The sequence below is a fragment of the Erythrolamprus reginae genome, chromosome 12 (genome assembly GCF_031021105.1).
Source record: "Erythrolamprus reginae isolate rEryReg1 chromosome 12, rEryReg1.hap1, whole genome shotgun sequence".
Taxonomy (NCBI): domain Eukaryota; kingdom Metazoa; phylum Chordata; class Lepidosauria; order Squamata; family Dipsadidae; genus Erythrolamprus; species Erythrolamprus reginae.
In genome coordinates this window covers 405,606-1,514,911 of record NC_091961.1, presented here as the reverse complement: position 1 = coordinate 1,514,911, position 1,109,306 = coordinate 405,606, and the positions used below count along the sequence as shown (strand labels likewise).

At 48.9% G+C, this 1,109,306-nt stretch overlaps 58 protein-coding genes, 2 long non-coding RNA genes and 1 other non-coding gene across 146 annotated transcripts; 29 read left to right on the top strand and 32 right to left on the bottom strand.

Annotated features, from left to right (window-relative positions):
- Positions 1-6,787: 6,787 nt before the first annotated feature.
- SLC23A2 (solute carrier family 23 member 2) lies at positions 6,788-75,511 on the bottom strand. Its single transcript, XM_070765984.1, has 16 exons — positions 75,387-75,511; positions 50,894-51,140; positions 49,070-49,168; positions 43,425-43,541; positions 41,844-42,001; positions 35,427-35,515; positions 29,317-29,387; positions 27,534-27,715; positions 24,287-24,407; positions 23,986-24,142; positions 22,749-22,896; positions 21,260-21,365; positions 18,111-18,240; positions 16,083-16,220; positions 13,832-13,927; positions 6,788-11,304 (listed from the first exon to the last, which is right to left on the bottom strand). Exons 2-16 carry the CDS (start codon positions 50,996-50,998, stop codon positions 11,072-11,074), a joined length of 1,950 nt encoding a protein of 649 aa, XP_070622085.1. The 5' UTR covers positions 50,999-51,140; positions 75,387-75,511; the 3' UTR covers positions 6,788-11,071.
- A 4,955-nt stretch (positions 75,512-80,466) lies between these two features.
- Positions 80,467-89,675, bottom strand: TMEM230 (transmembrane protein 230). Of its 3 annotated transcripts, none has more exons than XM_070765023.1 (4): positions 89,296-89,675; positions 87,887-88,020; positions 83,988-84,110; positions 80,467-82,794 (listed from the first exon to the last, which is right to left on the bottom strand). In XM_070765023.1, the coding sequence occupies exons 2-4, from the start codon at positions 87,980-87,982 to the stop codon at positions 82,654-82,656; spliced, it is 360 nt and encodes a 119-aa protein (XP_070621124.1). In that variant the 5' UTR covers positions 87,983-88,020; positions 89,296-89,675; the 3' UTR covers positions 80,467-82,653. The 3 variants fall into 3 exon arrangements, with proteins under 3 accessions (XP_070621124.1, XP_070621123.1, XP_070621125.1); XM_070765022.1 differs by having other exon boundaries at positions 89,240-89,449; XM_070765024.1 differs by having other exon boundaries at positions 89,001-89,391.
- Positions 89,676-91,554: 1,879 nt separating this feature from the next.
- On the bottom strand, positions 91,555-96,411 carry PCNA (proliferating cell nuclear antigen). The gene is made up of 6 exons (XM_070765872.1): positions 96,106-96,411; positions 94,492-94,589; positions 94,085-94,152; positions 92,474-92,668; positions 92,270-92,393; positions 91,555-92,086 (listed from the first exon to the last, which is right to left on the bottom strand). Exons 1-6 carry the CDS (start codon positions 96,324-96,326, stop codon positions 92,007-92,009), a joined length of 786 nt encoding a protein of 261 aa, XP_070621973.1. The 5' UTR covers positions 96,327-96,411; the 3' UTR covers positions 91,555-92,006.
- A 3,132-nt stretch (positions 96,412-99,543) lies between these two features.
- On the top strand, positions 99,544-133,983 carry CDS2 (CDP-diacylglycerol synthase 2). Its single transcript, XM_070765120.1, has 13 exons — positions 99,544-99,719; positions 113,711-113,847; positions 115,164-115,260; positions 118,829-118,926; positions 119,311-119,450; positions 119,728-119,786; positions 121,999-122,081; positions 123,872-123,959; positions 125,212-125,280; positions 126,006-126,158; positions 127,721-127,840; positions 128,657-128,760; positions 130,540-133,983. Exons 1-13 carry the CDS (start codon positions 99,657-99,659, stop codon positions 130,667-130,669), a joined length of 1,341 nt encoding a protein of 446 aa, XP_070621221.1. The 5' UTR covers positions 99,544-99,656; the 3' UTR covers positions 130,670-133,983.
- Positions 133,984-136,328: 2,345 nt separating this feature from the next.
- On the top strand, positions 136,329-152,111 carry ARHGAP25 (Rho GTPase activating protein 25). The gene is made up of 11 exons (XM_070765277.1): positions 136,329-136,795; positions 140,132-140,331; positions 141,469-141,556; positions 143,231-143,350; positions 144,388-144,595; positions 145,974-146,106; positions 146,387-146,460; positions 146,890-147,011; positions 147,569-147,771; positions 148,599-149,170; positions 151,670-152,111. The coding sequence occupies exons 1-11, from the start codon at positions 136,417-136,419 to the stop codon at positions 151,890-151,892; spliced, it is 2,322 nt and encodes a 773-aa protein (XP_070621378.1). The 5' UTR covers positions 136,329-136,416; the 3' UTR covers positions 151,893-152,111.
- An 11,312-nt stretch (positions 152,112-163,423) lies between these two features.
- BMP10 (bone morphogenetic protein 10) lies at positions 163,424-169,418 on the bottom strand. Its single transcript, XM_070765148.1, has 2 exons — positions 169,107-169,418; positions 163,424-166,771 (listed from the first exon to the last, which is right to left on the bottom strand). The coding sequence occupies exons 1-2, from the start codon at positions 169,411-169,413 to the stop codon at positions 165,831-165,833; spliced, it is 1,248 nt and encodes a 415-aa protein (XP_070621249.1). The 5' UTR covers positions 169,414-169,418; the 3' UTR covers positions 163,424-165,830.
- A 6,488-nt stretch (positions 169,419-175,906) lies between these two features.
- Positions 175,907-181,116, bottom strand: GKN2 (gastrokine 2). Its single transcript, XM_070765612.1, has 6 exons — positions 181,108-181,116; positions 179,792-179,848; positions 178,538-178,669; positions 177,432-177,542; positions 176,726-176,879; positions 175,907-176,063 (listed from the first exon to the last, which is right to left on the bottom strand). Exons 1-6 carry the CDS (start codon positions 181,114-181,116, stop codon positions 175,981-175,983), a joined length of 546 nt encoding a protein of 181 aa, XP_070621713.1. The 3' UTR covers positions 175,907-175,980.
- Positions 181,117-182,938: 1,822 nt separating this feature from the next.
- Positions 182,939-188,622, top strand: GKN1 (gastrokine 1). Its single transcript, XM_070765611.1, has 6 exons — positions 182,939-183,019; positions 183,254-183,304; positions 183,809-183,946; positions 185,034-185,144; positions 186,355-186,496; positions 188,223-188,622. Exons 1-6 carry the CDS (start codon positions 182,939-182,941, stop codon positions 188,321-188,323), a joined length of 624 nt encoding a protein of 207 aa, XP_070621712.1. The 3' UTR covers positions 188,324-188,622.
- Positions 188,623-192,603: 3,981 nt separating this feature from the next.
- Positions 192,604-308,106, top strand: ANTXR1 (ANTXR cell adhesion molecule 1). Of its 2 annotated transcripts, XM_070765914.1 has the most exons (18): positions 192,604-193,004; positions 206,391-206,462; positions 209,769-209,840; positions 214,305-214,386; positions 214,725-214,758; positions 218,571-218,650; positions 223,063-223,131; positions 225,104-225,184; positions 229,769-229,829; positions 240,088-240,186; positions 261,519-261,588; positions 262,569-262,647; positions 281,162-281,257; positions 285,382-285,423; positions 291,712-291,807; positions 293,600-293,767; positions 299,123-299,203; positions 302,350-308,106. In XM_070765914.1, the coding sequence occupies exons 1-18, from the start codon at positions 192,844-192,846 to the stop codon at positions 302,611-302,613; spliced, it is 1,707 nt and encodes a 568-aa protein (XP_070622015.1). In that variant the 5' UTR covers positions 192,604-192,843; the 3' UTR covers positions 302,614-308,106. The 2 variants fall into 2 exon arrangements, with proteins under 2 accessions (XP_070622015.1, XP_070622016.1); XM_070765915.1 differs by lacking the exons at positions 192,604-193,004; positions 206,391-206,462; positions 209,769-209,840 and adding an exon at positions 213,737-213,819.
- A 13,977-nt stretch (positions 308,107-322,083) lies between these two features.
- GFPT1 (glutamine--fructose-6-phosphate transaminase 1) lies at positions 322,084-360,231 on the bottom strand. Of its 2 annotated transcripts, XM_070765117.1 has the most exons (20): positions 360,146-360,231; positions 349,486-349,593; positions 348,344-348,454; positions 346,958-347,083; positions 344,559-344,617; positions 342,872-343,006; positions 342,087-342,148; positions 341,121-341,200; positions 339,679-339,732; positions 338,167-338,272; positions 337,832-337,995; positions 335,459-335,554; positions 334,522-334,619; positions 332,296-332,416; positions 330,975-331,132; positions 330,531-330,645; positions 330,011-330,138; positions 328,365-328,532; positions 326,340-326,501; positions 322,084-324,736 (listed from the first exon to the last, which is right to left on the bottom strand). In XM_070765117.1, exons 1-20 carry the CDS (start codon positions 360,150-360,152, stop codon positions 324,692-324,694), a joined length of 2,103 nt encoding a protein of 700 aa, XP_070621218.1. In that variant the 5' UTR covers positions 360,153-360,231; the 3' UTR covers positions 322,084-324,691. The 2 variants fall into 2 exon arrangements, with proteins under 2 accessions (XP_070621218.1, XP_070621219.1); XM_070765118.1 differs by lacking the exon at positions 339,679-339,732.
- A 2,476-nt stretch (positions 360,232-362,707) lies between these two features.
- Positions 362,708-376,076, bottom strand: NFU1 (NFU1 iron-sulfur cluster scaffold). 2 transcript variants are annotated; one of them, XM_070765115.1, is made up of 9 exons: positions 375,960-376,076; positions 372,908-373,014; positions 372,378-372,513; positions 370,912-370,978; positions 369,480-369,594; positions 368,733-368,796; positions 365,036-365,210; positions 363,948-364,031; positions 362,708-363,456 (listed from the first exon to the last, which is right to left on the bottom strand). In XM_070765115.1, exons 1-8 carry the CDS (start codon positions 375,998-376,000, stop codon positions 363,990-363,992), a joined length of 747 nt encoding a protein of 248 aa, XP_070621216.1. In that variant the 5' UTR covers positions 376,001-376,076; the 3' UTR covers positions 362,708-363,456; positions 363,948-363,989. The 2 variants fall into 2 exon arrangements, with proteins under 2 accessions (XP_070621216.1, XP_070621217.1); XM_070765116.1 differs by having other exon boundaries at positions 362,708-363,453; positions 375,960-376,049.
- Positions 376,077-377,285: 1,209 nt separating this feature from the next.
- Positions 377,286-459,684, bottom strand: AAK1 (AP2 associated kinase 1). 14 transcript variants are annotated; one of them, XM_070765101.1, is made up of 21 exons: positions 459,606-459,684; positions 457,573-457,998; positions 441,837-441,955; positions 441,025-441,133; positions 437,662-437,804; positions 436,235-436,356; positions 435,240-435,321; positions 431,465-431,597; positions 429,674-429,777; positions 428,780-428,859; positions 423,252-423,406; positions 421,641-421,894; positions 420,027-420,263; positions 414,368-414,591; positions 411,384-411,541; positions 409,643-409,759; positions 397,268-397,369; positions 396,026-396,124; positions 394,571-394,681; positions 393,198-393,302; positions 377,286-383,189 (listed from the first exon to the last, which is right to left on the bottom strand). In XM_070765101.1, the coding sequence occupies exons 2-21, from the start codon at positions 457,736-457,738 to the stop codon at positions 382,111-382,113; spliced, it is 3,699 nt and encodes a 1,232-aa protein (XP_070621202.1). In that variant the 5' UTR covers positions 457,739-457,998; positions 459,606-459,684; the 3' UTR covers positions 377,286-382,110. The 14 variants fall into 14 exon arrangements, with proteins under 14 accessions (XP_070621202.1, XP_070621203.1, XP_070621204.1 ...); XM_070765102.1 differs by lacking the exon at positions 459,606-459,684 and adding an exon at positions 459,211-459,241; XM_070765103.1 differs by lacking the exon at positions 459,606-459,684 and adding an exon at positions 459,188-459,205.
- Positions 459,685-465,144: 5,460 nt separating this feature from the next.
- On the top strand, positions 465,145-482,704 carry ANXA4 (annexin A4). The gene is made up of 13 exons (XM_070765097.1): positions 465,145-465,364; positions 471,526-471,581; positions 472,201-472,288; positions 473,777-473,871; positions 475,838-475,951; positions 476,788-476,878; positions 477,306-477,385; positions 478,047-478,103; positions 479,021-479,114; positions 480,349-480,444; positions 481,237-481,295; positions 481,458-481,580; positions 482,275-482,704. The coding sequence occupies exons 1-13, from the start codon at positions 465,223-465,225 to the stop codon at positions 482,332-482,334; spliced, it is 1,155 nt and encodes a 384-aa protein (XP_070621198.1). The 5' UTR covers positions 465,145-465,222; the 3' UTR covers positions 482,335-482,704.
- A 1,246-nt stretch (positions 482,705-483,950) lies between these two features.
- Positions 483,951-496,293, bottom strand: TSR1 (TSR1 ribosome maturation factor). The gene is made up of 15 exons (XM_070765090.1): positions 496,079-496,293; positions 494,884-494,987; positions 494,570-494,786; positions 494,343-494,477; positions 491,770-492,191; positions 491,179-491,341; positions 489,338-489,492; positions 488,419-488,612; positions 488,064-488,226; positions 487,673-487,786; positions 486,805-486,937; positions 485,658-485,774; positions 485,413-485,553; positions 484,287-484,361; positions 483,951-484,200 (listed from the first exon to the last, which is right to left on the bottom strand). The coding sequence occupies exons 1-15, from the start codon at positions 496,179-496,181 to the stop codon at positions 484,013-484,015; spliced, it is 2,424 nt and encodes an 807-aa protein (XP_070621191.1). The 5' UTR covers positions 496,182-496,293; the 3' UTR covers positions 483,951-484,012.
- A 155-nt stretch (positions 496,294-496,448) lies between these two features.
- On the top strand, positions 496,449-509,862 carry GMCL1 (germ cell-less 1, spermatogenesis associated). Its single transcript, XM_070765096.1, has 14 exons — positions 496,449-496,633; positions 499,178-499,301; positions 499,974-500,070; positions 500,575-500,672; positions 500,954-501,066; positions 501,885-501,950; positions 502,063-502,147; positions 502,782-502,872; positions 503,551-503,691; positions 504,274-504,343; positions 506,534-506,609; positions 507,016-507,161; positions 507,842-507,929; positions 509,087-509,862. Exons 1-14 carry the CDS (start codon positions 496,464-496,466, stop codon positions 509,195-509,197), a joined length of 1,476 nt encoding a protein of 491 aa, XP_070621197.1. The 5' UTR covers positions 496,449-496,463; the 3' UTR covers positions 509,198-509,862.
- LOC139174622 (cytosolic purine 5'-nucleotidase-like) lies at positions 506,758-527,972 on the bottom strand. Of its 10 annotated transcripts, none has more exons than XR_011560401.1 (19): positions 527,782-527,926; positions 523,733-523,806; positions 521,559-521,676; positions 521,338-521,433; positions 520,284-520,375; positions 518,452-518,509; positions 518,235-518,328; positions 517,611-517,664; positions 517,399-517,482; positions 516,570-516,611; positions 515,393-515,500; positions 514,980-515,046; positions 514,109-514,279; positions 513,384-513,435; positions 512,696-512,756; positions 511,773-511,949; positions 511,574-511,651; positions 510,452-510,591; positions 506,758-507,418 (listed from the first exon to the last, which is right to left on the bottom strand). XR_011560401.1 is itself a non-coding variant. In XM_070765092.1 (18 exons), the coding sequence occupies exons 1-18, from the start codon at positions 527,868-527,870 to the stop codon at positions 510,583-510,585; spliced, it is 1,524 nt and encodes a 507-aa protein (XP_070621193.1). In that variant the 5' UTR covers positions 527,871-527,972; the 3' UTR covers positions 509,795-510,582. The 10 variants fall into 10 exon arrangements, 2 of the variants coding, with proteins under 2 accessions (XP_070621193.1, XP_070621195.1); XR_011560402.1 differs by having other exon boundaries at positions 507,066-507,244; XR_011560400.1 differs by lacking the exon at positions 506,758-507,418 and adding an exon at positions 507,763-507,967.
- A 7,273-nt stretch (positions 527,973-535,245) lies between these two features.
- Positions 535,246-543,647, bottom strand: SLC20A1 (solute carrier family 20 member 1). The gene is made up of 10 exons (XM_070765091.1): positions 542,960-543,647; positions 542,727-542,867; positions 542,034-542,119; positions 540,523-540,619; positions 539,082-539,201; positions 538,123-538,362; positions 537,305-537,866; positions 536,941-537,126; positions 536,691-536,775; positions 535,246-536,228 (listed from the first exon to the last, which is right to left on the bottom strand). Exons 1-10 carry the CDS (start codon positions 543,333-543,335, stop codon positions 536,067-536,069), a joined length of 2,055 nt encoding a protein of 684 aa, XP_070621192.1. The 5' UTR covers positions 543,336-543,647; the 3' UTR covers positions 535,246-536,066.
- A 114-nt stretch (positions 543,648-543,761) lies between these two features.
- On the top strand, positions 543,762-584,012 carry LOC139174627 (uncharacterized). Its single transcript, XR_011560404.1, has 3 exons — positions 543,762-543,916; positions 545,121-545,257; positions 583,903-584,012. It is a non-coding gene; the product is annotated as an uncharacterized lncRNA (long non-coding RNA).
- Positions 553,787-555,511, bottom strand: MRPS24 (mitochondrial ribosomal protein S24). The gene is made up of 4 exons (XM_070765098.1): positions 555,361-555,511; positions 555,192-555,272; positions 554,992-555,103; positions 553,787-554,272 (listed from the first exon to the last, which is right to left on the bottom strand). The coding sequence occupies exons 1-4, from the start codon at positions 555,391-555,393 to the stop codon at positions 553,989-553,991; spliced, it is 510 nt and encodes a 169-aa protein (XP_070621199.1). The 5' UTR covers positions 555,394-555,511; the 3' UTR covers positions 553,787-553,988.
- Positions 560,394-575,957, bottom strand: NPC1L1 (NPC1 like intracellular cholesterol transporter 1). The gene is made up of 19 exons (XM_070765333.1): positions 575,895-575,957; positions 572,475-574,003; positions 571,903-572,003; positions 569,989-570,161; positions 568,855-568,983; positions 568,456-568,638; positions 568,142-568,256; positions 567,555-567,682; positions 567,310-567,450; positions 567,097-567,186; positions 566,441-566,631; positions 565,928-566,055; positions 565,664-565,793; positions 564,846-564,901; positions 564,539-564,689; positions 563,439-563,670; positions 562,326-562,439; positions 561,688-561,850; positions 560,394-560,777 (listed from the first exon to the last, which is right to left on the bottom strand). The coding sequence occupies exons 1-19, from the start codon at positions 575,955-575,957 to the stop codon at positions 560,638-560,640; spliced, it is 3,957 nt and encodes a 1,318-aa protein (XP_070621434.1). The 3' UTR covers positions 560,394-560,637.
- On the bottom strand, positions 578,690-587,364 carry DDX56 (DEAD-box helicase 56). The gene is made up of 14 exons (XM_070765095.1): positions 587,217-587,364; positions 586,974-587,135; positions 586,717-586,877; positions 585,937-586,107; positions 585,014-585,104; positions 584,577-584,821; positions 583,170-583,292; positions 582,926-583,039; positions 581,676-581,770; positions 581,470-581,546; positions 580,649-580,738; positions 580,423-580,528; positions 580,077-580,156; positions 578,690-579,906 (listed from the first exon to the last, which is right to left on the bottom strand). The coding sequence occupies exons 1-14, from the start codon at positions 587,268-587,270 to the stop codon at positions 579,835-579,837; spliced, it is 1,641 nt and encodes a 546-aa protein (XP_070621196.1). The 5' UTR covers positions 587,271-587,364; the 3' UTR covers positions 578,690-579,834.
- A 1,384-nt stretch (positions 587,365-588,748) lies between these two features.
- On the bottom strand, positions 588,749-591,377 carry TMED4 (transmembrane p24 trafficking protein 4). Its single transcript, XM_070765085.1, has 5 exons — positions 591,179-591,377; positions 590,997-591,097; positions 590,786-590,911; positions 590,262-590,408; positions 588,749-589,787 (listed from the first exon to the last, which is right to left on the bottom strand). The coding sequence occupies exons 1-5, from the start codon at positions 591,315-591,317 to the stop codon at positions 589,638-589,640; spliced, it is 663 nt and encodes a 220-aa protein (XP_070621186.1). The 5' UTR covers positions 591,318-591,377; the 3' UTR covers positions 588,749-589,637.
- On the top strand, positions 591,353-599,387 carry LOC139174619 (interleukin-1 receptor antagonist protein-like). 3 transcript variants are annotated; one of them, XM_070765087.1, is made up of 6 exons: positions 591,353-591,528; positions 595,284-595,377; positions 595,841-596,061; positions 596,505-596,593; positions 597,560-597,690; positions 598,467-599,387. In XM_070765087.1, the coding sequence occupies exons 3-6, from the start codon at positions 595,931-595,933 to the stop codon at positions 598,677-598,679; spliced, it is 564 nt and encodes a 187-aa protein (XP_070621188.1). In that variant the 5' UTR covers positions 591,353-591,528; positions 595,284-595,377; positions 595,841-595,930; the 3' UTR covers positions 598,680-599,387. The 3 variants fall into 3 exon arrangements, with proteins under 3 accessions (XP_070621188.1, XP_070621190.1, XP_070621189.1); XM_070765089.1 differs by having other exon boundaries at positions 591,406-591,528; positions 596,019-596,061; XM_070765088.1 differs by lacking the exon at positions 595,841-596,061 and having other exon boundaries at positions 591,444-591,528.
- A 3,356-nt stretch (positions 599,388-602,743) lies between these two features.
- LOC139174617 (PH and SEC7 domain-containing protein 4-like) lies at positions 602,744-622,985 on the top strand. Its single transcript, XM_070765084.1, has 17 exons — positions 602,744-602,889; positions 605,874-606,016; positions 606,532-607,599; positions 609,567-609,624; positions 609,924-610,320; positions 610,610-610,807; positions 612,966-613,046; positions 613,313-613,425; positions 616,385-616,443; positions 616,642-616,731; positions 618,379-618,422; positions 618,680-618,840; positions 619,555-619,625; positions 619,832-619,980; positions 620,846-620,990; positions 621,183-621,326; positions 622,474-622,985. Exons 3-17 carry the CDS (start codon positions 606,631-606,633, stop codon positions 622,720-622,722), a joined length of 2,928 nt encoding a protein of 975 aa, XP_070621185.1. The 5' UTR covers positions 602,744-602,889; positions 605,874-606,016; positions 606,532-606,630; the 3' UTR covers positions 622,723-622,985.
- A 1,403-nt stretch (positions 622,986-624,388) lies between these two features.
- VAMP8 (vesicle associated membrane protein 8) lies at positions 624,389-632,159 on the bottom strand. The gene is made up of 3 exons (XM_070765477.1): positions 632,051-632,159; positions 626,763-626,930; positions 624,389-625,569 (listed from the first exon to the last, which is right to left on the bottom strand). Exons 1-3 carry the CDS (start codon positions 632,051-632,053, stop codon positions 625,426-625,428), a joined length of 315 nt encoding a protein of 104 aa, XP_070621578.1. The 5' UTR covers positions 632,054-632,159; the 3' UTR covers positions 624,389-625,425.
- A 629-nt stretch (positions 632,160-632,788) lies between these two features.
- Positions 632,789-650,438, top strand: GGCX (gamma-glutamyl carboxylase). 4 transcript variants are annotated; one of them, XR_011560432.1, is made up of 16 exons: positions 633,383-633,510; positions 634,385-634,576; positions 635,519-635,677; positions 636,882-637,047; positions 637,772-637,850; positions 638,564-638,670; positions 638,759-638,922; positions 640,511-640,788; positions 642,004-642,135; positions 643,409-643,560; positions 643,876-644,045; positions 645,186-645,316; positions 646,784-646,931; positions 647,982-648,177; positions 649,430-650,217; positions 650,335-650,438. XR_011560432.1 is itself a non-coding variant. In XM_070765471.1 (15 exons), exons 2-15 carry the CDS (start codon positions 634,420-634,422, stop codon positions 649,575-649,577), a joined length of 2,187 nt encoding a protein of 728 aa, XP_070621572.1. In that variant the 5' UTR covers positions 632,789-632,868; positions 634,385-634,419; the 3' UTR covers positions 649,578-650,438. The 4 variants fall into 4 exon arrangements, 3 of the variants coding, with proteins under 3 accessions (XP_070621572.1, XP_070621570.1, XP_070621571.1); XM_070765471.1 differs by lacking the exon at positions 633,383-633,510 and adding an exon at positions 632,789-632,868 and having other exon boundaries at positions 649,430-650,438; XM_070765469.1 differs by having other exon boundaries at positions 649,430-650,438.
- A 2,746-nt stretch (positions 650,439-653,184) lies between these two features.
- On the top strand, positions 653,185-659,876 carry DKK4 (dickkopf WNT signaling pathway inhibitor 4). Its single transcript, XM_070765476.1, has 4 exons — positions 653,185-653,389; positions 654,478-654,631; positions 656,318-656,467; positions 657,731-659,876. Exons 1-4 carry the CDS (start codon positions 653,279-653,281, stop codon positions 657,982-657,984), a joined length of 669 nt encoding a protein of 222 aa, XP_070621577.1. The 5' UTR covers positions 653,185-653,278; the 3' UTR covers positions 657,985-659,876.
- Positions 659,877-660,183: 307 nt separating this feature from the next.
- Positions 660,184-672,274, bottom strand: POLB (DNA polymerase beta). Of its 2 annotated transcripts, XM_070765473.1 has the most exons (14): positions 671,872-672,274; positions 670,288-670,345; positions 669,903-669,969; positions 669,482-669,556; positions 669,224-669,282; positions 668,525-668,574; positions 667,369-667,420; positions 666,700-666,754; positions 666,537-666,609; positions 665,456-665,526; positions 662,890-662,976; positions 661,989-662,053; positions 661,639-661,778; positions 660,184-660,505 (listed from the first exon to the last, which is right to left on the bottom strand). In XM_070765473.1, the coding sequence occupies exons 1-14, from the start codon at positions 671,930-671,932 to the stop codon at positions 660,411-660,413; spliced, it is 1,008 nt and encodes a 335-aa protein (XP_070621574.1). In that variant the 5' UTR covers positions 671,933-672,274; the 3' UTR covers positions 660,184-660,410. The 2 variants fall into 2 exon arrangements, with proteins under 2 accessions (XP_070621574.1, XP_070621576.1); XM_070765475.1 differs by lacking the exon at positions 662,890-662,976 and having other exon boundaries at positions 671,872-672,063.
- On the top strand, positions 671,623-676,533 carry UFM1 (ubiquitin fold modifier 1). The gene is made up of 6 exons (XM_070765478.1): positions 671,623-672,082; positions 672,180-672,236; positions 672,977-673,034; positions 673,242-673,281; positions 673,879-673,911; positions 675,444-676,533. Coding segments are annotated over exons 1-6 (288 nt in total). The 5' UTR covers positions 671,623-672,080; the 3' UTR covers positions 675,542-676,533.
- A 439-nt stretch (positions 676,534-676,972) lies between these two features.
- Positions 676,973-700,501, bottom strand: KANSL3 (KAT8 regulatory NSL complex subunit 3). Of its 2 annotated transcripts, XM_070765467.1 has the most exons (22): positions 700,162-700,501; positions 698,731-699,008; positions 697,490-697,660; positions 694,960-695,050; positions 693,909-694,094; positions 693,442-693,573; positions 692,574-692,690; positions 691,757-691,858; positions 691,572-691,643; positions 690,512-690,586; positions 690,108-690,265; positions 688,660-688,723; positions 687,362-687,565; positions 686,088-686,241; positions 684,793-684,975; positions 683,118-683,202; positions 682,399-682,556; positions 681,989-682,101; positions 681,143-681,368; positions 679,916-680,049; positions 679,539-679,698; positions 676,973-678,189 (listed from the first exon to the last, which is right to left on the bottom strand). In XM_070765467.1, the coding sequence occupies exons 2-22, from the start codon at positions 698,946-698,948 to the stop codon at positions 677,639-677,641; spliced, it is 3,354 nt and encodes a 1,117-aa protein (XP_070621568.1). In that variant the 5' UTR covers positions 698,949-699,008; positions 700,162-700,501; the 3' UTR covers positions 676,973-677,638. The 2 variants fall into 2 exon arrangements, with proteins under 2 accessions (XP_070621568.1, XP_070621569.1); XM_070765468.1 differs by lacking the exon at positions 679,539-679,698.
- Positions 700,195-709,659, top strand: DUSP11 (dual specificity phosphatase 11). The gene is made up of 10 exons (XM_070765472.1): positions 700,195-700,626; positions 701,063-701,138; positions 702,282-702,413; positions 702,709-702,832; positions 703,078-703,138; positions 703,767-703,813; positions 704,292-704,367; positions 706,023-706,145; positions 707,779-707,817; positions 709,016-709,659. Exons 1-10 carry the CDS (start codon positions 700,271-700,273, stop codon positions 709,275-709,277), a joined length of 1,296 nt encoding a protein of 431 aa, XP_070621573.1. The 5' UTR covers positions 700,195-700,270; the 3' UTR covers positions 709,278-709,659.
- A 1,402-nt stretch (positions 709,660-711,061) lies between these two features.
- On the top strand, positions 711,062-721,199 carry STAMBP (STAM binding protein). Of its 2 annotated transcripts, none has more exons than XM_070765464.1 (10): positions 711,062-711,152; positions 712,323-712,536; positions 713,355-713,430; positions 713,578-713,673; positions 713,804-714,167; positions 715,349-715,473; positions 716,505-716,642; positions 718,060-718,172; positions 719,125-719,224; positions 720,671-721,199. In XM_070765464.1, the coding sequence occupies exons 2-10, from the start codon at positions 712,334-712,336 to the stop codon at positions 720,725-720,727; spliced, it is 1,272 nt and encodes a 423-aa protein (XP_070621565.1). In that variant the 5' UTR covers positions 711,062-711,152; positions 712,323-712,333; the 3' UTR covers positions 720,728-721,199. The 2 variants fall into 2 exon arrangements, with proteins under 2 accessions (XP_070621565.1, XP_070621566.1); XM_070765465.1 differs by lacking the exon at positions 711,062-711,152 and adding an exon at positions 711,251-711,333.
- A 3,597-nt stretch (positions 721,200-724,796) lies between these two features.
- Positions 724,797-733,154, top strand: LOC139174830 (actin, gamma-enteric smooth muscle). The gene is made up of 9 exons (XM_070765466.1): positions 724,797-724,875; positions 727,161-727,314; positions 727,684-727,812; positions 727,999-728,109; positions 728,535-728,619; positions 729,880-730,041; positions 730,944-731,135; positions 731,457-731,638; positions 732,887-733,154. The coding sequence occupies exons 2-9, from the start codon at positions 727,189-727,191 to the stop codon at positions 733,028-733,030; spliced, it is 1,131 nt and encodes a 376-aa protein (XP_070621567.1). The 5' UTR covers positions 724,797-724,875; positions 727,161-727,188; the 3' UTR covers positions 733,031-733,154.
- Positions 733,155-733,447: 293 nt separating this feature from the next.
- On the bottom strand, positions 733,448-738,692 carry LOC139174616 (interleukin-1 beta-like). Its single transcript, XM_070765083.1, has 6 exons — positions 738,613-738,692; positions 737,825-737,873; positions 736,476-736,644; positions 736,004-736,174; positions 735,351-735,487; positions 733,448-734,623 (listed from the first exon to the last, which is right to left on the bottom strand). Exons 2-6 carry the CDS (start codon positions 737,861-737,863, stop codon positions 734,414-734,416), a joined length of 726 nt encoding a protein of 241 aa, XP_070621184.1. The 5' UTR covers positions 737,864-737,873; positions 738,613-738,692; the 3' UTR covers positions 733,448-734,413.
- A 25,636-nt stretch (positions 738,693-764,328) lies between these two features.
- Positions 764,329-783,729, bottom strand: GFRA2 (GDNF family receptor alpha 2). 8 transcript variants are annotated; one of them, XM_070765297.1, is made up of 8 exons: positions 783,463-783,729; positions 780,678-780,992; positions 779,528-779,611; positions 772,790-773,123; positions 767,081-767,181; positions 766,353-766,496; positions 765,850-766,028; positions 764,329-765,335 (listed from the first exon to the last, which is right to left on the bottom strand). In XM_070765297.1, the coding sequence occupies exons 1-8, from the start codon at positions 783,497-783,499 to the stop codon at positions 765,207-765,209; spliced, it is 1,323 nt and encodes a 440-aa protein (XP_070621398.1). In that variant the 5' UTR covers positions 783,500-783,729; the 3' UTR covers positions 764,329-765,206. The 8 variants fall into 8 exon arrangements, with proteins under 8 accessions (XP_070621398.1, XP_070621391.1, XP_070621392.1 ...); XM_070765290.1 differs by having other exon boundaries at positions 765,850-766,052; positions 783,463-783,502; XM_070765291.1 differs by lacking the exon at positions 783,463-783,729 and adding an exon at positions 782,784-783,081 and having other exon boundaries at positions 765,850-766,052.
- Positions 783,730-805,166: 21,437 nt separating this feature from the next.
- XPO7 (exportin 7) lies at positions 805,167-835,083 on the top strand. Its single transcript, XM_070765401.1, has 28 exons — positions 805,167-805,397; positions 813,452-813,598; positions 813,963-814,056; positions 815,015-815,181; positions 816,051-816,116; positions 817,611-817,715; positions 818,094-818,259; positions 820,165-820,238; positions 820,518-820,637; positions 820,828-820,974; positions 821,087-821,259; positions 821,466-821,659; positions 822,858-822,963; positions 823,551-823,686; positions 823,902-823,975; positions 824,224-824,304; positions 825,480-825,543; positions 826,282-826,390; positions 826,702-826,808; positions 827,040-827,128; positions 827,528-827,635; positions 828,562-828,644; positions 829,194-829,408; positions 830,318-830,456; positions 831,403-831,563; positions 833,202-833,300; positions 833,384-833,511; positions 833,956-835,083. Exons 1-28 carry the CDS (start codon positions 805,380-805,382, stop codon positions 834,047-834,049), a joined length of 3,264 nt encoding a protein of 1,087 aa, XP_070621502.1. The 5' UTR covers positions 805,167-805,379; the 3' UTR covers positions 834,050-835,083.
- A 147-nt stretch (positions 835,084-835,230) lies between these two features.
- Positions 835,231-836,383, bottom strand: PBDC1 (polysaccharide biosynthesis domain containing 1). Its single transcript, XM_070765415.1, has 6 exons — positions 836,335-836,383; positions 836,189-836,254; positions 836,042-836,101; positions 835,825-835,965; positions 835,627-835,738; positions 835,231-835,550 (listed from the first exon to the last, which is right to left on the bottom strand). Exons 1-6 carry the CDS (start codon positions 836,356-836,358, stop codon positions 835,432-835,434), a joined length of 522 nt encoding a protein of 173 aa, XP_070621516.1. The 5' UTR covers positions 836,359-836,383; the 3' UTR covers positions 835,231-835,431.
- A 2,363-nt stretch (positions 836,384-838,746) lies between these two features.
- Positions 838,747-852,747, top strand: DMTN (dematin actin binding protein). 12 transcript variants are annotated; one of them, XM_070765405.1, is made up of 16 exons: positions 838,747-838,822; positions 846,096-846,157; positions 847,010-847,084; positions 847,509-847,664; positions 847,872-847,916; positions 848,123-848,231; positions 848,568-848,624; positions 848,701-848,856; positions 849,207-849,325; positions 849,458-849,566; positions 850,148-850,215; positions 850,698-850,746; positions 850,847-850,854; positions 851,012-851,071; positions 851,190-851,270; positions 851,375-852,747. In XM_070765405.1, exons 2-16 carry the CDS (start codon positions 846,140-846,142, stop codon positions 851,486-851,488), a joined length of 1,224 nt encoding a protein of 407 aa, XP_070621506.1. In that variant the 5' UTR covers positions 838,747-838,822; positions 846,096-846,139; the 3' UTR covers positions 851,489-852,747. The 12 variants fall into 12 exon arrangements, with proteins under 12 accessions (XP_070621506.1, XP_070621513.1, XP_070621507.1 ...); XM_070765412.1 differs by lacking the exon at positions 838,747-838,822 and adding an exon at positions 839,168-839,259 and having other exon boundaries at positions 850,822-850,854; XM_070765406.1 differs by lacking the exon at positions 838,747-838,822 and adding an exon at positions 839,232-839,259.
- Positions 852,748-853,246: 499 nt separating this feature from the next.
- On the bottom strand, positions 853,247-865,300 carry NDUFA10 (NADH:ubiquinone oxidoreductase subunit A10). Its single transcript, XM_070765893.1, has 10 exons — positions 865,127-865,300; positions 863,418-863,586; positions 861,748-861,963; positions 859,809-859,895; positions 858,178-858,299; positions 857,614-857,693; positions 856,618-856,672; positions 856,106-856,191; positions 854,784-854,892; positions 853,247-853,534 (listed from the first exon to the last, which is right to left on the bottom strand). The coding sequence occupies exons 1-10, from the start codon at positions 865,271-865,273 to the stop codon at positions 853,466-853,468; spliced, it is 1,140 nt and encodes a 379-aa protein (XP_070621994.1). The 5' UTR covers positions 865,274-865,300; the 3' UTR covers positions 853,247-853,465.
- FHIP2B (FHF complex subunit HOOK interacting protein 2B) lies at positions 865,216-874,269 on the top strand. 3 transcript variants are annotated; one of them, XM_070765891.1, is made up of 17 exons: positions 865,216-865,322; positions 865,602-865,680; positions 865,814-865,983; positions 867,580-867,684; positions 867,840-867,962; positions 868,297-868,440; positions 868,562-868,758; positions 869,502-869,613; positions 869,727-869,803; positions 869,903-870,107; positions 870,472-870,644; positions 870,996-871,121; positions 871,444-871,534; positions 871,902-872,009; positions 872,358-872,498; positions 872,613-872,716; positions 873,249-874,269. In XM_070765891.1, the coding sequence occupies exons 1-17, from the start codon at positions 865,272-865,274 to the stop codon at positions 873,385-873,387; spliced, it is 2,145 nt and encodes a 714-aa protein (XP_070621992.1). In that variant the 5' UTR covers positions 865,216-865,271; the 3' UTR covers positions 873,388-874,269. The 3 variants fall into 3 exon arrangements, with proteins under 3 accessions (XP_070621992.1, XP_070621991.1, XP_070621993.1); XM_070765890.1 differs by having other exon boundaries at positions 871,902-872,045; XM_070765892.1 differs by lacking the exons at positions 865,216-865,322; positions 865,602-865,680 and having other exon boundaries at positions 865,904-865,983; positions 867,524-867,684; positions 871,902-872,045.
- A 44-nt stretch (positions 874,270-874,313) lies between these two features.
- Positions 874,314-876,020, bottom strand: NUDT18 (nudix hydrolase 18). Its single transcript, XM_070765894.1, has 3 exons — positions 875,927-876,020; positions 875,633-875,846; positions 874,314-875,083 (listed from the first exon to the last, which is right to left on the bottom strand). The coding sequence occupies exons 2-3, from the start codon at positions 875,829-875,831 to the stop codon at positions 874,467-874,469; spliced, it is 816 nt and encodes a 271-aa protein (XP_070621995.1). The 5' UTR covers positions 875,832-875,846; positions 875,927-876,020; the 3' UTR covers positions 874,314-874,466.
- A 1,224-nt stretch (positions 876,021-877,244) lies between these two features.
- LOC139175055 (receptor expression-enhancing protein 4-like) lies at positions 877,245-882,481 on the bottom strand. Of its 3 annotated transcripts, none has more exons than XM_070765889.1 (8): positions 882,327-882,481; positions 882,086-882,158; positions 881,911-881,987; positions 880,870-880,990; positions 880,366-880,467; positions 879,876-880,008; positions 877,808-877,992; positions 877,245-877,725 (listed from the first exon to the last, which is right to left on the bottom strand). In XM_070765889.1, exons 1-8 carry the CDS (start codon positions 882,359-882,361, stop codon positions 877,666-877,668), a joined length of 786 nt encoding a protein of 261 aa, XP_070621990.1. In that variant the 5' UTR covers positions 882,362-882,481; the 3' UTR covers positions 877,245-877,665. The 3 variants fall into 3 exon arrangements, with proteins under 3 accessions (XP_070621990.1, XP_070621989.1, XP_070621988.1); XM_070765888.1 differs by having other exon boundaries at positions 882,090-882,158; positions 882,327-882,468; XM_070765887.1 differs by lacking the exon at positions 882,327-882,481 and having other exon boundaries at positions 882,086-882,277.
- Positions 882,482-882,525: 44 nt separating this feature from the next.
- Positions 882,526-890,835, top strand: SFTPB (surfactant protein B). Of its 9 annotated transcripts, XM_070765883.1 has the most exons (12): positions 882,578-882,632; positions 882,792-882,836; positions 885,548-885,702; positions 886,586-886,693; positions 887,037-887,159; positions 887,414-887,557; positions 887,810-887,902; positions 888,050-888,236; positions 888,644-888,798; positions 889,611-889,691; positions 890,399-890,503; positions 890,707-890,835. In XM_070765883.1, exons 3-12 carry the CDS (start codon positions 885,610-885,612, stop codon positions 890,740-890,742), a joined length of 1,125 nt encoding a protein of 374 aa, XP_070621984.1. In that variant the 5' UTR covers positions 882,578-882,632; positions 882,792-882,836; positions 885,548-885,609; the 3' UTR covers positions 890,743-890,835. The 9 variants fall into 9 exon arrangements, with proteins under 9 accessions (XP_070621985.1, XP_070621986.1, XP_070621983.1 ...); XM_070765884.1 differs by having other exon boundaries at positions 882,526-882,836; positions 886,586-886,657; positions 887,034-887,159; XM_070765885.1 differs by having other exon boundaries at positions 882,548-882,836; positions 886,586-886,657.
- Positions 890,836-892,314: 1,479 nt separating this feature from the next.
- Positions 892,315-899,619, bottom strand: USP39 (ubiquitin specific peptidase 39). Of its 2 annotated transcripts, XR_011560464.1 has the most exons (14): positions 899,398-899,619; positions 899,151-899,220; positions 898,002-898,096; positions 897,512-897,648; positions 897,086-897,238; positions 896,272-896,497; positions 895,868-895,945; positions 895,223-895,290; positions 894,759-894,947; positions 894,035-894,177; positions 893,506-893,641; positions 893,311-893,397; positions 892,456-893,219; positions 892,315-892,395 (listed from the first exon to the last, which is right to left on the bottom strand). XR_011560464.1 is itself a non-coding variant. In XM_070765875.1 (13 exons), exons 1-13 carry the CDS (start codon positions 899,588-899,590, stop codon positions 893,169-893,171), a joined length of 1,626 nt encoding a protein of 541 aa, XP_070621976.1. In that variant the 5' UTR covers positions 899,591-899,619; the 3' UTR covers positions 892,315-893,168. The 2 variants fall into 2 exon arrangements, 1 of the variants encoding a protein (XP_070621976.1); XM_070765875.1 differs by having other exon boundaries at positions 892,315-893,219.
- A 55-nt stretch (positions 899,620-899,674) lies between these two features.
- Positions 899,675-902,576, top strand: C12H2orf68 (chromosome 12 C2orf68 homolog). 2 transcript variants are annotated; one of them, XR_011560465.1, is made up of 5 exons: positions 899,682-899,882; positions 899,973-900,091; positions 900,183-900,319; positions 900,891-901,749; positions 902,292-902,576. XR_011560465.1 is itself a non-coding variant. In XM_070765876.1 (4 exons), the coding sequence occupies exons 1-4, from the start codon at positions 899,797-899,799 to the stop codon at positions 901,011-901,013; spliced, it is 465 nt and encodes a 154-aa protein (XP_070621977.1). In that variant the 5' UTR covers positions 899,675-899,796; the 3' UTR covers positions 901,014-901,751. The 2 variants fall into 2 exon arrangements, 1 of the variants encoding a protein (XP_070621977.1); XM_070765876.1 differs by lacking the exon at positions 902,292-902,576 and having other exon boundaries at positions 899,675-899,882; positions 900,891-901,751.
- Positions 902,577-903,474: 898 nt separating this feature from the next.
- TMEM150A (transmembrane protein 150A) lies at positions 903,475-908,118 on the top strand. 2 transcript variants are annotated; one of them, XM_070765826.1, is made up of 8 exons: positions 903,475-903,563; positions 904,430-904,613; positions 905,703-905,750; positions 905,836-905,922; positions 906,041-906,108; positions 906,387-906,514; positions 906,939-907,116; positions 907,322-908,118. In XM_070765826.1, the coding sequence occupies exons 2-8, from the start codon at positions 904,549-904,551 to the stop codon at positions 907,561-907,563; spliced, it is 816 nt and encodes a 271-aa protein (XP_070621927.1). In that variant the 5' UTR covers positions 903,475-903,563; positions 904,430-904,548; the 3' UTR covers positions 907,564-908,118. The 2 variants fall into 2 exon arrangements, with proteins under 2 accessions (XP_070621927.1, XP_070621928.1); XM_070765827.1 differs by lacking the exon at positions 903,475-903,563 and having other exon boundaries at positions 904,339-904,613.
- A 618-nt stretch (positions 908,119-908,736) lies between these two features.
- Positions 908,737-909,841, bottom strand: RNF181 (ring finger protein 181). The gene is made up of 5 exons (XM_070765829.1): positions 909,722-909,841; positions 909,482-909,615; positions 909,243-909,358; positions 909,078-909,152; positions 908,737-908,989 (listed from the first exon to the last, which is right to left on the bottom strand). Exons 1-5 carry the CDS (start codon positions 909,811-909,813, stop codon positions 908,930-908,932), a joined length of 477 nt encoding a protein of 158 aa, XP_070621930.1. The 5' UTR covers positions 909,814-909,841; the 3' UTR covers positions 908,737-908,929.
- A 336-nt stretch (positions 909,842-910,177) lies between these two features.
- VAMP5 (vesicle associated membrane protein 5) lies at positions 910,178-916,793 on the bottom strand. The gene is made up of 3 exons (XM_070765830.1): positions 916,460-916,793; positions 912,724-912,861; positions 910,178-911,085 (listed from the first exon to the last, which is right to left on the bottom strand). Exons 1-3 carry the CDS (start codon positions 916,460-916,462, stop codon positions 910,891-910,893), a joined length of 336 nt encoding a protein of 111 aa, XP_070621931.1. The 5' UTR covers positions 916,463-916,793; the 3' UTR covers positions 910,178-910,890.
- A 5,602-nt stretch (positions 916,794-922,395) lies between these two features.
- Positions 922,396-944,566, top strand: TGFA (transforming growth factor alpha). Of its 3 annotated transcripts, none has more exons than XM_070765060.1 (6): positions 922,396-922,625; positions 931,459-931,512; positions 940,416-940,533; positions 940,982-941,131; positions 941,294-941,403; positions 942,216-944,566. In XM_070765060.1, exons 1-6 carry the CDS (start codon positions 922,586-922,588, stop codon positions 942,221-942,223), a joined length of 480 nt encoding a protein of 159 aa, XP_070621161.1. In that variant the 5' UTR covers positions 922,396-922,585; the 3' UTR covers positions 942,224-944,566. The 3 variants fall into 3 exon arrangements, with proteins under 3 accessions (XP_070621161.1, XP_070621160.1, XP_070621162.1); XM_070765059.1 differs by lacking the exon at positions 922,396-922,625 and adding an exon at positions 929,947-930,105; XM_070765061.1 differs by lacking the exons at positions 922,396-922,625; positions 931,459-931,512 and adding an exon at positions 935,394-937,006.
- Positions 944,567-960,853: 16,287 nt separating this feature from the next.
- FAM136A (family with sequence similarity 136 member A) lies at positions 960,854-962,431 on the top strand. 2 transcript variants are annotated; one of them, XR_011560459.1, is made up of 4 exons: positions 960,854-960,998; positions 961,097-961,237; positions 961,472-961,712; positions 962,118-962,431. XR_011560459.1 is itself a non-coding variant. In XM_070765825.1 (4 exons), exons 1-3 carry the CDS (start codon positions 960,912-960,914, stop codon positions 961,658-961,660), a joined length of 417 nt encoding a protein of 138 aa, XP_070621926.1. In that variant the 5' UTR covers positions 960,854-960,911; the 3' UTR covers positions 961,661-961,672; positions 962,118-962,431. The 2 variants fall into 2 exon arrangements, 1 of the variants encoding a protein (XP_070621926.1); XM_070765825.1 differs by having other exon boundaries at positions 961,472-961,672.
- Positions 962,432-965,591: 3,160 nt separating this feature from the next.
- On the top strand, positions 965,592-969,298 carry SNRPG (small nuclear ribonucleoprotein polypeptide G). The gene is made up of 4 exons (XM_070765046.1): positions 965,592-965,717; positions 966,886-966,908; positions 968,171-968,295; positions 969,131-969,298. The coding sequence occupies exons 1-4, from the start codon at positions 965,686-965,688 to the stop codon at positions 969,179-969,181; spliced, it is 231 nt and encodes a 76-aa protein (XP_070621147.1). The 5' UTR covers positions 965,592-965,685; the 3' UTR covers positions 969,182-969,298.
- PCYOX1 (prenylcysteine oxidase 1) lies at positions 969,201-976,008 on the bottom strand. The gene is made up of 6 exons (XM_070765035.1): positions 975,192-976,008; positions 974,780-974,986; positions 973,954-974,128; positions 972,081-972,292; positions 971,390-971,545; positions 969,201-970,696 (listed from the first exon to the last, which is right to left on the bottom strand). The coding sequence occupies exons 1-6, from the start codon at positions 975,652-975,654 to the stop codon at positions 970,056-970,058; spliced, it is 1,854 nt and encodes a 617-aa protein (XP_070621136.1). The 5' UTR covers positions 975,655-976,008; the 3' UTR covers positions 969,201-970,055.
- A 14-nt stretch (positions 976,009-976,022) lies between these two features.
- Positions 976,023-976,093, top strand: TRNAG-CCC (transfer RNA glycine (anticodon CCC)). The gene has a single exon. It is a non-coding gene; the product is annotated as a tRNA-Gly (tRNA).
- A 201-nt stretch (positions 976,094-976,294) lies between these two features.
- On the top strand, positions 976,295-996,195 carry TIA1 (TIA1 cytotoxic granule associated RNA binding protein). Of its 9 annotated transcripts, none has more exons than XM_070765036.1 (13): positions 976,305-976,583; positions 979,240-979,336; positions 980,346-980,447; positions 981,147-981,201; positions 981,375-981,407; positions 982,594-982,681; positions 987,796-987,871; positions 990,201-990,309; positions 990,932-991,027; positions 991,119-991,203; positions 993,509-993,632; positions 993,892-994,034; positions 994,547-996,195. In XM_070765036.1, the coding sequence occupies exons 1-13, from the start codon at positions 976,558-976,560 to the stop codon at positions 994,692-994,694; spliced, it is 1,182 nt and encodes a 393-aa protein (XP_070621137.1). In that variant the 5' UTR covers positions 976,305-976,557; the 3' UTR covers positions 994,695-996,195. The 9 variants fall into 9 exon arrangements, with proteins under 9 accessions (XP_070621141.1, XP_070621137.1, XP_070621138.1 ...); XM_070765037.1 differs by having other exon boundaries at positions 976,310-976,583; positions 980,349-980,447; XM_070765038.1 differs by having other exon boundaries at positions 976,331-976,583; positions 993,895-994,034.
- A 651-nt stretch (positions 996,196-996,846) lies between these two features.
- On the top strand, positions 996,847-1,004,486 carry C12H2orf42 (chromosome 12 C2orf42 homolog). Its single transcript, XM_070765237.1, is given in 10 exon segments — positions 996,847-996,920; positions 999,781-1,000,631; positions 1,000,811-1,000,927; positions 1,001,019-1,001,059; positions 1,001,061-1,001,121; positions 1,001,683-1,001,787; positions 1,002,520-1,002,627; positions 1,003,312-1,003,412; positions 1,003,692-1,003,857; positions 1,003,945-1,004,486. Coding segments are annotated over 9 exon segments (1,728 nt in total). The 5' UTR covers positions 996,847-996,920; positions 999,781-999,796; the 3' UTR covers positions 1,004,139-1,004,486.
- An 11,894-nt stretch (positions 1,004,487-1,016,380) lies between these two features.
- MXD1 (MAX dimerization protein 1) lies at positions 1,016,381-1,026,936 on the bottom strand. Its single transcript, XM_070765843.1, has 6 exons — positions 1,026,649-1,026,936; positions 1,026,307-1,026,415; positions 1,022,713-1,022,742; positions 1,021,420-1,021,534; positions 1,020,939-1,021,098; positions 1,016,381-1,020,785 (listed from the first exon to the last, which is right to left on the bottom strand). Exons 1-6 carry the CDS (start codon positions 1,026,725-1,026,727, stop codon positions 1,020,592-1,020,594), a joined length of 687 nt encoding a protein of 228 aa, XP_070621944.1. The 5' UTR covers positions 1,026,728-1,026,936; the 3' UTR covers positions 1,016,381-1,020,591.
- Positions 1,026,937-1,028,076: 1,140 nt separating this feature from the next.
- SNRNP27 (small nuclear ribonucleoprotein U4/U6.U5 subunit 27) lies at positions 1,028,077-1,035,434 on the bottom strand. Its single transcript, XM_070765262.1, has 6 exons — positions 1,035,077-1,035,434; positions 1,034,059-1,034,179; positions 1,033,000-1,033,103; positions 1,031,563-1,031,642; positions 1,029,727-1,029,791; positions 1,028,077-1,028,383 (listed from the first exon to the last, which is right to left on the bottom strand). Exons 1-6 carry the CDS (start codon positions 1,035,417-1,035,419, stop codon positions 1,028,329-1,028,331), a joined length of 768 nt encoding a protein of 255 aa, XP_070621363.1. The 5' UTR covers positions 1,035,420-1,035,434; the 3' UTR covers positions 1,028,077-1,028,328.
- On the top strand, positions 1,035,240-1,036,722 carry LOC139174729 (uncharacterized). Its single transcript, XR_011560416.1, has 2 exons — positions 1,035,240-1,035,461; positions 1,036,260-1,036,722. It is a non-coding gene; the product is annotated as an uncharacterized lncRNA (long non-coding RNA).
- A 4,134-nt stretch (positions 1,036,723-1,040,856) lies between these two features.
- ADD2 (adducin 2) lies at positions 1,040,857-1,067,543 on the bottom strand. Of its 4 annotated transcripts, none has more exons than XM_070765072.1 (15): positions 1,067,415-1,067,543; positions 1,055,036-1,055,246; positions 1,054,158-1,054,293; positions 1,053,322-1,053,473; positions 1,053,044-1,053,124; positions 1,052,273-1,052,422; positions 1,051,460-1,051,603; positions 1,051,203-1,051,301; positions 1,050,676-1,050,852; positions 1,049,276-1,049,533; positions 1,048,166-1,048,285; positions 1,047,334-1,047,423; positions 1,046,453-1,046,609; positions 1,046,117-1,046,248; positions 1,040,857-1,042,398 (listed from the first exon to the last, which is right to left on the bottom strand). In XM_070765072.1, exons 2-15 carry the CDS (start codon positions 1,055,216-1,055,218, stop codon positions 1,042,082-1,042,084), a joined length of 2,196 nt encoding a protein of 731 aa, XP_070621173.1. In that variant the 5' UTR covers positions 1,055,219-1,055,246; positions 1,067,415-1,067,543; the 3' UTR covers positions 1,040,857-1,042,081. The 4 variants fall into 4 exon arrangements, with proteins under 4 accessions (XP_070621173.1, XP_070621174.1, XP_070621176.1 ...); XM_070765073.1 differs by having other exon boundaries at positions 1,055,036-1,055,219; positions 1,067,415-1,067,496; XM_070765075.1 differs by having other exon boundaries at positions 1,049,276-1,049,491; positions 1,067,415-1,067,493.
- Positions 1,067,544-1,070,462: 2,919 nt separating this feature from the next.
- FIGLA (folliculogenesis specific bHLH transcription factor) lies at positions 1,070,463-1,075,072 on the bottom strand. 2 transcript variants are annotated; one of them, XR_011560406.1, is made up of 5 exons: positions 1,074,727-1,075,072; positions 1,073,046-1,073,198; positions 1,072,285-1,072,533; positions 1,071,720-1,071,946; positions 1,070,463-1,070,597 (listed from the first exon to the last, which is right to left on the bottom strand). XR_011560406.1 is itself a non-coding variant. In XM_070765132.1 (4 exons), exons 1-3 carry the CDS (start codon positions 1,075,003-1,075,005, stop codon positions 1,072,288-1,072,290), a joined length of 678 nt encoding a protein of 225 aa, XP_070621233.1. In that variant the 5' UTR covers positions 1,075,006-1,075,070; the 3' UTR covers positions 1,070,463-1,070,597; positions 1,072,285-1,072,287. The 2 variants fall into 2 exon arrangements, 1 of the variants encoding a protein (XP_070621233.1); XM_070765132.1 differs by lacking the exon at positions 1,071,720-1,071,946 and having other exon boundaries at positions 1,074,727-1,075,070.
- A 6,544-nt stretch (positions 1,075,073-1,081,616) lies between these two features.
- On the top strand, positions 1,081,617-1,105,690 carry LOC139174913 (hexokinase-2-like). 3 transcript variants are annotated; one of them, XM_070765614.1, is made up of 18 exons: positions 1,081,617-1,081,720; positions 1,090,666-1,090,828; positions 1,091,571-1,091,719; positions 1,092,870-1,092,989; positions 1,093,777-1,093,872; positions 1,094,508-1,094,607; positions 1,094,780-1,094,963; positions 1,095,279-1,095,434; positions 1,096,085-1,096,318; positions 1,097,102-1,097,406; positions 1,098,462-1,098,610; positions 1,098,766-1,098,885; positions 1,099,248-1,099,343; positions 1,100,520-1,100,619; positions 1,101,696-1,101,879; positions 1,102,182-1,102,337; positions 1,103,614-1,103,847; positions 1,104,170-1,105,690. In XM_070765614.1, exons 1-18 carry the CDS (start codon positions 1,081,676-1,081,678, stop codon positions 1,104,312-1,104,314), a joined length of 2,736 nt encoding a protein of 911 aa, XP_070621715.1. In that variant the 5' UTR covers positions 1,081,617-1,081,675; the 3' UTR covers positions 1,104,315-1,105,690. The 3 variants fall into 3 exon arrangements, with proteins under 3 accessions (XP_070621715.1, XP_070621714.1, XP_070621716.1); XM_070765613.1 differs by lacking the exon at positions 1,081,617-1,081,720 and adding an exon at positions 1,085,980-1,086,161; XM_070765615.1 differs by lacking the exon at positions 1,081,617-1,081,720 and adding an exon at positions 1,087,877-1,088,039.
- The last annotated feature ends 3,616 nt before the right edge of the window (positions 1,105,691-1,109,306 follow it).

Genomic DNA, 1,109,306 nt, shown 5'->3' with positions numbered 1-1,109,306 from the left:
CTGGGCTTTTCCACACCGTCTTTTCAGGAGTGTTTTTATTTATTTGTTTGTTTGTTTGTTTATTTGTTTTAAGATATAATATTTATATACATGATATGAGTAAGAGAGAAACATTAGGACAGGGGAGGGAAGGCACACTGGTGCACTTATGCAGGCCCCTTACTGACCACTTAGGAATCGGGAGAGGTCAACAGTGGACAGTCTAAGGGTAAAGTTTCGGGGATTTGGTGAGGATACTACAGAGTCAGGTAGTGTAGTTCCAGGCATTAACTACTCGGTTACTAAAGTCGTATTTCCTGCAGTCGAGTTTGGAGCGTTTTTGTATCTGTTGTGTGCTCCTGTGTTGTTGTGGTTGAAGCTGAAGTAGTCGTTGACAGGAAGGACGTTGCAGCAGATTATTTTATGGGCTACACTTAGATTGTGTAGTTCTAAGCTGTCTAAGCTTTTGAACGTCAGAGATTTGGGGGTTAGGTGATGATACTACAGAGTCTGGTAGGGAATTCTATGCATCAACTACTCGGTTACTAAAGTTGTATTTAGTAACAGAGTAGTTGATGCATGGAACTCACTACCAGACTCTGTAGTATCATCACCTAACCCCCAAATCTCTGAAGTTCAAAAGCATCAACCTTCCTCCCTCACACACCTGTCTTTTTCAAAATTCTTTTGTTGTATTGCACAAATTTCTTAACCTTTATTTTGCTCAATCTTTCTCATTGACATAACAAACATTTCCATGCATTTACAAAGGAGCAGAAACAGGACAATTTTTGCATCTTTTGGCAGTCGTTCCTCACAACACAATGCACATTTTCCATAGAATAGAAATAGAAAAAGAAACAGAATTCTTTTTTGACCAAGTGTGATTGGACACACAAGGAATTTGTCTTGCTTTCCCATCGCTTTTTAATAGATTTGTGCATCTTAAAATTTCTCCCTTGTTTTTCCTGGTTTTGGTAAACAATCTACCGCAACAAACAAATGCATCTATTTGTTTTAGGGCTCCGTGTTTTACTTACAGTACTTGGGGAAAAGATCAGAAGCAACATGAGAAGATATTATTTGACTGAAGGAGTAGTAGATGCTTGGAACAAACTTCCAGAGTTGGTTGGTCAATCCACAGGAACTGAATTTAAACATGCCTGGGATAAACATAGATCCATCCTAAGATAAAATACAGGAAATAGTAGAAGGGCAGACTGGATGGACCACGAGGTCTTTTTCTGCTGCCAGTCTTCTATGTTTCTATTTATGTGTAACTTGTGTTTATATTTTTTTCTGGTGAGACAAAACCACTGTGGTTTTTCATTCATTAATATTCCACTCCATCTTCTTCCTGGCATGATACGGACTTAACATTCAATGCCAATTATTACTCAGGTACTCAAATTCATAAAAGAAAGAGCGGTCCCCCCCAGACTGTGAACATACATGCCCCCCAAATGGTCAAGTTGCAACTCATCCCTAAGGAGGCCTCAGGAAGTGGACCGGTTTTGCCAGCGTAAATGGCCTTTTATAAACTGGTCTCGTTTAAAGTCAGCTGCTCATTGGAATTCGCGAGTTGTCCACTGAAACTTCTGTTCTGCTGCCGAGTTACACCGAGATTCTTATTCTAAAGGGTCCCCTGCCTCTAGTCTAGACTGAAGGGAAGGGAGGGTGGCTAATCAATCGTCTGCCCTATTGACATGTCGTAGTGACCTTGGAAGAGTTGCCAGGCAAATTTTGCTGTTGTGCTACTTATATCACGGCAGTCTGCAAATTGGCCTTGGTACACGAAGTTGTAGCTGGTGTTGCAACAACATTTAGGGCTTAATGGATAGAACAGAGTAGAATTCTTTCTTGGTCAAGTGTGATTGGACACACGAGGAATTTGCCTTTGGTGCAGATGCTCTCAGTGGACATAAAAGAAAAAGAGACATTTGTCAAGAATCATGAGATGCAACACTTAATGATGGTCATAGGGGTCAAATAAGCAATGAGGAAACAATCAATATTAATAAAAAATCTTAAGGATACAAGCAACAAGTTAAAGTCCTACAGTCCTAAGTGGGAGGAAATGGGTGATAGGAGTGATGAGAAAAAACTAGTAGAAATAGTAGTGCAGACTTAGTAAATAGTTTGACAGTGGTGAGGGGATTATTTGTTTAGCAGAGTGATGGCGTTTACTTTGAGCTTGCATCTGTTGTGTGCTCCTGTGTTGTTGTGGTTGAAGCTTAAGTAGTTGTTGACAGGAAGGACATTGTAGATGATGATTTTATAAGCTATGCTTAGGTCGTGTTTAAGGCCACGTAGCTCTAAGCTTTCCAGTTATCATGCCATTAACCCCTCACCTGCCTTAGCTGCATCATATACCTCTTAAATTCCTGTGCTTTCTCTAAATCTCCATCTCCCATACTTTTAAACTTTCAAAATTAAAGGAGGAAAAAACCCCCAAAACATGCTCCCTACGCCCTCTGCTGGACACTACGTGGCAGTGCAGTTTCCCAGGTTGGCTCTGCTAAATCCATCCAGGTGAGCTTAGTAAAGGGATCCCCCTGTAGTTTCTGCCCTCTTTCTTGTTCCTTCGGCCTTTGAATGGGGAACAATGGCTGCACACCTGTGGAAGGGCGATGCCAAGCCCTTCCATGAGTAAACGACACCCGTTTGCACCTTCTCCGGTGATCTCACTCACACCTGCAGCCCGAATCGTTTGTCAAAACTCTCCAAAAGATCCTTTTCCCCCTTTCCATTCATTTCGTAAACACGCCACGCACACGCCAAGCCCTTGCAAATCTCTCCAAGTGCCCTTGTGACACACGGCCTCCTTTCGGTTCCCATCGCTTCTGTTTTCAATTCCCCTTCCCTCGTCCGGAGGTTCCTTGTTTTAATTCTCTTCAGCCACTTTCGGAACGATTTTTTAAAAACTTCCCCTCAAAATTTATTGATTTATTATATTAGTCTTCGGAGAGGGGCGGCATGCAAATCTAAATAATAAATTTATATGCCAGTCACTCCAAACAGACTCGGAGTGACTAACAATAGGGATAAATACAACAACAATAAAAACAGTTAAAATCTAATAGTAAAAGTCAGTAGTAAGAGTAATAACATTAAAAAACATACATACAGTGGTACCTCTACTTAAGAACGCCTCTACTTACGAACCTTTCTAGATAAGAACCAGGTGTTCAGTATTTTTTTGCCTCTTCTCAAGAACCATTTTGTGGTACTGATAAACATATTTTCATATTGATATAAAATATTTATATTTAGATATAGTACCAGCTGTCTATCTTTTGCTCACGAAAAACAATTTGCTTTTCAAATCTCTTTTGAGGGAAAGAACTTTTTCCTTTTTAAAAAACCGATCAGGCGTACAAGCGTAGGCAACAGCTCTCTCTGTTGTCAATACTGGGTGGGTCTAAAATGTTAAGGCTTGCTGGCATTTTTTTTTTCTCGGCAGTTTTGAGAAAATAATGCAAACGGTGGCTCCAGTATCGAGTTTTGTATACTTGCAAAATTATCACCACAATCCAGTTACAAAATTGCATCTATGTCAACTTTTATTTATACTGAACAGCTTTTAAAAATACAGAATAAAATAGCTTTTATCTACTATTATTCACAACATCTGGTCCAAATATTACATTGTTTTTTAAATATTTTAACATTCAATAAAGCAACTGTTAGGAAAAAGGAAAAAAGAAAACACAACATAAAAATCTCAATAAAAAGACTACTGTACACATCTCAAAGAAAAAAACCAAACTTGGTATTTAACATGAGATTGTGCAGCTTAAGGTCATTCACAGAAAACTCATGAAGAGAGAGAGAGAGAGAGGGAGAGAGATTCTCACTGTCTAAAAAAACAGTTTTCTTACAGCAAAAGTCATTATGAACAGGAGGTTGGGGGTGGGTGGGGAGGGAATGCACTCTGGTTTAAATCAGCAGCAGGATGGTGGACTACCTGAACAGATACACACGGTCATTCAATTTCCAGCTACCAAAATAGGTATGGAGGAGGAATCACAGCCACAATGAAGTCATGCTAACCAAACAGGAGTGCTTTGGATATTGCTGGGAGAGGGATTCTCAATACTTCAAAGCAGGCCGGCACGGCACAAGGGCAGAGGCCGAGGGGCAGAAGCAAAATACTGGCTAGGAGGTGGTGACTTCTTCACGGGGGTGGAGAGGGACAATTTTGGGACCGAATTGCAGCAGGCAAATGTCCCAATTGGTTGGCTATTCTCTGTCCGGACCGGTTAAGAAAGTTCCCAGCAAGGTTCTCTAGAACAGGGGTCTCCAACCTCGGCAACTTTAAACCTGGAGGACTTCAACTCTCAGAATTCTGGGAGTTGAAGTCCTCCAGGTTTAAAGTTGCCAAGGTTGGAGACCTCTCTTCTAGAGAGTCAATAGGTACCATCAAACAAAAAGCCCCCATTTTCTACAGAAGAATTACTCTTAAGACCACCTTTCTGGTGATTTTAAGGATTGGCTAAATAGTTCAAATAAGGCTACAGAAGCTCCTTTTGCGATGGATTATCTCACCTTGCATGCCTAGAGGTGAACTGGGCCGCTTCGGAATTCAGGCGCACGATCGGACGGCAAGCGGTGGTTATCTGCTTTACAGCTAAATGTTGGAGGGAGGGTATCCCCAATTACTTGGGTTTGCCAGGCCTTGGGGTGGAAGGATTTGGCTTCCAAAATGGATCGGAGCCTGAGAACCAATTGTGCTGAACTGGAAGTTAAATGAAAGCTAAGATGGACGGGGAACTCTTGATTTTTATGTAATTCTTTCCTCCCCTGTGGTTTTATTTATAACTCTCTGGGACAGGGGCAGGCAAAGTTGGCTCTTCGATGACATGTGGGCTTCAACTCCCAGAATTCCCTGAACCAATCATGCTAGCTCAGGAGTTCTGTGTCCACATGTCATGGAAGAGCCAACTTTGCCTACCCCTGCTCTGGGAGATCCTGACAGCTGTTTAAAAAATATGTTCAGGATGAAGCAAATTGACATGTGGATGCAAACAGCTCAGCCACCATTTCCAGCACTGCTGTTTGCATGAAAGTGGAATATTGTTTTTTTAGCAAGACAGTTTCTACCAATGATCTAGGGTTTCTCAGAGACTTTAAGACTTCAACTCCCAGACTCCCCCAGCTGGTATACAGGACACCAAAGTCCACAAATCCTGAAATTGTTGGGGTTGAGAAACGTTGCTCTAAACCAGGGGCCTCCAACCTTGGCAACCTTAGCTAGGGGTTTTTATCATTTAATTTAATTTATTGTAATATTATATTGTATTATTTTATTGTTGTGGGCCGCCCTGCGTCCCATGGGATTGGGTGGCATATAAGTCAAATAAATTAAATTAAATTAAATTAAATTAAGACCTGTGGACTTCAACTCTCAGAATTCTGGCTGAGGAATTCTGGGGGTTGAAGTCCACAAGTCTCAAAGTTGCCAAGGTTTGGAGACCCCTGACTTAGATGACCCTTCTGGTCTCTTCCAACTCTATCATTCATGGCTGAGGAATTCTGGGGGTTGAAGTCCACAAGTCTTAAAGTTGCCAAGGTTTGGAGCCCCCTACTCTAAACGACCCATTTCTGCTCTGAACACAGGAATGTAACCCCCCGTTAACAGGGTGAGCATTGGGCTGAAAGCAAAGGGGAGCAAAGAAACAACGGAAAAGGCCAAGGCCTGAAGAACCCGGGGTTCTCCAACATTTAAGCTGTAACAGCCTTGTTTATACCAGCATTGGTGAGATGATAGAAGCTTAAAGAAGCGTCTGGGCCACTGAGTTTTTGGTCTAACTGCTTCATCTTTGCACCTGCTCAACCTTTTTATTCTTTTCATTAATCAACTGAGTTGGCACAAGACATTTGCATACTCGAGGTGGAACGTGCCCCAAGTGACCCATGTTCATGAAGGTGGGGGTCCAACCCTCAGGGCTGCATTCCTAGCACAAGCCCCACTGACTCAATGGGCACCGAGGCCTGAGATGGTCCCAGGCCTTTGCTTCGTGCCCGTGGACCAGCTCCGTGCTCCAAAGTACCTCTCGCAAGTCTTCTCAGGAGGGAATGACCCAGGAACCCTCTTGCCTCTTCTCTGAAGGACACTGTATATATATAAACACGGGTAAATAAAGTATACACAATTGCTAGCAATTTGTCAATGAAATAAATTCATCACATGACACTGTCATGACAATCATATATATATATATATCACTCCCACCCAGGAAGTCAGGTAGTTATTATCCTAGGTGGAAATGTCACTTGGTGGATATTGGTTTTGTTTGTGTGTTTTTTCTTCCTTGTTTAAGTTTATGGAAAGAAAAAATACTGTTACACTCATGTACAAAGTGGTCACATTGAAAGTCAGTATTAAACGGTGTAAAACCAACTGTAAATTTAAAAACCTTTTTTTCCCCCCTGGTAAAGATTGTTCTGATTAATACATCTTTGTTATTCAGGGATAAAATTAACAATTAAATATAAATTCAAGAGGCATCGTTTTATAAAACACATTCAAACATCTTTTTTTTTTCCAAAATACTTAATTTAACAACAACAAAAAGCCATGATGTTTTACTTTAAAAAAACAAAAACGTTTTTTCAAATTATTTTGCTCTGAATATTTGCCTTTACATCTTCAACGTGACAATAGCCGTGTTCCTTAATATTTCTTTTAATTTAAATCAAATAAATTTTCCCCTTCCCTTACATATTTCTCTGTACACAACATTCTCTCGCTCGGATGGCTGAAAGCCCCATAGCTCTGCACAAAGACACAATTGCAAAAAGTGTCTTGCTTTTATTTTTATTTTCCCCAGCTAAAATACATAGACACATTTTACCACCCTCCGTCCCACCCCCGCCCAATCCCATCCCACCCGTCATTCCAAGGAATATCCATGGGATTACAGGCTCTCTCCTAAGGAAGCGGATTCAGGCCTCCCTATTCTTGACACTTACGTTCTTCTACTCAGGACCCAGCCCTTCAATGCCCACCAATAAGCAGCTCAGAGTCATGCAACCGACCAATGAGAACATGCAAGAAATAAAGTCCCTCCCTGCGTTAAGTCGCCTGCTGCTGCCTCCTCCTTCTATGGAGAACAACCACTTCCAGCCACACACGCCGCAATTCAGCTACCGACTCTCCCCAAAAGAGCTTAATTTAAAAAAACCAAAAATCACATCAAGTCCCTGAGGACTGACACTCGCTTTCTTTTTCTTCCTACAGCTGCAGAAATGCCAAACCTCCTGGGGATCTGCATGGAGCGCTCGTGGGACCCCATTGGGAATCCTGTGTTCAGTTTCTGGAGACCTCAACTACACAAAGAGATATTGATCAAACTGAACGGGTCCAAAGACGGGCTACAAAAATGGTGGAAGGTCTTAAGCATAAAAGGTATCAGGAAAGACTTCATGAACTCCATCTGTAGAGTCTGGGGGACAGAAGGAAAAGGGGGGACATGATCGAAACATTTAAATATGTTAAAGGGTTAAATAAGGTTCAGGAGGGAAGTGTTTTCAATAGGAAAGTGAACACAAGAACAAGGGGACACAATCTGAGGTCAGTTGGGGGAAAGATCAGAAGCAACGGGAGAAAATATTATTTGACTGAAAGAGTAGCAGATGCTTGGAACAAACGTCCAGCAGATGTGGTTGGTCAATCCACAGGAACTGAATTGAAACATCCCTGGGATAAACATCGATCCATCCTCAGATAAAATACAGGAAATAGTACAAGGGCAGACGAGATGGACCAAGAGGTCTTTTTCTGCCCTCAATCTTCTATGTTTCTATCTCAGTGGCTTCAATAGATTTGGAGCCCCTCCAAATCTCACGTGGGAGAAAGGCCACAGCAGATGGACAGGGCCATTTCCTGGCTACTTTTGCAGGCTTCTTACAGTAGAATCGGCTATTCAGGAGGGCCCAGCTTCCCTCAACAAATGTCACAATTGCATCACTCTAAATGCTGCCCGTCCCAAGTCTTTTCCTCAGCTGGCAGTCCAGCCAACGCAGCTACTACAACCTCACTAGCTACGATGAAGATACCATTTGTGAGCATCGGCCCTGCATTCTAGACGAGGGAGTCTCAGGAAAGCCAGGCCTTGGGTGTGTTATTTTAACAGGAGGAGTAAATCTCATGGAGATGCTGCTCCTTCTTTGCTTCTGTGTAATGTACCAAGAGCCCCTCAAGATCATCACTGCACCTGATTGGAATCAGGTCAATGAAAGGTCTGCATTGGGCCAGAGTTGTTCTTCGGATACTGCAGCGCTCAAAATACATGTCTCACCAGCGGTAGCTGTGGCTTTTATTTACTACGCACTTTTAGTATTGGGTAAGTTTGTGGAAACAAATCTGCAAAGGTGAAAGAGAGAGAGAGAGAAAGCAGTGTTTCAGTGTCGGGGTCATTTGGGGCTTGCCTTAGCAAAGCATCAAAACAGAAGACAAAAGAGAGAGAGAGGAAGAAGAAGAAGAAGAAGAAGAAGAAGAAGAAGAAGAAGAAGAAGAGGAAGAGGAAGAGGAAGAGGAAGAGGAAGAGGAAGAGGAAGAGGAAGAGGAAGAAGAGGAGGAAGAAGAGGAGGAAGAAGAAGAAGCAAAAGAAGAGGAAGAGGAAGAAGAAGAGGAGGAGGAGGGACTAGGTCCCAAATCAGAATATATTACATTCTTCCAATATTCCGGCCGTACAACGTTCTTGCTACTGTAAGGAACCTAAACTGAAGGGGCTTTGGTATTTTACAGGATGACACCACCGACAACGCACAGGCCAACTGTTCTTTCCGCATTTCTTTCTTTGGTTCACCTCAATGTAAGAGGGAAACTAAACACGCAGCCTAGTCTTCTAAACTAATTCAAAGCGTGTGGCGCCATTCCCTACGTCAATGCGCCCACGAGGGCAGCCTTGTAGTGCAACCCTAATGAAGCTTTCCTGGGAAAGATGAATGTAGGGGGTGGGGGGTGTTCCTTGCAGAGGAAGGTCTTAGTGTCACGTATTCCTCCTCCAAGCCAAGGGAGTTTTCAAAGAACCAAGCACGAATTCTGATTGAAGAAATATATAATTATCATCATCATCAAAGGAGATGGTCTTGCAGGCTTGATTCTAAAGATGCAAAGTCCTCCCAAGAAAGTATCAGAGAAGAGAAAGGCTCCTGGATGGGAACTATGGGAATGGCAGGACACGGCTCCCCTCCACTGACCGGTCTCTGTTCCGCACGCCTTGAGCCCCTGGTGTCCTTCGGACGTCCGCTTGGGCCTGCCCCTCCCCTAGCCATCCTTGAGCAGCCGACCAACTACCACCTGCGGGATCTGCTACCAACCACGAGGACATTCGTGAGCAGCCGGTCAGAGCGAACTGGCCTTGAAATCCCATAATGCCCCTCTGACACATCTTCCCGCAACCTTTTATTTCCTTTAAATAAAAAAATGGGGGGGGGGTGTTTCCCACCTTTGGGGGAGAAAAAGAGCAAGGGAAGCCAGCTCACCTGTACCTACAAACGAAGCCGTTACAGTGAGAACATTAAATAGGAACAAAGTCTTACAATGGTTTCAACAGCTGCACAATATCAGAGCCAAGATGGGTTAAGGGAGGGAGGGGGACCACGACACAAAGAGACTGAGGGGGGGGCCACGGAGGCACCCCAATACCCGTTAAAACTGTTTGGCAGACAGCAATGCCATGCAAAGTGTCTCTCCTGCCCTTGTTAAAGAGACCCTGGGTTCCATTTGGGGGGGGGGGGGCATCAAAGAGAGTGGGGAAAGGCAAGGCCCCCCGCCTCTTAGCTTTTTGCAGGGGGGCAGAACGGTCTGGAGATGGAGAGGCCTCTTTTACGATCAACAGTATTATTGTTGTAGGAAACCAACTTATACCGTAGGCAAAGGGCCCTCTTGGTAAAGCTGTGCCAGGCGATTCAGGAGGAAGGCCAAAGAGGTGACCCAGAGCACCCAGAAGTTGGGAATGCCCCCCCCAATCCCAGAGGGGGGAGGAAAGGCGTTTGCAGAACCTTCTTCAGGGGATCAACCGTGAAGTGCTGCACAGCCTTACAGGGTCCATAAAGGCAACCTGAGGGCAGCCCCCTTCAGACGCCCACCCAGGCCCCTCTGCTGCCCCTCCACCACACAGATGCCAGGGGCTGGAGGGGTCCTGGCTCTCTCCTCCTGCATTCAGGGCAAGTGCCCCCCCCCAGCCAGAAATGGGAAGCATTGAAAGCCCACCTTGGTTCAAGAACTGGAGGGCAGAGTGGAGAAGGAGACCAACCCCAATTTCAAAGTTTTGAAATCAAAAGTTTTGATTTGATTTCAGTCATTCCAAATCTTCATTTTTGTGCTGGGAAGAGGAAAGGGGTAAAAAAGGGGGTGAAGTTTCCCTCTCCCATGGCCATTCACCCCCCCCTTTCTTTTACAAGGCTTGCAACGTTCCAGGAGAATGGCCTACAGCCTTCTAGCTATGGGGTTCCCCAAACTTGGCCACTTTAAGACTTGGTTGGACTTCAAGTCCCAGAATTCTCCAGCCAAGTGGGCAAGTTTGGAGACCTTTCTTCTAGCTGGTCATGGGAGCAAATGCTGGTTGGCTGCGCCCCCTACGCACCCTAGAAATCCCCCTACCACTGGTCCTGATCTACCGTCATAGGTTCCGCTGCAACAGTTTATATAAATAACAACAAATAAATGACTTGTGCAGGGTTTGGGTTTAAGGTGAGGCAGGCTGAAAAAAAATAAATGGAATGTAGAACCTGCACCCAGGCTGTTTAACCATCTCATTGGGGGGGGGGGGGGTTGTCTTTCTAAAGGAAAAGCAAATTTTGCCCAATACGAAAGCATCTAATCCCCCCAAAAAGGATTCTTTTTCTTCTCCTTCCGAATGCCCACGCAAAGCACCACGCAACTGTAGAGAGGGGGAGACGCTACCTATTGCTATCGCCCTCTAACAATAGGGAAAGCAAGTTCCAGAATTTAAAAATGCAAATATACAAAATAATAAAAATAATAAAAATAATAAAAATAATAAAAATAATAAAAATACAATACGACACAGTAAAATAGCCAAGAAAAAAACTGCACAAGGGTCTGTTACGCCGGCCAGGGCTATACGGCGGCCTCCGACCCCTCCTCCGAAGTCCCACAGTGGCTGCCTTTCCGGAAGCCTTTCCAGCTGTAGCCCAGGAAAGTGGGGCTGACGGGCAGGAGGCTGAAGCAGCGGTGCTTCCGGATGAACTCCATGCCGAAAGGCAGGTCGTAGCTTTCCAGGCCTTCCAGGGACTTCCCGCCCTTGCCGGATCCCTTCTTCCACTTCCGGATCCCTCGCTCCTCCGGGCTTCCTTGGTTTGCAAAAGGGAGGCAGAACAACGAGAGGTGAACAAGAACATTCGTCCCAGGTGTCGGCCTCACGCGGATCTCTACGTTGGTGGCCAATTCACCGGATCAGAATATCTCCGGGACCGCCTCCTGCCGCACGAATCCCAGTGACCGGTTAGGTCCCACAGAGTCAGCCTTCTCCAGGTCCCGTCGACTAAACAATGTCATCTGGCAGGACCCAGGGGAAGAGCCTTCTCTGTGGGGGCCCCGACCCTCTGGAACCAGCTCCCCCCTGAGATTAGCATTGCCCCCACCCTCCCTGCCTTTCGTAAACTCCTTAAAACCCACCTCTGTCGTCAAGCATGGGGGAACTAAAACATCTCCCCCTTGCCCATGTTGTTTTGCCGTTTGATTGATTGACTGTGTGCCTGTTTTTTATATATATTGGGATTGTTTTATGAATTTTTTAATTTAAAATTGTAATTAGATTGGTGGGAATTGGATTGGTTACTATGTACTGTTTTTATTATTGTTGTGAGCCGCCCCGAGTTTGGGGAGAGGGGAGGCATATAAATCCAATAAATCTCATCTAATCTAATCTAATTCGAGCCAGGGCCCAATTTAAACTGCTAGGGATGGTATTTAAGTCCCTACGCTCAAACGCACCAAACTACTTGGCCACCTATTTATCTTGGTACACACCATCGAGGGACCGACGTTCAGCCGGGAAGGGTCGGTTGACGGCCCCCCAGACACGCACAGCAACATCAAAATTGCAGGGCCTTTCAAGATCTGCCCCATGTCTGTGGAACAGCCTTCCCCTAGAGCTTCGGGTAGAGGAGCATTTTCTCCGCTTCCGCAAGGCACTAGAGACATCCCTCTTTGATTCGGCAGATTGAAACATCCTCGTTCTGGGGTCAGCAAGAGGGGAAGAACTGGGGAGGTTGGGAGTGGTTTGAACAAGGGTTGTGGTTTTATTAGTTGTGTTTTAGCTAAGTGTGTGTATTGCCTACTGTCTGTTTTTGTTAGTTGTATATGGCTTGCTGTTGTGCCCTTTGTTAAAAGGGCATTATAAATAAATGTTATTATTATTATTATTACTACCGTGTTTCCCCGATAGTAAAGCAGTGTCTTACTTTCTTTTTACCCCCAAAAGCCCCCCTATGTCTTTCTTTCGGGGTATGTCTTATATTGGAAAAAAATGGAAAGGGTGGCGTTCCCGAAGGCTCAAAGTTGACTCAGCCTTCCATCCTTAACGAGGGTAAGTCAGAAAAGCACAGGGTCTGCAAGGTTTGGGGTCCATCAGCTGATGAAAGGCATCGGAAAAAAGGAGGAAAGCAGCTAAAAAGAAGCAGCAGGATTGAAAGACCCGCATAATTTCCGAGCCGAGATAAATGAATGATGAAACCTGGACTGCCGGGCGGCACCGCCTGGAAGGCCAGCAATGCCGCCGGGCTGATTGCCGAGCGGGGACGGGGCGCGGGAGGAGGCAGCGCTGCACCAGACCCCTCAGGCCGCTCCGCCCGGGATGGGGCTCCTCCGGAGGGGCGCACAGGGGCTCGGGAGGAGCCCCATCCCGGGCGGAGCAGTCTGAGGGGTCCGGTGCAGCGCTGCCTCCTCCCGCGCCCCGTCCCCGCTCGGCAATCGGCCCGGCGGCAATACCCCCCGTGTTTCCCCGAAAGTAAGACATATGTCTTACTTTCGGGGTATGGCTTATATTAGCCGACCCCCCTGAAACCCCCCATATGTCTTACAATCGGGGGGGTCTTACTATCGGGGAAACACGGTACTATTACTACTACTACTATTATTATTATTATTAATAATAATAATATGAGCTTATAAACTCATCTTTCCCGCCAGGCTTGGGACTCTTAGATCTTCTCCCTGATCAATGAATGTTTCAAGTATGAGTGTTGAATGATTCGTTTGATAGGTTTTTACCTTCTTTTAATAGAATTTAATGGTTGTTTTTAATGTAGTATTAATTGGATTTATATTATTGTTCTGTTTTTTGTATATGTTGTGAGCCGCCCCGAGTCCTCAAAGAGGGGCGGTATACAAATCCAATCCAATCCAATCCATCCATCCATCCATATTATTATTATTATTATTATTATTATTATTATTATTATTATTATTATTATTATTATTATTAGCTTCCGCGTATGCAAGATCAACGAAATCTCATGCGCAAGATTCAGCTTCTGCACGTGCGCAGGAAGCTGAACCTCGCGCTGACGCCAGGAGCCCTCCGATAGTGCTGCCGATGGTCGGCCCTCCCCTGGTCCCCAACCTCTGGACAATGGGCTGGCACTGGACTACAGAAGCAACGGGCAACCATAGACACGCAGCTCCGTTTGTCCCCTTCTCCAAGAGCCCCTTCAAAAAGGAGAAACTCCCCCAGTTGCACGACATCCCTCCGTGTCTTCCGATGAAGTGTCAGAATGTCCTGGGGGGTGGGGGGGTGGAGACCCCTGGTGATGAGCGCTGGGGAGGGGGGGTGTTCTCCTGGAGCATGAAGGGGGGAAAGCCAACGGGACGACCTACCTGGAATGGTGTTGTCTAAAATGAACGCCACACAGCCCCCAACAAACATAGCGGTCGTCAGCAAGACGTTGAGGACCTGATCGATGCTGTCGATTCCTGACAGGGGAGAAGACGGGCAAGGGCTTCGGTCAGAACCCGAACAGATGCAACATTCAGAGGAAAAAGGCGCCAAGACCGGGAATGAGCCGCTCCATAGAAACACGGGTACATCCCCTCCCCTCCTGCCCAGCCCCAGTCGCAGAGTGTGGTTGAGCTCCTACGCCTATTCACAGGACCGTCTCCTGCCACATCCCTCCCAGAGACCGATTAGAGCACACAGAGTCGGCCTCCTCCGGGTCCCATCAACTAAGCAATGCAGGCTGGCAGGACCATGGGGAAGGGCCTTCTCTGTGGCTGCCCCGGCTCTATGGAATCAACCCCCCTCCCCCCAACATCCACACCACCCCCACCCTGCAGGCCTTTCGTAAGGCCACGAAGACCTGGCTATGCCGGCAGGCCCAGGGGTCCTGAATTAACAACATCCTTGGCCACATATATGAATGTGTAGGATTAGTTTGTGTGCATGTTGTTGAGTCTATTTTATATTAGTTTTATCAGGGTTTCAGAGATTAGATAGTATTTTTTACTTCTTCTTATTGTTTTGTAATCCTTTTATTGTTGTAACCTGCCCCAAGTCCTTTGGGATTGGGTGGCATGGAAGTCAAATTAAATAAAGAATAAAATACTGAACTTCTCCCTGCTGAAATGCAGCTCAGGGCTGGGAACTCCAACCTGCCCCAGGAGCAGCCACTGTCCCCACCCGTCGACGGTGGAGCACCTGCCCCTTCAATTTCTCACCTGCGAGGGGAAACCAGTGGCACCTCCGTTCATTTATTTTGGGGAAGAGTGAGATGCACTGAAGGGCTGCCTGTCGCTGGCGCTACCAGTGCGCTCCGGGAGGCTAGCGCAGACAGCGGGCATCAGCTTCTGCACATGCGCCGGAACAAAAACCTGTGTGAGAACGTGCGCGCAAGCGAGATCTTCATGATTTTTGTCGACATTTTTGCTTCCGTGCATGCAGAGAAGCAAAAAACCCGGCAAAATATCATTTGCGCAAGTGTCCTCACACAAGACTTTGCTTCCGACACATCAGCAGAAACCGAATCTCACCCGGGGGCACGGAGGGGCGTGTTGGGGACGGAGGGAGAGGTGGAAAGCCGCCCTTAAGCTCTGGCTTCCTATGTTCAGCTTCTTGGATGAACATGGGAAACCAGATTGGTCAGGTAATTATTAATTTGATTAGCTGTGACTTTTAAGCAGATGGCTAATTAACTTTCTAATTCATTGGAAAGATGCCTCTGTCAGGAATTTGAAAAAAGAAGGCGATTTTTTAATAGCCCAAACCAGGAGGCTGTATCTGATGCTTCAAGCATCTGGAGGGAGACTGGACTCAACCAGTTTTTCCCTGCAGGTCAAACAGGATGAAAAACAGAAAATATTTCAAGTTGGAAGGCGGCCCAGGTTGAAAACCTATTTTTTTGATTAAATGTTGTGCACAGGGAAGGAGCTGGGGCTGATGAAAGTGGACTGAAGCTAAGCCAATTGGGGAGCCGTCCAGATCTTCGGAGCTCCAAATTCCTTCGCTACAGAGAACTCTCAGTTTGGGAAGCTGCTTTAAAATGACTGAGCCAACCTTAATCTGCATTTTAAAAGTTAATTAACTAATTAATCAGCCCAGTTCCCTGGTGAACAGCTGCAGTCTGGAGGAGTGTGGTTCAACCTGGAAGAGGCACGGACTTCAATTGTCAGAATTCCAGAGTCAGCATCTTCAAGCCATCAAGATTGAGGAAGTCAGCGCTCGGGTGATGAGGGCACAAGCTGAACTCCTGGAAAGGACTTTTCCCACGTGCCTTCAGTACGCGATCCAGAATATTACTACGGGGACATCCTGTGCCCAACTCTACAATCCTTTTTGCCACGGCCATTAAGCAAATCACAAAAGTTGACCTTGCGTCTCAGGATCCAGCTGGAGAGGTTGGAAGTGGTGACCACATGAGCTGGGACACTGCAACCACTTTAATAACAACAATAATCACATGATCGTGGGAATACTGTGGTGGCCATAAGGACTGGTCTACAGTTCACTGTTTTTGGTGTCTTCTAACTTTGAACAATTGCTAAGTGGCCAGTTGCAAGTCAATTTCTTATTTTAATCGAAATATATTTGAGCATGCGTGCGTAGCTAAGAATATATAGATATAGACACGTGTACCTGTAAAAAGTGGGTTTTGCCGGAGATAACTTGGGAGTACCAGCCCAAAGAAGATAGAAAATCCGAGAACAAAAAGGTTCCGGGAAGAATTCAGATCAACGAATTGCAGGTTTGAAAGTCCAACTGCAGTGATCATCCCTGAATAAGAAAGGCACAGGGTTTTCAAAGGGATTCATAATTGTATGACAGCATGCAAAGCTTGGCGGGACCCAGGGGAAGAGCCTTCTCTGTGGTGGCCCCGGCCCTCTGGAACCAACTCCCCCCAGAGATTAGAATTGCCCCCACCCTCCTTGCCTTTCGTAAGCTACTTAAAACCCACCTCTGCCGCCAGGCATGGGGGAACTGAGATACTCTAGGCCGTTACAATTTTATGCATGGTATGTCTGTATGTCTGTTTGGTTTTTATTATAATGGGTTTTTTAATTATTTTTAGTATTGGATTATTATTATATGCGGTCTTATTATTGTTGTTAGCCGCCCCGAGTCTTCGGAGAGGGGGGGGCATACAAATCCAATAAATTAAATAATTAAATAATTAAACAAACAAACAAACAAATAAATAAATAGAATATTTTAAAACACGGCCTTGAAAAATTGCCTGGCTACCTGGAAAATGGGAATCATAACGCGACCTACTTTATACATCAGCGAAGCGACATATGGGCTAACAGCCTGAAATCTTGATATACAGCATTATATTTTTTAAAAATTCAAAAGTACTTGGATTGTGTTAATCATGACGCGCTAGAATATAAACACACTCTGGGGATTGTTTCATAGGATCCAGAGCTTTGTTTAAAGAAAATGCAACTTCCGCACTCCACGATTCACATGTGCTCCTACAGGCACTGAACTCTTTTGCTAGCCTAGGTTGGCTTCTCAACTGTGGTTACTTTACAACAGTGTTTCCCAACGCTGGCTGGGGGATTCTGGGAATTGAAGTCCAGATCTCTCCAAGTTGCCAAGGTTGGGAAACACTGCTTTACAACATTATTATTATTTATTATTAATATTTATTAGATTTGTATGCCGCCCCTCTCCGAAGACTCGGGGCGGCTCACAACAAGGATAAAAGACAGTATAGACCAGTGTTTTTCAACCAGTGTGCCGTGGCACACTAGTGTGCCGCGAGACATGGTCAGGTGTGCCGCGAAGCTCAGCAAGAGAGAGAAAGAGAGAGAAAAAGAAAGCAAGAGAGAGAGAAAGAGAGAGAAAGCAAGAGAGAAAGAGAGAGAAAGAGAAAGAGAGGCAGGGAAGGAGGGAGAGATAGAAAGAGAGCAAAAAAGAGAGGAAGGAAGGAAGGAAGAGGGATGGACAGAGAGGCGAAGGAAGGAAGAGAAAGAAAGAGGGAGAGAAATAGAGCGAAAGGGAGGAAGAGAGAGATATAATTTTTTCGTCCAAACTTTTTTTAGCCCCCCCACTTCCCCCCCCCCCCCCGCTCAATGTGCCCCATAATTTTGTATATGTAAAAAATGTGCCGCAGCTCAAAAAAGGTTGAAAATCACTGGTATAGACAATGTAACAAATCTAACAATAAGAATTAAATAAAACCCCCAACTGTTAAAAAACCATACAACACATACATACCAAACATAAAACACAAGAGAGCCTGGGGCAGAGGTCTCAGTTCCCCCATGCCTGGCGATATAGGTGGATCTTAAGTAACTTGCGAAAGACAAGGAGGGTGGCGGCCGTTCTAATCTCCGGGGGGAGTTGGTTCCAGAGGGCCAGGGCCGCCACAGAGAAGGCTCTTCTCCTGGGGCCCGCCAAACGACATTGTTTGGTCGACGGGACCCGGAGAAGGCCAACTCTGTGGGACGTTATCGGCCGCTGGGATTCGTGCGGTAGATTCCAACCGCTTTCTGGTTAGGGAATTATGATCTGAAGTCTGCACGTCTAGCAATTGCCAAGATCCCCTGCTAAGAGAGGTTAATGAGAAAAGGAGTCCAAGATGGCTCAGGATTCCTTCAAATAGGGGATATTACAAGCACAATTCACACAAAACACAACCGCGTGATCATCACTTACCAAAGAGAGTACAAAACAGAGCCCCGAGCACTGGGTCTGGAAGAGATGCAAACAGCGCACTGAACTTCCCAACCGTTCCAAGGAGCAGCATGAAAGCAGCTCCGTACTGAATCACCCGTCGGCTTCCAACCTATAAAACATTCATGTGGGAAGAAGAATTTTTAAAAAAAACAATGTTCCAACAGCAACTGGCATCAGATTTGCGCTCCGTTACGCAGCTTGAAAACTCTTCCACAGGAAATGATTAAAACTAAAAGCAAAATAAAGCGCTCTGTGGTGGCCACGTGGAGATGCTGGAGACAGGGAGCCTGGGAAGCAGATAAGGCCCTTTCTGGCCATCTGTAAACACTGCACCACTCTGGGAATGTGCCATATAAAACTCTATGCAGAACCTAGCAGGCTACGGTTTACGACTGAAACTTAAAAGTCATTTTTAAATGCTACTCTTTTTTAAATGTGAAACCTATGGATTTGCTACTTGATGTTACTAACCACCTTCTACCGCACGAATCCCAGCAGCTGATAAGGTCCCACAGAGTTGGCCTTCTCCGGGTCCCGTCGACCAATGTCGTTTGGCGGGCCCCAGGGGAAGAGCCTTCTCTGTGGTGGCCCCAGCCCTTTGGAATCAACTCCCCCCCAGAGATTAGAACAGCCCCACCCTCCTTGTCTTTTGCAAATTACTCAAGACTCACCTTTATCACTAGGCATGGGGGAGTTAAGATATTCATTCCCCCTAGGCCATTACAAGTTATGCATGGTATGTTTGTGTGTATGTTTGGTATGTAGAACCTAGCAGGCTACAGTTTACAGATTTGTATGCCGCCCGAGTCTTCGGAGAGGGGCGGCATACAAATCCAAATAATAAATAAATAAATAAATAAATAATAAGGGTTTTTAGTTGTTTTATTAATTGGATTGTTACATGCTGTTTTTTATCATTGTTGTTAGTCGCCCAGAGTCTGCGGAGAGGGGCGGCATACAAATCCAATTAATAATAATAATAGTAATAATAATAATAAATAAACAACAACAGACGCTCAAATAAAAATTGGGCAATATTAGAAAAACTACTGGAACCTCCAGGGATTTGTTAAAGATACTGAACACTCCAATTAGTTTATAAAAAAGTAAAAGCTTGTTTTAAACTTTTGGGTCCTTATTTCACTATGTATCTATGTTTGCATGAAATATTTTGTTTTGCTTTAGAATATGACACAAATTATATAAACTATGGTTACAAATTAAACACCTTATGCAGTTGCAAAACAGCTTTGTGCAGCAAAGATATTGCCACGCATTCAATCAATTTTACTACTGTGTCCAAGCAGATGCTACTAACAAATCTTTCTTCAGGGCTACAATCAGCTTCATGCAAGAACCACAAAATACACAAGCTTTGGCTGGCCAAGAAGGCAACTGAAAAACAGAAGTGTCTCAGAGAATTGATGCAACAAGGGCTTTAACCAACTCCACTCCTTCCTGAGTTTGATTGATAGGACACCAGTTAAAAAGCAGTCCAATTGTTTTCCCTTGTGAGTTATAGGTTTATAGGTTTATAGGTTTATTGGATTTATATGCCGCCCCTCTCCGCAAACTCGGGGCGGCTCACAACAATAATAAAAAAACAGTACAGTACACAATACCAGTTCTATTGTAGTGGGAGGATTAGGCAACGGAAGAATGACAAGAGTGGAATGCAGATTTGTTACATAAAACACAGTACTTAAGCCTAAATGCGACCTGCTTATTTGGGGCTTCTCTGACCATCCTCTCACTTAATATAAATATAATTAGGCCGTGGGAACAGAAACCAGTCCTAGTCATGCTTTCCCCCCTCTCAAATATTTTTCTCCTTTAATACCCAAAGAAATGCATCCAGTAGATAGATGAAAGCAAAATCCCACCCAGGGGAGGGGGAAGGTGGAGGTATAGGACAACCTGCATCCTACAGGACAAGTAATTTAAAGCACAAACCCTTGCACTCAATCTACGTCTCAATGGCTTTTTTAAAAGTAAAAATTTATTATTGTTATTATTATTATTATTATTATTATTATTATTAATTAGATTTGTATGCCGCCCCTTTCCGTAGACTCGGGGCGGCTCACAACACAATAAAAACAGTTCATGACAAATCTAATAATTTACAATATAAAATATTTAAAAAACCCCATTTTTAAGCAGACATACCTACAAACATACCATACATAAATTGTACAGGCCCGGGGGAGAGATCTCAGTTCCCCCATGCCTGACGACAAAGGTGGGTTTTAAGGAGTTTACGAAAGGCGAGGAGGGTAGGGGCAGTTCTAATCTCTGGGGGGAGTTGGTTCCAGAGAGTCGGGGCCGCCACAGAGAAGGCTCTTCCCCTGGGGCCCGCCAACCGACATTGTTTAGTTGACGGGACCCGGAGAAGGCCCACTCTGTGGGACCTAATCGGTCGCTGGGATTTGTGCGGCAGAAGGTTGAAAGGTTGCAGGACAGCAGGGTAAAATGAAGCAATCAGGTAGATATGACGTCTCTACGTGTGGGATCTGTGGTGATATAACAGAGCCATAAAGCCGACATAGAATCAAGGCAGAACCAGGTTTCAAGACATTAAGTCTATCATCTCAAATCTGGTTTGGCTCCATGGCCCTTTGGAGTATATCACTGGCTCTGGTTTTGGGGGTTTGGTTTGTCTGAAGAAGGGTTCTGAAGACATTTACATAATCTAATTCCATTTAACAAGGTGTCAATTAACTAATTTCCTTCATAATAACCATTCCATTTCATATTCCCTTGGGTGGGGGGGGGTGTCAAGCAGTTTATCAGCCTTCCTCTATTCCAATTTATGCTCAGAATTGATGAAGACTTTTGGTTTCTTTAAATTGAATTTTCCGTAACTTAACATTCTGAAGGAATCTAATCAACAATGAAGGATCTTTCAAATATACAAGCCACAGCCCCGAGCAAGCGCTTCTCAATCTGAAGAACCCTTAGGTGAGAAACACACATTGTGTAGAGTGTTGTGTGACTTCAGCCAGCTGTAATCTGTTCGGGGAACCAGGATGAAGCAACTTGGGGCTGAGCATGATATGCAAGCAGTTTATATTCTCAAGGATACTGATAAACCCTAGAACCTTTCTTGCTTGGTTCATGTCAAATACCTTTGTAATTCCCAAAACTCCAATGTTAGGACTAGAAGAAGTCGATCCATTTCCGGTGCCAAACACTCCATCTAATACACAGGAAAGGCCTTCTATGAAAATGCCCCTGCGCCAGAAATAAAAATATTAAGATAAAGAAGCAAACACAGGACATAAAATAATAGGGTTGGAAGGGTCCCTGGACATGTCTCGTTTTAGAACCAATTAAACCCAAAGGAAAAGAATTACAATATTTCTGTAAAGAATTGGATGCAGTTATTAAAGTAAAATGAGACCAACAGCTCAAACAGTAATACACGAATAACAAGCACTGGGCAGAATTTCTTAATTGAATTGAAGCATGTTGCTGATTTTGGTGTTTTAAATGTTTGTGCTTTTGTAAAAAGAGCACTGAGAGACAGGCAAAATATTGTTTGTATGGATCCAATGGTTTAGGTTGGAGAGGTTGGGCAAAAGGCCAGGCACCCAGTGGGGATGGTACACAGCTCACAGAAATGGTAGAAAACATCAAGAGTCATTGTGTCATACCTGGCAGACTTGTAAAAAGCCCAAAAAATGGGGTTTACATATATACAACTGAAAACATCTAGGCCTCATCTAGATCAGGGGTCTCCGATCTTTCCAACTTTAAGACTTGTGGACTTCAACTTCTGAAGTTTGCAAGTCTTAAAGTTGCCAACATTGGAGACCCTCAAGGCTCATTCTTGGACCCAGTACTCATCATCATCTTCATAAATGATCTAGATCAGGGGTCTTCTCATCTTGGCAACTTTAAGACTTGTGGACGTCAACTTTTGAAGTCCGCAAGTCTTAAAGTTGCCAAGCTTGGAGACTCCTGATCTAGATCAATTTATGAAGATGGCGGTGAGTCCTGGGTCCAAGAATGAACCTTGAGGTATCCCACCGCACGCTTCTCTCCGTGTAGAGGTAATCCTGCTTTGACTCCAGCCCAGTGTAAAAATAAAATAATAAAATAAAATAAAATAAATAAAATAAAAGGGTACGTTGATTCCAGACACCTCGGCTCACCTGTTTATTGCATGGATAATTATGCTCTGACTCCAGCCCAGTGTAAAAATAAAATAAAATAAAATAAAATAAAATAAAATAAAATAAAATAAAATAAAATAAAATAAAATAAAATAAAATAAAATAAAATAAAATAAAATAAAATAAAATAAAATAAAATAAAATAAAATAAAGTGAAGTGAAGTGAAGTGAAATGAAATAAAATATAAAATAAAATAATAATAATAATAATAAAATAAAATAAAATAAAATAATAAAAATAAAACAAAACAAAACAAAGTAAAATAAAATAAAACAATAAAATAATTAAAATTAAATAATAAAATAAATAAATTAAATAAATAAATTAAATTAAATTAAATAATAAAAGCAAAACAAAACAAAACAAAACAATAAAATAAAATAAAACAAAATAAAATAAAAACCAAAGGGTACATTGACTCCAGACCCCTGGGCTCACCTGTTTATTGCGTGGATGGGTGGGGGTGGAGCACAGGACAGTCTTGCGCAGGCGTAATAATCCCCAATGGATTCAATGATGCTGGCCACCACAGCACTGAGCATCCCAATCACACCAGCCGCTGAGATGGTGGGTAATCCCCACTGAACTGTAAGTGCAAAGACAGCCAGTTTTATATCGATGTAGGCTCCGTCCAAGGAAGAGCTTCCAGGCTAACCGACTGTGGTTTAATGAATGGGCACCCAGATGTTTTTCCCCCCAGCATCTGCAGTTGGCATTTTCAGAGGGAAAGCGATCTGCTCTGTCGTTCACGGGCAACTGAGCAACAGTGCCCGTGTGTAACACAACTAAGCTCTCACTAGATCAGGCCAATGAAATACTGAAAACCTGGACTGCAACTGGTTCTTTATCCTGGAGAATTTGTAATTGGTCCAATTTGAAGAATTTCCAAAAGAATCGGCATCTTCATAACACTCTACATTAGATTCTACCTGTGTTTTATTAATTTATTGGCCGGCTGGTGAGAGGCCTGAGCGATGCATGGTGGATCCGCGCTGGGCAATGGCTCGCACACCTGCAGAGAGGGTCCTGTACGCCAACTGTGGCACATGGGCCATAGCATTGCCATCAAGGTCCTAGCTAGTTAATCTCCACAATAAATTGGTGCCCTCTGATTAGATTAAATGGTTCTCAACCCTTCTAATGCTCACAGCAATAATTTAAAAAAACCAATATGGGTTGTCAAGAGCAGTTCAACAAATCTAATATTTAAAAATATCTAAGAACCCCTTATTTAAAAGCAAAACATACACACAAACATACCATGCATAAACTGTATAGGCCCGGGGGAGATGTCTCAATTCCCCCATGCCTGACGACAGAGGTGGATTTTAAGAAGTTTACAAAAGGCAAGGAGGGTGGGGGCAATCCTAATCTCTGGGGGGAGCTGGTTCCAGAGGGTTGGGGCCGCCACAGAGAAGGCCGCCATATAGGTAGGTAAGTAGGTAGGTAGGTAGGTAGGCAGGCAGACAGAGATAGATACATAGGTAGACAGACAGACATAGATAGGTAGACAGACAGACAGAAATAGATAGATAGATAGGTAGGTAGGTAGGTAGGTAGGTAGACAGAGAGAGAGAGAGAGAGAGAGAGGTATCTGCAGATTCACGGGCAAAGAGATTACATGGACTGTACTAACAAATGCAAAGATATCCCATTGTCTGCTCGATCCACTTACACGGATACGGGACCTTGAACCAGGGAGCCACCCGGAGAACCCCTTGCCTGGCGTCCGTGCGAGCGTAGAATCCGTACTTAGTCTTATCAGGTGGAAAGACGTCGGTCACAGTAAAGATGAAACACAGCAGCCACGAAACCAGGATGGCCAGAATGATCTGTAAGGAGGACAGGAAGGCCACTTAAAATAGCAAGCCAGGCTAGGAAGCAGGAGACGGGAGTTCGAGTCCCGCCAGCTGGGTGACCATGGGCCATACACACAGCTTCTCTACTGATAATAATTCGATATGGAGATTACTTACAGGAAACATTTTAAAAAGCTGCAAGCGATAGGCAGTCCATCCTTTTTTGGACTTATAAATGGGTAATGGTAATTTCACATTTCGGGCATACTGAGAAAACAGCAGCACTAAGAAAATAGTCCTGAAAAGATGAAAAAGAATTACTCTTACTCCGTCAGCATTTACACAGATTTAATGGGGTTTTTTAACCAATGAAATAAATGTGAAATAAATTCCTCTCTCCCTCAATAAAACTGCAAAGGACACCCCCACCCCCACCCCGATTAATTAAAGGTTTGGAGCAAAGGATAGGATTCATCTGTGTTTTCATCTGTTGTTGTTACTTGCTTTGACTCTTGAAAAGGTTAATAAATCAAGTAAATTAAATATATCTGCATGACCTCTTTAGTCAATACAGAGAAAAGAGTACAGCTATCCACCATCATTTACTGTGAAGCATTTTAATTATTTATGGTTAGCCAATGACTAATTTTGACACATCTCAAATGCTTTTGCACCATCAACATTTGCCTTTCCCAAATCTAGGTTGATTTTGTGATTTCTTTCTTGGAAGGACTTCACAATGTGCATTTAGCTAAATAAATCATGCAGGGGGGAAACTGGACAATTGGTGGGCCACTGGGTGACACAGAATGCTGGACTCGATGGGCTTTGGCCTGATTCAGCATGACTCTTTGTATGTTTTTATATTCTTACACATTCCTACACATGACTGATGGCACAAGCCCTACATGGCATTGGACCAGAGTACCTCCGGAACCGCCTGCTACTGCATGAATCCCAGCGGCTGATAAGGTCCCACAGAGTTGGCCTTCTCCGGGTCCCATCGACTAAACAATGTCGTCTGGCGGGCCCCAGGGGAAGAGCCTTCTCTGTGGCGGCCCCGGCCCTCTGGAATCAACTCCCCCCAGAGATTAGAACTGCTCCCATCCCTTGTCTTCCGTAAACTACTTAAGACCCACCTATACCGCCAGGCATGGGGGATTTGAGACATCTTTCCCCCAGCCTTATTATAATTTATGTTTGGTATGTATGTGCTGTTTAGTTTTTAATTATGATAGGGTTTTCAGTTTTTTAATATTATGTTTGTGCCATTATAATATTGTTTTTATTGTTGTTGTGAGCCGCCCCGAGTCTTCGGAGAGGGGCGGCATACAAATCTAATAAATTATTATTATTATTATTATTATTATTATTATTATTATTATTATTTATCCAATTATCAGGAGGAGCTACACAAAGTGTATATTGCTGAAACAGCAGCACCAGCCCTACTGTGCTTCAAGTGTCACTTGGAAGGGCCCTTGTGTATTCCATAAAGAGGAGAGGGCAAATATGATTAAAAGTGAGCCTTATGTAACAGTTACCCCAAGACAAATTTAGCATCCACGTTTTCCTCTTTTGACTTTAAACGCTGCGTTTTGGTGGCACCTCTGCAAGCCATTGTTTTCTTTGGCTGTCTTTTCAGTTCTCATCATTATCTCCTCTGTTACTGTTGTATAATTCCCCCCCTCCCCAAAAGCAATTTAAAAATAAAGTATTGGCGTCATCCCAAGGATGACCTATTTACAAGATATGCTGTTTTTGGAGACTGGCCTAAGCGGGTAAAAAGCCACTCTCCATTATTGATTGATAATGACGTTTTCCCGCTCCGGGTCGCAAGTGACCGCCATCCCTGAAGCTGTCCTGATTGAAGCCATCCTGAGACTTCAGTGTTGACACACAGGAGCTGAGGGATACGGAGGGGGGGAGCAGAGATGGTTGGGGTGCTGTGGCCAAAACAAAGTGCTTTCTTGGGGGCACCAAGGACGTTCCTGCAGGGGCTCGGGAGGAGAGTCTGGAGCAAGGGAGAAATTCGGCAGGTTCTGGAGAACCAGTAACAGATATTTTGAATAATTCAGGGAACCGGCAAATACCACCCCTGGCTGGTCCCAGAGTGGGGAGGGAATGGGGATTTTGCAGTATCTTTCTCCTGCCACGCCCACCGAACCAGTATGGAAAAAATTTGAATTCTACCCCTGCTCTGCAGTCACCTAAGCGACTGGGCAGGATCCCGAGAGGACCATGTGAAGGACTGCGTTGAGAAAGTGACAAATGTTCCCTTTTAATTAGGTGAAAACCGTGGGAATATTCAGAGTCACTTTTCACCAGCCTGTGCCAATATGACATCTCCAATAAACCTAATGCTTGAAGAAATTGGCTGAGTTTTGTTTGCTGTGGGGATGCTGCTTGGAACCCTGACATTCAACTGACTCTTCTAAACTTCATAGTCCACCCGGAGCCGCTATCCGGGGTCCTGAACCGGTCTACCCTGGCAGCGGGAAAACTCAGGGAAGATTGACAGGACAATCTTGTACACTCTTCTGTTGGTAATGACCTACAAAGCCCTACGTGGCATCGGGCCAGGTTACTTACGGGACCGCCTTCTGCCTCATGAATCCCAGTGACCGGTTAGGTCGCACAGAGTTGGCCTTCTCCAGGTCCCAAGTCAACCAGACAATGTTGCTTGGCAGGACCAAGGGGAAGAGCCTTCTCTGTGGGGGGCCCGGTACTCTGGGATCAGCTCTCCCCCCCCCCAGGAGATTCGCACTGCCCCACTCTACTCGCCTTTCGCAAGAATCTTAAGACTCACTTATGTCGCCAGACTTGGGGTAATTAGATCTTGGCCCCCCTGGCCAATAAATGGGATGTATGACTGTGATTTGAATTTGTTTGATTGATTTTTAATATATTGGGGTTTTAGCTTATGTAGTTTTTAATTATTAAATTTGTCTTTGTATTACTGTTTTATATTATATGCTGTGAGCTGCCCTAAATCTTTGGAGAGGGGCGGCATATAAATCTAATTAATGATAATGATGATGATGATGATGATGTTGATGATGATAATAATAATAATAATAATAATAATAATAATAATAATAATAGTTGGCCTTCTCCAGGTCCCATCGACTAAACAATGCCGTTTGGCGGGACCCAGGGGAGGAACCTTCTCTGTGGCGGCCCCGGCCCTCTGGAATCAACTCCCCCCGGAGATTCAAATTGCCCCTACCCTTCCCACCTTCCGCAAGATGTTGAAGACCTATCTATGTCGCCAGGCATGGGGGGGCTAACTATCTCTTCCCCCACCACCACCTTTTTTGTTGTTGTGAGCCGCCCCGAGTCTTCGGAGAGGGGCGGCATGCAAATCTAATAAATCTTAAATCTGAATAATAATATTGACAGCCTGGTGACCAAGAATACTTACAGCATGGCTATGCCCCAGTGTTTGCCTGCTCTCTCCCCTGCAGCCTGGAACCCGGAGAGTCCAATGAGAGCTACCGTGGGTGTAATGGTCAGAGGTCCAATGTATCGCAAGAGCGCTCCGGGCAGGCCCAGGAAACCAATCACCACTTCTATCAAAGAAGACATGATAATAGCACCTTGGATCTGAACACAGGGAAAAGAGAGAAGCCTTCGTTAGATTCCTCCCCTTCCTTCCAGCTTTTGGGGTTTTTTTGTTTTTAACAGAGGTGGTTTCATATTTCTGCAGAGATTTTTGGAATGGGTCATGAACTGCAAGTCAAAGAAAAAAACCCAAGTGCCTAGGCAGAACCGGGCAGTGGCGTTATGTGTTATGCAATGGGGTGCTTAAGCAGCAAGCTTCCCCAACTAGAGGACAGCTGATGTTCGGAGGTGCATGCTCTGTTATCCTCAGAAGGTCACTCCACCGAAGGATGACCAAACCTCATCCACTTCTTACTGCTTAAGCCCAAAGCTTAGGGTGCAACACACAGCGGGGTCCTTAGAGCAAGTCTGGCAGTCGTATCAATAGCCACATCACACGGTCATGACAGGAAGACCTGGGTTCCAAGCTAACCTTTCGAGTTCTCAGATCGACCCGGCAAGGGATGGTGACCCCACGAAGCTCTCCTAGGGGGGCAGAGGGCATGATGCCTTGGCTCAGGAGACTGCCAGCCCTCCCTTGGCTCCAGGCCTCTTGGCGGGACGGAGCTACGGTTTGAAGATGGGGAAGAGAGAGGGGAGGTTTTAAAGTGAGGAACAACTGGCAGCCCACAGCAATGGGATGGATGGGTGAAAAGGTCCATGTCACAGGCGGGCACTGGAGCGGTATTTTATTATTGTTCATTGTTCTAGATTCTGAAGGACCAAGAACACCTAAAATATTGGGAGTTCGGGTGGGAAAGAGAAGTAGAGCAGCGAGACGGACAAACCATCTACAGAAAGCAAGGCGGTGCTTCTAACCCAGGGGAAGAGCCTTCTCTGTGGCGGCCCCAGCCCTCTAGAACCAACTCCCCCCAGATATCAGAGTTGCCCCCACCCTCCTTGCCTTTCGTAAGCTCCTTAAAACCCACCTCTGTTGTCAGGCATGGGGGGATTGAGATATTCCCTTCCCCCTAGGCTTATAGAATTTATGCACGGTATGTCTGTATGTATGATTGGTTTCTTAAATTGGGGGTTTTTTACGTTACTTTTAATATTAGATTTGTTCATATTGTCTTTTTACTGTTGTTAGCCGCCCCGAGTCTACGGAGAGGGGCGGCATACAAATCTAATAACTAACTAACTAACTAACTAACTAACTAACTAACTAACTAACTAACTAAACAAACAAACAAACAAACAAAGTCTGGAGCAAAAATATAGTAAGGCCGTGCAGATTACTATCATAAGTCTTTAACTGCACAATTACATAAATGACCCGGCAGCCTCTTAACAGTTATTTTGTTGTTATTATTATTATTACTAATGGGAAGCACCCACATGCCACAAAACAGAGAGGGGCGGCATACAAATCTAATAGATAGATAGATAGATAGATAGATAGATAGATAGATAGATAGATAGATAGATAGATAGATAGATAGATAGATAGATAAAGACTCCTTAGCATGACAGTGTATTTTTTAGCAATCATGGTCTGAATCTCATGCCGTTGGGTACTTTGTGATCACAAACCAAAGGACAGGAAGGAATTGTAAAGAATCAAAGAGAGTCGGACATCTGGAGAATAGATGATGCACGTTTACCTCTCGTATTCTGGGGTACCAGATATGTTCTGTGTTCAGCAGCACCGACGTTCCGTTTGTAGCCATTACAGCTTGGAAGGTTAAAAAGAAAACACCTCTCGTTATGGCAAAATAAACAGCATTCATATACATTAAAAACGTAGCTTCTTCTCCAATACCTGGGCCCCTTATTGCCCCAGATTTCATATATATATACACAGTACATTTTATATATAGAACAATCCATTCGGCCGTCACTTTTAACTGCCTCCCTGCAGCCACCAAAAAACCCTATGGAATTGAAAATATGCCTTTGTGAGATGGGGGTAACTGAAGATGTAGCACGTACAGATATTTTAAAAATAGTGTTAGGAACATATTTATTGTCCTGCTTATTCTCAGGGAGAACAAAATAACCCCATTTTCTTCTCTGTTTTTTTAAAGTAATAGCTGTACATACAGATAAGTAGCTTGTTGTTCCCACATAACAGTCAGAAAAAATAAACCCGAGCTAACAGCTAGCAAACCACATTGGGTCCTGTATAATAATTTACGAACTGTTTTATGTAAGATCTTGAACTGCCCTTCATTCTAATAAACAACAGGGAAATATATTTTGCCTTTTGTAAACTCCTCAAAACCCACCTTTGTTGTCAGGCATGGGGGAATTGAAATATCTCCCCCGGGCCTATACAATTTATGTATGGTATGTTTGTACATATGTCTGCTTAATAATGGTTTTTTTTTAATATTTTAAATTTTAAATTATTAGATTTGTTATGAACTGTTTTATTGTGTTGTGAGCCGCCCCGAGTCTACGGAGAGGGGCGGCATACAAATCTAATAGATAGATAGATAGATAGATAGATAGATAGATAGATAGATAGATAGATAGATAGATAGATAGATAAATGAGCAAATCCAAAATGTTGACCACTCCTCTGGCTTTCATAGAAAGACTCCAACGAATGAGTTTGAGATATCTATCTGTGTAGCCAGAGGAGACCCCTGCACTCCATGAGTGAGGAAGAGCGAAGATGAAATGGTCAGTTTGTGCTTAGCCACCTCTAAGTGGCTGACTCCTTCCTTAACCTACTTTTTCCTTCCATCGATTGAAATTGTCTGTTTGACTGCCTTCTTCTCAACGGGTAGCTTCCTTCTAACCCACCACTACAGGCTTTCTCGTGGGACGTAGAAATGGTCCAAGGAGGCAGGATTTACAGCATCCATACATTGTGCCACTACTGCAGCCAGATGTTATCCCAGAATGGGCAACCCCAGTGGGCACCAAGAGGCAGAGATTCGCTTTGATGATCTGGAGCAGTGGTTCCCAACCTTGGCAACTTAGAAACATAGAAACATAGAAGTCTGACGGTAGAAAAAGACCTCATGGTCCATCTAGTCTGCCCTTATACTATTTTCTGTATTTTATCTTAGGATGGATATATGTTTATCCCAGGCAGGTTTAAATTCAGTCTCTGTGGATTTATCTACCACGTCTGCTGGAAATTTGTTCCAAGGATCTACTACTCTTTCAGTCAAACAATATTTTCTCCCATTGCTTCTGATTTTTCCCCCAACTAACTTCAGATTGTGTCCCCTTGTTCTTGTGTTCACTTTCCTATTAAAAACACTTCCCTCCTGGACCTTCGCTGGCTGGGGAATTCTGGGAGTTGGAAGTCCAAATATCTTCAAGCTGCCAAGGTTGGGAAACACTGATCTGGAGGATGGTTTCACAGCACAGATGTGATTTGGGCGCATCATGTCACAAAAATTGCCACTTCTTAATTTGGCTGGCTGCGCTGTAATAACAGCTCCTGTCTGACGCCTCCTGTTTATAGAGAGAGGACGTCTTCCAAGGCAGAACAAGAGGTCTCTGTATAAACCAAATGTTCTCTACTTACCCAACTAGCTTCCACAAAATGTCTAGCATTTGCCGAAGGCAAAGAGCAACATCATTGCCCTGGTTTATTAAAAACTGTGGTCACGTTATTTGACCTTCTGCCATTACCGATGCCGTTATAACAAACACACGTTTTAGGCCCTTGGGATATTCATCATACTACTCATGTACTAATAGTTGGGAACTGCAAATAAGCCAAATGCCAAAACTAAATGGACTACATTATGGCTTAACACAGTATGTGAACATGCTCTTAATTTTTTACCTTAACTCTGAAAGCTTCTTTTGCCAGAAATTTGGAAAGTTGTGTATGTTCATAGCTCCTTATTTGGAAAAGACTTTGGGGCACTGCCAAAATCGCAAGTAAAATATGATTATGCCTATGCGTGCTATTGCCTATTGGCAGCCGAACAAGACAAATCAGCTGTGGAAATTAGTAACACAATTCCCTCTTGTTTAATATTTCAAACCATTGGTAATATTCTAGGTGCAAAATGAGATTTCTCTTGGAATTGTCTAGTTGGGGAAAAAAATCAAATTCCAGTTCCACTGCTTTTATTGGAAAATAAAAACAAGAATTTAATATAACTTGAATGGCTCTTTGCAAAAGGGACCGCCTTCTGCTGCACGAATCCCAGTGACCAGTTAGGTCCCACAGAGTGGGTCTTCTCCGGGTTCCATCAACTAAACAATGCCACTTGGCGGGACCCAGGGGAAGAGCCTTCTCTGTGGCGGCCCCGGCCCTCTGGAACCAACTCCCCCCAGAGATTAGAATTTCCCCCACCCTCCTTGCCTTTTGTAAGCCGCCCCGAGTTCGCGGAGAGGGGCGGCATACAAATCTAAATAATAAATAAATAAATAATAAATAAATAAAGCTCCTTAAAACCCACCTCTGCCACCAGGTATGGGGGAATTGAGATGCTCTTTCCCCCTAGGCCTTTACAATTTCATGTGTGGTATGTCTGTATGTGTGTTTGGTTTTTTTATATTAATGGGTTTTTTAATCATTTTTAGTATTTATTGGATTATTATTGTACATTGTTTTATTACTGTTGTTAGCCGCCCCGAGTCTTCGGAGAGGGGCGGCATACAAATCCAATAAATAAATAAATAAAATTAAAATAAAAAACTAGAATTTAATATAACTTGAACGGCTAACACCTTTATTTAAAGGGACGCTTTTGCACATAATGTGAAAACAGGGAGCCTGAGGTTAGACTTTACAGCAGGAGAGCCATGTTAGTTAAAAAGAAAAAAGAACGGGAATCTGGTAGCATCTTTTCTAACTACAGTAAGCTTAAATCTTTAACTTATGCATGGCTGCTGCAAATTGATGTGCCCAGCTGATACATTTGTCACCCAAAAGGTGGAGATGGGAACTAGAGGCTCAATTATACTAAATTTAATCTTAATAAGGATGAAATGGCTGAAAGAGTGGAAATTGTAGAAGAGTGTGACAACCATGTTATACTCTGCCCTGAATAACTGAACAAATTCAACAAATTAAGAGAGAAAGATTAGGAAGGATTCTACAGTTGGAAATCCTAGAGGGGGAAAACAGCTCTGGATACTTGGAAAATTCAGGAAAAAATGTAATTTGTATTTATTATTTGTATTTATTAGATTTGTATGCCGCCCTTCTCCGAAGACTCGGGGCGGCTAACAACAATATAAAAAGACAATGTAAACTTTGTAATATTCTGACTACAATGTAATATTAAAGGCCCAATCAAACACCACAGAGGAAGAAAAACAAAAGATGCCAGATGAGACACAAATATATCTCTAATCAATTGAAGGAAAGAAAAATTAAAAACGGAAGTGTAGACATGTAACTAAAATGGAATGCCAGCAAATAGCCTGAATCTGCAAAAATCGGTCAGGAAGGCTAAGGCTCAGAATGAACTAAGAGTTGCAAAAGACACCAAAAACAACCCCTTTCCAAGGTTCCTTCTCGATCGATGGTTATATGATTCGAGTGGACAACAATCTCAGAGTTTTCAGAAACCGATTACTTGGAGAATAAAAGGAAAACATTAATGACGTCACCGTTGCACATTTTTTCCACACAATCTTCTTTGATATTTCTGGGAACCAGAAAATTAATTTGATTCCAAAGATGCTGTGCTTCAAAGCAAAGTGCCCTCCAGCAAGAGGCTTTGAGTCATTGCGATTGATCAACCTGACATCTAATTAACCGATTACTTTTCCTTCGTGTGTGCCAATTATTTTTGGGTTTATCTTATTGCTATGTTATAAACAAAGTACAGTATATGGTCTACTTTCAATTCTGGGAACGGATTCTCTTTCCTGACTCCATCTGCATTTAATGGAGCCCCTGTTTAATGCGGCCTTTCCCATGCTGAATTCTGGGGGCTACTCTAGTGTAGAGAGGGGGATATTGATTCGGCTGAGCTGCAAGGGGTTCAATCGGGGACCCTTCCTTCGGGCAGGTCTGGCAACAGTTAGAGGGAAACTTGCCTACGATGGTTAAACTAGACTAGCCAGTTCCAATTATAATTAAAAGCAAACCTTCTTAAATAATGGTTTATAAAACTTGATTCACTAATCTTTGTTCGCAATGCTTGGTGCAATTTATTTGTAGTTCACCCAGTGGGCGAAGCAACAAGGAAAAAACTAAGGTTTTTTTTCTTCTCTTTTTCTCCTAGTTTATAAAGTGTAAATATCCTATTTTATGGAAGGCAATTTAGGTTTCCTGAATTCTTAACACTCAATTCAGCTAAATTCAGGAGGCTCTGAGGGCTTTGAAAAAAATAAGCCCCACATCCTGTTCCTCCTGGGCTATTGATTGCCTTTCAACTTGAAGGTGTTGCAAAACCATCCAGCAGCCTCAATAAGTAAACTGACCCATGAGGTTTGCCCCCCCCCCTTTCAGAAACTCCTCCCAAGAACCATTTCAATGAAATTCTCGTGGGAAGAATATGGGAAGCTGGTGTTGCCTGTCCCTTGAGAAACCAGGAGAACTGCCTTGAAATTTGCATCAAAAATCCCCATTTTTTTTTCCCTTTGGGGATCTTCTAGAGCAGTTACAGAATTGGTAAACCATTCTGGAGATTCTGTAAAGGTAGAAACCCCTTTATGGCTGTTATAGAAACATAGAAACATAGAAGTCTGACAGCAGAAAAAGACCTCCTGGTCCATCTAGTCTGCCCCTATACTATTTCCTGTATTTTATCTTAGGATGGATATGTGTTTATCCCAGGCAGGTTTAAATTCAGTTACTGTGGATTGACCAACCACGTCTGCTGGAAGTTTGTTCCAAGGATCTACTACTCTTTCAGTAAAATAATATTTTCTCATGTTGCTTTTGATCTTTCCCCCAACTGACTTCAGATTGTGTCCCCTTGTTCTTGGGTTCACTTTCCTATTAAAAACACTTCCCTCCTGAACCTTATTTAACCCTTTGACATATTTCAATGTTTCAATCATGTCCCCCCTTTTCCTTCTGTCCTCCAGACTAGACAGATGGAGTTCATGAAGTCTTTCCTGATACGTTTTATGCTTAAGACCTTCCACCATTCTTGTAGCCCGTCTTTGGACCTGTTCAATTTTGTCAATATCTTTTTGTAGGTGAGGTCTCCAGAACTGGACACAGTATTCCAAATGGGGTCTCACCAGCGGGATCACAATCTCCCTCTTCCTGCTGGTTATACCTCTAGCTGTGCAGCCAAGCATCCTACTTGCTTTCCCTACCGCCTGACTGCAGTGTTCACCCATTTTGAGACTGTCTGAAATCACGACCCCTAAATCCTTTTCTTCTGAAGTTTTTGCTAACACAGAACTGCCAATGCAATACTCAGATGGAGGATTCCTTTTCCCCAAGTGCATTATTTTACATTTGGAAACATTCAACTGCAGTTTCCATTGCTTTGACCACTTATCTAGTAAAGCTAAATCATTTGCCATATTACAGACTGTCAGAAATCATGACCCCTCAATCCTTCTCTCCTGAAGTTTTTGCTAACACAGAACTGCCAATGCAATACTCAGATTGAGGATTCCTTTTCCCCAAGTGCATTATTTTACATTTGGAAACATTAAACTACAGTTTCCATTGCTTTGACCACTTATCTAGTAAAGCTAAATCATTATAAATCAGAATCAGCCTTACAACCCACCCACCACCCCACCCCAAAAAGAAGTTCCCTTCTGTTTTGGCTCTTGCCCTGAAGGACCAAAGGCCTGGAAGGAAAGGACGGCTGCTCACCTGTGTTATTACACTTCCATTTGTCCAGAGAGAGGATGGCTTTCGCAGGGGCCAAGAACGCAAAAGCACTGGCCTGAAACAAGGGTAACCTGAAAGAGGCAAAAAACCTCACATTTTAGCACACTGCCAAAGCAGGCAAGAAGAGTCACCTCTTCAGTCTTATCATTACGAGTTATCTTCCCAAATGTAATCTTATCTAAATTTATTTGTAGTGCCCATAAACAGAAATACCAAGCAATATAAGAAATTTAAAATGTAACTCTACAATTGAGCAATAAAGAGAACAAGGAACAGAGTTGACATCAATAGCAATAGCATTTAATAAATGGTATTAATTAATAAATAAAATGTAGACTTACATACCACTTCATATTGCTTTCCAGCCCTAAGTGGTTTACAGAGAGTCTCTTGCCCCCCAACAATCTGGGTCCTCATTTGACCCACCTTATTAACAAGATCTTCTCAAGGTTTGATGGGAAATCTTTCCTGGGACTTCTCATGCCTTCCCATTCATAAATGTTTCCCATCCCATCGTAAGTTGCACATAGCTTTTAGCATTTAGATTTTATACACTGTTTCACAGTGCTTTCCAGCCCTCTCTAAGCGGTTTGCAGAGAGCCAGCCTCTTTCCCCCAACAATCTGGGTCCTCCTTTGACCCACCTGGGAAGGATGGAAGGCTGAGTCAACTTTGAGCCTGGTGAGATTCGATCTGCCAAACTGCTGGCAGCTGGTGATCAGCAGAAGTCGCTTGCAGGATTGCACTCTAACCACTGCACCACCAAGGCTCAAGCAATATGTGGACTCAGTTGATGGTTTCTAAAAAGTCATAAAGACCTCGAGGACGACAATCTCATCAATGAAAGAGAAATATTTTAGAAACCTCTCTCTTTATCTAAGCCAGGGGTCTCTAAACTGGGCAGCCTTTAGATTTGTGGATTTCAACTCCTAGGATTTCCCAGCCAGCATTAGGCGTTCATTTAAATGATAAATGTCGTTTGGCGGGTCCCAGGGGAAGAGCCTTCTCTGTGGCGGCCCTGGCCCTCTGGAATCAACTCCCCCCAGAGATTAGAACGGACCCCACCCTCCTTGTCTTTCGCAAATTACTCAAGACCCACCTTTATCGCCAGGCATGGGGGAACTGAGACATCCTCCCCCAGGCTTTTATATTTTATGTTTGGTATGTATGTGTTGTATGGTTTTTAAATTGTTGGGGTTTTAGATATGTTTTATTTTAATATTAGATTTGTCTCACTGTTATATTGTTTTTGTATTACTGTTGTGAGCCGCCCCGAGTCTTCGGAGAGGGGCGGCATACAAATCTAATAAATAATAATAAATAATAATAATAAAGGTGAACAGGACAGAAAATAATAGTATTTTACTATAAATCGCTCCAAGGGCAAAAGCTATTTCTTAGTTCTAATTAGGGAATCCTACCTACCTTAGTCCTGGACAGTTTTGAGATTATCTTTTTTTCTGCATTCTCAGAGTCTTAAAATGACAACCCCCCCACCCACCCACCCCCCACTCTACAGGGATCCTCCCTCCCACAGGAATTCAAAGAAACTGCTCCAGCAATGCACAAGGTAGAATCCTTCACTCGTCTTGTTCGCTTTCTTCATGAGTCCATGTGTTTTAGAATGTCAGATTGGAGTCAAGGCTTAATAGCCACTAAATCATACAATCAGCAGAAACCAACGGGCACATTCCTTCCCTTTGGGGGGAAACAGCAGCTCCTACAGCTTAAGATCCTTGGCAATTGGAATGCCAAGGATACGTCACAATGTTGGGCGGCAACATTTTGTCTAGCATCAATGGTACAGCCAAATTTTGTCCGACTGCAGTGAAAATGAAGCTACAACTGACACACATTTCTCTGTCTGAATGTATGTTATTCACTTTATTATTTGCTTATTTTGAATACAACTGTTTTTTGAAGGGGCAAAAACATCTCACTTAACAAACAAGATGGGTGAGAGGTTGCCTTTCACATTAAAAACCTTTGCAAATGCTCATAATAGGTAAAAAAAAAGTTTAAAAAGAAGTAGTGCATCTGGAATGATCAAATAACTAAATAACCATTGCTTAATCACAGGATCATTACAAGCACACCTTTGTTGCCAGGCATGGGGGAATTAAGATACCGCCAGGCTTATATAGCTTACGCATGGTATGATTGTGTTGTATGGTTTTAATGTTAGGTTTTTAGATGTTTTTAATATTAAATTTGTTATACTGTTATTATTTGGTTATGAGCCGCTCCGAGTCTACAGAGAGGGGCGGCATACAAATCTAATAAATAATAATAATAATAATAATAATTATTATTATTATTATTATTATTATTATTATTATTATTATTATTATTATTATTAGAAACATAGAAGTCTGACGGCAGAAAAAGACCTCATGGTCCATCTAGTCTGCCCTTATACTATTTTCTGTATTTTATCTTAGGATGGATAGATGTTTATCCCAGGCATGTTTAAATTCAGTTACTGTGGATTTACCAACCACGTCTGCTGGAAGTTTGTTCCAAGCATCTACTACTCTTTTCAGTCAAATAATATTTTCTCACGTTGCTATTGATCTTTCCCCCAACCATTATTATTATTATTATTATTATTATTATTATTATTATTATTATTATTATTATCTACAAAGAAAAAAGGGTTCACTTTTTACAAGCCAATACCACTTCTTGCAGGATTACCGGTATTCCCTAAAGCAGTGTTTCCCAACCTTGGCAACTTGAAGATATTTGGACTTCAACTCCCAGAATTCCCCAGCCAGCATTCGCTGGCTGGGGAATTCTGGGAGTTGAAGTCCAAATATCTTCAAGTTGCCAAGGTTGGGAAACACTGCCCTAAAGGATCGATTTCAGTCCGTTTCAAACTTGAGAACTTCAGGATGTGTGGATTCAATTCTCAGACAGCATGCAGTCAATATTTTGAAAATATTTGCAAAACCAGACTGTTCTTCCTTAAAGGATAATTCTCAGAATTGTTCAGAATAATGTATTTGGTGGCAAACCAAACATAATCTGCTTTAAGAAAACAAGGCAAAAAAGAAGCCATCTGATTTCTGTTTCTACGTATGACCGGTGTCCTCTTGGGTACATTTCTGGTAATAAGGAGTAGAGAGCTAGGTGTTCACCAGAACCGGCTTGTCTCTTTTGAGGAATAAGACGATGAACTACAGAGGGCTTTGATGACCCTTGGCACACCTGTACTAGGAGGAGACGATGCTTAACTGGTCATTCTCATGAAGACTTTCCATACAGCTCCGAGACTTCTATACTGCTGCACGGGGTTTTACAGCCTTCTCCAAGTGGTTTGCAGAGCCAGCGGGTGGGTCCTCACTGGATCAACTCAAACAATCTCTATTTTTCTGGATTTTGAGCCATCACATCAGTTGGTCAAAAGGATCAAGTCGGAAACTTTACGGGCAAGCAAAAATACTCGATCCGTTTCTTTCGCAAGGTCCTCTTTTTCAGGCTGCTTGTTCTAATTCAAGAAACTTAGAAAGATGTTGAACAAACCCTGAAGGTTTTCTTTGGGCTGGTATCCTTCAATAAGCTTCACTGGTTTATTTAAACTGGCCTGCCTTTTTTTATCCTATTGAGCTACCATTCCCCACCCAATATTCTCTTTCATAGGTAAATATACCCAATATTTTTGGAAAGAAAGGCTCCAAAATGAAATCATACTTGGAAGGGCTAGGCCTACAGGAAAAGATGACTGTGTTAATTCTTTTGTTATTTTTTCCATGTTATTTTTTAATACTCTGCCTTGAACAAACATAATATAGATGTAGGTACTCACCCTGGTGCAAAGGTGAAAAAGAGTATATTGGTTTTTTTCTAATGTAACAGAATACTATAACTGGATGGAAAATTCTATGCGCTTGCTGCTAAAGGAAATCTAAAACCTATTTTGCTTTGATCGTTAATTTCTAATACCATATGTTGTAATAGAGAAATGACAAAAGTTAAATATATGTTTTAAAAAGAAACAAAGCCATAAGTCTTCCACTAAAAGAACATTTACACGCTGTGGGTAGCTCTGCCGGCTCCCATTTTTAAACACAAATCAGCTCCAGCAACCACACAGAGAAATGGTGGTTAGGTGGGGGACGAGGTATCGATTGTCGCTACTCTTTGGGAGCTGCAAAAGCAGGTCTTGGTTGGAACAGAATTTATTTCGTACATAATAACAAGAGTTGGAAGGGACCCTGGAGGTCTTCTAGTCCAACCCCCTGCTCAAGCAGGAAATCCTATCCTATTCCAGACAAGTGTGTGTCCATAGAAAGCCTCCAGTGAGGGAGCATCTACAACTTCTAGTGGGAAGCTGTTCCACTGGTCAATTCTTCTCACTGTCAGGAAATGTCTCCTTAATTCCAGGGTGCTTCTCTCCTTGATTAGTTTCCATCCCTTGCTTCATGTCCTGCCTTCAGGCGCTTTGGAGAAGCAGCTGTGGCAGCCCTTCAAACGCTGGAAGACTGCTCTCCTACATATCACCCCTGGTCTTTCCTTTCTCCAGACTAGCCAAACCCAGTCCCTGCAGCTGTTGCTTATATGTTATAGAGTCCAGCCCTCTAATTATTCTCCTTGCTCTTCCCTTCATTCTTTCCAGAGAGTCTCAACATTTTTCTACAATATTGTGATGACCAAAACTGGAAGCAGTGTTCCACATGTGGTCTTACTAAGATTTTATAAAATGGTACTAATACTTCACGTGATCTTGATGCTGTCCCTGATGGTGTTGGCTTTCAGGAGATGAAATCTGCAATCCTGAGGTGATCAGCCCCATCATTACCCAAAACAAGACATAAATTATACCAAGTCTGCATTGGTTGCCGATCAGTTTCCGGTCACAATTCAAAGTGTTACTTATGACCTATAAAGCCCTTCATGGCACCGGACCAGAATATCTCCGGGACCGCCTTCTGCTGCACAAATCCCAGCGACCAGTTAGGTCCCACAGAGTGGGCCTTCTCCGGGTCCCGTCGACTAAACAATGTCGTCTGGCGGGACCCAGGGGAAGAGCCTTCTCTGTGGCGGCCCCAACCCTTTGGAACCAACTCCCCCCAGATATCAGAGTTGCCCCACCCTCCTAGCCTTTCGTAAGCTCCTTAAAACCCACCTCTGTCGTCAGGCATGGGGGAATTGAGACTTTCCCTCCCCCTAGGCTTATAAAATTTATGCATGGTATGCTAGTATGTATGATTGGTTTCTAAATTGGGGCTTTAAATTAACTTAAATATTAGATTTGTTTACATTGTATTATTATTGCTGTGAGCCACCCTGAGTCTGCGGAGAGGGGTGACATACAAATCTGATTAATAAATAAATAAATAAAATAAAATAAATAAGTGCGTGATTGCTCCTTCTAAGCAGTGCGGAAGGCAGCGTCTAGAGAATCGGGGCACAAGGCTTGATGCCAATGAGGCTTCATTACCTTTCACCCCATAAGACGTTGCCAGCATCAGATAAGATACAGGTGGTCCTTGACCTTCAACCATAATTGAGCTAATAACTTTGCTCGTAAGCCGTGAGGGATCTTTAAGTGGGTCATCATGCGACTGCGCCCCATTTTCCAACCTTTCCTTTTTGCTGCTGTTGCTAAGCCTGTAAGAGCGATGCCTCCTGTTCTCTGTGCTGAAAGAATCCCCTCTGAGCATTACGCGGAAACGGTGCCTGGTGCCTCAAAGCGTCTTCCGTCCTTCTCATCTCTGCTGGAAGGACTTCAGGCCCCAGGACTAAGAAAAGTCTCCTGTGGCGGAGAACTTGGGAAGCAGCTGCTAATGAGAGGGGACGGTTTAGGCACTACTACTTCAACTCTCTCGGTAGACTTTAAGTAACGTCTTTCATTTTACTATCAGAGTCAACTAGGACTAATGCTTTCAATTTTGTATTATTATCTGCTGTTTCTTGAACTAACTACTAATTTATTACTTTATTAACTGGACTTGTAAGCTGCCCCCCTCCATGGACTCGTGGACATTATTATGCTTTGAATGAATGCTACTTGGCAAGTGAAAATTTTAAAATATAAATTAGATAACTTTTCTTTTTAAATTTGTTTACGTAAGCTAAATACTGTACTTCCATCATCGTCATCTTTGCCAGCATGTTATTATCGATTTTCTAAAAATGATGATATCCATCCTTTCTGTAGGAAGGAAATTTAAAGGAAGTCTACGCAGGCCTCCCCCTTATTTCAACCCCCACGAGCACCCTAGGAATCCAAAGCCATGCGTTGAGTCTCACAGCTGAAAGATGCCAGGAAGCTGGTTCTCCCCAGGCGAAGCAGTCGGCCTTTAATCAAGACACAATGCTAAATCCATCAGCATTACTGCCGGGAGTTCATGAGAAAAGTTATAAGCAGTTAACACATCACCAAAGAGTAACTCACCTGCACCCAAATGTTGTTTGCAACAAAGTTGTGATTCCAACACAGAAAAATATGGTCCCAATCAACTGGCTGGTGGCCCACTGGTCAACTCCAACACACATGGCATCTGCTAGCAAGAAGGGCACGGCTATGGTGCCACTGAAACAGGTCAGGTAATGCTGCAAAGAACAAAGGGTTGTTTTTTAATTGTGTGTGTGTGTGTACCTGTGTAAACTGCTTCCCCTATGTTTGCAATACCATTATGATTAAACCAAGACGATTAATAATTCTGTATGAATAGTTTTATCCATTAGGAAATGACCATTACCTTAATAAAGAATCCAACTTTGACAATACCAGTGAAGGATTAGGAAATGGCAGTCCAAAATAAAAACTAGTTATTATGCTGGATGGGTTGGATGCCATCATGTCTCCTAACTCTAACTAAATTCTATTGGGGAGGGTCCATCAGATGTTAGGGAAGAGACCACAGCTCAGTTACGGATTCAGTATCTATTAAAATGATCTTAGACAGGTGACTTTGAACAAACTCCTCGGTAGTCCAAAATAGCCAATTTATATTGGATGGATTCAAGGTGTTACCGCCCCGAGTCTTCGGAGAGGGGCGGCATACAAATCTAATTAATAATAATAATAATAATAATAATAATAATAATAATAATAATACCTTTATACGAATCTGCATATGGATAGTGCATGAGACATGAAAAGCCCCAATTTTATTCTCTTGTCTTCTTATCCCCAGAAGAACTTATTCTCCCACTCAGCAATTATCTTAGCGGGGCAAACAAAGATCTTTAATCAAAGGCAACCTCCAGTTTGGGCTGAGCCATCACCTCTGCGGTCTCCATTGTTACTGCCAAGCCAGGCCACTAACCGCTGGGCAGCTGATCAGTGCCCTGGGCGTCTTGGCTCAGCTCTGCACTTAATCAGCTTACAAAATGACAGAAAAATGTAACATCGGGCGATGTAAGTTGGTATAAACCAGCTACAGCATCTGATTGTATAACCTCCTACTAAGTATAAGATCTATAGGAAGCTGAGCTGTAAAAGTCCACTAAAAATGGAAAGGTTTGCTAGAGGACGATTGATTTAATGTGCTCGCATGTCACCCCTTCCTCCCATTCAAGAACTGGGCAGGAGAATATTCTCACGGAAGGTGTCCAGGCTTAAAGCCTCCCTTCCATCCCTAGTGAAGCTCCCAAGTACAACAAATGTAGGAGGCATGTTTTACATTCCTAAATAAATTTGGAATTCAGGCCCTCTTATTTTTTGGAAATAACCTTCATATAGTGATGCAGAGACGACTTATTCAAGAAGAAAATACTATGGCCAGAAACACCTTGTTCTGATAGACCCCCCCCCCCCCCCCCACATTTCTGTTCAGAGCAACAAATAAGGAAACCAGGAATAAATTATCCGTAGTTTCTTGCTGCCTGAATTACCCTAATAAACAGGAGTCCTGGGACAGTATCCTTCCCATATCAAGCAATTCTAAAAATAATACTTCAAAATTAAATTCTGACTTGGTTCATTGCTCGCTAGCATTTGAATGAAAACACGTATTGGAACAAATTGTACCTGTAACCCCAAGAATATGCAGAGATACCAGGGAGGAACATCTTCAATTGTGTAGATCATGTCCGTTCTTTGTGCGTCTGAGCTTCCGCTGCTGTCGAGGGTTTCTGCCAGAGAACTCTGTCAACCATTAAATTAGCCACCATTTAATACCACGGTCTATTGCTAGGTTACTGGGATACGCCTGAGAAGCAATAGCAAAACCCCCAAACCTTTCACTTCTCTAGTAATCAGATAAACTACACGAACGCCCTCTCTTTAATGTAGCCAACCTCTGCCTTTACATATAAGCAAAGCATTCTTCTCTTCCTATGATATAATCACCGTATATCCTGCGCCAAAAGAAATAAAACAATTGTGTTGCCCAACTGTTTACACAAAGAAATGTAGATGGTAGATTAGAGGCTAAGGGATGTTTTCTGGAAAAAAAGAAAGATGACACTTGCATAAGAGATTCAGACTCCATGGTTTATGAGAGCACTTTAATGTTTTCTAATGAGACACCGGATGTGGAATGCCACTGTTAAATACTCGTGCTGGTTGGCTTGTCAGAGGAACCACTCTTAATTGTGTAGGAAATGTGCCTCATGTCAATTTCATCACGGCTGCGACAGATTCAGAGTTTAGAGAAGACAAGGAAGTGTAAAGTGTAAATATAAACATTTCTATGACATATCTGAGTTTTGGAATCTCTTTTGAGGTTCTTAGTCAGGGAAGTGTTTTTAGGCCTCCTAAACATTAAAAAGATTTATTTATTTGTTTGTTTGTTTGTTTATTAATTAATTAATTAATTAATTAATTAATTAATTGCATTTTTATGCCGCCCCTCTCCGTAGAAAAATATGGGAAAAATATGCAGCAATCAAATTTAACAAAACCATAGATGAAGATTAGATTTGTGTGAGAGGCAGGATTTGCTTTACATTACAGATAATCCTCACTCACCAGCTAAATGCTACACACTGAATAAGTTAAATGCAATATCATCTGAACTTTAGACATCAGAAGATTGATGGCAGAAAAAGACCTCATGGTCCATCTGGTCTGCCCTTATACTGTTTCCTGTATTTTATCTTAGGGTGGATCTATGTTTATCCCAGGCAGGTTTAAATTCAGTGACTGTAGTAGATTGACCAACCACGTCGGCTGGAAGTTTGTTCCAAGCATCTACTCCTCTTTCAGTCAAATCATATTTTCTCACGTTGCTTCTGATCTTTCCCCCAACTAACCTCAGATTGTGCCCTCTTGTTCTTGTGTTAGAAACATAGAAAAGCTACATTTGTTAAATGAACCAGGGCTGGAAAGATAAAGATGGCAGGGCCAATACTGACCTAAATGATCTGACTTGAAAGAAAGATCGAAGTCATGGTTTTTCTCCAATTAGTGACTGGGATTTTTCATGTTCGAGGTTTACTAAGGTTTTAGGTCAGAAGGAAGAGTTTCCAAAAGCTACATGAGGTCAAATTAAATATATGAGGAACAATGAAGGTAAATAAGCAGTGAGCATGAAAGGTCAAGCAATATGAAAGGTCTTGGCTCATGGCTCATGAATTAGTTAGGGCATCTTTTGGAAGCTTCACAGAAGACACACAATTCTCTGTCCAGAAGTGGTGAATAGCTTACTGTTTAATTATCAAATTATGAATCTCTAATGCAAGCAATTAATTACTGATTTAATGCAGTATGCTTTTGAAGAGGAAAAGAAGATGGGTAGAAAAAGAAGAGCAAAGAAAAGAGTGTGAAGCTCACAGTGAAAAATTATAGGCTTTGTGTTGTATGTTGAGGTTTAAAGACTAAAATAAATGTTCATTGCAAATCTCAAAAGCCCCAGGCTTTGTCTAGGCCAGTGTTTCCCAACCTTGGCAACTGGAAGATATCTGGACTTCAACTACCCGAATTCCCCAGCCAGCATTCGCTGGCTGGGGAATTCTGGGAGTTGAAGTCCAAATATTTTCAAGTTGCCAAGGTTGGGAAACACTGGTCTAGGCTATAATGCCATTTTCATACAAATGGTTTTAAATTTCTGTTATTTAAAGGCTATGAAAACAGGAACACCATAAAACACCTTTTATTGGTAGTAACCCTTGGGGGGGGGGGAGATCTATTCAGTTTAACAGTTTTAGATTTTGTTGAAAGTTAGGTTTATATAACCAAATTGCTGACTTAATCCATACTTGATTACAGAGTATTTTGTTCTCCAACACGACTTGACTCCTTAAGCTCTGAAGCCACATGTCCGGTCTGATTTAAGCGCATGCAGCTTCCTCCTCCCTTTCCCTCCTGTGTTCATGCCATGTTTGTTATCAAAGGGATTAACAGGAAATCAAAGGAGTCATGTTTATTTCACAAGAGAGAGAGCGTGTTCCGAAGCTGCCACTGAGAATTTATAGAAAACATCTACTGCAAGGTGCAACATTACCTGGAAGGAGCTTGATCCCAGGAAATAAATAGCGGACTGTTGGGTTTGACTTAATAGTGTTGGTTATGACCTATAAAGCCCTTCATGGCACCAGACCAGATTATCTCAGGGACCGCCTTCTGCTGCATGAATCCCAACACCCAGTTAGGTCCCACAGAGTGGGCCTTCTCTCGTCAACTAAACAATGTCATTTGGCGGGGCCCAGGGGAAGAGCCTTCTCTGTGGCGGCCCCGGCCCTCTGGAACCAACTCCCCCCGGAGATGAGAATTGCCCCCACCCTCCTCGCCTTTCATAAGCTCCTTAAAAACCACCTCTGCCATCAGGCATGGGGGAATTGAGATGCTCTTTCCCCGTGGGCCTTTACAATTTATGCATGGTATGTTTGTTTGTATGTATGATTGGTTTTACAATAAGGGTTTTTTAGTTGTTTTAGTATTGGATTTACATGTTGCTTTTTATTATTGTTGTTAGCCGCCCCGAGTCTACGGAGAGGGGCGGCATACAAATCCAATAAATAGGTAGGTAGGTAGACAGACAGACAGACAGACAGACAGACAGACAGACAGACAGATAGATAGAGTTTAAAAATCACTATTTAGGGCTTAATGAGTTGAATGAACAGCGTGAAGCAGGTGCAATGGAGCAGTTATTTGGGGACCTTTCCTGATAGTCAGGACTGCCAAAGAATGGAATGGGCTGAACTGGCGAAATGGTATCTTCCTTTTCACTAAAACGTCCTCTGCTGAAATGCTTTAGAAGTTCTGGACCAAGGGGAGAGTTGGGTTAGATGGCCTCTCTAGCTTTTTTTTTTATTTTTCTGCATTTTTGCTTTTTCTTTTTTCTCTCTTTGCTCCTTTTGCGCTTTGTTAATTATTGTTCTTTGTTAAAAAAAAAGGTTCACTAAAAGATTGTTTATTTGAGAAGTTCTGTTTAGCACCCTCCCTGTTCTCAAAGCGAAGATGATCATGACTATGGCTGAAGACAGACTGGTTGTGTCTACAAAATATTCTGCCTGGCTGAGGATCAAAAACGCAAAGCAGAATTTGAAAAATGAATGGAGGTAAAGAACTAAAGGTATTTTATCCTAATTCAATGATCCAAAAATCTTGTTATTTTAAATATTAAAAAAACCCTCTAATTTCAGCATCAGGCTGTTTCCTAGATTATACAACTTGAAAATTTTTATTTACAACTTTTGCACATTAGGGGTGTGCAATCCACTTGAAATTGAATTGTGTTAACAGAAAGCATCCAATGCCAACCTCATAGGAAGCAATCTGATCTTGAAAGCCAAATAATGATGGCTCTTGACATGTTATATAACAGCTCAGTCGAGGTATTAAATAAGTCAAATTATACAAGTCGAGGTTCGACTACTGCAACGCTCTCTACATGGGGCTACCTTTGAAAAGTGTTCGGAAACTTCAGATCGTGCAGAATGCAGCTGCGAGAGCAGTCATGGGCCTACCTAGGTATGCCCATGTTTCACCATCACTCCGCAGTCTGCATTGGCTGCCGATCAGTTTCCGGTCACAATTCAAAGTGTTGGTTATGACCTTTAAAGCCCTTCATGGCATCGTACCAGAATATCTCCGAGACCGCCTCCTGCCGCACGAATCCCAGCGACCGATTAGGTCCCACAGAGTAGGCCTTCTCCGGGTCCCGTCAACTAAACAATGTTGGTTGGCGGGTCCCAGGGGAAGAGCCTTCTCTGTGGCGGCACCGGCTCTCTGGAACCAACTCCCCCCGGAGATTAGAACTGCCCCTACTCTTCCTGCCTTCCGTAAACTCCTTAAGACCCACCTTTGCCGTCAGGCATGGGGAAATTAAACATCTCCCCTGGGCACGTTTAATTTATACATGGTATGCTTGTGTGTGTGTCTGTTAGTATATGGGGTTTTTCTTAAATCTTTAAATATTTTAATTAATTGGATTATTATGATTGTTTCACTTGTTGTGAGCCACCCCGAGTCTTCGGAGAGGGGCGGCATACAAATCCAAATAATAAATAAATAAATAAATAAATAAAGTCAGATAACTGCATACATGACAATGTACAGTTGTTAACTGTGAAAAGAATTTAACCTCCTAATCATATTTATCTTTGTAAAAATTAGGTATTGGAGGGAGGAAAGAATGCAGGGGAAAGATTTTGGAAATACCATGCCTTTCCCAGAAGAATTCCATGGAATAAAATCTGTTTGCTTCGAACACTTTCCCGAAATATTCCGAACTTTGCAACATTCTAAACATGGCAATATTTCAGGAGTTGGACTACATCATAGCAGCTGTTTAAATCAGTATTTCTCAAGCATCTCTGCTTGGAGATGTGTGGACTTCAACTCCCAGAATTCCCCAGCCAGCAAGGGTTAGCCAGGCTGCCTGGGGAACTCTGGGAGTTGAAGTCCACACATCTTCAAGCAGCTGAGGTTGAGAAACACTGGCTTAAATCATTCAGTAAAGGACACCTAGGGGTTAAGTTTTGTTGGCAGGTTCTACACCAAGAGTCACTGGCCTTGAAGCCGTTTGTAGAAGACAGGAATCTTCCCAATAAATACCAGAACTGAAGGGTGTGGACAAAACCCTTTGAAGCTCTCTTCACCCAGTCAAGGTAGAGATTACAGAATGTGAAGAATCCAACTCAAGGGCATTGCTGGCATCCAATCTGCCCCAGCAGCAACTACAACAATCTTGTGATTAATGCCTTACTGGGGCCCAAGGGCAGGAGCAGTCTTTTGGGTTGCACTAGCTTCATCTACTCGATAAAAGGTTTGTGGGTAATCTTCATGCAATAAGGAGGCCTATGTCTTCCCACAGAACCAATGACAGGACAGACAGACGTACATTTTGCAATAAGCGAGGCTGAATGAGTCAGCTTAGTTTTTCATTATTATCAGCCAAAAGGTTCTGATTCAATTTCTTCTCTATCGGAGCCTGTAGTCTTATAGAAATGTGTTTTGTTTTGTTTTCAAACCTGCCCTGGTTGAGAAAAGCTTCATCTAATTTTATCTCCAAATCTAATTTTATTTGCATTCAACAATCAAGCCCTTCCTTATTACTGCCATACAGCCTTAGAATACTCATTTTGGCCCTCCGTTAATGATTCCGTTCAACAGAAATCAGTTTGAACTGCTGAAGAGGTCCACAGGGCATTGTTAGCAGCCACGCAAATTAATTGTAACAGTCCATTTGTATCAAGATGTTAGGGTTCATCTATTTTTTAAGGTACCTTTTCTGCAATTCCATTTTCTGTGGTATAGATTGCCATAAGTTCTGTGTCTTCTGTGTCTTGATCACCACTTGAGGTCGCTCCTCCACTTATTACAGCCTAAAGAAATTATAATAATCAATAATAATACTCTATAAAATAATTACAGTAGAACCTCTGGTACCAAACACTTCTGACCACGACCAAATTGGGTTCCGACCAAAAAATTCACATTTTCTTCTCTCCATGGCCAATTCCCCCACCCCTTTTTTTTGGTAAGTGCCAAATTTTCAAAATTAGATTTGAGTCACAACCAAATCAGTTTGCGATCAAAGTTATGGAATGAATTCTGGTCACGACCAGAGGTTCCATTGTACAGAGTATACAATATTATCTTGCATAACAAAATATTATATTTTAAACCAAAACACAGAACAATGTAAAGTACAGAAAATGTTTGACTTTGTTGAGTAGTTGGGGATGAGAAGTGTCAGTCAAAAATAAAAATCTGATGAGGCAAATTTCCCAGAATTATAAGCAAACTGTCTGAACTTTTCTGTTATTTGGAGTGAAGAATTAAATCATACTTTGTCTGCTGCGTCCAAAGTTATCGGAATAGAGATTCTTAAAATCAAGTTGTTATTGTAAAAAACATTTTTAGAGAAACAATTGCTACACAGAAGCGTATAACTACAATTACAATGTAGATCCTAAATTTGACAAATAAATAAATAATTCCAATCCGTGTAGTTTTTTACTTATATCTAAAGTACTAAATACGCAGATATGTATCTATAGTAAACTTAGATTTTTTTTTATCAAGAACCTCATGAACCAAACCATGGGGTTTTTTTTTAATTGCATTACCTTAGTTTTTATATTATGCAAGTGCTTTATTTTTTTATTCCTAAACACGATGCATAAATGTGCACACTTATATCCCTATATAAATTTGCCATTTCTAGCTGCTCCCTTCCCTCCAGGATCTGTGTGGGGCATTTCTGTATGGTTTCCATCTTTAGGAGAATCCGGTGGTACAGCCACCAGGACTAAAATGACCTTCCGTGAATTGCAGCCCTTCAAAGAGGCTTTGTGACATCCTGAGGGATCTATGAAAGCAATCTTCCTAATCTCGTTTAATGCATTCGGAGAGATAAGACTGCAGTCACTTGAGCAATCCAATCAGCCAACCCTATTACATCAGTTTTCTGAACAAAATAAGGCCAAATTCATTTTATAAGGTTGGGATGGCTGCTCCTTTTAAGTCCTTTTGCTCCAAAACACACTCAGCTCTAGCCTCCATCTGATTTACCCAGACAGCCTCCCTTCAGAACCCAGCAATCAAACGCTTGCAGAGGAAGGACCTGTCAGAAAGGGATTGTGACATCAGTGAGAAGCCCATCACAAGGCACTCCTTATCTAGGCTGAATTCAACAGCCTGCCCTGCGAAAAGGGGCTTGCATGACTCACGTCTTGGAGAATTAATGCTTAACCCAATACGACGTATAAGCAAAACTACTACAGATGAAATGCCTCACTACTACTACTACTGAAGAGCAAATTAACATTTGGAAGAGCCGGGGTGGCGCAGCAGGTAGAGTGCTGTACTGCACGCCACTAAAGCTTGACTGTAGATCTGTAGGTCAGTGGTTCAAATCTCATCACCGGCTCAAGGTGGACTCAGCCTTCCATCCTTCCGAGGTGGGTCAATTGTGGGGGCGATACGCTGGCTCTGTTAAGAAGTGCTATTGCTAACATGTTGTAAGCCGCCCTGAGTCTAAGGAGAACGGCGGCATTAAAAAAAATTGAATAAATAAATAAATAAATTTCTAAAAATGAACTTACTGGCAATGTAAAGAAAGCCGTGTGTTTGGCTTCGTCCTCATACTTGGCCTCGGCTGGGTTCCCAGTTTCTACAGACTTCGAAGTAGTGTTCTTTCCAATCCCCATGGCTTCCCAAAGTACTCAGGAAATGGAACTGGTGACTACGGTCTGTGGGCAGAGTTCTCAGTAGGAAGGAAAGCACCAGGGAAGAGCCGTCTCAGGGGACCTTAGCCTTAGGTCCTGGACACCATCGGTCCCTTTATGGTCCCTAGAAATGGAAAAGGTGGAAAGACATTTGCGAGCGTTTCACAATCCTCACCACTTACTTACATCACGAACGTCGTTCAATAATTAAGATTTCCTTCCATGAGGTAGTTAATAACTATTTCCTCCCAAGTTATTTTGGTGATACCAATCGATTGGTTATGTGCCCTCAAATTGTTTTCAATAGATACGGGACATATCTTATACGGTGGGGTGTCAAACTCATGTCGTCACAGTGGCGTCACGTGACATATCGGGACTTAACCTTCCCCCCCTTTCGTTAAACCAGATGTGGGCGTGGCCAGCGCATGACGCATCCAGTCCGTGGACTGGGAGTTTGATAGCCCTGCTACAAGGTTATCTATCGCAGAATAGATCTCAATAAAAACCTACAAATTAGATCTGGTAGTATCTTTTCAGACAAAAAAGCTTTCAGTGTGTTAACATATTCCTTCTGGATTTTTAGACCAGACTTTTTCTTCAAACCCTTCCACCTCTGAAACAGTGGCTGGAAAGTCCACAAGCCAAGCCCCCCCCTGCCCAAACTGCCCTGTCCCCATCCCTCAGCTGGACTGAGGCTCGGGCCTTGGCTCAAGTTCATGAATGCTTAGTTTTCAGATAAATAGGAGTTCAGTTAAGATGGGACCCATGATGGCGAACCTATGGTGCATGTGCCACAGGTGGCACGCGGAGCCGTATCTGCTGGCACGCAAACCATTGCCGTAGCTCAGCTTTAGCGTGCATGTACGAGCTCGCCAGTTGATTTTCAGCCTCCACGGAGGCTCTGGGAGGGCATTTTCAGCCCCCGGAGGGACACAGGAGCTTTTTCGGCCTCCCCAAGCTCCAAGAAAGCCTCTGGAGCCTGGGGAGGCCGAAAAACAGGCCCAGCAGAAGTAGGGAGATGGGAAGGAGGTGTTGCACGCATGTGCTGGGGGGTGGGGCACACGGGAGGGCATTGCGTTATGAATGTGTGCACGTGTGTGTAATAACACACATGTGCACTCTTTCGGCACCAGAGGAAAAAAAGATTTGCCATCACTGGACTAGACGGAGCTCTATGCATAAAATGTTATTCTTCTTGAGGGTAGATATCAAATTGAGTCCCCTGGCTGTGCCGTTTTATGCATGGTTTGCTGAGCTGTGTGATTGTTTTAATAAGGGTTTCTTAATGCGTTGTTTTAATATTGGATTTGTACACTGTGTTGTTTGTTGGAAGCCGCTCCGAGTCCTTGGCATACAAATCTAATAAATAAATAAATATCTTTCTCCTGTCCTAAAACAGCAGCTCAGTCAGGAACGGATGCCTGATCCTTTGGTTTGCAGTCTTTGCCCTTCCTCCCAAACTGAACATGGCAAAGTCATGGCAAATCAGCCCCATGCTCCGCTTCCCTCTTGACGGGGAACAGTGACTAATAAAAATCTACTGTTTCTTCTGAAATTGCATCTGAAAGGCAGGTGAAGTGGGAGCAGGAAGACGGGTCAGAGCAAAACATGGAGCCCAAAAGAGCAAGGGCAAAAAAAGGTTCCATTCCAAAAACACAATAAGCTCAATTTATTATAAAAGGCAATCGAGAGAATAAATCTGTTTACTGGGGAAATTGGAAAATTAGCCTGTGGCACTTTCAGGTAAATTTCCTAGAGGAAAAAAACAGCGAATAGCCCGGCAATTGGAAACAAATCCCTGGACGAGCTCCCACAAATTCCTTAGCAAGCTAAGAATTTACTTTGCCTTCCTCCAAAAACATACCTCTAGGAAGACCAAGCAAAAGGCACATGAAAAAGCAAGGAACAGGCAGAAAATAGTTAAGAAATGCTCCTTCTATAATACAGTGCAAGCTCACATAATATTTGTTCTGCCAATCAAAGCAGGCCCTTTATAAAGGGACTGCAGAGAGGGGGGAAAACGTGATTCAAGTTTCTGCTTAGTCACAATGACAAAGCTCATCACTTTTAAAAAGACTTTCACTAGTGAAACAATTGAGTAAATCACAGTTGGTTAAGTTTGCACACAGGGCCAAAAGTAAAGAAATCACGTTGGTGGCTCAATGGCTGAGCCCCCCCCCCCCCCAAATATCTTGGGACTATGTCAAATTTTGGAATCTTGTTTTTAAGTACTGTATAATGTTATTTATTTTAACTATATGTTATTGATCTAATGCTGCCTCTGTCTGTGGTATAATTCTGTCATCTGGGTTTCCTCAATTTCTTTTCCATTTTCTTTTCCTTTTAGTTATGATAATTTAATCTCTACCTAAATTCATAAAATTTCGTGCATACATTCCAATATCAAGCCTGAAATTTCATGGGGAAATGAATGAGTGCTGGTCTGCTTACAGACTGCAAATTGTGAAGCCCTATAGTAAGGGATACTATTAAGTTCTCACAATTACAATCACTCCAACTGAATGGCCCCCCTTGACAGTTCTAATATAAATTCATGTAGACAAGGTTAACTTTTACTTCTTGTTTCTAAAACAGCAGAAAATTTGGGCAACATCTAGCTCATCCCTGGAGGCTTGGGAATTTTTTTTATTTTGTATTTGTATTTATTAGATTTGTATGCCGCCCTTCTCCGAAGACTCGGGGCGGCTAACAACAATATAAAAAGACAATGTAAACAAATCTAATATTAAAAATAATCTTAAAAACCCCAATTTGAAGAACCACTCATACATACAAGCATACCATGTTTAAATTCTATAAGCCTGGGGGGAAGGGAAATTTCAATCCCCCCATGCCTGACGACAGAGGTGGGTTTTAAGGAGCTTGGGAAAGGCAAGGAGGGTGGGGGCAACTCTGATATCTGGGGGGGTGCTGGTTCCAGAGGGTCGGGGCCGCCACAAAGAAGGCTCTTCTCCTGGGTCCCGCCAAACAACATTGCTAAGTCGACAGGACCCGGAGAAGTCCAACTCTGTGGGACCTAACCGGTCGCTGGGATTTTACTCAACAGTTACCAAAAAATAATCCTGAACGTTATCTTCCCAATTTTTGCATGAGAAGAGATAGGAGGGAAAGGGTTAACATAGTAAGGAAACGGAGGTGGCTGCCAGCAGGGCAAGAAAAGAGGTAATAAAAACTGGGCATCAAGGGAGGCTTTCGGTTGACCAACAGACCAGATTCCCTTTGAAAGCTTGTCACAAAAATGTCCCGATTAGCAAAACAAAAGCACTCTGAAGTATTCTGAACAAGCCAAGCGGATATAATTTGGGCAGGGTAAAAAAAGACTGCCAGGACTTAATTCTGCACAACCAAAAAGTCTTTCATTTTCTCACAACAGGATTACTTGAAAAGATGGAATTTGGAAGGTTGGTCAAACCAGTTTGTCCATTCAGTGCCTTCATTTTGAGAAGACCATGCAGGGAGGTGACAACATTATTTCCTTATCAAGGTTAACTGTCAAAAGAGGGACTTCAGAGGCTCAGGTTTTCCATAAAACTGAACAGAAAAAAAAAGGACAGGCTGTCAAGCCCAAAAGCAGCAAAAAGGAAGATAACTTTAACGCTAATTTTGCCTTGTTTTTTAAAAATCCCTTCATTGCTTCAGTTTTTTAATAGGGTATTCTATATCTATGTCATCTTTAAAGGGACATTCCTATGTCAGTGACTTTATTATGCTCTTGTTGGTGATAAAATTTTTTACATTCTGCCCTCGAGGCAGTTATAAAAAGCATTAGCAAAACAAACTATTCAAATCCATAAAACTGCGGCGTAATCTACATGACTTCTTGACACTTTACTAAACAAAAGGGAAAGATTAAGCGACTTGCAGTTCAAAGGTTTTCTTAAACAGAAATACAGACTGAATATAACATCCAAAAGAATATTGTGTCAATGTCCCAGACAAGGAATTTACCAAGAAGAACTCAAAACCCATAAGCCCACTTCCATTGTTCCAACTGACCATGCGTCCAGAAGTACGGGTCAGAGGTCAGGGGTGAAAGGCAAAGCATTCTGTGCATGCGCAGAGGGTAAAAGAACCCAAATGGCGCGTCCAGGTGGATGGGTGGCCGGAGCCTCACACTCCCTTCAAGACCGGCTCTCTGATGACCCATAGGTATGAGTGAACGGGGAGCATCTCAATGTGAATCAATCCAGATCATAGCACAGAAACTGACTCCCAAATGTGACAAACAGAGGATCAAATAAGAACTCGCTATTGGAAAAATATCCCTTACATAAGCTGTATGGAACCATTTCACTCCAGTTTATTTATTTATGAATTATTTGGACTTATATGCCGCCCCTCTCCAAAGACTTGGGGTGGCTTACAACATATAAAACCAATAAGAGCATCCTTAGTCCAAATGCAAAACCAATTTAACTAATCTAAAAAACCCCAAATCCTGAAAACTCAGAAATAACCAATCACTGTCAGACATACATTCCATTCATCAGCCCAGGTGGGGCGGGGGGGGGGGGAGAGAGAGAAATATCTTAATGGAAAATAGTCTTTAAACCAAGCAATATTCCAGAAATCAGAATTCATGGCTCACTATAACAATATTCCAGATGAGACAATTGGTCAACAATCAAAATAATCTATTTTTTTTAATTGCCCCTTTGTTATAGGGTAAATCTTCTGTTCAAATCTCTGTATCCTTCCCCCCCCCCCCCCCTTGGCATCACACTCCAAATTTCCCACATCAGTCAGTCTTAATTTTCTGTCTGTTTCAGTTCAGTTCACGTTTCCCTCTGCCTGGTGCACTGTTGCTCAATGAGTGGGACCACAGCGCCCATCCTCCCCGCACAGCTGGGCCACTGGATTTGTCTTTTAAAATTTAGATCCCCCGCTCTCCCTGCAGCTCAAGGCCATCTTTCTGGGGATCCTTCTTCCTTTCATCACCATGAGAGCAACCCTGTCAACTGGCTTCGGTTGAGAGAGGACGACTGTCCCCAAACCACCCCACGGATCGCAATGCCCGGCGGTAGATCTGACCTTGAGGTTCCTCAGTCCTGTTCAAAGATGCCCTGCTTTCTTAAGATTATGGAAGCTGTAACCTGGCATGGCAGGAAAAAAGCTGATTCAGAACTTCCAACCCATGTCCTGCCCATTAATGGTGGACTTTAATGTTTAATAGGAGAATCAATATGGCACAGTGGTGAAGGTGTTGGACTGGCACAGGTTCAAGTCCCCTGCCGACCACACAGAAGCTTTCCTGGGGACTTTGGCACAGATGCTTTTTCTCAGCCCAAACTACTTCCTGAAGAGTTGTAGGAAGAAACCAGAGGAGGGAGTAGTACTTACATTTGTCACTATCAGCTCTGGGAAGAAAAACAGCGTTTAAATCTAATAAATAAAACTCATAACATGGATAGCAAAGCTGAGGCTAAGGAAAAATTTGCCAAGGCAAATTTTGAAAAATCAGAGATTGATCTGTCAAATGCTTTATTTCTTGAAAAGCCATTTTACAAGGTATTTATAAAAATAATATATATGATGCCGATTCATCTCAAACTGTTAAATACACTGATAATCTTAGTGAAAAGGCTTTTTTTCCAGTTATGAAAATTCAATGCATAAAATATTTTAAAATCAAAATTCAGGATTGCACATAAACTATTGGCATCTCACTAGTTGAGTGTTTCATCTGTATTAAACTTATTTCATTCAGTAAATTAACTTACCTTAAGATACTAGCACGGATATGATTTATGCAAAAAAAAAAACCCATCTGCTTCCTATCAGTTCCTGGCAGCTATTGAACTCTTTTATGGCAACAGAACCATGATGAAGGAATTGAAGTTTTAAATATTGCATCCAATCAAAAGCAAGTGTTTTTATATTACACAATTACTTAAAAATACCAAGACACACCACGTGGTCACATGGTATTGTATAAACCTCTGACATAACTGTAACACTTTCCAAGTATTAAAGCAGCTGTTAAAAAAAAAAGGATTTGTATGAACAAGTTATGTCATGTGAAAAAATAAAGTTACTCGGGAAGAAATATGCCAACTCCATGAAAACAGTAACAACCATTTCTGCAGAATGAGAATCCTTCCAGCAAATGCCCTCTTGCTAATTTCGGAGAAATCCAGTCTATCAAATGAACAGCTGGAAGATATGTCACAAGATCAGTAAGATCGTGATGAAAGTTATTATTTTACAGAAAGAGGAATAGATGCTTGGAACAAACTCCCAGCAGACGTGGTTGGTAAATCCACAGTCACTGAATGTAAACATGCCTGGGATAAACATAGATCCATCCTAAGATAAAATACAGGAAATCGTATGCCATCAATCTTCTATGTTTCTAAGATGCTGTCAGAAGCAGCTGTGTGCAAGGGAATAAATCAGTTTATTTTGCTCTTAGTTTCAGAGCAGCCAGAGCAGCGAGCTCACAATGAGGTGTTTTCCACACACTTCAGTGTCAGAGATGGCTTTGCATGGACCAAGGTTCTGTGGACAATAGCACACGGCATAAAATGGGAATCCTTTGGCAGGTGTCGTGCTCCTGACAGTTTGGACTGGATACTTTCTTGAATAAGCCACAAATGGACATGTTCTCACAACCAGGAAGTCAAAATTAACTGACGTGGTTAGAGGAAGCCAGGTTGAGTCATGTACAATTGCTGCGTATGGATAGGATCAAGAGGCCAAGCACGTTGATGTGACGTCATACAGAAGCAGCACAGAAACAGCACGTCAGTAGCAACATCGCAGGGAAAATATGATGGAAAAAACACACGCGGGAAGAAAACAACATGCGCAGTGATATACACACAAAGACCAAGATGCGTGGAAGTTTGAAAGAATATTCCAGGGAAATTTTCTTTTATATTTCTCTACATTATCAAAATTTCCCTCCCCCTATTTATAAGCAAGCACTTTTGAACAAAAGTGCGGGTGAAAGTGTTGAGGCAAAAACAGAAGTATGAGGACATCAAACTAAAATTAGGCTTGGTAACCTACATTTCCTATAATTCAATTCTCCCCCCCCCCCCTCCAAATTTTGTTTTTAATACAGAGGAAAGTTATGTAAAGTAATTGTGATAACCAGACAATTTCTATTACTGTGGTTTTTTTAAAAAATAAGGATGGCTGGCACATAGTACAGTAGTCCCTCGCTATACCGCGCTTCACCTACTGCGGCTTCACTTCATTGCGGGTTTCTGAGGAAGTCGATCGGCAGATTTAAACAGCCCACCGAACTCGATCGGCAGGTTTTTCCAAAGAAAAAATATATCTAAAATTGTAAATACTGTATTTAAATACTGTATCTAAAATAAATACTGTGTAGAAAGGGTTTATAAACACTTAAAACAATGAAAACTTACCAAACAATTACAATATAAATACTTAAATAAGTACTATCAGTCGATAAATTCCCCATCGCGGATTTCACCTATCGCGGCCAGGTCTGGAACGTAACACCAGCGATAGGTGAGGGACTACTGTATATGCACACACCACGTTCTGGAAATGTTATTTTCTTATGTACACCAAATAGTCGTTATTTTAAAAATGCTCTAATGCTATATTATCAGTGAGTTTACCATGTACTCCCAATGAGTCCAAAATCAATTTTTTCTGGAAAAATGCAGTTTTCCAGTCTCTCCATATAAGTACCTCCAGACATCTTTAATTCACTAAGGATTTCATATTGCCTCTTGAGAGTGCAATTACACAGGGTCTACGCCATAATTAATGCAAATTACAAGCTATGCAGATTTAATTGCCGATTTCAAAGCAATAGCATCATGATTACGGATTTTTATTCTGCCACACACATGCAAAGGGTTGCTGCTACAGAGCTTGTTGTTATCCCTCAAGGAAAGAAGTGTCTCTGCCCACCCATCTTCACTGGGTCCAGCCTCAGAAAAGTTGAAAGTTGGTGTTGGGAAACCACATGGGCCGAGCAAAGGCAGCATAGCACAAGGCAGTTCTATTCAAAATAAACAAACTTTGATTTTTACTGCTCTACTTATTATAACTATCATTGTCTTCCTACAACTCTAAAAGTCTCAGGCTGTTAAATTAGTTCCTCTGCGCTATCAAGCTGAACTTTATAACAAATGAAATCTGAATATAGTCTGCTCGGTATTACTCCCCACCAGGGGTGATGGGCTACCACATTTTTTACTACCACACTGTGGGTGTGGCTTGTGCATTTTCTTTCAACATCTTTCAGTGCAAATTGGGTGCTCTGGGGTGGGGCTCCATTTTCACTACCCCAATGCGTTCTCCCCCCCCCCCCCCCCGGTCCAGGCAGCCCACTCCTGGTTCTAACTTACTTCACTTCTGGTTCACTTCGTCCCGCAACATGTGGGTGCGCGCACACATGTGCATATGCAATGCTAATTTAAAACACACACACACCACAAACCAAAAAACAAAATGACAACCACATGCACAGTGCCAGAAACCCGGCGTCTGTGCATGATCAGAAGAAGAAAAATTCAAACCCAGAATTCATTTTAAAAAAATTTAAAAAAAGATGCCGGCGCCTGCAGACCAGCACTGACCAAACCGGTTCCGTGACATCATCGTGATGTCACCAGCAAACTGGTCTAAACCGGGAGGAACCCACCACTGCTCCTAGTTGTTAAAAGCCTTGTGTCATCCCTGCTTTCTTCCCTATAAATAAATACTGATGTACTTATTAACATAACTATGTGTTATGTTAAGTGTTGAAAGAAGGTTTATCATTATCTTAAGGAGAGAAGGGGGGGAGGGTTATGCCTTCAGCATTTTTGCTTTTGTCTTCAAAAAGGTCGTTTGCCCTCCCATTCCTCTCCCCCCCCCCCCTCAGCTGTTCTGAACAACCCTCTCTCCAGATTATCACCAGGGAACATTCACCGGTTCTTTCCCAACTCCACCCGTCCTTGAGTCAGCAGAAAACTGCACTGGCATGAACTCTCGCTGCCTTCCCGGCTAATCCCCGTCTTCTCCTTGTTCTGACTCAGAACCAAACAACACCGGGCTGGTTCTGCACGTGCAGAGCAGCCGGTTGCTGCCTCTGGCTCTGCCCCAAGCCTTTGCCCCCTGCAGCACCGCCGCAGAAACGGTCCAAGACCAGCTGCACAACTCTACACGTCACTGCTTTTAAACATCTGCCGGCAATCTAGTTTATGGTTTGAGGCAGGGTTTCCCAACCTTGGCAACTTGAAGAGGTCTGGACTTCAACTCCCAGAATTCCCCAGCCAATTCTGGGAGTTGAAGTCCAGATATCTTCAAGTTGCCAAGGTTGAGAAACACTGGTTTAAGGGTTGTGAGCTGGATAGAGCAGCCTTTTTTGAAGAGGGGGGCGCGGGAATGTTTCTCTTAGGGCAGTGATGGCGAACCTTTTTTTTACACTCTCACGCATGCGCAAGTGGCCATACCCATAATTCAATGACTGGGGGGCAGGGAAGAGCTTTCCTGGCCTCCTGGAGGCCATAAACGTCCTGTTTCCCAACTTCTGATGGGCCCAGGAGATTCATGTTTCGCCCTCCCCAGGCTCCCAAAGGCTTCCCTGTAGCCAGGGAGGGTAAAAACGCCCTCCTGCATCCCCCTGGTGGCTCTCTAGAAGCAAAAAACACCCTCCCAGGGCCTCTGCAAGCCAAAAACCAGCTGGCCAGCACACATGCACGCTGGAGCTGAGCTAGGGCAATGGCTTGCGTGCCAGCAGATATGGCTCTGCGTGCCACCTGGGCCACCCCTGCCATAGGTTCGCCATCGCTGTTTTAGGGACTTCTCAGAACATTATAATCAAATAATCTAGTGGATTAAGTGTATCATGTTTAACAGCTTTTTAGTCTTCACCTCACCTCTCCTCCAGCCTTTCCTGCCCCTTCCAAAATCCACTGTTTATTTAAGCACATTTCTTTTCTTTTTAAAAAATAAATAGGTTGTGTAACAATGGATTTTCTTCCCTTTTGAGAGAGCACTCTGGGGTAGATTCTCTGTACTGCAGTTTTAGAAACACTTTGCCTCGTGACCCTTATAACCATTCCTTGCCCGTTTTTCCCATGCTCCTACAATTGCTTATCCAATACTTTCCATCATTTTAATTATTTTAGGATTAGGGTCATGCTTTACCACTTCTTGCTCGTATGAACACTGAGAGCTTCTGCATCACACTTGGCCAATAAATATTCCATTCCATTTCATTCCATTATAGCTTGATCACAGGTATTATAACTTCACTGAGGTTCTGTTTTATTCAGTAACAAACAGCATGTTTAAAACCTGAGAATACTTTCTCCTGTGTGCTACTCCTAGAGTCCAAGCATGGATTAACTTCCTTCTGATCATCTAGGACTGAGTAATAACTATTCGGCCATGCCCCCTCTCTGGCGCCACTGAGTCCGTTGTTTTGCTCAGCCTGACCAAGAGAGACATGAAAACCTTTTCTCTACTCAGTTAGTAGTTAATACTGGACTTCTCTTTCCTTAGCTTATTTTAAGTGTTTCTTTCCATCACTTTGTAACAGTGGAAAGGCGAGAGCAGGGAAGCTCCCCTGCAAGGGTGGAGGGCTGGCTGTCAAATTGTTTCGGAAGCTCCAAGTCTTCGGAGAGGGGAGGCATACAAATCTGATAGATGGATGGATGGATGGATGGATGGATGGATGGATGGATGGATGGATGGATGGATGGATGGATGGATACATAGATAGATAGATAGATAGATAGATAGATAGATAGATAGATAGATAGATAGATAGATAGATGGATAGATTTGTTCATCGCCCAAAGTCGTATTCTGTTTAATTATAATTTATTAAATCAACCACAACTATCTCAGTTCATACAAAGTGAAAACTATACACATGTGTGCACGCACACACTAATACAATGGTTTGTTGTGTGGCTAACTTCTGAGAGAGAGAGAGAAACAAATTAAGTGTCCCTAGTTCAGACATATACTGTACTAGCAAACTATAAATAGCACCATTAAGTATTTTTTATCTGCATCTGGTAATGGCTGGATCCAATAAAAGTGACCCTAGTGGCAACGGTTCCCTGCCGGATCAGAATTCCGCATGCTTCATTGCAGCCCTATTGTCAAGCTGCATTCCTACCCTTGGATATTTGCTCCACGGCCGGAATAGCCAGTGAGGCCTCGCTTTTCCTTATTTGAGAACAGAGGCTATTGTTCCCATAAAGGGGGACATTTATTTGGACACCTGGACTGCTGGATATAGAGTTGTATGATTGATTTGTTTTCGCTTTGCACCTTAGGTAAATAATAGGTAATAAGACCTTGCGTTTACAGTCTTTTCCCTGCAAATTTATGGACCCTCACTTTGTTTTCCTGTGCATAATTCTTTTCATATAAAAGACTCGTTTACTCATTTGCTCCCAGAAAGAACATGGATTGCCATTCTATATATCAGTGTTTCCCAACCTTGGCAACTAGAAGGTATCTGGACTTCAACTCCCAGAATTCCCCAGTCAGCATTTGCTGGCTGGGGAATTCTGGGAGTTGAAGTCCAAATATCTTCAAGTGGCCAAGGTTGGGAAACACTGCTCTATGTGAAAGCTATTCTGCGTGTTAAGTAGGCTACAGTTTGCATACTGGCACTGCTGGATATACAAAGCCTCCCTCCCTTTCTTTACACCGGATCAACATCTCTATAGCGCTAAGCAAAGCCCCCTGGATCCATGTAAAACAGGTAATAAGTAACTGTGGACGATTTATTTATTTATTTATTTATTATTTGGATTTGTATGCCGCCCCTCTCCGAAGACTCGGGGCGGCTCACAACAAGTGTAAAACAAATCATAAATAATTCAATTAATTAAAATATTTAAAGATTTAAAAAACCCCATATACTAACAGACACACACACAGGCATACCATGTATAAATTAAATGTGCCCAGGGGGAGATGTTTAGTTCCCCCATGCCTGACGGCAAAGGTGGGTTTTGAGGAGTTTACGGAAGGCAGGAAGAGTAGGGGCAGTTCTGATCTACGGGGGGAGTTGGTTCCAGAGAGTCGGTGCCGCCACAGAGAAGGCTCTCCCCCTGGGGCCCGCCAACCGACATTGTTTAGTTGACGGGACCCGGAGGAGGCCCACTCTGTGGGACCTAATTGGTCGCTGGGATTCGTGCGGCAGAAGGCGGTCTCAGAGGTATTCTGGTCCGATGCCATGAAGGGCTTTAAAGGTCATAACCAACACTTTGAATTGTGACCGGAAACTGATCGGCAGCCAATGCAGATTCCCCCTATCAGCAAAACTGGAGGTTAATTTCAGGAGATGTGCTATAATAAAAGATGTTCAGCTGGATAGTGGGCGGCAAGAATATTACAAAGTGCCCTGACTCCCTTCAGCTTAGTGGGCATCCCACATTAACAAAGCATTATGCATAACCTCCCCATTCTGACATGATAGAAACAACTGAAAAGAAATCTTAGCTATATTTTTTTTTTAAACCCTCAAAATCTCCACCCTCTGCAAATTCTGGTCAGACAGCAAAATGTAACATTACTAAGGTTGGAACTGGAGAAAGCAACCTATTAAGTCTTACTGACATTTTTCTGTATAGCTACATAACAGCATTCTGTGAGGCCAAGATTCCCACACCGGTTGGGTTATAAATATCTATGAACATGGTACTGTAATGTGACAAACTTTATTTTTACCTTTATAAAACAAATCTCAGAAACCTCTGAAACGTCTACCAATATGTTGTTCAGCATATAAAATGCATCTCAGCATATAAAATGAATCCCAGCGACCGGTTCGGTCCCACAGAGTTGGCCTTCTCCGGGTCCCGTCGACTAAACAATGTCGTCTGGCGGGACCCAGGGGAAGATCCTTCTCTGTGGCGGCCCCGACCCTCTGGAACCAGCTCCCCCCTGAGATTAGGACTGCCCCCACCCTCCTTGCCTTTCGCAAACTCCTTAAAACCCACCTCTGCCATCAGGCATGGGGGAACTGAAACATCTCCCCCTTGCCCATGTTGTTTTAGTGTTAGATTGATTGTGTGCTTGTTTTTTAATATTCTGGGGTTGTTTTTTATGAATTTTTTAGCTTAACAATGTAATTGGATTGGTGGGTATTGGATTTGTTATTATGTATTGTTTTTACCTTGTTGTGAGCCGCCCCGAGTTTGCGGAGAGGGGCGGCATATAAATCCAAAAAATAAAAATAAAATAAATAATAATAAATCTCTATATTTCAAAAAGGTGTGCTACACGCCTCCATTTATATGTTTAGTTTCAAATATACCATTGCACACGTATCATTACTAAGCAGAATAGGGCATTTATGTATTTATTTATTTTTATTCTGTCCAATACACAGCGAGAGTTTTAGTGGGTATATATCTATATACACATAGTCAAATACATGATGAAGGTTATAGAGGAGAGACTCATAGTAAAATATATCAATGAAAGAATAGAAGAAGAGATATAGGAATAGACATGCCCAGAAGTATTCATTTTATGACAGTTTATAAATACTCTCAGGTGTTTGTGGACGTAGCAGGTGATTTCAAAATAACAGGTGGGGGAAACCTCACTGTAGTTGTTTTGCTACATCAGGAACTATTATTGCAAAACTATGCCCTCGTTACAGAGAACCATATTTGGAATTACAAAATGAAGGGAACTTGGAGAGAGAAGATGGGACGCGTTCCATTCCCAGTCCAAAGTGAAGCAAACGTTATTTCCTGTTTACCTATCCTTCAGCATGAAATGCTATTTACCCAGGTGCTCACAAAGGACTCCGCTTACAAAACTACCCAAAGGTAAATTGGCCCACGTGAAGTGAACTGAGGATAAACTTCAACTCCTGCAGAACAAGGAGTCCAGAACTCTATGTGGGCTTCTTGAAACCTCTTTCGGCTACACTGAGGAAGTTGGTGGCCACACTCGGTCATTCCTCCTTTATCCATCCCCCTGGAAACCAAAATGCCCCCCCCAAGCCTCTGTGCGAGCCAAAAGTCAGCTGGTCGGCACACACATACATATTGGAGCTGAGCTAGGGCAAAGGCTCACATGCCAGCAGATATGGCTCCGCGTGCCCCCGTGGCACTCATGCCATAGGTTCGCCATCACTGCCCTAGGCTCTCTGGAATCAGTCCCCCCCCCAGAGATCTGTACTGCCCCCACACCTACCTTAAGAGTCTAAAGACTCATTTATGCCGCCAGGCCTGGGGCCATGAGATTCTTGCCCCCTGGACAATGAATGTGTTGAGAGAATGCAGAGAGAATGGAATGACTGTCTTTTATGGCTTCTGGGGGGCTTTTAGACTTTTAAATTAAATAATTGGATTCAAGATATTGTATATTATTTATTATATGTTGTAAGTCGACCCGAGTCCTCAGAGAGGGGCAGCATAGAAGTCAAATAAATAAGTAGATAAGTAAGTAAGTAAGTAAGTAAGTAAGTAAGTAAGTAAGTAAGTAAGTAAATAAATAAATAAATAAATATATAAATAAGGTCGTAAAATGGGGCGAATCTCACTTGAAAAATGTTTTGCTTAGCAACATAAACTTTGGGCTTAATTGTGGTTTTACATCCAGGACTGCCTGTAATCAATCTGGCATTCAGCAGCAAGACAGGCTTTCAAAAAGGTTACTCAAGTTAACGCAACACTGAGTCATAAATCATACAGCATCTACTTCGGAGCCTTCAGTCGTTAAGCAGAACCCTATTTTCCAGCTTAGCAAATGGGATATACTGTAGTCTCTTGCTGCCAGGGGATGCTTTACATTGTTACTCAGCCAAACCAAACAAATAAACTGCCTGATGGTTTTATGCAATCAGTGAAGTTAAGTTTTGGCTCTGCCCAAAAGTGCAACTGGTCCTTCAGTCCACAACCTTCTCATCTGGCAGCTGCTCTGTTCAAGGGTCATCCACTGGCTGGGGAATTCTGGGAGTTGAAATCCAAATATCTTCAAGTTGCCAAGGTTGGGAAACACTGGTCTAAAGGATGACTATTTCCCAAATAGATGCTGCTTAGACTTCCTATGAGGTGGCTGAGATCACATAATGAGTTTGGATTTATACTATGAGCCCAGAGGTGGGCTGCTAAGTTGGAACGGTGATGTGTGCTCGCCCCCATGGCTCTGAGTGCTAGTGGAGTCCAGCATAATTCTGCTACTGCACCTGGGCAGGTAGCACCTCCGTGTCCGTGTGCGATTTCTGTTCCACCTTAGCAGCCCACCTCTGCATGAGCCCAATTCGCTAGAGCTGAGGAAGCACTATCTCGTTCATCTCATTACGTGATGAAAAAAATGTGAAAACAGGTACAACCAAACACAACCAGCAAAGGTTGGAGGGGGGGGGGGAAATAAAGGTTTTGTCTACATTCATCCAAAGAATGCAATCAAAGATCTACGCTACCTTGCTAAGTGAAAAGATTGAATAGCAATAACACTCCTCATGTGCAATATTAGGAATATACTTCAAGAATTCTGCTATTGAAAACAGAAGTATTCGAGAACAGAGCCAAATTCCAAAAAGCGTAAACTTTATAGTAAATGTAGAGTTGGCAATGCAAGGAAAACTCCCAAGAAATTTTAAAAAGTCCTGGCAGATTTCAAAAACCCATAGCAATTTTTTTTTTAAATCATAACTAGTTATAATATTAACAGCAATTTAAGCCATATCTTTCCAAGGCCACGTGTTATTTATTTTTATTTTTATCCTGGGCCACTGGCAAGGTTGTTCTTTGGTGGGAAAATCAGAGTGAGTTATTGGGGAGAAGAATCGGGCTGAGAGGAACAAGGCTTTCTTAAAAGGTCACGGCCACTGATCCATTAAAGAGCCATTATGTAAGTTCACCCTTCTTCTTGCATAAAGCTCCACTGATAAAAAGCATGCACATGTCAACTTTACTTATTTTGCAAGGGAGGTGCCAAAGTTAGGGATTTCTTAGTGGGGAAAAAACCTGATCAGTGGGAGAAAGCATAGATCGTTCTCATTTGAGCAAATTCAGGATTTTCAGCCCACACGTGAAACAAAAGGAGGTAGCTGCACCAAGCATACAGTTCCAAAGAGGAACACTGAATACTGTACACCATAAACCAAGGAGGCTAAGGTCCAAACATTTGAACAACTTGTTCGTTTCCACATGGCTTGCAGATACAAATTTCAACCGAACTCTGTTCTAAATTCTCTAACAAAACATCCACTGACTTTTTTTTCAGATGACAGAATGTTTTGGATAAACCAAAGGCACCAATTTCCAAAAACCTTTGGCATCTAATTATAGCTGGAGTTCCCTTATATCAAACCTGCCAGCAAGCTTGCCTGTTTATACAATGAGCAAGAACACCCATTCATATAACAATTATTTTACTTAAAGGCTTTACTTTTAAGCTGTTAACAGCCCTAGGTGTGGCTGTATTGTACAGTCCCATGTCTCAAAACGTGTGTTTGTACTTTTGAACGTGCTAAATCAGCAATGATGGAGAAAAGCAACAGCACAAATTAGACCCCGATTCTAACAATTTTATTTTCAGTAAATTTCATTAGTGACTATGTTGAAAAGAGCTGGAAAATGCAATCTTTGTTTTAGTGAAAGAAATGCTTAATTTAATTCAATAACTAAAGGGCTATATTTAAAAGAACAAAACTCAAATACTGTGTTAAATCATAAAGTAGTTTATCTTTGGCTTGGCATATGGGAATCCAGACAATGTGTATACTCAGACACAGATTAAATTTATGCCCACTTTGGTTTCAAGAGTTTCTTGAATAAGTCACAGTAACTAAATTCAGACAATACATTTAAGATATAAATAAGTTTTCAATTGTGGATTTATGTAATATATGAAACTAAAACTCAACAGTTACACCATGGGTTAATATATATGAATAAAACCTTTATATACAACTATACATACATAATATTTCTGCACATCACATGAAGATGTGACGTTGCTTATCCCACCCTCTCTGGTTACGATCAAATCTATTTCATTTAAGAAATCATGGTTTATTCCAAACAAGAAACCATAACTGAATTATGATGGTTACTGGCCTATAAAAGATTACCTGATCAAACAGGACATAACGCTGTGTCTGAAAACTGATTTACATTTTATCTTGTCCCTCTAATCTAGTGTGCCTGAGATTGGGCTGCCTAATTTTGATGACAAATTGCTGCAACTCTTTTTTCCTCCCACTTGCTTTGCTTACTTTTAGCAGGATTATGTAAACATATTGCTTTGGCCAGGCCATATTTTAGCAGACCAAATATCACTTACACTGAAATGAATGTTTATGGTCAATTGAATTATCTGCTTGTATCCAGGTTCATTGTACTATTTTACCATACAGTATTATATTCAAAACAACCCTGCTCCTAATCCCCCAAATTCTAATGCCTACACAACTTTTTTCATCAACGATGGAAAAAGCATTTGTTTGCTTTAAAATGTTCTAAATACAGCCCAGAAAAGCCAGTGGAATTCCCACCATCTATTCCTGCCTGAAGGGAAATGGTGGTGAAGCCATTCCAACTATGCAGCCCGTAAAGGCAGGTAGCTAAATTCCACATTGCAAGAGGGCAGTGGAAGCCATGACGGGGCTGAACTCTGCCTGCGAACCTTTCGGATATCCGCCTAGGCTGGCTAAGTGCTGCCATCTGCTGTGACTACATACGTGCATATGCATATACACACACAAAACATACACATATCCCACACACACACACACACACGCACCCATCACTATATTCTATTGAAATTCTCCAGTTTGTCAGTATGGAATCTCTAACTGGGTGCATCTTAGGGCAACAGTTTTTGAACCAAGGCACCTCACATGGAATACTCATAAAAGTCTGGAACCCATGGAACAGAAATTTTGCAAATTTTATAAAAGATCTGAGGGAATCCCAGAGTCCTAAGGGACATACAGTGTATAGCCAAAGGCAAAGAGCCCTGGTGCCCCAGTGGTTAGAATGCAGTATTTGCAACTCTGTCCACTGCCAGGAGTTCGATCCTGACTGGCTCAAGGTTCAGCCTTCCATTCTTCTGAGGTCAGTAGATTGTTAGTGGCAAGAGGCTGATACTGGTCTCCTTATTCTATGAAGTCCTCCCTCACCCAGATTTTAAGACAGGGTGTCTCATCCTTGGCAACTTTTGTGGATTTTAACTCCCAGGATTCCCCAGGCAGCACATCTCCAAGTTGCCACACCTTGCCCCCCTCAAAAGGATGTTCTGAAGATCTCTGTATAAAAGTCATTGGTAGCTGAGTCTGGATATGGTTATGAACCTTCCTCTAGAAGCTTTCACTCATCCAGAGTCATCAAGGTGATTTGAGAGGAAAAATAACCAAATCATAAGAAACTAATGGTCATCCTTGGCAAAACGTCTCCCAAGCAAGAGCAGGCAATCATCCAAGAAACCCTCTAAATGAGACCACTCCATCCATTTGGGGAGAACCAGGCTATTGATCCCCAGCTAGGCATGCTGGCCCCATCCTAAAGTCAGGTCTTGATCTGGGGCCTGGGGGCTTTTGAAGTCCTGGGGGAGGGAAACCAGTTTAGGATGAGTCTCAGCAAGAGAGACAGGACTGTTTATTTAGAAGGCTCCTCCGAGTAGGACTCTCTGCCAGTTGCAATTAGCTCATCTGATATGTCCTCACCAAGAGGATAAACCCTGGATTCCTCCCCACCCTATAATGTTAAGAAAGCCAGAGCCTCAAGGCAGAACGTCTGTTTACGTATTGCACAGATAACCGTCCTGTTGGTTTACTTCAATTACAAACAACACAATTGTTTAAATAAAATACCCATGCAAGGAACACGCAAGGATAAACCTACGTAAGCACCGTAAAAATAACCAAACCAGATGTCATACCACTCACCACAGAGGGGTGGGCAACCTAATTTCTCAACTAAAGCCTTTGGATAAAACTGATAGGAAGCGGCAGACACTAGCAACACAATCAAAGCCATCAGAAGTGCCCCCAGGAGATGGAAATGCTTTACCCATACAAGGTCCATCATCCAAGGCACACACAGAGGATACAAGATGACAGTCCATCCAGGTGAACATTATTTCCAAAAGATCCCTTCCTCTGTGTGACAGCCGTAGTTAAGCCAATTGATGTATCTCAAACCTGTAACATTGTCAAAATCTTTTGACTGGTGCTACTTTGCTTTATGCTCTCAGATGAGCTTTTGATCTGCACCAAGTAGAACTTGGTTCAATAAGGGAAATAAACATGGCTAACACCAGGAGCTCAGTTCTACTTGAGAAAAGCTGGGAATTTTACTACTGCACTTTTAAATTCCTAATCTACTCAAAATGGCTAACAGAAAATAGCAGCATATTGAATGCTAAATATTAAAATTCATAGAAGTTGGGTGGCTAAAATAACTTTAAATAAATAAGTAAGTAAAACATGGGTTTAAATTATTTTTGACACTTGTTATCTATGAGATTATTAATCTTAATAAATTAATTTAAAATATCACTTTAAGAACTATTGTGCAATGTAATGGGTTTTTTTTCTGCATGTCTTTCCCTCCAAAGAAAATCAATCTGTATTATAATCAGAAGTCATTATTTACTTTATGGTATAATCAGGAAAAAGTTTTAAGATACCACCTATTTACACTGAACTACCTTTTATTCTGGAAAACTTAAATGAGACATATCTGTTTTTTTAAAAATAAGATACTATTTTTTAATTAAACTTTTCATACAGATTACTGTACTCAATCAGGCCTTATTTAAATATTTGCAATTGTTTTTTTAAAAAAGTTTTAACCATATTTATCTAACCGAAATAGTAATAGAAAAGATATTGTTAAAATACAGGAGATCTTCAACTCACAGTTGAGTCCAAAATTTCTGTTAAGGAAGACATTTGTTAAGTGAGTTTTGCCCCATTTTATGACCTTTTTGCCACTGCTGTTAAGTGAATCAACGCAGTTGATAAGTTAGTAATAGTTAAATGAATCTGGCTTCCCCATTGACTTTGCTGGTCAGAAGGTCACCAAAAGGATCTTGGAACATGGCAATGGTCATAAATATGAGCCAGCTGCCAAGCAACTGGATTTTGACCACAAAATTCATCATCACATGAGCAGCTTTGTATTTATTAATTTCTTAAATTTTAATGCTGCCCATCTCTCCTACAAAGGAAGTCTGGGTGGCTTACAGATTTAACATTGATTTTTTCATTATTTCTCACCTATCCAAGCCCTTTCCAGGTAACACATTCTCTTTTTCAGGTAAACTCAATCAGCACACTTTTTAATTATTTGTGCAGGCCCTGGAATATTTTTTCCTTATGTTATTATTACAACCCTGCCTGCATCATTTTCTGTAATAATTGTGCAAAATGAATTTTCAGTGAATTCACACCATTATTTTGCAGATTTGAAAAATGTTAATTCACAAAAATATTGTTGCATCTCCACGTCCTCACAAACAGCCAAGCACAATACATTGTTTCTACCCATCAGATCTCCCCTCTTTGAGCTATAGATACAAACACAAGCAACAACAAACAACAGACTGAATCAGATCTATATCCTATTCCTGCAGCTTCATCCAATTACACTGGTAGTATTTAATCATGCACGTTTCCAATTATGACAGTTGAACGACTACTTCATGAAGGATATGTGGAAATCAACAACTCAGATGCAATAAAAATGAAAAGGAAGACTAGTTAACTTAAGAGAGGGAGAGTAGCATTTCCTGTTAATTTCCCCTTATTTCAGGCCCCAAAAATATTCAATGAGGCCTATCTTAGGGACTTAGTAATGTACTGCAAAAATTCTGAAATATTATAGGGCATTATCTAACATTTTGTTTAACGCACATGTAACTTGTACAAGTTGCAGATGAAAAGGTATATAGCAAGGTGTCATCTCTCATCTATATCCTACTGAAACGCTCGACTATAACCTTTAACTGGGCAAAATGATGTAACATAAACCAAAGCCTTTTCAACCAGGATACCTCAAATGGGCTAATTTACAAAACGCAACTAGATCCTATGATTCTTTTGAAATTTGGCAAATTATATAAAACATTTATGGCATATTCCATACAAATTATAAAACATGCATGGCATATTCCATACAAATTGTTACAAAAGATTTCCTGTGATCAGCTGCTGGTGTTGTAGTACACAGTTCAACATGAGATGCTTTCAGGGCAGGTACATCACCAAATATCTCCCTGAATTCTTAAGAACTCTTCCAACATCAGAACCTGCAATTTTTGAAGGCACTGAGGAACTATCTTCAAAACAATGACGCAACAGGACATGGGTTGTCTAGGTTTTTTCCAGATTCTCGGGAAATATCCCTATATGTAAATGGTTAATCAAACCAGAAACCTACTCCAAGATAGTTAATAATTCTATTGTTTAAACCCGTCATTGCTTCTTCCAGGCTATCAACAGTATTGCAGACTGCAAACATCGTCCTTTTAGAACCATACAACATTCTGTAAGATGACTCTGCTTTTATCTTACTTTCCAATGCTATTCTGCTGATCATTTTTGCTGATTCAGCTCTGTGTCACCATTCTCAAAAATGAATACTGTAGTCTTGTCTCATGCTGAGGTGTAGGTTCGCATGAAGTTGCATTATCTTTTTAACATAATATCCCCCATCATTCCAGGCATTGTTCTATTTCTTATTGATTCTGATGAAAATAAACATTCAACTATCGCTTAAACTATTGGTTCATCCTCTCAAGATTGAATGGATGTAAGCAAATGGTTAGAACAAACCATTCGCATTAGAAATCGTAACCCAGAAATTAAATAATTATGAAATTTCAAAATACCTTCATTCCTGAATCAGGACCGAATACAAAAGTGATCGCACTGTTATCAGGTGGGATATTTTGATTAAATAGTAAGAATAATTAAGATCAAATCATAAAACCACAGAGACAGGGAAATGAACATCGAGAAATTAAGAGATGGGGTTAGTGTGTTGTTATTCTTGTTGAAGTAAAGATCACAAATATGCAAGTCACACAATTAATAGATTTACTAAAAAATGACATAATCAATCATAATTATATTATACAGTCAACTCCAACAGAAATCTATAGGCAATATAACATTCAAAAATATTTAGGAAAATCAAACCATTCAGACCCAACAGTAGCTCCTGAAGAATTAAAAGTTCCAGAATTGGGCAACAAATGAAAAATACCATACCGTATAATCAAAATGGCTTATGGTTTCAAATAGATCAATTCTGCACCAGCCGTAGCAATCTTGGGATTTTCTTATAGTTCCAGCTATTCTGTATTTCTAGATATTAGTATAATGCTTCCATTTTACATTAATATTACCAACTCAGTTAGTATTTAACTGGGATGGTACACAAGTTCAGCAGCAGAATCAAACAGAGAATTCCACAAAAGAACCCTGAAAACAACAATGGCAAATCATTTCTGTAAGGAGAAAAATTGAGTTTGGAGGCAGGTTGGCAGAGAGTGGGCTCAACTCAAAAGCAACTTTGCTTCCTTACCAAGAAACCTTCCATATAGAGCAATTAAAACCCAATACCCTGCTAGGGACTCACCTGATAAATTACACTGTCCATAGAAACAAAACCATCAAGAGCTTATCAGAAATATAGAAGAATGGAGGATTATAAAATCCCAACAGTATGGTAAAACATCAGATCTTAATAAATGTAGGACTAAAGCCACATAGATGAAACAGGCGTTTTTATTCAGCTTTCCAAAAATGCACCATATTTTTATATTTTCCCCTGCCTGGACAACCCTATAAGGTGGGTTGGGCTAAGAAAGGGTGACTGGTCCAAAGGTCACCCAGATGACTTGCAAGACTAAGGAGGGCCTAGAACTCAAAACCCTCTGGCTTTTTGGCCAGAATCTTCCCCATTCCAGATGGATGGATGGAGAGAGACAAATAGAGATAGCAGACAGGGCTTTATTATTACATATATCTTTATACATCTTAGATATATTGGGTTTTTATATGTGTATACTATTTTTTTTATGCTGCACACATGCACACACAAATATATACATACTGTACTTATATACATATAACATAGATATAGATAGATTATAAGAGATGATAGATTGATAGATGATAAAGATATAGATAGATGGTAGAAATGATAGATAGATAGATGATAGAGATAGAGATACAGATAAAGACAGATATAGATGAAATACAGACAGACAGACAGATAGAGATTATAGATGATAAATGATATGAGAGATATATAGATAGGTAGGTAGAGACAGATAGAGAGAGGATAGATAGAAATGATATAGATAAATGATAGATGGATGGATGAATAGATAGATGATAGATTGAGAGAGAGATGATAGATGATAGAGATAGATAGGTAGGTGGATGGATGAATTGAATGGATAGATAGATAAGAGAGAGAGATGATAGAGATATGATATAGATAGATAGTAGATAGATAGAGATGATAGAGATGCTAGATGATATAATAACAATAACAATAATAATAATAATAGAGATAGCGATATGCATAGATAGGTAGGTAGATAGGTGAGAGACAGAGATAGATGATAGAGAGACATATAGATAAATGATAGATAAAGATGATAGATATAGATAGATAGGTAGGTGAGAGGCAGATAGAGAGATGATACATATATAGAAATGATATGGATAGAAGGATAGGACAGGAGAGATCATTAGATATGAAGCTACCTAGGCTGCCTGCACTAGGGGGAACCTGGCCCTCTAGGCAACGCATCCCCTCCCTCCTCTTCCCTCCCCAGGAAGCTCCAGCCACGTGCCAGGGAACGGGTGAAAATGCCCCCAACCTCGCCCCCCAACCCCTCCTCCTCCTCCTCCCGGGCCCCCATTTTGCGGCCAAGGAAGATGGAGGCAGGGCGGGCAGCAAGGTGCTCTGCCCATCACCCCCCCAAGGCCTCCCCGGGACCTCGGGGCTATACGAGGGGGGGCTCCCTGGGGGGAAGGGCGGGGTGGGGGCCTCAGATGGGGAGGGGGTCAAAGGAGAAGCGCGGGGGCGGGGGGAGGAAAGGGGGGGCCATCCCGGAGGAGGCCGAGGCAGCGGGGAGATGCCGGGGGGGGCAACAAGATGGCACCGCACCACGGGGAGGGGCAGACCCCCCCAATTCAAGCGAGGGGCGTGGCGACTGCGGAGCCTCCAGCAGCCGGAGCACCGACCCCGATGGGAGGGGGGGCGGTTGGGGGCTGACAGGAAGCCATGGGAGGGGGGGTGAGAAAAGGGGGGTCGCCCCCTCCTGAAGCGAAGAGGGGGGCTGGCGGGGGACGATGGGAGCGGGAGTCCTAGCCTCAGGGCCAAGTCCGGCGTCCCTTCTTCCCCAGCCTTTCCCTCACCTGACATCGCGGCGAACGGCGGCAGCAGCAGCGGGCTGGAAATGGCGACGCCGGCGGGGCGCTGAGGCGAAAGGAACCCGGCTGACGGCGGCGGCGACGGCGGCGCGAGAGAGCCACGACCCGCAGCGGCGTGAGGGGAGAGGGGGGCGTGGCTCCGGCGCAAGGAGGGAGGGGGAGAGGAGGAAACGGGGCGTGGCTAGAGCGCGGCGGGGGGGAGGGACCGCCCTCGGAAGTTGGCGCGCCTGCGCCCACTCGGCCATACCCACCCGCCGGTCACGTGCAAGCCGAAGCCGGAGTTGCCGAAGGGAAGAGAAGGGAGCTGGGCGGGAGGTCGGAGGGGAGAGGGTCGCACGGAATGACGTCAGCAAACTGCACCACGCGCGCGGATGGCTATCTTCTGTGTGTGTGTGTTTGTGTGTCTTTTGCTCTTCTCCATTTCTCTTCCTCTCCGCGATCAGAACTCCGGGTGGATTCCAATAAAATCCATGCAAGTTCCCCTTTTTGAGGCTTTAAAATGTATTTTAAAACAACAACATGCGTGCAATTCCCCGACCTGAGCCTTGGTGGGGCAGTGGTCAGAGTGAGGTACTGCAAGCTGCCTGCAATTTAGCAGTTCAAATCTCACCACCGGCTCAAGGTGGACTCAGCCTTCCACCCTTCCGAGGTGGGGAAGATGAGGACCCAGATTGTTGGGGGCCAGAGGCTGAGTCTGTAAACCGCTTAGACAGGGCTGGAAAGCACAGTGAAGCAGCATATATGTCTTAATAATAATAATTATTAGATTTGCATGCCACCCCTCTCTGAGAACTATTTCCATTCCTCCCTACCCTCTTTTCCTCCGTCCCTTCCTTCTGGCATGATGGCACAGTGGTTAGAATGCAGTTCTGCAGGCTAATTCATTGATTGCAGCCAGGAGTTCGATCCTGACTGGCTCAAAGTTGATTCCTCCTTCCATTCTTCTGAGGTCAGTAAAATGAGGACCCAGATTGTTGGGGTAATAGGCTGACACTGAAAAACTGCTTAGAGAGGGCTGGAAAGTGCTCTGAAGCCGTGTATAAGTCTTAAGTGCTACTGCTATTCTTCCTCCCTTCCGCTCTTTTCCTTCCTTCCTTCGTGCCATGGTGACACAATAGTTAGAATGCAGTACTGAGACATCTCCCCCTGCCTATGTAGTTTTTGTGCATGATATGACTGTATGTATGTTTTTTATATTGGGGTTCCTTGCTTTTTAGACTTTTTAAATGTACTATTGTTATTTTAGATTCTAATTATTAGATTTGTCATTATCTATTGTTTTTATCAGTGTTGTGAGCCGCCCCGAGTCTGCGGAGAGGGGCGGCATACAAATCTTATAAATAATAATAATAATAATAATAATAATAATAATAATAATAATAATAATAATAATACTGGCCGAATACAGACATTTCAACTTGTTTTAGTGAAGGTACCTGACGGCTATTTAATTTAAAATTCAAAGGGAAAATTGCTTTCTCCCACTGCATGACAACTCTCGCTTCCACTTCTCTATTCTTTTATTGGAGGAGTTATTTTGAAGCTGTGCACCACGCGATATGCAAATCATGCCTTCAGCTCGCTGTGCCATTATTAGTAGGTTCAATGTGTGGGTAGCGTCATCCTTGTGTGAACTAGCAAGCATGTCAAACAGGCCCCTCTGCAGACAAGAGCGGTTGTCATCGGGATGAAAACCGAGGCGACCCCTTGATGGAAAGGATGGGAGTAAAAAATAGACTCACCCTTTCCATAATATTTTATAGACATTCTGGAGCTCTTGAATTATTTGACCCCCTTCCGGTTGCCCCCCCTGGCAGGTTCACACCTGCTGACCTTTTTGGGGCCCACGTGTCCTGCACCTCCAGCCTGGCAGCAGCTCCCATGGTCCTGTGCCAGCAGCTCCACCTTAGAAGACCCGAGGCAACGGAGTGGACCAAACGGGATTATTATGCACCGCCAAACCCTCATTTGTCATCCATCACCATGACCTTTCGGAGGGTAGTTTTTGTTGGCCCTGTGACAGGCAACCCATCTGATTCTGCATCACTGTGTGACGCTCCACGAGGCTTTGTGCTGACGTGGTTTAGAACCGTGTTTCCCAACCTTGGCCACTTGAAGATATTTGGACTTCAACTCCCAGAAGTCCCCATTGTGGGAACCAAAATTGAATGCATTATTCCAAGTGTGGCCTGACTGTAAATGTAGGAGCCCATCACTGCTAAAAACATACTATTTAATTATTTCCTGTTTTAAAAGTAATTAAGGATCATACTAAGATACTAGAGAAAGGGGGGACACACGATGGAAACATTTAAATATGTTAAAGGGTTAAATAAGTTTCAGGAGGGAAGTGCTTTTAATAGGAAAGTGAACCCAAGAACAAGGAGGCAGAATCTGAAATTAATTGGGGGGGAAATCAGAAGCTACGTGAGAAAACATTATTTGATGGAAAGAGTAGTAGATGTTTGGAACAAACTTCCAGCAGACGTGATTGGTAAATCCACAGGAACTGAATGTAAACCTGCCTGGGATAAACATAGATCCACCCTAAGACAAAATACAGGAAAGAGTATAAGGGCAGACTAGATGGACCAGGAGGTCTTTCTCTGCCATCAATCTTCCATGTTTCTATGTATCATCTATCTCATGTATTTGTCAATTATCTGTATCTATCATCTACCTCTCTATCATCTATCATCTTAGCTATCTATCTATCTGTCAATCATCTATATCTATTATCTACCTCTCTATCATCTAAGAACAAGGGGGCACAATCCGAGGTTAGTTGGGGGAAAGATCAGAAGCAAGAGGAGAAAACATTATTTTACTGAAAGAGTCGTAGATGCTTGGAACAAACTCCCAGCAGACGTAGTTAGTCAATCCACAGTAACTGAATTTAAACCTGCCTGGGATAAACATAGATCCACCCTAAGATAAAATACAGAAAAGAGTATAAGGGCAGAGATGGACCATGCCGTCAATCTTCTATGTTTTTAAGGAAGGACAATAAAAAAAACTATTAAGTATTCAATAAGTAGTGCATAAATTTACTAGCCGCACTGTGCCCCCCTCCCACCATGGGGGCAGCAGCCCATTACTGAGCTTTGCCTTTAAAAACAGTGCTGAAGGCACATTGACTCATCCCTATGTGTCAGCCGTGACTCTGGGAAGCGCCACTTGCTCAGAGACGGAGGCCATTAATCCAGGAGCATCTCCGACAGACACAGAGATCAGTGGGGGGGGGGCTGGGGGGGCTTGGAAGTGGGGAAAGCAGAGCCCCTTCATGCGTCATTCATTAGCTCAACCGGGTGGAAAGAAAACCAACCACGTCACCCCTCCGTATGTTGATCATGGCTCGGTGCAGCTATCCCAAAGTTCAAACTGACCTGTCCTGCCCGATGCGATAAATCGTGGATAATTGGATCAGCAGCCACTGGCTTCTCTGGATCCCAACGGGGAGCCAAAGCAAACAACCACACTGGCTGGGTTAACAGGTCACATGGATTCCTGGTGTGACTTTACTGGAGTTCATTGGACAAGCACAATTTTCTGACTTTCACACTAAATGCAAAGCTGTGATGATAACATTTGCTTTTCCAGAGGTTACACAACCAAGAGGCTGTTTATTCAGTTACAAACATTACAGCGCCCCAAAAATCACACCATAGAAGAGTGTTTCTCAGCCTTGGCCATTTGAAGATGTGCGGACTTCAACTCCCAGAATTCCCCAGCCACAACTCCGCACATCTTCAAATGGCCAAGGTTGAGAAACACTGCCATAGAAACATAGAAGATTAGGGCAGAAAAAGACCTCCTGGTCCATCTAGTCTGCCCTTATACTATTTCCTGTGTTTTATCTTAGGATGGATCTATGTTTATCCCAGGCATTTTTCAATTAAGTGACTGTGGATTGACCAACCATGTCTGCTGGAAGTTTGTTCCAAGCATCTACTACTTTTTCAGTCATATATTTCCTCCCGTTGCTTCTGATCTTTCCCCCAACTAACCTGAGATTGTGGCGCCTTGTTCTTGGGTTCACTTTCCTATTAAAAACAGTTCCGTCCTGAACCTTAACCATTTTAACATATTTCAATGTTTCAATCATGTCCCTTTTCCTTCTGTTCTCCAGACTCTACAGATGGAGTTCATGAAGTCTTTCCTGATACGTTTTATGCTTAAGACTTTCCATTTTTATAGCCCGTCTTTGGACCCGTTTAATTTTATCCATCTCTTTTTGTAGGAGAGGTCTCCAGAACTGGACACAGTATTATTTCAAATGGGGTCTCACCAGCGCTCTATACAGCAGGATCACAATCTCCCTCTTCCTGCTTTTGATACCTCTAGCTATGCAGCCAAGCCTTCTACTTGCTTTCCCTACTGCCTGACCACCCAAGATGGCTGGGATTAAAGGGGGAATGGCAGGAAACTGGCTGGGCCTTCATGCCACTCTCAAATGTCCTGGGCTCGGGTTCTTAAGTAAAAAATGGTTCTTAAGAGGCAAAAAAATCTTGAGCACCCGGTTCTTATCTAGAAAAGTTCTTAAGTAGTTTCTTAAGTAGAGGTACCACTGTATTTTTATTTTCTTCTTTTTCTCTCATATAGTAGCTTTTCAAGTTGAAGTTGGACCACTATTGTTCAGATCAGTGGTGAAATCCATTTTCCCCCCACTACCGGTTCTGTGGGCGTGGCAGGGAAAGGATACGAGTCTTTGGAGACAAATAAATAAAATACTGCAAAATCCCCATTCCCTCCCCTCCCCACCCAGAAAGACGTGATATTTGCCAGTTCTCCGAACTACTCAAAATTTCCGCTACCGGTTCTCCAGAACCTGTCAGAACCTGCTGGATTTCACCCTTAGTTCAGATGCAGTATATTAGGAAAGTCAACAACTGTGTTTTGTTATCCCAGATTTTGGGTGTGTGTGTGTTATGTTCAAAGTCCAAGGCCTTGCTATAAAAATCCCAATTAAAATCTCAAAAGACAGGGGACTTCGTGGGACAAGGGCTCCTTATCCCTAGGAGAACAGAGACCACGTCAGGCTGAAAAAGTACAAAAAGTCAAGAGGGAAGATCACAAGTTCTTTATTAAGTCGGCAAATGGCATCTGCAGATTAAGCTTTTTCCAACGCGCATTTAAGCTTCTCTTGCGTTATTACGCGGGCTGTAAATCCTGGGAGAGAATCCAGAGAGGAAAACAAGGAATGCCGATAAACTCAAAAAGAAGTCCAGGACCTCTGCCCAGCACAAGACCATTGGTCCAGGCGGCCTCCCTTCGAGAAACCCTGGTTGCTTCAACATTAACAAATGCAACTATCAGTGTGTGGCTTTGCCTTGGGTGCTGCTGACCTGGACACCTGGGCCGACTTCAAGCCCGCCTTGGTCACCACCGTTGAAGCCTCCAGTTTGCATCAGTAGTGGAAACCCGTTGCTACCGGCTTGTGAATAGGTGGGCGGAGCATCCTGGGTGGGTGGGCGGAGCTTCCAGCCACCACTACTGGTTCTAAGAAGCGGGCCGATCCAAGAGCAACCCACGGGTGTTCGTGCAGGCATGTTTTGGGGTGTGTAAACACCCCTATTTGCACTTATCCAAGTGTCCCATCTCTTCCTGAAGACACCTAGCCAGGGTTCAGGGACAATTAAGTCCTCCTCCCTCTTTGGATAGACAACTGCAGACCCTTTAGGGGTTGTAAACTTTAACTCCCGGAATTCCTGAGCTGGCCAAGTCCACATGTCCTAAAAGGGTGGGCAGCTATGGCCGTATTAGGAGCTGTGGACTTCAACTCCCAGAATTCCTGAGCCGGACGAGTCCACAGATCACCAAAAGGTGGGAAGTTATGGTCCCTTTAGGTCAGGGGTCTCCAACCTTGGCAAACCTTTAAGCCTGGAGGACTTCCATTCCCAGAAGTCAAGGATTCTGGCAGTTGAAGTCCACCAGGCTTAACGTTGCCAAGGTTGGACATTCCTTCTTTAGGACCTGTGGATGGACTTCAACTCCCAGAATCCCTGAGCTGGCCAAGTCCACATGTCCTAAAAGGGTGGGCAACTATGGTCACCTTAGGATCTGCGAATTCCTGGGCTCGTAAAGGGCCCACAGCTGTCCACTCAATTCGCAACAGACGTTTGGCCACAAAGACTTTTGAAGCAGACATGTCTGAGTATCGGTTTGTGGAGAAAGGGGTGCTGTTTAAAAGGCAAGTATTTTGATTTTCTGCCTCTGCATTTGACCTTTTCTTTTACATATCATTTCATTTTGATGCCTCTGGGATATGTTCAAGGTTATTTTCTTGCCTATGTCCGAGTGCTGGGGGTCACAGCCAAATTCCATCCAAGGATGCCGCCTCCCCTTTGGCTTACTCTCCGAGGAGCCAATTCTACCAGCCCTTGAGATGGGATCTAGGGATCCTAGGAAGGGATCCCTCATGGGTAGACATGGATTGAACATCTCAGACCTATAGGAACAAAACCTGATCACAGAATCACTTCTTTAACCAAGATCCTGAAGAGAGCAGGCTGGGATGGGAGAAAAAACCCCATGGCTTGCTTCAAGAGGACTAGCTACACACTTTTCCTGACGTAACAACAATTTGTCCATGTAACAGGGCCCACCTCACCCTCTGCCTAGGATAAAACCTGGAGTCCCTCCTGGCTCACATTCCTCAACAGCTGCCCACAGGGGAAATTGGGTTTATTTTTTGGGTGGGGGAAAAATGCAACGTGTTTTGAATATTGAAATTATTCTGCCTTCTCTCTCGGGTGGGCCAAGCCCCTACCCCTGCTTGGTCCCCCTGAAAGGAGCTCAGAGAAGCCTTCAAGAAGCCTCTCATTGCACTGGGTCACAATTTAATTAGTCCCCCACCCCACTTTTCACCCCTGGATCCAGATGTCAGCTTTGCAGAGGCTCTGCTTTAGAGGGAGAAGTGAAATAATAATAATACATATATGTAGAAGCGCCTAAATAAACCCCTGAGTTTCCTTTCCTCCCACGGCTTGGTGGCAACGCAGCTGCTGAGAACTTCCCACCTCAAAGCAGAAGCTGGTCTCACAAGACCTCCCCCATGTGATGCAGCTGATTTCCTCGGAGGAAAACAAGAATCAAAAGCCCGACCAGAGAAATCCTTCATGGGCACTAGCAGTTCCTAGGCGGAGTGTCCAAAGAGGGCGTCGCTCCATGAAGCTTCTTTTCGGCCCCTTCTCTCCGGAGACAGAGAGGCCGAGAGCCGGGCGGCCCAAGGCTGCGTCTCCTTCGTAGCTTCCTAGTCGTCGAAATCCGGGATGTCGTCATAGGAGTAGCCCCGGTAGCCTTTGAAAGCGAAGTAGGCGATTCGCAGGTGGTAGAAGCCCGGGAGGAAGACCAGGATGCCAATGATCAAGACGGGGACTGCGCGGTCGGCTCCCTGAAGGGACAGAAGAGGAGGAGGAGGAGGAGGAGGAAGGTCACTGGGCAGCAGTGAAGATTTGATTTAATTCATTTAACTTTTAAGCTGCCAAATTCCTTCCAGACTGAGTGGTGCACCGTCATAAGCAATAAAATCCAATACAATATAGGACAATAAATGACAAAACAAAATAGTAAATTTTGTTTACTCCGAGTCTACGGAGAGGGGCAGCATACAAATCTAATAAATAAATAAATAAATACATAAATACATAAATAAATAAATTAGATAAATTAGATAAACAAATAAATATAGACCAGTAAAAAACCCAGTTACAACATTCATTCAACAGACATTCATCTCTCTGGGGTCAAGCTAGTTATTCTGTGGCCCCCAGGCTTGCCAGCAGAGCCCTGTTTTCACAGCCTTTCAGAAGGCCAGGAGGGTGGGGGGCAGTACGAGTCTCTGGGGGCATTTGGTTCCATAGAGCCGGAGCCACCACAGAGAAGGCCCTCCCATGTGTCTCCGCCAATCAGCATTGCCTGGCTGATGGGACCTGGAGAAGGCCGACTCTGTGGGCCCTGGTTGGTCGCTGGGAGCCACGTGGCAGAAGACAGTCCCATAGATAGTCTGGTCCAATGCCCCCCCCCCCCCAAACAGGCATGGAAAACCCTCGGGAGAAGAGAGTCTAGGTAGTTTCCATTCATCTTAAATCAGTGTTTCCCCAACTTTTGACATATGTCTACCCCTTCTATAATTTCCATAACGCTTAGTACCTCTCATCAAACAAAAAGGATTTTAATAACAATCAATTTTTTTCCTTTTTTTTTTTTTGGTACATACGCAAAATAATAATAAACAAAAAATAAAATTATTCATCATAAAATATAAATAGAAGTTATATTATAAATAACATTAATTTGGATCAATGTGAAGGATGAGATTGTTTGTGCTGAGATGACAGATTGTCATAATTGGGTTCCCGGGTTGTCAATTTTAATCTGAGATGCGGTTCCACGTCCAATAGTCGGTTCCTTTTTTCGACTTAATGTTTACAAATGCTGAAAAAGCAACTTCATATAAATAATGAACTTGGAAAAGGCAAGACGTCAGCCGTTCTCCAAGGCTCTCTCTCTCTCTCTCTTTCCTGGGACCATGCAGACCTCCTGCCCACATGAGCCCCCAGGACAGAAACCCCGATCGCGACTTACCCCTTGGCTAATGTACCCCGCAAGGAGGAGGGCCCCAATGATGATGAGGAGGGTCCCAATCAGGAACAGCACCGTGGCCAGCGCGATCGCCTTGTAGGGGACTTTTGGGGGGCTCTTCTTGAACTAGGGAGAAAAAGGGGGTCAGCACAGAACAAGCTTCCCGGACCCAGAGTTCCACATCCTAAAGTTCTAAAGTAAGTTCTAAAGTAAAGCAACGCTGACTGGGGAATGCTGGGAACTGTAGTTCATACATCTGAAAGATGCCCAATTGGGGGCACAAAGTTCTTTTTAAGAGCCGTTTTTCCAGCAAAATATTTATTTTTAAAATATTTATCCACCCTGAGTCCCACAGGACTGGGTGGTATAGAAGTCAACTTAATAAATTAATACTAAAATAATTTATTTATTTAGATTTGTATGCCACCTAACCCTAAAGGACTCGGGGCAGCTTACAACAATAAAACAATATAAAATCAATTTACAACCCTAATAATAATATACTAAATCTTATCCATTCAGTCATACCGGATCATACATCCCAATCAGAACTTATTTAGGTCAGACTTGAGAGATGTTAGTTCTCACAGACCCCAGGCCTGACGGCAAAGCCAGGTTTTCAAGGCCTTCCAGAATATATAAGTAACTAAACCATTCTGAGTCTTTTTCTTTGGAAGTGGAGTGGAAAATAACTTTTTCAAATAAGACTTTCAGCATTTGCGCTGATTGGGATTCCCTCCCAATGTTTTACAAATCTAAATTCGTAAACACTGGAGTCTGGAGAGGGGCGGTGTACAAATCTAATAAACAATAATAATAATAATAATAATAATAATGAGGAGGAGGAGGAGGAGGAGGAGGAGAAGCAGCTAGAGAAATTAGTGAAATACGAAGATCTAAAAATCGAGCTGCAACGACTCTGGCATAAGACCGTGAAAGTGGTCCCAGTGGTCGTTGGCACATTGGGCGCACTGCCAAAGGATCTCAGCGGACATTTGAAAACCATCGGAATTGACAAAATCTCCACCTGTCAATTGCAAAAGGCCGCTTTACTGGGATCGGCACACATAATTCGCCGCTACATCACGCAGTCCTAGATGCTTGGGAAGCGCCCGACTGGTGATGAAATACGAAATCCAGCATAGTGATCTCATTTGCTATGTCATATTGATATAATAATAATAATAATAATAATAATAATAATAATAATAATAATATTCCCCACGAATTCAAAGGAACGACTCCTCCCAAAAAACATGCAAACCATATATTAAAAGCAGAGAACCAAAGGTGAGAGATATCCATCGAGGGAAGGGATTTTTCTTCTGAACGGCCCCTGCGGCAAACCAGCCCAACTAAGGTGTGAACGGATATAAAACGAAGGGGTGAAGAACAGGTGAGGTGGTGAAACTGAGTGCAATGGTATTTCCTGGAGCTGTGTCAACAGATCTGGAGTGTTTGGAAGAATTTATGACCAGTTTTTATAGACATTCATGTATTTACAGCTACGTTTACGATCATGCTGGCTTGAAGTTCACCAGTGTATTTTTCTGTTCTATAACCCTAACCCTCCCTTCCTACCATCTCTTACAATACTAAATGACACGGTATCAACCGTAGAGCCTTTCAAATTTCTAGGTTCTGTCATATCTCAAGACCTGAAATGGTCCCCTAACATCAAAAACATCATCAAAAAAGCACAACAAAGAATGTTCTTTCTGCACCAACTTAGGAAGCTCAAACTGCCCAAGGAGCTGCTGATCCGGTTCTACAGAGGAATCATTGAGTCCGTCATCTGCACCTCTATCACTGTCTGGTTTGGTGCTGCAACCCAACAAGACTGACACAGACTTCAGAGGAGAATCAGAACTGCAGAAAAAACAATGGCTGCCAACCTGCCTTCCATTGAGGACTTGTAGACTGCACGAGTCAAAAAGAGGGCTGTGAAAATATTGACTGACCCCTCGCATCCTGGACATAGTTTGTTTCAACTCCTACACTTAAAACTACACTATAGAGCACTGCACACCAAGACAACTAGACACAAGAACAGTTTTTCCCGGAATGCCATCACTCTACTAAAACAAATAATTCTCTCAACACTGTCAAACTATTTACTAAGTCTGCACTACTATTACTTCTACGTTTTTCCCATCATTCATATCACCCATTCCCTCCCACTTATGACTGTATGACTGCATCTTTTTCTTGTATCCTTAGGATTTATATTAATATTGATTGTTTCCTGATTGCTTATTTGACCCCTATGACAATCATTGAGTGTTGCACCTCATGGTTCTTGACAAATGTCTCTTTTCTTTTATGTACACTGAGAGCATCTGCACCAAAGACAAATTCCTTGTGTGTCCAATCACACTGGGCCAATAAATGAATTCTGTTCTATTCTATTCTATTCTTCTATCTTTTTAGTGATGCTGCTATTATTACTTTCTTCAAGATTTTTCTGTACTCCAATGTTTCCTAGCGTTGGCAACTTGAAGATATTTGGACTTCAACTCCCAGAATTCCCCAGCCAACGAACGATGGCTGGGGAATTCTGGGAGTTGAAGTCCAAATATCTTCAAGTTGCCAAGGTTGGGAAACACTGCTCTGCTCTCCTGCCTTTAAAAAGGAAGTGCAGTGACAATGCTGCCCCCTGGTGGACATCTCTGCAAACAGATGAAAAACTCAGAAAAACCGTCCGCTTCCCATCCTCTTTGCCAAGGCTGCTCTTTGGGGGATGGGAGGATCCTGTGACCACAGTTTTTCATCCAACTTTGGGGAGGGAATATAAAACTCCATGTCCTTCTCCACAGAGCTGATATTTTCCCACCTTCCTTCATTGGTCTTCACTTATTTGGGTAGAACAAGAAGCAATGGGTGGAAACTAAACAAGGAGAAAAGCAACTTAGAACTAAGGAGAAATTTCCTGACAGTCAGAATGGTTGATCGGTGGAACAGCTTGCCTCTGGAAGTTGTGAAGGCTCCAACACTGGGATTTTTAAAGAAGATGTTGGATATCCATCTGTCTGAAGTGGTGTAGGGTTTCCTGCCTGAAACAGGGGGTTGGACTAGAAGACCTCCAAGGTCCCTTCCAACTCTGTTGTTGTTGCTGCTGTTGTTGTTGTTATTATTATTATTTGGAGGGGGAGATCTTGCCAACTCCAAGTCTCCGGAGAGGGGCGGCATACAAATCTAATAAATAATAATAATAATAATAATAACTCTGCAAGGTAGACAGTCCAGGGAAACAACTCCATGGGGAGGCTTAAGATTACTTTACCTTTCTAAGTAACTGTATCCCTTAATACAGTTCCTCATGTTATGGTGACCCCCAATCATAAGCCTAGTGCCAATTCTCCCAACAAAGCTTGAAGCTGATTGGCAGGAAGGTCAGAGGGACACCCCCACTGTAAACACCTGATTGGTCAGATTGTAAAAATATGTTCCAGGGCGCCAGAATATAAGCTTTAGTTCCTTAACACCATGGGAAATTTATTATTTTCTATTTTGTATTCTATTCTTCCCTAAAAATGGGCTGGGGAACTAGGAGACCTTAATTCTGGCTTGCAAATAATTCTTCAAGCCACTGCAGGAGGAGACCCCAGGTCAGAGCCCACCCCTTCTGCATTGTGTGGAATAAAAGAGGGTCCTTCTGGAGCAGATGCTGGGTGAAAAACTGGAAGATCCATTTCTGGCTTAGCTGAATGACTCTGAGACAGACAGAGCTCAACCCCTATTAGCTGAATCCACTGCTAGGGTGGTTGTGGTCGTTGTTGCTGTTTTTGTTGTTGAGAAAACAGAAATAGGCGGGTCCTGGATTCTCCTTTTGAGTTATCCAACCTAATGGTGGGATTAAAAAGATAATGATGAAATAAAATGCGTCCCTTCCTTCCTTTTACCTGCAGATCAATGTATCCTTCATCCGTGCAAGCAAGCTTGGAATATTTCACTTTGCTGCTGGGGATGGAAGCAGCCAAATTCGTCCTGGACGGCATCTTCTTCAGCAGAGGCAGCAACTCCTCACAGCTACAACCTGGATCAGAGCCACAAAAATGGAGAGGAACCTCTGGATACTTTAAATCAAGCCATGTGAGTCCCATGCGAGCAAAGGAAAAGTCCCTGGAAGCTACGTGGTGGAGACACAAGAAACCCCAAAAAACAAACTCTTCTTTCTAGGTTGGGTGGAGGGAGCTCATAACCCTCCACCTACGAAGGGATGCTGGGATCAGAAATCGGGGCAGTTGTAAACGAAAAAGGGAGGACAATGGCAATAGTGTGATATAAGTTTCAGAGGGCTTTTACAGCCCTCTAAGCGCTTTACAGAGAGTAGATGCTTGGAACAAACAAACTCCCAGCAGACGTGGTTGGTCAATCCACAGTCACTGAATGTAAACATGCCTGGGATAAACATAGATCCACCCTAAGACAAAATACAGGAGTCTACGGAGAGGGGCGGCATACAAATTTAATACGGTAGATAGATAGATAGATAGATAGATAGATAGATAGATAGATAGATAGATAGATAGATAGATAGATAGATAGATAGATAGGCAGATAGATAGATAGATAGATAGATAGATAGATAGATAGATAGATAGATAGATAGATAGATAGATAGATAGATAGATAGATAGAAAGAATAAGGGCAGTGAGATGGACCAGATCTTTTTCTGCCATCAATCTTCTAGGTTTCTATGAGTCAGCCTCTTGCCCCCAACAATCTGGGTCCTCAGTTGACCACCTTGGAAGGACGCAAGGCTGAGTCAACCTGGAGCTGGTGGTGAGATTTGAACTCCTGGCAGTGGGCAGAGTTTCCCTGCATTCTAACCACTGCGGCACCAGGAAGGAGAAGGAGAAAGGGAAGAAGAGAAGGAAGGAAGGAAGGAAGGAAAGAGGGAAAGGAAGAGGAATATCCCTTAGACTTATATACAGCTCCACAGTTAGATGACCAACCTATTGCACCCCCCCCCCCACGCCCACCCCAACCATCCTTGTCCTCCTTTGACCGACCTGGGCGGAGAGCTGATGTCCTCCCCCCTCAGAGAGGCCTGGACTCCAGGCCGGAGCGCTCTGGGGTTGAAGTCCGGCCCTCTTCCCAGGGGACAAAAACGGAGCCTGGAGGGCAGCCCGTGTTGGTTTAAATTGCGTTAAATGAAGATTCGCGGTTTAGAGTGTGCGGGGACGACTCGGCCTTCCTCCAGCCCCAGCTCCAACCGCGGGCTCCTCCTTCATCCTCCACAGCCACCTACCCAAAATCGGGCCTGTGTCTCCTGAGGCGGCGGCTCAAAGGGGGGCCCGCTCCTACCTTCGGGGTCGAGCCATGGCGGCCTTGGCTGTCCAGGAAGTGGACGGCGCCGCTCGCCGGAGCCGCTTCCAGGTCGCCGAGCAGCTGCGCCGCCCACGGGCGGGTCTGCGGAAGGAAGGCGGCCAACGCTCCGCCCGCTCCCCGCCTCAGCCCCGGTTGAGGCGAGCGCATCCGGGCTGCTTCACCGCGCCATCCCGGCCTTCGTCGCTCTAGAGGCGGCCCAGGCCTTTCCCCTCAGGCCCATTGAAGGGCCCGTTTCCCTCTTGGGTGGTGGTAGGGACCGTGTGGGGCCTGAACTGGCAGAAAAGCCCCCAGATGAAGGCTGGTGTGGAAAGAAAGGGCGCCGCCTCAGAGAAGCCCCTGCCAACCCGGAGTTCGTCTCCTGGGACGGGAAAGCAGGCCCACATTTATGTATTCATACATGGGAGTCCTCAATATAGAACAGTTCATTTAGTGACTCTTTCCAGGGCCCTGAAAAAAGGGACACACACACAGGCTTGGCTTTTTAAAATTAAATGTAGACATCTCTCCAATTATTTTGTCATTCTGGCATTGGAACACTGGAAAACGTCTTTTATGACCTCCCCCCCCCAAAGGTTTTTCTTTGAAGGTTTCCCTTCTCATCAAGGCTTCTTCAGCTCAAAAAAAGCACCTTCGGGATAACGCTGCCCCGGGTGACTCGAGAGTCGTGTTTGGAATAAATCTATTTATTCTCTAGTGACTGTTTCACACCATTGCTGCATCCCCATGACCAAAATCCAGGTGCTTGGAAACTGAGTCGGGGTCCCAAGGTCACATGACGAAGTCAATGATTCACATAACCATGTTACTATTAATCATAGTAATCCACTTCACCGACAAGGCCATAAAATTGGTGAAAACTCCACTCAATGGATATTTTGGTCCAAAAGGACCCCAGAATGACTCTCCACTGGAAGGCTGTCCATCTGCAAGGCCGGTGGTGGTTTGGTTTTATTAAGAGAACCAGATTATTTGTGTCTAAAGGCCAGGGGGACAGGCAACATGCAAGTCGAATCAGTTAATGATTCACATATTGGTTTTCATTTTTCAAGCCAAGGGAAAGTACCGTTTTTCAGAGCATAAGACACACCTTAGTTTTGGGTGATGTAAACAAATCTCCCTCTGCCTCCCAGCAAACAGCACAGATGATATTGGAGAAATGTACATTATGGCAGTGTATTAATGCCAGAAAGTTTTCTTAACTGTAGTCACACTTACTCCTCCCAATTATTTAAATAGATTCCAAACATGATTTAAGTCAAGGTTTAACTCAGCTGCTTCATCTTAATACAAAACAGGACATGGCTTTCTGGAAGTATAAATATTCTCTGCCCTTTAAAAGAACATACAATACCACTGGGCCTCTTTAGATCAAGCGTTTATTTTAAAAAGCTTCTTGATTTTAAGTTGTCTAGAATAAAGCAGTGTTATAAGAAGCACCTAAATTTTCACTCTTGGGTAAAAAGATGTGTCTTATACAATACTGTAGTTAACCAGACACACAACTTCTAGTTTTAGCAATGCAACTTCTTAGATGTAGGTTTGCCTTAGGCTTTCCCACTTTAGTTGCCTGCTAAAATCTTTCTATCCTTCCAGCACTCCCTCCTGATGTCAGTGTGTGTGTATGTTCAGGGTGGTTTTTTCACTTTTTCCCCCCCAGGGCGAACTGAAAAAGTGCCAGAATGGTATTTCACTTCAACTTTTTAAAATTCTGGCTAGAAAATACTCGACAGCAGCCAGATTGTTGCATAATACTTACCATGATAATATTTGACCAGTCCATCAAAAAGTAGATGGAGGCCTCATGCCTGCATCTCCACAAAGGGAATGAATTCTCAGGAACTCATTCCTGCACAGAAGCAGCATTTTTGTGGCCCAACTTGAGGAGATTCTCCGAATAATTGGGCTTCCATAGCACCCTTCCCTTAAAATGGCTCCCATTCCAATTAATATTTCTATTTTTGTGATGTCCAGAACCTTCCTATTTAAGCCAGAAGACACATGTGTGACAAATATACATACCCAAATTTTCTGTCACTGAAGAGGAAGGATACATTTTGGATGTTGAGTAATTGACAATTCTAGTGTATTTAGGGTAAAATCCTTGAAAATATCCAGTCCACCATCAATTACTTTGCTAAATTATTTCATTTCCCAGGGGAAAAGAAAACATCTTGCTGGTTCCATATTGACATACTTATTGAAGCATGGTGGGGGTAATACAGTCACAAGGCAAAATTAAAAAATGAAGTATTCTTTATTGAAAAGTATTCATTTCTAAAGATTCCCATTTCAAGGTAAGCCATTAGAACATTTTTCTTTCTCCAAACATTTCTTTTTGCAGTCATTAGCATCCTTTTTTCAACTAATAGGGTGAAAAATACTGCAAAATTCTGATTCTCGTGCAGTTATTGATAGATTGCATCTAAAGGGTCACAGGCTCTCCACATACAGAAATTATTCAAAGTTATTTGTTTTTAAATACCGCACTCATTTTCATACGAAAAGGATTAAAAGCTGAACAATAAAAAGAAGCTTCTACAACTAATTTTAGGTACTCACATAATAAAAAGGAGAAGTATTTACATGGAAATATCTACAATAGGGTCTAAGTGCATCTGATGCACCAAGACTGTGTAACTGAAAAGGGACATTGGGTCACCGGCCTCGCATTTTCCCCTCTTAATTTCTTAAGATTCTTCTTGGTCTTCAATCTTTGGAGCCAAATAATATTTCAAATGTCCCATATCTGCTATCTTGTATTCCACAACTGCAGGAGACAAAAAAAGAGCCGAGGAAAACAAGTTAATGGCCAGCCTGAAACCATCAACCGAGTCTTCGGAGAGGGGTGGCATACAAATCTAATAAATTATTATTATTATTATCATCAATCAAATAAATGAAAATTGCCTTTGGCGCAATTTCTCAGGAAGACCTGCAATACTCCACTCACCTAAGGGAACATCCGCAGACATGCTGAGTATAACGGTAGGAGACAACGGTGTAGCTTTGGTGAAGAAATTCAAATATCTCAAAGCAAAAGTCAGCTGGACAGGTTCGTTCATCTCTATTGATACCTGCAAAAAAATAAATGAAGATTAAAGAACCGAGAGAGCAATAGCAAACACACAGTCTAAGCTTCCTGGGGCCTACTTACAGCTTCGTCTTCTTTATCAACGTCACTGGTTTGTGACAGCTTGACATTTCCGCTCCCAAGTTCTCCCGTGGCAGAAAATTTGACACCATCTTTCGTGCAGCAGATTACAACAGCATCTCCAATGTGACTGAGGTCGCGGCAGATACGCGCAAATTCAGCCGAGGGCATTTTCACCACGCAGCTGTATTCTTGTTCCTGAAAGATCACATAAGCTTTAGGAATTGTAGGGCTCGCTTGGGCTAAAGTCACCACCTGGATTGTGTTTCATTTTTCACGGGACAAAAGCCACTGGGGTCAGTAAAACAGATGCAAATCAAATGAGCATTAAAAGAAAAATTAGCCAGAGAAGCAAATCTTTATTTTTGCAATAGTTTTAACAGGTATTCCCTGACTTGTGATCACTTTTTCAACCTTCTGATAAAGCAAAGACATTGGGCAAGCCAGATTTCACTCGTCAGCAACACCACTGTTACTAACAGTTGAGGAATACATGTATTTTACAGTTGCATTTTCTAATGGCTTTAAGCATAGGATTAAGAAACGTTAAGAATTTTATGGGAGTTACGTATTAATCACACTCCCGCTTTCAAACTGTAATACGAATCTGCAACACAAAACATTTTAACATTTTAAAAAAATCTCCTCTCCATTAAGAACAGATGCCGTTTAAACTGCCCGTATAGGTAGTCCCTACTTAACAGTAATTTGTTTAGCTATCCATATGAATAGTCATGAAGGTGCTCAAAGTACATTTAGTTCTTTAAATCAGTGTTTCCCAACCGTGGCAACTTGAAGATATTTGGCCTTCAACTCCCAGAATTCCCAAGCCAGCAAGTTGCCAAGGTTGGGAAACACTGCCTTAAATTATGGCCAGTGCATAATCAAAATCTGGGTGCTTAGCAGCCTGCCCACATTTAAGACCACAGCATAGATTTCAACTTCTCCCTTCCCGTCTTCCCTTTTGACCACTCTGCCGCCTCTCAAAGGGTCAAGGTAGAGCACACCTCATTGGCAGTGGGAAGACGACAGGTCGTGGGGGGGGGGGGCGCTGCAGGGAGGCGGAGTTGAAAGAAGGCAACAGGACAGGAGATCCTGGTTTGACTTTACTCAGTACTACAAAAAATGCTGTTGCCAAGTGGGGCATGTTCAGTGAAGGGCTACCAATTTTTTTACTACTACACGGTGGGCGTGGCTTATACAGGACACCCTGCATTTTCTTCAACATCTTTCAGTGCAAATTGGGTACTATGGGGTGGAGCCTCATTTCTGCTACCCCACTGCGTTGTCCCCCCCCCCGGGCAGCCGCCCAACCCCTGGGCATATTTCACCCAGTGACTGAAATTCTGGTCTTAATTAGGATCATTAAGCAAGAACTACCATATCAAAATGGTAAAATAGAACATTAACCAGCACAGTAATGTTTTTTTAATTGTTGCAGCTGCTGTAGATTCAGTCAAGACAGCAAACAAGCCAGTCCTCAACCATGCAGGATAGCACTTAAATATAAGGAAATCATTAATAGTACCTATTAATAGTAGCTGCCCCGAGTCTTCTGAGAGGGGCGGCATACAAATCGAATAAACTATAACTTTAAGATAAAAACTCACTTACTGGAATTCCAAGCTGTTCTACATCCAAATCCATTAATTTCATTTCATAGTCTGAAACCTTCTCCTGATCTGTTAAAAAAAAAAAAAAGCAACTATATAATTAACATTGTTTGCCAGAACAAAATAATTTCCTGACTCAATGCTGTTTACTAGTCATAATCTGCAAAGCTATTTGAATACATGTTAAAGACAGCAACAAAACCAGAGTCTTTGATCTGGGTGCTGGGCAACCTGTTCACATTTAAAACCAGTTGCAAAATTCTCTGTACTCCTGTGAAAGTAGAATCTACAGGGACAGAATGCTTCAAAGGACTTTGCTCTGACATCAGAATTTATCTTTCCCCTTCTAGGCTCACAATGAACATCTACTCCCAAGAAAAGACAGTTAATAATCCAGTTAAAACTTACTTGGCGTTTCAAATACCAAAACCAAGGTATCAGCGTTGTCTTCAGCTCTAAGGGTGATTATGTCATCATTACCAGCACACTTGAGCACTTTGGACATACTAGGAAAAAAGCCCAATGACATCTCATTGTATTGATATAGCGCATTATTTGGACACTACATAACATGAAACACATTTGCAAACGAATAGGCTCAGTAGGCTGTTGTCCCAAGGGAAGGCAAAGAGAAGACTGTGGGTCAAAATACATTTCTAAAGCTTCCAGAGAACAAAACCTGTCAACTTCCTGACTCTAGACTTTTGTTCACTTAAACCAAGCAGAAGCCTTTCTGCACACAAAGTTGGGTTAGGAAAACAGGCTTCCTTTTCTGCTTGGACCCACAAGCCCACATTTCCCAGCAAGCCAGTTACTTTTTGGGGAAACACAAGAGAATTCTGTGGCAGTTTGGATGCTCTGGACTAAGGCTTACCAGATAACCAACATCCTCTTATTCATGATCTAGTGGGTATTATTGAAAATACCGCTGGCCCAGCAATGTTTTATTGTATGTGCCTTGGGGTAATTTTTCAATTTTTGTATTCATTTTACTGTTGTATGCCACCCTGAGTCTGTCAGCAGAGGAAACTTATACATTTGAAACAAAAATAAATAAAATCAAACATAAGTGTCTAGATTTACACAATTTTATTTCCCAGATTCCAGCAATTAGTTTTGACCCAGCCCTTTCCCATCTATGATTACTGTGGTCAGCTCACACAAGTGAACATACTTAATAATCATTCCTGTATCATCATTAGGATACATTCTTGAAAATATGATATCGGGAGAGAGTTGGGTGGAGGTTCATTTTATTTGGCATTTCCACTCTTAATTTTCGTTGGGGACAATGACAGAATTAAACTGTTAGATATCAATTGAAGTTTTTAAGAGTGTTTTAATATTTTGTTTTGTATTGACTTGTGAGCCACCCTGAGTCTGAGAAGGGCAGCACAGAAATCTAAACAAGTAAATGAGAGGCTCTGGCGGGTGCAGGGATCTCAGTGACTTGCAAGAGATTCTCCCCACGTCTTTTTCTGGAACACAGGCAAGGCCTGACTGAAGATTTGGAACTTCAAAAGAGGCCAGGCAAACCCTGCAAAGGGGCTCCCCAGGCCTCCTTGCGCTTGGGAGGCCTAAAGGGCTGCTGCCCTCACAGAGGAAACCCGGCTGGGCAGGACGAGCCTCCGCCTCAGGGGCCAAGAGGGACGCCTGCCCTGCCTTCTCCCTCTCCCCCCATTTTCTTGCAAAAGCCGCCATGCTGCCCCTGCAAAATCCCGCGCCTAAAAGACAAGCCCCGCCCCAAAGTAGAGGGAGACCAATCGGGCGGGAGCGCGCCGAAAGAGTGGAACCCGCCGCAGCCAATCCCCTTCCAGAACTAGAAGAGAGAAAAGCGCGCGCCAAGCCCGCTTGACACTCCTCCGGCGCTTCCCGCCATGGCGCGCGGGGGGTGACGTCACAAGCGGCGCGACCGTCGCAAGAACGGTTCCCGCCTTTCTGTGCGTGTGAAGCCAATTCGCGCCTTCTGTCCCCCGTCCGTCCCCCCAACACACACGCACCGCGCGCTCGCTCGGCCGCTACCTCACGAGATTGACGCCCATGGCGATGTTGCGGTCGCAGCGGTAGGTGTCGAAGCCCTCGGAGCGCATAGTGAGCTGCACCAGGGAGACGTGCGAGGAGTCCATGCTCTGCAGGCTGATGCCGCCCGAGCCCAAGTCCCAGCAGGCCTCCGTGATCAGGTCCTTGAGGGCCTCCAGGACCTTCTTGAGCAGCGAGCCCTGAATCAACCGCGCCTCAAACATCCTGTCAGCGAGAGCGGGAAAGTTTTCGCGCGAAATGGCTTGGCCGAACCTTTTTATAGAGCTGGAAGACCGACGCCCCGCCCCCTGGCCGACGAACATTGAGTGCGCCTGCGCGCCGGCACGTCCCCCTTTTGGTTCGGCCCCGCAAGAGGCCGTCAGGAACTTAGAACCAATGAAAATTAAGCTTCATTGTTGTCTCCGCCCGTCTTGGATCTGCTGACCAATCAGAATGCAGAGAAAACATGCTTTGCTCCCAGTTTCTGGAAGAGGCTTTGCCCGGACTTGTTCGCCTGGGATGCAAAGGCCGCTTCCTTCCCCAACCGGGCGCCCTATGGGAAAGATATCCCCCCCACACACACATTATCCTCCAGGGGGCGCTAGCAGGGATTGTGCGATGCACCGTGTCTGGGCAGTCGTGGATATTTCTTCCCCATTTCAGGTCATCCAGTCCAACCCCCTTCCCAAGCAGGAGATCCTACATCTGCCTCTACCTACAATCGAACTCCCTCTTCTCTGTAACAGCCACTCAAGTACTGGCATCTTTCATGTCACTTCTACTGCTTCATTATACTAAAAGGAATCATTTCCTGCAACTGTTCATTGTATGGGTTGCCGACCAGACTGATTAGAAGGCTGCCTGCTGGCAATTTGACAGTTCAAATCTCACCAGGCTTAAGGTTGACTCGGCCTTCCATCCTTCCCAGGTCCATAAAATGAGGACCAGACTGTTGGGGACAATATGGTGACTCTGTAAACTGTTAGAGAGGGCTGCAAATCGGTATATAAGTCTAAGAGCTAATGCTAGTCCTCCTTCATTGAAGCAGTTGGAGGTATATCCATGTCCTCAGAGCCACCTGAGTGGTGGCCCTGGTTCCTGTAGTCTGCAATATTTTTCTTCACTAGAAATCCGTCACACTTCTTCCACCATTAAAAAGCTGTTCTTCCCAAGTTGGATGGCTAAAAGTCTTTGGCGATTCTGAGCCATCCAGGTCATGGTTTTTCTTGGAAGACATTTCACTTCTCCAAGAAGCTTCTTCAACTCTTCCAGGATGGTGGGGAATGGAAGGACAGCCATTCATTTGCATCCTTTGAGAGAGTCCTTGAGGCCACTTGGAACTCTACCTGTGTCCTCAGGAGGCGGATGATTGACAGTCTCCGTAGAGAGCGTCTGCTGGCCTGGTTGGTTCGAGATAAAGACTGAGAAGGCGGCTGGATTCCCACCACGCCTTGAGCAGGGAGTTCACCTAAGAGCCACAGTGGTGCAGTGGTTAGAGGGCAGAAAACTGTAGGTTACTTGTGCTGACTGCCGGCTGCCCGCAATTTGGCAGATCGAATCTCACCAGGCTCAAGGTTGACTCAGCCTTCCATCCTTCCAAGGTCAGTAAAATAAGGACCCAGATTTTGGAGGGCAATATTCTATTTATTTATTTATTTTATTTATTGGATTTGTATGCCGCCCCTCTCCGGAGACTCGGGGCGGCTAACAGCAACAATAGAACAGTGTACAATAGTAATTCAATACTAAAAACGATTAAAAACCCATTAATATAAAAACCAAACATACATACATACATACATACATACATACATACATACCATGCATAGAATTGTAAAGGCCTAGAGGGAATATGTTTGTTTACTCTCTGTAAACTGCTTAGAGAGGGCTCAAAAGCATTGTCAAGTTGTATGTAAGCCTGAATGCTATTGCTATCTTCCTTCCTTTCTTCCCTCGTTCCCTTTCTTATTCCCTTTCTCCTCTTTCCTGGCACTGCAGTAATCAGAATGCAGGAAAACTGCCCACTGCCAGGAGTTCAAATCTCACCACCGGCTCAAGGTTGACTCAGCCTTCCATCATTCCGAAGTTTGTAAAATGAGGACCAAGATTGTTGGGGGCAAGAGACTGATTCTGTAAACCGTTTGGAGAGGGCTGTAAAAGTACCATGAAGTGGTATATACGTCTAAATGCTATTGCTAAGCCAAAGGTCTTCAAACCTGGCAACTAAGACTTGGGGACTTCAACTCCCAGCATTCCCCAGCCAGCTATGGAGAATGGGAGCCAGCTATAGAGCATAGTTGGCTGGAGAATGCTGGGAATTGGAGTCCCCGTCTTCAAACTGCCAGGTTTGGGGCCCCCTGACCTAAGCCAGGCCCACGCGGCTTGGAACCCCTCCGGTGACTCTTTGGTTCTGCAGCCCAACAAGACTGACACAGACTTCAGAGGAGAATAAGAACTGCAGAAAAAACCATTGCTGCCAACTTGCCTTCTATTGAGGACCTGTAGATTGCACGAGTCAAAAAGAGGGCGGGGAAAATATTGACTGACCCCCCCACCTCGCATCCTTTATTTATTTAATTGGATTTGACATAAACTGTGTTTTAACTCCTACCTTCAAAAAGATGCTACGGAGCCCTGCACACAAAGTCAACTAGACACAAGGACAGTTTTTTCCCCAAACGCCATCACTCTGCTAAACAAATAATCCCCTCAACACTGTCAAACTATTTACTAAGCTGGCTATTACTACCCATCATTCCTAGCACCCATTTCCTCCCACTTAGGACTGTATGACTGTAACTTGTTGCTTGTATCCTTAAGATTTTTATTAATATTGTTTCTCCATTGCTTATGTGACCCCCCCCATTGAATCATTGTTGTACTTCATGATTCTTGACAAATGCATCTTTTCTTTTGTGTACATTGAGAGCATTTGCACCAAAGACAAATTCCTTGTGTGCCCAATCACACTTGGCCAATGAAATAATTCTATTTTACTCTATTCTATTCTTCTATCTTTTTAGTGATGCTGCTATTATTACTTTCTTCAAGATTTTTCTCTACTCCAGTGTTTCCCAGCCTTGGCAACTTGAAGATATCTGGACTTCAACTCCCAGAATTCCGCAGCCAGCATTCCATTCTGCATTCTGTTCTGTTTTTATATTAATGTATTGATTGTTTCCTGTTTGCTTATGGCAATCATTATGTGTTTTTTACCTCCGGATTCTTGACAAATGCATCTTTTCTTTTATGTGCACTGAGAGCATCTGCACCAAAGAGAAATTCCTGGTGTGTCCAATCACACTTGGCCAGTGAAATAATTCTCTATTCTATTCCTCCACTGCAAAAAAAGCCTGGCAGTGGCGGGCCCCGCCCCCTGGTCCGATCCGCGCCGGGATTGGCTCCTTCTCCCCTCTAAGCCCCGCCCTAATTCCCGGGCTCGGCCGGCCGGGGGCGTGGCTGCTGTTGCTGCCGCTGCTGCGTCGGGCGGAGGCGCAGTGGAGCCAAGCGAGGCGAAGCGAAGCAGTGCGGGCGGAGTGGAGCGGCGGCCCAGGATGAGCGAGCTGAGGCAGCGGGCGGCCCGGGAGCCCGAGGGGCAGCGCGACGCCCAGGGACAGGTAGGCGAGCGGGGCGGGCAGGCGGCGGCGTGATTGCAAGGGCTGCATTCCCCCCCCGGAGCCCGTGCAAGGCGAGGCGGCCGCCCGAGAGTCCCCGGGCCGGAAGAGCGGCGATAGCGCGGCGCCGGATGGTGGAGCCCCGGCGCTCGGGCTCGCTTCCCCCGCCGGCTCTGCAAAGGGGGCGGCGAGTGGCGCCCAGCCGCTGCGGGGGCCGAGCTGGGGCGAGCGGGAGGCGCCCGCACGTCAATCAATCCTTTTTCTGAGTGAGCGGCAGATAAACGCAAATCAACCAGGCAGCCGATGGGAAGAGAGCGGCGAGGAACCCTGGAGGTCTTCTAGTCTGACCCTTGGCTCAAGACCGAGACCATTGCAGACAAAGAGCCCCCTCGACCAACAACAACTCTTGGTCAATACGTAAAGAATTCCATTCTATTCTAAATAGAATAGAATGGAATGGAATTCTTTCTTGGCCAAGAGTCATTGGACAAACAAGGGATTTCTCTTTGGTGCAGATGCTCTCAGTGGACATAAAAGAAAAGATGCATTAGAATAGAATAAGAGTAGAATAGATTAGAAATTTGTCAAGAATCACGAGGTACAACACTTAATGATTGTCATAAGGCACCAATAAGCAATCAGCAATCAATATTAATACAAATCTTAAGGATAGGAGCAACAAGTTACAGTCCTAAGTGGGAGGAAATGAGAGATAGGGATGATGGGAAAAAACTAGTAGAAATAGTAGTGCAGACTTAGTAAATAGTTTGATAGTGTTGAGGGAATTACTTGTTTAGTAGAGTGATGGCATTGGGGGAAAAAACTGTTCATGTGTCTAGTTGTCTTGGTGTGCAGTGCTCTGTGGCGACGTTTTGAAACAGTTTATGTCCAGGATGCGAGGGGTCACTCAATATTTTCACCACCCTTTTGGCTCGTGCAGTATCCAGGTCCTCAATGGGAGGCAGGTTGGCAGCCATTGTTTTTTCTGCAGCTCTGATTCTCCTCTGAAGTCTGTGCCGGTCTTGTTGAACCAAACCAGACAGTGATAGAGGTGCAGATGACAGACTCAGTGATTCCTCTGTAGAACTGGATCAGCAGCTCCTTGGGCAGCTTGAGCTTTTGAGGGGCTGCCACAAAGAAGAAGGACTCACCCTTTTATTCTTCAAAAGTTCCTGACGGCCGGACAAGAAACGTTGGACAGAAACTAATCCAGAAGAGAAGCAACCTGGAACTAAGGAGAAATGTCCTAGTTAGAACAATTTACCAATGGAACAGCTTGCCACCAGAAATCGTGCCCCACCCCCATCACTAAGAAGAAACTGGACAGCCACTTAACTGGTATAAGAGTATAAGAGCTCAAGCAAGGGGCTGGACTGGATGACCTCTAAGGTCCCTTGCAGCTCTGTCCCATTCTAACGGCACCCAGAGGTTGCGCAAAGCCTGAGATGCTTAAAGGTGCTCTGCTTGGAAACTTGCTTGATGCGCCTCCATCAGAGGTCAGGTTTAGGTTTTGGCCCAGCTGTTGCAGCATCTGTTTCTGGCCTGGCCTGGTTTTATGGTGAGCAGGAAGGCCACGAGTCACCAGAACTCTCACCCAATTCTGTCCACAGTATTTCTCCGTCCGACTGGCTTTAAACTCTGCGCTTAGGAGCGTCCAGTCTACTTACTCGATGTCTATAGAGATTCATTGTCATCCAGGTCACGGTTGTCCCAAAGGAGCAACTGGACATCCTGTCTTTGTCTTTGAAGACATTTCGCTTCTTGTCCGGTCAGAGCTGAAGTCACATGATTTGAGTCTTGTATTGGCAGTTCTGCGTTAGCAAAAACTTCAGAAGAGAAGGATTGAGGGGTCGTGATTTCTGACAGTCTCGGAAGGGTGAACAGTGTGGTCAGGCAGTAGGGAAAGCAAGTACAGTGGTCCCTCTACTTAAGAACTTAATTCGCTCCGTGACCAGGTTCTTGTTCTGTCGGATTCTCTGGTAGAATCCTCCCAAAAATTCACAGGTACAAATTTCAGACACACACACGTTTGAAAATTCAAAACAATGTTCTTTATAATGAAAATCCACTTAAACCAAGCCCTCTTTTGGTATAGCAAAGAGCCCTCGTCTCCAAACAAACTGGTAATTGATACAAGTCCCTTATCAGTCCTGTGATACTTAGCTTGCAGCTGTGAGGCAATTCACAGTCCTTCTTCTTTCACAAAGTAAAACACACTTTGCTCTGGTTTAGTTTCAAAGCAGGGAAAAATCAGCACACAAAAGGTCAAAGTCAGTAAAGCAGTCATGAAACACAACGATCAGATAATCCTCCACAATGGCCAAACCCACAGGCTGCTCTTTATAGCAGCCTCACTAATGACCACAGCCCCACCCAACCACAGGTGGCCTCATTTTCTTTTATAATAATATCTCAGTTGTTGTTGCCTATGCATCGCTCTCCGCATGCGTGGATGTATCATTAACTCTTGTTCTGAATCCAAGGAGGAGAGAGATAATTGATCTCCTTCTGAGCTGTCTGCCCCACTCTCCTCCCTGTCACTCATGTGTTCTTGGTCAGAGGAGCCTTCATCAGCAGATTCCATCGGGGGCAAAACAGGCCTGTAGCATGTGGATGTCTCCCCCACATCCACAGTCCTTGGGGCAGGAGCTGGGGCAGAGCCAACCACAACAGTTCCTAAGTAGAAAGGTTTGTAAGTAGAAGCAATTTTTTCCCATACGAATCAATGTAAAAGAAAATAATGCATGTAAACCCATTGGGAAAGAAATAAAAGCTTGGAATTTGGGTGGGAGGAGGAAGAAGAGGAGGAGAAGGACAGTCGCTGCCCAGAGCGAAGGGAGTGTTTCTTTTCTCTGGGTGCTGGCAGAGGTTTATTCCCTCTCCAAGCGCCCAGAGAAAGGAAAATGCCTTGTTCGCTCTGGGCTGCCAAAGCCTCCTTAAGCGCCACCGAAAGGCTCCTCTGGCAGCCCAGAAAAGCCCGAGATGGCTGGGATTCAAGGGGGAATGGCAAGAAACTGGCTGGGCCTTCGTGCTGCTCTCAAATTCCCTGGGAAATTTTTCCACGCTTGGGTTCTTAAGTAGAAAATGGTTCTTGAGAAGAGGGGGGGAAATCTTGAATGCCCGGTTCTTATCTAGAAAAGCTCTTAAGTAGAGGTACCACTGTCGAATGCTTGGCTGCATAGCTAGAGGTATCACAAGCAGGAAGAGGGAGATGGTGATCCTGCTGTATAGAGCACTGGTGAGACCCCATTGGGAATAATACTGTGTCCAGTTCTGGAGACTTCACCTACAAAAAGAGATCAATCAAATTGAACGGGTCCAAAGACGGGCTGCAAGAATGGTGGAAGGTCTTAGCCATAAAACGTATCAGGAAAGACTTCATGAACTCAATCTGTAGAGTCTGGAGGGCAGAAGGGAAAGGGGAACCATGACTGAAACATTTAAATATGTGAAAGGGTTAAATAAGGTTCAGGAGGGAAGTGTTTTTAACAGGGAAGTGAACCCAAGAACAAGGGGACACAGTCTGAGGTGAGTTGGGAGAAAGATCAGAAGCAACCTGAGAAAATATTATTTGACTGAAATAGTAGATGCTTGGAACAAACTTCCAGCAGAGGTAGTTGGTCAATCCACAGGAACTGAATTTAAACATGCCTGGGATAAACATAGATCCATCCTAGGATAAAATACAGGAAATAGCATGAGGGCAGACGAGATGGACCAGGAGGTCTTTTTCTGCCGTCCATCTTCTATGTTTCTATGTGAAACGTCTTCAAAGAAAAACCAGGACGTCCATTTCCCTCTTGGAAAAACACCTTAGGGTCTACTGCTTGGGGGTAAGCCCTTCCCTAACGCTCCCTAGGCCCTCCAGCCAAACCTCTCCACCCACCGTAGCTGTTGATGAGAATTCTGAGCATTGATGTCCACCCATCTGGAAAATGCGTTGGGAAAGGTTGGACAAAGCTGGGCGAGAACAGTGGCCCAGGACTTAATCCCCTGTCCCTGCTGATTGAAGCTTTGATGCCACAGGAGACAGGATGGCAGCGTTCCAGTATCTCACGGGCTGCCACAAAAAAGTGGGAGACATGCTATTCTCCAAAGCACCTGAGCGTAGAGCAGTGTTTCTCAACCCTGGCCGCTGGAAGATGTGTGGCTGGGGAATTCTGGGAGTTGAAGTCCACACATCTTCCAGCGGCCAAGGTTGAGATACACTGGTGTGGAACAAGAAGCAATGGGTGGAAACTAAACAAGGAGAGAAGCAGCTTGGAACTAAGGAGAAATTTCCTGACAGTTAGAACAATTAATCGGTGGAACAGCTTTGTTTGTTTGTTTGTTTATTATTTTGATTTCTAGACCCTTCTCCGGAGACTCGGGGCAGCTTACAACAGAAAGAATAAATACGTAAATATGGCACAGTAGAAATCGAAGCTAAAAGCAATCGATTTAAAAACTAAAATCTATTAAACTATCTGAGCAAACCTAAAAACCCATATCTTAAAACCATTCAATCACATTCATCTGTATCTTGACGTGGGCTGGAACGGAATATCTGTCTTCAACAGCCACAGGCCTGGCAGCACAGATGTGTCTTCAATAATTTCCGACCACTTGCCTCCCAAAGTTGTGAATGCTCCAACACTGGAAGTATTAAAGAAGATGTTTGGATGACCCTTTGTCTGGAGTGGCGGAGGGTTTCCTGCCAAAGCAGCCAGTTGGACTAGAAGACCTCCAAGCTCCCTTCCAACTCCGTTATTCTGTTATATGGGTACTTAGGCAGGAGACCCTACACCACTTCAGACTTCCTGTTCTAGGAATCTCCTGGGAGGAAACAGGGCCGGAAAAGGCGGGGAGAAGCCTCCGTGGGGCCTCTCTAGGAATCTCCTGGGAGGAAACAGGGCCGGAAAAGGCGGGGAGAAGCCTCCGTGGGGCCTCTCTAGGAATCTCCTGGAAGGAAACAGGGCCGGAAAAGGCGGGGAGAAGCCTCCGTGGGGCCTCTCTAGGAATCTCCTGGGAGGAAACAGGGCCGGAAAAGGCGGGGAGAAGCCTCCGTGGGGCCTCTCTAGGAATCTCCTGGAAGGAAACAGGGCCGGAAAAGGCGGGGAGAAGCCTCCGTGGGGCCTCTCTAGGAATCTCCTGGGAGGAAACAGGGCCTCCACCCTCCCTGTGGTTTCCCCAATCGCACACATTATTTGCTTTTACATTGCTTCCTGTGGGAGAAATTGCTTCTTCTTACAAACTTTTCTACTTAAGAACCTGGTCACTGAACAAATTAAGTTTGTAAGTAGAGGCACCACTGTAATTGAGAGTTGGCCTTCTCCGGGTCCCGTCAACTAAACAATGCCGTTTGGCGGGCCCCAGGGGAAGAGCCTTCTCTATGGCGGCCCCGACTCTCTGGAACCAGTTCCCCCCAGAGATTAGAGCTACCCCCACCCTCCTTGCCTTTCGTAAACTCCTTAAAACCCACCTTTGCCGTCAGGCATGGGGGAATTGAAACATCTCCGCCAGGCCTATACAGTTTATGTATGGTATGTTTGCTTTTAATAATGGGTTTTTAGTGTTTCTCTTAAATTATTAGATTTGATATATATATTGTTTATTATTGCTGTGAGCCGCCCCGAGTCTACGGAGAGGGGTGGCATACAAATCTAATAAATAAATAAATTGGAATTCTGCAAGACAGGGCGTCTTGCTAATCCCCGGTTGTTGTGCGTGTGCTGCCAGGCACGATGCTTCTTCCTGTTCAGTGGAGCAAAATCCTGCCCTCGAGAGGCTTGCAATCCTGAAATAGAGCAAGGAGAGAAGTCACCTTTAGCAAGGAATAAAAGATGAGCTGCAGCCAGTGTGGTTGGATAACAGGGTAGATTGTTTTTGCCCTGTATTTTATTTGCAGTTTTGTTAGAAAAATGTTTTTCCTCCCTTCATTAAAAATAAGAGATCACCATTTGTTTTCTCCCTTTGATTTTTCTTCATTTTACAATGCAAAAGAAAGAAAATGAAATTAAACAGAAACACGGCCTCAAAGATTAACAATAGATCTCCTCTCCCTCTCTTCTATTCCTCTATCTCTTCTTCTATTCTTTCATTGATACGTTCTATTATACTATACCTTCTTTTCTATTCTTTCTTAGATATATTTTACTATGAGTATCTCCTCTATAACCTTCATCATGTATTTTACTATGAGTATATACGGTAGATATATACCCACTAAAACCCCTATTGTGTATTGGACTAACTATCTAACTAACTAACTAAATAAATAAATAAATGCCTTTCTTCTATTCCTCTATCTCTTCTTCTATTCTTTCATTGATATGTTCTATTCCTATACCTTCTTTTCTATTCTTTCATAGATATATTTTACTATGAGTATCTCCTCTATAACCTTCATCATGTATTTTACTATGTGTATATAGATATATACCCACTAAAATCCTCATTGTGTATTGGACAAAACAAACAAACAAACAAATAAATATAAAACAGCTTCATTTGAAGTTTAAATAAAACCGTGCACGCATAAACGTTAGCAAAAACAAGGTACAAATGTGCATGTATCTCCGATGGAAATCCTGCATGAGAAGGGGATGTAAATCTCCCAAATGTGTGTTTTATTTATGGTTTTTTCCCCTCCTGTTCTTGTTTTTCGTTTTCTTTTGTCTTTATTCTGTCTGTGTAAATTCATTTACAGTTCCAGAGCCTTGTTGTTTTTGCATTCTGTTTCTGTTTTTACAATTAAATTTTTAAAAAATTAAAATGCGAAACCTTCCTAACCCCATTTTAGGTTTTTTGCTGTTGACTTCTGCAGCTAGGATCTTGCCAACCAAGGGCCATCTAGGGAATGCTTTTCCTTTTATGGAATTCTGCTTCCACTCCTTACCCTGTGTGTGTGTGTGTGTGTGTGTGTGTGTGTATCTGTTCACGCGCATGCCCATACGTTTCCGTGCGTGTGCTTAAAATCAGCTCACAGGAACCGAAGCCTTTTCCCTTGCTGTAACTAGCGGTGCACGCGCTTGAGTCTTTACGCTCGGCAAATGCCCGCTAGCCAGACAGGATGCAGCGAAATAATGGAAGCGGTGCCAAGGACGCCTTTTTCCTTCCTTTGCTTAGAGAATCATTAGCAAGAGAGAAAATGTTCGAAAACCAAGGAGGGTTCATCCCTGAGCAATCAGGCTAATGGCGTGGTTTTAGTGCCCTTCCCCTAATGGCCCAATGCTGGAATTTCAGACACGTTTCATTTCATTTTATTGGATTTGTATGCCGCCCTTCTCCATAGACTCGGGGCGGCTAACAACAGTGGTAAAAACAACATGCGACAATCCAATACTAAAGTAGCTAAAAACCCTTATTTTAAAACCAATCATACATACAAACGTACCATACATAAATTGCAGAAGCCTAGGGGGAAAGAATATCTCAATTCCCCCATGCCTGACGACAGAGGTGGGTTTTAAGAAGCTTACGAAAGGCAAGAAGGGTGGGGGCTATTCTGATCTCTGGGGGGAGCTGGTTCCAGAGGGTCGGGGCCGCCACAGAGAAGGCTCTTCCCCTGGGTCCCGCCAAACATCGTTGTTTGGTTGACGGGACCCGGAGAAGACCCACTCTGTGGGACCTAATTGGTCGCTGGGATTCGTGCGGCACAAGGCGGTCCCGGAGATATTCTGGTACGATGCCACGAAGGGCTTTATAGGTCATAACCAACACTTTGAATTATGACCGGAAATTGATCGGCAACCAATGCAGACTGCAGAGTGTTGGAGTAACATGGGCATATTTGGGAAAGCCCATGATTGCTCTCGCAGCCGCATTCTGCACGATCTGGAATTTCCGAACACTCTTCAAAGGTCGCCCCATGTAGAGAGCGTTACAGTAGTCGAACCTCGAGGTGATGAGGGCATGAGTGACTCTGAGCAGTGAGTCCCGGTCCAGATAGGGCCGCAACTGGTGCACCAGGCGAACCTGGGCAAACGCCCCCCTCGCCACATCTGAAAGATGGTTCTCTAATGTGAGCTGTAGATCGAGGAGGACGCCCAAGTTGCGGACCCTCTCCGAGGGGGTTAGTGATTCTCCCCCCCCCCCCGGATGATGGACGGACAGATGGAATTGTCCTTGGGAGGCAAAACCCACAGCCACTCCGTCTTGTCTGGATTGAGTTTGAGTCTGTTGATAGCCTCCCTTGCAAAATTCCATTACAGAAAGATTCAATCAATTAATCAGAATAGAACTGAGTTCTTCTAGTCCAACCCTCTGCTCCATCGGGAAACCCTACACAATTTCGGACAACTGATTGTCCCGTCTTTTTTCTTCATCCAGTGATGGAGCGCCCACAACTTCTGGTTGCAAGCTGTTCCGCTGGTTAATTGCCCTCACTGTTGGGAAGTTTCTCCTTAATTGCAGGTTGCTTCTCTTCTTCTTAATTCCAGGTTTTGTTTTTTTTAATTTATTAAATTTGTATGCCGCCCCTCTCTGTAGACTCCATAGACTCAGTTGCTTCTCTCCTTGATTAGTTTCCACCCATTGTTTCCGGTCTTGCCTTCTGGGGCTTTGGAAAACAGAAAGTAACGCACCACATTTTTTTCTTCTTCAGCGTTTATTTATTGAACACAATGAAGCTTACACACAAGAAAGAACGGTGTTTTTTCTACACTCCCTATTTTCCCATGTAATCTCCGTCCTGTTCTCTGGCCTTCCTCCAGCAAGACACAAGGGCATGTATAGGCCCTGTCGATACCACTCCTTGTTCTGGTCCCAAAGCCATTTCTGCACTGTATTGGCCTCCCCCTCTGTGCCCAGCGACTAACCGTACTTCTGTCAACTGCAGATTCTCCATCAACTGTTCACAAACGTTTGTGAATGTTCCCAACAGTTTCTTTCTCCACAGTGAGAAATTCAATGGCGACTCGCTGCTTGTAACGTCCATCCCTTACAGGCGCCATTTCGAAACATGGCTGCAGCTACGCTATCTGTCTGAAGAAGCACAACATTTACACACGCACTCCTGACAAGTCAAATAATGTCTATCTAAGGTTTCTCATTCGTACCATTACTCTAGGCTGAGAAAAAAAATGTGGTGCATTACTTTCTGGGCGACCCTCGTAAATTGACCCCCTCCTCTTCGTGGCAGCCCCTCAAGTAGTGGGATGATTATTATTATTATTATTATTATTATTATTATTATTATTATTATTATTAATTGGATTTGTATGCCGCCCCTCTCCGCAGACTCGGGGCGGCTAACAACAGTGATAAAAAACAGCATGTAACAATCCAATACTAAACAACTAAAAAAAACCCCTTATTATAAAACCAAACATACATACAAACATACCATGCGTAAATTGTAAGGCCTAGGGGGAAAGAATCTCTCAGTTCCCCCAGGCCTGACGGCAGAGGTGGGTTTTAAGAAGCTTACGAAAGGCGAGGAGGGTGGGGGCAATTCTAATCTCTGGGGGGAGTTGGTTCCAAAGGGCCAGGGCCACCACAGAGAAGGCTCTTCCCATGGGTCCCGCCAAGCGACATTGTTTAGTTGACGGGACCTGGAGAAGACCCACTCTGGGATGCTGCTACTACGTCACTCCTGTCTTTTCTTTAGACTGGTCAGACCCAAATCCTGCAATGGTTCTCTGTATATTTTAGCCTCTGGGCCTCTAATCATCTTGGTTGCTCTTCTTTGCACAAGCCTCAATGTCTTTTTTATAAGGTGGTGACCAAAATCGGATGCCGTATTCCCGGTCTGGCTTGGCCCAGGCTTTGCAAAGCAGTGCTGATCCTTCCTGTGATTTTTGAACCTATGCCTCTGCTTATAGAGATTCGTAGGAGGAAGCTCAGGGCTGGTGCGCACGAGGTGTCTCAACCTGAAACGCCTTGTTAAGCAACGCGTCCTTGTGATCTGGTGAGGCTTGCGGGCTTGTTGTTTACGCTTGCCTGCCGGTCTTCCTATTTAGCAACCCAGCACCTTGAGGCTTTAGCAGATCTTTATCTGGAGCCAGGAAGGTGGAGAAGGGGCTGGAGGCTAAAACCTATGAAGAACAGTTGCAGGAACTTTGCATGGCTAGTTTAAGGACAAGGAAGACCAGGGGAGAGAGGAGAGCAGCCTTCCAAGATCTCAGGGGTTGCCACAAAGAAGAGGGAGTCAAGAAGGAGAGAGGGAGGAGGAGGAAGGAGAAGGAAGGAAGAAGAAAGGAGGAGGAAGAGGAAGAAAAAGAAGAAGAGGGGGGGGGAGGAAGGAGAAGGAAGAAGAGGAAGAAGAAAGGAGGGAGAAGAAGAAGAAAGGAGGGAGGAGGAAGAGGAAGAAGAAGAAAGGAGGGAGGAGGAAGAGGAAGAAGAAGAGAGGGGGGAGGAGGAAGAAGAGGAAGAGGAAGAAGAAAGGAGGGAGGAGGAAGAGGAAGAAAAAGAAGGAGAGAGGAAGGAGAAGGAAGAAGAGGAAGAAGAAGAAAGGGGGGAGGAGGAGGAAGGAGAGGAAGAAGAAAGGAAGAGGAAGAAAAAGAAGAAGAAAGGGGGGGAGGAGGAAGGAGAAGGAAGAAGAGGAAGAAGAAAGGAGGGAGAAGAAGAAGAAAGGAGGGAGGAGGAAGAGGAAGAAGAAGAGAGGGGGAGGAGGAAGGAGGAGGAAGAAGAGGAAGAGGAAGAAGAAAGGAGGGAGAAGAAGAAGAAAGGAGGGAGGAGGAAGAGGAAGAAAAAGAAGGAGAGAGGCAGGAGGAGGAAGGAGAAGGAAGAAGAGGAAGAAGAAGAAAGGAGGGAGGAGAAGGAAGAAGAAGAAGAAGAAGGAGAGGAGGAGGAGAAAGAAGGAGGAAGAGGAAGAAGAAGAGAGGGAGGAGGAGGAGAACAGAAGAAGAAGACGAAGAAGGAGAAAATTGAGCTGTGCCACCATACAGCACCATGTTGGGATTTCAAATCTTGGCTCAACCATCGCTGCCCTTTGTTTTGGGTTCTCTGCAGCGGCGTGATTGATGACTGACAGCCCAGGAATGCCAATGGAAGGGAGATCACTCCAGTATCTTGAGCCTGAAAAAAAATGGGAGGGATGGGCGCCCTCCTTGGAGCAAAGCCATCGATAAACATTTGATGACCCCATAAGATTGCAGGCCTAGGGTGGACTTGCGATGTAGCTGCAGTTTTCTGTGCCTTTCCAGCGTGTCTCTATTACGTCACTCCTGTCAAAGGTCTCCATCAAATTGGCTTCTCCTGGGTTGATTCCAACTTTTCTCTGATAAGATAAAAATTTTCCTCTTCTCTCTCCGGTTCTCCCCATTTCCCCCGAGATCAACCCAATTTTCCCTCTCGTCTGTTTTTAGACTTTTTTTCCCTAGAGACAAATTACAGGTAGTCCACAACTTGCAAAAGTTTGTTTAGCCGCCGTTCAAAGTTGCAGCAACTGAAGGCACTGAAGAAAAGTGACTTTTGACTGGTTTTTATGATCCTTGCAGCAATCCATGTGGGCTTCAACTCCCAGAACTCCTGCGCTAGCATGATTGGCTCAGGAATTCTGGGAGTTGAAGTCCACATGTCATAGAAGAGCCAACTTCGCCTACTCCTGGCCTAGATGGCCCCCAAGGTCCCTTCCAACTCTGTTATTCTGTATTCAAAGGAACCACTTGCCTTCAGAAGTTGTGGGAGCTTCATCCCTGGACTGCCATCGGTCAGAAATGGTGTGGGCTCTCCTGCTTGGGCAGAGGGGTGGATTAGATCAGTGTTTTTCAACCAGTGTGCCGTGGCACACTAGTGTGCCGCGAGACATGGTCAGGTGTGCCGCGAAGCTCAGCAAGAGAGAGAAAGAAAGCAAGAGAGAGAGAGAAAGAAAGAGAGATAGAGAAAGAGAGAGAGAGAAAGGCAGGGAAGGAGGGAGATAGAAAGAGAGCAAAAAAGAGAGGAAGGAAGAGAGAAAGAAAGAGGGATGGAGAGAGAGAGGAAGGAAGGGAGAGAAAGAGGGAGAGAAATAGAGCGAAAGGGAGGGAGAGAGAGAGAGATAATTTTTTTGTCCAAACTTTTTTAGCCCCCCCCCCCCCCCCACTGCCCCCTGCTCAATGTGCCCCATGATTTTGTATATGTAAAAAATGTGCCACAGCTCAAAAAAGGTTGAAAATCACTGGATTAGATGACCCCCCGGGTCCCTTCCAACTCTGTTAATCTGTAAATAAATGTGCAAAGCCCATTGTTCATCCAGATCACTTCCACGTCCAGCAAACTGCTGATCAAAACACCGGGCCTAATGCGATTTTAATCCATGTTTAAAAATCCTACCTTGGATGATTGCCATGACAGCTAATATGTGTAAGCCTGGTTTGGCCTACTAGGGTTTGGGGATGGTGTTCTTTCCATGCGCGCGTGTGTGTGTTTGTAGGAAGTACAAGTGGTCCTCAACTTACAACAGTTCCCTTAGTGACAACTTAAAATTACAAAGCGGTGTTCCCCAAGGTAGTAATTTTAAGTTACAATTGAAGGCACGGAACAAAGTCACTTCTACCTGTTTTTCACACTTACGACCGAAATCCCCATAGTCACCTGATCAAAATTCAAATGCTTTGACAACCGACTCACATGTATGACCGTGGCAGCATCCCAGGGTCACGTGATCCCCCTTTTGTGACGTCAGTGGGGAGCCCTGATTCAACTTCACAGCCGGGTTGTGCTAATTCAACAATGGTGCCGATCTGCTTAACAAAACTGGTGAGAAAAAAGTCGTAAAACAGGGCACTTAACCCACTTAACAAATGCCTCCCTTAGCAACCTCAATTTTGGTCGCAAGCAGAGGGCCGCCTATCTAGGAGGTTGCCCTGCTTTGTGTTTGCCTGTCGGCCGAGTCTTGTAACGGGCATAAGGAGCAACAGAAACCTTGCATTTCATGGTATGCGAGAGAGCAGGAGGCGGTTGCTATGGCAACCGTCTGGGTTGGACCACTTTGGAGCATCTCATCCCTGGCTTTTCCAGTCAGCTGCACAAAACAGGGATTGGAGGAGGAGGAGGAGATGGTTAGCAGGCGTTTTGATTTCTGGATGGCCTAGATTATTGGTTTCCTTCTCCCCTGTCCACATAGAAACATAGAAGATTGACGGCAGAGGAAGGCCTCCTGGTCCATCCAGTCTGCCCTTATTCTATTTCCTGTATTTTATCTTAGGAGGGATCTATGTTTATCCCGGGCATGTTTCAATTCAGTCACTGTGGATTTACCAACCACGTCTGCTGGAAGTTTGTTCCAAGCATCTACTACTCTTTCAGTCAAATAATATTTTCTCACGTTGCTTCTGATCTTTCCCCCAACTCACCTCAGATTGTGTCCCCTTGTTCTTGGGTTCACTTTCCTATTAAAAATACTTCCCTCCTGGACCTTATTTAACCCTTTAACATATTTAGATGTTTCAATCGTGTCCCCCCTTTTCCTTCTGTCCTCCAGACTCTACAGATTGAGTTCATGGAGTCTTTCCTGATACGTTTTATGCTTAAGACCTTCCACCATTCTTGTAGCCCGTCTTTGGACCCGTTCAATTTTACCCATCTCTTTTTGTAGGTGAGTTCTCCAGAACTGAGCACAGTGTTATTCCAAATGGGGTCTCACCAGCAGGATCACCATCTCCCTCTTCCTGCTTGTGATACCTCTAGCTATGCAGCAAAGCATTCTACTTGCTTTCCCTACTGCCTGACCGCACTGTCCACCCATTTGGAGACTGTCAGAAATCACGACCCCTAAATCCTTCTCTTTGGACATTTTTGCTAACGCAGAACTGACAATACAATACTCAGATTGAGGATTCCTTTTCCCCAAGTAGAATATTTGTTGTTATTATTTTTATATGTTGTAAGCCGCCCCGAGTCTTTGGAGAGGGCGGCATATAAATCCGATGGATGGATGGATGGATGGATAGATAAGTTTATCTGCTTGATGTTGACCGATTCCCTTGCCTTCTGGTCGAGTTCTCAATAGAGTCCATTTCAAAGGCTGCAAAAGCATTGCTGATCTACTCAGTCGGTCACTGTTTACAACTTGGTCATGTCTTACCTTGCAGGAGTTGGAGCTGGAGACTAAGTTGGATGGAGGAGAAACTGCTTCGGACAGTGAGAATAAATCGGAGGCCGCCCCGGTTTCTTCGGCTGACGACACTCCAGAGGTCCTCAACAGAGCACTGTCCCACCTGTCCTCAAGGTACCGTTGTCCGGGTTTATTTATTTATTTGTTTGTTTATTAATTTCTTTATTTTTTTATGCCGCCTTTCTCCTTAGACTCAGGGCGGCTTACGACATGTTAGCAATAGCACTTTTTTTCAACAGAGAGCCAGCCTATTGCCCCCACAATCCGGGTCCTCATTTGACCCCCCTCGGAAGGACGGAAGGCTGAGTCAACCTCAAGGTCGACTCAGCCTTCCATCCAAGGTGGGTACAGATTGTTGAGGACCCAGATTGTTGGGGGCAAGGGGCTGACTCTTTAAACCCTTAGAGAGGGCTGTAAAAGCATTGTGAAGCGGTATATAAGTCTAAATGCTATTGCTATTCCTCCCTCCCTCCCTTCCTTCCTCTTTCTTCCGTCCCTTCCCTCCCTCCTTCCTACGTTCCTTCCTTCCTCTCTTCCTTCTGTCCCTCCCTCCCTCCCTCCTTCCCTCCTCCCTCTCTTCCTTCCGTCCCTCCTTCCTTCCTTCCCTCCCTCCCTCCCTCCTTGCTTCTTTCCTTCCTCTCTTCCTTCCTTCCTTACGAGGTAGGTCAAATGAGGACCCAGTTTATTGGGGGCAAGAGGTTTATTCTGTCAACCGCTTAGGGAGGGCTTTAAAGCCCTGGGAAGCGTTAGATAAATGTAAATGCTATTGCTATTCTCAGGAATGGAGGTGGAAGACCCAGAGGCCAAGGGAATGCTCCTTGGGTGCAGTCTAGCCCTGTTCCACCTAACCTTGGAAAGGGCCGTCTGAATCTCTTACCAACCTTCAACTAATCACCTTGAGGTCTCCTTCTGCCTTCTCTGGGTTGGAAGCTGGGACCGAATGTCCTCCATTTACGGGGAGGTCTTTGTTCCTGGTAAATATTTATGAAGACATCAAGATAATTTAAACACAGCTCAATTTGCCTTTCAAGCCTGCTTGTTGGGTGGATTCACTGTCTCTGCTGGGCTCAGCAGCTCAGATTCTTCCACCCTTCCCGTCTTCAGCATCATTTCGCCCGTGAGCTTCTTCAGGCAGAACACCCCCCACCCCCACCCAGGGGACCCTGCCCGGAGATGCTGGTGCTCAAAGAGGCCCCCCGTTGCCTCTGCTAAAAATGTCACAAGAATGTAAGACGCCGATTAAAAATAAACGTGGCATCGATAGGCAGTTATGCAATACATTGAATTATTTGATTTTTTTAAAAACCCTCCTGGCTTTGAGGTTTATTGTTTGTAAATGTTAAAGGGAAAAAACGGACATGGATTTGTAGTTTTGTGCTGTTGAAAGCAGAGCTCTCTGGAATTCAAGCTGGACTCATCCTCTCTTGCAGATGGAAGAACTGGTGGGTGAGGGGCATCCTGACGCTGGCCATGATTGTCTTCTTCTTCATCATCATCTACTTGGGACCCATGGTGTTGATGATGATTGTAAGTCCTTGTTGTGTCTGGGGAAAAACCCTCTCTCTCTCTCTCTCTCTCTCTCTCTCTCTCTCCGGGAGCGGGAGGGCTTTGGAGAAGTCTCATCCTCCAGGTAGATGGGTGGCTTGGATCTCAGGTGTTAGAATAGTGTTTTCTCAAATAGTGGGGCAGCCCCCCCTGGGGGAGTGCAGAGCAATGCTAAAGGGGGCATGTGACCCCAGGGAACATTTTATTTATTTATTTATTAATCAGATTTGTATGCCGCCCCTCTCCGTAGACTCGGGGCGGCTAACAGCAATAATAATACAATGTAAACAAATCTAATATTTAAGTTTAAGAAACAAATCATACATACTGACATACCATGCATAAATTTTATAAGCCTAGGGGGAAGGGAAAGTCTCAATTCCCCCATGCCTGACGACAGAGGTGGGTTTTAAGGAGCTTACGAAAAGCAAGGAGGGTGGGGGCAACTCTGATATCTGGGGGGAGTTGGCTCCAAAGGGTCGGGGCCGCCACAGAGAAGGCTCTTCGCCTGGGTCCCGCCAAACGACATTGTTTAGTTGACGGGACCTGGAGAAGGCCCACTCTGTGGGACCTAATCGGTCGCTGGGATTCGTGTGGCAGAAGGCGGTCCCGGAGATATTCTGGTCCGGTGCCATGAAGGGCTTTATAGGTCATAACCAACACTTTGAATTGTGACCGGAAACTGATCGGCAACCAATGCAGACTGCGGAGTTTTGGTGTGACATGCTTTATTTGCCGCAGGGAGTAGGGTTTTTTTTGCACTGAACAATAGCACACTGCACAGAGCAGGAGATATGAAGTGCAGATTACAAACCCTTAAGAGACTCCACGGAAAGATATTTAACAGAGGTGAAAAGAAAGGAGGAGAGGGACGGAGATCATGAGACAAACGTAAGTCTCCTGAAAGCTAAGATGAGGAAATAGGAAGAAGCCTATGTAGCGCTTGGCTTCACTGGGACACTGGTGGGAGACAAGGAAAGACCGGTAGGTTTGCTGTGTCCAAAAATCTTGGCAGCGGACAGCATGAAGCCAAATAAATTAAGGCGTCACTTAAACACAATTCACCCCAACCACACTGATAAGCCACTTGAGTTTTTTCTGTGAAAATGTGCTGAATACTACTCTTTCAGTAAGATAATATTTTCTCATGTTGCTTTTGATCTTTCCCCCAACTAACTTCAGATTGTGCCTCCTTGTTCTTGTGTTCACTCTCCTATTAAAAACACTTCCCTCCTGGACCTTATTTAACCCTTTAACATATTTAAATGTTTCAATCATGTCCCCCCTTTCCCTTCTGTCCTCCAGACTAGACAGATTGAGTTCATTAAGTCTTTCCTGGTCAGTTTTATGCTTAAGACCTTCCACCATTCTTGTAGCTCGTCTTTGGACCCCTTCAATTTTGTCAATATCTTTTTGTAGGTGAGGTCTCCAGAACTGGACACAGTGTTATTCCAAATGTGGTCTCACCAGCGCTCTATACAGTGGGATCACAATCTCCCTCTTCCTGCTTGTTATACCTCTAGCTATGCAGCCAAGCATCCTACTTGCTTTCCCTACCGCCCGACCACACTGCTCACCCCTTTTGAGAAATCACTACCCCTAAATCCTTCTCTTCTGAAGTTTTTGCTAACACAGAACTGCCAATGCAATACACAGATTTAGGATTCCTTTTCCCCAAGTGCATTATTTTACATTTGGAAACATTAAACTGCAGTTTCCATTGCTTTGACCATTTATCTAGTAAAGCTAAATCATTTACCATATTGCAGACCCCTCCAGGAATATCAACCCTATTGCACACTTTAGAGTCATCGGCAAATAGGCAAACCTTCCCTACCAAACCTTCCGTTATTTCCTAGGTGGGGGGCGCATAACAGAAAATAATTGAGAAACATTGAGTTAGAGGGTGATCCAAATTGGGTGGCGGTGGGGTTGGAGGTAAGAGAGGCTGCACCCGTGTCCGAGAAAAGAACCATTTGCAACTTTCCAGAATCCCAAGTACTAATTAGCCTTTTGCGGTTTATTCCAAACAAATTTTTAAAGTCCTTAAGCTTGTATTTAAAATTTCTTTTGTAAGAAGAACATTTACCCGATGCTTCCAATCTTGCACGATCCAAAGCTTTCTAGAAGCCGAAAAGCCATTAAGAAGCAATTTCCAAAAGCAATTAGAAAAAGGAAAGAACATCAGCTTTCAACTCGAGTGTGAACACTTTCCTCCTATTTCCCCCGTGAGGTTGGTTGGGCTGAGAGAGGCTGATTGGCCCCAAATCATCCGGTCCACTTTCCTGCCTATGATGAGACTAGAACTCCCAGTCTCCTGGTGGTCGACCCAAAATTGCCCAGCCAGCTTTCATACCTAAGGCCAGACTAGAAATCACCATCTCCTGGTGACTGCCCCAAAGTCAATCTTTCTTTCTTATTTTTTGCCATAGTTTTTATTAATTTTCTTAAATTTACATCTTAATACTTTCAGGTAAATCGACATCCATACATTTGCATTCATAATAATATATTCTTTAGTTTACATATTTTATATACAATTATTTTTCTCTTTCTGCGTCCATCTGCTATTGAGTTTTTGCTCTTTCTTTTTTCTTTCGTACCAATTAGTCCAGGTATTATAATAATCGGAGTCTTTCTGGTCATTCAGCTCCATCGTTAGCTTGTCCATTTTTGCACAGTCATAGATTTTCTTAATAACCTCATTTTCCGTAGGTATCTGAGGATCTTTCCATCGTTGCGCATAAACGATTCTAGCCGCTGTTCCTACGTGTAGTATTCAATACTAGTTTTGGGATATAAATTTTTTACAATACCCAATAGGAAGAGTTCTGGTGTAAATTCAATTTCAGTGTCAGTAATTTCCTGTAACCATTTATGAAGTTTCCCCAATGTTTCTTTCTAGCCTGGTGTCTCAACCACTAGACTAGTGATGGTGAACCTGTTTCTTCCCAAGTGCCAAAAGAGTGTGGTATCACACATGCGCGAGTACCCATACCCATACTTCAATGCCTGGGTAGGGCACAAACAGCTTCTCCCACCTCCCAATGCACTCTGGAGGCCAGAAACAGCCTGTTTCCCAACTTCTGGTGGGTCCAGTAGGCTCGTGTTTTGCCCTCCCAAGGCTTCCTGACCCCGGGGAGGGTAAAAACGCCCTCCCCCATCCCCCAGGAGGCTCTCTGGAAGCTAAAAACGCCCTCCCTGACCCTATGTGTGAGCCAAAAATTAGCTGGCTGGCACACACATGCACGTTGGAGCTGAGCTAGGGCAACAGCTGGCGTGCCACCAGATATGGCTCTGTGTGCCACCTGCGCCATAGGTTCGCCATCACTGCACTAGACCACACTAGTTGTTGTTAGGGTTTCAGCTCCCATCATCCCCAGTTAAGAGCAACCGCAGATAAGAACAACTGATCCAAGCCACATCTCTGCTTTGATTATACGATCACCCGGCTAAAAGGTTTGGGGCTAAAAGACACCCCCCCCCCCCAAAAGCCTATCTGAAGAAATTACTATTGCCCCGAAAACCGACAGTGCAACATGTCTTGCAGGTGATGTGTGTCCAGATCAAATGCTTCCACGAGATCATCACCATCGGTTACAACGTGTACCATTCCTACGAGCTGCCCTGGTTCAGGACCCTGAGTTGGTAAGTGGGGGGCAGAGTTGTTGATTTGTTTATTTGCATGGTCTGGGGAAACACTCACCAAGAATTATTTAACTTCCCAGCTGCCCAATTCCTGGTGGACTCTCGGAGGCATGCAGCCACGGGCAATATACAACAATAAAATAAAACCCAAGCAAACATTCATTCAATAAGATTAATTTTCTTTGTGTTCTACATTATAAACTAATAAAAACGTTTTAAAAAGAAAAAGAAAGTGCTTCTAAAAGAAAACTAAGTTTGATGACCTTGACACCTCCAAATCTACCATAGGTTTTAGTTCAGCCTCACCCCCTGAGGAATTCTAACCCCCCCTTGGGAAAAGGCCCTAGTAAGGCTCAATACGAAGTCCAGATGTGTCTTTTTCAGGTACTTCCTGCTGTGTGTGAACTATTTCTTCTACGGCGAGACAGTGACCGATTATTTCTTCACTCTGGTCCAGAGGGAGGAGCCCTTACGCATCCTTAGCAAATACCACCGCTTCATTTCCTTCACCCTCTATTTGACAGGTAAATCTTTGGATCTCTTGCTTGGGTTTATTGTTGTTGTTGTTGTTGTTGTTATTTATTAGATTGTATGCCCCCCTTCTCCGAAAACTCAGGGCGGCTCACAGAATAAATATAGAAACAAAGTGTACAAGACAAATCTAATACATTAAATAAAACAGATCCGGCCCCCCGGCCTTGAGTTTGATGCCCCTGCGCTATGCCCTGCCCCTTGCGGGGGAGCGGAGCGGAGGTGGGCAGCCGTTTCCCCCTCAATCTCGTTTTATTTCTTCCCCCACAGGTTTTTGCATGTTCGTGTTGAGCTTGGTGAAAAAGCATTACCGCCTTCAGTTCTACATGGTAAGATTAAATAAATGGATTTTGCGCTTCCAGAGTTTAATAGGCCCGCTTTGGGGAAGGGTGCGGAAGGCTGAGAGGGAGAGAGAGAGAGAGAGAGAGAGAGAGAGATGGAAATGGACACACAATTGGCGGCCGGACGCGACAGCAATGCCCCTAGAGCAGTGGGCTAACTGGAGAGTTACAGGGGGTAGGCAAAAAAATGGAAACACCTTGAAAATCCAGATTTGGAATCCAGATTTATGAAGCTCCCTTCGAACAGTTTTTGTGGAAACTGGGTTCTGTACGTGTCTCAAAATGGGTGAGCAGTGTGGTCGGGCAGTAGGAAAAGCAAGTAGGATGCTTGGCTGCATAGCTAGAGGTATAACAAGCAGGAAGAGGGAGATTGTGATCCCCTTATATAGAGCGCTGGTGAGACCACATTTGGAATAATCCTGTGTCCAGTTCCAGAGACCTCACCTACAAAATATATTGACAAAATTGAATGGGTCCAAAGACGGGCTACAAGAATGGTGGAAGGTCTTAAGCATAAAACTTATCAGGAAAAACTTAATGAACTCAATCTGTAGAGTCTGGAGGACAGAAGGAAAAGGGGGGACATGATCGAAACATTTAAATATATTAAAGGGTTAAATAAGGTCCAGGAGGGAAGTGTTTTTAATAGGAAAGTGAACACAAGAACAAGGGGACACAACCTGAGGTTAGTTGATCAGAAGCAACGTGAGACAATATAATTTTACTGAAAGAGTAGTAGATCCTTGGAACAAACTTCCAGCAGACGTGGTTGGTAAATCCACAGTAACTGAATTTAAACATGCCTGGAATAAACATATATCCATTGTAAGATAAAATACAGGAAATAGTATAAGGGCAGACTAGATGGACCATGAGGTCTTTTTCTGCCGTCAATCTTCTTTGTTTCTATGTTTTTATTGAGCTCTGCAGTGGTTTTAGGCGCTGCAGTCTTGCGATCCGCTCTAACAATTCGCTTTAGAGTCCGAACGGTCTCTCTCAGACGACTTCGACTTTCGACCAGACCTGTGCTTGGCTAAGGAGGAAAGCAGCTCAAAATGTGCAAAATCAACTCCCTTTAGCAAATAACTTCCTGGGCTTGAACTTTAATTATTTAGGTTAAGATTCATTACCGTATTTTTGGAGTATAAGACGCACCTTAGTTTTGGGGGAGCAAAATAGGGGAAAGAATCTGCTTGACAGGGATTCATCTGGCTAGCGTCCTTAGCCAGCACATTTATTTTATCTCCTGGTTAAGGGCTTTAAAAAAACCTTATTTGGAGAGAGTAACCATGAAAGGGCTTGCAAGCCAGTAAGAGCTGGGAACATTGTTAGCACCTGGAAAGAAACATTCAGAGCAAGTAGAGCAATGGGAAAAAACCCTGCAAAGACTTAGGGCTTGGAAAACATTCTTCGCAGAGAGTAACAATGAAAGAGCTTGCAAGCCGGTAAGAGCTGGGAATATTGTTATCCCCTGGTTAGGGCTGGAAAGAAACTTATTTGGAGCAAGTTAGAGCAATGGGGGGGAAACAAATCCTGCAAAGACTTAGGGCTTGGAAAACAGAGAGAAACAATGAAAGAGCCAGCGACCGGTCAGGTCCCACCGAGTTGGCCTTCACCAGGTCCCGTCAGCCAGCTTGGCGGGGCCTAAGGGAAGAGCCTCCTCTGTGGCGGCCCCGGCCCTCTGGAATCTGCTCCCCATCAGATTTTGCTTCTGCACATACAGAAATGTTATGTGAGGATGCACCCAGCTTTGATCTTGTGACCATTGGGATGCTACTGCAGTTGTAAGTAGGAGGACCAGTTGTAGGTCCCTCTTCTTGTAACTTCAAACGTTCACTAAATGAACGGTTGAAACTTGAGGACTCCTGTATCTTTCTGGTTTTGCTCACAAATACACAAATACTTAACACAAGTACTTTGAGAGCAGATGCACCAAGACAAATTCCTTGTGTGTCCAATCGCACTTGGTCAATAAAGAATTCTATATTCTATATATTCTCTTTGTCTTGGGAAAAAAACCCACTCTCTCTCTCCCCCTCCTCTCTTCACCCTGGTCATATATACGTGCAGATGTATATATATATGTATATTATATTTATTTATTTAAATTTCTCTCTGGGCGTGTGTTTTCTTCGCATTGTGGCTCGTCTCTGAGAAATGTTTCCCTCTCCAAACTGGACCGCATGTTCTCTCTTTCTAGTTTGGCTGGACCCATGTGACTTTGCTAATAGTTGTTACCCAGTCGCACCTCATCATTCACAACCTGTTTGAAGGAATGATCTGGTGAGTCAGCGCAGCAGCGGGCGGGGTACGGAGAGACACACACACACACACACACACACAGCTTGGGAGGAGGGGCTTTGGCAGCCTCGTGCATGTAGCTGCCGCATGATGGGCCCTGTGGCGCGGGAGACTTCCTGGGTCTCTGGCTCAAGGGGGGAGGGGGCATTAATGGGCCAGGGGTCTCTGGGGCGCTTCCGACACGGCTCGGCCTCAAAACTTTCTCGGCGGCTGTGTCTGGTAGCTGTTAATGCATTAAGGCCCCGCGCACGATTGCCTTGAAGCATCTTCCAGAAGCTTTTCTCTCGCTTGAGCATGGTGTGAAAGTTGCACATCAGAGCTTGGTAGGCAGAGTGCTTTTGAGCATTGCTGTTTGGCAGCGCAGCTCTGATCATCGGGGAGGGAGGGAGGGGGTGTCAAAGCTTGATGGATGTTTTTATTATCATTATTATTATTATGTCAGTGCAACACAGCAAACGAGATCACTATGCTGGATTTCGTATTTCATCCCCAGTCGGGCGCTTCCCAAGCACCTAGGACTGCGTGATGTAGCGGCGAATTATGTCTGCCGATCCCAGTAAAGGGGCCTTTTGCAATTGACAGGTGGAGATTTTGCCAATTCCGATGGTTTTCAAATGTCCGCTGAGATCCTTTGGCCCTGCGCCCAGCGTGCCAAGTACCACTGGGACCACTTTCATGGGCTTATGCCAGAGTCATTGCAGCTCGATTTTTAGATCTTCGTATTTCACTAATTTCTCTAGCTGCTTCTCCTCAATTCTGCTGTCTCCTGGGATTGCGATGTCGATGATCCATACTTTCTTTTTCTCCACAATCAGGATGTTTTTATTATTATTATTATTATTATTATTATTATTATTATTATTATTTATTAGATTTGTATGCCCTCTCCGAAGACTCGGGGCTGCTCACAGCATAAAATAAAACCACAAATACAACGACAAATCTAATTAATTTAAAAACTATATAAGCTAAAAGCCCGATATATTAAAAATCAATTTAAAAATTCAAACCACAGTCCTACATCGCATTTATTGGCCAGGTGGTCTATATCTAATCGCCCCAAACCTGGCGACATAAGTGAGTCATAAGATTTGTGAAAGTCAAGGAGGGTGGGGGCAGTGCGAATCTCTGGGGGGATCTATCATCTGATGATGATGATGATAATAATAATAATAATAATAATAATAATAATAATAATACAGAGTTGGAAGGGGCTCTGGAGATCTAGCCCAACCCCCTGCTTAGGCAGGAAACTCCACTACTTCAGACAAATACTCAAATAATTTAATAATAATAATAATTATTATTATTATTATTTATTAGATTTGTATGGGGTGGTGCAGTGGTTAGAGTGCAGCCCTGCAGGCTCCTTCAGCTAACTGCCAGCTGTAGTTCACCAGTTCAAATCTCACCACCGGCTCCAGGTTGACTCAGCCTTCCATCCCGCCGAGGTGGGTCGAATGAGGACCCAGAGTGTTAGGGGCAAGAGGCTGACTCTGTAAACCGCTTACAGAGGGCTGTGAAAGCACCAGGAAGCAATATATAAGTCGGAATGCTATTGCTGAAAAGCTTTGAGGAGTTCAGAGGGAGCCCCTTCCAAGGAAGAGCGTGGTGGGAGGGGGCCAAAGCTCGTTAAGGGCCCTCGCTGGTTGAAAAGTAGATGTAGAGTTGAGCTTCCCAGCAAAGAGCCCCCTCGGTGGTCGGTTCTGTTATCCCGACCACTTTTGAATTAAATCCTCCTTTCTCTTTTACCTGCCTCGGATGCTGTCTAGGTTTATTGTCCCAATTTCCTGTGTCATCTGCAATGACATCATGGCCTACATGTTTGGATTCTTCTTCGGACGCACCCCGCTGATTAAGGTCGGTTCCTATTTTGGGGTGCTTGGAGCATCTGCAGGGGGCGGCCTTTGGAATGACCTTGGAGGTCTTCTAGTCCAACCGCCTTCTTGGTCTGGTTTCTGGCTAGAACCTTGGTTAATTTATTTATTTTATTTATTTATTCATTCATTTGTCCAATACACAAATACATAGGAAGAAAGATAGACATGTGATGATATAATAGAGGGTGAAAGTGAACTTAGAGGAGAGGATATATGAAAGGAAGAGAATATATAAGATAGGTGAGAGAAAGGAAAGACAATTGGACAAGGGACGAAAGGCACACCAGTGCACTTATGGACGCCCCTTACTGGCCTCTTAGGAACCTGGAGAGGTCAATCGTGGAGAGTCTAAGGGAGAAGTCTTGGGGGTTGGGGGTGAAGGCTTGCTGAATGCAGAGATTTCTAAAGGAAAACCACCATCTTTATTCCTTCTCTCCTCCGTTATCAAACTATGTCAATCTTTAGTGATTAAAAAGCATAAAAGCATCCTTCAAGCATTCCTCCCTTATCTTAAGATTTATGGCTAGGCAGCATTAGTCCAGAGTAATTCATGCGCACCGGACCAGCTGGTCTCTTCCGGGTCTCGGCGCTCCAGAGCTCAGCTGTCAGTGCCCTACGGCCTACACCATTTCAGACAAACGGTTGTCTAATCTTTTCTTTAAAACGTCCATTATTGGAACACGCACAACTTCTGGACGGAAGACATTCCACTAGCGCAGGGGTAGGCAAAGTTGTCTCTTCTATGACGTGTGGACTTCAACTCCCAGAATTCCTGAGCTACGTTAGTTGGTTCAGGAATTCTGGGAGTTGTGGTCCACAAGTCGTACAAGAGCCAACTTTGCCTACCCCTGCGCTAGTTGATTGTTCCCAGGCTGCTATCATGACACCCCTTAATCCCACTTTTCTCTTTCAGTTTTGGGAATCCTGCACATTTCAGTCTTGAGCTTCCTGCTTTCTTTCTCTCTCTCTCTCTCTCTCTCTCTCCCTCTATCTATCTATCTATCTATCTATCTATATATCTATCTCTCTCCTCTCTCTCTCTCTCTCCCCATCCATCCATCCATCCATCCATCTATCTATATCTCTCTCTCCTCTCTTTCTCTCTCTCTCTCTCTCTCTCTCCTCTATCTATCTATCTATCTATCTATCTATCTATCTATCTAACTTTATGTACAGTATCTATGTATCTCTCTCTATTTATTGATTAATTCCTCTTTTTTTTTAACCTGCAGTTGTCCCCAAAGAAAACCTGGGAAGGGTTCATTGGAGGATTCTTTGCCACTGTTGTATTTGGCCTTTTAGTAAGTGTTTGTTCTACTTTAATACTTTACTTTAATCAGAACCAGGCCATGGAGAGGGAAACAGGAAGAATTTGGAGACTTCTGTAATACACAGCTCTGACCCAGAGGCTGCAGAACACGCCAAGAAATTCCACCAGGAAAGACGGGAAAAAATATATGCAAAAAACAGGGTTTTTTTGAATTAGGAGATTATAGGACCTGTTTATGTCCCTTTATGAGAACCACGTGGAGAGATAAAATACGAGGGTTATACAGAAAGTAAGGTCACAAGGCACGTAGGGATGTTCAAAGGGGAAGTTGGTGTTACTATTTATAATATTTTAGGGATGTGTTCCAAAGTTTTCAAACTTGTGTGCGGCTACTGTCATAGAGCGGGAAGCCAGTGGAAGAGAAGGAGCCAGGGGTCAGTAGATCATCGCCTGGCGTTTTGGTGAAAGTTAGAGATGACCGTCCTCGTTCTGTTTCCCTCCAAGGGCAAAGTGCGCACTGCAACACGCTACCTGAATGCTGATGGCGCAGTGGGTAGATTTCGGCCCAGTGGGTGCGCGGTTATTATTATTTTCAAGCCACGTAGACAGTTTTTCCCGCACGGTGTAAAACTCTTTTCTTTGTCCGTTCTGCAATTCTATCGTAAGCCTTCTCCTTTCTAGCTTCACCTATTTTTAAGGCACCATAGTGGAAATTAACTCTTCCATTCTCCTATTCTTTTGTCAATCCCCACCAAGCTCTCCTATCTGATGTCCGGCTACAGATGTTTCATATGTCCAGTCGAATTCAACAACGACACCAACAGCTTCACCGTGGACTGTGAGCCTCCGGAGCTCTTCCAGCTGCAGGAATATAACATCCCGCTGGTGCTTCAGTCGGTGGTTGGCTGGGTAGGCCTTTCCATGCAGCGGCTCAGTCCGCCCTGGGAGTTGCAGAATGGCTAAAATGTGATGGAAGTGGGGGGGGGGGGGGATTATGGCCATCGTACTGTATTTCAGTGGTGGGGAGGAGGAAGGAGCGAAATTGATATTATTTCCATTTTGGTCCCTAAAACTCTCCAACCCCTAAAAAAACCCCCTTTGGATAAACATTTCTCATTTTAGGAAGGAGGAGAAAAATGGGGAGATAAAATGTTAAGTCTTTTGCAAAGCTTACAACGTGTCTGTATGTGTGTATTTGTATAATAGCAGTGTACATCTTGTGAGCCGCCCCGAGTCTTCGGAGAAGGACAGCATACAAATCTAAATAATAATAATTATATATATACCAATTATATATATACCAAGACCATCATATATATAAACATATATGTCACATGTTTTTTTGCTGAATCTGAAAATTAAGGGAGACTAGAATAGATCTATTTCGGCCTTATTTTGGCCTCATCAGCTAGCCATACCCACTGGGACTTGAACCTGCAACCTTTGCCTTGTAAGGCAGAGAATTATTCTCTAGGCTACAGTATCTAATCCCTTCAGCTCTGCACCAGGGAAGGGTTACATTTTGTGTCGAATCACCCTGGTGTATTGAAGGAACATCACAACTTATTTGCCTGTCGGCCCAACCCAGGGCCATTTCCAAGGCAGTTTATTTTATTGATAGCCGACAATTCTATCTGTATGTGTCACATGGGGTTTTGGGGGGGGGGGGGTTTGCTGAATTTGAAAAATTAAGGGAGACTAGGATAGATCTATTTCAGCCTTATATATATTAATGTACACTGCTCAAAAAAAAGGGGACACTTAAACAACACAATATAACCCCAAGTAAATCCAACTTCTGTGAAATCAAACTGTCCACTTAAAAAGCAACACTGATTGACAGTCAATTTCACCTGCTGTTGTGCACATTCAACTTTGTACAGAACAAAGTATTCAATGAGAATATTTCATTCATTCAGGTCTAGGGTGGGTTCTTTGAGGGTTCCTTTTATTTTTTTGAGCAGTAAATATAAGCAAATATAAATTATGAATATATTTATATAAGTATATTTTATCATTGCTGTGAGCCGCCCCGAGTCTACGGAGAGGGGCGGCATACAAATCTAATAAATAATAATAATAATAATATTAAATATATATTAATATATTTAATATATATTTAACTCTAAATCAATATCTTAACTCAGGCTCAAGCTGTTCCAGTTAGCCATCTAACAACACCACCACCGCAGTTAACAGCTAATCATTGTAAAGCTGCTTTGCGTTTTATAATGCTCTGGCCCAATCAGATTGCAGTTTACACCCTATGACTCAGCATTCAACATGCTTGCAACCTTTTACCTTATATGGTAATATAATGGAATATCCCTTAGGATTGAACTAATCTTTGACGGGGGGGGGGGGGCGGCAGAATAAAGTGGCGGGCATCCGTCTTGTCCCCTTCTTGCAGGTGTGTGAGACCCGACACTCACCTGGCCCTTTTTCCTTCTTTCCTTCTCCTTCCCCTGCAGAAAACCGTCCGGATGTATCCCTTCCAGATCCACAGCATTGCCCTCTCCACTTTTGCATCCCTGATTGGACCGTTTGGGGGCTTCTTTGCCAGCGGTTTCAAGAGAGCATTCAAGATCAAGGTAGGCCACACCTGAGCATCGGAGCCCCCAGGGGCCGTGAACCATTTTTAGAAGTCTCATCAAATCTGGGCATGGCTAGGGAAGAGGAGGACCAGGGGAGACGTGACAGCTGGCTTGCTTTTCCTTCCTTCCTTCCTTCCTTCCTTCCTTCCTTCCCTCTCTCTTTATTTTTCTTGTTTTTCTCTCTCTCTCTCTTCCTTCCCTCTCTTTCTTCCTTCCTTTCTCTCTCTCTCTTCCTTCCTTCCCTCTTTTCCTTCCTTTCTCTCTCTCTCTCTCTCTCTCTCTTTCTTTCTTTTGCAATTCCCGAAGGACTTTGGCCGGCTCACAGCCAAATACAAATAATGCAATACAAAACCACTTAAAAAACAATTCAGAACAATTTAAAATCAACAATTAAAAAAGTTTCTTAAAAAAATCACCCGGCTTCCAATATTTCAGATGTAGCTGCCCCAGAGAGAGGGGGGGGGGGGTGTCAATCAAACCTCTCTGCTAGCTCCACCCTGCAAGAGCCCGGTTAGCATAGTGGTTAGAGGGCAGCACTGCGGGCTCCTTCAGCTAACTGCTAGCTGTAGTTCAGCGGTTCAAATCCCACCAGGCTCCAGGTTGACTCAGCCTTCCGTCCTTCCAAGGTAGATCAAATGAGGTCCCAGATTGTTTGGGGGCAAGAGGCTGATTCTGTGAACCGCTTAGAGGGAGCTGTAAAAGCACCGTGAAGCGGTATATAAGTCTAAGTGCTATCACTACTTATGGGCTTGTTAAAATAAGGGGGTGATGGTAACGAAGGCTCAGTAAAACATTTTCCTTTTCCTTGGGCAGGATTTTGCCAACACCATCCCTGGGCACGGGGGCATCATGGATCGGTTTGACTGCCAGTACCTGATGGCCACCTTTGTCAATGTGTATATTGCCAGCTTTATCAGGTAGTGTGTGTGTGTGTGTGTGTGTGCATCCGTTTCTCCCCTGCTTTTCCGTCACAAGAAAAATGGCACTCGGAGGGCACCAGCAAAAGGGTTGTTAAGGTACGAGCAGAGAAGTCCTTGTTTACCAAGGTTGTGCACCCACAGAAAGGTTTAGCTTGAGATTACTTGTGAATAACTACTCAGCCACACACACATATAGTACCTTGAATTAAAGTTTACTTTGAGAAATAACATCTTCAGATAAACAGTCGAAAGTCATACACATAATAAGTCAGAATAACAATCTAAATGTTACCAAGTACAAAGTCTTTCTTACCAGTTGTTCTTTGGCATAATCAGCAAACAAAGATATCAAGCCCAAACACATTTTAGCTGATATACATAACTGCAATACAGAGAGATTGCAGAGCAGGTGACTCAGAGAAATAAGCTATGAACTCTAGCTCCCTCTTGTGGCAGTCTACAACATCTGCAAGCCAATATATTGCCAACAAGGGGTCATGATGAGCTTCCATGTCACAGAATCCGGACTGCACCAGAGTTGGTTGCAACCCTGAGTCATCAAAACTGGGGTCCCAAAAATAGGAAAGTAGAATTGAGACCCCTCCCCCTCCCCCCCAGTAGATTTACTAATAACTAATCACTTGTTTACAACCTTTCTATAACATTTCCAACATACCTTATTAATACTTCATGCAATTCACTTGACATAAAATTATTACACTATTCATTATTTACATACTGATATCGTTATGTATCAATTACTTTATTACTTTTATTTCTTTTTTATTTTTATTGAACTTTTAAAACGGTACAAGCAAAAAAAACAATTATTTCTAATTGTTTTAAAAAACTTTTAAAACAGTACAAGCAAAAAAACGTTGTAAAAAAACGTTTACAAATTGTTCATTTGCATAACAGTTTTTAAAAAAGGAACAATGTTAGTCTACTGTGTGTCACTATGTTGGGTGTTGCAATAAAGAAGCTAACAATGTAAGTTTATGATTGTACCTTTGCTTGTTGGCCACAAGAGGGAGCCAACGACGTCCCTCTTGGGGGAGTTTATACTAGAGAGATTTATATTTGCTGTGTGTATATTTTGCTGTGTGCGATAACCTGGTTTGTAAACCATTGTTAGGATTATATGTGTATGATATTGGATTGTGTAACTACTATTTTTGCCCATTTGTATATAATAATATCGTTCTATTTTGTACTAAGTCTGATTCATTGACTGACTAACCCCCATTGCTACAGTTACTCTGCTTAAAGTTTGTTGAAAGTTTATTGTGTTACCTAGACATTCTAACCATTGATTTTATTTTATTTTATTTTATTTTATTGGATTTGTATGCCACCCCTCTCCGTAGACTCGGGGCACCTAACAACAGTAATAAAAACAGCATATGACAATCCAATATAAACAGTTAAAAACCCCTATTGTAAAACCAAACATACAGACAGACATACCATGCATAGAATTGTAGAAGCCTAGGGGGAAAAAATATCTCAGTTCCCCCATGCCTGGCAGCAGAGGTGGGTTTTAAGAAGCTTACAAAAGGCAAGGAGGGTGGGAGCAATTCTAATCTCTGGGGGGAGTTGGTTCCAGAGGGTCGGGGCCACCACGGAGAAGGCTCTTCCCCTGGGTCCCGCCAAGCGACATTGTTTAGTTGACGGGACCCGGAGAAGACCCACTCTGTGGGACCTAACTGGTCGCTGGGATTTGTGCAGCAAACAGTCTATCTGACCACCACCCCGTTCTTCTCTCCCTCTTTCCAGGGGCCCCAACCCGAGCAAACTCATCCAGCAGCTCTTAACCTTACGGCCCGATCAACAGCTGAACATCTTCAACACGCTAAAGGCTCACCTGGCCGACAAGGGGGTGCTCCCCACTTCCGAGGACGCGTAGGCAGCTCGGCGATCGGACTGTGACCCGAACGAGGGCGTGAGCCCCCTACCCACCCTCCTGCCATAGGACGACCCCTGCCCACCCACCCACCCACCTTGCCCGGTTCCGGCAGAATAACCGAGCTGAGCCCCTCTCACTTTCTCCTTCCTCCCGTATCGAAAGGGGGTGGGTGGGTATTGGTGGCTTTAGGGAGGGGGGGCGGTTTGTCTGTTTCCAAGCAGACAGGGGAGGGGGCTTCACTGGGAAGGCATTTGGGGCGCAGGGAGCGGGGTGGACGGAGAGATGGAAGAAAGGAAGCAGGCGGCAGGGGGGAAAAACACTTCTCCATAGCTCAGAAAACCAAAGGAGTCTCGTCTCTCCTCGTGCGCTCACCTCCCTTCCTGCATTGCATTGTGTAGCAACAACGATTGTGGCATTTGACCAAAGTGTCGGGCAGGCCAGAATAACCACAGCACCTCCCACCTTTGGCCCCCCGGGAGCTGCTCCTGTGCAATTCCTTTTGCCAGGGGGCAATTTGGCAGTCTCTGATGGATGGGAAGAGTGGGTGCATCCTTTGTGTGTGAGTGTGAGTGAGTGTGTGTGAGTGCACATTGGCCATTTCTCCTTACAGAAAAAGCTGCGAGATTTGCAGATCTTCCCAAACGAGGTGGTTCCAAAACAAAATTTTATTTTCACTTTAAACAACTGGCACTGACATTGTTGTGTCGGTAGGGTTGCTGCCTATTCTGCTCCGGTCGTGCAAGAGGCTCACCATCATTTGTGGGTTTTTGTGATCATTGTAGTGTTGCCCGTTCTTCTTTACATGCTAGAAGTGCGGCTAAGCAAGGAGGGGGCCGAGTCAAATTATCCTGGGATTCCCCCTTTAAAAAAAAATCAGAAAAGATTATGACCACAGTTATTCTCCCAATTTGAAGAGGCGACTGTGGAATCTTGACCTTCGCGAAACGATGAGCAAAGAGATTTCAAGACAGGAGGAACAAAAAACCCAAGAAGGTTGTGGAAATATATATATATATTAAAAGCATTGCAGGCCTCTTAAAATCAATTTCGTTTGCTTCTCGAAGGAAGTTAATTGAAGCCGGTGCCCGCGGGGAGGGCAAAGTAGGGCCGCCTTCTATCCTGTCGCTCTTGTTGCGGTTTCTCATGGGCCTGGCAGGAAGGAAGTGAGCTGGCACACGTGGATGGAGATAATTTGGGTGTCTGTTCATCAAGGTGGAAAAAGAAAAAGGGAGCTGGACAGAAGGCAGCTGTGACAGGGAAGGCAGAACTTAAGGACTCTTGAAGTTGTTGACATCAAACTTTTTGGCTCCTGTTTGATTTGCAGGGGGGTTTTCCTGATGCCTAGAGAGGTGCTCTCCCCACTTCCACCCACGGCGTGGCCTGATTACCAAAACGCAACGGGGAAATTAGAACAGGAAGTGAGGAGAGAGCCTCAGTTTACCCTTTCAGAAAAGGCCCTGAGAAAAGAAACAGGGCTCCAGACCAAATAGACGACGTAAATTCACACAGCTGGAGGAGCCCTTGGAATGAATCCAGGAAAAGGAAGGTGTAGGTTGCCTTGTCTGTTCGGCACAGGCTCTTTGGCCGGCAGCCTTGACCATCGTTTTGCTACAGGGCTGGAGCTGTTGTTTGGCAAAGGGGGCTACTAAGGCATTCGACAGCATCGGGAGAAAACATTGGAACGGCGCTCCTTGGTACAGGAGGCCCCAGGATGGTGTACAGCAGAGGTCTTCAAACTTGGCAACTTGAAGGCTTCTGGACTTCGAGTCTTGGAAGTCCACACAAGTCTTAAAAAGTTGCCAAGTTTGGGGACCCCTGGGGGTGGACAGCATCTTTTGAGAAAGCCTCGCGGGAACCGGGTTCAAGGCCTCGTCCCCCACGTGTCTTGAGGATTGGCAATGAGGCCGCAGATGGTTGTGGACAGTGCAGTGTTGGGTTCCTACGTGGACGGAGGGAGGGGAGGGCGTTCCGGTAGTGAAAATGGATTTTGCTTTACATGCGCAGGAAGAGAAATCTCGCGAGAGGAACTGCACGGGCACGCAGGTTTTGGCAATTTTTCGCTTCCGTGCATCCATGGAACCTAAAAAAAAAATAAATCTCAAGTGCTCATGTCCCCTCGCAAGATTTTTATCTCTGCGCACGCACAGAAGCAAAATATCACTCGGGCACCTCCACGCGCCCTCCAGAGACATGGAGCAACGCGCCAAGCACATAGGTAGCGTTAGGAGCCAGCAGCCCTTCACTGGGAGAGTGGATTGTGTGGTGTGTGGGAGGCCCCTGTGTGTGAAGCAGTCGGGCGCCAGTTGTGGGTCAGCTCTTGCATTCCACCCCGGGGGTGGGGGACACACACACACAAAGTGCAGCGTTTCAAAACGGGCTCCCCACCTCAGCAGGCTGAAGCCCTCGGTTCTCCAACATCGCCGAGGCGGAGAAACACTGTTTTAAGGGATTGGAGAATGTTCTCCCGAGCTTTCCGCATGACGCTTGCTAGAAGACCTCTGGGTGCCTCTTTTAAGAAGAAGCAGGATTCTCGTGGAGCCCTGGAGAAACCTCTGCGTCCTGTAGCTTTTAGGGGTCTCCAAGCTTGAAGACTCGTGGACTTCAGTTCCCCGGCCAGGGAATTCTGGGGGTTGAAGTCCACGCGTCTTAAAAGTCGCCAACCCTAAGCCCCTTGCTGTCACTGAAAAACCCATCACCCTCTAGCCATAGTCCTCCTTCCTCTTCTCCCCACGCCTCCCATCAATATCTCCTTCTGCTACACAACTCCCAACGTTGGTAGTTCTAGTGCCCCGTAGACAACACCAAAAGCTGGCAATATTAGTCCCGCCAGCGTAGCTACCTGAGCACCGTGAATCCTCTTAGACTTTAGCTCCGTTGAGAAACTGCGTTTCTTACTCTGCAACCTGGTTCTTTTCTCTCTCTCTCTCCTTTTTCATTCCCTTCTTCCCGTGCCCTGTGCTTATTATTTCTCTGTGCAGTGTCCTTTGGGGGAAGGGGGGGGCTGATGGCTGCATTGTCCCTTTGCAAATGCCCCTAAGGCAGGAGGGTCTGCAGGAGGGAGTCAACAGAGACCGGGTGGGGGCCACGAAGCAGGGGGAGCTTCCATTGGGTGCCTGTGGCCGCCACCTCGACTCTTTGACCATACGCAACGGACACGCTCGCAAGGTCGTCTTTTGAGTTCCATATGGGTTTTCGATTTTTTTTTTTTGGTTGTTATTGTTTTGTTCTGACTGTCAGAATGTGAATTACTGTACAAAGGCATTTCACCCTATTTATATACTGTAATGTTATTAAATAAAAGGTATCTAAAGTCATCGTTTGTCCATGCAACTGGGGGAAGGGAGGATTTTGACTCGGGTGAGTTGAGGCAGCTGGCCAAGGCTTTCCAGGACAGCGTTTTGTGTGAATCCAGGGTGTCCAGCAAACCTGGAAAATGGGGAATTATCAGCGAAATTGGCGGTTCGGAATATATCAGGGAATTCGTGGGGGGAAAATGGAATAAATCAAGGAAAATCATTTTTAGAAGAAAGTCTAATCAAATCTGGGCATGGTTAATCTAGGGAAGAGAAGAACCAGGGGAGACATGAGAGCAGGCTTCTTTCTTTCTTTCTTTCTTTCTTTCTTCCTTCCTTCCTTCCTTCCTTCTGTCACTCTCTTTCCCTCCCTCTCACCCCATCTTCTTTTTTCCTTATTTCTTCCTTTCTTTCTTTCTTCCTTCCTTCCTTTCTTTTTTCTTTCTCTCTCTGTCACTCTCTTTCCCTCCCTCTCACCCCATCTTCTTTTTTCTTATTTCTTCCTTTCTTTCTTTCTTCCTTCCTTCTTTCCCTCCTCCCTCGCTCCCTCCCTCTTTCTTCCTTCCAGAGTGTCCAGCAAACCTGGAAAACGGGGAAATCGGAATTATCAGGGAAATTGGTGGTTCAGGAAATATCAGGGAATTTGTGAAAAAAACGGAATAAATCAGGGGGGGGAAAACAAACCATTAAAATGTTTAAAAGTCAGGGAAAAATCATGTAAAAAAACCCCCAACGGATCGCACTGCCCGGCAGTCAAGCAAAAATGAGCATCACTGTGGCCACCACTTGCTTCCTCGGCTCCCGATATTTCTCCATGGCTCAGCCATTTGGTATGAGGTCACCTACGACCGCACCTTAACTAGATCCAAGTTACAGGGAAATGTCAGGGGATTTCAAAACTCTTTCCCCCCTGGACCCCCTGGAATCTACCTGTGCAAGCCCCAATGTCTGCCCCGTGTTCGGCTGGTGCCCAGAGTTGGGTGGACGAGATTTCTCTCGGCTCCTGTGGATGACTGGTGACCAAGGTGTGAAAAACCTTGGGGGAAAGATGAGGTGTGTGTGTGTGTGCTCTAAAACGGTATAAACCGCAAACACAAGTAAACATGAAACACAGCTGTGAAACTCCCAAAAGATTTATATTGGTCTGCAGTGAGTCCTGTGCCCGATTTACATCCTTTCTTGCCACAGTTGATCAATAGAATAGATCAATAGAATTCTTCATTGGCCATGTGTGACTGGACACACAAGGAATTTGTCTTTGGGGCAGATGCTCTCAGTGTCCCTAAAAGGAAAGAGACATTTGTCAAGAATTTGTCAAGTACAACACTTGATTATAGGGGTCAAATAAGCCACGAGGAAACTATTAATAAAAACCTTAAGGATATAAGCAACAAGTTACAGTCGTACAGTCATAAGAAGTAATAGCAGTGCAGACTTGGTTAAAAGTTTGACAACGTTGAGGGAATTATTTGTTTAGCCGAGTGAGGGCGTTTGGGGAAAAAACTTTCCTTGTGTCTCGTTGTCTTGGTGTGCAGGGCTCTGTAGCGAGGTTTTGAGGGTCGGAGTTGAAACAGTTTATGTCCAGGATGCGAAGGGTCAGTCAATATTTTCCCCACCCTCTTTTTGACTCACGCAGTCTACCAGTCCTCAGTGGAAGGCAGGTTGGCAGCAATGTTTTTTTCTGCAGTTCTGATTCTCCTCCGATGAAGTCTGTGTCAGTCTTGGGTTGCAGAACCGAACCAGATGAATATAGTTGTTAAGTGAATCATTGCAATTGTTAAGGGAGAACAATTAAAAAAACTATTAAGTATTCAATAAATAGTGCATAAAGTTACTACCTCACTGCACCGCCCTCCTGTGGGGGCATCACCCCATTACTGGAAGGTTCCCCGTGGAGATATTGGTTGAATGCTCCCCTACTACTACTACCACCACCACCACCACCAGTTTAGCCCTACTCTTGACCAATGCGCCATGCCAAGGTCTTCCGTTGCTTTGCACTAAAGGTCAAGGCTCTACATCCCACACTGTCTGCTCTTCTACCTAAAGGCCAAAGGTCAGAGAGGCAGCAATTTGATGTAGGTGAGGGGTGACCAACCTTTGCAACTTGAAGACTTCGACCAGGCTGGGTGGGGACTTTTGGGAGTTCAAGTCCACAAATAGGTTGGGCAGCTGTGACCTCAACAAGAGCATCGCCGTCTTTGAGTCATTTCCCAACCTGGTGGGCTGAGAGGAGCAGACAAAACACTCCAAAGACTTCCTCCTAGTAGTAGTGTCCTTCCCCCCAACTCCCTCCCTCGCTCCCCTCCTCTGCCTTTAGTCCACCAGCTTCACACGCAGGAAGGATCACTTCCTCAAAACTGGTGAGACGGCAGCAGCCCCCATGCGCTCGGCCCACCAGGGCGGGTGCTCCGCGTGGCACCTCTGTGGTTTTGCAGAGGAACGTGGAGCTAAATGCAACCCAGGACCTTCCCAAGAACGGACGGCGACACCCACCCACGCCACAACCAGGTTCTTCTGGGCTGTGAAGTGAGCTGGGAAAAGGAGCGAACCGACTTTGCACCGCAAGTAAGCGAGAGAGAACTACTGTATCTCTATGTCGCAGAGGATCCCACGCAGGGCAGGCGGAAGTTGTTGGCAAACCAAAGCGACTTTGCTTTTTCTCAAGGAAGCTCAGACGTCAATCGAACGACGCCTCTTTGGGTCTCGTCTTCTGAGGACCCACGCTACGGACCCCCTTGTGTGGATGCAACCCTTGGACCCGGAGCCGTCATGTCTGTCAAATTCCCTCGTCAGTGGGATTTCCACCTGAAGAAGGAAATATCCAAAATAGGTATTCTCTCTCTCTCTCTCTCTCTCCCTCTCTCTTTCTCTTTCTCTCTCTTTTTAATGAGTCAAGGAGGAGTCATTAGTAATCCTAGATTTTCTCCTCGGGGGTCACTGTGTAAAGGCTGTGAAAATGTGGTGTTGCTGTGTAGAGTAGGGGTCTCCAACCTTGGCAACTTGAAGCCTGGAGGACCTCCAACTCCCAGAATTCCCCAGCCAGCAAAGTACAGCAAGGGTCTACAACTTTAGTAACTTTAAACCTGGAGGACTTCAACTCCCATTCTACAAGGGATTGGAGAACGTTCTCCTGAGCTTTCTACAGGAATGCTTGCTAGAAACCTCCAGGCCTCCAAAATGCCTCTTTTAAGAAGAAGCAAGATTCGGAGGAGCGCTGGACAAACGTCCACCCTGTAGCTTTTAGGAGACTCCCAAGTTGAAGGTTTGCAGCCAGGGAATTGAAGTCCTCCAGGCTTAAAGTTGTTGCCAAGGTTGGAGACCCCTGGCGTGGAGATTTAAACCCAAGTGAGCCACTCAGGGCTCTCCTCCTTCCTCCGCCTGCCTTTTGAGGGTCCCGGTTTGGGTTTTGAAAGCATGCTGAGGTCCCACCCTCTTCCTCGCTGTAGGCAAATGCGTTGCCCCTCGCGACAAAGTGCTGAATCTACTGATAGGCTATTTGAGGCTCCAATTTAAATGTGTTTGCCCAGTTGGAACAGAATCCTTCCGCAGTGCCGTGTTGCAGGAAAGTGGTTTTATTTATTAATTGGGTTTATAGGTGTTGGTCATTACCTATGAAGCCCTTCATGGCACCGGACCAGGGTATCTACGAGACCGCCTTCTGCCGCACGAATCCCAGTGACCGGTTAGGAGAAGATATATGAAAGGAAGAAAATATATATGATATATGAGATAAAGGAAAGACAATTGGACAGGGGACGGAAGGCACACCAGTGCACTTATGTACGCCCCTTACTGACCTCTTAGGAACCTGGAGAGGTCAATCGTGGAGAGTCTAAGGGAGAAATGTTGGGGGTTGGGGGTTGACACTATTGAGTCCGGTAATGAGTTCCACGCTTCGACAACTCGATTGTTGAAATCATATTTTTTACAGTCAAGTTTGGAGCGGTTAATATTAAGTTTGAATCTGTTGCGTGCTCTTGTGTTGTTGCGGTTGAAGCTGAAATAGTCGTGAATCAAAATGGAAAGAGGCAAAGTCTCTCTTTTCTTCTTGTTTAATTTCACACCCTCCATTCCCTCCGGCCTGACCCATCCGTAGCCAGCAGAGACCACTCGGAAACACTTTCTAGACGTCTTTAGATTTTTTTCTGCACTTCTCCCTTTGAAGAAGAGTTGCGGGGTTGCCAAAGTGGGTTTCTTGGGCTGGGTCCGAACTGAACTAAGGTGGGGTCAAGATCCTTCCACACAATCAGCTGAGGTTCTGAGCTGCTACGCCACCAGTTCCCCAGAAGTTTCGTTTCCACTTAAATCTCCTCTTGCGACAAGTTTGTCTGTCGGTTTAGGCGGAGAGCGAAAGTCCAGGAGCAAACAGAAAACTCAGGTTTATTGTGGGTGGGGGGTGGCTGGGGATGGCAGCTGAGAGACAACCCTGGATGACCAATCTACCAGCGAGCTAAACACGGATGGTGTGGCTGTGTTTACTGGGGAGGCCTCTCTTGCGTTGAAAGTGAAGAAACCAGATGTTCTGAGATTCTATTTCATTTATTTTGTCAAGTACGTATTGGTAGTATGCATAGACGTAACATTGTTTATATGCATAAGATGATAAGAAGGGACAATTGGACAGGGGACGGAAGGCACACTGGTGCACTTATGCACGCCCCTCTTGGGAATCGTGTGAGGTCAACCATGGACAGTATAAGGGTAAAGTTTGCGGGGTAAGGTGATGATACTACAGAGTCGGGTCGTGAGTTCCAGGCATCAACTATTCGGTTACTAAAGTTGTATTTTCTAAAGTCGAGTTTGGAGCAGTTTACTTTGAGTTTGTATCTGTTGTGTGCCTGTGTATTGTTGTGGTTAAACCTGAAGTAACCATTGACAGGAAGGACGTTGTAGCAGATGGTTTTATGGGCTGTGCTGAGGTCGTGTTTAAGGCGACGTAGTTCTAAGCTTTCTAAGCCTAGGATTGTAAGTCTAGTTGCGTAGTGGACTCTCTTGCGAGTGGAGGAGTGGAGGGCTCTTCTAGTAAAGTATCTCTGGACACTATCTAATGTATTTACGTCCGAAATGTGTTCTGGGTTCCAGACAGATTAGATTGGATTAGATGACAACGGCAACCAGACCATGGTCCCAGTGGCCAAACTTTAAGCCTTTCTTCTCTTGAACTCTTCATTCCTATAAACCAAGGTGCCTCCATGCTTGCTTTTATGGTTTAATTTTCTGTGGAAATGAAAGGCCACTTGTTCATCTCCCCCTTCGGTTTCTTTGCAGTTGAGATTTTTGCTCTTGTAGGACTTCTCTTCCCCAAGGTGTATCTACAACCAAGCTACACATGTACTGCTCTTTGAAAACTAACCAGGCATCATAGAAGATCTAAAATAGGTGAAGAATTCTGTCTTTTCTTTGAGGGCGGCTTACAAATGAATCAAGAACAATCCAGGCATTTTGGATAATAATAATAATGATGATAATAATAATAATAACAACAGAGCTGGAAGGGACCTTAGAGGTCTTCTAGTCCAACCCCCTGCCTAGGCAGGAAACCCTACACTACTTCAGACAGATTGTTATCCAACATCTTCTTAAAAACTTCCAGTGTTGGAGCATTCACAACTTCTAGAGGCAATTTCTGTTCCTCTGATCAATTGTTCTCACTGTCAGGAAATTTCTCCTTAGTTCTAAGCAGCTTCTCTCCTTGTTTAGTTTCCACCCATTGCTTCTTGTTCTACCTTCAGATGCTTTGGAGAATAGCCTGACTCCCTCTTCTTTGTGGCAACCCCTGAGATCATTGTTTCTTCCTCCGTGTTTGCTCAAGCGAGGGTCCCCTGAGTTCTTCTGCAGATTTAATGACGAAAAGAAGATGTCTTGGAAACTTTTGGTGTTTTCTTTTGAACGTTCTTATTTGTAAAGCCTACCGCCCACACAGGAAAAAGGAAGTCCACTCAGAGAAGTAGCTTCCTTTCAAGCAAACCCCTGGGCCCAGGCGTGGGCTTAGCAAAGCAGAAACCAGCGTTGCTGTCTGGATCCAGTTCTGGAGACCCAGTGGGAGGTCCCCCTGTCTGGGAAGCCTTGCCTGCTTCTGGGCAGAGGTCCAGCCTTAGGCTGCCCTCTTGCATGGTCCGGTGGCCGTGCTCTTTCTCCCGGGCTCACCCTTCGCTTCTGTCCCCAGTTCGCTCGCAGAGCATGATGGCCGTGGATGGGAAAGGCTCCAGCACTTGGCTTCAGGCCCCCAACCCTCTGGAGCGGCCCTTGAAGACTGGCTGGCTGAAGAAACAGCGATCCATCATCAAGAACTGGCAGCAGAGATACTTCGTGCTGAAGGGACAACACCTGTATTATTACAAGGAAGAGGAAGACCTGAAGCCTCAGGTAGGGAGGATTTCTGACAGTCTCCAAATGGGTGAGTAGTGTGGTCGGGCAGTAGGGAAAGCAAGTAGGATGCTTGGCTGCATAGCTAGAGGTCTAACAAGCAGGAAGAGGGAGATTGTGATCCCCTTATATAGAGCGCTGGTGAGACCACATTTGGAGTACTGTGTTCAGTTCTGGAGACCTCACCTACAAAAAGATATTGACAAAATTGAAGGGGTCCAAAGACGGGCGACAAGAATGGTGGAAGGTCTTAAGCATAAAACGTATCAGGAAAGACTTCATGAACTCAATCTGTATAGTCTGGAGGACAGAAGGGAAAGGGGGGACATGATTGAAACATTTAAATATGTTAAAGGGTTAAATAAGGTTCAGGAGGGAAGTGTTTTTAATAGGAAAGTGAAGACAAGAACAAGGGGACACAATCTGAGGTGAGTTGGGGGAAAGATCAGAAGCAACGTGAGAAAATATTATTTCACTGAAAGAGTAGTAGATCCTTGGAACAAACTTCCAGCAGACGTGGTTGGTAAATCCACAGTAACTGAATTGAAACATGCCTGGGATAAACATAGATCCATCCTAAGATAAAATACAGAAAATAGTATAAGGGCAGACTAGGTGGACCATGAGGTCTTTTTCTGCCATCAGTCTTCTATGTTTCTGTGTTTCTATTATGGATGGGTTTCTTTTAATAAAAAGTTTGTTTTTAATTTTTTTTCTAACACAAAGAATAGACTAGAATAGAATAGAATGGAATGGAATGGAATAGAATTCTTTATTGACCAAGGGTGATTGGACACACAAGGGATTTGTCTTGGTGCAGATGCTCTCAGTGTTCATAAAAGAAAAGAGACATTTGTCAAGAATCATGAGGTACAACACTTAATGATAGTCCGGGTACAAATAAGCAATCCAAGTATATTAATAGAATAGAATAGAACAGAACAGAATTGCATTAGCATTTGAAAGATTGATTGAATGTACGGTAATCTTGTCCTTTTTAGAGGAACGTGAGTTATGAGATGTTTACGGTTGCATTGCGTGTGTAATATAATTACTTTATAAAACAACGATCATGGTCTGATGACAGAACAGAAAGCCTCGTGTTTCTGACCCAATTATGCAACTGTTTGGCTCTAGGGTTCTTTACGACTTCTGGGCTGCACCATCAGAGAAACGGCTTCTGGGTCCGAAGAAGCTGGAAAATTTGTCTTTGAAATCATTCCAGGTCAGTAACAGGGGGCTGGACTACAATTGGAGCGAGTCCAGATGGACTATCAAACGCAGGCTTTGATAAACTGTGATTAATCAGTGAGACCACACCTAGAGTCGGGGTGGTGCGGTGGTTAGAGTGCAGCACTGCAGGCAACTTCCACTAACCGCTAGCTGTAGTTCAGCAGTTCAAATCTCACCACCAGCTCAAGGTTGACTCAGCCTCCCATCCTTCCGAGGTGGGTCAAATGAGGACCCAGATGTTGGGGGCAAGAGACTGATTCTGTAAACCGCTTAGAGAGGGATGTAAAAGCACTGTGAAGCAGAATATAACTCTAAATAATATTATTATTATTATTATTATTATTATTATTATTATTATTATTACAACAACAACTACAGAGTTGGAAGGGACCTTGGAGGTCTTCTAGTCCAACATTATTGCTATTGCTATAGAACAGTGTTTCCCAACCTTGTCAACTTGAAGGTATCTGGACTTCAACTCCCAGAATTCCCCAGCCAGCAAACGCTGGCTGGGGAATTCTGGGAGTTGAAGTCCAGATATCTTCAAGTGGCCAAGGTTGGGAAACACTGCATCCAGTTTTGGTCACCAGACTATAAAAAGGATGTTGAGACTCTAGAAAGAAATCATAGAAGAGCAACCAGGATGATTGAGGGACTGGAGGCTAAAACCTATGAAGAACGGTTGCAGGAACTGGGCATGTCTAGTTTAATGAAAAGAAGGATCAGGCGAGACATGATAGCAGTCTTACAATATCGGTCTGATCCAGTGCCCTTCATGGCACCGGACCAGACTATCTCAGGGACTGCCTTCTGCTACACGAATCCCAGCGACTAGTTAGGTCCCACAGAGTGGGTCTTCTCCGGGTCCTGTCAACTAAACAATGCCACTTGGCGGGACCCAGGGGAAGGGCCTTCTCTGTGGCGGCCCCAACCCTCTGGAATCAACTCCCCCCAGAGATTAGAATTGCTCCCACCCTCCTTGCCTTTCGTAAGCTTCTTAAAACCCACCTCTGCCGCCAGGTATGGGGGAATTGAGATACTCTTTCCCCCTAGGCCTTTACAATTTCATGTGTGGTATGTCTGTATGTATGTTGGTTTTACAATAGGGGCTTTTAACTGTTTATATTGGATTGTCATATGCTGTTTACTATTGTTGTTAGCCACCCCAAGTCTACAGAGAGGGGCGGCATACAAATCCAATAAAATCAAATCAATCAAATTAAATATTTGAGGGCCTGCTCTAGGAAGGAGGAAGGTCAAATTAGTTTCTAAAACTTCTGAAGTCCAGACAAGAAATAATGGATTGAAACCGATCAAGGAGAGATTCAACTGTAGAAATTATGAGAAATTTTCTGACAGTGAGAACAATCAACCCATGGAACAGAAGTTGTGGGAGCTTCATCACTTGAGACGAGACTGGATTCCTCTGGGTCAGGAATGGTGTTGGGGCTCCTGCTAGGGTGGGGGTTGGACTAGATGACCTGCAAGGTCACTTCCAACTCTGTTAATCTAAACCTAGTTGCATGGATGTGAAATCAGGGTTTGCCAGGAGAGCTGACATAGCCCTTCCCCTTCTCCTTAGGACAAAAAGAGTGAAAAATGACTCCTGTGTATAATCCAGCCAATTATATTTGCGTAATACAGTTTGTTGTGGTTTGTTCACAAGGGCTTTCCGGAGAGCCAACTCGAACTGGGCCAGATTCTTTTGTGCTGATGGCGAATTCTCAGGCTGACATGGAGGAGTGGGTCAAGCTGCTCCGAAGAGTGGTTGGCTCCCCATTAGGAGGTAAGCACAACCAGAATTATATAGGGTGCCCCAAAGACCCTCTTGTCTAGGGCCATAATATCCAGTCCAACTGGACAGGTCAGAGAACGGATGGCTTTGGTTTATGTTAGCAGTTGGGTTTGGCAATATATAAACAAGCTAACACTGAATGCTTGTATGTATTGAAACACTGTGGCTTTAAGAGTTAGTGTTGGGAATTGCCACAAGAGGGAGCCAGAAGCGTGATTCTTTCTCTCTGTGTTTTTCTGCTCGTTTTGTGCTGATTCATTGTGACTGCTGTAGTAAGAACTGTGTGTTCGATGATGGTTGTTGTATTTGTAAGCTGTACAAGTAAGGCTTGTAGTATTGTATATGTGTTGAGAGTTATTGACTGATTTAACTGTGCATGACTGGATTGTTTAACTTGACTACAATATTTACAATAAGTAAATACTATTTTGTATGCTTTAATCAATGATGCCAAAAAAGTTTACTGGCACTCTGTGGGTGTGGATTATTTTGTGGGTGTAGCTTGATGGTCATGCCACCGGGTAGGAGTAGCTTGCCGGCCATGTGACCAGGTGGGAGTGGCTTGACAATCACGTGACTGGGGGTGGCTTAAAGGTCATGTGACTGGGTGGGAGTGCCTTATCGACCAAGATAAGTTTTCAAATAGGTGCTTGGACTCTTTTTCAGTGGATTAAGTCACATTAAGTCAAATCTAATAAATAAATAAATAAATTATTTGAATAGCCACAAAAAGGACAAATGATAGACAGCATTATTTTTTGAGGAGCACAGTAACATTTTAAAGTTTTGTTATTTCTTTATGCTGCCCATCTCACTAATATAATGGCTCCGGGCAACTTACAACATACTTTTATTATTTCACTATTAGTATATTTAAAATTTGAAATTTTTAACAGGGCTTGATATAAGAATTTGATCTGCAGAATTGAAAAAGCGTTTAAAAACTCTCCTTCCCTCCCTCCCTCCCTCCCTCCCTCTGCCTTCTCTCTCTCTCTCTCTCCTTTCCTTCCTCCCTTCTTTCCTTCCAGTGGTCTTTGGGCAACAGCTGGGGGACACCATGGTGTACGAGCAGAGATTTGGGCAGCATCAGGTTCCTATCTTGGTGGAGAAGTGTGCAGAATTCATCAGGAAGAATGGCCTGGATGAGGAAGGGGTTTTCCGACTGCCCGGCCAAGACAATTTGGTGAAGAAACTGCGGGATGCATTTGATGCCGGCGAGAGGCCCTCATTTGACCAGTAGGTGGTGGTCCTTTTCTCAAGCTTGCAGTGATAAATTCCTTGTGTGTCCAATCACACTTGGCCAATAAAATTCTATTCTATTCTTTATTTCATGCAGCCAAGATTGTAAAATGGGGCGATAGTGATAGCACTTAGCAATAGCACTTAGACTTATATACCGCTTCATAGTGTTTTTACAGCCCTCTCTAAGCAGTTTTACAGAGTCAGCCTCTTGCCCACAACAATCTGGGTCTTACCTTGACCCACCAGGGAAGGATGGAAGGCTGAGCCAACCTTGAGCCAGTCAGGATCGAACTGGGCAAAGTTAACTTTAGGAATAGCAATAGCACTTAGACTTATCTACCGCTTCACAGTGCTTTAGAGCCCCCTCTAAGTGGTTTACAGAGTCAGCTTCTTGCCCCCCAACAATCTGGGTCCTTATTTTACCCCCCTCGGGAGGATGGAAGGCTGAGCCAACCAGGAGCCGGTGGTGAGATCTGAACTGGTGAACCTCAGCCAGCAGTCAGCACTCTAACCACTGCGTCACCAAGGTTCACTTAAACAAATGTCTTGCTTAGCCACAGAAAATTTGTGTTCAGTTGTAGGAAAAGCAAGTAGGATACTTGGCTGCATAGCTAGAGGTATAACAAGCAGGAAGAGGGAGATTGTGATCCCCTTATATAGAGCGCTGGTGAGACCACATTTGGAATAACACTGTGTTCAGTTCTGAAGACCTCACCAACAAAAAGAGATGGATAAAATTGAAGGGGTCCAAAGACGGGCTACAAGAATGGTGGAAGGTCTTAAGCATAAAACGTATCAGGAAAGACTTCATGGACTCCGGAGTCTTCGGAGAGGGGCGGCATACAAATCTAATAAATTATTATTATTATTATTATTATTATTATTATTATTATTATTATTATCTGTATAGTCTGGAGGACAGAAGGAAAAGGGGGGACACGATCGAAACATTTAAATATGTTAAAGGGTTAAATAAGGTTCAGGATGGAAGTGTTTTTAATAGGAAAGTGAACACAAGAACAAGGGGACACAATCTGAAGTTAGTTGGGGGAAAGATCAAAAGCAACATGAGAAAATATTATTTGACTGAAAGAGTAGTAGATCCTTGGAACAAACTCCCAGCAGACGTGGTAGATAAATCCACAGTAACTGAATGTAAACATGCCTGGGATAAACATATCTATTGTAAGATAAAAGACAGGAAATAGTATAAGGGCAGACTAGATGGACCATGAGGTCTTCTTCTGCCGTCAATCTTCTATGTTTCTATGTTGTGGTCCCAAGTTGAGGTCCACCTATAGATGGCATGGTTGCTTCCTGTGGTGCCTGGCTCCTCCTATCTTTTTTTATTGATTGATTGATTGATTTACAGAGAGACGGATGTGCACACTGTGGCTTCTTTGTTTAAACTTTACCTACGGGAACTTCCAGAGCCGGTCATTCCTTGGAGCCAGTACGAAGAGTTTCTCCTGTGTGGTCAACTTCTAACGTCGGATGAAGGCAAGGTATTGCAGTCCCAGATAACTTCTCCAAATCCTCCTGGAATGGCTCCTCCCGCCTGGATGGTATCGGGAGATCGCCCACCGTGGGGTCCGAGCGAGAGGCCAAAGTCCATCTCCCTACCACCCTAGCTTGGCCACAGGCAGGACTCCAGGAGCTTAAATAAAGAAGGCCAGGGAGGGTGAACCTTTTTGGGCTCAGCTTCCTCATTGACGTTGCTTGTTAGAAGTTTGTAAAAGGAGATTGCGTGATCCTTCCATTAAAACCGTCTTTATTTTCTAATAGGGTCGCCCAGAACTGGTGAAACAGCTGGCACGTTTACCCCCAGACAACTATAACCTCCTGCGTTACATCTGCCAGTAGGTTGTGGTTGTTGTTGTTGTGCTTCTTCTTCTTCTTCTCCTCTTCCTTCTTCTCCTTCTTCTTCTTCTTCTTCTCCTTCTTCGTCTTCTCCTTCGTCTTCTTCTCCTTCTCCTTCTTTCTTCCTTCTTCTTCTCCTTCTTCTCCTTCTTCTTCTTCTTCATCTTCTCCTTCGTCTTCTTTTCCTTCTCCTCCTTCTCCTTTCTTCTTCTCCTTCTCCTTCTTCGTCTTCTTCTTCCAAACTTTACTGTTTTCAGCCAAAGAACAAAACATGTGGCTAATTTGACCTTCTCTTGGAATTGATCCTAAATCGCCAATAATAAGAAATGTTTCTTGCCTTAGTTTCTACCCCTTTCTTACCTGCTCCTCCCTTGCAACTTAGGAGCACCCAGGTGATGACTTTGGACCCTTGGTTTCGCTTCCAACAGGTTCCTGCATGAAGTCCAGCAGAGTTGCGACACCAACAAGATGAGTGTGGAGAACCTGGCCACCGTGTTTGGTGTGAACCTCATCCGGCCTGAGATGGAAGATCCAGTAATTATTATGAGAGGTGAAACTGGAACCCGCTCCTTGCCCAAGGAGTTTTGACTCTGTTGTGGGTCTCTAAGGGGCCTCCACATTCCTTGGGTCAGGAACTGGGCCAGCGCCAACCACAACAGAATCTAAACATCCTTTTTGAATCGTGACCAAAACTGAATGCCGTATTCCAAGTGTGGCCTCACCAAAGCCTTATAAAATGGTATTAACATTTCACTTCTCTGGACATTTTCTAAGAGTGTTTATGTCCGAAATGCGGTGTGGGTTCCATACAGATGAGCTGTATTCAAGGATTGGTCTGGCAAAAGTTTTGTATGCTCTGGTTAGTAGGGTGAGATTAGGTTAACAACTCTTGAAGCCTTTTTGGCGATGTTGTTGCAGTGGGCTTTGGCCCTGAGGTCATTGGATAGGAGTATCCCAAGGTCTTTTACGGAGTGAGGGTCACCTGCAAGGTCTTGTTTCTTCAGCTTGTATCTGGTGTTCTGGTTCTTTGTGCTGATGTGTAGGACGGAGCATTTTTTGGTTGTTGGAGTTGCAATGCCTGTTGTGTTTCCCTTGTTTCTCTCGCAGGGACTCCCCAGATTCAGAAAGTGATGATGACGATGATCAGCGACCACGAGAGGCTCTTCCCAGGGTCCAGAGAGGCCCGGCCTTCTCCGCCTCCCTCCGAAAGCAGTTCCACAAAAGCTCCGGTGCTTCGGAGCGCTGTCGGTTGGGACGCTGTACAGAGGCCGTCCATGGCCTGGAGGGACAGCAGGAGCCTCTTGCAAATTGTGAGTGCCTGCTGAGCTTTTTAATCTCACCTGGAGGGACCCATGAGCGCAGCTGCCCATCTCAGCAAACACCTGGGGGGTTTTTTGTTCCCTGTATTGAAATGGAGTACAAATTTTTAAACACTTGTTTCTGAGATTTCAGTTCCTTGGTTTGGCCTACAGGGGGCGCTGAAGGAAGCTGCAACAACAGTGGAGTTAAATTACTACTTTAATGACTGTTTCAAGCACAAAAACTTAAAGGCAGCTTTCGAACTACGAACCCTGAAATCCTGCCTGAAAATAAAACCTAAATGAATAAATGTGTTTTATGTAAATATGTAAAATGAGGACCCAGGTTGTTGGGGGAAAGAGGCTGACTCTGTAAAGCACTTAGAGAGGGCTGGAAAAGCACTGTGAAGCGGTATATAAGTGTAAATGCTATTGCCCTTCCTTCCTTCCTTCTTTCTCTTCATTTCTTCCCTCCCTCCTTCCTTCCTTCCTTCCTTCCTTCTTTCTCTTCATTTCTTCCCTCCCTCCTTCCTTCCTTCTTTCTCTTCATTTCTCCCTCCTTCCTTCTTTCCCTCCCTCCCTCCCTCCTTCCTTCCTTCCTTCTTTCCTTCCCTCCCTCCCTCCCTTCCTTCCCTCCTTCCCTCCCTCCTTCCTTCCTCCCTTCCTTCCCTCCCTCCCTCCTTCCTTCCTCCCTTCCTTCCTTCCCTCCCTCCCTCCCTCCCTCCCTCCCTCCCTCCCTTCCTTCCTTCCTCTAAATGCTACTGCTATTAATTGGTGCAGAGCTGCTTGGTTGTACCCAACAGGCCTGCATTCTCCAACATTCTTGGTTTGACTTTCAGAAAGACGATTTCGAAGCTTCCAACTCCAAATCAAGCCCCGGTCTGGCTCCCTCGGCAGAAGGTCAAGAAGAGGCCCAGGCCATGCGGAAGAGAACGCAGACCCTTCCGAACAGGAAATGCATTGAGAGTTTTTCTTCCAACAGGCGGAACCAAAAGATGGACAGAAATGACATTTTCAGTGGCAGCTTTTGGTCGTCGTCACCATCCTCTTCCTCTTCGTCCAGGGTCCAGCCCCGTCCTGATTCTCCCTCCGGTGGTCACAAGAGAACTTTGTCTCAGGGGATTTCTAAACTGTTCAGCTTCACACAATCCTTGGACTCTGGCAGTCCCTGCAGTTTGGGGCAGGGGGCTGCGCGTGAGGCTGACCCCAGCTCTTCAAGAGATGACCTCGGAACGTGTTTACAACTGGACGACCCTCCCAGGTCCAAAGAAAACGGCACCACAATTCTGGAGCTCTCCTTTGAAGAGGACAACGTCTGTCCAGAAGACCCTCAACTCCTTAGGAAGATGGTTGTGGAGCTCAAAGAGGAGATGGCAGCACAGAAAAACAGCTACGAGGAGCAAATCGGAAGGTAACGCAAACACCTTGGCCGGTTCCATTTCTCTCTCCAGCCAACTAACTCACTCCACAGCTAGCCCTCCATCCTGTCCCGGCCATGAGCCCACCAAGAAATAGGTCTACACACACGGAGTGGACAAGTTCTATATTTATTTATTTATTTATTTATTTATTTATTATTTAGATTATTTAGATTTGTATGCCGCCCCTCTCCGAAGAGATATATATAATTTCTAATAGTTTACTATTAGTTTGCTACTATGAGAAACCCTGCGCACGCTTGTGCTCTTGTGAGATTTTGTTTCTTGCGCAAATCTTGCTCCAATGTGCCCATGCTTCCCACTCCATTTCCACAGCTCCATTTCCACTACCAGTGTGGTGTGTGTCCCCCCTCCTGTTCTGGTAGGTACCCAATACTCATCCTTCTCCATTGTGTGCATGAGCCATGCTGGCTGGGAATGATGGGAGTTGTAGTCCAGCAAGGTGGTGGTGTGCTTGGGATACCAGTTCAAACCAGTGACAACTTTGGACAGAGACTTTAGTGAATTGTTGCTTGTTTCAGCACGGAAGGAAGCCATGATTTACTTGGCCAACTCAACCTGATTCATCAATGTCACCAATGTGGTTTCTTCTCTGAAGAAACGGGCAGGACCCGTGTAGAATTCAGGGAGGACTGGTTCACATGTCATGCAAAAGCCACAAAGTGGTTTGGTTTCAGCCTTGCAGAACCGCCAGTCCCACATTCATGATAACAGAGTGGATCTTCTCCGGGTCCCGTCAACTGAAGAATGTCGCTTGGCAGGACCCAGGGGAAGAGCCTTCTCTGTGACGGCCCCAGCCCTCTGGAACCAACTCCCCCCAGAGATTAGAATTGCCCCCACCCTCGCCTTTCGTAAGCTACTTAAAACCCACCTCTGCCGCCAGGCATGGGGGAATTGAGATCCTCTTTCCCCCTAGGCCTTTACAATTCTATGCATAGTATGTATGTATGTATGTATGTATGTATGTATGTTTGGTTTTTTTATATTAATGGGTTTTTAATTGTTTCTAACGTCAGACTAATACTGTACACTGCTTTATTGTTGCTGTTAGCCGCCCCGAGTCTCCAGAGAGGGGCGGCATACAAATCCAATGAATGAATGGATGAATGGATGAATGAATGAATGAATGAATGAATGAATGAATGAATGAATGTGCTGTGCATGGAAAACCAAGCCGCTGTGGGCATGTTCAAGAAGCCATGACTTCAAAATTTTCCACTTTAGCATTATGGGCGAACCAGATAATTTGGTGACCTCTAATGCAGTGTACGAGAGATGTCACCCAGTGGTGTGTGTATGTGTGCGTGGGCGCATGATATTAAATGGGGAGTGACAGAAAATATATTAAGTCTCGCAAAGGCAGCAAAAATGGAACCAGAGATTTCAATGCTGTGTTTTGTGGTGCATTTTGTGGGTGTTGTCATGATGGGTCACCATTGGCCCAATGCCACTTGAGAGTCATGGAGAGACATCTGGGTGCAACACCTGGATATTCTGGGAGCCGAACTATGGGCTGCCTTTCCATGTAAACCTAAAGCTTTAGGTCAAATTGTCCATGGGTTTTTCTGCCTCCTTCCTCCTCACCACATGACAATATTTATTTGTTTGTTTCTTTGTTTATTTCATTGTCAAGTATGTACAAAGAAATAACACTGTTTATATACACGATATTGGTACTAATAAGAGAGAAACATTAGGACAGGGGACGGAAGGCACGCTGGTGCACTTATGCACGACCCTTACTGACCTCTTAGGAATTGGGAGAGGTCAACAATGGATAGCCTAAGGGTAAGGTTTTGGGGGTTTGCTGATGAAACTACAGAATCCGGTAGTGAGTTCCATGCATTAAAAACTCAGTTGCTGAAGTCATATTGTCTATAGTCGAGTTTGGAGTGGTTTACTTTGAGTTTGTATCTGTTATGTGTGCGTGTGTTGTTGTGGTTGAAACTGAAATAGTTGTTGACAGGAAGGACATTGTAGCAGATGATTTTATGAGCTCTGCTTAGGTCGTGTTTAAGGCAGTGAAGCTCCAAGCTTTCTAAGCCTAGGCTTTCAAGTCTGGTTGCAAAAGATAGAAACGTAGAAACATAGAAGACTGACGGCAGAAAAAGACCTCATGGTCCATCTAGTCTGCCCTTATACTATTTCCTGTATTTTATCTTAGAATTCAGGGTAGAGGAGTGGAGGGCTCTTCTCGCAAAATATCTCTGGACGCTTTCTAATGTATTTCTGTCTGAAATGTGGTATGGGTTCCATACAGATGAGCTGTATTCAAGGATTGGTCTGGCAAACGTTTTGTATCCTTTGGTTGGTAGTGAGATATAACCGGAGAAGAAGCTACATGAGATTAGATTCAAAACTCTTGAAGCCTTTTTGGTGATGTTTTTGCAGTGGGCTTTGGCACTTAGGTCATTTGATATATTTGATATATTGATATCGTAGCTTGATGTGACTTGCTCTTCTTTTTGCAGCCTTGAGAAGGAAAACTTTGAAGTCTGGACCAAACTGTTGAGGCTTAACAAAGAGATTGAAGAGGAAAAGGCGAAATCTGCACAGCTGGAAACTGAGCTCCAGAACCTTAAACGTTCCAGGAGGGTCAACCAGGAGAACCAACACCACAAAGACCTCTTGAAGTCCATGGGCCAGGTGCCCACAAGAACTGAGGAGGGGACAGCGTCTGCAGACCAGCTGTGATTCTCCTCCGTCAAAGGATTGTTGTACATAGCACTTGTGTAAATTTAATACAGAACCCCTGGCGGGTTCACCAAGGACTGGATTCCATTCCCTCGAGATGGTTGATTCTGGCAGCTCTGTGTATATATTCCTTTTTCCACTGAGAGATTCTATTCCTGTTTGTGAATGATAAAAAACAAAATACAAAGGTGTCTTCAATAAGTAAACTTGCTACCTGCCTTTCTGTCCTGTGCTTTGTATTCCCTCCAATGTCTGTTTCTTTTTTCTTTTCTAAATAATCTTTATTAAGTTTATACATATAAAAATAGAAAGGAAAGAAAAACAATTTAAACAAACAGAACATACAAAGAAAAAAAGAAAGAAGAAAAAAACAAGATAGACAGACAAATCAGCACATAAACATAAACATATAAAACGTATTCAGTTTCAGTGGTATTCTAGATATGCACATAGATAGTTATGCACATAAATGTCTCTTTCTGGCAGCGAGTGCAGAGTTCAGACCTTGTAGAATCCTTCCAAATATGTGTGTGTGTCTGTGTGTGTGTATTTGGTCCTGTGACTATAATCAGGGAGGGGTTCCAACTTACCGCTGCTACCTGGAGCACTGAGCTCCAGGTGACCTGGGGGCGCATTGGACCAATATTTGCGGGCGCATATGCGCAGGAAGCATATCTTGTGAGAAAACATGGGTGCGTGAGATTTCAGTGATTTTTTTTTGCTTCTGCGCATGCACAGAAGCCATGTGTGTGGAAAGAGGGAACCATTGGAGCCCCTATCTTTGGGGCAATTCAAACTGAGAGAATAAAGTTATAAGAACTTTAAGAACAATGTCCCAGAGCTGAAGACTAAGGATTTGGCTTGTAACATCTTGTATGGACATTTTCTGTGTTTCCATCTTTATACTAAACCTGCAACTGGGACGTATCACATTTATTTATTTGTTTGTTTGTTTCTTTTGTCACACACGTATTGGTGGTATACAAAGATATAATATTTATTTACATGATACTAGTAAAAGAGGAGCATTAGGACAAGGGACGGAAGGCACGCTGGTGCACTTATGTACACCCCTTACTGACCTCTTAGGAATTGGGAGAGGTCAACAGTGGAGAGTCTAAAGCAGTGTTTCCCAACCTTGGCAACTTGAAGATATCTGGACTTCAACTCCCAGAATTCCCCAGCCAGCATTTGCTGGCTGTGGAATTCTGGGAGTTGAAGTCCAAATATTTTCAAGTTGCCAAGGGAAACACTGGTCGAAGGATAAAGTTTTGGGGGTAAGGTGATGATACTACAGAATCTGGTAGTGACTTCCGGGATTCAACTACTCGGTTACTAAAGTCATATTTCCTGCAGTCGAGTTTAGAGCAGTTTATCTGTTGTGTGCTCTTGTGTTGTTGTGGTTGAAGCTGAAGTAGTCGTTGACAGGTAGGACATTGGAGCAGATGATTTTATGGGCTATGCGTAGGTCGTGTTTAAGGCGAAGCTTTCTAAACCTGGGATTGTAAGTCTAGTTGAATAGGGGATTCTGTTGCGAGTGGAGGGCTCTTCTCGTAAAGTATCTCCGGACATTTTCTAGGGTGTTTATGTCCGAAATGTGGAGAGGGTTCCAGACAGCAGCTCTTCTGCCCTCCCTTCTTGTGAAACGTGTGTATTTCCATCTCCTCGGGGCCTGTATTGACTCTTCTAACCCTATTTAGACTTTTGCCTTCAGTGAAGGGCCCCTCTGATGTTGCGCCTTACATGAATTTTTTAACATAACCCTTTGCTATATTGTGGAGAATTGCAGGATGGGAGGGAGCGAGGGGATATTTGTTAACCTAATAAGTGTTATTGTTTGTCTGCATAAACTGTATATGGCTGGTTGTTATGCCCTTTGGTAAGAGGGCACTACAAATAAACGTTTATGTATTATTATTATTGTAATCTCTTCGGAACAACTGAGCTCCTGGAGGCGGCCATCTTAAATGGCCCATGTGACCAGGGACTACCACAGGGTTGGCGGCCATCTTGGATAGACAAGATGGCAGGGGCTATCCCTACCCTCAATAGAGGCATTGGCAGCCATTTTGTAAATGGACTCGAGGGGGGTGGCAGCCATTTTGGAGGCACACAAAATGGAGGCTGTGGCCGGCCCGAAAACAAACCAGTGAAAGCTCGATCGCCTTCGAATCCCTCAGAGTCAGCCTCCCTGGACGGTATTCCACTTCCCCCCTCTCTCTTTTTTTTTTTACTAAAGGTCATGTGACTGGCTTAAAGATGGCCAACTTGAGGTCACTCACGTTAAGGGTTAGGGTTAAAGGGCCTGGCCTCTCCTCGCCTCAAAGAGAGACAATTTCCCCATCTATATAGTATGACCAGTGATGGGCTCCTATGGGTATGGTCAGATACGCAGTACTGGTAGCAAAATTTTGATTTTTTTTTTTTTCTTTTTTTCCTCTTCTGGGTTCTGGCTATGTTTTTCCTATCATGGTAAATGAGGTTGAATGTGTGTAATTTCAGAAGAGCTGTACGTGTGTGTACATACACTTTATATAGTAGATAATGACTGAACATCCAAAATATACTATTTAATCCTGTGTATATATGTCATATGTGTACATACATATTACACACATATTCCCCCTAGGCCTTTACAATTCTATGCATGGTATATATGTATGTATGTATGTTTGGTTTTTATATTAATTGATTTTTAATCATCAATACCAAATTACTATTGTACACTGTTTTATTCTCGCTGTTAGCCGCCCCGAGTCTCTGGAGAGGGGCGGCATACAAATCCAATAAATAAATAAATAAATATACATCATCTATATAATGTGTATGTATACACACACGCGCACGCACACACAGCTGTTCTAAAATTGTACACATTCAACCCCATTTACTGTGATAGGAAAAACACCAAGATTACCTCTGGAACCGCCTGCTACCGCACGAATCCCAGCGACCTATAAGGTCCCACAGAGTTGGCTTTCTCCACGTTCCGTCGACTAAACAATGTCGTTTGGTGGGCCCCAGGGGAAGAGCCTTCTCTGTGGCGGCCCCAGCCCTCTGGAACCAACTCCCCCCGGAGATTAGAACTGCCCCCACTCTCCCTGTCTTTCGTAAAAAACTCAAGACTCATTTATACCGGCAGGCATATTCCTTCCCCCTAGGCCATTACAAGTTATGCATGGTATGTCTGTATGTATGTTTGGTTTTATAATATGGGTTTTTAGTTGTTTTTTTATTATTGGATTGTACATTTTGTGTTTATTATTGTTGTTAGCCGCCCCGAGTCTGCGGAGAGGGGCGGCATACAAATCCAATAAATAATAATAATAATAATAATTATTATTATTATTATTATTATACACTGTATATAGTAGATAATGACTGAACAACCAAAATATACTATTTAATCCTGTGTATATATGTCATATGTGTACATACATATTACACACAGGAACAAATACATCATCTATATAAACTATATGTGTATGTATACACACACACACGCGCCCGCACAGTTCTTCTAGAATTATACACATTCAACCTCATTTACTGTGATAGGAAAAACATACCAAGAACTCAGAAGGGGGGGAAAAAGGGGAAATATCAGACGTTTTCTACCAGTTCTGCGTACCTGACCAAAATTTTTCTACCGGAACGATAAATGACACTCCAGATCGCATCCTTGTCCCTGTGCATAATTTGGCACAACAGTGGCTGAGTAGAAACATTTGGGAAGAAACCCCCTCCTCACCCCACCCTGGGGAGCTTAAAAAAAATCACAGGCTGCTTTTGCTGCTGTTTTTTTTTTTTAAATTCCGATGGAAACATTCCCATTTATTATGTACAGTGCATGGTTCTTTTATGACGTCAGCTGAGCAGGAAAGCGCCCCGAAGGAGGGCTGGTGGGGTCACTTTAGCATAAACTGAAGAGTTTCTGCCAGCCAAGATCCAGGAGGTTTGCTTGAAGCTGATGGAATGAAGGGCTGGCAGGCTTGAAGGTCAAGTCAGTAGAAGTTGAGCTGCTAATTTGGTTGTATTTTTAGAGAGGGCATTGACCTTCCTCCAGCCTGACATCTGGAAACATCTGGGGAAGAATGAAAACATGCCCTCTGACTTGGAGCCTGGACAGCCGAGGCTTGCTTAGGAAATGGGGAGAGCTGCTCAAAGAGGCCCCTCTCGTGCCTGAGCTCTGCCTGGCTTCCTTCCTCTCTGCCCCCTTTAGACAGATTTATTTACTTATTCGATTAATGGTGCACCTTTCTGCCCCAAAAGATCGTTGTTTGTGGCGGAGGAGAAGTGAAGGAAGGAAAGAGGAATTGTGGCTGTTGGCTAGATAGATACAAGGGATCCCTTTACGGGTTACAGAAAGACGCATTCTTTGTATTTAGCTTATAATAACAGTTATAATTCCTTCCTTCCTTCCTTCCTTCCTTCCATCCATCCATCCATCCATCCATCCATCCTTCTTCCTTGTTTGTCTGCCTTCTGTTTCCTTTTCCTTTTCTCTTTGTTTGTTCATTCGTTCCTTCCCTCCCTTCTTCCTTGCCCTCTCTCTCTCCCCTTCCCCTTTCCTTCCTTCCTTCTTCCTTCCTTCCTTCCTTCCTTCCATCCTTCCATCCATCCTTGTCCTTCTGCCTTCTACCACCTTTCCCCTCCCCCATTTGTTTCTTCATTCGTTTCTTCTCTCCATCCATCCCTGCCCTCTCTCTCCCCTTTCCTTCCTTCCTTCCTTCCTTCCTTCACTTTCTCCCTCCCTTCTTGCCCTCTCATACTTCCTTTTCCCCTTCCCCCTTTCCTTCCTTCTTTCCTTCCTTCCTTCCAACCACCATCCCTCTCTCCCCCTCCCTCTCCCATGAACAAAAGTTTGGAGCAAAAAGGTGAAGCATCCATCTAATCAATAAATAACATGCTGTTCTATGACAGCAATAAAGGTTTGATTGACAATTTCTTTGTGCATGGTCAGACACAATGCAATTTTTCTCCATTGCTTTTGTCCGTTGAAGACAATAGCCTGTTATTTCACTGCTCTTTCTCCCAAAAGGACCGTTTGGAAGTAAAATGTGGTCCAGTTCTAAGCCAGGAGAAAGACGCTTGAAAAAAAGGAACCGGAAGCAGTCTTCAGGAAAGGATGTCTCCATTTCTTTAGGAATCAAAAGCCAAGTGACATAACAATCGGTTCTGGGACAGCTGACAAAACAGTCTGGTGAGTGGATAGGTTTTTATGTGGTTCTTGGGCTGTGTGATTTAGATGCCCAGGTTTAATATTCTAATTTGTTGTTCTGCTTTTTAATCTGATCAATCTGATCAGCCTTCCGTGGAGTCTAGGGCTGGAGGCGCTCTATTTATGAATGGAACAGTTTGCAAAACTAAATATCCATTCACAGGGGCCAGCCGCTTGAGTGGTTTTATGAGAAAGCCCCGGTATGGAGGTGGGGGAGCGGAATTGTCTTTATAGGACCCAAACAGGTGTCCCGCAAATGATAAAACTGTGGCTTTGCAGAAGGCCTCCCTCGTGGATTCCTCTGCGGCCGCTGGCAAACCCTGGTTTACTCTATCATCTGCAGCGGCTGGTTCAGCTTGTGAAAATTTGACTTATCAGACGTAAGAACATGATGTGATATTTAAGCCCTCTTGACAAAATGTACCGATAAGGAGGATGGGAGGAAGGGAATGTGGCTTTAAGCGCCTGCTGGCAACGGCTGGATCTGCTGAACTATTTTCAGCCCTGTGGCTTTCTCAGGCTTACCCACCGGGGAGGGGGCACAATTGGACATACAGCCACAAAGGGCTGTGGTCAGGTGGGGGTTCCAATTTACCACCCCTACTGGTGCTGCTGCGCGCGAAGCAAATCTTGTGAGAAGATGCGCGGGTGTGCGAGATTTCGGCTTTTTTTTTTTTTTTTGCTTCCGTGCATGAGCAGAAGCAAAAAAAAAATCACCAAAAATTGCCCAAATCTCTCGCACGCATGCGTCCTCTCAAGAGATTTTGCTTCCTGGGCATGTGCAGAAGCCAAATCTCGCTCCGACGCACCCACCCATCGATCACCCGGAGCTGCGCACTCAGGAGAGTCTTTTGCTTCCTTTTATCTTCTTGCTCTCATTTGCTTTCTCCACTTCTCTCCAGAGGCATCTGAAGAATTTTTTTTTCTACTTCACAATTCAATTGCACAACTGAAGCCCTGTGTTTCGGTTTCTGACATGTACTGTGTTTCCCCGAAAATAAGACCCTAGTCTTATATTTCTTTAAGTCTGAAATTAACCCTTGGCCTTATTGCCCGATTGGGCTTATTTTCAGGGGGTGTCTTACTTTGGGGAAAACAAGGTAGATAATAAAACCACCCAGAGCCATTGGGTACAAGATGGGAGGCAAATAAATTTTGAAGGAAGGTAGAAAGCAAGGAAGGTAGGAAGGAAGGAAAGAAGGAAAGAAGGGAGGAAGGAAAGAAAGAAGGCAGAAAGGAAGGAAGGAAGGAAGGAAAAAAAGAAAGAAGGTAAAAAGAAAGAAGGCAGAAAGCAAGGAAAGAAAGAAAGAAAGAAAGGTGGAGAATTCTTTCCCATCCACATTTTCCTACTTTTCCTTAAAATTTGAAATAGATTGGGAAGCTTAATGTTAGACCAAGCCCAGTCCAAAATTGCTCTGGAATTCCTGCCAGAGTCATCAATCGATAGACAGAGATAAATCCCATTTATATATCATTCAAAAGCTGCAATCATATGCACCAAGACAAATTCCTTGTGTGTCCAATCACACTTGGCCAATAAAGAATTCTATTCTAAAAAAAACCCCCATCAAAAGTCTAGAAGGAAGCAGCATAGAACCCTTTCCCTCCAGCAACCACCACCCAGAGGGAGCAGGATTCCCACCACCACCCACCTTACACTCAAGTAGCTCTCCAGCAACGAGATGACAGAGAGGTAAGGAAATATTTCTGGGCCATTCCTCTACCTGAACACCTGTCCTTCAAAATTGCTCTGAAGGAAAGACATGCTTAGAAGGGCAACTTCCTACTGACAGACCTTTTTCTTACAAACTACATTTTGTTTCTAAAACAAGACGTCAATTTTGCTTCCTGCTTTCCGAAGCAGTGAGGTTCTTTGTATTCATAAAGTTATTTCTAAGGTCAGGAGAAGTCAGGGTGGGTTTTAAAGGCTTTTAGCAATGCCCTGCTGTTTTTAGAGAAGAAAATGCCCAAGGCAATAAGGTAGGGTTGACTCTATCCAACTCTTGGTTGTCCACCCAGTGATGTTGTTGTCGGGAAGTAAACAACAACCTTTGTCACAGAGGGAAACAATAAAGGTTTGGAAACTGGGGAAGAAGAGGACAAGATATTCCAACTCATATGGCCGTGACGTTGGCTCATAAGGAACATCTTGTTCTCTTCTGAAGGGGAGAATGTCGCACCATGTTGTTTGAGTGCAGCTCGCATCACAGAGAAAGGCAGCAGAAAATGGTATGGGGAAAATGAAACAAATCCAAGTGCAGGTGAGGTTTCCCTACACTTAGTCTCATACTTAGCTTAGCTAGAGGTATCACAAGCAGGAAGAGGGAGATGGTGATCCCGCTGTATAGACCGCTGGTGAGACCCCATTTGGAATAACACTGTGTCCAGTTCTGGAGACCTCACCTACAAAAGGGGAAGAGCCTTCTCTGTGGCGGCCCTGGCCCTCTGAAACCATCTCCCCCCAAAGATTAGAATTGCCCCCACCCTCCTTGCCTTTCGTAAGCTGCTTAAAACCCACCTCTGCCGTCAGGCATGGGGGAATTGAGATACTCTTTCCCCCTAGGCCTTTACAATTCTATGCATGGTATGTATGTATGTATGTTTGGTTTTTTATATTAATGGGCTTTTAATTATTTCTAACATCAGACTACTATTGTACACTGCTTTATTGTTGCTGTTAGCCGCCCCGAGTCTCCGGAGAGGGGCGGCATACAGATCCAATAAATAAATAAATAAAAAGAGATTGATCAAATTGAACGGGTCCAAAGAAGGGCTACAAAAATGGTGGAAGGTCTTAAGCATAAAACCTATCAGGAAAGACTTCATGGACTCCATCTGTAGAGTCTGGAGGACAGAAGGGAAAAGGGGAAATTTAAATATCTTAAAAGGTTACTGGGCTCTCAACCAATAATGCTGTTGATCATTTGTCCTTTTTGTGGCTATTCCAATTTTAAATATACTAATAGTGAAATAATAAAAGTATATTGTAAGTTGCCCGGAGCCATTATATTAGTGAGATGGGCAGCATAAAGAACTAACAAAACTTTAAAATGTTACTGTGCTCCTCAAAAAATAATGCTGTCTATCATTTGTCCTTTTTGTGGCTATTCAAATAATTTATGTATTTATTTATTTATTAGATTTGTATGCCGCCCCTCTCCAAGGACTGTGACTTAATGTAACTTAATTCACTGAAAAAGAGTCCAAGCACCTATTTGAAAACTTATCTTGGTCAGTAAGCCACTCCTACCCGGTCACATGATCTTTAAGCCACCACCCCAGTCATGTGATTGTCAAGCCACTCCTACCTGGTCACATGAACGGCAAGCCACACCCACACAATAAGTCACGGCCACTGCGTGGTAGTAAATTTCTTTGCAACCCTAACTACTCAGATATCAATTGGAAAACTAATTATGCACCTAGTGAGTAATCCAATAGGTTCCTAACCAACCTAGCTGACAACTTTGAAGTTGGAGAATTAAGTCAACCCCTTTTTTTCTGTGACTTGCCCACTTTTGGGAAGTGCAGCAAGGAAATGAAATTGGCGGGTTGCAGAAAGTGGTTCCGGGCTCCTGATGCTTTGCTCCTCTCGCTGCTGCGGCATTTGCTATTTCCGAAAGAATGTCACCCACGCGTGCACTGCACAGACCCCTCTCCAGAAAGTTAATCCCGTGATCGATCACCCACGACAGGGGCGGGTGAAGGTTAAGCCAAGGATTAAGCCAAGCATTTCATCTCAAAACCCCAGGTGCAATATTTACATTTCTCCTGCAGGTTTCAAACTCTTGCTTTCCAGCGGGTGGTGACAGCCCAGGAAACGGGTTCCCACCATAAACCCCTGCGAGGAGCAGCGATTGCAAATGCTCTAATCTCTGCCCAGATAAGGAGTTGCTACAGCAAAGCACAACACAAACCTGGAAGTGATGGACCCTGGGAATGCTCGGTGGCCCATTAAGCCTCTCTCGGACCGCGCGGGGCCGTCCAGAGATGACCCAACTTTTTAACCTTTTTTTCCTTTAACTCAACACACACTTTTCGACACCATCTTTGGCTCGCGCCCTGCTTAACCTCATCAGCACCCTTCCCAGTGACACTTGGGTTGGAAGTGAGAATGGAAAGATAGGGACGATTTGGCGCTGCCCGCCTGCCCTAGGGTGGCGCCCTCCTGCCTTGGGGAGGGACGGCTGCGGGAGGCCTCTTCTTGCCCTCCCATAATTCGTATCGGGAAAAGTCCCATTCATAAAGAGCCGTCGTACAAAACCTTCCCCTAGGAGGGGAAATCTCTGGCCCCACAGGAGCAGGATTGGGCTCCTGGGTGGACGGTGGGGGACGGCATTCCGGTAGGAAAAATGGAGCTGTGTGCGCGGGTGCCTGCCCGCATGAGAGTTGGCTTCTGCATATGCACAGGAAGCCAAATCTCACATGAGGACACTCGCCTGTGAGATTTTAATAATAATAATAATAATAATAATAATAATAATAATAATAATAATAATTTATTAGATTTGTATGCCGCCCCTCTCCGAAGACTCGGGGCGGCTCACAACAATAATAAAACAGATTTTGCCAACTTTGGGTATTTGTTTGCTTCTGCGAAGCAAAAGAACGCCAAAAATCGGTGAAATCTCATGTGGGCGAGTGTCCTTCCGCGAGATATGGCTTCCTGCGCATGCACAAGAAGCCAAATCTCACATGAGGAGTGGACACTAATTTTTTTATTAGTTTTAATTACAATATAAGACTGTTTTGCGAATTGTGCCCACCACCACACAAACATTCATACCCCACCATAAACCATTTTAACCCAAGAGCAAAATATCTATTTACATGAGGACACTCATACGTGAGGTTTCGCTGATTTTTAGCATTTGTTTGCTTGGCAAAGCCAAAAACCGCCAAAAATTGGCAAAATCTCAGGAGCGTGATCCTCACACAAGATTGGGTTCCCGTACATGCGCAGAAGCCAAATCTCACCCACACTGCACCGGAGACATGGAGATGCGCACGCAACCACACCGGTAGCGGCGGCAATGGGAAAACCCCACCTGCACAAGAGGAACCATCTGCAGAAGGACTGATTTTGTCCATCTCTTCTTTTCTCCTCTGTTCTTCTGAATGAAATTGGGATGCAGTGCTAATGTGTAGGTGTGTGTGTGTGTGTGTGTGTGTGTGTGTGTGTCTCTGTGGTCTGAGTCTTCCTCAGATGTGTAAACCGTACGGTGAATGTTTGAGGGACCTTGCTTTGCCTAATCCAGTGATGGCGAACCTTTCTTCCCTCAGGTGCCAAAAGCATGGTGCATGCGTGCTATAGCACACGGCTGAGTGCCCATACCCATAATTCAATGTCTGGGGAGGGCCAAAATCGCTTCCCCTGCTCTCTCCGAAGGCCCTTTGGAGGCTGGAAATGTCCTGTTTCCTGACTCCCGGTGTGCCCAGTGGGCTCATTTTTTGCTCTCCCAAGGCTCCAGAGGCTTCCGTGGAGCCTGCGGAGAGTGAAAATGCCCTCCCTGCCCCCCTGGTGGCCCTCCGGAAGCTGACCCACCCCCCGAGCAAAAATCAGCTGGCTGGCACACACATGCGCATTGGAGCTAAGCTAGGGCAAGGGCTCGCCTGCCAGCAGATATGGCTCTGCACGCCACCTGTGGCATGCGCGCCATAGGTTTGCCATCACTGTCCTAGCCTGTCAAAGAGAAGGATTGGAGGGGACATGGTAGGTGTTCTTCTTCTGGTATTTGTTACAAAGAAGGCTTGACTTATTCTCCAAAGCTTCCGAGGAAAAGAAGCAGCAGGTAGAAGGAAGAACCAACGTCTTCAAGGCAGATGTACGATAGTAGAATCCTGTAGATGAGTGCATTTGTCCAAGTGAAACTATCACACCCATATTAATATGATGCAAATTTTGTTTTAGTTTGATTGTTGAATGAATAGTATTGATAGTTTTTAAATTGGAATTATAGAGATTGTTTTTAACGTATTATTAATTGGATTGTTATTACTGCTTCCTGTTTTTCTGTACATGCTGTGAGCCGCCCCAAGTCCTTGGAGAGGGACAGCATACAAATCCAATTAAATCTAAATCTTAAATCTTAATGGGGAGAATTGTGGTAGATCTCCTCAAAGTCTGTTGGAGACTAATTGTGGCCAATGGTGGCCTCAAGATACAGTCAGAAGTCTTGCCGGAATTTACTGCTATGTTTGAAAATGGGATGTTTCCTGCAAACCTGGAATACGGGGGCAAATTCACCAGTTTTTGCCGCATGAAAAAATATATACACGCTCGATATTCAATTTAGGATTGAAAGAGTCATTGTATGCTGGATGCCACTGTATTTTTGTATTACACCAAGAGATGGAATAACAAGGACAAATTAATATATTTACAAAGCCAATGAAGAAGGAAGTCCATTGAAACTGGGGGGGGGGGGGGGGGGATGATATTAGCATCAAAACAGTTCAATACACAGGATTACCCAAGTGTGTCTGGTAAATGTACAAGCACAAAAATAAAACATTTTGTATTCTACATTATATTTACAAGGACGACAGTCAATAAATAAGTCAATAAATAATGGCTTCGGGGACGAAGGTGAGGTGGGTTTCAGGAAGTCCAAGTGCTTTGCGTGAGAATTCTCCTGAAGGGCCCAGGATGGTGCTCTCAAAAACCAGCTTCCTTCCACCCCTCTTTCTCCCTCTCCTTAAAAGTAGAAAACGGTGGCAGTGCGTAGTACAGTAAGCCCACAAAGGGCTGGAGACACAACGTCAATTACACTTTCCAAAGAATCTGACCAATTTCCAGCTTAGTATAAATAAAGCACCACCAGGCCTATCGTTTCTCAACTCCAACACCTTCTTATCACAAGGATTTGTCGGAGAGGAGTGGTGGAAACTTGACATGTGACCCCCGTCCGTACGCATGGAGAATTGTCTCGTGAATTGACAGCCCCAGTAAGGAGGAGGCCCTTTCTGTCCAAAGAGCCTTCAAATTTCAGCACAAGAATATCCTGCTCTGCTAACAGTGATTAAAAAGAACATTTCAGCCAGATTCAGCTAGATGCAATTGCTTGGAGGGATGTCTTGGTGATGCTATCTGAAGGACTCCACTTAAATGAGAAAGAGAATTTGGAAAGCAGAAGTTTTCTAACCAACGTCAACTACTAGGCCATCTTTTTTCCAAGTGAGCGATGAAATAAGGAAAACATGACTTAGAGTCACCTAATAATTTGCTTTTGGCTTGGTGTGTTGCACGAATCCAGCCAATTGTGGTTTATCCAATAAATCATGGTTAATGAAACCATGCTTACAGAGTGGTCTGAACTCCACGTGTCACAGCTTAGGAAACTTTTATTGAACTTCTTCTCCCAGGAAAAGTCCAAGGAGAACATTAGACGGCCCCTCTGTTGGAAAGAAAAGCTACTGACTGGGGTTTGAGGGCAAGAGATGGTCACCAAGAAGGGCAACAGCTTCATTCCAGGAGTGGTTTCCTCTCCAAGGGACAGTAGGATTGAATTGGCCACATGACCATAGCAATAGCATTTAGACTTATATACCGCTTCATAATGCATCACAGCCCTCTCTAAGTGCTTTACAGAGAATAAGCATATTGCCCCCAACAATCTGGGCCCTCATTTCACCCCCTCTGGAAGGATGGAAAGCTAAGCTAACCCTGAGCCAGTCAGGATCAAACTCCTGACGTGGGCAGAATTAACCTGCAATCCTGCATTCTAACCACTGTGGTACCAGGAAATAAAAAGGGAAGAAAAGAAGGAAGGAAGGAGGGAAGGAAGGAATAGCAATAGCATTTAGACTTATCTACCGCTTCCTAGTGCTTTTCCAGCCCTCTCTAAGCAGTTTACAGAATCAGCGTCTTGCCCCCAACAATCTGGGGCCTCATTTGACCCACCACAGAAGGATGGAAGACCAAGTCAACCTTGAGCCAGTGGTGAGATTTGAACTGCTGAACTACAGCTGAAGTAGCCTGCAGTGCTGCACTCTAACCACTGCACCACCATGGCTCATGATCATGCCAGGCAATGGGGAGGGAAATTTTTTTAAAATGCTGGAGAATTCCTGGAGGTAATTCAGTAAAACAGCCATATTTTCCCCCTCCCCCCAGGGGCGTGATAAGAAATGGCAGCTTGTTTGGGACTTTTGCTATGTTTTCTGACAAATGTTGGCTCAGTTGTAGCGGCCGGAAATTGGAAGGAACAGGATTGCTTAAGCGGTAAAATGTCTGGCATGGACAACTGAAGAGGAAGATCTGGGTTGTTACGAAGCTTAGGAGATGCCTCCGCTTGCTGCTGTGTAGAAGGTCAAACAATAATAATAATAATAACAACAGAGTTGGAAGGGACCTTGGAGGTCTGCTAGTCCAACCCCCTGCTTAGGCAGGAGACCTTACACCACTTCAGACAGATGATTATCCAACATCTTCTTTAAAACTTCCAGTGTTGGGGCATTCACAACTTCTGGAGGCAAGCAGTTCCACTGGTTAATTGTTCTGACCGTCAGGAAATTTCACCTTAGTTCTTAGATGTCTCCTCCCACCCATTTCCTCCCCGTTGCTCAAAGCCCTCGCCCCTAACCCGTTGCCCATCTCCAAGGTCCCTTTCTTCCCCTTGTCCAATGAGTTGACTGCATCTCAAAACTGTTCAGATGGAACCATGAAATCCCGTAAAAGCCAAAACGCCATGCAAAGAGCCCCCTGTCTCCTGCTACTATCTGCAGCCGCATTCTGAGACGGACATGCCCTCGTAGTTTTGCTTGAAGGTGACAATGCCGTTGTCCAAGAAGAGCAAAGAGATGGGGTTTAGCTTGGTTGGGACGCAACAGGCCGGAGAAGCTGTCTGGGCATCTTTCAAGTTAGCCGCCGTCTGGACCCTGGCGTGGGGGGTCGACTGGACCCCCTCCAGAGGGAAGCTGCAGGCCCCCTTGCACTGGTAGGCATCGTAGCCAGCGGGCGCGATGATCCAGGAGTCCCAGCCGATCTCCTTGAAATCCACATAGAGGGAGACCTTTTTGCAGATGCCTCCCTTGGCGTTCCTCCTGATCCGGGAGGTCGAGTCGTAGATGATGTTGGACCTGATGTGGAGCAGGTCATTGGGGCTGGTGGAGAAATCCTGCAAGTCTAAATCCGGCCACTCTTCCTGCATCTGCTCGTGCTCCATCATCTCCTTCAGCTCATGCCTCTCCTCTTTCTTGGCGTGGCCGTGGTCATCCGAAAAGACAATCAGCAGCGGCTTGTGCTTGGGTTCCAAGTTGATGTCGACACCTCTGTGCCTCCCCGGGTTGGGATTCTCTCCCGCTCGGTACTCCACCTGCACCTCTAGCCGGTGAGTGGCCGAGCCAGAGTGATGCCACCTCCTGATGGCGTCCGTCACTTCGAAGGTCTTCCACTCGTTGTCGGAGCCGTAAATCAACCGGGATGCCAGCACTCTCAGCTTCCTCTCCTCTCCCTCTTGGCCTCCTCCGCGTTGGCCTTCCAGCACTTCATAGACAGTGACCTCCCTGTCGAGGTTTTCATAAAGCGCTCGGTCCTCGGCCAGAGCGTGGAGCCTCAGCTCAGCCATGGTGACCTTCTCGTGGTGAGGGATGGAGACGTTGAAAAGGAGGGGGTAAATCCGCATCCCGTTCAAGCGCAGGGGCCGCGAACTCAGTTCTGCAAAGGGTTTTTTAAAAATCACATTATATTTTACATTGATACGCGATGTATGAGAGCACCTGGTAAAGCACCCTCGCTATTGCACAATACAGTTCGACCTGACTAAGTCTAGTTTTTAATCGACATTCGGAGACAGTGCTGGCCTAGAAGCCAGGAGACCATAAATTCCAGCCCCCCTGCCCTCCGATCTTGACTCTGCAATTTTTTATTTTTATTTTATTGATTTATTTTATTTGTCAAACAAGTGTAGCATTATATACTGCTCAAAAAAATAAAGGGAACACTCAGATAACACATCCTAGATCTGAGCGAATGAAATATTCTCATTGGAAACTTTGTTCTGTACATGAGTATCAGTAGCAACAATCTGTAGTTAGGAGAAGCATTTTGCAGTAAGGCACCTTAGCACTGACACGCTCAAGCCCTCTAACTTAAGTGAATCTTGGATTGAACTGCTAAAAGTATTTGCAAAAATCATTTTCTGCAAGCCAGAAACATATACCTATATATATAACACAAGATAGCCATGTGCTACCAAGCAGGTGTTTATAAGAACTGCTTTGCATTACAAAATTGCAAAGGAAAGAAATAATTTAGTTTCTCCAGATTAACACATTTGAGATCAATAAATCTGGCTGATAGTTCAATCAGTTTGGCCTCTGTTTTATACCTTCAACTCACTCTGCAGCCTTGTCTTTCGGTAGGCCTTAAAACAACCAATTTTGAATTTGTGCGCCTGCCAAAATCCTTTTGCAGCTGCAGCGAAAACAAAACTGAAAAATTACAGAACTTGCAACGTGTATTCTGAAAATCCTTGCTTGTCAATTAAACTGACGCCCTTGAAAAAAGGAACTCTGATGCCCTTGAAAAAAAGGAATCTTGTAGGATAATGCCTGAAAATGTGCAATGACAGCATCTTTAAGGCTTCCATCTAATGTTCAAAACTTACACAAAACACACACGCATTCTGGCTAAATGTAGCACAGCCAATCTGAGGAATACGATACAGCAATTAGCTTGCAGTGCGAAAGTCAACTAGCTGGGAGATTAGATTTGCCCCATTAAGCAGTGAGTAAGACAACTCAACACTAGGCCAGGCCGGCTGCGTCTCTTGGCTAATAGTATCTTCTTTTTCCAACTTCCTCTCTGCTCCATTAAAATAATAATCTTCCTTCCCTCTAGTTACAATTGTAATCTAACAACTAAAAGCCAGTGAGATTTTAAAAAATGTGTTTATGAATAACATTATCACTTAATTATAAATTGTGGCAGAATCTGTGCCATTGTTTGTTTGCCAGCTTTCTCTATATTCTGTTAGGTTTTGGCCATTTATTTCAAATTCTTTTAAGAATGGCAGCCTTTGGTCAATTCTTCAATATAAATATAGGAAGAAGCTTTCCTTTCTGCCCCCCAAATCAGTAGGCAGATAGGTTTGAGTTAAGGGAAGATTTACAGGATTGCTACTGTTATAAAACCCCAAGAAAAAGGAAAGGAGTGAATAAATACTTTGTATTCCGTTCCTCTTAGCTAGTCTAGTGTTACCACTTGTGGCACATAAGAAGTTAAAGAGAGATTCTTTTATTTTTCATCTCTTACTGTTGTTTTGCATTTCAATACTGTTGCAATATCAAAAACAATTGTGTATACAGAGTATAAATGGATAATATATTGATAGGAATGTAAATATATGGATGCTAGCCCACCTGAAAATATTAAGATGTAAATATTTTTAAAAACCAATAGAAATTAAAAAACCCAATAAAATATGGCAAAAAAGAAGAAATTAAAGAGAATGAATTAGATATATTTGGAGTAGTGAGAATATTCTTACAGACCATTTGGAATGTTATTAATAGTTTGGATGCTTTATTGTGGAAGTGTGTGGAATTGTGCATGATACTTATCTGATTGTTCCACCACCCCAACCCCTTTTAACAATGGGAGTTGCCTAGAACCATTTGAGAGTCAGATAGACTCCAAATAGAAACATAGAAGATTGGAAAAGACCTCCTGGTCCACCTAGTCTGCCCTTATACTATTTCCTGTATTTTATCTTAGGATGGATCTGTCTTTATCCCAGGCATGTTTAAATTCAGTTCCTGTGGATTGACCAACCATGTCTGCTGGAAGTTTGTTCCAAGTATCTACTACTCTTTCAGTAAAATAATATTTTCTCACGTTGCTTCTGATCTTTCCCCCAACTCACCTCAGAATGTGCCCCCTTGTTCTAAATCTAAATAAATCTCATTCAGCAATCAACCTCCAACTCTATGTATTCAGTTGGCTACTCAACGTACTTGGTTGCTCCTCCGAGGAAAGTGGAAGAACTTACCTTCGTTTTTGAAGCTCCTGACAATATTGGCTGAGGGCAGCAAGGTCCTGTCCCTGGCAAACCTATTGTAGAGCTCTAACATGTATTCTGGAGGGTCCACCTTGACCTCCTCCTGCAGGGAGATGCCCGAGAGGTTCAATGCCTTCAGGAGCTCGTTTTGCAAGTTCTGAAGCAGGGCGTCCTGTTCGTCAAAGAAGGGGACCTCTTCCTCCACGAGAGGCACATCTAGGCTGGTTATGGGGCTCCCCTCTGCAAGGTGGGCCAGAAGACACAGCGTGGCCCAGATCTGGAAGGCTGCGGACTCCATGACTTCCATCCCAAGTGGGGCCAGGCTGCTCTACCAAGTTTGCTCGGGTGCGGTCTGAGTGGCTCTTCTATCCCCCCCCCCCACTTCTGAGGGTTATATACGGCTTGTGTCACCGAGGGTGGACGAGTTTGGAACTTGTGACCAGCCACCCTCCCATCCGCAGGTCTCGGTAATTGGACATGGCCTGCTCATTCTCCTATGGTCCCTTTCCTCCCTCTTATCTCCCCTAGTGTAAGCTGTGCACCAGATTTCGGCCACTATCTCACAACCCCCTTTTCTCTTAATGAGCATTTTGTAAACATTCCACATTTAGATGCTCCAAAAGAGGGGAACATTTTTCCTCTTTGCATTTGTCCTCCCCACCACCACCACCACGCACCCCCCTCCCCCAACCACTTTTGGCCTAGCTGACTTATTGATTTATTTATTTATTTTAAAACTCTGACTCTTTGTTTGTTGCATTGTCAACTGAATGTGTAAGAGGTGGTGTCTTTTTCCTACAAGTTTCTGATTTCCGTGGGACCCCCTTAAACACTTGGTGGGTGGGGGGAGGTAAAGACTTAAAACCTGTGACGATTTTGGGATGATATGTGAGAGCCCCTTACTTTAGAGAGCAGCTTCAATTTTGTCTATTGTGATGAAACAGTTGCAGGATAGTTTAAATTATATATATAGACACCCGGATATGCCAAGACCTTCATATTCATGCTCAAAAAGAATTTCAGCAAAACCATGTGAGATGTGTGTGTGTGTGTGTGTGCGTATCACATGCTTTTGCGGAATTTTTTTTTTAAATTAACGGAGACTAGGATAGTGCTATTTCGGCCTTGTTCTGGCCTCATCAGCTAGCCATACCCTTACTGGGATTTGATCCTGGGGCTTCTGCCTTCTGCCTCTCCAACAGAAAACACACACACACACACACACACACATATATAATCATCTTCAGGCTGGTGCTTTTGTCCTTGTGCTAGGGCGAAGAAGGACAGAAGCACCAGCCTGAAGATGACGAGTGGGATCTCGTCGAAACATCGCCAGAAATCTCCGAAACTTACACGGGAAGAAACCCAAATATGCCAAGATCTTCATATCTGTACCCATGAAAATCTACAAAATCAAATATTGATTGATTGATTGATTGATTGATTGGATTTGTATGACGCCCCTCTCCGGAGACTCGGGGCGGCTAACAGCAACAATAAAACAGTGTACAATAGTAATCTAATACTAAAAACGATTAAAAACCCATTAATATAAAAACCAAACATACATACATATATACATACCATGCATAGAATTGTAAAGGCCTGGGGGAAAGAGGATCTCAATTCCCCCATGTCTGGTGGCAGAGGTGGGTTTTAAGTAGCTTACGAAAGGCAAGGAGGGTGGGGGCAATTCTAATCTCTGGGGAGAGTTGGTTCCAGAGGGCCGGGGCCGCCACAGAGAAGGCTCTTCCCCTGGGTCCCGCCAAGCGACATATATATATATATGCAAATATATCCATCCATCCATCCTTCCATCCACTAATTAGTTAATTTTTTCTCTCTATTAAAATATGCCTAGTAATATCCAAGACTGGTATTTTTAAACATATTATTAAGATAGTCCAAATATTATACATATCACAAAAGGGAACATTTAATCATTGCACTTTATTGTTGTTGTTAGTTGCGATGTTGTGTCTGAACCATCGCGGCCCCAGGGGCAATAATCCTCCAGGCCTTCCTTTCTTCTACCATCCTCTGGAGTCCATTTACTTTCACTGGCTTTTCTCTGTCGACATTCACCCATCCTTGCCATGAACCAGGAATGGTATGAAGTAGCTTAAAATACAATCAACAAAATTGGGAAAATCCACCATATTAATATTTTAGCTGCTTAGTGGATGAGGTAACTGTTGAGGAGATAAAAAATGACATGGACAGTGTGGTGGAGATGCAATGGAATAAATATGTCAAAGAGTGGCTTCCCATGTGTTGTATCTCAACACCATCCCTCCTCGCTCCTTTCCTCTCCATAAATGGCTCATATCCTCCCTCGGAAGCAAAGAATTTCATAGTGAAAAGGGATGTTGCTCAAAATGAACCAGGCCAAGTAGATCGGGTCCCGTCAACATTTCTAGTTCTTTGCCCTACAATCATTAGCTTGGTGAAGATAACAAGTCTACATTTGGAGTGAGAAAATATGTGGTGGTCAGGGGGTGAAGATGGGAGCTACTCCTCTGAACATTGGTGAATAATCTGGGGACAATCATCTGCATGGAATTTAAATTTAGAAAGCACCTGAAATCCCAAATGAGATGACTGAGTGCAGCAGGAATATGTCATTGAATGGTGCTTAATTTTTCTTCGGAGATGATTGAGAGATTCTCAGGGTCAATGGAACAAAGAGATTGTTGCTTCTGAAAAGGGGAGGAAATTCTTGCAGGACATTTCTGGAATTCTCCCACTTGTCGATCCCTTCTTTCGTTGCAAGTTTGGCATTCGTCTGGGTGTCCGATAAGGAGAGAAGAGTCTCTCTCTCTCTCTCATGACATTGACAAAAGCAAGATGGCTGGCCAACATCTTTGCAGAAATGTCCGTCTTACTCTCCGCCTTCTGCTGTGATGTTATTTCAAGACTTACATTCTTATCCTTCATGGACATTCCAGGGGAAAACTCTATGAACTCTCAAGTGCCAGAATTTCCCAGAAGCCTTTGCTGCTTCTTTGAGCTTCTCTCAACGTTGCTTTGACGCACCTAGAATGATCCAAGGAAGCTGGATGAGGGTCTGGCCTGAATTAGCATATTCCAAATTAGACTCGCTGCTGGAGAATCTTTTTTATAGATTCTTTTAAAAAATTATCCACTTTAAAACATACATAAATGGAAAAACATATATCATCATGATCAATCATATAACAACAGCAACAGAGTTGGAAGGGACCTTGGAGGTCTTCTAGTCCAATCCCCTACTTAGGCAGGAAACCTTACACTACTTCAGACAGATGGTTATCCAACATCTTAAAAACTTCCAGTGTTGGAACATTCTCAACTTCTGGAGGCAAGATGTTCCACCGGTCAACCGTTCTGACTGTCAGGAAATTTCTCCTTAGTTCTAAGTTGCTTCTCTCCTTGCTTCTCTCCATTGCTTCTTGTTCTATTTCTGCTTTGGAGAATAGTTTGACTCCCTCTCCAAGTGTGGCCTTACCAAAGCCTTATAAGGTGGTATTAACCTGTCACATGATCTTGATTCCATACCTCTGTTGATGCAGCTGTGTTGGCTTTTTTGGCAGCTGCTGCACACAGCTGGCTCCTGTTTAAATGGTTGTCCACTACTACTCCAAGATCCCCCTCACAGTTACTACTGTTGAGCCAAGTACCACATATACTGTACCTGTGTGTTTTGTTTTCTTGCCTAAATGTAGAACCTGACTTTTTTCACCATTAAATTTATGTATTTAATTCAACTTCTATGCTGCCCAATCCCGATGGACGGAACAGTGGAACAGCTTGCCTCCAGAAGTTGTGAATGCTCCAACACTGGAAGTTTTTAAGAAGACCTCCAAGGTCCCTTCCAACTCTATTGTTATTGTTATTATTGTTAAGTAAATAAAGTAAGCACTGTCCTGCCAATGCTTTCCTGTGTCTCTGCACACTCCCCTGGCCTTTGCAGGCTAAAGCGATCGAGTGTGCAAGAGCCTCGCGCGTCAGTCCTTTTCCCAAGCCGGCCTGGCAGACCCAATGGCTCAAGAAGGTGCCGAAAGCCACTTATCTCAGGAGTGGACGGCACAACCACTCTCAGCGGCCGGTGGGTGCAAGGAGGCCGGCCTTATCTGCCGCGGAGGGCTCTGGATTAGCTCTGCAAGTAATGCCCCGGGGACATCAAGCGAAGAAGCGGGTTTCTGTCAAACACCTCTGAACATTCCCTGGGCAAACGTGACAGTCACCAATGTTTCCATTAAAAAAACCCTGTACCTGTTTCCCTGTTGGGAAGTCAAGCAGGGCGGTGGAATATATTTAGCTGCTTTGTCTTAATAGTAAAAGTTCCTCCTCAATGGGTAAAGCGGGCAAGGCCATGATGCAGTGGGCAGTTAAAGGTGCATGAAAGAATCGGAATTGCAAAAACCCTGCCCTAGGGTTCAGTATCGTGTGCCACAGTTGAACTTGTAGAAGAGAGTATTTGTAGCTCAGCATTAGCAATAGCAATAGCATTTAGACTTATACTACTTCACAGTGCTTTACAGCCCTTTCAAAGTGGTTTATGGAGTTAGTATATTGCCCCCAACATCACTGCACTCTAACCACTGCACCACTGAGATGGATGGATGGATGGATGGATGGATGGATGGATGGATGGATGGATGGATGGATAGATAGATATTAGATAGATAGATAGATAGATAGATAGATAGATAGATAGACGAAGAGAGAGAGAGACAGAGAGATAGATAAATAGATAGATAGCAATAGTATTTATTTTATTTATGTATTTATGTATTTATTTATTTTATTTGTTTTGTCAAGTATGTATTGGTGGTATACAAAGATATAATAATATTCATATACATGATACTAGTAAAAAAGAAACATTAGGACAGGGGATGGGAGGCACGCTGGTGCACTTATGCACGCCCCTTACTGACCTCTTAGGAATCGGGAGAGGTCTATATACTATTTCACAGTGCTTTCCAGCCCTAAGTGGTTTACAGTGAGTCAGCCTCTTGCCCCCAACAATCTGGGGCCTCATTTGACCCACCTCAAAAGGATGGAAGGCCAAGTCAACCTTGAGCCTACTGAGATTCGATCTGCCAAACTGCTGGGGATCAAGCAGAAGTAGCCTGCAGTACTGTCTCTAACCCCAGGGCCACTGAGGCTCAGACTTCCACTTTGGGGTCTTTTGGGGTCTCTCAGCTGGGTGGTTTTCTTGCAGCTGTTCTGTTGCATCATGGCTTTAGCACTGATGACGTGACCTACTTTGGTCAGAAGACCACCAAGTTCAGGGATCATCAAGGCGCCTGCAGTTGAACCTAACTCAGAAGGTCCCAGAAAGGAATCGTGTGGCCCTGAGTCGTAAATATGAGCCAGTTGCCAAGCATCCAATTTTGGATCATGTGACAGTAGGGATGCTCCAGTCACAAGTGTGAGAAGCGGTCATAAGTCACTTTTTCAGTGCCGTTATAATTTCAAATTCAACTGAGTGAGTTGTTGTAAATTGAGAACTGTCTGAATTTTTATTTTATTTTCCCTCTAAATCTGAGCCCATAGAAAACAATGGTGGAAAGCTGAAGCCATAGGACGAATCCCAGCGACCAGTTAGGTTCCACAGAGTGGGTCTCCTCTGGGTCCTGTCAACTAAACAATGTCGTTGGGCGGGACCCAGGGGAAAAGCCTTCTCTGTGGCGGCCCCGGCCCTCTGGAACCAGCTCCCCCCGGAGATTAGAACTGCCCCCACCCTCCTTGCCTTTCGTAAGCTCCTTAAAACCCACCTCTGCCATCAGGCATGGGGGAACTGAGATATTCTTTCCCCCTAGGCTGCTACAATTTATGCATGGTATGTTTGTATGTATGTTTGGTTTTTGTAATAAGGGTTTTTAGCTGTTTTAGTATTGGATTGTCGCATGTTGTTTTTACCACTGTTGTTAGCCGCCCCGAGTCTACGGAGAGGGGCGGCATACAAATCAAATAAATAAACAAACAAACAAACAAACAAACAAACAAACTTATTTATTCTCAACCACAAAAGAATTCAGCTCCTGGAATGCCATTAGAATCTTTCGCCATCTAGTGGTGAATGGAATTTGCACTGGCTTTTCATTCCAGACGAAGAGGAAGAGGTTCTGCATATTTATTTACTTATTACTTCTTTAGGCTGCCTCTCTCATTGACACAGTGAGTCTGGGCAGCATACCCTATAATAAAAGTACAGAAGATAATCCAAAGGGATTAAAATTAGGAAATTTAAATCTAAAGCTAATAGGAACCTCCATGTTGATAAAGTATTTGGCTTCAGTGGAGGAAATAGCAATAGCACGTAGAACTTATAAACCGCTTCATAGTGCTTTTACAGCCCTCTCTAAGCAGTTTAAAGAGCCAGCCTATTGCCCCCAACAATCTGGGTCCTTTTTGTACCAACCTGGGAAGGCTGAGTTGACCTTGGAGCCAGTCAGGATTGAACTACCAATACCTACTTGATTGAAGGAAGGAAGGAAGGAAGGAAGGAAGGAAGGAAGGAAGGAAGGAAGGAAGGAAGGAAGGAAGGAAGGAAGGAAGGAAGGAAGGAAGGAACTTTGTTATTTAAGATTTAATCAGTAGTTTGTGATCAAACCAGCCAAGGCTTTGTGTACATTGGTTACCTATTGATACATTATTTTCTTTCATATCCAAAGGGAGGAGCTTTTTAAAAATAACAAGGACATTCAAAAATTGCTTTTTATTAGAGGTTCACAGGTTGGGTTGTAAGACCAAATTTAAGGAAAAGCACCAAAGGCTTATGATACTTGAATAAGTGGGAATATCTTCAGAAGTGGAAGAATCTTGTTTGTTGACTTGAAAGAGTTGCAGGGCATCTTTGGAGATTCCAAGGCTTCTACAAGTTAGAACTTCCACAAATGGAAATGTTCAAAATATTCAGGATGCCAGCCTTGACACAACCACTGGAATGTATTTCATCTAGATGGGAGACAAGAAGGAGAAATCAGTAGGGTCTCCTTTTCAGGATTGGAATCCCTCGCCTCAGATCACAAGCGGCCATTTTGAAAGAGGCTGTGTGACTGACGGCCATTTTGAATGCATCAACTCCCCTGCCCTGGGGTGGCCGGCCATTTTGGAAGGGGTAATAAGGCAGCGGCCATTTTGAGGGCCTCTCTAAGCCGATGGCAGCCATTTTGGATGCACTTGTGTGGGTAGCCATTTTGAATGTACCTATTTACGGTGGGGGCCACCGTGGCAGCCATTTTGGATGCACTTTTGTGGGTGGCCATTTTGAAAGTACCTCACTTATGGCAGTAGCCATTTTAAGTGTGCTATATTATTATTTTTAAAAAAGGAGAAATGGAAAATAATAATAAAATAAAATTATGCAAAAATAAGGAGAAATTAGGAAAAAATTCAGTACTGCTATGAGTGCAAGACATTTCACTGAATTCATCCGATAGGGTATGAATTGCAATACGATGCAACTGCAATGAAATGCAACTCTGTGCAATGCTATGCAGCGCCAGGCCCATCCAACGTGGAATGGAATTTAAATTTGCCTTCCTACCGTATCTTCAAGTTCATAGAATTGTTCATTTACAATGGAAGCCGTCTTGGGTTCCTCCTGGGATACTCACGTTCAGCTCTTTCCACTTTATAAACCGGGACGTGCTTGCAGAGATGCTCAATGTGTTTCCCCAAAGTAAACCACTCTTTGATTTCTCCAAGGAAAGAATTTGCAGATTCGTATTTCACCCATAGGTTTTTTCCTGTCAACATTTTATTCATCATCTGAAACGAGAATTTTGATTTCAAAAACAAGCTTTCAAAGGGCAGCTGACAAATTAGACTGTTGCAGTAAATATTAGGAACTGGGTTTCCAGATGTGACTCTTGCTCTATATCTGGGTATGGTAGTTTTATAATATTGTGACCTCAACACAACTGGGAAGAACCAGGCTGGAGAAGGTTGCCAGTCACATGACCTTTAAGCCACCTCCCCATCACATGATCATCAAGCCACTCCCACCTGGTCACCTGGCCAGCAAACCACACCCACAAAATAAGCCACACCCATAGACTGGTAGTAAAAATAAATGCAGCCCTTCACTGTCCCTGGGGCCTGATGGCTGATGCTCTCCAACTTAACAATAGCATTTGGGCTCCTACCATTACCATAGTCCCCGTCATGGGAACGAAACTAGAGTGATTACACTGGTCAGAGAATCAGATCAGAGAAAACTGGGCTGAGACTCCCTTGATGGGTCTCGGTTGTCCGTTCTCTCTCCCTTCCCTTTTCCAGCCTTCCACAGCAAGGGACCCAAGTAAGGAACCCAACACCTACCTGTCTCTCATACGCCAACCGCCCGATTTCTTCGATTTCTGGAATGTAGCCTTTTTCCATCTTCATCACGAAGCAAGACCTTCGGGAAAAGATCCGCATGGCGATGTATCTCTGCGATGCCGGAGAGAAACGAATAACAGATCAGTTGCCTTAATAATCGTTGGAGATTAAAATTTAAAATGTGCAAAAGGGGAAAACTAAAATTAAATATTTTAATTTAAACATTTAAAAAATTTAATGCAAAATTAAATAATTAGATATTATGGAAAATTAAGCCGATAATTATTAAAAACAAGTTTAAAAGTTTTGTGGGGCGGACCAATCGGATAGACCCAGAGGAAAAAAGTAGAATTTTTACTGGAGGTAGATTTGGGGGGGGGGGGGGATTTATACCTAGAAGAGCTTTTTAGTCTTTTGTGTTTTTGCATACGAGCAAGTCTAAAAATAATTTTAAAAATTTGGAAAAACTACTTGAAAAAAAAAGTTGGAACATAAAGCATCCCAGAATGGAAGACCCTCAAGGAAAGGCTAAAGAAAGTGAAAGACAGATGGAGGAATAGAAGGAGAGAGAAGCAGAGGAGGAGAGAAGGGAAAGTAGATCGGAGGTGGAGATGGAGAAAGAAGAAGGGGAGTGTGAGAAAGATTAAGAAGAGGGATTAAGAAGTTGGTTATGAAAAGATGGAAATAAGATGTGTAATCTTAAATAATGAAAGAAAAAATGTAACCATGTATGTGGTTTGCAAAATTGGAAGGTATATACATGTAACTTCAGAGAGGGGTGGCATACAAATGAATTGAATTGAATTGAACTTGTTTGTGAGAAAGTGGATAATTTTTTTAAAAAATCATTAAAAAAAACCAAATAAAATTCTGCCTATCCATTTTACAGCTTGAGTCCCTCCCAGCATATCCCAGAGGAATTTTGGGGCTTGCAGTTCCAAGACCTTCTCGAGGTCCTGAGGCTGAATTTGAAGTAGGAAGATGAGTGAAAACGAACGGATGTCTTCTGTTAGAAGTGGAACTCCATAGAAGAGCAACCCCAGCTTACTATGGCCGTAATCTTACACCGACAAGGTGAGTGTGGAAAGGACTAGACACACACTTACATGCTTATAGTCAAAAATTGTTTCAGAAGAGCAAGATCCCTCGTGGATGTAGATGATGGCTACTTTCTTCTCGTTGTCTATGGTGACTGTCTGCTGGATGTAATCACCATTCACGCTAGGGATGCTGTAAATCTGAACATGAGAAAATATAGTAATAGCATTAGTATTTAGACTTATATCCAGTGAAGGGCTACCAAAGCCTTTACTACCACACTGTGGCTTGGCCTAGGCAGGACACCCTGCATTTGCTTTCAACTTCTTTCAATGCAAATTGGGAGCTCTGAGGTGGAGCTCCATTTCTGCTACCCTACCGCGTTCCCCCTGTCCACCCCTGCTTATATCCCACTTCATAGCACTGCCCTTTCTAAGCAGTTTACAGAGTCGGCCTCTTGCCCCCAACAATTTGGGTCCTCATTTTACCGACCTCGGAAGGATAGAAGGCTAAGTCAACCTTCAGCTGGTGGTGAGATTTGAACTGCAAAACTGCCGGCAACTGGTGATCAGCAGAAGTAGCTTGCAGTACTGCACTCTAACCACTGCACCACCGAGGCTCTCTCAAATACTTGTTATTTGAAGTGACATGCAGAATCCAAGAGATTTGTGGTTCTCAATTTACATAAGATGGGACTGGCTGATGGCCATTGATCAAAATATGAAACTGTAAACCAAACAACTAACCATATATTAAATAAAACCAAGGTATAAATGGATGAAGGACACAGCTACTTAACTGATGTCATGGGTAATAAATCTTCTTTATTTCCCATGTTTCAGGACTTTTTTGGGAAACTTTAAGGATTTGTCTGCTGCTAAGAAGAATGCATTCTCTTCCACAGAATAGAAAGACTAATCATTCAATTTATTTATTTGAATTTATTATTGGTATTTCTCTGCTTCTCTGCATGAAAACAGCTGTGAGAGACAGAGAATCCAGAGGAATGTTAATATTTATTAAAAATATTGTGCAAAGCACTGCCCCAAAAGGTAGATTTATTATTAGCTCCAAGGACCTCAGCCCCAATGTCAAGAGAAACGTTTGACCCCTGGCGAATCAATATATTAAATCTACAAGCTAAATGCATGCACGTGGCATTTTTCTCAGAATACCACTGCAACAAGTGATTCGCCATCAATTTTCAGACCCTGGCCTAGGTGTAGTGCCCTAGCTTGTATACCCGTCCCTGTTTTAAAGCATCAGAGTTGGTTATGTACTGAATATTTGCATGACTTTACAAGTAACGCTAAGATGATTACCTGGAAGGAAGCAGAGGCTGCATTCCAGAGGAATCCCAGCAAAATGAACGTTGCTGCCTGGAAAAGAAAGAAGTAAGAGGGCCATCAAAGGTAGCAGTCAGATCTGAAGGATGAGGCCAATGATTGCGCAGGAATACACGAAGAATTCAACGTTAAGCCAGCCTGATTTTGCAAGCTTCCACAGAACTCAGTTACTTTGAGAGGCTACATCTTCCCAACTTTTGCTACCAGTGCCTTTGGGGCACACGTCTCCTGGTTGGAGATTGCAAGGATTGAATGGGGAACCTTCTATGTGTGAGCAGGTGAGCCATCCTGAGCTCTGATTCAAAACGTGCCCCATTGCACAATGGATTCCCTCCAAGCAGCGTATCTGTGGCCAAATTCTTTCCCACACGAGGGCTCAGCGCAAAGCATAAGAATGGGACCTCAGCAAAAGATGCATCAGATAACAATAGCATTAGCAATAGCATTTAGATTTATATACTGCTTTACAGCCCTCTCTAAGCAGTTTACTGCCCCCAACAGACTTCATTTGACCGACCTTGGAAGGATGGAAGGCTGAGCCTGATGAGATTTGATCTGCCAAACTGTTGGCAGCTGGTGATCAGCAGAGGTAGCTTGCAGGATTGCACTGTAACCACTGCACCACCGAGGCTCTGCATTAGCAGGGGGTAGGACTAGAAGACCTTCCAGATCCCATCCAACCTTATTATTCTACATTCTAGGTTCTAGCTTGTCAGCAAGACCAGTTCGTAGTCACTTGGTGTTTGCAGAAATCAAAAAGAATTTGGGGCCATTTACTAATGTTGAAACTTCCAAAGGCCACTTGAACATTATCTAAATGTTGCCCATCAAAATGCCTCCTATTGCTGAGTACAGCTGGTCAGGTGCTAAGGCTTGCAGGAGATATTTTTGCTGAAACGTGCTTTCACTGCTCCCCCCTTCTATCAAATGTCGGACATCTTTTTCATTTCCTTAAAAGCAGTCCTCTTTACCTAGGCAATCCATGCTGGTCCCTAAATATTTTCTAGTTTTTCTTAAGAACAATGTGTCAGATATACTCACAAGCCTGTTCATTTTTCCTCCAGGTAAGGGAAAGAGGCTGAGATGCAAGTGGAATAAATTTCCAGAAACACTGAACATTTTATATCTCAACGGTAGGTGTGGGGAACATTGGGTAGAAACCTGCCCTGGGGCAATTGTGTCTCGTATCTGTGGGACACACCCGGGTAAATAGCTTTATCTGAATTTTGGGCTGAGCGGGTACCCAAGCCCTGATATTTCTGAGCACATTAGTCACGGGTGCATAATTTCACCTTCGTCATTTTGCAAACATCAATTAACCTCTCCCAGATGATTTGGTATTCTGATATTTAATATCAGAAAAGGGACCAGCCTGTCATTTGGTTTTAAAAATTGGGTCAATGGTAAGTAAGACAAGAGGGGAAAGTAAGAACTTTGGGAGTACTGTATCCCTAAAGAGACCCAAGGATGGATCAATGCTCTTGACCAGGGGTCGACTCTCCAACCTTGGCACTTTAAGCCTGGTGGGCTTCAACTTCCTGAATTCCTCAGCCTGGGAGTTTAAGTCTTAGAATCATGGAATCTGTAAGATTTCTTGGAGATCATATAATCTTACCCTTGTTCTAGACAGGAATCCTCCAGCAATCTCAGTCCAACAGCTATTCAAATTTTCCTTGAAAACATGCATCGATGGAGCCTCTCCCATAACTCCAGGTTATGGCAATGTAATACGGTGTTTCTTAAGATGTGTGGACTTCAACTCCCCGAATTCCCTAACCAGCAAGGGAATAACAAACTCCTTCTTATTTTAAGTTTGATTCCTTCTGTGGTCTCAAATCACTTACTGAGTTTCAAAAAAAAAAAGCCCAATCTAATGTAAAATAACACAAATGGGAGATGAAAAAAGAGAAAAGTTTAAAAGGTAACAAAAATACATAAAACAAATATATAAAAGCAGCGACTTCTGATTTTCAGTACAGATACAGATATATAAAATAACTCTCTGCTCTAGATTTAAGGCCATACTTAATAACCCATATAAAATAATACAGTAAATTATTATTATTATTATTATTATTACTATTATTATTATTATTATTATTATTATTATTTATTGGATTTGTATGCCGCCCCTCTCCGCAGACTCGGGGCAGCTAACAACAGCAGTAAAACAGTACAACAAAATCCAATACTTAAAAAAAAAAAAGCAGTTAAAAACCCATTATATAAAAACCAATCATACATACAAACATACCATACATAAAATTGTGAAGGCCTAGGGGGAAAGTGTATCTTAGTTCCCCCAAATGTATCCTATTATTTCATATTTCACCAGGAGGTAAAATAAAACTTAATAAAATGTGGATCTTTTTCTTCTGTTCCTTCTACCTGTTGGTGCTGGTGATATTTCCAAACACCCTGGTGGAATAAATTTTAAAATGTGTTTATTTTCTGGGATTAGATTTAGGTTTAGTTAATTGAACATTTCTAAGATGACGGACCCTGCCCATGTGTGTTGAAGATAGGTTTATCTGGCTCCGCTTATCTGTAAGGTGCCACCTTCTCCCCTTGGCAAGCGTGTCCTGTGCCAGCCAAGGGCACACAAGTTGCCCCTAGATAGTGTGCCCTATCTCAGTCCTGGGAAATCTGGTATATAAAGTAGAAGCGTTCAGCTTTGCTAGCCCTGCATTTCTTCCAGTGCCAAAATGAAGACAGTTGTAAGTATAAACGTTTTTTCATTTTCTGGAGCCTTTACCATTTACTAGGGTAACATGAAATGAGTCTTCCAACACTTGAGAGGCTGTCACAGACAGGAGGGGCTTCACCTATTCTCTAAAGCACCGGAGGGCAGGATTTATTATTATTATTTATTCGACTTCTATGCCACCCAATCCCGAAGAACTTGGGGCGCATAAGGATAAGAGGTAACAGGCAGAAGCTTATCAAAGAGAGACTCAAGCTGGGAAGGTTATCCGGAAAGTAAGGTTACAAGGCACGTAGCTCTCTTGGGGAACGTTCACGGGGGAAGTTGTATTACTATCGTGTAGTGGGAAGCCAGCGGAAGAGACCGAGCAGTGCCAGGGGTCAGTAGATCTTCGACTGGCCTTGTGGTGAAGGTTAGAGATGAGTGTCCCCATTCCATTTCCCTCCAAGTGTGAAGTGCGCTCTGTCATCCACTACCTGAATGCTAAGGCACGAACACTGGTGTGATGGTATTTAGATGATTCTAAATTATATCTGTCTGTCCGTCCGTCCATCCATCCATCCATCCATCCATTTATCACTATCTATCTATCTATCTATCTATCTATCTATCTACCTATCTATCTATCTATCTATCTATCTACCCACCTACCCACCCACCCACCCATTCCTCTCTTTCCAGCATTCCTCCCCACCTCTCTCTAATTGCCAATCTATTTTTGACCTCCATTCCAGATTCTGAGTGTGGTGTTTGTAGGAGTTTTCCTAGTCCCCGTTTTCTCCAACGTAAGTACCATTGTACAGTATTATTGCAAACCAATGTGTTTTCTTTCTAGCCAAAGCAATTCAATTTTTACTTTTGTTTTTGTTTTTTATGAAGTTAAAAGATGAAATTATCTAGCATGTCCATTTAACTGTTGCAATTAAACATTCAAAGTCTAACAACTGAAGTGGCTGTGTTTGTGTTTTTCCCATTGTTGTCAGGCTTGGGAAAGTCCCTTTGAATGTTTCTAAACTGAAAAGCAGGACTAAAAGAAATAAAAAATAATGCTTTCAAAGATGTGCTTTTCCACAAATCTGTGAATTAATTCACCTGACTGGGAATGAGAGAGGGGATAAATCAGAGTTTTGAGGCGCTAAGCAATATTCTTCCAAAGTCTGATTTATTTATTTTTTAGCCATCTCTCTTTCTTTTATCAACTGGAGCACCTCCCATCTTATATTTTATTTTTCATGTATATAAGAATACCGTAGATTTCCAACTATTGTCCTTTGTCTTTCCTTCCCAAGAACATCATTGAAAACAACCAGGGAAATGTTGGAGGGACTTCGCACCAATCTGTGAACATTGATCACAAAAGCAAGGTGGTGAACATAAACCACAACAATGGCTGGAATTCTTGGAACACCGTCTGGGATTATGGCACGGTAAGAAACCCTTTTATCTTTTGACCACAACTGGCATCCGAAAGAGAATTTGTCCTGCAGGGTGTGACGAAATGGCATTGGCCATTGACCCTCGGAGAGGGTCCGCAACTTGGGCGTCCTCCTCGATTCACAGCTGAGCCTAGAAGACCAACTCTCGGCTGTGGTGAGGGGGGCATTCGCATGGGTACGCCTTGTGCGCCAGTTGCGGCCCTATTTGGACAGGGAATCACTTCTCACATTCATGCCCTTATCACCTCAAGGTTCGACTACTGCAATGCTCTCTACATGGGGCTGCCCTTGAAGAGTGTTCGGAGACTGCAAATTGTGCAAAAGGCAGTCGTGCGAGCTATTATGGGGCTACCAAGATCTGCCCACATTTCAATAACACTCCATGAGCTGCATTGGCTGCCTATTGGTCTCTGGGCACAATTCAAAGGGCTGGTTATGACCTATAAAGCCCTACATGACTTAGGACAGACTACCTACGGAACCGTCCTCTGCCTCATGTATCCCAGCGGCCTGGTTAGGTCCCACAGAGTGGGCCTTCTCCATGTTCTGTCAACAAGACAATGTCACGTGATGGGGCCTAGGGGAAGAGCCTTCTCTGTGGCAGCCCCAGCCCTCTGGAATGAACTCCCTCCAGAGATACGTACCGACCCCTCCCTCCTGGTCTTTCATAAAGCCCTAAAGACCCACCTCTGTCGGTGGGCATGGATGACTGCATAAGGGGTTTTTAAATTTTGATTAATTTTGTATATGTCCTTTTAAAGCAATTAGGTTTCTCACATGCATTGTTTGTATTATAATGTTGTACCCCGCCCTGAGTCGCTTCAAAAAGGGCAGCATAGAAATCTAATTAACAAACAAATAAATAGTTTCTGTGAATGTTGCCCCTTGTCAAAGCCAGGCACAATTTCCTGCAGTTTGGAAGCTCTGCAGCTTAATTGTCTCTTTACTTCCGATGAAAACAATGCAAGGGAGACCTAACGGAGATCTTATGATCTAAGGGGAAGGCTGAGGAAACTTCCCCGGCCTCAGTTTCTTTGGCGTAGTTGTCATTTTGGGGGCTTCTGTTTTGCTTTGATAGGGTTTCATGGCGACTCGGCTATTGTCCAAGAAAATCTGCTTCGTCACCAAAATGAATAAACAGATCATGCCGGACTTTACGACTCTTCCCAAAACCATCCGGGAAAAACAGGTAAAGATCGGGGGATCTGGGAGGTGGGAGGTGGGTCCAACTGGGCCCATATAAGCCCCAAGGACACTATACACCCGCCCCCTCTCTGGATGACCGCCAACAACACCCCATCTCAATGCCTGCAGCCAGTGATGGGCTGTCAACATTTTTACTGCCACACTGTGGGTGTGGCTCATTTTGTAGGTGTGGTTTGATGGTCATGTGACTGGGGTAGGACTGGCTTTCCGGCCATGTGACCAGGTGGGAGTGGCTTGACAATTGTGTGAAAGGGGGTGGCTTAAAGGAGTGGCTTACCTACCAAGATAGGTTTTCAAATAGGTGCTTGGACTCTTTTTTCAGTTGATTAAATCACATTATTTGAACAGCCACAAAAAGGACAAATGATAGACTGCATTATTGGTTGAGGAGCACAGGAACATTTTAAGAGTTGGTACTGAACCCCACAAGGTTCAATATGATAACAGATTAGGCAAGTAGCTCCGTTTTCTTCAATTGCTATAAAAGTTCAGTTCTAGATAATGGTTAAAATGATTAAAGCGTTTATGGGTAAAAACATTTAGTTATTTCCTATTTTAAAAATAATTATCATACTAAGGTACTAGAGAAGGAAGGGCAATAAAAAACCTATTAAGCATTCAATAAATAATGCATAAACCTACTACCCCCACTGCGTCTCCCCCCCCCTCGTGTGGGCAACAGCCCATTACTGTCTTCAACCTTAAAACTGAAAAAAGCCCAACTTGATGCCAAGGAAACTTCACTTTAATTCACAAGCAAACCCAGAGGTCTCCCAAGATGCTTCTTGCAACGTGAGTTTTGCGACGCATGTGGTGGAATGGGACAACTCAGCACTGCCAAGTAGCCATGGGACAACTCATTGCAGGACAATTCAATCACTTTGTTTAAAACGTTTGAAATAATTTGTGAAACATTTTTAATTTCTTTGAATTTCATTTGATCCCTCCTTTTGCGTCCTTTCTTTAATGATTCTGTTCCAGCCCTTGGCTTCAGAAGTTGCGGGGTGTTCCATCACGGGGGGGCTTTTAAGAGGAGATAGGACGGTCATTTATCTCCAACTGTATAGGGTCTCCGGCTGGACTCTGTTATTTTGGATATGGATAAGAGAGAATATCTCCCTTTCCCCGCTTTGTGGCATGCTCTTCGTTGTGTCCGTCTTTGAACACAGCCCTCTTGTCCTCTCCTCTTTTAGAAGGATCCCAGAAGTGGACCTCCCCCCAAAGAGGCCACCCTCTCTGTTTCCCGTAAGAGCATTCCGGACCTCTCCGTCTATGGGAAGCAGGTGCAGGCCTTCTGCCGAGGGATCCCCAGCTATCTGGCTTCTGAAGTTAAAAGTAAGTGTATTGGCTTTGGGTTCCCCCAAATAAACCAAGGAGTGTTGGCAGCGTCCACCTGGCTCCCCTTTAACTAGTCCTGCGTGGGGTGTGTGAACCTGTCCAGCTTCTCCCAATGTTTGTTTCTTTGTTTGGACCCCTATTTCTTTATTTATTGGATTTATATGCTGCCCCTCTCCGAAGACTCGGGGCGGCTAAAAACAATCATAAAACAGCGTACAATAATAATCCAATACTAAAAACGATTAAAAACCCCTTAATATAAAAAACCAAACATACGTACAGACATACCATGCATAAAATTGTAAAGGCTAGGGGGAAAGGGTATCTCAGTTCCCCCATGCCTGGCAGCAGAAGTGGGTTTTAAGTAGCTTACGAAAGGCAAGGAGGGTGGGGGCAATTCTAATCTCTGGGGGGAGTTGGTTCCAGAGGGCCGGGGCCGCCACAGAGAAGGCTCTTCCCCTGGGTCCTGCCAAGCGGCATTGTTTAGTTGACGGGACCCGGAGAAGACCCACTCTGTGGGACCTATTGGGTTCCTACCTGGATGGGGGGGGGGGTGTTTCCAGTAGCGAAAATGGGTGATGTGGGTGGGTGCACACATTGGAGTGAGATTGGGTTTCTGCACATGCACAGAAAGCAAAATTTTGCAAGAGCATGCGCGTGCGTGCGAGATTTCAGGTTTTTTTTTGCTTCCACGCATGCGTGGAAGCGAAACAAAACAGCTGAAGTATCCTGCACCTGTGTGTCTTCTCACAACACTTGCTTCCTGCACATGCACAAAAGCCAAACCTCGTTCTGACGTGCGTGCACGAATGCTGGTCACCCAGACCTGTGCGCACATCAGCACCGGTAGCGGAGGTAAGTTGCCACCCCCGCCTGCCTTGGGCCACATCAAAGTGCAGAGTTCCAGAAACAAATTATTACTAAAATTGGATAAAAGCAATTTAAAATGAAATTGGAATAAAATACAATAATTTAAGATATGGATAAAAAAATGATAAAGTTATATTTCGGTGTCATCCCTGCAGTGTTGGGCTACCCCCAGTATGCCTGGGATCGCCGATCCGTTAGCAGAAATTGCAATGCGTGTGCATCTGGGCGCCTATGTCGCACCCTCCCCGCTCTGCGCGCCCCTGCGCTCCCCGCACAGGAATTTGCTTCCGCGCATGCGTGGAAGCAAAAAAATCAATGAAAATTGGCGATTTGGGGGCTTTCTTTGCTTCTGTGCATGCGCGGAAGGAAAGAAATTGCTGAAATCTCATTCATGCAAACATCCTCATGCACAATTTCAACAATTTTTCACTGATTTCTTTGCTTCTGCACATGCGCAGAAACAAATTTTTACAAGGGGGTACGTGTGCCCTCCCCTGTGCGTGTGCACGCCGGCCTCCAGCAGGATCGATCCTGTAGGCCAGTGTTTCCCAAGCTTGGCAACTTGAAGATATCTGGACTTCAACTCCCAGAATTCCCCAGCCAGCATTCACTGGCTGGGGAATTCTGGGAGTTAAAGTCCAAATATCTTCAAGTGCCAAGTTTGGGAAACACTGCTGTAGGCCAGTGTTGCCCTAAGGTAAGTTAGACCGGATCGATCTCAAGTAAGCCATTATGCATAAGTTCTGTGCTGTGTTAAATGTTATTTGCAGGTTCTGGCCACACCCAAGGGAAGTGGTTTTGATATGGGGATCCCAGTGGGTCTTTGAATTTGTCCCAATGTCTTTCCTTCCAGAGCCAAGCTTTTTCTTATGGGAAGGAAGATCCTGTACCCGCCTGGACATCCTTTTCATCCTCCGCTTCTCCTACTGCTATGAAGGCATGAATGAGTATTAGTAACTGTCGCCTCGGCAAACCTCAGCCTGGGACACGTTGCATGGGTTAGTCACTGCATCGCTCCCTTCTCCACTTGGAGCACCCACAACATCTGAACACAAAGCCGTTCCACTGGTTGATTGCTCTCACCCCCTTAATTCTAGGTGGCTTCTCTCCTTGTTTAGCTTCCATCCATTCTTTCTTGTCCTGCTCCTATATGCCTGAAAATAAAACAACTGCAAAAGATAACATTTCTGAGTAAGAATAAATGAATAAGTAAGTAGCTCAACTTGCTGTTCTACATATTCGGTAGTGAGCAATTTATGGAATGAAAATAAAATGGCGATCGGTTGCATTGAGAATTCCAGCAGAGAAGTACAGTAACATTATTTTATTTATCTTAACTTTGTTTGGAAAATTATATCGTCACCTATTCGCATATGCCAACTCAAGGGCAACTTACAAGAACATAAAAACCTATGTTAAATAATAACATTAATAGAAGAAAATAATCAAACAATAAATTAATGTATTTCATCACACAGCAAGTCTCTAGGATAGTCACACAGACAAAACGAGCAGAGAGTGAGACTAGGATGTTAGCGTGTTAGCAAGAGCAATAGATGACCCCCGGGACCGCTTTCTGCCGCATGAGTCCCAGCGACCGGTGTAGCCCCTTTAACTGTCTTGTGGCGTAAAACAATTGTAATTGCCTTTTTTCAAATAATAATTGGGATATAATTAGCAATAGGTTTATTACACTAAAGGTTTATTTACACTAAAAAAAGGTTATCAAGTGTTTTAATCCACAATCTAGAAGCTATGCTAACATCTTTGTCAGGCAAAGAGTTATCCAATTGGAAAAGATATTGCTAATTTCACAAAAGTTGTGGGGAAATTGGGGCTACAAAGTGCGATGATCCCAAAGATGCAACAGAAACCCAAGCAAAGCAGAGTATTTCCCCAAAGGAAAAATGGAGAAACGTGTTCTTTAAAACAAAATAAACTTTATTAAATATTTAAATTAAAACAAGATGTAACCCAAGGGTGGGTTCTGAATTATTGCAGCGGCCAAAAATCCGAAACATTTTTTAAAAAGCCAAAAACAGGAGGGCAAACTCAGCTTTTGCACATGCTCAGAAGGAAAAAAAGAGAGAAAAAAAATCCAAAATTAAAAAAAAAAGATGGCAGCACCAACCAAACGGGGTCATTATGATGTTACCAGGGGGCTGCTACCAGTTGGGCAAACCCATCCGAACCCACTCCTGATGTAACCTTTAGGACATTGTAGGATTAACCCACCACTGTTGAAATAGCAGGAGACACAAAAGCCTCTTCATTGCACAATCCCCAGACTAGTTCACACTTCAAAGTCACAGAAATCCATAAAGCTCCATGCGCTCATCAAGCTCATTTGTCAGCTGTCCCATAACCGCATGCTATGGTTCTCCTTCTTTCCAAACAGCCTCCATTTCATTTCAAGCATTTTTCTCCCAGATTGGAACTGGACTGTATTTTCCTTCCTACAATATGTAAAGATAAATTTACACTCCACTCGTATTCTGAGTTAACAGTTTTGGACTGTTTCTTAGCCATTCTGAGTTCTGGCATGGTTCCTAGAGTTTGTGGATACTACCAATGTTCTCCTTTGGTTGTCTGCCTCTACTCATCGTGAGCATCTTTCCCCCTTTTCAGCCACAGGGTACCACTTTCAATTAATCTCTGTGTTAAAATCTGCTTTTTCTGAATTCCACGTTCTGTGTTGATGACGCCCAGGTTTGGTTTCCCTCAAAATCCCACCCCCACCCCACCCTGTGATCATGTTCTCCCCATGTTCTTGCTCTTCCCACTCGACTCTGCTAAGTCCTTCCTCCCGGTTAACATTCAGCCAAGGAAAGCTGACCCTCCCTCATTCTCTGAAGGAGAAAGTTATCAGCAGGGCAAGTCAGGAATTTCCTGGAAGGACCACGCTTGGCGGAGCAGTTTCCCCCGACAGATGTTGGGGTAATTAAAGTCTTCCATCCCCATGACTTCGTGCCTCTTCGGAAGATCTGCAATTTGCTCTTGGAAGCATCATCCGTATCTTCTCCTTCGTTGGGTGGGCAACAGTACACATCATTGCTTTCCTCCACCCCGACTTAATTTAATTTAACCCAGATGCTTCTTAAATCATTGCCAATTTCATTCATTTGGGTTTCCAAGAATAAGCGACAGCTTCTTCCATACGGAGTGATTTTTTTTTCTGTTGCTTGTATTTATTTCAAACCAGGGGGCATCCTTGTAGCGTTATTTTCCAATTGTGGGAAACCTTATTAAAATATATTTGCATTGAATTCTACTGTAATTCTCTACTATTTTCTATTCTATTCTATTTTCTCTTCCATTCTTCAAGAAGAGGGTAGTCCTCCCATGGATACCCATATAAGGAGCAGATAGGAACTCCTTGGGATCATACTAAGTCAAAAGATGGCTTGTTTAATTAATGAGTTTGCTGTGTGTAGGGAGAGAGAGTGCCAAAGACCATTGCTGTCCTCTAGGAACCAGGGCATTTCCAAATCCTATTTATTGTACAATTGTTTGCAGCACTTAGAATTGCTTGCAGTGTTATCCTGAAAATTGGGACATATCGTAAGAAGCGGCAGCTGGCCAATACAGTTCATAGTCCATAATCTTAACTTAAAGTGCCACATCAAGCCAACCCATTGTGATTTACTCAATAAGTCAGAATTAAGCCAGTCACGGCTAAGAGTGAAAAGCAAGCTTGGATTCTGAAGGTCTTGCCACTTTTTCCAGAAGAGGCCACTGAGAATTCTCTGTCTCAGCCAAATAACTCTTGGCTCGATTTTGTTGACATTTTGCAAGATAAGATTCTCCGTTTCCTCCCTGGAATTTTAAGAAGAGGAACTGGGAATTTTTCAGCATTTTGGCTCAGCACCCGCAGCCCATCTCAATGAGCTGACTAAATATCCATTTTTAAAAACAACAACAACAACAAACCATTTCGTATAAAATGCACCACAAACACTGCCTAGCATTGCTTACAAATTCAGGTTTTTCATCGTGCATAAATAATAGTCCATTTGTTTGAAACAGAAATAGGGTAACAGGTGAAAGGGACCTTGTAGGTCATCTAGTCCAACCCCCTGCTCAAGCCGGAGTCCGTAGCCCATTCTGGATAAATGGGTTCATTTGTTTGTTTATTATTTCGATTTCTAGGCCGCCTTTCTCTGGAGACTTATAATATATAAGAATAACAGTAGAAATTGAAGATGAAAGCTAAGCCAATATAAAACTAAATCCATTATACATGCTAAAATCTAATTTAACAAAGCTAAAAACTCAGGTCATTAAAACCATTCAATCACATTCATGCCTATCACTGTCAAAACGTGGGCTGGAGCAGAGTGTCTATGTTCCACAGCCCCAAGCCTGCCAACAGAGATGGGCCTTCAACGTTTTCCGAAAGGCCAGGAGAATGGAAGCAGTGCGGATCTCTGGGGGGAGTTGATTCCAAAGGGGCGGAGCCGCCACAGAGAAGGCTCTTCCCCTAGGGCCAGTAATGGGCTGCTGCCCCCACAGGGGGAGGGAGATGCAGTGGGGATAGTAAGTTTATGCACTATTTATTGAATAGTTAATAAGGTTTTTTTAAATTGTCCTTCCTCCTCTAGTGCCTTAGTATGATCCCAAATTCCTTTCAAAATAGGAAAGAATTAAATCGTATGTTTTTACCCATCAACGCTTTAATCATTTTCATCATTACACTGGGCAACAGTGTAGCTTAAAAAGTTGATGTTATAGACAAAAACTCTGGTTATTTTTGGATCCAGAGGCCAAACATTAGTTGAAAACAAAGTCACAGATTTAAGGCAACAAAATTGCTGTTCCCCAGTGTAATATTAATATTGATTGTCTCCTGATTGCTTATTTGACCCCTATAACAATCATTAAGTGTTTTTTACCTCATGATTCTTAAAAAAAAAAAATCCTAATGATTTTTTAAAAATTTTACCTCATGATTCTTTTTAAAAAGAAAAAAATCACACTTGGCCAATAAAGAATTCTATTCTATTATTATTATTATTATTATCTATTATTATCTATTATTATTTTTATATTATTATTGTTGTTATTGTCGTTGTTGTTGTTATTATTATTATTTATTATTATTGTTCTTCTACATTCCAAAAAGGCGGGAAGGCTCGGCTGGGCGCAGGAGGATCCGCGCAGCCCGCGAGCGCAGCGTGCGCGCGGCCACGAGGAGGCGCCGCGGGACCAGGGCTGGCAGTGGCAGGCCCGGCGGGGAAGGGGGCGGTGAGGCTCCCGCGTCCCCCAAACCTGGGGACCGGCCAAGGCGAGGAGGGAGGAGAGCGAGGAGCGCCGGGCAGGGGCCGAGCGCTTCGCCTTTTTTCGGCTTTGTGTGGCGGGCTGCGCTGCGCTCGGAGCGAAGCGAGGCGGGTGCCTGGAAGAGCCGCGAGCGCGGGGCCGGCGCTGCATGGCCCGGGGCTGAGGGGAGCCCGGCGAGACCTGCGCCGCCTTCGGCCATGGCGTGCGCGCAGCAGCCGCTTCTTCTCCTCCTGGGCGGCTGGCGGGGCTGGCTCTGCCTGGCCGCCCTGGTGCTCACCTGCGCCGGCCACGGAGGGCCACGAGAGGACCGGGGCGCCGCCTGCTACGGGGGCTTCGACCTCTACTTCGTCCTGGACAAGTGAGTGGACGCGGCCGAGGGGTTTGGCCCCTCAGGGCTGGAGGTAGCCCTGTTGGGACACAAAGACTCTTCTATTCCTATATGTCTTCTATTCTTTCATTGATATGTTCTATTACTTTATCTTCTTTTCTATTCTTTCTTTGATATATTTTACTATGAGTATCTCCTCTATAATCTTCATCATGTATTTTACTATGTGTATATAGATATACCCACTAAATCCCTCATTGTGTATTGGACAAAACAAACAAACAAACAAATAAATAAATAAATAAAAAGATTGGGCTCCTTTCTGGGCTTCCCTCCCTCCTTCTTCTCCTCTCTCCTTCCTTCCTTCCTTCCTTCCTTCCTTCCTTCCATCTCCTTTCTTTCTTTCTTTCTTTCTAGAATTTTCTTCCTTCTTTCTTTCTGTCTTTCTTTCTAGAACTTCCTTCCTTCCTTCTTTCTTTCTGTCTCCTTTCTTTCTTTCTTTTTTCTTCCTTCCTTTCTTTCTTTCTAGAACTTTCTTCCTTCTTTCTTCCTTCCTTTCTTTCTGTCTTCTTTCTTTCTGTCTCCTTCCTTTCTTTCTTTCTTTCTTTCTAGAACTTTCTTCCTTCCTTCTTCCTTCCTTCTTTCTTTCTGTCTTCTTTCTTTCTTTCTAGAACTTCCTTCCTTCCTTCTTTCTTTCTGTCTCCTTTCTTTCTTTCTAGAACTTCCTTCCTTCCTTCTTTCTTCCTTCCTTCTTTCTTTCTGTCTTCTTTCTTTCTTTCTTTCTTTCTAGAACTTCCTTCCTTCCTTCTTTCTTTCTGTCTCCTTTCTTTCTTTCTTTCTAGAACTTCCTTCTTTCTTTCTGTCTCCTTCCTTCCTTCCTTCCTTCCTTCCTTTCTTTCTAGAACTCCCTCCCTTCCTTCCTTCCTCCTTCCTTTCCTTCCTTCCCTTTCCTTCCTTCCTTTCTTTTCTTTCTCTCCCTCCCTCCCTTCCTTTTCCTTCCTTCCTTTCTTCTCTCTCTCCCTCTCTTCCTTCCTTTCCTTCCTTCCTCCTTCCTTCCTTTCCTCCCTCCCTCCCCCTCCCTCCCTTTCTTCCTCCTCCCTTTCTTTCCTTCTTCCTTCGTTTGTTCCTTCGTTCATTCCTTCCTCCTTCCTGCCTTTTTCCTTCCATCCTTTTCCCTTCCTTCTTTTCTTTTCTTTTTTGCAACCTTGCTTTGTTCAGGAAAAGTTTACCCAAAGAGCAGCTGTCAGCTTTGGCCTCTTCGGTTAGACTTACAAACGTTTCCAAACTCTTAGTAAATCCCTCAGCCGTCTTGGAATGTAAGAATTCCCACCGTGCAACTTTTTAAGATCATCTGAACTCTGGAGTCAGTTCCAAGTTGCTCCATTGCGGAGAATACATCCTTGTGATGGGCCCTTTTAAATTTATTTTTAGCCTATTTTCCCCCTTGAGCCTGAGTCGCTGTTCCTTTGTTCTCCGTAAATCAAACGCGCATTCTTCCCCTTCCTTTCTTTTCCCCCCCCCCCCTTCTATTTTTGCTGCTTTCTGCAGCCTCCAGGAATTGCATCCAGGGAAGAAATAAACTGCTTGCTCATGTTATTTGCCCCGCAACTGACACGATGCATTGTGTTTGCATAAGAGTTCTGGGGCTGCAATCTGAAATATTGGCCAGATGCTTTGGAGAACGAAGCAACAACCACAGAGCCTTGGCGAAATTAACAGTGCCTGACATGTCACAACAAAACTAGACAAAAGATTCTGTAGAGGCTGCGTTTCCAAAGAGCCACATCCAGCATAGCCCCAAGGCTGTGAGAAGATGGTTTGGAGGGTGGAGTTAATTATCCTTCCAAAGGGCTGGATGTTGTCTTTTTTTTTTCTCCATTTCATGTCAAAAACTATCATGGAGAGCTACCAGTTTGCAAAGTCTTGCCTGTTGCACACAGGAGCCCTGAAAGAGCATCTGTGAAAGTGGCTATCTGAATTTATTTATTTTTATTGATTGATTGATTGATTGCATTTTTATGCTGCTCACTCCGAAACGGACTCCGAGCGGCTAACAACATAAATACAATACAAGTAAAAAGAGCAATTAAAAAATCAATAAAATCTACAATACCATAAAAACTACTATATCATAAAAAAAACCATGCGTACTAACAATCAATCCTAACTCCAGGCTTGCTGGAAAAACCAGGTCATGATGGTTTTCCGGAAGACCAGTAGGGAGGAGAATCTCTGGGGGTAGCTGATTCCACAAAGTTGGAGCCACCACAGAGAAGGCTCTTCCCCGAGGTCCTGCCAACCAACATCTGTGGGCTCTTACTGGCCGCAGCGATGTATGAGGAAGGAGGCGGTCCAGTAAATAGTCTGGCTCTGAGGCATTTATTTTATTTATGTGATTTGTAGGCCATGAATTCCATTTCTATGTGATTCCTCCCCCACCAAAAGGAAAGTAGGACTCAGAGAACCAGGGAATTACGCTGAGCTCCTTATCCCAAACTATGCACAAGGGGAGGCAACCCCTCCCTTAAAAGAAAACATGAGCGCTCCATAGCTGCCATCTTGACTTCTTGACCCCCATGTGATGAAGAGTCTCCTTCTTTGGGTAGATAGGATGGACGGTCAGTTGTGTTTGGGAGCCTTCACTAGCAGGTTTCAGAGGGCAGAAAGGCTTATATGAACTAGGAGTGAAGCAAAGACGGTGTTGGGCTGCCCCTTCCCAACAAACTTTCTGCATCCAAACTTTCTGCATCCAGGATGTTGGTACTATGTACGTAACCGGTTAAGTTTGGCAATATATGAAACAAACTAACAATGTATGCTTAAATGTATTGAAACACTATTGCTTTAAGAGTTAGTGTTACGGATGGCCACAAGAGGGAGCTAGAAGCGTGATTCTCTCTGCTATATCTACAGTATTATGTTCTCTGTGACTGCTGTAGTAGAAACTGTATGTTAAATACTGGTTTATGTATTTGTAAACTGAACAAGTAAGGCTGGTTTAGTGAAGGGGAGGGGGGGAAGCCTTGATACATCATGTATAATGGCAGACAAGATGGAGCATGAGGTCTTTTTCTGCTATCAATCTTCTACATTTCTATGTATCTGTGAAACCACCGTGATGTCACAGGTCTGACATCCCTCCTGTACTGTGTGTGACAGGCAGAGCTTTGATGACATCATCCTCAGTAATGGGTTGCTACCGATGTGGGAGGGGACTCTGCACCAGTAGTGGATGCCAGATTGTGCAATTTGTGCATGACCACCTTAGTGGCTATCGTTTTTCTTCAATTTTTTGTATTTTTTTGCTTCATGTGCATGCTCAGAAGCAAAATCTTGTGAGAGGATGTGCGTGTGTGAGATTTTTTTGCTTCTGCACATCCCCTCGCGAGATTTCAGCAGGTCCAAATGCTGGAGACGTGCATGCATAGTGCACATGTGCACACAAGACAACCAAAGCTGCGCATGTAGCACACCAGTAGCAGCAGTAATAGCAGTCTGCCCTGATCATCATGGCTGCCATTTTGACTTTTTTTGACCCTGCCTTCCCGACATGCCTGAACAGTGGCAATTACCGTATTTTTCAGCGTATGAGATGCACCTTAGTTTTTGGGGAGGAAAATAGGAAAAATAATCTGCTTACCAGGTACTCATCTAGCTAGCATCCTTAGCCAGCACATTATTTTATCCCCTCGTTAGGGCTTTAAAAAACCTTTATTCTTAGGAGAAGAGAGAAGAGAATCTTCGGAGAAAGGAGGCATACAAATCTAATAAATAATAATAATAATTCAGAGAGAGTAACAATGAAAGAGCTTGCAAGCCAGTAAGAGCGGGAACATCATTAGCACCTGGAAAGAAACATTTGGAGCAATTAGAGCAATAGAAAAAACCCAAGACTTAGGGCTTGGAAAACATTCTTCACAGGGAGTAACTGTCAAAGAGCTTGCAAGCCAGCAAGAGCTGGGAGCCATCGTTAGCACCTGGTTAGGGCTGGAAAGAAACTTATTTGGAGCAAGTTAGAGCAATGAAAAAAACCCTGCGAAGACTTGGGGCTTGGAAAACATTCTTTGCAGAGAGTAACAATGAAAGAGCCTGCAAGGGAAGAGCTGGGAAGATGGTTAGCACCTACGGTAGTTAGGGCTGGGGAAAAAAGCTTAAAAAAACCCCCCCTTACACTACTTATCTCAGTAAATTCAGCTTTGTTTCTGAGTCTGTTCAATGCATTAAATTGTAAAAGTTATTTGAAAGGTTGGGTAGACACAGGCTAAGCTGTTACCCACCCACCCAGTTAAAAACCCCTCAAAGTCAATACAAGAGCCTAGATTTTTCAACTGGCTGGGAGAAATGGGTTGTGCAAACGGATACGTAACTGGCCTGGAAGGGAGAGAGAGCGAGTTGTGTGAAGGAGAAAAAGGCCTTTTGTTCTGCAGGGCGGCAGCAACAGCAGGAGAGTCGATTCTCGTTTCCTGCAACCGGAGTGTAAGTGTTGCCTGCAGATCGGGGGTGTTTTCCTTTCGGAGTGATGTTTCCTTCCGAGTGACAAGTTTGGTAGCTTTGCTTCTGGGAAGGCTTCCCCAACCTGGTGCCCTCCGGATGTGCGAGGCGGCATCTCCTACTCCAGTGATGGCGAACCTATGGCACGGGTGGCACGCGGAGCCACATCTGCTGGCACGCAAGCCATTTATTACTTAGATTTGTATGCCGCCCCTCTCCGAAGACTAGCTCATTGCCCTAGCTCAGCTCCAAAGTGTATGTGAGTGCTGCCCATTAGATTTTTGGCTCACATGGAGGCTATGGGAGGGCATTTTTTGCCTAGAGAGGGTCTCCAGGGGAATGGGAGAGGGCATTGATGATACCTGCAGATATTTTTAGGACCCGCCAAGCTACCTATATGGAACACTTAGGAAGATCAGAAGAAGCTGAAATGGATGGATGTCAGGCCAGCATCTTCTCTGTTGTCACTCCCAAACAATCACTTCTTGGCCACTGGGAAGTATAGGGTAGCAGGCAGTCCCATAGGTCGTCTGGTCCTCAGGATTTTAAAGATGATAACCAACATCTTGAATTACGTCCGGAGACCGACTGGTAGCCAATGCAGCTCACAGAAAGTTGGAGTAATACGGGTGTACCTCAGTACCTCCACCATGGTGTACCATATTTCCTCCACCTGCTGGTTCCAAAGCGAAGTACGTAGGTGTGGAACTCAGGTGGCACAGGTGAAGCTCCACAGATTCTTTGTGGAGTAAGCTCCATAACGCACAGCCTTCAGCTGCGAAGCGTGGCCCACAAACCACAATAGAAGGCATGAAGCCCCAAACTAAACACACAGACGAAGCCAGAGACCTGAGAGATTGGTTGAAGGGGTTGGAGGCTGATGGTGGAGGGAAGAAAACCACAGATAAACAGGGATGGCTTTCACAGAAGGAGGCGCATAATGCTTTTTCCCAGCCAGTGCACCAAATGCTTCTCTGTCTTTGGGGGAATTGAACAAAACTAAAATGTTGTAATATTTCACAGTTACAGGCTTCCCAGTGGTTGTTTTTCCCGTGATGAGTGTTAACAAGTATTTGCATTTTTCTTTTGGCTAAAGATGCCTGAGATGAGCCTCCTTTCTCCAAGCCCATCCCTTAACCAAGACTCTGGCAGGGAGGCCCTGCCTGGCTGTCTCAGCTCATTTGGGTTGGCCCCCTAAGAGCTGCCAGTTGGGCCTGGTAGTGAAGGCTCATCTTCCCTGAAATAGTTCCGAGCTGTCCTGAGATTCTACGCTGGATTATATTTGGGGACACCAAGGTTCAGAAGAACAGCATGGGATGGCATGGCATAGAATAGCGTAGTGTAGTGTAGCGTAGCGTAGAATAGAATAGAATAGAATGGAATGGAATGGAATGGATTGGAATGGAATGGAATAGAAGAATGGAATGGAATAGAATAGAATAGAATAGAATGAAAGGAATAGAATAGAATAGAATAGAATGAAAGGAATGGAATGGAATAGAAAAATGGAATGGAATGGAATGGAATAGAATAGAAGTGACTGGTATAGTAAATTCCAAGTTTTATAGTACTCCAAATCTTTTTTTTGGTTGCTCTTCTCTGCACTCTTTCTAGGCATGACTGGACAGGGGAAACCTTTACCTATAGAATATATTGAATAACTGGTTGTCAGAGAAGCCATTCCTGCTTCAGGAGGACCACGTTTCAGGGGACTGGGTGTCTTTTGGGGAGTTTTCATCAGGAATCACTAAATAAGATCCGGTCTTGTTTGTTGACATCTCCCAATCTTTCTGCAATCTTTCAGAGATACTCTATTTCCTGTATAAGAAGCATTTACTAAATCCTCTATTTCTGGTTTAAGTGTGTTTTGTCAATGGCTTTTTGAAGTCTGCTTGAACATTCAGTTGGACTCTCAAGAGGAATAAAACAGCTTCTATTCTGGGAAGTTTGAAATGAATGCTTCTTTTGAGTTTTCCTGGGATCATCTTATTATCATGGTGCTTCATCCCCTCCCTCATCTTGTTTACTACTTAAAAAAACAAACAAACCCTGAGGTCTCGGGTCCAAAGATGGGCTACAAAAATGGTGGAAGGTCTTAAACATAAAACTTATCTGTATAGTCTAGAGGACAAAAGGGAAAGAGGGGGGACATGATCAAAGCATTTAAATGTGTTAAAGGGCTAAATAAGGGTCAGGAGGAAAGTGTTTTTAATAGGAAAGTGAATACAAGAACAAGGGGACACAATCTGTGATGAGTTGGGGGAAAGATCAGAAGCAACATGATAAAATATTATTTGATTGAAAGAGGAGTAGATGCTTGGAATAAACTTCCATCAGACGTGGTTGGTCAATCCACAGTAACTGAATTGAAACATGCCTGGGGATAAACATGGATCCACACAGGAAATAGTAGAAGGGCAGACTAGATGGACCAGGAGGTCTTTCTCTGCCATCTATGTTTCTATGTTTCTTTCTCAGTTAGGCATTGAGAAAAGAAAGCAGTGTGAAATAGCAATAGCCATTTAGACTTATATACCGCTTCACAGTGCTTTCCAGCCCTCTCTAAGCGGTTTACAGAATCAGCCTCTTGCCCCCAACAATCTGGATTCTCATTTTACCCCCTTGGAAGGATGGAAGGCTGAGTCAACCTTGAGCTGGTTAGGATCGAACTTTTTTTCTTTTTTTCCCCCTTCTGGGCTCTGGGTATGTTTTTCCTCTTGCAATAAATGAGGTTGAATGTGTATAATTTTAGAAGTGCTGTGCATGTGTGTGTACATACACATACAGTTTATACAGTAGATAATGTATATTTTTGTGTGCCTCTGTGTATTATGTATGTACGCATATGGCATCTATACATAGAATTAAAGAGTTTGGATGTTCAGCAATAGTAAATAGAGAGGGATATTGTATCTCTTTGGGGTGAGGAGAGGCCAGGCACCCTAAGCCTAACCCTTGATGTGAATCAAGTAGGCCACTTTTAAGCCAGTCACATGATCTTTAAGCCACCCTCTGGTCACATGATTGTCAAGCCACTCCCACTTGATCACGTGGCCAGCAAGCCACGCCCACAGTGTGTTAGTAAAAATTTTTGCAGCCCTTCAATGATTCTAACCACTGTGATATCAGGAAGGAGAAGGAGAAAGGGAATAAGAAAGGGAGGGAGGAATAGCAATAGCCCTTAGTCTTATATACCACTTCATAGGGCTTTTACAGCCTTCTCTAACCCTAACCCTAACCCACCTTGGAAGGATGGAAGGCTGAGTCAACCCTGAACCTACTGAGATTCGATCTGCCAAACTGCTGGCAGCTGGTGATCAGCAGCAGTAGCTTGCAGTACTGCGCTCTAACCACTGCACCACCAAGGCTCTTGTTAAGTGGGTCGTACATGGAGGATTATCTGTCTTACTTACTGTTCTGTCTGGGTGCCCCCAGACTTCAACACCAACTGGAAAAAGCAGCCAGACACGCTGGTAAAAGCAAAAGCACTTTATAGTTTGAAAAACAAACACAGAGAAAAACCTGTTCTTCCCAACAGGCAGGCTATGAGGCTTCACAGCAGAGTCCTGATGGCTAGACAATACAGCAGACTTCTTGCTGGCACACCCACCACTGTAGAGAATAAGACCCACGCCTTTTCCCCCCAAGGTTTCAGTATTCAAAGTCACAAACCAGAATTCCAAGACGCCAAAGATCACAGCCAGGTCCCAGGACTCCCAAAGATAATACTGTACTCCACAAGCCAGGAAGGGTGGGTCTGCCTTTTCAGCCTTTCCAGAGAGCACCACACCCAAACCCAGCTGTTGCCTCTTTAGTGCTGAAAGTACCTGGCTAATTGTCCCCTTCGTTGTGTTGCTCTTCTCTGCCGGAGATCGATGATTGCTTGTGCATTTTCATCAAAGGAATCCAGGCTGCTTGCTGGGGAGAGCTCTCTCTCGGGGGACTCTGGCTGTCCTCCCTCTCCCTCAGCCTGAGATTCCTCCTCCCCGTCTGCCTGAACCTCCTGTTCCTCATCCTCCCCCTCTGAGCAGGAAGCCGGCAGAGGATCAGCCGTTCCCTAAGGGGCCTCAGACGGAATCACAACACTTACTATCCCAATTCTGCGGAAGAGTGGAAGCACATTAGCTAACTCTCCCCCTCCGTCAATTTCCTAATTTCAGTGCAAATGTCAATGGAATTAGCTTTGGATGTCATGGGCCTCAGGGCTGGGAGTCTGTTTTTTTCTTGCCTTCCCCATGCAGGAAATGTGTTTAACTTTAATTTATTCATAGTATTTACAGATTGCTTTGCAGACCCAAAAAGAAAAAAAAAAGAAAAATGTGGTGCTTTGCAAAAGCAGTCACAGTGAAAATAGCGCCGTCAAGTCGTCTCAATAAAACCACCGGTTTCATTTTTTTAAAAAAAATTAACAGAATTTTAATTGATTTTTTTTTACCATCGGTTTCATTTAAAGAGCGATTAAAGCAGCTGATGCAAAGGCCAACAGAGCAATCGAAAGCCAGGAAAGGATAAATCACATCCTTCAAAATGCAATCTTGGTTTATGCAAACTCTCAATTCCCGGATCGTTTTGAAAATGTTTAATAATCCCTTTAGCTCTGGCAATCTTTTTTTCTTTCTCTCTCTTCTTTTGGGGCGCAAATCTTTGGGTTTCTCGAGTTCTTCACTCAATCTACGCACAATACCCAGAAGGGAGAACGGTCTTCCTCCAAATAATTTCCTCCCATCCTCCACATCTTTTCCTTGCTGGCATGCAACCTGGGGTGGAGAGGGGAGCATTTTTCTGTGTGAGGCTTTGTGTGGGAAGATCTCGCGGAAAAAAGAGCTGTAATTTTAGACGTTTGGATCCTTGTTCCAAGCGGAGAGGGAAAAATAAAAAAAAAACTCTTCAAGATGTATTTATGTGGCGAATTCAAGAAGTGGCGTGTGAATGTTAATTGGGTTTTGGAATAAATTTAAAAATTTGGGATTAGTAATTATATATTATGAAGAGGGAGATGGAATTTTGTTTGTTTCTACAGTGGGGAAATAAATATTTAGTTAGATGCCAATTGTGTAAATAAATACACTGCTCAAAAAAATAAAATAAAGGGAACGGTCAAAGAACACATCCTAGATCTGAATGAATGAAATATTCTCATTGAATCCTTTGTTCTGTACAAAGTTTAATGTGCACAACAGCAGGTGAAATTGATTGTCCATCAGTGTTGCTTCCTAAATGGACAGTTTGATTTCACAGAAGTTGAAAACAACTTACAACATTTTTTTAGCAGTATAAAAACAATTTGCAAATAAATTTGTTCCAAATCAGACAATGTGATTTTCTGGATGTGTTTTTTTTTTCATTTTGTCTCTCATAGTTATTATTATTATTTATTAGATTTGCATGCCGCCCCTCTCCGAAGACTTGTTGTGAGTTGAGAGTTTGTCTTCCTATGATGTCAATTACAGGCCTCTCTCATCTTTTTAAGTGGGAGAACTTGCACAATTGGTGTCTGACTAAATACTCCCCCCCCCCTGTATTTGTTTTTAGTTTTTAACAATAGATAAGTTATATAGGTTTTTTTAGTAATTTTAGAAAAATGTTAGAAATATTGTTTGCATTAAGCATTTGAAGGAACATCAATGATGAAATTTAATTAGAAGATAATTGGTGTAGCTGCATGACAAAATTAGAAAGTTTGCAGTGAGGAAAAATGAAAATTTAATTGTAATTATTAATTATAATTAATTATACCAACATTATATAGGTGTGAACTAAGTATTTTTGTGATTATACATAACTGACTAACGCAATACTGTATTGCATTTTATTGTATTGGAAACAGAAGGTTTATTGTATTGTATGAATGTAGGTGGGGAAAAAGAAAATTAAAAAAAATTACCTCCCCCAAAAGAAGTGACGTGTAACTTTAAAACCACCCAGGATCCAAATCTCTTGGGTCTGATGCAGGCTTCCTGCCTCTTGCTAAAAGCCATGGAAAACCAATCAAGCTTTTCGTAGCTTCTCAGCTGCATCTCTGCAAAGGAAGCAAACTGTGGAAACTTTCTCAGAGCGTCTCCTAGCGCAGTGACATCTCAAAGGCAGGGCAGCCACTGGAGTTGGTCAAGAAAAGTCGTCTTGGCTTCTTTTAAAATGTTCCTGCACACATCTTGCTCACAAGCTAAGATCTGGGCAAGCTGGATTTCTGGGGTTTGAGGACAGCAGTTTCCAAAGAGGGAATAAAGAAGTGGGTTTTTTTTTTACTAAAATGCACACATTCATAAACCTAATGTGATTTATTGTAAAAAAAAATGATGTAATGTAAAAGATACCGAATTGCAAGAAAAAAAGGTTTTTATTTGAACACATATAATGCACAAAGCCTTTGGGGCAAAGTTTTGCAAGAGCTAAATTTGTTTATTAATAAAAAGAAATGAGTATAAAATTAGAAATTGAGAGAAACTTAAATTGCTCTGTTCCCACCCATTTGCAAATGCAGCTTATCATTCCTGCTTATTTAGTTGACCCAAAATAATTTGCTATCTGTCTTTTTCTGCAATCTGTATCAGAATGGAACAGAACAGAACAGAATAGAATATGTAATAGAAAAGAACAGGACAGAACAAAATAGAATAGAATAGATGGAAAGGACCTTGGAGGTCTTCTAGTCCAACCCCTCCTCAAGAGGGAGATCATACACCATCCCAGTCAAATGGCTTCCGGTGTCTTCTTAAAACCCTCCAGTGATGGAGCACCCACAACTTCTGGTGGCAAGCTGTTCCACTGGTCAATTGTTCTCACCGTTAGGAAGTCTCTCTTTAATCCCAGGCTGCTTCACTCCTTGATTAGACCTGATGCTGTTGCACACCCCACAGTGTCCTTGCATCAGTTTTGCAGATTACACAATTCCCTTCGCTTGCTGCTTCTGGCCCCTTTTCCTGGGATGCTTGTGGACAGGAAAGAAAAAAGAGGGGAATTATTGCTTTCCTCAGCAAACCCCCTTCCTGGGTGTGGATGCATCCGAGTGAGCTGCCTTCAAATCTAAGAGGGGTTTTTATTCCCAAGCCGGTTTGGGCTTTGAGTTAGCTCTACAAAGCAGGAGAGCAAACTGTGGTTTAATCCTCCAACTATTTCTTCGGCACATGAGGAACGTCAGAGTTTAATTTCCCTGCAGAGATCTTGCAAACACCATTTGGATAAGCAGAGCTTTATTTGCCAAGGATACTCAGTGGATGAGTCAGAGTACAGAAATCTGGCCACATTCACTCTTGTTAATAGCAGGGGTGGGTTCTAACTTACCTCGCTGATGGTTCGCTCCCCCCTTGCGCTGCTTGGGCGGGCATGGGTGCTGGAAAAAAATCTGGACACCCACCCCCCTGCAAAAAAGGCTGAAAACAAGGTGGCGGTGCACGGCCAGCGCTGCACACGCTCAGAAGAATTTTTTTTAAAAAACGTGGTTGGACTAGATGACCTCTAAGGTGTCTCCCAATTCGATGACTTTGTTGAATGCTTTGCAGACTTTATGTACACAGGTCGTTCTTGACCTGCAACCCTTCATTTAATGACTGCTCAAAATTACAGCAGTGCTGGAAATAAATGACTTAATGACTGGACTTTGTGCTTAGAACCACCATAGCATTATGCCCCGGTCGTGGGATCCAGGTTTGAGTGCTTGGTAACCAGAATGTTTGACGATTAAGGTGTCGTAGGGGGATGTAACCTTCCCAGCTGTTTTCCGACAAGGAAAGTCCGTGGGGAAAGCTGAATGTGCTTAAAAACTGTGATTCGCTTAACAACCATTGCGAAAAAAAGTTACAAAATTGAGTGTTACTCACAGTTACAACTGCCAAATAACAGACCCTTTTATAATAATAACAACAATAATAGCAACAACAACAGAGTTGGAAGGGACCTTGGTGATCTTCTAGACCACCCCCCCTGCTTAGGCAGGAAACCCTACACTACTTCAGACAGATGGTTATCCAACATTAAAACTTCTTTAAAACTTCCAGTGTTGCGGCATCCACAACTTCTGGAGGCAAGATGTTCCACCGGTCAACTGTTCGGACTGTCAGGAAATTTCTCCTTAGTTTTAAGTTGCTTCTCTCCTTGTTTAGTTTCTACCCATTGCTTCTTGTTCTACTCTCTGGAGAATAGCTTGACTCCTTCTTCTTTGTGGCAACCCCTGAGATATTGGAACACTGCTATCATCAGTGTTCCCTCTAATTTTTTTTTTGGGGGGGGGGGCGGAAAAGTATAGTGTCTGAGCGGCAGTCCCTTCGGGACTGGGCGGCACAGAAATAATAAACAAACAAACAAACAAACAAATAAAAAACCCACCCTGTTTTGCCTCAGAGAATTTCAAAATAAAATCCTGTACTGTGTGTCTATAACAGTGAGCTCATAATAGGGCAACTCTATCAATATCAAAATGCCACTTAAATAGTTGAGCTAGTTTCAAACTAGATTTTGATTTTCTTTCTCTCTTCCTTACTCCCATTCTTTTTCTTTCTCTTTTCCTTCCTCTCTTTTTTCTATATGTTTCTCTCTCTTCCTCTCTTCCTCTCTCTCCTTCCCTCTCACTCTTTCCCTCTCGGCTTCTGGGCAGGTTTGGAAAACTCTGAGTTGATGATGATTTTTAAGTGAGCGATTGCTCACTGCTCAGCTTAGAGGGAACTATGGCTATCATGTGCCCCCTTGTCCTTCTTTTCATTAAACTAGCCATGCCCAGTTCCTGCAACCATTCTTCATATGTTTTAGCCTCCAGTGCCCTAATACTTTTTGTTGCTCTTCTCTGCACATTTTCTAGAGTCTCAACATCCTTTTTATATCATGGCGACCAAAATTGAATGCAGTTTTCCAAGTGTGGCCTCACCAAGGCCTTTTTAAAAGACCTCATAAAATGACTGAAGTCACTATTCTCTGGCCTGCTCTCTTTTCCAGATCAGGAAGCGTCCTACACCACTGGAGTGAAATCTATTACTTTGTGGAACATCTGGCTGACAAATTTATAAGGTAAGAAATTACGGCCGTCTGACAGCCTAAGATGTGGGTTGTTGTGGGCTGAGCCATCTGTCTAGGCTCTCTGCATGTTTACTCCAAAGTCATAGCATAATACTCAAGTGTGTGGACTGTGGCCTTGGTGTCTAATCGCGGTGTAGGCTACAAGAGAATCAAGTAGACGTTCTTTTCTGTATCAGCAGTAGAACCCTTCAACCTTTGGGGATCCTGTGATCCCTTGCGATTAGATCCATCGTTAAAAAGTCACAACAAAGAATGTTCTTCCTGCGTCAGCGGAGAAAGTTCAGACTGCCCCAGGAGCTGCTGATACAGTTTTACAGATGAATTATTGAGCCTTGTCATTTCTGTCTGGTTTAGTACAGCGGGAGAGGGATAGACGTCAACAGATAATTAGGACGGCAGGAAAAAAAACAGTGGCAAGCAGCCTGCCTTCCCTCAAAGACCTGTGGATTGCACAGGTCAGAAACAAGGGCTGAGAAAATATCTACAGATCCCTCAATTCCTGTCTGTCTGTCTGTCTGTCTGTCTGTCTGTCTGTCTGTCTGTCTACCTAGTCAAGTACATATTGGTAATATACATAAATATAACACTGGTTATTTACATGAGATGGGTACTAATAAGAGGGAAACATTAGGACAGGGATGGTAGGCACGTTGGTGCACTTATGCACGCCCCCTACTGACCTCTTAGGAATTGGGAGAGGTCAACAGTGGACAATCGAAGGGTAAAGTTTTGGTGAGTTCTATGTATTAACCACTCGGTTGCTAAAGTCGTATTTTCTACAGTCAAGTTTGAGGCAGTTTACTTTGAGTTGTATTTATTTATTTATTTATTTATTTATTCATTCATTCATTCATTCATTCATTCATTCATTCATTCAATTTTTATGCCGCCCTTCTCCTTAGACTCAGGGCAACTTACAACATGTTAGCAATAGCACTTTTGAACAGAGCCAGCCTATTCCCCCACACTCCGGGTCCTCATTTGACCCCCCTCGGAAGGATGGAAGGCTGAGTCAACCTTGAGCCGGTGATGAGATTTGAACCGCTAATCTTCAGATCTACAGTCAGCTTCAGTGGCCTGCAGTGCAGCACTCTACCTGCTGCGCCACCCCGGCTCTTTTATCTGTTGTGTGCTCGTGCATTTTTGTGGTTGAAGCTGTAGTAGTTGTTGGCAGGAAGGACAGGTAGCAGAGGATTTATGAGCTATGCTTAGGTCGTGTTGAAGGTAATGTAAACAGTTTCAAATCCTCCCCTCAGGATGGCGCTATAGGATATTGCATGCCAAAGCAAGTAGACACAGAGACAGCTTTCCCCCCCGTCCATCATTCTGTGGAACATCTAATTCCTAGAATATTGGTTTATGTCTATTTGCCCATCTTGTATGGATGTAAGATATTGTAAGATATTGACAAAATTGAAGGGGTCCAAAGACGGGCTACAAGAATGGTGGAAGGTCTTAAGTATAAAACGTATCAGGAAAGACTTCATGAACTCCATCTGTATAGTCTGGAGGACAGAAGGAAAAGGGGGGACATGATCGAAACATTTAAATATATTCAAGGGTTAAATAAGGTTCAGGAGGGAAGTGTTTTTAATAGGAAAGTGAACCTAAGAACAAGGGGACACAATCTGAGATTAGTTGGGGGAAAGATCAAAAGCAACATGAGAAAATATTATTTGACTGAAAGAGTAGTAGATGCTTGGAACAAACTTTCAGCAGACGTGGTAGATAAATCCACAGGAACTGAATTGAAACATGCCTGGGATAAACATATATCCATCCTAAGATAAAATACAGGAAATAGTATAAGGGCAGAGTAGATGGACCATGAGGTCTTTTTCTGCCGTCAGACTTCTATGTTTCTATGTTTCTATGTAGCATTACTGCTATTATCCTTCTCCATTACTATCACTCTGTTGCTTTTCATGTATGCTGAGAGCTTCTGCACCAGAGACGAATTCTTTATTTGTCCAATAAAGAATCTCCTCTCCTCTCCTCTTTATTTTTTCTTCTCTTCTCTTCTATTCATTTTCCCTCGTCTTGACTTAGGTTTTCCCTCTTAAAACCAGGTTGTTCCTTTGATTCTCAGTGACATTGTAGCGGAGGGAAATTTATTGAGCAATTTCAAAAGAATTGAGAAAAACACAGAGTTTGTTTTGCTTTTTTGTTGTTGTTATTGTCTTGAACTGGATTTCCTCTTAACTGAAGAAAGGGAACACAAGTTTCGAAGAATTCCGAACAGTTTGTTTCCCTGTGTGTTTTTGTGAGCACAAACTCCAGGAACTGATCAGAATCTGATATATTGCTTTCAAGGAGTCTAGCATTTCTAGAGGAAGAAAATTGCCCCACTCTGAGTCTTAAGGTCTGCTTCTAAACCTAGTCAGCAATGAAATATTGTCACGAAAGGATCCATGATAGGAAAGTTGTGATTTGGTGAAAGGTGGAGATTTGTTCAAGGTTGCCAACTACTTTTGTCAATCTCCTTGATTTGTCTTTTTTTGTTGTTGCTGCTGCTGCTGTTGAAATGGAATAAAACCCCTTATTAAGTACTGTAAATGAATCCCTGGCTCTGCTCGGAGAAGAGCATCCAAAAAATGATCCAGAGCTTAATTTATATTTGTAGAAGAGGCGTGCCTTCGGGATGATGTAAGGAATGGATCGCTTTCTACCAGCAGCGCCAAATATATATATATATATATATATACAATCTGCACAGACAGCCACACATGGAATGAACACAAAGAGAGACGAGGTTTCATTTCAACAGCCACATCTTGACTTTTCTGACTACCTCTTGTGAACAGCCAGTAGAGGCACTTCACACATACATTAGGGAAGAGGAATATGGCCATGTTTTGCTGACAGAGGGAGGGAGAGAGGGAGGGAGGAAGGAATGAAAAAGAAGAGAGGGGGAAGGGAGGAAGGAAGGAAGGAAAAAGAAAGAAGAGAGATGAAGGAGGGAAGTAAGTTAATAAGGAAGGAAGGAAGGAAGGCAGGAAAGAAAGAGAAAAAGGAGATGGAGGAAGGAGAAGGGAAGGAGGGAAGGAAGAAAGGAAAGGAGAAAGGGAGGGAGGGAGGAAGGAAAGAGGGAAGGAAGGAAGGAAAAAGAAGAGAGAAAGGAAGGAGAAGAAAAGAGACAGGAAGGGCAGGAGGGAGGGAGGGAGAAAGGAAAGAAGGAGAAGAGAGGAAGGAAGTGAGGAGGTTAGGAAAGAAGGGAGGAAGGAAGGAAAAAGAAGAGAAAAAGGAAGGAGAAAAAAAGAGAGGAAGGAAGGTCCTCACTTTGCTATCTTTCTGCAGCTCCCAATTGAGAATGTCCTTCATTGTCTTCTCCAATCAAGGCTCAACCCTCATGCACCTGACGGAAGACAGGTAAGAAGAAAGTGGAGTATTGGAACCGCCATCCTAGATGTTACTCCGCTCACAAATGTTGATGGGTAGCAAGCATGGCCAACGTATTAAACAGGCTTGGGGTCCCCATCTCTTAAGGATCGCCCCTTTCAGACCCCCCAAATGATCCCTGGGATACATTCGGAGGGCGTTGAGGAGGAATTGGGCTTTTACAGCCAAATGTTGAAAGTAAAATATGGGGCCAAGATTGCTGTTGTTTTTTAAAAATGTTGTACAACTCTTTCACCCAGGGAGGAATTTTGATTTATCAGTGGCTGGGCTTGTATTCAGCCAAAACAATACTTTGCTATTTTTAAGAGCAGCGACAACTGCTAGTCTGTTGCAGAACTTTCATAGGAATCCAGGAAAAGCAGAGACCTTGAGACTGAGCTGTGCTCCCACATCTTGGGAAGGAGGGGAAAAAATAGGTTCAAAGCTAAATGTAAGATAAAGGGGAAAGACCGCAGGTGAAGGGTGTGGGTGTGTGTGTCTATCAGCTTTGCAGCTCTGTAACCCGGTTCATGCTGTGTGCTAAGCCAGTGTTTCTCCACCGTAGCATCTTTTAAGATAATCTGGACTTCAACGTCCAGAATTCTCTAGCCCAGGGGTAGGCAAAGTTGGCTCTTCTGTGACATGTGGACTTCAACTCCCAGAATTCCTGAGCTAGCATGATTGGCTCAGGAATTCTGGGAGTTGAAGTTCACAAGTCATAGAAGAACCAACTTTACCTACCGCTGCTCTAGCCAGAATGCTGGCCGTTGAAATTCACATATCTTAATGTTTCTGTGGTTGAGATAAAGGGAAAGTTTTCCCCTGTCCAGTTGTGTCTAAGGCATGGGGCTCATCTCCGTTTCCTGGCCAAGGGAGCCAGCATTGTCTGATGACAGTTTCCATGATCATGTGGCCACCATGACTGTACACCAAGGTACACAGAATGCTGTTACCTTCCCACCGAAGTGGTAGCTATTTACTTACTCGCAGTTTGCAGATGACACCAAACTGGCAGGAATAGCCAACCCTCTGGAAGATAGGCTCAAGATACAGAAGGATCTTGACAAACTTGAACAATGGGCGCTGTCTAACAAAATGAAATTCAAGGGTGAACAAAGCCAGGTTTGACTCGAGAAACAAAAGGCACAGATACAGTAAATGTGGTACATTGCTCAACAGTAGCAACTGTGAGAGGGATCTTGAAGTAATTGTGGACAACCATTAAAATCGAAGCCAGCCGTGGGCAGCAGCTGCCAAAAAAGCCAACACAATTCTAGGCTGCATCAACAGAGGGACAGAATCAAGATCACGTGAAGGGTTAATACCACTTTATAAGGCCTTGGTAAGGCCACACTTGGAATCCTGCATTCGGTTTTGGTCACCACAATGCAAAAAGGATGTTGAGACTCTAGAAAAAGTGCAGAGAAGAGCAACAAATAGGATTAGGGGACTGGAAGCTAAAACAGTCCGCGGAGAGGGGCGGCATACAAATCTAAATAATAAATAAATAAATAAATAATAAAACATATGAAGGACGGTTGCAGGAACTGGGCATGGCTAGTTTGTTGAAAAGAAGGACCAGGGGAGACATGATAGCAGCCGTCCAGTATCTCAAGGGTTGCCACAAAGAAGAAGGAGTCCAGCTATTCTCCAAAGCATCTGAGGGTAGAACATGAAGCAATGGGGGGAAACTAAACAAGGAGGGAAGCAACTTACAACTAAGGAGGAATTTCCTGACAGTGAAAACAATTCATCAATGGAACAGCTTGCCTCTAGACATTGTGAATGTTCCAACACTGGAAGTTTTTAAGAAGAGATTGGATAATCATTTGTCTGAAATGCTATAGGGTTTCCTGCCTCAGCAGGGGGTTGGACTAGAAGACCTCCAAGGTCCCTTCCAACTCTTGTTATTCTATTCCATTCTGTTTCTTACAACTTGTTAAACCTGGGGCTGTAACACACACTTGCGGTCCTAACAGAAGATACCTGCCCAAACAAATCAGCCATCAATTATCCTTTTTAGACTAGCCTTGTGTGCTATACCGACTTCACAAGGAAGAGTTGCTGATATATCTTGTGTCAGGTCTCGGTGTGGCTTGAAATTAATCCTGATAAAGTGCTTCAAAGGTATGCAGGGACTGTGAAATCTGCTCTAGACAGATAGGCAGGCATGCAGGCAGATGAAAGGGAGAGGGATGAATATTCTACAGTTTTCCTCCTTGAATATAATGATGGTGGATGGGTGGATAGAAAGAGAAAGAAAGAAAGAAAGAAAGAAAGAAAGAAAGAAAGAAAGAGGGGAGAGAGGTAAATATTCTACATTTTTCCTCCCTAAATACAATGCCTTGCATTTGTCTCTGTTACAGTATAGATTCTTATAATTTAGGGTCCCATCCTTTAGTGCAGTATTATTAGAAGAATAAGAGAAGAAGGAGGGGGGAGGGAGGGGGGAGGAAAGGCAGACGTAGGCAAACCTGACACCTCTTCACTTGTTGGGAACTGCAACAGATGGACCCAAATCAGATTTTTCCCATGTGTGTTTCTGCAGATATAGAACAGAACAGAATTCTCCATGGGCCGAGTGTGATTGGACACACAAGGAATTTGTCTTTGGTGCAGATGCTCTCAGATAAAAAGACAAGACCATTGGTGAACGGTGACGTTTCTCAGGGCTCTGGAAATGGAGGTTGCCAGGCCCTGTTATCTTTTGGGAGGGGCAGGAAAATATTCTATATCTGCAGAAAGAAGAAGGGGAAAAAAGACGGGAGTCCTAAGAAAGAGAATTTTTCCCATGCCTGGAAAGCAAAATAATTATCAGCCATCTCGCCATTCTGGCTGTCTCCACACAATGTCTTGCCTTGAGATAATGATAGTTTTCCTTAATGTTTCTCTCTCACCACAGCGTTGCAAAATGTTTTCTTTTTTAATTTCAAGAAGACAGTGGGAGAGTTCAGAGCTGTGACTTCTTTGGCATCACTATCTTGCTTGTAGAAGACTCTATAGAGCCTTAGTAAGGTTACACCTAGAATCCTGCATCCAGTTTTCGTCACCAGACTATAAAAAAGATGTTGAGACTCCAGAAAAAGTGCAGAGAAGAACAACCAAGATGATTAGGGGACTGGAGGCTAAAACCTACGAGGAAAGATTGCAGGAACTGGGCCTGGCTAGGCTAGGGAAGAGAAGGACCAGGGGAGACATGACTGCAGCTTCCAATACTTGAGGGGCTGCCCCAGAGAGGAGGGAGTCCAGCTATTTTCCAAAGCACTTGAAGGCCACACAAGGAACAATGGATGGAAACTGGTCAAGGAGAGATTCAACCAAGAAATAAGGAGGAACTTTCTGGCACTGGACCAGATTATCTCAGGGACCGCCTTCTGCTGCACGAATCCCAGCGACCAGTTAGGTCCCACAGAGTGGGCCTTCTCCGGGTCCCATCAACTAAACAATGTCGCTTGGCGGGACCCAGGGGAAGAGCCTTCTCTGTGGCGGCCCCGGCCCTCTGGAACCAACTCCCCCCAGAGATTAGAATTGCCCCCACCCTCCTTGCCTTTCGTAAGCTACTTAAAACCCACCTCTGCCACCAGACATGGGGGAACTGAGATGCTCTTTCCCCCTAGGCCTTTACAATTCTATGCATGGTATGTCTGTATGTATGTTTGGTTTTTATATTAATAGATTTTTAATCATTTCTAATATCAGATTACTATTGTACACTGTTTTATTGTTGCTGTTAGCCGCCCCGAGTCTCCGGAGAGAGGCAGCATACAAATCCAATAAACAAATAAATAAATAAATGAGAACAACCAACCAGTGGAACAGAAGTTGCCTTCGGAAGTTGTGGGAGCTTCATCCCTGGAAGATTTCAAGAAGAAATTGGACTGCCATTTGTCTGAAATGATGTAGGGCAATGATGGCGAACCTTTTTTCCCTCGGGTGCCGAAAACACTTGTGCACGCTCTTCCACGTATGCGTGAGTGCCCACACTCATAATTCAATGCCTGGGGAGGGCGAAGATACCTCCTCCCCCGGAGTCCCTCTGCAGGCTGGAAACGGACTGTTTCCAAACTTCTGGTGGGCTCAGTAGGCTTGTGTTTCGCCCTCCCCAGGCTCCAAAGTCTTCTCTGGAGCCGGGGGAGGGTAAAAACGCCCTCCCTGATTCCCCCGGAGGCTCCCTGGAAGCCAGAAACACACCCCCAGAGCCTCTGTGAGAGCTAAAAATCAGCTGGCTGGCACACACATGTACATTGGAGCTGAGCTCGGGCAACGGCTCGTGTGCCAGCAGATATGGCTCCGTGTGCTACCTGTGGGCCCCGTGCCATAGGTTCGCCATCACTGATGTAGGGTCTCCTACTTGACTGGGTGTGTGTGACTAGATGACCTCCCAAGCCCCTTCCAATTCCGTTAGCCTGTATCTACGTTGTCTCTAACCAACGATGGTGTCTTCTGCTCTTCCAGGGAAAAAATCCGTCGAGGCTTAGATGAGCTCCAGAAGGTCTTGCCAGGAGGAGATACCTACATGCACGAAGGATTTGAAAGGGTAAATAAGAGCAAAGAGGTTTATGTCTTGGTTTCACAGTGGGTGCTACAGGCAGACTGGGCAGGTGTGTGAAAGACACCAAGAGGGGGTTTGCCTCCGGGCCATCAAAGCCCCAGCCAGTTTTTGATGGGCTTTCCACGTACGATACACATGGGATGGGGCTCCAGTCACATAGTCACAACGCCCAACTTTGGCTTCTGCTTGGCCCTGTGGCTGGACCGCTGGACCCCACCTCTTCCCCATCTTCTCAACGTGGCTCTCTATTCTTGGCAGGGGTAACTGAAGCTAAACTTTATCCGCACTTTACATCCTAATCATTGTCTTTGGTTCTCCTTTAGGCCAGTGAGCAAATTTACCACGAAAATGTTCAAGGTAAGAATATGTTCGATAAAGCAGCAGTAATTACTTTTGTTACTCCTTAACAGAGTTGAGTTTATTGATTAGCCCTTGGGCCATATCAAAGGGCAGAGTTCCAGACACAAACAGGACGACTAAAATCTGATTAAAAACAATCTAAAATAAAATCGGAATAAAATATGATTGAAAATGATCTTTGTAATTATGCTAAAGGTGGGGACAATCTTTTTGTTTGCTGACTGACTGGGGTTAGAACCGTGATGGCGAACCCATGGCACACTTGCCACAGGTGGCACACGGAACCATATTGGAGAGTATGTGAGGTGTTGCTCCATGTCAGCTCCAGTGTGCATGTGGTCATAAGACAAGGACTCCCTGGAGTGCTATTGTGATATTAAATGAACACCTAGACCGACAGACACATGTACACGAAAGGCAAAAGCATCAAACAAAATTGACACTAAGAAAATAAGTTGCAAGATATCCAGCACTAATTCTTCCCCCTGGGAACAACCGGAAGTCATAAAAACCTCTGAATGTGCAACTATTAAAACTTTTTTTATTAAGGTTGCCAGGAATCTTTGCTTAAGAAAACTAGTTGTTGGGAAATGTCATCCGATCGTCCTAGCTTTTGCAAAGGGCAGGGTGATAAAATACTGCATTAAATGTTAATAACTGTGTTTTGGAAGCCTCGATGTTATTGAATTTCTAACTGTTTTTGAATGGAAGATTGAGACCAAGGAAGTTATGCTGTTGTTCTGTTTTTACTCAGACGTGAACTCCACCAGATTGGGTTCCATAACATTTGAACTTGTTGGAACACAACTCTGTTCATTTATTTTTGGTATTTCTTCCACATTTTCACTCGGGAAAACCCGCACATATTTAATCTTGATTGGTGGTTCTGTGGTATCACATATCTGCAGAGTGAAAATATAGCTTTTGATATCTTCTTGCCATTCAAAATGCTGCTATTAAGACCAACCCCCTGTTTAAATTCACCATGGGGCAATCTACACATTACCCATGCAAGCAGGTGATTGACCAGCAATTCTGGCTTTTCTTAAAAAAACCAACAAATCACACACACACAAAAGTCTGCTTTGAAATGGAAGCACTGGTGCGTAACTCATCCAATTCATTCCCCTGGTTGCTGCTTTTAAACCCTCTTCTAAAATGTTCAAATGCTGCTTGCTCGATTCATCTGAGTAGTCGGTTTTCTATTATTTGCCTTTATGGTCTAGTAGTGAAGGCACCAAGCTAGAGGCGATACCCACCTGCTCTTCTCCAGTAGAACAGTAGAAAATCCCCCGTAGCAATTTTTGATATTTGGCGAAGACTGATAATTACATTTTTCCCTTCAGAGACAGAATTCTTATCTTCGCTTTTGTAGCAGCTGTGCATTAACCTGAGCCTGCCATGCATGAGTCATGTTGACAGCAGCAACCAAATTAACTTTAATTACTTCTTTGCGGTGGTGTGAGCATTTGGGAGCCAGGCCCCGGACAAGCCCAGGCCACGCTCACATCACGCTAACTATCCTGGGGTGGTGAGAACACCTCTCGGGCAGCAATTTTCCCTCCTTTGCGGAAGGCCTGCTGTAATTGGGATGATAATATGTTGTCTCCTCTCCCGTGACGGGCCGTCCTGCCCCAAAGCCACCCCAAAGCTTCTTCCCTCTTGGGAAAGACGAATAAAATGCACGACTCTGGGGAAAACAACGGAAGCCTCCGACTGCTTCTCCTGCACCCCATCTGTGATGTTTAATAAAAGGTGAGGGAGAGTTCAGCCTGATGCGGATTTACGTTTCTCTAATCAGGTTGCATCCATTTAAGCACACGGGAAAAGAAAGCAAAAAACAGGATTCCTTCAAGCTGTGGTCACAGCTAAGTTGTGGAGCCGCTGTACGTGGGCCAAGGTAGAATAGCTGAACCCAACAACATTTCGCTTCTCATCTCATTCAGCTCTGACTGGATGGTGGAGAATGGACTGATTTATATTCCTTGCAGACGGCTGGACATTTGCCTCCTTTTAAGATTTAAGATTAAGATTTATTAGATTTGTATGCCGCCCCTGTCCGAAGACTCAGAGCGGCTCACAACAACAACAATACAATACACAGAGTACAAACCCAATATTAGATAAAAAACAAAATTTAAAATCCATAGATATTAAAAACAATCGTTACTGCACAATCACACCATTCTCATGTATTACAGTCAGGAAAAAAGGTGGTGGGGGGAAAGAGATAGTTATTCCCCCCATGCGTGGCAACATAGATAGGTCTTCAACATCTTGCGGAAGGCAGGAAGAGTAGGGGGGAGTTAATTCCAGAGGGCTGGGGCCGCCACAGAGAAGGCTCTTCCCCTGGGTCCCGACAAACAGCATCGTTTAGTCGATGGGACCCGGAGAAGGCCAACTCTGCGGGACCTTTTAGCGAGTTGTTGAGACACCTGGAGATTTACCTGTGTCCTGGATGACTGAGAATCTCTGCAGACGTTTATCTATACAATTTGGGATGGACACCTTTGGAATGGTGGGGGGAGTAGGAATGGATTTACAGGTGGGGGGAAAATTGCAGACTACAGGAATTAGGAGCATCACTCAGGTGACCTTAAAGACACAGAGAAATATGATGCAAATGACCAGCTGTCTGCAAGGAGTATAAATCCTTCCATTCCCCACCATCCTGTAAGAACTGAGGAAGCTCCTGAGATAAGAAGCGAAAGTCATCAAAAGAAAAAAAACAAAGTCCAGTTGCCTCCTGAAAAAACACCTTTGGGATTTATATCCCAATTGTAAACCTATAGCAACAGCAATAGCATTTAGACTTATATACCGCTTCATAGTGCTTTGACAGCCCTCTCTAAGCGGTTTACAGAATCCACATATTGCCCTCAACAATCTAGGTCCTCATTTGACCCACCTCGGAAGGACTTTAGACTTATATACGGCTTTCTAGTGCTTTGACAGCCCTCTCTAAGCCGTTTACAAAATCAGCCTCTTGCCCCAACAATCTGGGTCCTCATTTGACCCACCAGGGAAGGATGGAAGGCTGAGTCAACCTTGAGCCCCTGGTGAGATTTGAACCGCTGAACTACAGCTGGCAGTTAGCTGAAGAAGTAGTCTGCTGTGCTTCACTCTAACCACTGCGCCACCCCGGCCCAGTGGTTAGGTAAGCAGGATGCTTTGGAAAACATGCTAATCTATTCACTGCAGAGTCTGAATGGTGCCCGCTTTCCGATGAAATGTGGATTTGGTTGTGTGTTGGCGCCTTTCCAGGTCGCCCTGGACTCTTGGCAACTGCTGGATCCCCTGGGATCCCAGTTTCTACTCCAGTGCCTCCACCAAAGTGGCTCCCTTCTTTGAGTCGGCCTCGACATTGGATCAGCCCTTGCAGTTTTCTTGGTAACATTTCCACAAGCGGTTTGGCACCTTCTTCTTCTTGCCAGGCCTGAGAGAGAGAGAGAGACCCTGGCCCAAAAAATCAGGCAGCCCACATCCATGCCCACACATCCATGGTTAGAACTCAGTTTCTAACCACTGTATTTAACCAACTATATGAAATACAGAGTTGTTTGCATAAATCTGAGTTTGTGCAAAGGTGGCTGCCTCCATGTGACAGTAGAACTTGAAGGAAACCTCTATTATGACAGTTTGCAAACAGCACCAAGTGTACAGCTTTGTGTTTTGAATAGAAGAAGGTGGCCGCTGGTTTATTGATTTATTTTATTAACTGGATTTATATGCTTCATATAAATATTTATATGCTTCAATGTTGTTCCATTGACCATTAATTCTACTTCTGGAATGGCTTCCCTCTTCAGGTTATAGGACCGCCAGTGTCATTATTGCCTTGACGGATGGAGAACTCCATGAGGATCTTTTCTTCTATTCCGAACAAGAGGTAGGAGCCTTGTGGTGGAAGTCTGGGATGAATGGAAGGGTGGACCCCTCCAAAAGTTACTTTTCCCGGGGAACGGGGTCTGTGTCCCTCCTATAAATCCAGAAGCAGGTTGGTTTTAAAATCTCAACTCCTGCTGAAACCTCAACCAAACAGGGTCCATAACCTCTTTCTTGGTCTAAGCATTTTTGTGGGAGCGGATGTCAGATCTTCTCCTTTGCAAATAAAGCCCAGATCTTCTACGCCTTGGGGATTCTTAGGAAAGGAAAGGAATTCTTAATGTTAATGTGTCTTGGGTTTGCAGAGAGGGGGAGGGAGGGAGAGAGAGAGAGAAAGAGGAAGAGGAAGAGAAGGAGAGGGAGGGAGAGAGCAAGAGAGAGGGGAAGTAAGGAGGGAGAGAAGGAGGGGAGGGGGAGAGAGGGAGGAGGAAGGAGAAAGGGAGAGAGAGAGATGGAGAGAAGGAGGAGAGAGAGTGAAGGAGGGAGGGAGAGGGAGGGAGGAAGAGGGGGGAAAGGAGGGAGAGGGAGAGAGGGAGGGAGAGAGGGAAGGAGGGAGAAAGAAAGGGAGAGAGGGGGGAAGGAAGGAGAGAGGGAGAGGAGAGGAAAGGAGGGATAAAGAAAGAGAAAAGGGAAAGGAGGGGGAGAGGGAGGGGAGAGAGAGATCTGGTGAAGTTGATGGCCCATATTTGCAGACATTTGTTTGGTCTGTCTACTTCAGAGGCTCACAACTGGCATGTCATTTTCACTCGCCTTTATTTTTGGAGACTGTTGCAAAAAAAGAGAACTTTGCCCAGACAAGCTCGGAGCCACAAACTGACAGTTCACACGCTCGTTTTAAGGGAAAATGCATTAGAAGGACAGAATATAGATGTTTAAATAAAGTAAAATGTGCAGATGAATTTGCTATTCTCTTGGGAAGTGACAGGATGAGGGGGAGCGAGAGGTTTGCATGGCACATAATGTCTTTTAATGTTGTAGTTGAGACATGCCCTATAAATGCATTGCAGCCCCACTTCTGCAGCCCCACGTTGCAAAGGTTGGAGGGGGCAAATTTATTTATTTTTTATTTGTTTATATTTTATTTTGTCAAGTACATATTGGTAGTATACATAGATATAACACTGTTTATATACATGAGTATATATGGGTATTAATATGAAGGAAACATTAGGACAAGGATGGTAGGCAGGCTGATGCGCTTATGCGCCCCTTACTGACCTCTTAGGAATCAGGAGAGGTCAACAGTGGAGAGTCTAAGGGTAAAGTTTTGGGGGTTTGGTGACAAAACTACAGAGTCAGGTAGTGAGTTCCAGGCATTAACTACTCGGTTGCTGATGTCATATTTTCTACAGTCAAGTTTGGAGCAGTTTACTTTGAGTTTGTATCTGTTGTGTGCTTGTGTATTGTTACCCACTACCTTGGGGTACACCACTGTTAACAGGAACAGGATTAGATAGGGTGCTCCCTTTTTTGACCACTTGTCTGTTTGACAGGAGTGCAGTTATCCAGTCATGTAGGGCTCCAGAGATGCTGTAGAATTTCAGTTTCAGAAGAAGTTTATCGTGAACCACTGAGTTGAAAGTAAATTGCATCTATTGATTTGCCCTGATCGAGATGTGTAGTCCATGTGTTTTTGTTAGATTTATATTATATATATTATGTGTGTGTGTGTTATATGTATGTATGTAGGTATGTATGTATTATATATACATACAGACGTACATATGTATATGTCACATGTTTTTGCTGAATTTGAATATCAAGGGGAGACTAGGATAGATCTATTTTGGCCTTTTTCTGGCCTCATCAGCTAGCCATACCCTCACAGGGATTTGAACTTGCAGCCTTTGCCTTGTAGAGAATTAACCTCTAGGCTACAGTAACCAATCCCTTCAGCTATATATGCTGCTCAAAAAAATAAAGGAAACACTCGAAGAACCCACCCTAGATCTGAATGAATGAAATATTCTCATTGAATACTTCGTTCTGTACAAAGTTGAATGTGCTGACAACAAAATGAAATTGATTGGCAATCAGTGTTGCTTCCTAAGTGGACAGTTTGATTTCACAGAAGTTTCAGTTACTTGGAGTTATATTGTGTTGTTTAAGTGTTATATATACACTGCTCAAAAATATATACCTACAGTATATACTGTATTTTTATTTCAATGTTGCTGTATTTTTTTGCCTTCCCTTCTTATCTTCCATCAACCAGATTCTTCTTCATAAAGTCCTCATGCGCATTAATTTTGTGTTTGTCCTCCCTCCTCCCACAGTTTCTGGGAAGCGTGCATTAAGAAAGCCCATAATGAAATATAAACCCAGTGAATTTCTTTCCCGGTGTTAGCTTAGAGACTTTCCCAAGGAAACGTTTGCTGCTCCCTTCCCTCAACTGTCATCTCTGGCTGCAAAAATTAAATACTGCAGGATTCAGCAGATGCATTGCGACATCTCTAGGAAGATGAACCAGAGGATACGGTCACCCCCCCCCCCCGAAATAATACGAATCTTCAGTGCTGTCACTGCAGTTCTAGAAAAAAGACCGACTGGGCTCTAGGATGGGGAGAGAACATTAACTTGGGCTGCGTTCTTAAAAAAACCAAGGTTTCTCAAAAGCGCAGGGGTAGAGAGGTCCATCCGCGCACAACTCTGGCCTTCCCCTATCCTAGGCCTTCCAGATGTTTTCGGGGAATTCTTAGTCTGCAACACATCTGGAGGGCATCAGGCTGCAGAAAGCTATCGCGGCCCATCCTCCCCGTCTGAAGCATTCGAAGGGAATTCGCCGGATTTATCCACCCGGTCTTCTTTTAGGATGCTGGGGAATTGAGCTGCCTCACGCGGGACGAGGCCTACCTTGCGAGGGGCGCAATCTTAGCCCTCTGCTAAAGTGGTAATTGTTGTGAGGAGAAGAGCAGACTGAAATCCCTCTCGCCTCTCTCCCCCTCCTTTCTGTTCAAGGGAAGAAGAAGCTCCTGACAATAATTAATATTTTTGATTTACATTTAAAATAAATCCCCAAGAATATGATTCTGAGGTAGGCCAAGAAACCAGGTGAACAACCAATCCTGTGTAGTACAGTAGGGAAAACTGCAGCTTCCCTGGTCAGCAAATTTTCAAAGAGAAGCGTCAGGAGAGAAATTGTATATTTTATTTTTATTTTATTTTAGTTATTTTATTATTTTATTTTATTGTTTATATTATTTTATTATTTTATTTTTTATTTATTGTTTATATTATGTTATTATTGTTATTTTATATTTTATTTTACTTATTTATTTTACCTTATTTATTTACTTATTTATCTTAAACTTTTTTATCCTATAACTCATTCACGTTTTTATCATGTCATTGTTGTTGTTGTTGTTGTTGTTGTTGTTGTTATTATTATTATTATTATTATTATTATTATTATTATTATTTTCAAAAATTGGGTAGCCAACCAGGAAAAATGGAAAAGTAGGGAGCAGGGGAAGAAACTGCAACCATCCTTGGCAGCTAAAATAATAAAATAAGATTGAAATGTTTTTGTTTTTTTAAAGAGAAGCAGAAGTTTCTTGTGTGAGGAAAGGGACCTTGGTGAAATTAGAAGAGACATTTCGGCCTAGCTCCTTTGGTGTCGTGGTTAAGGCACCTGGCTTATGTATTGTAAGCTGCCCAGGAGTTGGGTGGCATATAAGTACGATAGATAGATAGATGGATGGATGGATGGATGGATGGATGGAGAGAGAGAGAGAGAGAGAGAGAGGAACTGGGAAGTGTGAACTGAGGATTCCCTGAGGGCCAATGAGCCTGACCCAAAGATGGAGCCACTGCATTCCCCTCTCCTTCCCTCAGACCGGGACTCTTTTTAAAATCTGCTAGGTTGAATATGGGGTTTTCCCCCCCTCTTCCTGCTGAGGTGGCAAGTAGGTGGGTGTGATGGGCCAGGGGATAAAATGGTAGTTGGGAAGCCCCATCCAAGAATGATTGTTTCTTTACACCATTTGTTTATTTGTTTGTTTGTTTTTCAAATTTATAAGCCGCCCAACTTCTTCCGGACTCTGGGCAGTGTACAACAATTAAAAACAATATTAAAAAAAACCAAAAAACCCTGTAGAAATAAAAAACATTCATATCCTTTGGCTGGATCCAGATGGTAGCTTATTACTCAATGGCCCCCAGCTTACTGGCAAAGCCAGGTTTTCATGGCCTTCCAGAAAAGCAGTAATGTGGGGGCGGTGCAGACCTCTAGGGATAACTGGTTCCAGAGAGCTGGTGCTGCCACAGAGAAGACCCTTCCACGTGGCCCCACCAACTGACACTGTCCAGCCAATGGGACCCAGAGAAGGCCAACCCTGTGGACCCTAATTGGTCACTGGGAGATATCTGGCAGTAGATGGTTTGAGGTGCAACCAATGTTTTCTCCTCTCTTTCAAGGCCAACCGGTCCCGTGATCTGGGAGCGACGGTGTACTGTGTCGGTGTGAAAGACTTCAACGAAACTCAGGTAATTTTCGATCGTCTTGCAACTGGGCAACGCTTGGTTTAAGTGTAACATCTTTCAGTCTCATTCGAAATTGCTTTCCAGGGAGCCAGAAGTCCAGGACTGTCTGCAGGACGAGGTTCCAAAATGTCAAAAATGTGGAATCAAAGCCTCAACCCTTTTTGACAGGCGTAACATCTGTTCCTGTCATGACACGGCCACCATCTTGATTTTTTCGGATGACCTATGCAAAGGCCCCAACTTCCCTCATCTTCTAGAGCCGGGGTGGGGGACGATGGGCCCTTTATGACATAGGGCTGATCCCAGCTTCATCTCTCTGTGCTTACAGGCCAGCATAATATAAACCAAATTTTTTTTTATTTTTTTATTTAGGCTTATATGCCACCCTACTCCCAGAGGACTTGGGGCGTCTCACAGCCAAATAGACATAAAATATAATATAATATAAATCCCCATAAAATACAGTACAAAGCAATTTAATCAAAACAGCTTTAAAATCCCCATGCATATCTTTCCTGGTTGCATTTTGATGGCGTGCCATCTGATCAAATAAATGCAGAGATGTATATGCTCATATTTCACAAATAATAAAAAGGAGGGAATGAATAGAATATGACAAATCGATTTTGGGTGTTCACCATAGTTTTTGGGCCAAATATAGCTTTCAGAGCAGTTTCCAATAAGCAAAAACAATTTAGTAGAGGAGCTGACCTTTAAAGAACATTTAAAGTATAATAGCTTTTAAAATAAATTAGAACAAACGAAGCTTTTATTTATCACTTGACTTTAGACTGTTCAAAGCATTGGATCTTTTTATACTTACCATAAATACTTACAGTCGATTAATTGAAGTCATTGCAAAATTCTATAATTCCGAAGTTCCAAAATTTCCATAATTCCAAAAATTAACAGTTCCCATCCAAACCCCATGGTGTAGGTAAGGAAACTAGCAATAAGTAATAAGCACCATTGCTTGTCCTTACCTATGTAAGTAGATACGACCCAGTTTTGGCTGGACTTGAAAAGCTGAGCACAGATTGGTTTGTACTTAGGTGAAAGTTACCTGGAGATCCCAAGACTGCAGTCTAGATTGGGAAGACACACTACCTTGCAAGCCAAGGGTAAAATTGTGTCTGTGTTTCGTGGAGAGGGGCGGCATACAAATCTAAATAATAAATAAATAAATAAATAAAATAAATGTTTAGTTTAGGCAAATAAAGATGGATATGCAACCAGCCAGCTGCACCGTTTCCTGTGAAAAAGTTCTGACATCTCTACAGATCACAGGATGGCTGGAATTAAAAGAAAATGTAAATGAAAAAAAGAAAAGAAAAATGAAATCGATCCAACAACTTTCAGTGGGAAACCGTTCAGGTGCTGGAGTTTGTACAATCCCATTCCTCATATCCCGATAAATCTCGCTAAAGAAAACTCTCGAGAATTCGATTGGAAGGAATTTTGGTTTTAGGCAGCTGCCAAAGAACCTGGAAGTTGCCTCTAAAATGGCTCCATGGATTCACCCTCCTGTAATAATTTAAACTATGATCCAGGTTCAGCCAGGATCCTATCATAGCTTTTCTCAGTCTCAGCAGCTTAAGTAGATGTGGCCTTCATCTCTCAGGATTCCCCAGGTAGAATTCTGGGACACATCTGGAAATTGCTGAGGTTGCAAAACACTGTCCTATTATATTGAAGTTCTCTGCTTCAAGTTTTTTTTTACTAATTCCTCTTCGCCCCATCACAGTATTTGGAAAAACCAGAATCCTCCTATTGTACTGATGAGTGCAAATTCTCAGAAAAACAGTGTGGGAGAAACAAAATCCACAAACACAGACGGATGTCAACAAAGCTTGACAAACGATTGTCTCCTCTTGCGCCATAGTCCTCTGTCTCCTGGGATTTGACAGACTGTGTGTGTCCAGTGTTTCCTTCCGTCCTTGTTGGCTGACCCACATTTTTCTCCCCCCAAAACCAGTTGGCTCGAATCGCTGACAGCAAGGATCACGTCTTCCCTGTGAATGATGGCTTCGAAGCTCTCCAGGGAATCATAGACTCCGTAAGTCTTGCTTACCGCTGTATTCATTTCATGACTTGGTGAAATTAGCATTGTTGCTGCCAGAAACAGTATATTTATCAGTGCTGGGACATCCGTGCGCCTCCTAGAAAGAAACCGGTAGCAGCTGCTGAACTGAATGGTTTGGCCGGGTGGATGAGAGGCCTGGGCTGAACGAGAGCTCTGAAATGCTGGGGAATTATTTAGCAAAAGCAAAGAGAATGAGCGGCTTTTATTCGGAGGGCTGGGGGGATTATATACCATTACGAAGCCCTGGATCTCACTTTGTTTTTGAAACCAAATCACCCCAAAGAGGGAAGTACTACAGTAGTGGGTTGCTACTGGTACGAGAAAGGACAGAGCACCAGTAGCAATTACTGCGCTGTGTGTGTGCACGCGCATGCGTCCCGACATGTTTTTGTTTCTGTGCATGCGCAGGAAGAGAAATCTCGTGGGGACAAATGTTTTTACTCTTAAGCCTATTTTCTGGATCAGAACTTTATCTCTCTCTCTCTCCTTCTCTCTCTTCCTCTCCCTCCCTCCCTCTTACCTATAATTTCTTTTAACTGAACATACAAATGTGATTAGGGCACCAGGTATTGTGTGAAGATAAAAATATTCTGAGCTCAGTCTTGCATTTTGTCCACAGCTGTTCCCAATAGATTCCAGAAGTATTTCCTTTCTCTTTTGCTCACTAGCTGTATTTCTTAGGGCTTCCATTGCCAGCAATAACTCACTAGGTTTCATGCCCAGAAAACATTATGCTAGAATGCATTAACCAGGTTTGGTTGATTTCTGACCATCTCAATGGAGAAAACATAATCTCATAACATTTCACAAGAGGATGACTTGAGAGGGTTTTTTTATAAAGAAAGTCCTCTGAGAGTGGCGGCATATAAATCCGATTAATAAAAATTGCTGGATGGCAAACATTATTTAGCCTGAAGGGAAGAGTGTGATATATGCTTCCCTCTGCAGATGGGGAGAAGGTGGCTACACCTGGTCCTTGTTCATGATTGTCTGTTTTTGCTGGGTATCAAATGGCTTTTCTTCCCAAAAGATACCAGATGCATTTTTCTGCAAATATCATAAAGAACAGCAGCTTTTGTTTGTAAAATTTTTATTGAAATTTAAACATACGACAAAAGACAAAAAGCGGAAAAAATACAAAAAATACAAAAACATTTAAACAAAAACATTAAAAACAATACAGAAATACACCTGTACAATACAAACATATAGAAGGCAGCTACATAACACGCCCTTATTTCCTTGTTTTACATATCTGGTAATTTGTGAAGAAGAAAATATAAATATCTATGCTTTCCCTGTCTCTCAACTATATTTCCATCTATTATCAATAAATTTATTATTCCCAATCCCCTTTGTTTCATTATTAGTTTGTTTTATCTCTTCTGATTTCTAGCCACTTGTAGAAGTTTAGAAGTCTCTCTCTTGTTTTGTTTTGTAATTCATATGTAAGCCTAGTTTCTACTGCTTTTGTAAACAATAACAAAAAAGTAAACAGAGAAGTCACAACAGTGTGATAGAGGTACTTCCTGTCTGTAGAGATTCTCCATCATCCAGATCCTGGTTGTCCCAAAGGAGCTTTTTCAATAGGCAACTGGACTTCCTTGTTTTTTTCTTTTGAAGATGTTTCACCCAAGAAGCCTCTTCAGTTCTGACCGGATAGTGGGGAATGAAAGGATTTCCTTGTCGGCAAGCAGTATCAATCCTTCCATTCAGAACTGAACAAACTTTTTGGGTGAGAAGTGAAATATCTTCAAAAGAAAAAAAAAGTCCAGTTGCCTCCTGAAAAAGCACGTTTGGGACAGGTGTCTCCGCTGGATTTTTTTAAATGTGCAGATTCTCTGGGCCAGCACCAGTTCTTGTCTCTAAAACTCCAGTCATGAGCTCCTCCCGCTATGTGGGGGGACACCGTCCAGGTAGCGGGAATGGCCTGGGAATGGCATGATTGACAGATTTCCAACGAAAATCGCTGGTTTTTTGCTTCTGTGCATGCAAAATACTGGTGAAAATAGCCAAAATCTCACTTGCCCTTGCGAGATTTTGTCAATTTTTGCAGTTTTTTGCTTCTGTGCCTGCCTGGAAGCAAAAATATCAGCGAAAAGAACTCAATCTTACAGCAGTGCCATTATTACGATGCCATTGCAGATTTTGCCTAGCAAAGAGGCATGCATGTGTGTGAGTTATTTCAGCTCTGCAAAACTTCAGAAAATAAAGGTGCTTCCGGGCCTTTCTGCAGAACTCAAACCGGACTCTGGAACCCTTTGCCCCTCTCCCGTTCCAAGGAGACGTTTCCCGTTCTTTTTCTTGAAAAGGTTCAGCTGGAATGAGACAGTGGGGATGCCTGGACCATGGGAATAAAATTAGCTGGCTACCCCAGAGAACCGTGACGGAAGTCTTCGCGCCATGACTCACTCAAAGGTCATGGGCTCAAAGCCAGGGATGCCTCTTTCTAGAAGTTTACGTCCCGCTTTCCCAAACAAAGGTTCTCTTTTTTTCCCCTTTTAAAATTTTTGCTGCAGTGATTTATATCTTTCAGACTGGGTTTCTCCTGGCTCGGCCTTGCAGTTTTGTGCTAGGTTTAATTTTGTGAGTGAACCTATCACAAATAAGGATTGAACCTGATTGGAGAGAGGGCAGTACTGCAAGCTGCCTTTGCTGACTGCTAGCTGTAATTCACCAGTTCAAATCTCACAGGCACCAGCACTGTGAAGCGGTATATAAGTCTAAGGACTTTTGCTATTGCTAATCACACCTAGACCCATCTAAGGGGCCTAGAGAGAATCTAGAATGCTTGCTGGTTGCCTGACTTCGATCCTTACAACGGCCTTTCTTCCCTCCCTCTGTGGCTGGTTCCCCTCCCAGCAGTTCCTGCTTCATCCTGGCTAATTGTTTCTGTTTCTCCTTTTAAGGCTATTCCCGAGGCTTTACATATATATCCATGTTTCCCTGAAAATAAAACCCGGTCTTGTATTAATTTTTGCTCCAAAAGGTGCATTAGGGCTTATTTCTGGGAAAAGGCAGCACTAAATGTTGAAATAGTCACCTCTGCATGTCTGGAGTTTGGGAAAAGGTGTTATGTCTGTTTAAATGGTTGCCTTTTCTAGCTAAACCCCTCTCACCTGTGGTTACTGTATTTAAGTTCAATCTGCTGTTCTCAGGTTGTTGTTGTTTCCCCCCTCTCTTCTCTTTCTTGCACACATATGATGGTGCATTATGTGCCCACTTGTTTAGAATGTTTTTATTGCTAGGAAAGGAACCCTTTTCTTTGTATAGTTACTTTGGTGTTGAACCCGAAAGGTAATGTGTATTTTGTGAGTTTGCTTTTGATTAAAAATCTGCTTCTTTTAGCTTTTACATTGAGAGCTTGAATTATTAACACTAATGTGTCTGGCTGTCTGACAGTCTTAACTGAGGCTTATTTTGTGGGGGTGCGGCTTATATTTACTAGCATCCTGAAAAAATCAGGCCGAGGTTTTATTTTCTGGTTGGGTGTTGTTTTCGGAAAAACACAGTCGTTAGAAAAATCTGCAAATTTGCTTTTATGGAGACCTGGTAAAAAGCAGTTATTCTTCCATTTGCAACTGTTGAAGGCTGGGGGTGGGAATTGCTTCAGAGTACAGGCAGTCCTTGACTTACAACAATTCACTTAGTGACCGTTAGAGCGTGCAATAGCCCTGAGAAAAGGAACCCGGGGTCATTTTTCACACTTACAACCGTTGCTGCCTCCCGCAGTCATATGATCCCATTTCTTGTGACTTTCTGACCAGCAAAGTCAATGCAAAAACCAGATTCACTTAACAACCATGTTAGTAACTTAACAACTGTAGTGATTTGCGTAACATCTGTAGCAAGAAAGGTCGTAAAATCTTGCTCGGACGTGCGCGCCCGTTGGTACCTTGGTACACCCGTTATTGCACTGCATTTTGCACCAGCTGAAGTCTCTGAATGCTCTTCAAGGGTAGCCCCATGTAGAGCCCATTGCAGTAGTCAAGGTGAGAGGTGATGAGGGCGTGAGCGACTGTCCGGAGCACCTCCTGGTCAAGGTAGGGTTGTTGACTTTTGGCCTCCTTCAACAGGAGTCCTTTTTGGTTTAGCTGTTAAGATATCCCAGCTTTGTCCCCTCAGAGGAAGCGATATTGTCTAAACCATTGTCTTGTGCGGAAATGGACAGACTCATGGTGGGACTAAAAGATAGAAAATGAATCAGAGCATTTTGAAATCTGGGACAAATTATATTGTTGGTGGGAATCAAAGAGGAATGTTGGGATTATGATTTAGTAATAAGCTGGAGATGAATATACTTTCATATTGTACACACAATGTGGATATATCTATATAGAGATAAAAAAATGCATTTAGGAAGAGAAATAACTTGATGAAAATGTGTAATGTTGCATCATGCCCATGTTTTTTGTTTGCTGGTTTGTTCTTAATTGTACTATAAATAAAAACAACTTAAAAAAAAAGATATTCCAGCTTTGAGCAACGCTGGGAGTTCTGCATCTGGATGCACCCAAGATTGTTAAACCATGTTCTTTTTTTTCTTGTGCCTTCTAGATTCTGAAGAAATCTTGCATTGAAATCCTGTCTGCAAGACCTTCCAGAATTTGTGCAGGCGGTGAGTTTACCATGGAATATTTTCAGCCTTTCTTGCTTTGGGGGATGGTATCTCGTTTTTTGATCCCGGAGGGAAGGGAGTCAGCTGTCTTTTGGCACTCGGGGGGGAATTTTTCCTTGGCTCAAAAGTGCCAGAAAATTCCATCTGTTGGTTGTCTGCTTGCATGAAAAAAAAACCCAAAACAAATCTTGATTTGATCTATTTTTAGGGTTGGTTTTCATTGAGGGTAAATGTGCTTTGACATCTCAGACTTCATTTATAAGATATCGATGGAGGTTTTCGCCTTCCCTGCTTTGGCCCCACCCCAAATCTCCTCTCTCCTGAGCCTTTGCTGGATCTTTGAAACATGGGGAAAAGTGCAGATCTCACCTTCCTCCATCTTGGCTTTGTCCCTTTTGAAAACCTAAGTTTCACAGGGGAGGTATAATATCAGAATTGGGGACGGGGCCACGGATTCCACACCCAAAGGGTTGGGAGCAAGAGGGATAAACTGCATTCAGGATTCTCGCTTGGAATGTGTAAGGCTTGTGTGTGGTCTCTTCTTGAAACCCTCCATGTTGAAGCAGCCACCACTTCTGGAGGAAAGCACTCCGAGGGATTAATTGTTCTCCCTGTCAGAAAATCTCATATCTTTATGAGAAGTAGAGGGTCCCATCAACCTATTCAACATGTGTCCTCTGAGGCAGGGGGCTCCAACCTTGGCCATTTAGAGACTTGTGGACTTCAACTCCCAGAATTCTTCAGCCAGCAGCAAATCGATCTAATCAGTAAAACCCAAAATCAAGGTTTCATTCTTTTCCACCTCAAGAAAAAAGCCCAGAAGTGGTTTCCACATAGCAACAAAAGTACTTACCTTATTTTTTTGGAGTATAAGACACAGTTTTGGGGAAGGAAAATAGGGAAAAATATCTACCTACCAGGTATTCATCTGGCTAGCATCCTTAGTCTGTTCAGCTTCAGCACATTATTTTATCCCCTGGTTAGGGCTGAAAAAGCCTTTGTCAGAGGGAGTAGGAATAAAAACAAGCCTGCAAAGACTTAGAGCTGGAAAAAACCTTCTTCAGAGGGACTAGGAAGCTGGGAAGATCTTTAGCACCAGTTAGGGCTAAGGAAAAAAAGCTTTGAAAAAGCTTTACTACATTAGAAGTATAAAAAGCACCCAAAATTTCAGCCTCTTTTAGAGAGGACAAGGGTGCTGTTTATACTCTGAAAAATATGGTACGTTCTTTTCTTTGATCAAAATGGTCACTTTAGCCACCTCTGCCAACTCCATCAACCTCTGCATCCGTTCATCCACGGTGGGAATCGAAGTGTCCTTCCATTTTTGGAAGCTTTTCTGGGAGTTGAAGTCCACACAAGTCTTAAAAGTGGCCAAGGTTGGAGACCCCTGTGTCTGAAGAGCTCCACATTTGCAATGGAGGCAAACTTCTATTCTCTAGATAGGCTTCAGCGGTAGGAACAGGAGCAAGCTGGAAATAAGCCAACCACCCGATTGAATTTTATTTCAAAGTGGAACTTCCTAAGAACAAAAATGTACGTGGATAAATCAATGTTGAAGAGATCTTCTAGCCATCTCAGCATTTCAGGCTTATTCCAACTTCTCCTGCAAAAAACCCCCCCTCGACTGCTTATTTTCTCTTTTTCCTACATTCTGATCTGGTCTTTCTGGCATCGATTCAATGGGGGGAAAAAGAACCTGCTTTATTTTGGAGAGAGTTGGCCTCCCTGGACAGCAGCTGGCAAACAGACCTTGGCACCCACCCCAGTCGGCTGGCTTTTGCCCCCGCAGGGTCCCTGATGGCTTATTTAAACATCTAACATCTCTCTGTGGGAGAAGAAGAAGGAGAGCCATGAGGCTCTACAGGATCACTGAGTTATTCAGAGTTCATGGGCTCCGCCAATTGTTTACTAATTATTTTGGATATAAATGGGAGTGAGTTTACATGTTAGATGAGAAACACACTTGGGTCCATTCCCCAGGCTTTTTAAAGTCTGCAGACACAGCTATGCGATAAAAAATGCGGATCCACCCATTGCACGTTCCACCAATGGATAAGCTGTCTTTGTGCTGATTATTCTGTGTGCGTGCGTTGTAATCATCAGTCGGGCCCATCCAATTTTAGCCTAGATCTCAAATTCTAAATCTAAAACAAACCTGCCTTAAAACTCACCATCTGAAGCTTTCTCCAATGTTTTGGCATCCGGCGTTTGACTGCATTACAAGCACTATTCATAGGTTCGTTCATATAGGGGTGTGGGGGTGGGGGTGTTGGCCACAAACTAGAATTGACTTCTGATTATTAAAACGTGTTCTCATCCAAGGGTTGGCCAGTGTCCCAACGAACAAAGCTATGAATTAGATCGTTCTCGGTTTTTATTTTATCTTCACATATTTTAATGGCCTTTCAGATATTTCCTTGTTTGGCAGGAAGAACCTGGATGGGAACTAGCTGATATTTTCAGTGTAGAACTGAGTAGATACAGTATCTTGGATGAATAGCCCCCACTGTCAGGGTTCTAAGTAATACACCCATAGCAAACAGAACTCCAAGGAAAGCAAGTTTATTGGATATATCATATTGGCACAGACTGGTGAAAACCGACCCTAAAGGTTCCCAGGGTTTTCATCTAATTCAAAGTAAAAGGTTCCCCAGCCCTCCCCAAACAATCAGTCAAATGGCCCAATCCAGGTCTGATTGCTTGGAAACTTCATTCCTCCTCTCTTCAGCTACATGTGCGAATGTCCTTGGTTCTCAGGGGAAACTATTTTGTTTTGGCTACAATTATCTCTGGTCTCCCCTCCCTGTCCCTCATCAATCTCCTGGGAGGAAACGGGGCTGGAAGAGGCAGGGAGAAGCCTCCGTGGGGCCTCTCTGGGAATCTCCTGGGAGGAAACAGGGCCGGAAAAGGTGGGGAGAAGCCTCCGTGGGGCCTCTCTAGGAATCTCCTGGGTTTCCCCAATCACACGCATTATTTGCTTTTACACTGATTCCTATGGGAAAAATCACTTCTTCTTACAAACTTTACTACTTAAGAACCTGGTCACGGAATGAATTAAGTTCGTAAGTAGAGGTTCCACTGAGTGAGTCCTTCCGAAGGTCCTGGAATAGGCAGATGTTATAGTTGGATGGTGTTTAAGGTGCAGCAGCACAGTTGCAGGAGGTCAGCTGTTCCAGTCAACGAAGCAGTGGAAGTGATGTGCCGGTGCCTGGAGGCTGTTGGGGCCTGGATGGGTGTCAACAAACTCAAACTCAACCCAGACAAGACGGAGTGGCTGTGGGTTTTGCCTCCCAAGGACAATTCTATCTGTCCGTCCATTACCCTGGGGGGGGAATTATTGACCCCCTCAGAGAGGGTCCGCAACTTGGGCGTCCTCCTCGATCCACAGCTCTCATTAGAGAAACATCTTTCAGCTGTGGCGAGGGGGGCGTTTGCCCAGGTTCGCCTGGTGCGACAGTTGCGGCCCTATTTGGACCGGGAGTCATTGCTCACATTCACTCATGCCCTCATCACCTCGAGGCTCGACTACTGTAACGCTCTCTACATGGGGCTACCTTTGAAAAGTGTTCGGAAACTTCAGATCGTGCAGAATGCAGCTGCGAGAGCAATTATGGGCGTCTCTAAGTATGCCCATATCACTCCAACACTCCGCAGTCTGCATTGGTTGCCGATCAGTTTCCGGTCACAATTCAAAGTGTTGGTTATGACCTATAAAGCCCTTCATGGCACCGGACCAGAATATCTTCGGGACCGCCTCCTGCCGCACGAATCCCAGCGACCGGTTAGGTCCCACAGAGTCGGCCTTCTCCGGGTCCCGTCGACCAAACAATGCCGTCTGGCGGGACCCAGGGGAAGAGCCTTCTCTGTGGGGGCCCCGACCCTCTGGAACCAACTCCCCCCTGAGATTAGGATTGCCCCCACCCTCCCTGCCTTTCGTAAACTCCTTAAGACCCACCTCTGCCGTCAGGCATGGGGGAACTAAACATCTCCCCCTTGCCCATGTTGTTTTGCCATTGATTGATTGACTGTGTGTCTGTTTTTATATACATTGGGATTGTTTTATAAATTTATTAATTTTAAACTGTAATTAGATTGGTGGGCATTGGATTTGTTATTATGTACTGTTTTATTGTTGTTGTGAGCCGCCCCGAGTTTGCGGAGAGGGGCGGCATATAAATCCAATAAATCTAATCTAATCTAATCAAACAAAGCTGCCTTTTGCAATTGACCGATGATGATTTTGTCAACACCCGTGATGTTCAAGTGGTGCTCCAGTTGCTTTGGGATTGCACCCAGGGCGCCTATGGCAATGGCTTTCTTTTACCTCAGTTGTTCTACTTCTATTTCAGGTCTTTGTACTTCCTGATTTCCTCCAGTTCTTTCTCTTCTCTTCTGCTCTCTCCAGGTACTGCAACATTCACTTTCTAGACTTTTTGGGGGTCTTTCTTATCAACCGTTCTTAAGTGTGGGGTGTTATGTGACAGGTGTTGACTGTATGAATTCTAAAGACCCACATCTCTTTAGCTTCTGTGTTTTCTATCGCTTTATCTATTTAGTGGCCCCACCAGTTCCTGCTTGCAGGCAATAGGTATAGTACTTCTTGCAGGTATTCCAATGCACCGTTTGTTGCTACTTTGTCGTGCTGTTGTTTGTAGTCAGTCTGGGTGAGCATCTTGCAACAGTGAAGCTACTATTACAAGTACAGTGATACCTTGTCTTACAAACGCCTCATCATACAAACTTTTCGAGATACAAACCCAGGGTTTAAGATTTTTTTGCCTCTTCTTACAAACTATTTTCACCTTACAAATGCACCGCAGCCACTTGGAAGCCCCGCCTCCAGACTTCCGTTGCCAGCAAAGCGCCCGTTTTTGCGCTGCTGGGATTTCCCTGAGGCTCCCCTCCATGGGAAACCCCACCTCCGGACTTCCGTGTTTTTGTAATCCCAGCAGCGCAAAAACAGGCGCTTCGCTGGCAACGGAAGTCCAGAGGTGGGGTTTCCCAGAGAGAGGAGCCTCAGTGAAATCGCAGCATTGCAAAAACACAAGAGGTCCATAGGTGGGGTTTTGAGGATTTCGGTGTTTTTGCGATGCTGCGATTTCACTGATGCTCCCTTCGCTGGGAAACCCCACCTCTGGACTTCTGTTGCCAGAGAAGTGCTCGTTTTTGCGATGCTGGGATTCCCTGCTGGGATTCCCCTGCAGCATTGCAAAAACACAGAAGTCTGGAGGTGGAGTTTCCCATGGAGGGGACCCTCAGGGGAATCCCAGCAGCGCAAAAAACGGGCGCTTTGGCTGGCAAAATGGGTGAATTTTGGGCTTGCACGCATTAATTGCTTTTCCATTGATTCCTTTGGGAAACATTGTTTCGTCTTACAAACTTTTCACCTTAAGAACCTCGTCCCAGAACCAATTAAGTTTGTAAGACAAGGTATCACTGTATTTCAACTGCTGAGTTTAAGTGGAAAAGGTATCCTTTGTTGCTTTTATAGATATACTGCTGGAGGTCAAAAGGGAATTCTTTTTAATGTACTGCAAATAATGTACGGAAAAAAACCCTTGTAGGCAAACTATAATTTATAGATCTTGAGTATTGAGCTGGAGGATTTAAACAAGGCACTAAATATGCACCTTTTGGGATGATTTAATTAGATTTCATGCATATTACAGGGGGTTGGACTAAGATGATCATGATGGTCCAATAACCAGAAGTGTTTTGTTGTGCTCAAAGCAAAAAAAAAAAAGAGTATATTATTGCTACCTAGACACAATAATCTAGTCAAGGAATGGTCAAAAGTAAATTTGCACTGGATAAGGGTCAGTGGAATTCATGGTGGGGGCTGGACTTGGATCTCTTGTGGCAACCCAATGATTCCAAGCTCATGACATATTTAATTCCGCCTTCCAGCTCAGCTCGCTGTTCTGCTACAGATCCTTTCCAACTCTGCATAATTGTGATTATGGACCTCTGCTCATCTCACACAGCCAAAATTCAGTGGCAAAAAATGCTGATTTTCAGCAGTACCAATTGCATTTGTTTCTGTTTTTTCTTCTGCACTCATTTCCATCTTTACCCCAAAACAGTTCCACCCCGTCCCCTCCCTCCCTCCATGGCTCTGTGTCTGGAAAAATACCACGAAATGCTTCCTGCTCCAGAAATTTTTTTTGGGGAAAACTGTGAAATCCCTTCCAGAATGTCAAGGCACAAAATGGGCCACATTTAATCCCTGTGATAGTTGATCTTTGAGAGGCTTTTCCTTCTTCCCTCTTGCTCAGCTTTGGAGGCTTTTTCTCCAGAGAGAAATTGGGTGAATGAGTCCTCTAAACTTGGGAAAAGTGGAGAGAGGCTCTTGTCTCTAGAGATGGGCTGGTCCAATGAAAAGAAGTCCCTGGAGAAAAGAGGGTGGAGCAGGCCCCTTGGTCTTTGCTTCAAAGGCAGGAATGCCATTAAACCTCCTCTTGATCGAGCTGCCCTGGTCCTTGGTGCCTTCATTGCCGCTTTTTATTTATTTTTATTTTATTTATTCATTTGTCCAATACATAAATACATAGGAAGAAAAATAGACATGTAGTAATATATATAAGGTTAAGTGAACTTAGAAGAGAGGATATATGAAAGAAAGAAAATATATATGTAAATATATATATATTAGCTTTGCTAATCAGCTCTCTCCATAAACCCCTATTGATAAGAAGATGAGGATTCTGCCCCTTCACTGCAGAGGATGGGGGCGCCTCTTCTACCTGGCTACACGCTTCCCTGAATGAGCTCACCAGTTTGAAACCAGAGAGTTATTTATGTATTATTTTATTTATTTATTCGATTTATGTGCCGCCCCTCTTCTAGGACCCGTTAGCTAGCTAGTTTGCTTGTTTGTCTGTGAAATTTATATGTCGCCCAACTCCAATGGGCGGCTCACAATAATATCAATAATTAGGTTTATAGGTTTTAATCATTTAGGTTTTCTTGTATTTTATAACAATTCTTGTTTTATTACTGTTGCATTTTTATTGCTTTTATTTATTTATTATTTATTAATTGGACTTGTATGCCACCTCTCTCCATGGACTCAGGGTGCATTATGATATTGTTAGCCGGCCTGAGTCCTTTTGGAGTGGACAGCATATAAATGCAAATAATAAACAAACAAACAAACAAACAAATGACAGTATAAAAATGTGGAATTACAATAACAACAACAACAGTAAAAACAATATAAAAGTACATTAATAAGCTTTAAAATAAATCATGTAAGAACCCATTCATGGAGCAAGAGTTGCTTTGGCTGATGTCCCTTTGGAATGAAAGGTCTCGGGATTCTCAGCCATCCAATTCACGGTTGTCCAAAATGTGCTTTTTTTCAAGAGGCAACTGGGTTTTCTTTCAAGAGGTTTCGCTTCTCATCCAAGAAGCTTCTCCAGCTCTTGCTGGAGGGTGGAGAATGGAAGGAGGGGGTAGGGATACAATTCCCGTCTACAACGCAGTCCTTTCAACAGTTCCTAGAAGGCTCCACACCCATTTGCACAACTCTGAAGACCCAGATAAATGCCCAGGTGGCCTCAACAACTCTCTGAAAGGATGCAAATGCACAGCTGTCTGCAAGGAACATAAATCCTTCCCTTCCCCACCATCCAGCCAGAGCTGATGAAGCTTCTTGGGGGGGGGAGAAGTGAAATGACTTCAAAAGAAAAAGACTTTGGAAAATCCAGCTGACTTTTGGGGGAAAAAGAGCACCCCTGGGATGAAAGCAGCTGGAGATTTGGAGCAGAGCCTGGATTCCTGAGTCAATCCGTATGCTTTGTGCAGCCAGAGTGCAGGAGGCGCCCCCCCCACCGCCCTTTCCTGCCCCCCAAGGCATGGATTTGGAGAGAGAGCGAGTGGGCGGCGGCTCCTGAGCATCGGTAATGTTGATTCAGCAGAAAGCGGGGTCACTCGGCTTCAAAGCCTTGGGAGTCACCCTTGCTTGCTCCCCGATGACGATCCCTTTCGTTTGAAGCACTCTTGCGCAGAGGGAACTTGCTGACTGCAGGGCAGAACTCTTTGTGAAGAGGGGCTTCCAACTTGCTGAGGCTTTTTCTCTTACACAGCAGCAGCAGCAGCTCAAAAGGTGTGGCCCTGATCCCTTTTATCCTACTGACCATTGGGGGCATTTGGGAGCTTCTGGGCTTCCTTTTGGCTGTGCTTCCTCCCCCCCTGCCCCTGCGACTGAAAAACAGATGCTCCTTGGACCGGAAAATGTGATTCTAGATCCCTGTTTTTCAATCCAAGCAACTTTCTTTTCTTTTTTTAAATTGATTTTTAGTTCCAAGACAAAGACACATAACATAAAAAAGAAAAAAGGAGCCCAAACTGCTCTGTATTTTTTAGAAGTCTAAGAAATTTAAATACAAGTCTTGTAGATCATATTAAGAAAAGGTGATAAAAAAGAATCATTATTATTATTATTATTATTATTATTATTATTATTATTAATTGGATTTGTATGCCGCCCCTCTCCGCAGGGAAGAAAAATGTATAAACTGTCACTAATTACTATTTGCAAACGTTCACATAGTTTTATACCATTAACTATATGTTACAGAATTTACAATAACATTCTTTTATCAAGCCACTCATAAAACCTTTAACTTTAACCTTTACGGATTTCACATTTCAACCATTTATAGTACCCAGGCCCAAAAGTTAAATCAAAATTAGTGTTGGACCAAATAAGATTGAAATGGTGTGTACTATATTTTTTGGAGTATAAGATGCACCGGAGTATAAGATGCACCCTAGTTTTTGGGGAGGAAAATAGGGAAAAGAATCTGCTTACCATCCTTAGCCAGCACATTATTTTGTCCCCTGGTTAGGGCTTTAAAAAAAACCTTATTCCGAGAGAGTAACAATGAAAGAGCTTGCAAGCCAATAAGAGCTGGAAAATCATTAGCACCTGGAAAGAAGCATTCAGAACAAGTAGGGCTTGGAAAACATTATTCTTTGCAGAGAGTAACAGTGAAAGAACTTGCAAGCCGCTAAGAGCTGGGAACATCGTTAGCACCTGGTTAGGGCTGGAAAGAAACTTATTCGGAGCAAGTTAGAGCAGTGGAAAAAAACCCTGCAAAGACTTAGGGCTTGGAAAACATTCTTTGCAGAGAATAATAATGAAAGAGCCTGCAAGATAAGAGCTGCGAAGATCGTTAGCAGCTAGTTGGGGCTGGAAAAAAAGCTACATCCAGAATATAAGACGCATCCAAATTATCAGCCTCTTTTAGGGAGGAAAAAGGTGGTTCTTATACTCCAAAAATACGGTAGTTTTTTTCCTCCCAATTCCCTCAAAATCTTTAATTTCTTTTTTTAAGGGTAACAGACAAAACTCTCGTCTGCAAACCAATTTTTTTCAAATGACATGCTTTCACAGACATGATATTGGAGCAAGGTTTTACAAAACACATTAAGTTTTCTTAATTTCTTTTATTTTGTTTAATTTCTTCCTACAAAAGGTTTCCATTGTCTTTTTTAGGATGATGAGATAAAATCGTATCCTAAGACCTTATTACCATTTCTTTTTCTTTCTGATGTTGGTTACTGCTCAAACTCTACTCTCAAATCCCTTCTGCGATGCGAGAAGAGAACAGCTGCAAACAGAGGGACTGTATAAAAGCATCGTTTACAGCTGTGTGTCTCATCATCTTCAGAAATGATTATACTATACGTTTCGGGAGCATTTGTCAGAACTTCTGTTTCTGTTGAACCTCATTCAAATTTGCCTTTGCTAATTATTTGTCTTGTTCTAACAAACATCTCCTTGGGCCAAAATATATTCCGCCCCATTCTCAGGACCTTAATTAGGATGCCTGCCTAAAAAATGGAAAAGAGGTTTTGGTGCTCTCTTCGTTTGCTACTTTGCTTGCAGATGTTTCATTACCAGGCCAGGTAGCATTTTCATGTTCAATAAAACATCTGCAAGAAAACCACCAAGCTCAGAAAGTACCAAAGGGGTCCAATCCTGAGCTATATAGAGTCTCTTCTATTTCCCGGTTGACAGAAGTAAAATCAAGCAATCCACAAAATAAAATGCCTGAGCTGGGTTCCTTCACGTTGCATTATCATTTAATTATTAATTTTAATTAATCCATAACTATTTTAAAATCACAAAAAACATCTAGATGGCTGCTAGGATTAAAAAAATAAAGACTTGATGGCACCTAATCAATCAGGTTTTTTAAAACAAACCTCTCATGCCCTTCTCAAATCAGTGCTTTCTCTCTGCTTTCAGAGTCCGTCCAAGTTGTGGTGACCGGAAATGGCTTCCGACATGCGCGGAATGTGGACCGAGTCCTCTGCAGCTTCAGAATTAATGAGACAGTCACCCTCAGTAAGTTGTCCTGCTGTCCTATCGACCAATGAATGGTTTTAATTACTCTTATTGATTTCTTAAGGATGGTGAAAGTAAAACTGATACCATCACCAACATGATGATAATGTTGTTGTTGATGATGATGATGTTGATGGTTTTTAAAAATAGTAATAATAATTTTTTTATTAGGAAGACAGAAGGGAAATGGGAGACATGATCAAAACATTTAAATATGTTAAAGGGTTAAATAAGGTTCAGGAGGGGAAGTGTTTTTCATAGGAAAGTGAATCCAAGAACAAGGGGGCACAATCTGAGCTTAGTTGGGGGAAAGATCAGAAGTAATGTGAGAAAATATTATTTTACTGAAAGCGTAGTAGATCCTTGGAACAAACCTCCAGCAGACGTGGTTGGTAAATCCACAGGAACTGAATTGAAACATGCCTGGGATAAACATATATCCATCCTAAGATAAAATACAGAAAATAGTATAAGGGCAGACTAGATGGACCATGAGGTCTTTTTCTGCCACCAATCTTCTATGTTTCTATTGATAAAACATACATAACAAACAACAAAAAAGAAACAATTAACAGATATGTGATGAATCTTTTAATATATGCACTTAAATACCCTAAATTATTACATCAATGTTCACCTTAAAATGCTACTATTCACAAATTATATATACTGTATATATACATGTATTTTACTTCTCCATAGGGTTTGTTTAGCTTGATATCTTGGTTCTTGATGTTGATGATGATGGTGGTGGTGGTGGTGGTGGTTATTATGATGGTTATGATGATAATGATGATTCCAATCCTAATAATGGTTGTGTTGCACTGTTCATTTGTGTGGATTTGCAGCATTGACTGAAAATCCTTGCAGGAGGAAGCAGGGCTGTGGCTTGGTTTTGCCGTCTGAGTTCGCTCAGGTGTCCTTGACCCAGAGAAGAAGGTTGGTAGGAATCTAGAGTATCTCCAGGGTACGGACACTTAAATAAGTCTTCTGACCTAGGCTTCCCCAAAAGCACAAGCCGACTCCTTGTCCCGATAAAACCCCTTTTATTTAGTTTATAGTGAATTTTTCTCCAGCAAAGTCCTGGCCAACAGCTTTTCAAGTTTTTTCCCAATTTCGGATCTTTTATCAGGCTTGGAGAGGTGCCAGACCGATATCTTCCAGACTCCACACTGTAACAGACAATACTTGGCAAGAATGCAGGAACAGCTCTTCGCCCAAATGAACTAATTGTCTCCTGCAATCACCCCTCCCCTTTCACTCCTCTTTTATTCCCTATGGGAGGGGCCATTCATTGTCCACCTGTGGCCTTACTCCCAAATTGACCCTTACTGCTTAGTTGTTCCTTTTGTCTGGCAACTCTGTCTCTGAGCACACTGGGAAAAGCCTCCACCTGTTCGTCTGCCTCGCTGATGTCTGACTCCAAAGGCAGCTGATAACTGCCAGACTGCCCTGGCCCCTCTCTGCCTCAGCCGCAGAGCACTCATCAGAGCCTTCCCCAGACTCCAGGACCGGCCCATGTTCCTCCCCAACCTCCTCGCTGTCCCAATCTGCTGGCCGTTGGTGGGCCACAGCAATAAAATCCACCCTTGGGTTGGACACTAGAGCCAAGGACTCTCAATTAGGTGTTGTTTTATGCTGGTGGGATTGACCCACCGGCAGCCTAGTCCTGGGGAAGCTTCCTGCAGCTGTCAAGACCAAGGGCTGCACCCATTTTAGGGAGGTGTCTTTAATGCTTGTCTAGATACATTCCAGAACCTTGGAAAGGGCTCAAGGAGTGTCCATCCTTCATTTTATAGTGAGATCATGAAGGTGGAGACCTTCGAATGGCTGGAAATGCTTCTTTGCAGATTTTTCCACACATGAGCTGAGCTGCAGTTTATGAGATCAGCAGTCTGCAGAGTCTCTTCATCTCTTGATGGCTTAGATCTTCTCTCCTTTCTGTTCCTTTCCCAGTCCCTCCATGGTTGCAGCTTCCAGCATGTTCCAAAGGTAACGCTGCTCAGCAGTGGTTCTCAACCTTTCTAATGCTGTGACCCTTAGTACAGTTCCTCAAGTTGGGGTGACCCCCAACCATAAGTCTAGCACCAATTCTCCCAACAGAGCTTGAAGCTGATTGGCAGGAAGGTCAGAGGGACACCCCCACTGTCAACGCCTGATTGGTCGGATTGTAATATATATATTCCAAGGCACCAGAATAGACGCTTTAGTTCCTAACGCCAGGGGAAATTTGTCTTTTCCCCCCAGGGTCTTCTTAGGCAACCCCTGTGAAACGATCATTCGACCCCCAAATGGGTCCTGACCCCCAGGTTGAGAACCACTGTTGTAGAGGGTGTTGCAGGAGTCCAGCAACAATAGAATAGAATAGAATAGGAATAGAATAGGAATAGAATTTTATTGGCCAAGTGTGATTAGACACACAAGGAATTTGTCTTGGTGCATATGCTCTCAGCGTACATAAAATAAACATTTGTCAAGAATCATGTGGTACAACACTTAATGATTGTCGTAGGGGTCAAATAAGCAATGAAGAAGCAATATTAATAAAAATCTTAGGATATAAGCAACAAGTGACAGTATAAACAAGGATATCATCCTGCTTGCAAACAATGCCTATGAGAGGAAGCTGAGCATCAGTTGCTACTGCACCCAGTTTTGGTCAACACTCACCATACTATCCAAAAGATGTTGAGATTCTGGAAAGAGAGCAGGGAAGAGCAACCAGGATGATGAGGGGACTGGAGACTAAAACATATGAAGAACGGTTGCAGGAACTGGGCATGGCTGGTCTAGCGAAGAGAAGGACCAGGGGAGACGGGATAGCAGCCTTCCAATATTTGAGGGTCTAGCACAGAGAGGAGGAGGAGGGGGTCAAGCTATTCTCCAAAGCACCTAAAGGCCAGACAAGGAATAATGGGTGGAAACTGAACAAGGAGTGATTCAACCTGGAAATAAGGAGAAATTTCCTGACAGTGAGAACAACCAACCCATGGAACAGAAGTTGCCTTCGGAGGTTGTGGGGGCTTCATCCCTGGAGGCTTTCAAGAAGAAAGTGGACTTCCACTTGTAAGAAATGGTGCAGGGTCTCCTGCTGGGGTTGGGGGTCTAACTACATGACCTACAAGGTCCCTTCCAGCTCTGTTAATCTGTTAATCCATATTTTTCTGACGCTGTTCTCTGTCGGGGCTCATATCCTGTCTGATTCCAGATGTGGAGAGGACAAAAGAATGCAAAGAACTTGGGGGTTCACCTGTGTGTGTGTGTGGGAGACTGAGTACTAGAAGTGAGTGATAGGAAAGGCAGGTAGGGGTACAGGCTGCCTTGTGGCTCAGCGCCTGACTCCATTTTAAAAGGTCGTGGATCATGTAACATGCAAGAACTGTAGTAGCCAATGTAAAGGAGTTTGCACACTACTTGGAAATAGATGAACCAAAAACGGTGACCACTGGAATGTCCAAGGAAGCCCCCCCGGAGGGGGGGGGGACACTCCGATCTCAGAGCAGCACCGAAACAAGCCAAGTTTGAACCTTGAGTAGCACTCGGGGAAAACCAGATCCCAAAGGAAGTGTTTCCGGTGGTGACATTGGCCCATGAAAACTGCCATCCGTGTGGGGGAAAAAGGAGCGATTTTGCTGAAGGGTGGAAATGGATAGAGAAGCCACAAAGAGGCCACAAAGAAAAAGAGGCAAAAACTGCAACTCTAGGTAGATCAAAGAGGCCAAGAGCGCAACAGGAATATTTTTGAAATTGAAAATAAAAGGGAAACAAACTCTGTTTGTTTTAGGAGAGATTCTTCCAAGTGTAAGCATGTTTTTCACAGCCCTGTCCTGTAAATCTAACTCTCTCCCTCAAAAGCTCTAGTGGAGGGCCTGGTAGTGGATGAGGTGGGGAAGAGCGTTCCTCGTAGGTTTTTAAAGTTTGCTTTCTACGTAAGAGTCATTCTTTGTCAAGTGGACCAGGTGAAATTGAAGCCTTATTTGAAAAGAAACCATCACCAAAACAACACATGTCATAGAAAAAACTGTGCTCTTTCTAATGAAACAAAAATGAAGATGATTGAAGGTGAGAAAACTGAGAGCGATAGAAAAAAAGTGCTCTTTCTATTGAAGGTGATGAAACAGAGCTCTCTGTTTTCTCACCTTCAATCACCTTCATTTTTGTTTCATTAGAAAGAGCAGTTTTTTCTATCGGATGTTGTTTTGGTGATGGTTTCTTTTCAAATAAGGCTGCAAAAATCAGTCAAGTGGGCACCTGGTCCACTTGACAAAGAATGACCCTAAACGAAGACGGTTGTTTGGAACGGTCACAGAATCCCTGTGTAGCCACCGAAAAGAGCCAGCTTGGAAGATGAACAGGGGGGCTTGGTGCAGGGGCGGGTTCCTCTTACCGTTTGTTTGTTTATTTATTTATTTATTTATTTATTTATTTATTTATTTATTTATTTATTTATTTATTTATTTATTTATTTATTTATTTATTTATTTATTTATTTATTTATTTATTTATTTATTTATTTATTTATTTATTTATTTATTTATTTATTTATTTATTTATTTATTTATTTATTTATTTATTTATTTATTTATTTATTTATTTATTTATTTATTTATTTATTTATTTATTTATTTATTTATTTATTTATTTATTTATTTATTTATTTATTTATTTGATTTTTATGCCACCCTTCTGCTTAGACTCAGGGCGGCTTACAACATGTTAGCAATAGCACTTTTTAACAGAGCCAGCCAATGGCCCCCACAATCCGGGTCCTCATTTGACCCACCTCGGAAGGATGGAAGGCTGAGTCAACCTTGAGCCGGTGATGACATTTGAACCTCTGACCTTCAGATCTACAGTCAGCTTCAGTGGCCTGCCGTACAGCACTCTACCTGCTGCGCCACCCTGGCTTTTCCTATCAGTGCGCTGCATGCACATCACAACATTTTACATGTGCATATCCCCTAGCGTGATTTTGCTTCCACCCATGCACCAAGGAACGATTTTACTCCTGCGCATGCTCAGAAAGCCAAAAAGTCACCAAAAACTAGGAAAAAAAGATTGTGGCGTGCATGGACCAGCAAAGACAGCACCGGAGCCATTGTGCCAAAATTGCAGCATCAGTGGGCCGCTACTGGAGTGGCACACCAGACTGCACTGATCGGAACCCACCCCTGGGTTGGTGCAATCAGCAAAGTTCCTCGCAATTTTTTCTGGATGGATGGGATGCACCGCTAGGTTGACAGTGGACAATGCAAAGATGCAGAGACACCCCCACCCCCAACCCCTTGAATTCTTTGAAGCCTCCATTCCCCAGTTGTTGGTAATGGAGGAACTTTGAGGATAAAACCATTTATTGGGGCAGGAGCAAGCGTCTCTATTTTAGAAGACAGAGTTGTGAGTGCTCCTTGTCCACCTCAGGTCGTGCCTGATTCTGAAGAGGATGAGCCAGGCCCCTCAGGGTACCCTGGGCCAGGGGGGCTGCCAGAGGAAGCTGAGAGCAAGAGTGAGGCAGACAGGGGAGAGCCTGAGGGGGCTGGTGTGACATTGGGAGATTGGTCTCAGTCAGACAGTGAGGAAGACATGTTAGTGGACAACAACTGGATAAAACCTCACTATAGAAGAATGGCCAGAAGGCGAGAGGAGAAAGAGAGTAAAAGGTATTAATCCACAGCCTTTGAGGTGTGATGTCACTTCCAGGCAATATAAAGGAAGGGATTGTGGGAAATGGGGGCATGGATCCTCAACATGTCGTTCCATGGAAGAGCCGAGAAACTGGCATGCTTGAAAAGAAGTCCTAAAAATCATGACCTCTGCCTCAACAGACATTCTGTGCTGGATTTCTGCGCTAGCAAAAGTATTCGGTGAGCTACTGCCTCTGTTTTGAGTAATGAAAAAGGGGACATCTAAGGAACGTGATAAACGACTGAGGTTGGTGCACTTCCCAGACCCAGAGTCGAAGCCGGTATTTTTAACGAGATAGAATTCTACTTCAATGCTACCTTTAAACTATGCACTGCATTCATGTCCCCTGCGTGAGTGAATAAAGAGTGAGTTTTATTACTAAGAAGTGATTTCCCGGGGATTGAGCAGAACAGATAGTAGAGAATCCATAAGGCAGTGCGGTTATGCATAGCATGGTTTCAAAAGATGGATGGGACATCAAAGAAAGATCAAACGCTCTTCACATCTGGAGATCAAAAGGTGCTGTTCACAATGAAGAAAGATGTTGCTGAGTCAGCAGTCAAAAGTATTTCCCAATTTTATGGATCCATCTATCCAGAGTTCACATGCGGAATGTTATTGATCAGAGCTCCCCTTAATCGGAAGCAGGCTTTCTCCTGGTTAGCTTTATTTTCTGGCAAAGGATTATGGGAAGTGAAGTCTCCACACATCTGGAGAAGACCGAGAGGACTAACATTGGGGGAAGCTAAAACCAGCCTCCCAGAATCTCATGCTAAATATTTTCCCGTTTGGAACCTGAGAAGATTTTGAAATAGACAGTGACCCACCTTTTGGAGGACTCTCCCAATTCGGCAAAGTTTCCTCTTGGGAAAAGAATGCCTCCTTTGCCCCACACAGCTGGAGAAACAGAAAGATTGGTGGGAACTCAGCAGAAACCTCAACCGTTGAAAAGAAACAAGAAGGAAATCAGAAAATGTAGTTGCTTCTACATAACTAGGCAACCACACTGCCCAAAACACCTGGCTGCCTTCCAGGAGGGACCACTTCCAAGAGAAACACTGGCATCTCATTTCTGGAGTATGCTCACCCAGGGCAAGGGAATGCTGACTTCCCACCAAACGCCAATAAGAGGAAACGAAAGGTGGCCTTTTCCCTACTTGCACCTAGCTGTGGCCCAAACACGTCCTGGCTAGTTGGGGGTTGCCACTGCTGTCACTACCAGTGCGCTGCGCATGCAGCTTCAGATCTCTGACATGTGCGCATCCCAGTGTACGCATCCCAGATCTCAGACGTGTGAGATTTTGCTTCTGTGCATGCGCAGGAAGCATCTTGTGACGGGATGCCTGTAGGAGAGAGATTTCGGTGATTTTTTTGCTTTCACATATGCACAGAAGCAAAAAAAATATATGCTGAAATCTCGCACTCACATCCCCTTGTGAGGTTTTGCATTCTGCGTATGCGCATAAGCTAAATCTCACTGGGACAAGTGCATGTGCATGCCAGAGACCTGAAACTACGCACACAGCTCCAGTTTTACTACTGGTGCGGCGTCTTCATCCGTACCAGGAGGAACCTGATACTGGTCCTGACTGATACTGGTCCCCTTTTTTCTGCCATGATCTCATGAGGTTGCTTCCATCTCCACCCAGCTCATGAATAAGAGGTAATTATGACACCCATCTCTTCAAAAAAGGATTGCCTGCCTTGATTCTAATTTATATGAGAGCTGGAACTAGATTACAAGGATCTAATTTATATGAGAGCTGGAACTAGTCAAAACAAGGATAGAGAAAGCTGGAACTTTATGGCCACTAAAAGATGCTTATCGGTCCTTACCACTAGCAGCTGTGGGCCACTCTGAACATTGCGTAGTTCACCTTGTACCTGCTTAAAGGCAACCACTTAAAACCACCAAACCAACAATTAAATCAGTGAGGACTTGGACTGAGGAGGTAAAATTAAAGCGACAGGCTTGCTTTGACTGCACAGACTGGAATATTTTTGAAAATACCTCTGCAGACCTGGATGAACTCACAGATACTGTAACATCATTTGTCAGCTTCTCTGAAGACCTGTGTGTACCGACCAGGAACCTGCGAATATACAGTGTCATATTATCAGACCAAAAATGTATTAACAAGGAAGATCAGAGCAGCAAAAAGAAGCTACTCTGAAACGCTAAAGAATCAGTTCTCAACAGATGAACCAGCAGACATGTGGAAAACTCTTAAAAACATCACCAGTTATGGCCAACCTCCTTCCCAAGCTGAAGGAAATCAACATCTGGCAGATGACCTCAGAGTGTTTTACTGCAGGTTTGAAAAGAAACTACAGTCACTTATCTCCACAACTTCCATCCTAGACACACCAACAACAGCCAAACCTCCTCCTACTGAACTCATCCTATTGGGTTCATAACCCCTGGTGATCACACAAAAGGAAGTGCAGGATGTGTTTCACAGACAAAAGCCAGGAAAAGCACCAGGCCCAGACAAGATAACTCTGTGCTGACCAATTGACCCCCATCTTCGCCCAAATCTCCAACAAATCACTAGAGATTTGTTGCTACGTTCCTTCTTACTTCAAATGCTCTACAATCATCCCAGTGCCGAAAAAGCCCTCCATCAAGGAACGGGACGATTACAGTCCACTTACTCTAACATCTGGAGTTATGGAAACCTTTGAAAGGCTAGTGATGTCCTACTTGAAACCCATCACGGATCCACTGTTAGACCCCCTGCAATTTGCATATCAAGCAAACAGATGGACAGATGATGCTGTTAATATGGGTCTGCATCACATTCTACAACATCTTGACTCTCCAAAGACCTACGCGAGGGTCCTTTGTGTAGACTTTAGTTCCGCATTCAATACCATCATATCGGACATTCTTCTAACTAAGCTGAACCAGCTAGCAGTACCTGAATACACTTGTAAGTGGGTCAAAAGTTTCCTAACAGACAGCAAACAGCAGGTGAAGCTTAGCAGAATGACATAAGTTACCTGTACAATTAGCTCAGCCCCCCTCCTCCCCCAGGCTGTGTGCTCCCTCCACTTATCTTCTCCCTATATATACCAATGACTGCATCTCAAATGATCCAACTGTTAAACTACTGAAGTTCACAGATGACACAACAGTGATCGGACTCATTCAAGACAATGATGAATCTGTATACAGATGGAGGGTTGAACAACTAGCCTCGTGGTGCGACCGGAACAATCTGGATCTGAATCCATACAAAACCGTAGAAATAGTGGTAGACTTTAGGAGAAACCCACCCATACTTCCACTTTTTCCAATACTAGTCAACACAGTATCAACAGTAGAGACCTTCAAATTTCTAGGCTTGACCATATTGCAAGATCTAAAATGGACATCTAACATCAAAAACATCATCAAAAGCGCACAACAAAGAATGTTCTTTCTGCGCCAACTCAACTGTGTGGTGGTGATCAGGAGGGTATGTTGAGCACCAAGTCCAGCAAGGCTACTTCTATGGTTCTCAAGGTTGGCAAATTTTAGATGTGTGGACTTCAACTCCCACAATTCCCCGGTGCATCTGGAATGGCCTGGCTTGATGTGAATCTCTTTTTTTAATTCCACTTTCAGCCATTTCTTCATGGACTTTGTTTGCAATCACACTTTGGTTGGAGGCAGAGCTGATGCGAGGCCGTCTATTTCAACCAAGGTTGGGGAACCATGGCCCATTTAGGGCTCCCAGACTTCTGGGTGGCTCAGGAATTCTGGGAGTCAGAGTCCAGAGGTCGTAAGGGGCCACCATAAAGGGGCTCAGGACCAGACTATTTACGGGACCACCTCCTCCCTCATACCTCGCTGTGGCTAGTAAGGGCCCACAGAGTCGGCCTTCTCCAGGTCCCATCCGCCAAACAATATTGGCTGGCGGGACCTCGGGGAAGAGCCTTCTCTGTGGTGGCTCTGAACCTTTGGAACCAACTGCCTCTAGAGATCTGCATTATCTCCATCCCACCAGTCTTCCGGAAAGTTGTTAAGACCTGGCTTTTCTGGCAGGCCTGGAATTAGGCTGATTGTATGTTTTTTATATTGTTATTATTGATTTTTATTATCAGATTTTAACTGTTTTTATTGTTGTTGTATTTATTCCGATTGTTAGCCGCTCAGAGTCTGTTTTGGAGTGACCGTCCTATAAATACACTCAATTAAATACATAAATAAATCGTTCCCCATCTCTGGTTCGAACCCTCGGCCGAAGCAGAAGGATCCAGAAACGCCGTTCTTTCCCCCGCAGCCTTTGCCGTCTGTAGAAGAAGCGAACTGGCCTAAGGCAGCCTTCTCTCTCTCTCTCTCTCTCCCCCCGAACACCCACCCACCCACCCAGCAAGTGGCTTCGTCAGTAACTTTGGCATCCGGAGCGCACATTCGATGCTGCTGCTGCGCGCACTGGGCTGTTTCAGCATGATTCGGGGCATGGTTTTCATTAGAGCACTAGCCAAACACTCATTCCTCATTTGCTGCACTTTCCAGCAGGCGATTTGGTCTGGCTGGAGGCGGAGGGAAGGCACCAGCCCCTCTCGTGCTCTCAGCGTTCCTGCCTTCCCCGCAAAATGGGTTCCATCTTCTTCTCTTTTTTTAAAGGGAATTTTCTTGGAAGGAATCTTCTCTCCTCTCTCTCTCTCTCTCTCTCTCTAATGAGAGTCAGAACCATTTCAGAGCCAGAATAAGCAAACGTTTCTGGAGAGTGTGAAGATTTCCAAGATATTCTTTTGGAGGCCGCTGACAATGGACCAAACGTAGCCGAACAAGGAAACAGAGGGAATTCAGCCATGCAAAGCCCCTTCCCTCCTACAGGTACCTCCTGCACCAGATCAACTATGTGGCAGGCCCGAAAAGCCCATGACACTTTGTGAAAGAAGAAGGAAGGAAGGAAGGAAGGAAGGAAGGAAAGAAGGGAAGGGAGGAAGGAAGGAAGGAAGGAAGGCAGTTAGCAGTGGGGCACTATTTTATCTATCTATCTGCATCTCTCTTTCTCTCTCTCCATCCATCCATCTTATCTATCAAGATTTATATGCCGCCAAACTCCAATGGACTCTGGGTGGCTAACAAGAATAAAAACAAATATGAAACAGTTTCAATATCAAGAGTAAAAAACAAAAAACATAATAATAGCCCTTAAAAAAGCATACATACTCTCAGTCATTCATGGTTTCGGGCCCGCCAGAAAAGCCAGGTCTTCAGGGCTTTCCGGAACTCAATATCTCTATCTACAACTATCTCAAGCAGTAGAGGTTCCTCCATTTTCTTGAGACGCCTTCCATAATCCGTGTCTTTTCCATGCACCTCCCATAGGCAGAGCCACGACCCAGCCGTGTCCTATGGCTTCTCCAATCATTCATCCTCTGGGAAGCCTCCAGATGTTGCCAGCATAATGCCACGGTTTCTTTAGCTAAGGAGTTTATCTAAACAGGGATGGTGCAAAAATACTCAAAGTCTCCTTCGATGCAAGGCCCTGGAGGGTTTCCTGAGCACTTCCTGTCCTCCTGGCACCCGCCTGGAAGTTAAAGGGCTGGTTTTTTATTTTTGTTTTCTGGATTTCTTTTCCCTTTCCCTTGCCAAGCGAGCCTGCAGCTTTGCAATTTCCCAGTTGTCAGCTTCCCAAGTCCTAATCTTGCCCAACTCGGCTTGGCTTGGCTTCTTCGGGATCGTCCAAGAATAGCTAAGCGCAGGAGCCACACCCATGCAGTCAAAGCCCCGCCCCTTCGGGCATCCGTCAACTTGGCTTGCGGGTACCAAGGGGTGGGGTTTTGCAGCGTCCAGCCCACCATCGTGGCTGTCAGCCATTCCCCAGGGGCCACTCCATGGAGGCTTGATGGAAAATTCCCTCCAGGTGGCCATGGGGACACCTTCCTCTCAAATTTTCTTCACAACAGCAGTGATTGTTGTGTCCTTCTTCCAGGATATATATTCCCATTGTGGGATTGCTAGTGGTTTCCCATCATCCTGGTTTTCCCTCAAGGATCAAAGCCAACGGGTGACTGTGAGTCGGTAACTATCTTAGTGCAAACCACTTCACAGGGATGTTGTGGTGGGGGAAATAAGAGAGAAGAGCATTATATAAACTCCTCTGACTTGTACAAAATAAAGGCAGGCGTGTAAAGCTAAAAATCAACCAATGAATTGGTTAGTAAGGGAGAGAGAGAGGGAGAAGAAAGAAGAAAAAGAAGGAGAGAGGAAGGAAGGAAGGGAAAGAAAAAGGAAAGAAACAAAGAAAGAAACAGAAACAAGGAAAGAAACAAAAAAGACTTTTAATAATAATAACAACAATAACAACAACAGTAAAAACAACAGAGTTGGAAGGCATCTTGGAGATCTTCTAGTCCAACCCCCTGCTTAGGCAGGAAACCTTACACCACTTCAGACAAATGGTTGTCCAGTCTCTTCTTTAAACAGATTGGAGCATTCACAACTTCTGGTGGCAGGCTGTTCCACTGGTTTATTGTTCTAATTGTCAGGAAATTTTTCCTTAGTTCTAAGTTGCTTCTCTCCTTGTTTAGTTTCCACCCATTGCTTCTTTTTCTACCCTCAGGTGCTTTGGAGAATACACTGCTCAAAAAATAAAGAGAACACTTAAACAACACAATAGAACTCCAAGTAAATCAAACTTCTGTGAAATCAAACTCTCCACTTAGGAAGCAACACTGATTGACAATCAACTTCACCTGCTGTTGCGCACATTCATTCATTCAGATCTAGGGTGTGTTATTTCAGGGTTCCCTTTATTTATTTTTTTGAGCAGTATGGGTTGAGTAATCAAGTCGACTCTATTTTGATTTTTTTCCCCAAGTCAATCAAAGTTGAACAGGGTTTCCTTGGCAATATGCACTATACTTAGTTCATTTTATTTCATTTCCACTGAAATAGTTGCTTGGTTCTCCCATCCTTTTTAAAACACGCAGCATCCAACAGGCCTTTGAGGAGGAATCCCAAGGTGTTTTGGCCAGTGAAGACGACGTCTAAGGTTGCAGCTTCCAAACTTGGCACCTTTAATATTAATGGACTTCGACTCTCAGAATTCCTCTGCCAAGTTTGGCCTAAGACAAAGGAGGAAGATACAGAACCTTCCTTTGTTGCCAGATTTTCTTTTTAAAAGATGGTTTTTTTCTGACTTGATGATGATTAATTCTGACCTGGCAGACGGCCAAGTGAAGCCCTACCTTCCAATCAAATCTCTCTCCAAGAATTGTTTTTCATGACGTTGTGGAACTAGGAATGTGATGCAATTCAGCCTTTTGTTTTGAAGCAGCCAGGAACCTTCCTTCTTTTCATTCAGCGAGGGCTCGTATCAACTTGTTGTTGTTCTGTGACATGTTTTTGTCTTTTTTTTAAAAAAAATATTGTATTTTAATTGGAATCATCTGATTGAGTGTTGAGCCATCCCTGGACGTGAGGTGGGTCTGTGGGCCAATGGGAGTGAGCTGTCCAAAGAGAGTCTGGAAGGGTCCATTGGCTTCCTTTTGAAAGGATTTTCAGCCAGGTTAGTGGGTCAAAAAAGTCATGATGGCAGTTGTAATGAGGCAAGCAAAGTCCCACCACTTTTTAAAAAATGCACAACGCTGGTTCTGGAGCCATCTGGTCTCCCCCCCCTTCATGGCTCTGGATACTCTTGCTCTGCGATTCAGCATCAAAGGCAGGATTACTCTGGATTCCCTTTCTTGTTTGGGGAACCTCATTAGTTAGCTTCTGCAAAATGGGCCCTGGGACAACTAACGAGGCCTTCAGAAGCTTTTTACTGATTGCCAACAGAAGAGGACAACTGAGAACTGAAGAGGCATAATTGGCAAAATATACAAATTCCTAATTAGATACAAAACAGAAGAGGAGATAGTCAAAGACAATATGATCAGCTGGGCAAAAAATATCAGACATCCAATTGATTCAGACAAATGGGAGAAAATATGGACTTGTAACTGGCAAATTACAAAATCAATTTCATTCAAGGAAAACCAGTGCAAAATGTTATATTGATGGCACTTGTCACCACAAAGGCTATCAAAGGTGTACCCAAGTACATCACCAAGATGCTGGAAGTGTAAACAGAAAATGGAACATTCTACCACCAATGGTGGACATGCTCCGAAGCAAAAATGGAATTTCAAGAGAGCAAAATGGCTAAAAGAAATTATGAAAAATGAAATTGAAAACCCCCCAGAACTATGTTGAAAGGGCAGGAGGACTCTGAGGACTATAAAATATGGGGCAAACTTTATAATTGGTTAGAAGAGATAAATGGTAAAGGAAACTAAACTATAAAGATATCGTAAAGTAGTTAAAAACTGTCGTAATTGTATATATAGTATAAGGAACGTTAGTTATAAGAACAACAAAGTAATATAAAAATGTATAAATTTTAGATAATAGTTCCTCCAATATCTCTGACAACAACTTCTGATGAAGAAGGGGTTGCAAATAACCCAAATAACTGTTGGTTGTTTGTCTTTGTTTTTTGTGTTGTAACCAATAACATTTTTAAAAAAGAGGCACAATTTCAAGAGGCAAAGACTACCAGAAAAATTTCTTATCCCTTTGTCTTGGGATCTAGCTTTTGGGGGGAACCATTTGTGGTCCAAAGGAATTTTCAGAAATGAGAAGGATGCTGCAAAAAATGGGAGAGTTTTTTGAGGGCTGCTGCGTGGCCTTTTTGGAGAAGGGTATCTGCTGCCGATGAGCCTCGTTCCTCTCGGCATGCTCAAGGGATCTGTTTGCCTGCCTTCCTAACCTGCCCACAACGTTCCACCATCCCACCACCATCCCCATTTCTCCCCTATCTGGATTCCCAGTTTCAACATTTGTTTTGCAACCAACCATTTCCAGGAAGAAGTCAGAGGGAAATTATGTAAACAGATGCTTTGTTTGTGTGTCGGGAACGAAAAAAGAAGGAGGGCTGTATCGTGCCTGAAAACTATTTCGCTGAGCAAAATATTAACCCCCCCTTTTAGCTGAACGGGGGTCCCGCCAGGAGCTCCAGACAACAAAAGAAGATCAGATGCAACAGAGGGGAGACCACAGCCGCCTTGTGAAATAGTCTCAGAAAGTGGAAACATGAGGTCTTGAGTCACGACAGTGATAAATGAGATCAATGATGAATGAGACCAGCCAGAGAAGCTTAAGGCTGGGAAAAAAACACACCAGCCACTATTTTTGTCTAGCTATGATTTCATGCTTCCCCGGCAGATTACACCTCTTAATCTCCATGGCCCTGCAGGCTGAGGATGATGGGGAGCGTAGTACAGCACCTCCGTCTGCTAGGGGTTCAGAAGGCCCACAGAACCAGCCTCTCACAACCAGATGTGCCAAAGGGGAAGAAATTTTGAGAAGGAAATAATCTTTAAAAACGTGATATGCCTAAAGGGGAATAAAAAAGTATAATCTATTCCTTGGGGATTTCACAAAGTCCAGCTCTCCCGCCAACTCTAACAGGCAAACACAGTTTGCAATGTTTCCCAGTGTTTCAAAGAAGCAACTTCATTTACTCCTTCTTGCTTTAGAGATCCTGGCCCTTAACTCTGAAAGTTGTTTGTTTGTTTGTTTCAGTTGTTTTGTTTGAAAACTCCTCCTTGGTAGAGGAGGCCCAGAATATTTTACATGATTCGGGTTTTTTATATAAAAATACACTTTTGGAGCACTTAAGTGAAAAAAACAGGAATGGCAAGAAATTTATTTTGTTGGCTTCTTGCTCATCTTTTTCACTAGTTCTGCTTGTCTATTACTTAGTCTATTTTTTCATTTAAGGAAAAGGTTCTGGGAATGTGAGGACAACCAGATCTTTAAAGAAAGAAAAGGAGGGGAATGGAATAGAGTAACAGAGTTAGAAGGGATCTTGGAGGTCTTCTAGTCCAACCCCCTGCTTAGGCAGGAAACCCTACACCACTTCAGACAAATAACTGTCCAGTCTTTTCTTTAAAACTTCCAGTGTTGGAGCATTCACAACTTCTGGAGGCAAGCTGTTCCACGGATCAACTGTTCTGACTAACAGGAAATTTCTCCTTAGTTCTGAGTTGCTTCTCTCCTTGTTTAGTTTCCACCATTGCTTCTTGTTCTACCCTCAGGTGCTTTGGAGAATAGCCTGACTCTCTCTTCTTTGTGGCAACCCCTGAGATATTGGGAAATTGATACCAGGTCTCCCCTGGCCCTTCTTTTCATCAAACTAGACATTCCCAGTTCCTGCAAAAAAAAAGGAACAAATATTCTTGTGGCTTAGATAAACAAGAGAAGAATTCCTGATTTTTTTTTGCACATACTTTGCACAATTCAAGCTACGGTATACACATTTGGTGGTACAGAGTTCATCTTTCCATTCTTCCTGCATCCATTGAGGACATTTTTTCTACAATTTTGCAAATTCATCAATCTCCCAAATGAGAAAGGATACACAGTGTTCTTCTTAGGAAACAAGATTACCTTGCAAAAGAAATGGATATCATGAGCACCAGGAAGAAACACACAGTTGCCTCAGAATAACCCAGGAAGGGATGTGCTGGGGCAAGATCTTTTTTTCACTAGAGAAGCCCCAAACCCAGCAGATGAGGGAGAGGCTCCTTTGGAGTGTGATTGTCTACCTTCCAGTGATAGAAAGATTTTGCTTCTACAGATAATTATAGAAGCTTGAATGGAGTAGAGTAGAGTAGGGTAGGGTAGAGTAGAGTGGAGTAGAATAAGGGTAGGGTAGGGTAGAGCAGTGTTTCCCAACCTCAGCAACTTGAAGATATTTGGACTTCAACTCCCAGAATTCCCCAGCCAGTGAATGCTCACTGGGGACTTCTGGGAGTTGAAGTCCAGATATCTTCAAGTTGCCAAGGTTGGGAAACACTGGGATAGAGTAAAGTAGAGTAGAGTAGAAAATTTGGAATAGAACAGAACAGGACATTCTTTGTTGGACATGGGTGATTGGACACACAAGGAATTTGTCTCCTGTGCAAAAACTCTCAGTGTACATACAAACAACAAAGTGATCATAGATCACAGGTTATAGCTCCAATAATGAAACATATGCTATAACCATAAGTGATGATCATAAGATACCAACAGGAGAAAATAGTAAAGATGAGAAGATGAGAAGGATAATAGCAATACAGCCTACTATATGGGTAAAATGTCTATAGACCTAAGGCAATTAGCTGCTCAGCAGAGTGATGGTGTGAGAAAAGAAACTGGGTTTTGGCATGTTGAAGAGAAGACACTCAGATACTTCACACTGTAGGAGGAGAACTTTGTTAGTCTATTCCTCTTCTTGTGCCATATCTTCATCAGAAGCTGGCTATCATTGTTACTCTATGGTGGCAAGCAATGTTGGTCTGTAGTGGATCTAATGAAGTATTCAAAAAAGCTGATTCTTTTAGTAAAATCTGGTAACTGGACTCCAAGTAGCACAGAACTCATAAGAAGACTCCGTGACTCCCAGAGCAAAGTTTTATCAGCAAAAGCCATGAAATTAATCACCTCAAGAGTTTAAAATCCCGATCCCTGAATGTTCCACGATTGGCATTTCATCCGAGTATTTTTCACTCGGGGAGAAGTTGGCGTCCCTTGAGTGGAAGAATTGTGAGCAGCGTTAGATATTTCGGAGCTTTAGGAAAGGGGTGGCGCTTCGTTTATTTATTTTGGAAGGGAAAAGAGGAGCCTGCTCTGGTGCTGTAGGCCTTTGCTCATTTTCGAAGTCTTGCAGATTCTCAAGGATTTGTTGAGTGCCGCTTGAGGTTTTCTTTCCAGCTGCCTCCCATTGTGAAATGCACACATTTAGCGATTGTGTTGTGCTTGCAGGCTCACACACAGCAACTCTGACTATCCATGATACGCAAACACTTCTTCTGACAGCTTTCCTGCCCCCAGTCTGCCGTGTCAGAATCGTAATCCTCCGGGTGGGCTGTTGCGATGGTTACAGATGTGTGTTTTGAGTGCTGATTCTCAGGTTGCTTAGAAGTTGCCAATTGACTTCTCCCATAAAACAAGTCAGAAATGCATCTGGATAATCCCTCCAAGAAAAAAAAAACATTTGCAAAAGTTAAGATACGTTTCAGTTTGCTTACACTGCAGCCCAGACAGGAGAAACTTCAGAAGGGAAAAGTTACTTTATCTGAAAACGAAGCCATAGCTGCCTTGAATGTTAACTACCTTTTATACACCAAAGTAGGGTAGAAGATCAATTGCTCCAGAGGGGGGAAAAAGAAGAGAATCGTTTACAAAATTAACCTCCGGAAGTCCCAAAGGTGCTGTGTTTCTTCAGCTCTGGCTGGATGGTGGGGAAGGGAAGGATTGATACTTCTTGCAGACAGCTGGTCATTTGCATAGAAACATAGAAGATTGAGGGCAGAAAAAGACCTCCTGGTCCATCTCGTCTGCCCTTATACTCTTTCCTGTATTTTATCTTAGGATGGATCTATGTTTATCCCAGGCAGGTTTCAATTCAGTTCCTGTGGATTTATCAACCACATCTGCTGGAAGTTTGTTCCAAGCATCTACAGTGGAACCCCGACATAAGAGCTGCTCTACTTAAGAGCAACTCGAGATAAGAGCTGGGAGGGGAGAGATATTTTTGTTCTACTTACAAGCCCAAATTCGAGATACAAGCGCCAAGGAGCTGTCTCCTGAAGCCAAACGCTAACTTCCGCATTCGGCTTCAGGAGACAGCTGCGAAGCGGCGCGCGTGTTTTAAAAGGTTGCAGCCGGCCTGGGAGGCTCGGGGGGGTGCTTGCAGCTTTCTTTCTTGTTCTTTTTCTTTCTCTCTTTTACCTTCCCTTCCTCTATTTCTTCTTTTCTTTCTCCTTCCCACCTTCTTCCCTCCCTCCCTCCCTTCACTCATTCCTCTCTTACTCTCCCCTTTCATAAGTTTCCTTGCTTCCTTCCTCTGTTCCTGTCCCTTCCCCCTTTCTTTCTTTCTTTCTTTCTTGCTTGCTTGCTTGCTTGCTTGCTTGCTTGCTTGCTTGCTTTCTTGCTCTTTTTCTTTCTCTCTTTTACCTTCCCTTCCTCTATTTCTTCTTTTCTTTCTCCTTCCCACCTTCTTCCCTCCCTCCCTCCCTCCCTTCACTCATTTCTCTCTTACTCTCCCCTTTCATAAGTTTCCTTGCTTCCTTCCTCTGTTCCTGTCCCTTCCCTCTTTCCTTCCTTCCTTCCCACCCTCCGTCCATTCATTCACCCATTCCTCTCTTGATCGCTTAAAGCCGGTCCCTGGTGCAAAAAGGGTTGGGGACCTCTGTCCTACAGGATTGGGTGGCAGAGAAGTTGAACATATGTAAATTTAAAAGTTTAAGAAAGTTTACAAGTTAAGTGAAAGAAACTTCATTATTCATTTATATGTACATGTACATTTCTTCATTAAAAACATGTCTTTCTGCATAATTTAGACTAACTTTGTGAGTTTTTTGAGGGCTGGAACCAATTAAAATTATTTACATTAATTCCTATGGGGAAAAGTCGTTCGAGATAAGAGCTGCTCGACTTAAGAGCCCAGGTCCGGAACGAATTAAACTCGTATCTCGAGGTACCACTGTACTCCTCTTTCAGTCAAATAATATTTTCTCACGTTGCTTCTGATCTTTCCCCCAACTGACCTCAGATTGTGTCTCCTTGTTCTTGGGTTCACTTTCCTATTAAAAACACTTCCTTCCTGAACCTTATTTAACCCTTTAACATATTTAAATGTTTCGGAAACTACTTGGAAACAGACAGGCTAAAACCGAATGATTCTCCCAAGCAGCAGGAGTGGAGCGTTAATTCAAGAGAAGCTTCTCACCAAGCATGGCTAGTGATTGTCCCACGGAGATGCGTAGGCTCCTTCGAGGCTCTCGCTCGTGAACATTTCAGCAGAGGCCTGACGCTGACCCATTTTGCGCCACTCAGGGATGGGATGGACCAGAATGTTGCTTCTTGGGTTGGACAAAGGAAGACTTGCGGCCTTGACTGTCTGGCCAAATCTAAGGAACGGCCTTCGTTCCAATCCCCAACATGGTTTCTGCTGAGTAGCCAAGCCAAAGTGGTCAAGTTAAAAATCCTACCAGCCGTTGCACAGCTTGTAGGCTTAATTATAGGGCAACCTGAAGACGGATGGTTCCCAGGAGAGGCTGCAGGGCAAGTTGCGTGACAGCCCTGGAAGGAAAAGCAAAGGAAGTATGGAAAGGCCTGGGTTCGGATTTCTACCCAGTCCTGCTGTCCGTCAGGAGAAGCCCATCTTCAAGGCTCAAACAGTGCCCAGATTTACAAGTGTTCTCCAGATAGTCCTAGATTTACAACTGTTTGTTTAGTGACCTTTGAAAGGCAGTAAATAACACCCCCTGCGTGTTCAGGATCCAATAAAACACCACAAAGAAAATGTGTTTGCAAAACTAGGTAGATTCATGAAAGCAGAATTTACGTTTAATAATTAATACTGGGGAAAAATCATATGGATAAAATAAATTGGGACCAGAAAAATATATCTTAGCTTTAACTGAAGACTGAAGGGACATATCATTGTAGTATACAAATATCCTGATGTCTGAAATATGGATCTTTCTTGTTGTTATTAAATTCTAAAACAGGAGAAGTTTGAGCAGGTTGAAAATAAAAGAAAGAAGGTTTGGGCTGCATATGAGGAGGAATTTCCTATTGAAACAAGTGATTAATTAAATGGAACAGTCTGCATGGTTTTTGCCCTAGAGCAGGAGGTCTCCAAACCTGGAGACTTGTGGACTTCAACACCCAGAATTCCCCAGTCAACAGGTCTTAAAGTTGCCAAGTTTGGAGATCCCTGCCCTAGAGGAGATTTTCAAACATGGCTTGGATTATCTGTTGGGCAAAGTTTATTAGATTCTGACACCAACTGGGCTGGAATGGATGTCCAGTTCTTACATGCTGTGATTTTTATGATGTGTGAATAAAATTTATCATTAAAAAATTCCTTTAAAAAAAGCTCATAAAGCTCAAACAATATGCCGGAATGGAATAAAGTAGAGCTGGGCCTCTCGTGATGTGGAAATCTGCCCTTTCTTTTAGCACAGTGCATGAATTGGCCCATCACCTGAAGCCATAACCAAGGATTGCAGATTTTTAACCAGGTTGTGGGTTAAACCTTGATATGTGTACCAATCCTTTTTTCTGTCTGTCTCCATTGGTCATATAAATATAGACCAACATCTTGTCAATTCCACTGATCAACACACAAAAAATCTGTTTTATGGAGTTTGATGTGCTGATTCCAAAAATATGCTTAGTTTTGCTCTATCACATAAAGTTTCTGATACAGAAGCATTTTTGTTATTATGTTATTTCTACATTTTCAATGTATGTGGTAATTACTGTTTTCTTAACTTAATGTCGCCAGTATATTTCCTATATCTTATAATAATAATGCTGCTGCTCCGTAGAAACTATACCTTCTACAGAAAAACTGTATACATTTTTCAAATCAGAACCAAAAAATGATTCAGAGAAGTCCAAGGTCAACTGCGATGATTACAAAATAATATTATTTGTAGACCTGGGTGATCAAGTGCAGATGCTGAGTCTCAGACCATGGGGGATTTTGTTAATGTTTCAAAGGAAGGTGGAAACAGTATGAAGAATAAAATATGTTTGGACATAAAGCTTCCCACACCTTAATTGTCCTTTCAACTGAAACCACTTTCTCTGCTTCTCTTTCCAGATGAGAAGCCCTTTGTCGTGGAGGACACCTACTTACTGTGCCCGGCACCTGTCTTTCAAGAAGTTGGCATGTAAGTTTATGAAAATGTTGTGTTTGCTGTAACTTTTCCCCAGTAGTGAGTCTTTCCCCCACCTTCAACCGCAACAATACACGAACACATAATGGATTCAAAACTAAATGCAAACGGCTCCAAACTCGACTGCAGAAAATACGACTTCAGTAACGGAGTGAATCAATGGCTGGAATGCCCTACCTGACTCTCTGGCTTCTTCCCCAAACCCCCAAAACTTTAGACTGTCTACAGTCGACCTCTCCCCATTCCTCAGAGGTCTGTAAGGGGCGTGCATAAGCGCACTATTGTGCCTACCGTCCCTGTCCTACTGTACTATTGTCAAAATTTACCTATACAGTGGTACCTCTACTTAAGAACGCCTCTACTTAAAAACTTTTCTAGATACGAACCGGGTGTTCAAGATTTTTTTGCCTCTACTTAAGAGCCATTTTCTACTTAAGAACCGGAGGCCGGAAAAATTTCCCAGAAATTTTCACAACGGCACAAAGGCCCGGCCAGTTTCCTGCCATTCCCCCTGGGTTTCTCTCTCTGGCGCAGTGTATGGGGGGCAGCCTCGCACCGGGTGTATGGGAGGCGCATGCTCATCCTCGCTGCCTCAGAGTCCCTCTTTTTATTTTTAAAGCCTTAAAGTTTGGATTTTTTTGATTCCCCTCACCTCACCTTCTTCCTTCGGCAGCAACTGTCCTCCTCCTCTTCTTCCTCCTCCTCCTCCACCCACCCAAATTCTGAGCTTTTATTTCTTTCCTAATGGGTTTGCACGCATTATTTGCTTTTACATTGATTCCTATGGGAAAAAATTGCTTCTACTTAATAACGTTTCTACTTAAGAACCTGGTCACGGAACAAATTAAGTTCTTAAGTAGAGGGACCACTGTACTTACTTTGCTAATGTTTATGTTTATACAAACTACTGCTATCTTTTACAAGTTTAACAAAAAAACAAACAAAGTCATTTCTCTCCTCCTTCCTTTTCTTAGGGAAGCTACTCTTCAAGTCAGCATGAACGATGGCCTCAGTTTCATCTCCAGCTCTGTTATCATCTCCAGCACCCACTGTGTAAGTTTGCTTAGAAACCCACCCTTTTGCTTTAAGTACCCTCCCGCTGGGGGAAAAAAAAATCCCTGTGAATTTGAATCGGAGGGTCATTGAGAGGCCTTTGAAAAGCATCTGAGTAATGACTCTTTCGAAAGGAGCCCTTTCTCCTTTGCTAGTTCAGTGCTGTGTAAAAGGCAGGTTCCTCCTCTTTGGAACTGAAGAGTTTCCGTTGGGTCCCCTGCAGAATTTCTCCAGTGGAGAGTCAGCTGAAGGCACCCAGAACATCTTGAACCCAGACAGGCAAAGAAAGAGGATAACAGAGTGGGAAGGGACCTTGGAGGTCATCTAGCCCAACCCCCCTTTGTCCAAGCAGGAGGCCCTACACCAGTGAGGGCAAACCTTTTTCTTCTTGTGTGCCAAAATTGGGAGTGCGTGTGCATTCTAGCACACATGCGTGCCGGCACACAACCCCCCCACACATGCCACACTGCACATGTGTGCATCCCTGCACACACACACACACACCATTGGGCTATTTTTCACCCTCATGCTTCCCTGAAGCCTATGGGGTGTGAAAAATGGCCCAATGGGCAAATCAAAAGTCTAATTTTTCCAAAATTCCAGTTTGTCCGTGGGGCCATTTTTTCGTACTCTGGAGGCTTCAGGAGGCTTTCCTGAAGGGGAGGGTGAAAACCACTTTCCCCAAGGCCGAGAATCAGCGCATGCGCACTAGAGCTGATATAGGTCAGCGCCTCATGTGCCCTCAGCTATGGCTCTCTGTGCCACCACTCTTCTTCAAAGCTTCCAAGGATGAAGCTCCCACAACTTCTGAAGTTTACTGCAAAACTACCTTCAAATCGACCTTCAAACTCTATTGTGTTTTTTCTCCTGTGGGTTGTGGAATAGGACCTGGGTCAGGAGTACCGTATGTTGATTTAAGTACACGAATATATTGCGGGTCGCCCTTGACTTGCAACTAGTTCATTTAATGACCCTTCAAAGGTCATTAAATATCAGCACTGGGGGAGAAAAGGAGCCATGATCACCTAACCCTGTTATTAACTTAACAAGTGCAGTCATTCACTTAAAAAATCGTTCACTTAACAGCCACAGGAATTTTGGGCTCAATTGTGGTCATAAGTCGAGGGCTACCTGTATTTATGTATTACCTGAACACCTGCATGGAATATATTTGTAGAGTTTATATATCGACATGACACCTTGGAGGAAATCTTTATTCATTTGTGAAGGCGTTTACCGAAGGTCGGATTGGGAGCCCAATTCATTTAGTTTGCATTCATATATGTTTCAAACCAGAGCATGGAAATTGTTTCATAGGTTTGGTCCTTTGAGTTTTGCAATTCAAGAAAGCAAATTAGGGAAAGTCTGAATAAAAAGATGAGTTCATAGATTGGAATAATAATAATAATAATAACAACCGACTAAGTGTGTTGTATGAGGGAATAGTTGAATGGTTGAAAAATTAAATAGTTGAACAATTGTCAACAAAACACGTATGTGTGTTAGATCCAAATAATCTTTTCTTACCAAAAGAATCTCAACTTCGAGGGAGCCAAAGTCTTATGTGCTCTCAGTGACAAAAAACAGATGCTGAATTTGAATCACAGCGTTTTCCACTTCGCGCAGCAGTTGTTGCTGGGAAGTTCCACCTGCTGTAGGATCTGACTTGCTTCTGACACCAATTTCTTGTGATTATTAAGAGAAATGAGCCAACTATAACTGCATTGCTCAAACCATTTCACTATTCCTTGGAACAGTGTTTCCCAGCCTTGGCAACTTGAAGATATCTGGACTTCAACTCCCAGAATTCCCCAGCCAGCGAATGCTGGCTGGGGAATTCTGGGAGTTGAAGTCCAAATATCTTCAAGCTGCCAAGGTTAGGAAACACTGCTTTAGAAAACTGAAATTACAGGCCCTTCCTTGAGCTTTGTAGATGAGCCAGCCGGAGCTATAATTCATCAAAAGAACACAGGGGTTGCATAACAAAGCTGACATTTCCTAAAATTGCATTCTTTTTTTTTTTACCTTTTATAAAAGGAATGTTTATGTCTCTGAATTTGTCTTTGATATCTGCCGGTGGCTGTGGGGTAGGCAAGTGGCGACATGAGTACCCTGGAGTTATTAAACTTCGAATACAACAATGAAATTTGTAGCACTCGCGTTACACGACTAATGCAAGGTACAAAATTGCGTTCTTTGCTCAGTGACATCAGAATGAGTAGGTCAGTACTTCGATGTCATTGTGATTTTTAAGGGGTGCCACGAGAATAAAGCATTGTTGTTGGGAAAACACCGGCAGGTGACCTGAAGCAGCTGCTTGAAGCAGCCCATCAAGACAAGTGGCAAAATGGAGCCATCCCGCTGTCGATTTCCCAATCCATCAGCTGGGACAACAGGGCCTCACTGTACCCTTGTACCCCGGAATAGCTGTTCACTCCGATGGATGCCCTCTGGCATCAAAGGGCTCTGAGACATCCCGGAAATGTCCTCCATATAACCCACAGCCGTGAACTCCACCCAAACACTCCCTCACACGGATGATGTTGCTTAGCTGGCTCGTGAAATGCCTGCAAGCCGACGACCGGGCTCAGAGAGTGCCAAGAACTCTATAGCCCATGGGGACGGCCACCTGCAGTGTATTGTTTGGTGTTTGCCAAGAAGGAAAGCAGATCCCGCCTTGGGCTGTCTCTGCGCACCCATCTCAGGGTGGAGGCTGAAGAGGTAGGCTTCAAGGTACATTCCGAACAGGCTTTGAAAACGCTGCTCAGCCAGGAGTCCAACTGAGCAGGGGAAAATATTTGCTCCTGTTTCAAGCACTACGATAGGGCCCAGCCTGGCACAAAAAACCCAGGCCCCCCGCGGCTTCGCAAACAAGGCCCTTGAACCCTGTCTTTCTTGGATAAAAACAAAAGGATGTGTTTTTCTGGCAAAGCAAGAACAGAACGAAAGAGATGTATATCTCAACGGCAGTGGCCAAGGGCAGGTTTATTTTGTAGCTTCAACTCTTGTATAAGATCCCATGGCTCACATTGTTTTGGGAAAGTTCTATCACCTCTACATAGGGTCCAGGCTTCGTTTCTTTTGGCGGGCTCGTATTTAGCGCACAATGAATTCCATTTCATATTTAATTCTTCCCCCTCCCCATTTATTTTCAGCTTTTTCACTGAAACGAGGAAACAGCTTCCAGGGGGGAGGGTCCACTGGTTGGGGTCAAAATGATGGTTGCAAGGATGCAACCCATGAAAGCCAGACCGTGGTTTGATTGTGGTCTCTTGGCGGGGGGTTTTTTGACCTTGTGTTCATCCCAATTCCAAACCTGATTTATGCTTCCTTTGTAAATAGAAGTGAGATGGGAAGGGTAACTTCTTAGAAACTAGATCCTGGAACATTGTTCCTTCTCAGGAGCTGCACACAATCTGCACACCAAACTCCCAATCTCTGTCTCCCAGCCTCTCCTCAACCTCACTCCGAAAATGGGTGAATCATTTCTTCTGATTGGATATTACCATCCTCCTTTCTTCAGTTCCTTGAAATATGAAGTTACCCAGCCTGGCTTTTGGTGCATGGAGAGATGCCTTGGGGAAGTAGGAACAACCTTGGAACTGCAAGGACCAGTGTTGTGGCCCATTCACGTCATGCGCAATTAGTCATGGACCCAGAGGACGCAGAGACAGTGGAGACGTGGTACAGGCGTCCTGTGTTCCTGGCACCTGAGACTGACAGCGAAGAGGACGTGGTGTCAGTGACTGAAGAACAACCAGGGCCTTCTGCACCTCTTCAGATGAGTGACTCAGGAGAAGAGGAGGAGCCTCTTATTGATGCTAGGGTTCGCAGGGCCTCTAGGAGGCATGAGTGGTTAGTTACTCGGGAGGAGGTTTACTCATAAGTAGCACTGCTGACTACTGGACCACACCCTCAGGGTATTTAAGATGGAGTCACGTGTCACTCCGGTGCAGAGAACAACGTCGTTCAATCTTAGACATCTAGTTTCCTGTATTTTTGTCCCGTGTTTTAGAAGAATTACATTCTTGGCTTCCTTAATTGAGATCCGAGCTTCCAGCCAAATTCTGTAAGTCGAAGATAAGAAAAACCTACTGCAATCCAGTAATTAGTTGTTGTATTTATCTTTTCCTGGGACTTTGGCCAGCTGCTGAAGACTTTATAATTCAGAACGGTGAAGTTTTGCTAGCATTTAACTTCTTTGAGAAAAGACTCTTAAATAAGACTTTTGTCCATAGTAAAATCCTTTATTTGTTAATCTGATGGTGTGCATCTGATTGCTGGGGGCTCGGTACTGGACAGAACACCTAGCCTTCCTGTTCTCCGGACCCAGAACTGAGCCTCCAAATTTGTGCAGTTAACAGTTTCGTTCCTCCTTCTGATGAACTTGTAACTAATTAATTAATTAAATTAATTAATTAATTAAATCTATTTAATAATAATAATAATAACAACTCTTTCTCCAGCTGGTAGCAGACAGCTCCTCCAACAACGGCATATAAATCCAATCAGTAAATCAATAAAACCCATCAATCTCAGAAGCAGGGTTTGGGGTGGCTTTGGGCTTACATATTACTCAGCCTGGGCTCTGGACTAGAAGAGACAAAACGTTTCAACCTCTTTTGCCAAACCAGATGTGCATGCTATGGTTGCTTCTACTCACCATATTATTTATCCTGTGCGAAATCAATGGCTAAATGTCTCTATTTGTTTTAAGATATCATCGGGCTCTGTTTTCAATTAACAGCAAACTCCACTCTGCTCCTCTCTACATCAAGAGGGCTTGTGTTACATCAAGCCCTCTTTTGACATAACACAATAACAATATAACAGAGTTGGAGGGGTTTTTGGGGGTCTTCTAGTCCAACCCTCTACTCAAGCAGGAGACCCTCTACCAGGAGTGTCCAACTTTGGCAATGTTAAAACTTGTGCACTTCAACACCTAGAAGGCTGGCTGGCCGGCTGAGGAATTCTGGGAGTTAGCAATAGCATTTAGACTTATCTACCGCTTCATGGTGCTTTTACAACCCTCTCTAAACGGTTTACAGAATCAGCCTCTTGCCCCCAACAATTTGGCTCCTCATTTGACCCAGGTTGGAACGATGGAAGGCTGAGTCAACCTTGAGCGGGTGGTGAGATTTGAACTGCTGAACTACACCTAGCAGTTATCTGGAGTAGCCTGCACTCTAACCACTGCGCCACCCCACCTACAGGTCTTAAAGTTGCCAAGGTTGGACACTTCAAACCTACACCATTCTGGGCCAACCAATGGCTGTCCAGCCTCTTCTTAAGAACCACCAGCGACGGAGCATCCACAGATTCCACAGGCCGTTCCACCGATTCATTGTTGATTTTTAACCATCCTGGAGAGCTGGAAGCTGAAATATGTCACAGACAGAACCCTAGGTGGGGTTCTGTTTCAGGGCACCTCCCACAGAAAGGTCCTCTCCCAAAGCCAGAGGTCTCTTCGCCAAGGGTGGAAAGGAAAATGACGCTAAGACCCTGCAGCCTCACGACTGGCCAAGGGAGTTTGCTCCGAGCCAGCCCACCTGTCCGATTCGAGCGGGCCTGCTGTGCTTCATTACTAGCTGGAAAGAGAACAATTTTGTGGAATGTTCCCTAGTGTGGGCTTTCAAATCATCTGCATCTCGTCTCCTGGAGTTCTCTGGCTTCAAGCGACACAGAAAATGAAGTTGACAGTTCCCTGGGCTTCCCAAAGGGATCCTTTAGGGATCCAGGGACTTTGGTGGATTTCTTCCCCCCCCCAATCTCCTTCATCCGATGGTGCCAGAGGATACTTGGAGCCAAAGGCAAACTGGCAAAGTCCTGAAAGCCTTTTGGCTTCTGCTGATGTTTCTGTTTATTTAGGCCCAGAGCTGTTTACATATGAACAGAACATCCAACATCCAAGGATAAATGCTCTGCAGCCTGTTGCAGGAAATGAAGAATATATGTCTTGAAATAAAACCCCTGGAGCCTTTTCATCTCAAGGTCTTCTTACACCTGAACCTGTGCTGGAGATTGAAGACCCACAACCTGCCTCACCCAAAAGCCTTGACGTGTCCAGGTGAGACTCCAGCCTCTCGGGATGGAGATGAATCACGTCCATAAGCTGATGTCATGTGCCGGGATGTCAATCTCATTGACGGACATGATATCTTCATGTAGTTAGCCTCTTCTGGAACCTGGGAGCCTATTGCAACAGAATTATCTGGTTTTGGATGTTTAGCAAACCTGAGGTCCAGAGCTCTAATTACCCACAACTTTCTCCTATACCAGTACTTCAAATCTTGGCAGCTTAAAGATACATGGACGACGACTACTTCAGCCTCAACCACAACAATACACGAGCACACAAACTCAAAGTGAACTGCCTGAAACTCAACTGCAGGAAATACGACTTTAGTAACCGAGTAGTTAATGCCTGGAACTCACTACCAGACTCTGTAGTATCATCCCCTAACCCCCAAAACTTTACCCTTGGACTCTCCACTGTTGACCTCTCCCGATTCCTAAAGGGTCAGTAAGGGGCGTGCATAAGTGCACCAATGTGCCTACTGTCCCTATCTTAAGTTTCTCTCTTATTAGTACCCATCTCTTGTATATAAACAGCTTTGTATACTACGATATGTACTTGATAAATAAAATAAATCAATAAACTCCTTTTGATGCCTCGGTGGGACAAGAGGGGTGAGCCTTAAGATAGAGTGCTTAAAGCATCCCAATAAACCATAGTTTGTCTGCCCCAAGTCCAAAAGGGCACCCTTGCCTCTCCATGCTGGTCTCCCTTCCTTTGCTTCATATCTCGTCCTGGGGGGTTGCAGAGAATGGAATAGGAGCCCCCTTAACTCCCCCCCCCCCGTCTCTCTGTGTGCCCAGAGACCCCCCAGGCAATCTTTCTTGGCGTAATGACCTTCCCAGCTGTTCCAGCTGCTGGTGGAAACTCTGATTCCAGGTTGGAGGGGGAAAGTGTCGAAGCTTTTACAGGGGGAACCTGGAGACAGGCAACTGTGTTGGTCTTTGCTTTGGCAACGCCTGGAGAGGACCATGATGAAAACTCCTCCCAGGGGCCCCCTCCACCTCCTTGATTTATGACAGGGGGGAAAGAGGTGGGCAGGGGACCCCCGCTGCCTTCCTCCCGTGGAGATGTCCAGATGTGCTCAGCTTGCCTGTTGCAATCCCTCAGCTGTGGGCCCCCCAGGATGGGGATAATGGGAGCTATGCTTTTATAGGATAGGTTGAGCTTGAGCCTGTTAACTCCCATCCAGACCCTCACAGCCTCCAGGCACCGGCACATCGCAGCCACTGCAAACCTGAATTCGTGGCTGTTGCATTTGGATAACCTCACAGCAAGGGTGCAAATTTTGAAGGCTCAGGAAGGCAGCGTGATTTCTGAAGGGAAGCCGACAGTTTTAATAAGAGCAGAGCAAATATATGTCAGCCACAGAGGATCTTCGTAGCCATTGTATTTAATTAATGGGAGTGCCATCGCCTTTACTCAAAGGAGAGTTTGCTCTGGCTTCGAGTCCTGGCTTCATCTGCCTCTTTCTCCTGGCTCTTCTCCTTTTTGGATCAGGGCCTCTGGCAGCCGAAGCCAAAAGCCAGCGGTGAAAAAAGCTCATCAGTTGTGGGTCAAGAATCAAGGAGGCAGCAGGAGATAATCGATGCAGGTTCAACCTGATGCGTCAATTGTTCCCTGTCTATATATCTCTGTCATTTCTATCTGCCAATCTACAGGTATACACATGGAATAGAATAGAATAGAATAGAATTCTTCATTGGCCAAGTGTGATTGGACACACAAGGAATTTTTCTTTGGTGCAAATGCTCTCAGTGTCCATAAAAGAAAATATAGATTTGTCAAGAATGATGACGTACAACACAATGATTGTCACAGGGGTCAAATAAGCAATGAAGAAACAATCAATATTAATAAAAATCTTAAGGATACAAGCAACAAGTGACAGTCATACAGTCCTAAGTGGGAGGAAAAGGGCGATAGGAGAGAGAGAGAAAGCAGCAGGCAGGTGAGACCCAGGTTGACCTACTGCAGAAGGGATGGGAAAATCTATTCTCTCTTGGACACAGAAATCAGTGGAGTTAACTCAGGCCAATTCCTCTCTCTTAGCCCTGGAGCAGGGCAGTCCACCAGTGAAATTTGATGAACTTGGACAAAGGTGAGGAAGACCCCAATCAAGACCCCCCCCAACTGTCGAAGCTCTTTGGGGGACTAAGAGGCACCCCACCCCACACACACATCCAGGCCTTGACAGAGAGGTAGAAAAACATCTCTCGTGATATTGGGCCAACATAGGAAGCCACTTTCCATAACCTTAAGGAAAAGGCCTTCATTGGCCCACATGGAGTTGGTTAACATCAGGAGCATATTAAAAGAAAGAAAGAAAAGAAAGGTTTTATTTTTAGCTGCTCAAAAACAACCGCTGCCAACTATTCTCATGAAGGCAAAAATTCAACAAGCAACAGTAAAAGTCGCCTTTGTAGTGAAAAAGACGCAGTTATTAATAATTCCGTCAGTGAAGGCAGCGACATTTCACAGACTGATTATAGCACAAGCCGAGTTATCAAATTTACCGAGTTACCAAATTTATTGATTGAAAACTTTGCCAGAGGTTTGGATTTGAATATAGTAAAAACTACTTGGACCATCAAGATGAGGAAATTTGGAGGAAAGAGTGGGTGAAGATTTTATGGGATTTAAGATTAAAATAGACAATACAGCATTTATTGAAAAGAAGCAATTCCAGCTCATTGCTGTTGCTATTCCGGGCAATGCTACGATTGAGGAAAAAATTACAAAGTACCAGGACTTGCAGATCAAAGTTGAACTCCTATGAAAAAGAAATCCATTGTTCTACCAGTTACTACCAGTTACTAATACTGCGCGTGAATTTGATTCTATGCCTCTGTTTACACAACCAAGTATTGGCTCTTTTGGCTGCTGCCACAGTGACCCTTCCCTATCAATATTAATCTTTATGGATAAATCATGGGAGGGAGAAGTCACACCCACAGGGGTGGAGGAGACTTTCAAAGTGTCCAAGGCATCTCAAAAAGAGCCATAGTTTGCAAACTTGGCTTTTGTATTCCCTCCGATCTGCTCCACCCATATCCTTCGAGTTGGGTAGAAACAGGTATTATTTGTGGGAGGTTGAAATGTTTCTGTAGGGTATACATCTTCAATATAGGCATTTTGCTGAAAATTAAACATTTATTACAGTAAAAATACAAAAAACCCCACTCTTGGATTCTGTCCTGTTTTTACAGGCATTGAGGAAGCTACTACAAAATGCCTCATACAGAAAGTGAATTTATATTCTCTGGTATGCCAAAATTGCTTTTTTGTTTTTTTAATTGTTTCTCCAGCTGGAAACCTGCTAGATAAGTGAGGCTTTTGGCCCTTTTAAATTCTCTGGAAGATGAACTATATTTGAGGTCATGCTTGAGTTCCAATATCTACAGATTCATCTGGGGTTGGTTGGGGTTTTTTTTTAGCCAGGAGGACCTCAACTCTTTTGAAATAAAGCCTGCAGCGTATTATCAATATTTTTAAAAATTAAAAGAATTTGGCAAAGATTTCAAGAAAAAGGCAAAAGTGTTTTAGCCTACCGTTGGGTTAGTCAACTAAAGTGTCCTAGGCAAAATTTATACTTATTTAGCCAAAAATCAGTATTGCTTTAGCACAGAGGTCTTCAAACTTGGCCACTTTAAGACTTGTGGACTTCAACTCCCAGAATTCTCCAGCCAGCATAGCTGGGAGTTGAAGTCCACAAGTCTTAAAGTGGCCAAGTCTGAAGACCTTAGCAGATATCTATGCAAGGAGTTTGGAGCAGATGTTGTAGGAGACAGCGCTCTTGATCCCCAACACATTCCCCATATCCACCTGTCTTTAATTTTCAAAAATATTCATAATTAAACTTTGTCTCAAAAAATGACATCTGCAAAGCAACAATATAATTCTAGCATTATATTTATTTTCCATACTGCCTTTGTGGAACTGAAAAATAAAAGCAAAATTAAGTGGCTGGATTAGGAAGGAGCAACAGTGGAAGAATGGCTGGGAACCCCCTGCCCTCTCTCCTGGGTTGCTGGGACTGTCCAGCCACTCGGCCACCTGCAAACCTACTCAGGTGACCGAGGAGAGTACCTGTAGCACCCTCTCCAAACTCTAAATGCTCCCCTTGTTGCCTTCGTCCAGCTACAGCTGATCCCCTAGGAAGCATCTCCGCCTGGTGTTTCAGTGTGCAGGGGGTTCTGTTTGTGTTTGTTTGTTTATTTGCTTGTTTGGATTTATATGCCGCCCAACTCCCAAAGGGCTCTGGGCGGCTCACAGCCAAATACAAATAAAATGCAATATAAAACCACTAAAAACCATTCAGGACAATTTTAAATCAACAATTAAAACAGTTCAAACAGTTTTTTAAAATCGTGCATGTCTGTAGTGGCCGGATCCCAATGGTGCTTGGATGTCATTGCCTCCCATCCTCGCATTCCATTCCATCTTTTCCTTTCCTTCGTCAATTTGGACGGCACTGGTTGCCAATTGGTTTCCAGACACAATTCAAAGTGCTGGTCATGACCTATAAAGCCCTGTATGGCATTGGGCCAGATTACTTGCCTTCTGCCGTATGAGTCCCAGCGACCGGTTACGTCCCACAGAGTCAGCCTTCTCCAGATCCCATCAACCAGACAATGTCCATTGGTGGGACCTAAGGGGAAGAGTCTTCTCTGTGGGGGCCCTCCTGGATCAGCTCCCCCCGGAGATTTGCACTGCCCCCCACCCTCCTCGCCTTCCACAAGAGTCTTCAGACTCATTTATGTCACCAGGCTTGGGACGATTAGGTCTTGGCCCTCTGGCTGACAAATGTTATGTATGGGTGATGTCTGAATGGGTACAATTGTCTTTTAGCACAATTGGGGATTTTAGATTAGTTTATCTAGTTTCAATTAATTGGATTTAGCCACTGTGTTTTATTGTTTCCTTTTATATGTTGTAAGCCGCCCTGAGGCATATAAATCCAATAAATAAATAAATTCTGCTTCTTCAAGTGAATCAGAATATAGGTGAAAGTGTCCAGTCTTGGAACTGGACTTCAGTTGAGCTCAACATGGACTCGGCTTTCCATCCTTCTGAAGTCGCTAAAATGAAGACCCCGATTGTTGGGGGCCAATAGGCTGACTCTGTAGAGCGCTTAGAGAAGCCCTACGAAGGGGTATACAAGTACTACTGTTGTCCACCGGAGTCCCTTCTCTTCTGGAATACCCAGCCTGTCTTTCTTTAACTGTTTTTTCCACCGCAGTGAATTTTTAATCCTGTTCTGCGAAGTTTCCAGAGTTATTCCACCGAGAGGCAGACCGAGAAAGTCCAGACCCCTTTCATATCATCCCTTTCCAACTTTCCATTGAGTTGGAAAGGCTAGACATAAATCCTCCGTGCCTTTAGGACCAACCCAATCTCTCACCTCCGCAGTCAGTTTGCCAAACCGAGGGCAGGTTCCTGCCTGCACCTGTTGGTCTTCTTCGATTTCTGCTGCCCTAATCCAGGGGGTGTCTGTCAAGCACAGGCAATCAGGAGTCCAGGCAGTGGAAATGAAAATATGTTTATTGTATGCTATTGCTGCCTACAAGAATCTGATTTACTAACTAGTCAAAGCAAGTTGGCAGGAGATAAGAGTCAAGGGAATTCAAGATCGGCTGGACGTAGATCTCCTATGGGCGCGAAGGGATTCAAGACTGATGATGTATTTGACACCCCCCCCCCCCAAGACTAAGCCCGGTCATCTCCTACATTGCCAATGTAGCCAGTGTTGGCAAATTTAGTTTAGTTTAGTTTAGTTTTATTGGATTTATATGCCGCCCCTCTCCGAAAACTCGGGGCGGCTAACAGCAATCATAAACAGTATACAATAATAATCCAATACTAAAAGCGAATTAAAAACCCCTTAATATAAAAAACCAAAAATACATACAAACTTACCATACATACAATTGTAAAGGCCTAGGGGGAGAAGGAATCTTAATTCCCCCATGCCTGGCGGCAGAGGTGGGTTTTAAGTAGCTTGCGAAAGGCAAGGAGGGTGGGGGCAATTCTAATCTCTGGGGGCAGTTGGTTCCAGAGGGCCGGGGCCACCACAGAGAAGGCTCTTCCCCTGGGTCCCGCCAAGTGGCATTGTTTAGTTGACGGGACCCAGAGAAGACCCACTCTGTGGGACCAAACTGGTCGCTGGGATTCGTATTTCCTAGCTTGGGAATTGGAGCAGGAGCAGGAGAAGCTAGACAGGCCGGATTCGATATTGTGAATGAACGAAATGAACAAATGCCATTCGTCCATCAGGATTAGGATGGATTCTACTCTCTAGAAAGAGTGCAGAGAAGAGCAATGAAGCTGATACGAGGTCTTCAGGATAAATCATGCAACGTATAGTTAAGAGAACTAGCTATCTCTAGCTCTAATGAAAAGAAGGGTTGGGGGCGACATGGTCTTCCAGCCCTTGAAGAGGGGTCACAGAGATGAGGGATCAACTTATCACATTTTTCGGGGTATAAGACGCACCTTTTCTTCTCCTAAAAGAGGCTGATAATTTGGGTGTGTGCATTATTATTATTATTATTATTATTATTATTATTATTATTATTATTATTATTTATTAGATTTGTATGCCACCCCTCTCCAAAGACTCGGATAACTTATTTGTCTAGGATGGCCTAAGGACTTCCACCTTGGGAGAGGGACATGCTCAGAGGACCTTGGCAAGCTCTAATTTGGGGAACATTTGAGCTCATCTCACTTAACATTCTGGCAAAATTGCTTTGGAGCCATTCTTCCTCTAATGACTTCTGAGGTCTTCGCCGCATCCCCCACTTCAGCTGCATGGAAGGGATAGAAACCCTGTCTTCACTGCTATGATTTTTTGGCAGAAATGCTGATTGGGAGATGGTGGAGGTAGCAGCAGAGACCTTGGCATCTTTACCGCATGTGGACTTCAACTCCCAGAATTCCTCTGCCAGCCACGTTGGTTGAGGAACTCTGGATTTGAAGCCCACAAGTCCTACAGTGGCCAAGGTTTTGTTTTTTTTGAAGACCCCTGCTAGAGAGCAAGCGAGAGCAAGGAATTCTCTGAGCCGCGATGGGAATGATCCGGAATTGTTTTTTTATTTTTCAGCCATGCAGAGTCACATTCCAACATCTGGCAATTTGAGCCACTTTGCTCCATAAGAAATGTGGTACAGTATCACAGTGGGGTTGTTTCTGACAATTCCCAAAAAAGTTCTAAAAATAACCACCCAGGCTAAGTAGTCAGTAGAAAATGCTTTGAAAACATTGCTTTCAATGGCAACAAGATTAAAGCTCTTCATTAGCAAACTATTTTTTTTAAAGCTAGAGTGAATGTCTTCTACTGCCGTTTTGTTATGCCTTTAATTGAAAACAATTCCCTGGCTCCCTTCCTGGGTTGCAGTCTGAATTTGTGATTTGAGAACTCCATAGACTTTGCATCTCTTCTGGCTCTGAGCTTGGAGAATTTTGCAAAGAATTGGACTGGGGCATTATTTCTCTTTTGGACTCTCCTTTTTGTTTAGCTTGGGCGCCAAAGGGGTTGGAGGAGAACATTCCTCGGGTGGAAACAATTTAAGAAGACCTACAGGGGGGATAAATCCACTAAAACAAAAGAAATTACATACATTTTAGCCTAGAGAAAAGAACATTAAACAAGGATAAAGAGAATTTTTTTTTTACTGCAGAAAGCTATGCGCCTAGGACAACAAATGCCTAAAGATATAAACATATTGAAGAGATGTTGAAGGACTGGACTTAAATGGCCCTCTTCTCTATAATTGTATTAACGTCATTTTCCTCTTGGAAATGAAATCACTCACCAAAGAATAATTAAGACACACCAGGAATTTGTCTCCACTACAAAATCACCCAGTGTTTAGATACAAAGCAAGAAAATAATGATAATGATAATAATAATAATAATTAATAATAATAATAATAATAATTTATTGGATTTGTATGACCCCCCTCTCCGCAGACTCGGGGCGGCTAACAACAATAATAAACACAACATGTACAATCCAATAATAAAAACAACTAAAAACCCCTATTATAAAAACCAAACATACCCACAAACATACCATGCATAACTTGTAATGGCCTAGGGGGAAGAGCTATCTCAACTCCCCCATGCCTGGCGGTATAAATGAGTCTTGAGTAGTTTACGAAAGACAGGGAGGGTGGGGGCAGTTCTAATCTCCGGGGGGGAGTTGGTTCCAGAGAGCCGGGGCCGCCACAGAGAAGGCTCTTCCCCTGGGGCCCGCCAAATGACATTGTTTAGTCGACGGGACCCGGAGAAGGCCAACTCTGTGGGACCTTACCGGTCGCTGGGATTCGTGCGGTAGCAGGCGGTTCCGGAGGTAGTCTGGTCCATTGCCATGTAGGGCTTTAAAGGTCATGACCAACACTTTGAATTGTGACTGGAAACTGATCGGCAGCCAATGCAAGCTGATGGGGATAATAACAATTATAATAATAATAATACCAGTAAATATTTGTGATACATTTTTAAAGGTTCAGTTGGCTGAGTTTCATGTTTAATGAATAAAAGTTTATAATAATAATAATACTGATAAAAGGGAGAGTAAAGAAGATAATAATAAGAATAAATAGTAGGAACTATAGCCGGACTAATGGTAAATTCACATGAACATTAGAGAGAACTGCGAGAATGAGATATTCAGCAGAATAATGGGGTGAGGCAGTCAAGGGCTGCAAATTTTTTTACTACCACACTGTGGGCGTGGCTTGCCAGCCTATGTGACCAGGTGGGAGTGGCTTGATGATAATGTGGCCAGGGGTAGCTTAAAGGTCATGTGACTGGCTTAAAGGTGGCCAACTTGACGTCACTCACAACAAGGGTTTGGGTTCGGGTGCCTGGCCTCTCCTCGCCTCCAAGAGAGACCATTTCCCTCTCTATTTACTCTTACTGAACATCCAAAATAGACTCTTTAATTCTATGTAGCTACGCGATATGTGTACATACATGCTGCACACAGGCACACAAAAATATACATTATCTACCATACACACTGTATGTATATGGACACACACACATGCACACCCAGCTCTTCTAAAATTAGACACTTTCAACCTCATTTACTGCAATAGGAAAAATGTACTCAGAGCCCAGAAGGGAAAAAAAGGAAAGGAAAAAAAAATCAAAATTTTTCTACCGGTTCCGCGTGCCTGACCATACCCGTGGGAACCATCACTGGCAGGAGGGAATAAATTGTCCCTGGGTTTCATTGCCCTGGCATGCAATGCCCTATAGCCAGTGGTGGGTTGCTGATGGTTTGGACGATTCGTTTGAACTGGTGGCAGAAATTTGCCCCCGCTCGGTGAATAATCGGCAGAGTTGGCCAGGTCCCCAAACTGGTCCTCCGGTCGCCCTTCCTTGAGAGCGGCTGGCAAAGACCCCTCTGCGCATGTCTGACGTGAGGCAAAGTGAACCGGTAGGGAAGGTAAATAGAACAACCCACCCCTGCCTATAGCGCCATCCTGAGGGAAGGAGCTGAAACAGTTTGTGTCCAGGATGTGAGGGGTCTGCGATGTCTTCTCAGTCCTCCTTCTGACCCGCGCAATCTACTAGTCCTCAGTGGAAAGCAGGCTGGTTGCACTTGTTCTTTCTTTGGTCTTAACTATCCGTTGAAGTCTGTGCCTGTCCTGTTTGGTTGCTGTGCCAAACGGCATCTTCAGATTGAGAATAAGTGGCCTGAAAGCTTTTCCCATGGCTTCCATCGTGGTGATTTGGCCTCCTTTCCACTTATAGATTACATTAGAATGACCTTGAAATGCAAGACTGGGTTTATCTCATTCTCCTATTATCTCATGGTTTGGAACGTCTCTTTGCCAAGTCTTTTTAGTTCAGAAACTAATTGGTCTTTCTAGTTTAACCCACCCCTGAGCCATGATGTCTAAGCTTTGTGGCAGGCAGTTCTGGAGGGAGGTCTTATATCCAGATCAGCCCTGAGCAATCCTTGGTAGTTTCAGTAAACATAAGATATAACATTCAATGATAATCCGAGTACAAATAAGCAGTGAGATCATATTAGGAAGCAGTCAATATAAATTGTAAAGAGCAACAAGTTACAGTCATACAGTCATAAATGGGAGGAGATGGATGATACGAATGATGAGAAAAAACTAGTAGTAATAGTAGTGCAGGCTTAGAGAATAGTTTGACAGCGTTGAAGGGATTATTTATTTAGCTGAGTGATGGCATTCAGGAAAAAACTCCTTGTTTCTAGTTGTCTTGGTGTGCAGTGCTCTGTAGCGACGTTTTGAGGGTCGGAGTTGAAGCAGTTTGTGTCCAGGATGCGAGGGATCAGAAAATATTTTCCCCGCCCTCTTTTTGACTCAGTCTACAGGTCCTCAATGGGAGGCAGGTTGGCAGCCATTGTTTTGTTCTGCAGTTCTGATTGTCCTCTGAAGTCTGTGTCGGTCTTGTTGGGTTGCAGAACCAAACCAGGCAGTTCTAGAGGTGCAAATGAGAAGAGAAGCAACCTAGAACTAAGGAGAGATTTCTTGACAATGAGAACAATTGACCAGTGGAATGGAAGTTGCCTTCAGAAGCTGTGGGTGCTCCATCACTGGAGTTTTTTAAGAAGAGACTGGACAGACACTTGTCTGAAATGGCCTATAGGGTCTCATGCTTGGGGAGGGGGTTGGACTAGAAGCCCTCCAAGGTCCTTTCCAGCTCTGTTACTCTGTTAACTTTATATGTGGACAACCCATTTCGCTCTCCAACCAGAAGAATCTTCAGCTGGCACCTCGTAAGACCTCAAGTTGCGGTTCTAGAGAGGACTGGCCATCCTGGTCGCTTTGCATTTTCTAAGCCTCCTTTCATGTGGATTCCCTTGCGGTGGGGCCCTCCAAACAATGTGGAGCTCTGGAAGGATTTTCCTCATCCACAGAGCAGGAGAAGTGAGAGCTGGGCACCCAGGGCTTTTTATCCCATCCATGTGGCGCTAAACTCTGGCGCTGCAACCCCCCGGTTCCGCTTCCAGCTCCTGAGGGCTGAATAATCAGTGTGCACGGACGCAGGAGTCTTTCTCTCACCGTCAACCAACCCTCCCTCTGGCCTGCCAGGATCAGCCGAGCTCCAAAGTGCTATTTTGCAGCAGATGTAGCCTACCCACGGGTCATTTTTGTTATTTCAACCGTCTGGTTCCATAAAACCAAAGCCTCCAAGTCTTGCCAGGCCTAATTTTGCTTGCTAGCTGATCCCCAAAGCCTGATGACATCAGTCAGGAATGATCCAGAAATATTAGCTGGTTTGGGAAAACGCATAGTCTGTACTTGAGATTGCCTTTGGAAGCAAAGTCAAATCATCCATTTTTGGGGCCTTTTAATGACAGGAAAACCTCTGGAAGAAGAGGCGGCTCTGCTGAAATGGTCCTAGGTCCATTATATTCAGATCTATTAAACTGTGTATTCCATCCGGTGATCCGCTGGATTAGTGCAAACCATCGTTTTCTGAGTTGGGAAGGAGATTTGTTTATTTTTTATTTGTTTGTCTGTTTTGTCAAATGCCTATTGGTGGTATACAAAGATGGTTGTGTTTTTCAAGACAATGGGGTTTTAGAAATGTTTAGATTTGTAATATTAGATTTTTACACATTTTGTATTGTATTTATTGTGTTATAAACCACGCTGAGTCGGTTGAGAAGGGTGGCATAGAAATCTAAATAAATAGGTAGACAGACAGACAGAGTAGATAGATGGATGGATGAATATCTATAGATAGATAGATAGATAGATAGATAGATAGATAGATAGATAGATAGATAGATAGATAGATAGATAGACAGACAGACAGACAGACAGATAGATAGATATAGAGATAGATACAGTAGATAGATAGACAGACAGACAGACAGACAGACAGACAGACAGATAGATAGATATAGAGATAGATACAGTAGATAGATAGATAGATAGGTATAGAGATAGATACAGTAGACAGACAGACAGACAGACAGACAGACAGATAGATAGATATAGAGATAGATACAGTAGATAGATAGATAGGTATAGAGATAGATACAGTAGATAGATAGATAGATAGATAGATAGATAGATAGATAGATAGATAGATAGATAGATACAGTAGATTGATAGATAGATAGATACAGTAGATAGATAGATAGATAGATAGATAGATAGATACAGTAGATAGATAGATAGATAGATAGATAGATAGATAGATAGATAGATATAGAGATATAGAGATATAGAGATATAGAGATAGATACAGTAGATATATAGACAGACAGACAGACAGACAGATAGATTTGTTTAACAACCACGTTTCCAACTTAACAACTCCAACTCTAGTGAGCATTGCAGTTGACCCAAAATTGGGATGAGGGTTGACAGGCTGAAGAGGGGGCCCGTGCCCTGTTCCACCCTGACTTAACCGTGATCCTTCCTTTGCAGTCTGACGGGACAATCCTGGCCATCATCTTGCTGATCCTCTTCATTCTCTTGGCCCTGGCTCTCCTGTGGTGGTTCTGGCCCCTTTGCTGCACTGTGGTAAGTCCCTGGAATCCGTTCTCACTCTGGCTGCTCTTCTGCGTCAAAAGGGGAGAAAATCACTCCCAGAGAAAGCCACAAGGTTGCTTACGATGGAGGGTTTCTAAGGAGGAAGACGTCCTTCCCTTTCGGTTGCGCTGGTTTGTCAGATGAGGTCATCTAGAAATATGGAGGCGGTGGGTCCTGTCTTCCTGCAGAAGGGAGATTTCTGGGAACGTCTGGGATTTGGGATTCCATAAGATTGCTTTTATGTCAGTTTATTCAGTGTGCCATTGCGCAATCCTCAGAACTAAGGGGTGCTAGATCCACTGGATCTAGATCTGCTTTCTGCAGACCATTGGAAGTTGCTGCGGCAGCTGAAAGAAGACTGAAGCAATTGAAGGCACAAAACCCAGCTAACTAAGGCACAAAACCCAGCTAACTATGGCAGCCCTCCAGCCAGAAGCAAGCACTCTTGTATCCAAAACATGCCCATACAATCAACACCATCCTTTCACAGAACTCCCAGCTGGTTTGTTAGCAATTCTGCGGTCCAGGGGTGCTTCTGCTGCTGTTGCTGAGTGGACCTTCATCAAGTTTGCAAGAACATCCAGGACAAAATTCAGTGGACATTATTCCTCGCCATGTTCAACCATAGCAGCTGTATGGACTTCAACTCCCAGAATTCCCCAGAGAATCCATTCATATCCCCCTCCCCTCTCCACCCAACTCTTTAAAAATAGTTAATGTCTAAAACCAGACCAACTTAAGTTCATCAGGGGCAATTTCCCCTCTCTGTAATATTTGATTCAATTTAATTCAATTCAGTTCTACATTATAGTCTACATTGTATTCTATTCTGCATTCTCTTCTTTCTGTTCTGCATTCCCTTCCCTTCCCCATATCATAATGAAGTGGATCCAAGAAAAACATACTGATCTCTGTTTAGGAAAAACAACAACCATGGAGCTGGAATCTTAGGGTTGTGAGTATAGCCCACAATTGCAATACACACCAAATACTGTATCTTATTTGTCTCCAGTCACATCCCTGCAAGGCCATAAGGCAGCTTTGCACCCTGACTGTGCAATGCAACTAATTTTCAAATGGGGCTTTTTAGCAGTTCTATTTCTCTGTCCCGGAGGCCAAATTCAACAACAATCTTCTCTCAAAAGTATAAAAGCGAGTCGGGGCCACGTCTCCCGGTTCTAAAAAGCATGATGGAAAGAAAGTGAAATTAGCAAAGGCCGTATTCCAGAGAGAAAACATCTCATAGGAAATCATGTGGAAAGGAGAATCTTGAAAATCTCTGGTTTGCATTCCAGCCTCTAAGACAGGAAGAGAAAGGAAGAAGCGAGCTGGCCTGCTTGGTGAATATTGAATGAGGCTGGAGAAGAAAACCAGGCCTTGGGCTGAATCCTCCCAGGAACTTTTCAAGATACAGTTTGCACATTTTCTCATCAGTCTGGAGGAATGAATAATGGAGTTAACAGTCCTTTGACAATCACTTTCCAGCCAGCGAGATAAAGCCTGGCATTATTTCTCAATCCTATTAAGCAGCTTCCTCCCTAATTTCTTTTTTTTAAAAATTTACACAAGTGCAATGAAAAGTATGAGAAATTGCTGGAGTGAATTGCTCGTGGTGGATTAACACGTTTAGCTGATACAGTGGAACCCCGACATAAGAGCTGCTCTACTTAAGAGCAACTCGAGATAAGAGCTGGGAGGGGAGAGATATTTTTGTTCTACTTACAAGCCCAAATTCGAGATACAAGCGCCAAGGAGCTGTCTCCTGAAGCCAAACGCTAACTTCCGCGTTCGGCTTCAGGAGACAGCTGCGAAGCGGCGCGCGTGTTTTAAAAGGTTGCAGCCGGCCTGGGGGGCTCGGGGGGGTGCTTGCAGCTTTCTTTCTTGCTCTTTTTCTTTCTCTCTTTTACCTTCCCTTCCTCTATTTCTTCTTTTCTTTCTCCTTCCCACCTTCTTCCCTTCTTCCCTCCCTCCCTCCCTTCACTCATTCCTCTCTTACTCTCCCCTTTCATAAGTTTCCTTGCTTCCTTCCTCTGTTCCTGTCCCTTCCTCTTTCCTTCCTTCCTTCCCACCCTCCGTCCATTCATTCACCCATTCCTCTCTTGATCGCTTAAAGCCGGTCCCTGGTGCAAAAAGGGTTGGGGACCTCTGTCCTACAGGATTGGGTGGCAGAGAAGTTGAACATATGTAAATTTAAAAGTTTAAGAAAGTTTACAAGTTAAGTGAAAGAAACTTCATTATTCATTTATATGTACATGTACATTTCTTCATTAAAAACATGTCTTTCTGCATAATTTAGACTAACTTTGTGAGTTTTTTGAGGGCTGGAACCAATTAAAATTATTTACATTAATTCCTATGGGGAAAAGTCGTTCGAGATAAGAGCTGCTCGACTTAAGAGCCCAGGTCCGGAACGAATTAAACTCGTATCTCGAGGTACCACTGTAATTTACTGGAAAATTTTCCTAGGTGGGGAAGAAGCGTGTCCCAGTTAGGCTGAGTTTCAAGTGGATTTTAGCTAAGTAAGTGGCTTGGAGGAGGAAGCGAGACAATCTCCCTCCCAGTTTGGCCTTGCTAGAATTTCTAATTAGTAATGGTCAGCTCTGCTGACATTCCTTTGGACCAGAAGGAAGAGAAGAAGAATAAGAAAAAGAAAAAGAATGGGGAATGGTTGGTTGCATTCTCTGGTCCAGCTGAGCAAGAACGCATTCGAGAAGGATGTGTTTCTCGTTAAATAGAGTTCCACTGGTGCAATATGTGGAGTTCACCCCTTCTAATGTGCATCTTAACGGTTGTACACCCATTAAAAGAGGTGGAGTTGATTGCTAAGTCAAATTAAAGTTAGTGACTGTCAAGGGCCTGGCCATCTTTTTCTATCTATCTATCTATCTATCTATCTATCTATCTATCTATCTATCTATCTATCTATCTATCTATTTATTGGACTTTTATGCCGCCCCTCTCCGTGGACTCGGGGCGGCTTGCAACATTTTAGTGAAAAATACAATAATAAAACATTCTAGTCCAATTAATAAAGTAATGACTTTAAAATATTTCTTAAAAGCTAAACATTTAAAATTTAAAAAAAATTCACACATACTATTATGACACCAATGATGTCAATGAGATTTTCCCAGTTCACATGTTGGAGGAGGCTGCTGTGCATGGATCTGACCCATGTGTGAATGCTTTCACTGGAGGTAAAGCCTTGATATTTAGTCATTTTTATGACAAAAGCTGCTCTAGGGAAGTAGAGAGACCCACCAGGTCAGGTCAAACTAACCCCGCGGTCTGCTTCCAAACATTAGCCATCTGGGATCTGCAAGATAGGAATGAATGAAGCAGCTTTCACCACTGTTTGATGTTCCACAGCCACATACCCTGGAAAACAGATCTATCTCGTGTATGATTAATAACTGCAGATGAGTTACGTAATTCACCTAATGCAGCTGAATTCCAGGCTCTGAAGTCCACAGACCTTAGAAGTCGTCAAGGCATCACAGATATAAATGAGAGGCTGCAGAAAAAAGCTACGATGTAAAAAGGATGTTGAGACTCTAGAAAAAGTGCAGAGAAGAACGACAAAGAGGATTAGGGGACTGGAGGCTAAAACATATGAAGAACGGTTGCAGGAACTGGGCATGGCTAGTTTAATGAAAAGAAGGACCAGGGGAGACATGATGGCAGTCTTCCAGTATCTCAGGGGTTGCCACAAAGAAGAAGGAGTCAAGCTATTCTCCAAAGCACCTGAGGGTAGAACAAGAAGCAATGGGTGGAAACTAAACAAGGAGAGAAGCAACTTAGAACTCAGGAGAAATTTCCTAATAATGACTTGAAATTAGAAATTTCCTAATAATGACTGGACACAAATCAACCATGACTGATGGTTGACTTGTGTGTTAAATGTTTTGTACTCAAATACTTTGATACATATTTGTATATACTCAATTTTTGTGTGTGTTAGTCATGTAGCGTATTTGTTTTTTTATACATATATTCAGTAAAGATTTTTTTTAAAAAATAAAATGTTTAGAAATAGTTTATCCTGGCATCTTCTTAGGACGAGTCCTGAAAGTGAACGTAAGGTAACCTTTTGTATTCCTCTCCATCCTTTTCAGATTATTAAAGAGCCCCCGCCACCCCCGATGGAAGACAGCGAGGTGAGTGCATTGACCCGTTGTCACATTTCCTTCGTCGTTTTGCAACGCTCTTGGTTGAGTCTCTAATTTTCATAAAGCATTTGGTTTGCGCCGTTCAGTCTTCAAGATCCCTCGAAAGGGATCAGGTGAGCACCAGGTAGTTCTTCCTTGCTGGGCTGCCACCTAAACCCTGCCAGCATGAACAGAAAATGGTCAACAGGGACTTCTGAGGGTGAACCATCCCTGCAAGAGAAGCCAATCAGAAATTAAGTCCAGGGTGGGAGCCTTGGCAGGAGCTCAAAACACTCAGGATGGGGATGGCAGCCACAGGATCGGACTCTGACACTGTTCATCCTTCTCAGAATCTGTCAGTAACTGACCCGGTTGTGGACCACTCAGAACACTGGGGTCATCTCATTTGTCAGATTTCTGACAAGCCAAGTCAGTTCGGAAGTCAGAATCGTGTGTTTCTAACTGACTAACTGCAGTGATTCACTCACCAGCTGTGGCAAGAAAGGTTGTAAACGAATTTAGCAACAGGAATTTGAGGCTCAATTGTGATTATAACTCGAGGGCTACCTGTACCATACATCCCAGACACCTCTGGACCACGACAAAAGGGCTTAAGTCTGGACAAAACAGAGGTTGCCTGAGGCTTCCAGTGGACAGTTGCTGGTTCCCTGTTCCAATGACATGTTCCTCAAGCTTATTTATTCTTTTACTCCAGTATGTAAACATGGAGTAGTTGCTCGGAAGTCTCAAGTGCCTTGCAAAGGCCACTGATCATTTTCTAACAACGACAGTCAGAGGTTAATAAAAGGGAGGCTTTTCTGCTTAGATTGTCATCATTGCTTCAGAAATGATGGTTTGTTTACAGGCAAGAAATGCATGTAGTCGTAAAATAGATTCAGGGAATTCAAGTCCACATGCCCTAAAGGTTGATGAGGTTTAGCATCAGGTCAATGAACTAAGCTGTGGTGGGTGACACATATTGGTCAGGAAGTCTTCAAGAGGTTTTAACTTTTCTGGGAAAACACAGTATTACCCCATGGTTTCTCCCCAGTTTGATTAAAATTGGTTGCACAGAGGGGTGTCCACAAATCCTGGCCTCCACATCACAGAATCATAGGCCCAAATATTGTAAATCTTGTATATCATTCTGGACAAATGGCCATCAATTATTTCTTGAAAACCTCTAGAGATGGAGCTCCCACAATCCCTGGAAGGAAGCGGTGTGAGTTTGAGAACTAAGGAGACATTTCCTGACAGTTAGAACAATTAATCAGTGGAACAGCCTGCCTCCAGAAATTGTGCGTACTCCAACACTGGAAGTTTTTAAGAAGATGTTAGATAACCAGCCTTCTTGAAGTAGTGTAGGGTTTCCTGCCTAAGCAGGGGGTTGGACTAGAAGACCTCCAAGGTCCCTTCCAACTCTGTTGTTGTTGTTGTTGTTGTTGTTCTTTTGTTGTTGTTGTTGTTGTTGTTGTTGTTGTTGTTATTGATTTAATTGTTTCCCCTGTCAGGAAATTTCTCCTTAGTTCCAGGTTGTATCTCCCTTAATGATAATGACACATTACTTCTCTCTGGAGAACAAGCTGATAAGAGCCTCGGTGGTGCAGTGGTTAGAGCGCAGCACTGCAAGCTCCTTCTGCTGATCACCGGCTGCCAGCAGTTTGGCAGATCGAATCTCAGTAGGTTCAAGGTTGACTCAGCCTTCCATCCTTCCAAGGTGGGTCAAATGAGGACCCAGATTGTTGGGGGCAATAGGCTTACTCTCTGGAAACCATTTAGAGAGGGCTGTAAAGGACTGTGAAGTGGTGTATAAGTCTAAGTACTATTGCTAAGTCAATTCCCTCTTCTTTGTGATAGCCCCTCAAGTACTATAACAGAAGGTAGTTATCATGTCAACCCTCATTCTTCTCTTCATTAAACAAAAGCAACAATCACTTCCCAGTGCTGTTACAGTCCCTCTCTAGGTGGTTTACAGAGTCGGTGAATTGCCCGTAACCCCCTGGCTCCTCATTTTACCAACCTCGGAAGGGCTGAGTCAACCTTGAGCCAGTCAGGATTGAACTCCTGGAGTGAGTAGTGACTTAGTCTGCATTCTAACTACTGCGCCGCCATGTGGCTCATTAACATACCTAGTTCTCTTAAGCATTTTACACAATTCTTCACCATTTAGACCCCAGAGCCCTTGTCATCTTTGTTGCTCTCCTCTGCAAGCTTTTTGGGACCTTGTGATTTTTTTTCTTAAAGTTTTTGGTATGTGACCAAAATTGGACACAATATTTGAAATGCAGCTTCAGTAGTACAATACAAAGAGGTTCTATTACATCTCAAGATCTTGGTTGCTTTCTCTCTGTTGATGCAACCAAGGATTACAATAGCTTTTTTGATAGCTGCAGCCAGTGTTCCCTCTAAGCTGAGCAGTGAGCAATCGCTCACTTAAAAATCATCATCAACTCAGAGTTTTCCAAACCTGCCCAGAAGCCGAGAGGGAAAGAGTGAGAGGGAAGGAGACAGAGAGGAAGAGAGGAAGAGAGAGAAACAGGTAGAAAAAAGAGAGGAAGGAAAAGAGAAAGAAAAAGAATGGGAGTAAGGAAGAGAGAAAGAAAATCAAAATCTAGTTTGAAACTAGCTCAACTATTTAAGTGGCATTTTGATATTGATAGAGTTGCCCTATTATGAGCTCACTGTTATAGACACACAGTACAGTATTTTATTTTGAAATTCTCTGAGGCAAGACAGGGCGGGTTTTTTATTTATTTGTTTGTTTGTTTGTTTGTTTAATTATTTATTTATTTATTTATTTATTTATTTATTTATTATTTCTGTGCCGCCCAGTCCCAAAGGAACTGCCGCTCAGACACTATATTTTTCCGCCCACCCCCAAAAAAAATTAGAGGGAACACTGGCTACAGCACACTGCTGGCTCATACTTAGGTAGTGATCTACTAGGAGGGATCCCTAGGCCCTTCCCACAGTTGCTACTGTTGAGCTAGGCACCCCCTCTTCTCTACCTGTGCTTTTGGTTTTTCTTGCCTATTTTTCTCACCACTGAGTTATTCCTTGTTGGATGGGGCCTAGCGCTCAAGTCTGTCAAGATATTTCTGGATCATGCGTTCGGTTTCCAAAGTGTTAGCAATTCCCCCCAGCTTGATTTCATCTGCAAATGTCATGGTCTCCCCTCCTATCATGGTGTCGTCACTGTGGCTTCTACCCTACGTTGTGGTAGCATGTCGGGTTTTAAGTACACGTTATGCTTTGATTATATGGTGGGTTTTCTAGGATGAGGTGTGTTTGTTGCCTTATAATTAGACAGTGCAGCTTTGAGATCAAGGCTAAATTAATTTTCTTTCTAGGGGTTTAAATCTGAGCCAACCAACAGTCCAATCTTGTCATCATTTTGAGTGTTTGTTGACATCTGGAGTCCACAAGATTTCTCACTCAGCTGGTTCTATAGCCAAGTCAACGGGGGAGAGGGAGGGAGAGAGATTAGATCTGATATCACTCCAAGTCCATTTAGCTAGAAGACAAAGACACCCAGCAAAGTTTTGGCAAGTCAGGATCAATCGAAAACAGAGCTTTAATTCAGCAAAGGTGATTTGTGAGCTCCATCAAAGACATCTGCTTCTCCTCCCACATCTGCTTCTACCTTTGCAATTTGAAAAAAAAAAAAAAGACTTTCCAGGGGCTGCCGTTGTTCACTCCCCTGACCCAAAATTTATTGGATCGCTTCTTGCTTTGGAGTCAAATAAAAGAGAACTTAGACATTAACTTTTGAAAAACGTCCCAAAGGAGGAAGTGAAGGGAGAAACAGTTGGGAGGGAGCCAAGGTTTCGTGCCCTGCTATGCAGGAGAAAAAGGCATGATGAATCATTGATGGAAGTTGGAAAAGTAGGAATGGAGAACCTTCTACAATGGTACCTCTACCTAAGAACGCCTCTACTTAAGAACTTGTCTAGATAAGAACCGGGTGTTCAAGATTTTTTTTGCCTCTTCTCAGAAACCATTTTCCATTTACAAACCCGAGCCTCCGAAACTGTAACCAGACAAGGCAGAGAGAGGCCTCCGTGGGGCCTCTCTAGGAATCTCCTGGGAGGAAAGAGGCCCGGAAAAGGCGGGGAGAAGCTTCCGTGGGGCTTCTCTAGGAATCTCTTGGGAGGAAACAGGGCCTCCATCCTCCCTGTGGTTTCCCCAATCGCACATATTATTTGCTTTTACATTGATTCCTATGGGGAAAATGGCTTCTTCTTACAAACTTCTCTACTTAAGAACCTGGTCACGGAACGAATTAAGTTTGTAAGTAGAGGGACCACTGTACCTTTCCTTCCTTGGGCCTTGTCCCAAAACACCTCTTGACAGAACCAAGGAGCAGAAGAGGTTCAGTTTTAGCACTTCCAGCCATCACAGACCAGACAGACAACGTCCTTTTGTATCCATAATGGATGATGTGAAAGGCATTTGCGCAATGCTTCCTGTTAGGAAGACCAAGAACTGGTGTTGGAGAGCAGGAAACGCAACCAGCTGGCCAACGTCATCAACAGGCCCTTAAGCCTCCCTTAATAGAACTAAGAGGAAGCTGGAAGAGTTGAAGTCTTGACTATTGCAGTGCGCTCTGCATGGGGCTGCCCTGGAAAAATATTCGGAGACTACAGTTGGTCCAAAACACAGCCGTGCGAGCTGTTGGTTATCACCTTTAAAGCCCTACATGGCTGAGTAGCTGAGTAGTTATTCACAACTAATCTCAATCTAAACGTTTGTGTGTGTGCATAATCTTGGTAAACAAGGATCACTCTGCTCATACATTAACAGCCCTTCAAACGGATGTTTGGTCTGCTAACACCTGTCAATAAACATGTGGGTTGTTTTGAACCCTTGCCAAGACAAACCCAAACTTCCTTTCTTGCTCTGGGATCTTCTCCAGATGTTTTGGCCTACAACTCCCATTACCCCTCACTGTTTTTCTTGGTCAGCACATCTGGGCACCAGGAAGCAGGGAAGGGTGTTCTGGTATCTTTTTAAACTTTAGCAGCAAAGTCTATTTTTGGCTTTTAAAACAACGCAAAGACAAAGCGTTAGGTAATAGGTTCCTAGAAGGAAATGGAATCACAGGTATCACAGAGTTGGAAGGGACCAGTCCAGACAACTGGCTGTCCATTCTCTTCTGAAATGCCCCCAGGGATGGACCACTCACAGCTCCTGCAGCAAAATAAGTCAATAAATAAAATAATAGAACTTGATGTTCCAAGGCTGTGCTTCCTTTCCCGCTGGACAAACCGTATCTATGCAGGCTATGGTCAGAAACGTGTCCAGAGGAGGTGGCAGAACCTCTGAACCAAAATGCTTTTGTACATCTCCTACATGGCTCAGGACCAGACTATTTGCAGGACCGTCTCCTGCCGCAGACCTCTCAGAGACCAAGTAGAGTCCACAGAGTAGCCGGCCTTCTCCAATGTTGGTTGATGGGCCCGTGGGGGAGGGCCTTCTCTGTGGCGGCCCCAGCTCTTTGGAACTACCCCCCAAGGTCCCTACTGGCTTTTCGGAAAGCCTTGAAAACCTGGCTTTCCTGGCAGGACTGGGGCTGTGAGGACTGACATCTCTTAATTCAAGTCTAAATAAGATTGATTGCGATGTATAATCCTATGACTGTATTGTTAAGATTTAACGGTTTTTATAATGTTGTAAACTTGATTTTATATTGTTTTATTGTTGTAAGCCGCCCTGAGTCTTTCAGGAGTTGGTGGCATACAAATTGAAGTAAGTAAGTAAGTAAGTAAGTAAGTAAGTAAGTAAGTAAGTAAGTAAGTAAGTAAGTAAGTAAGTAAGTAAGTAAGTAAGTAAGTAAGTAATAAATAAATAAATAAATAAATAAATAAATTGTGGTGGTGAAATTCCGCTGGCTTTGTCCTTCCAAATGTTTCCCTTATGAAGCAGAACATGGGGGACACAATCCTCAGTGTGGCTCTCTGCTCTGAATATGATGATTTGCTGATCCACTGGGAGATCTGTTGAGTCAGGTTTCCATTTAGGAGAAGGAGGGAGGGGGGAAACACTTTGCTTTGGAGGAGAAATGAAACCTGGGAAGAGTTATTTCCTAGGAAAAAGCCAACATGAACTCCAAAACAATGTCTGATTTGCCTGATAACCCATAAAATAATGGCTGAATAAACAATGATACAATCCAGAAGATTTTCTATTTTAAAATGTGCTGAAGTTCTTCACAGCAACTTCTTTCCGTCCAAGGATTAGAGGTTCTGATAGATCAATGTTGATGCCCATTTTCTCTCTCTCTCTCTCTCTCTTTAGGAGGAAGATGATGATGGACTTCCCAAGAAGAAGTGGCCCACGGTGGACGCTTCCTATTATGGCGGGCGTGGAGTTGGAGGCATTAAGCGGATGGAGGTAGGGTGGGTGGTCGCTCTTTCTGGTTGCCCCTGAAGGGGGAAATCCCCCAAACCCAGTTTATGAAAGGAGAGCCCACAATCTGCTTGGACCAAGTTTACTTGAACAGCCCTCGGTTCAATGGATATAAAGTTCAGATCTCAAGTTTCAAGGAAAAAGTCAAGAAAGTCCAGTTGCCTTTTGGTAAAGCAGCTTGACCTGGATGATGGAGAAGCTCCATAGACGGTGAATGGAATTTATGGGGAGCTGAACTTAGGTCTCTTCTGGGAATGCAATGACTCCAAACTGATGAAGCATTTGACCCTGCCCTCGCTCTCGGACTGCGCCTGCTCATCTTCTACATTCCCCTCCCCAGAAGAGACTCAGTGAAGCTGCCTTCTCCTCCTCCTCTTCCTCCTCAGTTGACCCACAATATTGCCTGCCACTTTGTTGTGGGGAGGGAATAAAGAGAGTCAAGGACCATGAGAAAAACAACGGCCTTGCTCCCCAGTTTGGCATGTCCCCAGGGCCCCCCTCCTTTCAGGAAGGAAGAAGGTTCCTCCTTCCAGTGCCAGCATCCCACACCCAGCTATATCTTACTAGCAATAGCATTTAGACTTCTATACTGCTTCACAGTGCTTTGACAGCCCTCTCTAAGCGGTTTACAGGAGTCAGCCTCTTGCCCCCAACAATCCGGGTCCTCATTTTACCTACCAAGGAAGGAAGGAAGGCTGAGTCAACCTTGAGCTGGTGAGGATTGAACTCCTGACATGGGCAGAGTTAGCCTGCAATACTGAATTCTAGCCACAGTGGTACCAGGAAGGAGAAAGGGAAGAAGGGATGGAGGAAGGGAGGAAAAAATAGCAATAGCACTTAGATTTATATACTGCTTGACAGAGCTTTTCCAGAATTGGCCTCTTGCCCCAAAAACCTGGGTCCTCATTTGACCCCCCTCGGAAGGATGGAAGGCTGAGTCAACCTTGACCCTGGTGAGATTCGATCTGCCAAACTGCTGGCAGCTGTTTGGCAGATCAGCAGAAGTAGCCTGCAGCAGTGCACTCTAACCACTGCGCCATTGTGTTGCTCCCTTGTTCTCCTGTCACCAGCATAGCTTTTACACACTTTGGGAAAGCAAAGGCACATTTATTGTTTTAGCATTTTGATGTTTTATCTTAAGGGTTTTGTGGTTATAAAGTGCCTAGAATCACCTAGGCAAGATGGGTGGTGTGCTCATGGAGCAAGCAATAGGTGACACCACACACAGTATTCCCAGCCCTGGTAGAAAAGACTTGGCCTTCCCAGAGAAAGATTCTTACTAAAGTGCCACAGCTTTCACTCTTGTGTTGCTGATAAGGCTGATAATTAAGTATGTGAAGCTTTCTGGCTAATTTATCTGCAACAGGAAAGGCAGGGGTGTGAAACTCTGAATCAACTGTTGGCCTGGTTGAGTTCCTTGATAAGACTGTCCAGGAAACTTTCAGGAATTTTTTAGCCAGGATGAGAGGAAGAGAGGGAGGGAGAGAGGGAGGGACAGAGAGAGACATTGAAATTCATTAGCCAAATTGGAAGAGTTCTGGGAATCATCTCCAAGTCTTGAGGTTATAAACTCAAGGATTTTCACTGACCCGTTGCTCCAAAGTCTCCAATTTTCCTTCTGTTTTTCAACTTGATGAGATCAAAGAGTCTCATCAAAATCCCAATCCCCAAAATCATCAAACAAAATCCCACATGAAGTTACCCACCTCCACGTCTCCTTAGACAGCTCTGGTTGGAGTCATTGGAGGTCACCTAGATGGAAATGTTTCCCTTTCAGGTTCGTTGGGGGGAAAGGGGATCGACCGAAGAAGGGGCCAAGCTGGAAAAGGCCAAGAATGCCCGAGTCAAGATGCCAGAACAAGAGTACGAATTCCCAGAGCCAAGGAGTCTCGGAAGCGGCATGCGCAGGTCCTCATCACCACATAAGTGGTATTCTCCTATCAAGGTACATCTCTTTCCTGTTGGGTTTATTATGGCGATAATACAGATTCTGGGCACATTGAGACATCACCCCACAAATGGTGTCTAAAAGAAGCACACATGACTTCACCCTCGCTTATCACAGCTGTCCAAAGGTCAATTATCCTCTTGTCCTTGCACCAATCCTCTGTAACTTAAAGTTAAGTAGAGGAAAAACATAAATGTTATCTGTAAGAGTGAAAATTGTGCTATGTTCTAGTACTGAGCACCCCAGGAATCAAGTGCAGACCACTGAGGGTTTACTTTGTACAAGAAATATATTTACAAGGAAAGTTTTTCGAATAAAGTAAAAGTCTCTAAAGTGACTTGAATGGGCAGGAAGGGAATTATCAGCTGGCAAGAGTCCCAAGAAGAGAGAGAAGCACAATAATAATAATAATTACCCAGCTGTAAATAATCAGAAGCAGAGATGCACGGAAATAAGCCAAGAATGTTCTTGCTACAAGACAAGGAGTAGCCGCCTGGAGCCCTTGGGGGTCATCTCATGTCCTCTCCTTGTCCAGAGAGAAATTTTGAAGTACCGGTCTGTCCAGTGGCACTTTGTTCTTCTGTGGTTGTTGGTTCTGTCCTCAGCAGAATCGCTCTTCAGCTCACCATTCCTTCCCCAGAAATCTTTATTTATTTTATTTATTTATTTTATTTATTCTATTTTTTAATGCCGCCCTTCTCCTTAGACTCAGGGCGCCTTACAACATGTTAGCAATAGCACTTTTTAAAAACAGAGCCAGCCTCTTGCCCCCGCAATCCAGGTCCTCATTTGACCCACCTCAGAAGGAGGGAAGGCTGAGTCAACCTGGAGCCAGTGATGAGATTTGAACTGCTGACCTACAGATCTAGCACTCAGCTTTAGTGGTCTGCAGTACTGCACTCTACCTGCTGTGCCATCTTGGCTTTCCAGGGGGTGTTGTGATTGCCCATGAAAAGTGGCCTCTTCTTTAGCCCAGCCACTGAGCATCGTACCATTCATAGAGGACCCAGTTCAACAGGAGATCCTCACGGGTCAGCTACCCCAGTTGGCACCTTTAGTTGCAACCAAAACACTTCGAAATTTAAAGAACAATGGAATAAATCAAGGTGGTTTGGATGTTAGAGATTTAATCTGAATGTGTGGGACTGTAGCATCCATCGTCCCTAGCCACGTCGTCTTTTTTTACAGAAGGGAGTATGGCCACATAGGCCTGGCCTAAGCATAAAGTAGCACATGTGACACTATGTGTGCATTGCTGGTGACTCAGATTAAATCAGACTCCTGATTTAATAATACACAGCATGATGGAAGGCCTCCAGAATGACTTCAGAGCTTTCCTAGAACCAACTAACTTGTCCCCGTTGTCTTCCCTTGGCTCAACCCTCTTTCTTGCTACCAGGCCAGACCTGTTTTGTAACCCTGGTAGTGAGGAAGGAGAAAGGAAAAATGTAGGAGGGGGGTTTGGAGAGGAAGGAGTTAAGGCCTGTCCTCCCTCTGCCTCCCCCCCCCCAACTTATAAAATAAACTTGGATTTGGAATCCTTGTCTGTTCATAACATCATCTAGGGAGAGATCACCTGGAATCCTGCCCATTTCCAGCCTTAACAGAATTTAAAATTCGAGACAAAGTACAACAGCTTTACTTGAAAGCCTGCTTCCACTTCTCGGTGTGTTGAGCCAAGTTCCTCACTATGTTTGACAGTCTGAACAGAGCCAGCCAGAGAGAGACGGCCAGAATGCCCCCTCGGCTACAAGGGGGCTTTTCTCTTTATCAGATCAACATTGGATTTAATCTTTTTGGGGCCACGCCATGGGAAACATTCGTCCTTTTCCCCAGATACAGCGTGGAAACATTGATTTGATTTGATTATAAACAGAATTGGAAGGGGTAGGCAAAGTTGGCTCTTCTATGACTTGTGGACATCAACCCCCAGAATTCCTGAGCCAATCATGCGAGCTCAGGAATTCTGGGAGCTGAGGTCCACCTGTCATAGAAGAGCCAACTTTGCCTGCCCTACCCAAGCAGAAGACCCTGCACCATTTCTGACCAATGGCAGTCCAGTCTCTTCTGGAAAGCCTCCAGTGATGATGAAGCTCCCACAACTTCTGAAGGCAACTTCTGTTCCATGGATTGGTTGCTCTCACTGTCAGAAATAATTTCTCCTTAGTTCTAGGTTAAATCTCTCCTTAGAAACATAGAAACATAGAAGTCTGACGGCAGAAAAAGACCTCATGGTCCATCTAGTCTGCCCTTATACTATTTTCTGTATTTTATCTTAGGATGGATCTATGTTTATCCCAGGCATGTTTAAATTCGGTTACTGTGGATTTACCAACCACGTCTGCTGGAAGTTTGTTCCAAGGATCTACTACTCTTTCAGTAAAATAATATTTTCTCATGTTGCTTTTGATCTTTCCCCCAACTAACCTCAGATTGTGTCCCCTTGTTCTTGTGTTCACTTTCCTATTAAAAACACTTCCCTCCTGGACCTTATTTAACCCTTTAATATATTTAAATGCTTCGATCATGTCCCCCCTTTTCCTTCTGTCCTGCAGACTATACAGATTGAGTTCATGAAGTCTTTCCTGATACGTTTTATGCTTGAGACCTTCCACCATTCTTGTAGCCCGTCTTTGGACCCGTTCAATTTTGTCAATATCTTTTTGTAGGTGAGGTCTCCAGAACTGAACACAGTATTCCAAATGGGGTCTCACCAGCGCTCTACATAGCGGGATCATAATCTCCCTCTTCCTGCTTGTTATACCTCTAGCTATGCAGCCAAGCATCCTACTTGCTTTCCCTACCGCCTGACTGCACTGTTCACCCATTTTGAGACTGTCAGAAATCACTACCCCTAAATCCTTTTCTTTTGAAGTATTTGCTACCACAGAACTGCCAATACAATACTCAGATTGAGGATTCCTTTTCCCCAAGTGCATTATTTGACATTTGGAAACATTAAACTACAGTTTCCATTGCTTTGACCACTTATCTAGTAAAGCTAAATCATTTACCATATTACAGACCCCTCCAGGAATATCAACCCTATTGCACACTTTAGAGTCATGGGCAAATAGGCAAACTTTCCCTACCAGACCTTCCCCTATGTCACTCACAAACATATTAAAAAGAATAGGACCCAGAACAGACCCTTGTGGCACACCGCTTGTAACCTGACTCTGCTCAGAATACTCGCCATTAACAATAACTCTCTGATGTCTACGCTTCAGCCAGCTTGAAATCCACTGAACTATCCAGGGATTAAGTCCAATCTTCACTAATTTATCTATCAGCTCTTTATGTGGAACCGTATCAAAGGCTTTGCTGAAGTCCAGGTAGGCAATATCCACGGCACCACCTTCATCCAACACCTTTGTGACATAGTCAAAGAAATCAATGAGATTAGTCTGACATGATTTGCCTTCAGTAAAGCCATGCTGATTTGGGTCCAATAAGTTATAAGTTCAGGTTCCATCTATTATTTCTTGTCTGGCCTTCAAGTACTTTGGAAAATAGCTGGAAACCCACCCACCCCTCTTTGTGGCAGCCCCTCAAATATTGGAAGACTGTACTCATGTCTCCCCTGGCCCTTCTCTTCCCTAGCCAGGCCAGTTCCTGCAACTGTTCATCGTAGGTTTTAGCCTCCAGCCCCCTAATCCTCCTGGTTGCTCTTCTCTGTCCTTTTTGATTAATGGTTAAATGTGCCTGTAAAAATAGCTGTGCAAGTGAACCACACGATGGCAGTGAATTTAGCACAGAGTAGGGTGTCTCTTCCTGCCTCTGCACCTATCCAAGGATTGGCTTGTCTCTGGGTCCCCTTGAGTGATGCTGAACGCTAGTACAGAGCATTATCCTAAAATGGGCAGGTGACCATCTTGTCTTCCTAACTGGACATTGACAAGGTCTCGTGAGAAAGAGAAGGGAAGGAGGAATTCAAAAGCACCTGAGGGACATTTGTTACATACCTACATTTGTTCCTTGATCACCAAACAGTTCATCCATTTCTTCGGCTTGGTAGGGTGGCCTGTAGCATATGCCTATAGCAATGTCATTTCCCTCCTTTTACATTTGTATATCATATTTCATGTTGATATTTTCTTTTTTATTGACCCACCACTGAACCAGCAGCACTGCTTATACTGCATTGTGATCAAGATTGTCCTAAAAATATCAGCCTCTTTGGCCAAGGAAAGCTGGGTTTTGTGGCATGCATAAATTAGGCATTTTCTTTCTGGTTTTTGCTTGGGTTTGCATGATTAATTCTGCTTCTGCCAAACCTTGGAAGAAGCAAAGGCTTGTGATGGTCTCAAAAGTTCACTAGAAACTCAATCCAACCAAGATTCCAATGTTGTAGAAGGACTAGAATATTATTCCTTACAGAATGACAGACCCACAATCACTGTGAGACTTACAGGATGGAGCAGGAATTGGATGTCTGCTCTCTCTGGTGTGTTGTGCATCCTTTGGACTGTCTGTTGTAGCACAGAAAAAAATGAGACATGCCCTCCAGACAAGCCTGGGCTCTCTTCGTGTTTACATTCACCACAAGAGTATCTGTGTGTGCAAGGGAGCTATGCAAAAAAAAAACCCAACCCTCCTACTTGGGAGAGGTTCGCAACATTTCTGTGCAACCCAGTTGACTCATCGTAGCTGCTGTTAGTACTGCTAAAGCTTATTGGTGTAAGATATCTCAAGGTAAGACAGAGTTCACAAAACAATATGGTTAGATTAGAATATTGTGCAAGTGATAATAATTTTGCAGATCGATTCACCAAAGCTCAAGGTGCTGTTAAGCATAAGGAATATTGTGAGAGCTATGATCCGAAAATATGAAGAGTTATATATTGACCCCTCAAAGGGAGAATGTTAGTACTATGTACATAACCGGTTGGGCTTGGCAATATATAAAACCAACCAACCATGTATGCTTAAACGTATTGAAACACTGTTGCTTTAAGAGTTAGTGTTCCGGATGGCCACAAGAGGGAGCCAGAGGTGTGATTCTCTCTCTGACTCTCTTTGCTATTTCTGTGACTGCTGTTGTATTGTAAATGTTGCACCTTGGAAATGTGAGGCTTCAATTCTTAGCATTCCTTCCCAACATCACCGATGACTAAAATCAAATACATATCTGTTCCACAACAAGAAGGCTCAGGAAGTATCCCAATTGTTTTTAGAACCATAGGTGGATGTTGTTTCTCTTATATGTCAGGCAAGATGATACTTCTAATTTTATAACATTGATGAAAAAGATGAACATGTTTTTTGTGCATTGCTGCTTCTGTTTCACAAGCTTCTCTGTCATGTGACAGTCTTGCAACGAATCTAGGATGCCGTTTCTTTGTTTTACAGGGAAAGCTGGACGCCCTCTGGGTGTTTCTGCGGAAAGGCTACGACCGAGTGTCCGTCAGACGACCCCAGCCAGGAGACAAGGTAACCTTCCCCCAGGGCTGCATGCGACTTCTCCCAGTTCCCTTGAAGGGTCCCTCTCTCTTAAGTCGGGGCTCTCAAACTCGGCCATTTTAAAATGTGTGGACTTCACCTCCCAGAATTCTCCAGCCTACCAGGAATTTTGGGAGCTGAAATCCACACAATTTAAAGCTGATGCGTTTGAGGAGAACGGCTGTAAATGTTGTCGATGAATTGCAATGTGTGGTAGGACTGAAGTGGAAAGTTATTAACTATACAGTGGTACCTCTACCTAAGAACGCCTCTACTTACGAACTTTTAGAGATAAGAACCTGGTGTTCAAGATTTTTTTGCCTCTTCTCAAGAACCATTTTCTACTTACACACCTGAGCCTCTGAAACTGTAACTGGAAAAGGCGGGGAGAAGCCTCCGTGGGGCCTCTCTAGGAATCTCCTGGGAGGAAACGGGATTGGAAAAGGTGGGGAGAAGCCCCCGTGGGGCCTCTCTAGGAATCTCCTGGGAGGAAATGGATTGGAAAAGGTGGGGAGAAGCCTCCGTGGGGCCTCTCTAGGAATCTCCTGGGAGGAAACAGTCCCAGAAAAGGCAGGGGAAACTTCTGTGGGGCCTCTCTAGGAATCTCCTGGGAGGAAACGGGATTGGAAAAGGGGGGGAGAAGCCTCCGTGGGGCCTCTCTAGGAATCTCCTGGGAGGAAACGGGATTGGAAAAGGCGGGGAGAAGCCTCCGTGGGGCCTCTCTAGGAATCTCCTGGGAGGAAACGGGATTGGAAAAGGTGGGGAGAAGCCCCCGTGGGGCCTCTCTAGGAATCTCCTGGGAGGAAACGGGATTGGAAAAGGCGGGGAGAAGCCCCTGTGGGGCCTCTCTAGGAATCTCCTGGGAGGAAACGGGATTGGAAAAGGGGGGGAGAAGCCTCCGTGGGGCCTCTCTAGGAATCTCCTGGGAGGAAACAGTCCCAGAAAAGGCAGGGGAAACTTCTGTGGGGCCTCTCTAGGAATCTCCTGGGAGGAAACGGGATTGGAAAAGGGGGGGAGAAGCCTCCGTGGGGCCTCTCTAGGAATCTCCTGGGAGGAAACAGGGCCTCCACCTTCCCTGTGTTTTCCCCAATCGCACCCATTGTATTTGCTTTTACATTGATCCCTATGGGAAAAATGGCTTCTTCTTACCAACTTTTCTACTAAGAACCTGGTCACGGAACGAATGAAGTTCGTAAGTAGAGGGACCACTGTATAGGAAAGAAATTGCACAATTTGACTTTTTTTTTTGGACCCACCTTCCTGTAGAAGCCCCTGGCCTGGCTTGTATACAGTGGCAAAGACGGCTGGGGAAAGGTTCCTCAGCCCATGGTTCCCAGCCTCCCATCACCGAGGCAGGACTGTTCCTTTTTGATTCTGCTGGTGAGGCAAAAATCCCATTTCTGAAGCTAATTTTCAAGGACAAGGCTGAATAAAATTATGAAACGCGTTTCCTCGAGGAAGGTTGCCACCAAGCACAGCTGTTTGCAATCAGAGAGAAGGACGAGAGTCACATGGAGGCCTAGGGTTGGCCTGCAGTTGCAAAGGCCGACGTTTGCAGTTTTTCTCGGCATTAATGAGGCTATTTTTACTTTCAGGAGAAAAGCCCCCGTGCCCACGTGCCTTGCCCACCTTAAAAGGGCTCTCCCACCCCCCTCCCTGCCGTAACAAGATTATTAGGTCCCACAGAGTGGGCCTTCTCCGGGTCCCGTCAACTAAACAATGTCGGTTGGCGGGCCCCAGGGGAAGAGCCTTCTCTGTGGCGGCCCCGGCCCTCTGGAACCAACTCCCCCCGGAGATTAGAACTGCCCCTACTCTTCCTGCCTTCCGTAAACTCCTTAAAACCCACCTTTGCCGCCAGGCATGGGGGAACTGAAACATCTCCCCCGGGCACGTTTAATTTATGCATGGTATGTCTGTGTGTGTGACTGTTAGCATATGGGGTTTTTTAAATATTTAAATATTTTAAATCTGTCGGATTGCTTATGATTTGTTTTTTACATGTTGTGAGCCGCCCCGAGTCTTCGGAGAGGGGCGGCATACAAATCTAAGTAATAAATAAATAATAAATAAATTAATAGGATTGGGAATGGGGGCCTTGATTAACGGGGCCACCACTTTGGGGATTCTGCAGCTGTGTTTTGCATTTGCATGATAAACAGTGGCTTTTTCAGGCGTTGCTTAGCCAGCTACCACAGGCCTTCCAGCTCAAAGCTTCTGGGCCTCTTAAAGCTGCCCGAACACTGCGTTGTCTCTCCCCTCCGCCCAGTCTCTGCACTCAGGAGGAAACATTGCTAACAGCGCAATCTTGCCAGCAAAGTAAGGCATGGAAAGAATTATGTTGCCAAGAGCTGATAGTCTTTGCTATTCGTGACTATTTATTACTTTCTATATAAAGCTCAGTCCTTTTAACGCCTAGGTAGCAATCAATACAGGCAGCTGTCAACACACAGCATTTCAGTTAGTGATGGTCCGAAGTTACAATGTCGATGTCTTTCCAATGACGTTGTGGAACGCCAGCAGAGAAGGCCACAAAGGGGGTCTCAGGGGGCTTCAATCTTGGAATAGAATGTATAGTCTAGTCTATTTCTATTTCCTCTAATCTAGTCTCCTACTCTATGCTACTACTATGCTCTCCTCTCCTCTCCTACTTTACTCTCCTACTCTCCCTCTACTCTACTCTCCTCTACTCTCCTACTCTACTCTCCCTCTATTCTACTCTCCTACTCTACTCTACTCTCCTACTCTACTCTCCCTCTATTCTACTCTCCTACTCTACTCTACTCTTCTACTCTATTCTGAATTAGTTTTTGACCAGTTTGCAGTGACGCATGCGCACGCATTCTGGGTGGGTAAGTGGAGCCTCCCGCTGCTGCCACTACCGGTTGTAAGAACCAGTCTGAACCCACCACTGATTCCATTCCATTCCATTCTGGAACAACTTGCCTCCAGAAGTTGTGAACGCTCCACATTTTAAGAAGAGACTAGACAGTCCCTTGGCTGAAATGATACAGAGTCTCCTGCCTGAGGAGGGGGCTGGACGAGAAGACCTCTCCTCTCCCCAAAACGTTCAGAATTAGCAAGTGTGTCCCGTGCTTGAGTTGGCCCACCACACGGTCTCGTTCTTCTTTGTCTTCCAGGGCCGCTGCATTAACTTCACTCGAGTGAAGACCACCCAGGCGCCCCCCAAGTATCCGCTCAACAACACCTACCACCCTCCCTCCCCACCCCCTGCCCCCGCTTACAACCCTCCGCCCCTCGCCCCCATCTACACCCCTCCCTCCCCAAGCTCCCCTACGCCCATCCCTTCCCCGCCTTCCACGCTGCTTCCGCCCCCTCCCCATGCTCCTCCCCCCAGCCGGGCCCCTCCCCCTTCCCGCCCCCCACCCCGCCCTTCCGTCTAAAGGCCAACCCACTCTTTCCCCCCCAGAAGCCTTTATTCTCCAGCCGTTTCCCACAGGACTCTCTCCGTTCCGTGAAGAGAAGGGGCCCTTTTTGCCTTCGGGGCAAGGAAAAAGAAGAAAGTGCTTCTTATCGTTACTTTAAAACAAAACACAACCGACCCCGATGCCTCGACTGGACCAGACATCTCAAGTCCCCTGTTTTCAGTCCCAAAGGAATCTTTGCAATTCGCAGGAAGGAAGCAAGGGAGGTTGCAGGGAGAGAGAGGCATCTCTAGGCAAAGCTGGGGGGCCCTGGAAAACGACCTTCCTCCACGGATTTGTGGTGGGAACGTCTTCCGGTGAGCCCAGCTTCCACTGCAGCCCAACACAAGGCCTACCAAGTGGGACGAGGCTGCTGGACCTTTCTACCGGGGGATAGTTTCAGTGGGTCTGGACTGCAAGAGATACAGGTTATGGCAATGGACGGAGAGCGGAAAAGACTCCATCCAAGGCTCTTCCTCCACTTTGCAAAATTGAAAACAAAACCACGTAGCTTCCCCCCCCCCAGCTAAGGACAGTTGATCAATGGAGGAATTTGGAAGGGAAGAATTTCCACCATCCTCTGAGGATCCAGCGGCCGACATCCTGGGCCAATCCCTAAACACCCGAAAGCATCCAGGAGCAGTTGATTTTATAGGGGGGAAAACCACCAGACCCACAGGAGGTCATGCCAGACACGCTCTCCTCCTCCTCCTCCTCCTCTGATTCTTCTTAAGGCAGGTGACCAAACGGGGTCAAATTCTGGGTGAAGTTTCCTGCTGGCCAGCTTAGAAAAAGAACCAGCCCAGATTGACAGCAGGGACACCAGAGTCACCCAGGGGTGAGACACAGAGAGAACTGGATGAACATGACAATTATATAACCCCCCCCCCCCCAGTGGGGGTTTTTTTTGGTCTTTTTCTTTTATTCTGAATAACTACGGTTAGAAGGTGGATTGTCCGAGACTCCCAGGTACGGTTTACATTATGCAACTGCTCTGCTCTGAAACAGATTCCTATGCAGGGAGAGGGGGGGATAAGGGGGCTCTCTTTCCATTTCTATATCCACCCCCCCCTTTTTTTTTCTCTTTTCCATTTTCTGCTGGTTTTCTGTTGCCATCGAGAAGAACGAAAGAACGGAGAGATTTTGGATAGTGCTGAAAAAACGGTGGCCTTTTTGGAGAGGATAACGAAGGGATTCTTTGGCCCCAGTGGGCTCATCATATATATGTCAGTTTGGTTTTGTGGGTTGTGTGATGAATGTCTAGAAAGAGCGGAGGCAGAGAGAATTTGTCTAGGTGTGTTCTAGATCTGAATCTGAAGATAATATTTTCCAGGTATTCCAGGAAATAGAAAAGGGCTTCCCCCAATAATCTGGGTCCTCATTTAACCCACTTCGGAAGGACGGAAGGTTGAGTCAACCTGGAGCCTGGCGAGATTTGAACTCCTGGCAGTGGGCAGAGTTTCCCTGCATTCTAACCATTGCGGCACCAGGAAGAAGAAGGAGAAGAAAGGGAATAAGGGAAGAAAGGAAGGAATAGCACCTAGCCTTATATACTGCTTCATAGTGCTATTTACAGCCCTCTCTAAGGTTTACAGAGTCAGCCGCTTGCCCCCAACAATCTGGGTCCTCATTTGACCCACCTGGGAAGGATGGAAGGCTGAGTCAAACTTGAGCCAGTGGAGAGATTTGAACCACTGAACTACAGCTGGCAGTTAGCGGAAGTGACCTGCAGTGCTGCCCTCCAACCAATGTGCCACTCCGGCTCTTATAGCGACCACAATTGAGCCCAAAGTTTACATTGCCAAGTGAGACAATTGTGGAGTGAGTTTTGTCTCATTGTATGACCATTCCTGCCACGGCCGTTATGTGAATGACTGCACGTTAAACGAAGGCAGCGGCTGGTAAGTGAATCGAGCGCCCCCAGTGATGTTGCAACCGTCATAAACACAAATCAGTTGCCACACATTTTAATTCCAATCACGTGACCATGAAGGTGTTGCATGGGTGAGGAACGCTCATAAGTCACTTTTTTCAGTGCCCTTGTAACTTCCAAGGGTTACTAAGTGAACCGTTGTAAGGGGAGGACTACCTGTGTTTTGTAATTCAGACCAGAGTTTGGGCAGACTAGTTTGCGTTGTCCCAGGTTTAAGGTTTCGTGATTGGCCTCTAAAAACCGGAATGTGAGGGAGAGGAGAAAAGTAGAGAAGAGCCTGCAAATGGGAAATGTAGGTGGTTGCTTTGTGTGCAAAGACCCCACACGCCCATCATCTCTGCAGGTGAAGATGTGAAAGTCTGTGGGGTCTTTTGTTTCTTTTTAAAGAAGGGACCAACCCAGGGGGGGCCTTTTAGGAGTCCCTCCCTGGCTATTTAACTGCACACTACGAGGATTAAACTCAGTGGGACCTTTGCTACGGCCGAAGTTCTCAACCTGACCTAGTTGCATGGCAGCAGAGACCGAGAGATCCCCAGGGATTTGCTAAGAACAAAGTCAAACTATGGAATGAGCCTCTGCTCCTTCCGTCCTCCCAGGGCTAAAGAGCAAAGCGTGAAAGGACATGGTTGACCTCAAGCGTGAAAAGCCAACGTCCTGGGAGGGGTGGTGGTGAAAGTCCTCTTTTTTGGGGTGACTCTGTTGCTCTTTTCCACAGATCTTTCTTCCAGAACAGGTAACGGCTGTGTCTGCAGGCAGAACAGTGAAGACCCCCCCCTCCCTCTACACTCACAAACACACACACACCTTTGGCCTCTGCCATGTGAGATTCCCTCTCAAGCAGAGGTCTTCAGATTCGGTGGCTTTAAGAGTTGTGGCTTTCAACACCAAGAATTGAACAAGTTGCTGAGTTTGAAGACCTCTTTCCACTCTTGAGAAATAGCCTTTCTTTGTGTTGCAGCTAGTGGTCAGTTTGATCACTCGGGTTAATCCTCTTGGGGACACCATGACAGACACCCAGTTTGGCTGGTCAGCAAAGGTTGGGTACCATCAACTTGAGAAGCTAAAAACGGGGTGTTCAAGGTTTTTTTGCTTCTTCTCAAGAACCATTTTCCACTTACAAACCTGAGCCTCAGAAACTGTAACCGGAAAAGGCAGGGAGAAGCCTCCGTGGGGCCTCTCTAGGAATCTCCTGGGGGGAAACAAGGCTGGAAAAGGCAGGGAGAAGCCTCCGTGGGGTCTCTAGGAATCTCCTGGGAGGAAACAGGGCCTCCACCCTCCCTGTGGTTTCCCCAATCGCATGCATTGTTTGCTTTTACATTGACTCCTATGGGAAAAATGGCTTCTTCTTACAAACTTCTCTACTTAAGAACCTGGTGACGGAACGAATTAAGGTCGTAAGTAGAGGGGCCACTGTAGCTCCAAGGTTTTGTCAACAGCAGAGTGATATCTCCAGCGGAGGTCAAGTCGGTTATCTCAAACTTTTGCGATCAAAGCTTTACCTTTTGGTGTTATTTTTTTACAAAAAGGTTGTGTCTTCCATTGCGTGGCCTCCACCTGGTCTTAGTCCCCTCCCCACGGACAGCCTCTCTCCAGATCGTGCTCAGAAATATTATTGCTGTACTCAGATCATATAAAAGTAGGTTTTACCCCTTGTCGTTGACCCACTGTGCCTCAAAATGTGCCCAAACGCTCTGAAAAACAACCCAGGGCCTATTCTTTTATTATTGCTAACTGCAGGGGGGAAACCTGAGAGGGGGGGCAATTTTAAATAGCATCTGCTTTTATTAAAAGTTTTAGTCTTCTCAATTCTAGACTCCAAAGAATATAAAATCCCTGGGGTAACAGGGAGAGTACGAAATAATAATAATAAAAGGCAAATCCAGACAAAGTAAGATACACAAACACAAATCGGCACGAGTCCTGAGCACAAGCGGAATTTCAAATCTGTGGTGTATATATTATTATTGTGTGCTTGCCATATTTTAAATGGAAGCATTTCCTATTTCTGTGTGGATAAAAGATCTTGGGGTTTTTTCACATTGTGGTAAATTATTGTAAAGCCAATGATACTTCATGGCCTATTATTGTACCAAGCTGTGCTTGTTGTTGTTGTTTTCCTCTTTATTGCTTTTATTGATGTATAAATATTGTCTGTATACGACAAGCACTTCCTTTTACAAAGCATTAATTGTGATCACCGGCCATCTTCCACCCAACCAGCCACGGGAAGCACACAGGGGCCTGTTGAGCTTTTGTGGAGACCCTGCCTAGCCCTGGCCCTGGATTTGGCTGAAGAAGGCACACTGCAGGTCACAAATGCCCTCCCTCCCTCCCTCTCCCCATAGTAGTGGAGACCGACCCGTGGCAGCAGAAGCCAGGATTGGAGAAGGCAACAGGGCTTCTGCACATCTCTTGGTGACCAGCTTTGACCAAGGAGACAGACCTCTTGGAGAAGTGCTCCAAATCTTCTCATCTCAGGGACCAAAAGTGGCACTCAGCCGGTTTGGACCAGTTTAGGTGAACTGGTACTAGCCATATGCAGATGGGCCCAGAGGGCCTGCCCACCCGCCCTCTCAAGGGAGAGTTTATTGGATACTTCCATATTGGCACAATGGGTGAAAGCCAAGTCTGGAATTTTCCCCTGGCTTTCACCCGATTAAAAGTTCCCCCTTTCCTCCCACGTCACTGGTTGGTTGCTCCTCCTCTGGCCAGGTGAGAATGTCCTTGGTTCCCACAAGAAGACTCAGCCAGGCTCACCTTCAGGGTCGGCACGGAGGCTCCCAGGATGGGGCAGTGTGGATGGAGCAAGGGGCGTGGCAGGGCGCTCTTCCGCAGGGCTGGGGATAGGCAGGCCCACAATTGCTCCGGTGGCGTCTTTCCCTTCCTTAAGGTTCCCGGGTGTCAACAAACACAAGCATTCCAGCACCTGGAACCGAGAAGCCACGGCTGGAAGCGCTCAACTCAACTTGGCTCGGTGACACTTAATGCTATGTGACAGTGAAGTTGAACTGGGGTAGTAAAATGTACGGGCATACAGTACTGTGTAGGTTATTTTCTCTTAGTAGGAAGTCTCATTGTATTAAATAGTGCAAAATCAGCCATTCTAAAGAATTCCTTGCCGAAGGGAGCGAGATCGGATTCAACTGAACAGCACTGCAGGTGGTTTTTCTCGTACAATGTTTGGATATATTGCATTCTTTGAAAAAAAAAATAATTTACATCCCTGCAGAGGAGAACAGATCAATCTTGGTGAACTCACATGTCATGTTATGGTTGGTCTGGGGACTCTTGCTTAAGCAGGGGGTTGGACTAGAAGACCTCCAAGGTCCCTTTCCACTCTGCCCAGCCCAGTGCCAGGGGGAAAGAGAGGGCCACCAAGCTGGCACTGTGGGAAGACCAGGTGGAAATGGCAGCTGGTACAAATGGGATGGAAATTGGGCAATTTGTGATATTATTCTGGGTCTTTGGCTGGTTTACATGAGTCGTCTTTTTGCAGTCATTATTCTGTCAGTTCAGATGTTATTAAAAAAAAAATCCGAGTTTTGGTTTTGATGTTCCATTTGTAGAAGAAAAAGAAGCGATGGATGAGACAGCTGGCTTGGCGCTCACATGCAGCAGCCCCTCCCTCTCCTGCTCCCCCCTCCCCCAAATATGTGGGTTTTGTATTTGTGGATACAACCTCAAGCAGGGGCTGCAGCTGCATGATTTAGACCAGTGTTTCCCAACCTTTTTTGAGCTGCGGCACATTATTCACATTTACAAAATCCTGGGGAACATTGAGGGGGGGTGCTAAAAAGGTTTGGACAAAAAAATATCTCTCTTCCTCCCTTTCGCTCTATTTCTCTCTCCCTCTCTCTCCCTTCCTTTCTTTTCCCCTCTCTCTCCATCTCTTTGTTTCTCCCTTCCTCTCTTTTTTGCCTCCTCTCTCCCTCCTTCCCTCCCTCTATCTTTCCCTCACCCTCCTCCCCTTTCTTTCTCTCTCTCTTGCTGTCTTTATCTCCCCTCTCTCTCCCTCTCTCTTTTGCTTTCTCTTTCTCTCCCACCTTTCTTTTGGTATCTCTTTCTCTCCCCCCTCTCCCTTTCTCACTCCCTCTTGTTATCTTTCTCTCCTCCCTCTTTCTCTCCCTTTCTTGCTATCCCCCATCTCCCTCTTTCTCTCCCCCCTCTCTTTCTCTCTCCCTCTCTTGCTATCCCCCTCTCCCTCTTCTCTCTCTCTTGCTATCTCTCCTCCCTCTCTTGCTTTCTCTTTCTCTCCCCCCTCTCTCCCACTTTCTCCCTCTCTTGCTATCCCCCCTCTCCCTCTTGCTATCTCTTTCTCTCCCCCCTCTCCCTCTTGCTCCCCCCTCTCCCTCTTTCTCTCCCCTCTCCCCCTCTCTTGCTCTTTCTTTCTCTCCTCCCTCTCTTACTCTTTCTCCCTCTGGCTATCCCCTCTCCCTTTCTCTCTCCCTCTTGCTATCTTTTTCTCTCCCCCCTCTCCCTCTCTTTCTCTATCCCTCTCCTCTCCCTCTTGCTATCCCCCCATTCCCTCTCTTTCTCTCTTGATATCTCTGCTACCCCCTTTCTCTCTCCCCCTTTCTCTCTCTCCCTCTCTTGCTATCTTTCTCTCCTCCCTCTCCCTCTTGCTTTCCCTGTCTCCCTCTTGATATCTCTTTCTCTCCTTCTCCCTCTTGCTATCCCCCCTCCCTCTTTCTCTCTCCCTCTCTCTCCTCCCTCTCTTGCTATCCCCCCTCTCCATCTCTCCCTCTATCTCCCGCTCTTGCTTTCTTTCTCTCCCACTCTTGTTATCCCCCTATCTCCCTCTCTTTCTCTCCCGCTCTTGCTATCTTTCCCTCACGCCTCTCTTCCTCTTGCTATTCCCCCTCTCCCTCTTTCTCCCTCTCGCTATCTTTCTCTACCCCCTCTTTCTCTCCCTCTCTTGCTATCCCCTCTCACTTGTTATCTCTTTCCTCCCTCTCGCTCTCTCCCTCTTGCTATCTCTTTCTCCCCCCTCTCCCTCTCTTGCTATCCCCTCCCTCTCTCTCCCTCTTGCTATCTTTCTCTCCCCCCTCTCCCACTCTCTTTCCCTCTTGCTACATCTTTCTCTTTCTCTCCCTCTCTTGCTATCCCCTCTCCCTCTTGCCCTCTTGCTATCCCCTCTCCCTCTTGCTATCTCTTTCTCTCCCCCCTCTCCCACTTTCTCTCCCTCTCTTGCTATCCCCCTTTCTCTTGCTATCTCTTTCTCTCCCTCTTGCTATTCCCTCTCTCCCTCTTTTGCTATCTTTCTCTCCCTCTTTCTCTCCTCCCTCAATCCCTCTCTTGCTATCCCACCTCCTCCTCTTTCCCCCTCTCCCTCTCTCTTGCTACCCCTTCCTTTCTCTCCCTCTTGCAATCTTTCTTTCCCTCTCCCTCTCCCTCTTGCTATCTCTTTCTCTCCCCTTTCTCCCTCTTGCTATCTTTCCTCCCTCTCTCCCTCTTTCTCTCCCCATCCCCTCTCCCTTTCTCTCCCTCTCTTGCTATCTTTCTTTCTCCCCCTCTCCCTCTTTCTCTATCCCTCCTTCTCTCCCTCTTGCTACCCTCTCCCTTTCTCTCTCCCTATCCCCCCTCTCCTCTCTCTTGCTATCCCACTCTCCCTCTCTCCTCCCTCAATCCCTCTCTTGCTATCCCCTTTCCTCTTTCTCCCTCTCTTGCTATCTTTCTCTTTCCCCCTCTCCCTCTCTCTCCCCCTCTTGCTATCCCCCTCTCCCTTTCTCTCTCCCTCTCTTGCAATCTTTCCCCCTCCCTCTTTCTCCCTCTCTTGCTATCTCTTTCTCTCCCCCTCTTGCTATCTCCTCCCTCTCTCCCTATCCCCTCCCTCTCTTGCTCTCTCTCCCCCTCTCCCTCTTTCTCTATCCCTCTCCTCTCCCTCTTGCTATCCCCTCTCCCTTTCTCTTTCCCTCTTGCTATCCCTTCTCCCTCTATTGCTTTCTCTCTCCCTCTCGCTATCCCCTCCCTTTCTCTCTCCCTCTCTTGCTCTTTCTCTCCTTCCTTTCTCTCTCCCTCTCTTGCTCTTTCTCTCCACTCTCTCCCTCTCTTGCTATCTTTCTCTCCCCCTCCCTATTTCTGCCTTTCTCCCCTCTCTTGCTATCCCCCTCTCGTGCTATCTCTTTCCCCTCTCTCCCTCTCTTGCTATCTTTCTCGTCCCTCTCCCTTTCTCCCTCTCGCTATCTCTTTCTCTTGCTATCCCCTCTCCATTTCTCTTTCTCTCCCTCTCTTGCTATCTCTTTCTTTCTCCTCTGTCCCTCTTGCTATCTTTCTCTCGCCCCTCTCTTTCCCTCTCCCTCCTTTTCTCTCTCGCTATTTCTCTTGCTATCCCCTCCATTTCTTTCCCTCTCTTGCTATCCCCCCTTCCATCTCTTTCTCTCTCCCTCTCTATCTTTCTCTCCCCCTCCCCTCCCCCTCTTGCTATCCCCTCTCCCTTTTCTCTCTCCCCCCTCTTGCTATCTTTCTCCTCCCTCTCCCTTTCTCTTGATATCTTTCTCCCCCCTCTCCCTCTTTCTCTCTCTCCCTCTTGCTATCCCCTTTTCCTCTTTTTTCCTCTTGCTATCTCTCTTCCCCTCCCTCTTTCTCCCTCTCTTGCTATCCCCCTCTCCCTCTCTCGCTCTTTCCCCCTTTCTCCCTCTCTTGCTTTCTCTCCTCCCTCTTTCTCCCTTTCTCTCCCCCCTTTCTCTCCCTCTTGCTATCCCCCCTCTCCCTCTCTTGCTATCCCCTCTCCCTCCCTCTCTTGCTATCTCTCTCCCTCTTGCTATCCCCCCTCTCCCTCCCTCTCTTGCTATCTCTTTCTCTCCCTCTTGCTATCATTCTCTCCCCTCCCTCTTTCTCTCCCTCTTGCTATCCCCTCCCACTCTCTTGCTGTCTTTCTCTCCTCCCTCTCTCGCTATCCCCTCCCTTTCTCCCTCTTTCTATCCCTCTCCCTTTCTCTCCCTCTTCTGCTGTTTCTCTCTCCCCTCGCTATCCCTTCTTTCCCCACTCTCCCTTTCTCTCTTGCTATCCCCCTTTCCCTCTCCCTCTCTTGCTATCTCTTTCTCCCCTCCCTCTTTACCTCTCCCTCTTGCTATCCCCTCTTCCTCTTTCTCCCTTTCTTTCCCCCTCTCCCTCTACCCCCCTCCCTTTCTCTCTCCCTCTCTTGCAATCTTTGTCCCTCTCCCTCCCTTGCTATCTTTCTCTCCCCCCTTTCTCCCTCTCTTGCTATCTTTCTCCCTCTCCTCTCCCCCTCCCCCCTCTCGCTATCTTTCTCTCCCCTCTCCTCTCTCTTGCTATCTCCTCTCTCTTGCTAATCTCTCACCCTCTCTTGCTATCCCACCCTCCCTCCTTTCCCTCTCTCCTCCCTCAATCCCTCTCTTGCTATCTTTCTCTCTTTCCCCCTCTCCCACTTGCTATCCCTCTCCCTTTCTCTCTCCCTCTCTTGCAATCTTTCCCCCTCTCCCTTTCTCCCTCTTGCTATCTTTTTCTTTCCTTCCTTTCTCTCTCCCTCTTGCTATCTCTTTCTTGCCCCCCTCTCCTTCCCTCTCTTGCTATCTTTCTCTTTCCCCTCTCCCTCTCTCTCTCCCTCTCTTGCTATCCCCTTTTCCTTTCTCCCTCTTGCTCTTTCTCTCCCCCTTCCTCTTGCTATCCCCCTCTCCCTCTTGCTTTCTCTCCTCCCTATCCTCCCTCTCTCCCTCTTGCTATCCCCTCCCTCTTTCTCTTGCTATCTCTCTCCCCCCTCTCCCTCTCTTGCTATCCCTCTCCCTTTCTCTCCCCCCTCTCTCCCTTTCTCTCCCTCTTGCTATCATTCTCTCCCCTCCCTTTTTCTCCCTCTTGCTATCCCCTCCCTTTCTCTTGCTATCTCTCCCCCCTCTCCCTTTCTCTCCCCCCTCTCCCTTTCCCTCTTGCTATCATTCTCTCCCCTCCCTTTCCCTCTTGCTATCCCCTCTCCCACTCTCGCTGTCTTTCTCCTCCCTCTCTTGCTATCTTTCTTTCTCCCTCTTGCTATCCCCCTTTCTCCCTATCTTTCTCTCCCCCTCTCCCTCTCCTGCTGTTTCTCTCTCCCCCCTCGCTATCCCTTCTCTCCCCACTCCCTTTCTCTCTTGCTATCCCCTTTCCCTCCCTCTCTTGCTATCTTTCTCTCCCCCCTCTCTCTTTACCTCTCCCTCTTTCTCTCCCCCCTCCCTCTTTACCTCTCCCTATCGCTATCCCCTCCCCTTTTCTCTCTCCCTCTCTTGCTATCTTTCTTTCTCCCCCCCCTCTTGCTATCTTTCTCTCCCCTCTCCCTCTCTTGCTATCCCCCCTCTCTTGCTATCTCTTTCCTTTCTTCCTCTCTCCCTCTTGCTATCTCTTTCTCGCCCCCTCCTTCCCTCTTGCTATCTTTCTCCCCCTTGCTATCTTTCTCTTTCCCCTCTCCCTCTCTTGCTATCTTTCTCGCCCCTCTCCCCTCCCTTTCTCCCTCTCGCTATCTTTCTCTTGCTATCCCCTCTCCATTTCTCTCTCTTGCTATCCCCCCTTCCATCTCTTTCTCTCCCTCTCTTGCTATCTTTCTCTTCTCCCCTCTCCCTTTCTCTCCTCCCTCTCCCTTTCTCTCTTGCTATCTTTTTCTCCCCCCTCCCTCTCTCCCTCTCTTGCTATCCCCTTTTCCTTTCTCCCTCTTTCTCTTCCCCTCCCTCTTTACCTCTCCCTCTATTGCTCTTTCTCTCCTTTCCCTCTCGCTATCCCCTCCCTTTTTCTCTCCCTCTTGCTATCTTTCTTTCTCTCCCCCTCCCTCTTGCTATCCCCCCTCTCCCTCCCTCTTGCTATCTCTCTCCCCGTCACCATTTTTCTCCCTCTCTTGCTATCTCTTTCTCTTTCCTTCCTCTCTCTCTCCCTCTCCCTCTTGCTATCTCTTCTCCCTCCCCTCTCCCTCTCTCCCCCTCCCTTTCTCCCTCTCTTGCTATCATTCTCTCCCTCTTGCTATCCCCTCCCCCACTCTCTCCCTCTTGCTGCCATTCTCTCCTTCCTCTCCCTCTTGCTATCCCCCTCCCTCTCTCGCTATCTTCCTCTTTCCCCTCTTGCTTTCTCTCGCCCCTCTCCCTCTTTCCCTCCCCCTCCCTTTCTCTCTCCCTCTCGCTATCTTTCTCTTGCCCTCTCCATTTCTTTCTCCCTCTTCCTATCATTCTCTCCCCCTCTCCCTCTTTCTCTCTCCCTCTCTTGCTATCCCCTTTTCCTTTCTCCCTCTCTTGCTATCTCTTTCCCCCTCCCTCTTTACCTCTCCCTCTCTTGCTATCTTTCTCTCCCCTTTCTCTCTCCCTCTCGCTATCCCCTCCTTTTCTCTCCCCCTCTTGCTATCCCCTCTCCCTCTCTTGCTATCCCGTCCCTTTCTCTCTTGCTATCCCTTTCCTTTCTCCTTCTCTTGCTCTTTCTCTCCCCCTCCCTCTCTTGCTATCCTCTCTTCCTTTCTTGCTATCCCCTCCCTTTCTTGCTATCCCCCCTCCTGCTATCTCTCCCCCATCACCCTTTCCCTCTTGCTATCCCCTCCCTCTTGCTATCTTTCTCTTTCCTTCCTTTCTCCCTCTTGCTATCTCTCGCCCCCTCCTTCCCTCTCTTGCTATCTTTCTCTTCTCCCTCCCCTCTCCCTTTCTCTTGCTTTCTCTCCCTCCCTCCCTCTTGCTATCCCCTTTTCCTTTCTCCCTCTCTTGCTATCTTTCTCTCCCCCTCCCTTTCTCCCTCTCTTGCTATCCCCCATTTCCCTCTCTCCCTCTTGCTATCCCCGCTCTCCCTCTTGCTATCCCCTCTCCCTCTTGCTATCTTTTTCTTTCCCTCTCCCTCTTGCTATCCCCTTTCCCTCTTTCTCCCTCTTGCTCTCTCCCTCGCTATCATTATCTCCCCTCTTTCTCTCTTGCTATCCCCTCTCCCACTCTCTCCTCTTGCCGTCTTTCTCTCCTCCCTCTCTTGCTATCCCCTTTCTTTCTCTCCCCCGTCTCCCTTTCTCTCCCTCTTGCTATCCCCCCCTCTTTCTCCCTCTCGTCCCTTTCTATCCCCCCTCTCCCTTTCTCTCCCTTCTCCCTCTCTTGCTATCTTTCTTTCCCTCTCCCTTTCTCTCCCTCTTGCTATCCCCCTTTCTCCCTCTCTTGCTATCTGCCTCTCCCTCTTGCTATCCCCTCCCTCTTTCTCTTGCTCTCCCCCCTCTCCCCCTCTCTTGCTATCTCTCTCCCCCCTCTCCCTTTCCCTCTTGCTATCATTCTCTCCCCTCCCTTTCTCTCCCTCTTGCTATCCCCCTTTCTCCCTATCTTTCCCTCTCCCTCTCCTGCTGTTTCTCTCTCCCCCCTCGCTATCCATTCTCTCCCCACTCTCCCTTTCTCTCCTGCTATCCCCTTTCCCTCCCTCTCGCTATCTTTCTCCCCCTCCCTCTTTACCTCTCCCTCTTGCTTTCTCCCTCTCGCTATCCCCTCTTTTTCTCTCTCCCTCTCTTGCTATCTTTCTTTCTCTCCCCTCTCCCTCTTGCTATCCCCCCTCTCTTGCTATCTCTTTCCTTTCTTCCTCTCTCCCTCTTGCTATCTCTTTCTCGCCCCCTCCTTCCCTCTTGCTATCTTTCTCCCCCTCCCTTTCTCCCCCTTGCTATCTTTCTTTCCCCTCTCCCTCTCGCTATCTTTCTCTTGCTATCCATTCTCCATTTCTCTCTCCCTCTTGCTATCCCCCCTTCCATCTTTCTCTCCCTCTCTTGCTATCTTTCTCTTCTCCCCTCTCCCTTTCTCTCTTGCTATCTTTTTCTCCCCCATCCCTCCCTCTCCCTCTCTTGCTATCCCCTTTTCCTTTCTCCCTCTCTCCCCCTCCCTCTTTACCTCTCCCTCTATTGCTATCTTTCTCTCCTTTCCCTCTCGCTATCCCCTCCCTCTTTTTCTCTCCCTCTTGCTATCTTTCTTTCTCTCCCCCTCCCTCTTGCTATCCCCCCTCTCCCTCTTGCTATCTCTCTCCCCGTCACCCTTTTTCTCCCTCTCTTGCTATCTTTTTCTTTCCTTCCTTTCTCCCTCTCCCCCTCTTGCTATCTCTTCTCCCTCCCCTCTCCCTTTCTCTCCCCCTCCCTCTCTTGCTATCATTCTCTCCCCTCCCTTTCTCTCTCCCTCTTGCTATCCCCTCCCCCACTCTCCCTCTTGCTGCCATTCTCTCCTCCCTCTCCCTCTTGCTATCCCCCTCCCTCTCTTGCTATCCCTTTGCTTTCTCCCCCCTCCCTTTCTTGCTATCCCCTCTCCTGCTATCTCTCTCCCCCCGTCACCCTTTCCCTCTTGCTATCCCCTCTCCCTCTTGCTATTTCTCTTTCCTTCCTTTCTCCCTCTTGCCCCCTCTCCTTCCCTCTCTTGCTATCTTTCTCTTCTCCCTCCCCTCTCCCTTTCTCTCTCCCCCTCTCCCTCCCTCTTGCTATCCCCTTTTCCTTTCTCCCTCTCTTGCTATCTTTCTCTCCCCCTCCCTCTTTCTCCCTCTTGCTATCCCCCATTTCCCTCTCTCTCCCTTGCTATCCCCTCTCCCTCTCCCCCCTCTCCCTCTCGCTATCTTTCTCTTGCCCTCCATTTCTTTCTCCCTCTTCCACTTCCTCTCCCCCCTCTCCCTCTCTTGCTATCCCCTTTTCCTTTCTCCCTCTCTTGCTATCTTTCCCCCTCCCTCTTTACCTCTCCCTCTCTTGCTATCTTTCTCTCCCTTCTCTCTCCCTCGCTATCCCCTCCTTTTCTCCCCCTCTTGCTATCCCCTCTCCCTCTCTTGCTATCCTGTCCATTTCTCTTGCTATCCCTTTCCTTTCTCCCTCTCTTGCTATCTTTCTCTCCCCCTCCCTCTTTCTCCCTCTCTTGCTATCCCCCATTTCCCTCTCCCTCTTGCTATCCCCGCTCTCCCTTGCTATCCCCTCCCTCTCCCTCTTGCTATCTTTTTCTTTCCCTTTCCCTCTTTCTCCCTCGCTATCATTCTCTCCCCTCCCTCTCTTGCTATCCCCTCTCCCACTCTCTTGCCGTCTTTCTCTCCTCCCTCTCTTGCTATCCCTTCTCTTTCTCTCCCTCTTGCTATCCCCCCTTCTCCCTCTCGTCTCCCTTTCTCTCCCCCCTCTCCCTTTCTCCCTCTTGCTATCCCCCCTTTCTCTCCCTTCTCCCTCTTGCTCTTTCTTTCCCTCTTGCTATCCCCCTTTCTCCCTCTCGCTATCTGCCTCTCCCTCTTGCTATCCCCTCCCTTTCTCTTGCTCTCCCTCCCTCTTGCTATCTCTCTCCCCCCTCTCCCTTTCCCTCTTGCTATCATTCTCTCCCCTCCCCTCCCTTTCTCTCCCTCTTGCTATCCCCTCCCACTGTCTTTCTCTCCCTCTCTTGCTATCTTTCTCCCTCTTGCTATCCCCCTTTCTCCCTATCTTTCTCTCTCCCCCCTCGCTATCCCTTCTCTCCCCACTCTCCCTTTCTCTCTTGCTATCCCCTTTCCCTCCCTTGCTATCTTTCTCTCCCCCTCCCTCTTTACCTCTCCCTCTTGCTCTTTCCCCTTTCTCTCTCCCTCTCTTGCTCTTTCTTTCTCTCCTCTCCCTCTCTTGCTATCCCCCCTCTTGCTATCTTTCCTTTCTTCCTCTCTCCCTCTTGCTATCTCTTGCCCCCTCCTTCCCTCTTGCTATCTTTCTTTCCCCTCTCCCTCTCTTGCTATCTTTCTCCTCCCTCTTGCTATCCCCTCTCCATCTCTCTCTCCCTCTTGCTATCCCCCCTTCCATCTCTTTCTCTCTCCCTCTTGCTATCTTTCTCTTCTCCCCTCTCCCTTTCTCTCTCTTGCTATCTTTTTCCCCCCTCCCTCTCTTGCTATCCCCTTTTCCTTTCTCCCTCTTTCTCTCCCCCTCCCTCTTTACCTCTCCCTCTATTGCTATCTTTCTCTCCCCCTCCCTCTTGCTATCCCCTTTCTTGCTATCCCCCCCTCTTGCTATCTCTCTCCCCGTCACCCTTTTTCTCCCTCTCTTGCTATCTTTCTTTCCTTCCTTTCTCTCTCCCTCTCCCGCTATCTCTTCTCCCTCCCCTCTCCCTCTCTCCCCCTCCCTTGCTATCATTCTCTCCCCTCCCTTTCTCTCTCCTTCTTGCTATCCCCTCTCCCCCTCTTGCTGCCATTCTCTTCCTCCCCCTCCCTCTCGCTATCTTCCTCTTTCCCCTCTTGCTTTCTCTCGCCCCTCTCCCTCTTTCCCTCCCCCTCGCTATCTTTCTCTTGCCCTCTCCATTTCTTTCTCCCTCTTCCTCTCCCCCCTCTCCCTCTCTTGCTATCCCCTTTTCCTTTCTCCCTCTCTTGCTATCTTTCCCCCTCCCTCTTTACCTCTCCCTCTCTTGCTATCTTTCTCTCCCCTTTCTCTCTCCCTCTCCCCTCCTTTTCTCTCCCTCTTGCTATCCTCTCCCTCTCTTGCTATCCTGTCCCTTTCTCTTGCTATCCCTTTCCTTTCTCCCTCTTGCCCTTTCTCTCCCCCTCCCTCTTGCTATCCTCTCTCCCTTTCTTGCTATCCCCTCCTGCTATCTCTCCCCCCATCACCCTTTCCCTCTTGCTATCCCCTCTCCCTCTTGCTATCTTTCTTTCCTTCCTCTCCCCCTCTTGCTGTCTCACCCCCTCTCCTTCCCTCTTGCTTTTTCTCTTCTCCCTCCCCTCTCCCTTGCTCTCTCCCTCCCTCTTGCTATCCCCTTTTCCTTTCTCTCCCCCTCCCTCTTTCTCCCTCTCTTGCTATCCCCCATTTCCTTCTCCCTCTTGCTATCCCCTCTCCCTCTCCCCCCTCTCGCTATCTTTTTCTTTCCCTCTTGCTATCCCCTTTCCCTTTCTCCCTCTTGCTCTCTCCCTCGCTATCATTCTCTCCCCTCCCTCTTTCTCTCTTGCTATCCCCCCTCTCCCTCTCTTGCCGTCTCTCTCCTCCCTCTCTTGTTATCCCTTCTTTCTTTCTCTCCCCGTCTCCCTCTTGCTATCCCTTCTCCCTCTCGTCTCCCTTTCTCTCCCCCCTCCCTCTCTTGCTCTTTCTTTCCCTCTCCCTTTCTCTCCCTCTTGCTATCCCCCTTTCTCCCTCTCTTGCTATCTGCCTCTCCCTCTTGCTATCACTCTCCCCTCCCTTTCTCTCTCCCTCTTGCTATCCCCCCCTCTCCCACTTGGTCTTTCTCTCCTCCCTCTCTCTCCCTCTTGCTATCCCCTCCCCCTCGCTATCCCCTTTCCCTCTTTCTATCTTTCTCCCCCTCATGCTATCCCCTCCCTTTTTCTCTCTTGCTATCTCTTTCTCTCCCCCCTCTCCCTCTCTTGCTATCTCTCCCTCTTGCTCTTTCCTCCCTCTCCTCTCTTGCTATCCCCTCTCCCTTTCTCTCCCTCTTGCTGTTTCTCCCCCCTCGCTCTCCCCTTCTCTCTTGCTATCCCCCTTTCCCTCTCTTGCTATCTTTCCCTTCTCCCTCTCGCTATCCCCTCCCTCTTCCCTCCCTTTCTCTCTCCCTCCCTCTCTCCCGTCACCCTTTCTCTCCCTCTCTTGCTATCCCCCCTCCCTTTCTCTCTCTCTCTTGCTATCTTTCTCTCCCCTCTCCTGCTATCCCTTTCCTCTTTCTCTCCCTCTCTTGCTATTTCTCCCCCCTGGCTATCCTTCTTTCTCCCTCTTGCTATCTCTCTCCTCCCTCCCTCTTTCACCCTCTCTTGCTGTTTCTCTCTCCCCTCTCCCTCTTGCTATCTTTCTCCCCCTCTCTTGCTATCCCTTCCCTCTCCCGCCATCTCTTTCCTCCCTCTCTTGCTATCCCTTCTTTCTCCCTCTTGCTATCTCTCTTCCCTCCCTCTTTCTCTCTCCCTTTCTCTCTTGCTATCCCTTTCCCTCTTGCTTTCTCTCCCCTCTGCCTCTCTTGCTCTCCCTCTCTCTTGCTATCTTTCCCTCCTCTCCCTATTGCTCTTTCTCTCCCCCTCCCTCTCTCTTGCTATCTCTCCCCTTTCTCTCCCCTCCCTCTTGCTCTCTCCTTCTCTCTCCCTTGCCACCCCCTCCCTTTCTCTCTCCCCCTCTCCCTCTTGCTATCTTTCTCTCCTCCCTCTTTCTCCCTCTCCGTCTTGCTATCCCCTCTCCTTCCCTCTTGCTATCTCTTTCTCTCCCCCTCTCGCTATCCCCTCCCTCTCTTGCTATCTTTTTCTCTCCCCCCTCCCTTTCTCTCTCCCTCTCTTGCTATCCCCCCTTTCTCTCTCCCTCTTGCTATCTTTCTCTCCCCCTCCCTTTCTCTCCCTCTTGCTATCCCCCTCTCTTGCTATCTTTCTCTCCCCTCTCTCTTTCTCTCTTGCTATCCCCCCCCTCTCCCACCTCTCTCACTCTCTCTTTCTCTCAGCAGCGGCATTGGGCAGTAGCCTTGGGGCAGCGGCAGGGTGATCAGCTATGAGGCAGAGCTCCGGAACAAAGGCGCCGACGGCAGCGGCTAAACGTGTTGCTAGACACCGTACATGCTGGCGTTGCGCTGGGCATGGACGTGGGGCTGGAGCCTCCGTCCCGGCCCAGCCAGCAGGCAAGTGCCAGCCATGCAATTCCAGCATGTCCAGCCGCCGCCGTTGGTGCCTGTTCCGGAGCTCTGCCTCACAGCTGACCACCCTGGCGCCGCCCCACGGCTACTGCCCGCTGCCATCACCCTCCCGCTGCCACCGCCCTCCCACCAGGCCCCAAAGCTCACCTGCTGCCGGCGACAGGAAGCTCCAGCCGGGCGGGCCACTGCAGTTGCCGGAAAACTTGGAAGGCGCAAAGAAGGAAGCTCAGCTTCCGGTCTCACAACTTTTTGTTTTTCACAAAAAGTTGCGAGACCAGAAGCTGAGCTTCTTTCTTTGTGGCACACCGTTGAGAAACACTTATTTAGACCACTGGATTAATTGCTTTATTGGTTCAGCTGACATGTATGCACACAACTTTTAACTCTAAAATAATATTTAAGGGGTCACGGAGACCGCTGGGTCCAACTTAACTGATCAGGGTATAAATCCACATTCGTATCAAAGACGTACCAACAAATAGCTGTCCAGCCACCTCTGCCTGAACTCACACACACACCACACAAGAGGTGGTTAGTTCCTTGTCAAGCACATATGGAGATTTCCCCAGTGTTCAACCAGAACGACTCCAACATAACAACTGTTGGGACCACACAAGCTGTTCAATCAACCACATTCCAGCTGAGTGTTTTTGTTGTTTGGCCAACCCGAGTTAAGTTGCTTAAGAACATGGAGAGTTTGCAGACCAAACTCGGTGGAAGGGGGAAGGCCCACTGGCCCCGACAACCGTGTCTGAGGGAAGCCCCCTCCCCAAGAGAGGGACCGCATGGAGGGCCCATAAAGCCATGGGGAGTGCTGGGCAGGTTTGTCAAGAATGTGGGGCACGCACGAGTTCGCCTGCCTCAAAGGCGCTCTGCAGATTCAGCCCCATTTGGGAGGTGACTGACCACTGGCAGAGTCCCTCAAACGCTGACGGTGTGGAATACGAAGCCTCCCCAAAGTTGCAAATATCTGCAGATATATATATATATATACACACACATTTTAAAATATAAATCGCTTGGGGAGAGGATGGGGGCTGCAATAGTGTGAATTCAGCTTGGTTTCATCTGGCCAGCGTCCTTAGTCTGCTCAGTGTCAGCACATTATTTTATCCCCTGGTTAAGGGCTTTTTAAAAAACTTATTCAGAGAGAGTAACAATGAAAGAACTTGCAAGTCAGTAAGAGCTGGTAAGAAACATTAGGGGCAAGTAGAGCAGTGAAAAAATACCTGCAAAGACTTAGGGTTTGCAAAACATTCTTCACAGAGAGAAACAAGCCTGCAAGCCAATAAGAGCTGGGAACATCGTCAAATCCTGGTTAAATCTGGAAAGAAAAATTCTGAGCAAGTAGAGCAGTGAAAAAACCTGCAAAGCCTTGGGGCTTGGAAAACATTATTCAGAGAGAGCAACAGTGAAAGAGCTTGCATGCTGGTAAGAGCTGGGAACATGGTTAGCACCTGGAAAGAAACATTTGGAACACGTTAGAGCAATGAAAAGAAGCCTGCCAAGACTTAGGGCTTGGAAAACATTCTTGGCAGAGAGAAACAAATGAAAGAGCCCGCAAGGAAAGAGCTGGGAAGACCACTAGCAGCTACTTAGGACTGGGAGAAAAAAGCTCCTAAAAAGCTACATTCAGATTATAAGATGCACCTGAATTTCCAGCCTCTTTTATGGAGGAAAAAAGTGTGTTTTAGACTCTGAAAAATACGGTAATAGTAACTTGGTGGCCTGGATGGCTGGAACTGGCAGCGACCGAGGCCTTTCATTCCCCCTCGTTTCTCTCAGCGGGGCCTTCTTGGTTTTTTGCTTCTGCGCATGTGCAGCTATGTTTTAGCACTGCACATCCATGCACACACACACAGCGCACCCTGAGCAAACCGGCTGTAAAGAAATCTGGACACACACCCCTGGACAATCCAATATTTCAAAGTCCGAGTCAGGGTGAAATGTAGGCCACCTTTTGCAATGTTTTACCCAAAACCTACCTGAGACCAAGTCTGGGTCATTTGTGGGTGGTCGAAGGAACACCGGTGGTCAAGGAGGCTCAAGTAAGGAAGATGACGCGCTTGTCTTTATTCCAAAGAGCAAGGTACAAAAAATCAAAATCAAGAGAGCAACCGAAACGATAAAAAGTTATACACAAAACGAACAATGGTCCCAATCAACCAAGACAAGCCGAGTTATCTACAATCTGAAAGAAAGGAACGGGCACCCAGGTGTTCCACTTTCACATAGACACACAACACACACAGAGGCCCACTTCCCTCAGCACACGCCAGTTCTGGATGGACTCTGGTGAGGCAGAGGGCACAAGGCCAGGGGCCCCAGAGGAAGGCCACCCTACCTCTCCGGCTTGGCAGACTGGCTGGGGAGCAGAAAGGGGTCCAAGGGAGTGGCAGGGCCACGGCCCAAAGTTTGGGGACCCCTCCCCTGGAGAACGCCGGCCTTGTGGGAAAGTGGTTCACCTGGCATTCCAAGGTATCCCCCCTCCCCGCCCAACGGACTCATGGCTTTCCTAGGCAGAAGGTGGGCGTGTTGGAAGTATGGGGAATAGTGAGTAGTATCAAGTTGCTACCAATACAGATAAGGACGCCTCATGCTCAGTCTCCAGCGTGTACATGCACTGGAGCGAGATTTTGCCTCTGCGCATGCGCAGGAAACAAAATCTCACGAAGGGACACGCGGATGAGATTTTGGCAACTTTGCTTCCGTGCAAAAAATGGCCAAAATCTCACACACGCATCACCTCGCGTGATTTTGCCTCCTGCGCCTGCACCCAAGCCGCCCAAGAAGGATGGAGACCAAGCATCGGGACATGACACAAATACCAACATTGGCCAAGAAACTTCTTTTCACAATAAAAATTTCTGAGCTTTCCAGTGTTCACTACAAACTACCATTTCTTTCCACTAAAAGCATCATTTTAGAATGAAGATGCTTGTAGGACACCTATACACTTAGCGGACGGTCCTTAAATTAGCAGACTCTGAGCAATGGGTGGTCCTCTTTCTCCCACCCACCTCCAAGTGCAGAGAGTGAGGGAGGGAGGGGCTGTGACCCTATTAGGATCTTTCTCATCCAGGAACAGACGGAGTTTAATTGAGCTTCTGCGCCATTTGCCTTTTCTCCCTTCTAGAAGCACATCAACGAAAGCCCCCTTTTTTAGTGCCAATGTCCGTCCCGTTAGTCTATGAGAAGTGAAGTTGAAGGACGGCGTATTTTGCTCACTCTGGATCTTTTTATTACGTTCGAATCCTCTCTAGATGCTTCCTGAGGCATCTGTTTATCTTTGATCTTCTCCTTCCTTTCTACATTATTCCCATGGGGTTGGGTGGGTTTATTTTTGAATTCCGTTTAGCTCCACTGCAGAAATATCAGCACAATATCGACAAGCACAAGAGGGCCGGTTCTGGTTTGAAAGACGGTCCAAAGCAAATGAATTTGGATTGAAAAGAAATTCTGCCCATTTCTGATAACTGGAGCAGCAAGGGAACCAAAATGCCTTTCACAGAAGCTTCACCCTCCGATTCAAAATCCACCTCTTCTTATCAGGAGTAGGAACGGTACGTAAATCAGACCAAAACAGATGTCCAGGTGGTAGAGACAAGCCCCTAGTTTGCCCCTGGCTATCTAGATTGACCGGAAGAAGCCTCCTCCGGCTTCACTGTTGCCCCCGGAATCCACCGGACACCTTCACTGCCCGAGGAAAGCAGGAGGCCTAAAGAGCTGCCCAGCCAGGTCCTATTTTAGCCACACTGGTTCTTCATTGCACCTTGGCATCTCTCTTAGATGCATTGGGAAATAAATTCCTTGGAATATGGACATTGCACCACAAGTAGCTTAAAAACACCACGGTTAAGTCAACATATACCTTTGAATTCCCTCCCGTGGCCCGGGGCCTTCCCCTCCGTTGAGGGACTGTGGGGAGGAGGTCTTTTCACCCCCTATTGCAGGGATGAAGGTGTGACACCAAACTCAGAAGCGCAGTCCTGTGGAAAGAGGAACACTTACACAATGGATATCTGGGGCTGCACAAATGTTGGCTAGCGAGGGGCGGCGGAGGGCAGGGGGGAAATGAACTGACCAGCAGAAATCTTGGAGCCCAAAAAAAAAAAAAAAAAGAGGCCACCTGGATGCTTCCGATGGTGACAATGGAGCCCTGATGGAGCCCTTCTCTGTCGAACGCCGTTTCATTTCCATAGACCCACACGAGCTCAACAGACGAAATGTCCTAAATTCAGGGGTCTCCAACCGTGTCAATGTTAAGACCTGAGGACTTCAACTCCCAGAATTCCTTAGACTCCAGTTCTGGGAGTTGAAGGCCACAAGCCTTAAAATTTGCCAAGCTTGGAGACCCCTGTCCTAGAGAGAAACCAGGAAGCGATGCACATTTTCTATAACTGACGAGGGTTACAATACACAGGTTTTTAAAAAGGAAAAAAAAACCCAGTAGTCTTGACTTTGCTGAACAATGCTACCTGGAGCTTTGTGGATTCGGCTCCTTAACTATCACAATTGCAACAATTACAGTATAAAGATTTTTCTATATCGGAATAAGAATTGATCATGGGAGAAATGTTTTAAAATCAGGGTTTTCGGTACCCAAAAGTGTGTGTGGGGGGGACACATGTCTGTTGTCCGCCTCGGGCAAGAAGGCTCATTCCACCGTAACAGATTTGGCCAAGTTTCTTGGAAAGTCAACCTGGGAGAAGGGAAATAATATAGACAGCCTGTTAAAATCTTTGTCACCGTAGGAATTGAGGAGGCGGCTTCGTGGTTCCTCAACACTGGCTTAGCTCAGAAGTCACAAATACCTGCAATGCCACACTCGGGGATTTGCTGGATCCACATAACACACACACCACCATCCTCATAGCCTAAAGTGAGCTGGGAAGGTGTAGTGCGCAGGAGGGTCAAACTTGATTTCATTGAGGACAGTGTGATGGGCTCCTACGGGTACGGTCAGGTACACAGAACCGGTGGAGAAATTTTGAATTTTTTTCTTTTTTCCCCTTCTGGGTTCTGGGGATGTTTTTCCTATCACAGTAAATGAGGTTGAATGTGTATAATTTTAGAAGAGCTGTGCGTGTGTGTGTACATACACATACAGTTTAAACCAGAGGTCCCCAAACTTGGCAACTTTAAGACTTGTGGACTTCAACTCCCAGAAGTCTCCAGCCTGCATAGTTGGCTGGAGAATTCTGGGAGTTGAAGTCCACAAGTCGTAAAGTTGCCAAGTTTGGGGACCTCTGGTTTAAATAGTAGATAATGTATGCATTTATGTGTACCCGTGTGTAATATGTATGCACACCTTTGGCATATTGCATTGCGTTGGCCTCCTTCAGCCTCAAAAGACCATGGTATCATACTCTGGGTTCCCCATATACACCCAGAATTAAATAGTATATTTTGGATGTCCAGTAATAGTAAATAGATAGGGAAATTGTATAAATGTATACAATTTACACAATAAAATGAAATACAATATAATGAGGGAAACCCAACCTAACACTAAAACTAATAATTAAAACCCCAATAGTATTTGTTCAACAACCGTCACATAATCACGTCTTCGACCGGAGTGAGATGTAACGCTCAACAGCCACAGCCCTGCTGACAAAGGTAAGTTTTTAACAGCTTGCAAAAGGCCAGCAGGGTGGGGGCAGTGTGGATCTCTGGGGGGGGGTGTTGGTTTGGAAGGGCCGGGGCCGCCACTGAGAAGGCTCTTCCCCTAGGCCCCACCAGCCGACATTGCTTAGCTGATGGGACCTGGAGAAGGCCGACACTGTGGGACCTGACCGGTGAGTGGGATACATGAGACAGGAGACGGACCCGTAACTAACCTGGTCTTAAGCCATGTAGGGATAGATGAACTTTTGGGACTAGTCAGGAAGAGAAAAGTGATTATTTATGGGACCGTCTTCTGCCTTATACTTCCCAGCAGCTGATCAGAACCCACAAGTTTGGCCTTCTCTGGCTCCTGTTGACCAACGTGGACTGGCGGGAATGCGGGGGAGGAGGTGGCAGTTCCAGCTTTATGGAACACACACCCACACACCCCCGGGGACCCACACTGCCCTCACCCTCCTGGCCTTCCGGAAGGCCTTAAAAACCCAGCGGGCCTGGGGCCATTGAGCCATAGTCTCCTGCTCCGGCCTAGAAGGAAGAATGTGTTATAGGGGAGATTTATTGTAATTTATTCTTTTATCTATGCACGCCACCCTGAGTCCGTCAGGATTGGGCGGCTTGTAAATCTAAAGGAAAAGAAAAGGGAATGTTTGGGGTGCCGGGAGAGCGTAACTCACATCGTAGCCTCTGAGAACCGCCAGATGGAAAGCCAGCAGCTGTAAGGGGATCACGCTCAGGATGCCCTGCAGACAGTCCACCGAATGGGGAACCTGGATGGTTCGCTTGTTGTTTTTGATGGTCTCAATATCTTCCTTGCCACAAATTATGACAGGCCGCCCCTATAGAATAGAATAGAAATATTTTATTGGCCAAGTGTGATTGGAGACTAAAGGAATTTGTCTTTGGTGCAGATGCTCTCAGTGGACATATAAGAAAAGATACACTTGTCAAGGATCATGAGTGTTGTGGTTCAGCCTGAGCCAGATCAAAGACCAGCTGCGTCTCTGCTGGCCCCATGCCCGGGGGAGGCTGAGAGCGGAGAGGAGAGTTCTTGGCAGCCAGACAGGGGAGATAGTAGTCAGGAAAGTGATGAGGAAGAAAGGCCTGGGAGCCCTGGGGGAGGGCTATCTCAAGCAAGTAGCTTGGATTCTCTGGAGTCCCTGGAGTCATTGAAGAAGCACAAGCTATCATTAGTATGTGACAGAGACACATAGATCAAAGGAGAAATCAACTGAATAGATATTATCAGCGTTGAATGAGGAACACCAGGGGGTTGGGTGTGGTCCTCATTAGCAGGGAAGGGTTTATAAGGCAGGCAAACCCTTTCGGCAGCGTGGAGTGTTATCAAAGAGGAGTTGGTGTTATCTGCATTTTCTCTCAGCGTTTTTGTTCCTGGCTCGTGGCCCAGCAGCCTTGAAGACCTGTGGGAGGTTGGTGTCTGTTAGGAACAGCCTCGTCTGGCATTAAGAATCCTGTGTTTCTGTATGAACACTTGCTTCCGTGTATCTATTTGGAGTTCCAATGTTTTCTGTTGGCTTCTTTTCTCTTATAAAACTGTGTTTGGATTCAACTGGTGTGTCTGGCTTATCTTTTGGGGTTGGTCATAGCCTCTGGAGTGACCCAGACAGAACAATGAGGTAAAATTTAAAAAAAAGAATCATGAGGTACAACACTTAATGATGGTCATAGGGTTCAAATAAACTATCAGGAGACAATATTAATAAAAATCTTAAGGATACAAACAACAAGTTAGTCATACAGTCATAAGTGGCAGGAAATGGGCAATAGGAATGATGAGAAAAAACTAGTAGTAATAGTAGTGCAGACTTAGTAAATAGTTTGACAGCATTGAGGGGATTATTTGTTTAGCAAAGTGATGGCGTTCGGGGGAAAAACTGTCCTTGTGTCTAGTTGTCTTGGTGTGCAGGGCTCTGTAGCGATGTTTTGAGGGAAGGAGTTGAAACAATTTACGTCCAGGACACGAGGGGTCAGTAAATACACTGCTCAAAAAAATAAAGGGAACACTTAAACAACACAATATAACTCCAAGTCAATCAAACCTCTGTGAAATCGAACTGTCCACTAAGGAAGCAACACTAATGGACAATCAATTTCACCGGCTGTTGTGCACGATCAACTTTGTACAGAACAAAGGATTCAATGAGAATATGTCATTCATTCAGATCTAGGGTGGGTTCTTTGAGTACTCCCTTTATTTATTTTGAGCAGTGTATTTTCACCGCCCTCTTTTTGACTTGTGCAGTCTACCGGTCCTCAATGGAAGGCAGGTTGGCAGCCATTGTTTTGTTCTGCAGTTCTGATTCTCCTCTGAAGTCTGTGTCGGTCCTGTTGGGTTGCAGCACCAAACCAGACAGTGATGGAGGTGCAGATGACAGACTCAATGTTTCCTCTGTAGAGCCGTATCAGCAGCTCCTTGGGCAGTTTGAGCTTCCTGAGTTGGTGCAGAAAGAACATTCTTTGTTGGGCTTTTTTGATGATGATGTGCTTTTTTGATTTATTTTTAATTTGGTGGTGGGGGGAATTAAAAGATAAAATAAAAGGGTGAACATGGCAGTCTCCATCACCTCCATCTAGGAAACCCTCGCGCACAGCTGGAAGGGACTAAAATAAAAGTCAGCAGGACTCATCATCGCTGCCTTCGATATTCGCAAGAGCTCCCCCCCCCAAGCCGCTCTGCTCACCTGGCGGGCCATGACCTGCTGCAGGGCGTTCTGGCACTTGGCGTAGGTGTTGTCCCTCATGATGATCATGATGACGGGCATCAGCTTGTCCACCAGCGCCAGGGGCCCGTGCTTCAGCTCCCCGGCCAGGATGCCCTCCGAGTGCATGTAGGTGATCTCCTTGATTTTCTAAGCAGGAGGAAGGGGGCCCTGCGTTAGTCCCGGCGGCCTCGCTGGGGAACCCGGAGCCCCCCCTGGCCCTCCATCTTTCCAGGGATCTGCGATCGGCCGAGGGGAAGTCGTGGGCTGAAGCTGCCGGAGTGAGTTCATTGAAAGAGAAAAAGAAGGACTCCTTCCCTCTAGGAAAAGGGGAAAGCGGGAAGGAAGAAGACGGCGGAGGCTCCAAGACAAGGCCGGGACAAACCCTCGGCTTTATTCGCATGGGGAGAGGGGAGGGGAAAGGGGGAGAGGAGAGGAAAGGGAAGGTAAAGAAAGGAAAGGAAGAAGAGGAAAGGAAAAGAAGGATGAAGAGGAAATGAGGAAGAGGAAAGGAAAGGAAAAGAAAGGAGGAAGAAAAGAAAGGATGAAGAGGAAAGGGAAGGGAAGGAGGAGAAGGATAGAAGGAAAGAGGAAATTGTCTTGTCATCATATCCATTTCAAGACGATGACAAGATGATTAAATGATCAAGAAGATACTAAATTCTATGAAACATGGAACAATGTTTATAAATGGATAGACAAGAAAAAATAAGATATACAAATTTATCTTTACTTAATTTTTTGTATTTGTTTTTACCTAGGTGATAACAATGTTAATATTAGTTTAAATGTATTCTTTGATGATTATGGTATAGTAGTTTATGTACAAGTAATATATTAAGAATTTTGGTTTATATACGTATAGTAGTTAAAACTAGTTTAAATGTATTGTTTGATGATTATGGTACATTAGTTCGTGTATAAGCAATATATAAAGAATTTTGGTTTATACACGTAAAGTAGTAATATTTAGATTAAATGTATTGTTTGATGACTATGGTATATTAGTTTATGTATAAGCAACACACTAAGAATTTTAGTTTATATATGCATAGTACTTAAGACTTTGAAAATTCTAACCTTAATTTACTAGACTTTTTAATATTCAACATATATTCAATTATGTATTCTTTTTCTGTATTTGAATTTATACTTTCAAGAGAAGCGGGGGAAATGCACCCCCACTTTATGTTTAATGTTTGTATGTGTATCTGTTTATTTTAAGAAAAATTAATTTAAAAATTTAAAAAAAAAAAAAGGAAAGAGGAAATTGGAGGAAAAGAAAAGGGAGGGAGAAGGAGGAGGAGCGGGAGACGAATGGAATAGAGAATAGGGCAGGACAGGGAAAAAAACCAACAAAATGCTGTCTGGGGAATTCTGGGAGTTGAAGTCCATCCATCTTAAAGTGGTCCAAATTTTGAGACACCCTGGTTTGGCTCTCTCGCTTCGATTAAAAGCTGGTCCACATTCCAGTCTTTGGTCTCACTACACCATTATGAACGCTCACGTCTGGCAGCTTTCTCTTTCACCCACATACACCCCCCCCCCAGACACTTTATCTGCCCCCGAGGGACTAGGAACCTTTCCCTCCCCAACTGGTGTGGCTGCGGGTTCAAGAGGATGCTCACCAGGGCACCTTCCAGGCAGGTGGCGTAGTGATACCCCCGGCCCATAATGAGCACCGACTTCTGGTGGTAGAGCTCAGTGGCCAATTTCTGGATCTCGTCGTCCATGCTCAGCACTTCTTTGATCAAGTCTATGGAAAGCAACAAGGCCTTTGATAAGCAGGCTGGAAGGGACCCCATCTATCTGTCTGTCTGTCTAATCTATCTATCTATCTATCTATCTATCTATCTATCTATCTATCTATCTATCTATCTATCTATCTATCAACTTTCTTTCTTTCCTTCTTTCTTTCCTTCTTTCTTTCCTTCTTTCCTTCCCTACCTTAACTTACCTTACCCTGGACATAAACTGTTTCAACTCTTGCCTGAAAAAAGTGCTGCCACAAAACTCTCAAATCCCTTTATTTATTTATTTAAATGTACGCCGCACCCCACACAATTGACTCTCGGTGTTTTACAAGCGGACTCAGAGGAGTAAAATCAAAACGTTCAAAATTGAACCTATTGGCTGTGTGCACCTTACCTGGCAACAACTTGAGTCCTCGCATGATTTCCTTCCGCCGTTCTTGCATCGAAATCCTGTCATCGCACATCATGAGCGCAAACATCACCAGGGAGACAAACTGGCTCGTGTAGGCCTGGAGGAGACGGGAGAGTCAGGCAGCCCATTAAAGCAGAGGCCACAAACCCCTTGGAGCCAAGTCAGGAAATGCTCCAAATGCTCCCAAACGCTGGCTGGGGGATTCTGGGAGTTGAAGTCCACACATCCTTCAAACTGCCAAGGTTTAGACTATATGGAAGAATATGATGTTATAAGCCCTTTTTTTTAATTGTGGAGAAAAAATAAAACTTTTTGGGAAAGAGGAAAGCAGAAGGGGGCAGTTGCTGTCCAAATTTAATCCAAATCAGAGCAAGACCTTCATGCCAACCTGCGCATCTGAGCGCTCTTTGTGCCCAGGGTCCTCACCTTCGTGCTGGCCACCCCAATCTCTGGCCCGGCGTTGATGTGCACCCCGCAGTCGGTCTCCCGTGAAATGGAGCTCCCAACGGTGTTGGTGATGCCCACGGTGAGGGCTCCCCTCTCCTTGCAGTACCGAAGGGCCATCAAGGTGTCGGCCGTCTCTCCTGCCAAGAGAGAAGGACCTGGTCAATCAAGAGGGAGCTCCCAACACCTCACATCTTGACTACTGCTATGCGCCCTCCATGGGGCGACCCCTGAAAAGTGTTCGGAGACAACCACTGGTTCAAAACGCAGCTGCATGAGCTGTTGTGGGTGTGGCTAGGGACACCCATGTGACACCAACTCTGCAATGCGAGCTGCACTGGCTCCCAATAGGTCTCTGGACACAATTCAAGGCGTTGGATTATCACCTTTAAAGCCCTACATGGTTTACGGGACCTCCTTCTGCCACATAACACACTGTAGCCGGTTAGGGCCCACAGAGTTGGTCTTCGGCTAGACAATGTAGGCTGGTGGGACTGCGTGGGAGGGCCTTCTCTGTGGCAGCCCCGGCTCTATGGAATCAACTCCCCCCCCCCCCGAAATCCACACAATTCCCACCCACCTGGCCTTCCAAAAGGCCATGAAAAAACATGGCTTTGCCGGCAGGCCTGGAGCCGGTGAACGATGCCATCTTGCCCCGGCTGAATGGACTTGAATGGCTGAGTATGAAGGGTTCTAGAAGTGTTTTTTACTTTGTTTTATATTATTGTTCGCCGCCCAGAGTCCGTAAGTTGTGCAGCCTATAAACCTCAATAAAATAAAATAAAATAAAATAAAAAATAAAATACAATAAAATAAAATAAAATAAATAAAATACAATAAAATAAATAAAATATAAAATAAAATGTAAAATAAAATACAATAAAATTATAAAATAAAATTACAAAATAAAATAAAAGTAAATAAAGTTAAAATAAGGTAAAAGTTAAAGTAAAGTAAAATAATATATAAAATATAATAAAATAAAATAATAAAGTTAAAGTAAAGTTAAAATAAGGTAAAAGTTAAAGTAAAATAAAATATAAAATAAAATATAGGTGCTAATAGGAAGTGCTTTAGCCACCATAAAGTTGTATCTAATGCAGGCATCCAACTTTAGGGAGGTTCAAGTTGTTACTAGCACTGTCTTTGTGTGTGTGTGTGTGTGTGGAATAGTACTGCAAAGGTGGCTGAGGAACTCTGGGAGTTGTAGTCCACGAGTCTTAAAGTGGCCGAGGTCTCCAAGACAGGGAGCGTGGCTAAACCTCTGCAGTAAACGTGGCACCCTTTGGTCAGCTGACCCCACCTGACTGGCTGATGAAGAAGCAGACGTCGTCTCGGAAAACAGGCGTGTTTCTGTCCAAGAAGTCACTGGCCAGCTCCACCATGACGGGCAATTCGGTCAGTTCCTCCAGCACTTGGCGAGTCTGAGTGAGTGACGCGGGGAGGAGAACACGGAGGGAAAGGGAGGAAGGAACAGGACATAAAATGAAAGTAGCCACAACACGTAGAGCAGTGGGTTCACAACCTTTCTAATGCCACAGCTCCTTAATGCAGTTCCTCATGTGGTGGTGACCCCCAACCATAAGTCTAGCGCCAATTCTCCCAACAGAGATTGAAGCTGATTGGCAGGAAGGTCATAGGGACACTCCCACTGTCAACACCTGATTGGTCGGACTGTAAAAATATGCTCCAAGGTGCCAGAATAGAAGCTTTAGTACTTAACACCAGGGGAAATTTGTCTTCTTAGGTGACCCCTGTGAAATAGTCGTTCGACCCCCAAAGGGGTCCCGACCCCCAGGTCAAGAATCACTGGCTTACAGCAAAGCTGCCTGGGGAATTCTGGGAGCTGAGGTCCACCAGGCTTAAAGTTGCCAAGGTTCACAGCTCTTTCTTAGCGGTGTACAGAGCCAACATGTTGCCACCAAACATCTGGGTTGTGTTACCGATCTCGGAAGGATGGGAGGCTGAGTCAACCTTGAGCTGGCGAGACTTGAACTGCTGGCAGCCGGCAGGCAGGGAGAAGTAGCCTGCAATACTGCGTTCTAACCACTTGGCCATGGCGGCTCCCGGGTGAAGCATCACTCAGAAGCTGCAGGCCCATTTCAGCACATTTCGATGTGCGCATCACTTATTCCACCCACAGGGCGGTAAATTAACGATCTCATAGAACAGTGATGGGGAAACTTTTTTTCATCAGGTGCCAAAAGCACAGCACAAGTTTTATTTTATATTATTTGTTTGTTTTGTCAAGTACGTATTGGGGGTATACAAAGATATAACAATGTTTATATACATGATACAAATAAAAGAGAAACATGAGGACAGGGGAGGGAAGACACATTGGTGCACTTATGCACGCCCCTTACTGACCTCTTAGGGATCGGGAGAAGTCAACAGTGGAGAGTCTAAGGGTCAAGTTTTGTGGGTTAGAAGATGATACTACAGAGTCTGGTAGTGAGTTCCATGCATCATCTACTCAGTTACTGAAGTCGTATTTCCTGCAGTTGAGTTTAGAGGGGTTTACTTTAAACTTGTATCTGTTGTGTGCTCGTGTGTTGTTGTGGTTGAAGTTGAAGTGGTTGTTGACAGGAAGGACGTTGTAGCAGATGATTTTACGTTCAAGTGCCCATATCCATAATTCAATATTCAATTCAAGAGCTGGGGTGGTGCAGCAGGTAGAGTGCTGTACTGCAGGCCACTGAAGCTGACTGTGGATCTGCAGGTCAGCGGTTCAAATCTCATCACCGGCTCAAGGTTGACTCAGCCTTCCATCCTTCGAAGGTGGGTCAAATGAGGACCCAGATTGTGGGGGCAAGAGGCTGGCTTTGTTTTTAAAAAGTGCTATTGCTAACATGTTGTAAGCCGCCCTGAGTCTAAGGAAAAGGGCGGCATAAAAATTGAATGAATGAATAAATAAATGAATTAATATCTGGGGAGGGCAAAAATGGCTTCCCCTGCGCCCTTCGAAGGCCCTTTGGAGGCTGGAAATGGCCCATTTCCTGACTTCCGGTGGGCCCAGCAGGCTCGTTTTTTGCTCTCCCAAGGCTCCAGAGGTTCCCGTAGAGCCCGTGGGGAGTGAAAATGCCCTCCTTTACCCGCAGAGGCCCTCCGGAAGCTGAAAACACCCTCCCAGAGCCTCCGTGTGAGCCGAAAAATCAGCTGGCTGGTCCGCACATGCATGCTGGACTTAAGCTAGGGCAATGGATATGCCATAGGTTCACCATCAGTGTCATAGAAGCTCTTCCCCATTTCAAGAGTTCCAGGGCTGCAACTGTTCAAAGCCTCCAACCAAACGAGGTGCTTGCAACTAGCAAAACACCAGCTCCAGCAAAAGGACACAAGGCTTCATCTGCATGGTTGTGGGTGTCATTTTGATTTTTCACACACACACACACACACACATATACACCCACCCTGTGCATCATTGAGATAAGGCTGCCGCCCCAACGGCCGGACTGACCTCTTCCTGCTGCAGGGCATTGCTAACCGTTCAAAAACTTTGAAATGCTACTTGAGTTTGGCTACTCACAGCGACGCCCGCGTGGTAGCTTGTCCCACAAGCGATGAGGATCAGACGGCGGCACCGCTGGATCTCCTTGATGTGGTCCTTCAAGCCCCCCAGGTTCACTGCGGAAAACAAGGAGGCGAAGGCTTGAAGACAATGGCCGGAGAAAAACAGAAGGGCTTCGGTGCAAAAGGATTCCGCAGGATTTCTTGAGCAATTCTTACAAAAGGAGGCCCTCAACTCAGAGGGAGTATTGGTCAGTAATGAGATATGGCCCCCCTACTGGCCTTCCGTAAGGCCACGAAGATCTGGCTTTGCTGGCAGGCCTGGGGGGCTATGAACTGACAACTGACAGGGCCACACTGTATGAATGGTATATATGTATGGGACCATAGAAACCTAGAAGATTGACGGCAGAAAAAGACATCCTGGTCCACCAAGTCTGCCCTTATACTATTTCCTGCATTTTATTTTAGGATGAATGTGTCTATCCCAGGCATGTTTCAATTCAGTCGCTGTGGAATATACCAAATACGTCTGCTGGAGGTTTGTTCCAAGCATCTACTATTCTTTCAGTCAAATAATGTTTTCTCACGTTGCTTTTGATCTTTCCCCCAACTAACTTCAGATTGTGCCCCCTTGTTCTTGTGTTCACTTTCCTATTAAAAACACTTCCCTCCTGGACCTTATTTAACCCTTTGACATATTTAAATGTTTCGATCGTGTCCCCCCTTTCCCTTCTGTCCTTCAGACTATACAGATTGAGTCCATGGAGTCTTTCCCACCATTTTTGTAGCCCATCTTTGGACCCTTTCAATTTTAACCTTCTCCAACATTAGAGGAACACCTGCAGATCTTCTCTGGGAATGAAATCTACCCCACTTAAACCACATCTGGAGAGACAAGAGTTTCGCGTAAAAAGTCTGATTTTCTGAGCAGAAGGAAATTCCGAAGCATTTACCTGTGTAGTCATCGAAGTTGACTCTTCCTCGCATGGTGTTCACGACAGATTCCGGCTGCTCAAATATTTCCTTTTGCATGAATGAACTGAAGTTGCCTTGGGAGAAGAAAAGGAAGAATCACACCACGAGCCATCGGGATTTAGAAATAATTGTGTCTGGTTTATGTCGTGTCAGTTCAATTAATGGGGCTTCATGAGCATGAATAAATTAAGTGGGAGTCCTTTCAAAATGAAACGATTTAATTAAACCAAGATTGGCTAAATGAAACTAAGAAAATATCATATTACAGTGGTACCTCGAGATACGAGTTTAATTCGTTCCGGACCTGGGCTCTTAAGTCGAGCAGCTCTTATCTCGAATGACTTTTCCCCATAGGAATTAATGTAAATAATTTTAATTGGTTCCAGCCCTCAAAAAACTCACAAAGTTAGTCTAAATTATGCAGAAAGACATGTTTTTAATGAAGAAATGTACATGTACATATAAAAGAATAATGAAGTTTCTTTCACTTAACTTGTAAACTTTCTTAAACTTTTAAATTTACATATGTTCAACTTCTCTGCCACCCAATCCTGTAGGACAGAGGTCCCCAACCCTTTTTGCACCAGGGACCGGCTTTAAGCGATCAAGGGAGGAATGGGTGAATGAATGGACGGAGGGTGGGAAGGAAGGAAGGAAAGAGGGAAGGGACAGGAACAGAGGAAGGAAGGAAGGAAACTTATGAAAGGGGAGAGTAAGAGAGGAATGAGTGAAGGGAGGGAGGGAGGGAAGAAGGTGGGAAGGAGAAAGAAAAGAAGAAATAGAGGAAGGGAAGGTAAAAGAGAGAAAGAAAAAGAGCAAGAAAGAAAGAAAGAAAGAAAGAAAGGGGGAAGGGACAGGAACAGAGGAAGGAAGCAAGGAAACTTATGAAAGGGGAGAGTAAGAGAGGAATGAGTGAAGGGAGGGAGGGAGGGAAGAAGGTGGGAAGGAGAAAGAAAAGCAGAAATAGAGGAAGGGAAGGTAAAAGAGAGAAAGAAAAAGAGCAAGAAAGAAAGCTGCAAGCACCCCCCCCCCCGAGCCCCCCAGGCCGGCTGCAACCTTTTAAAACATGTGCGCCGCTTCGCAGCTGTCTCCTGAAGCCGAACGCGGAAGTTAGCGTTTGGCTTCAGGAGACAGCTCCTTGGCGCTTGTATCTCGAATTTGGGCTTGTAAGTAGAACAAAAATATCTCTCCCCTCCCAGCTCTTATCTCGAGTTGCTCTTAAGTAGAGCAGCTCTTATGTCGGGGTTCCACTGTATATTTTAAGAAAATATAATCTTTATTGAAGATAAAATAGGGGAGGGGATGCATAAAACAAAAGAACTATGTGAATATTGGTACAAATGTATATGAATTTAGAGTATACCTAGTTTTTACATATAGTTTTCTTTAAATATATAGGGGTTTCAGAATGCAATTTAAGTTAGATTTCTATGTGTTTTTAGTTGTGAGAATTTTAGAGAATTTTAACATTAGATTTCTTTACGTTTTGCACTTGTTTTCTGTGCCCTGCCCTGAGTCCCAGCAGAAGGACAGCATAGAAATCGAATTAATAAATAAGTATAAAGCAGCAAAAAACAAGGTGGCGGCACCTATGGCGGTGCCGAGATGATTTGGGGGCGTGGCAGACCTGGGTCGTTGCCGGTTTTAGTGATCCAGGCTGCCAAGTTACTACCAGTTCCACAGAACTGGTCCAAACCTACCTCTGCTTCTAAGGATCTTTTAGCCAATAGGCCACGGAGGAACAAGGTGGCAGAGTTACACACAGTGAAGGGCTGCAAAAAAAATTTTACTACCAAACTGTGGGGGTGGCTTATTTTGTGGGTGTGGCCAGGTGGGAGTAGCTTAAAAATCATGTGACCAGGGATGGCTTAAAGGTCACGTGACTGGCTTAAAGTTGGCCAACTTGACGTCACTCACGTCAAGGGTTCGGGTTAGGGTGCCTGGCCAATCCTCACCTCAAAGAGAGACAATTTCCCTCTCTATTTACTCTTTCTGAACATCCAAAATATACTCTTTCATTCTATGTTTCTATGCCATAGGTGTACATACATATTACACACAGGCACACAAAAATATCCATTACCCAGTATGTAAACTGTATGTGTATATATACACACACACACGCACAGCTCTTCTAAAATTATACACATTCAACCTCATTTACTACAATAGGAAAAACATACCCAGAGCCCAGAAGGGGAAACAAATCCAATTTTTATCTACCGGCCCTGCGCACCTGACCGTACCCATAGGAGCCCCTCCATCGCTGGTTACACATGAAAGAGCTATGGGCCCATCAGGAGCAGCCTAGCAGGCAAAACCCTGGGAGAGTCCCAACCCCCGACCCGTACCCTTCATGATCTGTTGCAGCTCCATCTGGAGGGTCTGAATCGCCCGGCCAGGATGATCCCCGGCCGTTCGTTTGATCCGGTGGATGGAGAGGCGGCCCTCCACCACGGCTGCCACGTCGTCGTCTTCTAGGAAGATCACCCTGTTGGTGTGCTCTATCACAGCGCTGCGAGGGAACGGCGGAGGGTTGTAAATTTCATAAGTTAAGCCGAAAGATCTCTTCCAGGGCTGAGGGCGTAGCCTCCCTCCAGGGTTCAACCCAGGGTGCAGCCCTCCAGGGCACCAGCCCCCCCTCCTTTGGGAAACCCCTCCGGTGCCCTCCGCGCACGCTGCCCACCTGGCATCCGAAGCGAAGTAATACTCAACCGCCTTCTCCTCCACGGGGAAGAGGCAGGTGGTGCTGTCCATACGGGAGAGGCTGCAGGTCGTCTTCTTGTCTTTGCCTGCAAGGCCAGAGGGGGGGGGTCACCAGGCACCCTGCGTGGACCCCCCGTAGGTCCGGCGCTCTTTTCCCCCAACGGGAAGCTTCCTCCCCTCCTCCCTCCAAGTCAGGAAGCCCCCCTTCAACAGAGAAGAAGCCCCTGCCACCACCACCTCAGAAGGACTTGTGCAAGGGGGTGGGACCCAAGGGACAAACTAGGCCTCAAAGTCAACAGTGTTGCGAGTGCTCCTTGTCCCCCTCAGGTCATGTCAGATTCGGAGGAGGATGAGCCAGGCCCCTCTGGAGACCCTGGGCCAGGGGGGTTGCAGGGCACAGAGCGAGAGTGAGGGAGGAAGTGACCTGAGGAACCACTAGAGGGGGCTGATGTGACAATGGGGAAGTGGTCCCAGTCAGAGAGTGAGGAAGACATGAGAGTGGAAAGTCAGTGGATGGATCCTCGCTATAGGAGATTGTTGAGAAGGCGAGAGGAGTTGCATAGTAAAAGGTATTAGTGACTTGACTTAGCCTCCTTGTGGTGTGATGTCACTTCCAGGCATTATAAAGGCAAAGGGTTGTGGGAAATGGGGTGTGGAGTTTCAACGTTGTTCAATGGAGGAGATGGGAAACTGGGGCTGTGCTTGAACAAAGCTTTAAAACCGTGATTTCTGCCTCAATAACACTCATTCTCAGCCGGGTGCCTGTTGCAGGAACCTGGTGAGCGTAAATCATAGGCTTAAATGACTAAATGGACTTTGTTACCTATTGGAAGGCTGAGCAGGCCGAGATTGGCCCTTTCCTCAGACATGTAGCCCCTAGAAAGAAAACCCTCCTTTCTCCGAGTCTTTTAAACCCTGTTTTTCATTACGTGTGTTTATACCAATCAAGAGTTTGATTTATTCATACAATGTAGGATTTTTGAGTCGGGGGGTTCGCTCCGAGAGCTTTGGACGCAGGGGCTTCAACGGCACCGGCTTTTTTCAAACAATGGTGCTGGGAGGAAAGACCCAGCGGTCTCGTATTTGGGCATCGGCAACAAACGTCAGGAGACAGGAAGAAAACGAGATCGGGGCAAAGAAGGCCCAGAAATGAATTTGGGGAAGAAGTGTGGAAAAAAAAAAACCCATCACAAGAGCAGCATGCAAATTTCCCCCCACACACGAAAACCTCTTTAATAGGGGGTTCCTCCTGCTTTCCACAAAGGTGAAATGGGGGGCGCCCCTCTTCCTTGGCCCTCAGAAAGGACGCAGAGGGAGATGGTCACCCGCCTGGGATGACCAAAAGCCAAAGAGGCGGAAACTGGGCCTGTCTTGCCTTCCTCGCGGGTGGAAAGCGGTGAACCTCGAATTAAAAAGGTCGGACGTGTTTTGATTTAATTCTCCGAGATGCCCCGAGGGCTGGTCAAGTTAAAAAGTTGGGTCTCCACAGCACCTTCTTCCAGGTTTTGGGGCAGGCCATCAAATGAATGATCTACAGACTGGGCGGCTGCAGGGGCAACACGAAAAGCAGCTTCAGAAACACACATCCGCAGTCGTCACTCAAGGCACAAACGAGCAGTTCATCCTACATTTATTTAAACCTCTCTAAGGGGAAAGGTGGGTGGGCTCAGCCACGGGGGCTCTGGGGCCACCAGTGGGACAGAACGTTGGGGGGGAAATTTGTCCATGTAGCTGCTAAGAATTGAAAACGATGGCCCAGAACAAATGGATAAGCCATGGGTTAAACGGGGGGCTTCAGGGGGAAATAGATTCTTCCTAGCTTTAAGCCGGTGAGTAGAATAGGGGGTCTCCAAAGCTGGCTGGGGAATTCTAGGAGTTGAAGTCCTCCAGGCTTAAAGTTGCCACGCTTGGAGACCCCTGAAGCAGAGGATGAATTCTTGCATTTTGATGATCTCCAAAAAGAGATGATGAAACCCCAGTTGGCCTTTTGACCAATCAAAGTCTTGGTCATTACCTTTACAGCCCTACACGGCTTAGGACCATTTTATTTACTTGACCGCCTGCTACCCGATACTTCCCACCAGCCAATAAGAGTTGCCCTTCTCCCGGTCCCATCTGCCAAACAATGTCAGTTAGTGTGACCTCGGGGAAGGGCCTTCTCTGTGGCAGCTTTGATCCTTTGGAATCAACTGCCTCCGGAGATCCGCACCATCCCTACCCTACTGGCCTTCTGGAAAGCCGTAAAGACCTGACTTTTCCAGCAGGCCTGGGACCATGAATGACTGGATGTATGTCTGTTATTTAAGGCCTAGTATTTGTTTCTATATTCTTATTTTGATATCATAACTTTCTACACTTTTTTAAAAATTTGTAAGCCACCCAGAGTCCACTAGAATTGGGCGGCATACAAATCCTCTTAAATAATAATAAAATAAAATATAAAATAAAATAGAATATAAAATAATATAAAATAAAATAATATAAAATAAAAAAATTTGCGATGGAAATCCTCCTGCCAAAAACACTGACATTTCTGGATATGACCAATGCATACCAGTCTACCTACTTGAAGTGTGACCAGCAAAAGGATCTCTTGTTTTTCCAGTTTTTAGTACCAGGAAATAAACCCTCTAGTCCTCTTTAGCTCCAGCCGTGGCTGAGAAGGAAGGAAGGCCCTCAGGAGCCTCGGGGAATGACCCTTAGCTACCTGTCAGGATGAGCTCTCAAGCAGGCTCACGAGGAAGACTGTCCGCCCGTCATCGCTTCCAGAGTTTAAGAAGGGACACCAATTTTGCCCTGACTTTTACGATCCCCCAACGTCCCACTATGCTGGTTGTGAAGGTATTTCACACACAGCGTTCAGGTGGGCAGCTAGAGAGCCATAACAACATGAAAACAACAACAACAGAGCGTTGTTAGCGTGGGGCGATTTACCTGTCCGGTACAAGATTGGGATATGGTCGGTGGAAAGCTTGTGTTCGCTCCGAACCCCGATGAGAAGTGGGCTTCCCCTTCTGGAAAGCAAAACAAGAGGTTGAGATGAGCAGCCAAGACTCTTCCTGGGCAGCAGCAGCACCTTATAGGGAGACTTACTCATACTTTACTCCTCAGCAACTACTCAGTTAGTTTACTTTATTATCTAAATAAAGATATATATATATAACAAGCAGGAAGAGGGAGATTGTGATCCCCTTATATAGAGCGCTGGTGAGACCCCATTTGGAATAATACCGTGTCCAGTTCTGGAGACTCACCTACAAAAAGATGCTGACAAAATTGGGGTCCGAAGACGGGCTACAAAAAGGGTGGGAGGTCTTAAACATAAAACTGATCTATCTACATGTTAAGACTGAATGAACTCCATCTGTCTGGAGGACAGAAGGGAACGGGGGGGGGGGGGGAACACACATGATTGAGACATTTAAATATGTTAAAGGATTAAATAAGGTTCAGGAGGGAAGAGTTTTTTAACAGGAAAGTGAATCCAAGAACAAGGGGGCACAATTTGAGGTGAGTTGGGGGAAAGATCAGAAGCAACGTGAGAAAATATTTGACTGAAAGAGTAGTAGATGCTTGGAACAAACTTCCAGCAGACATGGTTGGTCAATCCACAGTCACAGAATTTAAAGATGCCTGGGATAAACACAGATCCATCCTAAAATACAGGAAATAGTATAAGGGCAGACGAGATGGACCAGGAGGTCTTTTTCTGCCGTCAGTCTTCTAGGTTTCTAGGTCTCATTGAACCTCATACCACGAAATCAAATGCCATCTCCTATGAAATTAAAATGCCATGTTCTGTGCACATTGTCACAGATGTGCAACTTGCAATGGCAGAATCTAAACACTATGCCTGATGCCAAGATGGGAGAAAGGAATGGCGGACTGACTGTCACTCACCTCGTGCCAACCGCCTGGCCAGGGTAGTGAACACTTTTGAACACCAGAGCAAAGGCCCCCTCCTGTGTGGGGGAGGAGAGAAAAATCAGACCTTGAATGTTCTTCTATGCACGTCCATGCACACCGACTCCCCCAGTTCCACTGCACTGGACGTTTAAGAGCCACGATCGGACCCCGTTCTGATTTAACAAAAGCCACTGTATGTAAATGTACTTTTATATTGCTTTTTATTCTTGTGATGATTGCAATCTTTTTTTTTTTAAGGTGGCTTGCAATTTGGCAGCTCAAATCTCACCAGGCTCAAGATTGACTCAGCCTTCGTCAGTAAAAGGAAGACCCAATTTTATTTATTTATTTATTTATTTGTTTATTTATTTATATTTCTATGCCACCCTTCTCAACTGACTCGACAACCCAGATAGTTGGGGGCTGACTCTGTAAACTACTTAGATAGGGCTGTAAAAGTTTTGTGAAGTGATATATAAGTCTAAATGCTATTGCTATTCCTTCCTTCCTTCTCTCCCTCCCTCTTTCTACCCAGTGATTACAATGCAGTACTGCAGGTTAACTCTGTCCATGTCAGGAGTTTGATCAAGGTTGGCTCAGCCTTCCATCCTTCCAAAGGGGGTCAAATGAGGACCCAGATTGTTGGGGGCAAGAGGCTGACTCTCTGTAAACTGCTTAGAGAGGAGTGTGAAGCAACTGTGAAGCGGTATATAAGTCTAAAGGCTATTGCTATATGAGACCTAGACCGTCCAGTGAGTTGTGTAAAACTAGAGAGTTACCAGCTGTTGGATGACCCTCTCCACCAAGGTGGTGAAACTTATATCGTCGCTTTCACAGTTGTCATACATGTACTTGACAAGCTTCGCGATGGTTTCTGTATCAGTTTCCGATTCAAATTCGTAGCCTTTGCTCTCCTGAAAAGATACACAAAAAGGAAAAACAAAAATTAGGCTGTTTTTGCACCCGAATCAGGAAAGTGAAGCAATGAATGTGAACAGTGTGACAGATGAGGCTCAGTCGAGAGAAAACCGATTGCAAGAAATAGAATAGAATAGAATAGAATAGAATTTTATTGGCCAAGTGTGATTGGACACACAAGGAATTTGTCTTGGTGCATATGCTCTCAACGTACATAAAATAAAATATACATTTGTCAAGAATCATGTGGTACAACACTTAATGATTGTCATAGGGGTCAAATAAGCAATGAAGAAGCAATATTAATAAAAATCTTAGGATATACGCAACAAGTTACAGTCATACAGTCAACATGGGAGGAAATGGGTGATAGGAATGATGAGGAAAACTAGTAGAATAGAAGTGCAGATTTAGTAGAAAGTCTGACAGTGTTGAGGGAATTATTTGTTTAGTAGAGTGATGGCGTTCGGGAAAAAACTGTTCTTGTGTCTAGTTGTCTTGGTGTGCAGTGCTCTGTAGCGACGTTTTGAGGGTAGGAGTTGAAACAATTTGTGTCCAGGATGTGAGGGGTCAGTAAATATTTTACCCGCCCTCTTTTTGACTCGTGCAGTCAATATGACCAAGTAAATATGACCAAGGTAATCAAATGCACACAGATCTTGCACACTAAAATTCTAATTTCTTATAAAATGGGCCAGTCAATATGACCAAGTAAATATGACCAAGTAAATATGACCAAGGTAATCAAATGCACACAGATCTTGCACACTAAAATTCTAATTTCTTATAAAATGGGCCAGCTCCAATCAGGGACATTCAAAAGAAACTGCTTGGAGGAAGCAGGAAAGTTTACCAAGATATAACGTCAATTACTGGTCACAATTCAAGGTGTTGCTTATCACCTTTAAAGCCCTACATGGCTTAGGACCAGACTATTTATGGGACCGTCTCCTGCCGCCTACCTCACAGCGACCGATTAGAGCTGACAGAGGTGGCCTTCTCCAGGTCCCGTCATCAAAGCAACCTCAATTGGAGGGACCGCTGGGGAGGGCCTTCTCTGTGGCGGCCCCGGCTCTTTGGAATCAACTACCCCCTGAGATCTGCACTGCCCCCACTCCACTGGCTTTCCGTAAGGCCCTGCAGACCTGGCTTTGCCAGCAGGCCTGGGGGCTCTGAGATTGATTGATGGAGATGTTTGATTGTATGACCGTAGTGGGTTATGGGGCTTTGAATGTATTTGAATTACTGCATTCTAATTATTTGATTGTTCTTTTATCTTGCTGTAAGCAGCCCTGAGTCCCATGGGATTGGGAAGCATGTAAATTTAAAAGAGAGAGAGAGAGGGAGGGAGGGAGGGAGGAAGGACATGTTTGACACATGTCCCAGGCAAAGATGTTTGTGCCACACCCCGTCCAACTTCTGAAGACCCTTGGTGTCATGTGGGATGAGTCACTAAGAACAGAGGGAGGTTTCCTATGTGACCCCCACCATAAGCAGCTCCTGTCTTGAAGGTCTCCCCCAAAATACAATCCAGGGAGCTGAACTTACCAAGAACTTCTTCAGGTCTTTGTAATTTGTGATTATTCCATTGTGGATAACAATAAACTCTGAAAGGACAAAGAAATAGTCACATTCAGGGCTGCGTCAGAAACCACGCCATAAAAGAAGAAAAATGGAAAAGAAAAGGACGCCTTGCTCTTTAGTTATTTTATTTATTTATTTAGATTTGTATGCTGCCCAAAGCTGAAAGACTGAGGGCAGCTTACAACAATAAAACAAAATAAAATCAATTACAATATTAATAATAATATGAAACCCTTAACTGTTATCCATAGAATCATACCATATCATATATCCCAATCAAAACTTATTTACTGTTCATAATGTGTTTTTATGTGGGAAGGCCCGGGCGGGGGGGGAGCACAGGAGAACTTATGCTTTTCCAGAGAAGTGCCTGCCTCTAGTCTCTTCTTAAAAGCCTCCAGGGGGGGAGCACCCACAACCTCTGGTGGCAAGTAGTTCCACTGGTTCAGTGTCCTCACTGTTTCTCCTTAATCCCAGGTTCCACCCATTGTTTCTTGTCTTGCCTTCTGGCTCTTTGGAAAATAAGTTGACCCCTACTACTATCATGTCAGCTGTAAGCACCCTATCCTGGAGGGTGGACTTGCCTAGGAATCACTTAAATATTATTAATGAGCCGGTGTGGCGCAGTGGGAAGAGTGCAGTACTGCAGGCCACTAAACATAGAAACCTAGAAGACTGACGGCAGAAAAAGACCTCCTGGTCCATCTAGTCTGCCCTTATACTATTTCCTGTATTTTATCTTACAATGGATATATGTTTATCCCAGGCATGTTTAAATTCAGTGACTGTGGATTCACCAACCACGTCTGCTGGAAGTTTATTCCAAGCATCTACTACTCTTTCCGTCAAAGCAATGGAAACTGCAGTTTAATGTTTCCAAATGTAAAATAATGCACTTGGGGAAAAGGAATCCTCAATCTGAGTATTATATTGGCAGTTCTGTGTTAGCAAATACTTCAGAAGAGAAGGATTTAGGGGTAGTGATTTCTGACAGTCTCAAAATGGGTGAGCAGTGTGGTCAGGTGGTAGGGAAAGCAAGTAGGATGCTTGGCTGCATAGCTAGAGGTATAAGAAGCAGGAAGAGGGAGATTATGATCCCACTGTATAGAATGCTGGTGAGACCACATTTGGAGTACTGTGTCCAGTTCTGGAGACCTCACCTACAAAAAGATATTGACAAAATTGAACGGGTCCAAAGACGGGCTACAAGAATGGTGGAAGGTCTTAAGCATAAAACGTATCAGGAAAGACTTCATGAACTCAATCTGCATAGTCTGGAGGACAGAAGGAAAAGGGGGGACATGATCGAAACATTTAAATATATTAAAGGGTTAAATAAGGTCCAGGAGGGAAGTGTTTTTAATAGGAAAGTGAACACAAGAACAAGGGGACACAATCTGAAGTTAGTTGGGGGAAAGATCAAAAGCAACATGAGAAAATATTATTTGACTGAAAGAGTAGTAGATCCTTGGAACAAACTTCCAGCAGACGTGGTAGATAAATCCACAGTAACTGAATTTAAACATGCCTGGGATAAACATATATCCATCCTAAGATAAAATACAGAAAATAGTATAAGGGCAGACTAGATGGACCATGAGGTCTTTTTCTGCCTTCAGTCTTCTATGTTTCTATGTTTCTATAATATTTTCTCACGTTGCTTCTGATCTTTCCCCCAACTAACTTCAGATTGTGTCCCCTTGTTCTTGTGTTCACTTTCCTATTAAAAACACTTCCCTCCTGAACCTTATTTAACCCTTTAACAGATTGAATCTCACTAGGCTCCAGGTCGACTCAGCCTTCCCTCCTTCCCTGGTGGGTCAAATGAGGACCCAGATTGTTGGGGGCAAGAGGCTGATTCTGTAAACTGCTTAGAGAGGGCTGGAAAAGCACTGTGGTTAGAATGCAGTTGCAGGGTAACTCTGCCCACGTCAGGAGTTCGATCCTGAGCGGCTCAAGGTTAACTCAGCCTTCTGTCCTTCTGAGGAGCCAGATTGTTGGGGACAATTTTATGACATTCTGTAAACTGTTTAGAGAGGGCTGTAAAAGCGCTGTGAAGCGGCATACAAGTCTAAACGCTATTGCTATTCTCTAGATCCTGTTTCCCACCAGGGACCTGCTCCCTGGCTGCGCTGTCTCGCTCTTTCGTCCACCGGAAGATTCCAGAGGAGCCCGGGGGCTTTGCTTCCTGGAGCAGAAGAGCAGAGCTTCCCAAAGCAGGTCGGGGACTAAATCCCTGCAGGGCCTGAAGAGCCCATCCTTCCTTGTGCTACAGGAAAAGCCTCCCCTCCACACACATACAAAAGTCACCCTCCCTCGCCCCCCCCAAAGAAAGCCACCTTGTGGTCCCAATTCCATCCTACCATTGTTTTTGTCTGATCTCTGTGGGTGGCTGTTGACTGGGTTAGGTTCGCCATGCGTGGCCCAGCGCGTGTGAGCAATCCCAAGGTGCACATCAAACTCAATGTCCAGATCTATATCCTGCTGTTCTAGGGAGGGGAGAGAAGATATATATGTGTGCGTAACCTATTTTTATTTATTTATTTATTTATTAGATTTGTATGCCGCCCCTCTCCGAAGACTCGGAGCGGCTCACAACAGCTGATAATGAAAAGGAAGGGAGACTATAGATCTATTTCGGGCTTATTTTCCTTCATCAGGTAGCCACACCCTTACTGGAATTTGAACCTGTGGCCTCAGCCTTGAAGGCAGTGAGTGGCCTTAGCCTCTGGGCTACAGGCTCATCTCCTGTATCAGCTCGTACCAAGGAAGGGTTATATGTGATTTTTTTTGTCAAGTCACTCTGGTATATGGAAGGACCATATACCTGTATGCTCTTTCCATATACCAGGATGACTCGACAAAAAAAAATATATAACGTATTTTTGCTGATAATGAAAAGGAAGCAACAAATATATATATTTGGCAGTGTTCGCCTTAGAACAAGGACAGAAGCACCAGCCTGAAGATGACGAGTGAGACCTCGTCGAAACGTCACCAGAAATTTCTAAATCCTACACGGGAAGAAACCCGAATATACCAAGACCGTCATACCTGTACCCGTGAAAATCTACGAAAACAAATATTTATTTATTTATTTGTTGGGTTTTTTTTAATAACATTGTTAAATGAATGGCCATGAACTCAAGGACTACCTGTACAACAGACTTCATTGGTAGTATGTAGTATTATAAAACGCTGCAGGCCAATTTTGTAGTCAAACTCTACTTATGCCTGGTGAAATTTAGGCTAAAGATAGCAAGGTTCAGATTATCAAAAAGAAAAAATAGTAAATAATGCACCAATATTATGATTTGCACAACTAAGAACTCTAAAAATCCCAATTTTGAAGGCAGCGTAATTCCACCTTTGGGCTGGTGGTCCAAGAAGGGTCAAGCATCTCCCTCCATCCCAACCAGTCACCCAAATCGTGGGAGACACACAAACTCGGGTCTTGCTCTCCTGCTTCTCACAAACTGGGCTCGGTCTTGGCTCTCTGGGGGGGAAACAAACTTTGATTCAGGAGGATCAAAGTTTACGTCACTTGCAGTCAGGATGGTTTGAACTGTTTTTTATTTGTCTTTATGTTTTAGGATGCTTGCCACCCAAAGCGTTGGGATGAGCAGGGATCAAATCAAATCAATAAATTGAATCCAATGCAGAGTCCTCTCCCTTTGCCCACCTGGTACGTTTTGGGGGGCTTTTTTCATGGAGGCCCCAAAAAGAAAAGGGTGAAAAATGGAACTCACTGTTGACTTCTTCATCCAAGGCCTTCACTTTCCCTTTCTTCTTAATGAGCATGATCTTGCCGCCAGCGTTGGCTTCCCAGTCTTTGTCGTTTCCCCCATCGATCCCAACCCCTACGACACAGGAAGGAAGACGAGGAAGACAAACCCAGCAGCTCCCTGGCAGGGTTAGGGGTCCCCGGGCACGTAGAAGGCTAACAACCCATGCACAACAGATGCCTGGAACTCACTACCAGACTTTGTAGTATCATCCCCTAACCCCAAAAACTTTACCCTTAGACTGTCCACTGTTGACCTTTCCTGATTCCTAAGGGGTCAGTAAGGGGCGCGCATAAGTGCACCAGCGTGCCTTCCGTCCCCTGTCCTAATGTTTCTCTCTCTCTCACTAGTATCATGTATATAAACAGTGTTATATCTTTGTATACCACCAATACGTACTTGGCAAAACAAATAAACAAATGAAATAAAGATACAGTGGTACCTTGGGTCTCGACCACATTTCATTCCGGAAGTTTGGTCGAGAACCAATTTGGTTGAGAACCGAAATATGGGAGATAGGAAACTATCTCAAACTCAGCTGTTTGCGGCCCATGCAGCCACCACCGCCGCCAATTTCACCACTGCCAGGCCTCCCAGATGTCTGGCGGCCGCTGCAGCCGTAGCCCCTGCCAATCTCGCCGCCCCAGAGCCCTCAGCTGTTTGGCAGCTCATGCAGCCATCACCACCGCTGCTGCGCTGATTTCGCCGCCACCGGGCCTCTCGGCTGTCTGGCGGCCTACGTGTCTTCCATCAGCCACCGCTGCCCAGATTGCGCCTCCTGCCGCCAATCTGCCTCTGCTCCAGCCCAGAGTTCCAAATCTTTGTTCGGATTTCAGGGCAAAGGTTTCTTGAATTTCCTGGTCGAATACCGATTGGTTTGAACTGAGAAGTGTTCGAAAACCAAGGTACCACTGTATCTCACTCTTCTCTTTTCACCTCTCCCTTTCTCTCTCTATCTCTCTCTCTCACACACACACACACATTCTTTCTCTTTCCAACTCTCTCCCCCCCATGCACAGGTTGAGTTGCAGATGACGTTTAGTAGCATGTCCACCCAAAGAAGTCCAGGATGCAAGCCGACCAACCATCACCTGGACACAGCTTACCTGCGGAGTCATATCCTCGATACTCCAGTCTCTGAAGCCCCTTGATTAGGGTCTCCAAGATCTCCCGCCTGGTCCGGGGAACGTGGTAGTTCAGGTAAGCAAAGATACCTAAAAGGGGATTTAAAATGGAAACCACAATAAAGTCGTTCCTCGCAGGTCTAACATATCCGTAATTAGTCTCACTCGTTGTACCTCTAAGCCTTATGGTATCACACCTAAGCCAAGGATCTCCACACCTGCCAACTTTTAAGACTTGGCTCCTGTCTCCCTGCCAGCCTGGAGGAATCCTCTGCTTAAACATCCTGCATCCTTCCCTTCGTTGCAAACTTGGCTCCTTCAAGTGAGGTACTACCATCACTCTGTAAAGCCTTAGTAAGAGCACACCTAGAATACTACATCCAGTTTTGGTCTACATGCTATTGGGACTAGAGAAAGAGTGCAGAGAAGAGAGGATGGAATCAACCGATTTTCCAAAGCACCCGAAAGATCCAGACAAGGAACAATGGGTGGAAGCTGACCAAGGAGAGATTCAACCTGGAAATAAGGAGGAAATTCCTGATGGTGAGAACAATCTACACCTGGAACAGAAGTTGCCTTTGGAAGCTGTGGGAGCTTCATTGATGGAGAAGAGCCTGGGCTGCTATTTGTCACAAATGGTCTCCTGCTTGGATGGAGGGTTAGACTAGATAACCCACAAGGGTCCGTTCTATCTATCTATCTATCTATCTATCTATCTATCTATCTATCTATCTATCTATCTATCTCTATCTATCTATCTATCTATCTATCTATCTATCTATCTATCATCTTATCTATATATATATATATATAATCTATCTATCTATCATCTTATCTATTTATCTATCTATCTATCATCTATCTATCTATCTATCATCTTTATCTAGCTAGCTATCATCTATCTATCTATCTATCTATCTATCTTATCTATCTATTTATCTATCTATCTTATCTATCTATCTATCTTATCTATCTACCTACCTACCTACCTACCTATTCATCCACCCACCCACCCACCGTTCCTTGCCCTGCTTCAGAGTCCTTCCCACCAGCAGATGGGAAAAAGATAAGTCATATACCTGCCCATTCCCCACCAGCTTTACAGTTTGGATTACAGCAGGACGTAGATTGTATTAATAAACAAAACAAATGCTTTCATTTAACCTTGACACCTGCCTTATTCTATTCCATTCCACTCAACACAGCACGCCTTTCAGCACAAAGGCTATGTATTTATCACACGTACTTTTAAACACACCCTTATCAATGGTTTCAGGTCAGGTTGTGTGTGCAATCATCAAAAAATACAATCATTCAGACAAAGAAATAAAAAATCCTAATGACCAGCAATGTTCCCTGTAATTTTTTTTCAGTGTGGGCGGAAAAGTATAGTCTCTGAGCGACAGTCCCTTTGGGACTGGGCGGCATAGAAGTATAGATAGATAGATAGATAGATAGATAGATAGATAGATAGATAGATAGATAGATAGATAGATAGATAGAGCTTTTTTTTATTAAAATAAATTAATAATTTAAAAAACTCAAAATCCATTACTATTAAAACTAAAACAACCAGCAAAACTATTAATAAAAACAGGTGAGGGCTGGGTTTTTTTGTGTTATTATTTAAGTGCTTTTACCATATGCTTTAAATCAAGAGTCACTTCTCTCTCTGTTTCTCTCTCTTTCCTGTCATTCTCTGCCTCAATCATTTTCTCATTTCTCTTTTTTCTCCCTTTTTCTATAATTTCTCTCTCTTCCTTCCACTCTTCTCTCTCTCTCTTCCTCTCTCTCTCTTCCTTCCTCATCTTTCTTTCTCTTTTTCTATCTTGCTTCCTTCCTCTCTCACTCTCTTCCTTCCTCTCTCATCTCTTTCTTTCTCTCTTTCTCTATCTTGCTTTCTTTCTCTCTCTCACTCTCTTCCTTCCTTTCTCATCTTTCTTTCTTTCTTTCTCTCTCTTGCTTTCTTCCTCTCTCTCACTCTCTTGCTTCCTCTCTCATCTTTCTTTCTTTCTCTCTCTCTTTCTCTATCTTGCTTTCTTCCTCTCTCACACTCTTTTCCTTCCTCTGACCAGTACCAGTAGAACTTTATTCATTGTTTTGAACTGATTCGCCGCCCACCTCATAGTGAACAACTGATTCGCCGCCCACCTCGTGGTGAACAACTGATTCGCCGCCCACCTCTTAGTGAACAACTGATTCGCCGTCCACCTCGTGGTGAACAACTGATTCGCCGTCCACATCGTAGTGAATAACTGATTCGCCGCCCACCTCGTAGTGAACAACTGATTCGCCGCCCACCTCGTGGTGAACAACTGATTCGCCGCCCACCTCGTAGTGAACAATTGTGGCTGCTGGCTTCTAGCATTAAAACATTAAAATCCCAACAAATAAATATCTTTAAAAATAACAAAATTAGAAATCTGTTAGAAGCTTGGTGGAATAAACGAATGAAAACCAAGACGAAGTAACCGAAGAATCAGATATGCAATTGTCAATATGTTTTCATGTATTATTTCATGTCAACTAAACAATGTCGGTTGGCGGGCCCCAGGGGGAGAGCCTTCTCTGTGGTGGCACCGACTCTCTGGAACCAACTCCCCCCGGAGATCAGAACCGCCCCTACTCTTCCTGCCTTCCGCAAACTCCTCAAAACCCACCTTTGCCGTCAGGCATGGGGAAACTAAACATCTCCCCCTGGGCACATTGAATTTATACATGGTATGCTTGTGTGTATGTATCTTAGTATATGGGGTTTTTTAAATTTTTCAATATTTTAATTAATTGGATTATGTATTGGATTGCTTTTCACTTGTTGTGAGCCGCCCCGAGTCTTCGGAGAGGGGCGGCATACAAATCCAAATAATAAAATAAATAAAATAAATAAATTATGCTGCATACTTTTTTTGTTTCCTGTTGTTCCTGTGTTTCGTGTCTTTGTCTTTTAAAGAAACCAATAAAAATTTAATAATAAAAAAAAGTAGAGAACTGTATGCCAAACTAAGGCAAAGGAGCTGTCAGCGTTCCAAATAGCATCTAAGAAATAAATCGAGTCCAAGGCTTGGCCTTCTTCAAAGTTCCAATTTATGAACAGGGCCCTGTTAGCACAACTAGAGAAACCTGAATCTAAAGTTATGAGAGTATCTCCACCTGGGTTAGAGTTCATTTCTTTGCATCTCCTCCCACAAGCCCATCACATGAACCATATTCTGTATCCTGCAACACCCAGCAGCTTCCGGCCAGGTGCTGAAGAAAGGCTGACCTTGAGAACCCAAAAATATTTATATTTATATATAAATGTGTATATATTTGTGTTTACTGTACTTATGTATTTATGTATTTGTCAGTCTTACTATGTTTTGTTTGTCTTTTTTAAAGTACAGTGTTCCCTCAATTTTCGCGGGTTTGAACTTCGCGGAAAGTCTATACCACGGTTTTTCAAAAATATTCAAAAATATTACGTAATTAAAAAATACTTTGTGGGGTTTTTCCCTATATCACAGTGTTTCCCACCCGATGACGTCATGTGTCATCGCCAAACTTTCGTCTGCCTTTAATAATATTTTTTTTTAATAAACTTTAATAAATAAACATGGTGAGTAATAATCTGAGTGGTTGCTAAGAGAATGGAAAATTGCAATTTAGGGGTTTAAAGTGTTAAGGAATGGCTTGTGATACTGTTCATAGCCAAAAATAGTGTATTTACTTCCGCATCTCTACTTTGCGGAAATTCAACTTTCGCGGGCAGTCTCGAAACGCATCCCCCACGAAAATCAAGGGAACACTGTATATTGAATGATTTTTTTTTTAAAAAATGTAGCATTGCAGGTTTTTTCTGCCCACTGCCAAGGGTTCGTTTCTGATTCGTTTGTTCAAGGAATCATTGAATGAACCAGTCCAGAGCTCCCGTGTGAGACAGAAGTAGTCCTGGACTATTAAATATTTATTGCTACATATCGTGATGGCGGCTAGAATCACCTACACACAAAAATGGATAAAATAATGGCAACAGCAGCACGGAATTGTTGAGATGTATATGAAGTTAATAAATAGTTTTAGTTGGTCACCTTGGGGGGGGTGATAGAATCTACCTCTTTCACAGCATAACAAATGCTAGGGAGGCAGCTACCCTTCACTAGAATCCAATTGCTGCTTAGCAATCTGTGATGCATTACACAATTGAAAAGCTACAAAGGCCATTTATGCAACTTTCCCATCGCCTTCTCTTCGGCTACTTCCTCCTATTTTCAGTACAGGTTGTCCCGGTTATCCCTCGGAACAGGTTCATATTCTAAATTTAGTCATTTGCGCTGTTAGAGATATAAATTTCATTTGCTTCGCCTTTGGGCTGTAAATACTTTACTAATCACCGAAGCAGCTGACGTCTCGAGGCCTGGACACAACAGGCAGCTCTGCATTTTCTGGCAATCCAAAGTAATAACTATAAATGATATAAAGAAAAGGTAACATCAGCAAAACAGCGAACAATGCCAGCTTCTCGCAGGGGTCACCTTAATGCTGCCTGCAGCATCAGGTCAACTACTTTGGAGGTGCGGAGTACAGGATTTCTGGGAGAGTTGCAGAGGATGAAATAATAATAATAATAATAATAATAATAATAATAATAATAATAGCAACAACAACGAGTTGGAAGGGACCTTGGTGGTCTTCTAGTCCAACCCCTTGCTTAGGCAGGAAACCCTATACTACTTCAGACAGATGGTTATCTTAAAAATTTCCAGTATTGGAGCATTTGCAATTTCTAGTGGCAAGCTGTTCCACTGATCAATTGTTCTAACTGTCAGGAAATTCCTCCTTAGTTCTAAGTTGCTTCTCTCTGTGTTTAGTTTCCACCCATTGCTTCTTGTTCTACCCTCAGGTGCTTTGGAGAATAGCTTGACTCCTTCTTCTTTGGGGCAACCCCTGAGATACTGGAAGAGAGAGAGAAAGGCAGGGCCAGAGCTGTAGACTAAGCAGGAAGTTAAAGCACCCTCCTGAATGAAAGGAGCACTTCACGGGCACATCCGTGTCCCAAACAGGATTTGAGCCAACTCACCTTTTTACAGAAAGCAAACACTGAACGCCACCCTTGCTAAAGTGCAATCAAGGGGCAGGAAGGAACCACTGGAGCATTTATACGGACAGCTGGCCTAAAACAAGGCTTCAGTAAGGAACCAGATTGAAAGAAACTTGTGTTTAATTAATAGGCTAATAGATTTAAATACTGTAATTATTATCATTATTCACACCCAGCAGTGTGATTGAGGGATGACTGTTTTATATTGGGTTTTTATTTTTCTTAACTTTTCTAACTGTTCATAATTAACTATTCACAATTATCTTAGAAACATAGAAGATTGACGTCAGCCACAAGGAGAAGGGCCGCCTATAAATCTAATTAATAAATAATATTTGTCAGAGCAGCTGTTGGGATGGACACGATGAATCTTAGAATCTGAAAGGAACCTCAGAGGTCTTGTAGTCCAACCTTCCGCATCCAAGGCAGAAGATCTTATTCCATCCCAGACAAATGTCCATCGGATCTTTTCTTGAAGGCCTCCAACAGTGGAGCACTCACCATTCAGGAACGTGTTTTTAAAAAATTTAAATTGCAAAGGGGAGTTTGCGGTTCCTTTGTGGGTGCTCCATTGTTGGAGGTCTTTCTGCTAAGATGAAAAATCATTGCTCCTTTAGAATAGAACAGAATAAAATAGAATATAGAAGAGAATAAAGAATAGAATAGAATATAGAATAGAATATAGAATAGAATAGAATAGAACAGAATAAAATAGAATATAGAAGAGAATAAAGAATAGAAGAGAATATAGAACAGAATATAGAACAGAATAGAACAGAATAAAATAGAATATAGAATAGAGTAGAATAAAATAGAATATAGAATAGAATAAAGAATAGAACAGAATAGAAAAGAACAGAATAAAATAGAATAGAATATATTGGCCAAGTGTGATTGGACACACAAGGAGTTTGTCTTTGGTGCAGATGCTCTCAATGTACACAAAAGAAAATATACATGTGTCAAGAATCATGAGGTAAAAAAACACTTAATGATTGCCATGGGGTCAAATAAGCAATCAGGAAACAATCAATATTAATATAAATGGCAAATAGAATAGAATAGAATATATTGGCCAAGTGTGACTGGACACACAAGGAATTTGTCTTTGGGGCAGATGCTCTCAGTGTCCATAAAAGAAAAGATACATATGTCAAGAATCATGAGGTAAAAAACACTTAATTATTGTCATAGGGGTCAAATAAGCAATGAAGAAACAATCAACATTCATAAAAATCTTAAGGCTATAAGCAACAAGTTACAGTCATACAGTCATAAGTGGAAGAAAATAGGCGAAAGGGGTGATGAGAAAAAACTACTACTAATAGTAGAGCAGTCTTAGTAAAAAGTCTGACAGTGTTGAGGGAATTATTTGTTTAGCAGAGTGATGGCGTTCGGGGGAAAACCTGTCCGTGTGTCTAGTTGTCTTGCTGTGCCCTGTTCTGAGGGTCGGAGTTGAAACAGTTTGTGCCACTTGAAGAGATCTGGACTTCAACTCCCATTCGCTGGCTGGGGAATTCTGGGAGTTGAAGTCCAAGTCTCCCCAAGTGGCCAAGGTTGGGAAACACTGTTCTAAGAAAAGCGGCTGAGGTGACCTTGTACGATTTATTCCCCCTTCCCAATCATTTGAGCCAGCTAAAACAATAATCTCACAAAGTGACAGTCAGCGTTAGAAAATGCTACTCAAAGCATATTCAGTGACAATATCATTATTAGGAGTCATAATGCAGCACCCAGCTGGGCTTCCTGTGTAGAGGAGACAAAGCCCCCAACCCAGTTTTCTATTGGGTCATTCTTTGTCAAGTGGACCAGGTGTCCACTTGATTGATTTTTGCAGCCTTATTTGAAAAGAAACCATCACAAAACATATATGATGGGGGGGGGGGGGAAACGTGTTCTTTCTAATGAAATAAAAACGAAGATGATTGAAGGTGAGAAAACAGAAAGCTCTGGTTCATCATCTTCAATCATCTTCATTAGAAAGAGCACATATTTTTCTATCATATATGTTGCTTTTGTGGTGATTTCTTTTCAAATAAGGCTTCCAATTTAACCTGGTCCACTTGACAAAGAATGACCCTATTCTGACAGTAGCAGCAGGACTTAAAATGTATTTAGGTATTTCTCTAAAACATCTATTCAGCCACCCATCTTAGATTGACCTTTTTCAACAAAACACATCGTGCTGGCCCAAAATAATCACAATAAAAATAAATCCACATGGATTTTTTGTTGTTTTTTTGATACCTTGCCACCATTCTATTTTCAGTCTGACCCAAAACATCCAAATTGCTTTCAAATCTATTTAAAAGGATGCTTCGGGAGACAAAATACAGGCTGCCACAGAACAACAAGCCCTAGCAATGAATTTGGAGGCACAATGACAGTCTATTCATTGCAAATTATTTATAGCATCAACGGCCTTTTTCTATTGTTAGCATTCTCATGAGTTGCCCTGGGAAATCACATCCTAATTCATCTCTCTCTCTCACACACACACACCAGATTTGAAAAAGACACACAATTAAACACAGAATCTGGTTTCTGCATCATGGGGGGGGGGGGGTACTGCCATCTTAGGGTCTCGGCATACCTGGTTTACTGATGTATAAAGGCAGCTATTGGGTGACAATCATGGTTTATAGCAGTTTCCCAACCTTGGCCACTTGAAGATATTTGGACTTCCACTCCCAGAATTCCCCAGCCAGCGATGTGACTTGGCTGGGCCTAGGGGAAGAGCCTTCTCTGTGGTGGCCCCAGCCCTCTGGAATCAACTCCCCAAGGAGATTCGTACTGCCTCCACCCTCCTCGCCTTTTCAAAGAGTCTGGAAATTCATTTGTGTGTCAGGATTGGGGTCACTGACCCCTAGCCTCTGGCCAATAAATGTGTGGTACAGTATGTCTGTGGTTTGAACCTGGAAGAATGATTTTTAATGTTTTAGCTTTTTTAGAATCAGTTTTTAGAATCAGTTTTTAATATTAATTGGATGAGATATGTTATTGATATATGTTATACAGTATATCAAAGGATAATCAGAATTGCAGAAAAAACAATGGCTGCCCACAATTACTGACCCCTCGCATCCTGGACATTTACTAAGTCTGCACTACTATTACTACTAGTTTTTCCCATCATTCCTATCACCCATTTCCTTCCACTTAGGACTGTATGACTGTATCTTGTTGCTTGTATACTTAAGATTTTTATTTAATATTGTTTCTTCACTGCTTATTTGACCCCTATGACAATCATTAAGTGTTTTTTACCTCACGATTCTTGACAAATGCATCTTTTTCTTTTATGTACACTGAGAGTATATGCAACAATGACAAATTCCTTGTGTGTCCAGTCACACTTGGCCAAAAAAGAATTCTATTCTATTCTGTTCTATTCTATTCATTATTCTATTCTGTCCTATATTTTCTATTCTGTTCTGTTCTATTCTAGACTATTCTAGACTACTCTAGTCTATTCTAGATTATTCTACACTATTCTATTCTGCAGATGCTGAGCTCCTCCTCCAGGGTCACGGGGCATCTCCCTCTCTCCCTCCCTCTCTTCCTCTATCCCATAATACCTCACACTTGGGGTCAGGCCTGGCAACACAAACCCCCTAAGTCAGTGTTTCCCAACCTTGGCAACCTGAAGTTATTTGGACTTCAACTCCCAGAATTCCCCAGCCAGCGAATATCCAGATCTCTTCAAGTTGCCAAGGTTGGGAAACACTGCACTAACCACTGATTTGCTGCAGCAAGAAGGGTCATAAAATGGGCCACAGCTCAATAAACTCTCTTGTCCTGTATACATGCATGAACACACACGCACAGCCTTGCAGCCCCCCCACTCAGGCCCCCTCCCAGCTCCTCCCCCCACCCCTCGCAGGGTCTCCAAGAGGGAGCCCGGGGGCGCCAGTTCTCCTGTGCCCACCCCAGGATGAACCTTCACTCAACTGGCTGGACTGAAGCCTCCATCCAAGCCATCCAAGGGGAGGGGAAAAGGGGGCAGCCAAGTGGGGAGATGCCAAATGATATACAGTATATATGCATACAATATCTGTTGTATATAGGACTTATCATTAGACGTAGGATATACATCATAAGTCTAATGCTAGAATGCATAAGATATACAGTATATATATGCACATTTAGATCTAAATGTAAATAAAAAAATAAATAAGATATAGAACGCTAAACGATAGAATGCAAATGATATCATGCATCAGGTATATAAGTCTAATGAGGGAATGCATTATATGCATATTAAGAATTAAACAAATAAAGTATATAAGTGTAAACCATAGAATGCAAATGATAGAATGCATAAGATCTATATGCATATTTGGATCTAAATCCAAATAAATAAATAAGATATAGAAGTTTAAATGATAGGATGCAAATGATATCATGCATCAGATAATATAAGTCTAATGCTACAATGCATAAGATATATGTGCATATTTAGTTCTAAGTCTGAATAAATAAATAAATAAGATATGGAAGTCTAAATGATAGGATGCAAATTATCGAATGCATAGGATATATATATGTGCGCGTGTCTAAATGCTCTATAGGATATATGATATTTCTTCCATGCAGAGCAAGAGTGATGCAATACCCCCCCCCACCCCCCACCGCTCCGTTATCAGGACCAGCTATCCCGGGAGAATCTCCCTGTTTCCCCCTCGCGTGCAAAGCCTCCCTCTGGCTCAGCGGGGAGAGCAAACCCGGGTTCTTTTTTCTCAAACATTCAGACGTGCAGAGAAACCCCCGGGCGGCCCAATGAAGGCCCCCCCGCTCTGCTATAAAGCGGACCAACCCCCGCCGCCCTCCGGCTCGGAGCAAACCCGCCAATGGGCCCAAAATGGGACTCCTCGAGGTCCTCGCAGCCACCCCAGAAGCGGGATGGGGAGTCTTCCGCCCGCAAGAGACGCGTGTCGGAGGGTTCCCACGTTCCCGGAGAGCCTTTCCCCGGGTTGGGTCCCCACCGCCCGCGAGCCTCAGGCCCTGTTGAAGCAGCCCTCTGCACACGCCCCGGAGCCGACCTGTATGTCTGCAGCCCACAGAAGCGGCCCTCTGCACACGCCCCGGAGCCGACCTGTATGTCTGCAGCCCACAGAAGCGGCCCTCTGCACACGCCCCGGAGCCGACCTGTATGTCTGCAGCCCACAGAAGCGGCCCTCTGCACACGCCCCGGAGCCGACCTGTATGTCTGCAGCCCACAGAAGCGGCCCTCTGCACACGCCCCGGAGCCGACCTGTATGTCTGCAGCCCACAGAAGCGGCCCTCTGCACACGCCCCGGAGCCGACCTGTATGTCTGCAGCCCACAGAAGCGGCCCTCTGCACACGCCCCGGAGCCGACCTGTATGTCTGCAGCCCACAGAAGCGGCCCTCTGCACACGCCCCGGAGCCGACCTGTATGTCTGCAGCCCACAGAAGCGGCCCTCTGCACACGCCCCGGAGCCAGGGCGCGCCAGGCCCAAGGGGGGGGGGGGACCTCCCCCGCGGGGACTGACGGACCCTCCCCGGCCGCCGGCCGGCACTCTGCACATGCTCGGGAGCCTCACCACACATGGCGCCCTCAGCGAAGAAGCGACGACTGCTGTTCCTCCTCCTCCGGCCAGGCGGCGGGTCTGCGGCGGCGGGCCAGAGCTGGAGCGGGGCGCATGCGTCGAGGCCGCGCCTCTTATTGGCCGGCGGGGCGGAGGGGGCGGGCCCGCGAGGAAGCCCCGCCTACGGCCGGTTGGCCCTGGGGACGTGGCAGCTGGGCCTGCGCCTGAGGGGAAGAAGCGCCCGGAGAGCCTCCCTGGGCAGGCGCCGTCTACCCCGGAGGGCGCTGCTTTGGCGTTTGCTTTTCCTGCTCGGGGGCTTCTTTGGGTTCATGCCGTGCGCCAGCTCCGAAAAAGGGACGACAAATGGGGAGAGGGGGTCCAAGCCCGCGCCGGGGATGGGAGACCACGGGGTGATCCCCGGGTGGGGGGGAGACTAGGAAAAAGACTCCTGCAACCCCCGGAGTCAAGTGGGGCTCCTCGGGATGCTCAAGAGGGGCGGGAGGGCTTTATTTTATTTTATTCTTTTATATTATATATATTTTATTTTATTTTATAATATTTATTATTTTATTTTATTATATTTTATTATTTTATATATTTTATTTATTTTATTATATATTTTATTTATTTTATTATACTTAATTTTAATTTTATTATATTTTATTACTTTATTTTATTTTGAGGAGGGGTTCAGTGAAAGGGGGCTGGGCTCTACACCCACTCCCCAGCTCTCTCTGCCGGCTCAGCCGGGTATTATTATTATTTTTTACATATTAAAGGGTTTATTTCAAGCAGTACCAATATTTGTGATCAGCAATCTTTCTAGACAAATGGATAGATGTATTCCGCATTGCTATACACACTACATGTATCTAGGAATGCAATACAGTGAATGCATCTTAATGGAGATCTAAATGAATGCTCTCCAAATGTTGCTGGCACACTAAAGTTATGTGTCATCAATTTTACGTATTTATTCTTTATTAAATTTTATTTATAAAAACTGAGCCATACATTATTGAACAGGTGTTTTTCCTTGGATGTCCCTGGGCCGTAAACCATGGTTTAAGAATGTTGGCTACTTAATTGGGGGGAGGAGCAGTGCAATGGCCCTGGGCTTTGGCTTAACCCCGATTGAATGTAGATGAATCCACAGGCGTCAAAATGGAATTTTCTTGCACACAGTTCTCCAATATGCACCACTTAAACAGGAAGGAAAGAAACGTAGAAGATTGACAGCAGAAAAAGACTTCCTGGTCCATCTCGTCTGCCCTTATACGATTTCCTGTAGTTTATCTTAGGATGGATCTATGTTTATCCCAGGTTTCAATTGAGTTACCATGGATTGACCAACCACGCCTGCTGGAAGTTTGTTCCAAGCATCTATGACTCTTTCAGTGAAATAATATTTTCTCACGTTGCTTCTGATCTTTCCCCCAACTAACTTCAGATGGTGTCCCCTTGTTCTTGGGTTCACTTTCCTATTAAAAACACTTCCCTCCTGAACCTTATTTAACCCTTTCACATATTTAAATATTTTGACCATGTCCCCCTTTTCCCTTCTCATAAAATATACGTTATAACGTCTTGATCTTAACGTCATAAAATATATGTTAAGACCATGATCTCATAACTCCCCATTTCTCAAGTTTTCTGAACTTCCCCAACGGCTGCCATCACGACCATCCAACATTCCCCGTTTTTCTTCTTCCCCGCCCTCCTTTTTCAAAACAAAGCCACAAGCACAACTGGTCCTGCCGGTCCTTTTAACAGCCTGATCCGGGATGGCGTGTGCTGGGCCGTTGTGCCAATGCGGATGGCCGCTGACTCAACCGGAACAATCCAAACAGAAGTGGACGGCAGAGCAAACACTTGGTGACTGGTTGAAAGGGTCCCGCTAGGGGGGAAAAGAGGACGAGGTTCCTGGTTCTTTGTGGTCCTCAGCAACGGTTTCAACGCCACAACTCTTGCCACCTAGCAGAGATTTTTATTCCTTGCTTTGAATGTTTATGCGGCCCCATTGCAATTTTTATTTATTTATCTATCTATCTATCTATCCTATCTACCTACCTATTTATTTATTTATTGGGATTTGTATGCCATCCCTCTCCGAGGACTTGGGGCAGCTCACAACATATATAATAGACCAGTGTTTCCCAACCTTGACAACTTGAAGATATCTGGACTTCAACTCCCAGAATCCCCCAGCCAAAACCGTGCATGATTTCGCTCCCTGCCCAGGTGCCGTAGCGTAATTGCGCTGGACTCCGCTAGCACTCAGAGCCACGGGGGCTCTGCTTTGAATACAAGGCCGTGAAGGCACCAGTGACACCAATTGTGTTCTTACCGCCCCATCAACCTACAATCAGTCGTCTAGCAACTCTTGGGCAGTACAACAGCACAGGAAAAGGGGACTTGTGGCCGGTCTTCGCACTTACAACCAATTCTACCCACGTGGAAAGCCACACCCCAGTTAAACCGAGTCCAGCCGCCTTTTCTTAATTTGTAGATTGTACACTACTCTGTCCTGTGGGGTGAGTAGAAGATGGCCCTCGCGCCATGAAAAGGCAGCACAAGTTTAAACGTTTGAGCCACGATGCGTCTTTATTGACAATGTGCAGGCAGTTCGAGAATGGCCCCGTTCAGAGTTACATCCCAGTTGCTTTCATTTAAATAGATTCCAAACCTCCTGGATTCTTACTGGACCTTAGAAGGCGGGACGTGTCTCGGCTGCTATGCTTTACAAGGAAAGGAGATACTTCAGCCCAAGTTTGAGCAAAGTTGTTTTTCTATTTCCAGAAGTCACACATAAAACCTCTCCAAGCTTCCCGCATCTCTTTCAAAACCCCAATTCGCAAATGGAAGGGTCAGCCTGACCCCTCAATGGCTCCCACCAATCCACAAGATTTCTGGCTGACCTTGAGGGTTGCTTTTAAGAAGAAAGGCAAGTCCCACTTGCAAGAGCTCTGCCCATCTCAGCTTCAAGCTGAGCCATTTTAAAAACTCCTCCCAAAAGGATCTCGCCTTTAAAGAGACTCGCCTCCTCCTCGGTTCATGCGTTGCTCTGAAATAGGAAATGCACTTAGTGGACTTTATGGGATCCACGACGCACTTTGGTTACCTTCTTACAATCACAGCATCTACGAAGGCCTCGCTGCCACCAAGCAGGACTTGCAAATGGATCTTGTTTGCTCCACAGATTCAAGACGTTTTTCTGGAGAGGTTCAACTTCACACACAGGCTCCAAGTGCAAAAAAAATCCTAGTCCAACGGTAGAAATAATTTTTGGCTCCCTTGAGATTTACCAAGAGGTATATGGAAGTCTGCTGAATTTTGGAACAAACAAACAATTATCAGATAGTTTCTATGGAAATAAGGTAAATGACAGTGGTATTATTTTATTGAACCCATGGGCATTTTTAAAAAAGATGAAAACTACAAATTTAAGCCCCTTGATGAGAGCACAATTAAAAATCTTTTTGGAATTTAAGCAGCAGGGGGAAAACTTTTTTTAAACAATGCAGTGCTCTATGATCAAATCATCTCCAGCAAGTGAATGCTATGTCAATGAGAGAGAGAGCCTGCCAAATAAATAGATAACTGATATTCAGGAAGATAATTGGGAGATACTTCAGAAAATATTTGAATCCAAGGGAGGAAGCCTGTATTTTAGAAACTCTTGGGACGATGCCTATTCTGTGTGCTTGCCTCTTTTTGTTCACATAAAGCAAGAGTGTGGGCCACCTTCTTCCTCTTTGCTTGTTTTCTTATACAGTGAAACCAAAACAGAACCGGCCCAATGAAGAGACAAACCCACCAGGCGCATAATTTCTGCCCACAGTCCAGGGCTCTCCCCGATTCAGGTTGACTTCACTTCTTTTTCTTCATTATCATCAACAACCTGAAAAGCAACAGGCAGGCAACACGTTACACCAAGGCTGTCAGTCCCCCGGCATTGAGAACCAAGGAAGTGGGACATATTTTAAAATAACCACAGCATCCCTCTCATCTTGCCTGGTAGTACATGTAGGCAGCCACCCAATTTGTTCAGGAAATTCTGAGATTCTGAGCAGGTAAAACATCCAGAACGAATCCCTGAATCTGCCTGGCACCTTTTAAACAGGTAAGACGTCAACATCATCTTTTAAGACCCTAAGAAGAGCCCTGCTGAATCAGGCCAAAGCCCATCAAGTCCAGCATTCTGTGTCACACAGGGCCCCCCAATTGTCCATGGGGATCTTGAGGAGAAAGAGAAGGCAAGACCCTCCCTTTCCCTCGACCCCCAACAAGTGGTACCCAAGGGAATCCTGCCTGCCTCAACCAACATAGAGGCGGCACTTGGACATCCGTTTCAATAACCACCATGGATACACTTGGCATCCCTGAATCTGTCTAATCCTGCCTTGAAGCTATCCAGGCTGACAGCTGTCACAGCCTCTTCTGGAAGGGAATTCCATCAACCAACAACCCTCTGGGTGAAGAAATATTTCCCTTTATTTGTCCTCACTTTCCTACCTATGAGTTTTAGGGAGGGCCCCCTCGTCCCAGTATTGTGTGATGGAGAAAATTATTTTTCTCTATCTACCTTTTCTATCCCGTGCATGATTTTATACCCTTCGATCAAGTCCCCCTTTAAACGCTGTCTTTCAAGGCTGAAGAGACCAAGGCGATGCAACCTGGTTTCCTAAGGGAGGGGCTCCATTTCCTTTATCATTCTCATGGCCCTTTTTTGCACCTTTTCCAGTTCTATTCTATCCTCCTTGAGGTGCAATGACCAGAACTGTACACAGGACTCCAAGTGGGGTCTCACCATCCATTTGTACAGAGGCACGCTGTGATCATTTGGGGCAAACCGGAGAGGACAGCTGGGGCACAGCTGGGGACTTCCCAAAGGGGGGGGCTTACCTGCTCCACACCTTCCACCTCAGGAATATAGAACTGCAGCATGTTTTGTATTCCGTTCTTTAAGGTGACGATGGAACTGGGGCAGCTGGTGCACGACCCCTGCAGCTTCAGCTGCACAATCCCGTCTTCAAAGCCTTTAAAGATGACGTCTCCCCCATCCTCCTGGACTGTTGGCCTGAGGAATAGTAAGGCAGATAATAAGGTAGCGGCAGGTCTGCGGTGGACGAAATAGCATTACAGGCAGAAATTACTAGCTCCCTGGCCAACGAGTGTGATGTATGTATGTTGTTCTGCAACCCAACAAGAGCGACACAGACTTCAGAGGAGAATCAGAACTGCAGAAAGAACAATGGCTGCCCACCTGCCTTCCATTGAGGACCGGTAGACTGCACGAGTCAAAAAGAGGGCTGTGAAAATATTAACTGACCCCTCACATCCTGGACACAAACTGCTTCAACTCCCACCCTCAAAACATCACTACAGAGCACTGCACACCAAGACAACTAGACACAAGAACAGTTTTTTCCCCAAATGCCATCAATCTGCTAAACAAATAATTCCCTCAACAATGTCAAACTATTTACTAAGTCTGCACTTCTATTTCTACTAGTTTTTCTCATCATTCCTATCACCCATTTCCTCCCACTTAGGACTGTATGACTGTAACTTGTTGCTTGTATACTTAAGATTTTTATTAATATTGTTTCTTCACTGCTTATTTGACCCCTATGACAATCATTAAGTGTTGTATCACATGATTCTTGACAAATGTCTCTTTTTCTTTTATGTCCACTGAGAGCATCTGGACCAAAGACAAATCCCTTGTGTGTCCAATCACATTTGGCCAAGAAAGAATTGAATTCTATTCTATTCTAATGTTGAATGGGAATGAGTGATTTTTAAAATTACTAGGGTTTTTAAAGTAATTATTTAAATTAATTGGATTTCAGATGTTTATACAGTATTGCATTTTGTTTTTGAATATGTTGTAAACCACCCCAAGTCCTTTGAGAGGGGCAACATATAAATCCAACCAACCAACCAACCAACCAATCCTCCAAAACCTCCAAGCATTCTGTCTTCGGCCTGACACCAATGTTTGCATTAACATCTCAAAGTGAAGCTCAGATTCTCAGCCAACACATGGACCTCTCTCCTCTCTTTCCCCCCCAGACCCACCTCTCTACTTCCCACTGGGCACTGCCGGCATTAGCCACACATTTCCCCTAGGACATCTCAAGCCAAAGCCCTGGATCATGTTGACCGCAGAGCAACCTCTCAGCCACGTCACCCTTATGGGAAAAAGATCTTGACGAAATACAGCCACGCAGATTTAAACCAGCCTGCATAAATGTGCCACGCTGGCATTGTTTCCTGTGGGTCAGTTTATGCGCTCTGCTTCTGGCCCCACTTAATCCTCAGGGACCGCCTTCTGCTGCACGAATCCCAGCGACCAGTTAGGTCCCACAGAGTGGATCTTCTCTGGGTCCCGTCAACTAAGCAATGTCGCCTGGCGGGACCCAGGGGAAGAGCCTTTTCTGTGGCGGCCCCAGACCTCTGGAACCAACTCCCCCCAGAGATTAGAACTGCCCCCACCCTCCTTGCCTTTCGTAAACAACTTAAAACCCACCTCTGCTGCCAGGCATGGGGGAATTGAGATCCTCTTTCCCCCTAGGCCTTTACAATTCTATGCATGGTATGTATGTATGTTTGGTTTTTATATTAATGGACTTTTAATCATTTCTAATACCAAATTACTATTGTACACTGTTTTATTGTTGCTGTTAGCCGCCCCGAGTCTCCGGAGAGGGGCGGCATACAAATCCAATAAATAAATAAATAAAATCCTACTCACTCAACAGATGAAAAGGCCCCCACTACCGACCCACATTAGAAATAGGTAAAATTCATGCAGGGGCTTGAATCCTGTAACTAAGAAACAGTCACTTTTACAGTTTGTTTTGCTGTTTTCCCTCATTACTGAAGAACTGAAGAAGTTTCTTGGATAAGAAGCAAAATGTTTTCAAGGAAAAAGTCCTAAAGAAGCCCAGTTGCCTTTTGGAAAAAACACAGTTGCGACCTCAGTCCAATACTTTTACAGCAACATACAGAACCATTTTCCTGCTAATCAGTTCGGCTATTCAGGGACAGTAAAATTCCATCTTTGTTCAGATTTCGTATTTCCCCCCCCTGAAAATTAAAATACAGCCGGGGCCGAATCCCCGAGGGCACACTTCTCTCCAATGCGTGGAATGAATGCAAAAATTGTTAACTCGACTTTATACACAGGATCTTTTCATACCCATTTGCCTCTGCACTTTTAACGCCCCCTAACTCCTGATGTATCACCTCAGCTGTCAGAAATTGAAGAATGAATGCACAGGACTCGATTAATTGACATGATGAATACTCCTTCAAGAAAGCAGCCACCCCATTGCAATGAAAAGAAGGGGTCTCTCTGGCCTTTGAAAGTAGAAATAATGAACATCTTGTTTTCCACCACTAGCGCATTTTAAGATCCAGGAAATGAGCCAGGAGGAATATTGACAGAAGGGCCAGAATGTGGATACTGTTTAAAGAATTCTCTCGTATGGTCTTCGCCTTAACTTTCTGCTGAACACAAGAAATTACACTGAAATATTTGGGGGCTTGAGTAATAGGGGTGAACATGCAAAGACAGCAACATAGAAACATAGAAGACTGACGGCAGAAAAAGACCTCATGGTCCATCTAGTCTGCCCTTATACTATTTCCTGTATTTTATCTTAGGATGGATCTATGTTTATCCCAGGCATGTTTAAATTCAGTTACTGTAGATTTATCTACCACGTCTGCTGGAAGTTTGTTCCAAGGATCTACTACTCTTTCAGTCAAATAATATTTTCTCATGTTGCTTTTGATCTTTCCTCCAACTAACCTCAGACTGTGTCCCCTTGTTCTTGCGTTCACTTTCCTGTTAAAAACACTTCCCTCCTGGACCTTATTTAACCCTTTCACATATTTAAATGTTTCGATCATGTCCCCCCTTTCGCTTCTGTCCTCCAGACTCTACAGATTGAGTTCATGAAGTCTTTCCTGATACGTTTTATGCTTAAGACCTTCCACCATTCTTGTAGCCCGTCTTTGGACCCGTTCAATTTTGTCAATATCTTTTTGTAGGTGAGGTCTCCAGAACTGAACACAGTATTCCAAATGTGGTCTCACCACACCAACATTTATTACTATATTTATACTCTCAAACACAACCATAACTCAGCAAAGCATACACTATTGAAAGGTTTTTTTTTAAAAAAAATACACTACAAAGAGAAATGTCTGGGAAATTTCGCAAAACTAACAGCCCACTCTAGCCCAAGGCCTGCGAAAGAGCCAGGTTTTAAACAAGGTCAGAATGGGGCTGTAAGAATCTCTGGGGGCGTGTTGTCTTAGAGAGCTCCTGGTCCACATGCAGGCATCCGAGATACACCGGACCAGGAAATCTCCAAACTTGGCAACTTTAAGACTTATGGACTTCAACTCCCAGAATTCCCCAGCCAGGCTTTCAGGTGGCATTTTAATAATAAAATTTATAAAAAAAAAAAAAATGAAATGCTTTGTGCCGGTGTTTTTCAAATTGGCAGCCTTTAAGACAAATGGACTTCAACTCCCAGAATTCCCCAGTCAGCTTAAACACTGCACCTCCAGCAAACAAGGGTACCTGATTCTGGTATCCAGCAGCTCTTTTATCATTAGCACCACTTCATCATCTTCTTCGGATGGGGCTGGAAAAAAATAAATCGTGTTTATCTCACTGGGCAGAGTAATTAAAATACAGGTAAATCTTTGACCTGCAGCCACAATTGAGGGACAGGGCAAGGCAATGGCCGGATCGATTCCCTCTCGATCGATTCCCCCAGACGGGGAGTGTTTTAACGGTTGCACGCTATACTCTGAGCCCGGAAGAGAAAGTGGCCAGGGGGGGCTGCATAGATTCTTGTTGTTTTCGGCGAGTGCTGCGGTAGCCATGAGCTTAAGCTGACCTTTCCTTGTGTCCAAAGAGGGCCCTAACCATGGTAGCCTCTGCCTGCCTAACCAAAAACAGGCTCCACTGAGTTCATTGTGACTTACTCTCAGGTAAGTGGAGAGAGAAGTCTTCCCCAACCAATAGTTTGCTTGCAGATTATACTAAGTAAAATAATAAATATTAACACTAAAATTCCATTCGTGCCCAGATCGGAGAGTTGGGGGGAGGGACACAAAATGTTTACTTTTTCCTAGGGGGGGGGCATAATAATCGAGAAGCACCACCTTACATCAAGGAGGAAAGGGGGGGGGGGTCTTTGACTGCAGTGTTGCCCTGGCCATCTTGCAAATGACCCTTTGACAGAGGCCACCACCTACAACTCTACTAGAGGGTCCCTAACCTTTGCAAGAATGGGTGGAGCATCTGAATCAGTCACTGTACCTGTGTCTGCAGGAGGGGCCTCTTCTGTAACAATGGGCAAGCCGGAAGAATAAAAGTCCATAATGGTTGCATAGATATCAGGCTTTATTAAGTTCCAGTCCACGTCCTCACTTTCCTATGAAGATTTTAAAAAAAACAAACAGACCATAAATATGGAGAAAGAACTTTACTGGATTCCTATTCCTGGTCACACCATCCTCACATAAACCTCTCTGGAATCTTACTGCCACTGGCAGGGCAAACTCTGCAGGATTTGTCTCTGGGTACACACTGTTTCTGCAGTTTTGATTTGTAAATGGGGCCTATCCGTTTAATAGTCAAAAGGAGGCTTCTATTTTTCATCACTTATGTCAAGAGACGGTTTGAGCAAACCCCCAAAAGAGGAAGGAGGCACATATCACTCTTCCATCTCAAGTGGCTCCACTCATCAGGTCTGATACATGTCAGGCTAACGTCAATCAATTTAAGGGAAGGATTATTATTATTATTATTATTATTATTATTATTATTATTATTATTATTATTTAGATTTGTATGCCGCCCCTCTCCGTAGACTCAGGGCAGCTCACAACACAATAAAAACATTTCATGACAAATCTAATAATTATAATTTAAAATATTTAAAAAAACCCATTACTAAGCAAACATACATACAAACATACCATGCATAAATTGTATATGCCCGGGAGAGATGTCTCAGTTCCCCCATGCCTGACGACAAAGGTGGGTTTTAAGGAGCTTACAAAAGGCAAGGAGAGTAGGGGCAGTTCTAATCTCTGGGGGGAGCTGGTTCCAGAGAGTTGGGGCCGCCAGAGAGAAGGCTCTTCCCCTGGGGCCCGCCAACCAACACTGTTTAGTTGACGGGACCCGGAGAAGGCCCACTCTGTGGGACCTAATCGATCGCTATAATGAAAGTTAAATCTTTTGAATGTTCAAACACTTACAAATGGACCTGAAGGCGGTCCAGTCTCCAAGAGAAGGGCAGAGAGGAGAGAGAAAACCTTTACCAAACGTTACACAATCTGTTTGCATCCTCTCTCAATTCATGCCCAGCAGACCAACAGAGAGAAAAAATAAAACCTTGGACTTTGGCAAACCTGCAGTGGGACAGAGCACCATCGCTGGGTCTGTCTTTTGCTTTATATTTCAATTTTATGGGAAATATATTTTTATTTTATGGGAAATGCACTTTCACAGGTGTTTTCCTATTTTAATTTTTGTTAAATTGTTAAAAATCCCCAATGTATTTCACTACTGAAAAGAACCCTCTTTCTGAATTAAAATGTGACACATAAATCAACGTTGCAGAATTCCAACCGTTCAAATAGGACGCAAGCCAGCTCTGTGTTCTAATTCTGCAGCACATTGAAAAGTCCATTATGGAGCTAGTAATTTAGACTGTCAGGCTTGTGTACGGTGTTTTTAGATTTACCTTTGTGACAGTGATGAAGTCTGTTCCAAAAAATACGGTTTTCACGCCTTCGATCCGAAAGAGCTGTCTAACCAGAAAAGAAAATGAAGACTTTGAAAAACAACGATCACCATTCAAACTGCTCATCTAAATCTTCCCATTTCTTCATGTTGGTTCACACATGCACATTTGTGCTTCATGCCTGCAGTTACTAGAACGCTGTTATTCTAATCCTAACTTCTACAGATCCGTTAGCCTCGTCTTTCTAAGAAGCAAGGATAGCGTTTTAAATGCATCCAATCAACTCTTTCTGCTTTATAGTTACCGTAATCCAAAACCTGTGCTAGTAAGTTACAAAACTTTGTAAATAGAGATGGGTCTTATTGTAGGAGGCGTCAATCTTTGATGAGAACAAGAACAGTTTTTTTCCGAACGCCATCACTCTACTAAACAAATAATTCCCTCAACACTGTCAGACTTTCTACTAAATCTGCACTTCTATTCTACTAGTTTTTCTCATCATTCCTTTCACCCATTTCCTCCCATGTTGACTGTATGACTGTAACCTGTTGCTTATATCCTAAGATTTGTATTAATATTGCTTCTTCGTTGCTTATTTGACCCCTGTGATAATCATTAAGTGTCGTACCACTTGATTCTTGACAAATGTATATTTTATTTTATGTACGCTGAGAGCATATGCACCAAGGCAAATTCCTTGTGTGTCCAATCACACTTGGCCAATAAAGAATTCTATTCTATAAGCAACTAGCTTGTTTGTTTGTTTGTTTGTTTGTTTGTTTGTTTGCTTGCTTGTTTATTGATTTATTGATTGGATTTATATGCCACCCCTCTCCGACGACTGAATATCCTAAGTATAAACAGCCAAACCTGCCAACTGTGGGTAATTTGGAAGGCTGATTCATAAGCCTTCCACACGCCTGATTATTCTGCAAATGGCCTTTGCATCCAGGACTGTGATAATTGTATACAAGGAGAAAGTACATATTAAGTCTGCAGCTGCATTGTATGGCATCCCCTCCCCTCCCTTTGGCTTAACTACACATCCCTTAGGTGGTTATTTTTTCCTCCAAGGAAAGGCTGGGAGGGGAAAAACTCATTTGTATGATCCTCAGTCATACAAAAAGCCTGGAAAAAGCCTGAGCACATTTATAGCAACTAAAAATCAAACCAAAAATTGGCCCATCTCCAAAGATTTCACAGAGAATCAAGCCCCAATCAAACTCCTCTCTGATATCAATGATATTTATATTAAATCACAATCAATTTCTTTAAAATGAACTGAAAACTCAGAGAAACAAGTTCCCGCTTCTCTGATTTCCATCCCTTTACAAGAATAGATGAGGTGGGCTAAAATAGCCTCCAGTTTGGGTGCCTCTAACTGCAGTCCAGGGTACATTTGCCTCTAATCAGGGGTCTGACTGGGACAATATTCCCCAATAACTGACAATTCCCACCCTCCAAACCTTGCTAAGGGAGAGCAGTAGGTGGAAGCAGGAGACAGGAATTCCATCGTTCTGGACTCCAGGACTGGCTTTCCTGGAATAAACTTCAAGCTGTTGGGGTTTGGAGTGTCCTGTGTCTGAATAAACAGAGACCTCACTGAAATGAAGAAGAGAAATAAAAAAATAAATTATTTTGAAACAGGGTCATTCACCTTGCCTGGATTGTAAAGTAAAACTTGTTATTTTAGATTTTAATTATTAGATTTGTTACCATGTATTGTTTTTATCACTGTTGTGAGCCGCCCCGAGTCTACGGAGAGGGGCAGCATACAAATCTAATAAATAATAATAATAATTACACTCAACTAGCTTCACTGTCTTTCTGTTCTCCGCCCACCAGGAAGCAAACACACTTGCCCCATCATACAAAAAATGAAATTCTTCTAACTTGGGGAGAAATTAGGCATGTGGAACTGAAACATAACCATTTGATGTTTTTATCTTGAATACATTTTAGAAAAGAACTGAAAATGCACAAGCGAAACACCCACCTGACATCTGTGGCACTGCAGGAAGCAGGAAAGACTTGTGTGGTGCAACAAAACGGAATTGTTGTTTAATTGATCCATTCGCACTCCTTAATCCCAAATGACAAAAGCTGAATGGAAGGGGAAAAAGATTCTTTAGAGAGTTTAACAGCATTTCCATGCTTCAACCCAAACAGTAATGACTGAGGATTGTTCCTCAAAGTCTGAAAACCCACAGATTTAGAATCTGAGTTTTGACTGGAAGGAAAAAAGGATAAATATTTCAATAAATAAAACCATTGAGAGGTGAGGGAATCTGGGCACCTATTAAAAAATTGATGGCTGGGGGGAAAATAAAAACTCTAGCAATTTCTGTTCTCCTTTCTACTTTCCAATCTTTCTCAACACGAAAAAAGAAGTTGAACAGGTTGCCACTCATATTTGTCTGTATGTAAAGTTGCAAAAACAGGTTACGAGTAATCGAAAGGAGAAATCTTTCGGGAGCAAATATGGCATTTTTGTGCTATGCTTGCACTATGTCTGGGAATCCAGTTTTCTGCTTTGCGAGAACAGCTAAGAGGCAAAAATGTCTCTCCCGTCATGTATAAACAAGGTGAGGCTGGGGAATTCTGGGAGATGAAGTTTTTAAATTTATTCAGGTTGTTGAGAAACCCCACGCAACATGTTCCCATCACAGTCCAGGCAATCTAGATTATCAGCAAGACTGTCTAGGGAAAACAAAATGAAATATATATCTAACAAAATGAAATAAACATCTGACATATTTTGGCATGCCAGGCTTTGTATTACAAAACTACAGAGAAGATTTTAAAGCTTTAGAGAGTTTCTAGAGGGCTGGTCCTTGCCCTTCCTATTGTTTTTTTAAAGTGGGCCTTTTGTTATTAATATTAATCGGCAGGAAATGAGCATAATTGAAAGAAAAATGTGAGCTTTCAGTGCCATCCTTCTTCCTGTCCCTGCCTTGGAAGTCAGGCCTGGGCAACAATCCAGATCCAAAGAGGAAAAGGTGGCTCATGGCAGAGCTGACTACACACCTCTCTTCAGCAGCACCATCAATCAACCATGTCATTAAGACATTGCTTGGAGGTATGGCATTTGCAGCATATCTCCGGGACCGCCTTCTACTGCATGAATCCCAGTGACCGGTTAGGTCCCACAGAGTTGGCCGTCTGGCGGGGCCCAGGGGAAGAGCCTTCTCTGTGGTGGCCCCGGCCCTCTGGAATCAACTCCCCCCAGAGATTAGGACTGCCCCCATCCTCCTTGCCTTTTGAAAACTCCTCAAAAGCCACGTCTGCCATCAGGCACGGGGAAATTGATTCCCCTGGGCCGTTTCCACTTTATGTATGGTTTGCATGAGATGTATGATTTTTTTTTTTATGTTAAGGGTTTTAAACTGTTTTTTAAATATTGGATTTGTACTGTTTTTTTCTTGTCGTGAGCCGCTCCGAGTCCTCGGAGAGAGGCAGCATACCCTGCAAAGGAGAAAAACTGTGACAAATTAACTGTGAGTTTTAAAATCAATCTTTGAAGCCTAGGACCATAGGATGTCCAGCACAGCATCTTCCTTAGTGGACTGCGGATTCGGGTTTTTTTAGGCCTCCCGTGTGACTTTACTTATTAACCTGCATATGGTTTCACGTGTGTTTAGGATCGCTTTGAGCATTTTTTTAATTGCTGCAAACTGCCCAGATTCATGCATTCAGTGGGACTAAGGTCCATTGTGTTCCAGCCCCTCCTGAAACTAAGGCTTGGTCTAATTTGGCCATCCCAAAGGTGTTTTTTCAAGTTTTGGACTTTTTAGTTTTCCTTTGAAGATGTTTCGCTTCTCATGCCAGAAGCTTCTTCAGCTCTGACTGAATGGCGGGGAATTTGGGGAAGCTTCTGGGATGAGAAGCAAAACGTCTTCCAAAAAACAATCAGAACAATTAGTCAGTGGAACAGCTTGCCTCTGGAAGTTGTGAATGCTCCAACACTGGAAGTTTTTAAAAAGATGTTGGCTAACCATCTGTCTGAAGTAGTGTAGAGTTTCCTGCCTAGGCAGGGGGTTGGACTAGAAGACGTCCAAGGTCCCTTCCAACTTTGTTGTTGCTGTTATTGTTGCTGTTGCTGTTATTATTATTATATCATTGTTGTTGTTATTGTTATTATTGTTGTTATTGTTATTATTATTATAATGGATTGGATAACCATTTGTCTGAAATGGTATATAGGGCGAGTCTCCTGCTTGAGTTGTTGTTATATTATTATTATTAGTAGTAGTAGTAGTAGTAGCAGTAGTAGTATTTTATTGTTGTTATTAGTATTAGTATGTTGTGGTTGTTATTATTATTATTATTATTATTATTATTATTTTGATTGGATAACCCTTTGTTTGAAATGGTATATAGGGAGAGTCTCCTGCTTGAGCAAGGAGGGACTGGGCTTATTATTATTATTATTATCATCATCATCATTATTATTGATTGCCTAACCCTTTGTCTTGAGCAAGGAGGGGCTGGGCTTATTATTATTATTATCATCATCATCATTATTATTGATTGCCTAACCCTTTGTCTTGAGCAAGGAGGGGCTGGGCTAGAAGACCTCCAAGGCCCCCTCCAACTCTCTTCTTCTTTCTATTCTCTAGTCTCATGGCCAAGAAGCTGCAACCCGCAAAGGGGTTCCTGTTTTCTGCCCCCCCCTTCGGAGACCTTTCCCCAAAGGAATGATTGACAGCTCCAAAGTCCCTCAGAGAGAAAAAGAGACCTGAATCGACTCCCCCCGCCCCCTCCTCCAGCCCCTGCTGTGGGACGGACTACAACACCCATCACGGCACGTGAAGGGGGGCGAAGGCGAAAGAGGGCGGAGGCCAGGGTTTCCCAAAGACATCCGCTGAGGGGAGGGGCGGCGCCGGGCTGGGGATAATGGGAGCTGGAGTCCAAGGTCGGCGTCTTTCCATGGGGCAGCGGAGGAGGAGGAGAACGGGGGGGATGGTAAGATAAGGGGCGTTTTTAATACAGGGAAGACCCGCGGCAGGGCCCGTCACACACACACGCACACACGACCCCCAACCTACCGGCCCCCCAGCGCCGCCCCCAGACGCCGCGCGGCCGCCATCTTGACGCCTCTGCCTGGAAGGACTCAGTGCGCAGGCGTCAGAGGAACCTTCCGCGACCGCTCTCGTACCTACAGTGGCCTCTACCGGCCATGACCGGACATTGCAGGCTGTTCCGTCCGCGGGGGGGGGGGGGGGGAGACGCATTTGGAAGCCGTGGGAAATTTTATTTTATTTTATTTGTTTCGTCAAGTACCTATTGGTGGTATTCAAAGATATAATACACTGCTCGAAAAAATAAAGGGATCACTTAAACAACACAATATAACCCAAATGTCTGTGAAATCAAACTGTCCACTTAGGAAGCAACACTGACTGACCATCAATTCCACCTGCTGTTGTGCACATTCAACTTTGTACAGAACAAAGGATTCAGGGAGAATATTTCATTCATTCAGATCTAGGATGGGTCCTTTGAGTGTCCCCTTTGTTTCTTTGAGCAGGGTATTTATATACAGTAAGAGAGAAACATTCGGACAGGGGACGGAAGGCACGTTGGTGCGACTTATGCAGGCCCCTTACTGACCTCTTAGGAATCGGGAGAGGTCAACAGTGGAGAGTCTAAGGGTAACGTTTTGGGGGTTAGGTGGAGATACTACAGAGACTGGTAGTGACTTCCAGGCATCAACTACTCGGTTACTAAAGTCGTATTTCCTGCACTCGAGTTTGAAGCAGTTTGCTTTAGTTTGCATCTGTTGTGTGCTCATGTGTTGTTGTGGTTGAAGCCAAAGTAGTCATTGACCGGAAGGACATTGTAGGAGATGATCTTATGGGCTGTGCTTAGGTTGCGTTTAAGGCAACGTAGTTCTAAGCTTTCCAAACCTAGGATTCTGAGTCTGGTTGCGTAGGGGATTCTGTTGCGAGTGGAGGACTCTTCTCGTAAAGTATCTCTGGACATTTTCTAGGGTCTTTATGCCCCAAAAGTGGGGGTCTTCCCCCCCAAAAAAACACAAAGTGGCGTTTCAGCCAGTCCCCGTCCAGGGGGAACTCCGAGCCGATCGCTCCTGGGATTCTTTTTTCTTTTGGCCAGGAGGCTTCCCCGATTCTAACTCTGCGGGTGGCTTGGCCTAATGTGGCCATCCCAAAGGTGTTTTTTCAAGTTGGGAAACACTGGATTAGATTTTTATTGTTATTAATGCTTAAATTTGACTTTCTATACTGTATTGTTGTATTGTTATGAGCCACCCTGAGTGCCATAGGATTGGGTGGCAAATGTCAAATAATAAAATAAAATAAAATAATGTACCCCTGGGCAGTAGAACAATAAGACAAAGCAGAGACTTGGTGTGAGCTTTTGTCAACGTCTTCCAACTTTTATTTCATTTGGACACTTCAGATAATACAAAATGCTGACATTACAAAAGGAACTGACTTCCCGGCTCTCGTACACTGATTGTCACCCCGACGTTTGCTGACCGCTATTGGTCCCCTGGAAGGAGGATTCTTTCCAAAGCCTCCGTCGTTCCCCACCCATCGAAATCCAACCGGGCTTTCCCAAAAGGTTCTTCTGGAGGGCCTTTGCAGGTCAAAAACATCTCCAACAGGGTTCTTCTAATGGAGTCTCTCCAAACGGACGACTTTTGAGACTTGTGGACTGGTTGAGTTGCAAGTCCACAAGTCACCAGGTTTGGAGGTCCTGTTCTAATGGGGGGCACCAGAAAGGAAGGGGCCATGCCCTCCACTTCCCTGCTTTGCCACAAGGCTCAAGGCCAAGCTGGTTGACCCCATAGGGCAGGTCCTCTTAGAAGAACAGATGGGTAAGCAAAAATTAAAAAAAAACATTGTACAGGGAGGAGAAATCTGTCAATCATGCTTTGCAGGCCAAAATCCTGCCTTTCAACCCATTCCCACAATGCAGTTACTCCTTGGTGCAAAAGGAGGATTTCTCCAAAACAGGGATCTTCAAACTTTGGCCACTTTAAGCCTGGCGGACTTCAACTCCCAGAATTCCTCCAGCCAGCTGAATTCTGGGAGTTGAAGTCCACCGGGCTTAAAGTGGCTAGGGTTGGAGACCCCTGCTCCAAAAAGAATGGTGTTTTGTGTGTGTGTAGTAGAGACAATGTAGTGTGTGATGTGTGTGCTTGTGCATCTACTTCACTTGCATTCCCAAACTCCAGCAACCTTTCCTCACCACAACCTTTAGCTTTCGTTTTAAAAAATACAAAACCGGTTAAACACGTTCACGTGTTTAATATTGCAAAAAGTTCAGCACAAATCAGATTTCCCCACCTTCAGTGCTTGGGTCTCCATCAGGAAGGCACAGGGCTGGCACGAGTCTTTCAAGAGTCCGATTGGAACGCTACATTTCAGGGACAGTTAGCAGAATAGTCCCCAAATTTAAACGACACCCCCCCTTGTTCATCAATATTGTGCAGCAATGAATTCAAATCTCACAAAACAAACAGTAAGTAGCCTACCCATGCATACAAACACAAGCCCAGTAATTATTATATCAACACAGGAAAAAGAATATTGTGTATTTCAACATTGCATTATTTGGCTCATATTTTAATTCTCCTGCAATTGGAAGTATAGAGCTTGGGGTTTTTTGTTTAAGTTAAGCCTACCTCTTTTCCATCACTGTCAAGTTAAGACAGTCGGGGCAGATATGAAAGGGATGCTTAAAAATGCCAGATAAACATAAGAAACCTGCTAAGGTCGACATGTGTTGTGTTCTCGCACACTGAGATGAACAGAGAAATATCTGCCCCCAAAGGGTTAATTAGGTAAGCTGAAAAATTGCAGAGTTTTGGATTCTGAGTTCTACAGCCGTGTTAAGCCCATTAAATCTTACAGTCACCGTGGGTGGGAACACTGAACGGCTATTCAAGTACCATCTGTCCCAAGTGAACCTTTATAGAAATTTTAAACTTACTACTACTACAATAATAATAATAATAATGATGATAATAATAATAATAATAATAATAATACTAGCCCATTCAAAAGTGTTTTCTTCGGGGGAGTGATTTCTGCAATGCTTTTCAAAGCACCCAACTACAACCAGTAGCAACGGAGTTGTAACTGATCGTAACAGTGATGTCAATACCAGACTTAGGTTCTATTGGTCCCCAGTGTAAAATGAAAACATTCCCCTTGTCTTCAAGGACCATAGGAGGCGGCCAAATTTCTATAGACCCCTGATGAAGCACAGGGACAAGGGAAAATACCAAACTGGACATTTGTCCACCGTTGAACACAGATCACAGGTGGTTTCCTCAAATCAATCCCTTCCACATCCATGCTCCCAATCTCCTGGCCTGGAAAAACACCAGGTTGGAGAGATTGTGATGGTGTCATCTTTGCATTTCCTAATTTTTTTCACAAAAAAATAATGACCTAAAATAATGCCTTTCCAACTATGGCATGGGGAATGTTCCTAAGAGCGGTGTTTCCCAACCTTGGCAACTTGAAGATATTTGGACTTCAACTCCCAGAATTCCCCAGGAGTCGAAGTCCAAATAGTATCTTCAAGTTGCCACGGTTGGGAAACACTGCCCAAGAGCTACGTGGTTTCCTACGAGTGGGCCTTCCCCAAGTGTTAGGAGCCCCCTCCTCACAACGGATATTTAACTTCATTACGAGGACAACAAAAAATGCAAACATCCTTATCCACACTTTTGAGAATTATTTCTCCCCCTTCCAAAAAAAGAATTTTTAAACTATTGAATTTCTTTCTCTAAGCTCTAACCGATACTATAAGTTCTGCAGTGGGGGGACGGGGAGAACCCCTGAAATTAAAAATAAAGCAAACTACAACCAGGAAAACAAAAACAAAACAACAACACTCCAGCACCTGCTTAAGACGTGAGGTAGGTGCAACCAGGAGGAACGTCCCGGCCCTAGAGGTGTTGTGAGCCCCATTGTGGTGCTGGCTTGACCTACAGCCAACCTCCTTTTTTTGACAGTCCAGGAATGTGTCAGCAGGTAACAACGGCAGACGGGAGGCTTTAATTCATCCCCAAATCATATCCAGCATCCGTTTCCTAGAAGGACGAACCGTTGACATCTTGTGGGTGGAAGGCTCAGCCGGCTCCGTTTAAACAGGATGCAGGAAGAGACGCCGAGCCCAGCAATCCAACGAGGATCCTGGGGAGATTGGATTAAAAAGGGTCACTTTTAGGACAGGGGTCCCCAAAGCTCTGGGCAAGCGGCAGGCACAAAACTCACACACCAAGCTCCATTTCAGCATCACAATGATCTTACGCCCCTCCTCTCCAGCTGTTCCTGCTCTCGGAAGAGACCGTTTTATTCTCCTATGAAATCTGATCGTTTTCCAAAGTGCAAGTTCTCCGGGCAAACCCAGAGAAGGAAGGTAGGGGAATCCGGGCCTCAACGTCACTTCTGTGAAATTACGAGAGCTGTGCATGCAGGAGGTTTACGGTCTTTTTATCAAGAGTCTCGGCATGTCCGGAATTGCATTCCGGACATGCACTTTCCCTACCCAAACAAATGCAGGAAGACCGCACGGGGAGAGTGGTAGAAAGTGCGTAGGAAGGAGACGTCGGGGGAATATGTTCCCCGCTGCGGAACAGGTTCAAATCTCAAGGAAAATACAAAAGGGACCTTTGATATATTTTCAAGAGGTAAAAACGTTGAGTATCTCAGCAAATACGCAACAGTATTTTTTGCCCCTCCCAGAAAAGGCACACGGCAGCAGTCGACTCTTCACGGCTGAAAAATCAACCTTGGCCAGTAACTGAGTCTCCCCAGCACAGGTCAGTTGGAGAACAGATCACATTCTCGGTTCTGGACACTGAGATTGTCCGAGCAAGTCGATAAGAGTCTTTTTAGAGAACCAGATATTCCACTTTTAAACGCTGTCAGAGAAAGGACGTTTGCCAAAGGAAGAATCCCATGATGGATGGAAGGCCTTAAAAAAATCCTTGGAGGGTGGGGGAGCATTTCATTGGTCACCTGTGCAGTGCAAAACCACCACAAGGATCAACTCTGAACCTCCAAGAGACGCAACTGCACTCAAGGTTGCAAATTCGCTCACCTGCGCATCAAACAGGTGCACCCTGAGTGGGTTGAGATTATGAACTCGGAAATTTAGCACAAAGGGAGGGTATAAATTTGAGAGAAGCTCATGATTGACAGAGGCTTAGAAAAAGTGCATCCTTTCCTGGAGGATTCAACCAAGGCGTAGGGCTGCTTTGCCTTCGTTCCGACGTGACTGCTGGGTGTAAGTTAAAGCATTTTTTTTCAGATCCAGGGGGCTGCAAATTCAGGGGTTCTGGGGGAAAAGGAGGGAAAAACAGGCGGCTCGGAAAGTAAAAAAAAGCTAGAAAATTCAGCCCTGGAGAAAGTGGAGTTCAAAGCCAAGAAATGGGAATTTTGACCTTTTTGGGGTGATCTCTCATAAGGGGGGGGGGTTGCAAAACATGGAGAGCCAATGCTTTGCAAAAGTTACAAAAACTCCCCTTAAAAAGCCAGCAAAAACTCTTTTAAACTGCCAGGCTTCCCAGGCTTCTACGAAGAAACAGAGAAGAACAGAAACGGTCCGTAGCCCACTCAATGGTCAGTGATACTGTCAGGTTAAGACTGCAGCCTAAATCCCAAGCCAACATTTTCCTAGAACGTAGCTTAGGATGGGAATTCAATGCAGGTAAAAAGAAGTGAAAATGCCCATTGCAGAAGACAACTTCGGCTTCAAAGGGCGAATTAATCCAGCAACAGTCGTTATCAAGTAAAGAGTCCCCTCAAACCTCTTTGCAAGGACAAACAAAACGAAATAAATAATCTCCCATTTGGTGATCACTTCTTTTCCTGGGACAGAAGACATTCGACGCAACGTTGAGATGCTCCATTAAACTTCAATCAAAGGTAAAGCAGGTGCTGTCTCCTGGTTTGCCTGCGGCATCTACTGGCTTAAGGATAAATATTTTATCCAAACAGACTGGAAAGTGTCTGCGGAACAAATCAAACGCCTCCATCGTTGGTTATTGGTGCTTTGAGAAGGAGGAGGAAGAGGAGGCAGCTTCTTAATAGTCCAGAAGGTTCCACCACGAGCCGAGAGCGTTGAGCATGATGGTGGAAGTAGAGAGAAGGTTCCGTTTCACAGAGTCTGTTTGTATGCTCTTGAAGATACAGAGGCCACCACGGAAAGCAGTTAGGGCTTCTGCTCCGCCAATTTGGAAGGAAAGGGGGCCGATGCGAAGGGGTCAGGAGCGGGCAGCTCTTTAGTCCTGGAAGAAAGAGAGGCGACCGAAACCGACCCGGCGATCACCTGCTTGTTGGTCTGAGATACGACTTTGTAGGCCGCGATGGGTTGGGCGCTGGGCCCCGTTCTGCCTTCTGGGCTGTAGTGGCGGGAGTACTTGGCCAAGGACTGTGGCTGGAAAGGTGGGCTGGCCTTGGGGGCCGAGAAGCCTTCCCGGAGGCCCGCGTGTCTTTGGAGTGTGTCGTTGGCGATGGGGCCCAGTTCTCCCGAGGTGCTTTTGGGAGGGTGGGCCTCGGGGACGTCGCTCGCTCTCGAGGGCTGAACCGACGAGGCCCCTGAATACTGGCCAGGGGTCGTTCCCATATCCAGGTTCTGGAATGGAGGGGCAAGCACATACTGGGCCGCCCCAGCCGAGCCTAGGAATGGCCCAGTGGCGGGAGGTTCCTTAGGTACAATGTAAGCCGCCAGCTCCTCCTGGCTTTTCTTCTTTGCGAACGGAGCTCTGAGGAACACATCGCCTTCGTCCGAGGGCTTACAAAACACTTGGCTTTTGGAGGGAAAGGGCGCTTTGGCGAAAATGTCCAGGTCGTCGCAGTAGCTTTTCGAGCCGCGGAAAGGAGCCGTGGCGAACACGTCGGTCGTTTCTTCGGACCGTTGCGGGAAAGCGTCGAAGGGAACCATCCCGGGCATGTTCTGGGCTGGCTGGAGGTTCAAATCCTTTGGGGAACCTCTTCTCCTTTCCCAAAGAGGGGGGTTCATTTTGCAAGCCTCCTCTTCATCCTCCGAGTCCATCAGCAGAGGCCTGGATCCGCTGCAGTCCAGGAGATCCACCTCGTGGTCAGTCCCTTCGCCTTCGCTGCTGTGGAAGGAGCTGTTGCTCGAGAGACCGTCCCTCGCCAAGAAGTCAGCCTCTCCTCCCAGGTGGCTCTGCTGGGGCTTACTCAACAGCGAGGAACTGGTGGGGCCCCCCGGCCTTCGGTCTTGCTCAGTACGGACCACGAAATACGCGGCTGGGACCCCCGGAAGCCCTAGAAAGGGTAAAACAAGAGCATTACTTGCTAATCTTAAGAGACACCGGCTAAAACTAAACCACACAGGTGTGATGACATGAGATTTAAAACCAGCAGCACACATGTTGGGGACCGGGGTGGGGGTGGGGGAGATGGAGGGATACGTTTAAAATTTAAATTAAAAAAATCATAGTGAAACCAGGTAGTTTTACAACCAACGGACACAACTCGGCATCACTTCACATTTCAAGGTTCCACCAAACGTGGGTTAGAGAGAGATGGAAGGTGTTAATAAAACAGACACACAAAAGCCTCACTCAAGACTTGGGGGGATGAAGAGGAGGAAGAGGAAATGGTTGTCCCCAGGCATCCCTAACACAGGGCAGGCGGCGCTTTCCAGGAAGCCAAGGTTCTAGACCTCATGATTCCCCAGGAAAAAGGGAGGAGATCCATTTTATTCTCAATTCTGGGGGAAACTCTAAAGTGGGCTCAGGTGAAGCCCCCACAGAGGGAAATTTCTGCCCTCTTCTCCTACGTTCCCTCGCTTTTCCTCTCTCTTGATCCTGTTGCCTAGGAAAATAAAGAGAAGTTTCGAAATAAAACGTGGGCTCGCCTGCTTTAATCAAATCTTGCTTCCTTTTTGGGGGGGGGGGAGGAAATATTTTCAATTTCATCCGTGTTAGAAATGAGAAAGCTTTAGTGTCCACATCTACCCATTCATACGAGGGTCGCCCAGAAAACAATGCACATTTTCTCAGCCTACAGTAATGGTACAAATGCAAAACTTGACAGATAGTGTAGCTGCAGCCGTGTCGTCATTGAATTTCTCCCTGCGGAGGAATAAACTGTTGGGAACATTCACAAACGTTTGTGAACAGTGGGTGGAGAATCTGCAGTCGACAGAAGTACGGTTAGTCGCTGGGCAGAGAGGGGGAGGCCATGACAGTGCAGAAAGGGCTTCGTGACCAGAACAAGGAGTGGTACCCACAGGGCATAGACGCCCTGGAGGAAAGCCATAGAACGGGATGGAAATTACATGGAAAAATAGGGAGTGTAGAAGAAACCTCATTCTTTCTTGTGTGTAGGTTTCATTGTGTTCAATAAATAATTGTTAAAGAAAAAAAATGTGGTGCATTACTTTCTGGGCGACCCTTGTAGCTGCTACTAATCTTGGCTGCTGGATGAATGGCGATCAACAACTTGCCTTTTGGGGCCTGACAGCTTTCTCAAAAAAATGCTAAGGTGGACAGCAAGTCTATTGTGATCCTAGTTTACTGGCGATGCGGACGACAGGGCTGGTTCAGTCCAACCCAAAGCCCGCAGCTCCAACCAACTAGGCCAGCGGTGGGCAAACCTGGCTCTTCTATGACTTGTGGGACTTCAACTCCCAGAATTCCTGAGCCAATCATGCTAGCTCAGGAATTCTGGGAGTTGAAGTCCACATGTCATAGAAGAGCCACTTGGCCCATCTCTGGACTAGGCGATCCCAACAAGCGGCTACACACACGGGAGAGATCGGGTGAATCACACACACACAGTTGTTAGAACACAAGAGAGCTTACCTTCCGAGAGAGAGCAGCCGCAAACAAGGTTAGCGAGAGGGCAGGAGAAAGGCAGGTAAAAACTAAAACTCCAGAGAGCCCAAGGCGAAGGCCTCCCCACTGGCCACTACCCACAGAAACTGGGGGGCACAAGGATGGGCACCGCTCACATTCAGAAAGGGGGCAAAGAAGAGCTTCTGCTAACTCAGGCAAAGCAGGGGGTCACGGTTCGCCAACAGGCACTGGCCAATTTCTGGTGGACCAGCTGAGCCAACACCAGTGTTGGGACCCTTCTGGAGATGTTGGAGATGTTCATCTGCTCCACAGAAGACCTGCAGGGCTCTTTAAACCCCCTGCATCCCTTCTAAAGCCTCCACTGTGAAGAGAGAGGCGTCTTTATCCATTAAACAAAGGTCTCGAATGCAGGATTTCTTGTTCGGATGAGATCAACGTGTTGGAGCTTCAATGATCCAACTTCGTAGGCGAGGTCATCGACCATTAGGCTCTGAAGCTGCTTCTCGGGACCAAAGGTGGGACTCAGAGGAACAAGCATCGGCATTTTATTGACAGAGCACTAAAGAATTAAGTTACATGATAAAATAAAAGCCATGCCAGGTTAAGAGGTGGACGACGCTTAATATTCTTGACCGTTGGTTTGTAGTCTTCGGCCATCCCGTGTCTCCATTTTTAATTTGTCCACTTGTGGCACTGCAGGTCCCACCAGGGAATGGAAACCAGCCAAGACTTTCTTCCTGTTCGAGAGTCATTTGTAGTGGAACAGGCACGGTAAGATAATGAGGCTGCCTTTATTTTTAACTTAATAGGAGCCAAGGTGGCGCAGTGGGTAGAGGGCAGTACTGCAGGCCACTGAAGCTGACTGTAGATCTGCAGGTCAGCAGTTCAAATCTCATCACCGGCTCAAGGTTGACTCAGCCTTCCATCCTTCCAAGGTGGGTCAAATGAGGACCCAGATTGTGGGGGCAATAGGCTGGCTCTGTTAAACAGGTGAGGGGCCTGGTGTCGTATCAACCAATAAGCCAGACAAAATTTGGAATTTATCCTCCCAATTGTTGGAGAGCATAAAGGACTTTCTTGTTTCAACCAGGTTACTCAACACAACAATTAACTCTGCCATCAATTATAGCTGGTGGAAGGGGAAGTCCTCGATTACACTACTACAGGGGTCTCCAACCTTGGCTACTTTAAGACTTGTGGACTTCAACTCCCAGATTTCCCCAGCCAGCTAGGGAATTCTGGGAGTTGAAGTCCACAAGTCTTGAGCTTGCCCAGTCTGGACACTTCTGCTGCATAACAAGAGCATTGTAGAAAACCGAAGCTTCCTCTCTCCCCCAATCACACAAATGTTTAAATGTTGGGTTTTATTTTTTATTTTCTAACCTGAGCCTCATGAGAAACAACTTTCTCCACTGCATAAATTGGAGCACCAGTCTGCTGAAATGAAACATGGGTAGAATTTCTGTCGGCGTGGTCTCCTGTGGTTCTTTTCCAATATTACCTGAAGACAACCTGGCAACGACTGATAAACTTTTATCCGCAGAGCCAACGACTTCCAAAGTCATCTCTTGCGCAGTGCGGAGGAGGCTTGCTATTTTCTGTGGCCTTGACCAAGTCTTCTCCTCTGGGAATTCTTTCCTGAGATGGGATTTCCTGCGTCTCTTTCAAAGGTGTTTCCAGAAGATCTGGTCCACTCTTCCTCTTCATCCATAATTGCAATCTAGACTTCGTTCCGGACAGTGGATTTCATGGCCGGAGGTTTTTCCCAGCCACTCTGCTCTCAGCTCCCAAAAAAAGCAAGACTTTTCTCAACTTTTCTGGAGGTTTTTCAAAGGCAGGGGGGGAAAATTAACAAAACGCAACTCTCTTGATTTCTCCGACTGACAGCACTCAACAAGGTTTAGATTCCAGATAGGGTGAAAAAAATCAAATTGAGACAGTGTGGCCAATGTTTCCAGTGCATTGTTCGCCACAATGCCAGGAATGTTCTGCAGCCCAGGTTATGTGGCTGGCCTCTGCACCTTGACCTGGGGACATTGAGGAAGCACTGCTACACCGCTACCAGCGAAAAAAAATGTCCTAATAACAGCAATACACATCTAGAAGTTGAACAGTTACGTTTTCTAGAAATCTGGTGTGTGTTTGTGTGTGAGATGAGGGAAGTGTTTTTAATAGGAAAGTGGACCCAAGAGCAAGGGGCCACAATCTGAGGTCAGTTGGGGGAAAGATCAGAAGCGACGTGAGAAAATATGATTTGACTGAAAGAGGAGTAGAGGCTTGGAACAAACTCCCAGCAGACGTGGTTGGTCAATCCACAGGAACTGAATTGAAACCTGCCTGGGATAAACATAGATCCACCCTAAGATAAAATACAGGAAATAGTATAAGGGCAGACGAGATGGACCAGGAGGTCTTTTTCTGCCATCAGTCTTCTATGTTTCTATGACTTCTAAACTTGGTTCTGTGATCAAAAAAGGCTGAGCTGAGCAGGACTAAGGTGCTCCTGAATTCTCAGGGCCCCTCCTACAACTTCCAGCAACGCACAGAAGAACTTCGGTTCTTGTCCATCCTTCATGGCAAAGCGATGTTCAGGGCAGGGGAGGGCTGTAGGACCGAACCGTGATTCATAGAGCAACAGCTGAAGAGAATATTTGTAGCTCAAGGTTAAAGGACGGCCCGTCCGCCAAACAATGTCGGCTGGCGGGACCTTGGGAGAAGAGCCTTCTCTGTGGTGGCTCCAAACCTTTGGAATCAACTCCCCCCCAGGAGATTCGTACCACCCCCACCCTCTCAGTCTTTCATAAGGCCTTAAAAATGGACCTCTGCCGGCAGGGCTGTCGCCAGTGAAATTTTAACATCAACCCTGGCATATGATTGAATGATAGAATGAATGTAGAAGATTGGGTTTTTAAATACACTGCTCAAAAAAATAAAGGGAACACTTAAACAACACAATATAACTCCAAGTCAATCAAACTTCTGTGAAATCAACCTGTCCACTTAGGAAGCAACGCTGATTGACAATCAATTTCACAGGCTGTCGTGCACATTCAACTTTGTACAGAACAAAGGATTCAGGGAGAATATTTCATTCATTCAGATCTAGGGTGGGTCCTTTGAAGGGTCACCTTTATTTTTTTTGAGCAGTGTATATTGGGGTTTTAGAACTTAAACTATATGTTTTAATATTGAAGTTTTAAGAGTGTTTTAATATTAGATTTTGTATTTACTTGTGAGCTGCCTTGAGTCTCAGGAGAAAGGTGGCATAGAAATCTAATTTCACAAGGATGATAAAACGTGGCCCAAATTCCCAGCCCATTTGGGGCAAAGAGAACCACGTATTAGTGCCTTAGATCTGGACACATTGATGGAAACAGGAAGACAGAACAGCACCACCCCCACCAATGCTCAGCCCCTCTGAACTGGATCCCTCCTTGAGGATTCTAGCAAGGAGCCAACAAGCCACTATTCCCAGGTCAACCTCATCATCGTTTATTACGGAAGTATTTCCGTGGCGACTAGTAAGCTTTAATTCACGATAGCATTTCAGGGTTAAGTGGACGAGTCATTTCTTGGGTGGGGAAGAAGAGACCCAGCCCCGTTCACATTGGTTAGTTCACAGCACCAGCAGAGAATCCGACCAAATGAATAAATATAATAAAAATAAATAAAACGCCTTCCAAAAAACTCTTCAACAAGTTCATGAAAGTTAAAATGTTAAAGCGTTCTTTTTTAAAAGTACTTTAATTCACAGGAGGGGGGGGTTAGGGTGGGGGGGTGGGTTCTAATATACAGCAGGTGGTTAATTTCTTTAAAAAAATCCATTCTTTTTTTCCATATATTTTCAGTATCATCTGACTATACAATAACGTTCTATCTAAAGCTTTGTCCGTGGGATCCAACTCGGTTGCCTGCACTTCAGGAATCAAGAGTCAAGACAAAGAATCAAAGAACCTGCCCCAAAACGGAAAGAACCATGGACCCTTTGGCCAAGACCGCTTTCATGGGTTTTCGTCGTCAGGAAAATCGGGAAAGTGCAGCAAAACGACCAAGAGCAGTGATGGCGAACCTTTGTTTCCTTGGGTGTCAAAGGAGCATGCGCGAGTGCCCACACCCAAAATTCAATGCCTGGGGAGGGCAAAAACAGCTCCCCCCACCCCTGGAGGCCAGAAACAGCCTGTTTGCCAACTTCTGGTGGGCCCAGTAGGCTCATGTTTTGACCTCTCCAGGCTTCAAAGCCTTCTCTGAAGCCAGGGGAGGGTAAAGATGCCCTCCCCATGCCCCTGGAGGCTCTCTGGAAGCCAAAAATGCCCTCCCAGAAATCAGTTGGCCAGCACACACATGCACCTTGGAGCTGAGCTAGGGCAACGGCTCAGGTGCCAGCAGATATGGCTCCGCGTGCCAGCCACAGGTTCGCCATCACTGACCTATGGAGACACATACATACGCACATCACACCGAAGCAGCAGCTGTTTTTTATCATGAAGGGCATCTCAGCAAGTAGACTTTGGAAAGGTTCAAGAGAGGATTGACAGGACAGTGAAATGCTATTTACAGAATTGGTTGAGCTAACTTCCGGAAGGCGGAGATTTGTACGTGAGAAAGCTGGAGGGGGGGAAAAAATACTGGGGGGTGACACCGGAAGGTCTTTCAAACCCTGCAGGGGAGGCTGATACACCTAGAAACTGAGCCATTCACACACTCACACTGGGGGAAACTGCACTTTTTGAACCACTACAATACATTTGCACGTACACAAAGTTAGCGTTAAGCTAATGAGCATTTCCACTACGGAGTTAGGGGTCACTCTCCTTCTCAGAAGAACATCTTGGGAGGGAACCAATGAATTTGGGCTTGAAGACCAGAAGCCAATGAAGACAAGTTTACTATAGCCAGCAGTTGGATGAAAACGGAGCATCTCGGCGTGGAAATAAAAGGTAGACACCTAAAGTCGGAAAGCACTTACTAGGAGTTTCATGCTAGTGGTATCAAGGCAGAAGGCTCTCACTGAAAAAGGTCAGCCTGTCTGTCTATCTGGAAGGGGCCATGGCTTCGTATTTACCGTGTTAATACGCTTATGCAGCTACAGAGGGGGGTTGCAAAAACCGAGAAAGGAAAACAGAGCCAAAGAAACCCACCCGTCTTAAACTTCAAGAAAATCTGACCTGTGCATACAGTTTATACAACCCCTCAGAGAGACCCACAATTCCCCTGGCCATGGCTCCCCTTGCCCCCTCCTCCTCCTAAAGGTAGTCCACCCAACAGAAAAAGATCTTAGCCATGCTGTTTGGACACAAGAGTATGGTTCACGTTAACCATTTGGCGTAGAATAATTTCCGTAGCTTTAGTAACTTTATTGACCGGTTGGTTTTATTTTAAGCACAAGTCCATTCCTAAGCAGGTTGCAAAAAAAACAACAACCCCAGAAGTAGATACCTGGAGCAAACTGCCTTCGTTCAGGGCTGCAAATGTCATTATTATTATATCTAAGCCTCCGTGATGGGATTTCCTAACACCCTCTCCTGAACTGGAGGAGGACAAAGGCTACTTCGCTGCCCTTTCGCCTCCCAAGTCTCGTTGGTTTTTAAACCAAGGAAAAATAAAATAAAGTAAACGTTGACAGACAATCTTAGTTAGCATCATTTAGGCAGGTTAGTCGCATGTATTTCTAAGCAAGGATCATACACAGATTACATGGTTTGTTATTTTTACAATTATAGTTTTGGTGGCACTAACGGATAAATCATAGCCAGGTGATTAATACAGGATAGCGCTCCCTTACAGGTAGTAGAGAGTTTCACAAGAAAACTTTTTTTTGCAGGCTGCATCAAGACCGCGCCGGTAACAAGGAGAGATAAATCCCAGCAGTGGGTACAATTTTCAGAGCAAAGTCCTTTCTTTTTTTTTTTTTTTGCATTGGGAGTTATTTCCAACAAAAACGAAAGCAAAAAAATAAAAATAATAAAACCATCCAACAACTAAAGATTAGCTGTGTTAGGAGGAGGAGGAGGAGAAGAAGAAGAGGAAGAGGGGAAGGGAGAAAAAATAAAAGCAACGAAAGGGTTTTGGGTACGTTACAGGAGCCGCCTGTTAATCAGTAACCGCTACAGGTCTATCAGCTGATCCACTAGCAGAAGAGACCTGGCGAGGTTGGGAAGACTGGGCTCAGAGCTCCCACTGCTGTTGCTAGAATGCCCACCTGAAAGTAGGAGAGACAGCGATTTAGTATCCGGCAAAAGACACAGGTGTCAGGGGGGAAAAAGTTAGTTTTCAGGTTTTTAAAAAAAAAAATAAGAGAAAGACATCCACACAAACAAGAGTTAGATAGAAGGGAAAGGACCTACATCCAGGAGAGGGGCACTAAACACAATTTCACTGAGGGCCACATCAGGGTTGTGTTTGACCAGGAGGAGGCATGTAGCCAGGGGGGGAGCATAAGTAGCGGGCTTCTTACAGAGTTGGAAGGGACCTTGGAGGTCTTCTAGTCCAACCCCCTGTTTAGGAAGGAAACCCTACACTGCTTCAGACAAATGGTTATTCAACATCTTCTTAAAAACTTCCAGTGTTGGGGCATCCACAACTTCTGGAGGCAGGCTGTTCCACTGGTTAACTGTTCTGACTGTCAGGAAATTTCTCCTTAGTGCTAAGCAGCTTCTCTCCTTGTTTAGTTTCCACCATTGCTTCTTGTTCTACCCTTTGGAGAATAGCTTGACTCCCTCTTCTTTGGGGCAACCCCTGGGATGTTGGAAGACTGCTATCCTGTCTCCCCTGGTCCTTCTTTTCATTAAACTAGCCATGGCCAGTTCCTGCAACCATTCTTCATAGGTTTTGGCCTCCAGTCCCCTAATCCTCTTTGTGGCTCTTCTCTGCACTTTTTCTAGAGTCTCAACATCATGGTGACCAATGCTGAATGCAAATATTCCAAGTGTGGCCTTATACAGTGATATTCACCCTTCACGTGATCTCAATTTTCTCCCTCTGTTGATGCAGCCTAGAACTGTGTTGGCTTTTTTGGCAGCTGCTGCACACGGCTGGCTCCTATTTAAATGGTCGTCCACTACGACTCCAAGGTCCCTCAGCAATGTACCACATAGACTGCACCTGTGTGTTTTGTTTCTGTTGCCTAAATGTAGAACCTGACTTTTTCCACCATTGAATTTCATTGTGTTAGATAGCGCCCATTGTTCCTCTCAGGGGAAAGGACTCTTTCTAGACGTTTCAACATCCAAAATTGAAAATTTGAGTGAGGATGATGGGCGATCCAATGGGTCACTTAGGGAAAGCGTCTCCTCGACTCTTGCATTTTATTGCAAAAGATCGCACACGGTCTCTGGGAAGACTCGTTCGGTGGTTCTACTTGAAGCACTGAGGAAGGGAAGGCATAATGGAAGGGAAGGCACAGTGTTGGTTATGACCTATAAAGGCCTTCATGGCACCGGACCAGATTACCTTAGGGACCGCCTTCTGCTGCACGAATCCCAGCGACCAGTTAGGTCCCACAGAGTGGGTCTTCTCCGGGTCCCGTCAACAAAACAATGTCGCTTGGCGGGACCCAGGGGAAGAGCCTTCTCTGTGGCGGCCCCGGCCCTCTGGAACCAACTCCCCCCAGAGATTAGAATTGCCCGCACCCTCCTTGCCTTTCGTAAGCTGCTTAAAACCCACCTCTGCTGTCAGGCATGGGGGAATTGAGATACATTTTCCCCCTAGGCCTTTACAATTTTATGCATGGTATGTCTGTATGTATGTTTGGTTTTTATATCAATGGGTTTTTAACTGTTTTTAGTATTGGATTATTATTATATGCTGTTTTATTATTGCTGTTAGCCGCCCCGAGTCTCCGGAGAGGGGCGGCATACAAATCCAATAAATAAATAAATAAATAAATATTCTGGGGTCTCCCCCAAAGCTAAGCAGCTGGGATTCTGCTCAGCAGAGAATTAGCACCAAGGTCTAGTGGAGGCTACATCTTGTGACTCTCAACCACTGAGAATGAAAGAAGACCCCCACAAGCCATTTCAAATCATAACCAAAGTCCTGGGAAATATTAGTCAGGAAAGACAGGTGGTTTTTTTTTAAAAAAGCTTTAAATTAGACTTTCATCACAGAGTTTCCTTATGTCCAAGAAGCCCAACAGAAAACGTGGCAATGGTCAACTCCATCTTTGCCCCATAAACAGGTTTGAGGTCTGAAAATAATCCCGGTTCTACCAAACGCTCTAAAGCCGTCTTTCCCAACCTTGGCCACTTGAAGATATCTGGACTTCAACTCCCAGAATTCCCCAGCCAGCATCTGCTGGCTGGGGAATTCTGGGAGTTGAAGTCCAAATATCTTCAAGTTGCCAAGGATGGGAAACCCTGCTCTAAAGAACTTGAAACCAACAAACGCAGCATAAGAATTCTGGGTGGGCAGCACCACACTACGAGCAAAGGCCCTACCACCAATGCTTCGCCCTTGAGATCTAGCTGCTTACCTTGTGAATTTTTGGATATTAACACAGGGATGGGGTCAAACTCATCTTCTGTCACTTTTTCAGAGCCCCCAGGGACATCAAAGCCTGATATCAGGTTAGTATCTTCTGCCGCACGACGGGGAGGGTGGGATGCAAAAAAACAACAGGACGAGAAAGAGCAGAGAAAGCTGGTTAGAAGCCACCAGAACAACATTTGCCGTAGGTGTTTTGCTGCAAGGGGTGGGGGGTGGGGGGAATAGGGAGGCAGAATTGCAAACGGTTAGAGCAGACCGGGCATTGAGGAAAACTAGGGGAAGGACAGAAGTCGGTGGCTATGAGAATTATATGGGTGGAGTGAAGAGACAATAGCCCAGTTGCACCAAGAGAGTTGAGATCAGAACATTGCAGCAGAAGGAGCTGAGCAGAGAGGGTGCAAAGACCAAAAGGCTTGGATTCTCATTCCGATTAGAGCAGTGTTCCCCAACCTTGGCCACTTGAAGATATCTGGACTTCAACTCCCAGAATTCCCCAGCCAGCTAATGCTGGGAGTTGAAGTCCAGATATCTTCAAGTGGCCAAGGTTGGGGAACACTGCATGAGAGGCATCAGTTGGGCAACTGACCCCACTTTGCTCCTCAAATGCAGGTGAGGGTTGGCAAGCCTTGGTGGCACAGTGGTTAGAGTGCAGCACTGCAAGCTGCTTCTGCTGACGACTCCTTGTAGTTCAGCAGTTCAAATCTCACCACCGGCTCCAGGTTGACTCAACTTTCCATCCTTCCCAGGTGGGTCACATGAGGACCTGGATTTTTGGTGGAAAGAGGCCGACTCTGTAAACCGCTTAGAGGGGGCTGGAAAAGCCCTAGGAAGCGATATATAAGTCTAAGTGCTATTGTCCTTCCTTCCTTCCTCCCCTTCTCCTTCCTTCCTTCCCTCCCTCCCTCCCTTCTCCTTCCTTCCTTCCTTCCTTCCTTCCTTCCCTCCCTCCCTTCTTCTCCTTCCTGGTACCACAGTGGTTAAAATGAGGTATTGCAGGCTAACTCTGCCCATGTCAGGAGTTCGATCCTGACCAGCTCAAGGTTGACTCAGCCTTCCCTCCTTCCTAAGAGGGTCAAACAGGGACCCAGATTGTTGGGGGCTGACTCTGTCAACTGCTGAGAGAGGGCTGTAAAAGCACCGTGAAGTTGTATATAAGTCCAAATGCTATTGCTATCCCCCATCCCCCTGATTTAATCCAAAGCAACAAAACTCTTGAGACACATTTCCATATTCTGACAGACAGGGAACCATACAAAACTTTGAGCAGGCGTCACTGAGTGAGGATTCTGCCAGGATCTACCCCGACCTTCCTTGGCCTCGTCTCTTCATACGAATCCAACCCTGGAATGGAGTTTTTACCTTTGTGAGTGTGAGAGGAAACAGCTAGAGGAGCGAACTCGTCCAGGAGGCCAGTGCCAGCGTTAGAGAGCAGAGAGCAGTCAAGCAAGGAATCGTCCAGAGGGATGGAATCTGGAGCCGGGAGGAGAAGAAGCAGAGGAGCAGGTGACAGCCCAGAGAAGAAGCAAGGAAGGAGCGGCTCCCTCAGCCAGGGGCTGGACTCCAACCCAGGGCCCACGCTGGAAGGCTATCTTTTTCAAATCAACACCATCAACAACAACAACCACCTGAAGTGGGCTCAAGGGCCTCACTAGTGTTACAGGTCAGAGGTCTCCAACCTGGGCAACTTTGAAAGACTAGTGGACTTCAACACCCAGAATTCCTCAGCCACCTTTGCATGTGGACATCAGCTTTGCTGGCTGAAGCTCTAAGTCAGACTCTACTGTCTGCCACCTCTGGTGGTCCTTCAGGGTCATCCAGGTCTATCTCCCCCTCACTCTCACTCTCTGCCTCAGCTGGCAACACCTCTGGCCCAGGGTACCAAGATGGGCCTGGCTCACCCTCCTCGGAATCCATCACTAGAAACATAGACACATAGAAGACTGACGGCAGAAAAAGACCCCCTGGTCCATCTAGTCTGCCCTTATACTATTTCCTGTATTTTATCTTACAATGGATATATGTTTATCCCAGGCATGTTTAAATTCAGTTACTGTGGATTTACCAACCACGTCTGCTGGAAGTTTGTTCCAAGGATCTACTACTCTTTCAGTGAAATAATATTTTCTCACGTTGCTTCTGATCTTTCCCCCAACTAACTTCAGATTGTGTCCCCTTGTTCTCCTGTTCACTTTCCTATTAAAAACACTTCCCTCCTGGACCTTATTTAATCCTTTAACATATTGAAATGTTTCTATCGTGTCCCCCCTTTCCCTTCTGTCCTCCAGACTCTACAGATTGAGTTCATGAAGTCTTTCCTGATACGTTTTATGCTTAAGACCTTCCACCATTCTTGTAGCCCGTCTTTGGACCCATTCAATTTTGTCAATATCTTTTTGTAGGTGAGGTCTCCAGAACTGACCACAGTATTCCAAATGGGGTCTCACCAGCATTCTATATAGCGGGATCATAATCTCCCTCTTCCTGCTTGTTATACCTCTAGCTATGTAGCCAAGCACCCAACTTGCTTTTCCTACTGCCCGACCACACTGCTCACCCATTTTGAGACTGTCAGAAATCACTACCCCTAAATCCTTTTCTTCTGAAGTTTTTGCTAACCAGAGGTGGACCAGGAGCACTCACAACAGGAAGGGTCTCTCAGTTCTGGTTCCAACAGCAGAACTCAGGATGGACTGAAGGCTAAAGTGACAGGCTATCAGCCCAGATCGGTCCCCGGGAAAACCCCAATGATGGGAACAGGTAGGCGGCTGTCTCTCTCTCTCCCTGCAGTGAATGGACCCCAGCTGCCCCACCAACCTGCTCTGCTTGAAGCCACCGAATCTGCCTGGGACGAGAGCTGGGGCCCAGGAGCCTCCAGGCCCGGGATGAGGCTCTCGGCGGCGAGGTCCGTTTTTCCTTTCCGGAGGCAGAAAAGAAGTAGAGCAGAAACCAGGGTTAGCAGAGGCAGGAGGGAAAAGAGAGCAGCGGGGATGCTGGGAGGAAACCCCCCGACTCAGGAGAGCGATTTCGAAATGCTTGAAAAGAGCCGCAGTGGCTGGAAGGCCCAATGGCCAGCGGACTCTGCCCACTGCCAGGAGTTCGATCCTGGCCGGCTCAAGGTTGACTCAGCCTTCCATCCTTCGGAGTTCATCCAGGCAGCAAATTTATAAGGGCAAAACTGGCCAACGAAGCAAGAAGATCCATTAATAATCCTCAAGGTTAAGAAAACATGGTGGAAATATCTGCATGTCTTGCTCAACTGTCATTTGCCTCTCCTGGAGAAGGGAAAGGACGAGGCTGGGAGTGGGCTGGCTCCCTCCAAACTTCAGCCAAGCCTTCGTGGAGTTAAAAGTCTGGTTTTCTTTAACAATGCTGCCTTACCTGGCTATACAGTGGTCCCTTGATTTTCACGGGTTCGAACTTCGCCGAACGTCTATACCACGGTTTTTCAAAAATATTAATTAAAAAATACTTCACGGGTTTTTCCCCTATACCACGGTTTTTCCCGTCCGATGATGTCATATGTCATTGCCAAACTTTTGTCTGCCTTTAAAAAACATTTTTTTAATAAACTTTAATAAATAAACATGGTGAGTAATGATCTAAATGGTTGCTAAGGGAATGGGAAATTGCAATGTGGGGGTTTAAAGTATTAAGGGAAGCTTGGGATGCTGTTCATAGCCAAAAATAGTGTATTTACTTCCGCATCTCTACTTCGCAGAAATTCGACTTTCGCGGGCGGCCTCGGAACGCATCCCCCGCGAAAATCGAGGGGACACTGTATTACTCTTTCAGAAAAAATGTTTATCCGGCTCAATTTCCAACGTTCTACCTGTGATTTTGCTTGTAAAGAACATTTGAGCCTCCTGGACTCACCTGGATTTACCTGTCTTCCTTGGGGTAGAAGGACCCACAGCTTTTTCACCCCAGGCACACCCCCTGGGGGGGCCACCACTTGGAGAGACCCGTATGTACATGCAGGGGTGCAGACCATGCAATCGAACACGGGTCGACATGCAGGAGGGGGGACAACAACAAAGAGGGTTCCGGGGTGTTTACCATTCATAGCATCGCAGGTGCTACCGAAGGGGTCGGCCAGAGGCAGGACATCGGGGAGCAGTAGCGGAGGCTCGGGAGATTTGAGGCCCTCAATCAGTTTTTCTGGTAAGGAAGCGGGGAGGAGCAAGAAAGAAGTCAAGGAAAAACACGGTCACTCAAGCCGTTTCCGTTGAAGGGAGGCGGCTGAAGTGTCACCAACAACGCTGGGAAAGTCCCCCTTCCCCGGGCTTGGTCATCCTGACCAACACTGGTCCCAAAGGGGTTTTTTCCAAGTGGCAACTGGATTCTCTGGCCTGGTTTTTCTTGGAAGATATTTGTCTTCTCACCCAAGAAGCATCTTCAACTCTGGCTGGAGGATGGTAGGCCGTGGAAGGATTGATGGTCCTTGTAGACAGCTGGCAATTTGCACCCTTTTAGAGCAGGGGTCTCCAACCTTGGCCACTGGAAGACATTTGGACTTCAACTCCCAGAATTCCCCAGCCAGGCTTTGCTCCAGCCAGAGTGGAAGAAGCTTCTTAGATGAGAAGCGAAACGTCTTCAAAGAAAAAAACAGAAAGTCCAGTTGCCTCCCTTTGGGACAACCATGACCTTAATAAGTGAGGATCTCCATCGACACTTATCAACATTGACTGATTTTGACAGGAGAAAATCTTTGTAGCTGAGGGTGGAAATGAAGGGTCCTTGGGGGTCTCTCAGCTTGGGGGGGTCTCTTGCAGACATTTCCTTAACCAACCAGGTCAGATCTTCAGTGCTAGCGTGATGTAAGTTACTTAGTAACTTGAATAACTTAGTGGACACTCTCTTCTCGCACTGATGATGCAACCAGGCTGGGCAATGTAAGGTCTTCAATGAAACAAGCACCCTGATTTATTGATTGCAATATCAAGACAGGCTTCTTTTGATTAAGTTTCCAAGGCCTAATTTCCTCTGGATCAAGCCCACCACTCAAAAATTTCTCTATAAAAAAGACCAGCATCCACATTCTGACAACCCAGAGTCTTCCAGTAGACGAGCTTGTTGTAGGATCCAATGTGGGTCAATCAATGGGACCAGAGGTTTTGCCCCATGAGTTTTCAGACTCATGCTGGAGCCCATCTTCCAAGGAACTTCTCTCCAGCCTAGAGAAGTTAGAGAGAAGTTCCCTGAAGGCGGGCTCCAGTAAGAATCCAAAAGCTCAGAAGACAAAACCTTTGGTCCCATTGACCGACCCAGGTGGAATCCTACCACGTGCATGTTTGCCTTCAGATGAACTTGTGGTTGTGATGGTTTGGAATGGAGAGAACTGGTCCAAGCACCATTTCTGAGAAGGCATTTCCAGCTATTCAACTCTCCCCTCAAACGTTGTCTATCACTTATTCATCTTCCTGAACGGTTTGGGACCCTTACACTAAGGCAGGGGTAGGCAAAGTTGGCTCTTCTACGACATGTGGACTTCAACTCCCAGAATTCCTGAGCTAGCAAGACCGGGTCAGGAATTCTGGGAGTTGAAGTCCACAAGTCATAGAAGAGCCAACTTTGCCTACCCCTGCACTAAGGCATCCAATTGGCCAGTGAGGATGGGATAGAATGTGCTTCAATGTACAACGGTACTTCATTACTTGGTGTGAATTGGTTCTGAGAAGCGCGATGAGTAGCAAAGAGGGCGTGTCCCAAACAAACCACACAACTTATTTATTTGTGAGATTTATGTACCACCCAACTCCCATTGGACACTGGGCGGTTCACAATAATAATAACAACTTATCCTGTGACCCTTTTTTCAGCTGGGGAGAATTTTATTTTCCTACGTCAGTGCCTTTCCCACAAGGGCTGACGTCCTGTCCATTCCCCATGGCGCCCGTCCCCCCTTTCCCTATCCCAGCGCATCGAGTACTAGACCAACGCCCAACACTGGGAAACATTTTCACGTCAAAATGCATCATATACCAAATTCAACAAGTTTTGAAGCGGTCAAGTTCCAAGGTACCACTGTACTCCCAAGCACGTCCGAATTGAACATTAATCAAATTTAATCCTGGAGGGTTCTGGAAAGAGTTGAGAATTTGAAGAAGACAGGTGATAGCACTGGGGAACAATTTGTAACACAATTTCTGTTGAGTTTGACTTTTGTGCTTTTTTGTAGTTAATTAGGCATGCTGGTTTCAAAACTGTAGTTAGTTTTCTTCTATCACGTCAAGTTTTTCTCTCTACACCTTATATATATATAATATAGTTAATTAGGCAACATGAGCATCAAATTGCATTTTTGACATAGCCCTCTTGCTAACTTCTCAGAAAATCTTGGTGCAGTCAGTGATAAGCAAGGTGAGCGATTCCACCAAAATTTAAAGGTTATGGAGGGACCATATCAAGGTAGATGGGATGGACATAGGATGGCTGACTATTGTTGGAGCATCAAATGACAATGTCCACAGATTAAACACTCCGGAAAAACCTCTATGTGAAAAATTTTACCTTAATATGTATAATTACTGTTCAATAAAAAAACAACTATTTGTGTGAACACAATTTAACTTGCAGTAACTGTTATAGCCTTTGTATGAATAAAATTATTCTTTGTAAACAGTATATTTGGTAGGTTTTTACTTTCCTTCCCTTTCCATGCACAATTTGTATGACTTTTGAGGGCGTCCTGTAGCTTAAATAGACAAAAACTGTGGTTATTTTTGGATCAAGAGGCCAAAAGTTAGTTGAAAACAAGCCACAGATTTAAGTCAATGAAATTGCTATTCCCTAGTGCAGTGTTTCCCAACCTTGGGAACTTGAAGATATTTGGACTTCAACTCCCAGAATTCCCCAGCCAGCATTTGCTGGCTGGGGAATTCTGGGAGTTGAAGTCCAAATATCTTCAAGTTCCCAAGGTTGGGAAACACTGCACTAGTGTAGGTTGCCCACTTCACAGGATGCTAAATGGGATTCCGTCACATCTGAAGACCACTGAAAACTAAAAATACAGAGAAAGAAGCACTGGCAGGTCTGGCCTTTATTTATTTATTTATTTTGGCACCATCTCAGGTGGCTATAAATCAGCTTCCAGACAGACAAGGTTAACAAACAGCTGCGGGTTAAAAGACCTCGTTTTACATGTTGAACATAGCGAGTGTGTTTCGTGCAGCTCTCCAAGTCGGGGAAGCTAAACTTGAAAATAAATATCATCCTGACGGAGGTTCTCCCGAGGAATGACCGATGACCGGCCGGTGGAAAATGCTGCCTGAAGTTTCACTTTTGAACCTGGGGGCCCTTTGGCCCAACCGGAGCCGGGGTGCCCTTTGCAATCGCTCGTCTCTGCTCGCTTCGCAACTTCTCTCAGCCTCTTTCGGTTCTGCCTTTAAAACGCACTGATCTGAAACACCATAAGCTGCTTTGAGTGACACAGGCCGGCCAAGAGGAAGGCACAACACAATTTCTCAAGTTCAGCAAAAAAAATTGTGTGTGTGTGCGTAGGCGGGGGTTCCAATTTACCGCCATTACCGGTGTGATGTGTGTGCAGTTTCGGGTTGCTGTGCAGGAAGTAAAGTCTCGCAGGAGACGGAGGCGGGCGTGAGATTTTGGCAATATTTCTTGGTGGAAGCAAAAAAAATCGCCCAAATCTCACATATGCGTGCGCATCCTCTTGCGAGATTCCTGCACATGCTGGAGATGCAGAGCTGCATGCATAGCTCCATGTTCGCTACCAGTGCGCAGTGTGGCGCATACCGGGGAGCAACCCGATTGCTATTGTTCTATTATGATGTTTATTATTCTTGGGCGGCTTAAAAGTCAAATGAATTACTGTATTTTTCAGAGTATAAGACGCACTTTCTTCTTCCCTAAAAGAGGCTGATAATTTATGTGCGTCTTATACTTCGAATGTAGCTTTTTTCCCCAGCCCTAACCAGGTGCTAGCAATGTTCCCAGCTTTTACTGGCTTGCAAACCCTTTCATTGTTACTCTCTGCGAAGAATGTTTTCCAAACTGTCTTTGTAGGTTTTTTTTGCATTGCTCTAACTTGCTCCAAATGTTTCTTTCCAGCCCTAACCAGGTGCTAGCAATGTTCCCAGCTTTTACTGGCTTGCAAACCCTTTCATTGTTACTCTCTGCAAAGAAGAATGTTTTCCAAGTCCTAACTTTTTGCAGGGTTCTTTCCATGGCTCTACTTGCTCTGAATGTTTCTTTCCAGGTGCTAATGATGTTACTGGCTCTTACTATCTTGCAAGCTCTTTCATTGTTACTCTCTCCAAATAAAGTTTTTTTAAAGCCCTAAACAGGGGATAAAATAATGTGCTGAGCCTGATCAGACTAAGGATGCTAGCTAGATAAGCAGATTCTTTTCCCTATTTTCCTCCGCAGAAACTAAGGTGCGTCTTATACTCTGTTGTGGTTGGCTCTGGCCCAGCTCCTGCCCCAAGGACTGTGGATGTGGGGCAGACATCCACATGCTGCAGGCCTGTTTTGCCCCCCCCCCGGTGGAATCTGATGATGAAGGCTCCTCTGACCAAGAAGACATGAGTGACAGGGAGGAGGAGAGCGTGGCAGACATCTCAGAAGGAGATCAATTCTCTAGCTCCTCCTTGGATTCAGAACAAGAGTTAATGATACAGCCACGCATGCGGAGAGCGATGCATAGGCAACAACAACTGAGAGATTATTATCAAAGAAAATGAGGCCACCTGTGGTTGGGTGGGGCTGTGGTCATTAGGGAGGCTGCTATAAAGAGCAGCCTGTGGGTTTGGCCATTGTGGAGGATTATCTGATCGTTGTGTTTCAGGACTGCTTTGCTGACTTTGACCTTTTGTGTGCTGATTTTCCCCCGCTTTGAAACTAAACCAGAGCAAAGTGTGTTTCACTTTGTGAAAGAAAAAGGACTGTGAATTACCTCACAGCTGCAAGCTAAGTATCACAGAACTGATAAGGGACTTTTACAAATTACCAGTTTGTTTGGAGACCAGTGCTCTTTGCTATACCAAAGGAGGGCTTGGTTTAAGTGAATTTTCATTATAAAGAACATTGTTTTGAATTTTCAAACGTGTGTGTGTCTGAAATTTGTACCTGCGAATTTTTGGGAGGAGTCTGTCAGAGAGCCCGACAGAACATACTCCGAAAAATACGGTAAGTTAAATTAAATTTAATTAATGGAACCAAGCTGCAGTCCTGGGGGCCCTTGACTAATAAGTGCCACAATTCCCCAAATGGAAGTGAGGTCGTGAGCCTGTTGTGGTCACATGGTTTTCCTCTTAGTGATGCTTAGCAATGGAGGGGCCAGGCCAGTAAGTTAGGACTGCCTGTGTATCTCCCATTCAAGGACGCACAGCCACAGGTGCCAAGGTGTGAACGTCCCACACGGGCCGGGAGATCCTTCAAAACTTCTGATTCAATGGATTACAAGGTCCTGCCTGCCCCACACACCCCACAGGCTTCCGAAGGGACGGGAACGGAATTGCAATGGAAGCAAGAGCTGCCGCTGTGATTGCTGCCTTTTTCTTCCTTGCTCTTCGCTGTTTTTTTCCCTTCCGACAAGCAAGTTGCAGATGCACAAGACGTGAATCTCCCATTTGTGACCTTTGTAACCCCCACAAGCTGACAAGGAATCTTTGTCTTTTGTCCCCTCCAGTGCATAATTAATTATGCAAATCAAGCTGCCTTGAAAGGCTGCAATTAACCGGGTTCTGCGAAGACTCTCCCAGCAGCTGTGAGCCAATTTCTGCAGGCTGATTTGCTGAGCTTGTGAAACACGGAGAAAAGGAAGCGTGAATCGACCCAGGAATGAACCCAACGCCCCCCCGGAATAAAAGTGGCATCAAACTTGGTTTTTTTCCAGCATGCGAGGCTCTTTAAGATTCAAATGCTCCAATAATACACCATCTAAGATGTATCAAGGTATATCCAATGAATGTTGGAAGTGTAAAAATAAAGAAGGGACATTTTATCATCTATTGTGGACATGTGAGGAAGCTAAAAAAATAATAATATTGGAGTATGATTCACACTCTTATGACTCCTCTGGTTAAACAAAGGAATGTACCGTATTTTTCGGAGTATAAAACACACTTTTTTTCTCCCTAAAAGAGGCTGAAAATTTGGGTGCATCTTATACTCTGAATGTAGCTTTCTCCAAAGTTTTTTTCCCAGCCCTAACAAGACGCTAACGATCTTCCCAGCTCCGACCTTGCAGGCTCTTTCATTGTTACTCTCTGCAAAGAATGTTTTCCCAGCACAAGTCTTTGCAGGGGGGTTTTCTTCATTGCTCTACTTGCTCCGAATGTTTCTTTCCAGCCCTAACCAGGTACATATTCATCTGGCCAGCATCCTTAGTCTGGTCAGCTTCAGCACATTATTTTATCCCCTGGTCAGGGTTTTTTAAAAATCTTATTCGGAGAGAGTAACAATGGAAGAGCTTGCAAGCTGGTAAGAGCTGGGAACCTTGTTAGCACCTGGTTCATTGTTACGCTCTGCGAAGAATGTTTTCCAAACCTTGTCTTTGTAGGGTTTTTTCATTGCTCTACTTCCTCCAAATGCTTCTTTCCAGCCCTCACCAGATGCTAACGATGTTCCCAGCTCTTACCAGCCTGCAAGCTCTTTCTCTGTTATTATTTATTATATATATATATTTAATATTTATTAGATTTGTATGCCGCCCCACTCCGAAGACTCGGGGCGGCTCACGACAAACGATAAAACAATATATATAGGCACAAATCTAATATTAAGAAAAAACTAGAAACCCTATCATAATTAAAAACCAAACAGCACATACATACCAAACATAAATTATAATAAGCCTGGGGGAAAGGTGTCTCAAATCCCCCATGCCTGGCGGTATAGGTGGGTCTTAAGTAGTTTACGGAAGACAAGGAGGGTGGGAGCAGTTCTAATCTCCAGGGGGAGTTGATTCCAGAGGGCCGGGGCCACCACAGAGAAGGCTCTTCACCTGGGGCCCGCCAGACGACATTGTTTAGTCGATGGGGCCCGTAGAAGGCCAACTCTGTGGGACCTTATCGGCCGCTGAGATTCGTGCGGTACTCTCTCTGAATAAAGTTTTTTTTAAGCCCTAACCAGGGGATAAAACAATGTGCTGGCTAAGGACGCTAGCCAGAGGAATACCTGGTAAGCAGATTCTTTTTCCTATTTTGCTCCCCAAAAACTAAGGTGCGTCATGTACTCCAAAAAATACAGTAGATCTTTCTTGAGTAGTTTCCACCCGTCCTGCCTTCAGGTGTTTTGGTGTATAGGTTGATTATAGGAAGAATGTACCTTCCTAGGAGTTTCTTGTTCAACAAGCTCCCAGAGATAATTTCGCCTGTCTATCGAGTATCGATGTGTCAACGGTTTGGTTCCTGCTATGTGAGGTCACAAGGGCCCAGACGGGACACACAATCCCTGACTGCTTCGCCCACTTCAACCAGCCGAGCAGGTCGAAGCTGCAGCCAAAGCAAAGCCAAGCCCAAAAGTGGACAAAGGCTCCCCTGGCTGCTCAATGGGGCCTTCGCCCCACAGGAGGAGCAGGGTTGATTTGTGCTGCTGGAGACGCATCCGACAAGCTGCCTTCAGCACAGGCGGTTGAAATATCACGGCTGCCTCCCCTGCTTTATAGCTACCCTGCGATATCAAGATGTCCTAGCAAAAGATTCAACGTACATAAACAACCCATAAGCATAAATGCTCAAGAGAGAGAAAAAGAGAGAAATTGGAGGGAGACAAATTGGAGTGAGAAATTGGGAGAGAGAGAGAGACAGGCAGAAAGAGAGAAAGAGGGAGGGAGAGAGAGACAAATTGGAGAGAGACAGACAGAAAGAGAGAAAGAGAGACATATTGGAAAGAGAAATTGGGAGAGAGAGAGAGAGACAGACAGAAAGAGAGAAAGAGAAAGAGGGGGAGAGAGAAAGAGACGAATTGGAGAGAGAGAAAGACAGAAAAAAAGAGAAAGAGAGGAGGAGGGAGAGAGAGAGAAATTGTATAGACAGGAAGAGAGAAAGAGGGAGAGAGAGAGACAAATTGGAGAGAGGGAGAAACTGGAAGAGAGAAAGAGAGAAGAAGAAAGGGGGAGAGAGAAAGAGAGACAAATTGGGAGAGAGAGAGAGAGAGAGAGGGAGGGAGGGAGGGAGAGATAGAGACTTTGCCAAGATGAAATCCATTCAGCAACTATTCGGCTATTTGGTCCACTTAGAATCACGGTGCAGCAAAGCACTTGAATAAAAACACACACTTCACACTATTTTACTCACTCTGCAACTACGGGAAGTAAAACCACCACAAAGGGCAGCTAACCCAGTAAACACCCACTGCAGCAGAGTTCTTTTCCTTGGACATCAGCTGGGGAGGAGAAATGACCTCATCGGAATCCAGTCAAGTCACCTATTTGGGAGAGTTGAGATCCCCAAATGGCAGATCCCAGGGCTCAGAAAGCAAAGAAGCAGGAAGGACAATATGGACACGTCAGGATGATCTACACCAAGGAGCAGCTGGGCTTTGCATTTGTACAAATCATGTGTCTAATCCCACTTTGGGCATCCATTGCTATGACTATGCATCGCTTACTTCAATCTTGCTAGTCTTGCGTAGACAGCAGTGAGTCACAAAAGCTTTGAAAAGGTTCTTCAGCCACCCATGTGGTCTCCAGGATTTCAGGAGATGTGTCACGTGCCATTTTAAACAGGCCCTTCAACCAGCAACCAATTTGCAAAAGGAGTGAGTACCAAAGATTTCTCAAAATTTAGCTACAAAAAGGCCTCTGACCCACCTCTGGACATTAACTTTTAGGCCTGAAAAAGCTGCTGTACAATCTTCTACCCACTTTGGGCATCTTCAAGAAGCATTGGAACCAGGGTTCCCTCTAATTTTTTTGCGGGGTGGGCGGAAAAGTATAGTGTCTGAGCGGCAGTCCCTTTGGGACTGGGCGGCACAGAAATAATAAATAAACAAACAAACAAACAAACAAACAAATAAAAAACCCACCCTGTTTTGCCTCAGAGAATTTCAAAATAAAATACTGTACTGTGTGTCTATAACAGTGAGCTCATAATAGGGCAACTCTATCAATATCAAAATGCCACTTAAATAGTTGAGCTAGTTTCAAACTAGATTTTGATTTTCTTTCTCTCTTCCTTACTCCCATTCTTTTTCTTTCTCTTTTCCTTCCTCTCTTTTTTCTATCTGTTTCTCTCTCTTCCTCTCTTCCTCTCTCTCTCCTTCCCTCTCACTCTTTCCCTCTCGGCTTCTGGGCAGGTTTGGAAAACTCTGAGTTGATGATGGTTTTTAAGTGAGCGATTGCTCACTGCTCAGCTTAGAGGGAACTATGATTGGAACTGCTTGTTTTGGTAACCCAGAACAAAACTCTGGGTTTGCCCCATGTCATATGGACAACACTGAATCGAATTGGCACTGGCCACTGTATATTAAGAGAGGGCCAAAATACCATCACCAAATTGTGATTGTGGGGCCGAAAAACAAACTACCCAACACTCACACAGAGCCTATGGTGGAGATTTCGCAAATTTCCCGGTGGCGACAAATGAAGTAAAACGTTAAATTTGCAACCTGCAATCTTCCTGTTAAGATTTCAAGACTTTATACTCTCCCTGGTTTGTACGTGGTCCTTGTTACTGAAATCTGATGTGAAGGTGCCATACAATACAATGAATTAAAAAAAGAATAGGCTGGTATTTCAATGGGCTTTGAGACTAACTTTTCATTGCCATCCCCAAGATCTTCTATACCAGTGTTTCCCAAGCTTGGCAACTTGAAGATATCTGGACTTCAACTCCCAGAATTCCCCAGCCAGCATTCGCTGGCTGGGGAATTCTGGGAGTTGAAGTCCAGATATCTTCAAGTTGCCAAGCTTGGGAAACACTGTTCTATACGATGCTCCTAATCCCTTCTCTTCAATTTTGCCATCGTACAGGAGCTAAGAACCCTGCCTTTTCGTGGCAATTCCTGCCCTACGGAATACTCTCACCTTCCAAGCTTCCCCAAAAGCAGTGGAGACCCACCATAGCATTGAGCGAGAGAGTCTAATAAGGCATTAGGTTGTTTTGCCATTGACATGGTTTTAATCATTCATGGGGAACTGCCCAGAGTTCTAGATGACACGGGTGACTGTATAAATGATTTCAATAAGTAAATGATAAATAAAACGTTATGGATAATAAAGTAGCCTATGTCAAAATATTACAATGCTATTTAAACAACCTTAAATCTTATCAGGGCCAAACATAGACGGAAGGTCATGGAAGCAGATATATAGCGAAACTGATAAAAAAATTTAAAACAGAAAATTCAGTCCCTACTGGGCAGCAAAGAAGAACCCGGGTGGACTTTGAGAAGGAGGCTTTTCCAAAATGAGGGCACCAAGAGGGCTCTCTCTTACTTTTGGCCCCTTGTCCAGTGGCACTGCATTTTAATGGGCATAAGGGCATTTTGCTACATCATCCTGTTCACATAAATCATAGTTACCTGGTGCATCTGACAGTGGAAGAGGAATGAAAGAGTCAGGAACAGCCAGAAGTGGAGGGCTGGGATCCAGAATGTCTTTTGTTTTTTCCACTGGAAAGAAGGGAAGAAGAAAAGGGGAAAGGGAGGAGGAGAAGGGAAGGGAAGAAATGGAAAGGAAAGGAATGGAGAGGAAAAGAAAGGAATGAAAAGAATGGAATGGAAAGGAAAGGAAAGGAAGAGAGAGGAGGGAGGGAGGGAAATGAAGTCAAGCAAAGTAGAAGATAGCGGGGGGAAACTGGGCTTGCTCCAATGCCTTTCTAATCATGATATCTTAAGTTATTATTTCCACCTATATCACAGAGACAAACAAAATAAGACTCAGCTTCCCATCTCAGCATCATCAGGGTTAATACAGGAGCCACTGTGGATTTGTCTAGATATTTTAGAAAGATGTGTCTGTCTAGATTATCTAGGTGCACAGATAAAAGCCCTAGGTTGACATGCAAAGCCTAAGGAAGCTGCATCACACAGGTGGAGAATGGGGCTGGGGGGGGGGCAGGTGTCCTGAGTACCCACCCCAAAAAGAAAGGTTCCCTACATTAGCCAAAAAACCTTCATCAAAGTGTATAATCTCAACACACACACACACACAAGAAAGCGGAGAAGGAGCACAGACAGCACCTGGCCAGGTCACATTCACCTTTCCTTTTTGATTGACAGCATGATAACCAATGCACTGGACTCGGAAGGAAGCTAGGGCAACAGGCACAGAAGAGACACCCTAAAATGGTCAGTGTATTTTGGCCATTTAGTTTTCGAAATCCGGAGTTCTGAGCTGTACAGAAGCAATACCTGGAGACTCAGGTGCTACCTCCTGGGCTGGCTAAAACAGGGGCACCTGTAACTTTGACCAATTTTAAGACTTGTGGACTTCAGGGATTCTGGGAGTTGTAGTCCACAACTCTTAAAGTTGCCAAGGTTGGATACCCCTTGTTTCCAAAATATTTCCATAATAGTTACCATTGTGAACACTAGATGGCTGTCATGTTGCAGAATTATGCTTCATACAATTCTTCTCTGGGGATTTGAAAGTTGGCACATGGTTGATCTTTAATTTAATAATAACGACAGAATTGGAAGGGATCTTGGAGGTCTTCTAGTCCAACCCCCTGCTTAAGGCAGGAAACCCTACACCACTTCAGACAGATGAATATCCAACATCTTCTTTAAAAATCCCAGTGTTGGGGCATCCACAACTTCCAGAGGCAAGCTGTTCCACTGATTAACTGTTCTAACTGTCAGGAAATTCCTCCTTAGTTCTAAGTTGCTTCTCTCCTTGTTTAGTTTCCACCCATTGCTTCTTGTCCTACCCTCAGGTGCTTTGGAGAATAGCTTGACTCCCTCTTCTTTGTGGCAACCCCTGCGATACTGGACGGCTGCTAATCCTCTTTGTCGCTCTTCTCTGCACTTTTTCTAGAGTCTCCACATCCTTTTCGCATTGTGGCAATACACAATTTGTAACATTCCATCACGCAATGGAGATCATTCCATCACGTCTCACTTTCTTGGTCTCGCTCAAGACGGGGAAAACTTGTGCGCCTCCTAATGTCGACAAAACAAACCTCCCAGTATTTTTAATTCATCCTGATTAACTAGGTTAGCTTAAACTAGTGGGAGCTGTGCAGCCACATCTGGAGAGCCAGACATTCAATGGCCTTGCTATAAATCCACCGTTCTCAAGCTGGCATCTGCAGTGAAGGGACCGCGGTTCAAACGATTTTGGCCAGCGTGGTGCGGTAGAACCAAAGAAAGCAAAGTCAAGTCAACAGGCCTTGAAAACCGAAGAAACCTTCTTTTATCTAATGGCTATTCACACAGTTCTTGGTTGTGCTCGACAGGAGAGACAGCCTGACACACCCAACCCAACCCGGGACGAGTCTCCGTCCTTTCTGGGAGCCCCCAACCTACCTGATATGGGCGCAAGGTGAGAAGAGACGAATGCGTCTGCCGGCGCTGCGGAAGGTGCAGGCTGAAAACCTGGGATCAGGTTCTCCGTCGAACTATCAAGTTTCTCAGGAGGTTTACCTGGAATTCGAAGGGACTAGTCATAAAGTATTATGTTTGGTTTTTTGGGGGGGAAAGGTGGAGATCAGGGAGGGGAAGATCAGGACAACCCACAGGAATTCTGTGCAAAACAGTTGGGTTTGCAATATAGAAACAAGCTAACAATGAAGGTTCGTTTGTATTGAAGTACAAACACTAAGACGTAGTGTTGCAAATGGCCAGAAGAGGGAGCCAGAGAGCATGATTCTCTCTCTCTGCTCTCTATGTTCTTTCTGCTGATTCACTGTGACTAATATCGTAAGCTCTGGGTGTTCGATGATAGTTTAATGTATTTGTAAGCTGTAATGTATGTCTGATATGTAAGACAAAGGCAGGCTTGTAATATTGTATTGAGAGGTATTGACTGTTTAACTTCTGTGGTGTTTCTAAAGTAAGCACTATTTTATACACTGTAATGTATCTGTCATGTATGAATGAATAATTACTCCTGTCTCCTGGATATCAACTGGAATCCCACGTTTTTCTCTGTGCGTGTCCTGGATAACTCAACAGCCTTCTGCTGAGCCAGATGAAGAGGTTTCATACATATGGAAGCCAGTTGCCAGTGAAGAAGAGCCTTCTCTGTGGCGGCCCCGACCCTCTGGAACCAGCTGCCTCTGGAGATTAGAACTGCCCCCACCCTCCTTGCTTTTCGTAAACTCCTTAAAACCCACCTCTGCCATCAGACATGGGGGAACTGATATAACTTCTCCAGGCCTATATTGTTTATGTATGGTATGTTGTGTGCATGTTTTTTAAATTATGGGTTTTCAGTTTTAATTATTAGATTTGTATTGTACATTGTTTTTCTATTACTGTTGTGAGCCGCCCCGAGTTTATGGAGAGGGGCGGCATACAAATTTAATAAATAATAAGAAGAAGAAGCTACTCAAGGAGCAAACAGGCTTTTGCCGAGGAGGTGTATGTGTCCAGCAGGGATAGCCCCACCCCATCTCCTTCTCTTTCTCCACCTGTGGAACCCTGAAACTCGGCTTTGGTGAGTGCAAGGTCACTTATGGGACCGCCTTCTGCCGCATGAATCCCAGAGTCCATTTGGGTCTCACAGTCGGCCTTCTCCAGGTCCAATCAACTAGACAACGTCAGTTGGCAGATCCTAGGGGAAGGGCCTTCTCTGTGGGGGGCCCGGCTCTTTGGAATCAGCTCCCCCCAGAGATTCACACTGCCCCCACCCTCCTTGCCTTTCATAAAAATCTGAAAACCTATTTATGCCGCCAGGCTTGGGGTCAGTAGACCCCAGCCTCTGGCCATTGAATGTGTAGGATGTCAATGTGTATTTGAATGAATGGTTTTTAAATGTTTAACTTTTTAGAATCTTTTAAACTAACTATTTATGTTAATTGGATGTAGATGTATTTTATATGTTGTGTTTTTCATTGATACGTTGTGAGCCGCTCAGAGTCCATGGAGACTTATACAAGTCCAATAAATGAATGAATGAATGAATGAATGAATGAACGAATGTGCGGGGGGAAAACAGGGCAGTAAAAACAACGGCAGTTTGTCAGTTGTGAACTAAAAGTCACAAAAATGCCTTGTTTCACTAGCCGGCTTTGGGCCCAGCTCCTGCGCCAACCCCAGAACTCACCATCGCTTAGTTTTGCGAAATCCTTATTCAGCAGCTCCTCTGCCGTCAGCTTGGAGAAGTTGTCATCGTCAAAAGGGTTCCAAGTAGAGACGTCTGGTGGGTTGTAGACATTTTGCTGAGAGGTCCTCGGAGACCCCGAAGGGGTAGTTGTGGCAGACCTAGAGAGAGAGAGAGAGAGAGAGAGAGAGAGCAAGAAGTCAAGAGTTAGGAAGGCTACTTCAAGGGCTGGTTGTTCACTAAAGCCACTAAGAGCCACGGACAAAACTTGACACCCCAGACCACGGAAACCCTGTCAAGACTACATACCACTCAAACCACAACATGGTTTCTAAATAAATAAATTTGATAAATATAAACAAATATATTATTTAATATGTTATATATTTTATTTTAATATATTATATAATTTATTATTTATAAATATAAATAAATTTGATAAATAAAGTAGAAAATGAATGCAAATTGCCTGCAGTGGTCTAGAAGTATATTTGGAAACCCAGGAAGAGAAATTAAGTTGACTTTTGTATCCCCAGTGATGTCAGACGCATTTTCTTAATTTGGGAGATAAAAGGGAGAGAGGGCTGGGTTGTCCCAGCTCAGAACAAAAGAACCTATAATAACTGTAGACCTTCGAACAGATTGAGCATTAAAAGCACAGCCGAAAGATAATCTCTCCTGTTACGTATTTTGTAGAAAGAGGTAAAGAGGCCTGGAATAATGGAGCTGGCATAAGACGACATCCATTGGTGGTAAGATCAGGGTGATCCTTCAACTCTTGTTTGGATAATAAGATTCTCATTAAAACTCCAAGTCTGCGGAGAGGGGCGGCATACAAATCTAATAATAAATGAATAAACTTGGTTGCCTGGTGAAGTCTTAAGAGCCTCCTCCCTCCCTCACTCAATGGGAGAAAGACTCCAATAGACGAAGGAGGCCTTGATCCAAGGCAAGGCAAAGAAACCACCGGCTACACCAGGTGTCTCCAACCTTGGCCACTTTAAGACTTGTGGACTTCAACTCCCAGAGTTCCTCAACCAGCCATGAATGATAGAGTTGGAAGAGGCCAGAAAGGGTCATCTAAGTCAAGGGTCTCCAACCTCGGCAACTCTGAGACTTGTGGACATTGCTGGCTGAGGAATTCCGGGTGTTCGAGTCCACAAGTCTTAAAATTGCTAAGGCTGGAGACCCCTGGGCTACACACATCCAGGGGTGTGTACCAAGTGCATCAAGACAACTAGACACAAGGACCGTTTTCCCCTGAAAACCATCACTCTGCTAAACAAATAATTCACTCAACACTGTCAAACTATTCATTAGGTCCCCGAGTCTGCGGAGAGGGGCGGCATACAAATTTAATAAATAAAATAAATAAGTCTGCACTACTATTACTAGTAGTTTTTATCACCCATCTCCTCCCATTTATGACTGTATGACTGTAACTTGTTGCTTATATCCTTAAGATTTTTATTAATTTTGATTGTTGCCTGATTGCTTATTTGACCCCTTTGACCATCATTAAGCGTTGTGCCACATGGTTCTTGACAAATGCATCTTTTTCTTTTATGCACACTGAGAGCATCTGCACCAAAGACAAATTCCTCGTGTGTCCCATCACATTTGGCCAAGAAAGAATTGCATTCTGTTCTATGTTCTCTTCTATTCTATCCACACTCTATCTTTCTCCAGGATTGTGTGTTTTTTCCTGCAAAGACAGTTTCATTTTCAGCCTGTTTCCTCTCTAATGAGCTCCCGGTAAAGTAGATAATGGCTTTTCCTCTCTGTCCGTTTCCTTTTATGCTTTTCACAATATCCCTGTGAGATACTTTAGTTAAAGGAATTGAGATTCTGCACAAAAGGCGCCCTGCGATTTTTACAGCCCAATTTGTAGAGAGGCGAACCACCCTGGGCCCTTCCTGGTAGCTTGTTAACTGCCCTGTTCCAGCTCTGGACCGGAACATGGTTTCTACTCCCTGGTGGCTGAGCACTGATGCTGCTGTTTGCATTGTGGTCCGTGCAATACAATGAAACAAAACAACCACTTCCTAAACACACAGCTCTCGACACAGGAGAGCAAACACACCAGGAAGACATTCAACTGTCCATCTGCACTTAAAAGACCACAAAGTCCACATTTTGGCTGGTTTTAAAAGAAGGGGGGGGTCAAAGAGGGCCACTTATGTCAAAATTGAACAGCAGAGGGGGAGGCAGTAATGGGCTGCTGGGCCCACGGGGGGGGACGGACGACGCAGCTTATGCACTATTTATTGAACACTTAAAAGTTTTTTATATTGTTCTTCCTTCTCTAGTACCTTAGGACGACCATTACTTTTAAAATAGGAAATAATTAAATAGTACGTTTTTTTACCCATAAAAGCTTTAATCACTTTAATCCTTATCTAGAACTGAACTTTTATAGCAATTAAAGAAAACTGAGCTACTTGCCTAATCTGTTCTCACGCCGAACCTTGTGGGTTCAGTACAAAACCTTCAAACGTTGCTGTGCTCCTCCGCAAATAATGCTGTCTATCATGTGGTCTTTTTGTGGCTGTTCCAATAATGTTTGGTATGTATGTGTTGTATGGTTTTTAATTGTTGGGGTTTTTATATAATTTTTATTATTAGATTTGTTCCATTGTTGGGCGACATACAAATCTAATAAATTGAATTGAATTGAATAATGTGACTTAATTGACTGAAAAATAATCCAAGTACCTATTTGAAAACTTATCTCGACCAGTAAGCCACTCCCACCCAGTCACATGACCTTTTTTTAAAACATGATTTCCCCCTGACTTTTAAACATTTTAATATTTAATACAGTTTTGGCTTTCCCCCCTGATTTATTCAGTTTTTTTCACGAATTCCCTGATATTTCCCTAACTGCCGATTTCCCTGATAAATTCCCTGATTTCCCTGTTTCCCAGGTTTGCTGGACCCCCTGCCCAGGGCTCCCCAAGAAAAACAGAGGGTCGCCCCAGCCTTACTTGGACTTGTTGAGGCTGGCCTCTGCAGCTGCAGCCTGCAGCAGCTGTGTTGATTTACTGGCTGGGACCCCGAAGACGGTGCTGTGGGTCACATCGCTGAGAATCCTCCGGTGTCCCCCTCGCTGAGTCTTGGGGGACGATGGCGGTGTGAGAGACCCCACCTTCTGTCCCTGGAGAGCGGATGGAGGAGTGGTGGACATCTTTTGCTGTCTCGGAGGTGCTTGCTTTTAGAGAAAGAGAAGAAGGAAACAGGGATAAGAAAAAAGGAGGAAAAGGAAGGAAAAGGAAGGAAAAGGAAGGAAAAGGAAGGGAGGGAGGAAGAAAGGGAGGGAGGGAGGAAGAAAGGAAGGAAGGAAGAAAGGGAGGAATGAAAAAGAAAGAGGGAGGGAAGGAATGAAGGAAGGAAGGAAAAGAAGGAAAATGAAGAAAGGAGGGAGGGAGGGAGGGAAGGAAGGAAGGAAAAAGAAAAGAAGGAGGGAGGGAGGAAAGTAATGAAGGAAGGAAGGAAAAGGAAGGAAGGAAGGAAGGAAAAGGAAGGAAGGAAGGAAGGAAAAGGAGGGAGGGAGGAAAAAGAATGAAAAGGAAGAAATGAGGGAGGGAGGGAGGAAGAAAGGAAGGAAGGAAGGGAGGAATGAAAAAGAAAGAGGGAGGGAAGGAATGAAGGAAGGAAGGAAAAGAAGGAAAATGAAGAAAGGAGGGAGGGAGGGAGGGAAGGAAGGAAGGAAGGAAAAAGAAAAGAAGGAGGGAGGGAGGAAAGGAATGAAGGAAGGAAGGAAAAGGAAGGAAGGAAGGAAAAGGAAGGAAGGAAGGAAGGAAAAGGAGGGAGGGAGGAAAAAGAATGAAAAGGAAGAAATGAGGGAGGAAGGAAGGAAGGAAGGGAGGGAGGAATGAAAAAGAGGGAGGGAGGGAAGGAATGAAGGAAGGAAGGAAAAGAAGGAAAATGAAGAAAGGAGGGAGGGAGGGAAGGAAGGAAGGAAAAAGAAAAGAGAGAGGGAGGGAGGAAAGGAAGGAAGGAAGGAAGGAAGGAAAAGGAAGGAAGGAAGGAAAAGGAGGGAGGGAGGAAAAAGAATGAAAAGGAAGAAATGAGGGAGGAAGGAAGGAAGGAAGGAAGGAAGGAAGGAAGGAAGGAAGGAAGGAAGGGAAGATGGCAGCTATTCAGAAGCTTCTGTAGTAGAGAACTCTTTATGAACAACACATCAAACAATTTAACAGAAATGACAATGCAACCAAGCAGGATTGCGTCACGGAGCATCAGATTATTACCACGTGCATAATTTGCTTATTCTGTAATCTCCTGCAGGTAAAATGTTAATCTATTATTCTGGGTCATAAGTGGAAGTGGCCTGCTGGTGCATCACAATGAGGTCACAGAACAGGTTTAGTCCGTGCTGGTCCACGGGTTCTGCCATCTATTTTTCAATTTTTAAAAACGTTTTTCTCCTTTCTGAGCATGTGCGGAAGCCACCTTTCCAGCACTGTATGTGTGACCACTATCTTGCTTTTGCTTAAAAAAATATTCTTCTGAGCATGTGCAGAAGTTTCCAGCACTGTGTGTGCGGCTGCCACCTTGTTTTGCCTTTTTTTCCTCCCAGATTTTTCAGCCAGGTAGGCGCATGCGGCACAGGTAGAAGTGAACTGTCAGCGAGCAAAGTGAGAGCCCACCCCTGTTCTGGTGTGTAGAGTCACACACACACACACACACACGCTTACCAAGAGCAACAGCTCTCAGACCTAGGTACCACTTCACAGTCCTTCTTCGCTAAGGAGTTTACAGTCACCCTGTTGCCCCCAACAATTTGGGTCCTGATTTTAACCACCTTGGAAGGATGGATGGCTGCTGAGTGAACCTGGAGCCAGTGGTGAGATTTGAACTGCCAAATGACAGGCAGCCGGCAGGCAGCAGAAGTAGCATGCAGTACCACACTCTAACCACTGCACCACCGTGGCTTAGAAAGCGATACGCAGAATTTCCCTCCCTGTATATATCTGGAAGGCGACGGAGGCCAAAACACCAAGAAGACTATTTCTATCACGTGTCCAAATGAGGGACCCTTTCAAAGGATGTGGAAAGAGGCCTCAACCTCTTTGAAAACAGGAAAAGAACCAGAAGATTTCCTCTCTCTCTCTTTCTCTCCTCCCTCCCTCCCTCCTCTCTTTCTATCTTTCTTTCTCTCTTTTTCTATCTCCCTCTTTCTCTTTCTCACTTTGTCCTTCTCTCTCTCTGTTTTTCCCTCTTTCTCTTTCTTTCTCTTTCTCTCTCTCTCTCTCTCTTTACCTCTTTCTCTCTCCTCCCTTCTTCTCTCCTCTCTTTCTGTCTCTCTCCCCCAATTCCTCTCTCCCTCTCTCCAATTCCTCTCTTCCTCTTTCAATTTGTGTTAAAATGAGCACTGTGTCGTCCTGCTCCGATGCTCATCCATGGGATTGATAAAACTGACAACTAAAAGAAATCTCTTCACTTGGGCACGTTCTACTTCACATGAATATTTGGGGAGGGGGAAGCAGGGAGGGGCTTGCCCCCCCCGACCAGTTCTTGAACACCAGATGGCAAAAGACCTCCAGCTCTGGGCTGGACGGCTCTTCTCTGCCGATTCCATTCGGATGCTCACAACAGCCCAGAAAAGCTGCATTTCCAAACAACCAGAAACAAATGGCACCGATTACAGTGGAATATAATTCAGAGCCGGTCTATTTGGGGGGGGGGGAGCAGGCGGGGTGAAATTTCCTTGCCAGCATCTGGAGGGATGGGAGCTGAGACTGCTGGGAAACCCCCAGGCCCTTTAGAGGGAGGCAGCTGCTTCTCTCGGTGGAGGGAAAACCCTGGTTTTCATTAAGCAAAGAGCACTTGATAAGCGCCTGCATTAGGAGCATTAAATGGAAGGTCTGTTAGGGTGGGGAGTGGTGGTGGTGGTGGTGGAGAATGTTCTGGAAGGGAGCTTCCGCACAGCTAACCCATAGAGTATATCCCACCCACCCCGATCCCACAAACCTTCCCAGGGAGCCTGGGGAACTCTTTGTCCCTGTAAAAATTCCAGGTAGCCCACCTGTCTTCTGCCTCACATGTCCCAGTGACCAATTAAGTCACACAGAGTCGGCCTCCTCCAGATCCCGTCGGCCAAGCAATGCCAGCTGGCAGGGCCTTCTCTGTCACGGCCCCAGTCCTCTGGAACCAGCTCCCCTCAGAGATCCGTACTGCCCCACTCTCCTAGCCTTTTGAATAGCGCTTAAAACGCACCTATGTCGGAAGGCCTGGGGGCATTAAGTGACGGTTTGTTGCCCTGGCCATTAGTATGTATGAGTGTTGGTTGCCTGTTGTTTATTGGGATAAAACTTTTTAGTGTTGTTATTATGTATTGGGGTAATTTTAAACTTTGTATTATGCTTTTATTGCTGTAAGCCTGCCCTATGGGCAACCAGGACGCTGCCAAAAAAACGAACATTTATTCAACTACACCAGTGTTTCTCAACCTTGGCAACTAGAAGATATCTGGACTTCAACTCCCAGAATTCCCCAGCCAGCGTTCGCTGGCTGGGGAATTCTGGGAGTTGAAGTCCAGATATCTTCAAGTTGCTAAGGTTGGGAAACACTGAACTCTGCAGTGAAGACTAAAGCCCAAGGGGGCCCACGAAACCTCTCCACTGAAACTGAGCTAACTTCAGCTCTCGGTTCCAAATATGGAATCAACTCCTTCCAAATTCTGGTTGAGCAGTTTGGAATTTTGCAAACGACCCTGCCCACGTAACCCCCCCAAGCCCTGCAGGCTCGGCTAAATGAAGGCCTTCTCCTTCCATCGCGTCTTCTCCAGCCCAGGAGCGGAGGCCAAAGCAAACAGCAGAGCTGCTCCAGTCGGTCTTGGCCCACAGGGCTGAAAGGAAGCCAAAGCGAGAGGAGAGGGAGGGAGAGGCTGCCTTCTCGTCCACTCCACTTCCCAGCACAAAGCAGGGTCAGTTGACCGGTCAAACAAGAATAAAGTATTTAAGAGTATTGACGTTATGAGGCCAGAACTTATGCCAATTATGAAACAGATACACGGGATATTTGGCTGCAGTTAGAAGGGCAGAGCTGCAATATCTATCTTGATAAATCTTTATTCAGGTTGCCCATCAAAACGAGACCTCACCTACTGAACCTTGCGGTTCTGGGTCAACCTCAGCCTGGTTCTCCAACGAGTCACACTCAAGGGTAACATCTGGCACTGATGGGAGTCTCAACACTGTCAAACTATTCACTAAGTCTATCACTACTAGTTTTTTTCTCATCATTCCTATCACCCATTTCCTCCCACTTATGACTGTCACTTGTTGCTTGTATCCTTAAGATTTTTTATTAATCTTGTTTCTTCATTGTTTATTTGACCCCTGTGACAACAATTAAGTGTTGTACCTCATGATTCTATCACACATGCATGAGTGCCCACACCCACAATTCAATGCCTGGGGAGGGCAAAAACAGCTTCGCCCACCACCCGGAGGCCCTCTGGAGGCCGGAAAGGGCCTGTTTCCCAACTTCTGGTGGGCCCAGTAGGCTTGTGTTTCTCCCTCCCCAGGCTCCAAAGGCTTCCCTGGAGCTGGGGGGGGGAGAGAGTAAAAACGCCCTCCCCGATTCCTCCGGAGGCTCTCTGGAAGCCGAAAACGCCCCCCGGAGCCTCTGTGCAAGCCAAAAATCAGCTGGCCGACACACACATGCACATTGGAGCTGAGCTAGGGCAACGGCTCGCATGCCAGCAGATATGGCTCCATGTGGCACCTGTGGCACCCATGCCATAGGTTCGCCATCACTGTACTAAAGAGTTGCTAGCTACCCTGGTGGCTGCGCTCAGACAACAGGCCAAACTGGTTTCTTAAATTCCCCTTTATTCTTTATGGCAGTGTTTCCCAACCAGGTATGCCCATGTCACACCAACACTCCACAGCCTGCATTGGTTGCCGATCAATTTCCGGTCACAATTCGAAGTGTTGGTTATGACCTATAAAGCCCTTCATGGCACCGGACCAGAATATCTCCGAGACCGCCTTCTGCCGCACGAATCCCAGCGACTGGTTAGGTTCCACAGAGTTGGCCTTCTCCGGGTCCCGTCGACTAAACAATGTCGTTTGGTGGGTGCCAGGGGAAGAGCCTTCTCTGTGGCGGCCCCAACTCTCTGGAACGAGCTCCCCCCGGAGATTAGAACTGCCCCCACCCTCCTTGCCTTTCGTAAACTCCTTAAAACCCACCTTTGCCACCAGGCATGGGGGAATTGAGATATCTCCCCCGGGCCTATACAATTTATGTATGGTATGTTTGTTTGTATGTATGTCTGCTTAATAATGGGGTTTTTAAAATGTTTTTAAATTATTAGATTTGTCATGAATTGTTTTATTGCTGTTGTGAGTCTACGGAGAGGGGCGGCATACAAATCTAATAAATAAATAAATAATAAATAAATAAATAAATAAACCTTGGCAACTTGAAGATATTTGGACTTCAACTCCCAGAATTCCCCAGCCAGCGAATGCTGGCTAGGGAATTCTGGGAGTTGAAGTCCAGATATCTTCAAGTTGCCAAGGTTGGGAAACACTGCTTTATGGCACCATTTTTAATGGTCTCACGCAGCGCACGGTGCAGAACATGGCCGGTGTGGCGGCTAAAACCCATGGCAGGAAAGGCCTACCGGCTCCTTACCGGGTGTTCCTGGCTGGCCGCTGCTGGGGCAACCAAAGGCGGCACCTGCTGTTGCTGGAGGAGCTGCGGGGGGGGCTTCGGCTGCCCAGCAACAATCTTAGCCTGCATGGTGGCTTGCTGGGCCAATAGCTGTGGCGGTAGCGGCTGCGGCGGCTGGGTGGCGGCCCCTGCTCCCTGCTGCGCGACTGGGAATTGAGGCTTTCCGGGCGTTGGCGCAGCCTGTGGCATCTTGTGGGCCTGGGAGAGCGGAAAGCGAAAACTTCGTCACCGCCTGCCATTTCAAAGCGCAGTGCCGCGACAGGCTCTCCCCAGCCCCCCCCCTCCCTGCATTGACAACACAGTCCAACATGAGGCCCCATGCAATCGGCAACAACGAGCTGGGAGGTCGGAGCAGAGATTACAACATATACAAATCCCAGCGACCGGTTAGGTCCCACAGAGTCGACCTTCTCTGGGTCCCGTTGACAAAACAATGTCGTCTGGCTGGGCCTAGGGGAAGAGCCTTCTCTGTGGCGGCCCCAACCCTCTGGAACCAACTCCCCCCGGAGATTGGGATTGCCCCCACCCTCCTTGCCTTTCGCAAACTCCTTAAAACCCACCTCTGTCATCAGGCATTGGGAAATTGATTCCCCTGGATCGTTTTTGTTTTATTTATAGTTTGTATGAAATGTATGACTGCTTTTTATATTAAGGGTTTTTAAACTGTTTTAACTATTGGATTTGTATTGTTTTGTTGTTGTGAGCCGCTCTGAGTTTCCGGAGCAGGGCGGCATACAAATCTAATTAATAATAATAATAATAATAATAATAATAATAATAATAATAATAATAATATAAAAACAATGCAACATCATAATCCAATTAATATTAAAACAAATTCATCTAAAACCCCAACAGTATTAAAACCAGTCATTACCATTCACACAACAAACAAACGGCTGGTGGCATAAATGAGTCTTGCGGAAGGCAGGGAGGGTGGGGGCAGTGTGGATCTCTGGGGGGAGCTGATTCCAGAGGGCTGGAGCACCCACAGAGAAGGCTCTTCCCCTGGGCCCCGCCAAGCAACATTATCTGCTTGTACGTCTGTATGTGTGTCTGACTGGATAAGGTGTCAGGGTTTTTATAATCCCCTCAACACTGTCAGACTTTTTACTAAATCTGCGCTTCTATCTCTACTAGTTTTTCTCATCATTCCTATCATCCTTTTCCTCCCACTTAGGACTGTATGACTGTAACTTTTTGCTTGTATCCTAAGATTTTTATTAATATCATTGCTTATTTATTAATATCATTGCTTATTTGACCCCTATGACAATCATTAAGTGTTGATTCTTGACAAATGTCTCTTTTTCTTTTATGTACATTGAGAGCATCTGCACCAAAGACAAATTCCTTGTGTGTCCAATCACACTTGGCCAATAAAGAATTCTATTCTATTCTATTCTATTCTATTCTATTCCATTCTACCATTTTTATTATCTATATTATTTTATTATCTATATTTGACTTCTATATCTTTGTATTGTATTGTTCACTGTTGTAAGCCGCCCTGCGTCCCATAGAAGTCCAATAAATTAAATTAAATTTTAGCAAGCCGGGGCTTGCCAGCCTTACCTGTGGTTGACCCTGCAGGGGTGGCATCTGTGGAGGTTGCTGATAGAAGAGAGCCGTGGCCGAGGGAGGCTGTGGCTGCTTGAGGAAGAGCTGGTGCTGCGGCGTGGCCTGGGCTTGTGCGGTGACGGCAGCGGCAGCAGCAGCCACGGTCTGGGCCGTGCCGGGGGGCTTGGGCTGGGCCGGTTGAGGCAGAGAGTTTGGCTGAGGGGCGGCTGCAGGGAGGGGGGGCTGCCCGGCCCCCAAAGGACCTGGAGCTGCAAGCAGAGAGTGCGGAGGTGAAATGGAGCACAGGTGGAGGGCGTCCTTCATGCCCCCCTTGCCCCCTTGGGAGCCACTGCGGAACCACACGGGCCAAGGGAAGGAATGTAAGGGAGTTGGACCAGAACCACGTTAAGACTGGGAGCCCTCACAAGTGACCCACTAGGTGTCAACAATGGGATAAGACTTCAGTTTTAGAAATCAAAATTATTCTTGTATGTTGTGGTTAGCTCTGGCCCAGCTCCTGCCCCAAGGAATGTGCAGGTGGATGTGGAGGAGACCTCCACATGCCGCAGGCCTGTTTTGGTCCCGATGGAATCTGCCGACGAAGCCTCCTCTGACCAAGGAAGCATGAGTGACAGGGAAGAGGGGAGTTTGGCAGACAGCCCAGGAGGAGATCAATCATCTGTATCATCCTTGGATTCTGAACAAGAATTAATGACACATCCACTCATGCGTAGAGTGATGCATAGGAGACAACTGAAGGATTATTACAAGAGAAAATGAGGCCACCTGTGGTTGGGTGGGACTCCAGTAACTAGGGCTGCTGCTATAAATAGCAGCATGTGGGTTTGGCCATTGTGAAAGAGTATCTGATCGCAGTTCTTCAGGGATCCTGTGTTGCTGTTTTCTCACTTTGTTGATTTTTCACGCCTTTGAAACCAAAGCAGAGCAACGTGTTTGTGTGTGTGTGTTTCTGTGTTTCTGTGTGTCTCACTTTGTTGGAAGAAGAAGAGGTGTGAAGTTTCTTCACAGCTGCTAGCTAAGTACTTAATGACTGCTTAAGATAAATTGTACAGACTACCTGGTTGTTTTGGGACGAGTGCTCTTTGCAATACAAAAAGAGTGCTCAGTTTATTTTGAATTTTGTGATAAAGAACATTGTTTTGAATTTTCAAACGTGTGTGTGCAATTTGTACCCTTGAATTTTCGGGAGGCTCCTACCAGAGAGCCGGGCAGAACACTATATAAACCAATGACCACAAAAATACCAGTAATGAACAGAAATGTAAACAAGTCTATAAAAGGTGTGAGACACAACAGCCATGTTGAATATATGTGTAGAGTTTCCTTCTCTTTTTCTTTCTTCTTCTCTTCTCTTCTTTAACTCTTTACTTTTACTTTTTTCTTTTATTCATGGGTTGCATTGTTCTCTCCTCTCTATTCAATTAAGACGTTGACTACTTATTAGGGTAATGCAAAAACTATACACTTGTACTTGTTTCTATATTCCTCGTGCAAAAAAGAAAAAGTCTGGGAACCCTCTCGGGACTCAAAGGTCCACCTGGATGACCTCCCTAAATAAATTCCAAAAATAAATAAATAAATACTAAACAGAAGAAGGATTCTCACCTGGCGGCTGGACGCTGGCCTGGACCGCAGGCCTCTTCCTGGGAGTCAAGGCAGGTTGAATGGGCAGAATTCCTGGGTTTGGTTGCGTTTGCCCGGCTTTGGGCCTCTGGCGTGGCGTGATGGACGTTTCCGTGGTAGGAATAGGATCTGTCAGCCTGTCAACAAAGGAAGAGGTTAGAAGAATGGCTGCTTTGGAAGGACATCGCGGTCAGTTGCTTTCAGAGGCCCCAAGTGCCTAGAGAACCCCTGGCCTTCAAGGGTCTCCAACTTTGGCAATTTTAAGACTTTGTTTGTTTGTTTGTTTATTTAATGGGATTTGTATGCCGCCCCTCACAACACATTTAAAAAAACCAGTATACAATATAAATTACTAAAATCCAATTAATATAACTAACTATTCTAAGACCCATTCTAAAAAACTCTGGAACATTAAAAATCATTCATTCACATTCGAACAACAAGCATACATCGTGCTCATCGGCCAGACGCTAAGGTCTAGTGACCCCAAGCCTGGCGGCATAGAGAGGTTTTCAGGCTCTTAGGGAAGGCGAGGAGGGTGGGGGCAGTGCGAATCTCTGGAGGGAGCTGATTCCAGAGGGCCGGGCCCCCCACAGAGAAGGCTCTTCCTTTAGGCCCCACCAAGCGACATTGTCTAGTTGACGGGATCTGGAGAAGGCCGACTCTGGGGGACCTGACCAGTCGCTGGGACTCATGCAGCAGAAAGTGGTCCTGCAAGTAATCTGGTCCGATGCCACCTAGGGCTTTATAGATCATAACCAATACTTTGAATCGCGTCCGGAAACCAATCGGCAGCCAATGCAGTCCATGGAGTGCTGGAGAAAACATGGGCCTGCCTTGGGAGGCCCTTGACCGCTCGAGTGGCTGCATTCTGCAGGAATGTTTCAGTTTTATTAAACTTATAGGCCACCCAACTCCTGGTGGACTCTGAGCAGCGTACAATAGTGAAAAACTGTATACAACTCATTTAAATATGTTAAAGGGTTAAATAAGGTCCAGGGGGGAAGTGTTTTTAATAGGAAAGTGAACCCAAGAACAAGGGGACACAATCTGAAGTTAGTTGGGGGAAAGATCAAAAGCAACGTGAGAAAATATTATTTCACTGAAAGAGTGGTAGATCCTTGGAATAAACTTCCAGCAGACGTGGTTGGCAAATCGACAGTAACTGAATTTAAACATGCCTGGGATAAACCTATATCCATTGTAATATGAAATACAGGAAATGGTATAAGGGCAGACTAGATGGACCATGAGGTCTTTTTCTGCCGTCAGTCTTCTATGTTTCTACAACTCTATACAACCATTAAAATCCCCATACAAAAACCAATCATCCCTTCTAGGCCGGAGCAGAGGGCTATAGCTCAACGGCCCCATGCCTGCTGGCAGCCATGTTTTTAAGGTCTTCTGAAAGGCGAGGAGGGGTGTGTGTGCAGATCTCCAGGGGAAGTTGATTCCAGAGCGCCGGGGACACCACAGAGAAGGCTCTTCCCTGACAGGACCCGGAGAAGGCCAACTCTGTGGGCTTTGATCGGCCTCTGGGATGGGTGAGGCAGAAGACGGTATAAATAACTTCCAACTTTTACATACAGGGAAGGGAAGGCAAAATCACCCCGAGTTGACTTGGAAACGGCTGCCGGACTTGAGTGCAATTGTGGATGGACGGGTCTATAAAAAGGACGTTTTGTCCAGTTTTGGCCAGATTGCTCTCCGTTGCTTTGGTTCCGTTCCAGTTCTATGAATACATCATCACAAAGAGCGGCTTTCAGCAGACACGGAAACAAGCTCAACCTCCCCGAAACGAACGTTCAATGCAACACAGACCAAGCGGAGACTCAAAGGGGAGAAGCGGGGCCTGCAACAAGGAGGCTTCCAGGTTAAGCGGGAGACGTTTGCGGCAGGGAGAGGATGGAACAGGTGACCTCAGAAAAGGACAAAGGTGGCCCTTCGTGGAAAACACGAGCAGGTCAAGGAGGGTTTGGGTCATCTAGAACAGGGGTCTCCAACCACCGGTCCGCGGACCGGGACCGGGCCGTTGGGGGTTTTCAGCCGGTCCGCGGCGCCAGGGCCCCCTCGGCCTTTCCGCGCTGCCCACCGCCCGCCCGATTTGCCCCCTCTGCTCCTCTGCCACCTCCTGCCTTTCACCGCAGCTCCTCCCGCACCCGGAACGCACGCCCTGCCCGCCTCACATTTGCCGAGAGGACTTTCGCCCCGGGCTCTCAGCAAGGGGGCTGCATGAGAGGCGGGGCCGGCGGAAGGTGATATTCAATGTCGGGGGCGCACGGGTGGTTTTGCGCGCGCTCCCTATCTCCCTGCTAGCCCACTCGGAATACTGTATTCAAAATAAGAAAAGCCTTCGCCGGCAAAGGCTTTTCTTATTTTGAATACGTATTCCGAGTGGGCTAGCAGGGAGATAGGGAGCGCGCGCAAAACCACCCGTGCGCCCCCGACATTGAATATCACCTTCCGCCGGCCCCGCCTCTCATGCAAACCCCCTTGCTGAGAGCCCGGGGCGAAAGTCCTCTCGGCAAATGTGAGGCGGGCAGGGCGTGCGCGCGTCACCGCTGAGAAGAACGGAGAGAGAACGAGAGTGAGTGAAAGCAACAGACAGCAAGATAGAGAGAAAGTGAGAAAGTGAGAAAGAGAGAGTGAGAGAAAGGGGGGGAGAGAAAGAGATAGCAAGAGAGAGAGAACAAGAGAGAGAAAGAGCGTGAGAAACAAAACAAGAGAGAAAGAGTGAGAGAGAGAGAAAGCAAAAGAGACAGAAAGAAAACAAGAGAGAGAAAGTGAGAAGAAGAGAGAGAAAGAGGGGGAGAGAGAGAAAGAGAGAGGGGGGAGAGAGAGAAAGAGAGGGAGAAAGAGAGGGAAAGGGGGGAGAGATAGCAAGAGAGGGAGAGAGAAAGAGAGAGGGAAAGGGGGAGAGAGGGGGGAGAGAAAGAGGAGATAAAGGAAGAGGAGAGAGAGAAAGGAAGAGAAAGAAAGAAAGAGGGATAGAAAGAGAGAGAGTGAGAGATGCTCAGTGAGCCTTTCTTTGAAGTTGCCTTTCTTTCTTTCTTTCTTTCTCTTTCTTTCTTTCTTTCTTGCTCTTTTTCTTTCTCTCTTTTACCTTTCCTTCCTCTATTTCTTTTCTTTCTCCTTCCTACCTTCTTCCCTCCCTCCCTCCCTCCAGTCCTTCCTCTCTTACTCTCCCCTTTCATAAGTTTCCTTGCTTCCTTCCTCTGTTCCTGTCCCTTCCCTCTTTCCTTCTTTCTTCCTTCCTTCCTTCCTTTCCTCCCTTCCTTTCCTCCCTCCATTTCTTGCTTTCCTTTTCCTTCCTCCCTTCTTTCCTCCCTCATTCCCTTCTTTCACTCCTTCCTCTCTTACTCTCCCCTTTCACACCTTTCTTTGCTTCTTTGCACCCTTCTTCTGTTCCTGTACCTTCCCTCTTTCCTTCCTTCCTTCCCACCCTCCGTCCATTCATTCACCCATTCCTCTCTTGATCGCCCCTTTTACGGCGCCGCTGACAGCTAGCTCCCCCCCCCCCCACCGGGCCATGGAAAACTGGTCTAGCTGAAAGCCGGTCCCTGGTGCAAAAAAGGTTGGGGACCTCTGATCTAGAACAGCGGGGTCGAACTTGATTTCATTGAGGGCCGCATCAGGGGCAGGAAGGAAGGAAGGAAGGAAGGAAGGAGGGAGGGAGGGAAGGAAGGAAAGAGGGAGGGAGGGAAGGAAGGAAGGAAGGAAAGAGGGAGGGAGGGAGGGAAGGAAGGAAGGAAGGAAAGAGGGAGGGAAGGAAGGAAGGAAGGAAGGAAGGAAGGAAGGAAGGAAGGAAGGAAGGCCGATGTCACTCATGTTGGGGTCCCAAGCTCCGTTTTCAGCTGCTTTGTTTGTTTGTTTGACTCCCATGCCGCCCCTTCTCAAATGACTCAGGGTGGCGTACAACATCATAAATACAGTATAATACACATGTATAGAAATCTAATATTAAAAATTACTATAAAACTTTAAAACCCATTTATCTCAACATTCGCCTAATCAGTCACTCGTGGCAATGGCCGGAATTGATCTCAATGTCAGCAGAGACGGGTCTCCAGAGCTTTGCGAAAGGCCAGGAGGGAGGGGGGCGGTATGTATCTCTGGAGGGAGTTCGTTCCAAAGGGCCGGGGCCACCACAGAGAAGGCTCTTCCCCTAGGCCCTGCCAGACGACATTGTACGGGCGATGGAACCTGGAAAAGGCCACTGAGGTACATGAGGCAGAAGATGTTCCTGTCAAAACGGAGCTTGGGAGCTTTGTGGGAAGGCTGGACAACAGAAGCACCGCGGGCCAGCCTTTCAATGTTTCCAGAACGGCTCCACGGGCCAGATTTAAGTATCCTTTGGGCTGGATCTGGGCCCCGGGTCTTGAGTTTGACACCCAGATTTAGAAAAAGACGAAGGAAAGGAATGCCTAACCACAATTTCAATCTTTAACACCGGCCTTGAAATTCTGGATTCTTTATTTAGTGTTAAGAGAGAGAGAGAGAGACTTTATTTTATTTTTTTGTTATTTCAGGTTATCTAGGCCCAAGTTTGTCACTTTGACCTGCTTTGCCTCATATCTTCATGGGTATTTATTTTATTTCTCCTATTTATAGGACTGCCCGTTACACAAAAGGTTTATTCAGGCCGGCACACAGTGCAAACCATAACATAAATAATATTTCAAAACTTTTGCAATGTTTTTCATGGTCCATATTGACAGCAATCCCAGCTACCTTTATCTGGAATGTCGCCTCTACGCAGCACACAAATCTAAGAAATGTCTTGTCGAGTTTTTTTCTGCAGTAATTTGGACACTTTTTAAAATTCATCTTTTTCCTCTTGTTTATAAAAAATTCTATTCTTTCCAAGCTTTCGTTTTTTAGTTCCTCCCTTTCTTACTGAAAGGTCAGCTGTGGTGCCATGCTTATTTTAATGCGCCCTTTCACCTAAAAAGCAGAGGATGCTCAATTTAAACCAATCTTCTCTGAAAAACAGGTTTTTCCCCCTATAAAACCTTCTGTGTGCCACTATTATCTTATTCTCATCTATATACTAAGGCTATTTCTATTTTAAAGGTCGAGTTTTGGAATGGGGCGTACAACAGAACACTCTATTCCTTTCGGGTCTATATAATATATTATCCTTTTCTTTTTTATTTCAAAACAGGATATATTATCAAACAGCTGTGTTAGTCTATGGTGCAAAAGTCAGGCAGATAGCTAACGTATTTTGCACCTTATACATTTTATTGAAAGGCACATACTTTTTGTTAACTCAACTGTTAATGCAGAAATGTCAAAGCAGGAATTCTGGAGACGCTTTCCACTAAAGGAAAGTCTAAAGTGAAATACCGGCCTGTCCCGTCCCTTCCTGTTGGGAATAACCCTGTTTTTGCACTTTCTCCTCTTCGGCAAAATCCAGTTCTTGTTCCACTTGGTCTTACATTAGCCCCCCAGTGACCATGAGGCTCATTTTGGCCACGACCTTCAAGACAGGCCAAAGGTGACCTCACCTGGCCTTGGGCTGTGTTTTCTTAGCAGCAGCTTCGCTGGCTTTCACAGGCTCTGGAAGTTTGGCAGGAATTGGAGAATTCTGAAAATGAAAAAAATCCGGTGCTCGTTAACGCTTAACGGAATAAAACAAAACAACAAGGTTGGAAGGGACCTGGGAGACCTCCTGGTCCAACCCTCGGCCCAGGAGGGAGACCCTACACCTGTGATGGCAAAACTATGGTACGTGTGGCCAAGGCGGCACACAAAGCCCTTTCTGTGGGTATCTGCACCATGGCCAGCTGGTCTTTGCTACGCCAGAAAATGGCCAAAAACCAGGTCATTTTCTGGGCTGTTTTGGGCCATATTATGCTGGTTTTTTTTGCAGTTTTCAGGCCAAAAACAGCCTTCAAAACAGCCCCCAAATGCCCAAACAATAGCCTGAAAAACAGGCCATTTTCTGAGCCATTTTTGAGACCAAAACCAGCCTGAAAATGGCCCGAAAAACGGCCTAAAAATATCCTTAAAAGCAGCCTGAAAAATGGCCCCTAAAACTGCCAAAACCAGGTATGTGCGTGCGGGTCAGGTGGTCTTTGGTTTTCCAGTGCTCCGGGGCGGGTACCTGCACGCAGGACGGAAGGCGGAGTCAACCTTGAGCCCGGTGGTGAGCTTTGAACTGCTGAACTACAGCTAGCAGTTAGTGGAGGTAGCCTGCAGTGCTGCACTCTAACCACTGCACCACCCGGGCTCTATGAGAGGCTGGGCCTTTCACAAGGTCAGCGCAAGGGGCTTTGAATGACATGGAGTGCCGCGGCTTTGGTGGCCTCTCGGCAAACCCCCCTCTGCCTTCATCGCCCCGCAATTGTTGGGGGAACGGCCGGAGGCAGGCCCCCCTGGAGCATGGAGGCGTCACTCACCTGCGCATTGGGGACCGGACACTCCCTCTTGGCCTGTTTGAATGCAAAGTAAGAGACCTGGTAAATGTCGGGCCTCTTGTCCGGGTCGGGTTCCAGCATGTACCCTAAGAAAGAGAAGGGGGGTCAGGCGGAGGGGGAAGCGTCCAGGCTCAAACGGTGGCTCTACAGCAGTGATTTTCAACCTTTTTTGAGCCACGGCACATTTTTTACATTTATGAAACCCTGGGGCACATTGAGTTGGGGGAAGAGGACGGCTAAAAAAAGTTTGGACAAAATAAATTTCTCTCTTCCTCCCTTTCGCTCAATTTCTCTCCCTCCTTCTTTCTCTCCCTTCTTCTTTTTTCTCTCTCTCTCCATCCCTCTTTCTGTCTCTCTTCCTTCCTTCCTCTCTTTTTTGCTCTCTTTCTCCCTCCCTCCCTTCCTCCCTCTATGTGTTTCTCTCTCCCACCTTCCCTCCCTCTTTCTCTTTCTTTCTCTCTCTCTCTTGCTCTCTCCCTTGCTTGCTTTCTCTCTTGTTCTCTTTCTCCCTCTCTCTTGCTTTCTTTCTCTCTTTGAGCTTCACGGCACACCTGACCATGTCTCACAGCACACTAGTGTGCCGCGACACACTGGTTGAAAAACAATGCTCTACAGCATCCCTCAACCTTGGGATGGGGAGCCAAGCAGGCTGGCCAGGCCCCTCCATGAGGACTGCGAAGGCCAATGGTGGCCTCTTCCCCTGGCTTCTTCTACTCCACTGGTGCAACCACACAGAGGAAGCAGAAACATCCATAGAAACATAGAAGAAGATGGAACGGCAGAAAAAGACCCCCTGGTCCACCTCGTCTGCCCTTATGCTCTGTCCTGTATTTTCTCTTAGGATGGATCTATGTTTATCCCAGGCATGTTTACATTCAGTCCCTGTGGATTGACTAACCACGTCTGCTGGAAGTTTGTTCCAAGCATCTACTACTTTGTCAGTCAAATAATACTTTCCTGTTTCATGATGGAATAATTTATGGGCCAGTTCCAATTCCCCCCCTCCCCCCATGGCAGTCAAAAAACATACACAAACAGACAAATAAGTCTGTAATTCATGGAAAGAATCAAACCACATGGTCAAATTAGAATTGCTGATTAAATTTCTAAGCTGCCAATAACTGATATTCTCTGAGCAAATAATGCAAATAATGCCATGGATCAAATGACACATCTTTTAAGTCCAGCCACAAAAGATATGAATGTTTTTATATAAGGGTTTTTTTAATTGTTTTTTTAGATGTACCTTGTATGCTGCTCAGAGTTGGGCAGAAATAAATTAAATTAATACAGGGTGTCCAGGGGGAAAGCATTTTGAAATCCCCTGATATTTCCCTGGCGTTTCTAGTTAAGGTGTGGTCGTAGATGACGTCATACCAAACGGCAAAGCCCTGGAGAAATATCAGTAGCTCAGGGAGCAAGTTGTTGCCACAGTTATGATCATTTTTGCTTGACTCTTGTCAGGCACCGCGATCCAGGGTTTTTTTTTACATGTTTCCCCCCTGACTTTTAAACATTTTAATACAGTTTGGTTTTTTTTTACATGATTTATTCCATATTTTCACAAATTCCCTGATAATTCCGTGATATTTCCCGAACTGCCGATTTTCCTGCTAATTCCCTGATTTCCCTGTTTTCCAGGTTTATTGGACATCCTTTAATAAATAATGATAAATAAATCAAGAGCAAGCTATGTTTCAGAGGTTGTTTCAATGGACGTCTTGTGAACCCCAAAACGACAGGACCGGCTCCCCTTACAAACGGGATACTCACTGATGAGGCAGTGCATATCTTGGGTGTAGCGTGAGTTGTCAGGAATGGTGAAGTTGCCGTCGCAAATTGCCACCTGGCTCTCCCCAAACGGCAGAGTGAAGTAGCAGAGTTTGTAGAGCAAACAGCCCAGGGCCTGAAAGAAGGAGATGAGCCAACCCTCAGAGTCTCATAGAAGCAATAGCCGTGTGGCCCACCCCCACTGCTACACAAAAACCTTTCTACATCTCGCTTGGCGGGACCCAGAGGAAGAGCCTTCTCTGTGGCGGCCCCGGCCCTCTGGAATCAGCTCCCCCTGGAGATTAGGACTGCCCCCACCCTTCTTGCTTCCCGCAAACTCTTGAAAACCCACCTAGGTCGCCAGGCATGGGGAAATTGATTCCCCCAGCTGTCCCGCGTTGTGTATGGTTTGCTGAATTGTGTAATTGTTTTTAATAAGGGTTTCTTAATATGTTCTGGTTTTAATATTGGATTTGTAAATTGTACTGTTGTTGGAAGCCGCTCCGAGTCCTTGGAGAGGGGCGGCATACAAATCGAATAAATAATAATAATAATAATAATGATAATGATAATAATAATAATAATGATAATTTCACTGTTTTTGCAGTCGCCTGATCGGCCTCATTGGCCTTCTCCGGGTCCCATCGACTAAACAATGTCGTCTGGTGGGACCCCAGGGGAAGAGCCTTCTCTGTGGTGGCCCCGACTCTCTGGAACCAACTCCCCCCAGATATCAGAGTTGCCCCCACCCTCCTAGCCTTTCGTAAGCTCCTTAAAACCCACCTCTGTCGTCAGGCATGGGGGAATTGAATTTTTTTCCCCTTCCCCCTAGGCTTATAGAATTTATACATGGTATGCTTGTATGTATGAGTGGTTCTTTAAATTGGGGTTTTTAAGATTATTTTTAATATTAGATTTGTTTACATTGTCTTTTTATATTGTTGTTAGCCGCCCCGAGTCTTCGGAGAGGGGCAGCATACAAATCTAATAAATAAATAAAATAAATAAATAAACTAGTAGTAGCTCACTATGTCATACGGTTGAACTCAGTAAACATTAAGCTTGGCTTGGGAGGTCACGCGAGTAGCCTCCGAGTGGCCCTCCCTCCTTCATGTCATTTGCAAGCCACCCGTTCAAATAGCTTCAGTCCACGGGCATCTAGTTGAATGATGTCATGAGCTTTATGGGTCAATTCACAGGCTGATAAGAACGAAACAGACACTTCTGCACATTGACACTTGCAGGCTCATCTAACAGCTCATCCAAACCCAGATTAATTAGTCGCTTATAATTAATCTCCTTTCTTCTCCTGCAAAAAACCCCAGTTCTTCCTGCACTGAGCTTTTTCGCCAATTGCCCTCCACGGAGAAGCTGCGGTCACATTTTAAAGCCTCCCCCTTACTTGACAACAGGAAAAAACCCCGTAAGAATGAAATCACCAAAGCCTAATACCTAGAAGAGGAGTGGGTTTTAAGTGGGAAAGAGTTTAATTTCTGAAATTCGTGTAACATGGTCACCTTAATCCATCTTTTTAAAGAAGAGGACTAGCTGATTCAAACTTGGGAAAAGGATTTACTTCTGCAGGGTGTCCAGGGGGAAAACCCCCACCCTCCCTGTCTTTTGTAAACTACTCAAGACTCACTTATACCACCAGGCATGGGGGAGTTGAGACACCTTTGAGACACCAGGGTTTTTTACTCTTTGTTTTATGTTTGGTTTGAATGTGCTGTTTGGTTTTTAAAAAAATAATGATAGGGTTTTATATGTTTTTTAATATTAGATTTGTTCCACTGCTATATTGTTTTTATTACTGTTGTGAGCCGCCCCGAGTCTTCGGAGAGGGGCGGCAGTACAAATCAATCAATCAATCAATCAATCAATCAAATAAATAAATAAATAATAAAATTTTGAAATCCCCCGATATTTCCCTGACATTTCCCTGTAACTTGCGATCTAGTTAAGGCACGGTCGTAGATGACCTCATACCAAATGGCTGAGCCCTGGAGAAATATCGGGAGCTGAGGAAGCAAGTGGTGGCCACAGTTGTGCTCATTTTTGCTTGACTCTGCCAGGCAGCGCGATCCATTGTTTGTTTGTTTTTTACATGATTTTCCCCTGGCTTTTAAATATTTTAATACAGTTTGGGGTTTTTTTCCCTCATTTGTTCTTATTTTTCCCCACAAATTCCCTGATTATTCTCTGATTTCCCTGTTTTCCAGGTTTGCTGGACACCCTGCTTCTGGTTTGAGTCGACTGCCCCAAAACTTGATATGTGTGTCATGATACCATCACGACTAAAATGTGAAGAATGTGATGCACATGTCAGTCAGTATGCATAATATGCATCATTTGCATAATGATGTTGTAAGGTGTGTGATGTGACTTCCCTCCTAAGGATTTCTCGGTCTCCTTTGGTTCATTTCTAGTTTCACAATATTAACAGAGATTCCAGGCCACAGGCAGCCTGGACGATACAACGACAGACTGCAGTCAAGAACGACTTGCTATAAAATATTAACACCAACTCTCTCCATAAAACACTTCAATAAAGCACACCACTAGACATGCCTCATTATATTATTATATATATGTTGTTATATATATATATAAAACTTAAGGATATCATTATATATATTTGTTTTCGTAGATTTTCACGGGTATATGTATGTAGATTGTTCTGAGTTCGGGTTTTGCCCCGTGTAATATTTTGAGTGTCTATGCGACGTTTCGGTGAAATCACATTCACCATCATCAGGCTGAAGTTGTTAGCTTCGTGCTGCTGTAAATATTTTTTGTAAACTGTAAACTATATTTACAGCAGCATGAAGCTTACAACTTCAGCCTGAATATATATATTCAATTTTTTAATGCCACCCTTCTCCTTAGACTCAGGGTGGCTTACAACATGTTATCAAGAGCCAGCCTCTTGCCCCCACAATCCAGGTCCTCATTTGACCCACCTCGGAAGGATGGAAGGCTGAGTCAACCTTGAGCCGGTGTTGAGATTTGAACCGCTGACCTACAGATCTACAGTCAGCTTCAGTGGCCTGCAGTACTGCACTCTACCCACTGTGCCACCTCGGCTCTCCCTATATCCTGTATATAACTTAAGAACTGTACAGAGTCCTTAAGGAGTTGCAGAGACTACAATCTCATTAATAAGTAAATAATAAATAAATAAAGTAATAAATATATAAATAAATCTATGTTTATATCTATGCATGTATCCACTGCCTTACAGGCAAACTCCCCGGGCTCAAATCCCAGTAAGGGTATGGCTAGCTGATGAGAGCCAAACAGCCTGAAGTAGATCTATAGTAGTCTCCCTTACTTTTCATTATCAGCAAAACTACGTTACATGAACACACACACACACACACACACAGGTATATGTGTATATCTTTTTAGAATTGGTTTTTTTAGATTAGACATTTATATTAATTGGAAGAGATACGTTATTGTATATTGTTTTTTATTGATGAGTTGTGAGCCGCCCCGTGTCCATGGAGAGGGGCGGCATACAAGTCCAATAAATAAATAAATAAATAAATGTGTTTGTGTGTGTTTATATGTGTATGTGTGTATACATACATACATTCATACACACACACACACACACACACACACACACATATATATATAGCCTGGCCATAATGGTCTGGTTTGATTTTGTGATCCCCAAATGACATGTGCTTATCCACACCAGAAAAGGAGGAGAATTTGGAGGGTGCAATGCAACTGCTAGGCTCCCTCGTGCCACCATCCCAGGGCTACATACCCAGATGTCTGCTTTTGTGGTGATCAGTTTGCCGCTGTAGAGGTTGACCATCTCTGGAGCTCTGTACGAAAGCGTAGTGTACCTGCAACAAAGCCCAAATTCGTGGTTTTTGCAATCGAAGAGTACGCTACAACACTCTGAGCATTATCCTTTCCGTCAAGACAATCAGGATTTTTGGTTCCTTGAGTTAATATTTGAAAGGGCTGAGCAGCTTCAAAAGTAAACAATTTCAAGGAGACATTTTATCCTGCCAGCAGAATTGTTGGATTCCTAGAAATAGTAACTATTCCCCTCCTAGTCTTGAGATAAAATGTCAGGTTTGTATAATTACTGGTGCCAAAATAAAAAGCAGATTGTTTGGGATTATTTGAACCAGAAAGGTATAATAATGGCTTCCGACATAAGCACAATTATTAAAATTCCAGAAATCTGTCAACATCTTTATTTCATTTCATTTATTCCATTTCATATTCATTTTAGGTGCATGCTAGGTGCACGCTAGAAATTCCACCAGCAATCACACAAAGGATCATTCTCACAATCTCTTACTCAATGTGGGAATAATTTAAAGTTTCTGCCATGTAATCTTTTCAAATGTTCCATCAGATAACTCGGCAGTGCCCAGCCTATATTATGTTATGATAATATAATAGAATAGAATTAATTGTTCTCACGGTCTGGACATTCCTCCTTAGCTGGCTCTCTCCTTAATTAGTTTCTCCTCTAATTCTCAAAGCATTCAAATATTCTCAATTCGCTGTAGTTTTTTCAAAGTGCAGCAGTCCTCTGCTTAATCCTCAGGCCTTTTTATCCCAACGAAGGGCTACTTAAAATCATAAACCTTTGGGGATGTTACAATTGGGCCCTCATAGTCAAAGCTCACACAACTGGAGATTTGAGATTCATACAGATGTGGGTGGCATTATTGTGAACCTGATCAATGTACGTTTTAGGCACAAAAGTCTTTAAAAAAACCCCAAAAGAGGTAGACTCACTTCTTAATTTCTTCCTCCACTACGTTCACTCCTTCCAACTGAGGGTTCTGAGATTTATTGGTGGCGCTCCCAAAGTCACAGAGGACGTAGTGGCCACGGTCGTGTAATAGGACATTCTCCACCTGGAAACAAAACAGGCAGGTAACTCTGATAAGCTCTGGGCAAACAGGGGGGCCAGGGGGGCAGGCGGGTTGGATAATGGATAACTTCGGGAGCGCCTGCTGCCCAGAACCAGGTATTTAAACGGGACAAACATTTCAAGCCAAACCAGTTCCTGGGATGCTCCAGGGGTTTCCTAGCTGAGCTCAAAACAGATGGAGGTGTTGGCCCTGAACTCTCCTTGCAATTATGGGTGGAGCTTTTAATTGTCATTTGAGAGTCATTCCTTCCTAGGAAAGATTAATCAATGTTGTGTACGAGATGGGCAGCTACATAAATGTAATAAGTAAAGGCAAGAGGTCTCACCTCTCTAGTTCTGCTGATGTATTTACTGATATATTCAAAAAAAAATAAAGGGAACACTTAAACAACAGAATATAACTCCAGGTAAATCAAACTTCTCTGAAATCAAACTGTCCATTTAGGAAGCAACACAGATTGAAAATCAATTTCATTTGTTGTCAGCACATTAAACTTTGTACAGAACAAAGTATTCAATGAGAATATTTCATTCATTCAGATCTAGGATGTGTTCCTTAAGTCAGTGTTTCCCAACCTTGGCCACTTGAAGATATCTGGACTTCAACGCGTTTGCTGGCTGTGGAATTCTGGGAGTTGAAGTCCAAATATCTTCAAGTTGCCACGGTTGGGAAACACTGCTTTAAGTGTTCCCTTTATTTTTTTTGAGCAGTATATTATGAGTCCCATGAGATTGGGCGGCATATAAATCTAAATGATAGATAGATAGATAGATAGATAGATAGATAGATAGATAGATAGATAGATAGACAGACAGACAGACAGACAGACAGACAGACAGACAGACAGACAGACAGACAGGAATAAATATAAACATAAATATATAAACATAAGCATAAATATAAATATATTTCAGAGTTTTTACTCCCTGGAGGAGAAGCAGGGAATCAACAATTTCACTGGGATGAAAAAGCAGCTTTGCAACCAATCTAAAATTCATTTTCTCGGTCAACCAGGTCATGGTTGTCCCAAAGGTGCTTTTCCAAGAGGCCAGTGGGCTTCCTGGTTTTTCTTTGAAGACATTTCGCTTCTCATCCAAGAAGCTTCCTCAGCTCTGCACATCTGTATGACTAAATGCTTTTAAAAGTGGCCTCATCGACCACTCCTCCCGGACCTCGCTGGAGGAGGCCCTTAAAGCTTGTGCAGGTCAAAAGGCAGCAACAAATACTGTGCCTTTCTTTCCCCTTACGACACCCGCAGGCCTTTGTGCAAGACCCGCCAATGGCTACCTTCAGATCCCTGTGGACGATGGGCGACTTGAACTGGTGCAGCCTGGCCACCGCTTCACAAGTGTCGCAAAAGATTTGCAGGACTTCGTTCTCCGTGAATCCCGTCTGCAAGCGCTGGTTCATCAAATTCACGACTTGGCCTCCTGGAGGAGAGGGAGGACGAGAAGAGGGAGCCAGACACACGCATTTGAGAATCCAGGTTAAAGGAAAACGATCCCCATGCTCACGCGACCCAGAAAGCAAGCCACCTTATTATGCTGAGCTGTTGAGGGCCTGGCTTGAACAAAGTCATCGAACAGAACAGTGGAGGGACCGTGTCAAGGATCAGCTCGATCCATTATATTGCCATACCAGGTAAAAGAAGGATGCAAGCATGTTAAACAGTGCTGCCGAGTCATAGGGCGTAAGATGCAATTTGATTGGGCCAGAGCATTATAAGATGCAAAGCAACTTTACAATGATTGTTGGCTGTTAAGCTGTTGGCTGTTAATGTTGGTGGTAATGTTGTTATGTTGTCTGGAGCAGTTTTGAGTGTGAGTTAGCTAGAGCTGTAGTGTTGATACGGGGAAACCTGGATTGGTTTAGTATCTACGTGTAAGTGAGCTTCACTGCATATAGTTGAAGCAAAGTTGATATCCTGTAAACAGAAGATATTTTTGATTGCACTGAAGAGTAAAAGTGTTTATTAAAAATGTGTCGCCCGAGTCTACGGAGAGGAGCGGCATACAAATCCAATAAATAAATATTTCTCTGCACGGGTTCCTAAATTGCCACAATATAAATTCTGGCATCTTGTCAAGTCCTACCGCGTAGGTTTCTATAACCGGATAGACCACACAATGCGTTCAGCTGCCCTAGCCTCCTTTTGGCCTGTTGTGCAAAGCTGACCAGCAACTCTCCCAAGGCCTCAGGACAGCAAGGGACGGGGGTGGGAGTGACAATCTAAAATGTCCACTGTGCTCAGAGGTCAACCTTCCTACCGGCTGCCCACAGGCCCTTTCTGAGCTAGACGGAGAAAAGACGAGAAGCCCAACTGCGCAACTTTGCCGTGCGAAATAAAGGCCCTCGGATACACGGCGAAAAGAACGCACACATCGCTATTTCTGGCCAAGAGGGAAGCGAAGCCTTTACGAGGCAAGATTGATTCTCTGTTCCGCCTGCATCAATTCAGACTTCCAAAGAAGCAAAGCTGGTATTGATGGGAGCTGATGCAGAGATAAATACAACGGCTGTCGAGAGGCTGCCAAGTGACCCTTCACGAAAGGAAGCCGATTCCTGGATCTTTCCCCAGTTCTCTTCTAAGCTGACCAACCCGGAAAACGTTTCCCAAATGCTGCCCTCTGGTTAACCTGGCAGCCACAATTCCCCCCCCTCCAAATTCTATATTCAGTAGAATGTATATTCTATATATATTCTATATTCAGTTCTGGAGACCTCACCTACAAAAAGATATTGATAAAATTGAACGGGCTACAAAAATAGCAAAAGGTCTTAAGCAGAAAACTCATCAGGAAAGACTTTGTGAATTCCATTTGTCTAGTCTGCGGAGAGGGGCGGCATACAAATCTAATAAATAATAAATAATAAATAAATAAAGAATAATAATAATAATAATAAATAAAGAATAATAAATAAAGAATAATAAATAATAATAATAAATAATAATAATAAATAATAAATAATAATAGTCTGGAGGACAGAAGGGAAAGGTGGGGACATGATCGAAACATTTAAATATGTGAAACGGTTAAATAAGGTTCCAGAGGGAAGTGTTTTTAATAGGAAAGTGAACCCAAGAACAAGGGGCCACAATCTGAGGTTACTTGGGGGAAAGATTAGAAGCAACTGGAGGAAATATCATTTTGCTGAAAGAGTAGTAGATCCTTGGAACAAACTTCCAGCAGACGTGGTTGGTCAATCCACAAGAACTGAATTTAAACATGCCTGGGATAAACATAGATCCATCCTAAGATAAAATACAGGAAATAGTATCCGGGCAGATTAGATGGACCAGGAGGTCTTTTTCTGCCGTCAATCTTCTAGGTTTCTAGGTTTCTATATAAATGCAAAGAGGCCTGGATGGTTTTTCTATACTGATCTCTAAGAAGCTGGGAAAACTCCCCTGCAAGGACCCCCCCACTCCCAAGACCCTTTTCGTGCAAGGAAAAAGAATGAAGCAGCCACTTCATTAGCTAGCAGGGAACAAAAAATATCTGCAGGTGTCTTCAGATCCGAACAGTTGGGGTTAGAAATTCACTTCTGCCGTCCGAAACCAGGTTCCAGCAGGTGTTAGCAGGGTGGCTGCAACCTCTTGACTCTGCAAAGGGATGAAAATTTAGGGGGGGGGGCAGGCTAGAGAGCTTGGCTTCTGAACGTGGATAGGATTCAAACCAGAACTCGGTGCATGGCCATTAAATGCAGTTCAGACGTGTTTATTAAATAGGCCAGGAGCTATTCTCCATCTCTGTCTTTGCAAGAAGCACCGAGACTTTTGCAGAGCCGAGAATCATAAGACTGTGGCAGGATGTATTTATTATTCGATAAATAATAAATAACAAATAGCAATGCTTCTCCTTTGAGATGGATTTTTATAAGCCATCCACCCGGCCAAATTATTTGTGGTTTGTATGTGGCTGGTTGGCTGTTCAACTAGGTTGCAGACATTGTCAAAGAGAAGAAATGTATTTTATCACCTTCACTGTTTTCACTTTGTTTTCTGCTTTTCTGTTATTTCTTTTTGGATATTAGTTAAAAAACAATAATAACAATAGCTGTTGCACAATGCTTTACATCCCTCTCTAAGAAGTTTACAGAGTTAGCACGTTCCCACCACCATCACCAAACAATCTAGGTCCTCATTTTACAGACTTCAGAAGAATGGAAGGCTGAGTCAATCTTAAATAGGCCAGGATCAAACGCCTGGCAGTGGGCAGAATCAGCCAGCAATACTGCACTCTAACCACTGCACCACCGCAGCTCAATAAGCAAATGCACTATGTTCTATAAATACAATGAATGTCAAATTTTAAGGTTTCAATGTTCCCTTTTTGCTGTTTTTCCAACTTGCCTGGAGTCAATAACCCAACTACTCCAATTAAAGGAAACGTGACATTTAAGGCACAATCTTCTGCTTTGAAGAGAAGCAACTGTTTGAAAAGGGTTTTCACTACTTTCCCACTTTCTGCAAAATAGGGAAGAGAATTGATGGGAGAATTCTAATGGTTAACTAGCACCAAAACAATAAAAACTGCACTGATTAGATTTGGCAGGCGCATTGCAACGTAGTCGGAAGCCTGGTTCCCTTTTTGGATAAGTAAGAACTTTGCAGAAATTAAGGAATGGCTTGCAAATATGTTCACATACCTCGGCAAAAATCCATCAAGATGAGGACTTCCCACACATCTCCGCTGCTCACAGAGTTTATTGTGGAGTCAATGTACCCAACAATGTTCTTGTGGCCCACAAGATCCCTCTGGAAAAGAGCAAAAGGCACACCGTTACAGGTTGGTCATGACCTATAAAGCCCTACAGGGCATAGGTCCCACAGAGTTGGTCTCCTTAGGATCCTGTCGACCAAACAATGTCGGCTGGCGGGACCTAGGGGAAGAGCCTTCTCTGTGGAGGCCCCCTGGAGCTCCCCCTGGAGATTCACACTGCCCCCACCCTCCTTGCCTTCCGAAAGAGTCTAAAACCGTATCTGGGAGTTGAAGTCCAAAAGTCATAGAAGAGCCACCTTTGCCTACCCTGGCCTAGGAGAAGAGCCTCCTCTGGGGCGGCCCCGGCCCTCTGGAATAAACACCCCCTGGAGATCCACACTGCCCCCCCCCACCTTCCTGGCCTTCCGCAAGGTACTAATTAATAAATAAATAATAAACAATAAATCACAGCATCGTCAAACCTACATGCGAGGCCACTAATTTCCTAATTGAACAAAGACAATTCCTGGACTGTTGTTGTTGTTTTTTTCCCTTTAACCAGCCTGTTTGCTGGTTGTTCCTTGACCCTTAGCCTCACATCTGGTCTCCATGCCCGGGTTCCAAGCTGTTGAGTTTAAACAAGCCCCTCCTCCAAGGTTTGAAAGATCAACTAGTATTACATCATTTATCTCTTAAAAATGCTGATGGTTCCATGTAAACAGAGCATAAGGCGGCATCACGAGGGCTCCACATACTTACCATAATCTGAATTTCCCGTTTGCAAACTTGTAAATCGTATTCGTTGTTCACGTACATTCGTTTGAGGGCACATTTCATCCCGTTGCTAGTCCTCACCAGAAAGACGATAGCGAAGCCCCCTGCAGAAGCAAGCAAGAAAGACTCCAGCTCAGCTAGGACAGTGGCCCCTCGACTTACGAACTTCATTCGTTCTGTGACCAGGTTCTTAAGTAGAAAAGTTTGTAGACCTTGAAAGACGGCGTTTAAGGGGTGACGTGATCGAAGGGTATAAAATCATGCATGGGATAGAAAAGGTGGATAGAGAAAAATTATTTTCTCCATCGTACAACACTAGGACGAGGGGGCCCTGCCTATAGCTCAGAGGAAATATTTCTTCACCCAGAGGGCCCTTAGTTGGTGGGATTCCCTTCCAGAAGTGGTCGTGACAGCTGTCAGCCTTGATAGCTTCAAGGCAGGATGAGACATAGAAACATAGAAACATAGAAGATTGAGGGCAGAAAAAAGACCTCGTGATCCATCTAGTCTGCCCTTATACTATTTCCTGTATTTTATCTTACAATGGATATAGGTTTATCCCAGGCATGTTTAAATTCAGTTCCTATGGATTTACCAACCACGTCTGCTGGAAGTTTGTTCCAAGGATCTACTACTCTTTCAGTAAAATAATATTTTTTCATGTTGCCTTTGATCTTTCCCCCAACTAACTTCAGATTGTGTCCCCTTGTTCTTGTGTTCACTTTCCTATTAAAAACACTTCCCTCCTGAACCTATTTAACCCTTTAACATATTTAAATGTTTCAATCATGTCCCCCCTTTCTCTTCTGTCCTCCAGACTATACAGATTGAGTTCATGAAGTCTTTCCTGATAAGTTTTATGCTTAAGACCTTCCACCATTCATGTAGCCCGTCTTTCGACCCGTTCAATTTTGTCAATATCTTTTTGTAGGTGAGGTCTCCAGATCTGAACACAGTATTCCAAATGTGGTCTCACCACATTTGGAGACAGATTCATGGATGCCAAGTGTATCATAGGTGGTGATTGAAATGGATGTCCATGAGCCGCCTCTATGTTGGTTGAGGCAGGCAGGGTTCCCTTGGGTCCCATTTGTTGGGGGTCAAGGGAAAGGGAGGGTCTTGCCTTCTCTTTCTTTTCAAGATCCCCGTGGACAATTGGGGGGCCACTGTGGGACACAGAATGCTGGACTCAATGGGCTTTGGCCCGACTCAGCAGGGCTCCTCTTAGGTCCTTTTGACCAACTCCCCTCTTGACAGGCCTGAGGCTGGTTCCTCCTCCTAACCGACATCTGGAGAAGCATCTGGAGGGGAGCATGACATTTATCTGCTTAAAGTCTTTTTTGCTAGAGATGCAAACAAGCAAGGAAGCCCCACTATCTAAGGGGGAAAGTTTGCAAAATCAAAGATAAGAACCTATTAATAGGAAGAGGCCATTATGCAAACTCGGAGTTGTTCCACACGGTGTTATTATTATTTTTTTGCTCCGTTGATTTGCATTAGGCAGGGAATTAAGAGAGAGGATCAAAGCCACAAAAAGACAACATTTGTCAGAGCCAGTTTAATGTTGGTGACTCATGAGCTGCAATCATGAACTCGGCCCATAGAGCGTAAGAACCTCCCCGAGAAAGCCCGGACTTCCAAAGATAATCCCTGGGGCTTAACTGGATGGCAACACCTTGGATCCGCTGCCCAATTCCACTCAAGAAGCCACAGTCGCTAGAGCCAAACCACAATCAATGTTCCCACCATGCACGGCTTTACCACATTCCGCTCTGCAAAGGGTGTGCTGGAAGTCACTGGGTGGCACAAGGCCTCTTTTTCGCTGGAAAGGAGGAGGAAGCATCCTGCAAACTTGACTGCAAATAATATGACTTTAGTAATTGAGTTGTTGAAGTGTGGAACTCATTACCATCCCCTAACCCCCAACATTTTACACTTAGACTATCCACGGTTGACCTCTCCAGATTCCTAAGAGGTCAGTAAGGGGCGTACATAAGCGCACTAGAGTGCCTTCCGTCCCCTGTCCTATAGTCTCTCCTATATCTCCTATTTCTTCTCTACTATATCCTCTACAACCGTCATTGTGTATTATTGTGTATTGGACAAAATAAATAAATAAATAAATAAATGAATAAAATAAAATAAAATAAATAATAAAATAAAATAAATAATAAATAAAAAAATAAAAAAATAATAATAAAATAAAATAAAAACTTAGAAACCCACAAAATGGGCCGAAATCACAACACTGGCATTTCAGAGCCACACTCTCAGGGTGTGGAGACACCCATGCAACCAGAGGTGGGCTGCTAGGGTGGAAGGGTGACGTGGGCTCACCCCCGTGGCTCTGAGGGCTGGCGGAGTCCAGCGCAATTCTGCTGCGGCACCTGGGCAGGTAGCGAAATCGCGCATGGACACGCAGGGGTGCCAGCAGCAAGGCAGCTTCTTGGGTTTAGCAGCATCTGCCTTCCCAACCCAGATGTCCATCCAGATGCTTGGGAAATTAAAGGCAGCCCGCCCCACCCAGCTGTGGTTTCACAGGCGAAAGATCTGTGAAACGTTCATCGGTTTTTTCATGTGGATTTTTTTTTTTAACAAAACCTACAAAGGAGGAGGAGGAGAAACAAGTGGCAATTGGGGCCTTGGCCAAATGAGCTTCTTCCTAGCAAACCGAGAGATTCCGTCTGATGGCACCTCTGGCACCGGATCATGGGATGGCAGCTTATGCGCTATGTGTTCTCTCAGGGTTACGCCATTCAAAGAGGGGGTGGGACGCTGGTAAGAAGCGTGAGATCCAGAGATCAACCAGCCCATCTCAGCAGGAGGAGGAGGAAGAGGAAGAAGGAGAAGAGGAAGAAGAAGAAGAGGAAGAGGAGGAGGAAGGAGTAGAAGAATAAGAGGAGGAAGGAGAAGAAGAGGGAGGAGGAGGAGGAAGAAGGAGAAGAAAAAGAAGAAGAGGAGGAGGAAGGAGAGGAAGATGGAGGAGGAGGAGGAGGAGGTGGAAGAAGAGGAGGAGGAAGAAGTAGAGGAGGAGGAAGAAGAATAAGAGGAGGAGAAGGAGAAGAAAAAGAAGAGGAAGAAGAGGAAGAAGAAGAAGAAGAGGAGCTTTTTAAAAGTGTCATCAATAACCACAAACTTATTTCAGATTAGCAATCCAGCAATGGAGGCCCTTGGGCAAAATAACAGTGAAGTTATTGTCTTTTCACTATTTACCAAATTACCTTTTCAAACTTTATTGATTTGCTGCCACCCAATTCCACGCAACTTTGAGAAATAACAATAAAGAACCAACACAGTGGAATAAGAAGCAGCCCCTTTCTGCACGAACTGCTTCTGGCTCTGTAAAAGCTGGGAAGAAGCCAGGCAGCTGGTCTGTATTTCACCCGATATTTCCATAACTGAAGAAACCAAGGCAGGAAAGAGGCAGAAGGGCTGATTTAGAACGGAGAACTATTGTTCATCCCACAACTGAGATCGCTGCTCTCTATAGCGAGGAAACTGGTCGTGATTTGGTTCTTTCCTTTTTAAAAGAAAATTTGGGGAGGAAACCAGATTATAATGTCAAATATTCTACGTTGGACGTTAACATCTAGCCTGGCTTTTGTATGATTGTGGTGTGAGTGAGTAGGGGTATATGATTTTTAAATTTGGGGTTTTAGACTGTTTTAAATATTGGACTTTTTTGCATTGTTTATATGTTGTAAGACGCCATTGAGTCCTTGGAGAAGAACGACATATAAGCCTGCTAAATAAATAAATAAAATATTAAACTAGAACCAAGATCTACCAAGTTAGACGTACTACGTTCCTGCCTGGAAAACCCACCCAGGGATTTGAGGGGGGTGGATCGGATGAGACTTTTCACCGAGGGGGGGAATGTCAATGGACCACCACAACCAAGGCAGAAGCGCCACAGGAACAGAGCCTGAGTTCCAGCACACTGTGGTGGCTTTGTTGAGTTACCTTCGGGTTATTTTGTGGGTGTGGCTTGACTGCCATGTGACCAGGTGGGAGTGGCTTGACGATCATGTGATGGGGGGCTTAAATGTCATGTGACTGGCCAACTTGACATCAACTCACATCAAGGGTTAGGGTTAAGGTGCTTGGCCTCTCCTCGCCACAAAGAGAGACAATTTCCCTCTCTATTTACTATGACTGAACATCCAAAATACTGTATACTCTTTAATTCTATGTATATATGTGCCATATGTATACATACATGTTACACACAGGCACACAAAAATATACACTACCTACTACTGTATATAAAGTGCATGTACACACACGAATGCACGCACAGCTCTTCTAAAATTATACACATTCAATCTCATTTACTGCGATAGGAAAAATATACTCAGAGCCCAGAAAGGAAAAATAGAATAGAAGAACGGTGGGTTTTTTTTTCTTTTTTTGCAGTTCTTCTCAATGGCTGCTCTTTCAGCCGGGAACACAACGCACACAAAGGACAACAGCGGAACCCAACAGAACAAAAGTCCTGCAGATGAAATGATTTTTAAAGCAAAGGTATCAAAAAGCTCTCTTCCATTTCCCGGGTCCCTAGACTGCTATAATTTTCTGGGATCTCCAACCCAGCCTCTTCCATCAGGGCTTGGCTCACACGGCTTGGACCCAACGGCTCCCACTCCCCACCCCCCAGAAAAGGAAAAGGCACCAGCAAAAACGAAGCCACACCCCGTCCGTCCACCTTCAGAAGTCCAGCCCGGATGAAGGCTGAGCGCTGGGCTTTCCCCCAACGTGGCAACTTTAAGAGTTGTGGACTTCAGCATAGCTGGCTGAGAATTCTGGGAGTTGACGTCCACAAATTGCTCCACAAAATTGGGAGCATTGTGAATGCTGCAACACTGGAGGTTTTTAAGCAGATGTTGGATAACCATCTGTCTGACGTAGTGTAGGGTCTCCTTCCTAAGCAGGGGGTTGGACTAGAAGACCTCCAGGGTCCCTTCCAACTCTGTTGTTGTTGTTTATTTATTAATTGGATTTATATGCCACTCCTCTCCGAGGATTTGAAGCGGCATATAAATCCAATTAATAAATTATTGTTGTTGTTGTTACTATTATTACTATGTCAATATAACACAGCAAACGAGGTCACTATGCTGGACTTCGTATTTCATCCCCAGTCGGGCGCTTCCCAAGCACCTAGGACTGCGTGATGTAGCGGCGAATTATGTTTGTCGATCCCAGTAAAGCGGCCTTTTGCAATTGACAGGTGGAGATTTGGTCAATTCCGATGGTTTTCAAATGTTCTGCTCAGATCAAATGTCCGCTGATATTATTATTATTATTATTATTATTATTATTATTATTATTATTATTTTATTCACAAAAAACAGTAATACACAGCAAACAAGATTGATATGCTGGATTTTGTATCACAATATCACAAGCCAAACACTTCCCAAGCATTATTACTATTACTATTATTAGTCTTAAAGTTGCCAGGTTTGAAGACCTCTGCCTAGACTGACAGATCAACCACAGGGTTTTGCATCGCTCTTTCCTTCCTTGAGCTCTTCCAGAGTCACTACAAACACCTGACTCATTCAACCTGAACTCTGGCACCGGACGTCCTCGCTGGCAACGTCCATGGACACCAAGAGTCGTCTCTGGAGATCCTCACTCATCCAGGTCACGGTGGTCCCAAAGGGGCTTTGTCCAGCTGAAGAAGCTTTTGGGATGAGGAGAAGAAACATCTTCAAGGAAAAACCAGGAAGCCCAGCGGGGGGAAAAGCACCTTTGGGGCCACTGGACTTTCTTTGGGGGGGGGGTTCTTTCTTTGGGGGGGGGGTCTCATCCAAGAAACTTTTTCAGTTCATTTATTTGCTATTTATTTATTCATTGGCTTTGTATGCCACCCCTCTCCGAAGACTCGGGGCGGTTCACAGCATAATAAAAAAGTATACAATATCAAAAACTTAAAATCCAATTAATATAACTAACTACACTAAAAACCCAGGAACATTAAAAATCATTCACATTCAGACAACAAGCATGCATCACATTTGTTGGCCGGAAACTGAGGTCTAGTGACCTCAAGCCTGGCGACATAGATGGGTTTTCAAGTTCTTACGGAAGGCCAGGAGAGTGGGGGCAGTGCAAATCTCCAGGGGGAGCTGATTCCAGAGGATTGGAGCCCCCACAGAGAAGGCTCTTCCCCTGGACCCCGTCAAGCGACATTATCTGGTTGACGGGACCTGGAGAAGGCCGACTTTGTGGGACCTGACCAGTCGTTGGGATTCATGCGGCAGGAGGCAGTCCCACAAGTAATCTCATCCGATGCCATGTAAGGCTTTATAGGTCATCACCAACACTTTCAAAGTTCACACTTTCAATCAACAAAACCAAGAAAGTCTAGTTGCTGTTTGGAAAAAGCACCTTTGAGGTACCCAAAAGGATCAGAAGGTCCTGACACCCAGCTTTCTTCAGGAACGTGTGTTAAGTTGCGCTTGGCTATAGACCAAGGCAACTTGTCAGCCATCCCTGGTCACAGGGTGCTTCCTCTTCTAAGGCAGCCTCAAAGCTCAGCAAGAACGACCAGATTGCTCACCCAGGCATCCAAATTTAGTCATCATTCCAGTGTAATATCTATGCATCCTTTGCACAGTATTTAAACACAGTCATCGCATATTCCAGGAAGAAGCAAGCTTTTTGCAGGGTCAAGTAGGTTAATCCATTGTTGGGACTCCAAAGATGATAGCAGGAGCAGCAGCATCGCAACAAGGCACTCCTTAGCTTTTACAGCTAAGAACGGTCTATTTTTGAAGAAACCAAGGCTGCAACTAATAAAAACTGCAAACAGTGGTAGGGAAAGACCTGTGGACTCCAATTCCCAGAATTCCCCATGCTGGCTAGGGAATTCTGGAAGTCGAAGTCCACAAGTTTCAAAGTCGCCAAGGTTGGAAACCGCTGGTTTGGTGCTTATGTCCTAAGCCCATGTGCCTTTCATTACAACTAAATGATAGCTTAGCCTAATGGACCAACCCAGTTATTCAACATAAAGGGATCAGGAGTTTACGTTGGTCTCCCTATCAGGCAAACGTTTAGGACTGATAGCGGTTGTGTTCCTTCCCTAAGCAAATCTAACCGAAAACAATCTTTTTTCCCCCAGAAAAAGTGTTTTTTTATTTTTTTTCCTCCACATACACTTATACCATACAATATACTTTCTATTTTCAGTACAATAAAATGCAATATAGTGTTAGTAAATAATATATAATCACACACAAAAAAAATCTTAATTCATATCTATTTAATTTCGGTATAGATCATTTTCCCTTGTTGCCCTGGTTTAATTTTGTCATCCGGATAAACCAATTGTCTTCTAATTGAATTTACCATTAATATTCCTTCAAATCTTTAATAAAAACAATATCTCTAACATCTTACATGTTAAGCTGCCTCCTTCCCCCCCTTATACATTTTTCTAAAAAACTAAAAACCCTTATATAACCTATCGATTATTCAAACAAAATAAGAACAAACAAATTTCAAACTTTTCCCACCTCCCTCTTGATGGTACAATATATATTCACTAATTCTAAATTTTAAACTTTACTCCAAACCCAATTAGCATTCAATCAATTAACAATTGTAAGCCGCCCTGAGTCAAATAAGTAAATTAATAAATAAGTAAATAAGTAAGTAAGTAAGTAAATATATCTCATGTCAACATTTACTTTCAAATATCCTTTTTCTTGGATTCCATACATTTACCGGTACTTTAATTGCAAATCATTACGGATAATTATAAATCGTCAAACCTTTGACAAAAGCAAACTTATGCTGACTTTTTGTTGCATTCGGAAAGTAATAATAATAATAATAATAATAATAATAATAATAATAATAATAATAATTTATTAGATTTGTATGCCGCCCCTCTCCGAAGACTCCGAAGAACTAAGGGAAGGAGGTGCAATAAAACTGAATGAATCCAATTGGAAAAAAATATTTCAACTTTCCCCTGAATCATAAGCAACATCTGGACTTTGAACTGCGTGCCGGGGGCCACTCTCCACAAACACTTAGCAGCAGGACAAGGAAGATCTTCAATGTCTCTTCCAACCCTCATATTGCCCCCCCCCAAATAAAACTAAATTCAATGATGCTTAAATTTAGACACTATAAATTTGACTCAGGGGCTTCGGGTTCTGCCCGCCCCCCGACCACGCAAGGCTTTGAACTAACCACTAGGCTGGACTGCACAAGACCTTTGCCCAGCTGCAGGGGAAAGGGAATCTTTCATCGGCAGCCTCTTTTTCAATGACCGCAAGTCCATCAATGGACTCCAGAAATGAAGCGGGTGGAACAGTGACACCATTCAGAACTGGGGCTAAATTTGGCCTTGGGGGAAAGAGCTGCAGAGCCCCAGCTGGCTGGCTGCCCAAAGCCCAACAGGGCAAGGGCCGATTCGTAGCTTGGACGGAGGGTCCCCAAGGGGTCGCAGGGCTGCATCGACACACCCAGGACAGGGGCAGCAAGAAACAACCCCCCCCCCCCCCCCACTGTCAGCCAGAAACCTCCACGGATGTGCCCAGGTAATCATTACTCAGCAAAACGCTTATAATGTCATATATCCCATAGGTGGGTAAATAGGCATAATTTTGCATTTATTTATTTGGTCATGCTTGTGTAGCATATTTGGTTGGTTGGTTGGTTATTTATTTATTTACTCATTCATTCATTCATTCATTCATTCATACATCCATTCATACATTCAATCTCTATGCCGCTCAACTCCCTAGGGACTCTAGACAGCTCACAGCAAAAATATAAAACATCAATAATAGTTCAAAAAATAGTACAAAAAATTCTTACCAGTGTACAGTGGTACCTCTACCTACAAACGCCTCTACTTACGAACTTTTCTAGATAAGAACCGGGTGTTCAAGATTTTTTTGCCTCTTCTCAAGAACCATTTTCCACTTACAAACAAGAGCCTCCAAAACTGTAACCGGAAAAGGCAGGGAGAAGCCTCTGTGGGGCCTCTCTAGGAATCTCCTGGGAGGAAACAGGGCTGGTAAAGGCAGGGAAAAGCCTCCATGGGGCCTCTCTAGGAATCTCCTGGGAGGAAACAGGGCTGGTAAAGGCAGGGAAAAGCCTCCATGGGGCCTCTCTAGGAATCTCCTGGGAGGAAACAGGGCTGGTAAAGGCAGGGAAAAGCCTCCATGGGGCCTCTCTAGGAATCTCCTGGGAGGAAACAGGGCTGGTAAAGGCAGGGAGAAGCCTCCATGGGGCCTCTCTAGGAATCTCCTGGGAGGAAACAGGGCTGGTAAAGGCAGGGAAAAGCCTCCATGGGGCCTCTCTAGGAATCTCCTGGGAGGAAACAGGGCTGGTAAAGGCAGGGAAAAGCCTCCATGGGGCCTCTCTAGGAATCTCCTGGGAGGAAACAGGGCTGGTAAAGGCAGGGAGAAGCCTCCATGGGGCCTCTCTAGGAATCTCCTGGGAGGAAACAGGGCTGGTAAAGGCAGGGAGAAGCCTCCATGGGGCCTCTCTAGGAATCTCCTGGGAGGAAACAGGGCTGGTAAAGGCAGGGAAAAGCCTCCATGGGGCCTCTCTAGGAATCTCCTGGGAGGAAACAGGGCTGGTAAAGGCAGGGAAAAGCCTCCATGGGGCCTCTCTAGGAATCTCCTGGGAGGAAACAGGGCCGGAAAAGGTGGGGAGAAGTCTCCATGGGACCTCTCTAGAACTCTCCTGGGAGGAAACAGGGCCTCCACCCTCTCTTTGGTTTCCCCAATCACACGCATTATTTGCTTTTACATTGATTCCTATGGGAAAAATTGCTTCTTCTTACAAACATTTCTACTTAAGAAACTGGTCACGGAACGAATGAAGTTCGTAAGTAGAGGTACCACTGTATCAATGTATCTATAACCTCTTTACATTTTAAAAAAGATTTCAAAAAAGGTCGTGATCTACCAGGATTGCGGTTGTCCCCGCTTGCCCACCAAGACTGGACAACAGTCGTAGCGTGGTTCATGAAGCCACCCAGTTTCTGATGCCGCACCATTGCGAAACTGGGGCAAACAACTGACACAGCTGGCTCAACAACAAAAGTAGAAGCTCAGCTTAACAGAAACCAATCTTAGCATTATTGCTAAATGCTGGTTTAACTGGCCTGGAGCTCTGCGTGTTACATTAAACACAGCCAGCCAGCGATGCACAGATCTGGCATCCACCAAGGGAATTCGCCGAACCCAGATGTTGCCACCCTCAGGCCACAACTCCCCCGTCTGTGCTCAGTTCTGGAGACCTCACCTACACAAAGAGATGGATCAAATTGAATGGGTCCAAAGACGGGCTACAAAAATGGTGGAAGGTCTTAAGCATCAAACTCATCAGGAAAGACTTCATGGACTCAATCTGTATAGTCTGGAGGACAGAAGGGAAAGGGGGGACACGATCGAAACATTTAAATATGTGAAAGGGTTAAATAAGGTTCAGGAGGGAAGTAATAATAATAATAATAATAACAACAACAACAACAACAATAACAATAATAATAATTTATTAGATTTGTATGCCGCCCCTCTCCGAAGACTTGGGGCGGCATACAGTGTTTTTAATAGGAAAGTGAACAGAAGAACAAGGAGGCACAATCTGAGGTTAGTTGGGGGAAATATCAGAAGCCACGTGAGAAAATATGATTTTACCAAAAGAATAGTAGATGCTTGGAACAAACTTCCAACAGACATGGTTGTTAAATCTACAGTCACTGAATGTAAACATGCCCAGGATAAACATAGATCCCTCCTAAGATAAAATACAGGAAATAGTGCAAGGGCAGACTAGATGGACCAGGAGGTCTTTTTCTGCCGTCAATCTTCTGTGTTTCTAGAACAGAATTCTTTATTGGCCAAGTGTGATTGCACACACAAGGAATTTGTCTTTGGTGCAGATGCTCTCAGGGTCCCGCGATTCTTCTCCGGCAAAGGAATGACAACAAACACAACCTTAACCAGTGGCTTGAAAACAAGAGATCTTCCTTTGCTCCCACCCGACAGCCGACAAAGACATCCGAGGGGAAGTGTCGGAGGGAGCGAGTGTGTGCGGGGAACATGACTCAGCTCCCAGAAGTGTACAGTCATGAGGCAGCCAAGGTGGGGAGAGAGCTCCAAGCTTCCTTTGGATCCTCTTCCCTAGAAAGCAAGAGGGGCAAAGCACGGCAGGGGGGCGGGGAGGGCTCATGGTGGCCAGTTTCAGGAGGGCTTTGTCTTAGGAAAGTGGCTCACGAGGGTTAATTGACACAACACTAGAACCTGCCTGCAGGAGGGGCTTGAAGAAGTGGTCCCGGAGACCCCCTGGCCACTCAGCTTCTCCCCCCCCCCAAGGCCAGGTGGCCCAGAGTCCAGCCAGCCCTTCCCCTATGGAAGAAGGCCAGGGGGTCTTCAGCCCAAGCTCAGCTTCAGTCCCTTCTCTGTTCTTCCCTGATCTATTCTTTACTCCATCTACATTTCAGCAATCATAATCATTACAACATTCCTACCACCAATTTTTCCATTCAAAACAAGCCGGAGTTTAGAAAGACCAACCACTGCACCCAACAGGACCGACACAGACTTCAGAGGAGAAACAGAACTGCAGAAAAAACAATGGCTGCCAACCTGCCTTCCACTGAGGACCGGTAGACTGCACGAGTCAAAAGGAGGGCGGGGAAAATATTGACTGACCCCTCACATCCTGGACACAAACTGTGTTTCAACTCCTACCCTCAAAATGATGCTATAGAGCCCTGCACACCAAGACAACTAGACACAAGGACACTATTTTCCCCAATGCCATCACTCTACTAAACAAATAATCCCCTCAACACTGTCAAATTGTTAACTAAGTCTGCATAACTATTACTATTAGATGTCTTCCCATCTCCTCCCACTTAGAACTGTATGACTGTAACTTGTTGCTTGTTTCCTTAAATTTTTTATTAATATTGATTGTGTCCTGATTTCTTATTTGACCCCTATGACAATCATTAAGTGTTGTACCACATGATTCTTGACAAATGTATATTTTTCTTTTATGTACACTGAGAGCATCTGCACCAAAGACAAATTCCTTGTGTGTCCAATCACACTTGGCCAATAAAGAATCCTATTCTATTCTATTCTATTCCAATTCCATTCCATTCCATTCATTCCAAGCTCACTACATTGAGGTGCAAGCAGGCAGGTTTCGGGGTGGGGTGGTTGGAAGGAAAGGAATCGCATTCTTTCTGTGAAGCAGCTCGGGAGGATCATCCAGCTATTACTTAAACCACAAAGGAGGCTTTAACTTCCCTGCAAGACCCTACCTCACTCAAAGCCGAGACCCCTGCCTAGACCAGGTCTCCTCTGAATCAGCAGAATTTACACCCGCCCAGGATCGGCCGAGTAAACTTAGCATTTTGCCAGGGTTTCATAATTGGAGCGAGTAGAAGAGACATGATGAGGTCTGGCTCCTTGCCCAATCCCTCTCTACTCTTGTGCCATGTCTGCGGCAATCTATCCTGATCGGCAGCATCTGAGGAACCTGGGGTCAGAACCGTAACCCATCCCAGCTGGTTCCGCTCCAAAGCCCAGGGTGGGAGAGGCACCATTTGGTATCTCATAGATGCTGGAGTGAAGGAGTTGCCCATCCCCGAAGAGGCCAGGACCATCTCTATGGCATTCCTCCACTAAGCCAAATTCTCCTCTCTCTCTCTCTCTTTCTCTCTCCTTCTCTCTCTCTAATAAATTTTTTACTTTTCTCCACCTTCACAAATACAAATTCAACATGTATACTGTATATACCTTCCAATATTGTGTACATCATACAGAGTTCATAATGATACATTTCACCCTTTATTCATAGATCCATATTTTTGGTGTTAAACAGCAGTCTGCCCCTTCAATTACTCTTTCTTGCACCCCCCTTCCTTCCTTCCTTCCTTCCTTCCTTCCTTCCTTCCTTCCTTCCTTCCTCCTACCTACTTTCCCTTCACTCCTCCTAAACCTCTCTCCCTCTTTCTTCCCTTATCTCTCTCTCTCTCTCTCCACCTCTCCTCTCCCTTCCTTTCTATTTCCTCTTCACCCCTCTAATGCCTTTCCTGGGGGTCCCTACCTTTTAAGTTAAAAGCAGTGCTTATATTTGCAGACTATTGCTGTAAAATTCATTTTGAAAACCGTACCAATCACTAATTCTCTAATTTATTGCTTCTGACTCCAAATAAGGCTTTTTCTTTTAGGTGTATAACCCCTAAATTCCTCTTCCTCTCCTAAACAAAAAACTAATTTTGTCATCCAGGTTTTCCATCTAATTCTCTCTCCCTCTCTCTCTCCATTTGTGATGCATTGCATAAGCCTTAACTCTTTCCTCCCCCTTCCAAGGAGGCCGGTCCATCCCCACTTCAAGAAAACAAAGAAACCTGGAAGGTCAAACTTGCTTCTTTCCCTTAAGGAATTTGCTCCTTCCCACCAGCAGCTAGTGGCTATAAATTAATCTGATTTAATAAACCAACTGAGGGCAAAACCAAAAGTGAGTGTTCTGTGGGACAAAGCGACTGGAAAGTGTGTTTTGGTTCAAAATGGCAGGAGGGCAACCTTTGGAGAGCCCTGGCCACGGTTAACAAGAGGAGGACCCCACTTTTTGGAGCCCCTCTTAACAACCCAGCCACCCCATGATCCTTGTGACGCAGCACAAGAGGAAATCCCACCTATAGCATCTCATTATCCCTTTTATTTACAGCGGCTGGCGGCACCAGAAGGCGAAGAGACGCTCTGTTCTCGCCGGTGTTTGCATCCGCGAAGCCGAGCGCATTACGTAACACCATTAAAGGAAGGGGGAAGGGTTGGGAAATTATTACGCGGGTGAAGAAAATGCTGGATGGGGGGGGGGGCTGGTTGTACGGTCTCCGTGGCTGCCTGTTGATTGGGAAATCAAGGCTGGGCGGTCATCGTGCCCCCATAAAGGCTCTCCGAACCTGTCAACCAGTGGACTTCCACTCCCAGGATGCCAAGCTGCCTGAGGAATCCTGGGAATTGAAGTCCCCAAAAAATCTTTAAAAGTTGCCTGCTGGGTTGGAGAGACCCCTGCTGCCTAGGCGGTTCATCCCTCTCGCCCTCAGCGCCGTATACATCTGTATTATTAAATTATCAATTAAAATATCCATTTAATAACTACAAAAATACAATATGCCTTCTGCCGAAACTTAACGTAAGCTATGCTGCTCAAAAAAATAAAGGGAACACTTCAACAACACAATATAACTCCAAGTAAATCAAACTTCCACGCAGAGGGGCGGCATACAAATCCAATAAATAAATAAAATCAAACTGTCCACTTACCAAGCAACACTGACTGACAATCAATTTCACCTGTTGTGCACATTCAACTTTGTACAGAACAAAGTATTCAATGAGAATATTTCATTCATTCAGATCTAGGGTGGGTTCTTTGAGGGTTCCCTTTATTTTTTTTTGAGCAGTGTATATTATTAAACTGTCAATTAAAATATACATTTAAAGATTAGAGCTATTATGTTTAATAACTATGAAAATACAATATACCTTCTGTTGAAACTTAATGTAAGAATCTATACTGCTCAAAAAAAAAAAAGGGAACACTTAAACAACACAATATAACTCCAAGTAAATCAAACTTCTGTGAAATCAAACTGTCCACTTACCAAGCAACACTGACAATCAATTTCACCTGTTGTGCACATTCAACTTTGTACAGAACAAAGTATTCAATGAGAATATTTCATTCATTCATTCAGATCTAGGGTGGGTTCTTTGAGGGTTCCCTTTATTTTTTTGAGCAGTGTATATTATTAAACTGTCAATTAAAATATAAAGATTTAAAGATTGGAGCTATTATGTTTAATAACTACGAAAATACAATATACCTTCTGTTGAAACTTAATGTAAGAATTTATATACCATTCAGAAAGGCTCTACATAAAGCCGAAAGAAAACCAATGGTCCCAAACGCCGCAGAATAACATATAAGATATAAGAAATAGCTGTCAAGAAGGACGGTAAGACCAGGTTGGGGGGGGGGGGGGTTTGTTACATATTTCTACGTTTCTTTTTCCTTTTCTTATCTGTCCTTTCTGTTTCTATCGTTATCTGCGTAAAATTGTCTGCCGGACTTAAGACATTGCGCAACCCGAGATGCATGTGCATAAGTATGAAATAGATGCTAAATATTATGCCCTGTCTTTTTTAACGTATATGTCTTCAATAAAACTTTTCCTAATAAAAATATACATTTTGATTTTGATTTTTAAAGGTGATTTCTACTCTTGGGAGCAGCACCGACACCAAAACTAAATCTAAACCTAAAACAATCAATCTAAAACGAGACTGCGGGATTGCGGACGATCAATGCTCAAATTAAATTTAAGACCGTTTGCCCCCTAATTGGATTAGCTAAGGGTTTTGAGAGGGGTGGGGGGCAGAGGTGGGCTACTAAGGTAGAACGGTGATGTGTGCTCGCCCCTGTGGCTCTGACAGCTCGCAATTCTGCTACGGCACCTGGGCAGGTAGCGAAATTGCGCACGGACATGCAGGGGCGCCTTGGGCGCCCCTGCGTGTCCGAGCGCAATTTCGCTACCTGCCCAGGTGCCGTAGCAGAATTGCACTGGACTCCGCTAGCCACAGGGCCGAGCACACATCACTGTTCCACCTCTGGGGGGGGAGAGAGAAAGAGGGGGGGGGGGGGAGACCCTTCCCGGACTTACCTTCCGCCACAACCTCCTCCACCGTCACTTGCTGCCTCCCGACATTAAAAACCCGACCCACGTATCCACTGCCGGGCCCGGTGCTGCTGCTACCCCCTCCTCCGAGGCTGACCGAACCGGCACCGGATCCTGCCTGTTCCCGGCGAGAGTCAAAAAATTTCTTCATGGTGCCCCCAAAGTGCCAATTCCCCCTCCCTCCTTTTGGCTTCTTCTTCCTCCTCTTCCTCAGCTAGGGGGGTGCCGGGCTTCCCTCCTCCCCAGAGGGAGGGAGAAGGTCAAATGGACGAGACGAAGGCAAAGGAACACGGTTGGCGAGGGGGGGGAGGCAAGCTCTTTTCGGCTGCCCCCTTTCTTAAAAGGCGGCCCAGGCGGCTTCGTCTCGCCCCGTCCAGGAAGGCAGAGCCCTGCTGGGATTCGCACTCAGACCTGTAGAGGGGGGGGGAAGAGAAAAAAGGAGGTTATTTATATATACCATATATAAATATATAATATTGCACCTAATATTGACCCCTCCAGCTTTGAAGAAGGGCAGCCCCTGACCTATATAAATATAAATAAACTATATATATAGGTGTTTTATATTTATATAGGTCAAGGGCTGCCCCCCCCCAAAGCTGGAGATGTCAATATTAGGTGGGGGGGGGATTTTCTTACAAGGGGCCCAAGGAAGTGGGGGGGGAGAGAGAAGCAAAGAGAGGATTGGGGCCTTCTTAACCCCCTCCCCAAAAGCAGGAGGAAGAGGCCGTGGGAAGCCCCCCCTTCCCTGCCCTTTTCCCCTCAGCAGCCATCCCCCTTCTCCCCCTCCCCCTCCTTCCTGCCCCCCTCAAAGAATGAAGGGTCAATATTAGGCGTGAGGGGGGATTTCCTGGGAGGGGGGAGAAGCAAGGAGAGGCCAAAGAGGCCTGGGGCCTTCTTAACTCCCCCCCCAAAAGGAGGCGGAAGAGGCCTTGGGGAGCCCCCCTTTTCCCCTCAGCAGCTGCCCCCTCCTTTTCCCCCTCCCTCCCCCCTCATTCCTTCCCCCCTCAAAGCTGGAGGGGTCAATATTCCTGAGGGGGGAGAGAGAAGAAAGGTGAGGCCTAAAAGGCCCCGGGGAGACTTAAAATCCCTCCCCCAAAGAAAGGGAGGGGGAAGAGGTCGCGGGGAGCCCCCCCTCCCTCGCCCCCTTTTCCCCTCAGCAGCTGCCCCCCTTCCCCTCCCCCCCTCCGGCCTCCCGCGGGCGCAGCTACCTGGCCGGGCCACAGTGTTACCATCGCGGCTTCCGCTGCGGGCGCCGCGCCGGCCCTGCAGCATCGCTACACAGTAGCGGCGGCCGGAGGAGGCAGCCGGGGGGCCGGCAGCGAGAAGACCATGCCGAGGAGCAGCCGCCGCCGCCGCTGCCCGTCTCCGGCCAGGAAATGGCCTGTCACAGGAAGGGCCGCTTCGCCCCCCTCCCCGAGCGAGGAGGAGGAGGAGGGAAGCCTTCGCCCGCCCCTCCTCGCTTCCCCCCCCGGCCGGTTTCCCCCCTGAAAGCCCCCCCAAGCGGGGAGGAGAGGGGAAGGGAGGGTGGGGAGGAGGAGGAGGAGCTTCGCGAAGGGGCTTCTTTGACTTTTTCTGCCCCCCCTCCCGCTCCGTCCACCTTCTTTTTTTTCAAAAGCGCACCAGCCGTTCTTCCGCTTGGCATTCTGGGAAGAGTAGTTTGCCTTGGTAGACGCCGCCCCCCCACCCACCCTCGGAGACTACAAATCCCAGAGAGGAACGCGGTGAAAGGGCTGGACTGCGCCGGCCCGGAGGCGGGGAGGGGATCACGGGAACTGTAGTCCGCCAGGTCCTCGGGCTGAGATTTCAGGCATGGGGGGGGGGGGGGTCCGAATAGCTCAAGCTTTTCATGGTTCCCGTCATCGTGACGTTAGAGACCCTCGCTGGGGGGGAGGCAGTTAAAGGGATGATTTCTAAATTATCCCAAGGTGGGGGGGGGATTGCCAGCCCCCCTTTGCCCGCCATTGAATTCCCCCCAGGAAACAAGGCCGTTTCCTGTCAGCTTTTCGCCAACTTACCTCAGGGTCCCCCATGGAGCGCTCACCAAGGCTTTTGGACTCCGAGTCCCATAATCCTCGGCTGCCAGGCAGGGACCTTCAGAAGAACCTCAGAGGAGGAGTTTTCAATTAATAATGACAGACACACACACACCCCAAAGGCATTCTGGGAAATTCAGCCAATTCCTGGCTCATATCTAATAATCATAATGACAGCAGAGTTGGAAGGGACCTTGGAGGTCTTCTAGTCCAACCCCCTGCTTAGGCAGGAAACTCTACACTACTTCAGACAGAGGGTTATCCAACATCTGCTTTAAAACTTCCAGTGTTGGAGCATCCACAACTTCTATAGGCAACTTCTGTTCCATCAATTAATTGTTCTGTCAGGAATTTTTTCCTTATTTCTAAGTTGCTTCTCTCCTTGTTTAGTTTCCACCCATTGCTCCTTGTTCTACCCTCAGGTGCTTTGGAGAATAGCTTAAAAATATAGAAACATAGAAGATTGACGGCTGAAAAAGACCTCCTGGTCCATGTAGTCTGCCCATATACTTTTTCCTGTATTTTATCTTAGGATGGATCTACGTTTATCCCAGGCATGTTTAAAGTCAGTGACTGTGGATTTCCCAACCACGTCTACTGGAAGTTTGTTCCAAGCATCTACGACTCTTTCAGTCAAATAATATTTTCTCAGGCTGCTTCTGATCTTTCAGGCCTTTCTGAAGCCTGGCAGGTTTAAAAAAAAAAATTCCAAACAGACAAACCAGAAGTTCGGAAAAATGCACTTCCAGTTTGCCATTGTGTTGTTTTTTTTTACTCCTAACCCCATAGCTTTTATTTATTTTTATTTATTTATTTTGTCCAATACACAATGAGGGTTTTAGTGGGTATATATATATATATATATATATATATATATATATATATACATACATACATACACAAGGAAAAATACATGATGAAGGTTATAGAGGAGATACTCATAGTAAAATATATCTATGAAAGAATAGAAAAGAAGATATAGTAATAGAACATATCAATGAAAGAATAGAATAAGAGATATAGGAATAGAAGAAAGGTATAGGAGATATAGGAGAGCAATAGGACTTAGAAAGTAGAAGGTTCAAGAAGCTTGATATTCAGGGAAACCAGACTCCGCTAGCACTCAGAGCCATGGGGGCGAACACACACCCCTGTCCCACCTTAGCAGCCCACCTCTGCCAACATGGTCGCTTCCAGCTCGAATGAATGAATGAATGAATGAATGAATTCCTCGCTCAGTTTTCACGGCATAGGGACTGGCTATCTCTGGCCATTTCTGTCCACTCCAGATCCCTTTGATCCAAGTGCCGTTTTTGGGATCTATAAATTAAACCTCCCTCTTCCGTAGAGATCCATATGGTCTCCTCCAGCAGGGTACTCAAAAACCTGGCTGCTGTCCCAGGTCTTGGGATGGGACTGCAACTTTTTATCCAATGAAGTAGCTCCTTACTGACACTGTTCCCATCTCTGATTTCCTTTTAATGTTTCAGGCCACCCGGAGATTTTGAAGTGGCAGAAGCCCTAAATTGAATGGATGGATGAAAGAACAAATCATCTGCTGCCATCTAGTGTCCATCTGAGGTTTTGCATCTCAGTTCCAGCAGCCAAGCCAGAGGTTTTATTAACCTAAAGTTTTATTTATTTTTATTTATTTATTTTATCCAATACACAATGAGGGTTTTAGTGGGTATATATATATACGCACATAGTAAAATACATGATGAAAGTTATAGAGGAGATACTCATAGTAAAATATAGCTAAGAAATAATAGAAAAGAAGGTATAGTAATAGAACATATCAATGAAAGAATAGAAGAAGAGATATAGGAATAGAAGAAAGGTACAGGAGATATAGGAGAAAAACTCAAGACAGTGGCTTATTCTCCTAAACTATGGTTAAACCAATTAAGACTTGGTAGGATACACACTTAGTCCCCAGCAGATTTTAAAGAAAGATGTTCTGGAAGGCAAGGGGAGAAGAAAAGTTTGTACAGAGAGTCGATGGCTTTCAACCACAGCTGAGCCTAAATTTTTTGCTGCTTAAAAGTAAGACAATTTTTAAGGGAGTTTTGCTCCAATTTAACAACCTATCTTGCCACTACTGGTCAGTGAATTGCTGATATTTTTAATGTTACATAGTTAAGTGACTCTTCTTGTCCCCTGACCATGACTTTGCTTGTGATCGCATGGCCCTGGGACACAAAACCTGTCAGAGGAACATCTGCCAGTTTCCAGATGTCTGAATATTGATATCAAGGTTTCAGGTAGCATCCAAACTAAATCAGAGTCCAAGTCAAAGACCTCCTCAAGGTTCCAATTTATTGGTGGAGCCCTCCTGGTACCTCCACTGGGAAACCTACATCTGAGTTTCCCACCCAGTTGAAAGTTCCCACCCCTTGTCCCCACACCCACAAACGTGTCACGTTGCCCACTCAGATGGTGCCAGCGTGGCCAAGTCCTCCTTCCGCTTCCACCCAGGTGGGTGGGCATAGGATGGCCTTGAACTGCATCTGTTCCCATAAACACTAGGTCTTCTATAGATCGTGTGGCAAGCCGTTAATTGATCACCAACTTCTGCACCAGCTTAACCCCAGAGTCATTGCAATGGTTGTAAGTGTGAAAACTGGTCACTATTTTTCAGTGGCGTAAGTTCGAAGGGTCAATAAGCAGATAGCTACAAGTGGAGAACTATGTCCATATGGCAATACTGAAGCATTTCAACGTAGCACCATCCAGTGACAAGCTCTTGACTGTCAAAACTATTCAAGCAAGCTTAGAAAATAAAAAATAAAAACTCAGGATTTTAACAAAATATAGTTGTAATCTATCATATGCATAAGAGACACTTTAAAACCTGTGGACATCAACACTCCCAGAATTCCTCAGCCAACTTTGCTGAGGAATTCTGGGAGTTGAAATCCTGAAATCTTAAAGTGCCCAAGGTTGGAGACCCCTGTCCTAGCGTAGACCCAAGACAGAAGTTAGAGCTCGCCCATATGTTATTTTCCAAAGTTTTACACTTGCTTCAAATATTTCTGCTCTCCTGTAACATTTGCTATTTAGAGACTGAGAAAAGGGTTCACGCACCTTTTGCCTGTAACAAAGAAATGTAAATAAATATTAGGGCAAATATCTGTATGATTGTATGCCTCCCAAGAGGGAAGACAATTCAATTAGCATCAGTCAACTGTATTCTTTCAGCCTTGTAAATGCTGCAAACTAGCTTCTCATTAAACTTGTATGTGGTCATACTGCCACCTTCTGGCACTCAAAGGTATAGCCACCAGTGCAAAGGTGCTTTTTCAAGATAAAAACTTGATTTTCCGGTTTTACTTGGAAGACATTTCACTTCTCATCCAAGAAACTTCTTCAGTTATAGCCACCAGCATTAAAATGATTTGGCATTGTCCATTTGTGTTGCAGATGGTAGGCAGGCAGGCAGACTATGTAGATTATAGCAGAAATATTAACTATAAAAATAAATCATTTTTTAGATTTCCTGCAAGAGGGCATCCGTCTGTGTATTTGAAGAGGACACATAGGATGACGTGACAATTGGCCCTGCTTAGTACAGGCGTTTTGTGACTCCACTTTTTCTCTTGGAGAGTCAAATTTTGCTGCAGGATAAAGAGCAGAAGGAACAACGTTTTTCAATGTATTCTTGACCAGTTGCTTTTCAGTGTTTCTGGATATTTTAAGTTGATCGTCCTCTTTAAACTCTAGAATGTGGACAATGGCACAAGCGACCACTAGCGATGGAGCTGGCTGGTTTTCCATAGCCAAACCATGTTAAAATGGCTGCTAAATTCTGTTCCATTAAAGTGGGGGGGGGGACTTATTTGATTTAATAAATCCACAGTCACTGAATGTAAACATGCCTGGGATAAACATAGATCCATCCTAAGATAAAATACAGGAAATAGTATAAGGGCAGACTAGATGGACCATGAGGTCTTTTTCTGCCGTCAGTCTTCTATGTTTCTAAATAAAGTGCATGATGTGCTTAAAAACCCTACCTTGATTTATAGCAGGAGTCGCCCAACTGGTCTGTGGTCTGTTTGGAACCGGGCTGTGCGTTCATTTGCACACACAGTTCCATTTGCACGAGTAGTGGACATTCACACGTGGGTGAAGCTTCCTTTTTAAAAAATCACTTTTTATTGACTTATTTACATTTTAAAACAACAAAAAGGACACCTATACTTTTAAACAAGACAGTACAGTACAATACATAACCTCTAGGGTTATAATACGGCTGATTTTACCGACCATAAATCCATGCTTATGTAATCTTTTCCATTACCATATTTACATAATGTTTTTCATTCACATATTTAATTGTTATTCATTGATATAACTGTTCCATTTTAATATAGTTAAGAACCATCATACTTACACTATTAAATTAATTGTTTACGGGTTTATTTTGCTTTCTCTTTCCAAGCCAATCATGTAGTTTGTTCCAAATTTCATAGTGTTGCGAGTCTTCCTTTTCATTTAATCCCACTGTCATTTTGTGCGTGTATGAAGCTACATTTGCACAAGAAGCAGGTGCTTCATTTTCCTCCTCTGATCACCTTCTCATAGACAAAAAGCCTCATGAAATAAGAGCTTCTTCATCAGGCATTCGCTGCCAACTGCCAAGATGTGTAAGTGGATCCTTTTTTTCTTTTTTGTACCTACCAGTGACCTGTTCCCTCTAAGAGCACCTGGGAGGTTAAACAGTTCAGGCCTTTCCCCCTGGAAAGCTTCCAGGACTCACCTGGATTCAAAGCAGGGCGCAATTCCCAGGGTGCGGTTGCAGAATCACTCGATCATTGCATCACAACAGAGTTGGAAGGGACCCTGGAGGTCTTCTAGCCCAGCCCTTTGCCCAGGGCAGGAGGCCCTATACATCATTCCAGACAAACGGTTGTCCAATCTCTCCTTAAAAGCACCCAGAACCTCTGGAGGGAGGTTCGGTCTCCCAGGATGAGAGAAAGGGGATGCAGACCACTCACAATGCACAAAAGTGTCCATGGCTACAGGTTGCAAAAACAATCCTAAATATGGAGGGAGGGAGGGGGGGAGGGAGGGAGGGAGGGAGGGAGGGAAGGAAGGAAGGAAGGAAATTGGCATAGATACGGATGGATGAGTGGATTAACAGACAGACAGATGAGAGAGTGAGAGAGAGAGATGATAAGACATATGATAGACAGGTAGGTGGGTAGGTAGTTAGGTAGATGGATGGATGGATGGATGGGTAGGTAGGTAGATAGATAGATAGGTAGGTAGGTAGGTAGGTAGATAGATAGAAAGAGAAAGAATAGATAGATAGATAGATAGATAGAAAGAAAGAAAAAGAAAGAATAGATAGATAGATAGATAGATAGATAGAAAGAAAAAGAAAGAATAGATAGATAGATAGATAGATAGATAGATAGATAGATAGATAGATAGATAGATAGATAGATAGATATGGATATATATATAGAGAGAGATGGCTGGTGGGGCCTGAGGGGCGTCGGGGGGGCCCTGAGGGAAAGCGGCTCCTCCCGCGGCCTTTCCTGGGCCTTCCCTGCGGGGCCCCTCTGGGCTCTCCCGGCGGCGCTGCAACCCGATGCGGGGCCGTCCCGTCAGCGGGCGGGGGTGGAGGGAGGCCCAGCGCTGCCCCGTGACGGCTCCCTCGAGGGCGGGCCTGGCCCTCCCTGAAAAGGAAGCGGAGCGGGACCGGGCGGCTTCCAGGGCAGCGGCGAGAGCAGGTAGGCAGGCGGGCGGGCCAGTGGGCCGGGGAGGCCGGGAGCGACGGGGCGGGCGGCTCATGTGCGGGGCCCCTCGGGCGGCGGGCTCTTCTCGGAGAAGCGGCGCTGAGAAGCCGCGCGGGCGGCCGGGGGAGGCGGGCTGGGCGCGGTCTTCTGCCCGGGAAAACGGGACGGGCCACGGGCCCACAGCGCTGCGCGGCCCCCGTCCCCCTCCCAGCCTCCGTTTAGCGGCCGCTCCAAGTGGGAAGCGCCCTGAGGGGAAAGTGCCGTTTTTCGCACTTCCGACCGTTTTATTGCAACTTCTTATCCCGTCCGACCGCGACTCTGCCGTATGATTGTGGATTCTTTTCTTTTTTGGTTTACAGGATCATGTTTTTTTTAAAGTTCTTATTACTAATTATTTGACTTCTTTATTCTATGTACGACTTTCCTTGTAAGCCGCCCTGAGTCCCCCTCGGATTGGGCGGCATAGAAGTCGATTAAATTAAATTAAATTAAGAGAGAGATTATTATGGTTGGTTTTTTTAATGTTCTTATAATTATTTGACTTGTTCGTTAAGCCCCACTCGGATTGGGCGGCATAGAAGTCAAATAAATGAAATTAATGAAATAAATGAAATTGAATTAATTGCAGCATCTTATGACAGAAGCCCCCCCCCCCTGGCTTCTCCTGCCGATATTGTGGGGTTCTCTGTCCGTTTTGGAGGCTTTTCAGGAAGTCCCTTCTCTGCAATGGTGGAGGGCCTCCCACTTGGGCGGGGCTGGACTAGATGACCTCCCAGGTCCCTTCCAGCTCAGGGATTCCGTTCTCCTAGCACAGAGTCTTTGCAGTGTGTGGAGCAAAATCTATGGGAAAGGGGGGTGCAAAGCAAAAGGGAGGAAGCCCATTCTCCATTGGGGTGGGGCAGGGGGTCCATTGGCCATTCGGACCCCTGGCAACAAGGTCAGAAAAAAGCCAGGCCAGCACAGCCAGGCATCACGGTGTGCATTTAAGGCAGCCCTGCAAACTGCATGATGTGCTGCTAAGAATAATCTTGCAGCCGTAAGCAGCTGCTCCGGCTCAATTCTATTATTGATTGATTGATTGATCAGTAGCATTTATAGGCCACCCAATTCTGGCTAACGGTAATGGAATAATGTAAAACACAGCTACAATATAAACAAAAGTAAAAACATTATAAAAATACATTAATATCCCTACTAACCATACATACTCTCAAACATACATAACCGTTTTAGGGTGACCACTTAATGGCCTCAGGCCTGCTGGAAGAGCCAGGTTTTAGCGGCTTTCCAGAAGGCCGGCAGGGTGGGGATAGTGCAAATCTCCGGCGGCAGTTGGTCCCAAAGCATGGGAGCAACCACAGAGAAGGCCCTTCCCCACGGTCCCGCCAACCGACATTGTTTGACAGGACCTGGAGATTGCGAACTCTGTGGGTGCTTTTATTGGTCACAGGGAAGTATGAGATAGCAGGTGGCCCTGTAAATAGTCTGGTCCTAAGCCACGCAGGGCTTTAAAGGTAATATCCAACACCTTTAATTGTGTCTGGAGACCCACGAGTAGCCAATGCAGCTGGTGGAGAGTTGGAGTAATATGTGTGTACCTTGATAGCTCGCAGGGGTGCATTTTGAACCAGCTGAAGTCTCTGAACGGTTTTCAAGGGTAAATTCTAATGGTGCCGAGGATTGGGACTCACACACTCACACTCTCACACACATTCTCTCTCTCTCTCTCACACACACACACCCATTCTCTCTCTCTTTCTCATACACACACACACCATTCCCCGCAGGCTTAACCAACTGCATTGAACATGCTGAACTTGGGCGTTATATGGTCAGTAGAATTCAAGACCAAGGTATAAAGTGTGAATTGGAATCACTCTATAATTTGTAAATATTGCAATGTTCTTGGTTTAACATGCTATAAATAAGGTGCACTCTCATTTTGGTGGAGGGGCTTGAATGTTGGGTGGTGGGAGAACACATCACCGAGCACCATATATAGTGTGTATGTGTTATTATTATTTTTTTAAAAATTAATAAAAATGTATTATAAAAAACCCATGCTGAACTTGGTTAATGTAAAGCTCAGTTCAGTGTTGGGTGGTTCAGCAGGTCTACACTGAGAGCACGTGGTTAGCTGGCGGTCCAGAGCAGGGGGATCTCCAACCTTGTCCAGTTTTAAGACTGGTGGACTTCAACTCCCTGAGCTTTGCTGGCGGAGGAATTCTGGGAGTTGAAGTCCACCAGTCTTAAGGTGCCCAAGGTTGGAGACCCTTGGTTCGGAGCATTGCTCCCAGAGAATGTAGAATGGGATGGAGCATCGTGCCTTCAATCCCCAACAGGAGGGCCAAAGAATTAAAGGGTTGAGTGCCCCACTGCTGCTTGGGGCTCCTTCTATAGCAGTGTTTCCCAACCTTGGCCACTTGAAGCTGTCTGGACTTCAACTCCCAGAATTCCCCAGCCAGCGAATGCTAAGAGTTGAAGTCCAGATAGCTTCAAGTGGCCAAGGTTGGGAAACACTGTTCTATTCTGATTTTTATAAACATGTACATTAAAAAATGGCATATTGGAATTACTTCCCTCTGGGCACCCCTCCATCTGAGGGAGTCAAAAGATCACCCCCCCCACCTGAAAACTGTCACAACTGACAGCTGCAAATATCAGGCTTGGTGACAGTTCTGAGGGTCACCTGTACACCTGAAGATGCAGAAAACCTCACCTATTTGATTGGATTGGATTTGTATGCCGCCCCTCTCCATAGACTCAGGGCGGCTAACAACAGTAGTAAACAGCATGTGACAATCCAATATAAACAATTAAAAACCCATTATTATAAAAACCAAACATACATACAGACATACCATGCATAAAATTGTAAAGGCCTAGGGGAGAGGTGGGTTTTAAGAAGCTTACGAAAGGCAAGGACAGTGGGAGCAATTCTAATCTCTGGGGGGAGTTGGTTCCAGAGGGTCGGGGCTGCCACAGAGAAGGCTCTTCCCCTGGGTCCCGCCAAGCGGCATTGTTTAGCTGACGGGACCCAGAGAAGACCCACTCTGTGGGACCTAACTGGTCGCTGGGATTCGTGCAGCAGAAGGCGGTCCCTGAGATAGCATTTCTAGCAGGTGTTGGAGAAGGATGCCAGAGGTCAGGCATAGCTACGAGGGATAAGGCACAAAATCGGGGCCTTTTGGAGCTTTCTGAAACCTGAAGCCTTCTAAAATTGGGTGAGGACCAGCTCGGTTTGGGAAGCCCAGATTTGCTCAGCAGAGAGAGCAACCTTCTCAAAAAGTGACCAGGCGTGTTCTGTGCTATGCAACTGCTCAGAGTTGCTGGCCTGGTTCTTTTTTTTTTCCCCAAGCGAAACCCAGAGTGTAACGGGCAGAGCCGGAAATGTGGCTCCGAAAATTTCCATTGCTCCGCATGGAGAGGTTGCAACAGAGATGGAAATAAGACCAACAGTGGCGAGATATGAGATTTACATGGCAAGGCAGGAAAGCAGCGTGAATTATTGGATTTAAATCCAGACCGTGGAGGGTTTTTTTAAGCCCTCTTGTTTGCTTTCAGTTACTTATTGAAGCTCCAGGAGCATTAATAAGTATGTGGCTTGACGTGTCATTGATTTTCTGCCTATGCAGAGGTTGCCCCCTGGGTAGGGTGGGCCTGCGCATGGAATGAACGCCAGGCAGACTTAGTTTGCCAGCTTTATACCAGAGTCGTGACTCACCCAGGCTGGAACAGACGTGGAAATTTCCACTTTGGGGGAAACTCCTCTGGTTTTGGCCCACACCAGGGATGGCTTTGCGGTTCTTCTCCCCAAGCTGTGTTGGTAATGCCATTCCATCTAGATTGCCTCAGGAATTGTGGGAAAAGCCTTCCCAGCACCTTCTCTGTGGTGGCCCCAACCCTCTGGAATCAACTGCCCCCGGAGATTAGGATTGCCCCCAGCCTCCTTGCCTTTCGCAAACTCCTTAAAACCCACCTCTGTCATCAGGCATGGGGGAATTGATTCCCCTGGGCCGTTTCCGTTTTATGTATGGTTTGTCTGAGATGTATGACTGCTTTTTATTTAAGGGGTTTAAATTGTTTTTAATAATTGGATTTGTACTGTTTTGTTGTTGTGAGCCGCTCCGAGTCTTCGGAGAGGGGCGGCGTACAAATCTAATTAATAATAATAATAATAATAATAATAATAATAATAATAATAATATAGTTAGGCCACAGGTTGAACTGATTTGCAAGAAGCTTCTTAAGCCAAATTCGTGGTCCTGCATTTAGCCTCAGGAGATAGGACAGACCAGGGAAAACTCTACCCAAGGGCTTTATTGAAATGTAGAGTAATAGACCAGTGATGGTGAATCTTTTTTTCCTCGGGTGCCGAAAGAGCATGTGTGCGCACTGTCGTGTTGAACTGGACTGCAGTGAGTTGGCCACACCGAGTTGCCCCTTTCTGCTTTCCTTCAATGTGATTTAATATTGTCAAAGATAATATTTGTAAGATCAGGTTGAAATAAGGGGTTGTGGATGCTCTCTAAGCTACCTTCAATTTAACCCAGTTTACTGACTTCTTCAGCCACAATTCTCTGAGCCCAGTTCAGAAGGAGGAGGCTTTTTGTCACCTGTGTCTAGAGGAAAGGCAGGGGGGGGGGAATCCCTTCCTGTTAGTACTATGTACATAACAGTTGGGTTTGCCAATATATAAACAAGCTAACAATGGATGCTTGTATGTATTGAAACATTATGGCTTTAAGAGTTAGTTTTGGTAATTGCCACAAGAGGGAGCCAGGAGCATGATTCTTTCTGTGTTTTTCTGCTCATTTTGTGCTGATTCATTGTGACTGCTGTAGTAAGAAAGGGTATGTTCGATGATAGTTTATGTATTTGTAAGCTGTACAAGTAAGGCTTATAGTATTGTATATGTATTGGGAGTTATTGACTGATTTGACTGTGTGACTGGATTGTTTAACTTGACTACGATATCTGCCAAAGTAAATACTATTTTATATGCTTTAATGTATTTGGTTTGTATGACTAAACCATTATTCATATCTACTGACTATCTGCTGGATATCGGCTAGAATTCCACGTTTCCTTTGCGTATGTGTATCCTTGATAACTCAGGGTTCACTTTGCACACGGCTTAACACTTCCAGGCGGGGTAGAGGATGAAGGGAGGAGGTGAAGGGTGGACGAAGGAGATGCCCACCAGTCCCTTCGGATATACTCCAAGGCCGAAGTAGGCTGAATCACGAATTACCAACATTTAGGCCCTTTTTAGCAACTTCAGACATTTGATTGGTAAATCATTCTGTCCTGTTCAGGTGTTTAGCCTGGTGTTGAATGTTTTTCCAGCTCCGTTTGAGGACATTGTTAGAGCCTGCAACTCTGCAAGCGTGGGCATGTTGGTTTTGTCACCCAACCTATCTTTGCTACAGCATACATGCCATTAAAATTGAATGAAATTATTTGCATAGTCCAAAATACAATATTTAATTACCCGCATAATTACAGCAGCACGAATATACTACGCACAATTCTGGAAAAAACAAAGAGATCCCGCCAGAAAATAACATCATAGGAAAAATTTATAGATGTGCCGAAGTGGACAGGATGACCGTGGAGATTAAGGGAACTGGCAACTCAGAGTATTATGAGATCTGGAAAAATTTGATTGGATTGGTAACAAAAGTAAAGACAGGAATACAATGTGAAAGGATGTATCAAAAGGAATATAGGAACATGTATCTATAAAGAGGTGATATAAGAAATGCAACAAATATAAGATATCAGGTTTAAATCTGTATTAAATTACTGAATTGTCATTTTTTTTTCTTTTTAAAAACTTGGAAAAATTAATAAACATTATTTTATAATGGGAAAAAAAGAAATTATTTGCATAGATTTAGTACGATTAGTTCCTCTTTTAAAAATGGCGATTTGAGGACCACATGGAAAGTGTCCAGGGCCTCCGTACGTCCATTTGGTGCATGTTTGCCTGCTGTGGATGTGTCATGCCCACCCATAATCCTGCCAAGCCCCAGACATGGTTTAATGTTCCTCTTTAATATCGAAAAAGTGCCACAGAGGTGAATAACTCTTGCTTTTGTTCCTGTGTTTGCTGAGCCTTATCTAAATTTATTCCCTTTTTTTTATTGCAGGGACCATCTGCAGGGCTGACTGGTTGCTAGAGAATTGCAGAAGGTTTATTGCCATGGTACGTGGTTTTGTGGTTTCCGTTCTCTGCAGGACCTGGCAGTGCCTGGCACCACCCTGGGTCTGATCAATGGGTCAATGTCCTGAGCTGTTGGCTCGGAGCAATTAAGCATATGGAATAACCCTTCTTGACGGGATAAATGTTATTCTTGGAAACTGCTACTACGCAACGGTGTGGCAATGGAGATGGCAGCCGGCCAGCGGTCGGTTGTGGTGTGTAGTTTGTTTTCTGCTATACAACATAATTAGCCTCTGACCATAAAAGCCTTTTCCGGATCCTAGTAAATCTAAATTCAGTTTCTTAGAATGGGGCAACCCTAACCATTGTGTGCCATCAATGGTGGCTTTAAAAAAAAACTTTTTTATTAACATTTAAAACAGCATTAACAAGCAAAGTCAACGAGGGGGGAGCCAGATTTACTTAACCCCCGCAGCGACTGACTTAAAAACTGTGCCGAAAAGATCACAAATGGGCTTGAGAGCTCTCTTGCTCAGCTCTTTTGTGGCCCCAAGTCAAGGATCGTCTGGACATCTGGATGATTATTATTTCTGCTTCCTCTTTCTTCCTCTGTGGTTCCACGCCTTCTGGGCTTTGACTTTTGATATTCTCTGGCTTTTAGGCAGGAAACAGAGGAACCATCAAGGGAGCCTCCCACTTCGACCCCGAGGCCGATGCCCAGAGTCTCCGCAAAGCTATGAAAGGCTTGGGTGAGTCAGCCCTTGAATTCTTCATCAATTGCTCTGAAGCTGTCAGGTTTCTGCATTAAAGTCCGTTTCGATCTGGACATTGGGAAGCTTGTGACATGCCAGACCCTCTTTTCCTATCTGGCAGCACCCTTTGACCCGAGCTCCCAAAATTTCCAGCCAGAAGCTTCTGCCTACTACGAATTCCCCAGGATTCTTTTTTGCAAAAAGCAATTGGACTTTTTCGTGGTTGGTTTTTTTTTCCTTTTGAAAAAAATTTTTTTCCCCCCCAAAAGTTTTTATTATTTTTCCTCCACATTCAACATACAACTTCATAAACCTTCAGTACATCTTGATATACATACATCATTATTTCAAAAACAACAAACTAGACCGCATTCCAGGTTAGCTTCATATTATTTCATCTCTATCCAACTTTCTTCTCTCCACTTCCCTCCTTCTATCTCAGGCGGCTATTTTGAATTTTTTTTGCTTCTCATGCAAGAAGGTTTCTTCAGTTCAAGAAGAGAAGAACCTTCTGGGTTGAGAAGTGACACATTTTCAAAGGGAGGAAAAAAACAATGGGAGCCCAGTTGCCTTTTGGAAAAAACCCCACTTTTTGGGACAACCATGACCTGGATGATGAAGAGTCTCCATGGACATCCTTGCTGGGAATTGTAAGCCCTGCCCAGCTGGAGATGGAAAGGCTAAACTTTCCATATTCCACGCAGAGAATATCCATCAAAGAAATTGTGCAGGAATGCATCAAAGCAACCATGAAAAACGGCCTTATTCTGAGTATTTCCCCCTTCTGGTCATTTCAAACGTTGGTATTGTCATGTTTCCTGTAGCCTTGATTTGACCCCTGTGGCAATCAATCAGTGCTGCACCTCATGATTCTTGACAAATGTATATTTTTCTTTTATGTCCACTGAGAGCACCTGCACCAAAGGCAAATTCCTTGTGTGTCCAATCACACTTGGCCAATAAAGAATTCTATTCTATTCCACCTGCATTTTCTTGCTTGCCAAATATGTACCTGGTCTCACCTGCCAGCTTCTCCCCATATCCTGCTCCATGGATCCTAGTTGTCACTTAACATCTGAGAAATAAATCATAAACCTTGGACTTCTTCCAAGTTCCAATTTATTGACAGAGCCATGTCGGTTACAAACTGTAGTCCACCCGATACTAACTTTTCCTACAGTTCCCCACCCAGGTTAAAGTTTATCTCTTGTCACCCCACACCCACAAATTCATCACGTGGACCACTCCGGGTCTCTCAACGTCTACGATCCTCCCCTGTACTTCCGGCTGGTGCAGAACAAAGAATGATCTTGAATCTTTGGACAGAATTTTTGTTGTGGCTAGGTTTTTTTCCTTCTCATGCAATACCTCTCCCCAATTCCCACAGTACTATTCTACTTGTCTCCAACTCAAAGCGATGGCTTGGGCCTGACACTCGTTTCGGTTCCTTGATCCCCTTTCTCACCCTTCCTTCTCTTGCCCCAGGCACTGACGAAGATGCCATCATTGAGATTTTGGTCAACAGGAGCCTGTCCCAACGACAGGAGATTAAGATCGCCTACAAATCTGCCATTGGTCGGGTAGGTAGCGCCGAATGGCATCTCTGGGGCTGGATTCGCATACAGACCCCCAAGGGAACCGTTCCACCTTATCAACCCAGGGGCGTCTGTCAAATGAAATGGATTGCTTCTATTGTTAACGCCAAACCTTTGAATGGCAAGAGTGTTGATTTCCACCTCCCTCCCTCCACTTCTCTTTCTCTGTTTCTCTCTTTATTTCTTTGGAAGGCTCAGGCACTTTGTAAATGTTTAAATAAGGCGCCCGATGAACTATTAATAAATAATTGAAATTAAAGGTAAATATTGATGGGCAGGGTCAGGCGTGGCTTGGTACAAACAAAGAGATGGAATCCAGATTTGCACAGCAAAAAAACCATTTACTCAGCTGAACAAAGGCCCATCCTCCCATGAGATGGACAGAACCCCGAGTGACATTTGAAGCAAATTATACAAATATTCACACAGGCCTTTTGTGGGTTGGATCACATGTTTCAGCCACAGGCTTTGCTTCTCTGGTGGAACTTTGCACCACCTAAAGTCTGGCTAGGCCTGCTCTGGATCCCTGCCATGTCCACATAAGATTCCCTTGACCAATTGTCTCGGCCATCGTGAATATCAGAATCCTGGTTTCAAGGGTGGTTTTCAGGGCTTATTTGAGGAGAATTGACTTGCACAAATCACATTAGTGTGTGCTAAGGGATAACAGATTTCCTAAAGGTAAAAGGATACGGTAAGGTAAGGCAATCTGTATGGTCAGTTTTTGGGTGTGGACACACAGATGATAGATAGATAGATAGATGGATGGATGGAAGGATGGATGGATAGGCGGACAGACACATACCCATATCCATACATACACAAACACATACATTTACTGTATGTACATATACACTTCTCAAGAAAATAAAGGGAACACTCAAAGAACCCACCCTAGATCTGAATGAATGAATTATTCTCATTGAATACTTCGTTCTGTACAAAGTTGAATGTGCTGACAACATGTGGAATTGTCAATCAGTGTTGCTTCCTAAGTGGACAGTTTGATTTCACAGAAGTTTGATTGACTTGTATTGTGTTGTTGAAGTGTTCCTTTAATTTTTTTGAGGTATATATATATATAAGGCCACACTTGGAATACGGCATTCAGTTTTGGTCGCCACAATGCTAAAAGGATGTTGAGAGTCTTGAAAAAGTGCAGAGAAGAGCAACAAAGAGGATTAGGGGACTGGAGGCTCAAACATATGAAGAACAGTTGCAGGAACTGGGCATGAAAAGAAGGACCAGGGGAGACAGGACAGCAGTATCTCAGGTGTTGCCACAGAAAAGAGGGTGTCAAGCTATTCTCCAAAGCACCTGAGGGTAGGACAAGAAGCAATGGGTGGAAACTAAACAAGGAGAGAAGCAACTTAGAACTCAGGAGAAATTTCCTGACAATCAGAACAGTTGATCAGTGGAACAGAAGTTGCTTCCAGAAATTGTGAATGCTCCAACACTGGGAGTTTTTAAGCAGATGTTGGATAACCCTCTGTCTGAAGTAGTATAGGGTTTCCTGCCTAAGCAGGGGTTGGACTAGAAGACCTCCAAGGTCCCTTCCAACTATGTTGTTGTGGTTATTATTATTATTATATAAACCTACATACACGTGTATGTATGAATCACTGTCTATTTTGAAGACATAGCAGAAAGAAGGGACAGAAAATATCATAAGATTGATATGTAACAAAGAAAGTGATAGGGAAGAAATAGAGAAATGTTTAAAAATGGCCCTGGGAATTTTCGGGCAGAATTCACTAGTCCGTGCTAGGTTTCCAAAGATCATGTCAAATGTGAGATTCTGTGGCCCACACAGAAGATTGATCTGGGTTTAAGTCCTTAAAATTGAAAAGCCAGCTGTCATATTGCCTTGAAGGAAATACACCAGTTCTAGAAGGAAATTGAATGACACTGGGCATTGTGACGTTATCCAATCATTTTCTTTCCCCAACAGGATTTGATTAGTGACCTAAAGTCTGAGCTGAGTAAGAATTTTGAGAATGTTATTATTGGATTGATGACCCCTATCACCTTGTATGATGTGGAGGAGCTGAAAAGAGCAATGAAGGTATACAAAATGTTTTTTTATTTTACTTTGTGTTACATAATTTGTCTATTACTGCCACCATTTCCCTTGTTTTCATCCAGGTTTTTACAAACGTATCTCTAATTCTTTTACATTGCTTTCAAAATGCTTGTATATTTATCTATTTTTGTTTTCAATCCATTCATAAAATTTCCCCCAGATTTTATAAAATTCCAGATCTTCTATATCTTTCATTTTCATTGTAAGTCTATTCATTTCAGCACGATCCATAATCTTCCTGAATACTTCTCTACCTGTTGGCATTCTATTCAATTCCACCTTGAGGTCAGTCAAAATCCTCAAGGTGATCGTTATTGCCTCTAAAGCCCTACACCGCTCAGGCCCAGATTATTCACGGGACCCTCTCTTGCCACATTCCTCCCAGAGACCAATAAGAGCACCCAGGGTGGCCTCCTCCAGGTCCCATCAGCCACGCAGCGCAGGTTGCCGGGACTGCGGAGGAGGGCCTGCTCTGTGGATGCCCCAGCTCTATGGAATCAACTCCCCCTGATGTCCGTACTGCTCCCACCCTATTGGCCTTCCCTAAGGTCACGAAGACTTGGCAGGGCTGGGGGCCATGAATCAACAAATATCAAGGCCACATTGTATGAATGTTTAGTATGCATGTTGGGTTAGTTTATTATGTTTATTGGGGTTTTTAATTAATGGTTTTATAACTTAGTTTTATATTTGACTTCTTTTTATTGTCTTCTGTTTTATATTGCTGTAAGCCGCCTTCGGGATTGGGTGGCATAGAAGTCAAATTAATAATACTAATAATACTAATAATAATAATTTGAAGCCTGTCTGTCTTGCAGGGGGCTGGGACGGACGAGGGCTGCCTGATAGAAATCCTGGCCTCTCGCAGCAACGAGGAGCTCCGGAGGATCAATGACGTCTACCACCGCCGTGAGTATTCTCAGCCTCCGTCGCTCGCCTGCAGCCAAGTCACGGAACTTTCTAGAATCCCTGGACACTAACGGCAGCTGGAAGCCCTGAATGCCATTTGTGTGTTATGTTTGACGATAGGCAGACCTGCCACAAAGAATGCGTTTAGACACATTCCCTAGAACAGGGGTTCTCAGACTTTCTAATGCCGCAGCTCCTTAAATACAGTTCCTCATGTTGTGGTGACCCCCAACCATAAGTCGAGCGCCAATTCCCCCAACAGAGCTTGAAGCTGATTGGCAGGGAGGTCAGAGGGACACCCCCACTGTCAACGCCCTGTAGGTTAGGGCTTGTTTTTCGAGAAGTCACCGTTGTTATGAAACTCCACCAATTCTCCAAGTGGGACCGTGGTGCTTTTCTGAGACACATCTCTGGGCCCTTTTTGCAGAGTACGGGACCCCCCTCGAGAAAGACATAGTTTCCGACACCTCCTCCAAGTTCCGGAGAGTCCTGGTCTCCTTGTCGACTGTAAGTAGTTGGCTCTTCCTGTCATGCCTCAGATCGCTCTTCTAGACAGTGGGTGGGTTCACACCTCGCCCTAAATCATGGCTTGTCTTTGTCCAGCAAGCATTCCTGCAGGTGTGAAAAGGAATCGTGGCTTGCCTGAGGACATGTTGGGTGATTTCGGCCTTTCTTTGCAGTCCCGTGGAGGGGCTGAAAACATGCGTGTGTTTCCACACATGCAAAAAGGAAGCTGCGAATAACTAGGGATGCAAACAATAACCCACCTGTCTCATTGGGGAACACAATGTTAAACTCTAGTTGGTTGGTGTAATAAGCCAGTCATGAACTTGGGGGGTTTTAACTGTGTATTCTATCCAGAAATATTCAGTGATGTCCACTACAGTGATGGCATCCCCTGGATTTCCACCCTCCGTTTCTATGGTCTTTTCAAAGGGCCTTGAAGACCTAGGACAGGGGTGGGGGGCCTTTCTTCCCTCGGGTGCCAAAGGCACTTGGGCGAACGCTGTTGGGCCTGCCAGGCTGCCTTCGGTCAGAATTTAGGAAAAGTAAAACCAGTCCTCAAGGCTCCAAGGAGAGACCTTCAAGAGATTGGGAGGACCGAGTCTTTTTCTCCCTGGATCCCACTGATGTGGTAGATGATTTTATTCCCGCCTTTCCTTCCCAGGGCAACAGAGACGAGAGCCCTTACGCTGACCAGGGGCTGGCCCAAGAGGATGCCAAGGTGAGTGACCCCATTGGCAGGAACCGGTAGGCAGGTTGCGGCTTGGTTTCCAAATCACTTTTCTTTAACACCGAGGTGTAACTTAAATTCCTGCTCTTGGCCTCCTTGAATGCTCCAGAACAGAGTGTCAAACTTGTGGGCCAGGTGAGTCATGTGCTACATGACATAAAATCACCTGATACAACGTCCTTCCTGTCAACAACTACTTCAGCTTCAACCACAACAACACACGAGCTCACAACAGATACAAACTTAAAAGTAAACCTCTCCAAACTCGACTGCAGGAAATACGATTTTAGCAACCGAGTAGTTGATGCCTGGAACTCACTACCTGACTCTGTAGTATCCTCACCTCACCCCCAAAACTTTCCCCTTACACTCTCCATTGTTGACCTCTCCCGATTCCTAAGAGGTCAGCAAGGGGAGTGTTTAGGTGCACCAAAGTGCCTTCCGTCCCCTGTCCTCATGTTTCTCTCACTAGTATCATGTATATAAATATTATTATATCTTTGTATACTACTTTTTATAGATATTTAACAAAACAAAAAACAAATAAAATAAGTAAGTAAATAAATGAATGAATAAACAAACAAATAAATAAAATGTGCTAGTCAAGGCCACCCCTGATTTAGCGAAAGGGGAAGGGGGGTTGTGATATGTCACATAACTTGTCATTGCAAGTTTGACAGCCCTGCTGCAGAAGAAAGGCAGGTGAGCAGAAGGGGACATTGCAGGGCCTGTTCAAGACCACCAAAGGGCACAGTGACCGTCTCCTTCTCCCCACCCCACTGTTTGTGTCCCATGCAATAGCAATGGCATTTAGATTCATTTACCCTCCCAAAGCGGTTTACAGAGTGAGCACATTGCCCCCAATCTGGGTCCTCGTTTTACCAATGCTTTGTGCTCCTCTCCTCTAGTTGCTGTACGAAGCCGGGGAGAACAAGTGGGGCACCAGTGAGGACAAGTTCATCACCATCCTGTGCTCCCGAAGCAGGACCCACCTGCTCAAGGGTAAGCGGGAGGCGGTGGGGGGACATCACGGGAATCAAGTGGATTCTAGAATTAACATTAAAGTGGGATCTACCCTCCGACTCTAAGCTATGCCGAGAAGGAACACGAGGGTCAATGGGAGGTTGAGAAGGAGAGACGCAGCAAGAAATTAAAATGAATTAAGTTTAAATTAAAATTAAATGAAATCCTCTTGTTTAACATGATTGTTTATTTAATTCTGCTCCCCATGATCCAGAAAAGAGGCTGAAACCCTGGAAAGTGGGCAGAAAAGGGCAACAAAGATGATAACGGGTGTGGAGGCTAAACCGTGTTGAGGGATTCGGGTATAGCAATAGCAACAGCGCTTAGACCTATCTACCGCTTCACCGTGCTTTACAACCCTCTCTAAGCGGTTTACAGAATCAGCCTCTTGCCCCCCAACAATCTGGGTCCTTATTTTACCCACCTCTGAAGGATGGAGGGCTGAGTCAACCTTGAGCTGGTCAGGATTGAACTGCTGGCAATGGGCAGAGGGAAGAGAAGGGAAGGGAAAGAAAGTACAGTAGAAGGAAAGGAAAGGCAAGGCAATAACAATAGTATGTAGAGTTATATACCACTTTACACTGCTTTTAGAGCCGCCTTCTCTAAGTGATTTACAGAATCAGCCTCTTGCCCCCAACAATCTGGGCAAGGGTGGATGGAAGAATGGGTATTCAATCACTGGTGGTATCTAAGAAGAGATTGCAGAGCCATTTCTCTGGAATGCTGGATGCCTGCTCAAGTTGGAGATTCTACTAGTACAGTGTTTCCCAACCTTGGCAACTTGAAGATATCTGGACTTCAACTCCCAGAATTCCCCAGCCAGCGAATGCAAATTCTGGGAGTTGAAGTCCAAATAGTATCTTCAAGTTGCCAAGGTTGGGAAACACTGTACTAGAAGACTCCCAAGACCCCTTCCGACTCTGTTCTCCTAATGTTATGTGACTCAAGGCACGGTGGTGCGATTCCCCCAGTACTGTGTGGCTGCCTTAGACTTATTTCGGTTCAGTGAGGACATCTGTTGTTTTCTAGGGTGTTGGTTTATTTTTTAGAAAAAAAAATATACAGTATGAAACAGAAAATTGGGAATATTGGAAATTTGAATATGGAAATAACAGAGGAGTTCATAAATATATCTGTGAGTCTCCCTGTTTGGGAGGTGCTGGAACTGTTTTTCTTTTGTTTGCCAATAAAAATATGCATTTATTTATTTTAGTATTTGATGAATATAAGAACATTGCTAACAAAGATATTACGGAGAGTATTAAATCCGAGATGTCTGGGGACCTGGAAGACGCCTTGCTGGCAATAGGTGAGGATTCCACACCCGCTTTGATTCCTCTCTAGTTACTTCGCAGGAGGTTATTTATCTGTCTGTCCGTCCGTCCATCCATCCATCTCACTTCTATGCCGCCCAATACCTTAGGACTCAGGACGGTTTACAATATAAAACAATACAATACAATAGAAGTCAGTATTAAATCCCAACACACTAAAATTATAAACAATAAAGTCCCATTAACTTGTTTCCAGGGTGTCTGCAACATGGAGGGAGGGCAATGAAATAACAACACGTATTGTTGGATCTGCTCAAAGCAAGTTCCTGAGTGCAGGCTAGCCAAGGAGGTTCATGGATAAACAGATAAACCTCCAGGTGTCTCAAGGACTCTCTAAAAGGGGGCAAATGACCAGCTGTCTGCTAGTAGCATCAACCCTTCCATTCCCCACCATCCCAGTCAGAGCTGAAGCCTTGGATCAAAAGCAAAACGTCTTCAAAAGAAAAAAACAAACAAACTCCAGTTGCCGCTTAGAAAAAAACATCTTTGAGTCATTTTTGGTCCAAAAACCTGCTGCAACCCCATGTTCGGAGTTGGCCCACACATCTGGAAGGATGGCAGTTCCAGCACTTTAGATATTAGATACTAGCAGTATAGAGGAAGATCAGAAGTAAACATGCTCAACGTATGCAGTCTTTTCATTTAGAAAATGGTTGTTTTAATAACAAGTGTTTCTGAGCAATGATTTTATTTTATTTTTTAAAAAAATCAAGAATGGTTGGTTGTTGCTATGCTAAGTGCCTTCCTTCCTTCTCCTCTCTTCTCAGTGAAGTGCATGAGAAATAGACCTGCCTACTTTGCTGAACGGCTATACAAGTCTATGAAGGTAAACCGCACGCAAATCAAATAGAAGTTCTATAATAGTCATGTCCTATTAATGGGAATCCACCATGAGGTGGCTACTTCAAAAGGAACAAAACATTTTGCCGGCTGAGGTCCAGCAAGTGATGTGACCTGGCTTGTCTTTCTTTTCCAACCCCGAAACCAGGGCTTGGGCACCGATGACGACACCCTGATCCGCGTGATGGTCTCTCGCTGCGAGATTGATATGATTGATATTAAGGCAGAGTTCAAGCGCACGTACGGGAAGTCTCTCTACTCTTTCATTAAGGTGAGATGCGGTGCCTGGTCTCACGGAGTCTCTGCAGAGCCCGGATACAATAGAATAGAATGGAATGGAATGGAATGGAATAGAATTCTTTATTGGCCATGTGGGATTGGACACACAAGGAAATTGTCTTTGGGGCAGATGCTCTCAGGGTACATGAAAGAAAATATACATTGCTCAAAATAAATAAATAAAGAGACCACTCAAAGAACCCATCCTAGATCTGAATGAATGAAATATTCTCCTTGAATCCTTTGTTCTGTACAAAGTTGAATGTGCACAACAGCAGGTGAAACTGATGGTCCATCAGTGTTGCTTCCTAAGTGGACAGTTTGATTTCACAGAAGTTTGATGGACTTGGAGTTATATTGTGTTATTTAAGTGTTCCCTTTATTTTTTGAGCACTGTATATAAACACATGCACACTCACACATCCTCATTGAATACTTTGTTCTGTGCAAAGTATGCCCATGCACGTTGGAGCCGAGTTAGGGCAATGGCTTGCCTGCCAGCACCTATGGCTCCGTGTGCCACCTGTGCCACCATGCCAGTAGTTCACCATCACCGGTCTATGTGAAACGCACCGTGAAGTTTACTCTGCACACCTGTCATTCAGAGGCGAAGGCTCCCCCTGCTTTGCTGGAATTTGCATTAATAAAATAAAAAATGAACTGTTGTTTTGTTTCCCCCCCTCTAGGGAGACACCTCAGGGGACTACCGGAAAGTCCTGCTCCTTCTCTGCGGTGGGGACAACTAAGAGCTTCAAGACCTCTTCCCCACCTTGACCCCGAAGCCAGGTGGCTGGCTGCCCCCATAGAACAGAGGTGGGGGACAATGGCCCCATTTATCACTAGGGGGACTTCAACTCCCAGAATTCCAGCGTCCGGCTCAGGAATTCTGAGAGTTAAAGTCCACAAGTCATAAAAGGGGCCACAGTTCCCCACTCCTCCATAGGTGACAAGTAGTTGAAACTTTTGTGGAAATGCTTTAAGAAATGCCAATCATATCATGCTAACATTGATTGTACCTCTGCCCTCTTCTATTTCTAAACTGGAAAAGAGTTTGAGTCCCTGCTTTGAAACAGGTGGACAATATAAAGTATAAAACGACTAATACAATATTTTAAAGTCCTGTCTCCTCGTTTATTCTGCAGAAAGGTGTTTTATTGAATGCGGGGTGGGGAGATACTTCTACCTAATGACTCTTGCAACATGGAACGAAGTTGAGGCTTTGTACAACATGTACGAAGTTGAATATAATTGAGTTGTAGTGAGAAGATGTAGAACATTTAAAAAGGCCCCAAGAATACCAAGATTTGAAATCCTCCAAGATGTTGGAAGAATACTCCAATCATTTTATTTATTTATTTTGTCCAATACACAATGAGGGTTTTAGTGGGTATATATCAATATACACATAGTAAAATACATGATGAAGGTTATAGAGGAGATACTCATAGTAAAATATATCTAAGAAATAATAGAAAAGATATAGGAATAGAGGAAAGGTATAGGAGATATAGGAGTGCAATAGGACAGGGGACGGAAGGCACTCTAGTGCACTTGTACTCGCCCCTTACTGACCTCTTAGGAATCTGGATAGGTCAACCGTAGATAATCCAAGGGTAAAGGGTTGGGGGTTTGGGGATGACACTAGGGAGTCTGGTAATGAGTTCCACACTTCAACAACTCGGTTACTGAAGTCATATTTTTTACAGTCAAGTTTGGAGCGGTTAATATTAAGTTTAAATCTGTTGTGTGCTCTTGTGTTGTTGTGGTTGAAGCTGAAGTAGTTGCTGACAGGCAGGACGTTGCAGCATATGATCTTGTGGGCAATACTTACATCTTGTTTAAGGCGTCTTAGTTCTAAACTTTCTAGGCCCAGGATTGAAAGTCTAGTCTCATAGGGTCTTCTGTTGCGAGTGGAGGAGTGAAGGGCTCTTCTGGTGAAGAATCTTTGGACATTTCCAAGGGGGTTAATGTCTGAGATGCGATATGTGTATATTGATATATACCCACTAAAACCCTCACTGTGTATTGGACTAAATAAATAAATAAATAAATAAATAAAATTGATTGTCAGTGTTGCTTCCTAAGTGGACAGTTTGATTTCACAGAAGTTTGATTTACTTGGGAGTTATATTGTGTTGTTGAAGTGTCCCCTTTGTTTTTTTGAGCAGCCAGAGGCTGGACTCTCACTGAAGTCTCCTTTGCAGGAGGGTCTGTCTCAAGGTCTGTTACTAGAGACTGAAGCCAAACTTTCTCCAGCATAAACCCACCTGCCAGATAATTACTCCAGGAAATGCTGGAGTGATTAAGGCAAATCAAGCCAAGGACCACTGGCTCCTTCATAGACATCAAAAGAAACATTAAATACATTAAATAGGTTTATTTTGGGAGGAAACGATACCTTTCCCTGCACAAAGAGTCGCTTAGCTAGAGCAGCTGGTCCATTTCCTCCTCTGCCTCTCGCACAGGGGGGATCCGGCCCCTCCACCTCGCAGGCTCCGGCACGTAGGGATCGAAGGTCCACCTGGGAAACACCCGCTTGTACAGGGTCATCAGCACCGTGTCCTGGGACTTCAGCTGCCCGTCAAACTGGCACTTCATGTGGCCATGGGTTCCTGGCGGCCGAGAGGAGAGGGAGAGTCAGGGAGGGAGGGAGGGAGGGAGATCTGATGGGCTGCCCCCAAACCTTTCGCCCGCTTACCCAGAGGCTCCTTGATATGGCCGCGGCGGCCCCACTTGGTCCGGAGCTCCACCGGTTTGAACCACAAGACGTCCTCTGTTAAAGGTGCAAAAAAGGGCGACAAGAATGATCAAGGAAGTGGAGCCCTTCCCTTATGAAACCAGGTTGCAAGGCCTCGGTCTCTTCAGCCTTGAAAGACGGCGTTTAAGAGGGGACTTGATCGGAGGGCATAAAATCATGCAGGGGAAAAAATATTTTCTCTATCCACCTTTTCTATCGCACAATACGAGGACGAGGGGGAACTCCCTAAAGCTCACAGGTAAGAAAGGGATGACAAATAAAAAGAGATATTTCTCCACCCAGAAGGTCCTTGGTTTACGGAATTCCCTTCCGGAAGAGGTCGTGACAGCTGTCAGCCTGGAGAGCTTCAAGGCAGGATGAGACAGATTCATGGATGCCAAGTGTATCCATGGTGGTGATTGAAAGGGATGTCCAAGTGCCGCCTCTATGTTGGTTGAGGCAGGCAGGGTTCCCTCGGGTCCCATTTGTTGGGGGTCAAGGGAAAGGGAGGGGTTGGCCTTCTCCTGCTCAGGACCCCACTGGACAATTGGTGGGCCAGCGTGGGACACAGAATGCTGGACTTGATAACCAGCATTTAACACAGAGTTGTTACTACAGCAGTCACAGAGAACATAAGAGAAATAGCCGAGAGAAGACTGTGCTTCTGGCTCCCTCTTGTGGCCATCCATAACACTAACTCTTAAAGCAATAGTGTTTCAATACATTTAAGCTTTGTTTTATATATACTGCTCAAAAAAAATAAAGGGAACACTCAAATAACACATCCTAGATCTGAATGAATGGTTCTCATTGAATATTTCATTCGCACAACTATTCCATTTGCACAACAGCAATTTCACAGAAGTTTGGATTTACTTGGAGTTATATTCTGTTGTTTAAGTGTTCCCTTTATTTTTTTGAGCAGTGTATATTGCCAAACCCAACTAGTTATGTACATAGTACTAACAACTTTACAGAGTGACATGTAGACAGGTGAGTCCTGCACTGTCCATGCTTTGAATGGGTCCATTTCTCTCAATGAAACCACCCCATCCCCCACCCCCACCCAGGGACTTTAGAGACATACCTCTGTTGAAGAACATGTAGCGCACAACGGCCTGCTTGCTGAAAATCTTGAAGGGGTGACCACTGAGCACCACTCGTTTCACGATTAACCGGTTGGGATTGACGCTGAGCAGGGAGCCCGTCGCTAAGAGATTCTGCACTCCTGCAAAGAAACACCAGTGGAACCCTGTGACTCCAGGGCCAGCAGTTGGGGTGATGGGGGCGAGGAGGCCAAGGCCTGAGGTTCTGTCCCGATCCCCAACTCACCGTCAGTCTCCTGCTTGAAGAGCAGCACCGAAGCAGGCGGGAAAGTGATGGGGGCGTAGATGGTGGCCACCACGGCAGTATCGGCATGGAAAAACTTCTCCAGCTTGTGTTTATCGGCTGCAAAGAGGGGAGGGGGGGTGGCACGTTTAGTGTGGGGCTTGACTGATAAAAGAGTATTTGCAGCTCGGGGTTGACCTGAGGGGGTCTTTTTGCTGCTCTCCGTTTGTTCTCGTGCAGGCGTTACAAGACCCAACTGTGCACCATCATCAGTGCAAGAAAGGGAGCGGGGTTTGTTCCCAGCTTACATGCATGTGGGTTGCGCTGTCAGGATTGATGGATGGATCTGGGTGATTAGGCTCTTTTCTGATTGATTGTCTGGGTTGATAGCTCCTTCGGGGGTGGGTGGGGGTTGTTTAGTGTTTGATTTCTGGCGTGATGCTAACCTTGGGGTTTAATCTAAGCACAAATCCTGATGTGAAGCCATTTGTCCTTTAAAATGAAAATAATTTCTATCTCGCACTTCAGAAAAGGCTCGCCCGGGGTCCCACAGGATTAGGCGGCATAGAAGTCAAATTAAATTAAAATAAAATAAATTGCCAATTGATCTCCTCACTTCCCTGCATTCTGAACTATTTACTCATTCATTCATTCAATGTTTTTAATGCCGCTCTTCTCCTTAGACTCAGGGTGGTTTACAACATGTTAGCAATAGGACTTTTGAACAGAGCCAGCCTATTTCCCCCACAATCCGGGTCCTCATTTGACCCCCCCCTTGGAAGGATGGAAGGCTGAGTCAACCTGGAGCTGGTGATGAGATTTGAACCGCTCACCTACAAATCTACAGTCAGCTTTAGTCGCCTGCAGTACCGCACTCCACCTGCTGCGCCACCCCGGCTCTTATGATTTGAGCTACTCACCCAACTGGGTTGGGCAGCTGATTCCCTGCCAATGAGGCCTATCAAGACCTCTAGTTTGAGTCAGGCTTGTCAAAAACTCCCTCCACCAAAACTAGGACCTTCGCCCAGCCCTGCCTCCCTCTCTCCCCATCCCAAAGACCCCTAAGAAGCAACCCCCCCCTACACACATAAAGTTTCTCCTCCCCCTCCTGGAACCTGCAGGGAGGGGTCCAGGACACAGCCCCCCCCACCTGAGGTGTGCTGAGAGTAGAGAGGGGAGGCCCGGAAGCGGCGGAATCCACAATGGACGATCACTTCCTCTTTGGACTTCACTGGCTCGCTGCATCCTGGGTGGCGTCTCAGCAGAAGGTTCAGCACAGACATCTGGAGAGCATCAAGAGGAGCAGAGGAATGAGAAGGCTGGGACCCTCACCGGCCCCTTTCAGGCTGATTCTGTTCTTCTGGGCCTTGAACCAGGCCTTCCTTGCCCCCCAGAGGGAAAATATATACCAGGGTTGCCCAGAAAGAAATGCACCACATTTTTTTTCTCAGCCTACAGTAATGGTACGAATGCAAAACTTGAGATCTACATTATTGGAATTGTTAGGAGTGTGTGTGTAAATTTTGCCTTTCTCCAGACAGACAGTGTAGCTGCAGCCCTGTTTTGAAATTGCGTCTGTAAGTGATGGACGTTACAAGCAGTCAGTCGTCATTCAATTTCTCACTGCGGAGAAAGAAACTGTTGGGAACATTCACAAACGTTTGTGTACAGTTGATGGAGAATCTGCAGTCAACAGAAGTACGGTTAGTCGCTGGGCACAGAAGTGAGGCCATTAGAAGACAGTTCGGTGATTCGCACAGGGCAGAAATGGCTTCAGGACCAGAACAAGGAGTGGCATCAACAAGGCCTACATGCCCTTGTGTCTCGCTGGAGGAAGGCCAGAGAACGGGATGGAGATTACGTGGAAAAATAATAGGGAGTGTAGAAGAAACATCCTTCTTTCTTGTGTGTAAGCTTCATTGTGTTCAATAAATAATGGTTGAAGGAAAAAAAGGTGGTGCGTTACTTTCTGGGCCACCCTTGTACATATGACGCTGCTTCTCTCCCTTGGGACTCACCTTCTGCTCATAGGGGAGTAACGTGAAAAGCACCAGTGGCTGCTGCCTCTGCCGGAAACTCTCCACAACCGAAACCGGGACATTGCAAAGGTGAAGAGTAACGTACCAGCCGACCTGTAGAAGGAGCAGGCAGGGAGGTCAGGGGAAACCCTGGCACCTCCACAGCACAGAAGTTAAACAAAGGTGGGTTAAATTCCACCTTTCCCAAAGTGCAGAAAACCCCTCCTCAAATACCAGGTTGATGGTAACGTTGGTATAATGGGCTTCATTTATTTTGTTTCCCCTCTAGAAATTAAACCAAAACCTATGTCATGTTTTATCGTTGTTTGTAATATAAAATTTGAAAATAAAAATTATTAAAAAGAAAAAAGAAGAAGTGGAGGGGGCCAACCTGAGCTCCCTCCGCTTCCTCCTTTCCCAACTGCCGGAAGACGTGTTTCCTTGTCCGGGAAAAGTCCTGGAACTGGAAGATGCGAGCGTAGTCCCTGGGGAGGTTCTCCTGGGGGTCCCAGGGGGACGTCCGGAAGCTCTTGAGTCCCCTGAACTTCTGGAACCTGCGAGAGAAAGAGCGGGGTCCTGCTACTGCCTCCAGCCCCTTCTGCCCAATGCCCTCTCCCCATCTCCCTGCAACCCAGCAGAGTCTCCCAGGGTGGGTCACCAGGGCAGTCAAGCCAGGCCTTGCCTCAGCTCCCATCACCCACCCACACACACACACGTGGTACCAGCTCCTCCCCTGAGGCTCTCACCGGACCCTGGCTGACACATCCCGCGGGGTGTCCACCTCGTCTGGGAACATCTCTTCTTGCCGCTCCTGTTGGTACTTCTCCAGCATGGCTTCGTCCCCTTCTTCTCCCTCCATTGCCTCCTCCGCCTGCTCCTCCTCGCAGTCTTCCTCCTCCTCCTCTTCGGAGGCAGCTTCCTCCTCACTGCTGCTCCCATCCTGGCAGAGCAAAGGCCGCCCGGGCAGAGGAGCGAGTGAGAGAGCATCAGGCGGATCCCCCAGGCCCTGCCCTGCACCCAGGCCCTCCTCCAAGGGGGCCATGTGGTCAGAAATAAGGTGGTTTCTGGAGATAATATTACAATGGTCTGTAACCATAGGAAAGGCTGATGTCAGCCATAAACAGTATGTAGCCATGGGTTTGATAACTGTGCTGCAACCTGATTGGCTACAACTTATATATAAGGAGTAACACCCTTGCATGGGTGTGGTTTGTGACTTAGAGGTTTGTTATAGTGGTTGGTGGTTTAGTGTTTAGTGGTTTTTGCAGTGGTGGATGTAATAGTAGCTGTGTGATAGTATTGTGATAGTTTGTTTAGAGAAACATTTTGCGACCAAGAAAAGTAAAATATATATTTCTACAAGCACTTAGGTGGAGGGGGGAACTGTGGCTGGTTGGTGGGGTCACTCTCCCCCCACGCTTGTCACATCCTGCACAGAGTCTTTGCCAGGCTGCCATTAAAACAATGTCTACTCAGAACAATTTTCTCTTGGCAATCCAGGTCATCAAATTAAAAGGAGGCAACATTTGATGGATGAGGAATACCGAATGGAAATAGCTTTGAATGATTGTATTGAAGACTGAATGTATATGATATTGCATGTCTGTAGGAGTGGAGAAAAATAAAAATAAAATTATACCCGAAAAACAATGCCCACTCCATTACCTGGGACATGGCTTCTTCCATCCCCTCTTCCTCTTCCTCCTCGTCCTCCTCACTGCCATCTCTCCATTCGTCCTTGTCCAGGATCCAGGCAGCCTGATAGGCCGAGGTCCCTTTTGGGACCCTCTTGGCCACCTTCTTGCTCTGCTTCAGACATTCTGTGTGTCCCCATAAAAAGACAAATAAGGCATTCCTCCTATCAGTGTAAAGCCATGATTAATAATAAGAATAAATAAATACTTTGTTGTACATTGTATGTACACGGCATACCCATGCAACAAAATTTGTATGATTCCAAAAACTAATCTCAACATACATAATAATCTGAAAGAACATGCCACAATTCCCCACCTGAACCATCCAACATCCACACAGCAGACCAGATAACACCGTCCAGAAGTTCACTGAGGGTGACCCCCTAGTACATTATTATGCTCTGGGATAAGAACTGTTCAGAAAACGTGTGATTATAGTAGCATTTAGCATTTGGACGTATATATCACTTCATAGTGCTTTATAGCCCTCTCTAAGCAGTTTACAGAATCAGCCTCTTGCCCCCAACAATCTGGGTCCCCATTTTCCCGACCTTGTAAGGATAGAAGGCTGATTCAACCTTGAGCCTGGTGAGATTCGATCTGCCAAACTGCTGGCAGCTGGTGATCAGCAGAAGTCGCTTGTAGTGCTGCACTCTAACCACTGCGCCACCGAGGCTCTGTAAGGGCCCATCCCACATAGAGCAGGGAATTCTTATGTCCTCCTTTAAAATAATAGACCATCTGCCTGGAAACCCTCTCAAGGGCAGCAGACTGGGGGATGGTCAGGCCAGGGGATCTGCTTAAGTACAGATCAAGAACCTGAGAGCCTGAAAAAGTCGTTATTGTTTTGATTGAGCCGCCAAAAGGAAGAAGACTTGAAAAAAAGTGAAGCCCAGCACGGTATCCTTAAAGCTTTATCTTAGTCATCCCAATTGTAATGCCTCTCGTCAATACTGTATACATAGCACTGTACTGAAATATAATATTTTGAGTTGTATAATACCATAATCCAGTCATAAGAATGAGCCCTTGAAGAAAAGGTTGAGAGGCAGGTATAGACGGACCCAACCCTCTCCATGGAATCGTGGTGAAAGTTGGCTAGGACTTTTGAGGGAGCATGGACACATTTATAGGAATTATAAGCTATAGCAGTGATGGCGAACCTATGACATGGGTGCCACAGGTGGCACACGGAGCCATTGCCCTAGCTCAGCTAAAGCAGGCATGTGTGTGCTGGCCAGCTGATTTTTGGCTCACACAGAGGCTCTGGGAGGACGTTTTTACCCTCCCCCGGCTCCACGGAAGCCTTTGGAGCTGGGGGAGGGCAAAACACGAACCTACTGGGATCACCAGAAGTTCAGAAACAGGCCGTTTCCCATGTCCAGAGGGCTTCCGGGGGGGGGGGGCTGTTTTTGCCCTCCCCGGGCATTGAATTATGGGTGTGGTCATTCGTGCATGTGCAATAGTGCGCACGCACACTCTTTCGGCACCCGAGGGAAAGAAGCTTCGCCATCCCTGAGCTACGCTCTGCCTCCTTAAGAGTTCCATCTTAGCCTATGTGAATCCAGCCTGCAATTAAAATCTATGGCTAGCAGCACATAGCGCATAAACTGGAGAACCCGTTGAAGGAAACATGGCTTGGGACGGGGCTCCCCATATTTGCCACTTGTGGACTTGAACCCCCAGCATTGGCCGGCTGGGGAATCCTTGGAACTGAAGCCCACAAGTCTTTCAAAGCAAGAGTTGCCAAGTTGGCTCAGGGCCCCCGGACCAAGTCCCGCCCTTTCCCAAGCCCTCTCTCTGACTGACCCTCGGCCTCCTTCAGCTCCTCCTCCGAGGGCCAGGTCTGCTCCCCTTCCATGGGATCCAGGGCCACTTCCGCCTGCAGAGACTCCTGCTTGGCACAATCGGCCTTGCTCAGCACCTTCACGTCTTCCTCCATCTCGGTGGTGGCGGCGCTGCTAAGGTCACCCTGCAAGAGGCACGAAAGAGCAGATCAGGCCACGCCCCCTTTGGGGGAGGAGCATCTGAGAAACGTGAGAAAATGTTATTTTACTGAAAGAGCAGTAGATGCTTGGAACAAACTTCCACCAGACATGGTTGGTAAATCCACAGTAACTGAATTTGAAAATTCTGGGATTTTTTTTTTTTAAAGGTTTTTTTAAATTATTTTAAATATTAGATTTGTTACATGTTGTTTCATTATTGTTGTTAGCCGCCCCAAGTCTACGGAGAGGGGCGGCATACAAACCTAATTAATATAAATAAATAAATAAATAAATAAATAAATAAATGAGATCCATCCTAAGATAAAATACAGGAAATAGTAGAAGGGCAGACTAGATGGACCATGAGGTCTTTTTCTGCCCTCAGTCTTCTATGTTTCTCCCTCAGTCCCACCTGTTTCTTCCTGGCTGCCAGCTGTCCTCCTGGGCACTTGGGGTTCAGGACAAAGGGGTCTGGGGGAGCATCCATCTGACCCATCTGGAAGTCTCCGTGCCCTACAATGTGCACCAGGGAATTGACGTTCAAACTCCGACCCCTCACGTAGCCAGACACCTTCAAGGTCCCCACCGCGGGGCTGTCGGCGCTGGGCACAAACTCGGCCGCATCAGCCAGCAGGTGAGCCCGCCGGTCTCGGAACGCCAGGTGCTGCTGTTTCTGGCTGCCCAGGTGCTGCAAGAGCAGCGCAGATTCCTGCTCCGTGGCGAGAGGGAAAAGCTTGGCTCCGGGAAACCGCTTCTCGGTAACCTTGGTGAGCTTTTTCCGGTAGTCGGTTTGCTTCTTTGGCGGCTGCTCAGCCACACACTGGACACCAAGCCCTGCGGGGAACAAAAGGAAGTGGCTAGAAGAAATGACCAATGTAGAAACTGAATGTGCACCAGAGTTCTTTCTACCAGACATTATTAGAAATCCGTATAGAATAGAATAGAATAGAATTTTTATTGGCCAAGTGTGATTGGACACACAAGGAATTTGTCTTGGTGCACATGCTCTCAGCGTACATAAAATAAAATATACATTTGTCAAGAATCAAGTGGTACGACACTTAATGATTGTCATAGGGGTCAAATAAGCAATGAAGAAGCAATATTAATAAAAATCTTAAGGATATAAGCAACAAGTTACAGTCATACAGTCAACATGGGAGGAAATGGGTGAAAGGAATGATGAGAAAAACTAGTAGAATAGAAGTGCAGATTTAGTAGAACGTCTGACAGTGTTGAGGGAATTATTTGTTTAGCAGAGTGATGGCGTTTGGAAAAAAAACTGTTCTTGTATCTAGTTGTCTTGGTGTGCAGTGCTCTGTAGCGATGTTTTGAGGGTAGGAGTTGAAACAATTTGTGTCCAGGATGTGAGGGGTCAGTCAATATTTTTCCTGAGAAAAATGTTAAGTATTTCATGTTACACATTATAATGACTGCATGAAAGCCTACGCAAAAAAAATGGAAAAATCCACAGATCCCCAGCGACAAGGAGATAATTAGACCGCTTAACTATGGAGCTGAACGATCAAAAGGACTCAGATTACTATGCTACTTCTGTCTTTCGTAAACTACTCAAGACTCATTTATACCGCCAGGCATGGGGGACTTGAGATAGCTCTTCCCCCTAGGCCATTACAAGTCATGCATAGTATGTTTGTGTGTATGTTTGGTTTTATAATAGGGGTTTTTAGTTGTTTTTTATTTTTGGATTGCACATGTTGTGTTTATTATTGTTGTTAGCCGCCCCGAGTCTGCGGAGAGGGGGGGCATACAAATCCAATAAATTATTATTATTTATTATTATTACTTGGACGAAATGGTACAACTAGATACAAAAAAGGGAAAACACAAATCAACAATAAGTCACAGAATATCATAAAGGTACAAATGTAAAAAATGAACAATATATCAATGTAATGTAAATATATGGATGTTAACCCACCTGAAAGTATTAGAAAGTATTATTTATTTATTTATTTATTAGATTTGTATGCCGCCCCTCCCCACAGACTTAAGATGTAAATGTCAAAAATCATTAAAAAAATATTTTTTATAAAAAGAAAGAAAGGCTTGCTTGACTACGGACAGTTGGAGAAGTCGGCCTTTCCTCTGAATCCTCACCAGGACTGTTATTAGCACTAGCACTTAAGGCTTATATGCCACTTCAAGGGCCGCTTAGAGAGGTCCATCATGATCACAACTATCAGCATCACGGGCGCAACAATCTGTGGCTTCAAGTTTACCAACCTTGGAAGGATGGAAGGCTGAGCCAACCTTGAGCCGGTGAGGATCAAACTGCCAAACTGTAGGCAGTCAGCAGAAGTCGCCTGCAGAGCTGCCCTCTTATTGTGCCACCATGGAACAGTGTAATGAGAAAAGAGTAACAACAAAGCAGCAGTAGCAATTATAGAGCATCGGGGGAGCAAACTCATTTAATCAGAGACCCAAATTTAGTGTCAGGGAGCAGATATTTCAGATAGCTGACAGAGCCGAGCTTGCACAGTGGGTCAAATGAGGACCCGGATTGTGGGGGCAAGAGGCTGGTGGCTCTGTTAAAAAGTGCTATTGCTAACAGGTTGTAAACTACCCTGAGTCTAAGGAGAAGGGCGGCATTAAAAAAAATCAATCAAACAAACAAACGAACAAATAACTAGGTCAGTTATAAAAAAAGCATAATTCCCAAGTCCTAAAAGAAGACAAAACTAGGAAAGAGGGGGAGAGGGAGGAAGAAGGAAGAGGGGAAAGAGGGGGAAAGAGGGAGGGTGTGAAATGTAAGAGGAAAGCAATTAAAGAGATATGTTTATAATATTTTAGATAGAAATACATTACCATGAATGTTCTGATGATATGTTATAGTGTTTGTTTGGTGAAAAAATAAAAAAATAAACCTTTTTATATATTAAAAAAAAGGATTAGTGTACAGCCAAACAGCTTGTGTCTTACTGGATGGATGGAGAAACAGGCTGCACTGGTCACTAGACTCACCATAGCTGGGGAGACCCTGGGCAAAGATGCAGGACAGGCAGTGGTCGCCCACAGCATCCCAACCCTCTTCAGCATCCAGCAGGAACAGGAGAGTATCGGCTACTTTGGCAAGATCCAGAACCGCATGAAGGCTTCCTGGAGAATAACCATTGTGGAAGTTACTACTGTCTGAAATACCCCGGGGAAAATGCTGGCAAGACCTTAGACCTAAAAAACGAGGCCCTCACCTGCATCAGCCACCACAAAACGCCAGCGCAGCTTGGAGCGGGGACACAGCAGGGCAAAACCAGGTGGGCCCCCCTTTGCTGGAAACACAAGCGAATCCTGGTTACTCTGGAAAAGGTTCAAGGCTGCTTGAGGATTGATCTGGGCATGCAGTGGCACCAGGACCATCAGATGTGGGGGGCCATCCTTGCGCCCCAAATTCCGCTTTTCTTCCAACACCTGCAGAGAGAGGAAAACCAAGGTAGGTGAGGCTCCTCCACTCGCCAAGCAAGCGGCCCAGATTCAGCTTCCCTGCTCTCTGCTGCTGCCGACTCACAGCCTCCTGGTGTTGCCGGCGGAGCTGCCAAGCCCGGTGCCTGCGGTCCTGTTTCGACCAATTGCGGTTTATCTGACGAGTGAAGGTCTTGACTGGGACCCGACCTGGAGAAAGAAGAGGGAAAAATGGCAGATTTTCTGGCTTCCTGCCTGCCGTTCCTTCTTGGAAGACAAAAGCAACCTTAGACTAGAGAGGGAATTTCCAAGCCTGGCAACTTTTAAGCCTTGTGGACTTCAACTTCGGGAGCGCCTCTTACCGTATACCTCCCAGCGACCAATAAGGGCTCACAGGGCTGGCCTTCTCCAGGTCCCATCAACCAAATAATGCCAAATGGTGGGGGCGTGGGGAAGGGCCTTCTCTGTGTTGGCTCCAGCCCTTTAGAACCAGCTATCCCCCGGAGATCCATAAACTCCCCACCCTATTAGCCTTCTGCAAAGCTGTCAAGAACTGGCTTTTCTGGCAGGTCTGGGGCCACTGACTGAATGAGATAACATCTAGATGCAGCTATGTGAGATATTGAGAGAGATGTATGGCTTTTACTAGGGTTTTGTCATTATTTTTTAAATTGGTCTCTTAAATATTGTTTTTATTTGTTGTAAGCCGCCCAGAGTCCCTGAGGAGTTGGGCGCCATATGAATTAGATTAATAAAAAAGGAATAAAACTCCCAGGATTCCTCAGCTCAGCCACGTTGATCAAAGGACTCTGGGAGATGAAGTCCACAATGAGTTCTAATCTGGACTAGATAAAGTAATAAAGATACATGGTTTGCTTTGAGATGTAAATAAGAATATGACGGTGTGTTCTCTTTTTTTCCCCCTCTTTTTCCCTCCCTTCTTTCTTCTCTTCTGTACTGGTATGTTTTCATTGTTCTTTATTGTTCTGTTTGAATTGTACCGTTGTTTTATTTGTGAATAAAATTATTTATTATAATTATATATCTACATCTACACGTCTATATTTATATCTATCTATATCTCTATATCTCTATATATAAACACACACACACGAGTTGCCAAGAGGGGACCAGGTGGGCGTTTCGGCCTTGATTTTCCAGAAGGCCTCGACCTCGACGACCCCCAGGCGACCGAGAGGCTCTGAATCGGCCCGGGTGGGATAGACTGCTCCTGGACTGGAGGCTCTCTTGGCCTTCCACCCAGACTCCCTGCTTCCGCTGCCCCCCTTCCGCACGCTCACCTCCCTGCCTCCGGGCGCTGCTCACGCGGTGCTTCCCGGCCTTGTGCGGCTTGTTCTGCTGCTTCCAGGAGCCCGCACGGTGGACGGCCGCCTGCTTCGCCATGGCAGGGCCACTAATTGTCGCGCCAGAAGTGACGCTACTGAAGTTCCGGATTCTACCGCTCTAGGATGCGCTTCGCTGGGGCCGCTGCCTCTCTCCTATTGGCCAAGGCGCTGACGCCAAAGGCGGTGGCCGGCCTCTTCTTCCCTCCATCCCAAGCAGGGGACGCATGCGCGGCGGCCGCCTTGTCGAGTGAAGGGTGGGCTTCCTTCGCGTCGCCGGCCGCGCGTCCCCCCCCCCCCCCATGAGGAGAAGGCGGCGGCGGCGGCGGGCGGGCGGGCGAGGATGGGCTCGCTAAGCAGCCGCGTGTGGGGGCCCAGGGCCGGGGGGGCGGCGGAGGAGGGGGCCCGGGGGGAGGGCGGCCTCCCCAAGCGGAAACGCGGCGAGAGGCTGAGCGAGAGCGAGAGCGGCGAGGAGAGCGACGGCGAGGACCGGCTGCTCAGCACCCCCAGGAGGTAGGGCCGGGAGGGGGCCGGAGGGGAGGGGGCGTCCCAGGCGGGGAGCTGTCCATCTATCTATATCTATCTATCTATCTATCTATATCTATCTATCTATCTATCTATCTATCACTCTATCTATTATCTATGTATCTATCTATCTATTTATGTATCTATCTATTATCTATGTATCTATCTAATCTATCTATCAATCAATCTATCTATCTATCACTCTATCTATTATCTATGTATCTATCTATCTATTTATGTATCTATCTAATCTATCTATCACTCCATCTATCTATCTATCATCTATGTATCTATCATCTATGTATCTATTACCTATGTATCTATTTATGTATCTATCTATTATCTATCTATCTATCTATCTATCTATCTATCTATCTATCTATTATCTATCTATATCATTACCTATCTCCTATCTAATCTATCTATCTATCTATCTATCTATCTATCTATCTATCTATCTATCTATCTAATTGATAAGCCACCCCTCTGCTGATGGACTCAGGGCGGCGTATAACAGTAAAATAACCACAAAAGTTAAAAATATCCCAAAATCCATATTATAAAAATGAACACAAAACTTAAGACCCAATCTAAACAAACCTACCCATCATTCATGCTACAGGCTACATACAATCGTTCAACAGCCCCAGGCCTGCCAGCACAAGTGTCTTTTCAAAGCCTTTCTTTGGAGGTCTTCCTAGTCCCGCTCCCCAGCTCAAGCAGGAGACCCGGCACCATTTCAGCCTGCAAGGGGTGGTCCAGTTCTTTCTAGGAGATGCTGCTGCTGCTGCCTTTGCTTAATCGCAGTGGTCCTCAACCTTTCTAATGCTGCAACCCCTTCATATGGTTCCTCAACCATAAGTATAGCACCAATTCTTCCACCAGAGCTTGAAGCTGATTGGTGGAAAGGTCAAAGAGACACCCCCACTGTCAACACCTGATTGGTTGGACTGTAAAAATACATCCAAGGCGCCAGAATAGAAGCTTTAGTTCCTGACACCAGGGGGAAATTGTCTTCTCCCCCCAGAGTCTTCTTTGGCGACCCCCGTGAAACAGCTGCTCAACCCCCAAAGGGATCCTGACCCTCAGGTGGAGAACCACTGACTTAATGGCTCCGGCAGTTTCTCCTCCCGCCTTTATTTGTTTCATAAATAACTGAAGGTGATGAACACCCTAAAAACTGCTTATTCTTCTTCCAACCTATTTCCCCACCACAGCAACAACAACCCTGTGAGGTGGGTTGGGCAGAGAAAGAGAGGCTGAACCAAAGTCACCCAAATGTCCTTTATGGCTGAGGCAGGACTGGAATTCGCCTCCGCCTCCTGGCTTTTAAGCCTGGTGCCTTTTAATAAGGCAGCCAAACTGGTTCTGTTGAAGTCCCAGCTGTGAATAAAACCTCGGGAAAGGGGCTCCCCGATGCCTCAATTTCTTTTCCCCCTGAAATATCTGTCTGTTAATATTGCCTTCAGGCCTGCCACATTTGGTACTGTGGGAAACTGGGAGGGGGGATTGTATGGAGCTGGGCAGATAATGTGGTCAAAATAACATTCCTTTCTCGGAGAGTCAAGGTCACTCCACCCTGCACCTTGACGGGTGTGTGTGGGAGGCATCTCCAGTTGGGGCGGTGCTTTGATTGGACCATGTGATGGACATGTGGGTGTTGGGGCGGGGGCTTGGACTTCCTTTTGGGTGGGGAAAACCAGGATTTGGGTTTTCCCAGATATGTCAATATGACATCTCTAAGCCTCGGAGTTTTTGTACATTGGTTTTTTTTACTTGGAATTGGGGGAAAGCCATTCGATCAAATTGGAGGATGCTCACAAAAGGACTTATATGGCCTTTACAGCCCTCAATATTATGTATAATCTTATATATAATATTAAAGAATATTATTTTATTTATTTTATTTATTCATCCCCGAGGATTTGGGGCAGCATATAAAAAGACAACGGAAACATCTTAAATCCAATTTAACTTTAAAATTAAGTAATCTAAAAACCCAAATTTATTACTAATCAATCACTCCCATTCACACAACAACCATACATTTCATTCATCAGCCAGGGGGCAATTAATTAATAGCCCCAAGACTGACGTCAAAAATGAGTCTCCACAGATTTTATGGAGTTGTTGGTGCTTCCGAGCTTGGTTGCTTATGGATGTTTCTTTACCCAACTAGGTAACATCATCAGGGTGAGTGACTGTGAGATTGTTCTTCATTTTTATGTATAGCAACCTATAGATACCCCACCTTTATAAGAAATTTCTCTTTTATCAAATCAGAAAATAAATAAGCCAACGAAGGAAATAGCCTAGAACGCTTTCCCTCTGGCAGCCAATATTCAGAAAATTAGAGTTTATTCTAGACAAACAATTAAGCAGAAAAAATACTCGTAAGCAAATAGGCACCGGGCGGAAAGAAGCAGACCACTTTGCAAACCAGCCGGGCAAGCTGCTACAGATGGTGGGTGTTTTGGTATTTATATCATATATATGTAAGAATTCAACAGTCGTGTTTTTTTTCTAACTCAGGAAAAAGCTAAAAAGCACTTCGAAGTATATTTATCAGACTCTGTTTCTGAATGGTGAAAACAGTGATGTTAAAATATGTGCCCTGGGAGAAGAGTGGAACTTGCACAAGATATACCTCTGTCAGGTAAAAATGGCCTTTTTCTTTCCTGGATCTCCAGCGTCATTAGTGGGAGGCATGGCCGGAGTGCCCGCTGGCCTGCCTGGGAAGCCCCGGAGTCACCAGAGGGGGTGGCAATTGAGCCGGAGGGAGGGGAGTCTCAAAGGACCCTTGCCGGCACGGCACTCCCTTCCTCCTGCAGGCCAGGCGCCTGTCCTAGCTGGGATTTGTAGCTCCATCACAAGTGAGAGGCAGGTGGACGCACACCCCACGAGACTGGCTCGGGGTCTTTTCTTTTCTTAATAGTGCTCATCTGATGCCCTCTTTCTCTCTCTCTATCCCCAGAAAGTAGTTGGGGAGGGCTTAGTTTCAGGGGGGGCTTATTATTATTATTATTATTATTAACAATATTTATTAGATTTGTATGCCACCCCTCTCCGAAGACTCGGGGCGGTTCACAGCATATAATATAAAACCATAATTATTTGTTTTATATGTATAATTATATAATTATTATAATAATAATAATAATAACAATCATTATTTCAGTGCATGTGCTGAAAAGCCTGATTGATCTTATTATGGGGACGTGTATTATTTTCAGGGAAACACAGTATGTATTGTATATCTTCTTATATAAAATCTTTTAATTCTAAAGGTTTTAAAATTGTTTTAAAAACATGACTTTTCTGTTTGTAGTCTGGCTACTTTTCAAGCATGTTCAGTGGGTCTTGGAGAGAATCAGGGATGGACACAATCGAATTGGAAATCCCTGATCAGAATATTGACATAGAAGGTAAGCAAAGAACCCTCCTCACTGGACTCTTTCTAACATAAAAATTTCAAATTGAAATAGATTCCTTGGATCAGTGTTCTAGAACAAAGCTGGGCAGTTATAAATTGTATTTGGAAGGAGTTTGCCGTATTTCATCTCTTTGCTGCAAAATAATTTGAGCAAAACATGTTTTGCTAAGTAAATCATCAGAAAAATGGATTTCTACATGTGGGGATAGTATTTTGGGGTAAAATAAATGATATTTATTGTTGCCGAAATTACACATGTCTAAAATATTCAGTATGTCTTTGATAGTTTTTTATTATTATAAATGAACCACTATGGAAAGCTATTAAATTGAGGATAACCTGTAATACTCATCCGATATACCTAAACAGAGTTTACTAAAACACCATTATTAAACATTATAAGCTTGGATGGATGTGTAAATTGTAGATTTGAAAGGCCATGCTGAACTGAAAAAAAATAAATGTATAACTTGTTCCCTGTGTTGGTTTCCTTTAGCTTTACAGGTGGCCTTTGGCTCTCTTTACCGGGATGAAGTGTTGATCAACCCTAGCAGAGTCATCGCACTGCTGGCAGCTGCCAGCATGTTACAACTGGTAAGTGGGAAGGGCTCCCTGCGTGTACAGGTCTTTGCTGGGCTAAACATAATACGGCTTAGATTTTGATACTGAGATATTTCCCCCAGGCTTATATAGTTTTATGTAGGGTATGCTTGTCTTGTATGTTTTTTATATCATGGGGTTTTAGATATTTTTTCTTTTAAATATTAGATTTTGTTTACTGTACAAATTTATTATTGTTGTGAGCCGCCCCGAGTCTGCGGAGAGGGGCGGCATACAAATCTAATAAATTATTATTATGTATCATGTGTTTACAGGATGGCTTAATACAGCAGTCGGGTGAGACAATGAAGGAAACAATTAATGCAAAAACTGTGTGTAGCTACTATAATTCTGCGGGAACATACGGATTAGATTCTTTGAAAAAAAAGTAAGTATTGGCACTAAGAAAGGTTTTGTTGAGGAAGAAAATGAGCATGGCTCCTCTTTGATTTTCTCATGGGATGTGGGCTTTGAGAAGCAGGTCATGTGATATCTCCCAGCAGAAACATTGCTGTTTATTTACAGAACAATGGAAGAATATATAGGAAATTAAAAGTTAAAAAAAAGTTATAGAGCGCTGGTGAGACCCCATTTGGAATAATTTTCTGTAGACCTCACCTACAAAAAGATATTGACAAAATTGAAGGGGTCCAAAGACGGGCTACAAGAATGGTGGAAGGTCTTAAGCATCAAACGTATCAGGAAAGACTTCATGAACTCCATCTGTAGAGTCTGGAGGACAGAAGGAAAAGGGGGGACATGATTGAAACATTTAAATATGTGAAAGGATTAAATAAGGTTCAGGGGGGAAGTGTTTTTTTAATAGGAAAAAGTAGTAGATGCTTAGAACAAATTCCCAGCAGATGTGGTTGGTAAATCTACAGTAACTGAATTGAAAGATGCCTGGGATAAACATAGATCCACCCTAAGATAAAATACAGGAAATAGTATAAGGGCAGACTAGATGGACCAGGAGGTCTTTTTCTGCCGTCAATCTTCTATGTTTCTAAAAATAGAACAATCACAGGAGGTAGTCCATTATGGACTGGTCTGATGACAGTCATAGTTGATTGGATGGTCTTTGGATTATGATAGCTGTGGGCTATAACATCTGGGGGAAAGTGCCCAGCAACTTACTAGAAACAGACATCACATCTCATCCCATTACCTGTGTGCTATGAAAGGAATTCCTTATTTTACATCCAGGTGTCTTGAGTGGCTCTTGAACAACCTGATGACCCACCAGAGTGTGGAACTCCTCAAAGAACTCAGGTATTGAATTTGGGGGATTGACCCAGATATCACGGGAACGTGCTTAGCATAATAAAATGCGGTTCAGGTGTATCTCTTGAACTGAACGGAGGTCCTGCCTTCTGCCTTTCAGCATAAACCTCATGAAACAGCTGATCAGTTCCTCTAACCTGTTTGTCATGCAAGTGGAGATGGACATATATACTGCTCTAAAGAAGGTACCAACATTTAATAATATCCGTGTGTTCCACGTTTTGTTTTGATGATGCAAAAATGACGGGATTCTTATAGACCGATGTGATCTCTCCTGCCTGTTCTGATGGTTTAGTATCTTTGACGGGTGGTCGTATTCTGTGCTTGGTTATTTACAGTACTAATTTATTAATGACCCATTAAAACTTAGAGTAACACTGGATTGCAAGAGAGCACGGGATACTTAGAGAAGTTAAAAAAAAATAGTTCTGTGTATTCACAATTTCTTTGGTTATTTCTTTTCTTACTCCATGAACGCTGTCTCTTCTCTTCTCTTCCTGCTTTTGTTACAGGGATGTGGCCACTTATCATTTAATTACATTTTGACAGAAGAACAAATTCATTTCCTCACTTTATCAAAAATCCCAAGAAATTAGTTGTATCATACCGCAGTTAACGTGATGCTTTTATTTCCAAATACGTGTCACAATATCCTCTATCCATAAACAGTTTTTAGTAGGAACACGGCGTACATAATGTGTAAAGCTTTAGTTACTACTACATTTTTATGGGGATTGTGCTTGGGTATTTGTCGCCAGGGGGCCACCCAGTTGGGGGCTCCTTTCATATCCCCATTCAGTGTCCCTTTCTTTTATGTAGTGGATGTTCCTTCAGCTGGTGCCTTCTTGGAATGGATCCTTGAAACAGCTTTTGAGTGAAGCAGACGCCTGGTTCGCCAAGCGCAGGAAAGGTCTGTATGACATTATTTGTCAACATTTTGCATGTTGGAAATCTCTGAAGCAGGATACTCAGTATGGAAACATAGAAGATTGACAGCAGAAGAAGACCTCATGGTCCATCTAGTCCGCCCTTATACTATTTCTTGTATTTTATCTGAGGATGGATCTATATTTATCCCAGGCATGTTTCAATTCAGTTCCTGTGGATTGACCAAACACGTCTGCTGGGAGTTTGTTCCAAGCATCTACTATTCTTTCAGTCAAATAATATTGTCTCACGTTGCTTCTGATCTTTCCCCCAACTAACCTCAGGTTGTGTCCCCTTGTTGTGTTCACTTTCCTATGAAAAACACTTCCTTGCTGAACCTTATTTAATCCTTTAACATGTTTAAAATGTTTTGATCATGTCCCCCCTTTCCCTTCTCTCCTCCAGACTAGACAGTATCTTCAGCTAACTCTTCCTTAGGAGGCTGTTCCGTATTGGCGTGGGACGGGAAGCGTATAAAACATCTTCCACTAGTTTTCCCTCTGAGTCACTTTTACTTTTAAAAGCAAATCAGGATATAATCCTTTTAAACTATATCTGAATTGACTTCTCCCTTGGGGTTGATCAACGGCCTACAGACCGCTGTGCTGCTTTTCACTTAATAGTAAAAACACATTTTTAAAGATCTGCTTTAACTTTTCAGATTTTGAGGATGGGGTCTCATTCTTGGAAACCGAACCAGGATATGCATTTATACCCGTGTTCAAATATCTGAGGCTGCAGTATATAATCAGCGATCTGGCATCCGCAAGAATTATTGAACGAGACAATCTGATCCCGGCAGGTAAGAATGGGTTGTTTTCTTTCTCTGTCATGCCAGGCACTTGAGAAAGCAAAGTCAGAATTGGGTTTGTGGGTCTTTGGAAGATGGCACATCACAATTTGTGTGCCACCAATGTGGACTTAGCTCAGCAGTAAAATTGGCAAATGATTGAATCTAGTTTCAGGCACTTAAAGCTAGTTTGTGGCTAGATTTAAATTATGTCTCTACTTCTCTTACATCCCACTGGGTGGAAAGGAGGTCGTAGCCTTTTCTCGTGCTGCCCCTCACTTCTTTCTCTGAACTTGTTGCTTACATCAGGGATCTCCAACCTTGGCAACGTTAAGACTTGTGGAATTCAACTCCCAGCTTTGCCAAGGTTGGAGACCCTTAGCTTACAGGGTCTGCTGGTTAATGACCACAATAAAGTTATTTGAATTTGTTGCTACGGGTATTTTTATTTAGACTCTGGGTTTTTTGACTTTTTCATCTATGGGGGGAATAAACTACTCAGTTTTGATTGGGAGAGCATAGAAGCCTTGTAAAAATGCTTTAACTTTCTTGCCTCGTTTATAAAAGGGCCACTTTGGTCTTTCTAAATTTTAGACTGGCTGTTCTCTGTTTACAAACAGCAGTGGTTCGCCATGCTTAGAACGGAACAAGACAATGACATTGGGTACGTATGACGCCTCTTTTCTTGTAAGGAGAAAACAGATTTCAGCGCTTATCTTATAAAGTAACTGAAAAGCAGCCTAGATATTCCTTATTTCAAAAGATTTTTGGGTGTAGTTGCAGCAACACTTTATTGTATGGTCCAAAATGGAAAGGCTCAACACCACCAACACCACTAGAATCCTCAGGGATCACAATCAATATCAATATCAACTTTATTTGATTAGTCAATCAACCATATCAAAGCGAGGAAAAGGACCTCATCGGTCGTCATAAAACTGTGACTGGTCAAAATACAATAAAATTGGCTAAAATAGATTATTATTTGAATAAATAATAAGTTAAAATGCAGTATAATATGCTAAAATTAAGTAGTAAAACATGAGAATATAACTCGTGCAAAGGATTATATTAAACAAATCTAAGATACTGATATAAAATATTCTTAAGTGAGTTCATCTCCTTTGCATGCCACCCTGAATTACAGGGTTTTGTTTTGGGAGGGTTATAAAAAGGAAAAAATGTACTTACGACATTGATGAGCTGAAAAAAATAGATAATAGAAAAAGTTAGCTTTTTTTTTGTAATCCTAGAGTAAATATAACTTTATACTGTACAGCATTATAGAAAGAAGTATGTAATTATGCCTCCCTTTGCTGCAAAGGAAATCAGAAATTGCTGCTTTCTGTTTATTAATCTTTTTCTCTGTGTTTTTGTCTTTATCTCCTTCTGTATTTTTGTTAGTTTTTATCCTCTGTTTAAAATATTAATAAAATATATGGAATTTTAAAAGATTTTGGTGTGTTAACTTCAAGACTCTGAATTTAAATATTTAGGGTAAATTTGTGGAAAATATTATAAAACATAAAGATATTAAACAGACAACTTGCCTTGTATGAATCAGTACTTTTTATAGAGGAAGTCTTTTTTCATCCAAAAATATTGCTTGCCAACGAGCATTATTAAAAGTTAGGCAGAAATATTACAGACGTTGATTTCCAAAAGGTTTTTGGACTTTACCTTCAATGGAAATCTTGAATACTGTAGCAGGAATTGCTAACGTAGAAACGGTCAAGATTAAGAGACTTATGAATTCTGTATAGATGGCCTCTGGATTATGGGAAGTAATTTTACTGGATTATTCCCAATTATTCAGAATATAAGGAAAGCTAAACGGTGTTGCCAAGATTGCCAGGCTTCTTCTAATCAAGCGATACGCTAAGAACACCGTCTGTTAGAACAGGAATTCTCAAGGAGTGTTGGGGTTGTGTTTGGGTGGTGTCCCTCTGAGCCGGGCAGGTTCCTAGTAGTTGACAATCGATAACTTAATTTTTGGTTCTTGCACTTCTGGTGCCGTTCTGTGAGTCACAAGAGGTCCTCTTCAGGTCTCTACACAATGGCATTTTAGCCTGGGGTTAAAGTTTGGCAACCTTTGTATCGAGGGGAAGGTAGAGGTCCTTTCAGTGCATGGGAAGCTCGGCTTGCTCTCCTTTGTAGCTTAGGGAGAGCATAGAGCCTCGTTGGTGCAGTGGTTAGAGTGGAGTCCTGCAAACTACTTCTGCTGATCACCGGCTGCCAGCAGTTTGGCAGATCGAATCTCAGTAGGCTCAAGGTCGACTCAGCCTCCCATCCTTCCAAGGTGGGTCAAATGACCCAGATCTTTGGGGGCAAGAGCCTGACTCTCTGTAAACCACTTAGAGAGGGCTGGAAAGCACCCTGAAGTAGTATATAAATGTAAATTCTATTGTCAATGCTATGCTATAGAGAAAGTAGAGCAGAATGTGGCTCTTTCTCCCATTTGAACATCATGTATTACTACGGGCCCAGTGCCAGAGACACTAACAACCCCCTGAGAAAACAGCCTCCTCTGCTCCTTCCGCTTTCTCTCCACCATAAGCCACAATAGTTGTTCCTGCTCTGGGAAAGAGGGTGCAAGGCCTGACTAGGGTCCTGCTAGGGTGCTGGCTACCCACACCCGAGGTCCGTAGGTGGCCATTCTAGCTTGGCCAGGGAAGATAATAACCCTTTGACGCATTGGCCAGGAAGGGATTTCCGGATACTGAACAGGAGACCCTCCTGGGGGAAAGTGACTTTACTCAGATGTTAAGATCTGTATGCAACCAGTTGGAATACTTTTCTTGTGCTTTCTTTTGATGGAATGCCATTTTATAGAAAGTTATTTTATATGTTCAAGGCCTCAAGAGATTAATAAAGAGGAACTAGAAGCAAACAGTATGCGGTGTGGCAGGAAACTTGCCAAAGATGGTGATGTAAGCACAAATATTTTTCCATCTCCTTTCAAAAATGTCATTCGTTTACAGTTTTCATAACCCGTCTGTTTCCCCCAAACAGCGTTTCCTTAGATGGTTTTTGCAAGGTTAAATACTTTGCGATTGGAAAGTATAACAACGATGACAATGCTCATGTAGCTTTTTTAAAAACTTCCTGAGCTGACACAAAATACACACGGGGTCAAAGAGGAGGAGGTCCTTTAGAACAGGGTTTCCCAACCTTGGCCACTGGAAGATATCTGGACTTCAACTCCCAGCATTCGCTGGCTGGGGAATTCTGGGAGTTGAAGTCCAAATAGTATCTTCAAGTGGCCAAGGTTGGGAATCACTGCTTTAGAGTACGACCATTTCTTCAATTCCCCTTTTCCCCCTTTCTTCTTGCAAGTATTGCTGGCGATGGACAGGCTTCAACTTTGGCTTTGATCTGCTGGTCACGTACACCAACCGTTACATCGTCTTCAAACGCAACACCCTCAACCAGCCCTGCAGCGGCTCCGTCAGTTTGCAGCCCCGGAGAAATATCGCGTTCAGGTGGGTTCCCCTCCTGTCCGGTGGTTCTGTGTTGCTAGAAGGGGGGAGAGCCACAGGTAGCCTTCTGCGTTCATCAGCAGTTGCTGGAGGGAAGCAGGTCGATATCATTGGTCATTTGAAATCACTGAAGCGAGGGGGGGGGGGTGCTCCGTCCAGGAATTAGCCCCAAATTAAAACTCAAACACAAATGTTTCAAAAGGAACAAGTGTCTATTCACAAAGACGTTGGATGAACTGCACAGTCAAGCTGCTCTGAGTCTAAGGAGAAGGGCGGCATAAAACATTTGAATAAATAAATAATAAAGAAAGATTAAAATCATCTTCCTGTCCCTTTTTAGGGGGAAAAAAAGTCTGCTCAGGCCTGTTAATGAAGGAGCTGGGGGTGTTTTCAGTCCAAAGGGCTCTCGGGTTGGCTACACATTGCTCTGGGCATTGTCACCAGGCTAGAAAAGAAAGTCCTTTTTATTTTTTACATTTATAACCTTTATTGTTGCTTTTTTGTGTACGCAATTTTGTGTGTGTGTGTGTGGATAAAATTGACTTGTTGACCATCTCATATCCAGTAACTCTCCCCCTCCCTCCAAGGGGAAAACCCCACGACCTGCTTTCTCCGTTGATTCTATTTATTTTGTTTGTTTATAAAATTTTGAAAGCACAGCACAGTTTCTCTCCTGCCCTTAGGCTGCGCCTGGCTTCTTTTCATAGCAGTGGGAAACTTATTTGTAGCAGAACTGCAGGATACCAGATACTCACTCTGGAAAAAGACCAGGTCTGTATGTGCAAAGCTTTGGGTTTGTTAAGAGCCTCCTAAGGAGGAGGAGAGAGGAAGGGGAATGAATCTGGGTTCCACCCTTGGCTGCCTTGGAACTATCTTGTCCTGTGATGACACTGTCACTGGGGGTTTCTGACGGCCTCAGCTCCACTAGAATGGGAAGAAGGTTGGCCACAACCTTGGAAGTGGAAGGTTGTCTATCTCTCTCCCTGCAGAAGATTCCTTCCTTCCTTCCTTCCTTCCTTCCTTCCTTCCCTGGGGAGCACAAAGAAGTCAGGGAAATGCAGTATTTATTACAGCTCTCGTCAAATGATTGGAAATAATTCCTTTCCTCACAAACTGCAAAGTTTCTGGGCACAAGAAGAAAGGATGCCGTTCAGCAGATCCCTTGTGCAGGAAAGACTACAAATCCTTTCTTTCTTTAAAACCAAACAGAGGCACACACAGGTCTTAAACTACTTAGGTCTTAACCAAAAGACGATCATTTCTAATGCATATGCCATGTGTAAGTGTGAATTATTTATACGTCCGTCTGTCTTTCTCCTTCCTCTCTCCTTTTCTCTTTTTTATTTCTTCTTCTTTTCCCCCCTTAGTTATATATTGTACATTGTAGCGTTTTTAATGTACTTATTCAATAAAGATTATTTTCAAAAAATATTACAAATCCTTGGAACTCAAAAAAAAAAATGGAACCAGAGAAAATATTTAGAGAAACAAAGGCAGGATGAGACAGATTCATGGGTGCCAAGGGTATCATAGGTGGTTATTGAAATGGATGCCATGTGCCGCCTCTATGTTGCTTGAGGCAGGCAGGGTTCCCTTGGGTCCCATTTGTGGGGGGTCAAGGGAAAGGGAGGGTCTTGCCTTCTCCTCCTGCTCAAGAACCCCATGGACAATTGGTGGGCCACTGTGTGACGCAGAAGGCTGGACTCAATGGGCTTTGGCCTGATTCAGCAGGGCTCTTCTTAGGTTCAATACTTTCTCCTCCTATACGGATTCAACTGATGCGTGATTGAAAATTGCCTCTGAAATTCCAATAGAAAGTTGGAAAATCAGTTTTGGAGTTTTCTAGCCTTTTCTCTAAACCTTTTCTCTGCAGGGCTTCTAAAAGCATTTTTATGTTCAGTCTTGATATCTATTTATTTGCCTTTTAGGAACAAGTAGTGATGAATTTGGACAGCCGACTGCTGGTCTTCCCCCTCTACATCTGCTGCAACTTCCTGTACACGTCCCCCGAGAAGAGAAGGGAAAACGATGGGCAGTGAGATGACTCAGGCAGCTGTGATTGACTTTGGAATGGTCTCTGCCTGGTCACTTTCATTTGGAAGCAGCTCCTGAGATGCCCTGAAAGAAACATCGCGGAACGGTCTTCTCTATTGGAGAGAGAGAGAGAGAAGCATCTGCTTCTCCTACGATTGACAGCCCCGGCAGCTAACTGGTATGTTGGGAGCTCTATTTTTTTTAGAAATTGTGAGCCCCAGGCTCCCCCGCTCCTTCTGTCGCAAATAAACCTTGGAGTCCCACCTCACCTCTCTACATTCCTATGAATAGCTGGAAGCCCCTTACCAGGACCCCCATTTCCTTCTGTGGATTCTCATCCCCAGAGCATGACACATAACAAGGGCTGCACCCAGTTATTGACAGCACAGAAAGACTTTAACCGGGCCTGCTTAATTAAAAGGGGGGAGGAGGATGTCTCAATAAAGCCCACAAATTAATAGAGAACATCTGGGGGGGGGGGGGTTGGTGGTCTCTTGATTTGTTCTTCTGACCAAGCCCTTCATTGTTAAGGGTCAGTTCCTGGCCTGGCGAAATCTCTGCATTGTTTTTTTTTTAAAAAAAATCATTATACTTGTAAATACTTAGTTGAAAACTTTGTATAATATATTCTGTTTTGTTTTCAAAAAATACATATATTTTTAAACATCGATTGTATTTTGTAAGAGTCGTTTTGTAGAATCCAGCTGCCTCAATCCAGCAGTTTTAATTCCTCACATCCATCATTTCATCCCTGGATATACTTTTTTTTACTTTTGGGGTTTTGACTTAAAGCAAAAAAAAAAAGCCCTTTCAAACCCTGAAGCAAGAGGCTCAGCGTCTGCTGGTTTGTTTTTTTACTAAACTTGGACTCAGAGGGGGAATGTAAATCCCATCTTCAGGAATTTAAAACTTATTTTGGCAGGGGCGATGGGTTACGGAATTGTAGAGTTGTGGGTTCAACCCGGACGATGGAACCAATGCAGCAGAAGACGACGCGGTCAATTCCTTCTCTGGTGGCCTGTGCTGCAGTCCTCATAGGGGTCTGAATTCGGCCCTTTGCCTTCCCATCCAGAGGATCCAGCTGTGTCTCTGGGAACCAAATGCAACCCAGAATTTCTCCCCATTTGAGGGAAAGTTCCAGCTTGGAGAGAAAGAAAACAGTTTGGCTGCTGGGAAAAGCAAGGTGGGGAGGGGGGCCACTCTTTCCTGCATTTGTCACTGGGGGCCTTTGCTAAGCCTTTTAGAAGAAAATATTACACCTTTGGAAGAAGAGAGAATTAAACTGGAAGCCTCCGTCCACTGTTTTCTGAGAGCTCCAAGGCCGAGAATGTCTTGCGGGTGAAATGGTCTTCATTGTATTGCTGCAATTTATCCCAACTCCAAGTACAACTCATTCCAGCTAGAAAGGAAAAAGAAAGAAACGTGGTTACAACAGTTTTCTGTACCATTTCTAAGAACTCCCAGCAAATTAGAGAGCGCCACTGGTCCTCAGTAGGAGATTTCATTCAGGTAGAGGACACAGCGCTCCCTTGTGGCTGACCTGGGTATTAAAGCCCCATTGCAACAAACACTCGACAACCCCCCCAGACTCCGTTAATGATGGCAGTTGGGACCACCAGGGCTCAGTACATCGAGCCATTTGTGTTTTATCCCCAAAATGTCTCCCATGCCAACTTTGGGCTTGGTCTCCCTGAGCCCTGATGTGGGTCAGTGGCATCGCTGGGGCAAAGGGACCCTCCTGGCCCTGCCCCTTCTCACCCCCCAGTCCTGGCAAGGGCAGGGGAAGCCCAGGGCCAGGGGGCCTTTTCCACACTGGATAAGTGCAAAGTCAAGAAATTTATTTATTACTTATTAATTTGTATGCCACCCAACTCCCGAAGCTTACAACAATTAAACAACAACATCAGACAATTTAAAACCCAATGCAACACAATCATAGAATCTTATTGTGGCCGGATCTAGAGGTGTGTTGATTGATAACAGTGGCCCCAGGCCTGCTGGCAAAGCCAGGTCTTCAAAGCCTTCCAGAAAGACTGGAGGGCAGTGGAGGGCATTGCAAATCTCAGGGAGTAGTTGGTTCCAGAGAGCTGGAGCCACCACAGAGAAGGCCCTCCCCCACGGCCCCACCAACCGCCATTGTCTGCCCAACGGGACCCAGAAAAAACCAACCCTGTGGGCCTTTATTGGTCGCTGGGGGCTGTGTGGCAGAAGACCCTCCTGAAGACAGTCTGGCCCTAAGCCTTTAGGGCTATGAGGGGAAAGGCAACAACGGGAGCTGCCAATTCGGCCCCAGAAGAAGTGGGCAAGAGCAACCACAGGACCCTGGAGTATTTCTGCTCAATTTAATTTAATTTATTAAATTTATAAGCTGCCCAACTCACCTGCTGCCTGAGCTGGTGCATAAAGTCCATCTCGGTGGTCTGCGTTTTTATGTGCTCTACGGTGGATTCATGCGGCATCTGAGAGGGAACATGAGTCAAAATAGGAGCCACGTTCAGGGATTCCCAGCAGCCGAAGCCCCTTCCCCTGCGTAGCCCTGCGCCCCACTCCCTCTCCCCGTCTCTGGCTTTGCCCACCTACCAGAGCCGCTGGTGCCCGGAAAACGTAGCTGAACGGATAATAGAGGAAGTTCACGAAGGAGGCCGCGTAGAGGTCTGCGTAGCGCATCAGCTGGTTGGCAAAGAGAGTCTGGCGGGAGCCACAGTGGAAGAGGCTCCCCATCTTCCCGCAACACAGGTCCATCTCGTGGGTGACCAGCTGCCAGAGGAAAGGAGCCCCGTTTTCAGAGAGGTGGATCTCCGGAGACAATTGACCACCAGATTGTGATGGAATGAATGATGGGTGATTGGGTTTTTTTTAATAACTGGGGTTTTTACATTAGATGTGTTTTAACATTTGGGTTTCTTACATGTTCTATTTGTATTTATTCTTTTGTAGGCCATCCTGCGTTTACGGAGTTTATGAAGAAGGGTGGCCTAGAAATCCAATTGATTGATTGATTGATTGATTGATTGATTGATAAACAAGCAAACAAACTTGTCCGGGTACATAGGGTTGGAAGACCTCCGGGGTCTCTTCCAGTTTTGTTCGTCTCTGACTCCTATGACTTTGGTGGATGACCAGCACAACATGAGCCGACCCCCCCCCCCCCCTTGAAAGTCTAGTTGTTCCCGCCCTTCAGTGGTAGATTTCCAGGCCAAGAAAGCAGAAAGGAAATTCTCTCCGGACTCCCAGCCCTTCTGGAGAATAGAGACCCTCTGCGGGGTCCTAGCCCTCCCCCTCAAACCCCAGGCCCCTCTCTTTCCTTGGTGCAACTGCCCAATTCCCCACCGGCTCCTCTCCCTGCAGCCAGTTCCCCCAAACTTTCTTTGGGGACTTTCTGTGGTTCTTTCTCCAGATGGCCACCCCCCCCCCAATGCTCCGTGAAGAGGTTGGGGGGTGATCTGAGCCTGGCTCCAAGATCTGCCACGTGGGACTGAGACCCCAAGGGAGAGGGATGAAACCTGGATCTGCTTCTTGGTGGAGCTGATGTCTGGACATTCGGTGCTTCCGCTGTCCAAGTTCCTGGAAAAGACAAGGGAGCCTCAGACCGATGCCCAGCCACCTCAGCCAGCCACGAGACCCTCCCCCAAGCTGCCCGGTGGCCCCCAGGAGCGCTTCTCATCCCTCTGGGTAGATGGGCCACGCTGATGCAATCTCAGGTGAAGGAGAAACCTCCAGGCAATAGGAACAATTAACCAGTGGAACAGCTGGCCTCCAGAAGTTGTGGGTGTTTCATCACTGGAGGATTTTTTAAGGAGAGACTGGACCGCCATTTGTACAGAATGATATAGGCTCTCCTGCTTGTGCAGGGGGTTGGACTAGATGACCTCCGAAGTCCCTTCCAATTCTGGTCATTCAGTTCCAGTCTCTAAACCCCCCCACATATTAAGCAGAGTGACCATTCTTTCCCCCCAGCCTCAGGCCATTCTGAGTGGAGCAACAACACAGCCACCGATCCCTTCAATGGTTCTGTATCAAAGCAGTTAAGGACAGCAGCAGCAGTGGTCAGACTCCCTCCTGGAGAGGGTCAGGCCAAGGTGTGGGAGGCCCCCGAGTTTAGCCCTGGCCCCATCCATGTCGCCGTGAAGAAGCAACCCCCTGGCCCCCCAGGCAGAAGGCTCGTGGGTCCCAAAGGGCCGCCTTACTCACTGGTAGACTTCAGCCAAGAGCGCGTCCAGGCGCTGCAACTCGTCAAAGAGTTCTGCAAAGAGAAGGCGGCTTTAGCGGTCTGCCCAAAAGGGACGGAGAAACCAGCCAGGGCCCTTCCCAGGGACTGAGGGCACCGTGTGGCTCTTGGGGGTGGGCAACTGAAGGGCCTAGCCAGGGAGAGTCCAGGCCACGCTTGGAAGGTGACTAAGCCACAAGTTCCACCACGGTTGTAGGACAGTGATGGCCAACCCATGGCGGGGGTCCCAAGGGTGGCACGCGGAGAGCCACATCTGCGGCACATGACTGTTGTCCTAGCTCAGCTCCAATGTGCATGTGTGTGCTGGCCAGCTGATTTTTGGCTCACACAGAGGCTCTGGGAGGGCATTTTTGGCTTCCAATGAGCCTCCTGGGGGGATGGAGGGGGGCGTTTTTACCCTCCCCTGGTTCCAGGGAAGCCTTTGGAGCCTGGGGAGGGCGAAACATGAGTCTACTGGGCCCACCAGGAGTTGGGAAACAGGCTGTTTCTGGTCTCCAGGGGGCCTCCAAGGGGCAGGGGAAGCTGGTTTTGCCCTCCCCAGGCATTGAATTATGGGTGTGGGCACTCGCGCATGCGGGATAGCATGCGCAAACGCTCCTTCCGCACCCAAGGGGGAAAAAGGTTTGCCATCACTGCTGTAGGAGATCTTTGGGGGGCCCTCTCTCCCCACAGATGGGTGGGACCTCACCGCTCTTCTCCGTCCACACTTGCAGCTCCTTCGCCACTTCGGGGACCACCAGGAATGTGCGCCATCCTTGCCTCTTCTTCGATTTGAGAATATCCCCAAAGATGTGGTCCCCGATGTAAAGGATCTCCTTGCCCTTCACGCCCAGGAGGTCACTGATCAGGTCTGAGGAGCCTGGAATCGGGGGGGGGGGGGGGGGACGGGTTTCACTGTAGGTTCACTATGGCAGGGGGCTCCAACCTTGGCCACTTGTAAGACTTTGCTGGCTGAGGGACTTCCCCTGGCTGAGTTGAAGCCCACAAGTCCTAAAAGGTGCCAAGGATGGAGACCCCTGAACTATGGTCTGGGATTTTTTTTTAACCTACTAGCCACAATTCCATACTGTGTTATGCAGATTAATTTTCGATTTTCATCTTCAAGAAATGTACTAAGAGCCGAAGTGGCGCAGTGCATAGAGGGCAGTACTGCAGGCCACTGAAGCCGACTGCTAGATCTGCAGGTCAGCGGTTCAAATGTGATCACCGGCCCAAGGTTGCCTCAGCCTTCCCTCCTTCCGAGGTGGGTCAAATGCGGACCCGGATTGTGGGGGCAAGAGGCTGGCTCTCTGTTGAAAAGAAGTGCTATGGCTAACATGTTGTAAGCCGCCCTGAGTCTAAGGAGAAGGGCGGCATTAAAAAAAGGAATGAATGAATGAATGAATGAATGAATGAATGAATGAATAAGTCTGTGGAGAGGGGCGGCATACAAATCTAATACATTATTATTATTATTATTATTATTATTATTATTATTATTATTATTATTATTATTATTAAATAATGTGGGCTATGGGAAAGGCAGCAGGCCCAGCGGGATCAGACCCAGGCAACCTTACCTCCGGAGTAGACGGCGCAGTGCTGATGGGGTCCTGTGTAGGTCCCAATTCTCAGCTTCCCCGTGTCCTGAAAACAAAGTCGAGGCTCAGCTCAGCGCAGAGACCACCCCTCCAACCCAGGACGCCTCCTAGTGACCATCCTTGCCCGTCTGTTTCCTTTTGAAGACTCCCCATTCCCCCCTCAGCAACGGACGCCTGGAGGGCTCCGCTTTTGGGCTGCCACGGCCTCCTGCAACCCCCTGCCAGTGAAAACAGCCTGAGAGGGCCACACATGGGCAGAGCATTGCATGGCAGCGGAAAACAGAGCTCGGGAAGCTGCTTTCACTGGCTGAGCTTGACCCCCCTCCCTGCCCTACATGCTGCCCCACTCTTCCCCATAGACCTCCCTGCTTTGGGCCCTGGCAGGCACCTACCACGTTGACTTGCCGCAGGACAGTTCCCTCCGCAAAAAAGAGGGGCTTGCGAGTGTCCACCACAATCAGATCAAAGTAAGAGCGCCACAGCCGAGGCTGGGATTTGTCCTGCGGTGGGAAAAGGGAACAACTTAGGCCACATGGCAATCCGGGAAGTCCGGAAGGTTTTGTACTATTCACAACAAGCTCACAAGGGCTGCCCACTGGTCTCGCTCTCGCTCTCTCTCCCCTGCTCTTCCGTTACAGGCCTCTCCTTATATGGACTTTAGTAGTAAGGGCTTCCTTACATTGGAGACCTCAAAGGTGCTTCTTTCGGGAGGCAGCTGGACTTCCATCGTTTTATTTAATGTTTTATTTATTTATTTATTTATTTCATTTTTAAAAACATCACAATAATTTAACACAGACCCATACCCATTTCCTTACGTGGTGTCTGTTTGGTGATATACATTATATTTTATATTTACGTGATTCTTATTTTTCATGCGTCCTTTCACGTTGGTTTCGTTTCCAATCCAATTGTACCATTTAATCCAAATTTCACGATACTCTGAGTTCTTTGATCCTTTAATCCCCATTGTCATCCTGTCCATTTCTGCACATCTATAAATTTTTGTCTATAATTACGTTTTCTCTGAACGTGTTTTGCTTCTTCAGCTCTGCCTGGATGCTGGGGGATGGAAGGACGAGGGATTCAGGAAGCATTAACACCACTCAGGTGACCCTGAAGACACAGGTAAGCCTCCAGGTGACCTCAGCAGCCCTCTAAAAGGAGGAACTGAACGGCTGTCTGCAAGGGAGATAAATCCTTCCCTTCCTCACCATCCAGCCAGAGTTGAAGAAGCTTCTGGGATGAGAAGCGAAACCTCTTCAAAGCCTCTTGAAAGAAACACTTTTGGGACAACCGTGGCCTGGATGATGGAGAGAATTGCTGTAGACTTACATCGGAAGCTCTCTGACAATTTACCTCCCTGGAGCGCATGGGATTTCATAGCCACTGCTTCCTCCGGAGCCCGGCACAAAGGCAGCCCCAATGTTCCCCCCTGCTTGGCGGGAGGGCCTGTCCCCAGCCCAGTGACCTGCCTGCCTGCTGCGATCCACAGGAATGGACCCCTCCAGGTGCTGCTGCTGCTGCTAACGGCCCCCTGGGCCTGAAACCTCTCACAGGTGGACTTACCGCGTTTCCTCCATTGAAGTCCAGCAAGTAGGTCATGATTGCCTGGAAAGAGATCGTTTATTTATTTTATTCAATTAAATGTACAGGCCGCCCTTCTCCAAATAGACTCAGGGCGTCACACAATACAATAATACAATAATAAAAATACAGTTTAAATACAGTAATCCTTCGCTACTCTGTGGTTCATCTTTTGCGGATTCGCTACTTCACGGGTTTTCAAAGGGGGCTTAAAACCATTAAATCCATTGAAAATTTTAAATCCATTGAAAATTCATATAATTCTTCTACATTACTACTGTACTTTATTAAAGAAACTGGTGGGGTATCCCATGTAGTTCCAGCTGAGAAACATTACAGAATGACTGTTTAATGCAAAGGGTGAGTTTTAAAACTCCAAATAGTTGTAAAATACATAAAAAAAATATCTTTCCTCTACTTCACGGAAATTCGTTTTTCGTAGGTTCTGAGTCTGCGTAACTGCTCTTGCCTCCCCTGCATCCTTCTCACTCTTGCGTCCACGATAGGGTCTCCCACCTCCTCTTCCTTATCAGACCCAGGCAAAGCCCCAGTATAGCCTCTGCAGGACCCTCACCCCTTATCTCTCCCTCCTCCTCACTTCCAATTCCTCTGACAACCACACCGGCTGGCCAGGCAGACCCAATTCATCTGGCCCAAAGTCTGTTATCAAAAGACCTGGCTGCAATCCAACCACAACACCCATGAGCAGCTGCAAGGCCGGCCAGCCAAATGGTCAGTCTGGCACTACCCGTTTCTTAGGCGTGGAGGAAAGCAGGTCCTGCCTCACCTACGTATGGGAGGTCCGACTTACGTCTGTGTAGCTGTAGTCACTGTTGGTGGCCAGAAACATTTTCCCGGCATCCTTCATGCGGCTCAGCAGAAGAGGAATACGGGGCTGTGGGGAAGGAAACGAGCCACAGGTCAGAATCTGGCTGCCCCCCGCAACAGCGGCCAGGGTGGCTTCAGGGTGGGATTTCAGGAGCTGACGGTGGGCATTTCCTGCAAGGGCTAAAGGCCACTCACATCTCTCACCACATACTTCTCCAGGTTCTTCAACATCTTCTCCTTGAGGCAGCCCTAGGAGAGCAACAGAGGAGGAAGCCACGTGAATTCAGGGCCACGGCCCGAGCCCAGCACTTGTGGGTCTCTCTTGCGTGGCAGCGGACCAAGGCAGACCCAAAGTTCTAGCTCTTCCCTCCTATCCAAGATTCGAATTAAGTTACCAACAATGCGATTTTATCAATGGATTTTGAAGTTATTTTTAAGCTGCCTCGGAGCTGCAAATATAAGATACGACTGGGTGGTGAGTTTTGCTTTGGCCTTGAGTGGCTTTGTGTCTCGTGACCCCTGGAACTCCCTGCCCTTTTTTTCACCCTCTTTTTTAAAGGGGTTTGCATTGCCTCCTTTTTTCTTCCTAGTGGAGGAAATGGCTGAAAACCACCAGTCAGCATCCCACCCACAGCAGGACTAGAACTCAGGTTTCCCCACTCATGAGCCAACATCTCACTCGGCCAAGCTGGCTTTTAAGTGTGACTCACTGTCATAAACAATGCAAGAGAATATTTCTGTCTGTCTGAATCCCATTTCTGCCTCCGTGCTCCTGCCTAGCCTCCTCTTCCTCCTCCTCCCCCTCCCCCTTCTGCTTACGGAAAGGTGGACATAATCCATGGCCTCTCGGACATCCTGGAACATGCTGCGGAAGGACATGAAGAGGTTGCCCTGCCTGTAGCCGGTCTCGCAGCTGGGAGTGAAAGAAGACCAAGGGGAGATCAGCCACAATTCCAGACCAGGAGCAAAAGGAACATTGCAGAGTTTCTACCCAGCCTCTACTACCCATCGGCACAGGGAGGGTCCCCAGGCTTACTTGGTGTATCTGGAGAAGCTGGAGAAGAAGTCCACCAGGCAGGTCAGGAGGTAGGTTTCTGTGGGGAGGGAGGAAAGGCTGAGCAAAGGGCCCCCCTGGGCCAAGGGGAGCCCCCACTTCAGGGGCTGCCTGGAAAATCCATTCTGACAGCTCAACGTCCACTAGAGGCAGTGTTAGTATACTGTGTGTCACTATGTTGGGTGTTGCAATACAGAAGCTAGCGATGTACATTTATGATTGTACCTTTAAGAGTCATTTGCTGGTTGGCCACAAGAGGGAGCCAACGATGTTCCTCTTGGGGGAGTTTATACTAGAGAGATTTATATTTGCTGTGTGTATATTTTGCTGTGTGCGATAACCTGGTTTGTAAACCATTGTTAGGATTATATGTGTATGATATTGGACTGTGAAACTACTATTTTTGCCTATTTGTATATAATAATATCGTTCTATTTTGTACTAAGTCTGATTCATTGATTGACTAACCCCCATTGCTACATTTACTCTGCTTAAAGTTTGTGGAAGGTTTATTATGTTACCTAGACATTTTAACAGGCGGTCAACTTTTTGCCTGCGAAAGTGCCATGCTTGGGAAATCATTTGCGCCACAGGGTGAGTACAAAGATTGCCCTTGCCAAACATCTCCACTCGCTCATCAAAGGACTCCATTTCCTCTTGGAAGCCTCCTCTGGACTGGTGCCACGTGCTAAACCACAAGAAACTCTAAGCAATGTTAACACAATGTTTGCGTGTTGCGCAAACACAGCTACGGCATCTCAAAGTGGCTCGGCTACGGACGTTACTCTAAGGCTCAGCCAAAGGAAGTTGTGGAGAAATGGCGTAAAATATAGAGGCAACGTGGGATCACTCGACTGCTTTGAAACTCATCAAATTTGATACTCAAACACATTTTGATGCAAACGTTTTGTCCTAATACTCATACTTTGTTCAGTACAAGTTAGAACTTGCCAGTTGCCTTGTGACTCACTACATCAGGGGTCTCCAACCTTGGCACTTGAAGACTTGTGGACTTCGCTGGCTGAGGAGTTGCGGGAGTTGAAGTCCACAAGTCTTCAAGTGGCCAAGTTTGGAGACCCCTGCCCTACACTATTCCTTATGAGAGAACATTGTTTTCCTGGGAATGCACCTCCCAGAACCAATTCATGACGAGTCCCTAGCGACCACTGTACGTACAAAACGCTTTAGATAGAAAATGTGGGTTCTCTCTACGCCGGGGTTCCCCACCTTCAGGCCCCAGCCTGTCTGGAACTGGGCACACAATCGGCAGGTGATGGCACATGAATAGCTCTATTTGCATGAGCAGCAGACACGTCTGTCGCTCACACAAATGGAGCTTCACACATGCACACAAGTGCACACCGCTCAACACAAACGTGAGCACATCTACCCCTTGGACGGAACCTACAATTGACCTCTCTCCCTTTGTAAGAGGTCTGTAAGGGGCCTGCATAAGCGCACCACTGTGCCTACTGTCCCTGTCCTATTGTCTTCTTTTGTTACTTTTTATCTAATGTTTTATTTGTACAAATTATCACCCTATAATTGTTTGACAAAATAAATAAATTACAAAAATTACCAATTTTCTCTCCTGCCCACCAGTCTGCCAAACGGGAAAGGTTTAGCAGCTTTAGGGAACTGTGGGGAGTTGGTGGGTGGGTGGTTTGCATTCCACTTCCACAGAAACTGACAGGCAGCTGTGGCCGACATTCCTCCCACCCCAGGAACCGCCAGACCAAGGCCTCCTTTGAGGCAGGCAGTGACCTGGCCAGAGGCTGGTCCTCCCTCTTCCCAGCTCTCCCTTTGCAAAATACCTGTCAAATTAAACAAAGTGTTCAGAATATGAAAACGTTTGGTGTCGTCTCTCTGGATGAATTTGTTGGGGTAGTAATTCCACATTTCATTCCTAAGAGTAGAAAAATCATTGGTGAGATGGAAACGTAATTGTAGGGAAGGCAAACATCACTAAGTTACCTCTTCTGCTAAACGTGTAAAAATAGGATCTTGGAAATCTCTTCCAAGCTCCCCTTGTGACCAGCAAGCACCTGTTCTGGACCACCCAGCATCCTTCGGTGGCTACAGGGGGCCAAGCGGTCACAGGAGCTCCTTCAGAAAGCCCACTGCCCCCCTCCCTCCCCGGGAGAGAGACGGTATAAGATTTTTTATTTTTCTCCACCATGAAATAAAACAATATATAGTTATAAACACAACAACAATGCTTAAAATCAATCATATGCAAACGTTTCTTTTCTCATTACTCACTCAATGGAGGGCACCCGTGTAAAATTTTCTGTAAATTTTATACATTATTAGCAATTCTTAAAATTCTAAATTGAAAATTTTCCCTCACCGTCTTACTACAAAAGGTTACAACAATGTAAAGAATAATAAAATCTCTTTTATCTAAATTTTAATCTTATATAGCTAATTAAAAATTCTCTCTATATATATGTGTATCTTTAGCAAAAAAAACTATTCATGATATATCACCTACATCGTAAGATAAAGTTCTATATGTTTAAGTCTAAACAATAAGTAAATTTTGTGTTATAGCGTTATATAGTTCTACCACCATCTGGCTTGCAAAGCTTAAATCAAATTCTCTCGTTTCAATTTTTCGAAAATTGACCAATGACTAATACATACATCATGTACCTCTTAATTTTCTATCCAATCATAAAACCTCCCCCAAATTTTATAATAATCCGAGATCCAAGGGAGAAAGGCCCTGAGCTCTCCTCCAAGAACTCCCTTCAGGAGGGGAAGGGGGCAAGGCAAAAGTTGTGTCCTCCTGTCCCACCACCGGGGTCTCAGCAGAGAGGCAGTAGATGAAGCCCTCTGCCCTGAAGCAGGGAGAAGCCCACCTACCCCTTGAGGAAATGGAAGCCGTGAGCACATGCCAGCAGATTGCCATGCGAGTCCACCTTCAGTAAGTTCCCGTAACGGGCATCGAAGATCAGCCCCCTGGAGAATGGAAAGACAAGGTCAGCTGCGTTGGTCAAGCAATTCACCATCCAGCATCGAGGTCTCCAACAGCGGCTGGACTTGGGATGGGTGGGAGGGCATTAAACAACCGGGTGTTTTGTTACCTGGTAGGGAAGGCAGGGTCATACTTGTAGGCCAGGATTTCGGGTGGGTACCCAATGGACACCAGCCGCTCCAACAGCAGCTCAAAGGTCAGCTCCTCGTAGTCGGGAGAGGTGTACACTGGAGGACAAAAGAGCAGAGGGAGTGGCCCTTCCCATTCCTGGGTCATCTTTTTTGGCTCAAAGCCCAAAGGAAGACCAGCCATTCCTCAGTGAGCTTTGTGGCCTTGGTGCTTGCTTAAGAACATAAGAACCTAAGAAGAGCCCGGCTGAATGGGGCCAAAGCCCCTCGAGTCCAGCATTCTGTGTCACACAGTGGCCCCTGATTGTCCATGGGGATCTTGAGCAGAAAGAGAAGGCAAGACCCTCCCTTTCCCTCGACCCCCAACAAATGGGACCCAAGGGAACCCTGCCTGCCTCAACCAACATAGAGGCGGCACATGGACATCCGTTTCAATAACCACCGATACTCTTGGCATCCATGAATCTGCCTAATCCTGCCTGGAAGCTATCAAGGCTGACAGCTGTCACCACCTCTTCTGGAAGTGAATTCCATAAACTAACGACCCTCTGGGTGGAGAAATATTTCCCATCGTAGGGCCCATGCCCCACAGGAGGGCAGTTTCATTCTTAATGGGGGCAATTGGAACATAGAAACATAGAAGATTGACGGCAGAAAAAGACCTCCTGGTCCATCTCGTCTGCCCTTATACTATTTCTTGTGTTCTATCTTAGGATGGATCTATGTTTATCCCAGGCAGGTTTCAATTCAGTTACTGTGGATTTATCTACCACGTCTGCTGGAAGTTTGTTCCAAGTATCTACTACTCTTTCAGTAAAATAATACTTTCTCAGGTGGCTTCTGATCTTTCCCCCAACTCACCTCAGATTGTGCCCCCTTGTTCCTGTGTTCACTTTCCTATTAAAAACACTTCCCTCCTGAACCTTATTTATCCCTTTCACATATTTAAATGTTTCCATCATCCCCCCCCCCCTTTCTGTCCTTCAGACTACACAGATGGAGTTCATGAAGTCTTTCCTGATACGTTTTATGCTTAAGACCTTCCACCATTCTTGTAGCCCATCTTTGGACCCGTTCAATTTGATCCATCTCTTGTTGTAGGTGAGGTCTCCAGAACTGGACACAGTGTTATTCCAAATGTGGTCTCACCAGCGCTCTATACAGCTTGTTTAAACCTAGTGAACGGCCGCCTAGTCTTCCTCCGCCTGAGCAGTCCACTTTTTGAATAATAGGAATCATAGGTCATCAGGAGAGGCATCAGGATTTTAAAGATGCTTGGGTGGGCAACCACTGCTCTAGGCCTCCTCTCTTCATCCAAGAAACACACTGACACCCCCCCCCCCCCAACAGGTTGAATCAGAAGGACACAGGCTTGCATTTTAATAATGGACTAAGACAAAGGTCACAAGGGTCTCTCGGGCAACTTCTCGGGCAGTAGGAAAAGCAAGTAGGATGCTTGGCTGCATAGCTAGAGGTATAACAAGCAAGAAGAGGGAGATTGTGATCCCACTATATAGAGCGCTGGTGAGACCCCATTGGAATAATACTGTGCTCAGTTCTGGAGACCTCACCTACAAAAAGAGAGGGATCAAATTGAATGGGTCCAAAGACGGGCTACAAGAATGGTGGAAGGTCTTAAGCATAAAACGTATCAGGAAAGACTTCATGAACTCCATCTGTAGAGTCTGGAGGACAGAAGGAAAAGGGGGGACATGATCGAAACATTTAAATACGTTCAAGGGTTAAATAAGATTCAGGAGGGAAGTGTTTTTAATAGGAAAGTGAACACAAGAACAAGGGGACACAATCTGAAGTGAGTTGGGGGAAAGATCAAAAGCAACATGAGAAAATATTATTTGACTGAAAGAGTAGTAGATGCTTGGAACAAACTTCCAGCAGACGTGGTTAGTAAATCCACAGCAACTGTATTTAAACATGCCTGGGATAAACATATATCCATTGTAAGATAAAATACAGGAAATAGTATAAGGGCAGACTAGATGGACAATGAGGTCTTTTTCTGCCATCAGTCTTCTATGTTTCTATGTTTCTCACCAGAAAAAACCCCCCCATTCATAAAAAAATGCAGCTGATTATTCCCCACCCCCCCGGCAACCCCATGCCCTCCAGAGGGTCAGCACTCACGCCCGCTTACCTGCCAGGGTATAGTCCATATCGAAGCCAAAGCATTTGATCTTCTCCAGGGCCAAGCTCCGGTTCACGAAGATCCTGGGGAGGAGACGGGATGAACAGCAAGGGGGTCAGACGCCCACAGACGGGTCTTGCTATAAACAGAATCCTGTAACTCTTTTAATTGACCACCTATATTTGCCTGAAAGTTGGCTTGGGAAAAATCAAGCAAACCGTAGGAAGAAGCCCAGCTGGACTGTTGAACTGGAATGGGCAACACAAATATTCCATAAACATTCAGAAATGGTTGAATGCCAAGGTTCCCCTTGGGAGACCTGAGATTTCTTATGTATTTGCCCCTTAAGCCTCCTCTAGAGCAGTGTTTCCCAACCGTGGCAACTGGAAGATATCTGGACTTCAACTCCCAGAATCCCCCAGCCAGCAATATCTTCGAGTTGTCAAGGTTGGGAAACACTGCTCTAGATCTCCTCTATTTTTTTTTTTAAAGAGGAACAATTTAATTCTGGAAATAGAAGGAGGAGAGGAGAGAGAATGGAATAGAATGGGAAGGGAAGGAAAGGAAGAAGTAGAGAAGACAGAATAGTAGAGTAGAGTAGACTAGAATAGAGAAGCGAATCCCGGGTTTCACAACACCTCTTGTCCCAGGCAACTGACCAGGCCTACCTTTCATGTCTTCTGGCCACCAGCAGCCCTTACAAAGGCAGAAGCGGCTTCGAAGGCAACCCAGGCCAACTCCCCTGAGAGCCTCAGAACTGCCACTGAGTAGGAAGTTCTTGGGGGCTGCCAGAGATTGGTGTGGAAGCTTTTTTCTCAAGTCCGGGGGCTTCCCTCCAAGGGCCTGTGTTGCAGGCTTTGTGTGGTTGGTGGCATGGAGGTTTCAGATGGCCAGCTAGAGACCTTGGCCAACTGGATCCCCAGGACAGGAGACAGAGTCCGCCTGGAATGAACCTCCTCCGGCCAAGCTGCCCATGAGGAGTTGACTGCGGATCCAAGCCCTGTAAGGACATTTCTGGGAGCCATTCTCCAGCCCTGCCAAGGGTCACTTTGGAGTCCATCTGCTGGCCGAGCCTGCCCAACCGCCAGGCTCCCTGGAGAGATTTCCTAACGGTGAAGTTCCGACTGCTACCGGCCGCCATTGAGACAGCAAAGCTTCCTCTGCTAGTGGATGGCTGACCAAGTCCATTCACCTGCCAAAGACCTCAGCTTGTGCGTCAGAAGATTTCGTCACCCTCTGCAACCCTTTGGAACAGGATGTTGCTTTGTGTAATCTATCAATAGTTGCAAACTGCCCATCAGCCCCTCCTTTGCTCGCCCAGGTTGCTACTACGCCCCCCCTGCCCCCTCCTCTACAGGAGAGTAGCCTCCCCTCCAGGGGTCAAGGTCTGCTCTGCAAAGAAAACAATGCCCCCAAGGGGGAGGAGGGGTGGGCAGCGGGAGAGGAGAGCCAGAGTGGACTTTCAGAAAGAGCAAACAAACCCTTGCTAGACCCTCAGTCCTGCCTCCAGAATCAGCTGCTCTTACATTTCCAAGTGGCCCCTATAATTGCCCTGGAATGTTTCCACAGCTAAAAGTATGTTCAGGCACAGTTGTAGGACATTATAAATCCAATAAATAAATAAATTCCGTTGTCTCATTTCCCACCAACACTCAGTGGAGCTGCCCAAGTATGGAATGAGTTGAAACTGATTCCTCCATTGCAAAATAAACAAGGAAGTCCAGTTGCCCCCTGAAAAAGCACCTTTGGGACAATAAGACCAAAAGTTGTCTAAGACGACCGGGGGGGGGGGGGGGAGTCAAATTTCCCCCCTCGATGTCACAACATAGATCCTGCAGGAGAGGGAAGGGACGGTGCTGCCTTCATTCCAAAACAGGCCTCGGTTCTATCTGGAAAAATATCCAGATAAGTTGCCATGAAACTGGTCCACCACCATCTCAACCAAAGGAAGCTTGAAAACCAACCAGGGGGTCCACAGATGCTCTCTTCGGGAGGGGCTGCACTACGCTCCTTTAAAGGCTGCCAAAAGCTCCCCTCCCCACAATGAGGCAGCCCCAATTTCCCAGACCCCCAAATCCTGGCCAGCTTCCAGGATAAACTAAGGAAGGGCAGGGATCCACCCAGCAGGGGGCAGAAGACAACTGAAACATCCTCCTATTCTCTTCCTCAGGGGGCACATCCCCCCCTCACCCAGGGAGGACAAAGCATTGTCCCAGCCACCAATGAAGACAGTCTACCTGGAATCCACCCTAAGCAACTTGGTTGGCAAAATTCTGCACAATTTTTTTGCAATTATTTTAAATTGAAACATTTTTACATTGATCTATGTTTGTTTTTGTTGTGAGCCGCCCTGAGTCCCTAGGGTAGGTGGGTAGGTAGGTAGGTAGGTAGATAGATAGATAGAGATAGATAGATAGATAGATAGATAGATAGATAGATAGATAGATAGATAGATAGATAGATAGATATGGATAGATAGAAACATAGACTGACGGCAGAAAAAGACCTCATGGTCCATCTAGTCTGCCCTTATACTATTTCCTGTATTTTATCTTACAATGGATATATGTTTATCCCAGGCATATTTAAATTCAGTTACTGTGGATTTACCAACCACGTCTGCTGGAAGTTTGTTCCAAGGCTCTACTACTCTTTCAGTCAAATAATATTTTCTCATGTTGCTTTTGATCTTTCCCCCAACTAACTTCAGATTGTGTCCCCTTGTTCTTGTGTTCACTTTAGATAGATAGACAGACAGACAGACAGACAGACAGACAGACAGACAGACAGACAGACGGAACAACCTCTGCAGGAAATGATAAGGCTCATTTACCACCCTGTATAAGACTGCAAGATGGCAGCCATCCAACACAATAAGGGAGAAGTAGACATCATTCACTGCCCACTGCATCTACCCATGGACATGGTGTGGACCTAAACATTGGCATGGATTCGTGGTCAGCCACATTCACTTGGAGGCTTCTTTCAAAGCTGCTCCAGGTGTTGGTGCGCCCCAGTAAACCAAGGTGCCACCCATCCCCAGTCAGAGGCACCTGGCTTACCACCTGGACAAATCTTCTCATGGGAAACCCAGGAAAACCCCGCAAGTTATAGGTTCTATCAGGCCCCTGGGGGAGACCCTTCCCATTGGTTCTTCTCCCCTAAGGAAGCTCCACAAGACTAGAACTGCAACTGGACATGAACAAACCATGAAAATTGGATTACGTGAAATCCCCCAATCCCCACATCATTCACACACAGAACGTAGAATACCAGGGTTGGTTGGAGGTCTTCAAGTCCAGCCCCACTGTTCAAGCAGGAGACCCTGCCCCATGGAGCACCGACGGCCCATCTTGCAGGGCTCCCCAAACTTGGCGCCTTTAACAGCTGCGCTGGAGAATTCGGGGAGTTGAAGCTCGCAAGTGTTAAAGTGGCCCAGAAGCCCCCTGCCCTCATGAGTCCACCCCCTTATTTCTTGCTGAAGAAGGAAAGGCCTCTTGGGGCATCCCTAAGAATTGCCCACAGGTGACCTTCACATTTGGGGGAGGGGGTGTAAATGAATAAGCAGGGACTGCCAGGAGGTGGCCCCTCTCTTTCGGGCTCCTTTGCTGAGGGGGGAGAAGGGGGGGTCTCTGCAGCCCCACAGAGGCTTCTCCTTCCTGGGGTCTTTCTCAGCCTTTTCCCTCAGGCAGAGCCGGGACGGGCAGCCGACGCCCCCAGGGCCCAAGCGGGCAATGCCAGGGTCCCCGTCGGCCTTGGGGGTCGCAGCCGGCAAAGGCTCCGGGGGAGAAAGTCGCCCACAAGCGGCCTTCGGAAGCCAAGGCGCCCCAGACTGCGGTGGGCCGGAGGGGCTCGCCTGAAAGACCCCCCCTCGCTCCCCCCCCCCTCGACGGCCCGTCTAAGGCCGCGTCCTCCCGCTTCCTCCCCTTCTCCGGCCCAACGGGAGCCCCGACCGGCTGCCCGGCTTCCGCGGGCGAGGCGCTTCCCTTCGACGCCGGGGCTCGGTGGGTTGCTGAGGGGGCCGCTCCGACGGGACCTCCCTTCTCCCGCGCCCTTACCGGCGGTGATAGTCCCGCCTGACGGGCCCGCGGAGCTCGGGGGGAGGCGGCTCGGCGGCCGCGGGGACTTCGCGGAGGACACTGCCCATCTCGGCGGCGGCCAGGAGGAGAAGCCCGGGCTGCGGCTGCCCGCGGCCTCTCCTGGACCCGGCCCCTCCCCGGCCCGCCTGCCCAGGCTTCCCGCCAGTCGCCGCCCCGACGGCCTCGGCCTCGGCTTAACCCCGCCGGCCGGGCGGCCATCTAGGCGGGCCTCGACGGCGACGCCTCAGGAGTGCGCGTCTCCCCCGAGTCTCCAGAGCCGAGCGCGGCGGGAAGGCGGCGGCCCCGAGGAAGGGACCCCTCCGCCCGGCAGTCCCGGCCTCAGCCGACACAGAAAGCGGCCTGAGGGAAGAGCTGCAATCGCCTCAGGTCAACTCTTCCCATTCCTCCCCCTCATTTTGCTGTTCCGGGCTTTACATTAATTAATGGGATAATTAGAGTCAGGGGCTTCTTCCCCCCCTCAGGCCACCACTCTGCTGCCCACCTAATCCTCACACATGGTTTATGTCTCAGTAAATTGATTGATTTGATTTGATTTATAAGCTGCCCAGCCCCTTCCAGACCTTGGGTGGGGTACAACAATTAAAAACAATACAAAAACAATCAAAACCCTTAAGAATAAATAATCCATTCTTCCTTGGGGGGAGCTAGGAGGTTTTGCCCAACGGCCCCAGGCCTGTCGGCAAAGCCAGGTTTTCACAGCTTTCCAGAAGAATAGGAAGGTGGGGATGGTAGGGACCTCCAGGGGCAGTTTGTTCCAGAGAGTCGGGGCTGCCACAGAGAAGGCCCTTCACACAGACCCTCCAACCAACATTGTCTGGCCGACGGGACCCTGAGGAGGCAAACTCTGTGGGTCCCAATCGGTCACTGGGAAGTACACCGCAGAAGATGGTCCCGTAAATAGTCAGGCTCTAAGCCATGAAGGGCTTTGATAACCAACACCTTAAATTGCACCTGGAAAGCGATTGGGAGCCTGGGCTGCTCCAGGAGTGTTGGTGTGATGTGGGTGTACCTGGGCATATCCACAACGGCTTACGCAGCTGCATTCTGAGCCATTCTGAATCCACGTTGTATGTCTGTAGTATCACTGCAGGTAAGTCCTCCATTTACAACCACAATTGAGCCCAACATTGTGACCTTTCTTGCCTCAGCTATTAAGTGAATCACTTGCAGCTGCTAAGTTAGGAACTCGGTTGTTAAGTGAATCCTCCTTCCCCGTTGATCACGTGACTTGGGGACATTGCAACGGTCGTAAATATGAATCTTGATCACAGGGACACTGCAAAAATCATTAACTGAAAAAGTCAGGAGTCAATTTTTTGGTGCCATTGTAACTTTGAAAGGTCACTAAATGAACTCTTGTCACTTGAGAACTCCCTGTACCATCCTTTACTATCCCATCTTATTGGCATTATTATGGCTATCATGATTCTGCTGTTTTGCATGTCCACTGAGCTGCTTCAACCGGAGACAAATTCCTTCTGGGTCTAATCACACTTGGCCAAATAAAATATTCAATTCAATTCTTAACTTGGGACATTTGCAGAAGTCAAAGATGAAGTAAAGACATGGTCAAGTGGACAGTTTGCATGTAGTTGAAAGAGAGTTGAAAGAACGTGAAATTTATTCTGAACAGGAGAAGAAATTATTTTAAGATGCTTTATCATCTGGATCTAAAACTGGAAGTCATAATTTTTTAAAAAATAAACTCTCAGTTTGAATTTGTATAAGGGCAAAAATACATTCAAAAATTCAACTTTTAACTAAACTTTTTAAACTTTAAGCTTAATGATAAATTAACCTTAACCTTTTCCTATTCCTTTGTAGTAAATGTTACCTAGATACTAGTTTGTTCTTTGGAAAAATTCTCCTTCCTGACTTGAATCAAATGTTGGAGGATCGCAGCTCTCTTCAGCTCACTCACAGCTGTTTGGCCGAGACGTAGCTTCCAATAATGGAACAGACTCCCTTCCACCTGCAGAGGGATCCCTCTGCACAGGATCTCTCTCCTTGGCTACCTGCTCTCATAGGCATCTCTCAGAGGGTTCACTCATCAGAGGGATGTAAGTGACCAAGCTGGAAAACAGCTGTCCATCTTGCCAGTGTCAGGTAGCACCGAGAACAATCACACAAGGGCATGAAGGATGGAGAGGTTTTGCCTCTGGAATGCTGTTGAAAGGTGCACAAAACTAACAATGTCCGTCCTTTCTTCTGGGCAAAGCAATGCCATGCAGAGATGCAGAAGCGAAACCAATTTCATTGCATACATGATGTACAATGACAATAACGGCTAATATTATTGTTATAACAAAATTCTGCAGAAGTTTTGGCGTTTTGCAGACGTTCATATTGCTTTGCCTTGCCAACTTCCTTTATGAACTCAGGGTGGGCATGCTTTGGCACAAGGGTCCTGACCCCTGGACAAAGAGTGGACAGACAGCTGCCGCATTACAGATAGTCCGCAACTTACAAGAGTTTGCTCAGTGACCAAAGTTACAACAGTATTGACAAAAAAAATGGTTTTGGGAACGTGAACATTTTTTTACATGTTTCTTTCTTTCTTTCTTTCTTTCTTTCTTTCTTTCTTTCTTTCTTTCTTTCTTTCTTTCTTTCTTTCTTTCTTGTTTGATTTCTGTGCCGCCCTATTCCTCAGATTCAGGGTAGCTCACAACAAAAGTGAATACATATCAACCTCCATTTCTTAAAAAAACCATCACCCACACATATTCCACCAGTCAAACCTATGCATTCATTCCCCAGCTGGAGAAAGATGATGGAATTAGTGGCCCCAAGCCTGCCAGCAGAGATAGGTCTTTAAATTATTGCAGAAGGTGGGGAGGTTGGGAACAGTGTGAATCTCTGGAGGGAATTGATTCCAGAGGGCCAGGGCCGCCACAGAGAAGGCTCTTCCCCTAGGTCCCGCCAGACATTGTCTAGCTGACGAGACCTGGAGAAGGCCGGCTCTGTGGCACCTGACCGGCCGCTGGGATATATCCTCATGGTCACGTGATCAAAATCCATTTGTGTAAATGGCTGGCATATCTTTGTCTTTGCCATAGTCATGCGCTACCCTGAGAACTGACCAAAGCCAGTTGTCCAGAGGAGAACCAGCAGCAAGGAGATGGACTTGTGACGGTGGCTCTCTACATGGGGCTACCTTTGAAAAGTGTTCGGAAACTTCAGATCGTGCAGAATGCAGCTGCGAGAGCTATCATGGGCTTTCCTAAATATGCCCATGTCACACCAACACTCCGCAGTCTGCATTGGTTGCCGATCAGTTTCCGGTCACAATTCAAAGTGTTGGTTATGACCTATAAAGCCCTTCATGGCACTGGACCAGAATATCTTCGGGACCGCCTTCTGCCGCACGAATCCCAGCGACCAGTTAGGTCCCACAGTTGGCTTTCTCCGGGTCCCGTCAACTAAACAATGTTGTCTGGCGGGACCCAGGGGAAGAGCCTTCTCTGTGGCGGCCCCAACCCTTTGGAACCAACTCCCCCCGGATATCAGAGTTGCCCCCACCCTCCTAGCCTTTCGTAAGCTCCTTAAAACCCACCTCTGTCGTCAGGCATGGGGGAATTGACATGTTCCCTCTCCCTAGGCTTACAAAAATTTATGCATGGCACGCTAGTATGTATGAGTGGTTTTAATTTGTGATGTTTTTTAATTAACTTAAATATTAGATTTGTTTTACATTGTATTGTGTTGCTGTGAGCCGCCCCGAGTCTGCGGAGAGGGGCGGCATACAAATCTGATTAAACTCGAAACTCGAATCAATGAGTGCATCATTGCGAGACCTCAAAGACCAGGTTAGTGATGGTTCCTCCTGGAGACAAATCTATCTTTGTGGTCCCTAATGACTTGATTGCACCTAATCCAATCCAGTCATTTCTGGTGGGCTTAGAGAGCAAGAAGCGCTAGGTCCCTCGCCTGAGTTTCCAGCAAAGTCCCTGGAGCAACACTTTGAATTGCGCTCAGAGACCAATCGGCAGCCAGTGCAGCACACAGAGGGCTGGAGAAACATGGGCATATCTCATGTATGACTATTCAACATTATTTTATTTAATAGAAATACAGAAAATCTTCTAAATATATTCTATAATCAGGGATCTCCAACCTTGGCCACAATTTTTAAGCCTGGCAGACTTCAACTCCCAGAATTGGCAAAGCTGGCTGGGGAATTATCCCACCTCTGTCGTCAGGCATGGGGGAATTGAGATATTCCTTTCCCCACAGGCCTATGCAAGTTATGCATGGTATGTTTGTGTGTATGTTTTGTTTTTTAATAAGGGTTTTTTTAAATGATTTTTTAAATTATTAGATTTGTAATATATTGTTTCTATTGTTGCTGTGAGCCACCCCGAGTCTACGGAGAGGGGCGGCATACAAATCTAATAAATAATAATAATAATAATTATTATTATAGGAATTGAAGTCCTCCAGGCTTAAAGTGGCCAAGCTTGGAGACTCCTGTATTCTATTTGTTATGTATTGTGCATTTAAAATAGTAGTGAAAATAAACTCCCAGTTATCTACATTTCCCCACTCGTCAGTGATCCATTCAGACACCTTCCCTTCGGAGTGAACCTTGGCAGCCAGACCAGGTTCTTTGACGGGATGATTTCCTTTTTACTCTTCCAAACTTAATGGCTAATCAATATTGCTAGCCCAAAGGGAACCCAAAAGCACGAGAGAGGACCATGGGTGGAGGTGAGAGAAGCATGGGATGTCCTGTTCATGGAATAGATGAAAAAAGAACATCCCATTCCAGTGTTCTAGGTCAGAAGCGGGAGAGGAAGAGTTGCGGGATGTATTGATCCTTTCGATCTAACGTTGCTTGACCATTGCTCCCAATTCCTATGCAAAGGCTCCGGCAGAGCTGTTAGCTCACCATTATTTATTGCCGCCACGGCTGGGCACATCTTCCCCAGCAGCCAATTCAGGAGTTACAGCCCAGGGGTTATTCTGATCCAGAAACTTAATTCCTAAACCTGTTGACGGAGACAGTATTGAAATTCCGGGGCTCTTTTCTGCAATCTGTCAGGATTTGTATATCTTTTGTTGTCCTTGCTGAAGATTTCCAAAAAACAGAAGGTCATCACAATTTATTCCATATGCAATATTTGCTTTTCAGATTTACAGCGTAGTTATGTGTCTTCCCCTCATCTTTGTCAACCACTACACACACACAGCTCTACCTAGGGAAAAGCCGACACAATACACTGCAATTGGCAGACTCTGACCTCCAAATTGTGTCAGCCAGGGTTTTGTCCAAATTAGACAACTATCACTTCTGACTATTAATTAATTAGGCCGACCCAATGAGAAATATCAAAATATTTAATAAATCAGGATACCTGGAAAAAGGAGTTTCATCAACTCTTGATTTTTGATGGTTCAATTTGTTTCTTAATTTACATTTAAGACCAGATTGCCCACTTTTTGGAAAAACATTTTTATAAAAGTCTTTTGTGAACATCACTCTCGTTGCTGCTGACAATTCTGTACTAGTGCACCCAGAAAGTTTTGTGACCTGCCAAAAACCGTGCATCCGAGTCCAGGAAAGAGTCTATGTCAAGGCTTACACCATTGCGATAAGCATCATAAAACGTCATTGTTTAAATAAGTCAGTCAACAATTCTGGGTTTCAAAGGACCCTGGAATATCTAGCTCCTGTGAAGATAATATTCTAAGTGTAAAATTGCTTTGGTGATGTCCTGCTATATTGCCTGACTGTCTTGGAAGTATTTGTTTCTGTGACTTCTGAGCAAAAACTAGATTTTTGTGAGTGTGAACCTGGCCAGTTAGTCTGGGAGGGAAACACTGGATTCAATTTTCCTCCAATCTTCCCTTTCTCAGTAAAATTGTGCTGCAGCTTCAGAGAATCCTGGGAGAAAGAGAGAGACCAGTGGCCCCCAACGTTTCCAGCTTTACAGACTGATGGGGCCAAGGGTGGTGGTGGTGGAATGGGTCCGTGCAAGCGAGGGGGAACGCACAGCTCCATTTGCACCAGCAGCAAATGAACATCGCGTGCACATGTGAAAATTATGTACAAGTGAAGCACTTAGGGGCTCCTGAGAACTTCATACTTTAAAAGCTTCCACAGGTAGACTTTGACTTATGACCCCATTTCAGCCCTTCTGTTGCTAAGCGAGACAATTCCAGTCCAGTGTACGACCTGCCTTGCCACAACAGTGAAGTGAATCTTCCCTATTGACTCTGCCCACCAGGTCATAAAAAGGGGACACCACAACCAAGAAGTACATGCCGGTTACCAGGCTTTTAAATTTTGATCTCAAGTGTGAACCAGGGCGCCACCTCATTTTTCAGTGCCTTAACTTTGGTCACTGAATAAGTGAAGGACTCCTTGTATAGTACCACCTCTGGTCACAAAGGCTTCTGACCACGACTGAATCAGGTGACCAAACATTTCACAACAGTTTTGCATCTGGTCCTGAACAAATACGCAGGTGGCAATCAAACACAGCTGTGGCGATTTCCCCCTTCTGCGCCATGTGTGTGTGTGCGTGTGCAGTAAGTCCCACTAACGGTCATGACCAAATCTGCTTGCGAAAGAAGTCATGGAACGGAGGATGGTGGCAGTTGTTGCACAGAGGGGCAATTTTGCTACTGGAAGCAAAGGTTCACATACTTTTGCCACAGACAAATTATTTTCCTCAATGCATGAGGAAGGCAGGGTGTCCAGGCCAAAGCATTTTGAAATTTCCCCATATTTCCGTGTTGTTGGGGTATTTTTTAATTTTTAAAACCCCGCCGCCTGCCTTCAGGGTGGCAAACATATCCAATACCCCCTCCTTCCTCCTCTAAATTCTACCCACAACGCTGTAAGGCAAGTTGGGCTTAAAGGATGTGACTGGCAGAAACCATGCAGTCACTTGGCTAAGGACCAAACCTGAAATTTATACCATTTGTAACCATTATACTGGTGGGTCCCCAGCCTTTCCAGCTTTGTGGACTGGCAATAGTTGTGTGTGAGCAGCTCCATTTGCACAAGCAATGGGCTCTTGTGCTTGCAAAGCTCCATTTGTGTGAGCAGATGGTGCACACGCCTAATGTTTGTGAGCCCAGCTCTGAAGGGTCTGTGCCCAGATCCGTGGACTCGACCTATGAAGGTAGAAGCATTCCCCAACACCAGATCAGCCAGCAACAGGTCTCTCGTTGTGCTTGCATCTTTTAAGCGCAGCCAAACTATTCCTTAAGTTCCAAGACATCGGTCAGGCTTTTGAAAAAATATGAAGTTGTGGATTAAGGAGCAACAGGTGGCGGGAAACTGGCTTCAGCCTCTCCAGTTTAATTTTTTCCTTCAATCAAATCCACCCTGGCAATTCCATCTGAATTCAGTATTAGAGTTTTTGAAGAATTAGGCAACAACTACCCTGCACGTTAAATGAAAATCCCAAAGACTTTTAACAGGCAGAAATATTTAATTCCATTCTTAGAACTGTACAAGATATATAATACAGAACTTTTCAACACAGTTCCTGCAAAATTCGTTAAATATTTATTCATCTGAATGTTCCAAGAATTATTCCAGGTACCAAAAAAGTATTAAATAAGATATTTTCTCTCACTCTCTCACACACACACTCAGCAAAGGACTTTAGAAATTATTTCTTCCCCAAAACAAGAACCTTCCAACTTTCAGACAAGGAAAAGGCAGGCTTATTAAAGCCAAACCTCTCTGCTTTGTAACAGGCCGTTCTAATTCTATACAGATTTTAACTAATTCGGTTGTTTTTGTAATCTCCAACTACTCTGTGTACTGCTACTGCAAGCACATCAAGAACACAACTATTGTAAGTCATCATTGTCCCACCCATACATTTCTCCCAGACAGCCTGTTGTTTTTTTATTCAAAAAGATTTTATTTATAAAAGTGGCACTTGCCACCGATTTTCTAGCTAACATTCTCCTCCTTGTGCTCACTAAAGTTTGTTTAGCTTGCAAAAAGAAGAACGATGTCTCTGACAACATTAAATATGAACTTAAAGCCAGATTTAAAAAAAAAAAAGTTTAGAAATATAGACACAATGATTTGTAGACCTAGCACTTCCTAGTTCCAAGAAAGAGGTTGGGCAAAGAAGCAGATACGGCACAAAGAATACACTCTCTGCCCCGTTTGCAGTTGGTGGCGCCACCTTAACACTGTTTGGGCCGCTTGGCAAGAGGATGAGGGCCGGGGCTTGTGCGCCAGAGCTACCAGTCAGTCTCTCAGCACATCTGTTTCACACTCCCAGGATGGGGTACTTGAACAGGGCCATGATGGCTGCACTGAGGATTCCAGAAATGGGGACAGTCACGAACCAGGCCATGAAGATATTGCGGAACAGGCGCCAGTCAACAGCCTTCTTTGAGCGCAGCCAGCCGACAGACACCACTGACCCAACCTGGGCAGAAGAGACAAAAGCACAGAAGTTAACAAAAGTGGCCGTTGGTGACCAGCTGAAAGTAAATGCCCTTCATAGCAGTTCTCACACATATTTTTGTTGTACTCAAATCTTGTGCAGCCTTTGCAATGAAGGCCAAAGGAAATAGTCTAATACTGGGGTATCAAATTCATGGCCGACAAAGGGGGGGGGAGGTCACAATATGTCACATGGACGACAGGAATTTTGGTCTAATAGAAAGGCAAATGGTGATCAATATAATTGGTGGGCAGTTGTCTTGCATAATCAAGAATTAATTCTTCTTCAAGCCAAGTATTAGAACGAAACCGGAGCTAAGCTTCCCAGCTTTCTAGAGAAATATACAAAAGTCAGTGGAGAGCAGAGAAGAATCACGGGCCTTAACAAGAGGGCGGCCACCAATCGTGTGTCATATTCATTTTACGGACGTCCAGTTTTACTTACTTTGCAGTGAGTCGTGCTGATAGGCAAGCCCACATTGGAAGCAATGACCACCGTCAAAGCAGACGCCAGCTCAATGCTGAAGCCACTGCGGAAGATAAAATTGCCACCAATATCAGACAAGGGCCGAGATAACTCCACGGGGAGGCTCCAAAAGGCTCGTGAAGCCCTCACACACCCCCACGCAGTCCCATCCTGGGCCAAGCCGCTCGCTTCCCCGGCTGTGGCGCTACCCTGCCTGGACAACTCCTACCTGGACGGCGTGATGGGCGTCAGGTCCTTGCCCATGGTCTGGATGACTCTTCTTCCCCAGATCCACAAGCCAGTGCAGATCCCAACACCTCCATAGAGTAAAAGCCAAATAGGAGTGGCTGCCCCGGAAGACACATTACCCGTTTGGTAGACCAGGTACAGGGCAATCAGAGGACCAATCGCATTGCTGCCAAAAGGGGAAAACGCGTCAGTCGACCACCCCCCTAAAGTAGCAAAATGGAGAAAAAAGAATCCCCTGCCCCCAGCCTAGAGAATCTTTTATCTCAATAAACGGACAGCAGGAGTGGCTAATTCTTGCGTATAAAGTTAACAAGAATTAATTATTTCAGGTCAACCAGACTGACCTGACGTCGTTCCCTCCGTGAGCGAAGGAGCCAAAGCAGGCGGTCAGGATCTGCAGGAACTGGAAGAGCAGTGACACTTCCGGCTTGTCCTGGTCGTGCCACTCGTCCAGGGAGCAGTCGCTGTCCTTCCGGTTGGCAGCCCCGCCCACCTCCGCCTTCTGCAGGTCCACGTCGGCGGGGTGGGCGTCGGCCACAGCGTTACAGTAGCTGGTGTAGCTGTCCATGCGGATCCTCTTCCTGGAATCCATGGCGGGCCACGTCAGCTTCTCGATCTCCTCCGCCGCCGCCGCCCCCTTTGATTCCGTCTCCCTGGGCCGGAAGGAATCCAGGGGCATGCCGCAGATGGCCATGGTGTAGGAGGTGTAGCTGTTGTTGCGCCGCAAGGGCTTGTCTCCGGAGTCGCCCATGCAGTCTCCCACTTTGGCCAGGTGAAGCTTGTGAAGGAGGTCCTTGTAGAGGCCGGAATCTTTGTGGACGGTGTGGTAATGTCCGCTGGAGCTGATGTGGTTGCTCACCACTTGGTTCAACTGAGCAAGGCTCCCATTGGAAAGCTGCATGGCTCCTGCAGGCACGAAGGAGGCAATTGGCCCTCAACGCCAGACAGAAGCTGCCACTCAACTGCAAAGCGCTTGCTCTCCGAATCAGGGGTCTCCAACCTTGGCCACTTTCAGCCTGGAAGACCTCAACTCCCAGGCACCTGACTAAGGGATTCTGGGAGTTGAAGTCCTCCAGGTTTAAAACGACCAAGGTTGGAGACCCCTGCTCCAAATAATTAGCAGACCCCCACCCGAACCTATAAACGAGTCACCTGTACTCACCACTGCCGATGATGGTTTCCTTCATCTCAACCTTCTCCCGTTCTGGCATCTCCTCCAAGTCTCCCAAGTTGAAGCAGACAGCCCTCTCCTCCAGGGCTGCTTTGTGAGGCCCAGTCACCGGGCTGCTCCCATCCTCGTCCTCAGCCATGAGGTTCTCTGTGGCCTTCATTTCATCCTGCTCTTTCAAGCTGTCCTTCTTCCTCATCAACGGACTCTCGGAAGGGCTGAACTTCCTCTCTCCTGCAGGAATAAGCAAGACATGTAACTGAGGAAACCATCCCGCTCCCCAACTTATTCCAAGGCCCATATCCAAGTTTAACCGAATAGCAAAGATCTGCAAATCACAACAAGGGGTGTGAAAATCCACGCTCCACAATACTTGGCAACTACACATTAACTCCTCCTTCCTGCCATAAAGTTGCATGCAATACTTTTACGTATCCTCTTATTTGTGCCAGCTATGGGCAGCACGTGGCCTGCAGAATGCCTAATAATTTAGAACGAGGGAAATAACATGCATTCTGTACTGCCAAGCCTCTGAATTGGAACAGGACCCAAAAGGAAACTCACTCTGAAGGAATAGGTTGGAACCAGAAAAAGGAAATCGCTTGCCAGAGCTAGAAACACACTGTGCATGACTCTAGGAAAGCCAAGATTTCACACGGGAAAGACACCGTTTCCTTCAAATTCAGTTGACATTTAAATTCAACTGTTCAACTAGATTAAACACCCCCCCCCAACCCTGCAGTCCGGGGCCTGTTAGGAACTGGTTTGCGTGAATTAAGCTTTATCTGCGTGTGCTTGCATTTAGATAGCGTTCAACACCATTCCCCTCCCACAAAACCAGTCCCTAGTTTCAAAAAGGTTGGGACCGGCTGACCTAAAAGCATAACCTCTAAAGGCTCAACTACGCAGTGCAATCGCCTTTGATTACATTCAATTACATTTCATCTACTTACGTTCAATTTTCTTCTTCATTCTTGGACAGATAAAAAACCAGACGAAGAGAGCGCACAAAACAGCACTCCCCAAAGAAATAAGGAAGATGATCCAGGGATAAACTTCGCGAAAGCCCAGCACTAGGAAATAAAATAACACACATCTTGAAACAGAGCGTCCAGGGCCTCTTCCCAGAAGACAAAAACAACTCCTCAGCAAAGCAATGAAGGTCGACTCTCACGGGCTCACAACGGCAAGGACAATGCAGTCCTCTTTTGCATGCGAGACTGAGTGGCTGGAAGGTGACACTTTTGCATAACCATCACACCAAAATGGTTAAGTCATGTATGACGATGCGTATCAGCCATTTGGTGTCCCTCACTGTGGACTAGCCTGCTAAGCCCAATAAGTTAATACTATGGCCACAGTTCATCCTACAAGCCAGCCCAATAAGCAGCTTTGCTTTACGTGCCATCCTGGTTCACTGAATTAACTAGTTTCCACAACATATTGAACTAGAATAGACCCAGCCCCATTTTTGCCCAGCCTAACTGGTGAATCCAGTTGTTAAGGAATAAGTAAAACTGCGGCATCTCCTAGAAATGACAATGCCTGGGAAAAGGAACCAAGAGATCTTGGCTGATCCACTTCCACAAATTACACACACACACTATAAGCACCAAAGAGCACAGGGCAGTTCCAGGCACTTAAAAGTTCATTCAACTACCTGCAGTAGTTTAGACCCGTTGCACCAGGCTGCATTCCAGTAGAGATGCCCTTGGTAATTATATGACACCTCCCTGGCTTATAGAACAAAATGCTAAATGCAGCTTCCTTCTCCCACCAAAACCCAGTTCATTATTTCAAGCGATTCAGAAGGTTGCAGCACAGAAGTACGACATTCCTCTTCCACACATTTGTTGCCACAGCACGTGTCTTGGACAAGGGGGAGGCAGGAAAAATTCTCTGAGGGTCTAATAGGTCAAGGCATGGGAATCCAGAGTGAGAAATCCACCCCAGAGCCTCCTAGCTGGTGGTAGGGATTTGATTAGAAGGACGTGGAAACGGTCCTGGCTCAGCAGCAGCTAGAAGAATCCTGAGTTTCAGCAGAAGACAGCATGAGGAGGAAAGGGAGAGGTCAGGTCAGTCTGCAGGCCATTTGGGGTGGGGTGGGGGGGTTTGTGGAACACCATCATCCGCAAGTTGGGCCTAGTGGCTCCTGTGAGGATTTAAGAAAGGACTCTAGTAATTACAGAGTGAACAGGCCTCCCGGACAGGGTAACTATCTATGGTTGGACTCAGCGCCTGTATGCTAGCCTGCAGCTTTCTGTAATGGCCCAGACCAGTTGCCTTCTAGAAGAGTTCGGTCCTGTAAAGCAAAAGGGGTAAAACTCTGTGTTTGATTAAGAAGCTTATAAAGGGTTATAAAATTAAACCCCAAATATTTAAAGCTTCACTTACAGGGTGCCCCACTGTACAGAACTGAGAAGAGGTTGACCCCGATTGTGCAGGCATAGAAAACGGGCAATGCACGTAATCCGTTCGGAACAGGATCTTCCTACCAATGAAACAAAATAAAATATGACAGGCATTACTATAAAGTAACATCATCCAGAATTTTTACTTCCCTAAATACAGGGCAAACACACGACACATTTTAAAGGGCCAACACTGATCTTGCCACCCACAGGACAGAAAAAAGAAACATTTAATCTTTGAATCTTCTGGGCAGAGAAAAAGCTATAAATTGGCCAATTTCAGAGCTATATAAGGTTCATAGTTTTGCAATTGCTATGGAAAATGTGAGGATTCTGCAGCTATTTCAGCCTCTCTCATCCCACTTTTTGGTGGTCTTCTCAGAAGACCATCTAAAAACCAGTTGGGGGAAGATAATTCCTCCTCCGAGATCTGCTTCCAGGAAAGCTTCAAAGGGTTAGTTGTAAAGAGGAGCCACATAGCGACCATGATGTGCTATCCACATTAACTCTGGCACAGAATATTCTAAAGTTTCCCTTGACTCACAACAGTGAACATTCAAAGTGATGTCTTTGAAAAAAACCTGACATGTGTTTTTCATTTACTACTGTTGTAGCATTTCCATAATCATGTGATCAATATTCAGACAAAGTTTGACAAGGTGGTCAGAAGAACCCTCATTAGTATATGGTTCTTCTGACCATCTTTTATGATCTTGACAAATCAATGGAGAAACCAAATTAAAACCAGCAATGATTCACTTGGCAACTGTGGTGAAAAGGGGACACAAAATGGAGCAAAATCCACTTGACAAATGTCTCGCTTAGCGACAGAACATTTGGGCTGAACTGGGGGGTTGTAAGTTGAGGACTGCCTGTATTCAAGAAGAATTTCCACTATTGGTCTGAGCGCTTGAAGAGAACTCCCAACTGCAAAACTCTACATTTACAACCTAATACATGAAAACCACACATTGCTGCCGTATCAGTCAAACAAGTACACAAAGCAGTGAGGAAATGTTTTATTTAAAGTTTAAATTCTTCACTGCCCCGTATGCTTGTTTAACTTCTGTTGTAATAAAGAGGGAGGCACTTTTCTCAACCCAGAGATGCCTCTCACTGCATATTAGCCTCTTCTTGCCCACCAAACTTTTACAAAACAGAGACCACCTGGCAGAACCCAGAGGTTGAGAAGAGACTCTGGCATTTCTAGCCAGAGAACAGCATCTTCTTTCCAGCATCTTCTTTCCCCTCTCCAAGACTCCCAGGTAGACAGACTTCTCCCTCGCCCCCCACGCGCAGGCCACTTTGCCTGTAAAGCCTTCGGTGCTTAAATAAAACCTTTCTCTTCCCCTGGTGAAAACCCTGCCAGGCCTGCAACCGGCTCCAGATAGCAGCCCATGTGGCCTTTTGGCCGCTGATGCCCACGATTAGGTCTTATCTGCCCTGGGCAGGCAGGGAGCTCCCGGCCGGTCCTTCGGTTGGCATCCGACCTACCTTGTTGAGGATAAACAGCCTGACCAGGAAGAAGAGCACTGCCGACATGATGCCCGAAAGAAGCGGGGAGATGAACCAGGACAAGACTGGAGGGAGGGAGGAAGGAGGAAAAAAAAGGGAGGGGGGCATTTAGGGCAGGCAAAGTTGACTCATAGAAACAGAAGATTGACAGCAGAAAAAGACCTCCTGGTCCATCTTCTCTGCCCTTATATTATTTCCTGTATTTTGTCTTGGGGTGGATCTATGTTTATCCCAGGCATGTTGAATTTCAGTTCCTGTGGATTGACCAACCATGTCTGCTGGAAGTTTGTTCCAAGCATCTACTCCTTTCAGTCAAATAACATTTTCTCATTTTCTTCTGATCTTTCCCCCAACTGATCTCAGATTGTGCCCTTGTCCTTGGGTTCACTTTCCTATTAAAAACACTTCCTCTCCTGAACCTTATTTAGGCCTTTATCATATTGAAATGTTTCGATCATGTCCCCCCTTCCCTTCTGTCCTCCAGACTATACAGATTGAGTTCAATTAAGGCTGTTCTACAAGTGGTGAACTTTAACTCCCAGAATTCCTGAACCAATCCATGCTAGGTCAGGAATCCTGGGAGTTGAAGTCCTCATGTCATAGCAGAGCCCACTTGCCTACCGATCCCTCGTCCAAGCCCCCGCTTCCATCCATGGCTCCCTTCCCGCTTACCGACTTCCAGCAGCTTCGACCACCGGACCCCTTCCTGCCCTTTGGCCACCAGTGAGAACCCGATGGTGGCCCCGACGATGCAGTGGGTGCCCGAGATGGGCAGGCGGAGGAAGGAGGCGGCCAGCTGCCACACGGCCGAGCCTGGGAGGGGGGGAGGAGGGGGGGGGTTAGGGGATTCACGAGGACTCTCCCCCCCCCAGAGACCACCCCCCTCATCCCGGCGCCCCCCTCACCGAACATGGCGCTGACCGAGCCGGCCATGAGCAGCTCCGGGGCGGCGGAGTAGAGGTTCACGTCGATGAGGCCCTTCTGGATGGTCTCGCTGACCTTGGCGCCCAGCAGCACCGAGCCGGCCGTCTCGAAGACCGAGGCGAGGATGCAGGCCCGACGCAGGCTCACCACGCCCGAGCCCACCGCCGTCCCGAAGGAGTTGGCCACGTCGTTGGCGCCCACCGAGAAGGCCAGCACGAAGGCGATGAGGAAGCCCAGCAGCAGCATCCACAGGAAGGCGCCCAGCGGGCCCGACCCCGCCGTGGCCGCCGTGGTCGCTGTGGCCGCCGCTTCCGTCGCCAGGCCCGCCAGGCCCGCCGTGGGGACGGGCGACGCCATGCGGCCCGCAGGTGACCTCGCTCGACCGACCGACCGACCGACCGGCGCTATCAGAGAAGCGAGGCGGACCGGCTCCTCAAAGGCCCCCGCAAAAGCCCCGCCATGGCCGCCGCCGCCGCGCCCACCCGCCGCCGCGCCTGAGGGAAAAAGCCGCGCCTCACACACGGGCGGACAAGACGGGATGCCTTTCCGGGCGAAGGAAGACAGACAGACGCGCCTCCGTCGGCCGGCCTCGTGCGCACCTCGCTCGCTTCCCTCTCTCTCTCCCTCCGCCCGCCCGCGCACACGCCTTTCCCTCAGCAACTCGCCGGCTCCTTCTGGCGCGCGCGGGAGCCCCTTTTTATAGGCCGCGGGGCCACGTGACCACCCCGCGCCCCGCCCCGTCTGCGGCTGGTCGCGAGGACGAAAAGGCGCACAAGGGGGGGAGGGCGGGCAGGCGCCGGCCGGAAGGGCGCGTGGGCGGGGCCTGCCTGGCTGCGGCTCTTCCCCGCCCCCGCCGGCGCCCCCTCCCTCCGCTGCCCGCCCAAACTGCTCGGAGCTGGCTGCTCTCTCGGTCGGTGGTCAAATGCCTCACACGAAAAGTATTGATCGTTTTCCATGTTTAATTTAATTTTTAAATTAGTATTTTTTTTTAATTTTAATTATTTATTTATTTATTTATTTATTATTTTCATTTTTTATTTTCATTTTGTCTTACTTATTAAATCTTTAAAAAAATTTTTTTAATTAAATGTAAAAAGTTAACACGATAATTTTCACGTCCTATTTTCTCCAAAGTGGAGCCACTGTTTCTTCCCGTAGCTGTGGCTGGCCAAAGGGGGAGGGGGGGAGAAGAGGGGTGGCCTGGTCAATTGGCTCAAGGACTCCTTTGGCTTTTTCCAGTTCTACCTTCGGCCTTGTCTGGCCTTTCTGTACTTTAAATTGTGCATTTGATGTGGGCCTGTAACAAAAGAAGAAGAAAAACCACCCCAAACCCTCAGAAGGGAACCCACCTTCCTCCTGGCCCAAATCTTGCCTGGTTTTATTTCATTTTTTCGTTATTTATTTATATATTAGATTTCTATGCCACCCTTCTCCTGAAACTCAGGGCGGCTTACAAGATAAATACGACATACGTAAGAGATGTAACGTTTAAAATACTAGAATGTTTGTATGGTTATTGCTTAAATGGGTATGACTGGGAGTTGAAGCCCACGAGTCTTAAAGTTGCAAGGTTGGAGACCCCTCACTTGAGGCAGAGGTCTCCAAGAAGGGAGTTATTACAATGGCACACTGGCTTTGGCAAAGTTGGTCCGCCTTGTCTAAAAGCAGGGGGGGGGGGCAAACTTGGGAACTTTAAGACCTGTGGACTTCAACTCCCAGAGTTCTCCAGCCAGCACAGCTGGCTGGAGAATTCTGGGAGTTGAAGTCCACAGGACTTAAAGTTCCCAAGTTTGAAGACCTCTGAGTCTAAAGCATGAATGTTTACTTTGATTCTGCTCCATTTCTCAAGGTGTGTTAAACTCTGACTATGGGAGAGATTATGAAATGACCTTTCCTTTTACAAGATGGCTTATAAAACTTAGTGTTTGCACTAGGAGCCGAGAGGAGGTTCCATAGCAGAGTTTGGGCCAGGTTTGGAGTTCAGTAATTAAACCCTGGGAAGCAAGGGAAGAAATAATCCCTGGCTTCCTTTTCTTACTCCCAGGTTCAAGTTACCAACACCTGTCTCAGAGTACAGGTCTATCTGCCACACCTGGGTACTTCTCAGCGGCTTGAGTTCCTAACACGACATTTTTCCAACAGTGACATTTTGATGACACGAAGCTGAGTCAAATTGCTACCATTTTGGAAAATAGAAGGATCTTGACAGACGAGCACTGGACCCCATCCAACAAGACGCAGCACAGTAATGGGAAATATCAGGTCCTGCCTTTAGACAGGTAAAAATTGCAGCAATTAGATCTTGGCCTCCTTGCCGATGAATGTTATGTATGGCTGAGGTCTGAATGTGTATGATTGATTTTTAAAATATTGGGGACTTATTTAGTTTAATTAATTGGATTTGCCATTGTATTTTATTGTTTTTTTAAATTATTATTATTATGCAGACTCGGAGCGGTATACAAATATGTTGTAAGCCACCCCAAGTCTTCGGAGAGGGGCGGCATGTAAATCCAATTAAAAAGCAAACAGATAAACAAATGCAAATGCCCAGGTACACGATAGGCAGCACCTGTCTCGGCATCAGTAACTGTGAGAGGGATCTAGGTGTCGTGTTAATCACCATTTAAGTCAGCAGTGTGTTGCAGCTGCCAAAAGAAGACAATACAGTCCTAATAAATGTTGACCTGGTTATCAGGCGTCCTCCCTTTTATCTGCCCATCCCAAAAAGAACTTGTGTGGGACTGAGTGGAGACTCACTAAAGAGGAATGTTTATTGTCAATGGAAGAAAGGTGAAACAAGGAAAGTTCTAAACTTTCAGTTCACTCAATACAGGATTGAGGTCCGGGAGGCAGCGACAGAACCAGCTCGACAGATAAAAGGCATAATCCAGCAATAAGGGTTTCTTTAAAGGCTTGTCAATAGATACCGGGTGTGAGATCACCGTTTACTCCAAATGGAAAAATCTTAAAGCAGAAGAACTCAGCATCCTGTGTACGATTTGGGGCACATTTGCAGAATGATATTGGCGGTCAAAACAAAGTTCAACAGATTGAATTAGACAATGAGTACTTTTGAATTCAGAGGTTTATTTTTCCTTTCAATATGCATTGCTCAAAAAAATAAAGGGAAGACTTAAACAGAATATAACTCCATGCAAATCAAATTTCTGTGAAATCATACTGTCCACTTAGGAAGCAACACTGATTGACAATCAATTTCACAGGGTGTTGTGCACATTCAACTTTGTACAAAGGATTCAATGAGAATATTTCATTCATTCAAGTACGGTGCCATGATTTTGCTGCCCCCCTCACTCACTCCAATTTTATTGGATGGAGTAATATTGGCACCCAGCTGCATCCATTGCCAGGTGTTTACATGAATCAGAGTGAAAGAACTGCAGGGGGAAAAAATCTGCTGCCAACCTGCCTTCTACCGAGGACCAGTAGACTGCACAAGTCAAAAAGGGTGGTGAAAATATTCACAGACCCCTCGCATCCTGGACACAAACTGTTTCAACTCCTGCCCTCAAAACGATGCTCTAGAGCCCTGCACACCAAGACAACTAGACACAAGGACAGTTTTCCCCCAAATACCATCACTCTACTAAACAAATAATTCCCTCAACACTGTCAGACTGTTTACTAAGTCTGCAGTACCTATTACTACTAGTTTTATCTCCTCATTCCTGTCACCCATCTCTTACGACTGTATGACTGGCTGGTTCTGTCCTTAAGATTCTTATTAATATTGATTGCTTATTTCGCCCCTATGACCATCATTAATTGCTGTCCTCATGATTCTTGACAAATGCATCTTTTCTTTCATGCACACTGAGAGCATCTGCACCAAAGACAAATTCCGTGTGTGTCCAATCACAGATGGCCAATAAAGAATTATATTATAAAAAAAGAGATGTTTCCTGCTGCCAATTTAATGGTCTGAGGACACCCGGTCCAGCTATTTCCTGAGGTCAAGCAAACCCGAGGGAATGTGATACAGTCCGTGATGAAAGAACAGCAACATATGCCACACTGCAAACCTGGTGAACTGGGGACCTTAGTGGCCTCCACACCCACCCGTGAAAGAAAGAATGGGAGATAATTTTGAAGACCCTGTTTCACCAACTTCATGGAATTGCTTCCCCAGTTTCCCTCTTTCCTCCACATACAAATCCAGTGGCTTAAATCTTCTTACTTTTCCCGCATTGACTGCGTGGCCCCCCATCCTCATTTCTTACCCATCCCATGGGTTACAGAGCTGATTGTTTTTAGGGTTCTTTGGGTTTTTAGTTAATTAACTGCATTAATTTAATTAATTGGATTAAGATGTTTTATATTGTTTTATTATGTGCTGTAAGACGCCCTGAGTCCTCGGAGAGGGGCGGCATAGAAGTTCAAGTCCAATTAAATTATTATTATTATTATTATTATTATTATTATTAATAATAATAATAATAATAATAATGGCCTTTTCATCTCAAGAAGGATCCTTGGTTACTTTCAAATGTTTTTTTCTTCTTTACCACAGTATATACATTAGACTTTTATACTGCTTCAGTGCTTTGACAGCCCTCTCTAAGCAGCCTACAAAATCGGCCTCTTGCACCCATAACCTGGGTCTTCATTTGACCCACCTCGGAAGGATGGAAGGTTGAGTCAACCTGGACCAGTGGTGAGATTTGAACTGCTGAACTACAGCCAGCAGTCAGCAGCAGCAGCCTGCAGTGCTGCACTCTAACCACTGCGCCACCAAGGCCTATATAACCCTGCCCACTCCTGCAAGGTTTTGTCCATTTCCTATTGTACTTTACAGACATTGCTTGACTTATGACTGTAGTTGACCCCAGAATTATGATTATAAGTTGTGCCTCTTGTTCTGCACACGACCACATCCAATTTTGCAACCATTTTTGTGACGGCCATTAAATGAATGCAGCAGTCTTTCGTTGACCCCGTTGTCTACAAGGGGAGGTTTTGTTTTGGCAGAAACCTGGAAGTAAACGCTGATTGTCAGCAAAAATTATGTAAAGCAGTTACATGACTGCACGAGGCTGCCAACAGCCATAAAGACGAGCCATTTGCCAAGGGCCTGAAATGGAATTGGGGGGTGGGTGGGTGTTAAGCCATCAGAACTTTGAATCCAAGTCTAAATACGCTTTTTTTGGGGGGGGGGGTCCATAGAAACATAGAAGATTGATGGCAGAAAAAGACCTCCTGGTCCTTCTACTCTGCCCTTCTACTATTTCCCGTATTTGATCTTAGGATGGATCTGTGTTTATCCCAGGCATGTTGAAATTCAGTTCCTGTGGATTGACCAACTACGTCTGCTGGAAGTTTGTTCCAAGCATCTACTCCTTTCAGTCAAATATTTTCTCCCGTTGCTTCTGATATTTCTCCCAACTCACCACAGATTGTGCCCCCTTGTTCTTGGGTTCACTTTGTGAACCTTATTGACCCCTTTCACATATCTCAATGTTTTCATCGTCCCCCCTTCCCCTTCTGTCCTCCAGACTAGACAGACAGACTTCATGAAGTCTTTCCTGATCAGTTTCATGCTTAAGACCTTCCACCATTTTTGTCACCTGTCTTTCGACGCGTTCAATTTGATCCATTGCTTTTTGTAGGTGAGGTCTCCAAAACTGGACACAATATTCCAAATGGGGTCTCACCAGCGCTCTATATAGCGGGATCACAATCTCCCTCTTCCTGCTTGTTATTCATTCATTCATTCATTCAGATTTCTTTGCCCCCCTCTTGAGGCAACTTAGCTATGCAGCCAAGCATTCTACTTTCCCTACTGTCCATCATCAATGCAAATGGCTCCCAAGTGCAAGAGGGTCACATTGCTCAGCCAATTCAGCCGAGGCCCTCAGCACTCTCACTTAGCAGGGCCCATAAGCCACAACCGATGTGAAAATTGGGAGCCACAACCCACAGGGGCTTTGCAACGCCTGGGGAAGAGAGGTTTGGGGAGGGATTCAGCTGCCTCAAAAGCCTGACTTGAGTATCGGACTCGGGACCCCCTCCCTGCCCACCCGGGGTCGTGCCAGGGTTAGCTTGACTGCAACCCCCTGGCAGGCAGCACCTGTGACTTTGAGTCCAAAGGACAAGGCTGTCCCTCGCTGCCAACTGGCAAGACCGAATCGGCCGCCTCTCCTGGGCTGAGCTGGTCACTGAAAGCTGAGTCAGCAGAGTCCGCTCTGTCCTCAGAGGAGGGCCGGCTCCAAAGACAGGATCCACGCTTGGAGGGCAAGGCAGGAGGCCAGAACAGCCGTAATGGCCAACTCCTGGAAGACAGGAACAAATTGCAACTCTTGAGTCAATGTTCCACTAGTCGGGTGAACTATGACACCAGGGGCACCCAGTTCTCCCCCGTAACGAAAACTCTGTAGAGTTGGTGGTGTATTTTGGGTATCCCGGTACTTAAAATGAGCCTAAGACAGCAGAAGCTGCTGGTGATGGAGAGAGGCACTTGCCACTCCATCAAAATGACCTCTTCCGTGTACACTGGAACTATAAAAATAGAACTCAAACAGACATCCTTTGCATTCATAGAAATATAGAAGATTGATGGCAGAAAAAGACCTCATGGTCCATCTAGTCTGCCCTTATACTATTTCCTGTATTTTATCTTACAATGGATATATGTTTATCCCAGGCTATGCAATTGAATTTATCCCAGGCTATGCAATTGAATTGAAAATTGCAATAATATCCTTCTGCTACATGAGTCCCAGTGACCGGTCAGGTCCCACAAAGTCAGCCTTCTCCGGGTCACATCAAGAAGAGCCTTCTCTGTGGGGGGCCCTCCCTCTGGAATGAGCTCTCCTTAGAGATTCGTACTGCCCCCACCCTCCTAAGACTCATTTATGCCGCCAGGCTTGGGATCATTAGATTCTTGTCCCGACCAATGAGTGTGTTGAGAAAATATTGAGCGAATGGAATGACTGTTTTTAATGGTTTGGGGTTTTTTTAGACTTTTAAACCTAATTAATTGGATCTAAGATATTGTATATTGTTTATTATATGTCGTAAGCCGCCCCGAGTCCTCGGAGAGGGGCGGCATAAAAGTCCAATGAATAAATAAATAATATACGAGGGATTGCCTGCCTCCAACTGCTTCTGTCTGACAGACAGAACGGGGCAGAGCGGCTGTGCCACACTCCTTTCAATTGAAGGGTGCCATCTTGCAAGATTGTGGACAGTTGCCCTGGAAGGCATACACTCTTGCGCCCACTCTTGGTGCCCAGAAGTCTCTTCAAACCTGGTTAAGGCCGCCCCAGAGTAAGGGTGCCTGTGGAAACCGAATGTTGGCAGTGTGTGTGAGTGTGTATAGCAAAACATATCAACTGTAAACCACTTGAACCAAAATCAAGTGTAAAAATTTATTCCTGGAAGGAGGGAGCGCAACAGCCGTTCCGGTAGAGAAGAGAGAATGGGCCGTGGATCACAGATTATGGCTTGTGTGAAGGAAAAGGGCTGAAGCCACCAAGGCCGCCAGTGCATGTTTTGGCCGTTTGCTCTTCTGTACTGGGATTTAAAAATAAATTTGCCTCTGGCCCTGTGACTAACACTCAAATTGCTTCCGTGGAGGTTGTTGGCGAAGAGGGCTCCAAGCACAACGTTGAGGCCTAAACCAACAAAGCAAACAGGGCGCACTCACTAGGAAGTGCTCCAGACACCACCACCACCACCAAGGGAAACAAGCGGCCTCTTCAGTTTACGAAGCAGAACGGCCAGGCTGGGGAAAACAGGTGGCCAGTGGCCAGAACGGAGGGTCACTCGGTTGAAAGGATCCCATGCAGGACTTCAGCAGCCAATTTCTATCTTCTGCTTATGACACAACACGCAACTGTGAATCTGGACTCCGTGGCCATACGCTGCATGGGCACTTTATTGTGACCGGTGCAAACCTGCGGCCAAGGGAAATCTAAATACAATTACATAGAAACATGGAAGATCGACGGCAGAAAAAGACCCCCTGGTCCATCTCGTCTGCCCTTATACTATTTCCTGTATTTGATCTTAGGATGGATATATTTTTTTTTCAGGCATGTTTCAATTCAGTGACTGTGGATTTACCAACCACATCTGCTGGAAGTTTGTTCCAAGTATCTACTATTTCAGTCAAATATTTTCTCTCGTTGCTTCTGATCTTTCCCCCAACTGACCTCAGATTGTGTCCCCTTGTTCCTGTGTTCACTTTCCTATTGAAAACACTTCCCTGCTGAACCTTATTTAACCCTTTAACATATTTAAATGTTTCGATCGTGTCCCCCCCCCCTTTCCCTTCTGTCCTCCAGACTATACAGATGGAGTTCATGAAGTCTTTCCTGATAATTTGGGTTAAGACCAGGGATATTCAATCCCACCACCCAGCTTAGCTTCCTGGGGGCTTCTAAGCGTTGGACTCCGTTTCTGGAGAGAAAAGTTAAAGCCCTATTAGGAAGCTGGAGATGGGCCATGTGTGTTTCTCCGCTTGTGTCGTTAGTTTTGCCCAGCTGGCACCGCCAGGAACCCCATGCCCAGTCTTGGAAAGCAGAATCACAGTTCAACTCAAGCGAGGAGTTCCGATTGGGCCTCTTCAGTGGACCACACCGGAAATCTCTGCCTGCAAATGGCCTGTCTGCAGCCATAATAACCTTTTTTTCTGGGAAACGTCCTATGTCGCAGGATGACCCCCCCTTTGTACTGGATGACATCAACTGAATCACACCAAACGCTGGCTCAGCAAAGCGGCACAAGCTCTGCTGGATTACCATGAACCTTGGATTAATTTTAAAGAAAATAGTGCCAACCTTGTGCAAACTCCCGGGAGGTGAATTCAGCCACTCAGTTAAGTACACACTCCTGGCGAGTGCTTTCAATGAATCCGGGCTTCTGACCGCAGGGGGGAAGCTCCACTGTACAGCTAAGGCTCCCGCCCATCACCCCACTTCCAGGAAGAAAGGAAACTGCCGTTCTCACTGCTAGGCTGAGCCGACCTCAAGCAAGAGGCCATGCCAATCGGAAGGAGTTCAGAGTCTTCCCTCCCTGTCCTAGTAACAATTGAAGCCCCCTTGGCCCTGGCCTACTGGTAGTCACTGGGCACACCCTTTGAGCACAAGGTGGAAGTGTCTCCGGAGAGGGGCGACATACAAATCCAATAAATAAATAAATGAAATAAATAAGAATTGGCCCAGGGCACCGATGTTTTGCCAACCACCTTTCAATGGGGGGGGGGGGGGGGGTGTACTGAGGCAAGGAAAATTACTTTCGTGACCTGGTTTTTGGAATTGGGAGTTCGGCTGACACACAGGTCTAGCAGCAGAGGTTCTTCAGAGGAAGGGAGTTCCTGGAGACATCCCTTCACTGGCTATTTACCTTCTATCTAAAAAGCCAAACCTCATAAGAACCCAAGAAGAGCCCTGCTGAATCGGGCCAAAGCCCCTCGAGTCCAGCATTTTGTGTCCCACAAGGGCCCACCAATTGTCCATGGGGATCTTGAGCAGAAAAAGAAGGCAAAACCCTCCCTTTCCCTTGACCCCCAACAACTGGGACCCAAGGGAACCGTGCCTGCCTCCACCAATTGGACATCTCTTTCAATAACCATCTCCTTGAAGTCAAGGCAAAGTCCAGGAAGACGGATTTGCTATTGCTCTCTTTGCACAAATCTCAGTCTGGCTTATATTCCTGAGATCTCCTTGCTGATTTAACCAGGTGATTGGCCCTTTTGGGGTTTTTTTTTGAGATCAGGCCTGGAAGGCCCAGCTGGTTACGTTACTTGTTTTCAGCACAAAATGAATCCACTTCCACACTTGGGATAGCACTGGTCCCTCATGAATCTTGCCAATTCCTCATCCCTGTTAAAACATGGCGACTAGAAGGAGGCATGACATGTGAGTGGGAATCACGTTTCCCCAGGAAACAGGGAACCACCCTGAAGCTCAAGCTGTGCTCCTAGTCCGGCCTGCCTGGCCTACGCATGGATGTGGACTGACAGGAAACTGTCCATCCCATTTGTGGTCTCTCCATGATGTAATAAAAGGGAGGGGCATGGAACGGATTCTCTTTTCCAGAACAGAAGAAAGATTTTTTCCCAAGGTGCATTTCCACCCCCACCCCCCAAGGAACCCCTTATATTTTCATTCCATTTCTACCACTCCATGCTACACTGCCTTGGTGGCGCAGTGGTTAGAGTCCAGCACTGCAGGCTACTTCAGCTAACTGCTATAGTTAAGCAGTTCAAATCTCACCACCGGCTCCAGGTTGACTCAGCCTTCCATCCTTCCGAGGGGGGTCAAATGTTGGGGGCTGATTCTGCAAACTGCTAAGAGAGGGGCTGTAAAAGCACTGTGAAGGGGTATATAACCCTAAATGCTAACGCTGCTGTCTGAAGCCATAAACTTCACAGCCAGCTTATTACCCCAGAGCTCGTTACTGGCTTGAATTCTGGCCCTTTGCCTGAAAAAACCCTAGCACGACCTTTGGTGCCATTTTGTCTTCGCTCTGCCCCACAAGCCTTCACAGGCCAGGTTCACTCTGCCGTCTGTCAAGAAAGAAAACGTTGAAATGGGCGCGAACCACACAGTCACGTTCCAGCTTTTCCACTTCCTATTCGGTGGGCACTCACCCACCCCCACTTGCCTGGGGGGTGACAACCTGCAGGCTCTCTAGCCATAGGCAACCTCAACCCGAGGCACCCCCGCTCCACGAAGCAAAGTGAAACGATTTTCAATTGCTAGAGAGAGCAATGCAAGCCACGATTCTACCGCTAAAGAGACAACGATCAGGGAAGAGTCATAAATAGGGACAAATGCTCCTTGTTTGCATTTCAGCAATTCATTTTATACTAATCCGGCAATATTCCCCCTATCTCTGGACGCTCCCATCTATTTTCCAGTCTTTGGAGAAGAGGTCAGTGGCTGGGAAACATCAGTCTGTACAGGGACGAAAGAAGCCGGACTGCCCCACTGGGTCTACCAATAATCAGGAAGATCTTTCTACCACTAGACTCAGCCAGGACTAGAGATATTTGTACATTATCTTCTCCGATATGGTCTGCACCTCCATCTTAACGGGACACTTGTAGAAGAAGGAGAGCAGCATCTCCGTGTAGCCAATCAGGAAGTAAATTTTATGGGGAGGGAGATTCTGGATCAGAAGGGCGCAGATGACCAGCGTGTTGGCCCGGCGCTTCAGCACCACCTCCTCCGCCAAAGAGCCGTGGAAGGTGCCGAAGAGCAACTTGCGGATGAAGACGTCCTCCAGGGTGCGCTCAGCCGCATCCGTCTCCCCGTCCAGGTTACCTGCGGGGGCAAAGCAAGGGAGACGCCGGGGCCCGTTTTACTCTGGCTTTTCCTTTCCTCTCTTCGATGCAAGAGGCAGATGGAGGTGTCTCTGTGCCCCACTCGCTGTGGCCCCAACCAGTCGGATCCTGGGAAATGATCTTGCCCAGCACTGTTCTCCAGACCTCTCTCGCTGCAAAGACTTGCTGGGGCTGCCCTTGAACTTACAATTGGCTTTTAAGAAACTGGGTTCTTAAGAAATGGGGTTTTAGCATGCTTTTAGTTTCAGATTTCTAGATATTGTATTTTAGAGGCTGTCTGAGGAGAAGGGCAGCATAGAAATCAGATTATCAAGGAGGTAGGTAGATTAGATATTATTATTATTATTATTATTATTATTATTATTATTAATTAGATTTGTATGCCGCCCCTCTCCGCAGCCTCTGGGCAGCTCACAAAAATGAAACAATGTACAAATCTAATAATTAAAAGTCAATAGATAGATATACAGACAGACAACATTAATACATTCAATCTTTATCTTTAAAAAAGCCATTGGGGGGGGGGTGTCGTTGCAGCTGCAGCCCAGGGGATCCCCTCCTTTCCAGCCCTCCCAAAATAGATGAAGGGCGACCTTAAGGAACCGAGGGGTGTGTGTGATTCTGCTCAGGGAGGGGGGGGGAGGGGGGGCCCTGGCTGTGGGACTGCCCCCAATCCCATCCCGGCCGAGGGAGACTCACTGGTGTGCAGGGAGAGCCAGCCCTTGCGGTGGGCGATGTAGTGGGGCGGGTGGGCCTCTTCGTAGGTCACCGGCTGGTTCCCCTTCCGCGGGCGGATGCGTCCCGCGTGGCACTGCAAGGGAGAGCGGAGGGCGCGTGGGCCAGGCGGTTCCCTCCTTTCCTCCCTCCCTCTCCCGGGGCGCCCCTCGGCTCCTCCTCACCTTCTCCAGGGCGACGCTGCTCCGGAAACCGCGGCCCGAGCCCAGCAGGCCCCAGGCGCCCCTCAGGGCCCGCACAGACGCCTGGGGAGAAAAGGCTCGGTCAGGAATGAGCATGCGCAGAGGACCCCCCCCCCCCAACTCCCCCTCCCCAGCGGAGCCCCCCACTCGCCTCCGTTCCCCTCAGACACGCCACCGCAGCCATGGGAACCTGTAGGCCGGAGTTGTCCCGCGTCCTCCTAGCCCAGGGGTAGGCAAAGTAGGCTCTTCTGGACTTCAACTCCCAGAATTCCTCAGCCAATCATGCTTCTACTGTATATCATAAAAGAACCAACTTAGCTTACCCCTTTCTTAGCCGATAGAGGCCGCGCTTGGCCTCCGCCGGAAGTGTCGTTCCCCTGTCCTTGACGCTCCGCCTTTTCCGGCTGTGGCGTCGCGCGCCTCCCAATTCAAATTTTCAAATTCGTACCTCAGGCGGGAAAGGGGCCTTTAAAGGCCATCTAGCCGGGTGGGTCGCCAAGCGGACGCCCGCGGACCACTCTCCTCGGTCGGGCAGAAAATGTTGGGGGTCCGCAAAGAAGCCTTTGAGTTTTTCATGTTTTTCCTCAAGTTGCGCCTCACGTAGAAGGCCGAGAGCCGTTCATGAGGCCCGCGCGCGGCAAGACGAGGCCACCACGCCCACCCGCCGAGCCTCTCCCCCCCCCTCGGGCCGGCGCGACCCTCCCTTTGAGAAGAGCGGGTGGGGGGGGGGAGCCTGGAAGGTAAAGCCCAGCCCTCGCCTCCCTCGGTCGTTTTTGTCAGTAAAATGAAGGTTAGTAAAAATTGAGGAAACCCCCCCCCCCATAGCCATGGCTGCCACCGGCTTCTTCAACAGGACTACCACCCTCCAAATTGTGTACCAGCTCAATCCGGGGGATGGGGGAGAGGGCCACCCATTATAGCAAGGGTCCCCAAAATTGGGAACTTTAAGACCTGTGGACTTCAACTCCCAGAATTCTCCAGCCTGCTGTGCTGGGAGTTGAAGTCCACAGGTCTTAAAGTTCCCAACTTTGGGGACCCCTGCAGTATAGATTCAAAGGTAACATATGACCTGGTCGTTTGGGTGGGGGCAAAAACTCACACCCGTCCTATGATGCCATGGTTGAGTCAAAATTGCTTCCTTCTCATCCTCCAGTACTTGGCCAGAACCACCACAGCACCATCTGTCTGAGTAGGGGTCGGTCTATAGCTGGGAATCATCAGCCTAGTGGTACTGCACCCGATGATTTCCCCCCAAATTCCATGTAGAGGTTGAAAAGGAGAGGTGGGAGTCTTGATCCCTTGACTTCTCCTCCGCCATGGTGGAAAGAAGAGAACTGCTGCAGTATGTCTCCCAAAAAGCTGGTCCTGAAGGGAACTAGGGTTGATGGCACTGGAAGTCACTGAGAGGCCCAGAAAAGCCAGAATGGTTGCACCACTCCATCCCAGGCTGTCCGAAGAACATTCACAAGATGACATTTCAATGCTTTGTCCCACTGTGAAAGCAGACTGAAAAGAGTCTGGGCAATTTGCTCCACATTGGTCCCTTTGTGCACTCACAGCCGTCTTAACAAGGTAAGATTGGAGACTACATGAAAATTGTCTGTTGGGTCTAAGGATGGCCTCTTAAGACAGAAGGTGGTTCCACCCTTTCACAGATTAGTTGGAAGGGATCTTGCAGGTCATCTAATCCAACCCCCTTGCCCAAGCAGGAGACCCTACCGCTGCCTCTACCTAGGACCGAACTCCCAACCTGATTGTGAGGCAACAGCTCCACCTCTGGGCCACAGCAGCTGAGCTTAAAACAGCTTTTGTGTTCCTTCCCTCAAGAAGCTGGGTCGCTCTGAGGGAAGGAAAACGAAGACAAGCAGGCTGATGTTGGTCGGAAAGTCGCCCTGAGTCCGCTGGAGAAGGGCGGCCTAGAAATCCAAATAAATTAAAATAAAGTAAAGTCAGTCAGTTCCATATTCCAGAGCTGTAGTAATCCCAGTGACGAAACTTCTTGAGGGAAGGAGCAGGGGGGTTGGACTAGATGACCTGCAGAGTCCCTTCCAACTCTATTAATCTGTTAAAGAGATTTCCTGGCTATGTGCCTGGATCAGGCCGCTTTCTCTCGGGCCTCCAACCCAGAAGCCGAGAGGAAGTGTCTGGTCTGGCCCCATAGCGCCCCAGCATCAAGCTAGCTTGATTTTATTGTTTTGTTTTAGATTTGAATGGTTTCCATGGTGAGTGAAAAAAAGCAAAGGAATGTTTTGTATTTCTTTATTAATAACAAAGATAATGTTACTAATGATAATAGTCACAATAACAATATGTGTCCTTGGCTTAATTGTGAGCCGCCACAGTCCTCATCAGGCACCATTAGGAAGAACCTTCAAACTGAGGAAAAAAAGTCAAAAAGAAGATATGATTTCAGCTACATGAGATTTGGATTTATTCAGGAACCTGCCAGTGAGCTGGATCGAAGGCCGTTTTGTGTTGTGTGTCCTGAGAGTTTATCCAATAATGGCCTGAAACCTTTGAAATTCAGAAGACACTTGCACTCAAAACACCCGGATTTGGCTAACAAACCACTTGAATATTTTCAAAGAATGAGTGAAAATGTGCAAAAGCAGGTAAGTGCTTTAACAAAAATGACAGGTGCAGATAAGTCCTCAAGTGCTTCTTTTCTGATAGCACTTCAGATTGCAAAAAATAAACGGCCATATGCGATTGGAGAAGAATGAATTAAGCCTTGCAAGCCTGTGAAAGGGTTTTGGGAAAGCAGGCTGTCCTTAAACTGAAAGCAATTTCTATGTCCGCTATCACTTTCAAGCACAGACTTGAAGACAGGGCTGAAGATATTGAAAATCAAGTTATAAAAAGGGTTTATGCAATTCAATTTGATGAATCAATGGACATGTAACAAAGCCCTTCTCCCTTTGTTTGGTGAGGGTTGAGTGTGAAGGATGGTTACAGGAAGGGCTTTGTTCGCTCAACTTGCCCGGTAGAACAACTAGCTCTGAGATTTTTGAAGCTCTGAATAGTTATTTCCTGGAACATGGAATTGATGGGGAAAATGTATTGGGACATGTACAGACGGTGCCACAAACATGACTGGACATGTTCAGGAATTGTTGCAACGGTGAAAAATGTTGGTCACCCAGGTATTTTGTCTACACGCTGCATTGTTCATTGTGAACAACTTGCAGCAAAAAAAAAAAAAAATGTCCCCAGAACTACATGAAGTATTATCAGATTTTATTAAAATTGTAAATGGAATGTGACACAAAGCGCTCAATTCTCGAATGTCTGGGGCACTTTGTGAAGAAATGGGTTCCGAGTATACTCACCTGTACTCTGAGGTGAGATGGCTGTCAAGGAGCAACGTACTAACCTGTACTATTCATCAAATTCTGATGAATATATGAGAGAAGGATGTCAACTGCCAGGTGATAACCATTGTTCAACAGCACTTACAATCACTAACAGAATCTTTTGGTCGTTATTACCCAAAGAAACAAGATCCCAGACATGGCAATAGGTGGATAACGGATCCATTTGCAGCAAACATTGAAGATAGCTATTTAAAATCTCCTTCAGCTATTTAAGTATGCATGAAAGAGAAAGCATTGATTTGTCATCCAACGACAATCTCACAGCTAAATTCCAGTCATCCATATCAAATGTAAAGAGCTTAGAGAGGGCTGTGAAGTGGTATATCTTACTGCTTATCTTAACTACCAAACTGCCTTGGTGATGGTAACTCAAGCCCTGATAGCCATACTGTAGAACTATAGCAAAATCTTCAGTGGAGAGAACCTGGAAACTCCTTTTAGTCCAGAAACACAGCAACCAGGATGCTAATGGGGCAACCATACCCATGATCCCAAGATCACTTGACTAGCTGTCTGTTAGCTTCCAAGCTCAATTCAACAAGCTAGATATTCCTTGTAGCACTTTGGGTGGCAGAGTGCCCTGTTATATATATATCGGGCCCTGTGGGATTGATTGCTCCACCTGTCAGGCACAGCCATCCAGACAGGACTTCTGACAGTCTTCTGCAGAGACTTCAAGGAGGCACTCGACCTCTTTGGTAGCCCCCATGAAGCCTCCCTCGAATGAGTTTCTGATCCTGTTGATTGAGGAGTTCTGCATTTGTTTCCTTCACATCACCTGTATGATCCTGGTTTGGTTTCACGGTGTTCAGAACAAAATAAGGGTGGTTAAATATAATAAATAAATTAATATCTTAAGGACAGTTCTATAAATTTTATTTTGTTAGCCAACTTGTGCGTTATTTTGGTGAAAGATGAGGATAAAAAATAAGGAATAAATAATTCATGTTAGAGCTGTTAGTATTTCATCAGTGAATGATAGGAACAAAACATTTTAAAAATGTTTTTGAGGTTCAGAATTGTGTGCCTGATCTCTCTAGTTGATTAATGTTTCAGACAAAGTTTCTCCGTTCCAGGTGGAAACTAAATTTGTACATTATCAAACAGATACAGGTAGAAGATTCTGGAGGGTCTTCTTTTGGGGTATCTGCTCTGTTAGATGTATACACATATCACCTTTTCTTTTGCAAGCCCCTCTAGGTTCAGATCTGTGGAGCAGAATGTGGCCTGAGAGCTAGTTTGGTGTAGTGGTCAAGGCACCAGGCAGTCTAGTCCTTCTTTGTAGTGACAGGAGGAAAAGAGGCTGGCAAGGTAATGGTCAGATAAGAGAGAGACCTGAGAGAGAAAATATTTCAGGCTGATCTCTCCCTGCTTCAAGTCCTTCCTCACCCTAAAGGGAGGGAGGGAGGGCCAGGCACGTTCAGTCTTGAAAGATTTTGCTGCAAAAGAAATAATAGGCTTGACAGTAATAGTGGTATTGACTAACAGGTCCTGGTTTCCCAATCTGAGCTGCCTCACAGGGCTGATATTTGGGCACGAAGCCAGTGGCGCTGCTGGGGCGGCCTCTCCATCTCGGTGCTCAGGAGAACATCGGGGCAAGCGGCCTCCCAACGGTCCTGCCATGAAAGCTGCAGGGCAGTCGCCAGGAATCGCACCTTCCTCGACAGTGCATGTGTGTGCACACGTGCATACACAAGAGATGTGGCTTAGCGTGTCATGTGAGCACAACAAGTTGCAGTTTTATTAAGCAGCATTGTTAAACCACGGCTTGGCACAATGTGTGTACTCACTGCCAGCCGCATCACATCTCACTAGCTTGCTTTAACCAGGATTTGTTGATGGAAGTCTCACAAATGGCTAGGATAACACAAGCCGGAAATAAGTTACCTAGTGGCTTAGCGTGACATGTGAAACCAGCTCCTGAGGTGTTGCAATGGAAAGCAGGCAGACCCATTGTCTCTCAAAGCTGCCAATGTCTCATTCTGCTCAGGCTGGCTGCTGATTGGGCGGGCCTCTTCACCAAGCTCCTGTCCTGCAGACAGGTGTGGAGACGTCTAGAAGACAGTTTTGTATGAGACGCGATCCTGGCCGTCATCATCCGGAGAGGTCTGGCCAATGCTAGGAGCTTCCGAAGGGTTGGAGGGGCTCTCCATTCTTGTCTGTAGCTCTGGCGTTACCTGACGGACCGAAGGCCCTGGAAGGAGAGGAGGAGAGGTTGGATGGAGCACAGAAAACCCACCCAGGTGGGATGGCGTCTCATCTCTCTGCAGGGGTTGGAGCGCCTGTGTTTTTACTAGTGCCCACAGTCAGGTTCAAGCTGCACAGGTGAGATAAGGGCCAGTTGAGCAGGAACCTCCCACCTGTCCTTTGCAGCAGCATTTCTCTTTGACATACACCAGACAGACGCCACAGTTGTGACTACCGGGTCTGCTTTTATTGTACAGTTACAGGAACCGAATCTGAGATTTCTCCTCATTTATTTATTTATCTATCAAGATTTCTATGCTGCTCTTCTCCTAGGACTCAGGCCGACAGTAAACAAATACAAAACATAAAGAAATCTAATATTAAAATCTGAACATCTCAATACTAAAAGCACATAAAAATCGAATTTAAGTTGCATTCTAAGCCCCCTATAATTAAAAAAAAGCCCCATTCATCGTATCATTCTTCATTCATAGGCCGGGGCAGATGTTAAAATTTCACTTGGTAGAGACTCACAGGCACCAAATAATAAAAGTGTTCCAAGAAGGCCGAATACTGCTGATAAAATAAATAAACCCTAATCCTAGGAGCAGTTTGACAATGGAAGCCCCTAGTCGGCAGAGGATTCTGCCTCCCCTCCATCCTTCCTTGGGGGAAGAAGCCCTCCCTCTGCTACACCCTAGCACACGCACCCTGTACTTCAGCAACTGCACACATGCGCACAGCCATTGCCCAAGACATGAAACCACACCTACAGCACCTTTCCTACTTCTGATTTTTGCACCAGGAGGAGAGTTCCAAACGGAAGACCAGGAGAACAGAGCAAACCTGTGGATGTGAACCGTGGAGGGTGGACAGAGAAGCTAAAGTAACCGGGGAAACAAGGAATCGAAACTTACCAAAGTAGCTGAGGATCACGGGCAGAAAGACCAGGCCGTGCAGCATCCCTAAGAGGGTGATGAGGAGGTTCAGGCGGAAGAAGAAGAGTTGGATAATTTGCGTCTTGGCAAATGCCAGGACCACGATGCCCGGCAAGTTGGTCATTGCCACACCAGAAAACACCTGCAGACAGGACAGAAGCATCACACCTGGGCAACAGCCCTGCACTGGTGGGGGTCAGGGCTGCTCCTGGGAATTTCAAGGCAACAAGTCCCTTGCCCTGGACTGGCAGAACTGAGACCGCCTCACCAGCTTCAAAGGTAATGGGAGCAACGGCTGACCACAAGGCTGCAAACTACAGTGAGAGTCCCATTGATCTCAGGGCTGTGCAAGATGAGTTCAGCTGGGCAATTGGGGAGTAGCTACTCGTTTGGGAAAGCTGCGCCGGGCACCTTCTGAAGTCTAAGCAATGTAGCCAGTGAACTCCAAGCAAGGGACCAACTTGGCTCTTGGGCTGAGGAAAAGGTGCCTCGGAACCCTTGGAAATGCCCAGAGGCAACAGCCATCAGAGCTGCCATCTCCCAAGTCCAGTGCCCGCATTACGTGCCATTTGTGGCACGCGTATCCCTTCACCCCAGCTTCCTTGGCTCCTCCTTACCGAGCTTCCCATGTTGATCGTGGCTTCTCGGGAGCGTTCTAGTTTGGTAGGTTTTTTGCTGATAGCGAACGAGAGGGTGATGTGGGAGACAAATTCCACTGAGATCCCCACGGCCTGCAGGAGAGTGGAGCAGTTAGCAGTGAAAGAACAGCTGATGCACCTACTGTGGTTGTTCACCCACGCAAGAATATGGTTGATCCGTTTTGTGGGAGGCTTTCAAGAAAAGATTGGACATTCATTTGCCCGGAATGGTATAGGATAGGTACAGGATCTTCTGCCTGGACAGGGATTGGAAGACCACCAATTTTATTCCTCTTGATTTCTAACGTCTTGGCACGCACAAAAGGCAAGGCTGGAAATCCCAAAGGGGCAGGCAAAACATCACACTTTGTGCAGAGCAGAGAGGTGCCAAGGCAAAAGAGGAGGTGAGGTAAGTTTAGGGTAGAAGTAAAAAAAAAAAAAAGATTTCCCAAAGAAGGAAAAGCTAACTATATATATCACCCTCCGGGCGAGAAAGACAGGCCTGAGGAAGCCAAGCAGGACCAGAATTGGCTTAGCAGGAGCTGCTTAAGACCTCCCAGCGGCTGCAAAAAAGGGAGAGGCCCAGAGAGCAGACAAGTGGAATCTTTGCAGACTGTAAGAAAAGCGAAGTGGTGCCTCCTTTGCAGCTTTATTAAAAAAAAGGCAAAATAAAAAAATAAAAAAGGCAAAAACCATGCATCAGTTTGAGCGCCGCCTTTCCCACTCCGAAAGATCCTCTCTGGCACCCAAAAAGCTTCCACAGAATTCTAGTAAATAAAAACACTTCCCAGAGTGAGTTTTTAAAAGGCCCCATTTTACAGATTTCCTACCTACACAGGCCCTGCTTTTACCCTCATCTTGTTTTCAAGAGGTCGGTTTCTCCCTCTGCACCCTAATGCCCTTTTCCCACGTGTTACTCTACACCTCCAGAACATCCCCAGTGATGACCTAGGAGGAGGATCCTCCAGAAAAGCATGAAGAGTGCAAAGCTAAGCCCATCCAGCAGGACCGCTGGGCATTTTGGTGCCCCTTCCCTCTCCTGCCCCACACGTGGCCATGACCCTCATCCCCAGGAAATGCAGGTGGGCTTACAGTGACCAAGTTGATGAGGGAGACGGCGTTGAAGGGGATTCCCCAAAGGTTCATGGCACCCACGGTGTCCACAATAATCATGATGATGGTGAGCAGGTTGATGACGGCTGAGCGCAGGTCCAGGCCCAGCAGGATGTAACAAACAATAAAGGTGGGCACCAGGCACAGGGCCAGGTTGATGAGGCCAACGGTGGTGATGGTCAGGTACTGCTCATAAAACACATACGTGATCCTGCAGAAAGAAAAACAGAGCCCGGAAGGGAATGGGACAACTCCCCACTGCCGACTCACCACAGGACCATTTAACAATCCTATTTAAATATTCAAGATAAATAAAAAAATATTTTAAGTTTTGCCATTCACATTTCATTCTGTCCCTCCTTTTGCCTCCTTTCTTTAATGGTTCTATTCCACCATTTCTTTGGTGGAGCTCTTGTCTCACAGTGAGTCGTCCTGTGGCAAGAGGGCCATGTGGGTTGGCCACAGCGAATTGTCATAGACCCTTCCAGGAGCACTCCAAGGCCCACCACCCTCCCTGAGAAGGGAGATTAGAGATCGTCTAGTTTAACCCCCTACCCAGTTCAACCTCAATATTTATAGTGTCTTCGACGGAGAGTTATCCTGCCACACTCAAACACCCCAGAGAAGGAGGGTCCAAATCTCGCAAGGCTGTTTCCTTTGGTGTCAAACCAAAATCTACTTCCTTATAATTTAAACCTATTGTTTCTTGTGGAATAATTTTGCCTGACCATCCCCTGCGTGAGAATCCTTCAGGCACCTGGGAGTGTTGTTATACACCCCCACCATCTTCTCTACATTCCAGCTTTTCTCCTATTCTATGATCCTACCCTCTCACGTTGACTGCTCCCCTTTGCCGTATCTTTTCTTCTTTAAGATTGTTCCCAACAGCTTGCTGACTCCTGTCTGAACTATCTGAAAGGTCTTTTTTTTCCCCAACTGCACTCTCTGATTTCGCTTCGTTATTATTTTTATAAAGGACTCAAGATGGCAAACATACATAATACTCCTCCTCCTATTTCCTTTCTCAGCTGCCTCCCTCCCTCCCCAGTTCCACCAGGCGTCTCCTCCCCGCAACGTACGTGTATGGGAAGACCTGGAAGTTTGGATCAGTGCCAGGGATTTTCCTCATAGTAGCCGTAATGTTAGCTGCCAGTTGCCGCATCGCCTTCAGCGCTGCCGTGTGGTCCTGAGAGTTTGTCAACGGGGTGTGATAGCCCATAAACCGTGATGCTGTTGGAGGCAAGAGATGTGATGTTCCATCCCCAGCCCAGCCTTCCTCCAGGAACCCCAATCCCACCCCAGAAATCAGGTGGGATGACCTAGAACTCGAGGCCCTTTCCTGCAGGCCCGCATAGGCAGCACCTCTCTTCACTGGTGTCTACTTACCCAAGATCTGCCCATCGGACCCCAGATGTACTGATGTGTCATAAGCCCCGAGGCCCCTGGAAAGACAGGAACATAAGAAGAGCCATGCTGAATCAGGCCAAAGCCCATCGAGTCCAGCATTCTGTGTCACACAGTAGCCCACCAATTGTCCATGGAGATCTTGAGCAGAAAGAGAAGGCAAGACCCTCCCTTTCCCTTGACCCCCAAAAAATGGGACCCAAGGGAATTCTGTCTGCCTCAACCAACATATAGGCAGCACTTGGATGTCAGTTTCAATAACCACCTATGATACATCCATGAATCTGTCTAATCCTGCCTTGGAGCTATCAAGGCTGACAGCTGTCACGATCTCTTCTGGAAGGGAATTCCATCAACCAAGGATCCTCTGGGTGGAGAAATATTTCCCTTTGTTTGTCCTCGCTTTCCTACTTATAAGCTTTAGGGAGGGCCCCCTCATCCGAGTATTGTGTGATAGAGAAAAGAGTTTTTCTCCATCCACCTTTTCTATCCCCTGCATGATTTTATACCCTCTGATCAAGTCACCCCTTAAACGCCGTCTTTCAACGCTGAAGAGACCATGGCTTTGCAACCTGGTTTCACAAGGGAGGGGCTCCATTCCCTTGATCATCTCTGTTGCCCTTTTTTGCACCTTTTCCAGTTCTATTATATTCTTCTTGAGGTGAGGTGACCAGAACTGTACACAGTCCTCCAAGTGTGGTCTCACCAGGAAGGGATGAGTGAGCCAGGAAGACCGATGTCCCTTTGGACAAATGGTGCCAAATGGAAAGATGCACGCAAGTGATGTTTGTGGCACTCACCCCTTGGGGCACTTGAGGTTGGGAATGTCACCGAGGAACCAGGGCAGAAATTTGTTGAACTCTTCTGTGTTTGGCCGGAGGGTGCCTTGGAAGCTGCCCATACATTTGCTGAAAGCGCAGGCAAGGGAGTCTACCAAAGAAGAGAACCTCTTGGACACGGCCCAGAGCCCCCACAGAGGCCTTGCCACCTGACCTGAGGTGGACTGGATTTTTAGTTCGTCCAGCCCGGCCAGCTCCCACCCTTCCCCGTGCAGAGCTCCTTACTGCTGGTTGAGGGACAGAACTTGCCCTTGTTAGGGCCAGAACTGTAAATGCGGCAACATCTGGATATGGGGTTCAGCCAGTCGATGAAGTCATCTACCCAGGAAGAAGGAGGAATGGCCAGAAAGTACCTGAAAGCACACAAAGTAAACTCTCAAGACTTAGGTCACCCTTGGGGTCTCTTCTAAGGAAAGCCTCAACAGAAGCCTCAGCCAAAGAGAGTTTGGAAAATCTTTGGTAGAGAGTTCTGAGTTTTAATTGATGACCCTCCAGTCTCCAGATTGAGTTTGAGACATGCCAAGCAACCACAAATATGAGTTGAGTTGTGTAGCTCTTTCTTCTTGCAAGCACATGTTTAAAAGCCACAAGAGAGCCATGCTATTACCAATGGCTTCAAACACCATTAGCCTCTTTCATACGGAAAATTAAAATCAAAGTGTGTTTTTCACTAGCAGGAAGGTGAGTACAATGGAAAAAGTTTAATTTGGAGTTGAAAGCATCTTCAAAGTAGCTTACTCCTTGGGGAACTTGGTGGCCATTTGGATCTTCTGCATCATAGAGTCGTCGTTACACCCAGAACTGGAACAGATGCCATTCATTCCAGGCACCGCGGAGTAGTTGTAGCCACCAATGGCAACAAAGTAAGTCGGGGCACCCACCATAAAATATTTGTTAAAAAATTGGAAGAACGTCACCAAGTAAGAGTCCTGAAACAGCAAAGAAAAGCAGAGAGAAGTTTAGCCACCCTCTGACCACCTCATCTGCCTTTCTGAACATGTGTCAAAAATCCAGAACTGGTCGGAGAATGCTGTTCCGTTGAAGGGCTTCCTTTTTCTCAATCAGTCGGGAGAAAGTTTAGCCGACTGGTTTTTATTTATTAGATTTTATTTATTAGATTTCTATGCTGCCCCTCTCCGTAGAACAATGGCAGAAGGAAGATTCATGTTTAAAGCTACTAAAATTCTACATTCAGCCAGTGATTCAGTTGGTTCGCTTGCAATAAGGTGAGTGGCTTCAACCATTTCTAACTTAAACTTTCTGCATCAGCCATAAAACCATCTCGGGTGTCGTGGCTCAAAATGATTCAGAAGAGAGGCAGGTTTCCCCAAGACTGGCTTCCAACAGGGGCAGGGATGAAACGGAGTTCTCCTGCCACCCTCCTCTCTGCTCACCTGGGGTACGGCCAGTTCTTGCTCCAAGCCTATATTGATGTGGAATGTCAGGTAGATGCTGGCACAGAAAAACAGGGTAAAGAGCAGCACCTAGAGATGGGAGCAAGTGCCAGAAGAAAAGCTGGAGGGGGCTCTTTCACACACACATACACACTCTCTTGCCCAATCCCCAGATTCCCCTCTAAGCCACCCGCACCCAGCCGGCGCACTCACCACCAGAACTCGGACCACGCTGCTGCCCAGCAAGGCTGGCGTGTAGATCTTGCGCATGAATGTACGGAGAAGCCCATCGCGTGGCCTCACGGGCCTGCCTTTAGGCACGCGGAGGCAGCAGCAGAGATCCACCCGAGAGGCCTGTGGGCAGAGGGATGGAGAGCTCAGGTCTGTCTCCGCGGGAGAAATGCCTCCCTCCACAGCTGTAGCTCAGCCCCCCTCAGATGCCTTGCAGCTGTCCTGACCTTCTGTCTGCGGATATCCAAGGACATCAACGCCACAAAGAGTGACATCTGGAGCAGGAAGACGAAGAAAACAGCCAGGGCTGCAGAGAGGGCGAAGGTCTGGACCGCAGGCATGGGGGTCAGGGCCCCTAGAAAGCCAATGGAAGGGGTACAGTGGAATGGATCGTGTGTGGGGCGAAGGTCCAATCAGGGGGACCAGTGTTAAGCTTGCTTTCAAACGAAGACAGTTGATTTTACACATGGTTTTCTTCAGCACAATGGGCATGAGCTCAGACAAACTCCAGGAGACAGGAGGGCCTGGCGTGTCCATGGGGTTGCAGAGACTGACAACTCAGCTTCAGTCTGCTAGGGATTTTTTTGTTTTCGGAGTATAATTCTAACCTATTTCCCGGTTCGCATAATAAAGACGAAATGCACCTTGTCAAGGGTTCACATGCCACAGAAAGCCTCCCCTCAACGCTTCCGCTGCTTTGCATGCATCGCCTCCACCCCAAAAGCCAGTCAAGGCCATCAAGGGAAATTGGAGTCTGTGGGTCAGAGGGTGGGAAGAGCCGCCTGACCTACCCACCCGCTCCAGCTTCACTCACCCAGGAAGAAGCAGACGACTTCGGAGAGGCTGCACAGGAGCATGCTGGGGGCGACGTTGCCCAAAGTGCGCCCAAGGTGCTGCTCCAGAGTTTCCCCAGGTGCTGGCTGGGATTGCTGCAATGGCAGAGGAGAGGCTGGGTGAGACGGGGCCGGACGGAGCAGAAGGGCTGCCTGAGGGGGCAACCCCCCCCTCCATTTACTCCAGCTTAACAAGAGCCGCCTTGCCCCTTGCTTTCCAGAACCCAGCTTCTTCCCTGCACCCCAATTCAGAAGAGGAGTTTTGGCTTGTTCTGAGCCCTCCCGTCTTTCTCACCTGGTGTCCCAACACAAAGATGAAGATGTTATCAGCACCAACCGCCAAGACCAGGAAGGGCAACACTTCAATGATGACCAGGGATGAGGGCAGCCCTACGTAGCTGTAGAAGCCCAAGGACGACAGCACGGCCCCCAGGATCACCACAATGCCGCCCAGAGCAAGGGATACCTTGGCGTCCACCTGGAAAGGAGAAAGAGAAGGAAATCCACTGCCCTGGCAGGGATCCAGACCCACCTTTTCCTCCCACCCAAACAGCCTGGGATGTGTGTGTGCATAAGTGCACAGTGAGATGCCCAAGAAGTCCCAATAGGTTGGGGGAGCAACCCACGGGCTGAACCCTTCTCCCCTTCTTGGGGTCAGAGAGAAACATGTTGTCTTTCTGCCTTTCCGTCCTACCAGGATGTTCCTGCAGCTGGAATATTCTCCCAGGGCCACCGTGATGTATATGAAGATCACCAGATAGCTGATAGCAAAGATGGGGAGGTCCTCCCAGGTGGCTCTGCTGACTTCATCCTCCAGGGAGCGCTGCGGTTGTGGGGGAAGGAGAGTTGAATTGGCTCCAGCAGGAAAATCACATATCAATAAACCAATCCAGCTCAGCATTTGTAACTTTACACATCCATTTTTGGCTTATCATCCTTGCTTAGTTCTGAGCAAATGAAAACCCACTGCGCAATTACTGCAAAAGGTGGAGGCAGATGGGTAACTCTGATCACATTTGTCCTGTGTGCAGCAGACATAGGTTTTTTTAAAAAAGTTGGTTATGAGCAAGCGAAGCAAAAGTCTTCAGGACTTCCTAAAATGCAGCTGTTTATAAAGTTGTTCTCTCAAGTATTGTGCCTAGTTTTATCTTGTCATTATGTTTTTTATCCTGTTTTTATTTTTGATGGGGAACTGCCCATCAGTGTTGTCCATTAAGTGGGCAGCTATATAAATGGTTTAAATAGCGTATCCAGCAAACCTGGAAATCAGGGAATTAGAGAATTCGTGGAAAAAACGGAATCAATTGGGAAAAAACCAAACTATTAAGATGCTTAAAAGTCAGGGGAAAATCATGTTAAAAAAAAACAACGGATCGTGCTGCCTGGCAGAGTCAAGCAAAAATGAGCATAAATGTGGCAACCACTTGCTTCCTCAGCTACCGATATTTATCTGTGGGTTAGCTGCGCCTTAACTAAATCGTAAGTTACAGGGGAATATCAGGAAATTTTAAAATGCTTTCCCCCTGCACATACTGTTTTAATCAGCATTGCTGGTTGGGGAATTCTAGGAGTTGAAGTTCACACATTTTCAAGTCACCAAATTTGAGAAACACTGGTTTAAATGAAAGCACAGATAACATAAAAGTGCTTTCCTCAAGGACTTCTGCTATATTCAGAACCTGGAATTACGCCAGCATTTAGACACTTTTCACCCATCTCCCCCTTACTGGCTTTGCAGGGCTGAAAACAGCCTGGCCCACATGAAGGCTGCCTGGCCCTACAGCTGGATTTGGTCTCCCAAGCAGGAAAGGCACGGTGGCACTCGTACCTCTGACATATAGGCAATGGAGTACTTCTCGGAGTGTTTTCTCTGGAATTTCTGTACCACCTCCAGGAAATGCTTCTCCCACAACACCACAAGTTCAGAACGTGGGTCGCTGGAGAGAAAGTTGTTCAAGGTGAAGGTGAGGATGAGCGCTTCTGCTTCGGAGTACTCCAATCCTGTCGAGCATAGAGAAGAGTCAACCCAAAGGCCTGAGAGGCAGGCGGACCACCTAGTTCCAACAGAGGCTTCCAATGGAGCCGAGCACCCTAGGAGGAAGCCCAACGGGCCTTGGGTCCTAGTTGTTTCTGCTGGAAAATGGCTAGTGGGAAATTCATGGATCGGGTCTTTCTGGACTTCCATTCCTCATCAGAATAAGGTACAAACTCCACCTTAGCCACGATTCTAAAAAAGCTGCTTTCCAGCCTTTCAGGATTCTAATTAGAGGATGGTTCACACAGAAAGACCTCATAACCCTTAGTGCAGTGTTTCCCAACCTTGGCTACTTGAAGATATTTGGACTTCAACTCCCAGAATTCCCCAGCCAGCATTCAAGTGGCCAAGGTTGGGAAACACGACCTTAGTGGCTCAGCTCAGAGCTAGCAATGGACCAGAAACATCACACCTTGACTCAGAAAACAACAGTCGTTGTGTGATCCATGCGAAAACTTTAAAGCTACTGTCTCCCCATTTTCCTCCCTGCCCAAATGCAACAAACAAGCATTCCTTCTTTTTCTACTTGACCACTTGCTGCATGGCCCTCTTTTTACTTCCCACCCTGTCCAGTTTTTATATTTGTTTACAAATTTGCTTTGCTCTGAATCTTAAAACAATAAGATGTGTTCCTGAACTGCAGACACATCTTTTCTCCCTCTCTGCTGCTAATATATTCTGTACTTATTCTGCCTTTCATTGCAGCTTCATCCTGATAAAATTCTCCATCTGAGCATTAACGCTCCTTTCTTTCTACACATATACTTTCTAGGAAACCATATTTTAATCATTTCTTTTCTGCTATTGCTACTGTTTTGCATTTCCATAGGTGGATGCCCAGTGGGTTCTTTCTCACAGCTGTGTTCAATGCGCATTATGAAAAATAGATGGGTACCACTTGCTCTGCCCTTGCAGTTGGCAAGGTTTCCTACAGTGCTGTCTGGGACCTACCATAACCGTAGTGGGATTGGAGGGCTTTGTCCCACCTTTCCCAGTTAAACCAGATAGGAAACGCGTCAAGAGTTCACCAAAATTCCTGGGATGAATGAAATGTGGGGAATTTTGAAAGGGAAGTAAAGACACGGATGTAATAAATACAACAAATGATTCGTGCTTAGGTAGAGATCCATGCAGCAATTGAAGGTCCTCATTTTTCAACCCTCTTCCACACTACAAGAGTCCTTTGGCCAAAGCCCCAGGAAATTATTATTATTATTTATTGGATTTGTATGCCGCCCCTCTCCGCAGACTCGGGGCGGCTAACAACAATGAAATTCTGGATAAGAAGATGCTCCCAAATCTCCTTCAGGCTTGCCTTATGATTTCTCTCTTTCTTTTAAAGCAAAGACGTGATTTTAACTTGTGTGCAAAGATTTTGAACTGAGATGTGTCAAAGCACACCTTGGTATGTATTTCAGTGGTTATAGATCTCTGAATTCCAATCTAAAGAAGGCACCGTTAAGGTTCTCAGAAAACTAGCCAGAAAGAAACTCCAGCTCAAGACAATCTACCATTGCAGCCCTGGGATGGCATAGACCTTCCTACCACAGCCGGGATACCAGGCTTATCAACGCTTGCCACCCTACATTTCCACTGGCCTCACCCCTCTTCTCCTGACCTTAACGGGGTGAATCCCATTGGGAATGACATGAAAGGACGGACACTTCTGTCTGGACTTAGCACCTGGGAGGGAGGAGGCTCTCCTACCTTGGTAACCTCCTACAACCAGGAAGGGGAACAAGGGGGCTCCGTAGTCTGACATACAGCTCAGCTTGAGGTCCGTGATATCTTGGAAAGAGGCTGGAGAGCTATGGGAAGAGCAAAGAAGAGAAGAACAGACATTTTATTAATACGGAAGGCATGTGGGGAGAAGAACTTTCCCTTGCGGGTGTAGGAGAAAGAACAGCCCTGATTCCCAAGGCAAGAGGCTGCCATTAGCCGAGGAAACAACTTGCCTTACCTCTACAGATGCCTGCAGGGCCAGCCAGTCTTTGTGCTTATTGGCCAGCCCACCCCCAATATTGTCAATTGCAATGTCCCCCCCCCAAAAGTGGGCAGCAGCCTGTCATTTTCCTCCCTGCTACATAAACCCCAGAAATGCTTGTGCCAGTTTAGAGATGGGTGAGAAAGACGAATGAACGGACGGCAATGAAAACAATCCCACCACCATGTGGCACCAGCATTTCCTTCCGCCTGCTGCCCCTTTTAGCAAGGACGGAAAGGTGAAAGAATCCCACAGCCCTGACGCCTAGAAGGAGGTTCCCCAAACACACACTCACTTGATGCAGTAAAGGAAGTGATCTCTCCAGTCGACTGAGCCGTTCTTCTTCCCCACCGTCTGGTTGATTGTCGCATTCAGGAGGGTTTCATTGTTCTGGAAGAACTGCAGAAGGCTGTTGACGCAGCAGTCCGAGAGGCTGGCGTTCTGCGGGTTCAGAGGTGCATAGCAAATGTCCTGCAAGGTGACATTCCTCTGGTGCTTTTCTGACCAGGCCTTCAGGTCCTGCAGCTCGTTCTGTAAGTAGAAGAGGTCCAGGAGCACCTCTTGAGACAGCACCCCACTGAAATTCATCTTGCCCCAAAAAAGAGAATCGTAAACGTGGCTCGAGAGGTTCTTGGCTGTCAGGATGACTTGGTTGGTCCGGAAGAAGGGCCCAAAGTGCTTCTCATAGAGCGCTTTCTCCTGCCGGGCCTGGCTGTCAGGAGAGGCCCAGAGCTCCAGAGGGTCTGTGGTCAGTTCCATCTGGACTAGCCCGCTAGAAAGTCCAGCCACAACGGCCAGAGAAAGGATTATGACTTTGATGGGGTGAGAGGCCACCAACGTGCCCCACCTGCTGAAGGCCTTAACTAAGAAATCATACATGGCCTGGCTTGCCCTCTCGGAGGCGGTCAACTTAATCACGGCATCCTCTCTGCTCTGACCCTCTGGCTTCTCAGAGGAGGAGCATTTTTGCCACAGCAGCAAGGACGTAAATGACAGCACGGCAACGCCAAAGAGAACGATGGAGACAAAAAGGATCCCGTCCATATTCCCCACTTGGAAGGGCTGATATTCGGGAGGAAGCTGGATGGCCGGACACGACTGTTCACAGTCCGAACAGGAGCACTTTGAGCTGTTCTGTACAGCCTTGTTGCACTTCCAGACGGTTTCATTGAGCGGCAAAATGTTCTCCTCGGATGCCCAGTCCGCTGGTTTCAGCTGATAGGAGATGGCCAAGGGGGCCAAGCCATTGCTCGTGTCGCCTTGGAAATCCAGCCACCGCTGCGTGTTGCACCCAGCCGCCCCATACTTGCCACACATGGCACTCAGCACATAGTTGCCAGTGGCTGGAATCCGGACCCCCTGGCACGACTGGAAGACCGCGTCCGCAAACTGCCTGTTGTAGTAAGTTTGAAACTCCAGCACACCCGTCACGGTGGTGTTCAGGATGGTGCGTTTGAAGTCCCGGGTGACGTTGATGAACCTGCTCTGGTCCGGGCCGCAGATGTTGTGGCAGTGGATTTTGGCGAAGTTCTCCGTGCAGGCTGGGCAGCGGGACAGCACCGGCCGGGTCAGCGCGAAGCTCTGCTCCATAAAGTTCAGCTGCTCTTGCGTGCAGCAGCCGTAGGTGCTGCCGTCTCCCGTGAAGAGCATCGGGCAGATCTTCTTGAAGCGGTCCAGGTGGGTGCCCCTGAGTAGCCTGGCCGGAGTGTTGGACAGACAGGGCACTCGGTGCGGGATGAGTCCAGGTCCGAGTTCAGGATTCAAGCCACAGTCGCCGTAGAAGGCGCAGTATCCGGCCTGGTGGATCGGGGTCAAAGCAGCAGCCTAGAAAACAGAGGCCCCAGAGAGGCAGGAAAGCTCGCTAGTCCTCATGGCTGTTGTGGAGGGGGGGGCACATACGGGACTGCCTCCTGCCACATGAGCCCCCACCCCACCCTCTTTGCCTTTCGCAAGAATTTGAAGACGCACTTGTGCCGACAGGCTTGGGGACACTAATAGTTACAGCCCCTGCCTATGAATGAACGTATGCTGGATGGGAAGTACGTTGGTGGACTAAATATGACTGTTTTTAGATTAAATTGGTTTTTTTAGACCAGTGTTTCCCAACCTTGGCCACTTGAAGATATCTGGACTTCAACTCCCAGAATTCCCCAGCTAGCGAGTGCTGGCTGGGGAATTCTGGGAGTTGAAGTCCAGATATCTTCAAATTGCCAAGGTTGGGAAACAGTGTTTTAGACTGTTTTATTGGATTTCAGAACTGTATTTTTTCATATGTTGTAAGCCACCCCGAGTCCTTGGAGAGGAGCGGGATAAAAATCCAATTAATAATAATAATAATAATAATAATAATAATAATAATAATAATAATAATAATAATATTTGCGCAGGTGAGAGAGGCTGGGGGTGAGGCCAAAAAGAGGTCCCTTTGCCCCAATGGGTTGCAATAGGAACTGAAGAGAGGACTACAGATATGACTGGACTAACAGGATCAAAAACTTTTCTGCCTTAGCAAATATGGTTTCTTCCTCTTTGGGAGTTCAAAAAAAACCCCTTTTTTTAAATAAAAAGAGCACATTGAGTGTCTGCCAGGGATGTGTCGATAAGTCTTAGAATGAGGGGTTGCTGTCCTTCATCCTGCCCCCCGCTCCCCAGACCTTCAAAGTCTGATTTCACTTTCTGCTGCTCACAACTAACGGTCAGAAAACGGCCCCCTTTTCACACCGCATTAGCTTCTAGGGGAGGGTTGGAGGCAGCTTCCCAAACCCTCGTCTTCTTGTCCTCTGAACTATCTGTAAATACCATGACTGAAAACCAATTTCCTGGCATTTTGAGATGGAAATGTTTATTTATATACATCTCATCTCAGGGGATTAACCTTAAATAGAATTGTGGCATTTGAAAAATCCGATTTCCTTCAGATTTGACACCAGATAAGCCCTACCCATCCCCCTCATATGAACCTCTGGCCGAGAGGCTTGTCCTCTGCTGTTCCAGTGGAGAGAACCTCCGTGGTGGAACCAGGTCGCCTCCTGATGCCACCCAGAGTGCCAGCCAGCTCTGCCCGTTCCCAGAAGATGCCACTCATCGTCTGTGACAAGAGCTAAGCTGGAAATGCTCCTTCTTTCTCCGGTCTTTGCGCTCCCAGAAGTGGGGAGAAGCACGCCGACCTTCGTTTGCTTCCTTCCGGGATGCCAGTCTTTTAGCCTCCCACCTTCTTGAAACTGACCGTCAAAGGCTAGCCTCGCAACTTGAACCGCTTGCCGATGACTAGATGGTCTGGGGATACTCACATAGAAACATAGAAGTCTGACGGCAGAAAAAGACCTCCTGGTCCATCTAGTCTGCCCTTATACTATTTCCTGTATTTTATCTTAGGGTGGATCTATGTTTATCCAAGGCAGGTTTAAATTCAGTTCCTGTGGATTTATCTACCACGTCTGCTGGAAGTTTGTTCCAAGGATCTACCACTCTCAGTAAAATAATATTTTCTCACGTTGCTTTTGATCTTTCCCCCAACTAACCTCAGATTGTGCCCCCTTGTTCTTGGGTTCACTTTCCTATTAAAAACACTCCTCCAGAATGAGCTTAAAATCTTGAAACTTTTCTGCTGGCGTACAGCTCTCCAGTTGCCACAAACTACTGACGCATCTGTTTAGGGAAGCCCGCCTTGCTACTACCAAACTCTCCCAACCCACAGCCTCCGCTGCTCACTGACCTCGGTCCTCAGGTCCACCCTGGTGCTGAGCACCGCTAGGGCAAACAGGGCCACCCGCAGCATCCTGGCACGTCTGGGCCGCCAGCAGGGCTCCTCGGAGGAAAGGGAGTGCCCAGGCAGGCGGCTTGCTCTTCAACCACTCTCCAGATATGGCACACCAATCAGGGTGCACTAGGTTTATCATTTACCTGGAGATGTCACTGGGTTCTTGCCATAGTGGGTGGGTCCCCACCTATCTGTCCCCCCCCCCCCCCCGCTTCTTTAGAATCTTGGCTTGGTCCCAGCTGGGAAACTGAGGCAGGCCTTAGCAGCAAGTATTGCTCTGGCCCAAAGAAGGGATGGAAAGGGGCAATTGCCTGGACCCTACTGGTCAGATACCTGAGAGGGTTTATAATCTTACACCAGGTCTTTCTTTTTAAAAAAAAATAGAAAATATTATTTACATATATATATACATAGTGAAACAACAACAAAAAAGAAACATTTAAAAATAGTGGATGATGCGTGACTTATCTGCATTACATTTCTCAAAATGCTTATTCATTGTCATTTGCTAATATTCACAAGTCATTTACATTTTCTGTATTTGGTTCTTACTTAATTAAATATTTTTCTTTCACTCCCTTACATCTTTGATATTTGACTTTAATCTTTCTTTTTCATTTGTTTTTTTTCTTAATATTTTCCTTTTTTCCAACCAGTGATAGGACCCATCCGAATATTTATAATAATCTGAGTCTTTTTTATTTCTTAATTCAAGTGTTAATTTATCCATTTCAGCACACAACATTTTTTCAGTGATCTCCTCTTCTGTAGGTATATTATTTTTCCAAAATTGTGTGAAACTTTATACTCACAGCTGTCATTATGTGTAATATCAAATATAGTTTTCTTTTCAAACTTCTCCCGAATTATCTCCAATAAGAATAATTCCGGTTTTCTCTCGATTTTCTTTTCTAAAATTTCCCCAAGCCATAGTCTTAATTTCCCCCCAATAAGTGAGCTTTTTTGGCTTGAGGAATAGAATGGAAACAAGAAAACTGAAATTCACTGTGTTGGAAAGCAGCACAAAAACTCCCAGACAGTTCCTGTCAGAATAGGGTCCGGTGGTATTGGTTTTTTAAAAAGAAATTGCTCTATATGTCTGCAACCTTATACATTCCTAGCAGTCATATTTTGGCCTCCATAGGAGCAGAGCACGTGTTGGAAAGCTCCTTTAAAATAAATAGCAAATACAAAATGAACTGAATGGTTATTTATTTTATTTATTAGATTTATTTATTAGATTTCTCCGAAGACTCGGGGTGGCTCACAATAACAATGTAACAAATCTAATACATTAAAAGTCTAAAACCCATTATTTAAAAACCATGTAACATACTCATACCATACATAAATAATATAAACCCAGGGCCTCAGCTTCCCCATACCTGACGACATAGCTTACGAAAGGTAATGTGGGTGGGGGCAATCCTAATCTCTGGGGAAAGTTGGTTCCAGAGGGCTGGGGCCGCCACAGAGAAGGCTCTTCCCCTGGGGCCCGCCAGATGGCATTGTTTTGTCGACGGGACCCGGAGAAGGCCAACTCTGTGGGACCTAATTGGCCACTGGGATTCGTGTGGCAGAAGGCGGTTCCGAAGGTATTCTGGTCCAATGCCATGAAGGGCTTTATAGGTCATAACCAACACTTTGAATTGTGACCGGAAATTGATCGGCAACCAATGCAGACTGCAGTGTTGATGAAACATGGGTAAATCTAGGAAGCCCCACGATAATAATAATAATTTATTAGATTTGTATGCCGCCCCTCTCCGAAGACTCCGATAGCTCTTGCGGCCACATTCTGCACGATCTGAAGTTTCTGAACACTTTTCAAAGGAAGCCCCATTCAAGATGGTGGAGTAGAGTAAATCTCGAGCCCTCCCAGTGACCCACCTGCCATAATCCCAGCCAACGTAATATAGGGCAAACGGGACCCCCGCAACATCCTGGCGAGTGTGGGCTGCCCTCAGGGCTCCCCAGAGAAAAGGGGTCCTTCTGCTTGGCTTCTATGGCCTCTGCGCACAGGGTCCAGAAGGAAGAGCAATCCCCCCCCACCCCAGCCGAAGGAAGCAGGTGAGAGGACAGTGTCAGCCGGGCAGGTACCCTGTTGAGACAGCAAGGGCAATGGAGCAACGGTCATGGCCAAAGACACAACAGAAAGGGAACAGAGAGATAAGAAGGGTGCAAGGCCAGGGCGAGCTTGAAAACAAAGCATCCCGGTCGGTTTGACCTTGTGATACACACTCTTCCTCCTATTGGGGACAATGGGGAAAAGCCGGTTATCTCGACAGAGCCACATCACTCTTATCAAGGAAGAAAGTCGGATAGTTCTGAATTATCACCAGCAAAAGACTGAAATAAGAACAGGCTCAGTGGATTTGAAATGGAGGAAATGAGAAACAATTGTGATTTGCTGGAACCCCAGGGAGGGAAACGCCATCAAGAGACAGGCAAGAAGGGAAGCGTCTAGAAGCTTCTGCTGTTGCAGACAGAAAAGAACCAGACGGGCTCCGACTGATGTTGCTCATTTACGCAGAGTTGGTTTTCGGATAATTTTCGACAGGGCCCGGTTGCAGCAAGCATATAGGTGCTGCAGCTAGATATTTAAACGGGGCGCAGAAAAAGGCTCCCAATTTTGGCTCTTTCCCGAGGGAGGGAGGCCGGCCAGCCACTTGTCCAGGCGGCTACTGTGATTTGCACTCCTGGGCTGAGCAATGATTGGACTCTGAGGGTCTAAGGACGCCAAGCCTTCCTTTTTTGCAGTAGTCATTTTTATTAGTTTGTCAAAATATGAAACAAAGGAAAACAGAAATTAATGGGAAACTAGGAGAAAGACAAAGGAAAAACGTGAGGGAGGGGAACGTGTCCCGACTCTTTCTAGCACAGTAGAAATAATATTACAGCCTCCACTTGTTTACACATATTGGCCATCTCTATAACAAATTTACCTAATGGACACAACCAAAGAATTTCACTTTTTTATTTTCATCGGAAGCACAAAATCCAGCAGTGATCTTCCAGTGAAGGTGGCCCTGTGCCTTTCCATCGAGGGACACCAGGTCCCACCAAGTGGCCTTCCCATCTCCCATGGGCCCCAGCCTGTTCCTCCCTCCTCACTGAGACGTGGCAGTGGAATAGCTCTGATGGCCCCGTTAACAGAATGGCAGAAGCCCCCCCCCTCTTTCTAGGTGAAATTTGGGGGTTGTACAGAAGACGGGAGCAGAGCCCGACTCTGAAGGGGGAGGGGGTGTTCCTGGGCCCCCGCTTGCCCTCCTGATCCTTGCTGTGCAACGTCACATCACACCAGGCAACACCCTGAACTTCTTATCCTGCCACTTCAAGGTTTACAATTGCCTCTCGGCCTTGACGCCTGATAAAGCCACCAGCCGGGGCAAGAGTCCACCATCTGCCACCCCAGCTCACGAGTTGGCGAGGTGCCCCGGGGTCAGCCGCTTCAGCCTGCAGGGAAGAACGGCACTTTTTGGCCAGCAGCCTCGCACTGTCATGCAAGCACTCCCACGCATGTAGACTTTAGATGTGTGTGTGTGTATATATATATATAAGAAGAACGGTGCATGCCTTTGCTCCGTGAACGTTGCCGGCTCCCGCTGAGCCATCCAAGGCGCTGCTTCTCGTGAGGCTGAGCTGTTTGCGGGCTGCCCTCCCCACCTGCCTGCTCTGCTCCCCCCATCCGCACAAGAGCATTTAACACAGAGGGGGTCAGAAACGAGCAGGGGCTCTCTCTAAAGTCTCGGCCATTGCCATTTATTTAGCCAGAGAGTTTGGCAAAAGTGACTCTTTATAAAAAAAACCTGGAAACGTGGAGAGCAGCTTTATGGCACATCTGGCAGATGGAAAACAGCCTCTGGTCACTTTCATTCATTCTACGGCAGGTGCCTTATTTGGCCTTGGCCGAGGTCCGAAATCTCTTGTTGGCGTTCTTGAAGCTGTGCAAGGGGTTCTGCTGGCCCTGCAAAGAAGGTCGTGGCATTAGCCCCCCACCCTACCCCCCTGGACGACCTGAGGCCCATGGCTCAGAGGTCCACCCCATGCACTCAGCTGCCATGCTCAGCCCCTGGAGTGGCTGTCCTGGGAATGGGGAGGCGGGGCTAGAGGGGGTCAGCAAAAGAGAATATCAACCTTGCTAGTGGACGCCGGGTATTTCCGCCTCTTGCGTTTCCCAGTGAGGGCTGGAACTGCCGGCCGGAGACTCTGGGGGACTGCAAAGGAAGAGCCGGTCAGATTCGGAGAGGCAGACCTCCCCGCCCCCTCCTCTCCTGGCCCTGCGCACCCGTGTGTCTTTCCACTTCCTTGGCAAACCCAGTGGTGGCTACTACCAGAATCCCAGAAGGTGGAAAGCCCATTTAAAAAGAAAAATGCCCAGGTGGACTACAAAGGTATAATACTAGAAACAGGAACAGCCCCTCTTTCGAGCAGCTCCTCCCTTCTCCAGAGTGGAGACGCCCCTCCAAAGGGAGACCCCTACCCAGGTACTCTGGGACGTTGCGCAGGTGAGGCTTGACGATGGCCGGGTGCAGGGGCTTGTCGTGTCGCAGCAAGTTCAGATCCCGTGGATTGTCTTCAAAGTACGTCTGAGAGAGAAAACAGCCAACGGGCTGATCAGCGCACATCCACCGCATAGATTGGGCATGTGCTTCTGGGAAGGAGAAGGGAGGTGTCGGGGCCAGCTTCTCTGCAACCGTACAGGGTACCTTGAGCTTCTCTGAGTTGAGCAGTTCCTCTTTGATTTCACGGAGTCGGGCTTCTTTGATGGCCTGCTTGGTGACCGACCGCATGGCATCCTGGAGGAGAGAAAGGGCCACAGAGGCTGAGTGAATCTTCATGCCCTAAACCAGTGAAGGCCAACCTTTTTTCCCTTGGGTGCCAAAAGAGCATGGACGTGCGCTATCGCATATGCGTGGGTTCCCACACCCATAATTCAATGCCTAGGAAGGGCGAACACAGCTTCCTTCACACCCTGGAAGCCGGAAACGGCCTGTTTCCCAACTTCTGGTGGGGCCGTGTTTCGCCCTCCTCAGGCTCCAGAGGCTAAAATCCCCCCCCCCCCCGGAGGCTCTCTGGAAGCCAAAAACGCCCTCCCAGAGCCTCTGGGCAAGGCACAAATCACCTGGCCGGCACACGCATGCGCCTTGGAGCTGAGCTGGGTCAACAGCTCATGTGCCAGCAGATATGGCTCCGCGTGTCACCTGTGGCCCCTGTGCCAGTTTCGCCCTCACTGCCCTAAACCAACCACTGTAGAAGGGAGTGAGGGGCCTCCATGGTGTTCTACCACCTCTCTTGATTTCCTACTATGTTTGGCCTGGATTCCCTCTAATGCTTGACCGCTTGCTACAGAAAACAGCTTCCTCTTGAAACCCTGATGGTGGCCAGGGCTCGATGCTCACGATCCTCAGCCAGTGCCCTCGCTTCCTTTCTTGCCCAGGAGAAAGGGGGGAAGCCCTGGCTTGCAATTGTGCGGGTGAGAACAGCCGCTGCTCTTCAACCCAGCCACGTCTTTCCCATCTGCTTTTACCTGACAGCGGTAGCGGAGCCCCTCAATCTTCCCCATCCGGAACTGGTAGGGCGTTAAGGTGTACTTGCTTGCGCTCTCTAAGGGAGCAACCAAAGAAATGGGTTTGAGGGAGAGGCAAGGGAGGGAGATAGCAAGACACAGAGACCCCCTCTGGGCCCTTAGGGACACCCCCCACCCTTGGAGCCCAGATCTCTCCCCTTACCCACCGGCGGTGAGCACTTCTTCGATCTTGGCAAGCAGAGGCCTCTCAGAGGGCAAGACGAAGGTCAGGACGGTGCCTGGGTTTTGAACACGGGCTGTCCTGCAAAGGAGAGTCAACGGTTTTCTGAAATATTTAGCATGTAAGCTTATATGGCTATCATACTGAAAATTAATTCTGTTTGCCACCAACATTGTTCAGTACAATAATTATAAATGAGAAAAAACTGGTATTTTCCCTCACTGGAATACTTTATTAAACGACAGTGTGAGAGCAGCTGAACTTCCTCGAAAGAACCTGGCCTGGCTGTGGAACTTCAAGCACTTTGTCCCCAAGTCAATCTATGGGGATTTCCAATTGTTTTATCTTGCTATTTGCAATTGTTTCTTCTTCAAGCCTCTTTATAAAAGTGGGAAGGGGGCAGGGTGTCAAACTGAAGGCCCAGGGGCTGGATCCGGTCCACGGTGGTGCTTAGATCTGGTCTGTGGGGCTGCCATGAAACAGTGGAGGATTGACCCATGGTGCCTCTGCCAGTGGAGCTCGGGGGGGTTCCCTCCCAAGCTCCATTTTCATTGGCAGAAGTTGTAGGTGCCTGTTGCAGCCAAAAAGTGGAGCCCAAGAGCCCGTTTTCAATGCAAGGGCTCAGGCCACGACAGGCACCAACACAAACAACGTTAAGCTGCCCCCACCCCCCGCCCCAACCCCGAGATCAAACACAACCCTGATGCGGCCCTAAATGAAATTGAGTTTGACAAAGGCAACAAGTTTGGTTGGAACATGGAAGTATTCTTCACTCCATATTATAAACTTAGCCGCCCCGAGTCTCTGGAGAGGGGCAGCATACAAATCTAATAAATAAATAAATAAATAAATAAATAATAAGATTGACAGCAGAAAAAGACCTCCTGGTTCATCCAGTCTGCCCTTATACTATTTCCTGTATTTGATCTTAGGGTGGGTCTATGTTTATCCCAGGCATGTTTACATTCAGTTACTGTGGATTGACCAACCACATCTGCTGGAAGTTTGTTCCAAGCATCTACCATTTCAGTCAAATAAAAATCTCCATAGGTCTCCAAAGCAATAGAATTGGCCTTTCCAAAGGGACCCAGGAGCCAAATTATGTGCCAGATTCATTACCCAAACTGCCCACGTCTGCCGTGCCAGGCTACATCCTCCAGAGGAGCTGGGCATTTCCGCACTGCGACTTTTCTGCGGAAGAGACCCGTCCTGGGTTTGGCTGCAGCCGCCACTCACCTGCCTGCTCGGTGGATGTAGGATTCAAAGGACGGGGGGAAGTCAAAGTTAAAGACCGCAGAGACATTGTGGAAGTCGATGCCTCGGGACACCCCATATTCCTGACTTTTGGCCCTGAAAGGAAAAACAGAAGCACAGATGGAGTGAAGCGATGTCCAAGGAGGCTTCTACTGTCCGGCTGTGGCGCCAAAGAAGAAAAGACCTTTAATCCACCCTCACATGATCAATATGGGGAATGACTCACTTTCCTCCCTTGGCGCCCTTCCTCTTTTTCCCGCCAGCCTCCTCCGGTTCCGCCAGGTCCTGCTCGTCTGTGGCTATGATGTAACTGTAGACGCCCCGATTGAATTGGCTGATGACGTGGCACCTGGAAGAAGGACAGGCCAGGGGTTTCTCAGGGTCACTTCCAAAACCCGGAGGTCGTCAAGCTTCCTCCCTTTCCCAGCAGGCTTTCGTTGTTTATTCCTGCCACAAGCTTCATAATTAAAATAAGGCACGTTGCATAACACAAAATGTAGAATGTAAAACCCAAGATTAAAATATGTACAAGTGAAACAGATGTTGGGCGGAAACAAGCAACATTAATGGTGTTCTGTGGTGCTGCACTCTAACCACTGAGCCATGGTGGTGCCGTGGTTAGAGTGCAGTACTACACGCAGGGTGTTCAGGGCGAAAGCATTTTGAAATCCCCCGATATTAAGGCCATGGTCGTAAATGACGTCATAACAAATGGCCAAGCCCTGGAGAAATATCGGGAGCTGAGGAAGCAAGTTGTGGCCACAGTTATGCTCATTTTTGCTTGACTCTGCCAGGCAGCGCGATCCAGGGTTTTTTTTAACATGATTTTTCCCTGACTTTTAAACATTTTAATACAGTTTGGTTTCCCCCCCTGATTTATTCTGTTTTTTTCACGAATTCCCTGATATTTCCCGAACTGTCGATTTCCCTAATAATTCCCTCATTTCCCTGTTTTCCAGGTTTGCTGGACACCCTGTGCGAGCTACTTCTGCTGACCGCCAGCTGTCAGCAGTTTGGCAAATCAAATCTCACCAGGCTCAACGTTGACTCAGCCTTTCATCCTTCCGAGGTCAGTAAAATGAGGGCCCAGCTTGTTGGGGGCAAGAGGCTGACTCTGTAAATCGCTTAGAGAGGGGTGTAAAAGGCACTACGAAGCGGTATGTGCTCATGCTCATGCTATGAAGTCCCCAAATAGTGTGTGCCATTAACACTTTCCAGCATCCCATAGGCCAGTCTTTCCCAACCTTGGCCACTGGAAGGTATTTGGACTTCAACTCCCAGAATTCCCCAGCCAGCAAATGCTGGCTGGGGAATTCTGGGAGTTGAAGTCCAGATATCTTCAAGTTGCCAAGGGTGGGAAACACTGACTTACAACACGCCAGCATTGGGATTCTGCAAGTGCCTCAGCGGATGCTTGGAACAGAGCTCGCCAGCCTTCTGTGTTCTGAAGAAAATGGGTCAAATTTCTGGACCCCCACCTGATGCGGCCACGCTGGGAAAGACTGCCGTAGGCAACAACCTATTCCTGCATAATCCTTTCAATCCAGAAGCCTCCGAAGCGTAGTGAGGAATCACGGCAGGAAATATCGTCCCTCCCTCCCGCAACCCCAGGCCCCCGTGTGTGGACGCTCACCGCGACTGAGCCGGCAGCTCTGAGTTGAGGACGCAGGTGGCGATCCCAAACTGCTCCAGGAAGAGCTTGAGGCGGTAGCAGCGGTCGATTTTGTTGACAAAGAGGAGGACTTTTCCCCGCACCAGCGAGAGCTTCAGGAGGGCATAGAGGAGCAGGAATTTCTCCTCTTCGGCCTCGCACTGGATCTGGAACTGGCTCAGTTGGGAGCTGTCGGGCAGGGGGGATTCCTGCAGCCGGAGCGTCACCTGCGGAAGGGAGAGGCGCACGGAAACCTCATTATCACACCACCAAAGGGACACAGGAGGTGGCTTCCTCCAGGCCACCACAGCTGGGCCAAAGCCAAGCTAGCCATCCACAGTACAAAGCCTGTAAACCAGGCAAGTACCAAGCCAAGCTGCCCCCCTGCTCCCAAATATCCAATGCGCCATATTCCTCACAGGGTTGTGCAGCACCAACTCTTTCAGTGTCTGCACATCCTCGTTGAAGGTAGCCGACATGATGAAGGTCTGGTAGATCTTGGGCAAGTGGCTGCAGGGAAACAAGAGCGCGTCAGCCCCACAGATGGGATGGGACCACAACACCAAAGCCCACCGTGCCCCACAGCGGAATAGAACAAAATGCCTCCGGGACAATGGACGCAGGATACTTTGGTCTGACTAATCTTGAGCAAAATAACAAATCACACAATGGATTTAATGTTATCACAAAATAAGTGGAACTAAGGATTTCTAAAATCAAAACATTCTATCATTTTCAAAATCTTAACGTACACACATTCACTTTCAGAACAGTTCAATTCCAGCCAACTGCAATTAATTCATTACATTTAGATCGTTCTCTCATAGAATATTTTTTCATTTAGCAACAGAATTTTTGGCTTCAGTTGTGGCTGTAAATTGAGGACTGCCCTAATACTTTTAATCTTTATTATGATTATTAATCTTTATTAAGCTAAAAGAGGCGCTCTTTAGCCACAGCCCGTTATTCCTTTTTCGAAGATCTGTACCATTTTGAGAATTTCTTCTTATTAAACAACAAAGAAGGAAGCTGCTAAGGGAAGCTAAAATGGATCTTTTTAAAAAAAAAATGCCGGACAGCCTGTTCCATGTGGTGGGGGCAACAGCAGAGGTCTCCTCTCCTGGACCTCCCCAGTTGGAATTCATTCATTGATAAGGGTCAATTACCTGACCAGATGGGACAGGTCAATGTCACGGGATGGAAACCATTCTGTTTTCTTCGTTTTCTCTTATACTTTTCCCCCCTATCCTCTTTCTCTCAGTTTATACCTTAGTTTTTACCATTGTAATTAAAATTCTGAATAGAAACTATAGAATCCCAGCACTTCGGAATCGGAACTCACCACAGGAGATTCTTCAAGTCTTCCTCAAAGCCAAATGAAAAAAGCAAGTCAGCTTCATCGATCACCAGAATTTCTAACGAATTCTGCAGTCTCAAGTTTTGCATTTGTACATGAGCCAAAACCCGCGATGGCGTTCCTATCACCACATCTGGCTTCTCCATCAAGAGGGGTCTGCAAGTCAAAAAAACCAACACTGGAGGCCTAAAGACCAAGCATTGGAGGAATCCCAGGCTTTGAGAAACTGCTGGGGACAATCAAAGTCAGATAAGCCCAGGGCAAGTCAGTGGCACCATCCAGATGGGAAAACTCATCTTTTTACATAAAGTTTTATTAGGAATTGTGATTATAAGTTGTGTGTTTGTGTGTGTATACGTGTGTGTGTGTGTGTATGTATGTATGTATGTAAGTGTAACATGCTTTTGCTGAATTGAAAATGAAAGGAAGCTAGTATAAATCTATTTCCAGATTGTTTTCTCTCCTCAGCTAGACATACCCTGACTGGGATTTGAAACATACCTATACATCCATATAGCCATATGTATGTGTATATAGTTTGTTGGCTATTTAACGTGCCATGTGCCAACTAACTCTCCAGTGTGCTGAACTTGCTGCTGTGGGGCTGCCCCTCCTGCCTCCCATGGAAGAGGGGGCTGGGGCTGCTTTGCTTTCCCCCCCTCTTGTGGGGCAATGGGAGGTTCTGCCTCTTTTCCTAGCCCCCCTCGCAGCCCCACATCTTCCGTTCATTCAGCCTCCTCCTCTTCCCACGCGGGCTCCGCTCACCTCTGGGCGGCCAGCTCCTCCGGGCCGGCCAGGTCGACGGCGCGCACGTCCCGGGCACAGTAGGCGGCCAGTCGCCGGAGCATTTGCAGCGCCTGCCGGGCCAGCTCCCGGGTGGGCACCAGCACCAGGCCCCGCACCGCCTGCTCCGCCACCAGCGCCGCCTGCGAAAGGGGAGATAGGGGGGGAAGCGTCAGGCCAGGCCGGCGGAGACCCACCCACTCCCACCCATTCCTCAGGGAGGCCCGGAGGCCACGCACCGCTTTGGCGGCCAGCAGGCGCTGGAGCAGCGGCAGGGCATAGGCGCCCGTCTTCCCGGAGCCCGTCCGGGCCCTCGCCAGCAGATCCTTCCCTTCCAGCGCCAGCGGCACCGCCTTCTCCTGGATCGGTGTCGGCGCCGCCCAGCCCAGCTCGGCCACCGCCTGTCGGGAACACAATGGCGTCCGGTCAGCACCCGCGCCGAAGACCCCGCCCGCTCGCCCGGCCCTTCTCCTGCCGTGTACCTGCAGGAGCCGCGCGTCCAGGCCCATCTCGCTGAAGCTGGTGGCCGCCGCCATGCTGTCGCCCCTCGCCCACGTGCCGGAAGCGGCTGGCGGGGTCGTAGGGCGCGATGATAGAGCCGCCCGGGCAGAGCGCCCCAGCAACGCCAAAGCACCCTCTAGTGGCTGGAGGTCGAGTGGCACACCAGGTGCCCCGCTTGCGAAGTCGCTGTCTGCTTTCCCTGGTTTGGTCCAGTGCGACGCCGTCGCTGCTCCTCGGCCACTGATGCTCCCTATTTCCCAGGGCAGGGGTGGGCAAAGTGGGCTCTTCTATGACACGTGGACTTCAACTCCCAGAATCATCGATTCAGAAATTCTAGGAGCTGAAGTCCACAAGTCACAGAAGAGCCCACTTTGCCTACCCCTGCCCCAGGGGTTGGGGCCCTGTCTTTGCCCTGAGTCCCCCAGAGGTTCCCTTGCAAAGCCCGGAGCCCCTTGCAGGTGACAGGTGGTGGGTGAGGCTGCCAAGAGATGAGACAGCTGCAGGCGCGTCTGCCAGGGCTCTTTCCTTGGACCAAGCAGGGCTTCCCAAGCCTTTGGCCGACACACAGACTTGGTTGCTTGCCATGGATTAAGGAGAACATGTGCAGCTCAGGGTTAAATGAAAGCTCCCTTGGTACTTTCTAAGCTTGGCTGCTCTCTTGCCACACGTTTTATTAGGCATCATCAGATCCAGCTCAGAGCATCAAGGCCTGGAGACCCAGAGGGTTGGGGGCCAGAGGCTTAGAGGGGGCTGGAAAGCACCATGTAGAAGTACAAGTGCTGGTGCCAAGAGCTTGTTTCAGAACGCCACCCAAAGCCAAGGATCTGGCTGTACCAGGGGTACAATAAACACATTTCCCTGTCTGTAAAGGGAGGAGGGGGGCTATGGGGTCCTTTTATACACAGGCAGTCGAAGGTAGTAGCCCTTACGTGAGTTTTGCCCCTTTTTACAACTTCTGGGCAGTTAAGTGAATCCCTGGAGTAGAGTTACTCCTGCCATAAATGGCATGCAGTGGTTTAACTGTTTGTATTGTAAATTGTTTTTGGAGGTTTTTGTACTATTATTGATGTTTTATATTTTGGCCGTGAGCTGCCTAGAGCCCCTAGGGAGTTGGGTGGCATATAGGCATTGAATAAATATAGTTGTTAAGTAAATCTTGCTTCCCCATTGATTCTGCATGGCAAGTCGCAAAAGGGGGTCACATGACCCTGGGAAACTGCAGCCATCCTAATACCAAGCAACCCAATTCCGGTCATGTGACCATGGAGATGCTGCAAAACTCCTATGCAAAAGGCCTGGTCACTTCTTCTGTGCCGTTGCAATTCTGGCCACTAAGTGAATGGCTGTAAGTCAAGGCCTGCCTATAAATTGATAAAACATCGGGATATCCTCCTAAAATGACTTGTGGAAGGGATTACATGGATGTTTGGGGGCTCTTTGCGGTAAAGAATTTGTGGACTTTTACCATTGACCCTTGCCTTTACCTACTTTCCCCACCAACATAAAAGAAAGCCTCTTTCAAAAAGCCTTTATTTCAATCCAAAAGTGTAACAAACAGGCCCCCGGACAAACTTGCCCAGGCAAGAAGGGAAGTAAAGGTCATTTTCAGTCCCACGACTTCAGAGGTCCAATTCTGCTGCCAGTGTCGTTCCACAGCTGGATTATTTACGGGTTCTATTTCCAAATTACAGAAAGGCTGGTAAGAAGAGAGAAACCCCACTGTGTTCCTCAAGGACTATCTCCACCTTGGAGCGGCTCTAAGTCAAAACTATTTACAAATTTAAGGGGCTTCTTTACTCGACCTTCACAACAAACCTGGAGGAAACGTCTACTCCTTCCTCATCTATATTGATTTTCCAGCCAGGACCAATTCTGTGCTTAGAGAATCAACTGCTACAAAACAAGGATTGAAGAGCAAAGGCGGCAAGGATTCCTTTGGCTCCAAGGATTCAGTGGTGACAACTATTGAAATGCTAAACAATATTCAGATCAATGGTATTTGAACAAGGAAAGCTAATTCCCCTCTAATTGTGTTTTGTTGAATAGTTTTAGAGTTATAGGGAACTTCAGAAGACAGAAGCCTTTAGGCAAACTACAGCTGTCACCAAAGGAATGGAGGGAACCCTCTCGGTCTTTTATAAAGCAGCTTCTTAGAAGGTTCCGGGAAAGCTAGACAACCAAGGCAAGCGTATCCTTACTGCTAGCTTCACTTGCTTCAAAGCACAAAAATAGGGTAACGTTTGAGATGTTTCCGTGGATGTATTTAATTGGGGCAGGGGCACTGTCAGCTGTGATTCTTTCTCAGATGTTTTTTTTTATTTTACAAAATAATCAAGATTTACTCAATGGAAATGAACGACGGAGCATTGGTGAATAATGACCCAGGTGATGCTGGAGATTAATTAAACCAGTTTTTTGGCTTCAAAGAAACTCTTGAGGTGCCTCATTTGCCAAATGCCTGTGAGGAGGAGGATGACCGTCTGCGCGATGGACCACCACAGCACCCGCTGGTTGGTGCTCTCGCTGGTCATGCGGAACCGCTCCTCTCGGAACTGCCAAGGAAACAAAGCAGCCAGCGTCAAGGCCGCGCCTGGCCCAACTCCTCCTCTCGCGCTTCATTCAACCACTGCCCTCCACCCAACCAAGGTCCAGTCGAGATGCAGGACTTTTCCAGTTTTGCATTCCACCCACAGAGAGAAAGCCGGCAAGTTTACCCACAGTAAAATACCGTATTTTTCAGAGTATAAGTCGCGCCCTTTTCCTCCTAAAAGAGGCTTAAAATTGAGGTTGTGTCTTATACTCTGAATGTAGTTTTTCCAAAGCTTATTTTTCCAGCCCTAACCAGGTGCTAACGACCTTCCCAGCTTTTACCTTGCAGGCTCTTTCATTGTTACTGTCTGCAAACAATGTTTTCCAAGCCCCAAGTTTTTGCAGCCCCCCTCCCCCCAGCCTCCCATCGTCTTCCTCTCTGTTAGGGAGCCAGCACAAAAGAGGGTCCCCAGGGGGTCCCTAGCAGGCAGTCTCACCCTTTGGTAGTTCTGCTCCTTCTGGATCTGCTCCACCTGGTCCAGCAGCTGCCTGGCTCGCAGCTGCAGCTCCGTCAGTTTGTCCTTGGCGGCGATCTCCGGGTAGTTATTGGCGTGCTCCCCTACCTGGAGGTCCAGGTGCACCCGCTGGACCAGAGACACAGCACGTTTGGGGGGGGGGCAAAACCTCTGCCCTCCCTTCCCGCCTTCTCCCCCTCCCTCCCTTCCTGGACCAAAGACACAGCTTCTTGGGGAGGGGAAGGGTGGAAGCAGACCCGTGAGTCTCTCCCCCACCCTCCTTCCCCATGGACCAAATACACAGCAGTGGGGTGGCAGACCCCCGAGGGGGGCCTCTGCCCCCCCCTTCCTGCCTTCTCCCCCTCCCTCCCTTCCTTGATCAAAGACAGCTTCTTTGGAAGGTGGGGCAGACCCTCAAGGGGGACCTCTCCCCCTCCCTCCCTCCAAGGACCAGATGCAATGGGGGTGGGCAGACCCTCGAGGGGGGCCTCCCCCCTCTCTCTTACCAGCTTCCCCCCCGCGAAGAGGGCCAGGCGGGTGGAGTTGGAGTGCAGGCAGATCTGGTGTTCCCCGGGGGTGTGCGAGGTGAAGGTGAAGCGGCCCTCCGAGCCGTATTGCCGCGAGAGGATCACCTGCGGGGGCGGAGAGGGGGGGGTCAGTGAGCTCCCCCCTTCGCCGCTCACCCCCCCCCCCCCCGCCCAGCCGGCCGGGCTTCACCTTGGCGTCGGGATCGCGGACCTCCACGAACATGCCGAGCCCGGGCGTGGAGGGCAGGAAGGCCTCGGCCTGCTTGTCCCACAGCTGCGTCCGGTAGTTACCTAGGAGACGCGAGGGGGCGGGGTCAGAGGGCGCGACCCCTCACCTCTGATCCCCTCCCCCGCCAACCGCGCCCCCCTCACCGATGACCATGGTCTCGTCCGGGATCTCCTCGATGAAGCAGCGCTTCTCCGTCTCCCCGATGTGGAAGTAGAGGCCCCGCGCGGCCCGGCCGGCCAAGAGCAGCGCGCCCAGCAGCGCCACGAACCGCCCGGCAGCCATCGACCCCGCCGGCCCGCCGAGCGCGCATGCGCCGCCAGTCACGTGGGTGCACCGCCCGGAGTCCCAGCCTGGCGCCCGCGGACCCCGCCCCTTCCCTTCAGACGCCGGGCCGTGAGGAGAGAGGCCGGGGGGGCGACGTCCGCCGAGAAGCCCAGGCGCCCAGTGGCTCCGGCGTTGAGAAAAGAGACTGGACGGCCTCCTGCCAGAAATGGTGAGGGCGGGGGCTGTACTAGAAGAAGGGTCTCCAACCTGGGCCACTTTAAGACTCGTGGACTTCAATTCCCAGAATTCCTCAGCCAGCAAAGCTTAAAGGGGCCAAGGTTGGAGACCCCTGACTTAAGATGACCCTTCTGGCCTTTCAACTCTATCATTCATGGCTGGCTGAGGAACTCTGGGAGTTGAAGTCCGCAACTCTTAAAGCTGCAAGGTTGGAGACCCCTGAAGTAGAATATTTGACCTCCAAGGTCTCTTCCAGCTCTGTTAATCTGAATGTATTTATTTATTTAGTCGGTCGGTCAGTCAAGTACATATTGGTGGTATACAAAGATATAACACTGTTTATATACAGAGAGTGGTGGCATACAAATCTAATTATTTTTATTATTATTATTTATTATTTATTAATTATTTAGATTTGTATGCCGCCCCTCTCCGCGGACTCATGGCGGCTCACAAGGTTATTGTTGTTGTTGTTATTATTATTATTATTATTATTATTATTATTATTATTAGGACCCCTTGTGTGCTGTTCTCTGCACTCTTCCTAGAGACTCAATATCTTCTTTGTGTTACAGTGCCTAGAACCGGACATGGTATTGCAAGCACGGTCTTTCCAGTGCAGGATTAGGTGGTATTAGTATTTTATGTGACCTTGATTCTATCTGTCAGTTGATGCATCCTGGGACCCCATTGGCATTTTTGGTAGCTGCAGCACGTGGCTGGCTCATCTTCAAGTGATTGTCCACTAGGACTCCAAGGTCCCTCTCCCAGTTACTGCTGTTGAGCCTGTTCTATTCTATACTTGTGCACTTGGTTTTTCTTGCTTAACTTTGCTGGACCCTCCATTACGAAGCAATTTCCGCACACAACCCCATCCTAGGAGGGAATAAACACTTAAAAGAATATGTGCGACGCAACATGTCGGAGATGAAGGAAAGGAAATGCAACAACACACACTCAGAACTAGATAGGAAGTTACAAGATTGGCAACAAGAAAATAAACGGCAAAAACCACAAGCAGGGGCAAAGGGACACGTAGAGCTTAACCAAGGTGTAACTCTATAGGGGCAAAATGACACGTACGCTCAAACAAGGCGCAACTTCATAGACAAGCAGACACATGGACTAAAAGCCAGGTAATAGCTTTGTGAAACGTTACTTCCCTGTTTCTGGAAATCAACTGTATAAAAGATTGTGCTACGCTGTTGTTCAGGGTTTAAGCTCCCAAATTGGACTAGGGCCCTTTTGCTGAAGCATTTAAATAAAAGTTTTGACTCTCGTGTCTGGCTCCGGTTGGCTTCTGTGCCAGGCTGAACCAGTGTTTGTACCACAACTTTTCTCACAGTTGAACTTCATTTTGTTGGGTGAGATTGATTCTGTCGAGACCCTCCTGGCTCTTGAGCCCATCACTTAAAGTGCTGGCTATTCCCCACTTCATGGTGTCACCTGAAAATCTGATGAGTTACCTTTCTTTCCCCACTTCTTCAGTTCTAGGCTGCATCAACAGAGGGATAGAATCAAGGTCACATGAACTTTATAAGGCCTTGGTAAGGCCACACTTGGAATACTGCATTCACTTTTGGTTGCCACGGTGCAAAAGGGATGTTGAGTCTCGACAAAGATGATTAGGGAACTGGAGACTAAAACATATGAAGAACGGTTGCAGGAACTGGGCATGGCTAGTTGAATGACAAGAAGGACCAGGGGAGACATGATAGCAGTCTTCCAATATCTCAGGGGTTGCCACAAAGAAGAGGGAGTCATCCTATTGTCCAAAGCAGATGAGGATAGGACAAGAAGCAATGGGTGGAAACTAAGCAAGAAGCAACTTAGAAATAGGGAGAAATTTCCTCACAGAACAATTAACCAGTGGAACTCCTTGCCTCCAGAAGTTGTGAATGCTCCAACCCTGGAAGTTTTAAAGAAGATGTTGGATAACCACCTGTCTGAAGTAGTGTAGGGTTTCCTGCCTAAACAGGGGGTTGGACTAGAAGACCTCCAAGGGCCCTTCCAATTCTGTTGTTGTGGTTATTATTATTATTACATTGTTTATGAAGATGTTGAAGACTACTGGCTTAAACAGAAACCTTGGGTTCTCTCTCTGTAGGTTTTCCTCCATGTAGATGAAGTTCTTACCAAGAAGTAGGCTGTGGGGTCTACTTTTCCAAATGCCTTACTGAAATCTAAATATACTATGTCCACTGCATTTCGCTGGTCCACTAATTTAATTACTTTGTCAAAGGTTTCTCTGTGGTGATGTTTTTAACAAACCCATGTTGGCTTCTAGTACAAGCTTTGCCTATTGCTGGATATTCATAGGTCCATCACTTGATGGTTTTTTCCAGAATCTTGTTTTTCCCCCCCATTATTTTGAAATTGGGAACCACATCAGCTTTTTTTCCAGTCCTCTGGTAGCTCCTTGGTGCTGTAGGATCTTTGAACAGTGACTCACATCCTCCCCATCTTGCAGTTAGATTACTGAAATGTATTTCACACCCAGCTACTCTTGAAAATAAGCTGTAGTTGATTCCACGAAATAGTCTCAGCCCTGTCCTATTTGCCACAAGGTCTCTGCACTAGCTACCCCAGGCTCCTAGACCGGATTGAAGGTGCTTGGCCCTGCACCTTTGCACGCTCCTGGCCAGAACAAGTCCTCCTGGGACTTTCTCAACACGGTTTGCACAAGCTGCATAACCTTGATGGAGCAAGAATTGGAGGACATCCTCCATTTTGGGGTAGAAGCTGCATTTTTTGCTAGCTTTCTGCAAAGCACTGAAATCCGTGTTATTCTATTCATTCAGCTATTCATTACAGATAGTAGACTTGAATCACATTGGTTATTTTTATACTGTACTTATATTTGTGTGTCTCTATCTCTGAGCTATGAGAAGTGGGGGGGGGGGGTGTCTATAAACTTTCTGATAAGTATTGAACAAATAAACCCTGGCTCTGAAAGGGATGTTTTAACCGACCACTTCTGCTGGAAGTTTGTTCCAAGCATCTGCTACTCTTTCAGTTAAATATTTTCTCATGTTGCTTCTGATCTTTCCCCCAACTCACCTCAGATTGTGCCCCCTTGTTCTTGTGTTCACTTTCCTATTAAAAACACTTCCCTCCTGAATCTTATTTAACCCTTGAACATATTTAAATATTTTGATCGTGTCCCCCCTTTTCCTTCTGTCCTCCAGACTCTACAGATTGAGTCCATGAAGTCTTTCCTGATACGTTTTATGCTTAAGACCTTCCACCATTCTTGTAGCCCGTCTTTGGACCCGTTCAATTTGATCCATATCTATCTATCTATCTATCTATCTATCTATCTATCTATCTATCTATCTATCTATCTATCCATCTTTCTATCTATCTCTATCCAAAAAAATAAAGGTAACACTTGAATAACACAATATAACTCCAAGTAAATCAGACTTCTGTGAAATCAAACTGTCCACTTAGGAAGCAACACTGACTGACAATCAATTTCATTTTGTTGTCAGCACATTTAACTTTGTACAGAACAAAGGATTCAATGAGACTATTCCATTCATTCGGATCTAGGGTGGGTTCTTTGAGGGTTCCCTTTGTTTTTTGTGCAGTGTATTTATGATTCTATTATTTTAAGTATTTTAAATCTGTACCGAATTTAGGGGAGCCTTATCCTTATCCAAGAGCAGCCAAGGTCCACATTTTCAAACCCAAATCTTGCACATTCTGGTCACGCCTTTTCAAATATTTCCGGCTGTTTTCTAGCTTGGTGGATGGAGCCCTTGGAGGTTTCAGCTGAAGGCGAAATAAGAGGAAGCGATGGGCAACTCACACGGAGAGGAGCAGATGGATCGCTCAGGTATGGTGGTGGGGCCCTTGGAAGGGGGCAGTCCAGCCCTCCTGGCGCTTGGCTTGCAAAGGCCGTGCAGGGCAGGCAAGGAAGCAGGTATTCTGATAACGCTCAGTGGCTTCTTGGGAATGGGAAGCCTTTGGAACAACAGGATGCAAAGGAAAGTTAGTGGCATTTTAAAGGAGACGCCGTTTATTTGAGAACTCTGCATTGTTTGGTAACGAGAGCACCTGGCTGCACCTCCCATCTCAATTTAGCTTGAACACAGTTCTTTAAATAGCCGCATTCTTTGTTATGAGTAGAACTTCAAGTTGAATTTATGTTTTCATGTATGTGCTGCGGTTTCATTTCCCCATTGTGTAGAGCAGTGGGAACCCACTCTATTCATTTGGGGAAGTTTACTTTTGGCCCCCAGAATTGCAACACGAATTGCAACACGGAGGACGAAAATTGTTGGAAATTTATGTCACAGAGGTGTCATGTCTTCTGGAAATAACGTACATTCCGATGGTGGGGTTGCCGTGGACTTTATAAAACCGCCAGCTGAGCTGATTCAGCAGAGATGGTCGACTGGTTGTTGCACACAATGGAGCCTGGCAGGTGCTCGAGAAATAAAATGACCCTTTTGGTGCTTTCTGTTCTGTGTGCAGCTGCAAAGGAGGCCCTGGCTCAGGGAGCGGTCTTCAAGTCCCGGTAAGTGTCCTGGGTCAGCCATTTAATAATAATAATAATATTCATAATGATAATAATAACAACAACAACAACAGCAACAACACAAGAACAAGGGGACACAATCTGAAGTTAGTTGGGGGAAAGATCAAAAGCAACGTGAGAAAATATTATTTCACTGAAAGAGTGGTAGATCCTTGGAACAAACTTCCAGCAGACGTGGTAGATAAAGCCACAGTAACTGAATGTAAACCTGCCTGGGATAAACATAGATCCATCCTGACATAAACTACAGGAAATAGTATAAGGGCAGACTAGATGGACCATGAGGTCTTTTTCTGCTGTCAGACTTCTGTGTTTCTATGTTTCCAGTTGTTCCTGTTTTCCCCACAACAGCCAGTGTAGAGGTTGTCTGAAGGGAGGAAAAAGTAGATTTTTCTTTTAAAACGTGAATCTTGACCTTTCAGACTCTGGGACGTAAACCAGAAATCCCTCTACCTTCAGAACAATGAACTAATAGCTGGGTACTTGCAAGCCCCCAACTCTGCAATGGAAGGTGAGTCTTTCTTAGAGGAGGGGTACGAAAGTCACCTTTGCACCTTTGGATTCTTTTCAGGTCTTCCTCCTGCTGCAACCCTCCTCAGGAGCTCCAGCCCCTCCTTCCTTCCTTCCTTCCTTCCTTCCTTCCTTCCTTCCTTCCTTCCTTCCTTCCTCACATGTCTAGGCCACCCGTCCCTAGGGGACTTAGGGCAGCTTACAGCATAATTATGCACACATTTGTTCGCATGCTTGCTATTTTTCTTTTGTGTTGCCAACTCTTCTGTGAGCCTGCTTGATTCAAATAGCGAAACATGAACAGCTAATTTATTGTGAGAGGCCAGAACACTTGTCAAAGAGAATGTGGGATCAAAGGAAGAACTGGGGGGGGGGGGCAGAAGGTTAAAGTTTTGGATGGAGGGTTGGGAGGAGGAAGCACTTCTGTCCATCTTAAAGAATTATCACTAAAAAGATCAACTTACAGACATTACGTTATTATTATATTATCATAACATTATACTTAGATATAGGAATTAAGGATTGCTGATAAATTTACTGAAATTTATATCCAATACTAATATATACACTGCTCAAAAAATAAAGGGAAGACTTAACAAGGGGGAGGAGAATGGCATTTATTGCAGAAAAAAGGACTTAAACCTTGGGAAAATGGAAACCCCTAACTAACTAGAGCCAGGGTGGTGCAGTGGTTAGAGTGCAGCACTGCAGGCTATTTCAGCTAAGTGCCAGCTGTAGTTCAGCAGTTCAAATCTCACCACCGGCTCAAGGTTGACTCAGCCTTCCATCCTTCCGAGGTGGGGTGGGGGCGTCAAATGAGGACCCAGATTGTTGGGGGAAAGAGGCTGATTCTGTAAACTTCTTACTATGGAGTAGGATATAAGTCTAAGTACTATTGCTATTGATTTACTTACCCATGAGTTGAACTGCCATTCAGTCTCCTCCTCCTTCTTCTTCCTCCTTCCAGAAAAGATTTTCTGGGTCCGGAACCAGGCCTTTGACCAAGACCAACGCCCAACGCCCATCATCCTGAGCGTTCGGGGTGGGAAGAGCTGCCTGGCCTCCTCTCATGGGTCCCCACCTGACCTGCACTTGGAGGTGAGAGGCAGTGGTCCGATGACGCCCCAGGTGACACTTATCTGTGCTGCAACTTGGTACTTACCCACCCCGAGTCTTCGGAGAAGGGCGGCATGCAAATCTAATAAATAATAACAACAACCACAACAACAACAGTAATAATACTTCCTACAGCAAGCGGTCTCCAACCTGGGCAACCTTAAGCCTGGAGGACTTCAACTCCCAGAATTCCCCAGCCAGGCGCCCGACACGAGTGATGTCAAGCTGGCCCTGCCCTCCCCAGGTCAAACACAGCCCTGATGTGGCTCTCAATGAAATAGTTCCCCCCCCCCAACACACACACAGCTTAGAGTTTTATTTATTTATTTATTTTGCCCAATACACAACGAGGGTTTTAGTGGGTATATATCTGTATACACATAGTAAAATACATGATGAAGGTTATAGAGGAGATACTCATAGTAAAATATATCTATGAAAGAATAGAAAATAAGATAAAGTAATAGAACACATCAATGAAAGAACAGAAGAAGAGATATAGGAATAGAAGAAAGGGATAGGAGATATAGGAGAGCAATAGGACAGGGGACGTTAGGCACTCAAGTGCACTTGGACTCGCCCCTTACTGACCTCTTAGGAATCTGGATAGGTCAACCATGGATTACCCTTAGATTAAGTGTTGGGGGTTTGGGGATGACTTCACCTTCCCTTGATGTTGCTATCGGAAGCCCCCTTGGTGGTCACTTTCCAGGCCTGAGCGTGGTTCCCTTCCCTGACCCCCTTCTCCTTCTCCCCAGAGCGTCAACATCACGGACCTCTGCAAAGACAAAGTGGCCTCCGCCCGTTTCACCTTCTTCGTGTCTCGCAAGGATGGAATATCGCGCTTCGAGTCGGCCGCCCACCCGGGCTGGTTCCTCTGCACCTCTTCCAAAGCCAACGAGCCCCTCGGGTTGGTCAACAATCCAGGCTCTTCTCACCTGGTCGACTTCTATTTCCAGCGTGAATCCTAGCCGGCCTTCCCACCGACTCCCTTCCAGGGACAAAGTCTCCCACAGCTACTCCTTTCTCTAAGCGTTTCTGCGGGGGGGGGGCGTGGGTGTTGCTTTTCAGGTGAACGAAGTGGCAGGGAAGAGAGTTAGGGTGGAGGTTCACAGCTCTGGGTGCAGAAACGCAGGTTTTGCAGCCACCAGGTTATCGGCCGACCTCCAAAGCTACAAAGGGCAAAAGATGGCAGCCAATTGATGAGCTCTGGTTTCCCAGAATGGAATGGAAGACATTTAAAGTAACTGCCTCCTGCCGCATGAGTCCCAGCAACCGGTCAGGTCCCACAGAGTCGGCCTTCTCCAGGTCCCATCAACCAGACAATGTCGCTTGGCGGGGCCTAGGGGGAGGGCCTTCTCTGGGGGAGGCCCCTGGCCCTATGGGATCAGCTCCCCCTGGAGATTCACACTGCCCCCACCCTACTTGCCTTCTGCAAGAGTCTTATCTATGCCAAGTTTGGAACGATTAGATCTTGGCCGACGGATGTTATGTAGGATTGCTGTCTGAATGGGTACGATAGATTCTTAACAAAATTGGGAGGTTTAGATTAGTCTACCTAGTTTTAATTCATTGGATTTGGACACTGTATTTTATTGTTTCCTTTTATATGTTGTCAGCTGCCCTGAGTCCTCGGAGAGGGGCAGCCTATAAAGCCAATAAATAAACAAACAAACAAACTCTATTGTCTACATTTAATTCTAATGACAAAATATGCATTAAACCAAAAAAAAATCATTTTGTCTTAACACCACGTGTAGTTTTGGAGTGTGAGTCCCCACTGCTTATTATTCAGAGGTCTGCTGAAGCCTGTGACAGCCGCCCCGAGTCCTCGGAGAAGGGCAGCATGCAAATCTAATAAATAAAAATACATTTATTTGACTTATATGCCTCCTAATTCTATAGGACTCAGGGCGGCTTACAACCATAAAATAGTACAACGGTACAATAAAGTCAAATATAGATATAAAACAATAAAGAACAGTAAAATCTCCGATTAAGCTAATCAATAAAAACCCCTAAGCAAAAACTAGACAGTCATACATGCATACACACCTAGCGAATCACAATTCCGCCGTGACTAGATGTTAACTCCCACGGCCCCCAGGCCTGCCAGCAGAGCCAGGTCTTTGTGGCCTTTCGGAAGGCCACAGAGTGGGAGCATCACGGACATTGGGTGGGTGTAGCTGGTTCCAAAGGGCCGGGGCAGCCACAGAGAAGGCTCTTCCTCACGGGCCTGCCAACCTGCACTGCTTAGTCGACTCTTCCCCACTAGGTGGCACTTTTCTTGGAAGGAAGTGGTAGTTGGACCACTTTGCTGGAAGTGAACAGGCTGAGCAGAGGCCACTGTAGGCAGAGGGTCCCGTGTCAGGAAGGGCTACACAGGGCAGTGGTCCCCAAGCTTTTGGGGATTTCAGAGGAAGCTAGTGAGGTCCTGTTACAGCATCCCTGATAACTTGCACTGCTGGAGGGGAGGGGAGGACTGAAAGGGGAGAGAGCAGAAGGCAAACATGTTCTTACTAACAGAGAAGAAATGACAGAGGAGTTTGAAGTGACAGAAACGTTAGGGGACAGTGGCCGTGTCAAATTGGAATTCAAAATATAGCAGACACAAGCAATAGAATGTTCCAGTACTGGAGACTGTTAAGAGACTGGGAAACCGTTTGGCTGAAATGATGTACAGCTGTGATGGAGAACCTCTGGCGCGCATGCCACGTGGGCCACATGGAGCCCTCTCTGCAGGCACGCCAGCCATCGCCCCAGCCCTGCTCCACTGCGCATAGTGCACACCTGCCACTGGCCAGCTGGTCTTTGGGTCTCTACCATGCATGCACGGGGCAGTTCCATGCGCTGAGCAGGGGAAAGAAATTGGAGAGATCAAGGATTATGTAAGATTTACGAATCCAAAATTATTTTATTGTAACAAAAGAGAAGGTATATTGCTTTTTGTATTTTATGATGTGGAGGGGGGGAAATTATTCTGAAAATAAAATGCCCCTACCCCTAAAGCCTCCTGGGAGCAAAAAGGGGGGGGGGTTTGCAGCACCCCTGCCCATTTCTGGTCCCAGGAAGCTTTAGGGAGGCCTGCTAGCACCAAAATGGGCTGCTGGGGGGGGGTGTCACCCATGCATGCGTGGGAGGTAGCCTGCAGGGCATTAGGGGGGACGGCACGCACGCACACGCTTTTTTTGGGCCCCCGGGGAAAAAAGGTGAGCCATGATTGATACACGGGCCTCCTGCTTGGGCAAGACCAGCTCCAAGGTCCCTTCCAACTCTGTCGTTCTGTTCTGTTTGGAGAGAGGACCGGGAACATCATTTCCATGCCAGTGTCTACGGAATCATTTCAGACTTTGTTCCATGCTCAGTAAAGGCGATTTTACACTTTGGGAAAGACTGGGAGGGATATTTCGAAACACGCAGCAGTGAGTGCAGCAGCTCCCTTGAAAAACGTTTTTTTCTTTCAGCTCCACGCCACCATTCAATGTGCTTTGGAGCAGCTCTTCCAAATAATTTTGAAAGCGAGGCCTGGCTGAGTTTCTCTTGCCTTCGTGGCAGCAGGGGTTTCTCCCCTTCCCTTGCTGTCCGAGGCGGGTTCTGCCTGGGCTTCCTGCTTCTTTCGTGGCCTTCGCTTCGAGCAGCGGAGGGAGGCAGGAGGCCCGGCCTGTGTGGTTTGGGCTGCTCTCCCAAGAGCTGCGAGTTCCGGTTCAGACAGAAGCCCTGCAGCTTGTGCAGCAGGAGGCAAAAAGGCACTTCTTCATTTGCAGAGCGTTTTGCAAGACCAGAGAGGCTCCTCTCCTCCTCCTCGGCTTGTTTTCGGCTGTTCGCTCAGGCGACTCCAAGGGAGGTCTCAGGGGGGTCTTGCAAAATCATGTAAAAAAACCAACCCAACCCAGCAAAGGATCAAGCGGGACCTGTCCCCATTCCCTCCAGGGGCTCCTGGGAGGCCGTTCTGTTTCCGTAGGGATCCTTGCTCAGAGGAGGAGGAAGGGGGTAATGACAGAGGTAAGTGCATGGAGAGAGAGACCAGAGGGGGGCTCTGGAAACCCCCCCCCCCAGGCCTTCCTTGCAGGGCTCCGTCTGACCTCTGGCGCTTCCGAAAGCCTGGAAGGACAAGGATGGCACAGGAGTCATCAGGGGGTCAGAGCTGGCAAGGCATTTATTCATTCAATTCACTTATTTATTTATTATCAATTAAATTGAATTCAATTAATTATAATTCAATCATTCATATGATTAATGATTGAATTGGATGAATGTAGAGGACTGAACGTGGGGGTTTTCTAGATTTTTAAAATAATTTTGTATAGTCCTTTTCAAAAAATAATTGGATTTCTTTACGTATATTGTTTGCATTTAGAATGTTGCACGCCGTCCTGAGTCACCTCGAGAATGGCGACCTAGAAATCTCATTAATAAATAAATAATAAATAAATAATTTCGTATGCCGTCCAACTCCTGAAGGACTCTGAGCGGGATGGGAGGGTCTGGCTGAGCACACAAGCAACCATGTTGGTGCCCAACTCTACCTACTGACCACCTGCCAACCTGGGTGGGGGTGTCAATCACCATTCCCTCTCAGGACCAAGGCAGGTAACGAGATGGCGCATGGTCACGCAGGTGTGTGGCTGAGGGCTAGCGGAGTCCAAGGCCATTTTGCCACTGCACCTGGGCAGGTAGCAAAATGGTGCGCAGACACGCAGGTGTGCCATGGGTACACCTGCGTGTCTGGGTGCCATTTTGCTACCTGCCCAGGTGCAGTGGCAAAATGGCCTTGGACTCCGCTAGCCCTCAGAGCCAAGGGGGGGGGCACTGTTACACCTTAGCAGCCCACCTTTGCCCCTGCCCACCTCCTGTCTTTTGCCCACCTCCCCCCCCAATTTCCGGGCTTGGCCCCCGCTTTGCTTTCCCTGGGGCCTCGGGGGGAGGGCAGCCCCCACTCTGAGGTGGTTTTCTCCTCAGTTTCCCCTCAGGCCCCCCGCCCCAATTCTGGGCCTGCTCCAAGGCCCGAGGCGCCCCGCGAGGCCTGCAGGGATTTCCCTCAGCCGGGGGCCCCTCCGCGGGGATGGCGGGGCCGAGCAGCCGGGCCGCGGAGCCGCCTTCCCGGGCGAGGCGGGCCTTGGGCTCGGGCGGCGCGGAGGCCGGAAATGCTGCCGGCAGGCCGCCCAAGCGGGGCCCGCGGAGGTAAGGGGGCCGCCGGGGTGGGGGGTGTAAGTAGGTGGGTGGGTTTCCCTCAGGCGGAGCAAGGCCGCCCGCCCGCCCGCCTCCCTCCCTCAGGAGGCCCCTCAGGAAGCCGGCTTGAGGGAAGCGGCTGCCCGGAAGCCGTCCCTCCGGAGGGACCCGGGCGGGCGGGGAGGCTCCGGGCCCGCTGGGGAGGAGGGGAGCCCGGACCCCTTGGCAGCCGGAGGGAGGCGCCTTTCCCCGGGGAGCAGGCCAGGCCAGGAGGCGCCCGGACGGGGCTCCCGAAGGAAGGCAGGCGGCAAGCGAAGGAAACTGCCGAAGCCGAAGCGGCGCTGGGAAAAGTTTTCCCCGGCAACGCTGGAAGCCGAAGGGAGGCCCGAAGCGGAGCGCCTGGTGCGGCTCGCCCCCCGCCTTCCCTCCGCGGGGTTGCGGCGCTGGAGATGCCCTTCCCGGGGACGCGCCAGGCAGGCCTCCAAGCGGGCTCTTCGGGCCGAGGGTCCACGACGGCCGTCCCTGCTTTCCGAGGGGGCGAAGCGGTGTCTCCCCTCCGGGACTTCCTTCCCTGCAGCTCCCGGAGGAAGAGGAAGGATGCAAAGCACCGGGGAGGGTTGCTGCCCGTTTAGAAGGAGTGGAAGGCGAGCTCAGCATAAGAAGAGCCATGCCCTCTCCTTTCATTGACATTTCGGCCCCGGGAGGCTCAAAAGTGGCCGGCTGCCTTGGGAAACGCTTGGCCCTCTGAGGAATCAGGGTGGCATGGGAATCTGAGAAATAAAAGAAAATAAATCTCATCCACTGAAGAAGCCCCCAGTTAAAAACCAATCTTCCTTCAAATGCCTCACTGCCCTCTGCTGCCTTTGCCCCTTGCAAAAAGAAGAACCGCAGCTTAGATGAAGAGCCCCACACTCTGCACCAGAGTTTGCATTGGGGACCCTCTATTAGAATAGAATAGAATATTGGAAAGAATAAAAGGGAACGGAACAGAAAAGCATAGAATTCTTTCTTGGCCAAGGGTGATTGGACACATCTGCTCTCAGTGTCCATAAAAGAAAAGAGACATTTGTCAAGAATCATGAAGTACAACACAATGAGTGTCATAGGGGGTCAAATAAGCAATGAGGAAATAATCCATATTAATAAAAAATCTTAAGGATACAGGCAACAAGTTACAATCATACAGTCCTTAGTGGGGGGGAAATTGGTGATGGGAATGATGAGAAAAAACTAGTAGTAATAGTAGTGCAAACTTAGTGAATAGTTTGACAGTGTTGAGGGAATTATTTGTTTAGCAGAGGGATGGTTTTCAGGAGGAAACTCTCCTTGTGTCTAGTTGTCCTGGTGTGCAGTGCTCTGTAGCGATGTTTTGAGCGTCGGAGTTGAAACAGTTTGTGTCCAGGATGTGAGGGGTCAGTCAATATTTTCACCGCCCTCTTTTTGACTTGTCCAGTCTACAGGTCCTCAGTTACACTATAAGCCGTCCAGAGTTCCTTTTGGTCAGCCTGCAGTTGGGACATCACTCCTCCCCATAAACCAAGTGGAGTTTCCTTCCTATGTTGCAGGGTTGGATGACCTCAAGGGATCCCAACACAGGGAAAGGTTGCAGATGCCAAGTTGGCAATGGCTGGGGAGGTCCTGCGTACCCTCCTTACTGGGAGAAGAGGCGCGCTGGCAAAACTGCCAAGGGGTCAGTGGAATAGGGACAGCGAAAGGCTTTTCCCTCAGCCCCACAGGCCTGGCGGGTCACACGGATGAGCTGGCGGTTGGCAACCTAAGCATTGTGGGATGAGGAATTATCGGCTCCAACCAAACCAGGGTTTGTGTCTGTCCATTTGCAGTGATCTGGTTGTCCAGGACACGGAGTAGCCTTTGGTGGTATCTTTTTCACTGCTGGGCAGAGTCTCTGCCTGAGAACAGAGGAAAAGGCACCAAGACCAATTCCTTGTGTGTCCAATCACACTTGACCGATAAAACATTCTATTCAATTCAATTATATTATATTATATTTTTGTTCTCTATTCTTCATTCCATTCCTTTCTGTTTCGTTCCATTCTGTAAAGATTCTATTCTATTCTATTCTGTTGTATGTTCTATTTTCTGTATTCCATATTTTATCCTATCCAATCCTAAAAGTCCTCCCACCCACTCATCTCATGAAACCCCAGCCAAAGCTGATGGTAGGTCTCCCCTATTGGTCTCTCAGCAGTTGAGAGAATTAGAGAGGGGAGGGGGCTGCTGGAGAGAGAGGTCTACTCCCCCCCCCCATTAGTTAAAAAAAATCTACAATTAGGAAAAACCACTCTGAGAGCCCATGTGGAGCCAGTCATATGCTAGTTATAATGTGAACTAAAGCTCCTAGGAACATTTTCAAAGTCAGGTGACCTTGGGTCATCGAGGAAAATGACAGGAACAAGGTCTTGCAAATAAGTAAGGAAGAGAAACCCCAGACGTAAGCAAATAAATAAAAAATACTCCAATTAAAGAACTGCAAAACAAGCCAACATTAAACAATCAATCCAACCAAAGTATCTCTAATCTCTAAGATTTCTGGTGGCTTGCCCTGTCAGCAGTGACAGGGCAAACCACTAGAATATAAACGGAGAGCAAATAAATAAAATAATACATTATAAACAATGTGGCTGACTACATAGAAACATAGAAGTTTGACGGCAGAAAATCCTGGCCCATTTAGTCTGCCCTTGTATTATTTCCGGTATTTTATCTTAGGATGGATGGATGTTTATCCTAGGCATATTTAAATTCAGTGACACTGGATTTACCAACCACGTCTGCTGGAAGTTTGTTCCAAGCATCTACAACTCAGTGAAATAATATTTTCTCACTACTACATTTTAAGACATATCCTATTATTTTTAGAGTTAGTTAATTTCCCATCCCCATTGCTTTGCCTCTTGTTAGACAGGTGGGTATATAAATTTGATATATAAATATGCATAATAATTTTGCTTTTCCATTTTTTTTTTTTGCAATAGCTGAAAAAGTCAGCAGCTGAATTTGAATGTACGGAAGATTCGTTTGCACGAACACACTTGTTTTTTCGTGTTTGGCTTCTGCCAAGTTCAGCTCTTTGGGCAACCCCCTTGGATTTCAACAACATGGATTGCATCTGTTGGCGGTGAGTAATGGAAATTATGGCCCCCTCTAATGGAGTCCTCTACCCCCACCACTTAAAGATGACTAAAGCCTTCACAGCTAAAAGATTGTTTGATAAGGGGTGAGTGAGGATTGGGGGTGGGGGGAGGACTAAGACCAAAGTGCCATGAAAGATAAGAGTTCAACGAATATGCTCCATGGCCCTTTAATAACCACTCAGCTTTCCTTCTCTTTCTCTTAGTCCAGAGATTCATCTACATCAATCTGTATTATGTTTGTTGGAATAATGTGCACAATGTAAACAGACTAGCTAGCAACTCCTTTGAGGGCATCTGGCACGAGGGGCTGTTTTTTTAGCAGCTAATATTTGTCAACTTTTGGCTCTTTTTGTGATTTATCAGTTAAATTATGTTTACATTTAAAATAATTGGATATTGCCTCTCATTATACAAAGTCGGAAGCAGACCTGCTCCAACTATTCCTTTGGAGCAAGTGTTAGTCAGAATATACGGTATATTTCTGCCTTTTCTTTTGCAGGCCAAACAAGAGAACCATGGAGATGGCTTTTAAGAGACCCCTGTTTCTCGGCCCATTGAAAGTCAGACCGGAACCGTAGTTGCCTCTGGGACAGTTTTCATGGTCAGTGCTAGAATGGAGCCCCCCGGACGCTCCAGGACCCCAGACTTGATGGATATGTCATCTGACGAGAGGACAAAGGAAGTTGGCTCAGACCATGGAAAGTGCTTGAAACAGACTTGGGATCGTCTTGCATTCTCTGGAACTTGCCAGGCCGAAAATGCTGTTTCTTCTTTGGGTCTTGTACAGGACAGGTCGGCAGGTGTCCACTGCAGGACTAAAACACCCTTTGAAAGATCCATTCCAGTATTAACGCAGAATAATTTTGAAGTGAGCCACCCTGTTTCAGAAAGCTTGGCCTTCCCTGAGAGATTTGGACAGCCTCTCGAGCCCATGAAAAACTTGAAAACTCAGGACAAGCTTAACAACGATGCCACCCAGTCTGTGTTTTGGTCTGGCATTCTACAAGCTCAGCTGTGTGTCTTAGATCTTCAAGAGGAGTTGGATAAGCAGAAAGAACCTCTGCAGACTCATGGTGCGAATTCTGAACCCCCGGACACGGCGACCATCAAGGAATCTTCCCTCCTGGAAAGTGATAGTGAGGAGGAGCCCGGAGAGAATTTAGGGAAACAGGAGGAGGAAGAAAGCGAGGAGGAGGAGGAGGACGATGACGAGGAGGTTGAATATTTATTTTTCAATAACCCACTCTTTCAGGAAAGTCCTCACTTAACCAGAACTTTTGAAGGACAAGTCCCATGGTCAAAATCCGAAAGGGAAACTGAGGATTACAAGAAAAATACAAAAAGCGAAGTGGACTCCGGGAACCATAAAGGTGACTTGTTTTCCCAGGACAGTGTGGCAATGAGCTCTGCGGCCAGGAGTTATTTCTCTGTCTGCGATCCAGAGGCTAATAAGGACACGTCCACCTGCTCTTTTCCAAGTTATGTGCCCCATTATCGTTCCTTGTCTCCATTGTTGATTACAGAAAAAGATCTTGAAATCACCTGCTTTTCGGCAGAGAATTTAGAGGTAAGAGAGGCGTCCTGTTGCTGCTTGAATTGAATTGAACCTAACTTATTTTTGGCCAAGCGTAACGCAATGCAAAAGGAATTTATCTCCAATACAGAAGGTCTCCGTGCTTCTGTGGCAACAGACTCAGGAGTATTCATCTCCTACCATCTGGCTTTACATGAACTTAGTTGGAGCTTTAATTCCTGTTTAGGTCCAGTCTTCTCCAACAAAAGAATACATTCCACCAGTTGCCTAGCCAGGATAACAGCAGTGGTGTCAGTCAGGGTTCCAAATAATATGCAACTGGTGCACCAGTTGCGGCCCTACCTGGACCAGGACTCACTGCTCACAGTCACTCATGCCCTCATCACCTCGAGGTTCGACTACTGTAATGGTCTCTACATGGGGCGACCTTTGAAGAGTGTTCGGAAACTCCAGATCGTGCAGAATGCGGCTGCGAGAGCAATCATGGGCCTCCCAAGGTACGCCCATGTTACACCAACACTCCGCAGTCTGCATCGGTTGCCGATCAATTTCCGGTCACAATTCAAAGTGTTGGTTATGACCTATAAAGCCCTTCATGGCATCGGACCAGAATATCTCCGAGACCGCCTCCTGCCGCACGAATCCCAGCGACCGATTAGGTCCCACAGAGTTGGCCTTCTCCGGGTCCCATCAACTAAACAATGTCGGTTGGCGGGCCCCAGGGGAAGAGCCTTCTCTGTGGCGGCCCCGACCCTCTGAAACCAACTCCCCCTGGAGATTAGAACTGCCCCTACTCTCCTTGCCTTTCGTAAGCTCCTTAAGACCCACCTGTGTCGTCAGGCATGGGGGAACTGAGACATCTCCCCCGGGCATATACAATTTATGAATGGTATGTATGTATGTTTGTTTAGAAAATGGGGTTTTTAAAATATTTTTAAATTGTAATTTAGATTTGTTGTAAATTGTTTCACTTTGTTGTGAGCCGCCCCGAGTCTTCGGAGAGGGGCGGCATACAAATCTAAATAAATAAATGAATGAATGAATGAATAAATAAATAAACAAACAAACAAACAAACAAACAAACAAACAAATAATAAATAAATAAATAAATAAATAAATATCAAACTGAACTTTGAGGCAAGCAGGTTCCTCAAAGAACAAGTTTATTGGATATATCATATTGGCACAAACTGGTAAAAACCGATTCTAAAAGTTGCCACTGTTTTCACCTAATTAAAGAAAAATGTTCCCCCTTTCCCAAACAGTCAGTCACATGGTCCAATCAAGGTGCTGTCCAGTTGCTTGGAAACGCCTCTCTTTGGCCACCTGTGAGAGTGTCCTTGGTTCTCAGGGGAAACTATTTTGTTTTGCCTACAAACCCCAGCTATTTTTAGTCCCTCCTCCCCGCATGCAGATGTAGGTCCCTGTTAGGGCTACCCTTATATCAACCGCCAGATATTTGATCTCTAGTCTTGGAAATCCTTGCGACCCGGATACAGGAGAAGGACAGTTTATGAAAGCAAAGTATTAGAGCAGTAAATAGAATTCTTTATTGGCCAAGTGTGATTGGACACGCAAGGAATTTGTCTTTGGTGCAGATGCTCTCAGCGTCCATAAAAGAAAATATACATTTGTCAAGGAAAAGCAGTTGCTTGAATCAGCCCTTTACCTGGCAAATGGCATAGATATGTCCTTCCACAAAATCTTAGCCTTCACAAAAACATCGGAAACACCCGCGAGTCCATTTGCACCAGGCTGGGCCGATTCGGTCTCTGTCCCCTGTTGCTGATGTGCAGCCATTGTCCTTTCCACTTTTTAGGAAATGCTGGAAAACCCACTCCTGATGGAAAAGGACAGGAAGGCTCTCTGTGTGTGTGTGTGTGTGTGTGTGTGTGTGTGTGTGTGTGAGAGAGAGAGAGAGAGAGAGAGAGAGAGAGAGAGCAGCTGTTCGTGTTGTCATCTCCCTCAGCCTTTTGTGACGACCAAAATTTATCTTCCAGGCTGAGGGCTGCTTTCGGGATCCCTTCCAAGGAGAACTTCTGGAAAGCGTTCCTCCAGGTAAGTCTGGCCCTGCTTTCTCTAAGACAGTGTCTCCCAACCTTGGCCACTTGAAGATATCTGGACTTCAACTCCCAGAATTCCCCAGCCAGCATTTGCTGGCTGGGGAATTCTGGGAGTTGAAGTCCAAGTATCTCCAAGTGGCCAAGGTTGGGAGACACTTCTCTAAGAGCATCAGACAAGGGCCTGCCTCATCACAGAGCTCCACAGAGGCTGCGAGCGCCACAGAGGCTGCGGTCTTGCAAGGCGTGGAAAGGAAACCGCCTGCTGAGTGGCTTGTCCCTCTCATCCACCTACAGACCCGTCTGCGTATCTGCCGGGAGAAGGCCTCCTCTTTTCGGCCTCCAGCACTTCTCTGATGTCTGCTTTGCTGCAAGAGTCCGCGGAGCCTCCCTCTCCCGGGAAGAGCGGCTGCCTCCCCCCGGCTCCAGCTGACGAGCAGAACCTGCAGCAAGAGAGGCTGGAGCCCCAAACATCGCCCCATGGCCTCCCTTCCTCTTCCTGCACGTGGTTAGAGGAGCCCGAGAGCACTTCCTCTCTGCCGAAAGACGTGAGCGGGGCAGATGTGCGCTCCCTCCCGCTCTGTGGTGTGGAGAGGAAGCGGGCGAGCTCAGTAGAAAGACTCAAGATGCTGGAGCTGCCAGCCATGCACAGTGAGGGGAGGCCGGAAGGCAGCACGGGAGAGCCGATGTTCTAGTAAGTATGCTTCGTTTTATGTCTCTGGGGATGGTTGGCCCTCCTGGTGGGGTCCTCCTGCATCCTCCTGCTTAGGTGGGGAGGTGGGCTTGGGCCAAGGGCCAACCTGGCAGGTGTCTGGAGGCCCCTTGGGAGGGAGGGAGGGAGGGAGGGAGGGGGGCTTCCGTCCTGCAGTCCCCAGAGGGTTTGTCTGCCTTCTTGCCTCATGGGGACCTTGTTCACCTGTCGGCATTTATTCTCTGGGGCTGAGATGAGGGTCCCTCTCTCTGTGTCTCTCCACCCTCTGCAGCTGCTGTGAAGACCCCGGAGGGGAGTTTGGGCAAACGGGGCCGAGCCCCCCTGCCAAGGCCGTGGTGGAACCCAATGGCAGCCTGCCCCTGGCCAACGGCACCTCTGGAGACCAGGCTGCAGCACAGAGGCTGGCCACTCGCCTCTACCATCTGGACGGCTTCAGGAAATCTCAGGTGGCGGCCTTCCTGCAGAAGAAGTAAGACGGCCTTCAAAGCCCTCGGTCCCCTGCCTCCTTCCGCTGGGAGGTTTGAGTGCTTGTCACTTTCATTACTTGCACAATATGGACACACACACACACACACACACACACACAAATATGCTAAGTTTTAAGTTGCTCCTTCATCATCATGAAGAGCCGGAGAGGCACAGAGGTCAGAGTGCAGCCCTGCAGGCTTCATCTGCAGACGGCTAGCTGTAGTTCACATCTCAAGGTTGACTCGGCCTCCCATCCTTCTGAGGGGGGTCAAGTGAGGACCCAGATTGCTGGGGGCAAGAGGCCGATTCTGTAAAGCGCTTAGAGAGGGATGTAAAAGCACTAGGAAGTGATATGTATAAGTCTAAATGTTATTGCTCTTCCTTCCTTCCTTCCTTCCTTCCTTCCTTCCTTCCTTCCTTCCTTCCTTCCTTCCTTCCTTCCTTCCTTCCTTTTCCATTTCCCCTTCCCTTTCTCCTTCCTGGTACCACAATGGTTAGAACACAGTATTGCAGGCTAACTGCACGCTGCCAGCAGTTCAAATCTCACCAGACCCATGGTTGACTCAGCCTTCCCTCCTTCTGAGGTGGGTCAAATGAGGAGCCAGATAGTTGGGGGCAAGATTCTGTAAACTGCTTAGAGAGGGTTAGAAAAGCACTAGGAAGTGATATATATACTGTAAGTCTAAATGCTATCCCTCCTTCCTTCCTTCCTTCCTTCCTTCCTTCCTTCCTTCCTTCCTTCCCCTTCTTTTTCTCCTTCTTCCTGGTGCCACAGTAGTATTGCAGGCTAACTTCCCACTGCCAGGAGTTCGAATCTCACCAGGCTCAAGCTTGACTCAGCCTTCCGTCCATCCGAGGTGGGTCAAATGAGGACCCAGATTGTTGGGGGCAAGAGGTTGATTCTGTAAACCACTTAGAGAGGGCTGGAAAGCACTGTGAAGCGGTATATAAAAATATTATTATTATTATTATTATTATTATTATTATTATTATTATTAATTCGATCTATTAAATCTAAGTGCTATTGCTATGCAAAGAAGCAGCTCATCCATTTCCAGACTGAATGAAAGCTAAGAATGGGGCTGTTTTGAGCAGAGAGCAGAGGGGAAACTCCCACCCTCGGAGGCAGCAGAATCTGCCAGCAAAGGCGAAGGGCAGACGGCAGGCGTCCAGCTGAGGGAAATTTAGGGAGGGTACAGTAAAAGTCAGGGCCAAAGGGGCTGGACGGAGGTGGTGGTAGCGCTCGCCCCCTCTTTTTTGCTTGAACCTCTGCATTGTCTTTGATGGATCTTCCACAGCCAAGGGGCATGGAGTGGGCGAGGGGGGCTTTAGGAGCCGGGCAGGCGTGAGGAATCCCTGGGAGGAGAATGAGGGGTTCTAGAGGTATGTTTGGGGGAAGAGCCTTCTCTGTGGCAGCCCCGGCCCTCTGGAATCAACTCCACCTGGAGATTTGAACTGCTCCCACCCTCTTTGCCTTCCGCAAGACCCTGAAGACCTATCTCTGTTGCCAGGCATGTGGCAATTAATGTATCCCCTTCTCTCACCATTAAGAGCTATGTGTGATTGTGACTGTATAGTATGGATCGTTTTTTAAGATAGTGGGTTTTTAGTCATAGTTTTAACAATTAGATTTGTATTGTACTGTTTTATTGCTGTTGTGAGCCGCCCTGAGTCTTTGGAGAGGGGCGGCACACAAGTATAATAATAATAATAATAATAATAATAATAATAATAATAATAATAATAACAATAATAATAATATAAATAATAATAATAATAATAATAATTTATTAGATTTGTATGCTGTCCCTCCCCGAAGACTCAGGGCAGCTCACAACAGCAATAAAACAGTACAATACAAATCTAATAGTTAAAACTAATATATTATTATTGTTGTTGTTGTTGTTGATGATGATGATGTTGTTGTTATTCTTGTTCTTGTTCTTGTTGTTCTTGTTATTATTGTTGTTTGTTTGTTGTTGTTATTGTTATTATTATTATTTTAAAATAAGGGTTTTTAAAAATTATTTTAAATATTAGATTTGTTACATGTTTTTTCATTATTGTTGTTAGCCACCCCGAGTCTACGGAGAAGGGCGGCATACAAATCTAATAAATAAATAAATGAATAAATTATTATTATTATTACTTGTCCATAGCAACGCCTTCAGCCAGATGGTGGCTGAGGCCTACCTCTCCTTCTTCCACTTCTCCGGGCAACCTCTGGACCACGCCCTGAGGTAAAGGTCTCTCTTTCCCCTTTTCAGGGAGGGAAGTGAAGCTTCATGGCCCAAGGCCCATTTCCTGCCCTCCCAAGTCCAGGAGGCCAAGGGATAACTTGGGAAATGGAGTCACAGAATGGAGGCCCGGAAGAGGCAAGGGAGGACGAGGGCGGAAAAGATGGAAGCGCCCCCGTCCCAGCCTCCCCTTGCCTCCTGCTCTTTGCCAGCGCTGGGCCCAAGGCACCTCTGGGGCCCCTCCGCTGACCTTCCCCTCCTCTTGGCAGGTCCTTCCTGAAGTCCTTTGTGTTGACCGGGGAGACTCAGGAGCGGGAACGGATCCTGGTGCATTTCTCTCAGCGCTACCACGGCTGCAACCCTGAGGCCTCTCTCCGCCCAGGTGAGACCCTCTGTCCAGGCCTCGCTTGGAAAGGCAAGGTGGGAGGGGAATGACCACATATTGGAATGCTATTTATATTATTTACTGAAAGAGTAGTAGATGCTTGGAACAAACTCCCAGCAGATGTGGTTGGCATATTCCACAGTAACTGAATGTAAACATGCCTGGGATAAACACATATCCATCCTAAGATAAAATACAGGAAATAGTATAAGGGCAGACGAGATGGACCAGGAGGTCTTTTTCTGTTGTCAACCCAGGGCCATTTCCAAGGCAGTTAATTTTATTGATAGACGACAATTCTATATGTGTCACATGTTTTTTTGCTGAATTTGAAAATTAAGGGAGACTAGGATAGATCTATTTCGGCCTTATTTTGGCCTCATCAGCTAGCCATATATATATGGATATATATGGATCTAAAAACATTTATTCAAATATATATATATATATATATATATGTATACACACACACATATATATATATTTAAATAAATGTTTTTATGTCCATTAATAAATATTTAATAAATTAATTTTGGCTTTTAATAAATGCTCAGGTTTTTCCCCCAGTGTCACTTTCTGGGCCCAACGAAGAGGCACTCGTGTCTTGATATCTTTGTTTGGTGGAGTGGAAGTTGGGGGATGTAGGGAGAAGGAAGAGGGAGAAAGGACATTGCGGCCATTTCCTATCTCTTTCTTTGTCTGCTTATCTTCTGGCAGCTTTCCATCATTGCCATTCTAAAATAGAACCTGCCAGGGGAGTTGAGACCATTCCTTCAGACAGCCAGTCTGGTCACTAAGGTGGGCATTTAACCCATTCTATGACTGACATTGTAGAATGGAGGAAGATTCTACTGTAGGCAGAGCAGGCAGGAAAAAGCTAAGTGGACTGGAGCGTGGGGGGAGGCGTTGCCAGGAAAATCTTTTTAAAAATTCCCCTAAGATTGCACTGGCAAGGGAAAGGCTCATAAAAGGAGCAGATATAAACCTTTGCACTCTCTGAAGAAGGGAAAGAGAAAAAGAACAGACTTGGAATTTGGGACCTGTAGCCTTTGTCTCTTATTGCCCAAGAACAACCATAGAATGCAAACGTCAGCTCATAATAATCTTGAAGAATTACAGCAGGTGCCTGCCTTCCACATTAATAATAATAATAATAATAATAATAATAATAATAATAATAACAACAACAACAACAACAACAACAACAACAACAACAACAGCAATAACAACAGAGTTGAAAGGGACCTTGGAGGTCTTCTAGTCCAACCCCCTGCTTAGGCAGGAAACTCTATACTAAATTAAACGAAAAATAAAATAAAAATTAAGCTACATTTGTAGAGCAGTGGTTGCACGACCTCTGTAGAAGCCATACGCTAAGTAAATAAAGAAAAATATGTCTTCCACTGATAAGAGAGGAGAGCGATTTAATCTGGACTATTCTGTGTTTTTAATTATTTTAACTCAGAATCATTTTTTGTAAGCTGCCCAGAGTCTCTTGCAATGGGCAGCTATAATCAACCCAAACCAAACCACAAGGCATTGTGAGCAGAAACAATTTCCGGCAGTCAAAACAAACGCAGAAAATAATAAGAAACGAGGGATGAAGAGTGAATGAACGAAGGAAATATCAGGACTTCCTAGTAGGAAAGACCTTCAGCTTTGGGGAAGAAAAGAGATGCTACAAAAAAGGGGACCAGGTAGGGGAGCCCTGGAGGGCAGGGCAGTTAAAACAGGGCCCTGTACGAAGGCAAAGAGAGACGGTGCCTGAATCCATATCAATCCAGAGTTCCCTCCTGAGAGACCAGGTCCATTTCAGGCCCAATCCCATTTCAGACACACTATGCAGAGTCTGAAGAAAGCTCTGATTCTCTGAGCCTTCTCTGTGGTGGCCCCGGCCCTCTGGAATCAACTCCCCTCGGAGATTCACACTGCCCCTACCCTTGTGGCCTTTTGAAAGGCTCTAAAAACTTGGCTCTGTCTGTAGGCCTGGGGCCATTGAGTGACAGCATCCTGCTCCGGCCAGTAGTGTGTTAGTGGAATGGGTGTGTGATGCATGAATGCTTTCAATATTCCGGGGTTTTTAAATTGTTGCTCTGTTTTATCTTTGTACGCTGCCCTGAGTCCATTGTAGGAGGGCAGCCTATAAATAAAATAAATAAAATAAATAAAATAAATAAAATAAATAAAATAAATAAAATAAATAAAATAAATAAAATAAATAAAATAAATAAAATAAATAAAATAAATAAAATAAATAAAATAAATAAAATAAATAAAATAAATAATAAAATAAATAAAATAAATAAAATTAAATTAAATTAAATTAAATTAAATTAAAATAAATTATAAAATAAAATAAAATAAAATATAAATAAAATAAATAAATAAAATAAAATAAAATATAAAATAAAAATATAATAAAAATAAAAATAAAATAGAGATAAACAGAAAAGATAAGTTAAAATAAAATAATAAATAAAATAATAAAATGAAAATATAATAAAAATAAAGTAAAATATAATCAAAACAAAACAAAACCCCCTGTGGGAAGATGCCACAGAATGTCTCCCGGAGGCCAAAGGAGGAAGCCAGGGCTTCCGCTTCATCTGGCACAGAGCGGAAGAGCTGAACGTGGAGGGAAAGTCTCAAGATTCAGTTCCTTTTCTCTGGCTTTCTGTGTTTTAACGGAGGGTCAAACTCCCTAGGGGGATAGTGTGTTGACATGTCCAATCAGTTGTGGACAGTGAAGGACTACCACTCTGTGGCCGTGGCTTATGCAGGACACCCTGCATTTTCTTTCATCGTCTTTCCGTGCAAATTGGGGGCTCTGGGGTGGAGCTCCATTTTCACTACCCTACTGCATTCCCCCCCCCCCCTGTCCGGGCAGTAGCCCCCCCGCTGGTTGTGGGAGCACAGAGTCTCTTGCGCCTCCCTTGAACAGCCTTGTCCTCTGCAGATGCCGTGCACACGCTCACCTGTGCCATGATGCTCCTCAACACCGATTTGCATGGGCAGGTAAGGAGACGCCCTCTCTCTCGCCTGGCCTTCCCCCCCTTGGGCCTTTTACAGTGTCCTTTTTAGGGAGGAAAACTCTCCGGTCTTCGGGGACACCCACAGGTTGACCTGACAGTTCCTGTGTAGATGCACAATGTGGGCAGTGCGACCACTTCAGCACCTCTCTTGTCTCTCTCTCCTGCCTCCTTCTGGAACCAGAATATTGGCCGGAGCATGAGCTGCCAGGACTTTGTCGTGAACCTCGCAGGCCTCAACGACGGCCAGGACTTCCCCAAAGAGCTGCTGAAGGTGAGTGCCGCTTCCTTCCACGCAGGCCACCAAGGGGCTTCCTGTGGCCCCACAGGTGGGGAACCTCACTTCTAGGCAGCAGGGCCAACGGAGAGGAAGACTGAGAGGCCTCGCGCAGAAAGGTTCCTTGTCCTTTCAGAGTCCCTGGGCAGTTGGGCAGCACACAAATCCGAATAAATAAATAAATAATAAATAAATCCCCCCTCCCCCAAATCGGGTGCTCGGTGTCAGTGTTAGAATGTCTCTGTCCTAACTTTGTTGACCTCCAAGGCTGCGTAGAAGAAAAACACAAGAACAAGGGGGCACAATCTGAAGTTAGTTGGGGGAAAGATCAAAAGCAATGTGAGAAAATATTATTTTACTGAAAGAGTGGTAGATCCTTGGAACAAACTTCCAGCAGACGTGGTAGATAAATCCACAGGAACTGAATTTAAACCTGCCTTGGATAAACATAGATCCACCCTAAGATAAAATACAGAAAATGGTATAAGGGCAGACTAGATGGACCATGAGGTCTTTTTTCTGCCCTCAATCTTCTATGTTTCTATGTTTCTATACAGGAAGGGTCATTTCTTAAAGGTAACAGCAGCACTGCCCAGAGGTTCTCCAGCTGTTTTGCACAGGAAAATTAAATTCAGCAGGTGGCCTGTGAGGACACCTGTGGCTTATGCACAGCTGGCCCTTTCCCTTTGAAACTGTCCAACAACAGTGGACAAAAGGGGCACATGGACAGTATTGGGCTGCCGGCCGGTACGGGCCACACTGCGTACCGGTAGCGAAAATGGAGCTGTGCAAAACAAAATCTCCCTGGGGCACATGCGCATGAATGCCGGCGACGCAGAGCTGAGTGCGCATCAATCCAGTAGCAGCGATACGTAGCAACCCCTGCCGGCACATGAAGGACCCCCAACTCGTGCGCCGTGAACAACTAGTGAGATCCAGGCCTCAGGGAGCGGGTGAGACCCCCCTGACAGCACCTGCCACGTTGGTCGGACGGCTGGGTCCGGCCACAGACCAGAGGCGGTGCCCACAGACTCTTCTGGAAAGGGGGCGGCTCCCAGCTTTTCTTCGCAGCTGATAATAGCTGAGGAAAGATTGGTGGCACTTTTGAGAACAGAGCCCCTAAAGTGGCAGCTCTGGGGCTGGGGAGCTTTTCTTGAAGGACGGAGGGTTAGAGGCTAATGTCGGCTGGCGGGGCCGCGGGGAAGGGCCTTCTCTGTGGTGGCTCCAACCCTTTGGAATCAACGGCCTCCAGAGATACGTATTTATTTATTTATTTATTCATTCATTCATTTAATGATTGATTGATTGATTAGATTTGTATGCCGCCCTTCTCCGAAGACTCGTATTATCCCCACCCTACCAGTCTGTGGGAAAACCGTTTAGACCCGGCTTTTCCAGCAGGCCTGGGACTAAGAACGATGGAGTATATACATGGTATTTTAGGGTTATTTATGTATTTTATGCTATTTGCTGTTTTTATTGTTGTTGTATTTTATACTGCTGTTTAGTTGTTGTGATTATTGTGAGACGCCCCGAGTCCTGCTGAAGTTGGGCAGCATCTAAATATCGCAAAATAATTAAATAATTAAATAAATAGAGGAAGGGAAGAAACCTGACACTGTCACCTTTTTCCTGTCTGTCCAGGCGTTGTACAGCTCCATCCGTCACGAGAAACTGGAATGGGCCACGTAAGTCAAAACAAAAAAGGAGGGGGGGGTGGCTGAGGTCAGAGAGGGGAGGCATGAAAAGCCCCTCCATCCCATTGTAAAGACAGGAGTTTTTTTCCTCCCAACCACTTCTGCTGACCCTTAGTGTAATGAAGTCCAAGGAGAAGGGCGGCATAAAAAACCCAAATTAATTAATTCTGAATTAATTCTCCCCCCCCCCTTCCACGTGCTTTCCCCCTATGTGCAGCCTGTGCCAAATCTCTGTTCCTTCCCCACAGGGAGGAGGAAGACACAACGGACGCAAAGATGCTCCTGAGTCCCACAAACAGCCAGAGGAAGACCAACCCTTTTCTGACGGCGTGGCAGGACCCCGGGGCAAAAGTCTACCAGCAGGGGCTCCTGGCCCGCAAGGTCCACGCCGAGGCCGATGGCAAGAAAAGTGAGTGGCGCGTTGTGGCAAGCCGTTCTCAGCAGTTCCCTGACAGAGAGGGGCCAGCAGAGTCTCTCAGGGGAGCCAGCTGGGGGCTTTGAGCTGCTCTCTTGCCCACTCCCCACCCCCACCCCCTGCAGAAGCCCCAGGTGGCCATTGTTGTGGCCCTTCCACGTCCTGCTCAGCTGATCACAGATTCTGAGGATCGAGAGACAGGGGTAGGTTGGTCTTGTAGGCCAGTGACTTGGCACCCGAGTCTGATAGCAAGGAAGTTGGAGAGGATGTGGGGTCAGAGGCTGAAAGCCCCCCGGGGCCTGTAGCCCCTCCAGAGGTGCCCGTGAGTGACTCAAGAAAAGAGGAGGAGCCTCTTCCCGATGCCAGATGAGTGTATTAGAAGGACCCTCTTATCTCCAGCCAAAATGCTCACTGGGATTTCAAAAGAAGAATGAACTATGAACTTTATCTCTGTTCTCTGTTCACTGCATTTTGCAAATCTTTCTGCTTTATCAAATATTAGAATTATATGTTTTAAAACTTGCAAACTTTGGGCATGTGGACATTTCTTGAAGGGCTCATGGTGGGGTCAAAACAGCCACCGGTCAGCTGCTTGGTGCTGGCCGAGGGTGCTCTGAGGTCAAGATCCTGCAACCTGGAGGAAGGGGGGGGGAGGGCCGTCCGTCCAGAGAGGAAAGCCACTGACCAGCCTCCCCATCCTCCCTGCAGCTCCCTGGGGCAAGCGAGGCTGGAAGTCCTTCCGTGCGGTGCTGAAGGGGACGGTGCTGTACTTCCTCAAGGTGAGAGGGGGCAGCCAGGCAGGCAGGACGGTCCCACCTCAGGCCACCAGTGCCATTGGCTGTTCTGGAGGAGGGAGAGGGCAGGGGGAGCTCAATTGGGGTCAGGGGAGGTTGGCTCTTGCCCTCCCTCTCCCCCAGCCTCCCTGTCCCTCCCAGGAGTGACCGGGTGGGCGCTGAGTTTGCTTTTGCCTTTGGCTGACCCGCAGGAGGATGAGCAGCAGCTGGAGGTGTCGGGCTCAGAGGAGGTCATTGTCATCGCTCACGCCCTGGCTGAGAAGGCCAGCAAGTACACCAAGCGGCCCCACGTCTTCCGGCTCCAGACCTCCGACTGGCACATCTTCCTCTTCCAGGCCCCGTGAGTCCCCCCCACCTGCCCCCAGGAAGCCCCCCCCTCGCCCTCCTTCCCCACTTGTAAATGAGAGCGGAGAGCCCTTCTCTAGACTCCCTGCCTTCTCAGGTGCCAGTGCGAAGGGAGGCGTGAAGAAGGCAGGGGTCAGGGAGACTTCTTCTCTGCGTAACCTGTGAGCAAGATCCCCCATGGACTGTCGCCCTGCCAGCTTCCCAGGCCCCCCCGTTGAGTGGTGGGAAGAGGTCAGGGGACATTGGGAATCAGAAACCATGCCATCGTTTCAGGGAGATCTCCTTACCTAAACGGAGAAAGAGAACGACCACAGATGGGTTGAAAATAAGTAAATGGGTTGGATTGGGACCTCTGACTTCCGGTCAGCTTCCCCACTGGATCCCCTTACGGGAAGGATCCCTCCCTCCCTCCCATTCCTTCCTTCCTCCCTTTTCTCCAAACCAGACATTTGTGGTCTTACAGGACATTGACCACTGCAGAATTACAGCAACCTAGTGGTTCAAGTCTCATGATGCCCTTTGAATTATGTACATAAATCAATGTTTGTTTTGTATTTCATACTTACACTTACTTTATACTCGCTTTGGCAACCTACCATAGAACCTTGAGTGCCTGTTCTTCACCACTAAGACCCCTGGGAAGTGCAGGGGGGATTCTCTGGAACAGGAGAGAGGCCCCGGTGCAGTCTGGGCACATTGGCCTGTATTGATCCTGATTATTGAGCTGTGGTCACATTTAACCAGAATACCCAGTATTGATTTGGCCTGGTTTGGAGAGACAGTTCTCCCATTTGTGGCTGGGTTTGTCATGTGAATCCCCAAAGTGAGGCTGATTCAAAAACCCAGTTCTGTTTTTCTAGAACGTCGGAAGAAATGACGTCATGGATCTCCCGCATCAACCTGGTGGCAGCCATGTTCTCTGCCCCACCCTTCCCTGCTGCCGTGGGCTCCCAGAGGAGATTTATCAGGCCCATTTTGCCAACCACGCCCTGCAAGAATTCCATCGTGAGTTGAGTGCCGGGGGGGGATGGAACGGAAGGGTGGGATCCCAGGTCCTTCTGCAGGGGATGCAGTCTCCAAGGGATGCCAGGGCCCACGGCAGGTCCTTTGGGGAAGTGGGGCTCCTCCTTCGGGGGGTTCCAGTCCAGTGGGGCTGCTGGCTTGAGGCCAGGTTGCAACCTTTCCCTGTCCCTGCAGGAAGACCAGCACCTGGCCCACGAGTCCTGCATGGACAGGGTGTCCCACGAACTGCTGGAGCTCCAGCGGAATCTTCCGGAGAAGCGTGGACGGGGCAGGGACCTGGAGGAGTACCAGCTCAGGAAGGAGTACTTGCTTTATGAGGTCAGCAGGGGGCGCTCTTCTGGGAGAGGATATATGTGTGTGTGTGTGTGTTGGGGGGGGCTGCGTTGTTCTGTTGGGGAGGGCCACCAGTGACACCTTTCCTACAATGGAGGGCAAATGGCTCATTGAGTTTGAATGACACACCCACACGTTGAGAATTGCCTGTGTCATTTTCCTGGGGAAGGAGTTGGCAGGTCCATCTCTCTGCAGAACGACAGCACTTGTCCAGGGCCATTTCTCTGTTCACCTGACTGTTCTCCTTCAGAACATCTAGTTATCCGTCCAAGCCAGGAGATATATGTAGGGGCGGCATACAAATCTAATAAACAATAATAATAATAAATTTTTATTTATTGTTTAAATTTATTGGCCGCCCTTCTCTAATGGCAATGTACGAAGATAAAAAACCAAAATACAATATAATTATATATCTCTATCTATTTCTGTCTATCTATCTACCTATATCAGCCGCCCCGAGTTTTCGGAGAGGGGCGGCATACAAATCCAAATAATAAATAAAAATAAATAAATAAATAAATCATATCTCTATCATCTATCTGTCTGTGTATCGATCGATCAGTTGATCTACCTTCCTACCTTTCTATCCTGTCTGTCTTATCTATCTATCTATCTATCTATCTATCTATCTATCTATCTATCTATCTATCTATCTATCTACCTACCTATCATCTATCTATCTATCTATCTATCTATCTATCTATCTATCTACCTACCTACCTATATATCATATATCTATTGATCTGTCTGTCTGTCTGTCTATCTATCTACCTACCTACCTACCTAGCTATATATCATATCTCCGAGTCTTCGGAGAGGGGCGGCATACAAATCTAAATAATAAATAAATAAATCTATTGATCTATCTATCTATCTATCTATCTATCTATCTATCTATCTATCTATCTATCTATCTATCGCAGCCATGAATACAGAATTATAGATATTAAACTATAAATGAGAGAGATCTTTGCTGTGTCCCTCCCTATTTGTGGGATCTGAAAGGGGGAATCTGTGCCCAAAATAGCATCCAAGACCCGGTCCAAGCCAAGTGGACCTTTGTCTGGAATGTTGCAGGGCAGCGTTTCTGCCGCTGCTCAACTCTCGCCCGCTCTCCCCCCCCCTGTAGAAACGCCGCTACGAGACGTACGTGAAGCTCCTGGAGGTGAAACTCGGCTGCGGCACAGACGACCTGGACCAGTGGGAGTCCCGCCTGGCCGCCGTGGTGGAGAACTGCCCCAGCTTGCAGAAGTCCCACTCCAGCCCTTCCCTGAACGTGGACGGGCCTCCTGCCGGGGGGGCCAAGGTCAAGCGGAACATCTCGGAGCGCAGGACCGTTCGCAGAATCATTCCGAAGCGCAACAAGCACTTGCTATGACCGGCTCCTCTGCTGACCTCTCCGGGGTGGACCTTGGACGCAGGAGCAGCCGCCTTGGCCGGGCGCTGGCTTAGGTCTCTCTCCCGGTGAACTCGGGGCCGGGATTCCGGCCTTGTCCAGATTCTAGCTCTGGATTTGCTTTTTGGGAAATGTTACTCGGCTCTGTGGCTGGACTCAACTTGCCCCCCCCCCCTTCAAAATCCTCTTTCTGGCTACTCAGGGCAAACTCTGTGCAATAAAACGAATGGAGGGGTGAGGAGGAACCAGGGCTCTTTTGTGGACGCGTGTTTTCAACCCTCTCCCCTCCCTCCCTCTGCGTGGCACCTGGGCTCTTCCTTTCCTTCCTGCACCAGAGACTTTGGGAGCCCTTAGACCCCTGGTTCCCAGCGTGGGGCCCATAGACCCCTGGTCCCCAGCGTGGGGGCCATTGGAGCCTTCTTTAAACCAAGTGAATGGCCTTTTAGGCTTTCTCTGCCTTGTGTAGAGTTTACTTTTTGAATAGTAAGAATTATATTGGGGGGGGGCATCAGGATTTTAGAGGTGCTTGGGTGGGGCTGGGAACCCCTGCCTTGGACACAATACTACAGGGGAAATAAGGCAACTGGACAACCCTGGAGCAAGCCCTCGGCCCGCCTACCTTATTAAGATACTCTCCTCTTGCCCTGGTCTGCTGTCACCCCTCCCCTCTCCCATAACATCCTCCCCATTTACTCACAAACCAATGTAGTACTGACACTGGGCTCTGTTGTTATGAGAAAGACCTGCTTGGAGCCAAGGGGCCACCATTTATGAGCCGGCCAATGTGCTGCAGCTGCAAAAAAAAACCAACACAATTGTGGGCTGTATCAGCAGAGGGATAGAAACCAGGTTTATACAACCTTGGTGAGACCACACTTGGAATCCTGCATCCAGTTCTGGTCACCACACCATAAAAAAGATGCTGAGGTCCTAGAAAGTGTGCAAAGGAGAGCAACAGCCACAGTGAGGGATCTGGAGATTCAATTGCCGACCGGTTGAGGGGTCTGGAGTATGCTTAGCCAACTGAAGAGAAGGATTAGGGGCACAGAGCTCTCTTCTGGTATTTTGGGGGGCTGTCGCAAACAAGAGGGGATTGAGTTACTCTCTACCCGGTGGTCCCCAAGCTTGGCAACTTTAAGACTTATGGGCTTCAACTCCCAGAATTCTTCTGGTTGGGAAATTCTGGGAGTTGAAGTCCATAAGTCTTAAAGTTGCCAAGCTTGAAGACCTCTGCTCTAACCTATTCTGTTTGGTGGTGGGTGGTGGGAGTCAGTGATGTAAACCTACATAGCAACGGCATAATCCTTAGGTAAGGATGAAGCATTTCTCCCAAGTCTTGTCAGGAATCTATTTATGATACACGTTATCATTGCCTGGGCTGCTGCAGGTGTTTATAATTATCAGGTGTTTTTAATCACTATTACCATCAGACAGTTGCAAACCTACTTTGCGAGGGGATAACTAAGGTGGGAAATTCCCAGGCACCATCCAGAGACGCTCCGTACTCGTAGATACTCTCAGTGACAGCTGGCCAGTGGCCAAACATTTAGAGCTGTGTGTGTAAGAGAGAGAAATGCCGGGAAACCCAGAAGCCTTGAAATGAGTCACCCAGGCAGCTTCCTTCTACACAGACCCTGGCAGCAGCCAATGATTTATAAATACTTTTATTACAGTTAGTAAAATCAAATGCAAAAGTGAATAAACATCTCTTAGAAATTTGTGAAAGATCAGAGGCACTAGATCAGAAAAGGCCGTAGCTGAAAGACGGCTACGTGCCAATCAAAGGGTGTCGAGCCGATCAGAGGGGCTACCCCTCTCTGCGATGGGGACCTCAGTCTGCCAGGACCCTTGTGGCCTGACGTCTCGAGAAGCAAACACTCCCAAGAGAGAGAAATCAAAATTTTGAGAACTTGAACAGCCTACTCGTCTTCATTTTTCCTTTAAAAACAGTGTTTCAAAAACATCTTTATATTGCCAGTGAGTTTCAGTCCTTCAACCTCTCCATCCGGGATAATGAAAGGCACAGAAAGCCAGGAGCTCTGAGGAGGAGGAGGAGGAGGAAGAGGAGGCTTCCTGGAAGGGAAGGGATGCCCAGCGTGGCCGCATCAGGTGGGGGTCCAGACATTTGACCCATTTTCTTCAGAACAGAGAAGGCTGGCGAGCTCTGTTCCAAGCATCCGCTGAGGCACTTGCAGAATCCCAATGCTGGCGTGTTGTAAGTCAGTGTTTCCCACCCTTGGCAACTTGAAGATATCTGGACTTCAACTCCCAGAATTCCCCAGCCAGCGTTCGCCCACCCAAGCCTCCCTCCACTGCACCTGTGAGCGTTTGCTGGCTGGGGAATTCTGGGAGTTGAAGTCCAGATATCTTCAAGTGGCCAAGGGTGGGAAACACTGTTCTAAGGCATCACCTGAGCAGGCATCGGCCCTGGCTACGCTCACAGGTGGGGTGGAGGGGGGCTTGGGTGGGTCCGAGAGGGAGGGCAACGTTTGGTCCCGGTGTGGGGAGGAGGGGGACAGGGAGGCAACCTGGGCCTCTCGATCGGGGCCTCTGGCGAAGGGCCTTGTGATTCAGTTACCAATTTCAGCTGCTATGATGGGGGCGAAATAAAAATAAAGGTGGGGAGGATGAGTGGGAAAAGTCCGACGGGGGGGAGGTGGGGGGGGGGAGGTGGGGGGAAGAAACCTAAGTTGGAATGACGCCGGTGCCGAGCAGGATGATGAGGATGAGGATGATGACAGCAATGACGCAGATGATGGCAATCATCTTGATATTCTTCCACCAGTATTTCCGGGCCACTTTCTGGGAGGTGGTCTTGAAGTGCTCTGACTGGAGAGAAAGATGGACGTCACTTACAAAGGGGGGAGAGAAGCTGCCCCCCCCCCCTCCGAATCGGCCCGGGTTCCTATTCTGATTAAAACCTTTTGTTTTATAGCAATTTTATTAAAATTATAACTCTCACAGTAACAAAGTACAACTAAAAAAGTAGAAAACCGGAGGGGGCAGAGAAAAAAGAGAGAGAAAAGGACACCAACTCTTCCTCGAGCAAAGCAAGGGGTCCTTTACACGCTTGGTGAGCAAGCCAGGGGCCTTCTGCACCCCCACCAGGCCACGGGAAGAAGGGGCCGCCCTCTTGAGCAAGAGAAGTCTAGGAGCCCTGGAGAAAACAGGGTCTGTTCCATTAACCTGTCTATGTGCATGTGAGATGCTAACCTTGCACAACACCTGTCTTCACACATTGTGCAGGGAAGGAGAGGGGGGGCATACAAATCTAATAAATAAAATCTAATAAATAAAATCTAACAAATAAAGGCCTTTTGGGCAGAATAGGTGAACCCACCAAATGGGTCGATTCCATAATGGAACTTAAATACAGGGTGCAAACACAGCTAGTTTGTTCAAACAAACTCCGTCCAGCTTTAGCCTAACAAACAAGGCTCAGGAGTGGAATCATAGGAACATAGGAACATAGAAGTCTGACGGCAGAAAAAGACCCCATGGTCCATCTAGTCTGCCCTTATACTACTTTCTGTATTTTATCTTAGGATGGATCTGTTTATCCCAGGCATGTTTAAATTCAGTGACTGTGGATTTATCTACCATGTCTGTTGGAGGTTTGTTCCAAGCATCTACTACTCTTTCAATCAAATAATATTTTCTGATCTTTCCCCCAACTAACTTCAGATTGTGTCCCCTTGTTCTTGTGTTCACTTTCCTATTAAAAATACTTCCCTCCTGGATCTTATTTAACCCTTTGACATATTTAAATCTTTCGATCATAGTTGTCTTCCAGGGTTTGAGGGGCAGTCAGAGAGATGGAGGGGTCAACCTACTCTCCAAAGCACCTGGGGGCAGGACAAGGAGCAGGGATGGAAGTTCATGAGAGAGAGAGAGAGAGCCAACCCAGAACTCAAGAGAAATTTCCTGGTAGTGACAACAATTAGTAGCAATGGCCTTTAGACTTATGTGCTGCCTCACGGGGCTTTTCCAGCGCTCCCCCCCGCCAGTATGAAAAAGCCCACCGTTGCTTCCAGGTCTTCCGTCTTGTTGCGCAGATGGTCCAGGTTCTCCCCCCTGGCTAGAATCCGCTCCACATTCTGGGTCATAATGTTCTTGACCCCTTCAACTTCATTCTGGAGGTTCTTCACCCGGTCACTGCCCACCCCTGGGCTGGTTCCACTGCCTCCCTCCTGGAGAGGAAAAAGAAGAAGGTTTTGACAGATGAAGGAAGGGAGGTGTTGTGATTCCGTCTGAGGCTCCTCAGGGAACGGCTGACCCTCTGCCGGCTCCATGCTCAGAGGGGGAGGAGGAGGAACAGGAGGAGGAGGAGGAGGCCAAGGCAGACGGGGAGGAGGAATATCAGGCCGAGGGAGAGGGAGAACAGCCTGAGTCCCCCGGGGTGGAGCTCTCCCCAGCAAGCAGCCTGGAGTCCTTAGATGAAAATGCACAAGCCATCATCGATCTCAGGCAGAGAAGAGCAGCACAAGGGGACAATTAGCCAGGTATTTCCAGCCCTAAATAGGCAACAGATGGGTTTGGGTGTGGTTCTCCCCAGAAAGGCTGAAAAGGCAGACCCACTCTTCCTGTATTGTGGAGTATTATCTTTGGGAGTCCTGGGACCTGGCTGTGATCTTTGGTGTCTCTGATTCTGGCTTGTGGCCTTGAAGGCTGAAACCTTGGGGGGAAAGACGTGGGTCTTATTCTCTACAGTGGTGTGTGTGCCAGCAAGAAGTCTGCTGTATTGCCTGGCCGTCAGGACTCTGCTGTGAAGCCTCATAGCCTGCCTGTTGGGAAGAACAGGTTTTTCTCTGTGTTTATTTTTCAAACTATAAAGTGCTTTTGCTTTTACCAGCGTGTCTGGCTGCTTTTTCCAGTTGGTGTTGAAGTCTGGGGGCACCCAGACAGAACAGGAGGGAGGGAGGGAGGGAAGGAGGGAGAGAAGAAGGAAGGAAGGAAGGAAGGAAGGAAGGAAGGAAAAGATGTTACTCCCTCCCCTCCCTGCTTCTCATTCACCAACCTGAATTATCTTTAACGAAAATCCATTGTTTAATGACCCAAATTATTTTATGTATACTTTATTGCCATTGTAGCATCAATTTTTATTATGCACTTCATAGTAACACGTATGAAAACACAAAGATTCAAACTCATTGCAAACTAAATTTTGGGCTAATAGGGAACAAAAGATATTTTATCACACAGTCATTCAATGCTGCAGTAATATTCACTGTCAACATTGTACCAAATATAAGTGATATTTAATAAAGCACAACAGTTAATGTGGTTATTATCAGACATCATTTCACTGAGAAATACGGGCACCGTCAAAGAGGCAGAAAAATATCCAGTGGAAGAGCTGAATAAATATTACAATTCTTAAGCATACAAATCTAATAAATAATATTGCAATGACACAGCTTCTGAACCTGTCCAAAATTTCCATAACAGTTGTTTTCACTGTAATTTCATAATTGGGTGCTTAAAGGAAGATATTAAAAAAAGGTTGAAATCAACAGTAAAAGTTATTTATTTATTAGATTTACTAATTAGATTTCTATGCCGCCCTTCTCAAAGCGACTCAGGGTAGCGTAAAACTTGCTCTTTCCATGGTCTCAATTTCTAATAGATGCACTCTACTACTTATTTCCTGTTTTACAACTTCATTCTACCACCACAAACGGCTTTCTGTGTGCAACAATTCTTATCTTTTTTTTTTCATAAAAACTTCAGTCTCCTGTCCAGAAAGAGACCAGACCCAGAGTTTCCTAAAAGCAAGAAGGCAGAGGTGTGGGGTGAGGGGGCTGCTTAACAGGCTCCACCACAGCTGATCCTATCAATTCCTGGCACTCGGGTCCTTGGGAAACGGCTGTCCCGCAGGAGACCTCTCTCCTCTCCTTATCCAGAGCGGTTCCAAGGAAGCAATCGATCACTCACTGGTTTCTTGGACTTTGCTGCAGAGGTCAGCTTTGTAATCACTATTATCTCCCCCACCCAAAAGTCCCAGGAACCATCCTCATTTTGCTGGTAGAACTCCCTCCCTTCACACAACAAAAAATGAATATAGGAAGCATTCAAACTTCTATCAAGTTTTAACAAAACAAAACAAGGGAAAAAAATACGAAACTGATCCATAATATTTTGGACTGGTTTTACATGCCAAGAAAACAGAAAAAGAAATGAGATGAAAATCCCTTATTTTTGCTCACAAATTAGAAGCCAATGGATGGACTGATTGGTGTGTGCGTGCACGAGGGGAGGCCATTGCATTAGGGGTGTGGTGGGCATGTGTTATCGCACCATCGCACATGTGCGCGCCCTTTTGGCCCCTGAGCAAAAAAGGTTTCACCATCACAGCTATAGTAGATCCTGCAAGATACTCAACCGATTCTGTGCCCAGACTTCTAACCTAGAGAGAGAGAATCCCCAATGCCTGTCTTGAATGTATCCCAGAACTGGTGAGGGCAGAGAGGTTCCGAAGCCCATCTTGAAACTCTGGTTGTTATTCGAGGTGGCATTTCTGGCAGCTGCTCAGAACCAATCACGTCACGTCTGAGGTCAGAACCCGGAAGAGAGAGAATGAGCCCAGTCGTCCGGAATGAAAAGAATGCCGGGCGTCTCCCAGGGCCAGAAGAGTAAGTCCCCACAGCCATCAGCAGGACCAGCAAGACAGGCAGAACCAGAACAACCACAACGGGCCCCCATGGTCACAAGGGGGCAGCCAGGGAGCCCTCACGGAGTGGGATGGACACAAGCTGGGCAGGCCAGGAGGGCAAAATCCCCTGGAAGATAAGGCAGGTTTGCGTTTGTCCCAAATTTAATGGAACGGCCACTTCTTTCTATATGAAACCAATCCTGGGATCAATTCCGCGACAGACCAAGAGGTCAATTCATTCAATTGTAGAGTCACAGGGCGGGGGGAGACCTTGGAGGTCTTCTAGTCCAACCCCCTGCTCTGGGCAGAAGGCCTTATACCAGGGATGGCGCACCCTTTTTTTCTTCGGGTGCCGAAAGAGTGTGCATGCGCGCTATCACACATGCACGAGTGCTCATACCATAATTCAATGCCCGGGGAGGGCGAAAACAGCTTCTCCCAGCCCCTGGAGGCCCTCTGGAGGCCAGAAGTGGCCTGTTTCCAAATTCTTGGTGGGCCCAGTAGGCTCGTGTTTCGCCTTCCCCAGACTCCAAAGGCTTCCCTGACCCGAGGAGGGTAAAAAGGCCCTCCACCATTCCCCCAGAGGCTCTCTGGAAGCCAAAAACGCCTTCCCAGCACCTCTGTGTGAGCCAAAAATCAGCCGGCCGGCACACCCATGCACGTTGGAGCTGAGCTAGGGTAACGGCTCACATGCCAGCAGATATGGCTCCATGAGCTACCTGTGGCCCCCGTGCCATAGGTTTGCCATCACTGCCTTGTACCCCCAAAGTCAAGTGGATAATAAATTAAGGCGCCATTTAAACACATTGCACCCCAATCACACTGATAGGCCGCTTGGGTTTTTTCAGTGAAAATGTGCCAAATATTGCATACAACCATCGGGGGGGGGGGGGGGCATATATAATAGAAAATAATTGAGAAACCGAGAACTGTGGTCCCACAGATAACCTGTCCCTAAACTGTGTAGAGCTTTAAAGGTAAATAACCAGCATCATGAATTGCGCCTGGGAAGAACCTGGGAGCCAACGCAGCTCATAGAAAACAGGGCTACATGGGTGAACCTAGGTGCCCCCATCAGCAGCCTAGACCAGCTGCGCCTTCTGGGTGGTTTTTCCACAACTTCACGTAGAGTACATTGCGGTAATCCAAACAGGAACTGGCCAAGACACGAGTGACCATAAGCAAGGCTACCCGTCCAGGCAAAGATGTGACTTGAATCTGTGCAAAGCCACCCAGCCCCACCCCTGCTGCCTTCTGCTCTTTGAGCAGGACCCATGCGTCGAGACCCGTGATTATGAACCTATGGCACGGGCGTCATAGGTGGCATGCGGAGCCATAGCTGCCGGCACACGAGCCCTTGCCCTAGCTCAGCTCCAACGTGCATATGCGCACTGGCCAGCTGGTTTTCGGCTAGCCCGAAGTCTTTCTTGATAAGTTTGATGCTTCAGACCTTCCACCCTTTTTGTGGCCCCTTCCATTTGATCCATCCCTTTTTGTAGGCAAGGTCTCCAGAACCGGACACCGTATTCCAGGCCCCGGTTGTCCCAAAGGGTCTTCTTCCAAGAGAAGCAACCAAACGTCTTGAAAGAAAAACAAGGAAGTCCAGCTGCCTCTTGGGAAAAGCACTTTTGGGACCTGGAGGGAGCGATTCAGACCTCGGTGCCCAAGTTCCTCCCTCCTCACACTCCTAATTAACATTTCCACGAAGGAGCAGCCTGAGGTCACCTGGGGAGACCAGGTCAGGAACCATCAGCACAGTCTTAGGCCCACAGTTGTAGGTCACTGGGTCATAAGTCCAAGGCACCAAGGGACTGGACCAAAATTGTTGCCCCCCCTTTTTAAATGGCTGCAGGATACGCTCAGCCCCAAGGAAGGGGGGGGGGGGACCCACCTTGCCCAGGTGACAGAAAACCCTGGATTGCGTCTAGTCGGAATTCCAGCTGATTGAGTAAATAAGGCCAGAGGAGAAAAGGGGAAGCTGCCTGAAGGAAGTCAGGCGGACCGGCTGGCTGAAAGGAGCAGCTGCCCTCACAGTGCCGGCCGGGGGGGGGGGGGGGGAGATGAGGGGGCAGCGGGGGGGGGGAGAGGTGTCAGGTGAGGATTTGGTGGCTGCTCCTGCATTATTTTCCTCCAAAATCGAGCCGAGACGGAGCTTCTGCCCGGAAGCATTCAGCCCTTTGATTCCTCTTCCTCCGCCTCTCTGGTCGGCCTCCACCTGAGGCTTCACCTGGGCCAGAGTTAGGCCAAGTGGGCTCCTCCATGGCTTGTGGACTTCAACTCCCAGAATTCCTGAACCAATCAGGCTACTTCCGGGATTCTGGGAGTTGAAGTCCACACCTCATAGAAGAGCCCACTTCGCCTGCCTCAGGCCTCGGCCTCTACCTGGCGCACCCGCCCTTCTCCCCCCTCACCTGGCCGGCACCGGGAGACCTTGCGGGCGCCCTGGCGAGCGCAGCCGACCTCGCCTCGACCCCGCCGGCCGCCGCAGCGCCTCCCGAAGCGGGGCTGGGGAAAGGCGGCCCAGTTGGATGGGGGCCCCTCCCGGGGCGCGTCGGGCGCAATGGCGGCGCTCCCCCCCCCGCCCCGCCTCTGAGGCAGGTGCAGCCGGCGGCGCCCTCCCTTCCTTCGTTGCAGGCCCCCTCCACGAGCGCGGCTTACCATTGTGGCGGCGCCCCGCTCCAGTCCGCTCCAGCCGCCGCCTCTGCCCGCTCCTCGGAGCTGCCCGCGCGCGTCCTACTTCCTCCTCCGCCCGCGCCGCCACCTCCCCACAGGTAGCCCTGGGCGGGTCCAGCCGCCGGCCCTGCCTCCCTCGCCGGCCCACGGAGGCCTCAAGGCCAGAGTCAAGGAAGGCCTCCCCCTGGCCTCTCTCCAGCCACCTCGCGAGCCAGGAGGGGCCCCGGCTTCAGGCCTCCCCGGGAAGGAAAGCGGGCGCGGGCGAAGCTTCGGGGCCACATAGGCGCTGCTCCCCTCAGGACCAGTGCAGCCATTGGCTTTGATGGAATTCACTAAATGTAGAATCCTGATCCGACTTGAGCTGGAGAGACAACGGAGGGCGGTTGCCATAGTGACGAAGCCTAAAATGAACGCCCATCAACTCTTTTTAGTTTTCTTTAAAATTTATTTGTAACACACAAAATACAAACAACAAAACACACAAAACCCCCACTAAGATAAAAGTTGGGCAATTTGTGATGTGCCTGTAATTATTATTATTATTATTATTATTATTATTATTATTATTATTATTATTAATTGGATTTGTAGGCCGCCCCTCTCCGCAGACTCGGGATGGGTAATACAATTCTAACAGTGCTTATTTTCTTTTACACAGATTCTATTTGCATAATATACATCAAGTCTTATAAAAAAGAGTCCATTATCTCCATGGAGCGGAGGCTGCAGTGCAAGATCCCCGGGCTCTGTCTCAGGCCAAGACTCTCCAGGCTCACATACCTGGCAAAAAGGACTGGAAAAAAGTAATCTTTTTATGTAATCTTTTTCATTAACATACTTATATAATCCTTTTCATTAACATATTCAGTTGTTATTCATTGATATTTATCATATCATAGTTAAAAATCATATTTAAACTACTGTTAATTATTTACTGATTCATTTTGCTTTCCCTTTTCAAGCCAATCATACAATTTGTTCAACATTCCATACATTCCGAGTCCTCCTTTTCGTTTAATTCCATCATTGTTTTGTCTAATTTAGCACAATCAAGATAGAGACAGAGACAGACATAGATGGATAGATAGATGATGGATGGATGATGGACAGACAGATAGACATAGATGCATGAAGATAGTAGATAGAGAGGGGGGGGCGGGTGGATCGGGGCAAAGGGCGAGTCTCCCCCCCCCCCCAAGCTGCTTTCAGCCCCAGCGCCGGGACAGCTCCGGGGACGCCGCCCGGCTTTCCCTCCCTCCCTCCCTTTCCCGCGCGGGGCCTCCAGGGCGCGCCCGGGCCCTTCCCTCCCTCGGCCCAAGTTGGCGGGCCTGGAGCCGCGCGTCCGGCCGGAAGTCCCTGCAGCCGCTGTGGTCCGAGCTCCGCCGGGCAGCGAGCACGAGACCCCGCCGTCGCCGGGATGAAGCCGCGCCGCGCCACCGCCGCAGGTGGGGGTGGGGGTGGGCAGCGCTTTGGGGGGCTCTTCCAGGCCGCGCACTCCCCCCAATTCTCTCCGTGGCAGGCGAGGCTCGCTGGGATTTGTTGCAGCGGGCGCCCCGCCTGGCTTCCCCCGCCTCGCCTGCCTCCCTGCGCGTCCGCTTCCCTGGGGCTCCCGGAGAGGCGGCCTCGTCTTCGCCGGGGGCAGCGGGCGCCTTTTGCGACGTGGCGCACCGTCCAGCGGGGTCCCCGAGCCTCGGGTCGCCCCACCCCGCGGAAACCCCGGGGCCCTTTCCCCTCTCCCTCTCCCCTCAGGCCGGACCCTGAGGACGCAAAGGCCCGGGCCCCGCAGTGGCTCTTCCCCACCCCCCAGACCCCCTTCCTTGGGCCTCACAGCTTGCGCCACCGCCTTCTCCCGCACGAGCCCCAGCCACCGGTCAGCTCCCACAGAGTGGCCCTTCTCCAGGTCCTGCCTAGGGGAAGAGCCTTCTCTGTGGCGGCCCCAGCCCTCTGGAATCAGCTCCCCTCAGAGATCCACGTTGCCCCCACCCTCCTCACCTTCCATAAGAGTCTAAAGATTCAGCTATACCTCCAGGCTCCGGGTTATTAGATTCTACCCCCTGGCCAATGAGTGTAGGGTGGATTTGTTTGAATTGCTATGTAAGTGTGTACTGTAAATAGGTTTTTTAGTTTTTAAAAACGTAATTCTTAATTCTAATCTGAATTAATTATATTTCCATGTGTACTGTTTTTATATGCTGGGAGCCGCTCCAAGTAGTAGTAGTAGTAGTAATAATAGTAGTAGTAGTAGTAGTAGTAATAATAATAATAATAATAATAATAATAATAATAATAATAATAGCTCTTCTTCTTTCGGTGCTCCAGAAGCTGCAAGGCCGGCTACTCCTGCCCGCCGGCAGATGCCCAGACAGGAGAAGGGGGCCCACGCTCACCCCGGCTGGGCCCGGCGCCTCCTGGGCTTCGACTGGGGGGACCTGTCCGGCTGGCACCGCCTCGTCTGCTTGCTGAACAGGCCGGCTGATCCCGCAGCCCTTGGGGTCTTCCGCTTCCTCTTCGGTGAGTTGGGTTCTGTCCACAATCAGCGTTGGCACAGAATTTACACGCCTGCTTAAATTTGATTTAGGGAAAAACTGTCCACAATTTTCTTCTGAAAAAGTCCTGTCAGAAAATCAGAGAAAAGTATGATTTATAGGAGTACACAAACTTCCAGCAGACTTGGTTGGTCAATCCACAGTCACTGAATTTAAACATGCCTGGAATAAACATAGATCCGTCCTAAGATAAAATACAGGAAATAGTATAAGGGCAGACGAGATGGACTAGGAGGTCTTTTTCTGCTGTCAATCTTTTATGTTTCTATGTTTCTATTTGGATTTAAACATTGAATTCCTGAAGTAAGACATGAAAAAAAATGCACTATTTTCTATGGGACGGAGAGTTAACTTGGCATGCTAAGTGTTTGGTTTAGGTTTCCTAATGTTGTGGGGATCTAGGGCTCCAACCCCACATGCCAGGTCCTTGGAAGAGTGGATGCGCCTGAATTTGGAATGGTTCTCAGTTACACGTGTGAGGCCCTACCCTGGTGTTTAGAGGCTGAACTCATCAGTTTAGCTCGATGCTGGACTCTCGGTTAGTCCTGAGCAGTAGGGTCAGGGCGGTCCAGATCACAGCTCCTGCTCAAGCATTAGGTGGCCTGTCGCTTTGAATAAGAAAACAAGGCAAAGCAGATCGGTTGTGTCACTTGGAGTAAGAAGAAAACAGACTTGGTTGGGGTTACAGTATTTGACTTCTGGGAACTGAACAAAATGAGAGCCAGGAGGAAAGTAAATGGGTTTCCAGCCTTGAATATGCAGAGAGACTGGCCTGTTGTTGCTGCCAATTTTAATTATTTGCATTTCAATATATATATTGTCTTTTTATATGTTGTCCTCGGAGAATGGTGGCATATAAATCCAATAAACGTAAACTTAACTGCCCCTTTCCCTGCTCCTTTTTCAGGCCTGCTGATGGCCCTGGACATCCCCCAAGAGCGAGGGCTGAGCTCCCTGGATCACAAATACCTGGATGGGCTGCAGGTGTGTCGCTTCCCCCTCTTCAACTTCCTGGAGCCCCTTCCCCTGGACTGGATGTACCTGGTCTACACAATCATGCTGTTGGGTGAGCCCCTTCCTCTGGCTTCCTGCCTTGTCTTCCCTGCTGGGTCTCTCTGCAATACGTGTTGCTGCCCAGGGTCAGAGGGGAACGGGGCAGCCAAGCCCCCTCGGCCATCCCGCTGTCTGGTTCCCCGAGAGTTGGAAAACGGCAGGCAGTGCAACAAACAGGACAGGTTGTGACCCCCAGAGTTTCTCCCCAGGTGGGGCTGGGTGGGGAAGAGGGGGGAAGAGGCCGATCGCTCGGCTGCGTGAAGGCAGCTGCAGTTTATAAGGGGAAAAAGGCACTGTGTTTCTCAGAGTGTAAGCCTCACCATGATTTTAGAGGTGGAAAACAGGGGGGAAAGTATCCTGAACCAAATGGTGTAGTAATATATTAGTTAATAAAATGCTAGTGTAGCAGAATACACTTTTTGCAAACTTTAGACTTGACAGCTTTAAGACTAGTGGACTTCAACTCCCAGAATTCCTCCTCCAGTCATGCTAGATATGGGGCAATTAGAAGGCAAAAAACAGCCCCACTGTTTGAGAAAAATGGGGCAATTGTTTTGCCTGTTTTTTCACAAAAAATCAGTAGGCAAAGGATCTGGGGAGCCTGCAAAGAGCTCCTGGGGGATGGGGGATGGCAAAAATGGCCACATTTTTGTGAAAAAGGGCCGTTTTGATGAATTTTTCCAGAATCATGAGTTACAACACTTGATTATAAGCAATGAAGAAACAATATTAATAAAAATCTTAAGCATACAAGCAAACAAGTTACAGTCATACCGTCATAAGTGGGAGGAAATGGGTGAGAAAAAACTAGTAGTAATAGTAGTACAGATTTAGTAAAACGTTTGACAGTGTTGAGGGAATTATTTGTTTAGCAGAGTGAAGGCGTTCGGGGAAAAACTGTTCTTGTGTCTAGTTGCCTTGGTGTGCAGGGCTCTGAAGCGACACTTTGACGGTAGGAGTTGCTGCAGTTTATGTCCAGGATGCGAGGGGTCAGTCAATATTTTCACCGCCCTCTTTTTGACTCGTGCAGTCTACCGGTCCTCAATGGAAGAAGGCAGGTGGGCAGCTGAGTTGAATGTTGCCTAAATACTCTTGCAGGACTGAAAACGAAGCCAAGGTTTCCCAATTCTGAATGCAGGGAACAAAGTCTTTGCAAGGAAGTGCTGCAGCTTGTCTGATTGGGCCCCTGTGGCCCCCCTCGCCCCTTCTCCCCTCAGGCGCTGTGGGCATCATGCTGGGCTTCTTCTACCGGCTGAGTTGCCTCCTCTTCCTCGGGCCCTACTGGTACCTCTTCTTCCTGGACAAAACCACTTGGAACAACCACTCCTACCTCTACGGCCTCCTGGGCTTCCAGCTGCTGTTCATGAACGCCAATCGCTACTGGTAAGGCTCCCTCCCCCTGGCGGGCTTTGGCAAGGCCCCCCTGGTGCTTCTCCACCCCCCCCCCTTCAGAGATCAAGGCTGTGCCGAGTAAATAGGTTTCCAGTCATTGCGTCATTTAAATTTGACATTTGCCCCAGCTTGGAGTCCTCCAGAGTCACATGCCCCATGCCAACCACGGAAGCTGTCGTGGCAGTGAAGAAACGACGACTACAAAACAACACTTTACGCAAACCAAACTTTTATTTTATTTATTTAATTCTATTTCTATGCTGCCCAATTCCCAGGAACTCAGGCAGCTCACAGTGAAATAAATATGGATCAGTGTTAAAAAAACAGTACCCTTTAAAATATTTTATTTATTTATTAATCAGACTTATTTTTTTATTTAAAAAAAAAGGCTTTATTAAACATTTAAAATATAACAATTAAATAGACATTAAACAATGTAGGTTGCAGTTTGAAAGCCTACCTTTCAGTAATTTACCTTTATTCTATGTAAAGTTTATATCAGCTAAGTGTATTTATAATGGTTTATTCTTATTTAGTTACATCGTTGTCTCCTTCTTTATGCTTAAGCCAGTTCAATGTGTAGAGAAGAGGCAAGGGAGGGAAAAAAAGAGCTGCTGGTCAATCGTTCTTGTTGACTTTATGCATTTGAGCCATCTGTCACTTGAGCCCGCGCATTGAATCAGACTTCTGTCGCTAACGAGCTTCCGTTCCTCAGGTCGGTTGATGGTCTCCGGCATCCACAGAAGAGAAACGCTCACGTCCCCTTGTGGAATTACACCGTTCTCCGTACGCAGGTATCTCCCAGGGCTGGGAAACCCCTCTTTGATCCTGGTTTCCTCTCAGAGCAAGTGGGGCTAGCGAACAGATCCCAGCTAGTGTGGCTTGGTCTGCATCGCCTGCTGGCACCAGAGTCTCAGGGGGCCACTTGGAAACGGGGAAGCCACCGCTCTGACGTACTGTGGATCCCACCGGGCCCAGAGAAAGCCTGGGGGGGATGGGAAGGAGCCATGTGGAGAGGTAGAAACCCCCACAGACCCCAAGAGCTGATTTCTGGACTGCTTGGTCCAGCTGGGAGACCTCTCTCTGGGCTGAGCAGAGCTGCCTTGTGCTGAGAAAACTCTCTGTCTCTCTGTGTGGGCAGCTTCCGATGTGGAGCTCTCTGGCGCTCCCTCTTCATTATTCATAATCAGTTTTTGTGCATACAATTATAAAATAATAATTTCTTCACTTCATCTAGTTATAACGTAAATGGCTTAATACGAAACGCGGCATACAAATCTAAATAATAAATAAATAAGTTAAAATAAAAGTTATCCTAAATTGTAAGTTCCCATGGCCTTCAGAGTGGGTCCCTCCCCCCCTCATTTGTGGCTGAAGAAGTTTGATGAAAGTTTCACAAAGTTTGGTGAAATTTTGGCAGGAAGTTTTTAACTTGGGAGCTGGTTTGGACATGGCCGCCTGCCTGCCGCTTCCTGTGGTGAGTTTTGCCACCTTTGTTTCTGAACAGATCTTCATTGTTTATTTCATCGCGGGCATCAAGAAGCTGGACGCTGACTGGGTGGAGGGCTACTCCATGGGCTCCCTTGGGAGGCACTGGCTCTTCAGCCCTTTCAGGTGAGCGATGGGCATCTGGCGGAGAAGGGAGCAGGCCGGTCGGAGCATTGGGCTGCACCCCGGACATGGCAACTCTCTGGTCCCTCAGGTGGTTGATGTCAGAGGAGCTGACCAGCTTACTGGTGGTGCACGGTGGAGGGCTCGTGCTGGACCTCACGGCTGGCTTCCTGCTCTTCCTGGACGCCACCCGCCCCTTTGCCCTGTTCTTCGTCTCCTACTTCCATTGCATGAATTCCCAACTGTTCAATATTGGTAAGTTCTGCAGGACCCAACTGCCCCTTTCAGAAGCTACACGAGACCTTATAAAAGTCGGGTGCTGAGGAATAAGTGTTACGTTAAAATGGATTAAGACGGCCCTTTAGTTCTAGCCTTGTTTTTGTGAGGAGCGGTTAACCTCAGCCTGCAAACACTGGTCACCGGGAACGAATAATGGCTCCGTCTGCAAGATCAGGCAGAGCAGCTTTGGTTCAAGGCAGATTGTCTTATAGACCAGTGATGGCTAAGCTATGGCACAGGGGCCCCAGGTGGCATGCGGAGCCATATCTGTTGGCACACCAGCCCTTGCCTGAGCTCAGCTCCAGTGTGCATGTGTGTGCAGGCCATCTGATTGTTGGCTCACCCAGAGGCTCTGGGAGGGCGTGTTTGGCTTCCAGGGAGCCTCCAGAGGGGGTGGGGAGGGCGTTTTTACCCTCCTCCAGCTCCAGGGAAGCCTTTGGAGTCTGGAGAGGGCGAAACACGAGCCTCCTGGGCCCAGCAGGAGTTGGGAAAGAGGCTTTTCCCTCCCTCCAGAAGGCCTCCTTTAGCCCTCCCCAGGCATTGAATTATGAGTGTGGGCACTTGCGTATGTGCGATAGCATGGGCCCACACATTCTTTCCGCACCCAAGGAAAAAAAGGTTTGCCATCACTGTTATAGGGTATTGATTGCTGGTACAGATTCAGTGTATGTTTGGAGGAAAGCCCACACCACTTTTTGTAGCGATAATGCCTTGGGTTAAGACGTTGAAGACCCAGGTTTGGTTCAGCCTATAATTGTGGTTGTCTTTGAGGCCACCGCTGTCAGCCCAGTCCGCCTCTGGCAGAGATGGTCTTTTGGGGATGAAAGGTAGGGACGTGCCCACCTGAGATGCCTTGAGCTCTCGGAGGAAAGGGGGGCAATGGATTTGACAAAGCCTTAAGTAAATCTCGGTCTGGGCTGCCCACATGACCAGAGACAATTCCAACGCGAGTCTCTCTTGAGCACACTTGAATATCTGCTGGGTGTCCAGATATTGATGTATGCAAAGTAGATAATGTCCGGATATATTGAGATACGCATCAGACCTTGTCCAGATACCGGAATTTATAGTGTGGCAATTAAGGAACCAGTACAGATAAACGACAAAGACACTTTTGTAGAGAAACAGTAGCAAACAGTTTTACTTTACAGTGCAAGCAAAAATATATTCTGTCTTAGTCTTCTATTTACAGGAACAAACTTTAACTATATGCAGTAAAGCTTTTTACTTACACGTAGATACTAAACCAATCCAGGTTTCTCCATATCAACACTACAGCTCTAACTCAATGCTTACCTGCTTCAGCCAGCCAACTCACAACCACCACACCACCAAACCACACCCACTGTAAAGGTGCTTTGCATTTTATAATGCTCTGGCCCAATCAAGTTGCAGTTTACTCCCAATGGCTCGGCATTAGCATGCTTACATTCTTCTTTTACCTTTGATACAATGGAATATCATCTAGGATCGAGCTACAATCCTTGACGGACGATCTGTCTTCTGAGTGACGAGCCTACCTCTGTCCTTCCTTCCCCCCTCCTCCCACCCTTTCCCCCCAAAGGCATGTTCTCTTACACCATGCTGGCCACCAGCCCCATCTTCTGCTATCCAGACTGGCCGCGTCGACTCATCGCCAGGTTCCCTGCCTGCTTCCATACGTTTCTGCCGCTCACCAAGCCTCCGCAGCGGAGTCTGGAGTGCGTCTATCTGGAAACGGAGCAAGAGAGGCCCAAGGGGGCAGCGAGGAAATTGGGGCTGCGGCAGAAGCTGGGCGCCATTTTTACTGTTCTGTATATCGTGGAGCAGTTCTTCCTACCTTACTCACACTTCATTACTCAGGTGAGAAAGAACCTAGGTATTTTTTAAAGTATTAAGTGTTTTTTGAACCAAAAGGTTTAGCCTGGATAGTATTTGATTGATTATATTTTTCCTAGTTCTGGTCCTGACAAGGTGGGACTCCCTAATGGTCATAAAAGATGGAGCCCCTTAGAGAAACATCTGTATCCTCCTTGTAATAGTATTTGTTCTGAGTGGTCCATGTCCAACTCAGCTGGTCACAGATTACGAGGACCAGGAGATGGAGGAATACAGGCGTCACAGGTTCTTGCCCTCTGAGTCTGAGAGTGAGAGTAAGGGTTAGTGACTGAGGAACCACCAGAGACTGTAGGAAGTTAGAGGAAGTTAGAATATTGTCTAAGGCAGAGGACGATGGGGACATTGATGATCCTACATTAGATGCAAGAGTCCAAAGAATGAGAGCCAGACATGAATATCTCTATAGAAGGGGGTCTAGGCATTGAATATCTCTATGGGACATTTGGCCCCATCCTGGCTGTATACATGCAGGCTGATGGGGAAAGGGGGTGTGGGAAGGCAACGTCCGGCATGGATGTCATAGCCCCGGAATGGAGAGCCGTGTCTGTCCCTTTGGATCTTCTTGCCTCTGTTTTGCTAAAGGCCCGAAGTTTCCCTGGGATTGTGTGTGTGACTCTTTCCTGGCGAGTCCTGGACGGGGCCACCATTATTTTTATTTATTTTTATTTTATTTATTCTTATCTCTGACTAATGAGTGAGATGCAGCCAAGATCACATTCCATGGATTTAACTCTTGTATTTCAGAACTTTGAGAAACTTAAGAGAGAAGCTTTGCTTTTGAATCACAGGGTGAATGGGTCATTATTCCTAGTAATGGGTCAGGCCAGGCAGGACGGTATTCTAGCCATGGAAGAGACAGGGCGGGTCCCGAAGTTGGACATTTGTGGCAGACCACTAATTTAAACTTGAATCAAGGCTGCATGGTTGAGTTTCAGTTCTGTATAGTTTTAGTACCTCAAATGGCCCCCAAGGAGACCACGCGGAGAGAAGAGAACTTGGGGATTCTCCCAGGGACGAGAGGAATAGAACAGCAAGTGCTGCTTATTATTATTATTATTATTATTATTATTATTATTATTATTATTATTATTATTATTATTTAGATTTGTATGCCGCCACTCTCCGCAGACTCGGGGCGGCTCACATAGTCAACTCTCCCCTTCACCATCCTCCCCGCAGGGCTACAACAACTGGACCAACGGGCTGTACGGCTACTCGTGGGACATGATGGTCCATTCACGCTCCCACCAACATGTGAAGATTACTTACCGTGACGGACGCACTGGGGAGGTTGGCTACTTGAACCCTGGGGTCAGTCTCTCTTTCGTTTCAATGCCCACTGAAATGATGCAACCTGGAGGGACCATGGCTCCCAACAAGGGCGTGAACCTTTCTTCTGTGGCCTGTTGCATCTGTGTGTCTGTGAAAATGCCGTGTGTTATGAGTGTGATGGAGTCCGCACAACTTTCTATGCAGAAGCAATAAATGGGCAAGATGGTGTTTGTGGAGGCAGCTTCCTTAGTGGCCTTCAAGAGGGAAACCTTCCCATTGGTGCCTGCAGAGGTTATGGCATAAGGCCTGAGGGCAGTTGTGTGTTAATTGGAGTTTCCATCCCCTGGAATGGAGTGGCAACAGAAGGGAGTTCCTGTTGAAGGAAGAGGAGGGGGATTTGGGTGTCCCAGAGGGGAGGGGCGTGGTTACTGTGTTTTTCGGAGCATAAGACACACCTATTTACTCCCTAAAAGACACTGAAAATTCAGGTGGGTCTTATACTCTGGATGTAGCTTACACACACACATACACACCACCACCCCAGCCCTAACTAGCTGCTAGCGATCTTCCCAGCTCTTACCCACTTGCAAGCTCTTCCATTGTTGCTCTCTGCGAAGGAGGCCTTCCGACCCTAAGTCTTTGCCGGGTTTTTTCCTTTGCTCTACCTGCTCTGAGTAAGTTTCTTTCCAGCCCTGACCAGGTGCTAACCATGTTCCCAGCTCTTAGCAATCTCTTTCGTTGCTACTCTCTCCGAATAAGGGTTTTTTTTAAGCCCTTAACCAGGGGATAAAATAATGTGCTGAATCTGACCAGACTAAGGACGCTGGCCAGGTGAACACCTGGTAGGCAGATTCCCCCCCCTATTTTCCTCCCCCAAAACTAAGGTGCGTGTTATTAATTGGACTTGTATGCCGCCCCCCTCTGCGGACTCCCTTGCGTCTTATACTCTGAAAAATACCTTAATCTGTACGATAGATATATCTAACTACAGAGTGAGTAAATAGACACGGTCCTTTTACTCTCTCCGCAATTGAGACTCTTGCTCCTTCAAAGTGAGTCTGTTTTCCTGTGCTCTGTATCCGACAAAAAGGCCAGTCCCATTCTCCAGGCCAGGACAAGATGTCCCTGTGTTTTATTGCCTTGGACATTCCCCTTCCCATTTGGGCTTAAGAGAGCTCTGAGCCGCAGCCTCTGCTGCAGTGGCCCCTCCAATGCGGTGCCTCCTTCTCTCCCCCCCTCCCCCTCCTCTCTCGCCCTTCCTCTGCCACCTGCCCCCCTGTTTTCCAGCTGAGATCTGTATGTGTTGGAGCAGGTCTTCACACAGAGCCGGCGCTGGAAGGACCACGCAGACATGCTCAAGCAGTACGCCACTTGCCTCGGCCACTTGCTGCGGGACTACAACGTCTCGGAGCCAGAGATCTTCTTTGACGTTTGGGTTTCCATCAACGATCGTTTCCAGCAGAGGTCAGTGGGAAAGGGGGCGATCAGGCATACCTGCAAATTGGGCCAATCGTTACGTTGATTTGTTTTTTAAAAAAAACAACCCAACAATTATCAGTTGTTTGTATCTCGTCCTCTTTTCGGCGGCTGATGACCATCGTAAAGTTGTGTTTGATACATTGGCCAAATTCCTGGCTTCTAATCTATTCAGGAAAAGGATGGAGGGGAATAGGGCAGCTTCATGGGCTCAGGCAGGTGGACTGGTCCTTTCTGTTAACCCATTGGCCTGTGGGTCAGTCTCCCCTGTATTTCCATTTCTCTCTCTCCTCTTTCCCCCAGGCTCTTCGATCCAAACACTGATATCGTCCAGGCCCACTGGTCCCCCTTCCAGAAGACCCCCTGGCTGAAGCCTCTTCTGATCGATCTGTCGCCCTGGAGGACCAAGCTGGCGGAGATTGAAAAGTCGCTGGACAACCAGACTGAGGTGGTCTTCATTGCAGACTTCCCAGGTACCCAGCTGCCCTGCTCTTCCCTTATATCAGAACCCGACCTTCGCTTTCAGCCAAGTCCAGGGCTTGAGTCCGAAGGCTTTTCAGCCGGGCCCTTGGCTTGGAAACAGAACCTCAGGGAGAAGCCTCAGGAACTGTGGCTGCTGCTGAAACGGGGCTTCGTGGGTGGGAAGCAGTTGCCTCTTGAAAAAGCACCTTTGGGTTTTATTTGCCTTAAGTATTTTTCAACCACCTCTCGGACAATTTGGTCCAATCCAGGTTTCTCCATTTCCATAGCGCCCTCTTGTGGCCAAAGAGCAGATTTTTCAATAGGATGGAATGGAATAGAACAGAATAGAATTCTTTCTTGGCCACACAAGGATTTTGTCTTTGGGGCAGATGCTCTCAGTGTACATCAAGAAAAGAGACATTTGTCAAGAATCATGAGCTGCAACACTTAAGGATTGTTATGGGGTTCAAATAAGCAAGGAGGAAACAATGAATATTAATAAAAATCTTAGGATACAAGCAACAAGTTACAGTCCTAAGTGGGAGGAAATGGGAGGTAGGAATGATGGGGAAAAAACTAGTAGAAATAGAAGTGCAGACTTAGTAAAAAGTTTGACAGTGTTGAGGGAATTCAATAAATCGTTACTGGCCAATCCGGATTCAATAAAAATCAGAAAATTTCAGCCACCCACACGAAACAGTTCAAAGTTACAACTTACTTAAAAATAGCAAAATAAAGCCATGATTTTCTATTTTATGTTTCTTCAGCAAAATTATAAAGAGACTCCATGCTTCCAAGTCTTCGGAGAGGGGTGGCATACAAATCTAATAAATTATTATTATTATTATTATTTTTGTTATTATTATTATTATTATTATTATTATTATTATTATTATTATTATTATAGCTTGCCCCAGCCATCCTCTCCCTTGACATTTAACAATAAAGGCGTCTCAAACAGGGTATATAGCCGACCTTCAAAAAGAATTCACAGACTGGGGCTCAACAGAGCTAAATCTTGTGGGGTGGGGTGGGGTGGGGCAGAGCTGCTGAGATGGGGGAAGAAGAACTGAGGACCTGGGGTTGGGTGGGGGGGACCTTCCGTGGCCTTTGCTGTTGACTTTTGGGTTGTCCACCCCATCCCCTGGCAGGGCTGCACCTGGAGAACTTTGTGAGTGAGGACCTTGGCAACACCAGCCTCCACCTGCTGAAAGGGGAAGTCCAGGTGGAGGTTGTGGGTTTGCAGAAGAACCACTCGCTGCAGGAGGGAGAGAAGCTGCAGGTGAGGCCGGGCTGAGGGTCGGGCGGGGGGAACACTTCCCTGCACAGTTGGTGCACTGATTGGTTTTCCCTCCCCCGCCCCAAAACAGAAGAGAGGAACTAGGGGACCCACCCACCCTGTCCACTTCTATGGAACTCATCACAGCCTGAGAAATCAGGAGAGGGGATATGGGGGCCACCTGGGCTGAGCCAAAGAACCGGTGGGAGGTTTCCCTTAAAGAAACGGGTCAACAGGGCCGTCTTCCGCCATTCCCAAGGACAGTTAAATTCAAGAGTGAATGGCTTGGCTGGAAGAGAAGGGGGCCAGGGGCTTCCATGTGCTGCCCATTCAAAATCCGCCATGGGTTAGGAGAAGCGTGGCACCAGAGCTCCAGGTGTGTGCGCATGTGTGTCTGCTTGGATCTACTCTTTGGAGATACACATCTGCATACAGGCGCATCTGCACAGCTGGCTGTAGCCCCCAATGCAGTCCACCTGTTGGAGTGGGATTGCCCTTGGCGTCTTCTGTCATAGCTGGGCTGTTCGGGAAGGCCCATTACTCACCCACTTGAGAATTGCCCTACACCAGAGGTTCTCCACCTGGGGGTCAGGACCCCTAAGGGGTCGAACGACCATTTCACAGGGGTCACCTAAGACCCTGGGAAAAGACAAATTTCCCATGGTGTTAGGAACTAAAGCTTCCATTCTGGTGCCTTGGAGCATATTCTGCAGTCAGTTTTGGTCACCACGATGCAAAAAGGATGTGGAGACTCTAGAAAGAGTGCAGAGAAGAGCCACAAAGAGGATGAGGGGACTGGAGGCTAAAACCTATGAAGAAGGGTTGCAGGAACTGGGCATGGCTAGTTTTATGAAAAGAAGGACCAGGGGAGACAGGATAGCAGCCTTCCAGTATCTCAGGGGTTATTGCCCCAAAGAAGAGTGAGTCAAGCTATTCTCCAAAGCACCTGAGGGTAGAACAAGAAGCAATGGGTGGAAACTAAACAAGGAGAGAAGCAACTTAGAACTAAGAAAAAAATTCCTGGCCTCCAGAAGTTGTGAATGCTCCAACACTGGAAGTATTTAAGAAGGTGTTGGATATCCATCTGTCTGAAGTGGTGTAGGGTTTCCTGCCTAAGCAGGGGGTTGGACTAGAAGACCTCCAAGGTCCCTTCCAACTCTGTTGCTATTATTATTATTATTATTATTATTATTATTATTATTATTATTATTATTATTATTATTTTACAATCCTACCAGTCAGGTGTTGACAGTGGGGGTGCCCCTCTGACCTTCCTGCCAATCAGCTTCGAGCTCTGTTGAGAGAACTGGTGCTAGTCTTGTGGTTGGGGTCACCGCAACATGAGGAACTGTATTAAGGGGTCGCGACATTAGAAAGGTGGAGACCTCTGGGCTAGCTAGTGGGGCTCTCCTGGCCGTCACGTTTGGAGCTGTGCCCAGCTGCCTTCCTGCCCTTTTCTCTTGGTCGCAGCTGCCGGCTGGAGAGTACCACAAAGTCTTCACCGTCTCCCAGGAGCCCTCCTGCTACATGTATGTCTACGTCAACACGACTGAGGTGGCGCTGGAGCGGAACTTCACTCAACTTCAGGAGTTGCGGGAGAAAGTTCAGAACGGGACTGGTAAGCCTGCAAACCAGCTCCTGCCCGGACAGGCTCTCACTCTGTCAGCCCAGCATGGTGGGTCTCTCCTCCTGAACATGACTGCGTGATAGTATTTGTCCAGTATCTCAGGGGTTATTGCCCCAAAGAAGAGGGAGTCAAGCTATTCTCCAAAGCACCTGAGGGTAGAACAAGAAACAATGGGTGGAAACTAAACAAGGAGAGAAGCAACTCAGAACTAAGGAGGAATTTCCTGACAGTCAGAACAGTTAACTCAGTGTTTCCCAACCTTGGCAACTTGAAGATATTTGGACATTCACTGGCTGGGGAATTCTGGGAGTTGAAGTCCAAATATCTTCAAGTTGCCAAGGTTGGGAAACACTGAGTTAACCAGTGGAACAGCCCACCTCCAGAAGTTGTGAATGCTCCAACACATAGAAACCTAGAAGATTGACAGCAGGAAAAGGACCTCCTGGTCTATCTAGTCTGCCCTTATACTATTTTCTGTATTTTATCTTAGGATGGATATATGTTTATCCCAGGCATGTTTACATTCAGTGACTGGATTTACCAACCACACCTGCTGGAAGTTTGTTTCAAGCATCTACTACTCGTTCAGTCAAATAATATTTCCCCAACTAACCTCAGATTGTGTCCCCTTGTTCTTGGGTTCACTTTCCTATTAAAACCACTTCCCTCCTGAACCTTATTTAACCCTTTAACATATTTAAATGTTTCAGTCATGTCCCCCCTTTTCCTTCCGTCCTCCAGACTAGACAGATGGAGTTCATGAAGTCTTTCCTGATACGTTTTATGCTTAAGACCTTCCACCATTCTTGTAGCCCGTCTTTGGAACTGTTCAATTTGATCCATTCAATTCAATTCAATTTATTAGATTTGTATGCCGCCCCTCTCCGAAGACTCAATATCCTTTTCTAGGTGAGGTCTCCAGAACTGAACTGTACAGAGCATCTATAAAGCGGGTTGGACTAGAAGACCTCTGAGGCCCCTTCCAACTCTCTCATTCTGTTCTCTGTCCCTGCCTGATGTTTGTCACTCCCCTCTCTGCAGAAACGGAGCCTCTCCCGCCCGAGTTGCAGCCTCTCGTGGAAGATTCTCTGGACAACCTGACGCAGGCGGACCCGGTGGTCGAGGCCTTCCTCCGTCGCCAGAGACACCGGGAGGAGCGGGAGAGGAGGCGCAACGCCAGCCTGGCCGAGCGGCTGCAGCGTTTCGTGGGCAAGAAATACTTCGTTTTCCGCAGGAGGTGAGAATCGGGGGGAGGGGGTGTGTGTCTCTGCTCAGTAATGCCACTACGAGGGGTTTTTATTAAAACAGTCCAAGATCATGCAAACTTAGAAAGAAAAATATAAAGCGAGAATAAAAGCTGGAAGGGAACAGAAAATGAAAGAAGAATAGAAAGGAGAAAACGGAAGAAAGTGGCTTCCCACACTCATAAGGCCAAGGAGAAACGGAGCCACGATCGCTTCCTTCCCTGTAAATTAACAGATGGAAACCTCCCACGACTCCTGACTTTGGGCAAACCTGGCAAGTGTCGTCTTCTCCAGTCCAGGAATCAGCAAAAGACAAACCAACAAACCCCAACGCAGACTTTTGTGTGGGATGTGCCCTTTTATTTATTTATTATTTATAATTATTTATCATTTATTAATTGGATTCCAATGCCGCCCCTGTACGAAGACTCAGGGCGGCTTACAACGTATAGAAAACCAGTGAATTAACAATAAAACCAATTTAATTGAATTAATTGCAAAGCAATCTAAAATCTCTAATTAAATGAAAAATCAGTCACACCCATTCGTACAGCAATCATACAATCATTCGTAGTGTACAATCAGACCGCGGAGTGTTGGAGAGACGGGCGCATCTGGGGAGGCCCATGGCTGCTCATGCAGCTGCATCCTGCACAATTTGTAGTTTCCGAACACTCTCCAGGGGAAGCCCCATGTAGAGAGCATTGCAGGAGTTAAACCTCCAGGTGATGAGGGTGTAAGCAAGGAGAGACCCCCTGTCCCAATAGGGCCGGAACTGGTGCACTAGGCAAACCTGGGCAAATGTTCCCCTGGCCACAGCCGAAAGATGATGTTCTAAAGTCCGCTGTGGATTGAGGACGGCCAAGTTGCAGACCCTCTCTGAGGGGGTCAAAATTGTTTCCCCCCCCCCCCCCGGGTAATGGACAGACAGATGGGATTGTCCTTGGGAGGCAGAACCCACATCCACTCCGTCTTGTCAGGGTTGAGTTTGAGCCTGTCGGCACGCATTCAGACCCTACAAATCTAATTCAATTCTAATCAATTATTATTAAAGTATTATTATTATTATTATTATTATTACTACTACTACTACTATTATCCAGACCCTCACAGCCTCCAGGCACTGGCACATCACTTCTGTTGCTCTGCCATGCTTATGTGCTCGCCCCCCCCCTGCAAAAGGCTCGGCGGGGGTTGTGTGTGGTGTGCCTCCTCCTGACCGCCTCTCCCGCCTTTTGCCCGCAGCCTCCTGATGACCTGCATCTCCCTCCGGAACCTGGTGCTGGGCCGCCCCTCCCTCTCGCAGCTGGCCCAGGAGGTGGCCTACGCCAACATGAAAGAGGCCGGGCAGCAGGAGCCAGAACCACATGGGCCGGAGCACTCGGACCTCTGAAAAAGCGCCTCGCTACCTCCATCGCCACCTGTGGACCGAGCGCAGAGGGACAGAGCTAGGCCTAAGGAGCTGCCCCGTGTTGCTTAGCCGGAGCCCCTTCCTCTGCCAGGCGCCCCCTTGCGGAGATTGGCTGGGGAGAGACCCTTCAAACGCTACAGGAAGAGGGCGGGAGGGTGTGGAGGGCTCAGCTGCCCAGCCCAACTCTCTCATCCCCACCCGAGATCCCCCTTGGAAAACAGTTGTCTTCTCCTCTTTGGTGGCTCTGGTGATCCCCCTGCACAGCTGGGAGAGAGGGTTTGGGCCGAGGGGGAGCACTTTCAGAATCCCTTGGCGGCCGATGGAGAAAGTCTGGGGGGGGGGTTTCAGTTCTTTGTTGTGGTGTGGGTGGGAGAGGAAGGAATGTGTGAACCCGGCCAGGGTCAGAAAAAGCCAGCTGGGTTGGCCGCTTCCTCATGGCTGCCTTGCTCCCTCGGTGGAGTTTAGAGACCCCCCCCTCTTGGCCCTCTGACATTTCTGTTGTCTGCAGATGCTGAGCTCCTCCTCTAGGGTCACCACGGGGCATCTCTCTCTCCCTCCCTCACTTCCTCTATCCCATAATACCTCACACTTGGGGTCAGGCCTGGCAACACAAACCCCCTAAGTCAGTGTTTCCCAACCTTGGCCACTTGAAGATATTTGGACTTCAACTCCCAGAATTCCCCAGCCAGCGAATGTCCAGATCTCTTCAAGTGGCCACGATTGGGAAACACTGACCTAGGTCTTCCCAGCTCCTTTAGGATTTTTATAAGAGAAAGGGCTGGCTACATTCCCTGTGATTAGAAGAGCCTCGTTTTTCTAATTAAAAATTAAACTCTGCAAAAATGTGTGTGTTCTGTGTGTTTATTCATTTGCACCCCCCCCCCTCTTTATCATTTTAAAAAAAGAGAAAAATTAATCTAATGAAAGTACAAAATAACAAGTACTTTAGCAAGTACAACGATACTACAAAGCCCATGTTGTTGATACTACAGATCCAAGTTGTGTGGCCCTTCCCCTACTCCAGTAACCTCCTCCAAGCTGCCTTTCCTGCCCAGGCCCATGGATGGAGCCAGGTCTGAGGGCTTTGTGGAAGGCCAGGGGAATTGGGGGTGGGTCTCACCTGGGGCGTCAACGGGATCGGCAGCAGGCCCCTCCTGCCAGCACCAGGGGGAGGAAGGTCCAGGGGAGAGAGGTCCTCCAGGAGCCGGGTTAGAAAGGGTTATATTGGTAACAACCAATCAAGTATAAGTATTTACAATATTGTTTTTAACAGGAAAATGTCCATATAAACACATACCCCCAAATTAAATGTATAACCATCATACATCAGTCGTGAGTGCAACAATGGGAAATTTCAATATGATCTTTTACTTGGTTGAGGCATTTTTAAAATATGAGCGAACATCAATTATCTTGGGAACGAATTTTTTAATTTTGAGGCTGTTCAGGAGTAATTCAAGGGACCAGGGATGAAGGAGGTGGGAGAGCCCCCCAGACCAACAAGACTTTGCTAAAGCCCAACTGGCCATGACTTGGCCCCCCTCCTTCCCCGAGGCATTGCGGGCTAAAAACAGTTGGCCAGGTAGACACACATCTCCCGACCTTTGCAGAAGGAGCTCAGGATGTCTGGTCTCTTTGAATCAGTAGGATGTGAACTTAGCTAAACAGTGATGGCAAACCTATGGCACAGGAGTCACAGGTGGCATGTGCAGCCATTTGCCGGCAGGTGACCCGTTGCCCTAGCTCAGCTCCAACATGCGTGTGTGCATGGCCAGCTCATTTTCAGCTCACGCAGAGGCTCTGGGAGGGCGTTTTCAGCCTCCAGGGGCCTTCGGGGGGATGGCGGAGGGCGTTTCTGTCCTCCAGGCTCCAGGGAAGTTTCTGGAGCTTGGTGAGGGTGAAAACCAGGCCTACTGGGCCCACCAGAAGCTGGGAAATGGGCCGTTACTGGCCTCCAGAGGTCCTCCAGGGGGCGGGGGAGGCCATTTCCACCCTCCCCAGGCATTGACTTATGGGGGTGGGCACTGTACTTTCGGCAGCTGAGGGGGAAAATGGTTTGCTGCCACTGTTTTAGGGTTTCAATGACAGTGATGCAGATTTAGTCACAGGGTCAATACGCATGGAGTGAGTGTAGAGCTGGGGGGTCTCCAACCTTGGCAATTTTAAGAGTTGTGGCCTTCGACTCCCAGGATTCCTCAGCCAGCAAAACTGTTGAAGTCCACAAGTCTTAAAGTCGCCAAGGTTGGAGACCCCCAGCTTTAGAGGGCCTGAAGCGACACTGAGGCCCAGGGGGCAAAGCACCAGCCGATTTCATTTGATTTGATAGAATTTGATCTGCAACCCCCCCCCCCCACAAACCCCCCAAGGAAATGAATTTCTAGAACAGGGATGGGTGCTAAAAAACAATGCGTGCACGCTATCACGCCTGCACGAGTGCCCACACCCCTAATTCAATGCCTGGGGAGGGCAAAAACAGGCTCCTCTACCCCCCAGGGGCTCACTGGAGGCCAGAAACAGACTGTTGCCCTCCCAAGGTACCAAAGGCTTCCCTGGGGCTGGGGGAGGGTAAAAACGCCCTCCCAGAGCCTCTGTGTGAGCCAAGAATCCGCTGGCCGGCACACACATGCACATTGGAGCTGAGCTAGGGCTAAGGCTCGTGTGCCAGCAGATATGGCTCCGTGTGCTACCTGTGGCACCCGTGCCATAGGTTGGCCATCACCTGCCTTGGCCGAATGGAGATCTGACCGTTCACACAGTGGGCTCAGGTAGGCTAGGAAGGTACTGGTGGGGGCTTCCCCACTGACTTACTTTGCTTGTTGAGGGAGTTGAGGGCGGCCACTTGAGGCCCAGTCCGGCTGAGCTCAGGGCAGGAGACAGTTGACCATTTGGCAGGTCAGGCGGTGGTTTCGGTTCGTTGTCTCTCTCACGCCTTCTCTCCTGTCCCCTGGGATTTGGCTGGCATTAAGCCCCGAAAGACCCAGGAAGCGTCTCCTTAATTCTCGGGAACAATCGCGGCATTAGTGGCCAGGGGAAGGCGCGCTCCCTTCAAAGGAGGAGCCGGGCGGCTGCAGCAGGTGTTTCTGGGCAGCTGCCGAAAGCTGAAAACGCTGCTGCTCCCCCCCCCTCCGGGCTGCCCACCCCGCTCGCCTCTCCCTTCCCGCCCCACTGCAGCCACAACGGAATCGGGAATTGTCCTCCGTCAGCTGTGAAAGCAGATCTGGGAACAAAACCACTTTTGCCCGGGATTACAAAGACCAGGAAATACAGGTGATTACCAACAGGTGCCTTTGAGACCTCCATCCGCCTCTCTCGCTGGCCCTTTGAACTGACTTTGATATGCTGTAATTAGGGATTGCGGGCAGGGGGAGGGAGGGGGGAGGGAGGGGGGGCCTGCTTCCCTCCAGATCCCTTTCAGTGGTTTGTTTTGAAGTAGCGATCAAAGGGATTGTCAGAGAGTGGGGGGTCCAGAGAGGAAGGAGGAAGGGAAGCAGGTCCCTATAAATAAGGGGGCGGAAGGGCCCCAGAGGCAGGTTAACTCCTTCGTCGCTCAGAGGCCGAGCCTCCTCCTGGCCCAAACGCTTCGCTGAAGGGGCCCCAGAGGGATGTTTTAGCCCTGGAACAAGGGAGGGCCACCAAGGAGCTCCGAAGACCCTTACAGGGACCCCCCCACACAAGGGCAGAAGATGGAGGCCACCTTCCTCCTGGGGCTCACCTGCCTCTGCTCCCCTCTGACTGCTCTGGTGCTCGACTTCAATACCATCAGGGGCTCGGCGGAGGTCTCCGGGTCCAGGAAGGTGAGAGGGTCAGGCTTCCGGCCAGAGAAGCCCCACGCTGGGGAGAGTCTGGTACTCAGGGAGGACTCCAAAACGCATGGGGCACGTCGGACTGCCAGGCTGATGGGCCCCAGCTCCCTTCATTCCTCTCCCCCATTTTCTGTTGGAGGGGAGGGGGGGTGGGGGTCTGCTTAGGGAACCATCCAGTTCCCAAAGCAAAGGGTGGGAGTGAGGAGGAGTTCAGCCTGGGGGAGACCTTGCTGGACCGGGCAGGCTCCCCTCCCTCTTGCTGAAGGGGTCTTATGCGGTGGAAGGGGGGGCATGTCTGTGGGAGCTCACCTGGACCACACCGTTTAGTTTTGTAAGAGGGATTTAAGAGGCTGCCCCCCCCCAGCCCCTCCCTCCTGCTCTGGGCCTCTGCATAGGATCCTTACTAGGACCAAGACAGAAAGGGCCCCACTTTTACACAGTGCAATACCATCTGTACCTCCAACCTTCAATCCCATAAAATGAATTTGCATTCAGTATTTATCCTCCAACAAAACGCTGCCTCCTTCATTTCATCCCCTGGAAAACTCTCATCTTGACTTTTTCAATATCGTTATACAGACTTAAAATACTATTGGCTATTACGTCTCATCTATTTATATTATATTTATATTTAATTTGACTTCTATGCTGCCCAATCCCGAAGGAGTATTTGCCTTCCCTTATCTATTAAATTTTATTAAACTTAGGCCAACATAACTATTTTCAATTGTCATGCATCACTATTTTGTTCTTAAAAATTTCTTTACCCTTATCCTATGCTAATTGCCCTAAAAGGGGGGGAAATTACTCTTAAGTGTTAATTATCCATACCTTGTCATCCAAATCTTACCAGATATTATACTAACTATGTCACTCCCAGGGAGAGAAAGGAAACCCAATTATATCAATTAAATCTACTTAAACTTCTATCATTACATATCAACACAATAAATGTATTAGGATATTGTTCAATTCTTAATAAAAGTATAGCATAGCCGTCTTCCCTACTGAATACAGAGTATAGAGTGGGGTCTTTCTCCCCACCCCCAGGGGTCTCTAACCCTCCCTCCTTCCTCTAGAACACCCAATGCTTGACAGACAAAGACTGCCGGGTGGGGAAATACTGCTACAAGCCGCCAGAGGACCAGCTGCCCTTCTGTGCCCCCTGCCAGGGCTTGCGAAGACATTGCCAGGGGAGTGGGATGTGCTGCCCGGGTTCGGTCTGTATCAATGGTAAGTTTTTAGCCGGGAACCTTCCTCTAGCCTAGAGGGGGGGGGAGAGTAGACCGGGCGAAGTGAGGACGTGCAGGTCAGAAGCAACGGGAGAAGATTGAGGGTGGTGTGATTTCTGACAGTCTCCAAATGGGTGGACAGTGGAGTCAGGCAGTGGGGAAAGCAAGTGGAATGCTTGGCTGCATAGCTAGAGGTATCACAAGCAGGAAGAGGGAGATTGTGATCCTGCTGTATAGAGCGCTAGTGAGATCCCATTTGGAACAATACTGTGTCCAGTTCTGGAGACCTCACCTACACAAAAAGGTATCGATAAAATGGAACGGGTCCAAAGAGGGGCTACAAAAATGGTGGAAGGTCTTAAGCATAAAACTGACCAGGAAAGACTTCATGGACTCCATCTGTAGAGTCTGGAGGACAGAAGGAAAAGGGGGGACAGGATCGAAACATTTAAATATGTTAAAGGGTTAAATAAGGTTCAGGGGGGAAGTGCTTTTAATAGGAAAGTGAACACAAGAACAAGGGGACACAATCTGAGGTCGGTTGGGGGAAAGAAGCAATGTAAGAAAATATTATTTGACTGAAACAGTAGTAGATGCTTGAAACAAACTTCCAGCAGACGTGGTTGGTCAATCCACAGTCACTGAATGTAAACATGCCTGGGATAAACATAGATCCATTGTAAGATAAAATACAGGAAATAGTATAAGGGCAGACTAGAGGGACCAGGAGGTCTTTTTCTGCCGTCCATCTTCTAGGTTTCTATGTCGCCACTTCCCATCTGAGCAAAGTCTGAGCTCTCGCAGAGGGTCTGTCTGTGACCCACATTAGGGGTGGAGGGGGCTCCTGGGATCCCAACCCACTTAAGGATGACCAGCCTATTGTCCTTGGACTGAGCCCTCGGGAATCAGCTGCAGGCCTTGATCCTGCCCACCTGTTGACCAGTTGGTCTCGGGTGTGCCGGGATGAAAGGGAATTATAAATCCAATATTAATACACTGCTCAAAATAAATAAAAACAAAGGGGACCCTCAAAGACCCCACCCTAGATCTGAATGAATGAAATATTCTCATTGAATCCTTCATCCTGTACAAAGTTGAACGTGCTGACAACATGTGAAACTGATGGTCAATCAGTGTTGCTTCCTAAGTGGACACTTTGATTCCACAGAAGTTTGATTTAAATTCAAGTTCTATTGTGTTGTTTAAGTGCTCCCTTTATTTTTTTGAGCATTTATTCATTTATTCATTCATTCCTTTTTTTAATGCCGCCCTTCTCCTTAGACTCAGGGTGGCTTACAACATCTTAGCCATAGCACTTCTTTTCAACAGAGAGCCAGCCTCTTGCCCCCACAATCCGGGTCCTCATTTGACCCACCTCAGAAGGATGGAGGGCTGAGTCAACCTTGAGCCGGTGATGAGATTTGAACTGCTGACCTGCAGATTTAGCGGTCAGCTTTAGTGGCCTGCAGTACTGCCCTCTACCCGCTGGCAGAGGGCATTTTCTGGAGGACCGCAAGCCCCCGTATGCCGACCCTCTCCCCAGATGGGCTGTGGGGAATGCCGGGGGGTGGGGGGTGGGCAAAGGGAAGCCTCGGCTACTCTCCCTGGCCTCTCCCGGGTGTCAGGGCCCAGCTGGCCAGGGGGCTGGGGATCCCTTGTGACCGCAGGCTCCTCTTTTTGACGCCAGAGGTGTGTGCCCAGGCAGAGAAGGTGCCTTTGGCCGAGGAGCCGAGAGAGGGGCGGCAGGCTGACCTCAGTGCCAAGGAGCGACGGCCACGTCCAGCTCAAGCCGGACGCGTATGGAAGGAGGGAGCTCGGCCGAGGCTACGGAGCCCAGGTGAGAGAGGGGGGCAAGAGGGTCTCTCGCAAGAAGTGGGAGGGGGAACAGGATGTTAAATATACGATGGACCATCACAAAGGAAAGGGCAGCAATTAGTCAAAGGGAATTTAGAGAAATAAAAGCAGCAGCGATAGAAAGCGCTCAGGCGGTCAGAGTCCCAGGCTGGAAGGATCCTTAAAATGGACAATGCAAAATTGGTATCGGTACATGGTATCTCAAACATTCGGTTTGAGATTGTGGACAAGGATGAATTCGGCCAATGAAACTGATCTGCGGGAACTGATGGGACAAGATAAGAGGACATGTGGTCAGCAGAATTCAAGACCAAGCTATAAATAACAAATTAGAGTTACTTTACAATATGTAAATAGATATATTGCTCTAGAGTTAAAAGGATATATAGAAAATATGCCCCCATTTTCATGGAGGGGTGTGGGTGTTGTCTGGTGGTGGGCACTTAACACCGAGCACGTTGTTATGTGTTGTGTGAATGTTTTATTATTCTAAAAATCAATTAAAAAATTAAATTAAAAAAAGAAGTGGGAGGGGGAAGCCAGAAGAATGGGAGGGTCTTTGAAGACCCGTCCTTCCTGGAGAGAATGTTGGAATTGTTCAAGGGGGGAATATGTGACCCCCCTTGCATTAAATCCCTAATGCGACTGAAGTGAATCCCTTTTGCTTGCAGATGTGTGTGTGGGGGGATTCTTGCCTTGTGGGGGCAACCGCAGGGTTTGAGTCGGGTAACACAGCAAGCCAGGATTCCTTGAACTATAGTATGGCATGTCTGCAAGGTTACAAGCCAGCAGGGTGGCTTATGGGTGGAGAGGCAGCAGGACCTGATGGGGAGAGGCCCCCTGGCCAATAAATGTGATGCATGGCTGTGATTTAAATTGGTTTGATTGATTTTATGGAGTTCTTAATTAATTAGATTTGTCTTTGCATTTACTGCTTGATATTATATGCTGTGAGCCGCCCCGAGTCTTAGGAGAAGGGCGGCACACAAATCTAATAAATAATAATAATAATTTAACCCATCATGCTCTTAAAAACAGCGCATGGGAGTGGGGGCACTGTTGCCTTGCCACTCGCAGGGGGGGGGGGATTGGCTGCCTGGTGACGTGGCTGGTCTCCGGGGGTCATCCAGGGCAGCTGTACCTGCCTCCGGCACCCTTGGACCCGTCACCCAGCGATGCAGCCCCCAGAATTGGGCTTGACTGATTCCGGGAGCCCCCTGACCCCCTTCTTTGCCTCTCCCCACAGCCGGCACGGGGGAGCAATGCCTCCGGACCTCCGACTGCGCCCCAGGACACTGCTGCGCCCGCCACTTCTGGGCCAAGATCTGCAAACCTCTCCTCCTGGAGGGGGCCGTGTGTTCCGGGCGAGGGCAGAAGGACGGTGGTGCACCGGGCCCCGAGATCTTCCAGCGTTGTGGCTGTGCAGCCGGCCTGGCTTGCCAACGGGCCCCCCGGGTCCCCCCGCAGAGGCCTCGCCTGCGTGTCTGCCGCAGCAGCTGAGGAGGCGCTGAGCCCGGAAGAGGGCAGGAGGCCGAGGGAGCCCGGAGGAGCCCGGGAGGGGCTGGCTGGCTGCAGGACACATGGTGCCCCTTGGGACCTTCCTCCCCACCGACTCGAGCTGGCAGGAAATTGACCAGCGTGAACTTTTGCCGCCCCCGTTTCTGTTCCCGTCCCTGGCCCCGTGTCCGGTTCAAGGCCCGTAAAACCATCCCCCCTACGTCCCTCCTGCCTGGGCCCCTCTTGAGTCCTGGCAGCTGGTGGGGAGGAAACGCGTTAGTTTGGGCTGGGTTGCGAAGGAAGGGAGGGCTGGAGGCAGGGAGCCAGTTGACCATTTGGCCTTTGCACCCTCCCATGCCACGAGTGGACACAAGGCAACAGGACAAGGGAAGGAGAGCCGCCCACCGGTCCTTCAGAAATGCCCAATTCATGACAGGCCCGCGGATAAGAGGCTGGATCTGAGCAAGGTTCTCTGTTGGGTCCAGACCTAAATGGGTCCTTTTAGCCCCGATCCCTGACGCAGGGGGTCCCGCAACCTTTCAGACCCTGCAGGCTGGGGGGGGGGGGGGCGAGGGGGAAGACAGGAAGGGGAAACGGTTCCCTGTGAGCAGCCTTGGTGCAAGTGGTGGGCACTGGTGCCTGGGCGAGGGGCTCCGTTTGTATAGGCAGCAGAGGGACCACCCGCCACTCACACAATCGGAGCTTCCCTGGGCACGAGTGCCTGCCCCTTGCACCAACGGAGTTGTGCGTGCACGCCCGCCTGTTGCTTATGGTGGCTGGGCCGAGGACTGGGCTGGGGTCCAGGGCTGGGGTCCCCTTGGCCGAATGCAGTGGAAGTAGCCGCTCCTCCCACTCGGCCCCTGGTGAGAGCTCCAGGGAGGGCGGCTGGCGTGAGGTCCCTGCAGAGCCCAATGAGGCCCATTGCATCGGCCAAGGCCCCCCCCCTTCTCCAGCTGGTCCTTTTGGGTCTGGGGGGGAGGTGGAGCTCCCAGCCCCTGCGTCCCCCTCCCAGCTGCCCCCCCTTCCTGCCAGGGGCTTTTGGAATCCATAAGGAATGAAACTGAGAAGGTTCAAAGTGGGCGAGCGGGATGGGCGGGGTCGGATTCTCCCCAGAAGAATTGCCGTACTTTCCAGAGCATAAAACCCACCTGGATTCAGGTGAAGGAGGAAATGAACCTTCTGAACCAAACGGTGCAGCAGTACATTATTTTAAAGAATGCGCCCACGCTCTGAGGGGGAAAAGGCTCCCCCCATCCCTGCCTTCAACCCTCTTCTACTCCCCCCGTCTTCTCTGGGGGGCAGGAGTGAAGGGGGGCTGAAGGGGGGGCTGAGAGCAGGACTGAACACGGCAGTCTAGATCTGCTCAGAAAGTGAATTCTGGGGGGCCCCCAGTTAAAGTCTCTGCTGTGGGCGCCCAAGGAAAACCCCCAGAAAAGCCCCGGAGCCTTTTTAACCCAGAGGGTCCCGGCAGGATCTGATTCTCGCCCCCTGCTCCCTCCCAACTGGACCGGACTTGGCCCCTCACCTGATTCCATCCTAGGAAGGCTGAAGGCGCCGGCTGCTGTGGGGGCCACGCGTAACGGGAGGCCTTCCGCTTGGGGTCAGGCCGGTCCCAACGGCCACTTCACAGGTCTGCCGGGCTCTGCATTCTCTCGTCACCTCAGAGGGGCACGAAGGGCAGGGGGCCTGAGGCGGGAATGTGGGGCTGGGAGCCCCCGCGTGCAGCCGGCCTGCTACCTTTCAACGGAAGCGGAAACCTACAAGCTTTGATGGAACGTCTGATGCTTTCTAGCGACGTCTTCTGCAAAATGTTGAAAACACCGTTTCCTTGAAACCACAACAGCTCTTGCGAGAGAAGGGAGAAGACCAATTAAATCTGCATTTTTCAATGATTATTCCTTGGCTTACACTGTTTTTGATCTGCTGCCATTGGAACACGGGAATAAACTCTAGAAATACCTGCTTGAAATGGAAGCCAAACTCCCTTGGAAAGAGTTGGAGACGGAATCAAATTCTTCCCGGGGGGGTGGGGGGCGTCTCTTGGGGTCTGAATCCTCCCAACTGCCCGATACGCGGACAGCGTTTAAGGAAGCAGAGCCGAGCTGAGACTCTCACTGCAGGATTTCACGTCCTTATTTGATACTAATTGTTCCAGGAATGATCATAACTTAAAAAAGGGAGATCAGGAGGAGGCTGGACTCCTTTGTTAAAGCCAAGCCAAAGTTCTGTTTCCTGTTTATTGGTTACAGTGGACGTTTGACTTGCACATTTGAAACAGGTTAAAAAAAAAACCCTATGTTGCCGGGTCCCCACCTTCAAAGAAACCCCCCCCATCCCACTTTCCAGGCCAGGCCGGAGCAGTCGGGCCTCCTTCTCCCAGGGCAGCTCCCGGCTCTGTTGGGGCAGCTCCTTCCGGGGCCTGGTGGGGGCTATTCGCTCCGCTCTTTGGGCTCCCGGTACGGCCACTGGATGTAGTCGAAGACGTCCTTCTCGCTGTCCACAGGGAGGGGCTCCCCCGCGACGCCTGCCAATGCAGAGCCAGAGAGACCCACTTGGTTACGGTTCTGATCAAGCCGGAACGGCTCCAAAAACTCTCTTTTCAGGGCTTGGGTCTTTAAACTAGTAAATCCTTATTTCTCTCCCACACTCGGAAAATCATCCAAGTGACCCTGCCGTGTGCCAGGACACATTCCGATGCCACAGGCTGAGTTTTACAAAGCAATAAATTCCCTCTAATAAGCAGACGGAAGGTTCCTGGCAGCTGCTCATCTCTGAGTCCTGTTCAATCTAATTTCACACCGTTTATCCTAAAATATCAAAAGTTTACTTCTTGGAAGTGGCGACAGGCATCCATATCTCAATATGCAGTTTGCACGAAAGGGTCCTTCTTTTTCGGACATTTCAGGATGTGACCTCTCAGTTGATTTACACTTTCTAAAGTCTAAACTTTTCCCCCAACGTCTCCTCCTTTCCTTCTGCTAATCTCCTAAGTTTCACATCCAGCCAGGGACTGTCAGCTGTGTCCCCCACCCCCCCGATGTCTGAAGAACCACCACTTTCCATGCTCACGTCCAACTGGTTTTCATCCACGCCCTCACCTCCACCGCTCTTAAATCAGGGCACATCAAGTCTACTGTCTCTTCGTCTGGCAGGGAACACTCAGAACAGCTACCACCCTAGCAGGAGACCCCCAATTCTCCAGCCAGAAGGCCGGAGACACACAGGCTCTCTTGATCTGTGGAAACAGACTCCACTTGCTTCCTTCTAGAGCAGGCGGGGTGGGTGGGTGTCAAACTCAACTTCATAGAGGGACACCTGAGGGCTGCAGTTGACCTTGGGGGGCCGGGCAGGGGGAGGCGGCTCAGTGGGCGTGGCCATCTTGACACCACCACATGGAGCATGTGTGGAAGTGAAAAGGCCACAATCGAAACCCTTGTCAAAGTTAAGGGGATCCAAACAGTGGCAGTAGTATTGTCAAACGCCCGTCAACCAAAGCATTCCTTCTTCCTGACCCAAGGAAGCTTTGGCCTCATCCTGAAAAGAGGGCTGGACAGTGCAGCGTGGCTTTGCTTCAGCAGAATTTGGGGTTGGTGGCTGTGTACTCAGACCCCCCCCCCCCAAAGGCTCTGGGTGCATCAGAGGACGAAGGGTTCTTACCAGTGACGCCGAGAGGCCGGATCGTGTACTCGTTGAGGGTGAAGCCCACCTCCAGGGCGTGGGTCCGCATGTTCTTGTTGAAGAGGTCGCTTCCGGTGAAGTAGAGGACCCCACAGTAATACTGGTCCTTGGGAATCAACCTGTAGTGCAGCCAAGAGAGGGACCGGCATCATCCGACGACACTGACCGGTTGCAAGGCTTACAAGGCCAGGGAGGCCCAGGGAGGCATTGCGGGGACGGAGCAGGGAGGGCGCGCAAGGGGTGGGTGGGAAGCCTGGTGAGGGTGCACGAGAGGGTGAAGGAGGCACCTGCTGACGCGCAAGTGGCTGAGGGAGTGGAGGGAGACTTACCGGATGTCAATTCTCCTGTAAGGATAGGCGGGGTCATCACCTTTACTTGGGAGCTGACACACACCCTAGAACCAGAGAAAGAAGAAATAATCAACGTCCGGTCTCATTTCTTATAATAAGGCAACCAGAAAAGCGAGAAGCTTGTTAAATTTTATCAACCTTTTAGAGCATCCTTCCATAAGTCAATCAATTGGGAATTAATTCCATTGACCACTCTCTCTAAGAGGACACCTATTATCCCTCACGGACGAGTTCAACTCAGGGGACTCAATGGTTCTGAAGAACTGGCACACACGAGATCCCAGAATCCCTGAACTGCTTCTTTCAAAGGTCCTGGAGCACCAGGGAAGCCACCAGACAAGGGCTGACGTAGTCCCCCTGCCCAATGGACTCAGCAAAAAGGTCTCCACCTTCACCTCTTTCGATTGAACGACAAAGCCAAAGCTCTTCTACAGCCGAAAACATAGTGGGAAGTCCTCCTGAGGTCAAAACTTTAGAGTTTCCCCCCTCAATTCTAATACTATATATAGAAAACAGAATAAAGTAGAAATATATGCATAATACAATAATAAGAGTTCCCAAGTTCACCAGCTTTTAAAAAATGATAGAGTTCTGGGTCTTTCTGACTCATTTGCACAGTTCCGTATTCTGCAATCTGGCACCTTTTACTTATGTGAAGTTGGCATCTTCCCAAACTCTTCATGGCAACAGAGTCAACCGTGGCAAAGCATTTCGATCAGGTTGGCCATGCAGGTGAGGAAACCTGATGGAAGGTGTTGGAAGGTGGAAGAGGATTCCCGATCGGCCATCACGGAGGCTATGCTGCTCCCCCTAAAAGTCGGGACTTTTTAAGGCTTTACACAAAGTATTTGTTTTTGGGGGGGAAAGGCAGAAAACTCACCATGAATTTCGTCTCTCCCTTGGAGAGCGTGTCCGTCACGAAGCGAGCGCCCTCCAGATGCTCCACCACTTGGTGCAAAAGCTTCGGCTTGGAAAGAAACAAACCCCGTCACCACCAGGGAGGGAATCACCCAGCTGCTTGAGGATGCTATTGGTGGGATGCCTCATCTGGACCTGAGATAAAGGTCCAGGGGTGGGTCCAGCCCCTGCACAGGAATTTGGGGGAGAGGGGGTTCCCGTCCTTGGGGCAATCCAGGGAAAAGGAACCACCCAAGTTATTCTACCCACGGAAGACGAGGTTTGCAGCCTAGGGCAGAACGAGGGTGCAAATGTCCTCCGTGCTCTCTGAGCTCGGCTGCTTCCTTGCAGGCCTCTCATGACTCCACTCAGTAGCATCATCAGTGCCAGGAGGGGATTGGGTGGGTGTGTATTATACTCTCCCTTTATTTATTAGTGGCCTGCTGTGTCCTTGGGACTCTGGCTAAGTCTGTCCGTATGTTGTGAAATGAGCGTGTTTTCGTCACGTCTTCCGACTGCCCCTTGGCCTTCACGACTGTGCTCCCTGCTTGTCCTACACAAAGGCTGTGACAGTCTCCTGCTGCAGGACGTAGAAGATTCCTGTTCCCCCTCTGGGACTGCTGGGTCCTCTGGCTCACTTGGGAGGGTCTGGTTGATGTGCTAGGGCAGTGATGGCAGACCTTTTTTTCGTCGGGTGCCGAAAGGGAGTGGGTGCGCACTATCACACATGCGTGAGTGCCCACACCCATCATCCAATGCCTGGGGAGGGTGAAGACAGCTTCCCCTGCCCCCCGGAGGCTGGAAATGGCCAGCTTCCCAACTTCTGGTGGGCCCAATAGGCTTGTGTCTTGCCCTCCCCAAGCTCCAAAGGCTTCCCTGGAGCTGGGGGAGGGAAGAGTAAAAACACCCTCCACCATCGCCCCCGGAGCCTCTCTGGAAGCCAAAAACGCCCTCCAGGCACCTCTGTGCAAGAGAAAAATCGTCTGCTGGCACACACATGCACGTTGGACTTAAGCTGGGTAAAGGCTCACGTGCCGGCAGATATGGCTCTGCGTGTCTCCTGTGCCACCCATGCCGTAGGTTCGCCATCACTGTGCTACAGGGACGCCAGGCGACTCCTGGTGGTTTCTGCCATGTTTGTAAGTGCCAGCGTTATTCTTCTAACCGCCTGTGTCAGCACCACAGCAGCACCCGGTGGGTCTTTCTCTCCCGTTTTCTTTTTCATTCACATTCCTCAAACAACAAAGAGCCCGGGAGGAGCCCAATGGGGCCACAGCCACTGCAGCCAGGATGATGAAAGGCAGGTTTTTTTTCTCTTGGTTGTTTTTTTAAAAGCCCTCCTCCTCCTCCTCCTCCTCCCGGGACGGAAATCAAACCTCTCGGTTACAAAGGACCCACCAGTCCATCTGCAGACCACACACAAAGCCACGTGGGCAGCCAAGCGCCTTGAACCAGACCAAAGCATGCCACCAATTAGGGCTGGATGGCCGGCCACTAACCATGAACCCCCAGGGCTCTTATTTCCAGGTCTGATGACAAGAGAGCCTGCTGTGTGGAAGGAGTCCCGGCTCTCATCTCCAAGCCCTTCACTGTCTTGGCTCTTTTGTTCTGTTCCCTGGCATTTTCATGGCAACAACGCTGGGAACTGTTCACATCTTTAGAACCTGAGTGGGCTGGCCACTCCAATGTCCAGCCACAAGGACAACACAAGCTTGACCTACAACAATATGAAACAAGAATTCCCCGTGGAAGCCCTGACCGCCAGAAGGAAGGGAGCCCCATGGGCAGCTTTGTTCTCTTTGGGGTCCCTCAGCTTGGACAGCCAGATGCTCCCTTAGGGGTTCCAGACCCTGCACCAGCCATGGGCCTATGTGCCGAGATGCCTGCACACAGTGCATTAACTCTAGGAGGCAGGCAGGCAATGGTGCTCTCTGCCTGCAGGAAGCTATTAGATACAGCTGTATAGCTATAGATAGTCTGCTGACCCACAAGCTCTCAAATGCTACATCATGTCACACCTCTGCGTGCAGGGTTTTACACTGGCAGTGAGTTTGACAGCCACAGAAGAGTATCAGGCTACACCAGAGGTCCTCGGCAGTGCAAGACCAGCCTTGTGATACCTCTCTCCAGATGCTCACACTGCAAATGCCCCAATCTTTAAAGGGGCAGGGGGCTGAAGCCAGGGAAAGCCCTACACGAGGGGTCTGAAACAACCTAACCTCCCTCTCTGTCTCTCTGCTCTGAGAGCTAAAGGGCAGGGGGGCCACGTACTGTTTTGGTAGCTTCTGTGCCACCATTCACACATTTTTTACTGTGATGCAAACAATAATGAAAAATATTAAAAGTTGTAAGAAAATATGCATCGCTTGTTTCAGCCATGAGGGTCTTTTTTTCATTCATGACCTTTGTGATAGTCATAAAAACCCCCGGATGAGAATGAAGTGGCCATGCGTTTTTAACACGATGCCCTTTTCCAGGGGAGGCTCTTGGATTCCCTGGGACCCCAATAACTGCTGGTGTCAACAGGGTGATCCACAAAGACAACCAACCTTTTTGGCAGATTCCGAAGTGAAGTCTGGGTGGGTCAGCAGGATGTCCATATCTCCACTGGATTCCGCACCTTTCAAAGCAATGCCCGGCAGCAAAGGTCAGTTCAGTCTTGGGTTTAAGATGCAATTTAAGAGAAATCTGTTCAGTGCTATTAAAAGCGACAGTAGAAGGTTTGTACTTTCAGACTTGCACAATTCTGTTAACGAAGCCTTACACAAAGTAGAGTGAGCTCCTCTGGCCCTATTTTCTCTCTGGTTTACCTGGGAGGGTCCACATAAATCTTACAATGCTGAAAGTACAAACTTCCTGCTGCTTCTAAAACAGTCCAAAACAGAAGAACAGTCCACAATATAAAAGAGACCCTGGAAAGTGTGCAGAAAGGAGCGTCGAGAGGAGGGGAAAGTCACTGGTTCCAATTTCAAACTGTCATTAAGCAAACGGCCGTAAGTCAAGATCTATATTGGATCTATTCAACCTTCTGAGACATTCTATGAGGGACCACAATGTGATTGTTTCGGGGAGAAAAGGACTTCAATTCCACCTTTGAGCAAGAGGTTGATGAACACACATATATATTAAGAGCCAGGGTGGCGCAGCTGTTAGAATGAGCAGCATTGCAGGCCGACTGTGCCAGGGGTTCGATCCTGATGAGCAGAGTCAGGATCCGTTAAATGTGTTACCTGGAAAAGGTGAACAGTTCCCAGGCTCCTTCAGACTGAGAAAAAAATATCTCAAATCCTTATTATATTCCTAGATAACGATGCACACTGAGAGCATATGCACCAAGGCAAATCATACCTGGCCAATAAAAAATTCTATTCTATCCCATTTCTGATTATCATTTCTGACTTGCTCCTGCTTTACCTGATGGGCAAAAGTTTTGGGCAACTTGCTCACCATGGCCCCCAGATCTCTCTGCTGCAGACACATGAATGAAAAGTCTGCTTATTTGGAAAGAACTCCAGATGTGGCCAACACAAAACATGGGAGACAGGGGGAAACTGTGTAGCCTTCTTGCCCACGTTCTAGCCATCGGTTCCCAAAATCACCGGCAGGCAAGGGAAAACAGGGAAGACCAACCTCGGCGAAAGCTGCCACAAACCGTAGCGATGTAGGCAGGGTCTACTTTCTCCACTTCGCTCAGTACAATGTCCTGTTGTGAAGAAAGAGGTGGAGTCATTTGATCTCTCGTGAACTGTTGGGCCTTTTCCCTTCTTCAGAGGAAGGAGTTACCATTGCTCACCTGCATTTCAACCATCTCCTTCCGAGGGATTCTTTTTTCAAAGTCTTTGAAGTATCTGTGCATGCAAAACAGAGGAGGATCAGGGATGAAGTGGGCCTGGGATCCATCACAGATTGATTTTCAAAGAAATTCTGCTGAAATGAAATGCTTAGATTGGCATCAGATGCTGCCTGGAGCTTAAGCACATCAACATTAGAGAAAATTTCCATGCATATTAGATGGAGTTTAAAATATTCATTATACTGAATATTCGACATCAAGATCAATTTTATAACAGTTCATCCTAAATAACAACGAAATAAAAATCCCATTGCTATGCCCTGCCATGCCCTCTCTGCCCCTTGGAACAGGAATAAAGAGGATGCTAAGAGGTTAGGCAAAAAATGTTTTTCATGAGTGTGATAGGAGTTTTAAGTAACCCAACAGTGGGGGCATCTGCTTTGAGAATAGAAGTGTCCGTTTTCAAGGACACACTGGGTAAATTGCAGTCCATCTATTTGTTTCTCTAAAAGAAAGCAAAATGGGAAATAGTTTTGCTCCCCCTCTCACCCCGGGGTCAACCGTTAGCCTCTTGTGGACCAAAACAACCATAATGCCAAAAACGAGGTGCCTTTCCTAGGCGTGTGAACACTGTCTTCCCTTCCCTCAGACAAAGTAAGCAGATCTTACTTCAATCCAATGCGTTGATGATGATTCAATTTATTCTCATTTTTCTTTAAGTCTAGAAAAAACAGAGTATGGAATTAATTAATTTTTTTCTTTTTCTACCTGCCAAGTCTTTCCTCAAACAGAGCTGGCCATTGTCCTGAAAACTTTGGGATGTAGTGGGGTGGGGGGGGGTGGGAAGGAGGGGGAGAGAGAGAGATAGAGAGGGATGGAGAGAGGGAGGGGGAGTGTCATAAATGTAGTTACTGCAGGAACAATTTGACTTCTGTGTTAAATTTAATATTCCAACAACGCACAACAGATTCTTTTAGCAAACCAAAAATGCTGTAACACCTAAGATATCATGCCAACAATTATATACATACAGTGGTACCTCAAGATACGAACCCCTCGTCTTACGAACAACTCGTGATACGAACCCGGGGTTCAGAAAAATTTTGCCTCTTCCTATGAACTTTTTTCGAGTTACAAAACGGCGTTCGGAGACTGCTGGGAAGCCGCGCGGCTGTTTTAAAAGGTGACAGCCGGGCGGCGGGGCTTCCCAGAAGCCTCCCGAACGCCGGTTCGTAACTCGAAAAAAGTTCGTAAGAAGAGGCAAAATTTTTCTGAACCCCGGGTTCAGTTCGGGAGGTTGCTGGGAAGCCCCCCAGCCCAGCTGTCACCTTTTAAAACTGCCGCGCGGCTTCCCAGCAGTCGCCGAATGCTGAACGCGGAAGTTCGGGTTTGGCGTTCGGCTTCTGGAAGCTGCTGGGAAGCCGCGCGGCTGTTTTAAAAGGTGACAGCCGGCCTGGGGGGCTTCCCAGCAACCTCCCGAACCCCGAACTTTTGCTGAAGCCCCAGGATCAAATCCCAGTAAGGGTATGGCTAGCTGATGAGGCCAGAACAAGGCCGAAATAGTGCTATCCTAGTGTCCCTTAATTTTAAAAATTCAGCAAAAACATGTGATATATATATGTGTGTGTGTGTGTGTGTACACACACCAGTTACACTGACATAGCCTCATCCTGAGGGAGAATGCAGCCTACCTGAGCAACAAGGTTCTCTATAACTGGGGAGTCACACTCTTTGCAGGTTGCTCAATAAATCTCTCGAAGTGGCCGTATGCTTTCAGATATACAGTAAATGCAGGTATGCAACTAATAACTTTTTAAGGGCTCACCTTCCAACGTTTTAATACCTTCATCTACCAGTTTCCTGGCAGCAGCAGGGCTGCAAAGCAAAAAGTAACTCATTAAACAGCTGGACAGGATTTCCCCTGCAGAAAGTCAGTAGAGCTCAAATTAACAACATATCTGAGTAAGAACATTGACGGATGACATAACCCAAATGGTAGAAATTAATTCAGAAGGGCAAGATAGTGACAACTCAAAACCTTTGGGAGGGAAAGAAAATCAAACCTCTTCTGAGCTGAGGAAATACCAAACATTGAAAGAGAAGATTTACAGTATTTATTTTATTTAGTGTATGGCGGGGCTCCCCAACCTGAGGCACATTACTGGACCATGGCCTATTCGCAACTAGGCTGCATGAGTGGCATGGCAGCACACTGACACTTCCAGCCCCCACCCCCTCCCGGCCCCACAGCTTCATACAAATGCCTGCCTGCCCCTCACACAAAACCACCCCCTCTTCCCACCCACCTCCCAGCGCTGGGCCACCAGCCCAGAAAAGTTGGTGAATGCTGGCATATGGCTTCCACAGAAGACGTAAGTGGGTCTGCCAATATATACAGAATAAAATTACTTTTATTAGTATTATTTTGTTCAATAACCTAAATCCTGTTTTTTAGATTTCAATTATTTGCAGTTTCCAAATACCCCTTCTAGAAATTGAAGATTAAATGTGCCCATCAATTTACCCAATGCCACTAACTCTGGTCAATAAATTGATAGAAGAGCTTGTGTCATCTTGTCGAATCTAGAGGAAGGAAAATACGATAAAATCACTACTTTGAATTACACACACACACACCAACAAAGACTCATAGCATAGTTGGGCTGCAACATTAATTATCAAAAGGATACATGAGAGCTGTATGTTAGCATATCAATTGCAAAGATAGGATGATATGAAATGAAAAAAATACAATAAAATAAGACTCTAAAAATTCATTTACCTTTTCTATCTTACGTAATTTTCCAGTAGATAAAAATTCATCGATCTTTTCAGCAATTTTAGTTCCTACGCCATCCTAAAATATGATGAAGTTGACATTAAAAAGAACAAATCTTACATTTAGTAGCCAGAACCACCAGACAACAAACACACATTAATATTTTCAGTTCAGTAATTTCTCCAAAAATTCTCAATTTCCTTTTTTGGCAGAAGAGGACCCATTTTCTGTAAAACAGAAGTATGAGATTTCTCATGAACCTGTTCTGTGAACATCTTCTTGCTAAATGGATTTAGTTATATTTATAATATTTAAAATTGAGCAATTGCTCAATGAAATGTGACTGAAATAACCAACTATATTAATTTTAAAACTCCCAAACAACTTTGGAAAAGTCTTTATTCTTATTAGTTCCAGAACTTACCAATTTCTTTGCTTCAGACCCACTTTTAATCTTGCTAGGGTACTTGGATATGACAGATGCTGCTTTCCTGCATGGGACAAAGAAAGGTCTCTTCTTCCTATTTTGGCAGTGCTGTCAGTCTATGTCAGGGGTCCCCAACTCCCGTCTCACTGCTTCTTGCACAGAACCATCTCCAACCCCCACCCCGCACTGGCCTGCCAAGCCGGAAAGGTTGGGAACCACTGATCTATGGCAAAAAAGTTTTCCAAATTGCATGGCAGAATTCCAAGAACAGCTTCTTACAAGAAAGAAATACCAGAAACATTTTCACTGTAGCTTCCAAAACACTGATAAGAGATTTCATGTGAAACAGATTAGATGATTGTTCCCAAAAGGTAGATCTTACCTGTAAGCATTGTATTTATGAATAGCTCTGTTCACATTCTTTTCATAATTGGCCAATTCTGAAAGAAGAATAGCATAAATTAACACAAGTGTAAATTTAAATATTTAATTATTTTAAAAGAATTATATGGCCACATAACTCAATGATGTTGGACACAAGTATAAAATCCCAGTATAAAAATAATACAAAAAGCAATACCCCCACATAATAATAATAATAATATATTAGATTTGTATTTATTTATTTATTAAATTTGCATGCCGCCCCTCTCCAAAGACTCATCCCCTTGGTAACAGATATGTAAGCATTGTATTTATGAATCAGAAGAGGGCTTTGCATAGGAAATGCCCTTGCAGTCTGACAGATCTGGAACACCAGATTTGGAAGGAAGAATGGCAAAGATGCTCAAGTCAAGACGTGCCAGGCTAATAGGCTCCTACCCCAAAAGACTGAATATTGTCTAAAAAGCAAATGGTACTTCAACAAAGTATCAGTTTTTGTGTGCTTATGCAACCATGTTATTGTACAGTGGGTTTTCCCCCTGTATTTCTCCTCTAAAATATTTGTTTATTGAAAAATAAATTGAATCACACAGCTTATAATGAGCTGTGGTGGCGCAGTGGTTAGAATACAGTACTGCAAACTAATTCTGCAGACTGCCGGCAATTTGGCAGTTCGAATGTCAACAAGCTCCAGGTTGAGTGAGCCTTCCATCCTTCCCAGGTGGGTCAAATGAGGAGCCAGATTGTTGGGGAAAACAGGCTGACTCTGTAAAACAGTGTTTCCCAACCTTGGCAACTTGAAGATATTTGGACTTCAACTTCCAGCATTTGCTGGCTGGGGAATTCTGGGAGTTGAAGTCCAACTATCTTCAAGTTGCCAAGGTTGGGAAACACTGCTGTAAAACGCTTGGGGAGGGCTGTAAAGAACTGGGAAATGGTATATAAGTGATATTACTATTATTTGTTGTTGTTGTTAGTTGCAAAGTTGTGTCTGACCCATCAAAATCCATGACAGGGGCCTGAAAAGGTGTCTGGGATGAAGGCCGGAGCCTTTCCCTCAGCTGGGACTCAAAGCCAACAGAAGAAAGGAGACTCCTTTCTATAGTCTCTCCTATATCTCATATTTCTTCTCTACTATATCCTCTATAACCTCCATTGTGTATTATTGTGTATTGGACAAAATAAATAAATAAAAAATAAAAATAAAAAAACTCTCCAGGCTTGGCCCCTTTAAGACTGGCGGACTTCAACTCCCAGAATCCCTCAGCCGGCAAAGCCAAACCAGCCAAGCAAAGCAAAGCAGGCTGAGGAATCCTGGGAGTTGAAGTCCGCCAGTTTAAAGGGGGTCAAAGCTGGAGAGGCCTGCTTGAGGTTGTCCAGGCAGGGCATATGGATATTTCCTCAGCGTCTTGTGCCTCACACGAGGGACCCCGAGGCCAGGCCGGAAAAGATCTGAGGGGAAAGAAAGACCCCTCGGCAGCCAACCGGAGCCCGGCTTCCAGCTCCCCCCGGCTCCCGCAGAAGCACTGCCGCCCCCTCCACCCTCGAACTCCTCCTGGGGGCTCCTCCGACCGGTACCCACCGCTGAGGAGGTCGGTGATGGCCTGGTTGGGGTTCTCCTGCGGCGCCTTCCGCTTGCTCATCGCGGCGGGCCCCTCTCGACGTTCCTAGCTCTCTCGGCACCAGCAGCGGAGGGGGAGGGGGGAGAGAGAACGAGAGAGCAAGGCGCAGACGGAAGTGACGCAGACGGCAGCACCGGAAGTGGCGCCGCCGGCTGACAGAAGCCCAGCGATGTGAGTAGGACTGCGCGGGCCTGAGGGGAGCCTCTCACACCCCCTCCCCAATCTCCCCCCCCTCCGCTAACCGCCGCGTCTCCTTCTCTCCCCGCAGGGCGAAGGTCACCTTCAAGATCACGCTCACCTCCGACCCGCGCCTGCCTTACAAAGTGTGAGTCTCACTCCGCCTCAGACACGTCACGTTACGCCAAGCGCGCGCCCGCCCGCTCGGGTCCATTGGCGGCCACGCGCGCGCGCCCCCGTCAGCCTGAAGCTCCGATAGCCACCGACGAGAGCCCCCCCCCCGCCATGGGTGGTGCCCCCCCCCCCCGATCTCCCTCAGCCTCAGCCGACGTGGCAGGAATCGGCGTCCTTTGCAGCCCCCGGGAGCTGAGCGTCCTGCAGTAAAAGAGCATTTGGCATATGCAGCTTCACGGTGCTTTTCCAGCCCTCGCTAAGCGGTTTACAGAGAGTGAGCCTCTTGCCCCCAACAATCTGGGTCCTCATTTTATCCACCTTGGAAGGATGCAAGGTCAGGTCAAGCAGGAGCCGGTCAGTATCGAACTGCTGACAGTGAGCAGAGTTAGCCTGCAATACTGCAAAGGAAGGAAGGAATGGCAGTAGGAATAGCCATTAGACTTATATGCTGCTTCATAGTTCCAGCCTTCTCTAAGCGGTTTACAGTCAGCCTCTTGCCCTCAACAATCTGGGTCGGATGGAAGGCTGAGTCAACCTTGAGCTGGTGGTGAGATTTGAACTGCTGGACTACAGCTAGCGGTTAGCTGAGGTAGCCTGCAAATGTACTGCAAGTCCCCCTAACCAGGTGGTTGGAGGTGTTTGTGTGTGTGGGGGAAAGATTGGTGTAGAAATACATAGCAGTCGCTTTAGAGAACTACTATCTGGTTTTTGTAGGTTGGGCGTGCCCGAAAACACACCTTTCACCGCTGTCTTGAAGTTTGCTGCAGAAGAAGTGAGTGTCCAAATATATCTATATTTTTAGCAACGTGTTTTGTATAAAAGATACAAAAAAGATAGCACTTTTATTTGCTGGTTTGAAAATGGAATGAAAAGAACAAAATGTAGAAAGTAATAGTGTTGCAAAGTGGGGGTAGCTCAACTTTTTTTTAATCAAGAGGAATGGCATTCTTTTAACTTATTGTATCTTTCTTTGATTTAGTTCAAAGTCCCTGCAGCTACAAGTGCCATTATAACAAACGGTGAGTTTACACCTGCACCTCGCAGTACTTGGAGACTTGGAAGTGGTTCCACTGTGCAAATGTGCCTTTTCATGTTTTCCTCACGGAAAGAAACAAGCCAGTTGCCTTTTGAAAAAGCGCCTTTGATTCAAGGCCAGAATGCAACTCCTGTCCATAACTGCTTAGTCTCTTCTTGAATTTGTAGGGCTGCCATCTGGAGCTGCCAACTGACCTGGGGAACGGTGGGCTGCTTTAAGGAATTGCAGGCCGAGTCCTCATGCTTAGTGACCTCTTTTAGCCTTCAAAATGCTGCACGGGCCTAGTTCTAAAAATAGCACTGTTAATGCCTCTTCTGTTGACATAGAACTTGTTAATGCCTCTTCTGTTGACATCGGGTAACAAGGCTTGTCCACCAGTTTTTGATCCCATGTAGTTAAACCATGCTAGCTTTTGCACAGAGGGCACAATTATACTCTTATTACATTTTTTTTAATTTCGTGAACTGGGCAAGAATCCGATTTTTGTTTCAGTAAAGATTCTTTCCCTTGTGATGGGATCCAGAAGGGATATACTGTACTGCAGAAAAATCTCACTATCCTCTTTTAATTTCTTCCTCAGATGGCATAGGAATAAACCCTGATCAGACAGCTGGTAAGTGCCTGCAAAAGTAAGAGTTATAAGACTGTTCTGTAATGAATTCTGTAGGGTACAGATGTACTGCTGTAGATATTAAAGATATGGACTAGCAAGAAATAGGTTTTCTCCAGCATATAACATCAACAAAGAAAGCAGCAGGAGAAATCACCCTGACAACTTTTCCCAACATTTCTGAATGCAAAATGATTATGTTAAGAAGGGAATTGGCAGGTCACTGTCCTAGTAGCAAATGGCGACTTCTGCAATTGAATCTGGAAAGCTAGAGATTGCTGGCCTCTGTCTGTGCAAATATATTCCTCAGAAATTAGATTGCATCTCCAGAGACATGCACAGAACTGAGCATTTGCAAGGGTGAACAAGGATGAATGCTTATAAAGCTTTAAGTATTTCCATGACTCTATGCTTTTACATTATCGCTGCTCAAAACAGCCTTTTCCAATAAGCTCATAAATTGTGGTTCTGCTAGATCCACCCAAGCTGTAACCATTTGGTTAATGTGTAGTTCAAATGTTCACTTTGTGATCCCTGCAGGCTTTTTAAAAATAATTTATGATAAATGATAAAATACTTTACCTTGAATATGTCTACATCAGTTAAGAGAGTCGTTTTTTTAAGGAACAGGTTTCTGCCTAGATTCTGAAGTCTGAAACAAATCTTGTGTCCCACTCAAGGGGAGAATAAAATTGACCCTGTTTTATATTTATAATATTTGGCCTTATTACCATGCATTCAAAAGCCTGATTGGGCTTATTATCAGGGGATGTCTTGTTTTGGGGAAAACAGTAGTAATCTGCAAGCATTGCAAGGTGTGAAAAACATATCAGGAATAAAAAGGCCTTTGTGAATCCAGAGTCTTGAGTAGGAGTGTAGCATGTGTTAGAATTCCTTAGAAAGGTTTGACTTGCCACCCACCACCTTCTCTCTGCTGCTCCCTGGGGAGTACGGGAGGAGCAGAACAAGCAGTTTTTAAAAAATTTCTCGTTTGCTTCCTACTGAACCTTGCAGAATCATGTTTATGCATTTACTAAAACCTTTATTTATTTATCTCTCTCTCTCTCTAATCTATCTATCTCTCATCTATCTATCTCATCTATCTAATCTATCTATCTATCTATATCTATCTATCTATCTCATCTATCTATCTATCTCATCTATCTCTCATCTATCTCTCATCTCTCTCTCTCTCTATCTATCTCATCTATCTCTCATCTATCTCATCTATCTATCTATCTATCTCATCTATCTCTCTCTCTCTCTCTCTCTCATCTATCTCTCATCTCTCTCTCTCTCTATCTATCTCATCTATCTCTCATCTATCTCTCTCTCTATCTATCTCTCATCTATCTATCTATCTATCTATCTATCTATCTATCTATCTATCTATCTATCTATCTATCTATCTATCTATCTATGAGGCTTATATGCCGCCCCTCTCCGTGGACTCGGGGCAGAAGTAAATTAAGGCACAAGTAAAAAAACCCTCTTGCGTGTCCTTTTAGGTAATAACCTTCCTTTTCTTTTCTCAGGGAATGTCTTCCTGAAACACGGCTCAGAATTGCGGCTTATTCCTAGAGACCGCGTGGGAAGATATTGGCAAACGCAGGGGCCTCTCACACTTAGATAACAGAACTGGCAGACGAAACACACACCCGCTGGCCTGTCATCCAGCAATTCTGCATATCTTTGCACTTCTCTATAAAATCATTGTTCCCACCGTGAACCCACGATAAGTAGTCAGGATGTCATTTCTGAACAATATCTAGAGGGGAATCTCAACACTGCTGCCATGTCTGCCTTCTTTTCTCCCCCCGAAGTGTCTCCATGCTTATTTGCTTCCTCAGTTCCCCTGTTCACTCGGTGACGACATCGCAGCCAAAGCGTCTGGTAAATGGATGATGGTTTTTGTTCCTTCGCAGTGAATAGGGAACCATCTTGTTGTGTTTCCCAGCAATGGGGGCAGCTACTTTCGCAGCCAAAGCAAAGCAGCTCATGAATAAATTGAGAGAAGATTAATTTGGTTTAGACAATGTAATCATGTATTGGAATATTATGAAGAGTATTAACGGCACATACCTCCAAGGTTTGCTAAACGTTTGTATAACTTATTAGGAATCCTTTATTACATTCCAACCCCCCAACCCCCCCCCCCCCCCACATTTAAATCTGTTACCATTGTGAGTGCTTATATGCTTAAATTGTGCTTAATGTTGGTACTTTGAAATTGTAAGATTTGTTATCTAATAAATATAGTTTCAGAAGAAATGTTTTTATGTGGAAACGCATTCTACCATAGATAATAAGTTATATATTTCTGAGCCCTGTTGGCACAAAATGTAAAGCCTGCTCACTATTTCATGATTTTTTTCAAAAGGCCAGAGAGGGTCTGGTGGGCCAGGCTGGTTACCCCCAATCTTTAGGCGTGGGTGGGTTCTGATTTAAACCTTTCGGTTGGTTTCCTTTCTTTCCCCAATGTTTGAGTAAAGTCTGCTCAAGAACTGCATCCGAGCGAATAGGGGGAGATTGTTCATTGAAATCTGTCAGCATGCTTAGAGTCTTTAACTCCTAGTTTGATATGTTGTTGTTGGAAGCAAAATAAAGAGTACATCATCAATTAAATCTGTCTTATTGGCTTGTGGGTTCTCAAGAGAAAAAAAGGGAATATCAGGAATATTTCTGCCCCCTCTTGAAATAGCAAAAGGCTGAAGTTTGCTGGGAGATTAACACTCGCTGCTATTGAGCAAAATGAAATTTTTCAACACCCCTCCAATTCACGAGAGCCTTTCCATTTATGCCAGGGGGGGGGGGGGTGGTCAAAACTCAAGGCCTGCAGGCCAGATCCATTCCACAGGGTGTTTAAATTTGGCCCATGGGGGGGGGGGGCAGCCTGGAAAGAGCAAAGGACCAACCGGTGGTGTCTGGCAGCCAAAGCCAGACGTGTGGGGCCCTCACCTGTGACCCTATTTTGCCCGGCATCCGTTCCATCCCCCACCCCAAAACCCGTGGAGAACCACAATGCCGATCGGGCCCTTGAAGAAATCCAGCTTGCCACTCCTGATTTAGAATTAAAATTATTTTATTGGCCAAGTATGATTGGACACAACAAGGAATTTGTCTTGGTGCCTATGCTCTCAGTGAACGTAAAAGAAAACATAGATTTCTCAAAATTTATGCCTTTTTACTTTGTTTATTTGGGAATAGCAACAGCCTGACAGGGCCTTTCCACAGCCTTCTCTAAGCAGTCTGGGTCCTCATCTGACCCACCTCGGAAGGATGGATGGCTGAGTCAACCTGGAGCCAGTGGTGAGATTTGAACTGCTGAACTACAGCTAGCGGTTAGCTGAAGAAGTAGTCTGCAGTGCTGCACTCCCCCCCCCCCCCCGAAGGGCCTGATGCACCGAATACAGGCTGTCCTTCTATTTATTTATTAGATTTGTATGCTGCCCTTCTCCAAAGAACTCGGGCCGGCTAGTGAAATGGTTGCGCCTCCCTTCTACACACGTCCCCTCACGGACTCCCAAACAGGCGCATCCAGCCCGTATACGTCACACTTGTGAAAAACAGGCCAGTCCTTTACAGAGCAATTAAAAGATGCTACCTACACACACACACACACAAAGTTCATGAAAAGGGTCAAACCAATAAGGGGTCCTCTTGTGACGGAGGCCAGGAACGCTGAGCTCTGGCTCAAACTTTACTTTCCGCGGCAAAGCCCCAAAGACGGTCAAGTGGCGGAGGGTCCCGGCTTCTGGCCCAGGGCAGCCCCAGCTGTGGGGAGGAGGGAGGGGCCGGCTAGGCTGCTGCTCAAAGCAATGAGCGGGGTGCCAGCGATGGAGGGCAACACCCCCTGCGGGAGCAGGTGTCTTTTGGAGGGGCTCTCCTGGGGGTGGAGGATGGTGCTGCCGTCGTCCATGAGGGAGGGGACCCTGCCCAGAGTTTCCAGGGTCCCCAGTTCGTGCCCTTTGGCCAGGGCCACCTCCCCTCTCTGCGCCAGGCTCCGATCGGCCTTCAAAACCGCGGGCGCGTAGTTGAGGATCACCGTCTTGGACGCTGGCTGCAACACTTTAGAAGGCCCCAAACCGCCAGGGGTGCCGCTTGCTGTCGAGGGGGCAAAGGTCACCACTTCAGGAGGGGAGGAAGCAGCAGCAGCAGCAGCCCCATCAGTGGTGGCTTTGAGGGGGGCGGACGCGGCTTCCGCCATGGCCGATTTTGTGAGGGCGGAGAGTTTCGCGTCTGACATCACATAGAGGGTCTTCATGGGGCTGGTGGCAGTTGCTGGACAGGGACAAAGGAGAAGGGACAGGGGGGGTTACAACATTCACGTCCCACAACCGAGCGCCTGGATTGGGCTCAGCAGCCTCATCGTAGCCCCGGTTCCTCCGAGAGACCTCCGCAGGGGGAGAAAACGGCCCTCGGATTCTGACCGCGACGTCTGCCGGCCGCCTTCAAGTCGGCCAGCCATTCCAAGCTGCCCTCTAGCACAGCATTTCCCAACCTTGGCCACTTGAAGATATCTGGACTTCACTCATCCATCCATTCATTCAACTTCTATGCTGCAGAATCCCCAAGGACTCAGGGTGGCTTCCAATAATGATATAAATACAAACAGAAATAGATGCAGAACAATAATGATAAAAAAATCGAATATAATATCTCAAACGATAAAATCCCGTGACAAAAAGAGCCCATGAATTATAAAACAGTCATAATCCCACGCACGCATTCCATTCATAGAGTTTGGCCATGAAAGATGAACCATTCATGGCCCCCGGGCCTGTTGGCAAAGCCAGGTCTTGGTGGCCTTACGGAAGGCCAGGAGGGTGGGAGCAGTACGGACATCGGGGTGGTGGGGGTGGTAGTTGGTTACATAGAGCTGGGGCAGCCACAGAGAAGACCCTCCTCCGCGGTCTTGCCGACCTCCATTGCTTAGTCAATGGGACCTGGAGGAGGCCAACTCTGTGAGCTCATATTGATTAATAATAATAATAATAATAATAATAATAATAATAATAATTTATTGGATTTGTATGCTGCCCCTCTCCGCAGACTCGGGGCGGCTAACAACAATAATAAACACAACAGGTACAATCCAATAATAAAAACAACTAAAAACCCCTATTATAAAACCAAACATACCATGCATAACTTGTAATGGCCTAGGGGGAAGGAATATCTCAACCCCCCCATGCCTGGCAGTATAAATGAGTCTTGAGTAGTTTCCGAAAGACAGGGAGGGTGGGGGCAGTTCTAATCTCCGGGGGGAGTTGGTTCCAGAGGGCCGTGGCCACCACAGAGAAGGCTCTTCCCCTGGGGCCCACCAAACGACATTAAGAGAAGTTGGAGGGACACAGCTGGGACATTACACAGTCATGACAGCTATAATCTGGGACGGAGCAGCTGTCAGAAAAGTGTGTTGCATAAAGCAGACATTTCACCCCCTTTATTCTTGGCTGCCCTCTAACAGGAAGAGGCACAGAGGTCTTCAGACGTGGCCACTTGGAGGCTTGTGGTCTTCACCTCCCAGAGTTGCTCCACAAGTCTCCAAGCTGCCAATTTTGGGGGCCCCTGGTGGCTCTACAGGCACGAAGGGGAAGCCCGAGAGGGCCGCGCTTGCTCTTTCTCACCTACAGACAGCGACACTGCTGGGGGCGGGTGAGGTGGGGGCTCGGCGGGGAGTCTCTCGGCGCTGGGGGCTTTGCCAAAGTCCAGTTGAGGCAAGCGCTTACTGGGAGGGACGGGGCCGGAAGCTGGGCCGGCCAGGCTCCCAGATACGTTATCTGCAACCTGAAAAATGCGACAGGCACAACGAACCACAAGGGAGGCCAGTAAGACTGCGCTGTCTTCCGAGAAGGCCGCGGTGGGAGCACAAGGCAGGAAAGAGCCGGTTTGGACTGGTGGGGTCTCCCGGAGGATGTCAAACCCCCCCCCCCCCCGCCTGACCCTCCCCAAAGGACACACAAGGCCGGACCCTCCCTCCCAGGGCGCAGGGCCCCCCTATTACCTGGGGCAGCAGCAGCTGCGTCGTCTGTTCCTCCAACTGGGCCTGGGCAGCTGCCACCGTGGCCTGGCCGAGGGTGGTGGCCCGACTGGCCTGTCCCCGCAGGGTCACCGTGATGGTGGTTGGGGCCTTCAAGCCTGGCAGGGGGGAGGCGAGAGTTAGCGGAGGCCCCGAGATCCACAGCTTTTCCCAACACGGACTGGAGGGGGGGGGGGATATTTCCCCAGCCTGGGCTTCAACCACCAACGCTGCCACTCCCCCTTAGTTTGCCTTAATGGCACTGCACAAGGCCCGGGGCTTCTTTTAAACCGGTGGTTTTAATTACAGCACCAACTGCAATGCCCCCTTCATTGGGAGGGGGGCCCTTTCTCTGACTCCACAGGGGTAAAAGGTTGGAAAGGGAAAGCGGGCGGATCAGCTAATAGAATCCCATGGAAAGTATCTACGGGACCCCCTCCTGCCCTATACCTCCCAGAGACCAATAAGATTTATGGATTTAATTAAGTGGATTTGTATGCCGCCCCTCTCCGAGGACTCAGGGCGGCTCACAACATGTCAAAAACAATATACCATGTACATATCTAAAATTCCAATTAATATAAGTGAAAACCTATTAAAAACTCTGATAAGATTTAAAATCATTCATTGCCTTTCACACAACATACTACACTTGTGGGCCAGGGGACAAGGATCTAAAGGCCCCAAGCCTGGCAGCATAAACAGGTCTTTAAGCTTTTATGGAAGGCGAGGAGGGTGGGGGCAGTACGAATCTCCAGGGGGAGCTGATTCCACAGGGCCTGGGCCACCACAAAGAAGGCTCTTCCCCTAAGTCCCGCCAAGCGACATTGACTAGTTGACGGGACCTGGAGAAGGCCAACTCTGTGGGACCTGACTGGTTGCTGGGACTCATGCGGCAGACGGTGCTCCCGCAATTAATCTGGTCCGATGCCATGTAGGGCACAGGGTTGGCCTCCTCCAGGTCCCGTCGACTACGCAATGCAGGTTGGCGGGGCCATGGGGTAGGGCCTTCTCTGTGCCCGCCCCGGCTCTGTGGAACCAACTTCCCACCCTCCCACACTTCCGAAAGGCTACGAAGACCTGGCTTTGCCGACAGGCCTGGGGGCCGTGAATTGTACGTCTTTCATGGCCAAATTGTATTGAATGATATCTGTTTTGATTGGTTTGCCGAGTTGTGGGTTTTAACTGGGGCTACTTGACCTCTTCTCTCACCTGCCCCCTGACCAGAGATGTGAGCCAAGCCAGGGAGGCTACTGGCGAGCTTGGCCAGCCCCCCGTTTGTCAGCAGCTGATGGATGGTGGTGGGCTTCCCGCTGGCCGAGGCCCCGAGAGATGATAGAGAGCTGGCCACTGGGATGGTCCGGACAATGGTGCTTCCGCTGGTGGTGATGGCGCTCAGGCTCTGGAGGGCTGTCGGAGGGGGCTTAACGGCGGAGTTCTGCCGAGGGGAGAAAAGGTCACAGCAGAGCCCACTGTCCCCTCCTCGGACCCCCCAAGAGTTTAAACGCAGGCGTCTTTCGTCTTCAGATCACAAGTAGCCAAGTAACAGGCCCCCTAAGCCAGTGTTGCCCAACCTTGGCCACTTGGAGATATCTGGACTTCAACTCCCAGAATTCCCCAGGCAGCGTTCGCTGGCTGGGGAATTCTGGGAGTTGAAGTCCAGATACCTTCAAGTGGCCAAGGTTGGGCAACACTGCCCTAAGCCCTGTGAAAAGGAGGAATAAAAGGCTTCGGGGTCCTTCCCCTCCATCCTTTGTCCAGAGGAGACTCCGCTGGACTGTCCTTCCGTGCACCTTCTCTGAAGCTTCACACTCAGGGGTCCACTGGGTCATTAAACCTGCCCATTATTTCACACTCCCACCTTCCATTAAAATGCACATTTCCCACCCCCCCGAAAGGGGCAGGGGGTGTGGGTAAATGTCTAGGACCCAGCTCTGCCATTGCCGCTGCCCCACTGCCCGCTGCGCGTGAGACGCTGCCCTCAAAGTTCCAGGGGGCTCCCTCCTGCAGGCTGGCCGGGGCCTTTGCCCTCAGGCCTGGGCTGCCTCTACTGCCCACCTGTGTCAAGGACCCAGTGGCGGCGACACCGGCCGGAAGAGCAGTGGCCTTCGCGTTGATGTCCTGCAGACTGAAGCTCAGGCCTTGCAGAAGGCTGCTGGCTGAAGCTGACCCTGCGGAGAAACGGAGGACGGAGAGGCCATCTTAGGAAGCCCAAGCGCTCCTTCCAAACCCGGCCCCCCAGGGAGGCATGTGGGCTGCTCTCCAGCCCCTCCGAAAGGGAACCAGAGCCTCTTGGGTGGGGCACTGCTTCTGGAAGACCCCCTGCCCTCTTTGTCCTTGTGTGTTTTAATTGGGGATTGTGTCCCCAGCTTCCATTTCTGCCCAAAGACAACGAAGCCTTCCTATCAGCCCCCCCTACTCCCCCCCCGGGGCTCCCTCTCCCCGACAGAATCGCAGCCTGCATTCACCTGGGAGCCCCCCGGCGGAGGGGGCCTGCAAGCAGGGGGCGCCACTGCCCACCCGCCTGTTCTGCAGAGCATGGAAAGCACTGGGGGCCGTGTTGCTGGGGATGGTGACGGAGGGCGTGGGGCTGATGGAGGAGGGGCTGTCCACGGCAGGACTCGGCCTAGGAAATGGAAAAGGAAATTATTATTATTATTATTATTATTATTATTATTATTATTATTATTATTTATTAGATTTGTATGCTGCCCCTCTCTGCAGATTCAGGGAGGCTCACAACAATAATAAAACAATGTACAGAGAACAAATCTAATATTTAAAAATCTAAAACCCCATTATTTAAAAGAACATAGAAGCATACCATACATAAAACTACATAGGCCCAGGGGAGATGTCTCAATTCCCCCATGCCTGATGGCAGAGGTGGGTTTTAAGGAGTTTGCGAAAGGCGAGGAGGGTGGGGGCAGTCCTAATCTCTGGGGGGAGTTGATTCCAGAGGGTTGGGGCCGCCACAGAGAAGGCTCTTGCCCTGGGTCCCGCCAGACAACATTGTTTCATTGGCGGGACCTGGAGAAGGCTGACTCTGTGGGACCTGACCGGTCGCTGGGACTTGTACGGCAGAAGGCGGTCCCGGCATCCTAAGGAGCCACCCAGACTAGATGACCTTTTCCTCCTTTGAAAGTCATCTCAACCGGGCACCTGGGCTGCGTCTGCAGACACTCACACGGAAGCGGTCAGCAATCCGGTCACCTCCTTCGCACCGGCCATCGTCTGCCCCAGAGTCACAGCCAGAGGCTTTCCGGCGGCCACTGCAAAATGAAAACACGGATTAAGGAGAATCAGGTCACCCTAACCTAGGAAATTCCAGCCGCCTGGACAAAGGATGGAGGAGGGGCAGGGGGGGAAACTACGTCCATCTTGCGGGTCATGAGGCTGCCCTGACTGTGAGGAAGACTGTGCAAAACACCACACAACACTCAGCAGGCGTCAAAGAATCTACAGGGCAAACTTCACAGCAGGTGAGGAAACCATGCGGCTCCACCCTGGCCTCCACTTCTAGGACGACAACTACCGCTTCCTTCTCTAGCCAAACCCCTCTTCTGACCAGTCAGTCATTCCCAGCAGCCCTTCTCTGAATCCCTTTCACTTGGCCAGCCTTCTCCTGAAATACTTATTAAATACACAGGGACAGAAGTGAGTTAAAATTATGTATTTATTGCAGTGCTTGGATACAAATAAAACAAATGGTCGTGCTCATTCCTCCTGGCCACGTATGGTAAGAGAGAAATCTTGTTTGGTTCAAGTTTACTTCTGCATTTCAATATTTTCTGTAAAGAGAAATAAAGTTTGGATAATTATATATATATATATATTAAAAAGCTGAGACTTTCAAAGCTGATAAATTTATGCTTCAATGACCAAATAGAAATCAATTAATTTGTATGGGTTTTTTTCTCTTTTTATTGTTGAATATTTTAGTATTCAGGCAGATTTTCAAAAGTATAATATTGTCCAGCTTTGGAAGTCTCCAGGCCCGAGGGTCCTGAGGTTCTGGTCCACGTGAAGGGCTGCTGCAGAAGGGGGGCTGTGACCCCAAAGCCTTAACCTCCACTCAGAAGGAGCCTTCCGCCTGCAACGGCTTCTGCTGCTACAACTGCTCGGTGTGTGTTTAGGCCTCTAGGGCAACCCTGTCCAAGAACAAGTTAGGCAAAAACCACTGACTAAAACAAAGGCTTTCCCAATGAGAGATACTGAGACCTGTGGACTTCAACTCCCAGAATTCCTGGGCCAATCACACGAGCTCAGGGATTCTGGGAGTTGAAGTCCACAAGTCATAGAAGAGCCACCTTTGCCTACCTCTGAACTAGACCAACCATCAGAGACTTTAAAACCCAGGCAGGTTTCATTCTGCTGCCCATCAATCACCTTCGCCACATGACGAAATGCAACCCTCAAAACACAAACATTTCACCAAACAAATCACAGGAGGGGATAATGGGTTCGGCAGTTATCTTCCAGAATCAGGAAAGACCTTTTCTGAGTCATGACCTGCCTCTTGTCAATCAAAATTCACCAAAACCTTCAGCTTTGCAACCCCAAGGCCGCGCGTCCCTTGCTCTTCCTAAGGAGTTCTACTACAATGGCATTCATGCAATTCATAAACCACAACCACACACTCGCACCCACAAAAACCAAAAACTGCAGCTAATAAACGTCACATGTTGTTCTACTAAAACATTCTCCGGAACAAGCTCTCCGCCAAGTCTCCGCAAGATGGAAAATTACAGGATCCCATCCGCCAGATCAAACCTGCTCACGGCTGACCAGATCAAAGGAAAACCAGGGGCACTGCCCACCTCCAGGTATTGCTAGCGGTGGCTCCAGTTCTCAGGACTCACTTTCTGGCGGTCCATCCAAGGAGGTGCCGTTGTTTCCGGAGCCAGCGGCTTCTCCGTGAGAGACGATGGTCACCTTGATTTTGGCTCGCTTGGAAGCTTTGCTGCCGTGGGTGGGGCTGGGGGCCTGGGGCCTCTTCAGCTGCTTCCGGAGCTCTTCCTTCTCCCCTGCATCCAGGGACAGTTCTGGAGAGAGAACGGCACGGGAGACGCATTGGGCGCCTCAGGGGCTTTCAAGGACGGGCTACAAAAATGGTGGAGGGTCTGAAGCATCAAACCTATCAGGAAAGACTCCATGAACCCCACCTGTCTAGTCTGGAGGACAGAAGGGAAAGGGGGGACAGGATCGAAACACATTGAAATCCTTTCCTTAGAACACAACACTTGCTGGAAATTTGTGGCTCATGTCACCAGTTTCCCCGGCAAAACCAGCAGAGATTTTGAAGGCAAAGAGGAAGAAGGAGCCGGTGCTTCTTAAATTCAGTTACTGTGGATTTACGAACCATGTCTGCTGCTGGATGTTTGTTCCAAGCATCTACTACTCTTTCAGTGAAATAATGTTTTCTCACTGAAAACTAACCTCAGATTGTGACCCCGTGTTCTTGTGTCCACTTTCCTATTAAAAACCCTTCCCTCCTGAACCTTATTTAAGCCTTGAACATATTTAAGTGTTTCGATCGTGTCCCCCCTTTCCCTTCGGTCCTCCCTGTAATTCGGATTGTGTTTGACCCAAAGGTTCCCCGTCTGGTCCAGCATGCAATTTACTCTGATTCTGCTTGTTTTGGAGGCCTTCCTCCTCTTCCTCTTCCTCTTCATGCATGAGTGCACCAGCCTGCCTTCCCTCCCCTGTCCCAAGGCTTCTCTTTTACTAGTATCATGTATATAAACATTATATCTCTATATACCCCCAATACGTACTTGACAAAACAAACAAATAAATAAAAAATAAATAAAACCATCTCCAGGCCTCTCCCCACACTAACATCATTTTACAGTGTTCAGGAAGAAAGCAGGGGGGCAGGGTGGGCGAGGGGGCCCAGTTCTGCCCTGCCAAGGCAGGGGGGGGGCAGCTGCTCTCTCCAGGCCGCCCTTACCGAGGCCCACACCCCAAGGGGGGGCCTGGGGCTCTGCCTTCCGTTTGCCACCCGGCCTCTGCTGCCACTGGGATCCCCTCCCCGGAGAAGGAAGCCCCGTCTTGAAGGAGGCCTGCAGGCCAGAGCAGGGACTCAATGGGGGCCACCCGGACATGGCCCACCTGCAGCAGCAGCAGCACCACCACCACGGGGGCTTGGCCTCACCTTGGCCCGGCTTGTACATCATGGCTCCTTCCATGCGCTGCACAGACCTTTTCAGCAGCTGGCTGGCACCAACCTGGCTGGACTTTTGAAGGGAAGAGACGGCCAGTTTGGCCTTGGGGCTGGAGGCCGGGCTGCTGGAGACGCTGGAGAACTCCTGGGGGGGGGGGAGAGAGGGAGAGAGAGAGACTCAGCACAGGGGAAGGACCAACGCTCACCCACCTGGCACCCAGCTGCCTCCTGGCCCTGCTCCTCCCAACACGTCCCACAGAGGTACGACAGGATGGGGTTTTTTTTAAAGTATGTTTTAACTGTAGATTTCTATTTGTGATGTATTTATTTCTGTTGGGAGCCTCCCTGAGTCTGAGGAACAGGGCAGCATAGAAATCTAATAAATAATAATAATAATAATAATAATAATAATAATAATAAACAAACAAACAAACAATAACTCGATCATGGAGCCAGAGGATGGGCCTAGAAATGTTTCCTTTCCCAGAGACAAGGTTCATGAATGGCCCGTACAGAAGGCTCGTGGGACCCTCTCCACGGAGAAGCCACAGGAAGCCCATCCTGGGAGATCAATCTCCCCGTTTCCTGAATCCCAGCTGCAGCCAATGGGAGGCCTCTATTCCAGGGACACAGAAGGCTTGGAGACCCTTGCAAGAGAAGATCACCCTCCCAAAAAAAGGGACCTCTCCCATCATCTCTCTTCGCTCAGGGTGAATACCATCTCTCTGCTAAACAAATAATCCCCTCAACACTGTCAAACTATTTACTAAGTCTGCACTTCTATTACTAATAGTTTTTCTCCATCATTCCCATCACCTCCCACTAAAGACTGTAACTTGTTGCTTGTATCCTTAAGATTTTTATTAATATTGTTTCCTCTTTGCTTATTTGACTCCTGTAATCACTAGGTGTTGTACCTCATGATCCTTGACAAGTGTATCTTTTCTTTTATGCCCACGGACAGCACAGGCACCAAAGACAAATTCCTTCTGTGTCCAATCACACTTGGCCAATAAGGAATTCTATTCTATTCTATTCTATTCTATTCTATTCTATTCTATTCATTTATTGGATTACAATAAATGTGGCTTACAACATATTGAAAAAACAATACAATAGCCTAAATTTGATTAATTTAAAACTGAAACATACTAATCTATGATCCCCAATTTTATTTTTAAAAACCAATCAGGTTTTCCAGCGCTTGCTCTGGGCCTGGGGTCTCTCTCCCCTCACCCACCACCGGCCTCTGTCCCTTTTCTCACCTCCGACCCGGAAGGCGAAGCCGGAATCCTGGCTGCCGGAGAGGCCGGACGGCTGTTTCTGTCCGGCAGGTCGAAAGAGAGGTCCCGCCTGGCGGCCTCCCGGGCGCTTCGCTTCTTCTTCTCCAGGTCCAGGTCCCGAGGGTCAGGGCCCGCGTGGCTCTCGGCCCGAGTCAGCACCCCCGTCAGAAAGTCAGCGATCTCGTCCTGCCAAGGGAAGCTGCGGTCAGGAAGGAGGGGCAGCCCAGGATCCCTCTTAAGTGGCGCTACGTGCTGGCGGGGGTTCTGCCCATGCACAGGGAGCAAATCTCACAATGGCCGCGTGAGATTCTGGCCATTGTTTTGCTTCTGCGCATGAGTGGAAGCAAAAAATATCACCAAAAATTGCCGAAATCTCTCTCGCATGCGCGTCCTCTCGCAAGATTTTGCCACCTGCACATGCGCAGAAGCCAAATCTCCCTGACACACGCGCGCACCCACCAGTCACCTGGAGCAACGCGCACAGCTCCATTTCCACTCCCGATGCGCCATCCCCCTCCCCCCCAATACTGCCTACATGGTTGAGTGAGCTTTGCCCCCATTTTACCGCCTTCCTTGCCCCAGTTGTTAAGTGAACCTCTGCAGCGGATGAGTTAGTAACATGGGGTTGTTAAGTGAATCTGGCTGCCCCAATGAAAGCCGCAAGAGGGACACAGCGATGGCGCAACTACGGCACGGGTGCCACGCAGAGCTGTATCTGAGGGCACGCAAGGCAGCTGCCCTATGTCAGCTCCAGTGCGCATGTGTGTGTGCTGGTCAGCTGATTTTTGACCTTCCTTTCGGCCGTTTTCGCTCTACCCAGGCTTTAGGGAAGCCCCCTCAACTCTGTGGGCAGCAAAAAACAGCTCCATGGGCCTCCCGGGGGTCTGGAGGCTTCAGTGAGGCCTGTGCAAATGCATGGGGGGGGGGCAGTACGGGCAATTGTGCGCATGTGCAGAGGGCATTGCATTACGGGTGTGGGTATGCATGCGCAGACTATAGCCTCTGCACCCCCCCTTCTGGCACCCGAGCCAAAAACGTTTCGCCACCCCTGCCCTGTTGCAACCGTCCTGAGTCCGAGTCAGTTGCTGGGCCTCCGAATTTTGATGCTACAAGGCAAGTGGGGAAAATGGCCATTTTTTTCCTGCCCCGTTGTAACTTGGAAGAGTCACTCAAGGAGCCGTTGTAAGGCGAGGACCACCTGCAGACAGGCGATTCTACAAAGCCAGCCAAGCCGGGAGCCCCCGTTGCGAGCCCAAGCGAACAGAGTGAGCTGCCCTCACCTGGATGCACCGGTCCACCATGCTTTGGGTCAAGCCTTCCGACTTCTTTTTGGCTTTGCTGATCCTGTTAAAGAAAACAGCCCATCAACCTCTTTCCCCCGATCTTCCCATCAGCCCAACTTCCAGGCAGACAACCAACCCAAGGACTCCACCTTGCAACTTCTGACCACTTGAAAGCCCAACAGAGTTTTGTTAGTACCATGTGAGTACTAGCTGGTAGGGTTTGGCAATACATATAAAACCAACCAACCATGTAGGCTTAAAAGTACTGAAACACTATTGCTTTAGGAGGTAGTGTTACGGATGGCCACAAGAGGGAGCCAGAAGCGTGATTCTCTCTCTCTGCTATTTCTATTATGTTCTCTGTGAGGCTGTAGTAGAAACTGTGTTCAATGCTGGTTTAATGTATTTGTTAAGCTGGACAAGTAAGACATAGTTTTGTGTATGTATTGAATGGTTTAACTGTGTAGGGCTAGGACTGTTCTTGACTAAGATATTTGCCAAAAAATATATAAATATTTTATACACTTAATGTATCTGGTTCGTATTACTGGACCATTACTCATATCTCTGGGCTATCAGTTGGATATCTGCTACAACTCCACGTTTCCTCTGTGTAGGTGTATCTCTTACAACTCAGAAATCACTCTGCACACTCTCCCTCCCTCCCTCCCCCTGGTAAGAAAGAGGGTCCAGGGGTGGACAATCTAGAGTTTCCTCCTTGCGCCCCCCTCTCGTCCCTTCTGCAAAGCCACCCTCTCCCTCATCCCTCCTGGCTGCTTCTTCCAAGGTTTCCCCACCAGAAAGCCAAGAATTCAGAGAAACAAGCAGCCGCTTCCCTCCACCTGGGCAGGTGAGTCTTACCTGGATGTGCACAGATCCACGTACGACACACAAAAAACAAAAAAGCAGTTTTTCCCAAAGAAACTGGCATTGCGGAACCTGAATATTTCCAGCTTTCAACTGTTTATTTTAATTTTTTGTTTGATCTATTTGACTTATATGCCTCCCAATCCCTCAGGACTCGGGGCGGCTTACAACAATAAAGTTGGGGTCAGACTGCAGGCCCTTCATCCAGCCCCCACCCGCACCTACTTATTTACTCATTTATTCATGATAAAATTTATGGGCTGCCCATCTTTCCATAGGGGAACTCTGGGCGGCTTCCAGTCACATATATAGTTAAAGCGTAAAAGTTACAACCAGGCCTTAAAACCAAGGGCACAGAGGGAGGGTGGAGGCGAGGGGGAGAGAGGGGCTCTGTTGTTATTCAACCAACCACCTCCACCCTCTTGAAAGCTCCGTCCCTGACTTATTCCCCCCATTTTATGGCACTCAGGTAAGGCTGGAGACGTTAGCAAGACCACTGAGGGCCCCTTCTGTGCCTGTCCCGCAGCATGAATGGCCCAGAGTCTTAGCGGGAAGGATGCTCGGACGTGCTGACCCACCTGAGGCTGTCGTCGGCCCCTCCCACCACCACCAGGCTGTTCTCAGCTCGAAGCTTCTCCCGGAAGTCCTCGATGGCTTCCGTGTTGCACTGCAGAGCGTTCTGGCCAATCACAAAGAGGACTGGCGCCTTCATATCCAGAAGGGGGTCATCCACATCCTGCGCCCCAAAACCAAAGTTCCACAGGTCGTAATGTGAGATATGCGACAGGAGAGAGGGGGGGCAGGGGCTGAGGCCGCGGGCATGAGCCTGGGCAGACTCTGGGGGACAATCTCCGTAGACTTAGGAAAGACCCCGCACGAGGCTTCAGGACAAAGGGGGCAACGTCAGCGCAGAGAATAAAACCAGCGCAGGACAAACCCAGAAACCAGGACATGTTCTTCCCGGCCCCCGTTTCCTTCTTACCCCTCTGGGCCCATCTATGGTCAGGAGGGGGAACCCAAGACACACGACCGCTGCAACATCTTCCATCACGGAAACCTGGTGGGGAAACAAAAGGGGCCACAGGTGAAAAGGCCGCAGACGCACAAGATGAGGCCAGCACAGCCACCTGGGCTCCCCTGGCCAAACACGGCCCTTCCGCCTCTGGAGGAAAACAAGAGAGCCAACTGGACAGGCTCCCAGGGGCCTTAGGATTCCTCAGGGACAGGGAGGGGATGGGCATCCTAAGCTCACCTATAGGCTGCTTTGATCTGCCAGGCATCTACGGGGCCACTTGCAGGGAGAGGCGATGGCTGCCAACGGGCAGCTGGGGGGAGGCCACGTGGGCAGTTACCCAAATGGCCAAACGCCCCCACGCCATTGGCATTTTATATCGCAAGAGCCGTAGGGCAACAGGAGAAAATGCAACAGCAACAGCCCTGGTTTTAAATTGTGTTTAACGCTTAATGTTGCAACGTCTACAATGCTCAGGATGGTATAATGCTCGTTTTAAGATGTTTTTAATGTCTTTTGTCTGTCAGCTGCCCAGTTGGGTGGCATATAAATACAATAAATAAACCAATAAATAAAGGATTACGGCTAGTGTTGCCCTGAAGACTACGTACGGGATTGCCTTCTGCCGCATAAATCCCAGCGGCCGGTTAGGTCCCACAGAGTTGGCCTTCTCTAGGTCCTGTCAGGGCCTAGGGGGAGAGCCTTCTCTGTGGGGGCCCCGGCCCTCTGGAATCAGCTCCCGGGAGATTCGTGCTGCCCCCACCTTCCTCGCCTTCTGCAAGAGCCTCAAGACCCACGTATGTCGCCAGGTTTGGGGCAATTAGACCAATAAATAAGATGTATGGTGGGATTGGATTGGATTGTCTGACTGAGTGTTATTTGTTCTACATGCTTTGTGTTACACTCCGAGTTTTCAGAGCGGGGCAGCATACAAATCGAATTGAATTGAACTGCAGGGCCTCTGAGTCGGGGCAGAGCTGCCAGCCGAGGGGACGGGGGACGGGGGGGTCAGGGGGCAAAGACTACTCACGTGGCAGGCCAGCAGAGCTCCTGTGTTCCACCCGATCAGGATGACCGGCTTGTGAGAAAAATGGTTGTGGATCTGGAGGGGGGGAGGGAGAGAGGGGTCAGACCGAGGCACTTATGTTGAACCGGCCAACGGAGGAGGGGCCTGGATTCTCCACAGGGAAGAACACAGGGGGGTCCCCGCCTCACCTCCGTCACTTTGCCTCGGATGGCGCCAATCATGTGTTCGAGGCACTGCCGCACCCCAACTCCGCTGCCGTTGTTCATTAAGTGGGTAGCGACCGGGATCACCTGGTAGCCGGAAGAAGAAACAACCATCAGGCCCAAGGAGCCACGAGGCCCCACTGCCACGAGGCCCTGCAGCCGTGACTGCGTGGTCATCCCTTATTAAATCCGTGTGCTGCCCATCTGCCTGGGCTTCAGAGTTCCAGTCCTGGCTGGAGCAGGTGCAATGGTCACTTCTGTTGTTTTTTCATCTCACCTGCCCATTGCTTTGTTTTGTAACTTTTTGGTCTTTTCTATTGCTTTTAAAAAAACATTGCTAGCCACCCACAGCCAACAGTTTGCAAAGGGTGGACAAATAGAAATAGAGTAGAAATAGAATTCCTTATTGGCCAAGTGTGATTGGACACACAAGGATTTTGTCTTGGTGCAGATGCTCTCAGTGGACATAAAAGAAAATATAGATTGGTCAAGAAACATGTGGTACAACACTTAAGGATTGTCATAGGGGTCAGATAAGGAATGAAGAAACAATCAACATTAATAAAAATATCTTAGGATACAAGCAACAAGTGACAGTCATACACTCCTAATGGACCTCCGTTTCAATAACCACCGGCATCCGTGAATCTGCCTCATCCTGACTTGAAGCGATCCAGGCTGACAGCTGTCCCGACCTCTTCTGGAAGGGAATCCCATCCACCAACGACCCCCAACCCTTCCCAGAGGGGGTCTGTGGTGCCTCACTGAAGGCTCAATGTCAGGGCGCCGGAGTGGTACAAACCTTTCCCAGGCACGAGAGCTGTGACTGCCAGAACCGGTGCCGCCGAGAGGTGGGGAACATGGAATTGGAGGGTCCGGAGGAGGCCAGCAGGATGAGGGGGGAACCGGGTAACTTGCTCTGCAAAAACAGACCCCACAGGTGGGCTAATACGCCGGAGATCGGTTCTTGGAGCTGCTCCGGCCCAGAGATTCTGTTTTTAAGCTTATTTATAGTGGCACCGACAACCACGATGTCTCCAGTGGGCTTCGACTCCAATCCACGTCAACCTCTACAGGGCTTTCTGGCCAGAGGAAGCGTCTCTGGTGCCCGTAGGTCAACTCTCCTCTGTTGGCCGGGGAAGGACACAAGCAGAGGAGAGCCTTCCAGAACAAGAGTGACCAAGAGTCGTCCTGGGCTCCTGCTGACCACCCGTCTGACCCAAAGGAAACAGAGCAGGCCAAAGGGGGTGTGAAGCTGACAGGGGAGGTGGGGTCTTGTTTTAACCCATCTCTGTTTTTAAGAACAAGAAGGAACCAATTCTGGTTTGGTTTGTATACGTGACCAGGTGAAGGCACCTGTCTAGACAGGAGGGGTCCTATTGCCCCTAGTGGTTAATTAATAGCCCCAGAGTCCCTGCTTAGAGCCATAGAGACATGGAAGACTGACGGCAGGACAAGACCTAGTCTGCCCTTATACTACTTCCTGTATTTTATCTTAGGATGGGTCGATGTTTATCCCAGGCACGTTTACATTCAGTGACTGTGGACTGACCCACCACGCCTGGTGGGAGTTTGTTCCAAGCATCTACTACCCTTTCAGTCAAATCATATTTCCCCCCACGGCTTCTGATCTCCCCCTTCCCTTTCCTTAAGGCCTGTGGCGCACTTACTGGCTTGTTGTGGGAAAGGACGCCGATCGCCGGGTCCCAGGGCCTCTTCAGCAAGAGGGACAAGGCCTCGGCCCCAGCTGCCCCGGTCTTTGCAGTTGAAGATAACAGCATCCGGTCAATCAGGGAGGGAATCTGAAACCCAGCAACAATACAGGCTGCGGAACCTTTGCTGGCCCTCATCGCCCCCTCCCTCAACTTCTTTGTCATGCTCTGCGAAATGGGGGTGGGGGGAGAGGAAGACCCCTTCTCTTGGAATGAACAAGACTCCTGCAAGATTAAGAGCTGGAGGTGGCGCAGTGGTTAGAGGGCGGCACCACAGGCTCCTCCAGCTGTAGTTCAGCAGCTCAAATCTCACCACCGGCTCCAGGTGGACTCAGCCTCCCGTCCTTCCAAGGGGGGGGGGGGGCTGGAATGAAAGGCACAGCACCCACCCGCCCACCGGCTTCCCAGCCCTCCGCCCCCCTCACCTTTCCCTTGAGGGTCTGCAGGGCGTCCAGGTAGGCGGCCAGCATGGGCAGGCTGAGCGTTTCCACCAGGGTGGAGTGGAGCCACTGGATCAGCTTGGGGTCCCAACTGATGCTGGCCAGAGCCTGTCGGACCCGCCGGGCACATTTGTCCACCGCTATTCTTCGAAGCACGGGCTCATTGCAAGCCTTGTTAGAAAGGGGGAAAAAAAACCCACACCCTCGCTAAGTTACGGTGTTGCAGCCCTTCTGTTCGAGATTCAATTGGACAAAAGGTACGGACAAACAAAATAGAAACCTAGAAGATGGACGGCAGAAAAAGACCTCCTGGTCCATCCAATCTGCCCTTATACTATTTCCTGTATTTGATCTTAGGATGGATCTATGTTTATCCCAGGCATGTTTACATTCAGTTCCTGTGGATTGACCAACCACGTCTGCTGGAAGTTTGTTCCAAGCATCTGCCACTCTTTTAGTAACATATTTTCTCACTTTGCTTCTGATCTTTCCCGCAACTAACCTCAGATTGTGCCCCTTCCTTCTTCACTTTCCTATTATAAAAACACTTCCCTCCTGAACCTTATTTAACCCTTTCCCCTATTTAAATATTTCGATCATATCCCCCCTTTCCCTTCTGTCCTCCACACTAGACAGATTGAGTTCATGAAGTCTTTCCTGGTCAGTTTTATGCTTAAGACCTTCCACCATTTTCATAGCCTGTCTTTGGACCTCTTAAATTTTATCCATATCTTTTTGTAGGTGAGGTCTCCAGAACTGGACACAGTATTGTTCCAAATGGGGTCTCCCCAGCGCTCTATCCAGTGGGGTCACAATCTCCCTCTTCCTGCTTGTGATACCTCTAGCTATGCAGCCAAGCATTCTACTCGCTTTCCCTACCGCCTGGCTGCACTGTCCACCCATTTTGAGACGGTCCGAAATCACACCACCCACAATCCTTCTCTTCTGAAGTTTTTGCTAGGGATGACACTTCCTCTTCCACCCGACGGAGCAGCTGCAAGCAGAGAACGTGGAGCGAGGGCCAGGCGGTTCTTACCCCTTCATTGGCTAATCGGGCCAGTCGGTCAGACTGCAAGGCTTTGAGGATCTTATTGAACAGCTTGTTCTGGGCCATTGTCCAGCCTGATCTGTAGAGGAAAGATTCCATGATGAAGTCCAGCATCTGAGACAAAAATCAGGACGGCCAGAAGTCTTGAACTCGTGCTTGTATCAGACTAACAGAAAACCTACCTCTGCCCCCCCTCCCCTTGTTCTTGCAGGCAAAGTCACGGGAACGGAACAAGGCTACAGCTTCAAACGTTTGCTATACGTGGAGAACTGTGATTTATTTAAACCTGACTTCTAGGTTTTGAGCCATTTGAATTGGTTTGAATGATTAGCACGTATGCCATTAAATTATCTTAGTTTTAATGATGATCTTAGAAATTAGGTTTTTTTCCTTTGACTTATTTTTATTATTGTTGTTAATTGTGATTTTATACTGCTGTAAGCCACCCAGAGTCCTTCGCGATTGGGCGGCACAGAAGTCAAATTAAATAAATAAATAAATGTAAACACCAGAAGTATACTTAAAGTATATTTCTCCAGAGTAGCACAGCTGCATTAAGTTGTGGTTCAGCAGTTCAAATACCACCAGCTCAAGGTTGACTCAGCCTTCCATCCTTCGCAGGTGGGTCAAATCAGGACCCAGATTGTTGGGGACAAGATTCTGTAAACTGCTTACATAGCAAACACAGCTTTGCAAAAAGGAGATATATATCAAACCACACCCAGCCACCAGTATTTATAGAAGGAAGGCAGCTCAGATCTCGCTGTGTTCGCCCTAGAACAAGGACAGAAACACCAGCCTGAAGATGACGAGTGGGACCTCGTCAAAATGTCGCCAGAAATTTCCAAATCGCACATGGGAAGAAACCCGAATATACCAAGACCATCATACCTGTACCCGTGAAAATCTACGAAAACAAACAAATATATATACAGTGATCCCCCGAGTTTCGCGATCTCGATCATTGCTAATCGCTATATCGCGATTTAAAAAAAAAATTAATTAAAAAAAAAAACCACTTCCGCATTTGGCTTCGGGAGTCAGCTGGGAAGCGGCGCGGCTGTTGGATGCGGGGGGAGGGAGTTAGGAAAGTCCTACTTCTCCCCCCGCAGCCAAAAACTCAAAGCCTGTCTCCTGCTGCCCGGTTTAGCCAGGACACGAGCGGCGAAATGACTTGGAGGAATGTGAAGCTGAAACCGGGCGGTTTGGACTTCCCATTCCTCCAAGTCACTTCGCCGCTCGTGTCCTGGCTAAACCGGGCAGCAGGAGACAGGCTTTGAGTTTTTGACTGCGGGGGGAGAAGTAGGACTTTCCTAACTCCCTCCCCCCGCAGCCAAAACTCAAAGCCTGTCTCCTGCTGCCCGGTTTAGCCAGGACACGAGCGGCGAAGTGACTTGGAGGAATGGGAAGTCCAAACCGCCCGGTTTCAGCTTACATGGTCTTGGGGTTTCCCCTTTGCGTGGGCGGCGGGCGGCACCCAGGGAAGGTTCCTTCGGCCGCCGGTCTGCTCCGCAGCGCGGCAGCAGCGAGGAGCCGAATATGGGGTTTCCCCGTTGCCCACGCAAAGCTCCTCGCTGCTCCGCGCTGCGGAGCAGATCAGCTGTTGGGCGGTCTTCCCCGCCGCCCACACGCAAACTCCACCATCTGCGCATGTGCGGCCATGGAAAAAGAGGCACGCATGCGCAGATGGTGTTTTTACTTCCGCACCACTACATCCCGAAATATCGATTATCGCGAGGGGTCTTGGAACGGAACCCTCGTGATAATCGGGGGATCACTGTATATAAATATGGAAACATTCCATATTTACAACAGCACGAAGCTTGAAACTTCAGCCTGATGATGGTGAATGTGATTTCACCGAAACGTCGCATAGACACTCAAAATATTACACGGGGCAAAACCCGAACTCAGAACAATCTACATACATACATACATACATATATTCCTTTTTCAATTTCATATACATATTCCTTTATAATGGACTATATATATATATAGCTAACTCCCAGGGTAAGATCAGACCAGCAATCAAGTAAGCAATACCCCATTCAAGGAGCTGCCAAAGAGCCATTTAAGTAAACTGCCCCAAGAAAGAATTCCTGAGACTCCCCCCACCAACACAGACAGCCAAGGCACCGGAATATATTGACCACAAATCACGCTCCTTCCTAACACTCATCATGTGACCTTGTTAGGGTAAACAAGAAAGCCCAGAGAGCATCCAGGACCCCATAGAACTGCCCCCTATCCTTATAGTATGATGTGATGAGCAGAGTTATCCTTCTCACACACCGTCATTATTATAATTAAACCAGAATCATCAATTAACACGATCAGAACTATGCACAGATCAGAATATAATCTGAGACGACTTAGAAGCCATCAAACTCAAAATACATTTAAACTCTAATGTTATATATCCCCAAATTATACTTAGGATCGGAAACGCCACCCTCAAGGCAGAGGCAGCACCAGCAGAGTTTCCTTCCGTGACACCTGCCACTCATTTTCATACCTGTTCATATGCTCCTCCCAGTCCTCAGGGGGAGGTGGTGTATCAGTGTCTGTGCGGGCAAAAATCACATGGCGTTCACACTCGTTCATCACCGTCCGGGCCTTCTGGTTGTCGTAGAGGGGCACGGGGGTTGGCGTCACCGTTTCTACATCAATGGGGACATCGGCCTCCCTGGGGAGAGAGAGCGCAGCGTCAAGGTAAGGGGCATTTGGTAACCACCTGTTCCTCTTTCATGGTTTAGGACAGTGATGGGGAACCTTTTTTTTCCTTGGGTGCTGAAAGAGGGTGGGTGGGTGCTATCCCACATGCGCGAGTGCCCACACCCATAATTCAATGCTTGGGGAGCACAAAAACAGCTTCCCCCGCCCCCTGAGTGACCCTCTGGAGGCCAGAAATAACCTGCTTCCCAACTTCTGGTGGGCTCAGTAGGCTCCAAAGGCTTCCCAGGAGCTGGGGGGGGGGATAAAAATGCCCTCCCCTCCCCCCCAGGATCTCTGGAAGCCAAAAACACCCTCCCAGAGCCTCTGTGCAAGCCCCAAAACAGCTGGCCGGCACACACATAAGAAGAGCCCTGCTGAATGGGGCCAAAGCCCATTGAGTCCAGCATTCTGTGTCCCACGGTGGCCCCCCAATTGTCCATGGGGATCTTGAGCAGAAGGAGAAGGCAAAACTCTCCCTTTCCCTGGACCCCCAACAAAGGGTATTCAAGGGAACCCTGCCTGCCTCCACCAACATAGAGGCGGCGCTTGGACATCCCTTTCAATAACCACTGATACACTTGGCATCCATGAATCTGTCTAATCCTGCCTTGAAGCTCTCCAGGCTGACAGCTGACATGACCTCTTCTGGAAGGGAATTCCATCAACCAAGGACCCTCTGGGTGAAGAAATATTTCCCTTGATTTGTCCTCACTTTCTTACCTGTGAGCTCCTAGTATTATGTGATAGAGAAAATAATTTTTCTCTATCCACCTTTTCTATCCCATGCATGATTTTATACACTTCAATCAAGTCCCCCCTTGTTGGAGCTGAGCTACAGTAATGGCAATGGCAGACGTGGCTCCGCATGCCACCTGTGGCACCCATGCCATGCGGTCGCCATCACTGGTTTATGAACTTAAAGAAAATCAGCGCACAGGCAAAACATTCAGTCCTCAAAATAACACAGGGGCAAAATATGTATGTTGCCGGTCCCATGAAATGTCCAGCTGGACACGGAGGGCAGAGCAAGGGGCCACTCACGCAGCGCTATTGTCCTGGTGCCGCTTGGGGGTGACAAAGAGCAGGCGTGTGGGCCGAGCGTTGCTGGCATCGGGGTGGGCGCTCCACGGCTTGGCATAGCTGTGGTCCAGGAAGACCAGGTCCAGTTCCCTCTCGTGGACCGACAGCTGGAAAAGCAGAGAGGTCCCCATCCTCCGAGCTGAGGTCTGGAAGTCCCGCTCATTCCCCCGGTGAGACATCGTTCAGCCTTCGTCTTCAGCAGTGACACCACCTGCCCTCGGAGCTGCCCATCCCTCGGTCTGGAAGGGAAGGAGAGCGGGTGAACAACATACAACCAGGGCTGCATCTCTCTGTGGCCCAGATACATTTATTGTTTCATCACAGGCTGCTACAATGCTGAAGAAACTCTTCCCAATTGGAAGATAAAACGCACAATGAAATAGATCGGACATTTTAAAAACCAATTAGTATCAACGCTGAGCTATCGTCCAACCAGGAGGACAAGGGTCATCTTCCCCTGTTGCCTTTTCATGGCAGAAGCGGTGGTGGCGCTTGGGAGTCTGAACGAGCCCGACCTCCGCACGGGCAGCGTGGGCACCTCCAGCCGACGACTGCCGGGCGGCCTCGGGGAGAGCCCCCAGGGCTACTGCCCCCTGCCCCACATCCGGTGCATAAGACGCACCCGGTTTTTGACACACCATTTTGAGGCACACCGAAAAATACGGTAAGTCTAGGTGGTCTTGCTCTCCCTGCCCTTCCTTCTTCTCCTTCCTGGGGCCACAGAGGGTAGAAGGCAGCAGGGCAAGCTCATTTTGCCCACTACCAGGAGTTCGAGCCTGTCTGGTTCCTGGTTGCCTCAGCCGTCCCTCCTTCCCAGGGGGGTCAAATGAGAACCCAGATTGTGGGGGCAATATTATGCTGGCTCTCTGAAAAAGTGCTAAGGCTAACATGTTGTAAGCCGCCCGGAGTGGCAGGAGAAGGGGGCCATGCATGCATAAATAAATAAGCCCCCTCCTCTCCCCCACCATTGCAGGCCCTTCTCCTTGATGGTTCGCCTGCAGGTTGCAGGGGGGGAGGGAGAGACTGACCCCTGCAATGGTCAGCCAAGGGGCCCACACCCTTTCCACCCTCCCAGCAGCCACCACCACCCCGCCCCAGGAGACCCCCGGGAAGGCGAAGGGCCCGAGGTCGAGCGGGGCCGCCCAGGCCAAGGCGGGGGGGGGGGCATTTTCCAGCCTCGGGGCCTCCGCCGGACCCCCCCCCATTGGGAGCCGCCCCTCCCCCTCCCCTCCCGAGCCGGAGGCGGCGCCTGAGGGTCCAGCGGGGCCGCCCAGGTCAGGTGTGGGCGCTCCTGAGCATGTGCAGACCGCAGGCCCCTCCCGGACTGCACCTCCCGCCGGAGGACGCCGCCGCCTGCCCCCCTCCCTCCTCCCCGGCGGAAGCGCCTCTCACCCGCTTCCCCGGCCCGGCAGCAGGGCGGCGACGACGGGGCTGAGCCGGCCAGGCCTCGCGCTTATGCGCATGCGCGAAGTGGAGGCGGAGGAGGCGGGCGGTGGCGGGGATGGCGTGGAGGTCCGGAGGGCGGCTGGGCGCGCGGGCCGGCAGACTGGGCCTCCCCTTTCGGGGCCCGGAGGAGTTTTCCAGGCCGGAGGAACAGGCCTGTGGCGGGTGGACGCATGCGCGCTACTTCGCCCCGCGTGCAGGTGGCGCTGCTCAGGGCGGCGGCGGCGTCGGAGTCCCTGGGGCGCCCCCGCTGCGCCGTGGCGCCTGGCAGGGCCCTCCCGGAAGCCCCGGCTCCGGCCCCGCCCACGGCCGGAAGCCGGAAGCGGCGGAGACCGGGTGTCCCGGGCAACAGGGTCCAGGCGGCGACGGGCCGAGGGCGGCCATGGGGAAGCAGAAGACCATCCTTCCGGACAGGTGAGCGGGGCGGAGGCAGGACGGAAGCGTGCCCGGGGATCGCCTCTCCCGCTCAGCCGCCCTTTCCTCCCCGCGGCGGCCCATGTATGGAGGCTCCGCTTAGCGACGGGCTGGGTCGGGACAGGCAGGCGGAGGGGAGACTGGGAGCTGGAGCTGCCCGGTCCGCCTGGGATCCCGAAAGAGGCGCAGGCTGCCTGCTCAGAACAAAAAAGACAAAAATAATTTGGGGTGGTAAGAGACAATTTCAGGGAATAACATTATTAGCTTGATTTCTCATTGGAAATGAGTGCTGGACAGCTGTTTTCTAAAAGTGCCTCCATTTGAAATGTATTCGCTGTCCCAAAAGAGTTCTCAGCTTCTTGTTTTCCTTCCTCACTGCAATTCTGTCCTAATCACATTGAAGCAAAAGCAACACATTGTGAAGTTTCCTTTCTAGGTGGACTGATTATCTGCCTCTTGGAAAAAGAATGTCTGGGACCCGCTTCATTGCCTTTAAAGTTCCTCTTCACAAGGTAAGTAAGGTGAAGAATGCAGTCGCTCAGTTGCTTTAACTTTTCAGTGCCTTTTTAAAGATAAAGATGTCACTTGGGGGCAGGTGATTTGCTGGCAGTATATCAGCAATTTCAGGCAGCTTTAATAAAGCATTTGAGATTTTTTTTCCCCCAAGGGAAAGAAATATTTTGGCAGTAAATTTGTTAGCTACAAAGTCAAATAAAGTGTCATAAAAGTAGTCTAAATAAATGTATCTGGACATTGATGGGTGCTATGGGTATTTTGGGTTCCCCACAGTAGATTTCAGCCAGAACGTTGACAATATTAATTAGAGGTAAATTTTGGAGGACAGTTTTTGTTCATATTTACTGGCTACCTGAATGCGATTGTTGTCCAAGGCCTCTTTTTCTTGTCCCTAGGTCAGTTCTATACGTCTGACATTCTGGTAACCAGGCAGGATATGATCAACTAATTGTACATTATTGTGAGGCTCCATTAACAGACTTTTCGCTCCCGTTTTTAGCTGCCTGATCCATTTCAGTGGGTCCTTCCTGCTTCTCTTTCCCTGATCATTCAGGGGGGGGCAGGGGGGGGAGCTCCTCTGTCTTGTCTGATTATTTCCTAGGCAGCCCGTCTTGCCCCCTTTTCCTCAAAGATAAATTGCACATTCCATTCAACTTCAGTTGTACATTCATTTGGGCAGAAATTTTCTATTTGTTTTCCATTGGCATTGCGCTGTGATCCAGATTTCATTGCTCTAGTGCTAAACTGGACAATTAGAGAGGTCGAATTTGCTTTATAACAATTATTATTATTATTATTATTATTATTATTATTATTATTTATTAGATTTGTATGCCGCCCCTTTCCCTTAATGCTGGAGTTCCCTTCCAAATTATTAACTGAGGACTGTCTTAGGAGTCTCGGTGGCGCAGTGGTTAGAGTGCAGCCCTGCAAACTACTTCTGCTGATCACCGGCTGCCAGGTTGATTCAGCCTTCCGTCCTTCCAAGATCTGTCATGTGATGACCCATATTGTTGGGGGCAAGAGGCTGACTCTCTGTAAACCACTTAGAGAGGGCAGTTGTGCATGTGCAGCTGTGCTTGGCTTCTGATATGTATCTTGACAATATAGCAACAGTGTTGAATAATTTTTCCCGCCAGAGGTTCGAATGGAGGCTTGCCCCAGAAGAGCGGTTTTCTCCCTTAGACCTGGTCACTCAAGTCAAGGAGCAGGAAGAGGAACTTGGTTTGATCATTGATTTAACACGCACAACACGCTATTATGAGCCAGTGGTAAGTTTCCTTTCACAGGCATCAGTTCTATGACCTTAATACTTAATACAGTCGTTGCTTTGGGATTATAGAGGCAATTTTGAGAAAGGGTTTTTTAAAGTTGGTTTCGTGAATATAATAATTATAACGCATTGCCATTTTTTTTGCATGCTTTATTGAGGTGATGCACAAATAGTCCGAGTCTGCGGAGAGGGGCGGCATACAAATTTGATTAATAAATAAATTAATTTTTTTCTTAAGTTGGCTCTTTCGATATTCATTTCAGTTATTTCAAATGCTTTGCATTTTCTTTTAGGAGCTACCAGATACCCTGCAATATTGTAAAATTTCAACAATCGGACATAAAGTACCTAATAATGCTGTAGTTTCTGAATTCAAAAGCGCTGTGCAAGAATTCCTGAGAGAGAACCAGCATAATGGTGAGTCTGTTTGGATGTGCAAACATTTTGATTTAGTAACAGAATTTTACATTAAATCTCCAAAATTCTATTCCTAAACCTGTTCGTGGACATGTCAAGGCAGTCTGCCCATCAATATTACTGTCTCTTGCAATACATGAAACAAATAGATATAGATTTGTTCATGTATAAAAGCAGCTAACAATTAAAATTATCTCTGTGGTGAGGCTTTTTAAAGGCATCATTTGCATTTCCTATTTCCCCAGACAAACTGATTGGCGTCCACTGTACACATGGCGTGAATCGAACAGGTTACCTTGTTTGCAGGTAATTTTTTCTAAGAAACAAAGATAATTCTGATAGTTTGATTTGAAAATCCATATCTGCTGCAGAAATGCCAGTTTATGTCTATGTTCAGTTGATAGATTGTTATTTATAAGTTAGTTATAATTCCTTTAGAAATGTTAACTTCTATTAGTCTTAATATTATAGAAGAACAAAGAAAGGATGGGAGAAGACGACCAATTTTTTTATTATTTACAGAAGTAATATTTTGGTTCTTCTGTTTCTGCTAGTTTTTAATGCACAGTAAATACACAATGTATTTTTAAAACAACCAATTTTTAAAAAAGTGTTGTGACCTCAGTTCCGTGGAGTAATGAGGGGTGACGTCCTACAAATGATGCTGTTTGTGCTCATTTGTCTCATTTGCGTAGTAACTGTACAAATATTAACTGATTTAAACTGCAAAAAGCCTCATTTTATTGGATCTCAGTAAACTCTAAACAGCTCTTTTTAGCAGACCAGATCTCCCCTTAAATTTACATTGTGCAGATAATGTAAATCTGAGAGTGAATTTGTTTTGGTCTGTTGCTCTGAAGTCTACTAAATGAGCTTCACTATGTTATAATTTTTTCTTACATTTTCTTCTTTTCTTATGTATTGTTGTGTTAAGATACCTTATTGATGTTGAAGGAATGGATCCAAACATGGCAATAGAATGTAAGTATTGTGCCCTTAATTGAGAGCACCCTTCATTGCCTATAGTAGCCAGTAGGATAGATAAAGTGGCAGTTAGCTAATAAATGTAAGAGTTTGCATAGGAAAGAAGGAAGGAAGGAAGGAGAAAGAAAGAAAGAAAGAAAGCATTAAACACTAACTAATTAGCATGGTGAACTAAGCTAATTTCTAGTGCTCTGTCTTATTTTAAAAAACATTTTAAAGTTCCGATTAGGCAAAATATACAGTATTGGGGATTTAATTCATCAGATTATCGAGAAAGAAAGCATCTCTGTGACTGCTTCAGGTTATTTTTTTTAAATTAAAGAATTTCATAACTTGTAAAAATACATGAAATTTGAATTGCGCTAATAAGGGGCCTGCAATGCTTTTTAGAAAGATTTATGAAAATGGCATGTGTGGAAATAACATCTGTGCATGGGGGCACACAGAACATCAAAGCTGTTTTCCCCTTTCCTAGTATTCAACAGATCCAGGGGACATTCTATAGAGAGGAAGAATTATATTTCTGCTCTTCAGAGAACATCTGGAACAAGGTAATTCTCTTTTCTCCAGTGTGACTTGCTGAAATGCAGCACTTCAACCTCTTTTTGCATTTTGTACTATTGAATTCCTGCCTGCGAAGTGGTGTTCCACAGTTGCTGGTTCTCGCATATTATCCTATAAGCCAGTGTTTCCCAACCTTGGCCACTTGAAGATATTTGGACTTCAACTCCCAGAATTCCCCAGCCAGCGATTCTGGGAGTTGAAGTCCAAATATCTTCAAGTGGCCAAGGTTGGGAAACACTGCTATAGGCAATGCACAAACGTATCCCTCACTCACTGCAAATTATGTGGCCAACAACACACCATTGTATGTACAAAGGACACATGTTGACATCCCCAATTGTCATGTTGTCATCGCATTTCCTACATATTGGTGTTGGTAATGACCTTTAAAGCCCTACATGGCATTGGACCAGAATACCTCCGGAACCGCCTTCTACCGCACGAATCCCAGCGGCCGATAAGGTCCCACAGAGTTGGCCTTCTCCGGGTCCTGTCGACCAAACAATGTCATTTGGTGGGCCCCAGGGGAAGAGCCTTCTCTGTGGTGGCCCCGGCCCTCTGGAATCAACTCCCCCCAGAGATTAGAACGGCCACCCTCCTCCTTGTCTTTCGCAAATTACTCAAGACCCACCTTTATCGCCAGGCATGGGGGAACTGAGACATCCTTCCCCAGGCTTTTATATTTTATGTTTGGTATGTATGGTTTTAATTGCTGGGGTTTTAGATATGTTTTATTTTTAATATTAGATTTGTTTCACTGTTATATTGTTTCTATTATTGTTGTGAACTGCCCCGAGTCTTCGGAGAGGGGTGGCATACAAATCTAATAAATAATAATAATAACAACATTCATCCACAAGGACATTAAACCAAGGAAATATGATCTCCCTGGTCTATTTGATTAGACCACCGTCATTGGGTTCTTTCACTTTGTTCCTCTTTCTTTTAGTTTCCCAGACGTACAACACATGCCTTTCCCCCTCCACTTATTTCCTTCTTTAATTCATGCCCTTTACCACTGTCAGCTACTCCAGGTAAACCAGACAGGAAACAGGAGTTAGATGAATTCTACCTTATGATAAGGCTCCTTGAAGAGAGCCTTGCAAATTACATCCACACCCTCACTTTTAATCACCTAAACCATTTGGGTGGCTCCTCTCTGAGTTTCTTTCTCCTCCATTAAGCCCCTTGGGATTCTTCCCTGGCTTCCTCCCCTAAATTGACCATCCACACATTCGACTACAGCCAGTGGCGGCTTTTATGCTCAGTCACAGTTGCCACGGTCATCCCCAAATCACCTTAGGTGTCAACTTCCATTGTTCACCATGACTTTCCTCAGCCAAGGCTTTCACCCTGTGCTTGACATAAAAGGAAGGAATAGATTAATTCCTGTTTGGAGATAAACACATCCCTTCCTGCTAGTGGGTTGGTCAGCTTGTGCACAATTTGCATAACTTCTGCAATAATTTATGCCATGTCCCCCCCCCCCTTGTTCTGAGCAAACCAGAGCTCTCCTATCGCAGAGACTTCCTGCAAGCCAAAAGACTATGGCTAGCATCCCACCACCTAGACGTTATTGACAGGTACTCTGGACCCCTGAAAGCAGCATTAAACAACTGATTTCCTTACCTTTCTCCTAAAGGAACCCTCCTCACCACATGGACGTTCCACAACGGGATTGGACGAAGGGGCCTGTTGCTTATTCCCCAAGTCCCGATTATGAAGTTGATGGCTATGGGACACCACACTGGAACCGTGCACCAAGGTTTTTCTTCTTTTCTTTCCGTGGATTCAATGTAATTAAGTGCCAGTAGAACCTTCTTAGAGGGTCTGGATATAAAAGTAGGAAAGATTAGGGTGAATTTAGATGTTGACGTGTGCTCGTGTAACTTTCGGGAGCATCTCATTCCCTCCCCAGTCCCCAGTGTGGAGCCCTTCCTCCTGTCTCTTCCTTGAGAAACCTTGATTGATTTATTTTATTTTATTTTATTTATTAGATTTGTATGCCGCCCTTCTCCGTAGACTCCGGGCGGCTCACAACACAATAAAAACAGTTCCTGACAAATCTAATAATTTAAAATTTAAAATTTAAAATAGTTTAAAAAACCCATTTTTAAGCAGACATACACACAAACATACCATGCATAAACTGTATAGGCCCGGGGGAGATATCTCAGTTCCCCCATGCCTGACGACAAAGGTGGGTTTTAAGGAGTTTACGAAAGGCAAGGAGGGTAGGGGCAGTTCTAATCTCTGGGGGGAGCTGGTTCCAGAGAGTCGGGGCCGCCACAGAGAAGGCTCTTCCCCTGGGGCCCTCCAACCGACATTGTTTAGTTGACGGGACCCAGAGAAGGCCCACTCTGTGGGACCTAACTGGTTGCTGGGATTCGTGCAGCAGAAGGCGGTCCCGGAGATATTCTGTGCATTTGTTCTAAGAATGGCAGCTTTCTTCGCAAGGTTGTGGGAATGGTTTGCTGTTGCCTTCTTCCTAGCACAGAGAGAGGAAGACTGGCTCAAGGTCACCCAGCAAGCAGTGGGCCTAAGGTGGGACTAGAACCCAAGTCTCCTGGCGCATTGTTATAAACACAGTTTATTGAACAAGTCATGGTTATTTTCATCTCCATACTGGGCATAGATGGACATTGCTCGGAAGAGCCATTGCAGCCACTTCAGTTTGCCACAATATCCTAGAGAGGCACAGCTGCTCTTTTTTCCATGAGGAGGGGTCCCAGCACAAGATTGGAAGGCTAAGCCTCTAGTCCTGCTGACTGACCCAGATTGGATCCTGGTACAAACATAATCCATGGTTTGCAAACAGCCGAGGCCACATCATGGCTTAATGGATCTAAACCCATCTTTTAAGCTCTTAAGTTCTATGGTTTAGGGCTCATTTTTGTTTTTGCTGAAAACTTTCAAAGTAGCCTGAGGGGATTCTTTAGGGAAATGGTATAGGTCAGTGTTTTTAAACCTCGGGGACTTTTAAAATTTGTGTATTTCAGCTCCGGAATTCTGGGTTGCCAAGACTGAGAAGCGCTAGTATAGAAATGCTATCTTCCCCGTGTTCCCATGGAGGCTATAAGTTATATAAGTTTATTTAATTATTAGATTTTATGCTCCCCATCTCCCCTATGACGTGGCTCCGGTCAGCTGTTTACCAAACGCATTTCCCTAAATTCCATCCTAACACATATCACTTAGTCTTTATGCTATAAAGTCAACACCCACATTCTGGGTGTTTTTGCCTTATCCGTGGGAACCAGGCCTGCTCCAGTCTGCCCTAAATTTCCAGGGGAGAAAACAAAAGAAAGGATGAGCTAGATGGGCCCCTTTGCCTTCCCTTCCACTAACGTCCCTCTGCTATTTGTGCATCCACAGTTTTTGCCTTCTTTCTGTTTCAGGAATGTTCCATTTAGGGGAGGTGGACGAAGGCAAAAAAGGTAAATTGCAGAGGATTCGTGGAAACTTCTGCTGATAAAGTCCATATCTCTGGTTGGTGTCAGATGAAGAGGACATATGTTCCGGGGATGGTCGTCTTGTACCGCAATAGGAAGTCATGAATTGTCCTGATGAATTGTGTAATTTAAAGCTGCATTGTTACCTTGATTTTGCATAACTATTTGTAGAGGGGGGATCTGGATTCCTAGTATCCTTTTTCTGACAACGCTCAGGTGTGAGAGAAAGCCTGATTCCTGGAACAAATTGGGTTCCAAAGATTCATGGACTAATGCGTGCTCCCCCCCCCCCTTCCTAGTGGGTCTAATTTTAAAGTAAATACTGCCGTTTATACTTATCCATGAAGTGTGGTGGCCCTAGATTGCAATATCCCAGGCTGACTCTGCTCGCTGTCAGGAGTTCGATCCTGACCAGCTCAAGACTGACTCAGCCTTCCATCCTTTTGAGTTTGGTAAATAGTTTGGAGCAACATGCTGACTCTGTAAACTGCTTAGAAGGGGGCGTAAAACAGTGTGAAGCTGTATATTAGGCTAAGTGCTAAGTGCAATTAAGTAGCAGGTGATCTAGAATGCCCCACAAGAGGCTTCCTAGTCTCTGTGCTTAACCAGGAAGTGGTAACATGCAACAAAACAATTGTACTTTTGTATATGCTGTGTTGTTATTGTCCATTAAGAAGAGCTGGCTCCTGGTGCCTAGAGGAATAGGACCCTCTCCGAAGTGGCTGGCCAGTACTTTCTTCCTAGGGTGGGCAGACAAAGGCCACCTAGTCATCAGCCGGCCTGCCATGCTTAAGGCAGGACTAGAACTCGTGGCACCTTAACCACTGGACCAAACTGGCTCTGTTATATTAATATGCAAATTACAGCAAGAGTTGCTGTACTTTTAATTGTTGCTGCTTCCCTGAATAAAAGTATAATAGTATGAAAAGAGCTGCTTTTGAGATGAATCTGCAATGATTTGTGGGTGGAGTGGAGACGACCCCGTAATTAAAATGTTCTGAAGCCTTAATAGAGCCTTGGCATTTACCAATCACTATTAGCAACATTTTAAACTGCTTTAAAGTTTAAACCGCAGGGGGTTCATCCTTTGCATTCAAGAGCTTAAACTGTGGGCCAAAAGTTAGCAGCACCAGTTCTTCAGGATCAGTTGTTCTGCCCTGAAATCTGAACCTTTTTGTTTAAGGAAACATTGTCAGAGCTGGAACCAGAATTTCACCACCTCCACCTATTACGGCGAAGGGAACCAAGCTTACAGTCCACAATATCCGCCTGCAGCTGACTATGGGTATCAGAGATCGGGTCATTATGTCGGGCCCAGCAATAGGCCATTCTTCTCCCAGGAACAGTTTCAAGGATATCAAACTTCTTTTCAAGAACTAAATCCTCATGGCTCGCTGGAACAACATAGACATCAAATAGACAAACAACACTATTGGAACTCTTAATCATGAAAAAGTATTTGGCAAGAAAAGATAATCTGTGGAATTGATCCTAGCAGTAAATTATACCATTGCTGTTTAGATAGAATACTTTCTAGTTGCATCCAATTCTACAGTTGCCACCTCATCATTTAGTTGCCTTTCTGGAAGAAGGAAGGAAACTGGAAACCTGATAAACACATTTACAGCAGAAGGATTCTGTTAAGGAAAGGGTATTTAATTAATTCACCTAATATGTTTTCTTCGTGCATCAATTGAGGAAAACAGACTTTTTAAAAAGATACTACTACTTCTGCAAATCATCCTTATATACTGCTCTTTGGATATGAAATAAAATGTATTGTTCCACAATAGTGTACAGTGTAGTAAAAAAAAATTCACAAGGAAACTGGTTTTGTTTTTTTGAAGTTGGTTCTGCTTTCATAGGTATGTGAGGTTCAAGCTTGCAAAAAATATTCAAAGCTAAAGTTGTGATTTGGAGAAAATTCTCTCAGTCCTATGTGTCTGGTACTGAGTCCAAAACCTGAGAGGCAACAGGCTGTTCATCCCTGATCACATCAGTAAGCTCTAGAGGGGCAGCTCTTTTAAAACCAGAAATATTCTTGAATTAATCATGAGATGCTATATAATAGAAATACAGTAGATGGAATTATGAGGTGTGGTTCCTGCTGGGAGAAAAGGAGTGTAGTTAAGATTTAGAACTTGTGGGGTGGAAAAAGCACTAGCTGAAATATAGATAATGCCATTAAAATAAGTCTGCGGAGAGGGGCAGCATACAAATCTAAATAATAAATAAAATAAATTTGCAGCCCTTAATTATAATAAAATACATTGTAATGGACAAACACTGAACAAGTTCTTTATCTTTCAGGAGATAAGATACAGCACAAGTGTCAAATTCAATTGTGTCACTTTAAATAGTTTTTACTTTTACAGGGTGGGCATGGCCAGTGCATGAAGCATCTTAATTGCAACCATCAGCAGTAACAAGGTCCAATTATTGGGGGGTGGGGGGATGTCTATATTCCAGCTGCAAGATTCTGATAAAACTATTAATGGTTTATAAGTTAATAATTTAAAAGAGAAAAATAAAATACAAAAAAGCCCAAGTTAGCAAGTACAATATTACCAAACCCATGTTTGATGGCCCTCATTAGCATGACTAAAAATATCACTTAATAGCTGAATGAGCAGATATTTTAGAAAATTTTTCTGTTATCTAAAATGAAATTTAAAAATTTGCAATTTTAAGACTAGAAAACATGGGAAATGTATTTATTGATTGGATAATTATAAAATACAAATGGTTTGGCTGTGTAAATGTCCACAGTAGGAGATTCTGAAGATTCCAGCTGCCTATTTTTTACAGCTGGGAATCCTGTATCGCTGGGGGAGGGGGGGGCAAGGACGAATCAAATTCCCTTATTGATGGATCCAACGTTATGAAGTTTCGCTTCTCATCCCAGAAGTTTATTCAGCTCTGACCGGATGGAGGGGATTATACTGGCTTTCCCACGAAGCCTCCTCAGAGAGAAGGAAGGAAGAAAAAATGAGGGAGGGAGGAAAGGAGGAAGGAGAGAAAAGATAAATAGGAAGGAGGAAAGGAAGGAAAGAAAAAAGAAAGGAAGGAAGAAGGAAATGAAGGAAAGAAAAAAGAAGAGGAAGGGAGGAAGGAAGCCCCTCGTCCCGCTCGGCTTGGGGCTCCCCCAAACCCTCCGACAGTCACACGCTTCCGGGTCCAGCTTCTTAGCCGGAAGCGGAAATTCCTCGGGTCGACTTCCGCCCCCCTACATCTCGGTGTCGGAGAGCTGGCCTAGAGAAGCCGGAAGCTACTGGAGCGGTTCGGTTGCGGCCCATTGCCGGCCGGGAGCTCCCGTGCAGGTCAGTGGGCGGGAAGTGGGCCGCCTTTCGCCTTTCCCCCCCCGCAGCCCCAGGACGGCGAGCGGGCAGGGCTGGTCCGAGCGGCCTGTAGGAAGGAAAGAGAATATCCTGGGAGGGGGGGGGAGGACTTGGAGGTCTTCTGGTGCAGCCCCAGCTCAGGTCTCTCCCATCACTTCTGGAGGCCAGTAGTTCCACTGATTAATTCTTCCTTTTGAAAGCTGCAAGCAACGGCATTTCGTTCGGATTAGTATGCATTCAAAGGGCCTTCTATTTTCTGTTCTGTCTTCTAATCTATCCGCACTCAGTGGAAGAGCCTTCTCTGTGGCGGCCCCGACCCTCTGGAATCAACTCCCCCCGGAGATTAGGACTGCCCCCACCCTCCTTGCCTTTCACAAATTCCTTAAAACCCACCTCTGCCGTCAGGCATGGGGAAATTGATTCCCCTGGGCCGTTCCCGCTTTATGTATGGTTTGCATGAGATGTGTGACTGTTTTTATATTAAGGGTTTTAAATTGTTTTTAATCATTGGATTTGTACTGTTTTGTTGTTGTGAGCTGCTGCAAGTCTTCGGAGAGGGGCGGCATACAAATCTAATTAATTAATTAATTAATTTACTCGCACACCTCTACCCCTTTGGTTGGTGGGAAATGTGCATTTTAATGAAACGTGGAAGTGTGAAATAATGGGCAGAGTCATGCAGATTTGACCCAGTGGACACCTGAGTGTGAAGCTGAAGGTGAGCGGAAGGACAGTGCAACTGAGTCTCCTCTCGGACAAAGGATGGAGGTGAAGGACCCCTTCTTCGCCTTCTGGAGAACTTTTTTATTCCTCCTTTTCACAGGGTCTCCCTCCATGGCTTAGGGCAGTGTTTCCCAACCTTGGCAACTTGAAGATATCTGGACTTCAACTCCCAGAATTCCCCAGCCAGTGAAATTGCACTAAATAGGACTAACCCATTGTCTGCTTTCGGAGATAAGACTGATAGGGAAAAATATTCTTTAATATCATGACTAACGCTAAAGCTTCAAGCTTCTTTGGATCCAAATACAAATTTTCTTCATTCATTTGTTATTCAAGTTTATGCTTCTGTATCTATGAAATCTGAAATACATGGAATAAATAATTTTGAAATGAATGATATCATTCATATTGCATCAATTCTTCTTGCAGATTAAACCTATATGCCTGACTATGCAGATATCAGCCTGCCCCCAGAAGACCGGGTCAGGGGTCTTATCCATATGGGGAGTAGTGTGGAGGTGAATGAAGATATCCCACCACGAAGATACTACCGTTCAGGTGTTGAAATCATCCGGATGGCAACTATTTATTCAGAAGAAGGCAACATTGAACATGCCTTTATATTGTACAACAAATACATTACGTAAGAAATAAGCATTGCTCAATCTTAAGCCTCTATTCTGATAAATCTGTAGAATATCTTTATGTTGCAAATTAGCTAGACATCCTGGATTTTGCAACAGGTGTGACTAAACTTATTTATCTATAGCCTGAATGAGTTTGTCCTGTTTTGCCTCGGTTTTTGCATCATCTAATTAAAACGTAGGGACCAAAATTACAATTTCTCCAAAGTGTTTGTTTCTCAGTTGAGTTTTTAACTTTGATGAATAATTGCCCCATCCCTGATTTAGGAAATTAATAAAATGGTAATAGTCATACTTGAGCAAGCCCACCAATTCCTTGGTAGCATTCATCAAGGAAGAATATTTCTAATAAATGGCAAAATACAAAACTTTCCACAATTTTCCCAACAGTATTTTTTTTTTCTACATTAGCCATCAACTTCTTTCTCTTCTTGTTGCCTTTTCTATTTTTATGATGTTATTGGAAGGTATAAGTGAAAATCTCTATTCATCAAATATTTATAGAAGCTTGAGAAAAATACTTACACAGATTATTTTGTTTGTTCTGTCAATCCTTATTAGTGTCCTAATGGAAAATTGTCTTACAAAACTCAGTGTAACTTCCTATTAAGAAAAGAGTTGCTAGAGGTTCTTGTATTGTGTCAACAGTGGGTGAAAGAATCTTAACTGTCATAGCAAGAGTGTCAGTGGTCCTCAAAGTATATAAATGTGTGTATAATTGCATGAAACAAATAGCTGTAAAATTGCAACTTTGTTATAATGACATTTTTGTTGTATTTCTTTCAACTTTGTTAAATAATTTTTTAATGTGTTCCAGGCTTTTCATAGAGAAACTCCCCAAACACCGTGAATATAAAACTGCAATCATCCCAGAGAAGAGAGAGACGGTGAAAGTAAGTGATGAAACGATTTTTCTTCTAAGAGCTTCCCCTAAAATTGCCCGTGCGTTGGCCGGGGGCAAAGGGCAGTTGGCTGCCCAGTTAGCCTGTTCCGAAGGCTTCTTTTCTTTAATTTTGTGCTGTTTTTGTTCCTTAACTCAGAAACTAAAAGAGGTTGCATTTCCTAAAGCAGAGGAGCTGAAAAAGGAGCTTTTGGTGAAATACAACAAGGAATATGCAGAATACAACATACAGAAGGTGAGTAACAGGGTCTCTTGGAATGCTGACCTGGGTCGATCCTCCTGCATTTCTGGGAATGGTGATGTCTGCTGAAGCCCTTGCTGTCCTTTCCCCCATGACCTGCTGACCCCTCTCTTCCCCGCTCCAGAAGAAGCAAGAGGAGGCCCTTGCCCGCCACGTGGCCCTGCAGCAACAGCTGGCGGAGGAGAGGCAGCGGGTGGCGCGCATGAAGCAGCAGCAGGCGGAGCAGGAGCAGTTCCACGCCTTCGAAGACATGATCAGGCGCCAGGAGCTGGAGAAAGAGCGGCTGAGGGTGGCGCAGCAATTTGGGACAGCGACTCTGGGCCCCTCGGAGGGCCCCTTAATACCTGGCGTGCTCCAGCCCCCCACCGACCCCCAAACTCTGATGTCCGGTGGTCAACCCTTGAGCCCCGCTGGAGGAAGTGGACTGCCAAGGCCTCCCGTAGTGGACAGGTCGCTAAAACCCGGCACGCTGGGCAACTCAGAAAACAGTATGTTTTGGAGTGGATTTGGTTCACCTTCTAGGGCAGTGTCTCCCAACCTTGGCCACTTGGAGATACCTGGACTTCAACTCCCATAATTCCCCAGCCAACATTCGCTGGCTGGGGAATTCTGGGAGTTGAAGTCGAACTATATTCAAGTGGCCAAGGTTGGGAAACCCTGTTCTAGGGAAGGCAGTGAGAGCCTTGTCAGAATTGCCCCCGGCGCAATCCAATCCCTTTGTTGCAGAATGAGGGGATGCTTAGGATGCCAAAAATCCATCTATTTAATATCTAATGAACTGGAAGGTTCTTGGCAGAATATCTGGATTGATTGGCATGCCTTTCGTCATCTGAAATCTGCTGTTTCCCCAAAACTAAACCCTTTAACCTATTTATTTATTTATTTATTCGATTTTTATGCCGCCCTTCTCCTTAGACTCAGGGGGGCTTACAACATGTTAGCAATAGCCCTTTTTAAGCAGAGGCAGCCTATGGCCCCCACAATCTGGGTCCTCAAGGGGGGGCATGATCGAAACATTTACATATGTCAAAGGGTTAAATAAGGTCCAGGAGGGAAGTGTTTTTAATAGGAAAGTGAGCACAAGAACAAGGGGGCACAATCTGAGGTCAGTTAGGGGAAAGATCAGAAGCAACGTGGGAAAATATTATTTGATGGAAAGAGTAGTAGATGCTTGGAAGAAACTTCCAGCAGACGTGGTTGGTAAATCCACAGGAACTGAATTTAAACAGGCCTGGGATAAACATGTATAAGGGTGGACTAGATGGACCACGAGGTCTTTTTCTGCCGTCCATCTTCTATGTTTCTAAGAAAAACCAGAAGGTCCAGTTGCCTCTTGAAAAAACACCTTTGAGGCAACCGTGACATGGAGGACTGAAAATCTCCACTGACAGTTTAAAAAAGGAAGAAGTGCAAAAGCTGGAATAGCACAAAACCACTTTATTTTCCAGCACTGCTAGAGGTTAAGCTGACCATTCTCACCAGTGTTGGCAGGAGTTTGCTCTGCCCTGTGTCACCCATATCAAGTGAGACCCATGGGCTCGGCCTTTGGGGTTGCAGGCAGAGCTTGTGACGAATGGAATTGTCTTCTTAGCTGCAGAGTGAGCAGGTGGGGTCTGGCTGGGCTGGGATTCCGCCTCTTTCACCCCGTGGATTTGTTCTTTCCTTCCAGGCACGGACATAGATGGTCTTCGCCACATCATTGTCCCCCGGGACCTGTGCCATAAATTCCTGCAGTTGGCCGATGCAAACACAGCCAGAGGTGTGGAGACATGTGGGATCCTTTGTGGGAAGCTGGTAAGATGATGGCATAAACCCTAAACCCAGAAAATCCCCCAAACTGTAACACGTGTCTCACCGTCTCACTCTTTGAAGAAAGTTTGGAAAGTATGTGAGGCAGAAACAGGCCGGAATATAAGGTCGTATTTCGGTCCTGTTGCTTTTAGAAACTGTCACCTTTCATAATGGATTTCGGTAATTCAATTATGACTCACGATTACACATTATTGTAGGAGTTCCTAATTTTTTTTAGGCCCAGAGTGAATTGCAAAAGGTAAGGAACTTGCCCTATAAATTCAGGGAGAGCAGATGTCCAGTTCTGGTTACAGGGTGTCCAGCAAAGGTGGAAAACAGGGAACCATCAGGGAATTATCAGGGAATTAGTGAAAAAAATTGAATAAATCAGGGGGGGGAAACCAAACTGCTGATTCCCCCTTCCTTCCCATGACGTTTGGCCTTGTTTAATAATAATAATAACAACAACAGAATTGGAAGGGACCTTGGAGGTCTTCTAGTCCAACCCCCTGCTTAGGCAGGAAACCCTACACCACTTCAGACAGATGGTTATCCAACATCTTCTTAAAAACTTCCAGTGTTGGAGCATTCACAACTTCTGGAAGCAGGCAGTTCCACAGATCAATTGTTCTAACTGTCAGGGAATTTCTCCTTAGTTCTAAGTTGCTTCTCTCCTTGTTTAGTTTCCACCCATTGCTTCTTGTCCTACCCTCAGGTGCTTCGGAGAATAGCCTGACTCCCTCTTCTTTGTGGCAACCCCTGAGATACTGGACGGCTGCTATCATGTCCCCCACTGGTCCTTCTCCTCATCAAACTAGCCATGCCCAGTTCCTGCAACCGTTCTTCATGATGTTTTAGCCTTCAGCCCCCTGATTATCTTTGTGGCTCTTTTCTGCACCCTTTCTAGAGTTTCTAACATGCTTTTTGCATCGTGGCGACCAAAACTGAATGCAGTATTCCAAGTGTGGCCTTTTAAAGTGGTATTAATACATGACGTGGTTGTGACTCCATCCCTTCTTTCTCTCCCGCGCCAGATGAGGAATGAATTCACCATCACCCACGTCATTGTTCCCAAGCAGCATGGAGGCCCCGACTACTGCAACACGGAGAGTGAGGAGGAGCTCTTCCTCATCCAGGACCAGAACAGCCTCATCACCTTGGGGTGGATCCACGTAAGCCCCCGTTGCCCCTCCAGGGCCCACCACCTGCCTGCCGAGGCCTCTCCCGACCCCCCCCCCCAAAGAGAGGATGGCTGCAGGGCAGAGGAGGGACCTGGGCAGTTGGGGGCTGCTCTGGGTTTCTGTGCTGGCCCCGGGGGCTTCTCTCTCTTCCTTCAAAGGAGGAGGGACTCTGGGGCTTCCCGGAGAGGCCATTGGGATGGATTTCTGAAAAGAGGAACAAGGAAACACGGACTTTGGCAAACTATTATTTATTTATTTATTTGTTAGAGTTGAAAGGGACCTTGCAGGTCATCCAGTCCAACCCCCTGCTTACGCAGGAAATCCTACACCTCCCCAGCCAAGTGACAGTCCGATCTCCTCTTGAAAGTGTCCAGAGTTGGGGCGTTCCACATCCTCCGCTGGCAGGCCATTCCACTGGTTGATTGCTCTGACCGTCAGGAAGTTCTTCCTTATTTCCAGGTTGAATCTCTCCTTGGTCAGCTTCCATCCGTTGTTCCTCGTCTGGCCCTCTGGTGCCCTGGAAAACAGCATGACCCCCTCCTCTCTGGGGCAGCCCCTCATATACCTGTACACTGCTATCATAGCCCCCCTGGCCCTCCTTTTCTCTAGGCCAGGGGTCCCCAAACTTGCCAACTTTAAGACTTGTGGACTTCAACTCCCAGAATTCTCCAGCCAGCATAGTCCACAAGTCTTAAAGTTGCCAAGTTTGAAGACCTCTGCTCTAGGGCTGTCCATGCCCAGTTCCCGCAACCTCTCTTCGTATGTCTTGGTTTCTAGTCCCCCACCAGTGTTCCCAACAGAGGAGTCCTGAGTGGGGGGGATGCCTGTCAATCTTGCACCTTCTCCCCACTCAATAGTCCTCCAGTGGGAACTTCAGTAACACTCCGCAAAAGTCCGCATTTCCTTAGTTCTCTTTTTTTAGAAGTTCATATTTTCTACAGTTTGGATTCCCCCCCCCCCCCATTGTATACAAAAAGGTATCTGTGAACAAAAATGCACAGGTTCCTCAAAATTGTACCCAAAAGTATATTTTTGAGAATAAAAACTGGCTATGTGTTAAGGAGCTTGAAAATATTTATTCTCCAGAAAGTGGGGGAGAAAATGTTTGTTTGGCCTTTTAAAAAACAGATTGGGGAAATGCCTTGATTCTAGCTTCATGTCAACTTTTATTGTTGTTGTTATTTTTATTATTATTTTTATTATTATTATTATTATTATTATTATTATTATTATTATTTTTATTATTTTTATTAATTAGATTTGTATGCCGCCCCTTGCGGCTCACAACAACAAAACACCGTACAAATCCAATGATTAAAAACCAATTTAAAACCCGTAATATAAAAACAGCCATGCGTCCCAGACAAACCATGCATAAAACTCTGCCCCCTTCTTGTCCTCCCTCCAGACTCACCCCACTCAAACGGCCTTCCTCTCCAGCGTGGATCTGCACACCCACTGCTCCTATCAGATGATGTTGCCAGAGTCCATAGCCATTGTTTGCTCACCCAAGTATCAAGAGTAAGTTCCTGGGCTGTTTCTGTCCCGACCTGATGGGGAGGTTGAGTCAGATACACTACACAACACTACGCTCTATTCTGCTCTACTAATTCAGAGGCTTAATGAACTCAATCTGTATGGCCTGGAGGACAGAAGGGAAAGGGGGGACATGAATGAAACATTTAAATATGTCTAAGGGTTAAATAAGGTTCAGGAGGGAAGTGTTTTTAATAGGAAAGTGAACACAAGAACAAGGGGACACAATCTGAGGTCAGTTGGGGGAAAGAAGTAACGTAAGAAAATATTATTTTACTGAAAGAGGAGTAGATGCTTGGAACAAACTTCCAGCAGACGTGGTTGGTGAATCCACAGTCACTGAATGTAAACCTGCCTGGGATAAGCATAGATCCACCCTAAGATAAAATACAGGAAATAGAATAAGGGCAGACTAGATGGACCATGAGGTCTTTTTCTGCCTTTAGTCTTCTAGGCTTCTATGTTTCTATCCCAGCACAACTGAAGCAGCTCATCCGCATGGCTGGTTTATTCAAATCCGCTTGTTCAAATCAGAATTCTAGTTCTGTTCTAGTCTAACTGTTGGGGAGCCCAGAAGGGCAAAACCTAAAGAATGCTCCATCTTGTGGTTTTGCAGGTAGAAAGGGATTGTTCCGTTTCGGACAGGTTTCTTCAAGGTTTCTCTGAATTGGATGCTGTTGTTGGCCCCAAAGGGTGGAAGGCTCCTGATTTGCTTGTGCCTGTCAGTCATCGAAGAGCCCCCTGCCCGGACACCGCCATTTGGGTTCTGTTACGCTTTGCGTATACACAGAGGATCAATGGCAGGCGGGCGGAGCCTCACGCTCCCTTCGCGACCAGCTTTCTGACGACTGACAGGCACGAGCGAGTGGGGAGCACTTCTGCCCCACTTTGCAGCCTCTGGGGCCGGCTGACTTTGTCCCCACTTGCTGTTGTCTAGGACGGGGTTCTTTAAACTGACCGAGCACGGGATGGAGGAGATCTCTTCCTGCAGACAGAAAGGATTCCACCCCCACTGCAAAGATCCCCCTCTCTTTACTGTAAGTACCCGGGGGCCTCCTGGCTGCAGCTCCCCCCCCAAGAGGGGAGGCCTTTCCCAGACTGGGGCTTGGGAGGCGGGGCAGCCCCTCCTGCATTAACGGTTGCCCCCCTTCTTCTGGCCCTTGGCAGGAGGTTTGGTCCTTGGTTGTACGATTGGCTTCTTTTTCCCCATACGTCATTCAGTGTTGACGTGGAGCTGGACACCCTGACACCTTCATAAAGCAGTCGGACATTGATGCCTGCTCCTGTCAGAAAACAAGCTTTCTCCCCCCCCCTCTTCCCGCCGTCTCTAAACCTTCTGCCTTCAGAGCTTCCTAAAAATATGTCAAAGGGCCATCAGTATCGACCCCACCTCCAAATGCTTTTAGGAAGTGTTTTTCCCAGGGCAGTAAGGAACTAGCTCTGATATGTCACCAAATAAACATCTGAGATGATCTAATCTGGAGCTAAACTGGGCCAGCAGGACATAAATGACCAACAGCTGATCCTCTTCCCTCGATTTTGACATTTGATTTCTCTCTTTCACGTTTGATTTTCTGTCTGCTTCTCCGAGTCCATGATCCTCCCCTGTACTTCAGGCTGGTGCCGAACAAAGGATGACCTTAATCTCTGGAAGGAATTTGTTGTTGTGGCTAGTATTTTTATTTATATTTATTTATTTATTATTTGGATTTGTATGCCGCCCCTCTCCGAAGACTCGGGGTGGCTCACAAGTGAAAACAAATCATAAATAATCCAATTAATTAAAATATTTAAAGATTTTTAAAAAACCCATATGCTAACAGACACACACACAAGCATACCATGTATAAATTAAACGTGCCCAGGGGGAGATGATTCAATTCCCCCATGCCTGACGGCAAAGGTGGGTTTTGAGGAGTTTACGGAAGGCAGGAAGAGTAGGGGCAGTTCTGATCTCTGGGGGGAGTTGGTTCCAGAGAGCCGGTGCCGCCACATTTTTCCTTCTCATGCAACCACTGCCCCCCAACCCCCCTGCCCCCGCTCCCCCAATCTCAGGCTGACCTCTTCCCTCGGAGATCCATTGTCGTTGGCCCCGCTGGCCACCTGTCCAGCTCAGCATCCCAGCTCCGGGGCTTTTGCCGGTTTCTTCTTGGGGGGCCTGGCACGGCTTTGCAGGTGGTGGAGTCCCACCGGGGCCGACAAGGCCAGTAGATCTCCAACGGAAGAGCTCCGAGATTGGCCAGGTGATCTGCTTCCTCCAGGATCCTCTGGAGCTGCTGCATAATCACCTTCTTTCTCAACAACTTTCTCTAGGGAGAAACCGTTGACCATTGGACAGAAAGTGTCCAGAGAGCCAGGCCTAAGGCCGCCTTTTTAGGAGAAGGCGAGGCGGCCTGGTCTCCGAGGGGGAGTCCCTCCACTCCAGCGAAGGCCCTGCAGCCCCTTCAGCCTCACTCGCATTGATTTCCTTTCCTCTCTTTCAGACGTGCCACCACGTGTCCATCATGGCCGAAGAAGTGACAGTGCTGGACCTCCGGTGAGGCTGCCCTTGCGCCTCTTCTCAGCTGCCCCCGGCCTCCTGAAAGCTAATTTATGGCGGCTTCTCCCCCTCCCTCCCAGAGCCCTGCCTGTCGCAGAGCAAAGGGCTTCTGCCTCCTCCTGGATCCCACGGGAATAATCATTTGGGGCCTCACTGAGAATCAGTTAAAGCAAAGTTATAAACTAAAATTGACCCCCCGGCCCTTGATACGCTTGTCTCAGCAAACCGGAACACGCGCAGAGGCACAAAGACCGGAGGACAATTCCTGGGAGGGTCCGGCTCCTTCACGCGGGGAAGATCCCCCCTTCTCCTCTGTATTCAGATCTTCTCAACTCTCGCACGTTCTTGGGAAACATCAGCCCTGTCGCTGGTCTGGAATCCTCATGCTCAGCTGCGCGGTGCCAAAATGTTGACTCCAGTGAGCAGAAATAAAGCAAGTGTTGTGTCGAAGGAAGTGTCCACAACGGAAATCAGACCATGGTCTCTTGGTCTTAGATTGACTTATTTATTGGACTCGTGTGCCGCCCCCTCTCCGTGGACCCTGGCTCTTCCCTAGACCAGTGGCCCCCAACCTTTCTGGTTTGGGGGATGAGCTAGGGGGAGGGGGTTGAGTGGGGGGAGGAAAAATTTTAGGGGTCGTGACTTCTGACAGTCTCCAAATGGGTGAACAGTGTGGTCAGGCAGTAGGGAAAGCGAGTAGGAGGCTTGGCTGCATAGCTAGAGGTGCAGCCTCTCTGGGTGCTTTCCCTGGGACCTCTGGAAACGTTGGAGCCATGGCTTCCCCACGGAGGGAGTCCACTTCCTCAGACGTGAGTGGCCTTCACTAGGACCTGTGTCCAGCCCTGTCAGCACAGCTGTCCGCAGCTCCAAGGGGACTTTCTCTCTCTGCCACCTGCCCCTTGGTGGTGTTTATTTATCTTATTTTATTATTTTTCTTTATCTTACTTTTCTTCATTATTTTACTTTTACTTTACTTTTATTTTACCTTTACTTTACTTTTAATTTTACTTTACTTTACTTTTTACTTTTTATTGGATTTCTAGGCCACCCTTCTGTGGACTCGGGGTGGCTTGCAACATGAAATGAATGCAAATACAAAGTGTGAGAAACCCAATATAAACTAGAAGACAATCTAAAACCGAATCTAAAATTCCACATAATGCAAAAATGTTCCTGCTAGCCATCGTTTCAAGACCCCCCTCGCCCGATTCCAATGCAAAGCCTTCTTTCCCTGCTCCCACCGCCCGTCCACCAGCCTCCCTCTCTCCTCACATGGAGACTTTCCCTCCCTCCCTTCTCTGGGTCTCTCGGGGGCACTGCCTCCCTGGGGCATCCTGAGCGGAGGGAGGCACCCAAAGATGGCCGGGATTCCAGGCTCCCTTGCCCAATTCGGTGCCTGTTGGAACCCCCCTCTTTCCTCCGTAATCCTGTGTTGGCTGATTGTGTTGGCGGGTGTGTCGCTGTGTCAAAGCACATTGTTTGCAAAGGGAAGGGAAGCTGGATTCTGATGAAATGGCCTGTTTAGGGGCCACCCCTCCTCCCCCTGCCGCTCTTGTCTTTTGGGCTTGACGTGAGGGGTCTGGAGGTGAATTGAAGACACGATGCCAAGCCCTTCTCCTTGTTGAGTTTGGGGGCAGATGGCCAGCCAGGAGCTTCTCCCCGGTCCTGGCACGCTCCCCCGGGCAGCCTCGCTAGCCTCCCTCCCCCCTGACACCCCCCCCTCCAAGGAGGCACAGACATTTCCCTTAAAAAGGCAACGGGGAGATTCTCCGCATCTGGTTGGGCCTCTGAAGGCTCCTCGGTCCTCTCGGGTTGCAGAGTCTCTTCAGCACAGCTGGCAGGAAATCGGAGGTGCCACCCAGGGACCCTTGGCCACCATGGCAGAGAGGAGGCTGGGGGGGCCCTGGACCATTCAGGTGGATTCAAGGGAAGCAGGGGGGGGGGGACGGCAACAAGGCCCCCCCTCCAACATGGACCCTGCCAGAGAGTCTCTGTGGAAATGCCTGGCTGAGAAGTGGATTTGACCAGGGAAGGAAGAAGCATTGGCAACAAAATTGAATAGAATAGAATAAATAAAATGAGCACACAACAGATTCAAGCTTAATATTAAACGGTGCAAACTTGACTGTAAAAAATACGACTTTAGTAATCGGGTTGTCAAAGTGTGGAACTCATTACCGGACTCTAGTGTCATCCCCAAACCCCCAACATTTTACCCTTAGACTGTCCACAGTTGACCTCTCCAGGTTCCTAAGAGGTCAGTAAGGGGTGTGCATAAGTGCACCAGCGTGCTTTCCATCCCCCGTCCTATTGTCTCTCCTATATATCTTTTCTTCTTCTTTTGATATATTTTACTAGGAGTACATCTTCTATAGCCTTCATTGTGTATTGGACAAAACAAATAAGTAAAAATAAATAAAAATAAAATAAAGAAGTGACGGGGAAGCATGTGTGGAAGCAAAAACCAAAACACGCGTCCACCTGCATCTCCATGCAAGATTTTGCTACCTGAACAGGTGCATGAAGCAAACTTGCGCTCAAACCCGCCCGCATGCCAGAGCCACAGAGCTGCGCACAATCGGGTGTGCCAGTAGGAGCCCACGACTGGTTTGAGGCAAGTTGTTTTGACCGGTTTGCATTCGGCACCTGTCTTTCCAAGGCCGGCTGTGGGGGGCTAGCTAAGGTCAGGGCTGTGGGGTCCTAGGGCCAGGCTGGAATATTAAAAGTTGAAAGAAAGTGTGGGCTTTTGTTCCCCACCCACAACCCATTGTGTGTCAAATGACACCAGCTGCAAAGAAAAAAAGATTGGAAGCCACGCGGTGTGGCAGGATCAGAGAGAAGCCGTTTTGCGTGGCCAAGAGGAATTCTGCCCAGGGGGCCTTTGTAGGCATCAGCAATAAAAACTGAATAAATAAATTAAATAAATAAAAGGCAAATGATAGGAGCCCAGCTGGCTTCAAGGGCCTCCTAATATCCTGCAAAATAGATGTTTTCTGAGAATAGCCACAATCACATACCCCAAATTGTCATTGAGCCCAGATTCCTTGCGATTTTGTTAGGTTAAGTCTACCACAAATTGTGAGGGATTTGTGTTTATTGCAGATCAGGTTCTGGTTCTGCTGGGCTGAAACTCAGCAAAAAAAATACCAAGGTCAAAGATTAGCAGAAATGAAGCAGTGAAGTTTCACGATGGCAGGAAAAGCACTGATCTGACCTCTAGGTCCCAATCCACCCTCAGTCTTCCCAAATTTTTATTTTATTTGTTTGTTTGATTTGTCAAGTACGTATTGGCTGTATAACAATGTTTACATACATTTATTAATTGGATTTACATACATGATACTAGTAAAAGAGAAACATTAGGACAGGGTATGGAAGGCACGCTGGAGCACTTATGCACGCCCCTTCCTGACCTCTTAGGAATCGGGAGAGGTCAACAGTGGACAGTCTAAGGGTCAAATTTGGAGGGGGTTGGTGATGATACTACAGGGCCTGGTAGTGAGTTCCATGCACCAACTAGTTGGTTGCTAATGTCGTATTTCCTGCAGTCAAGCTTGGAGCGGTTTACTTTAAGTTTGTATCTGTTGTGTGCTCGTGTGTTGTTGTGGTTGAAGCTGAAGTAGTTGTGGACAGGATTGATGGGACATGTAGTAACCGCTTGCTTCCGTGCTCTCAGCAGCTGGGAAAACCCTTCACCCTAAAGGATTTGCCTTCCCCAGCCTTTCTCACCTCATTGCCTGGTGCTGCACCTCCTTCCCTCCCTCCCTCCTTCCTTCCTTCCTTCCCTCCTTCCCTCCTTCCTTCCTTCCCTCCTTCTCCATCTGTAGCTTATAAGGACTTGCCCCTCGCTTGTTTATTAAAAGTGTAGCAAAGAAGGAGCGAATTCACAAGCCAGGCGTTGCTTCCCAACTTTTTTTTCCCCGACTGCTCACATTTTTTCTTGCAATTCACCGGGCTCAGTCCTGCCACCAGCCACGGTCCATCCTCTGAAATAAAGCACCTTATATGGCTAACATGCTACTCATTGGCCTTTTTAGGGTCTTGATTTGGGGAAGATCCGCCTCGGGGTTTTTGCAATCTGACTGGTATTTATACTGACGGCATCCCCACAGCAAAGTCCCCGAGGAAAGGAGCCTCCTTCTGCACCGGGTGAGTAAGGGGGAAAGACCCCGCTCAGGGACGAGGGGGTTTCCGAAAAGGGTCCCTCGCAAGAGCTGCATCCTAACATCACCCCGGCTGCAGCTTTTGGGAGTGGGAGTTGGATCCCACCTGGACTGAGAAAGAACCGTCAGGTCTCTGGGGTTTTAGATCCCACTGGAGCCCCAGGGAATCTTTGCAAAGCCCCCGCGAAGCCTCTGGAGAAAGGCTGGTCTTCAATCTTTAAATCTGTTGAGAAAGATGGTTTTAAATCTTTTGGCAGGTCTCAGCTGCAGGGGGGGCTTGGGGGGGATGCTTCCTGGCCTGACTTGCAGAAGGAGGGGAGGGAGGGGGGGGGGAAGCTGGAACTGGCAGTTTGGAAAGAAACTTTGGGGGAAATTGTGCAGCGTTCCGATGGCTATTTCTGGATATATCATGTAATTCAAAACAGGCAGGTCACATGTTATTCTGTTCCCAAATTTTTGATTCCGTTACAGTAATACATTTAATTTTTAGGTTTTCTTTTTACTGCCACTGAAATAAGTATCAGTTCCCGGGATCTCTGGCGGCTTCTTCTCTTTTAAAGTGGCAAAGGGAAGAAGTGGTGCCTGGATCTGAAGGAAAAGTAGGAGGAGGGGCTGCTCTTTAAAAGGCAGAACTAGGACGGTTATTTCCATTTTTGGGAAAAGCCTGGCTGGACCTCCTGCCTCTCTCTGCTCTCGCCCAGCCTGGCGCTGGACCTCACCACCGTTTCTGTGATTCCTGCACTGAGCTGTCGGGATGGGAGGAAAGATCAGAGGTTTTGGCCATCGACTGACAGGCGACTCTAGGGAATAGTCAGGTCACACCCAGCCATGCAGTTTGTGCTAAAAAAAAAAAGAGGGATTGTTTAAATTCATCCTAAAACTGCATCATCTTGGCTGCATGAAATAAAGAATACATGTTAAGATAGAGATATAAACACTATAATTTCAATTATTAGTGTGATTGTTGAGATTATTACATCTAATATAATATTATATTTTCAGTAGAAGATGTGTTAAGAGGGAGAAATGAATAGAGTTATAATGCTGATTATTATTATTATTATTATTATTATTATTATTATTATTATTATTATTATTGTAAGATTAGAGAATTGTTATCAATGTAACGAATGCTATAAATTTTGACTGTAATAGCAAAGAGACATTTGTCCCCAGATGACATTCATATAAATGAAGATTATATGTTCAAGTTTAAAAAATTTTAAAAACTTATTAAACTTTGGAGAGGAAATTAGACCCCAGCCGCCACCTGGAACTGGGCTGTGGCCTATTCGGAGCTGGGCCCAGAGGAGCATGTATGCGCAGGTCGATTTGCCCAAGTGGTGGGCTCTCATGCGCATAGACAAAGCCTTCCACTCACACAGAGCCATTTCCTCTCCCCCCACCCCTCCGCCATAAAAGCCAGAAAGGTTGGGGGTCGCCGCCCCAAAGCATCATGAATGTTTCTGCACCCTCCGGGTTTTCATTCAAGTATTTTAAGATTTTTATTTTTAGAGAAGCAAATGTTGGCACTCGTTTCATCTGGGAACATCTGCCTTCCCTTCACTTCCCTCCCTCCCCCCCTTCCTCCCCTTCCCTTCCCTTCCCTCCTTCCTTCCTTTAACGTATTTAAATGTTTCGATCATGTCCCCCCTTTCCCTTCGGTCCTCCAGACTGTACAGATGGAGTCCATGAAGTCTTTCCTGATATGTTTTGTGCTTAAGACCTTCCACCATTCTTGTAGCCCGTCTTTGGCCCCTTTCAATTTTATTGATATCTTTTTGTGGGTGAGGTCTCCAGAACTGGACACAGTATTCCAAATTTGTATTTGCTGCAAAATTTTGTAGTATTTGCTGCAAAATTCTCTTGTCCCCATTCATCGCTAATTCTTCTCCCAATATCTTTTGGGGATTTACAGCGAGTCTGCTGAGAGAGGTGGCATACAAATCTATTAAATTATTATTATTATTAAATAAATACGATGGATTTGATTGATTGATTTTGATTGACACATTGCCTTTAGTGATGGGCCAACGAAACCTTTGCAAGAATTCCTGATCTGCCCCCCTGGCCTTTTCGGAGGGCCGTGCAGAGAGAAATTTATTTATTTACTAAGCCTCCTTTCTTCCCCTTCTGACGAGGGTCCGGGGCTTGCGGGGGCACCTGCCCCAAGTCGTGTGGCTGCTGCTCGGCTACCCACCCTGGTCCTTCCAAGCGGAGAATTCCTCAGCCCCAGCCTCCCAGCACAGCCCGACTCCTCTGTCCTTCCAGGTCCCCTGCACCACTTCCAGCCAAAGTCATGTGTGAAGAGGAGTCCACAGCCTTGGTTTGCGACAATGGCTCCGGGCTCTGCAAGGCCGGCTTTGCTGGGGACGATGCGCCCCGTGCGGTCTTCCCCTCCATCGTGGGACGCCCACGTCACCAGGTTGGTATCTCAAGCTTTCATTTATTTATTAGAGTTGGAAGGGACCTTGCAAGTCTTTGCGTCAAGGAAGGAAGGAAGGAAAGGAAGGAAGGAAGGGAAGGAAGGGAAGGAAGGAAGGAAGGAAGGAAGGAAGGAAGGAAGGAAGGGCTCCAAATTCTGCCCAGCTCAGCTGTCTCACTAATCCTTGTTTGTTAAAGTTTGTGAAAAGGTCAAGCTTCCCTTTGAATGTTGGACAGCATGTGGCCGCCCTTCCAAGCCAAGCAGCTGAGTCCGGCTAGGGAAAATTGAACACTTTACCAACCCTTGTAGTAGGTTCCTGCCTGCGTTGCCTGCGCTGCCCTTACCCGCTTCCCGGCCTTTGCCTCCTAGGGCGTGATGGTGGGGATGGGCCAGAAGGACAGCTACGTGGGGGACGAGGCCCAAAGCAAGAGAGGAATCCTGACCCTGAAGTACCCCATCGAACACGGCATCATCACCAACTGGGACGACATGGAGAAGGTGGGCTTGGCCTCGGAGGGGGCACCTGGCCCTCAGGTCTTTAAGAGCAACAGCATTTGTAGCATTTATAGGGCGGATTCACGGCCCTTGTACAGCCCCCTAAGCTCTTTACAGACTCGGCCTCTTGCCCCCCAGCTAAAGTCAAACCTTCAAGGAAGTTCACCCACGCTGCCTTTTTTCCTCTAGATCTGGCACCACTCCTTCTACAACGAGTTGCGAGTGGCCCCCGAAGAGCACCCCACGTTGCTCACTGAGGCCCCCCTGAACCCCAAGGCAAACCGGGAGAAGATGACCCAGGTAAACCCTCCGTCCCGAGGCCGCTGGGAGAAAGGGCAGGTGCGAAGCAACCACACCAGCACCCCCCCCCCCCTGTGACGCCCAGCGGGGATAAATTCTGCTGCATGCAGGTTTCATGGGCAGAACTCGAGATGTGCCCGCACACACACACACAAACACACACACACACACTCCCCACCTGGAGCCTTGGGAGGATTTGGGAGAGCCAGAAAGCAGGTCAGAAGCAGGTGGGGACATCTCCCCTTGGAGGGACCCTCTCCCTTTTCAAGAGGGGTCCGCAGAGGACGGAGGGAGGCCCCTGTTTCTAGATTCCTAGGAGATCCTTCCCCCCCCCAATTCCCAAGTCTCCTTGAGCCAACCCTGTTCCTGGTCACCTTATGGTCCAGCCTTGGTCCTTGTCCTGATTTTCCTTTCTCCTCCCCCAGATTATGTTTGAGACCTTCAACGTCCCGGCCATGTACGTTGCCATCCAGGCGGTCTTGTCTCTTTACGCATCGGGCCGAACCACTGGTGAGTGTCTCCGTCTTGAAGTCCAGAGGTTTTCATCTGGGTCATTGCTTTTGTAATCTACAGACATAACATTTAATTCATCCCCTTTCTCATCTGCCCGTCTCATCCTCCCTATCACCCATCTCCTCCCACTTAGGACTGTGTGACTGTCACTTGTTGCTTGCGTCCTTAAGATTTTCATTAATATTGATTGTTTTCATTGCTTATTTGACCCCTATGACCATCATTGTTGTACCTCCTGATTCTTGACAAATGTCTCTTTTTCTTTTATGCACACTGAGAGCATCGGCACCAAAGACAAATCCTTTGTGTGTCCAATCACACTTGGCCAATAAAGAATTCTATTCTATTCTATTCTATTCTATTCTATTCCATTCCATTCCATTTGGTCTGTTTGGTCTTTGGTGCAGATGCTCTCAGTGGACATAAAAGAAAAAAGACATTTGTCAAGAATCATGAGACACAATACTTAATGATGGTCATTGGGTCAAATAAGCAAACAGGAAACAATATTAATAAAAATCTTAAGGATACAAGCAACAAATTACAGTCATACAGTCATTAGTGGGAGGAAATGGACGATAGGAATGATGAGAAAAAACTAGTAGTGATAGTAGTGCAAACTTAGTAAATAGTTTGACAGTGTTGAGGGAATTATTTGTTTAGCAGAGTGATAGCGTTCGGGGAAAAACTGTCTTTGTGTCTAGTTGTCTTGGTGTGCAGGGCTCTGTAGTGACGTTTTGAGGGTGGCAGTTGAAACACAGTTTATGTTCAGGATGTGAGGGGTCAGTCAATATTTTCACCGTCCTCTTTTTGACTCCTGCAGTATCCAGGTCCTCAATGGAAGGTCGGCCGGCAGCCATTGTTTTGTTCTGCAGTTCTGATTCTCCTCTGAAGTCTGTGTCGGTCCTGTTGGGTTGCAGAACCGAACCAGACAGTTATAGAGGTTCAGATAACAGACTCAGTGATTCCTCTGTAGAACTGGATCAGCAGCTCCTGGGGCAGTTGGAGCTTCCTGAGCTGGCGCAGAAAGAACATTCTTCGTTGTGCTTTTTTGATGATGTTTTTGATGTTAGGTGACCATTTTAGGTCTTGAGATATGATGGAACGTAGACATTGGAAGGTCTCTGCTGTTGATAGCAGCCTTAAGGCACACTGACAAATGAGCTGAATCTGCCTTGTGGTTTTACACACCCTGCTTTTGCTAGGAGGAGGGGAGAAAAGAAAAACAACCCCCCCCCCTTTTCTTTTAATTTCAAGGGATCGTCCTGGACTCTGGTGACGGTGTGACTCACAACGTGCCCATTTACGAAGGCTATGCGCTGCCTCATGCGATCATGCGCCTGGATCTGGCTGGCCGGGACCTGACGGACTACCTCATGAAAATCCTCACCGAGAGGGGCTACTCCTTTGTCACCACTGGTAAGGGGGGCTTGGGCCTCTCGGGCTCTGCAGGGATTGCGGGGTCAGGGGGTGAGAACGGACTACACTGCTCAAAAATAATAATAAAGGGAACACTTCAACAACATAATATAACCCAAACGTCTGTGAAATCAAACTGTCCACTTAGGAAGCAACACTGATTGACCATCAATTCCACCTGCTGTTGTGCACATTCAACTTTCTACAGAACAAAGGATTCAATGAGAATATGTCATTCATGCAGATCTAGGGTGGGGTCTTTGAGGGTCCCCTTTGTTTTTTTGAGCAGGGTATATTAGGATTTCTTTCTCTGCCGGGGAAAATTATTTTAGGGAATTCTCCTATATCTCCTCTCCCTTTCTTCTATTCCTCTATCTCTTCTTCTATTCTTTCATTGATATGTTCTTTTCCTATATCTTCTTTTCTATTCTTTCTTAGATATATTTTATGTGTGTGTGTGTGTGTGTGTGTGTGTGTATATATATATATATATATATATATATATATATATATATATATATATACACCCACTAAAACCCTCATTGTGTATTGGACAAAATAAATAAATAAATAAAATAAAAATAATAAACTGTCCAGGCTCTTCTTAAAAACCTCCAGTGTTGGAGCGCCCACGACTTCTGGTGGCAAGCAGTTCCACTGGCTAATTGTCCTCACTGTTAGGAAGTTTCTCCTTAATTCCAGGCTGCTCCTCTCTCCCTGATTAGTTTCCCTCCATTGCTTCTTGTCCTGCCCCTCCGGTGCTTTGGAGGTGTGGATTATTGTGGGACGTGCCTGCAACTCAGAGGAGCCCACGTCTGTCAGTTCGTACACACCTTACTCCTGCCTGTCCAGCCCCCTGCTGGGAGCGTCTGGAAGTGCAACCGGCCTCTTTCCTTCCCCAGCTGAAAGAGAGATCGTGCGGGACATCAAGGAGAAGTTGTGCTACGTCGCCCTGGATTTTGAAAATGAGATGGCGACGGCAGCTTCCTCCTCGTCGCTGGAGAAAAGCTATGAGCTGCCTGATGGACAGGTCATCACCATCGGCAACGAGCGCTTCCGTTGCCCCGAAACCCTCTTCCAGCCCTCGTTCATTGGTGAGTCTTGGCCTCACCACTTGCGGGACCACCTCCTGCCGCATGAGTCCCAGTGACTGGTCAGGTCCCACAGAGTCGGCCTCCTCCAGGTCCCTCCAGATAGACAATGTCGCTTGGTGGGGCCTTCTCTGTGGGGGCCCCGGCCCTCTGGAATCATCTCCCCCTGGAGATTCACACTGCCCCCACCCTCCCTGCCTTCCATAAGAGTCTAAAGGCTCATCTATGCTGACAAGCTTGGGGTCATTAGATTCTGCCCCCTGGCCAATGAATTCCAGACGGATTCTGAGCCTTCCCGGGGTCTCGCGCTCTCTCTCTCCACAGGCATGGAATCGGCCGGCATCCATGAGACGACCTACAATTCCATCATGAAATGTGACATTGACATCCGCAAGGACCTCTATGCCAACAACGTTCTTTCTGGAGGCACCACCATGTACCCCGGCATCGCTGACCGGATGCAAAAGGAAATCACTGCCCTGGCTCCCAGCACCATGAAGATAAAGGCGAGGCTGCTTCCTTCGGGGGTCCCAGGCTCCTGGGCTGGGCTGGGCTCCATTCGGAACTGGGCGGTGCGGGCGGTGGGCAAGCACACCCGGCTCCATTGGCGCGAGCGGTCGACCAATCACGGGGGCTTGGAAAGCTCCATTTGTGCGAGTGGCCGGCACGCCCACCACTTACACGGATGGAGATTCACGTGTCCACACCAGGGTCCAGCGCTTGAGCAAATGGAGCTTGTGTGCAGGAGAATCAACACCTAAAAGAGAGACAATTTAAAAGACAATTTGAAACCCCATAATAAAGCCATGCATTCCTATACGTATTCTGCTAATATAGGAGAATTTGAGCCTCCCAGATTTGGCCGCAAGATGGGCAGCTATATAAATGCTTGAAATTAAATACCAGCAAATAAGTCAACAAAAATGTCTTGGTCCTGTGAATAGACGATTGATCCAACTCTGTTGAATCCAGGACCCATTGATGTGGGTTTTAGGATTCTGCACTTTGAGGAAAAACCAAAAGCAACACCCCAAAATATAAACACTGGACAAACGTTGCATCTTATGCCAATCATTCTGTTAGGGTGGGGGGCGGAGGTGGGCTTTATACCTGTTCCAATTAGAATTGTTCATTTAATCCAGCCTCTTTCTGACTTCACCATCAATTGACCAGTAAATGGATCTCCACGTTTTCTAGTCTCAGAGAAACTCTTTCTCCTGCTAACATCTACAAACCAAGAGGGAAGAGCAGAAGCTGTCCCTTCCTTCCTTCCTTCCTTCCTTCCTTCCTTCCTTCCTTCCTTCCTTCCTTCCTTCCTTCTCTCCTTCCTTCCTTCCTTCCTTCTCTCCTTCCTTCCTTCTCTCCTTCCTTCTCTCCTTCCTTCCTTCTCTCCTTCCTTCCTTCTCTCCTTCCTTCCTTCCTTCCTTCTCTCCTTCCTTCCTTCTCTCCTTCCTTCCTTCCTTCCTTCTCTCCTTCCTTCCTTCCTCTTCCTTCCCTCCCTCCCTTCCCTCCCTCCCTCCTTCCTCTCTCCCTTCCCTCCCTCCCTCCTTCCTTCTTTCCTTCCTCTTCCTTCCGTCCCTCCCCTCCCTCCTTCCCTCCCTCTTTCTTTCCTTCCTTCCACCCTCTTTCACATGCCATTCATAACTTTTGTGGGAGAGCTGTTTCATGGGTCCCCATGGCTTCTCTCCCTCCGAAAAGCGAGAGACCTGCCCCCCTCTTGCCGCCTTGTGACTCTTTTGGGAATCTCTCCGCAGATCATTGCTCCTCCTGAGCGCAAATATTCCGTCTGGATTGGAGGCTCCATCCTGGCCTCGCTCTCCACCTTCCAGCAGATGTGGATAAGCAAACCAGAATACGACGAAGCCGGCCCTTCAATTGTGCACCGGAAGTGCTTCTAAGGAGACCCAAGCCCGATTGTTCTCCAGCCAGAAGACGCCTTCTTCCCTCCCTCCCTCCCTCCTTTCTTTCTTTGCGTTGGTTTCTGAACCTTGCAAGTAGCATTAAACACTGTTTTTCAAGCCACGCGGTCTCTGTATTTTCTCTGCCATTTTTATTTTAGCTGCTTTCAATAAATGTCTCAGGGCTTTATCGTATACCGGTGGTGGCCCCCAACGTACAACCACAACAGGTCCCAACGTTTTCTGTACCGTTAGGTGAGAGTTTAGGACCTTTCACGCCACTGTTGTTTAGCGGAACGTGCTGTTGTTAAATTAGAAACTGGTTCGCAGAAAGGGGTCGTGTGAGCGTCATAAATACGAGTCAGCCAGTGAACAAGTGGTTTCCCTGGGCCAGAATAAAGATAAATACAGGATTCCTTTTCCTTTTTAAAAAAAAATATTTTTTAATTAAGAATAAATATTTTAAAAGACATTTAAAACATTAAAATACAAACTTTAGACAATACAGTACCAACCAAACATTGAAATATACAAAAACACATAACTTTTGCAACACTTTTTTGTATGGTAAATTGTGTTGATGTCACACTTCCATATATATATACACACACACACACACACACATGTATATTAAACTGTATTTCTTTTGCAGTTTTCATCTATCAATCCATTTAAGTATTAATTAATATTTACCAATTGTCATATAGATTATTTCCATTCCTTATGTATCTTTACTTATACGTTGCAGGATTCCTTTCCCAATTCGACGCTTGGGGGGTCCTGCCCCCTTCCCCCATTTGGCCACCGGCCCGGAGGCAGCCCTGGCCTCACTCAAGCCAGCGGTCCCCCTCCCCAAGGAGCCTCTTTCAGCCCCCAACCCCCCCCATTCTTAATTTGGAACACAAAGAATGAGGGATTCCCCACACAAATTGATTCAAGTGTCATTCTGTCATAAATTATTTATTAAATTATTAACAAAGAGTTCAATATAAAATTTAATTTATCATCACATGAACTGGTAAAAAACCTGGCAAATATTTATTAAATTATTATTAAATATGTATGTTAAATATTACAACACACACACACACATACACACACAGTAGTGGGTTCTAAAACAACCCTTTACTGCTGGTTTACTCCATGCGCAGAAGCGTCTTGGGGTGGGTGGGTAGAGCCTCCACCACCGGCACTACCAGTTCATAGAACTGGCCCGAACTGGGAGCAACCCACCGCTCCCCCCCCCCCTCAGTTTGTATCTTGGTCCTAAGATTTTCCCGAGAAAGGAAAATTCCCCGACCATGTGGACACCGTGCGATGCTTTGCCACGCCAAGAAGTTCCGGGACACTTGCAAAGTCTGAGCAGGGCAGCGCAGGCTCCGGTCACTGGTTGGTGAGGCTGTAATCCACAATGACCTGAGGGCCTGTGGGCTGGTTGGTCATCGCAACGGCCTTGTCAGACTGGGTCGAGGTGCAGATGAACCAGTCTGGGTGCATGGCGGATACGAACCGGGTGTGATGTCCGTTTTGGACTTTGTAGAAAAGGAAACGGCCCAGCTGATCTTTGTCGAAGTCCCCTTGGATGGTGGCTTCCTGCAGGGGAAAAACAGGGGTCAACTCTCGGAGGAGTGGACGGTTGACATTTGGGCCTATACCGAGGGGAGTGGGCTTGCGTTAGCTTTGCTGGCTGGGGAATTCTGGGAGTTGAAGTCCACCAGGCTTAAAGTGCCCAAGGTTGGAGAACCCTTCTTTAGCCCCCAAAGACTGACGATGTGCAATGTTGGATGCATGGAATAGTTGGTGCATGGAACTCACTACCATGCTCTGTACTATCAACACCTAACTCCCCAGAACTTTACCCTTAGACCAGAGGTAGGCAAAGTTGGCTCTTCTATGACATGTGGACTTCAACTCCCAGAATTCCTGAGCTACCACGACTGACTCAGGAATTCTGGGAGTTGGAGTCCCCAAGTCATAGAAGAGCCAACTTTAACTCTCCACTGTTGACCTCTCCCGATTCCTAAGAGGTCAGTATTGGGCGTGCATAAGTGCACCAGCGTGCCTTCCGTCCCCTGTCCTAATGTTTCTCTTTTACTAATATCATGTATATAAATATTATTATATCTTTGTAGACCACCAATATGTACTTGACAAAACAAACAAATAAAAATAAATGAAATAAAGGGACACTGGAGGTCTTCTAGTCCAACCCCTGCTCAACCAAAATATTGACTGTTCCTTGGTTTCAGTGCCGGATCCATTCACAAGACCCATTTTAAGTCCTCCAACCCCGCCATTCTGCCCCGACAGAGCTACTGACCTCCAGCTGCAGCACCGGCTGTCCACCTTTTTCTACACAAGAGATATAAAACTTCCCCTTCTGGATGCCCAAGACCACAGGGAGCCTTGTCGTTCCAGCCTCACTCTTTGGACGATACACGGACATCTTTAATTTCACTGAAAGAATAAAAACAGGGGTGAAAATTAGCACTTCCTGCTCGGCTTAAAACGATGGAATTCAATTCAATTCAACTGATTCGACTTCTATGCCGCCCAATCCCGTAGGACTCGGGGTGGTTTACAACAATACAAAAAAATACAATGGCACAATAACAAAAAGTCGAACAACAACAATAAATAAAACTCCTTGACCCTAACAACCGAATTTTAATCCCCCCCCCAAAACCCTTTCACATATTTAAATGTTTTGATCCCTTCTATCCTCCAGACTATACAAGTTGAGTTCACGGAGTCTTTTCTGATAAGACTTAAGACGTTCCATAGACCCGGGGCGGCAACAGAAAAGGCCCTTCCCTATGGTCCCGCCAACCTACATTGTTTATTCGACGGGACCTGGAGGAGGCCGATTCTGTGCGGTCTAATAGGCCTTTGGGAGGTCTGTGGCAGCACATGCACAGGCTGCGTTGCCCCCTAATTCAGCCTGGCATGGGAGAGGTAGCAACTGGGTTTCACCTGCTTGCTCAATGTTGGGGCCCTGGAGGTGCATGGCCACCAACTGTGCGGGCTCCTTGAAAACAAAGGACTTGTGGTCAAAATCTTCAATGTTGTAGGTGTAATTCCTATGGTGTTGATAGATGGAACTAGAGGCTTCTATGAGTCCACAGTTTTCAAAAGTGACCGGTTCTGAACAAGAAAGAAAAATATTGTTAGAAAACTCCCTTGTTTTATAAGTTGAATATATGTGGTCCACATCATCTTAGTTTTTGTTATATGCACTTCGTATCTCCTGCTCTGTGTATTGTTTGGTGCCAAAAAACCCTCCTGCCCCCCCCCCAGCATCGCTCCGTGCCCCCCAGGGGTGGGGGCTGCCCCACTATTTGAGAAACACTGGTATAAGAGCACAGGACGAATCCCGTGCTTCAAATCTGGTCCATTTCTTACAGCCACCACCCATAAAAGAGGCCTTTGGTGCTGCCAACCCTACCGAAGATCATGCTCAGAAGGTCCATCAGGTCCTCATCCGAGAAGAGCCTGTAAGAATTCTTCATGCTCTCAGTCGCCAGGACAACCAGCACAGCTTTTCGGAAGCTCTTCAGGGGCTCAGTCTTGGTCATGGCTACCTGGACATCCAACTCGCTGGTGGGAAAGACGTTCTGGGGCAAAAGAGAAAAGAGCGGAGGGTTTTTTAATAAAAGTTTGCTCCCTTAAAAGCTCTCTTCATCACAAAGGAGCAGAGAAGCAAAGATATGGACAAAATTGAAGGGGTCCAAAGACAGGCTACAAGAATGGTGGAAGGTCTTAAGCATAAAACGTATCAGGAAAGACTTCATGAACTCCATCTGTAGAGTCTGGAGGACAGAAGGAAAAGGGGGGACATGATCGAAACATTTAAATGTGTTAAAGGGTTAAATAAGGTCCAGGAGGGAAGTGTTTTTAATAGGAAAGTGAACACAAGAACAAGGAGGCACAATCTGAGGTGAGTTGGGGGAAAGAACAGAAGCAACGTGAGAAAATATTATTTGACTGTAAGAGTAGTAGATGCTTGGAACAAACTAAGGGCAGACTAGATGGACCAGGAGGTCTTTTCCTGCCGCCAGTCTTCTATATTTCTATGTTTCCCACCCAACTTCCTTCAAACCTGCATCCCAGGAAGATAAAATAACAGCCAGCATCATTTTTATAGACACCCTTATCTGTATCTAACACATGGCCCAGACACAGCCCGGCCGTATTTACACTTTGCAGACAGTAAATATCGCAGAAGGTTAAAAGAGAGGGGGGGGGGGTCCTTCAGCTGAAGCCTAGCGACCCAAATCCAGCAGGCTGCAGATTCACATTTCCAGAAAGTTAAATCCCTGACTGTGATGGATTGTGGTTTCTTTCAGCAATGAGATACGATGGCTGGAGTGGCCACGAGGAATAGGATGCCATTAGTGCACTAGAGCAGTGGGGGCATTCTGGGAGTTGAAGTCCAAATACCTCCAAGTTGCCAAGGTTGGGGAACACTGCAGTAGAGGGGCTAGAATCACTTGCAGTTCTTTAGGCAACTTATCACAATTCCAGTGATACTCGGAGTGTGCAAAGTTAGCAGCCAGGTTCCCCAGATGTTGACTGTAACCCAGCCAGTTCCTCTTCCCCGTTCCCCAGAAGCAGGGAGGGGCGGCAGAAGAGGAATGACTGGTCGGTCAGGTTGGAGAGCTTTAGCCGAGCGCTAGATCCTCCTTGGGGCGCCAGGTGGCTTGGAAATGCCCAGGTTTGCAGCCCCAGCCAAACGCTGGTGAAGGGAGTGACCAGAGGTGCCATGTTCCAGAAGAAGGTGGCTGAGCGTCTTACCTTGGTCAGGTACGGCTGGTCCGCTACACAGAACTGCATCTTGCTGGTGCTGGGAAGCACAAGAGAGAAAAGTGAGTCAGGCCTTTATCTCTGGCAGCCAATTTGTCACAATTAAGTTCACGTTTATTGGATTTAGGAGACTTGGGGCGGCTTGCGACATATAAAAAAGACAATATAGATCAAAATGCAAATAACTGAAATTCAAAGTTACAACTAAAGAACGAAAGAACCAATTAAAATACATACGTAACGAAGTGTATATATGGATAAACAAGAAGAAACATTAATAAGTAAAAATAAACAAATAAATAAATAAGAGAATTGTATTAGTAAGGATATGATTTGAGTATTATGTTAGAATAAATAGAGATAAGATTTAAGAGTTATGCTAGAATTAGTTTATGTATGAAGATTTATCATAAAAAGTTAAACAAATTTTCATTTAGAGTAATAAGTTGATTTTAAGCATTTTTTTGAATGCATTCTTTTTTCTGTACTGAAATTTTACTTCTAGAATAAGCGGGGAAGACACAACCCCATCTCTATGTCATATGTATGTTCGTCAGGTTTGTCTATTTTAAGAAATCAATAAAATTTATTGAAAATAAAATAAAATAAAATACATAGGTAACCATTCAATCAACACACTACACATTCCTTAGAGCAGAAGGAAGTGTGAAATGCAAGCGTCTTTCATTGGATTCTCCAGATGAGGCTTTGATGTGTTATCGAGAGCAAACATGAAAAGGCAAAGATGGAAATAGACAATTCAAGTAAAAACTCTGTACCTGCAGGGAAGCGCTGGCAGATTCCTTCTCGATCCTCGTCTCCTCTTCAGACTGGCCTCCACTCTCCTCGCGGAGCTCTTATATACGTTGCTGTGACAGCTGGCGGGGCGGAACTTCCCATCCAAAAGCAGATGTTGCGGACGATTGTGAAAACAGAGAAATCCTTAAAAGCAACACAAAAGCAACTTTGCATAAAGACATCTGGGAAATTATTGAAAGCGATGATGTATGTTTGCATATTCAGTGTGAACCTAATGGTGTGTGGTGACTTCATTGCCAAGGGAGGGGCTCCTTGCCCAGAGCCCCCGCTGAGTCTCACCAGGTCAGCATAGCCAAGAGATGCTTCGGGGCCAGCGGTGGGTCGCTTCGGGTTCGGCCCGGTTCTTAGAACCGCTAGTGGCAGTGGCAGCGATGTTCTCTCTAATTTTTTCCGGGTTGTTTTCAGAGAGGGGCAGCATACAAGTCTAATAAATTATTATTATTATTATTATTATTATTATTATTATTATTATTACTGTTATTACTGTTATTACTGTTATTACTGTTATTACTGTTATTACTGTTATTACTGTTATTACTATTATTAAAATTATAATGTCTGAGTGCACATTTTCATGCCTGGCTGTGGATTGGTTAGAAATTCGGTCATTAAGCGAATCTGGCTTCTCCGCCCCCTCCCCTATTGTCTTTGCTTGTGAGACGGTCGCAAAAGGGGGTCATGTGATCCAGCAACGGTCATAAATATGAAACGTCCGCCAAGTTTTGATCCCGCAATCATGGGGCTGCTGCGAAGGTCATAAGTGTGAAAAAGGGGCATAAGTCACTTTTTTCAGGGCCGTTGTGACTTTGAACGGTCAGTAAATGAACTGTTGTAAGTTGAGGACAACCTGCCTTCCCCCCAGATGTTTTCTGTGGAGCTTCACAATGGGCTCCTGATCTGCTTCTAAAAGAGGGCACTGGTCAGACAGATAATCCTCGACTTCTGTTCTGACCCCAATGGAGGCCCACGTTTCTATCTCCTGAGTAAGATAGTTATTAAGCAAGTTCTGCCTCACTTTACCACCTTTCTTGTCACAGTCGTTAAGTGAATCCCTGCAGCTGCTTGTCAGAAGATCCCAAAAGAGGCTCACATAACCCTGGGACATGGCCACCATCATAACTACGTTGTCAAGTGTCCAAAGTTTGATCCAATAACCCCTTTATTTTTCTAACAAAGTCCTTCCTTCCTAGAAGGAAGAATAGAAAGAATAAAATGGAAAAGGGGATTAAAAGGGGATACAAAAATATTTAAAAGAAAAGGTTTCGGTTCAAAGTTCTACTCAGATTAAAGAAATTGGAGTTTGAGAAGGGCTGATTCAGCTTGGAGTATTGTTTTGTTTGCTCTTTTTAAATTATTTTTTCTATTTATATATGAATTTAGGAATTGCTGATCAGTTTTAATAAAGTTAGAAGTATTGATTATAATAAGATATGTAGTAGGTGATACTTATTTGGATTAATGCATCAATGAAATTGAATTTAGAATTGTTGGGGAGATTAATGATATTAATGATTTTTACTTGATTGAAAATAGAGAATATTTAGGGTTTTTTCCCTTTTTTTTCTCAAATTGAAATTTAAGATTAATAATTAAGTAAGAAATGTAGATAAGTATTAATTGGCTAAATGTTAGATGGGCTGAAATAATTTTTAAATTTGGGATTAGTTAAATGTACTATTTAGAGGGGGGAAGAAGTCTGAAATTTGTATATGTTTATGTTTTGTTTTTAATTTTCTTTTGTTAACACCTGATTGGCTATTCAAGGTTTCCTTGGTTTATAGAAAAATGTATAAAGAAAGAAGGAAGCACTTTGGCATAATGATTAATAGGTTAGAAATATAATTGGTTTCATACTTTTTGAAGGAACATTAAGGAGGGAATTTAATTAAAAGAAAATGTATGTAACTGGATGACAAAATTAGAAAAAAAATTGCAACTTTTTGGATGATTTATATTAGTTACTAACAAAAAACTGCATTTTATTCACGGAAAATTAGATGGTATACTGTATTGTTTGAATGTATGTTGAGAGAAAAATTAAAAAAAATTACAACCCCCCCCTACAAAAAAGTATTTCCTTCCTCTGTCCCTCCATTCATTGGATTCTTCCTCCTTCCTTCCTTCCTTCCTTTCTTATTCCCTCCATTTCTCCTTCCTTCCTTCCTTCCTCTCCATTTCTCTCTTTCCCTCCCTCTTTTCCCCCTTTCTTTCTTTCTCTCCATTTCTCTCTCTCTCTTTTCCTCCTCTCTCATTCTTTCCCTCCAGATCTCTCTAATTTCTGTGTCCTTCTCCCTCTCTCCCTCCCTCCTCTCTCTCAGTTGTTTCTCCTCCCTTTTTCCTCTGATTTCTCTCCCTTTCATTTATTTTTCTCCTTCCTCTCCCTTTTTCTTTCTCTCCGTTCTCTCTCTCATTTGTTTCCCTCTTCTCCCTCCCTTGTTTCCTCATTTCTCTCTTTCTCTCTTTCTCTCTCTCATTCCCCCCTCTCACTCCCCCCCTTTTCCCCGCGCAGCCACCAGCAGCGTGGCCATCGCTCCGGCCCCTTCGGCCAGGGGTGGGGTGGGGATGCTTTTGCACACGAGCACCGGCAGGAACCGGTAGCAACGGGCTTTAGAACCTGTCACTGCTCGGGGGCCTCAGGCTCAGGGGCTGCTTGATTGATTGATTGATCGATCACTCAGTCACTCACTCAGTTATTTAGTATATTTACTAGTATCAAAATTAGTTCTTTAGTATTTAGTATATTTGGTAGTATAAAATTTAGTTATTTAGTTATTTACTGCATACCAAGACAAATAGACACAAGAACAGTTTTTCCCCCTGAACACCTATCTATCTATCTATCTATCTATCTATCTATCTATCTATCTATCTATCTATCTATCTATCTATCTATCTATCTATCATCTATCTATCATCTATCTATCTATCTATCTATCTATCTATCTATCTATCATCTATCTATCATCTATCTATCTATCTATCTATCTATCTATCTATCTATCTATCTATCATCTATCTATCTATCTTGTCTGTCTGTCTGTCTGTCTGTCTGTCTGTCTGTCTATCTATCTATCTATCTATCTATCTATCATCTATCTATCTATCTTGTCTGTCTGTCTGTCTGTCTGTCTGTCTGTCTGTCTGTCTGTCTATCTTTATCTATTTAGACTTCCATGCTGCCCAATCCCAAAGGACTCAGGGGGGCTTAAAACAATATAAAATGACACATAGAGTTACAAAACAATAATAAAGAAGTCAAGAAATCTAAAACCTTAGTTAAAACTTGTAATAGCGGCTCAACAACACACGTTCATCTCATTCATGCAAAGTCATATTCATACAGATGTTAACTGAGGACCCCCCACCCTGCCCGCACAGCCAGGTCTTCACGGCCTTACGAAAAACCAGCAGGGTGGGAGCAGGGTGGACATTGGGTGGGAGTTGATTCCAAAGAGCTGGAGCTGCAACAGAGAAGCCCCCCCGCCCCCCCCCCCCAGTTCCCGCCAGTCAACATTGCTTGGCTGACGGGACCCTGAGGAGGCCAACCCTGTGAGCTCTAATTGGTCTCTGGGAGGTATGTGGCAGGAGACGGTCCCATCAATAGTCTGGCCCTGAGCCACGTAGGTAGTGACCAACACCTTGAATTGTGCCCGGAGACTGAGAGGCAGCCAGTGCGTCTCGCGGAGTGTAGGGCTTAGATGTGCAATCGTAGGCGGAAGCTGCCTCGGGTGAACCTCGTATGGCAGAGTTTAGCTTTGCATAAATCAGGAGGGAGGGGTTGGGGTTTTTGGTCCTGGCCCCATTCCATGAATTCCTCTCGGGGATGGAAGATGCTCCCCATGGAATACGATATTGCCAGATTACTTGTCAGATCATAGCATCCTTTGCGGGCTCCGATGAGAAATACTGGTGGGGCTGCAGCTGGATTCATCGGCCAAGACTGGATGGTGGAACATTCCTTGCTCCAGATCATAACGTTTGTAGTTGACCCATTTACTGTATCTTGTAAAAATAATAATTAGATTGTGGTGAAACTGCACGAGCCGGATGCCCTGCCCCCGACTGGGGCTTTGTCTGCAAAGTAAAATTCTTCTGTGGGAGTCAACAGCACATCATATTTACATATTTGTTTGTTTACTTTATTTATTTACTTTATTTACTTTATTTACTTTATTTATTTTGTTATTTTATTATTATTTTTTGTCAAGCATGTATACGATAAGAGTATTAAGTGTAAATATGATTATGAATACAGGAAATAAATACAAATCAATGGGGACAGTAGGACAGTGACAGCAAGCACATTGGTGCGCTTATGCACACCTCTTAATATTATATTAATATTAATAATAATACAGTAATAATAATATGGCCCAGAATCCCTTTTTGAGAGAAATGGGATGTTCAGTAATGTGAAGGATAAACAAACAAATGAAAGTATTTTTAAAGGCTAACATAGGCGCCATCATTTTATAGACCCTTGGTGGGGCAGAGGTTAGAGAGCAGTTGTACTGAAGTCTACTTCTGCTGATCACCGGCTGCCAGCAGTTTGGCAGATCGAATCTCAGTAGGCTCCAGGTTGGCTCAGCCTTCCGTCCTTCCAAGGTCAGTAAAATAAGGATCCAAATTGTTGGGGGAAATATATACTGACTCTCTTAGAGAGGGCTGTAAAGCACGGTGAAGCGGTATATAAATCTAAATGCTAAATACTTTTTGGCTTTGTGTTTAAGAACTTTTCTAGATAAGAACCGGGTGTTCAAGATTTTTTTGCCTCTTCTTAAAAACCATTTTCTACTTAAGAAACCGAGCCCGGAAAAATTTCCCAGGAAATTTGAGAGTGGCATGAAGGCCCGGCCAGTTTCCTGCCATTCCGGCCATCTCGGGCTTTTCTGGGCTGCCAGAGGAGCCTTTCGGTGGTGCTTAAGGAGGCTTTGGAAACCAAGAGCGAATGGATTGTTTTCCTTTCTCTGGGCGCTTGGAGAGGGAATAAACCTCTGCCAGAGCCCAGAGAAAAGAAACGCTCCCTTCGCTCTGGGCAGTGACTGTCGTCCTCCTCTTCTTCTTCCTCCTCCTCCTCTTCTTCCTCCTCCTCCTCCTCTTCTTCCTCCTCCTCCTCCTCCCACCCAAATTCCGAGCTTTTATTTCTTTCCTAATGGGTTTGCATGCATAATTTGCTTTTACATTGATTCCTAAGGGAAAAATTGCTTCTACTTACAAACTTTTAAGACCCTGGTCACGGAACGAATGAAGTTCGTAAGTAGAGGTGCCACTGTATCTCCAATTGGGGGGGGGGATATCTGAAATCTGAATGTAAAAGTACATTTATGCAAGTAGCAAACGGAGGGGAAGGGTCAGCTCACCTTCTGTCACCTGTTGTCAGAGGTGGGCTGCTACTGCACCTGGGCAGGTAGTGAAATCATGCACGGACACGCAGGGGCACCTGTGGCCCAGGTGCAGTACCAGAATTGCGCTGGACTCCGCTAGCACTCAGAGCCACAGGGGCCAGCACACGTCCCTGTTTCACCTTAGCAGCCCCCCTCTGCCCATTGTTCAGTGCCGAGATTCCACAGCTGCCCCCCTGTGCCTGGCCGGCCGGATGCTCTCGGTCAAAGGGCGGGAATGTCAGGAGTTGAGCTCGGGGTGTGGAGCTGCCACCGTCTCTGGGCATTCCCAGGCTGAGTCTTGGCTGGCGTCAGGCACTTGTGGTTTCAATCGGAAGCGATTTCTCCTCTGAGTCACTTCCCTCTTGCTTGGCTTCCTTCCTTCCCAGCCCTTCTGCCACATCGGCCCCAGGCCCTGGGCCACTTCTACGACGGAAAAGGCCTCGGGGTTAGACCCACCCTTTCCCTTTCCCTTTTTAAAAAAGAAAATAGTTTTTTTTTTTATTTACATTTAAAAACAGCTACAAAAATACAAGGGAAAAATTTAAAAAAAAACATATCCAAATAGTAAACAAACCAGGACAAGGCAATACGCTAACACAGTGTTTCCCAACCTTGGCAACTTGAAGATATTTGGACTTCAACTCCCAGAATTCCCCAGCCAGCGAAGTCCAAATATCTTCAAGCTGCCAAGGTTGGGAAACACTGCTCTAACATATAAACAGCTACAGGATATAACCTTTAGGGTTATCTTACAGCAATTGATGTTGACATTAAGCTTATGCTTATATTGTTCCTATAATTTATTTTATTTTAATTTAATTTATTAGACTTCTATGCCACCACATCCCATAGGACAGGGCAGCTTACAAGAGTGAATAATATTTATGCAAGTAGCAAACAGAGGTCAAAGATGCAGAAGTCAGACATAGATAATAAAAACAGTAAAAAAACCCATTATAAAAACCCTGACATCTTGTCCAATCAAACACACATACACACCAGCAGTGAAGGGCTACCACACTGTGGGCATGGCTTGTGCAGGACGCCCTGCATTTTCTTTCAAAATCTTTCAGTGCAAATTGGGGGCTCTGGGGTGGAGCCCCCCTGCATACCGGTCAATCACCGTCCAGCCATGCCTAGGTGTTAACATTCACGGCCCCCAGGCCTGCCAGGAAAGCCAGGGTCTTCACAGCCTTTCGGAAGGCCGGTAGGGTGGGGGCAGTACAGACATCAGGAGGGTGGGGGTAGTTGGTTCCAAAGGCCCGGGGCAGCCACAGAGAAGGCCCTCCCCAGCGGGCCAACCAATCTGCATTGCTTAGTCGACAGGACCTGGAGACGGCCAACTCTCTGGGATCTGATTGGTCTCTGGGAGGTAGGCGGCAGGCGGCAGTCCGAAAGACAGTCTGGTCCTAAGTCATGTAGGGCTTTATAGGTGATAAGCAACACCTTGAATTGTGACCGGACACTAATGAGTAACCAGTGCAACACACGGAGCGTAGGTGTTATATGGGCGCACGTACATACGGCTGCATTCTGGGTTATCTGCAGTCTCGGAACAGTCTTCAAGGGTAGAAATTCCCATATTTCTGAAATCTTTTCCAATATCATATATCATTTTACTCAGTAGATTTAGTCATGCTAAATTAAAATACACAAAATTATACACCTATTGATAAATTAAATACTTACAGCTTTGTTTTGTCTTATCTTTCCAATCATAAAATGCATTCCAAATTTCATAATATTCCGAGTCCTCTTTTTCCTTTAATTGCATTCATCTAATTCAGCACATTGCAGTTTTTTCTTAATGATTGTATTTTCAGTTGGTACCTCTTCCTGTTTCCAAAATTGTGCAAGGCATGTCCTTGTAAGAATACGCAATATAATGGAGTGGTACTTTCTCTCCATTTTCCTGTCCATTATTCCCAGTCAAAACGTTTCAGGTTTCCTTGCTATTTTTTTACTTTGTAATTTCCATTTAATTTTTATACTATATCTGTTTGGGAGGAAGCCCTTTTGATTTGAATGGATGGTCTCATTGAGTTCACTGATGGTTCCGTTGTTTTCAGTCGTTCAGCCATTACTGTAGCCAAAATTTTGTAGTCAGCATTTATTGTCGAGATTGGCCTGTAATTTTGTTATGCTGCGGTGATCTTCAGGGTTAACATTATTAATGCCTCTGTCTATAATTTGGAAATTTTCCCTTTATTTAAGACCTCATTATATGTTGCCAATATTAAATTTTTCAGTGGTTTCTGTAATTCTTTATAGCATTATAGCTTTATTATTTATTTTTTTGTTTTTCCATATTACCAGTGTTATCTCTTCATCCAATAAATCCTTAATCATTTCCGATAATGGTGCAGTCTTAGTCTCTTGTAAATAGGTTTGCATGTCCAGAAAAGGCCCCAGCTGCCAGACCCCTCTTTCCCCAATGCCCTTTTAAGCCCACCTGGCACGTCCATCAGAGGGAGTCCCCCCCCTCCACCCCCCCTCTGTGTTTGTGTGTGTCTACATGACGTGAGTGAAAGAGGAACAGGAAGTGAGCATGTGAGAGAATGCACACTTTTTACTATGAAAACTGTCCTATGAATAATGACTCTTGCTTCTTAACTTTCTTGCATCATCAAATTTCCCAGCGCACTCGCTAGAGTTTGGAAACTTCCTGCCTGGGTGGTGGAGACGTTTCATCCTGTCTCAGAACAAAGGCAGGTAGGAAGTGCAGCCAAATTTCTCTCACACACTTGAGAAGGTTTCAAAACTGGCGGAATAGATGAGGAACTTGTTAAATTTTCAGACAACACTAAGTTGGCAGCAACAGCCAACACCCAGAAGAGGGTCTTAAGATAGCGGTGGACCTCGACAGACTTGAACACTGGCCCTGTCTGTCAAAGTGAGATTCAGTGGAGAGAAAAGTAAGGTCCTGCCAGAACCGACTCTTTCCTCCGCCCACCACCCAAGAAGAACCGGTGAAGCTTCGTGGATGGAAGCACCATGTCTTCTGCGTCCAGTGGTTCTGCCTCCTCTGTGGTGAGGAAGTGATGCCAAGACACGTTGACAGCCTCCTTCAAGCCCCTCGATATCCACACACCCACACGGCGCATGATGCTCCACCAAGACTGCCGGACATTGGAGACCAGAAGGACATTCACAGCAGAAGAGAAGCGAGCACTCCGCAAAGCCAGAGCTGCAAATGAATAGAATAGAATTATTTTATTAGCCAAGTGTGATTGGACACACAAGGAATTTGTCTTTGGTGCAGATGCTCTCAGTGTACATAAAAGAAAAGAGACATTAGTCAAGAATCGTGAGGTCCAACACTTAATGATGGTCATAGGGGTCAAATAGGCAATGTGGAAACAATCAATATTAATACAAATCTTGAGGATACAAGCAACCAGTTATAGTCCTAAGTGGGAGGAAAAGGATGATAGGAATGATGAGAAAAAAACTAGTCGTAATAGTAGTGCAGATTTAGTAAATAGTTTGACAGTGTTGAGGGAATTATTTGTTTAGCAGAGTGATGGTGTCCAGGAAAAATGCTGCGACAATGGTGCCCACACATGTCTGCCCAACGTGTAGCAGAACACTTCATGCCCATAGAGGCCACCTGTGGACACATAAGGTCGTCTTCGAACACGATGGATGAACTTCATCCATAAAACTCAACTTTCTTTCAACTTTCTTTAACACGTGTAATGTTTGCATGAACCATTAGAGGGCGCTACAATGTAAGGAATCTTTATTAAAGCCTGATTAGCTGGTTCAGCCCTTGGTTCTCTTATGTAATTTTCTCCCCTGTTGTATGAAGCCCTCACGGGAACCTCTGCAGCTCAGGGTTGAACTGTGCAGAGCCCCACGGACTCCCATGGAACCACCGGATGTTCTTTTATCTCTAAACAGTCCTAGTGCTATGATTTCTTTTATGAACAGAAAGTCCAGGCGTAGACCTGTTTAGCGTTTTCCCAAAATGAGGAAGAGGAGGAGGAGACACCGCAGAGGAAGCTCAGCCTGGCTCCTTTCCCCAGAGAATTCCCTACAGGTGAGTTGCACAACCACAGAAGGTGACCCCTCTAAATGGACTCACCCGGGCCTGGAAATAAAAATGGACTCTCTGGAGGCATTGTGACAAAGCACATATTGAAAGAAACGTTTAAATACGTGAAAGGGTTAAATAAGGTTCAGGAGGGAAGTGTTTTTCATAGGAAAGTGGACACAAGAACAAGGGGACACAGTCTGAGGTCAGTTGGGGGAAAGATCAAAAGCAACATGAGAAAATATTATTTGACAGAAAGCATAGTAGATGCTTGGAACAAACTTGAACCTATGATTACAACACAGGAGGGAAGTGTTTTTCATAGGAAAGTGAACACAAGAACAAGGGGACACAACCTGAGGTCAGTTGGGGGAAAGATCAGAAGCAACGGGAGGAAATATTTATCTATCTATCTATCTATCTATCTATCTATCATCTATCTATCTATCTATCTATCTATTTATTTATTTATTAGATTTGTATGCCACCCCCCTCCGTAGACATTATTTTACTGAAAGAGTAGTAGATGCTTGGAACAAACTTCCAACAGCCGTGGTTGGTCAATCCACAGGAACTGAATTGAAACCTGCCTGGGATAAACATAGATCCATCCCAAGATATAATACAGGAAATAGTAGAAGGGCAGACTAGATGGACCAGGAGTCCATCTAGTTCTGCCGTCAGTCTTCTAGGTTTCTAAGTAAACAATTGTCAACTCAAGTGTCAGAACAAAATGTGGTTTGGTATATTTTAAATATGTTTTCTAAACAAACACAGCCTCTTTTCTCAGATGCCATGTCTTTTATTTATTGAAACTATTTCAAACGTGCTCTTCAGCCAGAAAGGCTCCTCGAGCGGATTATGGATCAATAGAAAGAGATAGTGCGTATTCCCAGGCATGCAACATAAAAAAATAAAACTGGGAAAGATAAAAAGAAAAGACGTCTCTGGTGCCAATTTACACCACTTTGTGGATCGTGGAGTGCAGACACAATGAGGTCAGGGCTGCCTTGTGCATGGGAATCATTTCCCCACAGCTGGGTGTGATTCAGAGCAGCCAAACTTGACGGCTTCCCTGCGGAGTCGATGGAACCACCGTTGGCTTCCCGGCCTGAGCCCGGCAGAGTCCTGGAGCCCCCTTGCACCTGGCAAATGGCTCTCCCGGAAGGAGGTCCACTTGCTCTTCCGATTGGCTGACCCCTGGCCTTGCGGAAGTCATAGGACGCAGCACCATAGGAGGCGGAGCAGAAGTGCAGGTCAAAATAGGAAAGAGAATGGTCAGTTTTCAAAGTTTTCAGATGAGTTCAAATCAGCAGGACCTGATGGATTTATTTATTTATTTATTTATTTATTAATCAGATTTGTATGCCGCCCCTCTCCGAAGACTCGGGGCGGCTAACAACAATAAAAAGACAACGTAAACAAATCTAATATTAAAAATAATCTTAAAAACCCCAATTTAAAGAACCAATCATACATACAGACATACCATGCATAAATTCTATAAGCCTAGGGGGAAGGGAATATCTCAATCCCCCCATGCCTGATGACAGAGGTGGATTTTGAGGAGTTTACGAAAGGCAAGGAGGGTGGGGGCAACTCTGATATCCGGGGGGAGTTGGTTCCAGAGGGTCGGGGCTGCCACAGAGAAGGCTCTTTCCCTGGGTCCCGCCAGACAACATTGTTTAGTCGACGGACCTGGAGAAGGCCAACTCTGTGGGACCTAACTGGTCGCTGGGATTCGTGCGGCAGAAGGCGATCCCGGAGATATTCTGGTCCGATGCCATGAAGGGCTTTATAGGTCATAACTAACACTTTGAATTGTGACCGGAAACCGATCAGCAACCAATGAGTTAGCAAAAACTTCGGAAGAGAAGGATTTAGGGGTCGTGATTTCTGACAGTCTCCAAATGGGTGAACAGTGCGGTCAGGCGGTAGGGAAAGCAAGTAGGATGCTTGGCTGCATAGCTAGAGGTATAACAAGCAGGAAGAGGGAGATTGTGATCCCGCTGTGCAGAGCGCTGGTGAGGCTTTCAAAAACAGACAGGACCGCCATTTCTTTGCATCAGTCTCCAGGGTTTTCTGCTGGAGAAGGGGGTTGGACTAGAAGGCTTCCCGGTCCCTTCCAATTCCATTATTCTAGGATTCCCTCTTCCCCAACCAATTACTATTTTTTGAAAAAAGAAACATAGAAACATAGAAGCTTGACAGCAGAAAAAGACCTCCTGGTCCATAGTCTGCCCTTATACTATTTCCTGTGTTTTATCTTAGGGTGGGTCTACCGGGGGGTGGGGGAGACGGAGGTCTCGGTCTGTGTGATTTGAGTTTCTTTTCCTTCCTCTAAAGCAGGACTTGTGTTTTGGATTATAAAGCTGTTTTGTGCCCTTGTGGCTTTGTCCTTGTGAACTTTCTCCTTGACCGCCTCCCCCCAGGAAAGCAAATGAAAGGATCTGTTGTCTTCTCAGCTGGCTTTCAAAAGACTCTTGAGGACATGCTGCTTGAGCTCTCCTCTTCTGCTGGATGACCACATGGTGCTAAATGCCTCTATTGACATGAGCCACTCAGGAAGTGATTCTACGGAGCCCTCGTCTTCTTCTTCCCAGCTCCCATCGCTCCATTGACAGATTTGTCATTTGGCTTTAAGAGGAAAACGCAAATTGGGGCATTTTAGGCTCAGCGATTAAGGGGAGGGGGAGGGGGGGGTTCTGCTTAAAGCCTCGTTTTCAGAACCAATTAATAGAGGAGGGAAATTAAGCTGACAAGCTGTCTTCTGCATGGTGACATCGACCGGATGGCATTTCAAGACAGAGGAAACGGGTCATTTATGGGGACCTGATAAGGAAGCAAGTGGTGGCCCTTGCTGGGTGGGATGTGGGCCCCAGGATCTGTGGGCCTCCTGCCCCTAAGGCGATTCCCAGGAGCCTTCAAGAGGCGGCTGGTCTCCCCTTTGCAGCCCCTTTGGGTTTGTCTTGCAACGGGTTGTTAGCTGGTTCACCATTGTTTCTCTTTTATCACTTCATTATAGTTTACTTTCTGTTTTTGCTTATTATTATTATTATTATTATTATTATTCATAATAATAATAATTTTATTGGCCAAGTGTGATTGGACACACAAGGAGTTTATCTTTGGTGCAGATGCTCTGAGTGGACATAAAAGAAAAAGAGACATTTGTCAAAGATCAGGAGGCACAACATTTAATGATGGTCATAGGGGTCAAATAAGCAATGAAGAAAGAATCGATATTCATAAAAATCTTAAGGATACAAGCTACTAGTTACAGTCATAAGTGGGAGGAGATGGGTGATAGGAACGATGAGAAAAAACTAGTAGTAATAGTAATGCAGACCTGCTAATAGTATTGTACACCACCTGGAGTTATATGATAACTCCTGCATTGAATTGAATTGAATTGAATTGAATTGAATTGAATTGAATTGAATTGAATGATTGATTGAATGAATGAATGAATGAATGAATGAATGAATAAATATCAGATTAAATTGAAACACAAATCTATCCAAGATGGGCAAAGCAAATCCACCCTGCAGCCCATGGTAGCAAGACGTCTCTCTCTCTCTCTCTCTCTCTCTCTGGGGGTGCAGCTTTTTCAAGGGGTTCGGCCGATGGGACACAGGAGCCGAGGGGGCCGTGCAGGGTCTTTCTGGAGCCCAGGAGCTGCCGTTCCCCCACAGACCCTTCAATAGCCGTGTCCCTTCCATCGGCTTCGCAAGGTGAAAGGCCAGAGCTACTGTATCTGGGGCCAAACTCCAGAAAGAACCGACTCGCCCACCCACCCATTTATGTTCCGTGCAGACCAATAGCAAGGAGGAGCAGAGGGCCCCCCCCCCGCACTTCATTTGCAGCCCCAGAGAGCAGCCTCTGTTTGCTCATCCAGGATGTGAAACTGATGAAAGACCCTTCATTCAATTTCCACACAGAAACTGATTAACGGGCGAGATGAGAAGGCATCCCTGGTGCCTCCGGTCTCTGCTATAAGAGCCCCCCTGCGCCCCCTCCCCTCCTTTGTCCCAGGGGAAAGCCCATTGGAAGGGGGAGGGGAAGAGTTTTTCCTTTAATTCCCTTAATTTACCTGCTCTCACTGGGCGATGCCAACTTCTCTGTTAACCCTTCCCCGACCTCTTGGCACCAGAGTTTTAGGATCGCTTTCCTCCAATATAATTTAATTTAAGTTAAAAACATTTAAATATGTTAAAAGGTTAAATAAGGTTCAGGAGAGAAGTGTTTTTAATAGGAAAGTGAACACAAGAACAAGGGGACACAATCTGAAGTTAGTTGGGGGAAAGATCAGAAGCAAAGTGAGAAAATATTATTTGACTGAAAGAGTAGTAGATGCTTGGAACAAACTTCCAGCAGACGTGGTTGGTAAATCCACAGTAGCTGAATTGAAACATGCCTGGGATAAACATCAATCCATCCTAAGATAAAATACAGGAAATAGTACAAGGGCAGACGAGATGGACCAGGAGGTCTTTTTCTGCCGTCAGTCTTCCATGTCTCCAGGCCCTTAATCATCTTAGTTGCTCTTCCCTGAACTTTTTCCAAAGTCTCAACCTCTTTTTTGTAAGGTGGTGGCCAAATCCAGATGCAGGATTCCAGGTGTGGCCTTACGTGGTGGAGGGACCAGCCCACCTGCCCTCTTGAAAGGTCATTATTGGCTGGTGGGGCCCTGCAGAGGTTACGTAGCTGGACTGGGTTAAAATCTGGAGAATACTACACAGGACAGAGGTCTGTTCCACTTCACCATGGCCGGTGGGGGCATTGACCACAAGGTCATGGTGAAGGCTTGGAAGTGTGTGTGTGTGGGGGGGGGGGGGTAATGTCTGAAAGGAGCCCTTCATGGGAAATCTGTTGATTGACAGCCTGGGTCAAAGAGACAGCAGTGAGCAAAGGAGAGAGAGGAAGCGTCACAGAGGCCTGGGAGTGGGGGGCGGGCGGAAGTGGGAGGCCAGGCCCCACCAGTGCTTTGAAGGAACTATGGACCCATTGATTCTTCCCTGGAAATCGGCCCCAGGTGGAATTTCTTCCCTGAAATGTGGGTGGGGGGTGCTGGTCGTTGGGAAGGCCCTTTGCTCCCCGAGGGCCCATCTCAGAGCCCCCAATGCTCAGTTGCACCAAGGAGGGCAAGCACCAGAACGGGCTCCCCAGAGGTCTCCCCAGACCATTCCATGGAAGCCTCTTCACAGCATCTGAAGGCCTGGGGGTCTTGGAAGACCACCAAAGTCAGCACCTCACACAATCCAGCCTGTGAACAAGGATTCCCATCTCTTGCTGCAAAATATAACATATCATGGGGGCAACCCACAGCCCCACCACCCAACTGCTCTTTCCCTCTGAAGAGAAGCTGGAGGTCATTGTCGATTATTGCAATAATACGGAAAACCTTTCTTGTCAATAAAGCAACTCATCCTTCTGTCTTATATAAGTGTAAATGTTATTTGTTCTACTCTCTGTGTATCTAGGGACAAGAGTAAAATGTGTGTTAACTATCCATGTCTATAGGAATGTGGAATGCCCTCTGTGGATAGCATAGGATCAAACCCACGTACCTGATTAAGGCAACCCACTCCTTTGATTAGCTTAAGGAAATAATTATCCATCTAAGCTTCCGTTTACATAAGGTAATTAAAACGCTTCTGTTTGCGTCAGGTAAAAACTAATTAGATACTCTTCTGTTTATTTAGTACCTTGACAGGATAATAATAATTTATTAGATTTGTATGCCGTTCCTCTCCAAAGACTCGGGTTTGTATGCTGTGTGTCACATATTAACCATTCACATTACAACTCAGGATTAATTCACAGGATTAACACTTTAGATTTGTACGCAAAAGAAAAGTTGTTTTAATAATAAACTTGCAAGTCCAGAGATAGAGAACTTCTGAACAAGAGAGAGATTCCTGGCCCAGACAAGCTTCGTTCAAGAAACCATGTTTTCGTGCCTATGATATCTACAAGATGCTTTATATCTGATTGATGTGATCAAGGAACCCATAATGCACCCTGACCACAGTGACCATAACTTAGGGAGGCTCACCAGCCGAGGCGGAGGGTGCAAGCGATTATCGCCTGCCTCCTCCCTTGTGGCCGTGCTGAGCTGCCTTTCCGGGTCCTCCTTCCTTCGGACCGCACCCAAGGGCAGCCTGCAGGGGTAGCGAGTGGCTAGGTTTGGTCTCCTGTTATTCGGAAGGAAGTTTGGGGTTCAGAGTGGGTGGGAACGAAATGTAGGGCAAGAGAAGTAGCCGTGACGGGAGAATGCATTTCATGTTACTATCATGCTAGTATCATGCGAGTATCATGCTAGCATGAAATCGATTTAAACTGAATGTCAACCGCTCTAAACTAGGCTGCAAAAGATACGACTTCAGCAACAGAGTGATCAACACCTGGAATGCTCTACTGGACTCTGTGGTTTCTACTCCTAACCCCGAAACCTTTAACCTTAGACTATCTGCAATTGACCTCTCCCCCTTTCTAAGAGGTCTGTAAGGGTCGTGCATAAGTGCCCCATTGTGCCTACCATCCCTGTCCTTCTGTCCTAGTGTCTTCTATCACTACTTTTTAATCATCTAATGTTTTATTTGTCCAAATTACCATCCTATCATTGTTCGGCAAACAAACAAACAAATAGAATAAATAAAATTGTTGCTCCCTGCTGACCAAAGGATGGGACCTTTGTCTCCAGCTGGACGTGTCCCGAGGTTTCCTGGGTTGGTCTGCTTTTCTGTTGGCCAACAGCCCTTCCCCCTATTGGAAAGCCTTCCGAGCGTCCAGCCAAAGGGCTTCCTTGTAATCTAAGAAGGTTCTTTTTCCTACCCAAAGGAAGAGGTTGGTGGCTGTGGAGCGTCCCCTCGCTGGCCCTTCAATCGGAACTGAGGGTCCTTCGGAAACTTGGTGATGCCCTCCAAGGTTTTCCGTCCCCAATAACTTTCATTTGCAGCCTTAATTATTTCTAACTCTTCAGCCAGGAAATAAGAAAAGGAGCCACATTCAGACCCTTGCGTTTGGCAGGAATAATGGGAAACAAAACAATCCTTGTTTGAGTATTATTAATACTTTTTTTTAAAAGAGAGAGGCTACGCGTTTCCTCTCCTTCCTACTTGCCAGAAATTCCTAAGGTTCTATATTCTTCCGAGACCTTCCAGGGCTCCTGCAGCCCAGGGAAAGTGCCAGAGGCCTGGGGAGGAGCTGCTGTGTCCTGTTTCATTCTGTAGTCTGTTCAGTTTTAATTTTTCTATTTCCCAAAGCACCAGGAGGCAGGACAAGAGAAGCCACCTAGAACGGAGGAGAAATTTCCTAACAATTAACCAGCGGAACCAGTGTTCTCTCTAAATTTTTTTTGGGGTGGGCGGAAAAGTATAGTGTCTGAGCGACAGTCCCTTCGGGACTGGGCGACACAGAAATAATAATAAAATTTCCCTCTCGGCTTCTGGGCAGGTTTGGAAAACTCTGAGTTGATGATGATTTTTAAGTGAGCGATTGCTCACCTGCTCAGCTCAGAGGGAACTATGCACGGAACAACTCGCCTCCAGAAGTTGTGAGTGCTTCAGCACGAGAGGCTTTTTAAAGAGGAGACTGGACAACCAGTTGTGTGGAATAGTATTATTATTATTATTATTATTATTATTATTATTATTATTATTACTATTACTATTATTATTATTTATTTATTTATTAGACTTGTATGACGCCCTTCTCCAAAGACTCAGGGCGGCTCACAGAACACAATACAAAAACAATATGTATACAAATCTAATGGTTAAAAACTATAAGCTAAGATCCCACTACATTAAAAAGCAGTCAATTAACTCAATCACATCCACGCATAACATTTCATGGTCAGAGAGGAGATGGGGATGATCTAACTGCTCCACGCCTGGTGACATACTGTAGATGGGTCTTAAGGCTCTTGCGAAAGGCGAGGAGGGTGGGGGCAGTGCGAATCTCTGGAGGGAGCTGTTTCCAGAGGGCCGGGGCCGCCACAGAGAAGGCTCTTCCCCTGGGTCCCGCCAGTCGACATTGTCTGGTCGACGGGACCTGGTCAACTGTGGGACCTAATCGGCTGCTGGGATTTGTGCGGCAGAAGGTGGTCCTGTAAGTAATCTGGTCCGATGCCACGTAGGGAAGAAAGGCCCTCGACACCGTTTGTCTGAACAGGCACCTGGTCTGTACCAATGTAAACAATAACATTAGGGCAGGGGACGGAAGTCACGCCGGTGCACTTATGACCTCTTATTTATTTTATTTATTTATTTATTATTTGGATTTGTATGCCGCCCCTCTCCGAAGACTCGGGGCGGCTCACAGCAAGTAGTACAAATCATAAATAATCCAATCAATTAAAATATTTAAAGCTTTAAAAAACCCCATATACTAACAGACACACACACAAGCATACCATGTATAAATTAAACATGCCCAGGGGGAGATGATTCAATTCCCCCATGCCTGACGGCAAAGGTGGGTTTTAAGGAGTTTACGGAAGGCAGGAAGAGTAGGGGCAATCCTAATCTCCGGGGGGAGTTGGTTCCATAGGGCCGGTGCCGCCACAGAGAAGGCTCTTCCCCTGGGGCCCGCCAACCGACATTGTTTAGTTGACGGGACCCGGAGAAGGCCCACTCTGTGGGACCTAATCGGTTGCTGGGATTCGTGCGGCAGAAGGTAGTCTCGGAGATATTCTGGTCCAGTGCCATGAAGGGCTTTAAAGGTCATAACCAACACTTTGAATTGTGACCGGAAACTGATTGGCAGCCAATGCAGACTGCGGAGTGATGGAGTAACATGGGCGTACCTGGGTAAGCCCATGACTGCTCTCGCAGCTGCATTCTGCACGATCTTAGGAATCGGGAGAGGTCAAGAGTGGAGGGCCTAAGGGTAAAGTTTTGGGGGTTAGGGGATGATACTACAGAGTCTGGTAGTGAGTTCCATGCATCAACTACTCAGTTACTAAAGTCGTATTTCCTGTAGTTGAGTTTACACCAAGTTTGTATTTGTTATGTGGTTGTGTGTTGTTGTGGTTGAAGCTGAAATAGTCAGTCGAGAGAGAGAGAGCTGAGCTTCTCCATGAGTTACACAAAAACCATGAGTATCTATCGAGTAACAAACTGAGGAAGTCTCCAGTTTAGGAACCTACGAGATCAATGGACTTCTAAACGGGAAAAGCAGCCCAGCTGTTGAGCCAGGAGTCCTGCCCCCCCCGCTCCCCCCCTCAGCCCTGGGGAGAAGAGAAGAGAAGAGCAGAGAAGAGAAGAGAAGAGCAGAGCAGAGAAGAGCAGAGAAGAGCAGAGAAGAGAAGAGAAGAGAAGAGAAGAGCAGAGAAGAGAAGAGAAGAGCAGAGAAGAGAAGAGAAGAGAAGAGAATTGAAGAGAAGAGAAGAGAAGAGAAGAGAATTGAAGAGAAGAGAAGAGAAGAGAATTGAAGAGAAGAGAAGAGAAGAGAAGAAGAGAAGAGAAGAGAAGAGAAGAGAAGAAGAGAAGAGAAGAGAAGAGAAGAGAGCAGCCCCCACAAACGGCTCTTCTGCGTCTCCACTTGGAAGGGACTGAAGAAAGGGGGCATCTGAGTGGGTGAGAACAAAGGTCCTCGGTCATTTCTCTCTGGGCTGAAACCAACCACTCCTTTGAACTCCCTGCAATCCTTGTTTATTTCAATCACTTGGCGGAAGATGAAGCGTCCGGCCATTGGGGGATGACACCCCCCACCCCCTCCGAAACAGCAGAGAGCCTCCCCGGCTGGGCGAAAACAGGCGGCTGAGAGACCCCCCCTCCCCATATAGACCCCCACCATTGCTCTGGAAAAGTGGGGCAGGCCCTGCCAGTTGGGCCAGGCGATTGTCCCCCCCCCCCCCCCGAATCCATTTCAAGAGGCATTTGCTGCATCAGAGCCGGCGTTAATAACAGCCTGCAGAGGAGCCTTGCTGGGGAGTGGGAGGCTAGTGACTCCCCTGCGCTGTGCTTGGAGAAGGTCACTCCGGAATAGCATCCAAGGGCTCACGGCTTCCCAAAATAAGAACAGCAAGAAGCCTTTGGCTTGTGGAGGGCAGGGAGGAAACTCCGGAAGAAGCGGCCCAACTTCTAAGCTTTCAGCATCTTTGCAAAAGACTGGTTAGAAAATGCAATAATGGAATGAGCAAGCGGAGCAAAGAGGATTCAGGGAGCCTCTGCAGGCTTCAAACAGAGGCAATGATTTACGGGACCACCTCCCCCCTCATACCCTGGAGATTAGAACTGCCCCCACCCTCCTTGCCTTTCTTAAACTGCTAAAGACCCACCTAGGTCGCCAGGCATGGGGGAATTAAGAGACCCCCAGGCATATATAGTTTAGGCATAGAATGACTGTGTTGCATGGTTTTAAAGTTGGGGTTTTAAATGTTTTTTAATATTAGATTTGGGGAGGGGAGGCATTGCATTATGAGTGTGGGCATGGGGGCACACGCTCTCGCTCGCACATCCACCCTTTGGGCACCTGAACCAAAACAAGTTCGCCATCACTGTTCTAGAGCTTCCCAAGAAGGAGGGCCACCCCCACCCACCCACCCACCCACCCCGTCTGCCCCTCTGCGATCTCTGTGACCCCTCGACAGGTTCCCTCCCCAGAAGCTCCTGAAGGGCTTCAGCCGGGCCAACTCTCCTCCTCTTTCCAGCCCCCGGCCATCACGGTCCTTCCGGGAAACGTGTCAGGGAAGGAGAAGGGGAATCTTCTCCCAGGAGACGGTAATTGTGGGTTTTTCGAAAGGCAGGTCCTGCAAATGTTGGCAATGAAGGGGCAAGAAAGACATTCAAATGCCTTGGGAGCCAAGCTTGAAATGACACTCCCAAAATTAAGTAAAATAGGAACCTCTCAGCCAGTAGATAAGAGCAGCCTGGGCCAGGACGGAAATATCTCCCCCCCCTGCGAGTGACCTCCGTTCGTGATCAGCCTGAGAAGAGATTTCTCTTTTGCCTCTCTGATTCTGGGCCTTCCAAAAGGGGTTTTATTTATTGCATTTTATTTATTTATCTTGTCCAATACACAATGAAGGTTGAAGAGAATAAACGTGTAGTAATATATATCAAAGAAAGGACAGAAGAAAAGATATAAGAATAAAATATGTCAATACAGAATAGAGGAAAAGGTATAGGAATGGAAGAAAAGATATAGGAGATATAGGAGAGACAATTGGACAGGGGACGGGAGGCACCCTAGTTCCCAGCTCTGGCATAGCCACAAAATCTGGGCCAGAGACTCCCTTACATGGGCTGGACTCTGTGCTACTGTGCGCAGAAACGTCACAGCAACCTGTTCAGCAATCTGGCTGACAGACCCCTTTTAACTTACTCACTGGGCCACTCGCTTCTGCTTCCAGGACTGAGCAGACCAGCTTGCCAAATTTTGAAATTGTTTGCAGTAGTTTATGTTCGTCTTAGCGTTTTATTTTTAGGTCTGTGCTATAAAACTCTTGTTGTTCTTTCATGCAGTCCCGTATAGCTGGAGTTGTTCAAGAGAAGCACCACTAAAATCAATGAGGAATTGTAATTATGGCCATGCTCCTTCTCAACAGATATTGTGTGTCTTTACCAAGGCATGAAATAGATTTAAAGAAAAAGACAATGGCTCTTCCTGCCCTTCTCACTCTTTTAACAAGAGCATCCCAAAAGGTTTCATGATTTCTCCGTGAAAAGAATGCACAGTCTCTGGGTTGGGTATTCCGTGCGATAAAGTTCCTCTTTGTGAAAGGTGATTGACATATGACATATTTAGTTCTGGCCCTTTCCACTGCCTGCTTGGCAGGTGTCAATCATCATCCGGCTAAAGCCTTCCAGAGGAGGAAAGTCCCCTCCTTCCAGGCCTGGCTTCATTGTGGTATTTCCCCCTTCCTGGATAAGCTCTGGTTTGCCAATGAATTTTCCAAAATTGAAGCTCAAAACTGGATGGGTTACTACTGGCAGCACCTTACAAGGGAGGGACGGGAGAGGAAGTTGTATGTACCAAATTCAACAAGAAGGCTCACAGAACCAATTATAGTAAATATACTTAATTGATTTAGAATGTATATAGAAAAAAGAACGGTCAATTGCTGAAATGTAAGTCTAAGAACTTCAACCAATGTTAAGCATGTTTGTTAATTTTTAAAAAATTGTTTAAATAAAGTATTTTTTAAAATAAAAAAAATAAAAAAGTTTTAAAAAGTTAGGGAGGCAAGGCTCTTTCTTTTTTGGGGGGTGGGTGGGGTGGAATTCCTCTATAGTCCTGCTGATCTTGACACATGCACTGGCAATCCAGGGACGCCCGCAAAGGTAGGTGTGGCTTGACCAATTAAGAATAAAGGGGAAGGTGGACTTCTCAGGAACTTGGCCTTTCTCTTTCCTTCCAGCCCCACACCCACCCCTTCTTCTCAGCTGACTGATTCCCAAAAGTGGGGAGACTTTCCTGCCTTCCCACCTATTTGTAGGAGGATTTTCAAGGAGTATATAGGGGGAGGAACTGGACTACAAATCCCTTGTGTGTCCAATCACACTTGGCCAATAAAGAACACACTATTCTAATAAAACATGTCATGTTTAAATGAGCTATTCCAAGCACTTTGCCCTTTAAAAAAAAATTCTAAGCAAGCCACTTGATTTACTGAGTCTATAAAATTAATTCCAAGAGGACTTTTCCAATTCATTCCAATAAACTTAATCCCCTTTGCATAAAATTGTGCAAGGAAGGCAGAAGACGCAATTAGATAAGTGTTGATGCCAAAGTGATGGGAATTAGGTCATTTGCTTCAGGTCTCAGAAGTTAAATGCTTTGCTTTATCTGGATTCCTGCTCTCATAATATGTCATCCCTCGAATGTGAAGTGGAGGGAGAATACGGGGAGGCACAGAACAGGGCCACCCAGGGCAGATATTGAAAGTGGCTGCAGTCCAGGGCTCGGCCCTGCCCAGGGCTGCAGAGGAGGCTTGGCCAAGGCTCTAGCGAAGTTGAAGCCATGGATGAATCACTTGCAAAGCCCCCTAGTAAACAAACTGCTTTGGAAGAAACATGGTATCCCAGCAACCAGATTCCTCACTTAATCCTTCCTTTGAGATGCAATTCCATCAGCATCAATTGATTCTGCCTTTTTCTCTTGTTTCCTTTGTCCTCCTTGGCCCATAGTGATAAGACTGATCTTAGGCCACAGGAAACCCAGCCCACCAGCATCATTCCTCAACCTGCCCTTCCTTCCTTCCTTCCTTCCTTCCTTCCTTCCTTCCTTCCTCTCTTCCTTCCTTCCTTCCTTCATTTGTCTTTTTTTCTGTCCTTCCTTCCATCCGTCCTTCCTTCCTTCCTTCCTTTATCTCTATCCCCTAAGAAATGTAAGGTTTTCCATTGGCATTCTTTGCATTTTAACTTTAAAAAAAATCCATTTGTCCTTTGAGATCCCAAGTATTTATCTCTACTCCCAATAGCTTGATTCTACGAATCTCGCGCATGTTGACCTCTTCTCTTAAAGGCAATTAATTAATCAATCAACTAAGAAAAAAAGGAATACAAGCCATGCACCTGAATGGCAGAATTGTGAGATGATGGGGAAAGGGCTGGGATGCAGGCACCTGAAGGGTGGTGAGTTTGCAAGGTGCCCCCCCCCTAAGGGAAAAGTGTTTCAGCATCGGGTGAATGCATCCATGGAAAGAGAGCGAGACCAGCGCTGAAACCTTCTCAAGACAATGCTGGAGCTCGACAGTTAAGAGGGGATTCTGTGTCTGTGGCAGTTTTAATGCTCAACAACTTCCCAGAATGTCCTGAAACTTCTGAGAACACTGAACATGACGTGTGCGTGAAATCTTCTCTTTCCGAGAAATCCCGTTAGATGATTTTAATATCTGCCAATATGCTGAGAGCCTGCCAGGAGAGGAGGGGGAGGGCGGACAGCCTTGGAGCCCCGAGGGAGGGGGGAGGCAGGGAGGGTGACCCCTGCCGCAGATGTGCTCCAGTGCACAGACAGACCAAGATGAGAAGCAGACCGGCCACATTCCAGATGAAATAACTCAGCCAGAGACAACAAAGCGCAGGCAGAAGATATTTTTGGAACTGACTCTGAAAGCCTTGCGAAGGGAGAAGGGATCCATTCGGAGGGTGGTTGGTGCAGCCGCTGGCTTAATCAAAGGAAGAGAGGGATTGGTGGAATTGGACATGGATGGTCACCCTTTGTTAGCAGGTGTAAGGGAGGACAAAGGCAGAAGAAGTCAAGGCTCCAGTGCGGACGGAGAGAAAGAACAAATACAGCAATGTTTTATTTGGACGCCTGTTTTATGTCAGTGAAGGAAAAGTTAAAGGAGACCATTGTTCAAGCCCAGAGGGAGATGGCTTGTATTGGGGGGAAGAGACTCAAAAGTGACCCATCCAACTTTCACCCAGGGCAGGATTTCTGAGGCATCCCAGACAAATGACCGTCCAGCCTTTGCTTGAAGTGCTGTCGCAGAGCTCAAGGTCAGGAAATGGCTCCTCGGGATGAATTTGGATCCTTAAAACCTTTGCCCTTTTGCCCTTTGACCTCAGGCACCCACCATGGAGGCTCTGGCCAAAACATGACCCTGCCTGCCCTGGGCTTGCTCTTCGTTGGGCTGAACATCGCTTCTCCCTCTAAGGATTTTTAATAGATGGTCGAAACCCTCACTACCCTCGATGCTCTTCCCGGCACGCTTCCTTTCCCCTGGACATTGTTTCATGTGGTGGCAACCAGAACTGGACATTCCATTCCAGGTGCAGCTTCACCTGTACAGCCTTTAGGAGATCGTCCACTTCCTGTGATCTGACCAGACCAGAACTCTGTCACAGCAATTTCCTTTTGACACTCTTGTTGTCTGCTGCTTCCTGCTTAATCTGTGGTCTATCAAAATACACAGGTCTTTCTTACAGGGGCTTCTATGGGGCCAAGCGTCATGGCCCCCTCAGAGCCCAGTTAGGAGGAGGAGGAGAAAAAGGAAGAGGAAGAATTGAGACCATCAGCTTCCTTTGTCTTCCCAGGGCTGTTTGGGAGATGGAGGGTGCAAGCAAGCAAGGCATTTGACAAAGAAGACCACAACCACCATCTGGGTAAGATAGAACAATATAGGATGATAGACAATATCACCACCAGATGGATTCGCAATTGGCCTTCCAACTGTTCCCAATGGGACTGCATCTAAATGCCCCCTCCCCCCCCCAGTGCCTCATGCCTGGTTCTGCCCCTCGTCCTGCTCAGGCATCTGGTTCTCTGTTGACGATGCCTTTCAGCCTTGTGGTTTGGATTAACAAACTGAGTTCTGATAGCGATCTAAGAGATCCCCCCTGACCATTTTCCACACTGGCAGCTCTTTGTCTTGCATGAAAAGAAATGGGACTGTTTTGATTTTTCAGTCCTTGGGAATGTCCCCCCCCCCAATCCACAGGGATGCGAGTGTGACAGACCTTTAAACTCAAGTCTCAGCAGCAACATGGGTCTCCGGCACCTTCTGCAGACGGCCTGGTCGGTCCACTGCGGACACAACCTAGATCCAGGGCTGTGATTATTAGGTCAACATTAGGTCTCAAAGGGGCCCAACCAGTGAACTGCACAGTCAGGGAGGTTGCAGGTATTTCTGACACACATTGAGGACTCCAAAGCAGGGGAGAAAGTCCACATTTTCCCCTAAGGGTTCTGTGGGTGTGCCAGGGGGAAGATACTGCAACATCCCCATCCCTCCATTCCTGGGGAAAACTACTCAACATTTCTGCTACTGTCAGAACCTGCTGGATTCTGATCATTTGGGTGAGCTCGGGGGTGGGGGGAAGTGTGGGTGTGGGTGGGTGGGAGGGCTAAATCAATCTGATTAATAAACCGATCTCAAGCCCACTTCCACCCTGAGGACTGTGACCACCTCCTGGCCAAATGCTCCAGGGGCAAAGCAGTTTCCGACTGGCCCTTTGTTGCCGTTTGGACGGCTGGGAATTTCTTTTCCTGTTTTGACCAGGATGGAGGCTGGGGGTTTTCAAAGAGCTCCTCTATGAGATATGAGACCCTCCCCCTCCAGAGCCGGCCCCACTCCGCTCCGCCTGAGCCCCACCGTCTCAGCTGTTCCCCACCGAGGATGCTGCCTGCAACTGGGGCTGCCCAGAAGGTCAGTGAACATCTTGGGGGCCTGGTTGGATTCTCAATCAGTGTTTATTGAGCGATTCTCAAAGTGCTGCCCACTTCTCCTTGGTCCGAGGCTTCTCTGGCCACAGGGCTGCTCAGGACTCTCGCCGCACTTGTTAAGCTTTAGAAAACTAGACTTTATAATATTCGTATTTCATCTTTCGTTCTTATTTTTTAGACACTTTTGGAAAAACCACATGAAAAGGAAAGAGGAGGAAACATCAACGGAGTCGCCTGGTGAGGTCGTGGCTGCCCTTTCTGGGCGCTTCCACCCGAGGTGGCAGGACAACGGCCCCAAAGGACACGATATATCGGGGTCACCTTTCAACAGAGCGTGTGACATCATTTTACCAGGAATTAAAAACCTAGAAAAGGGGGTGAAAGAGATGGAGAAGCGGAAGAATCAGGGGAAGAAGGAACTCCGCGTGACCTGTGGGCTGTGTTCCCTGTCCCATGAGGCACAGCGCTGTGCCCACTCCAGCCAGCTACTCCCATCCTTGCAAGGCTTCTGCCTACGGGGAGGGCACCAGCTTTAGGGGCGCCTCACCCACTCCCCGTTTCCTACGGTGAAGTTCGGACATGCCTGAGACGTTTAAGGGAAACCAGGCCTGTTTTAGGACATTCTCAAGCAGCAAGAGCAATTGGGTGGGGGCTGAAGGGTGGGGAATGGCCCTGCGGAGTCACAGTAGCCACTCCACACTCAATGGTCCAGCTAACACCTTGGAGACACTTGGAGGTGGTAAACCGGTGGGACTTCAGCCTGTCTCTGGGATCCCTGGAAAGAAGTGAGGTCAGAAGTCTTTACCGAGGGCCCCCACCCTCATAAAAACCGTCTCGCAGGAGCCGCTCTGGTGCCTCCTTGGCAGCTGCTCTCCAGCAGGCAACGGCCGGCCGAGGGAGAGTTCTGGGTGGCCCACAGGCGGAGGGGGGTGAGTCCGCACGGCCCCCTCCATCCCGTCTCGTGGCAAATCTTCTTCCGAGAATCCCTACAGGGTCTCATTCCGGGGGGTTCTTCCTACATGGCCATTTTCAGGAGGAGGAAGAGGAGAGCAGAGACGGTGGCCGGGAAGGGAAGTTGGTGGCCGGATCCTTTGGGGTCCACGAGGGTCTTCTGCTCTGGCATGAGAGCTGTGGTCAGGGGTTTCTGCAAGGGAAAGGGGGGAAGAGACAGTCAATTTCAGTCCCAGGCCAAGATTTCTTCCGGCAATAAAATAAGTAAAATAAATAAAATAAAATAAAATAAAATAATAAAATGAAGGAGGCCCCTGCCAAGTCTGTGCCATAGGTTCGCCATCACTGGCCTAGATCTTATATTCCAAAAGGCCTTGAAAATCTGGGTTTGCTGGCAGGTCTGGGGGGGGGTCATGAGAATTGACACCTTTTTATCAGGCTGAGACGCAAACTGATTGGGATGTTTGGTGTCTGAATGGAGTGATTATATTGGAGGGTTTTTATTATTGCGAAATGTTTAATCTGATTATATTGTTTTATAATTATTGTTGTAAGCTGCCCTGAATCCTCAGGGAGTGGGTGACACACATAAATTCAATTAATTAATTAATTAATGAATGAATGAAAGAAAGAAAGAAAGAAAGAAAGAAAGAAAGAAAGAAAGAAAGAAAGAAAGAAACCTCGGGGAGAACTCCGGGCGGCCTTACCTGGATGGAGGTGCAGGTGATGCTCACGCTCGTGTTATCAACGAGGCTGCTGTCGTTTACACCGTCCGGCAAGGACGAAGCGCTTCCTAGTGAGGGGGGCAAGGTGGGGCGGGCTGGCGGAAGGGCCTTGCGGGAGAAGATCAGGTCAGTGCCATTGCCAAAGGCCTCCATTGCATTCCCTGAGGAGGAGGAGGATGGAGGCTCTGATGAAGACCCAAAACTGGAATGAGCAGCAGGTCAAGAGGAAACTAGCTCTCCCCTAAGGCTCAAAATTGGGACCAGGGCAGGAGAGGAAACCAAGCTGTTGCGCTCTCTGCTCTTCAACCCCCCCATACAACCCCCCCATTCCACACACGCACACACACACATCCTGGCCAGAGGGAGACTCCTCCTGACTGACCCACAGAAAGACCAGGACGGGCTCTCCCGCACCATGGCATGCCCACCCTCCCACCAGGAAAGGGCCTGGGGGCATCCGGGCATTCCCGGGGGGGGGGGCTTACGGAGACAAGGGTTTTGGGCAAAGTCCTTCTGGAATTTCTGGCACTCCTCCTGCAGGTTCCCACTCCCTTGGCAGGAGCACCACAGGGAGACCGTCGGGCTGCTGACGCTGGCATCCACGTAGTTGGGGGTCACGGGTTCCAGTCCTGTCGCAAAGGAGGAAAGAGGGTCTCCAGGGCGCCCAGTGCCCCCAAGGGGAGCTTTCCATTGAGCTGTGGGGTGAGGGTCTTCCCGGAGGGTCCCCTGCAACCTCCGTATCTCTACTGAAACTCCCAAAAGGACCCAGGGGGCTAAATCCCCTTGCGGTTGGAATCGTTAATGGAAGTTAAGCAACGCGGGCGTTTTATCCGTCCTGTCCTTCTCCTGACCCCCCTTCCTTTAAATAATGAGGGGCTAAAGGCATTTAGATTACTAACATCTTCACTTTTAGTGTGGAACAAAAGTCTTATTTTAGAGGTAGACCAAACACCCCAATCACACTGATAAGCTGCTTTTTTCAGCAAAAACGTGTCGAGTATTGCAAGCAATTGTCCCGGTGGAGAGTTGGGGGTGAGTGTGCAAAACGTTTACTTCCTCCCAGGGTGGGTGCAACAGAGAATAACTGAGAGGCTCTGCATTCGAGGGCAGGTTGGGGGTGGGATGCCCGTGGTCCAGACTGGCCGGATCCCAGGACGGGGAGCGGTCAGAGCAGCCTCCTTACTGGACCCTCTCCTGGCCCTGCAAGACTTACCGATCAGGCCAGTGTAGGCGTCCAGGCAGGGCTGGTAGTCGTCCCGGGAGCAGCTGGGCAGGAAGGTCTGGCAATTGGTGTGGAAGTCTGCCAGTCTTGACCTGTTGGCAGAGGAGCCCATTAGAGTGACCGGAAAGGAGCCACTGACAGCTTCGGGATCAAATTGTTCAACAAATATTTTTTTTTAAATGTAATCAACTTTGTGAAAGAAAAAAGTAAAAGAACAACACCAAGAAAGAAATAAAAGAACAGAAATGTTGTTGTGCCCCACATGGGAGCAGATTCCTTGTGGGACCGGCTCCTGCCCCATGAATCCCAGCGACCCACAGAGTCGGCTTCCCCCAGGTCTCCTCAAGCAGACAATGTCACTTGGTGGAGCCTAGGGGCAGAGCCTTCTCTGTGGGGGGCCCGGCCCTCTGGAATCAGCTCCCCCCCCGGAGATTCGCACTGCCCCCACCCTCCCCGCTTTCCGTAAGAGTCTTAAGACTCATCTATGTCGCCAAGCTAGGGGTCATTAGATTCTACCCCCTGGCCAATGAATGTATAGTGGGCCCGTTTGAATGGACATGTGTGTATGCCAATAGGCTTTTTTAGTTTTTTAAAAGTAGTTTTTAATTTTAATTTTAATTAATCATATCTCGCTGTATACTGTTTTTATATGTTGTAAGCCACCCTGAGTCTTCGGAGAGGGGCAGCATATAAATTTTAATAATAATGATAATAATAATAATAATAATAATAATAATAATAATAATAATAATAATATAAAAATCTTGCAGCCGGAGGTTAAGAAGCTGGACTTCTTGTCTGGAAAGTTGGCAGCCCGGGTTCGAGACTTGAGCTCCGTGTGACCGAGGGAGCCCCCACCCTCAGCCCGGCTCCTGCCAACCGGGCCGTTCGAAAGCCTGCAAGCTCCTTGCGAAACCCCAACTCTGCAGAATAATTGCACTGCGAGGAGGAGTTGTTTCCGTAATTGAATGGCTCTTCTTAGGAGGATTCTTTTAAGGCAGGTTTTGGCAACGCAGGCAAGGAGTCTCTGGGGAGAGACAGAGCTTGGAGGGCGGCCACCCCCAGTCGGCTGAAACCGTCTCCTGCTCCAGGAAATAAACGTCTCCTCTGATTCAAGTAACGGCCTGTGTCCATCCAAAGGCGGCTCAAAAACGGACTCATTTTCCTTCCAACAATTTTGGAAGTGTTTTTTTTAAAAAAACTCTGGGATTTGCCATCACAGTGGCCACCCACCTGGAGGATTGATTGATTGATTAATATTCATTCATTCATTCATTCATTCATTCATTCATTCATTCATTCATTCATTTGACTTTTATGCTGCCCAGTCCCGTGGGAGTCAGGGCAGCTTACAACAATTTAAAGTGACATTCAGCAAATGTATCAGGATATTGAATATGGAGTAGGGTCACCCTAACCGGCCATACAGGCTGGGCCTTCCCTCGGGCCCTGGGGGGAAATCACCTCTGGCAGGGAAGAAGAATGGTGGTGGAGCTTTGGCAAAGGAAGGGCCAAAGCGGCTGGTTTGCAAAAGACTTTGAGAGGTCAGTGTGGCTGGAACATTTATTATCTCGACTGATGTGAAATTTAAATTGCAGTAATTATTTTTATATGAGTTGTATGTCAGCATCGGTGGGTGCGTATTTCATACAGCTGCATATAAATCTGGAATGTCTTTGTGGGGCCAAACTTGGGAAGAAAAGTCTCATGGAGCCAATGGGCAGCTGGGCTAATAACTAACTGACCATGGAGGCCATCTCTGCCCCCTGCGTTATTGTTTGTTTGTTTGTTTATTGGATTTATTATATTTATTATATTTATTATATTTATATGCTAAATATATTCTCAATTATAGCAATATAATTTATTATATTTATTTATTATATTTATATGTCGCCCAACTCCCGAAGGACTCTAGGTGGCTTCCAACAAATGAAAACAATTTCTAAAACAGTATAAAACATTTCGTTAGTAAAACCCCATTAAAACACATACACTCTCTTGGTCACTCATCATTCATGGCCGGATGTCACAGTCATCGGTGGCCTCAAGCCGGCCGGAACAGCCGAGTCTTTACAACTTTGTGGAAGGCTGGTTAGGTGGGGAGGATGGTCCTGAGGATACTGTGATCCTGAGCCATAGGGGGCTTTATAGGTGATAGCCAACACCTTGAATTGCCCTCAAAGACCGATGGGTCACCAATGCAGCTCATGGAGCATCGGTGTTATATGAGTGTACCTTGGTCCTCCCGTGATAGCTCGACCAGCTCACCAGGAGGATCCACAAAGACACAATATATGACAACAGACAACGGAGGAGGCTGCCCACCTCTGCCTGGCAATCTCAGCGCCTCCCTTAGAGGCGTCCAAAGGAATTGACCTCCCACCAAAATTCCAGGGGTGAGAATGAAACCCGCTTCCGGAATGCCCACAAAGGCCCCTCTAATTGTGACTGGGAGCCCCCAGACGCCTTTTCTGGGTTTAAAGGGAGCCTGGTTTGTGTGAGGAAGCAGCACAGGAACTTTAACAACACCCACCCCAAAAAAGCCTGAGCCTGAATTTTTAACCCCCAAAAAAGTGTCAAGTTCTGACTTTGGACAACTCTAGATAAATACTACTTAGAATAATTTGCCCTCGTGCCTAAGTTCCAAAACAGGGTATTTTGCCAAGTTTCCAACAGGAAGATGGATTAAATTATAAATGATTATTTGTTTAAAACCACAGACCATCACAAACTGAAGACTATATGGAATAAATCAACAAGATTCCAGATGGAGCGAGGAATCCTCTGTTACAAATGATATAATCCGATGCAGGACACCTACCCATGCGACTCATCTGACAGGCAGGCAGCTAAATACGAGCGACCTCTGCTTTCCCTCCTCCACAGCAGGGATTTTGGGGGGGGGGGGGTTGTTCCTGAGTCTCAAGGACCTGCCAGCTGCAAGGACCCTCCCAAACAATCAGCCTGGTGACCCTCCAAGGCTGTCCTTGTCATCCTATCCACCAAGGCAAGACGTTTGGCTGCCAGGCGCATCACCCTGTGTGGCACTTTGGGAGTTGTGGAGGGGGCAGAGCAAAGGGGGGGGGGCAGAGCTGCCAAGCACTCCAGAAGGCGGGATGGAGACCAGCAAGACCAATAAGGGAAAAGGGGGGGGGGAGAGAGGAAGTTGGACGCCATTCATGTCATGAACTCATCTGAAAAAAAGACATGAACAGAAACAGACCCCGGGAACTCCCACATGAAGGGCACCATTTCAAAATTAAATTGGCACGTTTTCCTCTGGTGAAATAGCCCTGCCCTTTGAAGGCTTAGAGCACCTGGTTTGTCTCAGACGCTCAGCCGTTCCGTTCCTCAAGTGAGGAGCATAAGTTTGCAAAGTTTCCATCTGCAGGAAGACACACACACACACAAACACACACAACACTCCACATCTGGCTAAGATGGGGGTGCAACGGTGCCTGGATTGCAGAATCTAAGCAGCCAATGGAGGGGATGCCCTGAGCTCTTGCAACCAAGGAAGGAAAAGGGCGACAGTGGAAGCCTCGGAAAATAAGTTGCAGGGTCTTTGGGAGAATTCAATGCAGGTTTAAGTATTGCTCAATGCGCGTTCTGGGATTAAAAATGGGCAAACCCTACAAATATGATACCATTTACTTGGCTGGTTACTGGAATATTAGTCTACCTATTTGCTTCGCTTCTTTTAAATTTCAGCAGCCATTGACTGAATAAATATTATTTTATTCTTTATGAGATTCAAGAGGATAAGGGAGCTCAGCCCTTCTTTTTAGCCTTTGCTGGTTCCTGGCCACCCCAGATTTGAAAATTACAACGAAATTCATTTTTTGCTTTTTTTTAGTTTTGACTCACTGGTCAAGACAAAAAAAGTCATCAGCAAAAGTTATCTGTCTGTTTTATCAGGTTGGACGCGATGATTCCAAAAATAAGCTTAGTTTTGCTCCATCACATGTGGTGTCTGATAGAGAAGCATTTTTATTACTCCGTTATTTCTGATGCGTAGATTTTACTGTTTCCTTAATGTCGGCAGAATATTTCTTATACCTTATAATAGTGATGCTGCTCTGTGCAAACTATACCTGCTACAGAAAAACTATGTACATTTTTGAAATCAGAACAAAAAAATGACTCAGAGAAGTCCAAGGTTGAATGCGATGGTATTTTTTGTGTGGACCTGTGGTATTGCAGCTTTTAAAGACAGAGACGCATTGAGGCATTGCTGAGAATTGCTTTGACAGGTCTCATTTCGAAGGGATAATACGACAATTATTGCTAAAGCTGGTGGTTGATTTAATTTAGGCAGTATCCTTGGGCTGTATGGAATTAGCAGCCAGCAAATTACTCCAACTGGACTCCATCCACTGTCCCCCTTCCCCCCCAGCCGTGCCCTGTCTCTCCGCAGAGGGAGTCCGTGTCTTGATTGATTTAGAGGGCGCCCCCCCCCCAGACTTTCAGAAACAGCAAGGCTGCTGATGCGGCAGAGAAGCCAGGCCTCATGAAGGAAGCCTCCTTGGGGGAGCCACAGGCCTTGTCCCTCCCCCAAGAGAAAGATCCAGAGACCAGCACACGGCTTCCTCCGTCCCCCAGAGCAGCACATGCTTAACTCCAAGGCCAAGAGGGGAGATCGGGTGTTGTGGTTCGCTCGTGTCCTGCACCAATAATCATGGACTCTGAGGATGCAGAGACTGGGGGGGGGGAGCGCAGGCGTCCAGTGTTCTTGGCACCTAAGATGGGCAGTGATGAAGATGAGGGGTCAGGGTCAGGTCCAAGACCTGCTGCACTTCCTGGGATGAGTGAGTCAGCACTTCCTGTGAGGAATGACTTTGCATTTCCTATGCTGAGTGACTCTGGGGAAGAGGAGGAGCCTTTTCTGGATGCCTGGGTACGCAGGGCATTTAGGAGACATGAACGGTTGCCTAAGAGGAGTAGTGCTGTGGGCTATTGAGTCTCAGGGTATTTAAGAGTGAGCAGAGCCACACCTAGTTGCAGAGAACAATCCATTTCATTTTGGCTTTTAGTCTCATGATCTTCTGTCTTGTGTTTGAAAGAACGTTCTCGGCTTTCGGAAAAACTCCAGGCTTCAAGATTATCCCTGTGCATCTCTACTTCTGACTATTTACAGCTGGGTAATTATATTTGTGCTTATCTCTCTTTCTGGGACTCTTGCCAGCTGATAATACTCTTCCTGCTCATTAGGGCAAAGACATTTAGAGACTTTCTTTATTTGAAAGATTTTCCTTGTAAATATATATTCCCTGTGTAAACCCTTTATTATCTACACTCAGTGGTCTGCATTCGATTCCTGAGGGGCTCAGTGCTAGAACGTAACATCTGGACTTCCCTCGTGAGTGGCAGCTGAAGGAGGACCCGGCATTCTCTCCGGAAGAGCGGATGAGCCCCAAGGAGTAGTGAAGGCAAAACCCAAGCAGAACCTCAGAACCGGACCCTTGAAACCTTGCCTGTCCTTCAGACTTATGACAAACCCTAAACAAGGCACCCAAACGTCCTGATGCCAGATGGCAACGCTACGGAGGGAGAAAGCCCCGAATTCCCCTGAGCCTCTGTGAGAAATGATGAATAAATAAATGAAATACTCACTTCCTCACTTCCTGCTCTCACTCCCCTCCCCCACCAGGGTGCCCCGCCCACATCCCCTCCCCCCGGGGAGCCAGCTGGCCTTACCGGCAGAGCGGGTCCTCTTGGCACTTGGTCCGCAGAACCAGGCAGTTGGGCTTCTCCTTCTCCTGGTAGGAGCAGTCGGGGACGATGGTTTGCCGGCGGCGCTGGGCACAGGCCTGGTCCTTGCAGGAGCAGAAGAGCAGCCGGTAGCTGTAGGCGCTGGGCACCTGGTCAAAGAAAATGCGCAGGGCCTTGTGGCACTTGCGCCGGTTGCAGTGCTGGGCGTTGCAGGTGGAGATGTAGGCCGAGCGCAGCTTCTTGCAGTTGTCGTTCAGGTTGCAGGCCTTGGCCGCCTCCAGGCAGGGGTTGCTCCGGGAGGCAGACGCGGAGTCCGTCCCTGCGGGGGAAGGACGGGACTCGGTCAGGACTAGCAGCCCTCGGGGAGAGTTCATGGTGTTGCCACATAACAACAACAACAATAATAATACTACTACTACTACTACTAATAATAATAATAATTTATTAGATTTGTATGCCGCCCCTCTCCGAAGACTCGGGGCGGCTCACAACATAACAGCAACACAATATAAATACAAATCTAATGTTAAAAAATTTAAAATCTAATTTAAAAAAACATTGTTATAAAAACTTATCTGCTACACAATCAAACACACTCAGCCCGACTGAACGTAAACATAATAAAGGTCAGTGAAAAAAGGAGGGGGGAGATTAATCCCCCCACGCCTGGCAGCAAAGGTGAGTCTTCAACATTTACAGAAGGTGAGGAGGGTGGGGGCAGTTCGAATCTCCAGGGGGAGTTGATTCCAGAGGGCCAGGCCCGCCCCAGAGAAGGCTCTTCCCTTGGGCCCTGCCAGATGGCATTGTTTTGTCAACGGGACCCGGAGAAGGTCAACTCTGTGGGACCTAACCGGCCGTTGGGATTCGTGCGGCCAAAGGCGGTCCCGGAGGTATTCTGGTCCAATGCCATGTTGGGCTTTATAGGTCATTATCAACCCTTTGGCGGCCTCCAGATAGGTAATTAGATAGGTTAATTAGATCTCACATTGTTATTAAAATATGACACGTAAATAGTACAAATTTTTAAAAATGTGTAATAGCAAAGTGCATGCAGAACTTCAAGGAAATAATCACAGTAGAATTTACTACAAGTTACAGTTGTAGTATAAGATTGGTATTAAATGTTTAACAGATGGGGTATAACTCTGTTATTAATTACCAAATCATATTGCAATGAATTTTGGAAATGCCATCAGAAAGAAGGAACACTATTACACATGGTGATTATTTTTTTAAAAAGAGCCTCAAATGATTTGGAATGTAATACATCGAAATATTCAAAAATGCCTAAAAATAAAATTTGAGCAGCAAGACATTCTTACTAGTAATAACTATTAGTTGTGAAATTATATGATTAATTATTATTCCAGAAAACATAAGTGAAAAATATCACAATGTATTAATGTATGAAGATGCATGTCGTGAGCTGTCAGAAGAAACTGCTCCACTCATTATTCGCATCTGCCTCCCACAAGAGGAAAGTGGTCCAACCCAAAGCAGTAGAAGACCGAATAGGAATGCAAGTCAAAATAAGCAACAATACGATGAGAAAGCTCCTGTCCTCTTTAGACAAATGCAATTTGCTAAGACCACATGGATTCTATACCATCACCTGAAGGACCTGGGAGACACGGTCTCTTTCAATGCTCTGGAAGCACCAGAAAAAAGCCGATGTGGGCAACCGGGGGGGGGGGGGGGGAGAAAGTGGATTCAAGAAACCACGGACCTTTTAAGCCGGACATCAGCACCTGAGAAAACCCTGGGAAAGATGGAAACGTGATCAAGCAGCGAGCGCCTAGAAACGAGCAAAGATATTACTAGAAGCCAACATGGATTTGTTAAAAACAGATCGTGTCAGACAACTCTGTTGCCTTTTCTGAGACAGTGGCTAAATGCTGGTGGGCAAACAGGAAGGAGGCGTTTGACTAAACAGACCACAACCTTCTTCTAAATAAGATAGAAAAATGTGAGGCAGAAAGCATCACTACCAGAAGGATCCACGACTGCCTGACCTAGCAATAAAAGTATATTTTAGAAAGAAAGAGATCTTGGGGATGCATCGAATAGCTGTTAATAAATGTAGCTGGAAGAAAAGAGATCTGGTGTGGGGGGATGTGGCCTGGGTTCCCAGGAGGAGGGGCTGTTTACCGGAGGGAACCAAGGAAGGCCTTGCCTGCAGGAAGAGGAGCTCCACCCTAGCACTTCCCAGAAGGCCCATAGTTATGGAAATAATTGCTTAAATTGCTTAAATAATTGCTAGATTCTTATAGGTGAAGAACAATAAAGAAAATTACTCATAAGTAACTCCATGCGCTGTTCTTGGGATCTGACATTTCATAACAAATTTAAGCTGGTTGTTTCCAAATATTTATTTATTATTAGCCCCAATCTGTTTGATGTTGATTCAGTCCAAATGCTGAAGTGACCTCTGGGCACCTCCAGGATTGAGAAGACCTTCAAGGGCCACAAAAAGAACCCAAAGACTGGACCCAAAGTGGTCCAGGCATCAAAAGAGAAGACCCTAACTCAAGAAGCAGGAACTGTGCTAGACTGTAGGAAATAGAATATGAGCATAGAACATAATGAATGAAGGCAAATAGACGCACAAATAGCACATGGCCTTCAGTTCAGGGAATGTCGTTTCCCATGGGACGTTTCTTTATTTTTAAGTATTTCCCCCTCATTAAACTGCAGGGTTTAGCCTGGGTCAAGACAGCCTTCAAAGCTTTGATGGAGGGGCTGCGGAAGAACTTGTAAGACCTGCAGCTGGAATTCAGAAGACAAAAAATAGGTTCAAAATTATTTGGATGTTGAGAAGAGGACTGAATGAACAAAATGAAAATAGAAATAAAACCTAACGAGTTTTTTTAAAATGGGGGGGGGCAATTCACCTTAGGTCAAACACATTGGATACACAATGTGCAGTATTTGGCCATAATGTTTGTGAATTAGACCACAGAACAAAGTTAATTGTGGGTCAGCAGTGAGATCATGCTACTAAAAATACTACCATGCCCTCCACCAACAGAAATATAATTTCCAAACAATAGGAATTATGAAATCATAATTCCTTTTTTCTGCATTATTCAAACCCCACTGAGCCCTGCATTCATTGCTAAGCAAAACGCTCCCAAAAGGATTTAGATGAGCTGGAACAGATTCAGAAAAGAAAGAAGGATAATTCGAATTGAAGACCTGAGAGGAGAGAGCAAAGGCAACTGGAGATGGCCATCAAATGCCCCAAGAGAGGCCACAGAGAATTTCAGGGATCCTCTTCTTTGGAGAACAGGGCACAGAATAAGCGACAGGAAGGAAGGAAGGAAGGAAGGAAGGAAGGAAGGAAGGAAGGAAGGAAGGAAGGAAGGTCCCTCTCAGGGGAACTACTTCCCAACAGTGAAACCAGAGAAGTGATGGAGTTGATGGTCTCCAAGGGACTGGAGGCTTCCTTTCGCTGAGTGTCCTGGTACAGAAGTTGGGGATGATCTAACTTGGGATCCCTCAGTGGCTCCTGGGATCCTACTATTAACTTCTCCTGAATCTTTCTGCAGCACTCTTTGATGTTGGCCCCATACAAACTTCCAGGATCTTTTTGTAACCTTGTGCAATTCCGACTTCTTCCGTATCCCACAACTTCTCAGGATGAATATCACCCAACCCAGGGGTCCCAAAACTTTCGAATCTCAGCAGCCACTAAATTCATAATTTTAAATCCCGCTGACCACTAATATGATCTGCCTAATGACCGACTGGTTGGGCGTGGCCAACTCAATATCACTCATGTTGAGGGGCACCTCGCCAGCCTCTACTCACCCCTCCCCTCCCGGCCCCTCCTCACCTGCCCACCTGGGCTCCGTAGGGCCCCCACAGGGAGCAGTCGTTGGAGCTAAGCAGCTAAGCAGCCACCACGAGAAAGAGTTGGCAAAACAGCTCTGTTCAATTTGGATCTGACCGAGAAGGAGGCTCAGCAGAAGCACCTCACTGAGGACTAGGAGCATAGGCTTTCCAAACAGAGAGGAGACCTGCGGGAGGCTCAGTTCCAGGACATGATGGAACCAGGCCCTTTGGCTCTTGGCCCCCAGCATCGCTTCCCTCCAGCCTTCACCCAACGCCCCCCCACCAGCAGGCGGAAGCAGACCCCAAGTCGGACGCTCTGCCCCAAAAGACCCCAAAGGGGGAGGTTCTCTGCAGCAACACCAACCCTCCTGGCACACATCTGTCCCAGGGGCTGTAGGTGGAGGAGCCCTGATTTCCTGCAATGGGAAAAACGCAAACACCAACATGTTCTCACGGACCACCAGTTGGTGACCACTGACCTAATCTGCACCCACGTAGCATTATCTTTAAAATTAAAAAAACCTGAAGAAGAATTCCAAGTATGTTCCCAAGGAAAAGGAAACCTATCGGATTAGCAAATGTAGAGAAGCTTTTTTTAAAAAGAGAGCAAGGAACCCACCACCCCCAAAACTCCCAAGAAAGCCCCCACCCCCCGTGTGTGCAATGTCCCTCTTCCTGCTCCCCCCCCCCCTTGATGGATGAGTCAGCCACTAACACACAAAGGACCAGCCACGCCTTTCGTTGCCCTCATCTGCCTGGGCAGGTCAGCGCCTGCTTTCCTTCCCCTTCCAGCCACCAGCAAAGGTTCCCTGGGCTTCTCTTCCAAATATCTCAGATCACCCAAGCAGCATCTCCAACCTGCCCTGGAGTCCGGCTCAGCCCTCTAGCAACCGCTGGGGAGTGTTTGACATCATGTAAATCAGTGTTTCCCAACCTTGGCCACTTGATATGAGTACTCCAAGGTCTTTGACAGATTGAGGGTTATCAATAAGTTAAATTCCTCCAAGTTTATATTTAATTCTGGGAGTTGAAGTCCAGATATCTTCAAGTGGCCAAGGTTGGGAAACACTGATAACTCGCTCTCTGCATTTCCTCTGGATCCAACCTGCTAATCTTTTACATCCCAATGCAGTTGGAAGAGTGACACTCCCCTTAGCATTTAGTATTGTTTCCCCCCCCATAGGAAACCCCCCCATTCGCAGCTCCCCCTTCCTGAAAACATGTTGTTGTCAAGCCCAGAATCCAAGGGCTAAAACGCTGCTCAGTGTGGCCCCCGTCCTATTTTCCACCAGCTAAATAGCTTAAGGATGGGGATTTAATTCAAAGTGGAAAAAGAAACCTATTGTCAACTGGAATCTAAGCCTAGCAATTCCTGGAGCAGACTTCTCTGCAGATCTCTCTCCTAACCTCAAGCCAGATGTCCTCTCCACAGAATTGCCACCCAGGGACTCCCACCCCCAGGCCCCAAGGGCCACCAAGGCCCCACCGAGGCTGGGGACCATTGGCAGCAGTTCCAGCCTGAAGCACCAAGAGCTCTTAAATTAGACAGCAATTGTATTATTTATTTCTAATTCAAAATATTTATCTCCCACTATTGAACTAAGACTTCTATAACATACTTTGAAAATGATTTTTAAAAAGTCAACTTCCTTGTGTGTCCAATCACACTTGGCCAATAAAGAATTCTATTCTATTCTATAACACCCAGGGTCACCTCCTAGGTAAGAGCATATAAATTTCATAAATAAAAATTTTACAAACAAAGAAAATTATACCAAGGGTTAATTAAACATAAATAAATAAAAACTGTCATGCCAATGAGAAATAAAAGATGGGAAAGTGCCTATTAAACTTTCAACTACCAGCTTCCAAAGCCTTTCCGAAATAAAAGCTTTACGTCCAAGTAACAGGAGTTTGCCGGCCAAAACCTCCCCCTGCAGTTGTGCCAGGGCTGAGTGGACCCAGAGCCCGTCTCCCCTGCCCCCCCTTTTCTACTATCGGAGCCACATCGCGGATGCCGTTTCAGCTCGGGACAATCTACCAATCAAATCCACACTGACTGTACTCGCCCCCCCCCCCCCCCGAGGAATGACGGACCATAAAATGGTGCCCCCACCCAACCTCCAGCCCTGGAGATGGGCCAGAAGGATGCTGTGCTTGAGGGGGCTGGAAGAAGCGCGAAACGGAGCCTCCCCCAGAGGTCATGGCCAAGGCCAACGAAAGCTACGGAATCCCAGGCTGAAGCCCCAACAGGTCCCATTGACCCCTTTCCTCCCGCCCCCCTGAAGAACCTTCCCCAAAGAGAGAAGGTTGGAAACTGCTCAATGGTGATTGATCAGCCCAAAATCTCTTCCAGGCGGGTGGGGGCCCCACTCCTTCCTCCCCCCAAGAGGCCAATGGCAGGCCCCTCCCCCCACTGCTACCACCCCCAGAAGGACACCGGGCGGCCAGGTCGACAGCGCATAGAAACATAGAAAAATGACAACAGAAAAAGACCCCCTGGTCCATCTCGTCTGCCCTTATACTATTCCCGGTATTTTATCTTAGGATGGAAATATGTTTATCCCAGGCATGTTTACATTCAGTGACAGTGCACTTACCAACCATGCCTGCTGGAAGTTTGTTCCAAGTATCTACTACTCCTTCAGTCAAATAATATGTTCTCAGGTTGCTTCTGCTCTTTCCCCCAACCGACCTCAGATTGTGTCCCCTTGTTCTTGTGGTCACTTCCCTATTAAAAACACTTCCCTCCTGAACCTTATTTAACCCTTTCACATATGTAAATGTTTCGATGCTGGCTGGGGAATTCTGGGAGTTGAAGTCCAAATATCTTCAAGTTGCCAAGGTTGGGAAACCCTGCCCTAGAGATATTCTCCCCCCCCCTTGTACCTGAGACCATTGAGGCCAGGCTGAAGGCGTCCGAGAGAGGAGAGCTGACCGGCTCGTAGGGCGAAGCTTCATAGGCCGCTCCTCCTGCAGGCAGAGAAGGGGGGAGTCAGCAGCTGCACCCACACCTGGAGTCCCTGCAGGGGCCGGAGGTCAGTGGGCAGGGGAGGCAGAGAGGGGCCCCTCTTCAGTGGGGAGCTGAGGCAGCCCGGGGGCCCCTATTCCTTGAGGCCAGGCTGTGGGGCTGTGCCGGGAACCCCGGGAGCTTTGGGGGTCATGGGCCCTTGCTTGGATGGCCACCTGGAGTCTCCACACCTGTATTTCCCTACCTAGGCCTCTGGGACTACAGCCCCCATCATCCCCAGCAACTGTGGGCAATGGGGAGCCAGCCCATGTTCTGCCCAGGGCCCCAAAAAGGGCGGGGGTCCCTCTGGCTGGGATTGCAATTGCCCCAGCAGCAGCAGAGGAAGGAAGGAAGGAAGGAAGGAAGGAAGGAAGGAAGGAAGGAAGGAAGGAAAGACACCTCGGCCTCCCTGGACAAGCGCTGGGCCAAAGGCCTCGTCCTGTAGGCGGAAGACTGGTGGGGGCAGCTTGAAGGCTCTCTGGGGCCACAGGAGAAGAGAGAAGTGACTGGGAGGGGCAACCCTTTTGAGATTCCAAGGGGGCCCGATTCGGGGGACAGACCGACCTTTGACCTGCATCAGGCCCAGATCCAGCCTTGCAAGGAAGCCCCCCCCAAACACACTGGGGTCTTTTAGGAACAGCTGCTGTCCCAAGAGGGGCAGGGAGGGTGTGTGGTGGGGAGTGGGCTTTCTCATGCAATTCGTTCATTCATTCATTCATTTTTTCAGTTCCCAAGGACCCAGGGAGGCTAATTCTGGGGAAATAAGACCGGGAGGAGCAGCTTCCACCAGCCAGGGCCACCATCCCCCCCCCAGGGCCAAAGGAGTCCTCCCTGATGGGCAGCACCGGGGTTGGCAGGATGGGCCGCCCAGCTCAGCACCAGCACCGGCCTTGTCTCTGGGCCATGGCCATTCCACCCCTGCAGGGGCCTCCTCCAGCTCACCACTGGGGCAAAGCCCACCCCCACATTGGGGGTCTGCCTAGCTCACACGCTGTGTCCCTCCCTCCTCCCCCGGCCACGGTCACTCACCCCCGGCCGAGCCCAGCTGGAGGCTCCAGTAGGTCTGCAGGCAGGGCAGCTCCTTCTTCATCCTGCGCCGGCAGCGGCAGCCGTGCAGGGGGCTTCCCCGCAGCACCTCCAGCGCCAGCCGGCACTCCTTGTTGCCCAGCAGGGTGTTGGGGTCTCGGCCGGCCAGGCACTGGCGCAGAGTGCGGAAACTGGAGCTGCAGCCGGGCTCCGCGGCACAAAGCTCGTTGGCGCGGACACAGTCCAGGGGGCTCTGCCCAATGGGCCCACCCAGGGTGGCTGTCGGGGGTAGCCCGGCCCAGGCCTGGAGCGCTCGGCCTGGGGAGAGAGAGAGAACCAGCTGGTCAGGATCAGGGCCACTGAGGGCCCCTCCTCCCCTCCCCCAACCTCTCCCCCACCAGCGATGGGCTACAAGCCAGAAGGCTGAATTGTGCTCGCCACCGCGGCTCGTAGGTTCTTGCAGGACCAGCGTAATTTTGCTGCAGCACCTGTGGAGGTAGCAAAATTGCGCCCGTGTTTTGGTGAGGTTTTACCTGCGGCTCCGTGCACGGTTTTGCTCCCTCCACAGGGGCCGCGGCAAAACTACGCTGCTCCTGCAAGAACTTAGGAGCCGCGGTGGCAGGAGCAATGTACAGTTCCTGCTCATAGCCCTCCGGTGTCTGGGTCCAGAACCTGGCAGGGGGGGGAGCTCAGGACTCCTGCAGGCCCCTCCCCCTTCCACCGCCCTCCCTTTTGGCCCAGAGGCTCCTGGGGAAGTGAAGGGCCCCCACCCAGAAGGAAGCAGCCCATCCTCGGCCTTCCTGCAGCCCCCTTGGCCGTCTTCCCAGCTGGGCAGAGAAGGGCTCAAGGCCACTGAAAGCCCAGACCTGCCCCAGCTGCAGCATCCTGACCCCCAAGCACGGGGTGGGGGGCCTGTCCCGTTCCTTGCCCAGAGCAGGAGCCCAGGGCCCCCAGCCCCCCGCCTTCTCTTTACCACCAAGGGGAAGCCCACCACCCCTTCTCCTCTCCAGATATTTCCCCAACCGCCAGGAGAGAGAGACCCCTTCCCCTACGTGGCCCCCCATCTTTTCTCTCCCCCCCCAGGCTAAACCCTCGCAGGAGCCCCAGTTGTTACTCCTGGGTTTTTCCTTTCAAAGCCCCTCCAGCCCCTCAGCGTCTCTTGGACAGGAGGCAGCAGCCCAGCGCACAATAGGGAGGAAGAGCCAATGGCGGAGGGAGCGTTGCCTAGTGGCAATTTCAAGTCTTTCCCTTCGCTCAGTGACCAAAGACCACAGCAGCTGAGATGAAGCACAAACAAAACCACACACAACAACCCTGCTGCAAGTGGAACAGTGCAGAAAGCCTGTAGACCAGAAGACGGGGGCCACGTCCTACCAGGACTGGTCTCTCTGCCCTCTTGCGACAGCCCGACGGGCTGAGAGGCGACTTGTAGGTCCAACTGGCCGGAGCCATTGAATGTTCTGAGAGCACTTGTGGGTGTCCTACACAAAAGGATCCCGCCTTTCCAGACAATTGACCTCCTGCTTCAACGCCATGCTGGCTAAAGGACACTTTTGTCCCTCCGTTGTCACTTCTGCCCCCAAAGGGAAGACCCAGCGCCCTGGTCCCACCACAGAGGGCAGCATCCCCAGCTCAGAGGCTGCGGAGAAGGCGAGTATGGTTTTAATGATGGGGTTTAGATGTTTTTTAAATATTAGGTTTGTTATATTGCTACTATGGTTGTTGTGTGCTGCTCTGTGGAGAGGGGCGGCATACAAATCTAATAAATTATTATTATTATTATTATTATTATTATTATTATTATTATTATTATTATTATTATTAAGTTCACCTTCCCAGATGCCAAGTGGGGCCCAACCTGGCCCCCAAGCAGAGCAGCCTCGGGTGGTGAGATGGGACCACCGAGGTCCAACTTCTGTCCTGGCCCCTCCAGGCAGAGGGAGGGCCTGGCACAGGCTGAGGAGGGGCTCAAGAGCGTCTCCCCCTTTCCCCTTTATGCCCCCCCTCCACCAGACCCCTTGGCTGCCTCCCCCGCTCCCAAAGGCCTCGGAGGGGCTGGGAAGGGGGAGAGGGGAGCAGCTGTCTGGGAGCCAGGTTCCCGGGCCTTACTCCGCATTCAGCCGCTCATCCGGAGCCTGCTTGGCGCTGAAAGCCCGAAGGGCAGCTGGGCCTCCTCCTCCTTCGAACCGCTGGGCTCTCCGGGGCTGCGGGGGCTTTTCTCCCCCTCTCGCCTCCTCCTCTCTTCCTTGCTTGCCTTCTCCTGGGGGGGAGGACGCACCCGCCTTGCCCTCCCCGTCAGAGGTGGGCTGCTAAGGGGGGACGGTGAGGTGTGCTGCCCTCCTCCCCAATTGCGCTACGGCACCTGGGCAGGTAGCAGAAACGCTCGCGGAGATGCAGGTGCGCCCGTGTTTCGGCGCGGTAACCGTGGCGTCCGGCGCAATTCTGCTAGTGCACCTGGGCAGGTAGCGAAATCGCGCGCGGACACCCTGCCCAGGTGCACTACGTAGCAGAATTGCGCCGGATTCCGTTAGCAACCAGAGCCCCGTGGGCGAGCACACACACCTCACCATTCCCCCTTAGCAGCCCCCCTCTACTCCCCCCCTGCCCGCCCCACCAGAGGGAGCCCCCGCAGGACCAGCCCCCCTCGGGGTTCCGCGGCGGCGGCGCGACCCTCCTCCGGCCCGGCCGTTCCATCCACCGCCCCTCCCCACGCCGCCCTCGCCGCTCCCACGAAAGTTTCGGCTGGGGGCTCCAAAGCTGCCGCCCAGCGACACACACCCCCGCTCACCCAGGGCCAGCAGGAGGCCGAGGAGGCCGGACAGCATCGCGGCGGCTGGGGCGGCTGGACGGGGCGGGCGTCTCCGGCCAAGCGGCGCCCGACGGCCGTCCCGGAGAGCGGCGCCTGCCTGGCAGCCCCCGGGCGGCAGCTGCGGGCGGGGAGGGGGCTTTTGTGGCGAGGGGAGGGCGGCACCCCTGGAAGGAGGAGCGAGGTCAGCGGCTGGTCCGCGCCGTCCGAGGGCTCCCGCTGCCTGCGCTCCCGGCTGCCGAGGCTGGGGCTCCCAGGGCGGCGGGCGTGGCGAGCGGGAGGCGAAGCGAGGCGGCCGCCCCCTCAGCCGCCGCCCCCCCCCCCCCGCAGCCTCGCCCCCCTCCCTCCCTCTCAGCTGCCCGGCTGCTCCGATGTCGCGGGGGGAGCCGCTCTCCTTCCCTCTCTCCCCGGGCCGAGGGGGCTCCGAGACGTAACCCGCCCCTTGGGCCGCTTGGGAGGGGCTTCTGAGCGGCCGGGGGGGGCTCCTGCCTCCGCGGAAGGGCAGGCGGGGCCGGGGGGGGGGCGAGGGGCTGCGGACCCTCCAGGGCGGCCCAGGGGCAGCTGGAGGTCCTCTAGTCGGGCCCCTGCTCAAGCGGGAGACCCTCCCCGGACACCCCCTCCCCTCCGATGCCGGCCTTCGCTCTTCTGCCAAACCTCCCGGGATGGAGACCCCGCAAGCGCTGGAGAAACGAAGCCAGGAGTCTCCTCCCGGGTTCTAGGCGGCTTATCTCCCTCCCGCCCTGGCTTCTTGTCCTGCCTGCTGGCGCTTTGGTCGGACCCCCCTGCTCGGTGGCAGCCCCTCAAATTCGGAAGACGGCTGTCGTGTCAATCAGGAAAGGAGGAGTATACATTTCAACCTCCGTAAAGTTAAAGACTAAACGTAAAGATAAATGCCCGCTTATAATAAAAACAATGCGTTAGAGCACTAAACTAATGGAAGCAAGGTCGTTATATGGGTTCAGGTACCTCCCCCCCACGCCCCCTCCCCTTCCCATCTGCAGCCGAAGAATATGGGCGTCTATTTACCCCTCTCCGCAAAAGCAGCTCCAGGATAAACAGAATAGAACAGAGCGGAATTTTATTGGCCAAGTGTGATTGGACACACAAGGAATTTGTCTTTGGTGCAGATGCTCTCAGTGTGCATCAAAGAAAAAGATACATTTGTCAAGAATCATGTGGTACAACACAAGGATTGTCGTAGGGGTCAAATAAGCAGTGAAGAAACAATATTAATAAAAATCTTAAGGATACAAGCAACAAGTTACAGTCATACAGTCCTAAGTGGGAGGAAATGGGTGATAGGAATGATGGGGAAAAAACTACTACTAATAGTAGTGCAGACTTAGTAAATAGTTTGACAGTGTTGAGGGGATTATTTGTTTAGCAGAATGATGGCATTCCCGGGGGAAACTAGTGTCTAGTTGTCTTTGTGTGCAGGGCTCTGTAGCGACGTTTTGAGGGTAGGAGTTGAAACAGTTTGTGTCCAGGATGCAAGGCGTCAATCAATATTTTCACCACCCTCTTTTTGACTCTACAGGTCCTCAATGGAAGGCAGGTGGGCAGCCATTGTTTTTCCTGCAGTTCTGATTCTCCTCTGAAGTCTGTGTCGGTCTTGTTGGGTTGCAGAACCGAACCAGGCAGTTGTAGAGGTGCAGATGGGTAAGCAAACAGGAGGGTCTTCTCAATTGTAAACTAGTCAGCAATGAACCTGATCTAGCACTTCTGTGTATACACCTCAGACTTTGGCGGGAGATTATTCCTTTGCAATATTTTACGAGCAGGATACTTAAATGCTGCCCATTACCTCAGTGGCTTTGAGCAGCTCACCAAAAAGTGATGGATAAAAGCAAAAAAACAGAGAACGCTAGTGAACCGCTCTTAGCATTAAAACACTCCCATTGCTTTAAAAGGCAATAAACATGAACTTTCCCCAATTGTAATACTTCACTGTATATGTCTTTATTAAATGTACGGGCTGCCCAACCCCAGAGGACTCTGGGAGGTTCATATTTTAAAAGTAAGAACAATCAAATAAAAAGGAAATCGCAACACCACAAAAATACCTGGCTGGAGTCCAGCAACCGTCCTCATCTCAGGCCTGAACAAAGCCAAATTCCCAGAGACTTCCAGAACATCCTCAGGGTGGCCACTCTGCAGACTCCTGGGAGGAGGCTCTGGTGGGGTGGGGGCCTGCTGGGCACCAAGAGGTTGCATTGGGGAGCGGGCTGTGCCCCCCCCCGTGCCCCCTCACTGGACATGGGCATCTCCAGGGGAGCTGGGTTAGCATCCCCTGTTCTCTCCTGGCCGTGCTCGGGAGGCAGAGGCCCAGCCACGTAACATATTTTTGCTGATAATGAAAAGGAAGGAAGACTACCATAGATCTATTTCAGGCTTGTTTGCCTTCATCAGGTAGCCACACCCTTACTGGGATTTGAACCTGGGCTCTCTGCCCTTATCTTCCGTATCAGCTTGTACCAAGAAAGAAGTGTATATATATATATACAGTATACAGTATGTATATATGTGTGTGTGTGTGTATATATGTATATATGTTTGTATATATGTATGTATGTAATTGAATATCAGTATATTAATGATAATTAGCTTCTAAAAATCCTTCCAAGCAACTTCACAGATGAAAAAGATGAAATATTATTGGGGTTTAATTTGATTCATTCCAAATCAATGCTGATAAACTGGGTCCAGGGTCCGTACAGCATATGTGGCTGTTTGTGAGTCTTGGCATGATGCCTTCCTTCCTTCCTTCCTTCCTTCCTTCCTTCCTTCCTTCTTTCCTTCCTTCCTTCCTTCCTTCTTTCCCGCCTTCCTCCCTCCCTTCCTTCCTCCCTCCCTCCCTCCCTTCCTTCCTTCCTCCCTTCCTCCCTTCCTCCCTTCCTTCTTTCCTTCCTTCCTTCCTTCCTTCCTTCCTTCTTTCCCGCCTTCCTCCCTCCCTTCCTTCCTCCCTCCCTCCCTCCCTTCCTTCCTTCCTCCCTTCCTCCCTTCCTCCCTTCCTCCCTTCCTTCTTTCCTTCCTTCCTTCCTTCCCGCCTTCCTCCCTTCCCTGCCCCTCATCCCCATATCCATCCTCCCTCCCTTCTAAAAATCAAAGTGGGGGGAGAGGGAAAGATGCGATTCCACAGAGCAGGCACAGCTGCAGAGATCCCGCCATCGTGTCTCAGGGTTTGGCAGCTGGAATCTGAAATGGGCCGACTGGATTATTCTCCGTAGAGGGGGGGTCAAGGGGGCTGGACTAGAAGACCTCCGAGGGCCCTTCCTGTCCTATGATTCTCTCCTTCAGGCTCAGTTTCTCAGCCGGCTGAGGAAGACAAGTCCCGTCCCTGGCTAGATGGGGATTCTCCTCCAGACAGTCTGCCAGATGTGATCCAGCAGTTCCCCCCTTCCCGTCAGCCGCTGCGCAGGGCAGGGGAGAATGTGGCTGGTGAGACGAGATGCAGATTTTTCAACCCAGGCCCAGACATCTACACAAGGGAACCCTCCGCTTGCTCCGCTCTGGCCACTGTCGTTTTGTTAGTCGGGTGTTAATTGCTTTTCAAATCACACTCAGCTGTTCTCACTAAGGAAGATTAATATCCATGGCTGGGTTTCTTTTAATGTGCATTCTTACTTGGGCTGGATAAATAGCAAAACACGCTATTAAACGAAATGTTCACAAGAAAAAAACCCAAAACATTCAAATCCCTAAAACAGGAAAAAAAAGAAAACATTAAAAAGAGAATACAATGACCTCCTGCCATCATCTTACAGTTCCTCCACGGCTTTTCCTGGAAGCTCACCGGGTGGGGCCAAAGGGGGATGTGCCTGGGGGGAGAAGAATAGAAGAACTGGAGGAGAAAACACCCTATAAAGACCCACACAGAGGCATAGAACCCCTGGGGCAAGAGGTGGGGTCAATAGTCACAGGGGCCTTGGGTACAATCCCAACACCCTGAGCCACCACTTGAGCACCACCTGCACTGACACAACCCCCAACAGCTGCGCCCCTTTGCTCCCCCTCCCCCTCATCCAGATGTTCTTCATTCGACCTCCTGCCCTTCCATCCCTGGCCCTCCATTCACAGTTCTCCTTCTTCTTCTTCCGCAGGTCAGAGAAGCCCACCCCATGGAGCTCTTTGGGGAAAAGAGGGAGGGGGATTGAGTTGGCTGAGCCCCTGTTTACCTTCGCAAGCCAGCCCCCCCTGGGTGGGCTGAGGGAGTCTGCAGAAGCCCAGCTGTGCACAAGTTCCATCTGAGGCCCCGGACTCTTCAACAGCTCCACAAATGACAGATGGGGAAATAGAAGATCAAATTTGCAGATGGTACTAAGGAATAGCTGACGCCCCAGGAGACGGGCTCCCCATCCAGGTCCTTCTCCACAGACTTCAACACTGGGGCCCATCTAACAAAATGAAGTTCTTTTTAAAAAAAAAATTATTTACATATATATATATACAAATATTACAAACATAACATAGACATACAAAGTTAAAACTCACAAAAACCGGGCGAGTGAGCAACAAGTCTGTATTATAATGTGAACCATGTACGCATAGTTCACCAAATGAAGTTCAACGCAGAGGAAGGTCTCACACTTAGGCCAGAAAAAACCCGGTAAAAGTGATCCGTGGCTCCAGGGCGGTTGTGGGGGGCCAGGCCGGGCCCTTCCTTTCCGCATCTCCTGCTTCGGGGCTCACCTGCACTTTCACCTCTTTCTACCCCCAGCAGGTCTTCACGTTGTTAGCATCGTGCTTCGTTTATTCAAACTCTGATCTGGGGGTGTTGGCAGAGGGGGGGCTGCTAAGGGGGAAGGGTGACGTCTGCTCGTCCCTGGGGCTCTGAGTGCTGGCGGAGTCCAGCGCAATTCTGCTACGGCACCTGGGCAGGTAGTGAAATTGCGCGTGGACACGCAGGCACACCAATGTTTTGGTGCAGTAACCATGGAGTCCAGTGCAATTCTGCTACTGTACCTGTGTGTCGGCGTGTGATTTTGGTACCTGCCAAGGTGCAGTAGCAGAATTGCGCTGGACTCCACCAGCACTCAGAGCCACAGGGGCGAGCACACGTCACCCTTCCCCCTTAGCAGCCCCCCTCTGGGTCACTGTATGTCGTGCTCAGTTTTATTGCTCCTTTTTTCAGCCGACTCAGGCAAATCAGCCTTCCCTCCTTCCGGGGGGGGGGGGGTCAAATGAGGACCCGGATGGTGGTGGGGCAATAGGCCGGTGGCTCTGTTAAAAAGTGCTATGGCTCACATGTTGTGAGTTGCCCTGAGTCTAAGGAGAAGGGCGGCATAAAAAATAAATAAATCTGAGGATCGGGTCCAGAGAGGCCCCAATCCTGCAGCCATGAAGGGGGCAGTGCCAGGCCGGACGGGGCTGCTTGGAGGCCGGGACTCAGAGCAAAGAAGCAACGTGGCAGTTTGAAACTGTGGCCTCCTTTGAAAGGACCAGCCAGGAAAGCGCAGAACTGAAAAAGCACAAATAAACGTGTTCTTGACACTTGAGGAAAAGCAGCTGAAGGGAATTTCATTTGTCCTCCTACTAAACGTCAGTTTTATATGGGATCCAAGCGTTAATTGGAGACACGAGGCTTCCGTCAGCTGGGACCCAGCAGTGTCTCCCGGTTGCATGTGGTGCCACAACTGATCAAATGACCCTTCATGGGCCTAATTAATCAGAATACCACTCCGTCTGCCGGAATCTGTCCTTGGGGTCATGTCGCTGCAACGTTTCCCACAGCGACACCCCAAGACGGTCCTGAGACCAGCACCGGACGCAGCCCACGAGCCCTCGAGGGGGGACGAGCGCCTGGCAGGAGAGGCTCCTTGTGAGCAGAGAGGGTTCCTCCTGCCCCAGAGCCCCCTTTCCACAATGATGGCAGAGGATTGGCAGGTGCTCTTTGAGGAGGTGGTGGTGGGAATAAAAAGGACCCGGTCTGTGCAATGCAGAGGGACCACCTCCTGCCCCATGGATCCCAGCGACCGGTCAGGTCCCCCCGAGTCGGCCTTCTCCAGGTCCCCTCAACTAGACAATGTCGCTTGGCGGGACCCAGGGGAAGAGCCTTCTCTGTAGGGGCCCCAGCACTTTGGAATCAGCTTCCCCTGGAGATTCGCACTGCCCCACCCCCCTCGCCTTCTGAACTGAAGACTCACTTATGTTGCCAGGCTTGGGGCAATTAGGTCCTGGCTCCCTGGCCAATGAACATGAATCTATATGATTGATGTTTAATACATTGGGATTTTAGATTATGTAGTTTTAATGAGTTAGATTTGTCTTTGCATTTCATTGCTTTATATGATGTGCTGTAAGCCGCCTGGAGTCTTGGGAGAGGGGCAGCATACAAATCTAATCAATCAATCAATCAATCAATGATAAATGCGCAACCTGCCACCTGCTCCTCTCTTGGCCTTGGGCTCAAGAGCACATGTCTAGGGAGGCTGCCCAGCCGTGTCCACTCAGGTCCCAGGAATGTACGGTGACTCTGTCTGCTGGCCCACCATCAAACCATGCATGAACAGGGTCTTTGGTCCCTCAACAATACCTCCGTGCCCCCCCCCCGGCATCTCCGCCCCCCATTTCGCTCCCTGCCCTGGTGCAGTGGCAGAATTGCCCTGGCCTCCGCCAGCCTCCAGAGCCCCCTTCCCCCTCGGCAGCCCCCCTCCGGCCCCTCCCTGGACAGACCCCCCCAAGCAGAGGCCCTGAGGTTTTCTGCTCCCCGCCTTCTTCCGTGGCTTGCTCCCCTCGGGCCAGATTGGACGCTACGTAGGAAGGCAGGAAACGCGTGAGAGTGGGGGGGGGGGCGTTTCCCACGCCTTCGCCCCTGTGTCCCTGCAACGATCCCCCTCCCCGAAGCGCCCCCGCCAGGAGCCCGGCTCTCTCGGCCGCTGAAGCCGGGCAGGCTGAGCTGCCAAGGGCCGGGGGCGGGGGGCGGGCGGGCGGCCGTCGCTGCTCCGCGGTGCAGAGGGTCGGTCGGGGCAGCCGGGGAGCGGAGGGCCGCGCTGACCGGGGGAGGGGACCCCCGTCGCTGCCAGCCACCGCCTGCCGGTCCCCAGCCCAGGCTGCGGTCAGCGGCGCCCTCGGCCAGGCAGCGCGGAGCTCTCCAAGGTCCTTCTGCCTCGGTGGCCTCGGCTTGGCTGGAGGAGTCCATGTAAGGGCAGTGGAATAGACTCTCCCCTTGGTCTCCTTGATCGGTTTCCATCCATCCTCCCTTGACTGGACAGGGCCTGAGGGGGCCACCAAGGGTCCAGATTTTCTCCCCTGCTCTGGACTATTCATTAGCGGCAGGGCTGGGGGCAGGGAACGGGAGACCTACTCGCCACCCAATTGTGACTGATTGGTATGAATGGGTGTTTGATTGGATAGTTGGTTATGGTTTTTTTTTTTGTTATTATTATTATTATTATTATTATTATTATTATTATTATTATTATTATTATTATTATTATGATTTGTATGCCACACCAGGACTCAGGTTATGGTTTTATCATGGGGTTTTACTGTTTTTTATTAATTACTATTTGACTTTTGTAAGATTTTGTAAGATTGTATCATATTTTTATTCTTGTAAGCCACCCTGATTCCCAAGGGATTAGGCGGCATAGAAATCAAATTAATTTAATTCAATTGAATTTAATTTAATGCCCCCTTTTAACATTGGGCTCATGGTTCACTTGCGAATGACAAAGGAGGGAGCCAGGCCCTTCGCACACATCCTGCTGCAGGTCAACTTTCAGCTCCCTCCTGGGTTTGTATTGTTCCTGGAGCAAGAGGAGGCCGGACGGTTTCCCTCCCCCAAGAAATGCTCGCTGCCCCTCCCAGCCGTGTGCTATTGGCAAGCTTCACAAGCGCCCTGTCGATGCCCTGATGCAAGGTTGACAAAGATGTTGTGCTTAGCTGTGTTGAAAGATGGTGTTGACCGGCTCTGGTGGGAAGGCTTGGCCTTGCAATTCTCCCTCGCAGGAGTGCTGGGCAGGTGCTGCAGATGTTGAAGCCGGGAAGGAGGAGGCGGGAGGGGGCTCTGCCCTGGGGGAGGGGGCGGGAGGGTCCAGATTCGGCTGGGGGAACAGCTGCTTCTGAACGTCTGCCTGGAGGGGCTGCTGGCCTTCCGGTTGCCTTCTCACCAGGTAGCAATAGCAATGCGCATTTAGCACTTGTTTACCCCTTTTCCAGCCCTGTCTAAGCGGTTGACAGAATCCGCCTCTTGCCCCCAACAATCTGGGTCCCCATCTGACCCACCTGGGAAGGAGGGAAGGCTGAGTGGACCCTGCGCCAGTGGTGAGATTTGAACTGCTGAACTACAGCTAGCAGAAGTAGCCTGCGGTGCTGCACTCTAACCACTGTGCACCCCAGCCATTGTGGGGAGGTCCCCTTACCAGGCCCACGAGGTCTGCGGCCTTGACAGCCAGAGCAACAGAAAGAACAATGATTGAAGGGGCCTTGGAGGTCTTCTAGTCCAACCCCTGCTCAAGCAGTGGACACTGTACTATTTCAGCCAAATGGCTGAATTGGTCTCTTCTTAAAAGCCTCCAAGGGTGGGAGGGCCACCTAAAGAGTGAGGGTCCCGCTTTAGCAGTAGCTCTAGCATTAATCTTTCCAATGCCACAACTCCTTAATAGAGTTCTTCATGTGGTGGTGACCCCCAACCATAAGTCTAACGCCAATTCTCCCGACAGAGCTTGAAGCTGATTGGCACGAAGGGCAGAGGGACACTCCCACTGTCAACGCCTGATTGGTCGGATTGTAAAAATAGGTCCCAAGGTGCCAGAATAGAAGCTTTCGTTCCAAACCCCAGAGGAAAATTGTCTTTTTCTTTTTGTGTTAGGCGACCCCTGTGAAATGGTCGCTTGAGGGTCCCAACCCCCAGGGGCAGAAGCACTGTCGGCATTTTAGACTTATATGCTGCTTCACTGTGAGTTCCAGCCCTCTCTGAGCGCTTTAAAGAGACTCAGCCTCTTGCTGCCCCGAGTCTTTGGAGAGGGGCGGCATACAAATCTAATAAATTATTATTATTATTATTATTATTATTATTATTATTATTATTATTATTAATCTGGGTCCTCATTTTACCAATGTTGGAAGGATGGAAGGCTGAGTCAGCCTTGAACCTACTGAGATTCGATCTGCCAAACTGCTGGCAGCTGGTGATCCAGCAGAAGTAGCCTGCAGCGCTGCACCCTAACCACTGCGCCAGGGAGGCTCTGTGACTGGAGTGGTGTCAAACCGAGGAACAGGGTAAGAACAAGTGGCAGCCAGTCAGCAAGCAAATTTCACCCAGGCCACCTGACAGCTTGCTGCACAAATGTTGTCTTTGCTCTGGCTGGAACTTCCTTCCGCGCGTGTTTCTGAAGGCATGAGCTCCAGGCTGTCTCTGGACCAGGCCCGGCACTGACTCCCGAGAGCCCAGAGGTGGGGGGGCACGTGGACGGAGGAGGAGGCCCTGCTTTCTGCACGGGGTGGGAAGAGGCCTCCTGTTGGCTGCTGCCTGGCCCAAACGCGGAGGAGTCTGTGGCCAGGCCTGGGATGAAGCTGCGGCTGCGGAAGGAGAAACAACAGCCGCCCCGAGTTCAAGGAGAGGGGTGGCATACAAATCCAATCAATAAATAAATAAATAAATAAATAAACCTGGTGGTGCTGCAGAGAGAGAGAGGGAGAGAGGGAGACCCCCACCCCTGCCCATCCCCACGGCGTCTGCACCGGGTGGCTCTCCAGGCCACACTGCACCGTGGAGGATCATTAGCACAAAGCAGATGTTGTGTGTGAAGTTAATAATCATCTTCATCCTCCACAGCTGCTGGCAATTGGCTTCCTTTGCACAAAGCAAACTGAGGGCGGCCGGGGGGGGGGGAAATCCCGTCACACGCTGCTGGCAAGAGGGAGGATCAGAGCCCCCCCAGACCTACCACGATTGCACCCACCGTGCAGCTACCATCCAGGCTGGAAAGTGAAATCTGTTGACCCAGAGGAACATCAGGGCTCTGGGCAGCTATCAGATCCAAGGCAGAAAGCAGGAAGCAGCCGGAAATCACGCCCCTCCCCCAAATCTGACCATCGCACCTTTAATTTAATTTATTATATTTATAACTGCCCAACTCCTTTCGGACTCTGGGTGGCAAACACGCAATGTGAACTGTGTCCAGTTCTGGAGACCTCACCCACAAAAAGAGATGGACAAAATTGAATGGGTCCAAAGATGGGCTTCAAGAATGGTGGAAGGTCTTAAGCATAAAACGTATCAGGAAAGACTTAATGGACTCCATCTGTATAGTCTGGAGGACAGAAGGGAAAGGGGGGACATGATTGAAACATTTAAATATGTGAAAGGGTTGAATAAGGTCCAGGAGGGAAGTGTTTTTAATAGGAAAGTGGACACAAGAACAAGGGGGCACAATCTGTGGTTAGGGGAAAGAACAGAAGCAACATGAGAAAATATTATTTTACCGAAAATAGTAGATGCTTGTAACAAACTTTCAGCCCACATGGTTGGTCAACACACTGTAACTGAATGTAAACATGCCTGGGATAAGCATAGATCCACCCTAAGACAAAATACAGGAAATAGTATAAGGGCAGACTAGATGGACCAGGAGGTCTTTTTCTGCTGTCAATCTTCTATGTTTCTAACAATATAAAACAAGGAATATAGGCAGCATAAAATAATACAGCAATATAAAACCCCTCAACATTCACTCAAGGCCATTCATCCTGTCTTGACTGGGCAGAGCCCCAAACCACCTGTGGGCGTGAACTGCCCAGTGTTGAAACTGTCTTGACCAGGACTCCTTCTGCTGGCTGACCCTTCCTGGCTCCGTTCTCCCAGCCTGGTCCAGCCATTCCCTGTTCTGGTGTCTGGTGTCACTTGGGGACGTCCGATGAAGAAGCTACCAGACTCCCAGCACAGTAAATACATCTGGGAAGTCAGGGACATTTTCCTGGCTGCTTCCAATTTGCTATCCAGATACTATTAAATTCAATCAGCGCAGGGCTATGGGGTGGGTGGGGGGTGAGGGACGAGCCCACTTTGCTGCATCGCTCAGGTTTTTATCAGCTTTACTTAATGGGTTTTGGAAGTCTGACTGTCCAAGCATCGTTTTAAAAGCCTGCTAATGATCCCCTCCATGTATTACAAAGCGAGAGAAAAATGGAAATCCATAGGCAATAGACTCACAGAACCATCATGATGTGTAAAGGTTGGAAGGGACTCTGACAAATGCCCGTCCAGACTCGGCTGAAAGAACTCGGCCCTGGGAAGTCTGTTGCATTGTCATCATCTCATTACAAGTTAAACTCCTTGTGTTGCTTCTTCTTCTGTCTCCTGGAGCATCTCTGCGTGGACCTTCTTCCCCTTCCGATACTTGAAAGTATATTATCTTCTCCCCTGGCGGCATTTTATTCCCGGACTAAAAATGAGCACATGCCTCCGTCCACTCCTCCGGGGTTTTTCCTTCCAGGCTTCTTGGTTGCTGCCCTCTGACCACTCTCCAGTTTGCATCCGGAACTGGGGGGAAAATTCTAGATGCCAGCGTGAAACTGGACAACTGGGAGGGAACCTTATGCTGAGCTATGTAGCCCGGCCTTGCAGATCCACCCTGGCTTTTTTGCAGGACAAGCAGTGTTGCCCCTTCCTGAAAGAAAAGGCAGAAGAGGGTCAGCAAAGACTCCCCCTCCCCCACCACAAGTGAGCGGAAGGCTGCGTGGGTGATGTGAAATCCGGACACGTCCGAGCGCCCCCCTGCCCTTGTCGCTAGGGGTGGGGGGAGCCGTCTGTCAGTGGAAGAGCCCACCTGCCCACCTGCTGGACCAAGGGAGGGGGCTGCTCCCCCCCGCCCTCCTTGAGCCGGCCTTGTCAGCTGCTGCTGGACTTCTCCCTCTGCCCCATTAGGGTCAGTCTGAGGCCGTTAATGGCATTCCCATAAGCGAGCCAGGCGCAGGCTGTGCAATATCTTGAGCGCTGAAATGCTCTCGGGGGCTCCATCCGTCGGCCTTTAATGCAGCCGAGGGTTATTTTAGACGTCTTCATCAAATATTCAGCAGGAGCTGGACCAAAAGGAAAAAGCGTTGACAGGCGGAGGAACGAGGGAGCTCTGATCCGAGGGAGGAGCCTTTGTGGCTCGGTTCCAGCCCCCCCACCCCCCTGGCTGAGCCCCAAAAGGAGCCCAGGGCCATCGGCTGCTCCCAAGGACTCCAAGGTGGACTCGGGGCCAGAAGGCCCAATTGGAGGACCGGAGCCATGCCGGCCCGCCCTCCTTTGTGCCCCTGATGTGCCAGTCAGGGCAGCTCTGGACGCGGGGCCTTGCTTGGCCTCTCGTAACACATCCCTCGGCTCTTGTTCAGAAACAGCACATGGCTGACAGACAGGGATCTAACCAGGCCATTCCAGCCCCTTCCCACCACCTCTACTTAAGGAGAGGCTGTGGCCCAGGGAGAGCCCGGGACTTGCTGTCAGAATTTAGAAAAAGTAAAACTCAGAGTCCGCTTTGGACTTCAAAGGTCACCTTCACCAAATCAGAAGTGGATGCATGGAAAGCAAAGCAAAGTTCCCACCTCATCTTTACCCTCCCAGCAGTTTGGAGACCCTCCTGCATAGACTTTTGCTAGTTTAACTGGTGTAAGATGCCAAGGGTAAAAGAATTGATAAGAGATTTTCTTCATAAGCAGCCGAAATAGTCAGTTTCAGGTGATAGCTCCCAAGGGATCCCCGTTTATCATCACCTCTTTAACTCTCCCTTCCCCCAGTTCCTTGTTTAACAAACATTTATAAAAATTTCTGTTCGTTATTAAGAAATATAGTTAATTTAGGAAAGCGTGAAAAATATAGATATGGCAATCCGCAAGCTAAATATTATATTGTAAATTTACAAAATGTAATAAGGAAAGAAGGAGAGAGCAAAATATATCTCCAATTGTTACTTTATAAGTAAGTAGTAATTCTGCCACGGCACCTGGGCCACGGGCGTCCCTGCATGTCCGTATGCGATTTCTCTACCTGGCCAGGTGGTGTAGCAGAATTGCGCTGGACTCTGCTAGCACTCAGAGCCCTGGGGGCCAAGCACACGTCCCTGTCCTGCCTTATCAGCCCAGCTCTGAATATAGTTCAAATCCACGTTGTTTTCCCTTGTCCGCGTTATGGAGCCAAGTGTCCAGAGGCGCTCTGGCCCTCCTCCTTCACCCCCCCTTCCTGGGGCTGCTGCTGCCCCCTCCCCCCAAGGAGCAGTGGTGCTGGGTCTCTGCCGTCGTCATTAGCCGAGCCCCAAATCCATTACTCAGCATAACCCAAAGCTCTAATCCGATTACCTGCCGTGGCTGCTGCCTCCGTGGAGCCATTTCGCGGCTAGACTGGCGCGTCTCCAGAAGCGGAGGTCAAAGAGCTGGAATTGGGAAAGAAGGGTGCGTTGTGACAGGTCCGTGGAATTCTTCCTTCCTGGGGAGAACTTCCATTCCCTCCACAAACGTAAGTGGAGCGTGGGAGAGATTGGGATCCCTCCAGCCCCACTCTTGTTTCTATGGCATAGGAGGCACCAATTGACCATCTAGGCTGATGGCTGCAAAAATCCTGGTAACAAGGGGGCACAATTTGAGGTGAGTTGGGGGAAAGATCAGAAGCAACGTGAGAAAATATTATTTGACTGAAAGAGTCGTAGAGGCTTGGAACAAACTTCCAGCAGACGTGGTTGGTAAATCCACAGTCACTGAATGTAAACATGCCTGGGATAAACATAGATCCATCCTCAGATAAAACACAGGAAATAGTATAAGGGCAGACGAGATGGACCAGGGGGTCTTTTTCTGCCATCAGTCTTCTATGCTTCTAACTACGCTTGGCATGAACGCAAGGCCCCCGTGCCCTCCCTCCGCGCCACGGCCACCTGGCAATGTATTTATGGCCCCTTCCAGCTTCCCAGAGTGACACGACTGCAATTTACTGCTATGTGTTTTTGCTAGAACATTTACTTCTGGTTTCTGGCAAAAAATGTTCCTCGCGGGAAACGGGTCCTCTCAACCCCCCCTGGGGCTTCGCTTTATGAGCCCCTGTCGGACCTGCCCCCCTCGGGTCCCTCAGCAACATTTGGGGGAGGCGAACGGTCCTTTTGCTAAAAGGCCTTGGCTGCAGTGAAGTCAGGCCAGCTCCGGCCCTCCAAAGATACTGACCTGCTCAACCCAGGACCCTTTTTCAGCCAGTCGGAACTCCCCGAAATGTTTTGTGGACATGGAGCCCTTTTGGGGCAATCCACGCTGGCCCTGGGTGCTGGCGGGAACTGGCTCTGAGCTTCTCTGGCCTCCATCACCTGTCATTCCCCACCCTCTCTCCTTATTTCCCATCCTGTGCCCCCTGTCAGCATCCCAATCAACACCCGAGAAATAAATCAGAGCCCCAGCCTTGGCCTTCCTCCAGGTTCCCATTTATATAAGAGCCACGTTGGATACGAACTTGTAGTCAACCGGATACTATTGTGTTCATTTTGGATATTTCTGAGTCTGAATTCGTTTTTAGGGGTTTTATGTTCCATTGCTTTATGCTGCAGTATTTCTATATTTTCATTTTATTTGGGTACAGAAGGAAGGAGGCTCCAATTTTGCTTTTCCTTTTTAAGATTTTTATGCATTTTTTCTCTCTGAGCCATTTGTACCAATTTCCCCATATTTTGTAAAATTCAGATTCATCTTTTTCCTGTAATTGCAAAGTGGTCATCATGATCGTGATGGGAGAAGACTCGTGGTCAGCGCTGCAGGGTCAGGTGAGGTCTCTCGGGGGAAGACCAGTCACCTTGAAGGCAGCGGGCTGAGTTGGCCCACCGGGAGCACACGTGGACGCCAGGCAGGGCTGGGGCTTGCACACGCGTGTGAGTGGAGCAGCAGGTGAGGGAGGGGGAGGGGGGCTGGGAGGGGGGCTCCGAGCACTGGGCTCTTTTTAGATTCCCACATGTGTGAGCAAGGCTTCCCTGACTTCCCAGAGCAGCCGGAGCAAAGGCAGAAGCCGGTGGCAGATGTGAGCTGTGTGGGCGTTGCTCAAACCCGTCTAGAATTGAGCCCTTGTGCAGCGAAAGACAGGCCTGCTTCGGTGCTCCAGGGAAGCTCGAGGGGCCATGCCTAAAATCCAGAAGGTGGGTGGGTGGGTGGGTGGGAGGGAGGCAGACACATCCCCCTCCCTCCTTATAGCCGAACATCCCAGAGAGACTTTCCTGGGCGCAGAAGAGCTGACTGGAAATGAGCTGATGTGGGAGCGGAGAACCATCGTGGGACCAGGGGCCTCTTTGCTCCCGTCTGGCCCCCACCATCCGGATCTTGTCCCTCTGCAGAAGGGTCCCTGGCACAGGGCTACTCCCCAGGCCGGAGCTGAACCAGGCCTTTCTTTCCAGGGACACCCAGCGTGGCCTGCAGCTGGACCAAGTTGGAATGAGCTCCAAGTTTGGCTGCCCCAGGGGTCCCAGGAATTGATCCGGGGGTCCTCTGCTGCCCTGCCTTGTCCCTGCAGATCATGGGCCACCGATAACCCCAGCATTGTCCCCCAAGGGAAGCCCAGATAGTGGCCGTCCCAAAGGGGCTTTTTCAGGAGGCAACTGGGCTTTCTTGTTTTTTTCCTTTGAAGACATTTCACTACTCGTCCAAGAAGCTTCCTGCAGCTCCGACAGGATAAAAACAAGAGAGAGAGAAACCAAGTGAGTCCAGTTGCTTCCCGAAAAAGCAGGGCCTTTTTATCCATGACCCGGATAAATGAGAATCCCTGCAGACTCAAATACTGGCATTCCGAATTTCCATTTAAAGAAAAGAAGCCTTTCAATTTAGGTAAATTAAGTGCTGTTTCATCATGGCATCTACCTGTTCCCTATTTTTAATATGCTGAATCGGCTTCTCGGAAGAGAGTCGGGCTTTAAGGGCAATTAACCACTCCGAAATTCTGATTTCATCTTAAAGGCTTTCAAATTTATCAGGCTTGTTACGGTGGCTCCTGCATTAAGCATGGGATTAAATTAGACGGTCTGAAAGGGCCCGTCCAGTGCGTTGATTCTGTGGACTCTGCCGAGGATCCTTTTGGGCCCTAGGATATAATCCACATGGCCTCGGAGACGTGTATTAAATTGAAGCCGTTCATGTGGTCTCTCCTAAGATGCAGCCCCCTCCTCCTTTCATTGACCGTCACAGGCCAATTTTCCTTCAGAAATAAGACAGGCACAGAATCAGCACTGAGAGCTTCTGTCTTCTGTCAAGTCTCATGAGACGGGCAAACTCTGAAAGAAGAACGGCTGTGTTGTTTTCATGGAGCCATATCTTGAAAGCTTGATGAAGCATTTCTCCAGATCAGCTTGTGCCTGGCATAATGAGGGTGGAATGGCTCAGCTGCAGCTTTCTATCATCAGGGTTCCTGGAGCTTCCGGAGACTTCTTGCATTCCTCCTTTTGTGAAGAATTTCTTACACACGTCCACGTTTACATTCCGATATTTAAAGACTTTTTCCCAGAATACATCAATTTTAGCGTATCACAGACACGTGGTCCTAATGATGGGTTAGTCTTATTGCATCTCACTAAACAGATTTCTGAAGTTGGAGTTGCACAATTGTACTCTGCTTTTTACAAAGCAAAACTTTATAGGTTGCATGGGATTTCAGAGAGAAAGAAATGGACAATGTTTCGCTCCACCCGGGGCTCTTCCCTGGCACCTTCTTTTCTTCCAGCGGTTTCACTTGGCTCGCTTCTGTCCTCCGCATGCCCACCGCGTTTCCCAGCCTGACCTTCCCTTCTAGTGCTGCTCCGCTGGGCTGGTTTTTCTCCCTTGTTTGTTTGGCGTCCCAGCCGTGCCGCACATTGGTTGGTTGGCTTCTTGCAGTGAGCTGGTGCTTATGTTTAATATCCCAAGATTGACATCTTTTAATAGTTGCGCTGTTTCTTTGGAAGAAGCTTCCGTGCCGGCTCCTTAACTCTGCTAGTTTTGGGCTGTTCTGGATGCTCCGTGATTCTTCGTTTCTCTTTTTCTGCTGCTGTAGTTGGAAAGCTTTGCTCTCTCTAAGGCAGAGGAGGTGGCTCCGAATGAAGACGCTTCCTCCATCACAGTGTTTCTCAGCCTTTCTGATGCTGCGACCCCTTAATACAGTTCCAAATGTTGTGGTGACCCCCAACCATAAGTCTAACGCCAATTCTCCCGACAGAGCTTGAAGCTGATTGGCAGGAAGGCCAGAGGGACATCCCACTGTCAACGCCTGATTGGTCGGATTGTAAAAATATGTTCCAAGGTGCCAGAATAGAAGCTTCGGTTCCTAACAAGTTGTCTCTGCCCATGGTCTTAGGTGACCCCTGCGAAATAGTCATTTGACCCCCAAAGGGGTCCCAGGTGGAGAACCACTGCTCTGTCAGATGGGCCAACTCACCATGGCCGAATGTATTGTCTCACCAAAGAAGGAAAGGAGAATGACATCACTGAAGAAGTAGAACCACCCAAACAGACGCAGAGGAAACAGGTGAATGTCTAGCTGATCAATTAAACAATGTATGCAAGGCAGCCCAGTCCGTGAGGTTTAGGGGGACTTGAACTACCCTGACAACAGCTGGGAGACAGACTCGGCCAATATCTGCTGGAGCACAAGGCCTCCTCCGCTGGGCCGGCCGGGATGAAAAGTCACTGACATCAGGTGACCATCAAGCAAAGTGGGCGATTAATAATTTAGAGGCAGCTTGAGATGGTTTTTCAGAAAGCGCTGAGGTCCTGAAAATGAAGGAGGCGGCTTCGGGCCCGGCCCTCCGAAGTGGCTGCCAGGACACAGAAGGCCCCGGTGGGCCAGGTCTCGGGCTTCTCTGAGAACCAGCCGGAAAACAAGGAGACATTTCCTGTCAGCGGGGTCAGTTCATCAGGGGAACCAATTCATCAGAGCTCATCCAGCGCCCGACCATCGGAGCCCAAGGCCGAGCAGGGACCTTGTGGCTGGGGGTCCTTCTAGCCCACTCTCTCCACGGATGAAGCGTCCAGGGTGGAAAATATCCCAGGGCCACAGGAAAAACAGCAGCTTCCCCTGGCCTGGGATAGAAGGAAAGCTGTGTTCCATTATGGGAGTCTCCTTTTTTTCCTGTTGGAGTCAAAAATAACAGAACAGAATCAGATTAACATCCATTTATAGTGCAAAATAAAGTATTGGAAGCAGAATTGGAAGAAGGGCTAAGGAGGTTTTCCCACTTCTGGCAACAGCTCCGTCCTGCAGGCTCAGCAGTTTCCTCCCACCAACAGTGAGCAAAGGGCGCCACCTGGTGGCAGAGAGTGCCTGTGGCTTCCCGTCTATGGGGCAGCTCCATCCTCCAGGTCCCAATTGTCCTGAAGGTGCTGCTTTCAAGAGGCAACTGGACTTTCTGGTTTTCCTTTGAAGACGTTTCACTCCTCACCCAAGAAGCTTCTTCAGCTCTGACTGAACCTCCCACCATCAGAGTCGAAGGAGCTGCCTGGACCAGAAGTGAAACACCTTCAAAGGAAAACCAGGATTTAATTTATTTGACTTATATGCGGCCCAATCCTATGGGACTCAGGGAGGCTTGCAACAATAAGTAATACAATACAGAGCTACAATCAAAGTCAAATATTAAATAGTAAAAACAGTAAAAACCCCATTAAACCAACGATTAAAACCTCTGGCTAAATTAAACCATCATACACACACACCAAGCAAATCACCGTCTGGCTGCGAATGGTTGTGAACACCCACCATCCCCAGACGTGCTGGCAGAGCCAGGTCTTCAGGGCCTTGTGGAAGGCCGGTAGGGAGGGAGCAGTATGGACATTGGGGGGGGGTTATAATTGGTTCCAAAGCACCAGGGCAGCCACAGAGAAGGCCCTCCCCCATGGCCCCGCCAGCCAGCACTGCTTAGTCGACAGGACCTTGAAAGGGCCGACCCTGTGGGATCTGATTGGTCTCTGGGGGGGGTCCCATAAAAGTCCCGTTGCCTCTTGAAAAAGCACCTTTGGCTTCCTGGCTCTTCTGTACTCTGCTCCTTTCAGGAATCCAAATGAGAAGCTACTGGATGGGGAGGGGGGTCTATGGCAGTTGTAGGGGGCTCTGCATGCAACAGGCTTGTTCACCCAGCTCTTCAGCACGCCCATGGCCCCAGCGGAGTCCCGGGGGGGTGGGGGGCTCTCCTGAGAAAGGCTGGCGGTTTGCTCTGCTGACTGATAATCCCAGCCTGCCTGTCCACATGCCGAACCCCTCCTAAATTGTTCTCGGTTTGACCAACTTCTGGCTCTGGGGGAGTCTCTAGCAAACCCAGGAGCAGAGAGTGGGAAGAGCTGCTTCCTTCCTTCTCTGGGGTGCAGAAGGAGCTCCGGACGATGGGAAGGTTCCAGGCTCAGGATTAGCAGCTACCTGATCAATCTCGAGTTCCACAGGTCACTTTATTTATTTGTTTATTTGAGTTGAAAGGGACCTTGCAGGTCATCAAGTCCAACCCCCTGCTTAAGCAGGGAATCCTACAGCACTCCAGCCAAATGACAGTCCAATCTCCTCTTGAAAATGTCCAAAGTTGGGGCGTTCACAACCTCCGCTGGCAGGCCGTTCCACTGGTTGATCGCTCTGACCACCAGGAAGTTCTTCCTTTAAAATAGCCGGAGGGCAAGAGGGGAGATGAATTGCCAGGAGGGTTTGAGTCCCAAACTCAGCATGTATACAAAGGAGTTCTGGATTGTAAGTAGTCCTTGATTTACAACAATTGGGAGCAGGGTTTCCATTGCTGAGGTCACATGATGGCAACCTATTTGATGGCTTTTGCTACAGTCGTTAATCAAATCACTGTGGTCATTACATCATCTGCAACTGAGCCTTGCAGTTTGCTTCCATTGTTAAATGAACCGGGCTGGTCATTAAGTGAAACGAGATACCGTACTGGGCAGGAGGGTTGAGGGGAATAATCAATATATGTCTACTTTATATTACTGTACTCAAATGCAAAGGGTCCCAAGTCTTCTTGATTTATGGCACTGCATCCTGGGGATTCTGAGTGGTGGAAGCGCACATCAATGAAACACTCCGGTTGATGCAATGTTGTGCTACTGTACTGGGCCTTTTTAGTGTGCAGGTTTTTCCTTGTTTTTGCAAGAGATTAATAAAACACTCACACCCAGAATGCGCCTAAGGAATCTTTTTCTCTCCCTTTAGTATAGAGATTTTTCCCCCTGGTGTCAACATGATGCCCAAACAGGTCCACACATGCATGGACTTGGCCCACCCTTGCATTGAACAAAACCTGTGAGTCAGGTGTCTAACTTCAGCAAGAGGCTGGTGACATACAGTACGAGGGAATATAATTCACTGAGCCCAGTCAGTCATGCAGGTCAGTTGAGAGTTTCCGAAGTAACGGAAGTAACAGCTTTGTTATTTCCATAGAGGTAATGAACAGCAGAAAAACGAACAGGTCCCTAAGAAGGGTGACTGGTCTCAAAAATTAAACAGCACAATTGGCCATTATGATATTCTGTGGTTGCAATCCAGGCATGGCGGCAGTCCTGGGCCAGGAGCAGAGTCCCATAATGGCTGGGAGGCTTCTCTGCTGGGCAGAGCACAGAGAAGACTGACCCTTCCCCTCCCTTAAGCTGTCTTTCATTCAGTTACCCTTCGAAGAACGCTACGTTTTTAACATTGTAAAATACCTTTAATAACATAGCAATACTTAAGTATGATGATAGGCATATTGTGTTACAATATAGACATGTAAATTCAGATTGCTTTTTTCCGTGTCTTGAGTAATATTGGACATGTTGGCTAGAGTTGTTTGACAGTGAAATAGGCAGAGAAACCTAGAAGATTGACAGTAGAAAAAGACCTCCTGGTCCATCTCGTCCGCCCTTAAACTATTTCCTGTATTTTATCTTAGGGTGGATCTATGTTTATCCCAGGCATGTTTACATTCAGTACATTCACTTTTTGCTGGAAGTTTGTTCCAGTAGCAATATGTAAATTTAAGAAATAATAAATAATAGGATTAGGGCGGCCCTGTAATTCCTTGCTGTGGATGGAGCGCAGAAAAAAGCAGGTCAAAATGCCCCAAAGGCTCCTAACATTATTTTTCAGGCCACTTTTCATCTTCTCCTCTATTGGAAAAGAAATACAAACAAAAGGCGGCTTCCCTTACAGCCGTGGTTCTCAACCTTTCTTAATGGGTTCCTCGTGTTGTGGTGACCCCCAACCATAAGTTAAGAAAGGAAGAAAGAGAGAGGAGGAAGGCGAGAGCGAGCGAGAGCAAGACGCCCCTCCGGGACCACCAGCGCCGGCTGGATGAGAAGCTCCAGAGACGGACGGAGCCGAGGGTGCAGAGAACAGGCCTCACCGCCTGCCGAGGGTGCAACGGCGGCCGGAGCTCCGTGGCCCGAGCGCCCCTCTGACTTCCCGGCCCCCTTCGTCGCTTCTAGCGGGCGGCCGAGAGGGACTGGCAGAGCGTTTCCCGCCTTCGGAGGCCCAGGCCACGGAGGAAGGGAGGGAGCCCAGCCGGGGGCCGCCCCAGCGCCCAGCAGCCCCGGCGGAGAAGCGGCAGCGCGCCCGACGCCTCCTTCCCTCAGAGGCCGCCCCGCTACGGGAGGGGGGAAGACCGCGCAGGCGCGTTCCGGGAAGCCCCCCCCCCCCCGAACGGCGCGCGGTCCCTTTAAGAAGCAGGTAAACACAGCGCGGCTCCTCCCCCTTCCCCACCCCCTTCTCCCCCGCGCGTCAGTCGACGTCGGTGCCGCGCGACCGGCCCTCTTACGCCGCCGCCCCGAGCCGCGCTATTCTCCAAACGCACGCGCCGCCGCGCGCCCGCTGGCGCTGGGGGACCCTTACGCCGAATGCGTGGGGAGGCCGCCGGACGCGCGCACGCGCAGGAACCTTGCCCAGGTCGCCTGCGGGAGGGGGAGGCGGCGGCGGCAGCAGCAGCGGCGGCGGCAGCGGCGGAGCAGAACATGAATGGAGCAAAATGGCGGATCATGTGCAGGTGAGGCGGAGGGGCCCGCGCCGCGCTCCCCCCCCCCGCCGTCCCTCCGCAGCCCCCGGGGCCCGATGGGAGGCCGGCGCGGCGCCCGCTCGTGGGCCTTGGAGGCGGCGCGCTCGTCCCTCCCGAGCCCGCCCGGCCGCCGGTGCCCCCGCGGGATGCAGGCCCGGGCGTCTGTGGCGGGGGGCCGGCCTCGGGCCCGGATCCTGGGCGGGGAAGCGGAGGGAGCGCCGCGAGGGGCCCGCCGGGCCTGCCGCCTTCGCTCGGCCCCGCTCGTGGCGCTTCTGGCCGGCAGATCCCGCGCGCACCCCGGGGCCGCTCTGGCCGGGAGGAGGAGGGCAGGTGGGCCTGGATGGGGACGGGGCTTCCTTGCCGGACCGGCGGCCTCCCCGCCTCCTCCACGTGGGCCCGGCTGGCCAGGCGAAAGCGGGGCGGTGGGGGGCACCCAGAGGGCAGCGGGTCCATCCCTGGTCCAGTCCAGGCTTCTCCCTGTGAGGGCCAAGGCCTGGATCAAGCTGGAAGCCCCCTTGGCTTAACAACCGCCCTGGCAAGAGAGGCCTTAAATGGGGCCACGCTCCCTTAGCAAATGTCTCCCTTAGCAGCCAAACTTTATGGTCGTAAGTCAAGGCCCGGCCTGCTTCTCCCAACACCCGGGCTCTCCTGTTGGCCGCCTGTCCTGGGTCTCTAGGCTCGGAAGCTCCAAGTGTGGGATGGTTCTTCGCCCCCATCCCTGTGCTGGATATTTGTGCCCTTGTGTTCTCCTCTCTAGGGAAGAGGCTTTGTTGGAAGGCGGTGGGATGTTGCAGCTCTGAGCATTCTCCCCTCGCATCATGTCTTCCTCAAAAGGTCCCTGGCCAGTCCCCGTCCTGCAGGCCCTGGTTGTCCCAAAGGGGCTTTTTCAGAAGGCCACTGGACTCTCTTCGTTTCTCCTTGAAAGTGTCTGGCTTCTCATCCAAGAAGCAGCTGCGTTTAGGCCGCTGGGTTCGAAAGCTGTGCTAGCAGACGTAAGGTTTATTTTCTGGGTAAAACTAGCCTCCTGATTTCGTTATATTGAAGTGAGTAGTGTCTACTCGGGTTTAGGAAGAAAGCCATTGCAGGACAGCTGTCAGAGACCATTGCTTGTGGCATTGCTGCTTCACAAGATCCCGAATGAAACAGTTTCAGACTCAGCCATGGGACTGAAACAGTATTTGTCAAACTTTACTGTGACTTCTGGCGGGAGCATTGTTGTCAGGTCTCTTCTGGAAAAGCTCCAGCGATGGAGCATCCATGGTTTCTGTTGATTATTTGTTCTCACTGTGAGGGAATTTCTCCTTCCTTCTAGGTTGGATCCCACCTTGATAAGTTTCCATCTGTTGCTTTTTGTTCTGCCTTCAGTTGCTTTGGACAATAGGTTGACCCACTCTTTTCAGTGGCAGCCCCTCAAATGTTGGAAGACTGCTCCCATGTCACCCTAGTCCTCCTCTTTGCTGCACTACACTTACCCAGTCCCTGCCACCGTTCGTCCTATGTTTTAGCCTTCAGCCCCCTAATTATCTTCCTTGCCCTTCTCTGCACTCTTTCGTGAGTCTCAGCATCGTTTTTGTGTTGTGGGGACCAAAACTGGATGCAGCATTGATAAGTGCGACCTTACCAAAGCATAGAATAGAATGGAATAGGACTCGGATGCGTCATCTATCCAAGTGTGATTATTAGACACACAGGAATTTGTTTCTGGTGCAGAAACTCTCAGTGTTCATGCAAAGCAACGGAATCATCACCACCACCATTATCATAATACCAATAAAAGGGGGAAGTAACAAAGATGAGCAGGATAAATGATACCATAATGCTGTAGCTCTGTTGTATGAGGAAATATACCTGGACATTAGCACTGTGTGAATTAGGTGTTCGGCAGACTGATGGCATGAGGGGCCTGGTGTCCCTGGGTTTGCCCTGCAGTGCCATCCGGAGGGGAAGAATTGGCACAGCTCATACCCAGGATGTGAGGGGGCCTGTAGATATGAGAGTCACCTTCTAGGGGAGGTGGGTGCCATAAATGCATAAACAAAGCGTGGTGTTGCTCCACCTGATCTGGAAGCTGTCCCTCTGTTGATGCAGCTTAGGACCGCACTGGCTATTTGGGCAGCTGCAGCTCCCTGCGGGCTCCTTCTGAACTGGTGGCTGCTGGGCTACCTGGGTCCTTCCAACAGTCACTCCTATTCCAGTGAGGTCAAAGCCTTTTTTTGCTTGCGGGCCCAAAGGAGGTGCGTGGACGTGATAATGCATGTGTGCGTGCCCATAATGCAATGTCCTCCCCCCCCTCGTGTGTGCACAACCCCCCCCCCCCCCAGTACTCCCTCCACGCACACACATAGGGCTCACTGGAGCCTCTGGAGCCAGTGGGTGGCGGGAAAACCGATTCCAGCTAATGTTCAGCCGCCTTCTGGGGGCTTTCCTGACGCCTGGAGAGGGTGAAGAACAGCCCAAGGAAAGAAAGGGAAGGGGGTTCGTTTCTGAACTTCCGGTTGGGCCGTTCGCTCCATTTTCGCCATCCACAGGCTCCGGAGGCTTTGTTGAACGACCTCCCCCAACCCTTTGGAAGGCTGAAAATCAGCCGGCCAGCACGCTGGAGTGGACATAGCACAAGGCCTCACCTGCCCACAGATATGGCTCCATGCGCTACCTGTGGCACACGTGCCATAGATTGGCCATCATGGACCTATTATCTGCCTGTGTTTTTTCTCATGTTATTTTATTGGATAGGGCCCTGTATTCAAGTCTCTCAAAATCCTTCCTTGAGTCAACTTTGAAACTGGTGAACTACAGCCAGCAGTCAGCAGAAGGAGCATGTGGAGTGTGGTTGGTCAGCCAGTTGCAAATCCATCTGGTGGTGATGCTATCTGTCCCACGTTTTTCAATCTTACCAAGAGGTACCACGTTCCCCCCAAAATGTGACTTATTCAAAAAGTAAAGCCCAGCTCAATTTTTGGGGAGTAAGCCTGATATACAATGCTCACAGTCTCCTAGTTTCTTGCCTTCTGCCTTAAACACTATACAGGAGCCTTCACAGAACCACCACTGAGACCTGGGACTTGGATTATTAAGCGGGACACCAGGTGATTTCGGCTTGTGATTCTATTCCCAGCATACAATGCTTGCCAGTAGGAAGTTGGCTGGGAAGTGTGCAAATAATCACGGGATACTGCGATGGTCAAAAGTGGCCACTAGTTAAAAAGTACCTGAATCTTGGTCGTGTGTGTATGCAAGGCTTGTCATACGGTTACTTTTTCAGCACTATAGTACATTGAAAAGTCACTAAACAGGATAGTTATTAAGTGAGGACTATCTGTACGCCAAACTGGGTCTTACATTTACTATAATTGTATATAAATTCACACTCTGAGGGCATAAAAATCCAATAAATAAATAAATAAATTCTTAAAATGGACATAGCGCCTCACGGCAAGTATTTACACTCCACTAGATTGTGCCAATTTAAGAGCATAAAGCAAGCAACTTCATGGGACCCCAGTGTTTCTGTTGATGCCCCCTTAGGGTGCCCACCAGCTTTCATATCTCATTGACTCAGTTGTTGAAAGATGGTGTCCATTGAAACAAGATACAGAAAACAGATAAAGTATATATATATTTATATTTCTCTTCAATGCGGCTGCCACTTGAGCTACTAGCTTCCCGTCAAAATAGTGTAGTGGAACAATTTCCTAACTCCTGCTGTAATAAATCTGACCCCATTTCATTCTGTTTTTGGAGAATTGCCGTGCCCGTGGGATTTCTACCATTTTTTTGCGTTGTAAAGTGCCAACATTCCCTTAGTCAGACAAAGCTCAGTTCTAGAGACTTAAGGTATATTCGGTACTGGATTATCTTTACTCATTTTTCAACCAATTGCCCTTCCTCTGGCAATGATTTCCACAATCCTGGTCACTGAATCAGTGTTGATCTAACTTTGCACTGAATTGCTGCTGATTTCTGTTCATGCTTGGAATATCAGCAAAGACTATTTAGTTGAAAGATGGACACCTCTACGTACTTCTAAAAGTTGGAAACCCTTTGCCAGTAATTTGCCAAAGCTATCAATGTCCGTGATCAGGTAGGTACTGCAAAAGCAGAGAGGAGAATACAATGGTTTATCTTTCTAATGAGGGGTCATCAAGGAAAAAGTCAAGTCGAAGGAAACAATATTTGAGGGGATGGGATTCAGCGATGCCACGGACGGCAGCTAAGCCTGATGGGACACATGGTTTGAACAACCCAAGGGGCTATTATTCACCTGGACGTCACCAAGTGGAGAAAATCGAAACCAACCTGACGACATTATTAGGCCCAAAGAAGTTCTATCCGTGCCGTGAAAACGTTCCCTGAAGCAGATTGTGGGTCAGGTCATGAATGGTCAGCTGCCAAGGAAAAGTTTCAATGGTTGCAGCGTCAAACTCACGGTTCAGAAGTTTGACGTGGAGGAGATTCCCCAGTCATATGCAGTTGAAGTTAAGAATAGATTTCACCTGCTCAGCCTCACAGAAAGACGAGCGATGGGAGGAAGTAGCCCAAGAAGCCCACTTGGGGACAGGGAAGGGAGGCCAAGACCGGCTGGGAGGCTCCAGAGAGAGGCAGGAAAAGGCAAAGCAAAGCGGCCAGCGGAGTCCTGCAAGAGAGCCCAGCGCTTAGAAGGAGAAGGCCGGGATGGGCAGGAGAATCTCAGCCCTAATTTAGCCTTTGGAGGCACTTTTGGCCTGAGTGCTGGAGTCTCCACTGAAGCGAAGCAGTCAGAGAAAGGGGGCAGGAATAGGCGGAAGAAAGCCGGCCCATAAGAGGAGAAGCTGACCCACCACAAATGGAACCAGGTATTTTGGAGGAGGAGGCAGGTGGGCACTCGTCTGGTTGCTTGACCGCAAAGCCCCAGCCATTCCAGCAAAGTTGCTGAGGCCCCTGCTAACAAAAGCACCGGTCATCTTGATCCGAAGTATATGGAGGACTGGTCAGTGGCCAAAGGGACAGAGAAGGTTGGTAGTTGTCCCAACACCAAAGAAAGGTGGTTGGAAAGACTGTGTGGCCTTCCGAGGCATTTCTCAGAGGCATGAATGCTCCACGCGGCCTCGAGCCGGGCTTCCTCTCAGGGTGGCCTTGTGGTTTGGGGGCTGTTCAGCCTTACGTGTCGGTGCTCTAGGACTCCCAAGATCCCTCGCGCGGTCACTGACTGCTGCTGAGGCAGGAGAGGGGCTCTTTCGCAGGGCACCGGTCTGTTCCCCTGCACCCTGGGGTATTTATTATTTACAGCATGCTTGAAGAGGCCATTAAAGTTTAAGTGGTTTGCCCTGGGAGGGGGGGGGGTCATTCATGGTTGGTCCCTGTGTCGTGAGTTGAGAATCACTGGCAAACACAGGTTGTTGTAACCTTGAACACGACTGCTTAATCCCACTGTTGTGGGGCTGTAGTGAAGAGGTCCGATCTTTGCCACAAGTGCGTCCGCTGAAGCGCAAGTTCGGTGCTGCAGAATGTTTATGTTCCTCGCAGCTATAGAAAGCGCAGCGCATGGAGATCAGTGAGGCTGCAGGGAAATCGGTCTTTCCAATAGAAAGCAGCTCACATGCTTTACTCAGCAGCTAAACTGGAGATTAAAATAAAACGCCACTGGACCTGCCCTTAGTGGACATCAGTATGAAGCCTTCCATTACGGTAACCTTGGTAGGGTCTTCTGCTGCGGCTGCGGCTTAATCCAAGAGTTTATGTTTGATACGGCTGATCTCTTGGCACCGGGCTGAGCCGAAGGGCCGGCCTTCCTCCCCCTGGTGCTGCGAGGCTCGAGGAGGCTGGCGTGTCTCCCCTGGGAAGCCCCTGTGGGGCAAGACATGGAGGTCGCCGGGCACGTTTGGGCTCCTTGTTGTGCAGCTGAGAGGGGAGGGGGCCGGGTGGACGGCGGTTGCAGCTCTGGAGAGCAGAGTGAGCCCTGGGGAACTCCCTCCGTCTCACAACTCTTCTTGTTTTAAGAACCGTCCAGCCCCCCAGTGGCTCTCCTGCTGTTTTGAGGTGGGAGGTGCCTGAAAGGCATAAAAGAGACTTAAAAGTAACTAAGCCAAGAAGCCCATTCTGGAAAACATCCCAGCCCCTGGCCATCACCACAAAGCTGCCTGCCTGCAACTGTATGCAATTTTTTTAACATATAGCAGTGCTTCTCAACCTTTCTAGTCCCACGACCACTTAATACAGTTCCTCATGTTGTGGTGACCCCCAACCATAAGTCTAGCGCCAATTCTCCCAACAGAGCTTGAAGCACCCCCACTGTCAACGCCTGATTGGTCGGATTGTAAAAATAGGTTCTAAAGCACCAGAATAGAAGCTTCAGTTCTTAACATCAGGGGGAATTTGTCTTCCCCCCCCCCGCAGGGTCTTTCTTAGGCGACCCCTGGGAAATGGTCGTTGGACCCCCAAAGATGATATGCAGGCTTTTTAAAAGAATAAATGAGATTCTGAGCCAAGAGAGACAGCCCTTGGTAGCTTTGGCTGAGAGCTGTGCCGTTCGGTAGATTCCCGCTGTTTCACGCCTGCACCCTTATCTCGGGCGCCCAGGGCTCCTTTGCCAGAAAGCCCGGATCCTGCCAGAATTGCTCCTGTCCAGCTCCACTGAAGAATAATCCCAAGCCCTTGTCTTCATTAGTGGGCAACTGGGAAACCATAGGAGCACAAACTCACTTGGTGCTTGTTCAGAACTACTGTATCTGCATTACTCTGGCTGGGAGGAAGAGGTGGCATCAGGCGCAAAACAAAGTTGAATGTCCATACTTGGCTGCCCCTGGCCATCTCCCAAAGGCATCTTAAAGACATGTTTGAATTGTGGAAGTCAGAAAAGTCTCTGCATATCTGTTCGTTGAACGTAGCTCCCACGTGATCTCATAGGCTTCGTATTAACACACTAGGGCTCAGCCCCCTGGCCAACGGGAGGAGATATACGTTGTATGATTGAACTGGTAGGGTTGTTTTTAAATATTGGAGTTTTAGATTGTAACTTTAGATTTAATTAGATTTGCCGTTGTACTGTATTGTTATATGATATGCTGTTAGCTGCCCTGAGTCCTCGGAGAAGGGCGGCATACAAATCTAATAAATAAGTAAATATCCCTAATAGCATGTCGACATATTTTGCTGTTTACCTCTGTTTGACCAACTTACATTTCCCCCTTTCTTTCAGGACTTAGAGCCGTGATGGCGGACATCTTTTAGTTCACGTGCCAAAAGGGGGGTCACGCACAAGTGTTCCCCCATCCATAATTTCATGTCGTCCCCCCCACTCATGCACATGTGACCCCCCCTCTCCCAGCACCTGATGGCACATCCCTGCCCCCCCCCCCTTTTTTTTGTTCTCCCCAGGCTTTAGAGCCTTTCGAGGAGCCTGGGGAGGGCAAAAATGACCTCCCCCCACAGAGGCCGTCTAGAGACCAGAAACGCCCCGTTTCAAGTTGGGAAACAGGCTATTTCTGCCCCCCCCCCCCCCCCCCGGGACCTCTAGCGAGGTGGGGGAGGCTGTTTTTGCTCTCCCTAGGCTCCAAGAAAGACTCTGGGGAAAGCCAAAAAAAAGGGAACTTCTGGTCCATCCAGAAACCAGCAAACGGAATGTTTCCAGCCTCCGGAGGACCTCGGGGGGGGGGGGGGGCTGGGAAGGCCATTTCCGTCCTGCACAGGCTCCTAAAAGGCTCTGGAGCTTTGGGAGAGCAAAAAACAGGCCTCCCCCACCCTTTCTGGAGGCTGGAGACAGCCTGTATCCCAACTCACAGTGAGCCCAGAAAACCAGCTGGCTGGTGCATGCATGCCCACCCAACCTGAGCTCACGTGCCACCGATATGGCTCTGCATGGCACCTGTGGCACCTGTGCAATCGACTAGCCATCGCGGGCTTAGAGATGGAAGGCCTGACTCTCTCTGCTCCGTGCAGACTTCAGTAGGATTTCAGTAGTGATAAGCCAGAGGCTGCATGACAGGCTGTTTCTAAGTGACTGTTTCTGTCACGATTTCATATCCCAGGCCCACCAAACCCTGACTCAGTTTCCCTTTGCTTTGTTCCAGAGTCTAGGCCAGCTAGAGAATCTGTGCAAGCAACTGTATGAGACGACGGACACCACTACGCGGCTGCAGGCAGAGAAGGCCCTGGTGGAATTCACCAACAGCCCGGATTGCCTGAACAAGTGCCAGCTTCTCCTCGAACGAGGGAGTGTACGTAGACAAATGACCGTCCGGGCGGCTTTGAAGGGTCCAGATGCTCTTGTGCAAGTCGAGGGGCACATCTGGGTGACCTGATACAGGGAAGCATTTGCAGCTGGCAGGTGGTAACATTTGGCTGCATCAAACACGTCTCTGGAGATCCATGCGTTGGGTCACCCAGTCTAGGGTTTAAAGTATTTGGTGAAAGATACTTTTATTGTTGCGTTTATTTATTAAATTTATATGCCACCTGTCTCATGGTTCAAGATGAAAGATTGGTCCTTTGCCAAGATGAGGGTCTCTAAGAGCCTCCAGCAGAATCCCAGGATTTATCCGTCCACACGAGTGACCTGCTCTCTTTGTGTTTGTCTTGCAGTCGTCCTACTCGCAATTATTGGCAGCTACATGCCTTACAAAACTGGTGTCGCGCACAAACAACCCTTTGCCCTTGGAACAGCGCATAGACATACGTAAGTACCGCAAAGCGGGGTGGCTCAGCCCCACGGGCCGTCTGGCCTACGACCAGGGCGGCTGTTTTCAATTTCAATTCAGAATAGAGAGCTGGAAGGGACCCTGGAGGTCTTCTAGCCCAGCCCCCTGGTCAAGCAGAGATCCCGAGCCATCCAGCTAGAGGATTGTCCAGTCTTTTCTTAAAACCCTCCAGTGGTGGAGCAGCCACAACCTCTGGAGGCAAGTGGTTCCACTGGTTAATGGTTCATTTGAAAAGTTTAAGAACATTTGCTGGGACAGAAAGGGAACTCTCTCACGGCGTTTTCTCATTTAAGTTACCTCTAGTGTGAGAACAAGTTTGGATCTGCCTTGCTCACCTTCCTTGCACCTGCCTGCATCCCTGTTCCCTGACAGCACCTTAACATTACAATTTGATAAGCTGGGAAATAACTGTTTTGTAATATATCAAGGTGCCCTTTAAAACATCTCAAGAGTAGTAAAAGGGCTGTTTTGGCTGTTCTTTGAGTAGCGTGAGGGAGTGTCAGACCCCCCCTCTCAAAAACCCCTTTCTCCCAGGCCTTCCTCCAAGGCAGCTTCACTCTTGGTGGGCAGCAGCAGCCAGCCTTTCAGAGGTCACCCCCAGGACCTCAGCTGACCAGTCGCAGCAGCCCTGGGGCAGGAAATACAGTTGTTTCCCAGAAGCCCTGTGGAACTTTGCTTTAGCCATGCTGTTGTTTGACAGATTAGGGCCCAAAGGAAGCAAAGTCTTGCCCGATGAGGCTGAGTGCCTTGGTCTCACTACAGAGCCCCTTCTCTGCCTCCTTGGTTCCCCCCACCCCCACCCCAATGCAGGGCACATGGTGGGCCTTCCGTGCAATGTCTAGTCCCAGTTCTGCAGTGCCTTCCCTTCAGGAGTGGTGAACTTTCCCAACTCAAACCTCCCTGAAAACTCTCCTTCGTTTGGTTCCTCTCTTCCAGGGAATTATGTGCTCAACTACCTTGCCACCAGACCAAAGCTGGCCACGTTTGTGACACAAGCACTAATCCAGCTCTATGCGAGGATCACAAAACTGGGCTGGTTTGACTGTCAGAAGGATGAATATGTTTTCAGAAACGTCATCACAGATGTCACAAGATTTTTGCAGGTCAGTGTGCTCCCCCCTCTCCTTTCCATTCGCGCAAAGGGGCTTTCGCCTGATGCTGGTAGGCTTCCTTCAGACAACCAGGGTTCCTGGGTGCTGTTGTGGGTTGCAGAGCCAAATGCTGACGTTCCCTAGATCGACCCAGTCCCTAGACCCAAGGCCTCCGCCCTCCAGCTTCTCAGAGTGCCTGACCAAAAGCTTCCAAGAGGAAGAGGAAGGGCTAAAGTTTAGGTGAGGCCCCGCAGCTGCTGGCTGGCTCCGGAGCCACCCAATTCAAGGCCCAGCAGTGGCAACAGCCTCTCCCCCCACCCGCCCAGGCTTCCTTAAAGAGCCTCCTTCTGGGACCGGAGTATTTTTTCTGGTGCGTAGCTAAAGTTTGTTCCCCTGACATGGGCTTCCCTTGGGCTGCCTAATGGAGTGACAGTGTTGAAGAGCAGAGATTAAGGGGAAGGGGCTTGGCAGGATCCTGTTCTGCCTTGAATTGTATAACAAGCCTTTAGCATATTTCACATGTATAAGGGAAACAAAAATAAAAAGGCAGCGCGGCTTCTGTGGGGCACATGGCTGGATTTTGTTATAAATCTCCTCACTATCAAACAATTACAGGAAGTCCAGTCCTGCAGGGGGCACAGAATTAGCAACAATTGCAAGTGCATCTCCGTTGCCTGCAAAATGTGGCCGGGGGCCTTTCTGAAGCCCAGCAGAGAAAGTTCTGGGGGCAGAATTCCTCTTTGGAGAAGGGAAACACTTGTGACTTGGGGGTGGGGAGAGGACTGCCAGGCGGAAGCATAGAAGTAATAAATGTAAGCCATAAACTACAACAATAGAGACCGCTCGGCCAGAGGGACCTGTTCTGCTTTTTCCTGCTCTAGGACAGTGTTGAGCACTGCATCATAGGAGTGACAATCTTGTCCCAGCTAACAAATGAAATTAATCAAGTAAGTGCTTCAGCCTTCCTCAGTGAAGTAAGTGTCGACTTTGTTCATTCCTTTTGCCTTGTGCTGCTCTGGACCTGGGTGTTTGTACAGAAAGTGACCCTCCATGGCACAATTCCTGAGCTATAGAAGTAGAGCCAGACCTGTGCTGCTCTGGTCAGAAACTGACCCTCCACTGCAGGCACAATTCCTGAGCTATAGAAGTAGAAGTAGCTTTGGGAGGGGCAGTGATCTCGAAAAAGAGCACCTTCTGCTCAATAATACTGTGAAGGTTCACACAGAGCTTTTTTTTATTTTATTGTATTTTTATTATTATTTTATTTATATGCGGCTCACTCCAAAACAGACTCTGAGCAGCTAACAGTAGAAATAAATGCAACAACAGTAAAAACAGTCAAAATCTAATAATAAAAACCAGCAATACAATAAAACAGTAGCTCCTCCTCTGGAGAAATCTTTCCTACTTGCTACTTGCTTCCGTCCTGCCCGGTAACCCCCAGAGCTCTGGTTAAACTCCAAGGCTGGTCTGTTCCCCACGCCAGGGTGTGGCCTTATCTTCTCCTTCTGAAGTGCAGATGGCCGCCCCTGTCCTCCAAATTTGGGATGGGTCTGGAGCCGGCCACTCCTTCAGCAGCCCCAGCCTTCTACTGTGCTATCTCTGTAGAGAAGCTTGAAGGATCTTGACTGACAAGTCGTCAAGAGGGACCAGGGACATTGTTGGGGCTCTCTGCTTGGTGTGCATGGGACTTGGCAGAGCTGCAGCTGTGTAGTTGTGTAGCTATACACAAAGAGCCTCCTCCCTCAGTTGGGAAAGTACAGAAGAGCAAAGAGAATTTAAGAATTACACTCTTCAATTTTTTCCCTTTCGTGGGACAAGAATTTGGCTTTGCCGCAAATCTGGCCGTATCTTTTTTTCCTAATCCCAAGGCAGGCTTGCTGACCTCTACTAACAAGCATGCAGGTATTTGAGAATCCTGGTCTGAAAGCGGTAAAACTAAGATTGAGGGGAGATCTGGGCATCTGCGGTTGGTTGAAACCAACAGGAGGCTAATGGCCCCAGACTCAGGAGTCCGAGTGCCTGGAAAGCATTTCTGTCTTCATCGGGCAGCAGGCGGTCCAGTGTGATAGAGCCGGGTCAAAGGCCCCCCGTGCCCCCTCTTTACATTCTTAAACATAAATTATTATTATTATTATTTTACTTCAAGAGCGAAGGTAAACTCACCAGATAACTTCTCAAACTTGTTCCAAAAGTCTCTAATAGCCTTAAGGTAGTTACGTGGGCAATTCCCCAAAGTGGGGTTAGCCAAAGGGCCACCACAGTTGTGAGCCATGAAGGCTGTTGAAGGGAACATCTTCCTAGGAGGACGAGCCCTCTGGAACACATCTGGAAAGTCTCAGGGCCCTCATGCTCCCCCCAGAAATCCTTGTCCTTGTTTTCTTCGTGAGCATCATTGCTGGTCTGAGGGCAACTTGTGTCCTTCTTCCCCCAATCTCCAGGCAGACACTACGCATCCTCTGACCAAGCACAGGAAAATCGCTTCCTCATTCCGGGACTCTTCGTTGTTTGATATTTTCACACTCTCCTGCAATTTATTGAAACAGGTAAGAAAACTCAAAACTTTGGTGCTCAATCTCAACAACCTTAAGTACAACGATTAAGGTAAATTGGTGAAGCTTTTCATCAGACGTTGTTCTTAAGAAGAGACTGTCAGTTATCTGAAATGCTCATCTGAAATGTCCAAGCAAGGGGTTGGACTAGAAGACCTCCAAGGTACCTTCCAGCTCTGTACTGATTGAATTATTGGTTGGTTGGTTGATTGATTGATTGGTTATCAACCGTGTGTAGATTTAGAGCTCTGAAAATCTCCAACTTCAGTCTGGCAGCTCCTGTATATGATAAGTAGGGTTGTTAGGCTCTGCTGGCAAGAAGCTGGGCCAGGGTCTTAAAAATTGTGCCCATTTCGCTTTCTCTTTTTTTAGGCTTCAGGAAAAACCCTGAACTTGAATGACGAAAGTCAGCATGGCCTTCTTATGCAGCTCCTCAAGCTCACACACAATTGCTTGAACTTTGACTTCATTGGCACATCGACAGACGAGTCCTCGGACGACCTCTGCACAGTGCAGATCCCCACCAGCTGGAGATCAGGTAGAGGGCCGGGTTTCCAGGCTGCCTTGAAGGGCAGAGTCGCCTTCTGCAGGCCTTCAACAATCTGGGGCCTTGGGAGGCCTCGGCCTTTGGGTTGGCACAGCCCATGGGGAGGGGTCCTTACCAGCCTGCTCCAGTCTGGCCACTCTTGAGTGGGTCTACAGAAACAATCATGGCGATACCTGCGAGATGGGGAAAACGTGTGCCAGTGTATTAGAGAATGGCTGTGATCGTTGCAGAGAGAAAACGTGGCCCTTCAACATCTGAGAAGCTTTTCTCAGTAACCAGGTTAGACTCTGTGGACCACTGCTCGGCCCCGTCAGGCAAGAGGCTCTTTCCAGAATGGCCAGCAGAGGTAGAGGTCCTTGATCTGACCTGGTCATCTTTTTGGAGAAAAAGAAAACCTGATCCTGCATATTACTTCCATTTGGCCATTGGTCACTAAATATTAAAAGATTCCCATTTTATTTTTATTCCTGTGCCAACAGACAATTGGGGGGGGTCTTATGCATGGTTAATTTTAGTCCCATTTCCTTATAATGGGGAATATCAAGCTAAGTGCATTGTGGCCTTTGGAGAGGTGGCCATAAAAGGGGGAGGGAGTAATGAGCACGTTACAAAAAGTGCATTTTGGACCAAACGAGTGGCAGAGGCCAGGTTTTCTTTATGGTCCCCAAAGAGAGAAAGACCAAGCCAAGAGATCGTCTTCAACAAAGAGCAGTGATTTTTGCCATTGTCAGAAACCCCATTGTACCTGGAAGATAATAAATGGTGATGTTCCTGAATAATTGGACTCTTATTCTACATGTTTGACTTATCAGTAAGTCTTAACATATTTCAGGTTTCTTCTGCATTGGGGGGAGAACAAGAGTCCATTTTTGCAGTAGGAGGTGGTATAATTCAGTCAACGGAGAGAATAATTGGCTGCAGATATATTTAGTCATGCATAATGGCTGTGCAGAATTCCTCTATAAAAAACATCCCATTTTTCATTGATTTGTCATGGAATGGCCCAGGTGTAATTATGTGGGCTCACCTACAGTTCAGCCCATAAATGTGTTTTAAAAGGTTTCTGCTGATTGGAAATACAATCATATTTTCAAGCAGACTCCTTCGCATCTGTGCGCAGTTAATGGATGTAGGAACCTCTGGGCCTTTTCTGAAACGCCCCCTGAAAAGGACTCTTCACATCTCACTTCCCCATCGCTTTTCAACATAATAATTGCCTTGTGGTTTAAACTCAGCAGGAAGCTTTCGTGCACTGGATTAGGGCCAAGCTCATTGCCATGGGCATCCAAAAGGTGGCAGTTGGGTTTATGAACCTCACTTTTAGTGGGGGGGTGGACACGACATGGGGGGGGCATAGCATAAATGAAGTTCCAAACAATTCACAGAATCCCTGGTTTTAAAAGCAGCCTGGGGAGGACGTGGTGGGGGTGGGGGTGGCCAGTGAGGGTGGTGAGAGGAGCACTGAGCAGCACAGGCAGACAGGATAAGGACAAGCAGGGACATCGTATGCTTGGAGTTCAGGAAGGCCTTTGACAAAGGAGACCACGGCCTCTGTCTTGGAAGCTAGAAATATGTGGTATAGGCAGCATCACCACTAGATGACACTGTAACTGTCAAATCAGACCCACATAATCCTTGATGGGTCTATATGGGGGGAAGGAAGCAGTGGGGTGCCCCAAAGCTCCGTTTTAGGCTCAGGACTCTTCAACATCTTCATAAACAATGTAGAGGAAGGAATAGAAGAGGAGCTCATGCAATGGACAGCTGACCCTAAACTGGCAGGAGTAGCCAACACCCCAGAAGAAAAGCTCAAGGTCCAGCTGGATCTCGGGATGGTCACGAAGGAGGTTGTGCTGTTTCATGCCTGCCCTGAAGTGACGCCCGTGTCTCTTTCAGCCTTTCTAGATTCCTCCACCCTGCAGCTGTTTTTCGACCTGTACCATTCCATCCCTCCCACTTTTTCACCCCTGGTGAGTAGGTCTCTGCCTGATAGGTTTCCCTTGGAACAGGGTCAGCAGGGGTGGGGGGGAGCCCAGGAGTGCGGGCTGTCTGGGCCCAGCGACCTCCAACGTCAGGAAAAACCACTTGGCTCTTTCTGCCTCCTCCCTCCCCCCCTCCCTCCCCCCCCCCAAAAGAAGAGGCCCATTGATGCTTGTCTGTCCAGGGCCTTCGGGGGCCTTTGTGCACTGTGTTTTTTAGGGCTCACTCGTTCAAACAAGCCATGTTTTTTATTTTACTCCCTGGCTTAGGTCTTGTCGTGTCTAGTGCAGATTGCTTCCGTCCGGCGGTCCCTATTTAATAATGCCGAAAGAGCCAAGTTCCTGTCACACCTGGTTGATGGCGTCAAGCGCATCCTGGAGAACCCCCAGGTAAGTCAGGCTATGGACATAGGGACAGATTTTGTGTGAACATCGCCACGAATCGTCCTTGGACTCTCTCCTCCTCCCCCAGGGGCTCTCGAGGTCAATGGAGGGCTTTGGGGAGCAGCCCTGGGGTCCTCGTTGGCATATGGGGGGCTGCTGAAACCGAGGATTCCCACTCCCCCTTTTCCTCCCTCAGAGCTTGTCAGACCCCAACAACTACCACGAATTCTGTCGGCTTCTCGCTCGCCTGAAAAGCAACTATCAGCTGGGGGAGCTGGTCAAGGTGGAAAACTACCCTGAGGTCATCCGACTCATCGCCAACTTCACTGTCACCAGCTTGCAGGTGGGGCCCCGTGGGGCTTCGTGTGTCTGGGGCAAGCCCCTCGGTGGGAGGGGGAGCCCAGGCACAGCAGCCTCCACCACGTCTCCCTTCCTCCCTCCCTTCCTCCCGACAGCACTGGGAGTTTGCGCCAAACAGCGTCCACTACCTGCTCAGTCTGTGGCAGCGGCTGGCAGCATCTGTCCCCTACGTCAAAGCCACCGAGCCGCACATGCTGGAGACGTACACGCCGGAGGTCACCAAAGCATACATCACCTCCCGGCTGGAGTCTGTCCACATCATCCTGAGGTAATAGGAGGTCCTCGCGGTCCTTGCCTGGGAATGTCCGAAAGTAACACGGCCCTCACACCCACTGCAGCGGGGAGGGAAGGGAGCCCGGCTGCGTCCCAGTTCCTCACTGTGAACCCAGCGGGGCCTCCTCAGCGGGGCCTCCTCCAGGGGCCTCACGGAGGAGGCCGCTCCTCTTCCCAACCGGCCGCTTTGTCTGCCCACAGAGACGGCCTGGAAGATCCCCTGGACGACACGGGTTTGGTGCAGCAGCAGCTTGACCAGCTCTCCACCATCGGGCGCTGCGAATACGAGAAGACCTGTGCCCTCCTGGTGCAGCTCTTTGACCAGTCGGCCCAGTCCTACCAGGAGCTGCTGCAGAGCGCCACCGCCATCCCCATGGATGTGGCCGTCCAAGAAGGTGGGCCGGCAGGAGACCCTCCCCTGCTTCCTAGGGGGGGACCCGAGAGCCGGGTACGGTCCGTCTTCCCCACCAGCTAGGCTTCCAGTGGGGCTCTCCTCCAAGAACATCCAGGGGGGTGCGAAAAAGGGCCAGAAGAATGATGAAGGGGAGCCCCCTCCCTTATGCAAGGCCTCGGTCTCTCCAGCCTTGAAAGACAGCGTTTACGGGGTGACGTGATGGAAGGGTATAAAATCACGCATGGGGTAGAAAAGGTGGATATAGGAAAATTCTTTTCTCTATCACACAACACTAGGACGAGGGGGCCCTGCCTATAGCTCACATGTGGGAAAGAGAGGAAATATTTCTCCACCCAGAGGGTCCTTGGTTGATGGGATTCCCTTCCAGAAGAGGCTGTGACAGCTGTCAGCCTGGAGAGCTTCAAGGCAGGATGAGACAGACTCAGGGATGCCGAGTGTATCAGTTGTTATTGAAATGGATGCCCAAGTGCCGCCTCTATGTTGGTGGAGGCAGGCAGGGGTCCCTTGGGTCCTATCTGTTGGGGGTCCAGGGAAAGGGAGGGTCTGGCCTTCTCTTTCTCCTCAAGATCCCCATGGACAATAGGTGGGCCGCTGCGGGACACAGAATGCTGGACACAGTGGGCTTTGGCCCGATTCAGCAGGGCTCTTCTTGTGACATAAGGCATTGTGGTTACACTCGACACTCCCATGTTGCATGCTTGCTTCACAAGCTTTGAAGCCCTCTGTAGGATTCCTGGTGCAATTTGAGCTGCATTGCTCCTCAAGGCCTTGGTGGCTGGAGGCTAGCTCCTTCGTAGGCCTGGCTCTGTGCTGGGGGCCACACCCAGCTGCCATCTATTGTGGAACGTCGTCTGCGGGGAGGGCTGTGCGTGTGTGCAATGCCTGCCCTCTGGAACATCGTTCCAATTAAGAGTTTGGCCCCTGCTGGCCTAGACCTTCTCCCAGGCTGGAGGTATTTGACCTCATGAGTTGTGTTTCTGCTGCTGGGTTTTCCACCGCTTCCCTCTCTGTTCTTGTGCTCTGGACATGTGGGTGTGACACGGGTGGTTTTGCCTACTGGCTGCCTGGGGGGGGGGTGTCCAGTAAGAGGAGCCTCCTCCTGGGCCTGGCCAAAGGAAAGGGGGGTGAGGCAGGAGGCGGCCTTGCCAACGAGCTCCCTTCCTGTCTTCTGGCTCCAGGGCGCCTCACCTGGCTCGTCTACATCATTGGGGCCGTGATTGGCGGGCGAGTGTCCTTTGCCAGTACAGACGAACAAGATGCCATGGATGGCGAGCTGGTCTGCCGGTAAGAGCCCAGCCCTCCACCCACTCCGCCCGGACGTTCCCCTGTCATTCTGGTATCAACCTCTGCCTGCCCGGGTCCTTGAGGAGCCCCTGACAGGCGGATTAAAATGCCAGGTCCAGTCTGACCATCTGGTTAATAGCAATGAACATAACAACAACAGTCATAACAGCACAACCACAACAATAACAGCAATAACTGAGCATTTGTGGGGAGACGCTGCACTCGTTCACAGGCTGAATAGAAGTTTTATGGGTCAGCTGGGGGTGTAAGTGGGGGGTGCCCTTCATTGTGACCCACGCAGAACACAACTCTGCAGAACACAAAACCAAATGCTGAAAATGGAGAAGTGGGTCTTCCAAAGTTTGTTGTCAAAGCAAAGCAGGGGCATTTTTCCCCCAAGAAGAAGAAGAAGGGGGGGGGGGTGAAGGAAATGGAGGGTGGGATTGTCCTTCTGTGGACCAATTCTGCAAGGGCCACGGATCCCACCAGAGGGTCAAGCCAGGCGTTTCCGAATAGAAACTCTACCCTCCGCGATCAGTGGGCCACTGCGGCCGCCTTCACCGCTCCTTCCCTTGCTGCCTCTCCAGGGTTCTTCAGCTGATGAACTTGACCGACTCCCGTCTGGCTCAGGCGGGCAACGAGAAGCTGGAGCTGGCCATGCTGAGCTTCTTTGAGCAGTTCCGGAAGATTTACATAGGAGACCAGGTGCAGAAATCCTCCAAGGTAAAACAGCCTTACCTGCAGTGGCTCTCTTCCCCTTATTTGGTCAGGGTGGGGCTCCAGGGTTTGGTGGCCACGGTCTGGAGAGCAGACTTCCTGGCCACTGGGGCTGCCCCGCTCAGAAGGCAATTGGCCCTGGGACCCTTCTGGGAGCCCAGCTCAGGGCCGAGAGTGAAGGCACGAGAGCCCCCTGAGCGGAAACCGCTTCCCCCCCCCAGCTGTATCGCCGTCTCTCGGAGGTCCTGGGGCTGAACGACGAGACCATGGTGTTGAGCGTCTTCATAGGAAAAATGTGAGTCCTCCCCCCGCTGCCCCCTGGGCCTTGGCCGCAGCCTGGCTCTGCCTGGGAAGGGTCCTTCTGCGGTGACTCTCAAGCCGCTGGTCCTAGAGGCTAAACCCTGGACCCCTGCAGCTTAGGGACAGCACGGACGAGTGGGGGGATTGAGTGATTCCCCCCTCCAGCCTCTCTTCCGGTGGACTGGGGCTTTGGGAGGAGAAAGGAGCAGCCCCGGACACCGTGTGCCTCCCCTCTCCCCACAGAATCACGAACTTGAAGTACTGGGGACGGTGTGAACCCATCACCTCCAAGACGTTGCAGCTGCTCAATGACCTCTCCATTGGATATCCTTTTCTGCTAGCCTCCCTGGGCTCCGGGCCTCCTGGGTTCCCCCCCTGGGGAGGCCGGGATTGGGCAGCAGCTGACCCCTCCCCTCGAAAGCTCTTGGGGTCTCCTGCCCCATCACTCCCGGGGCTCCTAGGATTCCATTCAAGACTAGAATAGGGTTGGCAGCGGATATATGGTGACAGTAAAGGTAAATAACTGCAGGGCATAATAAAGACATCGAGATGAAAATTAAGTGGGGGGGGGATTGTGGGGGAGGGGGGGAGGGCTCAGATATGTAGATCGGTTGAAGATAGAGAAGCGGATAATTAAACATCTCTCCAGTAATCTCTCAACAGTCACGACCACAATTAGGGAACCGTGTATGATGGTCAGCCGCCTTCCTTCAGTGACCCTTTGCAGGCACTGGGGTGGCCTAGAACAGGGGTCTCCAGCCTTGGCGACCTTAAGCCTGGGGGACTTCAACTCCCAGAATTCCCCAGGCAGCTTAGTCCGCCAGGCTTAACGTGGCCAAGGCTGGAGACCCCTGGCCTAGAAGACGGCAGGAGCAGCAGCAGAGCAGAGGCTGGAGCTCAAGGGGACAGGGCAGAAATCTCTTCACGCAAGGCAGAGTCCCTGCTTCCTGCTGGACCTTCTCACAGGGTGGACTGCAAGAGTGGTGCAGCCGGAGGGGGCGGAAGACGGTTCCCGTGGCTGTCCTCCTTGCTGAGTTCCCGGTCCATCCCCCGTGTGGAGGGAAGGCTCCCTGTCCAAGCGGATCGTTGCAGGCAAACAGTGCTGCATGCGCAGCTTTCGCCACCTCTGGTCCAACTGTTCCAGGGAATCCCTTAGTAGTGGGAAGTGGGAAGAAGTGGCCTCCCCCTGCCAGGTGGCGTGGCCGTGTCTCCTTCAGAGGTTCAGAATGAAGTAAAGAGGAGTGGGTGCCATTCCACCAGCGGTGGCCAAACCTTTTCATGCCCTTGTACCTGGAGGAAGGGGGGAGGGATCGGGGGGGGCACTCCTCCGTTGTTTTGGTTCTCCACCGTCCATCCGGCAGACCCAGGGCCAGTGTGTTGGAGGGCGTGTTGACCCACCTCTGCACCGTTGATTTCTTAGCTGCCGTGGGAGGGAAAGACGAGCGAGTGTGGGGGCTGCCTCTAACCAGGCCCTGTTGCCTCCTTGACCTCACTTTTACCTACAGCAGCGTTAGGAAGCTGGTGAAACTGAGCGCTGTGCAGTTCATGCTCAACAATCACACGGTGAGTTGCCACGTTCCTTTCTCAATCCTGAATGGGCGGTGTGGTTGTCGTCAATAGCGTCAGGAGGAAGGGGCCTCTCCTCCTTTGGGGGATCCCTCTTTCCAGACCACGACTCAGAAGTCGCGGAACAAACAACAGTCACACTAAATGGCACCACACAAAGAGGCATTCGAAGGCCAGCGCTCTGACCCATGAGCACAGTTCAGAGCGCACGGACACGGCCCTCCTGGAGGGGGATGAAGTGTTGGCCACCAAGTTGCCAAGCTCGGAGCTCAGGCCAGGAGCCCAAGATTCCCCCTTTGTTAGAAACAAGGGCCGAAGCTGCAGCTACACTGGGAACCAGGTGGACGTGCAGGTTTTGCAGGTCAATCCCAGAGAACAGGCCTGCCAGTCCGGCCTCTCCTCTTTGTCCCCTCACGGTCTGAGCACAGAGCAGGGGAGAGAGAGACCTTGGCCAGGAGGAGGGAGCCAGGATGCTGCGGCCTGTGGGCCTTCTGCCCCTTCCCACGGCAGCTGACCGGGCACTATTCGTATTCCATCCATTGCGAGGCGTGGAAGCGGTTTCAGGCCAGATTCCGTGCCCTGCCCCGGATTGGAGGCTAGCAGGAGGGGGGAGGGCTGGCCATTGGAGCAGCTCCTTGGCCAACGCAAGGGCAAGGGAGGCAGGCGTGGACGCACCTTCTTTCTGTCCCTGAATAATTGCACCTCGTTAATAGCACGGTTTTTGTCCTTCCACAGAGCGAGCACTTTTCCTTCTTGGGTATCAACAATCAATCCAATCTGAGTGACATGAGATGTCGGACTACTTTCTATACGGCACTTGGGCGCCTCCTTATGGTGGACCTCGGTACTGCAACCCCTTCGTGTACTCCCAAACGCATCCCCCCTCCCGCCCCAGTTCTATGTCATTTCTAATTATAACTAATTAGAGGGGAACAATTTAATCAATCAACCTTCTATAAAGCTTGGTTGTTCAGGGAGAAAATGGTTTGCCTGGTTACCTTTCTCCAAATATTGTCCATTGCCAGTGTAGTTCTGGATCTCCTGGGGGGTCAAAGCCTCCAAGGTTGACCAGATGGATCCAAAAACGATGTAGATGTTCAGCCCGGATTGCAGAGCAGGGGACTGTTGAAGAGGACGCTTCCTTCTCTCTTGCAGGGGAGGATGAAGACCAGTACGAGCAATTCATGTTGCCCCTCACGGCTGCCTTTGAGACGGTGGCCCAGATGTTCAGCACCAACACCTTCAACGAACAGGAGGCAAAGGTAGGGAAGGTGGCTGGAAGTCCCCCCCTTTCCTGTCCGAAACCTTTGGGTCAGGGTCTTCCCGACAACCCCTAGGGCAGGAGCCAGAGGGAGGCTCTACTACCCAGTCCAGGGGGCAGTTCGGGAGGCCGGCCGCCCTCCGTGGTCCCTGGGGGAAACATTCTCTGAAACAAGGGGGAGGGGGCTTGGAGGGTGGTGGTGACACAGGGGCCTCTCCCCCCCCTCCTCCAGAGGACGTTGGTGGGCCTGGTGAGGGACCTGCGGGGGATCGCCTTCGCCTTCAACGCCAAGACCAGCTTCATGATGCTCTTCGAGTGGATGTATCCTTGACTCTGGGGCCTGCCCGCTTCCTGGAATGGGGATCAGGCCGGCAACTGGATTCTGGAACCTCCAAGTCTCTGATGCCTCAAGGCCCAACGCTGCCTCCGCCGCCAATGCGCTGTGCTTGAGTTTCCCAGGGCTGGTCAGAATGCCAGTCTGCACAACATAGAGCTCGGCTTCTGACCTTGATGAGCAGGTGGCTGAAGTATTGGGCAGGCGGCAGGAGGACTCTTACCTGGAGTGATCCAGTAGATCATTTGTCTCCTCTTCGTTTGCCAACTGAGTCTGCGGTGGTCAGCTTTGCAGTAACCTGGCCATCTTGGCCATTCTGACCCGAAGAGTGAGTGTCTGGGTTGATTCTGGAAGTAGTCAGGTGGTCCTTAGCTTCAGCCTTACAGCTACCCAGCCTACATGCCAATCTTGCAGCGGGCGGTTGAGCTCTGGTACCACGACCCGGCCTGCACCACCCCTGTGCTCAAACTGATGGCGGAGCTGGTGCACAACAGGTAAGGGGGACCCCAAGGGGCCTTCTCGGCCCCCTGAAGGGAGGCTGCCCTGCAGGGATGGTGCAGTTATTAGCTCTAGAAAACATAAGCATCCATCTTACTTGTCATTATTTTTTTAATTTTTCTCCAACATAAAATAAAACAACAATACATAGTTTCCAACACAAAACCAAGCTTATTCTCAAACATATACACTTTTTTTCTTTTTTCTTTGTAATCATTCAATCATTTATAGCTCTTTCTTTCACAAAAGGCCTGTAGAAACATAATACCTTATATATTCAAAAGCTGCTTAAAATATAGCTTTTCCCCAAGTAATATTAAAACATTACAATAACCTTTACATTAATTGCTGGTCATGAAATTCACATCTTATTTGAGTCTTACAAAACTATAGAAAAACAGTTTTCTTATAATCATCTAAGCAGATTATGTGTAAAATCTTCATATTGCAACAAAAGATCTAAAAAACCATAATCCTATATGTCTAATGGAGTAATTTTGAATGCATTTCTGGGATCGTTAGAGAATTTCTAAAGAGCTACCGGGCAGTGAAAGAACTTTGGAGGCCATAAGAGAAAAAAGTGCAGACCGGAGCAGCCCAAACGGGGGGCAAGGGTCCCTAAAGGCAGTGCCCTTCCCTGGCCCTTTTCTCTGTGAAAGGGAGGCAGCCCGAGACGTTCCAAACATTGATTAGAAATTTGATAAATGACATGACATGAAATGCCTCTGTTTCCAGCGGTCAGTCAGTGAGGTGGAAAGAGCCACTGAGCGTTGCAAAGGAGGCAAAGGCTCCAGAGAGGGCAGCTGTTGTGCCTGGCCCAGAACCTTGGACCTCGTCCTCCGCTCGCCCAGGGCTGCTGGGGCTGCCCACTCAGTGGTGGCGCCTGCCTCTCAGCCAGGGCCCAACTCTCCCTTGCTTTCAGGTCCCAGCGGCTGCAGTTCGACGTCTCCTCCCCCAACGGGATCCTGCTCTTCCGGGAGACCAGCAAAATGATCACTACCTACGGTGGGTGTCTCTCTTCACAGCCGTCGGGCCGGGTCAGAGGGGAAGGAGGCCTCGCCTGGCCCACTGGACTGGCCTCTTGTTGAAAGGCCTTCAGGGGCAAAGGAGAAAGGAGGCTGGGCCAGGAGCTGTTCTCCCGTGGAGCCCTTCTCGGTTTAGCAGAACCCGGCCTTTGCTTTGCTGGGATGGTGCAGGGCTTATAATGATAATTGATAATTAATTAGACCTTTATGCCGCCTCTCTCTGAACACTCGGGATGGCTCACAACAGCAATAAAACAATACAATACAAATCTAATAATTAAAACTATGACTAAAACCCACTATCTTGAAAAACCCCTTAGTTGTAAACTCTTAAGCACTGTTGCTGTTTGCCTCTATGCCGAAGCGATGGGGCTTGGGTCAGACTCCACCCACTGCAGCCGTTTTTGTGGTTCGCACTGTCCGAAGACTGGCCCTTGGCTTCCCAACGTCCACTTTGAGGGGATGGTTTTCCACTTGAGGAGCCTTTGAGGGGATGGTTTTGAGAGACCTGCGCTTGTTGTTTTTGCAGGAAACCGTATCCTGACCTTGGGGGAAGTTCCAAAAGACCAGGTTTATGCCCTGAAGCTCAAGGGGGTGTCCATCTGCTTCTCCATGCTGAAAGCCGCCCTGAGTGGCAGCTACGTCAACTTTGGGGTCTTCCGCCTCTATGGGGACGATGCCCTGGACAACGCCTTACAGACCTTCATCAAGCTCCTCCTCTCCATCCCCCACAGCGACCTGCTGGTGAGAAGGCAGAACCCCAGCCCTCCTCTCCCCCTTCGGACCCCCCTGGGGCTGCTTGGCCCTGCAGCTGGTCCAGGGGACCCTCACGGCTGTCTGTAATTCTGAACTCTTAACACGATGGTGGCATTGTCCGTTTGGCCTCGCTGGGCTACACCTGGGTCTTTGCCTCTTCCGGCACACGGTTGCCTCTTGTGGAAGTAGCTGCTGGCCTGGCCGAGGGACCTGGGCCTGATTCCATCCCATTCGGCGTTTGCCCTGGGGATGGACCACTTGGGGCATAAGGGGAAAGGCCAAACAGAGGGCTGGTTCCTCTCCCTCCCTCCTTTGCAAGAAAGAGACGGGGTTAGAGCACAGCACTGCAGGCGGCTTCTGCTGACTGGCAGTTCGAATCTCAGCAGGCTCCAGGTTGACTTGGCCGAGGTCAGGAAAACGAGGACCCAAGTTGACCAGGCCTGAGTGACCAAGCGCAGGAATTCATGGTCCAGGAAAAGAGCACAGCTGGCACACAACACACAATTGCACCAAGGTTCTCCGAGCCACAACCCTGACTAGCTCTCCACGCTCTTGGCCAAACCTTTCATAGTGTGATTGAAAGAGTCACACGATCTAAAGCCACAGGAATATATATGTATATATAATAGCACTGGATGATCAGACGAGGCCCTGGCGTGGTCACAGCCTTTCCTCTCTGGCCTAGGAATTCTAAAGAACGGTTAATTGGCCAGTAAATTGGAAGCTGGACCTTCAGTGGTCATAAAAGTAAAAAAAGTTCTGAAAACCTCTGAAACTGAGATGGCATTGCACGTGTGGGGTCAGGGGTGATATGTCTGAATGGTCCCGGATCTGGGCCCACAGAACTGCTCCGAAAGCTCTCCTGACGCCTCCCTCCAATTTCTCCTTTTTCCCCAGGATTACCCTAAGCTCAGCCAGTCCTACTACTCGTTACTGGAAGTGCTGACTCAAGATCACATGAACTTCATAGCTAGCCTGGAGCCCCATGTCATCATGTACATTCTGTCTTCCATTTCAGAAGGTCTCACGGCACTAGGTGAGTGCAACCTGTCGGGGTGACGTTTTGCAGAAGCTCGCACGCCCAGGTAGCCAGAGCAGCTGACCAGCCTGCCTCAGACCGGGATATTGGGAACCTTTGTGGTGAAGATAATCGAAGACAGGGACTGCAGAGCGTCTTTCGTAGCAAATCTACACTATTTACACTGTAGCTACCTACACAAAGTGCTACTCACCATTCTCTGTCTGCTAATCCCAGCTACAATATTCAGCTACAAGTCTTCAGCCACCACAGGCCACACTAATTCACAGGCCACCATACCTTCAAGCCAAGCCCCAAGCCACACCTGTGCAAAGGTGCATCATGTACTTTGCCAGCCAATCAGATTACATTACAATTTGCACATTCACGGGACTAAGCAGTTTTATAATTGTCTCTCTCTGCAATTTGGAATTTTGCATCTGGTAGGGCCCGATCCTGACACAGCAGCCGTTATTGGGAAGAGGCTCGAGGGCTCCTCTTGGGAGTTGAGGAAGGGCTGCCAAGGTCTTTCAACGGGTCCTGTGGCTTTGGGATGTAGACACCAACTCTCCCTGGCTTAGATACAACATACCCAGTAGAACACCTAAATCTTCCCTTAACTCCCTGGCAGTTCCTGGTTTGGACGTAAAGATTGGTCTGCAGGAAAGGCGGCCACTTCCTTAACCTCTCGTGTGCAAAGTCAGGAGGAGGGGGCCACGCTGACCATTTGGGTGGGTTCCCAGCTGGTAGAGCCCCCCCTGATTCTACACGATAGCCTTGCAAGACTTGATCATGGTGAGAATTCCTACTGTCGAAACTCCAGAGCCTGGTTGGTTGGCCTGAGGCTGCTTTTGCCCAGCCAGGAGAGGGTCCAGCTCCTCATCAAATAGTAGGAACGTTTGACCCAACGCAACTCCGGCCTCATTCCTCTGTGCCCCCCCCCCCTTCTCTCTCTTCCTGGCAGATACCATGGTTTGCACTGGATGCTGCTCCTGCCTAGACCACATTGTAACTTATCTCTTCAAGCAGCTGTCCCGCAGCACCAAAAAGAGGCCTGCCCCCTTGACCCAGGAGAGCGACCGGTTCCTCCACATCATGCAGCAGCACCCCGAGATGATCCAACAGGTCAGGACAAGGAGGGCAGCACTCAGGAGGTTTTTTTTCTGAAGTCGGCTGCGGGGCCACAGCCCTTGAGTTGGGTGGTGAAGGTCAGCCTGAAACATTTGGGCCCGGAATAGTTACACACACACACGGGTCACAAGAAGCGGCTCTTCTGTCCCCACGAAACGACTGCAGAACTTCTCCTATCCTCATTTTCAATACTTGTTTGAGGATGAAGTGACCATTCTGCAGAAAACACTTAGCTGCCTTTGACCAACAGTTTGGCCAGATCGGTGGTCAGTCCCTGCTTGCAAGTGTAGGTCCCTGGCCCCAGTGACCAGCGCCTCGTTTCCGGGTGGCCTTGATCGGAGGCGCTGGCTTCCCCGTTCCAAGATATTTAACTGGGTTTTTAATCCTGCCAGTGGGCTGTGTGGCCTTGCTCCAACTGTTTGTCCTTCTGGCAGTTCCAGACCCTCCCAGTCCCTCCTCCCTGCAGTCCAGAGGGTTCGGTTCTTCTCTCTCCAGTCCATCAGCAGCCCAACGTTTGCATCTGGCATCATTCCTCAGAATATTTCTCCCAACAATCTTAATTTCATTTTTTTCCCCTTTCAGTCCAGCTTGTTTCAAAATGTCTCACGTATCCCTGGAATAGGGAGAATATACACTTCATTTGAAGCAGCTGGTCACTCTGTTTTCTGCTCCTGACCCTTCCCCCTGGCCAGCAGGCAAATCCTCTAGTTTGCGAATGAGGTGGCCCTGCGTGCCCTTGTTTTTGAGAACTGCAGCTCATGGAGTCCACGTAACTCAGAGTCATAGAATATTCAGAGCGGAACTCTGTGGCTGTTTACTTAGTACGTACTAGGGCTGCTTCAGCCTTCCACCCTTCTGAGGTCAGTAGAATGAGGACCAGGTTGTTGGGAGCAGACCGTAAATTGCCTGAGTGCTCCTGCCATTTTCTTATTTGTTGGACGTGTGGAGAGAGAGAGAGAGATCTTGGTGTGTCTTTCTTTGGAAACCAGCTCCAGCCCCTCGGATATTGGAAGGCTCCTCCTGTGTCACCCATAGTCCTTCTCTCGGTCAGACTAGACCCGTGATGGCAAACCTATGGCATGGGCGGCACAAGTGGCACGCGGAGCCATATCGGCCGCCACATGACCCATTGCCTTAGCTCAGCTCCAGTGCGCATGTGTGCGCTGCCTGGCTGGTTTTCAGCTCACGCAGAGGCTCTGGGAGGGCATTTTCAGCCTCCAGAGGGCCTCGGGGGGGGCATTTCCCCCTCCTTGGGCTCCGAGAAAGCCTCTAGGGCCTGGGGGGGCAAAAAACGGGACTACGGGGCCCACCACAAGTCAGGGAGCGCGGCAGCAGGGGGTTGTGTGCACATGTGTGAGGGGCAGGGCATATGGGGGGACAGAATTATGGGTGTGGGCACGCATGGGCTTGCGCTTTCGGCACCATCACTGGACCGGGCATTCCCACTCCCAATTTCTCAAGACTCATTCGTAGGGCTTAGATCCTCCTTTCTTCCCGTCTGACCCAATTGCCGTGGGTCAGATGAGGTGTCCTGTGTCTCGGCCACCGTTTGCCCATCAGCCCCGCCAGGGTCCCAGTGGGAGCTCAGTCGAACCGTAGCGTTGACCGGGCTGTGCTTGGTCCTTCTTCCAGATGCTCTCCACGGTGTTGAACATCATCATATTTGAAGACTGCCGGAACCAGTGGTCCATGTCGCGGCCTCTGCTTGGCTTGATACTCCTCAATGAAAAGGTGAGGCCCCCGAGGGGGGTGCTGGGCTCCCTGTGGGTCGACCCACTGCCCTGCATCGCTCACGGTGACCTCTCCCTCGGCAGTATTTCTCGGATCTAAGGAACAGCATCGTCAACAGCCAGCCCCCCGAGAAGCAGCAAGCCATGCACCTCTGCTTCGAGAACCTCATGGAGGGCATCGAGAGGAACCTGCTGACCAAGAATCGCGATCGGTGAGTATTTCCACAAGATGCAGCTCCCTCGTCCTTGTGAGGTGCAATTCTGAGAAAAAGGCACCACTGGGGGATCACTCCAGGGCCGGGGGGGGGGTGTTGGTCAGTAGGCCATGTGGGGCTCCCCCATGCCTTCTGCCCCCCGTGGAATCCTGCAGGAGAGTTAGTTGCCCTTTCAGAAGCCTTCGGTCCTTTGGCTCCTTTCCAAAGTGAGGAAGTAGCTCACACTTTGCTTGCGGTCAAAATCCAAGAAAATGGAAGGAAAAATTGGGAGCGTCCAGGTTTTCACAGCTGTGATTCAGAGCGTTCGAGAACCCCGTTTTTTGCCAGGAGTTGGACTTGGGCCGTTGTTGCGCGATTCCCCGAGAACGGGCGGAGCTGTTGGGCAGAAGGGGGGGTCCAAGCAAGCACCCCCCCAAAAAACCGCCTCTCCCTTCCCGCCAGGTTTACACAGAATCTGTCCGCGTTCCGTCGGGAAGTGAACGATTCCATGAAGAACTCGGCCTACGGGGTCAACAGCAACGACATGATGAGCTGACGTCTCGCCAGGAGCCGCTCTCCGGGCCGAGGAGGTTAACTTTTCCGATGGAAAGACACGCGGGCGTTTCCGATCCCTGCCGGCCCCCCCGGGGCTTCGGCTGCAGGAGGGGGGGGCGTAGTAGAAGGTTCATTCGGAGAGGGTTGGTTTTCCTTGGGGAGGCACAACGGGCACCGCCCGGCGCGAACGTCAAGAGGAACCCGGTGTCCTGCCACAGCCTGCCTTGTATAAACATGTACATTTTTTCATAACATTTTGAACAAGGTTTATATTGACTCAAGTTTGAAAAAAAAAAGCGTGACTGAAATTTTTACATAGGGCACCGATGCCAGAGCGAGGGTGATACGCCAGTGGAACTGCCTGCCACATGACTGGGCAAGGGGGGGGTGAGAGTACAGAGTTATTATATTTAGTAACTAGTGTAGAGGCACAAGTGTAAAATTCCAAATGTATATTTTTCTTATCTGCCCCCCCACCCTTCAACTTAGGCCGTCCTCCCCCACCTGCCCTCCTTAGGAGCTCAAAGCCATGCCCCCCCCCAAGTACACGCACGCCCCCTCCCCTGCCGTCTCTCTCGGGAGGTGGGAGGGCTGGGCTCTCTGGCGGCAGCACCTGCAAACAACTCCTGCCCCCCCTCTTTCACGGAGCCCCTTCTGGCTCTGGAGACGGTGGGCCGCTGCCCTCCCCCCCCCCATGGTGCACCCGACCCCCTCAGACAACCCTCTCCCCCCACTCAAGCGGTGGGAACCTTGGTTAAAGGTTCAATTGAGGGGAAATCGGGGGAGACGGGACCCCCCCCCTTGCCCCCAGCTGGCCCTGCCCTTCGGCTGCTAGTGTTCGGCCCCCTCCCCCTCCGAGCGAGCCCGGTGGCTTTTCTTCCTGACTAGGGTCTCCGTGGGGGGGGGTCCCCTCTGGCGATTGTGTGCTGGGTCCTTTTTGTGCGACCAGGTTGCTGAATGACTCGTACGGATGTGTGATGCAAGCATTGTGTAAGAATTGTGGCTGCAAATAAATGAAAAGTGGTTTCTACTGAACTGTGTGCAACGAGGCCGGAGCCTTCCTTTCTGGGGGGGTGTGGGGTGTGCAGGTCGCAGGGTCCTCCCCAACGGGTGGGGGGGTGGGGGGGTCTCTACACACTTGAGGCTCCATCTCTCCAAAGAAAAACAAGGGACACAGCAAGATTCCATCAAAAGTGGCGTTTAGCTGTTCTTTGCAAGCCAAGAGCCTCTCGCACACAGAACCACCGAAGGCAAACTTCCTCCAAGGGGGGTTGTGGGGGGGTCACGGGCCGGCCAGAAGGGAAGGCAGCCCCCCAAAGAGGACCCCCCCTCCTGCCCATGGGTGCCCTCAGCCCCCCTCGCAGGGCTCTTGTCCGGTCAGGTTCAGCAGGGTCCAGTTGGGTCTGGCTGGGCTTCTGGAGTGGCCGCCTGTCGGTACACGGCACTGTTACAGCCTTCGCGGTTGCGCGCAATCTCAATGGCCAGGAACTGGATGCGCGGGGCTGCGGAGAGGAGAGAGGCGGGTGAGGAGGGGGCGTCCTGGGGACCCTCCCCCCCCTTGACCCTGCTGTCACTCACCCAGGATGGAGTTCTCCTCCGAGTAGCCCTGGCGGCAGTCCAGGCGCAGGAGGGTCCCCAGGTTGAAGTCCTCCACCGCCCCCTCGAACTGCAGGCAGAAGGGCCGCCACCTCTGGGGGGGGAAAGAGGGGAGCGGTGAGGACCCCCCCCACCCGAACAACAGCCCCCCCCTCCTCTCTCCCCCCCTCCCCCGGGCACCTCCTTGGCCGCCTCCGACTTGAGCGCCTCCACCTCCAGCCGGTCGACGCGCAGGTCCGGGAAGCTCCGCCGGAAGGCCGCGTAGATCCGGTCGTCGGCGCGGGTGAGCCGGAGCGCCGCGGGGTCAGCGGCCGAGAGGAGCTGCGGGGGCCGGAGGGTCAGCGGGGGACGACGACGCGCCTCCCTCCCCTCCGCCCACCCCACCCCCCGCACTCACGTGGAAGTAGACCTGGGCGTGCTGGAAGGCCCGCTCGGCCCACGCCGCCTCCAGCCGCGGCTGCCGGGGGGAGAGAAGGGAGGGAGGCAGCGGTGAGCGCCCCAGCCACACCCGCCGCCCACCCGCCCCGTCCCGCCCGGCACTCACGTCGTTCCCGAAGGCCTCGGCCGGCAGCGAGAGCACGTGCGCCGCCTCCGCCGCTTCCCGCGCGCCCTGAGGGGAGAGGGGGGGGCAGTGAGGGAGGGGGAAGGAGGGGGCGCCCCGCCCGCCCCGCGCCCGCAGCCCCCGCTCACCAGCGCGCCCCTCGCCGCCGCCATGCCGCCCTGGCTGAGGGAGAGAGGCCCGCCCCCAGCAGGCCCCGCCCCCAGCAGGCCCCGCCCTCTGCCCGTCGGGAGGGGTGGGGAGGAAAGCGGCCCCCGTCCCTCGCTCGCTCGCCCCCGGCCCAGAACGCCCCGTCCCTCGGCGGCCCGGGATCAGCCGCGGTTCCTTCGAGCGGGAGGGAAGGGCGCCACCCGAGCCGGGAATGTGCCAGGCGGGTCCCCGCTGCCACGCCGGCCGAATAAGGGCCCTTCGCCCTGTCCTTCAGAGGCCGCAGCCACGGGGGCCCCTCGACGGCCACACCTCGCGCATTGCGCCCCCTGTGGGCTCCGCTTCTAGGCTGCCTCGCTCTCGAACGAATGTCGCCCCCCTGGGCCTTGGAGCAGCGCTGCGCTCGGCTTGTGGACTTCAACTCCCAGGATTCTTGCGCCAGGGACGCCACCTCAGGGATTCTGGGAGTTGAAGTCCACGCCTCATGGAAGCGCCGACTCGGCCTCCGAGAATCCCGCAACTCTGCGAGGGAGACAAAAGCGAATAAGAGGATTAAAGGCCTGCGGACAAAAGTCTCTCCAGATGGGCTGCAGGATTTGGGTCTCTGGGCAGAGGAGGACAAGGAGGGACACTGCAGCCTCCCCATATTTGAGGGGCTCCTTCAAAGAAGGGGGGGCAGCACCTGAGGGGAGGACAAGAAACAAGGGATGGAAACTAACGAAGGAGGGAAGCAACCTGGAATTAAGGAGAAGTTTCCTAACAGTGAGGACCGGCTCCAGGTTGCCTCAGCCTTCCCTCCTTCCGAGGGGGCTCAAATGAGGACCCGGATTTGGGGGGCAAGAGGCTGGGGGCTCTGTTGAGAAGTGCTATGGCTAACAGGTTGTAAGCTGCCTTGAGTCTAAGGAGAAGGGTGGCATAAAAACCGAACAAATAAATTAATTAACTGGCAGAACAGCTTATTCGTGCAATGCACTGATTTGACCCCTCAAGCTACTTTAGGTCTGTCAGGAAGAACAAGGCGCCTTGAGTGATCTCTTGGGAATCAGAGCCTGTCAAGATGCCCTAATAGTCTCCCTGAATACATTTGGGTTAAGGTTGTATAAAGGGGGAAACGAATGACGTGGTCATAAGGATGTGCTAGAGGCAACTCAGCTGAGCAGAGGAAATAGAAGAAGGTTTTGCCAAATCAGTTAACTGAAGTATGCAGCAAAGACACCACTGAAGCAACGGAGGGCTCAAACTCCCCTGACATCAACTGGTAGGAGATCCAGCAGGTTCATTGGGAGCCCACTTTGTCATCCAAAAAGTAGAGGAAGGAGCAATTCTTACTAATAGAGATTAAATAAAAGAAGGGATTAATATTGCAGGAGCTTTGGAATTTAATGTGATAATATAATAATAATAGTAATAGTAATAATAATAATAATTTATTAGATTTGTATGCCGCCCCTCTCCGAAGACTCAGAGCGGTGATGCAAACACAGGCAATAGAACATAATCCAACCAATGTCTTAACAAACTCAAAGGGAGCCTAGGTGAGATTCAACAGATTAAAATCCTAAAGGGAAAAACAACTCAAGAAGCAACTCCAAAAACATCATAAAAGCCCAGTCCGGCACAGTACCGTTGAAAAAGAAATACAACAAATCCAAGAATTATTTTACTGAAAGAGTAGTAGATCCTTGGAACAAACTTCCAGCAGACGTGGTAGATAAATCCACAGTAACTGAATTTAAACATGCCTGGGATAAACATATATCCATCCTAAGATAAAATACAGAAAATAGTATAAGGGCAGACTAGATGGACCATGAGGTCTTTTTCTGCCGTCAGACTTCTATGTTTCTAAGAAGAAACCAGCACGATTGCACAAAAATCTTTCTGATAAATTGAAAGATTAAAAAGGTCAAGTATAAAAAAATGGAAAGAGGTGGAATACCAGCATATAGAGCCTCAACCTGCAATCACGATCAGGAAAATTGAGGCTCAGGATGAGCTAAGACTTGCAACAAATTTCAATTTTTTTAAAAAAGTAACCATTAAAAAAATAAGAAAAAGGTCAAGGAAATGACCAATCCACTAACAGAAGATGGCAAGGAGGTGATGGGCAGCAACTCCTTCCTGGCATCTATTTTTACAGAAAAGAAAAAAGACAGTGCCTTTTATTTTTATTCTGGTCTTGTTTATCTTTCAAGTTATCGGAGGGTTCTTTACGCAACCACGCTGCTATCTCCCTGCATCTCTTCAGTGTTATTATTCTAAGCAGGAGTTTCATAGCCTCCTTTCTGTTTCCCAAACTTTTTGACTGTTTTTTCCCCTTTAAGGTCCACGGATCCTTCCCGAGTTCTATCAAGGTGTTGAAATGAGCTCCCTGAAAGTCTGAGACCCTCGCTTGTGTCTGCCCCCTATGCAATCCCAGGATGCCGGGGTCCCTCCGCACCACGTTCGCCTCCCATCACTTCTTCTCGGTCGGTAAGAGTTGGGTCCGGTGGCTCGGAGCCTCTAGTTCCCCTCTGGGACCTCCGCCAGGCTCCCCTTGCGTCCCAGGGGATCTCGGGGCAGTTCGGCTCCCGCGTCGCTCTTCGGTAGCCGTGCCGGAGAGCCGGGGGGAGGCCGCGGCGAGGGGGGTTTCTCGGGCCGTCCTGGCCGCGTGGCCGCCAAAGGCTCTGCTGGAGCGTCCCGGGGATGGAGGGCGGCCGCTCCCCGCTTCTTGGGCCCAGACTCCTCCGTCCGAGGCGGCTGCCCGTGCTTGGCCGCCGTCGCCCTCCGGCCCTTCAGGCCCCGAGTTCACCGCCCAGGAGCAGCCCAGCCACCGCCGGAGGAAGCGCGCCGTCCGTGGCCGCCTTTGCGACAGGCGTCCCCGCCTTCCCCGCCGGGTCCGCGCAAGCCTTCAGCCGCGCCGCTGGCAGGTGGGCCGGGAGGGGCGGGGGGCTGAGCGCGGCGTTTTTCGGGGCGGCGCCCAATGACAGACGCCGCCGCCGCGGAGGGGGAGGAGGGGGTGGGGAGGCGGCTCCGGCGCAGGTTGCCGTGGACGACGGGGCGGCGGCGCAGGGATGCTGGTGGTGGGGCGGGTGGCGGCGGCGGCATGGAGCGCTCCCCCCGCCCGAGGCCGGCGGCTCCTGGGAAGGTAGGAGGGGCAGGGCGGGCCAGGCCCCTCCGCGCCGCTTGCTAGAGCTCCGGGGCTGCGGGGCCGGGGGGGGCGGGGGAGGCGGGAGACCAGGGGCGGGGGGGGGGTTGCGGGGGAGGGCGGGGGGTGTTTCCGGGGGCGGCTGCCCGACCCTCCGCCTCGCCCGGCGCGCCCAGTCCTGCTTCGTCACGGCGGGCGCGGAGCCGCAGGGGGCGGGCAGAAGGAGCGGCTCGGCGGGGCGCGTCTCTTGCCCGCTGCCTCCCGGCCCCCGCCTGCCGCCTGCGCCCTCCGCCTGCGCCCGCCGGTAAGGAGGCCCTGCCGGGATGCTGGGGGGGGGGGGGGGCTGGGAATGGGAAGCGGCGCCGCTCCACCTGCCGCCCGGGACTCCCGCGGGACCTGCGCCTCGCAACTGGCCGCCCGCGCTGCCCTCCGCGGAGGAGGCCGGGCCGCCGCTCTTCTCTGCCGCGGCCGCACAGTCCTGTCCCGCCGGACGAGGGGGGGGGGGGCGCGGGCGGGGACGGGCAGGGGGGGGAGAGAAGCTCTCGGGGAAAAGGCCGCCGCCGCCGCCCCTCCCGCGGGGCATCCACGGGCCCAGCCCGGCCTCCCCTGCCCGGCGCCCCGCGCGCTGCTCGCTGAGGGGAAAGTGGCGGGGGCCGAGCGCGCATGCGCCTGTCTGTGTCGCCGCGGGCAGCTCCCGTTTGCCCCCCTGGCGACCTCCGTCGGCCCCTGCGGCGGGGAGCGGCGCTGCTCGGGCTCGGCTGCCCCTCAGCCCCCTCGGAGCCGCCCAGGCCTCTGTCCGCTTTGGCCTCGCGCCAGCGCCCCCCTCCCCAACGCCCTCTGAGGCTTCTCTGGAGACGCTGGGGCCCCGGGGGGGAAGAGCCCAGCGATGTCTCCTGGAAGCGGCCTCTCCTGGACGTGGCGCCTGCTGTGTGCTCGAGTTGTGCGAATCAGGGGCAGCCTGAGGGACGCAGCTTGAGGTAGCAGCCTTGTAGCAGCCGAGATGGAATGCAAGGGAAGCGCAGGCCTGGCCCCTGGTTTCCTCCCTGGGCTTGGGCCTCAACCCTCCCGCACCTTCAGCACAGGAGGCGATGGGCGACTGGAGCCTTTGCTCTCTGGTGCTGCATCTGGGGAACATTTAGTCCTCAGCTGCAGCTCTGTCTCTGAAGGTGGCAGGCAGGGTCTCAGGGGCTGGTGGGCTTGGCTGGAGGAGGCAGGGGGGGATCCACATTGTGGTCTTCAAGCTGAAACCAGGGCACAAGCGCAGCCTTTCCAAACAGGAGGCATTTATGGCACAATCTTTTAACAGGGCTCTGAATGGTTTTCACTGCTCAGTTCTTGAATTCATTCCACCTATGACCAGCGTCCTTTTGGCTTGTGGGTCTTTTCCCGCCCGGAAGCCCTCAGTATTCGAGTCCCCTTTGGAAGAGCTCTCTGGTTGGGCCTTGGCCGGTTGCTGGAGGCCAGGGGGCTTGGCTGGGTGGGTCTCCCCTCTGGGAAGAGAAGCCTCCTCCTCCTCCCTTCCTCCTGGGGAGGGTCTTTCCTTGGTTGGAAAGCACCAAGGACCCCACAATTCTCCCCCTCCTCCCCCTCCTGGACAGGTGAGGCAGGGGCTCCAGAACCTCCTTTCTTTGGTGGAATCAGAAATTCAAGCTTCCCTTATTTTCATGTAGATTGTTTCTGTATTTGTACCTGAAGTGGAAAACCCCTGTCCACCTCAGGGCTGTTTGGCCACAACAATAGCTGGACCGCTCCAGAGGAGGGCATAAATCTTTAAGAAGGAAAGGGTGATGGACATTTAAGCTACTCCCAGTCTTTGGCCTTTGCAAATGAGGTGGTGGGCAATCTCCCCGCAGGAAGGCGCATGGGAGGCTGGCGGAAGAGCTGCTCCACAGCGCAGCCCAAGTGACTCCTGTGCAGCCTGTTGTCAGAATCCCTTGTTTCTTTCTGCAGCCTCTTGTGAACATTTCCGGGAGGGGGGAGAGGGGGACATTGCTGGGCCAGGAAGAGGGCGGGTGTTTCCTCTGGGGCAAAAGAGGAGGAGAAGGGGGGGCTTGGCTTATGGACAGGCACCTACTCTGACTTTGCCGTGTGGCTTTGGGGTGCCTGGCTCTGGGGGCTTCGTTGGGGGCTTTCTGGGACAGCTGTGGGAGTGGGCAGCTGCGTCGCCACCTTCCTGGCACAGAAGAGCCATCCTGCTCAGAATAAAAATAGGGGCAGCATGCCTTAAGATAAAGTGGGAACGTTGACTAGAGGGAGGGAGGGAGGGAGGGAGGGAGGGAGGGAGGAAGGAAGGAAGGAAGGAAGGAAGGAAGGAAGGAAGGAAGGAAGGAAGGAAGAGGGCCCGGGAATGGAAGGAGCCTCCGCCCGGGATCGAGCGCCTTTTCTCTTCGGCCGCCTTCGTCTTCCCCGCCGTCCCCACGCGGTGCCCAAAGCCGCTCGGGACCGGGCCGAGGCCGGCATTCAGCCCCGAGTGGACCGCCACGGCCCGTTCCAGGCAGCTGGGACCGGCCGGCGGCTAGTGGGAGGCTTTCGGCTTCCGTGCCCAGCGAGGGGACTCGGGGACCTCGGCCGCCGGGGAGCTGGGACCGCGCTTGCCGCCCTCCGTGGGGCCGGGGCTGCGGGGGGGCCTCGGGGCTCCCTTATCGGCGCTGTGCACGCGGACCGTGCCGGAGGGGCCGCTGTCGGCTGGTGGTCCGGGCGTGGCCCCGCTGGGCGCTGCCGATAACCGCGCCGGAGGAGACCCGGGCGCTGCGCCTCCTCCGGGGAGCTTTCCCTCGGCGGAGGCGCTGGCAGCGGGCCGGACGGGGCCTGCGGGGGCTTCGGGCGGGGGCTCTCCAGGGGCTGCCCCGCCTCTCGTGGGGGTCGCGCTGCCTCGGGGCTTCCTCCCTCCTGCTCAGGCTGGCAGGTTGCCATTGGACGGAGTAGAAATCTCCATTGGCCACGTGTGGTTGGACCCCCGCGGAGTTTGTCTTTGGTGCCGATGCGCTCAGTGCACATGGAAGAAAAGAGACGGTTGTCAGGAGGTTCTGATAGGGTAGAACGGGGCACTCAGGGGAGGCGGTGGCCACCTGGCTGCTTCGGTGTCGTTGGCTGCGTGCTTGGATCTTGGCAGAAGGCACCGTGACTCTGCAGGAAGTTGGCAGCCCAGAAATTCCATAAATAACCTGGGAGCGGGATTACAAAGCCAGAGGAACCAGGGCCAGGCAGGACCCTGAAAAGACCCCCGGGGTTTCAGCTTCCTAGACGGTGTGTCCCAAGGGGGGCTGAGCCTTGGGCTAAGATGGGGGGGAAGTGCCCCCCCATTCCGAGAGTTGTCTCTCTACAAAGGGCCGGTTCAAGCTGGGGGACAGTTAGGCGTGTAAGGGAATATGCGGGTGTGCAAGACTGGGCTCAGGCAGTTTCTGCTCCAGCCAAACATAAACCATTGGATGCAGGTGCAAAACCTGTCTGTCTTTGGGTTGCAGACGTTGAGTGAGTAGTGGGACAAGGGCCCCCCTTCCCGGCAGAATGCCCAGCCCCCCTCTCCTCCAGCCATGGCACGTCCGTGGGGGCTTCCAGGGGAGATGGGCTGGGTCCACATGGAGCCCTTCTGGCCTTCAGTGTTGCCCCCTGGTTCCTCTTCCTTTCGGCTGCTGCGTCTCCACACACTCCTGAGTTCAAAGGGGGGGGAGGGGGCCACCGACACAGGGGGGGTGGGAAGGCAACCCAGGTCCTGATGGGACTTTTTGGTTCAGCTTCTAAGCTCAGGTGCCAGAGCTGGTGCGCGAGTGGCTGCCATTTGCAGGCAAAAGCTCCTGGCTTGGTGCCCCCTTCTCAAAAAAACCCCCACCCAGCCTCCCACAGCCCTGGGGATGTGTGTGTGGTCTGCTCCGCCCAATTCATCCCACAAAACCTCGTTTGTGTGGCTCACTGTCCTTCCACAGGGCGAAGGCATCGCTGGCTTCAAAGTCTTGCGTTTGGGTCGGTTCCAAAGCTTCCTGTCCACAGACGACCCGGGGGGGGGGGGGCTGATAAAAATAAGGAGGCAAAAGAAAACAGCCACTCAAGATTGTGAACTCCCTCAACTCCCCGAGAGCCTGTGTGTGTGTATGTGTGTGTGTGTGTGTGTGATGGTGGCACCAACCCAGCAAAGGGAGCTTTCTAGGGGCAACACCTGCTGGTCCAGGGTGGAGGAAGGAAGGTCTAAATGCCCCTGGGGAGGACCTGGGCCAGTGCTGCGTCTCCAGAGGCCCCAAATGAGGCAGCCCTCAGGAGAACAAAGGGTGCTTCTCCCCACAGCCGCCCCCCTCCCCCCCCCCCCAGTCTGTGTGCTGTGGAAAATGTGAGCTCAGGGCGGCCGGTGCCCAGCCAGAGAATGCGGCCTTATCTGGTGCCCTTCGTCTGCCCTCCTGCACACAGAGTAGCCTTTGAGGGGGGGGAGGAGCCATGCCCCCACCTGCTCTGCCTGGACTTCGGCTGCCCCCCAAAGGCCTGCCCCCTGCCCCCCCAACGGCCCTCGGGGTCCCCCTTCTGCCTGTGGTCCCACCTGCGCTCTTGGAGGGCAGCTCCCTCTGCTTTGGGTCTCTTTCTCCCCCCACCCCCCCGGGAGCTCCTCGGTAGGCAACTTGCTCCCCCTGTGGGGTATTGGGAACCAGGGTGAGATGGGGAGGGTGGGAAAAAGGCTCCGGGGGGGGGCTCCTTTCAAGGCCCCTCTGGTCACAGAAAAGGACTGTTGGGGGGGGGGGCTTGGGAAGGCTGCCTGCCTGAACTGGGGGCTCCAGAGAGCTTCTCTCCTTCAGACCGAAGGCCCCAGCGACCCCCACGGAGGGAGGGAGCGAGGGAGCAGCAGCAGCAAGGGCCCTGCTGGTGGTGTGTTTTCCTGCTCAACTCCCGGGCTCTGCTCCAGGCAACCAGGCGGCATCAGGCAGGCGGTCCCTGGGGTGGAGGGGGAGGAGGGGGTCCCTGGGCACTTCGCTTGCGGGATGGGAGGGAGGAGAGGGGGGCAGAGCTGCTAAGGTCAAGGCGGAAGCCCTGCACAGGACAGGGAGGGGCCTCTCCCCTGGGGCAGAAGGAGAGAAAGGTGGGAACCGCTGCTCCTCCTCTTCCTCCTCCTGCCACAGCTGCTCCTCCGTGGCCTCTGGAGCCTCCGGCAAAGGCCCCTCCCTCACCCTTGAAAGCCAAGCAGCCCAGGGCATCCTCGGGGGGGGGCAGGAGGGGCACGGTCTGGGTCAAGGGCAGAAGGCAGCAGCCGCCACTCACGCAAAGCCACTCAGAGCTGGGGTTCCTGCCCATGTGCCGAGTGGGCAGCGCAGCTGTGGGAGACCCCCCAGGGGTGACTTCACTCGTGCCCCCCCCATCCAGGAAGGGAATCTCAGCCCTTCAACACAAGGAATAACAGTGCTGACAATGAAGGCCAACTGCTGGGAGGGGCACGGGGATGGAGGGGGCTGGAACTGGCTGTCCAGGGTCTCCTGGCTCCCCCCCCCAGTTGGCTTTCATTGTTAACACTCCACAGCCCCCAAGCAGCCCCCCCAGGCCTCCTGGAGCTCTGGGTCACCACTCTGGGTGTGAGGCTATTTCACTGGCTGAAGGCAGATTTCATGGGCCTCACTCTGGAGAATGACCAGTGTGTGTGTGTATATATCAGGGCGGTGTTTCTCTTTTTCTAAAAAAAAATAAATTTATTTATTTATTTATTTATTTATTTATTTATTTATTTATTTATTGGATTTGTATGCCGCCCCTCTACACAAACTCGGGGCGGCTAAATACTTTTATATTGATTATTTCCAATTAAAATAGATAGCATAAGCAAACACAAACCTCCTGGGGGGGGGCATGGCAGTGTTTCTCCACTATTTTCTGTTACGTTCCCCCCCCCCAGGAAGAAGTAAACATTTTGCACACCCCCCCAACTCCCTGCCAGGACGATTGTTTGCAATATTCAGCACGTTTTCACTGAAAAAACTCGCGATGCGTTGTGGGCAAAACTGACCCGTCTTCCTTCCTTACTCGTCTTGGTCTGGCGCTGCAAGGGAGGGACGGAAGGCAGAGAGCTTGTGGCTTGAGACCCCAAGCGAGTGAGTTCAGCCAGAGAGGGCGGGGGGGGGGGCGCCTCTCATTCTGAAGCTGGGTGGGTTTTCCCCCTCCCCACGCAGAGGCTCCTTGTGAAGGTGGGAAATGGGTTATTCTTTGTCAAGTGGACCAGATGAAATTGAAGCCACATTTGAAAAGAAACCATGGCAAAAGCAACATATAAGGTAGAAGAAAATGAGCTCTTTCTAATTAAATAAAAGTAAAGAAGATTGAAGGTGGGAAAACGGAGCAATGGAAATAACACTCTTTCTAATGAAGAGGATTGAAGGAAAGAGCGCGGTTTTTCCTGTCGTATATGTTTTTGTCATGGTTTCTTTTCAAGTGAGGCTGCCAAAATCAGTCAAGTGGACACCTGGTCCACTTGACAAAGAATGACCCCAATCCCCTCCTCCCGCTCCCTGGGATTCCAGCCCTGCCCAGGTTGAAGGTCCCCTGCCAGGATTGCAATCGGACAGCACATCTGTACACACTGGCACACACAAACGCAGCACACACACGCCCAGAGCCTCGGCTGACCTCCTGTCTCCTCTCTCCCCACCCCAGGACTTGCTGAGTGACCCAGCCTAGGCTGCCCGCCTGGAGGCCGGATGGAAAAGTTGCAGAAGGTAAAGTTGGGCTGGGCGGGTTGTTTGTCCAGCAGAGTTGGAAAACGGGGGCCAGGATTCCTTTCCGGAGGCGCTTGGCACTCTCTGAGCCGGGCGGTTCACTTGCAGGGGTCTCATTGCCAAACTGGGCAACACCATCAGTGCTGTGAGGGAGGGATCATGAGCAGAGTCCCCTTCCTCCTGCCCCGGATGCCTCTGTTCCTCGGTCTGGGTTGTGGAACCGGCCGAGGGAGCCTCCAAGGGCTTCAGGCCTTAACCCCCCCCCGGCCCCCACAGGAGCTCCTTCTAGCAAGGGGGTCCAGCAGGAAGCAGGGGAGGCCCCCACCACCAGCACCAGGCAGTGGCTGTTGCAAGGTGGCCCCAGAGGCTGGCGGTGAATCCATTGTCGTCTGCAGAACAAGACATGGTCCCTGCAAAAAGGCCGGGGGGGGGGGCTGCTCAGGGGGAACAGGGAGGTGTGCTCGCCCCCCGCCCCCCCCCCCGTGGCTCTGAGGGCTGGTGGAGTCCAGCACAATTCCACGACTGCACCTGGGCAGGTAGTGAAATCACACGTGGACACGCAGGTGTTACCTGCCCAGGTGCAGTCGCAGAATTGCGCTGGACTCCACCATCCCCCAGAGCCACGGTTGATAGTTTCCCTAAACGTTACGTTAGAAAAAGCAACGATAAAAGCCAATAAGGAGCATTTGCAGTATTATGCGCGGCCCTGAGTCGCTTCGAGAAGGGCGCATTGAAATCTTACACATAAATAAATGAAGTAAACAAGACAGTAGGACAGGGAGGGTGGGCGCAACGGTGCGCTTATGCACGGACATCTCCCGACTGGCCGCCTGCTTTTCTTCCCCCCCACAGCAGCTGACGTCCCCAAGGAGCATCGTCCTCTCGGCCCGGGGCTCAGGCCCCCCCGGATCCCCCTCCAGCATCACGGTGAGAGACTGCAGGGCCCCCCCCCCCCCGGCCTCCCTCCCTCCTGCTGCTAGACAACCATGGGGAGCAGAGGGGGCAGGTGGAAGGGGGGCCCTGAGCCGGGAGGGACCAAGGAGACCAGGACCCCCATATTTGAGGTGGGGGTTCCTCAGCCCTAGGATGGAGGGGGGAGAGTTAGTTGAAGCTTGGGAGAGTCCAGGGAGGCTGGGATGCTTCCGGCTCTCAAGGAGGAAACCTGGGCCCCTAGAGAGAGGGGCTGGCTTTGTGCCCCTGGGTGGCGGGTCTCGCACTCGGGCCTCCCTGCTCCCCTGGCAGAGGAGCCCCGGTCTGGGCCTTGTGGGAGCCCCTGGCTTCTCCCCCTCTGTGGATCACACCCACCCACCCACCCACACGCAGCCGCCCGCCCCTCCTCCCGCCTTCCCAGGCCAAGATGGACGACGAGGTCCTGGGCTACAAGGACCTGGCCGCCCTCCCCCGGGACAAGGCCATCCTGGACATCGAGCGCCCGGACCTGATGATCTACGAGCCCCACTTCACCTACTCCCTCCTGGACCAGGTGCAGCGCCCGCGGAGCCGAGAGGTGAGGCCAGCGTTGCCAAGGGAGGGCGCCCCCTGCAGGCTCTGCCCCACCAGCTGCCCACCCTACGGGGGGGGAGGGGGGGGGCGGCTGAACTCCTGTCCACACTCCCACGTGGATGTGCCGCCATGGCCAGAGCAGCCCAGCCCTGTCAGGCGGTGTCGGAGGAACGTCGCGTAATGCCCGCCTCTCCCGCTCTTCCTCTTGCAGCCGTCGCTCTCGCCCACGTCCCTCTCGCCTCCCCCCTCGCCAGAAGTAAGTGCTCCTCCGGAGGGGGGGGCACTGGGAGGGGGCTCAGGCTAGATGGGCTGAGGTGGGGGCCTTGCCGTCCCTCAGTGAGGAAGCCTTGAAGGGAGGAGCCTCTCTTGGGAGGCCGGGACACGAAGCCCTGGGGAGACGGCCGAGGAGACAGCAGGGCCTTCTCCTGGGTGGCCCTCCATCCACGCGCTCTCTGCTTTCAGGTCAGCCATGAGTGGGTGGATGCCAAATCCCCAGGAAGTCTCGGCAAAGCCTCCGGGCACCGGGCCGGCAGCAGGAACCGTGCGGGACTCCAGCACTTCCATCATCCTGGTATGGCCTTCCCCCCATTCCCAATTGCCAGGCAGTCCAAGGGCTCAGCAGCCTTTCCTCGCTTGGAGCTGCAGGGATTCCTTTCCATAAAGCCTGGGGCCATCACCGAGGAGTCCGCGCCCCACCCGCCCTTTGGCTTTTCTTCCCTGGAGGAGCTTTGCAGGCACCAGAGGTTGCTGGTTTCAGTCCAGCCTCCGAGTGACCAGGGCGCAGTTCCCCCCCCAAAAGTGGAGTTACTCTGCAACTATGCCGTGGAGGGAGGGAGGGAGGGGGGGTCCACAGAAGAGGGAATGGGGGAGGGCCTGGCCACCTTCCCCACCTCTCTCCCTTCCCCAGAGACCAACACTGCGGAGATCAACATCTACAAGAAGCCCCCCATCTACAAGCAGAAGGGTAGGAGCCCCTCCCGTGATGGGGGGTGGAGGGGGGGCAGCATCATCTGGGGCTCATGACCCTTGACCTCTTCCAGAGGCCGGCCCGGCCCCGACGCCCGAGAACAAGCGGATGATTGAGGGCCTGATTATTGAGTCCTCCAAATTCCCGGCTGCTCAGCCCCCGGACCCCAGCCAGCCGGCCAAGATTGAGACCGACTACTGGCCCTGTCCGCCTTCCCTGGCGGTCGTCGGTAGGTGCTCCCCCACCCCAAAGCCCCAAGGGAGCCTTTCCATTACGATGGGTTCCTTCCGCCACGTACGTAGTGATGGTCTCCATATCTATCTCTACCTACCTGCCTACGCACCTGAATTCATCTGCCACCCACTGGGCGGCTTAGAGCAATCATTATAAACCATAAACTCAGATTAAAACATTTCATAATAATAAAAACATTTCGTAATATATAGTTCAGTGTCACAGTGATGAAAGCAGTTCATCACAATAAAAGCCCTGCAGTCCAGCCACCCCCTTCAAACACCTCCCATCCCAATCAACTGGAAGGTGTCCGTCCGCATTCCGTCCTCTTCTTCTTCTTCGCAGAGACCGAGTGGCGGAGGCAGAAGGCGTCCAAGAGGGGAGGGGAGGTGGCCGAGGAGGAGGAGGAGGAGGAAGAGGAGAGGCGGAGCCTGAGGGAGCAGCAGGAACAGGAGCTGAGCAAGGTAGCGGGAAGCCCCCCTCCCCCGTGGATGGCGGGGTGTGTGTGTGTGTGTGTATGGAGGATTGGGAGAGGGAGGGGGCACTCGGGGGGGGGTGGCTCCTCCCAGACCTCTTCCTTCTCCCCCCCCCTGCAGGTGGCCTCCAACCTGGGCAGACTCATCCTGAAGGAGGAGATGGAGAAGTCGCTGCCCATCCGGAGGAAGACCCGATCCCTCCCAGACCGAACTCCCTTCCAGGCCTCCTGTGAGTGATGCTGGGGAGGGACACGGCCCCAGGGGGAGGGAAGGGGGGGGCTGTGTGCAGAGAATCCCTGACAGTCATGGAAGGGACTCTGCAGGGGGTCTGATCCACCCCCCACCCCCACCCCGTAAGAGAAGGAACCGGGACCCGCAGTGACCCTCCAGGCTGTCCAAACCTCCTCCAAGGGCTACGGGTGCCAGAGGGAGGAAGGCCAGGGGGGGGCTCACACAGGGGGAGGGGCACGTCCCTCCTGAGGACCCGTCAGACCGGCCTGCTGGGGATTGGATTAAAGCCCAGGGTCTCTTGTCCGGTCTTGTGAGTTCCGACAGAACAATCCCACCTCATTTATTTTATCCATCTATTCATTCATGAGATTTCCAGGCCTACAACATAATAAATGCCACAATATACATCAGGAAATCTAATTATTTTAAAAAGAATGACCCCTTCCAAGCCCTCCGTGCCCCCAGCCCCCCCTCCCCACCAGCCATATTTCCTCGCCTGTCACTGCCAAAGGTGTTTCTGCTCCACCCGCTGACCAGCCCATCCTCGGGCCCCACACTGACCGGCTGTTTCTCTTCCAGGTTCGCATGGAGGGAGCTCAAAACCAGCAACGTCGCTTCCTGCCTCCGGGAGACACACGCTGGCCAGGGTAAGCGGGACACACACACACACACACACACACACACACACACACACACACACGGAGCAGTGGGAGGGGGCACCTGGGAGGCAGGCAGGTGGGGCGGGCAGGTTGCCTTGCAAGGGGGCTCCGGGATTTCCACTTGCTCAACTGCCCAGAGAGGGAAAGGAAGTGAGGAAATGGGGGGGGGGGCTCAGCATCCACGGGAGAAGAGGGCAAGTGTTCCGGGCAGCGTCTCCCAGGCCTTTCAACCCCCCTGCCCTCCCTCCCTCCCACCGCCCATCCTGCCCCAATTCCTCTGGCCAGGTGGGCATTGGGAGAACTCGTGGGGCGCCTCTCCGGCCGTGCCTGGGTGGGGGGCTCCAGCCCTGCAGGGGGAGCAGCCTCCTCTCAGCTGCTGAGGCCTCGCCTGGGCCATGGTCAGCTTAGCGGGAGGCGAGAGAAGCCGCCTTGACCCCTGGGTGACGGGCTCTGCTCTCCTCTCGCCCCAGCTACAGTCAACCGAGTTTGGAACCGGCAGCAGCGACAAGGGCAGTGCAGGTAAGAGAGGCTCCTGTCCTGTTGCAGGCCTGGTGGGGGGGCACAGAGGCTGACCCACTCCCTCCCCTCCCCCAGCCTCACCCCCCCTTCTCTCTTGCAGGGCTGCAGGTGAGCAGGCCCCCCGGTGGGGGCAGAGAGCAGCAGCACAGAGGCCGCCCCTCCCCCCAGCACCCTCAGACACGGGAGGGGCCGGCCTGAGGAGGGGGCAAGGGCCGGGCACCCCACTCCCTCCGCTCAGGCCCCGCGTGCCCCTCTTCCCCCACAGAACGGCCAGAAGAGCCACATGGACCGAGGCAGCTCCCTCCCCAGCATCCTGGAGCAAAAGGTCAGAGGGCGCCCGTGGGGGGGGCAGATGTGGGGGAGGCAGGGGGGGAGCAGAGCCTGGCTTCCTTCCCTCCGCAGGCCTGATGACCGGCTGCCCCTTTGCTTCTCCCCCGCCAAAGATTTATCCCTACGAGATGCTGCTGGTGACCAACCGAGGGAGGGTCAAGCTGCCGCCCGGAGTGGACCGGACGCGACTTGAGGTAGGGCACCCCCCCTCCGGCCCCTCCGGCCCAGGTGGGCAGACCCGGCCCAGCCCCTCCAAAGCAGCAGCCCTCCTCCCCCTCCTCTTTGTGCCCCCCTGCAGCGGCACCTGTCGCCCGAGGACTTCTGCCGGGTCTTTGCGATGGCCCCCGAGGAGTTCTGCCGCCTGGCCCTGTGGAAGCGGAACGAGCTGAAGAAGGCGGCCTTCCTCTTCTGAGCCCCCCCTCGCAGCCTCCCTGCCCAGCGGGAGCTCCACGTGTGTCGTGCATCGCAGAGGCTTTAGGGCGCCTCGTGGGCAGGCGCCAAGGACACTCCTCCCCCCACCCCAGCCACGAGGAAGAGGAAGCCGGCCGGCCCCAGTCGGGCAGGGGGAGAGGAGCCGCCTGGGAACGTGTGGCCCCCCTGCAGCAGTTGGGAGAAAGCAGGGGGGGCTCCTCCTCAGCCGCCATCCAGCAGGAGTCGATGTGTGGTGGCCCTGTTGTCTCTCCAGAAAAGCTTCGTGGAGCACCGGCCACTCTCCCTCCCAGCTGCCTTCATTCTCTTCCCCCCCAGGCTTGCCCCCCCCTTCAGAGTTGCTGGACCACTGGGCCTTCTTAGTGCAGAGTCGGGCTGGGTCTCCAGGGATTGTCCAGTCTCTGAAGGTTGAAGGACCATCCCTCACAGCCCTCTTGTGCATCCCCTTCCCCTTCCCCATTTCCGGGACAGTTTAAGTCATTCCAGAGCGCCTGGACCTTCCCACGCGGCTGAGCCAAGAGGGTGCAGAGGCCAAGCCAGAAGGCATTCGACTGGGTAAAGATGGACATGGACAGAACGGCTGACGTGAGCAGCAAGGGCTTGGGAGGGGGGGCGCCTGGAGGAGAGCTGCACCAACTGCTGCTGGCTGGAGGAAGAGCACTGGGGGGGGGGGGTCAGGAGCCGCCCCTTCTTTCCAATTATGCTGGTGGGCACAAGGCTGGAACCCCCTCCCTCACTGCAGGCCTTGAGGTGGGTGTGGAATCTCCAGCTCACCCATGAAAGGAGAATCCAGCCACAGAAGCCCCCTGACCCAAGTTCTCCCTCCCTCCTTGCCAGCAACCTCCACAGGATGCCACACCCAGCAGAGAGGGGGCTCCTGGCCCCAGGGGAGGGCTCGAGGGAGGGGGGGCTCTTGAGGAACCTGGCACCTGGGGATGGGTGTGAGGGAGGTGGCAGCTCCTGTTGCATCTCAACTCCCCCGAAATGGCAAACCCCGAGTGTGCCCCCCCCACCTGAAACCCGGCTGCCTGAGGACAAAGCCATGCTAGAGGTTGCCAAGACTGGAACTCCGCCCCCCCGCCCCCCCCGCCCTTCCCTTCCCCGTCATTCCACTCTGCAAACGTAGAGCGCAACTTATGTGAATGTTGTTAAATGTGGCTCCGCCCACCTACTTTGGCTGATGTGAAGACCTGTGACCCTTTCCCCCTTTTTAATTAAACGTGAAGCAGCTTTATTGGAAAACCTTCGTCTGGCGCTGGTGTTTCCTTCGAACCGGGCTGGGTAGGGGCTTCTTTCACTTGGGGGACGGAATCCTAAAGGAGGGCCCCCCAATCTCTGGGCCTTGGGCTGTCCAGAACCAAGCTGCGGAAGGGGGGGGGGGCCAGCCCAGGCCTCCCCACTTGGGTGCACCAGGGGCAAGGGGTGCGCATGGGGTTGCCCACCACTTGTGCGGAACCACAGCCTCTCCGCCGGTCACAGAGCCAAGGCGGTTGGAGAAGCCTCGTCTGGAGCATTCCCGCTAACTGGGCTGTTCCTGAATGTCCCGCAGATGAATGCGGGAGTCCTCCCCCCCCCGGTCAGCACCTCTGCTCTGGCGCTCCGTGTTGAGCCCACGTGGCAGAGCCGAGACACCGGCTGCCTGCCGGAGAGGAGTGGGCTGCCCTGGACGAACAGGCCGAAGTGAAGCCCGGGGGGCTGAGACCAAAGACACGGACAGAGACCAGACGGAGGCGCTTCAGGCTTTCAGCTAGAGGAGGCCCCAGGGGCCACTTTTATTCACCCCGCTGGCCACTGTCTCCGTCCTGGGCCTTCGTGGGATTCTGCCCGAAAGGGTCTTGCTCGAGTCTTCTTGAGGTGCTTCCCTTCTCGTCCGGCCGAAGACCGGCCCCCTTGGCTAAAGAGGTCGCCTATTTACAGGTGGGGGCTTCAGTGGCCGACCCCAGTCTCCCAAAGAGACGGGCTACTTCAACCAGATCCACTTGTCGCCCATAGCCGCATTGTAACCGTGGCTAAACTTGCGCCCTGGAAGCTACAACGAGAGGAAAGCGGGAGATGCGTCAGCGTTAAGGGGAGATTCTACTGCCACGCTCTCTCCGTGGAGCTGCCCTTGAAGAGGGCTCGGAAACGCGGCCACGCGAGCAGTCATGGGTCTCCCCAGACACACCCAGGTCTCTCCAACCCTCTGCGGCCTGCACTGGCTGCCCATTGGTTTCCGGACACAATTCAAAGTGTGGGTGATGACCTATAAAGCCCTACATGGCATCGGGCCAGACTCCTGCCACACGAGTCCCAGCGGCCGATCAGGTCCCACAGAGTCGGCCTTCTCCAGGTCCCGTCAACCAGGCAGTCGTCTGGCGAGACCTAGCGGAGGAGCCTTCTCTGTGGCAGCCCCGGCCCTCTGGAATCAGCACCCCCGGAGATTCGAATTGCCCCCACCCTCCTCGTGTTTCACAAGACCCTTAAGACCCATCTATGTCACCAGGCACGGGGGCAGCGAGCACATGCCCCCTTCTTCTCTGACCGTTACATGTTATGTATGGTTGGGATTGAGTGGACTGACTGTTTTTTTTATCATAATGGGGATTTTCGCCGACTGTTTTAACTATTGGACTTGTATTCATATTGTTTTGTATTGTATGTTGTGAGCCACCCAGGTCCTCTGAGAGGGGCGGCTCACAAGTATTATTATTATTATTAATATTATTATTATTAATAATAATAATAATCCTTCTCCCTCCGATGAGCTTTCTCGTCCGGAAGTCCTGGGAACTGGCCCTGGGGGGGTGGGGGGTGGAATTCCCTGCTCGCTTCCAGACGGCTGAAATTTATAATTAAAATTATAATAATAATTACTAAATAAAATAATAAAAATAATGTATCACTCATAAAGACACTGCTCAAAAAAATAAAGGGAACACTGGAAGGACAGAATATAACTCCAAGTCAATCCAACTTCTGTGAAATCAAACTGTCCACTTAGGAAGCAACACTGATGGACAATCGATTCCACCGGCTGTTGTGCGCATTCAACTGTGTACGGAACAAAGGGTTCAAGGAGAATATTTCATTCCTTCAGGTCTAGGGTGGGGTCTTTGAGGGTCCCCTTTGTTTTGTTTTTGAGCCGTGTATATTTCCTTTTTAACTCTTGTCAGTCTAACAAATCAGTGACCCTCCAAACTTCAATGGCAGCAGATTCACCACAAGAAAACTGAGCTATTGAAGTGCCCACCCCCGGATTCAGGGCCCCCAGGCCATTTCTCCAGGGATTCTCCTCTCACCTCCCAGTAAGCGTTGTAGATGGAGTCGGCATCGAGGCCTCCGATGGTCAGTTCGGGGATGTAGTCGGGAATGGCCAAAGGGCTCAGGATTGTTGGCTTGTTATCCACACTGAAAGGGGAAGAGAGCGGGTCACAGGGCCGAAGAAACCAGGAAGCGGCCAGGAGGATCGGCCGTCCTGTGAAGCTGCCCAAGCACGGACTGTGGACGTCTTCGCTCTACTAGGGCTCAGCAAAGGGCCCGGAGCCGGCCAGGCTTAGTGCCGGAGGGTGGAGAGAGCAGAGACGTCCCCTGAGGCCACCCAAGGGACAGGACGGAGGGGGGGGCAGCGTCTCTATCATCCCGCAGAAGGGAAGCAGCGGCCTCGCTGGGCAGCCCCCTCAGCCCCCAGGAGTCGGCCGAGGTCTCACTCGCACACAGGGGAGAAAGGGGAGAATAAAAGGAGGCCAAGCAATGACCTCGGGTGACAAAGGGAAGCCCGGCCCTGGGCAGAAGGACCAATTACGGCTGGCTTTGCTGCAGGTAACTTGGAGAAGCACAAGAGAAGCCTCTTCAGAGAGGGCACGGGGGACCCCCGCCTGGCCCTTCCCTGCCCCGAGGCCTCCTGGCGTTTCCATGGGGGTGGGAGTTCTCCCACTTTCCCTGCTGGGAAAGAAATGGCAGAGTGGATCTGACACAACACACACACACCCCTCATCAAGAGCCCCCCCCAGGAGACAGCACTTCCCACAAAGAGGGACATTTAGATTGTGCCTCTTCAGGCTTTAAAATAAGCCATTTTTTTCTTTCTGGGGAGCAACCAAAGTTTTCACCAACCTGCCACACTGACCTTTCTCTAGGATGGGGGGGGGGGAGTAAGTGGGGTGTGAAAGAACGGAAAACAAACGTAGGTTTTTGTACAGCACAGAGCTTCCTGTATTTTATAAACTGATCCGCACATACTACGATCCTTGGAAATTGTTTTCACCGTCCCAACAGTCACAATTCCCAATCTTTGTGCTGGGAGCAGTGCAGATACTGTGTGTAAAACCAAATGTGTAACTAGTGTCTGAAGCCCAGAGTCAGGTGCCAATAATGGGGGTCCCGGAGCCTCTTGCTGGATCTGCCTCCTCCCTCAGCTCCACCGGAGAAAGTCCTTGGCTTTGATAGGGAAACACACACACACACACACACCCCTCGGGAGTCACCGCTCTGGGTGACACCAGTAGCCAGAGAGTAAACGCCACACGGGCTTCTTGGGGAAAAGGCCACATACTGGTTGACCGCTTCCTGCTTTCAAATTCCAGAAACCAGGCACATCTCCCAGACATGAAAGTGACCTTACCTCCGCCTCAAGTAATGCAAGGAAACATCATCTTGGTCAAGCCAAGGCCCTTTAGTGAACTTCAGCAATTCAACGTCTTCGATAACCTGTAAGTTAAAAGGTGAGAATTCATTCCTGTCACCCTGCAAAAGGAAATATTTTAATTGGGGAGGGGAAGCTTGGACCCAAGGCCTTCGCGGCATAAAGCTCCCACACGTCCAGCTTTCTCAGCATCAAAAGCGGAAAATTTCTGCTTTTGCCTTTTGCAAATTTAATCCGATTTATAAGAAACAAAAAAAATTCTTCTGCTGTGGCTTCTCACATTAATGTTTAAATGGTTGCAGAGCCTTTCACCTTCGCAACACAACCTCTTCTCTTGTTTGCTGGTCCCTCCAACTTTTGTTTTTAATCTCTGTCCTTCTTTTGGCCTGTTTTAATCTGATTCCCCTGTGGCATAAGACGGGCAAGAGAGGTCTAGTATATTCCTGCAAAGCCTTATACACAAGGGAGGGTTGTTGGCCTCTACCACTTACTCTCTCTATGTTGTCAGCTTCACTGGCTGTATACTGCAAGACCTCAGAGGTTTCACTAGAAAGAGAAAAGAGTAGAAGGTCATTTGATTTAGAAAACACAAGAAACTAAGAGTCCATCATTGCTCCTGGATAGGAGAAGACACCACATATTTGGCAGCGAACAACTACTACGTTATTTTTATTTCATTATTCGGATTTTATCCTGCATTTATTACCTTCTAAGTAATTCAAGGGAGTAAGGGTACCTCCTCCTCCTCCTCCTCCCCTCACAGCAACACTGTGCGGTGGGTTGAGAGAGAGAGAGAGAGAGAGAGAGAGAGAGACTGTCCTACAGACACCCAGGCAGCTTTTGTGCTAAGACGAGACTAGAACTCACCACCGCCTGGTCTCTAGGCCAGCCCCTTTAACCACTACACCAAACTGGTTCTCTCCACACGAATGCGACAGAATCCCCGATACATTTAAAGGTTTACATTATGTTGTTTCAAAAATAAGGACCGAGGGCAGAGAGAATATCTAAGAGCGTAGAGTAAGGGCACCGAAAGCGACTCCAGCGAGTGGGGACGGAGCGCTAGGGGCAGGGGAGGATTCGGCTGAGTGGTCCCCACGGAGGTCAGCGAGGAACAGGTTGGCGAGGTTGTCTGGGGTCACTCGGAACCTGTTGGTCCTGATGTGGTGCATCCAATATTGTTAACGTTTGAAGGAGAGCAGGTCAATAAACAGAACTGGCGGCTGGTTCTGCTTCTCTTGCCCACTTCTCAAAACCCGAGTGAGGGAGGAATCATGGAATCACGGGAGGCCTGGAAGGGACCTTGGAGGTCTTCTCGCCCAACCCCCTGCGTGGGCAGGGCTGTCAAACTGACAGCTGGATGAGTGACGTACTGGCCACGCCCAGGGCCAGTTCAGCACCCGACGGGCTACGTGATGGGTGGCTGTGACGAGGCGAGTGTGACACATTCTGGGCAAATAGCTATTCAATCTCTTCTTCAGACTTACCTGATCTGTGGCAGGAAAGATTTCTTGTAGACGTCCTCAATGCTTTGAAGATAGGCCGCTGAGACGTTCTTCTCATAGGGCTTGAAACAAAAGGCAAAGTCCATGAGAATAATTCTGCTACCTGGCCTGATCCAGTCATGGTTCTGTGACTTTACGCCTTAGCCCTTGAATTTAAATATGGAGAAACCAAGAATCTTTAAGCAAACCTCCTCCCTCCCTCCCTCCCTCCTGTAGCCACCACCTCAATCGTGGCGGATTCTAGGAGGTTCATCACCAGCTGACCACACACTCCAGAGGAGATCAGCTGGATCTGAAAGGGATCTGTTTACTACACGCAGGGAGCTTCTTCTACAGGGAAGGTATAAGAACCAATCCACACGGGAGATGCTGCATTAAAAACAAAGAGCAACGGGTCCAGGAGGTCTTGGGCTAAATGTCAGGTGAATTCGTCTCTGCCAAACAGCTCCAAGTCCGGCTTCAAGCAACAGAGAAGCAGCCAAGAGAACCGACTGGACCGGCCTGGAGCAGAATCCTGGTTACGGACAGACACCAATGCAGCCTTACCTCACCGACCTCGTCAATCCTTTTCTTAACTTCCGAGACAGGGACGTCAATATAAAAGGCCAGGTGAGGAGGCAAAATGTCACAAATACTAAGGTGCTTCATCCTATAGTAGTGTTTCACACCTACAAAAAAAGCAACACACGTATGCAAGTGATTTATTCACCCAAGGAAAGCCAGCAGAAGCAGACACACAGGCCGTACGGTTGCAGCCTTGGGCTTCCTTTCTTAGAATAAAAGGGTTGGAAGGGACCTTCAAGGTCTTCTAGTCCAACCCTACACTTCAGAAGCTGGTGATCAATTAACCGCTTGCCACACGATCTATAGAAGGCCTGATGTTGATAGGAACAGATGCAGCCAGGAAGCCTTCTTTCTTTGAGGGGTTCAAGGCCATCCTATGCCCATCCACCTGGGTGGAAGTGGAAGGAGAACTGGCCACACTGGCACCATCTGAGTGGGCAAAGTTGTGGGGGGTGGGGACAAGGGGTGTGAGCTTTCAACTGGGTGGGAAACTCAGGTGCAGGCTTCCCGGCACAGGCACCAGGACGGCTCCGGCAATACATTAGAAGTGTGATGAGGACTTAGACTTGGACTCTAAATTAGTTTGGATGCCACCTGGAGCCTTGACAAGTCCTACACCATTCTCTGGGTAAATAGTTACCCAATCTGTTCTTAAAAGCCTCCAGTGATGCTGTCGATCCCACATTGTTCTGTCTTACCAAGAAACAGACTGTGGTCCACTTTGTCAAATGCCTTAGTAAAGTCTATGTAAACTATGTCCACAGCAGTTCCCCTAGCCATGATTCCAGTCACTTTGTCAAAGGGGGCAATAAGCTTTGTCTGACATATCTTTGACCAACCTGTGCTGGTCCCAGTGCCTGGCATGATGCCTGCTGGGTCCCCTTTGGCCAACTCAAGTTGACATTGACCGAGCAGCCAGTGCGCCCTCCGACGTTTCACCATTGAACTCCCACAAGCTGCTAAGCAAGTATCTCCCGTCAAGAAGCAGCTTGGGGCCACAGAACCAGACTAGCCCCTCCCCCCCGGCCCCAAATGGCTCTTCCTGAGGGGGGAGGGACCAAGCTCACAGTGGACGGGAGGCGTTTCGCAGGGCCACCTGCCTTTTAGTCCATAGGATTCTCCCCATACAGGAAGAGATAATCTCTCAAATTCATCTCCCAGGTCGGACACGACTGACTGACTGAACGGCTGATGATGACGATGATGCTTATTAGATACACTTTCTTTTCCAAGGCCGACCATTTCTTCCCTTTCTTGTCTTGGAGGTTTCCTTTGCAGGGGGTTGTGGTATTTGTATCGTTTCAATGTGAGCGTCCAAGAGTCACTTTCATTGCAGCACTGTGCAAACACTTTTCATAAGGAAGGCAGCGCTTACGAAACGGAAATGGTGGGTTTTAAACTAGAGAATCCTGTTGTAAATGTTTTGTGCCATTTCTGCATAGTCACCATATCCATTAAGTCAGCTTTGCGCTACATATAAATTGTACCAAGAACCAAAACTCACCCGTGGAAACAGAAATAGAGCTCTGAGAATTGGACGTGGCATTTGAGTGTGGAATTATAAAAATCCGGAGGAGCCGAAGGTCAAGAAGACCAAAGGGAGCCTTACTTACACCGTGGGTGGATGTAGCCTTGCTTTGACATGGCCTCCAAGAAAACAAAGTCGCTGTAGGGGGAACGTTCCAGCACGACGCCTTGTCCTGAAACGGAGCATCACAGTCACAACACTTCACAGGGGGCGTTTCAGCCTGGGTCGGAGTTCCCTATCTTGCCCCCCCTGGTCGGCTGAGGCGCCTCGTTTACCCCTCTGCGCGATCCTTTCGCCCCCCAGTGTCTTTCTGGGGAAAGCAGGCTCCCTAGGGTTCATTTAATCCATTTACCATCTCAACTGGCAACTCCGACTGGCAAACAATTATTAAAAATAAAATAAGAAAAATGCAAACACATCGCCCATGAGAGAAACCACAAAAGTCATTAACCACTAAGCAGGGCCTGAGACATGGCTCAGCGTCAGATCTCGGGGGCTCTGAGAAAGGCCAGCGGGGGGGGGTGGGGGGTGGCTAACCTAATCTGCCAAAAAAGCCATTTCGTCTACTGCAGCAGCAGTGTGGTCATTTCTCTAGACCCGCCCTCAAAGGGGAAGGGTGAAAATTGTCCAGGCAGGTCTGGCCGAGTGGTGAGCCCTTGAGCGAGGGGACGGCCACGGCCTCCTGAAGGGGGAAGCGGAATAAACCGCCCCCCAAACCCTTCCGAGGCAGCCGGAACCAGCCAGGAGGAACAGGGAGCCATTACAGAGGGGTGCAAGGCCTCCCCTGGGTCATCCTTCAAGACTGGAGCCCAGCGCAGAGTAAGTCCACGTGGCTTTAGATCTGTCACGGGCCCACCAGGGTCCTCACAACCACCAGGCAGCTGAACTCCAGGACGGGTTCCCCGGAAAAAAAGGGGCTGGATGGTCATCTAGGGATGGAGAAAGGGTGGGGGGATCAATATATTTGGCCTCTCTCTGTCAGCATGAAGGAGGCAGACTCTGAAAGTGGCTTTGCCCTGCGTTGGTCCTTCGCTCCTTGTTATCCGCCTGCAGAGAGAACTCTGGGTTTCTCTTCCGCTGCTTCACCTCCCTCTGCTCTTCGGTAACCCTGGGGGCCTCCCGGGACCCATGGCTGCAGGGCCTGCTCAGGTGCAACCCCATTCAAAGGCACAAGCAGCCACCAGCTTCTCAGACCGTGCAGGCCAACCGTGAGCTCCCTCTGAAGCCCACAGAGTCCTGAGGCGGAGCGATCCACCCTCCCTAGGGCAGGGGGTGATGCCAGAGACCCACAAGCTCCCTAGGCAGTGATTTGGCCACAATAGGGGAGAAACACAGCCTCCCTTAAACCCAGGATGGCTGGAGGACCGACATCTGGATGAGCTGGAGAGGGTCCTATTAGGGCTGTCGCGGTGGCCATGAGCTCCAGTAACTTCTGACCCGGTTTATTATTTATTTATTAATTGGATTCCTATGGCGGCCCTCTCCAAAGACTCGGGGCGGCTTGCAATATGCAATAAAAAACAATAAACACAGTGACAAATCCAATTGATTAGCTAAAACTCTAACATAAAATCCCTAATATTTAAAAAATCAATCCTAGGCACTCAGACTTCAGCCACACATAACATTCATTGGGGCCTGAGGTCTAATTGCCCCAAGCCTGGTGACATAGATGAGTCTTAAGACTCTTACAGAAGGCAAGGGGGGTGGGGGCAATACGAATCTCAGGGGGGAGCTGATTCCAGAGGGCCGGGGCCCCCACAGAGAAGGCTCTTCCCCTAGGCCCCGCCAAGCGACACTGTCTGGCTGACGGGACCTGGAGAAGGCCGACTCAGTGGGACCTGACCAGTCCCTGGGACTCATAGGCGGTCCCGGAGGGCAGGCTAAAGTCCATCAGCGTGGAGACCTCCGCCAGCCGCCAGGCCACAACTTGAGCGGCTCAGGCAGTGACACTGCTACACAGCTGCAACCCGCCATCGTTGTTTGTGCCCCTCGTTCACAGGGATGGAACCTGGCTGGATTACCTGTGCTCAGGAGGTGGCTGAGAGCGTCCACGTACTGCAGGAAGTGGCAGCCGTACATCCAAGCCTGCAGCCGGTAGGAGTTCCCGTTTGGGTGCTTGGGCTCCTTGTAGAAGGTCTCCAGGCTGCAGCTGCCACTGTATTTTAAATCTAGTTTTTCTCCACTTCCCGTTAACTGGTCCAACAAATGGACGGTGGCTTCCGGGAAATATCGCAGACCTGCAAAAGAAGATTGAAAAGGGGAAATATTTTCTGGTGCAGATTCAGGTGAAACTGGACAGGGGCAGAAAAGCCTCTCCTGAAAAAGGGCACTGGTAGCCCTCGACTTACAGCTGTTCATTTACTGGACATCAATTGAAAAAGTGACCCATGGCCGCCTTTCAGAGCTTTTACCGTTGCAGCTTTCTTGTGGGCACGTGATCGAAATTCAGAGCCAAATTTGGCAACCGGTTCATATTTATTTATTTATTTATTTGACTTCTATGCCGCCCAATTCCCAAGGACTCAGGGTTGTGGCTGCAGCGTCCTGGGGTCACATGGTCACCTTTTGTGACGGTTCTGCATGGACTTTGCTTGTCAGGAGGTCACCAAATGACTCCTGAACAACCGTCGAAATTATGTCAGTCGTCAAACATCTGAATGCGATTCACAGGACACATTGGGAGGCTGCCATGGTCATTGGTCTGAAAAAAGGGCCATCGGTCACTATTTTCAGTGCCACTGTAACTTCAGTCACTAAGAGAACCGTTGGACTCAGGGGCTTCTCTGACGAAAGTGCCGGCCGCATTATCTCCCCCCAGGAGCTTTAAGCAACCGCTCTGCCTTGAGAAAAGGCCTTTGCTGGACGGACGGACGGAGGCCCGGAGGGAGTCGGCCTTTTGCACAGAGGACTGGAGCTCCCAGGGGCACAATCGCTCCTCCCTGCAGGCCTCGGGGAGCCTTTGCTGAAGGCCAAACCGCAGTACAAAGGCTGGAGAGGGGACAGCTCCATTGATCATCAAGGTCTATGTCCAGGGTGTCCAGGGGGGAAAGCGTTTTGAAATTCCCGGATATTTCCCTGACATTTCCCTGTAACCTGCGATCTAGTTAAGGCCGCGGTCATAGATGACGTCATACCAAACGGCCGAGCCCTGGAGAAATATCAGTAGCCGAGGAAGCAAGTTGTGGCCACAGTTGTGCTCATTTTTGCTTGACTCTGCCAGGTAACGTGATCCGTTGTTGTTGGTTTTTTACATGATTTTTCCCTGACTTTTAAACATTTTAATAAATTTTGGTTTTTTCCCCTGATTTATTCCTGTTCTTTTTCACAAATTCCCTGATATTTCCCAAACCGCCGATTTCCCTGATAATTCCCTGACTTCCCTGTTTTCCAGGTTTGCTGGACACCCTGTAGAGTAAGTGACCCGGTCAGGCAGGATGGGCTATCTCACTGGGTCGGGGGAGGCAACCATGGGTGGCTGGAAGCGCTAGCCCCCCGCCCCCTTCCGGCCTTCCCCACCTTTAGATTCCTCGTGCACTTCAAGACCCAACTAGAGAGAGCAGGGAGCCACCACCTTCGAGTTATGCCATTCGTGGCTACGGACCCTCCGGCTGCAGATGTAACGGCCAGGCTCCGTGACGTTGCTGGCTGGACGCAGCGCTTGGCCCCTCCCACAGGGCCCAGTGTTACGTACCCAGTGCTTCCGCCACCTGCTGGGCCAGCTTCCCTGTGCCGGAGCGCAGGTTGCCATCCACCGTGAAGACTTTGCTGTATTTGGTGAATTTAGCGCTGGCTTTATCTCCCAAGACATACGCCAGCCAGCCATACTGAAGGCTCCTGCGGGGACTGGCCGGAATCTTTCCCTGGGGAGGAAGAGGAGGTCTGTCAGTCACACATCGATCTTCTAGCAAATTACTTACAATATTCCACAGACACATTTGGGAGAGGGGGGGATACGGTTACGACCACAACTGAGCGTAAAACTTATGTTTTTAAGTGAAAAATTTGTTAAGTGAATTTGTCCCAGTTTATGATTTTTCTTGCCAATATTTGTTAACTGAATCACTGCAACTCTCATAAATACGAGTCAGCTGTCAATCACTGCAACTCTCATAAATACGAGTCAGCTGTCAATCACTGCAACTCTCATAAATACGAGTCAGCTGTCAATCACTGCAACTCTCATAAATACAAGTCAGCTGTCAATCACTGCAACTCTCATAAATATGAGTCAGCTGTCAAGCTTCTGGATGTAAATGACATGACCATGGGGAGGCTGTAATGGCCAACAGACCTCTGTCTCCAAATACAGAACTTTCAAATGAGGCACATCATAAGCATTTGAAATCCATGCTCTGGTCCATTTAAACTACCACCATGCTGGGAGGAATAAAGACCAGCAGCTGACACCATAGTCCTCACCAAGACTCTGAAGTGACAGGACATTGCAAACTAATCACCAGGTTTTTAAATAGAAATTAGAAATGTGTTTCTAAACACTGGCATCCTTAGAATCATCCGCCAATGATTGCATGGCTGGAAATTTCTCTGCAGCAACCTGACTGACCAAAAGATCCATGGGGTCAATTCAGAAGGAGCGTCACCTGGCTCTAAGAAAGCTCTCTGGGATCAGAGAGAGGGGGGATTGGGGGCCGAGTGGCTACAAGGCTCTTTTCAGCCAAGAACCCGTATTGCTCTGGGCCCTGAGAGGATTCCCACCCTCATGAAATGAGAGGGATCCATTCAGAAATCATCCCCACAACACTTCAGAGCCAGAAAGGCCCTTCGGGTGCCTGTCAAGGGCGAGGGACCCGTCCACCCTTTCCGGACTCTCTGGCAGGAGGGCACCGAGGGGACAGAAGTGGCCGGGCTGCGGGAATTGGGAGGAGGGAGCCACCGCCCTGGGCTCCAAGGACCGAGACTGGACAGGGCTGAAGTCCGGCCCCTCCATATCAGCCCTTCTGGGGGGTCTCACTCACCCCATCAGCTGGAGGGGAAAGGGGGGGCATGGCTGGGGGGGCCTCTCCAGAGTGGGCTCTCCTGGGGTTTTTTCTCCCTGGCAAAGGTGCCCCCCCCCGTGTCCTGCCTGAAGAGCAGAGGGGGGGCGACCGCAGCTGTTCTGGGGGGGGGAGGCACCGCGGGGAAGAGCAGGGCAGGCTGGACCCCCGCAAGACCCGCCCTTGACCCCCCCCCCGAAAGCTCCAGGACGGGGGGGCGCCTGCAGGGTCCGCTCGGCCTCCGCCTCCCACCTGAGGCGACCCCCGCCCCCCCCCCCCTTTCCATCCCTGTGCAGCCGAGAGTGTTGCTGCTGCTGCTGCCGCCACGGATCCCTCGGCGCCCCCCGTTCCCTCCCCGACAGGCCCCTCCTTCCTTCCAAGCCCCCCCCCAGCGCCCCCTCCTCACCAGCCTCCCGGCCAGCAGAGCCCCCCGGAGGCGGCCCGCGCCGAGCACAAGCGCAGCCAAGGACATGGCAGCAGCCGGGCAGCCAGACTCCGCCCCCTTCGCCCCCCTCCCGTCGCGCGCTGATGACGCAGGAGGCGCGGCTGCCATGGCGCTGCTCGGCCGGCTGGGCGCCCTCCTGCAGCGGGCCGTGGAGACGGTGGGCGCTCCCGGGGGGGGGGGGGGGCGGCCACACCCCGCTCGCTGCCCCCGGGTTGCCGAGGCGGTCCGCTCCCTGTTGACAACGGGCGGCCCGGGGGAGGGGGACGGGGGGGTGACGGGGGCCCCAGGTGCCGCAGCAGACTTGCCCTGGACCCAGAGCCTGCCAGCCCCCGCCCCCTTCCCCCTGAGCAGCCCCCTCCGGGTGGAAGTGAGGGGGCGACGGGGGTGGGAGTCGCCTGTGGCCTGAGGGCCCCCCCTGTCCTCTCCTCTCTTGCAGGAGGAGCCTCGCCTGGACCTCCCGGCCGCCTTCGCGGAGCACTGGCAGGGCCTCACCCACTATTACCTGGAGGCCTCCGGTAGGCAGCAGGCAGGCAGGCAGGCAGGCCGGGGTGGGGTGGGGTGGGGGGGTTGGAGGGGCGCAGCCCTTGGTGGTGACCTGAAGCCCGTCCGGAGTGGCTGATGCTGCCGCCGCTGTTCTCTTCCCTCCAGATGAAAGCAAGCCGGCCAAGCAGACGGACATCCCTTGGCGCCTAAAGCAGATGCTGGACATCCTGGTCTACGAGGAGAAGCAGCAGCCGGAGGGCGAGACGGGGCCCTGCCTGGAGTACCTGCTGCAGCACAAAATCCTGGAGACGCTCAGCACGCTGGGCAAAGCGGAGGTGGGTCTTCTTTGGCCAGCGATGACAGCGGGTTGGAGGAGGACTTTCCCCCAGTGGTCACTCAGACCTTCGTTTACCAAATTGGCAATGCCCCTTTCTTATTCTGGCCTCCTTGGCATAATTTCTCTAAAGAGATTCTACATCCAAATATAGGTCCTTCCTCTTCCAAACGAATCATGGAGATAAATCCTGTTTGTTTGGATCTTGGTCTGTCTGATTTTAAAAGTCTTACTTGTACTAATTTCATTTCTCAGAGTCAGGTAACGTCAGGTCTGCCATCTTCAGCTTCTTTGTCTCTCTGGCGTCTTGCCATAAAATGCAGGGAGGGGGGCAGGATTTTGGGAAGTAAAGTTGGGGCATGGGAAGGGGAAGACAAACGGAGGGGAGGGGAGGCAGATTGGCAAGAACCAGAGGGGCTGAGCCAGAATAAGCTGGCCTCCAAGGGCACCTGGCCTGCAAACAGAATGCAAATACGACATCAGAGGCGCCGGGCATCAGAGCAGTTCCCAAAACACCAAAGGACACTGGTGGGCTGGTGGAGGAGGGGCCGGGGCAGGGGCAGGGGAGAAACTGGGACCTTTGCATGCAATGCTCAGATCCAGCTTCACTTTTGCTGCAACCACTTAACTTCAGCCAGGTGGAGGTGAGGGTCTTTCTTTCTCAATGTCTAAGTTGGGGCAGGTTTGACGATTGGCATTTGTACAAGAAAGCCCCCAACTCATACACTGAGAAGCAGGCGAGAAATCACTTCCAGAACCACAGGACCATAGGATAACAAGACTGTGGAGATTGTGCTCGTCCCCTGCCTACATCCTGGGGCTTTCCCCCCCATTTAATCGTCATCAGCCGGTCACCGTGTCCTGTTGGCATTCAAGGTAGCCGTGCAGTGTGGCCTCTGGTGGACCTTTTTGGTGGAAGGCCTTTCCTTTTTGAAAAAAAAATATTTTTATTGATTTTCAAAAAAAAGACAGACAAAGATATACAGCATTAAACATTTAAGGAGCTACCATTGCTCCGCTTATCATAGAAGCCTATTACAGAAATATAAAAAACCTAACTGTAGTCAGATCAAAGCAGAAATACCACATATGTAAGTTACATTCTTATTGAATTCAACTCTATTTTTATAATATTAAACTTATTATTCAAATTTCTTTATATTTTAAGATATTCTATACTTAAACAAAAAAGGGAGGTTATTAGTAATACAGAAGAAAAAGAAAAATGAAAGAATATATACTTCTGAGTTAGTTATACTGTACTATATATTAATTCATTCTATCTTATAGTTAACTATTAATACCATTTTTAAAATTCCACCAGTCATATACTTTATTCTGTATTTTATAAAATTCTGTTTCAGTTTGATTATTTAAACGTTTAGTCATCATATCTAGTTCTGCACATTCTATGATTTTTTTAAATACCTCAGTGTCTTTTCTTTCCATTTCTGTGCAAATGCTATTCTTGCCGCAACCAATATATGTATTATTAAATAATAAGTTTCTTTTTTATACTGTGTGTTTGAAATACCCAATAGAAAAAATTCAGGAGAGAGCCTTTCCTAACGTGGCCCCGTGCCCCTTCTCCCTGCAGTATCCCCCCGGAATGAGGTCGCAGGTGCTTCTGTTCTTCAGCCGCCTGCTGCGCCAGATGCGCAGCCCCCTCATGCACTACTTCAATGTCTACCGGCCTGTTCAGGTGAGGGTCTTTGTTTAGGGACCCAGCAATTTGTGTCTTCATTTTGAGGAGTGGGCGTCCTGCCAAGTGACGGGAAACCGTGTCCGGCTTTAATGGGTCTTTCTAAAGCACCTCGGCTGCGGACTGATTGTGCCCCACTCTCAATCTCTGGGCAGAAGCTGATTCGTCTCCAGGGTGATGCTTTGGGCCCTGGGCCCGAGAAGGAAGCGCTGCAGTTTATTACCGTCCTGTGCACCAAAATCAAGGAAGAGCCTGCCCTCCTGCCATACGTCCTAGAGGTAAGGGGCCGCGGCTCCCCCCCCTTCTGGTTGTAGGCATTCGGGATTACGGGGGGATTTATCTTAGGAAGTAGAACTGGTCCATTTTGTTTGGAGGGTTTCAGTAATTGTTACGTCCCACATTTTTGCAAGACCAGACTGTTGCATCGTACTGAGTCCGCATCCGTTCGTTTATTAAATGCATATGCCACCCATCTCACTGTTAAGGCGACTCTTAGTGGCTCCCTAATGATAAAAGGTTACATATGAAAACACTGACAAGAGTTATATAAAATTAGGACCAAACGCTTGATTATCCAATAGATCTTGGCCTGCACTGCCCTCTCCTTTCCAGGGCCAGAACGGTGGTTCGCTGGGACTGGCAGCTAAGCCACGGCTGCCCCCTCTGGAAGAAGAGCAGGGGAGGGGGCTGTGCCAGGACCCCGCTGCTCCCGTGCTGAATTTGGTGACTTCTCTCCTGGGCTTATGTAAGAGCAAGGTACGAGAGCATCCCTGGGGCAGCTGGAGCAGAGTGGACGAGCGTCTCCCTCCCGGACTCCGAGTGGAGGAGGAGCAGGACTGGAGGCTGCAGGGATGGTGCTGTTTTTTCCTCCCTGCAGAACAAGAAGGTGGCGCTAAAGGCGCAAGAGAATCTGCTGCTTCTGACCAGTGTGGACCATCCAACCGCTGCTCAGGCTTTGGCCCGAGACAGCACCCTGTGCCTTCTGCTCTCCGACCACCTCTGCTCCCTCCACGGTGCCATCCCTCTGTCCATCAACCCTGCTGACATTGCTGCGCTCCCACCCGTCAGCTGGAGGTACAAAGCCATTAAGATGCTGAGCCCACACTCTCTGCCCCTGTGTGGCTCCCTCAGCCCCCCCAACCTCTCCCTGTGCCCTTTGCACACCCCGCAGAGCCTCCCTGCGCATCCCCCACCCCATGCTCCACTCTCGCGCCTTCTCCCTGACTCACACTGCCCCCCCCCCCGACTCTGTTCTGACCCTGCTGTGACTTGGCCTTTGCTCCCTTGCCCGCCCTTCCCAGTCTGTGCTGCATCCTAACAATCGCCCTGTGCACCCTCTGTGGCACCTGTGGCACCCCCACCTGAGCCCTCCAACCTCTGCCTCCCTCCCTCCACATGTCCCCTGACCCCCTCCCGCCCCCTCCCCACCCCTTTCCCTGCACCCTGCCTGACCCTCGCTTGCACTCTTTCGTACCCGCTGCCCCTCGCAGGGCCTCCCCTTCGCCCCCACCAGGCCCCCTCTGCTCTGTCCCCAAGCCAGCAGCAGCCCCTTGCCTTGGAGCCCGCCTCGGACTGGCAGCGTCCGGCCAGTTTCCCCACTGACTGAGCTTCTGGGAAGGGGGCAGGAGGTTGCCCCATCTAACCCAGTGTTTCCCAACCTTGGGAACTTGAAGATATCTGGACTCCCAGCCCCACAAATGCCCTTACCTAGGGAGGGATGTAGTGGCCAGCATGAGTGTGGGGACTCCCCATTTCTGGAGGTCTGGTTCCTCTTTCCAGTGTCCCTGGGCTGAACCGCCTCCCTTGTGGACTTGCAGGCTCCAGGGTGACCGCTCGGCCGAGGAGAGCTCCTTCCCAGGAAAAGCCACTCTGGAGACTTTCTTTGGCTGGGTGGATTTTTGCGACTGTCTGGTCAAAGAGGCTCATCCTGTAAGAACCCCCCCCCCCCCTCCCCCCTCTTCCTTGGCCTGGCCTCAAGGCCAGGAAGGCCCGCTTGGGCTGGGCTGGGCTGACCGACTAATTGTGGCTGTGCACCCCGTCAGGCGATTGGAGACGCCCTGAGCGCGACTGTGGGTCGGAGGCTCTTCCTGGAGACCCTGCGGCCTCAACTCCTGCAGATGTGAGTTTGGGCTGAGTGGACGCCTGGGCCCCGTTGCCTGGGAGCCCGGAAGGGGAGTCCAGCCAAGCAAGGCCTTTTCCTTCGGTCCTTTCTTGGCAGGTCAGACTCCGGGATTCTCTTCTCCGTCGCCATCCTGACCGGCCTGGCCAGAGGGGTCCGTGCTCCCGCCCTCCTCCAGCAGCTGGTGGGGCTTCTGCTGGGAGCCGAGGGGCAGCCGGCCGGGCCCAGCCCTTCAGCCTGCCAGCCACAGGGGCCCAGCCTCTGCTCACAGCTGGTGGAGAACTGCAGCCACCCGTCTGACGAGGTCAGCTGCTTGCCCGTCCCGTCAACCTCCTGCGAGGGCCGTGGGTGTTTGGAACATCTGGAATTGGCAAAGCAGCCCCCCCCCCTCCGTTTGAGGCTTTGAAGCGAGGGCCCAGTGGTCAGGGCCAGCGTGGAAGTGGAAGCGGGGGGTGTGTGTCTTGGGCAGTCTTCTGCTGTGCCTGTTGCCTGAGAGGTGGGACCTCGGGGGAGGTGTGGCCCCCCCTAGTTCCCCCCAGACCCCCCAGATCTCACCATCGACTTAAACTGGAGCAGAGCGTGAGGGGAAAGCTAGCTAAGAGCGGTCCCCCCGTCGGGCTGCTTTCCCCAAAGGCGGCTCTTGACCCCCCCTTCCCTCCTTGCTGCAGGTCAGCGTGGCCTCCCTGCGGCTGTTTGAGGAGCTGGTCTGGCTTCCTGACCAGCGCGTCCTGCAGAGCCTGGTGCTGCAACATCTGGAGGAGCGCAGCTACGCCCTGAGAGGCCCTCTCGCTCCCGAAGAGCCGGCCGTCCCCGAGCAAGACGTGTGGGAAGAGGAGGGGCTGTAAGTGACCGGGGGAAACGCCTCCTCGGGCCGGCCGGTCTTGTTACGATGAGGCGCTTTGGATGGATTGAAATCATCTTTTTGGGGGGGCAGTCCTGTGACCCAGAGTTGGCCCCCTAGCTTATGCTCCAAGGCTGGGGTGCGGGGGAGGGGGGAGAGAAGGGGGTGGGGGGCTCTTGGATTGTGCTCTGGCAGTGGCTGAGGAGCCTGGATCCCCTGGGCTGGTCCGCAGGGCAGGGCCGGTTCCTCTTCCCTGAAGCAGCAATGCTGAAGTCGGCCTCTGCCACTAAATGGGGCGATTTTCCTCACTTGAGCGTGACTGGTCCCTCGCCCCCCCCCCTCTCCTTGCAGAGACCTGGAGGAGGACCCTTACTTTGCAGAGGGGCTCCCGACAGCTGCCCTCCAGGGCCCGAGCAGAGCAGCCCCCGTGGAGGCCCCAGAGGAGGGGCCTGGGGGGGCCAAGGAGGCGGTCAGCAGGTAGGGCTCCGGGGAGTCGCTTGCATCCGTGTCTGGAATGTGGAGATGCAGCCGAGGCGATGATGGTCCCTGTGCAAGACGGCCGAGAGAAATAAATAAAACAAGCACGGGGGCCGCGTGGCTTGGTGGTCATTCAGCCTGGAGATTTCATCGGGAGGGGGGGATGAAGAGAGTTGCGGGGTCAGGCCCCCTTTGGGGCAGGGTGGGAACACAGCCGGGCACCAAGTGGGCAGGAAGGACGAAGGCTGACCAGGCAGGAAGGGCAGTCCTGCAGAGCTCCGGCCACCAACTTCTTTGTGGGCATTTTTTTTAAAAAATCCAGCTTCCTTTGCCTGGTTCCAAGTGAAGTGAAGACCTCCCCTCACCTGGAGGAGGCCGGACACGATACCTACGTCCATGATGCTCAGGTCCTGGTGAGTCCTTTGATGCGCTCCCCTGGCTCTGCCTGCTACGTCAGCACGTGGTTGGTTCTTCTGAACTCCGGTGGTCTTGGTAGCGAATGGTGCCCTTCCCAACAGCGGCCGAGATGCGGGGTTGACCACTAGCTTCCAGGTCTGATTGGAAGGGTTGGCCCTTGAGTTCCTGCAGGCCTCTTTCCTGAAGATGGGGGCCACCCCCTCCTCCACATGAAGGGCTTGGGGCCCAGCAGCAGGGGGCGCTCTGTGGGTCACCTAAAGGTCTGCAAACCTTGTGAGGTCAGCCCGATATGAGATGCAAGATACAGAACTTGGCTGCCGGAGAAAAGGCCTCCAGCCTCCCACCCGTCCTCTCTCCTCGCAGTTCCAAGAATGCTGTGCGAAGGTGGCGCCCTGGACGTGGCCCCAGGCTCAGCCCCCCCAGAAGACGAGCCCTGCGGGGCCCCACTTCTACGAGGGCCGCTTCCTGCAGGTGCTCTTCGACCGGCTGGCCCAGATCCTGCACCAGGTGGGGTGGGGAGGGGAGCAGCCTGGGGGAGGGAGCAGCCCGGGGCCCCCAGATGGAGGAGGCGCCGGTGATGGCAGTGGGGGGGAGGGGGCTCCCAGGATGCTCCGGGTCTGCCCTCCCCCCCCCCCAGGGAAAGAGGTGGTGCAGGGCAGCCATTGCACCGGGCGTGGGTCATTGGCAGCACCGTCCTCCTCCTGCCCTTTCCTGGAGGGGGGCTGGGTTGGGGGGTGGGTGGCGCCTGCTCCCAGGGGCTGGGGGTGAATGAACTGCTGCATCCATGAATTCTGTCTCCCCCCCTCACCCCCCCGGCAGCCCTACGTGGTGAACCTGCAGGTGACCTCGCTGCTCTCCCGCCTGGCCCTCCTCCCCCACCCCCAGCTGCACGAGTTCCTCCTGGACCCCTACCTGCCCCTGGCCCCCGGCTGCAGGACCCTCTTCTCCGTGCTCATCAGGGTAACGCTGGGCGCCTGGGGGGGAACCGGGTGCTGGGAGCTGCTGCGGGCGATTCCAGGGGCCACTGCAGCCGAGGGTCTCCCCCCTCCACCGGCCCCCTTTCTCCCCTGACAGGTGATTGGCAGCCTGATGCACACGGCTCACCGGATCCCAGACCTCTCCGCCCTCCTGCTGCTGGCCCGGAAGAGGCTGATGGGGCAGGGGTCGGAGGAGCCCCCGTAAGTGGGCCAGGGCGGGTGGGGGTGGTGGTCTCGCATCAGAGATCCGCTTTGGCTTGCTCGGAGCCCTTCCCTGCGTGGCTCCCACCCGTGTGTGTGTGTGTGTGTGTGTGTGTGTGTGCAGAGGTCCTGGCCCAGGGAAGGTCCCTTGAGGGCAGCCCCAGGGCTCAAACAGCAGCCAGCCCAGCCGGAGGCCTCTGGTGACCATGCGAGAGCAGCCGTGATGACCTCACGCCTGCTCTTCCTGCCCAGAGGCCTCAGATAACCACCAGCTGTAGCATTTCAAACCTCGCCACTGGCTCAGGGTTGATTCAGCCTTCCTCCCGTCCGAGGTGGGTCAAGTGATGGGGACCCAGATTATTGGGGCAAGATACGCCCACTCTGCAAATCACTTGGCGAGGGCTCGAGAAGGCTGGGAAAGAACCAGGAAGCGGCATACAAGTCCAAAGTGCTGTTGCTGTAGCCCTTTGCCAGCCCGGAGAGGGGAGGGCAGCCGATCGAGGGGGGGACACGGCCTTTTTTGCCTCCGCAGGATCGGCCACCAGATGCTCCTGGAGGGGGTGATTGTGCTGGAGGAGTTCTGCAAGGAGCTGGCTGCCATCGTCTTTGTCAAGTCCGCCCTCAAGGGCCCCCCTGGACAGAGCCGGCCACCCGCCCCTTTGGCCAGCTGAGAGCTCCGGGTCTCCTGCCCCCCCGCCTCTTCCCAGTGGACAGCAGCCCCGGGGCCGAGACGTCACCCTTGTCCCTGGCATAAAAGGGGCGCCAACCGAGGAGGGACGGTCGGGGCGAAGAGCAGTCGGTCGCTGGTCAGCAGCCCCGGCTCCAAAGGCCCTCTCCGGCCTGCCTGGATTCTGCTGGGACTTTGTTGCCTGCCTTCGGGCGCCTGACCAGCCTTTGCCATCTCCGGCCTTGTCCTCTTTCGAGAAGGGGCCTCCTGCCTCCCGAGACCCTCTGGGTGTCTCCGTGCAGGAGAGAACAGCTCCAGAGAGAGAAGGCGTCTGGATTTGATCTTCTAAGGAACAGTGGCAAGCAAGACGGGGCTGTTTCCAGCTTCTTTCAGCCCCCCAGGATTCAATGGTGGGGGTCCTTGTCAAAGGAGAATTTCCTGTGGGACGTGGATTTGGGGACCTGTTGCTCTCACTCTGCCTCCTTTTACGTTTCACGCTACTCTGGTGGCCCTTGGGACCCTCTCCGACTGCAGGGCCTCCGTCCAGGGCCTGTTGTGGCTCTTTCTGGGGTTGGGGGCTCTTCTCGCCCACTTTTCTTGCCGTGGGTTCTCGGCTGAAGGTTCTTGGCCAGGACTTTATTTTGGGCAAAATCTTCCTTGCGTCTAAAGACGAATCCTGCTGTGCCGCCTTTGAACCCAGAGCCTAGGACTGTCCCGGAGTCCTCCTAGAGGGCCCTGGAGACCTGGGAGGGAGGCGGTGGGGCCCTGTGCTCTTGCCCAGGTTTCTGCAGGGAGTGGGTCTTCTCTGGCCTGAGATGCAGAGGGGGGGGGGGCAGCACCCCTCTCGGCCAGGCTCTGCCTCCAATAAAGGAACAATGCCTGGGAATCTTTCCCGGTCTCACATTCTTCCGGCAAGCAACAAAGCAGAGCCAGAATGAAACAGATGCTTTTATTCATCCAACCGCCTGCTCAGAGCTGCAAACCTTCCAGCAGAGGGGGTGGGGGTGCGGGCGGAAGGGCAGCGTTTGGGGAAGAGGCCCCCCACGCCCGCCCCTCGGTCCCTGGCCCCTCGGCTGGCGGAGGCTAGCTGTAGATGGGGAGGAAGGAGGCCGCCTGGAGCCTCCGGAGCAGCTCCCTCTTCAGGGGCCCCTCCTCCACTTCCCACCAGCTGAACGCCGGGTCCTGCAATGCCGGCGGTGCCCGCTCCTCCTCCTCCGGCTGCTGCTGGGAGCCCTCGCCTCCGAGTGCGGCCACCACGGTCAAGCAGACGCCATCGCTTTGCCCCGGATCCTTGCCCAGGTGCTGCACGCCAAGCAGGCCCTGGGGGCGGACGGGCATCGCAGGTGGGGCCAGGCACCTCTGGAGAAGCTGTGGGAGGGCTGCCCCCAGCCTCTGGCCCGCCTTCGAGGGGCTGCTGGCGGCCAGTGGGAGGTGGGGGGCCCCCGCCGTCGTTTCCAGGAGCACCCAAAGGGAGCCGTTGTCCCCTGTGAAGAGGAGCAGGAACCTCTGGCAGACTGACCGGCAGGGCAGCTCCACGGGCAGAACCGGAGGGTGGCAGGGGCTGGCCTGGTGCTGCAGAGCCAGCTCCATTAAGGGCAGGATGTCCCGCGAGCGGAGGGGGAGGGCAGGGGTCTCCCGGTCCCACCACAGCGCCTGCAGGGACTCCGCGTCCGCCTGCTGCAGGGTCTTCAGGGTCCCACCTGCAGGCAGGAAGAGGAACCAGGTGAGTCTGGGAAGCGGGGGAGGGTTGGGGGCCAAGGCCTGGCTGCCTTGCCTGGGGGGGCGGCAAGGGCAGAGGGGGGCTGCTAAGGGGGAGGGGGGACCTGTGCTCGCCCACGGGGCTCTGAGGGCTGGTGGAGTCCAGCACAATTCTGCTGCACCTGGGCATGTAGTGAAACCATGCGTGGACATGCAGGTGCCCCTGTGTTTTGGCACAGTAACTGTGGAGTCTCGGGCAATTCCACTACTGCACCTGGGCAGGTAGGGAATCGTGCAAGACATGCAGTTGTGCCTGTGTTTTGGCACAGTAACCATCCAGTCGGGCGCAATTTCACTTCCTGCCGAGGTGCTGTAGCAAAATTGTGCTGGACTCCAGGGACGAGCACCCTCTGGACAAGAAGGAGGGGGCCTGGCAAAGGCCAGGAAGGAAAAGAGGCGACCCTGCAGGGACTCCCGGGGGGTGGCCCCGTGCCTCGGCCCAGCGGGAGGACCTCCACCCCCCCACCCCCTTTGCAGCCGCGTGCGCCCACCGGTGGGCCGGGCGAGGAAGACGAAGCGGATCCAGGCGGCCCCGCGCTCCTCCACGGCCAGCAGCGTCAGGGGCCGGCACTGCAGCCCGGTCTCCTCCTGCACCTCCCGCCGCACCGCCTCCTGCAGGCTCTCGCGGGGCTCCACCCGGCCGGCCGGCAGGTACCAGCGCCCGTAGCACTCCGCCTTGGCCTCCTGCATCACCAGCACCTGCGCCTGCGCAGAGACCGGGGGGGGAGTCAGCGGGGCGGCCCGGGGGCCTTGTGCGGGGGGGGAGAGGGGAGGGGGCGCCCCACCTTCTCGTTCAGCAGCACCGCCACCACCACGTAGCAGACGTTGCCCCGCAGGCGGGCCGCCTCCCAGGCGCCCGGGTCGTCGCTGCCCCCCGCGGACGCCACCGGCCAGCCCCCCCCGCCCAGCAGCGCCGCCACCTCCGCCGCCATCCCGCCCCCGCGCCGCTATTGCGCCTGCGCCGCCGCCCCGCCCCCCACACCCACCCACCCCCTCGTGCGCTGCCCGCAGCTCCGACGGCGCTTGGCCGCGATGCCACAGATGCGCCGGTGCCCAGAAGTCCACTAGCAATGCAGGGAAAGGGAGGAGGAGGACGAGGCCACTGGGGGTCATTTCATCCATGGCTGCGTGGTGGGAAGGGGCGTCCATAAGTGCCCTGATGCGCCTTTCGCCCCCTGTCCAATTGTCTTTCCCTTTTATCATATATATTCTTTCCTTCCCACCCACTTCTCTCCCTCTTCACTTCCTATCTTTTATATGTCACTTAATGTCTATTCTCTTTCATATGTATTGTATATTGGACAAAGAATAAATAAAAGATAAAATAAAAATAAAAGTTCGGAGAGAAGGAAAACGCTCGGAATGCAAGGGGGGGGGGTTCTCTTAAAACACATAAGGGAGTCTTCACGCATTCAGGGCGGCTGACAACAGGGCCAATGTGGTACAATCATAAAACAACTCAAATATAAATGTTAAAACTAGGAAACTCCATTTAAAAAGCCCCTCAATTCTATCCAGCAACATGCATACTAACCAAACACAAAGCCTTTCAGGCCAGGAGGGTGGGAGCAGTACGAACATGGGCTGGGGGGGGGGTTTGATTCCAGAGAGCTGGAGCTGCCACAGAGAAGGCCCTCCCCTGCAATCCCACCAACCTTCATTTCTTAGTCGATGGGACTCAGAGAAGGCCGACGCTGTGTGCTCTTATTGGTCTCTGGGAGGGATGTGGCAGGAGACGGTCCAGTAGGTCAGTGTTTCCCAACCTTGGCCACTTGAAGATATCTGGACTTCAACTCCCAGAATTCCCCAGCCAGCGAAAGTTGGGAAACACTGCTATAGTCAGGCCCTAAGCCATTATATTAATATTAATCTAATTATATATATATATATATATATATATATATATATATATATATATATATATATATATATATATATATATATATATTATAATATAATTAATATTATAGAACTAATATCAATGTAATCAATATTGTTATACTTTATTTCCTAAAAATATTCTGTACTCGGACAAGTGTTTAAAAACATAATTCTTATATGCTATAAAACAAATATTTTGAAAAGACAGGCGGGAGGCAGCACAAGAGGAAAACACACCTTTATTGGAAGACTAAAAAGGGGGCAGCAGTGGAGCCCCAGAGGGAGAACAGCGGCCGCTGTGGGGCAGGTGAGCGGAGCCAGCCGCAGACAGGGACGGGAGGGAGGGGATGGCCGAAGAGGCCATGGCTGCCAAGGTCCTGGGCCAATGGTCAAGGCAGCAGCTCCGCGCTCCCTCCGTCCTTAGCCTGGCCAAGCCCCTCCCAACAGGGGCCAGGGGCTGCTGCTCCAGGGGTCCCCAGGCAGCAACAAGGGGTCCAACACGTTCCTCTGCCCCCGGTCAACATGTTGGGATGCTCTGGCGCTGGGGAAATAAGAGCAGCTGGCGGGACCCCAAAGCCTCCGCCCAGCACCGGTGGGGGGACCCAGCTGGGGGCCCTGGCAGCCGTCGCCCCACCTGGGGAGCCTAGCAGTCTTGGTCCGGCACCTGCTTCCGGGAACGGCTTCGGACCCCCCGGGAAGAACTCTGCGGAAAGAAGGAAGCGAGCAGGGTTGGGAAGGAAGCGGCCAGCAAGCCCCCCCCCCCCCCCCGGAGCCCCCTCACTCACCTCTTTGGGTGGCAGCTTCTTCTTCCCCTGCCGAAGGCTGTGGCTCCTGGCGAGGGGCTTGGGAAGAGCGGGACCCTTGCGGCCGCCTCTCGAAGGGGCAGACAGCTCCGAGTCTGACCAGAACTCCTCCTCCACCTCCTCCTCTTTGCTGTCAGACCCCGGCTGCTGCACGGCTGCCCTGCGTCCTGCGCAAACGCATACCGCAGACTCAGAAATCAGCCCCTGGTCAACCTCTGATGCTTGACCGGAGCGAAGCATCGCACGCATGGCCCCCAGTTGCCACCACACTGGCTGTAACGTTTGACCAAGGGATTTGTTTTATACCCCACCTGTATTATTTTTCCCAAATAATTCAAGTTGGGGGGTGACATACGTAATACAGTGATCCCCCGCTCGTTGCGAGGGTTCCGTTCCAGGACCCCCCGCAACGAGCGGGTTTTCGCGAAGTAGCGCTGCGGAAGTAAAAACACCATCTGCGCATGTGCAGATGGTGTTTTTACTTCTGCAGCGCTAGCGAGGAGCCGAAGATTGGGGGCAGCGCGGGTGTTTTAAAACGTCGCCGCTGACATGGGGGGCTCACTAGCACCCCCCCAAACCCGGGTTGGGGGTTCGGGGGGGTGCTAGTGAGCCCCCCCAGGCCGGCTGCGACGTTTTAAAACACGCGCGCCGCTTCGCAGCTGTCTCCTGAAGCCGAACGCCGGCTTCAGCAGACAGCTGCGAAGCAGCGCGCGTGTTTTAAAACGTCGCAGCCGGCCTGGGGGGGCTTTCCAGCAACCCCCAAGCCCGGGTTGGGGGCTCGGGGGTTGCTGGAAAGCCCCCCCAGGCCGGCTCCGATCGTTTTAAAACAGGCGCGCCGTTCTCCGCTGACTCCTGGCGAACTTCCCGGGCGAAGGGCGGGCGAGCGGGTGCTGGGGGGGGCTTCGCCCTCCCGCCAGCAAGAGGGGGAAGACCCAGGGAAGCCGCCCAGCAGCTGATCTGCCCGGCGCCATCTACGCATGCGTGCCCATAGAAAAAAGGGCACGCATGCGCAGATGGTGTTTTGACTTCCGGGTTCAAAAATCGCAAATTACCCTGTTCGCAATGGTCGGGGACGCAATAACCGGGGTATTACTGTACTCATCTCTCCTATTTTCCCCATCAACACTCTCCCCCCCCCGCCCCCCGTGAGGTGTTCTGAAAAGGTGTGACATGTCCAGAAGGGTTTTTCATGGCTAAGCCGAGACTAGAACTCAGATCCCTGGTTCCACATTACATGAATTCTTTGCGAGCTGCACTGGCTTCCTATCGCTCTCCGGCCACAATTCAAGGTGTTGGCTATTACCTTCAAAGCCCCACCTGGCTCAGGGCCAGAGAACCTTCGAGACCGCCTTCTGCCACGTCCCTCCCAGTGACTGGTAAGAGCCCACAAACAGGGTTGGTCTTCTTCGGGTCCCATCAGCTCAACAGTGTTGGCTGGCGGCTCCGCAGGGGAGAGCCTCCTTTGTGGTGGCCCCAACTCTCTGGAATCAGCTCCCTCCTGAGATCCACGCTGCCCCCACCCTATTGGCCTTCCAGAAAGCCGCAAGGACTTGGCTTTTCTAACAGGCCTGGGGCCATTGACCTCGGGGGAGGATGGCTAGCGAGGTCGGCCCATGAATGTATGGATGGCTGCAATTATTCTAAATTGAAATGTTTTTCTGCGGATTCACGTTCGTTTTTGTTGTGAGCCGCCCTGAGTCCCTGGGGTGTTGGGTGGCATAGAGATATAATTAAATAGACTAAGACAAATGAACAGAGCAACCTCACTTGTGTAGGCCGGGCTCAGCCCAAAGGGATTATTGCCCCACAGTAACATTGCTGGCACAACCTGCGATACCTGAACACACACCCAGCGGGCGGCCTCACCCGGCCCAGAGAAGAGAAATGGCAGAGCTGCACCCAACGAGGCTCCGCTGCCAGGCAGGCCAGTTGGCTGACTTTCAAAGCAACAATGAAGTTACCGCGACCCCTCCACTAAGGGGCCAAAGGCAGCTGGACGGGGCCGTGTGGCTGAGCTTTGGGTCTTGCTCCAGAATGAAGGGCTCCTTACCAATTGGTCGCCGGCACAGCTCCTGCTCCTCCAGGTACAGGGGGTCGGAGTAATGCACCAGGGCGGCGTCTGGAGCTGAGTGCAGGTCCTGCAAACTGAAGCTGCGTAGACGACCCGCCAGGGCTCCCTGGCCCTAGAGGGGGGGAGGGGGGGACAAGAGGGGGGAGAGGGGTTGACTTGGGGGGTGGGGCATGGCAGCCCCTCAGAGGAGGAAGGCCCGTAATTTCCAGGCCAGAGAACACGCAGGGGAAGCCTGCAGAAGCCAGAGAGGAAGCCGAGCGGAGAAGGGAGGAAGTGAACCAGTGACCCATGTGGTGCTACAAGCTGAAAACAGGGCTGGGAGGAGCAGCCCAATACTGCCCAGTTGCCAAAGATGACCGGGGGTGGGAGGAAGGAATACCCCAAGGGCAGCCCCTCCCCTCCTCTCTCCTGGCAAAGAGGTCAGAGCAAAGGAGGGGGGGGACGGGCGGAGTGCTACTTGTGCAGCCACCTGGATAGCCGCCGTGGCTGCCACGTTGAGGCTCCTCTTCCCAAAGCTCACGAGGGTCTCGTAGCCACGTTCTTTGGCTTGCAAGATGAAGTGGTCAATCTCCTGCGGGAATTCACACACAATTGACCGGATCAGAGGAAGGGGCCCAAGAAGACGTCCCCTCTGCCCCGGGATACGCAGGCGCTCCTGTCACTCGGCTGCAGGGAAGGAGGGTGGGGGTTGTGGGGGGGCAGAAAGCCATGGGTGTCCCCCTCCCTCCCTCCCGTTCCTTGCCAGGCGCAGTGAGGAGGCAGCTCTTTCTGGGCCAAGAGTCTGGTCGCTGGGGATCTCGGTGAAAGGCAGGCAGCCCCTCCCAAGTTGCATAAGTGCACGCAGGCTCCGAGCCCCCAGCCCTTTGGAGGTGCAGTCGTGTTCCTTCTATGGGGAGAGAGGGGGAGAAGGGGGCCGGGGGCACCTGCCCTCCCCTCGCCCACAACAGGGGCCTGGAGACAGGAAGAGGGTTACCTTTTCTTTGCTGGACAGTGTGGGGTGCACAAACTTGCGGTACAAGAGGCTGGCCCCCTTTGTGTAAGGAGACAGGAGCCAGATCACAAAGGCCATTTTGATCTCATAGTAGAAGGGGAACCTGGAACCAAAGAGACGCGCGTGGAGCCGGCAGGTGGGCTCAGCCGACTCCGGCAACGGCTGCCCGGCCACCTGGCCCTTTTCAGAGCAAAGGAGGGTGAGGGGGCCCTTCCTGCAAACCCCGAGACGCTCAGGGAAGGGAAGCAGCCCCAGCTCCCCTTCGCTGCCGGACAACAATCATTTCAGCCACTGTAGGCAGCTCTTGGCCTACGACCGTTTGTTCAATACCAGTTGTGGCAGCACTGGATGAATTGTGGCTCCAACTGGCCTCAGGAGTTCCGGCCTTCCCAGCAAAGCCCTCCCACCCCCCCCCACAGGTCACTTGGCAACCGGTTCACATCAATCAATGAAAGCGACCAGGAAACCCGGAGCAAGAGCATAGACCCCCCTCCCTCTGGAGGCCTCCCCTCCCCCAGCCATCGAATCTCCCAACCAAGGATGGCTGGGCCCAACTTCCCTCTGGGCGTGCTCGGGCCGGTCCAGCCAATAATCCACCGGCTGCTTTGCCACATCCCATTGAGCCACAAGAGGTGGGCTGGGGATTGAAGGGGGGGGGGCACTTGACTTGTGTGGCTTATGGGAACTGAGCCCCCCCCCCGCCCTCATTTCCTTCCCCTGTCAAGTGGGGGAACCTTTATGGGGAGCAGAAACGTCAGGGGCTTTTTAAAAAGGTGAACAATACGGGTTATAAGTGTGGCAACCTCTGTAAACCAAGCACCGCTGGAGGAGGGCAGGCCCAGCGCCCAGTCCCGTCAGCAGGGGAAGCCGAGGAGGAGGCAGCGCAGGCCGGAGCCCCGGGAGCCGATGGGCAGGAGGCTCACGGACAAGGGGGGGGGGCACGGGGGAGGGGCTTGAAGGCCTTGGCCGAATTCAACCTGCTGCCCAGCCCCTCCCTGGTTCCCTCTGCGTGCAGCCACCCACCAGGAGACGAAGAGGTCGGTGAGGGTCTCGGTGGCCATGAAGAGGGCGAAGACCACCCAGTACATCATCCAGCGGACCTGCGGGGGGGGGAGAAGGGGGCGGGGTGAGGGGGGGGCTGCTCTTCTCCCCCTGCCCCCCCTCGTGGGCCCCTCCCCCGACCCCCCCCCCGACTCACGTACTGCCGGACGTCCTTGTTGCGCACGGCCTTGTAGGAGGCGTAGGCCGGGTAGAGCGTCCCCAGCAGGAGCCTGTAACGGAGCGGCGGCGTCAGGCAGAGCGGCCAGGCTCGGTAGGCGCCCGCCAGCCCCGCCAGCCCGGCCCGACGCCCCCAGCGCAGCGCCGCCGCCTTCGCCGACTCCAGCGCCATGGACGCCGCCCGCCCCGCCCGTTCGCCCGCCACCCGGCCCGGGACTCACTGCACGGCGCGGCTGAGCGCCCAGGCAGCCACCATCGCCGCTCCAACCGCCCGCGCGCGCGCCCATTGGCCGCCCTTAACCCCGCCCCCGCCGCGGGCGGCCCAATCGGGGCGGGGCCGCCGTCCGGTTTCTCCCGTTTGGATCTGGTCGGCCCGCCCCTCTTCCTCGTCACGTGACCCGCTCAGGCAGGCCCTCCTCTGAAGCAGTCTCGCGAGACCGTCGGGCGGGATCGTGGTGGGGAATGGGATGGGATGCTGGCTGGGGAATTCTGGGAGTTGAAGTCCAAATTTCCCTCAAGTTGCCAAGGTTGGGAAACACCGTCCTAGAGCATCTTCCTGCACTCCTGCCCCGCCGAGCCCCCTCCCTCCCCGGGTGGCAGCCCTGCCTCGGCCTCCCGGATTCCCTGGGGCACTTCCCCCCCCAACCCCCCCACGCTCCTTAGCTGGGACCCCTCCCTCTTGGCAGGTTGTGGGCTATGAGACCCCTCGGACTCCGCTGGGGTCGCCACAGGTAAGCAAGGCGGTCGGTGCCTCACGGAAGGGCAGCCCGGGCCCCAGTGGCCCTCACAACCCAAAGACCACCCGTGGCACGGTTCAGTGCAAGTCCATACATAATAATAATAATAATAATAATAATAATAATAATAATAATTATTATTATTATTATTATTATTATTATTATTATTTATTAGATTTGTATGCCACCCCTTTCCGAAGACTGGGGTGTGTGTGTGTGTAACTAAGGGTTTTTAAAACAAGCCCTTTGGCCTGTCCTCCCCTTTTCCGTGTGTGTGTGTGTGTGTGTGTGTGTGTGTGTGTGTGTGTGGAGCACCCCTCCCTCCCCATAAGGTTTGAGTTTTTCCTTCACAGGAGCTGCTTAATTATCTGTGTGTCCAAAGAAAATTCTGGAAGGTGGAGAAGAGAGTTGTGTGAGAGGAGGGGGCGGGGGGGGTTGAGCAAGGCCTCTCTCCCTCGAGGGCCTCCACTTCTCTCCAGGAGGGCCTCTCCTCGCTCCCCACCCAGCTGCGGCCGGAGGAAGAGGGCCCTTCAGGAGGTGTTTGCTCAGTTGCACAAGCCCATTTCAAGGGGGCTTCACTCAAGGGGGGGGGGCTGAACCCCTCTCAAGAGTTGCCTCACTACTTAACAAAGAGGCAGGCCCGGCCCCACACGCCCACCTGACTGGGGAGCCACCAGCCCTGCTGCCACAGAAAGCCCCTCCGAGAGGGGAGCAGGTCCTCCTCGGCCCCCAATGGACCTCAGCCTGCCTGCCCACAAAATGGGGGCCCGGCCTCTCCTCCTTGGGAGCCCCTCACTGCTGTTAGCAAACTGCAAGAGGATTTGAGAACTATTTTAATTAACACACTAATAAAGTTGCATTCAACAAAACTGCATTAATAATATGGAAGTGGAGGAGGAGCGGTGGCCGTTTCCAATCAGTGCTTTCAGTTCTGCAGGAAGGCCAAGAAGGGGGGGGGTCTCTTTCCTAGGGGTCCCAGCATGGCGCTGGGTGTGGAGACGGCAGCGTGTGGCAGAGACCAGGGCGATGCCCTCCAGGAGATGCCACCAGAGGGAGAGCCAGCTCAGCCCCTGCCCTCTCCATCGGGCCCCCCTAGAGAGGCCTTGGGGCAAGCCCCCTGCTCCCTTGGAGGCCCACCATGGCAGAAAGTAGCCCCAAGGGAAGGCCCAGCTGAACCGCCCGCCCTCTGGAGGAGCCACCTGGTCTTGAGGGCCTGGCAGCCCCCTCCCGGGGGACTCCGCAGTGGGGCAGGGCTGGGAGGTGCCAAGGGGGCCGGGCATCTCCACCGCCCCCTCCATTGGCTGCCTCCACTCACTCAGCCCAGAATAAAAGGGGCCCCGTCCCGGCCCTGGGATGCCTGACAGACAGATCACCATGTGGGCCCCCATCCTGCTCGGCCTGCTCTCCGGAGGCCTGGGTAAGCGGATGTGTGTGTGTGTACGTGTGCAGGGGGCCCTTGAGGGAGAGAGGCTCCCCGGCCAGGCTGCCACCATCCAGGCAGGCTGCTTAGTAAGAGGCCCCAAAATGGAAGTCCGGGCCCTTGGTTGGAGGCTGCTGCCTGGGCGACATTGAGGCTGACCCTCCCGCTCCTCAGGAGGAGGAGGAAGGGGGCTCTGGTAGTAGTAGTAGTAAAACTGGTGTGTGTGTGCGTGTGTGGAATCAATCAGAAGACCCTCATGAAGGATTGAGTGGTGGGGGGGCAAGTGACATTTGTTTTTGTTTTTATTGGCTCCCAACATTCTCTGATCTGACCCCTCAGTAGGAGACTTCATTGGGGAAAGCAAGGGGGGGGTTCTGAGGCCAGACGGGTGATGGGCAAAGGGTCCCCCGGAGCCCCTAAAGGTTTGGCCCAGCGGTGGGTGCTTCCTGCCTCCTCTGCCTCCATCACCAGGCTTTGCCGTCAAACTTTTACCCAGCCGCCGTCAGGTTTTCCAGGTCGACAGAATTCATCTTTGATTCCCTGTCTCTTCATCACAGGCTTTTACATTTGCAAAGGAAAAAATGGATGGCAAACGACTCCTTGATACGCTACTGCCCGTAAAATGAGCTTGTTCTATTTCATTTCTGCACCTGGGTTAAGATTGTTGGACCTTTTGTTTCAGACTAGCTAAAGGCTCAGTGGCTGAGTTGAATATATAAAGGTTTCCGAAGGAGAGGCCGTCCAGCCGCTGAGTGGCCCTGCTCCTTCTTGGCTCCTGCCACGTCACCCTTGGGGCATTTAATTTCCCTCTAGGAGACTGAAGTCGTTAGTGGGAAAGGGGTCAAAGTTCAACAGCGTAGGGTCCCATGAAATGAACTGGGAAACTTTGAGCCAATCAACCTCTTTTACGTAATCCTGTGATGGCAAACCTTTGGCACGGGGTCCCAGGTGGCATGAGCTGGGGTGACCCACAGCCCTCTCTGTGGGCACCCAAGCTCAGCTCCACCATGCACGCCCACGTTCCCCCCACTGGCCAGCTGATTTTCAGGTCACTGCCACACATGCACAGGGTTGCTGGGTGTGGGTGGGTGTTGCATGCACATTGCATTACGAGTGAAAGTGCGTAGGTGTGCTTTTGGCACAAGACATCACTGGCTTAACCTATTTTAGAGAACTGTTATGGAAGTCATATAAGCCTTTGCCCCGAACAGAAGGGTAGATTCGTGCATTCTATGTCTTCTGTCCTCACTGCACACAATCAATAGCTTCTCCTTCTCCTTCCCAGTCCTAACCAGTGAGATCCAGAATGAATGTGCCAAGGGAGCAGCATACTGGTGCAGCAACTTAATGACCGCTATCAAGTGTGGTGCTTTGGATCGCTGTGTCCAGACTTGGTGGAATCAAGCCAGCAACGAGAGTGTCTGGAACAGAAGCAGCAATGTAGGTATTGTGATGTTGTTAGCCATAAACATCATCTGTTAGTCCAGTGGGCCTTGCCCAAAGAGGGCCTCACACCTTTGATATGTAGACAAGTGACCGGTGTGTGTGTGTGGGTGCCATCTCACCCAAAATAGGAAAGAGAGTCCTTAAACAGATGGAGAATTACTTTATATTCACTTTAAATCTATTGGGTTTATAACGAGTCCGTTCATTGGCTAACATCATTTGATGCATCGGTGAACGGTCAGCAACATTAGCAGGTAGCATGCTATGACATTTGATATTCTTGTTAAGGCTCATCCTCATATTCAGGAGGTGGGTTTCTCACATTATAATGTGTTTGCAAGTCAGTGGAAGGTTAGGAGTCTATGTACAACGAAGGGGAGTCCGTGTCCTTGGCAATTTGAACCACTTCTTACCTCCATTCCTGGTGGAGACCCTCTCTGTTGCTTGAAAGACATCCTCACTTACCAGTGATATCAATCCAGGAAACTTCTAGTTACTGAAAACATTTATCAGAGAGTCCCTGCCCCCTTCTGCTATTGCCATCAATATACTATATTGGAATGGACATGGTAGATCCGCAGCAGAGGCCCTGGTCCGGTGGGAGGCAGCTGCATCCAGAGGTTGGGGAGGCACGAGAGACGTTCTGGAGGGACCCATCCTAGTTTTCCAGGGACTGAATAGAGAAATAGCCTTGAAAGATTCTGCTAATTGAATCCTGCAATACCTATAACTAGATGGTTGCTTTCTTAACTGGACCACCTCCAAGGGCTATCGGAATCCACGGGTCTCCTTGACCACCAGGGCAGGGAAGAGGATGGCTGGGGAGAGGCCTCCTTGGGGAAGAGGTTCTCAGAGGGTGGGTCCCTTTTTCTTCCAGGAGGACATGTGCGCAGACTGCAAGCAACTCATCTCCCTCCTGGTGCGCATGGCCAAGGAATCGGCCTTTAAGGTGACCAAGCAATCCCTGAATGTTCCAGCTCTGTGGGTAGGACACCGCCACCGCGGGAGTGCCTGCTATTCTCCCTATGTTTTTCCAGCCTTAGATGTGCAGGTCATTTATTTGCTCTTCCGGTCTCCAGAGGGGGTAAGGGCTGAACCTCCACTTGTCTGGAGTGGCATGGAGGTGCCGCTTGGGCAGGAGGTTGGCTAAAGACGTCCCTTCCAGCTCGGTTGCTGTCCTGCGGTCCTTCTATTGCATCAAGGTTTTCCCCACTTGGAAGCCGTGGGCAGAGCCAACCGATCCTGGCGGCTGAGGCTCCCAGCTCAAGAGGGTGGGGGTGGGGAATCGGACTCTTGTGCCAACCCTAGAACTCGTCTCTCGACAGAAGTCTCTCCAGGAGTATTTGGAGGCCGAGTGTACCAACCTGCCACTCCAGACACTCATCCCGCAGTGCCAGGCCTTGGTCAAGGACTACTATGCCCGTCTGATTGCCAGCCTGGAAAAACAACTTGTAAGTGGTTCCTCCCTGCCAATGGGCAGGTGACCGCTTCGTCCAGCCTGACAGGGCAAACAGTCTCTGGGTCGGGGAGGAGGGGGGGCTTCTCTCAAGAGACGCATTCCTGCAATGGCCGGGCAGCATCGGGCAGCCACTCGCGCTCCCCCGGGACACTGGAGATCCCATGCAAGAGACCCTCCCACTCCGGGCCCAGCCGTCCAGCTGCCTCCGCCGGCCCTTCCATAGGCCGCACCCTTCCTCCCCATCAGGATCCCGGCGTCATCTGCTCCCAGCTGGGCGCCTGTCCCGCTGACCTTCCAGGAAGCCAAGATGCCTGGATGTGGCTGCTCCGAGGGCTCCTCCCACAGCTGCCAGGCCAGAGGCCCATCCTGCCCGGGGGGGGCCACACGCAGGTAAGTGCCAAGGGCTTGGGCCCCCCCCTTTCTCAACAGGGTGGGGAAGGGGAGGCTGGGAGCAACGGAAAGCCTCCTGCATCCTTCCAAAGCCTTTAAACCCTTGGCAAAGACCAGGAGGCCCAGGGGACCCCCGGCAGGTGAGTGCAGAGGCAGAGGATCCAGTCCCACCCTGGGGTCCATGTGGGGAGGGAGTGGGGAGGGAGGGGTGGGTTCTGCTGCTGTGAGAGTGAGCAGCTCTCCTTTTGCTAGGAGTCCCCCGGGGAGGCCACGCTGCCCATCCCCCTGCCTCTCTGCTGGCTGTGCCGGACGTTTGTGGGCAAGGCAGAGGCGGTCATCCCCAAGGTAAGAGGGGCATCACCGGGTCTGCCATGCTAGCAGCTGCACCCTTGAGCGATCGGCCCCACTGTGCAGCCAGCAGCAGGGAAGCGGCCCTGGAAGCAAGCGGTGGGCGTGTTGACCCCCCTGCTCACCTGTCCCACCCTTCCCCAGGCCGCTATTGGCAAAGCCATGTCCAAACTCTGCTACATCATGCCCGGGGTTGTTGCTGGCATGTGCCAGTGCCTGATGGAGAAATACACGGTGATCATCGTGGACACCATTGTCAGCAAGCTGGGCCCCCGCCTGGTCTGTGGAATGATGCTCATGTGCACCTCCCAGGAGGAGAACTGTGGCCCAGGTACGGAGGAGGAGGAGGGGGCTCCCTCGCTTCCCCTTCCCTTCCCAGGCCGGGTAACGACCAGGCAACCCAGCAAGCGAGGGGCAGGTGGGGAGCGGGCTAGGCCACCCCCCTGCGCACACGGCCCCCACCCAGCCAGGCCAAGGGGTTCAAGAGGGAGGGGCCTGTGCCAAATGTTCCCTGGTCTCCCTCAGCACCTCTGGGACCTCCTCCCACTGAGTCTGTCTGTGGGGGGAGAGGCCCCGCGTGGCCTTCAACGCCTGCAGGGGGATTTTGCGCAGTGGGGAAGGGGCTGCTGCAGCGGAGGCCCCTCCAGGGAAGCCGAGGCTGGAAGGGGGCTTGTGTGGGGCCCCTGCCGCTCCCCCTGCCCTCTAAGGTCAGCAGCATCGCTTTGTGCTCCCCTGCAGAGAGCCTGTTGCCGGCCACAGCCGAGGGGTGTCGGGTGTGCCTAGCGCTCAGCGGCCAAGTGGCAGCCTCTCAGGTGGGGCCGGATCGCAGCAGGAGGGCCGTGGAGGCAGCCCTGTCCGGAGCCTGCAGCCCTTCCTCTCCCTCCTGGCCGCAGGTGAGGCTCCCGGGCAGGGACGCGGCTGGGCTCGGACGCTTAGCAGGCCCCTTTCCCGGGGGTGGAGGGGGGCAGAGCAAGTGTGGCACAGGCAGAGACACAATGGCACATGGAACAGGACCTGGCTTACACCAAGGCAAGGGGTCCCCAAACCACTATGATCCTGCCCTGCATGAAAACCAGAACCTCCGTCTTTGGTGACAACTGGGTCTTTTCCAAAAAGTGTTTTCACGGGCAGAGGGTTTGCAAGACAAACTAAAAGCAAAACAAAAACGAAGGAGAAATGTTTCCTCTTTTGCATTTGAGCCTCCAAGAACGGGCAGGCAAGGAGGGAGGGAAGGAGGGAGGGAGGACCCCGAAAAAGGAGAGAAGAAGGAAGAGGGGAGGAAGAGGAAGGAAGGCAGCCTTAGCCCTCGGCCACCAGCAGATGGAGGACGAGGGTTTGGCCCTCTCCCTGCCCTCGCCTTCCTCCACTGAGACAGCCGGTGCCCCCAGCCCCACCACACGGACACGAGAGAAGCCCCCTCCCTCCCTCCTCAAGGTCAAACACAACCCTGATGTGGCCATGAATGAAGTGGAGTTTAACCCCCTTGAACCAGACAGCCTGTGGCCATTTCCAATGGATTTCTTTCACCGCCTCTTAAGGTCTCCAACAGCGGCAGAGCTTCCAATGCTCTGGAAAAGTTCTTAACAATTCAGGGCAGCCCTTCAGACCACCCAGGGGTCCACCCTTTGGCCCTGGCCCCCACGCTCAGGTGGTGGGCTTGGGGGCAGGACACACTTGTCTCTCCAGCCGGACTCTCCTTTTGCAGTGCCACCACTTCATCTCCCAGCACCAGCCCAAGCTCTCGGCACTGTTGATGGAGCCCTGGGACCCCCAGACTACCTGCCAGGTAGGAAGGGGGGGGGGCAACTGACCTCTGCCATTCCGAGTCACCCTAAGGGGCAAAGCCATGGGAGCCAAAGCACAGGGTACCCACCCTGGGAAGACCCTGGACAGGTGTTCAGAATCCAAGCCTTCTGTTCTGGACAGGGGGAGCAAGGGCCCATTGGGAAAGGTCTCTGTGGGACTCCAGCCACAGAGCGTGGAAAGGGGCCACGGGTGGCCTGTTCTGGCCAAAAGGGGCCTTGCGAGCATTGCTCCGGAGGGGGCCGGTCGGTTCTTCCAGGTTCTAAAAGCAGCAGGCGTTGAATCCGAGGGCGGCTGCTCTTTCCTGCTCCTCCGGATGAATGAATGGGAGCCGATCCACTTGCAGAGAGCTGCTGCCTGCCGATGGGTGACCTCTGGACAGTGTTTCCCAACCTTGGCCACTCGAAGAGATCTGGGCTTCAACTCCCAGCATTCGCTGGCTGGGGAATTCTGGGAGTTGAAGTCCAGATATCTTCAAGTGGCCAAGGTTGGGAAACACTGCTGTAGGAGACAGGGCTAGCAGCATGGACAGACAGCTTTAAGGCCCCGAGAGAGACTTGCCCAAGACAGGAGGGGTGGCCGGTGAAGTCAGGCTGTTCCCCCTTCCTCTTGTGACGAGGGGAGGAGAGGGGGGTCCTCCTAGCCAGGTTACCCAACGGGGGGTCTCCGTTTCCTCCTGTCCCTTTGCAGGAACTGGGCGCCTGCAGAGCCGAGCAGCTGTGGCCAAGCTCCACTCCTTGTGCCCAGGGACCCACTTACTGGTGCTCCAGCTGGAGGGCAGCCGAGCAGTGCAAGGTGAGGACTGGGCCCTTCTCCTCCCCCAAGGCCGGCCACTCCGCACGGCCCAACAGGGGCAGCTCAGTCCCAGCATGAACACAGGAGGATGGATTCCCAATGGGTCCAGGGGGGCTAGGAGCCAGAATGCCGCAGTGGGGTGACGGGGGTCCCTTGTCTGGGGCCAGGATCTGATTCTCTCTCTCTCCCCCGACCTCCTCTAGGCTACTCGGCACTGCCAGGATCACGTCTGGCTGTAACCGAGCAAGGAGAGTCCAGCTGGAGGCAGGGTGGCCACCTTGACTGCTGAGAAGGAAAATATTAATCTCAACTATTAAAATTAACCTCCAGAACGCAGTGACCAAGTGTTTTCCTCCGGGGTGGAGTCCTCCCGGTTCGGTCCAGTATGTAGCCGTTGTGGTGGTGCTCCAGAGAACCGGTAGTGACAGCAATCGCTCTTAGATTTATATGCCGCTCCACGGTGCTTTTCCAACCCTCTCTAAGCGGTTTACAGAGACTCGGCCTCTTGCCCCCAACCACCTGGGTCCTCATTTCACTGACCTCGGAAGGACAGACGGCCGAGTCTCCCTTAAGCCTGGTGAGATTCGATCTGCCAAACGGGTGGCAGCCGGTGATCAGAAGTAGATTGCAGTAGTGCACTCAGGGGTCTCCAAACGTAGCCATGGGGCTGGCTGGGGGATTCTGGGAGTTGAAGTCCACAAGTCTTAATGCTGCAAACTATGGAGACCCCCACTTTCATTTGAAAAGCCTTAAAGAAGTTGCTGGGAAGCTTTATGATGGCAGAAACGAAACGGCATTCTGGGTCAGCTGAACCACAAACTGGCTAAAAGGATTCTTCTATGGTTCCATGGGGTTTGTGCAATATGGACTTTGTGTTTCTAAGAGTTTTTGGGCAGTTCCCATTGTGGCTCATGGGTCTTCAGTGGGGGCTGCTGCTTCCTCCGGCCCTACTGCTCTGCTCTGCCAAATCTGGCCGTGGGGAAACGTCAAAACAAACCACCTTGAATGGGATCTCTTGGGATCCACTTGCCTGCTCGTGTGAAGGAGGCCAAACGTCCGGCTCCCACTTTCTACATGGCCATTCTCTCTCTTGGGCAGGGGAGCGGAACGAGCAGGCCCCTGGTCAGCAGCCTGGTGGTTTTGCCCTGTTTCCCTGTGAGCCTTGTGAGGGACATTTTATTTGGGGGGGAGGGGTTGCTTTATTTGGGGGGGGGGGAGAAGCACAAACCCGGCTGACGCCAGGCACAGCACCAGAGGGTGCTTGAAAACAGCACAGCAAAGGCTGGAAAGGGCCTCAGAGGTCATCTAGTCCAACCCCCTGCTCCCTGGCAAAAGGGACTGCCAAATTGGCTGCACCCACCCAATCACATGACCACCCCCACCTGAAGCCACCCCCACCCCCCTGGTTTCCCTTGTGGAAGCTGTGATGGGAGTTCAAGACAAAACCCAGGGTTGAAGACCCTCGACACCTTCCTTTCATTACAGGAGGATTTCACCCTCACGAGACCGTTGAGAATTCCACCCACCTCTACAGAACCATTAGAAATACAGAGACATTTTGGGGAGGGGAGTCAGGGGTGAATGATTCCATGCAGTGGGTTGGAATCCATGGGGAACACGGAGTAATGTGAGCCAAGCCCCCTCTGCCTCCTTAAAGGAGCCGACAGTGACATTTTTGAGGATTGCGCAACTACAGCACGACACGGTCTGCCCAGGTGCGTCTGTCTCGAGCCCTGAGCACCCACGCACACACGGCCAAAGAACGGCCTCGGCCACCGGATTTTCAGGCGGAGAAAAAAGATGACTGGACCTTGGAAACCAAGCAAGAGCAGCAGAGCCCTCGTTTATTAGTCATGAAGACATGGACTTCTCTCCCAGGGCTGGGCCCCTCCCTCCCCTCGTCTCCCACCCCCACCCCCTGAGAAAGCAGGAGCGAGGGGAGGGGATGAAGCCTCCTTCACTTGAGTTACAGCCATCGCTTTGTCCCAGGGGCTGCTCAAGGCAACGCCGCCACCCGTGCTGGGGTCTTGGCTCGCGCATCCTCCAGTTCCAGAGTCCTTCAGGAGAGGAGACCTTCCCCACACAGCCCCCCTCAACGGTGCCCAGAGAGGAACAAGCAACCAGGCTGGGTCTTCCAATGGAGGGTGTTGGTTTCATGGCAGGCGGAGGGGAGCGACCCCAGGAGCCCCCTCCCTCCCTCCCTCCCTGTCCCGGGGAAGAAGCCCTTGCGAGAGGGTCAACCACTCCACCCTGGTGCTGGGCAGAGCTTCTTTCCTGGTTTCCGCCTATCTTCAAAGAATCTCTTCCCATTTAACCAAACATGGACGTGGTGTTTAACACAAACCTTCTGTGGATTGGATGCCTCGCTGGAATCCCACCTTCCTTGGGGGGGGGGGGGGGGGGAAGCAGCAGGAAAACAGCAGGGGGGGTGGGCAGAGAGGAGCGTCTGTCTCCCTGCAGAACCTCCCCCCAAATGGAGGGCGAAGGAGGGCTGATGTGCTTCTGGTAGCCAGACGGGCCGCTTGCTGGGAGGGGGGCGCTCAGGACCGCCGTGCCAACAAGGGCCCCTCCAGAGGCAGAAAGGAAGGGGCTCCTCCGAACAGCCCCCGGCCCTTGCAGCACCGCTCCTGCCTCCAGCGGGGCCTCTTCCGCCCGCCCCTCCCCTTCACGTCCCTGGTGGGGGTCTCTCTTCCTGGCTGTCTCTCCTTCTCCAGATCTATGGGGACAAAGCCGAGTCAGGGGGAGGGCGCCCGCTATTGGCCTGGGGGCTTCTGGGGGGGGGCGACAGGAGAGCGAGTGGGCCTCACCTGGATGTAAGCCTCAGACAGCGTGATCATCTGCGGGAGGATGTCGGTCACCTGCAGGTCCTGCAGCTCATACCACTTGCCCGTGCCCTGCAAGAGTCCGGCCCAGGTCAGAGGTCATCGCCCAGGAACAAGAGGGTGGGGGCCCGGGGCTGAAGGCTGCCCATCCTGGGGGGGGGGGGGGAGCCCACAACTCACGTGATGCAGCACATGGATCCGGTAGGCCCCTTCGGTGGGCTTCCCATCATGCACGATGTTTGCGATGAGGTCGTAGATGGTGTTCTTGTGCACGGCCTGCACCTCCTCGGACAGGTATTCCCGGAGGTCGACGTTCCTACGGCAGGAGAGGCGCCAGTCAGGCTCCGAGGTTCCCTTCTCCAGGGAGGCAGAACCGGCTTCGGGGGCCAAGGCAGCCCAGGGGCCCTGTCCGTATATTTGTGGCTCCTCACCACTACACTAAAAGGCAGGCCTGGAGCCCTCTCTGCAGTCCCTGGAGGCAGGCGGGGGTCAATGTGGGGGGGGGGGCTGCTTCCCAAAGGGAGAGGCCCCCGCCTGGCCCGTCTCCTGCCCCTTTCGGGCACACCCGCGGGCGGCTCCCCCACGGACCGACCTGCGTGGCTCCCACCCGGCCGGCCCTTCAAGCCCCAAGGTCAGCCCTCGGGCGTTTGCCAAGGGGGCAGCGCTGCTTCTCCTGGGGGGTGGGTGGGTGGGGGGTGGGCACACGCACGTGATGGGGAAGTTGACGATGGTGGGGTTCTTCTCCACGAAGAAGTTGTTCTTGGTGAACCTCTTGATGCAGAAAATGAGGTACGGGGGCAGCTGGGTGAGCTGGAAGCGCTTCAGGAAGTTCTCCTTGTAGGTCTTGTACTCCTGGGGGGGGGGGGGGGCAAAGAGATTCGTCCCCTTCACTTCCCCCGGGAAGCCAAGGCCTCTCTGGCTGCAACGGCCACGCCCTGGTTTATGCCCACCGACCACCACGGGCTGCCTGCCTGCCAGCCGTAAGCAGCCGCTCTCCAGTCCATGACCGCCAGCGATGGTCTCGCATCCCAGGGAGACAGGGACTCGGCCGTGGGGTGCTAACGGGAGAAGGGCCCAGGCCAGTGTCCCCAGTGTCCAGGAGCGCCCCTCCCCCTCACAGTCAACCCAGACCCTGTTTTGGACAGACCCAGAGGGGAGCCCCATGGAGCAATGCAGGGGACGGGGCAGCCCGGAGGGTCCAGCCCTTCTGTTCACCTGCTCCCCCCTTCCCTGCGAGGAGGAGGAGGAGGAGGGGGAGCAAAGGGGCTCTGGATACAGGATCTTCCGTCTCCCTGCTTGCATGGGAAAGGCTGCCCCCCCTCTTCCCCCCCCCCCAGTCAAGGTAAATGGGCGGAGGGGGTCTGTCTCTGGGGCCGCTGGTGCTGCCTGGCCAAAGAGGGTCAGGGCCCCACTCAGACCAGGGGAGGAGTCACCTTCTCCGTGATCCCGTTGAACTTGGCCAGGATGTTGAAGAGCGGGACCTGGGGGATGATGAGCTGCTCCTTCTCGTCCTTGTAGAGGGGGGCCGTGGGGAGGTCCAGGGTCAGGTACATGAAGGTGGACTCCACCATCTTCTCCTGGTACTCGTCGTTCTGCAGCAGCTGCTCCTTCTCCTCTGCAGGCTGAAACGGAGCAGCACCGTGAGGGCCACGCAAGCAGAGGGCCAGGGGGGCCGGGCCTGCCCCAGAGACGCCCCAAGGAATTTGGGGGGGAGGGGCCCTGGCTGGACCGGCAAAAGGGCCTTCGGGTGCCCAAGCGTAGGGGTCAACCTCCAGCGTGCCTAGGGATGGGTGGCGGAGGCCCTGACTGAACCGCCCCAGAGAAGGCAAGCGTTCCCCCTTTCCCACTTGGGGGCTGCGTCCCCTGGGTCCCTTCTGCAACTCCGCCCCCGACTCACCAGATCAGGGTGTGGCAGTTTCTTGGTGAATATCCGCATGGAGCCTTGAAAGACATCGGTGACAATGGCTGCAGACCAGAGGGGAGAAAGAACACAACTTTGTCACAGCCCGACATTCCACGTTTTTAACCAACAGTTTCTACAATGACTTCAGGGTTTTTTCAAGGCGCCAAGACATCTATTTTTAACAGTCTATGTGGACAAAGAGAGAGACAGAGGTCACGTTTCCCGGTGGGTCTACCAATTGGGCCCTAGACGAGACTCTGGCAGTTCTTCCAATGAAAAGGTCCGGAGCGCCAGAGTCAATACAATGAACATGTGAAGTCCGGCAATGGCGTTGTGGCGCGACCAGATCACCGTCCCTGTGCTGCTTCTTCCTGTTTGTGGGCTCCGAATGGAGGGAAAGCCGCCTTGCAGGGGTGGCAAAGCTAAGGGGGGGCGAAACGCCCTCCGAGGTCGGAAGCCTCCTCCCCCCCCAGCTGCAGGGGGATCGACTCTGGGGAAACTCCGAGAGGACCACGTCATTTCCTCAAGAGGGCCGTGGCTGCTTCCGGAAGTTGCTCTGAGGGGGGCTTCCTTCTAAACCCCGAAGGTTTAGGCCGTCTGGCAAAAGGTTACGTAACCTATCAGACACCCCCCACTCACTCTTCTTCTTCTTCTTCGTGCCCCCGAGAGCCGAGTGCAGGGCATTCAGGAACCAGGAGAGAAAGTCCACTCCATCCCCTGCAAAGAACGGGAGGGGGGGCCGTGAAGAGAGGGGCTCCTTCTTAGTGGGCATCACCTGGGCCTCACTCTGGGCTCCGTGGCTAAAGCAGAACCCCCTCCCCCCGAAGGAGACGCTGCCGGGGGTCCAGCTTTTCCAAAGCGGATCATGCGCAGAGGAAGGCTGCTCCCCTCCCGCCTACTGCCGGCCCCACTGGCCCTTTGCTGCCCCTCGCGCGTCTAGATAGCCAGGTGGTCCAGAGGGGCTCACTGTGGCCAGAGGGCCGTGTTCACGGACCCTTCCGGGCTCTTCTCCTTCCCCCCCCCCTCCCCTGGCAGCCTCTCACCCTGCTTGGTGATCTGGAAGTTCTTCTTGCTGCACAGAACCACTGCTTGCAGCATCTCGTGGGGGGAGACGTGGGCTTTGAAGTTCCGGGGGTTCCACAGCTTCCTCATCAGCTCCCCAAACCTCTGGACCAGCAGGAACATGATGTCCCCTGGAGGACGCTTGATGCTCCTGTAGTTCTCTTCCTCCAGAAAGTAGTTCCGCAGCGGTGGCACGTTGGACAACGCCTGCACCAGACACACACACACACACAAAGGCAAAAGTGGGAGTGGGCGGCCTTTAGATTAATTAATTTAAATGAAATGCACTTAGGATGTTTATATTGTTTCTTTTGTATGCTGTGAGCCACCCCGAGTCCTCGGAGAATGGCGGCATATAAATCCAATGAGTGAGTGAGTGATGAAGCCTGGACATTCAACGGGGGGAGTTCCAGGCTGGGGTTGATTACTGGCTTGAGGGTGGCCTCCACCTCCACCCACCCCCGGTCCTGCTCCCCACCCGTCCGTCTTTTGTGATCATATTGATGGGTGTGTGCTGTGAGGTGGCGGTTGCACTAGAAGACCCCCAAGGGGCCTTCCAACTCTTATTGTCCAGTTAAGCAACGTGCTCTCTAGGTGTTTATGATCTTCCTACAGCTTTCCCTTGCTTTTCACTTAGGACATAAGGGTGAGGATTGGTCATAAAGTTACTTTTTCATCACCACCTTAGCCGTGAATGGTCACTAAACGAAGCAGTCGCTAAACAAGGCCTGCCTGTGTTATGTTCTATTGTATTATATTGAGGGAGCTCTTTTCACTTCAGAGAGGGCAGAGTACCTGGAGGACGGCATTGGCATAGTCGTTGGCCTTGATGTTGTTCAATCCCACAATGCCCGGCAGGTACGTGGTGCCATCATAGGCACGGGAGAGTTTGGCCTGCCTGTCCAAGTTGGTGATGTGCTGCTTGGCAAAGGTCGGCTTCAGTACGTACTGGACACGGGGAGAGAAGCAGCAAGAGAGGGGAAGGGCGGCTGGAGGCCTCGGGCCAGCCACCAAAAGAGACCGGCTCCCCCCCACCTCCACAGTTTGCAGTGTAGAAATGCAGCATTGCAATCCTGGGCATGACCTCTAGGTTTGGGGAACCTCCCCCCAGCTGCCCTTCTGCAGCCATAGAGGGTGGCGTGAAAGTCTGTAAAGATTATGAGCTGAGCTGGGCATCCCCTCCCCCCCCTCCCCTCCCCTCTTCACCAGAAAGCCTCTTACAGTGATGTCCTCAAGAGAAGAGTCAATGATCTCATAGTTGTCAGGCAGGCAATAAAACTTCAAGGTGTGAAGGTTGAGGAACACATGATGACTGAACTGGACACTGTGAATGTAAGCATGGGACTTCAAGCCACGACCTGCGGAGAAGACAGGAGGCAGAGCAACCCATCAGCAACAACTGCCTAAAAACAAGCAGGGAGGGAGGGAGGGAGGGAGGAAGTCATGTCTTGTGGGGAGGGGATCAATTGTTAGTGTCATCCGGCCAAGGCTGCTGATTGTCCCCCAATATTTTGATCTCTCAGCCCTTATGCAAAAGGATGGGAGAGGCTGCATCTCAAGTGCTGGTCTCTCACTCATGCTCATCAAAGGGAGGCAAGACACACACATCCCAGATATTATGTACAAACTTTTTCTGCTAATCTGGTCAAGAATCACAGGTCTGTTTCTATGCCAACTATCAGACAAGAAGAAGGGACTGAAACGGGCTTACCTTGGAAATACTTCCCACACACCAAACAAGCATAGACGTTGATATGTGAGAGTGAGATTGAACACAGCTTCTCAAAGTCAAAATCCAGGACGCTCCTGCAGTGGCACAAGATGGGATTCTTAACAACATACAACCATCAACACCATGCCAGATGTAAATAATGCATTACAGGAAAATTCAAGGACCTGATAGATGTAGAGGGAAAAAACACTGACTCTACCACCACCTCGTGATGGCCGATCCTCTATTTTAAAATTAGGGGTGACCTTTCCTCTCTCGCCTTAGTATTTCATGTAGTAAAACATTGTTTTTCTGCTAAAGACCTGGGAGGAAAGATTTAAAGCTGAGAGAGGAAAACTAGAGATTTTTCTCCCACAGGCTGTTTCCTTAAACTGGAAATAATATTAAATATGTTCTATATGTAATACTGGTATTCTATAAACTTATGTCGCTCTCTAGTCCTCTTGCCTAATTTAGATTCTTTAATTTGTTTCTGCAAAAGAAAGGGACCTTTGTTCACAAGAAAGGTATTCTTGAAGAGAAAAAAGTTGTTTCCATTTACACAAACATTTGATTCTCTGAAATCTGGGAAGGAGGAAATAAAACACTCAGCCTCTGCTATCAACCCAGAAGCTGAAGGCAGGAGGTCTCAGAGAGCGCAACCCACTCTGGAGTTCTTCAGCCCCTCTCCCTAGCAAGGGGAGCCCTTTCACCAGCGCCACAGTGACAGGCCGGGGAGGAGGGAGGGAGAAAGGAGGGGGAACAACTGCAGATACTGGGCAGTGGGGCAGGAGCCAGACCAAAGAAGTTTCCCTCATTTCCTGAGGAATCTCCACCACAGAAAAGGGATAGGAGTCGGGGGGGGGGGCGAGGCATTGGGGGACGGGGACCCAGGAGTGTTGCTGCTGACTGTTTGTCAGGGGCTTCCCGGTCTTTCGCAGGAACCGTTTGCTAGGGGGTGTTTGTGCCACAGGAGGCTTCAGAGGGGGCACTAAACTGGCTGTTTCCTGACCGGTTTCTTCAGTCTCTGCATTTTGGGTACAAATATCCATTCCCTGGATCCCCCCTCCCCCAACAACGGTGGGGCCTTCATGGGAGGCCTATAACTCAGATGGGCAAGAGAAAGCGCCGCTTCCTTTCCAGACTGACTTGTTGATGGTGTCCAGGTAGGGACAGTGCCTGCTCCGCCGGTCTTCCGGGTCAAAGCGGCCGTACTTGACTGGAGAAGGGAAAGAGACGAGAGACACTCGGCATGAGGACGGAAAGACGCCCGTGGGGGGGGGGAATCCCGCGTGGCCCGCCCCGAAGGCCCCACCAGAGAGCGAGCGTGTGTGTGGGTGTGAGGGGGGGTCCCCGCGCCCCCTCAACCGCGCCCCATAACCCCGGGAGGGGCCACCTGTGGGCGCCGCGCCCTCCTCCTCGTCCTCCTCGTCCTCCTCGTCGGGCTCCTGCTTGATGGCGACCTCCTCGGGGGGCTCCCGCTTCATCCGCGCCCAGCCCAGGGCTCCGCGAGAGGCGCCCGCCGGGCAGCCCGGCCACGACTGCGGACTGCGAGGCTCCCGCTTGACGCGCGCCGCCGCCGCCGCCATCTCCGCCGGCGCCAAGACGCCGCTCGGCGCGCCCTGATGCCGTCACGGGAGGAGGAGGAGGAGGAGCGACCGCGCGCCCCCTGCTGGCCGGGGAAGGCGCTGCACCCGCGGCCGGGTCCGTTTCCGCCTCTGCCGCCGTGCCCCCCCCCCCCCAGAGCACGTGGGCGCCCCCCCCCAAAACCCCGGGGTGGCCGGAGCGGGGCCCGATGGACGCGGGGCGCTGCCAGCCGGGTGGGCGCCTCGACATGAGCCACGGCTTCGTGCGGCACATCCGGCGCAACCAGATCGCCAGGTGGGGCTCGGGCGGGGGCGGCGGCCCCATGGGGGGGCGGGGGGGCTGCGGGGGGGCTGCTCCCACCGCCTCCTCCCTCTCCCCGCGCAGGGACGACTACGACCGACAGGTGAAGCAGGCCAAGGAGCAGCTGCGGCGGAGGCTCACCCCCGCGCCCCAAAGGCCCCGACGGCCCGACCAGCAGGTCTACAGCGCCGCCCGCAGGCCAGGTGAGCCCCCCCCCATGGCCCCCGTGGGTGGGGGAGGGAGGGAGGGAGGGACCCCCGCCACCCCTGGCGCCTCTCTCGCGCTGCCTTGCAGGCCCGGGCGGCGGGGGCGTCGAGGGGGAGTCGGAGGCGTCGAGCGGGAGCAGCTCCAGCAGCCGCGAGCGCCGGCCCCTCTTCTGCCTGGACTACGAGGCCGACGGCGGCCACGTCACCTCGGTGGTGGTCTACCAGGTGAGCGGACGGGAGACGCCGCTTCCTCTCCAGCTCCGCGTCCCGGGCCTCCCCCCTGCCCTCCCCCTCCCCGGGGCTGCTCCCCAATCCCCCCCCCGCCGCCGTTTCTGTGCTGGGTGGGAGAAGGCTCCTTGGGGGGGCGGTGGTGGTCGGGCTCTCTGGGTCAGAAGGCCCCTCCCTCCCTCCGCTGGCCTTGGATGGCCCATTGCCTGGGGGTTGCTTGGAAAGGCCCCTGTGGGCAAAGCTCCCGAGAGGAGACCCCAGGGTGGCAGGTTCGTTGTCTTTCCAGGCTGCCTTGGCTGGAACCCTTTTATCCAATCCAATTAAATCTTAAAATCCAGTTTTATTCAAGCAGGTTTTGCAAAAATGGGTAGTAAATATTAAACAACCGTTAAATAGAAAGAACCTTCCTCCAGTGAAGGGTAAGAAAAGAAGATTTGTAGCCCAGGGGTGAAGGGTCCTTCCCCTTTTTGGGGCCGTTTCCACTGTTCACTTCTAAAAAGACCGAAAAGTATATGTTGAGCACAGTGTGTCTTGCAATCCCAATTTCCTCTTTTGCTTCTTGGTGCAGGACAATGAGGCCGAGGAAGTGGTGGAGAAGGTCAGTGCCCGGAATCGGCTGGAGCCGGCCCTGCACGAGGCCCTTCGGCAACGGGTCCAAGAGGAAATGGAGAAGCGGCGGGTGAAGCGCTGAGAGCTGTTGCAGCCGCTGGGAAATGTTGGAGGGGAGACGGCGCTGGGCCTGTAACCAGCACACGGGCCGTGCAAGGGGGTTCTCCTCATGCCGCTCGGGGGTCCCGTCGGGGGCGGTGGCAGAAGGAAGCAAACCCACCCTTGGGGGACAGACCTGCCCCCAAAGAAAGCGAGACAAATAGTTGCAGCCCAGACTGGCGGGCTGTGTGTCCTGGTGGTCTGCCCCCCTCTGCCCCTCTTGTGGACATCCAGTCCGAGCCTGCCCTTTGCTTGGATGCCAGACCCGGTGGCGGGAGTGAGCAGGGTGTCGACAGCCGCCTGGCCCAGTTTCCCAGGGTCCTGGGTGATGCTGAGGGCAGAGACGGACGGACGGCTGCTGTGCATTGGTGGTTGGAGGGGGCGTCTCCCTTGCCTAGAGTGGCAGCTTTGGGGGCTGTTGGCCAGGAGGGCCTATCCTCCTGCAGCAAGTGGTAGCCGGCTGGGCTGACCCAAAGGTCGGGCAGGGGATGGGAAGGAGCAGGACTCTGGCTCTCTTGCTGACCGTTGCTTTGCCCTCTTTCCTGCCAGCAAAGCTTCTCAGGAACGCGGCACAAGGTTGTAAATAAAGGCCTGGAAGCTGCTCTTCCATAGAGGTCCGAGTGCGTGTGTGGATCTGTGGAAGCCCCCTGATCCCTTTGCTGAGTGAACATGAAGCTGTTGTCGCCCCTGTTCCCTCCGGCCCAGCATAAAGTTCTCAGGTCGGTTGCTGGAAGGTCCAGAACTGAACTCTGCCTCTTTTTAAAAGAAGGGCTTTCACTTGCACTTGCGGAGTTCTGGGAAATGGTCCCACTCAGGAACATGCGCAACACACTGAGCTGCAAAAAAGGAAAGTGACCCCCAGGCATCGCTCGTGGCCTCTGAGACCCCGGAGGGCTCCACCCCCACCATCTGGGCATCACACAAATAACGTTTCTTTCCAGAACCTGAATTAGAATAGATGTGAATGGCCAGTTTCCTCCCAGACCCTCTAGAGCTTAAAAGGCCATTCTCCAAGGAAAGGTTACAGGGCTGGCCATTGGGGCACTGGACAGGAGCTGTAGTGGTGGTCCACCTATGCCCACAAGGGAGCATTGAGGATCCAAAGCGGGTCTCAACAGCTCTGCCCACCACCTGTTGCACTGCCCTGTCCAGTAGTCCCACTGCCAAGCTGCCTCCCTCGAGGAAGAAGCGTTGGGGCTACAATCCTTCCCAGACCATCACGGACACATTCGGAATTTGCCTTTTTTGTCTTTGCATCAAGGTTACAAAAAAAGAAATTTAAGACCGAAGGGGCCTAGATCTGCAGAAGGGTGGAGACAAAGCCTCCTCAGTCCAGGGAATCGGGTGACTGAGTTCCAGGGCTGCCCAGTGGCCGGACTGGGAGGTCTCTGGGTCAGGACGTGTCCCTCCCTGAGCTTCAGCCAGGTCCGGGATGTGTTTAGGGGGGAACAAAAGCCCCACTGAGGGGATTGTTTTATTTCGTGTTTTATTCCATTTACAGAAAAGTGCACATTCTTTGCCTTTTAATAAAAGAGGTTGGAAAAAATGCTGCCTGGTTCCTTTTTGGGGGGGGTTGTTCGCAGCCTCCTTCCTCCTGGACTTTGATTTCTGGGCATCAGGAGCAAAATAATGTAAGGCCCATTTTAAGAATCGATTTGGGTGGTGTGGGTGTCTTATTCTTGCCCATTTCTGACATTTTGGAAAAGTCCAATAACTTGCTGGTTTTCTCCTTTAGTTTCTATCCATCCATTCCTGTCATTTTGATAGAATTTCTTCCTCTGAATGGAGCCACTTGGAATAAGGCCCCGTTTTCCCCAAACTTTCCATTTGCTTCTGGTTTGCATTATCACCGTTTACAATGCCTGGGTCTGCTCTTCCCTTTAGCCCCTTTGTCCACAATTGACCCCAACGCCTTCTCCTCACCTTCACTCGACCCCTGGGGTCTGGCACCGGCCTCCCTTTAATGCCGGTGTCCAGAGATACATAGAAGATACCGGGTTCCCTGGGCAGCCCCCGAATTGTACAAGCACAGATGGCACTTGTCCCAGGCTCCCAAAGCTGCCCCCCCCCCACGCCAAACTTCTTAGTGAAAGGAAAGTTCCCAGAAGAGCCAGGGAGGCGCCAGGCCTTGGGGGGGGGGCACACACAGCTCATACACTGAGGATGAGGATGATGATGGCTACTTTCCATGGCGGGGGATCCAGCCCAGGCGCCCGGCAGCCCAAAGCCGAGATGGGGAGGAGCAGCAGGGGGGGTCTTCTCCTCTTGGGGAAATATCGGGGCCAACCCGTGCGAGCCCCCGGAGCTGCTGCATCTGGAGCCCGGGCCTCCTCCTCCTCCTCCCCCCGCCCCTCAGAGCCTCCTTGTGCGGGGGGGGGGGTCGCGGGGGCCTCGGGCGGTCCGGGCTTGGCGCCGCTTGGGCGGTGCGGGAGGGACGCGCTTCCCGGCCGGCCGCGCCCCGCCAGTCCCTCGCTGGAAGCCCCAACGGCGCCCGTGCATCCCGGAGGCCGAGCGCGGCGCGGAAGCCCCCCGGGTACAGGGGTGGGGGCGGGCGGGGGGGCTGGAGGGCGAGGGGGGGCTTTCCTCAGGGCGGCAGAGCGCAGGCGCAACTCAACCCCCCCCCCCCCCCGCGGCCCCTCCGCCATGGCCCAGCGCGGCGCTTCCGCGGAAGGGCGCCCGAGTCCCGCCGGCTCCCAGGCCGAGCTCGGGCCCCGGGACAAGAACGCGCCCCCCCGGAAACCCCCCTCCCCGCCCTTCCCAGCTCGCCCCGCGCGACGCCCCCCCTCCCGGCCGGCCCCGCCTGGTCAGCTGAGCGGCCGGCCGGGAAAACGGCGCCCGGGACCGGCGGGGCCTCCAGCGCTTCGTCCGGCGGGGGCGTCGGGGGCGTCGAGCGGTGAGGGAGGCGACGTCCGGGCCTCCTACCACCCCCCCCACCCCGCGCAGCCTCTGCCGACAGCGCCGCTCCCGCCTCAGGGCCTTGGAAGGGACCAGGGGCCGAGGGGCCGGGAGCGCAGCGGGGCTGGAGGGGGCCGGGCCGCCCCTCCCTTTCTCGGCCTGCTCGGGCCCGGCTTCCGGGGCTTCCCCCTCCCGGGACCCCCGCTGCTCTGGGCCTGGCTCCCCCCTGCCCCCCCCCCTTGCGTTTCCTCTGAAGGCCTCTCGCTTCTCCTGCCCGAAGCCTCCTGCGCTCTGCCCGGACGGTGGGGAAGGGGCAGCCACTTCTGGGAGGGGAGGGGGAAAGGGCTGCAGAGAAAGCCCAGCCGCCTCTTGCAAAAGCCCCCTGGGGCCCCCAGGATGGGGAGGAGGGAGGAGCTCCCTGGAGGGGCTCTGCGGGGGCCAACACTGAAAGGCCCCGGTGGCCCTCCTCAATCCCGCTCTCTTCCTGCTGCTTCTCTTCCATAGGGCGCCCGTGGATGGTTCCAGCTGGAGGCCTTGGCTGCCCCCCTCCCACCCCGCCCCTCCCGCCCCCCCTCCTCTCTCCCCCCCTCCCCCTCTGAAGGCCCCCCCTTCTGCACCCACTGATGACTGCGTGGATCATCCTCCCCATCAGCCTCTCCACCTTCTCCATCACCGGAATATGGATTGTGTAAGTGCTCTTGTGCATTGCGGGGGGGTCGCACGCTCGCTTTCCTCCTGCCCAGAAGCCCCCCGGGCCCCTCGGCTGCTCCCTCAGCTGCAGGCTTTTCCGGCGGAATTGCTTCCCGAAAGGTCACTGACCACATCGGTTGCCCAGTCGGGACCTGCAAGAAGGAAGGAGCATGATTTTGGGGGGGGGGGTTTCTGCCTTTTGAAGGAGTTGGTTACCGGGGTGGGGGGTGAAGTGCTGCCGATTCGGCCCGGTTTGGCCATGCTGGGAGTGGCGGTCACCAGTGGTTCGGCTAATCAGTCGTGGTGGCAGCGTGAGCCTCCTCCAGCCACACGCCCAGGCATCGGCCTGTTTGCGCCAAAGTCTTCCAAACTGTCAGGGAACGTAAGTAGATTTTACCGCTGGTTGTTCCTGGGCCTCTGGTGACCATAGAGAGACCAAAGTCCGATCAAATTTCCACCCGGTCTTGTGGTTTCCTGGAAAAGTCCTGTAGCTTCAGGTAGGGAGGTTCCCGGTCTCTGCATAATGGACTGTCCTGGGTCCTGCCTGTGTATCCTCAGTGGCCCAGGAAGGCCTCCAGGGAGAGATGGGGGGACGGAGCCTGGGTGGGCAGTGGCTGGTGAGCGAGAGACGGGGCCTAAATCGGGGCCACTTTCTGTAACCTTCAGTCTGGCTCCAGTGGCACTTGGCAAGCAAACGTGGCTTCCTCTAGACGCAGGGCGGTGGGCCTGGTGACGTGACCCACTTGGTGTTTCCTTCCCACGAATGGGGCCTCTGCCTGGGAGCCGGACTCTCTGCCATTTCGGGAGGGATAAAACGTGACTTGTAGGCCGCCCCAGGTTTTCGGAGAGTGGCAGCATACAAGTCTAATAAATAAATTATTAGTAGTAGTGTAATAAAAATCTGTCCTGGGGGGAATTAAAGGGGGTTGCTTGGATTGCGTGAGAGCCTTGAAAGACCAATTGGGAAGCCCAGAGAGGGGGAGGGGGGAATCCGGACCCCCAGAAACACGACGGAACCAGGGGGTCTATTTCAGGCTTGACCAATTATTGCTGCCTGACCGTCTCTTCTGTTCCATTTTGCTGCTAGCTATGCCATGGCCGTCATGAACCACCACGTGTGCCCTGTGGAGAACTGGTGAGTTGTGCTGGACAGCAGGAGGGGGGGCACTTTTTCCTGGAGCCCCCCCGGAAGGCCACTGACTCTACCCCAACGGCTGCAGGTCCTACAACGAGTCTTGTGCTGCGGATTCTGCCAATCAGGGCTCCCCCAAAAGCTGCTGCACCTTGGAAGACGTCCCTCTGATCAGGTGAGGGGGGGGCAAGAAGCTCAGGGGGGGGAGCCTGCAGCTGCCCAGGGTGGGGCCTGGCGAAAGGGGGCAAAAGGGTCTTTCCGTCTTGCGCTAAAGCTCTTTTCCTTCCTTCTAGCAAATGTGGCACCTACCCCCCTGAGAGCTGCCTCTTCAGCCTGATTGGGAACGTGGGGGCTTTCTTGGGTGAGCCCCCATCCCCCTCGGCCCCCACTTGCATTGGCCAGGGAAGGAGCCGGGGGCAGGAGGGCCAGAGCCCACTGGCCACTGAGTGGGCAGCCAGCTACCTTCCTGCAGCGTGTCAAGGCTCACGACGGTGTGCTGGGATGGGACTGCCCAGTTGTGGCCCTGTGGACTTTCGTCCTGCTTAGGATGGTGGTTTCCCGGGGAGCCCATCGCCTCTTCCTCTCCTTGGCCGGACGGGTCTGACGCGCCTCCCTCCCCCCTCCCCTCCCCCCTCCCAGTGGCCATCGTCTGCTTCCTGCGCTACGGGCAGCTGCTGGAGCAAAGGCAGGCCTCCGGGGTGAACACAGCAGCCCTGGTCACCGGTTGCACCAACGCGGCCGGCCTGGTGGTGGTCGGAAACTTCCAGGTGGGTCGAGAGACGTTGGGTCTGCAAGGAAGGTGAGGGAGGGCTGCCTGGGGGGGGGGGATGTTGCTCCCTGGCACGAGGCAGAGGAGCCCCCACTCTGAGTGGGGACCTGGCGGCTGCCTCTGCTCCCCGCCGGCCTGGTGCCGTCCCCAGGGGAGGCCTGTGCAACCGCAGGGCTCCTCTTTAGCCACCGGGGGCTGCCAGGGCGGAGCGGATGCGCCAGGTGGGGTGGCCGTTTGACCTCTGGCTGCCCTGCTCGTGCTGCTGTGGCCCCAGATGTTCCCCAAAAGGCCACGGCTGTTTCTGCCTCGGTGGCCTCACTGGAGCCAGGCTCCTCCCGGGCACGAAGCGGCCACCTCCGCCCTGGTCCCGGTTGCTGAGGTCCAGTGGGGAACCACCCGGTCTGGGCTCCCGTTGCCTCCAGGTGGATTATGCCAAATCTCTGCACTACATCGGAGCCGGCGTTGCCTTCCCGGCCGGCCTGCTCTTCGTCTGCCTCCAGTGCTTCCTCTCCTACCACACGGCCACTTCCGCCCTGGACTCCTGGATGGCCCACCTGCGCGTCCTCCTCTCGGCCGTGGCCTTCGTCTCGCTGGTCCTCAGTATCCTTTCCTGGGCCCCTGCTGGCTGGGGGGGGGGGGGCTGTCCCGTTTCTCCTTCCTTCTGCCCGCCTCCCTCTTGGGCTCCTGCAGCCCCCCCCCCCCCGCTCCCCCATGCAGAGGATCCAGTCCCTGAGGTTGGGACACCACCCACCCACCCCCGGGCAAGGCCTCCTCCTTCCCCGACCTTCCCTTGACTCGGCCGCAGGTGGCATCTTCTTCATCCACGAGAGCTTCCTCCTGCAGCACCTGGCTGCCATCTGCGAGTGGGTCTTTGTCATCGACATCCTGGTCTTCTACGGAACCTTCAGCTACGAGTTCGGTGCCATCTCCAACGAGACCCTGGTGGCCGCCCTGCAGCACTCGGGCGGGCGAGGCTGCAAGTCCCCGGGCAGCAGCAGCACCTCCACCCACCTGAACTGCCACCCGGAGAGCATCGCCATGATATGAAGGGGGGGGGGGTCAGTCCCCCCCCCCTCCGCTCTCTTTTTTTTCTGGCAATTTTTATACCAGGGTTTTCTTTTTTTAAAAAACAGAGGATATATGGCTGCCAAGCCCTTCGGAGAAATCCTCCATTTCCCAAATATCCAGAGAGGTTCCAGGGGTCTCTCTGGCCGCCCTTCAGGGAGTGCCTCCAAGCCACAAGTGTGCTCTTTGTGTGTGTGTGTGTGTGTGTGTGTGTTGGGGTACCCAAGAACCCGGCTTCCTCTGTGCCTCACTGCCCCCCGGTCTTCTTTCAAGGCAAGAGCCCTTTGAGTGCAGAAGCCACTTGGTTTGGGGCTGCCCCCTGTGCTGGTGCACGCGCCCCCTCCTCTTGTGGAGGAGAAGGTAAAAGTGTGGGGAAGGGAGTGGCCCCCCCATACTCACACCCCCACCCCAGAAATCACGCAGTTCATTTCTTCAGCCCTGGGTAAAGCGGTTTGATATTTTGTAGAACTTTTTTGTATCTTTGCCTATATAATATATATATCAATATATATATATATATAAAAAGAGCTATCGGAAGACGCCTGCTGTGTGGTCTATAAGGATGTTTCTATATTGGGGGGGGGGATTTCCCTAGACAAAATGCCGGAGCAGCAAAGTGAGTGATGTTTGTCTCCAGGAATCTTCTGGAATGCAGGTGTTGGCTCAACATCTGGGCAGTGCACAGACCTGACAACCGGCTCAGAGTTTTGCCCAGACAAATGCGCCATCTTGGTGTCCTGGATTAATAGTGAAATTCATCCCACTGACCACGTTTGATTCTTTTGCAGAATCGGGCGGGTTGTAAGTCCTGGGGGGGGGGGGGACCTGGAGAATCCCACCGTGATTGCCCTTCATCGATGTCCGGTTAGTTGAGAAGGAGCCAAATCAAGATCTCTGCAATGCAGGAACCGCACAGGGTGGAGAGTGTGGGGCACGTTCACATTCTGCTCTTTCGCACCCATCTTCTACACAGGGTTTCCTCCACCAGGTGCCCCCCCGCCCCCCCATCTGATGGCTCAGCCAGTGGCCAGAGCTCCCAGGGCTGCAGGGGACTGAAGGAGGCGAGTGGGAAAGGGAGGGGGGAACGCGTGGGGGGCTCATCTTGTTTTGCACTCAGCCCCTGCCCCCCCTCGCCGCCCCAACAAGGCCAAGCCATTTCTGCTCACTTGTGCTACTTTTATTTTTCCAACAACTCCTCCGAGCTCCGCCTGTCGCTTGGAGGCAGCATTGGGGGGGAAGGGGGGACAGGCGGCGTCATTTGCGAGTTCGGCTTTGCTTCCCCGCCCCCCTGCAACGGGGAGGGTCCCGGATGCGGCTCCGGACCACCGTGTGTGTGTGTTGGGGGGTGTCACGTGTACATGGCGCCGTGCAGAGACTCCAACCGGTGCACCTGCTGCTGCCGCCGAGCCTGCGGGGTTGGAAGGGAGGCGGGGGCGGTTGTGGGGGCGCCGAGACGGAAGGCCCCCTGTCCCCCCCAGAGCCCCCGCCGCGCTCACCTTCTCCTCCTTGTACTCCTCGTAGTCGGGGTCGTCGGTGGGCAGCTCGTGGCGGCAGAGCGGGCAGGAGTTGGTCTGGGCGGGAAGAGGGGGGGGCTCAGGAGCTGACCCGGGGGGGCGCACTCCCTCCCCCCTCTTCCACCCCACCCCCCGCCTGGGCCTCACCTTCCCGAGCCAGGGCAGGAGGCAGCGGGCGTGGAAGAGGTGCTGGCAGGGCATCTTCCGGGCCGCCTCGCCGGCCTCAAACTCCAGCAGGCAGACCGGGCAGCGCAGCCCCTTCGCTGAGCGTCGGGCGGGCGGGACCGGGAAGGAAGAGCGCGTCAGACCGGCCGCAGGGCCTCCCCGCCGCCGGCCCCCTTCCCAAACCCCGCCCGCGAGCCCCGCCGCCCAGAGCCCCGGCCCACCTGCTTGCGCCGCCGACACCCGCACCTCGGGCAGCCCAGCCACGGCGCGGCGGGCGGCGGGCGGGGGCAGCCGGTGGTCCCAGTCGCCGCCCTGCAGGACCCCCGCTTCAAGCTCCAGCCCGCGGAAGAGGGACCTGCGCCAGGGGGGGAGAGGGAGGGAGGGGGGAGCCGTCAGCCCGGTCGGAACCTCTTCCTCCCCCCCCCCGCACCTCCCTCCGCCTCGCGCCTCCCCCCTCCGACCTGGCCAGCTCCAGCAGGGCGCGACGGGGCGGCAGCGGGTCTCCGGGGGGAGCGCCGGGCTCGCAGTCGTGCTCGTCGAAGTAGGACGCCATGGCCGGCAGCCCCGCCCCTTATTTGACGGCCTCCCGCCCTTGCCCCGCCCCCAGCCCCCCCGCGGTGCTCCGAGCGCCTCCCCCGCCCCGTCGAGCGAGGGAGTCGCTCCGCCCCCCCCCCCCAGGCGCCGCTTTGCAGGGAGGGGCCAGTCGGCGGGCAGGAGGAGGCCGCGCAGCTCCCGGGGGCTCCGGTGTCGTCCCCCCCCCCGTTCCTCCCATGCTGAAGCAGCTTCCAGCAAGTCCCGTCGGGCGAGAGGCGGGGGGGGGGGGTCTTGCCCCTTCCCCACCACGCCGAGGCAGGAGGAGCCTGTGGGACTCTCAGCCTTCCAAGCAGCAAGAAAGAAATGCGAGTCGAGGCTTCACCTTCTTCAAAGTCCCAATTTATTAGCAGGGCCTGGTGAGCCCAAACGGAGAGACCCAAGTCTACAGTCAGGAGGGTAAAATCTCCACCCGGCTTCGAGTTCACTTCTCCTCCCACAAACCCATCACGTGCTCTTCTGCCAGCGTATCCTGCAACACCCAGCAGCTTCCGGACAGATGCGGAACAAAGGCTGACCTTGAGAGCCTCAACAGTATGTATCAAGGCATGCAGGTTCCCACAGCAAGAAAGAGGCCAGAAGAACAGAGCGGGAGGTGGCAGGTCCAAAAACCCTCCGAGCATTCTGGCTTCAGCCTGGCCGAAGAACCTTCCACGGACCCTTTTCCTGCACCTCCGTCTCCTCCACCAGGTTGGCGTGGACCTCAGCGCCCAAAACTGAAACACACACGCCCCTTGCCAGGGATAATGGAGCACGGAGTACACAAGCAGGCAGGTCGGGGTCCTCTTCCTTCCTTCCTTCCTTCCTTCCTTCCTTCCTTCCTTCCTTCCTTCCTCGGCGCTGAGGCCGAGGGCATCAAGGGGGCCGTGTGTGCCCTCCCTCCCTCCCTCCCTCCCTCCCTCCACTAGGCTTGCTTGCTGTGATGGGGAGTGAAGGGGCCGAGGCTGCCGCCAGGTCCTAGCCAGGCCCCGATGCCCGGCACCTCGGGAGGCCCAGTGTTGGGAAGACGGTGCCAGGCTGAGCAGGGTCGGCAGGTGGGTCAGTCCCCACCAGCGCTGGTCCGTGCTGCAGCCGCCTCGCTCCCAGAGCCGGAGAGGGTGAAGTAGAGGATGATGGCTGTGGCAATGAGCAGAACCAGGCCCACCACCACAGCCACCAGGATGACCTTGAACCTGGCATTCTCCCAGCGCTTCTTCTGCGCCAGCGTCTTCGTTGTCCTGGTGAAAGTAGAACTCTGGGGGGGGGGGAAACAACAACAGTTGGAGACAGTCCCCCTCCGTTCCGACTTAACTAGAGTTCACAAAATCATGCACCAAAATGTCCTTCCTGTTAATGACTACTACACCTTCAACCACAACAACACACGAGCACGTAACAGATTCTAACTAAATGCAAACTAGACTGCAGAAAATACGACTTTGGCAACAGAGTCATCAACACCTGGAACCCACTCACTGTGGCTTCTTCCCCCAACCCCAAAATCTTCAACCTTAGATTGTCTACAGCCGACCTCTCCCCTTTTCTAAGAGGTCCGTAAGGGGTGGACATCAGCACACCACTGGGCCTATTGCCTTCTTTTATCGTTACTTTCTATGTTATCTTTATATAAACTACTATCCTATACTTGATTGACAAATAAACAAATAAATAAATAAAATTTCAATCTCATTCGGATGAATTCAAGTAGTCCTCAACCTATAGCTGTTTGTTTAGTGACTGTTTGAATTTCCAGTGGTAGTGGCAAAAGTGACGCTTCCACACTTAAGCCAGCGGCCATGGTAGCGAATCTATGGGACGTGGGCCGGAAGTGGCACCCACAGCCATCCCGTGTGGGGCGCGCAGCCTCGCTGGCTCCTCTTCCGCATTCCAAGGTCAGCACACGGTGACGCAAAAGCTCGGCTGCCTCTGGCCTCCTGCCGCAACAACATGACCATCCAAACCAGAAGTTGGGAAGAAACAGGCCTGGAGAGCTGGAGGAGTTGGAGGAGCTGGGTGCTCTTTGCCTGGAGGGCTTCTGTGGCGGCCACGGGTCGAGAGGACCAGGAGAAGGTTGTGGCACGGCCAAGTGGGGAGGGCTGGGTGGCAGAGGCTGAGGGCCAAGCGGGGTGGCTCAGGAGAAGAGGAGGCGCCTGGGCTGGATGGGAGGCGGGACTGGCTCCATGGGAGGAGGTCTCCTCGCGAGTAGAGCTGCAGGCCAGTGGGCCAAGCCCTGAGGGCATTTAAGGCCGAGCGTCCAGAGTCACTGGCTGGAGACAACGTGGCTTGGCCCCTTCTGACCCTCCTGCTTTCTGGACTTTGGATTTCCGCTCTCCCGGGCGGTCGGCCAACTCCTGGCAGTTCTGATACCTGGGGAGTTAATTAATGGCCTGTTTGCTTTGGGGGTCCGATATCAGGCCAGCTCTTAAGAGGAGAAAGCGACACTTGGACTTGCTGAGAAAAGACGACCTTTTTCGTTTTGTATGAATTTTCTATTATTTATCTATATATTTATTTAGATTCATCACAGCCAGGAAGATTATTTATTTGTAGTAGACAGGAGGATTGTTTGCCAGAAACGGTTCGTGCGACATTTCTAAGGACACAAGAGAGTTCGAGATGCAACGGGTGGGTGTTTTCCTGCCTGCTCAAGCCGCGGGTTGGACCAGTCTGGGCTTGTGGACTTCAACTCCCAGAATGCCTGAGCCCATCATGCTAGCTGAGGGATTCTGGGAGTTGAAGTCCACACGTCAGAGAAGAGCCCACTTGGCCTACTAGCCCCTCCCATGGTCCTTGGGCCTGACCCCGCTGGAGGGCCTGGTGGCAGGGGGACCCAGTGGGTAGTGCAGCTGCCCTTGCAAGCTTGCTGGTGACCCTGCCTGCCCCCCCCCCATACCTGTTTCAGAAGCTCATCCGCCCGGTCGTCCAGCTCGCTCAGCTTGCCCTCGCGGTCCAGCACCTTGTTGTAGTTGTGCAGCATGATCTCCGTCACCTCCTCCGCCTCCTGCTGGCATCGCTTCAGCTGGACCTCACTCTGCAGAAGGGGGCAGGGGGTCACAGGGGGGTCACAGGGGCTCATCCCCCCCTCCGGGGCTTGGCACAAGAAGATCTTCCTTGCCCTACAAGGAGGGAGGCCTGGTGCCCACTAGTGGCCGGGAGGCTCAAGCGGATTGGCTGGGCAGCGCCTTTCCTGTCCCAGTGGGAGGGCTTCCCCGGTGAGCCTGCGACTCGGGAGGGAGCAGCCAGGTGTGCCAGCCGGGGGGGCCCTTCTGCGCCCCCAGGTGAGATCCCAGGCCGAAGCCCTGGTGTTGAGTTGGGGACTTTGGCCTGCCGCAAGCAGAATAGCACTGGGGGAATTGGGGAGAGGGAAAAATACAATAAATTGCTTCCAGAGGATTCAGGGTCATCTTTTGTTCAGCACCAGCCGGAAGTACGGGGGAGGGTCATGGACATTGAGAGAAGCGGACTGGTCCACGTGATGAACCGGTGGGTGTGGGATGACACGGAATGAACCTTAGCCTGGGTGGGGAACTGTAGGAAATTAATATTGGGCCGACTGCAGTTCGTATCCACCGTGGCTGTTACATAAACTGGAGCCTGGCAGAAGTCCAAGGTTTGGACTCTGGTTCATTTCCCGTGTGTGCGTCTCTCTCTTAAGCAGACGGTGCGCAAGGGCAGTGGAGGCAGAGCGTTTAAACACGTTTGCTATGGATCCTTTCCCTCCAGGGACCACTCAGTCAACATCTGGGGCCCAGGTTGGTCCAGCCGCTAATGCAGTAGCCTAGAAAACACGAGGCTGTGAGTTCAAGTCCCGCTTGAGCCGCGAAAGTCGGCTGAACGACTGACCCAGTCCGACCCACCCCACAGGGCTGTTGTGGGGGAAATAGGAGGAGGGAGGGGTGTTGGAGAAGTTCTCTGCCTTGAGTGACTTGTAAAAAGAATAAAGGTGGGATGTGAAAGACAGAAAGAAATGGAAGATGCTTCTCTTTGTCCTCACAATAAACTCCAGGGAACCCAAGAGAAACGAGGATGCTCAACTTTCCGGCCTCTTCTGAAAAGCTTTGAGTCATTTCAAAGTTCGGTGTTTTTCCTATTTACTAAGAGCAGCAGAATTCTGGGAGTTGAAGTCCACAAGTCTTAAAGTTGCCAAGCTTGGGGCCCCCTGACTAAGACCACGCAGAGTTGTTGGAGACCCTGTGCAGCTGCCAGTCGGCCTCTTACGGAAAGGACGCGAAGGGGGCAGAGCTGCCAGGTGGAATAGCGAAGGGACCCTGCAGGGCTGTGCTGGGGCTGTGTGAATCCGGGCAGGGGGGAGGGAGGGGAAACTGAAGAAGGTGAGGACCGCAGGAGGGAGCACGGTCAGACAGGGAGGGGGGCAGAGCAGGTCTGGCCATTTGAAAAGGACAGAATGGGCCGGGGGGGGGGGGGCTGAAGAAACCATGTCTTTCCCTTGCTTTCCTGCCCCCCCTCCTCGCTTAAAGGGAGAACGTCCAGACACTGTCGGATGGGATGAGCACGTCACAGTTGTGGTAGCACCACCTGGATAACTCAGGAGTGGAGAAAATGAGACAGTCCACTCACTCCCTGATCCCTTGCAATGTGGCTGAACTGTCACCCTAAGGGTTCTGGAACCCACAGCCGGCCGCTGCTGTTCCCTCGGAAGCCCCTCTCTAGCCACACAGCTGCAAACGCCCATCAATATTTACTGACGGTCCGTGATTGACACTCTGGATGCTGGGAAGAAGACGCCGGCCCTCTCTGGCATTGGACCCCCCTGCCTTGTCTTCCCGGGCAGCCTGTGGACGGGAGCCAGGGGAGGGAAGGCAGCCAAGCCAAGGCTGGAGGGCAGAGCAGGGGGAGGAGGAGGAGGGGGAGATGACGCAGGGCGGCCTGGCAGGCTTTGGGGCTTTCCAGGGAGAAGAACTTGGCTGCCCCCTCCCACTTCCTCCAAGTGGATTTTGAGCAACGTTGGACCCGCTGTGTGGACACGTTTGCCAGGCAGGGCCTTGGAGGGTGGTGGTGGTGCAAAAATCCTTGCCAGGAACTTTCCACAGATCCCCCCCCTGGGGACCCAGCATCCTTGCTCCGAAGGAAGGGGCCACTCCTCAGGCCTCTGGCGGACGGGAGGCAAGGAGAGCCCCGGGGGGATCCTGGCAGGAAGCAGCGGCTTCCTGAGGGCAGAGAGATCAACTTGAAGGCCTCCCTCCGAGGAAGCAATGGGGCAGTGGAGAAGCGGCCGCACTGATCTCAGAGCTTGACTGCTGGAAACGGCACAGGGGGGGGGAGTGGGGGAAGGCTCATGGCAGAGAAGCTGGGGTCACAATTGTCTGGACTTGGTCAATGGGGGGAAAGTGACCCCCGGGGGTCTCTTTCTGCAGATGAAGTTGAGCAAGGAGAGCCACGGATCCCTGGACTCTGTAAACGAAGTCGCGGGAGACAACTGACGCAGCGACAGGCCAACGTACTCGAGAGGCACGGACAAACTGTGCCCCCCCCATCTCCTCCCAAGCTGAGCTCTCCCACAGCTGAGTCAAGGGCCGCGCAGGGACCCTCCCAGCTGCCTTGGGCTCTTTGGGGGCAGGACCCTCTGCCCAGGCTTCCCCTGCAGATGATCCGGGGAGGCCACCAGGTGCCCCCTCCCCCAGAAGTCTAACCCCTTCCATCAAGGCCACCAAGAGCACCAAGTGGCCCCTTCTCCCTCTCGGGCCTTCACTTCCAATTGCAAGGGAACCCGTGCTGGGCAGTAGCAAAAACAGTGTGGCCAGAACCAACACATGTCCCTTACAGCTCATTTGAATTACACCTGACCCAGATTGAAACCTTTAATTCGGACAGGCAGTTTTTGGTCCAAGTGGAACTCGAGGCTTCCAGCTGAGCTCCCCACAGGAAGGGGGGGCGTGTAGGGGGCTGCATTTGGGCATCGCCTGGTTTCTCTCCCCACAACTGCCTTCCTCCCTCCCTTCCCACGTGGGGGGGCGGGCGAATCTCCCGGGGTTGCAGGGGTGTTTGCAGGGGAGGAAGCCCCTTCTCCCCACCCCAGGCTGACAGGGGCGCCCCCAGTAGCCTTCCCCCCGCCGCCTCGACCTGGGCCTCCTCTCCCAGTGCCCCCCCACCTTTCCTGACCCGCATCGCTCCCCCCCCGATGCCCCCCTTGCCACGGAGCCCCAGCGGGCCAAGGCCTCTCCCTCCCGCCGCCGGACCCGGAAGGCCGAGAGAGGCGCTCGCTCAGCTGGGCCTTTTCCCCTCCGAGGCGTCGGGGGATTCCCCAGCGCGGGCCTCGACAAGGAAGCGCTTCGCAGCGAGGCGCCTCCGGGGCTTCCCGGCCAAGGCAGCCGACCGCCCCGTCCAGGAAGGCCGCAGCGGCCGGAGCAGCGCATCTTCTTCCCAAAGCCGGCAGGGACCGGAGGCGGCCTCTGTCTCTGCGGCGCTGCCTGAACCGCGCCGACGGCCGCCCTCCCCCTGCAGCCGGACGGCCTGCCAGGGGCCCCGCTGGACAGTCCGGCAGCGGCCGGGAGACTGAGAAGGCCATCGAGGCACCGACCACGACCAGCCGCCGGGCAGCGGGCGCGGACGAAGGAGGCTCCGCTCGACTGGCCAGGAGCATCGGAGGCGGCAGCCGTCGAAGCACTCACCATGGCCGGCGGCGGGAGCGGACCGGCGGCGCCTCCTCCTCGTCCACCCGGCCTGGGTCCTCCGGGAGCAGCCCGAGCGGCGTCCTCTGGCCGGCCGGGGGCGAACGGGGGCGGGACCCGCTGCTGCTCGGGAGCTCGCCGCCCCCGAGGGCCTGGTGGGCGGGACGCTGGGCCGGCCTCCCCCGCTTCCTCCAGCCCGCAGCCCCGCTTCGGCTGCGCTGAGCAGGCAGAGGCGCCCTTCGCCCCTTCCCCGCCCTCAGGCCGCTGAGCACCGGGAGCGGCTCCGATCTCTCCCCGGGGCCCCCAAGCCGCAGGGCCCGCCCGGCCCCAGAGAGGCGCTTCCTCGGGATTGGGCGGCATGGGAATTGAAGACGGATGGATGGATGAATTAGTAAATAAATCAATCCACCCATCCAGGCCCCAGTTGGTGCCCCCGAAGGGGAACCAGGGAACCCCCCCCCCCATAGGAAGCCTGGCCTTTGTGGGGGGGCCTGCCAGGAATTCTCCCTCCTGGAGGGCTTGACTTGAGTTGCCAGGTGCCCTGGAGGAAGAAGCCCCGGAGCCTTTCCTCCACAGCCCCTGCTTGCCAGGTTGGGCTCCCCTCCGCCTCCCCCCAGGGCTGCAGGGCCCTCCAAGCGGCCACTGGCGGAGGAGGGCAGCTGGCCACTGGGCCTCCCTAGAACTGGCTCTGCCCTGGCCTTGCAGAGGGAAAGGGTTTCTCTCTGGGCCAAGTCTCTTCTCTTTGGCTGGGGAATTCTGGGAGTTGAAGTCCCAATATCTTCAAGTTGTCAAGGTTGGGGGGGTTCTGTGGGCATCCGTGAAGGTTTCTCGCCCTCAGTAAAGATGGCGGCTGTCCTGCTTCCCTCACTTCCTGGCCGGCCACTCTCGCGGTTCCCAGTCCTAGTTCCGGGGGCTACATTTGGGGGGGGGCTGCGGGATGGATAACTGGAAGGGCAGGCGGGCAGGAGTGGGCGATTTGCCAGGGTGGCCCAGTGGTGAGAGTGCAGCACAGCAGGCTCCTCCAGCTACCTGTAGTTCAGCAGTTCAAATCTCCCCACCGGCTCCAGGTGGACTCAGCCTCCCGTCCTTCCGATTGGGGTGTGTGTGTCAAGTGAGGGCCCAGATTGTTGAGGGCAGGAGGCCGACTCTCTGTCAAAGCACCAGGAAGCGGCCTAGAAGTCTATTATATGCTACTGCTGTTGCTTCCATGGCTCTCAGCCCTGCTGCTGCCCAGCCAAGAGTCCAGGGTCCTGGGAGAGGCGGCTGCTGTGAGGAGCCGGCCAGTCTCTCTGCAGCGGCCCTTGCAGACCTTGGGCAGGGAGGGAGGGAGGGGTCAAGCCCCACCACGGACAGTTTTGAAACCACCAGGTTCTGCTTATGTTCTGTGGCAAAAGTTCCCCTCGCTGGAGCTCTGGAAAGAAGGACGTGTGGCTTTTCTCCAGCTCTTTACGGGGGGGGGCAGAGTGGGCAGTGGGCCCAGGGTCCAAAGGCTTTCCCAGCAAGGGGCAGGGGGAAGGAGCTGCTGCTGCTGCTGGGCACTTCTGAGGGCAAAACCCAGGGCACAAACTCTGCTGTCGGGCTGGTTGATGCGCATCGTGGTTCTCAGCAAAGACATGTGGCGTCTTTTCTTTCGGGAGGGCCAAGCGGGGGCCAAATGGGCATCGCGGCCTCAACCAGGGAACAGCTCAGCCCACAAGGATGGAGCCGGGAGGGGGCACCGTGGAGGTCTTCTAGTCCAGCCCTCTGCTTAAGCTATTTGAGATAAGTGGCTGTCTGGGCTCCTTCTGAAAACCTCCAAGCGATGGAGGACCCCCCCCCACCCCCACCCCCTGTCCTCACTGCTTGGAAGTTTCTCCTTAATTCCAGGTGGCTTCTCTCCCTGATCAGTTTCCCTCCATTGTTCTTGTGCTGCCCTCTGGTGGCTTGGAAAGTAAACACATGTTTGAAGAGGGGAAAGATATTGCACAAGGGTTTGAAGGTGACATCTGCCAATTCCTTCAGAACTCCCTTCAGGGCCCAGTGATTTATATTCAAGGTCGGATCGGGGTCCTCTAGCCATTTGATTGCGTTATTTCATCTCCTTATCTCATATCTCATATATCTTTTCTTTCATATATCTTCTCTATTTTTATATCCTTTCTTTATATATAACACTTCATGTCTATTCTCTTCAATATGTATTATGTATTGGACAAAATAAATACATAAATAAATTTCTAGGATCTCTTTCACACTTAGGTTTTTGGCAGGTTGGGCTACGGTTTCCTTTTGCATGAAGACTGAGTTTTATTTATTTATTTGATTAATTGATTGATTGATTTTGTCCAATACACAATGAGGGTTTTAGTGGGTATACACAGGGTAAAATACATAATAAAGGTTATGGAGGATATACTGATAGTAAAATATATCTAAGAAAGAAGAGAAAAGAAGATAAAGGAATAAAACGTATCAATGAAAGAATAGAAGAAGAGATAGAGGAATAGAAGAAAGGTACAGGAGATATAGGAGAGCAATAGGACAGGGGACGGAAGGCACTCGAGTGCCATCTTCTGTTAAATGGACCTACTGTTTCCTTGACTTTTTTCCTTGTTATTTATACATTGAAAGAAACAGTTTTTAATTATCTGTAACTCTTTGGTGCTGGAAACGCAGGCGCAAAGGCCCACGCAGCCCCTTTACCCTACGAGCAGCCGAGGGCTCTCAGCAAATCAGGGAACGGTTCACCACACCCGGCCCAATTCTCCCAAAACGGATTGAATGGAAAACTCCCTGGCAGCTCAATGCTTGTAGGAACCTATTGCGAAAAGAGGATGTGCCCTAAAGAGGTCACCATGCAGACTGCATGGACCGAGAGCCCAGGAGCATCAAAGCTCCTTTGATGAAAAGCCACAGGCCCGTTTCAGCAGCCCTCGAGGGCAAGAACAAGGCCCGGGGAAACTGCCAGGACCATCACCTGTCATGCGCAGCACAGATGGATTCCAATGGAGGCGGCAACCAGCAGGTGGCAGTGTTCTGGGCGCTGTGCTGCGTCTCCCGCCCCCTCGTGGCTGCTTTGTGGCTGTCTTCTGCCCCAAGGAATTCCTTCCCTTCCTCGCAGGGCGCATCTTTCTTTCTTTCTTTCTTTCCTTTCTTTTTCTTTCTCTCTTTCCTTTTTTCTTTCTTTCTTTCCTTTATTTTTCTTTCTTTCTTTCCTTTCTTTCTTTCTCTCTTTCTTTCTTTAGTGCTCTTTAGACATGTCTTCCCTGTCCTTTGTGTGTGTTTTAGTGTTGCCTCCACCCACCCGTGATCAAAGGGCCCGTAATTTGGCTGTTGGGGATTTAATGGGGTAACTGGTCGGGGACCATTATTTCCCCAGAAGGAAATATCTGGCCCAGAAAGTCCTTTGTTCTGGGGCAGGGAGGGAGGGCAGCACCTGGGCACCACCCCCTCCCTCTGGCCTCCCAGATACCAAAAGCCGGAACTCCCTCCCACAAGCCAGCAGACAAATACCTGACATTCCTGGGAGCCCAGTCACACCTGAGGCAGGTGAGGAGGAAAGGACACGATTTCCCAGGCTTTCTGAAAACCTCCAGAGCCAGAGAGGAGCTGGATGGAGAAGCCCTGCCCCTTCTCTTGGAGGGTGGGTGGGTGGGTGAGAGGGGCGGGGGGGAGCAGATTTAAGAGTCTCATATTATTATTATTTTGTACTGTTTTATGTATAAATAAATAAATCCATGGTGCAGCCCCGGTCACTCTGTTTCTCTGCTTAGGTAAGAAAAGATCTCCAAGACCAACTTGGGCTGCCCACCAGGCATTATGGTTAATGATTCATTGCCATCATGTGCTGCCTCCATTCAGTGACCAAGGTTCGCATGTTATCCTCACTCCAGCCCTAAAGTGAGGTGAGGGCCAGGCGATGCCATTTATAGTTTTGCGCATGTAAGGGTGGTCTAGACCAGGGGTCTCCACAAAACAGGCCGTTTCTCTAACCCTCTAGAGCAGAAGCTGGCTGAGGAATTCTGGGAGTTGGAGTTCACAAGTCTTAAAGTTGGAGACCCCTGGTCTAGACTGAATTGTCCAGCCTTAAGGAGACCCTGATAGACACAGCAGGTAATTTGGGTCATCTTGAAATGCATGAATGGAGCATCAGTCAGGAGACATTGTCCCACTTGATAGAAGATACCCCCAAAAGCAACAAACCTAGCAGAAATCTAGCAGGTCAGGGATGGAGGGAAAGGCTCTTCTTCTTCTGGTGGGCAGCTGGGAATTCAGAGACCACCTGCTGGGCTTTCTGCTCTACTCTCCTGTCTGTAGGTGGCCGGACACACAGCCGGGCACCCAGGCCCTGCAGTCCCCGTGGCAGTTTCTCGGCCAACACAGGGAGGGGGCAGTTCTGAGAGGGGAGGTCATTGAAGTTGAGAAGCTCCCCCTGCGTGGCCTTTTCAAAACTCCAGGTGCTTTCTCCAACTTGAAGAACTCTCAGGTTGCTTTCCCACGAGTTTGCCATATTCCTGGACCCCCCGGTCATTTCTGAAACCAGAATGTCTCAGGCCATGGGGGATGGGAGTTGTGTCCCTACGTTTGGGACTGAAAACAGCTCTTCTGTAAGAAGACAAACTCCACACTTGAGAGTTGAAACAATGACCCAAAGCAGAGGGCTCTTCACTTTTGGAGTGATTAATTTGAGTTTAATTTGCTAATTAAGCCAAACCATCATTGAAATGTCACTGCTATATCAAGCCAGAGCTGTAATCCCATTTTACCTCTCTCAGAATAAACATTGGCTTAGGAAGCAGATTTTTCTGTGTTTTTTTAAACATCATCTTCTTTTTGCAATAAATTTGATCTCTATGCCGAGGACATGCGTGGGGATGAGAAGCAGGGAGGGCTGGTTCCTTTCGGGCTTTTTGGCTGCATTAGTCATGGTGTTGGTAGCGTAATATGGGAACAGCACAGTACACAGAGTTTTGTCAAAACTCGTAAGATTTTGGTGAGTTTCTGAATCACTGAAGCATTTTCTGCAACTCAGAAGTTTACCCAAAGCCCCCGAGGAGGCCCCTTCCTTTGACAACATCTCCTTTCATTTATTCTACACTTTCCATGCAAACTGATGAGTCTTGTTGGAAGACCCGAAAGGCAGCTCATCATTGGCTGAACTGAGGTGGTACCGGAAAGGGTGACCGAGCCTTCAGATGGCCTTGAGATAAATACCAGGCCAAGTTACCAAAGATTTCTTTGATTTGATGGACAGGCAGGGACAGAAAAAGGGCAACTCAGGAAAGTGCAGCCACTGTTCTGAAAGTCACAAATCCTTTTCACGAGCAGGAGGAGGATTTCAAAGAACTGGTCTCTCAAGTGGAGAGGTTGCCAAGGATTTCTTTGGATCAGAATCCGAGTTTTGTAACGTAATGCAATGTAAGGTTAGGGGTGTGCATAAGCGCACCATTGTGCCTTCCATCCCTGTCCTATTTTATTGTTACTTTTTATTTACGTTGTGTTTATACAGACTACTACTATCCTATACATGTTTGGCAAATAAATAAAAATACAATTGCAGGGAAGCATTAGAGGTACTGATTTCGGGATGCGAAGGAAGCTTTTCCCAGAACACAAGGGGGGGAATGAAGGAGAAACCAGAGGGAAAAACCACCAGCTGTTGGGGAGGCGAATGGAAGACATCCCAGAGGAAGTTAGCGAGGCCCTCAACGAATTAAGCGTCTACAACGGCAGCAACTATGTCAGCAGTGATTGTGTCCATTCAGTCAATGAGAACAGTGAGAGAAAATCAAACTGAATAAAACCGAAAAAGGCGCCCTTTCTGACGGGACACCAGCGCAGGCGCGTTCGCCGCCGAGGCGCCTTTGCGTGGGAGTCGCAGCTCGGGAGGGCGCCGCCTGCCGGTCCCCGCCGCTCCTGCAGCCGCCAACCAGCCAGCGGGGGAGGAGGGCGGGGCGCCAGGGGGCGGGGCAGGGGGCGGGGCGCACACCTGTGAGCCGCCGGCTGGCCGGCCGGGCAAAGCGGAGCCTCCGGAGCCGCAGGTGGCAGCAGCAGCAGCGGCCTCGTTCTCGACATGCTGGGCGGCGACTGTGCCGGAGGAACCGGAGACGGGCCGGGCAGGTGAGCCGCTCCCGCCCGCCACGCACCATGGCCAGCGCGGCCGCCGAGCTCGCCTTGCTCGCCTTGGGTAAGTGCGCCCGACGCCCGGTTCTGCTGCGCCCCGCTTCGGGTTAAGCCTGCCCTGCCCCCAGCCCGCCCGGGAGGAGAGAGGGAGGGGGCCGGCCGCGCTGGGGCGAGAAGAGCTTCGGGGTCCAAGAGAACAGACACCTCCCTCCTCAGTGAGGACTATCCGCTTGTCTTTGGAGAAGGGGGGAACGGCGCCCAAAGCTTCCCCGTCTTTGCAGTTTGGGACCCTCCGGAGCTGATGGGCATTCTGGGGTTTGGAGGCACGAAGTGGACTTCTAGGGGAACGAGAGCCCTTCACCTCTCAGCTTGTCAGGTTTCGGCTCCGGACACCGGTCTCTGTGCGGGGAGGGGGGGGGCTGATCTTCGCAGTTCCCCTGCATGTTGTGTGACAGGGTTTCTGATCAATGTTTGCCAACTGAATCATTTGATTTTTGAGTTTTGATCCTGGTACTTTTCTGGGCGTGGCTAATAATGCCCCCCTCCCTTTAACACCATGCAAGGTAATTTTGTACACTAGGGAGTGTTTCTTTTTCAGTTGCCCCTCGTTGCTTCACAAAGTGTGAGGAGAGCTGCCTGCCCCACCCCCACCCCCAATATCCCAGCCCCTCTGGTGTCTGCAGGTGGAGACCCGTCCCTGCCTCCGTGTCCGGCGTGGGCCCTCAATGGGCCCTCCGAGCTTTAGCTGGCCTCATTTTCCAGCCAGCCGCATCGCTGGGCCACTTCCACCTCCCTCTGCCTGGGGGGCTGCAACTGCACTGGGGAGGCAGAGACCCCGGGGGGCACGTGTTCCGCCTCCAGGGACTCTTTGGAGACCCCCGTGCCAGTGCCCCCCTTGTGCCGCTGGAAGTCCTGGGCTTGAGGGTGGCGGCCCCTTCAGGAAGCCCCACGCTGGGGAGAGTCTCCGGGGGGGGGCCTGGGCGGGGGCAGAGGCGCCTTGGATGGTCCTCCCCTGATGCGGGCAAGCTCTCCGTTCAGGGTTGGGAGGTTCTTTGTTTTTGTTTTCTCCTAATATATTTTTGTATCTGGAAACTTCCTTATAATTTGTAAACTTCTCCCCGAGCGAGTGAGCGAGCGAGCGTCCAACCGACATAGAGCTGCCCTGAGTCACTCGGGTGGTGATGCCATTCTTGCCCAGGACGTAGGAGAGCAGCGATGATGCAGTTGAGAAATTCCGGGCCTGGGCCTCCGGGCACCCTCATTACGCATCACCGTCGTCCCTGGTGCAGAGCTGCCATCAGCCTCCCCTCCTTCCTAAGGGCCTTCTTGGATTAAGTGGGAACTGCTTTGCGTAAACACATTTCAGGTCTAGCTGCAAAATTACAGGCTGGGGAATGCGGCTTGGTTGACAAGCCCCGATGGGCAGAGTGGGGCTGTCGGGCCAGAGGAGCCGAGTTCAAGGGCCAGCCCGTGTGGAAACGCCCTCCGCTCCCCTTGGCCCCCAGCAGGCGGCCTGGGCGTGTCTTGGGGGAAGCCGGTTGTCTTCCAGAGGGCATTGATGTGGGACGATGGTTAAAAGGAGGCTGGTCCAGCTGTGGAATCCATCAGTCTTTGGGGTAGCGTAACGGTTTTCAGATGCGCACACACAAGTTCACCCGCCATCTGAGATGAGGTTTAGTTGGACTCCTTCAAATATTTCAAGCATTTCAAAACTATTTGTCAGCAATGGGCTGTTCCTCCTCCGATGAACCTCCCCCCTTGAGAAGCAGGGGATAGAAACCGGCTCCCGATGCCTCCGACTCCAGACCTGGGGGCTGCGCTTACTGGAATTTGGGGAGCTGTGTTCCCCATGGGTCCCAGGCACAACACTGAATGCTCCTGTGTGAATGAATTGGCTGACTGGTTTTAATATACAGGGGATTTTAGCAGTAATTTTTAATTAGTTAGGTTTGTTGTTGTGTTGTTTTTCTATTCTGTGAGCTGCCCCGAGTCTTCGGAGAAGGGCGGCATACAAATCTAATTAATTAGTTAATTAATTAAAATAAAATAAAATAATAATAATGGAACTTGTGCCAGAACTACCATTTTCCAATGGCAAAGAACCGGTGGGATCATAAGCCCGAAAAAGTGGTCAAAAATGAGCAAGCAAAACTACTGTGGGACTTCCGACTTCAGACTGACCGAATTCTGAAGCACAACACACCAGACATTGTGATCATGGAGAAAAAGAAAGTATGGATCATCGACATCGCAATCCCAGGAGACAGCAGAATTGAGGAGAAGCAGCTAGAGAAATTAGTGAAATACGAAGATCTAAAAATCGAGCTGCAACCACTCTGGCATAAGCCCGTGAAAGTGGTCCCAGTGGTACTTGGCACGCTGGGCGCAGTGCCAAAGGATCTCAGCGGACATTTGAAAACCATCGGAATTGACAAAACCTCCATCTGTCAATTGCAAAAGGCCGCTTTACTGGGATCGGCAAACATAATTTGCCGCTACATCACGCAGTCCTAGGTGCTTGGGAAGCGCCCGACTGGTGATCAAATACGAAATCCAGCATAGTGATCTCGTTTGCTGTGTTGTATTGACATAATAATAATAATAATAATAATAATAATAATAATAATAATAATAATAATAATGTTAGTAGCACCCCCAGGAGTGTTGGGGATATTCTGTTGGAAAAACGGCCAAGTGCCTCCCGAGCACCCCCGTTTGCAGTAGACTGAACCAGATGCCTTTGCAAGGTGCACGGGGGGGGGGGGGGTGTCCTTCATTGCTGGGGTGTAATTCTTAGAGGGCTCAGGTGTCAGGTGCCTGTTTTCCTAGAGTCAGAATGGCTCAGTAGTTACATACAGAGGCTGCACCTTATTTGGAGGGAGTTGCGCATCCATCTCATATTCTGGGAAGGGGTTCCCTGCTCCTCTCCGGGCAAGGCCTGGGTGAGCCAGAAGCCTGAGCCTGGCCAAGAAGGCCCCTCTTTCCCAGAAGGGCTCCCTCTCTGCTGCCTCTTCAGAGGTCCCCAGAGTGCCCCCGTTTTCCTTCCTCCTCTTAAAGGCCGGAGAGAGGGGTCTGCATTGGAAACAGTGGGACTCTCCCTCCCACCGTTTTGACCAACCACAGGATTCTGCGAGAGGAAATCCACACGTCCTCTGCCCTGCTGGGCAGCAGATCCACTGAGAGAATGAACGGGGCTGGTGGTGGGGGTCTCCTTGTGCTGCTTTGCAAGCCTTTGGGGTCCCTCTCGCCTGACCCTCTGGTCCGCAGCAGGGCCTCCGTCTGATCTCTGCAAAGGCTTCGATGTGGGCAGGAGCAGCCACACTGGGCAGTGAAGGCCTCTCAGGCCAAGTCACGGCTCCTTTAAGGGTCTGCAGATTGGAGGACAGGCCGCTCTCTCTGTAGACATATCTGGACTTCCTGGATAGGGGAGTCCGAAGATTGACAGGTGGAGCAGAGATGCCAGAGTGATTATTTGAGGACTATCTGGAATTGGCTGGTTCCTCTTAATCTCATCCAGTTGAGGGGCCGGTCAAGTAATTCGACTACTGCTCAAGTCTGAGTGATTTCATATTTACAGCCCTCTACGGAGCCATTCCAGGCAAGGCCTCTCTCTTCCCACTGCCAAAGTCCCAGTAAGGCTGTGGGGAAGACCTGAAGGCCCCTCGACATCTGGCCCTCTGCAAGGAACAGCCCCCCCATCTCTGGGATCCAGGTGTGTGTTCCAGGGGCCAAGCTGCTTTCGGCTGTGCTGTGCTGTGCAAAACCTGCTTTTGTGTGGCGTGAAGGGTTGCAATGGGAGAACATTGCCGGGGGGGGGGGGGGGGAGCCCTTGTTACCTGAGCCCGTTCTTTGGGGGAGGGGGCAGAGGTCCCCGCAAGGGCAGCTCCAGAGGCAAGAGGAAGCTGGAGCAACCTCTGATAATTGGCTTAGGCTTGTTTTTAATTTTCTTTCATCTGGGTTAGCAAATCTCTTGCCAGACGGGAGGAGCAGATTTCCTCCGCTGCCTCTCAAGTTTGCCAGGAATCTGAACGTCCGCTTGTTGCTTTTCCTCCGAGGAGCCATTCCTGATCTCGGCTATGAGGAAGCGGAGCTGAAAAACCTGTTGTGGGAATCCTGCTTTCTTCCCTCTCTGCGCTGCCTTCTCTCCGGTCCTCAGAGGCCTGGAATGAACCTCTCCACCCTCCTCGCCTGGCAGAGTCTTTCTTGCCACCGAAACTGCCCGGTTTCTCTTGCTGACAGCTGCAAAGAGGGGAGTCGCCTGGAGCCCCCCTTCCCCACCAGGCCTGCTAGGGAGAGGGCAGGAGCGGACGGTGGGCTCCACAGTTAGGGGAGGGGGTGACGGGGACCAAGCAGGGCCTCCAGTCCCCAGAATTCCCCAGCCGGCATGGCTAACGAGGCCATGCTGTTGGAGAGGCCTCTCTCGGCCTTGCCCGGTTGGCGGTGGAGCCTTTCAGAAGCTCCCTGGATTCTGCAAGCAGATTAAGATCCGGATTGGGGGCGGTGGGGTGTCGGGGGGGCTTCTGACCTTAGCTGTCCCCCAGGGGGTGTGCTCTGGTTCCTGCCAGAGAGGGCACTCCAAGGGGAAGCCAAGAGGGCAGCCGGGCCCCCTGTGGTGCAAAGCCCTGTAGGGTGGGGGAGAGAGGGAGGGAGGGAGGGTATTTTGGGCGGGGCTTCATCTCTGCTTTCGCCTGGGAGGAGGTTGAGGGGAGGCAAGTGTTACTCATCCCCATCAGCTCAGAATGGAGGGACCGGATTCCTTTTTCTGGGTGGTTCCTGGTTTTTAGCTGCTATTTTATTTTCTGAGACTGGAGAACTACTTTCATCGAAACGGCACCCAGGCCCCTGCACTGGGCCACCCCACAGATATTTGCCTTGAAGGAGGCCCAAAAATGTAGCCTAGAGCTGCCCCCGGAGCCTTCGGAAGAATAGAATGGAATGGAATGGAATAATGGAATGAAGAATAGAACAGAAAGAGTAGAGTATAATTCTTATTGGCCAAGGGTGATTGGACACACAAGGAATTTGTCTTTGGTGCAGATGCTCTCAGTGTCCATAAAAGAAAATATACATTTGTCAAGGATCAGGAGGTACAACAATGATTGTCATAGTGGTCAAATAAGCAATCAGGAAACAATAAATATTAATAGAAATCTTAAGGAAACAAGCAACAAGTGACAGTCACACAGTCCTAAGTGGGAGGAAATGGGTGATAGGGATGATGGGAAAAAACTAGTAGAAATAGTAGTGCAAACTTCCTACATAGTTTGACAGTGTTTAGCAGAGTGATGGCATTGGGAAAAATACTGTCCTTGTGTCTAGTTGTCCTGGTGTGCAGGGCTCTGTAGCGACGTTTTGAGGGTGGGAGTTGGAACAGTTTGTGTCCAGGATGTGAGGGGTCCGTCAATATTTTCACAGCCCCCTTTTTGACTCATGCAGTCTACAGGTCCTCAATGGGAGGCAAGTTGGCAACCACTGTTCTTTCTGCAGTTCTGTAACCACCCTGCATTAACTGCCTTCCTGTACAATTTGAGTGGCTGTCAGTGTCAGATCTCTGGGTTTTGTGCATTTTCCGATGTTTGTCTTTTGAAGCGATGGCTTGGATTCTACGGCAGAGAGTTTTAAGGAAAGAGGGTGGAGGATGCTCAACCCGGAGATCTTCCCTGTAGAACACCTCCAAACCGTAAGCCCATCTTGACAGCCTGAGATACAACATCTCTTGATATCTTTAGTTGCAACCCTATCAAGACATGAGCGTGAGCTCCTCTCCCGGTCAAAAAAGTGCAGCTCCTTCCATAGTTTTCGAGGAAAAGAGGAACACGGTGTTTTGTTCGTTTCTTATGCAACTGTTGTAAGGCATGAAAAGAACTCAACTCTGGTGTCCAGGACAAGGATCAGCAGCACACCCTTTTCCCAAGGAATCCAGAAACGCGTAGTCATCATTTTCCACCGCTGAGCATCTTCTGACAGGGCTATCGAGAGGAGAGGCTGTGCCTTGGTCTGTGCATCAGTGGTCATCCTTTGTGCTGCTCAGACCCACCAGGAAGTCTGAACACCGTGTGGGGTGTGAGATCATAGTCCACGGGGCTTAATGATTTCAGCCAGGAAAGGAACTGCACCTCTGCCCCAGACCCCAGCAATCCCTGCGTGGCCCCTTTGTTGCAAAAGATGCCACCTTCTTCTGTGGAAACGCCTGCAGGGCCCTGGGGCAGAGCTTCTGAGGCTAAACAGGATGGATGAAGGGAGGGAATCTGGGGCATTTGGGGCTCCGTGGCTCACCTGGCCCCCTTTGACCTTCACGGGATCAAGACGGAGTGGAATCACCCACTTCCAAGACGGTCTCTTGTCCATGAGGCCCCTGCCCAGAGGGGGATCGTCTGTGGGCGCAGGTGGGAGTTGCCGTATCTTCCCCGTTGCTTTTCTGGCGGCTGCGGAAGTATTAAAAACCGAGAGGGGCCGGTGGGACGCTTGGAGGCCTCACCCTCCACGCAGGCTCCCCTCCCTCCTGTGGCTGCGGCCGTCCTCTTCGAGGCCTGGTCAGTCTTGGCTTCCATGGCTGAAGGAGGGAAGAAGGCAGCCTTGGAACCTGGAAAGCCCCCCAGGGTGTTTCCTATTCAGAAGCTGCCCATCAGAAGTGGGGCTGAAATTTGTTTTCTGGAGCTTCTTTTATCAGGAGCCAAATTATTGGGGGACAGGAGGTGCCTGGACCCCTGGGGGGTGGGAGGGGGAGGGGACAGCTGTTCTGCTGGATGGGTGGGGGGCCCAGCAGGGCGGAAAGTCTCACTGAAGCTCCATCGTTGAGGATGGCACCCCCTCCCTCCCCTCCCAGGGGTGCCAATGCGCCCCCTCCTGCTGTCCATTGGGAGCCCTCCGGGGTGGATGAGTCTCCGTGCAGCCCCCACCTGGGCTCTCTCTCTCGCTCTCTTCACAGAAGCCCAAAAATGCAACGTGATCGCGCAGGTCGCGGCTCATTGTATATGTTGTAAATTACATTTATACTCTTCCTGATTGCTCCGTGTTATTGGCTGAATAACCGCCATTGCCACATAGAGACCGTTTATACGTTCGGTATTCTAACGTGGATAACAGGCCCAATGTGGAGTGCTATCAGCCGCGGTTTCAGTGTATGTGTGTGTGTGTGTTGGTTCCTTCCCTGCCATCTCTCGGTGACTCATTGGCATAGAATTTAAGGGAGGGGAGGGGGGGTCAAAGTACAGCCTTTTATACCAGGGCAAACCCTGCAGCCTCGGCTGCACTCTCTCGGCTCACACGCCCTGGTGGGAACAGCTGCCCTGCTCTCTCGCCAGGTGGAGACCAGGATGTGCCGGCCTGGACGATGGACGTATTGCAATGCCTCTTCCTTCTCGCAGCGGTTTCTGCCTGGGGGTCCTGTCAGAGGGGCTGTTCAGTTGAAGGCAACGGCAGGCTGGTCCTGAGCTCCCCTGTAGGCCAAGCTCCTCCATCAAAGGCCCTTCATCCAATGGCCGAAGCTGAGGCCTGGCTGTTGCCAATCAAGCGTCATCCATTAATTGACAGGATCTCTTCAGGTGGTTGAATGTTTGACGATCGCAGCTTGGCTGAGTGGAGGCTGCATGAGGCTTAGGAGGCGGCATTGCACCCACTGATTCCAGGGGGCCCCTTGTGGGAAAGGTCCTTGGCTTTTTAACTGGTTTGCCTCTTTGAGGACTTGCACTGGGGGCTCCTTTCTGTCCCCTCTGCAAGGCGAGGGGGGTTGCAGGTGAGGTTTCTCAGCACAGGTACATTCAGAGCCCCCTGTGGCAACTGCACGATGCCCAGGTGGCCCAGGCTTCCAGCCGACTGCAGCCAGGTCGGGAGAGCCCACCTGGGGAGAAGAGGTCTTACCTCCAGTTGTCTCGGATTTGGCCACGTGTTTTGTGTTCCGCTGAGGGTCCGGTCAGAGCATTTATAAACAGGGGAGGGAGAATAGATCCACGTATAACCCCTGGCATGGAAAATTCCTCCAGGGGTGGAAGTACATTTGAGAAGGTCAGGTGAATAAATACTTTCCCTCCAGGAGGAAAAGAACCTTTCCTGAAACTGCTCTTGGGGCTTGGATGTCAACATTTTGGGTTTCCCCTGAAATCCATTTATAAGGCTGTTGACTTCAGTGGACAAGAAAAGAAACATTGTGAAAGGGTTTTTTAAGAAGAAAGGCCATGGTTGTGATTGGAAAAGAGGGATTTATGGACCTCTCCTCAATCTTTTGCAACTTTTAAGATGTCTGCACTTCAACTAGATCTTCAGAGCAAATATAAATGTTGATAAATGTCTAACTTGCAATAGAGCAGCAATCTTCTAAATGCCACCCACTGGCTGTGAATTCTGGGAGTTGAAGCCCACACACCTTAAAGTTGTGAGGCTGCAAAACTCCAAAAGCTTCTGGCTTTGCAGAAAATGGGTTGCCTCACTAGCCGGGGAGGGGTCGGCTGAAATTACAAGCCTGTTTTCTTACTGCAAATGGGACCCAGAAAAATGGTTGGAATGTATGCATCATACATACATAACTCTACTGGTTTTGCAAATACGAGGCTCCTGTGGAAAGTGGGCCACAGCAAGAGTTGCTTTTAGCAGATTTGCTCACGTGCTGAATGCCAATATAATTTTCCCCTCCCCAGAGAATGCGTGGCTGCCATTGAATTGTCCCCTGCTGCAGGTGGACGTGGAAAGAGGCCTCCTGTCTGGGGGTGCTCACAGCCGCCAATGGGCCTGACTGTCCCATTTTGAGACGCGTGCACCAACCCCCAGGATTCTGCTTGCGTCTGGCGGACCCAAATAACAGCTCTTAAAATGTGTTGCCACAATGTACAATCAAATTTTTAAAGTCAACTTGTGTTTCCAATTGCTTGATGGTTTCTAACCTGGATGTTCTCTTCTTGTAGGTGTCTTATTGGCGGTGAGCCATGCCTTAGAGAACACGACGTCAGCCTTGAGAGGTGAGTTTATTATCGCATTGCAAGACGGAAGGTCTTAAAAGTTCACCCGCGACTGCTCTCCTCTCAGGGTGGGGCCACGTGCTAAGCCTCAGCCACCCTGAGGCTGGGAGACGTGGAGGACATCGGCCCTCCCTGGCCAGAGGTCTTCCAGCTGCGTTGGGCTGGAGGCCACTTGCAATTGGGGAAGGCTATAGCCCCTCTGACTGGTTGGCAGAGCCTAGATTGCAGTGGGGTGGGATTGTTTGTGAACCAGCCTCATAGGGTCGGGTGGGGGACGGGGGACTCAGCATTTATCTCAGCAGGTCAGACAATCCCCGTACTGCCCCCAAGGCCTGGATTGCTTGATCCATTCAACAGCAGCAACAGGGATCCAGGGGTCCTCGTGGGTCGCCCCTCCAGCGTGAGCCAGCCATGGGCTGCAGCTGCCAAAAAAGCCAGTGCAACCAACAACAGGCAGGCAGCGTCAGAACGGCCTGAAGGTGATGGCAGTGCTTGGGAAGGCCCCGCTAAGCCCACCCTGGAAATGCTGCGTCCAGTTCTGGTCGCCATAATAGGAAAAAGATGCTGAGACCTTGAGGAGGATTCGGGCTCTGGATACTGTTGAGCAGCTAAGGGAACTCGGTCTGTCCGGTCTAGGAGAGAGAGAGAGGGAGGAGCACCAGAGGGGACACCTGATGCAGCCTTCCAGGGGCCGTGGCAGAGAAAAGGTCAGCCTATTGTCCGAAGCACCTGAAGGCGGCAGGACAAGGGAGTCCCGGGTGGAAGCGTGTTAAAGAGGGACCCAACCCAGCAGTAACAGGGAGAGCAGTTGATCAGTGGGACCATGGCTGCTCCGTCACGGACAATCCATCCCGGGAGGTCTCCAAGAATAAACCGGACAAGCTGTCAGGGTTCCAAGGAAGACCCCCAATGCAGTTGACCGTCAGGGTGGAAGGACTCCTGCCGTGGTTGCCATAAACCGGGGACTGACGCATAGGCTGCCCCTGACTTGTCACAACGGAGCCCAAAGCCTCTGTGGCTAAGCAAGGCCTTTGCTGGCGGAGTTTTGCTCTTTGCTGCAACCTTTCGGCCACCGTTAAATGAACCTCTGCCGCCAATAAGCCAGTCTGCTTCCCCCGCTGACTTTGCCTGCCAGGCGCCGTGTGGAAAGACGACCCACGGAGGTCAGGGCAGCTCCCAGCAACGCTCCTGGCCGTTGCCAAGCCCGGAATTTGGAACACCTGGCCGTGGGAATTGGGCTGCAGGCGAAAGAGTGAGAAACGGTCGTAGGCCCCTTGTTTCAGGCCCATCGTATCTTTGAGTGGCCACCACTGACTGTATGGTCATAAACTGAGAAGTCCTGGCCCCCTTCCTCTCCTGCCGCCTGGCCCCCTTCCCGAGTTCGTCTTGCTGTGGCTGGAGGAAATTCTCTTTTTGAGGAACTCGTCTTTCTGAAAATAACATTTCTTCTTCCAGGAATATCTGGGCCTTGGAAGTTCAGCTGAACTCCCTGGCTCTTTGCCTTATCGGAGAATTTCACCCTAAGATTAAAAGCTTCTCTATTAACGAGATATGAAGTGGGGGCGGGAGGAGAGGCATTGTAAACACAGGCCCACTGGGCTCCTGGAAAACTTCTGAACGTAGGTCTCTAAAACCCCCTCCCACAATTCCAGCATTGGATGGCAGGCTTTCGGGGGGGGGGGTGTCCGGCAGTCATCCGAGAATTCCTAGATGCACCCCACGTCCAGCTGGCACCCCGCTCTGAAGCAGGCCCAGTGGGGGGGGGGCAAAAGAAGGGGCCCAGGTGCTGCCTCCCCACCTGCCTGTTGCTCAGGCGACGCTCCCCCATGCTTCATTTGGGGGAAGGGCTCCGCCGTCCTCACCCACCCCCAGAACTCTTGCGCAACGTGCTCCCTTAATCTCCCCGAGCCCTGCTGAGCAGACGCCAGCGGTTTCCCCAGCAGGCCTTCGGAGGGCACCGCTTACTAATGGCTGAAATATGCAGGTGTGGTCTGAGACTCCTCTGTGGTTGCTTTTTCTCACAGCCGCTTTCAGTGGCATCTTGTTTGGCAGCTTCCGGCCGAGGCTGCTGAGAGGAGCGTTTGGTGCCAGCGTTGGGCTCCATCGCCTTTTCGCTGGGAGCGGAGGAGGCAGCGTCCGGGGCCACCTTTGGGGGGGGGAGGGGAAGCAGCCTCTTGTCCCCCGGCCCTCCTTCCAGCCTGGCAAAACAACCAACGTCGGCTGTGTGGTGGCCAAGAACGAGTGGCATTCCTCTCTTTCGGCTGGGTTTTAATTGTACGCTTGCCTCCGTTGTGTGGCACGCCCTTCGCACACTCGGTCACACGTTTCTGCTGCCGATGGTTTTGCTTTGGGTGTACTGAAGTTGTGATTCTTTCACTCAAATAATTGACCGGGTTCTTCCGGGCCTCACATTCCAAGGAGGGTTCAGAGAAACTGACGCTGGTGGCCAAGAAGGGCAGTGAAGATGCCCAGAGAGAAGGGACTGAGCGTTTAGCCTGGTGGACAAGAGGGTGGCCGAGAGGAGAGCGCAGGGCAGAGAATGGGGGACCTCAGGCAGGGCAAGAATAGCCCCTCAGACGAACGAGGGGATGGGAGGATCCAGGGACCCAGCAGAGAAGCAACGGCCTCCTTCCTCAAGTTGTCTCCAGGGCTCATTTGATGGGAGGCATCTTCCTCTCTCCCATCGGGACCTTTGGGTCTTTCCTGCTATCCAATGTTGTTGGGCTCCACATCTGGAACCTTTAGGATGAAAAAAAATACCATTTGGGAGTAGCCATTAACTTGCATAAACTCCCCCACAGCTAATATCGTATTGGGACTGGTAGCAACCACATGCTGCCCCCCCCAGCTGCCCCCCCACTCCTTTTCTCTCTCCGTTTGTAGGAGCTTCTCTGAATGTCACTAGATTGCTGTCCCTGAAGAATCTGGCAGCACCAATTGTCCTGTTTAGCCCAACTTGACAATCAGCAAAGTCGGGAATACAGTTGTGCAGTGGGAGGCAACGGGGTGCCTGAAACTCCAGCGCCCGAAATGCCTCTGCAGGGTCCAGGCTGCCCAGAGTTTATGGGAACTGAAGGTAGCAGGTCACCTGGCGCTGCAGTTTGGAGGGTTGCAACTGGGAGAGAGACAGCAATAGCAATAGCCAGTCTTCGGGGAGGGGCGGCACAAAAATCCAATCAATCAATCAATCAAGATTTATATAATGCTTCACAGAGCTTTGCAGCCATCTCTAAGCGGTTTACAGAGTCAGCCTTATTGCCCCCAACAACCTGGGTCCTCATTTGACCCACCTGGGAAGGATGGAAGGATGGGTCCACCTGGAGCCGGTGGGGAGATTTGAACTGCCCAACTGCTGGCAGCCAGGGATCAGCAGAAGTAGCCTGCAGCTCTGCGCTCTAAGCACTGCAGGGCCACCGAGGAGGCTCTCTAGTCGGTGGTCGTCCATCCACACAAGGGAAAGTGGGGCGGAGTCTTTCTCGGGCCCACCCTGACCCTCCTCACCTTCCTCTCCTAAAGAGGGAAATCGGGCTCTGGAATCGAACTGCAGGATTTGCCCAGATGGTGCCTTGAGGGCGTCTCCCAAGTTCTGGGCTGGGGGGAACCCCACCACCTTCTGCCACGCACCCCCTTTGCCTGTAGACTCAGCCCGGCCTTCTTCGACTTGGGCACTCCAAGGTCCTGTCACTCATGGGCCACTGACCTAGACGGGGAGGGCAAGCCAAGCTCCACTCCCTGACCCCTTCCTGGGCAGCCTTTGTGGGAGTCGCTTGTGGGGCAGGGGGAGTGCCAGGGGTCAGCAGGGTTGGGGGGTGGTGGAGACGCAGTGCGGCCTTGGGAAGGGAGGGAGGGCCGGGCGGCAGCTGACGAGCCAGGCAGGGCACTTCAAGGGGCAGTGAGGAAGCCCAGCGTTTGCCCCACTCTCCCCTCGACTTCCAGGCTCTGGGGGGGGGGAGATGTGGGATGCTGCTGCTTTGCAGCTCACCCCCCTCCACAGCGGGGCAGGAGGCTGAAGCCCCAAGAATGGGTCCCCTCTTCCCTGCATGAGTCCCAGAAGGGAACGAATCCGCAGCTGACAAGGCCAGCAAGAGGGTGGGGAGATGTGTTGCTCTGGCCAAAAGCCAATTATAGATGCCATTCAAATGCCCCCCCCCCCCTTCTATCTCACGCACACACATTGTATAAAAGGCAGACAGTTGGGAAGCCAGCCGGGAGTCCCAATGGGGCCTTTGTTTGCCCTCCCACCACGTCTGCAAGCGGAGGAAGGAAGGAACTGTCGGCCGGGCTGAGGCACGGGATCTGCCTCTGGGGGCCTTCGGGCGGTCTGGTGGGAGTCAACTATTATCCGAGCTGCCGGACATTTCAGAGTGGGCCTCATGGTGGGACACTCTCAGGTGCGTGGAGGGTTCTGGAACCCACACCCTTGTCCTTTGGCAGCTGCTCCGCCTGTCTCGTCCGGGGCCCACAAGGGTGGAATTCTCCTGCTGCCTGAGGTTTGGGGGGTTTCGTGGAAGGATAGAATTGAGGGGGGCCGCCAACCACTTCTCACTCTTCTGGCCGCTTGGTGCGGTGGGGCTGCACCACAAAACCCCAGCGAGGTCTTGGTGGTGGTGGTGGCGTTCGTGCTTTGCTCCGGTTCAAAGCGAAGGGGGCCTGGAGACTTGCCAGGGGTCGATTCATCCACGGCCCTTATTTATGCAGAAACAGCCCGACTGAAAAGCCGCCTGTGTTGGCTGGGCCGTTCCTTCCTGGCACTGGAATAAAAACCCTTTTCTAGCAGCCGAGCTTGACTTTGGACGCGAAGGGGGAAAACAGGGGAGGCCCTGCAGCCTCCACATCAAAGGGGCTGTTTGTCTCCAATCCCTCGAGGGGGAAACCGCCATCGGCAAACGAAAGGGCTGCGTTTTCCGAACTGGAGCATCTGCCGCCCGGCTTGGCTGCATCCGTCCGTCTCTTCCCTGGAAAACCCGGCTCCCTTGTGTGCAGCAGAGGCTGGGAAGGAGATTCTGGAGTCAGCCACGTGGTTTTGTGGGTGTGACCACGTGCCCATGGTTTCTTCAGCCCTGGATTTATTCCTGCTGGTCATCAGCCCCCGGTTGAGACTGAAGCCCCTCTTCTCTTCAGCCCTGATGCCCCCGCTTCGTTCCGGGTCCCCTGCTCCTCCTCCAGCCCAAGGGTTCCTTCCAGTGGCTGCTTTCTCCCACCTGTCTTGGCCGTGGAAAGGAGCCGCGCGGACGGATTCTGCAGAACTATTCTCCTGGCTATTCCTGTACTGAGCTAGCAGAGCCAGTGTTTATTGTTCACCAGCTTTTTATCCTGCTTTCATTACTACTATAAACCTAATATCTCTTCTTCTTATTTTCCCACAACAATAACCACAACAACCCTGTGAGGTGGGCTGAGCCCAGAGGGAGAGAGAAAGAGGGCGATTGGTGCAAGAACCCTTCGGGATTGGGCGACCCAGAAGTCGGATTAAATGGATGAATAAGGGCACCAGGTGGGCTAAGATTTGTGTGCAGGTTAACGCGGCTCCTTTACCCGCCAAGTGCTAGGAAGCTCTTTTTCAAGGGCTCCTACAAGCCGTTCCTTTGAGTGTCGCTCCGTACTTGAGAAGCGTATTTGGGCCATCCCATCAGCCCATCCTAGGTGGGTCTGGCCTGAGAGGCCCATTGCAGACCCACCCGCCAAAGCCTTCTCCTGGGGGACATCCCCCCCTCTCCCCTTCAGGTCTCCCACAAAAGAGTTGGGACTCTGTGGCCCCATATAGCCCCATGGGGGGATCTCAGGCGGACCAGTGGATGCGCCTTTGGACAGTTAAATTATTTATTATTATTATTATTATTATTATTATTATTATTATTATTATTATTATTATTATTATTAATTCAATTTGTATGCCGCCCCTCTCCACAGACCTGCCTCCTTCTAAACTCTAAAGTTTTAACCTTTATATTATTTTTATATTTCAACCTTTTATTGTACGCCCCCTCCCCCCAAAGACCCCGCCGGCAGGAGATGGGTGGTTCAAGAAGGTGCAAAATAAACAGAAATACATATTAACTAGGTTAATATTTCCTCTTCAAATCTGGAGTGGAAAAAAATCACCCCTCCCTCTCCCCCTTTTCGATGGCCCCCGTGTAGCTCTGCAGGCCGGGCGGTTTGGGCCCCGTTGGGGTCTCCACCAGAGTCGGGTTCTTTCAAAGCCGCTTAATCTCTTCCAGGCGGCTCCAGGAAATGGCTTCGATTAATCCCGCTGCCTGCTCTGCTCCCCCTTAATGGGAACAGGAACCGGAGGAGGCTTTGAAATGGAGGGGAGATTCCCAGAGGGGCGAGTTGGCAAGGCAGGATGCAGTTTGCAAGCTCTTTTCGGGAGGGTCAGGGGAACACTTGGGGCTGGGGGCCGGCAGAAGGGAGCCTCTCGTGGGAATGAAAACCACACACACACACACACACACACACACACACACATGTCCCAATTCCAGAGGAAGGGGAGGCTAATCCCCCCCCTCTGCAATATCTAATGGGAGCAGCCAAGACACGGCCGGCCGACAGTGGGGCTGCGATTCCTTTGCCCGGTCTTGTATCCCTAGGTGGAAAAGGGCAGTTGGGTGGACCAGCAGTTCTTACCTGGTGGGGTCCACCATATCATCTCAGGGGGTCTGCAAAGCTCTGAAGAAACATTACGATTTCAACCTTAAGCCCTGGGGGGGGGGGTCTGTGGCCACAAGAGGCATCCACAGGGGTCCCTGGTGGGAGGAAAGGTTGAGAACCACCGAGGCTGACCATTCAATTGCTGCAAAGAACTCGGCCGGAGGGCTGTGGCCCATGTCCCTTGGCACGGCCGAGGGTATCACAAGGGTCCTCAACCAAACCCATCTCCCCCCAGCAGCTTCTGATACGATCAGTGGAGGAAGCAGGATCCACTCAATGGACATGCGGATTCAGTTAACAACCGCAGTGGCTGGCTTGACAGCTGCGGCAAAACTCACTTAACAGCTGACTTGCTTTGCAACAGAAATGCTGGGCTCCATTGAGGACTTTCTCCAGATGTGGAATGTAGCTCTGTTTCTAGAGCAGGACGGCTCGAAGCCGCTGGGATTCCCGATCTCCCCGTCCAGGAGAGAGAGGAGAATATTCTGGCCCCGCAAAGCCCACGCTGTGTTTCTCGTTGATGTGTCTGAGGAAACAGGCTGCTGCGACCTATCGAAGCCCCTGCAGTGGGACGGCCACAATCAGCCAGATGCAGTGACAGATGGGATCACTTTTAAAGGGCCCCAGCGAAGCCTTTGTTGCTCCCGGCAGAAACGAGTGAACGCCGCTCCCCCCCCCCCTCTTTGGAATCCGGAAGTCAAAAATTTGGGCTTCAGAAATTACTGCCACGGAGCACGGAGGGGCTTCCGACTGCAAAGGCAACTTGGAGCACTCGGGAACCAGGCCGTGACAGCGGCTGCTGCGGCACATGTACCCGTGGCGGCTGAAGGCTGCCTCTCCCTGCTCTCAAGGGCCATGAAGAGGGAGGCAGAGCCCCCCCACCCGCCCACCGGCGGCCCTGAACGCCTCAGGACCCTCGCAGGGCGGAAGGTTTCTTCCCGTGAAATACGGAGCTGGGTGCGATGCCGGGGCGACGGCGCAACCCACCTGGTTGCACCTGCTGCAGTGCTTCCTGGGGAGGGGAGGGGCACCCTCCAAGGGAAGGGCCTGCGGGACTCAGGGCAGCCGGGGGACCCTGGCGCGGCAGGCAGGGCTCAGGGGGATGGAAGTGGTTTGAAGACAGATGGTCTCCAAGGCTGGGACTGATGCGTCACGCTCCATTAGCCTCTTCCTGCTCATGGATGTGGTTGGATTGCAGCAGCAGCAGCACATTCTTTCTCAGCCACCACCACCCTCCCGGCCTGAGAACAATATGGCCGAGTTCTGCCTGGTCTCAGCAGCTGTTCGTTAAGGAGGACACGTGTCGTTAAGAGGCAGAGCCCCAGGCACGTGGTCCGCAGTGCTTCCCCTGGGGGGCTGGGAATCGCAAGATGCTGAAACCCAGGCCGTTCAGCCCTGGAGGGAAAAGCGCTCCGGCCTCCCTGAGCCCCCTGAGATGCCCCCCACCCTCTATGGCAGCCGAGAATCCTCCCCATCAAAACTCATGAAGGATTCCCAGCCCCCCCCCCCGTGAGTGGAAGCTGGGGCTCCTTCCCTCCTCCCAGGTGGGTCCTCTGGCCTGGTGGGGCGGCTGAAAGAGCTTCCTTTGGAGAGCCCCAGCCACCCTCCTCCCGCGAGGGGCAGGCACGGGGCGCAGGGTCCCGGCACAAGCCTTCAGCCCCTTGCTGGAGACGAGAGGCATCCACTCGGAAGGCGGCAGCCACAGCAGCCTGCAAATTCCCCACTGACTTCCGCCCAATTGCCAGGAGGAATCTGGCAGCCGGCTGTAAGTGTGAGCAGGTTGCCAGGTGCACAAAACGCGGCCCTGTGAGGAAGAAGAGGAGGAGGAGGAGAAGGATTGGATTCCTGCTTTACACTGAAGTCTTCGTATTATGCTGACTCTTCCACATAGGAATCCATTGTGAGCTGCAGAATGGCAGCAGCAGCAGCACCCACCTACCGTGTTTTCAGAATTGGGGAGGGGGGTCTTCTTGGGAGAGGGGAGGGGGCTTTCTTCCGTCCGGTGCTCCCTCTTTATCGTGGTCTGGCCTTGCTGGGGCTTCACATGGTCTTGTTTTCCTGCCTGTAAAATGGGTGTAATAAGGAGCCTCGGAGTCGGCCATAGAGTTGATCATAGAGTTGATCATAGAGTGCGCCGTCATGAAACGTTCTGAAAATACCCTAGGGAAACTGACCCGAGAGAGCAGGCCGGGGTGCCTTTGGGGAGATGCTCTCGGGACAGGTGGGGGAACTAACGGACCCTTTTACCCTTCCAGGCCCCCCCGTGGCCGCTGCCTTGAGGTCCCACTTCAACAACTGTCCAGACGCCCACAGCGCCTTCTGTTTCCACGGGACCTGCAGATTCCTGGTGCAGGAAGAGGAGCCCACCTGCGTGTAAGTGTCGGCGCCTGCGTTCCGAAGCGGGAGGGAGGAGAAGAGGGTCTCCCCCCGAGGGCCTTTGCTTACACCTGCAGCTCTTGCACTCGACTAACGGGGGAGTTTCCTTGAACTCAGTGCCCCGTAGCAGAAACGGCCCAACAGTTTGTTTATTTGTGAAAATGGCTACAAGACCATAGTGTGGTATGAACAGAAACAAAAGCAAGTTGGCATAGGTAGATTTGGACCCTGGGACAGGGATGGCAGGCATGATGGCGCACTCATGCGCAGCGCTGGGGAATTGGGTGCAATGTTCCTTCAGCAAGTTCATTGAGCTACGCACCCCAAAAGTTACCACTCCAAGTGGAACATCTGTCCAGCCTTTTCCTTGAGACACTCTAGTTGAGAAGAGCGTTAAGCCTTGCCTTGACCTTAACATGGCTTTGGCTTCCGTCTCCCTGACCAGGTGCCACTCCGGGTACATCGGAGCCCGCTGCGAGCACGCCGACCTCCTGGCCGTGGTGGCTGCCACCCAGAAGCAGCAGACCATAACCGCCCTGGTCGTGGTCTCCATCGTGGCCTCCGTCGTGGCCGTCCTGGCCTGCGTCCTGATACAGTAAGTCTCACCCTGCAGGGGGCCGGCTGGGACCCCTTTGCCAGAGCTGCACACACCCATCCCCGTGTCCAGGGGGAGGAGGAAGGGGGCGTCGACAGGCAGGAAGGCCCAAACGTTCTCGGGTTAACCTCCCCCCCTCCCCCATTGTGTGTCTTTGTGCAGTTGCTGCAGGATACGGAAGCGCTGCGAGTGGTGCAGGGCGATGGTTTGCAGGCACGAGAAGCCCCGCGGGCTGCTGAAGGGGGCCACATCCTGCTGCCACTCAGAGACAGGTAACCCGGCACGCTCCATGCCAATCCCAGGCAATCAAATCCGGGCTCTTTCATTTGGTGGGAGCCTCCCCCCCCCCCGAGCATTCTGGCCTTGCAAGCAGAAGGGAAGATGCCGGCCGAGGGGAGCCCCCAGGATCCGGGCCCATCTCCCAGGCGAGAGGGCAACGTTTGCTGGGCCTGCTGTGGGTATCCGCTTCTCCCCAGCCTCTTCTGCCTTCCATGGAACGATGGGGAGTCCTCGGAGGGCTCCGGGCCCCTGAACCTCTTGGTGGAGCTTGGAGGCTAAGCAGGGCCAGGTCTGCTCACGTGTGGCCGAGAGGCAGGCAGTCAGGGGAGCCCCCTCCCATAACTCTGCTGAGAAAGGGTTGGGGGCCTTCCCAGGAGTCTGCTTGGCTCGAGGGAAATCTGATCCAGGGTCGGTAGCCCCTTTGTGTGTGAAAAAGACCAGCCTCCAATCCATGTCCTCAAAACACACCGAGCTAAACAGTTAAGCAAGGAGACGCATAGAATGGCCGCGTCCCCTTCTCCACCCAGCGTCCTTCAGAGGTGGGATCCTTTTTCAATGGGAAAGCCGGTGGTCTCGGCTGAAGGCCTGTTTGCCACACCTCTCTCCAGTCTCCCGCTGAAGCAAGGTGGGTGGGTGGGAACTAGAAGGCCCCCAAGGTCCTTTTTCCAGCCCTGTTATCCTGTTAAATTGTCCCTTTCGAAGTCACGATGATCCTCCTTCCGTTGTGTGATCAGTTTTCTGTTGCTGCGAAAACACAAAGGCTTCCTTCGGTGTGGACTGACCGACCTCATTGTTTCTTTTGCAGTTGTCTGACCAAAACCACGGATGGGAGCAACGCAGTCTGACCTGAGAGGCCTACGATATTTTGAGAAAAACTTTTAATATGGACCGGGCACTTTACAGGCACTTCACCTGAAAGCCCATGCAGAGCAGCTCTGGAGGCCTTCCGCGGACCTTCCCCCACAACGCAGGGCGTCCCAAACTTTGCTGAAAGAGCCGCGTGGTCGGTGCAGCTTCTGAGTAAAAGCAAATCTCCCAAGACTTTTTTGTAGTGGAAACAGAGAAGAGCGACAATCAGCAGCTTCCCGTTCACTCGGAGCACCAAAGGACGAGCTCGTTGGAGGGAGAGGATGCGCCCGGTTTGCCTTGCCAAAGATTTATTCCGCGGAGACCGGCCCCAGCCTCACCTGGCTTTGCTCTGCCTACCTCTTGCGTCTTCGGACAGAAAGAGGGTCCCAGTCAGCCAGGCCCCTGGGAGCATCCCCACTCTCCCTGGGGGGACCTCAGCTGCAAGTGGGGAGAAGGCCAAGACGGGGGGCCCCCGAGTAGCCTTGTCCGCGTCTGGGGGGGGCAGAGAGAAGAAACATTGTGCAGGAGGGCAGGCTGGAGCCAGGTGAGAGCAGGGGGGCTTCCCTTCCTTCCCCTCCCCGAGTCCAAAGCTGCTCCTGGCCTCCTCGACCGGCCGTGGTCTCTGGGGAGCTTCGGGGCAGCTTTGCTACCTTTCTCCAACGGAGAGAGAACACAGACCGCAGAGGCCTCAGTGGGTGCACGGCCAGGAGGGCCTCTGAGCCAGGTGGGAAGACGACTAAGGACCTAAAACGCTGCACCGTTTCTTCTCTTGCAATGTCTTGTGGGGTAGATGCCTCCAAGGTACAAACATTCCACAATTGTGTGGGGGCTCACAGGTTTTGACCATCCTCATCGTCCCCCCCCCTCCGCGGGCATGGCATAAGGGTTCGGTTGCAAGAGTGAGGGTGGTTCTTTCCGGTGCCAGTGGGAGCTAGGGGGGCTTATCAGGAGAACCTGGGAGGCCGAGTTCTTCTTAGGAAGGTGGAGGAAAGTCCAGTTCCAGCCCTTGGGCAGTTGCCCGGAGGGGCCTGGATTCCCAGGCAGAAGGAAGTGAGAAGAGATGGGAACAGATCTGAGAAATTGGCCAACCCTCCATTCCAACTCGCGTGGCAGCCAAAGCTCCAGCTTCACCTTCTTTCCCATTTGCCGACACTGCTGGTTTTCCAGGTTCCATTTCCCCAGACGGACGGCCTGGCATGTCGAAGGGAGCGTCGTGCCTTTAACGTTGTGGCCTTGTGACAAAGAAATGACAGGGGGACAAATCTGTTTTGTTCCCCAGGTTGTCTGGATGACAAATGCTTCCGTTATTTTTAGTGGGTCGATCCCTTTTCTTCCCTTCTCGCAATGGCGTTCCCTCTTCGACCTTCCTCTCAAAGGGGAAATAATTGGGGTTTTAAACCCACCCCCTTCTTCTCTCCTAGCCTTGCTTCTCAGCAACCAGTCTGTGGGTCGGGAGTTTCTCAGACGAGTCCCAATCAAAGCCACTTTAGCCAGAGCCAGAGAGGCAAAGACACGGTTCCTTTGCTCCACTGAGAATTGCCCCCCCCCCCCCCCCCACGCAGAGCGGGACTCCTACGGGGCCTCGTTCGGGAGCTCCAGCATCGCAGGGCTTCGGCTGCATTTGTCCCCAGTTGCGCTTCTGAAACTTCAGCTGGCAAACCAGTTTCTCCAGGGCAGGAAGGGAGGAAAGAGCCTCCAGGCAAGGCAGCCTTCTGCTCTTCTCGGAGGGAGGGGGGGTTCTCTTTTGTGATGCAGCTTAGAAATAAACAGCCCCCTTTCATCTAGCAACTGTTTAGTCTGTTGCGACCCGGATGTATGGAATGGATGGATGGACACTAAGCTGAGGGTAGAAGTATCAAGGCTTTGTGGGAGCAAAATTGTCTAAAATTCTCTAAAGGTGGAAGCAAATGAGCCCCTTTTCCCTGTCAAGTGCCTTTGAATTATGCTGAATGACCAGCCACTAAATGCTTCTGCCCAGTTCCGTCTGTTGACTTCAAGTTAACACTTTGTCCTTTTTCACAATTTAAGTTTAGTTTGGTCCAAACAAGTTTTATTTTTAGCCAAGGTTACACTTTTTTCTTCTGTATATGTTGCACTGAAGGTTACTATTTAATATTTTAATTTATTGTGTGGGTAAATTAATTTGATTCATGTAAGACGTTTATGTGATCGGTTGTTATTCCTTCCTTAATACGCTGAGTTAATAGATATTTAAATGAGTGGAATACACTTTTCATAATACTTTGTTGTATTTTTTTTAAAAAGGAAGGCTATAAATTAAATAAGGAACTCTTTATGCAAACGTCAGTAGTGCTCCCCGTGTCTCCTTGCAATCCTCTTTCCTTGAATAAGGGCTTGAATGGCAAAGGTTCGGGCTGGACCCGAAGCAGCAGTTTGTGTGTAATGGAGCAGATCCTCCTTTCCGGGTGGCTGTGAGTGTGAGGAGGCTGGCCCAAGACACACACACACACCGTGTTGGGTTACCAGCACCCGCTCCCTTCTCCCTCCAGGGTGATGGTGTGAGCCACAGAGACTTGCTTCATACAACAGAGTCAGCCAACAGACCACAGCTCACAAACTATAATGGCGACATTCATAACCTAGTTGGGTGACACATCATTCTAAACCACAACCAAAACACAACCGACCAAATTATTCTGACATGCAAAACGAGTGGTAGGTTCCAGGGATCTGCGTTAGTTGCTCTGCACATTTGAATGCTTATCATTGATGTGCATAGTTTACATATTTAAAATGGGAATGTTGTAAGGGCAGTGTGACTGGAAGAGGATTCGTACGGCAGCCAGAGGTGTTGGGCTGACTGGGCCTGCAGCTGGAAGGCGATTCCGTCAGGGAGCCCCGGTCCTTCTCCTGACCCAGACGGCAACGCTTCCGACTGCTTGGGACAGCCGTCAGCATTCCCGCAGAGCTTGGAAAACGAACGGAATTCTCTCTTGCCAAACGGGGCAGAGCTTGAAAAGTTTCCTGGCTGCCAGCGAGCAATTTCAACTGCAAGACACCTAATTAAGGCGACATGGAAAAGTTGAGGTCAAGGCGGACCTTGAAATGCTGGCGGGGGAATTCTGGGAGTGGAGAAAGACCGATCCCACACGTGCAAGGGAAAACCACGATAAGCCTGAGGCATTTTGGAACAAAGTGCTTCGGATTGATAAGACAAGAATCGAGCTGTTCAGCCACAATTATGACACATTTTGAGTGGGGGGAGGAGTGAGAGTTGAAGAAAAGGACACTCTGTCGATTGTTGAGCATGGGGGTTGCGCCGTCATGCTTTGGAGCTGTGTGGCAGCCGGTGGCACAGGAAGCATTGTGTGGGTGGAAGGAAGCAGGGAGGCAAGTGACCATCAAGATACCCCGGAGGCCTCACAGCCGGGAAGAGATGGGAGTTGAGAAGGGGCTGGGGGGGTCAGCCAGCCAACGCAGGTGAAGCCCAGACCAGCCCAGAAGCAGAGGAAAGAAACCGCGTTGGGTGTCTTCAAAATTCAGGTGGGAGATTCCAAGCACGAGCTGCACCTGGGGATGTTTCGGAACCACAGGGGGAAAAACACCAAAACCACTGAGGGCCTGGCTGCGATGCTTCCAAGGGGCTCGGAGGGAAACTCCCTCTGGTCCTAAACAAAGCAGGCGGTGAACCTGACTGGAAACTGTTTGTCTGTGTTTGACTTCTATGCCACAGTAAAAGACGTCCAGTATAGAATGGGAGTTAAAAAACCTTAACTAAAAGGCATAATACAGACAATAAACTAACCCAACATGCGTACTAGACATTCATACAATTTGGCCATGATTGTTGTTGGTTCACGGCCTTATGGAAAGTCAGTAGGGTGGGAGCAGTACGGACATCGGGGGGGGGGGGATTTGATACCATAGAGCTGGGGTGGCCCCAGAGAAGGCCCTACAGTATTGCTTAGTGGACGGGACCTGGAGGAGGCCAACCCTGTGAGCTCTTATAGGTCTCTGGGAGGTTTGCTGCGAGAGACGGTCCCGTAAGTAGTCTGGCCCTGAGCCACGTAGGGCTTTATAGGTAATAACCAACGCCTAAACATTAAACATATTTGTAATTAAAGGCAACACTGATTTTTGGCCTTTTCCTTTGAGATTTCGGGGTGCAGGCTGGGAGGGGCTTCACAAAAGGGTCAGTTAGCTCCCTGGAAGAAATGGAGCCAGGAAAGTAGGGACCCATCGGCCCGGGAAGGGCCAGGAGTGATCTGTTCCGCAGGCACCTGGGCCGAGTCTCTCTGGCTGGCTCAGCTGACGGGGACCTTCCCTCTCCAGACCGTTCCTTGGCCATTGGTGGACACAGCAGAGGACTGCAACTCCAATCATCCCCTTCCATCGGGGAAGGAATGCCGGTGCCACATTGCCGGTGCAGCAGCAATAAACAGCCATTATTCCCCCAAACCCTCCAAGGGAATCGTCCGCCCGTCCGGGTCGCGATCTGACCATGTGTCCCAAAGGAGCTCTGCGGGGGGTGGGGGGTGACCCATGGCCGGAATGAGGCCCCGCTTAGGGAAGGAGGGTCAGCTGGACACTCCCCCGCACTCCGGGCTGTTTCTAAAGCCAGTCAGCGAGGTGTGAGTGTGCACCAGAGACCGAGGGCAAAAGAACAAACAGGTTTTTCTCCACCCACTATTGTGCCAGAACTGGAGGCCACGCTAGGAAGCCAACTGGGGGAAGATTGAACCGGGGGAGCCTCCCTCCGCCCGGCCCAGCACCCGACCACGGGACCTGGGCTTGGCTGCTGGCTGAGGGGGCTTCCCAAGGAGGCTGGACCAGCTCCGTGGGGACCAGCAGCCCCTCGGTGGCCACAGAGTCCAAGGGCCATCTGCCCACAGGTGCCCACCTCCACGTGGCACCTCCAGGGGAAGCACAGCCCGGGAGGTCCTGCCTGCCTGCCTGGAGTCCTCTTCTGAGGAGGGGTTTTCGGAAGGGCTTTGCCACCACCACCACCTCCTTCCCAGGGATCAGAGAGAGAGAGAGAGAGGAAGAGGGATCCAGTGGTCAGGGTAACACCTGCTTTCTTTGTCAGAAACCATTGTGGCTCCTTTGGTAAGACAGAGTTTTTCACATTTGTCAAACTTTAATAGGTGTAGACGTCAACTCACGGAGTCGCCCTGCCAGGCCCAGCTGGGAATCCTGGGAAGTTGAAACCCGCAGATCTGGCAGCTGCCCAGTGTGAAACCCGCTGTGATGGAGTCAACCTCTTGCAGCCAACGCGCAGCCCTGGCGCTCGGTGGGAAAGTGTCTCCGCTTTGCCACTCTGGCTGGCCAAACCACGAGAGGCGCGAAGCTGCCCCCGTTTGCCCTCGGATCTCCCCGTTCATCCGGTGCATATTTTAATTTCTATTTTTGAATTGTTTACTCTGCTTTTAATTTTGGGTTTGTACTGTCCAAACCTGTTTTGTTTTTTTTTTAGCTTTGTTACATCACACCGCTTTGTTAATGGTAATAATTTACATTTTAATGACCTTTGCAAAGATTATTACCCTGCTGTGTTTTGTTCAGCACTGGTTGCAGCAGAAAAGAAGAGGAAAAAACACACACATGTTGGTGCACAGTTGCTGGAACAACGTAGGGAAAACTTTGGGGGCCACAGTAAGCATCTCACCACCACCCATTTCTCGTTAGCCAGCCCCCCCCCCCTTGTGGTCAGAGACCTTCACCGAGTCAGTGATCTCACCTGACTCTCCACGCTGAAGACCTGAACGGACACAGGCAACTCACCCGCCTTCTTGAAGCCCCCCACTTTAGGCAAATAGATGAGATGGTGATACGCAAACCTAATAGGAAAATAAACAAAACAAGCACAACACGCAGGTCACAAGACAGCCACAGCCATTCCCACCCCACAGAAGTCTCCCTCCTCCACTGGGCGAAAAGGGTTCAGAATCCAAATCAAGCCACACCAGGAGCCTCACTGCGGTCTCAAGACAATGCGAGAGAACTCCAGGGCCTCTTATTCGACCCACAGGGATGCTGGGCTTCACTAGGGACACAGCCCACAGTCATTTTTGACCCCCCCTCCCCCCCTTCCAAACGATATCTGTTAATCGAAAGTGTATGCCTCCTTAGTGGTGGGCCCAGAGCCCCCTCAGGGGAAGTTGTTAGGCAGAAGAACACAACGGGAAGGGACCTTGGAGCAGGCAACGCCCTTTTTCGCACCCTTCATAAACGCACTTTTATGGACATACTGTACGGCTGGGTGACCCAATTCATCCCAAGAGGATAGGAAAGTCTTGGGGTGGGGTGGGGGTGTCATACAAGGGCAGCCAGGTGAAATCTTGTGCGTGGGGGCCAGGAGGCCAAAGCTGGTCCCTGCAATCCGGCCACCGACTTGACTTCTCCCAGGGAAGGACTGGTCCAGACTGGTTTCTCAAGGCCCACTGAGCCACCAATAAGGCAGCCGCATGTTAGGCCAACAGGTTGTGCAAAGTTACCTCCCGGATTCTGATTAGTGTGTCATGAGAATTAAGAGAATTGGGTCAGTGGGGGAAGCTGTCATTAAACCTGGGAAGCGGATTGCGCAAGCCCAGTTCTCAAAGAAGAATATGGCTTCTCACCCTGAACGTGGCCTCGGGAAGCCCAGGCCGCCACGGCTGCGTGCAAGTGGGGCCACCATGGCCTGGTCGCAGCCCTGCCCGATGCCTTGTGTCCACTGCACGCAAAGGTTATCCTCAAGGCCGTCCTTCGACACTAAGCAACACACACTCACCTGCCTAAGGGCCAAGCGGAATGTTAGACGGTGCAGGTGGGACACGGCCAGGGAGACGTTGCTTCGGAGGAGACATTCAGACAATCAGGGCAGAGAGATTCCATGCTGGAGCTGCCACCAATTTGAAGACTCTGAGGGATCCAGGTGGGGGGGAGGGGGGGTCCCAGGCGGGACTTTCCAGGAGTGGCGGAGGGAGGGCCCCCCCAAGCAGTGGGGCTGGCACTACCTTCATCCTGCCCCACAAAGCTTCCACAAAGCCCTTCCTGGCTCCAAGGGAGAGGGGGGGCAAGGGGGGTCCCGGGCCGTCCAGAGGGCTCTGGGGGTTTCCTGGGTCCCAGCCAGTGAGTCAGCCCTGCGGGGTCTTTCAGCCCCTTCGGGAGGGAGGGGTTTCCAGCCCTCCATTGTTCTCCAGACGTTCGAGTTCAGACTCTTGGCTTGGCCCGTCTGGGGGCTGTGGTGTCGAGCGCTCCCGGAGCGGCTGTGTTTGTGCAACATGCCTCAACACCATTTGTGCGGGAAGCCCCGTCACTGGGTTCGCACAACCCCCGGGCTGCCTCAGCAGGCGGCAACTATCTGGAAGGGGACTGAAATTGTGGTTGTTGTCTCGGGTTCTCCAGCCCGGATCGGACGTGCGATTCACACTCTCGCACAATGCACTGCGTGTGTGTGATCACAGCCGGGACAGGCGCCAGGCGAGGCCCCTGGGAAGAAGCTGGTTGGTGGCACCACTGGCATCGCCTGGGCCTCCAACGTGGCTTTGGTGACCCAGGGGAGATCTCTCAGGGCAGGTGCCTGGACCTTGCCATGGGCCTGTAGCCGGTGACCTGCCCGTTTCTTTCCTGGACCCCTCTTTCCACTTGGGCTGAGCTGATTTGGGGAACCAGGACTGAATTTCTCTGACATGCCCAACCTGGTTGTTGAATTAACCCAGTTTTAGATTTTGCACACTATTGGAACACTTAACCAAATGGTTCTGAACCACAACTCAACCGCTGGGGTTGTACAACACCACTTACAGAAAAGCAAGAAGGCGCCGGGAGGGAGGGAGGGAGGGAAGGAAAGAAGGGAAGGAAAGAAGGGTGGGAGGGAGGGAGGGGATGCAACGAAGCTTTTGGGCGACTTTTTCCATTCCCCACATGACGGCAGATTCTCTTTCCCCGAGTTGTGGTTGTGTGCTGTGTGAACCCTGCCCAGCTGGGCTGCCTTCCTTCTCCCAGACTACTTTTAACTACAGGGGGTCCTCGACATACGACCCCAATTGAGCCCCAAATTCATGTCGCGAAGGAAGATATTTGTTTTGCCCTGTTTTGCAACCTTTCTTGTCACGGTCGTTAAGTGAACCTGCTTTGCCCGCTGACTCTGCTCGTTACGTGATCCCAGGAGGACGCGGCGACTCTGCCAAAGACGAATCAGTTGGATCACGTGGATCATGGGGACGCAGCGATGGCCGTGCGTGTGAACAGTGGTTGTCTCCCTCTCCCCAGTGTGGTTGTAGCTTTGAACGGCCACTAAGTGAGCCAAGGGGAGGGGACACAAAGGATTTGCTCAGAGCGGCCGAAAGAGGCTGCCCTCCTCTCCTGGGTCCCCTCTGTGCCCTGGGGTGCCCACGGCTGGGGGGCCCCTCTGCGCCAGGAGCACCAGGGCTGCCGTGCCCCATGGAGCCAGCGGCAGAGGAGCACCCTCGACCCCCATTGGGGGCACAGGGAGACAGGGAGGGGGCGGTCAGGCCACTGATTGGAAGCCCAGGCCGGCCCTTCAGCCCTACGCTGGACTTGCGTGCTGAGTCCTGGTCCCCCCTCCAGCCGTGACTCACGGGTGGCTGTGAGGGAGCAGGAGGGACAAGTGATGCAACAGGGTTGTGGCATCACCACACGGCCTCTCGGGGGGGGGGTGTTTGCGAGCAACGGACTCTGAATCATGCCGCCCCGGCTGAGCACGCAAGAGGAAGTCGCCAACTGGCCTCCAACAGGATGCCACGCCCCCCCCCACGCCCCCAGACTGTGCAAAGGGGTTCTGGGTGGCCTGGGGGTTCCCTTTTGACATGCGCCCTCTGACCCCACGAAGAGGCAAACGGGCAGAGGGTCCCAGGTTGAGGGGTGGGCACACAGCCCCCTTCTGGCCAGTGGATGTTTTCTGGCCACTCAACCCACTCCGGCCATTTGAGGAGCAATGCAACCACCGTGAGGGATCACAGAGTAAGTCAAAAAAGTCACAATGGCAGCCAGAAGGGAGCAACTGCCTGTTGCATACCTGGTAAACGCCAAAAGCTGGGGGAACTTCAATTTGGCCCCCCTGGCTCTTCCCCCCCCCCGCGCAGGACTTCCCAGTGACAGGCAGCCATTTTGTGAGAGCACCCACTGTAAGCTTGCAACATACAGAGGCTTGTAAGGTATCTTCCCGTAGCCTTTGCCGCAGCATCTCAGCCGCCCATTGTGCACCTGGGGATCTAAACCAGCCGAGATGCTTCTGGCCAGCTCTTGGGGGCTCAGAAGGGGGGCTTGGTTTTTTTTTAAAAGACACTTTAATGAGGAAAATGTGTGTGATGATTCTTTCCTTTCTAACATTTGATTTACTTAACTTATTTTTAACATATTTACTTATTTTCCTTAGTAGTTTTTTCTCCGCTGGAAATACGAATGTGGAAATTAGCAATTGAAAGCATTTCATGTGGATTTCATCTCATCTGAGCCGTTTGGAAACAAAAATACTTTCCATCAGAGCATCGCTGGCATTTTTCTTCTGCAGTTGGAAAGAGTCAGGGCAGGCGGCTCCTGGGGCGGGTTTTCTCTTTTCCCTCCCGAGGGATTTTCCATCATCCCCTGGCAGAGGGAGGGAGGGAGGCCCCCACTGTCGCCCCAGGTGATATCAGGTCTCCTGCCTTGGGGAGGGGTGGGAGCAGGTGACCTCAGCGGTCCCGTCCAGCCCTGTCCCCATTCTTCCTCCTTTGAGGAACAGCGGAAGCCTTCCGCCCGCCCTCTGCAGGGATCCTCAACCATCCTCAGGGAGGTCAGTGGCCGCCTTCTTTCCAGCAGGTGTCTCGAGGCCGGACGGCTGCTGCCTTTTCTCAGATCCCTCGTGACTTTCACGCATCTTTAGGCCCGAGAGGATGAGCCCCACTTGGAGAAGCCCAAAGCGGGCCGAGGGCTGGTCACCCCACTGCACCCCTGTCGGCCAGTCCAGCCTGGGGCCTGAGTGGGGCCTCTTCAGAATGCATTGCCCCCTCCCCCTTGCAAGGATGGCCCCCAGGGAAGGGGGCTCCAGGCTTGCTTGGGGGGGGGATGTGCTGGGTGGGCTTCAGTGCAGGCCAGCGAAGTGTCCTGCAGAGGTTTTGGTCAGTTATCAAAATATTTCACTTGCCCTCAGGGCCATCATTGGCTTTGGCTTAGTAGGATTAGTGATTAAAAGTGGGGATTTGTGAGGAGGGGGAATTCCTGTCCCCCTGGAAGCTGCCTGTTGCTGGGTGCCTTTGGGGGGGGGGGCGAAAGCATTCCTTTCGCTCCTCTGGGGTGGGAGTTGATGGAACTATTGCGCAATGTGTAACAGGCACAAAACGACAGCTGCTCATCACTGTAGCCGTCTCTTTGATGCAGCCCCATCTCTCTGGGGCTCTGGGACCCAAGCACCTAGGGGGGGTCCCCGTCACCTAAGGCTTGCCCAGTCGGAGGCCGCCTGAGTGAGTCACCAACCGTGTGTGAACACAGCTCCTCTCGGCCACGCAGGAGTGACGCCCAGGCCGGCTGGTCTGCGGAGGGGGGGGCATGGCTCACCCCACCCCCAGGAATGTCCAGAGTGATTCAGCACCAGCTGCCCGAGACCGACTCCTCCGGCCGACCTTTGGATTCCGCTTTCCGGGTCCCCAGGTAGAGTGACGGGGGTTGGGGAAGCCACACCCAGGACTGGAGGGGCTGCAGAGGGGCCTGCAAACCCAGCTGCTCTTCACTGCAGGGACAAGTGGGATCCATGCAGGGGGGGGGCGCTCCCCCCTTTTTTCATACGGAGCTGCCAGACGACTCAAGCCATCGACAGACGCCCCTTCCCCACTTGAAAAGCAAACCTCACAGTAGACAGACAGTGTTGCGCAAATGAGGGGGGAATCCACCCAGGGAGGGGGGGGAGTGATGCCACTTTCCAGTCCCCCCCGGCCCCCTCCAAAACCTTCTTTCCATCCCTGTTCCTGGGATCACCAACTGGACGAGGGTTGTTAAGGGGCTGCCCACCCGTGAAACCCTGAATATTTTCATCTTTAGACAGGGATACCCAACAGCTCAGGACAGACCCCTAGAGTCAGGGAATCCTCCCCACCTTCAACTCTAAGCCATGAATCAGGGAGCAGGTCCAGTAGCGGGTTCTAAACCCTGTCACTACTGGTTCGCGTGGGCCCTTCTGTGTAGGCGCCCAGGTGGGTGGGCAGAGCCTCCTGTTCCCGCTACTGGCAGAGTTGGAATGGTCGAGGCTGTGCCCGTCTGGTATCACTCTTGATAACTGATTGGCCAGGTCTTTCACGGGAGATTCGCATCCACCATCTTGCCTTTTTTGACCTCTCCTCTGAGGGCAGCCCTGCTGACAGAGGCTGGACAGGCACCAGTTGGGGAGGTTATCGGCCCGATTCCTGCATGGAGTTCATAGTTTCGGATTGCACTACAATGCAGGACTAAGCCATGCTTCGACGTTCGTCCACCGTGTTCGAGGACCCTGACCTTGAGCGGGCCGTGGGCTGTGCGTGATGTGTCCGCAGGTGGCTGGAAATGTTCTGCCGCAGGTTGGAGAGACACCTGTGTGAGCACCTTTGTCCCGGCATTTGCTTCCACCCTTGCCTGTAGGCCCAGCCGAGGTCCCCTCTCCGCGGCCCTCCGCTTGTGACGGGCAGAGCTTTGCTGCCGCCAACGCCTGGGCCATGTGTGTGACATATCGGTGTGGCTTCCGCGGGTGGGTGGCTAGTGATGAGCTCAGCCTGGGAGCAGCACCGGCAAGGCCCTCCGGGGGTCTCTTTGGAAGTGACCTCACCTGCAGCCGGCCGGCCTCTCTGTGAGGTTCCGAGGGCCGGAATGAATGGCTCCCTTCTCTCCCGTCCGGAGGCCCCTCGGCAAGGCTGAGCCTCCACCACAACCCCTCGGGCTGCAGGCCAGCAGGGGAGGGGGGGCCGGCCCTGGCAGCGTATATGTGGGGAGGGGAGGCTGGCTCCTGCCCCCAGGACTCCTGGCCAGCCAGGGCGGACCTGCCTCCCACCCAGGGCCGCCTGGGCTCCACGGCCGGTCAGATGCCCTGCCGTCCAGGAGGAGGGATGGTGGCTGCCAGCTGTTGGCCTGGGGTGGAGGGGGGGGGCAGCCTATGGGTGACGCAGTGAGAGACCCCCGGGGGGGGGGGAGTTATGGGCAAAGTCTGTCGTGACACCCAGCCACATGCTCAGGATTCCATCATTTTTTCCTGGGCTTTATATACGGCTGGAGGTTATTTCTGGCTGCTTTCGTGAGCGTCCGTCCTGCTTCCCCAGGAGGACTCTGCAGCCACTGAGGCCCAAGGACGGGGTGGGTGGGGGAGGCACCAGCAAGCCCCTCCACTCCCCTTGCACGGTGGCAGGACGGCAGATCCCGTCAGAGAGCCAGCAGGGGATCCGTGGGGCAGCTTCCCCATCACAATGGAGGCAGCGCGCCTGAGCCCGGAAGAAGGCAAAGTGGATGGCAGGGGAAGCCTTGGCGGCTCTGTTCTGAGTTCCACCTGTGACACAAACACACACACACACTCCAACTGGTCCCAGGAGGAGAGGCAACTCAAGACCGGCCGTTCGCCTGCTCGCTGTACCTGTGCCAGGTGTCTTTAACTTTTGTGCCCCCCCCTTCCGGAGCAGAGGGGAGGGGACTCTCCCCCAAATCATTTCTGGCAGCTGAGGGGCTGCCACCTGCTTTCCGGCCCCTCCAGCCACGGCCCCAGGGAAGAAGAGGCATCCCGGGATGAGGTCATGTGGGCCCTGGGAGCCAGGAATGCGACCCTGCTAATTGTGGAGGCTGAAGTCAGGCCAAAGGCACACACTCAACACACACACACACCCCACCACACACTCCTGGAGACTTTGCAGGCGCTGAGGCCTCACCCGAAGGCAGGCAGGCTTGCCGGGAGTCCTCTGAGGAGCCAGGCTGGGGGACAGAGAGAGAGAGAACCGCTCCGCTCGAGCCTTCCCTGGACGGCCTGCCCCAAAGGGGAGACCTTGGGCAAGGACCCCACCTGGGTGCCTGTTTTCAGACAACTCTGCTGGTTCGGGAGATGTTCCAAGCGGCCTTCCCTTCACTCGCGATGCAGTGCAACCCATTCTCCCCTGCAGCAAAAATCGATCCACCCAGATGGAAAAAGGGGCAGCAGCAGATGGGAAGAATTCCGAGGATTTGAGGGAGCCTTTTTTTCAGAATTCTTTTTTTAAATTTGGGGAACTTCGAAAGCTACTTAATCCCAGCGGAAGAGGCTTATTGGAGGCAAACCCTCCGGGTGGAGGAAGCAGGGAGGGGCAAAGCGGCTGGCAGAGGAATGGGGGGGGCCCTCCTGCCATTTTGGGAGGCTCGCAGGACATCCCCCCCCTCGAGGGGTCCAGGGAGAAGCAGCAGACGGTTCAGTGGGGTGGGGGTCATTCTCTAGCCTGGCTTCCCGTTGGGCACCGCCAGACACCCCCGCAGGTTGCCCTGGAGATCCTCCCTCCACAAACTTCCCAGGAAAACCACAGAATGAGGAAGGAAGCGGTTCCGAGACAATCGCGCCAGGCCCTTTGGAAGCCGCCCAGTCTTATGATTCGTGAAGAAATGCGAGGGTGGCAAAAGCGTCTCCCGCGGGGTCATGTGGGCCCCGATTCCAAACTCTTGCGTCGCCCCCTGCCACCTGATGACACCAACGTCACCCACTTGGGCAACTGCGGTGGGCCGACAGCGACAAGCCATCCACACCTGACCTGGCCACCAAGTGACCGCTTTGTTCTCACCGCTGGGGAGCGCATGGCCGGAGATATCAACATCCTCACGGTTTTATAGCTTCGCTGTGGGTAAGAGCACAGAGGCTGGGTTGCGCTCCCAAACCGAGCACTGCCCTGCAGAGGAGGCGGGGTTGTTGTTCCAAGCGGACGGCCTGCCTCATTGCCCCCGGAGGGTCCCAGGGGAGTCGTCGGCTGCTGCTACTGTCTCCACAATGGACACTTTGGGAATAAGGGGGGGGGAATAGATGAGCCCCCCCCCCCAGTCTCAGCCAGGACAGCTCCCACATCTCTGTTTCTCAGGCTTCTCAGAGAGGCCCAGAGTTCACCTGCAAGAGCTCCCCAGAAATTCTCTCCTGCATGTTCTTCCCTTTACGTATTAGTGGAGACTAAAGACTTTACACAACATGACTAAATGTGGTGCTGAATTAATCCCATTTGGGACCTAACAGAGCTCCGAAACTGCCTTCAGCTCCAGGCTTGGTCTACTGTATATAAAAAGAGGAAGGGGCAGCCCCCATCTGGCCTTTTTTTGACCCTCCCTGTGGACTTCAGATATGGTGGTCAGCAATGACCTTGTATCTAGTCTGGGCTTCCAAGGAGCGTCTCAGCTGGCCTTCCTGAGTTGCATGCAGCTGAAGCTGGCTGCCAAGAGCACCTCACAGGCACGTCCACCTGCTGTGCTCAGGAAAATCAAAACAGCGGCTATGACGGTGATTGACATTGCGCATTACGACATGAAATGACAAGCGGAGCTTCAGTTCCCATCTTGGCCTTGTTTACGATGTTCTATAGACCTCCCGTCAGCCGCCTTCCGAGTTCCTGCTTTGGGACAGATGGCGGCTGAGGTGGCCCTGGAGGGGGGGACTGGCTCACTGCTTGCGGGCTTCTCCTGCGCTTTGCAAGAAGGCAGCCCAGGCGTCTCGCCTCCCTACACTCCTTCCCTGGGAGATAAAACTTTGAAGCTCTGGTCAAGCAACCATCCAGGACCTCGGGGGAAGCTGGGCCTCCAGAGCCAGAAAAGGACTCGCTGGCATAGAAACCAAGAAACCAAAACATTGCAGCCCGGGGGGGGGGGGGAGAGGGGGGGAGAGGAAGGAAGGACCCATCCAAAATCCTTATTTCTGGGACAACACCTTGTATGTGGCGCCCCCTGCTGGAAGCCCTGGGTGGTGGTTGAGGCACCTCTTCCCAGGCCCCGTGGAGCCTCCTTAGAGCACGGGTGGCGAACCCTTTTTTCCCTCAAGTTCCAAAAGCCCCCCACCCCCATCATTCAAGCCCCTCCCCGTGCATGCGCCTGCGACCCCTCCCCACGTGCTGCCCCACCCCTCAAGCATGCATGCACGACCCCCCTGCTCCCATTTCCCGGCTTCCAGTGGGCCAGGAAGGCCTGTTTCCCACCCTCCCCAGGGCCTCCAAAGGCCAGCTGTCCAGCCCACGGACGTGCATTGAAGCAGAGCCAGGGCAACGGCCAGTAGGGCTGCACCTGCCCTGGGTTGGCCATCGCGGCCTCAGAGAGGAAGGGGGCGGGGGGGTCTCAAAGGCCTCCCAGTCTCCCCCAGCAGAGCCGGTGGAGGTGGAGAGAAACCCACAGTGATGCTTTTGGCTTTTCCTTCCATGGTTGGAGGTCGGAGCCAAGAGGAGCCGCCCGCCTGTGCCAAGGGCAGAGCAGAAGGGCCCCCCCCCCACCGCCTGCTCCAGCGAGACCCCCTTTCCTCGCTCCCCAATGAAGGAGGGGGCGTCTGCTGCTCAGGCCACAAAGACTCAAGTGGCAGCCGTGGAAGAGCCAAAGGTGAGCCTGGTGCCACCTTCCGCTTGTGGTTCCAGTCTTGGTTCCTGGTTGGAAACCTGGTTCCCTGCTGGGCCCCTTCCCCGAGGAGGTTCCGTTTGCAGGAGGGGCTTGGGCGAGGAGACCACCCTGACTCCCTTTCCAAGCAGAGGTCCAATTAGAGCCCGGCCTGTTTGTCCTGTATTCATATTATAGGCGTTAGAGGTCTACGCCCCCTCCTCCTCCTTTTCCCAACAGCCACCCTGCGAGGTAGACTAGAGAAACTGCCTGAGACCTCTCGGGAGCTTCCGTGGGGGAGGGGAGAATCCCCTCTTGGATCCCAGATCTGGTCCTCTCCCCCTTCCCCAGCCCGAGTCCAACAGCTCCATAGAGTTGTGAACCCGCCCTTCACAACCTCTGCTGGTTGGGCCTCTCTCCAGCCTCTGGAGCGATCACACCGTGGAGACCGAGAGAAAAGCCAGGCGCACCGGCTTCCTCGACCCACAGACTCCTTCCACCAAGGCAGAACTCACCGTGATCAGTTATCCGAAGCTTGGAGGGGATTGTGTAGACTAGAGAGCCTTGGGGGTGCAGTGGTTAGAACGCAGCACTGCAAGCTACGTCTGCTGACCACCGGCTGCCAGCAGTTTGGCAGATCGAATCTCACCAGGCTCCATCTCAGCCTTCCCTCTTTCCCAGGTGGGTCAAAGGAGGACCCAGATTGTGGGGGGCAAGAGGCTGACTCTCTGTAAACCGCTTAGAGAGGGCTGGAAAAGCACTGTGAATCGGCCTATAAATCTAGAATGCTAATGCTAAACGCTATTGTCATTGTTTTTCAGGATCTGCACTTCTTATGAGGCTGCGAAAAGGCCCCAGGGAACCCGGATTCTACTGAGACCGGAGAAGAAGGAAACCCAGGAGTCAGTTCCAGAAGTTGCCGAGAGGCTCCCGCTCTTTGGCCCTTTCCATGAGCCGGGAGGAGGCCTGGGTGGAGGGAGGCTGACTTCAGCGTGGCCCCCTTGCCTGGACCGGAGCCCAACCTTCGGTCCTGAGTGCTGCCACTGTTCATTCAGGAGAGGCGACTGGGCAGCCCGGCCGAGGTCTGCAAAGACAGCCGGTCAATGGCGCTCTCTCTCTCTCTCTCTCCAGGCAGAGCGCGCTGTGGCCTCCGCTTCCTTCCTGCACTTCCAGGATGCGGTGGACTCTGTCTGCCTGGGGCTTCCTGACCCTCTTGACCCTGGTGGCACATACTGGCTCCGTTGTGGAGACGCTTCCACCTATTCTGGACTGTTGGCTGCCCCAAATTGTGTTTGGCCAGGAGGGCGTTTGCGCAAGAATTATAAGTGGGTGACTGTCTGCTCGAGGCCTCTGAAGACATAATGTGTCTTTTCAGCAGCCGCCCGGTTGGCCTTGCAAGAAAGGGGCCTCTCTTCCAGGACAAGGCTCCGTGGTCATTTAGGTTCTTTGACAGCTCATAATACTTAGCATGTACTTCGGGTTCACAAAGTACTTCTGCTTGGTTTAGGGAATCCTCACAGGTTGGGTGGCAGATTTCAGCCTTTGGCTAAGGAAGAGGGGACGAAGCTGCAGGAAACGCTCACGACAGGGGCCTCTCCAAATTGCTTTACAGACGCCCTTCCTTCCAAAGAGCCTTCCCTGTTTGCAGAGCAAGATTTACTTGTAAACAAATGGTACACAACAGTCATGCATTGTGTATGTAGCTCTTCATGTATTACACACTTTCTGACTCAAAGGAGTAACCGAGATATTTCAAAACAATTAGGCAATAATCAACCAGCTAATGCAATCTGAAACTCTGTGGCTCCATCCAAGGCCGAAGGAGAAATAAAACCATGGTGGGAAACAGGAAACCCTACAAAGGGAGGGACAGAAAAGCCCCCCCTCTCCCTTGTAGCTAAACTCTTGCACAAATGAAAGGAGGAGCTTTGTTGGTGTGATTTGACTCATGATTACATCACATGACATAATCATGAAATAATTGTGATGTAATCATATTGTGAGATAATCGGGGTTAATTCATGACTATTAAAAAAGTGCTATTGCTGACATGTTGTAAGCCGCTCTGATTCTAAGGAGAAGGGCAGCATAAAACATTGAATAAATAAGTATGATGGATGTGGCAATGCAGAAATGACACTCAAATCTTAAGAGGGCAGAGAAGGGCAATAGAGACGAGGGGGGAGGCTGGGGGCCGAGACCTACCAAAGAGCAGCTGCAGCACCTGGAAGCGCTTCTCCCCCCGGGGGTCGCCTAGGACAAAAAGGGAGAAGATTATCCACGGTTGACCTCTCCAGATTCCTAAGAGGTCAGTAAGGGGCGAGTACAAGTGCACTAGAGTGCCTTCCGTCCCCTGTCCTATTGCTCTCCTATATCTCCTACATCTTTCTTCTATTCCTCTATCTCTTCTTCTATTCTTTCATTGATATGTTCTATTACTTTATCTTCTTTTCTATTATTTCTTAGATATATTTACTGTGAGTATCTCCTCTATAACCTTCATCATGCATTTTACTATGTGTATATAGATATATACGGTACCCACTAAAACCCTCATTGTGTATTGGACAAAATAAATAAATAAATAAAAATAAAAAAAATAAACAAACTTCTCCACAGCTTCTCTTCTGGCGCCTTGGAACCTAGTTTGACAACCCGACCAATCAGGCGTTGAGAGGGGGGGGGGGCCCTCTGACCTCCCAGCCAATCAGCTCAAAGCTCTGTCAGCAGAATTGGCGCGAGGCTTAAGGTTGGGGGTCGCCGCCACATGAGGAACTGTATTGAGGGGTTGAGAAACACCCCCCACTCCAGTCAAACGGCGACAAGGTTGAAGGGGGCGACGCCCCCCCGCGTGGCTTCCCTCCTGCGCCCCCCCCAGGCCGACCTCAGCCGACGAGGAGCAGGGCCGAAAGGGGCCTGCGAGGTCTCCTAGTCCGGCCCCCTCCCCCAGCAGTCCAGGCAAAAGGCTGCTGAGCGGCCCCGCCTTCAAGCCCCCCCACCCCCTTGACGGAGACCCCTCCGGGCCTGCGCTCGGGCTCCCGCCGCTGCGGCTTCTTTCCCTCAGCCGAGGCCGCTCTGACCCCGCCCCCACCCTCTCACGACCCCCTTGGCTCAGGCGGAAGGGGCGGGGCGTGCGGCCCCTCCCTCTCCCTGCTCTCCCGTCCGGGCAGAGGGGAGGGGCCCCGGCATGGCGGAGGCGCAGCAGCTGCGCGTGCAGGAGGCCATCGACGGGATGGTGCAGGGCCTGGAGCGGGAGCACATCCGCAAGATGCAGGTCGGGGGCCGAGGGGCGGGCGGCGGGCGGCTGTCCCTTCCCTCCGTCCCTCGCGGCGGGGCCTGACCGGGGCGCCGCTCTCCGCTCCCTCCCGGCAGGGCCTGATGTTCCGCTGCAGCGCCACGTGCTGCGAGAACCCGCGGGCCTCCATGCAGCAGGTGCACCAGTGCATCGAGCGCTGCCACGCGCCCCTGGCCCAGGCCCAGGCCCAGGTCACGCAGGAGCTGGAGCGCTTCCAGGTGAGGCCCCCAGGGGCGGGGTGGAGGGGGTCCCCAGAGGAGCCAGGGCGGGGGGGGACTGCCCCGGCGACCCTCTTGCCTGCCCCCCACCCCCTCAGAAGCAGCCCGGCTGCAGGATCAAGGGGCCTCCCCCTGGCATCATTGCGCGGCAGCCCCTCCTTGCAGGCGCCGGGGATGGGCTGGCCTTCCCTTTTCAGGAGGAGGCCCCCACCGCTTCTCTGCCCCCCCCCCCAGGGCCGCCTCTCCCGCTGCACGATGCACTGCAACGACCAAGCCAGGGACGCCCTGGACGCCGGGAGCCAAGAGCCGCAGGTGAAGCTGCAGCTGGAGAGCTGCGTGACCAAGTGCGTGGACGACCACCTCCACCTCATCCCCAGCATGACCAAGAAGATGAAGGAGAGCCTGGCCGCCATCGCCCAGTAGCCCCCCGCCCAGGTCCGGCCATAAGACCAGGAAAGAGAAGTGGATCGGGCAGGTGGGGCCCAGGGGAAGAAAGGCCACACCCCCACCCCACCCTGGGGGTCAGAGGGGGAGACGGGCGGCTGGGCCTCCCCCAGTTCATTTGGATGGGCTCACAAGCCCACAGGGAGCTTCCCGGCGGAGTTCTGACCCGCTCTGCCCGTCCGTGTGGCGATAATGGGGCAGGGGAGGTGAGCCGGTGCTCCCCTTGTGTGCCTGGCTGTTGTCTTAGCAGGCCCCTTAAAATCAACACCCCTGGTGCTCTTTCCTACAGTCCTGCTCAAGGAGAGGGTGCGGTCCGGGCCTTGTCATGTGATTGGGTGACAGAAGAGACAATATTAAGCCTTTTGAATCCTCCAAGGCTTCTATTTGCGCTTTCATCCAACTCAGGCGGGGTCTTTTCTTTTTCCCCTTTGTCCAGGCAGCAGATATGGGCGTGTGTGCCTTAAGGCGTCCTGAGGAGGGGAAAATGCAGCTGTGCGCCTATCCACCTCTGGGCCAGACCTAAGCAGATGTTTTGTCCCTGGCAGCTGGCATCTCTTGCCACCCACTCAGGACGAGGGAAACGAGCCACCGGAAGCTGGGAAGCTCTGCTGCTTACGTTTGCCGAGTGTCAGAAATGAAGATTGAAAGGGGGGTTAAAAATGCGACATCAGAAGGTGAACTTTGCTGTCAAAATATGTGAGGTCTTTTAAGTCACTCGCAAAGAAATGTTCATTAAATTCTTAAAATCTTGTACAGTTTCACATTATTTGCCTTTAGACTGAGTTCATTTAGATATGGAGAATTTCTGCATTTGGCCGAGTAACCTTGTTGGCTACTCTCAGGGCACTGTTGAGGCTTTTCTACTTGGGGAGGTCAGCTGGAAAGGACGGTTCCTTCTCTTCACTGGTGGACACGAGGGCAGAATAAATAGGAGTGATGCATATATGAGGAAAGGAAGCGCCGGTGGGTGAGTGATGGACAAAAGTGATTGTTCCACTTTTTAATGAATTGTCACGATGCTTCCTAGAATAGTTCCAGAGATTGTGAAGGGCCAAGAAAGTCCGGTGTGCAAATGATGTTGTTCGTCCATCATGTTCGAGGAGGACCTTGGCATCTAATGGGTTGGGGGCTGTGCGTGATGTGTCCGCAGGCGGCTGGTGGAGCCTATCTGGGCACGAAATGTTCTGCCACATGTTGGGCAGACACGTGTGGGCCCCATTGTCGCAGCATTTGCACCTCTGGCTTTGCGGAGTGGTGCTCGCTGCTCTGAATGTCCTTCTGGCCTCCGATGTCCGGCAGCCTTGGTGGAGCAGCATGTGCCGTGTGGGTCGACCTTGTGCCAGGGTGTCCCAGGAGAGGGTGTGGGTATCGAGGGGCTTGAAGGAGGCTGCCAACGTGTCTTTTTTATCGCTTCCTTTGTCCCCCCTGCGGTCGCTTTCATCACCACAGAGGGTGGGATGGTCTGGCATCCTTGCCACACGGGCTGCCCAGCATGTCTGGGCTTTCACCGGCAGGGTGGGAATTGATGGCTGGCCTGCTCTGGAGAGGACCTCAGGATTCTACGGAGACAGGTCACGTGGAAATAGAGCTGCAATAACAACATGGAGCAGCCTTTTTTGATCGATTTCTCTCACCAAAGTCAATTTGCTGACATTGGAACAGCCATGGCACACACCCTTAAGGCAAGAGGTGGGCTGCACTTCCTCTAGCGAAGGGCTTGCTGGTTGTAAGCACGCACGCTCTTTTCGCTTGCTCTCGCCTCTGGCAGGGAAACGGAGCTTCAAACAGGCTCCTAATCGGCTTGGGTGAGAACGGTGGCGACAGGAAAGGCAGCTGGGCCAGCCAAAGAGCCAGAAAGTAAGTTATAAGTGGGTAGCGTAGAGCATGGTAGGTGGGCAGGCCCAACCAGCAATCAGAGCTAAAGGTTCACCCAAACCATTTCGATCATGCAACAGGCCACCACTCCCTTAAGGGCTCTGGCAATCCATAACTTTAGCTATGTTTGTTTCTACTTTGTGTTTAGCTGTTTGCTCCTGGCTATAGAGTCAAATGGTAGCTCTGGCTGAATGGAAAATAAGCTTGCCTAGATTTGAGGGAAGACATTGAATTTACTCCCCAGAGGCTTCAAAAACCAGGGAATGCTGGTGACTCCACTAAACTTATAGTGATCCATATTTCAGAAGGAAAAATATACCTAAATGCTTCAAAAAGTAAATGTTTTGTTAGTGCAGAACAACATGTTTATTTAATGCACATCCTATTTCTCTGGTCCAATTAATCTGCAGTGACTGCTGGAAATTCAAGAGAATTCCTTGAGTCAGCAATGCGTTGCTTATAACTATTAAATACTGTGCAGATTGCCTAGACTTGAACAATTGTGCACTGCTGCAATCCACAATGGATCCATAATCCACAGAATCTTTGGATATTGGGGTGGGTTCTTCGGAATTTTGTGGCTTGTTTGTAAGGTGGGAAAATATTGATCAGTAATCTACTTAAAGACTCCAGTGTTGAATTTTTTTTTAAAGGGCCCTCCGTGTTTTTCCATCTCTTTGAATATAAATTATTTTTTAAAGATGTGATTAAATACATTTTAAACAATTAACTACTGATGGCTGAATTTTCTCTGGGCTGCATTCTGAATTATTTCAGCAATTTCTAGATACTATAAAACGAATTCAACCTTGATGATGTTGGGAAACCTCATAAAGCGTCCATTCGCTTCCAAGTCATATGCCCTTGCAGTATAGGTGGCTTGCCATGGCCTCCAGGTGTTTTTCAACCAGGGCTCTGTAGCCGCCTCCATTCAGGTACTAGCCTGGTCTGATCCTTTTTGGGGTTCAGCCAGGGTTGCCTACATATTCCACTTTTTGGCAGAGCGCAACCTAGTGCTGAAGAAACTTCCCCATAGGAGTATTGCATAGGTCTGAGATACGTTTTTGTGGTTAAAGCTCTAATACTTTACTATGGTACTGGAGGGAGCTGAGGCTAACCTAAAGAAGGGCTATTTATATACCAATAGGCTAATGGCAACATAGTACAGCAAATAATTGAATGAGTAACCTGATAGGGTGGGTGCATGCCAAATGTAAAATAAAAAAGTACATCAATATTATGAAAAGATGGAGGGGTGAAGAATAGAGGGCAAAAGGGGGGGGTGGACTCAGCAGCCGTCTCTGCCCAGCTTGCATCTCCCCCATTGGGTGCTGTGTATTACAGTGCATTTCTTTTGCCTCAACATTTTTTCATGTCTCGTCTCTTATTATGCAGACAAGGATTTATTTTGGATTTGTGGAAGGAGTAAGTGCCTTAATTGAGGCCATTTTAGCTCAGTTTATAGCCTGAGTGAAGCCAGCCAGGGGTTCTTTTGTCCGACGACTGATGGGAGACCAGCCCTGTTGGGCTTTTCCACCCTGAATTCTCGGGTGGTGCAGAAGGAGCCTCCCGGCCTTTGCTTCTCCCGAAGGAGCGGAGTCCAAGGCAACCTGTGACCGGGGAGTGGGGGAAGAGGAGGGAAATGCGGCCCTAGAGGAAGACTCCCGGGGCGCCGCCTGCCTCTGCTCGCCTTTTCCCCAAAGGAGGCCGATGGACTTCCGGAGGGGAGGCCACCAGGTGATCTTCCAGCGCTTTGAACTGCAACCGGGCCTCGTCACAGGACGGGGGGGGGGAGAGAGAGAAGGTCAACCGGCATTGGCCGGGGACGGCGAATCCGGGCAAAAGAGCAAACAACGGCCGCCGCGCGCCAGGAAAAGCAGCTGAGGTACATGGCGCGGGTGGCGCGAGCGCCATCGCAGGATTTAAAAAGAGGGCGGGGCGCTCGGTGATTGGTCGCTAGGACCTGATGGCCCCGCCCTTCGCAGCCTTTGGGTCAGTTCAACCGTCCTTTGCGCCTGCGCCTGCGGAGCCTGCTGATTGGGCAGTAAAGGGCGCGCCGTGGTGACGTCCCAGCGCAGTGCAGACGGCCGGCAGACGCTTCGCCAGGCGGCGGTCTTGGGAGAGGCAGGATGAGCAAAGCTCACCCCCCGGAGCTGAAGAAGTGAGTGCGCGGCACGGGGCAGCGTCGGGCGCTCCACCCGGAAGCAACGCGGGGTGGGGGCGAAGAAGCGAGCGGGAGGGCCTAGCGGGCGGCGGGAGCCCGTCTCGAGGCGATCACTCTTCGACCCGTCATGCACTGCGCGGCGTGTGGCCATAGAGCCACTTTCCTAGAGGTGCCTCCCTCGACCCACGTGACAGTTCCTTCTGGGGGCGCCCCACGAGCGCTGGAGCCTCTCGGCCTGGGAGGGGGCGGGGAACGGGCAGCCCCTCCCCCCTCACGGGGGTCTCCTCCCTCCTAAAGAAGCCGGTCTGGGCGGGGGGGGGCCTCCTTCCCTCACTGGTCCATTCTGCAGAACAGCCGAGTTAGAAGCGGCCTTGGAGAGCGCAGGCCCTGTCAGACACGTGGCTGCCCGGTCTCTTCTGGAAAGCCCCCAGTGATGGATCACCCGCAACTTCTGGTGGCAGGCTGTTCCACTGGTTACTTGTCCTCTGTCTTAGGGATTTTCTCCTTAATTCCAGGTCGCTTCTCTCCTTCATTAGTTTCCATCCGTTGCTTCTTGTCCTGCCTTCAGGTGCTTCTTTTATAAAGGGGGGTCCTAGGACACCAAGACCCCCAGAGGGATGCTGAGAAATCAAAATTATTTGCCACTCTAACTTTAAAATGTAATACAATATTAAATTTCCATCAAATAATTGGGAAAAATGGTAGCAGCACTGAATCCATTAATTTTAATTAATGCAATAAATGATAAATATGACTCATGCAAATATACCCTTTCAAAGTGGGAGGGGAGGGTATTCTGTGAGAAGAGACACTGAAGGTGCACTAACATAAGAAAATGGGGTATTATTGGGTTGAAAACTAGGGAGGAGTGGACAGGCAGCCTTTCCCCGTTGATATTGAATCTCTTGATTTGTTGCTCATTGCTGCCCAATATGGAGAAAAGCTTACAACCACGGAATTAAAGCAGCATGAAGTTGAAAGAGAAAAATCATAGCCTCACACCACATGGCAGGTCAAAACAGCAGCCCCAAAACAGCCTTCTGAGGCTAGCAAGTTTTAAAGGCTGTGAACCCGCACATTTCTTATATTGAGATGAAACCAGTTAATTTTTCTTTATTTTGAACTTAACTTGCATGGGCTTATTTCTTCTGTTTTTATTTTTTAGGTTTATGGATAAGAAACTATCATGTAAGTGAACTGATTGATTTAAAGATTCTGTTTTGCAAGGAAAAAATACAATTTATTTCTTGTCTGGTTATCTTGTGTAAATAATTTTCCTATGATGAGCTCACTTTCCCTTACTTTCTTTATTTGTTGCATCTATTTCAGAACTTGTCCAAAAATACACTCTAAATGATTCATTAATTGATTTACATAATTCATTAATGGTTTAGTCTCTATATCCCTGCATCTCTGTCCAATTCTGGTCACCATAATACAAAAATGCAGAGAAGAGCAACAAGGCTGATAAAGGGTCTGTGGTTTAAATCATATGATGAACGTCGAAGGAGTTCAGTACGCCTGATGGGAGGGATTATTGGATTATTGGAATTCACAACTAGGAAGATATAAATTGTTGAAAAGAAACAAACCCAACCCAAAAAGAGGGGGAGAAGTTGCACTGGATGAATACACAATATTTGTACTGGCTGAAGAGATCTTGGAATGGATGCTTCAGTTCACCAGAGCAGGGAATGAACAGCTGGAGAAAGTCCAGAAGTGTTTACACAGGCCCAGTAAATGTGGTCTGTCTTGTGAGTTACCATTGACCCTCTGGATGAAACCGCAAATGACATTCAGCTACTAGTGTTCTTTCACACTTACCTTTAGCTTGTTCTAACCATACAGTGCTACCTCTACTTAAGAACTTAATTCGTTCCGTGACCAGGTTCTTAAGTAGAAAAGTTCTTAAGTAGAAGCAACTTTAAGGCTTAAAAAAAAAAAAGAGGGACTCTGAGGCGGTGAGGAGCATGCACCTCCCTCTGTTCGCTCTGAGCTGCCAAAGCCTCCTTAAGTGCCACCGAAAGGCTCCTCTGGCAGCCCAGAAAAGCCCAAGATGGCCGGGATTAAAGGGGGAATGGCAGGAAACTGGCCGGACCTTTGTGCCGCTCTCAAATTTCCTGGGAAATTTTTCCGGGCTCAGGTCCTTAAGTAGAAAATGGTTCTTAAGTAGAGGCAAAAAAATCTTGAACACCCGGTTCTTATCTAGGAAAGTTCTTAAGTAGAGGTGCCACTGTACATGTGACTCTTAATAGTGAAGGAGATGGTGAAATAATGGATGGTGTCTCCTGGGCCTTATTTGCTCACTCAATACACAACTTTGTTTTAAAAGAATTGGGATTTAACGAAAGTTGTTGGAAGCCTTATGTCCTGATTTCTGATGCCTTTTGGGGAGATGGCCATAGCAGACTATATTGAGGACAACTTAATTTGCTGTCTGTTTTTTGCAGTAAAACTAAATGGAGGCCGACACGTTCAAGGGATATTAAGAGGTTTTGATCCATTCATGAACTTGGTGATAGACGAGTGTGTGGAAATGGCACCTGGTGGACAACAGAACAACATAGGCATGGTGGTAAGCAAAAATGAATTAAATTATAAGAATTGTTGAAGCTATTTCGCCGAGGAAGGGAACGTTAAGCTGTTGCATTCTGTCATGGCACAGTACAGTATATACTCCAGGTGTCCAGCAAATCTGGAAAACAGGGGAATCAGGGAATTATCAGGGAAATCGGCGGTTCGGGAAATATCAGGGAATTTGTGAAAAAACTGAATAAATCAAGGGAAAAAACCAATTAAAATGTTTAAAAGTCGGGGGGGAAATCATGTAAAAAACCCAAAAAACTCCGCCACCTGGCAGAGTCAAGCTAGAATGAGCCTTACTGTGGCAACAAATTTCTTGCTCAGCTACTGCTATTTCTCCAGGGCTTGGCCGTTTGTTGTGACGTCATTTATGACCGCGCTTTAACTAGATCGCAAGTTACAGGGAAATGTCAGGGAATTTCAAAATGCTTTTCCCCTGGACACTCTGATACTCTTTCGTGTTCATCAACTGAATAAATGGAGTTCCAATATAAATCAATTTGTGTTAGTTCTAGCAGTAGGGAAGCAAATATCATTTGCATCTTGTGATTTAGTTCAACTTTTGATTTTTGCTTCAGGCACTTTTGACACTTAAGAGAACTAGTACCTTTGTGGATACCTTTAGACTGGGGACATCAGACACTCAACAAATGCTGTCCCAGTGGAGCCACAATACTCCCATGGAACACTAATCAATCTCTCATGGATCTTTCTGGATCACACTTGTAGAACAGTTCTCCGTATCAGCTGCCTATAGCCGTTTTGAAACTCTTTTTCCCCCTTTGGATTCATTCCTGGGTGTTCTGATTATTTGTTCTGATTTCTAGGTAATACGAGGAAACAGCATCATCATGCTAGAAGCCCTGGAACGAGTATAAAAGATGAAGAAGTCCTGGCTCTTACTACAGTGTGGTCAATTTTTATTATTGTTGGTTCTGCAGGATCATTCCATGTTTACATTTTTTTAAAAAATAAATTTTTAAAAGGTGGTGTAACGTGCTTCACAACTTTGAAAAATTGACTTAAAAAACCATGTACATGAACGGAGATAGGATAATATTAGTGTTACACATACTTGGCCTAATGAACAAGTGAACAAAACAATGAGTTGAGTAAGAAATGAACTCATTTCTCATTCAACTTGTTTGGAATTGTATTGTTCAATTGTTTTATCAGGCCAAGTATGTGGAAAGGTGATAAGCCAACATTCTGAACATTTAAGATTCCGCTTTATGACAGGTTGTCAAAAGCAATCCAAGTCCTCTTAAAACAAAGGGGCCTATTCATAATTTCAGTGTGCCTGGACCACCTGAATTCTCCTTTTATGTCCTTATTAAGAAACATTGCAATGTAAAATAGCCGAGGAGTGAGCCTGAAGGCTTTATTCAAGGTTTTGCTTGTGCCCCAAAGAATTACTTGTAATGTGAGTAAAGTAGTTTTTAAAAGGCTGTTGCCAAGAATTCCCTTTAAGCCTGTTTTCTTGGAAAACCAAAGTACGGTCAAGAGGGATGGTCACAAACAGAAGCTTGAAAAGTTTTCAAATCCTTTCTTGCCTCACTAAAAATATTTTGGCACTTGTAGGAATGTTCTGAGCTTAAAACTGCCCTACTTACTGCCACGCGAAGACATCTGAAGCTTAACATTTTGGGCTGCAAATGGAGGTTTTCGGACTTCAGAACTTGTGCGCACTCACACCCAACACTCAAGACACACTGCCGGTCTCTCCTCCCCCAGTCCTTTTCTCGTGCCAAGTCAAAGCTCTGTCTTGAGTCTCTCGTGCAAGTCCTCTTGGTCAATCCTGTCCATCACACGGTACCAATGATGGTGAGCCAAGAGGGCCGCATTTTTGGCAGAGATGGCGCTCATCTCCATGGCGCTGGCTGCCCATTCTATGGCGTTGACGTAGTACAGCTGGTCGTGGAGAACGAAAGGCGGGCACTTCTGGGGGGGGCTGTAGTGGGGATAGGCCAGCCACGTCCGTACTTCCACCACGTCGTAGGAGGAGAAAAGCAGCCTCAGTTGCCCCTCGGTCAGCCGCTGCCGGGAGAAGACTTTCCAGACAGGGGGGCCCAGGTGGGTGTCCTTCACTGGGGAAACCATCCCGAGGCTGCTGATGAACAGGTGGGGATCCTCCATCGTGAAAATGGCCTGGAGGTTGAACTGAGAAGGGTCCCGGTAGCCAAAAAAAGAGGCGTTGAGGTGCCCGTGGACGAACGTGGCCACCGTCTGGTGGTAGGGAGCAGAGAACTCCGGGATCGGTGGGTCGAAGTTGCGGAACGTGATGTTGGCGATTGGGCGCTGCAAAGGAGTAGCGATGAGGAGGAGGTCGTAGACACCGGACGTTACTCCGGACGTAGAGTTGTAGGTCACCTCGTATTGCTTGGCTGGACCACCTTTGAAACAACCAGAAGAAGCTAAAGCAGCAGCTTTGACCCTACAAGTTTTACTGCCTGAGATAAGAGGCATTTTTGTGCTGGCAGGCTACTCTGCCCCTCTCTCCAGCCACATTCAGGGGGACACACACACACACACCCTTGGGATCACTTTCTCCATCAGCATAATTGGTCCTGGGGCTCATTTCACTCTGAAGCTGTGACTAATCAGGTGAGCTGCCTGTCAAGTCTCATCATCTCCAAAACGAGAGATACTGGCAGCCAAAGAGGGGGTGGGTGGGGTGGGGGTTGCTGTTCCACTATCTGCCCCGTGATAAAGATTCTTCCCAACAGTCCAGGGAGGGTTGAAAGGAAGGAGTGGGGTCCCCTCTGTGTTGTGTTTGGGGGGGGCTGCTCTGTCTCAGTCATCACACAGCTTCCTCTCCCAATCGGGGGCTGCGGCTTCTGGGTTTTGGCTCTGGGAGGGAGCTTTCCAGGTCAGGGGGCCTCTGCTGGTGCCCCACCCATGACCCTGGGCTGCCCCTCTTAAGGCTGCAGGCGCCCACCAACTCCAAAGACAAGAAGGGGTTGGGGAGGTGGCAGACCAAAACTCACTTCTTTCTTCAATCTTGCACAACTTTCACGCTCAATGACCGTCTCTCATGTTTTGCAAATATGAAATAAAGAAATGACTAAATTATGAGGCAACCACACCTGCCCGGCCCTTTGGTCTTGTTTTGGCTTCTATGGAGATGACGGGACCAGGGATCAGTTGGGCCTTGGAAGCCTGTAGGAGGCCGGTGCACACAAGTTTGTTTCCTCCTTTCACGGACCAAAGTCCTCCACTTGCCCCGGCCAAAGAGACAGCGCCTGCCAAGAAACAAAAGTCCAAGAAACTATTGGTCAGACACACCTGAACAAGGCAGCCGAGACGGTCAGAAATAAAACTAAGCCAAAATTTTGAAAACTGCATTATGGCTTTGGAAAATATATGAACGGAGCCACTGGACATTTGTGTTTATGACTTGTGTCATGAACAATCAAACCGCTATGGCTTACTGGATAATGTGCGAAACCGGCCATGCTATAATGCAAGAAGCGGAGTCATGCGATGTTCCATTTTCAGCTGGTTCCGTCCTTTGCAGAGTCCTGCCTGTTTGGGGGGGGGGATTGTTTTCCCCATTCATTTTTTTTGCACAGGGACATCCAGAAACAAAAGACCCCCAAACTGTCCGCCTGAGGGGGTCTGGGCATGTTTTCCTTCCTTCTGTCCAATCGTGTCTGATTCTCAGAGACCCCCTGGACAGGTTTTTCAAACATGGAGCAAGTTGCGCAATAAGCACAGGTGGACGTGCACTGGTGCAACACTACATTTGCTACTTGCAAACAAACTAGCGCCATTTACCTACGAAGCCGTTGATGCTGGCACTTTGCCCATAGTTGACTCGCATGATTGGAGTGACCATCTCGTTGATGAAGGCCTGAGAGAATCTGGCCCTTTGCAGGGACTCATCAATGGTGCGGTTCAACATGTGAAGGAAGTCCGCCCCTCCAAGGGCATGGAGCAGGTTCTCAGGGCTGCTGAAGGCGTAGTCATGCGCCTGGTACCGATAGACCCTGGAAGGGGGAGAGCGCACAATATATCAAGCAGTGGCGCAACATAGGCTTTCAATGACGAATATGTGAAATACTCTGGGTTGACGTTTCTGGAGAACACAAACTGCAGTTTATTATCCTTGGACGGCATCAAATAACCTCTCCAGGTTAGTGCTGAAAGTCATGCCTGGTCTTCCATCATCCTCACAGCCAGATTGGGGCTGTTACATCAAAGAGAGTCCTGGGGCTGTGACAAACCTTGCATTTGAGAATTACAAAGGATCCTCCAATGAAGTCGGTGTTTTATGGTAGCCTTGCCCCCCCCCCCCCCCCCCAGATGTATGCCTTGCAGCAACCCAGTCTCTGAACTCTGCTGGCAATTCCTTTGACCTCATGGCTTTCACTACAGTACGCACCATTAGCTGTCGGGTCTTCGACAGATTTTATTTATTATTTTTATTTATTTGTTAGATTTGTATGCCCCCCCCTCTCCAAGGACTCGGAGCGGTTCACAACAGGACAATACACAATATACAAATCCAATAGTTAAAAACAATTTTAAAAAACCCTTATAAAAATAATCATACAATTCAAACAAACCATACATAAATTATAATAGCTATGTAGTATATTAATTTCCCCGTGCCTGGCGACACAGATGAGTTTTCAGGAGTTTACGAAAGGCAAGGAGGGTGGGGGCAGTCCTAATCTCTGGGGGGAGCTGGTTCCAGAGGGACGGGGCCACCACAGAGGAGGCTCTTCCCCATGGCCCCACCAGACAACATTGTTTAGTCGACGGGACCTGGAGAAGGCCAACTCTGTGGGACCTAATCGGTAGTGTGCGCCTTTCCAAATCACGTCCAAACTATTATCGCAGGTTGACCCCAAGATGTAGGAACAGGTCATCAACAATTAAGAGAAATGGGAGATAAATTTCATAAGTTGTTGCAAAAGGTCTGAATACATATGCCAATGCGATATTTCAGTTTTTTCTTTTTAATAAATTTACAGACATTTCTAAAGACTCGGGGCGGCTCACAAGATACAATATAAACAATGCAACAACAAATCTAATGAATTAAAAATTACAAATAAAATCCCAATATATTAATATGTATTACATGTATATGTTTTAATGCAGTATTTTTCAACCACAGTAACATTTTAAGATGCACGGGCTCCAAGTCTTAGCATGCTGGCTGGGGAATTCTGGATTTTGAAATCTTAAAAATTGCTCAGGTTGAGAAATGCTGTTTTAGGAAGTGATGACTGGCACTTATCTAATTGCTGGCTGCCAGTCAAACTGGTTTTTTTGAGTTCTGCCTTCGGGGCCCTTGTAGCCCTGAAACTACAATGGGGGTGGCCAGCTCCCTCTTTGGGTGTTCTCTGACTTGCCACTCGAGCCTGTCTGTAGTCTTGGCCACCCGTCCAGCCTTGACCGTACTTACCTTTCAGATCTAGAGCAATTTGGGAAGCTCTTCACAGTTGTGATACGATAAAGCAACAGAGCAATTTTAGAGCCAAGCCGTTTCCTGGCCTTTTACAGCAAGCATTCAATCCATTAAACCCGGTCACATGATCATCCTCGCCCATGATGTCCACTGATAGGAATTGGGGGGGGACCTTTGGTGCCAGAGGCCACAACGCCTGCCCCCACCCACCCTTTGCCTTCTGCCCCTCACCTCATAAACTTTTCCAGGACTTCCTCCACCCACATGTAGATCCGCAAGGGGTTCAGCCCGTAGCGCCACAAGAGCTTCAGGAGGGTCCAGACGTACCAGCCGCTCTCCTCAAAGACAAAGTCCTCCCCACTGTAGATGCCCAGCAGCCCGTCTGCACTCTCGGGGACAGAAAGCCCTGCGGATTGAAAGGCATAAAAGGCAACTCCAGGAGGAGGAGGAGGAGGAGACCCACACCTCCGAGGTCCCCCCTGCGGCCACTGGCCAAAAGAGAACCAGGGGGCCTCCTGGCGTGCATCATTTCGAAAGAATTATGCTAAGGCACGCAATGACATATTAAGGTATTAAAATTATATTAAAATTCTCAAAAGTAGGGGGGAAATTTCTGTGACTAAAATGATGTTTGGGCTTCAGAGAATATCTGTTTTGACCACTGAAGTGCAATGCCAGCAATGGCCGAAAGATCCACCTGGGGGGGGGGGACCTTGTCAAAATGATACCAGATGCTAAAGGGAGAGGGCTGGATTTGACAGACATGCTGTGCAGCTGGTTGCGCAAAGAACCCAAGAGTTCCAGCAGGGCTTCACTGCCAGGGAATGTTCAGGCCAGGAACACGTGGAGTTGAAACTCCACTTTTATCCCTGGTTCCCTGCTGGGCCCCCAGACACCCCAGCCCGGGGCTTTGACCAGGGGAGAAAAGGGGGGGAAGCCGCAGGGAGGGCCCTGGCGTCGAGTCCAGAGAGTGGCCAGTGGGGAGACCCCGCGCAGCCCCCCCCAAGCCTCAGCCCCTCCCTTCCCTTCTTGGGGGGGGTAGAGAGGGGCCGCTCACCCAGCTCCTTGACGAAGTGCTTCATGTGGAGGTTGAGTGGGTGGAGGACGGAGCCGCCGGCCTCGTAGTCGCGGCCTTCCACCCGGACGGTGGCCAGGCGGCCCCCCACCGGCCCCCGCTCGAAGACGTCGATGCGCGCCTCGGGCCCGAACTTCTGGCGCAGGAAATAGGCCGCCGAGGTGCCCCCGATGCCGGCCCCGACCACCCCTGCAGCAGGGGACACGCAGGCCGCCGTCCGCAAAGGGCGAGACCGAGCCCCTCCCGCCCCAAAACCCCCCCTCCCGGCAGCCGGGCAGGAGCAGCAGCGCCCCCCCCCCCGCCCTCCAGGCGGCTCCCTGCCCGGCGAGCGAAGCCCCCGGGCCAGGCCCCCCTCCCCTGCCCCCTCCCTTCCCAGCCCCGCGCGGCCGGCTACCGATGCGGGAGGGCGGGCGGCGCAGCTCCGGGGTCCCCGCGGCCTCCCCACAGCAGATCAGCAGCACCAGCAGCACCAGCAGCGCAGCCATGGCCGAAGGAGAGCGGCCGCAGTCCCGCCCCAAGTTTCCGGGCGTTCCCCGGGCCCTCGCTCGCTCGCTCGCCCCGCCTGCCTCGCAAAGAACGCGCATGGGGGGGGGGGGGGAGAAGGCCCGAGGAAGCGCCGGGCTCCCTTGTTCACGAGGGTCGCTGCTGTTCCCGCGGGGACCCTGGAAGAGAGACTGGCCCTCGCTCGCTCTCTCGGCCCTTGGAAAGTCCCTTGGAATGGAATGGGATCCTTTCTTGGCCCAGTGTGAGTGGACGCACAAGGGCTTTTGTCTTTGGTGCAGATGCTCCGAGTGGACATAAAAGAAAAGAGACACTTTTCCAGAATCATGAGGTAAAAAACACTTCATGAGGGTCATAGGGGTCAAATGAACAATCAAGGAATGGACTGGGGTCCTTTATCGGCCCAGTGTGAGAGGACGCACAAGGGCTTTTGTCTCGGGGCAGATGCAGCCAGGCCAAGCAATGCACCCACTCCGCAGGGCGCCCACACGCGACTCGCAGCCTTGCTGGCTTCCACGAGGTTTCTCCATAAAGGGTTTCAGGCAAGGCGCCTTCCCCGTGTCCCCCCACCCTCCGGCTCCCCTTTTATGGGGCAATTCGGTTCATCGCTGTTCTCGCTTTGGAAAGAGCCGGTCTGGAGAATCGTGCTGCAGCTGAGGCTTCCGGTCAGCTGGAGTTTCCGCTGCTCTTCTCTAGGCGATTCTTCCCACTGAAATTCGCAAGAGCGCCGCTGGTGTAGTGGTATCATGCAAGATTCCCATTCTTGCGACCCGGGTTCGATTCCCGGGCGGCGCAGTCTCTCTTTTTTTTTTTTTTTGTCTCTTCGGACTCAGCGCCCATCACTAAATCGGCCTACTTCCTGCATCCAACGTTAATTTGAATCTAACTTCTTTTTTTTTTACAAGAAAGCAACGGAGACACGATCTGTAAAACGGCAGTACTGCGCACGCGTTCTGGAGAGGTCTCGCGAGACCCGCTGCCCGAAAGGATGCCTCCAGGGAGAGCCGGGATTGGGTGAGCCGCCGAGGAGGCGGGGCTTCCTCGGGCGAGCGCGCTGGCGGGAGACGTTGCGCACGCGCGCAGGCGCCTTTCCATCGGCCGGCCGGGCCTCTCCGCCCAGCAGCGCCATCTTGAGAGGACGGGCGGCGGGTTCGTTGTCCGTCGGGCCTACGTGAGGGCCGCCTCCCTGCCGCGCGGACTCGGCCCGCGGGTCGCCCACGCCTGACCGGTGCGGCCCAGGCGCCTCCGCCGCCGCCGCCATGGAGGACGAGATGCCGAAGACGCTGTGAGTCCGGCGGGGGCCCCGCGCGCGCGGTAGGAGGGCCCGGCCACGTTGTCCCCGCGCCCGCCCGACGCCAGGCCTCGCCTCTCGCACGGGGTGGCTCTCTCCCTCCGCCCGGGTGTTCCGGCGCCCGAGACGCTGCTGCTCCGGGCTCGCCTCCTGGGGTGACACGCGCGCCGCCCCCCCTGGCAGGAAAGCGGGCGGGAGGCAGCGGGACTCGGGCCGGGCAGAAGAAGGGCCGCGCTGGCGGGCAGGGCAGGCGCCTCTTTCCCGGCCGCAGCCTCCCCCAGGGAAACGGTGTGTGTGTGTTGCAGGACGGGGGTCGCCCTGCGGGGTTTTCGCGCCTTCGCAGAAATTGCAGGGAGCGCGGCCTCCTTTTTCCGAAGGCGACGCCAGGCGCTGTGCAAAAGCCCCGAAAGGGCCGCCGCCTCCTGCCGCGTTGGGTTGCCTGTTGCGGCCTGGCTCTGCCCGGACCTGCCCTCCTACTGGGGCGACGTCCAGCCGCCCCCTGGCTGCTTCCCACCTTCCGAGGCTGTTAAAGTCCAGCAGCAAATGGCTCCGTTTAATTGCGTGGACGACTCCTCCGCCTGTCCTGGTTCCTCGTCTAGCTTTTAGTTTCGGCTGCCTTCTGTTTGGTTGCTTTTTATGCTGCTCCGTTACAGATATTCATGTTTCGTTTCAAAGAGAAATAATGCTCAGCATTTTTGCCACATTTTGATGCTCGGGAAACCTACAGTATGTTATCGGTTAACATGAAGTGCCCCTCATCGACTCTCACACAAAAAATACATTTCAAACTTAAACTTTCCTCATGTTAATATTTTTATTGACCAAATTTTATTGACTAAAATTAGAAGCATTTTACCATATGCTTCTAATTAGTTTTCTGAATAGCTTTCTTTCAAGCCCCCACGTTTTCTCAGCCAGGATGGCCAATAATTACATTAGTTGGGGATTATGTAGATTGAAGCTGAGGCTATCTGGAATAGGTATGGATTCATAAGGATTGCTGTAGCTAAAAGATTGAGGTAATTTAAACATATTACTAGTCAAACCTAATAGCATCTTGACATTTGCTTTACTTCAGGAATAATTTACGGATTAAAGTTTTAATATGCAGTCATTTAAAACAGACTGCCAAATATAAACTCGTGTTAATCAATTATTGATCATAGAGCTCAGAATAACCAAAAATAAATATCTTTAAAGGACCTTTCCAGGTTCTTCATAAAACTTCACACCTATGAGCTCAGTTTTTATATATGATTATTATCCGTTCTTTTAGCATAGCCTCCATGTTTCTTCCTTACCAGACCAGATTCATTTGAAAAGGAGGCATTAAGAATCCAGCCACAGGACATTACATCAGTATTAACTGTGTATGGAATCATGTCTGTAGCCTGTGGAGCAGCTTTTAAAACAGCTGGTACATTTTGCACTGAGTAGCTTTTCAAATCTCATGCTGAATATATTTTGATGGAATCATCTGCAGGTACAGACCACGAAAAACAATAACCCATTCCCTGTCTTTGAATAGGAGATGCCTTTGCTGTACCAATGAAATCTTGTAAGAGAAAGTATACCCTCAAAATCTCAATTTTTAGCCTGACCCTCCAAGACTGAAGCTGTTCCCAGCAGTATCAGTGTATGTTTATGTAGAAACGAGCTTTGTTAATTCATAGATACATAGTAAATAAAGGTGCAGTCCTTTCTCAAGAGTTAAAAAATAAGGCAAGCATATTAATGTAGTAAACTTGCGAAACCAAAAGTCAAATTCAAGAGGCTATCAAATATAATATTTCCATTGTCTTTTACTTGAAAAAAGTTTAAATTAGTTAAATAAGAGATATTAGATAAAGGAAGGGTCAATACTGTACTATAAATATACAGAGCAAAAGAAATCTAAATGTAAAAAGATAATATCTGAAAGATAAATGCAGTATGGATACTTTGTGTAAAAAAACTAATTTTGTACATAATATAAGAAATAAAATTCTTGGAAGTCTTCTACAGATAGTCCTTGACTTAACCATTTGTTTAGGGACCTTTTGAAGTTACGACACAAAGAAAGTGATGTATGGCCGTTTTGTAGCATCCGCATGGTCGCATGATCAGATTTTGGTTGCTTGGCAACTAGTTCGTATTTATGATCTTTGCAGTGTCCCAGGGTTACATGATCACCTTCGGCCACCTTCTGACAAGCCAAGTCAATGGGGAAACCAGATTCACTTAACACCAGTGTTATTCACCTGGCAAATGCAGTGATTTGTTTAACAACGGGCAAGAAAGATAGTAAAGGACAAAAGTCACTTAACTGTCATGCTTAGCAGCTGAAATTTGGAGCATAATTGTGGTTGGAAGTCTGTTAGTAAGTTTGTTATCTGTAGCTCAAGCAAGAGACCCCACATCATTCACAACAAATGGGTGGTCCAATCTCTTGTTGGTTCTTATTTGCGTTATGATTTTGCCTTTGCTCAATACAGATTTTCAAATCGGAAGCCAGAGGTGTGTGTGTGTGTGTGTGTGTGTCCCCTTAGCTCAGTCTTCTAAACAGCTTAGATATTTTAGGAATTACTAAGCTAGGGGGCAGCCCAGTGCTTCCTCTGCTGCCCTTTTTGTTATGCAAGACTTACAAGCTTCAATGTGTATATTTTTACAGGTATGTGGGGAATCTGTCAAGAGATGTCACTGAGGCCCTAATTCTCCAGCTGTTTAGTCAGATTGGACCATGCAAAAATTGCAAAATGATAATGGATGTAAGTTGATACCAGACAAGAATTTTCCATATCCACAGAACTTTGTTATAGATCGGTCAAAAGTATAGAATGTGTTTGTATACTCGTGCCTATGCACAGGAATATTCTTAACCTAATAGGACCTGCTTGGTGTTAGATAAGGACCAATACAGAATTCAAGGGATGTTGGGCTTACTTTCCATAAATTCACATACCAAGACAGAAGAACAGTAAACCAGATAAATGGCTTTAGTTAGCCAATCTGCCAGGGGTGCAGTCAAAGCCCTATTTAATCCTAAGTTATGTTTGTCCAACCTTTTGGCTCGCCTGGCTCACATAGAATGAATTGTTTTGGGCTACAAGTAAAACATGCAGCATAGTTAATGTCTATAATTAATCATCTGCCTTTGCTTTTTAATGTTTTTGATTAGCTTTTGGGGCTGCATTACTAGCTGTCTAGAACATGGGCCACAGGTTGGACGTGCCTGCCCTAAGCATACTCACAGTGCTAAATGACACTGGAGTCTTTTCAATTCAGAGAGGTCCTTGCAAGTTAACCTCATGTCGCCTGCATCTCGACAACTTTGTGGTACATGTAGGATACTGAATCCCATTCAGAATAGTAAGACATACTGGGTTGTGTTGCTGCTTTTATACTATAAAGTTTAATATTAAATAATATTAAAACTCATTCTAAAAATTACTTTCAAAGGTCCATGAAATCATTTGGGAATGCTGTAATCCTATTAAAGGAAAAATAAAATAGATTACAAAGAAGTACAAAACAAAAGGAATGTGTGCCTATTCAAAAATACCCATCGGGTTTAGTGATTCAGGTAGAGATGTATAGATCTGCAGTTTCAGTTTGGCTGTTAAAAACTAATGCATCCATTTAAGAGCTCTGAAGCAATTATTTTTGAATACTCTCTTTGGGGATAGAATGTTCCTTTCTCTGTCAATATTTTGGTGTGGTTAAGGGAGGGTCTCCCTAGAGGGTAAGAGTGACTGTCTGTCCTCTCTGTTGTTTAAGCAGACGGCTGGGAATGACCCGTACTGTTTTGTGGAATTCTATGAGCATCGTCACGCAGCCGCAGCTTTAGCGGCCATGAATGGGCGGAAGATAATGGGTAAGGTAAGCTCTCAGCTCTAAAGGGGACGTGGAGCAGGACTCCTGTGGCTTTAAATAGATGGAGGAAAGCATGTTTTTAAAAAGAAGAAAACGGAAAGGTAAACTTTCATCCTGTTTGAACTGAGTTCTTAAAGAACCTTTTGAGCTAAAACTGCGTCATGACATCACAAATGAAACTTGGGGAAAGTAGACTGGCAAAATAAAGCATAAGATTATCAAAAAGAAAACTCTCTCAAGTGACCTGCTCTTCAGCTTCATTTATGGGAGAGTCGTTGGGGTTTTTACATACATATATATATATATACCACTTAATTGCTAAATACAACAAAGTCATGTTTTAAATGTTGCAAAATGTCTATGTAACGAGATACATGTTTAGCAGCTTTTGGGTTTCATGGATGAATTTTTTGCCTGGACTTTTCCCAGAGAAGCAATGGGCAAGACTGTTGCCTGTGAAGTAGATAAATCGTCAGTTAAAATTTCTCAGTTAAATTTATGTTAATATTAATTGCAGTGACTCGTGTCATTTGTATATGATGGTGTAGCGCACATGACAAATGGCCAGGTCTCTCTTTCCCCCTCCCCCTGTCTGTTAATTCAGGTTTTCGCTGTATAATATGTCAAATCATTGACAGGACTGCAGATTATATTAATCTTTGTTCTAACTTTCCTGAATATAATTGTGCTAAATATTACTTCTAGGAGGTCAAAGTGAACTGGGCAACAACCCCCAGCAGCCAGAAGAAAGATACCAGCAGTAAGTCCCTTCCTATCCTGAGTCATTACTTTTTATTTGCACAAAAGTGTTTTTAATGTTAAGCAATAAGCATCATGCAAATATTTGCCCTATTATTTTGATCATTATCCTAAGATATTATTTAATGTGTTTGTGTTAATAAACTTAAGAACAAATCTAATCTTTGTCATCAGGTAGTACCGTTGTCAACACACTGCGTTCACAAGGTAATTGTATCTTCTTAAACATAAAATGAAATCTCAGGGGAATCTATTCACTAACCGCCTGAAGCTATTGGGGGGGTGATTATGTTGTTGCAAGCTTTCTGCCTCCTCCTCCTCCTCCTCCTCCTCTCTCAGATGGATCAGGACGTGGACTGGGGCCGGCTTGTAAACCCCGTGACCCCAGTGGGTGTGTGTCCCCTCGGTGAGGGGAAGCGGCTGCTGCCCGCAGCGCACCCCCGCTTTTCCTGTGGGGGTACCAGTTGCTCCTACAATTGGATCTTCCTTCCCTCCTGTTATTCGGCATCCCGGGGCTGCCTCTCTTACTCGCTCGGCCCGAGAGCTCTGAGGACGTGGGGAGGATGTAGAGGGATTCTTGCCAGAGCGGTGCTGTTGCAGCGCCCAGTGTGCCGTGAAACCTGTTAGAGGTGCGGAACATGGAAGTGGGCTTTGTGTGGCTATGAAGAGCCTCCTTAGATATGACACCTGTGTGTTTCGCCAGTTCTTATGTAAATGGATCTAATCTAAATTGTGAAGGGATTACTCTTTCCGTTCTGTTGCCTTCAGTCTTAGTTCACTTGCTCATGGATTTCACATACTTTGAATTCACATGGATTCACATGGTGTAAAGGCTGGGCAATCAAAACTCTTGGCTTTTCAGAAAACTGTCAAATACTTTAACATCAAACTGTTGCAATGCAAGGTATCTTTTTGACTGTTCTTCACAAAGTATGACTTAAATTTGAGCTATATGTAACTTAGGTTCTCCGTAACTAGTTTGTGTAAATTTTACTCTTTCTTGCTCACGGAACCAGTAGATGATGTAGCTTTTTTAATGCTAGCACAACAAAACAAAGCTACAAATGCAGCATATTGTTTGTTCTGGCTTTGAGCTGGATGAGCATAGTTCATCTATGCATGGTAATACATTTTCTGCTATGAATAATTACAGATAATATAAAAACAATAAATGTTAGTTTTATGTAAATTTTCTATACTTTTGTACTGCCATATCTCCTGATGGATATATACTAAAGCAATGTTGTATTTTGTTATCTGATAGGTTAATAAAATCTAGTTTTCATATAGTTTGTATTTGTGTGGAAATCAGTACAAGATATTTTAAATTACCAGCACCTACACTTCTATGAACACTCTGCAAACTTGTACATTTTTCTCTTTTCTTGAAAAGACCACTTCCATGTCTTTGTTGGGGACCTGAGCCCAGAAATTACAACTGAAGACATAAAAGCAGCTTTTGCACCCTTTGGAAGAATATCGTAAGTAACGTCTTATTGTCCGATCCTGGGGGCAGTCATTTGAATGCTGTGAATAGAGTGTTGGCAAATTAGCTTATATTCTCTAAAGAGAAGCATCTGTTTTGTATTCAGATCATGAAATAATCAGTTTTACTAATTGTGCTTAGTATTTTAGAAGATACGTACATTTCACAATATTTGAAAGTCTGTGTTCGATGTCTCATTTAGTTCACTGTCTTGAATGGATTCTCACCATAAGTAAGGTCTCGTGCGTGTCTCCTGGGGTATTATCACGTAGTCTCACTGAAGCAGTTTTCAAATTCATCTGGTTTCAGAGAAAATGTGGCCTGCAAGATTTTGGCTTTTTGTGAAATGGGTGCTCTATTAAATAAAATAAACTAGAAGTTGGTTTCCAGTGTAGTAGTGCATTGCTGCTGTTGCTACAGATGTTCTATGAAGCTAGAGTGACCTGATCATAGTGTATCCTTTTACTTAACCTGGTTTTAGGACTCTCCAAAGGTTGGATAACAATAGTAGCTTGAATAACTGATTTCTGAAGGTAGAATGTCCTGAAACTATTCGTTCCATTTTGTAACTTGTGCAGACCTGAGAGCCCCAAGGGAGAGGAGTGGGTCTCTTGCGTCCCCCTCTCGAAGACTGCTCTTCCGGTCACTCCTCCCTGTTGCAAACCTTGATTCAGCCACACCTGGACCAGCTTCTTCTCAGTAGTGATAAAGGCCCAGAGCCAGTTGTCCTGTGTGCTGCTCACACTGCCTGGGTCTGCGCAGTGCAGGGAATTCTCAGGTGGCCCCAAAGGCTCGGGTCATCTCCAGGCCGCTACACAGTTGGCTGGAAATATTCCCTTTATTGCAAGTGAAAAATGTCTTTTTTATTAAAAATCTGAATGCCCAGTTGGGATTGGCATTATTATAGATGAAATTAGGGTGCAGGCTGCCCTTTCTGCCCGCTTCCCCTTGGGTGGCATGAACAAGAATGACCAGAGCGGAGGCCAGGGAGAGAGAGAGCGCCTGCCTAGAGCAGCTGGTCTCTGCTGGCAGCAGGATGAGGGAGTTTGCTCTCTGGTCCCTCCCCGTTTGCCCAGTACAGGTTACTTGAAGAGACCACCAGGGCCTCACCTAACTGAGCACAAAGGCCAAACTGCTGCTGAGTCCAGTTCAGTTGTGCCTGTGAGGTGCAGCCCCCGAGTCTCGTTGGGGCTTATCCGTCCATTTTGAGTGGCGGGTAGAGGCTGCCTGTCCTTGCCCACAGAGCTATGAGGATGGTCCAGCAAGGCTTCCCTTTGCAAGGCCTCCTGCTAGTAGTGCTCGTGTTCCAGCACCGCTCCCTTCCCAAAGTCCCACCAAGCAGCAAAAGGAAGAATGGGGCTGTTTGCTCCCCACCCCGTGGCAGACCTGAGGCAGCCCTTTCTGTCTTGGGACTAGCGGCCAGTCGACGCTGCGGCAGGGTGGCCCAGTCCTCAAGGGGCCCAGCTGTCTCTGCTTGGGGATGTTGTGAGTCCTTTATGGCGGCTGCCGTCCTTTTTTCAGACGTTCTTCCTCTGCCCTCTGTAAGAGATTCCCCCCTTCTGGCTTTGCCCCTCTGTCTCCCCAGCCCCAAAGAAGACGCTGGAGCTGCACCCGGGCTCCTTTTCCTTATCTCCTGAGAGCTCTTTATGTTACATATTCGTTTAGCCACAGGTATTTTATGGCTGCCTACCTAACAAATAACTGAGCAACTAACAAACAATATCTAAGAAGCCATGTCAATAGAAAACAAACTTAAACAATATGGAATTGTGTTAAGAATAACCATAATGTGTATTTAATAATCAAATTTGTATAGCCGCCCATCTCACAAAAAGCGACTATACTACTTATTCTGAAAAGAGAAGAGGATCTTGTGTTAGGTAGTAATCCTAGTGGGGTCAAGGGAAAATTAAAAGACTTGATGGTGGGCTCTGATTTGTTGCAAGAAAAAGTTTGGCTTCTGGGGGGGGGGAGCCTTTGACCAAAGGTTATTCTTAGTGGTCTTTTTTCTAGAGAAGAACTTTTTGTTAAAATATTTTGGCTGCTGGGATCCAAACACAAAAAGTATAACATGTAAGCATTCTTCTGAGATTTATAAACTAAAAATGACTTCGTTTTTTGGTTTAATGATCAACCAGTTTGGTGTGGTAGTTAAGACACGAGGCTAGAACCCAGGAAACTATGAGCTCTCGTCCTACCTTGGACATCAAGCGGTCATTTCTCTCAGCCCTGGAAAGGAGGCAGCAGCCCACCACTCCTGACAAGCCCGAGCAAAAGTGCGCAGGGACACGTCCAGGCACTCTCTGAGAATTGGACACCATTGAATGGAAGTGAAAAGCAGCCTTTCGTAAAATGCACCGAATACCAGCATAAAACGCATTGCTTGTCAGCTGCAGTGGACGTATTTGTGGCCCCTTCCAGGGATCAGCGCTCCCGTCCCACCCCTCTGCCCCCCTGACTGAGAGGCAGAACCAGCCCTAGATAACCTGAGCTGCACTGGCTTCTCTTCAGATCTTCCATATCCAGGTGGGAGCATTGGGTCCCCACCTCCCTGCAGCCCTACAGGTACCTCTGTCGGCCTTTAAAGAGCACAGTCGGTCTCTGCCGCCCCAGTAAAAGCGGATCTCCTTCTTTTGGAAATAGTGGTTTAATTTTGATTCAGAAAGAAGATGACTCGGCGAATCTACAATTGCAGCCCTTCAGTTCTTCCTCATTCAAGTGTCCAGTCTATTTCTTCTTCTCCAGCATCTTCTGGACATTATTTTATTCTATTTTGAGGCCTGAGATTTTCAGGATGCCAGAAACCAGGCTTCACAACCCACAATGGTCGGGTTTGCACAGCAGGGGGTATATAGGATATATAAACAGAAGATAGATAGAACTTGATGATGGCTTGGTTCATGGACTTGGCCAATTGAAGGCCTAGAACACATTCCAGATCAAGATGTGCCCGAGTTTAGTATTTAAGTTTACATTTCTGCAGTCATAGCAACTCTGTTTTAAATATGTAAACTCTAGGCAAGAGTTAACTTTAAAAGTTCTGCAAATGCTGGGATCTAAGTCTGCAGGTGGTTCTTGAAGGGGGGGACATGTCTGCTGCCCTCCCCCAGCACGCTTTAGTCTAAAGTGATTCTCAGTAGCTGCGCTGAGCTCTCTCTCAGCCTAGATGTAGGAAGGGCAGAATAAAGACTCGCTACACATCCATCCTTGAAACCGAAATATTTTGCCCCAAAAACTTAGCTCATGGTCCAGGATGCTGGGGCTAATCCAAACCAGGGTTAGTGTGACTGGTGGGCATTTACATTACATCAGTAGCTCAAACTCCTGCTTCTTAACCAATGAAGGAGATGTGACAAGTAGGATAGAACATCAGAAAATATTTATGGATAACATAATCAGCAAGCTTATCTTTTAGGTTTCTTTTATCTAATTCAGAAAGTAGAAGTTGGAGAACATGCACTTCTGTTATTTTTTTTATAGCTGAATTATAACACTACCTGTTTGGTATATGGAAAATGTTAAAAACTTATTTTATTCTCTTGACGGAGTGGCTTTCGATTTCTGGGTGAAAATAATTTCTGATATTCTACTTGTAGTTCTAGAAGTATTGATTTTAAACATTCAGTATTTGTATAAACTTTTAATATATACTTAGAACAAATTGGTAATTATACAAATGCATTTATTCTGTCAGGGTTTGGCTGTGTGTTTATAGTTTGGGTTCTTTCTTTTTTTTTTAAATGATAGTTAAGTGTTAAGTGCAGAGAATCATCCATGCCATTATGAAATTGTTCCCTCTAGAAGTCTAAAGCAAATATCCATTTCTTCTGGATTATTCGGTTATTTTCTTTCTTATAGAGTAATATCTTTAATGATCTTGATAATAACTGGTTGGCTGTTCCAGTGATTTTCCAATTCCTTATCTTCTTCCCTGTATCATTTTTAAGTACCAGAAGGTAGATACTGAGCGCCTATAGAAATTCTTGGGAGGACTGCGTGGCATCACCCGAAGCCTCTCTTCCAGCTTGAGTGTGTGATGGGGCTGCTTCTTCCAGGCCTTCCCTGCATGGCCTTCCCCCCGGCTTTTTTAACCTGTGGTTGTGTGTCTGTGTGCGCCAAGGGCCTAAACCCCGTGGGTTGGGGAGGGTGAGGAGGGCTGCGTGTCTGTCTGAAGCCTTCTCGATAGTGCGCCCTTAATGAGTAAATTGTCTGAGGTTAAAAAGGGGCATTTCCACCCGTGGGGTTTAGCTATTGTAGCTGGGTCTTTGTCTTCTTTAACTCAATCTCAAATAATAGGGCTCTGGTTATTTTGCAGAATGTCTCTGAAGAATGGACAGCATTGCCATGGCTAACTGCAAGCTACGGTTCACAGTGGACAAACGTTGTAGTTTTTCTATTTACTTTTATAAATTTTTACTTTATATACTTTGTAGTTTTCAATCAGTCCTGTATGATTGTTAATTACGAATGCAATTTTAAAAAATTATTTAATAGTGTATAGTTTAAAAAAACATGTTAGTGTTTATTTTCTTCCATAATGCAACCATTTCTGAAAATGTCAATTTCTCAAAATTTACAGCTGCCCAAGTCCAAAAAGGGGGTAACGAATTGACCTGAGAAAATTAAAGAATTCAGTTAACAGGCGACGTATGCCTTTTAATTCCTATTTTTTCATTTTTTCTATTTTCTATTTCTAATAAGTAGGTAGAATGTGTTGGCCAATAGTAAGTTTATAAATTGCATGGTTCAAGAGAGCCTGTTGCTAATATGCTAGTCAACCACATGCCCTCAGTTATTCCTTTGAATAGCTGCTTTGACCATGCGTAGTGTTTTTAACAGTATGTAAGAGCATTGAACTGTGAACCAACGAAATAGTAAAATAGTTGTTTTTAAAACTATTGATTTTGCATGTTTACAGAATTAAGTTTAATTTGCTATCATGTGATAAGACTTTAGTAAAAGGGGAAATTGCTTTGACTGTTTATTGCTGGTGCACTTAAGAAGTTCGTTTTATTAAAGGAGAAACATGAGAAATGAGCCGCGTGTGAGACGTTTCTTGCTTGGATTCTGTTCAGTTGATGCTTAGCTGGCTGTCTCCTTCCTCCCCAGGGATGCCCGAGTTGTTAAGGACATGGCGACAGGGAAGTCCAAAGGATACGGCTTCGTTTCTTTCTTCAATAAGTGGGTGAGTCCCTGCATTTTGATTGGTTCAGCAGCTATTGTGAGAGGCATCTTGGTGGAGCTGGTTGTGCAATAATGAAAACAATGCTGAAATAGTTAGACTTGCCATATTTCAGATGTCTTGTGGCAGTAAGCTACACCACGTGACTAATAATCCAGAACCTGACCAGACGATTCACAATAATTAACAGTCCAGATGTACTAAGTGGCTTTTCAGCAGCATAGTTCCGACATCACAGCTTCTTTCCACTCGCTCTCATTTCACAAGGCTCTAGTACTTTCATTGTTACCACCCTGATCCATTCACCTCCTGAAGTATATGAAAAGCAGGTTCTCTTCTGATCCCCCTCCAGTACAAACCTGAGCAGTATTTTAACTCAGTGTGTATGCTCCATTTTGGGGGGTGGGGTTCTCGGTGAGGCTGGGATAGAGACGGCAGCGAACTCTGCGTGTGCAGAACAGGTGAGGTTTGGGGAACATGTGGGCAGAACCTTTTGCACCATTTAGAAAGGAAACACGGGCAGCCCAGCTTCAGGCAGAAGGGAAGTTTGCTTACAACGTCCTCATGGCTCTTTCTTAGGTAGTTTCAATTCTTGAAGGCTGTGGGTCGTGGCCGAGAGCCATTGGTCCCATGCCATGTAGGTATGTATGGGCATGTCTACTGCCGCTCTGACTGATGGGCTACTAGCCACGTGGCTTGAGCAAAGCGCTCCTTCAAAGCTGCTTTGGGAAGCAACATGACTCCTCCCTTTGCAGCACCTGGTCAGTTGCCCAAAACCCAGCTCTGGCTTTGGCAGGCGCCACTTGATTGGAGCAAATCTAAGTCACCTTAGATAATATTTGTGGAGAGGCCTTTGCCCAGCTCCACCTTGTGCGCCAGTTACGGCCTTTCCTGGTGAGCGGAGGCTCCCTCACCCATGGCCTTGTCGTCCCGTTTGGACCCTTGTGATGCGCTCTGCACGGGGCGGCCCTTGAAAAGGGCATCCAGAAACTTCCAACAGGTACAGAATGTGGCGATTTTGGGGAGGGGGGGCGAAGGAAGGTGCGTGGAGCTCGCAGGTCTGCCAGCTGCCCTGGGTGCCAGTTTGCTTCCAGATTCAATTCAAGGCATTGGCCCCACGTGACTGGGGTGAGGTTACCTACAGAACTGGGCTCACCCCATCACACCAACCCGTCGGGAGGGAGGGAGGGGCTCTGGGAAGAGGGCATTCTCTACCACTGCCCACGCATCATAGGGCCTCCGGCTCCAAGAGCGGAGGAAAGGCTCCAATCTCCTGCCCGCACACAAAGGGGCTTTGGCAGGCACGGAGGACCACCCAACTGTCGGGCTGCCTGGCCCCAAGAGAGAAACACACACACACACACACACACACACACACACACAGTGTTATTAATTAACGCTAAGTGTACATCTTGAACTTTTTGCCTTTTTGAAATATAATGTTTTTATAATTTTCAATCTTAATTTTAATGTTGATTTTATGCATTGTTTATCTGGTGATTATGTTGTACGTCCCCAGAACCCCTCTCTGGTGGAGACGGGGAGTTTAGAAAAAGGACATATAAGTCAAGCAGACCCACCCCGAGTTTCCTAGGTTGCGTGTTAGCCCCCTGTCCTTTATTTTTTTTCCCAATAGCCTTTAAAATGCATTTGCTTATATAGCTGCCACTCTCACTTACAAAGACACTGGGCAGCATACAAGTTGAAACAGAAAAGACAAAATCATAAAATCAAGCGTAAATACTTATCACAATTAACCTGTGATGCAACCATGGGGCTGGTTGGGGTCCTGAAAGTCCTCCCTTTAATCTCTTGCCCCTCTTACAGTTTTAGATTTTTACATGGACCATCATTTCGTGATTAAGTGGGAGGGAGGGAGGGATGATCCAGATACAAGGACAGCAGGGCAGCTGTCACTCCTATCTGTGTTTGTGTCTGGAAATAATGATCAATCTTGTCTTTAACTAATGCAGTGAAAGTTAAATTGCCTGCAGTTTGTAGAATTTCACTTCATAACGCTTGTACACGCATATTTCTTTTCAAATAGATTCCGCTCTTTTGTGAAAAGCATAATTTTCAGTTTTCATTTGTTAAGAAATGATTCTTTTATGATACAATTCTTGAAATACGTAGGAAATGTGGTAGAGTATGGTGAGCACAAATAAGTTTTGCAAATCAGAGTGATATAATTTGAATCCTCTTGGTAAATTGAAAGATAAGACTTTGATTCTTTAGATGTGATACTATAATAAATGTTTATGACAAAGGATTTACTATGATTTGGTATTCTTTGAAGGTTTTTTTAAAACATTTTTTTTCTGAACCTGGATAGGATGCAGAAAACGCAATTCAACAAATGGGAGGACAGTGGCTTGGTGGAAGACAAATCAGGACTAATTGGGCAACACGCAAACCTCCAGCTCCAAAGAGCACCTACGAATGTGAGTGTCCAGCTGAATCCAGAGGGACTTTCCTTCGCTAAGGACAATTTCTGGGGCTGAAAGTTTTAATTCTCTAAATTTTCAGAATAGGCTTTGAATTCTTACCAGTCTGAGATTGAAATCAATGCCACTTAAAGTTAATTGTAAAGGAAATCAACCCCAGCTGCCCTTTGGAAGGGTAGAGACTGATGCCCAAATACGTTGACCACCAAAAGAGAAGAGGGGACTGAGATTGGGGGAGACTGAAGGCAGAAGGAGGAGTGGGGGGCAGAGGAGGAGAGGCTTAGAGGGGGGCATCCACAAATGTGTGTTGGGGCAAATGGAGGAGGGGGGGAGAGGCTGGCATGCTGTGGTCCATGGAGTTGCCAAGAGTCGGGCATGACCTAGTGACTGGACAGCCCAAAGGGAGCCACGGGATTTGCCTGAATGGAGCCGCCTGGGGAGGGGAGCTGTGCTGCGGCCCAGGGCTGTGAGGGGGGGGGGGGGAGGTAAATCCTTAGGATAAAGAGGAATGGTTTTCCAAATGTCATCTCTTGTGTTTCATTGTATTCCAGTATTTTAGACAACTTTGTTTTAGAGCAAATAAATCATACATGGTAACACCTTTGTATTTTTTCTATAGCAAATGCCAAACAACTCTCCTACGATGATGTTGTAAATCAGTCCAGTCCAAGTAACTGCACTGTGTATTGCGGTGGCGTCACTTCAGGTCTGACAGGTAGGAGATGCCACCGGTATAGAGTGGCCTTGTGGAGGGGCAGTTGGGGGGGGTGCACATTCTGAAATCTTTCCCATCTTCTTGTTTGCAGAACAGCTCATGCGCCAAACATTTTCTCCATTTGGGCAGATAATGGAAATTCGAGTCTTTCCAGATAAAGGGTACTCCTTCGTACGGTATGAAAATATTTCTCTTACTCGCCCCATTTGTGTTTTCAGAAGTTTAGTAAAACCTCTTGTTAGACTCCAACTAAGTGATTTGCAGAGAAACAAATGTATATGCTGCTGCTGCTGCGTGCAAAATATTTTTAATACAAAGTTTAATTCACATTTGAAAAACACAGCTGAGGCTTTGACTAGTGCTATAAGCACTTTGACCCCCAGCATGAAGGAGTTGTTTGGAAGGAGCCTCCCCCTGCAGCCCTGGGCCACAGCACAGCTGCTCCGGTGGCCCCCTTGCTTGAGCAAAAGGGGCGATGTTGCCTTTGGAAAAGCCCGTCTCTTTCTTCGCCCAACCCTAGAAGCGGCTCACTATTTTATTCTTGCATCAGATGAAGTCTCTTCGGTCACCAGTTAAGCTTGGTCTACTACCTCCTCATTCTAGATTTGTGTTTCGCAACCCTCTGGGACCAGAAATTTGATGTAGTATTAACGTGGTCTTAATGGTCCAGTATAAAGTGGTAGTATCACTTCACGTGATACCGATAACCTTCCTCTGCCAAGGACTGTGTTGGCTCTTTTGGCAGCTGCAACACACTGCTGACTCCTGGTCTGGTTGTGCAGTGGGACTTTCAGATGCCTCTCGTTGTTGAGCCAGAGACCTCCTACTCCACACTTGCACATTTTGTCTTTCCTTTCTAAATGTAAAGCCTTCCTTTTCTCCTTACTAAATTTGCATCTTGGTGGATAGGGCCTAGTCTGCCAACAGGCTTCCAAAGTTTTAGCAATTCCCAGCTTGGTGTTGTCTGCAAGTTTCAGGTGTTTCCTTTCTGCCCCCTTATCTCAACCATGTATGAAGGTGTTGAAACCCCTGGGGCCCAAGACAGAACCTTGTGGGACCCCACTGCTCCCTTTCGTCCTTGGAGAGAAACAACACATTGACCCAAAATGCATTTGAGAAGGTTTCCTTCTTTGGCTCATGACATTGCTCTAGAGGTGCAGTTGTTTCTTACACATGAGCCCCAAACTCTGACTTTGCCAGTCAACTCCCCCCCCCCCATGGTGGAGGTGGTTGATCTATTGACAACAGATCCCATCTCCCCCCCCTGCTCTCCCCCCCTTCCCCATCTGTAATTAGACCACTGCATTTGCTTGTATTAACTTACTTTTTTAGCATATATATCTTTGTGTGATTGTAAGCCACCCAGAATTACCTGTGGTGAGATGGGCAGCCAATACATTTCATAAAGAAAAAAGCAACTAATGTGATTCTAGCTCCTCGTTTACGAGATCTGTTTTGTTGAACAACTTGAATCCTTCTAGCAACGTGTTCCCATCATGGTTTCATCCCAAGTTTCGATAATGCAACAATGTCGTACTTGTCCTCACATATTGGGGCTTCCATGTTGCCATGTTTGTTCTTCGTATCTCGAGTGTTGGTTTATAAGCGTTTGCGTCCTTTTTAATGGCCTCTGCGTTGGCTTCTTACACTTCCAGGTTCATATCTGAGTTCTTTTTTCACTAATAAGTGCAAAACACTGGTCTCCCTCTCTTCCCAGTTTTAGTCTAAAGACCTTTGGAGAAACCGATCCGGTCGTTTTCCAAAACCCGTTTTCCCCGGGTTTTGTGAGGCAGGGCCCATCCCCCACCAGACCTCCGTCCTCCCTGTGCAGGCGTTGCAGAGGGTTCTTTCAGAGGCTTTAAAGCCAGCGGCTTAATTTTGGGTGTTGACCCCTTTCATTGGAAGTACGGAGGAACACCCACCTGTGCTCCCCCCCCTCCCTTTGGCCTTCAGGACTCATCGCCTCCGGATATATTGTCCCTTGCTCTTTGTTGCATCCTCCATCCCCACCTGAAAGAGGAGAAAGGGTCATCTGTGGGGTTGGTCATTTTGCTAAGCCTCAGCCCCGTCTTTGATTCTTGGAGGCCACACGTGACAGACTGTCTGGACTACAAATGGCTGGTCCCTTTCCTCTTTCCCGTTTGATCTAGACATCATGACAGCTGCTAAAAACATAGCATTGGGAGGGCCGGATAGAGCAAAGCATTTTTGTCGTGATGCTGGGTGGCTGAGAGTTTTCAGACTTACGTCCTGCACGTGTCACTTACAGTGTCACCTGACTTCCTGCGCAGGGCCAGAGCAGAGCGTGCGGCTTTAGAGTCTGTCTCTCAACTTGTCCTCAAAACATTACATTCCCAGCATTGTCCTCTTCCGTGTGGACCCCATATTCATATTAGTGAACAATTGTTGCATCATCTTTTATTTGCTGTCTCATTAACGAGGGCGATTGTGTTCATGTGCTCCCTTGGATGTGCTTTACAGGTTCAATTCCCATGAAAGTGCTGCACATGCCATTGTTTCAGTCAATGGCACCACAATAGAAGGACATGTGGTGAAATGCTATTGGGGCAAAGAGACACCAGACATGATCAACCCAATTCAACAGGTAAGAGAGTCCTTTGCTGGTGCTACCTGAAAAGCATTCCCAAAATTACTGTGTAGATATTTCCTCAAGATGGATCCCAAATCCCTTTTCTTTGCTATTCATTGTCTGATGACCACAGGTGGAAGGTGGGTAGAAATGAGCTCTAACACGTGTCCTACATGAAGTAAAATGATTTCCCTGTACTTTTATTAGGCGTGAATGTGCAAAGCGGTTTTACCTCTGTTACATACTAACCTTGAACCCCTATTAACGCTTTCAGCAGAATCAAGTGGGCTATCCACCCCCTTATGGGCAGTGGGGCCAGTGGTATGGAAACGCCCAGCAGATTGGCCAGTATATGCCTAATGGCTGGCAAGTCCCTGCCTACGGAATGTATGGTCAGGCATGGAACCAGGGATTCAGGTAAGTGTTGCTGCTGACCGCTGCGAAAATGAAAGTATACAATTAGAGCGCTAAGTTTTCATTTTTAGCATGTTCATAGGTTACTATTACGTGCTTGTTTGAAAAACAACATTTGTGCCTTCACCAGTTTATTTTTATATATATTTGTAGGTTGTAAAAAATGGATAAAATACTAATTAAACCAGCATTAAAAGAAGCATACTACAAAATTAGACCCTCCTTCCAAAATAAAATTAATTACAGTTCTACCTGGAAAACCAAATAGTAATAACTTTTATTCATCAAAAGATTGATTGAATAAACGGCTCTTAGGAGCTAGCAACAGTGGGACAGGCCCAGTTCATAGTTACCGTAGTCTGTGCGCCATGGTGTAGTTCCTTAGGGCACTCGGGTTGCTAGGGGGTTGCGATCCTGAGCTTCCGATGTTACGGAGTGCTCAACGTGGTTGCTTGCTGTTGTCTTCCTATTTACAATGCAAGCTTTATCTAACCTCATCTTCCTCTTCCATTCAGTCAGACACCGTCATCTGCAGCATGGATGGGTGCAAATTATGGGGTGCCCCCCCCTCCTCCGCCCCCACCACCACCGCCCCAGGGGCAAAACGGAAGTGTCCTAACTAGTCAAACTGGATATCGGATGGCAGGTTTTGAAACGCAGTGAGAGGCAGAAGGACTCTGGAGTAGAACACCTGTGGCTTTGAGGCTGTGTGGAGCATTGTAAAATCCTTTGTTTACTTAAAAAAAATCTATCCAATCAAGTCAGTGCAAAAGTCAAACAGTATTTATTTTTAATCATGAAACTTTGTTGTTGTTCACGCTTTTTTTTTTAAGACACACAGGAAATACTAGATGCTGGATATCTGCCAACTTTTGCCTTCTTCTTTTCCTCTTTTGAGATGTGTTTCTTAAGACCCATGTTCGAAACACAACTAATGCAGGGACTTCTGCCACTGTTAGTAGAACGGCAGGGAATTGCACAATATCAAACTTTTTTTTCCACTGAAGTAGTATGCAGTCTAGTTTGCATTCCTAATATGACTTAAGTGTACATGAAAGAAGTTATACGAGAGAGAAAAGACACACCAAAACTGTGTGAGTTCTGGGGGTTTAATTGAAATCCCCAGTCAGTGCACAATTCTGTTTCAAAGAGAGCCTGATGTATAAAAGTGTCCATCTCCTTGCTTTTGTTATACCGGGATTTCAAATATAACTTATTCGTTTACATTATTTTGTATCTAAACATTTTGCGGAAAGTGGTTTTTGCCTTACTGTCACTATTAAATTATGAAGTAAGAGTCAGGACACGGGCAAGAGCCTGGTGTCCAGAGACTCTGCTGGATGTGAGGAGGTGCCTGGGGGGTGCGGGGGGTGTCCCTGTTCATTGACTGATGGACATAAGCCCAGTTCAGATCTTATTAAAATGTGACACAATCCTAGGAGCCAGCTTTTTAAAACCTGTTCGTTTTTACATTTACGTGTATCCTTTATCATGTCAACTATTTTAGGAAATTAATATTTTTACAAAGGTCTCGCTCAGCTTTTGTATGTCTCCTTTGGAAGAGTAAGAGACAGAAAGACCTCTACATGACTTATGGCTATAATTTAAGCTTTGACTTTTGCATGTGAATATTCTAATACACTATTAGACTTTGAATAAACAGTCATGCTCTCGTTTTTCAGAGATATAGAGAATACATTGGTCTTAGCAGCTTTTTACTCATGTGGAGCAAGTCTGACTTGATTTAGCATGTACAGATAGAGCTATTAAACTATTGTGTGTATCAAGCCAGGAGTAAAAGGAGTGCTCCAACTGAAGCCTGAAGGACCAACTGGATAAAGCATTTTTTAATTGTTCAGAGGCCAAATAATAATAATATTAATAGCATTACCCTACCTCCTAGCTAGCTTTCAGAAGATGCAGAAAAAGCACGACCCTGGGTGCAGTGGAAATAATATCTGGGCCCACGGAGGTGTTTGCTTTCCGTTCTGCATTGGCTGTAGTAGAGCAACCGGCTGAGAAGTTGCTCACATGCACAAGGCAATGGGCGGCCACCCTCCTTTCCTGGAACCAAAGCAGAGGGTCAGCTGCTAAGAAAACAAAGGGTGGTCTTGTAGACAGATCCTGGCCCTAACCTTTTATAAATAAAGCATCCCTAAAAGAGGCCATGGAACGTGTACATTCATTTCACTTTTGTCTGCTTCCTTTAAAATCTGTATCAACCCGTCTTCTTTCTTTCTGCGTGCTCTCTCTGCCTGCACAATTCTTTCGAAAAAGAAGCCTGGATAGGTCTGAGCTGAGCCCCGTGCGGTTTGGGGAAGTTTTCTTTGTATAGAATTTAAACAGCAGAATTTTGCTACAGATTTTCTTCACGCAGCTTTCAGCCGGGGGGGGCGCTTTCTTTCCCTCCCTTGTGGCTGCGAGCAGGAGGAAGGAAGGGTCCCGGCTTCGGTTTCTGGCAGCGCCCCTTGAGCGACGGTGCTTGGCTGCTTGTGTACCGCGGCGGGAGGCCGGGCCGCCACGAGCCCAGACTGGGAGGCCGTGCGAGGCGCCTCAAATAAAGGACGTGAACTCGCGTGTCCCGCTGTGTGTCTCGAATGGTTTTTGTCTCGAGGGGAAGGAACGGGGGGGCGCAGCGCTCGCCGCGGGGCCTTCGCACAGGCTTTCAGCGGCCTCCCCCAGAGAGCGGAGCCGAGCGCCACGCGCCTCTTCCGGCCCAGCTGGGCCCGGACTCGCTCTCCCGTGGTGCCGCGCGCCGCCCGCCCTGGCCAATGAGAGCCTTCGTTACAGAAGGACTTCGCGAGCCATTTGTAAGAGGACTTCGCGGAGGCCGCTCGCCGCCTTTCCTCGCCCGCCGCCGGGCCGGGAAGTGGGGAGGGGGGCGGCCAGGTAAAGGCGGCGCAGAGGGACCCGCGGGGAGGGGGGAGGGGGCGGGCGAGGGCAGGAAATGACGACGCAGCCCAGCGGTCCCGGGTTGCCAGGGCGACAGGGAGGGCGAGCGGCGGTAGCGCGTGACGTCAGAAGCGGCCGGGCAGCTTCCGGGTGTTCGTGGACTCCATCTCCCAGAAATCTCAGCAGGGCCGATGCTGGCCGGGGCATTCTGGGGGTTGAAGTCCATACATTTCATAATAGCCACTTTGAGATTAAGCAGGAAGGCGCGTCCCACCCCGGCCAGGCCCTTCCCGCTCTGCCCGGAGGTCCCAGGCCGGGAATCTCCGCCCCCCAGAATTCTCTCGGGCGGCCGCGCTGGCTGAGGGATTGCGGGGGGTGCAGGGCCCCGCCCAGGCGCAGCAGGGAAAGCGCTCCCCCCGAGGACCCCCGCCCTCCCTCCCTCCCGGTGGGGCCGAGGGGCCTCCGCGCACAGGCGTCGGCCGGAGCCGCTCGGCCGGATGAGGCGCTTTAGGGCCGGAGGGCTTCCGCGGAGCCCCCCACAAAGGACGCGCCTGGGGACCGAGGCTTTCCTGCCCTTGGCACCCGCCAACGGACGGAGAGCCGAGCGCCTTGTGCCTGTGGCCGATTCGGGCCCTCCCGTCTCCACCCGTTCCGCAGACGCCGCGGGTCCTTTTGCTTGTCCATGGTGGTTGAAGCCTCACACACACACACACGCCGCCTCTGGCCCCCAAAGGCTGCTGGTTGGGCTGCTCCAGGGCCCTTCGGTGGGCAACGAGGACCCCTTCTGCTGAGGGAGCCCAGAGACTCCTGTTGCCCTTCAACACCCCCCCCCCCCCCCACGAGACTGACGGGGATCCCCCTGCCCACTCCGGCTGGCTGGGCCCAGTTTCACCCTGGCAGCTTCCTGCAGCCTGGGAATCAGCCACCCACCCACCCACTGGCCCTGCTCTTGCCCCCAAGGCCTTCGGACCCTCCCTCCCCCTGCTGACGCCTGGCCCTGCAGCCTCTTCCCAGCCGCCCTAGAGGAGAAGGGGCTTCCATGGGGCAGGGAGGGAGGGAGGCCATTGTGACACCAGCAGAATCCTGGGGGTGGGGGCAGACACACTGGTGGCATTCCGCCCTTTCCCATCCCCTGCAGGGCCGGCAGTGGCTCAGAGCGGCTGCCCCCAGAGACTCTGCTGACCCACCCGGGCTCCTGGGAATGGTGGGCCCTCTGACACTGGGCAGGGGGGAGGCGGGGGGGGCTTCAGCTTCTCCCGGTTGCTTTGTAGGTTCCTGCAGCTCAGCCCCGCCAGTTCCTCTGCAGAAGGACCATTTTGGGGGAGGGCAGTCTTGGGAGGGGAGCAGGACTTTTTCTGGCCCTCCTTCCCGTGACAAGGGGGAAGGGAGGCAGGCTGAGCCGAGTCTGCCCAGGCCCCCCTTGCACAGCGGCTCTGCCCTTGGGGCCAGAAGGCTCGGTCTCCTCTGCAGCAAATGGGGGGCTCGGGGGGGGGGGTCCGGGAGGCTGCTTTGCTCCTTGGAGGAGGCCGGCCTTCTGTTCCGGAGGTCTGAGCAAAGGCAGAGGCCATCTCGGGCGCTGAGTGCGGCACTGAGATCTGGCCGAAGGGTTATCGCCTCTCTAGGAAACTCCCTTCTGCAGGCCATGGTGGACTGAAGTAGTGGGAAAGGTCTGTCGCTGTTTTTAGGATAATTCCCCAGTTGGAGGTGGTTTTTTAAAAATCGGGTCATGCTCCTCCTGTGGCAGCAGGATTGCCCTCTGCCACTCATAGGATCGTAGAATAACAGCGTTGGGAGGGGCCCTGGAGGTCTTCTAGCCGGGCCCTCTGCCCAAGCAGGAAGCTCTGGACCACTCCAGTCCCTCCAGCGGTCAAGCACCCGCAACCTCTGATTAATTCTTCCAACCGTTAGGAAACTTCTCCTTAGTTCTAGGCTCCGTAGATTCTTCTCTTGCCCTTTGGTGCTTTGGGAAATAGTCTGACCGAACCTCTTTGTAGGAGCCCCTTAAATCTGGGACCCCTGTTATCATGTCGCCCCCCCTCCTCCTCCTCCTCCTCGCTGGAACAGGCAGGCGCGATTCCTGCAAGTCTCCATTGTAGGTTTCGCCTTCCAACCCGCTGACCGTTCTTTGCACCCTTTCCAGAGTCTCGACATCTTCTTCATGTTGTGACCAGGACCCGGTGGCTTACTCCAAGCGTGACCTTTCTCGGGCTCTGTAAAGCAGTAGTAGCATTTTCACGTGACCTTGATTCCTGCAGCCTGGGGTCGCACTGGCTTTTGGGGCTGGCTGCCCCCATAGACTCTGGGCTCCTATTAAAGTGACTGTCCGCTAGAACTCCAAGGTCCCTCTCACAATGGCTTCGCTTACGACAGGTTTCGCCCGTGTGGTCTTTCCTGCCTGTGCTGAATTGCGTTCAGGGATTCACGGGTCTGGAAGTGGCCGGGTGGAGTGTTGGCTACTCCTGCCAGCTTCGTGTCTTCTGCAGACCTGATGGGCTGACCTTCAGGTCCCTCCTTTAGATCGGTTAGTGAAGGATACTTGACCCAAAACAGAACCTCGGCTTCCATTCAGGGCTCAAGGCTGAATGTGACTTGCCAGCCAGTTGCAAACGTTTCCAGAGGTGGCGCTGTTTCCCCCCATAAGTTCTGGCAGTAGGTTCTGGTCTACTTAACGTTCTACTGAAATCTTGAGTATGCAAGGGGCCCACAGCATTGAGTGGACCCACTGATTCCTCCAGCCCATTTCTGATGCCTTTCCAGACAAGAACCAGGGAGGGAAAGCAGCTTAAATCCCCCCCCAGAAGGAACCCAGGGGGGGGTCTTCCGCTGAACGCGCCTCTCCCGCTCCTCCCTGGCCCAGGTCCCCTGAAGGAAGGATGGAGTCTGGGACCCCAAGGAGCAAAGTCCCCTCGTTCCTGTCGGACCTGGGCAAGGCCACCTTGAGGGGCATCCGGAAGTGCCCCCGCTGCGGCACCTACAACGGCACTCGCGGGCTGAGCTGCAAAAACAAGACCTGTGGCACCGTCTTCCGCTATGGCTCCCGGAAGTCAGCCGGTGTCGACGCGGTCAAGATCCTGACCGGCTCGGAGCTCCAGGTCTACTCGGTGCGGCAGAGGGAGAGAGGCCCCGAGGGCCGGTGCTTCGTGGAGCTGGCCATCTCGGAGACCACCCTCCAGGCGGCGGACGGGACCCTCCTCACCCAGCTCAGCCCCGGGCGCTGCCACCTGCCCGCCTGCCTGAAGGCGGCCAGCCAAGGAGGGCCGGCGGTGGGGGAGAGCCCGTGCCAGCACCTGAAGCTAGCCGTGGGCTGCCAGGCGGAGGCCACCCCGCTGCCCCTGAAGAGCTCCGTCCTGAACGCCCTGCAGGCCTCGGCCCAGACCAAGCAGGCCCTCTGGGAGCTGGCCGCCCAGCCCACGGGGCCCCTGGTCCAGAGGGTCACCCAGAACGTGCTGGTGGTGAAGGGCAAGGCCGGCCCCAAGCACAGCCTGGGCTACCTCCACATCACCTTCGCCCCCCGGCCCCTCCACAAGCACCCGGCGGGGGCCCCCCGCTTCTTCTGCCCCTGCCAGTCCGTGAGGGCCAGCAAGCCCGGCCCGGCCAGCGAGGAGGGCCGGCAGAGGTGCCTCCACTTCTTCGCCTGCGTCTGCGCTTTCGCCAGTGACGAGACCCTGGCCCAGGAGTTTGTGGACTTCCTCAGCGAGGAGTCTGGCGGTAGGCAGGCCGGGAGGGAGGGCCGGCGGGGGGGAGAGAGACCCTGCTGGGCTCCAGCACTGGTCAGTGGTGGGAGGGGGTGGGGGGGCTGTCCGTGGGCCCCGGCTGGGCTGCTGGGGCTGGTGTCCAGGCTTTGCGGGGGATGTGGAGGCTTCCGGGCGGCCGTTTTGCTTTCCCAGCTGCAGGTTTGAAGTGCCCGGCCAAGCCCCTCCCCCCCTGCCTGCCGGCCTCCCCTCCACCTGCGGGAGACCCCGAGGCCCCCAAAGGGAAGCGCAAGAAGAAGGACGAGGGGCCAGGTGAGGAGCTCTGGGTGGGGCCGGGTCCCTCCCCCCCTCGAGAGAGGAAGAGGAGGGGGGATCCTGATGCTGTCCCCGTTGGGCCCCTCAGCCTCGCAAGCCAGCAGCCCCCTCCTGCCCCAAGACCTGGCCGCCCCCCCCCTTGCAGAGGAACGGGCTGAAGAAGGCGGCCCTGGCACCCCCCAAGAGGCCACGTGAGTTCCCCCACACCCTCCCACCACTGACCAGTGCTGGAGCCCAGCAGGGTCTCTCTCCCCCCCCGCCGGCCCTCCCTCCCGGCCTGCCTACCGCCAGACCCTCCCCCCAGTGGCCCCTCCCCCCAGTGAGGCCCTTCTGAGACCAGGCAGACGGTCAGCCCGGAAGAACCCGCAGCTCCAGGGGGCTCACCTGCCCCTCCCCCCCACCCGGGGACCCCAGGAGAGCAGAGAGGCCCCCTCCTCTTTCGGGAGGGGTCCAGTTGCCTGCAGAGGGTCAGGGTCAGAGGCCCCAAAGGGCAGGGGCGGAAGTGCCGGTCCAGAAGTCCAAGAGGCCCAAGTTCAAGGCACAAATTCCGCCCTCCCCCCGGCCCGACTCAGAGGGGGGCGATTGCAAGCAGGGCGAGAGGCCATGGAGAAGGTGGGTCCAAAGCAAAGAGCCCCCCTCCCCCCGGAAGGACCCCTCAGACTCAGAAGGTCCCGGGGGAAAGGGGGGCACTGGGAGGCCAGGGAAGGAGGGGCCGGGAGCGAGACTGGCAGCCCCGCCTTCCTTCCGCTCAGCCGGCCTTCAGGCGCTGGAGGAGTCGCAGGTGGCCTTGTCCTTCCTGGAGTGGCTGGCCAGCGTCACGGAGAGGGTCCACCAAGCCATGCACTACCAGTTTGACGGTGAGTCCTTCCCGGCAGCCCCACCCCCACCGGAGGGCAGCCAGGGAGAGTCAGAGGGAAAGCCAGCCTTGACCTTTGACCCTCCCCCAAAGGGCTCCCCGGGGGCCATGGGGCAACATTGGGCTGCACTGCCTGGAGGGAGGGGGGCTCAGGGGGGCTCAAGACGGGAGGCGTTTCCCTTGAGTTGATGAAATCCCTTCCCGGAGGTGTCCGAAGCTCATTGGGGGAGCCGGGTGGGGGTCTTACGAGGAGCCCAGGAGCTGAAGACCATTGGGGGTCCCCCTGCCCCCCCACCTGCTCAGCCCCTGCAGCATAAACCCTGGAAGCCTTGGAAGAAGGGGGGCAGGATCGGCCTGCGGGGGTCTCCCCTTCGGATGGGGAGGGGGCTGGCAGCTGGGCCCACCTGGGGCTTCTCGGCCTCTCCATGCGCTGCCTTTCCCAGCCTGATTGGGCCGAGATGTGGGGAGCGCCAAAGGTTCTGGGAGGTTTTGCTGGCCCCTCCAGGTGGGCCCGACTCTGCCACATGGATCGGCACAAGGGGAGGGACGTGCCCCCTTCCCTGGCTGTGGCCTCCTCTCCCTCCCTCCCTCCAGGCCTTTCCCTCCGGGGTCCCTTGGTCCCTGGGGCTCCTTCCAGGCACACAAGATTTCAGAGGGAGGGGCCACGCAGACAGAGAGATACTTCCGCCCCCCACCCCGAGGCCTCCGCTCTCTGTCCTTGCCCCTCCCGCAGGCAAGCCGGAGCCCCTGGTCTTCCACATCCCGCAGGCCTTCTTCGAGGCTCTCCAGCAGCGCATCGGCCTCGGCAGCCTCAAGATGCGGCTCCCCAACTCCACGACAGGTACCAGTCTCCCCCCCTCCCCATGCCTCCCCCCTCCCCCCACCAGCCTCCCCTGGGGCCAGACACGGGCTCTGCCACCCGAAGCGGCCAGACTGCAGCTGCCACTGGGCTTTGCGGCCGGTGGCGTTTGTGCAGAGGGCGCGAAGAAGCCTCTGTGTCCTTGCCCCCCCTCCCCCCCCCCCGAGTCTGACCGCTGGGCAAGGAGGCCGATTGGCTCAGTCCACAGAGGGAGGCGGGACCGACACAGAGCGCGGCTGCAGGGCTGGTGTCTGGTGGGACCCTCCGTAGCGCTGTCTTCTTGGGGGGCGGGGGGCCCACTGGGCAAGACGCTCGTTTGAACCCGTGTTCCCCAGGGGGCTGCTCTTAAGACCAGGGGTGGGGCACTGGCTGGCCGTGTTTGGGGCTGGAGGGAGAGGCTGCTTCCCCAGGGGGCAAAGGTGGCTGCGGAGGGCAGGGTGGGGGGCTCACTTCCAGGGACTCTCCCCTCCCCCCTTACTTCCTGTCCTTCCTTCCGCGCAGCCCCCTTTGCTTGGTGGACCCTGCCTGGAAGTGGGCGCTTCGGCCCTCAGCCTTTGACCTGCTCTCGTCCGATGCGCCTCCTCGTGCTTTTCACCTGGCTGGCACAAAATGCGCAGAGTTGCGCACAGGATTGAACCTCACAGGTCGATTTATTTTTGTTTCCAGCTTTTGTGCGCAAAGACGCTTTGCCGCTGGGCACCTTCTCTAAGTTCACCTGGCACATCACCAACGTCTTGCAGGTCAAGCAGATCTTCGACACGGTGGAGGTGAGGCCCCTTTGCGCCCCTCCCTGACCTCCACCTGGCTGGCAAGGCCCCCCCCCTTTGTTCCTGAGGACGAGGAACCTGCCGCGTTGGTCGAGAGATGGACAGTGGGGCTCCGCTGCTTTGGGCCCGGGGGGGGGATGTGTCGGGAAGGCCTCGTTCTCTGACTGGCTCCGGACCTCTGCGATTTCCCCTGTTGGTCTCCTTCCGCCATGAGAGATGGGGGGTTTCTTTTGGGGGGGGTGTTTTGGGGGATCTCCCCCTCACCCCCTCTCTTCCCAGATGCCTCTAGAAATAACGCGCAGCTTCATCCAGAACCGGGACGGGACCTACGAGCCCTTCAAGTGTCCCAAAGTGGAGGTGGAGAGCATTGCCCAGAGCTACGGGCGGCTGGAGAAGCAGCAGCCGGCCCTCCGCCCCCTGGAACTGAAGACCTTCCTGAAAGTTGGTAAGTGGGCAGCCCCCTCCCCCCCTTGCCCCGCCCCCCGCCTGGGAAGGGGCTCCTCCCCCCTGACTCTCCTCCTCCTCCTCTCAGGCCACACGTCCCCGGACCAGAAGGAGCCCACGCCCTTCATCATCGAGTGGATCCCGGACATCCTGCCCCAGTCCAAAATTGGCGAGCTCAGGATCAAATTTGAGTACGGCCACTACAGGAACGGCCACCCGGCCGACTACCAGGAGCAGCGCCCTTCCCTGGAGCAGGCCCTGGAGATCATTGCCTTCCCTTGAGCCCCCTGCCTGCCCAGCCCCACGGGGCCCCGCTTGCTAGCCTCTCGGCCGGCCACTGACCGGAGGAGCTGCACCCCCCCATGTGACCCTGCCGCCCTCCTCCTGTGGTCAGGGAGCTCCTGGCTGGGGTCTTCCTTGCAAACAGCCGCCTCCCAGCCCTGCCCGGCGGTGGAGTTGGGCCTCCCTGAAGGCCCCGGCTGTCTCCTGCCCCTCCCTCCCCGAGGGGGGGCCCTCATCCCAGCAGGTCAAAGGACGGGGAGGGGGGCAGGGGGGCCTGGATGCTGCAATCTCTTCTCTGGCGTATTGTACAGTATATTTTTAAAATAAATTAAGGCCAGGGCAATGTTGCGAGGTGAGTCCTGAGTATAATGGAAAGTGAATCTGTTCCCTTGGCAGCTGCCAGACGTTCCACAGGGGATGCCCGGAGTGTGTTCACCTTCTCCACTGGACTCTGCAGCCCCCTCAGCCCCCCACCCTGGTCACAAAGAGCCTCCTCCGCTGCACCACGCTCCCATGGCCAAGCTCCCACCAGGCCCAAGGCCCAAGGTGGGCAAGTGCAGGCCAAAAGAAACAGTTGTTCCTGGTCAACACTGACACCCCCTCCCCCAGCTTCTCCTTGGGTCCGTGCACTCCCGGTGGTCCTGGTCAGCAGGAGGCCCTTCTCTCTCTCTCTCTGGGCCCCTGGGTGGGCTGGGGGGGTGGCCGTCCTTCCTCCGAGGGTGGATTCTCCCCGGGGGCCTGGAAGGGCAGGCAGCCCCCAGCCCCCGCTCATTCGACCGCCTCCCGCAATGCTCAAGGGGCGGTGACAGCCCCCCTCCTCCTCTGCCCCCTCCCTCTCCAAAGACGCCCCCGGGGGGGGCACGCCCACTGGACCCTCACGGCTACTCCTCCATCCCCTGGAAGGGGCTTTGACGGGGCCATGACGGGCGGGCAGAGGCCGTTTTGCTCTGGGCACGTGCAGCGCAGCGCTCCGGGTGGGGGGGGGTGATGACTGGGTTGGTGGGAACCTTTCTGGCACCTGCCGGAGGGGCTGCGGCTCCGTCGCACGGGTGGGGGGCTGCTGACTTGCCGGGGAGGGGCAGTATTGCGGCGGGCGAGTGAAAGGGCTCCAGTCGCCTTGGAATAAATTGGGGGGGGGGGCGGGGGGGCTGGAGCCCGGGGGATCCGCGATTTCCAGGCTCTTTTAAGCAAGACCCCCCCCCCACCGCCACCCCTTTGGGGAAGGAAGCCCTGATCCCCGCACCTCCTCGGGATGGGGCCCAGGAGACCTTCAGAGAAATGCCGGCTAAGAGGAGGCTGCCTTGATGGACCAGACTAGATGGACCATGAGATCTTTTTCTGCCGTCAGACTTCTATGTTTCTATGTTTCCGTTCGTGAGCCCGTGTTTGGAAGCGGCGTCTTAGCGGAGCATTTTCCATACAAGGCGCCACAAGGAGACCCAGGGATCACACAGCGCCCTCTCGTCTGCAGCCACCAGGTGGCGCTCTAAGCCACCTTTTCAAGCCGAGTCGCTGCGGCTGCGCTCCAGCCAGGGAAGAGGGGGGGGGGGAGGCGGGGAGAGGGGGGGTCTTCCTGGAAGATTTAATTCACGGCTAAGAAAACCTTTGTGTAACCTCAGGTTGTGCGCCAGTTGTGGCCTTTCCTCAATCAGGGCCCTGGTCATCTCGTGGCTAGACTGCTGCTTTACATGGGGCTGCCCTGGAAGAGCGCTTGGAAGCTACAGCTGGTGCAAAGTGGGGCAGGGCAAGCCGGCCTTGGGGGTCCCCAGGGTGGTGTGCAAGTAGATTGATAGGTGTCACTTTGGTGGGCAGGTATATCATGGTGGCCACGTGCCCACGAAAATTGTCTTCGGACAGCCTCGCTCCCTCGGCCAGGAAGCAGAGGTGGACACTGTGCCCCACAGCCGGACGGGACTGACGGTTTTATGCTTTTGTATTGTAAGCCTCCCAGAGTTACCCTGGGGTAAATTTAATACATATATCAATGTAAGAAATAATAAGTAAATAAATAAATGCCCCACCATCTGTGGAGAGAGACGGCCCTCCCAAGAAATGATTGACTTGCCCTGCTGACCATGCCATCGAGGCCAGAGAAAGTCCGGACACCCTGCCAATGGACCCCTGGACACCCTGCAGAGGGGGCTGGACCAGGAGACCTCCAAGGGACCTCCCACCCCTGGCTGGGATCCCGTGTTCTGACTGCCCCCTTCCAAGGGTGGTGGGGACACAAAGGCGGGGGAGGGGTCTGCTTGCCCTGGACTGAGGAAGGGCAGCAGGAGGAGGACGGGGAAGGACGCTGCCATATTAATAGGACAGGAGCAACAGAAAATAGTAATTCCCAAGTCAAGGGAAACGATATTCCTCTTCTGTTCCGCCCTGCGCTTCTGTTCCGCCCTGCGGAGACCCACCTCAGGCCCCCACTTCTGATGCAGATGAACGGGGTGGGGGGTGGGGGGTGTCCAAGAGCAGACCCCAACCCCCCTGAGCAGAAGTCGGGTGCCAGGACGAGGGAAGAAGGGCCCAGGGTGTGAGGCCAAGCTACCGCCTCTCCGGGGCGCTCTAGCAGGGGTGGCGCATTGCAGTCTGTGCATGGGGCGGTTCCAGGGGTCCCTTCTGCTCCGGGACCCTCTGACTCAAGGGAGCCACTGCGCCAGGAGGAACCAAGCCAGCCACACTCACTTAGCCTTAACGCAGAGGCCAAGGGGGGGGGGCTCTGTTCTGCCATGGCTGGTGGTCAGTGCCACCCACTTCCTCCTTTGTGTGGGGCCACCTCAAAAGCTGGTAGGCTTCAGCATTAGGCCAAGAGGGGCGTTTTAATCATGGGTTGCCAGCTGCAAGTGAGCAGGCCGGTCGGCCGTGCTGCCTCCCCCCCGAAGACTAAATGGGTCAGTCTGACAGGTCAAACCAGATAAGTCAGGTTATCCGTCCTCCAGTTAAACCCGGAGATAAAAAGATAATGGACTCGGGCGATTGTGTAAGCGAGCTGCATTTCTACTCGGGTGATCAAGTGGTTTGGACCCAGAGCTATAAATATGAAATGAATATAGAAGTGGAGGCTATGGGTTGATCAACTATTAACTTCACCCTGAGACTCTCCACCGCTGACCCCTCCCGATTCCTCAGGGGTCAGCCAGGAGCGTGCATAAGTGCCCCAGCGTGCCTTCTGTCCCTGCTAATATCATGTGTATGAGCATTATTATATCTCTGCATACCACCACCATTGTTTTGTACTTGACAAACCAATAAAATGACATTAAACAAATAAAATATTCCACAAGGATAAATATGTGTCCCAATAGGTTTCTGATAGCCGTTGGTTGCTGAATTCCTTGGGAAAGTGTGAGAAACGACCCAAAGTTTTGCATCAGTTAAAAATGTTGCTCAGTTTTTCCTTGAGCGGGAGATGATGCAACACCCTGTATGGTCCAAAGGAGGGAAACGAGTTAAACAAAGCAAAACATATTTTGCAATGGCTCTGATGTCACAAGAGGGTTCCAGGAGAACTTCCCCTGTCATTTACTGTTTCGGTATCTGAAATCGGCTTTCCCGTAACCGCCGTCTGTCTCAAGGAGCATCTTTGAGCCTTGCTGGCTTCACCCGTGCAGAAGAAATTAGTGCAATCAATTCCATTGGTTAATCCAGCACAAGAAAGAGTGTGCGCATGCATGGAGAAAGACAAGCGCAGCCTGGAGCGGGAGGAGAAAATTAAATAAAACGAAGCATTAAGTAATTGAGAGGTTCCTTCCAGGGCACCAGACAGGTTGATCTGCCTCAATCTCTCTGGACTGGACCCCAGGGAGAGTTTTCATCAGCCAAGGACCAAAGGCAACCTTTGGGCGAGCCAGGGGAGGGTTTCTGGCCATAAGGAGTCAGCCCATCACTTCCAGTCTGCACTTCCTCAACTTTAGGCCTGGACTTCCACTCCCAGAATCCCCCAGCCAGCATCCTGCCTGAGGAATCCTGGGATGGAAAGTTCACACCTCTGAAATCATGCTGGCGAGGGATTCCGACATTGCTGAGAAACGCTGCTTGCTCTAAACCAGGGGTCCCCAACCACCGGGCCGCGGACCAGTACTGGGCCGCGGGGCATGTTGCACCGGTCCGTGGAGTCAGCAGTTGCCGGCCCTCATGCCGCCACCCCCTCCCTCCAGCGCTTCGCCTCCCGCCGGGCAAGAGGCCTCGGGAGGCAGGTTCTGCCGGCCACAGGACGATGGATGGGACAGAGGGGCGGGAAGGACCGAGAGGCTCAAGCCTCTTTTGGCTTCTGCTGCGGGGCGCTTTTGCGTTTTTGGCTGGGGGGAGGCAGGAGGGCCAGCCTGACCCCCTCTCTCCAGCGCTTAGCTCCCGCTGGGCAAGAGGGCTTGGGAGGCAGGTTCTGCCGGCCACAGGGCGATGGCGGGAAAGAGGGGCGGGGAGGACCAGCACCCCCATGCTTAATCCCGCCCCCAACCACGCCCCTTTCCGCCCCCACTGGGCCATAGAAAAATTGTCTTGCTGAAACTGGTCCCTGGTGGAAAAAACGTTGGGGACCTCTGCTCTAAACCAGTGTTTCTCCGTTGTTTTCGGTTACGCCCCCCGCCCCCCCGGAAGAAGGAAACATTCCCCCCCCCCCCCCGTGGCAGAAAAACTTTATAGAAGTTGAGCAGGCCTAGAGAAGCCTGGAGCTCTGTCTAATTCTTGGGTGTGGGGGCTGCCTGACTTTGCTTTTGGTGGTGTGTGTTCCTGAGCCGTCAACTAAGTATTCCAGAAATTCAGCCCCGCGTGGCCAGAAGGGCCTCTGCCTGCTCTGCTGTTGGATGGACGTTGGCTTAGCCCAGTGCTTCTCAAATAGTGGCGGGGGGGGGCCCTGAGGGGGTGCAGAGCGATGCGTGTGACCATGGAGACTGTGGGGTTTTTGCCGCAGGGAGTAGGGGGTTCATTGCACCCAACAACAGCCCAGAGCAGGGGATACGAAGTGCAGATGACCAACCCTTAAGAGACACCGTGGAAGACTATTGAAGAGGGATGAAAAGAGAGGAGAAGAGAGACGGAGATCAGGAGACAAACGTAAGACTCTCAATATGACGGGCAGCATCAAGATCACGTGAAGCGTTTTCTATCAGGCCAAGACCACACTTGGGAGGCTGCATCCAGTTTTAGTTACCGTGATAACAACAGCAACAAAAAAGATGTTGAGTCCCTGGAAAGAGTCCAGAGAAGAAGAGCAGAGAGGACAAAGCGCAGGATCAGCCATCCCGGAGATGCTATTCCCCAAACACCTGAAGGCCGGACGAGAAGCAATGGATGAAACTAAGGAAGAGAAACAACCTGGAATTACGGAGAAAGTCCTGACAGTTAGAATAATAATAATAATAATAATAATAATAATAATAATAATAATAATAATAATAATAATTTATTAGATTTGTACGCTGCCCCTCTCCGGGGACTCAGGGCAGCTCACAGCAGCAGTAACAATACAGTGCAAATCTCATGTTAAGAAAAAAACTAAGTTAAAAAACCCATTATCATTGAAAACAATTATTATTATTATTATTATTATTATTATTATTATTATTATTATTATTAATTGGATTTGTATGCCCCCCCTGTCCGCAGACTCAATGCTACACAATCACACCACACTCAAGTCCTACTAGTCAGAAGGATTAATCCCCCCCATGCCTGGCGACATAAATGGGTCATCAACACCTTGCAGAAGGCAGGGAGGGTGGGGGCAATTTGAATCTCCGGGGGGAGTTGATTCCAGAGGTTCGGGGCCGCCACAGAGAAGGCTCTTCCCCTCGGTCCCGCCAGACAACATTGTTTAGTCGACAGGACCCGGAGAAGGCCAACTCTGTGGGATCCGTGGGGCAGAAGGCAGTCTCAGAGGTATTCTGGTCCCATATAATAAGAATAATCAATTGGTGGAAGCGAAGTTGCCTCCAGAAGTCACAGGTGCTTCATCACTGGAAGTTTTCAAGTAGAGGTTGGACAACCGTCTGTCCAGAATGGCCGTTCCTGCCTAAGCCATGGGTTGGACTTCCAACTCTGTTATTTTGTATTCTGTATTTGTATTATTCCCTTTTCTCTGTTTGTTTGTTTGTTTGTTTGTTTTTCAGAAGAAAAACGCAGGAAAGAGAGTGGGGAGGGGGCAGAAGAAAGGAGGCAGCCCCCCCTCTTCCCCGTGGCAGAGCAGAGGAGCTGGGGAGGGACCCTCCTCCGAATGGGCCCCGATCGGAACAGGCTGGGTTAGCGGGAGGGGGACAAGCTCAGAGAGGGCGTCCTAGGGGAGCCCCGGTCAAGGGGGGCAAAGACCGGGAGGGTGTCGGCAGCGCCTTCTCCAACCCACGAATGGCACCCAAGGGGTTAAAATTGCCCTCAGAGTGGAAGGAAGTTTTTTTCAGTCAGGAAGAATCAGCTGTTTTTTGCACCCACTTCAACCCTGAGATCAGACTTTCCTTGTGATCACAAAACTGTTGAGTCACCGTCTGGAATTCCCTCGAAACGTGACTCTGCGCCTGCCGGCTTTGGCTTCCTCCAGGGCCCTTCGGGGTTGGCCCCAGGCTGAAAGGAAGCAGAGTTCCCCAGCTGGGCAACCTTAGAACGTGCGGTGGTCAGCTCCCAGGCCCTGCGGGCAGCAGGCCGGCCTCACACTTGCCCACCTGGAGGAAGGCTATGTTGGAGGCGTAAGGGGGCTCGTGCACCTCGGGCCCCAAAGGCTCAGAATCGTGGACTCACAGGGCCAGAGGGGACCTCGGAGGTCTTCCGCTCAGTGCAGGTGACCTTATGACACCCGCCTGGACAAACGCCGTCCCGTCTTCCCTTGAGGGCCACCAGTGATGGACCACCCACAACACGGGAGGGCAGCCGTTCCACAGAGTCTTAATTAAATGGCTCCTTAATTCCACCTTCGGTCTCTGTTTAATGGCCTTCCACACCTGCCCTCAGGTGCTTTGGAGAGCAAAGGGGCCCCTCCTTCTCTCCTCTTTAGGCTAAGCGGGCCTCCCTAAGCGGTCAACCCATGGGTGAGACTCCAGGCCCTTTATCAGCCTCCTCCTCCTCCTCTGCACAATTTATGGGGCTGTGGCATCTTTTTCATGTTGCGTGTCATTCTCCTCTTCCACCTATGTCCTGAGTTGGCTCAGCAGAGAACCTGTCAGTCACGGGACGTCCCTGGGCCAGGGGTGGACTTCCTCCTATCCCCATGCTTGGCCTGCTGGATTCCACCGCCCATCCTCCACCTCCAGGGCGATGGTTGGAACAAGGGAGCTGCCTGGCCCGGAGAGCCTAGAAGCCGGGTCTGCCCTTCCCAGGTGCCTCACCCACATGTGGCCAGGCAGAGGGGCCAATCGGAGGAAGCCCCTGCAGCCCAGGCCTAGGAAGGAGCCCTTCTGGGCTCCTCTCCCCATCACGTGGCCCAGCCCTGGTTGGTCCTCCTCTGCTTGCTCCCAGGCAGAAGCTTCAGACCGAGTGGGGGGAGGGCAGGGGGGGTGCAAGGAAGAAGCTCTGCCCCCCCCTGCCCAGGGCACGCAAGGCCTCCTCCTCGGGCTGAGCGCCTCCAGGGACCAGACAGTGAGTCAGTCAGTCGCAACTGTCAAAACAGAAGCACAAGGCAAGGCAGGCTGAGGCAACCCCCCCCCCCATTACCCCCCCAAAGAGGGTGCAGGCCGGGACAGGAGCCCAGAGGCAGCCTGCCAAAAGAGAAGACGATCACAACGCACGAGGGTCAGGGAGGGTCAGAGAGGGACGCAGAGGGGGGGCAGCTGGGACACAGCCTGAGGGAGATCACAGCAACCGGCTGAAAAAAGGCCTTTGCAGGCAGGCAGGGGCCCGGGGGGGGGGGGGGGGGGGGGCAGGGAACCGGGGGGGGGGGCGTGGTGCTCTGTGCTGGGGCCGGTCCAGGACCAGCGCACTCAGCCTCCCGTCCCCTCCACGGCTGGGCTCACGGGCTGAAGGGTCACAGCCAGGCTGCCGGTCAGTGGCCAGAGAGGGAGGGGCATCAGCCGCTGAGCGCTTCCAGAGGAGGCGGGGCCAGAAGGGCTCGTGGCTCCTCAGCCGCCTCTGCTCTTCCGTGAGCCCCGTGGGAGGATCCAGAGGGCGGGGTGGGCAGCCGGTGGGGTGGCGGGAGGCAGCGCCTGACACGTCCCGCCTGGGCCTCCCCGGTGGTCACTTGCGCTGCTCTTGCCCCCTCGGTCCTATGAGGGGGGGCCCTGCTTCAAGTGGGTGGAGGACACTTGCTCACTTGTGGGGGCTTGGCACACAAAGGGCACAGAGGCCCCCCCAGTGCTCACGCCGGCTTCAAGGGGCATCTGTGGGGTGTGGGGTCAAAATAGTCAAGATCGCTGCCGTGCCCCCCTCCCCTTTTTACTTGCGTTACTCCTTTAAAAAAAAGGAAGCGGGTTTTGATGTGGGGGTGTGGCCGCCATCTTCAGTGTGTTTGGCCTCCAGCCAATCCAGCCGCAAAATTAGGTGGCTTTCGTGGCCAGACTATGGAAACGGTGCTGGGAACCAAAGTCCAGACGATCCGGTTAAGGGCTAGATTGACCTTCCTCCGTTTCTCAAGTTCACCCGCGATGCTTCTTCACGCTGGCCAGAATCGGCCAGTTGTCCTCCAGGCCAAAGTCTCGCAAGCGCTCAGAGCAGCCACCTCCAGGGAGAAGCCAAATTCCAGGCGGGCTGGGCTCACCGGGCAAAGGCCGGTCCAGGAAAAGTACCGAAGCTGAACAGCTTCATTTGTGGGGGTTTCTACCACCAGCTCCGGTGGTTGTCCAGAAAGGCTGGGCCTAGCCACCAAAGCCCCCCAGTGGCTGTCGGCTTCAAGAGCCTCACTGCGCTTCCTGTCTCCCCCCAGTCGCTTGAGTCTCTTTGGCCGGCCGGCCTTTCCCTCTCCAGACAACGAAGAGCCCCAGCGGGCATGGAGGGGGAGGGGAGGCGATCTCCCCACTTGAGACGGGCATCAGCCTTTGGCGGCACACAACGAAGAGAGCTGCAGCAGAGTTGCGTAAGTGGACAGGCCTGTGGCCTGTGAAGAGACGGAGCCTTTTTCCTTTCTGGGATGACTCAATAGGGACTTCAGTTGTGACAGCAGTAATGGTGGAAACCACCAAGGCCCACGGTGGAAGGAGACCACGTCCGTGTCCCTCTGAATGGAGGAGAAGGGAGGGGGAGAGACACGGGGGGGGGGGTCCCCAATCTCCTCCTGGAAAGCACCTGACATGCCCCCCACCGCGAAGGAGCTCAGGGCCGCTTCCTGCCTGCGACCGTGTTGGCCAGGAGAGCCGGCTAGGTCACCCGTGGGCTGATGTGGCTGGAGGGATGTAAATACAGGCAGGAAACCAAAACTCGCTGGCTGGCTCGTGTGTCATTATCCCGTCAGAGGGAAACACCTGGGTGAGTCACGGCTGGCTCCTCACGCCTTCCACAGGGCCATGAAAACAGATGCAACCACCACTGGCCAAACTGGTTCTCCCAGCTCACATAAATATTGACAGCTGCCTGACAGGCAGGAGAGAAACACCAAGCGAATCAAATGAAATCCTACTCGTAGGTAAGAAAACCCAAAGACATATGTAGAAACTCAGTGAAACCACACTCAACACAGCGATTGCGAGAGCGACTTTGGAGTCTCGGTGGACAACCAACTCAACTAACATGCTAACATGTTGTAAGCCGCCCTGAGTCTAAGGAGAAGGGCGGCATAAAAATCAATCAATCAAACAAACAAACAAACAAATAAACAAACGTGAGCCAGCAGTGTGCAGCAGCAGCCATAAAAGCCAATGCAATCCTGAGTTGCATTATTATTATTATTATCATCATCATCATCATCATTATTAATAATTAGATTTTTATGCCGCCCCTCTCCGAGGACTCGGAGTGGCTCACAACAACAATACATAATGTACAAATCTAATGTTAAATGAACAATTTAAAACCCTTATTATAAAAAACAACCACACAACCTAACAAACCATACATAAAAAACCATAGTAGCTAAGGGGCAAACATTAACAGAGGGATCCAATCTAGGACCAGGGAGATACAGATACCGCTCTATAAAGCCTTCGTTAGGTCACGCCTAGAGCCGCCCCACGTCTTCGGAGAAGGACGGCATGCAAATCTAATAAATAATAATGATAATGATAATAGTAATAACTGCATCCAGTTTTGGTCACCACCCTGCAAAGAAGCCATTGAAATGTGCGGAGCAGAGCAACCAGGATGTTTAGGGGGCTGGAAAGTCAAACCAGTGGCAGTCTCCCAATATTTGAGGGGCTGCCCCACAGAGGCTGTTTTCCAGAGCACCCGAAGGAGGCCAGACGAGGCATCACGGAGGGAAGCTGACCAAAGAGATTCAACCTGGACATAAGGAGGAACTTTCTGACGGTGAGAGCCATCGACCGTCTCTGCTGAAGCCTGGAGCTGGGAACTCGGGGCCTTTCCTACAAGCTTGGTGGAAGCTCCAGGGAAGAAGGCTGGTGGACGGTCATCGTCTTCTGGCCTGATTCCCAAGCTTGACATTTTGTGCCATGAAGTGCTTGGTTACAGGCCAGTGCTTTGCCGCATCCTTTTATCTGGACCTTTGGCCACCGCCAACTGTTGAGGCTGCTCTGCCGACTCCCTCTTCACTTCCTGCGGAGCCTGGTTGGGAAGCCGGGCCCTCTGAGTGGCTCCTCATCCCCTCCCGGAGGGGCCTTGTTTACACCGACTCCTGGAGCAGAGCAAGGACCCTTGTGTATTGTTGACAGTTTCACAAAAAAATAGAAATAATCTTCCCAGCCAAGGATCCCGACAAAATGCAACCCCCCCACCCCCGTATAGTTCCTGCTCAGTCGGGGGTGGGTGGGGGAGGGGTGTGGAAACCTTTTGGAAGGATATGGGCCACTGCCCCCCCCCCACACCTGGCGGCCGACCCACTGAAGTAGCTGAAATGGCCAAGCGCATCCTCCAAGCATTGACATGATGGTGCGACCTGAACTGCTGAGGGCTGTTTCAGACTTTTGGTTTCCCAGATACTGTGTGTGTGAGTGTGTATGTGTGTGTCGTCCGTAGACTTCACCATCAGCTCACAGGACAGATACACACAGGTAGCATCACCTGGATCCACTTCCTGCCTGAGGCTGAAGTCTCGCCCTCCTTGAGGCCATCTCAGCTATGTGATTTTGGAACGTGACACATCGTTGCTACACAAACAGGCATCACCACAATGCGACTCACTTCCGGGACGCCTCTTGCTGCAAGACTTCACAGGGCGAGAGCTGCCCCCCCCCCGCCCCCCTGGCTTGGCACAGCTGCTGAGGGACTCGGGGGGGGTTCCCTCTGAATCTCACTCCCTCTGCTCAGCGTCCAAAAATTGGGGGGAGGGGTTTCAGCCCCTGAGGGCCCTGGATTCTGACCTTTGGGCCCAGAACAGAAGCACGTGGCCCCGAGTGGTTTCTCCTCCTCGAAGGATCCCTGCTCAAAGTTGGGCGGCATGTGATCTATTCCCAGGGCCCCAGGCTTTCTGGAAGGGTCTCCAAGGGCAAAGGCTGCCCCCCCACCTTCCCCGCCTTTGTCTCCAGAGGCCCTGTGAAGGGGGGAGGGGGGAAACATTTGGAGCAGAACTGGGCTTGGTGGGGGAGGGGCTCCTCCTCCTGGGTTCTCCCCCTGCACCATCAGGCAGGGCCCCCCTGCAGCAGCCCCCCTCCCCCTCTGAGGGCCCCGGGCCCCTGCCTGCCGCATCTTACCTTAGGGTCCTCTGAGACCGCCCCCCCACAGACCTTTCCCTCCCCATGCCAGAAAGCCAGGAAGCCGAGCGAGGTCCCTCATTTAGTGCAACGTCCTGTGGTACCCTCACTTCTTGTGATCTCGGTGGTGCTGCTCCGTTGATGCCGCCTGCGATCGCATCGAGTTCCTTGGCAGCTGCAGCCCACTGCAGGGGTTGCCCGCTAGTAGAACTAGATCCCTCTCATAGTCAGAGAGCCCCCGCCCCAGAGGAGGTGGGCCCCTCACCCCTCTGCCAGCAGGGACTCCCAGGAGGGGCCTCCGCCCCGAGCCCCCCCAGGGCAGGCCCTTCTTGTCTCTCAGCTCCTGAGCCCCTCCCTCCGGCAAGGACCCTGAGAGGAGTGGGCTCCCCTATCAAACAGGGGCTGTGCTGTAGGGATCAGGCCTGGGACTTGCTTCAGACAAGTTGTAAATATTACTCTGGGTTTAATAACTGGAATAATTTCAAAATAAATGAGTAAAACTATTTTTCAAGCAAAACACCAATGCTAGAACAATTTTAATAATGAAATAATTTATTTTCTAACAGTTGAACAATACAGAAGTATACATATACACAGCAAGGTTGTCTAAAACATGTAATTTCTAAAAATGCATGTGCTAACTGTAGTAAAAAGCACCATTATATGGCCTTGACACAGGATTTGTAATGACGTGGTATTTACATTTGGAAACTGAATCCTCGCCCCCTTCCCCGCACTTCGCTGCTCCCTGCTTAGGCTGAGTTAGAATTTGGAAGACTCCAAAACCGAATTCAAAAGTCCAGAACGGCCAGTGTCGTTCGCAGCACCTTCTTGGGGATCCCTGTTCACAGCAGCACAAGGCGAAAGCCAGCGGTGCCCCCCAAGCAAGTCAGGAGGGAAGAGCAGAGGGCAGCCAGGGAGAAAGAGACTTTTAAGTGTCCTTCAACCGGGCAATAGAGTTAAAATACTAAAGAGGTTTGCTAAAATAATCTAGATACATATATTTTGTAAGCATAAAAAGAAATTTCTTCTGCTCAGTAATTTGGGATAGCGATTTTTTCAAACAAAAGCATCATTGATTCATAGTTGTACAATGAAGTTCAGGTCATCATAAAAGGAAAAAACCCACTTGTGTTAACAGAAAGGGGGGGAAAACCCCAAGGATGCAACTTACTATTTGTAACTGGGAAGCAAATGCAGAACTAGATATGTAAAAGCCGTATTCGTCCCAATACAGTTAAGTGTCAAAACCTGAATTTGTGACCAAGGGGGCAGAAGGACTCTACGAGTCCCATTATATTGCTGTACATCAGATGCCAAAATTTAATTAGGCAGTGAGCACTTTAAAAATACCCCCCTCATCCCCCCCTCCCCAGAGGGCTCCCTCCCCCGGCTGTGTTTGTAAACGTCATGGCAGCTTCAAGGGGCCCCCACCAAGGAGGAGCAAGAGAGGTTCTGGGGACCTGGGAAGAGAGGGGGGGGGGGCGTGGCGGGAACAAAGTGCTAAAGTGGCAGTTGGCAGTGCACACACCCTGCTAAGGCCCAGAGCTCTGCAACCTGGTGTTTTGTGGCACCTAATTACACATTTCAAATAAGTGCTTTGAGTCTGAATCAAAAACAGGCATTCACACAAACCCTGGAAAAAAAGCCCACGTGTCGATCAGCACCTGGAAAGCTCTGCTTTATTAGAAAAATACACAGTAATAAAATTTCTGAGTGTTCAACACTCAGGAGAAGATTCACCAGGTGAAGACAATACTTTTGGGATATTTCAGATTGCCACCCTGACAGCCACGTTCATTTCTGATGAATAAAGAGCACAAATTTCTCAACTTCCAACCAAGTATCCCCTGGATTTACTGCCTGAAAAAAAGTTGCTCAGTGCCGTAGCGTTCAGTGCGATCTTTTAAACACACCCACGCACACCCACACAAACTCCAAGCTGTAAACAGAGACACGGAAACGCAGCTCTCCATTAATGATCTACAAAATTAATTTTCTGCAGCTAATTACGTAACAATGCTGGTGGATCAGTGAATAGGGCAGAAAGGCCGCCCGCCCCAGAGTGCCGCATTGGGGGGGGGGCTAGCCTGCCCGCTAGCAGGACAGCAGAGTTCCTGCGGTCTGCATGACCGTTCCAGGGCACCCTGGCAGCCCGGAAGACGTCGGCTCCCTCCGCAAGGCGACTGGCGTGGTCGTCCACCCACCCACAGCTACACCGCTATTGAAAGACACAGCAGAGTGCTACACAAGCCCCCCGGGCACTTGGGCAGGGCTGAGACATTGTGGGGCCTGCGTGCAATGGGGCGACGACTGTCTCAGGGACCGACCCAGGGGGCCGCAGGTGCGTGGAGCAGCCAGGACCAGCCCGGGAGGGGCCCTCAAAGCCTCCATTTGTGGAGATGCTTTCGAAACATCACAGAGAGCTCCCATCTAGCTTCTGAAATCAGTGCATCCTTGGTGGAGTTATCATTGTTTTCTTCCCATCCACATTTTCAAAGGACCCCATCCAGAAAGTGCAAAGCTCAATTACTGGCTCGCAAGAAGGACAACAAAACAAAACTCCAAAGTACTTTACGAAAGAAGGGAGTGGTTGCGCCCTCCAAAATCCCCTCAAACGCACCAGGGATGCGTCCACCGCTTCCATTTATTTGGGGGTGGGGGGGGGTGTCCTCCTGGCCAGGAGAGGTCTGAAGTAAACTGTGCCCAGTAACTCACGAAAGGCACCACAATAATAATAATAATTTAAAAATCCACAGTAACCTTTGTTACTTCTAAAGAAAAACATACTAATTTTACCCTATCAAATCCCTTTCCAATCAAAGGCTACTTTGAACACTAAGGTGACAATGGGGAGTTGAATGCGAGAGGCAACTTTATGCCGCTCATTAAGAAAGAAACTCAAAGGCCTTTGCCAAGAAACCCATCTCAGTCAAGGGGCTGCAAGCCGCAGGTCGGGGGCTCAGCCCCTCCGAAGGGTTTTCAGCAGGGACCCCCAGCTGCCGGCCAGCTGCTAGACTGACGCTGACGCAGGAAAGTCTCCAGCAAGGAAGAGGTCAAGGCAGGTCAGCTGGACCCTTGACCGCTCCAGCTCTCGGTTCCTTCTATTTTTCTTTGTTTCGAGGCAGCTCCAAGAAACTGATAATGGGGGTCTTTAGCCCCCTGCGAGCTCCACTTCCCATCTCAAAAACCAACTTTCTGAAAATAAATCCATTTTCATAGCATTCGCTCGGGTCTCTGCTACATGGGATCCATAGGGAAGTACAACTTGCCCCATAGCCCTTTGAGAGTGAAGTGGCAGGGAGTTGCTGGACTGTTCCTCTTGGACAGTCTAAGTGCTGGTCAAGGACCCTTGGGAAAAGTCACTGGCAGCCAAAGCAAAAAGAAGGACTTTGACATACAAAGTTCCCTAATCATCTATAAAAGCACAAAATCATAAGAATAGTACATCAGGTTGATATAAAAATGAATAAATACTATTTATAGACCACATTTATGTACATTCGCATGTGCTCTGCTTAGTTTAAATGAAGACCCCTGCAGACGTCAGGAGTGCGGAGACTGGGCGAAGAGGGGGCAGAGAAAAGGCGGCCGACACCCAACATCCAAACCACAACCACACACGGCACACCGGGAGGCCTCCCGAAGAACGTCCCCTGGTAAAAGGAATGCTAGGATGCCGAGGGGGCCGCCGCCCTCAGTCATCAATTGAAAGCTAGCGCAGCTAACTTTGTCACTCGGTTATTGCTGAATTTTTAAGGAAACGGGTCGGACCAGTACCAAGTATACGAACGAGGCATCAGCATAATTCATTTGTGCTAAAGGGGTTGAGATCAGCTTGTTCATCTCTCTGAGGTAGAAAGAATTGTCCCAGAGACAAAACCCGAAGAGCTGCTAGCAATCAACGGGACGTGGACGACACGAGCCAGATGGCAAAAAGGGTCCTGTTTGGTCATCATCTGGCGCGAGACGGTTGAGATCCTACCAGGATAACCACTCTAGAGCCCCCTCCGGTGCAAGGCCCCTCGGGCGGCTCTTCTTCTGCCTCTCAGCTGCCTCCCCCAACCCTGTCCCCAGCCTCATTACTCCGATGACGTGGGACATTTCAGAACCATGGCTCCACAGTGACTGGGAGGATTCACTGCACAATCCCCTAACAAGCCCAGGTTCTTTCAACGCCTGTCGCATTAATCTAAACCTCTGCCTGCCGCTGTGACACAGCGAATGTCAAAAAAAGGAGGGTCCCTTTTACAGGGCCACCACGCCTGGAGCCCAGTCTGGCTTTGGCTTCCAAACAGCCCATATATAGACCCCCTGTCACCCTCGGCCCTACTGCCCCAATCCCCCTCCCCCCCCCCCGGGTGAAGGTCTCCACCCAGAATATTAAGCAGCTGCAGCTCAGGCCCAGGACCCCTGCGTGGCTGTGACTGCAACAATATTCTGGGGGCTGGGTGGGGTGGGCGCTGAGAAACCTGGCTGGAATGTTCAGTCTCACAGAGATGAATTTACGGGCAGGAAAGAGACGCTAGCGGAGGCCACCACAGAGAAGCTCCTGGGAGGAACTGGTCACCCACAACACTATGCACTGTTTTCAGGCTTAGGCAAAGCAGATTTTGGTAATGTTGATGGTACAAGAGGTTTACGTGCAAGAGAATTGTGGAGCAGTCCAACAACATACTACCTAGCGAAATCCAGGAAGGAAAGAGCGGTGGGTGGGGGGCCGGGGGGGGGACGCGACTGGCTCCTTATAGGCTGAGGCAGGCCTTCAGGTGGTTCTGCGGCTTTATTCTCTTAAGGCCGGCGCTCGAGTAGCCCTCATCACTGCAGACGCTCTGCAGGCTGCCCCTCTCGTCCGAATCGCTCGGGGGGCTGCTGCTGCTGCTCCAGTCCAGCTCCACGGTCAGGTCGTCCGTGCTCTCCACGTCCACGTCGGTTTCTTCTGCAACAGAGAGCAGTGTGTCAGTCAGCCCAGGGGGAGGGAGGGAGGAGAACAAACAAACAAGCACACAAACAAGCACACAAACCCCGTAGGACTTTCTGACCCAGCCATACATGCGCACAGGTACAAGGGCCAGGATTAGCGCTTCCTCACCTCTGTCCGAATCTGACCGTTCGGAAGACACGGTCGACCCAATACTGTCCATCCGTATGCGCTCAGTGCCCAGTTTCTCCAGCTGCCTCTTCAGATGCCGCTGTTCCCGCTGCAACTGGTCTATTTGGTGTATTGCTTTCCTGTCATAGTCTTCAAGTTTCTGGGGAAGGAGGGAGAGAACGAGGGGCCCCTGAGCCTGAGAGGTTCCCTGCGGAAGCCCCATCCGAGGAGGAGCTAGCCAGTCCTTGCCCTTATCACCCCTTCCTCTCTTGCCATTTTACCTACTGTTGTTTTCACATCTGTTTTAAAGTACACAGTGAGGTGGAATCTTTTGCATCCGTTTGTCCTGATCTACTTAAAAATAAACTCCAAGGCTCTAGGCCTGAATGTGCTCATCACATGCAATATTAATTTTAACTGAAATGTCAAACAAAAGATTTTATTTTCTTTCTCCATTATAAACACGACAGTTTTAACTCACCTTTATGTGCAATTTAGCTTTTGTTAGTAAACTCAGTGTCGTGTGTCTGTTGGATTCTGGCCCGAGAGGCACCAGCCCTTTAAGCTTCTCCAGGCACAATCGCAGATGAGCGCGCCTGTTAATCAAAATCACGTGCGTTAATATTGTCAGAAAGATAAAGGTGCTTCTATATTTTCTTAAAACTTTATCGATGAGAAAAGCCACAAGTTCAATCTTAAGACTTTCCATATATTAAGGAACCGTAGCCAATGAGCTATTATGACTACAGACCAGGACACAAATTCATATTTCACTTAACGTCCCTAACGTCGGGTCTGTCTCAGCGGATCCTGCAGCAAAGCCCGTGCATTTGAATCAGGGCAAGTAAAGACTAAAGATATACATTTGCCTAGAGATGGTGGCAAGAAGCAGAGGAGCTCACTTGAGATTATCAGTTAAATAAAGGCAAAGTTTAGTTTTAGAACATTTTTGATGGATGATGGTAACCTAATATATAAATAATCTATCCACACGTTACTGTCCACCTCACTGGGTGCTATTCCAGAGGGATATATATATTTCTACAAATCAATTTTAAACGTTTTCTAAAATGTTACTTTAAATCCATTCTAGTCAAATTATTGGGCATTTGCAATGAAAACAAAATTGGCCATCCAGGGAAGAAGCTGTTCCCCCAACAACCCCCACCAGCTGCTGTTGCTTTCCAGTATCTCGAGTGAGACTCTCCCTGCCGCCTCCCCTAAAGATGAAAAAGGTGGACCGTGAGATGACCAGTCTCTCCTTTGAATGGCTGCTTTCCGTACTTCAAATAAATAACACCTGCCTATTCACGCAAATGTTTGTCGTTACAATTTTGCTGCTAAATTTGTGGTAATGAAACCACAATCTCTTTCCTTTAGTGAGGGATGTAGTCTGCCAACTGGAGGCGCATAATGAAATTTTCAAAAGGCCACTTTAGCCTGGAATACAATACTATCCATCAGATCAAGGCTAGAATTAGTTCCCACTAGTCCCTTCTCTTAATACTATCAGAATGATGAAGACGGAAAGAGTTTGGTTCCACGGTTTCTGTTTCCAATGACAGAACATGAACATAAACGTCCCCTTTAAAAAGAAGTAGCAGTCAATATTGCAAAGCATTAAGGCTCCAGACATAAGCATGTGTCAATTCTACTTAATGGGGATCATCAGCCAGAAAAACTAGATTTGCACCCTTATGATTTGCTTCAACAGGGATGCTATTGTTTCAGGATGCTTCTAGAATTTAAATATAAACTCTTTCTGGACACTTACCTATTTTTCTCCACCTCGTTGTGTGTTGATCTTAAAGAGAAAGGAAGAGCGTCAATTAGTTCGCTAACTATGGAATAAACATGCATTGATAAAAAATAAACACAGACAACAATTCCTACTAAATTGCCACTGCTAATATTTATTTATATCTTGACTTTTCACCAGGAGTTCATGGGCTGAGAGAGAGAGACCCACTGACCCACCAAGAACGAGGGTCACACTGAGGCTACTCCAATTTCTTAACATTACACACAGTGGTCTTATTGCTCCTGCAAAATTTTATCACGGTGAAGGGTCACAATGGGAACTCCAGCTATATTGCCACCCCCACCCCCATGTAATTGCCCATATTACTTGGATTTGGTACTTGTACAAAAGAATTATCCAGATTTACAATACTCCAAATAACAAAGTGCACAGACTTTTCTTCCTATTTCTTCCCTAATTACTTTTATTAATAAAGCTATGCTATTAACATATCACTGGAACATACTGCAGAAATTACCTGACTACACTAAATGCCTCTCAAGATTTTATCTGTGCTGCTGCTGCTGAATGGTGACTGAGTAATTATGTACAAAAACATTTTCTCAAGGCCAGCAGAACAACTCCCTGAATTTCCTAAGGTCCCTGAGGAATAGAAGCAACCTGTTCTCCATACTCCCAGGTCATTGGCTGTGCTGGTTGGGATTTTGAACATTTTACCTTGTATAAAGTTAGTAATTTTGTAATTATTTTGGTTAATGCTCTTGTACTATTAACATAGCCCATTAAGGTGTTATTGTTGTTTTTTTAATCCAAGTACTTAATCAAAGGACTCCAGGACTAGGACATTTCAGTCTCAGTTTTTACCTGGTCTCATACACTTTCACACATAAAATAAAAGGGATGCAGTTTTTTTTGAAAAACTGCCTCTGAAACATTTTTCAAGAGTGAGATAAGAGGAAAGAGAAACAGAAGACAGAGGGTTAATCCTGAAATTTCATTCTTCCTGTGCCATTCTCAAATGACATAAAACATTATGACCTTTAAAGCCCTTCATGGCATTGGACCAGAATACCTCCGAGACCGCCTCCTGCCGCACGAATCCCAGCGACCGATTAGGTCCCACAGAGTGGGCCTTCTCCGGGTCCCGTCAACTAAACAATGTTGGTTGGCGGGCCCCAGGGGAAGAGCCTTCTCTGTGGCGGCCCCGACCCTCTGGAACCAACTCCCCCCGGAGATTAGAACTGCCCCTACTCTCCTTGCCTTTCGTAAGCTCCTTAAGACCCACCTGTGTCGTCAGGCATGGGGGAACTGAGACATCTCCCCCGGGCATATACAACTTATGAATGGTATGTATGTATGTATGTATGTATGTATGTATGTATGTATGTATGTATGTGTGTGTGTGTGTTTAGAAAATGGGGTTTTAAAAATATTTTTAGTAGAAATTTAGATTTGTTGTAAATTGTCTTTTGCACTTTGTTGTGAGCTGCCCCGAGTCTGCGGAGAGGGGTGGCCTACAAATCTAAATAAACATAAACATTATGTATTCATCTGGAAGCCACTAACTACTGACATCAGGGATGACTAAAGACAAGTTACTCTGCTATTACTTAGCTGTTACAAAACAGGCGGCCTGACTGAAGCTTATGCTCACTATTTCAAATGGAACTCAAACACCAAAACTAGCTTTAGCAAACCCTCAACGAAAGCTAAATGTGCTCCTTAGTTTACTGAACTGATTTGAAGTAATTAAATTCTAATGTTTTACTCTGCTTTAAAAAATTCAGAGCTTTGTAGTTGTCTCAAGCATTAACTCTAAGCCAATGAGCATCAAGAGCTATGGTGGCACAGTGGCTAGAAGGCAATATTGCAGGCTAATTCTGCCAACTGCCAACAATTCGAATCTCATCGGCTCAAGGTTGATTCAGCCTTCCAAGGTCAGTAAAATGCAGGCCCAGATTGTTGGGGGCAATATGCTGATTCTGTAAACTGCTTAAAAGAGAGTGGTAGAGCTCTGTGAAGCGGTATCTACATCTAAGTATTATTGCTATCATCTAGGGAAAATGTTGTGTAAGGCTTTTAAACGGGAGAGGATGGAGTCATTGGAGCCAAAAAAAAGGTTTTGTTACTTTGTATTGTGATGATTAATGGTAGTATTAATTCTTATCATTTAGATTCTGTATATCACCTTGAGTTCATGTATTGCATATCATACCTGGGCCAATTATTTAGTAGATAGAAGTGAATAATTCTGTGCTGCCTCTAGTAAGTGTCCATATTTTTGGAGCTCATACATGGCAGCTCTATTTAGAGTACTTTGAGCGTTTAAATCACAAAATACAGAATACAAATGTATTTTGAAAGCTATGAACATGAGTCATAGGAATCCACAATCTTTTTATTAGGAGTCTTTGATGGAAGGTACCACAAAAACTGATCTCATCCATGATCATTATTTGTTCATGGATTCTATTAATAAGGAAAAAGCCATCTCAGGGATAACTGAAGTGGGAGGAAGTTAAAATCTTTTCTAGCATTTGTCACTTGCTTCCTTCCTGCTTAGCAGATGGCTGACAAGTAGGAATAACTCTGAAGGCCAATAAGGTCACTGAACTACATCAAAGTACTAAATTAAATGGTGTACATGACACTAAGCTAGGCCATGTATTGGTTGAAATTTGGACTTTAGCATTCTTTGTGCTAATGAGTGTGTCACAGTGAGGCTCTAACGTACTTTATTTGTTTGAGCATGGCACATGAAAGAGTAGTAGATTGGAACAAACTTCCAGCAGACGTGGTAGATAAATCCACAGTAACTGAATTTAAACATGCCTGGGGTAAACATATATCCATCCTAAGATAAAATACAGGAAATAGTATAAGGGCAGACGAGATGGACCATGAGGTCTTTTTATGCCGTCAGTCTTCTATGTTTCTATGTTTATTTGTTTGAGCATGGCACGTGACACAAGAACAATTGGATTTTGTTACCCTGAATTTAATGAGTTGTGAGAATTCACCTAACTAATATAAGGCACAAGATAGAAAATATATACTCCAGTCCCAAGCTTTTTCCCCCCCAAAAGTAAATCTCCCTTTCATCTTTAACCTGCTTTCAGAATTCATTAGGAAGGAGGGTCCACGTATTCTGAAAAGCAGACTTCCAAGAATGATGCACGGAATGATGTTTTATTTCCAACAAAGAGGGATCATCCCTCTGCCTGCCTGGGACATCAACAGGAAGGAGGAAGTCGGGCGACGTGGTGATCCTGGGTTCAGATCACCCGCCCATGCTGGTTAATAGACAACCGAGGAAGGAGGAGGAGGAAGGGGCCGCACTCTTTGTGGGTGTGGTGGTGGGAGGCTGCCTTGGATTGACAGCTGGGATCAGGGATTGGGGGGGCTGCCAGGTGCAGAGAGCAGGGGGGGCAGCAGTTGAGGGGCCACGGCTGCAACCGGGAGAGAGCGCCGCTTTCAGGCAGCCCGCGGGGCCTTGTCCACGTAGTCACCGCCACCCGGAGCAGCGCGTGGGGGCCGCTCTCGCCCCGCCTCGGGCCTGGAGCCAGTCGAGGCCACTCTGGGCCGCCCCTTCGCCCTCCGCCTTACCTGCTGCCGCCGCCGCCTCCTTTCTTGGGCCGGCTGCTCCTCCGCTTCAGGGCCTCCCGTCGTTCCTTGGCGCTGTAGGGCAGCAGGGAGGCGTAGCCGTGCTCGGCTTCTGCGGAGGGAAGACGGCGGGGGCGCCGCACTCAGGCAGGCCGGGGTGTGTGGGGGGGAGGCCGGGAGCCCCGCCTGGCCCGCCCGCCTCTCCCTCCTTTGTCTCGCGGGCCGCGCAGCTGCCGTTGTGCCCCCCCCCCACACTCCTCCCGCCCCCCCACTCGGGGCCTCGGGGCCGGCGGGGCTTTGTTCGCGGGGGCCCCGGCGGGGCGGTGGGGCGGGCGGCCTGCCTACCTCGCTCGCGGCGCTCCAGGAACTCGGCCGCCTCCAGCAGCATCTGGATGTTCTCGCACACCTGCGCGGCGGCCGCCATTTTGCCGGGCAGCCCGGCTGGTCCTCCCGCTTCCCCGCAACGCCAACGCCGCCGCTGCCCGAGCGAGAGCCGCCTTGCGTGTGTTTACCCCACCTCAGCCTGACAGACTCGACGCAGCCAAGCCCGCCCCCCGCGGCCGCAGCCCAACCCGCTACCCGCCCAGCGCGGCCGCCATTGGCCGCCGGACGACGCTTCCGCTCTACCGTTCCGCTGATTGGCCCTTCGCTCAACAGAAAACACCAACCAACTCCGCCCCCTCATTTGGTCCGGACATTGGCTCGGTCGCTGGGAGGAGCTTCACCCCGAGTACCGGGCCGACGGATTGGGCAAGACCCAGGATGACGTTTCCTTCCACGGTTCCGTCGCTCTTCTGCTCTGCCCGAAAGGGAAGCCTCATTGGCTAGCCTCGGCGGAGCGACATCCCATGGCGGATCTCATAGGTCCGCACAGATCCCGTAACTCCGTTCAGCCTTCGGATTGGCCAAAACCTCCGAGCGCCCCGCCCTGTTTATTGTGTTGGTATCTGTTCTCGGCCCCGCCCACGGCCACGCGTTTGTTCTATGGTCCCGCCCAACCAGAAGGAAGTCAACACCGAGCCAGCGGGGAGCATGCGCATTGCTCGCCTCTCCCACCTCCAGGGCGGACGGCCTGCAAACCCCGGTTCCGTATGTTTGCAATTGCAGCATCAAGGATGAACGTCGATTAAGCCTTTGAAGAAAACATTAAATCCCCATTCTCCGTGTGGCGGCTATTCTGCTGGTGCTCGAAAGGAGGCCTCATTGTCCGGCCCCCAGGCCCCTCAAAAGCCAATTAAAAATTAAATATCCCAAACAATGCCAGTGAATCAGTGAGGGGGTGCAAATCCTGTTGTTACTGCTTTGTATGCGCGCTTGTGCGCATAACATTCCTGGGCATGCACAGAAGCGTCCGGGGCGGGCAGTTGGTTGGAGCCTCCCGCCTCTGCCGCTACCAGTTTGTAGATCTGGGCCATACCAGTAGAGCCCACCACTGCAGTGAGTCTTGGAAGAATTCACGGGTACAGTGCAAGCACACCAGGAAATCTCTTCAACCCCTTGCTGGTTTGAGTGCCCCCTGCTGGACAGAGGGCAAGAATACATGGTCTGAAATATATTAGGTGGCTGAAGCAGCCCAGGAAGAAGCCAGTGAAAACCCACCTGTGCTCGGAACCAATTAATGGCCTTCTGGGCACCTTTAAAAAGGAATTCAGCAATGGAAAAATTAAGTTCTGTAAACATCAACGTATTTCAGGAGCCAAGCATTCCCAGTCCATCTTTGATTCTGTCTTAGAAAAGCTGGTCTCGTTCACCTTTACTCAAGAAGACAAGACATTTCTTTTTTTTTTTTTAATTTAATTGTCAATATTTAAAAGAGCAAACCTACAAATGTGGGACAGCAACATCAGCAACTCTGTGCAATAGATACATTTGGGAGGGGGCTGCCATCTCAGCCTAAGAAATGTAACTTCCAGGAATTATTCACAAAAACGACCGTAACCCTTCCTGGGTGAGAAGGTGGAACCTCTTAGCAGGACAGATGAGATTCCTGTGGAGGTTCTTTTATTGGCAACAGCTGTAGACACATCAGGCAATAAAGTCCAGGGGCCTGTTGAATCCACCTTTTCTGTTCATGTACTGCCTGCAACAAGAGAAATAAATGTGAGCAAAGTTTTCCACAACATCTCTCCCATATTTCTAAACACTCAGTAGGCACTACTCGTATATTGCCATAGTAAACCGTGCATTTTTAAATGTCAATATTCCCAGATATAAACAAAATAGGTGTATTAAGCCTGATATGCTTGCTTATTGTAGTTTAAAAAAAATTAAGCCACAAAAGGCTTTCTCTCTGTCTCTTTCTCTCTCATACAGACACTAATTTAAATAAAATGTGAAATAAATGTGAATCAGTATATGGAACAGATATACACAGTGGTGGGTTGCTCCTGGTTCGGCCCAGTTCAAAGAAACAGCAGCACCGGCAACGGGATGCTTCTGCACATGCACAGAAGCGTTGTGAGTGTGTGAATATGTAGTAAAGGGTTTTAAAACCCATTACTGGATATACCAGTAGATTTGGGGAAATATTAAATTGGAGGAAATATAAAAATAGATCAAGACAATGAAAGGGAGTCGCGGATTGAGGCTGAAGGAGCCTGGAAGGTGTTCTGTGTTTTAAAGAGCCAAAACATCTCGAATGCCCAGACATAGGAGGACGTATAAACGACCCCATACAAGAGGTTGCCAGGCTTTGAACTATCATGGCAGCAGTGGACACTCCTGGACAGGACTTGCAGCTCACAAGGCATCTGCCGGGACACACGGCTTAGCACGGCGTAGCACCCTCCCCTCAGTCCAACTGCGGGGGGCCACATTGTCAGGGGCTGTTAGCTGAGGGCAGAGATCGATCCAGCATCCGATTTCCTTTATATAAATGAAGCTGCATTTCAATGGCTGGGTGGCCTAGACGCTGGTTTTTTGAACAGAGGTCTTTTTAATATTTATATTATAATCCAGGTGAAATGTTAATGTAGACAGCTCGTCCATGCAGGATAGGCCACAGGCTGAATAGATACGTTGACTTGGGGAAAGGAGTGTTCCTCTGCCTTATCTTAGACAAAGGTGTTTGGGCCAGCTCTACAGATTAGGGTGTAATTTCACCTGAATCTAGGGGAGACGCATTATATCCGAGGGAGGCAGCTGAGTGTCCCTCCCCACAATAACAGTCCTGTAAGGCAGGCTTGGGTGGGACACAGTGACCACCTCCAGGTCCTCCAGGGAGCCTAGACAAGCATCTGGGTCCCCTCCGCGATTACCCACAGCTGCTCTGGGAATTCTTTCATAAAGCCAGAAATCTTTCGTTTCTAAACAGAGTTAAGTAGGAGCCCAAGGGTGGGTGGACCAAGTGATGCTGAGCGAAGTGGGTCGTCCCAGCAGCTGCTCGGCTCAAGGGCCAGACTGCGCGAGGGAGGGGAGGCCCACCTGTATTTCCGTTTCTGGGACACGTTCACAGCGTAAGCGTTCACAGACCCGTCCACTTTCTTGCCCTGCAAGACAAAGGGGGGAAAAGGCTTTCAAGCATCTGAGAGGAGGGCAGCCGTCTCATGTTTTGTGCTCCTTCACGGGAGGTTTTCAATAGGGGGCTGGATAACCTTTTGTCTGGAATAGTATCATGTCTCCAGGGTTGGGCCCCCAAGCTTCATCCCAGTCCTGCTCTATTTGAATGAAAAGGCAAACACTGGTCATAGAAGGCTCACGTTGCTCCCCACATGCGGGAAAACCATAAGCTGCACAAAAGCTCTTCTTTACATTAGTTGGCTCTACATTAAAGAAGATTCCACCCCCACCCACCCCCAGGAACCTCTGGGTTCTATCCATAGGGAAAATACATATATGACAAGAAGAGTTTCTTTTTCTTTATTGTGCTTCTTGGTCCTCCTGTCTTTACATTTTGCACACTAATTTCAGGGTGTGTGATTCTGCCTTGAACTAGGTGGAAGTGTGGACTCCGCAGGCTTTCTGGCTTGTGCTACCACCTGAGCAGAATAACAGAGTTAGAGAGGACCTTGGAGGTCTCTTAACTCAGGCAGAAAGCCCTACACCATTTCAGACATGTTGCTGTCCAGTCTCTTCTTAAAAACGTCCAGTGTTGGAGCATTCACAATTTTTGGGAGCAAATTGTTCCACAGATTAATTGTTTTCACTGTCAGGAAATTTCTCCTTAGTTCTAGGTGGTTTCTCTCTCTGACTAGCTTCCATCCATTGCTTCTTCTCCTGCCCTCTTGAATTCAGCATTCAACAGTTTTGTAATTTTTCTGTACAATTTGGACGCCCTTCCACATCCTGCTTACATCTTGCCACCTTTAACATAGAAACATAGAAACATAGAAGACTGATGGCAGAAAAAGACCTCATGGTCCATCTAGTCTGCCCTTATACTATTTCCTGTATTTTATCTTACAATGGATATATGTTTATCCCAGGCATGTTTAAATTCAGTTACTGTGGATTTATCTACCACGTCTGCTGGAAGTTTGTTCCAAGGGTCTACTACTCTTTCAGTAAAATAATATTTTCTCATGTTGCTTTTGATCTTTCCCCCAACTAACTTCAGATTGTGTCCCCTTGTTCTTGTGTTCACTTTCCTGTTAAAAACACTTCCCTCCTGGACCTTATTTAACCCTTTAATATATTTAAATGTTTCGATCATGTCCCCCTTCATGAAGTCTTTCCTGATACGTTTTATGCTTAAGACCTTCCACCGTTCTTGTAGCCCGTCTTTGGACCCGTTCAATTTTGTCAATATCTTTTTGTAGGTGAGGTCTCCAGAACTGAACACAGTACTCCAAATGTGGTCTCACCAGCGCTCTATATAAGGGGATCACCATCTCCCTCTTCCTGCTTGTTATACCTCTAGCTATGCAGCCAAGCATCCTACTTGCCTTTCCTACCGCCCAACCACACTGCTCACCCATTTTGAGACTGTCAGAAATCACTACCCCTAAATCCTTCTCTTCTGAAGTTTTTGCTAACACAGAACTGCCAATGCAATACTCAGATTGAGGATTCCTTTTCCCCAAGTGCATTATTTTACATTTGGAAACATTAAACTGCAGTTTCCATTGCTTTGACCATTTATCTAGTAACGCTAAATCATTTACCATATTACAGACCCCTCCAGGAATATCAACCCTATTGCACACTTTAGAGTCATCGGCAAATAAGCAAACCTTCCCTACCAAACCTTCCCCTATGTCACTTAACAGTAGGTATAGCTTACATACACATTTTAAAGTTTAAGGGGGAAAATCTGCTTGCCTTTGTGGTGTCAAATGAGCCAAATCCCATCATTTTCATCATTTCAATTTCTTCTTCTGTTTTGCCTTCCAGGTCTTCTTCTGCATAACAAAACAAGACATAATATGGAGATAAAATATCTCATTCCCAACCTGAGCATTGTCTAATATCAAGTATAACAAATGATCCCGGAGCATCAAGACAGCAGCAAACTCCTTGACTCAAAAATCAGGGCAGCCGAAGCTTTCCCTTTCTTGTAGCTGGGCCTGAAATTGATCTCAGCTCCACATACACTCACAGCTGGATGGCCAACAGCCTCACTCGTGAGAGTAATCTATGAGCAGTTGGGCCTAAACCTCACAATCGATGGACTCATTAAAGAAAAAGTCACGCCATCATCAAGGATGGGGATGGAGGCCTCATTTAAAAGGTGCTGTCCGTATGAGAATATAAGTATATGGGGTCCCCCCCCCCTTCCTTTTCCTTTTTCTGTATGACTTGATTTGCAAAGGAGTTCTCTCTCTCTGGAGACTTCTGAATTTGCTCCTACTTTTTTTGTATGTTTTTTGTTTATGTTTTGTCTTGTTTTGGAAAATATATATATAAAAAAATAAAAGGTGCTGTCCATTTCCTGGGTCTGTCCAGTTAGATTTTCTAGTTAACACTACTGTGGGAAAGATCTAGAAAAACATATAGAGCAAATCACAACAATTGTCATCGGAGAGGACTATGCATTGGAAACAGGCAAAGTTTTATTAGAAATGATCAATAATGTGGAAATCTTTTAAGGTTTAAATACAGGACATTAAGAAAGCAGGCATCAAAATTTCATTTTTTAAATGCGTGCCAGTGTGTTCACAGAGGAAAGTGACAATAAAACTTATCTTTATCTTGTCTTGTCTTATCATAAGAGCTAGCTCTCAATAAAGGGGGTGGGGAGATTTTGTCCAAGATCAGGAAATGACCAGACAGTCCAGTGCTGATTGTTCAGGGGCTTTTCCGTCCTTATAGAGAGAGAAGTCCAGTGCACAAAGAGTGGAAACCAGTGGAACCTCACAGCAAGGTGCCCCGTCAACTAAGCAATGTCGCCTGGCGGGAACCAAGGGAAGAGCCTTCTCTGTGGCGGCCCCAGCCCTCTGGAACCAACTCCCCCCAGAGATTAGAACTGCCCCCACCCTCCTTGCCTTTCGTAAACAACTTAAAACCCACCTCTGCCACCAGGCACGGGGGAATTGAGATCCTCTTTCCCCCTAGGCCTTTACAATTCTATGCATGGTATGTATGTATGTATGTTTGGTATTTATATTAATTGATTTTTAATCATCAATACCAAATTACTATTGTACACTGTTTTATTGTCGCTGTTAGCCGCCCCGAGTCTCTGGAGAGGGGCGGCATACAAATCCAATAAATAAAATAAATAAATAAATAAATAAGGTGCCCCGTCGGCGTTGCTACCTGTGATGTGGCGCTCTTTGTCTTTGCCGTCCTTCTTCTCATCCTCTCGCCTTTCTTTCTGCCGGGAAGGAGAATCGGAATTGGATCTGTGACGCCGAGGAGATCTGGAATGTCAAACCAGCATAGGTTTCACTTTAACAGCAAAAAAAAAAAAAGTAATTTGTATTATGAGACAAAATGAATAGCGTTTTTATCATTTTTGAATAAGTAGAACAGGGGCTTTAAACCAGAAGCCAAGGATGCATGCTAGAAGCACAACTGCAGACATTGACCATTGTTCTGATTTCCTTTAATGTAGGGAAGCGGCAGGAAAAAGAACGGGGCAAATCAGTCTGCCTGTCACAGGAATCGAGTCCTTCTTGGGGAGGGTTATTTACAATCATTCCAGTATGGACAGCGCAGCCTAACAACTAAAGCAAAATGTACATAAGATATGAATTACTAACATAGAGCTGTACATTTGTTGTGTTCTTAAACTTTATATGAAATTATATTTCTATTACCAGACAACACAGTGCAGAAAGTGTATATTGATGCATAATGCTATGAAAAAATAATTAGCAAGAATATAGATTCCTTATAGAGCTGTATGAAGTTATTAATATTAAAATGATCATCTTGATGTAAATTATCCAATTCTTTTGTTTTGGTTGTCAAACATAAATTGGATACAATTATAAATATCAGTTAGCTATATTTGCAGGATTAACCCAAACCCTCAAAAATCCAAAACATTAGTAGCTATGACACTAAGCAATAACTTCAATTTGATTATAATTTAATGAATGAACTTATGTTAAAAAACCATTTTTTCTTTTTGAAATAACTAATTTGTGGAAGATTTGAATGAGACTGCAGAATTCCTAAAATATCTTTAGATAAAGTGTTTATTTAGAGGACAGTTTTGATGTTTCCGAATTTACATTAGGTAAAGTAAATAATTCTGCTCAGTCATAATTTCCCACTACAACGGCAGTTGGCAGGACTATCCCTATTTAAGCTGCCCACCCTTTACGGAAGAAGTTATGGTTAGCTGAAGGGTTGCTTGCTACCACCTACCTGGATCTTCTTCTGTGTGGAGAACGAGAACGGCTTCTCCGTCTGTCTCTCTCTCGAGATCTTGACCGCTCCCGTCTCCTCCTCTCCCTTTCACGTGAGGGGGATCTAGAACGCCGACGTTCTTTTTTACAGAACAAAACAAGAGGCAGTAAGTCCCTTGGATCGAAGAGGAATATTTCTCCTAAACCAACACATCACACCTGAAATGCTGTCACAACTTCAGCAAATTTGGTTCTCCAGCCTGCTCCAATGTTAAATAATACTTTGAGGGATCCTCAGTGTTTTCGTGCTGACATTTAAATAATACAGTTTTTAAAAAAATCAAGTCCTATGTTTTGATTGAACTCTTCTTCCATGAAATTTAAAATATCATAAGAGAGTTAATTCCAATTTCTCTTGGCTTATAACAAGCAAAACATATTCAAAGAAAAACACAAAATGTATTTTGCCATCAATTGTTCCGTGTCATTTATTCTATATCCTGCAAAGTTCCCTTAAAAACGAAGGATAATAGAACTGGAGGAGAAAAGATATTGCTGGTAAAACCATGTAGTCTGCAAAGGAAAGCAGCGCAGCTTAGAGAGTAAAACTAACTCAAGCAGCTTTTGGCCTTAGAGGATCTACCGGTGCTCACACGAAAACTACAAATGTCTTCTCTCCGAGGCATTCCGGCCAGGACTTTTCATTGAATATTTAGCCTCCAATCGAGGGTGAGGAAACAGGCGGGGAATTCCAGGGCTCTGCTGGGCCCGCGCATCCCCTCCGCCTCCCCCCCCGTCCCAAGAGGCCGGACGGCCGTTTGCCCCCCCCCCTCCCCACGGGGCTGCACAAGGCCGCCACCACCGCCGCCGCCCGTCTCTCGGATGGCGGGAAGCCTCCCTCCCCTCCGCTCCCTCCCTCCCTCGGGGCTGCCTGCCTGCCGCCTCAAGCAGGGCAAGCTCCCCACCCGCAGCGGAGGGAAGCCAGGAGAGCCCGAGGGCACCCGGAGCAAGCAGGCCCCGCCACCCCGCGCGCTCACCCCTCCGCGGAGGCGACCGAGACCGGCTGCGGCCCATCGCGCGCGACCCCTTCCCGGCGCCCGGGCCAGGCGAAGCGCACTTCCGCCGTCTGCTCTCCCGAACTTCCGGTCCGTGCGCCTTTTCCTGCGCCTCCGGGCGGGAACGGCCCCCGCGCCAGAAGTTCCGCCGGCTGGGGAGGCCCGGGGCGGGGCCTTGGTCTGGCCTGAAAGTGGGTGTTTGTGTGTGGAGGAGGAAGAGGAGTGTTAGTATCCCGATGGCACCCGGAGTCTCTCGAGGGTGCAACTGCAGTGGCCACGTGGTAAAGGCCCCGCCCTTTATCTCAGGAGACCGGATGCAGTGCATGTTGTTTGGGGAAGTTTGGAGCGCGTCCCGATCTCCCCCCAGGTTGGTTTTGAGGCTCTTTTCCCAACCGTCCCGTCGCCTCCCCCGCGTCTCCTTCCTCCCTTCCTTGGTGGCTATGTCTTATTCCTATGTCTCTTCTCTCTCTGACCTATTTCTCCACGGGAAGGCCCCCCTCCCTCCGTTGAGGCTGAGCAGACCCTCCTGCCGTTGCCCCCCAGGCCTGTCCAGCCGCCAGGGTCCCACTCGCAGGCGCCTCCCGTTCCTGCCGCCGGCTCCCCGGCCTTCCGCAACGAGGGACAGGCGGCTGACCAAATGGCCAGGAGGTTGCAAGTTACAAGGTGTCTGGCAAGAATGACACAACCCGCGCCTCCAATTTACGGAGAGGGCATATGTACATATTCAGTAGCTTCAAAGCCCCCACCCCCCAACTAGTTGTCCATTTTGTTACTTGAATATGGCCGGAAGAATCTAATTGACTCTCTGGCGGCCAGAAGTCTTTCAAACTTGGCAACTTTAAGACTTGTGGACTTCAACTCCCAGAATTCTCCAGCCAGCTTTCCTCTTTTTTTGGCAAAAGCTTGGCCACTTGAAAACTTCTGGGAGTTCAAGTCCACAGGTCTTAAAAGTTACCAAGTTTGGGGACCTCTGCGCCCATCTGACCTTCAACTGCTGAGACATCTGGAAAATGGAATGTCTACCTTTAATCTTTCAAAACAGACTTTCGTGGGCCTGATATTTTAGCTTTTGGCTAAGAGCCCTGTGCTGGTTCATATAAAAAAAGAAATTTCCAAAACAGTTTGGTATTCTGGTAAACGTTTATTGGTATATGCTTTTTTTTAGACTAATCAGATGAGACAAAAAAAAGCTGTTCAAGGAAGTCTCTTATTCAGACATTTAGCAATGTTTGGCCTAGACCTTTGGGGTTGCGGGTGGCCAGCCTCCCCATGGCAGAAGAGTACAGTTGCTTTACTACCATTAGATGGTCAAGCAGAAGACTGCGAACAGCCACATGCAGCAGCAAAAAGCAGAATGGCCAAGCAGCACTATTGGGAAGGCCTCAGCTGCTACCTCACTACATTATTTTGAAGATGGCAACTTCTGCAGTGTTTGGAAACCCAGTACAGTATAAAAAGGAAGATATGAAATTGCCAAGGAACACAAACCACCAAGAAATAAGTTGCCAGTCTCATTTTCTCAAGAAATGAATGTACAGAAAGAAAAATACATGGTTTTGTGGAGTAATTGAATGAGAGAGGAATCTTGAGTTGTACAAATGATTGCCTGATTAAAAAATTCAAAGGTAGACTTTACAATGTCAAAGGCCAAAGTGGGGGGTGGGTTTTTTATTTATTTAGAGGGAAACATTAATAGCACTTTAAAGCAACGATTGTCAGACACAGACATTTAACTTTTGCAGCTAACTTGAGACACATTGCATTATTATTACATTTTTTTCTGGCTGACCTGGGCCTCTCTCTGATAATTGGTGGTGAGTGAAAGACCTTCCTGCCCTTCTCAGGGCCAGAATATGTTGCCCATCAACTCCCTAGGCCACTTTTTCTCCTTCTCTGTAGAAGACCACCTCCAAGGACTAGAGACTAGATGCAGCTCAGGGTTACATTATTCTCTTAATACCAGAATGCTACGCTTTCATGGTTGAGGTATATACTCCAAAGTAGCTATACCAATACGATCGAAGAATGAAGTGGTTGCTACACAAAGATAAACCTACCAGTAGTTCTGGTTTGATAATAGATAGCAATCACAATTTCAGCAAAGCTATCACTGCTTTTTCCTTGTTTTAGAAATGTCAGTCTTTTGTTTTGTCTCAACATCTTTGTCGAGATGATTAGCTTTATCTCAAGCTACGTATATATTCTGCCATCACATTGTTTTGCAGATATAAAAAAGGATTTAGGGCACAATATCTTGCACTCTGGAAGCCATGCATCGCTCCTAAGAGCATCCTTGTATGTGTCGGTTTCCTGCCCATCTTTGCCCACTTCCAGATCACCAGCAAAGACCCCAGTTCGTTTGAGAGCCGGCACAGATGGAGATGGAGGAGGCCAGGCTGCGAGCCACAGGTGGGCGGGCCTAGTTTAATTTCAGTGTGAAAATGAATTTAAAAACGTAAACTTTTCACCTTGGATTCCTTGCTCAGATGAGCTTATCTATATCATTCCCTTGAAAAAGGCTAACTGGGCTTCACCGAAGAAACATCACCCACCTTTTCTGGATGAGGGGGGAAAGCCATCAATCATCTGCACAATACAGCAGCAACTGAAGTTATTTCAAAAATCCACGCGTGGACAGCCAACGTAAAACAAATGTTTCTGGGAACAGAGTTGACATGTAATTACAGTATATGGAGTTTTTCTCCAACTTAAATACCTCTCTCGCAAGTCCTATAATGGGAGCAGAGAGGCGGTTGGTATTTAATGACACAATTACTTGCTTATTATTTTCAAAGGGCTCTAATCCATCAGAAACCCATTTAGCGTTGATGAAGTTTGAGGAAGGGTATCTAATAGGATTTTTTTTTTTTAAATTATAGTATAAGGAACGTTTTGACTATTTAGCCAGATTTTTTGCTTTGAAAAATTATGCAAAAATGAAAGTGACATCCAACATATAGTTGGGAGAAATGACTGCATCAAAACGGGAGATCAGTGGCTAAAAACAAGGGAAAGACCCGAGGCCTAAAACAGGTCATCTCCATTTTACACAGAGAGGAGTTTCCAGTTGGCTATGAATAATGAGACTTCACCTGATTATCATCTCTAAGTTTTCATCTCCCCACCCTCTTGCAGTTCCTCCCGTTTCTTAGAGCCCACGTGCTGTACGGAAGCACCAGACAGACAGACAGACAGACAGACAGACAGACAGACAGACAGACAGACAGACAGACAGCCTCCCCTCAGCTGCCAGCTCTCGGCGGCTCCATTGGCCCCAGGCAGGCAGCCCCCTTAGGGGAGAGGGGCACTGCTGGCAGAGCTGCTGGGAGCATTCGGGCAACGGGCCCCCCCCCATTTCGAACCCCTGCAAGGACAAGAGGAGTTCCTCCGTTTAATTCCTCCCTGCGAAACCTTCAGCCTCGGACACCACCAGAGCCAACTGCACTGCCAAGCGATTGCCAGGACGTTGGTTCCGATCTGGTCTCGGGGGGAGAGGAAACACATCTTAAGCTTTTGCATTTTTGCATCACCCACTTTGCCACCACTTAATAATAATGGAATATGCAATGAAAAAGGCCTCCCCCCTCAGTGGTGGGGTTAATTCATTGGCAGCATGAAGAGATCCCGGAGGCCGAGAGGTAGAGACTTGGATTGATCCAAGAGATGGTGGAGCCCAGGTCAGAAAATCCAGCCTCCGTCCCTCCAGTTGCCAGTGGACAACTCAGCAAGTACTTCAGGCCTTTGCTTGGCTTTTTTCCTGTTCTCAGTGGACACTTTTGCTTCAGCTGAATGACCAGACCAGAGGCCGCGCCAGAATCCGGGTCTCATCTCTCACCAACACCGGGGTCCCTAAGAGGTCACTTAGTCTGGTGGTCTCTCTCTGCTATTTCAGAGGGCTGATTTTTGTCGGACTGCTTGGTAGGTGTGTTGTTTGATAGCATTTGTTCAGCTCCTGCACTGACACACAGTCACTCAGGATCAATTGCCTCAGTTGTTTCATCCTTTGGCAGGACATTGAAGCAACCAAATCAGCGAGGGGCAGTTTGACGTAAGTACCTGCCCCCATTTCTCTTCATGGAGTTTGTCTCTTGGGATCAAGGGGCCAAACTGCTCTATGGACCAAGCAGCAGTTCTTCAACCTGCATAGCTGACCGGGCACAACAGCTCAGAAAGGAACACGGGGGGGGTGGGGGTGTTACGCAAATCCCCCTCAGGTAGATTCTCTATACATGCCTATCACTAAATGCCTGAACAGAATTGGATGGTCTGTTGAAGCACCAAATTTAGATATTTTTATATTTTGCTAGGCATCTCCAGCTGTTTACTTTGCACGTTCTGAATTATTTACTTCTCAATTTCTTATTGACAAAAGGGAATTTGGTCCTTGTTACAAGAGAAATGAGCAGCTCTTTTCAAAGCAGCAATTTATGTTTGGAAGTAGGGAGAAAACCTGCCTTTCCATCCAGTTCAATGAGAAGAGGGCTTGGCTGCTTCCCCACCAAGACACAGGGCCTTTGCCTGCCAGGTGGACCAGCTCCCTTCTAGGAGGCAGAGCCCGGCCTGGAGACCTCGGCTGCCCCGCATTTTATCACAGGGCGGGTCTCAGGACGTCCTCTCCCCGTGCTTGCAATTGGTACCTTCTTTAGGAAAGTCAACCGCACCTTATGAGAAGGTATGAAAAATGCTGCCCTCGAGTGGGTTCAATGGGGCTGCCCTCCCACTCGCTCGGCCAAATGCCCCACGACCGACCGGCTCCACAGAGCTGCTGGTTTCTCCCTTTTCTGACTTCCGCCCTCAGGAGAAATGACTTTGCGTGGCTGCTGCCTGGACTTGATCCTGTGGCCATGGGAGCTGCAAAAGTGGCTCCATCTATTGTACCCCCCCCCTTTTCTTTTGGCTTCAGCTATTCCAGCCACAAGGCCTAAGACACTCTGCCTGACCTGGGGGCTGTTTGTCTCCCCCTCTGTCTCTGGGGAAAGAGAAGCTGTGCTGGGAAACATTTAAACAGGAAGGGCAGAGTTTGTGTCCCCCCCGGCCCCCTCCCAAGCCCCTTCTAGGAGATGGAATTGCAGTGGTCACCATGAGTGCTTGCAAGCCAGGGGAGGGGAGGATGCTCTTAGGAGTTTCTAGGGGGGGGCGGGTTAGGCTTCTTCTCAAAAGGCTCCTTGCTCGGCCACAAAGCCCCCCCTTGAAGAAGGCCAGGATGCCCATGGATTTCTCAGGCTTTTGTTTTGAGAAGAAGCCGAGCAAAACGGGAGGCCCATCTGCTGCCCCCCCAGCTTGGGGGTCTCCCTTTGAAATGGGAGGGAGAGGGGAATGGCAGGGGAGGGGCTGGAGGCCAGCCTTGGCCTGTGAAGGAAGGCTGGGATGGCCAGAAGTGGCCTAAGGCAGTGTTTCCCAACCTTGGCAACTTGAAGATATTTGGACTTCAACTCCCAGAGTTGCCAAGGTTGGGAAACACTCACCCGCTGACCGGTCCCGCTCTCCTTGACCGCCACTCCCTGAAATCTCAGCTGGGGAAGACAGGGGGCTGCAGGGAAGGGAGGCCACGCAAAGACCCTGGGCAGCATCCAGGGACCCTCTTCCCACCCCACCCCTCCAGACCAGAGGCTGCCTGGCTCCCCCAGACGTGCCCAGGGAAGGGAGGCTCTCCTCGTCTCTAGCCCAGCCGAGCGTCTGTGGCCCTGCCGGACACAAGGTTGCTCCTCTTGGGAGCGGCAAAGGGCCCTTCCCACACGGAACGCATGTTCTTTAAAGCAGAATGTGGTCGCAGCACACTTTATCACCACTTCAGTAAATAATTTACGCATAACAATATTCTTTAACAGTGCAGTGAGAAATTACTTCTACAAGCTTAATCCATGGCAACTCCAGTAGCATTCGTTGCACAAGTTGTTATTGGCAGTGGGTGTGCATGTGTGTAACTCTATGCGTGCATGTGTGTTCTCGGCTCTTGATGCTCCCAATGGACGCGGCAGAAATCAGGTGGCTGACATGGAATAGCAGCTGCACCTACGATGCAGGCGAGGGGGGCGCCACCCGAGACCCCTCCAGAGTGGGGGGCTCCAGATCCCCCTTTGGACGGCAGGCCCGAAGAGACTCGGCCATCGACCGAGAGGGAAATGGGCCGGGCAGCAAGGGACCCGCGGGGCAACGGCTGCCTCTCTTCCCGCTGCAGACCAGACGTTGCGATATTCATCGGTGCAATTCAGCATCTGCCCCAACTCAAGACACGTGGTGCAGACCCCCCTAGCATCCACATGGCCCCCTGGGTCCCCTCTTCGCACCTCATTCACTCACCCGGAGTGGCTCCCATCCGTGGTCTCAGGGGGGCTGCTCGGAGGAGTCCCCGGAGGATCACACCCTTCCTGCAACCACGCAGGAGGGCAACCGCTGGCCGCCCCGTCTCCGAGTGTGCTGCCCCCCAGGACCCCGCTGCAAGGTCAAGGAGGCTGGAGGTGCTGGGGGCCCTCCTGCCCAGATCCCCCCACAATAAGTATTAGGTGGTTCTTCTGGCGGCTGCGGCAGCAGGGCAGGACTCATCCTGAGGTTCAGAGCGACGTCCAAGTGTAAGAGAGGCCCCTGCCCCCCTCCTACTTCAGGGCCCCCCAGGTAGCCCTTGGACGGCACTCCGTGGCTTCCCGCCTTTGTGCCAGGGCCACCGGCCGGAAGACGGGGCACGCACCCCCTCCCTCCCATGCGGAGCTCAGGACGCCCGCAGCGCTCTCCCGCGTGGCTGCCCCTACGGATCCCCAGACCCGGGTGGAAGAGGGACGAGGCCTCAGGCGCTCCTGGTCTCCCCCCGGAGGAGAGCCAGTCCAAGCCAGGCTCCTCTGGGGGGCCTTTGTGAAAGACGGACCCTTTCCGGGGAGCCTCCCCCGTCGTCCTCAGGATGTCGCTGGGAGATCGGAGGGGGGGCGGCAGAAGGCGAGAGGAGGGGGGAGGGCAGCAGAAGGGGCAGTGTGGGTGGGGGGGCGGAAGGGGGGCTCAGGATTCCGCCTTCTCTTTCTTTTTGCTCTTCTTCAGGAAGGAGGGGGCCCGGAACTTCTTCTTCTTCTTGGAGGGGGACTTGGAGGGGGAGCCTTCGGGGCTCACGGGCCCACTGGTGACCGGCTCGGACTTGTCCTTGGGGCCCTCGGGGGTGTCGGTGTTGGTGGTCAGCTGGCTGATCCCTCGGCTGAGGAGCTCCTCCACCGTTTGTCCGTCCTCTCTCCCGTTGACCTCCACCGCCTCCGGCCCGACCGTGTTGGCTGCGGCAGCCTCAGCATCAGCAGGACCCTCGCTGCCGCCCGGCTCCTTCCCCCCTTGAAAAGAGACAGAAAGGAGGGCTAAGCGTTGACCCTGAAGGCCCCAGGCAGGAGAGGCCGGCCAGACCCGGATCACTCTGGCAGGCTGGCTGAGGAAGTCAAGGGGACAGGCGGGGAAAGGCCGGCCGGCCACCGGGAGAGCTAGGTGGGGCGGGGGGCAGTTTTCTTTTTCAAAGTCAGGACGGTGCTGCACCAACACATGCAAACAGGCACAGGGCCCCCCCCTCCCTCCCCCGTGGCCCCCGCTGGTCTGGAGGAAAGGGGGGGCAGAGCAAAACCAGCCTCCCCAAGACGGGGCCCTGGGAGTGGGCTGCACGATGCCCTCCCCTCTGCGTGGGGGAGGGGGAAAGAGCCCAGCCTCAGGGTCCTTGGCAGGCTGCTGGGGTGGGTGGGGGGGGCGCCTGGGGGCCAAAGAGAAGCATACACCAAGAGAACAGGACGGAGAGTAGGCCGGAGTCCAGACATCCGCAAGAGCCCCCCCTGTTCCAATGGGGTTGCGGGTGGCGGGAGAGGTCGTCCAAACGTCCCCTGGGGGGGGAGTGCCACTGTGCCTCAGGCTGTGCGTGGGGGGCTCTCCGTAGGGGCCTCCCCCTGTTCATGGGGGCTGGAGGACCCCTCTGCCTGGAGCCCCCTGCCCAGGGGCCGGCTGGGGCCGCTGCTGGTGGAGCCTGGGACGGAAGGACTTGCAGGCACCTTCTCTGGGGGGCAGGCGGCCCACAGCGCCATGGCCTCATTAGGGGAGAACCTGTCTGCCCCTCTGCACGAGACCCGGCTAGGGAAGACGACCTTCCAGTGGCCCAGGACCGAATGGCCGAGGCGGAACAGACTGGTCACCGGGTGCCTCTGAACTGGGGGGGGGAGCAGGCCGCTTCCTTCTCCCTCCAAGAGTCAGGGAACTTTTCTGATCTTTTGTTTTTTAAGGAAAAATAACATCTGGAGAAATGACAGGCAGTTCATCCATGGAGTGACCGGTCCTTTTACAGGAAGGGTATTCAGGAGGGTCTCTCAGACCAATTTTCCTTCAATCGGGTTAACTAGAAATCCTAGCAGTTGCCCACCTCCTGGAGGGTTCGTGCCGTGGGAGGTGGAGGGAGTTTGGCCTGGTAGTATCTCCTTCCTCCTGTGTAAATAAATCTCCAGGACCTCTAACGCCATCCTCACCCCCCCCCAGCCCCCCGGACATAGAAACATAGAAACATAGAAGTCTGACGGCAGAAAAAGACCTCATGGTCCATCTAGTCTGCCCTTATACTATTTTCTGTATTTTATCTTAGGATGGATATATGTTTATCCCAGGCATGTTTAAATTCAGTTCCTGTGGATTTATCTACCACATCTGCTGGAAGTTTGTTCCAAGGATCTACTACTCTTTCAGTAAAATAATATTTTCTCATGTTGCCTTTGATCTTTCCCCCAACTAACTTCAGATTGTGTCCCCTTGTTCTTGTGTTCACTTTCCTATTAAAAACACTTCCCTCCTGGACCTTATTTAACCCTTTAATATATTTAAATGTTTCGATCATGTCCCCCCTTTTCCTTCTGTCCTCCAGACTATACAGATTGAGTTCATGAAGTCTTTCCTGATACGTTTTATGCTTAAGACCTTCCACCATTCTTGTAGCCTGTCTTTGGACCCCTTCAATTTGATCCATCTCTTGTTGTAGCTGAGGTCTCCAGAACTGAAACCTTTTGCAAGCTTCCTGCATGCCAGGCTAAGTCGGACCTTTTGCAAGCTTCCTGCATGCCAGGCTAAGTCGCTCATTCTGATCACCGTGCCCCCCCCCCCAGAGCCTCCACTGCTCCAGCAACCCACAGCCATGCTGGGCCCAGCGCCCCCCCTCCCCAGGGAGGCAGCTGGAAAGGGAGGAAGCGGCCTCTCTATACTTACTAAAGTGACAAGTATTCAGAGCCCGAGGCCACTCCTGGGCCGAAAGCCCCACATGGAAAGAGAAAGGGAGACAGAGTGGAGACCAACACGACAAACACAATGGACAGGACGAGCGGAGGGAGAAGGGAGAAGGAGGGGCAGGCAGACAGACAGACAGACCAGCACAACTCCCCCCCCCCACCTAGAGGAGCCCTAGGGCCGCAGAGGAGGGGGCTGCAGTGTTTCTGGCCAGGGGCCTCCCCACTCTCTCCTCCTTTGGGTGAGCAACGAGCACCCGGAAAATCCCCCCCCCTTTTACTGCCAGTTCTGACTCAGTGAGCAGGGGGCTCCTTTTCCTTGGAAGGGCCAGGCAAGTGGGCCCACCTCTCTCTTGGGTGGCGCCCGGCTGCCCCTTTGGGGAGAGATGCCTGCTTTGGCCCTTGTGGAGGGCTCCTCTCGGCAGAGGCTGTCTCCCACCCCCCGCAATAAAAGACCCCCAATCCCTGAAGGAGGGAAGCCCGAGTGCCTGGGGAAGGCTGAAGAAGTCCCTGCCCCTCTTCCTCCTCCAGAGGCTGCCACAGGAGTCAGGCGCCTGAAGCACTTTGGTTTCTCCACCCTTAAGACGGTCAGGCCTCAACCCCCAGCAGCGCCCGGCTGGAATTCTGCGAGTGGAGGTCCACAGGCCTTAGAGATGCCAAGTTTGAGAAAGGCCCTTTTCTTTCTTTCTTTCTTTCTTTCTTTCTTTCTTTCTTTCTTTCTTTCTTTCTTTCTTTCTTTCTTTCTCCTTCCTTCCTTCCTTCTCTCTCTCTCTCTTTCTTTCTTTGATTTCTACGGCACCTTCCTCAAGGCGACTTTTACAGGCTGAACGTGGAGTTGGTGGCACAAGCCACACGAGGGGGTGGCTGGCGGGCGGTGCAGTGCGTTGGAGGCAAACTCTGCCCGCCGTCTGCAGTTGGAGGCCGGCTCGGCCCTCCAGCCTCTCCAGGTCGGTCAGAGGACCCGGATTGCTGGGGGCCGGAGGGCGGCTCTGTGGGTCGCTTAGGGAGGGCTGCCAAGCGGCATGTTAGCCGAAGGGCTGCTGCTCTTGTCCAGCCACATTTCACCCGTGTGGTGTCCAGTGGGGACAAACCCATCATGGTGCCGGTCAGGCCACCCGCACACTGGCCTTTTTATCTTTTGGTTTTGTAGTTTAATCTTAGTTAAAGCAGGTTTAGCCGCTTTGTCCAAAACCATGTGGCAGCTCCAGGAGGGCTGATGCGCTGCCTCTCTCGCGGGCTGTGAGAAAGTCCGGCTGCCTCCCAACGCACTTTCCCGGGAGGCTTTGGGAACCAGGGCCCGTGTGGGAGCGAGGATTCCCACTGCCTGGAAGCCCCTGGAAAGGCTACGCGCAGAACATGGGGAGGGGGCTACATTCAGACTATGAGACGCACCCAGATTTTCACCCTCTTTTTTGGTGGGGGGAGGAAGGGTGTGTGTTATACTCAGAAAAATATGGTGTTTTGGTTGTAAGAAAGAATTGTCCAAAGGGTCAAGATGGCAGCCACGACTCTTCTCCGGAGTGAAGATCCCACCCAGACTTTCCTGACATACCGAAGGAGCCCCCAGATTCCCTCTCAGACCCTTCGGATCGGGGTAGGTGATCCAGCCGGCAGCCTTGACCAGAAGACCCCCACGGAGGCAGTGGTGGCCAGGGACATGGGCTCTCTGCCCTCTGCGTCTAGTCGGCTCAGGCCAATCTCTCTCTCTCTCTGCGATTTCTGAAATTCCCACCCAAGCGGCCGGCCGGCCCTCACCTGGCGTCCAATGCTAGAGATTATTATGAGGTTCCGGCCGCAAAGGTGCCCCTACCTTCCGGCGCTTTGGAGGGAGGCCTGGCAGGGCTTCCGGCCGGGGGCCTTGTGGGGCTGCGTTCGGGAGGGCTGGCGGTGGATTCCTCAGGGGACGTCAGCAAATCCTCTGGACCGCTGTCCTTCTTTTCACCTGGAGGAAGAGGAGGAGGAGGAAGATGTGGAGCTCAGACTGGAAACAAAGGCAGTGGAGCAACAGTTGCCCCTCCCGAGTTTCCTCCCACCACCCTGAAAACACTCCCGGGTTTCTCTGAACCGGGAGCGAGTCCGGCTGTCCCTCGCGGCATTCGCTGCAGCCCTTCAGGCCTCCCTCCAATGACCGTCCCAGGACACTCACCGTCCAGGCCCAGCTTCTTCCTCTCCACCTCCTTCTTGTACTCTTCCAGCTCCTGGTCGGTCAGCTGGCTGAAGGGGTTGGGGGACTCGGGCTCAAGAGGGGCCTCCCCGCCGGAGTCCTCCTTTGCCTGCCCGTCGGCCAAATGGCTCTCGGTGGACTGCAACAATACAGACACGGTGTGCACAACGATCCCCTGGACGTCTGCAGGCCACAACTGAGTCCAACACCAACTTTCTATCCACATGTGCGACGTGTCTGTGCGGGTGGCTGGTTGTGTATACACAACACTGAAAGCAGCACTGCAGAGGAGACTTTAGGTGCCACGGCACGGCCCACGGTGCGTGGAAGAGCAGCCAGGGGCCCCTGCACCCCCCCACCAGTCAGCCGGAAGCCGCAAGCGACCTGGGCGGGGCCCTCCCTCACTTTGGCCAGCTTCACGCCCTGGACGTTTAGAGCAGGAGACGGGGGGAGGCAGCCCACCCCCCCTGCCGGCCCCCCTGCCCCCTGCGGAAGGAGCCCGGCCCCACTTCGTCCCACCTGACACACAGGGGGCAGGAGGGTGGGGGCCGGTGCACATGGCCCTCTACACGGGCAGGCAGGGGACCTTTTTATATGTTGTCAGCCCCCCCAGTCCTTGGAGAGGGGTGGCATGGGGATCCGATCCAATCAATCAACCAACCAACCAACCAATCAGCTCTTGTCCCGCAGCGGATTGGCCACAGCAGCAGGACTGGTGAGCAGGGGGTGAGGGAGCCGGCCTGGCGGGGCTGGCCTGAGGAAGGCGGGTGGCCTTGGATCTGAGCCAAGGGCGGAGCTCCCCCTCCAGCCCGCCTGGGATGCCCGTCCTCCGTGGCTGGAGGGGGCCAGACTGTGGGGCCTACCGGGCTCCTGCTCGGCTCCGCGATCACGCTGGCCAGAAGCTGGGACTGGGGGCCGGCCGACTTCACCTCCTGGCGGTTCTGCTCCCGGATCTGTGGGGAGACAACAGACCGGCCCGTCACGGGGGGGAGCAGAGGGTGCCGGGGGGGGGAGGGGCAGGAAGAGGCGGAGGAGGCCACTGGGGCCAAGGAGAGAGGGAGCCGCAGGGGAGGCAGGCCTGCCTGTGTCTGTGTGTGTGTGTGTGTGTGCGTGCACCCTCCCTGGAAAGAGTAGACCCGGAAGGAGGAGGGGAGGGGGCCAGGTTGTTCCCGTGACTGCAAGGCACAGAATCCCCCCAGGGCGCCCCCTGCAGGCCAGGCATCCTCCTTCCCAGGACCTCACACCGCCATTAGTGTCGCTGGCAGGAGGCTGGGCACAAAAGGGGTTCCAGGGCCGGGGGGAGCCTCGGAGGGCAGCCAGCCCAACCCCCATCCGAAGGGGGAGGCGCGCTTGACCATGGTGCAAATTCCAAAACCGGGAGGGCAGGTTTAGCCCCCTCCCTCTTGGCTGAACGGGGGGGGGGGCTGTGCTTAGCTGTGCTCAGGAGCTGAAAAAGGCCGGCTGGTTCTCTCCTCCCCAGAGCCACCAACCTGGACCCCCCAGGATGAATCAGGCCACCTGGGGGCCTTCAGGGCTGGTGGGGGGCAGGCCTCACCTCTCTAACCCCAGCAGCTGGCCTGCCGCCTCCACCCCCCCTGCCTCTGGGGAGCCCCAAGGGGAGCGGAAGGCAGCCCGGCTGCAGAGCAGAGACCCTGGGGGGGGTCGGGGGGGGCACCGCTCCAGAGCTCCACGCACCTTGTTCCGCATCTCCAGGACTTCTTGGGGGTCTGTGTGGAGAGGCACAAACTGATTGGGGTTTTCTATCCGGATGGGGACCCCACTGCTGGACTTCTCCACGTCATCCGCCTTCATCCACTGGAAAACGTGGGGGAAAGGAGAGAAAGGCCGAGGGCCCCCCTGGAGCAGCTGTGGGGACCCCCCCCGGGAGCCCAGCGTCTGCAGAGCCAGGCAGTCCAGCCAGCATTGCCCTTGACCCCCCCCCCAAAGAAGGAGGCCAAGCATCCCTCCTGGCTGCCTCCCCTCTGCTCCCTGGAAAGGGCAGGGGGTGGGGGCTTCAGGAGGGAGGGGAGGGGGCTCCTGGCTTCCTTTGACCCCCCCCCAGACAATGAAGCTCAGGGCTGCTTAATGGGCTCGGGCAACTAGCACAGTGTGGAGATCAGGGCAGATCTCGTCCTTCTCTGGTCTCGGAGGGGCGGGAGTTTCCTCTGTAGCCCCCACGGAGCAGCCTGTGACCGTCCTGTGTCTGAATTCTGCGCCCCCCTCCCCCCAGGCTGCCTGGCTTTAGCTCTTCCTTCCCAGGCTCCTCAGCCCCACACTCTGACCAATCCTCTGGCTCCCCAGCTGGGAACGTGGCCTTATCAGGCAGTCAGCCATGGCCCCTGGGAAGCCCACAAGCTGGCAGGCAGGCACCCCGGCCCTGGACGGCTGCTCCGGCTCCTGGACTGGGACACCACAACCGCTCGGGACGGAGGGGCTCCGATGCAAGGCGTCCCACCTGAGAGGCGTCTGGGCCCCCCTCCTTCTGCGGAGTCAGCCAATCTCTGCGACGGCCGTGAAGGAGACCCCCGGCGCAGTCTCAGGAGGCCCAACCTCTCCGCTCCCCCAGACTCCCCCCCCTTGGGCTCTGCTGCCCAGGCGGCTCTGCCAAGACCCCGTGTTTCTTCCCCACTGCCAGTTGGCGCTCGGTTGTTCCTGCTGGCTTTTCCCCTTCGCACATCCCCCCGATCCTCCCCAGCTGTTTTGCCCACCGGCCCCCAGGTCTTCTTCCCCGCGAGGGAATCCGTGGCCCGGCTCCCCCCAACAGAACGGTGGCCCTTCCTCGCTTTGTGCCCCCCCTCTTCTAACCGTGGCTTTGGTCCTCTGGCCACCGGTGCCGCCCTGGCTGTCCTCGGCCACCTTCACCCGCAGGTAGGTGTTGGGCGTGTTGAGCCAGCGGGTCTTCTCCTTCCGCTGCTTCTGGGCATGTGGCCGGAGGGTGGAGACGGGACGGGCCTCCTCCTCGAAGACGAAGGCCGTGACGGTGGCCGGGATCTCCACCTCGCTCTTGTGCTTCGTCTTCTCCTGGACAAAGGGGTAGCGGTAGGCGTAGCCCGTCCGGTAGCCCTGCGGGGGAGGAAGCAGCCACTGCACCCCAAGGGCCGGCCGGCCTTCCGCACCTGGGGGCAGCTCTGGCAATTTCTGGCATGGGGAAGGGGGCCCCAAACCCTGAAACGCCTCCTGCGTGGATGCTACACAGACCCCCCCCGGGTGCTCGCATGCACGTACGGCATTCCCGAAAACACAACTCTGTGGCCAGTGCCCGTATTACCCCCCCCCCAAGGCCTCCGTCTGTCACATGATCCCCTTTGCCGTCAGCGGGGGTTGCCGTGTGCCTGACTGGCTCTTCACACACACACCCCAGAATGGAGAGATTAGCGGAAGGGATTGCAGGAGATTACACCAGCACTCAATGGGGAAGATATTTTGGAAGCCAGGCGGTGGCCATGGCAGCCCCCGTGTTCTGTTGCTTCTTCCCTTGGGATCTCCTCCAGTCCCTCCACTCTGCCAAGGGGAGGGGGCCATCCTGCAGGCAATCTCCCACGCCTTCCAAAGCAGAGAGACCGGAGAAGGTGGGATGGTCAGGGAGTGGGTACGCACACAATGGGCATCTTCCTTTCGTTGCCTCTTTCCACGGAGCGCTTGCTTACTCTCTTGTAATCCCTCCCTTTCCTTCCAAACGTAGATACAAACTTTCCTTTCCTTCTTGTTAATGATCCCAGCGCATTCCCGAAGCCGGGGGAGGGGCAAGGAGAGTGCGCTTGCAGGAGTGGGATTTCCTGTTTAGCAGCCGGTGTGTTTAATGATGGAGCTGCAGGTCCCTATTAAGGCCACTGACCGATGCACCTGGTTTGTCTTGCAAAACTCCTTCCACATTCTGAAAAGGGGAAGGGGCCCTGGGACTCCACAGAGAGGCTGGAAGGCCACACGGAGCCTTGCAGGGAAGACCGCACTAATCTGCCCAGCTGGGGAGACGGAGCGTTTAACGTGGCCCCTCAGTAGCTCCGCTCTTTCTCCCCAAGGCCTCCACCTCTGACGGGGCAGCAGAAGCCCTGCAGAACCTGCCTTCTTCCCTCCAAAGACCCACTTGGGCTTATGGCAAGGCCGGGGGGCGCATTGGGGGGGGGAAAATGAGCCTTCAGAGAAGGGCGGGATACAAATCTAATAAATAACAACCACCACCACCACCTCTCTGCTGGCAAACCTACCAGGTTGTCCAGCATCCTCATGAGTGCTTCGAATTCCTGCTCCCCCAGGCGGCTCTTCTGCATGGGCCCAAAGGTGCTGCCCGCCCATCGGACCAGACCCCCATCGTGGGGCCTCTGCTTCTCTCCCTCCAAGAGGATGAGATGCTCAGGCCCACCAGCGCTGGACAAGGCCGCCACCTGCAGGAGGCGGAGGACGAGAGAGGAGAGCGGCTGTTGCTACCTGGACCACCAGTTGGAAGTTGTGGGGAGGGGGGAAGGGAGGGGGGGCAATCTTGCCACCCACACTTGAGGCCTGATTCTGGGGGCATTGCAAGCTACCCTCAAGACGAGAATGGGACCAAAACCAGCATATTAGGAAAGCGCGTCAATCACCCCCCCCTCCCTCCAAGCAAGGGGTCGTGGCAATGGGTTCCCATGCCAGAGAGACGCGGGAGGGGAAGACAATATTGTCCCTGAGGGGTGTTATCTCTGCAGCCCCTCCCCTTCTGAACGGAGCCCCCCCTCCGGTCTGCCCGTGAGGAGCTCACCTGGACCTCGCAGGCTGCCTGCAGGTGGAAGACCTTGTAGAAGGCCTCCTCCACCGTGTCTCCGAGGGTCACCAGGCCGTGATTCCGGAGGACCAACACCTGCCCACAGAAACAGCAGGAAACGGCTTCCGAGAGAGGCAGCACAAGAACACGGAACCTCGGGGGTGGGGTGGGCTTCTCCCCTCCCTCTCCTCCCGACGCGAGGAAGCCCCAGTTGGGCTCAGAGAGTGGGCCGAGGTTCAGGACTCAATCCAGACCTTGCAGGTGGGTCCAAGGCATTTCTGCAGCTCGGTCCTGTCCGCCTCGCCCTCCACGTCCCCATTGAAGTCGAAGCAGGCCAGGTCCCCCGCCAGCAGAGCATCGTGGGAAATGGGCAGTAGGCCTTGCTTCATGGCGGAGACCTGTGCAGGGGGGAAAGCAACGGTCTCCCTCTCCCCACACGCCCCAACGGCATTCCCTCTTTCTCTGGAAGGAATCCCCTTTTTTTAACATTAGAATGTCCTGCGAGATACAAGCAGAACCACTGGCCAAACTGGCTTCCACTTGCAAACCCTCAAAAGCTGCAGGGCAGCTAACAAAGAAGCCCCCCCCAAGAGACAGGGGCCAGCCGGGACGCCGCCCCCCTCCCTCAGCCCACCACGAGGGCTTCCGCAGCCCGGAAGGAGCCCAGAGGCCTTCCTGTCCCCCGTCCCCTCCACGCCCGGCTCCTGGGGGCTGCTTCCTGGGGGGCTCCTCCCCCTCCCTCCCTTCCGGAGGGCCAGCCTGCCTCCCGTCGGGGCTCCTTGCTTGGGGATGTGACCCCCTTTTCCCCTTTGGAGGCTGCAACGTGTTCCTAGGCCAGCCCTGGGGCAACGTCAGCGTCCAGCTTCCCACGCAGGTTATCCCAGCCCACTCAGCCCACCCAGAAGAGAATCCCCTGCGAGGGGGGCACCCCAAGGGCGGCAGGAGTCTGGAGGTGGATGGAAGGGGGATGGGGGGGCTCTCTCTCTCTTGCCCCTCCCTCAGCCTGAGGCTCCGTTGGCCGGGTCTCTGCACCCCCCGTCCCACGCCCCCCCAATCCCTGCGCTTACGGCCGTGGTGGCGGGTGTGTGCAGGTGGATGACGCATCTCACGTCCGGCCGAGCCGCGTAGATGGCCGAGTGGAGGCTGAAGCCTTGGGGATCCACTGGGAAGCTGGTGCTGCCTTGCTCCACCACCTTCCCTAGGATGTTCACTTTGACCTGGGGGGGATGGGGGGCACCTGCTTCAGCTGAGGACCCCAGAGCAGCTCTCTTGCGTCGGGTGGGGGGGAGGGGAGCAAGAGTGTGTCTAAGCGGGGGAGGAGATCCCGGGATCCCAAACTCTCCCCCAGCTTCCAGGAGAACCAGCCCACGACCTCTCTGGGCTTGCTGGCCTTAGACAGTTTGGCCCCTCTGGGTCCGTCTGCTCCCTGTCAGTTACAGGGAAAAATGGTTTTGGGTGGACCCCAGGAGACATGGGAGGCTGGCAGGCTGTGGACCATGGGCCCTGAAGAGCCAGAGGGGCTTAGAGACCGAGGAACAAATGCGGGAGATAAAAAGAACAGGGCGTCACAAAGGCCAAATCCGAATGGGCGGAAATGGCCCCTTGCTGGAGAAGCCCCCCCCCCTTTCTCCCTGGCCCAGGCATAGGAGATCCACTCAGGGCGGAGCCTGCCTTCCAAAGAAGATCTCTGAAGGGGGAGGGGCAGCCTGTCTCCTGCTGCTGAGGAACTCTCGAGGGGGTGTCGTCCCCTGTCCCCATTCTCCAGGACCAGCATTTCCACTCTATAGACTGTCTGCTTGGGGTCAACACAGCCAGGGCCCCGACCTTTGCGTTCTCACCAAGCTGGAGGCTGTGACTTCATGGCACGAAAGGCCCTCGGGACACACCAGGAAGTGCTCCTGCTCTTTGTTGACTCTCAGCTGTGGGAGGGAGGGAGGGTTTCTCCTTCGTTCATGGGTTAAGAACATAAGCAGTGACTGCTGGGTGGGATCCCCGGATCCTTGTGCCCAGCACTTCCCTTCCAAAAGGCCAGCGCTTTCTCCAAGCCCAAGGGGAAATCTCGCTGAAAGAAACCCAGCGGTCACTTCCGCTCGCAGACGGGGACGGCCAGACTCACGGTGACTGCGGTGCCGCTCAGCTGCGCCCAGCCGTAGAGGTCCAGCAGCCGGTAGACGCTGCCCACCTTGCAGCGCATGAGCCGCTCCCCTTTGGCCAGCGAGAGGGCATCGGTGCTGTGGAGGTCGTTGACGGGGGTCACGGTTGAAAGGCCTGCCAAAGAAAACCAGACACCACCGGAGCTGGGCAGCCTGGGGAGGCTGTGGGGCTGGGCTGCTCACTCCCGGGGCTCCTGCCACCCCACTGCCGCTCAGGAAACGCTCCCTTCTCTCCCCCCCCCCCCTGTGCTCGCTTCAAGACCCAGGGAGTCCAGTGCAGCCCCTCAAGACTTTTCCCTCCTGTGAAAGGCAGGTCTTCCAAAAGGATCTTTCTTTACACTGCAAGGAAACATTTCTCAGCCTTGGAGACTTTTAAGATGTGTGGCCGTCCACCTCCCCAAATTCCCCGGTGAGCACATCAGCGCCTGTCACGCAGCCCCATGACCAGCCTGCACCGGGCAAAGAAGCCGAGGCTCAGCGGAGGGCGGTGTAGCCGGGGGGGGGGAGGTGTGTTTCCCCATTGGCTGATGCGGTCACTGCACCCCACAATCCCATAGGCCTTCAGAGACGAGGCAGCCCCCAAGCAAGGGGGTGGGGGTAGCCTGGCCCTCTGTAGCCTGCAGGCCCAGGGGAGGCCTGGGTATCAAATCCAGCAACTAGTGGCACTGCGCTCTAGGGAGAGCAACCCAGCCACAGACCCCCCCACCCAAGAGGGCCATTCTCAAGCGGGGGGGGATGGGCATGGGGCTCAAGAGGGTGGGGGAGGAGCCGAGAGACCCCGGGTGGGGAGCCGACCTACTGAAGGGGGATGGAGGGAAGACGGAGGGAGCCGTGCTGGCCATGAAGTCGGCGATCTGCTGCAGAGCCCAGATGTTGGCGTTGTTTCCTTTCTTCATCTGCTCCTGGATGAGGGTCTCCAGCTCCTCCCTGAAAGACTGAAGACACGGCCGTCAGCGTGACTCCCCGGGCAGCCCGTGGCTACAGTTCAGGTGGGGCCGGGGGGCCCCTCGGAAGGGACCGGAGGAAGCGGCTCCCCTCGGACAGGAGGCCAGGCCCCGAGGAGGCTCGAGGGAAGGGGGGTCTGTCTGTGCAGGGCTGAAGGGGACCCAAGCACAGGGGGCAAAAGATTTGTCCCCCCCCCCGCCCCTCACACCCTCTCTGGGGCCACAACGGAGTCCACAGTCCTTCCACACAAACCTCACCCCTAGTTTTCTCCCCAGTTCTCTCGGTCAGGCTGAGGTTGCCAAGAAGAGCTAAACCATCCCACTCTCTGCCCAGTCTAAGTCTCTGGCGTTTTCGCTTCCAAAATTAATTCATTAAATAAGTCCAACATTACTAGTCCAAATACTTCTTGCAGGGCCACCTTAGCTGGGGCCCCGGAAGGGTGGTCATTGGCCGAGAAGAGAGCCCAGGACGGAGGTCTGGAAAGCAGCTGTGGCCCAAAGAGCTGGGCTCGGGCTCGGGGGGGTTCTCCTCAGCTTACTCCCCCCCCAGCGCCTGGGAAATGTAGCCCAGGAGGGTGGGGGGTCTTCCTGGCTCCAGTGCAGAGACAAGGGGGATGGATTCAGCCTGGGGAGGCAGCCCGGTTCAGAGCAGGTCAGGCAGGAGCCCTTTGAGGAAGGTTCACCCGCCTCCTGCCTTTAGCCCCCTTCCTCCCTCTGAGGGGCCCCCACTCACGGGGCTCTGCAGAATCAGGGTGACCCTCTTCTTCTGCTCCATCAGGTTGAAGTCCTGGCGCAGGTCGGCAGCCATGTTCCTGATGCGCAAGTACTCCGGGTCGTCTTCCGAGAACCGGTCAAAGCGAGGCTGGCTCTGGGCCGGGAGAGACGGGGCCTCCTCGGAGACAGCCCCCTCGCTCATCCTGGAATGGAGGGTCAACTCTGGGGAGCTGGAAGGAAGCAGCACGGGAGGCAGGGGTCTCAGGGGCCTGTGATGGCCCAGCCAGGGATCCCCCCCTCCCTCCACGTGGCATCCACCAGACACACTCCCGGGGTCTGAGCTGGGCCCACGGATCGGGAGAAAAGAACTCCTTATGTCCAGTACGGCCACCGTTTCTTTGCTCACTTTCCTGCCTGGGAAGAGAGGAATCCTGCAGTTCTGAACAGGGCCACGAGAAACTTTTCAGAGTTGCCACAGGACTGGAGAAAGCAGTGACCCACGACCGTGGCAGCCCCCCCCAGGTCACGTGTCTCAGATGCATGACAGTTGCCGGGTCACGTGACCCCCTTCCGTGACCTTCTGAGAAGCAATTGGGGGGGGGGAACGGTCGTGAAATGGGGCAACAGCCCCTCCAGTGCCTCAAGTGACCATGTGGGTGTGGGGCCCACTTCTCTCCCCCTCCCTGCTGCCCCCCCTCTCCAAAGATGGCGGCCTGGGGCCGGTTGCCTAGTTACCCAGATGTCCCAACCGGGGGGGGGGGGGGGTGCCAAAATAAAGGCTGGCATTGTGACACCAGGGGGGGAGGGGGGGCTGGGGGGAGAGAAAGATTAAGATTTAAGATTTAATTGGAATTGTATGCCGCCTTCTCCAAGGACTCGGGGCGGCTCACAGCAGGTACAGAAAAAACAGGGAACATTAATAACAATTCAGTTAATTATACATTAAAAACAATCTTTAAAATTCTAATTAAAAAACCTATCAATACCATTCATTCAACTATCAAACCAAAACATTCATTGGTCAGGGGGGAAGATCTAAGCCTGGGACCCCAGGCCTGGCGGCAAAGATGAGTTTTTAAACTCTTTCGGAAGGCGAAGAGGGTGGGGGCAGTGTGAACCTCCGGGGGCAGCTGATTCCAGAGGGCCGGGGCCCCCACAGAGAAGGCTCTTCCCCTAGGTCCCACCAGCTGGCATTGTTTGGTCAACGGGACCCTAAGGAGGCCAACTCTGTGGGACCTCACTGGTTGCTGGGATTTGTGCGGTGGGAAAACGCCCGGCCCTCCCCCTCTCTCTCTGCAGGGCCCAATGGGGAGGTCCCAGATCAGGCCCCAATGATCCAGAGGGCCCAAAGGAGGGGTGGTGGTCCCGGAGGGGCAACAGAGGGGGAGGGCCACCTTCGGAGGGGCTTCAGAGGGACCCCCGGCCAGGCCAGACACCCTGCAGGCGGCCACAGTCCCAGGCAACGAGGGGAGGGGAGGTGCATTTTCTGCCCCTCTGAGCTGACCTCTGGTCTCATTCAACAGAATTTTTTCTGCCTTTCCTAATCATGAAAAAAAATGCCATTTGCAAGAGCAACAGGCTTTCCGAGCTCTGATGAGCCCAATTGCTTAAGGGTGAATAAGGGATGGGATTCTCCCCCAGGAGCCACTGCTAGAAACCAGGCACCGTTTTGCTGTGTCCATGGGGGCAAAAACCTTCTATTCCAAAAGTGAAGGAGAAACCATCGGTGGGAGAAGGGTCTCAACACCTTTTTCTGAAACAAAATCTTTCCAGTGCCAAAACAGAAATGTTTTAAAGTCTTTGATTGCACAAGGTGACAAACCCCCTTTTTTGATATCCACAGCAACCCAAAGGCTGAGAAAAAGGGGGCAATTCGGCCATCCAGTCCCAGAGCAGGGATGGTTTCACTGCCTCTTCACAACTGAACAGACTCACAACAACGCTTCCACTTCTGCAACCTTGTTCATATAACAACCACAACCATATTCAAACTGCACACGTGGTTCTTTCGAAACCTGGCCGCGGAGCCATTTCAAAGGGCTTTTAACTCTCTTCGTCTCAAAGCTTGGGAGGCAGGAGGGGGGGGCTCCCCTGACACTGTCCCCAACCCCTCAAACACACACACACACACACACTCCCTGGAGGTGTCTGAGCAGAGGCTCGATCTGAGGTCCCTGTGCTGAAGAGGGGTTGGGTTGGATGGCCTCAGGGGTCCCTTCCAGCTCCAGGGTTCTGTCTCCCGTTCGAGTCAGATCCCGCATTTTACTTCTCGGTGGGCTCTTCCTCCACACCCCCATTTTGCCTTGACGTCCACTCCTGAGCAGAGGGTGGAAGAAAGCGCCCCCCCCTTGATCCCAGGCCAGCCCTTTCCATGCAGCCGGAAGATCATCTCTGATCCCACTGACCGGAGCGCCTCAAGTCTTCGGCCGAGGCATCCTCGGGGGGCTTTGGACACAATCTCCTCCCAGGCCTCAAGAGGGACCGGGTGTCCGTCCTTCGTGAGTGACCTCTGGCCCTTCAACCCCGGCTTCTGCCGCCCACCTGAAATCGACAGGAAGGTTCCTTGCCAGCCGCCCTGTGCCCAGTGCCAGGCGAGGGTCTGGGAGAGAGTGGGGCAGGGCCAGGGTCTCCCCTGAGCTTCTGGGGGGGAACCCAAAGAGGCTCCACGGAGGAAGCGGGGCAGAGGCTCCAAACCAGGAGTCTTTGAGGGTTTCCGCCTTTTCTTTTCCGGTCAGGGGGAAAAGTTGCAAAATTAGCTGCAAATATCTAAAGATGCCGGTGGCAATTCAGAGCAAACGCACGTCCATCTCTCTGTATCTCTCTGGACTTTGATTCATTCTACGTGCTCAGCCTGTTGTAACTGGAGATGCTCCAGATTCTTAATGGCCCCCCAGGCAAGGAAGCAGAGCGCTTCTGCCGACCACCTGACTGGTGCTGTTACTGCAGAGCAACTGTGAGGGGGATCCTGGAGTCAGAGAACCGTTTAAACAGGGTCCAGCCGTGGGCAGCAGCTGCCAAAAAAGCCCACACAGTTCTAGGCTGCATCAACAGAGGGAGAGAATCAAGATCACGCGAAGGGTTAATGCCACTTTATAAGGCCACACTTGCAATACAGCATCCAATTTTGGTCACCACGATACAAAAAGGACGTTGAGACTCTAGAAAGAGTGCAGAGAAGAGCAAGAAAGAGGATTCGGGGATAAATGGAGGCTGAAACCCATGAAGAACGGTTGCAGGACCTGGGCCTGGCAGGTTTAATGAAAGGAAGGACCAGGGCAGACAGGATAGCAGCCTTCCAACACCTCAGGGGTTGCCCCAAAGAAGAGGGAGTCAAGCTATTCTCCAACGCACCTGAGGGGAGAACAAGACGCGACAGGTGGATGGGTGGAAACCTCTGGGCCACTGCGTCACTCTGCAAATTAGGCTTCTGGTGAACAATTTTTAAACTATCCACCTTTGCCCACCATGAAATAATCCTGGAATGATTTTGTGTTCCCCTGGGGGGGGGGGTTGAGATGACCTGCCAAGGGCCCCTCAGGGCCCCCGAGGCAGCTCCAAGCGGGTCCCTCTCGCAACGGAGCCCGGCCTTGGCTCGACTGGCGCTGCTGCTGCTGTCGTCTTCTGCGGCTCTGGCCACGCACCTTTCATCTCGGGCAAGTGGGACTCTGGACCAGCTTTGGGAGCCGATAGCGATGACCTGAAATGGCTGAGGGAGCCCATACCCCCCCCCCCGAGTCCGGCCAGCTTCTGGTGACTCAGAACCGGATGCAACATTTTATTTCGGAACCCAACTTTTTAAAGTTGTTGGCATCCTTGACTGCGCACGTCTTCAGCCATCTGTCGACAGGCGTCACTGTCATCTGTGCCCACCTTTCCCATCCAGGGCCGGAGCTTTGAGCCGCCACCCTGATGTGTCAGGAAAGGGAGCAGAGAAGAGCCCCCCCCCCGAGAGGGAGCATAAAGCAGAGTCTGTGGGCTTCACGCCTCCAGGGCACAATTAATCTTTGAAATATGGCCCTGTGCCGAAAGGGCCTCCCCTCCCCGCCCTGAACGTGGCCTTTACGAGCGTCCTGGGAGGGAGGGGAGGGGGCAGCGGGCGGCTGGGGCTCGTAGGTGTCGGAGCTGGAGACATCACCCACCATTCGCAGGATGGATGGCTGGGACTTCTGGCCCTGGATCAATCTCCCACCTTCAAGGCATGCGCTCTTCCCACGCCCGTCATCACACCGACCCTCGTCCGCTGCCTCCCAGGAAGGTGCCGGAGGTGAGACTGGGGACGTTTGAGGCGCTGGAGACAAATTGGTCCGTGGCAGCAACAATGTCAGGGGGCCCTTTGCCCACCAAGGATTTGTATTCCAAACTTTAGGTGGGTTGGAAAATCCTTCTGGTTTTTGAGGCACAGGAGAATTTCTTTCTTCTGGATTAAAACTTCCGTTTGCTAAGAAGAAGAGAGGCAAGCGGGCGTTTCATCCGAGTCCAGCTCTAGTGTCCGAAAACCAGTGCCGTATTCCTGGACCGGCAGAGCGTGTGGCATTCCCACTGCCGTCCCAGGGGCTCCTATTGGGGCACGTCCTGTGGCTCCCTCCAAGTGGACAGGGTCTCTAAGTGTGGGTCCGGCGGAAGAAGCCTGGGCTGGCCGGAGCCCCAAGACCCCACAGGGCCTGCGGGTTTTGCAAAGAACGGAGCAGGCTGGGCGGGGGTCTCACCCTGCCCTCTTCCAGGGGGGAGGGGGCCCTCCTCACTTTCCTCCTGGGAGGACGGAGAGGAGGCTCAGGGTGGCGGCAAGGACACAGCACGAAGGACGAGGGGCAGCGCTGCCATCCCGGCCTTTTCCTAACGGCCCAAGACAAACTTTGAAAAGAGATAATCCTGGGAGGGGGAGCCCAGGGGTCTTCGGAAGCCTCCTCTCAAAAGCCCCACAGGGATGGGAGGGGCCTCAACCCCCTGGTCAACAGGAGACCCTTTATAGCCATGATTGGCCAAGCGATGGCCAGTGTGGGCGGCAGGCCGAGCCCTTTCCCCAGGTCAGCCTTCAGGGGCCGTGCAGAAGAGGTGGACTCTTCTCTGGGGCAGCCGCTTGAACGCCGTTACGTACGCCCAACCCCACCCTGACCCTTGTCTTCAAGAGGCTGGACACACCCGGTTCCCTCCCTTTAGTCTCCAGACCCTTTATAGCCACAAGACTGGCAGCAAACGAGTGATAATTAACAAATGACCCCCTCTTTGTGGCTCTTCCCTGCACTCCTCATCCCAGGGTCTCCCGGCCTCTTTGCTGTATCAGGACCACCAGGACTGGGGGCAGTTTTGCAAGTGTGGCCTCACTGGTGCAGCACAGAGCGGCATTATCGTTTCTCCTGATCTTCAGCCTCCAGCAGCCAGCTCAGCCCTGCCCCCCCCCAAAACGCCTGCTCTGAAAGGGAAACGGGGCAGTCCCCTAAAATCCGCGATTCACCTCCCAACGATCTGAAGCAGTGGAGACTGGTTGGCTGTGTGCAGACGTTTCGTGGCCCAACCAGGGAGCGTCATCAGTTACGAGGGAGGGTGGGGTTTGCTGCCTGTTGGCCTGCTCGCAGGAGCCAGAGCTCAAGGAGAGGCGGGTCGGAGCCCCAGAGCCCATCTGCTCCCCTGCACTTAAGCCCAGCCACCTGGGAACTTGACTCTCTGCCTCTCGGTTGCCTTTAATTACTGGCATTTGTTGACAACAGGGCCTTTTTAATTGGCCTCCAAGGGAAATGGAGCTGAACAGCTGGCAGCAAATTAAAGCGTGTACATGTGCCTGGGATTGAACAGCTCCACAGCACCAGCGGCTGAAACGAGACTCTATTTAAGCCTCCACAAGGATTGTGCTCGGGACAACATCGCTGCCTCTGCAATCCAACACAACCCGCACTTGGGGAAGCTTTGGGGTTTTTTTGTCTTTTGCATTTTTTCTGAGATAATAATAATAATTTATTGGATTTGTATGCCGCCCCTCTCCGTAAACTCCGTAGATGGGAATGACGTTCTTAATTTCTATATGAATCTTCGCAAAAGCCTTTGAAGTGGCTCCCGATAAAAAAAATATAACAACGGGATTTGTGTCATTAAATTTGACAAAAAAAGCATTTTTAATTTCAGATTCACTTCAGGAATCCCTCCCAACAATGGCACCACAGGCTGCACCGATTGGCTTTCTAGCTTCTTCATAGTTGGGTTTCTGAGTGGGGGGGGGGCGGTGTGTGCGCATGAGGTTCCACTCGCACGAGCCGGGGGGGGGCTGGAGCTCATGCTCAACGCCCCACCCACGGGGGCAGAGGGTGCCCACTCGCTCGCGCACGCACACACACGGTCCCATGCGCACGAACGGAGGGTCGTCAGGTGGGGGCACTCTCTGCTCACCCAAGGGGAGCCTCGCGGGAGCACAAGGGCCCCCCCGGCTCGTGTGGGTGCAAGGGTCCGCCACTCACGCGAGTGAAGTTTCACGCACCCACCTCTCACGTGGCAAGCGCCATTCGTGTGTGTAGCAGGCGCATGGACCCACTGCTCGCACCAGGGAAGCTGTGTGTGTGTGTGTGTGTGTGTTAGGTTTCACCCCCGCTTCACAGCAAAGGGGTAGGACTGGTGGCTTAATAATAATAATAATAATAATAATAATAATTCTCACAAAAGCAATAAAATACAAATCCAATGATAAGAAACCAAATTAAACACCATAATTACTAAAAAACAGACAGGTCAGCACAATCGCACCACTCACAAATGCGTGAATCAGAAGGAAGGGAGGAGGGGGTTAACACCCCCCCATGCTTGGCGGCATAAATGGGTCTTAGCATCTTGTGGAAGGCAAGGAGGGTGGGGGCAATTCGGATCTCGGGGGGAGTTGGTTCCAGAGGGCCGGGGCCACCACAGAGAAGGCTCTTCCCCGAGGTCCTGCCAGATTACATTGTTTAGTCAACGGGACCTGTAGAAGGCCAACTCTGTGGGACCTAATCGGCCGCTGGGATTCGTGCGGCAGAAGGTGGTCTCGGAGGTATTCTGGTCCGATGCCACGTTTGTCATCATGTGCAGCGGAGGCCACCCTGGGAGGCCCAGCCCACACCCAGAATGACAGAGACTGCAGGAGACCTCAACAGGGAGAAATGTAAGGAGTCACATTCTGGGACAGGCAAACGAGGAGGGGGATTCATGGCCTGGGAGGACCACCGCAGAGGGAGACCGGGGGGGGGGGGGGACACAGGAGCAGGAGACTGACGGTGCTGGGAGGGCAGGGGCTGTGTTGGGAGCCAAAATGCCCCCATGCCTTGTTCCTCCCCTCCCCTCTCCGGAGCCCCCTGCCCGATTCATTGCAAAAGGCTGGGCTAGAAGATGCCGGTGAGTCCCCTTCAATTTCAGGTCCCATGAAACCAACCCCCCCCCCCAAGGGATTCTGCAGTCATGGAAATCCTGGCAAATCATTGACTCCATTTCTGGACAGAGGTGTGCACATCTGCAGACACACAGAGCCCCAAGTGAAGCCCACAACTGCAGTGGTGAAAGGCTATCAGACACGCAGAGCAGCTCCCACACTTACACTGAGAGGCCTGCCTCAACATTATTCACGTTTTACACAAAGTTGCTGCATTTGTGGCAAAGACTTACAAGGCACAACAAGCACGCAAGCACTGCTGCCACTGCCTTGTCGTGAACCATCAGCCCGTCTCAAACTATCTGGCCGTGAAAACCCTTCTTCTGCCTAGGGAGAATTGCCCAGCAGTATTTGGGGAAAACACATTACATTCAATAACGCACCTAAAGTCCAACCTGTACAAAAATACGCAAATGAAACAACGTCAGCACACAAGCCCAGAATAACAATACACACGCAGCCCTTGAGTGCAGAGGAGAGGTCAGTGTCAGCCTTATAGGAAGGCCGGAGCTTCTCCCCAGGGACACTCGGGGCTGCCCTGCCCCGAAGCCCACAGCAGCTGGGACCAGCGAGCCTGGCCACGCGGCCCCGACAGGCAGACGGTCCCCTCGGGGGCTTCACCACCAGGAGCTCGGGGGGGGGGGGGGCTTCTGCAGATGGCTTCTTATCACAACACATTAATTACTGTGTCCGACAGGACGTGGTATAATTAAAGCCACAGCACATAGTGTTGTAAGCATGGCACCACCCATATTGAGAGTGTGGCTATACACCCCCCTCCAGAAATTAATTTTCATTGTTAAATGACAAAAAGGGAGGTCATCTTGTATTTAATTGTGCGTTGCAACTGAAAGCAATCATACATTTTGTGAACTCATCTTTGATCTGGGCCTGCGTAGTTTTGGGACTGCAGACCTTGCCATCCCAACAGGTAAGTGGGCCTTCATTTCTTCCCCAGCAACTGCACACACACACACACACACACACACACACACACACACACACAACCACGTTTAAGACCTGGTAGACGCTCCTTCCCCAAATGCTGCTCTCTGCTTCCTACTCCAGTGATTCTGGGTTTATGATTGGCTTAGAAGAGAGAACAGTGCTACGTTCTTCCTCCTCTATTGACCATTCAGGGGGGGGAGAGGAGACCCCAGATCAAGAGAACCGTCCAACAGAAAGGGCGGTTTTGTCCAGGCCTTTCCGTGGCCCTAGAAAGGGGCAAATGTTCCACTTTGGGGGCCACGTCGAAAGAGCTCCAGGGCAGGATTTCCAGAACTGAAAGTCAACTTACTGACCAGCAGCCAAATGTCCTTTTTCCATAGAACTCTTTCAACGCCCTTTAATCTGGGACTCCGAATAAAAAGCAAAGGAAATTGAGGAGGCCGATTCGGTTTTAGTCCCACCGCAAAGACCAAACTTCTGAAGAGTCAGAACTCCCCCGGCCTCCGAGAGGGAGCAGAGGTGGAGACCCCCCCCCCTCTCCAGGCAGGCATTGTCAGGGAAGGCGGCTTCTCTATGCTGGCGTGAAGAGACCCCCCCCCAGCTTCCCCGGTTCCAGCACAGGTGGGGTTTTCTCCCCACGGAACCCCTCCCTGGCCCAGAGAACGTCCCGCTCCGACTTCCAGCGATGGCTCTTCATGGCCATAGGGAAGCTGGACCGGCCCAGAGTTCGGCTTAGCTCTGGCTAAAGAAGAGGCAGAGATTGGGGTGGGTGGGTGCTGCTTCTGGAAGCGGCCTGGACCATCCCTGGGCCCAAGAAGGTGACCTCCAGGCCTCCGCCGGGCTCTTCCTTCTCTGGGGGGGGGGGCTGGGAGGGAGGGAGGGCAGGGCAAATCCAGGTCCAAAGAGTCCTCAACCCAAGACTTCTCTTGCCAAGTGAGACACTGAGTTATCACCGCATTTTTCAGTGGTCAAGGGATCCGCTGCAATTGTTAACCTTCTAGTCAGAGGATTAGTTCTTAAATGGATCCGCCTTCCCCCTCGACTTGGCTGGTCAGCAGGCTGCAAAAGGGGATCCCGCCATCCCAGGACCCTGCGAGGGTCCTCAACAAGAGCCGGCTGCCAAGCTCCTGAGTTCTGATCTCGTGACCCTGGGGGGCCGCAGCGATTCCGTGGGCGGGAAAGGCTCATGGGTCACTCTGTTAAAAGCGTTGGTGTAACTATGGGCGGACGGTCCCTGAGTGGACTGCTCCAAGCCAAAGACCGCCTGCCCCCCTCTCAAGAAAGGGGGGCTCTAATCCACCTGTGCTGGGGGGGGCTTCCTCCTCCAGCTCTTCCCTCTCTTTCTTAGGCTCCGTGCCCCCCCCCCCCAAGGAGCTGAAGACCAGGAGGGCTGCAGTGGGCAGCTGCCTCTCACTTGGTGAATAAGACCACAATCAGTTGCTCCCAGGCAACAAGGGGGGGGGCCTCTCTGCGCTCTCCCTCCCGGGTGTGGGTGGCAGATAAGAGTCCAGGTGTGAAGAACCCTCCGGTTAAAAAGTCCATCTCTTTCCCAAAGTGCTTCATTGCACTGGGCGGATTGTCCACCTTGTCCCTGGAGCAGTGGGGGAGGTGCACGCCTTCACACCTGGGGACACAGACACACAGACACACAGGCCCCGTTCTCCACCTTGCAAGCAGCCATGCTCAGGCACCCGTGGGAATCGGGAGCCACTTGGGATGGAGAGGCCTCTGTTTTCCTTCCCACTCAGGTCAATTGCCACAGTTCAGAGCGCACGGTGCACACAGGCCCTGGCCAAGACTGAGCTGCCCACACCTGTATCCTGCAGCCCATAATATTTGCCTGCTGCAGTACAGTGAATAACCCGGGATGGAAAAAAGGAGGAGTAGCCGCTTCCACCCACCCTTGCCGACCATCGGACGCCCACCACACTTCCGCGCTCGGAGCATTTTTCCAAAAACAGAGTTGTTGTTTTTTAATGCGAAAGTCTCACTCCATCACACACACACACCCCACACAAAATCTCCCCCCCAAACAGCTGTTGGGGCAGCGGGGGGGGGGGGCTTCCTCTGAGCCTCCATGTCTGCCTTTCTCCCCCCCAGAATGAACCCCCCCAAGGGACGGAAGCCCATGGCTGGGAGGGGGGAGGGCTGACCAGGCCCCCTGACTCCCCTGCAGGACGCTGCCCGCCTTTCCTCCCTCGACTGACAAGGTGGGGGGGGAGTTCGAGGTCCTTCAGCCGCTTGGACGAGGAGGGGCAGTGGGCAAGGGAAGCTCCAGGAAGGGAGAGGCTGCGCTGCAGAGAAATCTAGGGCATGGAGCCGAGGGGGCAGCGAAGAGGCTGGACTCGGGCAGCCCCACTAGGATGGTGCTGAGTGGGGAGCGCTGGCCAAATCGCCTTGCGTTTCCTTGAGACCAAAACGTGTGAACCTGCCCAACGGGTCAACGGAAGCCCACTGGGGCTCAGAGTTGACCAAGTGCCGGTTCTGTATTGGGGGCTCCCAGGCCGGGTCTCCGCTCTGCTTCCTGGGCATTTGCAGCAAGCCCGCCCGGCCATCCTCTGCTGGACCCTTGCAGCCGAGCACCCACTGCCCGGCTGAGCCCCCTCTCCTGAGAGGAGCAGAGCCAGAGCAAGAGAGGACCCCCTCGGCCCCCTCCCCTATTCTCCCCCCCCCCTCAGGAAGCTGCCAGAGCTGCAGTCCGTGAGGGGGGGGGTTCCGGAAGGGCCCCGTCCCACCACTACCAGGGGAGGGGCTTCGTCAGCTGCTGCTCCTGCCCTGCCAACTGCCCGGGGTCTCCGACCGGCTCCCCCCCTCCAGGCTCCTCCAGCGGAACGGCCTCCATTGTGACTCGACGGAATGAGGGCAACGTCTCCACCGCTCGGCGGCCTGTGCGTCTCTTGCATTTTGGCACCAACCAGCATGTGAAGCCGGAGGTAACCATGGAAACCGAGAGGGGGCTTTTCTGAGGCAGCTGGCGCCCATCAGGGCAAGGACGTATTGCGCAATGGCCGCCTTCCGTTCAGGGTGACGTGAGAAGCGAAAGGCTAAGCGGTCATTTCTGCAGGCAAGACATGAAGTGAAGCTACGGAGGCCAGAGCGGAAGGCTGACCAGACCAACTGACCAACCGCCATGGCCCTCGCAGGCAGGGACTGAAGGTGGAACGGACAGCCAAATTAGCCACAGAGGATCCTTACACTCCACTGGTCAAGCTCTACTGCCAGTGGAAGAAAGATCTCCCGCAGATCCCTGCCTGTCTTTCATTGTGGGGCCTCCGTAGTTCTTCTGGTGGCATCATAACCGTCCAGGTGTCCAGCACGATGCCTGCACAGCAGTCCTTCCTCTCTCGTAGGGCCAGGCTGTCCAGAAGCCTTGAGGAACTTGGAGCCCCAAAGCCAAGCCCCCCTCCCTCTCTGAAGGGAGACCCTGCCCGGCAAGGGGCCTGTGGCAGAGGGCCCGACTAGAGCATCTCCCGGTCCCTTCCGGCCCTCTTGTTCTGCCGCTGCCCCTGCAGCTCAGCCAGAACTCCGGCCCCGGAATGAGGGGAAGAAACCGGGAGTCCGTGGAGGCTCTGGCCGGCGCCCCTGCTGCCCCCTCGCAGCCCAAGCAGCCCCGGCCGAGGAAAGAGGGCGAGCCGCTTCCAGGGGGGGAGAGATTCTGGAGGGAGAAACGGGGCCCCGCTCGGCCTCCCTGTGCCCCACAGCCCCGCAAGAAGGACGCCCCCCCCGCCCCCCCCGGGAGCCCATCCCGGCCGCGGCCCAGCTGCCCCCGGCGCCTCCTCAGCCGCTCCGGAACCCCCATCCCCCCTCTCCCCCACCCCCCGCAGGGGCCCCGGGAGGAGGAGGCGGCCCCGCCCTGCAGACAAAGGGAGGCGGGGGCCCTTCGGGGGGGTCTTCCAGCCGCTTTGCCTAGAAAAGGCCCCGCATCAGCCGCCGCCGCCGCCACGCCCTGGGAAGCCGCCGAGGGACCCGCCGCGCCCCCGCCCCCTCCCCGCCCCCGCAGAGCCCTTTGGGGAGAGGCGCCCCCCCCCCCCGCGCCCCTCCTGCCCCCCCCCCTCCTAGCACCTACCGCAGGTCCGCGCGGGTGCCGGGGCCGCCGTCAGACGGGCGAGGGAGCGGAGCGCGCGCATGGGCCGCCCTGGCAGGTGCCGCGCGGGGCTCAGGCCGAGACTCGCCTCACAGCATCCCGCGCCGCCGCAGCCGCAGCCGCCGCCTCGCCCGCCCCGCCTCGCCTCGCCCAAGGCAGCCGCCACCACCACCACCTGCACCGGGCTGGGGGCCGCGCGGCCGGCGACGACGACAAAAGGGCGCCTCCGCGAGCGCCCCCCGGCGGCAGACGGGCCCAAGTGCAGGCGGCCAGGCGCCCCCGCCCGACCCCGGCCACGCCCGCCGCAGCGCCCCCGACCCCCCCGACCCCTACCCGCGCTCGAGGGCCGCCGCAGAGAGAGGAGGAGGGGGCAGGGGAGGAGGAGGGGGCAGGGGAGGGGGACTCGGCGGGGCGCCTGCCCCCCCCCTCGCCCTCCCGGCTGCTGCTCCGCCAAAGCCCCGACAGCCGCACCTGCTCGGCCGGGAGCGCGCGGCGGCGGCGGCGGGTCAGGAGCCGGCGGTGTGTGGCGGGGCGGAGGGCGGGGAGCGGCCGCCGCTTTGTCTTGCCCGGGAACGGCTGCCCCACGGCCCGGCGCCCCTTGCCGGCCTCCCCGAAGGGCCCCGACGGGCGGCCGGGCGAGGGGGCAGCAGCGGCGGGGCCTGGTCGGGGGCGGCCCCAGGAAGCCCGGCGAGCAAGCGGCTGCGGAAACCAGCGGGCGGGCAGGTGGGGCAGTGGCGAAGGGCTGGAGGGAGGGCCCGGGTTCGGCCCAGGCCGTCGGAGTCCGGGACCGAGAAGCCGCTCGGCCGCCTCCGCTGGGTGCCCCCCCCCCTCTTTCTCCCCGGGGCTCAGAGCCCTCAAGTCACCGCCCCCCTGGACCCCCCCTCCCGTATTGGACCTGTCGGAGGGATAAAATGTCCCCGCTTAAAAGGGCAAGAAGGAATCTCAGCTGGGCATAAAGGTTTTGAACAGATTGTCCACGCGCACAGAGAGGGCGGCAGATTTGCAACCCAAGTCTCTCTGCCCCTTCTGGTGTTTTGGGAGGGGGGAGTTGCTGGGCCGCACCCCCAATATTCATCCCCTCCTCTTAGGAGCGAGCGGGGCTGCAGGCTGTGTTTATCTTTTAGCTTTGGTGGTGGGACCTTTTGTGAAAATATCAGTGACATCTTCATTCCATGTCAAGCTTCCCGTCCGTCAAGTCCTTTGCTCTGATGTGAATCAGCTTCCCGGCCTTTGTTTTCCCTTCGATGGCCAGTAGGCGGCGGCAGCAGCATTTGCCTTTCACGTTTCCTTCTGATGACTTCGCAGTTGGAAGGTGTCGCGGTCCATGATTCTGGCTGCCTGGTCTCCTCCTCTCGGGACGCCAGTGACGGAGCCTCCACAACCTCTAGAGTTGCTCTGCGGTTCTTCTGGATCCATCCCCCCCACACACCCTTTTGGAGATGGGAACCCTATGGCCAGGGGTGGGCTGCTGCCCAGAAGGGGGGGGGGGGAGGAAACGCAGTGTGGTAGCGAAAATGGAGCTCCACCCCAGAGCCCCCAATTTGCATGAAAGATGTGGACAGACAACGCAGGGGGTCCTGCATAGGCCACGCCCACAGGGTGGGAGTAAAATATTTGGTAGCCCTTCACTGCACCTGGGCTCTTTCCCAGTTCTCTGGCGGGTCCTCTGGGCTCCGGGATATTATTATTTATTAAATTTCATCCAGTGGTTCTGAGACCACAGCTGCCAGCTCCTGCAGAACCTTCATTCTTGGCTGCTATTTCGATAGCTACTCAGAATTGCTTTAATTTTTTTTATAATTTCCAGGAAGGAACCTAGAAGATAATTTATTTGCAAACTAATAATACATCTGCAACAGAGCCGGGGTGGCGCAGCAGATAGAGTGCAGTACTGCAGGCCACTGAAGCTGACTGTAGATCTGTAGGTCAGCGGTTCAAATCTCACCACCGGCTCAAGGTTGCCTCAGCCTTCCATCCTTCCGAGGGGGGTCAAATGAGGACCCGGATTGTGGGGGCAAGAGGCTGGCTCTGTTAAAAAGAAGTGCTATTGCTAACATGTTGTAAACCACTCTGAGTCTAAGGAGAAGGGCGGCATAAAAATTGAATAAATAAATTAAATACATTTGAGAAGCCAGAGTGTCCAAACCGGCCCCGTTGCAAACAACTCCTGCCACTTCTGCACTTCCATCATGAAACCAGCAGGAAAAGGCCGACACTCCATGGCTTTTCGGCTCCCAGGATCCCCCTGTGGCCTCCTCTTCCTTTCGGTTAGATTTTGGTCTACAACGCAGCGGTCCCAGCGGCAGTTTCGCCCAAGGAGCCCTCAGAGGAACCAAACATGTTTAGGCTCTCCGGGGCTCAGGTGCAGGACAGACGGACATCTAGTGGGGATTCTTGCATTGGATGCTTCCCAACCCGACCATTTTGTTCTTTGGAGGGCAACAAGATGGTTGGAAGTAGCCTTTGAGGGCCTGCATGCAACCCCCATCATCACGTTAGCGGTTAAGGCACCAGGCTGGACCCGTAGGCACTGCGAGTTCTGGTCCTGCCTTGTTGCCTCGGCCTTCCAGGCTGCTGGGCCAGGCAAGGCTCAGAGAAGGCGGCCGGACTCTGGACTCTGAGGGCTCCTCTTGCCTCAGTCATGAAAGCCATTGGGGGGGGGGGTTGGTTGTAAGCCAGTCGGACCTCTTTCTCAGTCCAGCCCGCCTCACGGGGTTGTGTGGAGGGAGGGAGGGAGGAGAATTCGGGGTGTTCATTGGTTTTTGCCAATGCCCACGAGAGCCCCCCCCGCCGCCCCCACCCCTGGGGGAAAAGAGGTGGCTGGGTTAAGCTTTGCTGCCTGTCCTGATGAAGGGAAGCCAGATATAAACTTCATTCCCTCCCAAACATTGAACCAGCCAGCCACAGGAGGGAAGCAACGTGGGGACTTTTTAAAGACTTTAAAGAATTTTGATAGGAAGGAATGGAATAAATTGGTAGGTATTGGAGTAAATTGGGGGCTTTTCCAGTGATTCTACACATACAAAGCAAGACTTAGTGCGGCTCTTTAATTCTCTTTTAGAGCCAACAAGTGGTCATGAAGAAGAGACAGAAAGGAGAGAGAGGAAGGCACAGGAAAGGGCCCAGTGGGGTGAAGAGATCTTCTGGACATTCATACATGGGTCCCTGAAAGAGATTTTACACATATGGGTTAATCCTTTGAATAGGGCCAGCTATCCCCCCCAAAAAAATCTGTCCACTCTACAGAGCAAACTAAAATAAAACCACATATACGATAGGCAAAAAGAGAAAAAATCTGAATTGTTTTATCTGTAAAGGTGGGACCATATAAGTAGCAGCACAGATTTTTTTAAATCACGGGAAAGTTGTCAAAGCCGTTTCTTTAAATTTGTTCTTTAAAAGCCTTGACTCGATTAAAAATTGCCAAAAGAATCTACAAGGGAGGCACAGAGGACTTTTCTCTACGGCCCTTCTTGGCATCATTGGGAGGGGCAGGCGGTAGACCCTTATTCGGACCCCCGGACCTCCTGAGCCCCCCCCTGAGGAGGACAGGAAGGGGCTCAGAATGGTGTGACGGGGGTGAATACAGCTGACCTTAAAGCCCACCGCACTGGGGGAGGGGGGAGGGCTGGGAGTCCCGACACATAAGACATTCACAATCCTGCCCATCAAAAGGCCAAAGGAGGCCCTCCTCCCTTTCTGACTATTTGAGGGAGGGGGGATCCAGAGGGAAAGACGTTTTGTACGGGGGGGGGGGGGGCGAGAGGCTCTCAAAGGCTCTGGATGTGGATTGATGGTCTGGGGTACCAGACAGGGTGTGTGTGAGGGGAGACCTCCACACTCAAAATAAGGGGGTGAGGTGGGGCTATTACTCCCTCGGCCTTTTGTCCGGGATGGGCAGAAGATGTCTCCCCTGGCCAGAGGGTTGGTCTGGGTGCCTCCAGGCCGGGGCATTTTATGGACCACTTGGCTGGGCCTAAAGACCGATTTCAATTGCTGGGGAGGGGTAGAAGGGCTCCGGCCTCCCAGTCCAGGCTTGGCAGCTCTCCCGAGCCCCCTGCTGGCCCTTGTCTGCCCGGGAGGGTGGGCCCAAGCGAGGCTGAGCCCAGGGCCACCCCCAGGGAGGGTCCCTCTTCTGGGTACAAGGGTCTGCTGGCCTCCCCCTCCCGTTCAATACACTCAGGCACCTCCCTAAGAGACCTACGTGGAAATAAAGGTGCTGGGGGCAGCAAAAGCGACCCACCACCACTGGCCCCCCCTGCCCCCCCACCTCCTGTGCTCACTGACCGGCTCAGAGCAGCAAAGGGGCACCAGGAATGCCCTCCGTCTCGCCCCACCCTGGGCTCTCTCCTGGGCTGGGCTTGGCCGCCAGGGCTCCTGTCTCCTGAGTGAGGAGTCCGGTTTGCATGAGTGCTGGGCCGGATGACTGACCAGAGCCCGAGGGGAAGGTCAGCCTGCAGGGAGGTTCTTCTTTTGGTTGTCCCAGCCTCGAGGCCCCTTTTCCTCGGCCACGGCTGTAAGAGACCGGGGGGGGGGGCTCTTTCTGGCTGCACTAGTTGGGGTCAGGGGACCCTCGCCTGCAAGGCTGCGGGGAGGGGAGCCAGTGATGTCGAGTCCAGTTTACAAAGTCTGCCCGTCCATCTCTGAGAGCAGAGATTAAAATGCAGCACCACTAAAACTAATGGAGCAAAGCTGAGTCAGGAGTTAACAGGCTCTCATCAGTTCACAGGAAGCACGTTTTCCCCTCCTGCTTGGGCGAGGGGTTGTGCTGGAGGACCCCCAAGGACCCCCCCCAGCCCTGTCCCTCTGTCCACGCCCCTCCAGAGAGGATGGAAGCCTGGCGGGGCCTTACCAGCTACTGGCTCTTGTGCAGCTCCACCAGCCCCATGTAAGCGGGCAGGAGGGTCTCCCCCCAGGGCCCGACGGGGGCTGGCATCATCACCGGGTTGGTCCACACCAGCTCCAGGCCATTCTCGGTCTTGAGGTAGCAGGCGGGCGGCTGGGCTAGCATGATGGGTCCCGGGAAGCTCTTCTCTGGGGGCTCGGCCACCACCGATACCGGCAGTCCAGGGGGTGGACCGCTGGCAGCCGCTTCCTCCTTCTAAGGAAAGCAGAAAGGAGGTCAGGGGGCCGGCAGAAGCCCCCCAGTCCCTCTCCCAGCAGCCCAGGGCGGGTGAGGCCGACCAGCCGGCAGCTCCTTCCCCTGGCTCCCCAGGCACGGGGCTTCCTCTGAGGGCCAGGAGGGAGAGGCCGTCGGGCAGGGAAGAGGGGCTGGAGCCCAGAGTAGTGTCCATGTCACAGGGACGATGGAGCAAAGGAGGCAGCCCGGGGGGGGGGGGGAGAGGGGAGAGTGTCCAGACTTGCCAGGTTCTGCCACTACGGCTTTGGGATGGAAGCCCCCTGTCCTGCCAGGCGTTGGGGTCCCTTAGTCCAAAGCTACAGAACCGATCGTGCCCTTTCAGGCTTGGTGTGGAAAGGCCCTTCGGACATGTCACGCCCGGGGGGGGGGAGTCTGGCACGAGGGGGAGCCCTTGCCAGCGACTCAGGACAGGGACTCGGGCCTTCCGTCCACCCCACGGGGTTGCCGGAGCCCGGCTCTGGTTCCCCGCCTACCTGAAGCCCTCCGGCCTCTTTCAGGATGGCGCGCAGGAGGCGAATATATTCCGCGGTGGCTCTCAGCATGTCAGCCTTGCTTGGCTTCCGGTCTTTGGGGATCAAGGGGACCATGGACTTCAGCTGGGAAAAGCCACTGTTCAGGTTCTTGATCTGTCCAGAGAAAAAGGGGGACCAGGCTCAGCTGCAGGTCCGGAGGGTGGTCTGCAAAGTGGACGTTCCATAGAAGAGACACAATCCTGAGCCCTAGTTTGGAACAAGATTCTTCGGGGTCGGCAACGTTGGCCGTCTCCCTCACGGCGTTTGCAAGGAAGGGTCAGGTCAGGCTGGAGAGAAGGGTGGCACAGAAATAGAATAAAATAAAACAAAGGCACATGGCCATCTCTCTTGCATTGTCTCCCACACCACTATTGCTGTGGCCGGAGTCTTCAGCTGAGGCCGCCACAAACGAAGGTAAAAAACCTGGTTGTGTGGATCTATCCCATCGCATCTTGTTAGATAAACCACAAACAAGCCATGATCCGGGCCGGGACTGAAAGAGCCCCCAGACCCTGCCAGGCTTTCCTGCATTTGCTCTCCGACCGGCCAGAGGTGACCGCCAGGCAGCCTCCAAATTCAAGCCTGCTACGCACCCGCGTGTGAATAATAATAATAATAATAATAATAATAATAATAATAATAATTTATTAGATTTGTATGCCGCCCTTCTCTGTAGACCGCAACCCTTGATGCATTTCCAAAGTTGATGGCATTTCACTTGAGGGTCAACTTGTGAAGCTCTTGATACGAACTCACTGCAAAAGTGCCAATAACTGTCTATTGCCCCTTTCCCAGGAGAACTGATAAACCCAGCCCCCCCCAAAGGGGTCTGATTCCACTCCCCCCACTAGCTCCCCCTGTCTGTCACCTCCAGCATGACACAAAATCCATCCTCATGAATTAAAATGATTCATTCCTGAAATATTTGGATCATGCAAACATAACATTAAACCATTATGCATTAATATAAATATTCCCCATGGAAAAAAACTTTTTTAAATAAAAATAATGAGAAAAGTTTTATTGTTTGGAAATATTTTCACTATCTGGCCCATAATTTTCATTCGGGGGGGGGGGCAAAGAGAGGGGCTCATGAGAGACCCCAGGGCCAACTTTGAGAGAGGCTGTTCCAAGCCTCCAGAAGGGCAGCTCCTCTCGGGCCTTGAGAATTGAGACCCAGGAGTGGCCATCTCCCACCAGGCAGCCCCTGCCTCAGTTTCCCAGGAGGGGCCCAGAGTTTGGAAAAGGCAGGCAACCCTCACCCAGGGGGGCAAGTACGGAAGAGCACCAGCTTCTTCTCTTGACCCACCCCCCCCCAGAGACATTGCAGGCAGGGTGGCTCCTCCCAGGGGTGCAGCTGGCCTTGAACTGGGGGAGTGGGGGGAGATTTCCTTCCCATGGGAGAGGAGCAGGGGTCTCCAACCCAGCCTCCTCCCTCCTTGGAGACTCCAGATGGGGAGGGGGGCAGACTGCAGTCCCCAGTGTCAATCAGCCACCCCAACACCTCTGGGAGGGCCCCGGCTGCACCCCTCGCCTGCCTACCTGGACCCCGGCCCTCCTCAGCCCCCTCCCTCCCTCAGCCCCCTCCAGGCCAGCAGAGGCCATGGGGGGGGCAGGGGGGCAGGGCCCCTCCCTTGCTCACCCGCTCTCGCTCTTTGGCGTTGGCTGCCCGTCTGCGGCCCAGGACCTGCTCGCGGTTCTCGGTGGCCTGGTAGCAGCCGGAGGGCCTCCGCTTCATGCGGGTGATGGGCGCCATGAGGGGCAGGGGCCCCAACTGCTGGCTGAGGGAGGCGCCCAGGACTTCAGCCGGAGGGGCCAGGAGGAGGCTGGGGGGCAGCGGCTGGGAGCCCCCTCGGGAGGCTGCCTCCTCCTCCTCTGCAGCCATGCTGGCCCTCTTCTGCTGCAAGGCCCAGCCCTTCATCAGGGCAACTGGGCCCAGCTGGGGTGGGGGGTGGAGTGGCTGCCTTGCCAGGACTCCTTAAGGGGGAAGGGAGCCCTCCCCAGCAGCTGAGCCCATTCCCCTCAGGGCAGCCGGGCCTTTAAGGGATCAGGCCCACCGTGCAGCCTTCCCTCCAGGGCCCAGCGAATGGCAAGGGGAGGCTGCAGCCCCTCCCGGCATTCCCCCCCTCCCACAGGCCCCCTGGCCCAAGGTCAGCAACCCTGGGCTCACGGCTGGCCAGGTGTTCCACCTGCAGTCAATCACAGGGGCCAAGTCAGAGGGGGCTGGGGAGGGGGAGGCCAGACCAGTCAGAAAAGTCAAGATGGAGGCCACAGTGGGCCATCAACCACAGCCTGCCCGGCCAGCTGGGTTTCCCACTGGGGCACATCTGGGCCCTGGGCCACTTCCCTCCATCCAAGCTGATCCCGGAAGCTCTCCCCCCCCCAGGTGGTCTCTCTCTCTCTCCCCCTCTCTCTCTCCCTCTCTCTCTCCCTCTCTCTCTCCCAAAGACCCCTACAGGTGGAGAACCTGCAGGAGGCAGGGGGGCAGAGGCTGGGGGGGCGAGGGGGCTGCTATGGGGAGCAGAGGCTTCTCCCCTCCGGACAGGGGGGAGAGTGTGTGTGCCCAGATTCCCCCCATAGAGAAGAAGAAGCTCCTGCCCCCCCAGTCCAGCTGCTCTGCCTGAGGCTGCCTGAGGCCCAGCTGCAACCCGATGGGCCTGAAAGTGGGGAGGGAGAGACTCTCACCTGCCCCCCAAAAGGAATCCCCTGATTTCCCAGGTGGGGGCCCCTCCAGAGACACAGGGGAGTCACCCACTGGGGAGGCAAGACCCAAAGGGGCTCCCTGAGGCCCCTGTGTGAGTGGGGTGTGTGTGTGATGTGGCCATTTGCACACACAGCCCCCCTCACCCCCACCCAATTATGACCTGTTGCACTCAACAGCCCAAAAGGCAGCCCTGCCCACGAGTGTCCGTCTCTCTCTCTGGCCAATTGCTGCGCAGTCCTCCTTCCCATGGGGCGGGGCTTTCCCCCCAGGCCCTCCACCCGATTGGGGGTCTTTTTCAACCCAGGAAAGGGAGATTTGCCCTGGCAGAAGCTACTCATCAACTCCACCCAGGTTGGGGCTGATTTGTGGCTGTGCATTTTGTGAGAGAGCCAGAGAGCCATTTCCTCCGCCAAAGCCCAACTGGTGCTGCTCCAGGAGTGGGGGGCAGGGTGTGTGTGTTGCATGAGCAGGATGGATACTAGCCACAGCAATTTCTTTCCAGAAGATTCAAGGTCATCCTTTGTTCAGCACCAGCCGGAAGTAGAGGGGAGGGTTGTGGATGTTGAGAGAACCGGAGAAGTCCATATACTGGGAACCTGTGGGCGTGGGATGAAAAAGGATGAACTTTAACCTGGGTGGGGAATGGTAGGAAAAGTTAGTATGGCTGCAATTCCTAACCAATCTGGCTCTGCTAAATAATGGGACGGTGGAAGGAGGCCAAGGCTGGGGTTTCTGGGATGCTAATTGGAATCCTTAGTTCTGCCTTGGATCGCTCCTTGATCAGCTCCACCCGCTGCTGCTTGTGTTAGCCTCAGAGGCTTTTGGGTCTGTGACCCCCTTCTCTGTGACCCCCCCTCACGGGTTATGTTCTCATCTCCCGCAGGGCCTTTTCTCCAGGAGCCCCCAGATGCCCCAAACGGTCATCAATCAGCTGACCTTCCTGAGCTTTGATTATCTCTGTTGCTCTCCTCTGCATCCATCCATCCATCCATCCATTCATCCACTCGTTTATTCATTTATTGTATTTATATGCCGCTCATTCCAAAATGGAGTCAGAGCAGCTAACAAGTGACATAAATACAACAATAGTAAAATATGATCAAAATACACAATAAAATCAGTGTTATAATTGTTGTGGTTAGCTCTGGCCCAGCTCCTGCCCCAAGGACTGTGGATGTGGGGGAGACATCCACATGCTGCAGGCCTCTTTTGCCCCTGGTGGAATCTGATGATGAAGGCTCCTCTGACCAAGAAGACACGAGTGACAGGGAGGAGGAGAGTGTGGCAGACAGCTCAGAAGGAGATCAATTATCTAGCTCCTCCTTGGATTCAGAACAAGAGTTAATGATACAGCCACGCATGCGGAGAGCGATGCATAGGCAACAACAACTGAGAGATTATTATCAAAGACAATGAGGCCACCTGTGGTTGGGTGGGGCTGTGGTCATTAGTGAGGCTGCTATAAAGAGCAGCCTGTGGGTTTGGCCATTGTGGAGGATTATCTGATCGTTGTGTTTCGTGACTGCTTTACTAACTTTGACCTTTTGTGTGCTCATTTTTCCCCGCTTTGAAACTAAACCAGAGCAGAGTGTGTTTCACTTTGTGGAAGAAGGACTGTGAATTGCCTCACAGCTGCAAGCTAAGTATCACAGAACTGATAAGGGACTTGTACAAATTACCAGTTTGTGTGGAGACGAGGGCTCTTGGCTATCCCAAAAGAGGGCTTGATTTAAGGGAATTTTCATTATAAAGAACATTGTTTTGAATTTTCAAACGTGTGCATGTGCGTGTGTGTGTGTGTGTCTGAAATTTGTACCTGTGAATTTTTGGGAGGATTTTACCAGAGAGCCCGACAGAACATAGAATAAAACAATAATATCCTAAAAGAAACATACATGCACTACGGTCAGTCTGATTCCAGCGGCTGAAGTGGCTAATGGGAGAACGGACTGTGCTTAGGCCCGGCCAGTCTGTGGCGCATCCATTGAGCAGCTATCTCTGACTCTCAAGGCTGGGAAAAGAACGGGGGCGGGGGGGGAAGTGGGGGGGCCAACACAGAATTTAAACCTGAGAGTGGCAGGCAGGGGGAGGACGTGCCCCGGCCCCCCTCCCTCCTTTCCCCCCTTTCAGGCTTTGCTGGTGGGTGGGCTGTCTGTTGCAGGCCCCAAGCTCTGCCGGTCTGTCCGCCCCCCCCCTCTGGCCTGACCCACCTGCTTTGAGGGAGGGGGTGGAGGGGTGGGCCATTCCTTCTCTGCTGGGGTCAGAAGCCCCCCCTGCTGCTTCAGAAGGTCTCCCCGGGCAGCCCCCTTCCAGCCACCCAAGGAGGGAGCCAGGCGGGTGGTGGTGGTGAGGGGCTGCTTGTGTGCAGGAAGCCCCACATAACTGCAGCAGGGAGGGGGTTTGGGGCCTGCCAGCCCCACTTCACGCCGGTCCTTATATTTACAATTACAAGGTTCCTTTGAGAGCCCGTTTTACAGCGCCACTCTGGGCAGCTCCCAAACCCCACAAAACCCACAAAACCAGCCCTGAAACAGGAAGATGAAAATGGGCCCCTGGTCCCTTGCTGAAGGTCCCAACTGGGAGGCTGAATGCAGTTAGGGGGGGCGGGGGGCTTCCCTCCTCCCTCTTTCCCCTCCCAGCAGAGAAGGGAGAGGGGGGGGCAGCGGGTCTCCTCCTTCAGCCCAGGCAGCTGTTTTGATGGAGTTGGGGGGGGATGCAAGGGGGGCGTCTTCCTCATGGGGCACTTGCCCCCCCCCAAAAATTTCCTTGCCTCCCTGGGCCTCTCTGGACTTCTCTCTCTCTCTCTCTCTCTCTCTCTCACACACACACACACACACACAGCTATCCTTGTGATATGGGTTTTGCTTGCTACACTTGAATCACATTAATCTCACAGAGAGAGAGAGAGAGAGGGAGAATTCTGGTAGTAGAACTGGCCATAACATTTTGGGTCCCGGTGTGACCTGGGCAGCCAAATGCTGCATTCCAACTGCATCCCCGCATTCCTCCCCTTTAAGCATGCAAACCTTCTGGTTTCCGGGTCATGTATCAGCCACAGAAAAGGGAAGTTGAGCCTGGCTCCGCCCTGGCCTGGTGGATAAGGCTCCCAGGTGGACTTGCAGGGACTTTCCATCCCGGATGTGAGGCTGACACCTGGTCAAGAGAGAAACCTCTGAGAGGAAAGTGAAAGCAGAGAGGGGCCGCATACAAATCTAATTGACTGAATGAATAAATAAATAACCAAACAAATAAACAAACAAGGAAATAAATAAATAAATAAACAGTGGTGGCAGGTTTGCCTGCTGCCAATTTAGAAAGTTTGGGAAACATTTGGGATCCCAAAATAAATGACTTTCACGCGTGGCCATAAAATTCTTCCACCTGTGATTCTGTCCCTCTTCTTCCTTAGTGCAATCTGCCCAATTCCGTGGGGTTTGTTTGTTTTATTTGTCAATCAAGGAGAAGATGGCAGTTTATGTCAAGGCAACATAGAAAGTAATGATAAAAGAAGAGAAATAGGACAGGGAGGGGAGGCAGCTGCTGTGCTTGGAGAAGGGGAGGGGTCGACTGGAGACCATGCAAGGCTGAAGATTTTTTTGGGGGGGGGCAAGAAGCCACCAAGTCAGGGTAGTGAGTTCCAGGTGCGGATCCCTCCTCCTCCTCCTCCTCCTCTTCCTCTCCACCAGAAGCCACCAAAAGTAGGACTTCTGCTTGTCCGGCCGTGCTTCTCAGTGGGGGGAAACTGGGGGGGGGGGGATGCTCCAGCCAATGTTCCAGCAGCTCTCTTGGGCCTGGATGGGCGCTGGGCAGAAGGTGGGAGGCAGCTGACCCCTTTGCCTCCTGGCCTCCCAGAGTCCTGCCTGTGTCCAGGGAGGTCATGCCAGGACAGCCCCCCCCCTCCCGCCCTCTCCTGCCCCAGCAGCATCTAATCTCGGCTCTGCTTTAAACTGCTTTTCTTTCCCCTGCTCATCCCAGGGAGGCTCAGGGGGGGCCATCACCCCCCCCACGTGTGTGCTTCAGGTCACGTCCCTCAGAGAGAGCGGGGGAAGGGCATGGGGGGATCTGACTCAGCCAAGTGGGGGATGGTGGGGATCTCCCCTGTCCCTGCAGCCTCCCTTCCCCCCTGCCCACCCCCCAGGCTGGCATTGGCCGTACTGAGAGAAGGGCCAGGCAACAGGGGTCCGTCCAGGCGGTTCTGCTGCTGCCACTCCTGCCCCACCGGGCCCAGAGTGGAGGGCAGCAGGGGCAGCAAAGGCAGCAGGCCCCCCTCCCCGGCCCTGGCTCCAGGGGAGGAAGAAGAGGCCCTGCGAGCGAGTGCCAGGGCCCAGGGGGCTCAGCAGGAGAGGGAAGCACCCCCCCTCCACGGACCCAAGGCTCCCGATTGTAATCCTGAGGAGCTGTTGCTGTGAAATATGAGTTTGCGAAGTGTGCCGTTCAGGGGGGGGGCTCTGATTTTCCTCACTGCCAGGTCGCCCCCTCGTGCACCGTGTGCCTGCGCAATGCAAAAGCCCCAGTTCCTGTGCTTGCGCAGAAGTAAATGTTAAGGAGGCGCCGTCTATGGCGCTGCCGAGAGAGCCGGTTTGGGGGCGTGGCAGGCCTGGGGCAATGCCGGTTCCAGTGATCCAGGCTGCCACGTTACTGCCAGTTCCGTAGAACCGGTCCGAACTGGGAGGAAGGCACCTCTGGCCTAATATTGAAATATATTTGGAATTAGAATTCTGAAGCTGAGAAATGGGGGGGGGCTGAGGGGAGCTGAGGAAGGGGAGTCTGTGTGGAGACTATTCAGGGTCTCTTCTCCCAGGGAGAGAGTCCGGCCCTGCATGGAGGCCGCAAGGGTGTCCGGAGCCCCTGGACATCCCCGAGAGGAAAGGCAGGGAGGCGCAGGGCAAGAGCCTGGGGTGTTGTGTGCACAGCGGGTGGGTCAGTGGGGCCTGTTGTGCGTCAGCTGAGAGGGCTGCCTTGCCGCCATGGACAGACTCATTCTGTGCCAAAATCCATCCGTCGGTGTCTCAAACGTTTCCCTCCTCCGAGAAGTCCACACACACAAAGTGGGTGCCCTTGGAGTGAGGCTGATCGTATGTGCAGGGTGGGCGCATCTACAGAGGGCCCCCCCACTGCCGGTGGTCACACTGTCCCTGCGGATCCTCCATGCCCAGAAGAAGTCTACCTCTGAACGCCAAGGGCCGTGAACAGCACCTGCTGGGAAGCTGCCAGGACTGACCAGCCTGGAAACAAGAGGCCACGGAAGCCGGGGCCGAGCTCCACGTCCTTCAGGTCTTATTGGGGCTTAAGGATTACATGCTGCCTTCCTCTAAGTCCAGGTGAGCCGGAGGAGCCCTGGTGGCCCCGAGGTGGCCCTTCCGCGGGGATCCTGGCGTGGAACCTGGCGTGGAACCAGGGCTGCCCACAGACAGAACGGAGCCCCTTGTCTCCCCACTCACTGTCAGCGGAAGGAGAAGGGGGGGAGAGAACCGGGGGGGGGAGGTCCGGGGGGGATCTCTCCTTCGCAGGGGGCCCAGAGTCAGCCACCACTGCCCCCTTCTTCCCCAGTGTTCTGCCGGTGACCGCAGCCCTTTCCCTGAAGCCCCTCAAACACGCCCCGTCCCAGAACCGGCAGGGGAAACAGATGAGAACAGGAGGAAGCCCAATTCCTTTGCAGACAAGGCAAGAGCAGGAAGTGTGGCTGGCAGTTGGCGTCCAAAGTCCTCCCTCCCTGCCCAGATTCTCTGCCTGCCTGGGCTGCCACCCGCCCAGCCTCCCCAGCCAGTGACCTCAGCCAGCTGCTGCCCCATAAATGCTGCCGGACCCGCCCTGGGAGGCTCCTTCTCTACTGAGCTGCCGATCACCTGCACCAGCTGCCGAGACCTCAGACGGACAGACGGAGGGGATGGAGGGCAGGCAGGAGGCCGAGGGGCCGAGCGCCCCCAGTCAGGTAGGCTTCCACCTTTGGGCTTTTAAGAGGAGGACAGCTCCTTCCCCCCACACACACACAACCCACCAGGCTGCCACCTGAAGGCCTCCCTTCCCATGACCAACTCTCTGCCCTTCAGTTGGGCTTGACAGACCCTCGGCAACCAGGCAGATGGACCCCCTTTGGGCCCCCCTCCTCCTCCTCCCCCCCCAGCGGCCCCTTTGCAGAGCTGGGTCTTCACACCCAGGAGAGTCGTGTAGGAGCCGTTGGGGCCTGGGGGGGGGAACCAGGGGGGGGTTTCCCCTGGCTGGGTCTCTTGGCCCTTCTCAGCCTTCTCAGCAGGGGTCCTCAGCCAGGCAAAGTGGGTCAGTATCATTCTCTCCCCCCCCCGCTTCTTCAGGGACTAACTTTTGTTCTCACGAGGCCCCACCGAGACTTCTAGGCCCTGCCTGGTCCTGGTCTTTGTAGTCCCTTCACGGGGGGCTCCCCCAAGCGCTGCCTGGGCCCCTTCCTTGACTGCTGCCCCCTCGGGTGTCACGGCTGAAGGCAAAGGCTTCGCCCCCCCCCCTGGGTCTTCATGGCCTCTTCCAAGGCAGGTGGGTCTCCCTGGTCCTCCTCCAGGTTGTTCTCCTCCATATAGAGTGTGGAGAATGTTTCATTAAAAAAATAGTTGATATTTCCATGCTTTTAATTGACTCTACCCTTCCTGCCCGGTGGTCTTCATCCAAATAAAAGCTTGAATAAAAGAATAGTTAGCCATGAAGATTAGGTTGAGATTTTTCACAAATGATCCAAAGCAGCAAAGAGATCCACCACTCCTTGCTCTTTCCATTTTCTCCACATCGTCCCTGCGGAGCGGTTCGGCCCGAGAAGTGGGATTGGCCCAAAGTCACCCAGCCAATTCCCACGGCCAAGAAGGGACTCGGACTCACCGTCTCAAGCCGTTGAGGCGGCTGAAGGTTTCTTAATCGCTACGTGAAAGGGCTTCTCTCCTTCTATCATTATTTGGGGGTCTTCAGTTATGAAGACCAGAATTTCTGTTGCTGGGGCAAAGGGAGCGACTTCTGCCAACGGTTTTAAGCAAATCATTGACGTTGTTAAGCGAATCACCAAGTTGAGCCCCTCAGGCTTCCCCCGTTGACTCTGCTTACTGGACGCTGGCCTGGGAGGTCCCACCTGCGCATCGCGTGATTGCCCTCGGACGCTGCGGCCATGGAAGCATGCCAGCGTGACTGGGGGTGGGGGGCCCCCTCAAAGGATGCCTATATGCAATGGTCAAGGGCGTCTCCGTCAGGTCAAGGCTATTGATCTCGCCCAGCGATTCCCAATCCCCTGGCAGGCAGGCAGGCAGCGCTTGGGACTCCGAGAGGCTCAGGAGGAGCAACGCTTCATCTTCCATGGGGGGCCATTTCTTTGCCTCTCTCCGGTTTTTGGGAAACCTCTTAAGAAAAGCGCAGCGCTCGGCCAAGGGGGCCTTCCAAGGGGGGCCATGAGAAGACGGGCAAGGCAGCTCCGGCCACCGCCCAGCCGGAGGGTGCGGAAGACAAGTGCCGGGAGCCCCTCCGTGGTCCACAGGGAGGCCCAGAGCTTGGGTCCAGAGGGGTCTTTCGGGAGGGGGCCCTCCTGCTGAAGCTCTGGCCCTGGGCTTGGCTGGAGGCCACCGGGGAGGCTCCGCTCCGTGCGCAATCTGGCACTTTTGCTTTTGCTGCGAACATTTCCATAGAAATGTTTCAAGAAAAATTAGAAAAATTATGTAACAAACATTCCAGTTTTGAGATATGCAGCGGCAATGGAAGGAATGTTGCAATCGGGGGTTTGTGGTGCGTGAGTGTGCGCGGAAAGCAACCCAGCAGCGATGATGACAGGCCTCTGGTATTAAGGACTGCAGGGCCTCATCCACACCCTTTCCCCTCCCCTCCCCACCCAAAAACCCCCACGTGCTTGCAAAACACAGCCCGAGGGCAGAAGGTGGGTTCTCTGTGAGCTCAGCTGGGAAGGCGAGACAGATGTTTTGAAGGGGGAGTTTCCCTTGGAGCCCGAGAGGGGGAGATTCCAAGGGGCTTCCACTGCCTCACTTCGCTCTCTAAATGCACCGCCAGGTGACATTTCCCATCCGTCGTGCAGGTTAGAAAGGCTGGAGATTTGTTAATTATCTGAAAGGCAGTTCAAAATTATGAGGACAAAAATCACTTTCCCTGCAGGATGTAATGCTATCTAATTCCACCGAATTAAATTCCACCTCCATTTCTGGTGCTTTCTTCTCCTTCACCACATTGGCCCCTCTCTCACCTCCGTTCTTTCTTTCCTTCTTCTCTGGAAGGGAGTTTGCAACCCTCGGCCGCTTGCTCAATGCCTCCTCTTCCTGTGAAGAAAGGGAGGGTGCCGAGTCTCCTTTGCCCCAAAGGTCCTAGTCCTCTGGAGGAAGAGAAGGTTGTTGAGCAAGCCACACGGCTGCTGCACAGGAACAAGCCTTGAGCATGGTTGGCGTGAGGCGGGGGGGGGGGCAGCGACCGGGTTGTAGCAGGGACTAGAACTGCTTCTGCCCCCCCACCTTGGCCTCCCCCCCTCCAGCCACATTGCCCCCCCCTTGGAGTGTGGGACACCCATCGAAATCCACACTTCTAAGCAGTGAGGGAGGAGGGAGGGCCCTGAGCAGTGGGGGCCCTGCTAGCATTTGGGGCGACCCCTGGGAGGAGAGTCAGATCTTAGTGTCCCTTTCCTGAACCCTGGAAGCAGGAACTGAAAGCAAAAAGGAACTAAAGAGCCTCTTGACGTGGCCGGAGGGGGAGAGGGCAAAAGTTGACTTGGAACTCAACATTAAGAAATCCAAGATCATGGCATCCGGCCCTCTCAATCCCTGCCAAATAGATGGGGAAGAAATGGAGGCAGTGACAGATTTTACTCTCCTGGCCTCCAAGATCACCGTAGATGCAGCCAAGAAATTAAAAGACGCCTGCTCCTGGGGAGGGAGAGAGGCCCCACCCTGCCTGCGAAAGGGGGTTGTAATCAGGGACACGATTGTCCAAGCTGTAAGGGACGGCTGTGAAAGTTGGACCGTAAGGAGGGCTGAGCGCCAACGAATGGAGGCCTTGGAACTCTGGTGCTGGAGAAGCCTCCTGCCAGTCCCTCGGACTGCCCATCTGCAATCCAAGCGGTCAGTCCTCCCAGGGGAGATCCACCCCGACTGCTGTTGAGGAGGCCAGATCCTGAAGGTGGGACTCAAAGACTTTGGACAAGAGCCTTGTGCTGGGGACGATGGAGGGCAAAAGAAGAAGGGGAGGGTGGAGAACGAGGGGGCGGGGGGGTTCCTCACAGCAGTCGGAGTGACCTTAAATGCACTCTGGCGGGATGGGAGGGGACAGGAAGGCCTGGAGGAGTGTTGTCCATGGGGTTGCGATGGTTCCGACACAACTTTGCAACTGACCACAACTCAACCCTCTTCCCTCTCTCCTTTCCAGCATCCCCCCCCCCATCCTTCCATTGTGGCGACCGGAACTGGACACAATATGTGAGGGGCTGAAAACACCGGCCGTTCCTGGGGTCTCATTTTGTGCACCAGGTCTGCCTAAATCCTTTGTGTCTTTTCGCCAATCTCAAAGGAGAGACAACTGCCCGGCGATTGAGCATAAATCAGGCCTCAATCCCTTCACAAGGGAATTTATAGACGGGACCCCCGAGGTTCCTCCCCGCGCCCCCTCCGCTGAGCCAGGACGAGGCTGCCGGGACTGCAGTGCGGCCCGTGCGGGGCTTCCTCGGAGCAGGGAAGGCCTCGTCCCGGGCGGCGGCTCTCTCCGGGCACAGCCAGCCTGGACAGCCGTCCATCCCCGGAGAGGCGGGAAGTGCCGGGGCAGCGCGGGGGGGGGGGGCTGGGGGTCTTTAGGGGAGAGGCCGGCCAGCCGCGCGAGGAGGGCGGGGGGCGACCGGCGGGGACCCCGCTTGCCCCAACGGCCCCCCTGGGGGGAGAGACGGGAGGGGACGGAAGGCGCATCGGCGGCGCGTGGAGCCAGGCCGGCGGGGAAGGGGCAGCCCCGTCCCGGGGAGACGACGCAGGGTGGGGCGGGGGCTGCGCGGGGGGCCGAGGCTTCCTCCTCGGGGGGCTGGAGGGGGGCGCGTCGGACGCTCCCACGCAAGCGGCCTTGCCAGCGCCCGGCCGGGAGGGAGCAGGGGGGGCTCGGTCCGCACGTGCTGTCAGCCACGCCGCTGGGAAGGGCCGCTCCCTCCCGCCGCCCCCGCCCCCGCGCACACCCCCTCCGGATGGGCCAATGGGCGGCGGCGGGCAGGGCGCGGCGGGCGGAAGCCGGGCGGGAGGCGCGAGGAGCCGGCTGGGATCGCCAGTCACTTTGTCCGGCCGGCGCGCCCCGACTCCGCTCCCGCCGCTGCTCCCGGGCTCCCCGTCGGCATGATCGCCTCGCACTTGCTGGCCTGCCTCTTCGCTGAGCTCCGCCACGACCAGGCGCAGCGGGTGAGGCGGGCGGGCGGCACGTGGGCCGGGAGGGGAAGGGACGGGGCGTGGGGGGCGCCTGCCCGGGGCCGCGTGCGGCTGAAGGAGCGGCGAGGTTTCCGGGGCGCCAAGCGGGCCCGGCCGCCCCGCTTCTCTGGGGACGGGCGGGGGAACCGGGCGGGCGGAGGCCAGAGGCGGCGCGGGAAGCGGCTCTTTCGCCGGTCGGGTGGCCTCGCCTGAAGAAGCGCCGGGAAGAAACTTCTCCCGGAAGAGCCGCGAGGGCCGCGCTCAGCCCCGACGGCTGCCGGCCCTCCGGCCCCGGCCGAGCCCCAAGGGCGCCGAGAGACACCGAGCGCAGCCGGGGCCCCGAAGCGCCCGCCGGCTCTCCTGCTCGGGAAGGGGGGGGGGGGTCGCCGTCCGAGAGCTTTGCCGGCTTCCCGCCTCCCCCGCAGAACTGACCTCCCTGTGGCCGGCTGGGCGGGAGCGGGGAAACGGCGGCTGGGGCGGCCCCACGAATCCCCCCCGCGTCTCCCCCTCCCCTCCAGGCGCCGAGGTTACTCTCCCTCTCCTTCTCCTGCTGCTTCTTGCCGCCCAGCAAAGCCCCCCTCCCTCCGCCAAGCCCTTTGCTGGGCAGGTGAGGCCAGAGAAGCCCCTCTTCCTGGGGGGGGTGCTCCGAGTGCCCTGGAGGAGGCCCTGGGCTCCATGCTGTCGTATTACGGGGCCCTCTTTCCCTTGGGATCCTACAGCAGGGGGGGGGCTTGCTGAGCAACTCTGAGCCGCTCCCCTCCTTGCCCTCAGCCCCAGGGCCCCATTTCTCCTGCCCTCAGATTTCTCCTGGGGGGGAGAGGGGGAGGGAGGGAGAGTCCCAGCCCTGGGGAACCTTTCGGACCCCTCCCCCATCCTTCCTCCAGAAGGCCCCTTGCAAGGCTCCGCCCCTTCCTTGCTCTTCATGGGATGGAAAGGTCACCTGGGGACACGCCCTCCTCCTACCTACGGCAGCTCCCTGCCAAGATGGGGGGCGGAGGGCAAAGCCAGAGGGCCCCGCTTGCTGCTGCTTCCTGTGCGTTGTGTGTGGGGGGCTGGGGGGCCCTTTGGGGGGGCAGCGGAGGGATTGGTGGAGATGTCGCGGAGTACTTTTCCCAGCCTGGTCCGTGGCTGAAGAGAGAGGGGACATCGGGAACACTGACCTTCTCTCAGCCTCCGGCTGAAGCTGTGGCCTGGTGCCCCTTCCCCCCCACCCCAAGGGGGTCTGTGCAGGGCACCCCCAGGCGCTGGTCTGCCCGGCTCCCAACAAAGGAGGGAGGGGCCGTCTCCTTTGGTACAGGCCCTGCCCTGCCTGAGTGCTGCAGAGTGGCCGATTCGGGCCAGGAAGGGCAGCACAGGCTCCGGCCGGCAGGACCTGTAAGCGCTGCCCCTCCCCCCCCACCGCATCCTCGGAGGGGCTCCTCCTGGGAAGGGCTGCGGGCAGCCTGCCCCTTGCAAACGGCCTGACCCTCAGGGCCATATCACTTCTCCGGAGGGCGAGTGGCCCCAGTCGTGTGAATTGGAACTGCCCGATCGCACAGGGGCAGAAAACATCGACCTACCAGTTATTCTTGTCAATCAGGCTAGAAAACGCCACATGTGAGCAAAGGACAATCCCACTCGCCTTGATGTCCAGCTCCAGAGGTTCAGTGTCCTTTGCTCTGTTGGGTTGTGCAACTTTATTTCGGCTCAGTTTGCAAATCACACTCCAGGTCCCGAAGGCTCCTCTGCTGACGTTGCCGCCCTCTGCAGCCCGGAAGGAGCCCGGAAGAGAGACGGGGCCCCCCGAAACCCCCCCCCCCGGCATCTCTCTTCCCCCTGCGGCGATTTCTCCGGTGAATCAGAATCCAGCATGTTGTGCCTGGACTGTCACCGGTAAGAACCGTGGCAATGCAACACACCCTGTTTTGGCTTTCAGTGTGGATTGCGTTGTTTCGGGCTCTTAACACTTGTTGAGTTAACAACTAGACTTGCTACCGGTATAACTGAGGTGTTATTGTATCATTTGTATGCTGGAGTTCTAGGACTAAGGAATTAACACTAAAAGGAGACGGACACATTCCTGCTCTCTAAGAATATTGTGTCAGTTGAAGACAACACATAGGCGCAGTCTGGATGTGCTGTTACTTACGGTTTTGGCTCCCCGCACGGATTAACTAGAAGGCACCCTGCTGCTTTGGGAAGAGCCCACCCACCCCGTGTCCCCGGCCACCACCAGCTCCCTTGGCCAAAACGGCCTCCAAAGGGACCTGGGCCTCCTCCTCTTCGCATCTGTCGGCCGTTCTCTCGGCTGCTACTGGCCTTTGCTATTGTTTACCCTCTGGGGTCTCTTGGAGTGCTTGTGCTGATGGGGCCAAGCCCCCCCCCCAAGAATTGTCCTGCTGGAAAGGGAGGTGGGGGGATTGGGGTCCCTCTGGCTTGAGGGGGGCTCCCTTTGGAGTTCGCCCTCTGCCCCTTGCCCTCCATGGCCCCAGCTGGGAGAGAGGCGCCTTATGTCCCTAATCGCTCCCTCCGAGGAGCACAGGTGAGGGAGGGGCTGAAGGGGGAGAGGAAGAACCAGCTTAGCAGGAAGTTGACTCACTGGGCGCTGAGCGAGAAATCTGCCCGGGAGGGGGGGGGAGTTAAATCTTTGGATGACGTCACCAGCCGAGGGAGAGCACAGGAGCTTTCTTGGGAGGGGGGCAGGGGGAGGCTCTCAGCTGGCAGCTGCCAGCCCGGACTTCACACGGGGCCGTCCTGTGGTGGGCTGGAGGACGGCTGATCTCCGGTTCTGGTGCTGAGTGTGGCTCTCCCGAGGTCGGAGCAGCTCTGGGAAGGAGCCAGGGAGGCGGGGGGCCAGCTGTCCAGGGAAGGCTGGGGGCTGCCTTCCAAGTTAGACTCCTTCTCCAAATCCTTCTGGGGGAGGCAGCCTGCTGTGAGTGGATGCTGAGCATTGATTGATTGATTGATTGATTGAGTGGGTTGTTTATTTTCACATGAGGTTGTGTGAGGTTGGGAAATCAGAGACTTGCCCAGGAGAGGAAGCCGGGGTTTTTTTGCCAGGCGGTTGCTGGGAGTCGAGACTGCCTCAGACAGCACCACTACCATACGTGGTAATAGAAAATGCCCCCCCCAAAAACCCCCATTGCCATAGAAACGTTTTCAAGAGCCCTGTAGTCCCAGGGCCAGGACAGGCCATCGACTCCCCCTCCGGTGCCCAGTGCATGGCGTGGGCCTGGCCGGCCGCTGTGACCGGGGCTGCTTAAACCAGGCTGTGGTCTTGTGGGACTGGGGGGGCAGCCTGCCTCCCCTTGGAAAGACCTTGTGGGCCCAGGCGCTCCCTTCCTCGTCTCCTGTGGCCACCTGCTTGGGAAAGCAAATAAGCTCCGGCCTCTGTTTGTGGAAAGGAAACGGTTCAAATGCTCTGAGCGCTTCCTGTTGCGCTGCAGGGATCGGAAGCAATCGGCCCGGGAGGAAGCCGAGAAGAGGCTCTTGCGCTTTCGCTGGAAACTGGGGCCGCAAACTACAGTTGGGCCCTGAAGCTGAAGGCAAATCCCTCCCGGCCACTGCTTCACCTGGACAACTGAGGACACACGGAATTGCCACTGGGCAACGTGGTGAAACCGTTGCCTTTAAGCTCGAGTAGAACTGCCAGAATTCCAGAATCTGGAATTCTCTGAGCCCCAGAGGTTGGGGGGCTCCCTTGGTCTAATCTCTGTAGAAGGAGAGATCCGTGGGCCCGGAGTTTGGGGGAGGCAGGTAGGAGGCTGAATAAACAGAGCCGCAAGGGAGGAATTCCTTGAAGCGTCACCTGGGCAGGTGTCGGGGGAGCAGGCGGCTGCAGGTCGCCAGAGGGAGGATGAACCCAGAGGCGGGGCCAACATGAAAAAAGCACCACGCTTCCCCTTCGGAATAAACGTCAGTGAAAAATAACTGGTAAAAAAAAATCAATGAGAATTTCTCTGTCCAGCACCGGATTAAATCAATGGCTGGAAAAATCAAAGAAGCAACCTCTCGTTTCCCCCTCCCTGCTTGGGAATATGAGGAGGGGGCCAGCTTCCTTCATTTAGCTGATTATGAAAGCAAACTTCCCTGTCGCTCTCTGCAATACTTCCCCTCCCTGTTGAATTTTAATGTTAGTCTTGTGGCCAGAAGCTAGGCGGAGGCTGCCTGGGTGTGTTGGAGAAGTTGGGGGCTGGTGCCTAGGGATGGTTGGCGGTGGCCTGGAGAGCCCCCCCCCACCAGCCCCAGAGCAAGCCAGGCCAGGCGGCTGCCAGGCAAAACCGGGTTCCCTGGGCTGGAGGGGCGAAGGGCCCGGTTTCCTGAAAGGCAACCCCGCTCTTGGCCCTGGCTCGGGTGGCCCACTCTGGCCAAACTGGGGCTGCCCAGCTCGCTCTTTTCTTGTGCACAGTGAGGGCCGATGGAGATTGCAAGATGCCTTTGGGGTTGGGGAGGCCGCGCACATCAGTTCTTGTGCTTCCTGCCTCTTTTGGCCTCTGACCCGTCTTTCTCCCGTTGCCAGGTTGACAAGAACCTCTACCACCTCCGGCTGTCGGATGACACCCTCCGTGACATCTCAGAGCGGTTCCGAAAGGAGATGGAGAAGGGCCTGGGGGCCGACACCAACCCCACCGCCTCTGTGAAAATGCTGCCGACCTTTGTGAGGTCCATTCCGGACGGGACAGGTAGAGTCTTTGTCTCCCCTGCAGTGGGGACTCTCTTGACCGTGAAAGTTCGATTCTTCCGTGTATCAAATGCTGTTTTAGAGCATGTTAAATATCTAGCAGGGATTTGACCCTTTCAAGCCTCTAAAGAACATTTCTTAAACTTCTGGACCTTCCCTGTAGACAGTGGCCTCCCAAGATGAGCTCTGAATTCTGTAGCTTGTGCTGTCGTGTGTTTCTGGAGCAGTTTTCACCAACTTGACTCTGCCTGGTTTACTGGCCCTGTATTTTCTGGTTTTCCCCATGAAAACATGTCGTATGAGTTTTTGAAATAACCTGCTTGCTTGCAAGGCTCCCTGTCTCAAGCCACCTTTCAGAACCTGGGAGCAGGTGTAGCCTTAGGTACCTGGGCGAGGTAGATTATTTTCGCTGCTGAGGGCCAGGCTTGGCCTCACGCCAGGAAGCACCTGTTGAGCAGCGACCGTCAGCAGCCTTGACAGAAGCACCAAGAGTGATGAGGACCTGGGCCAGATCCTGCTCCTCTGTTGCCAGGGCAACCAGGTGCCCGTAACTCAGCTGGGGTATCCCTCCACCTGGAGAAAGCTCTTCAGCCTCTCGGACGTCCCTCTTCGCGGAGGGGAGCTGCAGGCCGAGATTGGCCAAGCAAGGGGGGATTTCTGAAGTGTTTTGAATCCTGCATCCACACGTGAATGAAATGGGCTTCACCCCCCCTCTCCCCTCCCCCCACCTCATCTTCCAACAGAGGAAGGCGACTTCTTAGCTTTGGATCTCGGTGGCACAAATTTCCGGGTGCTAAGAGTCAAAGTGGCAGATAAGGTCAGCAAGGAAGTTGAGATGGAAAACAAGATCTACAATGTTCCTGAGGACCTGATGAGAGGCAGTGGGACACAGGTGAGTGTTGCAGTTTGACTCTCCGGTTTTAGCACTCTCTACGTCCTGGTGCAACTGATGTGCTGCCGGGGTGGAGAACATCTGGATTCTTTAGCAAACACAGTGAAGATGCTCTTTACGGCAACTCGCAGGGGTCCCAAAACGGGTCTCCAGCTTGTTCTTCTGGCCCAAAAGCCCTTCTTGTTGCCTTTGAGTATCTGTAGTGATGGTCTCCATCTCAAACCGTGTAGTTCCACATTTATTCTTTTAACTTACATTATAGATATTTACAGAGCATTGAAGGCCATAGACAATTTAGACAATAAATGACACTTGAGGAGCAGTACAGATCCACACTGAAAAGCCAATAATATTGAATGGAAAGATTTCAGCACCTGAGGAAACCCGGTTGCAGGTGTGACTTTGCCTAATGGGCTGCTGGGTTTTCTCTGGTGGCACATGAGGCAGCTGGGCTCGGGTGGACCCAGAGACGGCTGGCCCTCGAACCAGGGCGGAAAGGCCACCCGCTCGGCCCGGTCCAGGCAGACCAGTAGCAGCCGCAGCCGCTAGTAGTTTGGAGAAGCGATAGCAGTGGCAGCACAAGGTTCCATCCAGATGTGGCCACGTTCTCGTTTCTTACCCTCTGTGCATGCCCAAAGCCTTCTGCACATGCTCAGAGGGTGGGAGAGCGTGCCTGCCGCTGGCGTGCACGTGCATTTGCAGACCAGTAGGGAAGGCAAGTAGATTTCATTATTTATTATAGATTTCATTATTGTTGTGAGCCGCCCCGGAGAGGGGTGGCATACAAATCAAATTATTATTATTGTTGTTGTTGTTATTAAAACAGTTTCATTACCAAACGGAGTTATGTCATCGGTGGCAGCAGGGATGGGTTACAGCAGACCCGACTCCCTTCCGCCAATGGTGGAGTTGCCTAGTTTGGAAATGAAATGCCTGTGAGGAAGCAGCCAAGCTCGGAGACCCCCGAGGGTCCCTTCTTTCAACCCTCAGCTGCAAATGTTCCCTTCTCGCTGGGGTTTTTTTGGGGGGACGCAGTTCTGGCCTTTTGCTTTTGATGTGGGGGCGATGCTCCACCTCTCCCTCGATTGGAGCAAAGGCTTTGGCCGGCCCAGACCTTTGGCCGATTGGACCCTTGCTCCTCCCTTCCCAGCTCTTCGACTACATTGCCGGCTGTTTGGCTGACTTCATGGAACAGCAGCAGATCAAGGACAGGAAGCTGCCCCTGGGCTTCACCTTCTCCTTTCCCTGCCACCAGACCAAACTGGACGAGGTGAGTGAGTGTCCAGTGCTGGCCCAGAGGTCCTCTGGCAGCCTCGCTTTCTGCTGGGACCTCTCGTGCCGTCGGTGGAGGGGGGGGGCTCCCTCCTTGCTAGCTGACCACGTTCGGAGCATCCGCCTGGCGGGTAAAATCCGTTAGCTGGACCGCCTCGTCCGTCGGAGGCAAAGGGTTTTTTGGGGGGGGGCAGAAGTGGGTGAGATGGGGTGGCGGAGAGTCCTTACGGCTGGTTGGGACTGAGGTGGGCACGGCCCCCCACCGGAGCCCCCCGATGAGTCTCTTCTTCCACCGCCGGGTGAGGGTCGTGGCCGGGACCCATGGGAGCCGCAGAAAGCAGCAGGCTGGCCAGGCGGCAGGTCCCTCGGGGCATTGGGGGCCCCAGCTGGTGGAGCGCAAGGCTGAAGCCGCGTAAGGGAGGAGGTGCTGAAGGGGCCCAGGGGCTCCCGGGGGCCTTTGAAGGGTGGAGCCCACCTTGGAAAGGGAGGAAGACCTCCGCTTGGCATTCGGCCCCTTGGAGATGAAGGAGGCGACGTAGAGACGGCAGATTATTCAGCAGAACTAAAATAAAAAGCAATGTTGAATCAGGGCCCCTGAAGGCCCCCCAGAAACCCCCCATCGCACTTGGAGCCCTGGCCCCCCTCCCTCAGGGGAGGCTTTGCAGGGGTGCCTGGGCAGGTTGGGGAGCCCTTGTCTGTGCAGGGGGTTCCAGCCTCCTCCCCCACCCACGGGAGACAGACGTGTTAAGGTGAACTCCTGGTCGCTTTGGCTCTCTCTCCCCCAGAGCATCTTGGACACGTGGACCAAAGGATTCAAGTGCAGTGGTGTGGAAGGGAAGGACGTGGTTTCGCTCTTACGGAACGCCATAAAGAAGCGAGGGGTAATTGAAGACCGACCTTTCCACAGCTGGAGGCTCTAGGGAGGCCCTAGATTTCCCCGGGGATCTACTGCAGGGCCATTGCCGCGGCTGGAATCCTCCCGCAGTGGATCGGTCAGGTTGCATGTTTTCTTTAAAATTGTTTGGAAAAGAATGCAAAACCTCTTCCTGCCGGGATAACAACCAGCCAAACAATGTTTCTGGCCACACCACAAAGAAGCGACGCCCTCACTCCAGCCCATCTGCCCTTTGCGCAGAGAGGGTCAGCTGGCTCGGGGCCTGGCATCGGCTGCAGGCGGGGGTGGCCGGGAGCCCTCTTGGCGGCCCCTGCCCCGCACTTCAGGCGAGGGAGGTCGGTGGGGAGAGGCTGGGGGGGGAAGGCAACGGCAGGGTCTCCTCCCACCGCGGTTGTCGCAAGATCCTGGTTCTCCAGAACATTCATTGCTGCTTCCCCATGAAGTCTCGGGAGAAGATGAAGGGGGCCCTCCGGACTGCCCCGTTTTGCGCTGCCCGGTTTCCAAGGCTGGGAGGAGGAGGAGGAGGAGGAGCCCCAGGTGTCAGCTGCATGGGGTGGATGTGTTGAGCCAGCTGGGACTCTCACTTGGTGGTTCCCTCTCCCCCCCGTTCCTGCATTACAGGACTTTGAGATTGATGTCGTAGCTGTGGTGAATGACACCGTTGGGACCATGATGACATGCGGCTATGACGACCACAACTGCGAAGTCGGACTGATTGTCGGTAAGGGAGCCTCTCTGGGCATCAGCAGATCCCCTTCCCCACTTAGGTGGCCAGCCCGAGCCGGTCGAGACGCAGAGGCCAGTTTGGGCCTCCCTGAGACCCTCGGCCGCTCAGCCCCGGCTTCTGCTCTGACGAGAGCTTCCTGGCTCCCGCCTCGCCCTCCGCCCCCCAGGTACCGGGTCCAATGCTTGCTACATGGAGGAGATGCGCCATATAGAGACGGTGGAGGGCGACGAGGGCCGCATGTGCATCAACATGGAGTGGGGAGCCTTTGGGGACGATGGGTCCCTCAGGGATATCCGGACGGAGTTCGACCAAGAGATCGACAGGGGCTCCCTGAATCCCGGCAAGCAGCTGTAAGTGGAAGGTCTTGCCCGAGAGCGTCCAGTCCGAGGGGGCCTCGTGGGCTGAAAGACGGAGGGTCGGTTTCCGTTCTGTAGCCCTCTGCAGTCATTCAGAGGAAGGCGGGGGATCGGACAGGGGATGGCTTCTTCCCGGAACGCAGCCCCTCCAGCGTCGCGCTTCTGACGGCCACTTCCCTCGAGGGGAGGGTCTCCCCACTGACCTTCCAGGCCTGGCCAGCGGGCTCTCCCCGGGTGGCGTCAGGGGTTCGGCTGAGCCCCCCACGACCCCCTTGGCCCTGAGGCTGCTCCTTCCCTCCCACGCGGCAGGTTTGAGAAGATGATCAGTGGGCTGTATATGGGCGAGCTGGTCAGGCTCATCCTGGTGAAGATGGCCAAGGAGAAGCTCCTCTTCGGCGGGAAGCTCCCGGACGGCTTGAAGAAGAGCGGCTGCTTTGAGACCAGATACGTCTCTGCCATCGAAAAGTGAGTGGCGCCTCAGGGCCCGGAGACCCCCCCTCGGGCAGGGAGGGAGGGAGAGAGGGAGGGGCAGGACCCTTTGCTGGCCCCAAGAAAGCCTGGAAGGGCCCAGAGGGTTGGGGGCTTCCTGGCTGAAGACCCAGAGAACCACCAGCCGCCCTCCAGTCCAGGGAAGACACTGTGGTATGGAAGAGAAGAGAATATACTTTACTGACCACGTGTGGTTGGAGACACAAGGAGTTTGCCTCTGGCGCAGAAGCAGACCACAAGTGATCAATCACGATCATAAAACTCAGGGGTAGGCAGACACGCAGAGCGTAGGGGGCAGCCTCGGACCCCGAAGACCCCTGGGGATTAAGCCAAGGTCAGCCAGCCGTGCTGGAATTCCCAGGTGAAGGCTGGGCCACGTCCAGGCAGTTGACCAGGTGGATAGGGGATCCCCTGCCGGGCTCCCTGAGCCTCCAGTGCCAAGGACCCGTTAGCTGTGAAAAGGGGGGACCCTCCCCTTGCCCTGACCGGCGGCCGAGCAGGGCTGGGAAAGGACGGCAGGGCTGCAGGATCTGGCCCTCCCGGAGGGGATTTGGGTAGTGGCCGAGGCAGGCAGGGGGGCGCCAGGGGGTGGCTAGGACTGAGCCCAGCTCCCCCTCCGGACCTAGGGAGAAAGAAGGCATCGCCAAAGCCCGCACGATCCTGGAGCAGCTGGGCCTGGAACCTTCGTACGAGGACTGCGTGGCCACCCAGCGAGTCTGCGAGATCGTCTCCACCCGCTCGGCCAACCTCTGTGGGGCCGCTCTGGCCGCCGTGCTCCTCCGCCTGAAGGAGAACCGGGGGGTCGACTGGCTGCGCACCACCATTGGGGTGGATGGCTCCGTCTACAAGCAGCACCCTCAGTAAGTGGGCTCCGGAGACCCAGCCGGGGGAGCCCTGAGCTGGGCAAGGCAGTGGGTGGCGGCTGGCTGGTCTCCCGGCTGCGGACTCGGAGGAAGGGGATAGTGTTGAAGGTGGAGCAAGTCCACTTCCTTCCTTCCTTCCTTCCTTCCTCCTTCCTTCCTTCCTTCCTCCCTTCTTCCCTCCCTCCCTCCCTCCTTCCCTCCTTCCCTCCCTCCTTCCCTCCCTCCCTCCTTCCCTCCCTCCTTCCTTCTTCCCTCCCTCCTTCCTTCCCTCCCTCCTTCCTTCCTTCCCTCCTTCCTTCCCTCCTTCCTTCCCTCCCTCCTTCCTTCCTTCCTTCCTTCCCTCCTTCCTTCCCTCCCTCTCTCCTTCCCTCCTTCCCTCCCTCCCTCGTCCCTCCTTCTCCTTCCTTCCTTCCCTCCTTCCCTCCCTCCCTCGTCCCTCCTTCTCCTTCCCTTTCTCCTTCCTTTCCTTTCCTTTTTCTCCTTCTTCTGTCCTGGACTGTTTGGTTCCTTGGCTCAATTACTGAGTTCGGAGACTGTTGTGGGTCAGAGCAACGTAATCACCAACCAGCTCTGAGTCTCTGGGCCCCCCAGGTGCGTCTCCCAAGCAGGTGGGGGAGAGGAGGCCAGACTGAAGAGAAGGGTCCCCTTGAGAAGGCAGCTGCCGCCTTCATGGGGCGCTCTGAGCCCCATCTCTCCCCTCGGCTCCAGCTGGCAGCAGGCGGAGGCTCCCGCCAGAGTTCTGCAACCGGCCCCTCCCTTCTCCCTCTTCCTCCTGCCCAGCTTTGCCCGCCGCCTTCACAAAGTGGTCCGTCGCCTCCTGTCCGGCCACGAGATCCGATTCCTCCGTTCCGAAGACGGCAGCGGCAAGGGAGCCGCCATGGTGACAGCGGTGGCGTATCGGCTGGCCGCCCAACACGAGGCCCGCCAGGAGACCCTCCGCCCCCTCCGGCTCAGCCTCCCGCAGCTGCTGGAGGTGAAGAAGCGGATGCGGCAGGAGATGGAGGCCGGCCTGGCCCAGGAGACCCACGCCGAGGCCCCCGTCAAGATGCTGCCCACCTACGTCTGCGCCACTCCGGACGGGACGGGTGAGGAGCCCCACTGGAGCCGGGGGAGGCACAGCCACCTGGCTGGGAGGGAGGCCGAGGGCAGGATACACCTAACCTCCGTGATGGGGCGGTGAGGCCCCCCCGACGTAGTCAGTCGCCCAAGCAATCAACCCCCCAAAGCGGGTTTAGCCTGGTGCCCCTGCAGGGCTCTCGGAATGCCGGCGACCCTCTTGGGCGAGTGTGGAGGCTGCCCCAGGGCCCCTCCGGGAGGAGTCGGACCTCTTCCCCGCCTCTCCACGGGGCTGACGGAGATCTCCCGGTGGATTGGGCCCTCGGAACAGATTCAGTTCTTCCCTCCAAGCCTCCCTGGGGTCACGGTTGGCGTTGCCCACCAAAGAGAACAGCTGCCAGAAGAGATTGGAAGGACTTTCATCAGAAAAGTGGCAAGCCTATGGCACGTGGGCCACAAGTGCCACGCAGAGCCATATCGATGAGCTCAGGCCGGCTGATTCCTGGGCCTCCTGGTCCCAGTGGTAGTCGGGAAACAGCCTGCTCTCAGCCCCAGAGGGAGTGGGGAAGCCCCCCCCGAGCCCAGAAATGGCCGTTTCCCAACTTGAATGCAGGCGCAGGAAAGGGGCGCCACCTGGAATTATGCAAACCCCCCCCCTCCACACACAACCGCCCCTTTGGCACATGAATCAACGTTCCCCATCACTGGTGTCAGGTCCCCTGCCTGAGTGGGAGTGGGGGTGGGCTAGATGGCTTACAAGGTCCCTTCCAGGCTCTGTTCATCGGATCCTGACCGGGTTTTGTGCCTGACCTGGAGCAGCCTGCGCAGTGGGGGCCCCCTTGCCAGCCTTCCCGGGGGCTTTCCGGATGCATCCAGCTGCCTCACCCAGTGCCGCCCTATTGGAAAGCCTGGCAGGGGGCTGCTGCAAGGGCCCCTACAGAGAGACCTCTAAGGGCCCCGTCGTTTCCTCCTCCTCCTCCTCCATCATCGTTGTGGTGACTTTTGGCCCTTGTAGAACGAGGCGCGGAGGGTCTCCTGGTGCTCTGGGAGGCCTGGCTGGAGCCGTGGTGGATTTTCGTTTCAGAGAAAGGAGACTTCCTGGCCTTGGACCTGGGCGGCACCAACTTCCGTGTGCTGCTGGTGCGCGTGCGAAGTGGGATGCGGCGCAGCGTGGAAATGCACAACAAGATCTACACAATCTCCGAAGACGTCATGCAAGGAACCGGAGAGGAGGTAAGGGGTCCTCGGGGGGGGGGGGGGGCAGTGGGAGGTGGTGGAGCCCAGTGGGCGGTGGGGCTGGGGCGGTGGGGGGCTTTGTCCCGCCCAGCAGTGCCAGGTGCAGCTCGGGGTCCCAGCTCCGCCCCCTGCTTCTCCGTTTCTCCCGGCAGCTCTTTGATCACATCGTCAGCTGCATTTCGGACTTCCTGGCGTACATGGGCATGAAGGGGGCTTCTCTCCCCCTGGGGTTTACCTTCTCCTTCCCTTGTCAACAAAAGAGGCTGGATGAGGTAGGCCTTCTCCCGCTGTGCGTGCGCACGTGTGTGTGCTGTGCTTGTGGGCAGCACCGCCAGGAGGAAGATGCAGCCCTGAGTGTGGGCCCTTCCCACCCACCTGGTGTGTGGGGTCTTTCCAGGGCTGGCCCAGAGAGGCCGGGGGGCGCTTCCCAAAGCCCATGTGGATGGGCGAGCGGGTGGGCTCTGCCAGGTCCAGCAGGGGAGCAGCCCCTGGACAGGAGAGATGCCACTCTGGCCGCTTCTCAAAGGTCCAGCCCTTCAGCGCCTGAGCTCCTGGCTTGGCGGATGAAGCCGTTCGTGGAGGATCCCCGGGGGGGGGGCTGACTCCTGTGCTCTCCCTCCCTCCGCTGCCCCAGGGCCTGCTCCTGCAGTGGACCAAGGGCTTCAGCGCTTCCGGCTGCGAGGGAGAGGACGTGGTGGGGCTGCTGAAGGAAGCCATTCTCAGAAGGAAGGTACGTCGGCCGGGCACTCGTTCCCCTCTCGGGCTTCATCCGCTCCGGAGGGAGAGAAGCCACGGGGGGAAGGGGGGGGGTACTTGGAACAGTCTTCATGGGGGGGGGCAGGGTCACTCATTGGGGCCTTCTAGGACAGGGAGGGTGAGCCGTTTTGGGCTCTGGTGTGCACAGGCGATTGCGTGCATGTGTGTGCCCACACCCACATTGCAACGCCCTCCCCCTGCACATGCACACAACTCCCCGCACTCTCCCCCTGACCAGTGTTCCCTGGCCGCGCATGCAACGAGGAATCTTAGCGCAGGACTTTTCAGTGGGCGCACAGCCATGACTTCCACCCGCCGCGATCTGGCTCCTCCCCGTTCCGCCCCTGCTGAGCACGGTGCTTTGAAAGTGCCGCGTCACCCCTGCCGAGGGGACAGACCATGGCGCATAGCGGGGGTGGTCATCGCCCTCACCAGCAGCCAAGACAGCGCTTGGCGTGAAGGCCCGGCCAGGCTGGAGCCAGGGGAAAGCCCCGCGCCGGGAAGTATAATTTGTGGAAATATATTAATTGATGCATTGGTGTTCAAATAGATTTTCATAGTATTACTAGATTACTATAATACTATGATAAATGATAAATATTTAAGAAATGAAGATTTTAAAGCATGGATTTATTATTAGTTGTGGTTTTGGTTTTGCTGGTTATTTTAGTTTTAATAGTAATAGATTTTGGCTTTGTTTTATTATTATTTTCTTTTATTAAAAAAGAAGATTTTTTTTTTTCCTAATTAGGAAAAAATTGTATAAGGGTTTTTTGTTCCTTTTAAGAAGAATGTATAAGAAGAAGGAGTAGGCATGAGGGCCTATCTGGATTTATAAGAGGATAATGCTATTAATTGAAATATAAAATAACGGAATAACATAGTGGGAAGGACCTTATTCTGCCCCAGCACCGAGCCCCAAATAATTACGCAACACGTTGCCTTGCGTGACATCTCTGAAAAAAAATCAGGCGCTCAGGCATGAAAAATCATTTATTTATTTAGACGCGTGCCCTAGACACGCGTGCCATAGGTCCCCCATCACTGCCACATGCTCAGCCAGGAGCAGCCGTGCCGTTTCTGAGCAGGGGCCGCCCAGCCCCTTCTTGGGAGCTTCCCAACCCTCTTTTCTTTCCTTTCTCCCCCTTAGGAGTTTGATCTGGACGTGGTAGCTTTGGTGAACGACACAGTGGGCACCATGATGAGTTGTGGCTATGAAGACCCTCTGTGTGAAGTGGGACTCATTGTTGGTAAGCGCCAAACCCGGGTTGTTGACGCAGTGATTGGATTGACCGGGAGGGGGGAGGTGTCTCTGCCCTCTTCCATGCTGTGGAACATCGTCCGTGGCCGCCACCTTCGTGAATGGAGCCAACCAGCCGGAGAGACATTTGGGTGATGGCTCAGCCAGGGCTTCCTGGGCCTCCTTCCTGGTCGTGGGGATCGCACACGAAGGAAGAGAATGGGGTGCCATTCCGGGTGGTTCCTTTGCCCGGTGGGGGGGTGGGGACTGGGCTGGAGCCTCCTGCCCTCGCCAGCTCCTCCCTCCCAGGCCCCGGAAGCTCTCAGCCACGTGCCATGTACTGTTTCATGCCGTGAAGAAGAACCCTGGCCGCTTGGAGAAAGACAAGGGGGCAAATAGTTCAGAATGGAATTTGTTTGATGAAATACAAAATATGACGAATGGTGCATCCTTCCGGCACCCTCCGGTGCTGCTTAGGGGCTCCGTGAGAAAGAGTCCGGAGACGGTGGCAGCGAGAGGGAAGCTGGCCTCCCACGATGGCGGGCAGCGGAGGGGAAAAGTGGCCTGTGGAGATCCTGTGCCAGCTGCCCAGAGGTTGCGCACCTGCTGCTGGCCTTGGCAGCCTGCCCTCCGCCTGTGCGTGGCCCCCGAGAGGCCCGGCTGGGCTTCTTGCGGAGCTGCTGCCCCTCTGCGGCTGACGCTTGGAGGGAGGCTGGCAAGAGTTCTTCTGGGCGACCCGGGTACTCCCTGCCACCTTGGCATGCATGGTCAGAGCGCCTCGGTGGCACAGTGGTTAGAGTGCAGCACTGCAGGCTACTTCTGCTGGCTGACTGCCATTTGGCAGTTCGATTCTCGCCAGGCTCCAGGTCGACTCAGCCTTCCGCCCTTCCCAGGTGGGTCAAGTGAGGACCCGGATGGTTGGGGGCAAGAGGCCGACTCCCTGCAAACAACTTGCAGAGAGCCGTGAAAGCTCCGTGAAGCGCTGTTGCTGTGGCCCAGGCCCCCTTTCCTGCCCTCGGCCTCTTCTCCCCAAAGGGGGCGCTGCTTCGGTGGCCCGGCTGAGACCCTCTCCTGTCGCTTTCCCAGGAACGGGCACCAATGCCTGCTACATGGAGGAGCTGAGCAACGTGGAGCTGGTGGCGGGGGACCAAGGCAGGATGTGCGTCAATATGGAGTGGGGGGCCTTTGGGGACAACGGCTGCTTGGAGGAGTTCTGGACAGGGTTCGATGCCACCGTAGACGAGAACTCCCTCAACCCCGGGAAGCAGCGGTGGGTGAACTTTGGGGCCTGGTTTCCCTCCGGGTTCAGCAGGCACACAACGGGGGGGGGTGTGTGGGGGGACCCGCCCTGGACCCTCCTGCTGGGTCCCCGCCAGATGCCTCTATTCTGCTGACGTGGGATCGGTTGGTCCACGCTTGGGTGTTGGAGGACGTGGTGTGAGCAGGGTCCTCTTCTAGACCTCTCGCGGGGATGATCCAGTTGGGCCCCAGGTGCTGTTGAGCAGGGAGGGGGTTCCGTCAGCGTCAGCGTGCGAGCGAGTGACGAGCGACTCCTCCCGACCCACCTTTCAGATTTGAGAAGATGATCAGTGGGATGTACCTGGGAGAAATTGTGCGCAACATCCTGATTGACTTCACCAAGCGGGGGCTCCTCTTCCGCGGGAGGATCTCCGAGCGGCTGAAGACCAAAGGGATCTTCAAGACCAAGTTCCTGTCTCAGATTGAGAGGTGAGGTCCAGTCAGATGTGGGCGGGGTCTGGGCCCAGAATCAGGGAAGAGGGAGGCGGGAATGGCTGGCGGCCCCTCCCCCCCTCTGGACTTTCCTTGGGCTCCCCCAGGGGGCCAGAGTTCTTGCTTATTATGGGATACGCAAAAGGATTGGCGGGCTGCTTCCTTCGGAGCGACTGCTGCCTCCTAGTGGTCAGGTGTATTTCCCCTTCTGCAGCCTGTCCCAGTCACCAGGTAGTCTCTAGGACTACAGATCCCATAACACCTGACCCAGGCAAACTGGAGAAGGTTGGGGCAGTATTTCCATGGGAGCAGTTCAGTGGTGGGTTCTGAACCCCGTCACTACCGGGCAGGCGGGTGGGGCCTCCTGCCAGCGCTATGGGCCGAAAGGGGACAGCCTGGCCCCCTCCTCCCTGCCGCTACTCACGCCTCCACTCAATGGCTGGAGCAACTGCATCCTGCTCCTAAAGTTGGGGTAGAATTGTGGCAGAGCCAAGGGTGCTTGTTCCCCTTCTCTGTATGTCATGCAGCACGTGAGTCACGCAATGAACACGCATGACGCCCACTGACCTTTCCTCCCAGCCAGAGAGGTATTCTTCCGCTCTGTATTCTTTGTGTAAAGCAAACACACAGGAGGATAATTGCACACAGATGACCAGTCACAGGCGACACACACACGCTTTACAAGAGCATCAGTTGGGTGGTTCTCTCTGGAAAGGAGTGGTCAGCCAGGTGGGGGCTTGGAGAGGAGGGCAGGTGAATGGACGGGCAATAGGAATTCCCACCGGGCAGCAGCTCCGAAGGGGAGCCGGGGCACGCGAGGGAATTGTCTTTTGTGTTAGGACAAAGACGGGCGCCAGAGCAGGGGAGGGGGGCTCAGACCCCTTTTGTAACAGTGCACGCGCCCTGACTGTGGCTGGGCCATCTCCCCCTCCTTCCATTCCTAAGAATCCGGGGGGGGGCTATTTGAACCCCTTCCGGACGTTCTCTTCTTGAACTGGCCTTAGAGGGTCTTCCGCCTCTTCTTACCTGTCCAGGTTATAGACTAACAGGGTTGGGACCATGGAGGTCTTCTAGTTCAACCTCCCACTTAGGCAGGAAGCCAGGACCGTCCCAACTCCAACAAGGGGGGTCCAATCTCTAGCTGACGCCCCCATCCTGGTTGGCCAGGCCAGGCCAGGCCCATTCCAGCAGGACGGCCAAGACCTGCCCCTCCCTCTCCCCACCCCCAATTCCTAAGCCCATGTGCCCCCCCACCCCCGTCTTGTGCCCCCAGCGACTGCCTGGCGCTGCTTCAGGTCCGGCACATCCTCCAGGACCTCGGACTGAAGACCACCTGTGACGACAGCATCATTGTGAAAGAGGTGTGCACCGTGATCGCTCGACGGGCCGCCCAGCTGTGTGGGGCAGGAGTGGCTGCGGTGGTGGACAAGATCCGAGAGAACCGAGGCTTGGACTTCCTTAAGGTCACGGTCGGAGTAGACGGGACCCTCTACAAACTCCACCCACAGTAGGTTCCTCGGCTTCCCCGGGGAGAGAGGGGGGGGAGAGAAGGCCCAGGCGGCCTTTGTGCTGCCTGGAGGCCCCCTCCCACCGTTGCAAGGTCCTGGCCCTGCCCAGTGTAGCCTGGCATGGCGTCACTCTGCAGTGGGACTTGCAGGACAAGACAGGCAGTGACCGGATCTCTTCTTTCCTCGGGTGTTTGGGGAGAGCCCCCTAAATCAGGCCCAGAAATAATTGGCTGGCGTGGTTCTTGCAAGCAGAAAAGAGCCCCCCCCCCAGGGGGGAAGGAAGCGGGCGGCCAGGTGACCTCATGTTCCTTCTCTCTGCAGCTTCTCCAAAGTGATGCAGGAAACGGTGGAGCAGCTTTCGCCCAAGTGCGAGGTCTCCTTCCTCCAGTCCGAGGACGGCAGCGGGAAAGGGGCGGCCCTCATCACTGCCGTGGCCTGCCGGTTGCGGGAGGCTGGCCAGCATTGAGGGGGAGGGCGCCACTCCCTCCCTCCCTGCCCATCCCCAGGCCCTTCCGGGCAGGACCCCCCCCTGTGTCTTCCAAGTTGCTCCTGATAGAGCCCCTATGGCCAGCCACGCCCTTTGCAGCCTCTGTCGGCCCCTGGAGGCTCTTTGGTGCCCTTCAGCCGCCTCCGAGCTCCCTCTGTGGCCGGCTGGCTGACCTCTGACGCACAGCATAGCATAGCAGAAGCCCCCCGTCCCGTCCCCCCACGGAAGGCAGCCCGCTTGCTTATAGAGGCTTGTAGAAGGGTTGCGGGCTTTGGGAGGAGGAGGCGGGCAGGGGGTCTGCACTCGGGGCTCTCCCTGGGAGAAGTTCAGGGGGATTCGGGTGAGGAGCAGAGGCCGGGCCATCCCGGGACGCCAAGAGGCCGCCTGCCCGTCTTCCTCTCTCTTGCTACAAGCATTCCCCCCCATCAATCAATCAATCTGAAGGCTCCTTGCCCCCCCCCGAAGCTGGCAAAGGAGGGAGGGAGGAGGGGCTTCCCGGGCCCTTGAGGGACCCAGCTCCATTTTCCCTCACAACTGAGCGTGCAGCTTCTCTCTTGAATCGGCTTCTTTCTTGACCCTCGGTCCTTCTGGGGGGTGGGCAAGCCCCCTTCCCACCTGTTTCTTGGGGAAGGTGGGGTGCATTTAAAGTGGTGAGGGTGGAGTGGGGGAGGAGGTGGAGGGCCCTCTAGGCTCTTGGAGGGCAGAGTCGGCCTCCTGCGGATCTTCCGGCTCCGAGTCCAGTTGCGGGAAGGGCTGTGGCTTTTCTCAGGGACCCCAAGCGGCAAAGAGCCAGCGACCCAAAGCTTCTCTTTGTGGCGGACTCAAGCGTTGCCTGTGACATCCAGTCCAATTTTGGTGGTCGTTTGAAGAGAAATTATTCTATTTTTTTAATCTCTCTCTCTCTGTGTATTTATATTTATGTCTTGATTAACTGAAACAAACGTTCAAGGAAACACTCCGTTTAAGAACACACCCTTCCTCTTCTTCCTTTAAACATTTAAAGTGATTGCAATGAAGAGGAACTGCTCCAAACAGCCAGTGTGGACAAGACCAAATGAAAAATTGTGATGCGACAAATATTAAATTTATCTATTTTTATACAAGGAAAACAAAAGGAATAATCCTATGCCAAACCTTTTTGTGGAGACTTTGCTGCAAATGAGACCTCTGCTGAAATTGCAGAGAAAATAATTCCCTCTATGTGTCTCTCTGTGGAATTTACACTCGTGAGATTGTCAAGGACGTAGAAATGCTTTGTGTCTTTTTTAGTCGTGTGCTTGGAACAGCCGCCTTGGCTTAATTGAGATGCTTAACTTGAAAGAAAAGAATGAGAAATAAATCCTCTCTTTTGTTCAGACTCGGCCTTGTTGCTGTCGGAGGGAGGGTGGCGGTGGGGGAGTCCCCCGGGCCGGCCTTGGGAAGTGGGGGGTGTGTGTGTGGCATCCCTTGGCAGTCTCCTTCCGCCCTGGACTGGGAGGTGAAAAGTGGAGCTCTGATTCCCAGAGTTTTACATTATTTTGTGTTATTTAGAATGACGATGAGGAGGCTCCGAAACGAAAGAGGAGACGGTGCCACCCAAACAGCAGAGACGAGTTTTCAGAGTTGAGTGGCACCTCACATTCTCCCCCCTCCCTCTTTCTCTCGCACGCAGGGAGGATCTTGAGAGTGAGATGCTCTGCTGGTGCCCGTGGGGGGTTTCAGTTTCTTGTACTACTGGGCGTGGCTGTGGTGGGCGTGGCAGGAGACGAAGACCCTGCATAGTCCCCCTACCCCCCCATCAGACGGGACTGGGGGGGGACAGAGCAGGGGGTGGGCAGCCAGAGAGAGGGGGCATCTACCGGTTCTCCAGACTACTCTGCATTTACTTATTTACTTACTTTGTCCGCCTTCTCCTGAGACTCAGGGCGGCTTACAACAAGCTGATACATAACAATGGAAGAAATTGAAATTGAATAAAACAACACTATAAAAACCCCTTAACTTAAAACATCTCCCAGACCTCCCACCTCCTGCAACTCTCTCACATCTCCAACGGTCAGACAATAATGGGGGCTGGCACAAAGCAACCAAGTTCAACTTATGCCGCCACCACCACCTGTGGCTAGGTAGGTGTCACACCTCTGCCGAGAGTTCCCTAGGTAGGAACTACCCTCTCTGACCACTGGGTGGCGCTGTGGTGCTTTCCCATCCTTTGGCCAGGCTGGTCAAGAGCAGATGCTGGGAGATGCTGGCCAGCCAAATCCTCCTGCCCCCCCCCCCCGCCTCCCCCCACCGTTTGCCCAGCAACCTCCCTCCCCCACGCAATAACAACCCTGGCGAACCATCCAGCCCTGGAGGGGACACTACGGCAAGGGTCAGTCAGGCGGCCACTAAGGTGGCTCTACCTGAAATTTGGGGCTGCAGCTGGATCTGAGCAGGCCGGGGGGGCTTCTTCCCTGAACCTGGTGAGAGGAGGGTCCCCTCAGACCCTGGGAAGAGCCCCCCCAGAGCACCCAGTTTGCCCTGACAGAGGTTGAAACAAAATGCATAAGCCACGCCCACAGTGGGGTAGTAAAAACTTTGGTAGCCTATCACTGTGCCAGACCGAATTGAATCTTATTGGACAGAATATGATGTTGAATAGTAAGAAATCAGACTTTGAATCTGAGCAGTGGAAAAGGAATTCTGGCTGCTTACAGGATATTGTGGCTCGTTTTTCTTTTAATCTTGTTTTTCTTGAAGATCAATACAATTATATTAAAATATTCTGAATCTGGTTCATGGAGAAAAAACAAAGCTGAATGAAATTGAAGAAAACGCAAATAACGCTACATACATTAGATTTAAATTAAGTGCAATTTTTTAAAAAAATGCAAGAAACCCAAACTCCTAACTCTACGAAGTGGACCTCCGATGGTCAAGGGCTGAAGGAGGGACTCTGAAACCTTCCTGGTCAACTTCCCCATCCAGCCTTATTAGCGTTACAGGCTTTGGTTTTAAAAATTCACTTGGGGCAAAGAGAAATGTGGTTGGGGGGAAGAGCCTCGTTTAGGAGACGCTGCTCAAATTCCTCCGGCCACTCCTTGTCTGTTGAGGCGGCTTCATTCCCCCTAAGCAGCAGCAACAGTCCACCAGCAAGGGTCGGCCGCTTGTCTTTGCGGCTGGAGTCAAAAAGAAGACAAGAGGCAGACCCACGGCTGCTTCCCCTCTAATTGCCTCCTTCCTCTGAATTATAGGTGGGCCGACCTCCTTCCCCACCAGCCTCCTTGCAAACGTCCAGAGCCACCCAAGACCGGGAGCAGGAAAAACAGAACTGCCAAATCACTTGGTGCCATGACCCCCAACCTGGGTGGAGGCCTGGCGGCAGTGGGTCAGCCACCTGGCCTGGACTCCTGGGCCGGGTGAATGCCTGCCCTGCCCTCGGGAAGGGGGGTGGGCTGCCTCTTGCTTGCTCATTCCTTTATTTAGACCCCCGGGGCTTCCCTCCTGGCTAAAGGGAGCGTGTGCAACCCCAGAGGCAGCAGCCCCATAGCCTTGTCTGGGTCCTGGCTTGATATAAACGTGACTTGAGTGATCAGCTGGCATTGAAGCCCCCGCTGGGCGGATCCCCGGCCACGATGGGGGCCTTACCTGCAGCCTGTCTAGCATGGGTGGGAGGGGGCTGCTGGCTCCAAGCAAGAAGCCTTGAGCTGACTGTCTCCCAGGGAACAAATCAGCCCCTTTGTCAGTCATGTTGTTCCAGCTATTTCTGTGGTGCCTGGAATCCCAAGGCCTCTTCAGCTCTTCAAAGCTTCTTCTTCCTCTGAAAATGACAAATCAGCTCTGTAAACAATTTTAATGAAATCCTATTTGCAAGAGGATGTGTCCGATTGTTTCCTTTGCATCATTTCCCATGCACGCAGAATCCGTTGATTCCAAAAGCTGGTGCGTTCAAAAATGGCTCATGATATGGTAATAAAATCTGCAAGTGTCCACATGGGTTTTGTTTTTTTTTAAAAGAAGCTTTTCTAATTCTGTGAAAATGGGATTGAGATAATCCCAAAAATAATATTTTTCATCTGTAACTTTAACAATAAAATGAAAATCGTAAACAAATTCTCTTGCTCTGATTATTGAAAGACAACAAAAGCCACATTGCTGTTCCAATCAGTTTCACCCAGAATGCTAGAATAAGTTAAAACATGGGTAGACTTGGACAACATGATTAATTCGTGGCTTGGGGAAATGCTTTGGACGTAATATATTTATTTATTTATTATTTATTACTTAGATTTGTATGCCGCCCCTCTCCGAAGACTCAGTAATTGGACTTCAGTAAGGCATTTGACAAAGGAGATCACAGCCTACTTCTTGGTAAGAGATAAACCATGTGGGATGGACAGCATCACCGCCAGGTGCTCTGAAGCTGGCTGACCAACTGCACTCAGCTTGTAGTTCTCAAGGGAACTGGATGTGCATCAGGGTTGAAGCTACCAGTTTGCCTCACGCCAAAAGTCACGTCACACAAATAACCTCTGCGCATGCACAGAAGCCTCTGCACATGCACAGCTGGTTCTTTGCCAGCTGCTTTCAGGAAGCGGCAAACAGAAAATCAGTGTGGGGACGTGGCCACCTGGCTGCTGCTGTTGGTTCGGTGCATGGAGGGGGGGGAGATTCTGTCCGAACCGGCAGCCACCCCCCACTGACGTGTGTGGAGGGACGTGAGCAGAGGGTTCTCCAAGTGTCCATTTTGTGTCCAGCAGTACTCATCACTATTCCCATATGGGAGAATAGAAGGGGGACCCAGGAGACCAGGCTGGCAGGCAGAGGCCACTTCATGGAAGGCCGGATGAAGGCAGCGGAGGCGCAAGGCCTCGCCCTTCGGTGCAGCAGGACCCTCGACTCCCTTAGTGGAAGGAGAAGAGCGTTGGCTGAGAGAATGTGGGCGCAGTGGAACCAGGCGGAGTCTGAAAAAGCTCCCACGAAGCACAAAGCAACTCTTTCATGCCCCCA

Bases quoted from the DNA above. Each gene is read 5' to 3' on its own strand.
- NFU1 (XM_070765115.1), bottom strand. From the start codon at position 376,000: ATGGCGGCCGCGCGGCGTCTGGGGGCGGCGCTGGGGGGCCG. The intron at 372,514-372,907 runs GTGGGTGTTTCG...TCTTCATTTCAG, and splicing joins TGCAGTGCCACAGATGTCAG to TGAGGTCTCTGTTTATTCAG. The intron at 364,032-365,035 runs GTAAGCCCCCCC...GTTGCTTTTCAG, and splicing joins AGGTGGAAGGTGTGGAGCAG to GTTGTTGATGATAATGAAGA.
- SLC20A1 (XM_070765091.1), bottom strand. From the start codon at position 543,335: ATGGCGTCGCCCGTCCCCACGGCGGGCCTGGCGGGCCTGGCGACGGAA. The intron at 542,120-542,726 runs GTAAGCGGGAAG...CCCTCCCTCCAG, and splicing joins GTCGAAGCTGCTGGAAGTCG to TCTTGTCCTGGTTCATCTCC. The intron at 536,229-536,690 runs GTAAGTAAAACT...TCTTCTGCCCAG, and splicing joins TCAGCACGACTCACTGCAAA to GTTGGGTCAGTGGTGTCTGT.
- DKK4 (XM_070765476.1), top strand. From the start codon at position 653,279: ATGGAGGCCACCTTCCTCCTGGGGCTCACCTGCCTCTGCTCCCCTCTG. The intron at 653,390-654,477 runs GTGAGAGGGTCA...TCCTTCCTCTAG, and splicing joins AGGTCTCCGGGTCCAGGAAG to AACACCCAATGCTTGACAGA. The intron at 654,632-656,317 runs GTAAGTTTTTAG...TTTTGACGCCAG, and splicing joins GGGTTCGGTCTGTATCAATG to AGGTGTGTGCCCAGGCAGAG.
- NPC1L1 (XM_070765333.1), bottom strand. From the start codon at position 575,957: ATGCTGCGGGTGGCCCTGTTTGCCCTAGCGGTGCTCAGCACCAGGGTG. The intron at 574,004-575,894 runs GTCAGTGAGCAG...TCTGTTTTCTAG, and splicing joins GGGTGGACCTGAGGACCGAG to GCTGCTGCTTTGACCCCGAT. The intron at 561,851-562,325 runs GTAAGGAGGAGC...TCCTGTCTGCAG, and splicing joins CGATCAACATGGGAAGCTCG to GTGTTTTCTGGTGTGGCAAT.
- PBDC1 (XM_070765415.1), bottom strand. From the start codon at position 836,358: ATGGCGGCGGCGAGGGGCGCGCTG. The intron at 836,102-836,188 runs GTGAGTGCCGGG...TCCCCCCGGCAG, and splicing joins CCGAGGCCTTCGGGAACGAC to CCGCGGCTGGAGGCGGCGTG. The intron at 835,739-835,824 runs GTGCCCGGGGGA...TTCCCCCCCCAG, and splicing joins AGTCGGAGGCGGCCAAGGAG to AGGTGGCGGCCCTTCTGCCT.
- PCYOX1 (XM_070765035.1), bottom strand. From the start codon at position 975,654: ATGACCCTCATGAAGTGTTTTTTACCTCATGATTCTGGAAAAGTGTCT. The intron at 971,546-972,080 runs GTAAATGGCGCT...GTTTCTTGGCAG, and splicing joins CAGCATCAACGGCTTCGTAG to GCGCTGTCTCTTTGGCCGGG. The intron at 970,697-971,389 runs GTGTGGTTGCCT...GTTGTTTCAAAG, and splicing joins AAGACCAAAGGGCCGGGCAG to GTGGTCCAGCCAAGCAATAC.
- TGFA (XM_070765059.1), top strand. From the start codon at position 930,039: ATGGCCGAAGCTGAGGCCTGGCTGTTGCCAATCAAGCGTCATCCATTA. The intron at 931,513-940,415 runs GTGAGTTTATTA...TTACCCTTCCAG, and splicing joins CACGACGTCAGCCTTGAGAG to GCCCCCCCGTGGCCGCTGCC. The intron at 940,534-940,981 runs GTAAGTGTCGGC...CTCCCTGACCAG, and splicing joins GAAGAGGAGCCCACCTGCGT to GTGCCACTCCGGGTACATCG.
- LOC139174616 (XM_070765083.1), bottom strand. From the start codon at position 737,863: ATGCAGTTCTGTGTAGCGGACCAGCCGTACCTGACCAAG. The intron at 736,645-737,824 runs GTAAGACGCTCA...CTTTTGCCCCAG, and splicing joins ACCAGCCGTACCTGACCAAG to AACGTCTTTCCCACCAGCGA. The intron at 734,624-735,350 runs GTCAGTAGCTCT...TTTCCCCTGCAG, and splicing joins AGCCGGTGCTGCAGCTGGAG to GAAGCCACCATCCAAGGGGA.
- GFPT1 (XM_070765117.1), bottom strand. The intron at 339,733-341,120 runs GTAAATCGCCCC...TTGCCCCTGCAG, and splicing joins CCCAATCTTGTACCGGACAG to CCGCCCAGTCTGTAGATCAT. The intron at 326,502-328,364 runs GTGAGCAGAGCG...TCTATTCTATAG, and splicing joins AGCAGGTCATGGCCCGCCAG to GGGCGGCCTGTCATAATTTG.
- VAMP5 (XM_070765830.1), bottom strand. The intron at 911,086-912,723 runs GTATGGGGGGGG...CCCCCCCCCCAG, and splicing joins CGGATGAGCTTCTGAAACAG to AGTTCTACTTTCACCAGGAC.
- TIA1 (XM_070765036.1), top strand. From the start codon at position 976,558: ATGGAGGACGAGATGCCGAAGACGCT. The intron at 980,448-981,146 runs GTAAGCTCTCAG...TATTACTTCTAG, and splicing joins GGCGGAAGATAATGGGTAAG to GAGGTCAAAGTGAACTGGGC. The intron at 990,310-990,931 runs GTGAGTGTCCAG...TTTTTTCTATAG, and splicing joins TCCAAAGAGCACCTACGAAT to CAAATGCCAAACAACTCTCC.
- TSR1 (XM_070765090.1), bottom strand. From the start codon at position 496,181: ATGGCGAAGCAGGCGGCCGTCCACCGTGCGGGCTCCTGGAAGCAGCAG. The intron at 487,787-488,063 runs GTTGGCCCCCTC...CTCCTTCTACAG, and splicing joins AGGAAGCGGAGGGAGCTCAG to GTCGGCTGGTACGTTACTCT. The intron at 484,201-484,286 runs GTAAGCGGGCGA...CTCGGCCGCCAG, and splicing joins CCATATCAAGGAGCCTCTGG to GAACCCATGGCCACATGAAG.
- GFRA2 (XM_070765290.1), bottom strand. From the start codon at position 783,499: ATGCTGTCCGGCCTCCTCGGCCTCCTGCTGGCCCTGG. The intron at 780,993-783,462 runs GTGAGCGGGGGT...CTCTCTCCCCAG, and splicing joins CGGCCTCCTGCTGGCCCTGG to GCCGAGCGCTCCAGGCCTGG. The intron at 773,124-779,527 runs GTACAAGGGGGG...CTTCCCCCGCAG, and splicing joins CCTGGCCTCAATGGTCTCAG to GGACGGACTCCGCGTCTGCC.
- LOC139175055 (XM_070765887.1), bottom strand. From the start codon at position 882,277: ATGGCGCTGGAGTCGGCGAAGGCGGCGGCGCTGCGCTGGGGGCGTCGG. The intron at 880,991-881,910 runs GTGGGTGGCTGC...CTTTGGTTCCAG, and splicing joins ACCGACCTCTTCGTCTCCTG to GTTCCCCTTCTACTATGAGA. The intron at 877,726-877,807 runs GTGAGTGAGGGG...TTCTTTCCGCAG, and splicing joins AGAAGCTGCCACCCAAAGAG to AGTTCTTCCCGGGGGGTCCG.
- ARHGAP25 (XM_070765277.1), top strand. From the start codon at position 136,417: ATGCAACCCAGGACCTTCCCAAGAACGGACGGCGACACCCACCCACGC. The intron at 146,461-146,889 runs GTAGGTTGTGGT...CGCTTCCAACAG, and splicing joins CTCCTGCGTTACATCTGCCA to GTTCCTGCATGAAGTCCAGC. The intron at 147,012-147,568 runs GTGAAACTGGAA...TTTCTCTCGCAG, and splicing joins TCCAGTAATTATTATGAGAG to GGACTCCCCAGATTCAGAAA.
- C12H2orf68 (XM_070765876.1), top strand. From the start codon at position 899,797: ATGGACGCGGGGCGCTGCCAGCCGGGTGGGCGCCTCGACATGAGCCAC. The intron at 899,883-899,972 runs GTGGGGCTCGGG...CTCCCCGCGCAG, and splicing joins CGGCGCAACCAGATCGCCAG to GGACGACTACGACCGACAGG. The intron at 900,320-900,890 runs GTGAGCGGACGG...TTCTTGGTGCAG, and splicing joins CCTCGGTGGTGGTCTACCAG to GACAATGAGGCCGAGGAAGT.
- PCNA (XM_070765872.1), bottom strand. From the start codon at position 96,326: ATGTTTGAGGCGCGGTTGATTCAGGGCTCGCTGCTCAAGAAGGTCCTG. The intron at 94,153-94,491 runs GTAAGTTTTAAC...TTTTTTTAACAG, and splicing joins TTTGGTATTTGAAACGCCAA to ATCAGGAGAAGGTTTCAGAC. The intron at 92,394-92,473 runs GTAAGTAGGCCC...ATTTTTTTGCAG, and splicing joins TTGATAAAGAAGACGAAGCT to GTATCAATAGAGATGAACGA.
- KANSL3 (XM_070765467.1), bottom strand. From the start codon at position 698,948: ATGTCTCACCGGGGGAATGAGCGGGACTTCCAGACCTCAGCTCGGAGG. The intron at 691,859-692,573 runs GTTTGTACCACT...TCCGGCTACCAG, and splicing joins AGCTCTCGTGCCTGGGAAAG to GTGATCCCGGTCGCTACCCA. The intron at 678,190-679,538 runs GTGAGAAAGAGC...GTCCCTGTCCAG, and splicing joins AGCAGTGTCGCTGTCTGTAG to CAACTGCCACCAGCCCCATG.
- LOC139174619 (XM_070765087.1), top strand. From the start codon at position 595,931: ATGGTCGACTGGTTGTTGCACACAATGGAGCCTGGCAGGTGCTCGAGA. The intron at 596,594-597,559 runs GTGAGTCTTTCT...TCCTCCTTCCAG, and splicing joins CCCCAACTCTGCAATGGAAG to AAAAGATTTTCTGGGTCCGG. The intron at 597,691-598,466 runs GTGAGAGGCAGT...CCTTCTCCCCAG, and splicing joins CACCTGACCTGCACTTGGAG to AGCGTCAACATCACGGACCT.
- SFTPB (XM_070765877.1), top strand. From the start codon at position 884,196: ATGCCTGACAGACAGATCACCATGTGGGCCCCCATCCTGCTCGGCCTG. The intron at 887,558-887,809 runs GTAAGTGCCAAG...TCCTTTTGCTAG, and splicing joins CCGGGGGGGGCCACACGCAG to GAGTCCCCCGGGGAGGCCAC. The intron at 888,237-888,643 runs GTACGGAGGAGG...GCTCCCCTGCAG, and splicing joins GGAGGAGAACTGTGGCCCAG to AGAGCCTGTTGCCGGCCACA.
- FHIP2B (XM_070765890.1), top strand. From the start codon at position 865,272: ATGGCGCTGCTCGGCCGGCTGGGCGCCCTCCTGCAGCGGGCCGTGGAG. The intron at 871,122-871,443 runs GTAGGGCTCCGG...TAAAAAATCCAG, and splicing joins GCCAAGGAGGCGGTCAGCAG to CTTCCTTTGCCTGGTTCCAA. The intron at 872,499-872,612 runs GTAACGCTGGGC...CTCCCCTGACAG, and splicing joins TCTTCTCCGTGCTCATCAGG to GTGATTGGCAGCCTGATGCA.
- NUDT18 (XM_070765894.1), bottom strand. From the start codon at position 875,831: ATGCAGGAGGCCAAGGCGGAGTGCTACGGGCGCTGGTACCTGCCGGCC. The intron at 875,084-875,632 runs GTGGGCGCACGC...TCCTGCCTGCAG, and splicing joins CTTCCTCGCCCGGCCCACCG to GTGGGACCCTGAAGACCCTG.
- ANTXR1 (XM_070765914.1), top strand. From the start codon at position 192,844: ATGGCGTGCGCGCAGCAGCCGCTTCTTCTCCTCCTGGGCGGCTGGCGG. The intron at 206,463-209,768 runs GTAAGAAATTAC...ATCTTTCTGCAG, and splicing joins CTGGCTGACAAATTTATAAG to CTCCCAATTGAGAATGTCCT. The intron at 240,187-261,518 runs GTAAGTTGTCCT...TTCTCTTTCCAG, and splicing joins TAATGAGACAGTCACCCTCA to ATGAGAAGCCCTTTGTCGTG.
- LOC139174617 (XM_070765084.1), top strand. From the start codon at position 606,631: ATGGTCAGTGCTAGAATGGAGCCCCCCGGACGCTCCAGGACCCCAGAC. The intron at 613,426-616,384 runs GTGAGACCCTCT...TGTCCTCTGCAG, and splicing joins TGAGGCCTCTCTCCGCCCAG to ATGCCGTGCACACGCTCACC. The intron at 619,626-619,831 runs GTGAGAGGGGGC...GCTGACCCGCAG, and splicing joins CGGTGCTGTACTTCCTCAAG to GAGGATGAGCAGCAGCTGGA.
- STAMBP (XM_070765464.1), top strand. From the start codon at position 712,334: ATGCCTGACTATGCAGATATCAGCCTGCCCCCAGAAGACCGGGTCAGG. The intron at 712,537-713,354 runs GTAAGAAATAAG...AATGTGTTCCAG, and splicing joins TTGTACAACAAATACATTAC to GCTTTTCATAGAGAAACTCC. The intron at 713,674-713,803 runs GTGAGTAACAGG...TCCCCGCTCCAG, and splicing joins CAGAATACAACATACAGAAG to AAGAAGCAAGAGGAGGCCCT.
- FAM136A (XM_070765825.1), top strand. From the start codon at position 960,912: ATGGCGGAGGCGCAGCAGCTGCGCGTGCAGGAGGCCATCGACGGGATG. The intron at 960,999-961,096 runs GTCGGGGGCCGA...CCCTCCCGGCAG, and splicing joins AGCACATCCGCAAGATGCAG to GGCCTGATGTTCCGCTGCAG. The intron at 961,238-961,471 runs GTGAGGCCCCCA...CCCCCCCCCCAG, and splicing joins AGGAGCTGGAGCGCTTCCAG to GGCCGCCTCTCCCGCTGCAC.
- MXD1 (XM_070765843.1), bottom strand. From the start codon at position 1,026,727: ATGGCGGCCGCCGCGCAGGTGTGCGAGAACATCCAGATGCTGCTGGAG. The intron at 1,021,535-1,022,712 runs GTAAGTGTCCAG...TTTGATTAACAG, and splicing joins AACGAGGTGGAGAAAAATAG to GCGCGCTCATCTGCGATTGT. The intron at 1,021,099-1,021,419 runs GTGAGTTAAAAC...CTCCTTCCCCAG, and splicing joins AAGCTAAATTGCACATAAAG to AAACTTGAAGACTATGACAG.
- USP39 (XM_070765875.1), bottom strand. From the start codon at position 899,590: ATGGCGGCGGCGGCGGCGCGCGTCAAGCGGGAGCCTCGCAGTCCGCAG. The intron at 893,642-894,034 runs GTGCGTGTGCCC...CTCCTGCCGTAG, and splicing joins ATCGTCAACTTCCCCATCAC to GAACGTCGACCTCCGGGAAT. The intron at 893,220-893,310 runs GTGAGGCCCACT...TTGTCCCCATAG, and splicing joins TGTCTGAGGCTTACATCCAG to ATCTGGAGAAGGAGAGACAG.
- XPO7 (XM_070765401.1), top strand. The intron at 827,129-827,527 runs GTATCCTTGACT...TCAGCCTTACAG, and splicing joins ATGATGCTCTTCGAGTGGAT to CTACCCAGCCTACATGCCAA. The intron at 833,512-833,955 runs GTGAGTATTTCC...CCTTCCCGCCAG, and splicing joins CTGACCAAGAATCGCGATCG to GTTTACACAGAATCTGTCCG.
- FIGLA (XM_070765132.1), bottom strand. From the start codon at position 1,075,005: ATGAAGGGCTGGGCCTTGCAGCAGAAGAGGGCCAGCATGGCTGCAGAG. The intron at 1,073,199-1,074,726 runs GTGAGCAAGGGA...TTCTCTGGACAG, and splicing joins ACGCCAAAGAGCGAGAGCGG to ATCAAGAACCTGAACAGTGG. The intron at 1,072,534-1,073,045 runs GTAGGCGGGGAA...TGCTTTCCTTAG, and splicing joins AAGAGGCCGGAGGGCTTCAG to AAGGAGGAAGCGGCTGCCAG.
- GMCL1 (XM_070765096.1), top strand. From the start codon at position 496,464: ATGGGCTCGCTAAGCAGCCGCGTGTGGGGGCCCAGGGCCGGGGGGGCG. The intron at 500,071-500,574 runs GTAAGCAAAGAA...GGTTTCCTTTAG, and splicing joins TCAGAATATTGACATAGAAG to CTTTACAGGTGGCCTTTGGC. The intron at 501,951-502,062 runs GTATTGAATTTG...TCTGCCTTTCAG, and splicing joins GAACTCCTCAAAGAACTCAG to CATAAACCTCATGAAACAGC.
- DUSP11 (XM_070765472.1), top strand. From the start codon at position 700,271: ATGGCGTGGAGGTCCGGAGGGCGGCTGGGCGCGCGGGCCGGCAGACTG. The intron at 700,627-701,062 runs GTGAGCGGGGCG...TTTCCTTTCTAG, and splicing joins AAGACCATCCTTCCGGACAG to GTGGACTGATTATCTGCCTC. The intron at 707,818-709,015 runs GTAAATTGCAGA...TTTTTGTTTAAG, and splicing joins GGTGGACGAAGGCAAAAAAG to GAAACATTGTCAGAGCTGGA.
- RNF181 (XM_070765829.1), bottom strand. From the start codon at position 909,813: ATGGCGTCCTACTTCGACGAGCACGACTGCGAGCCCGGCGCTCCCCCC. The intron at 909,616-909,721 runs GTCGGAGGGGGG...CCCCTGGCGCAG, and splicing joins GCCCTGCTGGAGCTGGCCAG to GTCCCTCTTCCGCGGGCTGG. The intron at 909,153-909,242 runs GTGAGGCCCAGG...CTTCCCGCCCAG, and splicing joins TCCTGCCCTGGCTCGGGAAG to ACCAACTCCTGCCCGCTCTG.
- SNRNP27 (XM_070765262.1), bottom strand. From the start codon at position 1,035,419: ATGCACTGCATCCGGTCTCCTGAGATAAAGGGCGGGGCCTTTACCACG. The intron at 1,033,104-1,034,058 runs GTAGGTGGTAGC...TTGACATTCCAG, and splicing joins CCACACAGAAGAAGATCCAG to ATCTCCTCGGCGTCACAGAT. The intron at 1,031,643-1,032,999 runs GTAGCAACGCCG...TTTGTTATGCAG, and splicing joins CAAAGAGCGCCACATCACAG to AAGAAGACCTGGAAGGCAAA.
- DDX56 (XM_070765095.1), bottom strand. From the start codon at position 587,270: ATGGCGGCGGCCACCAGCTTCAGCGAGATGGGCCTGGACGCGCGGCTC. The intron at 584,822-585,013 runs GTGAGGAATATG...TCCCTTCCGCAG, and splicing joins AGTTGGTGCTGCACAACCCT to GTGACGCTCCGGCTGCAGGA. The intron at 580,739-581,469 runs GTAAAAGCAGAT...TCTCTCCTCCAG, and splicing joins GGCTCCGCTACCGCTGTCAG to GATGCCATGCGGTCGGTCAC.
- MRPS24 (XM_070765098.1), bottom strand. From the start codon at position 555,393: ATGGCTGCGGTGGCGTGTCTGAGGGGAACGGAG. The intron at 555,273-555,360 runs GCGAGTGGGGGG...TTTTCTCCCCAG, and splicing joins CGTGTCTGAGGGGAACGGAG to GCGTCTGTGCGGGCCCTGAG. The intron at 554,273-554,991 runs GTGAGTCTCCCT...TTGCCCCCGCAG, and splicing joins CTGGCTCTCCCTGCACACCA to GTAACCTGGACGGGGAGACG.
- LOC139174830 (XM_070765466.1), top strand. From the start codon at position 727,189: ATGTGTGAAGAGGAGTCCACAGCCTTGGTTTGCGACAATGGCTCCGGG. The intron at 727,315-727,683 runs GTTGGTATCTCA...TTTGCCTCCTAG, and splicing joins TGGGACGCCCACGTCACCAG to GGCGTGATGGTGGGGATGGG. The intron at 728,110-728,534 runs GTAAACCCTCCG...CTCCTCCCCCAG, and splicing joins ACCGGGAGAAGATGACCCAG to ATTATGTTTGAGACCTTCAA.
- LOC139174622 (XM_070765092.1), bottom strand. From the start codon at position 527,870: ATGGGCAGTGTCCTCCGCGAAGTCCCCGCGGCCGCCGAGCCGCCTCCC. The intron at 517,483-517,610 runs GTGAGTGGCCTT...CCTTCCCCACAG, and splicing joins AGAAGTATGTGGTGAGAGAT to CCCCGTATTCCTCTTCTGCT. The intron at 514,280-514,979 runs GTAAGGTTGCCT...CCCCGATTCCAG, and splicing joins CTGCGCCGTCTACTCCGGAG to GCTCCTCAGACCTGATCAGT.
- GGCX (XM_070765469.1), top strand. From the start codon at position 633,483: ATGAAGCCGCGCCGCGCCACCGCCGCAG. The intron at 642,136-643,408 runs GTCAGTCTCTCT...GTGTTGGAGCAG, and splicing joins TTGGCTACTTGAACCCTGGG to GTCTTCACACAGAGCCGGCG. The intron at 645,317-646,783 runs GTGAGGCCGGGC...TCTTGGTCGCAG, and splicing joins AGGAGGGAGAGAAGCTGCAG to CTGCCGGCTGGAGAGTACCA.
- ADD2 (XM_070765072.1), bottom strand. From the start codon at position 1,055,218: ATGAGCGAGGGGGCTGTCTCCGAGGAGGCCCCGTCTCTCCCGGCCCAG. The intron at 1,054,294-1,055,035 runs GTGAGTGGGGGC...CCGTGTCTTCAG, and splicing joins CCCTGATTCTGCAGAGCCCC to TCTTTCAGGGAGGAGCTGGA. The intron at 1,048,286-1,049,275 runs GTTAGAAGAGGG...CACGTTTTCCAG, and splicing joins GCCAGAGGACCAAAGCCACG to TGGATGAAGGCGGATGACGT.
- SNRPG (XM_070765046.1), top strand. From the start codon at position 965,686: ATGAGCAAAGCTCACCCCCCGGAGCTGAAGAA. The intron at 965,718-966,885 runs GTGAGTGCGCGG...TTTATTTTTTAG, and splicing joins CACCCCCCGGAGCTGAAGAA to GTTTATGGATAAGAAACTAT. The intron at 968,296-969,130 runs GTAAGCAAAAAT...TCTGATTTCTAG, and splicing joins AGAACAACATAGGCATGGTG to GTAATACGAGGAAACAGCAT.
- TMED4 (XM_070765085.1), bottom strand. From the start codon at position 591,317: ATGGCTGCCGGGCGGTTCGTGGCGCTGCTGGGCGCGCTGCTCTTGGCC. The intron at 591,098-591,178 runs GTGAGGGGGGCG...CGCGTCTCCTAG, and splicing joins GGACGAGACCATGGTCATCG to GTAACTACCGGACGCAGCTG. The intron at 590,409-590,785 runs GTAAGAGAGAGG...TCTCTGGTCCAG, and splicing joins TCTTCGCGGGGGGGAAGCTG to CGGGTGCACCTGGACCTCCA.
- TMEM150A (XM_070765826.1), top strand. From the start codon at position 904,549: ATGACTGCGTGGATCATCCTCCCCATCAGCCTCTCCACCTTCTCCATC. The intron at 904,614-905,702 runs GTAAGTGCTCTT...TTTTGCTGCTAG, and splicing joins ATCACCGGAATATGGATTGT to CTATGCCATGGCCGTCATGA. The intron at 906,515-906,938 runs GTGGGTCGAGAG...CGTTGCCTCCAG, and splicing joins TGGTGGTCGGAAACTTCCAG to GTGGATTATGCCAAATCTCT.
- LOC139174913 (XM_070765613.1), top strand. From the start codon at position 1,086,099: ATGATCGCCTCGCACTTGCTGGCCTGCCTCTTCGCTGAGCTCCGCCAC. The intron at 1,091,720-1,092,869 runs GTGAGTGTTGCA...CTCCCTTCCCAG, and splicing joins TGAGAGGCAGTGGGACACAG to CTCTTCGACTACATTGCCGG. The intron at 1,098,886-1,099,247 runs GTAGGCCTTCTC...CCGCTGCCCCAG, and splicing joins AACAAAAGAGGCTGGATGAG to GGCCTGCTCCTGCAGTGGAC.
- BMP10 (XM_070765148.1), bottom strand. From the start codon at position 169,413: ATGGAGTCCGCAGCCTTCCAGATCTGGGCCACGCTGTGTCTTCTGGCC. The intron at 166,772-169,106 runs GTAAGTTCTTCC...AACCCTTTGCAG, and splicing joins CAGGAGCTTCAAAAACGAAG to AACTGAGTTCGCGGCCCCTG.
- AAK1 (XM_070765101.1), bottom strand. From the start codon at position 457,738: ATGAAGAAATTTTTTGACTCTCGCCGGGAACAGGCAGGATCCGGTGCC. The intron at 423,407-428,779 runs GTGAGGTCACCT...CTTTGTTGACAG, and splicing joins AAAACACAGCCCAAGGCCAG to GCTGACAGATCCTATTCCTA. The intron at 420,264-421,640 runs GTAAGGCTGGCA...CCGCTCTCCCAG, and splicing joins CCCTGCAGGGTCAACCACAG to GCCCACAAGATGCCACAGGC.
- UFM1 (XM_070765478.1), top strand. The intron at 672,237-672,976 runs GTGAGTCTCACT...TGGTTTTTGTAG, and splicing joins CCGCGCCTGCCTTACAAAGT to GTTGGGCGTGCCCGAAAACA. The intron at 673,912-675,443 runs GTAAGTGCCTGC...TTCTTTTCTCAG, and splicing joins AAACCCTGATCAGACAGCTG to GGAATGTCTTCCTGAAACAC.
- TMEM230 (XM_070765023.1), bottom strand. From the start codon at position 87,982: ATGCCGTCCAGGACGAATTTGGCTGCTTCCATCCCCAGCAGCAAAGTG. The intron at 84,111-87,886 runs GTAAAAGGAAGG...TTTTCTCCCTAG, and splicing joins AAGGATACATTGATCTGCAG to TTCAAGAAGAGCCCCCCAAA. The intron at 82,795-83,987 runs GTAAGTCGCGAT...CTGTCCCTTCAG, and splicing joins CGGGGTACATTAGCCAAGGG to GGAGCCGACCGCGCAGTCCC.
- DMTN (XM_070765405.1), top strand. The intron at 848,625-848,700 runs GTAGGAGCCCCT...GACCTCTTCCAG, and splicing joins CCCCATCTACAAGCAGAAGG to AGGCCGGCCCGGCCCCGACG. The intron at 849,567-850,147 runs GTGAGTGATGCT...TTTCTCTTCCAG, and splicing joins AACTCCCTTCCAGGCCTCCT to GTTCGCATGGAGGGAGCTCA.
- POLB (XM_070765473.1), bottom strand. From the start codon at position 671,932: ATGAGCAAGCGGAAGGCGCCGCAGGAGAACCCCAACCAGGCCATCACC. The intron at 668,575-669,223 runs GTAAATTGATGG...TTTGCTTTGCAG, and splicing joins ACCAGAGTTAGTGGCATTGG to CCCTGCTGCTGCCAGGAAAC. The intron at 660,506-661,638 runs GTAAGAACCCTT...CTGCATTGGCAG, and splicing joins CCGGCCTCTCGGCGTCACTG to GCGTCGCGGGGGAGCCCCTC.
- VAMP8 (XM_070765477.1), bottom strand. The intron at 625,570-626,762 runs GTGGGCTTTTTC...CTTTCTCTCCAG, and splicing joins CGGAAGACCTGGAAGCAACG to TCAGAGCACTTCAAGACCAC.
- NDUFA10 (XM_070765893.1), bottom strand. From the start codon at position 865,273: ATGGCAGCCGCGCCTCCTGCGTCATCAGCGCGCGACGGGAGGGGGGCG. The intron at 858,300-859,808 runs GTAAGTAAGGCT...CTTTTTTTGTAG, and splicing joins AGGCTACATCCACCCACGGT to GTGTGAAACACTACTATAGG. The intron at 857,694-858,177 runs GTAAGGCTGCAT...TTTTGTTTCAAG, and splicing joins GGATTGACGAGGTCGGTGAG to CCCTATGAGAAGAACGTCTC.
- SLC23A2 (XM_070765984.1), bottom strand. From the start codon at position 50,998: ATGGGGATTGGAAAGAACACTACTTCGAAGTCTGTAGAAACTGGGAAC. The intron at 21,366-22,748 runs GTGAGCCCAGGG...TTTCTGGCGCAG, and splicing joins CCCATCCACGCAATAAACAG to GGGCATTTTCATAGAAGGCC. The intron at 13,928-16,082 runs GTACACGTGTCT...CTCCCCTGTCAG, and splicing joins GCAAAACCCACTTTTTACAG to GAATCGACAGCATCGATCAG.
- ANXA4 (XM_070765097.1), top strand. From the start codon at position 465,223: ATGCGGGGCCGTCCCGTCAGCGGGCGGGGGTGGAGGGAGGCCCAGCGC. The intron at 472,289-473,776 runs GTGAGTCAGCCC...CTCTTGCCCCAG, and splicing joins CAAAGCTATGAAAGGCTTGG to GCACTGACGAAGATGCCATC. The intron at 476,879-477,305 runs GTGAGTATTCTC...CCCTTTTTGCAG, and splicing joins CAATGACGTCTACCACCGCC to AGTACGGGACCCCCCTCGAG.
- GKN2 (XM_070765612.1), bottom strand. The intron at 178,670-179,791 runs GTAATCATCTTA...TCTCATGTTCAG, and splicing joins CAGCCTCTGCTTCCTTCCAG to ATTTACAGCATCCCTAGCGT. The intron at 177,543-178,537 runs GTAAGTGTGTGT...CCGGCATCGCAG, and splicing joins CAATTTTTGACTATAAGCAT to AGATACATCGCCATGCGGAT.
- CDS2 (XM_070765120.1), top strand. From the start codon at position 99,657: ATGAGCGAGCTGAGGCAGCGGGCGGCCCGGGAGCCCGAGGGGCAGCGC. The intron at 99,720-113,710 runs GTAGGCGAGCGG...CTTACCTTGCAG, and splicing joins AGCGCGACGCCCAGGGACAG to GAGTTGGAGCTGGAGACTAA. The intron at 122,082-123,871 runs GTGAGTCAGCGC...GATGCTGTCTAG, and splicing joins CTGTTTGAAGGAATGATCTG to GTTTATTGTCCCAATTTCCT.
- GKN1 (XM_070765611.1), top strand. From the start codon at position 182,939: ATGAGTGTCCCCATTCCATTTCCCTCCAAGTGTGAAGTGCGCTCTGTC. The intron at 183,305-183,808 runs GTAAGTACCATT...TTCCTTCCCAAG, and splicing joins TAGTCCCCGTTTTCTCCAAC to AACATCATTGAAAACAACCA. The intron at 183,947-185,033 runs GTAAGAAACCCT...TTGCTTTGATAG, and splicing joins CCGTCTGGGATTATGGCACG to GGTTTCATGGCGACTCGGCT.